This window comes from Bombina bombina, chromosome 7 (assembly GCF_027579735.1).
Source record: "Bombina bombina isolate aBomBom1 chromosome 7, aBomBom1.pri, whole genome shotgun sequence".
Lineage (NCBI taxonomy): Eukaryota > Metazoa > Chordata > Amphibia > Anura > Bombinatoridae > Bombina > Bombina bombina.
In genome coordinates this window covers 372,460,632-373,470,631 of record NC_069505.1, presented here as the reverse complement: position 1 = coordinate 373,470,631, position 1,010,000 = coordinate 372,460,632, and the positions used below count along the sequence as shown (strand labels likewise).

The 1,010,000-nt window shown below is 40.6% G+C and overlaps 1 protein-coding gene and 2 pseudogenes across 1 annotated transcript; all 3 read right to left on the bottom strand.

Annotated features, from left to right (window-relative positions):
- Positions 1-158,780: 158,780 nt before the first annotated feature.
- LOC128635913 (RING1 and YY1-binding protein-like) lies at positions 158,781-160,033 on the bottom strand (annotated as a pseudogene).
- A 113,766-nt stretch (positions 160,034-273,799) lies between these two features.
- DNAH1 (dynein axonemal heavy chain 1) lies at positions 273,800-965,777 on the bottom strand. Its single transcript, XM_053721084.1, has 79 exons — positions 965,742-965,777; positions 934,908-935,094; positions 898,289-898,493; positions 872,926-872,998; positions 871,893-872,067; positions 859,144-859,279; positions 841,936-842,056; positions 840,544-840,699; positions 819,991-820,243; positions 818,930-819,087; positions 818,620-818,831; positions 815,790-816,088; positions 777,775-777,925; positions 769,116-769,309; positions 767,941-768,166; positions 767,680-767,799; positions 740,185-740,267; positions 739,939-740,080; positions 668,301-668,456; positions 648,513-648,711; positions 641,078-641,331; positions 640,768-640,980; positions 615,376-615,540; positions 614,023-614,144; positions 613,776-613,881; positions 596,218-596,397; positions 596,010-596,150; positions 590,676-590,839; positions 582,363-582,476; positions 582,087-582,275; positions 581,010-581,115; positions 578,386-578,499; positions 550,569-550,718; positions 536,062-536,148; positions 527,893-528,079; positions 508,706-508,797; positions 506,382-506,536; positions 505,831-506,008; positions 495,295-495,489; positions 495,093-495,212; positions 494,500-494,658; positions 473,741-473,845; positions 465,194-465,334; positions 460,027-460,187; positions 459,552-459,709; positions 459,172-459,345; positions 440,346-440,524; positions 439,645-439,875; positions 438,251-438,447; positions 434,257-434,392; positions 430,721-430,929; positions 430,450-430,621; positions 430,170-430,361; positions 423,406-423,516; positions 404,231-404,416; positions 374,625-374,816; positions 374,305-374,472; positions 372,905-373,096; positions 366,999-367,130; positions 366,394-366,519; positions 366,097-366,216; positions 365,616-365,765; positions 365,322-365,482; positions 355,566-355,791; positions 354,904-355,099; positions 354,103-354,254; positions 323,328-323,524; positions 321,700-321,844; positions 308,453-308,611; positions 296,181-296,312; positions 289,433-289,603; positions 279,437-279,616; positions 279,071-279,247; positions 278,728-278,895; positions 278,493-278,623; positions 275,929-276,073; positions 275,484-275,690; positions 274,389-274,623; positions 273,800-274,294 (listed from the first exon to the last, which is right to left on the bottom strand). The coding sequence occupies exons 3-79, from the start codon at positions 898,490-898,492 to the stop codon at positions 274,173-274,175; spliced, it is 12,585 nt and encodes a 4,194-aa protein (XP_053577059.1). The 5' UTR covers position 898,493; positions 934,908-935,094; positions 965,742-965,777; the 3' UTR covers positions 273,800-274,172.
- LOC128636782 (uncharacterized) lies at positions 854,795-854,913 on the bottom strand (annotated as a pseudogene).
- Positions 965,778-1,010,000: the final 44,223 nt, after the last annotated feature.

Genomic DNA, 1,010,000 nt, shown 5'->3' with positions numbered 1-1,010,000 from the left:
TCTGAAATATGGCCAAACTGGTGGCAAGTGGCATCTTGGCAGCTGCACGCTTGACTTTTCTCAGTTCATGGGCAGTTATTTTGCGCCTTGGTTTTTCCACACGCTTCTTGCGACCCTGTTGACTATTTTGAATGAAACGCTTGATTGTTCGATGATCACGCTTCAGAAGCTTTGCAATTTTAAGAGTGCTGCATCCCTCTGCAAGATATCTCACTATTTTTGACTTTTCTGAGCCTGTCAAGTCCTTCTTTTGACCCATTTTGCCAAAGGAAAGGAAGTTGCCTAATAATTATGCACACCTGATATAGGGTGTTGATGTCATTAGACCACACCCCTTCTCATTACAGAGATGCACATCACCTAATATGCTTAATTGGTAGTAGGCTTTCGAGCCTATACAGCTTGGAGTAAGACAACATACATAAAGAGGATGATGTGGTCAAAATACTAATTTGCCTAATAATTCTGCACTCCCTGTATATATATATATATATATATATATATATATATATATATATATATATATATATATATATAACAAATAAAAGCAACCCAAGATAGACAAACAATATTGACTTAGATGATGTGATTGGTAAAAGCAAAATGAAAACATAATGCTAACAGATAAAGGTAGGATCGATCCCAGAACAAAAGAAAATAAGTAATTTTCAAACCTCAAAGAAGAAACAGAAGGGGGATTTGAAGCTTGGCTGCCTGATCGTCATTAGAAATTGATGTGCATAGAACAGAACACTATGGCTGACCGCTCCATACTCGTAAAAAAAAACCAAATAAAGCATTCACTACGCTATCTTTTAGGATCTTCGGAATGCCTGCTGAAATAAACAAACCACTGATGCCGTCACATTACATAGAGAGTGTGAGCTGCATAAGATTTGCAATAAACTCAGAAAAGGTATAGCTTGAGCGGGACTCTGGGAGCTTGGAGAGATACCAGAGGGGTAAAAGAAAACAGAGTATATTTATGAGACAGCAGCTGTCTCCCTGAGCAGTGTGTTGGGCGATCCCTCTTTCACTCGTAGTACAAGGATTATTGCAAAATAGAGTAACACAGCTGTCATTCACTGAAAACGGCTGCCTTTGACAACTAAATCTATGAAGCTTGTTCACAAAGTTAAAGGGCCATTACACACTCAAAAAAATATAGGCTATTTAAATTAAGCACCAAAAGAAGATTTACGGCTAGATTTAGAGTTCTGCGGCCAAAGGGGTGCGTTAGCTATGCGTGCTTTTTCCCCCACGCACCTTTTAAATACCGCTGGTATTTAGAGTTCACAGAAGGGCTGCGTTAGGCTCCAAAAAAGGGAGCGCATAGCATATTTACCGCCACTGCAACTCTAAATACCAGCGTTGCTTACGGACGCGGCCAGCTGAAAAAACGTGCTTGTGCACGATTCCCCCATAGAAAACAATGGGGCTGTTTGAGCTGAAAAAAAACCTAACACCTGCAAAAAAGCAGCGTTCTGCTCCTAACGCAGCCCTATTGTTTCCTATGCGGAAACACTTCCTAAGTCTGCACCTAACACCCTAACATGTACCCCGAGTCTAAACACCCCTAGCCTTACACTTATTAACCCCTAATCTGCTGCCGCCGCTATCGCTGACCCCTGCATATTATTATTAACCCGTAATCTGCCGCTCCATACACCGCCGCAACCTACGTTATCCCTATGTATTCCTAATCTGCTGCCCCTAACACCGCCGACCCCTATATTATATTTATTAACCCCTAATCTGCCGCCCCCAATGTCGCCTCCACCTACCTACAATAATTAACCCCTAATCTGCCGACCGGATCTCACCGCTACTCTAATGAATATATTAACCCCTAAAGCTAAGTCTAATCCTAACACTAACACCCCCCTAAATGAAATATAATTTAAATCTAACGAAATAAATTAACTCTTATTAAATAAATTATTCCTATTTAAAGCTAAATACTTACCTGTAAAATAAACCCTAATATAGCTACAATATAAATTATAATTATATTATAGCTATTTTAGGATTAATATTTATTTTACAGGCAACTTTGTAATTATTTTAACCAGGTACAATAGCTATTAAATAGTTAATAACTATTTAATAGTTACCTAGTTAAAATAATTACAAAATTACCTGTTAAATAAATCCTAACCTAAGTTACAATTAAACCTAACACTACACTATCAATAAATTAATTAAATAAACTACCTACAATTATCTACAATTAAACCTAACACTACACTATCAATAAATCAATTAAATACAATACCTACAAATAAATACAATGAAATAAACTAACTAAAGTACAAAAAATAAAAAAGAACTAAGTTACAAAAATAAAAAAAATATTTACAAACATTAGAAAAATATTACAACAATTTTAAGCTAATTACACCTACTTTAAGCCCCCTAATAAAATAACAAAGACCCCCAAAATAAAAAAATGCCCTACCCTATTCTAAAATTAAAATAGAAAAGCTCTTTTACCTTACCAGCCCTGAAAAGGGCCCTTTGCGGGGCATGCCCCAAAGAATTCAGCTCTTTTGCCTGTAAAAAAAAACATACAATACCCCCCCAACATTACAACCCACCACCCACATACCCCTAATCTAACCCAAACCCCCCTTAAATAAACCTAACACTAAGCCCCTGAAGATCTTCCTACCTTATCTTCACCACGCCGGGTTCACCGATTGATCCAGAAGAGCTCCTCCGATGTCTTGATCCAAGCCCAAGCGGGGGGCTGAAGATGTCCATGATCCGACTGAAGTCTTCATCCAAGCGGGAGCTGAAGAGATCCATGATCGGGCTGAAGTCTTCTATCAAGCGGCATCTTCAATCTTCTTTCTTCCTGATCCATGTTCATCCCGCCGACGCGGAACATCCATCTTCACCGACGGCATGCCCCGCAGTCGGATCATGGACATCTTCAGCCCCCCGCTTGGGCTTGGATCAAGCCATCGGAGGAGCTCTTCTGGATCGACGTGGTGAAGACAAGGTAGGGAGATCTTCAGGGGCTTAGTGTTAGGTTTATTTAAGGGGGGTTTGGGTTAGATTAGGGGTATGTGGGTGGTGGGTTGTAATGTTGGGGGGTATTGTATGGTTTTTTTTTACAGGCAAAAGAGCTGAATTCTTTGGGGCATGCCCCGCAAAGAGCCCTTTTCAGGGCTGGTAAGGTAAAAGAGCTTTTCTATTTTAATTTTAGAATAGGGTAGGGCATTTTTTTATTTTGGGGGTCTTTGTTATTTTATTAGGGGGCTTAGAGTAGGTGTAATTAGTTTAAAATTGTTGTAATGTTTTTCTAATGTTTGTAAATATTTTTTTATTTTTTGTAACTTAGTTCTTTTTTATTTTTGTACTTTAGTTAGTTTATTTAATTGTATTTATTTGTAGGTATTGTATTTAATTGATTTATTGATAGTGTAGTGTTAGGTTTAATTGTAGATAATTGTAGGTAGTTTATTTAATTAATTTATTGATAGTGTAGTGTTAGGTTTAATTGTAACTTAGGTTAGGATTTATTTTACAGGTAATTTTGTAATTATTTTAACTAGGTAGCTATTAAATAGTTATTAACTATTTAATAGCTATTGTACCTGGTTAAAATAAATACAAAGTTGCCTGTAAAATAAATATTAATCCTAAAATAGCTACAATATAATTATTATTTATATTGTAGCTATGTTAGGGTTTATTTTATAGGTAAGTATTTAGCTTTAAATAGGAATAATTTATTTAATAAGAGTTAATTTATTTCGTTAGATAAAAATTATATTTAACTTAGGGGGGTGATAGGGTTAGGGTTAGAATTAGCTTTAGGGGTTAAAAAATTTATTAGAGTAGCGGTGAGCTCTGGTCGGCAGATTAGGGGTTAATGCTTGAAGTTAAGTGGCAGCGATGTTAGGGAGGGCAGATTAGGGGTTAATACTATTTATTATAGAGTTATTGAGGCGGGAGTGAGGCGGATTAGGGGTTAATAACTTTATTATAGTAGCGGTGCGGTCTGGTCGGCAGATTAGGGGTTAATAAGTGTAGTTAGGTCGCTGCGACGTTGGGGGGGGCATATTAGGGGTTAATAAATATAATATAGGTGTCGGCGATGTTAGGGGTAGCAGATTAGGGGTACATAGGGATAATATAGGTTGCGGCGGTGTACGGAGCGGCAGATTAGGGGTTAAAAAATTTTTAATAGAGTGGCGGCGGTGTGGGGGGGCCTCGGTTTAGGAGTACATAGGTAGTTTATGGGTGTTAGTGTACTTTAGAGCACAGTAGTTAAGAGCTTTATAAACCGGCGTTAGCCCAGAAAGCTCTTAACTACTGACTTTTTTCTGCGGCTGGAGTTTTGACGTTAGATTTCTAACGCTCACTTCAGCCACGACTCTAAATACCAGCGTTAGAAAGATCCCATTGAAAAGATAGGATACGCAAATGGTGTAGGGGAATCTGCGGTATGGAAAAGTTGCGGCTGCAAAGTGAGCGTTAGACCCTTTCCTGACTGACTCCAAATACCAGAGGGCGGTAAAAACCAGCGTTAGGAGCCTCTAACGCTGGTTTTGACGGCTACCGCCAAACTCTAAATCTAGGCCAAAGTTTGTAATTGACAAGTATTAGCAATTTTGCTGCTAAACTCTCCTAAAAATGATTATAAAGTTTCTAATCCTCTCAGTGAATGAGAATACGAACGTAATCTCCACTAGCTTTAGAGCAAGGCTTTTTCTACACTCCCTATCTAGTGTCCTTTACAGCCAGCCCCCATGCTGGGGCTGTCTGTGTAATAGATAAGCCTGTCACAAATCCCCTCACCTCTTTCAGCCGTTTCTTCCTGACTATTTAGACTGGCTGGGCACAATCTCACTCCCCCCTGACTCTCTCCTCCCGGTAAGCATTCAGTAGACACAAGGGGAATATTCCACTCACAGCTCTGTGAAACATGATCCTGAGATGTTTTACAGAGCTGTGTGTGAAAATATTCAGAGTGCCGTAGTGAGGACAAAGAGGGAGTCAGATATATGCACAGTTGCACTGTTTTTTTATATGGGCAGATGTATTTTACATGTATATCAGCTGAGCATGAGAGATGTAAAGCATTTCATTGTATCTGTAACAAACTGCACATGAGCTAAATCACAGGGATTCTACCCCAGCAGTGTCTCAGTTTTATCTGCACCTCGGCCGCATCCAGAGCTCCGCCCCCAGCTACTCCCACTCTCCTGCCTCCTCATAAATATTCATATTGTAGTTGTAAAGCTGGGGGCGGAGCTCTGGATGCTGCCGAGGTGCAGATAAAACTAAGACACTGCTGGGGTAGAATCCCTGTGATTTAACTCATGTGCAGTTTGTTACAGATACAATGAAATGCTTTACATCTCTCATGCTCAGCTGATATACATGTAAAATACATCTGCCCATATAAAAAAACAGTGCAACTGTGCATATATCTGACTCCCTCTTTGTCCTCACTACGGCACTCTGAATATTTTCACACACAGCTCTGTAAAACATCTCAGGATCATGTTTCACAGAGCTGTGAGTGGAATATTCCCCTTGTGTCTACTGAATGCTTACCGGGAGGAGAGAGTCAGGGGGGAGTGAGATTGTGCCCAGCCAGTCTAAATAGTCAGGAAGAAACGGCTGAAAGAGGTGAGGGGATTTGTGACAGGCTTATCTATTACACAGACAGCCCCAGCATGGGGGCTGGCTGTAAAGGACACTAGATAGGGAGTGTAGAAAAAGCCTTGCTCTAAAGCTAGTGGAGATTACGTTCGTATTCTCATTCACTGAGAGGATTAGAAACTTTATAATCATTTTTAGGAGAGTTAGCAGCAAAATTGCTAATACTTGTCAATTACAAACGTTATCTTCTTTTGGTGCTTAATTTAAATAGCCTATATTTTTTTGAGTGTATAATGGCCCTTTAATGAGAACGAGCTTCATAGAAGCGGCTAAGACGTTGCTTTATTTGTATGCGCATGCGCTGAAGTAAAGAAGGGAGTGCACATCGAGTCTGCATACTATCCTATACAATGTGCGTTACAACATGGCGGCTACCACTGCATTCAGTAGGTGGTGGTTTAGTGGTAAAATTCAAAATAAAAGATAATTGAGCAGAAGCAAGAAACAAATATGGAGAAACAAATAATGTTTAAAACTAAAACAAAATGATTAAAAAAAATAATAATTAAATGAAAACAGAAAGTGTTTAGGGTCCCTTTAAGGCAAACATATATTCTAAATAAGATAAGTAAAAGTGACATATTAATACAGGATATTCTACACGCATGTAAAGGCTTATTAGAGGTAACATGCATCTTTGTAGTATAAACAAAGACCAAAAAAAATAAAGTATATATATTAGAGAGAAAAAGAGTATAAAGGAAAAGTAAAGTGAAGTGCCAGTGTAAAAGAGCCTAATAGAAAGAACACATTCCACAATCTAATCCTTCATTACAAATATCTATACTCTCAAAAAAGGAATCTAGGTGAAACCACAGTCCCTAGACAAATGTACCCCAAGTAATTTCCCTATTCAAGCCATAGGGGGTCATAGAATCCATTTTTTGGATCCATAATGCTTCTTTTTCAAATAGTAATTTTTGTCTGTTCCCACCTCTCCTTAAAGGGCCGACACCATTAACTACCTAAAATTTAAGTTGACTTTTATTATGACCTAAAAGTGTGAAATGATGGGCTAGAGGGGCTGAGGGATCAAGTTTACCTATAGCTGTTTTATGCTGTTTAATTCTTTCTCTAATAGGTTTAGTGGTCTCTCCAACATAGGCTAGACCACATGGACATTCAATTATGTAGACCACAAAATTAGAGTCACACATAAATTGACCTCTGATGGTCAAACGTTTACCAGATCTAGGATGTGTAATAGTATCACCTAGTTGGATTGAGTTACATTGTGCACAATTGTTGCACGGAAACTTGCCATTTACAGTGGTACTCTCAGCTCCTCTATTCTGACCAGTTCCCACATCCGCCTTAACCAAAGTATCTCTCAGGTTACGATTCCTTTTGTAGGAAAATAAAGGAAAATCCTTAAAAGTATTTGCTAGGATTTTATCCTCTGATAGCAAAAACCAGTGTTTTCTGAATATCCTTTTTAAAGGTGGAATATGATAACCATATGGTACCACAAAGGGAATTCTATAATTTAGTGTCCGCTTAGTGGATTTTTTCTGAATTAGATTGGCACGGGGAATTGCATCCACTTTTAATTTGTGGGTTTGTATTAATCAAATCCCCTGCTTTCAAAACGACCAAAAAAAATCTTTAAATTGTTCATTCAGACGTGTCTCATTATTAACAATTCGCTTAGCCCATAAGAGTTGGCTGAAAGGAAGGCTCTTTATTGTTTGCGGGGGATGAAAACTAGAAAAAACATAAAAGGTTGTTCCTATCTGTGTCTTTCCTGAACACATCTGTCAACAAGGAACCATCTCTCAATGAAACAGTGATATCTAGAAAATTTTGAGTATATGAATCAAAGTTGATGGTAAATTGGAGGTTTGAGTCAAATGAATTAAGTTCATGGAAAAAAAGCCATAAGGGAGGTATTATCTCCTGTCCAAACCATAAAGACATCATCAATATACCTTTTCCAGAATTTACAATGTGTCTTAAAGCTTACCTTAGTATAAAGATATTTATTCTCAAATTAATGTACATATAAGGATGCGTATGTGGGGGCCATATATCGTTTGTAAATAAAATGAATCTTCAAAGAGAAAATTGTTCCTTGTCAACACCGTTTCAAGTAAATCCATAATGAACATGTGTTCCCTGGGTGAATAGAGGGCCATTCTATTTAATTGCTCACCTATACATTTCAGACCCTCTTGATGTGGTATAGATGTATATAGGGATTTAATATCAAACGTTAAAAGAATAGAATCCCTATTGAACTGCAAATTTTCGATTTGTCACAAAAAGTCTGAAGAATCTTCTAAATGCGAAGGTAAATTATCCAACAATGGTCGTAATAATTTATCAAGAAATATTGAAATTGGTTGAAAAATGGAATTAGTACTGGCCACAATTGGCCTACCTGGAGGATTATTGAGGCATTTATGTATTTTGGGTAAGCAATAAATGACTGGTATGACTGGGTCTTTCTGAATTAAAAAGTCCGCTTGTTTCTTAGTAATGATGCACTGATCTAAGCCCATATCAACAATAGATTGTATATAAGACTGGGATTTTGTAGTGGGATTAAATGTCAATTTTAAATAATTCTCTGCGACATCTAGCTGATTATGAACTTCTGTCATATATTGGTGTTTATCCATAATGACCAAGGCTCCGCCTTTATCGGCCAGCTTGATAACAAGATCTTCTCTGGATTTAAAGGGACAGTAAACCTTAAAAATAATGTTATATAATTCTGCACATAGTGCAGAATTATATAACATTATTTAGGTGCTATAGCCATAAACGCCTTTTTTACCTTTTAATTTGCTAAAAATATGGCGCTTTTACAGACCCGCTCTCTGCTCTCTGCTGAGCGGGTCTGTTATTTTTAGTCAGCGCATCGGGCCAGCTGTATAGACACAGCCCGGCCCGACCGCGCCATAGCACTAAGTGCAGCTCGCTCCTGTGACAGCTGCACTAAGCTGCACTTAGTCTTATGGCGCGGTCGGGCTGGGCTGTGACTATACAGCTGGCCCGATGCGCTGACTAAAAATAACAGACCCGCTCAGCAGAGAGCAGAGAGCGGTTCTGTAAAAGCGCCATATTTTTAGCAAATTAAAAGGTAAAAAAGGCGTTTATGGCTATAGCACCTAAATAATGTTATATAATTCTGCACTATGTGCAGAATTATATAACATTATTTTTAAGGTTTACTGTCCCTTTAAGACAATCAAGAGCCTTCCATTCAGCCAAAGTCAAATTCGGGATACCCATTTTAACACCCTTGTTTCTTAATTTTTCAAAGTCTTTTTTAACTAAGGTAATGAAAGATTCCACCGTATTATTAGTTACCGGTGCGTGTGCTGTACTCTTGGGTCTAAGACTTTGAATTTGTGTGTGAAATTGATTCAGAGTATCTACAAATGCTTTGTGTCTACTTTCATGGGGATGATTGGCAAAAAAGGCTTTAAATCTAAGATTCCTAAAGAATCTTTGCAGATCTGCTTCAATTTTAAAGAAATTTGGACTTACTGTAGGAATAAAAGATAGCCCTATCTGTAAGACTGACGTTGTAAGGGGATCAAGTTCTATAGAAGAGATATTAATTACAAGATTACAAGATCCTCAACTATCTAGAGGAGCTGAGAGTACCACTGTAAATGGCATGTTTCTGTGCAACAATTGTGCACAATGTAACTCAATCCAACTAGGTGATACTATTACACATCCTAGATCTGGTAAACGTTTGACCACCAGAGGTCACTTTACGTGTGACTCTAATTTCGTGGTCTATGTAATTAAATGTCCATGTGGTCTAGCCTATGTTGCAGAGATCACTAAACCTATTAGAGAAAGAATTAAACAGCATAAAACAGCTATAGGTAAACTTGATCCCTCAGCCCCTGTAGCCCATCATTTCACACTTTTAGGTCATAATAAAAGTCAACTTAAATTTCAGGTAGTTAAAGGTGTGGGCCCTTTAAGGAGAGGTGGGAACAGACAAAAAATACTATTTGAAAAAGAAGCATTATGGATCCAAAAAATGGATTCTATGACCCCCTATGGCTTGAATAGGGAAATTACTTGGGGTACATTTGTCTAGGGACTGTGGTTTCACCTAGATTCCTTTTTTTGAGAGTATAGATATTTGTATTGAAGGATTAGATTGTGGAATGTGTTCTTTCTATTAGGCTCTTTTACACTGGCACTTCACTTTGCTTTTCCTTTATTCTCTTTTTCTCTCTAATATATATATACTTTATTGTTTTTGGTCTTTGTTTATACTACAAAGATGTATGTTACCTTTAATTAGCCTTTACATGCATGTAGAATATCCTGTATTAATAGGTCACTTTTACTTATCTCATTTAGGATATATGTTTGCCTTAAGATTAACTACTAGTCATGTAAAGTTGTCTATGTTCGTAATATCAGCCGTCTGTTTTTACGCATGTCTGTTATGTCTTTGCCATTTACTGCTGGTATCTGAAGTGGTGACTCTATGTGGGCGTTACTATTACACACAGTGATTACGCTATAAAGGGAGGAGGTTTTCCGAAGTATCTTAGGCCAAGTTGAAGGGCGGAGCCCGAAATGCGTGTTGCCTGCTGTTGTGTATGTGACGTCAGACGACAATAGAGCCCGATGCTTGCATGCTGGTTTGCATTGCTGACAGCCCGATACATGCTGTGTTCTGTTATTGCCATAATCACTTTGCTATGGTTGGATGTCTTCTCTTGACAGTGTATGCCGAGTATCCTGAGAGTATCCTGAGACCCTACACGGATTGGGTGAGATCGCTCATAGAGCATCATTGCAACACAGTCGTTATTTACCGGCGGACTTTGGTCCTGGATTGCCGGAGTACTTTACACTTCTCTCAATTACACACTGAGGAAATTGAAAATATCCATGTGACGAGACCAATCTCGCCACTGTGCTTTGGAGGAGCCTGGTTGCCCGCCTGCTGCCTTTAGACTATGGCCATATGTTGAAATGCTTACTTTTCCCCTGCCAAGACACGAAAGCCGGGTCATTCAGTACTTCCCCTATTTGAACAGTGATAAACCAGATAGCTATGCCATGTAGCCCATTTGTATAGCGAAAGACTTTGGCTCCATGGCAATTGAACTGTATTTCTCTGTCTGTGATAATTACATCAACCATTGTGTAAGGTAATTGTATCAACCATTATGTAAGGTAACTGCATCAACCATTGTGTAAGGTAATTGTATCAACCATTGTGTAAGGTAACTGCATCAACCATTGTGTAAGTTAATTGTATCAACCATTTTGTAAGGTAATTGTATCAACCATTGTGTAAGGTAACTGCATCAACCAATGTGTAAGGTAATTGTATCAATCATTGTGTAAGGTAACTGCATCAACCAGCCTGCCGCTGGGGAATGGAGTCTGGGCTCCCAATTCCCTGCAGGACCAGTGGAGAGACCTCAGTCCCATCTCTACCAGCCACCTGGGGTCCTTCCCAGTAAAACTCCACAATATCTTCCCAGCTGAATGGGTCTGGATATGGGTCTGTCACCTTGCTGTCCTGCTGAGCCTTCCCAATGGAGTGGAAGAGATCTCGGTAGTCCTGCTCCAGTTCCCACTCCAGGGTTGTGTAATGATTTAGTAGAGAGTGAGGATGGATCACAACTGCAGAGTATGCAAAATAAATGATTTGTATCACTTTTGGCAAATGGACTATTGAACAGCATAGACCAAGCTGCTTTAAGTGAAGTTGTTATTCTCAAGTAATTGAATTGCAGATCAGAAACTTGTCTGACAACGAATTATGTAAATCACATATGCTGTTGAATGTCACAGCAATAGTATAAACATAAACAAAGGCTGGATCAGAAGAAATTTAAAAAATAAAACAATTTCTTAGTAGCAAACTTTAGTGTTCAGCTAGCTCCCAGTATGATAAATCTTGATAAAGAAAAGCAGAGTTCCAGAAAGCAGGTAGTGTTGCTATTAGTGCTGGAGTAAGATATAACAGTTCAGTGTGAAGTGTAACTCTCAGTTTTAGACACAGTTAGTTTGTCACAGAATGGTATACACATGTGCTGATAGTCTTGCGGTCAGTAGAGCAGCAGGGAAAAGCAAAGTTCAAGGTTTATTTGTACAGCACAGCTTAAAGTAACTACAGTGCTTACCCCCAGTCACCAGATGGTGTGAAATAGAAGCAGAATTAATTCTGAGATGTCCTTGTACTTAGTCCGTGGGAGGTTGTTTGTAGATGAGTTGCACTGTGTTGCAGTGGAAGAGAGATTGAAGTCCGCTGTGTGAGAAACGCTTCAGTGGCTCAAATGAGATAGCAACTCAGAGGGAGAAGGCAGCAAACACACTGCAGTATGAAATAAGTCTCTGTTGTAGCGTGCACGCTTAAAAGAAAAACTCGCCTCTGTAAAAGTTTATGTAGGCAAAATGAGCATATGAACCGGCAGTAAAAATAAGTAATCCCAAGGTAGTAGCTGGTTCAGAAATTGGAAGAAAAGCAGACTGGTTTGTTTTCAGAAAAAACACACAGCAAGTGGAAAACAGACAGACTTCAGAGCTAGTCTAGAAACTTAATAATTAAGCACCTGTCTGCAGTCAGCTGATGCCTTAAGTACAGGTAAGGCTGAAGTCAGGTGAATGGGAAAGGCATAGGTAAAACATGGAGTGGAATCCATACATAAGGTGAATGGGAAAGGCATAGGTAAAACATGAAGCGGAATCCTTACATACGCCCCCCTTCAAGCAAGCCGATCCTCGGCTTGATGTTTAGGTCTAAGAGGATATCGTCTGTGGAAATGGGAGATGAGTCTAGGTGCATCTATATTGGTATAAGGCTCCCAGGTGTCATCATCAGGTGAGTAGCCTTTCCATCTGACCAGATATTGTAAGACACCTTTATGCCGTCTGGAATCCAGGAGGTCTTGAATTTCATAAGTGTCCGGATCTAGGGGTACAGGTACAGGTGGTAAAATAGTTTTCACTGAAGGATCATCTGAAGCTGGTTTAAGAAGGGACACATGAAAAGTAGGATGGATGGGTATAGAACTGGGAAGGTCCAGAGTAACTGCATTTGGGTTAACAACGTGAGTGATAGTGAACGGTCCGATATATAATCCTGCTAGTTTTTTACTGGGAACAGGGATTTTGATATTTTTTGTCGAAAGCCAAACTTTATCGCCTATGGCATAAGATGGTGATGGTCGTCTGCGTAAGTCGTAGTATTTCTTCTGTGAGGTCTGAGCCTGTTGGATATTTGTTTTTAGGAAGTGGAAGTTTTCAGCGAGCTTCTGTAGTAGATCATCTACAGAAAGAGAAATTGGGTTATCCGTTTGTTCCAGGGAAAAATGTGGATGAAAAGCATAATTTGCAAAGAAGGGTGAAACTTTGGTGGATGAATTAACCGAGTTATTGTAGGCAAATTCGGCCAGATATAGGTATTGTGACCATTCATTTTGCTGATAAGAGCAATAACAGCGTAGATACTGCTCTAGCCATTGATTTAATTTCTCTGTTTGGCCATTTGTTTGTGGATGGAAGGCAGTACTTAGGCGATGATCAATTTTCAGTTGAGCAGAAAGACTTTTCCAGAACTTCGAGGTAAACTGAGTACCCCTATCAGTTGTTATGATTGAAGGAATTCCGTGGTATCTGACAATCGAATTTAAGAAGAGTTGTGCTGTCTCACTGGAAGTGGGAAGTTTGTTAAAAGGGATAAAATGAGCCATTTTGGTCAGGATGTCTGTGACAACAAGAATGGTGTTGAAACCTGAACTCACAGGTAATTCAACTATGAAGTCCATGCCGAGATGTAACCAAGGTCTATCAGGTATTTGAATTGGAAGAAGATGTCCATATGGCTTGGCCCTTTCCTTTTTGGAAGTAATGCAGATGGAGCAGTTTGAGATATAGTTTTTTACAGATGTTTCCAAATTTGGCCACCAGTAGGATCTGCTGAGAAGTTCCTTTGTTTTCATAATACCTGGATGTCCAAGGAGAGGTGGATCATGATGTTGTTTAATTAGAGCAGGTCTAAGAATCTCGGGGACATACAAGAGAGTCCCATGATAGTAGAGGTTGTTTCTACAAGATAGTCGGAGTTGAGGTAGCTGAGGATCTGACCGTAAAGCTGTTTGAAGTTGCGTCTTGAAAGTGGACAGTAGACCCAAAAATCTATCTGGGGGAATGATAGAAGTAGATTCCTGAGTGTTTGGAGGTCTAGGGTCTTTCCTAGAAAGTGCGTCCGCCTTTCCATTTTTAGAGCCGGGCCTGTAGATGATTTGATAGTTAAACCTGCTGAAGTATAGGCTCCATCTTCCTCTGTAGGAACTCGAGATTACAGTGATCCATGTAGATGATTATTGGTAAGACGGTGCCCTCCAGGAGATGCCTCCAATGTTCAAAGGCACGTTTTATTGGCAGGAGTTCCTTTTCTCCAACAGCATAGTTCATCTCAGGTGCAGAAAGAATTTTGGAATAGAAAGCTACTGGATGTAGTGGTTGGGATATACTGCGTCTTTGCGAGAGGACAGCTCCAAGGGCATAATCGGAGGAATCCACCTCCAAAATGAATTGGAGAGAAGGGTCAGGAAATTGAAGTATTGGAGCTGAGCAGAAGGAGTTTTTTAATGAGTTGAAAGCTTCAGTTGCTTTGGAGTTCCAGGTGAAAGGTGTACTGGAACTGGTGAGTACAGTGAGAGGTTTAGCAATTTGAGAGAAATTTTTAATAAACTTTCTATAATAGTTGCTAAACCCGAGGAAACGTTGTAGTTCCTTCCTATTTTTTGGTTGTGGCCAGTTTTTTACTGAATCGACTTTGTTAGCCTGCATTTGGATACCTTTTGGGCCAATGGAGTACCCCAAAAAATCTATTTCCTTGGTGTGGAATACACACTTTTGTAGTTTTGCATATAGCCTATGAACTTGGAGCCTGGAAAGTATCCAACTAACATGTTTAACATGTTCTTCAAGCGTGTTTGAGTACACTAGAATGTCGTCCAGGTATACGACCACACAAGTATCAAGAAGATCGTGAAATATATCGTTAATAAAATACTGGAATGTGGCCGGGGCGTTAGTTAACCCGAACGGCATTACCAGGTACTCAAACAGGCCGTATCTTGTCCTAAAGGCGGTCAACCACTCATCCCCTTCTCTTATGCGGACAAGGTTATAAGCCCCTCTTAGATCTAATTTGGTGAAGATTTTGGCATGTTGGAGGCGTTCAATGAGTTTGGGGATGAGTGGTAGGGGATACCTGTTTTTTATCGTAATTTTATTGAGCTCCCTGAAGTCGATGATTGGTCGAAGGGAGTTATCTTTGTTTCTTACGAAGAAGAACCCGGCTGCTGCTGGAGAAACTGAAGGACGTATAAAACCTTTTTTTAAGTTTTCATCTAAATACGTCTTTAAATGATCAAGCTCGGGTTGGCAAAGAGGGTAGAGATGACCGTAGGGAGGAGTGGTACCAGGTTTGAGGTCGATCGGACAGTCATACGACCGATGAGGAGGTAGAGTATCAGCTTCCTTCTTACTGAATACGTCTGCAAACTTCTCATATACTTTAGGTATGTGTGGAGTTTCTGTCAGATGGAAGAGAACAGAATGATTTAGACAGGTTTGCTGGCAATATGGTGAATCAAATTTTACTTCCAAAGAACACCAATTGATCACAGGTTCGTGTAAACGGAGCCATTGTAACCCTAGTACAATGGGGAATAGAGGAGAGGTAATAACATCAAAGGTGATGTATTCCTGATGTGAACCTAGGGTGGATACCAAAATGGGAATTGTATGCTGAGTAATAGGACCAGAAGAAAGTTCAGACCCATCTACAACCCGTATAGAGACAGGAGACAATTTAGTGATGAGAGGTATTTTATATTTTTCAACAATAGCTTTATCTATGTAATTCCCTTGGGCTCCTGTGTCAATTATAGCTTCTTTCGTCATGCGATTGCTGTCCCACTGTAAAGAGAGGGTTAAAGTACAGTGAATTGGTTTATCATGTTCAATCATTGAAGTCAAATGTAAGAGAGACTTATTATTTTTATTTTTACGTAGGGAGGGGCATTCGCGGATAGGATGGTTTGGACTTCCACAATACATACACAGTCCTTTTGATTTTCTTCTAAACCTTTCTTCAGAGGTCAATGGACCCCTCCTAAAGCCTATATCCATAGGTTCAGGCACACTTGATGAAGAAGCAGTTGGAGGAGGATGGAATGATCTCTTATAAGAAGAATCCCCAATTTGACGCTCTGACTTCCTTTCGTGAAGCCTTCTATCTATTTGCATTGAGAGCTTCATGAGGCCGTCTAAGGAGTCAGGGAGATCAGTTCGGGCTAGCTCATCTTTAACTGCTTCCGAGAGTCCTAGGCGAAATTGGTTTCTTAAGGCAATCACGTTCCATTGAGAATCAATGGCATGTTGTTTAAACTCCGTTATATAAACTTCAACAGGACGGTTGCCTTGCTTTAGTTTCCGCATCTTGCTTTCTGCAGTCAATTGTAAATTTGAGTCTGAATAAAGTTCATCCATGACTGCTAGAAAAGACTGTAGGGATGATAGAATAGGATCGTTGGTTTCAAAGAGCGTGTCTGCCCAGATTCGGGGTTCACCCCGTAGATAGGTAATCATTGTGAGCACTTTAATCTTATCATTAGGATATGTGAGTGGCTTAAGGTTGAAAGTAAGGAGGCAGGCATTCCTATATTGGCGATAGAGACTCCTATCACCATTGAACAAATCAGGTGCTGCAATCTGTGGTTCCACAATAGATTCAGCAGCTTTTGCTTTGGGAGGAGTTGTCTCTCTTATAACCTTAGTTAAAGTCTCATTTTCAATCTTTAGATCTCTAAGGCCTTGACTGAGTTCATCTACTCTTTTAGACAGGTTGTAAACGAATTGGGGCAAATCTGCTGGATCCATATTTTTTGGGCTTAATTATTCTGTAATGATTTAGTAGAGAGTGAGGATGGATCACAACTGCAGAGTATGCAAAATAAATGATTTGTATCACTTTTGGCAAATGGACTATTGAACAGCATAGACCAAGCTGCTTTAAGTGAAGTTGTTATTCTCAAGTAATTGAATTGCAGATCAGAAACTTGTCTGGCAACGAATGATGTAAATCACATATGCTGTTGAATGTCACAGCAATAGTATAAACATAAACAAAGGCTGGATCAGAAGAAATGTAAAATATAAAACAATTTCTTAGTAGCAAACTTTAGTGTTCAGCTAGCTCCCAGTATGATAAATCTTGATAAAGAAAAGCAGAGTTCCAGAAAGCAGGTAGTGTTGCTATTAGTGCTGGAGTAAGATATAACAGTTCAGTGTGAAGTGTAACTCTCAGTTTTAGACACAGTTAGTTTGTCACAGAATGGTATACACATGTGCTGATAGTCTTGCGGTCAGTAGAGCAGCAGGGAAAAGCAAAGTTCAAGGTTTATTTGTACAGCACAGCTTAAAGTAACTACAGTGCTTACCCCCAGTCACCGGATGGTGTGAAATAGAAGCAGAATTAATTCTGAGATGTCCTTGTACTTAGTCCGTGGGAGGTTGTTTGTAGATGAGTTGCACTGTGTTGCAGTGGAAGAGAGATTGAAGTCCGCTGTGTGAGAAACGCTTCAGTGGCTCAAAAGAGATAGCAACTCAGAGGGAGAAGGCAGCAAACACACTGCAGTATGAAATAAGTCTCTGTTGTAGCGTGCACGCTTAAAAGAAAAACTCGCCTCTGTAAAAGTTTATGTAGGCAAAATGAGCATATGAACCGGCAGTAAAAATAAGTAATCCCAAGGTAGTAGCTGGTTCAGAAATTGGAAGAAAAGCAGACTGGTTTGTTTTCAGAAAAAACACACAGCAAGTGGAAAACAGACAGACTTCAGAGCTAGTCTAGAAACTTAATAATTAAGCACCTGTCTGCAGTCAGCTGATGCCTTAAGTACAGGTAAGGCTGAAGTCATGTGAATGGGAAAGGCATAGGTAAAACATGGAGTGGAATCCATACATAAGGTGAATGGGAAAGGCATAGGTAAAATATGAAGCGGAATCCTTACAGGTTGCTAGGTGAGCCAGGTCTTGCTCTACCTCATAGGGGTCATCCCAGTCATGCCTAGCCTCCCTCTCTTAGAAAATGTCCTCAATTCTGGTCTGCGCAGGGCTCCCGAAGTCAGGCTCTGCAAAGGACTCCAATAACAAGCCAGGACCATCAAACTCCTCTCCTTCTGGCTTTTCATGCTCGGTTGTCCAGGGTATATACTGTGCCATATACCCCCAGAGCGCCTGGTAGGCATCCTTCAGCCATAGCTCCTGCCATACCCAGTGCTCTAGTTCCTTCACCCATTCCCCCAGGGGCTGCTCTCCCAGGAAGGGCATCCACAGGGCCACTTGCTTCTGCAACCGCTGCTCTTCACTGGGAGACTCTCACCCCGCTGGTATTGTACATTATCCAGGGCCTGGTACCAGATGCCTTTCCTTAATGCATCCCAGCCATCCAGGTCCTCCTCCTCGTATAACACTGCTGGTTCCATTCTGTTGCTTTTAGGGTCGCTGTACTGGGACATGCGTTGCCCCCAACTTGTAAATCCCCGGATGTGTAGTTGCTCTTCTGGGCGATGAGGACAATCCTACCGCTGCCACTAATTGTTATGGTATAACGCGGATATCAAGGGTTAATACCAGATGAAAGATGCCCTTAATACGGGAATAGCAACACACAAACCCAGTTAATACCCCGACGGGGAAAATACACAAAATCTTTCTCTCCTAAAACAGGCAAAAGAATAATCCAAAGTAGCAATTCCCCCCCAAACATGAGACCAAGCTCCATCTTGAGGATAAAACAGGAATCAGCTAGAGCTGTGGGTTTATTGTTCTTAAATAAACATTTTTACACATTAGTACCACCCACAGGGTTTTGTAAAACAACCAATAAACACATACAATACTCTCAGACACTACCACACAAAATCCTCCCCTCTGCTTGTGATGCAATTACCTTACACAATGGTTGATGCAGTTACCTTACACAATAGTTGATACAATTACCTTACACAATGGTTGATGCAGTTACCTTACACAATGGTTGATACAATTACCTTACACAATGGTTGATGCAGTTACCTTACACAACGGTTGATACAATTACCTTACACAATGGTTGATACAATTACCTTACACAATGGTTGATGCAGTTACCTTACACAATGGTTGATACAATTACCTTACACAATGGTTGATGCAGTTACCTTACACAATGGTTGATACAATTACCTTACACAATGGTTGATGTAATTATCACAGACAGAGAAATACAGTTCAATTGCCATGGAGCCAAAGTCTTTTGTTATACAAATGGGCTACATGGCATAGCTATCTGGGGTATCACTGTTCAAATAGGGCAAGTACTGAATGACCCGGCTTTCGTGTCTTTGCAGGGGAAAAGTAAGCATTTCAACATGGGGCCATAGTCTAAAGGCAGCAGGTGGGCAACCAGGCTCCTCCAATGCACAGTGGAGAGATTGGTCTCGTCACAATCCATATGATCTAGCAATATTACATGCATGAACTTTCATCAGTCTGATACTATGGAAAACATATTGCTACGCATTCATGATTGTTTGGCATAACTTTTCATTCTCCTAACTGTCAGCTTACTAACCATATTGCCATATCTTGCATGAACTGCTACAAGTGCATGAACTGCCATATCTTGCTCTCTCATTTCATTGCTTGCATCTTACGTTACTATACCCATGGTTTACAGATATAGCCAGGGTTTTGACTTTTGGATCCTTATTAGAGTTTGACCTCCACTATTTATATTTTGTTTGCTGCTTAATAACTGGGGACGCCCAGTATACATGTGTGTTTGGTTGTTTGCATCTGTGTTTATTTATGGATTGCAATTAGGATGCTTTGTTTTACTTTTTATGTTTTCTTTAATTAAATTTACTTTTCATGCTCATTAACTCACTCTTCATGCTTATTCATTTAGAGTTGTTTTGATTCATTATTAGTGCAGAAAATTATATTTGTATTTATACTATTCATGGGTGTGTAGGTAGTAGTGCACCCTGGTCTCGAGCACTTATAACACTTAAAACATTTAGTAAATTCATCTAAGTACATTGTTTTGTATATCAGTGCTCATCCTTCTATTGTATGTTGATATATATATATCTAAATAGATATATATAGATATATGAATGTTTAGGTAGATGCCTACTCCAACCGATGGCGCTTAGAGTCTGGGAATAGCGGAATCGTCTACTAGCTAACAACTTCACTCCTACCTTCTTTTTGCTTACCCTCTTGTAGTCCTGTGAACCATCTCGGAAGGGAGCACCCATGATAGCATTGTGATTGTCAAACCGCCATGAGTCGCATTGACTTTTTGTGATTGTGGCACTTTGACGTTTGCGATCAAAGGGGGGAATGTTATAAGCAAAGAGGAAAAAGTTGTTACTGAGCAATAGTTAAAAAGATCCTTTATTCCAAAAAATTAAAATAGATACACAAAGAACACAAAGAGAGCTCCACTATCTTACGCGTTTCACGCCGCAAGAAGCTTACTCATACTCATAGAGCACAAGTAAGAAGCCCAAGCATTTGAAGGGGAAACAACCAATCAGCCCATATGTCAAAAAATTGCATCAACGCTACAAATTATGCAGCCACGCCCCCTTGTTGCTGGAGTAACACCTTCATAATGCTACGGTATTTAAAAAAATCATAATTATTACCTGTAGATGGCGTTCATTAATGAGAATGAAGTCAACCTTAAATTTACAGGAGAGTTAAGAACTAATGGTATTAATTTCTTGGACTTTTTATGGGGATCCTCTCACTAATAAAATTGTATCTAGTACATATCGTAAAGAGACAGCCTCTGTCACCCCAGACATCTTGTCAATTCCATCCCCAGAAGCCAATTTAAGAGGCTTAGGTGCAATGCTAGCACTTTACAAAATTACATAGAGGGTGGTTTAGAACTTATATGTAGATTGAGTGCTAGGGGTTATAACAAACAAACCTTGAATAAAAATTTCAATGAAATTAAATAAAAATTTGGGACCCTATTACAGAATCTAAAGATAAAATAAAAAACAAAAATAAAACCAGTAGTAAAGCTAATGAGAGGAGTTCAATAAGCTCATTAGGTGTTGTGACTAACACTGATTCTAGAAGCAACTCCAAAACAAGATTTGATAAGAATTTTCTTGATGCAGATAGCATTGTCTTTTTAACAGAGTACTCTCGAAATTATAATGACATTTGTAGGATCATTAGAAAACACTTAGATGTACTAAAGGGTGATGACATATTACAACCCTTGTCACACACTGTTGCTGGTATGTTGGCCCATTCCTGCATGCAGATCTCCTCTAGAGCAGTGATGTTTGGGGGCTGTCGCTGGGCAACACAGACTTTCAACTCCCTCCAAAGGTTTTCTATGGGGTTGAGATCTGGAGACTGGCTAGGCCATTCCAGGACCTTGAAATGCTTCTTACGAAGCCACTCCTTCATTGCCTGGGCGGTGTGTTTGGGATCATTGTCATGCTGAAAGACCCAGCCACGTTTCATCTTCAATGCCCTTGCTGATGGAAGGAGGTTTGCACTCAAAATCTCACAATACATGGCCCCATTCATTCTTTCATGTACACGGATCGTCCTGTTCCCTTTGTAGAGAAACAGCCCCATAGCATGATGTTGCCACCCCCATGCTTCACAGTACGTATGGTTTTCTTTGGTTCCAACTCAGCATTCTCTCCGCTCCAAACATGACGAGTTGTGTTTCTACCAAACAGTTCCACTTTGGTTTCATCTGACCATATGACATTCTCTAGCATACTTCAGACGGGCCCGGACATGTACTGGCTTAAGCAGGGGGACACGTCTGGCACTGCAGGATCTGAGTCCCTGGCGGCGTAGTGTGTTACTGATGGTAGCCTTTGTTACGTTGGTCCCAGCTCTCTGCAGGTCATTCACTAGGTCCCCCCCCCTGTGTGGTTCTGGGATGTTTGCTCACCGTTCTTGTGGTCATTTTGACCCCACAGGGTGAGATCTTGTGTGGAGCCCCAGATCGAGGGAGATTATCAGTGGTCTTGTATGTCTTCCATTTTCTAATTATTGCTCCCACAGTTGATTTCTTCACACCAAGCTGCTTGCCTATTGCAGATTCAGTCTTCCCAGCCTGGTGCAGGTCTACAATTTTGTTTCTGGTGTCCTTCAACAGCTCTTTGGTCTTCACCATAGTGGAGTTTGGAGTGTGACTGTTTGAGGTTGTGGACAGGTGTCTTTTATACTGATAACAAGTTCAAACAGGTGCCATTAATACAGGTAATGAGTGGAGGGCAGAGGAGCCACTTAAAGAAGAAGATACAGGTCTGTGAGAGCCAGAAATCTTGCTTGTTTGTAGGTGACCAAATACTTATTTTCCACCATAATATGCCAATAAATTCTTTCCAAATCAGAAAATGTGATTGTCTGGATTTGTTTCCACATTTTGTCTCTCATAGTTGAGGTATACCTATGATGAAAATTACAGGCCTCTCTCATCTTCTTAAGTGGGTGAACTTGCACAATTGGTGACTGATTAAATACTTTTATGCCCCACTGTATATACACACACACACACACACACACACACACACGTGATCTTTAAGCGCTCTGATGGGTGACGGTCACTGTGACTGAACAAAATAAATAAATTAATTAATATAGCTAATGATGGCAGCATTAAATACTTTTATGCCCCACTGTATATACACACACACACACACACACACACACACACACACGTGATCTTTAAGCGCTCTGATGGGTGACGGTCACTGTGACTGAACAAAATAAATAAATTAATTAATATAGCTAATGATGGCAGCACTGTGTTACTGACTGTTTCCTGGGGCTGGCATGTATGTAGGATGGTCCCTGATGGAACTGTTAACAACAACATATATATGAGGAATACAATTTTGTGTCTCTGTGTGAGTGTGACAGTCTCAGACCTAAGTAGCAGCCCTGACTGTTGCCTGGCATGTATGGAGGATGGTCCCTGACCCTGTTGGAATAACAACATATTTATGAGAAATACAGTTTTGTGTCTCTGTGTGAGTGTGTTGCAGACATAAATAGCAGCACTGACTGTTGCCTGCCATGTGGGTCCCTCATAAACAACTGTAACACCAACAACATAATTATGAGGAATACGAATAAAGTTTTGTGTCTCTGAGTGTGACAGTGTAAATATTGTAAAATGCTAAAGAAAAACTAAAACAATGTTAATTTAACATTATTTTGAGCCTCAATGACATGACTTGTTAAAAAAAAGTGTTTATTTTTAATATTTTGTTTGCTTGTTTAATTAAGCAATTTAAAGACTCCATAACTTTGCTTCTTCCTAATACCTCCACCTAAGCATGCTGCGGACCACATAGAAACAGAGTAACCAGTTAGGACGATAACCTCACCCAGATACTACATATTTAATTGTGCAACCTATAGGAGGTTACTCCTAATACAGAGAGTTAGCAGTGCTTGTATATAAATTATTTCTTTCTTTAATTTTTTCTTTAATCTTTAGTTAATTTAATTTTCGTTTTCTTTTATATGTATGTGAATGGATTTTTAACATATAGTGGCATGATCCACACTACTGTGTACAACTATATATATATTTTTTATCTAATGAATAATAAATAATAAACGTTAAGTTTTAAACTAATTTCATAGTCCCTCAACACTCAATCACCTACTCAATTTGTTATGAGATGTCAATCCCCCAAGTGTGCCATATTAATGCCTCTGTTCTCATTTCTCTCCCTTTTTAATAAAGTGTAAATATTGTAAAATGCTAAAGAAAAATTAAAACAATGTTAATTTAACATTATTTTGAGCCTCAATGTTTAATATTTTGTTTGCTTGTTTAATTAAGCAATTTAAAGACTCCATAACTTTGCTTTAATGGTATTTATTACATTTACTTTTGTGTGCTATATCATTTAAAGTTTTAAACTAAATATTTATTACTCACAGAAATTCTGTGTGAGTTGTTTTAATCCAGTTTCACAATAAATGTAGTATTGTATATATATCTATATATACACACACACATACATATTAAAACAAGTGTGTATATATATCTATATATACACACACACATATACATATTAAAACAAGTGTGTATATATATATATACACACACACATACATATTAAAACAAGTGTGTATATTTATATATATATATATATATATCTATATATACACACACACATACATATTAAAACAAGTGTGTGCATATATATATATATATATATATATATATATATACACACACACATACATATTAAAACAAGTGTGTATATATATATATATATATATATATATATATATACAAAAGAAAAAAAAGGTCCCGTAACTCTCTGTATCTAGATAAAGATGAAGGAGGGTTAAATATGCCAAACCTACTTCTATACCACCAGGCGGTGCATCTTACCCGAATAATAGCCTGGAACCACGGCTCACCATTTAAGCTGTGGGTCCAAATGGAAGCCACTCTAATTCAACAACAAACTATGAGAGACGTTTGTTGGATACCTAGGCCGCATAGAACCCCCTTAACTGCCGAAAATGAATGCATTAAAACAACATTGATGATTTGGGACAAACTTATTCAACGACCTAATAAACTCTCTACCCCAGTCTCACCCATGACTCCTTTATTAGACAACACATTGTTCTTTAAACAACACCAATTTCAATATAGTTCGGACAACATACAGCACAAAAATTTACCCATATACATGCTGACGGAATCCTTACAAATAAAAGACAGGCTAACTCTAAGGGATGCCCTAGGCCCTCCATTCCATAGCTGGTTCTCTTACCTTCAAATAAGACATGCAATAGTGGAATGCACATATAAAGATGATTGTCTGCGCATGCTTTATCCCTTTGAACAACTGTGTACAAATATAGATATTGGGAAAGCGCACCTATCCATCTCATATAGAAAACTAAAAAACTCTACCCTTCACGAGCTACCCACATTTACCCAGCTATGGGAGCGCAAACTCCAAACCCAACTCCCAAGAGAGGCTTGGAAGAGAGCCTTCCGCTTAACTCATACAGCCTCTATCTCCCTAACTATGGCAGAATCAAATTATAAAATTCTCTCACGGTGGTATTTGACCCCACATAGATTGCACGAGATATTCCCAGGGGCAAACTCCAGCTGCTGGAGACGCTGTGGCGAAGTTGGCACACTATCCCACATATGGTGGTCTTGCCCAATGCTCTTACACTTTTGGTCTGAACTCGAAAGAAGCATTAATTGCACACTAAGCACACAATTAGCCCTCTCGGCCCCTATGATTCTACTTAACCATATTCCTAATGTAGGATGTGCATTTCGTAAAAAAATATTACAAATTCAGCTTACATGTGCCAAACGTATTATCCCTAGACTATGGAAACAGCAGCAACCACCCACACTTCAACAATAGGAAGCCGAGGTGGATTATGTCTTGTCTATGGAAAAAAGATATGCATGTTTTGTAGGCAAAAAAGATTTTATACTTAATGTTCTATTTCTTTGGGAACAAAGGACAAGACAATAAATGACCACCAGGTGACGCTAAATCTAATAACAAACAATCAGACTTCACATAGAGAGGTTCCCCCCTTCCATCCCTCCTGACCCTTTCCCTAGGACTCCTCTACATTTCTGTTTCTATTTCTAATTCTACACATCTTTACTCTATACAACAAACTTATGGAAAATTGAAGGTCAGTCAATGAGTAAACAGTTGATTTTATTTCCAACCATTCTCCTTATGACAAATTCTCCCAGTGATGATAATTAAAGGGAAATTGTAACGCAAGTTGATAACAGACAGGTTATGTTTACTCCTATGTCTTTGATATATGAGAATTTGTATGTTTGCATAAGTTGTTATTGAATATGTAAAAAAATTCAATAAAAATTATTTAAAACAAAAAAAAAAAAAAGAAAAAAAAGGGGGGTTGTCTGCGCTTAGGAATATTATAGCTGAACTTTCAACAATGTGCCAGGATCTCAGGAGATATACCAAAATGTTACAAATTAGTGAAGAAATAATGTATGAGAATGATCAGATACAGTAATGACAATGTATAAATCTCTGTGTGTGCACTGAACAATACACAATAATGATTACTCAAACACAGTGATGAATTACTCACATTGGAAAATGTGTATATATATATATATATACAATAGTATCACTGAGACACATGCATAGTCCAACTAGCCTGTAAGTGAATATAAGTTGGCTGTTGATTATATAGTCAGTTGTGGACTTATATATAAAAACAGTTCCCTTGTGCCAGTAAATCTTTGCTGCTTCGCCTGGAGGTTAGGAGTATCCTCTTGAACAAGCGGATTCTCGTGGATGTCTGGAAAAGAAGATGTGAAGAAGCGCACAAGAAAGGCACCCCTAGTGAAGCCTGTAGGTACAGTTGCTCAAATAGTAAGGTGAAATAAAACCACTCACGTGATTCAACCTCAATTCGTATGAGGTATCAATAGGACCCAGGTTATAGCTGATTCCTCCCTGATTGTTCCTTTTTGCTGGTTTCCACACGATATCTCTGTGCTCTTGGGCTGTGTAGAAATAGTCTCTGAAGTTTCAGGACAGCGGTGTTAAGCTGCATCCACTGCAGCACTCAGGGGCAAGGTGAAATGTGGGAAACAGAACAAACGGGGAGTGCAAATATATGTGTGTTTAACAGTATATTTATTGGTGCAGGTATAAACATATATGGACATACCAAACATAAACAAACATAAAAAGCCACCAGCGATTACAGTGACTATAAAATGCAGCACTAACAGGTGTATCGACAATCTAACAGAGAGATATGTCCTGCAACCAGTTATTTAGCTGCTGTGTAATAGAAAATAGTAATGAACCCTCTCACAGCTCGATACCGGCTTACCCCCGGACACACAACCAGGTGTGTGATACGGAGAGCTGGGATGTATCGGCATCTATGGAGAAGCGGGTACTACGTGTGGCGGGGGGCGGAGCCTTACGCGTTTCGCAACGCTATTAGTTGCTTCGTCAGAGGTAGGGGCCGCCCCCCTCCCATTCTGTCTTTTGTAGCGTAGTGGGGCTCTATTGGTCCTTAGCAGGGAGCTGCCGTCGCCATATTTGTTAAGGGCATCTTGGTGTATGTATTTACATACATAGATGCACTTAAAGTATTACATTATTTGCAATTAGAAGATATAAAAGTATTACTTTCAAACTTAAAAAAGGGCCTTGCTCAGATTTAACAGGCAAGTTAAAAACCATAATAAATAGTTAATGGTAAAAATGTTAAAAAAGTTAAAATGGTCATCCATAAAAGTATATAAACGTAATTTAGGCAATAAATATAAAAAAGGGAACACTTAGCACAATATATAATGCACATAGCTCACTATATAATGCATCTACCAATTGTTATCATTCAATACATTCTGCGTATATTATGACTTGCTGTATTGAGCCATTATTCGCTATATATAGCGTTTTAGAATCTTAATCCAAAAAACCATTTTATATATAGCAGGTATGTCCCCAGCCATCATTTGCAGTATCTACACTCAGAACCCAAACATAAATGTATGTATATGTAATGGGGAGAGTTAAAGGTAGTAGTAGAGCCCAAATGCTTCATTTTCACAGTAAAAGGGCAACTGGCAATGTATTACTGATGATAAAATACCTAATGTGTACAAGGAATGAAAAAACTGATACATCTCTATTAACCAAACCTATTTGCGGGGGTTACCATAAAAGAAGTATAAAGAGCAGGGACTAACAGGTCTTTAGCTATGTTCTTAACTATTTTATAAGTAGATGTTAGCTGAGTATAAATTTTGTTATTTGTTATATATAGTCAGTTTATTAGTTTAAAACTTGTGGCAATATGCAATTCAGAGGAATGCTGCTAAATCTATGTCCCTATTTAGCCCATTTTGTTCAAGAGTATTTAATGAAAAGATCCAAAAAGTTTCTCTTTTTCTCAGCTCAAGTAGTCTGCTGCCACCTCTCTCTTTAGTGTTAATTTGCTCTATTGCTTTAATGTAAAAGTCATTTTTGTTTTTATTATGTTTTTGACTAAAATGTTGGATAAGGGGGGTGTTTAATATGCCTGCTTCAATATTTTTCATGTGTTCCAAACATCTGGTTTTAAGATTTCTTTTAGTGCGTCCTATGTACCTCAAAGGGTTATCACAGGTACATTCCAACATATAGACTACATAGTCAGATTTACAATTTAATCATTTCTTTATTGGGAACTTTTCTTCATTTTCTGTTTTTATGGCAAATTTGTTAAATAGTTTCGAATGATGTGTGTGTTCACAACAGACGCAATTCTTTCTAAAGCACTTGTGGAAGCCTTTTAACACAGTAGTGGTTAAATTCTTTTTTTGGTTAGTACATTTTTTGTTACTTCTGATAGCACTAGGTGCAAGCAGTGACTTTAGATTTTGTTTTTTTCTGTAGATGACATCTGGGTTATTTCCAATTACATCTTTTAACAACGGATCTTTTTGTAATATCCCCCAATGTTTGTTTAAGATGTTTTTAATTTTCCAATGACCATCATTAAACATAGTGACAAATTTCACTTTACTCTTAGCTATTGTGTTTGTAGGCATTTTTCTATTTTGAATCAGGGATTTTCTGTCCAGAATTTTTGCTCTTTCGTATGCCTTGTCGACAATTTTGTCTGGGTATTTCTTTTCCTTAAACTTTTGTTTCAAAATTTTTGCTTCCTTCTCAAAGGTCTCAGTCTCTGTACAATTTCTTTTTAGACGCTGAAATTGTCCATATGGTATGTTCTCTATCCACCTAGGATGGTGAGCGCTTCTCGCATCTAAATATCCATTTGTATCTGTTTGTTTGCGAAAAAGACTGCTCTTAACTACACCATCCAAGGTGGATAGAGTAACATCCAAAAAGTCAATTTGATGTTCATTGATGGTTTCTGTAAATTTCAGATTCATGTGATTATTATTAAGTTGTTCCACAAAGTCTTTCCAATCGCATTCATCACCATCCCATACTATCAGGATATCATCTATAAATCTCCGCCACAGTTTGATCTGGCCATATTTAAATCCTATACCTTCAGAGACCATATCATTCTCAAAAGCTCCCATATAAAGGTTGGCAAAATTTGGCGCAAATTTTGTGCCCATTTCCGTGCCAGTCTTTTGTAAATAAAAATTTTCTTCAAAGAGGAAATAATTGTTTTCTAAAACAAACTTTATGGAGTCTAGAATGAATTTCTTTTGGTCGTTAGCCATCTGATCTGCCTTTTCAAGAAAATACTTAGTGGCACGTATCCCTTGTTCATGGGGGATCGAGGTATACAGGGCTGTTACATCTAAAGTGGCCCATTTATAGGGCGATTTCCATTCGAAATCTTCAATCGTCTGTAACAGGTGTGGAGTATCTCTGAGATATGACCTTAGCTGTATTACCATGGGTTTGAGGAATATATCTACATATTCAGAGAGTCTCAAAGTAAGGGAATCAATACCCGAGATAATAGGTCTGCCTGGGGGTCTGTCTAAATTCTTATGAATCTTAGGTAAATAATAATATATAGCTATTTTGGGTTCTTGATTAGCTAGATACCTCCATTCTCTTGTGTCTAGAATTTTTTCTCTAAGACCACCATTTATATGTTCCATATAATTTGCCAATAGAAAATTTGTAGGGTCATTTTTCTCTAGGCACCTATAGGTTGCCGAATCTGAGAGCTGTCTAAAAGCTTCTTCTAGATAGTCTTTTCTGTTTAGAAGGACTATTCCACCGCCTTTGTCTGCCTCTCTTATTATAATTTCTTCATTGTCAATTAATGTTTTTAAAACTTCTTTTTCAGTTAGGCTTAGATTATGTTTTTTAACTTTGTAATCTTTGCATAAGGCAGAACATTCCTGAATTATCAAATCTTTAAATTGTGTTATATGTTTTCCTTGGGATTGGACAGTGAAAAATTTCGATTTAGGCCTTAGACCACTATTCATTACTTTTGCCTCTTCCAAATCAATGTTAATTTCATTGTCTAGGCTAATGTTAGAGGTTGTTTCCATTATGTTTGGCTGGGTATAGTTTTCATCTTTTATAATGGTCTCATTTCTCTTCTTCTTTTTAGATTGTATAATTCTTCCTGCTCTGCATCCTCTTCGTTTTCCAAATGTCTTTTTCCCTTTCTTAATTCGCTGGAGATGTCTGTTTGTCTCCACTCTAGATTTGTGTGTGAGGGACCTGCTCTTGCTATTCTTTCCCCATTTTGTATTCTGGGTTCGTCCCTGAGGTGTCTGTCGTGAAAATCCCTCTCCTGTTGTGTATTTCTATCGTATGAGTTTCCTCCTAGATCCCATGTATCGTTAGTTGTATTTCTATTATCTCTAAACTCCTTGTACACATAGCTTCTCTAGCTTGTGTTGTGTAATTACCCACAGAGCAGGAAGAATTATACAATCTAAAAAGAAGAAGAGAAATGAGACCATTATAAAAGATGATAGTAATGATACGATTAAAATATTTAATCTATCTACACATATTTTAAATCTAAAAGAAATGGAACTTTTAAAAAGAGGACTTTCTTTTGCACCTACTAAAAAACCAAATCCTTTTGAACTGTTTGTAGATGTAAATAAATTTATAAGAAAAGTAACGTTAATAAGACATTTTGAAAAAGATAAGAAAAATAGGGAAGGCAATATGCTAACGCAATCGGACAAAGAAACTCTAGAAGCTCTAATAGACCTCGAAAATGAAAACTATACCCAGCCAAACATAATGGAAACAACCTCTAACATTAGCCTAGACAATGAAATTAACATTGATTTGGAAGAGGCAAAAGTAATGAATAGTGGTCTAAGGCCTAAATCGATTTTTTTCCCTGTCCAATCCCAAGGAAAACATATAACACAATTTAAAGATTTGATAATTCAGGAATGTTCTGCCTTATGCAAAGATTACAAAGTTAAAAAACATAATCTAAGCCTAACTGAAAAAGAGGTTTTAAAAACATTAATTGACAATGAAGAAATTATAATAAGAGAGGCAGACAAAGGCGGTGGAATAGTCCTTCTAAACAGAAAAGACTATCTAGAAGAAGCTTTTAGACAGCTCTCAGATTCGGCAACCTATAGGTGCCTAGAGAAAAATGACCCTACAAATTTTCTATTGGCAAATTATATGGAACATATAAATGGTGGTCTTAGAGAAAAAATTCTAGATATAAGAGAATGGAGGTATCTAGCTAATCAAGAACCCAAAATAGCTATATATTATTATTTACCTAAGATTCATAAGAATTTAGACAGACCCCCAGGCAGACCTATTATCTCGGGTATTGATTCCCTTACTTCGAGACTCTCTGAATATGTAGATATATTCCTCAAACCCATGGTAATACAGCTAAGGTCATATCTCAGAGATACTCCACACCTGTTACAGACGATTGAAGATTTCGAATGGAAATCATCCTATAAATGGGCCACTTTAGATGTAACAGCCCTGTATACCTCGATCCCCCATGAACAAGGTATACGTGCCACTAAGTATTTTCTTGAAAAGGCAGATCAGATGGCTAACGACCAAAAGAAATTCATTCTAGACTCCATAAAGTTTGTTTTAGAAAACAATTATTTCCTCTTTGAAGAAAATTTTTATTTACAAAAGACTGGCACGGAAATGGGCACAAAATTTGCGCCAAATTTTGCCAACCTTTATATGGGAGCTTTTGAGAATGATATGGTCTATGAAGGTATAGGATTTAAATATGGCCAGATCAAACTGTGGCGGAGATTTATAGATGATATCCTGATAGTATGGGATGGTGATGAATGCGATTGGAAAGACTTTTAATTATTAAAGATTAATAATAATCACATGAATCTGAAATTTACAGAAACCATCAATGAACATCAAATTGACTTTTTGGATGTTACTCTATCCACCTTGGATGGTGTAGTTAAGAGCAGTCTTTTTCGCAAACAAACAGATACAAATGGATATTTAGATGCAAGAAGCGCTCACCATCCTAGGTGGATAGAGAACATACCATATGGACAATTTCAGCGTCTAAAAAGAAATTGTACAGAGACTGAGACCTTTGAGAAGGAAGCAAAAATTTTGAAACAAAAGTTTAACCCCTTAGTGACCGAGGACGTGCAGGGTACGTCTGAAAAAAAAAGGCAGTTAACGCCTGACGACGTACCCTGCACGTCCTCGGCTAAAGTGAGTGCTGGAAGCGATCAAGATCGCTTCCAGGCACTATTACAGTACTGCAGGGATGCCTCGATGTCTGGGCATCCCTGCAGTGCTGTTACGGAGTGCCGGGACCGGATTGATCACTCCCCCTTGAGTGATCACTTCCGGTTTTGCTCCACGTGGAGCCCGGCAGTGCAGCAGAGCATCGGAAGCGATCGGACACGCTTCCGATGCTCTGCTAGTGTGCTAAGTGCCTCGGTGGGTCGAGGCACTTAGTTAGTAAATAAATTAAATAAAATTAAAAAAAAAAAAAACGGTAATAAAATAAAAAGCCCCCACATATAGCCCCCCCCCCCCTCCCCCATGAGGCTTCCGAAATGGCGATGCCCGGTGCATCATGGGGCCTCTGGGGGTGTCCCTAGCCTGTCTCACCATAGGGGCAAGCTAGGGTCACCCAATCTGAGCCTTCTTAGAAAAAAAAAAATAATAATAATAAAATCTCCCATTTGTCTGATCAGGTCAATATTTGTAAATATTGACTCTGATCAGTGTGGATCTCCCTCCCTCTCCTCACTTGCTATTTTGTTGGAGAGAGAGAGAGAGACCTGTATTTCAGCAGAGAGAGATTTATTTCTTTTATTTGTTAAAAAATTTAAAATCCAAAGGCTCTTTTCAGAGCCATTAACCCCTAGCTTGCCAGTGATCACTATAAATCACTGGCAGTAGCACAGCTGCACTTTTTTTTGCTGTCTGTGCATTTTTTTAGGGGTTAATTTTTGTTGTTGTATTTTTTTTTAAAAACCCAAAGGCTCCTTTCAGAGCCATTTAGCTAATTTAATTTAATTTAAAGACTATTTAACCCCTAGCTTGCCAGTGATCGCTATACATCACTGGCATTAGCATAGCTGTACTTTTTTGCTGTCTGTGCATTTTTTAGGGGTTAATTTTTGTTGTTGTAATTTTTTAAAAACCTAAACGCTCCTTTCAGAGCCATTTAGCTAATTTAATTTAATTTAAATAGTATTTAACCCCTAGCTTGCCAGTGATCGCTATAAATCACTGGCATTAGCATAGCTGTACTTTTTTGCTGTCTGTGCATTTTTTTAGGGGTTAATTTTTGTTGTTGTAATTTTTTAAAAACCCAAAGGCTCCTTTCAGAGCCATTTAGCTAATTTAATTTAATTTAAAGAGTATTTAACCCCTAGCTTGCCAGTGATCGCTATAAATCACTGGCATTAGCATAGCTGTACTTTTTTGCTGTCTGTGCATTTTTTTAGGGGTTCATTTTTGTTGTTGTAATTTTTTAAAAACCCAAAGGCTCCTTTCAGAGCCATTTAGCTAATTTAATTTAATTTAAAGAGTATTTAACCCCTAGCTTGCCAGTGATCGCTATAAATCACTGGCATTAGCATAGCTGTACTTTTTTTTAAAAAAACCCAAAGGCCATTTAGTTAATTTAATTTAATTTAAAGAGTATTTAACCCCTAGCTTGCCAGTGATCGCTATAAATCACTGGCATTAGCATAGCTGTACTTTTTTGCTGTCTGTGCATTTTTTTAGGGGTTAATTTTTGTTGTTGTAATTTTTTAAAAACCCAAAGGCTCCTTTCAGAGCCATTTAGCTAATTTAATTTAATTTAAAGAGTATTTAACCCCTAGCTTGCCAGTGATCGCTATAAATCACTGGCATTAGCATAGCTGTACTTTTTTAAAAAAAAACCCAAAGGCCATTTAGTTAATTAATTAATTTTGGTTTTCTGTGACAGATACAAAAATGTCACAGAAAAGATATAGTGCTGAGGAGGCGTATGCCATCCTTGCGTCAGAGTCAGATGCCTCTATGTCTGACTCAGACCCCAATTTTGACCCTGCCATATGCTCAGATACATCATTAGATGCAGTCTCAACTGATAGTGATGTATCTGTGGCTGCTAGCCCCCCTGCCAGCCCCCCTGCTAGCCCCCCTGCCAGCCCCCCTGCTAGAAGGAGGCGTGTTGCTGCCATTGCCGATGAAGAGTGGGTAACGCCTCATCTCCAGAGGCCAGATATCCCACCCTTCACAGCAAATGCTGGCATAAATATAGATGTGGCAGGTTTTAGCCCCCAACAGTTTCTGGAGGTGTTTCTGGGTGATGATGTATTGGGGAACATTGTCGCCCAAACTAATTTATATGCCCATCAGTACCGTGCTGCAAAGCCTGAAACATATTTGGCAAAGCAGCAATGGGCCCCCATCAATGTGCCAGAATTTAAAAAATTCTGGGCATTGACTATGCTGATGGGCATCATAAAGAAACCCTCCGTTCGCTCCTACTGGAGCAGTAGCCCCATCTGCTCTACCCCCATTTTCTCCCAGAGTATGTTGAGGCAGAGATATGAAATGATTCTTCATTTCATGCACTTCAGCGACAACAGCCTGTGCCCCCCTAGGGAGCATCCCCAATTTGACAGGCTGTATAAAATCCGCCCCCTGATTACCCACTTTTCTGCCAGGTTTGCAGAGGCTTATACACCTGGAAGGAATATATGCGTTGATGAATCCCTGATGAAGTATAAGGGAAGGCTGGGATTCAAGCAGTATATTCCTTCCAAGCGCTCCAGGTATGGGGTAAAGGTGTATAAGCTCTGTGAGAGCGAGACTGGGTATACTCAGGCCTTCCGGGTGTATGAGGGAAAGGATAGCCACCTTGACCCTCCAGGTTGCCCAGAACATATGGGAACCACTGGCAAGATTGTCTGGGACCTGATATTACCCCTAATGAACAAAGGGTATCACTTGTACTTAGACAATTATTATACAAGTGTCCTTTTGTTCAAGCTACTGTATTGCTTTGATACAGTAGCTTGAGGTACTATTAAAAAGAACCGCAAAGGTTTCCCAGGACAACTTGTACGCACCCGGCTACGAAGGGGGGAGACCTCAGCTCTGCGCCAAGAGGAGCTGTTGGCACTTAAGTACAGAGACAAGAAGGATGTATACCTTCTTACCACCATCCACACAGAGAGGACGGTGGCGGTCTCTGTACGTGGCAGAGCTGAGATCATAAGGAAGCCAGTGTGCATCAAGTCTTATAACCGACATATGGGTGGGGTTGATCTGGCAGATCAGCTGCTGCAGCCCTACCTAATTATGCGGAAGACAAGGGCCTGGTACAAAAAGGTTGCAATTTACCTAATGCAGATTGCAACCCACAACGCTTTTTTGTTGTTCAAAAAAGCAAACCCCGGAATGAAACAGACTTTTTTACAATTTCAGCTCCAGATCATTTCGGGGATTTTGTACCATGATGCACCTGCTCCCCGGGCGGTGATGGGAGAGAGCAGAGTTGGGGCTACTCATTTTATTTTTAAAATCCCCCCTACTGCCGCAAAGCAGAGACCACAAAAAAAATGCAGAGTCTGTACCAAGAGGGGGCAGAGAAGGGACACTGTATATCACTGTCCTGATTGCCCTGGACAGCCTGGACTCTGCATTGGGGACTGCTTCAAGCGGTACCATACAATGGTCAATTTTTAAAAAATAAATACTGTTACGGTTACCCTTAGTCTCGCTGAGAGATGGACCGCTTAGTAGCCTGGATCCCTATTGCTAAAGAGGGGAGAAGCTGCTTTCCATAGTATTCTATATGAGTCTCGCAAATATAGAATAATCTCCCTTAGCTGCAGTACAGCTAGGATACCCTTCTGCCCACAAAAACGAGTCAACGCTGCGATTGAGGGTCAAACAAGAACTCAGGACTGGGATGCCCAGCCTGCTTTTTATTAAGGTTACATGCACACAGGGCACTCCCAGGGGGAGAGGGGGGGAAGCACAAAATCCCCCATCACACATTTAGATAGAGAGCACTGTCCTTTGACAGGCCACAATAGGATTACAGTACTTAAGATAACAAGTTTACAAGTTCATCTTATCAATTAGCAGTCTGGCTCCAGAGGTGATTAGACAATAGTTTCTAAAAGCTGAAAAAAAAGAGTTAACTCTTTATGAAATGATACTTGTTACGGTTTTCTTGGAGCCCTTCTTAGGCGCTGGCTTGCTGGTTCAGGCATTGCTGCTGGGAAATAAGCTCTTCAGAACAAAATAACTAATGCTTCTGTAACAGTGCTCCCTTTCTGTGGAACACTCTGGCAGACACGGTCTGACCCCTTTTCGGGGCAGACTAAGGCTGTCCAGACCGCTGGTTATGCGGGGCTGAGGTCGGTTTGTCTGGACAACCCGTCGGCGTTGCCATTCTGTTTCCCAGGTCTGTAAGTAATGGTGAAATTGAAGGGTTGCAACGATAAGCTCCAACGTAATAGCCTGCCGTTATCTCCAGAGACCCGGTTCAGCCACACCAACGGGTTATGGTCGGTGACCAGAGTGAACTCCTGACCATATAAATAGGGAGTCAATTTCTTTAATGCCCACACCAAAGCCAAACACTCCTTTTCGACCGCTGCATAGCTGACTTCGCGGGGCAGGAGCTTCCGGCTGATGTAGGCAACTGGATGCTCCCCTCCATCTTCGCCTACTTGGCTGAGGACGGCTCCCAGCCCGAACATGGAAGCATCTGTATGGACGATAAAACGTTTGTTAAGGGCTGGGGCCGCCAAGACAGGAGCGTTAATTAGAGCATTTTTGAGAGCCTGGAAAGCCGTTTCACAGTGGGGAGACCACAGGACCTGTCGAGGTAAGTTCTTCTTGGTCAAGTCAGTCAGGGGTTTGGCAAGTGTGCTGTAGTCTGGTACGAACCGTCTATAGTACCCTGCCGTGCCCAGGAAGGCTAGGACCTGAGTCTTAGTGATGGGGGTGGGCCAATTGGCGACAGCTTCTATTTTGGCCGGCTCTGGTCGCTGCTTTCCACACCCCACCCGGTGACCCAGGTACTGTACCTCGGCCATCCCAAAGTGGCATTTTTCTGGCTTCAGAGTCAGGCCAGCAGCCCGGATCTGATCCAGAACCATTCCCACATGAGCTAAGTGGTCCTCCCAGGACTCACTGTGGATCGCTATGTCGTCCAGGTAGGCGCAAGCAAAACTCTGGAAGCCATCCAGGAGCCTATCCACCAAGCGCTGGAATGTAGCTGGGGCATTCTTCATCCCAAACGGCATTACCCTAAACTGATATAAGCCGAATGGAGTGACGAATGCCGACTTGGGGATAGCCTCCGGGGCCAGGGGAATCTGCCAGTAACCTTTGCAGAGGTCAATAGTGGTCAGGTAATTTCCCCTGGCTATACGATCAAGTAGCTCGTCTACCCTGGGCATAGGGTAAGCGTCCGTCACGGTCTTTTCATTGAGCCTCCGATAGTCTATGCAGAACCGGGTGGTCCCATCTTTCTTGGGCACCAAGACAACTGGGGAGGCCCAGGGACTATCGGAGGGCTCAATTACCCTGAGCTGGAGCATCTCATCGATCTCCTTCTTCATTCCTGTCCTAACTGCTTCGGGGATTCGGTACGGAGCCTGGCGCAAGGAAGCTTGTCCCGGAGTATCTACCTGGTGGGTGGTTAAAGTAGTGTACCCTGGCTTCGGGGAGAAGGTGAGGTGTTTGGACTGGAGGAGTTGGTTGAGCTGCTCCCTTTCAGTGGGGCTAAGTCGGTCCCCTATCTGAACCTGCGCCACTATACCTGTGGGGAGGCTCTTTTCTAATAGGTCTGGAATGGGTAAACTGTCGGGGTCTTCCTGAGGGGAACAACATACGGCCGTCACGTTCTCTGGTCGCTCAAAATATTCCTTGAGCATGTTTACATGGAATGTCTTTCTAAGATTGTTGTCGTGGCAGCTAGCTATCACATAAGTGGTGTCTCCCCTTTTCTCTACGATCTGGTAGGGACCCTGCCAGGACGCCTGCAATTTGTCTGTCTTCACCGGCTTAAGTACTAACACCTTTTGTCCTATGGTGAAGATTCTCTTTCGGGCCCCCCGATCGTACCATACTTTCTGTCTTCTCTGGGCCAACTGGAGATTAGCCCGCACGGATTTGGCTAATTGCTCCATTCGGTCCCTGAGTTCCAGCACGTATGGCACAATTGGGACACCGTCAGCCTCCATCTCTCCCTCCCAGTGCTCCCGGATCAGGTTTAGGGGTCCCCGTACCTTTCTTCCGTAGAGCAACTCGAAGGGAGAGAACCCTGTCGTTTCCTGGGGCACCTCCCGATAAGCAAATAGGAGGTGCGGCAGGAAGCGTTCCCAGTCTCGGTATTCCTGAGTGAACGTCTTGAGCATTTGCTTGAGGGTCCCATTGAACCTCTCACACAGCCCGTTCGTCTGGGGGTGGTATGGGGAGCTCAGGAGGGACTTAATTTTGCAAACCTGCCAGAGTTGTTGGGTCAATTCAGCCGTAAATTGGGTGCCTCGGTCGGATAGGATTTCTTTTGGAAATCCTACCCGGGAGAACACCTGTACTAGTGCATTCGCTACCGTATCCGCTTGTATGTTGGATAGGGCGACAGCCTCTGGGTACCTGGTAGCGTAGTCCACTACGGTAAGAATGTATCGCTTACCGGAGGGACTAGGGGTAGCCAGTGGTCCCACTAGGTCAATAGCAACCCGGCTGAAGGGTTCCTCTACAATGGGCATATTTACTAGCTGGGCTTTAGGGTGATCGCCTCGCCTTCCTACTCGTTGACACACATCGCAGGTGTTACAGTAAGTTCTAACGTCAGCGTGCACCCCTGGCCAAAAGAACGTGTGAGTAATGCGGTGTAGGGTACGGGTAACGGCTAGGTGGCCTGCTAAGGGGATGTCGTGGCCTATTTTGAGGATTTCTTGACGGTATTTGTGGGGCACTACCAGCTGTCGCCTACGCTGTCCCCTTTTCTCTGTCCAGCGGTATAGTTTCCCTTTTTCCCATAAGAATGTTTCGTTATCTGCCCCGCCCCCTCCGGTCTCTGCTCGTTCCCGGTACTTTTGTAAGGTCGGGTCAGTCTTAGACTCTGCCTCGAAAGCATCTGGGGTGTCCCAGGGTATGGGGCCTAACCTGTCAGGCAAGGTCGGGGTAGGTCTTACCTGTGTCTCCCGCACTGGTGAGAGCTCTCGCTCCGTCCGGGCTTGGGCCCGTGTAGTCACTGGGTCCGCCTCGTTGTTGCATACTGGAGCATAGGCAGAAGTCATGGGGCCCAAATCATTGCCCAGTAGTACTTCGGCAGTTAAATTATCCATTAGGCCCACGTTCACAGCCCCCTTTCCCGCTCCACAATCAAGATGCACTTTAGCTGTTGGAATTTTGTACACATCCCCCCCCGCCACTCTAATGGCCACAGTCTGTCCGGATCGCTTGTGCTCTGGCACCAAATGACTCTGTACCAGCGTGATAGTAGCCCCTGTGTCTCGCAATCCCTCGGTAGATCGCCCCTCGAGCCATACCCTCTGCCGATGGTGCTGGCGGTTATCTGAGGCAGCATATACAGGGTCTGCCTCGTGAAGCGGCCCCACATATCCCTCCATAGGGGCCTCTTGGTTAACACAGAGGGCCCGGGCCGGACGATAGGACCCAGAGGGGTAATTGTAATTCCTGGGTGTCTGGTGCGTATTAAGGGGGCAGCTAGCCATGAAATGCCCTGGTTGCTTGCATCGGTGGCAAGTCGGTCTGGGACGCTCAGAGCTGTTATTGGGTGGTCCTGAGTGTCGGACGGGCCCTGTGGGCACCGGGGCTCGGAATTCAGCACGAGGGGGTGCACGGTAAACCTCTCTGGGTTCGACCCGTGCTGGAGCTCGGTAGTTCATGGGTTCGTGAAGACGGGAGTCATAATGTTCATCGGCCAATTTGGCTGCTTCTTCTAAGGTAGAAGGCCGCCTGTCTCGCAGCCATTCCTTCCCTTGCTGTTCCATGCCATTATAAAAATGTTCTAAGAGAAACAATTGTAAAATTTCCTCCCCAGTCACCGCTTTACTTCCGCTCAGCCAGTGATTTGCCGCTCTCCGCATTCGGTGCGCCCATTCCATATGGGTATCGTTAGGCTTCTTTTCCGTGCCCCGAAACTGTCGGCGATACGTGTCCGGAGTTACAGCGTACCGTCGCAACAGTGTCTCCTTAACTAGCTCATACTGTGTCACTTCCTCAGCACCCAGAGTACGAAAGGCTTCCAGGGCTCGCCCGGATAGTTTCCCAGACAATATCGTGGGCCACTCTCTGTTGGGAATCTGGTGCAGGGCACATTGCCTTTCGAAGTCCGCCAAATATTCATCAATCCCTGTCTCATTCTCTAGGAAGGGTCGAAATGCCGCATAGGGTATCTTGGGCCTCCCAGCATTTTCGACAGGGATGATTACCTGCGGGGCTTCAGCATTGCGGTGTGCGTTCGCTAGGTTGAGTTCGTGGGCTCGAGTCTCTCGTATATCCTCGTCCGCCTCCGCCATCAACTGCTGTACCAATTCCATGGAGGGGTTCGGCCCGTATAATGAGAGCCTTTCCCGAACAATCCTGGTTTTTTCGTCACTAATCGTGGTCGGTGTTTCCGCCATTGTGAAGCTCTGATCCAGTTCGGTCAATTCTGCGATCAGCTCTCTCCTCGGCCGGTTGCTGGCGTACCCCCCTCTGCTTTCAAGTAAATCTTTTAGGGTTGTACGCTTCAATTTTTCGTAAGCGCTCTCCATCCGTTCTGTACCTCTCCTAGGAAATCCAGGAAAATCCCGCCGCTGCCGCCAAATGTTACGGTTACCCTTAGTCTCGCTGAGAGATGGACCGCTTAGTAGCCTGGATCCCTATTGCTAAAGAGGGGAGAAGCTGCTTTCCATAGTATTCTATATGAGTCTCGCAAATATAGAATAATCTCCCTTAGCTGCAGTACAGCTAGGATACCCTTCTGCCCACAAAAACGAGTCAACGCTGCGATTGAGGGTCAAACAAGAACTCAGGACTGGGATGCCCAGCCTGCTTTTTATTAAGGTTACATGCACACAGGGCACTCCCAGGGGGAGAGGGGGGGAAGCACAAAATCCCCCATCACACATTTAGATAGAGAGCACTGTCCTTTGACAGGCCACAATAGGATTACAGTACTTAAGATAACAAGTTTACAAGTTCATCTTATCAATTAGCAGTCTGGCTCCAGAGGTGATTAGACAATAGTTTCTAAAAGCTGAAAAAAAAGAGTTAACTCTTTATGAAATGATACTTGTTACGGTTTTCTTGGAGCCCTTCTTAGGCGCTGGCTTGCTGGTTCAGGCATTGCTGCTGGGAAATAAGCTCTTCAGAACAAAATAACTAATGCTTCTGTAACAAATACATTTGCTGTTATTTTTTTTTTGTTATGTTTACTGTTAAATTTTTTGTTGTTATTTTTTTACTTTTAATGTGCCAGATTTTTACATTTCACTAATATATTTTTTTTTCTAAAATGGGGCTGTTCTTTTTTTTTTTTTTTTACAAAAACCCCTGTCAAACCTATGCATGGGGGACATAGGTGTTCTCAAGGTGCCTTGCAGAAAACAACCTGTAGTATTTTTTTTGCACTAACTTACAACAGTCTCTCCTAAATCATAGTCAAAAAGCAATGTGTGTGTAAAAATGAAAATTGAAAAAATGCCACCATACACTTTCTCCAATTTTTTTAGCTAAAACAGTTACTTCAAATGCATCAAAGCACACCATATACAATACCTTGGGGTGTCAACATTTCAAAAATATGCACATTCATGGCAATAAATAAAAGTGGGGTTTACAATAGGCCCCAAACTAAAGATAGGCCTATCAGAAGAAATACTCTCACTTAATAACTAAAATCACAAGTCATAAAATTGTAACATAACCTTCCCAAAATCCTGGCAAACCTATGCATGGGGGGCATAGGTGTACTCAGGGTGCCTAGCAGAAAACAACCTGAAGTATTTTTTTGCACTAACTTACAACAGTCTCTCCTAAATCATAGTCAAAAAGCAATGTGTGTGTAAAAATGAAAATTGAAAAAATGCCACCATACACTTTCTCCAATTTTTTTTAGCTAAAACAGTTACTTCAAATGCATCAAAGCACACCATATACAATACCTTGGGGTGTCAACATTTCAAAAATATGCACATTCATGGAAACAAATAAATTGGGGTATGTTAAAATACCCCCAAAAAGACAATAGGCAAAGAAAATATGTTAAATGTGAAAAAAAAATCACAAACGCATGTTGGACATTTGGCATTACACCCCCCGAACAAGCCAAGAAACTTATGCATAGGTGGTATCACTGTACTCAGGAGATGTTGGTGAACACATATTGGGGTCTTCTTTGGCAGTAACACATAACAGGAGCTGAGAATTCATGTCTAAAGTACAATGTGTGTGAAAAATAACACACAAAAAATGACTGCCTAATAGTTTGACAAAGAATTAGTGCATGGAAAGTGTTAAAATACCAGCATTTGAAATACCCTAGGGTGTCTACTTTTCAAAAATATATGGTTTGATGGGGGTAAATTACATTGGCCGGCTTCAGAAATGTCCTACATAGGACATGGGTGCATGGGATGTGAAAATTCCAAGTTGAAAAACTGGAATGCGCCCCCTAAAAATAAGGCCTTTTAGCCCCCAGAGAACCCAACACACCTATACATGGGTGGTATCACTGTACTCAGGAGATGTTGTTGAATACATATTGAGGTTTTTTTTGGCAGTAACACATAACAGGGACTGAGAATATATGCCTAAAGTACAACGTGTGTGAAAAATAACACAAAAAAAATGACTACCCAAAAGTTTGACAAAGACTAGTGGTTGAAATAGTGCATGGAAAGTGTTAAAATACCAGCATTTGAAATACCCTAGGGTGTCTACTTTTCAAAAATATATGGTTTGATGGGGGTAATTTACATTGGCTGGCTTCAGAAATGTCCCAAATAGGACATGGGTGCATGATGACAGATGTGAAAATTCCAAGTTGAAAAACTGGAATGCGCCCCCTAAAATTAAGGCCTTTTAGCCCCCAGAGAACCCGACACACCTATACATGGGGGGTATCACTGTACTCAGGAGATGTTGTTGAATACATATTGAGGTTTTTTTTGGCAGTAACACATAACAGGGACTGAGAATATATGCCTAAAGTACAATGTGTGTGAAAAATAATGCAAAAAAATGACTACCTAAAAGTTTGACAAAGACTAGTGGTTGAATTAGTGCATGGAAAGTGTTAAAATACCAGCATTTGAAATACCCTAGGGTGTCTACTTTTCAAAAATATATGGTTTGATGGGGGTAATTTACATTGGCCGGCTTCAGAAATGTCCCAAATAGGACATGGGTGCATGATGACAGATGTGAAAATTCCAAGTTGAAAAACTGGAATGCGCCCCCTAAAATTAAGGCCTTTTAGCCCCCAGAGAACCCGACACACCTATACATGGGGGGTATCACTGTACTCAGGAGATGTTGTTGAATACATATTGAGGGTTTTTTTGGCAGTAACACATAACAGGGACTGAAAATATATGTCTAAAGTACAATGTGTGTGAAAAATAATGCAAAAAAATGACTACCTAAAAGTTTGACAAAGACTAGTGGTTGAATTAGTGCATGGAAAGTGTTAAAATACCAGCATTTGAAATACCCTAGGGTGTCTACTTTTCAAAAATATATGGTTTGATGGGGGTAATTTACATTGGCCGGCTTCAGAAATGTCCCAAATAGGACATGGGTGCATGATGACAGATGTGAAAATTCCAAGTTGAAAAACTGGAATGCGCCCCCTAAAATTAAGGCCTTTTAGCCCCCAGAGAACCCGACACACCTATACATGGGGGGTATCACTGTACTCAGGAGATGGTGTTGAATACATATTGAGTTTTTTTTTGGCAGTAACACATAACAGGGACTGAGAATATATGCCTAAAGTACAATGTGTGTGAAAAATAATGCAAAAAAATGACTACCTAAAAGTTTGACAAAGACTAGTGGTTGAATTAGTGCACGGAAAGTGTTAAAATACCAGCATTTGAAATACCCTAGGGTGTCTACTTTTCAAAAATATATGGTTTGATGGGGGTAATTTACATTGGCCGGCTTCAGAAATGTCCCAAATAGGACATGGGTGCATGATGACAGATGTGAAAATTCCAAGTTGAAAAACTGGAATGCGCCCCCTAAAATTAAGGCCTTTTAGCCCCCAGAGAACCCGACACACCTATACATGGGGGGTATCACTGTACTCAGAAGTTGTTGTTGAACACATATTGAGGTGTTTTTGGTCAGTAACATATAACAGGAACTGAGAATCCATGCCTAAAGTACAATGCGTGTGAAAAATAACACACCAAAATGACTACCCAAAAGTTTGACAAAGACTGGTGGTTGAATTAGTGCATGCAAAGTGTTAAAATACCAGCATTTGAAATACCCTAGGGTGTCTACTTTTTAAAAATATATGGTTTGATGGGGGTAATTTGCATTGTCCGGCTTCAGAAATGTCCCAAATAGGACATGGGTGCATGACGACAGATGTGAAAATTCCAAATTAAAAAACTGGAATGCGCCCCCTAAAAATAAGGCCTTTTAGCCCCCAGAGAACCCAACAGACCTATACATGGGTGGTATCACTGTACTCAGGAGATGCTGCTGAAGACATATTGGGGTGTTATTTGGCAGTAACCCTTAACGTTCTCAGTAAATGTATTCTTGAATTGCTATTTTGTCAAAAAATCACCACTTTTTTTTTTTTTTTTCAAACTTTGGCATAGATTGGTGGTAAAATAGTTGCATGGAAAGAGTCAAAATACCCCATGTTTAATACCTTAGGTTGTGTTCTTTTAAAAAATATATATATGTGAAGGGTTAATCAGGGATTCCTGACAGATATCAGTGTTCCAATGTAACTATCGCTAATTTTTTAAAAATTTTTTTGGAAATAGCAAAGTGCTACTTGTACTTATTGCCCTATAACTTGCAAAAAAAGCAAAGAACATGTAAACATTGAGTATTTCTAAACTCAGGACAAAATTTAGAAACTATTTAGCATAGGAGTTTTTTGGTAGTTGTTGAAGTGTAGGAGATTTTGAGGGTCAAAGTTAGAAAAAGTGTGTTTTTTTCAATTTTTTCCTCATATTTTATAACATTTTTTATAGTAAATTATAAGATATGATGAAAATAATGGTATCTTTAGAAAGTCCATTTAATGGCGAGAAAAACGGTATATAATATGTGTGGGTACAGTAAATGAGTAAGAGGAAAATTACAGCTAAACACAAACACCGCAGAAATGTAAAAATAGCCTTGGTCCCAAACGGACAGAAAATGGAAAAGTGTTGCGGTCATTAAGGGGTTAAGGAAAAGAAATACCCAGACAAAATTGTCGACAAGGCATACGAAAGAGCAAAAATTCTGGACAGAAAATCCCTGATTCAAAATAGAAAAATGCCTACAAACACAATAGCTAAGAGTAAAGTGAAATTTGTCACTACGTTTAATGATGGTCATTGGAAAATTAAAAACATCTTAAACAAACATTGGGGGATATTACAAAAAGATCCGTTGTTAAAAGATGTAATTGGAAATAACCCAGATGTCATCTACAGAAAAAAACAAAATCAAAAGTCACTGCTTGAACCTAGTGCTATCAGAAGTAACAAAAAAATTACTAACCAAAAAAAGAATTTAACCACTACTGTGTTAAAAGGCTTCCACAAGTGCTTTAGAAAGAATTGCGTCTGTTGTGAACACACACATCATTCGAAACTATTTAACAAATTTGCCATAAAAACAGAAAATGAAGAAAAGTTCCCAATAAAGAAATGATTAAATTGTAAATCTGACTATGTAGTCTATATGTTGGAATGTACCTGTGATAACCCTTTGAGGTACATAGGACGCACTAAAAGAAATCTTAAAACCAGATGTTTGGAACACATGAAAAATATTGAAGCGGGCATATTAAACACCCCCCTTATCCAAAATTTTAGTCAAAAACATAATAAAAACAAAAATGACTTTTACATTAAAGCAATAGAGCAAATTAACACTAAAAAGAGAGGTGGCAGCAGACTACTTGAGCTGAGAAAAATAGAAACTTTTTGGATCTTTTCATTAAATACTCTTGAACAAAATGGGCTAAATAGGGACATAGATTTAGCAGCATTCCTCTGAATTGCATATTGCCACAAGTTTTAAACTAATAAACTGACTATATATAACAAATAACAAAATTTATACTCAGCTAACATCTACTTATAAAATAGTTAAGAACATAGCTAAAGACCTGTTAGTCCCTGCTCTTTATACTTCTTTTATGGTAACCCCCGCAAATAGGTTTGGTTAATAGAGATGTATCAGTTTTTTCATTCCTTGTACACATTAGGTATTTTATCATCAGTAATACATTGCCAGTTGCCCTTTTACTGTGAAAATGAAGCATTTGGGCTCTACTACTACCTTTAACTCTCCCCATTACATATACATACATTTATGTTTGGGTTCTGAGTGTAGATACTGCAAATGATGGCTGGGGACATACCTGCTATATATAAAAAGTTTTTTTGGATTAAGATTCTAAAACGCTATATATAGCGAGTAATGGCTCAATACAGCAAGTCATAATATACGCAGAATGTATTGAATGATAACAATTGGTAGATGCATTATATAGTGAGCTATGTGCATTATATATTGTGCTAAGTGTTCCCTTTTTTATATTTATTGCCTAAATTACGTTTATATACTTTTATGGATGACCATTTTAACTTTTTTAACATTTTTACCATTAACTATTTATTATGGTTTTTAACTTGCCTGTTAAATCTGAGCAAGGCCCTTTTTTAAGTTTGAAAGTAATACTTTTATATCTTCTAATTGCAAATAATGTAATACTTTAAGTGCATCTATGTATGTAAATACATACACCAAGATGCCCTTAACAAATATGGCGACGGCAGCTCCCTGCTAAGGACCAATAGAGCCCCACTACGCTACAAAAGACAGAATGGGAGGGGGGCGGCCCCTACCTCTGACGAAGCAACTAATAGCGTTGCGAAACGCGTAAGGCTCCGCCCCCCGCCACACGTAGTACCCGCTTCTCCATAGACGCCGATACATCCCAGCTCTCCGTATCACACACCTGGTTGTGTGTCCGGGGGTAAGCCGGTATCGAGCTGTGAGAGGGTTCATTACTATTTTCTATTACACAGCAGCTAAATAACTGGTTGCAGGACATATCTCTCTGTTAGATTGTCGATACACCTGTTAGTGCTGCATTTTATAGTCACTGTAATCGCTGGTGGCTTTTTATGTTTGTTTATGTTTGGTATGTCCATATATGTTTATACCTGCACCAATAAATATACTGTTTAACACACATATATTTGCACTCCCCGTTTGTTCTGTTTCCCACATTTCACCTTGCCCCTGAGTGCTGCAGTGGATGCAGCTTAACACCGCTGTCCTGAAACTTCAGAGACTATTTCTACACAGCCCAAGAGCACAGAGATATTGTGTGGTAACCAGCAAAAAGGAACAATCAGGGAGGAAACAGCTATAACCTGGGTCCTATTGATACCTCATACGAATTGAGGTTGAATCACATGAGTGGTTTTATTTCACCTTACTATTTGAGCAACTGTACCTACAGGCTTCACTAGGGGCGCCTTTCTTGTGCGCTTCTTCACATCTTCTTTTCCAGATATATATATATACACACACACACATACACATTAAAACAAGTGTGTATATATATCTATATATACACACACACATACATATTAAAACAAGTGTGTATATATATCTATATATACACACACACATACATATTAAAACAAGTGTGTATATATATATATATATATATATATATATATACAGGGAGTGCAGAATTATTAGGCAAGTTGTATTTTTGAGGATTAATTTTATTATTGAACAACAACCATGTTCTCAATGAACCCAAAAAACTCATTAATATCAAAGCTGAATAGTTTTGGAAGTAGTTTTTAGTTAAAGGTATATTATAGGGGGATATCTGTGTGTGCAGGTGACTATTACTGTGCATAATTATTAGGCAACTTAACAAAAAACAAATATATACCCATTTCAATTATTTATTTTTACCAGTGAAACCAATATAACATCTCAACCTTCACAAATATACATTTCTGACATTCAAAAACAAAAGAAAAACAAATCAGTGACCAATATAGCCACCTTTCTTTGCAAGGACACTCAAAAGCCTGCCATCCATGGATTCTGTCAGTGTTTTGATCTGTTCACCATCAATATTGCGTGCAGAAGCAACCACAGCCTCCCAGACACTGTTCAGAGAGGTGTACTGTTTTCCCTCCTTGTAAATCTCACATTTGATGATGGACCACAGGTTCTCAATGGGGTTCAGATCAGGTGAACAAGGAGGCCATGTCATTAGATTTTCTTCTTTTATATCCTTTCTTGCCAGCCACGCTGTGGAGTACTTGGACGCGTGTGATGGAGCATTGTCCTGCATGAAAATCATGTTTTTCTTAAAGGATGCAGACTTCTTCCTGTACCACTGCTTGAAGAAGGTGTCTTCCAGAAACTGGCAGTAGGACTGGGAGTTGAGCTTAACTCCATCCTCAACCCGAAAAGGCCCCACAAGCTCATCTTTGATGATACCAGCCCAAACCAGTACTCTACCGCCACCTTGCTGGCGTCTGAGTCGGACTGGAGCTCTCTGCCCTTTACCAATCCAGCCACGGGCCCATCCATCTGGCCCATCAAGACTCACTCTCATTTCATCAGTCCATAAAACCTTAGAAAAATCAGTCTTGAGATATTTCTTGGCCCAATCTTGACGTTTCAGCTTGTGTGTCTTGTTCAGTGGTGGTTGTCTTTCAGCCTTTCTTACCTTGGCCATGCCTCTAATTATTGCACACCTTGTGCTTTTGGGCACTCCAGTGATGTTGCAGCTCTGAAATATGGCCAAACTGGTGGCAAGTGGCATCTTGGCAGCAGCACGCTTGACTTTTCTCAGTTCATGGGCAGTTATTTTGCGCCTTGGTTTTTCCACACTCTTCTTGCGACCCTGTTGACTATTTTGAATGAAACGCTTGATTGTTCGATGATCACGCTTCAGAAGCTTTGCAATTTTAAGAGTGCTGCATCCCTCTGCAAGATATCTCACTATTTTTGACTTTTCTGAGCCTGTCAAGTCCTTCTTTTGCAACAATATTTCAAGGTGTTGTGTTCGACTAGTACAGTGCGATAATAGTGTCCATATGACTCTTGTGAACAACCCCTCATTAGAGGCCCCAACAGGTGCGGGAATCACAGAGTTTACAGGTAAAAAAGAACCGTTCCTATAATATACACTTTAGACTTATAATATGCATAAACAGCGTGCTTACCACTCCGGTGTCAATCGATAACTGTATATTTCAGACAGTTCAGCTTGGTAGCGGATACAAATGACTCAGAAGTACTTGTTAGTAAACCGTCTGCCCTCCGGCTTGAACGCTGTATATACTTCACTGTTAATTTCAACAGGTGAGTACCTGTGACATATGCTGTCCTATGTTAGAACTGTTGGAGCTCTCCTGAACTCGTATTAAATATCAACAAATATGCAACAAAGTTTCACAGTTCAATCAATAGGATTTCAGAGAGAGAGAGAGAGATGATAAGTGAAATTTAAAATGTCATTTTATTAGATTCGTTAAAACAGACCTGGCACAGCACACAGAAATCCCCACTGCTGACGCGTTTCCTGCCTCACGGGCAGTTCATCAGAGCATACAGAGATCACCTGAAGCTGCTGTTTTACACACACAGGTACACCAAAAGAGACCAATCACATAGAAGCTAGGTGAGTGCAGAAGACACCCACCCTTTAACTCCTTCCATTTCATTAACATATTGTACATTATTTAAATGTGACTGAACCAATTGGGTTCCTAAGGAATAACAGCACAAAAAATACAAAATAAAAAACAAAGTTGAAAAATAAAAAAATTGAATGTTTAGAATAAGCTCTGATTTGGGAACATTTTGAATCGTAACAATTTATCTATAGTTGTTACGCCTATAATCTGATGTTTCAAAATTGCTAAAGTTTAATAATAATAATAATGAAAATAAAAGTACAAGTGAGTTAACCCATTATTGTTAAAGTATATAAGATAAATGCAAAATGTTAACTAAGGGTAATCACCAGGACTGTGTCAGTCAAAAAATGAACAAAGAAAAAATTAAATAAATAACTTTAAGCAAATGATTAAGCCAACTATTCAGTGTTTGATTACATATTCCTGAAAAGGCACATACCAAGGTAGCATTACTTTTGAATTACAAAGACACTAAATTCTGAAATTGCATGAATTGTAAAAAGTATGTAAAAAATACATATGTAAAAGATATCTTTACAAGGGGCCAGACTGGACAAAGTAACACCTATCTTTCTACAGTCTATAATCTATAAATGTAAATCAGCTCCTATCTATGAACAGTTTGACATCGCTAATTTTATTTATTCCCAATGGATGACCTGTTTTTAAAGTGTGAATCCAAAAGATTTCTCTTTTTGATAGGGCCTGATATCTATCTCCTCCTCTAACTCCCAGTGTGACTTGCTCAATCCCCTGAAAAAGAAAGTGAGCAAGTCCATTGGTATGTGTGAAAAAATGTTTTGCAACTGGAGTCTTTGGAACCTCTGCTTCCAATGACAGCAGATGCTCTCTTATGCGATCTTTGAGATTCCTTGAAGTAAGGCCAACGTATTGAAAATTGCAAAATGAGCAAGTTATGAGATAAATTACATACACAGTATTACAATTGATCGATTCTCTTATTTTATAGGAAATCCCAGTCTGCCTAGATATGAAACTATTACCTACGAGTGCATAGTCACAGCACTTGCATGGTTTAGTACCACATTTGTGAAAGCCGATATTAGTTGGTAACCAATTATTTTTTGTATTCTCCCTGGTTTTAATTTTGGAAGAGAAATTCTTTCTTATTTTGTCACCTATAGTATCAGATCTGCTAGCAACAAAGTTACAATTACCAGATATCAACCTGAGATCAGCATCTCTCTCCAGCAATGGTAATCTTGTTTTGATTATATTGCAGATATCTCCAAACTGTCTACTATATTTGGTGACAAAATTAATACCTTTTTTTTGTTTCAATCCCTGATCAGAATTAGGAGTAATACGATCTTTTAGTAAATTATTTCTATCAAAGCTTGACACCAAATTAGACTGTTTCTTTAGGGACTCTAAGTCATAACCTCTGGCTACCAAGCGCTCTGTTAAGTCATTGGCATGTTTCCAATAATCACTTAGATTAGTACAGTTGCGTCTAAGTCTAATATATTGGCCCTTTGGTATCCCCTTTTTTAAATGTTTGGGATGGGAAGAGTCTGCCCTAAGAATAGTGTTGCCACTTATTTCTTTCCTATATGATTCTGTAAATATTGTTTGACCATCATTCCTAAGGTATATATCAAGATAAGGAATGCTACTGTGGGATGCACTGAACGTGAACCTGAGATTGCCATCATTAGAATTAAGATAGTCTATAAAATGATTTAGTTCACCCTCAGTGCCATCCCACACCAGCAAAATATCGTCTATATACCTGGTATACATCTTAATATTGTTATTAAAGATGTTACTTTCACTGAAAATTTTAAGAATTTCAAAATTTGCCAAATAGAGATTTGCATACGAGGGGGCAAATTTTGCCCCCATCGCAGTACCCCTAAGTTGAATGAAAAATTCTCCATTGAAAATGAAAAAGTTTCTGTTCAATAGAAAAGATGTAGCCATTAGAATAAATTCTATCAAATCAGCATCATACCCAGAATATCTCTCCAACATTTTTTTCATGGCATTTAGCCCCAAATTGTGCGGAATACATGAGTATAAAGAGATTACATCTATGGTGACAAAAAGAAAACTCTTTTTCCATTCAAAATTTTCAGAAAGACGCTATTACAGTCAATGACACATGCAATTTTAAATATCTTTGTGACATAGTGTCTTTGTGTGAGCTACAAGATGTTGATCTAGATACTGGCAGTTATACAAAACAATGCTTGATTAAAGAGTCGAAACCTAGTGTTTTTTTACCAGTGAATGCTAGAAATGATGTCATTGAGCTTTTCCACTCTATTTTGGAACAAGACCTCATCTCTTTATCAGAGAAAGTAATCAATAATGAAAAGACAGGCAAACACACTTATAAAAACATAAGCAATAAAGAGACACAGGCACTAATGAATTTAAAAAATAATCAAGACATAGTGATTGTTGACTCAGATAAAGGGGGATCCATTGTGGTCTTAGATAAAACTGATTATTTAAAAGAAGCCTATAGGCAATTGGATGACATCAATACTTATAAAAAAATGACATTTAATCCTACAAACAAATTCCAGAAAGAATTGAGACATCTTTTGGATTTGGGGCTGGAGAACTCCATACTCACTACCAAAACATGTGATTTTGTCTTTGTTGAGAACCCAAGAGTACTGGTTTTCAAATTTTTACCTAAGATACACAAATCTTTGGTTAATCCCCCAGGGAGACCAATCATTTCTGCGATTGGCTCCCTGGGGGAGAAATTGGGTCAATGGGTTGATGCCCAATTACAACCAATTGTGCAATCGCTACCTGGGTTTCTAAGAGATACAAAACATCTGATCAGGCTAATTCAAAATTTTGAATGGAAAAAGAGTTTTCTTTTTGTCACCATAGATGTAATCTCTTTATACTCATGTATTCCGCACAATTTGGGGCTAAATGCCATGAAAAAAATGTTGGAGAGATATTCTGGGTATGATGCTGATTTGATAGAATTTATTCTAATGGCTACATCTTTTCTATTGAACAGAAACTTTTTCATTTTCAATGGAGAATTTTTCATTCAACTTAGGGGTACTGCGATGGGGGCAAAATTTGCCCCCTCGTATGCAAATCTCTATTTGGCAAATTTTGAAATTCTTAAAATTTTCAGTGAAAGTAACATCTTTAATAACAATATTAAGATGTATACCAGGTATATAGACGATATTTTGCTGGTGTGGGATGGCACTGAGGGTGAACTAAATCATTTTATAGACTATCTTAATTCTAATGATGGCAATCTCAGGTTCACGTTCAGTGCATCCCACAGTAGCATTCCTTATCTTGATATATACCTTAGGAATGATGGTCAAACAATATTTACAGAATCATATAGGAAAGAAATAAGTGGCAACACTATTCTTAGGGCAGACTCTTCCCATCCCAAACATTTAAAAAAGGGGATACCAAAGGGCCAATATATTAGACTTAGACGCAACTGTACTAATCTAAGTGATTATTGGAAACATGCCAATGACTTAACAGAGCGCTTGGTAGCCAGAGGTTATGACTTAGAGTCCCTAAAGAAACAGTCTAATTTGGTGTCAAGCTTTGATAGAAATAATTTACTAAAAGATCGTATTACTCCTAATTCTGATCAGGGATTGAAACAAAAAAAAGGTATTAATTTTGTCACCAAATATAGTAGACAGTTTGGAGATATCTGCAATATAATCAAAACAAGATTACCATTGCTGGAGAGAGATGCTGATCTCAGGTTGATATCTGGTAATTGTAACTTTGTTGCTAGCAGATCTGATACTATAGGTGACAAAATAAGAAAGAATTTCTCTTCCAAAATTAAAACCAGGGAGAATACAAAAAATAATTGGTTACCAACTAATATCGGCTTTCACAAATGTGGTACTAAACCATGCAAGTGCTGTGACTATGCACTCGTAGGTAATAGTTTCATATCTAGGCAGACTGGGATTTCCTATAAAATAAGAGAATCGATCAATTGTAATACTGTGTATGTAATTTATCTCATAACTTGCTCATTTTGCAATTTTCAATACGTTGGCCTTACTTCAAGGAATCTCAAAGATCGCATAAGAGAGCATCTGCTGTCATTGGAAGCAGAGGTTCCAAAGACTCCAGTTGCAAAACATTTTTTCACACATACCAATGGACTTGCTCACTTTCTTTTTCAGGGGATTGAGCAAGTCACACTGGGAGTTAGAGGAGGAGATAGATATCAGGCCCTATCAAAAAGAGAAATCTTTTGGATTCACACTTTAAAAACAGGTCATCCATTGGGAATAAATAAAATTAGCGATGTCAAACTGTTCATAGATAGGAGCTGATTTACATTTATAGATTATAGACTGTAGAAAGATAGGTGTTACTTTGTCCAGTCTGGCCCCTTGTAAAGATATCTTTTAGATATGTATTTTTTACATACTTTTTACAATTCATGCAATTTCAGAATTTAGTGTCTTTGTAATTCAAAAGTAATGCTACCTTGGTATGTGCCTTTTCAGGAATATGTAATCAAACACTGAATAGTTGGCTTAATCATTTGCTTAAAGTTATTTATTTAATTTTTTCTTTGTTCATTTTTTGACTGACACAGTCCTGGTGATTACCCTTAGTTAACATTTTGCATTTATCTTATATACTTTAACAATAATGGGTTAACTCACTTGTACTTTTATTTTCATTATTATTATTATTAAACTTTAGCAATTTTGAAACATCAGATTATAGGCGTAACAACTATAGATAAATTGTTACGATTCAAAATGTTCCCAAATCAGAGCTTATTCTAAACATTCAATTTTTTTATTTTTCAACTTTGTTTTTTATTTTGTATTTTTTGTGCTGTTATTCCTTAGGAACCCAATTGGTTCAGTCACATTTAAATAATGTACAATATGTTAATGAAATGGAAGGAGTTAAAGGGTGGGTGTCTTCTGCACTCACCTAGCTTCTATGTGATTGGTCTCTTTTGGTGTACCTGTGTGTGTAAAACAGCAGCTTCAGGTGATCTCTGTATGCTCTGATGAACTGCCCGTGAGGCAGGAAACGCGTCAGCAGTGGGGATTTCTGTGTGCTGTGCCAGGTCTGTTTTAACGAATCTAATAAAATGACATTTTAAATTTCACTTATCATCTCTCTCTCTCTCTGAAATCCTATTGATTGAACTGTGAAACTTTGTTGCAAGTCCTTCTTTTGACCCATTTTGCCAAAGGAAAGGAAGTTGCCTAATTATTATGCACACCTGATATAGGGTGTTGATGTCATTAGACCACACCCCTTCTCATTACAGAGATGCACATCACCTAATATGCTTAATTGGTAGTAGGCTTTCGAGCCTATACAGCTTGGAGTAAGACAACATGCATAAAGAGGATGATGTGGTCAAAATACTCATTTGGCTAATAATTCTGCACTCCCTGTATATATTTTTTTTATTATTCATGTTTCCATATATTCATTTATCCATATACTCAATTATTCCCATCTCCTTTACTATATATTCCTTTAATACCGGCATTGGTTCATATTTATCAAGCTCCATATGGAGCTTGATGCCCCGTGTTTCTGCTCTGAGCAGGCGGACAGACATCGCCGGAAATCAACCCGATCGAGTACGATCGGGTTGATTGACACCCCCCTGCTGGCAGCCGATTGGCCACAAGTCAGCAGGGGGCGGCGTTGCACCAGCAGCTCTTGTAAGCTGCTGGTGCAATGCTGAATATGGAGAGCGTATTGCTCGCCGTATTCAGCAAGGTCTGGCGGACCTGATCCGCACTGTCGGATCAGGTCCGCCAGACTTTCATAAATAGGGGCCATTGGCTATAAATTAAATATCAAGATGGCTACACTTTCCTGCAGAATATGTAGGTCTGCTCTTATTTTGACTCTCATACATGCTTTGTAAATGTGTGCCCCCTCGTGAAAAAAAATGCCCCCCATTTAATTTGTTCTGGAACCGACCCTGTTCAGCACATTATTATTATCAGGTATTTGTAGAGTGCCAACAGGTTCCGCAGCGCATCACTAGTGATGTCCCCAACTGTTTGCCGGAGAACAGTTGCCGGCGAACATAGCTTGTTCGCGTTCACCGCGGCGGGCGAACATATGCGATGTTCGATTCGCCCCCTATTCGTCATCATTGAGTAATCTTTGACCCTGTATCTCACAGTCTGCAGACACATTACAGCCAATCAGCAGCAGACACTCCCTCCCAGCTTATGTGTAGCAGCCATTTTAGAATCATTGTGATCCTGCATTCTTAGTGAGAGCAGTGTTTTTGCTGCTGCTGCTGCTGCTGATTGTATAGGCAAATTGATAGCTAGGATAGTGTATTCAGTCTCCACTACAGTCCTGAAGGACTCATCTGATCTCTGCTGTAAGGACAGCACCCCAAAAAGCCCTTTATAGGGCTAGAATTTCAGCCCAAAAAGCCCTTTTTAGGGCTAGAACTTCAGTCTTTTTTTTTTTGCATTTGCCTGCCTGCCAGCCTGTGGCTGTGTGTGAGGCTCACAGCATATACTGTGCCTACTTGCTCACTGCCTCCACTCATATCTGGTGTAACATTATTTTAAATTACATTAGTTTGCTAATTGCTAGTGTAATCTAATTTCATTTTCCATCAGGCCTGTGTGCCAGGCCCACAGCATATACTGTGATTAATTGCTCTGTGCCACCACTCATATCTGGTGGTGTACCATTAGTGTAAATTTAAAAAAAAATAATTTAACATTAGTTTGTTAGTGTAATCTAATTTCATTTTCCATCAGGCCTGTGTCTCTCAGGCCCACAGCATATACTGTGATTAATTGCTCTGTGCCCCCACTCATATCTGGTGTAACATTATTGTAAATTTAAAAAAAAAAACTTTTACATTAGTTTGCTAATTGCTAGTGTAATCTAATTTCATTTTCCATCAGGCCTGTGTGTAAGAATAGTACTACTTAACACAACCTAGTTACCATGGGTCCCAGACCGCATGTCTTGTTGTTATATTTTGTCAGGGTAATCATGCAGGCCATATAGACCTCCCCCAATAGGGGGAGTAACAGGGATTAAAGTGCTAAGAATAGTACTACTTAACACAATCTAGTTACCATGGGTCCCAGACCGCATGTCTTGTTGTTATATTTTGTCAGGGTAATCATGCAGGCCATATAGACCTCCACCGATAGGGCGAGTAACAGGGATTAAAGTGCTAAGAATAGTACTACTTAACACAACCTAGTTACCATGGGTCCCAGACCGCATGTCTTGTTGTTATATTTTGTCAGGGTAATCATGCAGGCCATATAGACCTCCCCCGATAGGGGGAGTAACACGTATTAAAGTGCTAACAATAGTACTACTTAACACAACCTAGTTACCATAGGTCCCAGACCGCATGTCTTGTTGTTATATTTTGTCAGGGTTATCGGGCAGGCCATATAGACCTCCCCCGATAGGGGGAGTAACACGTATTAAAGTGCTAAGAATAGTACTACTTAACACAACCTAGGCCTAGATTTGGAGTTCGGCGGTAAAAGGGCTGCTAACACTCCGCTGGCTTTTTTCTGGCCGCACCATAAATTTAACTCTGGTATCGAGAGTTTAATCAAATGCTGCGTTAGGCTCCAAAAAAGGAGCGTAGAGCATTTTTACCGCAAATGCAACTCTCGATACCAGAGTTGCTTACGGACGCGGCCGGCCTCAAAAACGTGCTCGTGCACGATTCCCCCATAGGAAACAATGGGGCTGTTTGAGCTGAAAAAAAACCTAACACCTGCAAAAAAGCAGCGTTCAGCTCCTAACGCAGCCCCATTGTTTCCTATGGGGAAACACTTCCTACGTCTGCACCTAACACTCTAACATGTACCCCGAGTCTAAACACCCCTAACCTTACACTTATTAACCCCTAATCTGCCGCCCCCGCTATCGCTGACCCCTGCATATTTTTTTAAACCCCTAATCTGCCGCTCCGTAAACCGCCGCAACCTACGTTATCCCTATGTACCCCTAATCTGCTGCCCTAACATCGCCGACCCCTATATTATATTTATTAACCCCTAATCTGCCCCCCTCAACGTCGCCGACACCTGCCTACACTTATTAACCCCTAATCTGCCGAGCGGACCTGAGCGCTACTATAATAAAGTTATTAACCCCTAATCCGCCTCACTAACCCTATCATAAATAGTATTAACCCCTAATCTGCCCTCCCTAACATCGCCGACACCTAACTTCAATTATTAACCCCTAATCTTCCGATCGGAGCTCACCGCTATTCTAATAAATGGATTAACCCCTAAAGCTAAGTCTAACCCTAACACTAACACCCCCCTAACTTAAATATAATTTTTATCTAACGAAATTAATTAACTCTTATTAAATAAATTATTCCTATTTAAAGCTAAATACTTACCTGTAAAATACATCCTAATATAGCTACAATATAAATTATAATTATATTATAGCTATTTTAGGATTAATATTTATTTTACAGGTAACTTTGTAATTATTTTAACCAGGTACAATAGCTATTAAATAGTTAAGAACTATTTAATAGTTAAAATAGTTAAAATAATAACAAATTTACCTGTAAAATAAATACTAACCTAAGATATAATTAAACCTAACACTACCCTATCAATAAATTAATTAAATAAAATACCTACAATTACCTACAATTAACCTAACACTACACTATCAATAAATTAATTAAACACAATTGCTACAAATAAATACAATTAAATAAACTAGCTAAAGTACAAAAAATAAAAAAGAACTAAGTTACAGAAAATAAAAAAATATTTACAAACATAAGAAAAATATTACAACAATTTTAAACTAATTACACCTACTCTAAGCCCCCTAATAAAATAACAAAGCCCCAAAATAAAAAATTCCCTACCCTATTCTAAATTAAAAAAGTTACAAGCTCTTTTACCTTACCAGCCCTGAACAGGGCCCTTTGCGGGGCATGCCCCAAGAATTTCAGCTCTTTTGCCTGTAAAAGAATAAATACAATACCCCCCCCCCAACATTACAACCCACCACCCACATACCCCTAATCTAACCCAAACCCCCCTTAAATAAACCTAACACTAAGCCCCTGAAGATCTTCCTACCTTGTCTTCACCATACCAGGTTCACCGATCCGTCCTGAAGAGCTCCTCCGATGTCCTGATCCAAGCCCAAGCGGGGGCTGAAGAGGTCCATGATCCGGTCAAAGTCTTCATCCAAGCGGGGCAGAAGAGGATCTTCCATCCGATTGAAGTCATCATCCAGGCGGCATCTTCTATGGTCTTCCATCCGGAGCGAAGCGGCAGGATCCTGAAGACCTCCAGCGCGGAACATCCATCCGGACCGACGACTGAACGACGAATGACTGTTCCTTTAAGGGACGTCATCCAAGATGGCGTCCCTCGAATTCCGATTGGCTGATAGGATTCTATCAGCCAATCGGAATTAAGGTATGAATTTTCTGATTGGCTGATGGAATCAGCCAATCAGAATCAAGTTCAATCCGATTGGCTGATCCAATCAGCCAATCAGATTGAGCTCGCATTCTATTGGCTGATCGGAACAGCCAATAGAATGCGAGCTCAATCTGATTGGCTGATTGGATCAGCCAATCGGATTGAACTTGATTCTGATTGGCTGATTCCATCAGCCAATCAGAAAATTCATACCTTAATTCCGATTGGCTGATAGAATCCTATCAGCCAATCGGAATTCGAGGGACGCCATCTTGGATGACGTCCCTTAAAGGAACAGTCATTCGTCGTTCAGTCGTCGGTCCGGATGGATGTTCCGCGCAGGAGGTCTTCAGGATCCTGCCGCTTCGCTCCGGATGGAAGACCATAGAAGATGCCGCCTGGATGATGACTTCAATCGGATGGAAGATCCTCTTCTGCCCCGCTTGGATGAAGACTTTGACCGGATCATGGACCTCTTCAGCCCCCGCTTGGGCTTGGATCAGGACATCGGAGGAGCTCTTCAGGACGGATCGGTGAACCTGGTATGGTGAAGACAAGGTAGGAAGATCTTCAGGGGCTTAGTGTTAGGTTTATTTAAGGGGGGTTTGGGTTAGATTAGGGGTATGTGGGTGGTGGGTTGTAATGTTGGGGGGGGGGGGTATTGTATTTATTCTTTTACAGCCAAAGAGCTGAAATTCTTGGGGCATGCCCCGCAAAGGGCCCTGTTCAGGGCTGGTAAGGTAAAAGAGCTTGTAACTTTTTTAATTTAGAATAGGGTAGGGAATTTTTTATTTTGGGGGGCTTTGTTATTTTATTAGGGGGCTTAGAGTAGGTGTAATTAGTTTAACATTGTTGTAATATTTTTATTATGTTTGTAAATATTTTTTTATTTTCTGTAACTTAGATCTTTTTTATTTTTTGTACTTTATCTAGTTTATTTAATTGTATTTATTTGTAGGAATTGTGTTTAATTAATTTATTGATAGTGTAGTGTTAGGTTAATTGTAGGTAATTGTAGGTAGTTTATTTAATTATTTTATTGATAGGGTAGTGTTAGGTTTAATTATATCTTAGGTTAGGACTTATTTTACAGGTAATTTTGTTATTATTTTAACTAGGTAACTATTAAATAGTTCTTAACTATTTAATAGCTATTTTACCTGGTTAAAATAATTACAAAGTTACCTGTAAAATAAATATTAATCCTAAAATAGCTACAATATAATTATAATTTATATTGTAGCTATATTAGGATTTATTTTACAGGTAAGTATTTAGCTTTAAATAGGAATCATTTATTTAATAAGAGTTAATTTATTTCGTTAGATAAAAATTATATTTAAGTTAGGGGGGTGTTAGTGTTAGGGTTAGACTTAGCTTTAGGGGTTAATACATTTATTAGAATAGCGGTGAGCTCCGGTCGGCAGATTAGGGGTTAATAATTGAAGTTAGGTGTCGGCGATGTTAGGGAGGGCAGATTAGGGGTTAATACTATTTATGATAGGGTTAGTGAGGCGGGTTAGGGGTTCATAACTTTATTATAGTAGCGCTCAGGTCCGCTCGGCAGATTAGGGGTTAATAAGTGTAGGCAGGTGTCGGCGACGTTGAGGGGGGCAGATTAGGGGTTAATAAATATAATATAGGGGTCGGCGATGTTAGGGGTAGCAGATTAGGGGTACATAGGGATAACGTAGGTGGCGGCGATTTGTGGTCGGAAGATTAGGGGTTAATTATTTTAAGTAGCTTGCGGCGACGTTGTGGGGGGCAAGTTAGGGGTTAAGAAATATAATATAGGGGTCGGCGGGGTTAGGGGCAGCAGATTAGGGGTACATAAGTATAACGTAGGTGGCGGTCGGCAGATTAGGGGTTAAAAATTTAAATAGAGTGGCGGCGATGTGGGGGGACCTCGGTTTAGGGATACATAGGTAGTTTATGGGTGTTAGTGTACTTTAGGGTACAGTAGTTAAGAGCTTTATAAACCGGCGTTAGCCAGAAAGCTCTTAACTCCTGCTATTTTCAGGCGGCTGGAATCTTGTCATTAGAGCTCTAACGCTCACTTCAGAAACGACTCTAAATACCAGCGTTAGAAAGATCCCATTGAAAAGATAGGCTACGCAAATGGCGTAGGGGGATCTGCGGTATGGAAAAGTCGCGGCTGAAAAGTGAGCGTTAGACCCTTTAATCACTGACTCCAAATACCAGCGGGCGGCCAAAACCAGCGTTAGGAGCCTCTAACGCTGGTTTTGACGGCTACCGCCGAACTCCAAATCTAGGCCCTAGTTACCATAGGTCCCAGACCGCATGTCTTGTTGTTATATTTTGTCAGGGTTATCGGGCAGGCCATATAGACCTCCCCTGATAGGGGGAGTAACACGTATTAAAGTGCTAAGAATAGTACTACTTAACACAACCTAGTTACCATGGGTCCCAGACCGCATGTCTTGGTGTTATATTTTGTCAGGGTAATCATGCAGGCCATATAGACTTCCTCCGATAGGGGGAGTAACACGTATTAAAGTGCTAAGAATAGTACTACTTAACACAACCTAGTTACCATGGGTCCCAGACCGCATGTCTTGTTGTTATATTTTGTCAGGGTAATCATGCAGGCCATATAGACCTCCCTTGATAGGGGGAGTAACAGGGATTAAAGTGCTACGAATAGTACTACTTAACACAACCTAGTTACCATGGGTCCCAGTCCCAGACCGCAAGTTTTATTATTATACTTTGTCAGGGTAATCAGGCAGGCCATATAGACCTCCCCCGATAGGGGGAGTAACAGGGATTAAACTGCTAAGAATAGTACTACTTAACACAATCTACTAGTTACCATGGGTCCCAGTCCCAGACCGCATGTTTTATTATTATACTTTGTCAGGGTAATCAGGCAGGCCATATAGACCTCCCCCAATAGGGAGAGTAACAGGCATTAAACTGCTAAGAATAGTACTACTTAACACAACCTAGTTACCATGGGTCCCAGTCCCAGACCGCATGTTTTATTATTATACTTTGTCAGGGTAATCAGGCAGGCCATATAGACCTCCCCCGATAGGAAGAGTAACAGGGATTAAACTGCTAAGAATAGTAATACTTAACACAACCTAGTTACCATGGGTCCCAGTCCCAGACCGCATGTTTTATTATTATACTTTGTCAGGGTAATCAGGCAGGCCATATAGACCTCCTCCGATAGGGGGAGTAACAGGGATTAAAGTGCTACGAATAGTACTACTTAACACAACCTACTAGTTACCATGGGTCCCAGTCCCAGACCGCATGTTTTATTATTATACTTTGTCAGGGTAATCAGGTAGGCCATATAGACCTCCCCCGATAGGGGGAGTAACAGGGATTAAACTGCTAAGAATAGTACTACTTAACACAACCTAGTTACCATGGGTCCCAGTCCCAGACCGCATGTTTTATTATTATACTTTGTCAGGGTAATCAGGCAGGCCATATAGACCTCCTCCGATAGGGGGAGTAACAGGGATTAAACTGCTAAGAATAGTACTACTTAACACAACCTAGTTACCATGGGTCCCAGTCCCAGACCGCATGTTTTATTATTATACTTTGTCAGGGTAATCAGGCAGGCCATATAGACCTACCCCGATAGGGGGAGTAACAGGGATTAAACTGCTAAGAAAAGTACTACTTAACACAACCTACTAGTTACCATGGGTCCCAGTCCCAGACCGCATGTTTTATTATTATACTTTGTCAGGGTAATCAGGTAGGCCATATAGACCTCCCCCGATAGGGGGAGTAACAGGGATTAAACTGCTAAGAATAGTACTACTTAACACAACCTAGTTACCATGAGTCCCAGTCCCAGACCGCATGTTTTATTATTATACTTTGTCAGGGTAATCAGGCAGGCCATATAGACCTCCCCCGATAGGGAGAGTAACAGGGATTAAACTGCTAAGAATAGTACTACTTAACACAACCTAGTTACCATGGGTCCCAGCCCAGACCACATGTTTTATTATTATACTTTGTCAGGGTAATCAGGCAGGCCATATAGACCTCCCCCGATAGGGGGAGTAACAGGGATTAAACTGCTAAGAATAGTACTACTTAACACAACCTAGTTACCATGGGTCCCAGTCCCAGACCGCATGTTTTATTATTATACTTTGTCAGGGTAATCAGGCAGGCCATATAGACCTCCTCCGATAGGGGGAGTAACAGGGATTAAACTGCTAAGAATAGTACTACTTAACACAACCTAGTTACAATGGGTCCCAGTCCCAGACCGCATGTTTTATTATTATACTTTGTCAGGGTAATCAGGCAGGCCATATAGACCTCCTCCGATAGGGGGAGTAACAGGGATTAAACTGCTAAGAATAGTACTACTTAACACAACCTAGTTACCATGGGTCCCAGTCCCAGACCGCATGTTTTATTATTATACTTTGTCAGGGTAATCAGGCAGGCCATATAGACCTCCACCGATAGGGGGAGTAACAGGGATTAAACTGCTAAGAATAGTACTACTTAACACAACCTAGTTACCATGGGTCCCAGTCCCAGACCGCATGTTTTATTATTATACTTTGTCAGGGTAATCAGGCAGGCCATATAGACCTCCCCCGATAGGGGGAGTAACAGGGATTAAACTGCTAAGAATAGTACTACTTAACACAACCTAGTTACCATGGGTCCCAGTCCCAGACCGCATGTTTTATTATTATACTTTGTCAGGGTAATCAGGCAGGCCATATAGACCTCCTCCGATAGGGGGAGTAACAGGGATTAAACTGCTAAGAATAGTACTACTTAACACAACCTAGTTACAATGGGTCCCAGTCCCAGACCGCATGTTTTATTATTATACTTTGTCAGGGTAATCAGGCAGGCCATATAGACCTCCCCCGATAGGGGGAGTAACAGGGATTAAACTGCTAAGAATAGTACTACTTAACACAACCTAGTTACCATGGGTCCCAGTCCCAGACCGCATGTTTTATTATTATACTTTGTCAGGGTAATCAGGCAGGCCATATAGACCTCCTCCGATAGGGGGAGTAACAGGGATTAAACTGCTAAGAATAGTACTACTTAACACAACCTAGTTACCATGGGTCCCAGTCCCAGACCGCATGTTTTATTATTATACTTTGTCAGGGTAATCAGGCAGGCCATATAGACCTCCCCCGATAGGGAGAGTAACAGGGATTAAACTGCTAAGAATAGTACTACTTAACACAACCTAGTTACCATGGGTCCCAGTCCCAGACCGCATGTTTTATTATTATACTTTGTCAGGGTAATCAGGCAGGCCATATAGACCTCCCCCGATAGGGGGAGTAACAGGGATTAAACTGCTAAGAATAGTACTACTTAACACAACCTAGTTACCATGGGTCCCAGTCCCAGACCGCATGTTTTATTATTATACTTTGTCAGGGTAATCAGGCAGGCCATATAGACCTCCTCCGATAGGGGGAGTAACAGGGATTAAACTGCTAAGAATAGTACTACTTAACACAACCTACTAGTTACCATGGGTCCCAGTCCCAGACCGCATGTTTTATTATTATACTTTGTCAGGGTAATCAGGTAGGCCATATAGACCTCCCCCGATAGGGGGAGTAACAGGGATTAAACTGCTAAGAATAGTACTACTTAACACAACCTAGTTACCATGGGTCCCAGTCCCAGACCGCATGTTTTATTATTATACTTTGTCAGGGTAATCAGGCAGGCCATATAGACCTCCCCCGATAGGGGGAGTAACAGGGATTAAACTGCTAAGAATAGTACTACTTAACACAACCTAGTTACCATGGGTCCCAGTCCCAGACCGCATGTTTTATTATTATACTTTGTCAGGGTAATCAGGCAGGCCATATAGACCTCCTCCGATAGGGGGAGTAACAGGGATTAAACTGCTAAGAATAGTACTACTTAACACAACCTAGTTACCATGGGTCCCAGTCCCAGACCGCATGTTTTATTATTATACTTTGTCAGGGTAATCAGGCAGGCCATATAGACCTCCTCCGATAGGGGAGTAACAGGGATTAAAGTGCTACGAATAGTACTACTTAACACAACCTACTAGTTACCATGGGTCCCAGTCCCAGACCGCATGTTTTATTATTATAATTTGTCAGGGTAATCAGGCAGGCCATATAGACCTCCTCCGATAGGGGGAGTAACAGGGATTAAACTGCTAAGAATAGTACTACTTAACACAACCTAGTTACCATGGGTCCCAGTCCCAGACCGCATGTTTTATTATTATACTTTGTCAGGGTAATCAGGCAGGCCATATAGACCTCCTCCGATAGGGGGAGTAACAGGGATTAAAGTGCTACGAATAGTACTACTTAACACAACCTACTAGTTACCATGGGTCCCAGTCCCAGACCGCATGTTTTATTATTATACTTTGTCAGGGTAATCAGGTAGGCCATATAGACCTCCCCCGATAGGGGGAGTAACAGGGATTAAACTGCTAAGAATAGTACTACTTAACACAACCTAGTTACCATGGGTCCCAGTCCCAGACCGCATGTTTTATTATTATACTTTGTCAGGGTAATCAGGCAGGCCATATAGACCTCCTCCGATAGGGGGAGTAACAGGGATTAAACTGCTAAGAATAGTACTACTTAACACAACCTAGTTACCATGGGTCCCAGTCCCAGACCGCATGTTTTATTATTATACTTTGTCAGGGTAATCAGGCAGGCCATATAGACCTCCACCGATAGGGGGAGTAACAGGGATTAAACTGCTAAGAATAGTACTACTTAACACAACCTACTAGTTACCATGGGTCCCAGTCCCAGACCGCATGTTTTATTATTATACTTTGTCAGGGTAATCAGGCAGGCCATATAGACCTCCCCCGATAGGGGGAGTAACAGGGATTAAACTGCTAAGAATAGTACTACTTAACACAACCTAGTTACCATGGGTCCCAGTCCCAGACCGCATGTTTTATTATTATACTTTGTCAGGGTAATCAGGCAGGCCATATAGACCTCCTCCGATAGGGGGAGTAACAGGGATTAAACTGCTAAGAATAGTACTACTTAACACAACCTACTAGTTACCATGGGTCCCAGTCCCAGACCGCATGTTTTATTATTATACTTTGTCAGGGTAATCAGGCAGGCCATATAGACCTCCCCCGATAGGGGGAGTAACAGGGATTAAACTGCTAAGAATAGTACTACTTAACACAACCTAGTTACCATGGGTCCCAGTCCCAGACCGCATGTTTTATTATTATACTTTGTCAGGGTAATCAGGCAGGCCATATAGACCTCCCCCGATAGGGGGAGTAACAGGGATTAAACTGCTAAGAATAGTACTACTTAACACAACCTAGTTACAATGGGTCCCAGTCCCAGACCGCATGTTTTATTATTATACTTTGTCAGGGTAATCAGGCAGGCCATATAGACCTCCTCCGATAGGGGGAGTAACAGGGATTAAACTGCTAAGAATAGTACTACTTAACACAACCTAGTTACCATGGGTCCCAGTCCCAGACCGCATGTTTTATTATTATACTTTGTCAGGGTAATCAGGCAGGCCATATAGACCTCCCCGATAGGGGGAGTAACAGGGATTAAACTGCTAAGAATAGTACTACTTAACACAACCTAGTTACCATGGGTCCCAGTCCCAGACCGCATGTTTTATTATTATACTTTGTCAGGGTAATCAGGCAGGCCATATAGACCTCCTCCGATAGGGGGAGTAACAGGGATTAAACTGCTAAGAATAGTACTACTTAACACAACCTAGTTACCATGGGTCCCAGTCCCAGACCGCATGTTTTATTATTATACTTTGTCAGGGTAATCAGGCAGGCCATATAGACCTCCTCCGATAGGGGGAGTAACAGGGATTAAACTGCTAAGAATAGTACTACTTAACACAACCTACTAGTTACCATGGGTCCCAGTCCCAGACCGCATGTTTTATTATTATACTTTGTCAGGGTAATCAGGCAGGCCATATAGACCTCCCCCGATAGGGAGAGTAACAGGGATTAAACTGCTAAGAATAGTACTACTTAACACAACCTAGTTACCATGGGTCCCAGTCCCAGACCGCATGTTTTATTATTATACTTTGTCAGGGTAATCAGGCAGGCCATATAGACCTCCTCCGATAGGGGGAGTAACAGGGATTAAAGTGCTACGAATAGTACTACTTAACACAACCTACTAGTTACCATGGGTCCCAGTCCCAGACCGCATGTTTTATTATTATACTTTGTCAGGGTAATCAGGTAGGCCATATAGACCTCCCCCGATAGGGGGAGTAACAGGGATTAAACTGCTAAGAATAGTACTACTTAACACAACCTAGTTACCATGGGTCCCAGTCCCAGACCGCATGTTTTATTATTATACTTTGTCAGGGTAATCAGGCAGGCCATATAGACATCCTCCGATAGGGGGAGTAACAGGGATTAAAATGCTACGAATAGTACTACTTAACACAACCTAGTTTCCATGGGTCCCAGTCCCAGACCGCATGTTTTATTATTATACTTTGTCAGGGTAATCAGGCAGGCCATATAGACCTCCACCGATAGGGGGAGTAACAGGGATTAAACTGCTAAGAATAGTACTACTTAACACAACCTACTAGTTACCATGGGTCCCAGTCCCAGACCGCATGTTTTATTATTATACTTTGTCAGGGTAATCAGGCAGGCCATATAGACCTCCTCCGATAGGGGGAGTAACAGGGATTAAAATGCTACGAATAGTACTACTTAACACAACCTAGTTTCCATGGGTCCCAGTCCCAGACCGCATGTTTTATTATTATACTTTGTCAGGGTAATCAGGCAGGCCATATAGACCTCCTCCGATAGGGGGAGTAACAGGGATTAAAGTGCTACGAATAGTACTACTTAACACAACCTACTAGTTACCATGGGTCCCAGTCCCAGACCGCATGTTTTATTATTATACTTTGTCAGGGTAATCAGGTAGGCCATATAGACCTCCCCCGATAGGGGGAGTAACAGGGATTAAACTGCTAAGAATAGTACTACTTAACACAACCTAGTTACCATGGGTCCCAGTCCCAGACCGCATGTTTTATTATTATACTTTGTCAGGGTAATCAGGCAGGCCATATAGACCTCCCCCGATAGGGGGAGTAACAGGGATTAAACTGCTAAGAATAGTACTACTTAACACAACCTAGTTACCATGGGTCCCAGTCCCAGACCGCATGTTTTATTATTATACTTTGTCAGGGTAATCAGGCAGGCCATATAGACCTCCTCCGATAGGGGGAGTAACAGGGATTAAACTGCTAAGAATAGTACTACTTAACACAACCTAGTTACAATGGGTCCCAGTCCCAGACCGCATGTTTTATTATTATACTTTGTCAGGGTAATCAGGCAGGCCATATAGACCTCCTCCGATAGGGGGAGTAACAGGGATTAAAGTGCTACGAATAGTACTACTTAACACAACCTACTAGTTACCATGGGTCCCAGTCCCAGACCGCATGTTTTATTATTATACTTTGTCAGGGTAATCAGGCAGGCCATATAGACCTCCTCCGATAGGGGGAGTAACAGGGATTAAACTGCTAAGAATAGTACTACTTAACACAACCTAGTTACAATGGGTCCCAGTCCCAGACCGCATGTTTTATTATTATACTTTGTCAGGGTAATCAGGCAGGCCATATAGACCTCCTCCGATAGGGGGAGTAACAGGGATTAAAGTGCTACGAATAGTACTACTTAACACAACCTACTAGTTACCATGGGTCCCAGTCCCAGACCGCATGTTTTATTATTATACTTTGTCAGGGTAATCAGGCAGGCCATATAGACCTCCTCCGATAGGGAGAGTAACAGGGATTAAACTGCTAAGAATAGTACTACTTAACACAACCTAGTTACCATGGGTCCCAGTCCCAGACCGCATGTTTTATTATTATACTTTGTCAGGGTAATCAGGCAGGCCATATAGACCTCCTCCGATAGGGGGAGTAACAGGGATTAAAGTGCTACGAATAGTACTACTTAACACAACCTACTAGTTACCATGGGTCCCAGTCCTAGACCGCATGTTTTATTATTATACTTTGTCAGGGTAATCAGGTAGGCCATATAGACCTCCCCCGATAGGGGGAGTAACAGGGATTAAACTGCTAAGAATAGTACTACTTAACACAACCTAGTTACCATGGGTCCCAGTCCCAGACCGCATGTTTTATTATTATACTTTGTCAGGGTAATCAGGCAGGCCATATAGACCTCCTCCGATAGGGGGAGTAACAGGGATTAAAATGCTACGAATAGTACTACTTAACACAACCTAGTTTCCATGGGTCCCAGTCCCAGACCGCATGTTTTATTATTATACTTTGTCAGGGTAATCAGGCAGGCCATATAGACCTCCACCGATAGGGGGAGTAACAGGGATTAAACTGCTAAGAATAGTACTACTTAACACAACCTACTAGTTACCATGGGTCCCAGTCCCAGACCGCATGTTTTATTATTATACTTTGTCAGGGTAATCAGGTAGGCCATATAGACCTCCCCCGATAGGGGGAGTAACAGGGATTAAACTGCTAAGAATAGTACTACTTAACACAACCTAGTTACCATGGGTCCCAGTCCCAGACCGCATGTTTTATTATTATACTTTGTCAGGGTAATCAGGCAGGCCATATAGACCTCCTCCGATAGGGGGAGTAACAGGGATTAAAGTGCTACGAATAGTACTACTTAACACAACCTAGTTACCATGGGTCCCAGTCCCAGACCGCATGTTTTATTATTATACTTTGTCAGGGTAATCAGGCAGGCCATATAGACCTCCACCGATAGGGGGAGTAACAGGGATTAAACTGCTAAGAATAGTACTACTTAACACAACCTAGTTACCATGGGTCCCAGTCCCAGACCGCATATTTTATTATTATACTTTGTCAGGGTAATCAGGCAGGCCATATAGACCTCCCCCGATACGGGGAGTAACAGGGATTCAACTGCTAAGAATAGTACTACTTAACACAACCTAGTTACCATGGGTCCCAGTCCCAGACCGCATGTTTTATTATTATACTTTGTCAGGGTAATCAGGCAGGCCATATAGACCTCCCCCAATAGGGAGAGTAACAGGGATTAAACTGCTAAGAATAGTACTACTTAACACAACCTAGTTACCATGGGTCCCAGACCGCATGTCTTGTTGTTATATTTTGTCAGGGTAATCATGCAGGCCATATAGACCTCCCCCGATAGGGGGAGTAACACGTATTAAAGTGTTAAGAATAGTACTACTTAACACAACCTAGTTACCATAGGTCCCAGACCGCATGTCTTGTTGTTATATTTTGTCAGGGTTATCGGGCAGGCCAAATAGACCTCCCCCGATAGGGGGAGTAACACGTATTAAAGTGCTAAGAATAGTACTACTTAACACAACCTAGTTACCATGGGTCCCAGACCGCATGTCTTGTTGTTATATTTTGTCAGGGTAATCATGCAGGCCATATAGACTTCCCCCGATAGGGGGAGTAACACGTATTAAAGTGCTAAGAATAGTACTACTTAACACAACCTAGTTACCATGGGTCCCAGTCCCAGACCGCATGTTTTATTATTATACTTTGTCAGGGTAATCAGGCAGGCCATATAGACCTCCCCCGATAGGGGGAGTAACAGGGATTAAAGTGCTACGAATAGTACTACTTAACACAACCTAGTTACCATGGGTCCCAGTCCCAGACCGCATGTTTTATTATTATACTTTGTCAGGGTAATCAGGCAGGCCATATAGACCTCCACCGATAGGGGGAGTAACAGGGATTAAACTGCTAAGAATAGTACTACTTAACACAACCTACTAGTTACCATGGGTCCCAGTCCCAGACCGCATGTTTTATTATTATACTTTGTCAGGGTAATCAGGTAGGCCATATAGACCTCCCCCGATAGGAAGAGTAACAGGGATTAAACTGCTAAGAATAGTACTACTTAACACAACCTAGTTACCATGGGTCCCAGTCCCAGACCGCATGTTTTATTATTATACTTTGTCAGGGTAATCAGGCAGGCCATATAGACCTCCTCCGATAGGGGGAGTAACAGGGATTAAAATGCTACGAATAGTACTACTTAACACAACCTAGTTTCCATGGGTCCCAGTCCCAGACCGCATGTTTTATTATTATACTTTGTCAGGGTAATCAGGCAGGCCATATAGACCTCCACCGATAGGGGGAGTAACAGGGATTAAACTGCTAAGAATAGTACTACTTAACACAACCTACTAGTTACCATGGGTCCCAGTCCCAGACCGCATGTTTTATTATTATACTTTGTCAGGGTAATCAGGTAGGCCATATAGACCTCCCCCGATAGGGGGAGTAACAGGGATTAAACTGCTAAGAATAGTACTACTTAACACAACCTAGTTACCATGGGTCCCAGTCCCAGACCGCATGTTTTATTATTATACTTTGTCAGGGTAATCAGGCAGGCCATATAGACCTCCTCCGATAGGGGGAGTAACAGGGATTAAAGTGCTAAGAATAGTACTACTTAACACAACCTAGTTACCATGGGTCCCAGTCCCAGACCGCATGTTTTATTATTATACTTTGTCAGGGTAATCAGGCAGGCCATATAGACCTCCACCGATAGGGGGAGTAACAGGGATTAAACTGCTAAGAATAGTACTACTTAACACAACCTAGTTACCATGGGTCCCAGTCCCAGACCGCATGTTTTATTATTATACTTTGTCAGGGTAATCAGGCAGGCCATATAGACCTCCACCGATAGGGGGAGTAACAGGGATTAAACTGCTAAGAATAGTACTACTTAACACAACCTAGTTACCATGGGTCCCAGTCCCAGACCGCATGTTTTATTATTATACTTTGTCAGGGTAATCAGGCAGGCCATATAGACCTCCCCCGATACGGGGAGTAACAGGGATTAAACTGCTAAGAATAGTACTACTTAACACAACCTAGTTACCATGGGTCCCAGTCCCAGACCGCATGTTTTATTATTATACTTTGTCAGGGTAATCAGGCAGGCCATATAGACCTCCCCCGATAGGGAGAGTAACAGGGATTAAACTGCTAAGAATAGTACTACTTAACACAACCTAGTTACCATGGGTCCCAGTCCCAGACCGCATGTTTTATTATTATACTTTGTCAGGGTAATCAGGCAGGCCATATAGACCTCCCCCGATAGGGGGAGTAACAGGGATTAAACTGCTAAGAATAGTACTACTTAACACAACCTAGTTACCATGGGTCCCAGTCCCAGACCGCATGTTTTATTATTATACTTTGTCAGGGTAATCAGGCAGGCCATATAGACCTCCCCCGATAGGGGGAGTAACAGGGATTAAACTGCTAAGAATAGTACTACTTAACACAACCTAGTTACCATGGGTCCCAGTCCCAGACCGCATGTTTTATTATTATACTTTGTCAGGGTAATCAGGCAGGCCATATAGACCTCCCCCGATAGGGGGAGTAACAGGGATTAAACTGCTAAGAATAGTACTACTTAACACAACCTAGTTACCATGGGTCCCAGTCCCAGACCGCATGTTTTATTATTATACTTTGTCAGGGTAATCAGGCAGGCCATATAGACCTCCCCCGATAGGGGGAGTAACAGGGATTAAAGTGCTAAGAATAGTACTACTTAACACAACCTAGTTACCATGGGTCCCAGTCCCAGACCGCATGTTTTATTATTATACTTTGTCAGGGTAATCAGGCAGGCCATATAGACCTCCACCGATAGGGGGAGTAACAGGGATTAAACTGCTAAGAATAGTACTACTTAACACAACCTAGTTACCATGGGTCCCAGTCCCAGACCGCATGTTTTATTATTATACTTTGTCAGGGTAATCAGGCAGGCCATATAGACCTCCCCCGATAGGGGAGTAACAGGGATTAAACTGCTAAGAATAGTACTACTTAACACAACCTAGTTACCATGGGTCCCAGTCCCAGACCGCATGTTTTATTATTATACTTTGTCAGGGTAATCAGGCAGGCCATATAGACCTCCCCCGATAGGGAGAGTAACAGGGATTAAACTGCTAAGAATAGTACTACTTAACACAACCTAGTTACCATGGGTCCCAGTCCCAGACCGCATGTTTTATTATTATACTTTGTCAGGGTAATCAGGCAGGCCATATAGACCTCCCCCGATAGGGAGAGTAACAGGGATTAAACTGCTAAGAATAGTACTACTTAACACAACCTAGTTACCATGGGTCCCAGTCCCAGACCACATGTTTTATTATTATACTTTGTCAGGGTAATCAGGCAGGCCATATAGACCTCCCCCGATAGGGGGAGTAACAGGGATTAAACTGCTAAGAATAGTACTACTTAACACAACCTAGTTACCATGGGTCCCAGTCCCAGACCGCATGTTTTATTATTATACTTTGTCAGGGTAATCAGGCAGGCCATATAGACCTCCCCCGATAGGGGGAGTAACAGGGATTAAACTGCTAAGAATAGTACTACTTAACACAACCTAGTTACCATGGGTCCCAGTCCCAGACCGCATGTTTTATTATTATACTTTGTCAGGGTAATCAGGCAGGCCATATAGACCTCCCCCGATAGGGGGAGTAACAGGGATTAAAGTGCTACGAATAGTACTACTTAACACAACCTAGTTACCATGGGTCCCAGTCCCAGACCGCATGTTTTATTATTATACTTTGTCAGGGTAATCAGGCAGGCCATATAGACCTCCACCGATAGGGGGAGTAACAGGGATTAAACTGCTAAGAATAGTACTACTTAACACAACCTAGTTACCATGGGTCCCAGTCCCAGACCGCATGTTTTATTATTATACTTTGTCAGGGTAATCAGGCAGGCCATATAGACCTCCACCGATAGGGAGAGTAACAGGGATTAAACTGCTAAGAATAGTACTACTTAACACAACCTAGTTACCATGGGTCCCAGTCCCAGACCGCATGTTTTATTATTATACTTTGTCAGGGTAATCAGGCAGGCCATATAGACCTCCCCCGATACGGGGAGTAACAGGGATTAAACTGCTAAGAATAGTACTACTTAACACAACCTAGTTACCATGGGTCCCAGTCCCAGACCGCATGTTTTATTATTATACTTTGTCAGGGTAATCAGGCAGGCCATATAGACCTCCCCCGATAGGGAGAGTAACAGGGATTAAACTGCTAAGAATAGTACTACTTAACACAACCTAGTTACCATGGGTCCCAGTCCCAGACCGCATGTTTTATTATTATACTTTGTCAGGGTAATCAGGCAGGCCATATAGACCTCCCCCGATAGGGGGAGTAACAGGGATTAAAGTGCTACGAATAGTACTACTTAACACAACCTAGTTACCATGGGTCCCAGTCCCAGACCGCATGTTTTATTATTATACTTTGTCAGGGTAATCAGGCAGGCCATATAGACCTCCCCCGATAGGGGGAGTAACAGGGATTAAAGTGCTAAGAATAGTACTACTTAACACAACCTAGTTACCATGGGTCCCAGTCCCAGACCGCATGTTTTATTATTATACTTTGTCAGGGTAATCAGGCAGGCCATATAGACCTCCCCCGATAGGGGGAGTAACACGGATTAAAGTGCTAAGAATAGTACTACTTAACACAACCTAGTTACCATGGGTCCCAGACCGCATGTCTTGTTATTATACTTTGTCAGGGTAATCATGCAGGCCATATAGACCTCCCCCGATAGGGGGAGTAACAGGGATTAAAGTGCTACGAATAGTACTACTTAACACAACCTTGTTACCATGGGTCCCAGTCCCAGACCGCATGTTTTATTATTATACTTTGTCAGGGTAATCAGGCAGGCCATATAGACCTCCACCGATAGGGGGAGTAACAGGGAATAAACTGCTAAGAATAGTACTACTTAACACAACCTAGTTACCATGGGTACCAGTCCCAGACCGCATATTTTATTATTATACTTTGTCAGGGTAATCAGGCAGGCCATATAGACCTCCCCCGATACGGGGAGTAACAGGGATTCAACTGCTAAGAATAGTACTACTTAACACAACCTAGTTACCATGGGTCCCAGTCCCAGACCGCATGTTTTATTATTATACTTTGTCAGGGTAATCAGGCAGGCCATATAGACCTCCCCCGATAGGGAGAGTAACAGGGATTAAAGTGCTACGAATAGTACTACTTAATCTATCAAAGTCCCAAACCAAGGGTGAAGATTGAGTGCGGCCTCAAGTTTTATAGAACACATACACCAGGAATATACTGGACTGTTTATCATCTGGGTGCGACTCATCCATGGTTTGGGACTTTGATATATTTACTTTTTCAATGGTTTAATACATCAATTGCTGATTATTATAGGCAATTTTAAATATATATATATGTGTGTATATATATATATATATATATGTATATGTACCTAGCAATTGGATTGTATTTTTTATAAAAACACAGCTGTTAAGTACATATTGCATACCACAGCGCCCCCTATTGGGTTTATTACCCTAGTATTATTGTGAATAGTACTACTTAACACAACCTAGTTACCATAGGTCCCAGACCGCATGTCTTGTTGTTATATTTTGTCAGGGTTATCGGGCAGGCCAAATAGACCTCCCCCGATAGGGGGAGTAACACGTATTAAAGTGCTAAGAATAGTACTACTTAACACAACCTAGTTACCATGGGTCCCAGACCGCATGTCTTGTTGTTATATTTTGTCAGGGTAATCATGCAGGCCATATAGACTTCCCCCGATAGGGGGAGTAACACGTATTAAAGTGCTAAGAATAGTACTACTTAACACAACCTAGTTACCATGGGTCCCAGACCGCATGTGTTGTTATATTTTGTCAGGGTAATCATGCAGGCCATATAGACCTCCCCCGATAGGGGGAGTAACAGGGATTAAAGTGCTACGAATAGTACTACTTAACACAACCTTGTTACCATGGGTCCCAGTCCCAGACCGCATGTTTTATTATTATACTTTGTCAGGGTAATCAGGCAGGCCATATAGACCTCCACCGATAGGGGGAGTAACAGGGAATAAACTGCTAAGAATAGTACTACTTAACACAACCTAGTTACCATGGGTTCCAGTCCCAGACCGCATATTTTATTATTATACTTTGTCAGGGTAATCAGGCAGGCCATATAGACCTCCCCCGATACGGGGAGTAACAGGGATTCAACTGCTAAGAATAGTACTACTTAACACAACCTAGTTACCATGGGTCCCAGTCCCAGACCGCATGTTTTATTATTATACTTTGTCAGGGTAATCAGGCAGGCCATATAGACCTCCCCCGATAGGGAGAGTAACAGGGATTAAAGTGCTACGAATAGTACTACTTAATCTATCAAAGTCCCAAACCAAGGGTGAAGATTGAGTGCGGCCTCAAGTTTTATAGAACACATACACCAGGAATATACTGGACTGTTTATCATCTGGGTGCGACTCATCCATGGTTTGGGACTTTGATATATTTACTTTTTCAATGGTTTAATACATCAATTGCTGATTATTATAGGCAATTTTAAATGTATATATATGTGTGTATATATATATATATATATATGTATATGTACCTAGCAATTGGATTGTATTTTTTATAAAAACACAGCTGTTAAGTACATATTGCATACCACAGCGCCCCCTATTGGGTTTATTACCCTAGTATTATTGTGAATAGTACTACTTAACACAACCTAGTTACCATGGGTCCCAGTCCCAGACCGCATGTTTTATTATTATACTTTGTCAGGGTAATCAGGCAGGCCATATAGACCTCCCCCGATAGGGGGAGTAACAGGGATTAAACTGCTAAGAATAGTACTACTTAACACAACCTAGTTACCATGGGTCCCAGTCCCAGACCGCATGTTTTATTATTATACTTTGTCAGGGTAATCAGGCAGGCAATATAGACCTCCCCCGATAGGGGGAGTAACAGGGATTAAAGTGCTAAGAATAGAACTACTTAACACAACCTAGTTACCATGATTCCCAGACCGCATGTCTTGTTGTTATACTTTGTCAGGGTAATCATGCAGGCAATATAGACCTCCCCCGATAGGGGGAGTAACAGGGATTAAAGTTCTAAGAATAGTACTACTTAACACAACCTAGTTACCATGAGTCCCAGACCGCATGTTTTATTATTATACCTTGTCAGGGTAATTATATATCTTTCAAATCTATCTATTTATCTTCTATCGATTCTATCTAACTATCAATCTATGTATATCTATCTATCTATCAAATCTATCTATCTCGTGGCCGGACTGTTTTGAGACAGCCACTTGTGTTTAGGCCAAATTTGAAGTAGGAGGACAGACCAATCATCTTCTTCCATCTCCCTGTTCCAAACATGCAGGCCATATAGACCTCCCCCGATAGGGGGAGTAACAGGTAGTAGTAAACTGCTAAGATTAGTACTACTTAACAAACCACGGGTCCCAGATCGCATGTCTTATTGTTATACTCTGTCAGGGAAATTATATATCTATCAAATCTATCTATTTATCTATCGAATCTATCTAACTATCAATTGCATCTATCAAATATATATTGCATCTATTGATCTATGTAATTCGTATCTATCAAATGTATATTGCATCTTTTGATCTATGTAATTCGTATCTATCAAATGTATATTGCATCGATTGATCTATGTAATTCGTATCTATCAAATGTATATTGCATCTATTGATCTATGTAATTTGTATCTATCATATGTATATTGCATCTATTGATCTATTTAATCTATGTATCTATCTATCAAATCTATCTATCTCGTGGTTGTGCAAATGGACTGTTTGCGGTTGTTTACGGTGCGTTACACGGGGAGTTTGGTCTGTCACTGTGAAGCGGGCGTAACCCTTACACTACCTGATCGATACAACATCATACCTGATGTTTTAAAGCACGTTATTCCAAACAATTTAGGAATGTTAGGTGATTTAGGCCCTTTATGGGTTAAAACCAGACTCTGCATCAACTATGTAATTTTCCGTGGGAGTTTTGCCATGGATCCCCCTCCTGCATGCCACAGTCCAGGTGTTAGTCCCCTTGAAACAACTTTTCCATCACTATTGTGGCCAGAAAGAGTGGGTTTTAAAGTTCGCCTGCCTATTGAAGTCAATGGCGGTTCGCCCGGTTCGCGAACATTTGCGGAAGTTTGAGTCCGCCGTTCGCGAACCAAAATTTTTAGGTTCGCAACATCACTACGCATCACCACCAAAGCAGATCTGAAAGGCTAGCAACAATTTGGCATAGTCTGTTAGAGATAAGATATAAGTTTATGTTGAACTTCTTCAATATGGGTGAAAGTTAAAGCTCATGGAAATAATTGTTTATCAATCTTCCTTTTAAATCATAACCTTTTATTTTTTCCCATCTATTAATACTTTTGGATTTAAAATGATAGCATTATAGAAAGATTCAACAATCATTAATAAATGTAGAATATTTCTCTGAAATCAAAAAGTTCTCAAACTAAGTAGTAAACTACATGTTACTAAGAGGAAACTGAGAGGACATCAGCTCTCTGTGAAACATATACATAGAAAGAAGCTGCAGTAAGAAGGAGTATGTATTAAAGGGACAGTACACAGTAAAATTGTTTTCCATTAATGTATTTTCAATTACTTGTTATACCAGCTGCAAAGTATAAAATATTTGAGAACTTGCATTATCAGGTTTATTTTTGTATATTTAGTAGCTGGTTGTTGTGTTTTGAAACCACAGTCTATTACAATGGGTTGAGCTTCAGGTAATGTATCTAATTATATTATCACTTTGTGTACACACACTTGCTTCCTTATCTTATATATATCTGGAAACTAAAGCTCAATACATAGAGAGAACAATGGAAAATTATCATTTTATTACTTAACTATCCTGCATCCCACTGAGAGTGTAACTTCTTCTGCTGGCTGTGTTTACTTAGGCTTGTCAATAGCATATACTCCAGTATCAAAACTTTCAGTATAGGTGGCTATACCACAGGTTAAATCAGCTATTTCAAATGCTGAAATAGGAGTAAAGGAGCTACTTGTAAACAATTTAATAAACTCTAGCAGGTAAAATGGATCATTGGGAATAATTTAAAGAGGAGACAATTTTGGAGTGAACTGTCCCTTTAACTCAACATAACTGAATAGGTTGGAACTTGGAGATGTTAAAGCAGATGTGAACGAGGTGATAGACCCTCTCTGCTCTGCTAGGGAGAGATGAGAAGAGTGACTTATTTAGTCCAGTATTTGTAGCAATCGTTTATAAATAGGTATTGGGATATCAATTAGGTGTAGATCCTTTATTTTTCTATAGCACATCAGATGGAGTATGTGACGTTATAAGGAGAATTTGTTTCTTGAAATTGTAGTCCTTAAAAAAGTGCATGTTTACGTATTTTGATTGCCAAGCTTAGTTTGAGTTTGCCCCATATGAGCATACAAATGGATATATTTGACAAATTGGAGAGACATAAATGTTTAGGATTAGGAATCTCAAGTAAAAGAGAAAAATTTAACCAACGCTCTGTATGATAAAAAGTAAGTTTTATTCCAAAGGATTTAAAAACATATATTGGACAGTATGCACCATGGGAACTGCATCATAGAGAGGAGCATAGCAAAGGGCTTACGCGTTTCGGCAAGGTGCCGTAATCATAGGATTAGGAATCAACATAATTTAATCAAATTAATATGCTCTTTTTAAAAAAACTGCTATTTTATTCCTTGAACCATCTTTTTTTTTAGAAGTTGATAATAATGTTTATAAGAAATTGAAGTACAGATATAAGTTGAATACCGTGGCCGGACTTTTAGCCGACAGACATTTGGCAGACGGACATTTAGCCGACGGATATTTGGCCAACACACAATTGGCTGTCAGATAACAGTCCGGCCATGAAATAGAAAGATAGATTTGATAGAGAGATACATAGATTAGATGGATAGATAAATAGATGCAATAGATAAATTTGATAGATTCGATAGATTTGATAGATAGATTCAATAGATAGATAATTTCCCAGACAGAGAATTACAAGACGTGCAGGCTGGGACCTATGGTAAGGTTCCCAGAGGCAGTTGCGGCGCCCGAGGGTCTGATTAGAACAGAGAACTCTGGAGTATATCTGCCCTCGGACGAAATCGGAACATGCTTCAGCATCCTGTCCGTCGGCCAAATGTCCGTCTGACAGAATGCTGTCTGCCAAATGTCCTCCACTGGTGACGGGCCTTCTGAGATGCAGCGGGCCCTTGGGAAAGGGCTGAATTGCCCGACTTGTCAGTCCGCCCCTGATATAAGCTGTGTGTTTGTCTCAATAAAGCCTGTTCATGTTTCACCTTAACACTGGTCTTGTCTTCTTATTAGGGTGGGCTACTTGCTATAATAACTTTCCAGCTATACAGGCACAGGCTCCGTAAAGGAAGCAGGACCTTTTGGCGGAGATACTCAGTTGGGTATCCAGGGTCAGTCACAATGGGCGTTACCAAAAAGCTGTAATTTTTTTTTGTCTGTCCATAGTACATTCTCCTAAAATAATTTTGGCTTTCTCAGGTAAGTTCTGGCAAACTACAATCTGGCTTTTTTTATGTTTCTGGGTCAGCAGTGGGGTCCTCCTGGGTCTCCTGCCATAGCATCCCTTTTCATTCAGATGGCGACGTATAGTGCAATCTGACACATTTGTACACTGTGCCTGAAGGTCAGCTTGAATTAGTCTGGAAGTTGATCAAGGTTCTTTATCCATCATTTGAACAATACTTAGTTGCAATCTTTGATCAATTTTTCTCCTTTGTCTACATCCAGGGAGATTAGTTACAGTGCTATGGGATGTAAACTTCTTGACAATGTTGCGCACAGTGGACACAAGAACATTAAGATCTCTGGAGATGGACTTGTAACCTTGTGATTGTCCATGCTTTTCTACAATTTTTGTTCTCAAATACTTTAATTCTTTGCTGCTCGTTCTCTTCTCCATGCTCAGTGTGGCAAACAGAGACACACAAGAGAAAGGTTGTCAATGTTTCACCATTTTAACTGGTTGCCGGTGTGATTTCTATATTGTCAGCACCTGTTAATTGATACAGCTGAGTTTAGTAACAAATCATGTCATTACCTAGTTTATTGCAATCAGCTGAATGGCATGCTATGGCCTATAAATGTAACACTGCTATGGGGAAGCAATGCAGGCTTAGATAGCAGTATTGTAAGATCATCTGTTCACATCTCTTAAGTGAACATTTTTAAGTGAGGAACAAAGAATTATACAAGAATTGAACAAGGATTGGACAAGGGATAAGGCAAGTTCTGTTGTAATACTGTATTTTACCAACTATTTTATATTCTTTTTTTGCCACCCTTTGTCTATTTAACAAACTACTTTATTACTCCTTCCCCCTCACCACCTGCACTGTTCATTAGCCCATCTCTCTTAACCTCACCTTGTTTTTGTATTCATGAACTTCACACATTCCTAAAGACTCTCTCTCCCCCTTGCACCTCATCACAAAAACATTACAGCAAATCTGCATCTCATCTCATGTCACTCTCCCTCTTGCTCATACTAGCTGCTGGTGACATCTTCCCTAATCCTGGTCCCCCACAAATTCCTTGCTCTGCACACCCACGTGTGCCCTTCAATAAACTTCAAAAACAAAACTCTGGTAACCTTAATCTTATTGCTCTTGCATCTAAAGCCAACACCTCCTTCACTTGTGCACTATGGAACTCTCGCTCTGTTTGCAACAAGCTCACTTCTATCCATGACCTCTTTATCTCAAACTCTCTCAATCTTCTGGCTCTCACAGAAACCTGGCTCTCTTCTTCAGACACAGCTTCCTCTGCCACACTGTCACATGGGGGTCTCCACTTCAGCCACACTGCTAGGTCTGATAAAAGACAAGGAGCTGGTATTTTACTTTCTTCTCATTGCACCTTTCAACAAATACAGCCCTTCTCTTCCCTCACATTGTCTTATTTCGAAACACCCCCAATTCGCTTATTCTCTCCACTCTCTATACGTGTTGCAGTCATATACCGCCCCCCAACTCTATTTCTAGATCACTTTGCCGCCTGGCTACCTTATTTCCTTTCCTCAGATACCCCTGCCCTCATTCTTGGTGACTTTAACCTCCCTGTTGATAATCCCATTGCCTCCTCTGCAAAACAGCTTCTGCAACTCACTTCCACTTTCGGCCTTTCACAATGGACTGACTCTCCCACTCACAAAGATGGTAACTCCCTTGATCTAAGCTAAAACTTTACAAACTCCCCTTTTCCTCTTTCCGACCATCACCTCCTCTCTTGTAACATCACTTCCCTCCCTACAACTCTCCCTCCTTCTACCCCTCACACTAAACCACAGAAGAATCAAGTCATTCGATCAGCAACAGCTTGCTAGCTCTCTCAAACTTCTCCTCTCTTCCATCCTCTTACTTTTCCTGCCCTGATGAATCTATCTGCCACTACAACTCCACCCTTACATCGGTCCTTGACAATCTGGCCCCACCTACCATAGCTCGGAAATCATACACTCATCCTCAGCCCTGGCATACTCCTCTGACACGGTACCTACGCATATGTTTCCGTACTGCTGAATGACACTAGAGGAAATCTCGGAGTTCAGCTGACTTTCTTCACTATAAGTTCATCTTGAACTCTTACTATTCTTGCCTTAATCTATATAAACAACATTACTTCTCTACTCTTATCTCTACTCTTTCTTCAAACCCAAAACGTCTGTTCTCCACATTCAATACTCTTCTCCGCCCACCCCCACCTCCTAATACAACTTCTCTCTCAGCTCAAGATTTTGCCAGCTACTTAAACAACAAATTCGACTCCATCAGAAATTAAATTGGCTCGCAACATACTACCGGTCTCCCACCCCCCAAAAGCTCACAATCATCCAAAACCCACATAGCCAAAAATTTAGCTCTTTGCCCCTGTTACAGAGGAAGACGTTTCTGCTCTTATACTATACTTTCACCTCACTACCTGTCCCCTCGACCGCATCCCCTCACAGCTACTCCCCTCCCTCTCTTCTACCCTTACCCCTATACTCACACACATCTTCAATCTCTCCCTCGGCACTGGTATATTTTCCTCATCTCTTAAACATGCACTGGTCATACCTATCCTCAAAAAACCTTCTCTCTATCCAACCGCACCATCCAACTACTGCCCTCTTTCCCTACTACCTCTTGCCTCAAAGCTTCTTCAAAAGCTAGTATATGCACGTCTATCCAATTTCCTTACATTAAAATCCCTCCTTGACCTACTGCAATCTGGATTTTGCCCCCTACACTCCACAGATACAGCAATTGTTAAGGTTACCAATGACCTACTTACAGCAAAATCAAAATGCAACTTCTCTCTACTTATCCTCCTTGATATGTCTGCAGTCTTTAATACTGTCGACCACCCTCTTTTGCGCCAAACCCTACATTCCTTCGGCATCTGTGACAAAGCTCTCTTGTGGTTCTCTTTCTATCTGTCTAACCGTACCTTTAGTGTAGCCTTCTCTGGGGCCTCCTATGCCCTATTACCTCTTTCTGTTGGGGTACCGCAATGTTCTGTCCTCTGCCCCCTTCTCTTCTCAATCTACATGTTCTCATTAGGTTCCTTAATAAAGTACCACGGGTTTCATTATCATTTGTATACTGATGACACCCAAATCTACCTCTCTGCACCAGAACTATCTCCTTCCTTGCTAACCCGTGTCACTAACTGTCTCTCTCATATCTCATCTTGGATGTCCTCTCACCACCTCAAGCTAAATCTCTCCAAAACTGAGCTCCTTATTTTCCCCCCTTCTTCCAAAATCTCCACCCCCCATTTCTCTATAACCGTTAATAACTCCATCATTATCCCTACCCCACATGCCCGATGTCTTGGGGTCACACTTGACTCAGATCTATCTTTCACTCCTCACATTCAGTCCTTGGCTAAAGCCTGCCGCTGCCACCTTAAAAACATCTCTAAAATTAGACATTTCCTTACACAAGACACAACTAAGATTTTGATCCACTCATCCTTTTCCGCCTCAACTACTGCAACTCCATCCTCTCTGACCTCCCTAGCTGCTGCCTAGCTCCTTTATAATCCATAATGAACCCCTCTGTCAGGCTCATCTTCATTGCACATCACTCTTCATCTGCTGCACATCTCTGCCAATCCTTTCACTGGCTTCCTTTTGCCTCCAGGATTAAAGTGAAGGTCAATTTTGATGAATTAGTGCCCGGTTTTTAATAATCCTATCAGCCAATCGGAATATAAGGGACGCCATCTTGGATGACGTTTCTTAAAGGTACCGTCATTCAGTAAGAAGATTCTGGATGAAGAGGATGCTCCGCGTTGGATGTCTTGAAGATAGAAGATACCGTCTGGATGAAGACTTCTGCCTATCTGGAGGACCACTTCGTCCGGCTTGGATGAAGACTTCTCCCGGCTTCGTTGAGGACTTCGGCCCGGTTGGATGAAGACTTCTGCCGCTTCCTTGAGGATGGATGTCCGGTCTTCAGAACAGTAATTCGATCATCAGGGGGTTAGTGTTATGTTTTTTTAAGGGTGTATTGGGTGGGTTTTATTTTTAGGTTAGGGTTTAGGCCTGCAATAGAGCTAACTGCCCTTTTAAGGGCAATGCCCATCCAAATGCCCTTTTCAGGGCAATGGGGAACTTAGGTTTTTTTAGTTAGCATTTTATTTGGGGGGTTGGTTGTGTGGGTAGTGGATTTTACTGTTGGGGGGGTTGTTTGTATTTTTTTTTTACAGGTAAAAGAGCTGATTACTTTGGGGCAATGCCCCGCAAAAGGCCCTTTTAAGGGCTATTGATTAGTTTAGGCTAGGGTTTTTTTTATTTTGGGGGGCCTTTTTTATTTTGATAGGGCTATTAGATTAGGAGTAATTAGTTTAAAGATCTGTAATTTATTTTTTATTTTCTGTAATTTAGTGGCGGTTTTTTTGTACGTTAGCTAATTGTGTTTAATGTATTTAATTGTATTTAATTTAGTTAATTTATTTAATTGTAGTGTAGTGTTAGGTGTTAGTGTAACTTAGGTTAGGTTTTATTTTACAGGTACTTTTGTATTTATTTTAGCTAGGTAGTTATTAAATAGTTAATAACTATTTAATAACTATGCTACCTAGTTAAAATAAATACAAACTTGCCTATAAAATAAAAATAAACCCTAAGATAGCTACAATGTAACTATTAGTTATATTGTAGCTAGCTTAGGGTTTATTTTACAGGTAAGTATTTAGTTTAGTTTAGTTTTTTAGAGGTTTAGCCTCTAGTTATCAAGCCGTCAACCGCAAATACGCTGGAATTCCGCAGCGTATTTGTAGCAAGGCTGATTCGCCTTAGTTATCAACCCTTACTGCCCGGCAAAAGTAGAATATAGTGACGTAAGCTTCGATCCGCCGGACTCAGTCCGACAAAGATCGATGCTTACGTCACTCCAGATGTTCCGAACGCAAGTTCGGCACAATCTGACTACTTTTGCTAGTTATCAAACTACTACCAGGTACGCTCGGCACTATTCTGGGCCAGCATACCTGGATTTCAATCCGCCGCCCTGGAGGCGGCGGATACCATAGGAATCAATGGGAGTCTGACCATAGCGAAAGCTTATGTTCGCTGCCGCCCGATATCCCATTGATTCCTATGGGAGATGTCTGCACCTAACACCCTAACATGTACCCCGAGTCTAAACACCCCTAATCTGTCCCCCCTGCACCGCCGCAACTAAATAAATGTATTACCCCCTAAACCGCCGATCCCGGACCCCGCCGCAACTATAATAAATATGTTAACCCTAAACCGCCGCTCCCGGAGCCCACCGCAACTATAATAAATATGTTAACCCCTAAACCGCCGCTTCCGGACCCCGCCGCAACTATAATAAATATGTGAACCCCTAAACCGCCACTCCCGGACCCCACCGCCACCTACATAATACCTATTAACCCCTATCCTGCCCCCCCTATACCGCCGCCACCTATAATAAATTTTTTAACCCCTATCCTGCCCCCCCTATACCGCCGCCACCTATAATAAATTTATTAACCCCTATCCTGCCCCCCTACACCGCTGCCACTATAATAAAATTATTAACCCCTAAAGTCTAACACTAACCCTAACACCCCCCTAACTTAAATATTAATTAAATACATCTAAATAATATTACTCTTATTAACTAAATTAATCCTATTTAAAATTAAATACTCACCTATAAAATAAACCCTAATATAGCTACAATATAACTAATAATTACATTGTAACTATTTTAGGATTTATTTTTATTTTACAGGCAACTTTGTATATATTTTAACTAGGTACAATAGCTATTAAATAGTTAATAACTATTTAACAGCTACCTAGCTAAAAGAAATACAAAATTACCTGTAAAATAAATCCTAACCTAAGTTACAATTAAACCTAACACTACACTATCATTAAATTAATTAAATAAATTAGCTACCAATACCTACAATTAAATACAATTAAATAAACTAAATTACCAAAAAAAACAAACACTAAATTACAGAAAAGAAAAAAATATTACAAGAATTTTAAACTAATTACACCTAATCTAAGCCCCCTAATAAAATAAAAAAAAACAAAATAATAAAAGTCCCTACCCTATTCTACATTACAAAGTAATCAGCTCTTTTACCAGCCCTTAAAAAGTCTTTTTGCGGGGCATGCCCCAAAGTAATCAGCTCTTTTGCCTGTAAAAAATAATACAACCCCCCAACATTAAAACCCACCACCCACATACCCCTACTCTAACCCACCCAAACCCCCCTTAAATAAACCTAACACTAACCCCCTGAAGATCTCCCTACCTTGAGTCATCTTCACCCAGCCGGGCCGAAGTCTTCATCCGATGGGGCAGAAGAGGACATCCAGATCGGCAGAAGTCTTCATCCTATCCGGGCAGAAGAGGACATCCGGACCGGCAGACATCTTCATCCAAGCGGCATCTTCTATCTTCATCCATCCGACGAGGAGCGGCTCCATCTTCAAGACCTTTGGCGCGGAACATCCTTCTTGCACGACGACTACCCGACGAATGGCTGGTCCTTTAAATGATGTCATCCAAGATGGCATCCCTCGAATTCCGATTGGCTGATAGGATTCTATCAGCCAATCCGAAATTAAGGTAGGAAAAATCTGATTGGCTGATGCTATCAGCCAATCAGATTGAAGTTCAATCCGATTGGCTCATTGGATCAGCCAATTGGATTGATCTTCAATCTGATTGGCTGATTGCATCAGCCAATCAGATTTTCCCTACCTTAATTCCGATTGGCTGATAGGATTGGATGCAATCAGCCAATCAGATTGAAGTTCAATCCGATTGGCTGATCCAATGAGCCAATCGGATTGAACTTCAATCTGATTGGCTGATAGCATCAGCCAATCAGATTTTTCCTACCTTAATTTCCGATTGGCTGATAGAATCCTATCAGCCAATCGGAATTCGAGGGATGCCATCTTGGATGACGTCATTTAAAGGACCAGCCATTCGTTGGGTAGTCGTCATGCAACCCCTATCCTGCCCCCCCTACACCGCTGCCACTATAATAAAATTATTAACCCCTAAACCTAAGTCTAACACTAACCCTAACACCCCCCTAACTTAAATATTAATTAAATAAATCTAAATAATATTACTCTTATTAACTAAATTAATCCTATTTAAAACTAAATACTTACCTATAAAATAAACCCTAATATAGCTACAATATAACTAATAATTACATTGTAACTATTTTAGGATTTATTTTTATTTTACAGGCAACTTTGTATATATTTTAACTAGGTACATAAATTAGCTACCAATACCTACAATTAAATACAATTAAATAAACTAAACTAAATTACCAAAAAAAACAAACACTAAATTACAAAAAAGAAAAAAATATTACAAGAATTTTAAACTAATTACACCTAATCTAAGCCCCCTAATAAAATAATAAAAAAAAATAATAAAAGTCCCTACCCTATTCTACATTACAAAGTAATCAGCTCTTTTACCAGCCCTTAAAAAGTCTTTTTGCGGGGCATGCCCCAAAGTAATCAGCTCTTTTGCCTGTAAAAAATAATACAACCCCCCAACATTAAAACCCACCACCCACATACCCCTACTCTAACCCACCCAAACCCCCCTTAAATAAACCTAACACTAACCCCCTGAAGATCTCCCTACCTTGAGTCATCTTCACCCAGCCGGGCCGAAGTCTTCATCCGATGGGGCAGAAGAGGACATCCAGATAGGCAGAAGTCTTCATCCTATGCGGGCAGAAGAGGACATCCGGACCGGCAGACATCTTCATCCAAGCGGCATCTTCTATCTTCATCCATCCGACGAGGAGCGGCTCCATCTTCAAGACCTCCGGCGCGGAACATCCTTCTTGCACGACGACTACTCGACGAATGGCTGGTCCTTAAATGATGTCATCCAAGATGGCGTCCCTCGAATTCCGATTGGCTGATAGGATTCTATCAGCCAATCGGAATTAAGGTAGGGAAAATCTGATTGGCTGATGCAATCAGCCAATCAGATTGAAGTTCAATCCGATTGGCTGATCCAATGAGCCAATCGGATTGAACTTCAATCTGATTAGCTGATAGCATCAGCCAATCAGATTTTTCCTACCTTAATTTCCGATTGGCTGATAGAATCCTATCAGCCAATCGGAATTCGAGGGATGCCATCTTGGATGACGTCATTTAAAGGACCAGCCATTCGTTGGGTAGTCGTCATGCAAGAAGGATGTTCTGCGCTGGAGATCTTGAAGATGGAGCCGCTCCTCGTCGGATGGATGAAGATAGAAGATGCCGCTTGGATGAAGATGTCTGCCAGTCCATATGTCCTCTTCTGCCCCGATAGGATGAAGACTTCTGCCGGTCTGGATGTCCTCTTCTGCCCCATCGGATGAAGACTTCAGCCCGGCTGGGTGAAGACGACTCAGGGTAGGGAGATCCTCAGGGGGTTAGTGTTAGGTTTTTTAAGGGGGGTTTGGGTGGGTTAGAGTAGGGGTATGTGGGTGGTGGGTTTTAATGTTGGTAGGGGGTTGTATTTTTTTTACAGGCAAAAGAGCTGATTACTTTGGGGCATGTCCTGCAAAAAGTCCTTTTAAGGGCTGGTAAAAGAGCTGATTACCTTGTAATGTAGAATAGGGTAGGGACTTTTATTATTTAGTTTTTTTCAAATTTTATTAGGGGGCTTAGATTAGGTGAAATTAGTTTAAAATTCTTGTAATATTTTTTTATTTTCTGTAATTTAGTGTTTTGTTTTTTTTGCAATTTAGTTTAGTTTATTTAATTGTATTTAATTGTAGGTATTGGTAGCTAATTTATTTAATTAATTTACGGCTAAATTTAGAGTTTGGCGGCCAAAGGGGTGCGTTAGCTACGCATGCTTTTTTTCTCCCGCACCTTTTAAATACCGCTGGTATTTAGAGTTCACAGAATGGCTGCGTTAGGCTCCAAAAAGGGAGCATAGAGCCCACCACAACTATAATAAATATGTTAACCCCTAAACCGCCGCTCCCGGACCCCGCCGCAACTATAATAAATATGTGAACCCCTAAACCGCCACTCCCGGACCCCGCCGCCACCTACATAATACCTATTAACCCCTATCCTGCCCCCCTATACTGCCACCACCTATAATAAATTTATTAAACCCTATCCTGTCCCCCCTATACCGCCGCCACCTATAATACATTTATTAACCCCTATCCTGCCCCCCCTACACCGCTGCCACTATAATAAAATTATTAACCCCTAAACCTAAGTCTAACACTAACCCTAACACCCCCCTAACTTAAATATTAATTAAATAAATCTAAATAATATTACTCTTATTAACTAAATTAATCCTATTTAAAACTAAATACTTACCTATAAAATAAACCCTAATATAGCTACAATATAACTAATAATTACATTGTAACTATTTTAGGATTTATTTTTATTTTACAGGCAACTTTGTATATATTTTAACTAGGTACATAAATTAGCTACCAATACCTACAATTAAATACAATTAAATAAACTAAACTAAATTACCAAAAAAAACAAACACTAAATTACAAAAAAGAAAAAAATATTACAAGAATTTTAAACTAATTACACCTAATCTAAGCCCCCTAATAAAATAATAAAAAAAAATAATAAAAGTCCCTACCCTATTCTACATTACAAAGTAATCAGCTCTTTTACCAGCCCTTAAAAAGTCTTTTTGCGGGGCATGCCCCAAAGTAATCAGCTCTTTTGCCTGTAAAAAATAATACAACCCCCCAACATTAAAACCCACCACCCACATACCCCTACTCTAACCCACCCAAACCCCCCTTAAATAAACCTAACACTAACCCCCTGAAGATCTCCCTACCTTGAGTCATCTTCACCCAGCCGGGCCGAAGTCTTCATCCGATGGGGCAGAAGAGGACATCCAGATAGGCAGAAGTCTTCATCCTATGCGGGCAGAAGAGGACATCCGGACCGGCAGACATCTTCATCCAAGCGGCATCTTCTATCTTCATCCATCCGACGAGGAGCGGCTCCATCTTCAAGACCTCCGGCGCGGAACATCCTTCTTGCACGACGACTACTCGACGAATGGCTGGTCCTTTAAATGATGTCATCCAAGATGGCGTCCCTCGAATTCCGATTGGCTGATAGGATTCTATCAGCCAATCGGAATTAAGGTAGGGAAAATCTGATTGGCTGATGCAATCAGCCAATCAGATTGAAGTTCAATCCGATTGGCTGATCCAATGAGCCAATCGGATTGAACTTCAATCTGATTAGCTGATAGCATCAGCCAATCAGATTTTTCCTACCTTAATTTCCGATTGGCTGATAGAATCCTATCAGCCAATCGGAATTCGAGGGATGCCATCTTGGATGACGTCATTTAAAGGACCAGCCATTCGTTGGGTAGTCGTCATGCAAGAAGGATGTTCTGCGCTGGAGATCTTGAAGATGGAGCCTCTCCTCGTCGGATGGATGAAGATAGAAGATGCCGCTTGGATGAAGATGTCTGCCAGTTCATATGTCCTCTTCTGCCCCGATAGGATGAAGACTTCTGCCGGTCTGGATGTCCTCTTCTGCCCCATCGGATAAAGACTTCGGCCCGGCTGGGTGAAGACGACTCAGGGTAGGGAGATCCTCAGGGGGTTAGTGTTAGGTTTTTTTAAGGGGGGTTTGGGTGGGTTAGAGTAGGGGTGGTGGGTTTTAAAGTTGGGAGGGGGTTGCATTTTTTTTACAGGCAAAAGAGCTGATTACTTTGGGGCATGTCCTGCAAAAAGTCCTTTTAAGGGCTGGTAAAAGAGCTGATTACCTTGTAATGTAGAATAGGGTAGGGACTTTTATTATTTTTTTTTTTTTTATTTTATTAGGGGGCTTAGATTAGGTGAAATTAGTTTAAAATTCTTGTAATATTTTTTTTATTTTCTGTAATTTAGTGTTTTGTTTTTTTTGTAATTTAGTTTAGTTTATTTAATTGTATTTAATTGTAGGTATTGGTAGCTAATTTATTTAATTAATTTAAGGCTAGATTTAGAGTTTGTCGGCCAAAGGGGTGCGTTAGCTACGCGTGCTTTTTTTCTCCCACACCTTTTAAATACCGCTGGTATTTAGAGTTCACAGAATGGCTGCGTTAGGCTCCAAAAAGGGAGCGTACAGGCATATTTACCGCCACTGCAACTCTAAATACCAGCGTTGCTTACGGACGCGGCCAGCTTCAAAAACGTGCTCGTGCACGATTCCCCCATAGAAAACAATGGGGCCATTTGAGCTGAAAAAAAAGCGTTCAGCTCCTAACGCAGCCCCATTGTTTTCTATGGGGAAACACTTCCTATGTCTGCACCTAACACCCTAACATAAACCCTGAGTCTAAACACCCCTAACCTTACACTTATTAACCCCTAATCTGCCGCCCCCGCTATCGCTGACCCCTGCATATTATTATTAACCCCTAATCTGCCGCTCCGTACACCGCAGCAACCTACGTTATCCCTATGTACCCCTAATCTGCTGCCCCTAACACCGCCAACCCCTATATTATATTTATTAACCCCTAATCTGCCCCCCACAACGTCGCCTCCACCTACCTACAATAATTAACCCCTAATCTGCCGACCGAATCTCACCGCTACTATAATAAATGTATTAACCCTTAAAGCTAAGTCTAACTCGCTCACTTTTTGGCCTCCCAGGACAGACTAGTAATACCGGCGCTATGGAAGTCCCATAGAAAAAAGACTTTACGAAGTTTATGTAAGTGGTTTTGCGTTAAGGCCAAAGAAGTGTGCGGTGCCCCTAAACCTACAAGACTCGTAATAGCAGGGTAGTGAAAAAGCAGCGTTAAGACCTGATAACGCTGCTTTTTCAGCCTAATGCACAACTCATAATCTAGCCGTTTGTTTGTTATTTTCCGTAATTTAGTGTTTGTTATTTTTTGTAATTTAGTCTTTTTTTCTTTTTGTAATTAGATACTTTGTAATTTATCATAAAACAAGAGAAACAATAGGAGTCTCTATAGAAGTGCGCAAATGATCAGAAACAGGTGTAGGTGACGGATTCAGTGGCGGCAATTCAGGCAGCTCTCTTAGAATGTTGTGGATGAAAGTCGGGAACCTGTGGAAGACAGATAGAAGAGGCGCCTCATGGGACAAGTATCGTCTTGTACAACATAGGAGAGCAGTAACAGCAAACCCCCCACACACAGAGTGTTACTCACAAGAGCAGCGGTACACCAAGTACCCAGACAAGCAGGACGGAACCAAAAGTCGCCCGTCAGACAAGCGCAAGCTCGACACGCTACAGCAGACGTCACTCGGCAGACAGCGTCAGAGTCGACCCAGCAGGGGAGCCAATCAGGTGGATGGAAACTCGGCACAGCAAACCTCCACAGAGGAATCAGGAACAGGACCAAAGTTGCACTAACGGCAACAATATTAAAATACAAACAGGTGTGATATACTCAAAAAGACATTTATTGAGTATAAACAGATAAAAACATGCGTCCAGCAACGCGTTTCTCAACAAATAGTCGTTTCATCAGGCTGATACTAATACATGAAAATACCTGCTCTATTTATAACACACCTGTGCCAATCACAAGAGTTCCAGCTACTGACACACCTCTAAGTAAAAATAACTTAGTGATAGAGTGTTAATCACTAGGGAGGTGACTAAGGAGCCGCAACTGAGGATGGACTTAAAAAACAAATAACATACTTAAAAAATGAATATACATTTAAAACATTCAGATTCAACATTAATTGTTCAGAATTGATTAAGACATGCAAAATACAATAGCATTCATATCAAACATAAAATATAATAAAAAAATAAAATTAAAAATTCCTATAACTACCTAAAACCTAAAAGATTATAACATCGAATCGCACAAGATCGTAACTTAATATATAGATCGATGTATATATCGATGTATATATGTCAATACATGATATTATTCGAATAAGAATCAGACAAGTATTATATAACCAGAAAGGTACTAATGAAAATCCAATATTAAGTGTCAGAGAGGCTATATAGTAAATGCTATTGCTTCAGGGGGGGGGGAAGAGGGGGGAGTGGAAGGACGGGCGAGGGCGATTATAAATGGAAAGTGTACTGGGCTAGGGAATCAAGCAGGAGTCAAAGAGCATATGAGGGCAATGTGCAAGTCCATAGGATTATGTGGCTAAAATCATCAATGGTACTTGGGCGGACATAAGGTGCAGTCACTAACTAAACTCGGTAATAGGATGGAGATGGAGTGCGGTGGCTGTGGACAGCTCTATTAATAAGCCCTAGTTAATGGAAAGTTGCTAGGTCAATACACAGATTAAGCCCATCTGGATGCATACATTTCAGAACGTGAATCCAATACGTTTCTCTTTGTCTTAATCTAAAGTACCTATTGTAAATATAGGATTTAGGTATATGTTCTATGGGGGTCACAGAGAAACAATTAGTGTCACCATTATGCATGATGTTACAGTGTCTAGAGACACTATGGTGCTTGTAATTCCTCCTCATATTACGTTGATGTTCAGACCACCTAGTGCTGAAACGCCTGCAGGTGCGGCCCACATATTGAATGCCACACAAGCAGGTGAGAAGATATACAACATATGTTGATGCACAGGAAATATGTCCAATAATAGAATAAGATCTATTAGTGATAGTGGATCGAAAGGTTTTTTGTTTAGTGTCAATAGAATGACACATCTTACATCTGCTCGCTCTACATCTAAAAGCGCCAATAATTGGTACAATAGGTTTAGATGTTGTACGAGCTGGTTGTCTCTTGTGTTTCACTATCTTGCTGGGAGCTAGCAAGGTTTTTAAAGTGGGAGCTCTCTTGTAGACCACTCTTGGGCCTAGATTTAGAGTTCGGCGGTAGCCGTCAAAACCAGCGTTAGAGGCTCCTAACGCGGGTTTCTTACGCACTCCGGTATTTAGAGTTTATTTACCGCCACTCAAAATACACCTAACGCTCACCTTTCTACCGCCACCTCAGACCCAGTAGTAAACATATACCGACAAAAAAAACATCCACGAATCACAAAACAAATATTACACAAAGTACACTTACACTCATACAAACACGACACTATCTTTATTTTTCATATTTTATTTTTTTTCGTTAAAATACAAAGGATTAAAGTTGCGAGATCTCTGGTGTTTGAAAAAAATCCACACAAATCCATTTTCCCATTGACTTACATGGACATACAGGAAAAGACCCTCATATACCTACATCTAACGAATAACATTATCACAAACATACACTCATCGATGCATACAAACAATATACACCACATGACATACACAAAATATTTATTTATTACAAAAAGAACACGATTTAGCGACTTTTTCACACAAGATCATGACGTCACTCACTTTACGAGGAAAACCAGTCTTAGAAAAAAAAATTAGAAATCTTTTGAGCCTCCATTGACTTCTATTGGGAAGACGTGCTCGTGCACGCGAAACCCTCATTTCCCTAACGCACGCAAATAGCGTAGACTGAAAAACTCCAAATACCAGCGCTAGAAAAGACATGATTTCATGCGTTAGACCCAGCTATGATAAATAGATAAAGAAATGACTATTTCCCTATGGTGGACTTATGGTTTTTAATTATTAAATATTCACCACACCATAAATATTTTTCACACTTTTAGATTACATCAACTACAAATCCACATCACTAGTAACACATTATTATTTCAATAAAATTACATTTACAATTAAAATAAAATTCAATACACATTTCCGGATTCCCAAACACTACACAATGGGAAACATCTCTCATTTACCTTTATTATTGCATTTCAGTTATTCAACTCATATGCTTGCAGCAACTGCATATCTACATAGGCTTAACACATAATCACTCATGGATGCACATATATTACTTTTAACATTCACTCATACATGTGCATTCAAATGATGGGGGACAAACACATTACATTCTCTACAGGAATCACAAAACACAACATATGGATTTGACTGTACTTGTAACATCATGATTCCATCACCAGAAACCATTAGGAATTACGTACAACACGAACATCATTACACCAGATTACAGATGTCACTTTATGGGAAGGAACAACAATGCCACACCGCTATATAGAAGTCAGCATATGTGGGACACAATCACAATATATACGTACATGTACATAACACGCATCACCCATCACGCAACCACAAAGCACACATTTAGATTTTATTCAGCACACAATAACAATGTAGCACAATACAACAACACAATGAGGATTTCACAACTACATAGGCAGGTTAATAATATCATGACGTCATTAGAAGATTCAACCATACACATCACAGATTCACCACTGTACCGCCCCTTTAGGAACTTTAACACTCAATACTACAATACAACATATACGTAAACCACACTTTTGAACAACATTATTATGGAGATTTCAATGGGACAATTAAGAAATATTGTCAGATCGCAAATCAATTATATATACAATACTACAGATGACAGCCGGAAGTTATTCAGTATTCGTGCAATTTTTATGGGACGCATACAATATTGTCAGATATAAAATCACTTATATATATAATACTACAGATGACAGCCGGAAGTGCTTCAGTATTAGTGTCATTTGAAAGGGACGCATACAATATTGACAGCTCGGCAATCACTTATATATACAATACTACAGATGGCAGACGGGAAGTTCGGAATTATTATTGCGATTTTAAAGGGACACGTACAATATTGACAGCTTGGCAATCACTTATATATACAATACTACAGATGACAGACGGGAAGTTCTGAATTCTTATTGCGATTTGAAAGGGACGCATACAATATTGACATCTCGGCAATCACTTATATATACAATCCTACAGATGACAGCCGGAAGTTATTCAGTATTAGTGCCATTTGAATGGGACGCATACAATATTGACAGCTCGGCAATCACTTATATACACAATACTACAGATGGCAGACGGGAAGTTCTGAATTATTATTGCGATTTGAAAGGGACGCATACAATATTGACAGCTCGGCAATCACTTATATATACAATACTACAGATGACAGCCGGAAGTTCTTCAGTATTAGTGCGATTTGAAAGGGACGCATACAATATTGACTGCTCGGAAATCACTTATATATACAATACTACAGATGACAGCCGGAAGTTATTCAGTATTAGTGCGATTTGAAAGGGACGCATACAATATTGACAGCTCGGCAATCACTTATATATACAATACTACAGATGACAGCCGGAAGTTATTCAGTATTAGTGCGATTTGAAAGGGACGCATACAATATTGACAGCTCGGCAATCACTTATATATACAATACTACAGATGACAGACGGGAAGTTCTGAATTCTTATTGCGATTTGAAAGGGACGCATACAATATTGACATCTCGGCAATCACTTATATATACAATACTACAGATGACAGCCGGAAGTTCGGAATTATTATTGCGATTTTAAAGGGACACGTACAATATTGACAGCTCGGCAATCACTTATATACACAATACTACAGATGGCAGACGGGAAGTTCTGAATTCTTATTGCGATTTGAAAGGGACGCGTACAATATTGACATCTAGCTAATCACGTATAGATACAATACTACAGATGGCAGATGCTACTTTATCGTTTACAAACAATATTGCAGCAACATTGATCGATCACATTCGATGCACATTATACACAACTATGCACTTTCATTCATGTTAGCGTGGACGTGTGCTTGTTACTATAAGATCGCGTTTAACAAATATTGATTACGCATATGAGCAAACATTACAAACATGCACTGTATGTGTGATATTTGACACTTTCACATTGAGATTCATTGGGGGAAAACAACATTTCAGCAAACAACAAAAAAACGCCCACTGTGAAAGCATTCGCGCCGCTCACATACCAACAGGTGAATACAATCAGCAATCATTACAAACTCACTACCATTGGACTAATTGTACTATAAATCCCCCAAACAACATGGCCAATGCATCACTTGTGATCCACATCAGATCAAGTGCTTACCTTGTTACGCTGTTTTGAAAGATGGATGACGATGACATGGTAGACGCTGCTGGTGGTGCTATTGGCGAACTAGCTGTTGGTCGAATCAGGCAGCCTCGGCGGCTCAGACCGAGACGAAGGGGTCGTCTGGTTCGAGGTCCTCGTGTCTACAGGGTGAGACCCACCTTGGAAAACATGAGCGACTTTGAGGTTTTTGATAAGTATCGGCTCGATCGCGAACAGCTCATTGGCCTTTACGATCTTCTTAAACCTCATTTGGAGCCACGTATACAAATAAGGACTGCTGTTCCCCCCATGAGTAAGATGCTAAGCTGTCTATACGTCCTGGCCTCCGGGAGTTTTCAATCCGGAGAACTGTACATGCATGGCCTGGCTCAAGGTACATTCTCTGTGGTGTTTGATAACTTTCTGGACGCCATGGTACGTATCAGTAAGCAATACATAGGATTCCCACAGAATGATGGTGATTGGAGGCGCCTGAAGCGGGAATTCTTTGATATTGCTCAATTGCCCAATGTCTTGGGAGCCATTGATTGTACCCACATTGCGCTGCGTGCTCCAATTGATGACTTGCCCTTCAGAAATCGCAAACATTTTCATAGCCTCAACGTGCAGTATGTTTGTGACGCACGGATGAGGATTATGCATGTGTATGCGAATTTTGGAGGGGCTTGTCATGATGCCCGCATCCTCTCTCTGTCGTCCCTGTGGAGACAGTTTGAGGAAAGACAAATGCCCCCTGGTTATCTCGTTGGTGAGTATTTGTGCTCAACATGGTTAATTATTTTGACAATTGCCCCTGTATTTTTTAACTGTTAGCGTCATGTTCAGCTATAGGATTAAATTTAACCATTTCTTATTTACCGACGCTAATGTCTAGTTTTATTGAAAAGCAGATATGTAGCATGTCTTACCTTAAGTGTTCAGATAGAGAATGCAATGTAACCATGTAGTTAGCATTTTACACAAGGTTTGTTTTAGGAGAAATACGCATATGTAGCATGTCTTAGATGAAATGGCAAGATATTATCTCATGCAATTTAACGCTGTCATTGTCTTTTTCCGCTAATGTCTAGTTTTATTGAAAAGCAGATATGTAGCATGTCTTACCTTAAGTGTTCAGATAGAGAATGCAATGTAACCATGTAGTTAGCATTTTACACAAGGTTTGGTTTAGGAGAAATACGCATATGTAGCATGTCTTAGATGAAATGGCAAGATATTATCTCATGCAATTTAACCCTGTCATTGTCTTTTTCCGCTAATGTCTAGTTTTATTGAAAAGCAGATATGTAGCATGTCTTACCTTAAGTGTTCAGATAGAGAATGCAATGTAACCATGTAGTTAGCATTTTACACAAGGTTTGGTTTAGGAGAAATACGCATATGTAGCATGTCTTAGATGAAATGGCAAGATATTATCTCATGCAATTTAACCCTGTCATTGTCTTTTTCCGCTAATGTCTAGTTTTATTGAAAAGCAGATATGTAGCATGTCTTACCTTAAGTGTTCAGATAGAGAATGCAATGTAACCATGTAGTTAGCATTTTACACAAGGTTTGTTTTAGGAGAAATACGCATATGTAGCATGTCTTAGATGAAATGGCAAGATATTATCTCATGCAATTTAACCCTGTCATTGTCTTTTTCCGCTAATGTCTAGTTTTATTGAAATGCAGATATGTAGCATGTCTTACCTTAAGTGTTCATATAGAGAATGCAATGTAACCATGTAGTTAGCATTTTACACAAGGTTTGTTTTAGGAGAAATACGCATATGTAGCATGTCTTAGATGAAATGGCAAGATATTATCTCATGCAATTTAACCCTGTCATTGTCTTTTTCCGCTAATGTCTAGTTTTATTGAAATGCAGATATGTAGCATGTCTTACCTTAAGTGTTCAGATAGAGAATGCAATGTAACCATGTAGTTAGCATTTTACACAAGGTTTGTTTTAGGAGAAATACGCATATGTAGCATGTCTTAGATGAAATGGCAAGATACAGAATTATATATAAATTTTTTTTTTTTTTTTTATGTTTCTGACAACTTTTAATATGGATTATGTTTTTAAAAAAATATATTTCTACAACAATATACTAGTTTAAGTATTCTGTTTGAATTATGTTCTGTTCTAAATTTATAGGTGATTCTGGGTACATGAGCCGGCCTTGGCTCATTACCCCCTTGCGTAGCCCAACTGATGTGTCTGAGGAGCGCTACAATAGGGCTCATAAGAGAACCAGGGCGGTGGTTGAAAGGATGTTCGGGCTCCTGAAGATGAGATTCAGGTGCCTGGACCGTTCTGGAGGAGCACTCCAGTACAACCCAAAGAAGGTGGCTAAGATCGTTGTAGCCTGTAGCGTCCTGCATAATATTGCACAGCGGGCTGGGATGCTGCAGGCCGTCCCGGTGGACAGAGACCTCCTCAGAGATGAGGAGGATGATCCTGTTCTAGAGGGGGAATTCCAGGACGAGGGACTTGATGTCAGAGCAGACGTCATCAACCGCCACTTTAGACGGTAAAGAATAGAAGTTACACTGGAGTATTTTCAATAGATGTGAACTCTATGGAAATGACAAGTAGAGAATTGTGCAAACATGTTAGTATTGATCAAATGTTAGAATAATCTTTATTTTTCATAATATAGGTGATGCTCTGGGCATTGGGTCCTATAGCGAGTCTTTGCCACCTGGTTTTTAAAGAGGACATCAGATGGTAAGTAGAAATGTATGGACTGTTGCTGGCATGATTTGTACACAAATACATCATATGGCATACATTTTAAAAAATATAATTTTGTTTACACATTACTTAAAATGTACATAATCACAAAGGGATACTCTAGAATGACTATGGTTCAATGTCACACAGAGGTTTGTTCTGCTCAATATGACTCATCTTCACACTTGATAGAAAATAACACAGGTTCATACACAGGCTTAGTAAGCTAGTGATAGATATTTATTATGAAATGGGGGGTGGGAGAGGGGTACAGAACTGATTCACACACTTGTATGAAATCTTTATATATAATTTCTTACATTAGGGAGATGACTTAATCTAAAGACTGAAAGGGAACAATTTGAAGCCTGACAGTGAAGATTTCCAAGACTGACAGTGGGGAAAAAGCCAAGATTGAAATTGAAGTATACCAATGGGATCATGTCTGGCATTATATTTCAATTCTGCTGACCTTGAAAACCATACAAATACATGTTCACATGGTAAGTGCAAACTATTTGATAGAATAAGGCTGTGGAGACATCCTATTGGAGACACTTAGATGATTTTCTATTTTGTAGATGGTATTTCCCAGTCCTCTATTTAATGAACTGATGAATAATACACCTATTGAAGATCAACTGTTTACCCCTGAATTGACTTTCAAAGACCATGCATTGTCCAGGTTGGTGTACCAATGCATGCTAGTGAAGACTGTAGAATATTAGTAGCTTACATACATTAGTCATATTTAGTTCTTAATGAGATATTTAGGGATCACAATCAGACACTTAGATGATTGTACTTTTTTAGATGGGATTTCCCAGTCCTCTATTTAATGAACTGATGAATAAGACACCTATTGAAGATCAACTGTTTACCCCTGAATTGACTTTCAAAGACCATGCATTGTCCAGGTTGGTGTACCAATGCATGCTAGTGAAGACTGTAGAATATTAGTAGCTTACATACATTAGTCATATTTAGTTCTTAATGAGATATTTAGGGATCACAATCAGACACTTAGATGATTGTACTTTTTTAGATGGGATTTCCCAGTCCTCTATTTAATGAACTGATGAATAAGACACCTATTGAAGATCAACTGTTTACCCCTGAATTGACTTTCAAAGACCATGCATTGTCCAGGTTGGTGTACCAATGCATGCTAGTGAAGACTGTAGAATATTAGTAGCTTACATACATTAGTCATATTTAGTTCTTAATGAGATATTTAGGGATCACAATCAGAAAAAGGAATACATATTATAGTTGATATAGAGGTATTTGAATGGACATGAAATATTACATTTAGGTTCATCATACATATATTGTTTACATGTGATATACATTATTATGTATAATTTTAATTTTTGATATTTAAATATAATTTTTAATCAACAATATAATGGTGTATGTATTTAATTAATTTAAAATCAATGTAATGATTATCTTTAAAAAATGTTGATCAAAGTTAGAGCATAGACACCATATGAGTTTAAATGTATTTTATGAATATTTTACAACGTGTGTATTAACTTTGTTCCATTTTTATTATTTGTCATTTCAGATTGGCATCTGATGACTTCCTGGAATATTTAATTATTTTCTATTAAATATATGTTTATTTTTAACAGATTCTAATATATATCAATATAATCTGTAAATAAAACTTGGACTCCCTTGACTGGTAGTTGGCTATTTGACAAGCACATGCATAAGAGAAAATAATGCATTAATAGTAGAAAATAAAAATCTTACGAGAATATTAAAATATATCTTTTAACATTAATTGGGGAGTCAGATTCTTCAATGCTTTTATATAGAAAAAGTATATATTAAAAATATTTAGGATATGTAGTAATATTATGATTGTTTTAACATTTAATAAGGTGAAGTGGTTCAATTACATGAAAGTGACAGTGTTGTTGAATGTAAAAAGAATTGTATAAGATCATGTATCTTCCTTAGGTATCTCAAAACATTATTAGAAAATATTTTACAATTATTACATTTATAAATGGTAGGTCATTTAACTTGATATTTTTAACAAATTAGTTATTGGATGCCAGGTTAATCTATGTAATTTTCTAGTGGAGTCATTTAACTATACTTAGTAATATTATGTATTTATTACAATCTTACCTCTTGGGTTAGACATCAAATATCTATATAGAATGTAATTTCCCCTTTAGTTTATTTTGTCAATGTTAAATCAAAATACAATATGTTTGGGTCCTTAAAGGGGTCATTCAAAATGTATATTTTGTATAGATTGTTACAAATATCATACAAGAATTTAAACATATTTAGAATGTACTATAGAATTACATTCAGTCTTTAAATATACTTGTTAAAATAAAAATAAATGCACATATCTTAGTCAATGATATAAGGCATCTATATGCAAACAACAATCAGCATCAAAATAGCCTATGTAGAGATGTATTTAATCCACGAATATATATAATTACAATATAATGATTGAATAACAAAACATATTAAGTTGGTCAAATATAAGATTATTATACAAAATGCATACATAACATATAGCTTAATGTCCCTCTACGCTGAAGCCTAAAAAAGACCTCATTTAATAAATATATTTCAGTCAGTGTGTAAAACAATCTAGAAGTTAATCTAAATTTGCTTTACTCATATGTTAGACTCATTTAGCAAAAGGAAGGTGCCTAGGTTTATGATATATTAAGCATTATTGTGAAATGTTTATTTAAAGGGACATGAACTCAAAATATACTTAAAGGTAGACAGTTAAAAAATGAATGATTTATACATTCTGAATGAGTATTCTATTTTAATCAACTTTAAAACTTGTCTCATATTATGAATGCTCATTGTGATGTTGCTATCATTACTTTAAAAATAAGGCAGTAAATAGCTAATTTATTTGCTTCAGTACTCTGGACAGAACTTGATTGTTTGGAATAATTGATGCAACAATCGTCAAGGACAACCCAGGTTTTTATTAAACAATTGTCCGTAATATAAAATATCATTATTGATTTGCAAAGAAACATAACAAGATAACTGTTAACATTTGATAATCGGATTAAATAATAAAGTTGATTAACATTTCATGCTCAATCACCAATGGTAAATTTGTTTGGACAGTGTCCCTTTAAGAGATTTAAATAGTGTATTTACTTCTCTTCCTATCTTGACATACTTTGCTTGAAAAGCATATCGAGATAGGCTCAGTAGATGAAGATTGGTGGATGCACAGAGATGCCTTATGTGATTGTCTCAACCATGTGCATTTAAATTTCTTCTGTTGAGGATATATAAATACTAAGAGAAAATGATTTACATTTTAAAGTCTAAACAATCTTCTATCTCTACAGATCATTTGATACAATTGTTTGTAATGTCTCTTTAAAACTAAAGACGCCATTGCACAATAACATATATGAGCACTTCAGACAAATACAAGCTAGAGGTTTATTTGAGAATAACAAATCTGTAGTTTAACATTTATAAACAGATTATCCAAGTTACTGACATTCTAACCGGAATTTTAACATTAATAAATATTGCGTGGGAAACGCATCTTCAAACACCAGATTAGCATATTTAAACATTGTGTGCTATTGCGTGACATTAGACTCTAATCAATGTGCATTATAAATACATTTAATAGAGCAATGTCAATACTTCACAATAAATTTATTTAAAGAACAATAAAGACATACAATATGAAATGTGTATTTGTATTAAAGAAACAGACCGTTATTAAACCGAGAAATGTCTACAACATTAATAATGTGACAGTATTAGATTTTAAAGAGTATTTAATCATTAATATTTCACGGATCACGGATATTAAATCTGCGTCACACATATCCGCATGACAGGCCCATGAGTTACAAATAAGTCTACATGAAAAATTAAGTTACAGCACCACCAAGCGGTATGTGTAAGGATGTTACTAAGATATGAAACATTAAGGAACGGCCAATCAGAGTTCATCACACAAACACAACTTGAGTCAGGATGGTCTCACAGACATTATAACAATATTTCAAACTTTTATCCAATCAGATGTACAGATAAATTGTCCCATGGTGCATCTCATGTTTACTTCACCATATAAAAGTCCATTACACGTTGCCATCTTTGTCAGTTCTCTAATGCCTGCAGGCAGTATATATTATAATATATTTTTTGCAAAACCCAGCAGGCATGTCAGTTCCCAGGTTCACCAAGGAGGAGAGCGCTGCACTGCTCCACGCCGTCAAGGACTTTTATCCCCAGCTGTTTGGGAACAAGAGGAGCTCGACAGATGCGCCTGTTAAGAAGGCCCTCTGGGAGTCTATCACCAATGCGGTTAGATTGGTGTGTGACGTCCAGAGGACCCAGGATCAGATCATGAGGAGATTCGGAGATATGAGGTTGCGGTTATCCAAAAAAGTCAACCTCATAAGGGACTGGGTACAAGCCCGTAAGAGAGGGGGCCAAAGAAAGGCCCCGCGGAAACTGTACCTACTCCCTTATGAGGTGACTTTATGCGAGCTCCTCAATCTCCGGGTCCCCAAAAGATTTAGATCCTCGCCATCCTCGGCCTCCTCTTCTTCCCTCCCAGCTGCGGGATCTGAAAGTCCTGACGCGGGGGACAGGGCAGATGCTTCTCCGTCCGGTGGCCTGGGAGGAGCCGATAGAGAATCTGAACCAGGTAATTATCCAACTTCATATAATATTTTTTATTTTAAAAATCAAATATGTGTATTTAGTCAGATACTAAACCTATACAGATCTCACAACATACACTACATATGATGTTTAGATATCTGATTTTAGATTATTGACACATGAAATAGGAATGATGTTTCTTGCGCTCTACAGAATATGCGTCACAGAGCGGAAATGTAATTTCGCATCCACGTTAACATGGGTTTGCGGAAAGTGGCATTGCTTTATACATGTTGTTCAAATGACGGATGCGTAATTCCGCTTGGAATCATTGCGCAATGATCGCGAAAATGGCATTTCTCATCCACGTTAACATGGGTTTGCGGAAAGTGGCATTGCTTTATACATGTTGTTATAAATTAAATGGAAATTCCTAGATTAGTGAAGAATACAGTATTCTTATTTTAAATATTATAGCTAATAAAAAACGAATAATACAAATAAATTATAACATATGGCCATCAATTGATGATTATGTAATAACAAGCAGATATTCTTAAAGATACAGTAAACAACACAACTGATTGAAAATAAGAGTCCAGGATATATTTATCATTAATTTAATTGCGTAAAATATTAACTCATGGGACTACCAAAGGATTAATATCTTTGTATTGATTTGTTATTAATGTAAATATTTTAAACATGGCATGATTAGTATTAATGATATGCAATCCTCATTTAATATATTACAGATATGGATGTGGCTGCTGGATCCTCAAGCCAGGGCTTGTCACAGTATGGTATGTCTCTTTTTAATTGACATTTGTCTTCGAAACATGGACTGAACATTACATACTAAATACACATTGTTCAATATTTATATGTAATGTCTATTTAATAGATGAAAATTAAATAATTATTCGGATATCCTTAAATAACATATTATATTTTAATTGCATGCTCAATACCATTCATGACATCAACATATGGAGTAGATAATTCATTAACAAACAACAACATTGTGGAATCTATTTAATTTTAGATTAAAGGGATACTGAGCTACAATTATTAATATTGTCTTTCACATACAGTATGCAATATTAATAAACATAAAATATAATACTATCATCATATGTGACATATTCTATTGCTAAATGTATTTTAAAATAAAGAAAGTACGTTTATGTGCATCTATATTTTTGTTGACCAACCTGGGTTTTTATTGATGATTGGTGGATACCTTCAACAAACAATATTTATTGAATCCAATATTCCTTATCTGCCTTTATGATTAATATCGAGCAACATTCTAATTATAATAGGAGTCAATGTTAAATCATTTTTTACAGTTTGAACATAGAAATCAATTATTTAAATTAATCATGTCAGTGTCCCTTTAAGACAAAATAGATTCATTCATCTTTACATTCTTTTTATTAAAAACTATTGATATATAAATCTAATTATCTGTTGGAGTTACTTTATAGATATCTGCATACTCTAACAGCACCATGATTACATATTTGTAATAATCAATTTTGTTATGTATTGTGATAAATATGTGTTGTGTCCTAAACAAGATTACTGTACATTGAAAAAATGGGTCGATGTGACACATGTTTGTTTAGATTTGTCAACAGATGTTCCGCAATATGTGGTTTGTGTGTATTCTTGTAACTTCTTAAGGACATATGACGGAATTATTCCGTCATAAAACAATTGAGCTAAGTGAAAGCTGTGTCCTTAAAGGGTTAAGAACATTGATCATTGGGTATATTTAGATATGCAATAGCAGCATCTGAGATTAATTTGATGTCTAATGTAGTCTGACATTAAACATATGTTCAATACAGATATGTTTACAGAATCCCCTTGATTCAATCAAGCATTTTCTGGTGTAATGACTGCTCTATTCTTCACATTTTAAAGTTGATTAATGTTAAAATTCTAGACAGATGTGATTTAGTGATATCCAAAATGTGTTTAATAATATATATCTATATCATTCATAAAGAGAGTTGGTGTGGGGAGCCCACAGGAATCCAGCAGTGACATAGAGCCGCCTTTGCGGTCTCCTGGTAAGTCCATTGACTCATTTATATGTAATTGAAGGTGTATTGCTAATCAATATTATGATCATGATTCCGATGAAGCATAACATTATAAAAAATCAAAAAATTTATCTTCTGATTATATATTTTTTTTTTTCTATTGAGCGATTAATAATTTCAACTTTATTAGTCTACACATTTGTTATTCATAAGATGTATAACATATGTTTTTTTCAATTTGATTTTTTGACAACAGTCATCAAGTGATACACACATGATAAATCTTAAATGTTCTATGTACTATGCTTTTATGAATTTAACATTAAGACAAACAATACATTAAAATTCTGATTTATTGACAATAACAAATCTATTGTCATTTGTATGCTCCATCAAAATGATGTAAATCATAACTTTGTGTGTGTATATCTTTAATGCAACATTGATGTGCGTATTTGAGCAACAGTAACATATGTTATAATATCTGATCTTAAGGTGTACACAACATGTTATGTTTTACAGAGATTGATGTCACATGTGGGATGGAGGAGGAAGAGGCTGCCTTGGAGTCTGATGGTATGCGAAATATATCTATCATGTTTCCAACATGTTTCTTTTTTGGAAATCATTTTATTGAAGACATTCAAAGTCTACAGCTTTTTCCCTTTAAAAATGAATATTATTTGTCTGTTCAAATACACTACTGCCCCCTTTCTATATCAGGCAGCATGAAAATCTGCTTGTATATTTTTTTTTAAGAATATATAATTCATGCCATCATTATGTCACATGCATATTCCATGCCAAAACACAATAATAAGTTTCAAATAGTACAGACAGTCATTGAGATTCATCTGAGTGCCTATATAGATACCATATCCTCATTTCAGAATAGTTTACAGATTCAAACACACTTCGAAGTATATTGAAAACATAATCAATTTGAAATGCGTTGATTTGATGTCAGGATGTATGAGATGTTAATATATTTTCTTTACATTTTCAGATGGATCCACCACTTCTGGTCATCTGGATTCCGCCCCTGCCCAGTCACAGACCCCTCCCCATGCACACACCCCTGACCATGGCCACACCCCTGCACACACCCAGAGCCCTTCCCATCACCAAACTCATGACCATGCCCCGACCACTGCCAGCCCTTCCCATATTTCATATCCTGTCCCTCCCAAAAAACACCCATACACCCCCCTTCGCCGCTCTCCCCGTATTCTGGCCCGTACAGCTGCCCAGACCCAAACTCCCCACTCCCCAGCTGTACGGCCTACCCTGGAGCGGCAGCTCACCACTCCCCAAGCCATTCCCATCCCTCCCCAAGCCAGTCCCATCCCTCCCCCCTGTTTCAACCTTCATTGTCCTGGGTGTCAGATTGTCCTTCCCAGGCACAGCTGTAAGTATCATTCTAAATACACTTTATAAGATACTTAAAGGTACAGTGAAGTTAAATTGGTTAAATTGTGATTCAAATCCAGCATGCAATGTTAAGCCAATGTATAATAGAATACTCTTATGAATTATTCGTCATTCTCTTGATATCTTTTTGGAAAACAACTTATTCCTATAATTAGTTTAAACAATAAAATAAATGTGTCCATCATTTCTTTATTGTTGGATGAATGTATCCATCAACCAGCATGCACAAACAAAGTTCATCAACAAATATTGGCTTCCATAAAAAGCAACATTCTTGCATTCAAAATCTAGCTTGAGAATTAAAACATATAATGAATATGTGTAATTTCTAAAGATTTGTCATGTCATGCTCTATCTGAATCAGTCCATTAAATATTTAGGTTCAGTGTCCCTTTAATTGGATATCACTACATATACCAAACACCACTACTTGGATCCAAAATTTTATGTACAAATGTGGATACATTATCTCTTGTCTAACCCAGTGGGAATGTAATTTCTTCTGGTTGCTATGTTTACACAGCTTGTCCTCAATGCCAAAATGTTTAAGGATAGGTGTGCCTACCACAGTCTAAATTGATTTTTTAAATTGCTGATGTAAGTACAATGTAAATCCTTTAACAACATTTGATACACTCAAGCTGTATAAGTGGATCATCTAAAACCAATTAAAGGGGACAACATGTTTGAGTAACATGAGCCTTTAATGATTTCTGTCTGTCTGAATAACCTAATTCATGTGTAAAGAATATATGAAAATTAATTTTGGTAAATAATTATTTGTCTTTATGATGACAATGTATGTATAAATATTTTTTATTCTGTTGTGTAATTATCCTTAATATTTAATTTTATTTTATTTTAGGCTGTGACTCAGCATGGCTCATGCTAGAAGGGATAGCAAGAGTAGAGCAGGCCGTGTTGAGGAACGCAGCTGTCCTGAGAGGGATGAACGACACCATGCAGGCCCAGCTCCGGGTTCAGGACTTGACTCTGCGTGAAATTATGCAATTACGTTCAAGGCCTGAATCTGGAGCTGGACATGCACAGGACAATGAAGAGGATGACCAGTAAGTGGAGGATCTGGATATGCTCCATGGTGGCAGATAATAATCCTCCGTCCACATGTTGAATTTGTATTTATATTGTTGCCATTTGGCCTTTTTATCAGTTTATTGTTGTGCCTGTTGCACTCTTTTACCTTGTCATGTGTCTCCAATGGGGCTATGCTGGCCCTTGGCAACTCTCTTCATGGACTGTGATGCACTGTGTTACCTTGCCATGTGTCTCCAATGGGGCTATGCTGGCCCTTGGCAACTCTCTTCATGGACTGTGATGCACTGTGTTACCTTGTCATGTGTCTCCAATGGGGCTATGCTGGCCCTTGGCAACTCTCTTCATGGACTGTGATGCACTGTGTTACCTTGTCATGTGTCTCCAATGGGGCTATGCTGGCCCTTGGCAACTCTCTTCATGGACTGTGATGCACTGTGTTACCTTGTCATGTGTCTCCAATGGGGCTATGCTGGCCCTTGGCAACTCTCTTCATGGACTGTGATGCACTGTGTTACCTTGCCATGTGTCTCCAATGGGGCTATGCTGGCCCTTGGCAACTCTCTTCATGGACTGTGATGCACTGTGTTACCTTGCCATGTGTCTCCAATGGGGCTATGCTGGCCCTTGGCAACTCTCTTCATGGACTGTGATGCACTGTGTTACCTTGCCATGTGTCTCCAATGGGGCTATGCTGGCCCTTGGCAACTCTCTTCATGGACTGTGATGCACTGTGTTACCTTGCCATGTGTCTCCAATGGGGCTATGCTGGCCCTTGGCAACTCTCTTCATGGACTGTGATGCACTGTGTTACCTTGTCATGTGTCTCCAATGGGGCTATGCTGGCCCTTGGCAACTCTCTTCATGGACTGTGATGCACTGTGTTACCTTGTCATGTGTCTCCAATGGGGCTATGCTGGCCCTTGGCAACTCTCTTCATGGACTGTGATGCACTGTGTTACCTTGCCATGTGTCTCCAATGGGGCTATGCTGGCCCTTGGCAACTCTCTTCATGGACTGTGATGCACTGTGTTACCTTGCCATGTGTCTCCAATGGGGCTATGCTGGCCCTTGGCAACTCTCTTCATGGACTGTGATGCACTGTGTTACCTTGCCATGTGTCTCCAATGGGGCTATGCTGGCCCTTGGCAACTCTCTTCATGGACTGTGATGCACTGTGTTACCTTGTCATGTGTCTCCAATGGGGCTATGCTGGCCCTTGGCAACTCTCTTCATGGACTGTGATGCACTGTGTTACCTTGCCATGTGTCTCCAATGGGGCTATGCTGGCCCTTGGCAACTCTCTTCATGGACTGTGATGCACTGTGTTACCTTGCCATGTGTCTCCAATGGGGCTATGCTGGCCCTTGGCAACTCTCTTCATGGACTGTGATGCACTGTGTTACCTTGTCATGTGTCTCCAATGGGGCTATGCTGGCCCTTGGCAACTCTCTTCATGGACTGTGATGCACTGTGTTACCTTGTCATGTGTCTCCAATGGGGCTATGCTGGCCCTTGGCAACTCTCTTCATGGACTGTGATGCACTGTGTTACCTTGTCATGTGTCTCCAATGGGGCTATGCTGGCCCTTGGCAACTCTCTTCATGGACTGTGATGCACTGTGTTACCTTGCCATGTGTCTCCAATGGGGCTATGCTGGCCCTTGGCAACTCTCTTCATGGACTGTGATGCACTGTGTTACCTTGCCATGTGTCTCCAATGGGGCTATGCTGGCCCTTGGCAACTCTCTTCATGGACTGTGATGCACTGTGTTACCTTGCCATGTGTCTCCAATGGGGCTATGCTGGCCCTTGGCAACTCTCTTCATGGACTGTGATGCACTGTGTTACCTTGCCATGTGTCTCCAATGGGGCTATGCTGGCCCTTGGCAACTCTCTTCATGGACTGTGATGCACTGTGTTACCTTGTCATGTGTCTCCAATGGGGCTATGCTGGCCCTTGGCAACTCTCTTCATGGACTGTGATGCACTGTGTTACCTTGTCATGTGTCTCCAATGGGGCTATGCTGGCCCTTGGCAACTCTCTTCATGGACTGTGATGCACTGTGTTACCTTGCCATGTGTCTCCAATGGGGCTATGCTGGCCCTTGGCAACTCTCTTCATGGACTGTGATGCACTGTGTTACCTTGCCATGTGTCTCCAATGGGGCTATGCTGGCCCTTGGCAACTCTCTTCATGGACTGTGATGCACTGTGTTACCTTGCCATGTGTCTCCAATGGGGCTATGCTGGCCCTTGGCAACTCTCTTCATGGACTGTGATGCACTGTGTTACCTTGTCATGTGTCTCCAATGGGGCTATGCTGGCCCTTGGCAACTCTCTTCATGGACTGTGATGCACTGTGTTACCTTGCCATGTGTCTCCAATGGGGCTATGCTGGCCCTTGGCAACTCTCTTCATGGACTGTGATGCACTGTGTTACCTTGCCATGTGTCTCCAATGGGGCTATGCTGGCCCTTGGCAACTCTCTTCATGGACTGTGATGCACTGTGTTACCTTGTCATGTGTCTCTGTTACGGTACCAACAGTGTACCAAGGGTTAATACCAGATGAACAATGTCCTGCATAGGGAATCAGCAATTCACAACCCAGCCAGTTTCCCTGCAAACATGAGACCAAGCTCCACATTTCAGGTTTAAAAAAGAATAACTACTTTATTTGAAGGCAGCACACAGATTTATACACCCTGGCTTCAGGTTACAGAGGGCATTGGTTTAACAGTAAAGCAAACATATGAACAATGCATCAAACCTCTAACAATTGTCTATTCACAGGTAAAACAGATTAACATATTAAGTTAATTAACTAGGGAAGAACGTTTACTCAGACAATCTGATGTTGGGCAGTCTAGTTAACATAATCACACAAGGACACAATCAGTTTACCCAGACAGACTCCTGAGACACAATCAGATCTGAAACATACATAGAATACATCTTATTACAGAATATAGGAACAGTTCTTATTAGCTATAAAGTCTTTTATGCCCACTTGGCTTATAGAGTCACAATTGCTCCCAAAAGGTGCACTCACACCCTGTACCCATCCTGTATTTATGGATACAGGGTGACATAGACATAAGACAGAGTTATGAAAGTACATGGGGTGTCCAGCATATAAAATTCCATATTTTCATGCAGTCTCTGGGTATCCTTAAGCCCATGTACCTCCAGCCCAAAGAATGTTCCATAACAGGCCCTCCAATGTACAGTGGCGAGATTGGTTTCGTCACATCTCTCCCCTTTTCCAAACAGACTAACAGGGTATCTGACCTCCTGCCGGTCAGTGCCCTGGTTAGTCCAGCAACCCACCCATAAAACACAATTAGTAGTACAGCCCACCCACAATAAATGGTTACTACACCTGAGTACGGGGAAAACTTGTCCATGTCCAGGTGCCTCACCACAGCTGTGTGGGGGACTGGTACGCTGAATTGGTGGGTTGCGAGGTGGGCAGAGACCAGCTGTACTCTGCCCGGGTGCCAGCACTACCATGGAAGTAGCCTGGTGGGAGCCTGGTTGCTGGAGGGGGAGACCGACTGTCTCCCCTTTGGATACATAGCTGTGCTGCTGGAGGGGGAGACCAATCGTCTCCCCTTTGGCTAAACAGCCGTGTTGCTGGGGGACAGGACCATCAAACTCCTCTCCCTCTGGTTTGTCATGCTCGGCTGTCCAGGGTATGTACTGTGCCATATACCACCAGAGCGCCTGGTAGGCATGTCAGTTTGCTGGGACAATCCATCTGTATTCCCGTTATGAGAGAGAATTCCTGTCCATACAAACAAGGGTTCAAATTCCTCAGTGCCCAGACCAGGGCCAAACAGTCCTTCAAAATCACATCAGCTTCTTTACGAGTTTTCTGTACCTGCTCTTTATAGGTATCCACAATCCCTTCATACTGACATAGGGTGCCCTTGAGTTGCAGCACCTCACTATGAGCCAGCGTCAGCTTCTCCTCCAGTGTCACTAAGTTTTTCTTTAATGTTTCATGTTCCACTCTCAAGCTGGTGTTTTCTGCAGTCTGTCGGTGCAGCTTGTCTAGCAGAGATTCCTGTTCTAAACGTGCTTTTTCCTCTGCGCTCCTCTTCTCCTTCATCAGCGCATTGTAACGGGACCTCCACATATCAATAGCGGATAGAGATTTACTGAGCTCAGCGTCCTGGGGCTTAGCAGCAGGTGGGTCAGTCTCTGCTGCACGGATCTGGGCACGGGTAGTCACAGAGTTAACATCAGCGGGACCCATAGGAGCGTAGGCAGAAACAAGGGGGGCCAAGTCATTTCCAAGAAGAACATCAGCAGGTAAGTCCTTCTTGACCCCCACATTCACAGGTCTAGCGCCCACTCCCCAATCCAAATGTACCCTGGCAACAGGTAGGCTGAACACATCGCCCCCTGCTACCCTCACAGCCACAGTGTCTCCAGTGTACTGTTTCTCAGACACCAAGTTCTTTTGAAGCAAGGTCATGGTAGCACCAGTATCCCGTAGACCACTGACCTTCTTCCCATTCACTTTAACCAGTTGCCGGTTATTCCGGTGGGCAGCTTGCACAAGGTCTGCCTCATGTAGGATGCTCCAGCATTCTTGCGCCTCTACGTAGCGGGCCGCAGGCTGAGGATTACGTGGGATTCCGCCGGCGGGTCTTCTCCAGGACTGCGCTTGGTTCGCTGCGTTTAGGGGACACTCTGGTCTTTTGTGCCCTAGTTGCTTACATCTAAAGCACCGAATAGGTTGTGAGTAGCACCGCAGGGCTCTCTGAGGGTAGTTTGTGGCCGGAGGCCGTGTGGTATAGTGGTGCGCCGGGGTTTGGTAACTGGCAGCTGCTGGGGTGACTGGGGGTCTGTACTCCACTCTAGCAGGGGGCTTAGTGGTAGCAGTGTCCAGTTTGCGGGCATCCGTATACTCATCTGCCAAGCGAGCCGCTTCCTGCAGGGTGGAGGGTTTACGGTCCCGAACCCACTCTCGAACTCCTGCGGGTAATTTGTCGAAGCAATGTTCCAACAGGAATAGCTGCAGCACCTCTTCCCCAGATATGGCTTGGCACCCCGCTATCCAGTGAGCTGCTGTGCGGTGCACCTTACATGCCCACTCAAGGTAGGAATCTCCAGCTAATTTAACAGTGTCTCTGAACCGCCTCCTGTATGCCTCCGGTGTAACCGCATACCTGGAGAGCAGAGCCTCTTTTACAGTATTATAATCCCTGACTTCCTCATCTGGAATGGCCCGAAAAGCCTCTCTGGCCCGGCCGGATAATTTTCCAGATAATATCGTGACCCAGTCCTCTGCGGGTACCTTGTGTAGTGCACATTGCCTCTCAAAATCCGCAAGGTACCCATCAATCTCTCCTTCTGTTTCCAGGAAGTTTTTAAAAGCTGCAAAATGTACTTTTCTCTTTTCCATCTTAGTCAGTATTGTAATAATCCCCCTCTTCCTGAGGTTACTGGCTTGTGTAGTTGCTCTTCTGGGCGATAAGGTTCATTCCGTCGCTGCCACCAATGTTACGGTACCAACAGTGTACCAAGGGTTAATACCAGATGAACAATGTCCTGCATAGGGAATCAGCAATTCACAACCCAGCCAGTTTCCCTGCAAACATGAGACCAAGCTCCACATTTCAGGTTTAAAAAAGAATAACTACTTTATTTGAAGGCAGCACACAGATTTATACACCCTGGCTTCAGGTTACAGAGGGCATTGGTTTAACAGTAAAGCAAACATATGAACAATGCATCAAACCTCTAACAATTGTCTATTCACAGGTAAAACAGATTAACATATTAAGTTAATTAACTAGGGAAGAACGTTTACTCAGACAATCTGATGTTGGGCAGTCTAGTTAACATAATCACACAAGGACACAATCAGTTTACCCAGACAGACTCCTGAGACACAATCAGATCTGAAACATACATAGAATACATCTTATTACAGAATATAGGAACAGTTCTTATTAGCTATAAAGTCTTTTATGCCCACTTGGCTTATAGAGTCACAATTGCTCCCAAAAGGTGCACTCACACCCTGTACCCATCCTGTATTTATGGATACAGGGTGACATAGACATAAGACAGAGTTATGAAAGTACATGGGGTGTCCAGCATATAAAATTCCATATTTTCATGCAGTCTCTGGGTATCCTTAAGCCCATGTACCTCCAGCCCAAAGAATGTTCCATAACAGGCCCTCCAATGTACAGTGGCGAGATTGGTTTCGTCACAGTCTCCAATGGGGCTATGCTGGCCCTTGGCAACTCTCTTCATGGACTGTGATGCACTGTGTTACCTTGCCATGTGTCTCCAATGGGGCTATGCTGGCCCTTGGCAACTCTCTTCATGGACTGTGATGCACTGTGTTACCTTGCCATGTGTCTCCAATGGGGCTATGATGGCCCTTGGAAACTCTCTTCATGGACTGTGATGCACTGTGTTACCTTGTCATATGGCTCATATATTCCTTATTTTTACAAGATTATTTATAAACGTTTTTTATGTTTTCTTACATACTAATAAAATACATTTTATTTCACAAATCTTTGTCCTCATTCTTCCTGTTATTTTTTGAAAGCTCTAGTTTATGCTGTTGATCCTTAAAGGGACCTACCAAATATATTTGTTATAATGAAATCATATATGTAAGACAATAGTAAATGACTTTAAGATTAACATCTCCAATGTAATCTTATTATTTGTGTTTATATTATTTTCTCTTAGCTCTATCATTGCCTGATTATGATTAGCAGAGTAATTTCTTTATATATGTATATATATTTGTATTTGTGTATATATGTATATTGAAATGTTCTGATCCATGTGTGTATTTATAAACTCTGCATGAATTGATGCACCTTTACCAAATGATCTGAGTATTGATACAATGATATAATCCCTGTAAAGTGTTCATTTTATTTAAATAGTATTGACTATGTGTATGCTCTTTTTAAAAACAAAATTATGTCCCTTTAAGTGATGTTGATCACAATTGTTAATGAATGTATTTCCATTTGTAAAGCGTTTTTGTCCTTTTTACAAGAACAAGGACATATAATTTTATTAATAAACAATCTTATTGTAATGTTGACAGCACCTGTATTTCATTTTCAAATCTATATTATTGTCAAAGTGTAACCAAATAAATCTCTGTGTGTAATGCAAATAATGTGGATGATGAATATTAGTTAACTAATATGTTAACTAAATACATCTCCTCCCATTTATGGCTATAGGTAGGCTGACAATAATTAAACTTGAATAAATGACACGTTTAATCAATCCATGTATAACTATTGTTATTCAACAACAATCCAAACATATCTTAAAACATCAATGGCATATGTATTTCTCATGTGTATCTTTTAAATGTTAAAGATATACACCATAGCTATAGTTCAAGGGACAGTCAAGTCCGAAAAGATGATTCTGGATTTGTTGTCATTCCTAGATAGCAATCTACACACATACTAGTTCCTAAAATATAAATACGTTTCTTAGTGATATGCCAAGATGTCACTGAGTCCTTGTATTGTCTGCGGTTTTTCAGCGATCTCGGGTGCGCCATGTTGCTTAAGACGTCACCTGCCAGGCTGTCCAATGATTCCTTGTATTGACTGACGTTCTTACGTGATCAGGAATATGCCTTTTATTGGATTGCGTTTTGACGCGATCAAGGATGCGCCTTTTTTTTTGGGCGTTCTTACGTGATCAATAATGTGCCTTTCATTGGATGGCGTTCTTACGTGATCAATAATGTGCCTTTCATTGGATGGCGTTCTTACGTGATCAAGGAAGCGCCATGTTAAGACGGCACATGTAAAGGTAAAAAAACGTCTGATTGGATTGCGTAGTCCCGCAATATTTGTGCACGTTAAAAACGTTTGTGACTGCATGCAATTTTAAAAAGCTTGCGAATATGTATTATTTGCATCATGTTACATTGTTGACCCGTAGCTGATAAAGACCACCACATTCTCTTTTGCTGGATGTCTGGTTGAATCAACGAACGAAAGCAAAATGTTTTCATGCATAGGATATTTATAGGCAAGTGCAAATCTCTACAGTCCATGTTTAATATGTTTGTCAACAATGTTCCTTTTTCTTAAAAATTACTGTTGTGTTTAATGTTGAACATATCTAATTAATAAATATGCGCTATTGTGTTTGAATAAAGTAATCAATATGCATTTATCATATGCTAAATATATGATGCCAACTTCTTCTAAATGTAATTTCGTTGTATATTTTATTAAAGGTTCATTATACACTCACATTATAAATCAAAATCTTGGATTTTGTCTCTAGTTAGATAGTCCATTGTTTAACCAATAGGTTTATTTTGTCTTGTGTTGTAAGAAAATGTAAGTAATTTTCTTACTCCTCGCAAAGCCTCTGAGTTTCATGTGAGTACCATCTCCAGCTTTGTCCAGTTTGTGTAAAGGGTCTTTTCATATGTTAATGATGGTGTATTGTGTTGTTTTACGGTTGTAATGGTGGTTCATCTATATTTTCAATATAGCTAACCCTATTTTATTTTCAAGTGTTTGAAGCTTTTTAATATTGATATCAGTATATGTTAATCTTGTTGTTTGTAGTAGTGTCTATTACATACAGTTATGTAAAAAATATAGGATACTGTCCCTTGAATGCAAATGTTGTTTTTTGTATCATGTATGAGATCCACATAGTTTAATCTTCAAATATATTTTTGTTAGCATATTTCCCCCCCCCCACACTCCTAAAAGGACTTTAAACCATATTCATTGTTAAAATAAAAATATTTACAATAAAATATTAACACAATAATGTCTCTTAAAGAAAATAGACTTTATTTAACACGTCAATATAAATGTGATTTTAAAATTTATTTTTTGACAAAGTACATGTAGATATACCAACAAGCTTAAAATATGTGTTAGCATATGTAATGTTGTTAAAGGGACAGTTTAGAAAAATTTTATTTTTTAAGATTATTCGAAAAGTCAATTCTGTAATATCAAGGATATAAAATGTTTCTCAACAATTGAACATTTGTCTGTGTTTATTTAAATTTGCTATCTAAACCTATGAGGTTGGTGTGCTCATTTCTTCAATCTTGAAGAGTGCTTGTAATCATTATACAATTTGAGCACTAGAGGGCATTTGGATAGCATTTGTATATGTAAAACCTTGTGCTCATACAGCATATTATTGACCATGTATTGATAATTGATATCTAAAATGTTGTTATGTCAGAACAACAAATAAGTGGTCATTTTTCATAGTCATAGATACAAGGGTAAGCACATAAGTCACACATGTATTTCTCCATGTTTTGTTGTTTCCAACTTTATAATGCGTAATACAGTGTTTTCTTTGTAATCAATAATTTTCTGACTGTCCCTTTAAGCTGTGTTATTGGCATTCAAACAGTAATATGCCATCATGGATAATTGTTATGGTAATTTAGTTAGCGATTCGGGAAACAGTTTGGACATCACATCACAGAAACCAATCAATATCATGAACAAGGATAGGTATGTGATGATGTGGTTTTCACACACTTATAACCCACACTCTGCAAACAATCTTCCTCCATGGACCCGGTCCCATAGAAGTCGATTATATACAGAGTGTGGTCCACAAGTGTATGAAAACCACATCATCACATACCTATCCATTACACATTACATAAAAAAATAATTTGAAGATGGAAAAAAATACTTACTTCCTCTTCCTTCCCCTCTTCCCACGGGGCTGAGGCTCTGGGAGAGGCAACTGCCGACTCCGAAGAGTCCTCCTTGGAGCTGTTGTGGGAGGAGTGGAAGGAAGAGTACTGGGACGACCAAGGTGAGGAGTAGATGGCTGAGGAGGAGAAGATGGATGAGGAGGAGAAGATGGCTGAGGAGGAGGAGGAGTAGATGGCTGAGGAGGAGGAGGAGGAGTAGATGGCTGAGGAGGAGTATGAGATGGGCCGGCAGGAGGAGATGGCCCAGCAGCAAGAGGCCCAGCAACAAGAGGCCCAGCAACAGGAGGTAGACCAGCATGCGCCTCCCGGAAAAAAGTGAACATTTCTTGATGAAGCTGAAACATTCTTGTTTGTCCTTCTTGTATTCTATTCAGTATGCTGATTATTTCATTTTGTCCTTGAATAATTTGATTCTGGCCATCAAGTATTCTGCGTCGTCCTTCTATGTTTTCTATCCGGGAGGTACGCATCTGGTCTATGTACTCCAGTAGAACCCGCACCTCCGCTATTTCCTCTTGTTGTGCCTGTTGAACCCGTGCACGGTGGGGTGCCCGTGCACGGCGGAGTGCGGGTCTTTGAGGGACCTCGGGTTCCGCGGGTTCCGCGGGTTCAGCGGGATCCTCCTGTGCTTCCGGGGCCTCTTCATCATCTCCCGTGCGCTGTTCCTCACGGGGGGCCTCTTCCCTCCGAAGTGGGAATTCCTCACCACCACTCTCATCCCGGGGAGATGCAGGAGGCTGTGCTGCCTCGTCCCCAGACTCTGTATATAAAAAAAAAAAAAAAAAAATATATATATATATATTAGCATATTTGCAAATAAAGGTTTAAATGACTTAGCTTACGATACAATTACAAATGCAGAATCATTAATCCACTTTGAAATCTAACAAACAATCAATACGATTTCCGCTTTTTCTAAACCGTGTTTGTGATATCTGTGGTCAATGTGAATGTTTTAGCGTTTGTTTTCAGTCTGTTTAAATGCACACCTAACCTATAGCCTAGATACTGATGTAACCGCAAAGTAATAGAATGCGTGTAAACAGCGTAATAGCATTAATCTGATCCTTAACACATGAAACCCAATGTTTTATCTTTCATGATTTAGAAGCATACATTTAGTATCAACTTTCGAATGTACTTTTCTTATCTAATTAGCTTCATTCTCTGGATATTCTTTGCTGAAAAGCATATATAAATATGCTTCTAAGATGCTGATTGTTAGGTGAATATAGCTGCCTCCTGTGATTGTTTCACCGTGTGCATGGCTATTTCTTCATTAAAATATATCTCAAGAATGAATCTAATTAGGTAATTTAAGTACATTTGAATGTTTTGTCAAATTGTATTCGCTACCTCAATCATGACAGTAAATGTTTGCGTATAGTGTCCATTGAAATACATTCGTATGTGAAATTATTGTTCAATGAGCTTACCGTCAGATGAGAGTGGCAGGTTCCCGGTATCGATTCCTCCGATACCGACTACTTCCACCTCGGAGATGCTGGGCCGCAACATTTCCTCCCATCGGCAGTACTCCATTTCAAGGGCAGGGCCGCCACCGGTCCCTGCGGCATGTCGGGCCTCCAGGCTTAACTTTTTTTTAAGTTCAAGTTTACAGTCCCGGTACCGATGTTTGATAGAATCCATATCCCGGTTCCGGCCACCCACTGCATTGACTGCATTCCTAATCTCGTTCCAGAGCCTCCTCTTCTCAGTCGGGGTGGTCTTTTGGTGCTGCAGCATCCTATGCCTGGCCATATAGGCCTCTACGAGGGCCTCCTTCTCCTCCATCGTAAACCTCGCCTCCCTAGTCACCTTGGCCTTCCCCTGTGACGATGCCCTCTGTTTCCCGGACTGTGAAGCCCTACTCTGACCGCCACTGGGCCCAGCCACTTGGTCATCTTGAACCAAGTGGCTGGGTCCACCCACCGCTTCCACCCCCGCTTCCTGCCCCCCTTCCTGCCCTGTTCCTCTCCCCCTCCCTCTACTCCCCCCTCTACCTGTCCCCTGCCTGGCCTCCATCTCCTCCCTAAACTAAACCCCAAATAATCAAACAAAAAGTGAGTGTGATGAAATGAAAGGGGGTCAAAATAAAGAACTAAAAAGACAAAAAAGGTGCTTAAAGTGTGAGGGATGTAAAAAAACAAAGAGGGTAAGGAGTATTTAAATAAACGAAAAGAATAAGACTAAAAGGAGGATATGTAAACTAAATGTAACTAGGGGATGGGTATGGGATGGGTATGGGGTATGGGATAAGAGTAAATGGGATGAAAGGGAATGGGACTACAAGGAATGGGGTATGGAGTGTAGTATGAGGGGGTAGGGGGTATGGAGTGTATGTAGTGTTATTGATAAGTGTATGTATGTATTGAATGTGTTTGCGTGTAAATGTGTTAAGTGTACAGATAAATCACTCGCTCGCTAACTCACACTACTTCTAATTCTCACTAACAAACACTCCCACTAACGCTCACTAACTACCACTAACTGACGCTCCCACTAACAACTCTCACTAATAACTCCCACTAACTCACTCACGCTCCCACTAACAGACTCTCTCCCACTCCCACTAACTCCCACTAACTCACTCACTCTCTCACGCTAACACTACCAACTGACTCTCTCACGCTAACACTACCAACTGACTCTCTCACGCTAACACTAACTCACTCTCAAAAATTCGCTAACTCTCTATTCTTAAACCTCCAATCTCCAAAGACCCACCAGCAACACAGTCAAAGAAGCCATGCTTGTGTGGTGCTTATATACCCTGTGTAAATGTTTAATGATGTCCCAATTTCCATTGTAATTAGTGTTCAGGTGTGCTTTATTAGCAATTAATATTATTGCAATGTGTATTAGGTGTGTGAATTTGCGCATGCTCATTTCGAGTTGGTATTTGTGGAATGTGTAGAATGCGATGATGTCATAGTGTTCGTTTTAGCTTTCATTGTCCAAAAGTATTCTTATTAAATGTGAATTTGCGATGGTGTGTTCTTCGTGAAGTGTTGTATATGTATGTTTTTCATAATATATAATGATATTGAATGCGATTTTGATTGTAGTGTATGTATCTCTTTTTTAATCCTTGTTGTTATTGTGCGATTTTCCGCATCTTAAAGTATATGCGTATTCCCCGTATAAATAGTATTAAAACTTCCCCCGCTTGTGAATGTGTAATGCTTGTGTGCTTTGTTGATTGATTGTTGTTGTGACATTTGCGGCGTGTTATTGTTGTGCATGATGTGGTATGCGTCATATGACCGAGCTGAGCGTATTCTCGCGAGATCGAGTGTTAGATTAAAAAAGGCAATTTTTTTGCTTTCCCATTGATCTCTATGGGAGACTGTCTAACGCGGGCAGGATTACGCGTGTGACATACACGCGTTAGGAGCATCGTTAGATGGTCTTATCTTAACTCTAAATACCGGAGTCAAACATTGACGTGCGTTAGACATAAACACGCGTGGCGTTAACAGCCCATCTACCGCCGAACTCTAAATCTAGGCCTTGGTTTGGTACCTATCGACTTACCCAGAATGGGATCCTTAGTCAAAATGTCCCAATGTTTAGCCAGCACATTTCTAATCAGTTTATGATTAGAATTATATTGCGTAATAAAAAGAGGATTTTCATTGAAGTTATTAGTTCCTTGTCCCAAATGTTTATTTAAATTTGTAAAATACCCATTCCTATCATCTAATCTAGCCCTTTTGTAACCTTTATCTATAATATTAAGTGGATAGTTCTTTTCTAGAAAACGTTCCTTCAGGATCTGACTCTGAAAATCATAGTCAGATAACGTGTTGCAATTGCGGCGAATACGTTTGAACTGACCATATGGTACATTTTGTTTCCAAGCATGTAAATGGCAACTTTTAAAGTCCAAATAACTATTGCAGTCGACCGTTTTGAAATAGGTTGTACTAGTCACCTTACCTTCATTAAAACTTAAATTCAGGTCCAAATATACAATTGATTTATTATTTATTGAACTAGTGAAAGTCATGCCCCTATCATTGGAATTTAAATGTTCCACAAAAGATATGGCTTATTCCTCATTGCCCCTCCATATAAAAATTAAATCATCAATGTATCTGCCATAGAATACCAGGTTCGCCCCAAAGTGAGAGTCATAGATATAACGGTTTTCAAAATGACCCATAAACAAATTCGCGTAACTGGGGGCGAACTTGGTACCCATGGCAGTACCTTTGGTTTGAAGAAAAAATTCATCCTGGAACACAAAATAGTTGTGCTCCAGGATGAAAGAAATGAGCCGTAGTAAAAACTCTTTCTGGTTGATAGATAGATAAAAATCATGGTCCAGAAATTCAGACACTGCCTCCATACCCAAATTGTGTGCAATATTTGAGTATAGAGCCTGAACATCACAGGTGATCCACACCAAGTCAGGTGTGATATTTAGTCTCTCTAATTTCTTGAGGAGGACTGTGGAATCTTGAATATAAGATTCAAGACCTAGGACATATTTCTGCAGAAAGTGATCAACGTATGAAGATACGTTGTCAGTTAAACTGCCTATCCCCGCTATAATTGGTCGACCTGGTGGGCGTGAGGGGTTTTTGTGTATCTTTGGCAAGTGGTAATAAAATGCCAAATTGGGCTCGTCAGGTACCAAAAAATCCCTCTCTTTTTTGTGGAGTATACCTTCTTTGAAGGCAGAATCAACAATATCTCTAAGAGAGGATTTGAACCTCATAGTGGGATCAAAATTCAATTTCGTATAGTAATTAATGTCAAATAGAATTTTCCGGGCCTCTGTTAAATAATCAGCTAGATCTTGAAGCACAACCCCTCCGCCTTTATCGGCTTGTCTTATGACAATAGATTTATTGTTTTTGAGACTTGACAAAGCTTTTTTCTCATTAGGAAATAGATTGTTTTGTCCGTGGATCTTTTTAGATATTTTATCAAAATCATCACTGACAAGTTGCCTGAAAATTTCAACATGGGCATTGTTTTTCAATTGGGGCACAAAATTCGATTTATTTTTTAAGTGGGTGTGTGTATATCCCTCACACAATTGGTCAATAAAAGTGTCTGGTTCAATAACAGGAACTGTTTCTTGACTGAGTCTGGCCCCCATAGTGTCTGTCAAAATAGGCATCAGTGTACTGTTCTTCAGTGTCTTTTCTGCAAAATATTTTTGCAATGACAGTTTTTGGGTAAACCGGTTCAGATCAACAAAAAGTGAAAAAACATTATGTTTGTTGGTAGGGCTAAAAGAGAGACCTTTGCCCAATACCCGAATTTCATCATTAGATAAAGCATGTGACGATAGATTAAAGATCCCCTTACTTAGGGTCTGTAATCTTGCCTTTTTGCGGGCTGTGCTCCGTCCTCTGCACCCTCGTTTCCGTGAGATCTTTTCCCTTTCGGGGGTGCCGTGAGAGAGATCACCGGCTCTAGATAACTGGCAATCGTCTTCTGCTTCCATGACGATTGTCTGTGACCTGTCCCTAAAAAATGATTGGGAGAATCAGTGTCAGAGATAGTAGCATGACTATCATTAGGGATGAAAGGGCTCGAAATCGCACCAGGGCCAAAATCGTGGTTGGGATATGCATTTACACCAGCATTATTAGACATTCTAGATGGTGTAATCTCATGGCTACTCGTGGTAACCCTCCTGGTATGTGAGGGACCCTGGTCGCCATGAGAATTATCTCTCATATATCCATGGCCATAGTTGGATGATGTGTGCTGATAGACTGGATCACCATGGGTTTGATGGTAATTTCCTACAGCCTGACCTGATGGTATTACTATATCATTTCTAAGGTCATGGTGCCCATTATGATGCTGTACAGAATTGACATTCCTATTTTCCTTGGGGTTCCTATGATCAGATCTATATCCATAATGAGGGCTGTTATAATTGGATCGATGTCCTCTATTATATTCGCCCTGATGTCTATAGCCATTATGATCTGAACCATAAGGCGGATGATCTCTATCTCTCTGCCAGTGGGTGTTACCATTATAAGAATAATGGTTTCGTCTGTTGTCGTTTGTCCACTGTTCATTAATGTTGTTAGTGGGCTGATAATTATTCCAGGTGGTATTAATAGATTTATTTTTATTCTTATTTTTATTTTTTGAGTAATGTACCGTAGTCCACTCACTCACAGGGCCATTTCGGGGTTCTCTTGAGACCGGTTGCTGAATGACCCTATCCTGTGGGGTGGCATTCAAAACTGGATCTATATTGCTCTTTGGATAAGGACTAGATGTTTCATGAATTCTCTTGTTCTTATGATAGGTATGTATCTGACCTTTTTGATAATCCTCTTCATCCCTAATAAGTTTACGATTTTTAGCCAACATCAAATCTTTTTGATAAGCATCTGTTTTCTGTAAGACCATAGTATTTAATTCATCATAAAGATGCAATGTTTTGAATTTTTCTAGGCTCTTTTGAATAGAGTCTATTTCTTTGGAAGATTGTTCAACTAAAACTTTCCTGTGGGCAATAAGGATTTTCAAAAGTGTGATAGAACATAAAGTCAGTGCTTTCTCCCATTGAGAATTGACAGTGGGATCATCTTTGAATGAGCAACTTTTGAAAATCCTAAGTCCACGAGGTATTTGTTCTTTATCAATATATTTTTGCAACATTTCCGCATCCAACCAGTGTCTACACTCGACATTGATTGCATCTTCTAATCTAGCAAAAAGTGCATGAATAGACAAATTCTCAACAGAACTGTCAGATATAGCTGTACTAATCGTGGATTCTGTGTTTGACACAAGCAACAATCTTTTGTTGTTCCTTTCACTCACAGATAACATTATGTCAGTGATTAAAAATAAGCAAATACAAAACAATAAATACAGGTTGCAAAGCGAATATGCAGTGACCCGTGTATGGATAATGGAGATGAGTGATCTTAAACCGATATGATACAAGTGATAATGGTAAGCTTAAACAATATAATAGTATTAAAGCTAAAAATCATCTATCATAGCAATGATAAATATACACTGGGTGAGAATTGTGCTAAAATAGTGACAAATTGAGCATATATGTGAAAACAAATATAATCAGATATAATTATAAATATATTTATAAACTAAAATAAAATAAAAGTGCAGACAAAAAGACTAGACCTAAATAGCCAATAAGCTCAGCAGCCCATAATGCTAAAACAATTAACAATGTGACTGTGTAAAAACAGATTCAATGTGAATACGATAAGCGTAAATGAATGTGATTCGTGTATAATATTAATATTACGTGAAAGCTATACAACTAGAACCCAGACAATGAGCAATATATATATATATATCGATTATGCAACACCTTCGGAGTAAAAGCAAATATGGCAGTGATAAAAGAACGCAATTCCCCAGGGAGCAGCAATCACTACAGGGAACTAAATCAGATGCAGCAATAACTTCAGATGGCCTAGGCCCATAACATATCATAAAACAAGAGAAACAATAGGAGTCTCTATAGAAGTGCGCAAATGATCAGAAACAGGTGTAGGTGACGGATTCAGTGGCGGCAATTCAGGCAGCTCTCTTAGAATGTTGTGGATGAAAGTCGGGAACCTGTGGAAGACAGATAGAAGAGGCGCCTCATGGGACAAGTATCGTCTTGTACAACATAGGAGAGCAGTAACAGCAAACCCCCCAAACCCAGCAAACATTTAAATTCCAATGATAGGGGCGTGACTTTCACTAGTTCAATAAATAATAAATCAATTGTATATTTGGACCTGAATTTAAGTTTTAATGAAGGTAAGGTGACTAGTACAACCTATTTCAAAACGGTCGACTGCAATAGTTATTTGGACTTTAAAAGTTGCCATTTACATGCTTGGAAACAAAATGTACCATATGGTCAGTTCAAACGTATTCGCCGCAATTGCAGCACGTTATCTGACTATGATTTTCAGAGTCAGATCCTGAAGGAACGTTTTCTAGAAAAGAACTATCCACTTAATATTATAGATAAAGGTTACAAAAGGGCTAGATTAGATGATAGGAATGGGTATTTTACAAATTTAAATAAACATTTGGGACAAGGAACTAATAACTTCAATGAAAATCCTCTTTTTGTTACGCAATATAATTCTAATCATAAGCTGGCTAAACATTGGGACATTTTGACTAAGGATCCCATTCTGGGTAAGTCGATAGGTACCAAACCAAGAGTGGTCTACAGGAGAGCTCCCACTTTAAAAACCTTGCTAGCTCCCAGCAAGATAGTGAAACACAAGAGACAACCAGCTCGTACAACATCTAAACCTATTGTACCAATTATTGGCGCTTTTAGATGTAGAGCGAGCAGATGTAAGATGTGTCATTCGATTGACACTAAACAAAAAAACCTTTCGATCCACTATCACTAATAGATCTTATTCTATTATTGGACATATTTCCTGTGCATCAACATATGTTGTATATCTTCTCACCTGCTTGTGTGGCATTCAATATGTGGGCCGCACCTGCAGGCGTTTCAGCACTAGGTGGTCTGAACATCAACATAATATGAGGAGGAATTACAAGCACCATAGTGTCTCTAGACACTGTAACATCATGCATAATGGTGACACTAATTGTTTCTCTGTGACCCCCATAGAACATATACCTAAATCCTATATTTACAATAGGTACTTTAGATTAAGACAAAGAGAAACGTATTGGATTCACGTTCTGAAATGTATGCATCCAGATGGGCTAAATCTGTGTATTGACCTAGCAGCTTTCCTAGGGCTTATTAATAGAGCTGTCCACAGCCACCGCACTCCATCTCCATCCTATTACCGAGTTTAGTTAGTGACTGCACCTTATGTCCGCCCAAGTACCATTGATGATTTTAGCCACATTCATGGTAGATGTTTATAGGACACCATAATCCTATGGACTTGCACATTGCCCTCATATGCTCTTTGACTCCTGCTTGATTCCCTAGCCCAGTACACTTTCCATTTATGATCGCCCTCGCCCGTCCTTCCACTCCCCCCTCCCCCCTCTTCCCCCCCCCCCCTGAAGCAATAGCATTTACTATATAGCCTCTCTGGCACTTAATATTGGATTTTCATTAGTACCTTTCTGGTTATATAATACTTGTCTGATTCTTATTCGAATAATATCATGTATTGACATATATACATCGATATATATATCGATCTATATATTAAGTTACGATCTTGTGAGATTCAATGTTATAATCTTTTAGGTTTTAGGTAGTTATAGGAATTTTTAATTTTATTTTTTTATTATATATATTTTATGTTTGATATGAATGCTAATGTATTTTGCATGTCTTAATCAATTCTGAACAATTAATGTTGAATCTGAATGTTTTAAATGTATATTCATTTTTTAAGTATGTTATTTGTTTTTTAAGTCCATCCTCAGTTCCGGCTCCTTAGACACCTCCCTAGTGATTAACACTCTATCACTAAGTTATTTTTACTTAGAGGTGTGTCAGTAGCTGGAACTCTTGTGATTGGCACAGGTGTGTTATAAATAGAGCAGGTATTTTCATGTATTAGTATCAGCCTGATGAAACGACTATTTGTTGAGAAACGCGTTGCTGGACGCATGTTTTTATCTGTTTATACTCAATAAATGTCTTTTTGAGTATATCACACCTGTTTGTATTTTAATATTGTTGCCGTTAGTGCAACTTTAGTCCTGTTCCTGATTCCTCTGTGGAGGTTTGCTGTGCCGAGTTTCCATCCACTTGATTGGCTCCCCTGCTGGGTCGACTCTGACGCTGTCTGCCGAGTGACGTCTGCTGTAGCGTGTCGAGCTCGCGCTTGTCTGACGGGCGACTTTTGGTTCCGTCCTGCTTGTCTGGGTACTTGGTGTACCGCTGCTCTTGTGAGTAACACTCTGTGTGTGGGGGGTTTGCTGTTACTGCTCTCCTATGTTGTACAAGACGATACTTGTCCCATGAGGCGCCTCTTCTATCTGTCTTCCACAGGTTCCCGACTTTGTAATTTAGTAGTGTTAGGGTTTTTTTAATGTGTAGTTTAGTTTATTTATTTGGTAGTTAGTTAAATTTTAGTTTAATAATTATATTAGTTTAATTGTTAGTTTAAATTACGGCTAGATTTAGAGTTCTGCGGCCAAAGGGGTGCGTTAGCTACGCATGCTTTTTTTCTCCTGCAGCTTTTAAATACCGCTGGTATTTAGAGTTCACAGAAGGGCTGCGTTAGGCTCCAAAAAGGGAGCGTATAGCATATTTACCGCCACTGCAACTCTCAATACCAGCGGTGCTTACGGACGCGGCCAGCTTCAAAAACGTGCTTGTGCACGATTCCCCCACAGGAAACAATGGGGCTCTTTGAGCTGAAAAAAAACCTAACACCTGCAAAAAAGCAGCGTTCAGCTCCTAACGTAGCCCCATTGTTTACTATGGGGAAACACTTCCTATGTCTGCACCTAACACTCTAACCTTACACTTATTAACCCCTAATCTGCCGCCCCCGCTATCGCTGACCCCTGCATATTATTATTAACCCCTAATCTGCCGATCGGAACAGCCAATAGAATGCGAGCTCAATCTGATTGACTGATTGGATCAGCCAATCGGATTGAACTTGAATCTGATTGGCTGATTCCATCAGCCAATCAGAATTTTCCTACCTTAATTCCGATTGGCTGATAGAATCCTATCAGCCAATTGGAATTCGAGGGACACCATCTTGGATGACGTCCCTTAAAGGAGCCTTCATTCGTCGGTAGTCCGTCGGGCCAGCAGGATGTTCCGCGTCAGAGGTCTGCAAGATGGATCCTGAAGAAAGAAGATTGAAGACCCCGCTTGGAAGATGACATCACCCGGATGGAAGACTTCTTCAGCGCCGCTTGGAGGATCACTTCATCGGATGGAAGACTTCTTCAGCGCCGCTTGGAGGATCACTTCATCGGATGGAAGACTTCTTCAGCGCCGCTTGGAGGATCACTTCATCGGATGGAAGATTTCTTCAGCACCCCTTGGAGGATCACTTCTGCCGCTCCGGATCTCCTCTTCAGTTCCATCGGTGGCTCGGCTGAGTGAAGACGACTCAAGGTAGGATGATCTTCAGGGGGGTAGTGTTAGGTTTTTTAAGGGGGGTTTGGGTTAGATTAGGGGTATGTGGGTGGTGGGTTTTAATGTTGGGGGGGTTGTATTTTTCTTTTACAGGCAAAAGAGCAGTTTTCTTTGGGGCATGCCCCGCAAAAGGCCCTTTTGAGAGCTGGTAAGGTAAAAGAGCTTTGAACTTTTTTAATTTAGAATAGGGTAGGGCATTTTTTTATTTTGGGGGGCTTTGTTATTTTATTAGGGGGCTTAGAGTAGGTGTAATTAGTTTAAAATTGTTGTAATATTTTTCTAATGTTTGTAAATATTTTTTTATTTTTTGTAACTTAGTTCTTTTTTATTTTTTGTACTTTAGTTAGTTTATTTAATTGTATTTATTTGTAGGTATTGTATTTAATTAATTTATTGATAGTGTAGTATTAGGTTTAATTGTAGATAATTGTAGGTAGTTTATTTAATTAATTTATTGATAGTATAGTGTTAGGTTTAATTGTAACTTAGGTTAGGATTTATTTTACAGGTAATTTCGTAATTATTTTAACTAGGTAGCTATTAAATAGTAAATAACTATTTAATAGCTATTGTACCTGGTTAAAATAAATACAAAGTTGCCTGTAAAATAAAAATAAATCCTAAGATAGCTACAATATAATTATAATTTATATTGTAGCTATATTAGGGTTTATTTTACAGGTAAGTATTTAGCTTTAAACAGGAATAATTTATTTAATTTTAAATTTATTAGAGTAGCGGTGAGGTCCGGTCGGCAGATTAGGGGTTAATACTTGAAGTTAGCTGTCGGTGATGTTAGGGAGGGCAGATTAGGGGTTAATACTATTTATTATAGGGTTATTGAGGCGGGAGTGAGGCGGATTAGGGGTTAATAACTTTATTATAGTAGCGGTGAGGTCCGGTCGGCAGATTAGGGGTTAATAATTGTAGGTAGCTGGCGGCGACGTTGTGGGGGGCAGATTAGGGGTTAATAAATATAATATAGGGGTCGGCGGTGTTAGGGGCAGCAGATTAGGGGTACATAGGGATAACGTAGGTGGCGGCGGTGTGCGCTCGACAGATTAGGGGTTAAACATTTTTAATAGAGTGGCGGCAATGTGGGGGGGCCTTGGTTTAGGGGTACATAGGTAGTTTATGGGTGTTAGTGTACTTTAGAGCACAGTAGTTAAGAGCATTATGAACCGGCGTTAGCCCAGAAAGCTCTTAACTCCTGTTTTTTTTCTGCGGCTGCAGTTTTGTCGTTAGATTTCTAACGCTCACTTCAGCCAAGACTCTAAATACCGGCGTTAGAAAGATCCCATTGAAAAGATAGGATACGCAATTGGCGTAGGGGGATCTGCGGTATGGAAAAGTCGCGGCTGCAAAGTGAGCGTTAGACCCTTTAATGACTGACTCCAAATACCAGCGGGCGGTAAAAACCAGCGTTAGGACCCCCTAACGCTAGTTTTGACGGCTAACACAGAAGTCTAAATCTAGGCATTAGTTTTTTTAATTTGACAGGTAAATTTTAATTTAATTTAAGATAGGGAAATTGTAATTTTAATATAATGTTAGGGGGGCATTAGGTTTAGGGGTTACTAGTTTAAATTAGTTTATTGCGATGTGGGGGGCTTTTGGTTTAGGGGTTAATAGTTTAATTTATTATATTTTATTGTGGGGGGCTTTCGGTTTAGGGGTTAATAGGTTTATTATAGTGGCGGCGGTGTATGGCTTAATAACTTTAGTATAGTGGGGCGATGTGGGCGGACGGCAGATTAGGTGTTAATAATATTTAAATAGTGTTTGCGATGCGGGAGGGTGGTGGTTTAGGGATTAATAACTTTAGTATAGTGGTGACGATGTCGGGGAGCGGTGGAATAGGGGTTAATAAATTTTATTAGTGGCGATGATGTCGGGAGCGGTAGATTAGTGGTTAATAAATTTATAGTGTTTGCGATGCGGGAGGGCCTCAGTTTAGGGGTTAATAGGTAGTTTATGGGTCTTTTTAACACATTAGTAATGAGTTTTATGTTACTGCTTTGTAGCGTAAAACTCATAACTACTGACTTCAGATGGCGTTACGTATCTTGTCGTTTTAGAGTGTAATGCTCGCTTTTTAGCCTCCCAGAAAAACTCGTAATACCAGCGCTATGTGAATCCGATTAAAAAACGTAATTTTTACGAGTGCGGTACTGACGTTGCGTTACAGGCGAAAAGGCTTGTGGTACCCCTATACCGACAAGACTTGTAATGGCTGTGGTGCTGTTTTAACGCTGAATACCATATTTTCAGCATTAAAAGACGAACGCACAGACTTGTAATCTAGCTGAAAGTTAATTTTGGAATATATATCAGCATTACCACTTCCCATGCTAGACTGCAGGACTTTTCTCGTGCAGCACCAACCCTCTGGAACGCACTTCTTTGCGCTGTCTGACTTTCTCCAAGTCTGTTCTCCTTTAAAAGCTCCCTAAAGAGCTTTCTGTTTAGGGAAGCCTATCACCCAACTCAGTAACAAACAAATTCTACTTGCCTAATAGTTGCCCTCATCTAACTTTACACTAATATCACTCTAACCTTTGCCGTCTCCACCTCCTGTTTCTCACCCCCCGTACCCTTCTAGATTGTAGGTTCCCACGGGAATAGGGCCCTCATTTTCCTCTTGCATTTGATCCATTGGCATCTATTTATCAAGCCGTCAAACGCAAATACGCTGGAATTCCGCAGCGTACTTGTGGCGAGCCTGATTCGCCTTACTTATCAAACCCTACAAACCGGCAAAAGTAGAATTTAGTGACGTAACATACGATCCGCCGGACTCAGTCCGACACAGATCGATACTTACGTCACTACAGATGTTCCGAACGCAAGTTCGGCACAATCTGACTACTTTCGTAAGTTATCAAATTTCTACCAGGTACGCTTGCCACTATTCCGGCCCAGCATACCTGGTTTTCAATCCGCCGCCCTGGAGGCGGCAGATGCCATAGAAATCAATGGGAGTCGGAAAGCAGCGAAAGCATATGTTCGCTGCTGCCCGATATCCCATTGATTCCTATGGGAATGTTGACACCTAACACCCTAACATGTACCCCGAGTCTAAACATCCCTAATCTTCCCTCCCCTACACCGCCGCCACCTAAATAAAAGTTGTTAACCCCTATCCTGCCACTCCCGGACCCCGCTGCAACTAAACAAACTTATTAACCCCTAAACCGCCGCTCCCGGAGCCCACCGCCACCTACATTATATTTATTAACCCCTAATCTGCCCCCCCTACACCGCTGCCACCTACATTATATTTATTAACCCCTAATCTGCCACCCCCAACGTCGCCGCCACTATATTAAATTTATTAACCCCAAAACCTAAATCTAACCATATCACCCCCTAACTTAAATATAATTTAAATAAATCTAAATAAATATTCCTAGCATTAAATAAATTATTCCTATTTAAAACTAAATACTGTACTTAGTCTCAATGGTACATTACTGACTGTAATTAAAGAAGAAAGGGATTTGGGAATTATTATTTCAGATGATTTAAAATTTGGTACACAATGCCGCAGTGCAGCCAGCAAGGCCAGTCAAATGCTTGGTTGCATTGGAAGAGGTTTTAGTAGCAGAAATAGCAAGGTTCTTATGCCACTTTACAGATCATTAGTTAGACCAAATCTGGAATACTGTGTACAGTTCTGGAGACCATATCTTCAGAAAGATATAAATAAACTAGAAGCTGTCCAAAGGAGGGCTACTAAAATGGTACATGGTCTAAAATATAAAACGTACAAAGAAAGACTCTATGATCTAAATATGTATAGTTTAGAGGATAGAAGGGAAAGAGGTGACATGATAGAAACCTTCAAATATATGAAGGGATTTAATAAAATAGAAGCTGAAAGCATTTTTCACAAAAAAATAAATGCCAAAACAAGGGGTCACAATCTAAAGTTAGAGGGTAGCAGATTCAGGAGAAATTTAAGGAAGCATTTTTTTTACAGAAAGGGTGGTGGATTCATGGAATGAACTTCCATTTGAGGTGGTAAACACAAATGGCTAGATTTAGAGTTTTGCGGCCAAAGGGGTGCATTAGCTACGCGTGTTTTTTCCCCCCCGCACCTTTTAAATAACGCTGGTATTGAGAGTTCTCTGAAGGGCTGCGTTAGGCTCCAAAAAGGGAGCGTACAGGCATATTTACCGCCACTTCAACTGTCAATACCAGCGTTGCTTACAGTAGCGGCTAGCTGGAAAAACGTGCTTGTGCACGATTCCCCCATAGGAAACAATGGGGCAGTTTGGGCTGAAAAAAAACCTAACACCTGCAAAAAAGCAGCGTTCAGCTCCTAACGCAGCCCCATTGTTTCCTATGGGGAAACACTTTCTAAGTCTGCACCTAACACACTAACATGAACCCCGAGTCTAAACACCCCTAACCTTACACTTATTAAACCCTAATCTGCCGCCTCCGCTATCGCTGACCCCTGCATTTTATTATTAACCCCTAATCTGCCGCTCCGGACACCGCCACAACCTACATTATCCCTATGTACCCCTAATCTGCTGCCCACAACATTGCCGACCCCTATATTATATTTATTAACCCCTAATCTGCCGCCCCAACGTCGCCGCTACCTTACCTACACTTATTAACCCCTAATCTGCCGACCGGACCTCGCCGCCACTATAATAAATGTATTAACCCCTAAACCGCCGCACTCCCGCCTCGCAAACCCTATAATAAATAGTATTAACCCCTAATATGCCCCCCTAACATCTGCGACACCTAACTTCAAGTATTAACCCCTAATCTGCCGACCGGATCTCGCTGCTACTCTAATAAATGTATTAACCCCTAAAGCTAAGTCTAACCCTAACACCCCCCTAAGTTAAATATAATTTTAATCTAACAAAATAAATTAAATATTATTAACTAAAGTCTTCCTATTTAAAGCTAAATACTTACCTGTAAAATAAACCCTAATATAGCTACAATATAAATAATAATTACATTGTAGCTATTTTAGGATTTATATTTATTTTACAGGCAACTTTGTATTTATTTTAACTAGGTACAATAGCTATTAAATAGTTATTTACTATTTAATAGCTACCTAGTTAAAATAATTACAAAATTACCTGTAAAATAAATCCTAACCTAAGTTACAATTAAACCTAACACTACACTATCAAGAAATTAATTAACTAAACTACCTACAATTAAATCAACTAAACTAAATTACAAAAAAACCCTCACTAAATTACAAAAAAAAAAAGATTACAAGAATTTTAAACTAATTACACCTACTCTAAGCCCCCTAAGAAAATAACAAAGCCCCCCAAAATAAAAAATGCCCTACCCTATTCTAAAATAAAAAGTTAACAGCTCTATTACCTTACCAGCCCTTAAAAGGGCTTTTTTGCGGGGCATGCCCCAAAGAAATCAGCTCTTTTGCCTGTAAAAATAACATACAATACCCCCCCAACATTACAACCCACCACCCACATACCCCTAATCTAACCCACCCAAACCCCCCTTAAAAAACCTAACACTAAGCCCCTGAAGATCTTCCTACCTTGTCTTCATCCAGCTGGGTACCATCTGATCTGTCCAGAAGAGGGTCAGAAGTCTTCATCCTATCCGGCCAGAAGAGGTCGTCCAGAGGGTCCGAAGTTTTCATCCAGGCGGCACCTTCTATCTTCTTCCATCCGGAGCGGAGCGGGTCCATCTTGAAGCAGCCGGCGTGGATCCATCCTCTTCTTCCGCCGTCCTAACACCGAATGAAGGTTCCTTTAAATGACGTCATCCAAGATGGCGTCCCTCGAATTCCGATTGGCTGATAGGATTCTATCAGCCAATCCGAATTAAGGTAGGAAAAATCTGATTGGCTGATTGAATCAGCCAATCAGATTCAAGTTCAATCGGATTGGCTGATCCAATCAGCCAATCAGATTGATCTTGCATTCTATTGGCTGTTCCGATCAGCCAATAGAATGCGAGCTCAATCTGATTGGCTGACTGACTGACTCTAAATACCAGCAGGCGGTAAAAAGCAGCGTTAGGACCCCTTAACACTGCTTTTGACGGCTAACGCAGAACTCTAAATCTAGGCGAAAGACTGTAAAGGAATTTAAAAATGCCTGGGACATGCATAAGGCTATCCTAAGGAAACAGTAACATGTAATATGGGTAGACTTGATGGGCCTTTTTGGTTCTTATCTACCGTCAAATTCTATGTTTCTATAGAATTAAGAAAAATTATCTAAAGTACAAAAACCCCCCACTAAATTACAGAAAATAATAAAATAATTACAAGTTTTTTAAACTAATTACACCTAATCTAATCCCCCTAATAAAATAAAAAAGCCCCCCAAAATAAAAAAAGCCCTACCCTACACTAAATTACAAATAGCCCTTAAAAGGGCCTTTTGCAGGGCATTGCCCCAAAGTAATCAGCTCTTTTACCTGTAAAAAAAATACAATACCCCCCAACATTAAAACCCACCACCCACACATCCAACCCTACTCTAAAACCCACCCAATCCCCCCTTAAAAAACCCTTAAAGAACTTCAATCCTATTGGCTGATTGCATCAACCAATAGGATTTTTCCTACCTTAATTCCGATTGGCTGATATAATTCTATCAGCCAATCGGAATTGAAGGGACGCCATCTTGGATGATGCCACTTAAAGGAACCTTCATTCGTTGGGTAGTCGTCGGCCAGGAAGGATGCTCCGCGTCGGATGTCTTGAAGATGGAGCCGCTCCGCACTGGATGGATGAAGATAGAAGATGCCGTCTGGATGAAGACTTCTGCCTGTCTGGAGAACCTCTTCTGCCCAGCTTGGATGAAGACTTCTGCCCGCCAGGAGGACCACTACGCCCGGCTTCGTTGCGGACTTCGGCCCGGTTGGGTGAAGACTTCTCAAGGTAGGGTGATCTTCAAGGGGTTAGTGTTAGTTTTTTTAAGGGGGGATTGGGTGGGGTTTAGAGTAGGGTTGGGTGTGTGGGTGGAGGGTTTTAATGTGGGGGGGTACTGTATTTTTTTTTACAGGTAAAAGAGCTCAATTTTTCTCAATTGTATTAATTGTATTTAGTTTAGGGAATTCATTTAATTATAGTGTAGTGTTAGGTGTAATTGTAACTTAGGTTAGGTTTTATTTTACAGGTATATTTGTCTTTATTTTAGCTAGGTAGTTATTAAATAGTTAATAACTATTTAATAACTATTGTACCTAGTTAAAATAAATACAAAGTTGCCTGTAAAATAAAAATAAATCCTAAGCTAGCTACAATGTAACTATTAGTTATATTGTAGCTATTTTAAGGTTTATTTTATAGTTAAGTATTTAGTTTTAAATAGGAATAATTTAGTTAATTATAGTAATTTTATTTAGATTTATTTAAATTATATTTAAGTTAGGGGGTGTTAGGGTTAGACTTAGGGGTTAATAAATTTAATATAGTGGCGGCGGTGTAGGGGGGGCAGATTAGGGGGTTAATAAATTTAATATAGTGGCGGCGGTGTAGGGGGGGGCAGATAAGGGGTTAATAAATTTAATATAGTGGCGGCAGTGTAGGGTGGGCAGATTAGGGGTCAATAAGGATAATGTAGGTGGCGGTGGCCCCCGGGAGTGGTGGTTTAGGGGTTAACAACTTTATTTAGTTGTGGCGGGGTCCAGGAGCGGGGGTTTAGGGGTTAAGACATTTATTAGAGTTGAGGTGGGCTCCGGGAGCGGCGGTATAGGGGGTAAACAGTATAGTATAGTGTGGGTGCTTAGTGACAGGGTACCAAGGAAGCTGTAAAAAAGCCGAAGAGCAGAGAGATCGATGACTGTTAGTTAACAACAGTCCGCTGCTCATCGCACCGTACTTGCTGCGCGGCTTTTTGACAGCTTTTTTGATAATTTTGGAGAATGTATTCAGGTCCGCAGCAGCAATGTTAGGCGATCTTAGGCGAGCGTAATGGTGCCGGCGAATGCAGGTAAGTTGACGCTTTGATAAATAGATGCCATTGGGTCATTTGTGAGAAGCTGGGACAAAGGATACAACCTTTCTTGCTCAACTGTAGGTCAAGGGCTTTGCTATTATATACAGGAGAAGATAATAAAGAACTTTGGCATTAGAAAGCGGCAGCCCATGCAAATAATTACTCAGGTGTGTGGTGTACTGCAAACATGCACTGCTGCCATTTAAAAGACAATTCCTATTAGGTAGAGATTACTAAACCATGGATGAAAACTTTATATTTTTATATTTTATATTAGATGCCGGTTACTGACCATGTAAACATATTTCCTCAGTACGTATAAATGCAAAATTGCTAAACTACCAAGCCCACTCTGACTCCATTAGAATCACAATATACATGATGTCTAGATTCTAAATCAATCAGTTTGAATTGATATGTGTGTGTGTGGCTATCTGTGTGTGTGTGTGGGCTGTGTGTGTGTGTGGGCTATCTGTGTGTGTGGGCTGTGTGTGTGTGGGCTGTGTGTGGTGTGTGTGTGTGTGGGGGGGGGGGGCTGTGTGTGTGGGGGGGTTCTGTGTGTGTGTGTGGGGGGGGCTGTGTGTGTGTGGGGGGCTGTGTGTGTGTGTTTGGGGGCTGTGTGTGTGTGGGGGCTGTGTGTGGTGTGTGTGTGGGGGGGCTGTGTGTGTGTGTGTGTGGGGGGGGGGGGCTGTGTGTGTGTGTGTGGGGGGGTTCTGTGTCTGTGTGTGGGGGCTGTGTGTGTGTGGGGGGGCTGTGTGTGTGTGTTTGGGGGCTGTGTGTGTGTGTGGGCTGTGTGTGGTGTGTGTGTGGGGGGGCTGTGTGTGTGTGTGGGCTGTGTGGGGGGGGCTGTGTGTGTGGGGGGGTTCTGTGTGTGGGGGGGGCTTTGTGTGGGGGGGCTGTGTGTGTGTGTTTGGGGGCTGTGTGTGTGTGGGGGGGGGGGGCTGTGTGTGCGTGTTGGGGGGGCTGTGTGTGTGTGTGGGCTGTGTGTGTGTACACATGTGTATGTATATATCTGTGTACCTGTGTATGTATCTGAGTATGTGGATGTATGTGTATATAAGTATCTCTGTGTGTGTATTATATCTGTGTGTTTGTGTGGTACAGTGCATTGCCCCATTTAGGGACCTGTACTTGCTAGGGCTGGCCCTGGTGTTTCTATAATGTTCTTGTTATGATAAGAAAACACATAAAAATAAGGCCCAGTTCAACTCAACTGTTCCTAATTGGCTAGGCTAGGGCCGGCCCTGTAACAAAAAGCACTTTTCTTGAAAAATATGGGTAAGCTGAACTTCCAGCATAGAAAACTGTGCTCAGTGTGTTATTATTACTTAGTAGTAGTTTTAAGGATTTTTAGCAGCCAAGTGTTTAATGTCCCTTTAAAATACTTCTTAAAAAAATATATAATAATAATTTGTCCTATTACTAACCTTAGAAGTTTATGTTACACGTCAATTATTATTATTATTGAAAACAATTTCAGAGTAAAGGGACCTGCAATTAGTCTATAAGTGTATAATGTGACTATGGGAGGAGATAAAGGACCTCATGGCCTTGCTATGTCTGACAATTACTGCATAATATAATAGTTAACATTCACAACTATAAAAACAATTTTTTTTTAGTGTTTCATCTTCCACTAAGATGAAAAGATGCACAGGGATGATATAAAGATGATACTTTAGAGAGTAGTGTTGCTAAGCCTTTCAATTAATTTATTTCTTCATATTTCTCAAGCTTAAAATAAATAGGAACACAGCACAATGAAATGAGTACACACGGTGGAGTTGTTTATAATATTTTATTGAAATATGAAACAAAATGGATTATTGCTCTAGTTACACTATCCCCATGGACCCTTAATTAAAAAACAAAAAGTTCACAGAGTTACTGGGAAGGGAACACCTTAAGGGATGGGCTCCTGCAGCTGTAAGTATTGTGGGTGGGGGCAGCATCAGATGAGGGGGAGTGGCTACTACAGGTAGCGTTGTGAATGGTCAGGTGTGAGGTGGGGAGTGGTCTGGAAATGTATAAAAGGTGTTGTGCATAGCAAGTAGCAAAAGTAGATCCCAGGCACACTTGCATGTTTACTATGGTATCTACAAAAGAATCCCTAAACACTTCTTGGATCGAGGGGATACAAAGATGGAGAACTCTCACCATTAAGGAGCATAAAAAGTTGCAAAAATGCATGAAGGAGCTGGAGATCCAAAAAGGGGTCAGTGCCCCGAAAATAATAAATAATCAATTCCAGGTGAGGGCTGCTAAAAGGAAGGTGAATGGCAGAGAGCATAAGGGGAGGAGGTTAAGAGGTGTATAGCACCATTTGGCTGTATTCAGCTGCTGCCATACACTTACATATCACGTACAATACACATCACTGCGTTTGCCAGTAAAGGAGAAACATTATAAGAATATCTGACAAATTCAGTTGCTGAACAAGACAATGTCTGACAAGACAAAGAACCAAACCTCAGACCTTCCTGATGCACACAGAGCATAAATAGATATGCATTTGCTATAAAAAGGAGCGCTATCATATGAGTGGGCAAAGCCTATGAGTAAGCGTCAGGCCACGCCCACAATAGACGCCGATTTGTTGTGCATAGAAGCATGAGTTTCTTGCCGGCTTGAGCTGCACGCACATGACACAATCAGCTAAGGAGTGTTCAGCTGTTTTAAGGGGGAAAGAATCCTACTAAGAGGTTTGTGGTAATGAAGATAGTGAGAGCTTGGGGAATAGTGGAATCCCAGGTAAGTGATATAAGGAAGCCGATCACAATGGAAAGGCTTACAGCATTGGTTGAGGGGCTTGAGAAAGTGTGCAGTGGAGGAGGTGTTGTTGCTTAGGAAAGCATTTGAGTCTGCATTTCATGGTAAAATGAGGCCAAGGGAGCTGGTAGAAAGTTCAATAAAGGATTGTAGTCAAGGAATAAGGGATACCCAGCAGGTACCCAGTATTATGTGTTAGACAATAATTAGCAAAGGAAAGAGGTGAAAGACTCATGTTTTTTAAACACAAATTTCAATTTAGAAGTTTTGCAGCTGACAATAGAGAAGTTTAGATTGCAGAAAGGATACTGTGTGTCATATTATTTTAGGATAAGAGGCAGCAACGAGTTCAGCTGCAAAAGCTTATTCAGAGAATATAATAAAAAGATTTGGAAGGTGGAAATCAGCTGAATATATGTCATACGGCAGACTGGGGAGCAAAGGCAAAAAAAGTCTTGTCTGCTTTGTAATTGTAATCTTTGAACTGTCATTTAATTAGAAGATTAACTTATATTTATAGTTGTCTTCACAAGAAGAGTCCGACATGTTTGGATAGTAGGGCATTTTTATGTGTATTGGGCTGACGTTAGAGCAGCCCAGATCAAGCTAGGAGTTCTAGCAAAAAGCAAGCTGGTGTTAGATGGATTGAGGCATAAAATAGAAAAAGTTAGTGCCAACTATAGAGGTGGCAAAAAGGAGGTGAGGAGTGCCAGGCGTGTTAGTTATACATTGGTCATGAGATAAGTAGCAGTGGTTGAATCTGGCATGGAAATGAGTCAGTAGTACGGTCTTGCCTAATGTCTAGACAGCAATCGAGATGGAGTGATGGGTTATAGGTGTAAAAACAGAACAATCAGGCAGCAGGAAAAGCTGTTATGGCAATAAGAGGTGTGGTGCTAGAGCTATTTTTAGAACAGAATGGGAATGAAAGTGATTTATTACGTGGCAGGAAATAATAAGCGACTGTCACAACCTCTTCTGTTGTGCATATAAGTCAATGGAGGTGGATTCCTTTTGGGCCTTCAGTCAAAATACGGTCAAGGTTAAGTTATTCTGTTCTGGCATTATAGCTGGTTTAATCCAAATAATAAAAGCTTTATGTAAATTTAGGAACTAACAAAAATATTGTGGAGCCAGCCACAACATTTTGCAGAAGTCAGATAAGGAGTCTATATAGGTTTATGTTAGGTGCCGAAAATAAATTGCCAGGCTCCAGGTGTTTGTCAAGCCTTGGCATAATGAGTAAAATAAGAGCAACTCTTTAAGATGGTATAGAATGTTGACCCAATAATGCAATAATATCTTGGGTAAGGTGTAGTTGTGTTGCTCTAAGGGTGTATCAGTGAATAGTTAGTAAGATTTCCACATTTCTTGAGTATCAGATATAGCAGCAAAGATGTTTCTATGTCTCGTAGATAACAGGTCTGGTGCGTTGTTATTTACCAGCAGATGGCAGCATATAGCAGGTGATGACTATCCCGCTAATGCATGCTGGGTACCTGCAGTTGGCGCGGGAAGACTTGTAAACCAACGTGGGGTATACAATAGTGCAGGGTGTACATGCTTGCCTAGAAAACAAACACAAAACAGTTTATTGTGCCTCATTACATACAGCAGAGAACATTACTGTAGTTACATTATTATAATATAAGAAGGAAATTACTACACATTATTTATTTCAGTAATATGGGTTTAAACATAAAACTAGACAATAAAAAAAAATAAAAATAATAAAAAAACAACGTATTTTTATGCATTTAGAAGCTTGTCCCTGTCTACCAATAAAGTAGTGGGAATTGTTTTAATCAAATGTCAGTTTTGCATCACCTGATAGCTCAATATCAGTTAAAAACAGCTACCATTTCATACAAAAATATACTGAACGTGTTTATCTGCTGCTCTTTCACACAACAATTTTGTATTTAATCATTATTATTATCATCGGTTATTTGTAGAGCGCCAACAGATTCTGCAGCGCTAAGAACAGAATGGGGGTGAAATAGACTTATTACGTGGCAGGACATAATAAGCGACTGTAAACATCAACAAATTGGTAGGTGTTGTGGTTCTATTTAATTTTACATAATATGTACAGAATTGTGAGACAGGAGTTTATATAGATAGAAATCTGAGTGATTACAGATAATATTAAGGAATTGCTTTGTTACTCACCGATACCATCTTTGGGTCATCGCTGCACAGGTTTTTATGCAGGGAACCTAGACAGCACCTCAGTTGTTCCTGGAGAAACCCCTTAGGCTGCCCCTTGCTGTACCGGGCGATCTCACCTAGCAGTAATACTGCGTGCTGCTGAATACTCTTGTTGTCCTACACATGAAAACAGATTCACGTTATTAGTTTTACTCTGGAAATGTGAGAGGGCTACAAGGCTTGATAATAAAAAAGATATTCCGTTAGCACTCAAGGCTTTGGGGCCGATTTTTCAAGTGCCTGGTGGACATAATCTGGTGAACTGCTTGTGCAATGCTGCCTTCTACAGATTTGCGGCCAATCGGCTGCTAACAGGGGGTGTCAATCAACACAATCGTATGCGATCAGGCTGATTGCTGTCCTCCACCTCAGAGGAGGCGGATGAGTTAAGGAGCAATGGTCTTAAGACCGCTGCTCCTGTTTTCGACGAGCCTGAAGGCTCATGCAGAAACAGAGGTATATGGCCTTATTTGGGCGGTTATAAATCGTCCCCTTTACCTTAACATTACATTTATGTGCCGCAAACCTATAATTAATAGCCTAGAAAACATAATGTATATGTAACAGGCACATTGTGTGAGTGGGTCTCAATGCCTAGATGTAGTGGCATTTCTAGGGGTTACTATTAAGTCTCAGCTGTCCTATATTTCCAAGGTGTCAGCTGCTATAAATGTGGAAGGCAGCGTCTTTTTACTCACTGCTCTACACAGATTGAGGAGAGATGTAATAAAGGGAAAAAGGGGATTTATAAAAAATAAAGGTAGGAATAGCAAGTAAAAATAAAGGCCCCAAACCTACACTCCTGTCTCATTCACATTTAGCTTTCTGGTCAACCTTTTGTACACCCACATTCTATGGTTTAGAGCCCACTCTATCTACGGTTGCACAATCCAGTTTACTTGTCAGCAGAAGTCTGACTTAAACACAAATCCCTGGGGTACTTGTGGGGAGCAAGATATGAGGGGTTGATATTAAAAAACTCACATCGTCCAAAAATGCACGGCATTGTAGGATGATCTCAGGGATGTTCTTCAGTCTTTTCATTCTGAAGAACTTCACCAGCTTGGAAGCAGATATTAAAGCCTCAGCTACAATGTTCTCATCAGCTGGTTCATAAAGACCATCCATAATGTTTGTCATAACTAGGTCTTTGTATTTAGTCACCTGTGTAGGAAGGAATCAATATTATACGTTTATATATTTACCAATATTTAATATAATAAGTATATTTAATGACAAGTGCACAACATGAAAGAAAATGGATATAACGTGTTTGTAAATATAAAGCTGCCTCAGAATCATGCCAAGTATAAGACAGCAGAGACTGCAGCTGTGGACAGAAAGCATCTGCCTTCATATGGTAAGGGATAATTGATTGTGGGAGCGGTGGGAGGGAGGCAGGTGGATCGGCCCAGTGGAGGAGGGGGATACCCCTCAGCAAAAATGTAAAACCAGGAAAAGGGAGTAATGGGCCCTATACTATAGAACAAAAATTGGTTAGAGGGGGGCCTTTTGCTACATAAAAAAGGATCTTGGAGGGGGCCAATACACTTCAGGGGAAAAAAAAGTGTAAATTGTAGGGTGAGGAACATCCCCGACTCTACAGAAATAAAGAAATATATTTTTGGGGGGAAAACCCTAAGACCCTCTGCCAGTACATAAGATGATATTGACAATTGTGGGGGGGGGGGGGGGGAGAGAGAGATGTTTGGGAGGGATCAGGTGGGAGGGTAATCTCTATACTACTACAAAAATTAACCTTATAAACTAACTGATTAACCCCTCATAGTTGCCAAAAACGAATTGTAAAGTCATGCATGTCTATTGTTTCTGAACAAAAGGGACATTACAGAAGCTTTTAAAACCATATGTCCGATCGTATTTGGTGGCCATATAGTGACATTAAATATGACTAAATGGGCCCAGATTAATATCTTGGGTTGTCTACTTTAAAAATTATACATTGTTTTCTTAGGTAAATCAAAAAGCAAAGGCTCTATTTCTGTTTAAACAGAGTGATAGTACTATATTTATATAAATTTTCTCTGAAATTCCCAATAGCGAAGGGGTTAAAATAGAACACAGAAACTTTATATAACCCAGTTTTAGAAACTAAGACCTTAGACCACCTAAATCCACCAATAAATGGTCAATCTTGCCCCTGGACCACCCAGTCATACCCCAGAAACACCCAGACAAATACCCCAGATGGCATAGACTGTGCTTTGTTATCACTATGTTCAACATCATATTGCTACTCCAGACCAGGGGCTCCAGTACTTGGGTAGAATTGATGGGATGTAAGATCTATACATTTGAGGGGTTAATATACAAAAATATTTCATCTAAATATAGAAATAAAAGTAAAGGGTAAATGTTTATTTATATATGTTCAATACGTATTGGCAGAGTAGACTTATGCCAATGACTCTGATTTTCTCCTACTGTAAATCCTTAGGAATAAGGCCCTACACACACATGTCGTGTTGATGTGATTGATATAAAGGATGAGAACTAATCTATCTTACATATTTGGGAGCTGCTTGAGTGGCATTTCCCAGCGCTCGCACGGCCAAGCAACGCTGTATGGAGTTGCAGGTGGTATTTTTTTCTGCCATACAGCGAAGTATATGTTTCTGTGTCTTGTTGTTCATTAGGTCGGGATAACACAGCATCTAAAAGCAAAACAATATATGTAAGAAGAGATTTTCTAATTATTATTTGATGTGTAGAATCAGAAATAAAGTGTCACATTTGATGTAGATATATATGTGGCTTAACTAGACTGTATTTTATAGTACATTTGCTCTCTTGTGTTAAACAATGTTTAAGTGGTTTCTTCTGAGAATTGTTTGGAGGACATGTCAGGTTCTAAAGTTTCATCTTGTGAGGCTCTTAGTTCCAAAAAATGTGCCGCACACTAATCTGTAGTAATTGCTACCTATCTTACATAGGATAATACCCTTCTCATAGTGCAATGATAGTGATTCCCTTGTGAACGCACCTCTGTAAAAAAAGCCATGGATGAGATGTTCCTGGCTGGGTCAGCATCTTGCAGCTGCTGCAGGAGATCATTGGAGATCTTAGCAAGTTGTTGTTGATATTGATCTCCTGACATAGCAATAGATCTGGAAAACAAAATGATCTAATTAGTGAGTCCTCAAGTGATCTAAACTGTGCTGCCAGATGCCTTGCTTACGGGCATTTTATTGAAATATTTATACATTATGAGTAGCATTATTATTTTCCTGTTATTATAAAATCATCATGGCCATCTTCATTTAATGACAAACATTACAGGGATGTACATGGTTGCACAAGTTTCTGGTTCCAGCCCTCATGTGCCATTAAAAGACCAGATGGTATTATGTCCCTGCTTGCACTAACCAGTAGCTCCAATAATGACTCAGCTAAGTTAGGAGAAACCTTTAGTTCTGGTTTGTTAGGGGCAGCAGAGAACTGGAGTTGAAAGATACTTAAGTAGGTGATTAGATAGGGGTATAAAATGAAGATTTACAGAATGCTACATTGGCTAAAACAGTAAACAGTTTAATAAAAGGATATAAATAGATCAAAGGATTTCTGTATAAGGAACCAGTAGCCTCTATAGATGGTAACCTGGGAAACAGGAGTTCTGTTCATTTATACAATTTCCTGTTACAAATGAAAATATCACACACTATGTAATGATACCACCCACTCAGTTAAAATGGAAATGGCTGATTGTCATAAATTAGTCTTCTCCTTTATCTGATTGTTGAGGGGGAACTCTCATTTCTTATATTCATCAACCAAAAAGGGTTAATTACATAACCAATCAGGATATTGATAAGAAAAAAAAAGTACTGTAAGCTTAATCTATAAAAGGCTCCCAGTTAGTGATTTGTTGCTGTTTCAACAAAGGATACCAAGAGAATGAAGCACATTTAATAGACAGGGATTGGAAAGTTGTTTAGAATTGTGGGGTCAATCACAATTCTTTAGTAAAACTGATCTAATGATTTTCTACAGAAAATCTACAGAAAATAATTATTAAAAACTATGGGGATTTTTGTAGATAAATCATTCTTTAAGTTTTTCTAATGAATTGCGAGTGACCCCATATGATGTATCTGAAATACAAAAGAAATAATTTGGGGTTCAAGTCCCTTTAAATGTAATTTCTCCAAGGGCACAGGAAATTTACAACCATTTAGATATTGTTTTTATATTTTTCTGCTGTATCAGCTTTGGTATAACTTATTAGTTAAAAAAATCTTATGAGCAATTAGTATTGCGGTTTTATTTGGGTGAACTGTTTGATAATATAACAGGATTAAAAATATTCAGTATAGGCAAAGTGCTATTCCAAGAACAGGTTAAATACAGTGACAAATTACAAGTGGAGCGTTACTGATAGTGCAAGAAGTACTATCAATATCACAGGTCCACGGTAAGATTAGTGCAGCATCTGGTATTACAAGCCTCTGGTAAAACAGAATAACCAGAGAATCCCTTTAGTGCGCACAATACTTTTAATGGATTGTGCAGCCGCACTAAACTTCACTCGTATTACAAGCTGTAAGTTATGTCTTGTGCTCAAGCGCAAAACACATAAAAGCGCTAAAAAGTTGGTGTGACTTAAAACCTGAAGTAAGGTGTTAGGGCTAAAATACAAGTATAATAAAAAACACATGTAAAACATATTAAAATAAAGTATTATATATATATATATATATATATATATATATATATTTATACATACACACACAACTTTGAGAAATTTTCTTTCAAACACCTTTTCATATACTATATCCCTTTAAAATACATTAACACATTTTTTCCCCTTTAAGAATAAAAATAATAAAAATTGCATTGTTCTTCATTTAGAATTATTTTTTTTATTCAGCTGAGCATGTGAATGACAGCTAGAGAGGGTTTAGCAAGGCCCATAGAGGTCTTTTGGAGACAGCCGCACTATCTGACCACCCACTTGCAATTTGAGTGCAAGAATAGGAGCACTATTGAATTAATTTGAGAACTTTTAGACCTCAATAGCTCTAATATTTTTGAGCTCCACTTGTAATCTAGTACCAGTGTTAGCTAATTATTTCTATCTGCTCTAACTCCTGTTTTACTGTAACAACAATCTTACTTTGTGAGAAGGGTCAGTCCGGTGGAGAATGTCTGTGGGCACTGGAGAAGCTCATACCAGTTATTGTTAATTGCGCACTTCTCCTCTAGATGATCTTTGCAGCGCTCAAGGGCAAGCTTCATAGTCTCCATTGCCAAACTGGTCAGAAAGAGGAATTCAATTGGTTAACAGTCAACAAACATATAATTGTCCAAGGAAGCTTTATTATCTTTAGTAAGCAACAAGTGTGAGGTGATGTGTGACTCTAAAGTATTCCTAGAAAATAAGCAACACTGACGCTCACAAAAACTACACTTTATAAAGATTAGATAGTTACATTATCTACTGCCTATCATTCAACTTGTGGCACATGCCATTAGATCCTGGTTTCTCAATAGTCGAGCCATGGACCAGTACCACTGTACACTATGACAGGTGCGCCACTTCACACATGAGGAATACCGGGCAGGGCAGTTCAATGAGAGGACAGCGTTGGGACAAGGGGCACACAGGATCAGACCTGGACAGGTAAGTATGTGATACTTATCAACTGACACCAATGAACCCACTGACATATATATACAGTCGTATGTAAAAGTTTAGGCACCCCTGACAATTTCCATGATTTTCATTTATAAATAATCTATCAAATAACTGACGGACACAGTAATATTTTAGTAGTGAAATGAGGTTTATTGGATTAACATAAAATGTGCAATATGCATCAAAACGTAATTAGACAGGTGCATAAATTTGGGCACCCCAACAGATATATTGGCCCCAAGTTATCAAGGTCTGTCAGACCTGATCCGACAGTGCGGATCAGGTCCGACAGACCCCGCTTAATACGGCTGAATCGGGTTGATTTCCGGCGATGTCTGTCCGCCTGTTTAGAGCAGGCGGACAGGTTATGGAGCAGCAGTCTTTGTGACCGCTGCTTCATAACTGCTGTTTCTGGCGAGCCTGCAGGCTCGCCAGAAACACGGGGCATCAAGCTCCATTTGGAGCTTGATAAATATGCCCCATTGCATCAATATTTAGTAGAACATCCTTTAGCAGAAATAACAGTCTCTAGACGCTTCCTATAGCCTGTAATGAGTGTCTGGATTCTGAATGAAGGTATTTTGGACCATTTCTCCTTGCAAAACATCTCCAGTTCAGTTAGGTTTGATGGTTGCCGAGCATGGACAGCCAGCTTCAAATCACCCCACAGATTTTCAATGATATTCAGGTCTGGGGCCTGGGATGGCCATTCCAGAACATTATATTTGTTCCTCTGCATAAATGCCAGAGTAGATTTTGAGCAGTGTTCTGGGTCGTTGTCTTGTTGAAATATCCAGCCACGGCGTAACTTCAACTTTGTGACTGATTCCTCAACATGATTCTCAAGTATCTGCTGATATTGAGTGGAATCAATGCAACCCTCAACTTTAACAGGATTCCCTGTACCGGCACTGGCAACACAGCCCCACAGCATGATGGAACATCCACCAAATTTTACTATGGCTACCAAGTGTTTGTCTTGTAATGCTGTGTTCTTTTGCCGCCATGCATAACACCCCTTGTTATGACCAAATAACTAAATCTTTGTTTCATCAGTTCACAGCACCTTCTTCCAAAATGAAGCTGGCTTGTCCAAATGTGTGTTTGCATACCTCAAGCCACTCTGTTTGTGGCGTGTGTGCAGAAAAGGCTTCTTCCTCATCACTCTCCCATAAGCTGAATTGTTGAACAATGCACAGTGACACCATCTGCAGCAAGATGATGTTGTAGGCCTTTGGAGGTGGTCTGTGGGCTGTTCTTGACCGTTCTCACTATCCTTTGCCTCTCCGATATTTTACTTCTGACCTTAACAAGAACTGTTCCTGTGGTCTTCCAATTCCTCACTATGTTCCTCACAGTGGACACTGACAGCTTAAATCTCTGAGATAGCTTTTTGTAGCCTTCCCCTAAACCATAATGTTGAACAATCTTTGTTTTCAGGTCATTTGAGAGTTGTTTTGAGACCCCCATGTTGCCACTCTTCAGAGGTGAGTCAAAGAGAACACCAACTTGCAATTGGCCATCTTAAATATCTTTTCTCATGATTGGATGCACCTGTCTATGAAGTTCAAGGCTTAATGGGCTCACCAAACCAATTGTGTGTAATCAGTGCTAGGTAGTTACAGGTATTCAAATCAACAAAATGACAAGGGTGCCCAAATGTATGCACCTGTCTAATTTTGTTCTGATGCATATTGCACATTTTCTGTTAATCCAATAAACCTCATTTCACTACTGAAATATTACTGTCTCCTTCATTTATTTGATACATCAAAATGAAATTGCTGATCCAAACTAATTATTTATAAATGGAAATCATGGAAATTGTCAGGGGTGCCTAAACTTTATTATATATATATATATATATATATATATATATATATATATATATATACATATATAAATATATATATAAACAGCAGCAAACTATAACTAAACAAAAAATAATGGTTTGTAACTTGTGACAGTCATGCTAGTCTGGAACTAACAAAACTAAAATGAAACAAACAGAGTTAAAGGCAAAAGCTTTTCAAAACACTCAAATAGTGACACTGAACAGAACTATTCATGTTCCTCTCTGCACAACCTGCAGAATGTATAAGTGTCTACTGGCTCTATTTGTTAGAATTTTTCTGTCTTAAAGTGATTGTAAAGTATAACTAATTACTGGCCAGTATATAAAAGTAATCTTTTAAACAGGGGCATAATTTATTAACATTTTGAAAAGTGCTTTGTTTTTAAAGCAGAACCCTGTATGAATAAATTGAGGGAAGGGTTGTATGACCCCACTAGGAAGAGGACATGGGGTAAAGGAAAGGACAAGGGGCTGGGCTGAGAAAGAAGTTATAGTCATAACACAGGAAGTAACAGGCACACTTTTATCAGGAGCAATACGGTGGAAGCTGAATTTAAGCTTTTACTTACTAGAATGGAGGCCTTGTTGTCTGAATTAATGACAGTTGCCAAGGAGAGAGGAGCTGGGTGGATTAGAGATCGGCTGGCAGCAGCAGTAGAAGCAGGCACAGGAGGAGCAGTGGAGAGTCCTAGTCCCAGGGGAGCAGCTCCCAGGAGGTGTGTGCGGCCTGTAAGGAGGTCTAGGCCTCCAGAGCGACTGAGCCCTGAGCTGGGCACCGACAGGAGGGGGAAGGAGAGTGGCAGGCCCCTGTCGAGTGGGCAGAGTGTGGAGCAGCTGGGAGCAGGAGCTGCAGCTACGGTTTGAGGCCTAAGAAGGCGGAGATTGCTGAGGGCACGACACGGCGGTCGCAGCCGGGGCGTCAGATGCCAAGAAGGAGAGGAAGGTCTGCAGGAGGAAGTCAGGAGGCGGAGCGGCTGGACCCTGGACCCGGTGAGACGGCCAGAGAGGGCCTGCATCGCGGAGCCGGATGACGTCACGGCCCGGCGGTCGCAACCGGGCCCAAGGGCTGGAAGAGGCAAGTGGAGGAGCGGCAGGAAGGAGGCGCAGTGTGCAGGTAAGGCGAGTAGGGCTGGGGGACCAGCGGTAAGGATGGGTCATGACTGGAGGGAGCGGACGCCTACACCGGGTGCACAGGGGGCAGGACTTTGGGGGGCCGACGCCAGGAGAGGACCGGTGGCTGCAAAGGCAGCAATGTGAGTGAGGGAGGCCTGCGATGACAGGCGGGGGGTAAGGGGGGGCTGCCTGGGTGAAAAACGGCTCCTGGGGAGAGGAAGGGATGTTAAGAGGCTCAGGTGTACATAAACCTGGTAGCCTTGGGGGGGGGGTGTATTGCCATTGGGGGGACCAGTTGAAGGGGGAGCAGGTGACAGACGCCACAAGAGATGGGAGTGAGAGGGGGAGAGAAGAAAGGGGGGGGGTTGTTAGGTGACAGGCCAGTCAGGGAGGGGGGGGGAAGATGAGGGAGGGGTTGTGCTATGGCTTTTCAGCAGTTTGGGGGTTAATCACTGGTACGGGGGGGGGACCTTTTTGAGCAGCTTAAGATGTTGCTCTGTGTGTCTTTACTCTGGGGATAGCGTGGACCAGTGGGGGAGGGGGGAGTGAGGCCAGGGGGAGAAGACAGGGAGGTATGGGGGGAAGAGTGTATAGAAAAAAAAAAGAATAAATAAATAATAATGTCAGATAAGTAGCAGACAAGTGGAAGTAGGAAGGGGCTGAAGGGTTGGTAGGTAAAGAGGGGGGGTGCATGTTGGGGGGTAGGGGAGCGGGTGGAGCGGGAGTTTTTTGGAAGGGGGAGGGGTACAGGGAGTAGAGGGGAATTACTGATGGTTTATTTGTTTTTCAGAGGTCGGTGCCAGTACGGCCAGGGTAGAGGAGGTGGAGGAAGCCTGCAGGGAGGCTGAGATGTTGGAAGATCTGGAGCTGTGGACGGAGCCACCACTGGAATTGGAGGCCAGTGGTGACTTTAATGAGGAAGAGGACACGCTTGAGGGGACGTCAGCAGGAGCAGGAACAGCTGGCCAGGTAGTGGGCATGTCTGCCCTGGCGCTGCTTTTGCAATTGTTAACCCCACCATGGGGAGGTGAAAGGGGGGCAGGCAGAGAGAGGAGCGGGAGGATGGAGAAGGGGGGTGATTTGACTGGTTCCTCTTCCTCGCAGGCAGCAAGATCCGGACGTGAGACGGGGAGGGATCACACCCCCCTGAAGAGACGGGAGTCACCCAGAGGACGTAGGAGATCTAGGTCACCTCGGAGCAGGGGACCTGGAGGGAACGAGATGGGATCGCCAACTTGGGGCAGGGTGGACAGGTCCAGAGAAAGGAGCAGATATAGCAGGGGGAGGTCCCCTGCCAGGAGGGGTCCGGCAAGACGCCTTATGGAGGCGGGCAGGGAGGAGGAGATCCGGAGACCTAGGGGTTCCAGCCGGCAGGTGGACAGCAGGCCTGGTGCGGGAGTCAGGGAAGAAGGACCGACTACGGCGGCACGGGCGGCAGGTGACTGATGGAGTGGCTGGGGAGAGGTGTTACTGGCAGGTTTAAAGGGACTGCTCACAACTTTGGAGAAGACAGCAGGGGTGGGGTCACCAGCAACGGCGTGGGTGCAGCCGGGGGGAGAGGTTCAGGCAGCGGGATCACCTGCAGGGGGGAGTACAGTGTCCGCAGCAACTGCAGCAGCCAGCGGGAGAGAGACGCTGAAGGTGCCGGAGGACGCCTTGAGGAGGCCATGTCTGTGCTCGGTGGGACCGTTGGGGATACACCTTACCAGTGAGGTGAGGGAGAAGATTTGGAAGCGGGAGTTCCTGGAGATTTTGTCACTTCTGCCGTTGGATCAGGTGCTGGAAGTGAAGGAGGACGATAAGGAGAAAGGAAAGAAGGAGGAGGAGGAGAGAAAAAAGCGGTGGAGGAAGCTGCCCAAAACCTTCGGCAATTGGTCAAGGGCTTTCTGTATTCTAGCCAGTGTGATGGGGAAAAGTTCCCAGAGCAAGGGTCGTCATTGTTCTGCTATTACGATGAGATCGCGAACGTATACCGGACGTATATCGGGATGGCCTGGTGGCGGTATAACGAGCGTTTTAGGCAGCGAATGGCGGTGAGGCCCGAGATGCGGTGGGACGATAGGGACATGGGCATTTGGTTGGAGATTATGACCCCCCTGAGGGGGGGGCAGTCCTTTCGGTCCGCGGGTCAAGGAAGTGGAAGCGGGGGAGGAAGTGGTAGCACATCAACAGTTATACGGAAGGGCCTCTGCTTTCAGTTTAATGAGGGGCAATGTCGGTTCGGGGCATCGTGCAAATAGAAGCACGAATGTTCGGGGTGCGGGGGGATCCACTCTTTTGCTAAGTGCTTCAAGAAAGCGTGGCAGGGAGGAAAGCCCGGCGAGGTGGTTCCGTGGTTAAGGGAATACGCCAATAAGTGGGGGTGTTCGGCTGACGCCGAATTACTGTTGACGGGGTTCAGTTCAGGTTTTATGATCCCGTACAAAGAGCAAGAGATGGCGGGGGTTTGGGGGTAACTTAAAGTCGGCCCGGGAATTTCCGCGGGTAGTGAGGGAAAAATTGTACAAGGAGGTTGCTTTGGGCAGGGTGGCGGGGCCGTTTGATAGCCGCCATTGAAGCGCTTGCGGATTTCTCTGCTAGGGGTGGTCCCAAAAAAAGGGATCGGGCAGTTTCGGATGATCCATCACCTTTCGCACCCGAAAGGATTGTCAGTCAATGATGGGATTGATCCGGAATTGGTGTCGGTGAACTACGCATCTTTTGACAGGGCGGTTGCCCTGGTGCAGAAGGCGGGGAATAGGGCATTGCTGGCTAAGGCAGATGTGGAATCGGCCTTCCGATTGTTGCCGGTGCACCCCAGATGCCACCACCTGCTGGGGTGCTATTTAGAGAGTTCCTTTTTTGTGGATCTGTGTCTCCCCATGGGTTGTGCAATCTCCTGCGCGTACTTTGAAAAGTTCAGTTCTTTTGTAGAGTGGGTCAGGCAGAAGGCGGGAACCTCTTCAGTGGTCCACTACCTGGACGATTTTCTGTTCGTAGGGGCGGCAGGCTCAGGGGAGTGCGAGCGCTTAGTGGAAGTGTTCGGGGAGGTGTCCCAAGAGTTTGGGATCCTGGTTACGACAGATAAGTCAGAAGGTCCGGTGACATCCCTGAGTTTCCTGGGCATAGACTCGGTCCGGATGGAGTGCAGGCTCCCTGAGGACAAGCTAGCAGACCTGAGGAGCCTGCTGGGGGAGGCGTTGGCTGCCTGGAAGGTGATGTTGCGGCAGCTGCAGTCCTTGTTGGGGAAGTTGAACTTCGCCTGCCGGATCATATCGATCGGCAGGGCGTTTTGCCGGCGGCTGTCAATGGCAACGGCTGGGGTGGCAGAGCCAAGGCATCATATAAGAATGACGAGAGAGATGAAAGAGGATCTGGGGGTATGGCTCACTTTCTTGGACGAATTCAATGGAAAATTGATTATCCAGGAGGTAGGTTGGTCTGACGATGACCTGGGTTTGTTCACGGATGCGTCAGGGGCCCAGGGGTTTGGGGCTTACTTACGGGGCAAGTGGTGCGCTGACAAGTGGCCGGACAGTTGGGTGGAGATTGGGCTTACCAAGAACCTTACATTCTTGGAGTTCTTTCCGTTAGTGGTTGCGTTGCGGGTGTGGTCGCACGAGGGACAAAAGAGTTACCTTTCATTCGGACAACATGGGGGTGGTGATGGCCATTAATAGATTGACGGCGAATTCCCCCCCAGTGGTAAGGCTGTTGAGAGTGTTTGTGCTGGAATGCCTGCGAAATAACATATCTTTCAGAGCTATTCATGTTCCGGGCAAGCTGAATGTTATCGCTGACACTTTGTCCCATTTCCAGTGGGATCGGTTCCATGCAGCAGCGCCAGAGGGGGACGAGGAGGGGGTGCCCTGCCCAAGGGACCTGTGGAGTTTGGGCACGGCGTGATAGACCTGATTCGGGGATCTTTGGCGGAGGCCACATGGAGGGCATATGCCCGGGTGTGTAGGCAGTGGCGTGGGTTGAGCGAGGGACGGCATTTGCGGGAGACAGAGGGAAGCCAATTGCAGGTGCTGTTGACCTGGGTGAAGAGGTGGGGGGAGGAAAGGCTGTCGCCTTCTGAAATATGGAAAAGGTTGGCAGCTTTGGCATTTTGGTTCCAGTTGGTGGGGCAGGAGGAATTAACAAAGGTATTTGTGGTGCGCATGGCGGTGAGGGGTTTGTGCAGGGGACAGAGGAGGCAGGATGGCAGGAGACCAGTGACGTTTGCCATCTTGGAAAAGGTGGTGGGTTGTTTGAAGGGTTTGTGTTTTTCAGTAGGGGAGGAGGTTTTGTTTAGGGCAGCTTTTATTCTAGCGTTTTTTGGGGCATTCAGGGTATCAGAGTTGGTGGGTCGGAACAGGAGGGATAAAGGGGGCCTCCAAGGGGATAAGGTCATAGTGAGGGATAAGATGGTGGAGGTGTGGTTGAGAAGGTCTAAAAGGGTTGTTTGGTTAGTTTGAGGGAGATTAGGGCGCATGCTGCCCGGTGGTTGCAACCCGGGACTACCTCAGTCTCCGCCTGAGGAGGAATGGTCCGTTGTTCCTCCATGCGGATGGGTCCGCTTTGTCGAGGTACCAATTTATTGCGGTGTTCAGGAAGGCCTTGGGGAGGCTCGGGATTGGGGGTATGGAGTTTGGGTCTCATTCCTTCCGAATTGGGGAGGCGACTGAGGCTGCGGGATTAGGCTTGGATGTGGGGGTGATTAAAAGGATTGGGAGGTGGAGATCAGAGAGATTTAGGGGGTATGTGAGACCGGCGCTGAGGGTTTAAGTGGAGGGTGCGGCAGCTGATACGGCTTTGTTTGTTTTGACAGGTCCGGTGAGGTGCTGGGTGATCGGGCATTCATACATCTATTGGGCCAGCAGGGCTGCCACAGTGAAGGGCAATGGATTGCAGCTGGGACTTTCTAGGGAGAAAGTGGAGATAAAGTGGCTTGGGGTTCGGGGTATGAAATGGGGTCAGCTAGTAATGAAAGTGGTGGAGTTTGCAAGATTGTTTTCAACCCCTCAGGTCCTGGTGATCCATGCGGGGGGGGGGGAAGACTTGGGGCTCATGTTCTAGAAGGATCTGGTGGAAGACATGAAGAGGGGCATAGACCGGCTGTGCCAGCTCTTTCCGGGAGTAATAATAGTGTGGTCAGAGATTGAGAGCCGTTTGGTGTGGAGGTCAGCTTGGGATTTGGGGAGGTTGGAGGCTTCCAGATGGAAGATTAATAGAATGGTGAGCGGGTATGTGAGACGTTGTGGGGGGGTGAGTTTGAGGCATGTTGAATTTGAGGGTGAATCGGGGAGTTGCTTTTATCTGAAAGATGGGGTCCACCTTAATTAAGTGGGGTTACACCTCTTTAATTTCACTTTAAAAGAGGGGATTGAGAAGGTCTTACCTCTTGGTGGCGGTTCTCACCTCGGGGGTGAGAGGAGGCGGGGTGCTTGCCCTGGTTGGTAGAGGCTTACGCCTGTTATGAGGTGGATGGGACTTCCCACGATGTGGGGTCAAGCAGAACCCTGTATGAATAAATTGAGGGAAGGGTTGTATGACCCCACTAGGAAGAGGACATGGGGTGAAGGAAAGGACAAGGGGCTGGGCTGAGAAAGAAGTTATAGTCATAACACAGGAAGTAACTGGCACACTTTTATCAGGAGCAATACGGTGGAAGCTGAATTCCCACCATCCCTCCCTTGAAATGGTCTTAACATAATGTTGCAGCATTGGCGGGGTGCTTGCCCTGGTTGGTAGAGGCTTATGCCTGTTATGAGGTGGATGGGACTTCCTGTTTCAGTAACAGGGGGTTGGTTTAATGGTGATTGCCCCTCCCCTGGGTAGGGCATGGCTTGTGAGTTGAATAGTGGGGGCAAGCACTGTGGTTGGTTATAAGTTAATGTTATTTATGTTTATTTGCTATGTTAGGCTGCGGCCTTTCAACCCCAACAAATGAGTGGTGTGTGTTTTATGGGTATGGCGGGATGGCAACTTGACGATGTGGGGGTCAATATTACCCACTTAGTTAAGTCAAACATACCGCCGTTCCTCTGCCCCATCTCACACTGTATTTAGCAGATCGATGACAAATCTGGCTTCCTCCAATCGTTGCGTGCCCCATGAGCTGTACGCCAGATGGGGCATGCAACGATTGGAGGAAGCCGGATTCGACGTTGATCTGCTAAATACATTTTGAGATGGGGCGGAGGAATGGAGGTATGTTTGACTTAACTCAGTGGGAAATGTTTTAAAAACAAAGCGCCTTTCAAAATGTTAATGAATTAAAATGCCCCTGTTTTAAAATATTACATATATATATATATATATATATATATATATAGATGTATAAAAATTGATAGTACACTGTATTACAGGAAGAAAAGAAAAACAAATAAAAAGGGTATGCAGGAAGTTGATGAGGACTTGTGAATGCAATAAATAAGTCAAAAAAAAGAAAGAAAAAAAAAAGATACAATGTACATGAAAAAAACTGTGCACAGAATATTTGTATAAAAAAGTAGACGTAGGCGCACACACAATTATAAATGATATTTAAGAAAATCATATAAAATAATGGAATATGCAAGTGTCGAGGGTAGGGAATTCCTGGGTATCCAAATGCCCATGTGTCACGCACAAATTTTTTCTGGCAGTGTTAAGAATGAACTTGTAGTCCAAGAAAAGGGAAGTGAGTGCTTCCATCCCCCAAAAAACCTCCAGGAGAACAAACAAAACACAGGCAGATGGGTGTTTGGGAATTCCAGACCCAGATTCAGAGTTTCCACCAAATTTGTGTGAAATATTGGTTTTCTTCAGAAAGACTCATCATTGACAACAGACATGTCGCCTTTTGGGGTTGAAGATCGAGAAGATCCCTTGTCTGTGCTCTCAGAGTCTGAGCTCTGATTCTGCTGCTCTGAGCCTGCACTGGAGGTAACTGTGAATGAAGAACGAGTCTTTTCTTTAAAGTCTGTGATTATTACAGTGACATTCCCCACAGTTACAGCCAGCTGTTGGGCCGTACTCCTGTCCACATTTTTAAGTCTGGGTCTTGAAGTGTGATTAAAGTTGCCTATTTTCTTTGTTGGATTTCCCGTTTGAAAACTGGGTGGATCTCTTAGAATGTCCACCTTTGGTCTTGTCTTTTTAGTGGTAATTCTCTTTACAACAGTTGAGTTGATGTCGCGATCAATCTTTTCTCTCTCTGGCTTATCTCTGTCTGTTTTTTGTTCTTTTTCCGGCTTCTCTTTCTCTGGTTTTTCTTTTTCTAGTTTATCCCGGTCTAACTTGTCTCTAACTATTTTTTCCCGTTCTATCCTGTCTCTAACTATTTTTTCTCTGTCTTGCTTTCTCCATTTTTTCACGGTCTAACTTTTCTCTGTTCATCTTTTCCCTATCTAGCTTTTCTTTTTCCATTTTTTCCTGGTCCAGCTTCTCTCTTTCCAGCTTTTCCTGGTCCAATTGATCCTGATCCAGCTTCTCTCTGTCTATTTTTTCTCTGTCTATTTTTTCTCTAACTTTTCCCGATCAAGCTTCTCGTGGTCTATTTTTTTCCCGATCCAGCTTTTCTCTGTCTAGTTTATCTTCTTCAGGCTTTTCTTTGTCCGTTCTCTCTTTTTCAAGTTTCTCTGGCCTTTCCTTCTTTTCTTATTTTGGTGGAGGTGGGGTAGCATATTGCTGGGCAACTTGTTGAGCAACTAACTGGGAATTTATTCTGGGCTTCCTGGTAGATGTCCCTTTTCTGACATCACAGATGCTGCATTTGAAGGCTTCAGCACTATTTTTGAAGGTGCACACGCTACAATCCCAGTAACCTTCATCTGCAGAAGGTTTGGCTTGCCTTTTTGGCCTGGTAGGGCTTTTCTTGTCCCCCATGACCATGGATGTGAGTGTCGGATTTGAATGTGCCCCCCGCGAGGCTGGGTCGCTCCAGTGACGGGCTGAACTGGTATCTGGGTCCGGGTGCGCTCAGCCGCCGAGCCGCTGCCAGACTGCACACACCAGGGATGGAAGGCGGGGCAGGGCTGGCACTGTGACGTCATGTGAGCCTAAAAAGATTACTTTTATATACTGGCCAGTAATTTGTTATACTTTACAATCACTTTAAACTCTGATCTATGGGTTTATTTATGAGACCTATCTAATGAAAGAGCCAACATTATAAATAATACAATACAGTATATGATGGCGCTTTTGGGTACTTACACACATAGTTTGTCTGTTGGAGGGTCTGTGGTGGTCTGTGGTGCTTCAGAATTGTCCCCTGTGGATGTTATGATGGTTTTGAGGAGCTCACACAGAAGCCTTGGGGATATGGAGCAAAGCCATTCTGGGTTTTTAAGGGCTAAAAGGATTTCCTGCACTGCCGATATCACCTATGTAGTAAATCAAAAGCAAATAAGCCAGAGGTCAAAAAATGTCTTTGTTCATTAATGTGTGCAGGGCAGATCCTTAAAGAGACATCATTCTCATATGCTAAATCTCTTAAAAGTGATGCAGCATAACTGTAAAAATCTGGCAAGAAAATATCACCTGAACATCTCTATATAAAAAAGGAAGATATTTGACCTCAAAATTTCTTCAGCTCACCAGAGTAAGTGCTGTGTAAACAGTTATACTTCAGTTGCTGTCTAGTTACAAGTTGGATTTTTTTTAAAAAATAATAGCCAATCAGCATCAGCAGTGCTGAGGTAATGCTTTGCCTCTGCTGTGATCTCATGAGATTTCACTGAAATCTCAGGAGATTTCATAGAACTTAGTTAAACTGAATAGGAAAATAACATGACTGTGCCTGCACATATTAGATGCACACTCCCTTGGAAGTCCTGGGACTAGCATCCCGACTGGCTGCTTAAAGTCTCTCTACAGTGGGGTGTGAATATTGAGGTAAAATATCTTTCTTTATTACATAGAGATGTTCAGTTGATATTTTCTACTCCGTATTTTACAGTTATGCTGCATCACTTTCATGTGCTTCAACATTTGGGTATCATGTCCCTTTAAGGACATCAGTGCAGGAACATTGTATATATAAAGAAACAGCAACTTACAAGCACATTGTTCTCATATTATATTACAATAATGTGAGACAACTGTGAGAAACAGAACTAGGTTTCTATATAGCAGCTCTGTTCAAACATGAGAAAACTGAAAATAAAATTAGATAAAATGTCTGCTGGGCTTCTAAAATGTGTATTTCAATTTCTCATGATCACTGTGAATCAGTGTGTGTGACACAAATATATAATAACAAAATAAAAAGCTGAATTATTTTACATAAGCAGAATTAATTTTAAAGGGACATTAAACACAAGAATTTTTGTTGTTTAAAAATGTAGATAAATCCTTTATTACGCATTCCCTAGTTTTGCATAACCAACACAGTTATAATAATATACTTTTTACCACTGTGATTACTTTGTATCTAAGCCTCTGCAAACTGCCCTCTTATTTCAGTTCTTTTGACAGTTCATTTTTAGCCAATCAGTGTTGACTCCTAGGAGCTTAACGTGCCTGAGCTCAAATGTTATCTATGTGAAAAACATGAACTAATGCCCTCTAGTGGTGAAAAACGGTCAAAATGCTTTCAGATTAGAGGCGGCCTTCAAGGTCTAAGAAACTAGCATATGAACCTCCTAGGTTTAGTTTTCAACTAAGAATACCAAGAGAACAAAGCAAAATTGGTAATAAAAGTAAATTGGAAAGTTGTTTAAAATTACATTCCCTATTTAAATCATGAAAGTTTTTTTTTAACTTTACTGTCCCTTTAAGGAACTGAAACGGAAATGACGCAAGACAAGAGTCACTTCCATGTCACATTAAATTGTGTAGGGGAGAGAATCCGGTTTACTAGTAGAAGCGATATTTTAAAGGGATTGTCTAGTTAAAATTAAACTTTCGTGATTCAGACAGGGCATGCAATTTTTAGCAACTTTCCAATTTACTTTTATCATTAAATATGCTTTCTTCTCTTGGCATTCTTTGATGAAAGCTAAACCTAGGTAGGCTCATAAACTTTTTTGCCCTTGAATGTCGCCTCTTATCTCAGGGCATTTTGACAAATTTTAACAGCTAGACAGTGGTAGTTCACATGTGTCATTTAGATAACACTGCGCTCACTCCAGTGGAGTTGTTTATGAGTCAGCACTGATTGGCTAACACGCAAGTCTGTCACAAGAAATGAAATAAGGGGACAGTCTGCTGAGGCTTAGATACAAGGTAATCACAGAGGTAAAAAGTGTTGGTAATGTAAAACTGGAGACTGGACAATAAAGGGATTATCTATCTTTTTAAACAATACAAATTCAGGAATAGGCTGTCCCTTTAACTGTTTGGCTATATGCAACGGTAAATCAGTTAGCTGGATGGTGTATATAGGGAAGGGGAGGTGCCTGAGTATCTTTGACATTAGTGACTTCATAGCACTGTAAGTAATAAGGAAATATTATCCATTAATATTGGCACTCATTGCTAGATTATAAAGATCTACAAGCGTCCAGTAGGTACTATACAAGGGTCTCACCTGTTGTCTATTAGCTGTGTGCTCCATGTTATCCATGAGGGTGTTAAGTACGAGCTGAGTAGATGCAGAAGACTCAGGCACAGACCTCCATATCAGGCAGGTGTCACTGAAAGAAAAATCCTGTGTCATTTCATTGAATACTACCCATCCTTGTGCACAGTGCTGTATGAGTGTAGCGTGTTGGAAATCTGGCACCCATCTTTGTGTAAGATAATATATGTAAAGCACAAAATAGCAGCGATACCACAAGAAAAATAGATAAAAGCAATATCTAGTTGTTAAAACTCCTAATCCTCTATAAAAATAGGAAGTAATTAGCCATAATGACAATAGTCAGCGCTCAAACAATATTGTCCAATAAAAATAGAATATATATATTAAACATACAGGGCTAGATAACAGCTGCCACGCTATTGTTTGCGCAATAAGCAAAATCACGACCAGGCTAACTTGTGCATGCATTACAAAGTTGATATGCTTGTGCAATACCGCCCCCTGCACATAAGCGGCCAATCGTCACGATTGGGCGGATACGATCAAGCCGATTGCTGTCCAATGCCTCAGAAGTGGCGGACGAGTTAAGGAGCAGCGGTCTTAAGACCGCTGCTTCTTAACTCCTGTTTCCGGTGAGCCTAAAGGCTCGCACAGAAACAGCTGCATTGGGGCCGATTGACGGCTTGTTAAATCGGCCCCTATGTATGTATAAATATTTTTGTTGTGTCACATGTGTATATGTATAATATAGATACATACCTGCTGCTAAGTTCATGCCCCTGCAGTAATGTATCAGTCATTTTCACAGGGTGCTGCACTGTTAGAACATGCAGGGCACCAAGTACAGCCATATGTACATCGTCAGATCTTATATATTTTACTTCCGTAGCAATAGTATGAAATATGTCTGCGACCTGAAATAAAGATCCCATGAGCTACTTTAGAACTGAATACAACAAACTGTGTAAAATACTTTAAATATGGTCATTTTATCAGACTCATTATCATGAGCTAGAAAACAAAACTCTACAAAAACGATTCATTTTAAAATCTAAAACAAATAAATATTTATTTTTTCTTATAATATAAATGATTTACTAGATCTCCATTGTATTTAAGGCTCCCATATCAACCCTTTAGCATTTTCTGTGCAAACACTGCATTCAGATCACGTATTTTTGGCCTCCGTTTCTGTGGCGTTCCAATCCATCAGAGACACGGCCATTTGTATTAATCAATCTGCCAGATTTATAAATGCAATAAACCCAGAACATCTGATTCTCTTTAATTCAGATCCAAAAGTGAACATTCACAAGAAATTGGGGCCGAAATATCAAGCGGCTGGCGGACATGATTCGCTGTGGCAAATTATGTCCACCCCACATCACTAAATGCCGAAAGCATACGCTGTCGGCATTTAACATTGCACAACCATTTCTGGTAAAATGCTTGTGCAATGCCGCCCCCTGCACATTCAGTTTCCAGCGAACCCATGGTCTTTTCTTATATTTTCCACAGTGTTTTATCTCATGTACACAGAGGACAAAACAAAATTTATGCTTACCTGATAAATTTACTTATTTCTGGGCATGGAGAGTCCACAATTTCATTCCAATTACTAGTAGGAATTCAACTCCTGGCCAGCAGAAGGAGGCAAAGTCATTCGGCCGAAGAGGTTTGTACCAAAGAACTGCCATCTTAAATTGAAATAAGGGCGGGTCGTGGACTCTCCATGCCCGGAAATAAATAAATGTATCAGGTAAGCATACATTTTGTTTTCTTTCCTATGGCATGAAGAGTCCACAATTTCATTCCAATAACTAGTGGGAACCAATACCCAAGCTAGAGGACACAGAATGAAAGGGAGGGGGAACAAGACAGGCGGACCTAAATAGAAGGCACCACCGCTTAAAGAACTTTCCTCCCAAGGAAGCCTCAGCAGAGGCAAAAGTATCAAATTTGTATCATTTGGAAAAAGGAATGCAATGAGGACCATGTTGCCATCTTTTTAAAATTTTCCACAGAAGCTTAATTTTTAAAAACCCCTGAAGAAGAGGACAGCCCTAATGGAATGAGCGGCAATACTCTCAGGAGGCCCTGTCCAGCTGTCTCAAATGCTAACTTGATAACACTCCTCAACCAGCAAGAAAGAATATTAGAAGAGGCTTTCTGACTTACTTTTATCAGAAAAACAATGAACAGGACATTTGATTGCCTAAAATCTTTAGATGCTTGAAAGTAAAATTTTAGTAACAACACTCAGGTTATGCAACAGGCGACCCTTCTGAGAAAAAAGATTAGGACAAAAGGAAGGAACAAAATTTTCCTGATTGATATTGCTATCTGATACTACCTTGGGAAAAAATCTGCCTTATCCGCGTGAAAATTGGTCCAAAATATCAACTGAATGTGTAAGTTCAAACAAAACCAGCTGCCAAACTCTAAGGACAAGGTTAAGACTCCATGGAGGAGCAAAAGGAATAAACACAGGCCTGATCTCGACCAAGGCCTACACAAACTATTGCACATCTGGCAGATCTGGCAGACATCAGAGAAAATAATAGACAGTATAGAAATCTGACCCTTCAGAGTAAAGACTGTCAAACCTTTCTCCAGGCCATCCTGAAGAAAAGATAAAATGCAAGGGATCAGCACCCGACTCCAAGAGAAACCCTTTGATTTGCATCAATCAAGATATGTACTCCACACCTTATGTAAAATCTCACGAGAAATAGGATTACGAGCCTGAAGATCTTCTCAGAAAAAACATGCCTATCCAAAAAATAGGTGTTCAATCTCCAAACAGTCAGCTTCAGAGAGTCTAGATTTGGATGGAAGAAAGAACCCTGAAAAAAGTTTCCTCCTCAGAAGAAACCTCCAAAGGAAAAGAGATGACATCTCACCAGATCTGCAAACCTGATCATGCGAGGCCAGACAGGAGCTACTGGAATCACTGATGCCCTATCCTGATTGATACAAGATATTATTCGAGGAAGGAGAGCAAATGGAGGAAGCAGGTACACTAGATCGAAGACCCCAGGGACCTCCAGAACGCTGATCAGAACTGTTTGAGGATGACTAGATTGTTTAGACAAGACGCCATCATATCCAACTCCGGAACACCCCCCCCCCCTCCCCCCCAAGGGTTATAAAGAGAGCCACTCCCCAGGAAGAAAAGTCTGTTTGTTCAGAAATCTGCCTCCCAGTTGACCACCTCTTGGTTGTGGATAGCAGAAAAGAGAAAATCATGAGACTCCGCCCACTGAAGAATGCGAGAATCATGAGACTCCACCCACTGAAAAATGTGAGTCAATTCCTTCATGGCTAAGGAAGTCCAAGATCCTCTCTGGTGGCTGACATATGCCACAGAGGAGAATATATCCAACTGAAATCTGATGAAACAGAACAAACTTAGTTTAGGCTAAGAAGATAGTGCAGAGAAGGTTGCTCTCAAATCTAAAACGTTTATAGGGATTGAAGACTCTCTTGAGTTGAAAGACCCTGAGCCTTTAAGGAAATCCAAACTGCTCCCCAGCCCCACAGGCTGGCATTTGTGGTCACAAACTCGTGAGAAGGTCTCAGGAAGCCTGATCCCTGAAACAGATGGACCTGAGAAATCCACCAAGATAGAGAGTCTCTCTTAGGAGGTCTAGAACTATCCTCTAAGAGAGATCAGAGAGGTCTCCATTCCATTATCTGAGCATGCATAACTATAGAGGTCTCAGATGGAAACGAACAAAAGGAATAATGTCCAAGGAAGCCACCATTAGACCAATCCCTTCTATACACAGAGCCACTGATGGACGATTAGAGGACTGAAGTAAAAGACAAGATGCAGGAATGATGGATTTTCTGACATCCGTCAGGAAAATCTACATGGACAGAGAAATTCCAGGTATGGCGCCACTGCCAAAAGGGCCCTTAAAACCTTTGTAAAGATTCGAGGAACCGTAGCAAGTCCAAAGGGGAGTGCTACAAACTGGAAGAGTAGGACTAGAAAGGCAAACCATAGGATTCGGAAATGCTCCCTTTGAATAGAAACATGAAAAACAGAATTTATGCTTACCTGATAAATTACTTTCTCCAACGGTGTGTCCGGTCCACGGCGTCATCCATTACTTGTGGGAATATTCTCTTCCCCAACAGGAAATGACAAAGAGCACAGCAAAAGCTGCCCATATAGCCTCTCCTCAGGCTCCGCCCCCCCCAGTCATTCGACCGACGGTTAGGAGAAAAAAAGGAGAAACTATAGGGTACCGTGGTGACTGTAGTGTATAGAGAAATACATTTTTCAAACCTGATTAAAAATCCAGGGCGGGCCGTGGACCGGACACACCGTTGGAGAAAGTAATTTATCAGGTAAGCATAAATTCTGTTTTCTCCAACATTGGTGTGTCCGGTCCACGGCGTCATCCATTACTTGTGGGAACCAATATCAAAGCTTTAGGACACGGATGAAGGGAGGGAGCAAATCAGGTTACCTAAACCGAAGGCACCACGGCTTGCAAAACCTTTCTCCCAAAAATAGCCTCCGAAGAAGCATAAGTATCAAATTTGTAGAATTTGGCAAAAGTGTGCAGAGAAGACCAAGTCGCTGCCTTACATATCTGATCAACAGAAGCCTCGTTCTTGAAGGCCCATGTGGAAGCCACAGCCCTAGTAGAGTGAGCTGTGATTCGTTCAGGAGGCTGCTGTCCGGCAGTCTCATAAGCCAATCGGATGATGCTTTTCAGCCAAAAAGAAAGAGAGGTAGCAGTAGCTTTTTGTCCTCTCCTCTTACCAGAGTAAACGACAAACAAAGATGAAGTTTGTCTGAAATCCTTTGTTGCGTCTAAATAGAACTTTAAAGCACGGACCACATCTAAATTGTGTAACAAACGTTCCTTCTTTGAAACTGGATTCGGACACAGAGAAGGAACAACTATTTCCTGGTTAATATTCTTGTTGGAAACTACTTTTGGAAGAAAACCAGGTTTAGTACGCAAAACAACCTTATCTGAATGGAACACCAGATAGGGTGGATCACACTGCAAAGCAGATAATTCAGAAACTCTTCTAGCAGAAGAAATAGCAACCAAAAACAGAACTTTCCAAGATAGTAACTTGATATCTATGGAATGTAAAGGTTCAAACGGAACCCCTTGAAGAACTGAAAGAACTAAATTTAGACTCCAAGGAGGAGTCATGGGTCTATAAACAGGCTTGATTCTGACCAAAGCCTGTACAAAAACTTGTACATCTGGCACAGCTGCCAGTCGTTTGTGTAACAAAACAGATAAAGCAGAAATCTGTCCTTTTAGAGAACTCGCTGACAACCCTTTATCCAAACCCTCTTGGAGAAAGGAGAGAATCTTAGGAATTTTAATCTTACTCCAGGAGAATCCCTTGGATTCACACCAACAGATATATTTTTTCCATATTTTATGGTAAATCTTTCTAGTCACAGGTTTTCTGGCTTGAACCAGAGTATCTATCACTGAATTTGAAAACCCACGCTTGGATAAAATCAAGCGTTCAATTTCCAAGCAGTCAGCTGCAGAGAAACTAGATTTGGATGTTCGAATGGACCTTGTACAAGAAGATCCTGTCTCAAAGGTAGCTTCCATGGTGGAGCCGATGACATATTCACCAGGTCTGCATACCAAGTCCTGCGTGGCCACGCAGGAGCTATCAGAATCACTGAGGCCTTCTCCTGTTTGATCCTGGCTATGAGCCTGGGAAGGAGAGGAAACGGTGGAAACACATAAGCTAGGTTGAACGACCAAGGCGCCACTAATGCATCCACTAGAGTCGCCTTGGGATCCCTGGATCTGGACCCGTAGCAAGGAACCTTGAAGTTCTGACGAGATGCCATCAGATCCATGTCTGGAATGCCCCATAATTGGGTTAACTGGGCAAAGACCTCCGGGTGGAGTTCCCACTCCCCCGGATGGAAAGTCTGACGACTCAGATAATCCGCCTCCCAGTTGTCTACTCCTGGGATGTGAATTGCAGATAGATGGCAGGAGTGATCCTCCGCCCATTTGATGATCTTGGATACCTCTCTCATCACCAAGGAACTCTTTGTTCCTCCCTGATGATTGATGTAAGCTACAGTCGTCATGTTGTCTGACTGGAACCTTATGAATCCGGCCTTCGCTAGTTGAGGCCAAGCCCGGAGAGCATTGAATATCGCTCTCAGTTCCAGGATGTTTATCGGGAGAAGAGACTCTTCCCGAGACCAAAGACCCTGAGCTTTCAGGGAATCCCAGACCGCGCCCCAGCCTTATAGACTGGCGTCGGTCGTGACAATGACCCACTCTGGTCTGCGGAAACTCATTCCCTGAGACAGGTGATCCTGAGTCAACCACCAACGGAGTGAGTCTCTGGTTATCTGGTCTACTTGAATCTGAGGAGACAAGTCTGCATAGTCCCCATTCCACTGATTGAGCATGCACAGTTGTAATGGTCTTAGATGAATTCGAGCAAAAGGAACTATGTCCATTGCTGCAACCATCAATCCTACTACTTCCATGCACTGAGCTATGGAAGGCTGCAGAATAGAGTGAAGAACTTGACAAGCGTTTAGAAGCTTTGACTTTCTGACTTCTGTCAGGAAGATCTTCATTTCTAAAGAATCTATTATTGTTCCCAAAAAGGGAACTCTTGTTGACGGAGACAGGGAACTCTTTTCTACGTTCACCTTCCACCCATGAAATCTGAGAAAGGCTAGAACAATGTCTGTATGAGCCTTTGCCTTGGAAAGAGACGACGCTTGAATTAGAATGTCGTCTAGATAAGGTGCCACTGCAATGCCCCTTGGTCTTAGAACCGCCAGAAGGGACCCTAGCACCTTTGTGAAAATTCTGGGAGCAGTGGCTAAGCCGAACGGGAGAGCCACTAACTGGTAATGTTTGTCCAGAAAGGCGAACCTTAGGAACTGATGATGATCTTTGTGGATAGGAATATGTAGGTACGCATCCTTTAAATCCACGGTAGTCATATATTGACCCTCCTGGATTGTGGGTAAAATTGTTCGAATGGTTTCCATTTTGAACGATGGAACTCTGAGAAACTTGTTTAGAATTTTTAAATCCAGAATTGGTCTGAAAGTTCCCTCTTTTTTGGGAACTACAAACAGGTTTGAGTAAAACCCCTGACCTTGTTCCACTGTTGGAACTGGGTGTATCACTCCCATCTTTAACAGGTCTTCTACACAATGTAAGAATGCCTGTCTCTTTATTTGGTCTGAAGATAAGCGAGACATGTGGAGGAAGTTCCTTGAATTCTAGAAGATAACCCTGAGAGACTATTTCTAGTGCCCAGGGATCCGGAACATCTCTTACCCAAGCCTGAGCAAAGAGAGAGAGTCTGCCCCCTACTAGATCCGGTCCCGGATCGGGGGCTACCCCTTCATGCTGTCTTGGTAGCAGCAGCAGGCTTCTTGGCCTGTTTACCCTTGTTCCAGCCTTGCATTGGTTTCCAAGCTGGCTTAGCCTGGGAAGCGTTACCCTCTTGTCTAGAGGCTGCAGAGTTAGAAGCCGGTCCGTTCCTGAAATTACGAAAGGAACGAAAATTGGACTTATTCTTAGCCTTGAAAGGCCTATCCTGTGGGAGGGCATGGCCCTTCCCCCCAGTGATGTCTGAAATAATTTCTTTCAATTCAGGCCCAAAAAGGGTCTTACCTTTGAAAGGGATATTAAGCAATTTTGTCTTGGAAGATACATCCGCCGACCAAGACTTTAGCCAGAGCGCTCTGCGCGCCACAATTGCAAACCCTGAATTTTTCGCCGCTAATCTCGCTAATTGCAAAGCGGCATCTAAAATAAAGGAATTAGCTAACTTAAGCGCGTGAATTCTGTCCATGACTTCCTCATATGGAGTCTCCTTATTGAGCGACTTTTCTAGTTCATCGAACCAGAAACACGCCGCCGTAGTGACAGGAATAATGCACGAAATTGGTTGGAGGAGTTAACCTTGCTGAGCAAAAATCTTTTTAAGCAAACCCTCCAATTTTTTATCCATAGGATCTTTGAAAGCACAATTGTCCTCAATGGGAATAGTCGTGCGTTTGGCTAGCGCAGAAACTGCCCCCTCAACCTTAGGGACTGTTTGCCATGTGTCCTTCCTTGGGTCGACCATGGGGAACAATTTCTTAAATATAGGAGGTGGGACAAAAGGTATGCCTGGTTTCTCCCACTCCTTAGTCACTATGTCCGCCACCCTTTTAGGTATCAGAAAGGCATCAGGGAGCACCGGGACCTCTAGGAATTTGTCCATCTTGCACAATTTTTCTGGAATGACCAAAGAGTCACAATCATCCAGGGTAGTTAGTACCTCCTTAAGTAATGCGCGGAGATGCTCTAACTTAAATTTAAACGTCACAACATCAGGTTCTGCCTGTTGAGAAATTCTACCTGAATCAGAAAGTTCTCCCTCCGACAAACCCTCCCTCACTGCCACTTCTGACTGGTGTGAGGGTATGACAGATAAATTATCGTCAGCGCCTTCTTGCTCCACTGTATTTAAAACTGAGCAATCACGCTTTCTTTGAAATGCTGGCATTTTGGATTAAATATTAGCTATGGAATTATCCATTACTGCCGTTAATTGTTGCATAGTAACAAGCATTGGCGCGCTAGATGTACTAGGGGTCGCCTGCGCGGGCATAACTGGTATTGACACAGAAGGAGAGGATGAAGAACTATCCCCACTACCTTCATTTGAGTAATCATCTTGGGCAACCTTATTAAATGTGACAGTACTGTCCTTACTTTGTTTGGACGCCATGGCACAATTATCACATACATTTGAAGGGGGGACCACCTTGGCCTCCATACATACAGAACATGTTCTATCTGAAGGTACAGACATGTTAGACAGGCTTAAACAGGCTAATAATGCAAAAAAAAAACGTTTTTAAACAAAACCGTTACTGTCTCTTTAAATGTTAAACAGAGCACACTTTATTTCTGAATGTGTGAAAAACTATGAAGTAAATATCCAATCTTTACCAAATTTTCACCCTATTGTCTTAATGCTTTAAATGTATTGCACCCCAATTTTCAAGCTTGTAACCCCTTAAATGAGGAAACCGGAGCTGTTTATTCAATTAGCAATTTTAACCCCACTACAGTCCCAGCCACAGCGTTTGCTGCGACTTCACCTGTCCTTGGGGGTTATACGATACCAAATTAAGCCTTCCAGGAATGTTTTAAATGACCACCAGACCCTCTCACATGAAGCTGCATGCACTGTATCCCAAAGAAACTGTGCAATTATGGCGCGAAAATGAGGCTCTGCCTACTATAGTGAAAGGCCCTTCCTGACTGGGAAGGTGTCTAAACGACTGCCTGGCGCCTAAAAACGTTCCCAAACACTAAAAGTTTTGAAAATCACTTCAAACCTCATAAAAAACTTAAATAAAGCAATCGATTTAGCCCACAAGAGTGTCACCAGTATATAGCCCATAATAAGCCTTCATTCTGTTAAGAGTCTAAGAAAATGGCTTACCGATCCCAAAGAGGGAAAATGACAGTCTTCTAGCATTACACAGTCTTGTTAGAAAATGGACTAGTCATACCTTGAGCAGAAAAGTCTGCAAACTGTTCCCCCCAACTGAAGTTCTCTGGGCTCAACAGTCCTGCGTGGGAACAGCAATTGATTTTAGTTACTGCTGCTAAAATCATACTCCTCTTTTAAACAGAACTCTTCATCCCTTTCTGTTTTAGAGTAAATAGTACAAACCGGCACTATTTTAAAATAACAAACTCTTGATAGAAGAATAAAAAACTACAACTAAACACCACATACTCTTCACCATCTCCGTGGAGATGCTACTTGTTCAGAGCGGCAAAGAGGATGACTGGGGGGCGGAGCCTGAGGAGGGGTTATATGGGCAGCTTTTGCTATGCTCTTTGCCATTTCCTGTTGGGGAAGAGAATATTCCCACAAGTAATGGATGACGCCATGGACCGGACACACCAATGTTGGAGAAATACTTGTCTTTCAGGTCTATGGTAGTCATGAACTGACCCTCCTGAACCAAAGGTAGAATGGAACGAATATGGGTCGTAAAGTTCCCTCTTTCTTGGGAATCACAAAAAGGTATGAATAGAAACCTAGACCCTGTTCTGCCACAGGAACTGGAAAAATCACTCCCAGAGAGAATAGGTCCTTTACGCAGTTTAAGAAGGACTCTCTCTTCATCTGTATTGCAGATAACCTTAACAAAATAAATATGCCCCTAATGGGGCAAGATTTCAATCCTATCCTGTATCCTTGGGAAACTACTTCCACAGTCCAAGGATCTGGGACATCTGGAATCCAAGTCCATGGAAAGAAGGAAAGCTTGCCCCCTAGTTGATCTATTGGATCCTGTTATAAAAATACTTCAGAGTCGAGTCTAAGTCTATTACCTGCAATAAACATTATAAATAAAAAGGGTATTGTCTCCAGCACCACTCTCAAGCAGAGGGCATATAAAGGCTCCTATTTCACTTTCAAGCCTGCCAGTTAACGGAAGTAACTGAACTGCAGTTACATGAAATTACATATCTTTCATCCCCAAGCAGTTGCAGTGCCCCCAAGCTGACTATTAAATATATATATTTCACAGAGATAGAAAAGTCCCATTAATAAGATAATTGTTAGAAAAAATCTCCATAGTGCTATAACCTTCTAATCTAGAAGGGAAAAGCACTTACCTGTGGATCCAGCTGCCGGACAGGAACAGCTTCTTAGATGTGACAGAGCATATCACCTCTGACATTGACCTGTAGAAAAAAACAGAGTAACCAACCCTGGTTTTCTATAGAGGGGTAGCACTGATGTTAGAAGTTAAGCAAAGACTACTTTGCCGTCTTCTAACTGCTAAAAGCCACCATTACTCTTACTAAAGAGATTGACATGGAGACAGCATAGCCCCAATCCTTGCTTGCAGGGAAAAGTACCCATTAAAGGATTAAATATCTTCAGACACTATCTTCGCACATCCTCCCTTGACAGAGGCAAAGAGAATGACTGGGGATTATGGGTAAGGGAAGCGCCACTTAACAGCTTTGCTGGGGTACCATTTGCCTCCTCCTGCTGGCCAGGAGTTGAATTCCCACTAGTAATTGGAATGAAATTGTGGACTCTCCATGCCATAAGAAAGAAATATACACAAGCAATGCTAAAGGAAAACATGGCAACTAATAAATTCTTGATTAAGGGTATCTGTTGGAATTGTGCAGAGTGAAAACAATCAGAAACCATTAAACAACCAGAAGGAAACTGGAATAAAGCATTTCCCATGGTTAATTCAAAATAAAGACAAGGGGGGCAATTTATCAAAGCCCGAATGCGGTCATATACCCTGTTTCTGCATGAGCCTTCAGACTCGCCGGAAACAGGAGTTAAGAAGCAGCGGTCTTAACCCCTTAAGGACCAGCGACGTACCCTGTATGTCACTGGTCGTTTTTTGGGACTTGATTGTTTTATAGCGCGGTCTTGCCACCAGTGTTGAGACTGCTCTATTCCACAAAGCCTGCTGGAGGGAGGGCATTAATAGCGTGTTCTTTCTAGACTTGTGCTATTATGTCCTGAAAAAACCCTTAACGAACAGTGACATACAGGGTACATTGTGGTCATTAAGGGGTTAAGACCGCTGCTCCTTAACTCGTACACCAGCTCTGAGGCAGCGTACAGTAATCCGCCCGATCAAATACGATCTGGTTGATTGGCACCCCCTGCTAGCGGCCCATTGGCCACAAATCTGCAGGGGGCGGCATTGCACAAACAGTTCACCATAACTGCTTGTGCAATGATAAATGTCGACAGCTTATGCTGTCCGCATTTATTGATGTCTGCCAGACATTTGATAAATCGGCCCCAAGTAGTTCACTACTACAAATATGCTGAAGATTTTACACCAATAAGATTTTAGCAGATCACTAGTAGTAAAAGCAACATGTTCATTAAGGTTTGTTACTTTAGCTCTCGATAAATAGTAGCAAATAACGAACAAAACCGATGCACAACAGTTTTCCCTATTTTGTTTCTGTGCCTCTTTTAATCATGTTGAGGAGGGAAGAGGAAGAGCGTTCAAGTAAATTGATATATAAGCAGAAAAGGGAGATGGGTACCATAACTCTTATAGCACAGAAAGGAAACAGGAAATAGTGTCATGTTCTGGGTAGGATTTTCCCCCGGTGCCCAAAGCTGCTTAAGAATTCCAGCAATAGTGATAATAAAGGGACATTAAACACTAAATAAATGCTAGATAAACTGATGCATTCAAAGAATATATTAGTCTGAGAATAACATGTAGATGCATTTTTTAAAGTTTTATTAGCTGTTTAAACATTGACAAAATAAGTGTAAAGTTTTAGTGTCTATAAAACAATGGGAGCTGCCATTTTGTAACTTAGGTTAACTCCTCTGCTGTGGCCAATTAGGGACAGTTTTGAATAGGTTGCTTGAGTGTGCAGCCAATGGCTGTGTGGAATATAAGTGTTCTACACTTCATTTCTAACGGGAACTTAAAAGCTCACAATTTCAGAATGCAAATACAGGAAAAGGGGCCAAAATAAATAATAAAAATATATTGCAGAGGTTTTTTCTATATATGATTTATCATTTTATATTATCATCTCTAAGTGTTTAATATCCCTCTAAAGCACTGCTGAGCAGACATTACAGTGAACAAACTGTCATTATGTCATGTAGGCAGCAGGTCCCCATCATCTTGATATGTCTGATAGTATAATATCTGGCCAACTGGAGAAATCACATCTGACAAGGGTGAAACTGATCCTAAGAGCGAGTCATAATATTTACTATAGTTATAATTGTTTAGATATAGGTAGTTACTGCCATCTAGATATTAATACCTACTTGTTTATGAATACCATGTCCTATTACAGAGAGGACACTGCTTAATAGACAGGATGCCATAGATGCCTTCAGCTCATTCTGTGAACTTATGTTGGTAACGATCTTGGTGACAAAGTCAATAATTTTGTGTCCATCAACGCAGAGGCCGAATTGCTGGAGAAGAAGAAATATTGTGTAATTGTCAGGATAAAGCTGTAAATACTTATACATTTTAACTGATACATTGGGGTTGATGCAAACAGGTCTGTGGAGTCCATCAGTTTGGTATTTCAAATTATTTTTGAAGGTAGAGAAAACCAGGAATTTACTTTCAGTGATAATTTAATACGTATATTAACAAAATATTGTTGTCAATGAATTTATACACATTTGTATCCATTCCAGATACTGAAAATTGGGTAAAAATAATCCAGAGAGAAGATGACATTTTGACTGAACGTGTGATTTTTTTGTATTTGTGTGACTCTGTTGTGTGTTTATCTGTGTGCCTGTGTGTATGTTAATGTCTGTGTATGTTTTAGCTTATGTGTATTATTTGTATGTATGTATGTACGCATATATATATGTATATATGTATAGTACATGTACAGATGTGGGTATATGTATGTACGCATATATGTATAGTATATGTACAGATGTGGGTATATGTATGTATGTTTTAGCTTATGTGTATTATTTGTATGTATGTATGTATAGTATATGTACAGATGAGGGTATATGTGTGTATGTTTTAGCTTATGTGTATTATTTGTATGTATATATGTACTTATATATGTATAATATATGTACAGATGTGGGTATATGTGTGTATGTTTTAGCTTATGTGTATTATTTGTATGTATATATGTATAGTACATGTACAGATGTGGGTATATGTATGTACGCATATATGTATAGTATATGTACAGATGTGGGTATATGTATGTATGTTTTAGCTTATGTGTATTATTTGTATGTATATATGTACTTATATATGTATAATATATGTACAGATGTGGGTATATGTGTGTATGTTTTAGCTTATGTGTATTATTTGTATTTATATATGTACTTATATATGTATAGTATATGTACAGATGTGGGTATATGTGTGTATGTTTTAGCTTATGTGTATTATTTGTATGTATATATGTACTTATATATGTATAATATATGTACAGATGTGGGTATATGTGTGTATGTTTTAGCTTATGTGTATTATTTGTATTTATATATGTACTTATATATGTATAGTATATGTACAGATGTGGGTATATGTGTGTATGTTTTAGCTTATGTGTATTATTTGTATGTATATATGTACTTATATATGTATAGTATATGTACAGATGTGGGTATATGTGTGTATGTTTTAGCTTATGTGTATTATTTGTATGTATAAATGTACTTATATATGTATAGTATATGTACAGATGGGTTTATGTGTGTGTGTGTATGTAAGTGTGTGAGTGTGTGTGTCTGTATGTGTTTGTGTGAGTGTGCATGTGTGTGTATGTGAGTATGTGAGTGTATGTGAGTTTATGTGTGTGTATATGTGTGTGTGTGTGTGTGTGTGTGTGTGTATGTGAGTGTGTGTGAGTGTGCATGTGAGTTTATGTGTGTGTGTATGTAAGTGTGTGAGTGTGTATGTGTGTGTGTCTGTATGTGTTTGTGTGAGTGTGCATGTGTGTTTGTGTGTGTGTATGTGAGTGTGAGTGTGTATGTGAGTGTGTGTGTATGTGAGTGTGTGTGCGTATGTGAGTTTATGTGTGTGTGTGTCTATGTGTGGTAAATTAGGGCAAAACAATGAAGAAACTAGTTTGATAACAGAACAAAGAATGATAAATACTATAAATGGGTAAAATAGAGAAACAAAATAAAAAATAGCACAGGTAATAAAATAAGATGATGGGCTAGATAGGTGCAGAAGAACAAAAAACATGTTATTTTGGTTCCTATCTAGTTCCCTGACTTGTGTTAGACCTGCACTACAGACTATACTTATGGATGAGCAGACGTATCCTTGGGTACAAAATTAATGGGGAACCTGGGGTGGCCTAATCAGTTTACGTGAATGAATTAGGCATTTTTTGGCCTTAAGATCTCTGATTCACCATTAATCACATAAAGCTCTGACACCCTGAAGGAAATACTCACCTCTGCAGTTAAATCAGTAGCATCTGACTGATGGGAAATGTTGTCATCTGCATAAAGATAAAGAAGTTATCTGAATTGTATAATTATAATTTACTTACACGGCTACTGTGACTGAAACACACAGTACAATACACAGATTGCAACCTAAAGCTGATATAAAGTAATAGCAGTGTTTCCTAACTGGTGCTCCATGGTGTTCTAATGTGTTAGATTCAGGGCTCCACTAGATATTTACACCCAATAGTTTCATTTTATTTTAAGCAAGAAGACGACAGCGTTAGTTGCACAGCCCTGTTCATGGTTTAGGATGTTAAGAAAGAACTGTTTGTAACTACAGTGGGGGTGTGGTACACCTGAGAAGGGGACTGTTCTGGGTTCTGCTAATATATTATGGTATCACCATTGTTTTAGGGTCCTAATTGTCCTTTTAAATTATAAAACAGGAGGAATATAACGGCTATCAATGAAAAAACTACTCTAAGTAGTGAAACGTACATCGGATTGCTGTTGTCTACACCACCAGGAAGAAAGTGCTGAGTTTACTAGCACAGAGAGACTGACTTTACCAAGCATAGCTATTGATATCCCTGTTGGTTTCTGTGTTTGTGGCAAATGTTAAACCCTGATTGGCTTGTTTTTAAATGATTTTATGTGGAATCAACATTTTTTATCTACACCAAGATTCTGAAGTCCGTTGTGTGTGCAGTATACACCCTGTTTGATCACTTCACCTTAAGCCAAATAAGGCTCGTTGCTGAGTGAGTACTGTTTCTTAAGAACATAGAAGGCAAAATAAATGCATAACAATATTACAATATTTACATTTTTTATATTTTGAAGGGGACTTTTTCCTCCAGTTGGGAATGCAATACACGGTGACTGTTTAAATCTTCTTTAGGGATTGGTGCATTGTGTTACCTTTTTCACTATTTTCTTTTGTATTGTAATTTTTTATATGAAATTAAGCACCTTGGTGTTTGTCATTATTTTGCATTTCTTGGATGTATTTTTAATAAATATCCTGAGTATTTTACCACAGGCTCCCTTAGTAGTTAAGTACATAAACTGATAGCCTTATTACAAAATAACCAGTTCTTTTGCTGATGAAAATCTGTGGAGAAGTTCCTATTATTGGTATAGTTCCTTGTTTAAAACCTTTATATGATAAAGGTTTTACACTGATCTTTACAATAGGCTTAAAAGGAGATCACCTCTGAGGTTTGTGTTTTCTAAACTATGTTTATACCATGATAAAACTAAGATCTTGACTAAGAGAGCTAAAATCTAACAACTAAATTGTCCCTTTTTCAAGGTATTTCGGACATTGAATTGGCAGCTGATGCTAAACCTCAGGGTTACTTCTAGCTAAATCTTTATTTGGATTGGTCCTTAAAGGGACAGTTTACTCAAAACATGTCTCCCCTTTAATTTGTTCCCAATTATCCACTTTACCTGCTGTAGTGTATTAAATTGATTACAAGTATTTCCATTACCCATATATTGGCATTTGAAATAGTTTATTTAGCCTGTAGTATCCCCACCCATCCTCAAAATTTTTGGACTCAAGGCCAAACTGTACAAATACAGCCAGTAGAAGAAATTACACTCCTAGTGGGTTATAGAAGAGATAAGGTAATAAAATGTTAAGTTTCCATTGTTCTCTCCAAGTATTGGTGATTGATTTATGGACTGATATAAGATAAAGAAGCAGGTATATGTACATAATGTGATAAAGTAATGAGATCTGATTATACCTACAAGCTGAACCCATTTTATTAGGTTGTGGCTTCAAAACACAAAATTAGCTAATTCATATACACAAATAAGCCTTAAAAAAGCAAATCTCATACATTTTATACTCTGCAGCTGGTAAAAAAAGTAATTGGAAACACATTAAGGGAATTTTTTTTTTACAGTATACTGTCCCTTTAAGTAGCCAGAAATTAATTTAGAGACAATTGTGTATTTTGTCTGAGTTTAACTTTCCTACATTTATCTGTAAAAAAACAACATCTAACAAATAAATGCCTTAGTACAAACGTTACCAAAGTCCCCTACTCTGATTATAATAAAGGAAGATTTCCTGTCTATATTCCTTTTAATAGGATTAATAAATGCAGGGAATATCATCTTAGAACTCACCTTTACCCATCTCTATAAAGTTGCTGAAACAGATGTTTTTCTGCAGTTCAGACACACTGGGGGCAAAATGGTCAATCCACCATCTAATATTCCCCGGAGACATCACATTCGGCTGCATTAAAAAGAAAGTATTCAGATTTCTACAAGACCCAAATGATGCACGAGGTGTAGTGGCCATTTATCATCAAAATGTTGTCAAAAAGATACAAGTACATCAGCTACAGTTCTTAATAAATGTAAATATAAGTTCCCACAGGAATAGGGCCTTAGTTCCTCCTGTATTTGTCAAATTTTATCTTGTCTCTTTCACGTTTTGTATCATTGTTTTATTTAAATGAATTGTATGCATGATCAATGCTTATGTTGGCGCTTTATAGATAAAATGTAATAATAATAGGGGCCAACATGTAAATATTTTCTTGATTATTTTGTATTTTTATATAAATACACCCACAATAATGTTCAATTGAATATCTTAACCATTCCAACTTACATTTTAGAATCATATCAATTGAAATTAAAATTTTAAATGAAAACCCCCCCAAAATGTATGCTTAGCTGATAAATGTATTTCTTTCTTGACATGGTGAGTCCACAGATCATCATCAATTACTGTTGGGAATATCACTCCTGGCCAGCAGGAGGAGGCAAAGAGCACCACAGAAAAGCTGTTAAATATTACTACCCTACACACAATCCCCCAGTCATTCGACCAAAGGGAAAGGAGAGAAAGGAAGTAACACAAGGTACAGAGGTGCCTGAGGTTTATATAAAAATAAACTGAATACAGGGCGGGCCGTGGACTCACCGTGTCAAGAAAGAAATACATTTATCATGTAAGCATAAATGTTGTTTTCTTTCTAATGACACAGTAAGTCCACGGATCATCATCAATTACTGTTGGGAACCAATACCCAAGCCAGAGGACACAGATGATAAGGGAGGGACAAGACAGGAACCTAAACAGAAGGCACCACTGCTTGAAGAACCTTTCTCCCAAAAGAGGCATCAGCCGAGGCAAAAGTATTACAGTGTACAAAGATGACCAAGTTTCAGCCTTGCAAATCTGTTCCACAGAAGCTTAATTTTTGAAGGCACAGGAAGAAGAAACAGCCCTTGTGGAATGAGCTGTGATTTTCTCAGGAGGTTGCTGTCCAGCAGTCTCATATGCCAAGTGAGTAACGCTCTTCAGCCAAAGGGAAAGTAAAGTAGTCACAGTTTTCTGACCCTTGCGTTTTGGTTCCCAGTTTAATAACCTGTAAGGAAACATCTGTAATGAAGCAATTGGCTAACTTGAGAGCCTTAATCCTGTCCTGGATCTCATCAAGAGGGGTATCCGTCTGAAGAGATTCAGACAATGCATCAAACCAGTAAGCCGCAGCGCTAGTAACAGTGGCGATACACACCGCAGGTTGTCATTGTAGACCCTGGTGGACATACATAATTTTTAGTAAAGCATCCAATTTTTTATCCATTGGATCTTTAAAAGAGCAACTATCCTCTATGGGAATAGTAGTCCTCTTGGCCAAAGTGGGGATCGCTCCTTCTACCTTAGGAACCGTCTGCCACGGTTCCTTAATAGAAACCACTATAGGAAACATCTTCTTAAAAATAGGAGATGGAGAAAAGGGAATACCAGGTCTTTCCCATTCTTGAGCAATAATCTCCGCAGCACGGTCAGGAACCTTCAAGGGGGAGGGAACATCAAAGTATTTGTTCAATTTACTAGACTTTTTAGGATTGACTATGATAGTTGTGTCAGAGTCGTCCAAAGTAGCCAAAACCTCCTTAAGTAATAAGCGAAGGTGTTCTAGTTTAACTCTGAAGGATATCACTTCAGCATCAGAAGAAGGAATTACACTGTCTGAGATTTCCCCCTCAGATGCTACTGACATGTCTTCTTCCTCAGGCTTATAGGAAGGGGCACTCTAGATAGCCAGAACTTGATCAGAAACCTTACTAACTGTTTCCTTAAATTTCCTTTTACGCCTTCCCTGCAACATGGGAAAAGCTGACAAGGCCTCAGATACCGCAAGGGATACCTGGGAAGCAATGTCTTGTAGAGAAAATCCTATAGGATTGCAAGAGGAAACACAGGGCACTGTATGTGGAGACTGAAAAAGTTGGGACGCTTGAGGAGAAAGCGGCGGCATATCTGCAACAGGAGACACCTGATCAGCATTTGCCTGGGATAATGGTGGATCAGGGTCAAATATTTTATCTCTATAACTTAAAGTTCTCTCAATGCATGAGGAACAAAAAGGAACTAGGGGTTCCACCTGAGCATCAAAACATAACTGACAAACAGCAACTTCGCCTGGAATAATGGTTTCAAAAGCCTCTTGATCCATCTTATGTAATAAATAAGGATAAAGTGTAAAAATTATTTATTTGAAAATAAAAAATAAATGTGTACTGTGTCTTTAAATAGAAATGTGTGTTAGCGCAACAAACCAAATAGACCTCAGGCTACCTATACCCCTCAGTAGGTTTACTGAGATGCCTACCTGTCCTGCAGCTCATTTTCAAATACAGAGCGGTTACAGAGCCCAAACTGCCTAAAAGAAACCCCAAATATGAAGGTTTAATAAAGTCCCATATTAAATAGGACAGCTTTTAGCGGTAACAAGTGCCAGCAATCTCCTTGCAAAAGAAAATTAAAATGGCACTTACCTGAAAGTGCTGTCCGGCAGCAGGACAGCTCACCTGGTTTGAGAGGGTGCAGCACCTCACATGGACTTGTAAAGAGAGAAAAACTGAGTAAACCTACTCATATTTTCTAGTTAGGGCAGCAGATTCTTGAGAAAACGCAGTGAGGATTGTACCTCACAAGTTCTCAAGTGCTCAAAAGCCACCACTGCCCTACTGAAGAGACTGATGTGGACTAGGCTAGACTCCAGAAAAGAATAGAGTAAGCTTACTCTGCTAAAAAAATAATACAATCTTGATTGAAGAAAACTTCTCATCAGACACCTACTTCACCTCCTCCTTGCACTACAGGCAAAGAGAATGACTGGGGGATTGTGGGTAGGGAGTGATATTAAACAGCTTAGCTGTGGTGCTCTTTGCCTCCTCCTACTGGCCAGGAGTGATATTCCCAACAGTAATTGATGATGATCCGTGGACTCACCGTGTCATTAGAAATAAATAACATTTTATAGTAATGTTTTAGCAAAATCTAAAATTAATTGTTTAAGGTTTTGATTTCACATGAGATATTTAAAATGAATATTTGAATACTGTACAGTGTTGTTCAACCTTTGATGTAAAGGCAATATTTGACATTTGCATGAATGAAACATTTAAAATAGTGGATAAAACATTTGATTAAGTAAATAATATCTTATGTATTCTATAAATAAATTAGCAAGTTGTAAATAGATGTTATGGGTAAAATTCTCTAAACCATTGAGATTTGATGATGAAGACATTTGCCCTTACCTCATGATGACATCATGAAAGGTTTTTATTTTTTGTAGCAAATGTATAAATATATTTCCATCTTTTTATTTAAATATTAGTAAATGTTGTTGGTCATCATCAGTAGATGAGAATGTTTCAAGATAACCCAGGGGTCAAGTTGAGAGGGAAAGCATGGGAACGTAGTTCCTGCATTATTTTTGCAGGTGGAACTAAGTTCCCCCTGGACAGAGAACAGAAACACTTCAGTTAACACTGCTGCTGCTGGTGGGGGGAGCTGGAGCACAGTCTGATTAGAGGAATAGTGAGATTCTCTAGTAATGGGCAGTAACACTTCCCACAATACACTAAATGCAAGCCTGCCTGCGGTCCTGCTGTGTGATCACCCCGCAATGTGTGTAACACATGGTGCTTATGTTTTTATGTGACTTGCTCTGGGGTTATTTAGCTCCCCTCAGCAGAAATAGGACTATTGCACTTTAAGTGGGTGAGACTCTGTGACAGAGGAGGATTATCAGGCTCAAAGGCAACCATTGAACCCTTTATTGGATTTAATTTGCTTTCATTAACCGAAGTGTATAGATTATATACATACAAATACAGTGTGTGTGTATAAAACAATATTAATTGTGAGGGGGGGTGGAAGTCTTGGTGAGTTCCCACACTTTTTTGTTAGGACTTGACCCCTGAGATAACCCAGTAATAATTTATGTGCCTGTCTCTGTAGAGATGATTTAACATGCACTGTATATTACAGCTTTCCTGGTGTAGCCATATGCAATTGAGTCTATGGCCTCTATTTAACAAGCTCCGCAAGGAGCTTGCTGGCCCCTGTTTCTGGCGAGTCTTCAGACTCGCCAGAAGCAGCAGTCACAAAGACTGCTGCTCCATAACCTGTCCGCCTGCTCTGAGCAGGCGGACAGACATAGCCGGAAATCAACCCAATCGAGTACGATTGGGTTGATTGACAACCCCCTGCTAGCGGCCTATTGGCCTCGAGTCTGCAGGGGGCGGCGTTGCACCAGCAGCTCTTGTGAGTTGCTGGTGCAATGCTGAATACGTCGAGCGTATTGCTCGCCGTATTCAGCGAGGTCTGGCGGACCTGATCCGCACTGTTGGATCAGGTACGACAGACCTTGATAACTTGGGGCCTATAAGTGTTTCTGATGTGTAACAATGTGAGCAAATATCAGTGTCATGATCTTTGAAAACGACTCTTAGAATACCAGGATAAATTACTCACTTTTATAGTCATCGTGTAATGATTCAGGAGATTCATGGTCATCTCTACGGCTGCTTCCCAGTGAAAGGGGTTACGATCTGGGCATAACCAAGTTGTTAAATGCTACATGGAAAATATATAAATATATTAAAAAAATTATTAATGAAAAAAACATTAAAAATAAATTAAATATATACAGTGAAGATAATTCATCTAAAAGTCAAACAACATACAGTATATACATAAAACTTTATTAGGATAGGACCAGCAAGGTCTATCAACAAGAGGTGATGTTTGTTTTGTTAATAAAGCTCAGTATGGGGATTCTTACTGGTCATTTAGGCTGTAGGTCAAATTAATTTGTATTAATAGCTTATTTTCCAAAACACAAATTGTGACAACGCATTCAATTTAAAAAAGTGGCTGAACAAACAACCTGCCAGCCTAGAGGTGTCCCTGCCTCTCTTAGTCATTTGACCATCTATTTTTATGATGGAAGCCTAATGAAAGCTATGCTTTATTTATTTTTGCTAACTCTTTCTTTTTAGGATTGAACAAACAGTGCTCATGTTTTACTTAAAAGGGTTTATTAAAGGGACAGTCTAGTCAAAATTAAACTTTAATGATTCAGATAGAGCAGCAATTTTAAGCAACTTTCTAATTTACTCCTATTATCATTTTTTTCTTTGTTCTCTTGCTATCTTTATTTGAATCTAAGCATAGGGGCTGGCCCATTTTTGGTTCATCACCTGGGTAACACTTTCTGATTGGTGGCTACAGTTAGACATAAATCAGAAAGTGCTACTCAGGTGCTAAACCAAAAATGGGCCGGCTCCTAAGCTTACATTGTTGCTTTTTCAAATAAAGATAGCAAGAGAACAAAGAAAAATTGATAATAGGTATAAATTAGAAAGTTGCTTAAAATTGCTGCTCTATCTGAATCAAAAAAGTTTAATTTTGACTAGACTATTCCTTTAAGGATGTGACCATTGGTTCTGCTAAATAAAAAAATTTAATTGGACATTATAAAACTTATTCAGCTTTTCAATAAATGTCAACAATGCCTGACAATCAGAATTTTTTGTTCTGGTAAAACATTTATAACTAGTCCTAAAACCCGTTCACATGGGCCATTTTTTGCAGTACAGATGTCCCACCCCTTGCTCTCTCCCTCCCCCTCTCTTTTGCTCTCTCTCTCTCTCTCCCCCCTCTCTTTTGCTCTCTCTCTCCCCCCTCTCTTTTGAGCTCTCTCTCTCCCCCTCTCTTTTGCGCTCTCTCTCTGCCCCCTCTCTTTTGCGCTCTCTCTCCCCCTCTCTTTTGCGCTCTCTCTCTCCCCCTCTCTTTTGCGCTCTCTCCCCCCTCTCTTTTGCGCTTTCTCTCCCCCCATCTCTTTCGCTCTCTCCCCCCTCTCTTTTGCGCTCTCTCTCCCCCCTCTCCTTTGCGCTCTCTCCCCCCTCTCTTTTGCGCTCTCTCTTCCCCCCTCTCTTATGTGCTCTCTCTCTCCCCCTCTTTTGCGCCCTCTCTCCCCCCTCTCTTTTGCGCTCTCTCTCTTCCCCCTCTCTTTTGCGCTCTCTCTCCCCCTCTCTTTTGCGCTCTCTCTCTCCTCCATCTCTTTTGCGCTCTCTCTCTCTCCCATCTCTTTTGCGCTCTCTCCCCCCTCTCTTCTGCGCTCTCCCCCCCCCTCTCTTATACTCTCTCTCTCCCCCCTCTCTTTTGATCTCTCTCTCCCCCCTCTCTCTCCCACCCCTCTTTCTCCCCCCCTCTCTCTCCCCCTCTCTCTCCCCCCCCTCTCTCTCTCTCCCCTCTCTCTCTCTTCCCCCTCTCTCTCTCCCCCCTCTCTCTCTCCCCTCTCTCTCTCCCCTCTCTCTCTATCTCTCTCCCCCCTCTCTCTCTCTCCCCTCCTCTCTATCTCTCTTCCCCCTCTCACTCTCTCCCCCACTCTCTCTCTTTCCCCCCTCTCTCTCTCCCCTCCTCTCTCTCTCTCTCCCCTCTCTATCTCTCTCCCCTCTCTATCGCTCTCCCTTCTCTATCTCTCTCCCCTCTATCGCGCAACCTCACGTGGCCACGCCCCTTCATGTACGAACACGCCCCCTTCACGTCTTCACGATGGCCACGCCCACCGCTCACGACGACTTCTGCTGCAGATCAGCTAGGGACTCAAAGGCCAGGTGTGTTTATCCTTGTGCTGTCTCTACTGGGCATGACAGCTTCGGACAAACACACTTGGCCTTTTATATTATAGGATGATGAACATAATAAGTAAAATAAAATTCAGGGAGACGAAATACAGATAATACATTTTTACTCCTAATAATAATTAGTAGTATAAATGTTTGGGTTGGTTTGTGAGGAGGAGCGGTTAGGGTGGGCCCTAAACAAAAATATCTTTCCCAAAAATTTGTAGCAATGCCCCTGTGTATAGTGAGGAACCCACTGCTTGGTCTAAAAACGATGATGTATCTGCCCATGTGCAATATACTCAGGTGACCTTCCTTACCCAATATGGCTGCTGATCTTATTGCAGCAAAACATATCTAGGCCTGTTCCAGGATCATGGGATTTGGGTCCCAAGTTTCTGGGCCAGTTGGTACTGATGAACATGTGATGAGGAAAGATAAATGTGACAAAAAAAAACAAGAGATTGTTGTTATTATTACTCACGTAGAAGATGTTTATTAGCCCGTGATGTTTCTGATGAAAGAAAATGTTCTTCATTAGCTCGGTCATCTCTTTCAGCGTTTTCTTATATAAGCCCTAAAGGACAGAGTTTTAAGAATGTCTAAAACGTATATCAATAAAAGTAGCAACTAACAGAATCATATATGAACATATTAACAAAAGAGTCATAGGGGCCGATTTATCAAGCTCCGTATGGAGTCTAAAGACCACTGCTCCATAACCTGTTTGCCTGCTCTGAGGCGGCGGACAGAAATCAACCAGATCAAATACGATCGGGTTGATTGACACCCCCTGCTAGCAGCTGATTGGCCGCAAATCTGCAGGGGGCGGCATTGCACCAGCAGTTCACTAGAACTGCTTGTGCAATGCTGAATGCGGACAGCGTATGCTGTCCACATTCAGCGATGTCTGGCTACAGCGTATCATGTCTGCCAGACTTTGGTAAATCGGCCCCTATGTATGGATCACACGTCATGACCACAAGACACATTTTAAATATAAGGGATTGATCACATTTCAATGTCAAATTAACAAACATCTCCATTTTTGCTTGTTTAAATGTTGTTATTTTATGTGAATGATGGAAAAAAACATTCAGTACGGTGTCCCTTTAACTAACATCTCTTTAGGGAAGGACAATATCTTTTAAAGGGATACAAAACACAGATTTTTTCTTTCTTTATTCAGATAGAGCATGCGATTTTAAACAACTTTCTAATTTACTCCTATTACATTTAGTCACTAATCAGCAAGCGCTACCTAGGTTCTGAACCAAAAATGTGCCGGCTCCTAAGCTTACATTCAAGCTTTTTCAAGATACCACGAGAACAAAGAAAAATTGATAATAGAAGTAAATTAGAAAGTTGCGTAAGATTGCTGTTCTATCTGAATTATGAAAGTAAAAAATTGGGTTTAATATCCCTTTAAAGTACAATTTTACACAACTCTTCTACCCCAACACATATGACATCTCAGTCACCTACTCTATGCTTCTAGCTGGCATTTCCTTCTACTCACCTTGGTCATCTCTGGGTCACCTTTGGCCATTAGTTCTTCAAGAGGTGGTTGTCTGAAAAATCCCACCAGAACCATCTTTAGAAGAATGTATGTGTCCCTATTATTCAGAGGAGGCTGCAGCTTGCTGAAGACAGAGAGACAAAAACGGTCTTTATTGCTAAGAAACAAGTACCTGGGTTCCAGGTCCCCATTGTAGGGACATTACTTGATTACTTTATGTAGATATGAAGAAGAAGAATATAACAATACATTATAAAATGAAGCATCCTGCACATTATACCAGAGGAACATACCTTAGTGATGTAATTATCTGGAGAGCCCTCCAGCGTATGTCAGATTCTAAGGCATCAGCTGGCTCCTCTTCAATAAAATCCTGAACACACACATAGAGTCAGCATTAGCATCTGTTATCTGATATCGTGAAATAATGTTTAAATCCTCAACACTCAGACCAATGACATTATTATAAATTAATCTATAGGGTATAATTGTGCTAAATAATCATAATTCTAGGTAACACATGTAGCTATTGAAAACGTAATGTTATGTAAATTATTAATGTAATTTAGTTAATGTAATTATTATTACAAGTTACACCATGAACATCCCCAGTATGGGGGGAACAGGGCTGATCCTTTTTTATTTCTGTGGAATTTTTCAAAACCTGAAAATACATCTCGAGATCAAAACTGGGCACAGACAAAAAAAAAGTTCCCTTGGGGGCCTATTTATCACGGCACGAATGAGGCCGTATAACCCTGTTTCCGAGTGAGCCTTCAGGCTCGCCAGAAACAGGAGTTAAGAAGCAGCGGTCTTAAGACAGCTGCTCCTTAACTCATCCGCCACTCATCCGCCACCTCTGAGGCGGCAGACAGCAATCCGCCTTATCGAATACGATCAAATTGATTGACATCCGCTGCTTATTAAATCTACCCCCATATCTCATATTGCTATGAATATTGAGAGTGATGAGTACTTTCAACTATCTTTGATCTAGATGTATTGATTCTTTTTTCTGCAGGTATCAACAAAGTATTACAGTACTGAATGGAAAATATTTCTTGGAAAAAAATAATAATTTTCTTTACTTAGTTCTTGCAGTTATACCGGGACATCACCACTTTGGTTTGTAAGCCCAATAACACAGAAAATAAACTTGATTTAGAAATAATAAACTAGAAGTAGAAACTGAGTATCCACCATGCTTATGATAAAGAGCTGTACCCTTACACACTGATCATCCACAACATTAAAACCACTGCCTAATATAGTGTAGGTCCCCCTTGTGCTGTCAAAAAAGCTCTGATGCATTGAGGCATGGACTCCACAAGACCTATGAATGTGTCCTGTGGTATCTGGCACCAAGACATCAGCAGCAGATCCTTTAAGTCCTGCAAGTTGCGAGGTGGGGTCTCCATGGATTGGATTTGTTGTTCCAGCACATCCCACAGATGCTCAATCAGATCGAGATCTGGGGAATTTGGAGGCCAAGGCAACACTTTGAACTCTTTGTCATGTTCCTCAAACCATTCCTGAAGAATTTTTGCAGTGTGGCAGGGTGCATTATCCTTCTGAATGAGGCCACTGCCATCAGGGAACACCATTGCCATGAAGGGGAGTACGTGGTCTGCAACAATCAAGGTAGGTGGTACGTGTCAAAGTAATATCCACATGAATGCAGGACCAAAGGTTTCCTAGCAGAACATTGCCAATAGTATAACACTGCATCCGCCAGCCTGCCTTCTTTCCATAGTGCATCCTGCTGCCATCTTGTCTCCAGATAAGTGACGCACACGCACCTGACTATACACCTGATCTAAAAGCAAACATGACCAGGCATCCTTCTTTGCTCCATTGTCCAGTTATGAAGCTCCCGTCCCCATTGCAGGTGCTTTTGGCCATGGACAGGGGTCATCATTGGCACTCTGACCGGTCAGCGGCTAAGCAGTCCCATATGCAGCAAACTGGGATGTTCTGTGTGTTCTGACATCTTTCTATCATGGCCAGCATTAATTTTTTTTCCAGCAATTTCAGCTACAGTAGTTCTTTTGTGTGATCAGACCAGATGGGCTAGCCTTCATTCCCCACGTGCTTCAATGAGCCTTGGGCGCCTATGACCCTAATACTTATTCACCGGTTGTCCTTTCGTGCACCATTTTTGATAGCTACTAACCACTGCAAACCGAGAACATCCCACAAAACCTGTTGTTTTGGAGATCCTCTGACCCAGTTGTCAAGCCATCACTATGTGGCCTTTGTAAAACCACTCAGATCTTTTCGCTTGCCCATTTTTCCTGCTTCACAAAAATGAAATTCAAGAATGGAGGGTTCACTTATATCCCACCCCTTGACAGGTGCCATTATGACAATATAATTAATGTTATTCACTTAAGCTGTCAGTTGTTTTAATGATGTGGCTTATCAGTGTCGATAGCTAGTGTTCAGTGAGATTTAACAGATACAGAGCTAATATCAGTGAGATTTAACAGATACATAGCTAATATCAGTGAGATTTAACAGATACAGATCTAATATCAGTGAGATTTAACAGATACATGGCTAATATTAGTGAGATTTAACAGATACAGGGCTAATATCAGTGAGATTTAACAGATACATAGCTAATAGTGAGATTTAACAGATACAGAGCTAATATCAGTGAGATTTAACAGATACAGATCTAATATCAGTGAAATTTAACAGATACAGAGCTAATATCAGTGAGATTTAACAGATACAGAGCTAATATTAGTGAGATTTAACAGATACAGAGCTAATATCAGAGAGATTTAACAGATACATGGCTAATATTAGTGAGATTTAACAGATACAGGGCTAATATTAGTGAGATTTAACAGATACAGAGCTAATATCAGAGATATTTAACAGATACATGGCTAATATTAGTGAGATTTAACAGATACAGGGCTAATATAAGTGAGATTTAACAGATACATAGCTAATAGTGAGATTTAACAGATACAGAGTTAATATCAGTGAGATTTAACAGATACAGAGCTAATATCAGTGACATTTAGCAGATACAGAGCTAATATCAGTGAGATTTAACAGATACTGATCCTGTTGCCAGCGCTTCTGCTAGGGTGGCTCCCTTGTCCAAGTCCATAAGCTCGGGCCAGGCTGCTGATCTGTATCTAGCAGCTCCTCGTAGCTTATGCTCTGTTGCCACTCCTGGGAGGCCAACCTCCATGGTTCCCAGACTGCTGTATCATAGCTCTCTGCAGGCTCTGTGGCATGCTGTTTAACGCAATCTTCAATTCCTGGCCACATATATAATCCAACTTGGCTTGCAGCCAGGGTACTCCTGAGAGACTCAGCAGGCTCCCTTTGTACTCACAAATGTCCTTAAGTCTCCACTCCTCCTGACCCCAAAAATCTGGGTCCTCTTCCATTATTTCAAATAGTAATCCAGATGCATGATTTGTTACTGGGGACCGGAGTAATACTATGTTTACGTTTTAGGGGTAGGGGTGTCCAAAACCCCCGGTTCCCAAAGGAGCTCCCCTCCAATAATTGCCCCAGCTCTTGTCCTCCCTTGGGGCTACCAAACTCCAAAAGAGTGGAGCTCTGAGGCAAAGGGCTGCTGGAGCGACCAGGGGTAAAGTTAGAAGGTGTCCTGCTGTTCTGTGGCTGACTGGGAGTTCCAGGAGCCCGGCCAGCCTGAGAGGGGTTAGGTGGGTGTCCGTTATGAGGCGGCCGACCAGGGGTTCCAGGAGCCTGGCCAGCCTAGGAGGGGTTTTCCGGTCAGAGGCCAGCTCTTCTCTGACAAAGTACTGGTGACAAGCAACGGAAAGCTTCCAGAGACTGAAGTTGCTCTGAGGAGTCCAAAACCGCTAAGAAACAACAGGGGTGAGGTAGTAACGGGGTGGGGGTTAGCCTTGGGGGTCTGATATCTGTGACAGATAGATAGGCAGATAGACAGACAGATGATAGATAGATTAACAGAAAGAAAGATAGATTGACAAAAAGATAGACAGATAGATTGATAGATAGATGATAGATGGATTGACTGATAGATAAATAGATAGATAAACAGCAGGACAGACAGATAGATGATAGATAGATAGATTGACAAATAGATAGATAGATTGACAGAAAGATAGATTGACAGACAAACTTGTGACTTTGGGGTAATTTATGGTGATGAAAATTCTATTTGAGGCGGTTTTATTCCTACGGTTTCTAAATTATTCTTAAAGGAAATCTGTATTTACAAAATCATCTGTAATATATTTCCTTCTGATAAAGGTACAGTAGCTCTGCAGGAGGGAGCAGTTGTATCTAATAAGAGCAGGGGGCAGTGTCACACACAAGGTGAAGTGTGCAATGATAAATGTGCGCAGTGTACTGCTGCCCTCTAGCCGCGCTGCCGGGGTGGACAGATGTCCGTCAGTGTCTGGGGGTTAGTAAATCTAGCCTTTATACTATCAATGGAGGCTTTACATTTCATAGCACAATCTTAAAAGTACAACGCATGACTTCCCCTTACCATCATCATACGAATCAATGTACGCTTTCCAGCAAGATGAAATGTTGCGTTGATACCAGCGTCATGAATTGATTTGATGACGGCTTGCAAGGTGTTCATCAAGCTCAGTTTGAAGTCAATATTCTGTAAAAAATAAATTTGTCATCATATAACAATATTCTGTTTCATTAAAAAAGCTAAGATATATAATTATTAAAATATGCGAGTGCTGATCTACACCATACAACATATCTAAATTAAAATAGGTGCTCATAACCTATTAACCACATATTAAATAAGTACATTTTCAATATTTGTGTAACAAGGCTGCTAATTATGATTCAGTAAAGATTCTGTTTTTGAGGTCCACATTTAAACTGTCCAATTTGACTAGTGTTTGCTGTCATAAAAATCTTTATTCCAATCTCTATGAAGCTCTCTTATTAAAGGGACAGTATACAATTTAGTCACCTTAAATTAAGCTGCAAATAGTCCACTGCACCCCTTTCTATATTACGCAGCAGGAAAAGTAAAAAAGTTATTTTAAAATGAATATTGTATCTGGCTACTTTTAAATGGCTTTAACAAAGGTAGGAATGGAGACAGCACTTGTTATAAATGTCCAGCTCACATAGCCGTTGCAGCAAGAGAGGAGCCGGCACTGCCTAGGGAGAAGAGTTGTACTATTTTCAGCCTTCATTGTCTTTTATAGGCAAACTGTTGTAAAAGGGACATGAAATCCCAAAATTTTCGTTCATGATTCGAATAGAACATATAATTTCAAGCAACTTTCCAATTTACGTCTATTATCAAATTTGCTTCCTTCTCTTGGTATCTTTGGTTAAAGGAATGGCAATGTACTACAGAAGGTTTGCTGAACACATTGCATGAGCCAATGACAATAACAGGTGCATCCACCAATCAGAAGCTAGTTCCCTATTGTGCATTGATGCTTCTGAGCCTCCTTGGTATGTTTTTTACCAAATGATACCAAGAGAATGAAACAAATAAGATCATAGACATAAATTGGAAAGTTGTTTAAAATTGCATGCTCTGTCTGAATCACAATAGAAAAAACTTTTGTATTATGTCCCTTTAATAACTTGTGCACAACTATATACACGTGGGAGCAGAAGATTTGCCTCAGGGCCAAACGGTTTGGCAAGTTCAATTTGCTTCTCGGTGACCGAGGGATAGTTTGCCTTGATTCAGAAGAGTTATCTGCACCTTTGTTGTCGAGGGATATACAGATGGTGAGAGATAGAGACACTTTCATACTTAAAGGGACATTAAAAACTAAATAAATCATTGCTTGAGTGATGTATTCAGAGCAAAGATTAGCCTCACATGTATTTTTAAAAATTATATTAGTTGTTTAAATATTGAAAAAAATAAGGGTAAAGTTAATGTCTATAAAGCATTGGGTGCCGCCATATTGTAACTTAGGTTAAATTTTCTACTAAAGCCAGTTAGGAATGGCTTACTAGAATGTGCAACCAATGCGTGGGATATAGCTGTATCTGCACTTCCATGTTTAATATGAAATGGAAAGTCCACAATATTCAGAATTAAATTACAGGAAACGAGAACAAAATAAATAATGAAAGTGTATTGTAAAGTTTCTATACTATGTATATCTTAACATTCTATAATAACATTCTATAATAAAATCTCAAAGTGTTTAATGTCCCTTTAATGAATAATAAGCTGCACAGAGCTTTAGAAGTTGGTGGCCATCTTCTTTGTATTTTATTATTATTGTAATCAGAGGGGAGGAGTTTAGCCAATCAGAACGTGACCCTCTGGTAAAAAGATTTTACACCGCTTGCTGAAGGCCCTTTAATGATTTTATCTGAGGGCTTCCTGCAACATGCTGTGCATGTGCAGCAGCCATATGAATGCGCAGCATAACATCTGCAGAAAGTCCTCAGAGCTTATAATGTTTAAAGCAGCTTTGTAAGCAATGAATGTGCCAGTTGTGAGCATAACTTGATGTCTCAATAAAATGGAACTAATGTACAATAGTTACAAACACATAGATATAGAAGTGAGAATAGAGATTGTGTATTCTGTATTACATGCACAGAGAAAAAAACATAATTTATGCTTACCTGATAAATTCCTTTCTTCTGTTGTGTGATCAGTCCACGGGTCATCATTACTTCTGGGATATAACTCCTCCCCAACAGGAAATGCAAGAGGATTCACCCAGCAGAGCTGATATAGCTCCTCCCCTCTACGTCACTCCCAGTCATTCGACCAAGGACCAACGAGAAAGGAGAAACCAAGGGTGAAGTGGTGACTGTAGTATAATTTAGAAAATATTTGCCTGCCTTAAAAAAACAGGGCGGGCCGTGGACTGATCACACAACAGAAGAAAGGAATTTATCAGGTAAGCATAAATTATGTTTTCTTCTGTTATGTGTGATCAGTCCACGGGTCATCATTACTTCTGGGATACCAATACCAAAGCAAAAGTACACGGATGACGGGAGGGCTAGGCAGGCTCATTATACAGAAGGAACCACTGCCTGAAGAACCTTTCTCCCAAAAATAGCCTCCGAAGAAGCAAAAGTGTCAAATTTGTAAAACTTGGAAAAAGTATGGAGCGAAGACCAAGTTGCAGCCTTGCAAATCTGTTCAACAGAGGCCTCATTCTTAAAGGCCCAAGTGGAAGCCACAGCTCTAGTAGAATGAGCTGTAATTCTTTCAGGAGGCTGCTGTCCAGCAGTCTCATAGGCTAAACGAATTATGCTACGAAGCCAGAAGGAGAGAGAAGTAGCCGAAGCCTTTTGACCTCTCCTCTGACCAGAGTATACGACAAACAGGGAAGACGTTTGTCGAAATTCCTTAGTTGCCTGCAAATAGAACTTGAGGGCACGAACTACATCCAGATTGTGCAGAAGACGTTCCTTCTTTGAAGAAGGATTCGGGCACAAGGAAGGAACAACGATCTCTTGATTGATATTCCTGTTAGTGACTACCTTAGGTAAGAACCCAGGTTTTGTACGCAGAACTACCTTATCCGAATGAAAAATCAAATAAGGAGAATCACAATGTAGAGCTGATAACTCAGAGACTCTCCGAGCCGAAGAAATAGCCATTAAAAATAGAACTTTCCAAGATAACAGTTTAATGTCAATGGAATGAAGGGGTTCAAACGGAACTCCTTGTAAAACGTTAAGAACCAGGTTTAAACTCCATGGTGGAGCAACAGTTTTAAACACAGGCTTGATTCTAGCTAAAGCTTGACAAAAGGCCTGGACGTCTGGATTTTCTGACAGACGCTTGTGCAACAAAATGGACAGAGCTGAGATCTGTCCCTTTAAAGAACTAGCCGATAAACCCTTTTCTAAACCTTCTTGTAGAAAAGACAATATCCTAGGAATCCTAACCTTACTCCAAGAGTAACCTTTGGATTCGCACCAATATAGGTATTTACGCCATATTTTATGGTAAATCCTTCTAGTAACAGGCTTCCTAGCCTGTATTAAGGTATCAATAACTGACTCAGAAAAACCACGCTTTGACAAGATCAAGCGTTCAATTTCCAAGCAGTCAGCTTCAGAGAAGTTAGGTTTTGATATTTGAATGGACCCTGAATCAGAAGGTCCTGTCTTAGAGGTAGAGACCAAGGCGGACAGGATGACATGTCCACTAGATCTGCATACCAAGTCCTGCGTGGCCATGCAGGCGCTATTAGAATCACTGATGCTCTCTCCTGTTTGATTCTGGCAATCAATCGAGGAAGCATCGGGAAGGGTGGAAACACATAAGCCATCCTGAAGGTCCATGGTGCTGTCAAAGCATCTATCATAACTGCTTCCGGATCCCTGGATCTGGACCCGTAGCGAGGAAGTTTGGCGTTCTGACGAGACGCCATGAGATCTATTTGTGGTTTGCCCCAACGTCGAAGTATTTGGGCAAAGACCTCCGGATGAAGTTCCCACTCTCCCGGATGAAAAGTCTGACGACTCAAGAAATCCGCCTCCCAGTTCTCCACTCCCGGGATGTGGATTGCTGACAGGTGGCACGAGTGAGACTCTGCCCAGCGAATTATCTTTGATACTTCCATCATTGCTAGGGAGCTTCTTGTCCCTCCCTGATGGTTGATGTAAGCCACAGTCGTGATGTTGTCCGACTGAAACCTGATGAACCCCCGAGTTGATAACTGGGGCCAAGCCAGAAGGGCATTGAGAACTGCTCTCAATTCCAGAATGTTTATTGGAAGGAGGCTCTCCTCCTGATTCCATAATCCCTGAGTCTTCAGAGAATTCCAGACAGCGCCCCAACCTAGTAGGCTGGCGTCTGTTGTTACAATTGTCCAGTCTGGCCTGCTGAATGGCATCCCCCTGGACAGATGTGGCCGAGAAAGCCACCATAGAAGAGAATTTCTGGTCTCTTGATCCAGGTTCAGAGTAGGGGACAAATCTGAGTAATCCCCATTCCACTGTCTTAGCATGCACAATTGCAGAGGTCTGAGATGTAGGCGAGCAAAAGGTACTATGTCCATTGCCGCTACCATTAAGCCGATCACCTCCATGCATTGAGCTACTGACGGGTGTTGAATGGAATGAAGGACACGGCATGCATTTAGAAGCTTTGTTAACCTGTCTTCTGTCAGGTAAATCTTCATTTCTACAGAATCTATCAGAGTCCCCAAGAAGGGAACTCTTGTGAGTGGAAAGAGAGAGCTCTTCTTTTCGTTCACCTTCCATCCATGCGACCTTAGAAATGCCAGTACTAACTCTGTATGAGACTTGGCAGTTTGAAAGCTTGGAGCTTGTATCAGAATGTCGTCCAGGTATGGAGCTACCGAAATTCCTCGCGGTCTTAGAACCGCTAGAAGAGTACCCAGAACCTTTGTGAAGATTCTTGGAGCCGTAGCCAATCCGAATGGAAGAGCTACAAATTGGTAATGCCTGTCTAGAAAGGCAAACCTTAGATACCGGTAATGATCTTTGTGAATCGGTATGTGAAGGTAAGCATCCTTTAAATCCACTGTGGTCATGTACTGACCTCTTTGGATCATGGGTAAAATTGTCCGAATAGTTTCCATTTTGAACGATGGAACTCTTAGGAATTTGTTTAGGATCTTTAAATCCAAGATTGGCCTGAAAGTTCCCTCTTTTTTGGGAACTACAAACAGATTTGAGTAAAACCCTTGTCCTTGTTCCGACCGCGGAACCGGATGGATCACCCCCATTAATAAAAGATCTTGTACGCAGCGTAGAAACGCTTCTTTCTTTATTTGGTTTGTTGACAACCTTGACAGATGAAATCTCCCTCTTGGGGGAGAAGATTTGAAGTCCAGAAGGTATCCCTGAGATATGATCTCTAGCGTCCAGGGATCCTGAACATCTCTTGCCCAAGCCTGGGCGAAGAGGGAAAGTCTGCCCCCCACCAGATCCGGTCCCGGATCGGGGGCCCTCGATTCATGCTGTCTTAGGGGCAGCAGCAGGTTTCCTGGCCTGTTTGCCCTTGTTCCAGGACTGATTAGGTCTCCAGCCTTGTCTGTAGCGAGCAACAGCTCCTTCCTGTTTTGGTGCAGAGGAAGTTGATGCTGCTCCTGCTTTGAAATTACGAAAGGAACGAAAATTAGACTGTCTAGTCTTAGCTTTGGCTTTGTCCTGAGGCAGGGCATGGCCTTTACCTCCTGTAATGTCAGCGATAATCTCCTTCAACCCGGGCCCGAATAAAGTCTGGCCCTTGAAAGGTATATTAAGTAATTTAGATTTAGAAGTAACATCAGCTGACCAGGATTTTAGCCACAGTGCTCTGCGTGCCTGAATGGCGAATCCTGAATTCTTGGCCGTAAGCTTAGTTAAATGTACTACGGCTTCCGAAATGAAAGAATTAGCTAGTTTAAGGACTCTAAGCCTGTCCGTAATATCGTCCAGCGTAGCTGAACTAATGTTCTCTTCCAGAGATTCAATCCAAAATGCTGCAGCAGCCGTGACCGGCGCGATGCATGCAAGGGGTTGCAATATAAAACCTTGTTGAACAAACATCTTCTTAAGGTAACCCTCTAGTTTTTTATCCATTGGATCTGAAAAAGCACAGCTATCCTCAACCGGGATAGTGGTACGCTTAGCTAAGGTAGAAACTGCTCCCTCCACCTTAGGGACCGTTTGCCATAAGTCCCGTGTGGTGGTGTCTATTGGGAACATTTTTCTAAATATTGGAGGGGGTGAGAACGGCACACCGGGTCTATCCCACTCCTTAGTAACAATTTCAGTAAGTCTCTTAGGTATAGGAAAAACATCAGTACTCGCCGGTACCGCAAAATATTTATCCAACCTACACATTTTCTCTGGTATTGCAACTGTGTTACAATCATTCAGAGCCGCTAAAACCTCCCCTAGTAATACACGGAGGTTCTCCAGTTTAAATTTAAAATTTGAAATATCTGAATCCAATCTGTTAGGATCAGAACCGTCACCCACAGAATGAAGCTCTCCGTCCTCATGCTCTGCAAGCTGTGACACAGTATCAGACATGGCCCTAGTATTATCAGCGCACTCTGTTCTCACCCCAGAGTGATCACGCTTGCCTCTTAGTTCTGGTAATTTAGCCAAAACTTCAGTCATAACAGTAGCCATATCTTGTAATGTTATCTGTAATGGCCGCCCAGATGTACTGGGCGCCACAATATCACGCACCTCCCGGGCGGGAGATGCAGGTACTGACACGTGAGGTGAGTTAGTCGGCATAACTCTCCCCTCGCTGTTTGGTGAAATTTGTTCAATTTGTACAGATTGGCTTTTATTTAAAGTAGCATCAATACAGTTAGTACATAAATTTCTATTGGGCTCCACCTTGGCATTGGAACAAATGACACAGGTATCTTCCTCTGAATCAGACATGTTTAACACACTAGCAATTAAACTTGCAACTTGGCTACAGTCTTATTTAACAAAAAAACGATTAAATGACAGTTGAAATAACGAACTGAAAAACAGTTATAGCATCAATCCTTGTAAACAACACAACTTTAGCAAAGGTTTGTTCCCATTAGCAAAGCAAAATTAATTAAATCTGAAAGTATAAAAAATTACTGAGTAACGTTTTTTATCACAGTCAATATATAAGTCTCACAGCTCTGCTGAGAGAATCTACCTCCCTCAAAAGAAGTTTTGAAGACCCCTGAGTTCTGTAGAGATGAACCGGATCATGCAGGAAATACAATGAGTAACTGACTGGAAATTTTTGATGCGTAGCAAAGAGCGCCAAAAAACGGCCCCTCCCCCTCACACACAGCAGTGAGAGAGAAACGAAACTGTCACAATTAGAACAAACAACTGCCAAGTGGAAAAATAGTGCCCAAACATTTATTCACTCAGTACCTCAGTAAATGCAAACGATTCTACATTCCAGCAAAAACGTTTAACATAACAAATACCTATTAAAGGTTTAATGTACTTTTTACAGAGTAATTCCAGTGAAGTACCATTCCCAGAATACTGAAGAGTAAAGTATACATACATGACATATTATCGGTATGGCAGGATTTTCTCATCAATTCCATTGTCAGAAAATAAAAACTGCTACATACCTCTATGCAGATTCATCTGCCCGCTGTCCCCTGATCTGAAGCTTTACCTTCCTCAGACGGCCGAGAACAGCAATATGATCTTAACGACTCCGGCTAAAATCATAGTAAAACTCTGGTAGATTCTTCTTCAAACTCTGCCAGAGAGGCAATAACACACTCCGGTGCCATTGTAAAATAACAAACTTTTGATTGAAGTCATAAAAACTAAGAATAATCACCATAGTCCTCTTACACATCCTATCTAGTCGTTGGGTGCAAGAGAATGACTGGGAGTGACGTAGAGGGGAGGAGCTATATCAGCTCTGCTGGGTGAATCCTCTTGCATTTCCTGTTGGGGAGGAGTTATATCCCAGAAGTAATGATGACCCGTGGACTGATCACACATAACAGAAGAAAAGAGCTACTTTTTTTAGGACGGTTAATATGACATCACATGCATCTTAAAGATTTTGTAACAACTATTAGTTAGTCAAGTTTTGGTTTATTGCGTTATTACAATTAGCTACTGGATAAAATTCAATTTTCATTTAATATTATATGGTAAAAAAGCATAATGAAATACTAATTATATGCAAAATATATTTTACTTTTAGAGTTCTGATTAGCATCTACTTACCGGTCCGGTAAAGTAACTTCCGCACTCCTAAAATAAAAAAAAAAATAAAACAATGTAAAATAATAATTTTCCTGTACATCTGCTCTGTAACAGTCTATAATACGTTTAAAGGGAGAGTCTACTTGATTTTGTTTATTTTTTAAAAAGATAGACAACATATTGTACTACACATTCCCAAGCTTTGCAGGCCGCCACTTATCTCAGTGCATTTTATTAAGTTTTAACAGCCAGACAGTGCTAGTCCACGAGTGCCATATAGAAAACGTGCTCACTCCCGTGGAGAATAATAATGGTTGTGCAGGAACCAGCACTAATTGGCTAAAATTATATATATAAATATATGTGTGTGTGTGTATACATATGTATTTATGTGTTTACTAGTGCAAAAGCCTGTGTACATGGGCCAAAATGTTTAATTAAGGAAATATACCTATCCATCTATCCCTATATTCATCTATCCCTATCCCTCTGTCCCTATCCCTATATTCTGGCCTGTCCCTATCCCTCTGCCCCTATACCCTTGTCCCTCTATCCATTTGTCCCTGTCCCTCTGTCCCTATCCCTTTGTCCCTCTATCCCTCTGTCCCTATCCCTCTGCCCTATCCCTCTGTCCCTATCCCTCTGTCCCTATCCCCTTGTCCCTCTATCCATTTGTCCCTGTCCCTCTTTCCCTATCCCTCTGTCCCTATCCCTTTGCCCTTATCCCTCTGTCCCTAGCCCCCCCCCCTGTCCCTATCCCTCTGCCCCTGTTCCTCTGTCCCTGCCCCTCTATTCCTATCCCTTTGTCCCTGTCCCTATCCCTCTGTCCTTATCCCTCTGTCCCTATCCCTCTGTCCCTGTCCCTCTATCCCTTTGACCTTGTCCCTCGGGCCCTATCCCTCTGTCCCTGCCCCTCTGTACCTATCCCTCTGTCACTATCCCTATCTCTCTGTCTCTGTCTCTTTGTCCCTGTGCCTCTATCCCTATACCTTTGTCCCTATATCCCTGTCCCTCTGTCCCTATCCCTCTGTCCCTGTCCTTCTATCCCTTTGTCCCTGTCCCTCTGCCCTTATCCCTCTGCCCCTGCCCCTGTTCCTCTGTCCCTATCCCTCTGTCCCTATCCCTCTATCCCTCTGTCCCTATCCCTCTAGCCCTCTGTCCCTATCCCTCTTTCCCTCTCACTCTGTCCCTATCCCTCTGTCCCTGTCACTATCCCTCTGTCCCTATCCCTCTGTCCCCATCCCTCTCCCTATCCTTTGGTTTTTATCCCTCTATCACTCTGACCCTGCTACCCTGTAAAACAGCTCTCTAACCCAACCCCCCTCTCCTACTATTTTCACCATCTTAGGTACTGGCAGCTGTCTGCCAGTATCTATAACCCCTTTTTTTATGTAGTGTAGTGGTCCCACCAGCTCTCCCTTCCCGTGATCAATATTTAGTCCCCCCCGCACAACAAAACTAATTTTCTGTAGTGTAGCTGCCCCATCCCTCCTTGTTCCTTTGATTTCTTTTTATCGTAGGGCCCTCTCACTCCCTTACCTCCCCACTCTGCTGCTGATCCGCCGACCCGCCACCCGCCTACACCTCCAGCCGGCACCTCCCACCGGCACCAGCAGGAGATTGTTACAGATGGTGACACACACAGTGTCACCGTTCGTAACGATCAGGCATCTGATCACATATGGGGCCGGAGCACCGATTGCGCTCCAGTTCCATATGCAGCAGACGCCTGAAGTTTCAGGAGCTCCAGCTCTCGGCTGTAACATAACAGCTGAGAGTATTGAAGCTTCCTGAAGCTGTCTCGCGCTGCAGGCTGCGCATGCAACTGACGAAGGCGAGGGACGCGTAACAAATGCTATTATAGTATAGATATGTCTATATGTGTCTGTAAATATTTATACATATTTAAACATGTGTAAACTATGTATGTCAGTGTTAAAGCCCTTTGAGCCTTTGTAACTTTTTTATGCAATATTTTTAAAAATATATTTTTTAGACAGTGCTATTATGAGTGTAACTGTACAATGTATTTTTGATGTGTTTTGTCCAACTTCTTATTCGAGTGTAATAGTTAACCAGAGCTTTAAGGACACGCTAACCCAACACATCCAAATTGTTAACAATGGTATTGAGCTGGTTGTTCGTTCCTGTGAGTGCATTTCTCTCTGTGTGTATTTAGTCTCCCTATGGGAAAAAGGGGAAACCAGACGTGGACTCCTTGCTCAGTGTGCTTAGAGGAATACTGCTACACCTCACTGACGAGGCCCAATGAAGGCCGAAACGATCGTCTGGGGTTGCTTTGTTCCTTGTTCAGAGAGGAATTGCCTGGTATTTCGGTGCTGGACTGACCGTAATAGGCGGGATCAGACTGATATACTACAGGAAAGTTCTACTCTGTGAAAAGCATTGCTGGGCTAAAAGAAGTTGCACCCAGGTGGTAAATCGCCATAGAACAGGCTAACAATGGTATTGAGCTGGTTGTTCGTTCCTGTGAGTGCATTTCTCTCTGTGTGTATTTAGACATCCAAATTGTGTAGTAGGCGTTCCTTGCAGTTAGAAGAGTTTGGACACAGCGAAGGAACCGCAATTTACTGATTAATATTCTCTGAAGACACTACCTTCGGAAGAAAATCATATTTAGTCTGGAGTACTGCTTTATCCTGATGAAAAAATAAAAAAGGGGATCAAAAGACAGTGCTGATAACTCAGAAACTCGTATTGAGAACTTTGAGAACCTTCCATGACAATAACTTTAGGTCCAAAATATGTATAGGTTTAAAGGGAAGTCTTGCAAAATAGAAAGAACCAGATTCAAATTCCAAGGGGGAGAAATGGGCCCAATAACTGGAGCAAATTCTCACCAAGGCTTGCACAAAAGTTTTAACATCAGATAAATTAGCCACTTTTCTATACAACAAAACCCATAAGGCAGAAATCTAGCTGATAAACCCTTATCCAGTACATTCTGAAGGAACTGAAGAATTATGGGGATTCTAAAAGATTTCCAAGAGAAACCTCTAGAAGTACACCAAAGAAAATAGATCTTATGATAAATTATTTGACAGGCTTTCTAGCTTGTAGTAAAGTAAAGATAATTGAATCAGAGAAACCTCTCTTTTTGAGAACTAAGCATTCAACCTCCATGCCATCAAATTCTTGAGATCCAGATGATAAAAAGGTCATTGAGACAGCAGATCTTTCCTTAGGGTTAGAGCCCACAAAGGAAGAGATGACATCTGAATTAAGTCTGTCACACCAGAGATATGAGAATTACTGAAGCTGATTCCTGTTTGATTCTGGCAATGACTCTTGGAAGAAGAAAAAAATATGGGTAAAGATAGACAAGTTGAAAATTCCAAGGACAGACTAGAATATCTATCATGTGAGCTTTGGATCTCTTGACCAGGTGCACTAAACTGGACGTTTGAGGTTCAATTTGGATGCCATTACATCTATTTCCAGAAGAGCCCATCTCAGGACTAATTGATCAAAGATGTCCTGATGAAGAGACCATTCTCCTGGATGAAGGGACTAATGAATTAGGTAATCTGCCTCCCAATTGTTTACTCCGGGAATGTGAATTGCCAAAAGAGTGCAGTGGTTTTCCTCTGTCCAAGTCAGAATGTGAGATACCTCTCGCAGAGCTAAGGGACTTTGAGTTCCTCACTGAAGATTGATGTTCGCCATTGCAGTGACATTGTCTGACTAGAACCAAATTAATTTTTCCTACTTGAAAAGGGGCCAAGACTGAAGGGCCCGAAGAATCGCACAAAGTTCTTGTAAGTTGATAGATAACCTTGCCTCCTAAGGTAACCATACTCCTTGCACCCTCCACCATGAGAGAGATAGTTTGACTGAAGAACTGAGATATATCTGCTGTTCCAGTTGAAAACAATCATTTGATCACTGTTGAAGCATGGATAATTGGAGAGGACGAAGAGGAACACTAGTAAAGGGTAAAGCGTCTGACCAGGCCCAGACTAGCCATAGGGCATACAGGAAAAATGCCTGGTGGGCTGGGCTCTTATGTGGGCCTTGCTGCTATATAGAGGCCCCTCCCTCTCTAAATATGGTTAAAAAAAGGAAAGCTTGTTAAAGCAGAAAGTACATTTTCTGTCTGGCTGTTAAGCAGGGGTACTGCAGAATGAGCGCTCTGGTCTATTATGGCTACCTAGCTGACAGAAGTCTAACTTATGTGGTCTGCTCAGCATTTAAATGCCTGGGCCTATTTTTGTTTCCAGTCCGGTCCTGCGTCTGATGCTGCCACCATAAGACCCGGCAACTACTTCCATACACTGTTCTGGGAGTTTTTAGTTCTGTGAGTATCTGTGAGAAACTAATTTGAACAGAGTCTATTATCACTCTCAGAAAAAACACCCTTGTGGTTGGAGATAAGAAACTTTTGGGAACATTTACATTTCATCCATGTTCTTGAAGGAAAGAGACCATTCTGTGGGAATGAGCAGTCGCCAGAAAGTTCTAAGCTGATGAGCCGATTGGGAAAATAATTTCCTAAGCAAGGAATTTGCCATCTATTGGATCCCTAAAAGAAAAACTAACCTCTGTAGGAATAGTAGTGCATCTTGCTAAGGTGGAAATAGCTTCATGAACTACTTCCCATGATGTCAAAAAAAATTCTGAAAGTGGATACATTTTTTTTAACCTTTTAGAAGGTGCATAAGGAATTCCTGGTTTCTAACATTCTTTAGCTATATATTCTGTAACCAAGTCTGGTGCTTCAAAGTCCTTAAGCATTTTGGGTGGAGCGTTAAAGACTTTAACTTATTTACAGGCTTCGAATCCTCTGGATTCAGTTCTGATAGTTTTAAGGTATTCAAAACCTCCTTATGCAGGTAAAGTATGTGGTCCACTTTAAATCTAAACGTAAAATCAGTCTCCAGCGCAGTTGCTGGTTCAGGGTCCTCAGAGGAGATTTCACCCTTAGGGCCCTAAGAAAGAGACCCAGCCGAGTCAGAGCTTTGTAAGCTATGTGGTAACTAAGACTGGGGTGCAGGACCCTGCTTATTATAGGTGGTATAAGGTAAATCTCCTGATTTTTGTTTACGCTTACTTGGTTTGGGGATGGCCGCTAGAATCTCCGTTAGTGTTTTGAAGATTTGTTTTAAACCCTGGAGAAAAATTTGTGGGATCCCATAGAGCCACATGGGCATGGGCACTAAATGTCTGCGAGATGCCATAATGACAGGATTATGGGTTGCGAACTGGAGATGTGGGACACAATTAGCACACAACTGTGTAATTTGGTCTACTGGAACAGTTTTGCAGAGTATACAGGGATGGACTGCAGTATGTTCCCTAGTGGTCTCTTCCAATAGATCAGTCATATTAGATGGGGGTACAGACATGACTCCAAAATTATAAGCAAAACTGATGGTAGATGGAATTAAGATATATTCCAGAAAACTAGCAAGTATATTCACCTAAAACACAACAGCCTATATGTACACCTCAGAAACCAAGTGCAAGTCATAAAAACCCTCACAGCAGCTCCTATGAGGGTAATTACTCACCTTCTGAGCAAAGATAGTGAGAAAACTGTGCCTATGTAACTAGTAGTGACTGTATTATGTTCCTGTGTAAATGTCAGCCAGCCACTGATCAGGTGAGGGAAAATAGAAAAGGTTCCAAAGGCGGGGGGGGGGGAGAGCTTACCTCTGGAATGATGAAGCCAGAGGCCTGTAAGAAAAAACATACAGTAAAAGGTGTAATAAAAGTTCCCCTTTGGTACCCCTCTGCCTTGCACCACAACCACATCCATAATGAGCTGAACCGCTAACTGCACAAGACAGCAGTTTTTTTAAAGAGACAGTGTTGTATTTCTTTTTCCTAAGTAAAATAAAGTATCCCAAGATAAAAAAAGTAAAGTAAGCGGACAAGGGGTATAAGGGGAATGAAATAAGAGAAAATTTGAGTCTGAATTCCTAAAATTCTGATGTCAAACGCATAAGTAAAGCACTATGTGGAAAGTCTGTAAACCCCCGACTATGTAGTATCTATAAAAGGAGGTTCCTGGGCTGTGTAGTGTCTGAGTCACTTACCTGGACTGCAGCAAGTAAATATACAGCAGAGGATACTTGCAGATATTAAAGCAACCACACAGGTGAAGGCTAAGGGACAGGGTCCCTGCGACACATGAGGACAATTATGGCAGAGTGATTTACCTGTGAGGGTACAGACATGCCATAACTGAAGTATTCCTTTACCCCTGTTTTACCCAGAATTTTGGAGAAATTATCCTGAAGTCTTCCCTGAGCGAAGATTAAAGGGGTACTGGGTCTCAAGTCAGGTCTGAGCTCCCAATAAGTGCCTGGATAGAAAATATTAAAATCTTGATTTCAGAGCACATCTCTCAACCTCTCTTCTTGGAGTCCCTAAATAAAGATGAAAGGTGCACTGAGCTCCCAATAAGTGAATGGATAGAAAATAATAAAATCTTGCTTGCAGAGCACAGCTCTCAAATTAATGGAGTTGTGGAATTCTAAGTCCTGAAGTTTGTGCTTGTCAGGTTTCACTCGCACACAAACAAATTACTTTCAACTTGTAATACGTGCGCTATCCGGCTCACAGAAAAACTTGACTTCTAACGATGTTGATGCTAGAGCTGGAGCGCTAAATAGCGTGCCACTTGTAATCTAGCCCTTTGTATTTGCCATATAAATGTGGTATTTGAGCTTTACATTCTGCTTGCTGAACATCAATCTAACATATCATTGTCCTTAATACTGCAATTGTTTAAACTATCTTAGACCAACGTGTCAATGTTCTTTAATGTTAAAGTGCTGTTTGTAAAAATGAACTAAAAGTGAGGTCTATGAGGCCATTTTATCAAAGCTCTGTCGGACCTGATCCGACAGTGCGGATCAGGTCCGACAGACCTTGCTGAATGCGGCGAGCAATACACTTTCCATATTCAGCATTGCACCAGCAGCTCTTGTGAGCTGCTCGTGCAACGCCGCCCCCTGCAGATTTGCAGGGGGGGTGTCAATCAACCCGATCGTACTCGATCGGGTTGAATTGTCGCGATCTCTGTCCGCCTGCTCAGAGCAGACCGCTGCTTCATAATTGCTGTTTCTGGCGAGTCTGCAGGCTCGTCAGAAACACAGGCCCTCAAGCTCCATTCGGAGCTTGATAAATGGGCCTCGATGTGTGATTGTTAATATTATCACTTAGATCACGGGGACTTGATTTATAAAGTAAACACATTTTATAAAGCTTCTATTAGGTTCTGCAATATTCAAAAATTATTAAAAGCACTGAGCGCATGTTTGTATAGAAGTAATGTTATATTTGTAATTACCAGAGGCCTCTGAGAGTGCAACCATCGGATATTTGTCACAATTTTGTTTATAGAACAGGACAGCTGGGCAGGATTGCGCATATGTGTAACCAGATCACGATAGGTCTCCAAAAGGTGAAGGCTCCATGTTTTGATATCCTAAATATGGAAAAACAAACTATAAATGAGCAAGACAATAACAATATAATGTAACAGAAGACAGTATAAAGAAATAACAATGTAATGCAACAGAAGACAGTATAAAGAAATAACAATGTAATGTAACAGAAGACAGTATAAAGAAATAACAATGTAATGTAACAGAAGACAGTATAAAGACATAACAATGTAATGTAACAGAAGACAGTATAAAGAAATAACATTGTAATGTAACAGAAGACAGTAAAAAGAAATAACAATGTAATGTAACAGAAGACAGTATAAAGAAATAACAATGTAATGTAACAGAAGACAGTATAAAGAAATAACAATGTAATGTAACAGAAGACAGTATAAAGAAATAACAATGTAATGTAACAGAAGACAGTATAAAGAAATAACAATGTAATGTAACAGAAGACAGTATAAAGAAATAACAATGTAATGTAACAGAAGACAGTATAAAGAAATACCAATGTAATGTAACAGAAGACAGTATAAAGAAATAACAATGTAATGTAACACAAGACAGTATGAAGAAATAACAATGTAATGCAACAGAAGACAGTATAAAGACATAACAATGTAATGTAACAGAAGACAGTATAAAGAAATAACAATGTAATGTAACAGAAGACAGTAAAAAGAAATAACAATGTAATGTAACAGAAGACAGTATAAAGAAATAACAATGTAATGTAACAGAAGACAGTATAAAGAAATAACAATGTAATGTAACAGAAGACAGTATAAAGAAATAACAATGTAATGTAACAGAAGACAGTATAAAGAAATAACAATGTAATGTAACAGAAGACAGTATAAAGACATAACAATGTAATGTAACAGAAGACAGTATAAAGAAATAAAAATGTAATGTACCAGAAGACAGTATAAAGAAATAACAATGTAATGTAACAGAAGACAGTATAAATAAATAACAATGTAATGTAACAGAAGACAGTATAAAGAAATAACAATGTTATGTAACAGAAGACAGTATAAAGAAATAACAATGTAATGTAACACAAGACAGCATAAAGAAATAACATTGTAATATAACAGAAGACAGTATAAAGAAATAAGAATGTAATGTAACAGAAGACAGTATAAAGAAATAAGAATGTATATAACAGAAGACAGTATAAATAAATAACAATGTAATGTAACAGAAGACAGTATAAAGAAATAACAATGTAATATAACAGAAGACAGTATAAAGAAATAACAATGTAATGTAACAGAAGACAGTATAAAGAAATAACAATGTAATGTAACAGAAGACAGTATAAAGAAATAACAATGTAATGTAACAGAAGACAGTATAAAGAAATAACAATGTAATGTAACAGAAGACAGTATAAAGAAATAACAATGTAATGTAACAGAAGACAGTATAAAGAAATAACAATGTAATGTAACAGAAGACAGTATAAAGAAATAACAATGTAATGTAACAGAAGACAGTATAAAGAAATAACAATGTAGTGTAACAGAAGACAGTATAAAGAAATAACAATGTAATGTAACAGAAGACAGTATAAAGAAATAACAATGTAATGTAACAGAAGACAGTATAAAGATATAACAATGTAATGTAACAGAAGACAGTATAAAGAAATAACAATGTAATGTAACACAAGACAGTATAAAGAAATAACAATGTAATGTAACAGAAGACAGTATAAAGATATAATAATGTAATGTAACAGAAGACAGTATAAAGAAATAGCAATGTAATGTAACAGAAGACAGTATAAAGAAATAACAATGTAATGTAACACAAGACAGTATAAAGAAATACCAATGTAATGTAACAGAAGACAGTATAAAGAAATAACAATGTAATGTAACAGAAGACAGTATAAAGAAATAACAATGTAATATAACAGAAGACAGTATAAAGAAATAACAATGTAATGTAAGAGAAGACAGAATAAAGATATAACAATGTAATGTAACAGAAGACAGTATAAAGAAATAACAATGTAATGTAACAGAAGACAGTATAAAGAAATAACAATGTAATGTAACAGAAGACAGTATAAAGAAATAACAATGTAATGTAACAGAAGACAGTATAAAGAAATAACAATGTAATGTAACAGAAGACAGTATAAATAAATAACAATGTAATGTAACAGAAGACAGTATAAATAAATAACAATGTAATGTAACAGAAGACAGTATAAAGAAATAACAATGTAGTGTAACAGAAGACAGTATAAAGAAATAACAATGTAATGTAACAGAAGACAGTATAAAGAAATAACAATGTAATGTAACAGAAGACAGTATAAAGAAATAACAATGTAATGTAACAGAAGACAGTATAAAGACATAACAATGTAATGTAACAGAAGACAGTATAAAGAAATAACAATGTAGTGTAACAGAAGACAGTATAAAGACATAACAATGTAATGTAACAGAAGACAGTATAAAGAAATAACAAAATCAATAGAATTAGTGAATAAAAACTCTATGGGACATATTTATCAAGCTCTGTATGGAGCTTGAGGCCCCTTGTCTAGAGACCACTGCTCCATAACTTGTACGCCTGCGCTGAGGCAAACCCTTTTAAATTCGCTTCTATTTGCAAATGTGCTTCATGTCTTTTGTATCCCTTGTTCAAACGAATACGAACATATCATACACTATTGAGTTAGCTGTTGATTGGTGCCTGCACACATTTGTCTCTTGTGATTGGCTAACTAGATGTGTTCATCTGGCTGCCAGTAGTGCAAGACAAACAATTTTTTTAATAGAAGAAAATTGGAAAGTGGTTTAAAATTGTATGTTCTATCCAAAGCATGAAATTACATTTTGGGGTTTCCTGTCCCTTTAAAGGGACAGTTCACTGTAAAAATGTTTTTTCCCTGAATGTGTTCCACATTACTTGTTTTACCAGCTGCAGGGTATAGAATGTATGAACAATTGCTCATTTATGCTACTTTTTGCAAAATAAATAGCTGGATTTGTTCTTTGAAACCACAGCCCATCAAAATAGGCTTGGTTTGCTGACAGATCAGATTTCTTTATTTTTTCACTGATGCTTCCCATTTAGTATATCTATCTCTGTCCAAAAGTTAGAAAGAACAAATGAAAATGAACATTTTAGTGCTTTATCTCTTCCACCCTGCACTGTGAGAGTTATTTCTTCTGCTGGCAGTGTTTACATATGGCTAGATTACGAGTCTTGCGTTAGGCTTAAAAAGCAGCGTTGAGAGGTTCCAACATTGCCTTTTAATGCCCGCTGGTATTACGAGTCTGGCAGGTACAGATGTACCGCTCACTTTTCTTCCGCGACTCGAGCTTACCGCAAATCCCCTTACGTAAATTGCGTATCCTATCTTTTCAATGGGATTTACCTAACGCCGGTATTATGAGTCTTGGAAGAAGTGAGAGGTAGACCCTCTCCTGTCAAGACTCCTACCACATTTAAAAGTCAGTAGTTAAGAGTTTTATGGGCTAACGCCGTAAAATAAAACTCTTAACTAAAGTGCTAAAAAGTACACTAACACCCATAAACTACCTATTAACCCCTAAACCGAGCCCCCCCCCCCCCACATCGGAAACACTTAAATAAAGTTTTTAACCCCTAATCTGCCGACCGGACATCGCTGCACTCCCGCCTCGCAAACACTAGTTCAATTTTTATTAACCCCTAATCTGCCGTCCCTAACATCGCCGACACCTACCTACATTTATTAACCCCTAAACCGAGCCCCCCCCCCCCCCTCGGAAACACTTAAATAAACTTTTTAACCCCTAATCTGCCGACCGGATATCGCCGCCACTGTAATAAATATATTAACCCCTAAACCGCTGCACTCCCACCTCGCAAACACTAGTTAAATTTTTATTAACCCCTAATCTGCCGTCCCTAACATCGCCGACACTTACCTACATTTATTAACCCCTAATCTGCCGCCCTCAACGTCGCCGCTACTATATTAAATTTATTAACCCCTAAACCTAATTCTAAACCTAAGTCTAACACCCCCTAACTTAAATATAATTTAAATAAAATGAAATAAAATTACTACAATTAAATAAATTAATCCTATTTAAAACTAAATACTTACCTGTAAAATAAACCCTAAGCTAGCTACAATATAACTAATAGTTACATTGTATCTAGCATAGGGTTTATTTTTATTTTACAGGCAACTTTGTATTTATTTTAACTAGGTACAATAGTTATTAAATAGTTATTAACTATTTAATAACTTCCTAGTTAAAATAAGTACAAATATACCTGTAAAATAAATCCTAACTTAATTACAATTACACCTAACACTACACTATCATTAAATAAATTACCTAAACTAACTACATTTAAATACAATAAAATAAAATAAACTAAAGTACAAAAAATCAAACAATAAATTACAGAAAATAAAAAAATAATTACAATTTTTTTAAACTAATTACAACTAATCTAATCCCCCATATAAAATAAAAAAGCCTCCCGAAATAATAAAATTCCCTACCCTATACTAAATTACAAATAGCCCTTAAAAGGGCTTTTGTGGGGCATTTCCCCAGAGTAATCAGCTCTTTTACCTTTAAAAAAAAATACAATACCCCCCAACATTAAAACCCACCACCCACACACCCAACCCTACACTAAAACCCACTCAATCCCCCTTTAATGACACCTAACACTAACCCCTTGAAGATCACCCTACCTTGAGCTGTCTTCACCCAGCCGGGCACAAGTGGTCCTCTAGAGGGGCAGAAGTGGACCTCCAGACAGACAGAAGGCTTCATCCAGGTGGCATCTTCTATCTTCATCCATCCGGAGAGGAGCGGGTCCATCTTCAATCCAGCCGACGCGGAGCATCTTCTTCAAACGAAGTCCAAGCGAAGAATTAATGTTCCTTTAAATGACGTCATCCAAGATGGCGTCCCTTGAATTCCGATTGGCTGATAGGATTCTATCAGCCAATTGGAATTAAGGTAGGAAAAATCCTATTGGCTGATGCAATCAGCCAATAGGATTTAAGTTCAATCCTATTGGCTGATCCAATCAGCCAATAGGATTGAGCTTGCATTCTATTAGCTGTTCCAATCAGCCAATAGAATGCGAGCTCAATTCTATTGGCTGTTTGCATCAGCCAATAGGATTTTTCCTACCTTAATTCCGATTGGCTGAGAGAATCCTATCAGCCAATCAGAATTCAAGGGACGCCATCTTGGATGATGTCATTTAAAGGAACCTTCGTCGTCGGGAGTCGTCGGAAGAAGAGGATGCTCCGTGTCGACTGGCTTCAAGATGGACCCGCTCCGGATGGATGAAGATAGAAGATGCCGCCTGGATGAAGCCTTCTACCTGTCTGGAGGTCCTCTTATGCCCGGATCAGATGAAGACTTCTGCCCCTCTGGAGGACCACTTGTGCCCGGCTGGGTGAAGACGGCTCAAGGTAGGGTTATCTTCTAGGGGTTAGTGTTAGGTTTGATTAAGGGGGGATTGGGTGGGTTTTAGAGTAGGGTTGGGTGTGTGGGTGGTGGGTTTTAATGTTGGGGGGGTATTGTATTTTTTTTTACAGGTAAAAGAGCTGATTACTTTGGGGCAATGCCCCGTAAAAAGCCCTTTTAAGGGCTATTTGTAATTTAGTTTAGGGTAGGGAATTTTATTATTTTGGGGGGCTTTTTAATTTTATTAGGGGGATTAGATTAGGTGTAATTAGTTTTAAAAAATTTTTAATTATTTTTTTATTTTCTGTAATTTAGTGGGGGGTTTTTGTACTTTAGTTTATTTTATTTAATTGTAATTAATTGTAGTTAGTTTAGGTAATTAATTTAATGATAGTGTAGAGTTAGGTGTAATTGTAATTTAGGTTAGAATTTATTTTACAGGTAAATTTGAACTTATTTTAACTAGGTAGTTATTAAATAGTTAATAACTATTTAATAACTATTCTACCTAGTTAAAATAAATACAAGGTTGCCTGTAAAATAAAAATAAACCCTAAGATAGATACAAATGTAACTATTAGCTATATTGTAGCTATCTTATGGTTTATTTTATAGGTAAGTATTTAGTTTTAAATAGGATTAATTTATTTAATTGTAGTAATTTTATTTTGTTTTATTTAAATTATATTTAAGTTAGGGGGTGTTAGACTTAGGTTTAGACTTAGGTTTAGGGGTTAATAAATTTAATATAGTAGCGGCGACGATGGGGGCGGCAGATTAGGGGTTAATAAATGTAGGTAGGTTGCGGTGACATGGGGGGGGCAGATTAGAGGTTATTAAATAGTATGTAGGTGTCGGCGATGTTGGGGGCAGCAGATTAGGGGTTAAAAATATAATGCAGGTGTCGGCGATGTCAGGGGCGGCAGATTAGGGGTTAATAAGTGTAAGATTAGGGGTGTTTATACTCTGGGTTCATGTTAGGGTGTTAGGTGTAGACATAAATTTTCTTTCCCCATAGGAATCAATGGGGCTGCGTTAGAAGCTGAACACTGCTTTTTTTGCAGGTGTTAGGTTTTTTTTCAGCTGAATCTGCCCCATTGTTTCCTATGGGGAAATTGTGCACAAGCACGTTTTACCTGCTCACCGCTACCATAAGCAACGCTGGTATTGAGGTGACATGTGGAGCTAAATTTTGCTCTACGCTCACCTTTTTGCGGATAACGCCGGGTTTAAAAAAACCTGTAATACCAGCGTTGTCTTAAGTGAGCGGTGAAAAAAAATGCTTGCTAGCAACGCACCCCTGTTACCGCAAAGCGGCAAAACTCGGAATCTCGGTGATAGTTTCTCAATAGCCTATACCTAGGTATAGAAAATTTCAGTATAGGTAGGGATATTACAGTGGCTGGTTATTGCTACCGTGAGCTTGCAGTAGCAATTAATGCTCAGAAAAAAGTACCACAAACTGGGTGTAGACCTATAGCTATCATGAATGGAAACAGAGAAGCGCTCAACCTGGGAATGAACAACAGCAGCTTGTTCTATGGCTAGTTACCACCCAAGAAGCAGCCTCTTTTTGCTCAACAAGTGCCTTTCACAGAGAAGAACTTTCCTGTAGCACGTCAGTCTGATTCTGACTTAACAGTACAGTCTAGCCCCGAAATACCAGGCAATCCCTCTCTGAATGAGAGTGTAACGGTACCAACCGGATACCAAGGGTTAACACCAGGGAACAATGTCCTGCATAGGGAATCAGCAGTTCACAACCCAGCCAGTTTTCAGGTTTTAAACAGAATAACACTTTATTTGAAGGCAGCATACAGATTTATACAGGTTTTTGACCCCCCCCCCCCAGATGGGGGTGGAAAGAATGTTGTACATTAGATAAAAGGGAGAAGCGCCCTTGACATGATACAATAGGATTATATTACTTAAACACTTCAACCACAGGACACTCTTGACTCTCCTTATCACTTAGGCGTTTCTCTCTGGGGGTGATCAAACAATAGAATGCTAAGCATTAATTAGATTGTAGCTGGAGCCAGCCACTTGTGGTTAGAAAATAAAGTTAACACTTTCAGTCCTGACCGAAGGGTCTGTCACAGACAACCTTTCTTACGTTATAGTCCAGAAGTGGCTAGGTTTGCCACAATGCTCCCCCAGAACCAAGCCGGCATACACAGTCTGATCCCAACGGATCGGCTTGGGGATGTCCGGGGCAACAACTTTCGGCTCAAGTAAGCTACGGGGTGTTCTCCGCCATCTGCTCCAACTTGGCTCAGTACTGCCCCCACCCCAAACATGGAAGCGTCTCTTCCCGGAGGGACTGGGCTTGGGTAGTCACAGGGTTAACATTAGCGGGATCCATGGGAGCATAGGCAGAAACAAGGGGGGCCAAGTCATTTCCAAGGAGAACATCAGCAGGTAAGTCCTTCTTGACCCCCACATTCACAAGTCTAGCGCCCACTCCCCAATCCAAATGTACCCTGGCAACAGGTAGGCGGAACACAGTGCCCCCTGCTACCCTCACAGCCACAGTGTCTCCAGTGTGCTGTTTCTCAGGCACCAAGTTCTCTTGAAGCAAGGTCATGGTAGCACCAGTATCCCGTAGACAACTGACCTCCTTCCCATTCACTTTAACCCGTTGCCGGTTATTCCGGTGGGCAGCTTGCACGGGGTCTGCTTCATGTAGGCTGCCCCAGCATTCTGGCGCCTCTACGTAGCGGGCCACAGGCTGAGGATTATGTGGGATTCCGCCAGCGGGTCTTCTCCAGGACTGTGCTTGATTCGCTGCATTTAGGGGACACTCTGGTCTTTTGTGCCCTAGTTGCTTACATCCAAAGCACCGAATAGGTTGTGAGTAGCCCCGCGAATTGAACCGGGCTCTCTGAGGGTAGTTCGTGGCCGGAGGCCGTGTGGTATAGCGGTGCGCCGGGGGTTGGTAACTGGCAGCTGCTGGGGTGACTGGGGGTCTGTACTCCACTCTAGCAGTGGGCAATCGGTATACTGCTCCCCCTGCCCCTCGTACTGCCACGGATCCGCCAGTGGGTGCTGTATCCGGCACCAAATGGGGAGCTATCAGGGTTAAAGTAGCTCCCGAATCCCGAAGTCCCTGGACCGACATCACCTCATGCAGAATTCCCAGGGGTTCCTCGGCTTGGGTGCTCAACACCTCATGAGCGGCTGGCTCCGTTTGGTAATGGTGAGCAGCCGCCCTTGGGGCCAGGTTCTGTCTGACCTGGTTCCAAGCTTGTCTGCTCCGATTTTGGGTGCACTCACGTGCCATATGTCCCCACTGCTTGCAGGTGTGGCATTGTATATTAGCCCGTCCGTTGTTAGGCTGTAGTCCATGGTGCCTCCTGGCATCAAAATGCTGGTCTGCTAATCTGGCTGCTTCGGTTAAGGTGAGGGGTTTTCGATCTCTCACCCATTCTTGGGCTTCTGGGGACAAGCCGTTAAAGAATTGCTCCAACAGCATCAGTTGTCGCAATTCTTCCATGGTGGTAGCTTGGCTGGCCTGTATCCACCCCTGAGATGCTTGATCCAGCTTGTGGGCCCACTCTGCATGGGAATCTCTTTCTGGCTTGCGCAGGCCTCTAAACTTGCGCCGGTATGCCTCTGAGGTAATGGCATATCTTTCCAAGATCGCTCTCTTCACTTTAGCGTAATCCTTGCTGTCCTCCCTGGGTACAGCGCGATACGCTTCCGCTGCCCTACCGGCTAGCTTGCCTGCTAGCACCGGCACCCATACGGACTGCTCCAAATCATGTAACTCGCACAGTCTCTCAAAATCCTGTAAATACCCATCAATCTCATCCTTCTCCTCACAAAACATTTTAAATGCATGGTATGGGATTTTGGGTCTTACTGGGTTGCTGAGTGCGTCCAAAATGGATTCTGCTCGGGAGGATGCATTCCGCGGACTGTGTGCCATCACGTACTCCTGCACATCTGCCATTACCACGGATAGCATATCCCGTGGTACAGGTTGGGGTAAAAATTCCAGCCTGGTCCTCATTTCCCTCTGGTATAGGGTCTCCTCCATGGCTGCTGGAGGCGTAGCGCTGCGAGCTCTGTCTCCCTCCATCAGCTCAGCAATTAATATAGCCTTGGGTTTGCTGCTGCCTATCTTTCCCCTGGCTTCTAGCAGTTCCTTTTACGTTTGTCTCTTTAGCTTAGAATAATCCATCTCCATTCACTTCGGTCCCTGGTACTCCTTCCATCTTAGTCAGTATTGTAGTAATCCCCCTCTTCCTGAGGTTACTGGCTTGTGTAGTTGCTCTTCTGGGCGATAAGGTTCATTCCGTCGCTTGCCACCAATTGTAACGGTACCAACCGGATACCAAGGGTTAACACCAGGGAACAATGTCCTACATAGGGAATCAGCAGTTCACAACCCAGCCAGTTTTCAGGTTTTAAACAGAATAACACTTTATTTGAAGGCAGCATACAGATTTATACAGGTTTTTGACCCCCCCCCCCCCCAGATGGGGGTGGAAAGAATGTTGTACATTAGATAAAAGGGAGAAGCGCCCTTGACATGATACAATAGGATTATATTACTTAAACACTTCAACCACAGGACACTCTTGACTCTCCTTATCACTTAGGCGTTTCTCTCTGGGGGTGATCAAACAATAGAATGCTAAGCATTAATTAGATTGTAGCTGGAGCCAGCCACTTGTGGTTAGAAAATAAAGTTAACACTTTCAGTCCTGACCGAAGGGTCTGTCACAGACAACCTTTCTTACGTTATAGTCCAGAAGTGGCTAGGTTTGCCACAGAGAGAAACGGCAAAACCCCAGACATACGCCTAGTGTGGGCCTCGGCAGTGAGGTGCATCCATATGAGAAACTGTATAATACATAACTTCCATAGTGGTAACTATTGCTCCGGTTATCACTGTAGCATGACTGACATGTCTGCTTTCATTTTGTCTACTGTGTTAAAAGGACATGAAACCTAACATTTAAAAACCCTATAAAACTGTATTTCCTTTGGTTACTTACCGACACAGAGCTGGTTAACTCACGGCAATACTCAGCCAAGATGTCATTGGCTGCATTATCAACTGTGCTGATGTCCTAGAAAATGTACAAAGATTAAGTCATGTGCAGCTTACAACAGCTATTTCCTAAAGCCTGAAAGGGACCCAACTGGAGCTTGCTGAGAACATAAAGTAAAATAAACTATAACTTGATGCAAAGCAATCTTTATACATTCTTTTCTGCAGACCTTCCATCCGTTAGGTAAACTGGGGTGTATTATTGAAAACTATTTAATACATTAAATCTATAGAAAGTGTGTTTGATGCTGTATTTGTGTGTGTTACAGTGTGTGTGTGTATGTATCTATATGTGTGTATATGTGTGTATGACTGAATATGTGTGTGTATGACAGTGTGTATATGTGTGTGTGTGTATGACAGTGTGTATATGTGTGTATATGTGTGTATGACTGTATATGTGTGTGTATGACACTGTGTATATGTGTGTATGACAGTGTGTATATGTGTGTGTATGACAGTGTGTATATGTGTGTATGACACTGTGTATATGTGTGTGTGTACGACAGTGTGTATGTGTGTGTGTAAGACAGTGTGTATGTGTCTATATGTGTGTGTATGACAGTGTGTATGACAGTGCGTATATGTGCATGTATAACAGTTTGCATGTGCGTAAATATGTGTGTGTATGACAGTGTATTTTTGTTCATATGTGTGTGTGTGTGTCTATCTGTGCGTGTATGACAGTGTGTATGTGTATATATGTGTGTGTATGACAATGTGTATGTGTGTATATATATATATGACAGTGTATTTTTGTGCATATCTGTGTGTATGTGCGTGTATGACAGTGTGTATGTGTGTATGTGCGTGTATGACAGTGTGTATGTGTGTAGATGTGTATGTATGACAGTGTGTATGTGTGTATATGTGTGTGTATAACAGTGTGTATGTGTGTATATATATATATATATGACAGTGTATTTTTGTGCATATCTGTGTGTATGTGCGTGTATGACAGTGTGTATGTGTGTATGTGCGTGTATGACAGTGTGTATGTGTGTAGATGTGTATGTATGACAGTGTGTATGTGTGTATATGTGTGTGTATGACAGTGTGTATGTGTGTGTATGTGCGTGTGTGACAGTGTGTATGTGTGTAGATGTGTATATATGACAGTGTGTCTGTGTGACTATGTGTGTGTATGACAGTGTGTATGTGTGTATATGTGCGTGTATGACAGTGTGTATGTGTGAATATGTGTGTGTATAACAGTGTGTATGTGTGAATATGTGTGTGTATGACAGTGTGTATGTGTGTGTATGACAGTGTGTATGTGTGTATATGTGCGTGTATGACAGTGTGTATGTGTGTATATGTGCGTGTATGACAGTGTGTATGTGTGCATATGCGTGTGTATGACAGTGTGTATGTGTGTATATGTGTGTGTATGACAGTGTGTATGTGTGTATATGTGCGTGTATGACAGTGTGTATGTGTGCATATGCGTGTGTATGACAGTGTGTATGTGTGTATATGTGTGTGTATGACAGTGTGTATGTGTGTATATGTGTGTGTATGACAGTGTGCATGTGCGTGTATGACAGTGTGTATGTGTGTATATGTGCGTGTATGACAGTGTGTATGTGTGCATATGCGTGTGTATGACAGTGTGTTTGTGTGAATATGTGTGTGTATGATAGTGTGTATGTGTGAATATGTGTGTGTATAACAGTGTGTATGTGTGAATATGTGTGTGTATAACAGTGTGTATGTGTGAATATGTGTGTGTATGACAGTGTGTTTGTGTGAATATGTGTGTGTATGACAGTGTGTTTGTGTGAATATGTGTGTATGACAGTGTGTTTGTGTGAATATGTGTGTGTATGACAGTGTGTATGTGTGAATATGTGTGTGTATAACAGTGTGTATGTGTGAATATGTGTGTGTATGACAGTGCGTATGTGTGTATATGTGTGTGTATGACAGTGTGTATGTGTGTATATGTGTGTGTATGACAGTGTGTTTGTGTGAATATGTGTGTGTATGACAGTGTGTTTGTGTGTATATGTGTGTGTATGACAGTGTGTATGTGTGAATATGTGTGTGTATAACAGTGTGTATGTGTGTATATGTGTGTGTATAACAGTGTGCATGTGTGAATATGTGTGTGTATGACAGTGTGTATGTGTGTGTATGACAGTGTGTATGTGTGCATATGCGTGTGTATGACAGTGTGTATGTGTGTATATGTGCGTGTATGACACTGTGTATGTGTGCATATGCGTGTGTATGACAGTGTGTATGTGTGTGTATGACAGTGTGTATGTGTGCATATGCGTGTGTATGACAGTGTGTATGTGTGTATATGTGTGTGTATGACAGTGTGTATGTGTGTATATGTGTGTGTATGACAGTGTATATGTGTGTATATGTGCGTGTATGACAGTGTGTATGTGTGAATATGTGTGTGTATGACAGTGTGTATGTGTGTATATGTGTGTGTATGACAGTGTGTATGTGTGAATATGTGTGTGTATGACAGTGTTTGTGTGAATATGTGTGTGTATGACAGTGTGTTTGTGTGAATATGTGTGTGTATGACAGTGTGTATGTGTGAATATGTGTGTGTATGACAGTGTGTATGTGTGAATATGTGTGTATAACAGTGTGTATGTGTGAATATGTGTGTGTATAACAGTGTGTATGTGTGAATATGTGTGTGTATGACAGTGTGTATGTGTGTGTATGACAGTGTGTATGTGTGTATATGTGTGTGTATGACAGTGTGTATGTGTGTATATGTGTGTGTATGACAGTGTGTATGTGTGAATATGTGTGTGTATGACAATGTGTTTGTGTGAATATGTGTGTGTATGACAGTGTGTATGTGTGAATATGTGTGTGTATGACAGTGTGTATGTGTGAATATGTGTGTGTATGACAGTGTGTATGTGTGAATATGTGTGTGTATGACAGTGTGTATGTGTGTATATGTGTGTGTATGACAGTGTGTATGTGTGAATATGTGAGTGTATGATAGTGTGTATGTGTGAATATGTGTGTGTATGACAGTGTGTTTGTGTGAATATGTGTGTGTATGATAGTGTGTATGTGTGAATATGTGTGTGTATAACAGTGTGTATGTGTGAATATGTGTGTGTATAACAGTGTGTATGTGTGAATATGTGTGTGTATGACAGTGTGTTTGTGTGAATATGTGTGTGTATGACAGTGTGTATGTGTGTATATGTGTGTGTATGACAGTGTGTATGTGTGAATATGTGTGTGTATAACAGTGTGTATGTGTGTATATGTGTGTGTATAACAGTGTGTATGTGTGAATATGTGTGTGTATGACAGTGTGTATGTGTGTGTATGACAGTGTGTATGTGTGCATATGCGTGTGTATGACAGTGTGTATGTGTGTGTATGACAGTGTGTATGTGTGCATATGCGTGTGTATGACAGTGTGTATGTGTGTATATGTGCGTTTATGACACTGTGTATGTGTGCATATGCGTGTGTATGACAGTGTGTATGTGTGTGTATGACAGTGTGTATGTGTGCATATGCGTGTGTATGACAGTGTGTATGTGTGTATATGTGTGTGTATGACAGTGTGTATGTGTGTATATGTGTGTGTATGACAGTATGTATGTGTGTATATGTGCGTGTATGACAGTGTGTATGTGTGTATATGTGTGTGTATGACAGTGTGTATGTGTGTATATGTGTGTGTATGACAGTGTGTATGTGTGAATATGTGTGTGTATGACAGTGTGTATGTGTGAATATGTGTGTGTATGACAGTGTGTATGTGTGAATATGTGTGTGTATGACAGTGTGTTTGTGTGAATATGTGTGTGTATGACAGTGTGTATGTGTGAATATGTGTGTGTATGACAGTGTGTATGTGTGAATATGTGTGTGTATGACAGTGTGTATGTGTGAATATGTGTGTGTATGACAGTGTGTTTGTGTGAATATGTGTGTGTATGACAGTGTGTATGTGTGAATATGTGTGTGTATGACAGTGTGTATGTGTGAATATGTGTGTGTATGACAGTGTGTATGTGTGTATATGTGCGTGTATGACAGTGTGTATGTGTTTCTATATGAATGTATGACAGTGTGTCTATATGCATGTATGGCAGTGTGTATGTGTGTCTATATGCATGTATGACAGTGTGTATGTGTATATATGTGCGTGTATGACAGTGTGTATGTGTGTATATGTGCCAGTGTGTATGTGTGTATATGTGCATATATCACAGTGTATGTGTATGACAGTGTGTATGTGTGTATATGTGCATGTATGACAGTGCATTTTGTGCATATGTGCGTGTATGACAGTGTATGTGTATGACAGTGTGTATGTGTGAATATGTGTGTATGACAGTGTATAATTGTGCATATGTGTGTGTATGACAGTGTATTTTTGTGCAAATGTGCGTGTATGACAGTGTATTCTTGTGCTTATGTATTCTTGTGCAAATGTGTGTGTATGACAGAGTGTATGTGTATGACAGTGTGTGTAGTATGACAGTGTGTATGTCTGTGTAGTATGACAGAGTGTATTTGTATGTATATGTATGTATGTGTATGACTGTGTATGTGTGTGTGTATATGGTTGTGTATGATAGTGATTGACAGACAGTATGTATGCGTGTATGACAGTGTGTAAGTGTAATTATGTGTGTGTATGACAGTGTATTCTTGTGCATATGTGTGTGTATGACAGTGTGTATGTGTGTGAATGACAGTGTGTATGCATGTATGTGTGCATGACTGTGTATATGTGTGCATATGTGTGTATGACAGTGTATTTGTGTATATGTGTGTATGACAGTGTGTAAGTGTAATTATGTGTGTGTATGACAGTGTATTCTTGTGCATATGTGTGTGTATCACAGTGTATTATTGTGCATATGTGTGTATGACAGTGTATTTGTGTATATGTGCATGTATGACAGTGTGTAAGTGTAATTATGTGTGTATGACAGTGTATTCTTGTGCATATGTGTGTGTATGACAGTGTATATGTGGGTGTATGACAGTGTGTATGTGTGTGAATGACAGTGTATATGTGTGTGAATGACAGTGTGTATGCATGTATGTGTGTGCATGACAGTGAGTGTATATGTGTGTATATGTGTATGACAGTGTATTTGTGTATATGTGTGTGTCTATGACAGTGTGTATGACTATGTGTATGTGTATGAGAGTGTGTATCTGTGTGTATGTGTTGTATGACAGTGTGTATGGTAGTGTGTATGTGTATATGTGTGTATGATAGTGTACTTGTGTATATGTGTGTATGCCAATGTGTATATGTGTGTGTATGTGTGAATGTGTGTGTATGACAGTGTATTTTTGTGCATATGTGTGTGTATGACTGAGTACATGTGTATGCCAGTGTGTATATGTGTATATATGTGTGTATGACACTTTGTATATGTGTATATGTATGTGTATGACAGTGTGCATGACTGTGTATCTGTGTATATGTGTGTGCATGTGCATATGAAAAAGTGTATGTGTTTGTATGACAGTGTACTTTTGTGCATATGTGTGAGTATGACAGTGTGTATGTGGGTGTATATAACATTGTTTATGTGTATGTATGACTGTGTATGTGTGAATATGTGTGAGTATCACACTGTGTATGTATGTGTATATGGCAGTGTGTATGTGTGTGTATGACAGTGTGTATGTGTGAATATGTGCATGTATGACAATGTGTTTGTGTTAATATGTGTGTGTATGACAGTGTGTATGTGTGAATATGTGTTTGTATGACAATGTGTTTGTATGAATATGTGTGTGTATGACAATGTGTATGTGTGAATATGTGTGTATGGCAGTGTGTATGTGAGAATGTGTGTATAACAGCGTGTATGTGAGAATGTGTGTGTATGACAGTGCGTATGCGTAAATATGTGTGTGTGTATGACAGTGTGTTTGTGTGAATATGTGTGTGTATGACAGTGTCTTTGTGTGAATATGTGTGTGTATGACAGTGTGTTTGTGTGAATATGTGTGTGTATGACAGTGTGTTTGTGTGAATATGTGAGTGTATGACATTGTGTATGTGTGAATATGTGTGTGTATGACAGTGTGTTTGTGTGAATATGTGTGTGTATGACAGTGTGTATGTGTGAATATGTGTGTATGGCAGTGTGTATGTGAGAATGTGTGTATAACAGCGTGTATGTGAGAATGTGTGTGTATGACAGTGCGTATGCGTAAATATGTGTGTGTGTATGACAGTGTGTTTGTGTGAATATGTGTGTGTATGACAGTGTCTTTGTGTGAATATGTGTGTGTATGGCAGTGTCTTTGTGTGAATATGTGTGTGTATGACAGTGTCTTTGTGTGAATATGTGAGTGTATGACATTGTGTATGTGTGAATATGTGTGTGTATGACAGTGTGTATGTGTGAATATGTGTGTATGACAGTGTTTGTGTGAATATGTGTGTGTATGACAGTGTGTATGTGTGTATATATAGGTGTATGAAAGTGTGTTTGTGTGAATATGTGTGTGTATGACAGTGTGTTTGTGTGAATATGTGTGTGTATGACAATTTGTATGTGTGAATATGTGTGTGTATGACAGTGTGTTTGTGTGAATATGTGTGTGTATGACAGTGTGTTTGTGTGAATATGTGTGTATGACAGTGTGTTTGTGTGAATATGTGTGTGTATGAAAGTGTGTATGTGTGAATATGTGTGTGTATGACAGTGTGTTTGTGTGAATATGTGTGTGTATGACAGTGTGTATGTGTGAATATGTGTGTGTATGACAGTGTGTATGTGTGAATATGTGTGTGTATGACAGTGTGTATGTGTGTATATATAGGTGTATGGAAGTGTGTTTGTGTGAATATGTGTGTGTATGACAGTGTGTATGTGTGAATATGTGTGTGTATGACAGTGTGTTTGTGTGAATATGTGTGTGTATGACAGTGTGTATGTGTGTATATGTGTGTGTATGACAGTGTGTTTGTGTGAATATGTGTGTGTATGACAGTGTGTATGTGTGAATATGTGTGTGTATGATAGTGTGTTTGTGTGAATATGTGTGTGTATGACAGTGTGTATGTGTGAATATGTGTGTGTATGACAGTGTGTTTGTGTGAATATGTGTGTGTATGACAGTGTGTTTGTGTGAATATGTGTGTGTATGACAGTGTGTTTGTGTATATGTGTGTATGACAGTGTGTAAGTGTAATTATGTGTGTGTATGACAGTGTATTCTTGTGCATATGTGTGTGTATGACAGTGTATTATTGTGCATATGTGTGTATGACAGTGTATTTGTGTATATGTGCATGTATGACAGTGTGTAAGTGTAATTATGTGTGTGTATGACAGTGTATTCTTGTGCATATGTGTGTGTATGACAGTGTATATGTGGGTGTATGACAGTGTGTATGTGTGTGAATGACAGTGTATATGTGTGTGAATGACAGTGTGTATGCATGTATGTGTGTGCATGACAGTGAGTGTATATGTGTGTATATGTGTATGACAGTGTATTTGTGTATATGTGTGTGTCTATGACAGTGTGTATGACTATGTGTATGTGTATGAGAGTGTGTATCTGTGTGTATGTGTTGTATGACAGTGTGTATGGCAGTGTGTATGTGTATATGTGTGTATGATAGTGTACTTGTGTATGTGTGTATGCCAATGTGTATATGTGTGTATGTGTGAATGTGTGTGTATGACAGTGTATTTTTGTGCATATGTGTGTGTATGACTGAGTACATGTGTATGCCAGTGTGTATATGTGTATATATGTGTGTATGACACTTTGTATATGTGTATATGTATGTGTATGACAGTGTGCATGACTGTGTATCTGTGTATATGTGTGTGCATGTGCATATGAAAAAGTGTATGTGTTTGTATGACAGTGTACTTTTGTGCATATGTGTGAGTATGACAGTGTGTATGTGGGTGTATATAACATTGTTTATGTGTATGTATGACTGTGTATGTGTGAATATGTGTGAGTATCACACTGTGTATGTATGTGTATATGGCAGTGTGTATGTGTGTGTATGACAGTGTGTATGTGTGAATATGTGCATGTATGACAATGTGTTTGTGTTAATATGTGTGTGTATGACAGTGTGTATGACAGTGTGTATGTGTTTGTATGACAATGTGTTTGTGTGAATATGTGTGTGTATGACAGTGTGTATGTGTGAATATGTGTGTATGGCAGTGTGTATGTGAGAATGTGTGTATAACAGCGTGTATGTGAGAATGTGTGTGTATGACAGTGCGTATGCGTAAATATGTGTGTGTGTATGACAGTGTGTTTGTGTGAATATGTGTGTGTATGACAGTGTCTTTGTGTGAATATGTGTGTGTATGACAGTGTGTTTGTGTGAATATGTGTGTGTATGACAGTGTCTTTGTGTGAATATGTGAGTGTATGACATTGTGTATGTGTGAATATGTGTGTGTATGACAGTGTGTTTGTGTGAATATGTGTGTGTATGACAGTGTGTATGTGTGAATATGTGTGTATGGCAGTGTGTATGTGAGAATGTGTGTATAACAGCGTGTATGTGAGAATGTGTGTGTATGACAGTGCGTATGCGTAAATATGTGTGTGTGTATGACAGTGTGTTTGTGTGAATATGTGTGTGTATGACAGTGTCTTTGTGTGAATATGTGTGTGTATGACAGTGTGTATGTGTGAATATGTGTGTGTATGACAGTGTTTGTGTGAATATGTGTGTGTATGACAGTGTGTATGTGTGTATATATAGGTGTATGAAAGTGTGTTTGTGTGAATATGTGTGTGTATGACAGTGTGTTTGTGTGAATATGTGTGTGTATGACAATTTGTATGTGTGAATATGTGTGTGTATGACAGTGTGTTTGTGTGAATATGTGTGTGTATGACAGTGTGTTTGTGTGAATATGTGTGTATGACAGTGTGTTTGTGTGAATATGTGTGTGTATGAAAGTGTGTATGTGTGAATATGTGTGTGTATGACAGTGTGTTTGTGTGAATATGTGTGTGTATGACAGTGTGTATGTGTGAATATGTGTGTGTATGACAGTGTGTATGTGTGAATATGTGTGTGTATGACAGTGTGTATGTGTGTATATATAGGTGTATGAAAGTGTGTTTGTGTGAATATGTGTGTGTATGACAGTGTGTATGTGTGAATATGTGTGTGTATGACAGTGTGTTTGTGTGAATATGTGTGTGTATGACAGTGTGTATGTGTGTATATGTGTGTGTATGACAGTGTGTTTGTGTGAATATGTGTGTGTATGACAGTGTGTATGTGTGAATATGTGTGTGTATGATAGTGTGTTTGTGTGAATATGTGTGTGTATGACAGTGTGTATGTGTGAATATGTGTGTGTATGACAGTGTGTTTGTGTGAATATGTGTGTGTATGACAGTGCGTTTGTGTGAATATGTGTGTGTGTATGACAGTGTGTTTGTGTGAATATGTGTGTGTGTATGACAGTGTGTATGTGTGAATATGTGAGTGTATGACAGTGTGTTTGTGTGAATATGTGTGTGTGTATGACAGTGTGTTTGTGTGAATATGTGTGTGTATGACAGTGTGTATGTGTGAATAAGTGTGCTGCAATAGATAAACAGATAAAAGCGCAACCGTGACTCAAGGTTTGCATTTATTACAAAACTCCAATATTACACATGTACCCACAGTACTAAGAAAGCAGCACCGTACCGCACATAGGAGAACAATTGGAATAGAGGTTGATAATACTAAATGCAGTGGGACTTATACACAACCCATTACAGACATTAAGTACTCCACTTTGTTTCATTTTACTTTTCTTTAATTGCTACAATTGGTCTATAGTTAAATAGACAGTAAATACTTTGTATTTGTTTTTGAATATACTGTGTCATTTATATTTTAATTAATTCTAAATAACTGCACAATTTTTTATAGAAAAAACACATATACCTTGGGAGCGCTGCAGTGTGTATGGGAGAAAATGTGAATATGTGTGTGTGTATGACAGTGTATTCTTGTGCATATGTGTGAGTATGACAGTGTGTATGTGTGTGTATGACAGTGTATATGTGTGTGTATGACAGTGTATATGTGTGTATGACAGTGTGTATGTGTGTGCACGACAGTGTATATGTGTGCATATGACAGTGTATATGTGTGTATGACATTGTATATGTGTGTATGACAGTGTATATGTGTGTGTGTGACAGTGTATATGTGTGCATGACAGTGTATATGTGTGTATGACAGTGTATATGTGTGTATGACAGTGTATATGTGTTTGTGACAGTGTATATGTGTGTATGGCAGTGTATATGTGTGCATGACAGTGTATATGTGTGTATGATAGTGTATATGTGTGCGTATGGCAGTGTATATTTGTGTGTATGACAGTGTATAAGTGTGTATGACAGTGTATATTTGTGTGTGTGACAGTGTATATGTGTGTATGACAGTGCATATTTGTGTGTATGACAGTGTATATGTGTGCATGACAGTGTATATGTGTGCATAACAGTGTATATGTGTGTATGACAGTGTATGTGTATGATAGTGTATATGTGTGTATGACAGTGTATATGTGTGTGTGTGACAGTGTATATGTGTGCATATGACAGTTTATATGTATATGACTGTGTATATGTGTGTATGACAGTGTATATGTGTGTATGCCAGTGTATATTTGTGTGTGTGTGACAATCTGTGTGTATTTGTGTGAATATGTGTGTATGACATTGTGTATGACAATCTGTATGTGTAGGACAGTGTGAATCTGTGTATATGTGTGTATATATATGTGTATGACAGTGTGTATATGGTGTTTGACAGTTAGTATGTGTGTATGTGTGCATATAAGACAGTGTGTATGTGCGTATATGTGCATGTATGACAATGTATTTTTGTGTATGTGTGTGTGTGTATGACAGAGTGTTTGTGTATTACAGAGTATGTGTGTAGGACAGTGTGTATGTGTGTGTATGACAGTGTGTATATGTGTGTGTATGTCTGTGTATTTTTGTTCATATGTGTGTGTGACAGATAGTATGTGTGTGTGTATGACAGATTGTATTTATGTGTGTGTGTGTGTGTATGTATGACAGAGTGTGTGTGTGTGTATATATGACAGTGTGTATGTGTGTATATGGTTGTGTATGAGTGTGTTTAACAGTGTGTATATGTATGTGCATGACAGTGTTTATGTATGACAGAGTGTATGTGTGTCTATGTGTCTGTATGACAGTGTGTGTGTGTGTGTGTATGACAGTGTATTTTTGTGCTTATGTGTGTGTATGACAAAGTGTGTGTGTGTGTATATGACAGTGTGTATGTGTGTATATGGTTGTGTATGAGTGTGTTTAACAGTGTGTATATGTATGTGCATGACAGTGTGTATGTATGACAGAGTGTATGTGTGTCTATGTGTGTCTATGGCATCTATTTATCAACCCTTCAACTTACTTGCATTCAACGGCACCAATACGCTCGCCTAAGATCGCCTAGCATTGCTGCTGCGGACCTGAATACGTTCTCCAAAGTTACCAAAAAAGCTGTCAAAAAGCCGTGCACCAAGTACGGGGCGATGAGCAGCGGACTGTTGTTAACTAACAGTCATCGATCTCGCTGCTCTTCAGCTTTTTTACAGCTTTTTTACAGCTTTATTGGTACCTGTCACTAAACACCTACACTATACTATACTATACTGTTTAACCCATATACCGCCGCTCCCGGAGCCCACTGCAACTCTAATAAATGTATTAACCCCTAAACCACCGTTCACAGACCCCGCCACAACTAAATAAAGTGTTTAACCCCTAAACCGCCGCTCCCGGAGCCCACCGCCACCTACATTATACTTTTAAACCCCTAATCTTCCGCCCCCTACACCGCCGCCACCTGCATTATATTTATTAACCCCTAATCTGCCCCCCCTACACCGCCGTCACCTATATTATACTTATTAACCCCTAATATGCCCCCCCACACCGCTGCCACCTACATTATACTAATTAACCACTAATCTGCCCCCCTACACCGCCGCCACCTACATTATACTTATTAACCCCTAATCTACCGCCCCCTACACCGCCGCCACCTACATTATATTTAATAACCCCTAATCTGTCCTCCTACACAGCCGCCACTAAATTACATTTATTAACCCCTAAACCTAAGTCTAACCCTTACCCTAACACCCCCTAACTTAAATATAATTTAAATAAATCTAAATAAATATTCCTATCATTAACTAAATTATTCCTATTTAAAACTAAATACTTACCTATAAAATAAACCCTAAGCTAGCTACAATATAACTAATAGTTACATTGTAGCTAGCTTAGGGTTTATTTTTATTTTACAGGCAAGTTTGTATTTTTTTTAACTAGGTACAATAGTTATTAAATAGTTATTATCTATTTAATAACTTCCTAGTTAAAATAAATAACAAATATACCTGTAAAATAAAACCTAACCTAAGTTACAATTACACCTAACACTACACTATAATTAAATTAATTCCCTAAACTAAATACAATTAAATACAATTAAATAAAATTATTTAAAGTACAAAAAAAAAAAACCCCACTAAATTACAGAAAATAATAAACAAATTACAAGATTTTTAAACTAATTACACCTAATCTAACCCCCTAACAAAATAAAAAAGCCCTCCCCAAATATAAAAAAGCCCTACCCTACGCTAAATTACAAATAGCCCTTAAAAGGGCCTTTTGCGGGGCATTGCCCCAAAGTAATCAGCTCTTTTACCTGTAAAAAAAATTACAACCCCCCCAACATTAAAACCCACCACCCACACAACCAACCCTACTCTAAAACCCACCCAATCCCCCCTTAAAAACTTAACACTAACCCCTTGAAGATCACCCTACCGTGAGAATTCTTCACCCAACCGGGCCGAAGTCCTCAACGAATCCGGCAGAAGTGGTCCTCCAGACGGGCAGAAGTGGTCCTCCAGACAGGCAGAAGTCTTCATCCAGACGGCATCTTCTATCTTCTTGAACAATGGCGGTTCCTTTAAGTGACGTCATCCAAGATGGCTTCCCTTCAATTCTGATTGGCTGATAGAATGGCAATCAGCCAATAGGATTGAGCTCGCATTCTATTGGCTGTTCCAATCAGCCAATAGAATGCGAGCTCAATCCTATTGGCTGATTGGATCAGCCAATAGGATTGAACTTCAATCCTATTGGCTGATTGCATAAGCCAATAGGATTTTTCCTATCTTAATTCCGATTGGCTGATAGAATTCTATCAGCCAATCGGAATTGAAGGGACGCCATCTTGGATGACGTCACTTAAAGGAACCGTCATTGTTCAAGAAGACGTCGGATGAAGAGGATGCTCCTCGTCGGATGTCTAGAAGATGGAGCCGCTCCCCGCCAGACGGATGAAGATAGAAGATGCCATCTGGATGAAGACTTCTGCCCGTCTGGAGGACCACTTCTGCCGGATTCGTTCAGGACTTCGGCCTGGTTGGGTGAAGACTTCTCACGAGTCACGGTAGGGTGATCTTCAAGGGGATAGTGTTAGGTTTTTTTTAAGGGGGGATTGGGTGGGTTTTAGAGTAGGGTTAGTTGTGTGGGTGGTGGGTTTTAATGTTGGGGGGGTTGTAATTTTTTTTTACAGGTAAAAGAGCCGATTACTTTGGGGCAATGCCCCGCAAAAGGCCCTTTTAAGGGCTATTTGTAATTTAGTGTAGGGTTGGACTTTTTTATTTTGGGGGGGCTTTTTTATTTTGTTAAGGGGATTAGATTAGGTGTAATTAGTTTAAAAATATTTTAATTTGTTTATTATTTTCTGTAATTTAGTGGGGGAGTTTTGTACTTTAGATAATTGTATTTAATTGTATTTAGTTTAGGGAATTTATTTAATTATAGTGTAGTGTTAGGTGTAATTGTAACTTAGGTTAGGTTTTATTTTACAGGTATATTTGTATTTATTTTAACTAGGAAGTTATTAAATAGTTAATAACTATTTAATAACTATTTACCTAGTTAAAATAAATACAAACTTGCCTGTAAAATAAAAATAAACCCTAAGCTAGATACAATGCAACTATTAGTTATATTGTAGCTAGCTTAGGGTTTATTTTATAGGTAAGTATTTAGTTTTAAATAGGAATAATTTATTTAATGATAGGAATATTTATTTATATTTATTTAAATTATATTTAAGTTAGGGGTGTTAGGGTTAGACTTAGGTTTAGGGGTTAATAAATTTAATATAGTGGCGGTGGTGTAGGGGGGCAGATTAGGGGTTAATAAGTATGATGTAGGTGGCGGCGGTGTAGGGGGGGAGATTAGGGGTTAATAACTTTATGTAGGTGGTGGCGGTGTCGGGGCAGCAGATTAGGGGTTAATAAGTATAATGTAGGTGGCGGCAGTGTAGGGGGGCAGATTAGAGGATAATAAGTATAATGTACGTGGCGGCGGTGTAGGGGGGCAGATTAGGGGTGTTTAGACTTGGGGTACATGTTATGGTGTTAGGTATAAACGTTACCATAGGAATCAATGGGATATCGGGCAGTAGCGAACATGAGCTATCGCTGCTTTCAGACTCCCATTGATTCCCATGGCATGTATTTGTGTGTGTGTATGACAATGTATGACAGTGTATTTTTGTGCATATGTGTGTGTGTGTGTGTGTATGTATATTTTGTATACATGTGTGTATGACAGTGTGTATATGATTGTGTATGACAGTGTGTATGCTTGTGTATGTGTGTGTATATGACAGTGTGTATGTGTGTGTATGATAGAGTGTATGTGTGTATGTGTGCGTGTATGATAGTGTGTATGTGTGTATATGTGCATGCATGACAGGGTATTTTTGTGTATATGTGTATGTATAACAATGTGTAAGTGTATGACAGTGTGTATCTGTTTATATGTGTGTGAATGTGTGTGTATGACAGTATTGTATATGTGTGTATGAGAGTGTGTGTGCCTGTGTATGACAGAGTATATGTGGGTATATTAGTTTATGTGTGTCTATGTGTGTATGACAGTTTGTATGTGTGTGTGTGTGTATGACAGTGTATTTTTGTGCATGTGTGTGTATGACATTGTGCATGTGTGTGTGTATGACAGAGTGTATGTGTGTGTGTATGACAGTGTTAATGTATGTATTTGTGTGTGTATGACAGTGTGTATATGTGTGTGTATGACAGTGTATTTTTGTGCATATGTGTGTATGACAGAGTGTATGTTTGTGTGTGTATGACAGAGTATATATGACAGTGTTTATGTGTGTATACGGTTGTGTATGAGTACGTTAAACAGTATGTATGTGTGTATATGTGTGTGCATGACAGTATGTAGGTATGACAGAGTGTATGTGTGTATATGAGTGTATGCGTGTCTATGTGTGTATATGTGTGTGTATGGCAATGTGTATATGTGTGTGTGTGTATGACAGTGTATTTTTGTGCATGTGTGTGTGTATGACAGAGTGTATGTGTGTGTGTATGACAGTGTATGTGTGTATATGTGTGTGTGTTTTAGTATGACAGTGTGTATGTTAGTATATGTGTGTATGACAGTGTGCATATGTATGACTATGTATGTGTATATGTGTGTTTATGACAGAGTGTGTGTGTGTGTTAGTATATGACACTGAGTGTGTATTTGTGTGTATGACAGTGTGTGCATGTGTATATGTATGTGTATGACAGTGTGTATGACTGTGCAGCTGTGTATATGTGTGCGCATATGAAAACGTGTATGTGTGTGTATGTGTGTCTGTGTGTGTATGAGTGTGTGTGTATATATGACAGTGTAAATGTATGTATTTGTGTGTGTGTATGAAAGTGTATATGTATGTATTTGTGTGTGTATATGTGTGTGCATGGCAGGAAATAAACTATAACATTTAGATGCACAGCAATCTTTATACATTCTTTTTTTTTTGCAGACCATTAGATAAACTGGGGTGTAATTACTGCAAACTATTTAGTAAATGAAATCTATAGAAAGGGTGTTTGAGGTTGTACATGTGTGTATGACAGTGTGTGTGTGTGTGTGACAGTATGTGTGTATATGTGTGTATGGCAGTGTGTATGTGTGCATATGTGTGTGTGCATGTGTGTAAATATGACAGTGTCTATGTGTATGTATGACAGTATGTGTGTGTGGATGACAGTGTATGTATGTATATGTGTGTATGACAGTGTGTATGTGTGCATATGTGTGTGTGTGTATGTGTGTAAGTATGACAGTGTCTATGTGTATGTATGTGTATGTGTATGTATGACAGTGTATGTGTGTATGTGTGTGTTTTAGTATGACAGTGTGTATGTTAGTATATGTCTGTATGACAGTGTGTATATGTGTGTATGTGTATATGTGTGTTTATGACAGAGTGTGTGTGTTAGTGTATGACACTGTGTGTGTATTTGTGTGTATGACAGTGTGTGTATGTGTATATGTATGTGTATGACAGAGTGTGTGTGTGTGTTAGTGTATGACACTGTGTGTGTATTTGTGTGTATGTGTATATGTATGAAAGTATGTATAATTGTGTAGCTGTGTATATGTGTGTGAATATGAAAACATGTATGTGTGTTTATGATAGTTTGTATGTTTGTATATGACAGTGTGTCTGAGTGTGTATGTGTGTGTGTGTGTATATATGACAGTGTATATGTATGTATTTGTGTGTGTATATGTGTGTGTATGACAGGAAAACATAAATTATGCTTACCTGATAATTTTCTTTTCTTCAGATGGAAAGAGTTCACAGCTGCATTCATTACTTTTCGGAATTCAGAACCTGGCCACCAGGAGGAGGAAAAGTCACCGCAGCCAAAGGCTTAAAAAGGTTTAAATACCCCTCCCACTTCCCTCATCCCCCCGTCATTCTGCCGAGGAACAAGGAACAGTAGAAGAAATATCAGGGTGAAAAGGTGCCAGAAGAATAAAAATAACAGATACCACATAGAAAAACACGGGCGGGGAGCTGTGGATTCTTTCCATCTGAAGAAAATAAAATGATCAGGTAAGCATAATTTATGTTTTTCTTCATAAATGGAAAGAGTCCACAGCTGCATTCATTACTTTTTGGAAAACAATACCCAAGCTATAGAGGACACTGAATGCAAAAATGGGAGGGTACAAAATGCGGCTCATTCTGAGGGCACCAGGCAAACAACCCCACCCAAAAAATCCCGCTTCGAAACTTTGAGTAAAGAAAAAGCCCAAAGGACACTGACCTGCCGATAGTCTATAAGCCTTGTTAGAGACCGCAGAAATAGACTCGACTGAGCCAACACACCTCCAGGAGACACAGCCGCCAAGCAGTCGGTCCCCAACAACCGACCCTTTACAAGAGAAAGGGATCAACTACCGAAAACTCCCATAAAAAAGAAGAAGATGTGGAAGAAAAAAACAGGTTTCCCAAAAGAACCCAAAATAGGGTACACCAAGTTCCAAATAAAATAAGGAACCCCAAGACCCAAACCAAGGTCACAGAGACCCGAAGCGGTCTTGAGAAATAAGGCAGACAACGCCCAGATCTCGGAGAGTACAGAGACCAAAGGTTAGTACCGGGAATCTGAAATCGAGAAAAACTAAATTTTTCTTAAAAGCAGTGCAACCGCACCCTAAAGTACAACCGAAGACAGAGCCCTCAAGTTACCGATATCTCCAAATATAGAAATATTCAGAGATCGGACGCGTGCAACAACCCCAGATAAGTGAACACCTGAGCCAACACTACATGCCACAGTCATACCAGGATGACTCTGAAAAAAGACTACTTGCAGGCAAGTAAGAGCAGCTGAAAAGAGACATCAAACCCTAATTGTCAGTCTGCTAAACATCCCCTAAACAGTGGGCAAAACACAGGATATCCAAAAGCCGCCAGTCCTTCTCACATATTTTGAACATGGAGAAACACAGAACCTCAAAGAGGTTCACTGATCAAATAATCCAAGGATGAACAAGAGATCTCAGATCCTGCTCCACATCAGACCAACCCAAGCAACAGGCAGGTCTGAAAAACAGGGGAACAGAAAGGACCCCAATCACCTACCCTCAGGGAAGAAGGATTGGGGTGAACTCGGCCACTCCAACAAAACTTGGGTGCCAACCCAAAGAACTCCTTCAAATAGGTACTCCCAAAGAGGACCCAATAGGAGATGAACATAGCAAAATGCATAACTGACAGTCTCAACATGGAGATTCCAAAACTCCACAGATGGAACAGAACAAACCCAGAAGAGCAAACTGCTCACCCTTACAGGATAAAAAACAACTGTTCCAACCTCCTACACACAGGGCAGGACAACGACCCCCCTCCTTAAGAAGGACAAAAACCCCTAACCTTCCCCCCCAAAGGGAAGGGCACATAAAAGAACAGCGCACATGCTCACAATACATGAGCCGGAGACTGATGAAAACAAAAAGTTGAATGAAAACATCCAGATGACCTGATGAACACAGAAAAAACTCCCCCACAAGGGGAGTATACGTCATTCAAAGAAAAGGCAAACTATAGGAATGTATCTGCAATTGCACAGAAAACCTGGCCAAGCTGCTAGTAGGTTCAACTAGCCAATCCATAGGCATAGCCTATGTTCTCCGGAAAAACTGTATCGCCCCAAACCAGCCACAGTCCAGAAAGATCCCAAACAAAACTAAGGGCCCGAACCCCAGAATTGTTTGAAACAAACAAACACAAATTCCCCGTCTGAAAAATCAGACCTCACAGGGAAATAACCAGACCAACCCGGAACAGGGACAAAACTCACTCATAAAACTTGACCCAAAAGGAAGAGGAGTCCAACACTCCAAAAAAGAGCTATTGCACAACAGAGGCGCACCAAGACTCCTGAGACCAAGGGAGAATATTGAGGACAAAGTCTCCCGAAGAGCGAGTAGCACAAAGGCTAGTCTCCATATTTCCTCAGAGTACATAACCAGAGGATCACACCCAAGGACAAAGAATGCAGAGCATCCCAAAACTCCTGGTAGAGAAAACCCTTAAGCAAAGCTTGGGGAAGGAGACAACCCAGCCTAACGTCCCTGATAGGGAGACAACAAACTCCCGAAAGCAGGAAATCCACATGGCCCTCCTTAAGAGAGTATAATCATCAGATGACTCTACCTCAAACCACAAGGCTACCTTGTTTCACCCATAAGATGACCAAACCGCTAAGGGAAACAGACAAGTTCAGAAATCCTGATCCGAAGGAAGAGAACCTCAAAAAGGAACAAGTCCAGGAAAAGAAAATTCAGAGGAGCCCCTGAAGGCAAAACCGCTAAGAACAGGCGGCAAGGAGACCCTAAGTCCTCCAGACTTCCAACCCACGTGGGAAGGAAACACTCTAAGTCCCGATGAAAAAAACGAAACAACCGAGTGTGTCACAGTGGAACCTTACTGAGTCCCAGTTGACCAGCAAGAAAGGCTAATAAGGACTGAACCAATCCTCCATGCCTCCAACTGAACTTGTAAAAGAAAAACAACTAATAACACAAATAATAATGTGAAACACTCAGCGCCCCAACCGGACCAGCCAGGCAGAACAGGTGCCACGTGTCTGAAATAGGCCGCAAGACAGAAGGGTCCGAACCCAATCAGGACCAGCCTGAAACTCAGGGTCAATACTGTCAAGGCCGCAGATAGACATCCCCAGAGATGGAGAATAAACATCAGACAAACATAGGACTAACATGTCCTCACACCAAACATACTTCCGTAGAAGTAAACTGAGCAATCAAAAATCACGAGCATCGATTCCAGAAAAATTCCCGAAGGATATACATAAATATGTGCTGAAATAAAAAATCATCCTAACCGGAATAAAAGAAATATAAGACAACCCATAGGTTATCGCCCAAGAAGAACAGACACACCCGCAGGACTGGGATCCTTTTCTCCCAGCTCAGGACTGGAAAGGATACTCAATAAACAAGGCTATAGGAAGATTACTTCATCCTCATATAGCTAATGCTGCAAGCTGTTCTAAGAAGAAGATTACGAATTCCCACATCCGTTAAGGATGGGATCCTCCAACAATGCCAGAATGTGTCTCAAAAGTACACAAAGGCGCGCCAGTCTGTAACGAAAGGCACAGCATACCTTGGCCAGAGCAGAAGACGACCCCGAAGGTTGACCCCCTGAAGCCTCAGGGACAGTCATTCCCCCAGAGAGCTGAGCAGGCCATCACATGCCTGAAGAGCCCCAGCCAACAGAACACGTACAATAATGCAAGCACACTTCTGGTAGTTGCAGATGCACCAGCGCCATAACAATGGACATGCGAAAACGTGCCATGACCTCCGGGGGGAAAAAGCCACCTTCTAGAGAAGGATAAGCAAAATCTGGGTTACCTGCATGTGTAGTAAGCATTGGTGGTAGGGAACTCGCCACTCAGGAAACGGATCCCACAGAGACAGATGGCTGAGCGGCCCCTTGATTCCCCGATCCCAAGGAATTGAGCACTCTAAGACAGCATTCTGAACATAACTGAAGGCATGTATCACCCGGACCAATTCGTATTCCTCACGAGAAAAAGAGACGTTCGTCTCCACAATATCAGAATCCTCCATAACTGGGATACTGAATACAAAAAATGGACCAAATAAGAAAACTGTAATGGCACCTGACACCCACAATCCCTGGGGCACTCACCACCTCCTAGGACCCAGACACCAGCGGACCAGAAATTTTCCATTGCCACACTGTCAGGAATGCGGAAATGGAGAGCCAAACGTGACCACGCCCGGTCAACAGGTGCACTGTGTGGTCCAAAAAGCACGCTTAACTGTAAAGGCTTTGTCACTTCCAAAGGCCATTATGTTCCATAGCCAAGAGCCTAAATAACACTACACATAAGCAGGTTGAATCACATAACAAACATGATTAAAAAAAAAAAAACAACCTGTTCAATAACCCCCATCAGGAGATATTAACCCTTGATTCCAAGATACAAAAGGAGCCTCACTGAGGCCCTAAGTATAGTTAGTCCTGCAAGGTGGTAGCCCTTCGGGAAAATATTTGTAATACAAACAATCATAACAAAAGTAAAATTAAACAATCTTACCGGAATGTACGCTGTGGAACAGGAACACAGCCCTTCAAGTGTAACAGATAGTAGCATTGCTTCTGCCATGGACTTGAGAGAAGAAGCAGGCAGTGAAACTTGTCAACGCTGATCGCTTGTGGAGCTGTTAAAATGAGTCAGGATGGTTTCGCAGAAAGACTCTCCCTGCATCTCCAGACACTAACTTTCATCCATACTCTCACTGAGAGGCTGACAGAACTACTTAAAACTCCAGTCCCATGCCGAAGAGTACTACCCTCCATAAGAGACTATCGAAAATTTCTGACACTTCTCTGCCGACCTCCTGAGACGAAAGGCAAAGAATGACTGGGGGATGAGGGAAGTGGGAGGGGTATTTAGGCCTTTGGCTGGGTGTCTTTGCCCTACTCCTGGTGACCAGGTTCTGAATTCCCAAAAGTAATGAATGCAGCTGTGGACTCTTTCCATTTATGAAGAAAATAAACTATACCATTTAGATGCACAGCAATCTTTATACATTTTTTTGCAGACCATTAGATAAACTGGGGTGTAATTACTGTGTGTGTGTGACAGTGTGTGTATATGTGTGTATGACAGTGTGTATGTGTACATATGTGTGTGTATGTGTGTAAGTATGACGGTGTCTATGTGTATGTATGACAGTATGTGTGTGTGTATGAAAGTGTGCATATGTGTGTGTGTATGTGTGTATGACAGTGTGTATGTGTGCATATGTGTGTGTGTATGTGTGTAAGTATGAGTGTCTATGTGTGTGTATGACAGTGTGTATATGTGTGTATGACAGTGTGTATTTGTGCATATGTGTGTGTGTATGTGTGTAAGTATGACAGTGTCTATGTGTATGTATGACAGTATGTGTGTATGACAGTATGTGTGTATGACAGTGTGTATGTGTGCATTTTTGTGTGTATGTGTGTAAGTATGACAGTGTCTATGTGTGTGTATGACAGTGTATGTATGTGTGTAAATATGACAGTGTCTATGTGTGTATATGTGTTTGTATATGTGTGTATGACAGTGTGTATGTGTGCATATGTGTGTGTATGTGTTTAAGTATGACAGTGTCTATGTGTGTGTATGACAGTGTGTATGTATGCATATGTGTGTGTATGTGTGTGTATGACAGTGTCTATGTGTGTGTATGACAGTGTGTATGTATGTGTGTAAATATGACAGTGTCTATGTGTGTATATGTGTTTGTATATGTGTGTATGACAGTGTGTATGTGTGTAAGTATGACAGTGTCTATGTGTGTGTATGACAGTGTGTATGTATGTGTGTAAATATGACAGTGTCTATGTGTGTATATGTGTTTGTATATGTGTGTATGACAGTGTGTATGTGTGCATATGTGTGTGTATGTGTTTAAGTATGACAGTGTCTATGTGTGTGTATGACAGTGTGTATGTGTGCATATGTGTGTGTATGTGTGTGTATGACAGTGTCTATGTGTGTGTATGACAGTGTGTATGTATGTGTGTAAATATGACAGTGTCTATGTGTGTATATGTGTTTGTATATGTGTGTATGACAGTGTGTATGTGTTTAAGTATGACAGTGTCTATGTGAATGTATGACAGTATGTTTGTGTGTTTGTGACAGTGTGTATGTGTATATGTGTGTGTAAATGTGTGTATGACAGTGTGTATTTGTGTTTATTGGGTCGATTTATCAATGTGCGGACGGATATGATCCGCTTTAGCGATCATGTCCACTGCACATCGATAAATGCCGACAGCATTTGCTGTCAGCATATATCATTGCACAGGCATTTCTCACGAACTGCTTGTGCAATGCTGCCCCCTGCAGATTTGCGGCCTGTCGGCCTTTAGCAACTAGTATCAATTAACCTTATCATATGCGATCGGGCAGATTGCTGTCCGTCGCCTCAGATATGGCGGACGAGTTAAGGTGCAGTGGTCTTAAGACCGCTGCTTCCTAACTCTTGTTTACGGCGAGCCTGAAGGCTTGCATGGAAACAGTTGTATACGCCCCATTCGGGCCATGATAAATCTGCCCCTATGTGTGTGTATGACAGTGTGTATGTGTATGACAGTGTATATTTGTGTTTATGTGTGTGTATGCCAGTGTATATGTGAGTGTATGTGTGCATATGACAGTGTGTTTGTGTATGTGTGTGTATAACAGTGTGTATGTGTGCGTGACAGTATGTATGTTTGTATATGTGTGTGTGTGACAGTGTGTATATGTGTGTATGACAGTGTCTATGATAGTGTGTATTTGTATGTATGATTGTGTGTGTATGTTTGTATATGTGTGTATGACAATGTGTATGTGTGTGTATTTGTGTATATGTATGTGTATTTGTGTATATGTATGACAGTGTGTGTGTGTGTATGACAGTGTGTATGTGTTTGCAAGACAATGTATATGTGTGTGTATGACAGTGTATATGTGAGTGTATGATAGTGTGTGTGTATGTTTGTATATGACAGTGTGTATGTGTGTGTATATGTGTGTGTATGACAGGAAATAAACTATAACATTTAGATGCACAGCAATCCTTATACATTCTTTTTTTTTGCAGACCATTAGATAAACTGGGGTGTATTACTGTAAAATATATAGTATATGTGTATATGACAGTGTGTTTGTGTATGTTTGTATATGTGTGTGTGTATGACAGTGTGTATATGTGTGCATGACAGTGTGTATGTGTTTGTATGGCAGTGTGTATATGTATGTATGACAGTGTGTATGTTTTTTATATGCGTGTATGACAGTGTGTTGTGTGTGTATGGCAGTGTGTATGTGTATGTATTTGTGTGTGTATATGTGTGTATGCGAGTGTGTGTATATATGACAGTGTATATGTATGTATTTGTGTATGTGTGTATGAGAGTGTGTGTGTATATGACAGTGTATATGTATGTATTTGTGTATGTGTGAGTGTATGTATATATGAAAGTGTATATGTATGTATTTGTGTGCGTATATGTGTGTATGAGAGTGTATGTATATATGAAAGTGTGTATATGTGTATGCATATAAAAAGTGTATGCATGTGTATGACAGTGTGTATGTGAGTGTATGATAGTGTGTGTATGTTTGTATATGACTGTGTGTATGTGTGTATATGTGTGTGTATGACAGGAAATAAACTATATAATTTAGATGCACAGCAATCCTTATACATTCTTTTTTTTTGCAGACCATTAGATAAACTGGGGTGCATTACTGTAAAATATATAGTATGTGTATATGACAGTGTGTTTGTGTATGTTTGTATATGTGTGTGTGTGTGTATGTGTATGACAGTGTGTATATGTGTGCATGACAGTGTGTATGTGTTTGTATGGCAGTGTGTATATGTATGTATGACAGTGTGTATGTATGTATATGTGTGTATGACAGTGTGTATGTTTTTTTATATGCGTGTATGACAGTGTGTTGTGTGTGTATGGCAGTGTGTATGTGTATGTATTTGTGTGTGTATATGTGTGTATGAGAGTTTGTGTATATATGACAGTGTATATGTATGTATTTGTGTATGTGTGAGTGTATGTATATATGAAAGTGTATATGTATGTATTTGTGTGCATATATGTGTGTATGAGAGTGTGTGTATATATGACAGTGTAATGTATGTATTTGTGTATGTGTGAGTGTATGTATATATGAAAGTGTATATGTATGTATTTGTGTGCATATATGTGTGTATGAGAGTGTGTGTATATATGACAGTGTAATGTATGTATTTGTGTATGTGTGAGTGTATGTATATATGAAAGTGTATATGTATGTATTTGTGTGTGTATATGTGTGTGCATGACAGGAAATAAACTATACAATTTAGATGCCCAGCAATCTTTATACATTCTTTTTTTTGCAGACCATTAGATAAACTTGGGTGTATAACTGTTTGAGGTTGTATATGTGTGTATGACAGCGTGTGTGTGTGACAGTGTCTGTATATATGTGTATATGACAGAGTGTATGTGTGACAGTGTGTATGTTTTTTATATATATATATTTTTTTATATGCGTGTATGACAGTGTGTATTTGTTTGTATGACAGTGTGTATTTGGATATCTGATAATGTGTATGTTTGTATATGTGTGTATGACAGTGTGTATGTGTGTGTATGAGAGTGTGTATGTTTGTATATGTGTGTATGACAGTATGTACGTGTGTGTATAACACTGTGTATGTGTGTGTATGACAGTGTGTTTGTGTGTATGACTGTGAATGTGTGTGTATGACAGTGTGTAAGTGTGTGTATTACAGAGTGTATTTGAGTGTGTGACAGTGTATATACTGTATGTAGGTGTATGTGTGTGTATGACAATGTATATATGTGTGTGTATATGTGTGTGTGTGTATGTATGACAAGGTGTATTTGTGTATATAACAGTGACTGTATGTGTGTGTATGATAGAGTGTATTTGTGTGTGTATGACAGTATGTATATGTGTGTGTGTGTGTGTATTGCAGAGTGTATTTGTGTGTATGACAGTGTATACTGTATATGAGTGTGTATGTGTGTATGGCAGTGTATATATGAGTGTGTATTTGTGTATGACAGTGTGTATGTGTGTATATGTGTGTGTATGACAGTGTATATATATATATATATATATATATATATGTGTGTGTATGACAGGGTGTATGTATATATATATATATATATATATATGTGTATGTGTGTGTATGACAAGGTTTATTTGTGTATATGTGTGTGTATGACAGGGTGTATGTGTATATAAGTGTGTGTATATGTGTGTGTATGTCAGGGTGTTTTGAGTGTATGACAGTGTGTTTATGTGTCTGTATGCATATGTATGACAATGTATATATGTGTATGTATGACAAGGTGTATTTGTGTATACGAAAGTGTGTATGACAGTGACTGTATGTGTGTATATGACAGACTGTATTTGTGTGTATGACAGTGTGTGTGTGTGTGTGTATGACAGTATGTATATGTGTGTGTGTGTGTGTGTATTGCAGAGTGTATTTGTGTGTATGGCAGTGTATATATAAGTGTGTATGTGTGTATATGTCTGTGTATGACAGTGTATAATATATTTGTGTGTATGACAGGGTGTATGTGTATATATATATATTTGTTTGTATGTGTGTTTATGCGTGTGTATGTGTGTGACAGTGTGTATATGTGTGTGTATGACAGTGATTATGACAATGTGTGTATGTATGTGTGTATGACTGACACTATGTATCGTGCATGACACTGTCTGGACACTGTTTCTTTGATATACTACAATTTGAGGATTTTTATTTTTTTATTTTTTTAGGCAAATCTGGATTTGAACTTGACAGTATTTCGGATAAATATTTGGGATTTTCCCATTTGAATTATGAACTTTGGATAGAAGTTTGGACCATTTATTATTTGTTTGAATTAAAGCATTTTTATATTAGTGCTAATAACATTTATGTAAAAGTCTTAAAGCATACAAGTGTTTACACAGTAATTGTGATATAATGTAATACAACTAAATTTGTAAAGTGTCTAAAGACTGCACACACTTTTGCAATAATGACAATTTAATTTGGATTTCCATGTCTCTAAAAACTACATTCAGACACATTAGGCCGTCATCATCATCAATACTGGATCAGTTATCCGTCAGGTTTTACTTATGCATAGGACACATACGTTTTAGTACCATGAAGGTCAGTGAAAACCCTTCTTGAAAAGCCAGTTAAATGAAAGTCTGTTGTGTTTTTTTGTGTAATTAGATTTATAAGTTATATATTGCCAATCAGTGTGCTTGCAAGGCAAAGAAAAGGTGAATTTGGGCTACATATATCTTGAAGGGACTTTAAACTCAAAATTGAATCTACCATAAAGAGTTTATTTAAGCACAATATCAAAAACAATACACTGTACATAGTAGCTTATTTAGGTTTTGTGCTGACCTAGGCACCCAAAATTCTGATGCCCCCCCATGGCATTTCCAAAGTAAATGATCAAGTGCGCATGTGTGTATATGTGTGTGTGTGTGTATATATATACGGTGAGTGTGTGTGTGTATATATGTGTGTGCATATATATGGTGAGTGTGTATGTATTTATATATATGGTGAGAGGGTTTATAGTTTGAGTGTGTGTGTAGTGAGTGTACGGAGACCCAAAAAGTGCTGCCCCCCAAATCTGCCACCCTAGGCAAGTGCATTGTTTGCCATGGCCAAAATACGCCCTTCGTCTGTACATTATTTATTTTTTCCTATTTCCCTGAAATTTACTGTGTTTTCCCACTTCCCACAAGGAGTCTGTTGTGCTTCTTGTATACTTAAGTATGTTGCATTTTGCCTAACCCTGCTATAAGATACACAGTGATTGCTTAATGCAGGATTCTCTCTACACATTTTTACAGGATTTTACTATGATAAATAATCTACAAGTTAAGAAAACACCCTGAGGCCTAATAACTCCACTTCTAGAACATCACTTTAAATCTCTCTGATTAATGACCCAAGTAGTTTCTTCATTTTAGCCATTTTTTAACTTACTGTCAAGTCCGTAGGAAGAAGAGACCCAGAAGCAAAGGTCTGGGCATAGGATAAAGGGTGGCGTTTCCGGAGATTCTTGTCCATAACTGAAGAATCTCCCTGTTACATGCACAGAAAGAAAACAGCAAATCAGGTGTTTACCCTTAGGAAAGTACTAAACAATTACTACCAGATACCCTGAGGTTGGTCACTATATACAAAGCAGGACATCACTAGACTCGGTGATAGTGACATCTCCCCCTCACATTCCCTCCCTTACTGTAATAATCACTTATTGTCTCACTGATATTGTGCCCCACACATTACCCCATGAAATATCACCTACCCCAGATACTTCTCACTCACACCACCCAGACTAAATTCAGCATCTCTCGTCTAAACACAGATATATCATTCAGGTTCGCCTGCAGTGAGCTAGTCTAAACCTGTCCTGTTTTACCCTCTATCAGTAAACACATTGGGTTCTATTCATCATAAGGCATTACATCTGGAGTATAATATGGTGTTTAACAAATACTGCAGGATATTGCTTGATAACTATGTGACTTGGTAAGAATATCTGTAGAGCATCACCCTCAGCTTTCTTACTTACACTGATGTTGTCCAGTAGGAAAAGCCAGGAAATAGAAGTCCAAGCAGGGGACAAGGGACCAGGTTCTGCTAAGCAGAACTGTCCCTTGCCAAACGTCAAACAATCTCACTGTCACATGCAAAGAGAGACAGGAGCAAAACAAGTCTTTATCCACAGGTAAGTAGCAATCCTTTAACTGAAACTCTGAGGCTGGCCCTGACATCACTGGCTTTGGGTGATTATGACATCACTTGGTGACCAAGAAATGTAACAAACAATAACCTGATGCTCTGAGAGCTGCTCTGTAATATACCCAGCATGAAATCGCTAGACCCATGTGTGACCCAGATATACAACTTCTGCTTATGGGGTGCACCATGTATAACCAAGGGGGTCACTAAATCCCAAGGGGCGCTCATATAGATAACTGTTTAATAGACATCCTGGTGCATAGATCCCTAAAGTTATTAGCTGCAAATTATTCTGCAGAGCATCTGGTCTTTTCATCAGAATAAATTGATCATACATTTCAGAATTTTACACATTTACAGTAGTACAGTAATATAGTTACAGTCTTACCAGATAGGTTTGTAAGATTCACATTGTGGACTTCCCAAAACTGTATCCTTAATCCCTCTTTTTTCCCAAGGTACCATAACATGCTCATATTATAGGGGTGGGGGATATGCTCAGGATATCCAGCAATAGTGTCATTAATGCCTATATGAGCAGATGTTACAGCCATTGATTAGAGTAAAAGAAAAATATAATTATATGCTAAAGAAATCTGTGCGTCTCTCAACAAAATATTTGCCTTGGTGCATTTTATAACATATTTTTAATATAATAGGCTCTAGATACATTTGTAATGACTATGAAAGTATTGTTCAGTTATTTTATGATGGAATATACACATTATATGCTCAGACAATAAATTATAACTGCACATCTGTGCCCATAGGCACATTAAATGTCCTGTTTCAAAGAGATTAAATTTAACCACTAACACATTAATCTCATAATAATTAGTCTTGGCACTGACCAATAGGGGTCATCAATCAGAGGTTTTGGAAATACATTTCCCATGATGCTCAGCCAGCATTTCAGCTGGTTGAGCATCATGGGAAATGTGGTTTCAAAACTTTTGGAGGGCTACAATTGATGACCCCTGATCTATAGCATGGCTTAGGTTAATGATATGAGCAGATGATTGGTAGAAGAGGTAAAGGAGCACAATTCACATTAAACTTATATGTGCATTAGAGATAAGGCTTTGGGGCCTATTTAATATGGTGCGAGCGGACATGATCCGATATTGCGTATCATGTCCACTGCACATTAATAAATGCCGACAGCATACACTGTCAGCATTTATCATTGCACCAGCAGTTCTGGTGATATGCCAGTGCAATGCCGCCCCCTGCAGATTCGCGGCCAATCGGCTGCAAGCAGGGGGTGTCAATTAACCCGATCGTATTCGATTGGGTTGATTTCTGTCCGCCGCCTCAGAACAGGCGGACAGGTTATGGAGCAGCGGAGCTTGATAAATATGCCTCTTTGTTTTCCAAACTAGAAATAATTAGGGACAATGACAATAAAGTGAAAACACTAAAATATCTTATTGGTAAATATGTGTAAGTTCATATTGCTAAATATATCTGTATCAGTTACATCATCTAAAGAAAAGGATTATATGAAGAGCTAAATGAGCTTTCCAGTGAGGGAGTTAGAACTGACATAAATATCTGATGGACCTGCCCAACAATGTATGATCCGGTTAGAATGTTCCCAGATTTAGAGCTCTTTAATGTAGAATTAAGCGATAATTTTAAGTTCTGTAAACACTTGCTCATTCACATCTTCTCTGTAGTCAAACTTTGGGATAAACTTGTCTGAATCTCCAGTTTTAAGTCTCTGGGGTTGATTTACCAAGCGGTCAATCGGCCCCAATGCAGCTGTTTCCGCGTGAGCCTTCAGGCTCGCCGAAAACAGCAGTTAAGAAGAAGTGGTCATAAGACCGCTGCTCCTTAACTGTTCCACTGCCTCTGAGGCTGCGGACATCAATCCACCCTATCCTATAAGATTGGATTGATTGACACCCCCTGCTAGCGGCCAATTGGCCGAAAATCTGCAGGGAGCGGCATTGCACAAGCAGATCATTAAAACTGCTTGTGTAATGCTAAATGCTGACAGCGTATGCTGTCGGCATTCAGCGTTGTCTGGTGGACATTATACGCTACATTGGGGCCAATTTATCATCCAGTGTATGCTGCAGTTACCGTGCGAGCCTTCAGGCCTGCACATTCATAAATCGGCCCCAATGGCTTTTTTAACTCATACCCCTGTTTTTTCAATCTTAAATATCTCAAACTACTAAACCTAATCACACAATGATTCCCAGTCCAGATCTAACTGCCAAATTTAAGCCAGATAGGTCACTTCACTCCAAAGATATGAGCATTTGAAAAGTCACATTTATAATGCACAGCTATTCTCACCTTACCCTGCATTCAGTATTCACAAAACAAGCCACATGCACAAGCAAAAATGCTTATGGCGCCATTTTGGATTTTAGTCTAAAATATCTCTAAAAATACTAATCAGACAAATTTTCACCCAGTGTAATGGCACATCCTCACCACACAATCTATTCAAATTCCAAATTTCAGACAAATCCATGCAGCCAATTCTTAGATAATCTTTTCTTATTCTCCAATGTTAAGTCTATAGCATTTCCAACTCATACCCCGACAGTGTTCCCATTATATATATATATATATATATATATATATTTCAAAATACCGGCACCCTCCAGTTCAGTTAAAACACTTCTTTTATTTGGTCACATTAAAAGAAACAAAAGGTTACAACAGTCAGAGCACGCCTGACAAGTTTCGGCTTAGTAGCCTTAATCATAGACGTGCTTTAATGGAGTAGACATCTGCTATTTAAAAACAATACTGTGAACCAATTGGTTGATCATAATATACATGTGACTGGTGGTCATATGTTTGTGGTTAATACTCATCTGTTTAACCCTGTGTATACTTTAGAGCTACAGCGTTATCTAAAGATTTTTGACACAGGTACATACCTGTTTTACAAAATAGTGATCTAACATTATACAACATAGGTTATTAGTGACATATTTGTTATGTTTATATCTAGTTAGCAACCAAAAACTTCAGTACCTGTAAAGGATACACATTAACAATCACTAAGCATTCTATAGTACATATTTAACCGGTGAGTGCAGTATTTTTTTGAACTTTATATATAAATATCTCACAAAAGTGATTACACTCACATTTTTGTAAATATTTTATTATATCTATTTATGTGACAACACTGAATAAATGACACTTTGCTACAATGTAAAGTAGTAAGTGTACAGCCTGCATAACAGTGTAAATTTGCTGTCCCCTCAAAATAACTCAACACACAGCCATTAATGTCTAAACCGTCAGCAGCAAAAGTGAGTAAACCCCTGTGTCAATATTTTGTGTGGCCACCATTATTTTCCAGCACTGCCCTAACCCTCTTGGACATGGAGTTCACCAGAGCTTCACAGGTTGCCACTGGAGTCCTCTTCCACTCCTCCATGATGACATCACAGAGCTGGTGGATGTTAGAAACCTTGTGCTCCCCCACCTTCCGTTTCAGGATGCCCAACAGATGCTCAACAGGGTTTAGGTCTGAAAACATGCTTGGCCAGTCCATCACCTTTACCCTCAGCTTCTTTAGCAAGGCAGTGGTCATCTTGGAGGTGTGTTTGGGGTCGTTATCATGTTGGAATACTGCTCTGCGGCCCAGTCTCTGAAGGGAGGGGATCATGCTCTGCTTCAGTATGTCACAGTACATGTTGGCATTCATGGTTCCCTCAATGAACTGTAGCTCCCTAGTGCCGGCAGCACTCATGCAGGCCCAGACCATGACACTCCTACCACCATGCTTGACTGTAGGCAAGATACACTTGTCTTTGTACTCCTCACCTGGTTGCCACCACACACGCTTGACACCATCTGAACCAAATAAGTTTATCTTGGTCTCATCGGACCACAGGACATGGTTCCAGTAATCCATGGCCTTAGTCTGCTTGTCTTCAGCAAACTGTTTGCGGGCTTTCTTGTGCATCATCTTTAAATGAGGCTTCCTTCTGGGACGACAGCCATGCAGACCAATTTGATGCAGTGTGCGGCGTATGGTCTGAGCACTGACAGGCTGACCCCCCACCCCTTCAACCTCTGCAGCAATGCTGGCAGCACTCATACGTCTATTTTCCAAAGACAACCTCTGGATATGATGCTGATCATGTGCACTCAACTTCTTTGGCCGACCATGGCGAGGCCTGTTCTGTGTGGAACCTGCCCTGTGAAACCGCTGTATGGTCTTACCCGCCATGCTGCAGCTCAGTTTCAGGGTCTTGGCAATCTTCTTATAGCCTAGGCCATCATTATTTAGAGTAATAATTATTTTTTTCAGATCTTCAGAGAGTTCTTTGCCATGAAGTGCCATTTTGAACTTCCAGTGACCAGTATGAGAGAGTGTGAAAGCGATAACACCAAATTTAACACACCTTCTTCCCATTCACACTTGAGACCTTGTAACTCTAACGAGTCACATTTGTCTCTTGTGATTGGCTAGCTAGATACGTTCAGCTAGCTGTCAGTAGTGCAATGCTGCTGCTTCAGCAAAGGATAACAAGAGAATGAAGTAAATTTGATAATAGAAGTAAATTGGAAAGTAGTTTATAATTGTATGTTCTATCCAAATCATGAAATACAATTTTGGGGTTTTTCTATACCTTTAACCCCTTAAGGACCACAGCACTTTTCCGTTTTCTTTGACCGTTTATGACTGAGGCTATTTTTACATTTCTGCGGTGTTTGCGTTTAGCTGTAATTTTCCTATTACCTATTTACTGTACCCACACATATTATATAATGTTTATCTTGCCATTAAATAGACTTTTTAAAGATACCATTATTTTCGTCAAATCTTATAATTTACTATAAAAATAAATAAATAAGAGGAAAAAATGGAAAAAAAACACACTTTTTCTAACTTTGACCCCCAAAATCTGTTACACATCTACAACCACCAAGAAACACCAATGATAAATAGTTTCTAAATTTTGTCCTGAGTTTAGAAATACCCAATGTTTACATGTTCTTTGCTTTATTTTGCAAGTTATAGGGCAATAAGTACAAGTAGAACTTTGCTATTTCCAAACCACTTTTTTTTCAAAATTAGAGCTAGTTACATTGGGACACTGATATCTGTCAGGAATCCCTGAATATCCCTTGACATGTATATATATTTTTTTTAGAAGACATCCCAAAGTATTGATCTAGGCCCATTTTGGTATATTTAATGCCACCATTTCACCGCCAAATGCGATCAAATAAAAAAAATCGTTCACTTTTTCAAAACATTTTTCACAACAGCTTGTGCAATTTTGACCCAAATGGTTCCAAATGCTTCTCCTGGATCCCCTTTGTTCAGAAATAGCAGACTTATATGGCTTTGGCGTTGCTTTTTGGTAATTAGAAGGCTGCTAAAAGCCACTGCGCACCACACGTGTATTATGCCCAGCAGTGAAGGGGTTAATTAGGGAGCATGTAGGGAGCTTGTAGGGTTACTTTTAGCTTTAGTGTAATGTAGTAGACAACCCAAAGTATTGATCTAGGCCCATTTTGGTATATTTCATGCCACCATTTCACCGCTAAATGCGATCAAATAAAAAAAAAAACATAACATTTTTCACAATTTTAGGTTGCTCACTAAAATTATTTACAAACAGCTTATGCAATTATGGCACAAATGGTTGTAAAAACTTCTCTGGGATCCCCTTTGATCAGAAATAGCAGAAATATATGGCTTTGGCGTTGCTTTTTGGTAATTAAAAAGCCGCTAAATGCCGATGCACACCACACGTGTATTATGCCCAGCAATGAAGGGGTTAATTAGGGAAATTGTAGGGAGCTTGTAGGGTTAATTTTAGTTTTGGTGTAATGTAGTAGACAACCCAAAGTATTGATCTTGGCCCATTTTGGTATATTTCATGCCACCATTTCACTGCCAAATGTGATCAAATAAAAAAATTGTTCACTTTTTCACAAATTTTAGGTTTCTCACTGAAATGAATTACAAACAGCTGTGCTGGATCCCCTTTGTTCAGAAATAGCAGACATATATGGCTTTGTTTTTTGGTAATTAGAAGGCCGTTAAATGCCGCTGCGCATCACACGTATCATGTCTAGCAGTGAAGGGGTTAATTAGGTAGCTTGTAGGGAGCTTGCAGGGTTAATTTTAGCTTTAGTGTAGAGCTCAGCCTCCCACCTGACACATCACACCCCCTGATCTCTCCCAAACAGCTCTCTTCCCTCCCCCACCCCACAATTGTCCCTGCCATCTTAAGTACTGGCAGAAAGTCTGCCAGTACTAAAATAAAAGTTTTTTTTTTTTTTGCTGTGTAGGATCCACCCTTAGCCCCCAACCTCCCTGATCCCCCAAACAGCTCTCTAACCCTCCCCCTCTACCTTATTGGGTGCCATCTTGGGTACTGGCAGCTGTCTACCAGTACCCAGTTTGAAATAAAATGTGTTTTTTGTTTTGTTTTTTTATATTTTATTAACAATTTTTTCCAACCCTCTCCCAGATCCCCTAATTGAACATTTCCCCCTCCCCAGTCCTCTCTCCCACCTTGCTGTAGAACATTTTTGTGCCATAGTGTAGGGTTCGCACCGCGCCTGCTTCTGTGCATGCGTGCACCCCCGTGCATGCGCACGCTATCCCGCCCCCCTCTAGCACTTCCTCCACCGATGGCCGCCCACACACCTCTGCATCCGGCTCCCACCCACCAACTATCACGGCCATCGATGGCTGATGCAGAGAGGGCCACAGAGTGGCACTCTTTGCATCGGACTGCTAGAAAATGTTATTGCAGAATGCCTCAATATTGAGGCATCACTGCAATAACATGAAAGCGGCTGGAAGCGATCAGGATTGCTTCCACCACTTTCAAAGACCAACGACGTACGGGGTACATCCTTGGTCGTTAACTGCATTTTTTTGCAGGGCGTACCCCATATGTCGTTGGTCGTTAAGATGTTAACCCACGTACAAGGTACGTCCTACAAAAAACGGTTGTTAACGACCAAGGAAGTACCTTGTACGTCCTCAGGTAATCTGAGCGCTGGAAGCGATCAAGATCGCTTCCAGACACTCTAACAGTATTGCAGCGTCCTGCAATATTGTTCCCAACTGCTGGGCCCCGGATTGATCACTCCCCATGAGTGATCACTTCTGGTTTTGCTCCATGTGGAGCCCGACAGTCTAGCAGAGCATCAGAAGCAATTGGACAGGCTTCTGATGCTCTGCTTGTGTACTGAGTGCCTCTGTGGGTCGAGGCACTCAGTATGTAGTAATATAATAAATAAAATAAATAAAAATATTTTTTTTAATATAAAAGCCCCATATAGTCCCCCTCCCTCCCCTCTCCCATGAGACTTAAAAGATGGCGATGCCCAGTGCACCATGGGGCTTCTTGGGGTGTCCCTAGCCTGCCTCATTATAGGGGCAGGCTAGGATCATCCAATCTGAGCTTGCCCCTATAATAAGATGTTAATTAATAAAATATCCCATTTGTCTGATCATGTCAATATTTGTAAATATTGACTCTCACCAGTGTGGATCTCCCTCCCTCTCCTCACTTGGGTTTTTGTGGGAGAGAGAGAGAGATCTGTGTTTAGGAGTGAGAGATTTATCTAAAATATTTGTTAAAAAATGTGAGACCCAAAGGTTCTTTTCAGAGCCATTAACCCTTAGCTTGCCAGTGATCACTATACATCACTGGCAGTAGCACAGCTGCACTCTTTTGCTGTCTGTGAATTTTTTTTAGGGGGTTAATTTTTTTTTAGTAATTTTTTTGTGAGACCCAAAGGCTCTTTTCAGAACCATTTAGTTAAGTTAATTTAAATTTTATGTTGTTTTTTTTTTTTTTAGTCATTTTTTTTCTGTGACAGATAAAATAAATAATGTCACAGAGAATATATAGTGCTGAGGAGGCGTATGCCATCCTTGCGTCAGAGTCAGACGCCTCTATGTCTGACTCAGACCCCAATTTTGTTTTGACCCTGCCATATGTTCAGATACATCATTAGATACAGTTTCAACTGATAGTGATGTCTCTGTGGCTGCTAGCTCCCCTGCCAGAATGAGACGTGTTGCTCCAGCTGGCATTGCTGCTGAGGAGTGAGGCCATAAATCCCACCCTTCACTGCAAATCCTGGCATCAATATGGATGTTGCAGGATTTAGCCCCCAACAGTTTATGGAGGTGTTTCTGGGCGATGATGTATCGGGAAACATTGTCACCCAAACTAATTTATATGCCAAATGAAGCAAAAAATAGTCACGCTTGATAAATCCAAGCCGGATAAGGCTTTGGGTCACAATCAGTGTATGCCTGACGAGTTTTGTGCATACGTACATTCACTTCATCGGAGGCTACATAGATTCTTGAGACACTGGGTTATGTATATATGTGTGACCAATCAGCATTGATATTACTTCATCCAATAGTGTTATCCCTTACATATGGAGAACATAAGCACTGGTAAAAGGGTTGTGGTGTCACCCATGTATGATTATCCTGTGGTCTTCAGTGGTTAATGTGCTCCATATGGAATGATTCCAGCATACGTAAAATTATACATTGTATCATAATGTCAAAATAACATTGTAACATTCGTCAGATAACAAAAGCTGGATTAACATTAATTCATATTATAATAAGATGTTAGGTAATTCCATATATTAAAAGGGCGAAAAAAGGGATTATATACATAAAAGAAAAAGATCAAGAATACTTAAAGAAAAATAAAATAAAATTAAAACAGTCTAGAAATAAAAAATGCAATTAGAACATCACCTTTTACCAGTGTTTATGGATGAATGAAGTAATATCAATGCTGATTGGTCACACTTATGTACATAACCCAGTGTCTCAAGAATCTATGTAGCCTCCGATGAAGTGCATGTACACATGCGCGAAACGCGTCAGACATACACTGACTGTGACTCGTAGCCTTATCCGGCTTGGACTTATACAATAAACCCTTGTTCATAAGACTCTACTTGTTCAAGCGTGACTATTTTTTGCTTCATTTTTCTATATTATCATGGTTGGGAATACCGTTTTTTGGTCCGCTGAATGACTAACTGGTACTCTTTTTCCTCTAAGTGAGGAGCCTCCCTCCTACCAATATCCTATTACCATCGCACTTCACTGGTGACACACCAGGAAGCCTTCGACCGTCAACACGCTTACTGCAATCAGCACGCCCATCAGAGGACCTACACTGACGGAAGAGAGAGGCAAGAGGAAGGGATTGTGGTTCTTCTAACCTCCGTCAGAAAAAATGTCATTGATAAGGAATCTATTATAGTCCCTAAGAAGACAACCCTTGTAGCTGGAACAAGGGAGCTCTTTTCCAGATTCACTTTCCATCCGTGGGAACGCAGAAAAGACAGCAAGATCTCTGTGTAAGATTTTGCTTGTTGAAAAAAATGGCACCTGAATCAATATGTCATCCAGGTAGAGCACCACTGCAATTCCCCGGGACCGGATCACTGCCAACAGAGCCCCCAGAATCTTTGAGAAAATTTTGGGAGCTGTGGCAAGGTCAAACTGAAAGTGTTTGTCCAGAGAGGCAAATCTCAGAAATTTGTGATGATCCCTGTGAATGGGAACATGAAGGTATGCATCCATTAGGTCTATGGTCATCATGAACTGACCCTCTTGCATTAAAGGAAGAATGGAGCGGATAGTCTCCATCAAGAAGGATGGTACTCTGAGAAACTTGTTTAGACACTTCAGGTCTAGAATAGTATGGAATGTTCCCTCTTTTTTGGGAACCACAAACAGTTTGGAATAGAAACCTAGACCCTGTTCCTGAACTGGAACAATCATTCCCAGGGAGGAAAGATCCTGAACGCATTTCAAGAATGCCTCTCTTTTTATCTGGTCTGTAGATAATCTTGAGAGATGAAACCTGCCCCTGGGAGGAAAAATCTTGAATGCCAATTTGTAACCCTGAGAGGCTCGCCAGAAACACGGGGCATCAATCTCAATACGGAGCTTGATAAATAGGCCCCTATGTCCACAGCCCAGGGATCTTGGACATCTCGTATCCATGCTGGAGAAAACTGAGCAAGTCTGCCCCCCACTTGATCCGATCCTGGATTAGGGGCAAACCCTTCATGCTGATTTAGAGTCAGCTGCGGGTTTCTTTGTTTGCTTCTACTTGTTCCAAGACTGGCTGGGCTACCAAGAAGACTTGGACTGTTCCTGCTTGGAAGAGGAAGGGGAAGACTTTCCTCTGGAGTTATGAAAGGAACGAAAATTAGTCTGACGTCCTTCTGGTCTATTCTTCTTGTCTTGTGGGAGAAAAGACCCTTTTCCCCCCGTAATATCAGAAATAATTTCTTTAAGACCGGGTCCAAACAAGGTTTTACCCTTGTAAGGGATCATCAGAAGCGTAGATTTAGAGGAAACATAGGCTGGCCAAGATTTCAGCCACAATGCTCTGCGCGCAAGCACAGCAAAGCCAGATATTTTGGCTCCCAATTTAATGACCTGCAAGGGAGTGTCAGTAATAAAGGAATTAGCCAACTTAAGAGCCTTAATCCTATCTTGGATTTCCTCTAAAGGAGTCTCTACCTGAAGAGACTCAGACAAGGCGTCAAACCAATAGGCTGCAGCACTTGCAATACACACTGCAGGTTGCCATTGTAGACCTTGATGAACATACTTTTTTTTCAAATAAGCCTCCAGCTTTTAGTCCATTGGATCCTTAAAGGAGCAGCTATCCTTAATAGGAAGAGTAGTTCTCTTAGCCAGAGTAGAAATAACCCCTTCTACTTTAGGAACCGTTTGCCACAACAGGAAAAATCTTTATAAAGACAGGAGATGGGGAAAAAGGAATCCCAGGTCGCTCCCATTCCTGTGCTATAATCTATGTGGCACGGTCTGGCACAGGAAAGACCTCCACAGAGGATGGAACATCAAACTATTTATTAAGCTTGTCAGATTTCCAAGGGATGACAGCGGTAGGAGTATCTGAGTCATCAAGAGTAACCAAAACCTCCTTTAACAGTACACAGAGGTGTTCAAGCCTAAATCTGTAGGATACAGCTTCAGCATCAGATAAAGGAATTATACTGTCCGAATCTGAGATTTCACCCACAGAAGCTACCGACGTATCTTCCTCATCAGACTTATGAGAAAGGGCAACTTGGCTAGCAGATTTTCCTCTTGCGTTTACCCTGTAGCATGGGGATGGCAGCTAATGCTGCAGATAACGCAGAGGATACCTCTGCTTGCAAATAAACTCCTCCAGCAGATTGAGAGGAACCGGAAGGGCACTGCACGTGATACCATTAAGGCTTGGGACTTCTGAGGAGAGAATTGTAGCATTGCCTGAACAGCATCATCTTGAAAGCCTGTTTGCTCAGAAACAAAAAGTTTATCTTTATTCTTTAAAGTTATGTCTATACATGAGCAACAAAAAGGCAAGTGTGGCATAATTTGATTATTCATGCAGATTGAACATCTATCCATGGGAACAGCTATCTGTTCCATGATGTAGAAGACAAACAAACAAAAAATCTTTCAAAAATAAATCTTATTTTTGTATACTGTCCCTTTAAGAGACAAAACACGATAAGAGTAAAACTGTGTCCTGCAAGTAAGATTTATCCAGTAACAGTAAATGATGGAATCTCTGTGTGAAATATTGATATACTTTAAATATCAAATTTATCAATTTGCTGCCCCTTTACACCTCAGCCCTAAGACTGAGGTGCCTACCTGCTCTTACGCTAGAATATCGGAGCAATGGGTCGTTTCCCTGCCGGGTCCACCAAAAAGCAGCTCTGCAAATCCTTCACTGCAAGCGGAGCAAGATGCACACGTCATCGGTCTGAAGCTGCGTCTGTTAGTATTAAAAATGCACGCTTCAGACCGGAAGAGGAGCCCAGAGAAAAGAAGACACATCCTGTGGTGCTGTAACAGCGCAGTTAGAACAAAATCACAAGGTGTGATTCCGAAGTGCCCCCAATATTGTGAAAACACATCAGCCACCACAATAAAGCATAATCCTAACTCAATAAAGGAATCTGCCTGACAATGTTCCTGAAAACCGCCAACGATAAATTTATTTGAATATTGAATATTGCCCTCAATTCCAGAATATTGATTGGAAGAATTGACTCCGACTGAGTCCACACACCCTGAGCGTTCAGGGAATTCCAGACTGCACCCCAACCTAGAAGGCTGGCGTCCGTCGTCACTATCACCCATGAGGGTCTGCGGAAGCACGTCCCTTGGGACAGATGATCCTGAGACAATCACCAAAGAAGAGAATCTCTTGTCTCCTGATCCAGGAGACAAATTTGCATAATCTCCATTCCACTGTCTGAGCATGCTCAGATGTAGTGGTCTGAGATGAAAACGAGCAAACAGAATGATGTCCATTGCCGCCACCATCTATCCAATTACCTCCATGCACTGGGCCACTGATGGCCGAGGATTGGACTGAAGGGCTCGGCATGTATTCAGAATCTTTAACTTTCTGACCTCTGTCAAGAAAATCTTCATGGATATGGAATCTATTAGAGTTCCCAGGAAGGGAACCTTAGTCTGTGGAATTAATTAACTCTTTTCCAGATTCACCTTCCACCCGTGAGTCCTCAGAAAGGACAGAACCATGTCTGTATGAGACTTTGTCAGATGGTAGGACGACGCCTGGATCAGAATATCGTCCAAATAAGGCGCCACTGCAATACCCCGCGGCCTGAGAACCGCTAGAAGGGACCCTAGAACCTTTGTGAAGATCCTTGGTGCTGTGGCCAATCCGTAGGGAAGAGCCACAAACTGAAAATGTTTGCCTAGGAAGGCAAACCTTAGGAACTGGTGATGGTCCCTGTGGATAGGAATATGAAGGTATGCATCCTTCAAGTCCACGGTAGTCATATATTGACCCTCCTGGATCAATGGCAGAATTGTTCGAAGAGTCTCCATCTTAAAGGATGGGACTCTGAGAAACCTGTTTAGATGTTTTAGATCTAAAATAGGTAGAAACATGCCCTCTTTTTTGGGAACCACAAAAAGGTTTGAGTAAAACCCCTGCCCCTGTTCGAGTATTGGAACGGGACAAATTACTCCCATAGTAGAGAGGTCTTTTACACAACGTAAGAATGCCTCTCTTTTTATCTGGTCTACAGACAATCGTGAAAGAAGAAACCTCCCCCTTGGGAGATAACTTTTGAATTCCAGTTGATACCCTTGGGACACGATTTCCAGTGTCCAGGTGTCCTGAACATTTCTTACCCAAGCCTGGGCAAAGAAAGAAAGTCTACCCCCTACTAGATCTGGTCCCGGATTGGGGGCCGCCCCTTCATGCTGTCTTTGTAGCAGTAGCAGGCTTCTTGGATTGTTTACCCTTGTTCCAAGTCTGGTTGGTTCCCACACGGATTTGGCCTGAGCAAAATTCCCTTCCTGCTTGGCGGAGGAAGAGGAAGAAGAGGGGACTCCTTTAAAGTTCCGAAAGGAACAAAAATTATTTTATTTACCCCTCAGTTTAGCTGTTCTATCCTGAGGTAGGAGATTACCCTTACCTCCCGTAATGTCAGAAATGATCTCCTTCAAGTCAGACATGAATAGGGTTTTCCCCTTGAAAGGAATAGCCAAAAGCGTTGACTTAGATGACACATCAGCAGACCAAGATTTTAACCATAACGCTCTACGCGCTAAAATAGCAAATCCTGCATTCTTAGCCGCCAGCTTGGCAATCTGAAAGGCGGCGTCTGAAATAAAAGAATTAGCCAGCTTAAGAGCCTTAATTCTGTCTAAAATATCCTCTAAAGGAGTCTCCGTCTTAAAGGGACAGTCTATAGGATAGGGCATGCAATATTAAACAACTTTCCGATTTACTTCTATTATCTAATTTGCTCAATTCTTTAGATATCCTTTGTTGAAGAAATAGCAATGCACATATGTGAGCCAATCACACAAGGCCTCTATCTGCAGCAACCAATCAGCAGCTACTGAGCATATCTAGATATGCTTTTCAGCAAGTGATATGAAGAGAATGAAGCAAATTAGATAATAGAAGTAAATTAGAAAGTTGTTTAAAATGACATGCTCTTTCTAAATCACGAAAGAAAAAAATTGGGTTTCATGTCCCTTTAAGGGACTCTTCTAAGGCCTCAAACCAGAAGGCCACCGCAGTGGTAACTGGTACAATGCATGCCGTTGGTTGCAAGAGGAAACCCTGATGAATAAACAATTTCTTTAGAAGACCCTCCAATTTCTTATCCATAGGGTCTTTGAAAGCACAGCTGTCCTCAATAGGAATAGTTGTACGCTTAGCCAGGGTAGATATAGCTCCTTCCACCTTAGGGACTGATTGCCAAGAGTCCCGAACAGTGTCAGATAAAGGATACATTTTCTTGAAATTAGGAGAGGGTGAAAACGGGATACCCGGTCTGTCCCATTCCCTCTTAATAATCTCCGAAATTCTCTTAGGAACCGGAAAAACATAAGTGTACGCAGGTACCTCTAAGTATTTGTCCATCTTACACAATTTCTCTGGTGGTACCACAATAGGGTCACAGTCATCCAGAGTAGCTAAAACCTCCCTAAGTAAAAGATGGAGGTGTTCAAGCTTAAATTTAAAGGACATGACGTCCGAGTCCGTCTGAGGTAACGCACTTCCCGAATCGGAAAGTTCCCCCTCAGATAGAAGTTCCCTGACCCCCAATTCAGATCCCTATGAGGGTACATCGGAAATAGCTAACAACACATCAGAGGGTTCAGCATTCAAATTGACCTCTGTCCTACTGCGTTTACCCTGTAACACTGGCAACTTTAATGATACCTCTGTAAGGGTAGTTGACATAACTGCAGCCATATCCTGCAGAGTAAATGAATTAGACGCGGTTGAAGAACCAGGCGTCGCTTGGGTGGGCGTTAAAGGTTGTGACGCTTGGGGAGAAGTTAGCGGTATACCCTGATTCTCCTCAGACTGAGAATCATCTTTAGACACATTTTCCTTACATAAAATTTGTGCTTTACATTGTAAGGCCCTCTCAGTACACGAGGGACAAAAAGTCAGAGGGGGTTCCACAGTGGCATCTAAACACATAGAGCAAGGAGTTTCCTTCTCAGTGTCAGACATGTTAAACAGACTAGCAATACTAATAATAGTCGTACTTTGCTTAAATATTGAGCTCTTAATTAAATTAAATACGAAAAAAATTAATGCCAAAAAAACTGTACTGCGCCTTTAAATTTTAAAAGCGCAACTATTTTTATGAAAACTGCAAAAACGTTTTTTGACCAGAAAAAAACTATTTCAAAGTGCCCAAAATACTCCTTTAATATTGCATCCACTTGCTTAGATATACAAAAATACAATATATATTGTTTATAACAGGATTATATTATTTAAATATGGCCCCTGCACCATGCCACAGCTCTGCTGTGTCGCCTACCTGCCCCCGGAATGAACTTGTTGTAGCTGATATAGTGTGAAAGGACTTTTCGATAGGTTTGTAGACAACTTAGGCCTCCAGAGCCCCAATCTCTGCTGCTATGCGATCCGGAGGAAAACTGCGCGTCTGAGCGAGCAAAATTAGGCCCCGCCCACCGTGGGCGTACTCTAATCCTGACTAAAACCTGCATGGGTCGCAGTACAAACAACATTATGAAAAATAAAAAAATATATGCCATGTGCCCTCTTGTATATGCAGGCAAAATCGTAACACTGCAGTCCTGCACCAGAAATAAAGTTAACAGCCCTCAAGCAAAACCGCATCTCCCAGTGTCCAGCCCAAGATAAGCCACAAAGGTCTTTACATACTTTTGGCAAATAAAATAAAATAAAGGGATTTCAGGTACACCATTTCTTTTCATTAGTGCATACTGCTTACCCTTCCCCATATAGGGGACAATGTCAGCCTTTTCTGATGCATCAAATCTCCCCAGAAACAAAAGACTGCTGCTTGTAGCAAGACACCGTTCTCCACACTGAAGATCTTCTCACACTACCTTCAGCTGTGTTGTGGGAACCATCATGGATCTTAGATAATGTTCGCTAAGATCATCAACATCAGGGTAGAAAATAAGATATCTCCACTCCTCTTGGGAGGCAATAGACTGACAATTTCCCCCTGAGAAAAATAGTACTCTCTGGCACCATTTTAAAAATAAAAAACTTCTTGATTGAAGAATCTAAACTAACACCTCACTTTACCTCTTCCTATTACTAACACAGGCAAAGAGAATGACTGGAGGTGGAGGGAAGGGAGGAGCTATATATACAGCTCTGCTGTGGTGCTCTTTGCCACTTCCTGTTAGCAGGAGGTTAATATCCCACAAGTAAGGATGAAAACCGTGGACTTGTCATATCTTGTAGAAGAAAAGGGGTTAAGAGTTAACCCCAGTATCTGCCACAATGCATTGTGCCTGCCTCTGCCTAAAATGATCCTGAACTCAGGATACTAGTCCCCATAATGTGCAGATGTTAAAGGAATGGTTAACCCCTTCAGTGTTTTCAGTGTCGTGGGTTAACTCTTCAGTGCCAGCCTACTATCCAGGCCCAGAAGACATAGGGCACTTACCTGCATCTCTAGCTGTCAGGCAGGAAGACAACTCTCACAGTATGGAAGGATGCCATTCCTTACAGGGACCTGTGGAAAAATAAAGAACAAAGTAAACCTACTCTGGCTTTCTATACCAGGGCAGCAACATGTTAGGAAAACGCAGCAAAGCCCACTTCACAAGTTCCTAACTGCTTAAAAGCCACCACTGCCCTACTGAAGAGACTAACGTTGAGTATGGCTAGACCAAATCTTGAGATGAAAGATCAGAGTAAACCTACTCTGGCTTTCAAAATAAAAATATCTTGATTAAAGTTAAATAAATCCAATTTTCTTCAGACACCAAAACTTCACCTTCTCCATGCACCGAAGGCAAAGAGAATGACTGGGGGTTGTGGGAAGGGGAGTGATACTTAACAGCTTGGCTGTGGTGCTGTTTGCCTCCTCCTGCTGGCCAGGAGTGATATTCCCGACAGTAAATGATAACACACTGGACTCATCATATCTTAGGAAAGAAATATACATTAAACTGTCACCAGATAGCAGTAGATACATTAAAAAAACAAATAAATATTTAGAGAATACATCTAGAAAATGAAAGTGCAGAAAGGCAGGATAAATGATATAAACATAAAGGTAGACACTCTACCATTGTGCCAAACCTAAGCCTAATGTGGTCATTTATACCGGCGCTCTACTATACAAGTGCCACTACTATTACAGTGCCTATACTGAGGGCTGCGAATGCAGCCATTACCAGTGTCAAATTAACACAAGCACCACAGCCAAGGACCGCTACTGTGTGCTGCAAAAAACAACCTGCACCTTGTAGCAATCAGGCCTAGTACCGTTCCCGGCAATTTCAGGTATTGCCGTAATCCTATAACAGGCGCGAAAATACATACTGCGCCATCACCTGTCTCATCCCTCACAAAATAATCAACAAAGGGATATGCCAGAATATAAGCCCAAAAACACTCTGAGCACTATAAGGGACCGTAAAAACGGCCAGAGTAGGGTAGATAATTGAAAAATAAATTAATATCTTAATAGAAATCCTCACACACCATAAAAAGGAAATTTATGCTTACCTGATAAATTTGTTTCTTTTACGATAAGACCACGGATTTCATCCTTACTTATGGGATATCGCCTCCTGGTCAGCAGGAGGAGGCAAAGAGCACCACAGCAGAGCTGTATATATAGCTCCTCCTTCCCTCTCACTCCAGTCATTCGACCGAAGTTAGGAAGAGAAAGGAAAAGCCAAGGTGCAGAGGTGACTGAAGTTTAACAAAATAAAGACCTGTCTTAGAAAATGACAGGGTGGGCCGTGGACTCGTCATATCGTAAAAGAAACAAATTTATCAGGTAAGCATAAATTTCCTTTTCTTTTACAAGATATGACAAGTCCACAGATTTCATCCTTACTTATGGGATACAATACCAAAGCTATAGGACACGGATGAAAGGGAGGGACAAGACAGGAACCTAAACAGAAGGCACCACTGCTTGAAGAACCTTTCTCCCAAAAACAGCCTCGGATGAGGCAAAAGATGATACTCTTCAGCCAGAAAGAAAGAGAGGTAGCCGTTGCTTTCTGACCCCTAAGTTTCCCGGAAAAGACAACAAATAATGAAGATGATTGACAAAATTCTTTAGTCGCCTGCAAGTAAAACTTCAGGGCACGGACCACGTCCAAGTTATGTAACAGATGCTCCTTCTTAGAAGAAGGATTAGGACACAAAGAAGGAACAATAATTTCCTGATTAATATTTTTGTTGGAAACAACCTTAGGAAGAAAACCAGGTTTGGTACGCAACACTACCTTATCGGAATGAAAAATAAGATAAGGAGAATCACATTGCAATGCCGAAAGCTCAGAAACTCTGCGAGCAGAAGAAATAGCAACCAAAAATAAAACTTTCCACGATAATAACTTAATATCTATGGAATGCATAGGTTCAAACGGAACCCCTTGAAGAACATTAAGAACTAAATTCAAACTCCAAGGAGGAGCAATTGGTTAAACACAGGCCTGATTCTAGTCAGAGCCTGACAAAAAGATTGAACATCTGGGACATCTGCCAGACGCTAGTTTAACAATATAGATAAAGCAGAAATCTGTCCCTTTAAGGAACTTGCTGACAACCCTTTCTCCAATCCTTCTTGGAGAAAAGATAAAATCCTAGGAATCCTAACCTTACTCCATGAGTAGCCCTTGGATTCGCACCAATAAAGATATTTACGCCATATCTTATGGTAAATCTTTCTAGTAACAGGCTTGCGTGCCTGAATCAAGGTATCAATGACCGAATCAGAGAACCCTCTGTTAGATAAAATCAAGCGTTCAATCTCCAACCAGTCAGTTGCAGAGAAATTAGATTCGGATGATGGAAGGGTCCCTGAATGAGAAGATCTTGCCTCAATGGAAGCTTCCACGGTGGTAGAGATGACATGTCCACCAGATCAGCATACCAAGTCCTGCGAGGCCACACAGGAGCAATGAGAATCACCAAAGCCCTCTCCTGTTTGACTCGAGCAATCACCCGGGGAAGGAGAGCAAACGGAGGAAACACATAAGCTAGATTGAACGACCAAGGCACTGCCAAGGCATCTATCAGTTCGGCCTGAGGATCCCTGGACCTGGATCCGTACCTCGGGAGCTTGGCATTCTGACGAGACGCCATAAGATCCAGCTCCGGCCTGCCCCATCTGAGAATCAGGTTGGCAAAGACCTCCGGATGGAGTTCCCATTCCCCCGGATGCTCAAAAAATCCGCCTCCCAGTTGTCCACTCCTGGGATGTAGATTGCTGACAGATAACAAGAGTGAGCTTCCGCCCACTGAATTATCTTGGATACTTCTGTCATTGCTAAGGAACTCCTTGTTCCTCCCTGATGATTGATGTAAGCCACAGTCGTGATGTTGTCCGACTGGAATCTGATGAATTTGGCCGAAGCCAACTGAGGCCAAGCCTGAAGCGCATTGAATATTGCCCTCAGCTCCAGAATATTGATGGGAAGTAGAGACTCCGACCGAGTCCACACACCCTGAGCCTTCAGGGAGTTCCAGACTGCACCCCATCCTATCAGGCTGGCGTCCGTTGTCACTATCACCCATGAGGGCCTGCGGAAGCACGTCCATTGGGACAGATGATCCGGCGACAACCACCAAAGAAGAGAATCCCTTGTCTCCTGAGGAGACAAATTTGCATAATCTCCATTCCATTGTCTGAGCATGCTCAGTTGTAGAGGTCTGAGATGAAAACGAGCAAACGGAATGATGTCCATTGCTGCCACCATCAATCCAATTGCCTCCATGCACTGAGCCACTGACGGCCGAGGATTGGACTGAAGGGAATGGCATGTATTCAGAATCTTTAACTTTCTGACTTCCGTCAAAAAGATTCTCATGGATAGAGAGTCGATTAGCGTTCCCAGAAAAGGAACCCTTGTCTGTGGAATTAGTGAACTCTTTCCTAGATTCACCTTCCACCCGTGAGTCCTCAGAAAGGACAGGACAATGTCGGTATGAGACTTTGTTAGTTGATAAGACGACACCTGGATCAGAATGTCATCCAAATAAGGCGCCACTGCAATGCCCCGCGGCCTGAGAACCGCTAGCAGAGACCCCAGAACCTTTGTGAAAATTCTGGGTGCTGTGGCCAGACCAAAAGGAAGAGCCACAAATTGAAAATGTTTGTCCAGGAAGGAAAACCGTAGGATGTTGTGATGATCCCTGTGTATAGGGATATGCAGATATGCATCCTTCAGATCCACAGTAGTCATATATTGTCCCTCCTGGATCAACGGAAGAATGGTCCGAATAGTTTCCATCTTGAAGGATGGAACTCTGAGAAACTTGTTTAGATTTTTGAGATCTAAAATGGGTCGAAACGTTCCCTCTTTCTTGGGAAATACAAATAGATTTGAATAAAACCCCTGCCCCTGTTCCTGAATTGGAATGGGGCATATTACTCCCATGAGGGATAGATCTCCTACACAGCGTAAGAACGCCTCTCTTTTTATCTGGTCGACAGATAATCATGAATGAAGGAACCTTCCTCTGGGGAGGGAATTTTTGAACTCCAACTGATACCCCTGAGACACGATTTCTAGTATCCAGGGATCCTGAACATCTCTGATCCAAGCCTGGACAAAGAAAGAAAGTCTGCCCCCTACTAGATCCGGTCCCGGATCGGGGGCCGCCCCTTCATGCTGTCTTGGTAGCGGCAGCAGGCTTCTTGGGTTGTTTACCCTTGTTCCAAGACTGGTTGGGTCTCCAGGTGGACTTGGCTTGAGAAAAATTCCCTTCCTGTTTAGAGGAAGAGGGTATTCCCTTGACGTTTCGAAAGGAACGAAAATTAATCTGTCGTCCCCTTTGCTTAGATGTTTTATCTTGAGGGAGAAGGTGATCTTTACCTCCCATAATATCAGAAATGATCTCCTTCAAGTCCGGCCCGAACAGGGTCTTTCCCTTGAAGGGAATAGCCAATAGCTTAGATTTTGAGGATACATCCGCAGACCAAGACTTTAACCATAAGGTTCTTCATGCTAAGATGGCGAATCCTGCATTCTTAGCCGACAATTTGGCGATCTGAAAAGAAGCATCCGTAATAAAAGAATTAGCCAGCTTAAGGGCCTTAATTCTATCCTGTATTTCCTCTAAAGCGGTCTCAGTCCTAAGGGGCTCTTCTAGATTATCAAACCAAAAAGCGGCCGCAGTTGTGACTGTTACAATGCAGGCCGTCGGTTGCAAAAGAAACCCTTGATGAACATAAAGTTTTTTGAGAAGACCCTCCAACTTCTTATCCATGAGATCTTTGAAAGCACAACTGTCCTCTATAGGAATAGTTGTACGCTTAGCCAGGGTAGAGATAGCTCCCTCCACCTTAGGGATCGTCTGCCAAGAATCCTGCACGGTGTCAGCTATAGGGTACATTTTCTTAAACATAGGGGAAGGGGAGAACGGGATACCCGGTCTTTCCCATTCCCTAGCAATAATTTCCGAAATTCTCTTATGAACCAGAAAAACATCAGAATAAGAAGGGACCTCCAAGTATCTGTCCATCTTACACAATTTCTCTGGAGGGACCACAATAGAGTCACAGTCGTCCAGAGTCATCAAAACCTCCCGTAGTAACAGACGGAGGTGTTCAAGCTTAAACCTGAAAGACATCACTTCCGAATCTGTCTGGGGTAATACACTTCCTGAGTCAGACAGTTCCCCCTCAGACAGGGCCTCCCTACCCCCCAATTCAGAGCCCTGGGAGGGTACATCGGAGATAGCCATCAAAGTATCAGAAGTCGCAGGGACCACCTGGGCCTCTTTCCTACTGTGTTTGCCTTGCAAAACTGGCAATTTAGACAAAACTTCTGAAAGGGTGGATGACATAACTGCAGCCATATCCTGCAGAGTAAATGAAGCAGACGCTGTTGAAGAACATGGCGTCGCTTGAGCGGGAGTTAAAGGCTGTGAGATTGGGGAGAAAGTTGCGGCATACCCTAAATCTCATCATTCTAAGAGCAATCCTTAGACATATCTTTATTAAAGAAAATCTGCTCCTTACACTGTAAGGCCCTCTCCTCTAAAATGGAGCGCCTAAGATAGCTTGTATATGCTAGCCACAAGCGGACTTAGGAGCCGTAATGAATGCTGCCGATCCGTACACCTCAGCAAAACTAACTGCGCGGCTGAACGCGCAAAACTAGACCCCGCCCTTCGTGGGCATACACAACACACCCCGGGAAAAAACAAACTGAGTACCGTCATACACCGGAGTCCGATAGAGAGTATTTTATCTCCCTCTGACTCCGGCATTACTCCCAGTGTCAGCCCCATATTCACAAGTTCCTCCTCCATGTTAGCAAACACATAGGGCATGTAGTGAACTCCGCACTAACATAATAAGTGAATCGCCCATTGCGTCAGCAATTGAATCTAACGCAGCTCCCAGCGCTTCTAAGCCTATTTGTTCATGCCAGATGAGTTGGGAAAAGTGCAACATGTCGATATCCTATTTTCAATAAAAATGACAACCCACACCTGTTGTAAGGGGAAGCCCTTACCTGATCCTATAACCCCTCACAGAAAAAGGCAGAGTACAGTCAGTTCTGGGATATGCTGCAGAGCCCCAGAAATAAAGGACTGCACTTACCTCCATGCTGAGGAACAGCATGATAATCTCACAGTGCCAAGAGGTCCACTCTTCCTCCTGAGGTCCTGTGAAGGTAGAAGGGTCTTAGTTAATATTCTAAGACCGTACACAGAGAAGCAGCACAAGCATGGGAGGCGCAGTGAAGCTAAAAACTCCACTAGTTCCCATAACCTAAAAGGCTATTTCCAAACGCTGCTCTGTAGTAAAATAGTACACTTGGCACCATTTAAAAATAAAAAATTCTTGATTGAAGAATCCAAACTAACACCTCACTTTACCTCTTCCTATCACTAACACAGGCCAAGAGAATGACTGAAGTGTGAGGGAAGGGAGAAGCTATATATACAGCTCTGCTGTGGTGCTCTTTGCCTCCTCCTGCTGACCAGGAGGCGATATCCCATAAGTAAGGATGAAATCCGTGGACTCGTCATATCTTGTAAAAGAAAACAGGGTTAACAATAGAAATACCCTGCTATGGAAGCGTCAAAATTTCCCTTTGTAGCTGCTCAGCCGCAATATAACTGAAAAACAGTAATATAACGTAATAAATGAGAACCCCTTTCAGCAGGTAACAGGTCCCACTAGGTCCCTGATTTTCCAGTCCTGTCTATAAATCTTCCTGTAATATATATATGACTTACCCTCCAGGGTCTTCTGCTGTTGAGCAGTCACAGCAGCTTCAGGTTTGAAAGCCACCTGATCGCTGACAGGGACCTGAAGAAAAAGAAAGAGCAGAGTAACCAATCCTGGCTTTCTATGAAGGGATAGCAATAATGTAAGAAATAAAGCAAAGACAACCTCGCCGCTTTCTAACTGCTAACAGTCACCATTACTCTTACTAAAGAGATTGACATGGACACAGCATAGCCCCTAATCCTTGCTTGCAGGAAAAAGTACCCATAAAAGGATTCAATATCTTCAGACACCATCTTCACATACCCTCCATTGACAGAGAGAATGACTGGGGATTATGGGTAAGGGAAGTCACACTTAACAACACTAGTAATTGAAATGACGCTGTGGACTCTCCATGTCATAGGAAAGAAATGAAAAAAAGCCCTATTCTAAAAAAAAAAAAAAATCCTAAACTAAAAAAACCTAAGGAAAAAAAAAACACCCCCAAAAATCCTCAGTTTAAAAACCCTAAAGTTTCTTCTCCAACTTGACTCTGACTCCTACATGATTGACTTCCGGCGATGTTCCCCTTCTTTATTCATGGCTGCGGTCCTCTGGGGCGGCCTTCTTTATCTTCATGGTGGCAGTCCTCTTCTATCTTATGTCTTCCATCCAATCCTTCTTCATGCGGTCCTCACCGCAGACAAAGCTTGAATAGGAGGTTCCCCCATATATAGGGGTGCCCTTACATTTATATTGGCTACATTTTTTTAAATACATTTTTATTGAGGTGACATGTCACTTTTAGACAAATATAGGGGATTGCTTATCCATAAACATGTAGATTGATGACATTTATAGCATAATAGCGTTCATGAAAAGGAAGAAATCTGTTTCTAAGTTATGGTGTGATCTGCTAATGGAATGTGCTGTGTGAATTAGTTTCACCTGAAATAGGATAAAAGATAGTCTAAAATAGTGTTAAGCCTATGTAAATGGAACCTCATTTTCTGTAGTATAAATTGTATTATGGGAACTACAGCTCAGGTTTCTTGAGGAACAGATGAGTAAGAACACTTATTTTAATTAGTAGTTACATGGCATAGTTTAAACAATTAAAGTGAAAGTAAATCCTAGCGTTTTACAAACGCTAGGATTTACTATTGAAACAAATAAAGGGGACTTTCGTTCATGAAGTATAAGATACTTCATGTAGAAAGCTCCTTCATTTGTATCAGTCGATCGCTGTTTTTACCTTGTACAGGAGCACACGGCAAAAAAAAAAAATTAGCTAAGAGGTGACGTTTTCACCTCTTAACCAATAGCCGTGCGGTAAATCCGGCTCGGCCCCCATGGGAGCTTTCTACATGAAGTATCTTATACTTCATGAATGAAAGTCCCCTTTATTTGTTTCAATAGTAAATCCTAGCGTTTGTAAAAACGCTAGGATTTACTTTCACTACACAGCTTTAATAAGCCATAACAAAACAAGCGAATGGCACTATAATATTCAGTTAGATATGGTAGTGTTCCCAATAATTTTGATTACTTACACACCAATACTATGAAGATCAGTATAATGCTATCTCACTATATTACAGTGACATTCTAGAGAGTAAAGATAACCAGTGCAAGAAAGCTGTGTAGTGTTATAAGGGTATGAATAAAGCGTTACAGCGTTTTTCCTTATGGCTTTGGTGGTTTATGTTGAATATGAGAATCAGTCTAATGCTAGCTGGCTGTGGCATGAGTAAATTGTGTAAGGGCTTACTAATAAGGGCCATAGTGTTCCAAATGATCAGAGGCAAAAATATAGAACAGCTGTGTAAGGTGAGGGAGACGTGGGTCTTAAAAAAAGGGAATATATTGGTATATCTGGTATGTCCGATTAGAGTCATTATTCTGAAACACAAAGGGAATGGGGACAAAAGTCCATATAGAGTTAGTTAAGTCTTGTGGGTTCTTGATACTATGAGAGCACTATGGCAATTTGAGGAGAGTAGCACGACAAGTATGTTATGGTATGTTACGCCTGTATGGAATAAGAGAAGGGCCCTCACAAATGGTGTCTGCTACTATTGAAGGGTTTGGAGCCAGCAAATGATAAATCTAATATAAATGGAAGCATATTAATAAATATACTTTTAACCAAAATGGATATCTCACTTGTAATCTTCTTAACTTGTGAGAGAGAAATTAAGTATATGGCTTAGAGTCCCATAAAAACAAACAAAAAAAAGAAGAAGAAAAGCAACATGGGGAAAGTTCTAGATGCTAAACATATATTGAGGGTTTACTGAAAAGAGTCACTGAAGCTCTCTATTTCTTAGATACAGGACAGCAATAAATACAACAATGGAATCTATCAGGAAACCGTCATTGTCCACACATAACATATGGCATGACGATTCTCTGTATTCACTGTCCCTTCTATTAGATTGATAGATTAGTGGGGACCTTGCCTACCAGCTGTGGGAAGAACACTGACCCATATATCTACGGTTAGCTAATGACACCCGTGAAAAGCACTCCGGAAACGTTCATGGTTGCTACCCGACTCCCTTTTTAGTGTGAATGAGAGACAGAAGCAGCCTGGAGTCGATAATTGGGAGTATAGCTGGAAATGTGAAATGTAGGAAACAGTCCCTTGAACTTTGCCACAGTAGCGTTGTCGCCAAGAAGGGTCTGTATTCTGTGTCTCAAAACTTGGATTGGCTCCTGGGCTGTTGCTCGTTGCCTGAAATGGGAAGTTGCCTCTAGCTGTAAGATCAATAGATCTGATGTGTGATGGAGGCCAAGATCACGTTTCATTGTGCCGACTTGATCCTCTCTGAGACTGTTCCGTGAGCTAAACTGAGATCTATGGGCTGCAGATGGATCTTGAAAGTCGCTGTCCAGGTGAGGATCCGGTATCTGCCTGCTCCCAACACCTCCAATGAGATTCCCCTCAAGGGCTTGTAGATAACCTCCTTTCCCTACCCGGGGGCCAGCCGCATCCCCTGGTGCATATGTAAGCAAGAGGTTTGAGGTATTCAAGGTCTGTATAGGTGTATGGGTTGGGGCACTGCTTCAAAAAGTTGAACGGAATGGCTTATTCTCAGTGCGTGAACACCGTTTGTCCGCCTCATCCGACTCCTCCATTGTTGTTGTGAGTTTTCCCCCATGTTCTGCATCGGGCTGAATTAGCTGCGTTAGATCTTTAAATTGGTTTACCATCTTCCTTTCTAAAGCTGCAAACAGGGCTTGTATTTCTTTATGAAAGTCCTCCATTATTTGGTTATCCAAAGTATCCAGAGGTGTTGTGTTATTATCTGTATACCCGGTTGCCCGGGGATGTCATCTTCCAGCAATGCAATTGTAAGGACCAGCAGTCCGGTTAAGATCTCTTAAAAATATAATAAGGATGTCATTTGATACAGAAAAACTTTCTCTTCATGTTAATGCCAAAATCTGTGTTGGATGGTTTGAGAAAGTTTATGTTTCCTAATGGATTGAGAATCTGCAGGAGAGAGCACTGAAAAGAGCGGCAATCTTAGTTGCTGGTCCAGACACGCCCCCCATATTGGCTAAATTTTGAATTCTTAGTTAAATCAACTAATAGGATTAAAGCTTTTTCTATTGGTTGATTGGACTAAAAATTAAAAAAAAATCAGCCAATAGAAATGTAATTTAATTTAGAAATGTATTTATTTAGAGAGAGTAAATGTGTAGGCTTCATATAAAAGAAAGTGTGCACTTTCATAATTTGCATACTATTTTACACATTTGGCATAACATAAGAACACATTCTAACTGTCATAAATACTGTATTTATTTAACAAATTGAAACCATATAGAAATGTTTTAGAAATAGAAGTCAGATGACAAATGGTAGATTGTAAAGTAGAACACCATAAAGTTAATAGTCCTAATATTTGCTGGAGGCCAAAGTCTTGTTTAACATGTAAATGCAACAAACTAGGGAAAACAAAATTGTTATTGGCACATTTGTAGGTTCCTTGCTTGGGGCTTTTCTCCTCCATTTGTCTCAAGGTTGGAGCTTTAGTAATCAAGGGCACAGATGAGAGCCACTCCGCGTTTTATCCAGTGCGTCTGAGGTTTGCTGCTGGGTAGTTCCACGGCTATGACATAGTTTGTGGAATGTCCCGTGGTAGAGAGAGTTCCTGAAGTAGACAAAATATTAAAGTTAAGAAGATATTACCTTGTCAAGACCTTTGGTTGCAAATTTGTATACACTGGAAACTGTAGTGACCTCACCTGCTCTTGTCAGAGTCTTGTAAATAGGGCACATGTATATGCAAGTCGTTGAAGGCTTGCGGTCAGGCACTGGGATCAGCCAGATGACCGCCATCTCTGTATAGAGCTCTTTAGGTCGAGACTCAGCCACCTCCATTATTGACCCATCCCAACGTGCTCCTTCTAGAAACAAACCATGAATATAACAGCCCTCAGATGGGCGCTGATTTAACTGTGTGACCGACTCTCCAAGAACCTGCAACAGCGCGGAAACACAGAACATGCCATAAATGGAAGCCAATCAAACCACACCATAGAACATTGTATTTAACATCAGATAACATTCTATACAATGTACAATAATCATGATTACACTAGCTGCTATAAAGTAATATATAATATGAGAGTGAGAAAGTAAAAGGGGAGGGGTTGGTGAGAGACAGAGAAAAAAAAGATGAGCCAGAGATTAGGAAAAAAGGTTTGAGGAAGCAGAGGTAGAAGGTTAGACGGAGATGGAGGATCGGAAAAGAGATAAAACAATAGAGGGGAAGAACATAGAAAGAATATAAGATACATTTATAAGATAAATATAAAGCAAAAAGAGGAGAGAAACTGTGAAACAGGGAAAGGAGGAAAAATGTCCTAGTTAGACTCATTTTCGAGGGATATTTCTTGACTGTACTGTGCATTGTCCTCCCTCCTTTCACGTAAAAAAACTCAGGTATATCAACCAATGGGAGGAAGATGTACTGGATCAAGAGGAGCCTTAGTTATTAAGAAATTTGTGGAGTCAATGTTTATAAATTACTCTATCAAAGAAACAAAGAGACAGTTTATATAGCACCTATCCATGTACTGAATATGGGTTTGGAGGTAAATAGGCATAGTTGCCATGGTTATGGTCTCATCATTTTTTAATAGGGAGAACTTGTTAATAAACATTCTACAGCAAAGCCAAACTATTAGTAATGGGAACTCAGTAGATGTTCTGGTTTAAAGAACAGTGGTTCGTTCTGACAGCATTTAAAACTGGGCCCAAATGAGCAGCTATTTGAAACACAACAGTTAATATGGCAACCACTAATCAGTAACTGTGAGACAATCTGTCTTTCTCACCTTAAAGTCAAAAGAGATTGTGTCAATGGATATCACATATTTCCTAGCAAAGTTCTGCAAGGTGCCTGTAAGAAACGCCTGTGGAAAAAACAATCCACTGATCCAAAAGACAGCTGGTATTCCATCATCAATCCACTTCTGTAGAAACTGGATACGCTGCAGAAGATCAATTACCCAAGAGGCCAATGGCTTCAAGGATGGATATGCCTGAAAGAACACCATTATTAGGTATATTAATATACTGTATATGCTTAAATCTTAATATTATGTGACAAATTAAATAAAGGACCAATGATCAGCAAAAGCGAGTAGAGAAATAATCAGGAGAAATGAAGTAACTAGAGGCGAGAAAAGGTTTTAAGAGGGTAAGCGGAGAAAAGGTACTAAGCAACATGGTCAATAAAGAACATAACATAACAGAAGAGAGAACAATCTGCGTTCTCACCTTTGATTTCCATAATTCTGGCACTGTGTTATTAAACAAACTGTCAGCCATTAGCTCCAACTGAGAAGACATAACCACTTGACCTTTCATTGCCTTTACTAAGTCACTCAGAGACTGTGATAGGACACGGAGCAAGTTGTTATACCTGAGGGAAGAGACAGATCACCGTTTACCTGTATGTTAATAGCTAAGAAATTCCAAGAGACAGGAGCAACACATTCCATAGCAGGTTAATCATAAAATAAGATTTTTTTTAATCTGATAACAAAGATTTTCTATATTTTTAAAGTGACTGTACACGTAGAGAGATATTATTTACTAAAACTGTGTAAAATCTCTCCCAGGTCCATGGAAATACAGCAGAAACTAATGACCCGGAGCAGCCAGGTTTCCTCCTTCTATCCTATATCCTCCTTCTATCCTATACAGAGTTCTTGATGTGAAGAAGGGACATATATGTCACAATATAATGATCAATTGTGTGTGATTTCTCTCTATGACTGCAGTTTTTGATTATTGGGCCCTATGTGTCAAGCCACCAATAGGTATCAAGCATGTCTGATTGTTATAGACATGATCAAAGTTTAAATAGTATAGAAACATAGTGCCCTTTACTGGACAACCCTAATATTACATCATCCTATCAAAACCATCATAAAACATTTTAAGGACTAGATTACAAGTGGAGTGCTATTTAACTATCCCACTCATACATTAACATCACTAGACAGAGGCTTTGGGTTGTGCTCGTATTACAAGTTGAAAGAAAAAGGTCTGTGCACAATTGAAAACCCGACGTGCGCAATGAGTTGGACTTAGAATATCACGACTGTATGAATGCATTCTTCCATAGAGTTCAATGTTGCACGGAAACTGCAAAAAAAAAAAACTTACACCCATATTTGCATGCAAACCTGATCGTTTTTATTTAAGTGCGCTAGACCTGACATGAATTATTAATATTTCACATTCAGAACAATGTATTTTTTATTGTAAATACATATTTCTATATCTATCTATCTATACAGATACCTGTTTATCTATTCCTATACATATTATAGGTATAGATATCAATTTTACATGAACATTATCATATATATATATATATATATATATATATATATATATATTTATATTCTATGTGAAGAATATAGGAATGTAAAATATGCGTAACACATATCAGAGACCTACCATATGGCTGATTTGCAGTGAATGACCTTTTGTGGTTGGTTGAAAAGGGAGACTGCAGTTGATTTGTCAGACTCTCTCTAACCATGTGTGTGGTTGACAGATATTGCAAACCACTTGCAATTCCAGGTCACCTTTTTTTTTTTTTAAAAAAAGGAGTCTGGTAACAATCAAATCCTCTATATTTGGTGTTTGACCCATACTGTCTGATATTTGTATGATGACACCATAGCTGCTAAAGAATTTTGCAACTAGTAGATGTGCCTTGTAGCACCATCCAATTAAATGAGTGAAAGGTGCAAGGTGGCAGCATAATGATTGTGTTTTATACAGAAGATAGTAGTTTCAATAAGCCATAAAATATCGATTCCATAGCCTGAAATAGAAATAATTAAAAATATTTATCTTGACCAACAAAAAAACTATATGGTTGACAAGGAAGGAAAAGGTAAGGTCAGAAGACTGAACATTCTTAATAATCTAGGACAACTAGAAAAAGCAATATATATATATATATATCTGTGTGTGTGATGTTAGACCACAAAAAATCCCCCATATTATCCCTGATGGAAGCAGTTAAAGAACAGTTGGATGGTTGGCAAGCCACTTGCAGTATTTTAGAAAGCACATGATACATTTCATATAAGATAAAAAGAAAGTAGAGAGCTCTCAGACCAGTGTCATCTAGGTATGAACACTGAGATCCATCCCCACAAAAGTACTGTAATTACTTGGTGTACACCACTGGGCCAATGCCAGCCAGATAATAAGGGCAGCAATCTAAATACTGGCAAAAGTAGAGTAATCTGGGATAGAAATGTACAGGGATTTGCAGGCCAGTATCGTTGAGATCGTTGAACTTGACAGCTGTCCCACCTTGGAGAAAAGTTGCAATGGTCTGTTCTTGTGTATTTTCTACTAACAAACGTTCTATTTGTTAAGTTTAATATCCACAATGTACTTTATAGCACTGTCCTTTGTCACAGGTCAAGAATCCAAAACCAGAATATGCCCTGCCTTCAGTGACATAATAACATAACTGGTGTGGTGAGTCAACGAAAAAGGCAAATGTGGAAAAACAAGCCTGGATAACTCAGAAGTCAAAAAAGCTATAAAACAAAATATTGGGCAAATTATATATTTGCAGTAATCCAGGAGGGCTGTTCATGATGGTGAAGTACTGTGCTGAGACAGTAAATATGTATTCATTATTTGGTGTTAAAGCACACAGATGCATAGTAAGCCAACACGACTCTGCTACATATATGTAAAATTGCACACAAGCCTATGCAATGAGATAATTACAAGTATGTTGCTAATATATAATACTCCATTATACACATTTTTAATTATGGCCAGACACCTAGGGAACTTACCTTATGACTTCTTGAATTAACACAGTGTTCATTGATTCCTCATACATTACAGGATACTTTGACATCACTTCCTGTACAGAAATCAGTGAAGGAAGCTTCTTTAAGATCCCTTCAGCAATCTCTTCCACTATCTATTATAGATAAAAGCAGAGTTGCAAATAAGATTTCCACCTACAGTCCTACTAAATTCTCATTCCTTGTATGCTGTCCTTAGGACCTCATTAATGGAACTCACCTCATCACGACTCCCTCCACTGCTCTGCATTCTTGGCTGTAACTTCACAAGAGACTCAAGCAGAGCAAATGTCTCGTTCTGCGCAAATGTTATGTTTGCATTCTCATGTAGACCAAACAGCTCAGTCAGATCATTTAGAGGAAGTGAACGGATGTATTGTAGGTAACCCTGAAATATTAGAATGGTGTGTATGAAATATCAAGGAGGAGAAATAAAGGTTAGAAACATATAAAGGTGAAGAGACATCTAAAATTAGCCATCAAAGAAAAAGTTAGAAGAAATCGACAGAAAAGTTAATTGGTACGAAGAGAACAAAATAATGTATATATAGGATGCATCTCACATTTAAGTCATAGGTTGGACTGATTTGACGGTACACTCCAGACTCTGAAAACGTATGATCTTCAGCTAGAACTGAAGGTTGGTAAAAGTCTTGAAGGATACTGAGCAGGCATCTTCGGTCCCAGTCATCAGTGACACGACCACCATAATTAATCTCACCAGCTGTATAACGCAGGACCTACAGAGAAGAGACAATGATCAATGCCTTCAAAATGGACAAACAAATTCCATAGTGCTGGGTTATCTGTATGTGTAAGATAGTTCCAAATAGCTACTGTGTACATATTTTATTCTCAATTGGTTCCTTGAAATCTGAGTATCCTGCTGCTTTGGAAATCTATTTGCATCATTCGCTTAGCATACTCACTTTGAATGGGATATCCATATACTCATCCAGAAACATCCGAAGCTGAGACATACAGATCCTCAAATCCCCATCTGTAAATTCATATGGGATGTTGAATCCTAACGGCCCAAATTTCCGTCTTTCCAAAGTGCTTCCATGGAACAAGCAAAGAGACAAAAGAAGGGCTTTATATTGAGGTGCCTGTTGGTTAAAAAAAATTGAATCAAAATCAATATGGCAAAACAGTACTGTAAAAGAATAGCAAGACAGATTTATCTGCTGAAATGTAAATATATAGAAAACTAAAACATTACATCATGCTTACCGAAACTTTCATATGACCAACATATAGATGGAAAACCCTAAGCCAGAAAATACATTTCTTTCATGTAATTGGCAAGAGTCCATGAGCTAGTGACGTATGGAATATACAATCCTACCAGGAGGGGCAAAGTTTCCCAAACCTCAAAATGCCTATAAATACACCCCTCACCACACCCATAATTCAGTTTTACAAACTTTGCCTCCTATGGAGGTGGTGAAGTAAGTTTGTGCTAAGATTTCTACGTTGATATGCGCTTTTAAGCATTTTGAAGCTCAATTCCTCTCAGAGTACAGTGAATGTCAGAAGGATGTGAAGGGAGTATCACCTATTGAATGCAAGGGTTTTCCTCACGGGAGATCTATTTCATAGGTTCTCTGTTATCGGTCGTAATGATTCATCTCCTACCTCCCTTTTCAGATCGACGATATACTCTCATATTCCATTACCTCTACTGATAACCGTTTCAGTTCTGGTTTGGCTATCTGCTATATGTGGATGGGTGTCTTTTGGTAAGTATGTTTTCATTACTTAAGACACTCTCAGCTATGGTTTGGCACTTTATGTATTTATATAAAGTTCTAAATACCGGTATATGTATTGTACTTATATTTGCCATGAGTCAGGTTTCAGTATATTTCCTTTTGCAGACTGTCAGTTTCATATCTGGGAAATGCATTTTTTTAGGAATTTTTTTTTCTTACCTGGGGTATAGTCTTTTTTTAATTGACTGTTATTTTAATTTCACGGGCAAAATTAGGCCCGCGAGGGCACAAAATGCCAAAATATATTGCGTCATTTTTGGCGCAAGATTTTTTTGGTGCAAAGTTATGTTCGATGACGCAAATTCGTCATTTCCGGCGTTTTAGTCGACGCCGAGTCCTTTCACAAGTCTTCAACGACGCAAGTGTGTCATTTCCGGATGTTGTTAGCACCAAAACAAATTCTGTTTGCGTTGTGCGTCATACTTGGCGCCAAATATTTTCATTATTTAAAACCCCATTCCTATATGCTTCTTGCCTTTTTTCTCTAACAGAGGGATATTCTGTTTACATTTTTTTCCCATTCCTGAAACTGCCATATAAGGAAATTGATAATTTTGCTTTATATGTTGTTTTTTCTCTTACATTTGCAAGATGTCTCAAGATGATCCTGTCTCAGAAATCACTGTTATTTCTCCAGCTGTGGTTTGTAATAGCTGTCATGATAAACTTTTACATGCAGATAATGTGTCCATCAGTAATAGTACATTGCCTGTTGCTGTTCCTTCAACATCTAATGTACAAGATATACCTGTGAATTTAAAATATTTTATTGCTGATTCTATTCAGAAGGCTTTATCTGCCATCTCGCCTTCTAATAAACGTAAAAGGTCTTTTAAAACTTCTCATAAAGTTGATGAAATTTCAAATGACCGGCAACATACTGAATTATCCTCCTCTGATGAGGGTCTATCTGATTCAGAAGATCCTTCTTCAGATATTGACACTGACAAATCTACTTATTTATTTAAAATAGAGTATATTTGTTCTTTGTTAAAATAAGTGTTGATTACATTGGATATTGAGGAAACTAGTCCTCTTGATATTAAAACTAGTAAACATTTAAATTCTGTTTATAAACCTCCTGTGGTTACTCTAGAGGTTTTTCCAGTTCCTGATACTATTTCTGATATGATTTCTAAGGAATGGAATAGGCTTGGTACTTATTTTATTCCTTCTTCAAGGTTTAAAAAATTGTATCCTTTGCCAGCAGTTACATTGGGGTTTTGGGAAAAGACCCCCAAAGTTGATGGGGCTATCTCTACTCTTGCTAAACGTACTACTATTCCTATGGAAGATAGTACTTCCTTTAAAGATCCTTTAGATAGGAAACTTGAATCTTATCTAAGGAAAGCCTATTTATATTCTGGTCATCTTCTCAGGCCTGCAATTTCTTTGGCTGATGTTGCAGCTGCATCAACTTTTTGGTTGGAACATTTAACGCAACAAGAATTGGTTTCTGATTTGTCTAGCATTGTTCGCTTGCTTCAACATGCTAATCATTTTATTTGTGATGCCATTTTTGATATCATAAAAATTGATGTTAGATCTATGTCTTTAGCTATTTTAGCTAGAAGAGCTTTGTGGCTTAAATCTTGGAATGCTGACATGACTTCTAAGTCTAGATTGCTATCTCTTTCTTTTCAAGGTAATAAGTTATTTGGATCTCAGTTGGATTAGATTATTTCAACTGTCACTGGGGGAAGGGAGTTTTTTTGCCTCAGGATAAAAGACCTAAGGGTAAATCTAAAGCTTCTAACCGTTTTTGTTCCTTTCGACAAATTAATGAACAGAAACCTAATCCTTCCCCCAAGGAATCTGTTTCCCATTGGAAACCTTCTTCAAATTGGAATAAATACAAGCCATTTAAGAAACCAAGTCAGCCCCCAAGTCCGCATGAAGGTGCGGCCCTCATTCCAGCTCAGCTGGTAGGGGGCAGATTAAGATTTTTCAAGGATGTTTGGACAAATTCTGTTCAAAATCAATGGATTCTGAGTATTGTCTCTCAGGGGTATCGAATAGGATTCAGAGTAAGACCTCCTGTGAGAAGATATTTTCTATCACGCATCCCAGCAAATCCAGTAAAGGCTCAGGCTTTCCTGAAGTGTGTTTCAGACCTGGAGCTTTCAGGGGTAATCATGCCAGTTCCGTTTCAGGAAGAGGGTCTGGGGTTTTATTCAAATCTATTCATTGTCCCAAAGAAAGAAAATTCATTCAGACCAGTTCTGGATCTGAAAATTTTGAATCATTATGTAAGAGTACCAACTTTCAAAATGGTGACTATAAGGACTATTCTGCCTTTTGTTCAGCAAGGTCATTATATGTCCACAATAGACTTACAGGATGCATATCTTCATATTCCGATTCATCCAGATCATTATCAGTTTCTGAGATTCTCTTCTCTAGACAAGCATTACCAATTTGTTGCTCTTCCTTTTGGCCTAGCGACAGCTCCAAGAATCTTTTCAAAGGTTCTCGGTGCCCTACTCTCTGTAATCAGAGAACGTGGTATTGCGGTGTTTCCTTATTTGGACGATATCTTGGTACTAGCTTCATCTTTACATTCTAAAGAATCTCACACAAATCAACTAGTGTTGTTTCTTCAAAGACATGGTTGGAGGATCAATTTACCAAAGTTATTTGATTCCTCAGACAAGGGTCACCTTTTTAGGTTTCCAGATAGATTCAGTGTCCATGACTCTGTCTCTAACAGACAAGAGACAATTCAAATTGGTTTCAGCTTGTCGGATCATTCAGTCTCAATCATTCCCTTCAGTAGCTATGTGCATGGAGGTTTTAGGTCTCATGACTGCGGCATCGGACACAATCCCCTTTGCTCGTTTTCATATGAGACCTCTCCAGCTTTGTATGCTGAACCAATGGTGCAGGGATTATACAAGGATATCACAATTAATATCCTTAAATCCCAATGTTTGACTGTCTCTGACTTGATGGTTAGATCACCATCGTATAGTTCTAGGGGCCTCTTTTGTTCGTCCAACCTGGACTGTGATCACAACAAATGCAAGTCTTTCAGGTTGGGGAGCTGTTTGGGGATCTCTGACAGCACAAGGGGTTTGGAAATCTCAAGAGGCGAGATTACCAATCAATATTTTAGGTTTCAGGGCTCTTCAAATTTGGCCTCTGTTGAAGAGATAACCGTTCATTTGTTTTCAGACAGACAATATCACAACTGTGGCATATGTCAATCATAAGGGTGGGACTCACAGTCCCCAAGCTATGAAAGAAGTATCTCGGATACTTGCTTGGGCGGAATCCAGCTCCTGTCTAATTTTTGCGGTTCATATCCCAGGTATAGACAATTGGGAAGCGGATTATCTCAGCCGTCTTTACATCCAGGGGAGTGGTCTCTCTATCCAGATGTGTTTTCTCAGATTGTTCAGATGTGGGGGTCTTCCAGAAATATATCTGATGGCTTCTCGTCTAAACAAGAAACTTCCCAGGTACCTGTCTAGGTCCAGGGATCCTTAGGCGTAAGCAGTGGATGCGTTGTCAGTTCCTTGGCATTACCAACCTGCTTATATTTTCCCGCCTCTAGTTCGTCTTACAAGAGTGATCTCCAAAATCACCATGGAACAATTGTTTGTGTTGCTGGTAGCTCCAGCATGACCTCACAAGTTTTGGTATGCGGATCTTGTTCGGATGTCCAGTTGCCAACCTTGGCCACTTCCATTAAGGCCGGACCTTCTGTCTCAAGGTCCATTTTTTCATCAGGATCTCAAATCATTACATTTGAAGGTATGGAAATTGAACGCCTAGTGCTTAGTCATAAAGGTTTCTATGATTTAGTGATGAATACTATGTTACAGGCTCGTAAATCTGTTTCTAGAAAGATTTATTATCGAGTTTGGAAGACTTATATTTCATGGTGTTCTTATAAATTTTCTTGGTATTCTTTCAGAATTCCTAGAATTTTACTGTTTCTTCAGGATGGTTTGGATAAGGGTTTGTCTGCAAGTTCCTTGAAGGGACAAATCTCTGCTCTTTCTGTTTTATTTCACAGAAAGATTGCTAAGCTTCCTGATATTCACTGTTTTGTACAGGCATTGGTTCGTATCAAGCCTGTCATTAAATCAATCTCTCCTCCTTGGAGTCTTAAAGGGACACTCAGGTTATGTTAAATTTTCATGATTCAGATACAGCATTTATTTTAAACAATTTTCCAATTTACTTCCATTAAAAAAAATGTACACATTCTTTTATATTTACAATTTTTGAGTCTCCAGATCCTACTGAGCATGTGCAAGAATTCACAGACTATACGTATATGCATTTGTGATTGGTTGATTGCTATCACATGGTATAAGGGGAGTGGAAATATACATAACTTTGAAATTTGTTATAAAAAAAATCTACTACTCATTTGAAGTTCAGACTAAGTGCTATTGCATTGTCTTGTTATCTTGCATTTGTTGATTATGCAAATCTAATGTGTTGACTGGTCCTTTAATTTGGTTTTGAAGGCTTTACAGGCTCCTCCATTTGAGCCTATGCATTATTTGGACATTAAACTACTTTCTTGGAAAGTGTTGTTCCTTTTGGCCATCTCTTCTGCTAGAAGAGTTTCTGAATTATCTGCTCTTTCTTGTGAATCTCCTTTTCTGATTTTTCATCAGGATAAGGCGGTTTTGCGGACTTCATTTAAATTCTTACCTAAGGTTGTGAATTCTAACAACATTAATAGAGAAATTGTTGTTCCTTCCTTGTGTCCTAATCCTAAGAATTCTTTGGAGAGATCCTTACATTCTTTGGATGTGGTAAGAGCTTTGAAATATTATGTTGAAGCTACTAAAGATTTCAGGAAGACTTCTAGTCTATTTGTTATCTTTTCTGGTTCTAGGAAAGGTCAGAAGGCTTCTGCCGTTTCCTTGGCATCGTGGTTAAACCTTTTGATTCATCAAGCTTATTTGGAGTCGGGTCAAGCCCCGCCTCAGAGAATTACAGCTCATTCTACTAGATCAGTCTCCACTTCGTGGGCTTTTAAGAATGAAGCTTCAGTTGATCAGATTTGCAAAGCAGCAACTTGGTCTTCTTTGCATACATTTACTAAATGCTACCGTTTTGATGTATTCGCTTCTTCGGAAGCAGTTTTGGTAGAAAAAGTCTTTAGGCAGCTGTTTCAGTTTGATTCTTATGCTTATGTTTTAAGTTTTTTCTTTTCATTCATGAGAATAAACTTATATTTTGGGTTGTGGATTATTTTTTTTCAGCGGAAAATGGCTGTTTTTATTTTTATCCCTCTCTTTCTAGTGACTCTTGCGTGGAGTTCCACATCTTGGGTATTGCTATCCCATACGTCACTAGCTCATGGACTCTTGCCAATTACATGAAAGAAAACATAATTTATGTAAGAACTTATCGGATAAATTCATTTCTTTCATATTGGCAAGAGTCCATGAGGTCCACCCTTTTTATGGTGGTTATGATTTTTTTGTATAAAGCACAATTATTTCCAAATTCCTTTGTTGATGCTTTTTACTCCTTTCTTTTTCACCCCACTACTTGGCTATTCGTTAAACTGAATTGTGGGTGTGATGAGGGGTGTATTTATAGGCATTTTGAGGTTTGGGAAACTTTGCCCCTCCTGGTAGGCTTGTATATCCCATACTTCACTAGGTCATGGACTCTTGCCAATATGAAAGAAATTAATTTATCAGGTAAGTTCTTACATATATTATGTTTTTTAGAGTCATATAAGACTCCTGCAAAATAACTGATTTGTTAAAGGGACATGAAGCACAATAATGTTCTTACATGATTCAGATAGCAAATACAATTTTTAACAACTTCCCAATTTACTTCTATGATCTAATTTGCTTTGTTATCTTGGTACCCTTAGTTGAATAGCATACCTAGGTAGGTCCAAGAACAGGAAACTAGTTGCTAATTGGTGGCTGCACATATATGCATCTTGTCATTGGCTTACTGATGTTTTAGCTTGCTCCCAGTAATGCATTGCTGCTCCTTCAATAAGGGATACAAATAGAATGAAGCTAAATTGATAATTGATGTAAAATGGAAAGTTGTTTAAACTTTTATGCTCTATCTGAATTATGAAGGGAATATTTTGAGTTTCATGCCCCTTTAATTTGCAGGAGTGTCAGATGCATTATACATATATGGGTATATTTGGGTTTATGAGAATATTTGTTGCACTGCTAGAGTGAGCCAAGATCTGAACATTAAAGGGACAGTGACTCCTAGGTACTTCCTGCCCAAGCTCTTTAGCTGCTAGGTACTTCCGACTAATGGTAATGCTCACTGGAAAGTATAAATAGTTAATAAAGGGAAATGAAACCCAAAATCTTTTTTTGAGTCAAACAGAGCATACAATTTGTAAAAAAAATTCCAATTTACTTCTATTATAAAATTTTCTTTGTTCCCATGGTATTCTTTGTTGAAGAGATACCTAGGTAGGTTTCTGAAGCATTCCATGGCAGGAAATAGGAAATGCTCTTGCAGATGGATAACATTCTTAAAAAACTGTGTCCCAGACACACTCATGCTCCTAAACTTATGTCCATTTTTTTCAACAAAAGATACCAAGAGAAGGAAGAGAATTTGATAAAAGAAATAATTTAGAAACTGCCTGCTCTGTCTGAATCATGAAATAATTTTTACCTCTTAACAACCAAGGACATGCCAGGCACATCCTACAAAGACCGTTCGTTAACGACCAAGGACATGTCTGGCACGTCCTCTGGGGTTTCAAGCGGTGGAAGCGATTGTGATCGCTTCCAGGCGCTTTCAGGGTATTGCAGCGATGCCTCAATATTGAGGCATTGTGCAATACCCTTTTTTCATAAACTGATGCAGAGAGAGCCACTCTGTGGTGCCAATCGTTGGTGGCGTGGGAGGGATACGAGGGAGGTGGGTGGGTGGCCCATCGCTGGTGAAGTTCCGGCGAGCGTGGATCTTGTACCTGTAGTAGAATAATTTCAGGGAAGCGCCAGGGGCAGAGGGCCTCTTCTACGTCTTTGTCTATTTGGTTGAGGAGTTTGATGTGCTTGGCCTATGAGACAGCGGGACATAAGCCTCCTCAGAGGATCACGGCTCATTCAACTAGAACTGTGGCTTCGTCTTGGGCCTTCAAGAATGAGGCATCTATGGAGCAGATTTGTAAGGCGGTCTACCTGGTCCTCCTTACACACTTTTACAAAGTTTTACAAATTTGACAATTTTGCTTCTGCGGAAGCTGTCTGAGATGGAACCTAGTAAGGGGATGACATCTATGCTGGAGACCATGAGCCCGATCATCTCCATACACTGAGCCACCAAAGGGCTTGAGGAGGACTGAAGGGCAAGACAGGTGGACGCAATCTTCCTGCGTCGTTGATCTGTGAGAATTATTTTCATAGACATAGAGTCTATTATCGTGCCCAGGAACTCCACCCCATTGCTGGGAACCATAGAACTCTTTCCTGAGTTGATCTTCCAACCGTGAGATTGAAGAATGAAAATAAGAGCCCTCAAATGATCCACTGTGAGGCTGAACGACGGTGTCTGGACTAGGATGTTGTCCAAATAGGGTACCTTCATGCCGATTTTGTCTCGGCGGGCTTCTTGTTCTGCTTGGACTTGTTCCAAGACTGAGCAGGCTTTCAAGTTCCCTTGGATTGATCCACTTTTGCGGCGGGCTGGTGGCGCTGGGCCTTGTCTGCACGAAAGGGACCAAAAGTAGATCCATTATGCCTTCTTATCCTGCCGTAGGAAAGCTCCCTTGCCTCCCGTAGCCGTGGATATAATCAAATCCAATCCTGGACCGAACAGAATCTTTCCTTGAAAAGGCAGACAACAGCCTCAACTTAGAGGTCATGTCCGCAGACCAAGACTTTAGTCACAGAGCCCTGCAAGCTAAAACTGAGAATCCTGAAACCTTTGTGTTCAGGCGAATAATTTGCATATTGGCGTCACAAATAAAATAATTGGCGACCCTCAACGCCTTAATCTTATCCTGTATCTCGTCAATGGTAGTCTCCCTCTCGACCATATCACACAGAAATTCACACCAATATGCCGCTGCCGGTTGAAAAACAAACCCTTTGTGCTGAAACGTTTTCCTTAACATGTTTTCCAACTTTTTATCCATGGGCTCTTTAAACAATGAACTGGTGCACAGCTGCATTTAGCTGCCTTTTAATTACCAAAAAGCAACGCCAAAGCCATATATGTCTGCTATATCTGAACAAAGGGGATCCCAAAAAAGCATTTACAACCATTTGTGCCATAATTGCACAAGCTGTTTGTAAATAATTTCAGTAAAAAATCTAAAGTTAGTGAAAAAGTTAACAATTTTATTTATTTGATCGCATTTGGCGGTAAAATGGTGGCATGAAATATACCAAAATGGGCCTAGATCAATACTTTGGGTTGTCTACTACAAAAATACATATACATGTGAAGGGTTATTCAGGGATTCCTGACAGATATCAGTGTTAAAATGTAACTATCGCAAATTAAAAAAAAATAAAAAAAATAATGGTTTGGAAATAGCAAAGTGCTACTTGTACTTATTGCCCTATAACTTGCAAAAAAAGCAAACAACATGTAAACATTGGGTATTACTAAACTCAGAACAAAATTTAGAAACTAATTATCTTGGGTGTTTTTTGGTGGTTGTAGATGTGTAACAGATTTTGGGGGTCAAATTTAAAAAAAGTTTTTTTTTTTTCAATTTTTTCATCATATTTTATATATTTTATAGTAAATTATAAAATATGATGAAAATAATGGTATCTTTAGAAAGTCCATTTAATGGCGAGAAAAACTGTATATAATATGTGTGGGTACAGTTAATGAGAAAGAGGAATATAACAGCTAAACACAAACACTGCAGAAATGTAAAAATAGCCCTGGTCCTTAACAGTAAGAAAATTTAAAAATGGTCTGGTCACTATGGGGTTAATGCCACTAAGCATTTATAGTTAGGTCCCTAGCAGCAAATGATCATCCATGATATTGGTTTTTATGTTCTTTTAAGCAAAAAAACAGCTAATAAGAAAGAATTATAGAGACAATATAGTAATCATTTCCAGAGCAAGAAATGGAAATTCAGTTAGAAGAAGAGGAGGGGGTGCATACAAAATAATTGTACCAAGCGGTGGCTAGTTGGGAGCAAGTACAATCACGCACCTTACTGCTTTCACTCAGTTGCGCATCAGTCAGATTTGTGTAAGTGCGCAACAGGTTGGCTTTCACTCCACGAGGAGGTTCAAGGGTGAGTTTAGAGCCATTCTGCAGGATGGATACTGGGAACTGGTTACTGGGCAGACTGGTCAGCCAGAGGCGGAAATCTCGGTGCACCTACAAAGTAACAGAAAAAATAAAAAAATAAACTTTTTAAAAAATGTATAATTTTTAAAGAAATGTAAAAATATTTTTGTATTTTTATTTTTTTTATAAATTTTTAACATAGCCATTTAGGTATAACTTTATTTAAGTTATAAAGTATACTTATTCATAGGAGCATGTACGTAAACTCAAAAGTATATACAACCAACACAACTAATTGTATGCTAATGTTTTGGGATCTGTTAACTGTATGCAAATTATGCTAGTTTGAAAGAGGGACCACATATTATGTTAGGTATAAAATTTTAAACTGCAGCTCGTTTTTATGTGTACTGTGTATGTATTTTCTTGGATCAAACTTGTTTTATAGTTGTGGCCATATTCTGACAATTATTTTGTCATATACACTTCTTTAGTTTTACGCATTTCATATGAATTAAATATTCTTTTCTATACATCTGATTTTTTACTATCTGATTATTGCCAATTAACATCCTCTAGCTCCCACCAGAGCTCTCAACACAACCCCTTTTTCTTTGCTACAAAGTAACAGAATAGTTGCAATTTAGTCAAGGCAAAAAACAAAAAAATGCTTACCTGATAAATTTCTTTCTTTCTTGACACAGTGAGTCCACGGATCATCATCAATCACTGTTGGGAATATCACTCCTGGCCAGCAGGAGGAGGCAAAGACCACCACAGCAAAGCTGTTAAGTATCACTTCCCTTCCCACAACCCCCAGTCATTCGACCAAAGGAAAAGGAGAGAAAGGAAATAACACAAGGTGCAGAGGTGCCTGAGGTTTATATAAAAAACTGTCTGACAACAGGGAGGGCCGTGGACTCACCGTTTCAAGAAATAAATAAATTTATCAGGTAAGCATACATTTCCTTTTCTTTCTAATGACACGGTGAGTCCACAGATCATAATCAATTACTGTTGGGAACCAATATCCAAGCTAGAGGACACAGATGATAAGGGAGGGACAAGACAGGTAACTTAAACAGAAGGCACCACTGCTTGCAAAACCTTTCTCCCAAAAGAAGCCTCAGCCGAGGCAAAAATATCAAAATTATAGAATTTAGAAAAGTGTGCAAAGAAGACCAAGTCTCAGCCTTACAAATCTGTTCTACAGAGGCCTCATTCTTGAAGGCCCAAGAAAAAGACACCACCCTAGTGGAATGAGTTGTATTTCTCTCAGGAGGCTGCTGTCCAGCAGTCTCATAAGCCATACAAATAACACTTCTCAACCAGAGAGAAAGAGAAGAGGCAGTAGCTTTCTGGCCTTTACGTTTACCAGAAAAGCAAACAAACAATGCAGAAGACTGACAAAAGTCCTTCGTAGTCTGCAGATAGAATTTAAGAGCATGCACAACGTCTAAGTTGTGCAACAAACAATCTTTATGAGAAGAACGAATAGGACAGAGAGAAGGAACATCAATTTCCTGATTAATATTTCTATCCAAAACAACAGGAAGAAAACCAAACTTGGTACGGAGAACTGCCTTATCTGCGTGAAATACGAGATAAGGAGAATCACACTGCAATGCTGAGAGTCCAGAAACCCTTCGAGCAGAAGAAACAGCAGTAAGAAACAAAAACATTCCAAGATAATAACTTAATATCTATGGAATGCATATGCTCAAATGGAGCCTGTTGACACACTTTAAGAACAAGATTAATGCTCCAAGGAGGAGCAACTGATTAAAACACAGGCCTGATTCTGACCAGGGCCTGGCAAAGGATTGTACATCCGGCACATCCGCCAGACGTTTGTGCAGCAGAATGGATAAAGTAAAAATCTTCTCAAGGCCTTCCTGGAGAAAAGATAAGATCCTTGGGATCCTGACCTTACTTCAAGAAAATCCTTTAAACACACCAATAAGATATTTACGCCATATCTTATGGTAAATCTTTCTAGTGACAGGCTTACAATCCTGAATCATAGTCTCAATGACCGATTCGGAAAACTCACGCTTAGCTAAAATCAAGCGTTCAATCTCCAAGCAGAAAGCTTCAGATAAACGAGATTTGGATGAAGAAAAGGCCCCTAAAGCAGAAGATCCTTCCTTAGCGGAAGTCCACAGAGGTAGAGACGACATCTCTACTAGATCTGCATACCATATCCTGCAAGGCCACGCAGGAGCTATTAGAATCACAGATGCTCTCTCCTGCTTGATCCGGGTGATGACTCGGGGAAGGAGAGCAAACAGATGACAAGATATGCCAACTTTAAGTTTCAAGTAACTGCCAGAGCATCTATCAGAAAGGCTTGACGATCTCTCAACCTCGAACTGTACTTAGGGAGTTTGGTGATCTGACTAGACGCCATCAGATCCAATTCTGGTAACCCCCATTTGGTTGTTATCCTGGAGAACACTTCCGGATGGAATTCCCACTCCCCGAGATGTAAAGTCTGTCTGCTCAGAAAATCTGCTTCCCAATTGTCCACTCCTGGAATGTGGATGACAGATAGACAGCAAATGTGAGCCTCCGTCCACTGGATGATCCGTGCCACCTCCTTCATGGCTAAGGAACTCCGAGTTCCCCCTTGGCGGTTGATGTAGGCCACTGAGGTTATGTTGTCCATCTGGAACCTGATAGCCCGGGTTAGGGCCAGCTGAGGCGAAATCATCAACTCCAGAATGTTTATGGGGAGAGCAAATTCCTCCTGAGACCGAAGTCCCTGTGCCTTCAACAAGTCCCAGACTGCTCCCCAACCCAACAGGCTGGCATCCATGGTCACAATTACCCAAGAGGGTCTCTGAAAGCATGTCCCCTAGTAAAGATGTTATTGAGACAGCCACCACTGTAGGTATTCCCTACATAATATATTAATAATAATACCTTGCAGCTTGATCCAGAGCTATTCTCTGAGATAGATCTGTATAATCTCCATTCCACTGAGCGAGCATGCACAGCTGCAGAGGTCTCAAATGGAACCGAACAAACCGAACTATGTCAATGGAAGCCATCATCAACCCAATTGCTTCCATGCACTGGGCCACTGATGGCTGTGCCGCCGACTGTAGGGCCAGGCAAGTGGACAGAAACTTGGCTTTTCTGACCTCCGTCAGAAATATCTTCATAGAGAGTCTATAATGGTTCCTAAGAAAGTCACTCTTGTAGACGGAACAAGATAACTCTTTTCCAAATTGATCTTCCCACTGTGTTGGAATGAAGAAATGCCAACAATATCCTTGTTGCAAGGATGGTGCCTCAACCAGAATGTTGTCCAGATAAGGCGCCACTGCAACTCCCCGAGCCCACATTACATCTAATAGAGCTCCTAGGACCTTAAAAAAAATTCTGGGGGCAGTGGCGAGGTCAAATGGGAGCACTACAAATTGAAAATGTTTGTCTAGATACGCAAACCTCAGATATTTGTGATGATCCCTGTGAATGGGAGCTTGCAGGTACGCATCCTTCAGATCTATGGTCGTCATGAATTGACCTTCTTGAATCAGGGGAGGAATGAAGCGGATAGTCTCCATCTTGAAGGACGGTACTCTGAGGAATTTGTTTAGTAGCTTTAGATCTAGAATGGGCCTGAAAGCTCCCTCCCTTTTTTGGGAACCACAAACAGGTTTGAGTAAAATAAGAGACCCTGTTCCTGACTTGGAACTGGAACCATCACTCCCATGAGGGAAAGATCCTGTACACATTTCAAGAATGCCTCTCTTCTTATCCGGTCTACAGATAACTTTGAGAGGTGGAACCTGCCCCTGGGAGGAAAAGTCCTAACTCTAACTTGTACCCCTGGGACACTATGTCCCCTGCCCAGCCCCCCACCTGGATCAATCCTGGATTGGGGCAAAACTTCATTTTGTCTAAAACAAGAATATCAGAAACATTCCTGTCAGATTCGGACCAAACAAGGTCCTACCCTTGGAAGGAACCGTCAGAAGCTTGAATGCAGAGGAAAAAAAAAACACTGATCATGATAAAATTAACTGGCCTGCCCACAAGTCATGAGGGCTAGCACAACCAGATAGATATATTGGCTCCCTGCTTGAAGACTAGCATGGTAGCATCAGAGATAAAGGAATTGGCTAGCTTAAAAGACTTAATTCTGTACTGAATTTCCTCTCAAGGAATCCCTACCAATTAGGACAAACAAGGCATTGCACCAATAGTGGAAAACCCACATATCCGTGAAAAAAATGTAGTCCATTAATCCTGAAGAACAGCCATTCTCTCTAGAAATTGTAGTTCTCTTGGCCAGAGTAGAAATGTCCTACTACTATTGGCACTGTATGCATGATAGTCAATGGAGACAAGGACAGGAACCATCCTTTAAAATATAGGAAACAGGGAAACTCCAAAAGTAGCCCTCCCATTCCTGTCTAGCACGGATTGGTATAGGAAAAACTGAGAAATCATATTATCTATAAAGATCACTAACTTCCTTAAGGATTGACAATGTCAGACAAATCGGAGTCACTCCAATGTAGACAAACCTCCTTGAAACACACATGAAGGTGTACAGGCTGAAATCTGAAGAATACAATTTCAGCATCAGATAAAGGAATCATACTGTCCAACTCTGAGATTTTACCCTCAGAGACTACTGACGTTTCCTCCCCATCAGTCTACGAGGAAGGCAGTCAGAGTAGTATCAGGCGGAACATAAACCTTACTATCTGAAGCCATAATGTTCCTCCTGCGATCTTCCACTAAAAATAGGAAAAGCAGATAAAGCCACAGATACCCAAAGGATACCTGAGCAGCATTCTGCAGGCAAATAACTCCTCTAGGAGATTATGAGGAACCGCAGGGCACCTCCGGTGACGCCATCGAGGCTTGGGACGTGTAAGGAGAAACTGTTGTAATGCTTACACAGTATCATCCTGTAAGACATTGGGTTCAGAGGCAATATCTCTATCTTAAGAGAACCAGCGAACAAGAACATACAAAACAATATAATGTCTGACAAGTTGTTTAACGCAAGAACATTGTAGGGTCTAGAGTTAATCCAGGGACCTCTCCTGAGCCACTGGAGAACTCTTAGCAAAAATGCAATTTAATATATCAAACACAAAACTGTCACTTTAAACAGTTAATTTAAATAATGGTGTTTCAGGCACAGTATAATTAGTGATGATTGACACATACAATAAAAACTATTCAAATAAACGTTCTCCATATCATTATAAGGAACGTTTAGCATTTACAAAATAGATTGAATAGCATAACATTTTAACTTTAACAATGTGCTGTAAAAAAGCATATAAGCCGGAGACAGAGAGGCGGGGTCACGTGACTGGACCCGGCAAAAAATTCTAAATGACGCTGCAACTCCTTCTTAGTGAAGAAGTAGGCGGGAACACAGTAAAAACATGGGAATAAAGCGCGCAACTGTATTTTCTAACATTGCACTTTATTCCACCATGCAAACATGCCACTAAAAAGGTCTGCTTAATCCTGCTATAGCAAGTACGGATCGCTGAACCCTAAGGCTGCTCCTTTTCACAAGGCAGTGTGGCAGTAACTTCTTTTTCATAAAGACGCTAGGAAATCGACATCAAATTGTGCAGCCAATACATAGTGCACTACATAAAAAACACTGATACTGAGAGCTAACGCTGATATATAAAAAGCTATGTAGCTTAAAATACCAGAACTCATAATAAAAATACTTTAGAGGTGACATTATCCGTTAGGTACCTCTAAACTCACACATGAACCCAGATAATTAAAGGATCACTTATTAACCCCTAGTCTCCTGTCACTGTAAGTGCCCACATCCTGCCTTTAAAATATCCTCTAAAGGATATATCTGTCCCACATAAAATAGCAAAGAAGGTTCCTTAACCATTTTAGTGCCAGTCTCCCACCCAGAAGATGGAAAGGCACTTATCTGCAGTCTAGCCGTCCGGCAGGAGGACAGCCTACCTGATATGAGAGGATGCCACTCCTCACAGAGATCTGTAGAGAAAAGAAAGACAGAGTAAACCTACTCAGGCTTTATATACCATGGGCAACAACAATGTTCGGAAAACACAGCAAAGCACACTTTACAAATTCCTAACTGCTTTTAAGCTACCACAGCCCTACTGAAGAGACTAACGTGGAATACAGCTATACCCAGATTGTGATGGAATGTCAGAGCAATCCTGCCCTGACTTCAAAATAAAAACATAATGATTGTAGAAATTCATCAGGACACCTAATTACTTCACCTCCTCCTTGCACTAGAGGCAAAGAGAATGACTGGGGGTTGTAGGAAGGGAAGTGAAACTTAACAGTTTTGCTGTGGTGCACTTTGCCTCCTACTGCTGGCCAGGAGTGATATTTCCAACAGTAATTGATGATGATACGTGGACTCACTGTGTCATTAGAAAGAAAGAAAAATAATTTTAGGTACAAGATTGAACAATGTGGGTTTTTTTTGGGGTACAAAGCTGAATGTTTTTGGTATAGGGATTAGGAAAAAACATGGCAAGTGGTTTCTAGTGTGTTTACACAGCACATCATCAAGTCTTGAGAACTATGGAGAGTAAACTATAAATGATGTGTACCAATAAGAAATGGGAGATTATGTTGAGGGAGCAGACTGGAATCAGCCATAAAAAGTAGAAACACAAACCTTGTCTGGGTCAATAGTCTCTATCAGTCTCTCCAGAGAGGGCATCCAACTGGGTGCCAAGTGGCAGTTTTGGAAGAAAACCCACTTTCCACGTTCCATTGCACTGTGCATCATGGCCTCAGCCCTAGGGCCCTGTGGAAAAAAATTCTGATGGTAAGAGATGGCACAGGACTGTAGTGGAAATATAGAGTTTGTAGGATAGAGATCAAGTTCAAAGTTGTAAATATTTTATAGGAAGACATGGTTACAATATGGTGAAAAGTTTGGTAGGAAATACACACACATAAGAGGGCAACACACTGCAGTTGTGTATTGTAAGATTGTGGGGAAACACAATATATGTATAAAAGAGGCTAATAGATGCACATAAATATATAAACTACATGATGATCAATGAACAGAGCAAAAAATGTGAGACAGCAGAACCTACAGATTTGAAGACAAATGATTTGTTATTTAGTACAAAGATATGGGAAGCAGATGGTGATGGTTGAGTACATAAATGGTCAAAATACAATAGTTGGCTAAACTGCTATAAACATCTTTTTATAATGCTTACCTGATAAATTAATTTATTTCATGATGGTGAGAGTCTGCAAGGTCATCACATATAGTATTATACTCCAGCCCACTAAAAGGAGGTAAAAACACCACAACACCCCAAAGTTTTAATCCCTCCCATTCTTCCAAAATCCCTCAATCATACATTTGGCCAAGTAGAGAAAAAAAAAAACAAACTAAAAAAGCAAGAAAGGACAAATCAAGGCTTGTGGACTTCCATCATGAATTGTATCAGGTAAACATAACTTTTGTTTTCTTTCATAAGATGGTGATAGTTCACAAGTCAATGACATGTGGTATTTTGTGCTCAACTGTGAAGTTCACAAGACCACCACAATTATTTTTTGGGGGGCACTACATTTAAGGCAATGATCCTACTGATCAGCCACAGTGGCTTGCATTGCTTCCCTGCCAAAAGCAGCCTCTGATGAAGCATGCATGTCAAAATGGTAGAATTTTGCAAAACTATGTAAAGAAGACTAAGTAGCCACCTTACAGAATGGTCAAAAGAAGCCTCATTACAGAAGGCCCAAGATGTTGAAACTCGTGGAATGAGCAGTAATCTTAATCCATGCAGCCAAGGTAGGGGCAATAACCCTATGACCCTTGCAAGGTCCAGAGAACTGGACAAACAAGGTAGACAACAGTATGAAGGACTTTGCAGCTTTCACATAGAGACCTGACATCATCCAGGTTGTGCAGTCACTCCTTTGAATTTTTAGGAGCATAAAACAAGAAAGGGACCACAATTCCTTGATTAATAGTATATGTAGATACCACCTTAGCAAAAAAAAAAAAAAAAAACAAGTAACTGGTCCCTAACTTGATGGGAAATTAAGATAAGCTTGTTTGGCAAGACAAGCAGAAAACTCAGTTAAAGGCCCAACCCATGCATATGTTAAAATGGAAGGGCTTGAAGTATCTTTAAACCCAGATTAAGACTCAAAGGAGGAGTAACTGGATGAATAACTGGTTTAAAGGGACATTAAATCCAGCATTTACTTCTATTATCAAACTTGGTATCCTTTTGTTGAAGGAGCAGCAATGCACTACTGGAACTAAACATACTGGATGTGCTAATGTCATAGGCATTTATGTGCAGTCACCAATCAACTGTTAGTTCCCAGTAGTGCATTGCTGTTCCTGAGCCTACCTAGGTATGCTTTTTAACAAAGGATACCAAGAGAATTAATCAAATTAGATAACAGAAGTCAATTAAATGGTGTTTAAAATTGTAAATCAATCTGGATCATAAATGCTTAATTTTGACTTTATTGTCCTTTTAATTGTAATCAGAGCTTGAACAAAAGTGTGAACATAAGGAATTTTAGCTATTTCTTTGTGATAGTGAACTGTCTGACAAGCCAAAGCCTTTATCCAACCAATCCTGTAGAAACTAAAGGACTCTAGAAATTCAAAAGGAATTCCAATGATGTCCCCTCTCAGAACACCACATCAAAAAAGTTTTTCAAACCTTGTGGTGAATATGTAATTGTCTGGATATTCAAACACTAGTCTGTCAAAGCTAAAATTGGAGATTTGAGTGAAAGAGGGGACCCTGGGAGAAAAGGTCTTCTCTGACTATCTATCTTACTGGGAGCTTCCGGGTCGGCCCCTCCAGTCTCGGTGAACGCTGAGAATGACTTATCTTCATCTTGGCTTCCCACATGGAGGGACCCCAACACTCTGGCTCTCCTGCTGCCATGCCATGTACTAATTATAGGAACTCCCACCTGGAGGACTCAGGTGTGGGAGTTTCTATAAAAACTCATCCAGCCCATCACTCTGGACTGAGCTATTACCATACCTACCTTGCTCCTGTGACCAAAGCATACTTACCTTATACCTGTGTATGCTCACCTTGCTCCTGAGACCAAAGCATACTTACCTGATACCTGTGTATGCTCTCCTTTCTCCAGAGATCAATCATACTTACCTTGCATTTGCGTATGTGCACCTTGCTCCAGACATCACACATACTTGCCTGATACCTGTGTATGCTTAACTTGCTCCAGAAACCAAGAATTTGCCTCGCACCTACATATGCTCACCTGGATGCTGAAAGCCAAGCAGAAAAACCGGCGTATGCTCCCCTTGTCCTGAAGCTGTGCCTGCTGTACCTATCTGGTAATCTGTGACAGTCTCACCAACAGTACCCGCTGGGTATCCTGTGGATGCTGAGAAACCTGTGTCTACCATACCAGGGACAGCCTTCCTCAAACCAGCTGTGCCTGCTGTACCTATCTGGTATCCCGTGACAGTCTCACCAACACTACCCGCTGGGTATCCTGTGCCTGTTGAGAAATATGTATCTGCCTTACCAGTGACAGCCTTCTTCAAGCCAGCTGCACCAATCAGGTATTCTGTGTCAATCTCAAGCACCACTGTCTATTGGACTTAGTTACTGCATGCCACTTAAAGTATTCTGAACCTTGTTTTGGATTTTCAATCTGAACTACCAACTGTTCTTTTGCCTATCAATCATTAAAGCTTTCAAAAGACTTTCATTGTTCTGTGTATATCTTCCTGCATTCTGAGCTTCACACACCCTAACGCCCTCACACTTTTACTCTGGATAGTAACCCAAATGGAGTAAAGATGTACATTAGTCTAAATGACAAGTGGACCACTAGGGCATCTACCTACCAGATCTACTTAAGAGGCCTGGCACAATAATGTGGAAACTTGTGATTCAATCGAGAGACCATAAGATCAATCTCTGGAAAGCCACAAAATCACATTATCTGGTTGAACCCCTTCTGATGCAGAGACCACTCTCCCGGTTGGAGATACTGACAAACAAGGAAGTTTGCCTCCCTATTGTTTACTCCAAAAATCAGGTATTAATTGCATTCCACCCACCTAATTATATGAGATACCTCTTTCATTGCTAAGGAACTCTGAGCTCCTCCTGCTGAATGATTTAAGCTACTGCCGTGACATTTTTCTACTGAAATCAAATTAAAAATTTCTGCCTGAGACTTGGCCAACTCTGTGAAACCCTAAAGATTGCAGTATATTGAAAAATAACCTCAATACTCAAGAAGACCAAACCCCATGCACACTCAGTAGCAAAGGGAGTGTGCTTAAGTTGAGCATAAAAATGTTGCAGCTTGGTCCTACGTTGATCTGTCAGAGTCTTTTCTGGAGTCTAAGATTGACCCCAGAAAAGAGATAAGATTTACATACCTTGGGGGTTGTGATTAGGCCAAACTGTAGAGCCAAACATTCTTAATGTTTACTTTGGAAGGCAATTTTTTATGAATTTCACATGGTCCTTGTGAATCGGAATATGCAAAGTAACATCCTTCAAAGTCTATTTTAGACATAAACCGACTCACCAGCACTAAAGGAAAAATAGCGTGAATTGATTCTTTCAAGAATCTTGAGATCCAGGATAGAATGGATAGGATGTACCCACCATGTCTGGGACCATAAAGAGATTGAAGTAGAACTACTGTTTCTCTTCTTTTAGGGGAAACAGGGCAATAACTTATTTTGCCTCTAAATTCTCTATGCAAGCCAGGAAAGTCCTGGATTTCAAAGGATCTCAGGCAACACAGGATAGAAGAAAGCTTCCTCGAGGAGGTCTGGATCGAAAGCTAATTTGGTATTCCTGAGATATAATCTTAAGTACCCACCAGAAAAAGTTTAAATTACGCCACCACCAGAAATCTGTATGGAGTGGGAGCTGCACCTTCATGCAGACTTGGAGGAGGGAGAAGACTTGGACCCGGATGAGCTAGACCTTCAGGAAGTTTTGGGTTAATTCAACTGCTGTGTTGAGGAGTTATTTTGAGACTTCAGGCCTGATGATCAAAAACTCTCTGTCATGGATTTTAACACCTTATATTTTAATACAGGTACAAAGTGCCAAATCCAGAATTCCAAAATCCAAACATATTATGAAATCCAAACTTTTTAAATAGTATTTAAAAACATTTTGTTATAAAAAATGACTAGTTTCCCCACCTGTAAGTCACACTCTTATGTGCCTGGTTCTTTGGTTCAATTTTTGTGTTCTAAAATAATAGTCTTTTTTTTTATTTAAAACAACAAATATTTCCTGCTTACAGTATTGCATTATCTTTCTGATGGTACTATGTATACCAATGTAAAAACTACCTTTAAGTAGCATGTATAAGCTGTATTAGTAAATATTGTTTAAATTACATAAGACATTGTTGTTTCGACTTGGTTCTATCCCCTCTATAAACTCTCAGATTTTACAGATGCAAATATTCTAAAATCCAAACTATTCCAAAATTCAAACCTTTTCCTGTCCCAAACAGTTTGGATAAAGGGTTTGCCTGAGCAGAGAGCTTAAGATCATCAGACTGTCAAAAGGAACTAAAAACTTCCCAAAAGCGTATCCTTACCCATGTAGTTCTCGTTCTGTGCTAGAAATGCTCCCTTAACACCAGTGACTGTAGCAAGGTTACATCTAGTCTCAGGATTAACAGGATTTCACCCTGAAAGGGAAATGATAACAGTCTGCTCTTAGAAACCATATATGCAGACTTAGGCCTAGATTTGGAGTTCGGCGGTAGAAGGGCTGTTAACGCTCCGCGGGCTTTTTTCTGGCCGCACCATAAATTTAACTCTGGTATCGAGAGTTCAAACAAATGCTGCGTTAGGCTCCAAAAAAGGAGAGTAGAGCATTTTTACCGCAAATGCAACTCTCGATACCAGAGTTGCTTACGGACGCGGCCAGCCTCAAAAACGTGCTCGTGCACGATTCTCCCATAGGAAACAATGGGACTGTTTGAGCTGAAAAAAAACCTAACACCTGCAAAAAAGCAGCGTTCAGCTCCTAACGCAGCCCCATTGTTTCCTATGGGGAAACACTTCCTACGTCTGCACCTAACACTCTAACATGTACCCCGAGTCTAAACACCCCTACCCTTACACTTATTAACCCCTAATCTGCCGCTCCCGCTATCGCTGACCCCTGCATATTTTTTTTAACCCCTAATCTGCCGCTCCGTAAACCGCCGCAACCTACGTTATCCCTATGTACCCCTAATCTGCTGCCCTAACATCGCCGACCCCTATATTATATTTATTAACCCCTAATCTGCCCCCCTCAACGTCGCCGACACCTGCCTACACTTATTAACCCCTAATCTGCCGAGCGGACCTGAGCGCTACTATAAAAAAGTTATTAACCCCTAATCCGCCTCACTAACCCTATCATAAATAGTATTAACCCCTAATCTGCCCTCCCTAACATCGCCGACACCTACCTTCAATTATTAACCCCTAATCTGACGACCGGAGCTCATCGCTACTATAATAAATGGATTAACCCCTAAAGCTAAGTCTAACCCTAACACTAACACCCCCCTAACTTAAATATAATTTACATCTAACGAAATAAATTAACTCTTATTAAATAAATGATTCCTATTTAAAGCTAAATACTTACCTGTAAAATAAATCCTAATATAGCTACAATATAAATTATAATTATATTATAGCTATTTTAGGATTAATATTTATTTTACAGGCAACTTTGTAATTATTTTAACCAGGTACAATAGCTATTAAATAGTTAAGAACTATTTAATAGTTACCTAGTTAAAATAATAACAAATTTACCTGTAAAATAAATCCTAACCTAAGATATAATTAAACCTAACACTACCCTATCAATACATTAATTAAATAAACTACCTACAATTACCTACAATTAACCTAACACTACACTATCAATAAATTAATTAAACACAATTCCTACAAATAAATAAAATTAAATAAACTAGCTAAAGTACAAAAAATAAAAAAGAACTAAGTTACAAAAAATAAAAAAATATTTACAAACATAAGAAAAATATTTAAACAATTTTAAACTAATTACACCTACTCTAAGCCCCCTAATAAAATAACAAAGCCCCCCAAAATAAAAAATTCCCTACCCTATTCTAAATTAAAAAAGTTACAAGCTCTTTTACCTTACCAGCCCTGAACAGGGCCCTTTGCGGGGCATGCCCCAAGAATTTCAGCTCTTTTGCCTGTAAAAAAAACCATACCATACCCCCCCCAACATTACAACCCACCACCCACATACCCCTAATCTAACCCAAACCCCCCTTAAAGAAACCTAACACTAAGCCCCTGAAGATCTTCCTACCTTGTCTTCACCATCCAGGTATCACCGATCCGTCCTGGCTCCAACATCTTCATCCAACCCAAGCGGGGGTTGGCGATCCATCATCCGGTGGCTGAAGAGGTCCAGAAGAGGCTCCAAAGTCTTCCTCCTATCCGGCAAGAAGAGGACATCCGGACCGGCAAACATCTTCTCCAAGCGGCATCTTCGATCTTCTTCCATCCGGTGCGGAGCGGGTCCATCTTGAAGCAGGCGACGCGGATCCATCCTCTTCTTCCGTTGTCTCCCGATGAATGACGGTTCCTTTAAGGGACGTCATCCAAGATGGCGTCCCTCGAATTCCGATTGGCTGATAGGATTCTATCAGCCAATCGGAATTAAGGTAGGAATTTTCTGATTGGCTGATGGAATCAGCCAATCAGAATCAAGTTCAATCCGATTGGCTGATCCAATCAGCCAATCAGATTGAGCTCGCATTCTATTGGCTGTTCCGATCAGCCAATAGAATGCGAGCTCAATCTGATTGGCTGATTGGATCAGCCAATCGGATTGAACTTGATTCTGATTGGCTGATTCCATCAGCCAATCAGAAAATTCCTACCTTAATTCCGATTGGCTGATAGAATCCTATCAGCCAATCGGAATTCGAGGGACGCCATCTTGGATGACGTCCCTTAAAGGAACCGTCATTCGTCGGGAGACAACGGAAGAAGAGGATGGATCCGCGTCGCCTGCTTCAAGATGGACCCGCTCCGCACCGGATGAAGAAGATCGAAGATGCCGCTTGGAGAAGATGTTTGCCGGTCCGGATGTCCTCTTCTTGCCGGATAGGAGGAAGACTTTGGAGCCTCTTCTGGACCTCTTCAGCCACCGGATGATGGATCGCCAACCCCTGCTTGGGTTGGATGAAGATGTTGGAGCCAGGACGGATCGGTGATACCTGGATGGTGAAGACAAGGTAGGAAGATCTTCAGGGGCTTAGTGTTAGGTTTCTTTAAGGGGGGTTTGGGTTAGATTAGGGGTATGTGGGTGGTGGGTTGTAATGTTGGGGGGGGGGGGTATGGTATGTTTTTTTTTACAGGCCAAAGAGCTGAAATTCTTGGGGCATGCCCCGCAAAGGGCCCTGTTCAGGGCTGGTAAGGTAAAAGAGCTTGTAACTTTTTTAATTTAGAATAGGGTAGGGAATTTTTTATTTTGGGGGGCTTTGTTATTTTATTAGGGGGCTTAGAGTAGGTGTAATTAGTTTAAAATTGTTGTAATATTTTTCTTATGTTTGTAAATATTTTTTTATTTTTTGTAACTTAGTTCTTTTTTATTTTTTGTACTTTAGCTAGTTTATTTAATTGTATTTATTTGTAGGAATTGTGTTTAATTAATTTATTGATAGTGTAGTGTTAGGTTAATTGTAGGTAATTGTAGGTAGTTTATTTAATTAATGTATTGATAGGGTAGTGTTAGGTTTAATTATATCTTAGGTTAGGATTTATTTTACAGGTAAATTTGTTATTATTTTAACTAGGTAACTATTAAATAGTTCTTAACTATTTAATAGCTATTGTACCTGGTTAAAATAATTACAAAGTTGCCTGTAAAATAAATATTAATCCTAAAATAGCTATAATATAATTATAATTTATATTGTAGCTATATTAGGATTTATTTTACAGGTAAGTATTTAGCTTTAAATAGGAATCATTTATTTAATAAGAGTTAATTTATTTCGTTAGATGTAAATTATATTTAAGTTAGGGGGGTGTTAGTGTTAGGGTTAGACTTAGCTTTAGGGGTTAATCCATTTTTTATAGTAGCGATGAGCTCCGGTCGTCAGATTAGGGGTTAATAATTGAAGGTAGGTGTCGGCGATGTTAGGGAGGGCAGATTAGGGGTTAATACTATTTATGATAGGGTTAGTGAGGCGGGTTAGGGGTTAATAACTTTATTATAGTAGCGGTGCGGTCCGCTCGGCAGATTAGGGGTTAATAAGTGTAGACAGGTGTCGGCGACGTTGAGGGGGGCAGATTAGGGGTTAATAAATATAATATAGGGGTCGGCGGTGTTAGGGGCAGCAGATTAGGGGTACATAGGGATAACGTAGGTGGCGGCGCTTTGCGGTCGGAAGATTAGGGGTTAATTATTTTAAGTAGCTGGCGGCGACGTTGTGGGGGGCAGGTTAGGGGTTAATAAATGTAATACAGGGGTCGGCGGGGTTAGGGGCAGCAGATTAGGGGTACATAAGTATAACGTAGGTGGCAGTCGGCAGATTAGGGGTTAAAATATTTTAATCGAGTGGCGGCGATGTGGGGGGAGCTCGGTTTAGGGGTACATAGGTAGTTTATGGGTGTTAGTGTACTTTAGAGCACAGTAGTTAAGAGCTTTATGAACCGGCGTTCGCCCAGAAAGCTCTTAACTCCTGCTATTTTCAGGCGGCTGGAGTTTTGTCGTTAGAGCTCTAACGCTCACTTCAGAAACGACTCTAAATACCGGCGTTAGGAAGATCCCATTGAAAAGATAGGATACGCAAATGGCGTAGGGGGATCTGCGGTATGGAAAAGTCGCGGCTGAAAAGTGAGCGTTAGACCCTTTAATCACTGACTCCAAATACCAGCGGGCGGCCAAAACCAGCGTTAGGAGCCTCTAACGCTGGTTTTGACGGCTACCGCCGAACTCCAAATCTAGGCCTAAGACTTTAGCTATAAAGTGCCTCTGGCAAGTACAGCAATAGAAGCACTCTTGCCATTGTTTTGTATCTATTCCACTACTGCATCAGAAAATAATATAATATCAGTCTTAAGGAGCTTCACACAATCCTGGATCTCCTCAAAAGTTGCCTCTTCAGATACAAGCTCCAAGAAGTTGGCACACATGACCAAGTAGCTGCAGTCAAGAAAGCTACACTGACAGCAGGGTAAAAAAAAAAAAGAAATGCTGTCATCTTAAAAGGCAACCTATAAAAGCCTTCAAGCTTCTTATCTATTGGTTCTTTAAAAGATGTACTATCTTCTAATGGAACGGTTGTCTACCTGGCTGAGGTAGAAATTTCCCCATCTACTTTGGGAACTGTTACCCATACCACCAATTTGGAAGTGTTGTATATCCTTGTAATCCTGTTTGGATTAGTAATTAAAAATACCAAAAATAAATCAATAAACAAGGGGGAAATAGGACCAGGCCAAGCTATATAGTGACTAAGCGGAATGTAAGGAGACCTTGCTGATAAGGCTGAAAATAGAAAATGCTGGAACAATAATTAAAGCAGGTCAGATACTTTAGGTGGTTAATTTTGTAATATTTGGTTAGTGTATGGTTGAAGTAGATTTCCTTGGCTGTTAAGTGGTCCCATTTAGGAGAAGGGTGGGGGTTTCAGGGTTAGTTGTGCCTGTGAGATATATAAGAACGACCCTTGTGCACTATGCACCTACAGTTAATTTTTTTAATTATTAATGTTAAGGCTAGGTTTATTAGTTGTTAGGGAGGCCTGAGTGATTGGTGGTAATGTGGCTGTGTTTATTTGTGGTTAGGGAGGCTGGTTATAAAGGCAAATGTAGTTCAGGTTAATACAATGCAGTTGAGTAGTTGCAGATAATATTGTGTAAAAAAGCACAGAATATTTGCAGATAGTTTAATAAACAGAGGAGCAGCGGGAAAGTATTGTTTAGCAGAGGTTGAATGCTGCAGAAAACAAAGAGATTTCTTCCATTGAGCCGTAATTATGTTTGCGTACACTTGCAAACCGATAAATAAGCTGTCAGAAGCAATATCTTTTATCAACTGCTTCGAACGGCCCATTATAACTCAATTTTGGCAACCAGTCTAGGGCTGCCGAAAACATTATTGTATCCCATACAAAGTATCAGAAGTCCCTAATCTTTAAATAATACCCGTTTTCCAATGCCCACGCAAACCGTTACTACACTGTCGGAGGCTGCCGATACAGTAACACAAATTACACCCAGCTCAACTAGGTGTAAAACTGGAAAAAGGTGCATTATGAGACCTTTTTTTCCCATTGAAATCCAACCCAACACGTCAAAACCCCTCTATTTGCCACCCCCCCACATCACAACTTATAAAAAATCTATTAACACCTAATCCGTCATGCCCCCATATTGCAAAGTATCTGTTTAAACTAGTAACCCCTAATCCGCCATTCACCCACATCACAATTAACCTAATAAATCTATTAACCCCTAAACCGCCATTAACCCACATCACAATTAACCTAATAAATCTGCTAACCCCTAAAACGCCAAACCACACAATGCAAAAAACTAATCACTAAGCCCCCTAACCTAACACCTCCTAAATTAACCCCATTACATAAATTAAAATAATCCTAAATTACAATTAAATAAAAAACCAACATTACTTTAAAAATAAAAAAATAAGTTTAAATTAAACTAAAATTACAAAAAAATTAAAAAGTCTAACACTATATAAAATGATAAACCAAATTATCAAAAATAAAAAAATTAAACCTAATCCCTATGAAAATAAAAAGCCCCTCCTAATCTAATACTAAACTACCAATGACCCTTAAAAGGGTCTTTTGTAGGGTATTGCTCTTTTACCTTTAAAAAAAATGAAGTTCCCCCTAACAGTAAAACCCCTCACCCACCAAACCTCGCAAAATAAAAAAAAAACCTAACAGAAAAAAACCCTAAAGGGGCATTTGTATGGGCATTGCCCTTAAAGGGGCATTCAGCTCTTTTTCAATTGTCCAAAATAACTAATCTAAAAATAAAAAATAAAATAAAAAAAACAGAGCTACCGCAGCGGCCGACAGCTAAAATTAATTTACGGCTCTGTTTTAGTACCAGGTTTCCATTGAAAAGGTTTCCACTTTGTGTGCAGTCGCTCTTTTCGTGTAGGTGTAAGTTAGCGTTGTATTAACGATTCAACCCGATGCCGGATTTCTAAAACATTATTAGGTTACTGAGGTAACCTGACCTTACCCTACACTCGATCGCATATATACGACACTGCATACAAGTGCGGCACATATATTTTCCCCGTCACTCACTGTTAAAATCAAATCAAACACCTAATGCATGAGCAATATCTACCTCTAAAACGCAACCCTACACCGCAATAACTAATATAGTAACCCCTAATCCGCCAACCCCCATATCGCAAAGTATCTATCAATGGAAGCGAGCCCTAAGTATGTAGATATGTATAGACTGCAGCTTATGAGGTGATGATCACTGCACAATGGGTGTAAGCAATAAACAGGGCCAGATTGGCCTACCAGGATACCAGGAGATTTCCCGGTGGGCTGCAGCAGCTATGGCTGGACAAATAGAATTTAACGGGGTGATTAATTGATACAATTGGGTTGTAGGTTTGCTATATAACATCAATCTTTATTTAATACAAAGTAATATAATTTAATTCTGAAAAGAAATGTGGGGAGGAGTATCCCAGTAATGCCCTTTGAGAAAAATGGGGCATGTGCATTCTAACGACTCAATGGAAAATAGGGCCGGTCTTCATATGTTTCCAGGGCTGCTTTTTATTCCCAGTCCGGCCCTGGCAATAAACAAAGAGCTTCTAGTTAGCAGAGTGCTGGGAGGTGGTTCAGTGCTAGTTGTATTTAACAGACCTGTCCTTGTCCCAGTGAGATAGCACTAAGCTTCTTAGAAAACTTCATCTCTTCTGCGAATTTGTAGAGATCTGCCGCAGGATCAGTACCAGGAGAGAGGATGAAAATCAGTGAGGTAGAAGGGGCGGAATCTTTGTATACAGCACCCAGGTCTGCTGTCTATATTGAAATAAAAACAAACAAAAACAATACATAGGTTTATTCAGTTGTATACAGTTTCTAAAATATCTATCTATCTATCTATCTATCTATCTATCTATCTATCTATCATCTATCCATCCATCCATTTGACAGATTGATCTAAAGTGGTTTTATATGTATATATAAGCAAAAAATAAAGAGATTCCAAACAAAGCTTATATAAACAAAGTTTTCTTCTACTTTATTCCATTAAAAACCACACCAGATACATGTAGAGTGGATTAAAGGTAACATACTGTCTGACCGTTTTTGGTCGTGTTGACCGCAATCATAGACAAACGCCTGTTGTGAAGGGCGCCTATTTACACAGGATGCCCTACTTCCTTATTGGATAAAAACAAAGTATACCAAAAATGTAACCCTATATGTAAACGGACACATACCCATCTTAAAAAAAGCATATTTAACAGATCAATAGATGAGTAAAGGTTGGACTCGTAACAAGTTCTGAAAAAATTGTACATTTCTAATCTTATGAATAGTATTCAATTCTATTAATTCATATTAGTGTTAGTTCAATATGACTAATATACTTTAAGCTACACTATATTGTGGTTCTGGAAGGGAACAATAATAGTTGAAGGGAACATCATACAATATAACTATCATTATACAAAATACAGAACAGCACTCAAATAAATGGTTAGCTATAAAGAGCAGCTTGTGATCTATTCCTCAAATAACATGTGAAGTGTGTGCATGCATATGTGTTCTATCATGATGTAGACGTAAACATATAGTAGCATCTGCCTAAACACTTATATGCACTTGCACATGCCCACATGGAATGTAATAACAGCATTGTAGCCGTAAACCAAGTACGCATAGATGCCCTTCAGTTGTGTATATGTGATATCAAAAAGGAGGATGTAGTATACTCTTTATGTATCTATAAGTACATACATAAGGGGCAAAGGAACAACAAAATGGGTACCTAACGTAATCTCACCTTTACCCTTAACAGTAGATCAAAGAGTAGTATTGCTAACATCGGAAATATTATAATACTAAAGTATACTAGGAACATACATTAAGATAATATGCAGGAAAATATTATTCCATAATCCTCGTAGACCACTTTAAATATTTAAGGTATATAAGTCAAGTCCACCTACTCAGATCAAAGTCAAAAGTCAAACCAGTGAAGGGAACCTGGGGGTGAGGACAAGCCTCATCTCTGCCAAAAGTTGATTATATCGAACTCAGAGTTAAAGCCCTGAGGTAATAAACTCTGAGTTCTGAAGATCCAATAGGTCTCCTGTCTGCAGAGAATAGGAAGTCTGTCTCCACCCCTTGGTGGTCTTCTAACCTGTTCTTGCCATCTGAATGTGGTCACATTCTTGTGGTGGATGTCAATAAAATGTTTAGAAAGTGCAGAGCAAGCTCTTTCACTAGAGATGTATGATAAGTGTTCTCTAATGCGTTTACCTACGTCTTGCGTTGTTCTGCCTGTGTATTGTTTTTTACATTTTGTGCATTCAATTATATATATTACAAAGGTACTCTTACAGTTTATGCACCCTTTGGTTGGAAACTCTTCCCCTGTAACCAGGGACTTAAATGTGGTTAATATATTCAGGTGATGATGTACATGATTTCCTCCCACACTTGCATGACCCGTTGAATTGCCAGTGTTCTTTTCAGTTCTCAGCATGCTAGGAGCAAGAATGTTACCAAGTGTAACATTTCTTTTGGATACAAACATAGTATTTTTCTATAGTTTTTCTCAAACCCTTATCCCCCATCAATATTGGCAATTTTTTCTTAATCACTTGACAGACTTCTGTAGAGAGCAGCGATTATCTTACCTCCTTTCATATCTCCTGAAAGTGTAATGTCCAAAAAATTAATCTAGAGTTTTTGCCATTCACAAGTGAAATGTAGTCCCACAATTAAGTGTCGTAACAAAATCACTAGAAGTCTGTGAGTCAGAAGACCATATCATCAGCAAATCATCTATAAATCTTGCATAGCTTACAATGTAACCAGGATGGACAATACTACCTCCATAGACGTGGGGCCGCTCCCACCAACCCATAAACAGGTTGGCATAGGAGGGGGAAAATTTAGCCCCCATAGCGGTCCCACGCCTCTGGAGGTAGTTGCGTCCCTGGAACATAAACAAATTATGCTCCAGTAAAAACTTAACAATTCTAACAATCAGGGCTTTTGACCATGTGAAGTATATCTAATGTAGCTAGGAAGTAATTGGACTAGGGGTTGTAGGTAATTATCAACCCACTTAGATAATGGTTCCATTAGTGATCCGATACCTGCTACTATAGGCCTCCCTTTTCTATCAGATAAACTTTTGTGCACCTTTGGGAGGTGATGGAAGATGGGGGTCACCAGATCATTGACCATCAATCCACCCTCCACCACCTCATCCAATAGGTGAGACAATTCTTTGGTGAAAAGCTCTGTAGGGGTTTTAGGCAATACCAAATATGTATCAGTATCTCTGAACTGCCTCAAGACCTCATTAATATAGTTGGCCTTGTTCATCACTACTACGCTTCCATTTTAATCAGATTGTCACAATCCCCTAATTTTTCGGGAGATTTATTAAAGCTTCTCTTTCCTTTAAAGTGAGATGGGGGGGGGGGGGGGCTCTGATCTATTGACTTCAAAAGGTCTGTATTAAAAATGTTACATTTCTGCAGCTTAAGGGGACAGTCTAGTAAAAAAAAAACTTTCATGATCAAGATAGGGCCTTTACCCGCCCCAGTACTTAGATTCTTGCACCTGGGCCTTGTGGTTTCTAGTTACACCTCTGTTTCTGAATATGGTTAACAGCAACACAATAGTTTCTGCAGTGAGTGGTAGCTAAAACAGTACACCAGACACCACTGGCTGTGGTAGTACTAGCTGTGCACAGTATATTGTGTACACCAGGCACCACTGGCCATAGCAGTACTAGTTGTGCACAGTATATTGTGTACACCAGGCACCACTGGCTGTGGTAGTACTAGTTGTGCACAGTATATTGTGTACACAACAGGCACCACTTGCTGTGTCAGTACTAGCTGTGCACAGTATATTGTGTACACCAGGCACCACTGGCTGTGGCAGTACTAGCTGTGCACAGTATATTGTGTACACCAGGCACCACTGGCTGTGGCAGTACTAGCTGTGCACATTATATTGTGTACACCAGGCACCAATGGCTGTGAAAGTACTAGCTGTGTACAATATATTGTGTACACCAGGTACCACTGGCTGTGGCAGTGATAGCTGTGTACAGTATATTATGAAGACCAGGCACCACTGGCTGTGGCAGTACTAGCTGTGCACAGTATATTGTGTACACCAGGCGCCACTGGCTGTTACAGTACTAAATGTGCAGAGTACATTGTGTACACCAGGCACCACTTGCTGTGTCAGTATTAGCTGTGCACAGTATATTGTGTACACCAGGCACCACTGGCTGAGGCAGTACAAGCTGTGCACAATATATTGTGTACAACAGGCACCACTGGCTGTGTCAGTACTAGCTGTGCACAGTACATTGTGTACACCAGGCACCACTGGCTGTGGCAGTACTAGCTGTGCACAGTATATTGTGTACACCAGGCACCTCTGGCTGTGGCAGTACAAGCTGTGCATAGTATATTGTGTACACCAGATACCACTGGCTGTGGCAGTACTAGCAGTGCACAGTATATTGTGTACACCAGGCACCACTAGCTGTGTCATTACTAGCTATGCAAAGTATATTGTGTACACCAGGCACCACTGGCTGTGTCAGTACTAGATGTGCACATTATATTGTGTACACCAGGCACCACTGGCTGTGGCAGTACAAGCTGTGCATAGTATATTGTGTAAACCAGGCACCACTGGCTGTGGCAGTACTAGCTGTGCACAGTATATTGTGTACACCAGACGCCACTGGCTGTGGCAGCACTAACTGTATACAGTATATTGTGTACACCAGACATCACTGGCTGTGGCAGTACTAACTGTGCACAGTATATTGTGTACACCAGGCACCACTGGCTGTGGCAGTACTAGCTGTGCATAGTATATTGTGTACACCAGGCACCACTGGCTGTGTCATTACTAGCTGTACACAGTATATTATGCACACCAGGCACCACTAGCTGTGTCATTACAAGCTGTGCACAGTATATTATGTACACCAGGCAACACTGGCTGTGTCATTACTAGCTGTGCACTGTATATTGAGTACACCAGGCACCACTGACTGTGTCATTAATAGCTGTGACACTGGCTGTGGCAGTACTAGCTGTGCACAGTATATTATGTACACCAGGCACCACTGACTGTGGCAGTACAAGCTGTGCACAGTATATTGTGTACAACAGGCACCACTGGCTGTGTCAGTACTAGCTGTGCACAGTACATTGTGTACACCAGGCACCACTGGCTGTGGCAGTACTAGCTGTGCACAGTATATTGTGTACACCAGGCACCACTGGCTGTGGCAGTACAAGCTGTGCATAGTATATTGTGTACACCAGATACCACTGGCTGTGGCAGTACTAGCAGTGCACAGTATATTGTGCACACCAGGCACCACTGACTGTGTCATTAATAGCTGTGACACTGGCTGTGGCAGTACTAGCTGTGCACAGTATATTATGTACACCAGGCACCACTGACTGTGGCAGTACAAGCTGTGCACAGTATATTGTGTACACCAGGCACCTCTTGCTGTGTCAGTACTAGCTGTGCACAGTATATTGTGTACACCTGGCACCACTGGCTGTGTCAGTACTAGCTGTGCACATTATATTGTGTACACCAGGCACCACTGGCTGTGGCAGTACAAGCTGTGCATAGTATATTGTGTAAACCAGGCACCACTGGCTGTGGCAGTACTAGCTGTGCACAGTATATTGTGTACACCAGACGCCACTGGCTGTGGCAGCACTAACTGTATACAGTATATTGTGTACACCAGACATCACTGGCTGTGGCAGTACTAACTGTGCATAGTATATTGTGTACACCAGGCACCACTGGCTGTGGCAGTACTAGCTGTGCATAGTATATTGTGTACACCAGGCACCACTGGCTGTGTCATTACTAGCGGTACACAGTATATTATGCACACCAGGCACCACTAGCTGTGTCATTACTAGCTGTGCACAGTATATTATGTACACCAGGCAACACTGGCTGTGTCATTACTAGCTGTGCACTGTATATTGAGTACACCAGGCACCACTGACTGTGTCATTAATAGCTGTGACACTGGCTGTGGCAGTACTAGCTGTGCATAGTATATTGTGTACACCAGGCACCACTGGCTGTGTCATTACTAGCTGTACACAGTATATTATGCACACCAGGCACCACTAGCTGTGTCATTACAAGCTGTGCACAGTATATTATGTACACCAGGCAACACTGGCTGTGTCATTACTAGCTGTGCACTGTATATTGAGTACACCAGGCACCACTGACTGTGTCATTAATAGCTGTGACACTGGCTGTGGCAGTACTAGCTGTGCACAGTATATTATGTACACCAGGCACCACTGACTGTGGCAGTACAAGCTGTGCACAGTATATTGTGTACAACAGGCACCACTGGCTGTGTCAGTACTAGCTGTGCACAGTACATTGTGTACACCAGGCACCACTGGCTGTGGCAGTACTAGCTGTGCACAGTATATTGTGTACACCAGGCACCACTGGCTGTGGCAGTACAAGCTGTGCATAGTATATTGTGTACACCAGATACCACTGGCTGTGGCAGTACTAGCAGTGCACAGTATATTGTGTACACCAGGCACCACTGACTGTGTCATTAATAGCTGTGACACTGGCTGTGGCAGTACTAGCTGTGCACAGTATATTATGTACACCAGGCACCACTGACTGTGGCAGTACAAGCTGTGCACAGTATATTGTGTACACCAGGCACCTCTTGCTGTGTCAGTACTAGCTGTGCACAGTATATTGTGTACACCTGGCACCACTGGCTGTGTCAGTACTAGCTGTGCACATTATATTGTGTACACCAGGCACCACTGGCTGTGGCAGTACAAGCTGTGCATAGTATATTGTGTAAACCAGGCATCACTGGCTGTGGCAGTACTAGCTGTGCACAGTATATTGTGTACACCAGACGCCACTGGCTGTGGCAGCACTAACTGTATACAGTATATTGTGTACACCAGACATCACTGGCTGTGGCAGTACTAACTGTGCACAGTATATTGTGTACACCAGGCACCACTGGCTGTGGCAGTACTAGCTGTGCATAGTATATTGTGTACACCAGGCACCACTGGCTGTGTCATTACTAGCTGTACACAGTATATTATGCACACCAGGCACCACTAGCTGTGTCATTACTAGCTGTGCACAGTATATTGTGTACACCAGGCACCACTAGCTGTGTCATTACTAGCTATGCAAAGTATATTGTGTACACCAGGCACCACTGGCTGTGTCAGTACTAGCTGTGCACATTATATTGTGTACACCAGGCACCACTGGCTGTGGCAGTGCAAGCTGTGCATAGTATATTGTGTAAACCAGGCACCACTGGCTGTGGCAGCACTAACTGTGTACAGAATATTGTGTACACCAGACATCACTGGCTGTGGCAGTACTAACTGTGCACAGTATATTGTGTACACCAGGCACCACTGGCTGTGGCAGTACTAGCTGTGCATAGTATATTGTGTACACCAGGCACCACTGGCTGTGTCATTACTAGCTGTACACAGTATATTATGCACACCAGGCACCACTAGCTGTGTCATTACTAGCTGTGCACAGTATATTATGTACACCAGGCAACACTGGCTGTGTCATTACTAGCTGTGCACTGTATATTGTGTACACCAGGCACCACTGACTGTGGCAGTACAAGCTGTGCACAGTATATTGTGTACACCAGGCACCTCTTGCTGTGTCAGTACTAGCTGTGCACAGTATATTGTGTACACCTGGCACCACTGGCTGAGGCAGTACAAGCTGCACACAGTATATTGTGTAAAACACGCACCACTGGCTGTGGCAGTACTAGCTGTGCACAGTATATTGTGTACACCAGGCACCACTGGCTGTGGCAGTACAAGCTGTGCATAGTATATTGTGTACACCAGGTACCACTGGCTGTGGCAGTACTAGCTGTGCACAGTATATTGTATACACCAGGCACCACTATCTGTGTCATTACTAGCTGTGCACAGTATATTGTGTACACCAGGCACCACTGGCTGTGGAAGTACTAGCTGTGCACAGTATATTGTGTACACCAGGCACCACTGGCTGTGGCAGTACAAGCTGTGCATAGTATATTGTGTACACCAGGCACCACTGGCTGTGCACAGTATATTGTGTACACCAGGCACCACTGGCTGTGGCAGTACTAGTTGTGCACAGTACATTGTGTGCACCAGACACCACTAGCTGTGCACTGTATATTGTATACACCAGGCACCACTGGCTGTAGCAGTACTAGCTGTGCACAGTATATTGTATACACCAGGCACCACTAGCTGTGTCATTACTAGTTGTGCACAGTATATTGTGTACACCAGGCACCACTGGCTGTGGCAGTACTAGCTATTCACAGTATATTGTGTACACCAGACACCACTTGCTATGTCAGTACTAGCTGTGCACAATATATTGTGTACACCAGACACCACTGGCTGTGGCAGCACTAACCATGCACAATATATTGTGTACACCAGGCACCACTGGCTGTGGCAGTACTAGCTGTGCACAGTATATTGTGTACACCAGGCACCACTGGCTGTGGCAGTACTAGCTGTGCACAGTATATTGTGTACACCAGGCACCACTGGCTGTAGCAGTAGTAGTTGTGCACAGTATATTGTGTACACCAGGCACCACTGGCTGTGGCAGTGATAGCTGTGCACATTATATTATTTAGACCAGGCACCACTAGCTGTGTCATTACTAGCTGTGCACAGTATATTGTGTATACCAGGCACCACTGGCTGTGGCAGTACTAGCTGTGCACAGTATATTGTGTAAACCAGGCACCACTGGCTGTGGCAGTACTAGCTGTGCACAGTATATTGTGTACACCAGGCACCACTGGCTGTGGCAGTACAAGCTGAACATAGTATATTGTGTACACCAGGCACCACTAGCTGTGGCATTACTAGCTGTGCACAGTATATTGTGTACACAAGGCACCACTACCAGTGGCAGTACAAGCTGTGCACAGTATATTATTTAGACCAGGCACCACTAGCTGTGTCATTACTAGCTGTGCACAGTATATTGTGTATACCAGGCACCACTGGCTGTGTCAGTACTAGCTGTACACAGTATATTGTGTACACCAGGCACTACTGGCTGTAGCAGTACTAGTTGTGCACTGTATATTGTGTACACCAGGCCCCACTGGCTGTGGCAATACTAGCTGTGCACAATATATTGTGTACACCATGCACCACTGGCTGTGTCATTACTAGCTGTGCACAGTATATTATGTACACCAGGCACCACTGGCTGTGTCATTACTAGCTGTGCACAGTATATTGTGCACACCAGGCACCACTAGCTGTGTCAGTACTAGCTGTGCACAGTATATTATGTACACCAGGCACCACTTGCTATGTCAGTACTAGCTGTGCACAGTATATTGTGTACACCAGGTACCACTGGCTGTAGCAATACTAGCTGTGCACAGTATATTGTGTACACCAGGCACCACTGGCTGTGGCAGTACTAGCTTTACACAGTATATTGTGTACACCAGGCACCACTGGCTGTAGCAGTACTAGCTGTGCACAGTATTATTGTGTACACCAGGCACCACTAACTGTGTCAGTACTAGCTGTACAAAGTATATTGTATACACCAGGCACCACTGGCTGTGGCAGTACTAGTTGTGCACAGTATATTGTGTACACCAGGCACTACTGGCTGTAGCAGTACTAGTTGTGCAAAGTATATTGTGTACACCAGGCCCCACTGGCTGTGGCAGTACTAGCTGTGCACAGTATATTGTGTACACCAGGCACCACTGGCTGTGGCAGTACTAGCTGTGCACAGTATATTGTGTACACCAGGCACCACTGGCTGTCACAGTACTAGCTGTGCACAGTATATTGTGTACACCAGGCACCACTGGCTGTGGCAGTACTAGCTGTGCACAGTATATTGTGTACACCAGGCACCACTGGCTGTGGCAGTACAAGCTGTGCACAGTATATTGTGTACACCAGACATCACTGGCTGTGGCAGTACTAGCTGTGCACAGTATATTATGTACACAGTATATTGTGTACAACAGGCACCACTGGCTGTGTCATTACTAGCTGTGCACAATATATTGTATACAACAGGCACCACTGTTAGTTTAGGCAGCTAATACAAATGGTACTGGAGCAATGTAAGTAATGTAAGGTTCAGCTGCCCTCACTGTAGAGACTAGTTTGTTGCCAAGGTAACCCAGGCTGTGCAGGAATTGTAATCAACTACAGAGCACATCTATCATTCATTTTAACCACTTAAGGACATATGACGGAATTTTTCCGTCATAAAACAATTGAGCAAACTGAAAGCTGTGTCCTTAAAGGGTTAAGTGTAACCCTACACTTTATTTCTGTGAATGTAAACAGAACTGTTTCCCTCATTGCTGTGTGCTGTATATTGTTCACAACTAGTACTATTACAGCCAGTGGTGCCTGGTAGCTCTATACAAGTAAAGCTGGTTAAGGAGCATAGAAAAATAATAAACTGTGTGAGGCAGGAACAATATCATACAGCTCACGGTCACAACAGGAATGACAACACTGCAAGTTCAATCTTAATATTAACCAGTTAAGCTACAACATTTTAAAAACCTATATATTGCAACAGTGCTAATTAAGTTGTTCTTTTTTAAAATATTTGACTTTGTTTTCTAAAAGTGCCCCTTTAAAACTAGTTGTTAACAGCGACCGTGTTAACTTTTTCTCCCCATAGACTTCAATGAACCAGACAACACGTAAGAAATAGAGCTAAACCGGAAAGTAGTTATGAATATTTTACATTCCAATGTTCTCTCTTACTCTCTCCTGTATGTATTTTTTTAAAATATATATCTATACCTTTATACCTATACAAATATATACAACAATAGATATATACAGATTTATATGTCATTACTAGCTGTGCACAGTATATTGTGTACACCATTGTGTAATATAAAATGTATACATTTTCTTCTGATGAACATTGGAATTTTAAATATTTACAATAAAAACAGAGTTAAACACATTATTAAAGGGGCAGTCTAGCCAAAATTAAACTTTCATGATTCAGATAGGGTATGCAATTTTAAAAAAGTTTCCAATTTATGTTTATCATCAAATTTGCTTTGTTCTCTTGGTATTCTTTGTTGGAAGCTAAATCTAGGCAGACTCATATGCTAATTTCTAGGACCTTGAAGGCCGTCTCTTATTTCAGTGCATTAAAAAAAAAAAAAAAACACAGCTAGACAGCGCTAGTTCGTGTGTGCCATATAGATAACATTGTGCTCACTCCCGTGGAGTTATTTATGAGCCATCACTGATTGGCTAAAATGCAAGTCTGTCAAAAGAACTGAAATAAGGGGGCAGTCTGCAGAGGCTTAGATAGAAGGTAATCACTGAGCTAATTATTACATTGTGACAGTTAGCTTACATTGAACAGCTAGGTTTGTACATTATAGGGATATACCCTGTACTTTATTATACAGGGAATTTAGGTTGTAATATTCTGCTACAATATAGTCTTTATGTTTCTTTTATGTTTTTATTATGTTTAATTAGGAGATACACACAGGGCAATAACCAATCTGATTAAATCACTTATGATGTTTCACCCCGCAATATGGGGATAAGATGGAACTATGCTGTAGGCATGCTACACAAGTTTATCTTTTAATATTGTGCACTATGAATACAAAAACAACGTTGTTACTAACAAGTAATTTTTCACATTACTCGTATGGCCGGATGTGACATACTGATACTTCCGGTTTTGGTTATTCAGTGGAACGCAAGTTGTGTTCCATTTACGTAAGATTGGCGCAGTTTAGGTAAGAGGTTTGTTTGTTTGCTAACACTATAAAAGTTTTGCATTTGATCACTGTTGTATGCTGATGAAGGGGACTACATCCCCGAAAACGTTCCACATTAAAGTACTTGTACTTAAGTTGAAGAAAGACCTGTGAGTGCAATCTTTATTTTTCTATATATATATATATATATATATATATATTTGCATATATGTGTTTATATGTGTATATATGTATTTAATATATGTATTTATATACATATAAACACATAAATACACACATATATATATATATATATATATATATATATATATATAACACTCAAGTGTTAACTGCCCTAGAAGTAAGCTTTTTGCACGTGTCAGGTTGTGCTCGTATTATGAGTTTAAAGTAAAAAGCTGAACTTAGAATATTGCGTGCACGTTCATGTGGAAAAACCCAAACACCCAACTCGCGCACAAACCCGATCGCATATTCACGTGTGCTAAACTGACATGAAAATTGTAATATTTCACATTCCAAAGTTCTTCACATAGCAGAATATGTTCTATTTATTCATACATAACTATTTCTACATATTTCTGATGGTATTTTGGTACAATATATATCTATACCTATATATACAGTATACATGTTTATATATAGGTATAGATATATATAGGAATATCTATTTTTCAAGAAAAACAAGGAATTTCTTGAAAAAGGCCTTATCCAAGGCCAAAACACGTCGACCCCCTGAATTACCAGCCCGAGTTTCCATTGTATTTGGTGAGCACTTTACCTTCTTCTTCATAGAAAGATCAGCCTTATAGATTGTGTGCAGCTTGTTTGTTCTTGTTTTTTAACAGGTACCTTCCTCATCATTGGGAATCTTTTTTATTCTTTTTTGCTATGTTCTGGACTTTTCCACATTAAGTACCACTGTGGTTTATATTTTTTCTGGACTTTTATTTCCACAGGACTTTTTACTACTATTTTTCACGCTTTTCTCCTTTTTTTATCAGCTGATTTTTGGGTCTTTGAGCCCCCTTTTAGTGTACACTAATTTTTATTGTTTTTTTATGTTTTTTAACCACTTAACTGTACATTCTATATCTTTAGTGCCCCACATTGTGGTGCATCGCTGTGATTTTAAAACTGTGTTGTTTTTATATGTTATGATATATTATATCTGTTTCACTCTCTTAACCCATTTCTACATTTTCACACACAATTTAGCCCTCATTTGTGCTCTTCACTAGACTCTATTAGAACTATCGTGTTAGGTGATCATTCTCTATAGTGAGCCTGTGTGCACACTCCTCTGGCGCTGTTGCCTATATATCGTTTCACACCACTGCTTCTCATAAAGGAGCCCAGAAGCAACAATGATATTCATGTAAAGGGTGAAGAACATGAGACCCGACCCTTAGGGGCCGATTTATCAAAGACTGGTGGACATGATACTCTGTAGCGTATCGAGTCCGTCAGACATCGCTGAATGCCGACAGCATACGCTGTTGGTAATTAACATTGCACACACAGTTCTAGTGAACTGCTTGTGCAATGCCGCCCCCTGCAGATTTGCAGGCCAATCGGCCACATGCAGGGGGTGTCAATCAACCCGATCGTATAGGACCGGGTGGATTGATGTCCGCAGCCTCAGAGGCAGCGGACCAGTTAAGGAGCAGCGGTCTTAAAGACTGCTGCTTTATAACTGCTGTTTTCGGCGAGACTGAAGACTCGCATAAAAACATGGGGCATCAGGGGTCATTCAGCCCTTGATAAATCGGCCCCTATGTTTCTACGGTAAGAAGCTCACAACTTGCAGCACCAGTAAAATATATGTGGAAAAAAAATGGACACTGTTGAGGCCCATTATGAGAAGTAATATTGCGTATGGCTGATGTGCTGTAGGTCTAATCTGAAGGCTGGTATGGGCATATACTGTAACTGCCAGGAACTGTAGGCGACGGCGTCAGATCTGAGGTTTGATCATTACCCCATGTACCTCTTCCCAGATCACCCACATTTTTAGGTAGTTCCTCCCCCAATATACCTGTGGCTCTATGAATTTCTGCCCCAGGTGCTGACACACATAGTCCTGCATGGCATTTGTCACTTTGTCCCTCCGTAGACATCGCAAAACCAGCATCTTTTGGAAGGAATCCAAGGCTTGTCCCCACTGACCAGGAAGTGGCTCCCTGAGAAAGAGGACATGCAAAGGTCACATTGAACCAACAAACTCTACACATTCTCACATCACACTGTGACAGCATCACACACAGTGTTACACCTACAGTGAAAGATATAAAGGGTTTACACAGAGACAACAAACTCACTCACACGTTATGTTGATCATACAACATTTTTGTATGATAACTTAGGGTTAATTGTTTTAATTATCACAAAAAGACATTTACATACTTGCCATAAGAATTGCAAGATAAATATTAGCTTCTTATGCATTATCAAACAAGAATATGGATCTCATGAACAGTTTTAGATCAGAGTAAACATGATGATAAACTTGATAACTAGTTTGCTAAACTCTTTAAAATGAACTCATAACAGTTCAGTCATTCATTCATTCATAGATCTGTAGGCCTGATATTCAAAACGTTGCCACTCAAGTCAAATAAACTACAAAGTCTCGTCGGTACGCGAGGCCCTTAAAAAAAATATTAGAAACACAAATTTTATTTTGAGAAATGTTTATGTTGCTATGTAGAGTTTGTTATGTGAAACATAGACTTCTACATTACAATACAAGGTCTAAAGAATTATCCCAAAAGATTTTGCGTCAATTTCTCTCCATGCCTACAACGTTTTGACTATCAGGCCCTATATGAGCATAAGACTTCCATGGTGCAACACTGTTCTGAATATTAAAATAAAAGCTGTGCTGCTCAAGAGACATAACTTAGGTTACAGGAAGCAGGGCCATCTATAGCAGCTGTGCCCAAAGGGTAGATCAATGTCTAACAGAAAATCTCTAACTGCAGAAAACCAAGCACTATAAGATACTAGGGACTGCAATGCTTATATCAAAGTATAAGCATGCACACCACCGTGCACACCCTGAGACAACATTGAGGCACCATCATTAATTAAGTCCCTCTGCACTGGTACAAAGGGTCTAAAAATGAGCTTACGTATACTTGGGTATGGGTAGACTTGATGGGCCTTTTTGGTTCTTATCTACCATCCAATTCTATGTTAGGTATGGTTATGGCAGCCCCCAGTACCTAAGATCACTTGATTACTTTTAAATAAAGAGGAAAAAGTTAACCACATTGACATTAACATTAAGTATGACACTTGCCATTGTTGTTTTAATCTTCTGTTTAATGTTGCTTTAAATAAATGTGTAAACTTGTTTTGAAAAAAACGTTTGCAACCTAGAAATGGCTTCGAGTAAGTCACAATTCATTACAATATAAAGCAACATTTAGTGCAAACTTCATGGTAGCTTTAGACCTCATCTCAAAAACGTCTGTCTACCTCTGATCTATAAAAGAGGAGGCATTCCCCAAAAATACAATCCCATTTCTCTCCCAAGATTTTACTGACCACTGGCCAAAATGTTTAAGCCAATATTAAGCTAAAATGAGCTTGTATTAAATTTTGCATAAAATAGGCCGTACTATGGATCTCCACATCACACATGGTCACAGAACCACTCACCTGTGTGGATCAGGACTATCACAGATCCTTCTGTACTCTTCGCTGTTATTTTTAATTTGTTCTTTGATGTTACTAAAGTTGCTGAGTCCACTCAGGGCCTGGATATCTCTCCAAGCTCTCTCAGGCAGCCACTCAGGACAAGGATTCTCTGCCAATGTGGAAACTGTCCCCCCTGATAGCAAGAACCGCCATTCCTCCTGTTAAAGAAAAGATTGTTTTGTAAGTTCCTTGGGGAACGTTTCATCTCTGTCTAACAAAGGCAGGAAAATACTGTGACCGTCTGCTAAATTCCACTGCAGTGTTTGTTCATCACAATATGTTTTTATTTTTTTAAGAAAGAATAAGTTCTGAAACTTAAGAAATAGTGAGCCCTACACTGCCTACATAAAAATATGTGCCACAATGTCAGATGACATATGACTAGGGGCTGGAACCTCTGTCTATAGCTGATGTGAATGTTTCTCAGACATGTATTAGAATTTAGAGAAAATAAGTCAGTAAGAAAATTAAGAAATCTTGCAAATTCAGGGCAGCTGGCATCTTTGAAACCTTGAGGTACTACATTAAAGGGATGTAAAACCCAAAAATGTTCTTTTGTGATTTAGACAGAGTTTACGGTTTTTGAAAAGTTCCCAATTGACTTCTGTTATCAAATTTGCTTTGTTACCATGATATTCTTTGTTGAAGAGCTACCTAGGTAGGGATCTGTTGCATTATATGGCAGGAAATAGTGTTGCCATCTAGTGCTCTTGCAAATGGATACAATTCTTGCAAAACTGCTGCCATATTGTGCTCCAGACACATGCATGCGCCTGAGCTTACTTCCCTGTTTTTCAACAAAAGATGCCAAGAGAACTAAGAAAATGTATTATTGAAGTATATTAGAGAGTTGTTTATAATCACATGCTTTATCTGAATCATAAAATACATTTTTGGGGGGTTTCAGATACCTTTATTTAATAACTCTTTACAGGAACATTGTTGAGTCTTGTCTATCTAGCCCAAAGCTACATTCATTTGTATGTTGCCTGAAAGTCATTACAATGTATCATTCACACAAAACCATCTAGTTAGTGTAGGGTTAAAGGGACAGTCAACACCAGAATTTTTGTTGTTTTAAAACATAGATAATACCTTAATTACCAATTCCCCAGTTTTTCATAACCAACACAGTTATAATAATACACGTTTTACCTCTGTAATTACCTTATATCTAAGCCTCAGCAGACTGCCCCCTTATTTCAGTTCTTTTGACAGACTTGCATTTTAGCCAATCAGAGCTGTCTCCATGGTAAATTCACGTGCATGAGCTTAATGTTATCTATATGAAACACGTGAACTAATGCCCTCTAGTGGTGAAAAACTATCAAAATGCATTTAGATTAGAGGCGGCCTTCAAGGTCTAAGAAATTAGCATATGAACCTCCTAGGTTTAGCTTTCAACTAAGAATACCATGAGAACAAAGCAAAATTGGTGATAAAAGTAAATTGAAAAGTTGTTAAAAATTACATGCCCTATTTGAAACATGTAAAAATAGATATACAAGAAACTGCGCCTGGAATCTAATCTTAAAGGGATACTAACCCCAATTTTTTTATTTCATGATTCAGATAGAGCATACAATTTTAAGCAACTATCTAATTTACTCCTATTATCAATTTTTCTTTGTTCTCTTGCTATCTTGATTTGAAAAAGCAGTAATGAAAGGTTAGGAGCCGGCCCATTTTTAGTTCAGCACCTTGGTAGCACTTGCTGATTAGTTTGCTACATTTAGCCACAAATCAGCAAGTGCTACCCAGGTACTGAACAAAAAATGGTCCGCTCTAAAGCTTACAGTACTGCTTTTTCAAATCAAGATAGCATGAGAACAAAGAAAAGTTGATAATAGGAATAAATTAGAAAGGCGCTTAAAATCTCATGCTCTATCTGAATCATGAAAGAAAAATATTGGGTTTAGTGTCCCTTTAAAGCTCCTTCACAGGTAATCTTCCCTATGATTACCGAATAAAATTTCAAAGTGACAAAACAATATAGAGTGTAGGAGCGCTATAAGCTAAATAAGATAGTCTGGAGACCTTTTTACAATTTCACAAAAGTACATTTATTTAAAACATAAAAACATAATAAAAATATAATATTCCAGAAATATAGATATGAGACGTCTCCCTGAATTTAAAATAAGCAATATTTGATTAGATAAAATACTTCTATAATGAGCTTTTTATGATCTTTCTAAGTGATTCCACCTTTCAAAATTTCTTTTTCTTTATTCCACCTTAATAGTTTATTGTCGCAGTTTTAGTGGCTTTATTTTCTCTCGATGTTACTATTTTCGATCAAAAAGTAACAATGTCTATCTTCATAAATCAGTTGTAATAATGTAATTCACTTGTTTTTGTAATGTCTCTTGGTATTTTCTCTTATTAGTAAACTTGGCTGTAATAGGAATAGTTCAATAAATGTATAAGGACGGGCTTACCGGGTCTTCTGACACATCTGTGTCTGATGAATTCAATGTATTTCTTACCGGTATGTGTTTTCTGCCTTTCCTCCTTGAATGGAGCAAATATCGCTGCTATCGAAACCTAGACCACGCTCCTGCGTGTATGGGTCTCTTTTATTCTGCCGGCTTGAAGCAACTTTTACCCCTACAGTCTGGGTTCTGTGTTTTCCGGGCAGCCTCCTGAGACAGGTATTCGCGGTGCACGCCTCCAGCGTGTGTGTGAGAACTCGGACTTGGAATACAAACGGCCGTTTGTGTTAAACTCTCTTTCCCTCTACTTCTTTCAAAGTGGGGTAGTTTAAGTAGATGTCCAGTTCTTTCTATTGTAGAAAAAACGTCTACGCGTTTCGCCAGTAGGCTTTATCAAGACGGATGATGTTGGTTGTTACACCGGCATTTTAAAAAGCCCTCCTTACATTTTGATTGGTTGATAGGTGTTCTGTTCTGATAGGTGTCTTTTTTATTATTTTAAAGGTGGATTTCTCAGATTTCTATAAGGTGGAATCTTTTTGCTTCTTTCTTTGTTACTTTGTATAAGCTTTAGATATCCCATGTTTGCGGCTTTTTTTAAAGGCGGAATATTTTTGTTTTTGCTTCTTTCTTTGTCATGTTATAGAATCTTTCTGTATTTGATATTTTCGGCTCTTTCAACAATATCTAAATTTGGATTTCATAACATACGGTGGAATTATCATACCTTTACTTTATATCATGATTATAAATGCCTGTATTTGTTTCTATTATATTTGTTCCATGATTATAAATACCTATATTATTTTCTATTGTACTGAACTTTTTTGTATATGTCTGAAAAATCAACGATCTATATTTAAGGGATATTACACTTCTACTTTATTATTCTTAGCATGATTTTTAACATGTATGAATTTTTTTAGAAACAGAACCATTTTCTTCTTTTTGTTTTATTATTAACATGTGTTACACATTATTTCTTAAAATTGCATATTTATTTCTATAGTAGTATATTATTTTCTGTGCTTCTCCACTCTTCATAATATGTTTTTATTTTCTTGTTTATTTGTTTGTCCCTTCATAGATAACTTCTTGTTCATAGAGTATAAAATATTTCAAGATCTTGGAGGGAAATATTTAATCTATAATATACTATCTTTTCATATATTCTACTATTGAATTTTGATCTATGACAAAAGAAACGGGGACAGATCTAATTCTGAGTTTAAACCCACAGGGTAGAGGGTTTGCATGTTGTAAATTAGCTCTGCTTCTGTTCTTAGCAATTTTTCTTCAAAATTACCCCCTCTCCATTCAGGTTTGAGCTTTTTTATGCCCCAAAAAGCGAAGTTTTTCAGATTATTATTGTGGACTTCCCTAAAATGGGTGTATAGATGTGTTTCTAGGTTTCCTCTGTCTATGCATGACAAATGCTCGCGTATGCGTTCCCTTAGGGTCCTGGTGGTCTCCCCTATATATTGTAGATTACATGTGCATTGTATAATGTAAATGACACCCTTATCCTGACATCTTATGGTTTCTTTTATGTGATGAATTAAACCATTTTTATTGGATTTGATATTCTTACGCTTGCTACTGAATTTGCAAGACCTACAGCCGAAACAGGGGTAGAAACCAGCTAGTTTGTTGCCTAGTAAATCTTTTTCTAGTATGGGATTCGTTTTAGTATGTCTAAACTCACTGGGAGCTAGTATTTTTTTGAAATTTTTTGCTTTTTTAAAAATTATTTTTGGGTTATCTGTCATTTTTTCGCCTATAAGGGGATCTGTTTGGACTAAATGCCAGTGTTTTTTCAATATTTTTTGTAAAGTGTAATGATCACAATTGTAATCAGTTATTAATGCAACATTGAGTTTATTTTCCTTATCTTCTTTGTTATCCAATCTGTCAGAGTTTGTGTTTTTATATGTAAGTAGATTTTTTCTCTCTTTTTGATCTACCTGTTCTTTTGCCTTTCTTATTGTCTCTATATTGTATCCTCTGTCAGTAAATTTTTTCTCAAGTATCTCAATTTGTTCTAGATAATCTGACGTTTTTGTGCAATTACGCTTTATTCTAAGGTACTGGCCTTTAGGGATATTTTCCTTCCATTTATTTAAATGACAGCTATTGAAATGTATTAGGTTATTGGCGTCTACTTTTTTGAAATGAGTTTTAGTGATTATTTCCCTTTCTACAATCTCAATATCCAGATCTAGGAATGTTACTTTTTCTTTACTAGTGATATGTGTGAAATTAATTCCTATATCGTTATTGTTCATGTCTAAAATGAATTTGTCTAGCTCTATCGATGTCCCCTTCCATACAAAGATGATGTCATCAATGTACCTCTTATAGAGCACGAGATTTGCGCCGAGCTCATGTTGGGATATAAATTGTTCTTCCCATTTTCCCAAGAACAAATTTGCATAGCTCGGCGCAAATCTCGTGCCCATAGCGGTTCCTCTCGTTTGAAGATAGAATTTTTTATTAAAAGAAAAATAATTCTGGTTCAAAATAAAATCAACACCTTTGAGTATAAATTCTCTTTGTTCTTGATTTAGTGTTTTATCCCTAGTCATGTACATTTCTGCTGCTTTTGTACCTAGATGATGTTGAATGCTCGTGTATAAAGATGAAACATCGCATGTGCCAATCAGATAATTCTCTTTCCATTCTAGATTATTAAGGAGTTGTAATATGTCCGTGGTGTCTTTAAGGTAAGAAGGTAGAGTTTTTACATATTTTTGCAAGAAGTTGTCGATGTATTGTGATAAGTTTGCAGTTATAGACCCTATTCCGGATATTATGGGCCTACCAGGTGGATTGATGAGATCTTTGTGTAGTTTTGGCAGGTAGTAGAACACAGGTATTTTTGGGTATTTAGGACAGAGAAACTCAAATTCCTTTTTATGAATTATATTCTTACTTTGGGCTTCTTTTAGTATATTTGTTAATTTATTTTGAAATTTTTTTGTTGGATCCATTTTAATTTCTTTGTAGGTATCTGTATCTCCTAGGAGTCTATTAGCCTCATTGATATAACTTGTTGTGTTTAAAAGAACTATGCCTCCTCCCTTATCTGCCGCCTTAATTGTCAATTCCTTATCTTTTTGGAAGTTTTGTATTATTGTATTTTCTTTTCTGGACAAGTTTCTTGGTCTGTATTTATTATGTTTTAATTTTGCAATATCATTTTGTACTAATTTTTCGAAAAGCACGAGGTTTCTCCCTTTCTCATTAGTTGGGTAAAATTTTGATTTCAATTTGAAATTTGTATGTTTTATTTCTGGGGTTGTAGTTTCTGTGGTTATTGTGGTTATTTTATTTGAAGTTATTTGTCTTTCTATTGGGTTTTTTGCAAAGAACCTTTTTAAGGTTAATTTTCGAACACATTGACTAATGTGTATATGTGTGTTGAATTTATTCATTTTGGCTGTAGGGGCGAAGCTTAGACCTAGTTGTAACACTTTTTCCTCTTCTTTTGTCAATGTTTTGCTGCTTAAATTAAAAATCCATATTGAAGTATTTACTTTGTAGTATTCCTTTCTCTATCATAATTTTGTCTTTCATTATACCTTGTTTCATATCTGAAACCTTTATAATTCGTGTTTTTTCTGTCTTCATAGTTTCTTTGTGTATAGTTTGAATTTTGTTATGATAGAGAAAGGAATAACTATAACTATTGGAATTACCCTCGTAACAACTATCAATCAAGAGAATATAGAAATTATCACAATTATGATAGAAGGTTTAACACACAAAATAGAAATTATACACAGTATGAAGATTACTACAAATATAAAGAAAGAAACACATACAGAGGGGAAGATAGGGAAAAAGGTGAAAACGAGCACAACAACTATAGAAATGATTATAATTATCACTATAGAAATGACAATCACTATAGAAATGACAATCACGTAAGAGAAAATCCTCACAGAGAAAATCACAAGGGTAATTTTAAAAACCGCACATCTGAAAAAACACCAAGGGAAAACACCAATCACAATTATGAATTAGTAACACATAATAGATTTGAGAATTTAAAAGTGGATCAAAACACCCCAACAAATGAGGAACATTTTTTAGGGCTACCCCCAAAAAAACAAGAAACACCACAAAATCAATTGGCACTAAAAGCACCACCATTAAGAAAAAGAAACAGAGAGGAACAAGAGGAGGGAGATCAACAACAACAGAAAAATGTCAAGAAAACAAAGTAAATACTTCAATAGGGATTTTTAATTTAAGCAGCAAAACATTGACAAAAGAAGAGGAAAAAGTGTTACAACTAGGTCTAAGCTTCGCCCCTACAGCCAAAATGAATAAATTCAACACACATATACACATTAGTCAATTTGTTCGAAAATTAACCTTAAAAAGGTTCTTTGCAAAAAACCCAATAGAAAGACAAATAACTTCAAATAAAATAACCACAATAACCACAGAAACTACAACCCCAGAAATAAAACATACAAATTTCAAATTGAAATCAAAATTTTACCCAACTAATGAGAAAGGGAGAAACCTCGTGCTTTTCGAAAAATTAGTACAAAATGATATTGCAAAATTAAAACATAATAAATACAGACCAAGAAACTTGTCCAGAAAAGAAAATACAATAATACAAAACTTACAAAAAGATAAGGAATTGACAATTAAGGCGGCAGATAAGGGAGGAGGCATAGTTCTTTTAAACACAACAAGTTATATCAATGAGGCTAATAGACTCCTAGGAGATACAGATACCTACAAAGAAATTAAAATGGATCCAACAAAAAAATTTCAAAATAAATTAACAAATATACTAAAAGAAGCCCAAAGTAAGAATATAATTCATAAAAAGGAATTTGAGTTTCTCTGTCCTAAATACCCAAAAATACCTGTGTTCTACTACCTGCCAAAACTACACAAAGATCTCATCAATCCACCTGGTAGGCCCATAATATCCGGAATAGGGTCTATAACTGCAAACTTATCACAATACATCGACAACTTCTTGCAAAAATATGTAAAAACTCTACCTTCTTACCTTAAAGACACCACGGACATATTACAACTCCTTAATAATCTAGAATGGAAAGAGAATTATCTGATTGGCACATGCGATGTTTCATCTTTATACACGAGCATTCAACATCATCTAGGTACAAAAGCAGCAGAAATGTACATGACTAGGGATAAAACACTAAATCAAGAACAAAGAGAATTTATACTCAAAGGTGTTGATTTTATTTTGAACCAGAATTATTTTTCTTTTAATAAAAAATTCTATCTTCAAACGAGAGGAACCGCTATGGGCACGAGATTTGCGCCGAGCTATGCAAATTTGTTCTTGGGAAAATGGGAAGAACAATTTATATCCCAACATGAGCTCGGCGCAAATCTCGTGCTCTATAAGAGGTACATTGATGACATCATCTTTGTATGGAAGGGGACATCGATAGAGCTAGACAAATTCATTTTAGACATGAACAATAACGATATAGGAATTAATTTCACACATATCACTAGTAAAGAAAAAGTAACATTCCTAGATCTGGATATTGAGATTGTAGAAAGGGAAATAATCACTAAAACTCATTTCAAAAAAGTAGACGCCAATAACCTAATACATTTCAATAGCTGTCATTTAAATAAATGGAAGGAAAATATCCCTAAAGGCCAGTACCTTAGAATAAAGCGTAATTGCACAAAAACGTCAGATTATCTAGAACAAATTGAGATACTTGAGAAAAAATTTACTGACAGAGGATACAATATAGAGACAATAAGAAAGGCAAAAGAACAGGTAGATCAAAAAGAGAGAAAAAATCTACTTACATATAAAAACACAAACTCTGACAGATTGGATAACAAAGAAGATAAGGAAAATAAACTCAATGTTGCATTAATAACTGATTACAATTGTGATCATTACACTTTACAAAAAATATTGAAAAAACACTGGCATTTAGTCCAAACAGATCCCCTTATAGGCGAAAAAATGACAGATAACCCAAAAATAATTTTTAAAAAAGCAAAAAATTTCAAAAAAATACTAGCTCCCAGTGAGTTTAGACATACTAAAACGAATCCCATACTAGAAAAAGATTTACTAGGCAACAAACTAGCTGGTTTCTACCCCTGTTTCGGCTGTAGGTCTTGCAAATTCAGTAGCAAGCGTAAGAATATCAAATCCAATAAAAATGGTTTAATTCATCACATAAAAGAAACCATAAGATGTCAGGATAAGGGTGTCATTTACATTATACAATGCACATGTAATCTACAATATATAGGGGAGACCACCAGGACCCTAAGGGAACGCATACGCGAGCATTTGTCATGCATAGACAGAGGAAACCTAGAAACACATCTATACACCCATTTTAGGGAAGTCCACAATAATAATCGGAAAAACTTCGCTTTTTGGGGCATAAAAAAGCTCAAACCTGAATGGAGAGGGGGTAATTTTGAAGAAAAATTGCTAAGAACAGAAGCAGAGCTAATTTACAACATGCAAACCCTCTACCCTGCGGGTTTAAACTCAGAATTAGATCTGTCCCCGTTTCTTTTGTCATAGATCAAAATTCAATAGTAGAATATATGAAAAGATAGTATATTATAGATTAAATATTTCCCTCCAAGATCTTGAAATATTTTATACTCTATGAACAAGAAGTTATCTATGAAGGGACAAACAAGTAAACAAGAAAATAAAAACATATTATGAAGAGTGGAGAAGCACAGAAAATAATATACTACTATAGAAATAAATATGCAATATTAAGAAATAATGTGTAACACATGTTAATAATAAAACAAAAAGAAGAAAATGGTTCTGTTTCTAAAAAAATTCATACATGTTAAAAATCATGCTAAGAATAATAAAGTAGAAGTGTAATATCCCTTAAATATAGATCGTTGATTTTTCAGACATATACAAAAAAGTTCAGTACAATAGAAAATAATATAGGTATTTATAATCATGGAACAAATATAATAGAAACAAATACAGGCATTTATAATCATGATATAAAGTAAAGGTATGATAATTCCACCGTATGTTATGAAATCCAAATTCAGATATTGTTGAAAGAGCCGAATATATCAAATACAGAAAGATTCTATAACATGACAAAGAAAGAAGCAAAAACAAAAATATTCCGCCTTTAAAAAAAGCCGCAAACATGGGATATCTAAAGCTCATACAAAGTAACAAAGAAAGAAGCAAAAAGATTCCACCTTATAGAAATCTGAGAAATCCACCTTTAAAATAATAAAAAAAGACACCTATCAGAACAGAACACCTATCAACCAATCAAAATGTAAGGAGGGCTTTTTAAAATGCCGGTGTAACAACCAACATCATCCGTCTTGATAAAGACTACTGGCGAAACGCGTAGACGTTTTTTCTACAATAGAAAGAACTGGACATCTACTTAAACTACCCCACTTTGAAAGAAGTAGAGGGAAAGAGAGTTTAACACAAACGGCCGTTTGTATTCCAAGTCCGAGTTCTCACACACACGCTGGAGGCGTGCACTGCGAATACCTGTCTCAGGAGGCTGCCCGGAAAACACAGAACCCAGACTGTAGGGGTAAAAGTTGCTTCAAGCCGGCAGAATAAAAGAGACCCATACACGCAGGAGCGTGGTCTAGGTTTCGATAGCAGCGATACTTGCTCCATTCAAGGAGGAAAGGCATAAAACACATACCGGTAAGAAATACATTGAATTCATCAGACACAGATGTGTCAGAAGACCCGGTAAGCGCGTCCTTATACATTTATTGAACTATTCCTATTACAGCCAAGTTTACCAATAAGAGATAATACCAAGAGACATTACAAAAACAAGTGAATTACATTATTACAACTGATTTATGAAGATAGACATTGTTACTTTTTGATCGAAAATAGTAACATCGAGAGAAAATAAAGCCACTAAAACTGCGGCAATAAACTATTAAGGTGGAATAAAGAAAAAGAAATTTTGAAAGGTGGAATCACTTAGAAAGATCATAAAAAGCTGATTATAGAAGTATTTTATCTAACCAAATATTGCTTATTTTAAATTCAGGGAGACGTCTCATATCTATATTTCTGGAATATTATATTTTTATTATGTTTTTATGTTTTAAATAAATGTACTTTTGTGAAATTGTAAAAAGGTCTCCAGACTATCTTATTTAGCTTACAGCGCTCCTACACTCTATATTGTTTTGTCTATTTGAAACATGAACGTTTTTTTTGGACTTGACTGTCCCTTTAATAACTGTAAAGTAAATATATAGATAACAGGCTAAACTGAGAATCTACACACTAATACTGTCTTCTAAAATATTATTAGAACATGAGATGAAGATTGTTGATATCAATCAAGACTAAAAAAAACAGATCACAATAAGACTGCAATGAACATGGGTTTAGGTCAGTGACTACATTGTCATTTGGTATTTGTAGTGGGGGGCTCCTTTCAGTGGATGTCTGTTCTTGCTGAAGGTGAAGGCTTATTTGCATGGATAGTATCTTTTCTGGGAATCCCATGGTTGGGGTAGGTGTTTAGAGTAGATGTTTGTTTATATAGAGTGAGTGCTGTAGGATGAAGAAACATCTAAGTGTGCAATAACTTTAAGTTTGACGTGCTCTGGGATGTTGACAAGTTGGGCTTAAGTGGCTAATTACAGTGCTTGCAGTAGTGGTGGGGTGGCTTATTACATTATAAAAAGGATGCAGAATGTTCTCTTAAAGGGACACTGAACCCAAAACATTTTCTTTCATGATTCAGATAGAGCATGCAATTTTAAGCAACTTTCTAATTTAAAACAGGAAAGACAGAGGGCACGACACTCCAGAGGAGCTGCCTGGAAATTATTGTGTGGACACTGCTACATAGCCGTAACCTGTACTTTGATTAATTTTGGTTGCCTTTTTTGGATGAATAAGACTTTCTAATATTTTTTATTTTCTATTGTTGGACTTTCATTCATTGATATTAATTGGCAAATATTAATTTTATATCATCACATTAAGTATATTAATTTTATTTTTTATTTAATAACAACTTATATATGTAATTTTTTACATCTCACCATCTTTTGTTTTAGATATATATATATATATATATATATATATATATATATATATATATATATATATATATATATATATATTGTTTTGACTAGATATCTTTAGTTATATTAAGGTACCTCATTTGATATCTGATCACATCTATGATTGGTATTTTATTTGAACATTTTATTTGTGTTTATATAGATATCCTATCCATTATTTATTATTTTTATTATTTATTTTTATTTACTTTTTTGGCTCCTCTTATTGGATATCTGACTGCATATTTGTTGTTGGCAGTATATCTGTTCGATTATAAACTTTCTAATTTAATCCTATTATCATTTTTCTTCATTCTCTTGCTATCTTTATTTGAAAAAGAAGGCATCTAAGCAATTGTTTTGGTTCAGTCCCTGGACAGCACTTGTTTATTGGTTGTTGAATTTATCCACCAATCAGCAAGAAAAACCCAGGTTGTTCATCAAAAATGGGGCGGCATCTAAACTTACAATCTTGCTTTTCAAATAAAGATACCAAGAAAATGAAAAAAAAAATTATAATAGGAGTAAATTGGAAAGTTGCTTACAATTGCATGCTCTATCTGAATCATGAAAAAAAAAACATAATTTATGCTTACCTGATAAATTCCTTTCTCCTGTAGTGTAGTCAGTCCACGGGTCATCATTACTTCTGGGATATTAACTCCTCCCCAACAGGAAGTGCAAGAGGATCACCCAAGCAGAGCTGCTATATAGCTCCTCCCCTCTACGTCACACCCAGTCATTCGACCGAGAACCAAACGAGAAAGGAGAAACCATAGGGTGCAGTGGTGACTGGAGTATAATTTAAAAATTTAGACCTGCCATAAAAAACAGGGCGGGCCGTGGACTGTCTACACTACAGGAGAAAGGAATTTATCAGGTAAGCATAAATTATGTTTTCTCCTGTTAAGTGTAGTCAGTCCACGGGTCATCATTACTTCTGGGATACCAATACCAAAGCTAAAGTACACGGATGACGGGAGGGACAGGCAGGATCTTTATACGGAAGGGACCACTGCCTGAAGAACCTTTCTCCCAAAAACAGCCTCCGAAGAAGCAAAAGTGTCAAATTTGTAAAATTTGGAAAAAACTGAATTTATGCTTACCTGATAAATTACTTTCTCCAACGGTGTGTCCGGTCCACGGCGTCATCCTTACTTGTGGGATATTCTCTTCCCCAACAGGAAATGGCAAAGAGCCCAGCAAAGCTGGTCACATGATCCCTCCTAGGCTCCGCCTACCCCAGTCATTCGACCGACGTAAAGGAGGAATATGCATAGGAGAAATCATATGAAACCGTGGTGACTGTAGTTAGAGAAAATAATTCATCAGACCTGATTAAAAAACCAGGGCGGGCCGTGGACCGGACACACCGTTGGAGAAAGTAATTTATCAGGTAAGCATAAATTCTGTTTTCTCCAACATAGGTGTGTCCGGTCCACGGCGTCATCCTTACTTGTGGGAACCAATACCAAAGCTTTAGGACACGGATGATGGGAGGGAGCAAATCAGGTCACCTAGATGGAAGGCACCACGGCTTGCAAAACCTTTCTCCCAAAAATAGCCTCAGAAGAAGCAAAAGTATCAAATTTGTAAAATTTGGTAAAAGTGTGCAGTGAAGACCAAGTCGCTGCCTTACATATCTGATCAACAGAAGCCTCGTTCTTGAAGGCCCATGTGGAAGCCACAGCCCTAGTGGAGTGAGCTGTGATTCTTTCAGGAGGCTGCCGTCCGGCAGTCTCATAAGCCAATCGGATGATGCTTCTAAGCCAAAAAGAGAGAGAGGTAGAAGTTGCTTTTTGACCTCTCCTTTTACCAGAATAACCAACAAACAAAGAAGATGTTTGTCTGAAATCCTTTGTAGCCTCTAAATAGAATTTTAGAGCACGAACTACATCCAAATTGTGCAACAAACGTTCCTTCTTTGAAACTGGATTCGGACACAAAGAAGGCACAACTATCTCCTGGTTAATATTTTTGTTAGAAACAACTTTCGGAAGAAAACCAGGTTTAGTACGCAAAACCACCTTATCTGCATGGAACACCAGATAAGGAGGAGAACACTGCAGAGCAGATAACTCTGAAACTCTTCTAGCAGAAGAAATTGCAACCAAAAACAAAACTTTCCAAGATAATAACTTAATATCTACGGAATGTAAGGGTTCAAACGGAACCCCTTGAAGAACTGAAAGAACTAAATTGAGACTCCAAGGAGGAGTCAAAGGTTTGTAAACAGGCTTGATTCTAACCAGAGCCTGAACAAAAGCTTGAACATCTGGCACAGCCGCCAGCTTTTTGTGAAGTAAAACAGATAAAGCAGAAATCTGTCCCTTCAAAGAACTTGCAGATAATCCTTTCTCCAAACCCTCTTGTAGAAAGGATAGAATCTTAGGAATTTTTATCTTGTTCCATGGGAATCCTTTAGATTCACACCAACAGATATATTTTTTCCATATTTTATGGTAAATTTTCCTAGTTACAGGCTTTCTAGCCTGAATAAGAGTATCAATGACAGAATCTGAAAACCCACGCTTTGATAAAATCAAGCGTTCAATCTCCAAGCAGTCAGTTGGAGTGAGGCCAGATTCGGATGTTCGAATGGACCTTGAACAAGAAGGTCCTGTCTCAAAGGTAGCTTCCATGGTGGAGCCGATGACATATTCACCAGGTCTGCATACCAAGTTCTGCATGGCCACGCAGGAGCTATCAAGATCACCGAAGCCCTCTCCTGATTGATCCTGGCTACCAGCCTGGGAATGAGAGGAAACGGTGGGAATACATAAGCTAGGTTGAAGGTCCAAGGTGCTACTAGTGCATCTACTAGAGTCGCCTTGGGATCCCTGGATCTGGACCCGTAGCAAGGAACCTTGAAGTTCTGACGAGACGCCATCAGATCCATGTCTGGAATGCCCCATAATTGAGTTATTTGGGCAAAGATTTCCGGATGGAGTTACCACTCCCCCGGATGGAAAGTCTGACGACTCAGAAAATCCGCTTCCCAATTTTCCACTCCTGGGATGTGGATTGCAGACAAGTGGCAGGAGTGATTCTCCGCCCATTGAATTATTTTGGTCACTTCTTCCATCGCCAGGGAACTCCTTGTTCCCCCCTGATGGTTGATATATGCAACAGTCGTCATGTTGTCTGATTGAAACCTTATGAATTTGGCCTTTGCTAGTTGAGGCCAAGCTTTGAGAGCATTGAATATCGCTCTCAGTTCCAGAATGTTTATCGGGAGAAGAGATTCTTCCCGAGACCATAGACCCTGAGCTTTCAGGGGTTCCCAGACCGCGCCCCAGCCCACCAGACTGGCGTCGGTCGTGACAATGACCCACTCTGGTCTGCGGAAGCTCATTCCCTGTGACAGGTTGTCCAGGGTCAGCCACCAACGGAGTGAATCTCTGGTTCTCTGATCTACTTGGATCGTCGGAGACAAGTCTGTATAATCCCCATTCCACTGTCTGAGCATGCACAGTTGTAATGGTCTTAGATGAATTCGCGCAAAAGGAACTATGTCCATTGCCGCAACCATCAAACCTATTACTTCCATGCACTGCGCTATGGAAGGAAGAAGAACAGAATAAAGTACTTGACAAGAGCTTAGAAGTTTTGATTTTCTGGTCTCTGTCAGAAAAATCTTCATTTCTAAGGAATCTATTATTGTTCCCAAGAAGGGAACTCTTGTTGACGGGGATAGAGAACTTTTTTCTACGTTCACTTTCCACCCGTGAGATCTGAGAAAGGCTAGGACAATGTCCGTATGAGCCTTTGCTTTTGACAGAGACGACGCTTGAATCAGTATGTCGTCCAAGTAAGGTACTACTGCAATGCCCCTTGGTCTTAGCACCGCTAGAAGGGACCCTAGTACCTTTGTGAAAATCCTTGGAGCAGTGGCTAATCCGAATGGAAGTGCCACAAACTGGTAATGCTTGTCCAGAAAGGCGAACCTTAGGAACCGATGATGTTCCTTGTGGATAGGAATATGTAGATACGCATCCTTTAAATCCACCGTGGTCATGAATTGACCTTCCTGGATGGTAGGAAGAATTGTTCGAATGGTTTCCATTTTGAACGATGGAACCCTGAGAAATTTGTTTAGAATCTTGAGATCTAAAATTGGTCTGAATGTTCCCTCTTTTTTGGGAACTATGAACAGATTGGAGTAAAACCCCATCCCTTGTTCTCCTAATGGAACAGGATGAATCACTCCCATTCTTAACAGGTCTTCTACACAATGTAAGAATGCCTGTCTTTTTATTTGGTTTGAAGACAATTGAGACCTGTGGAACCTTCCCCTTGGGGGTAGTTCCTTGAATTCCAGGAGATAACCTTGAGAAACTATTTCTAGCGCCCAAGGATCCTGAACATCTCTTGCCCAAGCCTGAGCAAAGAGAGAGAGTCTGCCCCCCACCAGATCCGGTCCCGGATCGGGGGCCAACACTTCATGCTGTTTTAGTAGCAGTGGCAGGTTTCTTGGCCTGCTTACCCTTGTTCCAGCCTTGCATCGGTCTCCAGGCTGGTTTGGTTTGAGAACTATTACCCTCTTGCTTAGCGGGTGTAGAATTTGAGGCTGGTCCGTTTCTGCGAAAGGGACGAAAATTTGGCTTATTTTTAGCCTTAAAAGACCTATCCTGAAGAAGGGCGTGGCCCTTTCCCCCAGTGATGTCTGAAATAATCTCTTTCAAGTCAGGGCCAAACAGCGTTTTACCTTTGAAAGGGATGTTAAGCAATTTGTTCTTGGAGGACACATCCGCTGACCAAGACTTTAGCCAAAGCGCTCTGCGCGCCACAATAGCAAAACCTGAATTTTTCGCCGCTAATCTAGCTAATTGCAAAGTGGTGTCTAAGATAAAAGAGTTAGCCAATTTAAGTGCTTGAACTCTGTCCATAACCTCCTCATACGAAGATTCTTTATTGAGCGACTTTTCTAGTTCTTCGAACCAGAAACACGCTGCTGTAGTCACAGGAACAATGCATGAAATTGGTTGTAGAAGGTAACCTTGCTGAACAAACATCTTTTTAAGCAAACCCTCTAATTTTTTATCCATAGGATCTTTGAAAGCACAACTATCTTCTATAGGGATAGTAGTGCGTTTGTTTAGAGTAGAAACCGCCCCCTCGACCTTGGGGACTGTCTGCCATAAGTCCTTTCTGGGGTCGACCATAGGAAATAATTTCTTAAATATAGGGGGAGGAACAAAAGGTATGCCGGGCCTTTCCCATTCCTTATTTACAATGTCCGCCACCCGCTTGGGTATAGGAAAAGCATCGGGGGGCACCGAGACCTCTAGGAACTTGTCCATCTTACATAATTTCTCTGGAATGACCAAATTGTCACAATCATCCAGAGTAGATAACACCTCCTTAAGCAGAGCGCGGAGATGTTCTAATTTAAATTTAAATGTCACAACATCAGGTTCAGCTTGTTGAGAAATTTTTCCTGAATCTGAAATTTCTCCCTCAGACAAAACCTCCCTCCTGGCCCCTTCAGATTGGTGTGAGGGTATGTCAGAACCATTATCATCAGCGTCCTCATGCTCTTCAGTATCTAAAACAGAGCAATCGCGCTTTCTCTGATAAGTGGGCATTTTGGACAAAAACATAATTTATGTAAGAACTTACCTGATAAATTCATTTCTTTCATATTAGCAAGAGTCCATGAGCTAGTGACGTATGGGATATACATTCCTACCAGGAGGGGCAAAGTTTCCCAAACCTCAAAATGCCTATAAATACACCCCTCACCACACCCACAATTCAGTTTAACGAATAGCCAAGAAGTGGGGTGATAAAAAAGTGCGAAAGCATATAAAATAAGGAATTGGAATAATTGTGCTTTATACAAAAATCATAACCACCACAAAAAAAGGGCGGGCCTCATGGACTCTTGCTAATATGAAAGAAATGAATTTATCAGGTAAGTTCTTACATAAATTATGTTTTCTTTCATGTAATTAGCAAGAGTCCATGAGCTAGTGACGTATGGGATAATGACTACCCAAGATGTGGATCTTTCCACACAAGAGTCACTAGAGAGGGAGGGATAAAATAAAGACAGCCAATTCCTGCTGAAAATAATCCACACCCAAAAATAAAGTTTAACGAAAAACATAAGCAGAAGATTCAAACTGAAACCGCTGCCTGAAGTACTTTTCTACCAAAAACTGCTTCAGAAGAAGAAAATACATCAAAATGGTAGAATTTAGTAAAAGTATGCAAAGAGGACCAAGTTGCTGCTTTGCAAATCTGGTCAACCGAAGCTTCATTCCTAAACGCCCAGGAAGTAGAAACTGACCTAGTAGAATGAGCTGTAATTCTTTGAGGCGGAGTTTTACCCGACTCAACATAGGCAAGATGAATTAAAGATTTCAACCAAGATGCCAAAGAAATGGCAGAAGCTTTCTGGCCTTTTCTAGAACCGGAAAAGATAACAAATAAACTAGAAGTCTTACGGAAAGATTTCGTAGCTTCAACATAATATTTCAAAGCTCTAACAACATCCAAAGAATGCAACGATTTCTCCTTAGAATTCTTAGGATTAGGACATAATGAAGGAACCACAATTTCTCTACTAATGTTGTTGGAATTCACAACTTTAGGTAAAAATTCAAAAGAAGTTCGCAACACCGCCTTATCCTGATGAAAAATCAGAAAAGGAGACTCACAAGAAAGAGCAGATAATTCAGAAACTCTTCTGGCAGAAGAGATGGCCAAAAGGAACAAAACTTTCCAAGAAAGTAATTTAATGTCCAATGAATGCATAGGTTCAAACGGAGGAGCTTGAAGAGCTCTCAAAACCAAATTCAAACTCCAAGGAGGAGAAATTGACTTAATAACAGGTTTTATACGAACCAAAGCTTGTACAAAACAATGAATATCAGGAAGAATAGCAATCTTTCTGTGAAAAAGAACAGAAAGAGCAGAGATTTGTCCTTTCAAAGAACTTGCGGACAAACCCTTATCTAAACCATCCTGAAGAAACTGTAAAATTCTCGGTATTCTAAAAGAATGCCAAGAAAAATGATGAGAAAGACACCAAGAAATATAAGTCTTCCAGACTCTATAATATATCTCTCGAGATACAGATTTACGAGCCTGTAACATAGTATTAATCACAGAGTCAGAGAAACCTCTTTGACCAAGAATCAAGCGTTCAATCTCCATACCTTTAAATTTAAGGATTTCAGATCCTGATGGAAAAAAGGACCTTGTGACAGAAGGTCTGGTCTTAACGGAAGAGTCCACGGTTGGCAAGAGGCCATCCGGACAAGATCCGCATACCAAAACCTGTGAGGCCATGCCGGAGCTACCAGCAGAACAAACGAGCATTCCTTCAGAATCTTGGAGATTACTCTTGGAAGAAGAACTAGAGGCGGAAAGATATAGGCAGGATGATACTTCCAAGGAAGTGATAATGCATCCACTGCCTCCGCCTGAGGATCCCGGGATCTGGACAGATACCTGGGAAGTTTCTTGTTTAGATGGGACACCATCAGATCTATTTCTGGAAGTTCCCACATTTGAACAATCTGAAGAAATACCTCTGGGTGAAGAGACCATTCGCCCGGATGCAACGTTTGGCGACTGAGATAATCCGCTCCCCAATTGTCTATACCTGGGATATGAACCGCAGAGATTAGACAGGAGCTGGATTCCGCCCAAACCAAAATTCGAGATACTTCTTTCATAGCCAGAGGACTGTGAGTCCCTCCTTGATGATTGATGTATGCCACAGTTGTGACATTGTCTGTTTGAAAACAAATGAACGATTCTCTCTTCAGAAGAGGCCAAAACTGAAGAGCTCTGAAAATTGCACGGAGTTCCAAAATATTGATCGGTAATCTCACCTCCTGAGATTCCCAAACTCCCTGTGCCGTCAGAGATCCCCACACAGCTCCCCAACCTGTGAGACTTGCATCTGTTGAAATTACAGTCCAGGTCGGAAGCACAAAAGAAGCCCCCTGAATTAAACGATGGTGATCTGTCCACCATGTTAGAGAGTGTCGAACAATCGGTTTTAAAGATATTAATTGAGATATCTTCGTGTAATCCTTGCACCATTGCTTCAGCATACAGAGCTGAAGAGGTCGCATGTGAAAACTAGCAAAGGGGATCGCGTCCGATGCAGCAGTCATAAGACCTAGAATTTCCATGCATAAGGCTACCGAAGGGAATGATTGTGACTGAAGGTTTCGACAAGCTGCAATCAATTTTAGACGTCTCTTGTCTGTTAAAGACAGAGTCATGGACACTGAATCCATCTGGAAACCCAGAAAGGTTACCCTTGTCTGAGGAATCAAAGAACTTTTTGGTAAATTGATCCTCCAACCATGATCTTGAAGAAACAACACAAGTCGATTCGTATGAGATTCTGCTAAATGTAAAGACTGAGCAAGTACCAAGATATCGTCCAAATAAGGAAATACCACAATACCCTGTTCTCTGATTACAGACAGAAGGGCACCGAGAACCTTTGAAAAAATTCTTGGAGCTGTAGCTAGGCCAAACGGCAGAGCCACAAACTGGTAATGCTTGTCCAGAAAAGAGAATCTCAGGAACTGATAATGATCTGGATGAATCGGAATATGCAGATATGCATCCTGTAAATCTATTGTGGACATATAATTCCCTTGCTGAACAAAAGGCAAGATAGTCCTTACAGTTACCATCTTGAACGTTGGTATTCTTACATAACGATTCAATATTTTTAGATCCAGAACTGGTCTGAAGGAATTCTCCTTCTTTGGTACAATGAAGAGATTTGAATAAAACCCCATCCCCTGTTCCGGAACTGGAACCGGCATAATTACTCCAGTCAACTCTAGATCTGAAACACATTTCAGAAATGCTTGAGCTTTTACTGGATTTACTGGGACATGGGAAAGAAAAAATCTCTTTGCAGGAGGTCTTATCTTGAAACCAATTCTGTACCCTTCTGAAACAATGCTCTGAATCCAAAGATTGTGAACAGAATTGATCCAAATTTCCTTGAAAAAACGTAACCTGCCCCCTACCAGCTGAGCTGGAATGAGGGCCGCACCTTCATGTGGACTTAGAAGCAGGCTTTGCCTTTCTAGCTGGCTTGGATTTATTCCAGACTGGAGATGGTTTCCAAACTGAAACTGCTCCTGAGGATGAAGGATCAGGCTTTTGTTCTTTGTTGAAACGAAAGGAACGAAAACGATTATTAGCCCTGCTTTTACCTTTAGATTTTTTATCCTGTGGTAAAAAAGTTCCTTTCCCACCAGTAACAGTTGAAATAATGGAATCCAACTGAGAACCAAATAATTTGTTACCCTGGAAAGAAATGGAAAGTAAAGTAGATTTAGAAGCCATATCAGCATTCCAAGTTTTAAGCCATAAAGCTCTTCTAGCTAAAATAGCTAGAGACATAAACCTGACATCAACTCTGATAATATCAAAAATGGCATCACAGATAAAATTATTAGCATGCTGTAGAAGAATAATAATATCATGAGAATCATGATGTGTTACTTGTTGCGCTAAAGTTTCCAACCAGAAAGTTGAAGCTGCAGCAACATCAGCCAAAGATATAGCAGGTCTAAGAAGATTACCTGAACACAGATAAGCTTTTCTTAGAAAGGATTCAATTTTCCTATCTAAAGGATCCTTAAACGAAGTACCATCTGACGTAGGAATAGTAGTACGTTTAGCAAGGGTAGAAATAGCCCCATCAACTTTAGGGATTTTGTCCCAAAATTCTAATCTGTCAGACGGCACAGGATATAATCGCTTAAAACGTTTAGAAGGAGTAAATGAATTACCCAATTTATCCCATTCTTTGGAAATTACTGCAGAAATAGCATTAGGAACAGGAAAAACTTCTGGAATAACCACAGGAGCTTTAAATACCTTATCCAAACGTTTAGAATTAGTATCAAGAGGACCAGAATCCTCTATTTCTAAAGCAATTAGTACTTCTTTAAGTAAAGAACGAATAAATTCCATTTTAAATAAATATGAAGATTTATCAGCATCAACCTCTGAGACAGAATCCTCTGAACCAGAAGAGTCATCAGAATCAGAATGATGATGTTCATTTAAAAATTCATCTGTAGGGAGAGAAGTTTTAAAAGATTTTTTACGTTTACTAGAAGGAGAAATAACAGACATAGCCTTCTTTATGGATTCTGAAACAAAATCTCTTATATTATCAGGAACATTCTGCACCTTAGATGTTGAAGGAACTGCAACAGGCAATGGTACTTTACTAAAGGAAATATTATCTGCTTTAACAAGTTTGTCATGACAATCAATACAAACAACAGCTGGAGGAATAGCTACCAAAAGTTTACAGCAGATACACTTAGCTTTGGTAGATCCAGCACTAGACAGCGATTTTCCTGTAGTATCTTCTGGCTCAGATGCAACGTGAGACATCTTGCAATATGTAAGAGAAAAAACAACATATATATAAAGCAAAATTGATCAAATTCCTTAAATGACAGTTTCAGGAATGGGAAAAAATGCCAAAGAACAAGCTTCTAGCAACCAGAAGCAATGAAAAATGACTTAAATAATGTGGAGACAAAAGCGACGCCCATATTTTTCGCGCCAATAAGACGCCCACATTATTTGGCGCCTAAATGCTTTTTGGCGCCAAAATGACGCCACATCCGGAACGCCGACATTTTTGGCGCAAAATAACGTCAAAAAATGACACAACTTCCGGCGACACGTATGACGCCGGAAACGGAAACAATTTTTTTGCGCCAAAAAAGTCCGCGCCAAGAATGACGCAATAAAATGAAGCATTTTCAGCCCCCGCGAGCCTAACAGCCCACAGGGAAGAGTCAAATTGAAGGTAAGAAAAAATGATTAAATCAAATGCATTATCCCAAATATGAAACTGACTGTCTGAAAATAAGGAAAGTTGAACATTCTGAGTCAAGGCAAATAAATGTTTGAATACATATATTTAGAACTTTATAAATAAAGTGCCCAACCATAGCTTGGAGTGTCACAGAAAATAAGATTTACTTACCCCAGGACACTCATCTACATGTTTGTAGAAAGCCAAACCAGTACTGAAACGAGAATCAGCAGAGGTAATGGTATATATAAGAGTATATCGTCGATCTGAAAAGGGAGGTAAGAGATGAATCTCTACGACCGATAACAGAGAACCTATGAAATAGACCCCGTAGAAGGAGATCACTGCATTCAAATAGGCAATACTCTCCTCACATCCCTCTGACATTCACTGCACGCTGAGAGGAAAACCGGGCTCCAACTTGCTGCGGAGCGCATATCAACGTAGAATCTAGCACAAACTTACTTCACCACCTCCATCGGAGGCAAAGTTTGTAAAACTGAATTGTGGGTGTAATGAGGGGTGTATTTATAGGCATTTTGAGGTTTGGGAAACTTTGCCCCTCCTGGTAGGAATGTATATCCCATACGTCACTAGCTCATGGACTCTTGCTAATTACATGAAATAAATGTTTTTAATAGAATTATCCATTACAGCCGTTAATTGCTGCATAGTAAGAAGTATTGGCGCACTAGATGTACTAGGGACCTCTTGTGTGGGCAAGACTGGTGTAGACACAGAAGGGGATGATGCAGTACCATGCTTACTCCCCTCACTTGAGGAATCATCTTGGGCAACCTCATTATCAGTGGCATCATTGTCCTTACTTTGTTTGGACATGTCACATTCATCACATATATTTAAATGGGGAGGAACCTTGGCTTTCAAACATACAGAACATCGTCTATCTGATGGTTCAGACATGTTAACAGGCATAAACTTGATAACAAAGCACAAAAAACGTTTTAAAATAAAACCGTTACTGTCACTTTAAATTTTAAACTGAACACACTTTATTACTGAATATGTGAAAAAGTATGAAGGAATTGTTCAAAATTCACCAAAATTTCACCACAGTGTCTTAAAGCCTTAAAAGTATTGCACACCAAATTTGAAAGCTTTAACTCTTAAAATAACTGAACCGGGTTTGCTGAGACCCAACCAAGCCCAGAGGGGAATACGATACCAAATGACGCCTTCAATAAGCTTTTTCAGTGGTTCTTAGCTCCTCACACATGCATCTGCATGCCTTGCCTTCCAAAAACAACTGCGCATTAGTGGCGCGAAAATGAGGCTCTGCCTATGACTAGAAAAGGCCCCCAGTGAAAAAGGTGTCCAATACAGTGCCTGCCGTTTTTTTAATACCATCCCCAAGATTATAAGAACTATTTATAGCTATAATCCACTAAATATACTTATAAAGTAATCGTTTTAGCCCAGAAAAATGTCTACCAGTCTTTAAAGCCCTTGTGAAGCCCTTTATTCTTATACTAAACTAAGAAAATGGCTTACCGGTTCCCATAGGGAAAATGACAGCTTCCAGCATTACCAAGTCTTGTTAGAAATGTGTCATACCTCAAGCAGCAAAGTCTGCCCACTGTTTCCCCCAACTGAAGTTACTTCATCTCAACAGTCCTGTGTGGAAACAGCCATCGATTTTAGTAACGGTTGCTAAAATCATCTTCCTCTTACAAACAGAAATCTTCATCTCTTTTCTGTTTCAGAGTAAATAGTACATACCAGCACTATTTTAAAATAACAAACTCTTGATTGAAGAATAAAAACTACATTTAAACACCAAAAAACTCTTAACCATCTCCGTGGAGATGTTGCCTGTGCAACGGCAAAGAGAATGACTGGGGTAGGCGGAGCCTAGGAGGGATCATGTGACCAGCTTTGCTGGGCTCTTTGCCATTTCCTGTTGGGGAAGAGAATATCCCACAAGTAAGGATGACGCCGTGGACCGGACACACCTATGTTGGAGAAAGTATGAAGAGAAGACCAAGTTGCAGCCTTGCAAATCTGTTCAACAGAGGCCTCGTTCTTAAAGGCCCAAGTGGAAGCCACAGCTCTAGTGGAATGAGCTGTAATTCTTTCAGGAGGCTGCTGTCCAGCAGTCTCATAGGCTAAACGTATTATGCTACGAAGCCAAAAAGAGAGAGAGGTAGCAGAAGCTTTTTGACCTCTCCTCTGTCCAGAATAAACGACAAACAGGGAAGAAGTTTGGCGAAAATCTTTAGTTGCCTGTAAATAAAATTTCAGGGCACGGACTACATCTAGATTGTGCAGAAGTCGTTCCTTCTTTGAAAAAGGATTAGGACACAATGATGGCACAACAATCTCTTGATTGATATTCTTGTTAGTGACAACCTTAGGTAAGAACCCAGGTTTAGTACGCAGAACTACCTTATCTGAATGAAAAATCAGATACGGAGAATCACAATGTAAGGCTGATAACTCAGAAACTCTACGAGCCGAGGAAATAGCCATTAAAAACAGAACTTTCCAAGATAACAGCTTGATATCAATGGAATGAAGGGGTTCAAACGGAACACCCTGTAAAACGTTAAGAACTAAATTTAAGCTCCATGGCGGAGCAACAGTTTTAAACACAGGCTTAATCCTGGCCAAAGCCTGGCAAAAAGCCTGAACGTCTGGAACTTCTGACAGACGCTTGTGTAAAAGAATGGACAGAGCTGAGATCTGTCCCTTTAAGGAACTAGCAGATAACCCTTTTCTAAACCTTCTTGTAGAAAAGACAATATCCTAGGAATCCTAACCTTACTCCATGAGTAACTCTTGGATTCGCACCAATGTAAGTATTTACGCCATATTTTATGGTAAATCTTTCTGGTAACAGGCTTCCTAGCCTGTATTAAGGTATCAATAACTGACTCCGAAAAACCACGCTTTGATAAAATCAAGCGTTCAATTTCCAAGCAGTCAGCTTCAGAGAAATTAGATTTTGATGTTTGAAAGGACCCTGAATTAGAAGGTCCTGTCTCAGAGGCAGAGACCAAGGTGGACAGGATGACATGTCCACTAGATCTGCATACCAGGTCCTGCGTGGCCACGCAGGCGCTATCAGAATCACTGATGCTCTCTCCTGTTTGATCCTGGCAATCAATCGAGGAAGCATCGGGAAGAGTGGAAACACATAGGCCATCCCGAAGGTCCAAGGTGCTGTCAAAGCATCTACCAGGACTGCTCCCGGGTCCCTGGACCTGGACCCGTAACAAGGAAGCTTGGCGTTCTGGCGAGACGCCATGAGATCTATCTCTGGTTTGCCCCAAAGTCGAAGTATTTGGGCAAAGATCTCCGGATGAAGTTCCCACTCCCCCGGATGAAAAGTCTGACGACTTAGGAAATCCGCCTCCCAGTTTTCCACTCCAGGAATGTGGATCGCTGACAGGTGGCAAGAGTGAGACTCTGCCCAGCGAATTATCTTTGATACTTCCATCATCGCTAGGGAGCTTCTTGTCCCTCCTTGATGGTTGATGTAAGCTACAGTCGTGATGTTGTCCGACTGAAACCTGATGAACCCCCGAGTTGTTAACTGAGGCCAAGCCAGAAGGGCATTGAGAACTGCTCTCAATTCCAGAATGTTTATTGGAAGGAGACTCTCCTCCTGAGTCCATGATCCCTGAGCCTTCAGGGAATTTCAGACAGCGCCCCAACCTAGTAGGCTGGCGTCTGTTGTTACAATTGTCCAATCTGGTCTGCTGAAAGGCATCCCCCCTGGACAGATGTGGCCGAGAAAACCACCATAGAAGAGAATTTCTGGTCTCTTGATCCAGATTCAGAGTAGGGGACAAATCTGAGTAATCCCCATTCCACTGACTTAGCATGCACAATTGCAGCGGTCTGAGATGTAGGCGTGCAAAGGGTACTATGTCCATTGCCGCTACCATTAAGCCGATTACCTCCATGCATTGAGCCACTGACGGGTGTTGAATGGATTGAAGGACACGGCAAGCATTTTGAAGCTTTGTTAACCTGTCTTCTGTCAGGTAAATCTTCATTTCTACAGAATCTATAAGAGTCCCCAAGAAGGGAACCCTTGTGAGTGGTAAGAGAGAACTCTTCTCTACGTTCACCTTCCACCCATGCGACCTTAGAAATGCCAGTACTAACTCTGTATGAGACCTGGCAGTTTGAAAGCTTGACGCTTGTATCAGAATGTCGTCTAGGTACGGAGCCACCGAAATTCCTCGCGGTCTTAGCACCGCCAGAAGAGAGCCCAGAACCTTTGTGAAGATTCTTGGAGCCGTAGCCAACCCGAATGGAAGAGCTACAAACTGGTAATGCCTGTCTAGGAAGGCAAACCTTAGATACCGGTAATGATCTTTGTGAATCGGTATATGAAGGTAGGCATCCTTTAAATCCACTGTGGTCATGTACTGACCCTTTTGGATCATGGGTAAGATTGTCCGAATAGTTTCCATTTTGAACGATGGAACTCTTAGGAATTTGTTTAGGATCTTTAAATCCAAGATTGGTCTGAAGGTTCCTTCTTTCTTGGGAACCACAAACAGATTTGAGTAAAACCCTTGTCCGTGTTCCGACCGCGGAACCGGATGGATCACTCCCATTAGTAAAAGATCTTGTACACAGCGTAGAAACGCCTCTTTCTTTATCTGGTTTGTTGACAACCTTGAAAGATGAAATCTCCCTTTTGGGGGAGAGGCTTTGAAGTCCAGAAGATATCCCTGAGATATGATCTCTAACGCCCAGAGATCCTGGACATCTCTTGCCCAAGCCTGGGCGAAGAGAGAGAGTCTGCCCCCCACTAGATCCGTTCCCGGATCGGGGGCCCTCACTTCATGCTGTCTTAGGGGCAGCAGCAGGTTTTCTGGCCTGCTTGCCCTTGTTCCAGGACTGGTTAGGTTTCCAGCCTTGTCTGTATCGAGCAACAGCTCCTTCCTGTTTTGGTGCAGAGGAAGTTGATGCTGCTCCTGCCTTGAAGTTACGAAAGGCACGAAAATTAGACTGTCTAGCCCTAGGTTTGGCTCTGTCTTGAGGCAGGGCATGGCCTTTACCTCCTGTAATGTCAGCGATAATTTCCTTCAAACCGGGCCCGAATAAAGTCTGCCCTTTGAAAGGTATGTTAAGTAATTTAGATTTAGAAGTAACATCAGCTGACCAGGATTTTAGCCACAGCGCTCTGCGTGCCTGAATGGCGAATCCGGAATTCTTAGCCGTAAGTTTAGTTAAGTGTACTACGGCATCAGAAATAAATGAATTAGCTAGCTTAAGGGTTTTAAGCTTGTGTGTAATCTCATCTAATGGAGCTGATTCAAGGGTCTCTCCAGAGACTCAAACCAAAATGCTGCTGCAGCCGTGACAGGCGCAATGCATGCAAGGGGTTGCAATATAAAACCTTGTTGAACAAACATTTTCTTAAGGTAACCCATTAACTTTTTATCCATTGGATCTGAAAAGGCGCAGCTATCCTCCACCGGGATAGTGGTACGCTTAGCTAAAGTAGAAACTGCTCCCTCCACCTTAGGGACCGTTTGCCATAAGTCCCGTGTGGTGGCGTCTATTGGAAACATCTTTCTGAATATAGGAGGGGGTGAGAAAGGCACACCGGGTCTATCCCACTCCTTAGTAACAATTTCAGTAAGTCTCTTAGGTATTGGAAAAACGTCAGTACTCGACGGTACCGCAAAATATTTATCCAACCTACACATTTTCTCTGGTATTGCAACTGTGTTACAATCATTCAGAGCCGCTAAGACCTCCCCTAGTAATACACGGAGGTTTTCCAGCTTAAACTTAAAATTTGAAATGTCTGAATCCAATTTATTTGGATCAGATCAGTCACCCGCAGAATGAAGCTCTCCGTCCTCATGTTCTGCAAATTGTGACGCAGTATCTGACATGGCCCTAATATTATCAGCGCACTCTGTTCTCACCCCAGAGTGATCTCGCTTACCTCTAAGTTCTGGTAATTTAGACAAAACTTCAGTCATAACATTAGCCATGTCCTGTAGTGTGATTTGTAATGGCCGCCCTGAAGTACTCAGCGTTACAATATCACGCACCTCCCGAGCGGGAGATGCAGGTACTGACACGTGAGGCAAGTTAGTCGGCATAACTTCCCCCTCGTTGTTTGGTGAATGATGTTCAATTTGTACAGAATGACTCTTATTCAAAGTAGCATCAATGCAATTAGTACATAAATTTCTATTGGGCTCCACCTTGGCTTTTGCACATATAGCACAGAGATATTTCTCTGAGTCAGACATGTTTAACAAACTAGCAATTAAACTAGCAAGCTTGGAAATACTTTTCACTCAAATTACAAGTAATATGGAAAACGCACTGTGCCTTTAAGAAGCACAGAAAAAAATTATGACAGTTTAATAATAAGGAACCGGAAAAATTATAACAATCAGATTTTTTCCCGGTAAAGGCATAAATTTAGCAAAGGATTGCCCCCATTAGCAATGGATAACTAACCCTTAATAGCAGAAAAAATGTACAAAATATAAACGTTTTTTATCACAGTCAAAGCACAATCTCACAGGTCTGCTGTGAGTGATTACCTCCCTCAAAATAATTTTTGAAGACCCTTGAGCTCTGTAGAGACGATCCGGATCATGCAGGAAGAGAAAAAGACTTTTGACTGAATTTTTGATGCATAGCAAAAGCGCCAAAATAGGCCCCTCCCCCCTCACCCGCAGCAGTGAGGGGAGTTCAGTAAACTGTCTTAAATTAAAATAAACGACAGCCAAGTGGAAAAAACAGGTGCCCAAAAACAATTTTTCACCCAGTACCTCAGATAATTAAACAATTTAGCATGCCAGCAAAAACGTTTAAAATCAAATAACATGAAATGTCATTAAACAGCCTGTTGCTAGACGTTCCCACTGCAAGTTAGGCTAAAAATTATATGCATATAGTATTACCCAGAGAAGTGCCATTCCCCAGAATACTGAAGTGTACACATATATACATAAACAGCCTGATACCAGTTGCTACTACTGCATTTAAGGCTGAACTTACATTATATCGGTATTGGCAGTATTTTCTCAGTCAATTCCATTCCTCAGAAAATAATATACTGCAACATACCTCTTTGCAGGTGAACCTGCCCGCTGTCCCCTGATCTGAAGTTTACCTCACTCCTCAGAATGGCCGAGAACAGCAAAATGAATTTTAGCTACGCCGGCTAAAATCATCCAAAAACTCAGGTAGATTCTTCTTCAAATTCTACCTGAGAAGGAACAACACACTCCGGTGCTGTTTTAAAATAACAAACTTTTGATTGAAGATATAAAAACTAAGTATAATCACCACAGTCCTCTCACACATCCTATCTATTAGTTGGGTGCAAGAGAATGACTGGGTGTGACGTAGAGGGGAGGAGCTATATAGCAGCTCTGCTTGGGTGATCCTCTTGCACTTCCTGTTGGGGAGGAGTTAATATCCCAGAAGTAATGATGACCCGTGGACTGACTACACTTAACAGGAGAAATGTGTTCAGTGTCCCTTTAAGCCCCACTGTGATTTATACTAGTTGAGAAAATTAAATTAGAGATTACATTTCAAGTGGAGGGGCTACAAAATGTGAGCATTTTGGACCAAGGCTTTGTGGTTCTTAAAAGATACATGAACATTTCTAAAGATAGATTTGAAAGCTAGCTAGCTAGATACATAGATAAAAAGATAAATAGATTGAGTGGAGTAGCTGTGATAGTCTGGTAACTCAGATGCCATATAACAAAATACTGCAGTAACTAGTGATCATTTTTCTAATGGACTAACTACTCATAATAGGTCTCAAAAATCCCTCAACATTTACTGAGTGGAATAAAATATGCTCTACTAACGGGTTTATCATTAAGCACTAGAAAATTAAATATAGCCTGACAATAGTCGACAAGTATATCATTTTTTATATAATTTCAACAATTCATCGTAAATTGTTTTATTCATATATTTTTCAAGATTATTTAATGCAAAATGAGTTGGAATTGTTCTACAAATATTTGATTAAAGTTACAGAAAAACATAATTTATATCTAACTGGAAAAGAGGTAGCTTTACAGGAAAAAATAACATATATTACACATATCAAGTTGTAACAGTATATTGATGACATTTTCATTAGTTGGTCTGGCCCAATGTACAAACAATTCACTAACAAATGAAGATATGCCTATAGGTGAATAGCTAATATTTATAACAGACTTGTGTAAAAAGTTTAGTATATTAACAAAAATTAAGTACAAATCAGATTATTAACATTTGAACACAATATTATCCATAGGGGGGGGGGGGGGAATACAGATTAAAATCAAATGGTTGGTAAACCAAGGATGAAATAATAGTATACTTAAAAGCCTTATCCACTTACTATTCGGATGAGTCCCTGGTGCATGAGGATCCGCACACATAACAGTAAGGAGAACATAAGCTTGTGCTTTTCAAAGAGGCTGCGGCACACATTACAGTAAAGACTGAAGGTAAAATATGTGTTTATATTCACAATTCGTTTATCCACGGAATCTGAAACAGTGAAATATCAGAATGTTAACAAGGTTCACTCATGACAATACTTCAGTTACTTAGAGATAAAGCCACCAAGAGAGTGTTTTGAAGTATTATTAAAATCTTTAACCATAGTTAAGCTTCCCTATCATCAGTACTAATTACATGACATGGAAGTGCAAAAGAAGAACAGCGTTGGATTATGTGATACAATAAACTATTATGAGACTATGTAGCTTGGATCACTACAATAAGTAATGCATTACAGTGAAAGATTTGAAAAAAAAAAAGAGGTGGCTGTGTGACACTGGGTGATAAAGGGGAAGCACAATACAGTAGGATACAGGAAGTAGGGCGCCACTATACAGAAGGCAAGATGGATGATACAGGAAATAGCATGAAACATGAAGTAACAGGAGGAAATTAAGAGTAAAAGAAGACAGTGTGATACAGTTACACATCAAGTAGAGTAAAAACTGTGGATCAAGGTGACGCATGTTGCAATATGTCACACACTGACATAGAACTTTACACAACCTTATTGTAGATAAAATGACCTGACATAGCTACTGGGTGATAAACACCTAGCATTACATCAGTCATGGCGCATTTGATAAAGATTACTATTGCAACAGCTAACACACGTCTCATCATTGATTTTAATTACCTGCTCTCTCCGAATTGGCAATTGCTGCAGTGAAGATACCCAGAAACCATTCCAAAGAGTACTGGTACATGGGGTCTACGTTAGACAAATCAGAGACACAGAAGAATAGAATTTGTGTCCTGACAGCTACAGGGACATACTGTTGTCTGGTTATGTCTATATCTCGTTCAGTCTGCTCTGCCACATGCATCTTCACCTGTGAAAGCAACAGAAACATGTAATCATCTTCATCTAGCATCTAAGTGTGTCATACAAATACCTAATTTATTTAGCCTTATTAGAAAAGAAGCTGCAGTGCAAACGTCTCATCTCTGGTTACTATAGGAGAACAAATGTAAATTCAGGATGGCACAAAGGGCTAAATTTAGAATCCAAGATGCAATCACAATAGCTCATTCATAGGGATGATAATGATGGGCTGATTTCCATAGGGTGAGAAAGATAAACATTGTACAAAAAACTAAAATAAAATAAAACCAGAGCATTATGGCATGTACTAGAAACTCAAGAATGTTTAAAAACGTGTCATCCAACAAAAATGAGACATAATCAGCCAATAGCACGTCAGATAAACTCATAATCCTTGTACACATATGCAGGATTTTGCCTGGAGATCTTGACACACATCTCATTGCTTGTATTTACATAGGTATATAACATACCTTGATCTCTCCAGCTTTCACTTTGGAGGCTTCCAGTACTTTGATGAGGTCCACATCATCCACAGGATTACCCTCAGAGGAACTGAGACGAAGCAGTATCTGATCCTCAATTTCTTTCAGCTCTTGACGCATCTTAGCACTTGATAAAATCAACTGGTTCTTGGCTTCTTCTAAATCTGGTCGCTCCTCAGCTACCACTTGCCCAAGGAGCTGATCCTCTAGACCACTAATGGACAATAAGAGAACGCAGAAAGAAAATTTATGCTTACCTGATAAATTTGTTTCTTTTTAGAAACGATGAGTCCACGGATCATCATCATTACTTATGGGCTAGTTACCTCCTGGTCAGCAGGAGGAGGCAAAGAGCACCACAACAGAGCTGTTAAATAGTTCCTCCTTTCCCTCCCACTTCAGTCATTCGACCAAAGTTAGGAAGAGAAAGGAAAAGCCAAGGTGTAGAGGTGTCTGAAGTTTACAAAAAATAACAACCTGTCTTAAAAGAACAGGGCAGGCCGTGGACTCATCGTGTCTAAAAAGAAACAAATATATCAGGTAAGCATAAATTTTCTTTTCTTTTTAAAGACACGATGAGTTCACAGATCATCATCGTTACTTATGGGATATAATACCCAAGCTAGAGGACACCGATGATACGGGAGGGACAAGACAGGGAACCTAAACGGAAGGCACCAATGATTGGAGAACCTTTCTCCCAAAAGCTGCCTCAGCCGAGGCAAAAGTATCAAAAGTATACCTTTATAAGGAATCTGCAAATCATTTAGAACCATCTTGATAAAGCCATTGTTAATAGCGAAACGCGTTGATGGTAGCAAGACAATCAGTAAATATTAAAAGTGAAAAGCCCACTTGGAGGATTGAAACAGATTCTAAAAAGGGATTACTTTTCACCGACAGACCCAAAAATACTCTGCACAGAGTAAGGATATTCAAGACACCATGGAACTACATCTCCCAGTACTGACGCAACGAGTGACATCACCAACTACACTGAGCTGCACAGACACCTGTGCCTTGCCACAAACGGATCGGCTTAAAGTGAAGGTAAAGTTACCTTGACGCTGATCCACAATCAAATTCTATGTTACAAATAAATAGGAGTTTCATTCATGATTTTTTAAAATATTTATTATAAATACAGTTATCTTGGTTTTAGTTCCCCTTTTTCAGCTCCGCAAAATCAACCCGTTTTTTTTTTTTTTTTTTTTTTTTTAATATCCTGGTCACGTTTTTCGATCAGCCAGTTGAAAATCTGGCCGATAGGCGGCCGTGACCACACGTCATCCGCCTACTTGATGCTATGCTCATGCGCTACAGTCTTCATTTCTGAGTAGAAGCGCGTTCCCCTTTTTTTTAATCTGTTTCGCCGACTATCGCATGCGCATTAGTGATTGATAGTCAATTTGCGCATGCGCATTTTGAATGTAACACGCTTCTGATCTTACGTATAGAGCGGGTGGGACCGCTCTATACGTCACAGCACCTAGTATCTGGAAATAGAGGTTGGGAGGAGATATCTTAGACGCGGTAGGGAAATATATAGATATAAATACATTAAAAATATAAAAATATATATTAAATAAAGTTAGCGATTAGCTTATTATATGGTCAAATAAATCATTCATATACTCAAATTTAATAAACTTTACCTTCACTTTAACCTTTCATGGAATCAGGTAGGCACACAGAGGTGTAACAGCCTGTGAGTGTGGTTCTTTAATGGGACTTTCCTTCAAGTGACTTTTTAAACTTGTGCATTTTTATGCTGAAACATTATCTATTACTCGCAAATCCATAGTCTGCTTATATCCTGGTGGGTCAACAAGGGACACCTCCAGCAAACACTTTTTTGCTATTAACACTTCCTTAAGGGTTGGATCCTAAGTAAAGTTATAAGTGGAAATATTTTTTAATATCAAAAAGGGAAACCGATGTGTACCCCAATTAAGGACTTTTAGAATGCTTGTAATACAATATATATCTTAATAGTTTGGTTACATAGTTAACTTTTAAGGTGAACATTATTCGCAATCATTTACAATTGTTTTATGTTTTTATTTTATCTACACTACATTTAGATGACCAGTCATATAGTGAGGATTTATTTTAATACCGTTATTAATTTGGTGTACTATACATTTATATAACTGATTAAATACTGTTTTTTGAGACATTGTTTGTCTTTGGATTAACACTCAGAAATGTATCCCTTAGTAGTTAGCACACATATACACATTTCTCTTTAACTACAAAAGTATCAAATATGTAAAATTTAGAAAAAAGTGTGAAGAGAGGACCAAGTTGCAGCCTTGCAAATCTGTTCTACAGAAGCTTAATTTTTGAATGCCCATGAAGAAGCAACAGCCCTAGTGGAATGAGCCGTACCCTCTCAGGAGGCTGCTGTCCAGCAGTCTCATATGCAAAACGGATGATACTCTTCAGCCAAAAAGAAAGAGAGGTAGCCATAGCTTTCTGACCCTTACATTTCCAGAGAAAATTACAAACAAAGAAGAGGACTGACAAAAGTCCTTAGTCGCTTGTAAATAAAATTTTAAAGCACGGACCACATCCAAATTGTGCAGAAGACATTCTTTTTGAGAAGAAGGATTAGGACACAAGGAAGGAACAAGAATCTCCTGATTAATGTTCCTGTTTGAAACAACCTTAGGAAGAAAACCTAGTTTGGTCCGCAAAACTACCTTATCTGAATGGAAAATAAGGTAAGGCAAAGAGTATTGCAATGCCGAGAGCTCAGACACTCTACGAGCTGAAGAAATAGCAACAAGAAATAAAACTTTCCAAGATAACAACTTAATATCTAAGGAATGCATAGGCTCAAACGGAGCCCCTTGAAGAACTTTAAGAACTAAATTCAAACTCCATGGAGGAGTAACTGGTTTGAACACAGGCCTGATCGTAACCAAGGCCTGACAAAATGATTGTACATCTGGGACATCAGCCAGACGTTTGTGTAACAAAATAGATAAGGCAGAGATTTGACCCTTTAGGGAACTTGTCGACAAATCCTTCTCCAAACCTTCTTGGAGAAAAGACAAAATTCTGGGAATCCTAACTCTAATCCATGAGTAGCCCTTGGATTCACACCTATAAAGATATTTACGCCATATCTTCTGGTAAATCTTTCTAGTTACAGGCTTGCGAGCCTGAATCATGGACCGAACCAGAAAAACCCCGCTTGGATATGATTTACCGTTCAATCTCCAAGCAGTCAGCTTCAGAGAAACTAGATTTGGGTGAAGGAAGGGCCCTTGAATGAGAAGGTCCTTCTTCAACGGAAGTCTCCAAGGTGGCAGGTATGACATGTCCACCAGATCTGCATACCAAATCCTGCGAGGCCAAGCAGGAGCAATGAGGATCACCGGTGCCCTCTCCTGCTTGATTTGAGCAATGACCTGAGGAAGAAGCACAAACAGAGGGAATAGGTATGCAAGATTGAAGGACCAAAAAACCTCTAGAGCATCTATCAGTTCTGCCTGGGGATCTCTGGACCTCGACCCGTATCTCGGGAGCTTGGCATTCTGACGAGATACCATAAGATCCAACTCCGGCCGACCCCATTTGAGAATCAGGTTGGAGAACACCTACGGATGGAGTTCCCACTCTCCCGGATGAAAAGTCTGCCTGCTCAGAATGTCCACCCCTGGGATGTGGATCGCTGAAAGATAGCAAGAGTGGGCCTCCGCCCATCAAGAGAGTCCCTCGTCTCCTGTTCCAGGGTTATTCGAGGAGACAAGTCTGCATAATCTCCATTCCACTGCCTGAGCATGTCTAACTATAGAGGCCTGAGGTGAAACCGAGCAAACGGGATGATACCCATTGCCGCCACCAGCAGTCCGATTACTTCCATGCACTGAGCCACTGACAGCCGAGGATTGGACTGAAGGGCTCAACAGGTATCTAGAATCTTTGATTTCCTGACCTCTGTCAGAAAAATCCTCATAGATATAGAATCTATTAGAGTTCCCAAGAAAGTTACCCTTGTTTTCGGGATTAAGGAACTCTTTTCCAGATTTACCTTCCACCCATGAGATCTCAGGAAGGATAGCACAACATTGGTATGAGATATTGTTTGTTGACAAAATGGCCCCTGGATTAGAATATCGTCCAGATAGGGCACCACCACAATGCCCCACAGTTTTAGAACCGCCAGTTGAGAACCCTGAACTTTTGTGAAAATTCTGGGTCTCGTTGGCCAGAACGAAAGGAAGAGCCATGAACTGAAAGTGTTTGTCCAGAAGGGCAAACCTCAGGATAGGAACATGTAGATATGCATCTGTGGATAGGAACATGTAGATATGCATCCTTTAAATTCACAGTCGTCATAAATTGACCGTCCTGGATCAATGGAAGAATGGTACTAATAGTTTCCATCTTGAATGACGGAACTTGTTTAGACTATTGAGGTCTAATATAGGTCTGAAGGTTCCCTCTTTTTTGGGAAACACAAACAGATTTGGATAAAAACCCTGCCCCTGTCCCTCAACTGGAACGGGAACAATTACTACCAGGGAGGAGAGGTCTCTTACACAATGTAAAAATGCCTCTTTTTTATCTGGTTTGCAGATAATCTTGAAAGAAGAAATCTTCCTCTGGGAGGAAAATTCTTGAATTTCAGTTTGTATCCCTGAGACACTATTTCTACCGCCCAGGGATCCTGAACGTCCCAAACCCAAGCATGAACGAAGAATGAGAGCCTGCCCCTTACCAGATCCGGTACCGGATCGGGGGCATGCTCTACATGCTGTTTTGGATTCAACAGCAGGCTTCGTGGATTGTTTACCCTTGTTCCAAGACTGGTTGGGTCTCCAAGTAGGCTTAGATTGCAAATAGTTCCCTTCCTGTTTAGAGGAGGAAGAGAAAGAATTTCCCTTAAAATTTCGAAAGTAACAAAAATGTCGTCCTTTTTGTTTACTTCTCTTATCCTGAAGAAGGAGATGACCCTTACCTCCCGTGATATCAGAGAAAATTTCCTTCAGGCCCGGTCCAAACAAGGTCTTCCCCTTGTAAGGAATTGCTAGAAGCTTAGACTTAGATGATACGTCCACAGACCATGGTTTTAACCAAAAGGCTCTGCGGGCTAGGATAGAAAACCCCAAACTCTTAGCTGCCAATTTAGTAATTTGCAGAGCAGCGTCTGTAATAAAGGCATTAGCTAACTTTAGAGCTTTAATCCTATCTTGGATCGCCTCTAAAGTGGTCTCAGTTCTGAGAGACTCAGACAGAGCATCAAACCAATAAGCTGCTGCACTAGTGACCGTAGCAATGCACGCAGCCGGCTGCAATAGCAGACCCTGGTGAACATAAATCTTTTTAAGTAGACCCTTCAACTTCTTGTCTATGGGATCTTTAAAAGCACAACTATCCTCAATGGGAATAGTAGTTCGCTTGGCTAGGGTGGAAATAGCTCCTTCCACCTTAGGAACTGTCTGCCAAGTTTCCCTGATAGCGTCCGCTATAGGAAACATCTTCTTGAAAATAGGAGATGGGGAGAAGGGAATACCTGGTCTCTCCCATTCCTTGGAAACAATCTCCGAAGTTCGCTTTGGCACTGGGAAAACGTCTGAGTAAGAGGGAACTTCAAAATTTATGTCCAATTTACTCGACTTCGCAGGAGCGACCACTACTGTAGAATCACAGTCGTCTAAGGTAACCAAAACCTCCCTGAGTAACAGGCGGAGGTGTTCTAGTTTAAACCTGAAAGATACAACCTCTGAATCAGTCAAAGGCGATGAACCTTCTGAGTCTGAAATTTCGCCTTCAGAACCTCCATACCCTCCATCTCAGTTCCCTGGGAGGGTACATCCGAGATTGCCACCATTGCATTAGAAACCTCACTGACAACATGGTTGTCCTTCCTCTTACGTTTACCTTGGAGCATAGGAAAGGCCGACAACGCATCAGAAATTGTGGAAGACATAAGCGCAGCTATGTCTTTTAAGGTAACTCCAGCAGGCGCTAGAGCAGAAGTACATGGCACTGCTTGTGCGGGCGTTAAATTGTGGGACGCTTGGGGAGAAAGCTGCGGCATACTCTGAATCTCATCATTAGACTCCTGAGAAGCATCCGCCTTTGAAAAATTTTGCTCATGAAAAATATTTTCTCTATAACTTAAAGCCCTCTCAATACATGAGGGACAGAAAGGGATTGGTGGTTCCACATTGGCATCCAAACACATGGAACAAGTAACATTTTGTACGGCTCCTATGTCCATACTAAAAACACAATAAGAGGGGGGCGGAGCTAACCGCCAAAGCTACAGGACGCATTGACCGAGAGCTCCCGACTTCAACCTTAAAATAACATGGTTCACCCCTGACAAAAATCGATTTACACAGCTTATGCCTAAGGTTCAATAACACTGAAAGAAGCCTGGGATATTGAAATGGTGATTTGGTCGATACGAGAGCAGTGCTGAGCAGGAGAACTGTTGTGGAGCTCACTATCCCATATTGACGCGCCATCTTGGAAACAGATACACGATTGCCCGCCATGAAGTCCCAGATGCTATACTCTGGCATCAGGGACCTAATTGAGGAATACGGGAGAAAGATATGTGAGAGACTTGACACCTTTAACGCCACAATACAAGCGGCACAAACTCACAGTGATGCCGCTGCTGTACAGCAGGGAACAGCGCTGGAGTTACGGGACGCCGCAGAGTCAACAGATCCTCTGTCACTGATGCCGGTGAGTGCGGCCCCCAAGCCGGAGTCCCGCTCTCCCTCTACCCCCAAAGGCGGTCCGCAAACATGGGCGGTATTACCATACAGACGCTCATACAAAGAAGATGGCTCTGTGGAGTATGGTGACTGTCGCGCACCGCTGCGCTCATTTCTCCTGGACATGAGCTGTGCGGGAATATCACATGGATCGATCGGCTGTGGGGATCCTGCAGAAACATCTGTGCAATGGCCTGGTCAGGTAGAGCTCTCCGCCACTCAGCACGCCACACTACTAAGCCGCTTGTACAGAACTGGCATAGGGTAAACTGGCTTTTACTTAGGTGGCTTGTCTTTTAATACCGTGGCCTTATGACTCTTAAATGGCGGCTCTTTAGCCTGATGATTTGACCCATGAGACCCAACCTGCGAGGACAAGCTGTGGGTTAGCGACGTAGACAGCTCCATAAGCCAGCTCCTTTATGGGACATTTCCTACGTGACAATATTTTTAGCTGGAAGCAGCTGTTTTAAAAGCACAAATGTCCACAGTTTAACATGACCACATGAGAGGGAAGCATTTATATTTGAACATAATTGTTGGGGTCTAATTCTTTTTAGATGTCATTGCCATTACTCGTTTGTATGTTCCCGCTGACTAGATGAGGGGTGAGCACCATGAGGTGGGGTACTATTCTGTTCAGATCTTAGCAGAGTCCCTACTGATTAAAGGTTACCCGCTGTAGTTACAATATGCAGATTTATGCTACCCCTTATCATATATACTTTATAACTAGATTACTCTCTATAATTCATTATAGCTTTCTTTAGTCATTTTATTATGTTTAGTTGAAGAGATTATTTATTACGTATTGCTTAGGCTGCCTAGTATGCTTGATAAGAGAGAATCCAAAACCAGAGATTTAAATATTGTTAACCTGACTCAGGCCACATTGCACGGATCTGTGAGATTCACTTAATCAGTACTCTCAGGTTGAGTCTAAAAAGCTGTTAAATTGTTTTACCTATATTGTGTGCTTTATAACTGGTGGAAATCTGGGATATTGAGGGCTGCACTAATTATCAGAGCCTGGAAATGCATATAGCTCTACCATGTACTGGAAATCTTCTAGTCCCATGCCCCTGGGAGCATGCTTTGAAGACACTACCTACAGTTTAGTACCTTGACCCAGGGGAACCTGGGACTGCTTAAATTGGTAGATATGTAAAGTAGGGCACACTGTTTTGACCTACCCTCCGCCCCCCCTTCCACTTTTGTGCGGTTAGGGAGGATTTTTTTTTTCTTTTCTCCTCCGCATATCCTTATGACAGAGTTTAGAAGTCTCTGTCCAACCCGAAGAGCCATGACTTAATCTTTTCCTGCATTGTGTAGAATGGCTCTCGGGGTTCCAATACAGGAAATTTAACCTTGTTTGTGATTTCCTGCTTTTCCGTAGTTTATACAAGATAATAGTCCCAATATCGTCTATGTTTTAATAATTGCTCAGTGTTGTTAGATAACTTTTATATTTAGATATTGTATATCCTTATTAGAACTGGCATTTACCCTATGTATACTGTAACTGCAACTCTATCTTACTACTATCTTCATTAACATGCCCTCAATTATTGTGATTGAGTACTGGTCCCTTGCTTGGACCTGTTGTTTGAGGGCCTTGCAAACTTATAAGATTCAAAAAATGAGGTGCCCAGAGTAATAGGTCATGCCAGTATAAGTATGTTATGTAATGTAACCTGTTGCTGAGACCGCTGTATATATGCTGTTGTAACCTCAATAAAAAATATTTAAAAAAAAAAAAACAAAAAAAAAAACACAATAAGAAATAGACAATGTAATAAATTTTCTTTTTTTTTTTTTTTTAAAACAAAATGTTACTGTCTCTTTAAGAATTTACAAAGGTAACCCTTATTACCATATAAGAAATATATGCTCAAAGAAAAAGATAATCAAATAAATCTCAAAGAATTTGATGACAGAAAAAATAAAAACAAAACGATACTGTGCCTTTAAATTTTAAACACCAACTTTTTTACTGCATCAGCGAAAAAACGTATCCCAGCAGTTACACAAAATTACATTCAGACACCTTTACACCTCAGCAACTCTGCTGAGGTGCCTACCTGCCAAACGGACCCACTTCCTGATCTCAATACTTCTATATCTGCAACGATCTGGAAGCTCAGGGGCACAATAGCACTACAACCACATGCCTAAATAGTCAGAAAAAAACATGCGGTTGTAGAGCCACAGTGTGCAGACGTCAACTTCTGTCGGCTGAGTACTGCGCAGTGAACTAAAGGCAGCATGCAAAACTGTAGCCCCGCCCATCATGGGCGTACTCAAAAAACACATTACCCGACCGGAGTAAAAGTAAGAACCGCAACCACCATAACCAATAAAATGAGCGATCTCCCAGCCCCAGTGCCTGTACTCATGGCTGTCCTCCAAAAACCCTCCAAGATAAGAGATATTGATGTCCCAACATAAGAAGTTGTGTATAAGTCTTATGTAAAATCCAAATAAAGATAAAGTGGCCACTTTCCTCTGAGTCTATTCCCCAGAATAAACAAAGTTAGCACTTACCTTAAATGCTGTCCGACAGCAGGACAGTCCAAAAGGTTTAAGAGGTCTTCTCCCTCCCATAGCCCTGTGGAATAAGATAAGCCTGAGTTAAATGTGCTTAGGCTATCTGGATTAGGGCAGCATAAATGTATAGGAGGCGTAGTGAGAATTATGTCCCACCAGTTCCTATTGCTCTAAAGCCACCAAAAGCTCTAGTGCACAGACTGATATGGTCTACGGCTACACCCTAGAACAAAGCAGCACAATCTTGCACTACTTTAAAAATAATAAACTCTTGCTTGAAGAATCTATACTAACACCTCACTTTACCTCTTCCTATCACTAACGTAGGCAAAGAGAATGACTGGAGTGGGAGGGAAGGGAGGAGCTATTTAACAGCTCTGCTGTGGACATGACTATTATCACTACACCAATGAATCATGTGAAATGAAGTAGTTGTCTAGTAAGGTAATACCTGGGAGAAAGAGTGAAGTTGATGAGTGTGACCTTGGCACAAATTTCTGGTGGATAATGTGGGTTGGGAAACTTTGTTGTAATGTACATCCTAAAGTCATCATGATAGGGAATTACTGTATCCCCCAGACGCAGCACTGTGCTTCCTTGCTGCTTGTAAGTCTAGAAAAGGAAAAAGGTACCAATAAAAAAATACATGGTCACAACATATGGCAAAGAATAATCACTGTTACAGCATGCAGTGGAGGCTTATTGTATGGCATGTTTGTGATAAAGATAAATAAATGTAGATTACTTGTTTGAGTAAAACTGGTTCCAGTGCAGGATCCAACTCCTCTCCAACATTTTCTAGCAAAAATGGTTTACCGAATCGGATTGCATTTTCCAAACTGCGCAAAAAGTCCCTGTCACTGAGCTTTGCCACTTCCAGTCCATTGTCCTTCTCCTGGGAGGAATCAGTGAGAAAATTAGCGCCCAACACTTGTTTCATTTTTATCTATTTATGGTTCTTTCCTCATTTGTCTGCAATGTACATCACCTAGCTTATAATAATGTTTCCTTAATGCTCTTTATATTATCTTTGTGAACAAATGACTACTTAAATTTCCCTCTAACCTGCAAAATCTGATCTCTTCATATTTCTAAAAAGGACTTCAAGACAATCTCATGTTCTCACTCTGTGACCTCAAAATAAAAACTTTATAAACCCCTTCATATGTTCAACATCTGTACACAGATCCCACAAAACTCAATGATGACGCCCCCTGTGATGCTACCATGTTTTTTATCCATTTGTTGGCTTGTCCCTGTGGATCAATGTAGTGAGACCATCGCTGGGAATATTGTGTTATCACTCCATTCTCTACAGACAGGGTGTCATTTGGGAGACCTGCAATCTGAATAGACACATTAATAGACACATTACTTAGGCTGTATCATTAATGAGTACTTCTCACAAAGCATTATTTGTTGGTGTCTTAATCTGGCATCCAAACCATGACATATTATGAGACACACAGACTTTATTAAACTATGAGCCATTGATTTGCTTCAATCAATGCACCTCGTCTCACCTGCCAGGAGCGGATCTTAACAGGTTCTCCCAAGGTACCTATAAGAGACGGGTCCTGTGAGCAGGGGACACCCAGGTTCTTTAGCTTGACAGTCCACTGATCAAACAGAGCTGTCCGATATGGGCCCTGCAATAGAAAGATAAATATAACCCGTCCCATCATGACTTCTAAAGACTTATGGAATTTGTGTAATACACAAATACAAGAACAAATGAAGTACATCATTAAGTATGCTCGGTAAAAAACAGACAACAAAACATTATCTATAAACATACACAAGAGAAATGTAATACTCATGGGCGCACCTAGAGGGACCTAATGTACACATACACTAAGGTTATGTTTGTTATAAACACATAAATAGTATTTAGTAGACAAAGAAGACAAGCATCTTAAATAAACAAACTAAAAATAAGATCTAATTCACACATGTATAATTAGCATAAAAAATACACAACTACAAACAAAATGTAATACAGACAGAATTTATAAAGTGCACAATTAGGTTTATAAACTGTAAACAGAAAATAAGCAATAAGAAACACAGAAGAGTTGTACAAAGAAAGATCATTCAAGCTGTACTGAGATAGGATTTGCTCACTCACCGTAAAGGGTCCTAGATACGCCAAGAACCCCGCACAGAGGAGCAGGTCTCCAGACACATTTACTAAGAGGTTCTCCAGATTTAGCACTGTATCCTGCCAACGCTGCCGCTCATCAGACAATCCTGTGATGAGCTACCAGAATAGAAAATATGGATATTCTGGGGATTACTGATGTGAGTCATAAGAAAGGGAATCAGAATAGTATTGTATGATGAGAGAGAATAATCAGGTGAAAGGGAATAAGGGAATGCAACTAGGGCATGAAAGACAAGAGGAAAAGACAGGTGACTTTTGAGGCAAAGAAGAAACAAACTCAAAGAAAGTGATTAGAAAGAATAGAAGTTAGTGCAGGTAACAAGGGAGAGATTAAAATGAATAAGAAAGGAAACAATTGGGTAAAAGATAAAAAAGAACTGTATAGATTAATGGAAGAGAAAACAAGGAGAGAAAAGAAGGAAAGGAACAAAAAGCAAAGGATGAAAAGAATGGAATGGGAAGATAGCGCACCCAGACCAGTGCAAAACTTCTTTAGGCTATGTGTTTTTTTATTAATTTTAGGGCTGCAACAACTAATCGGTAAGATTGATCATAAAAATTGTTGTCAAACAATCTCATCATCAATTAGGTGGTCAGCAATTAGTTGGTTAATTGCACAGCACCAGCTGCTTCAATCCGATGAACTCCTGCACATGATATTGTGCAAACATTTTTATTTATTTATTTATTTTCTATCCGATTAATCGGATGATTAATGTCCGATTAATCGGATAGAAAAAAGATTAAAAAAATAAATAAAACAGAATTTATGTTTACCTGATAAATTTCTTTCTCCAACGGTGTGTCCGGTCCACGGCGTCATCCTTACTTGTGGGGATATTCTCTTCCCCAACAGGAAATGGCAAAGAGCCCAGCAAAGCTGGTCACATGATCCCTCCTAGGCTCCGCCTACCCCAGTCATTCGACCGACGTTAAGGAGGAATATTTGCATAGGAGAAACCATATGGTACCGTGGTGACTGTAGTTAAAGAAAATAAAATATCAGACCTGATTAAAAAAACCAGGGCGGGCCGTGGACCGGACACACCGTTGGAGAAAGAAATTTATCAGGTAAACATAAATTCTGTTTTCTCCAACATAGGTGTGTCCGGTCCACGGCGTCATCCTTACTTGTGGGAACCAATACCAAAGCTTTAGGACACGGATGAAGGGAGGGAGCAAATCAGGTCACCTAAATGGAAGGCACCACGGCTTGCAAAACCTTTCTCCCAAAAATAGCCTCAGAAGAAGCAAAAGTATCAAACTTGTAAAATTTGGTAAAAGTGTGCAGTGAAGACCAAGTCGCTGCCCTACATATCTGATCAACAGAAGCCTCGTTCTTGAAGGCCCATGTGGAAGCCACAGCCCTAGTGGAATGAGCTGTGATTCTTTCGGGAGGCTGCCGTCCGGCAGTCTCGTAAGCCAATCTGATGATGCTTTTAATCCAAAAAGAGAGAGAGGTAGAAGTTGCCTTTTGACCTCTCCTTTTACCTGAATAAACAACAAACAAGGAAGATGTTTGTCTAAAATCCTTTGTAGCATCTAAATAGAATTTTAGAGCGCGAACAACATCCAAATTGTGCAACAAACGTTCCTTCTTTGAAACTGGTTTTGGACACAGAGAAGGTACGATAATCTCCTGGTTAATGTTTTTGTTAGAAACAACTTTTGGAAGAAAACCAGGTTTAGTACGTAAAACCACCTTATCTGCATGGAACACCAGATAAGGAGGAGAACACTGCAGAGCAGATAATTCTGAGACTCTTCTAGCAGAAGAAATCGCAACTAAAAACAAAACTTTCCAAGATAATAACTTAATATCAACGGAATGTAAGGGTTCAAACGGAACCCCCTGAAGAACTGAAAGAACTAAATTGAGACTCCAATTGCAAAGAGGCGTCTAGAGTGAAAGAATTAGCCAATTTGAGAGCATTGATTCTGTCCATAATCTCCTCATAAGGAGGAGAGTCACTATCGAGCACCTTAAGCAGTTCATCAAACCAGAAATATGCGGCAGTAGTGACAGGGACAATGCATGAAATGGGTTGTAGAAGGTAACCCTGCTGAACAAACATCTTTTTAAGCAAACCTTCTAATTTTTTATCCATAGGATCTTTGAAAGCACAACTATCCTCTATGGGAATAGTGGTGCGTTTGTTTAAAGTAGAAACCGCTCCCTCGACCTTGGGGACTGACTGCCATAAGTCCTTTCTGGGGTCGACCATAGGAAACAATTTTTTAAATATGGGGGGAGGGACGAAAGGAATACCGGGCCTTTCCCATTCTTTATTAACAATGTCCGCCACCCGCTTGGGTATAGGAAAAGCTTCTGGGAGCCCCGGCACCTCTAGGAACTTGTCCATTTTACATAGTTTCTCTGGGATGACTAAATTTTCACAATCATCCAGAGTGGATAATACCTCCTTAAGCAAAATGCGGAGATGTTCCAATTTAAATTTAAATGTAATCACATCAGATTCAGCCTGCTGAGAAATGTTCCCTAAATCAGTAATTTCTCCCTCAGACAAAACCTCCCTGGCCCCCTCAGATTGGGTTAGGGGCCCTTCAGAGATATTAATATCAGCGTCGTCATGCTCTTCAGTAACTAAAACAGAGCAGCCACGCTTACGCTGACAAGGGTTCATTTTGGCTAAAATGTTTTTGACAGAATTATCCATTACAGCCGTTAATTGTTGCATAGTAAGGAGTATTGGCGCGCTAGATGTACTAGGGGCCTCCTGAGTGGGCAAGACTCGTGTAGACGAAGGAGGGAATGATGCAGTACCATGCTTACTCCCCTCACTTGAGGAATCATCTTGGGCATCATTGTCATTATCACATAAATCACATTTATTTAAATGAATAGGAATTCTGGCTTCCCCACATTCAGAACACAGTCTATCTGGTAGTTCAGACATGTTAAACAGGCATAAACTTGATCAGAAAGTACAAAAAACGTTTTAAAATAAAACCGTTACTGTCACTTTAAATTTTAAACTGAACACACTTTATTACTGCATTTGCGAAAAAACATGAAGGAATTGTTCAAAATTCACCAAATTTTCACCACAGCGTCTTAAAGCCTTGAAAATATTGCACACCAATTTTGGAAGCTTTAACCCTTAAAATAACGGAACCGGAGCCGTTTTAAGCTTTAAACCCCTTTACAGTCCCTGGTATCTGCTTTGCTGAGACCCAACCAAACCCAAAGGGGAATACGATACCAAATGACGCCTTCAGAAGTCTTTTATAAGTATCAGAGCTCCTCTCACATGCGACTGCATGCCATGCCTCTCAAAAACAAGTGCGCAACACCGGCGCGAAAATGAGACTCTGCCTATGCTTTGGGAAAGCCCCTAAAGAATAAGGTGTCTAAAACAGTGCCTGCCGATATTATTATATCAAAATACCCAGACAAAATGATTCCTCAAGGCTAAATATGTGTTAATAATCAATCGATTTAGCCCAGAAAAAGTCTACAGTTTAAATAAGCCCTTGTGAAGCCCTTATTTACAATCGTAATAAACATGGCTTACCGGATCCCATAGGGAAAATGACAGCTTCCAGCATTACATCGTCTTGTTAGAATGTGTCATACCTCAAGCAGCAAGGGACTGCAAACTGTTCCCCCAACTGAAGTTAATTGCTCTCAACAGTCCTGTGTGGAACAGCCATGGATTTTAGTTACGGTTGCTAAAATCATTTTCCTCATACAAACAGAATTCTTCATCTCTTTTCTGTTTCTGAGTAAATAGTACGTACCAGCACTATTTGAAAATAACAAACTCTTGATTGAATAATGAAAAACTACAGTTAAACACTAAAAAACTCTAAGCCATCTCCGTGGAGATGTTGCCTGTACAACGGCAAAGAGAATGACTGGGGTAGGCGGAGCCTAGGAGGGATCATGTGACCAGCTTTGCTGGGCTCTTTGCCATTTCCTGTTGGGGAAGAGAATATCCCCACAAGTAAGGATGACGCCGTGGACCGGACACACCTATGTTGGAGAAATTCTATTTTTTTGCACAATCTTAGTTGCAGTAGAGCATCAGATTAAAGCAGCTGGTGCTGTGCAACTGACCAACTAATCACTGACCACCTAATTGATAATGAGATTTGTTGACAACTATTTTTATGATCAAACTTACCGATTAGTTGTTGCAGCCCTAATTAATTTAAACCACGCTCATTTTGCAAGTGTATTTTTAGGAAATGTAATATTAAAGCTCCTGTTTATTAACTCTCAGGTTGATTACGAGTTATGTGCACTAAAGGGTTTTTACCGAACGCAACAAAAGTTGCGTTATTTCACCCTCTGTAGAGAGAGGTGCAGCAGATACAGAGCGACAGGAAAGGTGGATCAGCCTGGCAGAGGCATTTAGGATGGATTGAAGGGGGGAGAGGCGGGAAAGAGAAAAGGCCAGCAAGTAGGTTATTGCAGTAGTCAAGTCTGGAAATAACAAGGGAGTAGATTATTTGCTTTGTGGTGTTAGAGTTCAGAAAAGGCCTAATCTTGGAAATACTGCATAGATAGTTGCGGCAGGATGTAGAAAGCGATTGGATATGGGGGACGAAGGATAGATTTGAGTCAAGTGTAACTCTGAGGCAGCGGACTTGGGGGATGGGGGAATGGTGATGCCGTCAACAGGGATAGAGAAGTCAGAAGTCGGCGTAGAGCTTGAGAGGAGGATAAGAAGGAGCTCAGTCTTGGACATGTTAATCTTTAGGTGGTGAGAGGCCATCCAGGAAGAAATACCAGATAAGCAGTCGCTGACATGAGAAAGGACAGAGAGAGAGAGAGAGCAGGGGTGGAGAGGTAGATCAGGGTGTCAACAGCATAGAGGTGATATTTAAAGCCATAACTGTTGATAAGTTTACCCAGCGAAGAAGTATAAATGGAGAAGAGCAGAGGACCCAGAACAGATCCTTGAGGTACTCCAACAGACAGAGGCATTGGAGAGGAGGAATCGCCGGGGAAATGACACAGAAAAAGACCTGTGAGAAAGATAGGAGTGAATCCAGGAAAGAGCAGTGTCACAGAGGCCAAAAGAGCTAAGGGTCTGTAGGAGGAGGGGGTGGTCAACTGTGTCGAAGGCAGCTGAGAGGTCAAGTAAGATGAGTATAGAGTAGTGGCCAATATTTTTAGCAGAGAGAAGATCGTTAGTAACCTTGGTAAGGGCAGTCTCAGTTGAGTGTTTGGGGCGCAATCCAGATTGCAGGGGGTCAAGCAAAGAGTTGGTGGACAGGAAGTGGGTTAGGCAATTGTAAACTAGTTTTTCAAGGAGTTTTGATGTCAGTGGAAGCAGTGATATGGGGCGGTTGAGGGAAGGTTTTTTGAGTATGAGAGTGACTTTTGCGTGTTTGAAAGAAGATGGAAATGAGGTAGAGAGAGATAGGTTGAAGATGTGAGTAGGAGCAGGAGTGAGAGTGGAAGACAGGGAGGGTATTAGATGGGAAGGGATAGGGTCGAGCGGGCAGGTAGTGAGGCATTAGGAAAATAGTAAGGACGGAACTTAATTCTCAGTGGCTGAATGGAAGATGCAGAGGTTGGCAGAGGGAGTAACTGGGCCTTTTGATGGAATATTGCAGGTTGGTGTTGACATGTTGCTTCGGATAGTACATGTTTTATTTAAAAAGTAGTCTGCCAGGTCTTGAGCACTAAAGACAAACGGAGGGGGGTGAAGCAGGTGGGTAGAGGAGAAAGTTAAAGTTTCCGAGACTAAGTGCAGTTAAGACTGTTACAACAATTAAGCTCCTGAACAGCCAAAGAAAGGACATAATTACATCACTTGGGGTTCCCTGAGGACTGGAGTCAAGAAAAACCCTGAGGTAGATCATGGCTGTGTGAGATATTCTGGGCCATTACACACCTTATCAGCACGACCCAGTCTCTGCTCACACTGTTCACACTTTTGTTTCAGATCCTCCTTCTTTGACACACAGTCCCTGTACTTTGCCTGCAAGGTGGCTATTCCCTCTTCCTCCTTGATCAGTCGAGCTTTAGCCTCATCTAAGATTTTCTGAGTAGCTGCCAGGTCTTCTTGAGCTTCTCTCAATGCTTGCTGCAAGAATAAAACACAGGAATGTGACTGTGCACGTGGGTCAGTGTGCAGATCAGTGCTGTGCATGTAAAGATGTGTAGGGGTGATCACAAATGCACCTAAGTCTATCCATTTGTAATCAAGTTAAGACTTTTTTGTGGGATAACAAGCTTATGTTGGATTGTAATGTTGGAAAATCTTACTTGTCCTTTCTCCTAAGTGTAGAGTCTTAGTTATCAGTAGAACTGGTTGTTATTTATACAAACTGAAAGGTCTATCTGTGCAAGATATTTGCTTTGCTCTCTTTTTTTAAAAGCATAGTAGGGTCAATGCACTACTCGGAGCTACTTGCTGATAGGTGGTTGCACATATAAGCCTCTTGTGATTGGCTCACTCAGTGTGTGTTCGGCTAACTGCCAGTAGTGGTAGTGCATTGCTGCTCTTTTAACAAGATAATGAAGCAAATTTGATAAGATTGTAATTTATCTAATTGGTGTAATAAATCTATGTCCCTTTAAGTGTCCATGTTAATTACTGTAATTAATCTATGTCCATTTAAGAATCCCTGTTAAAGTGTTAAAGGGACACTCAAGTCAAAATTAAACTTTCATTATCTAGATTGTAAGTCCCCACGGGAATAGGGCCCTCAATTCCCCTTGTATTTGTCTGTAAAATTTTGTCTTTTATCACATGGGCAGCACTGCAAAATCTGTTGGCACTTTATAAATAAAGAATATTAATAATAATAATAATAATAAATCATTATTCAGATAGAGCAGCAATTTTAAACAACTTTCCAATTTACTTCCATTAAAAAGTGCACAGTCTTTTTACATTTAAACATTTTGAGTCACCAGCTCCTACTGAGCATGTGCAAGAATTCAAAGAATAAGTGTATATGCATTTGTGACTGGCTGATGGCTGTCACATGGTCTGTGTATGCATTTGTGATTGGCTGATGGCTGTCACATGGTACAGGGTGAGTGGAAATAGACATAACTTAAAATTGTCATAAAAAATCTACTATTCATTTGAAGTTCAGACTAAGTGCTATTGCATTGTCTTGTTATCATGCATTTGTTGATTATGCAAATCTACTGTGTTGACTGGTCCTGTTGTCAGATAATAGAAAACAGGAGCAGGACTGCGTTAGATATTGAATGTATCTCCTAGGCATATTAGATTAGTGGAGATGAAGGTGTATATAGGTGCAGTTTCTGAGTTCTTACCCTCTTAGGTTCCACACCACGTGCCACAAAGTGGTACTTGTGCATTGCTCGCACCCACTCACATATAGATGTACAAGCCTTGGAAACTCGTGAAATGGCTGCCGGCTGGAACTCCTCATTATCAATGTATGGCTGGATGGACTTAATAGCTGCCTCAGGAATATTATCCTTAGGGAATAAAGCAACAGATTTTCTATTGATTTGTCTCTTCTACTTAGTTTTTTGCTCTTTTCTCACTTTGCCAATCCCCTTTTATTATTGTTTGTTCTAATGAAACTCTAATAACATTAATATTACATTAGTATTCTGAGATTTCTCACCCTGTCAAATTTAAAGAGTCCGTCTAGGAATTTGCCAGGATCCTGCAGAAGCCCCTTTCCGGGTTCCCAGTAATCATCAATTTTACTTCCTGGTTTGTCTCCAGCCACTTTCTTTGGTTTGACTCCTTTAATGATGCAGACAGCTTCAATGACAAGTTTGACTCCCTCTGGTGGGCGCTGCATGGCTCTTACCTTAACAGAAAATAATGTTATTTTATTATTGCATTACAAAATAATGAATATGTCAGACTGTCATTTCATTAGCACAGTTTGCATTGTTTTGCAGTTGGGCGACAACCCCCCCCCCCCCCGAAAAAAAAAAAAAAAAAAAAAAAGCTTATCAGGCTTATCCTATGTCCTTTTCTGTAGCCAATTAGAGGCTGGTATAAATGAGCTCCTGCACTGATCAAGCAACCACAGAAGTAGGTGGTATACTCTCCTGCTCTCTGGGGTGTGGAAAAAACACACTATTTTCTGAAGTAAACTTCAGGTATAGCCGACAAAATATATCATGGAAGCACAAATTTTACTATGCATAATACATTTTTTTATGGATAATTAAATTGTAATTTTATTAAAAAATATCTTATTAACCACATATAAGGGAATAGTATATGATTATTTATTGGATGCAGGGAGGTTGATATTTAAATTTACATTGTTCTCTAAGTATCCTTTGCTGAAGATCAGAAAGGCCGATGCACGCATGTGCCTTCTAGTGCTGAAAAGTGTGTAACATTGTTAAAAGCATTGTTGCAATACTGCTGTCATATAAGGCCCAATCTAAACTTCGCCAGATCAGACATGTTTTTTCTTGCCGACCCTCGCAGGGGATTCCCTGGTGGAGTTATGGTAAAATAATAAACATCTTGATAGTAGAGCACCTCTGAAATTTATACACCTCTCTCCTCAGAGGAAAAGAACAGACTGGAGAGTGAGAGGAGGTGGTAGGGGCTAAAGCTCTGTGAGGGTTCTTGAGCAGAACATGCACTTTAAAAATTAAATCCTGCAGCCAATATAAATCACATTACACTGCTTTCTGCGTATAGCATCTTAGAATCGCCTATATTTTCATATGCATGCAATTTTTTATTAGGGTTATAAGTATTTAGAGTATATCGAGAAAATCTCTGCACCTTTTAGTTTGGGAGAAAAAAAACCGTTGAGATCTGTAGTGCGAAAATCTTTACAGAATTACACAGGGATTAGAGAGAGAATTTCATGGAACACCCATGTTCTGCCCATTTTACATAAAAACAACAATTATGCTTTGTATTTTTGTACTTAAGTATGAATTTCTGTGTGTTTTGCACATGTGCATATTTAAAGGGACACTGAACCCAATTTTTTTTCTTTTGTGATTTAGATAGAGCATGCAGTTTTAAGCAACTTTCTAATTTACTCCTATTATCATTTTTTTGTTCTCTTGCTATCTTTATTTGAAAAATAATGCATCTAAGCTTTTTTTTTTTTTTTTTTTTTTTTGGTTCAGACCTCTGGACAGCACTTTTTTATTGGTGGGTGAATTTATCCACCAATCAGCAAGAAAAACCCAGGTTGTTCGCCAAAAATGGGCCGGCATCTAAACTTACATTCTTGCATTTCAAATAAAGATAGCAAGAGAATGAATACAATTTGATAATAGGAGTAAATTAGAAAGTTGCTTAAAATTTCATGCTCTATCTGAATCCCAAAAGAAAAAAAATGGGTTCAGTGTCCCTTTAATAAGATTTATTCCTGTGTAAATTACATACACATTTTTACATTTTTTATAAAATACAATATTTGGTGAACAATTTTATTATGATTTTTGATGCATCTTAACAATACAATTATTTCCTGTGTATTTTTGTGTGAATGGTTCAATAATTCATTTTGTAATTTTTTTTAAATATGATTTTTATTGTGCACTTTTGCAATATCCGCATCTCCTCCCCATAAGGAAATGCAGTATACGCCCTTAGCAAGACACACTGTTTTCAGGGTAAAAAGTGGCTCATTCCAGCAGGGAAATAGAAGGACTAGCGAGCATTCTTATAGAATCTCACCAGCCCAGAGACGTTTAGATCATTGGGCCTGTAGTATGATCACTTGACATCAAAAGTAAATTGTAACATTTTTTTTTATTATCCTTGGCACCCCAGATGCTTGGGAAACATTTCCCATGATGCTTAGGAAACTATCTAGTTGAGCATCATGGGAAATGTAGTTCCTAAACATCAGGGGTGGCAAGCTTAGCCATCACTACTCTAAGGGAATCATGAAAGAAATATTTTGGGTGTCATGTCCCTTTAATATCTGACATTTCACATCTAAAAAATGTGTTCAAGCAAGAAAAATTTATCATTTGTTCAACCCAATTTACACATCTGACAAAAATTAAAAACCAGAAACTGTAACCTGTAATTCAGACAAGATACTGTTGCGACAAATATCTAACAAGGAAACCAACAATAAAAATAGTTATTCAACTTGACTAACCTATAAAACGTTCTTTCTTATCTAATTTTAAAGAAATTGTAGTAAAACTATCTACATTTAAAGAACCGCATTTTAGGGAAGCACAAAACTCAATTTAGTCTTAGGGCTCAATTTATTAAGCTGCAGATGCCGCCTGAAACAGAAGTTACGAAGCATCGGTCCTTAACTTCTCCACCACCTTTTACAATACGATCGGAATGATTGATGGCTCCTGCTAGCGGCCAATTGGGCACCAGTGAGCAGGGGGCGGCATTGCACAAGGATTTTACCAGAAATGCTTGTGCAATTTTAAATGCCGACAGCATATGCTCCTTAGCTTAGATGCCTTCTTTTTCAAATAACGATAGCAAGAGAAAGAAGAAAAAAATGATAATAGGAGTAAATTAGAAAATTGCTTAAAATTGCATGCTCTATCTGAATCAAGAAACAAAAGATTTGGGTTCAGTGTCCCTTTAAGCAAGGTCGAGCGGACATTATTGGCTACAGCAAATCTTGTCCGCTGGACTTTTGCTAAATCTACCCCTTAGAAACCCCATTTACTGTTTTTTTTATTATTGGGTACCATGATAGTCAAAGGGAAGACATTTTAGTGAAACTCTTTTTCAGCTGTGGGCAGTGGTGGTTCTAGACCAGTAATGGCCAACTTTCTAACACATAGGGGCTACAGATCAAGCATCAAGGGCCATATATACATTTATGGCTATGAACAACACAACAAATAATATATTTCTTAACCAAGTTCACATTTTTAGGTCCTTTTTTTTTCCTGCTGCCATAAAGACTAGTGCAGTGGGGCATCAGTCTTGATCATACACATTTCAGATACATAAAGTTAAAGTGACAGTCTTGTAAAAAAATATTCAGATAGGGCATGTTATTTTAAACAACTTTACAATGTACTTTAATCATCAACTTTGCTTTGTTCATTTGGTATTCTTTGTTGAAAGATAAACCTAGGTAGGCTCATATGCTAATTTCTAAGACCTTAAAGACTGCCTCTTATCTCAGTGCATTTTGACAGTTTTTCACAGCTAGACATAACTAGTTTGTGTGTTCCATATAGATATCATTGTGCTCACTCCTGTTAAGTTATTAATGAATCAGCACTTAATGGCTAAACTGCAAGTCTGTCAAAAGCACTGAGATAAGGGGGCAGTCTGCAGAGGCTTAGATTCAAGGTAAGCAGAAAGTAAAAAAACATAAATTATGCTTACCAGATAATTCCCTTTTCTTCTGTACAGGGAGAGTCCACAGCTGCATTCATTATTTGTTGGAAATACAGAACCTGGCCAGCAGGAGGAGGCAAAGACACCCCGGCCAAAGGCTTAAATCCCTCCCCCACTTCCCTCATCCCCCAGTCATTCTGCCGAGGGAACAAGGAACAGTAGAAGAAATATAAGGGTGAAAAGGTGCCAGAAGAAAACAAGATACAATTTAGGGCCGCCCATCTGAGGAAACGGACGGGAGCTGTGGACTCTCCCTGTACAGAAGGAAATTAAATTATCTGGTAAGCATAATTTATGTATTCTTTCTTAATACAGGGAGAGGCCACAGCTGCATTCATTACTTGTGGGAAATTTTACCCAAGCTACAGAGGACACTGAATGCTAACGGGAGGGCAAAAAATAGAGGCGGCCCCCATTTGAGGGCACCACAGCCTGCAAAAATCCATACTCCCGAAGGCTGCTTCAACAGAAGCAAGGAAAAACATTTTGGGAAAAGAATGCAAGGAGCACCAAGCAGCCGCCCAACAATCAGATCAATACAGATCTCATGCCAGAGACCCAAGATAATGTCACTGCTCTCAAACTGAGCAGTAAACCTCTGAGGAGGCTAGTGTCCCGCTGATTCCTATGTCAAATGGAAGACACTCCTAAAAAAAAAATAAGGAAGTCAACATGTCTACAGATCCTCACACTTCCCATTTACAAATATTCAACAGAGACACTGTCTAATCTTATGTAGCCTGAAAGACATTAAGGCATGTTTACCTAAAAGGGAAAACCCTTTCCTCCTAGAGAAGGAATAGGACATATAAAAAATAAACAACCACAATCTCTCGATTGTGGTCACAAAAAAAATCACAGCCTTAGGAAGAAAACCTAACTAGGCTTGTAGAACAGCCTTATTATAGAGGAAACCCCATAAGGAATATGTATTGTAATTTTGCAACACGGAGACTATGGCACATAGAAGCCATCTACAGACGTAGTAGATCATTGAAGATAAAATTCAAAGACCACCTTTTGCACAGGTACAAAAGTAGCCCAATGCAACCCCTTAAAAATAATATCTAAGCTCCAAAAGGAGCATCAGATTGACTCACTGGCCTGAACGCAGTCAGAGCTCTAGCAAAAAAAAAATGAACACCCAAAAACCCAATGAGCCTCCAGAGCAGAGGAAACAAACAGGGCCCAGAAACTGTCCCAACAAGAACCAGCTAGGAAGACCCTTCTCCAGATTATCCTGGAGGAGAAAAAGTGAACTCTGGCAGGACAGATAGATTGCCAGGACAAATCTTGCTCTTCCCGACAAAAAAGGGGTCCTCCACACCTAAGATAGATGACTACGTGTTGAAGGAGAGTACCGTAACCTCTCAGTAAAGAACCCACTCTCAGGCTAAGGCCAAGCAATCTCTTGCAGACCGCCTCAGAAGAATACGATTTGATGATGCAAAAGGGGCCTTGACCCAGCAGATCCCTGCGACAAGGTAACCCCCATGGAGGCGTAGCCCCTAAACCGCAATCTATGATCTCGCAGACCCAAACGGAGCAATCAGTCTCACTGATGCCTGCTCCTATAGGATCGAGCCATCACTCGAGGTAAGAGTGATAGGGCAGAAGAAGAAAAAAAGGTTGAATTGGACATCCAAAGCATTGCTAAGGATCCATTACATCTGCCTGAGGATCCCTGAACCACAACCCATTAATGGGTAACCTGGGATAGGTACGGACGTCCTGAAATTCACAAACGGCGTGCCCATTCAAATACAAACATCTGAAAACCTTCGGATAGAGACCTTATCCCCAGATCCAGGGAATGATTGGAGGAAACAAAATAATAATATGGAAGGATTCTAAATCCACGGTACCCTACAGGATATGCTCTCCCCAGTCTGAAGAATCACCAGAAACACGGGCCATCAAGCTCCATTCGGAGTTTGATAAATGGGCCTCGAAGTCTCCAGAAAACGCGACAACCAAAGTCGTCAGTATGTAGTATCCCATATGCCAAAACGTCTTTCAAAAAAGCGTTTCTACAACAACCAAGAGCTCTAAACAAAAAACTACCCTGAAACGGAAAAGAAAATAAATTAGGCAAGCGCACAAAAGTGATAGTCAAGAAGGAACGACACAAACCCCTTTATAGAGCTCGGAACAGGAATCCTGAAATAATAATAATAATCATAATAATTATATATATATATATATATATATATATATATATATATATATATATATATATCTCCATTTGTCTTCCCTCGTCTAATCAAGATCGCTATCTGATTTAGAGGACTGAGATCCGACTGACGGATCAGAACTCGGGATCTCTGACATCGCCAAAACTTCCTCTTTTGCCTCTCTCCTTGCTCTGTATAGAACACTGTACATGTAAAAATGGCAATAACTGGTAAATTCAGGATATCTGGCAGCTGTGCAGGACTCATAATTGTCCCTTATAATGTGAGATTTTCATGGTTTAGGACCTCTTGGCCACTGTCTCTCCTGCAGTTTCCCTTTCAAGGCAAATGTTCAGTTTTCCACAGCAAAAACAGGGACTGCCCCGGCTCCGCCCATGACCCACTCAACTCAGGCGACAGCCCACCCAACCCCATCTACTGTAGTACAACTCTGCACACTGCCCACCAGAGGCTAAACCCACACATCTTACCTCTCAGACCCAGAAAGCCACAAGGAAAACTAAATTTATGCTTACCTGATAAATTGATTTCTTCTATGGTAAGACGAGTCCACAGATTCATCCTTTACTTCTGGGATATTATCCTTCCCTACAGGAAGTGGCAAAGAGCACCACATCAGAGCTGTCTATATAGCTCCTCCCTTAGCTCCACCCCCCAGTCATTCGACCGAAGGTACAGGAAGAAAAAGGAGAAACTACAAGGTGCAGAGGTGACTGAGTTTAAATAAAAAAATACAATCTGTCTTAAAATGACAGGGCGGGCCGTGGACTCGTCTTACCATAGAAGAAATCAATTTATCAGGTAAGCATAAATTTAGTTTTCTTCTATAAAGGTAAGACGAGTCCACGGATTCATCCTTTACTTGTGGGATACAATACCAAAACTACAGGACACGGATGAACGGGAGGGACAAGACAGATGGTTAAACAGAAGGCACCGCTGCTTGAAGAACTTTTCTCCCAAAAATAGCCTCCGAAGAAGCAAAGGTATCAAATTTGTAAAATTTGGAAAAGGTATGAAGCAAAGACCAAGTCGCAGCCTTACAAATCTGTTCAACAGAAGCATCATTTTTAAAAGCCCATGTGGAAGCCACCGCTCTAGTAGAGTGAGCTGTAATTCTTATAGGAGGCTGCTGTCCAGCAGTCTCGTATGCCAAACGGATGATGCTTTTCAGCCAAAAGGCAAGAGAGGTAGCCGTAGCTTTTTGACCTCTACGTTTTCCAGAATAGACAACAAACAAAGAAGATGTTTGACGGAAATCTTTGGTCGCTTGCAAGTAAAACTTCAAAGCACAAACCACGTCCAAGTTGTGCAATAGACGCTCCTTTTTAGAGGAAGGATTAGGACACAGAGAAGGAACAACAATTTCCTGATTAATATTCTTATTATTAACAACCTTAGGAAGAAATCCAGGTTTGGTACGCAAAACCACCTTATCAGCATGGAAAACAAGATAAGGCGAGTCGCATTGCAATGCAGATAGTTCAGAAACTCTTCGAGCCGAAGAGATAGCAACTAAAAACAGAACTTTCCAAGATAGAAGCTTAATATCTATGGAATGCATAGGTTCAAACTGAACCCCTTGAAGAATCTTAAGAACTAAATTCAAACTCCATGGCGGAGCAACAGGTTTAAACACAGGCGTCCATGGTGGAAGAGATGACATGTCCACCAGGTCTGCATACCAAGTCCTGCATGGCCACGCAGGTGCTATCAAAATCACTGAAGCTCTCTCCTGTTTGATTCTGGCAAACAAACGAGGAAGGAGAGGAAATGGTGGAAACACATAAGCCAGGTTGAACAACCAGGGTACTGCTAGAGCATCTATCAGTACTGCCTGAGGATCCCTTGACCTGGACCCGTAACAAGGAAGTTTGGCGTTCTGACAAGATGCCATCAGATCCAATTCTGGTGTGCCCCATTGCTGAATCAATTGTGAAAAAACCTCCGGATGGAGTTCCCACTCCCCCGGATAAAAAGTCTGACGACTTAGAAAATCCGCTTCCCAGTTCTCCACTCCTGGGATATAGATTGCTGATAGATGGCAAGAGTGAGTCTCTGCCCATTGAATTATTTTGGTAACCTCTATCATCGCTAGAGAACTCTTTGTTCCCCCTTGATGATTGATGTATGCTACAGTTGTGATATTGTCCGACTGGAATCTTATGAATCTGGCCGACGCCAGCTGAGGCCAGGCCTGCAGCACATTGAATATCGCTCTAAGTTGTAGAATATTTATCGGGAGGAGAGCCTCCTCCTGAGTCCACAATCCCTGTGCTTTCAGGGAATTCCAGACTGTACCCCAGCCCAATAGGTTGGCGTCCGTCGTCACTATGACCCACGCTGGCCTGCGGAAACACATTCCCTTGGACAGATGATCCTGTGACAACCACCAAAGAAGAGAGTCTCTGGTCTCTTGGTCCAGATTTATCCGAGGAGATAAATCTGCATAATCCACTAATAATTCCACTGTTTGAGCATGCAAAGTTGCAGTGGTCTGAGATGCAAGCGAGCAAACGGAACTATGCCCATTGCCGCTACCATTAAACCGATTACCTCCATACACTGAGCCACTGACGGCCGAGGAATGGAATGAAGAACTCGGCAGATGGATAAAATCTTTGATTTCCTGATCTCCATCAGAAAATTTTTCAAGTCCACCAAATCTATCAGAGTTCCCAGAAATGGAACTCTTGTGAGAGGGATAAGTGAACTCTTTTGCACGTTCACCTTCCACCCGTAAGATCTTAGAAAAGCCGCGTGAGTCCGTGTGAGACTTGGCTAATTGGTAAGTTGACGCCTGGATTAAGATATCGCCCAGATAAGGCTCCACAGCTATGCCCCGCGACCTTAGAACCGCCAGAAGGGACCCTAGCACTTTTGTGAAAATTCTGGGAGCCGTGGCCAACCCGAAGGGAAGAGCCACAAACTGGTAATGCTGGAATGTGTAGATACGCATCCTTTAAGTCCACAGTAGTCATATATTGACCCTCCTGGATCATTGGCAAAATAGTCCGAATGGTCTCCATCTTGAAGGATGGGACTCTGAGGAATTTGTTTAGGATCTTGAGATCCAAAATTGGTCTGAAAGTTCCCTCTTTTTTGGGAACCACAAACAGATTGGAGTAGAACCCTTGCCCCTGTTCTGTATTCGGAACTGGGCAGATCACTCCCATGGAATATAGGTCTAATACGCAGCGTAAGAACGCCTCTCTTTTTGTCTGGTTTACAGACAATTGAGAAAGATGGAATCTCCCCCTTGGGGGAGAATCTTTGAAATCTAGAAGATACCCCTGGGTTACTATTTCTAAAGCCCAGGAGTCCTGAACGTCTCTTGCCCAAGCCTGAGCGAAGAGAGAAAGTCTGCCCCCTACTAGATCCGGTCCCGGATCAGGGGCTACCCCTTCATGCTGTCTTGGTAGCAGCAGCGGGCCTCTTGGCCTGTTTACCCTTGTTCCAAGTCTGGTTAGGTCTCCAGACTGACTTGGATTGAGCAAGATTCCGCTCTTGCTTCGCGGCAGAGGAAGAGGAAGAGGGACCAACTTTGAAGTTTCAAAAGGAACAAAAATTATTTTGTTTGGTCCTCATCTTATTCATCTTATCCTGAGGAAGGGCATGGCCTTTCCCTCCAGTGATGTCTGAAATGATCTCTTTCAGTTCAGGCCCGAATAGGGTCTTAACCTAGAAAGGGATGGCTAAAAGCTTAGCTTTTGATCACACATCAGCAGACCAGGACTTAAGCCATAACGCTCTGCGCGCTAAAATGGCAAAACCTGAATTCTTTGCCGCTAATTTAGCCAATTGAAAAGCGGCATCTGTAATGAAAGAATTAGCTAGCTTGAGAGCCCTAATTCTATCTAGAATATCCTCTAATGGAGTCTCAACCTGAAGAGCCTCTTCCAGAGCCTCAAACCAAATGGACGCTGCAGTAGTTACAGGAACAATGCACGCTATAGGTTGGAGAAGAAAACCTTGATGAACAAATATTTTCTTCAGGAGACTCTCTAAATTTTTATCCATAGGATCTTTGAAAGCACAACTGTCCTCAATAGGTATAGTTGTACGCTTAGCCAGGGTAGAAATAGCTCCCTCCACCTTAGGGACCGTCTGCCACGAGTCCCGCATGGAGTCTGATATGGGAAACATTTTCTTAAAAGTAGGAAGGGGAGCGAACGGAATACCTGGTCTATCTCACTCCTTAGAAACAATTTCCAAAAACCTCTTAGGGACTGGAAAAACATCAGTGTAGGCAGGAACCTCTAGGAATTTGTCCATTTTACTCAATTTCTCTGGAACTACAATAGGGTCACAATCATGCAGAGTCGCTAAAACCTCCCAGAGCAATAAGCGGAGATGTTCTAGTTTACATTTAAAAGCCATCATATCTGAATCTGTCTGAGGGAACATATTTCCTAAGTCAGAAATCTCTCCCTCAGCCAGTAAATCTCTCACTTCAGAACATTGTGAGGGTACATCAGATATAGCTAATAAAGCGTCAGAGGGCTCAGTGCTTGCTCTCACACCAGACCTACTGCGCTTCCCCTGCAACCCAGGCAGCTTAGATAAAACCTCTGCGAGGGTAGTATTCATAACTGCGGCCATATCCTGCAGGGTGAAAGAATTAGACGCACTAGAAGTACTTGGCGTCGCTTGTGCGGGCGTTAACGGTTGTGACACTTAGGGAGAATTAGATGGTATAACCAGATTCTCTTCTGACTGAGAATCATCTTGTGACATACTTTTAGTAGCTAAAATATGTTCTTTACAATTTATTGACCTTTCAGTGCATGAGGGACACATTCTAAGTGGAGGTTCCACAATGGCTTTTAAACATATTAAACATTCACTTTCCTCAATGTCAGACATGTTGAACAGGCTAGTTATGACTACAAACAAGCATGAAAACACTTTATTTAGTGAAAAAAATAACAATCTTAAAAAACGGTACTGTGCCTTTAAGAGAAAAAAAGCATACACATTCTGCAAAACAGCCTAAACATGCACCAAATTTTTCAAAATTTTGTATGTAGACACACAATAGTTAGTTAAGATTGCACCACAATTTTTTTTAACAATTAACCCCTTAATTTCCAAACCGGATCAAAAATAGGCCCAAATCCGGAAAAAAAACCCTGAGCACCTTGCCACAGCCCTGCAGGGATCGAAAGTGTGGGGTAAAAACTTCGATTTGGCCCAAAACATACACCAGGGCCCTCAGGAGTTAGAGCTTGCTGCTTGTTGTACAAAACTAACTGCGCAACTGAGGCGCATAAATAGGCCCCGCCCATCTCACTCGATGTTCCCTGAGCCTTAAAGAACCGTACCAGAGCGGTTATAACTATCCATGTGGGTTCCAAGACCCTAAACATAAGCCATGAGTGTCCTAATAAAGTTGCCTAAAAAGTTTATTGCCCACAAAAAACGTTAAAGCACTCTCATCCAAAAAACGTTTGCTCACAAACATTTTACATTCAGTGTCAACCATATATGTAATTGGCCCCATAAGCAAGCTAAGTAATGCCCTTCTTTTTAGCTCTAGGATTACTGCTTACCCTTACCCTCCTGGGTATAATGTCAGCCTTTCTGAAATACACAGTCTCTCCAGAAAAAATATGACTGAACATACCTCATTGCTGCATAGCATGAAACCGTTCCTCACACTGAAGTTTACTGTACTCCTCAGCCTCTGTGGGAACAGCAATGGACCTTAGTTACAAATGCTAAGATCATCATCCTCCAGGCAGCAGTCTTCATCCATCTGCTGCCTGAGAGTAAATAGTACAAACCGGTACCATTTAAAAATAACAAACTATTGATTGAAGAATTAAAAAATAACTTTACCCTTCCTAGTACTTAGAGTAGGCAAAGAGAATGACTGGGGGGTGGAGCTAAGGGAGGAGCTATATAGACAGCTCTGTTGTGGTGCTCTTTGCCACTTCCTGTAGGGAAGGATAATATCCCACAAAAAAAGGATGAATCCGTGGACTCGTCTTACCTTTATAGAAGAAATGTTGGGATGCTTGCTACAGTAGTGGATGGGGGTTACTCCCAAAAACCACAACTGGCTAAGGGCCTGATCAGAGGCATAACTAAAAGCCTCAGGGCCCGGTGCAAGAATCCATTAAGGGTCCCCCAACAACAACAAAAATAAAAAAATGATTTTGATACATTTACTTTTTTGTGCAACATATAACCCAGTAACAGATATAGTATACCATTTTTAAAGTTAAAGATATTGTAAATAAGTGCAGCTTATTTATATTAGGAAAGAAATAAGGGAGAAAAAGAGAGGGGGGGGGGACAGAAGGAGCCAAAGAGAGGGGAGGGAGAGATGGGAGAGAGACACAAAACAGAGGGAGAGAAAGGGGGAGAGGCAGTACAGAAAGAGAGAGAGAGAAAGAGAGAGAGAGAGAGAGAGAGAGAGACGAGAAAGAGAGAGAACGCAAGAGCAAAGGGAGAGAGAGGTGGAGCAGAGAGAGAAAGAGGGCGGGAACAGAGAGAGAGAGGGGGAGAACAGAGAGAGAGAGGGGGAGAGAACAGAGAGAGAGAGGGGGAGAACACAGAGAGAGAGAGGGGGAGAACACAGAGAGAGAGGGGGGAGAGCAAAGGGAGAGGGGGTAGCAGAGGGAGAGTAAGAGGGGGAGAAACAGGCAGTACAGAGAGAGAGAGAAAGAAAGAGAGGAGGGAGACAACAGAGGGGGAGAGAAAGAGAGGAGGGAGACAACAGAGGGGGGGAGAGGGGGAGAGAGAGAGAGAGAGAGAGAGAGAGAAAAAAAAAAAGAGAGAGAGGCGGAGAACAGAGTGAGAGAAAGAACAGGGACGGTGTGAGGGGTTGAAACAAAGGGAGGGAGAGGGGGTAGGAGAAAGTGAGGGAGAGGGGGGTTGAACAAAGAGAGAGAACCAAGGGATCAAGAGAGAGGGAGAACAAAGGGAGAGAGAAGGGAAAAATTAAGTGGAAGAGAGGGGGAACAAATGGAGTTAAAAGGTAGCTTTGTACACAGTCAAACATGTAAAGTTTTTAGGTCCTCTGTGGTGGTATGCGGTGGTATGAAGAATACACTTTCTATAAAGTTGATTTATTGGTGAAGTAGTACAAATATGCTCCAAGCAAAGAAATCAACTTCAGGGATTGGGAAACTAGTATCACTTCATTAAGCTGATGCAATTACTTAATTACTAAATGCAGTTTATAAGACTCTTGCACAACGACTATTGACTTTAAAAAGCTGGTATCAGAAGATAAAGATAATACAGTTTTAATCATTTTTTTATTTTTATTTTAAATATCAACCTGTTAAATCCTTTATATAGTATTGTGTCATTATATTTATAAGGGGTTGTGCACTGCTGGTCTGAATATTATTTTTATGGGTTAAGTTAGGGGGCGCCAATAGTGAGTTTATAGAACCAGGGGTGCAGTGACCTGAAAAAAAAGTTTGGGAACCACTGCTTTAATGTGTTACTGCACAAATTCATTGCTGCTACTGAGCTGAACACAGCCAATAACTGTCAAGTACGTGCATATGCTGTTCCTCCTGACAGGCTCACTGGCTGTCATCTGCTTAGAATAGAAAATGCATTGTGGCTTCTGAATAGTAACTATCACCTAGATTACGAGTCTTGTGTTAGCCTTAAGAAGCAGCGTTGAGGGGTCCCAACGCTGCTTTTTAATGCCCTCTGGTATTACGAGTCAGGCAGGAAAGGGTCTACCGCTCACTTTTTTTCCGCAATTTTAGCTTACTGCAAATCCCCTTACGTCAATTGCGTAGCCTATCTTTTTAATGGGATTTGCCTAACGCCGGTATTACGATCGCCTGAAAAAGTTAGCGGTAGACCCTCTCCTGTCAAGACTCCTACCGCATATAAAAGTCAGTAGTTAAGAGTTTTATGGGTTAACGCCGTAACATAAAGCTCTTAACTAAAGTGCTACAAAGTAAACTACCTATTAACCCCTAAACTGAGCCCTCCCCCCCCCCACATCACAAACACTATAATAAAATTATTTAACCACTAATCTGCTGACCGGACATCCCCGCCACTTTAATAAATGTATTAACCTCTAAACCGCCGCACTCCCGCCTCGCAAACACTAGTTAAATTGTATTAACCCCTAATCTGCCGTCCCTAAAATCGCCGACACCTACCTACATTTATTAACCCCTAATCTGCCGCCCCCAATGTTGCCGCTACTATATTAAATTTATTAACCCCTAAATCTAAATCTAACCCTAACCCCCGCCTAACTTAAATATAATTTAATTAAAACAAAATTCAATTACTACTATTAAATAAATTAATCCTATTTAAAACTAAATACTTACCTATAAAATAAACCCTAAAATAGCTACAATATAACTAATAGTTACATTTGTATATATCTTAGGGTTTATATTTATTTTACAGGTAAGTTTGTATTTATTTTAACTAGGTACAATAGTTATTTAATAGTTATTAACTTTTTAATAACTACCTAGCTAAAATAAGTACAAAAGTACCTGTAAAATAAACCCTAACCTAAGTTACAATTACAACTCACACTACACTATAATTCAACTAATTACCTAAACTACCTACAATTAATTACAATTAAATAAAATAAACTAAATTACGAAAAAACCCCACTAAATTACAGAAAATAAAAAAATAATTACATTTTTTTCAAACTAATTACACCTAATCTAATCCCCCTCATAAAATAAAAAAGCCCCCCAAAATAATAAAATTCCCTACCCTATACTAAATTACAAATAGCCCTTAAAAGAGCCTTTTGCGGGGCATTGCCCCAAAGTAATCAGCTCTTTCACCTGTAAAAAAAAAAAAATGCAATACCCCCCCAACATTAAAACCCACCACCCACACACCCAACCCTACTCTAAAACCCACCCAATCCCCCCTTAAAAAAAACTAACACTACCCCCTTGAAGATCACCCTATCTTGAGCCGTCTTCACCCAGCCGGGCACAAGTGGTCCTCCAGAGGGTCCGAAGTCTTCATCCTATCCGGCCAGAAGAGGTCATCCGGACCGGCAAAAGGATTAATCCAGACGGCATCTTCTATCTTCATCCTTCCGGAGCGGGTCCATCTTCAAGATATCCGACTCGGGGCATCCTCTTCATCCGACGGCCGACGACTGAATGACTGGTCCTTTAAGTGAAGTCATCCAAGATGGCATCCCTTGAATTCCGATTGGCTGATAGAATCCTATCAGCCAATCGGAATTAAGGTAGGAAAAATCTTATTTGCAATTTGCAAATCTTAGATGCAATCAGCCAATAGGATTGAAATTCAATCCGATTGGCTGATCCAATCAGCCAATAGGATTGAGCTCGCATTCTATTGGCTGTTCCAATAGATAGTGTAGTGTTAGGTGTAATTGTAACTTAGGTTAGGGTTTATTTTACAGGTATATTTGTCTTTATTTTAACTAGGTAGTTATTAAATAGTTAATAACTATTGTACCTAGTTAAAATAAATACAAAGTTGCCTGTAAAATAAAAATAAAACATAAGCTAGATACAATGTAACTATTAGTTATATTGTAGCTATTTTAGGGTTTATTTTATAGGTAAATATTTAGTTTTAAATAGGAATAATTTATTTAATTGTAGTAAATTTATTTAGATGTATTTAAATTATATTTAAGTTAGGGGGTGTTAGGGTTAGACTTAGGTTTAGGGGTTAATGGATTTATTACAGGGAGTGCAGAATTATTAGGCAAATGAGTATTTTGACCACATCATCCTCTTTATGCATGTTGTCTTACTCCAAGCTGTATAGGCTCGAAAGCCTACTACCAATTAAGCATATTAGGTGATGTGCATCTCTGTAATGAGAAGGGGTGTGGTCTAATGACATCAACACCCTATATCAGGTGTGCATAATTATTAGGCAACTTCCTTTCCTTTGGCAAAATGGGTCAAAAGAAGGACTTGACAGGCTCAGAAAAGTAAAAAATAGTGAGATATCTTGCAGAGGGATGCAGCACTCTTAAAATTGCAAAGCTTCTGAAGCGTGATCATCGAACAATCAAGCGTTTCATTCAAAATAGTCAACAGGGTCGCAAGAAGCGTGTGGAAAAACCAAGGCGCAAAATAACTGCCCATGAACTGAGAAAAGTCAAGCGTGCAGCTACCAAGATGCCACTTGCCACCAGTTTGGCCATATTTCAGAGCTGCAACATCACTGGAGTGCCCAAAAGCACAAGGTGTGCAATACTCAGAGACATGGCCAAGGTAAGAAAGGCTGAAAGACGACCACCACTGAACAAGACACACAAGCTGAAACGTCAAGACTGGGCCAAGAAATATCTCAAGACTGATTTTTCTAAGGTTTTATGGACTGATGAAATGAGAGTGAGTCTTGATGGGCCAGATGGATGGGCCCGTGGCTGGATTGGTAAAGGGCTGAGAGCTCCAGTCTGACTCAGACGCCAGCAAGGTGGAGGTGGAGTACTGGTTTGGGCTGGTATCATCAAAGATGAGCTTGTGGGGCCTTTTCGGGTTGAGGATGGAGTCAAGCTCAACTCCCAGTCCTACTGCCAGTTTCTGGAAGACACCTTCTTCAAGCAGTGGTACAGGAAGAAGTCTGCATCCTTCAAGAAAAACATGATTTTCATGCAGGACAATGCTCCATCATACGTGTCCAAGTACTCCACAGCGTGGCTGGCAAGAAAGGGTATAAAAGAAGAAAATCTAATGACATGGCCTCCTTGTTCACCTGATCTGAACCCCATTGAGAACCTGTGGTCCATCATCAAATGTGAGATTTACAAGGAGGGAAAACAGTACACCTCTCTGAACAGTGTCTGGGAGGCTGTGGTTGCTGCTGCACGCAATGTTGATGGTGAACAGATCAAAACACTGACAGAATCCATGGATGGCAGGCTTTTGAGTGTCCTTGCAAAGAAAGGTGGCTATATTGGTCACTGATTTGTTTTTGTTTTGTTTTTGAATGTCAGAAATGTATATTTGTGAATGTTGAGATGTTATATTGGTTTCACTGGTAAAAATAAATAATTGAAATGGGTATATATTTGTTTTTTGTTAAGTTGCCTAATAATTATGCACATTAATAGTCACCTGCACACACAGATATCCCCCTAAAATAGCTAAAACTAAAAACAAACTAAAAACTACTTCCAAAACTATTCAGCTTTGATATTAATGAGTTTTTTGGGTTCATTGACAACATGGTTGTTGTTCAATAATAAAATTAATCCTCAAAAATACAACTTGCCTAATAATTCTGCACTTCCTGTATAGTGGCGACAACGTTGGTTAATACATTTAATATAGTTGTGGCGACATTGGGGGGGGGCAGATTAGTGGTTAATAACTATAATGTAGGTGTCGGCGATGTTGGGGGCAGTAGATTAGGGGTTCATAAGTATAATGTAGGTGGCGGCGGTGTCCGGAGCGGCAGATTAGGGGTTACTAATTATAATGTAGGTGTCAGCGATAGCGTTGGTGGCAGATTAGGGGTTAATAAGTGTAAGATTAGGGGTGTTTAGACTCTGGGTTCATGTTAGGGTGTTAGGTGCAGACATAAATTTCATTTTCCCAAAGGAAACAATGGGGCTGCGTTAGGAGCTGAACGCTGCTTTTTTGCAGGTGTTAGTTTTTTTTTCAGCCAACTCAGCCCCATTGTTTCCTATGGGGAAATCGTGCACGATCACGTTTTGCCAACTTACCGCTAACGTAAGCAGCGCTGGCATTACAGTGAGATGTGGAACAAAATTTTGCTCAACGCTCACTTTTCTGAGGCTAACGCCGGCTTGAAGAAAACTTGTAATACCAGCGTTGGCTTAAGTGAGCGGTAAGAAAAAAAGGCAAAAAACTCATAATCTAGGAGTATATTTTTCGGCAAAGTTTAAATACGTAATAAAAGGCACATATTTGTGCAATAATATGTTCTCTAATTCAGTGCTCGACAAATTTGTTTAAAAATTAGGTGTCAGTAAGGATATTTAGGAGCCAAACATAAGTTTACTAGCCAGACAGTGCTATATGTATATAGATATATGGAGAACAACCCAAACGTTAGGAGCCAAAGGTAGCATTCTATAAGCTACCTGGCTCCTGGGTATGTCGAGCGCTGCTCTAATCACATCTTCTCCTAACATACTGAAACCGTTGCCTTTCCTATCAAACCCTTGTTAATTCCTACTGATTAACGGAATACTAAACCCAATTTTATTTTTTTCATGATTCGGATAGAACAGGCAATTTTAAGCAACTTTCTAATTTACTCCTATTATCAGATTTCATTTGTCCTCTTGGTATCTTTATTTGAAAAGCAGGAAATGAACGTTTAGGAGACGGCCCATTTTAAGTTCAGCACCTGGGTACTGCTTGCTGATTGGTAGGTAAATCAGCAAGCGTTATCCAGGGTGCTGAAACAAAAATGGGCGGGCTCCTAAGCTTTCATTCCTGCTTTTACAAATAAAGATACAAAGAGAATGAAGAAAAATGATAATGGGAATAAATTAGAAAGTTGCTTAAAACTGCATGCTCCATCTGAATCAAAAAAGAAAAAAAAAAGATTTAACTTACCCCGTTTCAGTACTCTGTAGTGGTGAAATAGTAATATACCGGGGGTTGGTTATCTGGTATACTAGTCGACTTCCTCTCCTTTTCATTTTATTAATAATATAATTCCCTCCTGGAAAATGACATTAAATGCCCACTGTCCACCTCTTATTATAACTGGAATAGTACAAACAAGACAGCTAGTAAGGCTGTATTCCCCCCCCCCCCCCCTAGTAAGGTGTATTGCAGAATGTCTCGTACACTTCTTACAAATGTTTTGGTTAACACATTTTATTGTTTGCTTAAGTTTATCTATTTTCCAATGTCATGTAATGTTTTAAGTTTTACTCAATATTCTGGTACAATCTCAGATGTTTCTCTATATGAAAAAAGGAATGGTATAATAATTGTAATTAGACCTCAAATACTCTTATATACAGTTAAATGACTAATACATTGTTGAAAATTAAGTTTATTTCCCACAATACAAAAGGTCTTAAGAGCCCTCAAAAAAGATCAAGGGCCTTAAGGGATTACAAAAAATAAAGGCAACATCCTCTTTCTGCAGGAAATCCACTTTAAAAGGGGACATGAGCCCATAGCTAGCTTCAAAAAATTTGGCAAGGTATATCTCTCTTCCCATACTACGAAACATAACGGGGTGGGGATTCTGGTGAATAAAAGAATGCCCTTTCGTATGTCTTCTACCCATAAAGATAAAGAGGAAAGATTTATAATTGTAGTAGGATTTCTATATCATAAATTCATAACACTTGTAAATATATATGCCCCCAATGTTGACCCTGCCCCCTTTTTCCTCCATTTTAGCAAGAAAATACTTGAAGTCACTAGAGGCAGTTTAATCCTGGGAGGCGATTTTAACCTTGCTTTTGATCCGGCGATAGACTGCTCCACAGGCACATCTTCACTACCCAATAAGACGCTGAAACAAATTAAACTATCTCTTGCACAACTGGCAATACATGATACTTGGCAGCTCCAACACCCAGACAAAAAAGATTAAACATTCTATTCCAACCCCCATCACCTATACACAAGAATTGATTACTTCTTCACAGATGTCACCAGTTTATCTTATGTCACTTCCGCTGACATTTACCCTATAACATTTACCCTATAACTTCAGACCACGTCAAAATCAGTTGTCAGTTCCAGTGGCCCTCCTTGTTCCCGTCTACCGCTAATTGGAGGTTTGATGATTCCCTCCTCAGAGACCCCCTGACTTTCGTACAGGTACAAAAATCACTAATTGAATACTTCCAAAGAAATTATACTCTAGACACAGGCATACATAATATTTGGAACGCACACAAATGCATTATCAAAGGGGAGCTAATAGCTCTTAAAGCTGCCAAGCTCAAACAACAGAATATATATCTGAATTCTCTTTTAGAGGATTTAGCTAAGCTGCAAGATATACATAAAATACACCCTACAAATACCTCACTACTAGATAGTATTACACATAAGTGAAATCAGCTTCGCCTCATCCTAGGTACTGAAGCTAAACATAGAGCCCTGTTTCTCAGAAAGGTCTATTATGAAGGGGCTAACAAACAAGGGAGGATGTTGGCACGACAACTGAAAAGAAGAACAAATAAACAATACATAATGAGAATAAGGGGAACTTCTGGTGATGTGAAAGCAACTACTACTGACATTACATTAGCTTTTAAGGACTACTATGCAAAACTATACAATATAAGACATGACACAGGTGAACCCAACCCTGATGAAATAGCAGACTATCTCTCTGACTTAAAACTTCCTAAACTCTAAAGAACAAAGAGATGAATTAGATGCCCCATATTCAGAGGAAGAACTTCTAGAAGCTATCTCCTCTCTCCCCACAAGTAAGGCCCCAGGCCCGACGGGTTCGGAAATTCATACTATTTGCAATTTAAAGAAATATTATCCCCATATCTTCTACGCTATTATAAGAGCATAGACAACAACGAGGGATTCTCCTCATCCTCACTTCAATATTCCAATACTTAAACCCAGTAAATCACCAGACCAAATAACTATCGCCCGATTTCGCTCATCAACACTGATATAAAGATTTTTGCAAAAATAATAGCGAATCACCTAAACCGGTTCCTCCCCAACCTCATACACAATGACCAGGTGGGCTTTGTCCCGGGTCGTGAAGGAAGGGCTAACAAAGTTCGTAATACACACCTAATTTGGCATATCACAAATACAAATATCCCATCAGTATTAATATCAACAGACGCCGAAAAGGCCTTCAATCGCGTCAACTGGTCATTTTTGAGAGCATCCCTGAAGGCCTTTGGCTTTGGCTCTACTACCTTAAAATGCATATTTGCTTTATATACATCCCCCAGTGCTCGGATATTAGTTAATGGTTCCCTTTCACCCCCATTAGAAATAAAGAATGGTACACGTCAGGGTTGTCCTCTTTCACCCTTGCTCTTTGCGCTACTTATTGAAACATTAACTACCAAGATTAGAAACTCAGAGACAGAACTTTTTTTCACTTTCTGCGATGAGATTTTTTTAGTAAAAATTTTTCTGCAGGTCATTTTTAAATAAAATAAAAACAGAATTTATGCTTACCTGATAAATTACTTTCTCCAACGGTGTGTCCGGTCCACGGCATCATCCTTACTTGTGGGAATATCTCTTCCCCAACAGGAAATGGCAAAGAGTCCCAGCAAAGCTGGCCATATAGTCCCTCCTAGGCTCCGCCCACCCCAGTCATTCGACCGACGGACAGGAGGAAAAAATAGGAGAAACCATAGGGTGCCGTGGTGACTGTAGTTAGAGAAAATAATTCATCAAACCTGATTAAAAAACCAGGGCGGGCCGTGGACCGGACACACCGTTGGAGAAAGTAATTTATCAGGTAAGCATAAATTCTGTTTTCTCCAACATTGGTGTGTCCGGTCCACGGCGTCATCCTTACTTGTGGGAACCAATACCAAAGCTTTAGGACACGGATGAAGGGAGGGAGCAAATCAGGTTACCTAAACGGAAGGCACCACGGCTTGCAAAACCTTTCTCCCAAAAATAGCCTCCGAAGAAGCAAAAGTATCAAATTTGTAAAATTTGGCAAAAGTGTGCAGTGAAGACCAAGTCGCTGCCTTACATATCTGATCAACAGAAGCCTCGTTCTTGAAGGCCCATGTGGAAGCCACAGCCCTAGTGGAGTGAGCTGTGATTCTTTCAGGAGGCTGCCGTCCGGCAGTCTCATAAGCCAATCGGATGATGCTTTTAAGCCAAAAGGAAAGAGAGGTAGAAGTTGCTTATTGACCTCTCCTTTTACCAGAATAGACGACAAACAGAGAAGATGTTTGTCTGAACTCTTTTGTAGCTTCTAAGTAGAATTTTAGAGCACGGACTACATCTAAATTGTGTAGCAAACGTTCCTTCTTTGAAACTGGATTCGGACACAAAGAAGGTACAACTATCTCCTGGTTAATATTTTTGTTGGAAACAACCTTTGGAAGAAAACCAGGCTTAGTACGCAAAACAACCTTATCTGAATGGAACACCAGATAGGGCGGAGTACACTGCAGAGCAGATAACTCAGAAACTCTTCTAGCAGAAGAAATAGCAACCAAAAACAAAACTTTCCAAGATAACAACTTAATATCTATGGAATGTAAGGGTTCAAACGGAACCCCTTGAAGAACTGAAAGAACTAGATTTAAACTCCAGGGAGGAGTCAAAGGTCTGGAAACAGGCTTGATCCTAACCAGAGCCTGAACAAATGCTTGAACATCTGGCACAGCTGCCAGTCGTTTGTGTAGTAAGACAGATAAAGCAGAAATCTGTCCTTTTAGAGAACTCGCAGATAATCCTTTATCCAAACCTTGTAGAAAGGAAAGGATCTTAGGAATTTTTATCTAATTCCATGGGAATCCTTTGGATTCACACCAGCAGATATATCTTTTCCATATTTTATGGTAAATGTTTCTAGTTACCGGTTTTCTGGCTTGAACCAGAGTATCTATCACAGAATCTGAAAACCCACGCTTTGATAGAATCAAGCGTTCAATCTCCAAGCCGTCAGCTGGAGGGAGACCAGATTTGGATGTTCGAATGGACCCTGCACAAGAAGGTCCTGTCTCAAAGGTAGCTCCCATGGTGGAGCCGATGACATATTCACCAGGTCTGCATATCAAGTCCTGCGTGGCCATGCAGGAGCTAACAAGATCACCAAGACCCTCTCCTGCTTGATCCTGGCTACCAGCCTGGGAATGAGAGGAAACGGTGGAAACACATAAGCTAGGTTGAAGGTCCAAGGCGCTACTAGTGCATCCACTAGAGTCGCCTTGGGATCCCTGGATCTGGACCCGTAGCAAGGAACCTTGAAGTTCTGACGAGACGCCATCAGATCCATATCTGGAATGCCCCATAATTGCGTCAACTGGGCAAAGATCTCCGGGTGGAGTTCCCACTCCCCCGGATGGAATGTCTGACGACTCAAGTAATCCGCTTCCCAGTTTTCCACACCTGGGATGTGGATCGCAGATAGGTGGCAGGAGTGATCCTCCGCCCATTGTATTATTTTGGTCACTTCTTTCATCGCCAGGGAACTCCTTGTTCCCCCCTGATGATTGATATAAGCAACAGTCGTCATGTTGTCTGATTGGAATCTTATGAATCTGGCCTTTGCTAGCTGAGGCCAAGCCCTGAGAGCATTGAATATCGCTCTTAGTTCCAGAATGTTTATCGGGAGGAGACTCTTCCCGAGACCATAGTCCCTGAGCTTTCAGGGATTCCCAGACCGCGCCCCAGCCCACTAGACTGGCGTCGGTCGTGACGATGACCCACTCTGGTCTGCGGAAGCTCATTCCCTGGGATAGGTGGTCCAGGGTTAGCCACCAACGGAGTGAATCTCTGGTCTTCTGATCTACTTGAATCACTGGAGACAAGTCTGTATAGTCCCCATTTCACTGTTTCAGCATGCACAGTTGTAATGGTCTTAGTTGAATTTGCGCAAAAGGAACTATGTCCATTGCTGCAACCATCACCCCTACTACTTCCATGCACTGAGCTATGGAAGGACGTGGAACAGAATGAAGAACTTGACAAGCGCTTAGAAGTTTTGACTTTCTGACATCTGTCAGAAAAATCCTCATTTCTAAAGAATCTATTATTGTTCCCAAGAAGGGAACTCTTGTCGACGGAGACAGAGAACTTTTTTCTATGTTCACCTTCCATCCGTGAGATCTGAGAAAGGCCAGAACAATGTCTGTATGAGCCTTTGCCTTTGAAAGGGACGACGCTTGTATTAGAATGTCGTCCAAGTATGGTACTGCTGCAATGCCCCTCGGTCTTAGAACCGCTAGAAGGGACCCGAGTACCTATGTGAAAATCCTTGGAGCAGTGGCTAACCTGAATGGGAGGGCCACAAACTGGTAATGTTTGTCCAGAAAGGCGAACCTTAGGAACTGATGATGTTCTTTGTGGATAGGAATATGTAGGTACGCATCCTTTAGATCCACGGTAGTCATAAATTGACCTTCCTGGATTGTAGGTAGAATCGTTCGAATGGTTTCCATTTTGAACGATGGTACTCTGAGAAATTTGTTTAGGATTTTTAAATCCAGAATTGGTCTGAAGGTTCCCTCTTTTTTGGGAACTACGAACAGATTTGAGTAAAATCCCATTCCTTGTTCCGCCATTGGAACTGGGTGTATCACTCCCATCTTTAACAGGTCTTCTACACAATGTAAGAATGTCTGTCTCTTTATTTGGTTTGAGGATAAGTGAGACATGTGAAACCTTCCCCTTTGGGGTAGTTCCTTGAATTCCAGAAGATAACCCTGAGAAACTATTTCTAGCGTCCAGGGATCCTGAATATCTCTTGCCCAAGCCTGAGCAAAGAGAGAGAGTCTGCCCCCCACTAGATCCGGTCCCGGATCGGGGGCTACTCCTTCATGCTGTTTTGTTAGCAGCAGCAGGCTTCTTGGCCTGCTTACCCTTGTTCCAGCCTTGCATCGGTTTCCAGGCTGGTTTGGTCTGTGAAGCATTACCCTCTTGCTTAGAGGATGCAGAATTAGAGGCCGGTCCGTTCCTGAAATTACGAAAGGAACGAAAATTAGACTTATTCTTGGCTTTGAAAGGCCTATCTTGTGGGAGGGCGTGGCCCTTTCCCCCAGTGATGTCTGAGATAATCTCTTTCAATTCTGGCCCAAAGAGAGTTTTACCCTTGAAGGGGATTTTAAGCAATTTTGTCTTGGATGATACATCCGCTGACCAAGACATTAGCCAAAGCGCTCTGCGTGCCACAATTGCAAACCCTGAATTTTTTGCCGCTAATCTAGCTAATTGCAAAGCGGCATCTAAAATAAAAGAATTAGCCAACTTAAGTGCGTGAACTCTGTCCATAACCTCCTCATATGGAGTTTCTCTACTGAGCGACTTTTCTAGTTCCTCGAACCAGAACCACGCTGCTGTAGTGACAGGAACAATGCACAAAATGGGTTGCAGAAGGTAACCTTGCTGTACAAAAATCTTTTTAAGCAAACCCTCCAATTTTTTATCCATAGGATCTTTGAAAGCACAATTATCCTCGATAGGAATAGTAGTGCGCTTGTTTAGAGTAGAAACTGCCCCCTCGACCTTAGGGACTGTCTGCCATAAGTCCTTTCTGGGGTCGACCATAGGAAATAATTTCTTAAATATAGGAGGGGGAACAAAAGGTATGCCGGACTTCTCTCACTCCTTATTCACTATGTCCGCCACCTGCTTGGGTATAGGAAAAGCGTCGGGGTGCACCGGAACCTCTAGGAACTTGTCCATCTTGCATAATTTTTCTGGAATGACCAGGTTGTCATAATCATCCAGAGTAGATAACACCTCCTTAAGCAGTGCGCGGAGATGCTCTAATTTAAATTTAAATGTCACAACATCAGGTTCAGCCTGTTGAGAAATTTTTCCTGAATCTGAAATTTCCCCATCTGACAAAACCTCCCTCATGGCCCCTTCAGATTGGTGTGAGGGTATGACAGAGCAATTATCATCAGCGCCCTCCTGCTCTTCAGTGTTTAAAACAGAGTAATCGCGCTTTCTCTGATATGAAGGCATTTTGGATAAAATATTTGCTATGGAGTTATCCATTACTGCCGTCAATTGTTGCATAGTAATAAGCATTGGCGCGCTAGAAGTACTAGGGGCCTCCTGCGTGGGCAAAACTGGTATAGACACAGAAGGAGATGATGTAGAACCATGTCTACTCCCTTCATCTGATTAATCATCTTGGGCAACTTCATTATCTGTGGCAGTACTGTCCTTACTTTGTTTGGACGCTATGGCACAATTATCACACAATTTTGAAGGGGGAGACACATTGACTTTCATACATATAGAACATAGCTTATCTGAAGGTACAGACATGTTAAACAGGCTTAAACTTGTCAATAAAGCACAAAAACCGTTTTAAAACAAAACCGTTACTGTCTCTTTAAATTTTAAACAGAGCACACTTCATTACTGAATATGTGAAAAAGTATGAAGGAATTGTTCAAAATTTACCAAAATTTCACCACAGTGTCTTAAAGCATTCAAAGTATTGCACACCAATTTTCAGAGCTTTAACCCTTAAAATAACGAAACCGGTTACAGTTTTAACCCCTCTACAGTCCCAGCTACAGCCTTTGCTGCGACTTTACCAAACTCAGGGGGGAATACGATACCAAATGAAGCCTTCTAGGAACTTTTCCAACTACTTTCAGATCCTCACACATGCATCTGCATGTCTTGCTCTCAAAAGTAACTGCGCAGTAATGGCGCGAAAATGAGGCTCAGCCTCTAACTGGGAAGGCCCTTCCTGACTGGAAAAGGTGTCTAACACAGTGCCTGACGTTAAAAAACGTTCCCCAAGTTTATAAGTGTGAATTACCAGCATAAACATGTATAAAATGCCCAAATAAAGTAATCAATTTTGCCCATAAAAGTGTCTACCAGTTTTATAGCCCATATTAAGCCCTTTATTCTGTTTGAGACTAAGAAAATGGCTTACCGGTCCCCATGAGGGGAAATGACAGCCTTCCAGCATTACACAGTCTTGTTAGAAATATGGCTAGTCATACCTTAAGCAGAAAAGTCTGCTAACTGTTTCCCCCAACTGAAGTTACTTCATCTCAACAGTCCTATGTGGAAACATCAAACGATTTTAGTTACTGTCTGCTAAAATCATCTTCCTCTCACAAACAGAATTCTTCATCTTTTTCTGTTTCAGAGTAAATAGTACATACCAGCACTTTTTTAAAATAACAAACTCTTGATAGTAGAATAAAAAACTACAACTAAACACCACATACTCTTAACCATCTCCGTGGAGATGTTGCCTGTGCAACGGCAAAGAGAATGACTGGGGTGTGCGGAGCCTAGGAGGGACTATATGGCCAGCTTTGCTGGGACTCTTTGCCATTTCCTGTTGGGGAAGAGATATTCCCACAAGTAAGGATGACGCCGTGGACCGGACACACCAATGTTGGAGAAATTGTAAATTTGTCAGTTACACTAAAGCACCAGATCAATTACAATGTGTTGGTTAACTGGAGAATAAAGCAATATTTAAAGTTGTATAATCTAGTGCAGTAGTTGAAAATTGAATTACAAATTAGCTGCAGACAAAAAAGTAATTGTAAAATGTCTCTTGAATTAATTTGTTTCCTTTTTCTCTTAGTCTAACATAGAAATGTAGTAATAAAAAAGGTGCATTGCTCATACGAACATCTTACATTCAGAGGAAAACAGCTTTGCAGACTGTGAAAAGCTAGGGAACGAGCTTGCAAAAATCTCAGAGCCAGACAACAATCAATGCACTGCTCCTTTGCAGCACTACTGCATATTTGACTGTTGTCTTCAAACAGCACTTTGCTCTGGATGCATTGTGTTAAAGAAAACTTATACAATGCAGCCAGAGAACAGCTCTGTTTAAGAAGAACAGCCTAATGTGGAGCAGCACTGAAAAGTTAAAGTGCTAACAGTTCCTGTTCTTTCTGCAGACATGCCGCATTTTCTGTGATTACATCTCAGATCACTCTATGTTCTGCCTTGGGGATTAGAAACAATACAGAAATAACAGGCATTGCACTAGGACAGGATGTCTACAAGATATCCTTGTTCGCTGATGATATCCTCTTTACCCTGACTAACCCTGAAAAATCAATTCCACCGCTTTTAGCGGAGTTCTACACCTTTCATAACCTAACAAACTTTTTGATAAATCAGAGCAAATCTGAAATTCTGGGCTTTTGTCTCTCGGAGGGCTCTGTGGAATCAATCAGAAAAAGTTGTCCTTATAGGTGGTGCTGGGGGAAAATGAAATATTTGGGTATATATCTACCCGACTCTTTTGACAAGATATTCCAGGTAAATTATCTCCCAATTAAAACAGTAATTATGAGTGACCTATCATCCTGGAGCTCAAAGAAACTATCCTGGTGGGGTCGTATTAATACTTTAAAAAATTAATATTTTCCCGAGACTCCTTTACATCATGGAAGCGCTGCCAATCCCTCTGCCTTCTAAATACCTTTTCCAGATACAAAATTTATTCAGCTCATATATGTGGCAAAAGAAGCCACCAAGAATTAATAAAAGCACCATGTCCCTTCCTAAGTTGCAGGGTGGACTGGTATTACCCAATTTGGAAGAGTATAGAACATCCATATTCCTGCAGAGGATACTAGACTGGAGGGTGGGTGCAACACAGAGGAGGTGGGTTCGATTGGAGGAATATTTGACTCCTGACCTTCCATTAGCTAGCTTATGTTGGAGACCTGACTTCCACGAGAAAACTAAATTGCTCGCTAATTCAATTACTAGAGAAACTGCCTCACAATGGGACTCGGCCTCTACGCACTTTCCATATCTTTCTTCTAATCCGGGCCATCTGACATCCCTACTCTACAACACTGACTTTTCTATATCTCCCCTAGTTAATTCAAACTTACTAGATCCGAAGGACGATGACATAACCGTATATCATGTAACTGCCAACAAAACTATATGCACACAAGACCAACTACTGGAGAGGGGATATGATTGGGCGAGAAACTGGTACTCATACAGTAGACTACATAATTACATCTGTACCCATAAACATAGAAACAACATGATCCGCACACCTACTAACATGGAGAAATTATATTTATCTAGATCCCCAGTGAAACACTCCCTTTCTATCATCTATAAAAATATCATCCAACCTCCACCAGGTAACTAACCATATTCCATTGAAATGTGGGAAAGAGAGCTGGGAATAATTATTCTTCCACAAACAGCAGCAAATATATTTATAAATACTAAAAAATCCTCTACCTCAGCCTCTATCCTGGAAACCAATTACAAAATGTTGCACTGTTGGTATTTAATCCCCCAAAAGCTACATTGGTTATATCCTAAAGTTAGTAACAAATGCTGGAGGTGTGGCCACGTTGGGAGTGGAATGGGAAATATGTGGTGGTGGTGGTGTTCTCATATAAACCACTACTGGTATGAAGTAATGCACAAAGTAGAACACATTTTACAAATCACCATACCACATGATCCCCAGATCTGGTTATTAAATAAATCTACCCAACTACCCTCCAAACACCTTATTCCACTATTTCAAATATTTACTAATAGTGTTAAAATGCTAATAGCTAAAGTATGGAAATCGAAGGACGTCCCCTCTCTAGCAATGTGGAGGGATAAGGTCACTGAGCTGTTAGAACTTGAGGAATATTCTGTCTTCAAGAAAGGTAATACAGAATGCTTTATTATGTTACAAGCAATTTGGGACAAATATATTAGAAACAACACATAATTAACAAATGTATAGGGAAATTTACTGTGAATAAATGTATGGAGTATTGTGAGTGGATGCAAAGACTTTAATGTAACTTACCATATACCATTATAATTTATACTATGAGATTGGACAGATGTTTTAATTACTGTTTTTTTCTGTAACACTGCATAAGAAAGGTAATTTTTAATGTATCAAAACTATTGCTTGATGTATGGTTGTTGTAAATTAAACACAAATTCTCTTTCAATAAAAATAATTTAAAGAAAAAAGAAAAAAAAATGGGTTTAGTATTCCTTTAACTGAACCTTCTCTTCAAAGCAAAAATCTTTTCTTCACAATCATTGTGTCATGTTCCTTCCCTCACAAACTAACTCACCTCAATGACATCATTCCTATTGAGAGACTTCAGACTGGCCAGGGCTGCGTCTAGTGCAGGAAGTGCTTCATCCAGGTCTTTCTGTGCATCATCTGCTATCTCCTGAGCTCTAAGAGCTTTCTCTGTGGCCTTTGCTTCCTCCGCTTGCACTGCAGTTCGTGTTTCCTCAGCCACTACTGTATCCTTCTGCAGGGGACAAAGACAATGTACAATAAATCTACAAATAAATCACAGAATAACAAAAAGTGAAATAAATGTGAAAAACAGAAATGTGAACTGAAAGTTCATTAAATGATTAGAAGGATATGTTCCCTCCTGAGGAGTTGTTCAGCAATCAATGTCTTCAAATTCATCCTCAAATAGAATCATAGAAGAAAAAAAACACCATAGTGTAACTCTGTAACCCACTTGGAATGTATGGTAGAAAACGGACAAATGGGTACTCACATTTGGTGGAGCCGCTCCAGGCTCAGGATAATGCGCACACCTACTTTATACTGGTAGGCAAACAGTATCTCACACGCAAGTAGTAAAAGATAGAATTTATTAAAATTAATAAAAACGTCACAAATGCAGTATTGACACCATATAATGAGGGTAGCTGAATGATAATACAGTGGTTATCACTCAAATGAGAAAACCTAAACGCTGGATGGATGTGGATAGAGAGCAGAAGCTTAACCGCTGACCAAACACAAGCTAATACAGCACGGAATTGCTCCACCTCTGGCGACACAAGCAGATGATAGACGTAGTGGTGAGATAAAAAAGGCTATTAGTTCCGACGTACGTTTCACTTTGCAGCTTTTTCATTTACTTTTATTATCAATATTGCTACATTCTATCTTTTGTAGAAAAGCAGGGATCTAAACTCAGGAGCGCAAACGTGTATATGGCAGCAGTTTTGCAGGAATGTTATCCATTTGCAAGAGCATGCGGTGGCATACATTTTCCCTGCCATATAGTGCTCCAGAAACCTACCTAGGTACCTCTTCAACAAAGAATGCCTTGGGAACGAGACAAGAACGATAAGAAGTAGATTGGAAACATATTATTAACATTCAGATAGATTATGAGTTTTTAGCGCTATAGGGATTTCAACAACCGCCACAAAAGCGGCATTATTTCATCTCCCTATACCGCTAGTATTACAAATTTTTAAAAAGCAGGCTTGTGCCGTCGATATGGTTGCATTGAGCTCCATACTGCACCAAAATCAAGTGCTGCTTTGACGGGCTTGTGCACGATTTCCCCATAGACATCAATGGGGAGAGTATAAAAAAAAAAAGCGGAATGAAAAGCTCCGTAACACAGCCTTATTGATGTCTAAGGGGAAATAAAAAGTTATGTTTAAACCTAACACTCTAACATAAACCCCGAGTCTAAACACCCCTAATCTGCTGCCCCCAAAATCGCTGACACCTAAATACAGTTATTAACACCTAATCTCCCGCCCTCAATATTGCTGCCACCTACATAAAACTATTAACACCCTAATCTGCCGCTCCTAATGTCGCCGCCACTCTACTAAAGTTATTAACCCCTAAACCTCTGGCCTCCCACATCACTACCACTAAATAAATCAATTAACCCCTAAACCTAACCCTAACATAACCCTAAGCCTAAAACCCCCTAACTTTAACATAATTAAAATACAGCTAAACTAAAGTTACAATTATTAATTAAATAATAACAAATTAAAACTAATTACTTACCTGTAAAATAAAACCTAAGCTAGCTACAATATAACTAATAGTTAAAAGGTTTTATTTTTATTTCACAGGTAAGTTTGTATTTATTTTAACTAGGTAGACTAGTTAGTAAATAGTTATTAACTATTTACTAACTACCTAGTTAAAATAAATACAAACTTACCTGTGAAATAGAACCTAACCTGCCTTACACTAAAACCTAACATTATAAAAAAATAATCACTAAAATTACAAAAAAATTAAATTACTAAATTATAAAAAATAAGAAACACATTATCAAAAATAAATAAGAATTACACCTAATCTAATAGCCCTATCAAAATACCCCCCCCCAAAAAAAAAAAAAAAAAATAGCCTACAATAAACTACCAATGGCCCTTAAAAGGGCCTTTTGTGGGGCATTGCCCCAACGATATCAGCTCTTTTACCTGTAAAAAAAATAAAACCACTCCCCCAACAGTAAAACCCACCACCCCCACACCCCCCCAAATAAAATAACTATCTAAAAAAAACTAAGCTCCCCATTACCCTGAAAATGGCATTTGTATGGGCATTTAGCTCTTTTACATGCCCAGACCCTATACTAAACATAAAACCCACCCAAAAACCCTTGAAAAAACCTAACACTAACCCCCAATGATCCACTTACAGTTCTTGAAGTCCCGCTTGAAGGATCCATCCAGCCGGCGAAGTCCTCATCCATGCAGCAAGAAGTCTTCATCCAGACGGCATCCTCTATCTTCATCAATCTGGCACGGAGCAGGTCTATCCGCGGAGCATCCTCTTCATACGGTTGCCGCCGTAAAATGAAATTTCAATGCAAGTGACTTCATTCAAGATGGCGTCCCTTGCATTCCTATTGGCTGAAATATACAGCCAAAAGGATTAGAGCTGCTAAAATTCTATTAGCTGTTCCAATTAGCCAAAAGGATTTGAGCTGCTAAAATCTTATTGGCTGTTCCAATCAGCCAATAGGATGAGAGCTCAATCCTATTGGCTGATTGGAACAGTCAATAGGATTTTAGCAGCTCTAATCCTATTGGCTGATTGAAATCTTGAAATCAGCCAATAGGAATGCAAGGGACGCCATCTTAGATGACGTCACTTGCATTGAAGTTCCAGTGTACGGTGGAGACCGTATGAAGAGGATGCTCCGTGCCGGATGTCTTCAGGATGGACCCGTTCTGTGCCGGATGGATGAAGATGCTGTCTGGATGAAGACTTCTTGCCGCCTGGATGAAGACTTCGCCGGCTGGATGAAGATGGAAGAGGCCGCCTGGATGAAGACTTCTTGCCGCATGGATGATGACTTCGCCGGCTGGATGGATCCTTCAAGTGGGACTTCAAGAACTGTGGATCGATGGGGTTAGTGTTAGGTTTTTTTTAAGGTTTCTTTGGGTGGGTTTTATTTTTAGTTTAGGGTCTGGGCATGTAAAAGAGCTAAATGCAGGTAAAATAGCTCAAATCTTTGGGGCAATGCCCAACAAAAGGCCCTTTTAAGGACCATTTGTAGTTTATTGTAGGCTAGGTTTTTTTTATTTTATTTCGTGGGGGCTTTTTTATTTGGATAAGGCTATTAGATTAGGTGTAATTCTTTTTTATTTTTGATAATTTGTTTCTTATTTTTTGTAATTTAGTGTTTGTTTTTGTAATTTAGTTATTTTAGAGTAGTGTTAGTGTTAGGTCTCCCTAAGAGTAAAAGGGGGAAACCAGACGTTGGACTCCTTGCACACATGCCCTAGAGATATGCAACTGCACCTCACTGACGTGGCCCAAGAGAGGCCGAAACATACGTCTGGGGTTTGTTGTTGGTCTTGTTCAGAGAAGAATTGCCTGGTATTTCGGTGCTGGACTGTCATTGGGCAGGATCAGACTGATATGCTACAGGATATTTTTTTCTCTGTGAAAAGGCATAGTGTGCAAAAAGAGACTGCACCCTGAGTGGCACTGGCCTTGTGGACAAGCACAGAAGTTTTTCTAGCTATTGTTCTGTCTCAGTGAGTGCGTCTCTCTATTTTCTTGATTCTATTCATATTTTTATCATTAGATCTGGAACTAAAATTCGTGCTTATCTTATCTCCAATGGTATCAGATCTAGAGGAAATGAACTTACAGTTTTTAGAAATTAATTTGAGATCTTCATCTCTCTCTAGAAGTGGCAGTCTTTTTCTGATGATATTACAAATATCATTAAATTGTCTGCTATATTTGGTGATTAAATTTATACCTCCCTGTTCGGATCCCCTTTTTGTAGGATCATATACCTTGTCTCTTAGCAATGATTCTCTATCAAAACCCGATACCAAAGAGGATAGATGATTCAATTCCCTCTGATCATAACCTCTATCTATGAGACGTGCAGTTAGATCATTAGCATGTTTCCAATAATCATTAAAACTGGTACAATTACGCCTTAACCTGATGTACTGGCCCTTAGGTATACCTTTCTTAAGGTGATTAGGAGAAAGGAAGTAACAAGGTGCAGAGGTGCCTGAGGTTTATAACACGAAAAAAAAAATGTCTAAATAAAAGAGGGCGGGCCATGGACTCACTGTGTCAAGAAATAAATAAATTTATCAGGTAAGCATAAATTTTGTTTTCTTTCTAATGACACGATGAGTCCATGGATCATCTAATTACTATTAGGAATTGTCACGCTCGGCTGCTGGGAAGCTCTGCAGTCCTCTCTGTGTGCTTGATTGACAGGTGTCTGAGCAACCCCTTCCTGATGATGTCACAACCAGGCTTTTTATTCTGGGCTTCCTGTTTCTCCAGTGCCTGTTTGTTTGTTTAACCCTTTAAGGACACAGCTTTCAGTTTGCTCAATTGTTTTATGACGGAAAAATTCCGTCATATGTCCTTAAGAGGTTAACTTTGTGGCTTCTGTTAGGAATTCGCTGAGGAATCTCTCTAACTGCTGCTTTTCTGTTGCCAATCTCTTCAAGGATTTACTATGCTGGATTAACCTTCAACCTCCTGATTACCTGTCTCCAAACAATGCAAGTACTGTTTGTTTTGTGAAACTTTCAAACTTCCTGTTTACCTGCTGCAAACCCTGCAAATTCTGACTACTCTGTGTACTGCCAAACTATTCGAATACTGTTATTTCTGTGAAAACTTCAATCTGCATGTTTACCTGTTTCCAAACTCTGCAAATACAATTATTCAGTGTAAACCTTCAAACTGCTTGATATCCTGTTGCCAATCTCAACAAGTACTGATTAATCTGTGTTAACCTTCAAACTACCAGATTACCTGTTGCTATCTCTGCAAGTTCTGACAACACAGTGTTAACCTTCAAACTACCTGATTACATGTTGTTAATTCTGCAAGTTCTGACTACACAGTGTTAACCCTCAAACTGCCTGATTACCTGTTGCATACTCTGCAAAGACTGTCTACACAGTGTTAACTCTCAAACTGCCTGATTACCTGTTGCATACTCTGCAAACACTGTCTACTCAGTGTTAACCCTCAAACTGCCTGATTACCTGTTGCATACTCTGCAAAGACTGTCTACACAGTGTTAACCCTCAGACTGCCTGATAACAAATTACCTACTCCTGCATTATTAACTGTTTCCTGTTTTACCCTTCTTCTGTCTGAGTATAAGTGGACTATCCCTGCTCTCCTGATTCTGTGGAAGACATTTCCTGAAACCAGTTCCTTATTCAGAAGTCTATCTGGCTGATATCTTGAATTACTTTGGCACAGGCTAACCCTGCTCCATATCGTGAGTACTTAGTTTTTTGGAGGTTGTCGTGGGGTCACGTCCTGGATTAAACTCAGAGTGCAAGGGTGTTGTTTAAGTTCGCCCTAGCATTTGGGTCTTCTTCTGGACATTTCCTAACCTGACAGGAATCAATACCCAAGCTAGAGGACACAGATGATAAGGGAGGGACAACACAGGGAATCTAAACAGAAGGCACCACTGCTTGAAGAACCTTTCTCCCAAAAGAAGCCTCAGCCGCGGCAAAAATATCAAACTTATAGAATTTGGAAAAAGTATGTCGAGAGGACCAAGTTGCAGCCTTGCAAATGTGTTCCACAGAAGCTTCAATTTTGAATGCCCAGGAAGAGGAAACAGCCCTCGTAGAATGAGCTGTGACTCTCTCAGGAGGCTGCTGTCCAGCAGTTTCATAGGCCAAACAGATTATACTCTTCAGCCACAAAGAAAGAGAAGTAGCCGTAGCTTTCTGACCCTTACTTTCCCAGAGAAAACAGCAAACAGAGCCGAAGACTGGCAAAATTCCTTAGTTGCCTGTAAGTAGTATTTCAACGCTCGCACCACATCTAGGCTGTGCAGCAGACACTCCTTATGAGAAGAAGGGTTAGGGCACAAAGAAGGAACCACAATCTCTTGATTAATGTTCCTATACGAAACCACCTTAGGAAGGAACCCCAACTTAGTACGCAGAACTACCTTATCAGAATGAAAAATAAGATAAGGGAAATCACACTGCAACATCGAAAGTTCTGAGACTCTGCGGGCAGAGAAAATTGCAACCAGAAACAAAACTTTCCAAGATAATAACTTAATATCTAAGGAATGCATAGGCTCAAACGGAGCCTGTTGAAGAACCTTAAGAACAAGGTTAAGACTCCAGGGAGGAGAAACAGGTTTGAACACAGGCCTGATTCTGATCAAGGCCTGGCAAAAAGATTGCACGTCTGGTACATCCGTCAGACGTTTATGCAACAAAATAGACAAGGCATATATTTGACCCTTCAAAGAACTCACAGATAAACCCTTCTCCAGACCCTCCTGGAGAAAGGACAAAACTCTAGGGATCCTTACTCTACTCCAAGAGTAGCCTCTGGATTCACACCAATGCAGATATTTACACCATATCTTATGGTAAATCTTTCTAGTCACAGGCTTATGAGCCTGAATCATGGTCTCAATGACCGACTCAGAAAAAACATGCTTAGATAAAATTAAGCGTTCAATCCCCAAGCAGTCAGCTTCAGAGAAACTAGATTTGGATGAAGGAAGGGCCCTTGAAGTAGAAGGTCCTTCCTCAATGGAAGTCTCCAAGGTGGAAGAGATGACATCGCCACTAGGTCTGCATACCAGATCCTGTGAGGTCACGCCACTGCGATGAGGATCACCGACGCCCTCTCCTGTTTGATTCGAGCAATGACCCGAGGAAGGAGAGCGAACAGAAGAAATAGGTATGCTAGACTGAAATTCCAAGGAACCGCCAGGGCATCTATCAGTACCGCCTGAGGATCCCTCAACCCATACCTCGGGAGCTTGGCATTCTGACGAGATGCCATGAGATCCAGGTCCGGCTGTCCCCATTTGAGAACTAATTTGGCAAACACCTCCGGATGAAGTTCCCACTCTCCCGGGTGAAAGGTCTGTCTGCTCAGAAAATCTGCTTCCCAATTGTCCACTCCTGAAATGTGGATCGCAGATAGACAGTAGTTGTGGGTCTCCGCCCACTGCATAATCTTGGCTATGTCTGTCATGGCCAAGGAACTCTGAGTTCCTCCCTGATGGTTGATGTAAGCCACTGACGTTATGTTGTCCGATTGAAACATGATAAACTGGGCTGAAGCTAACTGAGGCCAGGCCAGAAGAGCATTGAAGATTGCCCTTAGCTCTAGAATGTTTATGGGGAGAACAGACTCCTCCCGAGTCCATGTCCCTTGAGCCTTTAGTGAACCCCAGACTGCTCCTCATCCCAGCAGGCTGACATCCGTTGTCACAATTACCCAGGTGGGTCTGTGGAGGCAGGTTCCCTGGGAGAGATGCTCCTGAGACAACCACCAAAGAAAAGAATCTCTTGTCTCCTGATCAAGATGTAATCTCTGAGACAGATCCGCATAATCCCCATTCAATTGTCTGAGCATGCATAACTGCAGAGGTCTGAAGTGGAAACGGGCAAACAGAATGATGTCCTTGGCAGCTACCATCAGACCGATTACCTCCAAACATTGAGCCACTAATGGCCGAGGAGAGGACTGAAGCGCCAGACAAGAATTGAAGATCTTTCATTTTCTGACCTCTGTCAGAAATATTTTCATCGATAGGGAATCTATTATGGTTCCCAAGAAAACTACCCTTGTAGCTGGAATTAAAGGGACACTGAACCCAGATTTTTTCTTTCGTGATTCAGATAGAGCATGCAATTTTAGGCAACTCCTTTACTCCTATTATCAAATTTTATTCATTATCTTGGTATCTTTATTTGAAAAGCAAGAATGCAAGTTTAGATGCTGGCCCATTTTTGGTGAACAAACTGAGTTGTCCTTGCTGATAGTGCTGTTCATGGTTCTGAACCAAAAATTTGCTGGCTCCTTAGCTTAGATTCCTTCTTTTTTAAATAAAGATAGCAAGAGAACTTAGAAAAAATAAAAATAGAAGTAAATTAGAAAGTTGTTTAAAATTGCAGGCTCTATCTAAATCATTAAATAAAAAAATTGGGTTCAGTGCCCCTTCAAGGAACTCTTTCCCAGATTCACCTTCCATCCGTAAGAGCGAAGGAAGGATAACAACATCTCTGTGTGGGAGTTCGCTTGTTGAAAGGATGGCGCCTGAATCAGAATGTCGTCCAGATAAGGCGCCACTGCAATGCCTCGCAACCAGAGCACCGCCAACAGGGATCCCAGGACTTTTAAAACAAATTCTGGGAGCTGTGGCAAGGCCCGAATGGAAGAGCCACAAACTGGAAGAGTTTGTCTAGAAAAGCGAACCTCAGAAACTTGTGATGATCCCTGTGGATGGGAACATGCAGGTATGCAACATTTAAGTCTACTGTTGTCATGAATTGACCCTCTTGAACCAAGGGAAGAATGGAACAAACAGTTTCCATCTTGAAGGATGGTACTCTAAGGAAATTGTTTAGACTTTTGAGATCTAGAATTGGTTTGAAAGTTCCCTCTTTTTTGGGAACTACAAACAAATTGGAGTAAAATTCCAGACCCTCTTCCTGCCTTGGAACAGGAGCTATCACTCCCAGGTCGGAAAGGTCCCGAACACAGTGTAAGAACGCCTTTCTTTTTATCTGGTCTGCAGATAATCTTGAGAGCAGAAACTTGCCCCTGGGAGGAAAGGTCTTGAACTCTAGTTTGTAACCTTGGGACACAATGTTTATCGCCCAGGGATCCTGAACATCTCAAACCCAAGCCTGAGCGAAGAAGGAAAGTCTGCCCCCCACCAGATCCGGTCCTAGATCAGGGGCAGACCCTTCATGCTGACTTTGAGTCAGCAGTGGACTTTTTAGATTGCTTTCCCTTGTTTCATGGCTGGTTGGACCTCCAGAAAGGCTTGAACTGTTACTGCATTGTAGAGGGAGAGGAAGGTTTACCCTTGAAATTTCGAAAGGGACAAAAATTACTCTGATGTCCCTTCTGCTTATTCCTCTTATCCTGAGGGAGGGAATGACCCTTTCCTCCCGTAATGTCGGAAATAATTTCAACCAACCCCGGCCCAAACAAGGTCTTACCCTTGTAGGGAATCGCCAAAAGCTTAGACTTAGACAAAACATCCGCAGACCAGGATTTCAACCATAAGGCTCTGCGGGCCAGTACAGCAAACCCAGAAATCTTTGCTCCCAGCTTAATAACCTGTAGAGAAGCATCCGTAATAAAGGAACTAGCCAACTTAAGAGCCTTGATCCTATCCTGTATCTCGTCAAGGGGAGTGTTTGTCTGAATAGAATCAGACAACGCATCAAACCAGTATGCTGCCGAACTAGTGACGGTAGCGATGCACACTGCAGGTTGCCATTGTAAGCCCTGGTGAACATACATCTTTTTGAGTAATCCCTCCAACTTCTTATCCATAGGATCCTTAAAGGAACAACTATCATCTATGGGAATAGTGGTTCTCTTAGCTAGGGTGGAAATTGCCCCTTCCACCTTGGGGACCGTCTGCCAAGACTCCTTGATAGAGTCAGCAATAGGAAACATCTTTTTAAAGATATGGGATGGAGAAAAAGGAATACCCAGTCTCCCCCATTCCTTAGCAATAATCTCTGTAGCCCGATCTGGTACAGGGAAAACTTCTACCATGGAAGGTACATCAAAATACTTGTTTAACTTGCTGAACTTCTTAGGATTGACAACGCCCGTGGTGTCGGAGTTGTCCAAGGTAACCAAAACCTCCTTAAGCAACAAACAGAGGTGTTCTAGGTTAAACCTGAAAGATACAACTTCAACATCAGAAGAAGGAATTACACTGTCTGAATCTGAGATTTCACCCTCAGATGCTACCAAAGTATCCTCTTCCTCCGACTTCTGGGAGGAAATATTCGGAATAGCCACTACTGCATCAGACACCTTATTCACTGACTCTTTACATTTCCTCTTGCACTTTCCTTGCAGCATGGGAAAAGCAGACAGCACATCAGATACTGCAGACGACATGAGGGTAGCAATGTCTTGCAACACAACTCCAGGTGGAGCTAGAGAGGAAACGCAGGGCACTACATGTGTGGACGATAAATTTTGGGACACTTGAGGAGAAAGCTGCAGCATATCTTGAACATTGTCAGTAGACTCCAGAACAGGATCCATCCTAGACAATGTTGGCTCAGAATTAAAAAGTCTATCCCTGTAATTTAATGTTCTCTCAATATACATGAGGAGCAGAAATGGATTGGTGGTTCAACATTAGCATCAAATCATAAAGCACAAGCAACATTTTGCAAAGCCTCCTGGTCCATCTTTACCCAGAATTAAAAATAAAAGTACTTAATTTTTAATCAAAAGTTCAAACACAAAAAAGGTTACTGTCCCTTTGAATATAAAAAGGAAAACTGCTTTATTTTCAGCAAAATTATTTAAGTCTACTGTTGTGAGAAAAAGTTTATCAATCACACCGGACAGCCTCTACACCTCAGCTTAGCTCTGGCTGAGGTGCCTACCTGCCATGCAGGAAAACCGGAGCCAATAGCTATCAGATGGATTCCGGACTCAAACCGGAGCGTTGCACCCAAGGTCTGTCGAGCGTGCACACAAGACTGGAACCGCAGTAAAATCTCTCCCCTCAGGAACACAGTAAGTGAAGAGAAGAGCGCACAATAGAGAATTTTAGCGTGTCAGCTAGCCCTGCCCATTATGGGCGTAACAGAACTAACCTCCGGCATGATTACACTGAGGTAAAAAAAAACACTGAAAGCAAGTAAAAACACACCACCTTTAAACTCAGCCTATCTCCTCGTTCACAGTGCCTGCACCACTGCCTTAGATAACTCATTAATGTGAGGCCATATATTAGTGCCCCATTGAAATAAACAGTAAAGTGTCATCTTTTTCCTGTATGCAGCCCAGAAAAATAAAAATAACACTTACCTCAATGAATTCTGCCAGGCAGCAAGGCAGTTCACTAGGTTTGAGAGGCATGCTCCCTCACATGGACCTGTGGAAAAAGAAAATGTATGCTTACCTAATAAATGTATTTCTTTTTTGACACGATGAGTCCACAAATCATCTTAATTACTAATGGGATATTCACCTCCTGGTCAGCAGGAGGCGGCAAAGAGCACCAAAGCCAAGCTGTTAAATATCACCTCCCTTCACTCCCAACCCAGTCATTCGACTGAAGTCAAGGTGCAGAGTTGTCTGAAGTTTATAAACCAAACAATCTGTCTCGTACAAAAAAAAAACAGGGCGGGCCGTGGACTCATTGTGTCAAAAAATAAATAAATTTATCAGGTAAGCATACATTTTCTTTTCTTTTTAATGAAACGATGAGTACACGGATCATCTTAATTACGAATGAGAATCAATACCCAAGCTAGAGTACACAGATGATACGGGAGGGACAAGACAGGGAACCTAAAAGGAAGGCACCACTGCTTGAAGAACCTAACTCCCAAAAGCGGCCTCAGCCGAGGTAAAAGTATCAAATTTGTAGAATTTTGAAAAAGTGTTGAGAGGACCAAGTTGCAGCCTTGCAAATCTGTTCCACAGAAGCTTCATTTTTGAATGCCCATGAGGAAGAAACAGCCCTCGTGGAATGAGCCGTAACTCTCTCTGGAGGCTGCTGTCCAGCAGTCTCATATGCAAAACGTATGATACTCTTTAGCCAAAAAGAAAGATAAGTAGCCATAGCTTTCTGTCCCTTACGTTTCCCTGAGAAAACTACAACCAATGCAGAAGACTGACGAAAATCCTTAGTCGCCTGCAGGTAAAACTTAAAAGCACGAACCACGTCCAAATTGTGCAGAAGTTGTTCTTTCTGAGAAGTAGGATTAGGACACAAAGAAGGAACAACAATCAGGAGATTAATGTTCCGATCAGAAACTACTTTAGGAAGAAATCCTAATTTAGTATGTAGAACTACCTTGTCAGAATGAAAAATAAGGTAAGGGGACTCGTACTGCAATGCCGAGAGCTCTGACACTCTCCGAGCAGAAGAAATAGCAACAAGAAATAAAACTTTCTAAGATAACATCTTAATATCTAAGGAATGCATAGGCTCAAACAGAACCACTTGAAGAACCTTAAGAACTAAATTCAGACTCCATGGAGGAGTAACTGGTTTGAACACAGGTCTGATCCTGACCAAGGCCTGACAAAAAGATTGTACATTTGGAACCTCTGTCAGACGTTTGTGTAACAAAATAGATAAGGCAGAGATTTGACCCTTTAGGGAACTTGTCGATAATCCTTTCTCCAAACCCTCTTGGAGAAAGGACATAAATCTTGGAATCCTAACTCTACTCTATAAGAAACCCTTGAATTCACACCAGTAGAGATATTTATGCCATATCTTATGGTAAATCTTTCTAGTGACAGGCTTACAAGCCTGAATCATGATCTCTATGACCGAGTCAGAAACACCCAGCTTGGATAAAATTAAGCGTTCAATCTCCAAGCAGTCAGCTTCAGAGAAACTAGATTTGGGTGAAGGAAGGGTCCCTGTATTAGAAGGTCCTTCCTCAACGGAAGTCTCCAAGGTGGCAGAGATGCCATGTCCACCAGATCTGCATACTAAATCCTGCGAGGCCATGCCGGTGCTATGATGATCACCGATGCCCTCTCCTGCTTGATTCGAGCAATGACCCGAGAAAGAAGAGCAAACAGAGGAAATAGGTATGCTAGACTGAAGGTCCAAGGGACCGCCAGAGCATCTATCAGCTCCGCCTGGGGGTCCCTGGACCTCGACCCGTATCTCAGGAGCTTGGCATTCTGTCGGGATTCCATGAGATCCAATTCTGGCTGATCCCAGTTGAGAATCAGGTTGGAGAACACTTCCGGATGGAGTTCCAACTCCCCTGGATGAAAGGTCTGCCTGCTCAGGAAATCCGCCTCCCAGTTGTCCACCCCTGGGATGTGGATTGCCGACAGACAGCAAGAGTGGGCTTCTGCGCACTGGATTATTTTGGCTACCTCGGTAATCGCTAAGGAACTCCTCGTTCCTCCCTGATGATTGATGTAAGCCACTGAAGTTATGTTGTCCGACTGGAACCTGATAAACCGGACCGAGGCAAAGTGGGGCAAGGCCAGAAGAGCATTGAAGATTGCTCTCAGTTCCAGAATGTTTATAGGAAGAACAGACTCTGACTAAGTTAAAACTCCCTGAGCCTTTAGGGAGCCCCAGACTGCTCCCCACCCTAGAAGGCTGGCGTCTGTTGTCACAATCACCCAAGAAGGTCTGTGAAAGCAGGTTCCCTGGGAGAGATTATCCAGAGACAACCACCATTGAAGAGAATCCCTTGTCTCCTGCTCCAGTAGTATTTGAGGAGACAAATGCACATAATCTCTGTTCCATTGCCTGAGCATGCTTAACTGCAGAGGTCTGAGGTGGAACCGAGCAAACGGGATGATGTTCATTGCCGCCACCATCAGCCCGATTACCTCCATGCACTGAGCCAGTGATGGCTGAGGAGTGGACTGAAGGACTAAACAAGTATTGATAATCTTTGATTTCCTGACTTCTGTCAGAAAAATCTTCATAGACAGGGAATCTATTATGGTTCCCAAGAAAGTTACCCTTGTATTTGGGACTAAGGAACTCTTTTCCAAATTTACCTTCCACCCGTGAGATTGTCGTAGGAAGGATAACACCATGTCCGTGTGGGATCCTGTTTGTTGAAAGGATGGCGCCTGGACTAGAATGTCGTCCAGATAGGGCGCCACTGCAGTGCCCCGTGACAGAAGCACCGCCAACAGCGATCCCAGAACCTTTGCGAAAATTCTGGAAGCTGTGGCAAGACCGAAAGGAAGAGCCACAAACTGGAAGTGTTTGTCCAGAAAGGCAAACCTTAGGAACTTGTGATTATCCCTGTGAATAGGAACATGTAGGTACTCGTCCTTTAAATCCACTGTTGTCATAAATTGACCCTCTTGGATCAAGGGAAGAATGGAACAAGTAGTTTCCATCTTGAAGGACGGTACCCTGAGAAATTTGTTTAGATCCTTGAGATCTAAAATTGGTCCGAAGGTTGCCTCTTTTTTGGGAAACACAAACAGATTGGAATAAAAACCCCGACCCTGTTCCTGTACTGGAACGGGAACAATCACTACCATGGCGGAGAGGTCTCCTATGCAGTGTAAGAACGCCTCTCTCTTCGTCTGGTCTGCCGATAATCTTGAAAGTAGAAACCTGCCTCTGGGAGGAAAACTTTTGAACTCTAGTTTGTATCCCTGGGACACTATTTATATTGCCCAGAGATCCTGAACATCTCAAACCCAAGCCTGAGCGAAGAAAGAAAGTCTGCCCCCTACCAGATCCGGTCCCGGATTGGGGGCATGCCTTTCATGCTGTCTTGGATTCAATAGCAGGCTTCTTAGATTGTTTTCCCATATTCCAAGACTGATTGGGTCTCCATGCAGGTTTAGATTGTTCCTGCTTGGAAGCGGAAGAGGAATAATTTCCCTTGACATTTCGAAATGAACAAAAATTACTCTGTTGACCTTTTTGTTTGTTTCTCTTATCTTGAGGGAGAAGATGACCCTTAAACTCCCGTGATATCAGAGATAATTTCCGTCAGACCAGGTCCAAATAAGGTCTTCCCCTTGTAAGAAATAGCCAGAAGCTTAGACTTAGAGGAATCATCCGCAGACCACGGTTTTAACCATAAGGCTCTGCGAGCTAGAATTGAGAAACCCAAAATCTTTGCTCCCAGTTTGATAACTTGAAGGGAAGCATCCATTATAAAGGAATTAGCTAGTTTAAGAGCTTTTATCCTATCTTGGATTTCATCCAAAGAAGTTTCTGTCCTGATAGCATCGGACAATCCAATAATTTTTTTTAAATTTATCTAAAAAAAAATAAAATGAAAAACTGTTACTGTCTATTTAAATTTAAAACAATAAGTTTTTTTACTGCAGACTGTTCAATTTAGCAATCTACAATTGAGTAAAGTAATACACCTTTGCACCTCAGCTACCCTGCTGAAGTGCTCCTACCTGACTGGTAACCAGTTAATCCTCCCCTGCATTCAGCTTTAGACGATCCGTTTAGCGCTGCTGAAGAGGAATTTAAACTCCGGTCCTAGAAACACATGCTCTGCACGGACCATACACTAGACCTGACAAACTTTCTTCCTAATGTCTCCCAGACTGAGGTGCAACTAAAGTGGCGCACAACTCAGTAAGATCCGCCCATCATGGGCGTTACCATTAGCAAAAAAATTACCCGTTAATCATTTTGCAAATATAATGTGTACAACCACCATAGCTATGATATTAGCCTTTCTCCAGCCCCAATGCCTGCAATGTAACACTGTCATAAGTCCTCTCCAGCCCAGGAGAGTTTACTGTGTCCCTAACATAAAGTGCCACCTCCTTTCCTGTGCTCTTTATGTTGAGTAAAAGTGTGCTCACTTCTTTATGAGTCCTTCTTTCTTAATGTACCTCAGGAAAATTAAAGTAGCACTTACCTCTACTTCTGCCTGACAGCAAGGCAGCTCACAGGCTTGAGAGGTCCTCTCCCTCACATCGATCTGTGGAGAATAACATGCTGAGTAATTAATTACCTCAGACTAAAGGATTTAGGGCAGCAAGAATACATGAGAGGTGCAGTGGGAATTATGTCCCACAAGTTCCCATTGCTCTAAAGCCACCACTGCTCTACTGAAGAGACTGATATGGACTATGGCTACACCCTAGGACAAAGCAGCACAATCCTGTACCACTTTAAAAACAATAAACTCTTGATTGAAGAATCATAACTAACACCTCACTTTACCACATCCTATCACTAATGTAGGCAAAGAGAATGACTGGGTTGGGAGTGAAGGGAGGTGATATTTAACAGCTTGGCTGTGGTGCTCTTTGCCGCCTCCTGCTGACCAGGAGGTGAATATCCCATTAGTAATTTAGATGATCTGTGGACTCATCGTGTCATTAAAAAGAAAAGAGATAAAGACTGAGTAATCTTACTCAGGCTTTCCATATTAGGGCAGCATTAACTACATGGGAGGCGCAGTGAGAATTGTACCCCACAAGTTCCCATTGCTTAAAAGTCACCACTGCTCTACTGAAGAAACTGACATGGACTGACATGGCTCTTAACGTAGGCAAAGAGAATGACTGGGGTTGGAGGGAAGGGAGGTGATATTTAACAGCTTTGCTGTGGTGCTCTTTGCCGCTTCCTGCTGGGCAGGAGTGATATTCCCAATAGCAATTAGATGATCTGTGGACTCACCGCATCATTAGAAAGAAAAAAATAGTCTCCAAGGTGGTACACTTACTTTATACAAATATATACAGGACCCATATACGCAATTATCCGTTGACCTGTTAATCAATAGGACAAAGGACAGGAGGTATCCATTGAGACATGAGGAACAGGGATTTCACCTACATCAGCGTAAGGGGTTCTTTACAGTAAGAGTAATAAGAATATAAGATTATCTGCATAATGAGGTTATTTTAGCAGATTCACTATATGATAGTTTGGCAAAGCTACAGTAGGTAGTTAGGAATATAACAGTAAAGTATATTAGTTTGTTTATATAATAAGGATTCTGATTACTATTCCTTTTGAGGAACAATTGGAAATCACTTCAGTTTAGTTTTTTTTTTGGACGTTGTTTAGATCATTAGTAGAGAGTGTGTGAAAAGCTGAACTTGATGGACTTGAGAGTCTTTTTTTTTTTTTTTTTTTACTTCTATGTAATTACCTCTGGCTTTTTGCAGGATTTTCTCATTCATTTTCTCAAACTTATGTGAATTTCATAAAAGGTTAATTAAGAAACTAAAAAGGATCATTTAAAGGAACATGATACCTAAATGTTAAAGCACTTGAAAGTGATGCAGCATAGCTGTAAAAAGCTGACTGGAAAAAGTCAACTGAACATCTCTATGTAAAAAAAGAAAGACATTTTATCTCAAATTTCCTAAGTATTCACACTCCACTGTAAAGAGACATTAAGCAGCCAGTCAGGATGCTTGTCCCAGGACTTGCAAAGGAGTGTGTATCTGACATGTGCAGGCACAGTCATGTTATTTCCCTATTCAGTTTAAGTAAGTTATATGAAATTTCGCTTTGCCTTTGCTGTGATCTCATGAGATTTCAGTGGAAATCTCATGAGATCACAGCAAAGGCAAAGCATTACCTCAGCACTGCTGATGCTGATTGGCTATTGTGTTTTGTTTTTTTAAACTTGCAGCTTGACATCAGCTGAAGTATAACTGTTCACAAAACACTTACTCTGGTGAGCTGAAGAAATTGTGAGGTAAAATATCTTCCATTGTTTACAAAGAGATGTTCAGGTGATATTTTCATGTCAGCTTTTTGCAGTTATGCTGCATCAATAGATTTAGCATATAAGTATTATATTTAAATGTTGAAATAATATAATACCCATAACTTACAGGGTTTTGCTTGTTTTCATATGTTTACATATTCATTAGATTTTCCAAATTGATTTTTCACTGATTAGAATTTCCTTGAAATAGATAAATAAAACACCAACATTGCTTTATGATTTTTACTGAGCACTTGTAAAAAGAGGAATGCAATTCAGACAAAGTATCTGACAAAATAATTTGTACTGAAACCACTAGGAATCATTCAAGAGCCAAGTTTCCTGATGGATTGGAACATTCATGACTTAAAGGGACAGTCTTCTTAAAATTACACTTGAATGATTCAGATAGTGCATGCAATTGTAATCCACTTTCTATTTTACTTTTATCATCAAATTTGCTTTGTTCTCTCGATATTCTTTTTTTAAAGCTTAACCTAGGTAGGCTCAAACTGATTTCTAAACCTTTGAAAGCCGCCTCTTATCTCAGTGCAGTTTGACTTTTTTTTCACAATTAGACAGTACTTGTTCATGTGTGTTATATAGATAACATTGTGCTCATTGGAGTTATTTGGAGTCAGCACTGATTGGCTAAAATCTAAGTCTGTCAAAATAACTGAGATAAGGGGCAGTCTGCCGAAGCTTAGATACAAGGTAATCACAGAGGTAAAAAGTATATTAATATAACCGTGTTGGTTATGCAAAACTAGGGAATGCATAATAAAGAGATTATATTATTTTTTTAAACAATACCATTTTTCAAGTAGACTGTTCCTTTAACAACCATTAGAAATCTATGAAGAGGTCTTTTTAACAAACTGGAAATAATTTTACTGACTGGAAAACACTTACAGAATAAGAGAGCACCAACAGAGCAAGACATGAAACCCACAGTTTTTTCTTTCATTATTCAGACAGAGAATACAATTTTAAACAACCTTTCAAATTATTTTTATTATTTAATTTGCTTTGTTCTTTTGGTATTCTTTGTTGAAAACTAATCGACTGAGCGCTAGCTGCTGATTGGTGTCTGAACATATATGCCTTCTGTCATTGGTTCACCCAATGTGTTCAGCTAGCTCCAAGTAGTGCATTGCTGATTCTTCAACAAAGGATGACAAGAAAATTAATCATATGTGACAATAGAAATTCAATGGAAAGTTGTTTCAAATTATATGCTCTGTCTGAATCATGAAAGAAAAATTTGGAATTTCATGTCCATTTTAAATGGAGAAATTGTGAAATCTCATGGAAAAGAGCACAATGTCACAGTTTAACTTTACTTGTACAAGGACAAACTGCACCGCCATCGGAATTCATCAGGATTTCTGAGCCTTGTACAGCTATTAGCCTTTTCAAATATTAAGCAATGTACAATTGATTAGAATAGCCAGTGATAACGTGCTAATCACAAAATGTTGCAAAGCATTTCTGGCATAAATCACAATAGTAATGGAGTTATCATGGTTCAGGACGTCTGCCAACCACCTCCCTTGGCCAGTCAGGTCAAATATCACGGCAATCCAGCCACCGTCCAACCACACCAATGGCACATGGTGGCTCTGCCACACTAGTGAGCCACTGCCCACATCTCCCCAGGAAACCTCTGGGAAATGTTGGGTAGTATGTTGCCATATGATGGGTATCGGAGTACCAGAGACAGGGCCGGGACATCTTAGTTACAGTCAACAGAGACACAAATGAAAGGCAGAATGTGTGTACAGACTTTATTGCAGGAGTGAAAGTATACCTCTATCTTTTGCATGGTGAACACAGTGTCCCTTACTGCTTCCTCCAATAGGGGGCGCATCGTCTCTAATTCCTCCTGCATCTTCACAACATCTTCAGCTGTATGAAGGAGCTAAAGAGGAATAGAGACACATTTGTATATATATATATATATATATATATATATATATATATATATATATGTAAATGTGAGAAAGTGAAGGGTTAGAAAAATAGATAAATTACAAATGATAAAAGTAATAATAAAATATAATTAAATTAGTAATTTTTTTTAAAAAAAAGATGAAAGTTGGAGAAGAAATGGAAGAATGTTTACAAGAACTAAAAGAAAACGGCATAAAAGATGAGATGGTAAAAATTATAGTAAATATAATAATAATAACAACAGAAAAAGAAACTTCAGGAAAAAATATGTAGACTAGGGAATACGACTCCCCAAGCCTTGTATTAAAGGGATACTAAACCCAAATTTTTATTTTATGATTTGGATAGATCAGCAATGTTAAGTAACTTTCTAATTTACTCATATTATCAATTTTCTTCATTCTCTTGGTATCTTTTTTTGAAAAAGCAGGAATGAAAGCTTAGAAGCTGGCCCATTTTTGGTTCAGATTCCTGGATAGCGTTTGCTGATTGGTGGCAACATTTAGCTACCAATCAACAAACAGTACCCAGGTGCTGAACCTAAAATGGGCTGGTTTCTAAGCTTTAGTTCTTGCTTTTCAAATAAAGGTACTAAGAGAACAAATAAAAAAATGATAATACAAGTAAATTAGAAAGTTGCTTAAGACTGCATGCTCTATCCAAATCATGAAAAAAAAAAACATAATTTATGCTTACCTGATAAATTCCTTTCTTCTGTAGTGTGATCAGTCCACGGGTCATCATTACTTCTGGGATATTACTCCTCCCCAACAGGAAGTGCAAGAGGATTCACCCAGCAGAGCTGCATATAGCTCCTCCCCTCTACGTCACTCCCAGTCATTCGACCAAGGACCAACGAGAAAGGAAAAGCCAAGGGTGAAGTGGTGACTGGAGTATAAATTAAAAAATATTTACCTGCCTTAAAAACAGGGCGGGCCGTGGACTGATCACACTACAGAAGAAAGGAATTTATCAGGTAAGCATAAATTATGTTTTCTTCTGTTAAGTGTGATCAGTCCACGGGTCATCATTACTTCTGGGATACCAATACCAAAGCAAAAGTACACGGATGACGGGAGGGATAGGCAGGCTCTTTATACAGAAGGAACCACTGCCTGAAGAACCTTTCTCCCAAAAATAGCCTCCGATGAAGCAAAAGTGTCAAATTTGTAAAATTTGGAAAAAGTATGAAGCGAAGACCAAGTTGCAGCCTTGCAAATCTGTTCAACAGAGGCCTCATTCTTGAAGGCCCAAGTGGAAGCCACAGCTCTAGTAGAATGAGCTGTAATTCTTTCAGGAGGCTGCTGTCCAGCAGTCTCATAAGCTAAACGAATTATGCTACGAAGCCAAAAAGAAAGAGAGGTAGCGGAAGCTTTTTGACCTCTCCTCTGCCCAGAGTAAATGACAAACAGAGAAGACGTTTGTCGAAATTCCTTAGTTGCCTGTAAGTAAAATTTTAGAGCACGGACTACATCCAGGTTGTGCAGTAGACGTTCCTTCTTTGAAGAAGGATTTGGGCATAAAGAAGGAACAACAATCTCTTGATTGATATTCCTGTTAGTAACTACCTTAGGTAAGAACCCAGGTTTAGTACGCAGGACTACCTTATCCGAATGAAAAATCAAATAAGGAGAATCACAATGTAAGGCTGATAATTCAGAGACTCTTCGAGCCGAGGAAATAGCCATTAAAAATAGAACTTTCCAAGATAACAACTTTATATCAATGGAATGAAGGGGTTCAAACGGAACGCCCTGTAAAACATTAAGAACAAGGTTTAAACTCCATGGTGGAGCAACAGTTTTAAACACAGGCTTAATCCTGGTCAAAGCCTGACAAAAAGCCTGGACGTCAGGAACTTCTGACAGACGTTTGTGTAACAGAATGGACAGAGCTGAGATCTGTCCCTTTAATGAACTAGCAGATAAACCCTTTTCTAAACCTTCTTGTAGAAAAGACAATATCCTAGGAATCCTAACCTTACTCCAAGAGTAACCTTTGGATTCACACCAATATAGGTATTTACGCCATATCTTATGGTAAATCTTTCTGGTAACAGGTTTCCTAGCCTGTATTAAGGTATCAATAACTGACTCAGAAAACCCACGTCTTGATAAAATCAAGCGTTCAATTTCCAAGCAGTCAGCTTCAGAGAAGTTAGATTTTGATGTTTGAAGGGACCCTGTATCAGAAGGTCCTGTTTCAGAGGTAGAGACCAAGGTGGACAGGATGACATGTCCACCAGGTCTGCATACCAAGTCCTGCGTGGCCACGCAGGTGCTATTAGAATCACTGATGCTCTCTCTTGTTTGATTCTGGCAATCAATCGCGGAAGCAACGGGAAGGGTGGAAACACGTAAGCCATCCTGAAGTCCCAAGGTGCTGTCAGAGCATCTATCAGGACTGCTCCTGGATCCCTGGATCTGGACCCGTAACGAGGAAGCTTGGCGTTCTGTCGAGACGCCATGAGATCTATCTCTGGTTTGCCCCAACGTCGAAGTATTTGGGCAAAGACCTCCGGATGAAGTTCCCACTCCCCCGGATGAAAAGTCTGACGACTTAAGAAATCCGCCTCCCAGTTCTCCACTCCCGGGATGTGGATTGCTGACAGGTGGCAAGAGTGAGACTCTGCCCAGAGAATTATCTTTGATACTTCCATCATAGCTAGGGAGCTTCTTGTCCCTCCCTGATGGTTGATGTAAGCTACAGTCGTGATGTTGTCCGACTGAAACCTGATGAACCCCCGAGTTGTCAACTGGGGTCAAGCCAGGAGGGCATTGAGAACTGCTCTCAATTCCAGAATGTTTATTGGCAGGAGACTCTCCTCCTGACTCCATTGTCCCTGAGCCTTCAGAGAATTCCAGACGGCACCCCAACCTAGAAGGCTGGCGTCTGTTGTTACAAGTGTCCAGTCTGGTCTGCTGAATGGCATCCCCCTGGACAGATGTGGCCGAGAAAGCCACCATAGAAGAGAATTTCTGGTCTCTTGATCCAGATTCAGAGAAGGGGATAAGTCTGAGTAATCCCCATTCCACTGACTTAGCATGCACAGTTGCAGTGGTCTGAGGTGTAAGCGTGCAAAGGGTACTATGTCCATTGCCGCTACCATTAAGCCGATTACCTCCATGCATTGAGCCACTGACGGGTGTTGAATGGAATGAAGGGTGCGGCAAGAACTTTGAAGTCTTGTTAGCCTGTCCTCTGTCAGGTAAATCTTCATTTCTACAGAATCTATAAGAGTCCCCAGGAAGGGAACTCTTGTGAGTGGAACGAGTGAACTTTTCTTTTCGTTCACCTTCCATCCATGTGACCTTAGAAATGCCAGCACTAACTCTGTATGAGACTTGGCAGTTTGAAAGCTTGAAGCTTGTATCAGAATGTCGTCTAGGTATGGAGCTACCGAGATTCCCCGCGGTCTTAGTACCGCCAGAAGAGCACCCAGAACCTTTGTGAAGATTCTTGGAGCTGTAGCCAATCCGAATGGAAGAGCCACAAACTGGTAATGCCTGTCTAGGAAGGCAAACCTTAGGTACCGATAATGCTCTTTGTGAATCGGTATGTGAAGGTAAGCATCTTTTAAATCTACAGTGGTCATGTACTGACCCTCTTGGATCATAGGTAAAATTGTCCGAATAGTCTCCATCTTGAACGATGGAACTCTTAGGAATTTGTTTAGGATCTTTAAGTCCAGGATTGGTCTGAAAGTTCCCTCTTTTTTGGGAACCACAAACAGATTTGAGTAAAACCCCTGTCCCTGTTCCGATCGTGGAACTGGATGGATTACTCCCATTAACAAGAGCTCTTGTACGCAGCGTAGAAACGCCTCTTTCTTTGTCTGGATTGTTGACAATCTTGACAGATGAAATCTCTCTCTTGGAGGAGAGTATTTGAAGTCCAGAAGGTATCCCTGAGATATTATCTCTAGCGCCCAGGGATCCTGAACATCTCTTGCCCAAGCCTGGGCGAAGAGAGAAAGTCTGCCCCCCACTAGATCCGATCTCGGATCGGGGGCCCTCAATTCATGCTGTTTTAGGGGCAGCAGCAGGTTTCCTAGTCTGCTTGCCCTTGTTCCAGGACTGGTTAGGTTTCCAGCCTTGTCTGTAGCGAGCAACAGCTCCTTCCTGTTTTGGTGCAGAGGGAGTTGATGCTGCTCCAGCTTTGAAATTACGAAAGGAACGAAAACTAGACTGTCTAGTCTTGGCTTTGGCTTTGTCCTGAGGCAGGGCATGGCCTTTACCTCCTGTAATGTCAGCGATAATCTCTTTCAACCCGGGCCCGAATAAGGTCTGCCCTTTGAAAGGTATATTAAGCAATTTAGACTTAGAAGTAACATCAGCTGACCAGGATTTTAGCCACAGCGCCCTGCGTGCCTGAATGGCGAATCCTGAATTCTTCGCCGTAAGTTTAGTAAGATGTACTACGGCCTCCGAAATGAATGAATTAGCTAGTTTAAGGACTCTAAGCCTGTCCGTAATGTCGTCCAGAGTAGCTGAACCAATGTTCTCTTCCAGAGACTCAATCCAGAATGCCGCTGCAGCCGTGATCGGCGCAATGCATGCAAGGGGTTGCAATATAAAACCTTGTTGAACAAACATTTTCTTAAGGTAACCCTCTAACTTTTTATCCATTGGATCTGAAAAAGCACAGCTATCCTCCACCGGGATAGTGGTACGCTTAGCTAAGGTAGAAACTGCTCCCTCCACCTTAGGGACCTTTTGCCATAAGTCCCTTGTGGTGGCGTCTATTGGAAACATTTTTCTAAATATCGGAGGGGGTGAGAACGGCACACCGGGTCTATCCCACTCCTTAGTAACAATTTCAGTAAGTCTCTTAGGTATAGGAAAAACCTCAGTACTCGTCGGTACCGCAAAATATTTATCCAACCTACACATTTTCTCTGGTATTGCAACTGTGTTACAATCATTCAGAGCCGCTAACACCTCCCCTAGTAATACACGGAGGTTTTCCAGTTTAAATTTAAAATTTGAAATATCTGAATCCAGTCTGTTTGGATCAGAACCGTCACCCACAGAATGAAGTTCTCTGTCCTCATGTTCTGCCACCTGTGACGCAGTGTCTGACATGGCCCTAATATTATCAGCACACTCTGTTCTCACCCCAGAGTGATCACGCTTACCTCTTAGTTCTGGTAATTTAGCCAAAACCTCAGTCATAACAGTAGCCATATCCTGTAATGTGATTTGTAATGGCCGCCCAGATGTACTCGGCGCTACAATATCACGCACCTCCCTCTGAGCGGGAGATGTAGGTACTGACACGTGAGGCCAGTTAGTCGGCATAACTCTCCCCTCGTTGTTTGGTGAAATTTGTTCAATTTGTACAGATTGACTTTTATTTAAAGTAGCATCAATACAGTTAGTACATAAATTTCTATTGGGCTCCACTTTGGCATTGCAACAAATGACACAGGTATCATCCTCTGAATCAGACATGTCTAACACACTAGCAAATAAACTTGCAACTTGGAAATACAATTCAATTAGAATAATATTAAAACGTACTGTGCCTTTAAGAAGCACAGAAGATCTATGACAGTTGAAAATTAATAAATTGAAACAGTTATAGCCTCAATCCTTGTAAACAACACAACTTTAGCAAAGGTTTAATCCCATTAGCAAAGATAACAAATTCTGAAAGCAGGAAACAAATTACAGAATAAACGTTTTTTATCTCAGTCAAACTATAATTCTCACAGCTCTGCTGAGAGAAATTACCTCCCTCAAAATAAGTTTTGAAGACCCCTGAGCTCTGTAGAGATGAACCGGATCATGCAGGGAATACAATGAGTTGCTGACTGAAATATTTGATGCGTAGTAAAAGCGCCAAAAAAACGGCCCCTCCCCCTCACACACAGCAGTGAGGGAGAACAGAAACTGTCAGAAAAACAGATTAAGCAACTGCCAAGTGGAAAAATAGTGCCCAAACATTTATTCACTCAGTACCTCAGTAAATGAAAACGATTTTACATTCCAGCAAAAACGTTAAACATAATCTCTAGTTATTAAACAGCTTTATGTATTTCTTACAGTGTAATTCTAGTGAAGTACCATTCCCCAGAATACTGAAGTGTAAAGTATACATACATGACATTATATCGGTATGGCAGGATTTTCTCATCAATTCCATTGTCAGAAAATAAAAACTGCTACATACCTCTATGCAGATTCATCTGCCCGCTGTCCCCTGATCTGAAGTTTACCTCTCCTCAGATGGCCGAGAAACAGCAATATGATCTTAACTACTCCGGCTAAAATCATAACAAAAACTCTGGTAGATTCTTCTTCAAACTCTGCCAGAGAGATAATAACACACTCCGGTGCTATTTTAAAATAACAAACTTTTGATTGAAGATATAAAACTAAGTATAATCACCATAGTCCTCTCACACATCCTATCTAGTCGTTGGGTGCAAGAGAATGACTGGGAGTGACGTAGAGGGGAGGAGCTATATGCAGCTCTGCTGGGTGAATCCTCTTGCACTTCCTGTTGGGGAGGAGTAATATCCCAGAAGTAATGATGACCCGTGGACTGATCACACTTAACAGAAGAAACTGGGTTTAGTATCCCTTTAAGGAAGGGCTGATTGTCCCCTTTACTAACCTTGTCCAGACCAGTTTTCATTCTGTCCTTGGCTGTTTTTATCTCAAGCAGCTTCTTTGCAATAAGTTTAGAGTAGACACCGAGCAGCTCCAAGTAACTCTTGGGTGTGATGTAATTGTGCCGGGAGAGCTCTGCTAGATATTGCTTGGACTTGACAGCTACTGACTGGTGGATCTCCACACACATTTGAATCTGCAGGTTTAAAAAAAGACAACAAGAAAATCAAAGCTTGTAAATGTAATACTCTTGGAAATATTTTCATATGGATTCCCAAACTCACCATGCCTGAGATAATGGCCTCCTTAGATTCAAGCTCAGGAATATCTTGCAGAAAGGAGGAAGCAACAGATTCTAAAGCTTCTGAAGGCCACTCATTAAACCAGTCAATGGTGCAACAAGTAACCAAAGCAGGGAATTGTCTTAGACGAGATCGGAACACCTCCCCTATTGGGCTGGGGAAAAAAAGGCAGAAACCAGGGAGACATGTGAGAATCTAATACTCCTCTCATTTGAAGATGTTGGACAAGCCTGGTATAACATAAGCATTGTACCTCATGCAAAGCACAGTATGGATGTTTGTCATCACTCGTCGAGTATATGCAGCCATTAGGTTGGCTTTGGTTGGCTGTTGTCCCATGTCCAACACCACAGGCTTCATGACATTCACAATCTCATCCTGTTCATCTGGCCCATACAGGTTGGGAACATCTCCTGAATTAAGAATATTGTTTATGTCTTCTAGAAATGCCTCGTTCTTTATCTAAAGAGATAAACAAAAGAGTGGCCATTATGTATTTCTATGTATTAATCAGTGGGTAAGAGAGTGAGTTACGTGAAGTCCCTCAAAGAGTGAGAGGAACTTGTCATTGTTTAGGGAGAAGCAAGTCTGAGAGTGACATTTGTCAGTGGAATAAATGTGTCAGTGATTAGGGAGAAGCAAGCCTGTGAGTGACATTTGCCAGTGGAATACATGTATCATTGATTAGGGAGAAGCAAGTCTGAGAGTGACATTTGCCAGTGGAATAAATGTGTCAGTGATCAGGGAGAAGCAAGCCTGTGAGTGACATTTGTCAGTGGAATAAACGTGTCAGTGATCAGAAACATATGTATGTGAGCAGTGTAAGTGAAATTCCCTGATGCCTTAGGGCAGGACTGGTCAACTCCACTGTTACTGGGGCCAGGTCTCGAGTGCTGGCCTCTACTCCTCTGCAGATGCAACAGACCATTTTTCTTTAATGGAACTACCAGGCTACTGTATAACAAAGCAGCTAGACCTAGTTCTCCTTGTTTTATTGATGTCCAACTCTTTGTTCCCTCTTAGGTATGAAACAAAACAGCATAAGCAAAAAAAAAAAAAAAATAAAAAAAAAAATATATATACTATATATATATATATATATATATATATATATATATATATATATATATATATATATATATATCAGGCAATTTTCTTCCTAACGAGGAAAAGCAACCAACCCCAGGCATATGTTTCGGCCATGTCAGTGAGGTGCAATTGAATACCTCTAGGGCAGGGATGGGAAACCTTGGCTCTCCAGATGTTTCAGAACTACATTTCCCATGATGCTCAACTGGATTTCAGTTTCAGCGTGCCTAAGCATCATGGATAATGCAGTTCTGAAACATCAGGAGTGCCAAGGTTCCCCTTCCCAACTCTAAGGCATATGAGCAACGAGTCCACCTCTATATTTTCTTACTGTTAGGCAGACCCCAGAGTAATCTGTATACATAGAAACGAATGCTGATGACTACTTAGAAACATCCAAAGGAGGGGGTGTGACAGGTAGTCACTGAAGATTTTAGTATACTCAAGCCCCAGATAGGCAATGTTGTAAGCACTGGGTGTGAGTAGTATAAATGATGCTAGAGTACATCTAAGTATAATTGGAGTATTGCTATGCCTGTAATGTGTGTGTCCTTTGGCAAAAAAGTACAGGTAGTAGATAAAAAGTTAGTGTCAACATAGTTGTACCATGAGAATTGATTGGATGTATGCAGTGTGGATGTAGTGTGGATGAGGTTTGTTATGCTTTAAGCATTATTGATCATTATGATAGCATAGAGAGTAATAGAGAGTATGAGCATATTAATGAATTGAAATAGTACATCATTCAATTGTATGCGGTATCTCAGGTTGGCATTACTATTATCATACACTAATATACATATGTAGCATATAGGCGCAAATACAGACATGTGCTAACAAAACATTTTTGTGGCATAGATTCATTGATTAGTGAATTTCTCAGAAACCAGTTGCAATTATTATTATTATTATTACTATAAAGTTTATAATCAATTTGTTCATAAAGATCTATTTCCAACATTTGCCAGTATCAGAAATAAAAGCCAATTATAGAGATTACTAACATTTTCTAATTTTTAAAAAAATCACGTTTTAAGGGAATTAATCAACTGAGTAATTAAATAAGATGAAAACAATTTATATGTATCTATGATATGTGAATGGTAATCTGAATTGCAATTGTACATATATTCATTTCTGTGGCCACTATAGAGTTAGATCAGTTGTAGCAGACAGTCAATTGTTTAATTTAAGTGTTAATTGTTGGCCATTAGTATAATGACCCTTTGCCTTTAAATTGCATTACTAGGCACAGCACAACAGGCTATGATTACGGCTCACTAAGCCGAAACGCGTAAGTCAAGTGCTTTGCCTGCTACAACTCGCAATTTGCTAAGGTGCTTCCCCTTCGTTTTTAACATTTGTTTTCAATAAAGTTGGATTTTTTATAATACCTGGAATCGGATCTACTCTTTTTCCCTGTATCTACTTAGAAACATCCACACACCTACTAAACTTTTTCCATTACATTACATGACTCTTATCCCACATTTGCTACAATTCTGCCCCATCTCTGAGGGCCCGATGATCTACAGCTATCTGCTCTGGAGAGAATATCTATGAAGTCTTGTCAATAATACAAGGTCTCTCAAAGAATTGTAGTAAGGCACATTTTAGCTGAGAGCTGTTTATCTCGTTATACAGGGCTCTGGATGTGAAGGAGACACACATACATTAGAATATGTTAAAACATATTCCTGAAGATGTTGTGTGATTTATCTTCATGCTGGCAAGTTTCTGATGACCAGGTCCTATGTTGCCGGCCCTTCTATCCCAGATATTCTCTGGCAATGCTTGGCGGGTATGCTTCATGCAGGGTCACATGAAGAAACAATTTTACAAAATTCTAATTTCCTTTTATGTTCATTATACACAGCACATAAAGGAGGATATGATTATAGACAACTAACTAAGGGCCGGATGATCTAAAGTTCTCTGCTCTAGTAAGAAGCTGTTCTGCTCTAAAAACTCTTGTTAGTATGACATGGTCACTCAAAAAAAAAGAGTAACATATATCAATTCTCTTAGTTTGCTTATATTTATCAATCTACCAGTTGATTGTAATAACAATGACAAATAAGTAATACCCCTGCCCTTATTGTGAGGGTTCAAACAATTTAAAGAGGCAATTTTCACTCTCCTCACCAAAAATCAAATAATAGGCTTCATGTTCATTGTCAGGTTATAGTCAATTATAACGATCACTTAGAAGCAACTTAGAAGTAAACACATTTTAATATTGATGTCAGGGCTCACAGATCTTTGCAAGCTAGTGAAATGTAGTAGTGTTTTAATACACCTGATGTTCTGCACCAAAAGGTAACACTGCTTATGGTGTAATTTTTTTTTTTTTTTTTAACATTTCTGTCTGGCAGTCATGTAGTGTGGCAGCCAGGTTCACCACACACACAGGAAAACAAAGCAGCAGGATGGTCCAGGGGAAATTAAAATAAGGGGCTGACAGAGAGACTTCAGGGCAAGGGGTTGGGATCTGATTTGAGCACAGGCTTGAAAAAAAAAAGACCTATGGAGCTGCATAATCTGAGATCTGATGTGGGTATGGGGCTGGAGGGTTTGCAGGGCCTGGGATCTGATTGGATATCAGATGTGGGTATGTGGTTGATAGAGGAACTGCCTAATGTGTAGTACCAATTTTCACAATGAGTAGCAGCAAACTTTATCACACCTTATTTGTATTACCTGAATGTCTGTAAAGAGGAAGGTAATCTGTGTATTCTGTAATCCAGCTTTCAGCAAGATCCCTTTTATGTCTTCTCTCCACTCTGACATCCCATAATTCTTAGATAATTCAATCTGGAAACATTCATACTCTGCCCTGCAATAGGAACAACTGATATCTGTACACTGGCAAAGAAATATTAAATGTACAATAAAGTCAAAGCTAAACTTTCATGATTCAGATAAATAACTTTCCAATTTACTTCTATTGTTATTATTATTACTCAATTTTCCTTGAGCTCTTGATATCCTTTGGTGAAAACCATAGGTATGCTCAAGGGGAACAACATACTAGTGGTTGCTAGCTGCTGATTGGTGGCTGAACATATATACCTCTTGTCATTGGCTCACCTGATTTGTTCAGCTGGCTCCTAGTAGTGTATTCAACAAAGGACACCAAGAGAATAAAGCAAATTTGATAAAATAAGTAAATTTGACAGTTTTCTAAAATTGTATGATTTATCTGAATCATGAGAAAAAAAAATTGGCGTTTCATGCTGCTTTAAGCAAATTATCAGCTTAACATGATCCTGTCCATTAGAGATTGCTGTGTGGACAATTAAAGGGACACTGTACCCAAACATTTTCTTTTGTGATTCAGATTGAGCATGCAATTTTAGGCAACTTTCTAATTTACTCATATTATAAATTTTTCTTTGTTTTCTTGCTATCATTATTTGAAAAAGAAGGCATCTAAGCTTTTTTTGGTTTCAGGTCTTTGGACAGCACTTTTTTATTGGTGGATGAATTTATCCACCAATCAGCAAGGACAACCCAGGTTGTTCACTGAAAATGGGCCGGCATCTAAACTTACATTCTTGCATTTCAAATAAAGATACCAAGAGAATGAAGAAAATTTGATAATAGGAGTAAATTAGAAAGTTGCTTAAAATTTCAGGCTCAATCTGAATCACAGTGAATCACAGTGTCCCTTTAATACTCAAATTTACTAGTTTATGACTTCCTTTTTTATTGCCTTCCAGTTTAGTATAAGTTCTGATAGTTGAATTAAGTAAATTGGTCAAATTATGTTATGTAGTATAACTGTGACAGACAGACTTTTCTCAAGCATTTTGTGACAATTTTCACTGATTTCCATGGAATCAAAATATAAAAATCGACCGCTAAATGATTCTATTTTGATGATAACTGTGTAATGTAATTTGAATGCAGATTTTTATTTAACTAATAATAAAACAAAAGCACTATATACAAGGGACACTGCACTGTACTGTTATGTTACAATATTTCCGTGGTTTCTACTACTATTATTATTATTATCATTTTTTTTTTATCACAAACAGGAGTAAACTATTGTATGATTTTCAAGTAGGTCCTTGTAAGAATTTTCATTAAAGGGACATAATACTCATATGCTAAATCACTTGAAACGGAAGCAGTATAACTGTAAAAAGCTGGCATGAAAATATCAACTGAGCATCTCTATGTAAAAAAGGAAGATATTTTACCTCACAATCTCCTCAGCTCAGCAGAGTAAGTTCTGTGTAAAAAGTTATACTCACCTGCTCCCAGCTGCAGGTAAAAAAAAAATGAAGAAATGAACAGCAGCCAATCAGCATTAGCAGTGCTGAGGTCATGAACTATTTTACTGTGATCTCATGAGATTTCACTTAACTCTCATGAGATTTCATTGTAAACTTCCCTAATCTGAATAGGGAAATAATATGAGAGTGCACAAGGCTCATCCTTTCAGCTGTCCCAGGACAGACATACTAATATGCTGCTTAGAAATCCTTTACAATGGGATGTGGCTACTGAGGAACTTTTGAGGTAAAATATCTTTCTTTTTTACATAGTGATGTTCAGGTGATATTTTCTAGTCAGCTTTTTACAGCTATGCTGCATCACTTTCAACTGTTTAAACATTTGGGTATTATGGCCCTTTAAGTGACACTGCTAATTATTTCAATATTGATGATCAATGCAGTGATTTTTTTCATTTAAAGGGACAGTCTACTCCAGAATTTTTATACTTTTTACCTCTGTGATTACCTTGTATCTAAGCTTCTGCAGACTGCGCCTTATTTCAGCTCTTTTGACAGACTTGCATTTAGCCAGTCAGTGCTGACTCCTAGGTAACTCTACGGTCATGAGCACACTGTTATCTATATGGCGCACATGAACTCATGCCCTTTAGCTGTAAAAAAACTGTCAAAATCCCCTAAAATAACAGGTGGCCTTCAAGGGCTTAGAAATTAGCATATAAGCCTACCTAGGTTTAGCTTTCAACAAAAAATATCAAAAGAACAAAGCAAATTTGATGATAAAAGCAAACACTCAACAAAAAGATTGTCTATAAGATATACTTTACTCTTGTTGTCAGGCTGTTTTGGGACTTTCTATATTGTTTACAGTGGTACAGTGGTTTTCTCTGAATTTAAAGTAATTATTCAGTTTATCTGTTCATACACTAAGATGGCATATATGTTTTAATAAATCAGTGTGCAGCATTACCATTCATTAAGGCGGTATGAATTAAGCCCCCCTCTTTCTTTTTGATCAGTATTTGATTTATTTTTTTATTTTTTTGGTTATTGGCACAGATTCCCTCTGTTTAATTAATTATTAATTCATGGCACATGCATTATGTATAATTTCATTTAAATTTGATTACTTTTAGAATTTAAATTTTTAAACCTACAAACACTTTATTGCCATCTCAAATGAACATTTAAATTATCATAGTTCAATAGTTTAAAACTGTGATTTAAACTATATGTGCTCCATTTAGCAAAGCCAAGCATTGCAGGCTTGCTCAAGCAAGTAGCTGTGTCCTTAAGTCATCTGCTACCTAACCTCTCCACCACCTCGAGGGTGGCAGAGGTAAAGGTCTGGATCGAAAAGGATGATTGACAAGCCCTGCTCTCCTCTATGTCTTTGTGCAAGAGCTTTAAGGTTACAAGTTAAAAAAAAAATGGTTTTCAGGTGGTTTTAAGAGTGAAAAAAATAATTTTAAACATGTCCAAGTTGTTGAAATTCAAAAAATTAAAGACTGGAATACTATTGTTAAAATTGTTCCCAGGCGTGGTATAGGGGACATTTATAAGGGCTGGATACATTTGAAAACCATTAGATAAGTGTTTTATAAAATGGGTTGATGATTGGATTGGAATCTGCTTGAATTAGAGAAAGCTACAATAACCAACTTGATAAGTAGCCATTTGTGTGGATAAGACTCTAGGCCACATTTGTCACACAACTCTACTAATAAATTGGAATAGGGGCCAAAGGTAGCATAATGTATACGTGTGATACAAATGTGATATGGCAGGCCATATAGAGTGTGTTGAATGTGAACCATTCTTCTTGGCCTATATAAATCTATATAGAATAAAGATATCCTGAGTTGCTGACATGGCATAGACTCGAAGTTTATATATAACTTGTTTTGATTGAATAAATGCTGAACAAAACAATATGTATTCTAAAAGAACAAATGACTCATCCGTGGTTGAAACATTTGTTGGACCGGATACATCTGGAGAAGTTGTTAAGAGACACATAGGCAGTTTCATAAACTTTTTTTTTGCAAAAAACTAATGTAAGAACTATAATTAACAGTATATATAGAGGAGCTGGGACTTTCTTTTATTTAGACTTCTCATTCCAAGGACAGAGACATGCCGCTTGGAAATAATATTGAAACTCCCAGATCCTCTCCTCTATATCGTTTGGGCTGAAGTTGACGGGAATCCCCAGCCAAAGTGGAACATATATGATGCATTATCTGGTGATATAGTGATTTATTTTATTTTTATATAAGCAAATTGTTATTATGCATTATTGTTTAAGATTGTTCTTTTCTTTTGTGAATAAACTATTATACCTATTAAATATAGCAAGGAGTTCAATTATTGCTTTCAGCATATGTATTAGGATTATGCATTTAATTAGGCAATACAATATGATAAAGCTATGTTAAGGATGCACTTACATGTGACTCGCCAGTTTAGTAAGAGACTGTCGCCCGCTGCCACCCACACCAAGCAGGAGAGCGTTGCCCAAAGGTTGTCGAAGGACACGGCTGATTCGACAAATGTGTTGAACTGCATCCAGAAAGAGAACAAGCTTCATCTTATTTGTGTTAACCTGATTGTAATCTTCCATGTATTCCTCAATCACTCGGAGAAGCTGTGGAAGAAAGACAGGGCTTAATAAGGAGCTTTAAATGCTGAATGTTTGGCCTAAAAAAATAAGAGACATATAAATAGGTGCACAAAGGAATCACAAATCTTTATAAAAGGTTAACCAAACAGAAGATAGGTGACTTCTTAAAGGAATACTTATTCCAAGGATCTAAAAATTTAACACTGTGGCTTTTAACACCACAAAGTTCCATTCCAAAAGCTTGTTCACATAGAAATGAGGCACCTTATAATATGACAATGGGGTGAGCATGTAAGGCCACAAGTACATATAAGTCACACAGTGCATCTGACAACCATAAGCAAATTAATAGATCATATGGTTCTCTCATACACATGATACTATGTACATAGGAGCACAATCATATACAGGAACAAATGAAAAAGTGATGAAGCAACTTTTACAAACAATTGTACACATACAAAGGAGTTGGAATACTTAACAGATAAATACATACACACAGCAGCTAATCCAACCACATACAGGAGCACGTGCACAATGAAAAGGGGCTTTGCAGATACAAAAGTGCATAGGTGCTGGACCTGCTGTGAACACAGGAACTGGGAATTTCATATAAAGGAGCACAGACACACAGCTATATCTCTAAAATAAAGAAGCATTTTCACAAAGGAACTATATCTCTCAAATAAAAGGAGCATACTCACACAGGATCTCACACAAACATGCACATGCACACAGGAGCTAGATCTTAGATATAAAGGAGCATTAGCACAGAGGAGCTAGATCTTATACATAAAGGACCGTTCGCACACAGCATATGCATAATGATGCTGAGCAGCTATGGAGATCCTGTATAAGAAATGCTTTGACATCCACATGCTTGCTGTCTCATCCACCAATAGCTGCCATGTATAATTTTCCAAAGCCACTTGCCTACTTACTGTAGTTGCAACAATTAACCATAAGTATGTATAGCCCACAATTAAATCCCTGGCTACTTATACTGTTATATTTTTCACTCCCCTTTGCCCATGCTTAGGGTTATTCTTGCTTTGCTCAGTGTATGCTAATTAATTACTTTAAGAGCCTTTAATAATCTACTTTCTATTCATGATGCATATTTGACTTCCTGTGTTTTCCCCTCTGTTCTGTGACTGTGAGCATGGTATATTGCTCAAGAATATCATGGATTAAAAGGTTGTTGCAGTGTTGTTCCACTACCTTCCCACGATCTTGAATAAGTTGGTAAGATCTGGTCTCAGATCCAGGATTCATGAAGTCCCCAAATAGCACTGGTTGCTGAGGAACAACCTCCTCAAAGCTGGCACCAAACTCTTGCATCCTGTCCTTCATCAGCTTGTCAAACCAGCCTCGGTCCTCCTCATTCACTAACCGATCTTGAAATATGCGGCAGGATTCATGGTACCAAAGCTTCAGGAGCTGGTATTTATCCTACAAGAAAAACAAAAGCTATGCACTTATAACATTCATGGCTTTGAAGGAATACATTTTTGAGTGTAAATTCACAAGCTTGCCGGGGTGATTTTAAGCAGCTTATAACTACATTCATATGATCTTTTAATTCTGCTTGGACCATCACCTCATTCTATTGAGAGAACCATTTAATTTTACCAAGACACTAGGCTACCTCTCTTAAACACAGGGCTTTCTCCATTATATACTCATTATTTCTCATCTATGCCCCCCGCTACCTTTTGTGATGTCCACAAAACCCAAATAGTCATTGTTCCTTCTCCCTTTCAGCTACTTCAGTCTTGGATACTCTTACCATTGCCATCATGCTGCCTCTTTCAATAGGGCACTATTATGTAATTAACACTCATCTACAACTCACAGGAACATACATAGTTTCACACCCTTGGTATCTATCATTATCATCAATGTCTGTATATTACACTTACCTCCATTTTGGCTGGTTCTGCCATGAGCATTCCCTGGAAGACTTTAGACAGGTCTCGGAGATTGAATGTGTAGTGAGATTTAGCGGGTGTAGGCAGCAGCTGAGAAGTTATTGTGTTATACACTTTAATGGTGGAATCAACTAACTGCTCCGTCAGACGTTGCACTGCTGGGGCCCCAGCTAAAAGATATGAGATTATTCAGTCTAAGCATTGCCCACCACAAAACAAGTCTCAGGAGAGGCAGAATGTCATTACCTGGGAAAATAATAAGCTTGTTTGACAGTTTAATACACAGACAGTCTAGATTATTGGGGGTAGTAATGTAGTGGCAAATAGCAGCATGTGAGGGTTATGAATATTGATATAGGGTGACACAGTGTATTGTCCGAGGCTTAAAAGGTTATGGAAGTAATTTATTCCATCTATAAGAAGATATTTTAAAATGAGTTAATTTTGTACTTTGTAAAATGTGTACTTAAAGGGATAGTAAAGTCAAAATTAAACTTTCATGGTTCAGCCATAGCATGCAATTTTGAAGAACTTTCTAATTGACTTGCATTATCAGATTTGCTTCATTCCCTTTGTATCATTTGTTGAAGAGTAGGTGAAGGAGCAGCAATGCACTACTGGGAGCTAGATAAATTACATTGTATGAACTAATGACAAGAAGCATATATGTGCAAACCCCAATCATCAGCTAGCTCCCAGTAGTGTGTTGTTGCTTCAAAGCCTAACTAGGTATGCTTTTCAACAAAGGATACCAAGAAAGCAAAACAAATTTGATTATCATAGGGCACCATATTGCGTATGCTGTGTGCCGTCTCCGGAGAGCAGCAGCTTATTTATAAAGTTGAAGTATAATCAAAAGCAATTTATTGTTAGAATACAGCTTAAAACTTCAAATAAAACATATCTGAATCCATCTTTTAGGTTATCAGAATTGGCAGACTGTGCACCAATTTACTATTGCACTTTGACAAGTTCCTCCCCCCCCCGCCCCCAATATTTCAATCTATTGTTTGTTAAAGCACTGTTTCCATTTTAGAGTAAACTGAAAACAAAATAGTAACTATGGGTTTCTATGCAAAGAACTTCTAATATCTTCTTTTACTGGATTTAAACATTCTTTAAATTGTAAATTGTGATCCCACTGCATTGCTACAGTATATCTGTCTAGGAGACCCTTAAATGAGATTGAGTCTTTGTGACTGGGTTTTTATCGGGGACTTGCCTCCATCCACGCTAAGTCCATGCTCATTATGAAACTCACAGTCACAAATGTTTTTTCTAGCTTATAAATTCCATAATGTAGGTGAAATCACTTTAAAACACACTCTTGTAAATGAGTTTGGACATGGACACATGCCCCCTATAAAAACACAGTCACAAAGGCACAATCTCATGTAAGGATTTCCAAAATAGATACAAAGCAGGGGGATCATGATTTACAGTTTAAAAAATGTTAAAATCCAGTGAAACTAAATTGATGTTTACCTGGTACATTTATTTATTTCTGGACATGAAGAGTTCACAACGTCATTCCAATTACTAGTGGGACATTCAACTCCTGGCCAGCAGGAGAAGGCAAATAGCACTCCAGCAAAGCTGTTAAGTGTAACTGCCTTACCCATAACCCCCATTCAGCCGAAGGAAATGGAAAAGGAAGAAACACAAGGGTGAAAGGTGCCTGAGGTTTACAGAAAAAAAACTGCCAAATTATAATGAGAAAAGAGGGTGGGGTCGTGGACTCTCCATGTCTGGAAATAAATACATTTATCAGGTAAGCATGAATTTTGTTTTCTTTCCTATTACATGGAGAGTCCACAACCTCATTCCAATTACTAGTGAGAACCAATACCTAAGCAAGAGGACACAGAATGAACAGGGAGGGAGAAAAAAGGCAGGATGACCTAAACAGAAGGCACCACCGCTTGAAGAACCTCTCTCCCAAAAGAAGCCTCGGCCGAGGCAAAAGTATAAAATTTGTAGAATTTTGAAAAAGTATGCAAAGAGGACCATGTTGCCGCCTTGCAAATCTGTTCCACAGAAATTTCATTTTTGAAAGCCCAAGAAGAGGACACAGTCCTAGTGGAATGAGCCGTAATTCTCTCAGCAGGCTGCTGTCCAGCAGTCTCATAAGCCAAATGAATCAAACTTCTCAACCAGAGGGACAGAGAAGTAGAAGTGGCTTCTGACCCTTACACTTTCCAGAGAAAACAACAAACAGGGCAGAAGATTGCTGAAAATCTTTAGTAGCTTGTAAGTAAAATTTTAGAGGCCGCATAACATCCAAGTTATGCAAAAAAAGTTCCTTTTGAGAAGGATTAGGACAAAAGAAAGGAACAACCATTTCCTAATTAATATTTCAATCTGATACTACCTTTGGGAGAAAACCCAATTTAGTACGAAGGACCGCCCTATCAGGGGAAATCACACTGGAGAGCTGAGTGCTCAGATACTCTGCGAGCGGAAGAAATGGCAACAAGAAAAAAAAAAAACTTTCCATGATAACAGTTTAAAATCAACAACATGCATTGGCTCAAACGAAGCCTGCTGCAAAACTTTAAGAACTATATTAAGGCTCCACGGGGGAGCAACAGGTTTAAACACAGGCCTGATTCTAACTAGGGCCTTTACAAAGACTTGAACATCTGGTAGGTCTGCCAGATGTTTGTGCAAAAGGATAGATAACGCAGAAATCTGACCCTTTAAAGTATTAACAGATAAACCCTTATCCAGGCCTTCCTGAAGAAAAGACAAAATCCAGGGAATCCTCACCCGGCTCCAGAAGAACTCCTTAGATTCACACCAAAAAATATATTTACGCCATATCTTATGGTAAATCTTGTGAGTAACCGGTTTTCAAGCCTGAATTATAATTTCAATGACCGCTTCAGAAAAACCAAGTTTAGATAGAACTAGGCGTTCAATCTCCAAGCAGTTAGCTTCAGAGAATCTAGGTTTGGATGGCGGAAAGGACCCTGAAGTAGAAGGTCTTTCCTCTGAGGTGACCTCCAAGGAGGTAGAGATGACATCCTCACTAAATCCGTGAACCAGATCCTGCGAGGCCATGCAGGAGCTATTAGGATCACTGATGCTCTCTCCTATTTGCTCTCCTTCCACAAGTCATTCCTCATATCAAACGGAGGAAACAGATAAGCCAGAGAAAACCTGAAAGGAACCGCTAGAGCATCTATCACAACACTCTCTTGACCTTGAACCATACTTTCGAACCTTGGCGTTGTGGTGGGACACCATCAGATCCAACTCTGTAACCCTCCACTTGCAGGATATCTGAGAGAATACTTCCGGATGGAGAGCCCACTCCCCGGGATGAAAGGTCTGTCTGCTCAGAAAATCTGCTTCACAGTTGTCCACTCCTAGAATGTGGATGTCACCTCCTTCATGGCTAAGGAACTCTGAGTCCCTCGCTGGTGGTTGATGTAAGCCACTGAGGTGATGTTGTCCAATTGGAATCTGATAAACAAGACCAAAGACAGTTGAGGCCATGCTGATAGGGCATTGAAGATAGCTCTCAACTCCAAGATGTTTATGGGAAGAGAGGACTCTTCCTGAGACCACATGCCCTGAGCCTTTAGAGGGCCTCAAACAGCTCCCCAGCCTGACAGGCTGGCGTCCGTAGTCACAATTTCCCAGGAAGGTCTCAGAAAGCAAGTGCCCAGAGACAGATGTTCCTGTGACACCCACCACGAGAGAGAGTCTCTTGTTAAAGGGTCCAGTTTTATCCTCTGAGATAAACCTGAATGATCTCCTTTTAATTGATGGAGCATACAAATCTGCAGCGTTCGTAAAAACAGAATTTATGTTTACCTGATAAATTACTTTCTCCAACGGTGTGTCCGGTCCACGGCGTCATCCTTACTTGTGGGATATTCTCTTCCCCAACAGGAAATGGCAAAGAGCCCAGCAAAGCTGGTCACATGATCCCTCCTAGGCTCCGCCTACCCCAGTCATTCGACCGACGTTAAGGAGGAATATTTGCATAGGAGAAACCATATGGTACCGTGGTGACTGTAGTTAAAGAAAATAAATTATCAGACCTGATTAAAAAAAAACCAGGGCGGGCCGTGGACCGGACACACCGTTGGAGAAAGTAATTTATCAGGTAAACATAAATTCTGTTTTCTCCAACATAGGTGTGTCCGGTCCACGGCGTCATCCTTACTTGTGGGAACCAATACCAAAGCTTTAGGACACGGATGAAGGGAGGGAGCAAATCAGGTCACCTAAATGGAAGGCACCACGGCTTGCAAAACCTTTCTCCCAAAAATAGCCTCAGAAGAAGCAAAAGTATCAAACTTGTAAAATTTGGTAAAAGTGTGCAGTGAAGACCAAGTCGCTGCCCTACATATCTGATCAACAGAAGCCTCGTTCTTGAAGGCCCATGTGGAAGCCACAGCCCTAGTGGAATGAGCTGTGATTCTTTCGGGAGGCTGCCGTCCGGCAGTCTCGTAAGCCAATCTGATGATGCTTTTAATCCAAAAAGAGAGAGAGGTAGAAGTTGCTTTTTGACCTCTCCCTTTACCGGAATAAACAACAAACAAGGAAGATGTTTGTCTAAAATCCTTTGTAGCATCTAAATAGAATTTTAGAGCGCGAACAACATCCAAATTGTGCAACAGACGTTCCTTCTTTGAAACTGGTTTCGGACCCAGAGAAGGTACGATAATCTCCTGGTTAATGTTTTTGTTAGAAACAACTTTTGGAAGAAAACCAGGTTTAGTACGTAAAACCACCTTATCTGCATGAAACACCAGATAAGGAGGAGAACACTGCAGAGCAGATAATTCTGAAACTCTTCTGGCAGAAGAAATTGCAACTAAAAACAAAACTTTCCAAGATAATAACTTAATATCAACGGAATGCAAGGGTTCAAACGGAACCCCCTGAAGAACTGAAAGAACTAAATTGAGACTCCAAGGAGGAGTCAAAGGTTTGTAAACAGGCTTAATTCTAACCAGAGCCTGAACAAAGGCTTGAACATCTGGCACAGCAGCCAGTTTTTTGTGAAGTAACACCGACAGGGCAGAAATCTGTCCCTTCAGGGAACTTGCAGATAAACCCTTTTCCAATCCTTCTTGAAGGAAGGATAGAATCCTAGGAATCTTAACCTTGTCCCAAGGGAATCCTTTAGATTCACACCAACAGATATATTTTTTCCAAATTTTGTGGTAAATCTTTCTAGTTACAGGCTTTCTGGCCTGAACAAGAGTATCGATAACAGAATCTGAGAACCCTCGCTTCGATAAAATCAAGCGTTCAATCTCCAAGCAGTCAGCTGGAGTGAAACCAGATTCGGATGTTCGAACGGACCCTGAACAAGAAGGTCTCGTCTCAAAGGTAGCTTCCAAGGTGGAGCCGATGACATATTCACCAGATCTGCATACCAAGTCCTGCGTGGCCACGCAGGAGCTATCAAGATCACCGACGCCCTCTCCTGATTGATCCTGGCTACCAGCCTGGGGATGAGAGGAAACGGCGGGAACACATAAGCTAGTTTGAAGGTCCAAGGTGCTACTAGTGCATCCACTAGAGCCGCCTTGGGATCCCTGGATCTGGACCCGTAGCAAGGAACCTTGAAGTTCTGACGAGAGGCCATCAGATCCATGTCTGGAATGCCCCACAGCTGAGTGACTTGGGCAAAGATTTCCGGATGGAGTTCCCACTCCCCCGGATGCAATGTCTGACGACTCAGAAAGTCCGCTTCCCAATTTTCCACTCCTGGGATGTGGATAGCAGACAGGTGGCAGGAGTGAGACTCCGCCCATAGAATGATTTTGGTCACTTCTTCCATCGCTAGGGAACTCCTTGTTCCCCCCTGATGGTTGATGTACGCAACAGTTGTCATGTTGTCTGATTGAAACCGTATGAACTTGGCCCTCGCTAGCTGAGGCCAAGCCTTGAGAGCATTGAATATCGCTCTCAGTTCCAGAATGTTTATCGGTAGAAGAGATTCTTCCCGAGACCAAAGACCCTGAGCTTTCAGGGATCCCCAGACCGCGCCCCAGCCCATCAGACTGGCGTCGGTCGTGACAATGACCCACTCTGGTCTGCGGAATGTCATCCCTTGTGACAGGTTGTCCAGGGACAGCCACCAACGGAGTGAATCTCTGGTCCTCTGATTTACTTGTATCTTCGGAGACAAGTCTGTATAGTCCCCATTCCACTGACTGAGCATGCACAGTTGTAATGGTCTTAGATGAATGCGCGCAAAAGGAACTATGTCCATTGCCGCTACCATCAACCCGATCACTTCCATGCACTGAGCTATGGAAGGAAGAGGAACGGAATGAAGTATCCGACAAGAGTCTAGAAGTTTTGTTTTTCTGGCCTCTGTCAGAAAAATCCTCATTTCTAAGGAGTCTATTATTGTTCCCAAGAAGGGAACCCTTGTTGACGGGGATAGAGAACTCTTTTCCACGTTCATTTTCCATCCGTGAGATCTGAGAAAGGCCAGGACAATGTCCGTGTGAGCCTTTGCTTGAAGAAGGGACGACGCTTGAATCAGAATGTCGTCCAAGTAAGGTACTACAGCAATGCCCCTTGGTCTTAGCACAGCTAGAAGGGACCCTAGTACCTTTGTGAAAATCCTTGGAGCAGTGGCCAATCCGAAAGGAAGCGCCACGAACTGGTAATGTTTGTCCAGGAATGCGAACCTCAGGAACCGATGATGTTCCTTGTGGATAGGAATATGTAGATACGCATCCTTTAAATCCACCGTGGTCATGAATTGACCTTCCTGGATGGAAGGAAGAATAGTTCGAATGGTTTCCATCTTGAACGATGGAACCTTGAGAAACTTGTTTAAGATCTTGAGATCTAAGATTGGTCTGAACGTTCCCTCTTTTTTGGGAACTATGAACAGATTGTAGTAGAACCCCATCCCTTGTTCTCTTAATGGAACAGGATGAATCACTCCCATTTTTAACAGGTCTTCTACACAATGTAAGAATGCCTGTCTTTTTTCTGAAGACAACTGAGACCTGTGGAACCTCCCCCTTGGGGGAAGTCCCTTGAATTCCAGAAGATAACCTTGGGAGACTATTTCTAGCGCCCAAGGATCCAGAACATCTCTTGCCCAAGCCTGAGCGAAGAGAGAGAGTCTGCCCCCCACCAGATCCGGTCCCGGATCGGGGGCCAACATTTCATGCTGTCTTGGTAGCAGTGGCAGGTTTCTTGGCCTGCTTTCCCTTGTTCCAGCCTTGCATTGGTCTCCAAGCTGGCTTGGCTTGAGAAGTATTACCCTCTTGCTTAGAGGACGTAGCACCTTGGGCTGGTCCGTTTCTACGAAAGGGACGAAAATTAGGTTTATTTTTGGCCTTGAAAGGCCGATCCTGAGGAAGGGCGTGGCCCTTACCCCCAGTGATATCAGAGATAATCTCTTTCAAGTCAGGGCCAAACAGCGTTTTCCCCTTGAAAGGAATGTTAAGTAGCTTGTTCTTGGAAGACGCATCAGCCGACCAAGATTTCAACCAAAGCGCTCTGCGCGCCACAATAGCAAACCCAGAATTCTTAGCCGCTAACCTAGCCAATTGCAAAGTGGCGTCTAGGGTGAAAGAATTAGCCAATTTGAGAGCATTGATTCTGTCCATAATCTCCTCCAAAGGAGGAGAATCACTATCGACCGCCTTTATCAGATCATCAAACCAGAAACATGCGGCTGTAGCGACAGGGACAATGCATGAAATAGGTTGTAGAAGGTAACCTTGCTGAACAAACATCTTTTTAAGCAAACCTTCTAATTTTTTATCCATAGGATCTTTGAAAGCACAACTATCCTCTATGGGCATAGTGGTGCGTTTGTTTAAAGTGGAAACCGCTCCCTCGACCTTGGGGACTGTCTGCCATAAGTCCTTTCTGGGGTCGACCATAGGAAACAATTTTTTAAATATGGGGGGAGGGACGAAAGGAATACCGGGCCTTTCCCATTCTTTATTAACAATGTCCGCCACCCGCTTGGGTATAGGAAAAGCTTCTGGGAGCCCCGGCACCTCTAGGAACTTGTCCATTTTACATAGTTTCTCTGGGATGACCAACTTGTCACAATCATCCAGAGTGGATAATACCTCCTTAAGCAGAATGCGGAGATGTTCCAACTTAAATTTAAATGCAATCACATCAGGTTCAGCCTGTTGAGAAATGTTCCCTGAATCAGTAATTTCTCCCTCAGACAAAACCTCCCTGGCCCCATCAGACTGGGTTAGGGGCCCTTCAGAAATATTATTATCAGCGTCGTCATGCTCTTCAGTATCTAAAACAGAGCAGCCGCGCTTACGCTGATAAGTGTTCATTTTGGCTAAAATGTTTTTGACAGAATTATCCATTACAGCCGTTAATTGTTGCATAGTAAGGAGTATTGGCGCGCTAGATGTACTAGGGGCCTCCTGAGTGGGCAAGACTCGTGTAGACGAAGGAGGGAATGATGCAGTACCATGCTTACTCCCCTCACTTGAGGAATCATCTTGGGCATCATTGTCATTTTCACATAAATCACATTTATTTAAATGAATAGGAATTCTGGCTTCCCCACATTCAGAACACAGTCTATCTGGTAGTTCAGACATGTTAAACAGGCATAAACTTGATAACAAAGTACAAAAAACGTTTTAAAATAAAACCGTTACTGTCACTTTAAATTTTAAACTGAACACACATTATTACTGCAATTGCGAAAAAACATGAAGGAATTGTTCAAAATTCACCAAATTTTCACCACAGTGTCTTAAAGCCTTAAAAGTATTGCACACCAAATTTGGAAGCTTTAACCCATAAAATAACGGAACCGGAGCCGTTTTGAACTTTAACCCCTTTACAGTCCCTGGTATCTGCTTTGCTGAGACCCAACCAAGCCCAAAGGGGAATACGATACCAAATGACGCCTTCAGAAAGTCCTTTCTAAGTACCAGAGCTCCTCTCACATGCGACTGCATGCCATGCCTCTCAAAAACAAGTGCGCAACACCGGCGCGAAAATGAGGCTCTGCTTATGCTTTGGGAAAGCCCCTAAAGAATAAGGTGTCTAATACAGTGCCTGCCGATATCAATATATCAAAATACCCAGATAAAATGATTCCTCAAGGCTAAATATATGTTAATAATGAATCGATTTAGCCCAAATAAAGTCTACAGTCTTAATAAGCCCTTGTGAAGCCCTTATTTACGATCGTAATAAACATGGCTTACCGGATCCCATAGGGAAAATGACAGCTTCCAGCATTACATCGTCTTGTTAGAATGTGTCATACCTCAAGCAGCAAGAGACTGCACACTGTTCCCCCAACTGAAGTTAATTGCTCTCAACAGTCCTGTGTGGAACAGCCATGGATTTTAGTGACGGTTGCTAAAATCATTTTCCTCATACAAACAGAAATCTTCATCTCTTTTCTGTTTCTGAGTAAATAGTACATACCAGCACTATTTCAAAATAACAAACTCTTGATTGAATAATAAAAACTACAGTTAAACACTAAAAAACTCTAAGCCATCTCCGTGGAGATGTTGCCTGTACAACGGCAAAGAGAATGACTGGGGTAGGCGGAGCCTAGGAGGGATCATGTGACCAGCTTTGCTGGGCTCTTTGCCATTTCCTGTTGGGGAAGAGAATATCCCACAAGTAAGGATGACGCCGTGGACCGGACACACCTATGTTGGAGAAAGGAACCGAGCAAACGGAATGACATCCATGGATGCCACCATCAGACCAATAACCTCCATGTATTGGGCCACAGATGGACAAAAAGCAGACTGGAGAGAAAGACAAGACAATAATCTTGTCTTTTCTGACCTCTGTCAGAAAAATCATCATGGACAGGGAATCTATTATAGTCCCTAGGAAACACACTTTGGTAGATGGAACAGGATAACTTTTCTCAAAATGTACCTTCCACCCATGGGGACGTAGAAAAGACAACAGCATCTCTGTATGAGACTGGGCTAGTTGAAAAGATGACGCATGAACTAGGATGTTGTCTAGAAAAGGCGCTACAGCAATTCCCTGGGATCTGATCACAGCCAAAAGTGCCCCCAGATCCTTTGTGAATATTCTGGGAGTCATGGCCAGACCCAATGGAAGTGCTTGTCCAGAAATGTAAACTTCAGATACTGATGGTGTTCCCTGAGAATGGGAACATGAATGTATGTGTCCTTCAGGTCTATGGTCGTCATAAACTGACCTTCCTGTACAAAAGGAAGAATAGAACAAATTGTTTCCATCTTGAAGGACGGAACCCCGAGGAATTTGTTGAGACACTTGAGGTCTAGAATGGACCGAAAAGTTCCCTCCTTTTTGGGAACCACAAATAGATTTGAATACAATCCTAGACCCTGTTCTGCTAGAGCGACAGGGACAATAACTCCCAGAGAGTATAGGTCTTTTACACAGTTTAAAAAGGCCTCCTTCTTTATTTGGTTTGAGGACAGTCTTGACAAGAGAAATCTGCCCTTTGGAGGGAAAGACTTGAATCCCATTCTGTAACCCTGGGATACTATGTCCACCGCCCAAGGGTCTGGGACATTGTGTATCCAGGCTTGACCAAAAAGAGAAAGCCTGCCCCTCACCAGATCCACACTGGAATCGGGGACGGAACCTTCATGCTGATTTTGAGTCAGCAGAAGGCTTCTTGTTTTGTTTTCCCTTGTTCCAGGGCTGGTTTGATTTTCAAGGAGGTCTGGGTTGATCTGTTTTAGAAGAGGAAGAGGAGGACTTTTGTCCCTTAAAGTTACAAAAGGAACACAAATTAGAGTTCTGACGACCTGTAGGTCTATTTTTCTTGTCCTGAGGTAGGAAAGATCCCTTTCCACCTGTGATTTCTGAAATGATCTCTGTAAGATCAGGTCCAAACAAAGTTGTTCACTTGTAAGGTAAAGGCAAATGCTTGGCCTTAGAAGAAACATTGGCCGACCAAGATGTTAACCACAGAGCCCTGCGGGCTAGAACAGTGAAGCTAGACATATTAGCTCCCAGACAAATTATCTGCATATTGGCATCACAGATAAAGGTATTGGCCAATTTGAGAGGTTTGATCCTATCTTGGATCTTTTCTACTGTAGTTTCCTGTGTAATAAGATCAGACAATGCATCGCACCAATGAGATGCAGCTCCCGCAACTGTAGCAAAACTTGCTGCTGGTTGCCACTGTAACCCCTTTATGGATATACATCTTTTTTAAGTAAGCCTCTAGCTTCTTGTTCATTGGGTCCTTAAAAGAACACCTATCCTCTATAGGAATAGTAGTTCTCTTGGCAAGAGTAGAAATAGCCCCTTCTACTTTAGGAACAGTGTGCCATGAGTCCCGAATAGAGTCAGCAACAGGAAACATCCTCTTAAAAACAGGGGAAGGGGAAAAAGGAACCCCTGGCTTATCCCATTCCTGAGCAATAATTTCAGACATCTTCCTTGAGACAGGAAAAACCTCCTCAGAAGATGGGGAATCATAGACTCTATAAAATTTAGAAGACTTTGTGGGGTTGACAGCAACCGAAGGTTCAGAGTCGTCTAAAGTAGCTAGAACCTCCTTCAATAGTAACCAGAGGTGTTCAAGCTTAAATCTAAAATTAACCTCTTCAGATTCTGAAGATTTGTCTGCTAAAGTGTCAGAGTCTGAGATCTCACCTTCAGAAGCTACTGATGTATTCTCCTCATCAGACATTTGAGCAAGAGTGGCTAATGCAGTCCTAGAGTCAGAAACCTTAGTATCAGGCAAATGTTTACATTTTCTCTTACACTTACCCATTGCAGGGAAAGCTGACAAAGCCGCAGTTACTGCAGAAGAAACCTTAGCAGCAAAATCCTGAGGTAAATAATCACCCCCAGGTGGATGAGAGGACACAGAAGGCACAGTATGAGAAACAACTAAGGCTTGGGACATCTGAGGAGAAAGCTGGGGCATGTCACACACAGCAGAATCCTGAAAGACACTTGGCTCAGAAGGGAGAATTTTTTCTTTGCATTTAAAGTTTTTGCTAAACAGGATGAATAAAACTGCATAGGTATGGCAATCTGGTTGTCTAAACAAAGCAAACATCTATCCATGGAGATAGATTGATCCTGATCTGTATCCATAGTCTAGAATAATGGTCCCACAAGCAATGTGCAAATATAGAATTTTAATGCAAAAATAAAAACTTTAATCCTTCAGAAAAGTATTACATTTTAATTAGTAAATATCGATTTTAAGTTTAACTTTTTTTTTAAAAAAACTGCCTCAGATGCTTGAGGTTCCTACTGGCCAGAAAAAAAATGTCCCACTAGTAAGAGAAAACTCTCTAGAAGTGATTTCCTCCGCTGGGGATCCGGTGAGCTGATTAACAGAAGCTGATTCAGAAAATATCCAAGCAGAGTAAAAAATGGCTGCACTAACTCTATAACCGCTCTGCTCCGTAAAAGTGTAAGTGTGGTCTCCGAAAATAAACTGCAACACATAAATTTACACCGCTCTAAAAAGAGCGCAAAAAACTGCAGTTTAAAAAACGGCTAAGGTATTAAGACCGTTAAACTGAATATATGTTAATCCGGTAGCCCAATAATGTCAAATAAAAATGTAAGCCTCTAACCTAGAAGCGTAATTAAATGGGAGGTAACCAATAAAGAAATCACCCCTAAACTCCCCTGGCCAAGTGAAACTCCTAATATGAACTGACCTTACTCTTACTAATAAAAATACCCAAGTGCCATGTCCTTAATATGACTCCTTAACTAATAAGGAGTATTACGTCCTAAATGAAGGCTCTGAAAAGAGGATTAACCTCCTAAGTGTTATCCTTCTGTACCTGGAAGGCAAAAGCACTTACCTTAGATCAAATTGCATGATAGATGCTAATCCTTAGGTGTGGCAGGCACTTCACTCCATGTCATAGACCTGTAGGAAAAGAAAGAGCAGAGTAACCAACTCTGGCTTTCTGCAAAGGGGTACCAAAGTGTTAAAAGTAAAGCAAAGACTTCTTCGCCGTCTTTTAACTGCTAAAAGCCACCACTACTCTTACTCAAGAGATTGACATAGACACAGCTAGACCCCAATCCTTGCTTGCAGGGAAAATAATCCATAAAAGGATTAAAATCTTCAGACATCAACTTTGTATAACCTCCATTGACAGAGGCAAAGAGAATGACTGGGGGTTATGGGTAAGGCAGTTACACTTAACAGCTTTGCTGGGGTGCTCTGTGCCTCCTTCTGCTGGCCAGGAGTTAAATATCGCACTAGTAATTGGAATGACGTTGTGGACTCTCCATGTCATAGGAAAGAAAGGGAGATATTATGAGTCATTGGCATAGAAACTTGCAGTCACCATTTTGTGTTCAGTTGAACCCGACATAGAAACAGTGCTTTAACAATCAATAGATTTAAATATTGGGAAAGAAAGTATTTGCCAAAGTTTAAAAGAGTCCATGTAGCAATAGACAATAGGTGCACAGTCTGCCCATACTGACAACCTAATGCATTTAGATGGTGTAGCAGTGGTGCAGATGGAAGCGGATTACAATAGGTTCCTATGAAACTCCTGATTAGCCTATCTACTTTAAAAACACAATTTTAATAACGCCAGTGTTAGTGACAATCATGACAGTGCACATGAAACCTTTAATCAGATAGTAAAAATGTAATATAAAAACATGCCATTTGTAGACTTTGGTGTCCTGAAGTGACTATAGAAGTATGACCATCATGCCAAGATACCTATGGCATTCATATGGTTAATGAGTGTTGAGGATGCATTCTGATGACAATGGGTTAATTTCACACATGCAAGTAAGTATTGTCCTTGCAGAGTTACATGAATATAGCTTTACTGTAACCTTAAGAGGTGTGAATGGGCTTTCATATGTGTCTGTTTCAGACCTCCTAGTTTCTATTTCAAAAAGATAACTTTTTTTTTGCTGTGGTGGGGTTTTAACAAATGAAACAATATACTGTAGAATTGTGATCACTCAAGAAACTCGGTGACCGATTTTGTCAGAAAACAAAAGAGCCTTTTTTTTTCGGGAGCAAATTGCAGATATATTATAATCAAGGCCATAGTTATATGCAAAAAATAGTGCAAAAATAACATGTTCTAAAAGATGAGAACATTTTGACCAACATGAAATAAATTAATTTATTAAGTAAGCATACATTTTTATTTATTTCATATGATGGTGTCAGTCCACAAGATATAATCCAATACACAAGCAGTGAAGACCACAACACCAAAATAAGGGGTATAATAGATGTAAAGCCGGGAAGTTACAGATCAGGCACAACAGCCGGCAATATTTCTACCAACAGTCACCTCAAAGGAGGCCTAGACCTCACAATTAGACATTTTAGCAAAGGTATGTAAAAGAGACAAAGTAGATGCTTTACTAATCTGATCAACAGAGGCCTCATTATGAAAGGCTAAGCAAGTTGACATTGCTCTAGTGGAATGAGCAGTAATACAACCAATGCTTCTGATTAAGGTCTTAAGCAAAGCAGCCAAAGTAACTGCAGTAGTTTTGTAACCCTTGTGAGGTCCAGAGAATTGGACAAACAAGGCAAAACCGTCTTAAAAACTTAGTAGTTTCTACATTTAAGAACTCTAACAACATCAAGGTTGTGAAGAAGTCACTCAGAGTTCTTATAAGTTGGAAACAGAGAATTGACCACAATTTCCTGGTTCATAGTATCTGAGGACACTACTTTATGAAAAAAATAATAACTGGTCTAGCAGCCTTATCTATTGCAGTACACTCTCAAAAGTGTATTTGTGACGGATACCCCGGCTACCCCGACTGGGTAGCTCCACCAAACGGGTCCTGCTTCTTCCCTGCCGACTGCAGCCATGTAGCTGGCAAGTGACCACAGCCTGTAGCCACCTCTGATGCCCGCCAGCACCAGTACTCAGGGTCCCACCCTGTGGCGGACTCCAGCTACCCAGACTAGGTAGCTCTGCCAGAGTGTCCTTCCTCTGCCTGGACCAGGCTGCTATGTAGCCCAGGAAAGTGATTCTAGCAGGAGCCCACCCAAATAACTAGACAGACTAGCATTCAGGTGAAACAAGAACTGATTTTATTGAAAACACACACTCCTTTTATACAGACAGCTCATCTTGATAAGACAGGGAGACAATGCCATAGTTTTCCCGCCATTCCTGCCCCTCCAGACTGTCCGGTGCCTCCATAGCAACCATAGTCCCACAGAATACCAGGACACAGTGGTAACGGTTTTGGAGTGATCCCGGGGGAGCGGCAGCACTTTTAGGGTGTCATTTGAAAGCTCTCTGTCCCCAGATGCCGCAGTCCAAAAAGCGACGTGATTCGTTATTGGGGACCGGAGATACAGCCCGTTGAAATTATGGGGGTAGGGGTGTCCAAAATCCCCAGTTCCCAAAGCAGCTCCCCTCCGGTAATTTCCCCACCTGTTGTCCTCCCTAGGGGCTACTAATCCCCAAAAGAGCGGAGCTCTGCGGCACATGGTTGCTGGAACGACCAGGGGTAAAGTTAGCGAGTGTCCTGCGGCCGACTGGGAGTTCCAGGAGCCCGGACAGCCTGAGAAGGGATAGGCGGGTGTCCGTGGAGAGGCGGCCGACCGGGAGTTCTAGGGGCCCAGCCAGCCTAGGAGGGTTTTCCTGGTCATACACCAGCTTTTCACAAGACAAGCAAACCAAAGCTTCCAGGGATTGTGGTTGCTCTGAGGAGCCCAAAACCACTGAGAAACAACAGGGGTGAGGTTGTAGGGGGGTGGGGCTAGCCTTAGCTGTCTGGTATCCGTGACAGTATTATGTCTCCAAAAAGGAGCAACTAGATAAATGACAGGCTTAATAATAATAAAAGCCTTAACAAAAGCCTGGATTTTCAGGAATCTAAGCAATCTTCCTGTGATACAGAGACCCTTGAGAGAACTGGCTAACAAGCCTTTTTCCAAACTCTCCTGAAGAAATGTAAGGACCTTGGAAACTTTTAAGGAATTCTAACAGTATCTTCTCTAAAAAGGTTTTCCATTTCTTGTAGCAGTGTCTTGTAACAGGCTTTCTGACTTGGATCAAGGTTTCAATCACCTTGCCAGATAAACCTGTGTTAGATAAGATCAGGGATTTAATCGCCAGGCCATCAAGAGTCTTGAGGTCTTGATGAAAGAAGGGATCCTGAGAGAGAAGATCGTCTCTGAGAGGAAACTGCCATGGCAGGAAAAAGAACATCTGAATGGTCAACCTACGAAGTTCTGCGAGGCCAAGATGGCGCAATCAGAATTACTGAAAACTATTCTTGCTTGATTTTGGCTATCGCTCACAATAACACAAAGAAGAAAAGATGTACATTAGAATCCAACAGAACTGCTTGATGATTTTTGATGATTTTAAGAGCTGTCAGAAAATATCTCTGGCAAGCCCCAACATCTAACACCTCATGATGCAGAGGCCACTCCCTCAGGTGGAGGTGCTGGCAACTGAGAAAGTTATCCTCCCATTTGTTGTTTCCTCGGATGTGGAAGGCTGAAATTCAGTACTGATAGCAGCCTTTCACATCCAGGGAACTCTGATTTCCTTCTGATAACTGATGTATGCCACAGCAGTGACATTACCTGATTGAAAGGGTATGGTGTTTGCACAGAGCTGCACTTTTTGCGACCCCCAGAAAACCCTCCAACCCATAAGCTGGTGTCTGTTGTGATCTCATTCTAGATTGGCTGAAGAAAGGAAGCCCCTTAAACTGACTCCCACAATGACAGTGACTGTCTTGTCTCCTCATCCAGAAGGATCTGAGACAGGTTTCCACATTCCACTGCCACAGAAGGGATACTAAGAAAGAGGTCTCCGATGAAATCAGGCAAAGGGAACTGTGTCTGAGGTAGCCACCATCAAACCCACAACTTCTATGCCTTGAGCAACAGTAGGGAGATGAGTCTGCTAAGGATGAGCACACATTTTGCAGTTTGATCCTGCATTCTTCTGTTAGATACAGTCTCATGGAAACTAAGCTTATGACTGACCCTAGAAATGAGCCTCAAGCTTGAGGAACTCTTTGGTAAATTTTTCCACCAACCGTAATTGAGGATAATCTTAAGCAAGGCATCTGTCTGATTCCCAACTTGCTTAATGGAGGGTGTTTATACAAGAACATTGGCCAAATAAGGCACTACTGAATTGCCCTAAGCGTGAACTACCATCAGCACTGTACATTAAATTATTTCAGACTAACTAGTGTTTTGAGCTTGCCACCTTTTAACTGGCAAGAAAAAAAAACACATTATTTAAAAATGTTGTCTGGTCATAGACCTTTAGATCACCAGGCCCTTAGAGTGTTGAAAGAAATAAAAATATCCATAAAGCATATTTTTACACTTGGACTCAGTAAACCCATGACTGTTTCTATGAATATGAATCACAAAACTATTAAATCTCCTAAAATATAATGTTAATTTTTACATACCTACCAACCATCCCAGATCTTTATGAATTGTTACGGGCTGGGAGTTCTCTCCTACAGCTTTCCCTGGCAGTTTGATGGGACAGACCAGGCCCCAACCAAGACACACCCAACCTATTTGTGATACACCCCTTGCTCTGCAACATCTGCCATGGCTCCACCCAACAAACACCAGTGAACCACTGTACATAAGTCCCCCCCATGTCAAATATTGGGAGATATAATTATATATAATTCTTCTAAACCAACATAAAATATTTGACATCACTTATTTAGTATAATAACCTCCAATTTTATGGATCATATCACCCCCACTCCCCACACAAAATTTGCCTTGTATCAAGGGACACTAACAGATGTAATAGAATACAAAAAGGCAATTGTGTGATTTTTCTTCACTTAAAATAATACATTTTAAGGTAGATACATGTTATTACAATTTACTGACAGTTTGCATCTAACATTGGTCTAGATCAGCGGTTCCCAACCTTTTTTCTCTCCTGTACCCCTTGATTAGGCTTTTCATTAATAAGTACCCCCTCTCTTCATTACCCCCAAGCATCCCTCAAAATAAAGGAAGCACTTTTTTATAGGGGAGGTAAGCTATACCTAAATTGCATACGACTGTGCGTGTATCAACAGGATTAAAGCTCAGATCTTATTCTCAGGAGTCCTGCTGTGTGGCTGGTGCCCCTGGCAGCTGCCTGGTTACTCCTAAACAAGGCCCTGGGGGGAGTCAAAGTGTAATGATATTAACCACCCAGCCACTATGAACGTTTTTAGTTGGAAGTGAAGCAATCTAGAAGCAGTACTTTACTTACCGGCACTGACTTAGACCTGCCTCGCCTGTGTGACTCGCAATCTCAACGGCTCTATCACACGTGTCCACGTAGCTATGCTGCTGCAGTGCCACTTCTATTTGAGCACTTGCAGTCAAAATTGTGTGCATGGGACAGAGGTGGGTGGAGCAGGAGGCTAAGCTGTCTGGTGACACAGGGTGATCATTAATATGTGGACTGGAGTCATCCACACCCGGTCCACATATTTCAGGTGCAGGGGCTCCCATCTGCCTATATGCCAGGCCAGGACTTAATTTGTCACTTTCCGGCTAAATGCGCCTTCCTTCCACAGTTCCACAATGCTTATTAGTTGATGACCCATTGAGAGTGCCCCCCCGACCCTCCCTCCGCATCTTCTGCCATTACCAACAATATTTTTGCGTACCCCCAACCGGCCTGCCACGTACCCCCAGGGGTACACGTACCCCAGGTTGGGAACCGCTGGTCTAGATTCCAATCAGTTTGAATTTACAAACAAAATCATTGTATAGGAGTTCTGGAGTCAAATGCTTATATTCAAAATGTGTGACATGGGATGAGAAAAATAACAACTAGCTATTGTATATGTATTAGGCATAGACACTCACCCATCCAGCTTCCCAAAATGCAGGAGAATATTCTGCTCTTGCTGCTGTCATCCATCTCAGTGAAGGACAAGTAGTTAAAGTGACGTGTGAGTCTTGGAGATACTGGATTTCTTCCACCTCCTGGGGGTCCCATGGCACACAAGAAATTGATATCTACCAACTGCTTGAAGACTCCTAAAAAAGGATAAAATATTTAATAACTGCATAAGAAGATGGCTCCTGAATATAATTATGTATCTCACATTTTTCCTGTTTGTGGGTGCACAATAAATCAGCACTCCACTTGTAATCTAGCCCAATGGTTTTTACACCTATATGTATTATTGTATTTACTACACATCTATCTAAATAGTAATTATGAGTCCTGCATATGATCATACCTATTTGCTTGCGATCGTACCAGCCCTTGTGATCCATCCACTGCCGCAGGAGCTCTATAGGAGGCTGCGCTCCGTAGGTTTCCAGAGCCGGCATGTTAAGGTCATCAATAAAGAATATAAAGTACCGTCCAAGAGGAGGTCCAAACACTCCCTTTCTCCTGCAGATACAAAGCAAGATCTGAGCATTCATTGCACACTAGTCTGTAAGTTACTGAGCTCTCTGTGGATACAGTGCTCTGGTGATTTTGTACTATAAGATGTGTTGTTATGGATTTTGTAAATAATGCAATAAGTTCTATACTTTTGGCACACTGTATTCTGGGGTATGGGTTCTCTATGTAAACTTTACTATCTGTGCGCCTGTCTTTTCACTCATCATGGTGTATGGACTGTCTTTATAATGCAATATGGGGATATAAATAATATAAATATAGATCACTATGAGGTCATGATTCTTGTACACAATAAATCTCACCTTTTGTCTAGTTTGCTGTCAATAAGATCTTGTGTCTGATTGGCTGAAGTTCGAGCTGAGAACATGAGGAAGTGGCTGATATAATCCAGGGGCAGATTTTTTAGCAGTTTGTCAGACACAGTGAGCGTCTTCCCTGTACCAGTTGGGCCGACACAGAGAACCTGCAAGTACAGAACAAAGCTCATAAGGTGATCTCATAACTATTGGACTAATGATAAAAGAGGTTACCATATTTTGGGTACAGTGCAAAGTTTCAAATTTCCATTAAAGGAATAGTCAAGTCAAAAATAAACTTTCATGATTCGGATAGAGAATGCAATTTTAAGCAACTTTCTAATTTACTCCTATTATCAATGTTTCTTTGTCCTCTTTGTATCTTTATTTGAAAAGGCAATATTGTAAGCATAGGAAGCCGGCCCGTTTTTGGTTCATCACCTAGGTAGCGCTTTCCGATTGGTGTCTAAATGTAGCCACCAATCAGCAAGCGCTACCCAGGTGCTGAACCAAAAATGGGCCGGCTCCCAAGGTTACATTCAAATAAAGATACCAAGAGAACGAAGATAAAATGATAATAGGAGTAAATTAGAAAGTTGGTTAAAATTGCATGCCCTATCTGAACCATGAAAGTTTAATTTTGACTTGACTATTACCTTTAACCCCTTAACGACCAAGGACGTACGCCACACGTCCTCAAAAAAAATACAGTTAATGACCGAGGACGTGTGGCGTACGTCCTTGGTCTGGAAAGCAGCTGGAAGCGATCCTGCTCGCTTCCAGCTGCTTTCCGGTTATTGCAGTGATGCCTCGATATGGAGGCATCCTGCAATAACCCCACTTGGCCATCCGATGTAGAGAGAGCCACTCTGTGGCCCTCTCTGCACCGGACATCGGTGGCCGGTATCGTTGGCGGGTGGGAGCTTACGTGGGAGGCGGGTGGGCGGCCATCGATGCTGTGTGTGGAGTGGAGGGGGGCGGGACCTACGGGGGCGCGCACGGGAGCGCGCGTGCATGGGGGGTGTTGGGCGGGCGCGTGCACGGGCGGGAGCGGGTGGGAACCGCTACACTACAGAAAAAAAAAGTTCAAAGTAAAAATAAATAAATAAATTTTCAGTATTATAAATCTAATCTAAGGGATCTGGAAGGGGATGGGGGTTGGTCTTGGTGGGGGGGGAAGCTACACTACAGAAAAGGGATTTTTTTTAAAAAAAAGCCACATTTTTTACAAAACTGGGTACTGGCAGACAGCTGCCAGTACCCAAGATGGCGCCCATTAAGGCAGAGGGGAAGGGTTAGAGAGCTGTTTGGTGGGGGATCAGTGAGGTTGGGGTCTAAGGGGGGATCCTACACATCAGCATATGTAAATATGCTTCTTCTTTTTTTTTTTTTTTAAAAAGGTCCAAATACCTTTTATTTTAGTACTGGCAGAGTTTCTGCCAGTACTTAAGATGGCGGGGACAATTGTGGGGTGGGGGAGGGAAGAGAGCTGTTTGGGAGGGATCAGGGGGTCTGATGTTTCAGGTGGGAGGCTGAGCTCTACACTAAAGATAAAATTAACCCTGCAAGCTCCCTACAAGCTACATAATTAACCCCTTCACTGCTAGCCATAATACACGTGTGATGCGCAGCAGCATTTAGAGGCCTTCTAATTACCAAAAAGCAATGCCAAAGCCATATATGTCTGCTATTTTTGAACAAAGGGGATCCCAGAGAAGCATTTACAACCATTTGTGCCATAATTGCACAAGCTGTTTGTAAATAATTTCAGTGAGAAACCTAAAATTGAGAAAAATTTAATGTTTTTTTTAATTTGATCGCATTTGGCGGTGAAATGGTGGCATGAAATATACCAAAATTGGCCTAGATCAATACTTGGGGTTGTCTACTACACTACACTAAAGCTAAAACTACCCCAAAAAGCTACCTACATGCTCCCTAATTAACCCCTTCACTGCTGGGCATAATACACGTGTGGTGCGCAGTGGCATTTAGCTGCCTTCTAATTACCAAAAAGCAACGCCAAAGTCATATATGTCTGCTATTTCTGAACAAAGAGGATCCCAGAGAAGAATTTACAACCATTTATGCCATAATTGCACAAGCTGTTTGTAAATAATTTCAGTGAGAAACCAAAAGTTTGTGAAAAAATTTGTGAAAAGTCAACGATTTTTTGTATTTGATTGCATTTGGCGGTGAAATGGTGGCATGAAATGTACCAAAATGGGCCTAGATCAATACGTTGGGTTGTCTACTAAAAAAAAATATATACATGTCAATGGGTATTCAGAGATTCCTGAAAGATATCAGTGTTCTAATGTAACTAGCGCTAATTTTGAAAAGAAATGGTTTGGAAATAGCAAAGTGCTACTTGTATTTATTGCCCTATAACTTGCAAAAAAAGCGAAGAAGATGTAAACATTGGGTATTTCTAAAATCAGGGCAAAATTTAGAAACTATTTAGCATGGGTGTTTTTTGGTGGTTGTAGATGTGTAACAGATTTTGGGGGTCAAAGTTAGAAAAAGTGTGTTTTTTTCCATTTTTTCCTCATATTTTATAATTTTTTTTATAGTAAATTATAAGATATGATGAAAATAATGGTATCTTTAGAAAGTCCATTTAATGGCGAGAAAAACGGTATATAATATGTGTGGGTACAGTAAATGAGTAAGAGGAAAATTACAGCTAAACACAAACATCTCAAAAATGTAAAAATAGCCTTGGTCTCAAACGGACAGAAAATGGAAAAGTGATGTGGTCATTAAGGGGTTAAGTAACACTTAAAATACAAAAAAATATTTATTGCAGGGATTTTACCATTACAAATACAGCAAGGTTCTAACAATATTGTCTTTAGTCAGGTTGATATACAGAACACAACTGTCTGCGTAAAAGGAAAGTCAAGTCCAAAAAAAAAAATATATTTTATGATTCAAATAGGGCATGCCATTTTAAACAACTTTCAAATTTACTTTTATCACCAATTTTACTTTGTTCTATTGGTATTCTTAGTTGAAAGCTAAACCTAGGAGCTTCATATGCTAATTTCTTAGACATTGGAGTCCGCCTCTTATCTGAATGCATTTTGACAGTTTTTCAACACTAGAGGGTGTTAGTTCATGTGTGTCATAGATAACATTGAGCTCACACATGTGAAGTTACCTAGGAGTCAGCACTGATTGGCTAAAATGCAAGTCTGTCAAAAGAACTGAACTAAGGGGACAGTTTGCAGAGGCATAGATACAAGGTAATCACAGAGGTAAAACAAACTTATTTTAAACTCTCTCTCTCCTCTCTCAGTGACAGGTAAAGACATTATATTATACTTATTCTAATTGAAAATTCATATTGTGCTAGTCATCCCTCTACATTTCCTTGTGGTTTCTCCTATATAACAAGTCCACACAGTAATTTTAACATATAAATTGCATAACTAGTTTGAGGTGTGAAATAATCATTCATTTTAACCTGTTCCCTTTCACATGATTGTGCCAGGTGTTTACCTTCAATCTTAGAATTGCATTAAGCACAACTCAAATATGGAAATTATCCCTTGTTAGGGGTATAAGATATAATTAACCTCTGATGCTTTTCTACTCCCAACATCTGCATGTACTAATAAATCACATACTTTTCTCTCTCTCTTAAACAGCAAAGGGCCAAATTACAAGTGGAGCGCAAATTAACGCTTCTGCTTGAGTGTTAATTGCACTAGAATTAAGATTTTTGCGCTAGTTGGGTTGCGTTTGTATTGCGAGTCGAAAGTAAACCATTCTCACTCTCCCGCTAACCCGACAAGTGCAAAAATATGAAGTTAGAATATCGCATGCACGTTCACGTATTCCCTCATAGCAGTTAATAGAGAAAAAAAAAGTGGGAAAAAAAGCCCACCCCACTCACGAGCAAACCCGATCCCATATTCTCATGTGCGCTAACCTGACATGAATATATGAATATTTTACATTGCAGTGTTCTGTACATAGCAGAATATGTTCTATTTATTCATAAATACATAATTCTACATATATATCTGATGGTATGTTGATATAATATATCTATACCTATATATAATGCAAACAGTAGTTACAGCACTGTTCAAGATTTCTTGAGGATACCTGTATTTAATAGTATGATTAAGGGCGATGTAGGCCAGAAATGTAGCTGTTTATCTTTATTTTCACTTCAATAAAAAGATTATTTTCATGAAGAAATACGGTGCTGGGACTACTCACAGACTATATTCTGCTATGTACAGAATATTGGAATGTTAAATATCTACAGAAAATACATGGTTAAAACCTTTATCAAATATGAATATTGCATAAACATGCTTTTACATGTTTTCATCTACTTAATGGCAAAGGGCTCCAATACATATGTCTATATATGTATACATATGTATTCATGTGTATATTTATAGTGTATATATGTTTGTAAATACATATATACACATATAAATGCATATGAAAACACACACACACATTTTTTAATACAAGCGGTAAGCCCTACAAGCGCAGACCCTCACAATAAACCCCTTACCACTCAAGTGCAAACGTTTGCGCTCTACTCGTAATCTAGCCCAAAATTGGTAATTTTTTAAATGCCTTTATTTCAGGGTTTAAGTTACTTAAAAGTTGCCAATGTTTTTTTTTTTTTTTTTTTTTTTTAAAATCCCCAAATATTTATCCCTATGCTCATTAAATTTTGTTGAAAAGAGCAACCTCCCATCCATATTCTTCTTTTGATGACCAGCAGATTTGTTGTGGAGAGCATTATGATATTCAGTTTCAAACAAATCCTTAGGATAACTTTAATAATAAACTGACTTTTAGGTACTGAATGGAAAACTCTTTTATGATGGAAATTTTCAAATCTAAGCAGAGTATTCCTGTTTATATTTTTAACAAATAAGTCTGTCTTTATATACTCTTGTACCAAACAAATTAACATCAGACAATGAATAAATCAATATAAAGTTAAATCTTTCATTATCATATTCATCATCTTGGCAAAGGCTAATAGGATTGTCCATACAACAAACATATCATCTATATAGCATAGCCAAACAGCAGAATATGTTTTTATTTGCTAAGGTACATGACAAACTTTGTGTTGTGTTCTGAAATTTTGTCACTTTGTGTCATGAAGGAGCAGGGTATGTTGGTTACTTACCGGCTTTTTGTTGGTCAGCAGCATCCCCAGGAGGTGAGACATTCGTACTGTGTCCATAGTGGGAACAATGATATCGGAGTAGCTGGTGTCAGGGGCTATGGAAAATGGGGCTGTGATGTCCATCCAGGTCACCCAGCAAACCTGAGCACAAAAACAAGTCATGTTCTTAGTTACAGTTGTGAAAACAATATAATTCTCAGTGAGTAGATGTGCTGTGCTCTGACACACTGTAGATACATTAAGGCTTGAAAAATGATTGTGACCTTTTTACTGTAATTAGCTATAAATCTAAATTAAACAGGACATTTGAGAGACTGGGGATTCAAAGGGTTCAAACCACTGTGTCATGGAGCATGGCAAGTATATATTCCCTAAACGTAAAAATAAATAAATCTGCAGTTATCCAGCAACACACGTTATCTAAAATATGTAGAACTGCTTTATAGTTCAGAAAATCTCCTAATCAGGCTTTCAGGATAGGGCAGCAACAGCTATTTGGGAGGAGCAGTGAGGATTATACCCCAAAAGTTCCCAACTGCTTAAAAGCCACCACTGCTCTACTGAAGAGACTGGCATGGGCTACGGCTAAACCCCAGGAGGAAGCAGGACAATCTTGCTCTGCTTCAAAAACAGAATTTATTCTTACCTGATAAATTACTTTCTCCAATGGTGTGTCCGGTCCACGGCGTCATCCTTACTTGTGGGAATATCTCTTCCCCAACAGGAAATGGCAAAGAGTCCCAGCAAAAGCTGGCCATATAGTCCCTCCTAGGCTCCGCCCACCCCAGTCATTCGACCGACGGACAAGAGGAAAAAACAGGAGAAACTATAGGGTGCCGTGGTGACTGTAGTTAGAGAAAATAATTAATCAAACCTGATTAAAAAACCAGGGCGGGCCGTGGACCGGACACACCGTTGGAGAAAGTAATTTATCAGGTAAGCAAAAATTCTGTTTTCTCCAACATTGGTGTGTCCGGTCCACGGCGTCATCCTTACTTGTGGGAACCAATACCAAAGCTTTAGGACACGGATGAAGGAAGGGAGCAAATCAGGTTACCTAAACGGAAGGCACCACGGCTTGCAAAACCTTTCTCCCAAAAATAGCCTCCGAAGAAGCAAAAGTATCAAATTTGTAAAATTTGGCAAAAGTGTGCAGTGAAGACCAAGTCGCTGCCTTACATATCTGATCAACAGAAGCCTCGTTCTTGAAGGCCCATGTGGAAGCCACAGCCCTAGTAGAGTGAGCTGTGATTCTTTCAGGGGGCTGCCGTCCGGCAGTCTCGTAAGCCAATCGGATGATGCTTTTAAGCCAAAAGGAAAGAGAGGTAGAAGTCGCTTTTTGACCTCTCCTCTTACCAGAATAGACGACAAACAGAGAAGATGTTTGTCTGAAATCCTTTGTAGCTTCTAAATAGAATTTTAGAGCACGGACTACGTCCAAATTTTGCAACAAACGTTCCTTCTTTGAAACTGGATTCGGACACAAAGAAGGTACAACTATCTCCTGGTTAATATTTTTGTTAGAAACAACCTTTGGAAGAAAACCAGGCTTAGTACGCAAAACCACCTTATCTGCATGGAACACCAGATAGGGTGGAGAACACTGCAAAGCAGATAACTCAGAAACTCTTCTAGCAGAAGAAATAGCAACCAAAAACAAAACTTTCCAAGATAACAACTTAATATCTATGGAATGTAGAGGTTCAAACGGAACCCCTTGAGGAACTGAAAGAACTAGATTTAAACTCCAGGGAGGAGTCAAAGGTCTGTAAACAGGCTTGATCCTAACCAGAGCCTGAACAAATGCTTGAACATCTGGCACAGCTGCCAGTCGTTTGTGTAATAAGACAGATAAAGCAGAAATCTGTCCCTTTAGAGAACTCGCTGATAATCCTTTATCCAAACCTTCTTGTAGAAAGGAAAGAATCTTAGGAATTTTGACCTTATTCCATAAGAATCCCTTGGATTCACACCAGCAGATATATCTTTTCCATATTTTATGGTAAAGTTTTCTAGTTACCGGTTTTCTGGCTTGAACTAGAGTATCTATCACAGAATCTGAAAACCCACGCTTTGATAGAATCAAGCGTTCAATTTCCAAGCCGTCAGCTGGAGGGAGACCAGATTTGGATGTTCAAATGGACCCTGTACAAGAAGATCCTGTCTCAGAGGTAGCTTCCATGGTGGAACCGATGACATATTCACCAGGTCTGCATACCAAGTCCTGCGTGGCCACGCAGGGGCTATCAAAATCACTGGAGCCCTCTCCTGCTTGATCCTGGCTACCAGCCTGGGAATGAGAGGAAACGGTGGAAACACATAGGCTAGGTTGAAGGTCCAAGGCGCTACTAATGCATCCACTAGAGTCGCCTTGGGATCCCTGGATCTGGATCCGTAGCAAGGAACCTTGAAGTTCTGACGAGACGCCATCAAAACCAATGTCTGGAATGCCCCATAATTGAGTCAACTGGGCAAAGATCTCCGGGTGGAGTTCCCACTCCCCCGGATGGAAAGTCTGACGACTCAGGTAATCCGCTTCCCAGTTTTCCACACCTGGGATGTGGATCACAGATAGGTGGCAGGAGTGATCCTCCGCCCATTGTATTATTTTGGTCACTTCTTTCATCGCCAGGGAACTCCTTGTTCCCCCCTGATGATTGATATAAGCAACAGTCGTCATGTTGTCTGATTGAAATCTTATGAATCTGGCCTTTGCTAGCTGAGGCCAAGCCCTGAGAGCATTGAATATCGCTCTCAGTTCCAGAATGTTTATCGGGAGAAGAGACTCTTCCCGAGACCATAGTGCCTGAGCTTTCAGGGATTCCCAGACCGCGCCCCAGCCCACTAGACTGGCGTCGGTCGTGACGATGACCCACTCTGGTCTGCGGAAGCTCATTCCCTGGGATAGGTGGTCCAGGGTTAGCCACCAACGGAGTGAATCTCTGGTCTTCTGATCTACTTGAATCACTGGAGACAAGTCTGTATAGTCCCCATTCCACTGTTTCAGCATGCACAGTTGTAATGGTCTTAGATGAATTCGCGCAAAAGGAACTATGTCCATTGCTGCAACCATCAACCCTACTACTTCCATGCACTGAGCTACGGAAGGACGAGGAATAGAATGAAGAACTTGACAAGTGTTTAGAAGTTTTGACTTTCTGACTTCTGTCAGGAAAATCCTAATTTCTAAAGAATCTATTATTGTTCCCAAGAAAGGAACTCTTGTCGACGGAGACAGGGAACTTTTTTCTATGTTCACCTTCCATCCGTGAGATCTGAGAAAGGCCAGAACGATGTCTGTATGAGCCTTTGCCTTTGAAAGAGACGACGCTTGTATTAGAATGTCGTCCAAGTATGGTACTACTGCAATGCCCCTCGGTCTTAGAACCGCTAGAAGGGACCCGAGTACCTTTGTGAAAATCCTTGGAGCAGTGGCTAACCCGAATGGGAGGGCCACAAACTGGTAATGTTTGTCCAGAAAGGCGAACCTTAGGAACTGATGATGTTCTTTGTGGATAGGGATATGTAGATACGCATCCTTTAGATCCACGGTAGTCATACATTGACCTTCCTGGATTGTAGGTAGAATCGTTCGAATGGTTTCCATTTTGAACGATGGTACTCTGAGAAATTTGTTTAGGATTTTTAAATCCAGAATTGGTCTGAAGGTTCCCTCTTTTTTGGGAACTATGAACAGATTTGAGTAAAATCCCATTCCTTGTTCCGCCATTGGAACTGGGTGTATCACTCCCATTTTTAACAGGTCTTCTACACAATGTAAGAATGCCTGTCTCTTTATTTGGTTTGAGGATAAGTGAGATATGTGGAACCTTCCCCTTGGGGGTAGTTCCTTGAATTCCAGGAGATAACCCTGAGAAACTATTTCTAGCGTGCAGGGATCCTGAACATCTCTTGCCCAAGCCTGAGCAAAGAGAGAGAGTCTGCCCCCTACTCGATCCGGTCCTGGATCGGGGGCTACTCCTTCATGCTGTTTTGTTAGCAGCAGCAGGCTTCTTGGCCTGCTTACCCTTGTTCCAGCCTTGCATCGGTTTCCAGGCTGGTTTGGTTTGTGAAGCGTTACTCTCTTGTTTAGAGGATGCAGAGTTAGAGGTTGGTCCGTTCCTGAAATTGCGAAAGGAACGAAAATTAGACTTATTCTTGGCTTTGAAAGGTCTATCTTGTGGAAGGGCATGGCCCTTTCCCCCAGTGATGTCAGAAATAATTTCTTTCAATTCTGGCCCAAAGAGAGTTTTACCCTTGAAGGGGATATTAAGTAATGTTGTCTTGGAAGATACATCCGCTGACCAAGACTTTAGCCAAAGCGCTCTGCGCGCCACAATTGCAAACCCTGAATTTTTCGCCGCTAATCTAGCTAATTGCAAAGCAGCATCTAAAATAAAAGAATTAGCCAACTTGAGTGCGTGAACTCTGTCCATAACCTCCTCATACGGAGTCTCTCTACTGAGCGACTTTTCCAGTTCCTCGAACCAGAACCACGCTGCTGTAGTGATAGGAACAATGCACGAAATGGGTTGCAGGAGGTAACCTTGCTGTACAAAAATCTTTTTAAGCAAACCCTCCAATTTTTTATCCATAGGATCTTTGAAAGCACAATTATCCTTGATAGGGATAGTAGTGCGTTTGTTTAGAGTAGAAACTGCCCCCTCAACCTTAGGGACTGTCTGCCATAAGTCTTTTCTGGGGTCGACCATAGGAAATAGTTTTTTAAATATAGGAGGGGGGACAAAAGGTATGCCGGGCCTCTCCCACTCCTTATTCACTATGTCCGCCACCCGCTTGTGTATAGGAAAAGCGTCGGGTGCACCGGAACCTCTAGGAACTTGTCCATCTTGCATAATTTTTCTGGAATGACCAAGTTGTCACAATCATCCAGAGTAGATAACACCTCCTTAAGCAGTGCGTGGAGATGCTCTAATTTAAATTTAAATGTCACAACATCAGGTTCAGCCTGTTGAGAAATTCTACCTGAATCTGAAATTTCCCCATCTGACAAAACCTCCCTCATGTCCCCTTCAGATTGGTGTGAGGGTATGACAGAGCAATTATCATCAGCGCCCTCCTGCTCTTCAGTGTTTAAAACAGAGCAATTGCGCTTTCTCTGATATGCAGGCATTTTGGATAAAATATTTGCTATGGAGTTATCCATTACAGCCGTCAATTGTTGCATGGTAATAAGCATTGGCGAGCTAGAAGTACTAGGGGCCTCCTGTGTGGGCAAAACTGGTGTAGACACAGAAGGAGATGATGTAGAACCATGTCTACTCCCTTCATCTGAGGAATCATCTTGGGCAATTTCATTATCTGTGGCAGCACTGTCCTTACTTTGTTTGGATGCTATGGCACAATTATCACACAATTTTGAAGGGGGAGGCACATTGGCTTTCATACATATAGAACATAGCTTATCTGAAGGTGCAGACATGTTAAACAGGCTTAAACTTGTCAATAAAGTACAAAAAAACCGTTTTAAACAAAACGTTACTATCACTTTAAATTTTAAACAGTGCACACTTTATTACTGAATATGTGAAAAAGTATGAAGGAATTGTTAAAAAATTACCAAATTTTCACCACAGTGTCTTAAAGCATTCAAGGTATTGCACACCAATTTTCAAAGCTTTAACCCTTAAATTAAAGAAACCGGAGCCGGTTACAATTTTAACCCCTCTACAGTCCCAGCTACAGCCTTTGCTGCAACTTTACCAAACCCAGAGGGGAATACGATACCAAATGAAGCCTTTTAGGAAGTTTTCCAACTACTTTGGGATCCTCACACATGCATCTGCATGTCTGCTCTCAAAAAGTAACTGCGCAGTAATGGCGCGAAAATGAGGCTCAGCCTACAACTGGGAAGGCCCTTCCTGACTGGAAAGGTGTCTAACACAGTGCCTGACGTTAAAAAAACGTTCCCCAAGCTTATAAGTGTGAATTACAAGCATAAACATGTATAAAATGCCCAAATAAAGCAATCGATTTTTCTCATAAAAGTGTCTACCAGTTTTATAGCCCATATTAAGCCTTTTATTCTGTTTGAGACTAAGAAAATGGTTTACCGGTCCCCATGAGGGGAAATGACAGCCTTCCAGCATTACACAGTCTTGTTAGAAATATGGCTAGTCATACCTTAAGCAGAAAAAGTCTGCTAACTGTTTCCCCCAACTGAAGTTACTTCATCTCAACAGTCCTATGTGGAAACAGCACCCGATTTTAGTTACTATCTGCTAAAATCATCTTCCTCTCATGAACAGATTCTTCATCTTTTTCTGTTTCAGAGTAAATAGTACATACCAGCACTATTTTAAAATAACAAACTCTTGATAGTAGAATAAAAAACTACAACTAAAACACCACATACTCTTAACCATCTCCGTGGAGATGTTGCCTGTGCAACGGCAAAGAGAATGACTGGGGTGGGCGGAGCCTAGGAGGGACTATATGGCCAGCTTTTGCTGGGACTCTTTGCCATTTCCTGTTGGGGAAGAGATATTCCCACAAGTAAGGATGACGCCGTGGACCGGACACACCAATGTTGGAGAAATAATAAAATCTTGATTGAAGAATCTTCTTTCAGACACCTAAACTTTACCACCTTATTGCTTTTAAGGTAGGCAAAGAGAATGACCTGGGTTGGAGGGAAGGCAGGTGATACTTAACATCTTTGCTGTGGTGCTCTTTGCCTCCTCCTGCTGGCCAGAAATGATATTCCCAATAGTAATTAGAGATGATCCGTCGACTCACCGTGTCATTAGAAAGAAAGCTGTTTATTATACTATAGTATTTAGAGAGATTTTTCTCACTAGATTTTTTTTTTTTTTAATATTAGCTAATCAAAGTTACTGTTTAGTCAAGTCCTGCTCTCTGTCAGAGTGGTGCCGGTTTATTAACAGTTTCTCTTGTCTTACCAATTCTTTTGTTACTCTTTAGAGACCATTAACTAAAATCTCACATACTTCTAAGAAAAGGTCTTAAGACTGCTGTTTTCTAACTTCTCCCCCACCTCAAATTTGGCAGAGTTAAGTAATCTCAGACTGAAGTAACCACAAATTCCAACCAGACATGAGAGGTTGGCTAAAACTTCAGAATTAATATCACTAAAGGTATATACTTAAAAAACACTATAGACATAACCCACAAGACACTTTCCCCCATCTCTTCCACCCCCTTGGAATCCTTCAAGTTTTCCTTCTTTTCTTTCTCTTGAAATTGCACACGATAGACCTCTCAAATACACATTCTAGGTTCCAGATTACAAGATGAGTGCAAAATATTGTTTCCATGAAAGTGATATTTGCGCTCAACTTAGAAATACCAGCACACAAAAATGTGCCCTGGTATTAAGAGTTAGGTGCAATGCGAACGCAACCTCCTGTTTGCATTGTACGGAAGCATTGCGCTCACGAGAGTGCGCTTCCACAGGCTCTAATTGAAGCCTCGTTTTAATGCCGTCAGACACGGCATGAGAACTTGCGCAGTGAAGGGAGTAAGTCGAGCAGCGATAATCAGCAAATGTAAATATATATATGTATATGCTTATTTACATATATATTTATGTGTTAATATGTGTAAATACACATATTAACAATTAAATATATATGTATATGAGCATATACCCATATATTTAAAGGGAAAACACAGTTCCCATAGACCACAATGTAAATGCACTTTTCAGTGTTGTTTTCTTTCAAACACCTCACAACCATCAACTTTTAACACCTAAAAACTGCCTAATCCAGCAGTTTTTTTTATGGGAAATATAAGATCCTTTATTTTGGGGGCATTTGGGGCACTTTTAGAAAATTAACCAGAGATCGGATTTCTGGTTCATTTTCTGAGCACTAATTGCTACTGCAAGCTTACGGTAGCAATAACCAGCCACTTGTAATGGCTGGTTATTTTTTGCGCACCCTCAAACGGGGAAATTTGCAATAAATTAGCGCTTCACTTGTAATCTAGCCCTTAATGTGAAACACTTTGATTTTCGTTGTTTATACTAAAAATTCTAGTTTAAAAGATATTATATGCTGTTAAAGTGATCACAGAAGATGAATCAACTCAACAAAGATACAAAAGAATATGACCGGCAACTATGCCAAGTGGAAATTGCACATTTGAGACAATGATCAGCTACTATAGAAAGGAATCACTTTAGGAAGTGTAAATAATAAGCTTACAATGTAATAGTTACAATGTCATGGACAAGAAAACGTACAATTTGAACATATAACAGTTTGTTGACATTTGTTTATTTGTTATAAAGACGAATAAAGGAAACAAAAAATGGCTGGATCAGAACTTACTTGTGTAATGCTAGCGAAAGGAAGATGTTCCCTGGCTGGTAACCTTGCTGGCATGCATATTGTTGAATGAGGTCCTATGACTTTATTTAAAGGTATACTTTTTATACAATTAGTATACTGCAAATATGTACTGTCATTTCAAATACAGTAAGAGTAAACATGTTAAATGAACAAGATCAAAAGTAAGGGATCCCATGACACAACCAGTTTACTCTTTTTTATATTTTACCTTCTTCTTTGTATCCTCATCATCCTCTTCAGCTGCGCTGCTTATTCCAGCATCATCCAGTCTGTAGTCATACACCAGACCTGGCTCTGGGAACAGCATCCCTGCCTAGATAGGGAAAGCAATCATACACAGCTAGAAATAAATACAAGGAAAACCACAATGTAGAGGCTGAAAGAAGTAGAAATTCATAAATAAAGAGCATGCACAAATCCCTAAAACAAGATGTCCAAAAGAACCAAGAAACAGACGGCTAGATTACGAGTTGTGCGTTAGGCTTAAAAAGCAGCGTTGGCCGGTTCCAACGCTGCTTTTTAACGCCCACTGGTATTACGAGTCTTGCAGTGTACCGCTCACTTTTTTGGCCAGACTCGGAAATACCGCGAAACCACTTACGTCAATTGTGTATCGTCTTTTTTCAATGGGACTTGCATAGCGCCGGTATTATGATTCTTCCAAAATGTGAGCGGTAGACCCTCTCCTGTCAACACTGGTACCGCATTTTAAAGTCAGTAGTTAAGAGTTTTACACTACAACACCGTAGCATAAAACTCTTAACTAAAGTGCTAAAAAAGTACACTAACACCCAAAAACTAACTATTAACCCCTAAACCGAGGCCCTCCCACATCACAAACACTAAAATTAAAATTATAACCCCTAATCTGCCGAACCGGACATCACCACCACTATAATACATATATTAACCCCTAAACCGCCACACTCCCGCCTCACAAACATTAGTTAAATATTATTAACCCCTAATCTGACGTCCCTAACATCGCCAACACTTACCTACATTTATTAACCCCTAATCTGCCTCCCCAACGTCGCCACCACTATATAAAAGTTATTAACTCCTAAATCTAAGTCTAACCCTAACCCCCCCTAACTTAAATATAATTTAAATAAATCTAAATAAAATAACTATCATTAACTAAATTATTCCTATTTAAAACTAAATACTTACCTATAAAATAAACCCTAAGATAGCTACAATATAACTAATAGTTACATTGTATCAAGCTTAGGGTTTATTTTTTTTATTTTACAGGCAAGCTTGTATTTATTTTAACTAGGTAGAATAGTTATTAAATAGTAATTAACTATTTAATAACTACCTAGCTAAAATAAAGACAAAAGTACCTGTAAAATAAAACCTAACCTAAGTTACAATTACACCTAACACTACACTATAATTAAATTAAACTAATTACACATAATTTAAAGCGCCCCCCCCCAAAATAAAAAAGCCCTACCCTACACTAAATTACAAATAGCCCTTAAAAGGGCCTTTTGTGGGGCATTGCCCCAAAGTAATCAGCTCTTTTACCTGTAAAAAAAATTACAAATCCCCCCCAACATTAAAACCCACCACCCACACAACCAACCCTACTCTAAAACCCACCTAATACCCCCTTAAAAAAACCTAACACTAACCCCTTGAAGATAACCTTATGCCAACTCAATGCCAATGCCAACTCAATCCTATCGGCTGATTGCAACAGCCAATAGGATTTTTTTTACCTTAATTCCGATTGGCTGATAGAATTCTATCAGCCAATCGGAATTGAAGGGACGCCATATTGGATGATGTCACTTAAAGGAACCGTCATTTAGTAAGAAGACTTTGATGGAAGAGGATGCTCCGCGTCAGATGTCTTGAAGATGGACCATCTCCGCGCCGGATGGATGAAGATAGAAGATGCCGTCTGGATGAAGACTTCTGCCCGTCTGGAGGACCACTTCGCCCAGCTTGGATGAAGGCTTCTCCCGGCTTTGATGAGGACTTCGGCCCATTTGGGTGAAGACTTCTACCGGGAAGGTGATCTTCAAGGGGTTAGTGTTGGTTTTTTTAAGGGGGTATTGGGTGGGTTTTAGAGTAGGGTTGGTTGTGTGGGTGGTAGGTTTTAATGTGTGGGGGGGGGAATTTGTAATTTTATTTACAGGTAAAATAGCTGATTACTTTGGGGTAATGCCCCCAAAAGGCCCTTTTTTATGTTGGGGGGGCTTTTTATTTTGCTAGGGGGATTAGATTAGGTGTAATTAGTTTAAAAATCTTGTAATTATTTTATTATTTTCTGTAATTTTGTGTGTGTGGGGGGTTGTACTTTAGATAATTTTATTTATTTGTATTTAATTGTATTTAATTTAATTATAGTGTAGTGTTAGGTGTAATTGTAACTTAGGTTAGGTTTTATTTTACAGGTAAATTTGTCTTTATTTTAGCTAGGTAGTTAGTAAATAGTTAATAACTATTTAATAACTATTCTACCTAGTTAAAAACATAATTTATGCTTACCTGATAAATTTATTTCTCTTGTAGTGTATCCAGTCCACGGATCATCCATTACTTGTGGGATATTCTCCTTCCCAACAGGAAGTTGCAAGAGGATCACCCACAGCAGAGCTGCTATATAGCTCCTCCCCTCACTGCCATATCCAGTCATTCGACCGAAATAAGCCGAGAAAGGAGAAACCATAGGGTGCAGTGGTGAATGTAGTTTAATTAAAATTTAGACCTGCCTGAAAAGGACAGGGCGGGCCGTGGACTGGATACACTACAAGAGAAATAAATTTATCAGGTAAGCATAAATTATGTTTTCTCTTGTTAAGTGTATCCAGTCCACGGATCATCCATTACTTGTGGGATACCAATACCAAAGCTAAAGTACACAGATGATGGGAGGGACAAGGCAGGAACTTAAACGGAAGGAACCGCTGCCTGTAGAACCTTTCTCCCAAAAACAGCCTCCGAAGAAGCAAAAGTATCAAATTTGGAAAATTTGGAAAAAGTAAGAAGGGAAGACCAAGTTGCAGCCTTGCAAATCTGTTCAACAGAGGCCTCATTTTTAAAGGCCCAGGTGGAAGCCACAGCTCTAGTAGAATGAGCTGTAATCCTTTCAGGAGGCTGCTCTCCAGCAGTCTCATAGGCTAAACGGATTATACTCCGAAGCCAAAAAGAAAGAGAGGTTGCCGAGGCCTTCTGACCTCTCCTCTGTCCAGAGTAAATAACAAACAGGTTAGATGTTTGGCGAAAATATTTAGTAGCCTGTAAGTAAAACTTCAAGGCACGGACTACGTCTAGATTATGCAAAAGACGTTCCTTCTTTGAAGAAGGATTAGGACATAATGATGGAACAACAATCTCTTGATTGATATTCTTGTTCGAAACCACCTTAGGTAAAAACCCAGGTTTTGTACGCAGAACAACTTTATCTGAATGAAAGATCAGATAAGGAGAATCACAATGTAAGGCAGATAACTCCGAGACTCTTCGAGCCGAGGAAATAGCCATCAGAAAAAGAACTTCCCATGAAAGAAGTTTGATATCAATAGAATGAAGGGGTTCAAACGGAACCCCTTAAAGAACTTTAAGAACCAAGTTTAAGCTCCATGGAGGAGCAACAGGTTTAAACACAGGCTTAATTCTAACTAAAGCCTGACAAAATGCCTGAACGTCTGGAACTTCTGCCAGACGCTTGTGTAAAAGAATAGACAGAGCAGAAATCTGTCCCTTTAAAGTACTAGCTGATAATCCTTTGTCCAAACCCTCTTGGAGGAAGGACAATATCCTAGGAATCCTAACCCTACTCCACGAGTAATTCTTGGATTCACACCAATGGAGATATTTACGCCATATCTTGTGGTAAATTTTCCTGGTGACAGGCTTTCGTGCCTGTATTAAGGTATCAATTACTGACTCGGAGAAGCCACGCTTTGATAGGATCAAGCGTTCAATCTCCATGCAGTCAGTCTCAGAGAAAGTAGATTCGGATGATTGAAAGGACCTTGTATTAGAAGGTCTTGTCTCAGAGGCAGAGTCCATGGTGGAAAGGATGACATGTCCACTAGGTCTGCATACCAGGTCCTGCGTGGCCACGCAGGCGCTATCAATATCACCGATGCTCTTTCCTGTTTGATTTTGGCAATCAGACGAGGGAGCAGAGGAAACGGTGGAAACACATAAGCCAGGTTGAAGAACCAAGGCGCTGCTAGAGCATCTATCAGTGCCGCTTCTGAGTCCCTGGACCTGGATCCGTAACAAGGAAGCTTGGCGTTCTGGCGAGACGCCATGAGATCCAATTCTGGTTTGCCCCAACGGAGAACCAATTGAGCAAACACCTCCGGATGGAGTTCCCATTCCCCCAGATGAAAAGTCTGACGACTTAGAAAATCCGCCTCCCAGTTCTCTACACCTGGGATATGGATCACTGACAGGTGGCAAGAGTGAGTCTCTGCCCAGCGAATTATCTTGGAGACTTCTGACATCGCTAGGGAACTCCTGGTTCCCCCTTGATGGTTGATGTAAGCCACAGTCGTGATGTTGTCCGACTGAAATCTGATGAACCTCAGTGTTGCTAGCTGAGGCCAAGCCAGAAGAGTATTGAATATTGCTCTTAACTCCAGAATATTTATTGGGAGGAGTTTCTCCTCCTGAGTCCATGAACCCTGAGCCTTTAGGGAGTTCCAGACTGCACCCCAACCTAGAAGGCTGGCATCTGTTGTTACAATTGTCCAATCTGGTCTGCGAAAGGTCATACCCTTGGACAGATGGGCCCGAGATAACCACCAGAGAAGAGAATCTCTGGTTTCCTGATCCAGATTTAGTAGAGGGGACAAATCTGTGTAATCCCCATTCCACTAACTGAGCATGCATAATTGCAGCGGTCTGAGATGCAGGCGCGCGAATGGCACTATGTCCATCGCCGCTACCGTTAAGTCGATTACTTCCATGCACTGAGCCACCGTGGGGCGCGGAATGGAGTGAAGAACACGGCAAGCATTTAGAAGTTTTGATAACCTGGACTCCGTCTGTATGAGATTTGGCAATTTGAATGCTTGACGCCTGTATCAGGATATTGTCCAGGTAAGGAGCCACCGCTATGCCTCGCGGTCTTAGGACCGCCAGAAGTGAGCCCAGAACCTTTGTAAAAATTCTTGGGGCTGTAGCCAACCCGAATGGAAGAGCTACAAATTGGTAATGCCTGTCTAGGAAGGCAAACCTCAGGAACTGATGATAATTCTTGTGAATCGGAATGTGAAGGTAGGCATCCTTTAACTCCACTGTGGTCATGTACTAACGCTCTTGGATCATGGGTAAAATGGTTCAAATAGTTTCCATCTTGAACTCTAAGGAATTTGTTTAGGATCTTTAAATCCAAAATTGGTCTGAAGGTTCCCTCATTTTTGGGAACCACAAACAGATTTGAATGAAACCCCGCGGAACTGGATGGATCACTCCCATTACAAGGAGATCTTGTACGCAGCTTAGGAATGCCTCTTTCTTTATCTGGTTTGCAGATAATCTTGAAAGGTGAAATCTCCCTTGTGGAGGAGAAGCTTTGAAGTCCAGAAGATATCCCTGAGATATGATCTCCAACGCCCAGGGATCCTGAACATCTCTTGCCCACGCCTGGGCGAAGAGAGAGAGTCTGCCCCCTACTAGATCCGTTGTCCGATAGAGGGCCGCTCCTTCATGCTGTCTTAGAGGCAGCAGCAGGCTTTCTGGCCTGCTTGCCCTTGTACCAGGACTGGTTAGGTTTCCAGGCCTGCTTGGATTGAGCAAAAGTTCCCTCTTGTTTTGAAGCAGAGGAAGTTGATGCTGCACCTGCCTTGAAATTTCGAAAGGCACGAAAATTAGACTGTTTGGCCTTTGATTTGGCCCTGTCCTGAGGAAGGGTATGACCCTTACCTCCAGTAATGTCAGCAATAATTTCTTTCAAACCAGGCCCGAATAAGGTCTGCCCCTTGAAAGGAATGTTGAGTAATTTAGATTTTGAAGTCACATCAGCTGACCAGGATTTGAGCCATAGCGCCCTACGCGCCTGGATGGCGAATCCGGAATTCTTAGCCGTTAGTTTAGTCAAATGAACAATGGCATCAGAAACAAATGAGTTAGCTAGCTTAAGAGTTCTAAGCTTGTCAACAATTTCAGTCAATGGAGCTGTATGGATGGCCTCTTCCAGGGCCTCAAACCAGAATGCCGCCGCAGCAGTGACAGGCGCAATGCATGCAAGGGGCTGTAAAATAAAACCTTGTTGAATAAACATTTTCTTAAGGTAACCCTCTAATTTTTTTATCCACTGGATCTGAAATAGTGATGTGCAGTTCATGAACGAATCGTTCATTTGAACTGGTTCTTTTTACTGAACTGTATGAATCAGTTCACCAGACTGAACTGATTCGTTTGTAACAGTTCAGTTCCACAGGCAGCATGTAATATGATCCTAGAGTGAGGTCTCTGTTATAACTCTGGTTCTGCTATGAGACCTCACTCTAGGATCATATTACATGCTGTTGAATCAGTGTACTGCATCAGTGTACTGTGTACTGTTAACTCAGTGATTCATTAGCAACTGAGTGATTCATAGCAGAACCAGAGTTATAACACAGTTGCTAATGAATCACTGAGTTAACAGTACACAGTACACTGATTCAACAGCATTATATCATCCTAGGCTAGAGTGAGCATTGCAAATTAACCCTAAGGACCCCCTGTTAAATAAATAGGTATAGGAAAAACGTCAGTACTCGCGGTACCGCAAAGTATTTATCCAACCTACACAGTTTCTCTGGTATTGCAACGGTGTTACAATCGTTGAGAGCTGCTAAGACCTCCCCTAGTAATACGCGGAGGTTCTCCAATTTAAATTTAAAATTTGAAATATCTGAGTCCAATCTGTTTGGATCAGAACGTCACCCACAGAATGAAGCTCTCCGTCCTCATGCTCTGCGAGCTGTGACGCAGTATCAGACATGGCCCTAGCATTGTCAGCGCACTCTGTTCTCACCCCAGAGTGATCACGCTTGCCTCTTAGTTCAGGTAATTTAGACAAAACTTCAGTCATAACAGTAGCCATATCTTGTAATGTTATCTGTAATGGCCGCCCAGATGTACTAGGCGCCAAAATATCACGCACCTCCCGGGCGGGAGATGCAGGTACTGTCGCGTGAGGCGAGTTAGTCGGCATAAACTCTCCCCTCGCTGTTTGGTGAAATTTGTTCACATTGTACAGATTGACTTTTATTTAAAGTAGCATCAATACAGTTAGTACATAAATTTCTATTGGGCTCCACCTTGGCATTGGAACAAATGACACAGTATCTTCCTCTGAGTCAGACATGTTTAACACACTAGCAAAAAAACTTACAACTTGGTTATAATCTTTTTTAGCAAAAAAACGCACTGTGCCTCAAAGAGGTACTAACGATTAAATGACAGTTGAAATAATGAACTGAAAAACAGTTATTGCATCAAACTTTAAAACAACACAACTTTTAGCAAAGGTTTGTTCCCATTAGTAAAAAACAACACTAATTAAATTTGTACATAAGAAAACAAAACAACGTTTTTTATACACAGTCACTATAAGAATTCTCACAGCTCTGCTGAGAGAATTTACCTCCCTTCAAAGAAGTTTGAAGACCCCTGAGATCTGTCAGAGATGAACCGGATCATGCAGGAAATATAAAAGTAGCTGACTGGAATTTTTTGATGCGTAGCAAAGAGCGCCAAAACGGCCCCTCCTCTCCCACACAGCAGTGAAGAGAAACGAAACTGTCACAATTAAAGCAAAAAACTGCCAAGTGGAAAATAATGCCCAAATATTTATTCACACAGTACCTCTCAGCAATGTAAACGATTCTACATTCCAGCAAAAACGTTTAACATGAGAATAGTTATTAAAAGGATTAGTGACCTTTAACACAGTAGTTCCGGTGAAATACCATCCCCAGAATACTGAAGTGTATACATACATGTCATTTTAACGGTATGGCAGGCTTTTCTCATCAATTCCATTCAGAAAATAAAAACTGCCACATACCTCAATGCAGATTCATCTGCCCGCTGTCCCCTGATCTGAAGCCTTTACCTCCCTCAGATGGTCGAGAACAGCAATATGATCTTAACGACTCCGGTTAAAATCATAGTAAAAAATCTCTGTCAGATTCTTCCTCAAACTCTGCCAGAGAAGTAATAACACGCTCCGGTGCTATTTTAAAATAACAAACTTTTGATTGAAGTCATAAAAACTAAGTATAATCACCATAGTCCTCTCACACATCCTATCTAGTCGTTGGGTGCAAGAGAATGACTGGGACTGACGTAGAGGGGAGGAGCTATATGCAGCTCTGCTGGGTGAATCCTCTTGCATTTCCTGTTGGGGAGGAGTTATATCCCAGAAGTAATGATGACCCGTGGACTGATCACACATAACAGAAGAAAATGCACTTACATATTTACTTAACTTAAACAATACTTTATTCTATCTTGATACACCAATGCAATTTTAAACATTTTACTTCTAATATATATATATATATATATATATATATATATATATATATATATATATATATATATATATATATATATTTTAGAAGTAAATTGTTTAAAATTGCATTGGTGTATCAGGATAGAATAAAGTATTGTTTAAGTTAAGTAAATATGTAAGTGTATATGTAAGTAAATATGTAAGTGTATATGTAAGGATACTTTGAGAACAAAACAATATATATATATATATATATATATATATATATATATATATATATATTGTTTTGTTCTCTAAGTATCCTTAAGAGTGTCAAGCTGAACTGAAGCAACTAGCAGCAGAGAGCAGCAGCAGAGAGCAGTACAGACACAGTGACTCAGGACTCATTCTAAATGATTCAGAATCGCTGGGTCTGTACTGAATCTGCGATTCTTCTGCTCTGCCCCTCAAGCGCATCATGTGATCAGTAGGTGAACTGATGAATCGGTTCATGAACCGGTTCAGTTAATCGAACTGTCCGAAATGAACCGATTCATCAGGATGAACCGAACTTCACATCACTAATCTGAAAAAGCACAACTGTCCTCAACCGGGATAGTGGTACGCTTTGCTAAAGTAGAAACTGCTCCCTCCACCTTAGGGACAGCCTGCCATAAGTCCCGTGTAGTGGCATCTATTGGAAACATTTTTCTAAATATAGGCGGTGGAGAAAAGGGCACACCGGGCCTATCCCACTCCTTACTAATAATTTCTGTAAGCCTTTTAGGTATTGGAAAAACATCAGTACTCACCGGCACTGCATAGTATTTATCCAGCCTACACAATTTCTCTGGCACTGCAATTGTGTCACAGTCATTCAGAGCAGCTAATACCTCCCCAAGCAATACACGGAGGTTCTCAAGCTTAAATTTAAAATTAGAAATCTCTGAATCAGGTCTCCCCGATTCAGAGACGTCACCCACAGACTGAAGCTCTCCGTCCTCAGGTTCTGCATATTGTGACGCAGTATCAGACATGGCTCTTACAGCATCCACGCGCTCTGTATCTCGTCTAACCCCAGAGCTATCGCGCTTGCCTCTCAATTCAGGCAATCTGGATAATACCTCTGACAGGGTATTATTCATGATTGCAGCCATGTCCTGCAAAGTAATTGCTATGGGCGTCCCTGATGTACTTGGCGCCATATTAGCGTGCGTCCCTTGAGCGGGAGGCAAAGGGTCCGACACGTGGGGAGAGTTAGTCGGCATAACTTCCCCCTCGACAGACCCCTCTGGTGACAATTCTTTTATAGATAATGACTGATCTTTACTGTTTAAGGTGAAATCAATACATTTAGTACACATTCTCCTATGGGGCTCCACCATGGCTTTTTAACATAAGTATCCTCTGTTTCAGACATGTTTGTACAGACTAGCAATGAGACTAGCACGCTTGGAAAACACTTTAAAGCAAGTTAACAAGCAATATAAAAAACGTTACTGTGCCTTTAAGAGAAACAAATTTTGACAAAATTTGAAATAACAGTGAAAAAAGGCAGTTACACTAACAAAATTTTTACAGTGTATGTAACAAGTCAGCAGAGCATTGCACCCACTTGCAAAAGGATGATTAACCCCTTAATAACAAAAACAGAATAATAAATGACAAAAACGTTTTTTAAACACAGTCACAACAACTGCCACAGTCTACTATGATTGTTACCCTCCTCAAACACGACTTTGAAGCCTTTTGAGCCCTTCAGAGATGTCCTGTATCATGCAGAGGGAAGCTGAATGTCTCTGTTAGTATTTTTAGCTGCACAGAAAAGCACTAAAATAGGCCCTTCCCACTCATATTGCAACAGTGGAAAGCCTCAGGAACTGTTTCTAGGCAAAAATCAAACCAGCCATGTGGAAAAAAACTAGGCCCCAATAAGTTTTGTCTCCAAACATATATAAAAACAATTAAACATGCCAGCAAACGTTTTATATTACACTTTTATAAGAGTATGTATCTCTATTAATAAGCCTGATACCAGTCGCTATGACTGCATTTAAGGCTTTACTTACATTAATCCGGTATCAGCAGCATTTTCTAGCAAATTCCATCCCTAGAAAAATATTAACTGCACATACCTTATTGCAGGAAAACCTGCACGCCATTCCCTCTCTGAAGTTACCTCACTCCTCAGAATATGTGAGAACAGCAATGGATCTTAGTTACTTCTGCTAAGATCATGTAAGTCACAGGCAGATTCTTCTTCTAATGCTGCCTGAGATGAAACAGTACACTCCGGTACCATTTAAAAATAACAAACTTTTGATTGAAGTTAAAAAACTAACTATAATACACCACTCTCCTCTTACTACGTCCATCTTTGTTGAGAGTTGCAAGAGAATGACTGGATATGGCAGTGAGGGGAGGAGCTATATAGCAGCTCTGCTGTGGGTGATCCTCTTGCAACTTCCTGTTGGGAAGGAGAATATCCCACAAGTAATGGATGATCCGTGGACTGGATACACTTAACAAGATAAATAAATACAAACTTGCTTGTAAAATAAAAATAAACCCTAAGCTAGATACAATGTAACTATTAGTTATATTGTAGCTAGCTTAGGGTTTATTTTATAGGTAAGTATTTAGTTTCAAATAGGAAATATTTAGGTCAGGGGTGTCCAAACTTTGCTCTCCAGAGGTTTTGGAACTACATTTCCGATGATGCTCAGCCAGCATTTTATCTAGCTGAGCATCATGGGAAAAGTAGTTCCAAAACCTCTGGAGAGCAAAGTTTGGACACCCCTGATTTAGGTAATAATAGTAATGTTATTTAGATTTATTTAAATTATATTTAAGTTAGGGGGTGTTTGGGTTGGACTTAGATTTAGGGGTTAATAACTTTAATATAGTGGCAGCGACGTTGGGGACGGCAGATTAGGGGTTAAGAAGTGTAGGTAGGTTGCTGCGACATTGGGGGCGGCAGATTAGGGGTTAATAAATATAATGTAAATGTTGGCGATGTTGGGGGCAGCAGATTAGGGGTTCATAAGTATAATGTAGGTGGCGGCGGTGTCCGTAGCGGCAGATTAGGGGTTAATAGTATAATGTAGGTGGCGGCGATGTCAGGTGCGGCAGATTAGGGGTTAATAAGTGTAATATTAGGGGTGTTTAGACTTGGGGTTCATGTTAAGGTGTTAGGTGTAGACATAACTTTTATTTCCCCATAGGAATCAATGGGGCTGCGTGTTAGGTTTTTTTTCAGACGGCTCTGCCCCATTAATTCCTATGGGGAAATTGCACGAGCACGTTCAGCCAGCTCACCGCTAACGTAAGCAGCGCTGGTATTGAGGTGAGATGTAGAGCAAAATTTTGCGGTTAATGCCGGGTTTGTAAAAACCTGTAATACCAGCGCTATCTGTAAGTGAGCAGTGAGCATAAACTGCTCGTTAGCACCGCACAGCCTCTAACACAAAACTCCTAATCTAGGCGAGAGTGAGAGCATTCAAATAGGGGCAAGAAGAATGCTGAGATCACTATGAGAAAGAACCTTGAAAACATTCCTATTCAGAGAGGCTTATCATGTCTCCATCTCTCATCCTAACCAAAATAATTTTTGTGAACTGCCTGACTCACTGCTGCAACATACATATTTGTTTTGGTTTTAATATAGACCATAGTAGATTTCTTTATTTACTTCCTCAATATAAATATTGATGTTGATGTACAATTGTTTTTTGATGATGGCAATGTTTCGTATTACATACTCTGTATTATTTCTCTTCTTGCTTTGTTATGTTATCTATAACTAATTAAATATATATATATATATATATATATATATATATATATAAAATAAACAATAATCCTTTATGACAAGAAAATGAACACTTAAAGGGACAGTCTAGTCCAGAACAAACTTGCATAATTCGGATAGGGCATATAATTTTAAACAATTTATCAATTTACTTCTATCGCCAATTTTGCTTTGTTCTATTGGTATTCTTAGTTAAAAGCTAAATCTAGGAGGTTCATATGCTAATTTCTAACCTCTTGAAGGCCACCTCTTAGCTCAGGGCATTTTGACAGTTTTTCACCACTAGAGGGTGTTAGTTCATGTGTTTCATATAGTTAACACTGTGCTCACGCATGTGGAGTTACCTAGGAGCACACACTGATTGGCTAAAATGCAAGTCTGTCAAAAGAACTGAAATATAAGGGGCAGTTTGCAGAGGCTTAGATAAAAGATAATTACAGAGGTAAAAAACATAATTTATGCTTACCTGATAAATTTATTTCTCTTGTAGTGTATCCAGTCCGCGGATCATCCATTACTTGTGGGATATTCTCCTTCCCAACAGGAAGTTGCAAGAGGATCACCCACAGCAGAGCTGCTATATAGCTCCTCCCCTCACTGCCATATCCAGTCATTCGACCGAAACAAGACGAGAAAGGAGAAACCATAGGGTGCAGTGGTGACTGTAGTTTAATTAAAATTTAGACCTGCCTTAAAAGGACAGGGCGAGCCGTGGACTGGATACACTACAAGAGAAATAAATTTATCAGGTAAGCATAAATTATGTTTTCTCTTGTTAAGTGTATCCAGTCCACGGATCATCCATTACTTGTGGGATACCAATACCAAAGCTAAAGTACACGGATAATGGGAGGGACAAGGCAGGAACTTAAACGGAAGGAACCACTGCCTGTAGAACCTTTCTCCCAAAAACAGCCTCCGAAGAAGCAAAAGTGTCAAATTTGTAAAGTTTTGAAAAGGTGTGAAGCGAAGACCAAGTCGCAGCCTTGCAAATCTGTTCAACAGAGGCCTCATTTTTAAAGGCCCAGGTGGAAGCCACAGCTCTAGTAGAATGAACTGTAATCCTTTCAGGGGGCTGCTGTCCAGCAGTCTCATAGCCTAAGCGTATTATGCTCCGAAGCCAAAAGGAGAGAGAGGTTGCCGAAGCTTTTTGACCTCTCCTCTGTCCAGAGTAAACGACAAACAAGGCAGATGTTTGACGAAAATCTTTAGTAGCCTGTAAGTAAAACTTCAAGGCACGGACTACGTCCAGACTATGCAAAAGACGTTCCTTCTTTGAAGAAGGATTAGGACACAATGATGGAACAACAATCTCTTGATTGATATTCCTGTTAGAAACCACCTTAGGTAAAAACCCAGGTTTGGTACGCAGAACTATCTTGTCTGAATGAAAAATCAGATAAGGAGAATCACAATGTAAGGCAGATAACTCAGAGACTCTTCGAGCCGAGGAAATAGCCATCAAAAACAGAACTTTCCAAGATAAAAGTTTAATATCAATGGAATGAAGGGGTTCAAACGGAACTCCCTGAAGAACTTTAAGAACCAAGTTTAAGCTCCACGGGGGAGCAACACTTTTAAACACAGGCTTAATCCTAACCAAAGCCTGACAAAATGCCTGGATGTCTGGAACTTCTGCCAGACGCTTGTGCAAAAGAATAGACAGAGCAGAGATCTGTCCTTTTAAAGAACTAGCTGATAAGCCTTTGTCCAAACCCTCTTGGAGAAAGGACAATATCCTAGGAATCCTAACCTTACTCCATGAGTAACTCTTGGATTCACACCAATAAAGATATTTACGCCATATCTTATGGTAGCTTTTCCTGGTGACAGGCTTCCGAGCCTGTATTAAGGTATCAATGACTGACTCGGAGAAGCCACGCCTTGATAGAATCAAGCGTTCAATCTCCATGCAGTCAGTCTCAGAGAAATTAGATTTGGATGATTGAAAGGACCGGGTTACTTCTGCTAAGATCATAGAAAACACAGGCAGATTCTTCTTCTAAATACTGCCTGAGATAAACAGTACACTCCAGTACCATTTAAAAATAACAAACTTTTGATTAAACTAAGTATAAAACACCACAGTCCTCTTACGACCTCCATCTTAGTTGAGAGTTGCAAGAGAATGACTGGATATGGCAGTGAGGGGAGGAGCTATATAGCAGCTCTGCTGTGGGTGATCCTCTTACAACTTCCTGTTGGGAAGGAGAATATCCCACAAGTAATGGATGATCCGTGGACTGGATACACTTAACAAGAGGAAACATAATTTATGCTTACCTGATAAATTCCTTTCTCCTGTAGTGTAGTCAGTCCACGGGTCATCCATTACTTATGGGATTATATCTCCTCCCTAACAGGAAGTGCAAGAGGATCACCCAAGCAGAGCTGCTATATAGCTCCTCCCCTCTACGTCATACCCAGTCATTCGACCGAAACCAAACGAGAAAGGAGAAACTATAGGGTGCAGTGGTGACTGGAGTTTAAGTTAAAATTTTTTAGACCTGCCGTAAACAACAGGGCGGGCCGTGGACTGACTACACTACAGGAGAAAGGAATTTATCAGGTAAGCATAAATTATGTTTTCTCCTGTTAAGTGTAGTCAGTCCACGGGTCATCCATTACTTATGGGATACCAATACCAAAGCTAAAAGTACACGGATGACGGGAGGGAAAGGCAGGATCTTTACACGGAAGGAACCACTGCCTGTAGAACCTTTCTCCCAAAAACAGCCTCCGAAGAAGCAAAAGTGTCAAATTTGTAAAATTTTGAAAAAGTATGAAGTGAAGACCAAGTTGCAGCCTTGCAAATCTGTTCAACAGAGGCCTCATTCTTAAAAGCCCAAGTGGAAGCCACAGCTCTAGTAGAATGAGCTGTAATCCTTTCAGGAGGCTGCTGTCCCGCAGTCTCATATGCTAAACGTATTATGCTACGAAGCCAAAAAGAGAGAGAGGTAGCCGAAGCTTTTTGACCTCTCCTCTGTCCAGAATAAACGACAAACAGGGAAAAAGTTTGACGAAAATCCTTAGTTGCCTGCAAATAAAATTTCAGGGCACGGACGACGTCCAGATTGTGCAGAAGTCGTTCCTTCTTTGAAGAAGGGTTAGGGCACAATGATGGAATATTGATTGATATTCCTGTTAGTGACTACCTTAGGTAAGAACCCAGGTTTAGTACGCAGAACTACCTTGTCTGAATGAAAAATCAGATAAGGAAAATCACAATGTAAGGCCGATAACTCAGAGACTCTTCGAGCCGAGGAAATAGCCATTAAAAACAGAACTTTCCAAGATAACAGCTTGATATCAATGGAATGAAGGGGTTCAAACGGAACACCTTGCAGAACGTTAAGAACTAAGTTTAAGCTCCACGGCGGAGCAACAGTCTTAAACACAGGCTTAATCCTAGCCAAAGCCTGACAAAAAGCCTGAACGTCTGGAACTTCTGACAGACGTTTGTGTAAAAGGATAGACAGAGCTGAGATCTGTCCCTTTAACGAACTAGCAGATAAACCCTTTCTAAACCTTCTTGTAGAAAAGACAATATCCTAGGAATCCTAACCTTACTCCATGAGTAACTCTTGGATTCGCACCAATATAAGTATTTACGCCATATTTTATGGTAAATTTTCCTGGTAACAGGTTTCCTAGCCTGTATTAAGGTATCAATCACTGACTCCGAGAATCCCCGCTTTGATAGAATCAAGCGTTCAATCTCCATGCAGTCAGCCTCAGAGAAATTAGATTTGGATGTTTGAAAGGACCCTGAATCAGAAGGTCCTGTCTCAGAGGCAGAGACCATGGTGGACAGGACGACATGTCCACTAGATCTGCATACCAGGTCCTGCGTGGCCACGCAGGCGCTATTAGAATCATCGATGCTCTCTCCTGTTTGATCCTGGCAATCAATCGAGGAAGCATCGGGAAGGGTGGAAACACATAAGCCATGTTGAAAACCCAAGGTGCTGTCAGAGCATCTATCAGTACCGCTCCCGGGTCCCTGGACCTGGATCCGTAACAAGGAAGCTTGGCGTTCTGGCGAGACACCATAAGATCCAGATCTGGTTTGCCCCAATGCTGAAGCAGTTGGGCAAACACCTCCGGATGAAGTTCCCACTCCCCCGGATGAAAAGTCTGGCGACTTAGGAAATCCGCCTCCCAGTTCTCCACGCCTGGGATGTGGATCGCTGACAGGTGGCAAGAGTGAGACTCTGCCCAGCGAATTATCTTTGAGACTTCCATCATCGCTAGGGAACTCCTTGTCCCTCCCTGATGGTTGATGTAAGCCACAGTCGTGATGTTGTCCGACTGAAACCTGATGAACCTCAGAGTTGCTAACTGAGGCCAAGCCAGAAGGGCATTGAAAACTGCTCTTAATTCCAGAATGTTTATTGGAAGGAGTCTCTCCTCCTGAGTCCATGATCCCTGAGCCTTCAGGGAATTCCAGACAGCGCCCCAACCTAGCAGGCTGGCGTCTGTTGTTACAATCGTCCAATCTGGCCTGCTGAAGGGCATCCCCCTGGACAGATGTGGCCGAGAAAGCCACCATAGAAGAGAATCTCTGGTCTCTTGATCCAGATTTAGCATAGGGGACAAATCTGAGTAATCCCCATTCCACTGACATAGCATGCACAATTGCAGCGGTCTAAGATGCAGGCGTGCAAAAGGTACTATGTCCATTGCCGCTACCATTAAGCCGATTACCTCCATGCATTGAGCCACTGACGGGTGTTGAATGGAATGAAGGACACGGCAAGCATTTAGAAGTTTTGATAACCTGTCCTCTGTCAGGTAAATTTTCATTTCTACAGAATCTATAAGAGTCCCCAAGAAGGGAACTCTTGTGAGTGGCAATAGAGAACTCTTTTCTACGTTCACCTTCCACCCATGCGACCTTAGAAATGCCAGAACTAACTCTGTATGAGACTTGGCAGTTTGGAAACTTGACGCTTGTATCAGAATGTCGTCTAGGTACGGAGCTACCGCTATTCTTTGCGGTCTTAGTACCGCCAGAAGAGAGCCCAGAACCTTTGTAAAGATTCTTGGAGCTGTAGCTAACCCGAAGGGAAGAGCTACAAACTGGTAATGCCTGTTTAGGAAGGCAAACCTTAGATACCGGTAATGATCCTTGTGAATCGGTATGTGAAGGTAGGCATCCTTTAAATCCACTGTGGTCATGTACTGACCCTTTTGGATCATAGGTAAGATGGTCCGAATAGTTTCCATTTTGAACGATGGAACTCTTAGGAATTTGTTTAGGATCTTTAAGTCCAAGATTGGTCTGAAGGTTCCCTCTTTTTTGGGAACCACAAACAGATTTGAGTAAAACCCTTGTCCGTGTTCCGACCGCGGAACTGGGTGGATCACTCCCATTAGTAAAAGGTCTTGTACACAGCGTAGAAACGCCTCTTTCTTTATCTGGTTTGCTGACAACCTTGAAAGATGAAATCTCCCTTTTGGAGGAGAAGCTTTGAAGTCCAGAAGATATCCCTGAGATATTATCTCTAACGCCCAGGGATCCTGGACATCTCTTGCCCAAGCCTGGGCGAAGAGAGAAAGTCTGCCCCCCACTAGATCCGTTTCCGGATCGGGGGCCCTCACTTCATGCTGTCTTAGGGGCAGCAGCAGGTTTTCTGGCCTGCTTGCCCTTGTTCCAGGACTGGTTAGGTTTCCAGCCCTGTCTGTAGCGAGCAACAGTTCCTTCCTGTCTTGGAGCGGAGGAAGTTGATGCTGCTCCTGCCTTGAAGTTACGAAAGGCACGAAAATTAGACTGTTTAGCCCTTGGTTTGGCCCTGTCTTGAGGCAGGGCATGGCCCTTACCTCCAGTAATGTCAGCGATAATTTCTTTCAAACCGGGCCCGAATAATGTCTGCCCTTTGAAAGGGATGTTAAGCAATTTAGATTTAGAAGTCACATCGGCTGACCAGGATTTAAGCCACAGCGCTCTATGCGCTTGAATGGCGAATCCGGAGTTCTTAGCCGTAAGTTTAGTTAAGTGTACTACGGCATCAGAAATAAATGAATTAGCTAGCTTAAGGACTTTAAGCTTGTCTATAATCTCATCCAATGGAGCTGTGCTAAGGGTCTCTTCCAGAGACTCAAACCAGAATGCCGCCGCAGCCGTGACAGGCGCAATGCATGCAAGGGGTTGTAATATAAAACCTTGCTGAACAAACATTTTCTTAAGGTAACCCTCTAACTTTTTATCCATTGGATCTGAAAAAGCACAGCTATACTCCACCGGGATAGTGGTGCGCTTAGCCAGAGTAGAAACTGCTCCCTCCACCTTAGGGACCGTCTGCCATAAGTCCCGTGTGGTGGCGTCTATTGGAAACATTTTTCTAAATATAGGAGGGGGTGAAAAAGGCACACCGGGTCTATCCCACTCCTTGTTAACAATTTCTGTAAGCCTTTTAGGTATAGGAAAAACGTCAGTACACGCCGGTACCGCAAAATATTTATCCAGCCTACATATTTTCTCTGGAATTGCAACCGTGTTACAATCATTCAGAGCCGCTAATACCTCCCCTAGTAATACACGGAGGTTCTCAAGCTTAAATTTAAAATTTGAAATGTCTGAGTCCAGTTTACTTGGATCAGATCCGTCACCCACAGAATGAAGCTCTCCGTCCTCATGTTCTGCAAATTGTGACGCAGTATCAGACATGGCTCTATTATTATCAGCACACTCTGTTCTTACCCCAGAGTGATCGCGTTTACCCCTAAATTATGGCAATTTAGATAGTACTTCAGTCATAACATTAGCCATGTCTTGCAAAGTGATTTGTATGGGCCGCCCTGATGTACTTGGCGCCACAATATCACGCACCTCCTGAGCGGGAGGCGAAGGTACTGACACGTGAGGAGAGTTAGTCGGCATAACTTCCCCCTCGTTGTCTGGTGAAATTTTCTTTACATGTACAGATTGGCTTTTATTTAAAGTAGCATCAATGCAATTAGTACACAAATTTCTATTGGGCTCCACATTGGCCTTTAAACATATTGAACAAAGAGATTCATCTGTGTCAGACATGTTTAAACAGACTAGCAATGAGACTAGCAAGCTTGGAAAATACTTTTCAAATAAATTTACAAGCAATATAAAAAACGTTACTGTGCCTTTAAGAAGCACAAAAAACTGTCACAGTTGAAATAACAATGAACCAAATTAGTTATAGCAACCACATTTTCACAGTAAATGCATTAAGTTAGCAAAGGATTGCACCCACCAGCAAATGGATGATTAACCCCTTAGTACCCAAAAACGGATAACAATTTAATATTAACGTTTTTATCACAGTCAAAACACACTCTCACAGGTCTGCTGTGAGTGATTACCTCCCTCAAAACTAGTTTTGGAGACCCCTGGGCTCTGTAGAGACGTCCTGGATCATGGAGGAAGAAATAGGAAGACTGTGACTGAATTTTTACTGCGCAATAAAGCGCTAAAATAGGCCCCTCCCACTCATATTACAACAGTGGGGAAGCTCAGTAAACTGATTTTATTCAGAAACAAACGACAGCCATGTGGTAAAAATCATGCCCATAAAGTTTTATCACCAAGTACCTCAGAAAAAAACGATTAACATGCCAGTAAACGTTTTAAAAATAAAATTATGAAATGTTATTAATAAGCCTGCTGCTAGTCGCTTTCACTGCAGTGGAGGCTCAAATATTACTTAAATATATACAGTATTTTCTTAGTGAAGTTCCATTCCCCAGAAATACCTCAGTGTAAACATACATACATATCAGCCTGATACCAGTCGCTACTACTGCATTTAAGGCTGCACTTACATTACATCGGTATTAGCAGTATTTTCTCAGTCAATTCCATTCCTTAGAAAATAATATACTGCAACATACCTCCTTGCAGGTGAACCCTGCCTGCTATCCCCTGTTCTGAAGTTACCTCACTCCTCAGAATGGCCGAGAACAGCAAGTGGATCTTAGTTACGACCGCTAAGATCATACACAAACTCAGGTAGATTCTTCTTCTAATGCTGCCTGAGAAGAAACAACACACTCCGGTGCTGTTTAAAATAACAAACTTTTGATTGAAGAAATAAAAACTAAGTTTAACAACCACAGTCCTCTCACACGTCCTATCTATTAGTTAGGTGCAAGAGAATGACTGGGTATGACGTAGAGGGGAGGAGCTATATAGAAGCTCTGCTTGGGTGATCCTCTTGCACTTCCTGTTAGGGAGGAGATATAATCCCATAAGTAATGGATGACCCGTGGACTGACTACACTTAACAGGAGAAAGTATATTAATATAACTGTGTTGGTTATGCAAACCTTGGGAAGGGGTGATAAAGAATTATCTATCTTTTTAAACAATACAAATTCTGGTGTAGAATGTCCCTTTAAGAGTTGTTTATCAATATGGAGGTCTATACCCCATGGCATATTGAAGCTGGAACAGTTAGCATATAACATATTTAACCTTGATGTAGACTAAATATTTTAGATTAGATGTAGATTATTATTTTACTTTGATGTAGACTAAAGATGAGTACAAAAAATGTGTAATATATATTTTTACATTTGTATAAGACCTTTCTGTACTTTAAGATTGTATATTAAACAGTACACAATAGATATAAATGTCACATAGCAATAGATAACAAATATTTCACAACTGGAGGTATAAGAAATATCTAAACATAGCAACAGATGTAGCTGATACCTGCTCAGATCTCATTTTGTCCCTCAGCCATGAACTGAACAGAACCCGACTATCTGAATCGCCAGTGATCCCAACACTCCAGATCAGTGAGAAGAAGAACCAAGGTTCAATTAATTCCCCAATACGATTTATCTTTTCCTGCGGGAAATTTTTCTGTCCCTGAAAATACAGTGATAAAAAACTCAAAACACTATCTGCAAACCCAATGAAGAAAATATAATATTTACATCAATAAAGAAAACATTATACCCGTGAACCCTTTTTCATGTCCCAAGTCAAAGAAAATGTATAAAAATACAGCAATAAATTCTGGGTATGGAACCAATAATCAAATATTTTTTACATTTACTTTAAGGAGATAGTTTCACAGAGCAGTGTGTGTGAGGTTCAGCTTAAGGGCCCGAAGATCTAAACCTCACAATTTCAGGTGTGGTTTTCTTCGCTAACCCTGGTGGAATTATCTTAAAATAGGGGAAGCCCCAGCAAGTGGTGAGATGTCTCCTATTGAAAGTAATGGCGCTTGTTGTAAAGGGACACTTTTCATATTTACTATCTATTAACATAACCAGCCTTATCACGGTATTTTACTTTACCTCTTGAGGAACAAAAGGTTGAAAGAGACAATCCAACAGCTTAAGAAGACTCATGACCAGGTTGCTTTCTGTAGAAACAATGACCTCCCTTACCGAGCGGCGCACAAACATGATGGAATCCTGCATGCAATAAGAGAACTGGTTCATTGATCTGTGGTATATGAAACTGTTGCACGTATGGTTGTTATGTATTATCTCTCACCTGCAGGTAGTGAGCAAATAGTGACTCTAGTTGCTCCCTGAATGGCATCATAACATCTGGTATACGTCGAAGCCAACACTCAGTGAAAGGCAACAATCCGAGAATACTGGGCTCTAGGTAAACCATCCCACAGCGGGACACAGTCGCTGGGGACGCCACAGCCAGATCCTGCACCTCAAACATCATTGTCATCGCCTAAAGAGGACAGTAAATAACATAACAGTTTACAAAACACAATAAAGTTTTGGCTGCAGCTTATTGAATGCAAAAAGGAGAGTTGCCTAAATAGATTGCAGCCTTTGTCTGGTAGATATATGTCTTTGTCTTCAGATGAATGCTAAAATGATAGGGACAGTCAAGTCAAAATTAAACTTTCATGATTCAGATAGCACATTTAATTTTAAACAACTTTACAATGTACTTTTATAATCAAATTTGCTTTGTTCTCTTGGTATTCTTTGTTGAAAGCTAAACCTAGGTAGGCTCATATGCTAATTTCTAAGCCCTTGAAGGCCGCCTCTAAACTCAGTACATTTTGACAGTTATTCACAGTTAGACACTGCTAGTTCATGTGTGTCATATAGATAACATTGTGCTCACTCTCGTGGAGTTATTTATAAGTCAGCACTGATTGGCTAAAATGCAAGTCTGTCAAAGAACTGAAATAAGTGGGCAGTCTGAAGAGGCTTAGATACAAGGTAATCACAGAGGTAAAAAAGTATATCAATATAACAGTGTTGGTTCAGCAAAACTTGGGAAGGGGTGATAAAGGATTATCTATCTTTTTAAACTAAAAAAAACACTCTTCCTGCTTTCTCAGCCGGTTTTCAGTGGGTGTCTCAGCCTAACCTCAGTGGGTGCTTCTAATTGTTTTTTTTTGTTTTTTTTCTTCAAAACTTTTATTAGGTTTCAAGATCATTACAATATGTATTGAAATCAATTGATAATGATTAGAGACAATCATAAGTTAACTTCAAAGGGAAGGACCAATTATATAGAGTCATAATGCAATTTTATACGGTTTATGATGAGTTTTATATTTTCTTTTGACAGTGGAGATTTCTCAGGAATCACAGTCAGGGACAATTGAATGATTTTATAGTTATGATTATTGTGGAATTAGTCAAATGTTTGAGGGCGTTGGAGGAGTTTGTGTCTCATATCATTTGTTAGTATATTCTTTCCATAGAAAACATATGGAACCAGTCCTCAATGTGCTTGTGGTGTGTGAAAACAGAATTTATGTTTACCTGATAAATTACTTTCTCCAACGGTGTGTCCGGTCCACGGCGTCATCCTTACTTGTGGGATATTCTCTTCCCCAACAGGAAATGGCAAAGAGCCCAGCAAAGCTGGTCACATGATCCCTCCTAGGCTCCGCCTACCCCAGTCATTTCGACCGACGTACAGGAGGAAATATGCATAGGAGAAACCATATGATACCGTGGTGACTGTAGTTAGAAAAAATAATTCAACAGACCTGATTAAAAAAAACAGGGCGGGCCGTGGACCGGACACACCGTTGGAGAAAGTAATTTATCAGGTAAACATAAATTCTGTTTTCTCCAACATAGGTGTGTCCGGTCCACGGCGTCATCCTTACTTGTGGGAACCAATACCAAAGCTTTAGGACACGGATGAAGAGAGGGAGCAAATCAGGTCACCTAAATGGAAGGCACCACGGCTTGCAAAACCTTTCTCCCAAAAATAGCCTCCGAAGAAGCAAAAGTATCAAATTTGTAAAATTTGGCAAAAGTGTGCAGTGAAGACCAAGTCGCTGCCTTACATATCTGATCAACAGAAGCCTCGTTCTTGAAGGCCCATGTGGAAGCCACAGCCCTAGTGGAATGAGCTGTGATTCTTTCAGGAGGCTGCTGTCCGGCAGTCTCATAAGCCAATCGGATAATGCTTTTAAGCCAAAAAGAAAGAGAGGTAGAAGTTGCTTTTTGACCTCTCCTTTTACCAGAATAAACAACAAACAAAGAAGATGTTTGTCTGAAATCTTTAGTGGCCTCTAAATAGAATTTTAGAGCACGGACTACGTCCAAATTGTGTAACAAATGTTCCTTCTTTGAAACTGGATTCGGACATAAAGAAGGTACAACTATCTCCTGGTTAATATTTTTGTTGGAAACAACTTTCGGAAGAAAACCAGGCTTAGTACGCAAAACCACCTTATCTGCATGGAACACCAGATAGGGCGGAGAACACTGCAGAGCAGATAACTCAGAAACTCTTCTAGCAGAAGAAATTGCAACCAAAAACAAAACTTTCCAAGATAATAACTTAATATCTACGGAATGTAAGGGTTCAAACGGAACCCCTTGAAGAACTGAAAGAACTAGATTAAGACTCCAGGGAGGAGTCAAAGGTCTGTAAACAGGCTTGATTCTAACCAGAGCCTGAACAAACGCTTGAACGTCTGGCACAGCTGCCAGCCTTTTGTGAAATAAAACAGATAACGCAGAGATCTGTCCCTTCAGAGAACTTGCAGATAATCCTTTCTCCAAACCTTCTTGTAGAAAGGATAGAATCTTAGGAATTTTTATCTTGTTCCATGGGAATCCTTTAGATTCACACCAACAGATATATTTTTTCCATATCTTATGGAAAATTTTTCTAGTTACAGGCTTTCTAGCCTGAATCAGAGTATCTATTACAGAATCTGAAAACCCACGCTTTGATAAAATCAAGCGTTCAATCTCCAAGCAGTCAGTTGGAGGGAAACCAGATTCGGATGTTCGAATGGACCTTGAACAAGAAGGTCCTGTCTCAAAGGTAGCTTCCATGGTGGAGCCGATGACATATTCACCAGGTCTGCATACCAAGTCCTGCGTGGCCACGCAGGAGCTATCAAGATCACCAAAGCCCTCTCCTGATTGATCCTGGCTACCAGCCTGGGAATGAGAGGAAACGGTGGGAATACATAAGCTAGGTTGAAGGTCCAAGGTGCTACTAGTGCATCTACTAGAGTCGCCTTGGGATCCCTGGATCTGGACCCGTAACAAGGAACCTTGAAGTTCTGACGAGAGGCCATCAGATCCATGTCTGGAATGCCCCATAATCGAGTTATTTGGGCAAAGATTTCCGGATGGAGTTCCCACTCCCCCGGATGGAATGTCTGACGACTCAGAAAATCCGCTTCCCAATTTTCCACTCCTGGGATGTGGATTGCAGACAAGTGGCAGGAGTGATCCTCCGCCCATTGAATTATCTTGGTCACTTCCTCCATCGCCAGGGAACTCCTTGTTCCCCCCTGATGGTTGATATATGCAACTGTCGTCATGTTGTCTGATTGAAACCTTATGAATTTGGCCTTTGCTAGATGAGGCCAAGCTTTGAGAGCATTGAATATCGCTCTCAGTTCCAGAATGTTTATCGGGAGAAGAGATTCTTCCCGAGACCATAGACCCTGAGCTTTCAGGGGTTCCCAGACCGCGCCCCAGCCCACCAGACTGGCGTCGGTCGTGACAATGACCCACTCTGGTCTGCGGAAGCTCATTCCCTGTGACAGGTTGTCCAGGATCAGCCACCAACGGAGTGAATCTCTGGTCCTTTGATCTACTTGAATCGTCGGAGACAAGTCTGTATAATCCCCATTCCACTGTCTGAGCATGCACAGTTGTAATGGTCTTAGATGAATTCGTGCAAAAGGAACTATGTCCATTGCTGCAACCATCAATCCTATTACTTCCATGCACTGCGCTATGGAAGGACGAAGAACAGAATGAAGTACTTGACAAGAGCTTAGAAGTTTTGATTTTCTGACCTCTGTCAGAAAAATCCTCATTTCTAAGGAGTCTATTATTGTTCCCAAGAAGGGAACTCTTGTTGACGGGGAAAGAGAACTTTTTTCTATGTTCACTTTCCATCCGTGAGATCTGAGAAAGGCTAGGACGATGTCCGTATGAGCCTTTGCTTTTGACAGAGACGACGCTTGAATCAGGATGTCGTCCAAGTACGGTACTACTGCAATGCCCCTTGGTCTTAGAACCGCTAGAAGGGACCCTAGTACCTTTGTGAAAATTCTCGGAGCAGTGGCTAATCCGAATGGAAGTGCCACAAACTGGTAATGCTTGTCCAGAAAAGCGAACCTTAGGAACTGATGATGTTCCTTGTGGATAGGAATATGTAGGTACGCATCCTTTAAATCCACCGTGGTCATAAATTGACCTTCCTGGATGGTAGGAAGGATCGTTCGAATGGTTTCCATTTTGAACGATGGGACCCTGAGAAATTTGTTTAGGATCTTGAGATCTAAAATTGGTCTGAATGTTCCCTCTTTTTTGGGAACTATGAACAGGTTGGAGTAAAACCCCATCCCTTGTTCTCCTATTGGAACTGGATGAATTACTCCCATCTTTAACAGGTCTTCTACACAATGTAAGAATGCCTGTCTTTTTATTTGGTTTGAAGATAATTGAGACCTGTGGAACCTTCCCCTTGGGGGTAGTTCCTTGAATTCCAGGAGATAACCTTGAGAAACTATTTCTAGTGCCCAAGGATCCTGAACATCTCTTGCCCAGGCCTGAGCAAAGAGAGAAAGTCTGCCCCCCACCAGATCCGGTCCCGGATCGGGGGCCATCCCTTCATGCTGTTTTGGTAGCAGTGGCAGGCTTCTTGGCCTGCTTACCCTTGTTCCAGCCTTGCATCGGTCTCCAGGCTGGTTTGGGTTGAGAAGAATTACCCTCTTGCTTAGAGGATGTAGAAGTAGAGGCTGGTCCGTTTCTGCGAAAGGGACGAAAATTAGGCTTATTTTTAGCCTTAAAAGACCTATCCTGAGGAAGGGCGTGGCCCTTTCCCCCGGTGATGTCTGAAATAATCTCTTTCAAATCAGGACCAAACAGTGTTTTACCCTTGAAAGGGATGTTAAGCAATTTTGTCTTGGAAGACACATCCGCTGACCAAGACTTTAGCCAAAGCGCTCTGCGCGCCACGATAGCAAACCCTGAATTTTTTGCCGCTAATCTAGCTAGTTGCAAAGCGGCATCTAGAATAAAAGAGTTAGCCAATTTAAGTGCTTGAACTCTGTCCATAACCTCCTCATACGAAGATTCTTTATTGAGCGACTTTTCTAGTTCTTCGAACCAGAAACACGCTGCCGTAGTGACAGGAACAATGCATGAAATTGGTTGTAGAAGGTAACCTTGCTGAACAAACATCTTTTTAAGCAAACCCTCTAATTTTTTATCCATAGGATCTTTGAAAGCACAACTATCTTCTATGGGAATAGTAGTGCGTTTGTTTAGAGTAGAGACCGCCCCCTCGACCTTAGGGACTGTCTGCCATAAGTCCTTTCTGGGGTCGACTATAGGAAATAATTTCTTAAATATAGGGGGAGGAACAAAAGGTATGCCGGGCCTTTCCCACTCCTTATTTACTATGTCCGCCACCCGCTTGGGTATAGGAAAAGCATCGGGGGGCACCGGAACCTCTAGGAACTTGTCCATCTTACATAATTTCTCTGGAATGACCAAATTGTCACAATCATCCAGAGTAGATAATACCTCCTTAAGCAGTGCGCGGAGATGTTCTAATTTAAATTTAAATGTTACAACATCAGGTTCAGCTTGTTGAGAAATTTTTCCTGAATCTGAAATTTCTCCCTCAGACAAAACCTCCCTCCTGGCCCCTTCAGATTGGTGTGAGGGTATGTCAGAAACGTTATCATCAGCGTCCTCTTGCTTTCCAGTGTTTAAAACAGAGCAATCGCGCTTTCTCTGATAAGTAGGCATTTTAGATAAAATATTTGCAATATAATTATCCATAACAGCCGTTAATTGTTGCATGGTAATAATTATTGGCGCACTAGATGTACTAGGGGCCTCTTGTGTGGGCAAAACTGGTGTAGACACAGAAGGGGATGATGCAGTACCATGCTTACTCCCCTCATTTGAAGAATCATCTTGGGCAATATTATTATCTGTGGCATCATTGTCCCTACTTTGTTTGGACACTATGTCACAATTATCACATATATTTAAATGGGGAGACACATTGGCTTTCATACATATAGAACATCGCTTATCTGCTGGTTCAGACATGTTAAACAGGCTTAAACTTGTCAACAAAGCACAAAAAACGTTTTAAAATAAAACCGTTACTGTCACTTTAAATTTTAAACAGAACACGCTTTATTACTGAATATGCGAAAAAGCATGAAGGAATTGTTCAAAATTCACCAAAATTTCACCACAGTGTCTTAAAGCCTTAAAAGTATTGCACACTAAATTTGAAAGCTTTAACCCTTAAAATAACGGAACCGGAGCCGTTTTTACATTTAACCCCTATACAGTCCCAGGAATCTGCTTTGCTGAGACCCAACCAAGCCCAGAGGGGAATACGATACCAAATGACGCCTTCTATAAGCTTTTTCAGTGGTTCTTAGCTCCTCACACATGCATCTGCATGCCTTGCTTTCCAAAAACAACTGCGCATTAGTGGCGCGAAAATGAGGCTCTGCCTATGACTAGAGAAGGCCCCCATCTGAAAAAGGTGTCCATACAGTGCCTGCCGTTTTTTAACAACAATCCCCAAGATTATAATAACTATAAAGAGTTATAATCTGCCAAATATGCTTAGCAAAGTAATCGTTTTAGCCCAGAAAAATGTCTACCAGTTTTTTAAGCCCTTATAAAGCCCTTTATTCTTTTACTTAATCTAAGAAAATGGCTTACCGGTCCCCATAGGGAAAATGACAGCCTTCCAGCATTACAAAGTCTTGTTAGAAATGTGGCCAGTCATACCTCAGGCAGAAAAGTCTGCCAACTGCTTCCCCCAACTGAAGTTACTTCATCTCAACAGTCCTGTGTGGAAACAGCAATCGATTTTAGTAACGTTTGCTAAAATCATCTTCCTCTTACAAACAGAAATCTTCATCTCTTTTCTGTTTCAGAGTAAATAGTACATACCAGCACTATTTTAAAATAACAAACACTTGATTGAAGAATAAAAACTACATTTAAACACCAAAAAAACTCTTAACCATCTCCGTGGAGATGTTGCCGGTGCAACGGCAAAGAGAATGACTAGGGTAGGCGGAGCCTAGGAGGGATCATGTGACCAGCTTTGCTGGGCTCTTTGCCATTTCCTGTTGGGGAAGAGAATATCCCACAAGTAAGGATGACGCCGTGGACCGGACACACCTATGTTGGAGAAATTATATTTTACCATTTGGACTGCGTACGTTACAGTATCTCTCCAGAGTGCGACAGATGGTAGATTGGGCTTCTTCCATTTTTGGAGTATTAACTTTTTTTGCAGAGTTAGTCATTATAGTTAATAGAGTGTATCTCAGTTTACATTTAATGTTGGGGAATTTGTTGAATAGTAGTGTCCAAATGTCAAATGGGAGGGGCAGGGATAATACCTTTTCAATATTAGTTTTGATAGATAGCCAAAAAGCTTGAGCAACTGGACATGACCACCAGATATGTGTTGGCGTGCCGTCTGTAGTGCATCCTCTCCAACATTTGCAAGAGTAGTTAGGGAATAGATTGTGTAAGCTGACTGGCATGTAGTACCATCTGCATAGAAATTTGGTGTTCATTCTAAGGTGTGTACCGAGGACAATGCTTTACTCATGGATAAAAATATTTTCATTCAGTCGGCTTGGGTTATGTGTTGATCAATATCTTTCTCCTATTTGTTTACGCAAGAGGGTAGGGAAGTAGCATAGGTTAATAAAATGTGTTTATGTGTTAGGGATAGGAGTCCTTTTTGTGGGTTAGGTTGGTAACAGAGGGTTTCAAAACTAGTTAGTGTGATTTTCGAAGGTAGGTCGAGAGAAAATGGGATAATTGAAGATATATGTACCAGTTATAAGAAGTGAGCCCTAGTATTTCTATCATTTCGGTATATGGTTTAAGTTTCCCTTTGTGTAAGAGTTTAGAAAATGGTATTGAGACGTGTATAGTAAACTTAGAGACAGTGTGTATCTGTGATCATAGGGGGAACGTTATTGATTAGAGGGGTTAGTGGGGAGGGTATGATGGGGATGTGATGGAATTTTCTGATATTTGTGTCCCATATTTGTACTGCATTAATCCTGCCTAGCCATGGAGTACCAAACCTCTTACATGGCTAGGCAGGATTAATGCAGTACAAATATGGGACACAAATATCAGAAAATTCCATCACATCCCCATGTTTTGAATATTGTTCCTTATGGCTGTGTGATTTAGATCAATCAATGTTGCCTGATGAGGCGAGACATAGACGCCTAGTTATTTGATTGTGTTTGGTTTGGTGATGAAATTAAATTGGTTCTGTATTACGTTTAGGTCTGTACTATTTAGGGCTATACTGTGTAATTCAGACTTAGAAATATTGATTTTAAAATCAGAGTAGGTGCCATAGGTATGCAATATTTGCATCAGGGAGGGGATTGATGTTGTAGGATTAGTTGAAAAAAATATTGTCTACGGACAATGTAATTTTATATTCTTGCTCATTGATTGGGATACCTGTAATATATGTTGTGTTCCTAATGATAGAATCAAGGGTTTCTATGGCGAGGACAAAAATGGGTGAGAGGGGACAACCTTGTCTCGCATCATTTGAAATGTGAAAGGGGTGGGATAATGATCCATTTAATTTAATAGATGCCTGCGGGTTATTGTATAAGGTGAATATTTTCCCTACAAAATTTACAAAGTGTGGTTTTAAGGAATAACCAATTTAGCCCATCAAAAGCTTTTTTCTGCATCCATTGAAATTAATACAGAGGGAAGTTGGTGAGAAGCGGCAAATTTCATAAGGTGAATTATTTTAGTGGTGTTGTCTCTTGCTTCTCTTTGGGTCATGCAACCAGCCTGGTTGATATTAGGTAACACTGTGTTAATGCGGGTTGCTAGTATTCTTGCAAACAATTTGACATCTACGTTTAGTAGGGATATAGGGTGGAAGTTTGCTGGTATTGTGGGCGGTTTGCCAGGCTTACAGATTAATACTACCTGAGCTTCAAGCATGGAGGGTGGGGAAGGGTTGTATGGAGATAATATTGAGGAGAATGTTTGGTAGTATTTTGGAGAAAATCCATCTGGGACTGGACTTTTCTCATTCTTTAATGTTTTGACTGCAGACAAAGTTTCTTGATTGGAAATTGGGTTGTTTAGGGTTTGTATTTGTTCTTATGTCAGACTTGGCAAATGGCATTTATTGATATATGATAGCATTTTGGCGTGAAGATCATGTGTGGGAGTCTCGTTATGAAGGTTATATAAAGTGGTATAATATTCATGAAATTAATTTAGAATATCATTTGTAGTCTTGAGGGTGGTTTTGTTTGGTTGATGGATTTCGCAGATGTATGATTTCAGGCTTTTTTTTTTTTTTTTTTTTAAAGCTCTGGCTAATAGTTTACCGGTTATATTACTTTCAAAATAGAACATGCTATTGGTTTTGCATTGCAGAGTTTGATGTTCTATGTGTAGGGAATGGTCTAATTCTTCTCTTGCCTTTTACAGGTTAGTAGCAGTGATAAGGTCTGTGGGGGCTTGTTTGTGTGCGTAATCTAAGCGGGTACATTTTTTCAGTAAGTTCTTTGTAAGTTTTGCAGTGTGCTTCTTGGTATTGGGCTTTGAGCTTCATGAGCTGTCCTCTCAATACGCATTTGTGTGCTTCCCAAACTGTCTGTGTGCTATCAACTGAGCCAGAATTGTGTTGGAAGTATTCTGTGATAATGTTAGTGAGATTGGTTAGTGCTGTTGCGTTATCTAGGAGGGTGTCATCTTATGTCCAGAGATACAGTGTTGTGGGGGTGTTATGCCATGTAAATTTGTTTTACTGTGGCATGATCCGACCAAGCTGTAGGGGAGATATCACATCTGTTTACAAAGGATAAACCTTATTAGTTAGTGAAGACCAAATTGATTCTACTGTGTATTTAATTAGGGTGTGAGGAAAAGGTAAAGTCTCCTTTGTCTGGGTGTATGAAGCGCCAGGTGTCATAAAGGTTCAGATCTTTCAGTCCTCTCCATAGTGTGGGTGTAACTTTTTTATGATTTGAATCTTAGGGTTCAAACTATCTTTAGATGGCTGTTGTGGTGTGTTAAAGTCCACTGCAATGAAGACAGGGCCTTTGGCGATATCTAGTACTTTGTTAAACATATTTTTAAAAAAAGGGGATTTGGTCTGTGTTTGGAGCATACACATTGATTAGGGTGATCGGTCTCCCATAGAGAAGACTAACTAGGCCTAGGAACCTGCCTTCTGTGTCTTTAGTGATTTGTGTTAAGGTAAAGGGAAGAGATGTATTAAGTAGAATGCTAACTCCTCTCTTTTTGGTGAGTCCAGAACTGTGATAGTGTGTAGTAAACATTTTCCGAAAATATTTTGGTTCCTTATTGTGTTTAAAGTGAGTTTGTTGAATAAAAATAATTTATATTTGTCTTTTATTGAAATCAATAAAAAGCTTTTGACCGTTTGTGAGGTGAATTGAAACCTTTTACATTGTGGGTTTCTAAGTAAGTTTTTATATATATATATATATATGCCAGGAATGTTGCATGTTTTAGAAAAGTTGGCGAGAAGTACCTCTGTAAGTTTTATTATTTCCCCTGAGCTCAGACATAATTTCTTGTTGTCATCCAGGACAGTATTCATATTTTCAATCCAAACAGCATCTACTGGTCCATCAAACATGTACCACTTCTTGTCTGGATCCGTGGAGGAGGCGCCACTTCTGATTAGTGAAGAGAGGATCCCATCCGTCCTATACATTCAAACAAATCACATGACTCTTGTAGGAAGATAGATTTTGATATTTAAAGAACCAGAATACCATTTGTGTGCCTATATTTCCTTCTGAAGTGTAAGCTAAATGTATTCTTAGGATTTCCTTGTGCATATACCAGCATATCTCAGACACTCTTGGATTCCCTTACAGTCTTTGTCCTTATCCCCTCTATTGGAAGTATGTTCTATGAACCAACCACCTGTTTTGTAAAGAAGGGATTATGAAAATTACTCAAGACCCTACTAATGAGAACGCAACCCCTTAATGTTTTGATATAACCTGTCATAGTGTGTGTTGTGTGCTCTATAAGGACCAGGATACAAAACATGCAATAGTCTGATACATTTACCATTCGTGGGTCAACAGGTCAAATTCTCCATATAGCTGACCCATAGTAATGGATTTGGGATTTAGGACATAGTAGTGGACAGTCTCATATGTTCCACCACTGACTGAGGGGAGCCCTTTGAGAGATGTCATAGCTGAAGCCAAAACCTTGTAGCACTGAAAAAATAAAAACAGTGTGTTGGAAATTAGCACATAATACCTAAAACAATTCAAATCTAAAATATGAATCCAATATTATTCACATTTTTATAGTAATATGTACACAACCTCACCCAGACCAGACCCCTTTATTGGTTTGCCATTTAAGAATATAGCCTAGCCTTAAAGGGACATGATGCCAACATGCTGAAGCAATTGAAAGTGCTGCAGCATAGCTGTAAAAAGCTGACTAGAAATGATCACCTGAACATCTCTATGTAAAAAAGGAAGATATTTTACCTCAACATTTCCCCAGTAGCCACATCTCATTGTAAAGTTATCTTAAGCAGCCAATCAGGATGCTAGTCCCAGGACTTGCTAGGGAGCATGCATCTGGCATGTGCAGCACAGTCATGTTATTTAGTGAAATCTTATGAGATCACATTAATATGACATCAGCACTGATGAAGCTGTTTGTTTGTTTTTCAACATGCTGATAATAGCTAAAGGACAGTTATTCACAGGGCACTTACTATTGGGAGCTGAAGAGATTTTGAGGTAAAATATCTTTCTTTTTACATAAATATTTTTAAGTGATATTTTCATGGCAGCTTTTTTTTCAGTTTAGCTGCATATGGGTATCATGTCCTTTTAAAGTTGTTACTAATAACACAACTCATCGTGATGCTTTTGTTTTTGTTTTTTAAATACTTTATTTATTCATTCCAGTGCAACTTTCAGTGACAAATCAACCATAAACATTGATCACAAGAAAACAATAGTTACACAAACTTTCAGCATAACAGTATATCCATAATTTTCATCACTTCGGTCACACTGGGTTTTTTTCCTTTTATTCTCTCCTTTCTCCCTCACCTCCTGCCTCTCCCTCACTACCAACCAGACCCTAAATTGTGGGGTAAACTGTGTGGCTCACTAAGCTCCTTCCTCTCCAATCCTCTCTCTCTGCTGCGGAGATATTTGTACTGGAAGTTCCATAATGTTAAAACTTTCTTCATTTTACCTTCCCCTCTCTCCTGTCCCTTAGTCTGTGTTCTTTCATTGTTCTCTCAGAATATTGCAAGCCGTCTCTCCTCCAGGCACCGCCCCCAGAGCTCTCCCATCTCCCTCCTCTAAGGGCTATCCTTAGCCTCTCTTAGCTGATTTGATACTATGTGAAAATGTTCCATTGTCCTCTCAATTGTGCATTTAATATGTATTCCGTATCCTTAAAAGGATAAATGACCTGTTTCTGATGGTGGATACCTAGTGTGTTAATGAGTGGTTCCCATTTGGTCATGAACTTCTTTGTTCTCCTTGTGATGTCTCCCTGAGTGTCTATTTGTTCACATATCATCTGTTTTCTCAATCCTTCCTTGAGTTGGGTTATGTGAGGTGGTGTCTGTGCCAGCCATTGTTGGAGAATCAGTTTCCTGGCGTGTAAGATTACATTGTGTATGCAGTTGCTGTGCTTTTGGATCTTGTCTTGTGTATGTAGGAGTATCACCATTTCAGGTGTCAAGCTAACCTTTTCCCCGGTACTCCTCTCCAGCCATCTCCGTGTCATCCCCCAAAATTTTGCCAATCTTGGGCATTGACACATCATGTGTAAAATGTTTGGGTTGGCATTCCAGCACTTTGGGCATAGGCCTGATGTGTCATGCTTCCATTTATGGAATAGTTTAGGTGTGATGTATGCGTTGTGGAGCACTTTAATAGATGCTTTTGTTAAGTGTCTAAATACTTAACTGACTTTTATTCTCATTCACAAAATGTTTTCAAAACCTTACAGAACAAGCAAATTGAAAAAACAAAATTGCACCGTAAAACAGTCCACTCTAACATATGGACAAAAGAAAACTTGAAAACAGTTAAAGACAAATAAAACAAAAATAAAAAATGAGACAATCTTGTTAGCTTTGACATAACGAGACATGATGATTAGACAATATAATAATATTAATAATAATAATAATAATAATAATAAATAATAACAAAGGGCTAGTAAAGCTGGACAAATTGATGCAGAAGGATGCAAATTTGGTTTGCAGTCTCTTTTAGATCACTGTGACTTTCAAAGAGGAAACAAAAATATTAGTGTAACTGCACAAATATCCAATAAGGAATCTCAGCCCTTTATACAGAGACACAAAACAAATTTAATAAATATACAAACAAAAATCTCACCTGTGATTTTCCAGAGCCAGTGGGCCCAACAAGCATCAGTCCGTGTCGAACTACTGTGGTCTCATACAGCTGAATGCATTTAGTCACAAAGCCTAGCAGGAGAAGAGAAAATCTATCTGCATTTATCTTTTATTTCTTTATTTGTTATTAGTCAATAAGTATACCATTAAAGGGACACAGAAGTATACAACATATACATTTATGGCCAGATTACAAGTGGAGCGCTAAAAAAAAAGCGATATTAGTGCTTCAATGTAAAATACAAGCGCACGCTAATGTACGCTGGTATTACAAGTTAACACAAGAGCTTCCATAGGCTCCGATGGGAGCCTCGTTCAGAGATGCATCAGAATCTTGTGCATCAAAGGGGGTAAATTGTGATGGCAGCACTTGTAAATATAATGTATATGATTATATACATATATATTTATGTGTTAATATGTGTATATACACATACTAACATACAAATATATGTTTATAATCATATACATATATAATTACTGGGGAAACACCGTTTCCATAGACCGCAATGTAAATAGACCCCCGACAATTTTACACATACAAAAACTACAATGCACTCTATTTTGAGGGAATTTGGGGCACTTTTAGAAAATTAACCAGAGATTGGATTTGTGGGTAATTTTCTGAGCGCTTATTGCTACCGTGAGCTAGCGGTAGCAATAACCAGCCACTTGCTTTTGCGGGTGTGCCATTATTCAGTGCTCCACTTGTAATCTAGCAAATTATTTTGTATTCTAAAACAAACATTTTTTTCACACCCCATTTCCAGGTAATACAAGGCATTCAGGGAGCATGCAGCAATAAGATATGAATACACTTTTGTCCATGAGTGTCTGTTATGTCACAGGTAGAGCTCACTGAGCATGAGCTGTAGATAGTGCTTGCTGCTATGTAGTAGAGCCGATGGTATAGAAAGAATGTAAAAATGGCAAAGTAAAGGGAAATTAAAATAAATATATTTTAAGAACATTTGAAGCAAAATGTGTGTGTGTGTTGTTTTGCACTCCAGGGACACAGTTGTCTCTAGTTATCTCTTGTCATTGGCTGACTAGGTCCAGTAGTGAATTGCTGCTTCATGTTTGAGAATGAAAGAGAGAGAATGAAAGAAGTTTGATAACAGAAGTAAATTGGAACGTTTAAATTTGTATGCTCTTCCTGTAACGCTTGTATATGTATAAAAAGAACATGCATACTATCTTGAATATGCATGTGTGTAAAAAATAATAATAATAATTATATATATATATATATATATATATATATATATACACACTGACCGGTCATATTATTAGGTACACTTGTTTAATTGCTTGGTAACACAAGTTGCTAATAAGCCAATCACATGGCACCAACTCAATGCATTTAGGCATCTAGACGTGGTGAAGACGACTTGCTGAAGTTCAAACCGAGCATCAGAATGGGGAAGAAAGGGAATTTAAGTGACTTTGAATGTGGCATGATTGTTGGTGCCAGATGGGCTGGTCTGAATATTTAAAAAACTGCTGATCTACTGGGATTTTCACCCACAACCATCTCTAGGGTTTACAGAGAATGGTCCAAAAAAGAGAAAATATCCAGTGAGCGGCAGTTGTGTGGATGAAAATGCCTTGTTGAGGTCAGAGGTCAGAAGAGAATAGGGAGACTGGTTTGAGATGCTAGAAAGGCAACAGTAACTCAAATAACCACTTGTTACAACCAAGGTATGCAGAATACCATCTCTGAATGCACAACACATTGAACCTTGAAGCAGATGGGCTACAGCAGCAGAAGACCATAAAAGACCGGGTGCCACTCCTGTCAACTAAGAACAGGAAACTGAGGCTACAATTTACACAGGCTCACCAAAATTGGGCAATAGAAGATTGGAAAAATGTTGCCTGGTCTGATGAGTCTCGATTTTAGCTGCAACATTCAGATAGTTGGGTCAGAATTTGGCATAAACAACATAAACGCATGGATCTATTCTGCCTTGTATCAACGTTTTGGGCTGGTGGTGTAATGGTGTGGTGGATATTTTCTTGGCACACTTTGGGCCCCTTAGTACCAATTTAGCATTATTTAAACACCACAGCCTACATGAGTATTGTTGCTGACCATGTTCATCCCTTTATGACTACAAAGTACCCATCTTCTGATGGCTACTTCCAGCAAAATAATGCACCATGTCACAAAGCTCAAATCATCTCAAACTGATTTCTTGAACATGATAATGAGTTCACTGTACTCCAATGGCCTCCACAGTCACCCCTGATCTCAATCAAATAGAGCACCTTTGGGATGTGGTGGAATGGGAGATTTACATCATGGATGTGCAGCCGACAAATCTGCAGCAACTGCGTGATGCTATCATGTCAATATGGATCAAAATCTCTAAAGAATGTTTCCTTGTTGAATCTATGAAACAAACAATTAAGGAAGTTCTGAAAGCAAAAAGGGGTTCCAACCCGGTAGCAAGGTGTACCTAATAAAGTGGCCAGTGAGTGTGTATATATATGGACTTTATATACTATTTTCTCACCAGAGACTCACGTTTGTTCATATATTTAGGAAGATTTGTAAGCGCTGTTAACCCTCTGTACCATATTTTCTTATAGTTAACTTAGATTTTGTCTATAGTTAAGTATTTTGTCCCTAATAGCTGCCTTACATTATCTTTAAATATTCGACTAGCACATTCTTGGGAGTAACGCTCGTTTCCACTGAGACATACTGAGTGGGTACATTCTACTCATACATATATATATATATATATATATTCTCTTAGGATGGCACTCACAGGATTTTTACATCAATAAGTTTTAATTTCCAATTCATAGAGATAAAAGTTTGATTATCAACGTTTCGGCCCCTATTTGGGCCTTTCTCAAGACAAATATGTTCTAAAATACAAAATTGAAACAATACAAGCAAACAAATTCATATAAAGAAAAACAAAGGTGACACCCCTCACCCCACAAAAATTAAACTAGAAACTTAAAACTAGGTAAACATAATATTGCAGCTTCTGAGAATTAGCATAACATTTCATAGATATTTGATCATGGCCACCATTACAGGCACATCAGGATTAAAGCAGCAAGCATCAAAAGTGTAATTCAGATTCCAGCTGATGGAAACCGATAATGGAGGAGATCTACCCATATAGTCATATACAAACCAACAAAAGAGTATCCAATTTAAAAATCAGAACATATTAATCATGGTGTGACAGCTGAGATCACATTAAAGGGACATTATATTCTAGATTTTTCTTTGCATAAATGTTTTGTAGATGATCCATTTATTTAGCCCATACAGGTTTTTTTTTTTTTTTAAAAAATAAACATAATATTTTGCTTATTTTTAAATAACATTGCCCTGATTTTCAGACTCCTAACCAAGCCCCAAAGTTTTAGGAGAATACTGATGTATACCTACTCCAGCTTGCTCCGGTTTGTGTAAAGCGTCTTTTCATATGCAGAGGAAGGGGGGGGGGAGGGTGGAGTGTCTGTTTTATTTGCTATACACCCACTTTTAGTAGGTATTGCAGCTAACCTTTTGAACAGAGCTAAACTTGGAGCTTCTAAGTAAGTTGTTAAACAGTTTTATACAGGATTTTTAGATCAGTATCTGTGCATATTATTCTTTATAGTAGTGTCTATTACATGCAGTTATATGAAAATTGTTGTATACTTTCCCTTTAATTTAAGGCTCGCTAACAAAAACATAATTTATGCTTACCTGATAAATTCCTTTCTTCTGTAGTGTGATCAGTCCACGGGTCATCATTACTTCTGGGATATTAACTGCTCCCCTACAGGAAGTGCAAGAGGATTCACCCAGCAGAGCTGCATATAGCTCCTCCCCCCTACCTCACTCCCAGTCATTCGACCAAGGACCAACGAGAAAGGAAAAGCCAAGGGTGAAGTGGTGACTGGAGTATAAATTAAAAAATATTTACCTGCCTTAAAAACAGGGCGGGCCGTGGACTGATCACACTACAGAAGAAAGGAATTTATCAGGTAAGCATAAATTATGTTTTCTTCTGTTAAGTGTGATCAGTCCACGGGTCATCATTACTTCTGGGATACCAATACCAAAGCAAAAGTACACGGATGACGGGAGGGATAGGCAGACTCTTTATACAGAAGGAACCACTGCCTGAAGAACCTTTCTCCCAAAAATAGCCTCCGATGAAGCAAAGGTGTCAAATTTGTAAAATTTGGAAAAAGTATGAAGCGAAGACCAAGTTGCAGCCTTGCAAATCTGTTCAACAGAGGCCTCATTCTTGAAGGCCCAAGTGGAAGCCACAGCTCTAGTAGAATGAGCTGTAATTCTTTCAGGGGGCTGCTGTCCAGCAGTCTCATAAGCTAAACGAATTATGCTACGAAGCCAAAAAGAAAGAGAGGTAGCGGAAGCTTTTTGACCTCTCCTCTGCCCAGAGTAAATGACAAACAGAGAAGACGTTTGTCGGAATTCCTTAGTTGCCTGCAAGTAAAATTTTAGAGCCCGGACTACATCCAGGTTGTGCAGTAGACGTTCCTTCTTTGAAGAAGGATTTGGGCATAAAGAAGGAACAACAATCTCTTGATTGATATTCCTGTTAGTAACTACCTTAGGTAAGAACCCAGGTTTAGTACGCAGGACTACCTTATCCGAATGAAAAATCAAATAAGGAGAATCACATTGTAAGGCTGATAATTCAGAGACTCTTCGAGCCGAGGAAATAGCCATTAAAAATAGAACTTTCCAAGATAACAACTTTATATCAATGGAATGAAGGGGTTCAAACGGAACGCCCTGTAAAACATTAAGAACAAGGTTTAAACTCCATGGTGGAGCAACAGTTTTAAACACAGGCTTAATCCTGGCCAAAGCCTGACAAAAAGCCTGGACGTCAGGAACTTCTGACAGACGTTTGTGTAACAGAATGGACAGAGCTGAGATCTGTCCCTTTAATGAACTAGCAGATAAACCCTTTTCTAAACCTTCTTGTAGAAAAGACAATATCCTAGGAATCCTAACCTTACTCCAAGAGTAACCTTTGGATTCACACCAATGTAGGTATTTACGCCATATCTTATGGTAAATCTTTCTGGTAACAGGTTTCCTAGTCTGTATTAAGGTACTAATAACTGACTCAGAAAACCCACGTCTTGATAAAATTAAGCGTTCAATTTCCAAGCAGTCAGCTTCAGAGAAGTTAGATTTTGATGTTTGAAGGGACCCTGTATCAGAAGGTCCTGTTTCAGAGGTAGAGACCAAGGCGGACAGGATGACATGTCCACCAGGTCTGCATACCAAGTCCTGCGTGGCCACGCAGGTGCTATTAGAATCACTGATGCTCTCTCTTGTTTGATTCTGGCTATCAATCGAGGAAGCAACGGGAAGGGTGGAAACACGTAAGCCATCCTGAAGTCCCAAGGTGCTGTCAGAGCATCTATCAGGACTGCTCCTGGATCCCTGGATCTGGACCCGTAACGAGGAAGCTTGGCGTTCTGTCGAGACGCCATGAGATCTATCTCTGGTTTGCCCCAACGTCGAAGTATTTGGGCAAAGACCTCCGGATGAAGTTCCCACTCCCCCGGATGAAAAGTCTGACGACTTAAGAAATCCGCCTCCCAGTTCTCCACTCCCGGGATGTGGATTGCTGACAGGTGGCAAGAGTGAGACTCTGCCCAGCGAATTATCTTTGATACTTCCATCATAGCTAGGGAGCTTCTTGTCCCTCCCTGATGGTTGATGTAAGCTACAGTCGTGATGTTGTCCGACTGAAACCTGATGAACCCCCGAGTTGTCAACTGGGGCCAAGCCAGGAGGGCATTGAGAACTGCTCTCAATTCCAGAATGTTTATTGGCAGGAGACTCTCCTCCTGACTCCATAGTCCCTGAGCCTTCAGGGAATTCCAGACGGCACCCCAACCTAGAAGGCTGGCGTCTGTTGTTACAATTGTCCAGTCTGGTCTGCTGAATGGCATCCCCCTGGACAGGTGTGGCCGAGAAAGCCACCATAGAAGAGAATTTCTGGTCTCTTGATCCAGATTCAGAGAAGGGGATAAGTCTGAGTAATCCCCATTCCACTGACCTAGCATGCACAGTTGCAGTGGTCTGAGGTGTAAGCGTGCAAAGGGTACTATGTCCATTGCCGCTACCATTAAGCCGATTACCTCCATACATTGAGCCACTGACGGGTGTTGAATGGAATGAAGAGTGCGGCAAGCACTTTGAAGTCTTGATAGCCTGTCCTCTGTCAGGTAAATCTTCATTTCTACAGAATCTATAAGAGTCCCCAGGAAGGGAACTCTTGTGAGTGGAACGAGTGAACTTTTCTTTTCGTTCACCTTCCATCCATGTGACCTTAGAAATGCCAGCACTAACTCTGTATGAGATTTGGCAGTTTGAAAGCTTGAAGCTTGTATCAGAATGTCGTCTAGGTATGGAGCTACCGAGATTCCCCGCGGTCTTAGTACCGCCAGAAGAGCACCCAGAACCTTTGTGAAGATTCTTGGCGCTGTAGCCAATCCGAATGGAAGAGCCACAAACTGGTAATGCCTGTCTAGGAAGGCAAACCTTAGGTACCGGTAATGATCTTTGTGAATCGGTATGTGCAGGTAAACATCTTTTAAATCTACAGTGGTCATGTACTGACCCTCTTGGATCATAGGTAAAATTGTCCGAATAGTCTCCATCTTGAACGATGGAACTCTTAGGAATTTGTTTAGGATCTTTAAGTCCAGGATTGGTCTGAAAGTTCCCTCTTTTTTGGGAACCACAAACAGATTTGAGTAAAACCCCTGTCCCTGTTCCGATCGTGGAACTGGATGGATTACTCCCATTAACAAGAGCTCTTGTACGCAGCGTAGAAAAGCCTCTTTGTTTGTCTGGATTGTTGACAATCTTGACAGATGAAATCTCTCTCTTGGAGGAGAGTATTTGAAGTCCAGAAGGTATCCCTGAGATATTATCTCTAGCGCCCAGGGATCCTGAACATCTCTTGCCCAAGCCTGGGCGAAGAGAGAAAGTCTGCCCCCCACTAGATCCGATCCCGGATCGGGGGCCCTCAATTCATGCTGTTTTGGGGGCAGCAGCAGGTTTCCTAGTCTGCTTGCCCTTGTTCCAGGACTGGTTAGGTTTCCAGCCTTGTCTGTAGCGAGCAACAGCTCCTTCCTGTTTTGGTGCAGAGGAAGTTGATGCTGCTCCTGCTTTGAAATTACGAAAGGAACGAAAACTAGACTGTCTAGTCTTGGCTTTGTCCTGAGGCAGGGCATGGCCTTTACCTCCTGTAATGTCAGCGATAATCTCTTTCAACCCGGGCCCGAATAAGGTCTGCCCTTTGAAAGGTATATTAAGCAATTTAGACTTAGAAGTAACATCAGCTGACCAGGATTTTAGCCACAGCGCCCTGCGTGCCTGAATGGCGAATCCTGAATTCTTCGCCGTAAGTTTAGTAAGATGTACTACGGCCTCCGAAATGAATGAATTAGCTAGTTTAAGGACTCTAAGCCTGTCCGTAATGTCGTCCAGAGTAGCTGAACCAATGTTCTCTTCCAGAGACTCAATCCAGAATGCCGCTGCAGCCGTGATCGGCGCAATGCATGCAAGGGGTTGCAATATAAAACCTTGTTGAACAAACATTTTCTTAAGGTAACCCTCTAACTTTTTATCCATTGGATCTGAAAAAGCACAGCTATCCTCCACCGGGATAGTGGTACGCTTAGCTAAAGTAGAAACTGCTCCCTCCACCTTAGGGACCGTTTGCCATAAGTCCCTTGTGGTGGCGTCTATTGGAAACATTTTTCTAAATATCGGAGGGGGTGAGAACGGCACACCGGGTCTATCCCACTCCTTAGTAACAATTTCAGTAAGTCTCTTAGGTATAGGAAAAACCTCAGTACTCGTCGGTACCGCAAAATATGTATCCAACCTACACATTTTCTCTGGTATTGCAACTGTGTTACAATCATTCAGAGCCGCTAACACCTCCCCTAGTAATACACGGAGGTTTTCCAGTTTAAATTTAAAATTTGAAATATCTGAATCCAGTCTGTTTGGATCAGAACCGTCACCCACAGAATGAAGTTCTCCGTCCTCATGTTCTGCCACCTGTGACGCAGTGTCTGATATGGCCCTAATATTATCAGCGCACTCTGTTCTCACCCCAGAGTGATCACGCTTACCTTTTAGTTCTGGTAATTTAGCCAAAACTTCAGTCATAACAGTAGCCATATCCTGTAATGTGATTTGTAATGGCCGCCCAGCTGTACTCGGCGCTACAATATCACGCACCTCCCTCTGAGCGGGAGATGTAGGTACTGACACGTGAGGCGAGTTAGTCGGCATAACTCTCCCCTCGTTGTTTGGTGAAATTTGTTCAATTTGTACAGATTGATTTTTATTTAAAGTAGCATCAATACAGTTAGTACATAAATTTCTATTGGGCTCCACTTTGGCATTGCAACAAATGACACAGGTATCATCTTCTGAATCAGACATGTTTAACACACTAGCAAATAAACTTGCAACTTGGAAATACAATTCAAATAGAATAATATTAAAACGTACTGTGCCTTTAAGAAGCACAGAAGATCTATGACAGTTAAAAATTAATAAATTGAAACAGTTATAGCCTCAATCCTTGTAAACAACACAACTTTAGCAAAGGTTTAATCCCATTAGCAAAGATAACAATTTCTGAAAGCAGGAAACAAATTACAGAATAAAAGTTTTTATTTCAGTCAAACTATAATTCTCACAGCTCTGCTGAGAGAAATTACCTCCCTCAAAATAAGTTTTGAAGACCCCTGAGCTCTGTAGAGATGAACCAGATCATGCAGGGAATACAATGAGTTGCTGACTGAAATATTTGATGCATAGTAAAAGCGCCCCTCCCCCACACACACAGCAGTGAGGGAGAACAGAAACTGACAGAAAAAACAGATTTAAGCAACTGCCAAGTGGAAAAATGGTGCCCAAACATTTATTCACTCAGTACCTCAGCAAATGAAAACGATTTTACATTCCAGCAAAAACGTTAAACATAATCTCTAGTTATTAAACAGCTTTATGTCTTTCTTACAGTGTAATTCTAGTGAAGTACCATTCTCCCAGAATACTGAAGTGTAAAGTATACATACATGACATTATATCGGTATGGCAGGATTTTCTCATCAATTCCATTGTCAGAAAATAAAAACTGCTACATACCTCTATGCAGATTCATCTGCCCGCTGTCCCCTGATCTGAAGTTTACCTCACTCCTCAGATGGCCGAGAACAGCAATATGATCTTAACTACTCCGGCTAAAATCATAGCAAAACTCTGGTAGATTCTTCCTCAAACTCTGCCAGAGAGGTAATAACACACTCCGGTGCTATTTTAAAATAACAAACTTTTGATTGAAGATATAAAACTAAGTATAATCACCATAGTCCTCTCACACGACCTATCTAGTTGCTGGGTGCAAGAGAATGACTGGGAGTGACATAGGGGGGAGGAGCTATATGCAGCTCTGCTGGGTGAATCCTCTTGCACTTCCTGTAGGGGAGCAGTTAATATCCCAGAAGTAATGATGACCCGTGGACTGATCACACTTAACAGAAGAAATATCTTAAACAGGGCATGTAAAATAGCTAGGTAACCAATCAAGAGTGTAGATAAAATAAGACAGCTCTTGTTCCTAAAAAGGAACCTGAACCATCAGGTTTCTGTGGCGCTAAAAAGAGCTTACAACCCACTAGTTATATGGCCCTTGTGATTATAATCAACCAACTATGTGATACTTGCAGAACCAATCAAGAGTGTCAAAAGTATGCAGCTGGCAAATAGCATGTTAACACTAATACACTCCGATCTCAAGATTATAACTCAAACAGTTGCATACAAAAAAGGAAATTAATGCTTACCTGATAAATTTATTTCTTTTACAATATGACGAGTCCACAGATTTCATTTCATCCATACTTATGGGATATCGCCACCTGGTCAGCAGGAGGAGGCAAAGAGCACCACAGCAGAGCTGTATATATAGCTCCTCCCTTCCCTTCCACTCCAGTCATTCGACCGTAGTTAGGAAGAGAAAGGAAAAGCCAAGGTGCAGAGGTGACTGAAGTTTAACAAAAATAAAGACCTGTCTTAGAAAATGACAGGGTGGGCCGTGAACTCGTCATATCGTAAAAGAAATAAATTTATCAGGTAAGCATAAATTTCCTTTTCTTTTACAAGATATGACAAGTCCACGGATTTCATCCTTACTTATGGGATACAATACCAAAGCTATAGAACACGGATGAAAGGGAGGGACAAGACAGGAACCTGAACGGAAGGCACCACTGCTTGAAGAACCTTTCTCCCAAAAACAGCCTAGGACGAGGCAAAAGTATAAAATTTGGAAAAAGTATGAAGAGAAGACCAAGTTGCAGCCTTGCAAATCTGTTTAACAGAAGCATAATTTTTAAATGCCCATGAGGAAGCCACAGCCCTAGTAGAATGAGCCGTAATTCATTCAGGAGGCTGCTGTCCAGCAGTCTCATATGCAAAACGGATGATACTCTTCAGCCAAAAAGTAAGAGAGGTAGCCGTAGCTTTCTGACCCCTGTTTTCCAGAAAAAAAACAACAAATAATGCAGATGATTTACAAAATTCTTTAGTCCCCTGCAAGTAAAACTTCAAGGCACGGACCACGTCCAAGTTATGTAACAGACATTCCTTCTTAGAAGAAGGATTAGGACACAAGGAAGGAACAATAATTTCCTGATTAATATTTTTGTTGGAAACAACCTTTGGTACGTAACACTACCTTATCGGAATGAAAAATAAGGTAAGGGGAATCACATTGTAATGCTGAAAGCTCAGAAACTCTGCGAGCAGAAGAAATAGCAACCAAAAATAAAACTTTCCAAGAAAACAATTTAATATCTATAGAATGCATAGGTTCAAACGGAACCCCTTGAAGAACCTTAAGAACTAAATTCAAACTCCAAGGAGGAGCAATAGGTCTAAACACAGGCCTGATTCTAGTCAGAGCCTGACAAAAGGATTGAACATCCGGAATATCTGCCAGACGTTTGTGTAGCAAAATAGATAAAGCCGAAATCTGTCCCTTTAAGGAACTTGCTGATAACCCTTTCTCCAATACTTCTTGGAGAAAAGATAAAATCCTAGGAATCCTAATCTTACTCCATGAGTATCCCTTGGATTCGCACCAATAAAGATATTTACGCCATATCTTATGGCAAAATCTTTCTAGTAACAGGCTTACGTGCCTTGATCAAGGTATCAATGACCGAATCAGAAAACCCTCGCTTTGATAAAATCAAGCGTTCAATATCCAAGCAGTCAGCTGCAGAGAAATTAGATTCGGATGATAGAAGGGTCCCTGAATGAGAAGGTCCTGCCTCAATGGAAGCTTCCACGGTGGCAGAGAGGACATGTCCACCAGATCGGCATACCAAGCGATGAGAATCACCGAAGCCCTCTCCTGTTTGACTCGAGCAATCACCCGAGGAAGGAGAGCAAATGGTGGAAAAACATAAGGCACTGTCAAGGCATCTATTAGTTCAGCCTGAGGATCCCTGGACCTGGATCCGTATCTCAGGAGCTTGGCATTCTGAAGAGATGCCATAAGATCCAGCTCCGTTCTGCCCCATCGGAGAATCAGGGTGGCAAAGACCTCCGGATAGAGTTCCCATTCCCCCGGATGAAACGTCTGTCTGCTCAAAAAATCCCCTTCCCAGTTGTCCACTCCTGGGATGCAGATTGCTGACAGATAACAAGAGTGAGCCTCCGCCCACCGAATTATCTTGGATACTTCTGTCATCGCTAAGGAACTCCTTGTTCCTCCCTGATGATTGATGTAAGCCACAGTTGTGATGTTGTCCGACTGAAATTGGATGAATTTGGCCGAAGCCAACTGAGGCCAAGCCTGAAGTGCATTGAATATTGCTCTCAACTCCCGAATATTGATTGGAAGTAGCGACTCCGACCGAGTCCACACACCCTGAGCCTTCAGGGAATTCCAGACTGCACCCCATCATAGTAGACTGGCGTCCGTTGTCACTATCACCCATGAGGGTCTGCGGAAGCACGTCCCTTGGGACAGATGATCCTGCGACAACCACCAAAGAAGAGAGTCTCTTGTTTCCTGATCCAGATCTATCTGAGGAGACAAATTTGCATAATCTCCATTCCACTGTCTGAGCATGCTCAGTTGTAGAGGTCTGAGATGAAAATGAGCAAACGGAATGATGTCCATTGCCGCCACCATCAATCCAATTACCTCCATGCACTGAGCCACTGATGGCCGAGGATTGGACTGAAGGGATCGGCATGTATTTAAAATCTGACTTCCGACAAGAAGATTTTCATGGATATAGAGTCTATTAGAGTTCCCAGGAAAGGAACCCTTGTCTGTGGAATTAGTGAACTCTTTTCTAGATTCACCTTCCACCTGTGAGTCTTTAGAAAGGATAGAACAATGTCGGTATGAGACTTTGTCAACTGATAAGACGACGCCTGGATCAGAATATCATCAAGATAAGGCGCCACTGCAATGCCCCGCGGCCTGAGAACCGCCAGAAGAGACCCTAGAACCTTCGTGAAGATCCTGAATGCCGTGGCCAGCCCGAAAAGGAAGGGCCACAAACTGAAAATGTTTGTCCAGAAAAGCAAATATGAAGATATGCATCCTTTAAGTCCACGGTAGTCATATATTGACCCTCCTGGATCAATGGAAGAATTGTCCGAATAGTCTCCATCTTGAAGGATGGAACTCTGAGAAACTTGTTTAGACTCTTTAAATCTACAGGGAGTGCAGAATTATTAGGCAAGTTGTATTTTTGAGGATTAAATTTATTATTGAACAACAACCATGTTCTCAATGAACCCAAAAAACTCATTAATATCAAAGCTGAATAGTTTTGGAAGTAGTTTTTAGTTTGTTTTTAGTTATAGCTATTTTAGGGGGATATCTGTGTGTGCAGGTGACTATTACAGTGCATAATTATTAGGCAACTTAACAAAAAACAAATATATACCCATTTCAATTATTTATTTTTACCAGTGAAACCAATATAACATCTCAACATTCACAAATATACATTTCTGACATTCAAAAACAAAACAAAAACAAATCAGTGACCAATATAGCCACCTTTCTTTGCAAGGACACTCAAAAGCCTGCCATCCATGGATTCTGTCAGTGTTTTGATCTGTTCACCATCCACATTGCGTGCAGCAGCAACCACAGCCTCCCAGACACTGTTCAGAGAGGTGTACTGTTTTCCCTCCTTGTAAATCTCACATTTGATGATGGACCACAGGTTCTCAATGGGGTTCAGATCAGGTGAACAAGGAGGCCATGTCATTAGATTTTCTTCTTTTATACCCTTTATTTCCAGCCACGCTGTGGAGTACTTGGACGTGTGTGATGGAGCATTGTCCTGCATGAAAATCATGTTTTTCTTGAAGGATGCAGACTTCTTCCTGTACCACTTCTTGAAGAAGGTGTCTTCCAGAAACTGGCAGTAGGACTGGGAGTTGAGCTTGACTCCATCCTCAACCCGAAAAGGCCCCACAAGCTCATCTTTGATGATACCAGCCCAAATCAGTACTCTACCTCCACCTTGCTGGCGTCTGAGTCGGACTGGAGCTCTCTGCCCTTTACCAATCCAGCCACGGGCCCATCCATCTGGCCCATCAAGACTCACTCTCATTTCATCAGTCCATAAAACCTTAGAAAAACCAGTCTTGAGATATTTCTTGGCCCAGTCTTGATGTTTCAGCTTGTGTGTCTTGTTCAGTGGTGGTCGTCTTTCAGCCTTTCTTACCTTGGCCATGTCTCTGAGTATTGCACACCTTGTGCTTTTGGGTACTCCAGTGATGTTGCAGCTCTGAAATATGGCCAAACTGGTGGCAAGTGGCATCTTGGCAGCTGCACGCTTGACTTTTCTCAGTTCATGGGCAGTTATTTTGCGCCTTGGTTTTTCCACACGCTTCTTGCGACCCTGTTGACTATTTTGAATGAAACACTTGATTGTTCGATGATCACGCTTCAGAAGCTTTGCAATTTTAAGAGTGCTGCATCCCTCTTCAAGATATCTCACTATTTTTTACTTTTCTGAGCCTGTCAAGTCCTTCTTTTGACCCATTTTGCCAAAGGAAAGGAAGTTGCCTAATAATTATGCACACCTGATATAGGGTGTTGATGTCATTAGACCACACCAATTCTCATTACAGAGATGCACATCACCTAATATGCTTAATTGGTTGTAGGCTTTCGAGCCTATACAGCTTGGATTAAGACAACATGCATAAAGAGGATGATGTGGTCAAAATACTCATTTGCCTAATAATTCTGCACTCCCTGTAAAATGGGTCGGAATGTGCCCTCTTTTTTGGGAACCACAAAAATATTTGAGTAAAACCCCTGCCCCTGTTCCTGTATTGGAACGGGACAAATTACTCCCATAGTGGAGAGGTCTTTTACACAACATAAGAATGCCTCTCTTTTTATCTGGTCTACAGACAACCGTGAAAGGAGAAACCTTCCCCTTGGGAATTAATTTTTGAACTCCAACTGATACCCTTGAGACACGATTTCTAGTGTCCAGGGATCCTGAACGTCTCTTATCCAAGCCTGGACAAAGAGAGAAAGTCTGCCCCCTACTAGATCCGGTCCCGGATTGGGGGCCGCCCCTTCATGCTGTTTTGGGAGCAGCAGCGGGCTTCTTGGGTTGCTTACCCTTGTTCCAAGCCTGGTTGGGTCTCCAGGTGAGCTTGGCTTGAGGATAATTCCCTTCCTGTTTAGCGGAAAAGGAAGGGGGGACGCCTTTGAAATTACGAAAGGAACAAAAATTACTCTGTCGTCCCCTTTGCTTAGATGTCTTGTCTTAAGGGAGGAGATGACCCTTGCCTCCCGTAATATCAGAAATGATCTCCTTCAAATCAGGCCCAAATAGGGTCTTTCCCTTGAAAGGAATAGCCAAAAACTTGGATTTAGGGGACACATCCGCAGACCAAGATTTTAACCATAAAGCTCTTCTTGCTAAGATGGAGAATCCCGACCTCTTAGCCGCTAATTTGGTGATTTGAAAGGAAGCATCCGTAATAAAATAATTAGCCAGCTTAAGGGCCTTAATTCTGTCCAGTATTTCCTCTAAAGAGGTCTCAGTTTTAAGAGACTCTTCTATAGCGTCAAACCAAAAAGCAGCCGCAGTTGTGACTGTTACAATGCAGGCTGCCAGTTGCAATAAAAACCCTTGATGAATATAGAGTTTTTTGAGAAGACCCTCCAACTTCTTATCCATGGGGTCTTTGAAAGCACAACTGTCCTCGATAGGAATAGTTGTACGCTTCGCCAGGGTAGAAATAGCTCCCTCCATCTTAGGGACCATCTGCCAAGAGTCCCGAACAGTGTCAGCTATCGGGTACATTTTCTTAAAAATAGGGGAAGGGGAGAACGGGATACCCAGTCTTTCCCATTCCCTTGCAATCATTTCCGAAATTCTCTAAGGAACCGGAAAAACATCGGAATAAGAAGGGACCTCTAAGTATTTTTCCATCTTACCCAATTTCTCTGGTGGGACCACTATAGAGTCACAGTCGTCCAGAGTCACCAAAACCTCTCGCAGCAAAAGACAGAGGTGTTCAAGTTTAAATCTGAAGGACATGACGTCCGAGTCAGTCGGGTGCAATGCACTTCCTGAGTCAGACAGTTCCCCCTCAGACAGGGCCTCCCTACCCCCCAAATCAGAGCCCTGGGAAGGTATATCGGAGATAGCCATTAAAGCATCAGAAGTTGCAGGGACCACATGGGCCTCTGTCCTGCTGTGTTTGCCTTGTAACACTGGCAACTTATATAAAACTTCTGTAAGAGTGGATGACATAACTGCAGCCATATCCTGCAGAGTAATAGAAGTGGACGCAGTTGAAGAACACTGTGTCGCTTGGGCGGGCGTTAAAGGTTGTGACGCTTGGGGAGAAAGATGTGGCATACCCTGAGTCTCATCAGGCTGAGAAACATCCTTAGATATACTTGCATTAAAGAAAATTTGTTCTTTAAACTGTAAAGCCCTCTCAGTACATGAGGGACAAAAAGGGATAGGGGGTTCCACATTGGCATCTAAACACATAGAACATGTACTTTCCTGAAGGTCAGCCATGATAAACAAACCAGCAATAGGAATATTGGTCGTTTTAATGTGATTAAAAACAAACACTTTTAAGAATTTTGTTGAAAAATGATGTACTGTGCTTTTAAAAAAATAAAACCGTTTACTTTTTTACTGCATCACAATAATATGTAACAACAAGGAGCACCACAAAACTCTTTTTAAAATTCTCCGGTATGCTGTACAGACAAATTATTAGTTATGCTGTGGCGCCTACCTGCCCCCACGAGTCCTGATAGACCTCCGAGAGCGGCGCTCCCAAGACCGCTTGAGCAATTACTAACACAAGCTGTCTTAGGCCACATCGGAGCTCTGAGAACCTCTCTCTCAATAGTCAAGGTCCGGATAGCAAGTGTGCGTCTCAGCGCGCGAAACACTAAGCCCCGCCCATCGTGGGCGGAATTAATTCCCCAGCCTTGAATAATGTTCTTGATTAGAACCGCATGGGAAAAAAATGTTGGAATCACCGATCTGGCCGAAGCCATGCAAATATACGTTTAAAAGTTGCCAAATGTGCCCCCACAAAAACACACTCTCTTGTTCTCATTAAATTACAAAAGTTAATGCAGAACACTTAGCTGCCACACTCTCCCTGCGTCATAGCCCCTGAACACATCCAACTGAATAAACATTTATTAGGGTCCTGATAGCACCTGCTAAACTTTACCTAATAAATAGGGGATACCCATGCACACACTCTTACCCTGTGCAAATTGATCACCCCTTCCCGGTATAGGGAATCAGTACCAGTCCTTTCTGAGATACTACAGTCTCCCCAGAAGTAAATGACTGTACATACCTTAATACTGAATGCAGTGTGAGGCTGTCCCACACAATGAAGATGTTCTTTTCCTCACCTCCAGCAGCTCTGTGTGGACAAAACAGGGTCTTAGATAATATCTGCTAAGACCATCAGCAGGGCAGCAAACAATATGGGAGCTTGAATTAGAATGACAGTTTCCCCAGCCCATTGCTTAAAGCCTGTAGCTCCAGCCCTGAGAAAAATAGTACACCTCACTTTACCTCTTCCTATCACTAACACAGGCAAAGAGAATGACTGGGATGGGAGGGAAGGGAGGAGCTATATATACAGCTCTGCTGTGGTGCTCTTTGCCTCCTCCTTCTGACCAGGATGCGATATCCCATAAGTAAGGATGAAATCCGTGGACTCGTCATATCTTGTAAAATAAATACAAACATGCTACAGCCCAACTATACTGTGGATCTTAAGGACTCAATTGAACTATAGTGTATAGTACCGAACACAAGTCTAAAACTAGTCCAGATGACATAGAGATACACTCCATCTATCCGACAGAACCCTGCATAAGCCTTATTCACTATCAGCTAACGCAGCCGGTTCTAAATACTTTGTAAGACCTACAACAGCCTACCACTTAGGAGCTACTTGTATTTAAACAGGGATCAATAAAAATAAAACACCACTGTACTTACAAAGGATCATTATGATTAGACGCTTCATAACGGCATTACAGCCATTCTCCTATGAAACAGGCCTTGTTAACCTGAGGCTGAACGCTCGTCTCACTCAACCCAGGTGCCTAGATTGAACCCAGGTCAGCTGTCCACTGAGAACCAATAGAACACCAATGCTATAGCTTGGTAATTGAAACGCTAGCTATATAAAATATATACGTGTATATATGTGTACATATGTATGTATATGCATCTGTATGTATGTATGTGCACTTTGTTTAAAATGTATATCTCAATAGAAAATCATAGTTTCAAAGTTAGTGAAGAACTCCACTAATTGACCTTCAGCTTAGCGCACCTTCGGTTTCTGTGCACCTTCAGCTTAGCACACTTTCACTTAGCACTGGCGCAGTAGCTGACATGACTTTCAGTGCGCCACCATGGAAGTCTGTTATGCACACAATAGCACTAATATTTTTGAGCTCTACTTGTACCTTTACAGTGAATTCAGTTTTGAGTTATATGTGATTTAAATGTAAAACAGCTTTTTTTTAATACAAGATATAACACATTGTTTGAGTAAAAAAGAAAAGACCATTTATAACTTCAACTACATATACTTTTACTCCCTTATAAAAGGATTGCTAGAGGACATTATGGGGTAGATTACAAGTGGAGTGGTAAAAATCGCTAGTTTGAAATCAATATTAGCACACCACTTTGTAATACCAGTGCACGATATGTGCGCTGGTATTACAAGAAAAATCGCAAAGTGAACGCAAGCTCGAGTTTGCATTGCTAGAAAGCATTGGGCTGTGAAGGGGGTAAGTAGCGTAGCAATGGGCAGCATTTTTAAATATATATGTATATGAATATATACATATATATTTATGTGTTAATATGTGTATATACACATAATAACACATAAATATGTGTATATAAGCATATACATATGCATTTACATTGCGGTCTATAAAAACACACAGATCTCATATACCACGTTGTAAAGGCACTTTTCAGTGCCGTTTTTTTTTTTTTTAAACTCCCCACTCCCACCAACTTTAAAGCCCCAAAACTGCCTAGTGCAGGTATTTTTTATGTAGCTTTTTTTAATAAAAAACTATAATGCCCTCTATTTTGAGGGCATTTGGGGCACTTTTAGAAAATTAACCAGAGATCTAATATCTGGTTAATTATCTGAGCTCGAATTGCTGCTGCGAGATCGCAGAAGGAATAACCAGCCACTTGTAATGGATGATCAATTATCGCGCCCGCAAACGGGCAAATTTGCCTGTTTGCGGGCGCACAATAATTTAGCGATCCACTTGTAATCTAGCCCTATGTCATTAATTCTGCGAGAACCCATCACCCAGGTCATGGCTCTCTTCCAGCCAATCTCAAGCATACCTTCCAACTTGTGAAAGCAATAAGAAAAAAGTGGGGTTTAAAAAGTGGAGTTAATTTAAAGAGAAATGTTCTCTTTGGAGCATAAAAAAGCATCAGCAACTAGTGATGTCGATTTTAATAGGCCCAAACATCTAAGCAACCTGTAGATTTTTTACGTTATCCTATATGTGTTCTCACCATCTACATCTTTTAGATTTTTCTTGACACAGGTCTTGCGGATTGCCTCCTCCAGGCTGCCATAGTCAATGTGTTCTTCTCCGATGCGTGGGAAGAGATCAGACACTATGCCACTGAAGAGCTTCAGGTCATCTTGAAGGAACTTGGGCACATTGACATCACGGATAGCCCTAAGACAAATCAGTTCCTGCATACAAAATATGTATCAAAAATCACTATCGGTGCATAAGGTTCCTTGTCAATTTAACCTCATTCTACCTGCCAACTCCAATTCCATCTAAAATCCATAGGCGATCCTGAATGGTTTAATGGACACCATAAGCAACCAAAAAACAGGTTTTACACAAACTCAGTTGACATCTGAACAAAATATACTTTTTGGTTTATTTTAATCACTACAAATGATCCACAGTAAATCCAAAGTGTATGTATCGTATGATTTTTTGTTATTATTGCCTAATATTTTCATTTTATCATTTTATAAATGTGTTGCCAAAGGACCAGTAACTGTAGATTTGCATATTCAACAAATGCATTATAAAAAGACAATGCAATATCACTTAGGGGCCGATTTATCACGGCCCAAATTGGGCCATATACCCCTGTTTCCGCACAAGCCTTAAGGCTCGCCGGAAGACCGCTGCTCCTTAACTTGTCCACTGCCTCTGAAGCTGCGGACATCAATCCGCCCGATCTCATACGATCGGGTTGATTGACACCCCCTGCTGGGAATGTCCAGGGGGCGGCATTGCACAAGCAGTTCACCAGTACTGCTCGTGCAATGATACGCTGTCGGCATTTATCAATGTCTGGCGGATATGATCGCTACAGAGGATCATGTCCGCCAGACACTTGATAAATCTGCCCCTTAGTCTGAAAAATGAGTAGTAGATTTTTTTTCTGCCAAATTTCAGTTATGTCTATTTCTACTCCCCTAGCATCATGTGACAGCCATCAGCCAATCACAAATGCATATACAGTAAGTATAGTCTATAAAACTCTTGCACATGTTCAGTAAGAGCTGGGGACTCAAAAAGTATAATTATAAAAAAGACTGTGCACATTTTGTTAATGGAAGTACATTGGAAAGTTGTTTAAAATTACTGCTCTATCTGAATCATGAAAGTTTCATTTTGACTTGAGTGTCCATTGAATGTATTTAGTGGCAACTTTGATATATGGGTTAAATATCACAGGTTGCTTTGCATGTGTACTAGGATATATCAGTCCACTAGCAAATTTGAAAAATTGACAGTGGATTTAGTTTCGTATAGGGTTAAATAATAACATACTTCATAGTCAGGGAGACTCGCGCGTCTAGTCAGGGTGGGCAGAGTTGGGACATTCCATAGATGGAACTAGGTGTGAGATGGGAGGGGCTGGGTGTGGGGACGTGAAACTGCTCAATTGCATTATTGCAACTGTAAAAAAACAGAATTTATGCTTACCTGATAAATTACTTTCTCCAACGGTGTGTCCGGTCCACGGCGTCATCCATAACTTGTGGGAATATTCTCTTCCCCAACAGGAAATGGCAAAGAGCACAGCAAAAGCTGTCCATATAGTCCCTCCTAGGCTCCGCCCACCCCAGTCATTCGACCAACGGACAGGAGAAAAAAACAGGAGAAACTATAGGGTGCCGTGGTGACTGTAGTTAGAGAAAGAAATTCATCAAACCTGATTAAAAAACCAGGGCGGGCCGTGGACCGGACACACCGTTGGAGAAAGTAATTTATCAGGTAAGCATAAATTCTGTTTTCTCCAACATTGGTGTGTCCGGTCCACGGCGTCATCCATAACTTGTGGGAACCAATACCAAAGCTTTAGGACACGGATGAAGGGAGGGAGCCAATCAGGTTGCCTAAACGGAAGGCACCATGGCTTGTAAAACCTTTCTCCCAAAAATAGCCTCCGAAGAAGCAAAAGTATCAAATTTGTAGAATTTGGCAAAAGTGTGCAGGGAAGACCAAGTCGCTGCCTTACATATCTGATCAACAGAAGCCTCGTTCTTGAAGGCCCATGTGGAAGCCACAGCCCTAGTAGAGTGAACTGTGATGCGTTCAGGAGGCTGCCGTCCGGCAGTCTCATAAGCCAATCGGATGATGCTTTTCAGCCAAAAGGAAAGAGAGGTAGCAGTAGCTTTTTGACCTCTCCTCTTGCCAGAATAAACGACAAACAGAGAAGACGTTTGTCTGAAATCCTTTGTTGCTTCTAAATAGAACTTTAAAGCACAAACTACATCTAGATTGTGTAACAAACGTTCCTTCTTTGAAACTGGATTCGGACACAAAGAAGGCACAACTATTTCCTGGTTAATATTCTTGTTGGAAACAACCTTTGGAAGGAAACCAGGTTTAGTACGCAAAACAACCTTATCTGAATGGAACACCAGATAGGGCGGATTACACTGCAAAGCCGATAACTCAGAAACTCTTCTAGCGGAAGAAATAGCAACCAAAAACAGAACTTTCCAAGATAACATCTTGATATCTATGGAATGTAGAGGTTCAAACGGAACCGCTTGAAGAACTGAAAAAACTAAATTCAGACTCCAGGGAGGAGTCAAAGGTCTGTAAACAGGCTTGATCCTGACCAAAGCCTGAACAAAAGCTTGAACATCAGGCACAGCTGCCAGTCGTTTGTGTAATAAGACAGATAAAGCAGAAATCTGTCCTTTTAGAGAACTCGCTGATAATTCCTTATCCAAACCTTCTTGGAGAAAGGAAAGGATCCTAGGAATTTTGATCTTACTCCATGAGAATCCCTTGGATTCACACCAACAGATATATCTTTTCCATATTTTATGGTAAATCTTCCTAGTTACAGGTTTTCTGGCTTGTATCATAGTATCTATTACAGAATCCGAATACCCACGCTTAGATAAAATCAAGCGTTCAATTTCCAAGCCGTTAGCTGAAGGGAAACTAGATTTGGATGTTCGAATGGACCTTGTACTAGAAGATCCTGTCTCAAAGGTAGCTTCCATGGTGGAGCCGATGACATATTCACCAGGTCTGCATACCAAGTCCTGCGTGGCCACGCAGAAGCTATCAAGATCACCGAGGCCCTCTCCTGCTTGATCCTGGCTACCAGCCTGGGAATGAGAGGAAACGGTGGAAACACATAAGCTAGGTTGAAGGTCCAAGGCGCTACTAATGCATCCACTAGAGTCGCCTTGGGATCCCTGGATCTGGACCCGTAGCAAGGAACCTTGAAGTTCTGACGAGACGCCATCAGATCCATGTCTGGAATGCCCCATAATTGAGTCAACTAGGCAAAGATCTCCGGGTGGAGTTCCCACTCCCCCGGATGGAATGTATGGCGACTCAGATAATCCGCTTCCCAGTTTTCCACTCCTGGGATGTGGATCGCAGATAGGTGGCAGGAGTGATCCTCCGCCCATTTTATGATTTTGGTCACTTCTCTCATCGCCAGGGAACTCCTTGTTCCCCCCTGATGATTGATGTAAGCAACAGTCGTCATGTTGTCTGATTGGAATCGTATGAATCTGGCCTTTGCTAGTTGAGGCCAAGCCCTGAGAGCATTGAATATCGCTCTCAGTTCCAGAATGTTTATCGGGAGAAGAGACTCTTCCCGAGACCATAGCCCCTGAGCTTTCAGGGAGTTCCAGACCGCGCCCCAGCCCACTAGACTGGCGTCGGTCGTGACGATGACCCACTCTGGTCTGCGGAAACTCATTCCCTGGGACAGGTGGTCCTGGGTTAGCCACCAACGGAGTGAGTCTCTGGTCTTCTGATCTACTTGAATCACTGGAGACAAGTCTGTATAGTCCCCATTCCACTGTTTCAGCATGCACAGTTGTAATGGTCTTAGATGAATTCGCGCAAAAGGAACTATGTCCATTGCTGCAACCATCAACCCTACTACTTCCATGCACTGAGCTATGGAAGGACGTGGAACAGAATGAAGAACTTGACAAGCGCTTAGAAGTTTTAGCTTTCTGACATCTGTCAGGAAAATCTTCATTTCTAAAGAATCTATTATTGTCCCCAAGAAAGGAACTCTTGTCGATGGAGACAGGGAACTTTTTTCTATGTTCACTTTCCATCCGTGAGATCTGAAAAAGGCTAGAACGATGTCTGTGTGAGCCTTTGCCTTTGAAAGAGACGACGCTTGTATCAGAATGTCGTCCAAGTAAGGTGCCACTGCAATGCACCTTGGTCTTAGAACCGCTAGAAGGGACCCGAGTACCTTTGTGAAAATCCTTGGAGCAGAGGCTAGCCCGAATGGGAGAGCCACAAACTGGTAATGTTTGTCCAGAAAGGCGAACCTTAGGAACTGATGATGATCTTTGTGGATAGGAATATGTAGATACGCATCCTTTAGATCCACGGTAGTCATAAATTGACCCTCCTGGATTGTAGGTAAAATCGTTCGAATGGTTTCCATTTTGAACGATGGCACTCTGAGAAATTTGTTTAGGATCTTTAAATCCAGAATTGGTCTGAAAGTTCCCTCTTTTTTGGGAACTACAAACAGATTTGAGTAAAACCCCATTCCTTGGCCTGCTTACCCTTGTTCCAGCAGTGCATTGGTTTCCAAGCTGGTTTGGTTTGCGAAGCATTACCCTCTTGTCTAGAGGCTGCAGAGTTGGAGGCCGGTCCGTTCCTGAAATTGCGAAAGGAACGAAAATTAGACTTATTCTTGGCTTTGAAAGGCCTATCTTGTGGGAGGGCGTGGCCGTGACCCCCAGTGATGTCTGAGATAATCTCTTTCAATTCTGGCCCAAAAAGAGTTTTACCCTTTAAGGGGATATTAAGCAATTTTGTCTTGGAAGATACATCCGCTGACCAAGACTTTAGCCAGAGCGCTCTGCGCGCCACAATTGCAAACCCAGAATTTTTCGCCGCTAATCTAGCTAACTGCAAAGCGGCATCTAAAATAAAGGAATTAGCTAACTTAAGTGCGTGAACTCTGTCCATAACCTCCTCATACGGAGTCTCTCTACTGAGCGACTTTTCTAGTTCCTCGAACCAGAACCACGCTGCTGTAGTGACAGGAATAATGCACGAAATAGGTTGCAGGAGGTAACCTTGCTGTACAAAAATCTTTTTAAGCAAACCCTCCAATTTTGTCTTGGAAGATACATCCGCTGACCAAGACTTTAGCCAGAGCGCTCTGCGCGCCACAATTGCAAACCCAGAATTTTTCGCCACTAATCTAGCTAACTGCAAAGCGGCATCTAAAATAAAGGAATTAGCTAACTTAAGTGCGTGAACTCTGTCCATAACCTCCTCATACGGAGTCTCTCTACTGAGCGACTTTTCTAGTTCCTCGAACCAGAACCACGCTGCTGTAGTGACAGGAATAATGCACGAAATAGGTTGCAGGAGGTAACCTTGCTGTACAAAAATCTTTTTAAGCAAACCCTCCAATTTTTTATCCATAGGATCTTTGAAAGCACAATTATCCTCGATAGGAATAGTAGTGCGCTTGGCTAGTGTAGAAACTGCCCCCTCGACCTTAGGGACTGTCTGCCATAAGTCCTTTCTGGGGTCGACCATAGGAAATAATTTCTTAAATATAGGAGGGGGAACAAAAGGTATGCCGGACTTCTCTCACTCCTTATTCACTATGTCCGCCACCCGCTTGGGTATAGGAAAGGCGTCGGGGTGCACCGGAACCTCTAGGAACTTGTCCATCTTGCACAATTTTTCTGGAATGACCAGGTTGTCACAATCATCCAGAGTAGATAACACCTCCTTAAGCAGTGCGCGGAGATGCTCTAATTTAAATTTAAATGTCACAACATCAGGTTCTGCCTGTTGAGAAATTCTACCTGAATCTGAAATTTCCCCATCTGACAAAACCTCCCTCATGGCCCCTTCAGATTGGTGTGAGGGTATGACAGAGCAATTATCATCAGAGCCCTCCTGCTCTACAGTGTTTAAAACAGAGCAATTGCGCTTTCTCTGAAATGCAGGCATTTTGGATAAAATATTTGCTATGGAGTTATCCATTACTGCCGTCAATTGTTGCATAGTAACAAGCATTGGCGCGCTAGAAGTACTAGGGGTCTCCTGCGTGGGCAAAACTGGTGTAGACACAGAAGGAGATGATGTAGAACTATGTCTACTCCCTTCATCTGATGAATCATCTTGGGCAACTTTACTATCTGTGGCAGTACTGTCCTTACTTTGTTTGGACGCTATGGCACAATTATCACACAATTTTGAAGGGGGAGACACATTGGCTTCCATACATACAGAACATAGCTTATCTGAAGGTACAGACATGTTAAACAGGCTTAAACTTGTCAATAAAGTACAAAAACCATTTTTAAACAAAACCGTTACTGTCTCTTTAAATTTTATACAGGGCACACTTTATTACTGAATATGTGAAAAACTATGAAGGAATTGTTCAAATTTAACCAAATTTTCACCACAGTGTCTTAAAGCATTGCACCCCAAATTTGAGACCTTTAACCCTTAAAATGAAGAAACCGGAGCCGGTTACAGTTTTAACCCCTCTACAGTCCCAGCTACAGCCTTTGCTGCGACTTTACCAAACCCAGGGGGTATACGATACCAAATGAAGCCTTCTAGGAACCTTTTCAACTACTTTCAGACCCACATACATGCAGCTGCATGTCCTGCTCTCAAAAGTAACTGCGCAGTAATGGCGCGAAAATGAGGCTCAGCCTACTACAGGGAAGGCCCTTCCTGACTGGAAAGGTGTCTAAACCAGTGCCTGACGTTAAAAAATGTTCCCCAAAGTTTATAAGTGTGAATATCAACATCAAGCTGTATAAAATGCCCAAATAAAGCAATCAATCTTGCCCATAAAAGTGTCTACCAGTTTTATAGCCCACATTAAGCCCTTTATTCTGTTTGAGACTAAGAAAATGGCTTACCGGTCCCCATAAGGGGAAATGACAGCCTTCCAGCATTACACAGTCTTGTTAGAAAAATGGCTAGTCATACCTTAAGCAGAAAAGTCTGCTAACTGTTTCCCCCAACTGAAGTTATTTCATCTCAACAGTCCTATGTGGAAACAGCAAATGATTTTAGTTACTGCTGCTAAAATCATATTCCTCTCACAAACAGAACTCTTCATCTTTTTCTGTTTCAGAGTAAATAGTACATACCAGCACTATTTTAAAATAACAAACTCTTGATAGTAGAATAAAAAACTACAACTAAACACCACATACTCTTCACCATCTCCGTGGAGATGTTGCCTGTGCAACGGCAAAGAGAATGACTGGGGTGGGCGGAGCCTAGGAGGGACTATATGGACAGCTTTTGCTGTGTTCTTTGCCATTTCCTGATGGGGAAGAGAATATTCCCACAAGTAATGGATGACGCCGTGGACCGGACACACCAATGTTGGAGAAAAGATGTTCAAACAAGATTTCACCTTTGTGGATGTGTTTTTAAAAGCAAACACGTCTTGGTGAAAGGCTTTCAAAAGAAAAAGAACATTTTCTTCCATGTGAAGAACATTAGAATGTAAAATATTGATAGCTACCTTCGGGTTTAGCGATGTAGGTCTTACGCAGTGTCGGGTTAGAGCGTGAGTGTTAAGCCTTAAATTCTATTTTTAAAGCATACTCCATTGAAGTCTATAGGGCCAATTTATCAAGGGCCAAATGGCCCCTGATGCCCCTGTTTCCGTCGAGAGCCTTCAGGCTCGCCGGAAACAGCAGTTAAGAAGCAGCAGTCTTAAGACTGCTGCTCCTTAACTGGTCTGCCACCTCTGAGGCTGCAGGCAACAATCCGCCCGATCCTATACGATCGGGCTGATTGACACACTCTGCTAGCGGCCGCAAACCTGCAGGGGGTGGCATTGCACAAGCAGTTCACTAGAACTGCTTGTGCAATGCTAAATGCCGACAGCGTATGCTGTCGGCATTCAGCGATGGCTGGCAGACATGATACGATACAGCGTATCATGTCCGCCAGACATTGATAATCCGGCCCCTGTGTGGCTATCTGAAGTCTGGAAGTTAGCGTGCATTGGGTTTTGCTTGTGCACTACCTTTTTACTTTCAACTTGTAATGCACGTGCTAGCCCACCTGTGTTAAGTTTACTTTAAGTGAAGTTGGCTCGATCGGAAAAAAAAAAGATAGTCACTTGTAATCTGGCCCTATATGTTTAAAATATTTCAAGTCAGTGTGTAAACAAACAAAAAAATATTTTTACCTCATTCATTGTGGGATGTTCTCTCTTCAAATTCCCAGCAGCAGAAATCACAGTTTTTACAGCTCTCATCCCAAAGTCATAATGGTCCTGAGAAAGGAAAACATGGGATAAAATAGATAAATTAGGCCTTTGGAGAGGAGTCAAAAAGAATCAATAGGGCTCAAATGACAGAGATTATAAAGGTGCTACAGAAAGGAGTATTGAAATTAGTAATAATAATAAACAAAAATAAATAAGGGTTTGTGAAAGAAAAATATAAACATATAGTAAAGGTAGAAAGAGCGCAAACAGGGGAATGTGGAACCAAATCGGGATGTTCTTCTGCAAATCCTGAAAATAAACCAGGGAGTATAGTTAACAAGCTGCCGATGCAGCTGTTTCCGCGAGATCCTTCAGGCTCGCCAGAAACAAAAGTTAAGAAGCTGCTGCTTAACTCATCTGCCACCTCTGAGGTGGCGGACAGCAATCATTGATTGACACCCCCATGTGCAGGGGCGGCATTAGACAAGCATTTCACTAGCCTATGCTGTCGGCATTTATCGATGTCGGGAGGACATGATCCGCTACAGCAGATCATGTCCGCCCGACAGTTGATAAACCTACTCCCAGGAGTCTAGACAACTGTCATTAATACAAACCTTTTTTATTATTATCAGGTATTTGTAGAGCGCCAACAGATTCCGCAGTGCTATAAGCATAGGCGGTAAACAAGACAACATTTATAGGGATCAAATGAGTTGAGGGCCCTGCCGAGAGTTGCACTGTTGTAGTTGGCTCTTATGAAGGTGATCTACAAACAGCTGGGCTCATAGGCTTACATTCTAAGGGATTCAAGGGGAAAGCAATGGAGTTAGGAAATGTTAGTGTAGGTTGTATGCATCCCTGAATAGTAGAGTCTTTAGGGATCACTTGAAGCTGTTAAAACTAGGGTAGAGTCTTGTGGAGCGAGGCAGGGAGTTCCACAAGATGGGAGCCAGTCTGGAGAAGTCCTGTAAACGGGAATGTGAGGAAGTAACAAGAAAGGAGGAGAATAGGAGATCGTGAGCAGAGCGAAGGGGTTGGAAGGGAGAGTATCTGGAGACAAGGTCTGAAATGTAGAGGGAGCAGCGCTGTTGAGGGCTTGGTATGTCAGAGTGAGGATTTTGTGTTTAATCCTGGAGGCAAGAGGAAGCCTGTGAAGGGATTGGCAGAGAGGTGCAGCAGATGAAGAGCGACATGTTAGGAAGATGAGCCTGGCAGAGGCATTCATTATGGATTGTAAAGGAGCTAGGCAGCAGCTAGGGAGACCAGAGAGGACAGAGTTGCAATAGTCGAGGCGGGAAAGGACGAGAGAGTGGATTAAAATCTTAGTTGTGTCTTGTGTAAGGAAATGTCTAATTTTAGAGATGTTTTTTAGGTGGAAACGGCAGGCTTTAGACAAGGACTGAATGTGAGGAGTGAAAGAAAGGTCTGAGTCAAGTGTGACCCCAAGATATCGGGCATGCGGGGTAGGGGTAATGATGGAATTAGCAACAGTTATAGAAAATTGGGGGGTGGAGATTTTGGAGGAAGGAGTCCAGTTTTGGAGAGATTTAGCTCAAGGTAGTGAGAGGACATCCAAGGTGAGATATGAGAAAGACAGTTAGTGAAACGGGTTAGTAAGGATGGAGGTAGGTCTGATGCAGAGAGATAGATTTGGGTGTCATCGGCATACAAATGGTATTGAAACCCGTGGGACTTTATTAAGGAACCTAATAATGACATGTAGATTGAAAAGAGAAGGGGACCGAGGACAGAGCCTTGAGGTACCCCAACAGAAAGTGGTAATGGGGCAGAGGATGCTACAGAGAATGCTAAACTAAAGGTACGATTAGATAGGAAAAGAACCACGAGAGAGCTGTGTCGCAGATACCGAAGGATTGGAAGGTTTGAAGCAAAAGAGGGTGGTCAACAGTATCAAAGGCTGCAGACAGATCAAGGAGGATAAGCAAAGAGAAGTGGCCTTTGGACTATGCTGTAAGTAGGTTGTTGGTAACCTTGACAATTGCTGTCTCTGTGGAGTTATGGGGACAGAATCCAGATTGCAGTGGGTCAAGGAGAGAGTTTAGTGTAAGGAAATGGGATAGACATGCATATACTAGCTTTTCAAGGACCTTTGAGGCAAGAGGGAGTAGGGAAAAGGATGGTAGTTGGATGGGGAGGTTGGATCAAGAGAAGGTTTTTTGAGGATAGGTGTGACCAGTGCATGTTTTAGAGATGAGGGAAATATACCAGTGCTGAGGGAAAGGTTGAAGATGAGTGTGAGTATAGGGGTAAAGGTAGAAGATAGGGAGGGGAGTAGCTGTGAGGGGATGGGGTCGAGAGGACAGGTAGTGAGGTGGGAGGATAGTATAAGTGTAGAAACGTATTCCTCTGTAACAGGGGCAAAAGAGCTAAATTCTATGGCTATTTGGGTTTTGGATGATTTTGAATTTCTATCTTGGAATTGGTTCAGCCATTAGGGTTACTTGATGTGGGAATTGAACGAGGGGGGTTACTTGTAGATGGGGGAGGTCAACGTTAAAGTTAAAGGGACATGAAATCCAAAAAAAAAAATATTTCATGATTCAGACAGAACATACCATTTTAAACAACTCTCCAATTTCCTTCTATTATCAAATTTCCTTCATTCTCTTGGTATCTGTTGTTAAAGGAGCAGCAATGCACTACTGGGAGCTAAATTAACACATCAGGTGAGCCAATGATAACAGTCAGCAGCTAACTCCCAGTAGTGCATTGAAGTTCCTGAGCCTACCCAGATATGATGTTCAACAACATATTCAAATAGAAGAAAGCAAATTAGATAATAGAAGTCTAAATCATGAAAGAAAAATTGTGGGTTTCATGTCCCTTTAATTGTGCTTAAGTGAATAGTGACAGCCCAGATCGATTAATTTGCAATAGGGGGTGCAGCAGTGAGGGAACTGGTTAAGAAGTGGTTAGGGTTAAATTGCAGGGGGGGGGTATCAGAACAGTGGAAGTAAGGTTTAGACTGTGGATAAGCCATGGAACACACTTTGCACAACATTTCTGATGGACTGGATACCTCTATGTTTGTATTTTGTTTTGTTTGCCAAGCAAATGAGTCCGGTGGTGTTACTGAGTGGACTGGACCAGGCATTTACAGAGTATGTTTTAACAACTCTCTGATTATTCAGTAAGCTCTTTATCAATGAAGGACTTGGTTATGGATCTCACAAATACTAACTTGTCAGATGGCCTCAAAATATCCTACAAACTGTCAAATATATTACAAAACAACAATGCATGGAAACCAAACGTGGTAATAATTATATTTAAACTATGAAATTTTAGCTGAATTAGATGTTGTAAACTTAAAAAAACATTAAACACTTTCGGCTAGATTGTGCGTTAGTGTAAAAAAGCAGCGTTAAGAGGTCCTAACGCTGCTTTTTTACGCCCGCTGGTATTACGAGTCTTGAAGGTTTAGGGTCACCGCACACTTCTTTGGCCTTACCGCAAAACGACTTAAGTAAACTTTGTAAAGTCTTTTTTCTATGGGACTTCCATAGCGCTGATATTATGAGTCTGTCCTGGGAGGTCAAAAAGTGAGCGGTACACACTACCCTGTCAAGAGTCCTAACATATTTAAAAGTCAGTAGTTATGAGTTTTATGGTACAACGCCGTAACATAAAACTCATAACTAAAGTGCTAAAAAACATAATTTATGCTTACCTGATAAATTTATTTCTCTTGTAGTGTATCCAGTCCACGGATCATCCATTACTTATGGGATATTCTCCTTCCCAACAGGAAGTTGCAAGAGGATCACCCACAGCAGAGCTGCTATATAGCTCCTCCCCTCACTGCCATATCCAGTCATTTGACCGAAACAAGACGAGAAAGGAGAAACCATAGGGTGCAGTGGTGACTGTAGTTTAATTAAAATTTAGACCTGCCTTAAAAGGACAGGGCGGGCCGTGGACTGGATACACTACAAGAGAAATAAATTTATCAGGTAAGCATAAATTATGTTTTCTCTTGTTAAGTGTATCCAGTCCACGGATCATTCATTACTTATGGGATACCAATACCAAAGCTAAAGTACACGGATGATGGGAGGGACAAGGCAGGATTAAACGGAAGGAACCACTGCCTGAAGAACCTTTCTCCCAAAAACAGCCTCCGAAGAAGCAAAAGTATCAAATTTGTAAAATTTTGAAAAGGTGTGAAGCGAAGACCAAGTCGCAGCCTTGCAAATCTGTTCAATAGAGGCCTCATTTTTAAAGGCCCAGGTGGAAGCCACAGCTCTAGTAGAATGAGCTGTAATCCTTTCAGGGGGCTGCTGTCCAGCAGTCTCATAGGCTAAGCGAATTATGCTCCGAAGCCAAAAGGAAAGAGAGGTTGCCAAAGCTTTTTGACCTCTCCTCTGTCCAGAGTAAACGACAAACAGGGAAGATGTTTGGCGAAAATCTTTAGTAGCTTGTAAGTAAAACTTCAAGGCACGGACTACGTCCAGATTATGTAAGAGACGTTCCTTCTTCGAAGAAGGATTAGGACACAATGATGGAACAACAATCTCTTGATTGATATTCTTGTTAGAAACCACCTTAGGTAAAAACCCAGGTTTGCAGAACTACCTTATCTGCATGAAAAATCAGATAAGGAGAATCACATTGTAAGGCAGATAGCTCAGAGACTCTTTGAGCCGAGGAAATAGCCATCAAAAACAGAACTTTCCAAGATAAAAGTTTAATATCAATGGAATGAAGGGGTTCAAACGGAACTCCTTGAAGAACTTTAAGAACGAAGTTTAAGCTCCACGGGGGAGCAACAGTTTTAAACACAGGCTTAATTCTAACCAAAGCCTGACAAAAAGCCTGGACGTCTGGAACCTCTGCCAGACGCTTGTGCAAAAGAATAGACAGAGCAGAAATCTGTCCTTTTAAAGAACTAGCTGATAATCCTTTGTCCAAACCCTCTTGGAGAAAGGACAATATCCTAGGAATCCTAACCTTACTCCATGAGTAATTCTTAGATTCACACCAATAAAGATATTTACGCCATATCTTATGGTAGATTTTCCTGGTGACAGGCTTTCGTGCCTGTATTAAGGTATCAATGACTGACTCGGAGAAGCCACGCCTTGATAGGATCAAGCGTTCAATCTCCTTGCAGTCAGTCTCAGAGAAATTAGATTTGGATGATTGAAAGGACCTTGTATTAGAAGGTCCTGCCTCAGAGGCAGAGTCCATGGTGGAAAGGATGACATGTCCACTAGGTCTGCATACCAGGTCCTGCGTGGCCACGCAGGCGCTATCAGAATCACTGATGCTCTCTCCTGCTTGATTTTGGCAATCAGTCGAGGGAGCAGAGGAAACGGTGGAAACACATAAGCCAGGTTGAAGAACCAAGGAGCTGCTAGAGCATCTATCAGCGTCGCTCCCGGGTCCCTGGACCTGGATCCGTAACAAGGAAGCTTGGCGTTCTGGCGAGACGCCATGAGATCCAGTTCTGGTTTGCCCCAACGATGGATCAGTTGAGCAAACACCTCCGGATGGAGTTCCCACTCCCCCGGATGAAAAGTCTGACGACTTAGAAAATCCGCCTCCAAGTTCTGTACGCCTGGGATGTGGATCGCTGACAGATGGCAAGAGTGAGACTCTGCCCAGCGAATTATCTTTGAGACTTCTAACATCGCTAGGGAACTCCTGGTTCCCCCTTGATGGTTGATGTAAGCCACAGTCGTGATGTTGTCCGACTGAAATCTGATGAACCTCAGGGTTGCTAACTGAGGCCAAGCTAGAAGAGCATTGAATATTGCTCTTAACTCCAGAATATTTATTGGGAGGAGTTTCTCCTCCTGAGTCAACGATCCCTGAGCCTTCAGGGAGTTCCAGACTGCGCCCCAACCTAGAAGGCTGGCATCTGTTGTTACAATCGTCCAATCTGGTCTGCGAAAGGTCATACCCATGGACAGATGGACCCGAGATAGCCACCAGAGAAGAGAATCTCTGGTCTCTTGATCCAGATTTAGTAGAAGGGACAAATCTGAGTAATCCCCATTCCACTGACTTAGCATGCATAATTGCAGCGGTCTGAGATGCAGGCACGCAAATGGCACTATGTCCATTGCCGCTACCATTAAGCCGATAACTTCCATGCACTGAGCCACTGAAGGACGTGGAATGGAATGAAGGACACGGCAAGCATTTAGAAGTTTTGATAACCTGGACTCCGTCAAGTAAATTTTCATCTCTACAGAATCTATAAGAGTCCCTAGGAAGGTGACTCTTGTGAGTGGGGATAGAGAACTCTTTTCCACGTTAACTTTCCACCCATGCGACCTCAGAAATGCCAGAACTATCTCTGTATGAGACTTGGCAATTTGAAAGCTTGACGCCTGTATCAGGATGTCGTCTAGATACGGAGCCACCGCTATGCCTCACGGTCTTAGAACCGCCAGAAGTGAGCCCAGAACCTTTGTAAAGATTCTCGGGGCAGTGGCCAACCCGAAGGGAAGAGCTACAAATTGGTAATGCCTGTCTAGAAAGGCAAACCTTAGGAACCAATGATGATCTTTGTGAATCGGTATGTGAAGGTAGGCATCCTTTAAGTCCACTGTGGTCATGTACTGACCCTCTTGGATCATGGGTAGGATGGTCCGAATAGTTTCCATTTTGAATGATGGAACTCTGAGGAATTTGTTTAAAATCTTTAGATCCAAGATTGGTCTGAAGGTTCCCTCTTTCTTGGGAACCACAAACAGATTTGAATAAAACCCCTGTCCCTGTTCCGTCCGCGGAACTTGATGGATCACTCCCATTACTAGGAGGTCTTGCACACAGCTTAGGAATGCCTCTTTCTTTATCTGGTTTGCTGATAACCTTGAAAGATGAAATCTCCCTTGTGGAGGAGAAGCTTTGAAGTCCAGAAGATATCCCTGAGATATGGTCTCCAACGCCCAGGGATCCTGAACATCTCTTGCCCACGCCTGGGCGAAGAGAGAAAGTCTGCCCCCCACTAGATCCGTTTCCGGATAGGGGGCCGTTCCTTCATGCTGTCTTGGGGTCAGCAGCAGGTTTTCTGGCCTGCTTGCCCTTGTCCCAGGACTGGTTAGATTTCCAGGCCTGTCTGGAATGAGCAACAGTTCCCTCTTGTTTTAAAGCGGAGGAAGTTGATGCTGCTCCTGCCTTGAAATTTCGAAAGACACGAAAATTAGACTGTTTGGCCTTTGATTTGGCCCTGTCCTGAGGAAGGGTATGACCCTTGCCTCCAGTAATGTCAGCAATAATTTCCTTCAAGCCAGGCCCAAATAAGGTCTGCCCCTTGAAAGGAATGTTGAGTAACTTAGACTTTGAAGTCACGTCAACTGACCAGGATTTAAGCCATAGCGCCCTACGCGCCTGGATGGCGAATCCGGAATTCTTAGCCGTTAGTTTAGTCAAATGAACAATGGCATCAGAAACAAATGAGTTAGCTAGCTTAAGCGTTCTAAGCTTGTCAATAATTTCCTCCAATGGAGCTGTATGGATGGCCTCTTCCAGGGCCTCAAACCAGAATGCCGCCACAGCAGTGACAGGCACAATGCATGCAAGGGGCTGCAAAATAAAACCTTGTTGAATAAACATTTTCTTAAGGTAACCCTCTAATTTTTTATCCATTGGATCTGAAAAAGCACAACTGTCCTCAACCGGGATAGTGGTACGCTTTGCTAAAGTAGAAACTGCTCCCTCCACCTTAGGGACCGTCCGCCACAAATCCAGTGTAGTGGCGTCTATTGGAAACATTTTTCTAAATATAGGAGGTGGGGAAAAGGGCACACCGGGTCTATCCCACTCCTTGCTAATAATTTCTGTAAGCCTTTTAGGTATAGGAAAAACGTCAGTACACACCGGCACCGCATAGTATCTATCCAGCCTACACAATTTCTCTGGAATTGCAACTGTGTTACAGTCATTCAGAGCAGCTAATACCTCCCCAAGCAATACACAGAGGTTCTCAAGCTTAAATTTAAAATTAGAAATCTCTGAATCAGGTTTCCCTGAGTCAGAGATGTCACCCACAGAATGAAGCTCTCCGTCCTCATGTTCTGCATACTGTGACGCAGTATCAGACATGGCTCTTACAGCATTTGCGCGCTCTGTATCTCTCCTAACCCCAGAGCTATCGCGCTTGCCTCTTAATTCAGGCAATCTAGATAATACCTCTGACAGGGTATTATTCATGATTGCAGCCATGTCCTGCAAGGTAATCGCTATGGGCGTCCCTGATGTAATTGGCGCCATATTAGCGTGCGTCCCCTGAGCGGGAGGCAAAGGATCTGACACGTGGGGAGAGTTAGTCGGCATAACTTCCCCCTTGACAGAACCCTCTGGTGATAATTCTTTTATAGATAAAGACTGATCTTTACTGTTTAAGGTGAAATCAATACATTTAGTACACATTCTCCTATGGGGCTCCACCATGGCTTTCAAACATAATGAACAAGTAGGTTCCTCTGTATCAGACATGTTTAAACAGACTAGCAATGAGACTAGCAAGCTTGGAAAACACTTAAAACAAGTTTACAAGCAATATAAAAAATGTTACTGCGCCTTTAAGAAACACAAATTTTGTCCAAATTTGAAATAACAGTGAAAAAAGGCAGTTACACTAACAACATTTTTACAGTGTATGTAACAAGTCAGCAGAGCATTGCACCCACTTGCAAATGGATGATTAACCCCTTAATAAAAAAAAAACAGAATAATAAATGTCAAAAACTTTTTTTTTTTTTTTTTTTTAACACAGTCACAACTGCCACAGTCTACTGTGATTGTTACCCTCCTCAAACACGACTTTGAAGCCTTTTGAGCCCTTCAGAGATGTCCTGTATCATGCAGAGGGAAGCTGAATGTCTCTGTCAGTATTTTTATCTGCACAGAAAAGCACTAAAATAGGCCCTTCCCACTCATATTGCAACAGTGGAAATCTTCAGGAAACTGTTTCTAGGCAAAAATCAAGCCAGCCATGTGGAAAAAACTAGGCCCCAATAAGTTTTATCACCAAACATATATAAAAAACGATTAAACATGCCAGCAAACGTTTTAAAATACACTTTTATAAGAGTATGTATCTCTATTAATAAGCCTGATACCAGTCGCTATCACTGCATTTAAGGCTTTACTTACATTACTTCGGTATCAGCAGCATTTTCTAGCAAATTCCATCCCTAGAAAAATATTTTAACTGCACATACCTTATTGCAGGAAAACCTGCACGCTATTCCCCCTCTGAAGTTACCTCACTCCTCAGAATATGTGAGAACAGCAAAGGATCTTAGTTACTTCTGCTAAGATCATAGAAAACGCAGGCAGATTCTTCTTCCAAATACTGCCTGAGATAAACAGTACACTCCGGTACCATTTAAACTTTTGATTGAAGAAATAAACTAAGTCTAAAACACCACAGTCCTCTTACGACCTCCATCTTAGTTGAGAGTTGCAAGAGAATGACTGGATATGGCAGTGAGGGGAGGAGCTATATAGCAGCTCTGCTGTGGGTGATCCTCTTGCAACTACCTGTTGGGAAGGAGAATATCCCATAAGTAATGGATGATCCGTGGACTGGATACACTTAACAAGAGAAAGTACACTAACACCCATAAAATACCTATTAACCCCTAAACCGAGGCCCTCCCGCATCGCAAATACTAAAATAAAAATTTTAACCCCTAATCTGCCGCTCTGGACACTGCCGCCACCTACATTATATGTATGAACCCCTAATCTGCTGCCCCCAAAATTGCCGACACCTACATTATATTTATTAACCCCTAATCTGCCGCCCCCAATTTTGCCTCCACCTACCTACACTTATTAACCCCTAATCTGCCGCCCCCAATGTCGCTGCCACTATATTAAAGTTATTAACCCCTAAACCTAGGGGTAAAGTCTAACCCTAAACCTAACACCCCCTAACTTAAATATAATTTAAATAAATCTAAATAAATATTACTATCATTAACTAAATTATTCCTATTTAAAACTAAATACTTACCTGTAAAATAAACCCTAAGATAGCTACAATATAACTAATAGTTACATTGTAGCTATTTTAGGATTTATTTTTATTTTACAGGCAAGTTTGTATTTATTTTAACTAGGTAGAATAGTTATTAAATAGTTATTAACTATTTAATAACTACCTAGTTAAAATAAAGACAAATTTACCTGTAAAGTAAAACTTAACCTAAGTTACACTAACACCTAACACTACAATATAATGAAATAAACTAAATTAAATACAATTACCTACATTAAATTAGCTAAAGTACAAAAACAAAACAAAACACTAAATTACAGAAAATAATAAACAAATTACAGAAATTTAAACTAATTAAACCTAATCTAACAACCCTATTAAAATAAAAAGCCCCCCCCCCCAAAAAAAAAAAAAAAAAATCCTAGCCTAAACAAAACTACCAATAGCCCTTAAAAAGGCCTTTAGCGGGGCATTGCCCCAAACTAATCAGCTCTTTTACCTGTAAAAAAAATAATACAAACAACCCCCCCAACAGTAAAACCCACCACCCACACAACCAACCCCCCAAATAAAATACTAGCTAAAGAAACCTAAGCTCACCATAGCCCTGAAAAGGGCATTTGGATGGGCATTGCCCATAAAAGGGCAGTTAGCTCTTTTGCCGCTCAAACCCTAATCTAAAAAATAAAACCCACCCAATACACCCTTAAAAACACCTAACACTAACCGCCTGACTTACCGGGATACATCTTCATCCAAGCCGGGCGGAAGTGGTCCTCCAGACGGGCAGAAGTTTTCATCCAAGCTGGGCAGAAGTGGTCCTCCAGACGGACAGATCTTCATCCAGACGACATCTTCTATCTTCATCCATCCGGCGCTGAGCGGGTACATCTTCAAGACATCAGACGTGGAGAATCCTCTTCACCCGACGACTAAAACAGAATGAAGGTACCTTTAAGTGATGTCATCCAAGATGGCGTCCCTTAGATTCCGATTGGCTGATTTAATTCTATCAGACAATCGGAATTAAGGTAGAAAAAATCCTATTGGCTGATGCAATCAGCCAATAGGATTGAAGTTCAATCCTATTGGCTGATCCAATCAGCCAATAGGATTGAGCTCACATTCTATTGGCTGATTGGAACAGCCAATAGAATGCCAACTCAATCCTATTGGCTGATTGGATCAGCCAATAGGATTGAACTTCAATCCTATTGGCTGATTGCATCAGCCAATATGATTTTTTTCTACCTTAATTACAATTGGCTGATAGAATTTTATCACTTAAAGGTACCTTCATTCTGTTTTAGTCGTCGGATGAAAAGGATGCTCCGTGTTGGATGTCTTGAAGATGGACCCGCTTCGCGCCGGATGGATGAAGATAGAAGATGCCGTCTGTATGAAGACTTCTGCCCATCTGGAGGACCACATCTGCCCGGCTTGGATGAAGACTTCTGCCCGTCTGGAGGACCACTTTGCCCGGCTTGGATGAAGACGTCTCCCGGTAAGTCGATCTTCAGGGGGTTAGTGTTAAGTGTTTTTAAGGGTGTATTGGGTGGGTTTTATTTTTTAGATTAGGGTTTGGGCGGCAGAAGAGCTAACTGCCCTTTTAAGGGCAATGCCCATCCAAATGCCCTTTTCAGGGCAACGGGGAGCTTAGGTTTTTTTAGCTAGTATTTTATTTGGGGGGTTGGTTGTGTGAGTGGTGGGTTTTACTGTTGGGGGGGTTGTTTGTATTTTTTTTTTTTTACAGGTAAAAGAGCTGATTACTTTGGGGCAATGCCCCGCAAAAGGCCCTTTTAAGGGCTATTGATAGTTTAGTTTAGGCTTGGGGTTTTTTTTTTTTTTTTTTTTTTTTTTTGGGGGGGGGGGTTTATTTTAATAGGGCTATTAGATTAGGTTAATTAGTTTAAATTTCTGTAATTTGTTTATTATTTTCTGTAATTTAGTGTTTGCTTTTTTTGTACTTTAGCTAATTTAATTTAATGTGGGTAATTGCATTTAATTTAGTTAATTTATTTAATTATATTGTAGTGTTAGGTGTTAGTGTAACTTAGGTTAGGTTTTATTTTACAGGTAAATTTGTCTTTATTTTAACTAGGTAGTTATTAAATAGTTAATAACTATTCTACCTAGTTAAAATAAATACAAACTTGCCTGTAAAATAAACATAAATCCTAAGCTAGCTACAATGTAACCATTAGTTATATTGTAGCTATCTTAGGGTTTATTTTACAGGTAAGTATTTAGTTTTACATAGGAATAATTTAGTTAATGATAGAAATATTTGTTTAGATTTATTTAAATTATATTTAAGTTAGGGGGTGTTAGGTTTAGGGTTAGACTTAGGTTTAGGGGTTAATAACTTTAATATAGTGGCGGCGACGTTGGGGGCGGCAGATTAGGGGTTAATAAATGTAGGTAGGTGGTGGCGATGTTAGGGCCGGCATATTAGGGGTTAATAATATTTAACTGGTGTTTGTGAGGCGGGAGTGTGGCAGTTTAGGCGTTAATATGTTTATTATATTGGCACAATGTTGGGACGGCATTTAAAGGGTTAATAAGTGTAGGTAGGTGGCAGCGACATTGGGGACAGCAGATTAGGGGTTAATAAATATAATGCAGGTGTCGGCGATGTTGGGGGCAGCAGATTAGGGGGTTCATAAGTATAATGTAGGTGGCGGCGGTGTCCGGAGCGGCAAATTAGGGGTTAATTATATAATGCAGGTGTCGGTGATGTCAGGGCAGCAGATTAGGGGTTAATAAGTGTAAAATTAGGGGTGTTTAGACTCGGGGTTCATGTTAGGGTGTTGGGTGTAAACATAAATTTTATTTCCCCATAGGAATCAATGGGGCTGTGTTATTGAGTTTTACGCTGCTTTTTTGCAGGTGTTAGACTTTTTTCAGCCGGCTCTCCCCGTTGATTCCTATGGGGAAATCGTGCACAAGCATGTTACACCAGCTCACCACTGACTTAAGTGGCGCTGGTATTAGAGAGCGGTAATGAGCAAAATTTTGCTCAACGCTCACTTCTTGTCTTTTAACGACGAGTTTCTGAAAACTCGTAATACCAGCGCTGTAGGTGAGCGGTGAGAGAAAACTGCTCGTTAGCACTGCATAGCCTCTGACGCAAAACTAACGTTATCTAGGTGTTTGAGATTGTAATATAAAATGATAAACTGTATATATATTAAGGCTTCAGGTTCGCCGGAAACAGCAGTTATGAAGCAGCGGTCTTAAGACTGCGGTCTGCAACCTGCCCGATCCTATACAATCGGTCTGATTGACACCCCCTGCTAGCGCCCGATTGGCCGCAAATCTGCAGGGGGCGAACTGCTTGTACAATGTTAAATGCCGACAGCGTATGCTGTTGGCATTCAGCGATGTCTGTCGGACATGATACGCTACAGCGTATCATATTGGATAGACATTGATAAATTGGCCCCTATGTGTTTAAAGTGATGGTAAATTTTTACTTTATAAATATTGAAATATTAATCTTTGAGTACTTTTAACTTAATTTGCCTATATATTTATTTATAATCGTTATTCATAAATGTAATAAATTATTATTTTGCTTTCAGAGCGTTACCGCTCCTTGCTCCTCCCCTGCCATTACTTCCGTTTAGAATCTTCAGAATTGGCATGTCAATCTTCTTGACTTGTTCTGCGCATGCGTTACATTTATGTATGCAATACATTGTATTTGTATCCAATGTATCGTTTACTTTGTATTCAGTCTAAGCGCAGCTATCAATAGAGAGAGAATAACAACTGAGAATCCCATTTATTTTATCCTCAGTACAATGTTTCCAATCTCCGCAAATAAATGTTGTGCATGCGCACAATTAAAAGCTAGAGCACTCTCAGCCAGCGATACAAGAGTTAGGGCATGCGCATATGTATTGAAGGACGTGTTAGCTAAGAGGAGTGTCGCCGACTGGCCTGAGCTGTCAGTGGTTGTAAAAAAAACGTGAACGGAGTAAATCAATGGCGGCCGTGTTACGGGAGGAGGATAGAAATAATAAAATACTAGTTTCAAAAATAAATAAGTTGATTAATAGAGCGAATTTAATAAAGTCATGAATTACAGTCACATTATTTTTGGAGTTCATAAAAGAACGATCTTTCAAGGTAGGCATAGTTTACCATCACTTTAATGTCCCTTTAACCCTCGCAGCCACATCTGAAATGTTGCTTCTTGAGAGCCCCGTTACATTTTATGAAAAGCAGTCTCTGTTCTTACTACATTCAATGAGGAGAGACTTTGTTAGCTCACAGACTCAGCAACGTTTATTTAATCTACGCAAGAGAGCAAGAGGATAGCGACCGATTGAAAGATGAACAGCAGAGGGCAGTGTAGCAAGTATGAACCAGCAAGTGGAAGAAGAGAACTGACCTGGATGTGTGGCAATGAGAAATAGTTGGCAAATTAATAGGTGATGCATCACTTAGCAGTAAATAGACTCAGGTAAAGAGATTGTTAGAACTTGACAGTCACCTGTGAGCTTAGCTGTTCAGATGATAGCTTGAAAGTTGTGGTGATTTTTTTAGCTAAGATTTTAGCATTATTAAAGCCAAAGGAATAGAGGGAAATTTCGGCAATCATAGCGTAATCAGGAACCATCATGGCAACTGGACGGAAAAGAGCCTGTAAAGAAATAAAATAGACATCTAATTAAATTTAAAAAAACTGCACATAATGGTACAAGTTAAAGGGACATGAAACCCAAATCATTTATTTTATGATTTAGATAGAGAATACAAACTTATTCAAAAGTGATGGTAAATCCTAGTGTCTGTGAAACGCTAGGATTTACCATTCAAACAAATAAAGGGGACTTTCAGTCATGAAGTATAAAATACTTCATGCTGAAAGTCCCTATATTTGTCTGAACCGTTTGCCACACTGAGCACCTCAGGCAGCCCACAGCAAAACACTATTTTGCTGTGAGGTGACATTTCCACCTCTTAGCCAATAGCCATGAAAGTCAGCTGGTGACAAGCAAGATAGCTAGCACAATATTGGCTAAGAGGTGGAAATGTCACCTCACAGCAAAATAACGTTGTGCTGTGTGCTGCCTGAGGTGCTCAGTGCGGCAAACAGTTTAAACAAATAAAGGAACTTTCAGCATGAAGTATTTTATACCTCATGACTGAAAGTCCCCTTTATTTGTTTCACTGGTAAACTGGTTTACTATCACTTTAAACAACTTTCAATTTACTTCTATTATCAAATTTGCTTAATTTTCTTGTTAAAGAAACAGGAATGGACAGGGGAGAGCCAATAACATGAGGCATATATGTACAGCCACCAATCAGCAGCAGTTTTGCCTACCTAGGTATGCTTTTTAATAAAGGATAACAGGAAAACAAAGTAAATTAGATAATAGAAGTTAATTGGAAAGCATTTTCTCTTTGAATCATGAAAGAATACATTTTGGTTTCTGTGTCCCTTTAGGGCTTATAATTTGAAATATTTCTACTGAATTACATAAACTAGGGATTAACAAATCCTAAGAACCGTGTCTATAAAATTCTAGTTTTGTCTCTAGTTTTTTAGTTGTTTAACATATGTCCCTATATAAAATAATCCCCTGGCTCCTAAAAAAACCCCAAAATGTATGCTTACCTGATACATTTCTTTCTTTATGGATATGGATAGTCCATGACGTCATCAATTACTAGTGGGAATATTACCCCTGGCCAGCAGGAGGGGGCAAAGAGCACCACAGCAAAGCTGTTAAGTGTCACTCGCCTACCCATAATCCCCAGTCATTCGACTGAAGGGAAATGGAATAAAAATAACACAAAGGTGTAGAGGTGCCTGAGGTTTAGTAAAAAATAACAGTCTTAATAAAGGGTGGGGTCGTGGACTCTCCATATCCGGAAAGAAATTTATCAGGTAACCATATATTTTGTTTTATTTCCTAAGATATGGAGAGTCCACAATGCCATTCAATTACTAGTGGGAACCAATAACCAAGCTAGAGGACACAGAATGAACACGGAGGGAGAACAAGACAGGCAGACCTAAACTGAAGGCACCACCACTTGAAGAACCTTTCTCCCAAAAGAGGCCTCAGCAGTAGCAGTAGCCTTGTGACCCTTATGCTTTCCTGAGAAACAAACAAACAGGGCAGAAGACTGGCGAAAATCCTTAGTCGCCTGTAGGTAGAATTTTAGAGCACGCACAACATCAAGTTGTGCAACAGACGTTCTTTATGAGAAGAAGGATTGAGACAGAGAGAAGCAACAACAATTTCCTGATTAATATTGCTATCCGAAACCACTTTAGGAAGAAAACCCAATTTAGTACGAAGAACCGCCTTATTTGCATGAAAGATAAGGTAAGGCGAATCACACTGCAAAGCCGAGATTTCAGAAACTCTCAGAGCAGAAGAGATAGCAATAAGAAACAAAACCTTCCAAGATAGCAACTTAAAGTGAAGGTCAATTTGCGGCTAATGGAATACTGAAATGTATTCAATCACTTATCACCATTCTAGTCGCTAACTTTGCTTTTCACTTTACATATTAGGTTTTATATAAAATGATATATTTGAAAACTTGCCTTTTGCATTCCGACTCCTCCCCTCCACCACTTCCTTATTCAGTAGTAGTGACATAGTGAGCGGTCCCACACACTCTCTACGTCTGTTCTTAAGCTCGTGCACAAGATTAACATTGAAAATGTGCATGTATATGTCCATCCGAATTACGCATGCATAAAATTTTGTATGCATTTTGAGCGTCTCATGAACTAGCAGCACGACGACATATGACGCTGTTGAGGAAGTTGTGCATGCGCATCACTTAGAAGTGACGTGGCGAGAAAGGGGCTGAACGCCCCGGGGGGAGGGGGGGGGGACATTGGAGAATTAGATCTTCAATTGCTGTCAATCAAGGTAACTTAGATGGCGGGCAGACACAAATAGTGTAACAGAGGGTAAATAAATGGTAAAAAAAGACAGTATGAGTGAAATGTATGCAAAATGATGAATGGACGTCAACATGATTTCTTATAAACAGCTTCACAGTGTGAGCGAGTCACCCGGACTTGACCTTCGCTTTAATATCTATAGAATGCATTGGCTCAAACGGAGCCTGCTGCAAAACTTTAAGAACAAGATTAAGGCTCTTAGGAGGAGCAACATGTTTAAAGGGACATAATACTCATATGCTAAATCACTTGAAACTGATGCAGTATAACTGTAAAAAACTGATAGGAAAATATCACCTGCGCATCTCTATGTAAAAAACATAATTTATGCTTACCTGATAAATTCCTTTCTTCTGTTGTGTGATCAGTCCACGGGTCATCATTACTTCTGGGATATAACTCCTCCCCAACAGGAAATGCAAGAGGATTCACCCAGCAGAGCTGCACATAGCTCCTCCCCTCTACGTCAGTCCCAGTCATTCGACCAAGAATCAACGAGAAAGGAGTAACCAAGGGTGAAGTGGTGACTGGAGTATAATTTAAAAGATATTTACCTGCCTTAAAACAGGGCGGGCCGTGGACTGATCACACAACAGAAGAAAGGAATTTATCAGGTAAGCATAAATTATGTTTTCTTCTGTTATGTGTGATCAGTCCACGGGTCATCATTACTTCTGGGATACCAATACCAAAGCAAAAGTACACGGATGACGGGAGGGATAGGCAGGCTCATTATATAGAAGGAACCACTGCCTGAAGAACCTTTCTCCCAAAAATAGCCTCCGAAGAAGCAAAAGTGTCAAATTTGTAAAATTTGGAAAAAGTATGAAGCGAAGACCAAGTTGCAGCCTTGCAAATCTGTTCAACAGAGGCCTCATTCTTAAAGGCCCAAGTGGAAGCCACAGCTCTAGTGGAGTGAGCTGTAATTCTTTCAGGAGGCTGCTGTCCAGCAGTCTCATAGGCTAAACGTATTATGCTACGAAGCCAAAAAGAGAGAGAGGTAGCAGAAGCTTTTTGACCTCTCCTCTGTCCAGAGTAAACGACAAACAAGGAAGAAGTTTGGCGAAAATCTTTAGTTGCCTGCAAGTAGAACTTGAGGGCACGAACTACATCCAGATTGTGTAGAAGACGTTCCTTCTTTGAAGAAGGATTTGGACACAAGGATGGTACAACAATCTCTTGATTGATGTTCCTGTTAGTGACTACCTTAGGTAAGAACCCAGGTTTAGTACGCAGAACTACCTTGTCTGAGTGAAAAATCAGATAAGGGGAATCACAATGTAAGGCTGATAACTCAGAGACTCTTCGAGCCGAGGAAATAGCCATTAAAAACAGAACTTTCCAAGATAACATTTTTATATCAATGGAATGAAGGGGTTCAAACGGAACACCCTGTAAAACGTTAAGAACTAAGTTTAAACTCCATGGTGGAGCAACAGCTTTAAATACAGGCTTGATCCTAGCTAAAGCCTGACAAAAGGACTGGACGTCTGGATTTTCTGACAGACGTCTGTGTAACAAGATGGACAGAGCTGAAATCTGTCCCTTTAATGAACTAGCTGATAAACCCTTTTCTAAACCTTCTTGTAGAAAAGACAATATCCTAGCGATCATAACCTTACTCCAGGAGTAACCTTTGGATTCGCACCAGTATAGGTATTTCTGCCATATTTTATGGTAAATCCTTCTGGTAACAGGCTTCCTAGCCTGAATCAGGGTATCAATAACCGACTCAGAAAAACCACGTTTTGATAAAATCAAGCGTTCAATTTCCAAGCAGTCAGCTTCAGAGAAGTTAGATTTTGATGTTTGAATGGACCCTGTATCAGAAGGTCCTGTCTTAGAGGTAGAGACCAAGGCGGACAGGATGACATGTCCACCAGATCTGCATACCAAGTCCTGCGTGGCCATGCAGGTGCTATTAGAATTACTGATGCTCTCTCCTGTTTGATTTTGGCAATCAATCGAGGAAGCAGCGGGAAGGGTGGAAACACATAAGCCATCCTGAAGTTCCAAGGTGCTGTCAAAGCATCTATCAGAACTGCTCCCGGATCCCTGGATCTGGACCCGTAGCGAGGAAGTCTGGCGTTCAGGCGAGACGCCATGAGATCTATCTCTGGTTTGCCCCAACGTCGAAGTATTTGGGCAAAGACCTCCGGATGAAGTTCCCACTCCCCCGGATGAAAAGTCTGGCGACTCAAGAAATCCGCCTCCCAGTTCTCCACTCCCGGGATGTGGATTGCTGACAGGTGGCAAGAGTGAGACTCTGCCCAGCGAATTATCTTTGATACTTCCATCATTGCTAGGGAGCTTCTTGTCCCTCCCTGATGGTTGATGTAAGCTACAGTCGTGATGTTGTCCGACTGAAACCTGATGAACCCCCGAGTTGTTAACTGGGGCCAAGCCAGAAGGGCATTGAGAACTGCTCTCAATTCCAGAATGTTTATTGGAAGGAGACTCTCCTCCTGATTCCATAGTCCCTGAGCCTTCAGAGAATTCCAGACAGCGCCCCAACCTAGTAGGCTGGCGTCTGTTGTTACAATTGTCCAGTCTGGCCTGCTGAATGGCATCCCCCTGGACAGGTGTGGCCGATGAAGCCACCATAGAAGAGAATTTCTGGTCTCTTGATTCAGATTCAGAGTAGGGGACAAATCTGAGTAATCCCCATTCCACTGACTTAGCATGCATAATTGCAGCGGTCTGAGGTGTAGGCGTGTAAAGGGTACTATGTCCATTGCCGCTACCATTAAGCCGATCACCTCCATGCATTGAGCTACTGACGGGTGTTGAATGGAATGAAGGACGCGGCATGCATTTTGAAGCTTTGTTAACCTGTCTTCTGTCAGGTAAATCTTCATTTCTACAGAATCTATAAGAGTCCCCAAGAATGGAACTCTTGTGAGAGGAAAAAGAGAACTCTTCTTTTCGTTCACCTTCCATCCATGCGACCTTAGAAATGCCAGAACTAACTCTGTATGAGACTTGGCAGTTTGAAAGCTTGAAGCTTGTATTAGAATGTCGTCTAGGTACGGAGCTACCGAAATCCCTCGCGGTCTTAGTACCGCTAGAAGGGCACCCAGAACCTTTGTGAAGATTCTTGGAGCCATAGCCAGTCCGAATGGAAGAGCTACAAACTGGTAGTGCCTGTCTAAGAAGGCAAACCTTAGGTACCGGTGATGATCTTTGTGGATCGGTATGTGAAGGTAAGCATCCTTTAAATCCACTGTGGTCATGTACTGACCCTCTTGGATCATGGGTAAGATTGTCCGAATAGTTTCCATTTTGAACGATGGAACTCTTAGGAATTTGTTTAGAATCTTTAAATCTAAAATTGGCCTGAAAGTTCCCTCTTTTTTGGGAACCACAAACAGGTTTGAGTAGAACCCTTGTCCTTGTTCCGACCGTGGAACCGGATGGATCACTCCCATTAATAACAGATCTTGTACGCAGCGTAGAAACGCTTCTTTCTTTATCTGGTTTGTTGACAACCTTGACAGATGAAATCTCCCTCTTGGGGGAGATAATTTGAAGTCTAGAAGGTATCCCTGAGATATGATCTCTAGAGCCCAGGGATCCTGAACATCTCTTGCCCAGGCCTGGGCAAAGAGAGAGAGTCTGCCCCCCACTAGATCCGGTCCCGGATCGGGGGCTCTCGGTTCATGCTGTCTTTGGGGCAGCAGCAGGTTTCCTGGCCTGCTTGCTCTTGTTCCAGGACTGGTTAGGCTTCCAGCCTTGCCTGTAACGAGCAACAGCTCCTTCCTGTTTTGGTGCAGTGGAGGTTGATGCTGCTCCTGTTTTGAAATTCCGAAAGGGACGAAAATTAGACTGTCTAGCCTTAGCTTTGGCTTTGTCTTGAGGTAGGGCGTGGCCCTTACCACCTGTAATGTCAGCGATAATTTCTTTCAAACCGGGCCCAAATAAAGACTGCCCCTTGAAAGGTATATTAAGTAATTTGGACTTAGAAGTCACATCAGCTGACCAGGATTTTAGCCACAGCGCCCTACGTGCCTGTATGGCGAATCCTGAGTTCTTAGCCGTGAGTTTAGTTAAATGTACTACGGCCTCCGAAATGAAAGAATTAGCTAGTTTAAGGACTCTAAGCCTGTCCGTAATGTCGTCTAGCGTAGATGAACTAAGGTTCTCTTCCAGCGACTCAATCCAAAATGCTGCCGCAGCCGTAATCGGCGCGATACATGCAAGGGGTTGTAATATAAAACCTTGTTGAACAAACATTTTCTTAAGGTAACCCTCTAACTTTTTATCCATTGGATCTGAAAAAGCACAGCTATCCTCCACCGGGATAGTGGTACGCTTAGCTAAAGTAGAAACTGCTCCCTCCACCTTGGGGACCGTCTGCCATAAGTCCCTAGTGGTGGCGTCTATTGGGAACATCTTTCTAAATATTGGAGGGGGTGAGAACGGCACACCGGGTCTATCCCACTCCTTAGTAACAATTTCAGTTAGTCTCTTAGGTATAGGAAAAACGTCAGTACTCGCCGGTACCGCAAAGTATTTATCCAACCTACACAGTTTCTCTGGTATTGCAACGGTGTTACAATCGTTAAGAGCTGCTAAGACCTCCCCTAGTAATACACGGAGGTTCTCCAATTTAAATTTAAAATTTGAAATATCTGAGTCCAATTTGTTTGGATCAGAACCGTCACCCACAGAATGAAGCTCTCCGTCCTCATGCTCTGCGAGCTGTGACGCAGTATCAGACATGGCCCTAGCATTGTCAGCGCACTCTGTTCTCACCCCAGAGTGATCACGCTTGCCTCTTAGTTCTGGTAATTTAGACAAAACTTCAGTCATAACAGTAGCCATATCTTGTAATGTTATCTGTAATGGCCGCCCAGATGTACTAGGCGCCATAATATCACGCACCTCCCGGGCGGGAGATGCAGGTACTGCCGCGTGAGGCGAGTTAGTCGGCATAACTCTCCCCTCGCTGTTAGGTGAAATTTGTGCACATTGTACAGATTGACTTTTATTTAAAGTAGCATCAATACAGTTAGTACATAAATTTCTATTGGGCTCCACCTTGGCATTGGAACAAATGACGCAGATATCTTCCTCTGAGTCAGACATGTTTAACACACTAGCAAAAAACTTACAACTTGGTTATAATCTTTTTTAGCAAAAAAAATACTGTGCCTCAAAGAGGTACTAAACGATTAAATAACAGTTGAAATAATGAAAAACAGTTATAACATCAAACTTTAAAACAACACAACTCTTAGCAAAGGATTGTTCCCATTAGTAAAATAACAATAATTAAATTTGACATAAAAAGTACAAAGCAACGTTTTTATGCACAGTCACTATAAGAATTCTCACAGCTCTGCTGAGAGAAGCTACCTCCCTTCAAAGAAGTTTGAAGACCCCTGAGATCTGTCAGAGATGAACCGGATCATGCAGGAAAAATAAAAGTGACTGACTGGAATTTTTTGATGCGTAGTAAAGAGCGCCAAAAACGGCCCCTCCCTCTCCCACACAGCAGTGAAGAGAAACGAAACTGTCACAATTACAAGCAAAAAACTGCCAAGTGGAAAATAATGCCCAAATATCTATTCACACAGTACCTCAGCAATGTAAACGATTCTACATTCCAGCAAAAACGTTTAACATGATAAATAGTTATTAAAAGTATTAGTGACCTTTAGCAGAGTAGTTCCGGTGAAATACCATCCCCAGAATACTGAAGTGTATACATACATGTCATTTTAACGGTATGGCAGGATTTTCTCATCAATTCCATTCAGAAAATAAAAACTGCTACATACCTCAATGCAGATACATCTGCCCGCTGTCCCCTGATCTGAAGCCTTTACCTCCCTCAGATGGCCGAGAACAGCAATATGATCTTAACTACTCCGGTTAAAATCATAGTAAAAAACTCTGGCAGATTCTTCCTCAAACTCTGCCAGAGAAGTAATAACACGCTCCGGTGCTATTGTAAAATAACAAACTTTTGATTGAAGTCATAAAAACTAAGTATAATCACCATAGTCCTCTCACACATCCTATCTAGTCGTTGGGTGCAAGAGAATGACTGGGACTGACATAGAGGGGAGGAGCTATGTGCAGCTCTGCTGGGTGAATCCTCTTGCATTTCCTGTTGGGGAGGAGTTATATCCCAGAAGTAATGATGACCCGTGGACTGATCACACATAACAGAAGAAAAGGAAGATATTTTACCTTACAATTTCCTCAGCTCAGTAGAGTTAGTTCTGTGTAAAAAGTTATACTCAGTTACTGCCCAGCTGCAGGTAAAAAAATAAAAATAAATGAACTGCAGCCAATCAGCATCAACAGTGCTGAGGTCATGAACTCTTTTACTGTGATCTCATGAGATTTCACTTAACTCTCATGAGATTTCATTGTAAACTTCCTTACACTGAATAGGGAAATGACATGTGTGCACGAAAGCTCGCTCATTCCGCTGCCCCGGGACAGACATACTGATTTGTTGCTTAGAAGTCCTTTACAATGGGATGTGGCTACTGAGAAACTTTTGAGGTATAAACAGAATTTAGTCGAGTCCACGGATTCATCCATACTTGTGGGATATTCTCCTTCCTAACAGGAAGTGGCAAAGAGAGCACCCACAGCAGAGCTGTCTATATAGCTCCTCCCATAGCTCCACCCCCCCAGTCATTCGACCGAAGGCTAGGAAGAAAAAAGAAAAACTATAGGGTGCAGAGGTGACTGAAGTTTTTTTTTTTTTAAAATTTGTCTTTATTAGCAGGGAAAGAAAAACAATCACATAATAATGCAGTAGAGCAAACAAGAGCGGTACGCAGACCGCAGTTTTTTAACCATTCAACACGTGTTTGACAAACTGTACGAGGAATTGCATATAAGAGTAAGTTCACCACATCACAAAAGAAATATCAATTGCAGCGTAGCCAATCGGGCCTGTACATTTGTTACTCATTCTCTCCCTTTTTTCTTGTTTAAAATATCTTAACAATTACTATATTATATTAACTAATTAAACACTGACTACATTAACCATAGTCGTACAAACAACAAAAAAAAAAAAAAAAAAAAAAAAAAAAAGGGGAGAGGGGAGGGGGAACGAAGGGAGGGAAATAGAAAGGGAGGGGGGAGGGGAAGCGAGCCTCTCCCACCCAGGCACCAAGCGATCGGGATATTGCAGATTGAGAGGTTTCATGACCCGTCAGGGTGAACTAAGGCAGGTTAAAATAACATCTCCTCCTGGAAAACTGCATCAGGTTGGCCTATAGGAGATTCCATGAGCCCCCGCCATTCACCTCTCAGATTCGCCAGCAGCATTAATTCCAGCTGAGCAAAAGGCTTGAGGACCTGGTGTTGCAGGGCTGGCTGTAGGGTCATAATAAAGGGCTTCCATTTTTTAAGGAAGGGTTGTAATCTAAGCTTAGTATTGAGTTTAGCGTCGTGTTGTTCAACGAAAAGTTGTTTCATCAAGCGAAGTTTCAATTGAGCTATTGTGGGTGGTTTTCTAGAAAACCATCTATCCAGAATACAACTTCGGGCCAGAAGCGTACATAGGGTGAGTAGTTTATGGAGCTGTTTATGCTCAGCTTCCCAGCCAAAAACAAACACATTACTCAACACTATCTCAATCTCTATTTTGAATGTGACCCTTAACCAGTACTGCAATTGTCCCCAAAACCGTCTAATCTGCGGACAGAGGAAAAAATAATGCTGTAGTGAGGGGGACACCCCACTACATTTAACACATATATCAGGATGCTCAGGCTTCCACTTCGACAGCCTATGAGGGGTGATGTAGTCTCTGTGTAACATCCTGAGCTGGGCCTCCCTAAGTGGCATTGCTAATGTGGCTGATCTAGTGGCCTCTATACTATCTGTCATATTCTGTATCGTCAATGTCGGGGCAACGTCTATGCGTAGGTTAGCTAGGGTCCGCGTCTGTATGACGGGCTCTTTTCACTTTATTAGTTGTTTATAAAAGTCTGACATTGAGAAGCAGCCCAGCTGAAAAATCGTCTGAGAGACAGCAAAGGGAGACCTATTCCAGAACCCAGGGTTGGCGAGTATAAGGCTCGAGGCATAATGTCGCACCTGCAAGTATGCATAAAAATGCCTGTTAGGAATAGAAAATTTGGCTTTGAGCTCCTGGAAAGATCTAACAGTGTGCAGCAATGGGCCCACCACATCACCCACCGTGCCAAGGCCCAGAGATTTCCAAATACGGAAAGGTTTGTGCTCGCTCCCTGCCGGGAATTCCGGATTGCCCACAAGCGGCAGAAACTTTAAAAGGGGGTTGGTGAGTCCCATATACCTATGAATTAGTTGCCACGCTCTCAGGGGGTCTTTATATAGAACACTGGAAGCTATTGAGTGTGGAATATCTTTCAGCGGGGCATAAGGGAGGTATGCTAGAGCGATAGGAGTTAGGTTCGCCTCCTCCAATGGGGTCACACAAAAGTGGGAGGTGCCCAGTTGCCAATCAGTTACCAGTCTGGCCAGGGTCGCCCAGTTATAGAGCTTCAAATTGGGAAAGCCCAGACCCCCGCTAAGGAAGGGGAGTTGAAGCTTCTCCAAGACTATGCAGGGTTTCCTACCTCTCCAGACAAAGGTGGACAAAGCTCTATTCCATATGGCTAGGTCGTTTTTGGTCATGAGGAAGGGCAGCATCAACAGAGGATACAGTATTTTCGGTAGTAAGGTCATCTTGACCAGACTGACCCGGCCCGATAAACCCAGCGGGAGAGTGTTCCAACTATGAAGTTGTGTGGCTATATTACTACATCTATCAGAGATATTGAGCGTGTACATCTTGTGGGGGTCTCTATGTACCTTGATACCAAGGTATGTTAATGCCCCCGGTACCTCCACAAACGGGAAGGTATGTCTGGAGTTGGGATGTTTGTTAAGCCACAAGATCTCCGACTTGGATGTGTTAATTTTATATCCCGAGAAGTCTCCGAACTCGGAGATAGTATTCATTATGCACAGTATGTGTCTTGAGGGTGAGTCCACGAAAAGCAACATGTCATCCGCATACAAGGCCATTTGTACCGGGTGGTTTCCCAGCACAATGCCCGGAAAAGAATCCCTCAGTTTAATTGCCAGGGGTTCCAAAGCCAAGTTGAACAGAAGGGGCGACAAGGGACACCCCTGTCTGGTGCCCCGTTGCAACCGAAAGTCTGGGGAGAAGAGACCATTAACCAGAATGCGCGCCACTGGAGAGTGGTACATTTTCCGAATCACATCTAGAAAGGGGCCCCCAAAGTTGAACCGTTGCATCGTATCTATCAGGTGGGGCCATCCCACACGGTCGAAGGCCTTCTCTGCGTCCAGCGACAGCAGGAAGGCCTCCGCAACACTGGTCCCTTCGCCCTTCTTGTCCAGGGACCAGTAGTGATCAATTACATGAAGCACCTTATGAAGGTTAGTTACCGAGGAGCGTTGAAACACGAAACCCATCTGATCTGGATGTATTAGCTGGGGAAGAACAGATTTTAATCTGTTGGCCATTATTTTCATAAAGAGTTTGTAATCCGTGTTAAGCAAGGAAATGGGTCTATAGGCTTCAGGAAGGGAATGATCCTTACCCGGCTTAGGAATTAGAGTAATGTGTGCAGAGGTGAAATCCTGTGAGGGCAATGCCTCCTCTTGAAAGTAAGTGTTAAAGAGTTTGGTCAATGAGGTGCCAATTTGTGGTAGAAGGATTCTATAGAAATCGGCAGGAAGACCGTCCGGGCCCGGAGCCTTCCCAATTGGGATAGACTTCAAGGTAAACGCGACCTCCTCTATCGTGATGGGTGCATTCAAGGCATCCACCTGATCTTGAGTCAGTTGGGGTAGATTAAGAGATTGCCAGAAGTGTTCCTGGGAGACCGGGTCGGAGGAATCCTGACACGCGTAGAGCTGCGTGAAATACTGAGCGAAACATTTTGCAATCTCCTCAGGGGAGGTGTATGTGCGCCCATTATATTTGAGTGCCGCAATGTTAGACCCTGAAGACTTTGATTTGGTTAGTGCTGCAAGCATTTTGCCTGGTCTATTACCAAATCTGTAGTATTTACCAGCCATCTTTAACAAACCCGAAGCAGCCTGGTGTCTCATAAATGCCTCCAGTTCAGCCTTGATTGCCACGTAACTCTCATACGTGTCAGATGTTCGAAGAGAACAATGGGTTTGATAGGCCTGGGACAACGTTTTCTTAAGCTCCAGGTATCTGAGTTGCGTTTTATATTTAATCTTTGAGACGTATAATATTATGGAGCCGGATAAGACTGATTTTGCTGTCTCCCAGAAAAGCTGGGCATTATCTACATGTGCCAGATTGTCTGTGTAGTAGTCAGTCCAGCTCTGATGTAGGAATTTGACAAAGGTCTCTGAGGAGGCTAGGTATGTTGGGAATCTGAGAGTGTTCCTATTTGCTCTTGGACCATGTGCACCCAGAATCAGTGCCGCGGGCGCATGATCGGACAGAATAATGTCATGTATATCACAGGTCTGAACCTGAGTGATCAGGGATTTAGAGACCATAAACAAGTCAATCCTCGATAAAGTGTGCTTGGCCTTAGCTAGGCATGTGTAGTTCTTACCCTCTGGGTGACATAGTCTCCAGATATCACACATATCAAGGTGCGCCTCAAACATGTCAAAGACCCTGGACTCATATCTCGCTTTGTAATTTTTCTTAGGTACCCCTACTAGATGGGTGCCTAACCATGCTCTGTCCAGTGTGTGTGAGGGGGAAATATTAAAGTCTCCGCCTATAATCAGTCTCGAACCCATATATGGGGATAATTTTTGTGTTAAGTGCCTCCAAAAATGTGTTGATCTGTGGTTAGGTGCGTAAATATTGCAGAACACATAGCTAGCATTGTTGATGTCTACCTGCAGAATCATAAATCTACCATCGCTATCTAAATATGTATGATTAACAGTCACCGTAAGTGGTTTGCCAAATAGGACAGCCAAACCTCTACTGGCACTAGTGTGTGAGTTATAGATTACATGACCCACCCAATCCCTCTGCAGTTTAGAATGCTCCTCATCTGTCAGATGTGTTTCTTGCAATAGGGCCATATCCGCACCCAATCTCCTGAGATGCGTAAGAATTGCCCGCCTTTTAATGGGGGAGTTAATTCCCCCTACGTTCCAAGTTAGTATTTTAAGGGGCATGTGAGACTAAATTAGGAGAGCATGGGAGACTGGCAAACCGGGACGGAGCCCGTATGGGGAGGGAGGTGGATAGGGAAGGAGGGGAGGGATGGAGGGAGGGAAGAGGGGAAGGAAGAGAAAAAAAAAAAAAATACACAACACAAACACCCGTGTAAACCCTCCAAGCAGAGTACCCAAATCAAATGGCAGTGCAGCTAACAGTGTCAAAGTCTTGTAGCATAAGTTTAGAGGCGACAACCAAACAAGCATTGAAAGGGTGAAAAATATATTGCTTTTAGACAACCCCTTTCCATTACGCCTGAAAACAAGAAGGGTTAATAACAACAGTGCAACCAACAGGATTGTTGTCTTATGGCGCAAGGTTAGAGGAGATAACCAAGCAAGCATCAAAAGGGTGAAAAATACAATGCTTTTAGATAAACCCTTTCCAATACACCTGAAAACAAGAAAGGTTAATTCACCCTGACCCCACCCACCCCCTCCCCAACAATATGATCAAACATATCTTTTAAGAGCTGTTTCAAAAAACATGGCACTAGGGTAAAACAAATTAAATATACTTGCTAATCCTCTTCGTGAGACAGCATGTGAATCCGTGCCAGAGACATAATGCCACACAAACCTGTCAAAAGAGACATAAACATATCCCCCCCCTCCCATTCCCCCACAGTGCAAAAGAACCCATTGGCAAAATTATAGGTGGTTAAATTGTCATACAGAATAGTTGTTATAGTGATATCTTTCACTAGCTGGGGAGAAAAAAGAAAAGTCAGAACAACACATAAGCAAATCAGGGCCCAAAGGCCAGTGGACATTACCAATTTTTTAAACTTAACGTTCCTATCCAAACAGGTATGCTCCTTTAGGAGCCAGTCCTCAGCCACTACAATGGCTAAGATAGAAGAAAGTAAGTAGGTAAGTAACCTCTCCATTTATTTAGCACAGTCCAAAGAAATAATCCAGGATCCTCCAGAACTCATTATGCTGTTAATCAAGCAGGAGGCTGCTGGTTTTCAGTTGCCAAATAGCAGCGCAAGGCTGGTGGAGAGTGGAAGTACTTTATGCCATGGGGTGTTTGAAGGGCAGGATAGAGTAAAGCCACCTGGCGCCCCTGTTCATGTAATTGCGAGCACAAGGGGGCAAACTCCTTTCTTTGTTTTGTAACCTCAACAGAGAAGTCTTGGAATAACAACAGCTTGGAGCGCTCAAAAACAACTTCTTTGTGAGATCTGTAAGCTCTTAGGATTCTCAGTTTTTCCTGGAAGTTTAAGCATTTAAAAATAACCTGTCTGGGTTTCTGATTTGCATGCTCAAGAGTCCTTTCAGGCCCTATTCTGTGGGCTCTCTCCACGTCGATTGGTAGGATGTCTGGGGGTAATCCCAATAACTTGGGGAATGTGAGGGCAGTAAACTCCAAGAGGTCTTTCCCTTTCACCGACTCAGGGACCCCTACAATGCGCAGATTGATGCGCCGACTTCTGTTCTCTAAATCGTCAACCCTCTCACAGAGAATTTGATTTTGCTTCAGTAACTGCTTAAGTGTTGTTTCAGAGGTGAACTGCCTGTCCTCGACATCTGAAATGCGGGATTCAGCTGCACTTATGCGGGAGGAGAATTGGCGGACCTCGCTTGTAAGCGTGTCTACCCCAGACTGTAGGGAGTCCATTTTTGGGAGAAAGAAAGATTTAAGTTCTTGCAACAGAGACTTGTGGTCCTGTGAGGGCGATGCTAAACCCATTATGGGTGTATGAATTTCACTATGCACTTCCACACTGTGCTTTTGTTGTTTCTTGTCTGCCCTTGCCCTTTGACTCATAGCTTCGTTAGTGGAGGGGGGGAGTCTCTGGAAATATTTATCTACTTTCATGTACCCTGATAAAGCGCCATGTGTTAGGGGTTACTGCAGGTGTGTGACAAAAGTTCTCCAGATATGCAGTATGCCACAGATTCCGAGTGTGCGTGGCCGACCAGATTAATATTGTTATGTTGTGGGCCCCAGCCGCATAGCGGTGTACAATGAGATGAGATAAGGCCCTGTTTGCGATGTGAGAACCACCAGCACCGCACTCAGAAGCTGCACAGTCCTCCGTTTGCGGCTGCGAGGCCCCCAATCAGTGAATGTGTTGATGCGTCTGAGAGGTTATGTGGTTAGTGGTCAAATAAAGTGTGGCCCCCAGACAGTTTGGGCAGTTCAAGCAGGCGGCGCGCACAGCCACGTGGCAGTCCGTGACCTCCACCGGCCCCAAGCTTTTGGTATGGCCTCCCCAATTTATGCAGCGATGCACAAAGTACGGTGTTAAAGGAAGGATCAGTGTCTCGTTACCCCTCTCACTAACCGTTACATAGCAGGATTGGTGCGGCTTTGCAGGGTGTAGTTAAGGCCTCTGATCGCGTGTCCCTTTCTCTGCTTCCAGCGATTCTGCTGTCCAAAGTCTCTCTCCGCAACAGCCCAGGGCCGAGGTACCCAGTTGAAAGACTTATCAGGAAAGCCAAGTCCTTTGGTAAACACAATGTAGAGGATTGTGGCACCCTGCCACTCCGCTTAACGGCTCCGCCGTTTGTTGCGTCCGGTGGAAAGGGCGGATGGAAAAGCCCTTCACAAAATACCTTTTACTGGCGATAGCTAATATTAGCCCTCCCAGAGTGAGGAAAAGTCGTGGGGTGTCAGAACGGTCCGTTACTTGAGAGAAAAAACAGAGTTTTTACTGATGTTGGAGCGGAGCTCCTTCTTCATGCGACCGCTCTACAGACCCGCCCACCGGAAACATCGTGACTGAAGTTTTTTTAAATAAAAATATACTACCTGTCTTAAACAGACAGGGCGGCCCGTGGACTCGATACATCGCAAGAGAAAGAAATTTATCAGGTAAGCATAAATTCTGTTTTCTCTTGCAAGATGTATTGAGTCCACGGATTCATCCATACTTGTGGGATACCAATACCAAAGCTTTAGGACACGGATGAAGGGAGGGACAAGACAGGTACCTTAAACGGAAAGCACCACTGCTTGTAGAACCTTTCTCCCAAAAATAGCCTCCGAAGAAGCAAAAGTATCGAATTTGTAAAATTTGTAAAAAGTATGAAGCGAAGACCAAGTCGCCGCCTTACAAATCTGTTCAACAGAAGCCTCTTTTTTAAAAGCCCATGTGGAAGCCACTGCTCTAGTAGAATGAGCAGTAATCCTTTCAGGAGGCTGCTGGCCAGCAGTCTCATAAGCCAAACGGATGATGCTTTTCAGCCAAAAAGAAAGAGAGGTAGCCGTAGCCTTTTGACCTCTCTGCTTACCAGAATAACAACAAACAATGAAGATGTTTGACGGAAATCTTTAGTTGCTTGTAAGTAGAACTTTAAAGCACGAACCACATCAAGATTGTGCAACAGACGTTCCTTCTTTGAAGAAGGATTAGGACACAGCGAAGGAACAACAATTTCCTGATTGATATTCCTATTAGAAACAACCTTGGGAAGGAATCCAGGTTTGGTACGCAAAACCACCTTATCTGCATGGAAAACCAGATAAGGTGAGTCACACTGTAAAGCAATTAACTCAGAAACTCTTCAAGCCGAAGAGATAGCTACTAAAAACAGAACTTTCCAAGATAGAAGCTTAATATCTATGGAATGCATAGGTTCAAACTGAACCCCTTGAAGAACTTTAAGAACTAAGTTTAGGCTCCATGGCGGAGCAAAGGGTTTAAATACAGGCTTGATTCTGACTAAAGCCTGACTAAACGCTTGAACATCTGGGACATCTGCCAGATGTTTGTGTAAAAGAATAGACAAAGCAGATATCTGTCCTTTTAAGGAACTAGCTGAAAATCCCTTCTCCAATCCTTCTTGGAGAAAAGACAATATTCTAGGAATCCTAATCTTACTCCATCAGTAGCCCTTGGATTCACACCAATAAAGATATTTGCGCCATATCTTATGATAGATTTTCCTGGTGACAGGCTTTCTAGCTTGAATCAGGGTATCAATAACCAACTCAGAGAAACCACGCTTTGATAAAATCAGGCATTCAATCTCCAAGCAGTCGGACGCAGATTTGGATGCTTGAATGGACCTTGGATTATAAGGTCCTGCCTCATCGGCAGAGTCCACAGTGAAAACAATGACATGCGTGGCTACGCAGGTGCTATCAAAATCACCAAAGCTCTCTCCTGCTTGATTCTGGCAACCAGACGAGAGAGGAGAGGAAACGGTGGAAATACATAGGCCAGATTGAAGGACCAAGGCACTGCTAGAGCATCTATCAGTACCGCCTGGGGATCCCGGGACCTGGACCCGTAACAAGGAAGCTTGGCGTTCTGACGGGACGCCATCAGATCCAATTCTGGTGTGTCCCATAGCAGAGTCAGCTGGGCAAATACTTCCGGATGGAGTTCCCACTCCCCCGGATGAAAAGTCTGATGACTTAGGAAATCCGCCTCCCAGTTCTCTACCCCTGGGATATGGATTGCTGAAAGATGGCAAGAGTGAGTCTCCGCCCATTGGATTATTTTGGTCACTTCCATCATCGCTAGAGGACTTCGTGTTCCTCCTTGGTGATTGATGTAAGCTACAGTTGTAAAGTTGTCAGACTGAAATCTGATGAATTTGTCCGCAGCTAGCTGAGGCCACGCCTGAAGCGCATTGAATATCACTCTCAGTTCTAGAATGTTTATCGGGAGGAGAGTTTCCTCCCGAGACCATAAGCCCTGTGCTTTCAGGGAGTTCCAGACTGCACCCCAGTCTAGCAGGCTGGCATCTGTCGTTACAATGATCCACTCTGGCCTGCGGAAACACATTCTCTGAGCCAGGTGGTCCTGAGAAAACCACCAGAGAAGAGAATCTCTGGTCTCCTGATCCAGATGTATTTGCGGAGATAAATCTGCATAATCCCCATTCCACTGTTTGAGCATGCACAGTTGCAGTGGTCTGAGGTGTAGGCCGGCAAAAGGAACTATGTCCATTTCCGCTACCATGAGAATGATTACGTCCATACACTGAGCCACTGATGGCCGAGGAATGGCATGGTTAAGAGTTTTGATTTTCTGACCTCCGTGAGAAATATTTTCATTTCTACCGAGTCTATCAGAGTCTCTAGGAAGGAAACTCTTGTGAGAGGGAAGAGAGAACTCTTTTTTATGTTCACCTTCCACCCGTGAGATCTCAGAAAAGCCAACACGATGTCCGTGTGAGACTTGGTTAACTGGAAAGTTGACGCCTGAATTAAGATGTCGTCTAGATAAGGCGCCACTGCTATGCCCCGCAGTCTTAAAAACCGCCAAAAGGGACCCTAGCACCTTTGTGAAAATCCTGGGAGCTGTGGCCAACCCGAAGGGACGGGCCACAAATTGGTAATGCCTGTCCAGAAAGGCAAATCTAAGGAATTGATGATGATCTCTGTGAATAGGGATGTGTAAATACGCATCCTTTAAGTCCACGGTAGTCATATATTGACCCTCCTGGATCAGAGGTAGAATAGTCCGAATAGTCTCCATCTTGAATGATGGTACTCTGAGGAATTTGTTTAGAATTTTGAGATCCAAGATTGGTCTGAAAGTTCCCTCTTTTTTGGGAACCACAAACAGGTTTGAGTAAAAACCTAGCCCTTGTTCCGCTTTTGGAACTGGGCGGATCACTCCCATAGTATGTAGGTCTTCTACACAGCGTAAGAACGCCTCTCTCTTTGTCTGGTTTGCAGACAATTGAGAAACGTGAAATCTCCTCCTTGGGGGGGAGTCTTTGAAGTCCTGAAGATATCCCTGGGACACAATTTCTAACGCCCAAGAATCGTGAAGATCTCTTGCCCAAGCCTGAGCAAAGAGAGAGAGTCTTCCCCCTACTAGATCTGGTCCCGGATCGGGGGCTACCCCTTCATGCTGTCTTGGAGGCAGCAGCAGGCTTCTTGGCCTGTTTACCTTTGTTCCAAGCCTGGTTAGGTCTCCAGACTGACTAGGATTGGGCAAAATTCCCCTCTTGCTTTGCAGCAGGGGAAGCTGAAGCGGGACCACCCTTGAAGTTCCGAAAGGAACGAAAATTATTTTGTTTGGTCCTCATTTTATTTGTTTTATCCTGATGGAGGGCGTGGCCTTTCCCTCCAGTGATGTCTGAAATAATATCTTTCAGTTCAGGCCCGAATAGGGTCTTTCCTTTGAAAGGGATGTTCAAAAGTTTAGATTTTGATGACACATCAGCAGACCAAGACTTAAGCCATAACGCCCTGCGTGCTAAAATGGCAAAACCTGAATTCTTTGCCGCTAATTTAGCCAGTTGGAAAGCGCCATCTGTAATGAAAGAATTAGCCAACTTAAGGGCCTTAATTCTATCCATGATATCCTCTAATGGAGTCTCCATCTGAAGAGCCTCTTCTAGAGCCTCAAACCAGAAAGCAGATGCAGTAGTTACAGGAACAATGCACGCAATAGGTTGGAGAAGAAAACCTTGATGAACAAAATATTTCTTCAGGAGACCCTCTAATTTTTTGACCATAGGATCTATGAAAGCACAACTGTCTTCGACAGGTATATTTGTACGCTTAGCGAGAGTAGAAACAGCTCCCTCCACCTTAGGAACCATCTGCCACGAGTCCCGCATGGTGTCAGACATGGGAAACATTTTATTAAAAACAGGAGGGGGAGCGAACGGTATACCTGGTTTATCCCACTCCTTAGTAACAATATTCACAATCCTCTTAGGGACTGGAAAAACATCAGTATAAACAGGAACCTTTCAGTATTTGTCCATTTTACACAATTTCTCTGGGACCACTATAGGGTCACAATCATCCAGAGTCGCTTATACCTCCCTGAGCAAGAAGCGGAGGTGTTCAAGCTTAAATTTAAAGGCCGTCATATCAGAATCTGTCTGAGGGAGCGTCTTTCCTGAATCAGAAATCTCTCCCTCAGATAGCAAATCCCTTACCCCTACTTCAGAACATTGTGAGGGTATATCGGATACGGCTACTAAAGCGTCAGAAGGCTCAGCAGTTGTTCTTAACCCAGAGCTGTCACGCTTTCCTTGTAAACCAGGCAGTTTAGATAAAACCACTGTGAGGGTTGTATTCATAACTGTGGCCATGTCTTGTAAAGTAAATGAAGTCGATGCACTAGAGGTACTTGGCGTCACTTGTGCAGGCGTTACTGGTTGTGACACTTGGGGAGAGCTAGATGGCAAACCCTCAATTCCTTCTGTCTGAGAATCATCTATTGCTATATTTTTAAGTGCTATAATATGCTCTTTATAATTTATAGACATATCAGTGCAAGTGGGACACATTCTAAGAGGGGGTTCCAAAATGGCTTCTAAACACATTGAACAAGGATTTTCCTTGGTGTCATACATGTTAAACAGGCTAGTAATGAAACAAGCAAGCTTGGAAAACAATTTATTCAAAGTAAATAATACTTAGAAAAAAAACGGTACTGTGCCTTTAAGAGAAAAAAAGATGCACAAACTCTGCAAAACAGTGTAAAAAAGCAGTAAACTTTACGAAATGTTTACAGTAGAATCATAAAGCCTTAGTAAGTTTGCACAGCCAGCTAAATAAACGATTAACCCCTTAATGTAAAAACCGGATTGACAAAACGTCAAAAACCGGTAAAAAAACGTTCAGCACCATGCCACAGCTCTGCTGTGGCGCCTACCTGCCCATTAGGATAGATTTGTGGGGGAAAAAAAACTTCTTTTAGGCCCTCAAACACAGCAGAACCCTCTGGAGAAGCAGCAGGATGTCTTCAGAGTTAAAGAAACTGCGCAACTGAGGCGTGGAAATAGGCCCCTCCCGCTTCTCTCGATGTTAGTGGGGCCTAAAAGAAACACACCCAAGTGTTTCTAAACTAGCCATGTGGGTTAATAACCCTTAAATAAGCCACAATGACCCCTTAAAGTCCCTCAAAAAACGTTAAGTTTTCAATAAAAAAATGTTTTTCCCATAAGTGCCACCAGTAACAAATGAGCCCTTTATGCAAGCTGGGATTCTCTATTAAGTGTCTGAATACAGCTTACCCTTCCCTCATGGGGATAGATTTATCACAGTCTGTCTAGAAAAAAATAGACTGAACATACCTCATTGTAGCTTAGCATGCAAACCGATCCCCCAACTGAAGTTTTCCTGTACTCCTCAGCCTCTGTGGGAACATCGGTGGATCTTAGTTACAAAGTGCTAAGATCATCATCCTCCTTGCAGAAATCTTCATCTCTTTTCTGCCAGAGAGTGAATAGTACACACCGGTAGCATTTAAAATAACAAACTTTTGCTTGAGAAAATAAAAACTAACATTGTTGTCACCACACTCACTTTACCCTTCCTAGCAGTTAGCAGGCAAAGAGAATGACTGGAGGGGTGGAGCTAAGGGAGGAGCTATATAGACAGCTCTGTTGTGGGTGCTCTCTTTGCCACTTCCTGTTAGGAAAGGGAATATCCCACAAGTATGGATGAATCTGTGGACTCAATACATATTGCAAGAAAAATATCTTTCTTTTTTACATAGAGATGTTCAGGTGATATTTTCTAGTCAGCTTTTTACAGCTATACTGCATCACTTTCAAGTGTTTAGACATTTGGGTATTATGGCCCTTTAAACACAGGCCTGATTCTGACCAGGGCCTGACAAAAAGATTGAACATCTGGCACATCTGCCAGACGCTTGTGTAACAAAATAGATAATGCAGAAATCTGACCTTTCAGAGAACTGACTGACAACCCTTTATCCAAACCTTCCTGTAGAAAAGACAAAATTCTAGGAACCCTGACCCTACTCTAAGAGTAGCCCTTAGATTCACATCAATAAAGGTATTTACATCATACCTTATGGTAAACTTTCCGAGTAACAGGCTTGCGAGCCTGGATCATGGTCTCAAAGCAGTCAGCTTCAGAGAAATGTGATTTGTATGGAGGAATGGACCCTGAGTTAGAAGATCCTTCCTCAGAGGCAACCTCCAAGGCAGTCAAGAAGACATATTCACTAGGTCTGCATACCAGATCCTGCCAAACCATGCAGGAGCTATTAGAATTAATGATGCTCTCTCTTGTTTGATACGAGTAATAACTCATGGAAGGAGCGCAAATGGAAGAAACAGGTATGCTAGATTGAAATCCCAAGGAACCACCAGAGCATCTATCAGAGTGGCCTGAGGATCTCTTGACCTTGAACTGTATCTTGAAAGCTTGGCATTCTGCCGAGATGGCATCAGATCCAACTCTGGCACCCCCCATTTAAAGGTTAACCTGGAGAACACCTCTGGATGGAGAGCCCACTCCCTGGGATGAAATGTCTGTTTGCTCAGGAAATCTGCTTCCCAGTTGTCCACTCCAGGAATGTGGATGGCAGACAGACAATTGTGAGCTTCCGCCCACTGAATAATCTGTGCCACCTCCTTCATGGCTAAGTAACTCCGAGTTCCTCCCTGGTGGTTGATGTAAGCCACTGAGGTGATGTTGTCTGACTGAAATTTGATAAAACTGGCTAAGGACAATTGAAGCCAAGCCATCAAAGCATGTGCCCTGAGACAGATGGTCCTGAGAAAGCCACCATGGGAGAGAGTCTCTTGTCGACTGGTCTAGATCTATCCTCTGAGACAGATCTGAATGGTCTCTGTTCCATTGTCTGAGCATGCATAATTGCAGAGCTCTTAAATGGAATCGAGCAAAGGGAATGATGTCCATGGAAGCAATCATCAGACCAATTCCCTCCTTACATTGAGCCACTGATGGCCGAACAGTAGACTGGAGAGAGAGGCAAGAGGAGAAAATTTTGGATTTTCTGACCTCTGTCAGAAATTTTTTCATAGATAGGGAATATATTATGGTCCCTAAGAAAACCACCCTTGTAGCTGGAACAAGGGAAGTCTTTTCCAGATTCAATTTCCAACTGTGGGGACGTAGAAAAGACAACAAGATCTCTGTATGAGAGTTTGCTTGTTGAAAAGATGGCGACTGAACCAATATGCTGTCAAGGTATGGCGCCACTGCAATTCCCCAAGACCTGGTCACTGCCAAGAGAATCCCCAGAACCTTTGAGAAAATTCTGGGAGCTGTGGCAAGGCCAAACGGAAGAGCCACAAACTGAAAGTGTTTGTCTAGAAAAGTGAATTTATGATGATCCCTGTGGATGGGAACATTAAGATATGTGTCCTTCAGGTTTATAGTTGTCATGAACTGACCCTCTTGGACCAAAGGAAGAATGGGACGAATGGTTTCAATTTTGAAGGACGTACCCTGAAAAACTTGTAGAGGCACTTTAGGTCTAAAATGGGTCGAAAAGGCCCCTCTTTTTTGGGTACCAAAAACAGATTTGAATAGAATCCTAGACCCTGTTCCCTTACTGGAACTGGAACAATCACTCCCAGGGAGGAAAGGTCCTATACACAGTTCAAGAATGCCTCTCTTTGTACCTGGTCTGCAGATAATCTTGAGAGGTGGAATCTGCCCCTGGGAGGGAAAGTTTGGAATTCTATTTTGTAACCCTGAGATACTATGTCCACAGCCCAAGGATCTGAGACATCTTGTCTCCACGCTTGACAAAACAGGGACATTCTGCCCCCCACTTGATCCGAACCCGGACTGGAGGCCGACCCTTCATGCTGACTTAGACTCAGCTGAGGGTTTCTTTGATTGCTTATTCCAAGACTGACTGGGCTTCCAAGAAGTCATGGGGCCTATTTACTATGGTGCGTGCGGACATGATCCAATATAGCAGATCATGTCTGCTGCACATCAATAAATGCCAACAGCATACGCTGTCAGCATGTATGATTGCACCAGCAGTTCTTGTAAACTGCTGGTGCAATGCCGCCCCCTGCAGATTCGCCTGCAGGGGGTGTCAATCAACCCGATCGTATTTGATCGGGTTGATTTCTGTCTGCCGCCTAGGAGCAGGTGGACAAGTTATGGAGCAGCGCTTTTTAGAGCGCTGCTTTATAACTTCTGTTTCTGGCAAGCCTTCAAGGGGTCTCAGGCTCCATATGGAGCTTGATAAATATGCCCCGTGGGCTGCTCCTGCTTGGAAGAGGGAGAGGAAGAATTTTGACCTTTGAAGTTATGAAAGGAACAAAAATTACTTTGACGTCCTTTGAGTCTGTTCTTCTTGTTTTGTTGTAGAAAAGACCCTATTTCACCTGTAATATCAGAAATTATATCTGCCAGACCAGGTCCAAACAAGGTCTTCCCCTTGTAAGGAAGCGCCAGAAGCTTGGACTTAGAGGTAACATCAGCTGACCAAGATTTTAGCCACAATGCCCTGCGGGCTAGGAGAGTGAAGCCAGACATCTTGGCTCCCAGTCTAATAACTTGCATGTTGCATGTTAAAATCAGAAATAAAGGAATTGGCTAGTTTAAGAGCGTTAATCCTATCTTGTATCTCCTCCAATGGAGTCTACTAAAATTGATTCAGACAAGGTGTCACACCAATAAGATGCCACACTTGCTATTGTGGCAATACAAACTGCAGGTTGCTATTGAAGACCTTGATGAACATGCATCTTCTTCAAATATGCTTACAGCTTTTTGTCCAAGGGATCCTTAAAGGAGCAGCTATCCTCTATAGGGATCATAGTTCTCTTAGCCAGAGTAGAAATAGCCCCTTCTACTTTAGGCACCGTGGGCAAATAATCTTTAATGGAGTCAGCAACAGGAAACATATTTTTAAATATGGGAGACAGGAAGAAATGAATCACTGGCTTCTCTCATTCCTGTGAAATAATCTCTGTCACGCGGTCTGGGACAGGAAAAACTTCCACAGAGGAAGGAACATCATAGTATTTATTAAGTTTACTAGATTTCTTAGGGTTGACAACGACAGAAGAATCAGAGTCGTCCAAAGTAACCTCCATTAACAGTACACAAAGGTGGTCAAGCTTAAATCTGAAGTTTACTTCTTCAGTATCAGATGAAGGAATAATACTGCCCAAATCTGAAATTTCACCCTCAGAGGCTACCGGCGTATCCTCCTCATCAGACTTATGAGGGAGGGCAACCTGTGTAGCAGTAGGTGGAGCAGAAACCTTACTATCTAAATGTCTAATTTTCCTCTTGTGTTTTCCCAGCATAGGAAAAGCAGATAATGCAGCAGATACAGCAGAAGATACATGTGCAGCAAAATCTGTAGGCAAATAAACTCCTCCAGGATGCTGAGAGGAACTGCAGGGCACTGTATGTGGCACCATAGAGGCTTGGGAGGTTTGAGGAGAAAGCTGTGGTATTGCCTGAACAGCATCATCCTGAGAGACATTGGGCTCAGAGGGCAACAATTTATCTTTAAATTGAAGTGTTCTAGCTAGGCATGCAGCACAGAATTGTATAGGCAAAACAATGTGTGCCTCTAGGCATAACAAGCATTTGTCAAAAAACAAAGTCTTGGTCCATGTCCATAATATTAAATACAAAATCCCCCAAATTGTAAAATCTTTTTAAATACACTGTCACTTTAAAAAAATGTAATACCACAATTTGGCTTCCAGAAATCTATAAAACGATCGTATAGTAGATCGACACTGAAGAGACTGAAATTCAAAGACGCCGCACCACTCTGTGAATATCCAACAGCAGAGAGAAGTCACATGACCGGCAGAGACAGGAAACTATGAATCAAGTAAAAGGTGCGCATTTCCCTCTGCCTAAAACATAAGATGCAAGTAGCTGCAGCTGGTTTCCTCAAGCAGTTTGTCAGTTGGCCTGTTCTAGCTAAGCAAGCAAAGAAAACTAACTGCCAAATTTTAAGTTTATACACAATTCCCTGTATAAAACACAAGCCACACACATACTAATAAACTATTTCAACAAAATTAGCCCAAAGAGGAAAAAACGTCCCAATAAAGGGAAGATTAACCCCCTAGTCTCAACATACATAATGTGCCTGCCCACTGCCAAAGAAAATCCTGTATAAAGGATTTTAAAAATGTCCCCATCTACTGCATATGACATATTCTTCTGAAGTGCAAGTCTCTAAGAGCTAGAAGACAAAAGAACTTACCTGCAGTCTAGCTGTCCGGCAGGAAGACAGCTCACAAGGCGTGAAAGGACACATACTCATTACAGAGACCTGTAGAAAAGAAAGAACAGAGTAACCAACTCTGGCTTTCTGTACCATGGGCAGCAATGTGTTAGGAAACAAAGCACGGACTACCTCACAACTTCCTAACTGCTTAAAAGCCACCACTACTCTACTGAAGAGATTGACGTGGACTCATCTAAACCCAAATCCTTGCTTGAAGGGAAAAATACCTGAACAAGGAATTAATTTCTTCAAACAACAAACTTCACCTCCTCCATTGACAGAGGTAAAAAGAATAACTGGGGATTATGGGTAGGGGAGTGACACTTAACAGCTTTGCTGTGGTGCTCTTTGCCTCCTCCTGCTGACCAGGAGTGATATCCCCACTAGTAATTGAATGATGTTGTGGACTTTCCATATCTTAGGAAAGAAAAATGAATGCCTGCCTCATAAATTTCAAATAAATCTATCAACCTCTGACATGTGGTTCCTTCTCTCATATTTAACTCAAAATGTTGTGTGCTACAATAGACCAGTTTTAAAATGCCCCCACATACCCACTGTTTTGTTTTTATCTGTTTTAAAATGAAACAATGACTTTTAAACTAGCAGTGTGGTAGAGTATGATATATACAGCATGATATCCTTTGGAAATCTGGGAGACTTTTAGACTGTTCCTGCTGTCGGGAGTGGGAGAGCTGATACACCAAGAATTATCAACGTGCGTCTACCAGCACACTAGGGTGCTTTTACCAAATGTGAGTACCCCCTTGCATGTGAAGCTTACTTTGCTGGATTAACTGACTGATATGAGCATGAGGCACCCCTCTATCTGTCAGCATTTATCATTGCACAAGCAGTTCTGGTGAACTGCTTGTGCAATGCTGCCCTCTGCAGAGTGGCGGCCAATCGGGTGTCAATCAACCCGATCGTATTCAATCAGGTGGAATGATGTCCCCCGCCTCAGAGGAAGCGGACAAGTAAAGGAGCAGCGGTCATAAGATCGCTGCTTCTTAACTACTGTTTCCAGCGAGCCTGAAGGCTCGCGAGGAAACAGGGGTAATCGGCCCCCATGTACTGAAATGGCAGATGACTACTAGCAACATTTAAAGCAATGTTTTGTGGTTGATGTTTTCGTATTACAACATATTAACTCAAAAAATGTAATAAAATAAAAAAATATTATTGCTACATACAACATATTAAACCTTAATGCTGACAGACTCATTCTTTGAGGACTTTATACTAACCTTCAGATTATCAGGTAATTCTGTACGACCCGCATAGCCAGGGTTCATTGTAATAAATACAGCACACGTGGCCACTAGAGGAATTTCTATTCCTTCAAACATGAAGCGATCCACCTAGTTAAAAAGTAAAAAAAAAATGAGAAAATATTAAATAAATAAAAAAACATAAAATATAGAAATATAAAGCAATGCTTGTGAAGAAGAGTTTCTTCTATCAACTATGAATGCAAGTAAATATATTGGTAGCCACCATTCCCTCTAAGTTGTGCCCGTGTGCGCGCACACCTGTTTTGGAAATAGCACATATGTGTTTTCATTATGCACTCATCTATTTTAACGATATACATATTTTTATTTATTTTGAAATTAGGTTTGTCTGGCTGTCTGCCGAGTAGCAGTTAATTAGAATAAAATGACAAAACCCCCTACACGTTAGTTTAAGCTCTCAATCAAACACAAGAAAGCAAGAACATTCCTGGTTTCAATTCTCCTTTAAAAGAAAATGAAGCCCAGTTTGTTTTTTTTCTTTCATGATTTAGAGAAAGCATATAATTTAAAACAACTTTCCAAGTTTCCTATTTAGGGCCGACTCAACCATGGGACCAAGTGGGTCCAACGGACCCCGGCGGCACTTGACAAGGGCTAGCAGTTCAGTGACTGAGTCTGTCACTGTCAGAACCAAACCACTCCTGTTTTCTTGGGGGAGTTACAGGCTTCCAGCAGGATAACCTCATCATGCACAAAGACACAGCACCAGTCAGGTGAGATATTCAAGGTGGGAAAAGGGCATCTCTTAACTAACTTTCTTCCCACTTATTGCATCATTTTGCATTAGCATTGGTTACATGCAAGTAGGCAGGCTTAGTAAGGTCAGCGACCAGGCTAGTAAATTGTTATGCTAATTAGTAATGTTACTACGGTTTGGGGCACCTTCGCATTCTTAGACCCAGGCAGCACGATATCTTGAGCTGGCCCTGCTTCAATTATCTCATTTAATTTGTTTTCTTGGTATCCTGTATTGATAAATATGTCTATTTAGGCTCAGGAGCAGCAATGCACTGCTGGGATACTGCTACTCATTGGTGGCTGCACACATATGCCTTTTTCATTGGCTCACCAGATGTGTTCAGCTACCAGTAGTACACTGCTGCTCTTTTAACAAAGGATAACAAAAGAATAATACAAAGTTGCATGACAACAGAGCAAATAAAAGAGGACCATACCTTCCTATCAAAGAGCAGGTTATTTTACAATTATAACTTCTAGATTTTTGGTACAAGTTTCAAAATGTTTTATAAAAGGATACTGGAACTAGAAATGTCACTGCTTTTTTTTTTACATCTCAGTGAGAACTTACACGTTGGCATTGATATTATTTTTTTAATTTAACTTTCCTATCTTTTAAAACTATATATGATAAACTCAAATGTCCTTAACCTCTTAGCTGCAACAAAATGGCCAAAAGGCTAAGGACATTGCGAACAATTTTTCCTATATAAATCCTGTGCACAAACTTTTAAAGGGACAATCCGGTCAAAATTTAAATGCACATAGAAAAATTACATTTTTTGAATAGAAACATATTTGCAGTATCTGTGTATTAGCAAAAATGCTTCTAATAAAAGTTATCACTGTTTTAGTATTAGCATTTTTCTCTGCATGTGCATGTGATGCATAGCTAGATATTCTCAGTGCACCAGCATTTTAAATACTGCAGCTGCTCAGAGAGCCAGTGGGGTTTGTATCACGTCAGCAATTAACAAATTGAGTCATTACCAGATGGTACAAGCACCTTAGCCTCTCTTAGCAAGCGCTGTGTTTAGAATTCTGGTGCACAGTGCATACTTAAATATACTTCTGAAACAGCTATAGCTTTTATTAGAAGCTTATTGCTAATACACATCTATTGTAAAAATGCTTCTATTCAAAAGTGAAATGTACGTTTGTGCATTCAAATTTTGCCTAGAATGCCCCTTTAAGCAACTTAAACACTCCTACTGTCATAAGGAAAATGTCTAAATTTTTATATCTTAATTCAAAAACTACTGATGGAATTTAAGGAAGATAGTTAAGCTTTTCAAGAGTTAAAAACTGATAATAATAATCAATCATGAAATGCTCAAATTATCACAATAAGCAGCGCATCAGCTATTTAATTAGAATGACTATTTAGATTCATAGGGCTCTATTTATGAATCACCGGATGCTGCTTCCGACCCTCTCTGCTTCAGTTTCGACTGAAGCGGAAGTTAAGAAGCAGTGGTCCTAAGAACGTGCTCCTTAACTCGTCCGCCACCTCTGAGGTGGCAAACAGCAATCAGCCCGATCGAATACGATCAGGTTGATTGACAGCTCCTGCTAGTGGCTGATTGGCTGCAAATCTGCAGGGGGCGGTATTGCACCAGCAGTTCCCCAGAACTGCTGGTGCAATGATAAATGCAGACAGCGTATGCTGTCGGCATTTATCGATGTGCGGCGGACATGATTCGCTATAGTGGATCATGTCTGTCCGCACCTACATAAATAGATCACATAGTAAGATTATACAAAAAAAAAAAATATATATATATATATATATATATATATATTAATAAAACAAGTACATTTCAGTATAAAATACTCACCCTCTGCTGCTGTGCTTTCTGAATAGTAGTGATCTGTTGTGCTACTACAGAGAGCACCTCAATGTCAATACGATTAAATTCATCAAAGCATGCCCATGCTCCAGAACTGTGGAAAATGAGAGATAAAATGATGTGTCAATGAATTGAAGTGTGTCCCTCCCATGGGCAATAACTTGCTTACTTAAAGGGACACTGAACCCCCCCCCCAAAAAAAAAAGGTCTTTCTTGATTCAGATAGAGCACGCAATTTTAAGCAACTTTCTAATTTACTCAGATTATCATTTTTTTCATTCTCTTGATATCTTTATTTGAAAAGCAAGAATGTAAGATTAGAAGCTGGACCATTTTTGGTTCACAACCTGGGTTGTCCTTGCTGATTGGACAGCACTAATACACAAGTGCTGTCCAGGTACTGAACCACAAATTGTCTGGCTCCTTATTGTAGATGCCTTCTTTTTCAAATAAAGATAGCAAGAGAACAAATACAAATTGATAATAGGAGTAAAATAGAAAGTTGCTTAAAATTGCATGCTCTATCTGAATCATGAAAGAAAAATGTTGGGTTTAGTGTCCCTTTAAAGATTAAGTAAAATATTATGTAAATCTAAAAATTAAACTTTCATGATTAAGATAGGGCATGCAATTTTAATTAACTTTCCAATTTACTTTCATCATCAAATTTGATGTGTTCTTTTGATATTCTTTGTTGAAGGATAAACCTATGTAGGCTGACATGCTAATGTCTAAGCCCTTGAAGGCCGCCTCTTATCTCAGTGCATTTTATTAGCTTTCCACAGTTGGGCAGTGCTAGTTTATGTGTGTCATATAGATAACACTGTGCTCACTCCTGTAGAGTCCTGTAGAGTCAGCACTGATTGGTTAAAATACAAGTCTGACAAAAGATCTGAGATAAGGAGCAGTCTGCAGAGGCTTAGATACAAGGTAATCACAGAGGTAAAAAGTGTATAATTATAACCGTGTTGATTATGAAAAACTGGGGAATGGGTAATAAAGGGATTATCTATCTTTTTAAACAATAACATTTCTCAAGTAGACTGTCTGACTTTCATTACCCACCTGGCTAGACCTTTGAAGAACTTGCCCATTGCCATAAAATCCAGCTGGTCTGAGCAGTTAAATACCACTGTTTGAATTGCCAAAGCTTTTCCTAGATCCTTGGTGGTCTCTGTTTTTCCTGTGCCAGCTGGTCCTGCAGGTGCCCCCCCAAATTTCAGATGTAGCGCCCCTGTCAGTGTTAAGTAGCACCTAAACAACAATGAAGGTATGAAAGTTATGCTTGTATATAAAGACACAAGTTGGCCGCTTTACAAAGTACATATACATAACTACTACCTGTCTGTTAGAGGTGTTATCACCAAGCGTCCTGTGTTTCCAAGGTACTCATAGCCATATAGAAATTCAGCATTTACAGCTCTTACATACAAATCATCTTGTGTCCAATAATACCTAAAAAAGTAGGTTAAAAGGAAAGTCTAGTCAAAAATAAACTTCCATGATTCAGATAGGGCATGCCATTTTAAACAACTTTCCAGTTTACTTTTATCATCGATTTTGCTTTGTTCTCTTGGTATTCTTAGTTGAAAGGTAGGTTCATGTGCAAATGTTTAAGCCCTTGAATGCCACCTCTTATCTGAATGCATTTGAACGTTTTTTTTACAACTAGAGGGTGTTAGTTTGTGTGCCATATAGATAGTATTGTGCTCACGCACATAGAATTTCTAGGAGTCAGCACTGATTGGCTAAAATGCAAGTCTGTAAAAAAAAATGAAATAAGGAGGCAGTCTGCAGAGGCTAAGATACAAGGTAATCACAGAGGTAAAAAGTGCATTAATATAATAGTGTTGGTTATGCAAAACTAGGGAATGGGTAATAAAGGGATTTGTCTATCTTTTTAAACAATAACAATTCTGGTGTAGACTGCCCCTTTAAGTTGTATATCAACTTGCTTTAAATACTAAAAAGGGTCATTAAAATATCACGTCTTATATTCCAAAAGAATTATGGTTAGTGGTACTCAGGGTGAATTCTATAAAACATAAAGTGCCATATTCTGGTAAGTTTTAAATGCTGCAAAATACAATAATAAGATGTGCTTAGATAAAATAGATGACTTTAGGAAGCAAACACAATGGGCTAGATTATGAGAGGGGCACAATATCTCAGTAATACCAATGCACATAAATGTGCGCTGGTATTACAGGTGCAACGCAATGTGAATGCGATCTTGCGTTCACATTGCTGAAAGCCAAGCGCTCATGAGAGTACGCTTCCATAGGCTCCGATTGGAGCCTCGTTTTCTGTGCTATCTAGCCATTTTGGGCTAGATTACAAGTGAGGCGCAACCTTCTGTGCTCTCACATTGGGGCAAAGCTGCAAATTTCCGCACATACGTTAAATACCCAGGATATTACAAGTTGAAAGTAAATGTGAACGCGCAAGTGATTTGCAATTTAGGAAAAGCTGGTGTTAAAATATGAGCAAACCTCAAAAGTGGAACAAAATAAATAGAAAAAAACATGCCACAGTACAGTAACGTATGAGGAATTTCTGATTAAAATGCATTGAAAAGTTATAAGGGTGAAAAGATATGAGAAATATACGTTTGAATTAATGTATTTATATGTGCATATATATATTTACATACATATAAACACATATAAATACAGATGTACAGATGTATAGAAATAAAACAAAATGTATGCTTACCTGATAAATTTATTTATTTCTGGAGACGGTGAGTCCACAGAATCATCAATTACTGTTGGTAATATCACTCCTGGCCAGCAGAAAGAGGCAAAGAGCACCACAGCTAAACTGTTAAGTATCACTCCCTTACCCACAACCCCCAGTCATTCGACCGAAGGGAAATGGAGAAAAAGGGAGCAACACAAGTTGCAGAGGTGCCTGAGGTTCAAGTAAAAAATATAACTGTCTATAAAAAGGGTGGGGCCGTGGACTCACTGTAACCAGAAAGAAATACATTTATCAGGTAAGTATGAATTTTGTTTTCTTTCTTAAGACACGGTGAGTCCACGGAATAATCAATTACTGTTGGGAAACAATACCCAAGCTAGAGGACACAGATGATTAGGAAGGGACAATGAAAAACAGAGAGTTGCACTCAACTAGGCTTAGAACTGAAGCTGGAAATACTTCCTTGCTTAGTCCTTCCTTACTCCCAGGGTACAAACTCTTTCTGCACACTATGCCTTTTACAAAGGTAAAATCTCTTGTAGCATATCAGTCTGACCCTGCTAAATGACAGTCCAGCGCCAAAATACCAGGCAAATCTCCTTTGAACAAGGGAAAGCAAACAACCCCCAAACTAACGTTTTGGGCTCTATGGGCCTCGTCAGTGAGGTGCAGTTGCATCCCTCTAAGGCATGTGTGCAAGGAGGCCATGTCTGGTTACCCCTTTTTCTCTTAGGGTGAAGGGACAAGACAAATAACCTGAACAGAAGGCACCCCTGCTTGCAAAACCTTTCTCCCATAGGAAGCCTCAGCTGAGGCAAAAGTATCAAATTTGGAAAATTTGGAAAAAGTATGCAGAGGAGACCAAGTTGCCGCCTTGCAAATCTGTTCCACAGAAGCCTCATTCTTGAACGCCCAAGAAGAAGAAACAGCCCTAGTGAAATGAGCTGTAATTCTCTCAGGAGGCTGCTGTCCAGCAGTCTCATAGGTCAAACAAATTATATTTCTCAACCAGAGAGAAAGAGAAGTAGCTGTAGCTTTCTGACCTTTATGTTTCCCAGATAAACAAACAAACAAGGCAGAAGACTGGCGGAAATCCTTAGTTGCCTGTAGGTAGAATTTCAGGGCACGCACAACATCTAAGTTGTGCAACAAACATTCGTTATGGGAAGAGGGATTAGGACATAGAGAAGGAACAACAATTTCCTGATTAATATTCCTATCTGAAACAACTTTAGGAAGGAACCCCAATTTAGTACGAAGGACCACCTTATCACCATAAAAAATAAGATATGGAGATTCATATTCCAAAGCTGAGAGGTCCGAGACTCGCCGAGCCGAAGAAATAGCAACAAGAAATAAAACCTTCAAAGATAACAATTTAATATCTATAGAATGCATAGGCTCAAACGGAGTCTGCTGCAAAAGTTTAAGAATAAGGTTAAGGCTCCAAGGTGGAGAAACTGACTTAAACACAGGCTTGAATCTAATCAGGGCCTGACAAAAAGATTGCACATCTGGCACATCCGCCAGACGCTTATGTAGCAAAATGGACAGAGCAGAAATCTGACCCTTCAGAGTACTTGCTGACAAACCCTTCTCCAGACCCTCCTGGAGAAAAGACAATATCTTAGGAATCCTGACCTTAATCCAAGAGTAGTCCTTGTATTCACACCAAAAAAGGTATTTACGCCATATTTTATGGTAAATCTTCCTAGTAACAGGCTTGCAAGCCTGAATCATGGTCTCAATGACCAACTCAGAAAACTTACGCTTAGACAGAATTAAGCATTCAATCTCCAAGAAGTCAGCTTCAGAGAAACCAGATTTGGATGAAGGAAGGGACCCTGAAGTAGAAGGTCCTTTCTCAGAGGCAGTCTCCAAGGTGGAAGAGATGGCATTTCTACTAGATCTGCATACCAAATCCTGCGTGGCTACGCAGGAGCTACGAGCATCACTGATGCTCTCTCCTGCTTGATACGAGCAATGACTCGTGGTAGGAGAGCAAACAGAGGAAACAGGTATGCCAATCTGAAATTCCAAGGGACCGCCAGAGCATCTATCAGAGCTGCCTGTGGATACCTTGACCTCGAACCATACCTCAGGAGTTTGGCATTCTGCCGAGACACCATCAGGTCCAGCTCCGGTAATCCCCATTTTAAGATCAGGCTGGAGAAAATCTCTGGATGGAGTTCCCACTCCCCAGGATGAAAAGTCTGTCTGCTCAGAAAATCTGTTTCCCAGTTTTCCACTCCTGGAATGTGAATGGCAGATAGAAAGCAGTTGTGAGCTTCCGCCCACAAGATAATTCGGGACACTTCCTTCATGGCTAAGGAACTCTGAGTTACTCCCTAATGGTTAATGTAAGCCACTGAAGTTATGTTGTCTGACTGGAACCTTATAAACTGGACTGAAGACAATTGAGGCCAGGCCATCAGAGTATTGAAAATTGCTCTCAACTCCAAGATGTTTATGGGGAGAGCAGATTCCTCCCGAGTCCACAGTCCCTGAGCTTTTAAAGAGGCCCAAACTGCTCTCCAGCCAAGCAGACTATCGTCCGTGGTGACAATCACCCAGGAAGGTCTTCGAAAACATGTACGCTGAGACAGATTTTCCTGAGAAAGCTACCAAGGGAGAGAATCTCTTGTGAACTGATCCAGATCTATCCTCTGATATAGATCTTTATGATCCTCGTTCCATTGCCTGAGCATGCAAATTTGTAGAGCTCTCAAATCAAACCGAGCAAAGGGAACAATATCCATGCAAGCAACCACTAGTCCAATTACCTCCATACATTGAGCCACTGATGGTCGAACAGAAGATTGCAGGGAGAGCCAAGAGGAGAGGATCTTAAATTTTCTGACCTCCGTCAGAAATATTTTCATTAATAGGGAGTCTTTTATAGTCCCTAAAAACACTACCCTTGTGGCTGGAACAAGGGAAGTCTTTTCCAGATTTACTATCCAACCATGGGAGCAAAGAAAGGACAACCAGACCTCCGTGTGGGATTTTGCTTGATGAAAATATGGCACCTGGATCAGTATGTCGTCTAGATAGGGAGCAACTGCAATACCTTGAGACCTGACCACTGCCAAGAGAGATCCCAGAACCTTTGAAAAAATAGCTTTTGTTTGCTTGTTTTGTGTTCTAAACGTGTTAAGAGAAGAGCTGATGTATGACAGGTAAAACCCTCCTAGGCTGGCCGGGCTCCTGGAACTCCCGGTTGGCCGCCTCACAACGCACACCCGCCTAACCCATCTCAGGCTGGCTGGACTCCTGGAACTCCCAGTCGGCCACAGAACAGCAGGACACCCACTAAATTTACCTGTGGTCGCTCCAGCAACCATGTGCCCCAGAGCTCAGCTCTTTTGGGGATTAGTAGCCCCTAGGGAGGACAAGAGGTGAGGTTGGGAACTGGGTTTTTTGACACCCCTACCTCCATAACTTCAACGGGCTGTATTTCCACTCACCAGTGACAAATCATTTTTAGACTGTGGTATCTGGGGACAGAGAGCTTTAAAATGACACCCTGGAAGTGCTGCTGCTCCCCGGGATCACCCTAAAACCGCCACCACTGTGTCCTGGGATTATGTGGGATCGTGGCTGCTATGGAGGTGCTGGTCTGTCTGGAGGGGCGGGAATGGCGGGAAAATTGTGGGATTGTCCATTTTCTTATAATGATGAGCTTTGTGTATAAAAGGATTGTGTGTTTTCAATAAAATCAGTTCCTGTTTTCACCTGAATGCTAGTATGTCTAATAATTTGGGTGGGCTCCTGCTAAAATCACTTTCCTGGGCTACATAGCAGCCTGTTCCAGGCAGAGGAAGGACCCTCTGACAGAGCTACCTAGTCTGGGTAGCCGGAGTCTGCCACAGGGTGGGACCCTGAGTACTGGTGCTGTCAGGCATCAGGGGTGGCTACAGGCTGTGGTCACTTTCCAGCTACATAGCTGCAGTTGGCAGGGAGGAAGCAGGATCCACTTGGCGGAGGTACCCAGTCCGGGTAGCCGAGGTATCCGTCACACATCCTATAGATCTATGGTCATCATGAACTGACCCTCTTGCACTAGGAAGATTGTAATGAATTGTCTTAATTTTGAAAGACGGTACTCTGAAAATTTTGTTTAAACACATTAGCCCTAGAATAGGTCTGAAAGTTCCCGTTTTTTTGGGAACAACAAACAGATTGGAATAACACCCTAGACCTTGTTCCTGAACTGGAACAGGTACAATTACTCCCAGGGAGGATAGATCTTGAACACATTTCAAGAACGCCCCTCTCTTTGTCTGGTCTGTAGATAATCTTGAGAGGTGAAACCTGCCCCTGGGAGGAAACATCTTGAATTCCAATTTATAACCCTGTGATACTATGTCCACAGTCCAAGGATCTGGGACATCTCGTTTTCAAGCTTGAGAGAACTGAGAAAGTCTGCCCCCCACTAGATCTGATCCCGGATCTGGGAGCAAACCCTTCATGCAGATTTAGAGTCAGCTGTGGGCTTCTTGGATTGCTTCCCCTTTGTGCCAAGACTGATTGGGTTTCCAAGAGGGTTTGGATCGATCCTGTTTGGTAGACGTAGGGGAAGACTTACCTCTGAAGTTACGAAAGGAACGAAAATTACTCTGATGACCTTTTGTTCTATTCTTCTTATCTTGAGGTAGAAAAGACCCTTTTTCACCCGTAATATCTGAAATAATTTTTGCTAGATCTGGACCAAACAATACCTTTCCCTTATAAGGAAGAGCCAAAAGTTCGACCTTTGAGGAGACATCTGCTGACCAAGATTTCAGCCACAAGGCTCTACGGCCTAATACGGCAAAACTAGATGACATAGCACTAAATATAATCACCTGTAAAAAAGCATCCAAACTAAAAGAATTAGCTAGCTTAAGAGCTTTAATTCTGTCTTGAATCTCATCTAAAGAGAGTCAAATAATGCATCAAACCAGTAAGATGCAGCACTAGTCACTGTGGCAATACATACTGCAGGTTGCCATAAAAGACCTAGATGAATGTAAATTCTCTTTAAATAAACCTCCATCTTCTTGTCCATGGGGTCCTTAAAAGAGCAGCTATCCTCAATGGGAATAGTCATCCCTTTGACCAGAGTCAACATACCTTTCTTAGATGAAAGGGTTAAATAGTCTCTTACTTCTCATTAAAAAGGAAAAATTGTGTGTATTTTAATTTAATTTTTAAGGGATTTACAGTCCTGTTGGCAGAGAAAGGGTTCTCTGATATTTATTCTTTTCCTACTATGAGTTACTTTAAGCCTCTAGCAGGGTTTAGTTTTAGTAGCAACTAGGAAGCAGTTGTCTGTGACATTTTTTTGCACCTCTCTGTGGCGCAGTTTAGTTTGTAGCGATCACATGACCCTTGTCTGCGTATTGCATCAGTCTGGTGCCGACAACGATAAGAGACTTCTGAGGAAGACAGATTGTTTTATATGGTCTCCGGAGTTGGTGCAAGGTAGGCACCTCAGCTAATACTGAGGTGTGGGGATTCCTGAAGAAATAATTGGTTTGTTATGATCGTTTTGTGAACGGTTATTGTATTCTGTGGGAATAAACACAATACCCTAGCTGCAGAGGAATTTATATATGGATATAAATAAATCCTTTTTACTTTTTCCGAATTTTATAGTATTGTTGTCTTAAGAAAGAAATACATATATCTCAATGTGATCCTGCGCTTAGGCTAGCAGGAACTGGCAGCAGTTCAAAATGAGGCTCCATTAAAGGGACATTAAACACTAAGGGCTAGATTACAAGTTCAGTGCTAATTTATTGCACGTCCGCAAATGGGCAAATTTACAAGTGGCTGGTATTGCTACTTCCAGCTTGCAGTAGCAATTAGCGCTCAGAAAATTAACCAGAGATCAGATCTCTGGTTAATTTTCTAAAACTGTCCCAAATGCCCCCAAAAAATGGTACTGAAAAGTGCCTTTACATTTTGCTCTATGGGAACTGTGTGTTCCCTGTAAATATATATATGTATATGCTTATGCTGGTATTACACAGTTGAGCGCAAATATTGCTTTAGCGTAAGCAATATTTTGCGCTCAACTCATAATCTGGCCCTAAATAAATCATTGCTTGAATAATGTATTTATTGCAAAGTTTAGCCTGAGAATAATTTGTACATGTATTTTTAAAAATTATATTAGTTGTTCAAATATTGAAAAAAAATAAGGGTAAAGATAAAGTCCATAAAGAAGCGGGAGCCGCCATATTGCAACTTAGGTTACCTTCTCTGCTGAGGCCAATTAGGAATGTTTAGAAATGGCTTACAGCTGTGTCTGCACTTCCATGTTTAACATTGATTGAAAAGACCACAATATTTCAAATTAAATTACAGGAAAGGAGGACAAAATAAATAATAAAAATATATTGCAAAATTATTATACTACATGTAATAAAACCATTTATAATAATATCTTGAGGTGTTTAATGTCCCTTTAAAGTCTATGGGGATTGAGGAAATGTGATTGCAAATTCACAGATTTTTTTTGTTTGTTTGCTTTTAACCGCAAAGCTGTGACTGTTAAAGGGACATTAAACACTTAATAAATGCTAGATAGAATGATGCATTCATAGAAAAGATTAGCCTGAGAATAACATAGCTATTTAAATATTGACAAAATAATTGTAAAGTTTTAGTGTCTATAAAACAATGGGAGCTGCCATGTTGTAACTTAGGTTACCTTCTGTGCTGTGGCTAATAAGGGACAGTTATAAATAGGTCACTAGAGTGTGCAGCAAATGGCTGTGTGGAATATAACGGTGTCCTGCACTTCCATTTCTAACAGGAACTGAAAAGCTCACAATTTCAGAATGGAATTACAGGAAAAGGGAACAAAATAAATAATGAAAACTGAGGACATTTCTTGGACATTCTATCAATCCAAAAATCATTTATTTAAATAGTATCAATAAGACACAGTTGATATCACACCTGAGCTGAGAGATCCACTCAAAGTCATTAACGCTGTTGACATTTTCTTCTATGAGTCGAGCAGCAACATCTTTTGCATGGACCTCGATCACGATCAAGGCAGACAGCACAGAACGCTGCATGCGTGACAGCTTTCCCCGCACCAAGGCAACAAGGTCACTTAGCTACAGAGATAACAACGTTATAAAGTAGGAAATAATGCAGGAATGAAAAGCCAAAATTCACAATATGTGAGAAATCTTATCATATAATGCCAGTTTATTTAATTAAAGGGATAGTCTAATCAAAATTACACTTTCATGATTCAGATAGAGCTGCAATTTTAAGTGACTTTCTAATTTACTCCTATTATCAATTTTTTTTTTTTCTCTTGGAATCTTTATTTGAATGTAAGCTTATGAGCCAGCTTATTTTTGGTTCAGCACCGGGGTAGCGCTTGATGATTGGTGGCTACATTTAGACACCAATCAGAAAGTGCTACCCAGGTGCAGAACCAAAAATACCCCAGCTCCTATGCTTACATTCTTGCTTTTTCGAATAAAGATACCAAGAGAATGAAGAAAAATTGATCATAGGAGTAAATTAGAAAGTTGCTTTAAATTGCATTCTCTATCATGAAAGTTTAATTCTGACTAGACTATTCCTTTAAAATGAAAATGTCTTCCTCTTTTTTCAGAAGTTCCAAAACCCCCAAATTTGCTCAATTTTCAAACTACTGATACAACAGGGCTGCAACCCTTTGCCTTTCTTATGGGTAACTAGGGTTGCCATCTAGCTGGTGTTATACCAAATACATGGTCTTTTTAAAAGTCCATGGGTTAGACAAAGCATGCCATTTTATAAGGCTTTTCAATCTGCTTCTATTATGAAATTTACTTTGTACTTTTGGCATCCATTGTTGAAAAAGCATAACTAGACAGGCTCAGGAGCAGCAATGTACTAACTGATGAAGGTGGCTACACACATATGCATTTTTTGATTGTCTCACCAGATGTGCTCAGCTAAGTCCCAGCAGTTATGGCACTGTTATTATCAACACTATTGTGAGTGTGTTGGTATCTCATTTTAACGATTATTTAAATTCAAATCAGTCCTAGATTTAGTTTCTTTAATTGTGCTGCATTATTATGTATGCAAATGTTTGTTAATTAGCACGGCCACCATTTTTATCTAAGAAAGGTGTCAACACTATGAGTAACATTTATGTGCCTAGTGTGGAATGTCTTATAGAATTAAACTCTGATATTCCCATTTGATAATTTACTTATGTAGTATTGCTTGGAAGAAAATATCCCACTGATCTGAAATGAGAATATGTAAGTGCATTACCGCACCAATTTCATAATGTTATTTAAAAAACAAATATATATATATATATATATATATATATATAATTTCACTATTATTTTCTGCTCTCCACTCTTTGCCTTTTTATTACTTGTTATTGTCATATTTTTTTCTGTACTTTAAAATTGAATCCTAACAAACACCCAAACACTAAAGGTAAAAACTAAGAAAACATTTTTTTACATTTTGTCCTGAACTGGAAAGCCAATTTAGTATTAAAGTATTAAAGGGGCAGGAAACCCCAATAATTTAATTGATTATTCGGATAGAACATATAATTTTAATGGGATATAAAACACAATTTTTTTCTGTCATGATTCAGATAGACACATGAGATTGTAAACAACTTTCTAATTTGTTTTCTATTTTTCTTCATTCTCTTTGTATCTTTTGTTGAAAAGCAGGATGTTTGATTAGGAGCCGGCCCATTTCTGGAGCACTATATGGCAGCACTATTGCAAGAATGTTATTTATTTGCAAGAACACTAGATGGCAGCACTATTGCACAAATGTTATTTATTTGCAAGAACACTAGATGGCAGCAGTATTGCACAAATGTTATTTATTTGCAAGAACACTAGATGGCAGCAGTATTGCACAAATGTTATTTATTTGCAAGAACACTAGATGGCAGCAGTATTGCAAGAATGTTATTTATTTGCAAGAACACTAGATGGCAGCAGTATTGCACAAATGTTATTTATTTGCAAGAACACTAGATGGCAGCAGTATTGCACAAATGTTATTTATTTGCAAGAACACTAGATGGCAGCAGTATTGCACAAATGTTATTTATTTGCAAGAACACTAGATGGCAGCAGTATTGCACAAATGTTATTTATTTGCAAGAACACTAGATGGCAGCAGTATTGCAAGAATGTTATTTATTTGCAAGAACACTAGATGGCAGCAGTATTGCACAAATGTTATTTATTTGCAAGAACACTAGATGGCAGCAGTATTGCAAGAATGTTATTTATTTGCAAGAGCACTAGATGGCAGCAGTATTGCACAAATGTTATTTATTTGCAAGAACACTAGATGACAGCAGTATTGCAAGAATGTTATTTATGTGCAAGAGCACTAGATGGCAGCAGTATTGCAATAATGCTATTTATTTGCAAGAGCACTAGATGGCAGCAGTATTGCAAGAATGTTATGTATTTGCAAGAGCACTAGATGGCAGCAGTATTACAAGAATGTTATTTATTTGCAAGAGCACTAGATGGCAGCAGTATTGCAAGAATGTTATTTATTTGCAAGAGCACTAGATGGCAGCAGTATTGCAAGAATGTTATTTATTTGCAAGAGCACTAGATGGCAGCAGTATTACAAGAATGTTATTTATTTGCAAGAGCACTAGATGGCAGCAGTATTGCAAGAATGTTATTTATTTGCAAGAGCACTAGATGGCAGCACTATTGCAAGAATGTTATTTATTTGCAAGAGCACTAGATGGCAGCACTATTGCAATAATGGTATTTATTTGCAAGAGCACTAGTTGGCAGCACTATTTCCTGCCATGTAGTGCTGCAGATGCCTTCCTAGGGAATTTGATAATAGAAGTAAATAGGAACCTTTTTTTTTTTTTTAAACTGCATGCTCTGTCTGAATCACAAAAGAACATTTTTGGGTTTCATATCCCTTTAAACAAATTTCAAATGTACTTTTATTATCAAATGTGTTTCATTTTCTTGTTATTTTTTTGCTGAAGGAACAGCATTGCACTTCTGGCAGCTAGTTAAACACATCTAGTTAGCCAATCACAAGAGACAAATGTGTGCAGGCACCAATAAGCAGGCAGCTCCCACTAGTGTAGTATATGTGCATATTCTTTTTCAATAAGGGATACCAAGAGAACGAAGCACATTTGAAAATAGAAGTGGATTTAAAAGTGTCTTAAAATTGCATGTTCTAGCTGAATCATTCTAGTTTAATTTTGACTTTCCTATCCATTTAAGTTTGAAAAAAATAAATATATATAATATATTTTGAAATACTGAAACAAAGACTTAACAAACTTGTCAAGAAAGGGTTGTGCAGTGTTAATGAAACCACATACAAGCATACAATGCAACAAATAGTTTGTGGGAGAAATGTTACAATACGACATTGTCTTGTATGCCAAAAATATGGTATTTTAATTTCAGGGAGAAAATGTCAGATGGTTAGTAAGAGGTTCCTCTTTGCTAGCTCTCCAATCTACAAGTTCTTCCACCACCCCCTGCGTTCTTGCACAATATTACCACAACCCTTCTTTCACTCCATCTAGTCGGACTACACCATGTATTTGGCATATAAGAAGCACACAATGAGAAAATTTATAAAATAAAGTAATGAAAACATTACAGGGAGTGCAGAATTATTAGGCAAGTTGTATTTTTGAGGATTAATTTTATTATTGAACAACAACCATGTTCTCAATGAACCCAAAAAACTCATTAATATCAAAGCTGAATAGTTTTGGAAGTAGTTTTTAGTTTGTTTTTAGTTATAGCTATTTTAGGGGGATATCTGTGTGTGCAGGTGACTATTACTGTGCATAATTATTAGGCAACTTAACAAAAAACACATATATACCCATTTCAATTATTTATTTTTACCAGTGAAACCAATATAACATCTCAACATTCACAAATATACATTTCTGACATTCAAAAACAAAACAAAAACAAATCAGTGACCAATATAGCCACCTTTCTTTGCAAGGACACTCAAAAGCCTGCCATCCATGGATTCTGTCAGTGTTTTGATCTGTTCACCATCAACATTGCATGCAGCAGCAACCACAGCCTCCCAGACACTGTTCAGAGAGGTGTACTGTTTTCCCTCCTTGTAAATCTCTCATTTGATGATGGACCACAGGTTCTCAATGGGGTTCAGATCAGGTGAACAAGGAGGCCATGTCATTAGATTTTCTTCTTTTATACCCTTTCTTGACAGCCACGCTGTGTAGTACTTGGACGCGTGTGATGGAGCATTGTCCTGCATGAAAATCATGTTTTTCTTGAAGGATGCAGACTTCTTCCTGTACCACTGCTTGAAGAAGGTGTCTTCCAGAAACTGGCAGTAGGACTGGGAGTTGAGCTTGACTCCATCCTCAACCCGAAAAGGCCCCACAAGCTCATCTTTGATGATACCAGCCCAAACCAGTACTCCACCTCCACCTTGCTGGCGTCTGAGTCGGACTGGAGCTCTCTGCCCTTTACCAATCCAGCCACGGGCCCATCCATCTGGCCCATCAAGACTCACTCTCATTTCATCAGTCCATAAAACCTTAGAAAAATCAGTCTTGAGATATTTCTTGGCCCAGTCTTGACGTTTCAGCTTGTGTGTCTTGTTCAGTGGTGGTCGTCTTTCAGCCTTTCTTACCTTGGCCATGTCTCTGAGTATTGCACACCTTGTGCTTTTGGGCACTCCAGTGATGTTGCAGCTCTGAAATATGGCCAAACTGGTGGCAAGTGGCATCTTGGCAGCTGCACGCTTGACTTTTCTCAGTTCATGGGCAGTTATTTTGCGCCTTGGTTTTTCCACACGCTTCTTGCGACCCTGTTGACTATTTTGAATGAAACGCTTGATTGTTCGATGATCACGCTTCAGAAGCTTTGCAATTTTAAGAGTGCTGCATCCCTCTGCAAGATATCTCACTATTTTTGACTTTTCTGAGCCTGTCAAGTCCTTCTTTTGACCCATTTTGCCAAAGGAAAGGAAGTTGCCTAATAATTATGCACACCTGATATAGGGTGTTGATGTCATTAGACCACACCCCTTCTCATTACAGAGATGCACATCACCTAATATGCTTAATTGGTAGTAGGCTTTCGAGCCTATACAGCTTGGAGTAAGACAACATGCATAAAGAGGATGATGTGGTCAAAATACTCATTTGCCTAATAATTCTGCACTCCCTGTATAGTGCTAGATGTGCCCTGAATACTTATTTGTATACGTAAAAGTAAATGAGCGCTGTCATAAACAAACACTGACCTGAGTTTCAAGCTGTGGATAGAGCTTTGTGGACAAATTCCCCGCTTCCAAAGCCTCAGAAACATCTTTAGTCCAGAATGCTTGACACCCAGCTATAACCACTTGGCCAGGCCAGTTCATCACCCAATCTGTTCGCAGTGTCTGGAAGAAAAAGCTTTCTTAGCTAAGGCTATACAAGACAAATCATACAGAGGACTGCAGACCTTACCTCAGGGTACATCATGATAGACCTCTCTATGTGATCGCGCACACTGGCCTTCATAACCTGCTCTACCTTCCGCAACCAGTCTTCCACATTGCCGGTAGGATAAATGGGGGAACATAGTTTGACTTCCTCCCCCTCTCCTGAGTACATGTGTGTAATCTGTAGATCTGGCTGGAATAGCAGCTGCGGATAGATCAGTAAAGATACTCAGAAGGGCAGTCAATTTGATCACTAACAAGTTGTAAAGACAAATGAAAAGTAATTCATATGTCAATGTAATGTGAAGTAACAAATGTGAAGAACAAACACAAAAAAAATATGTAAAGCTCAACCCTAATAATGACTAAAACAATTTAACTATAGTGCAACCTAGAGAACTGTTCAGTAATAAATGCAAAAAGAAAGAAGATTGCACCGACACGTGCAATCTCAAAGTCTAGGATAATTAGCACATATAGAAACAAAGACCAATATTTCAATGCAAAAAATATCTTTTATGTAGTATCAAAATGTCATATACATAAAAAGTGCACACGATAAATAAAAAACATCCATACACACTTCCATACATACTAATGGGGTTCCCCAAAATGTAGCAAGAGCTAGCATATAAATGTGGTGCACCAAATACTAACACTGGAGGCTGTAGATCACAAAAAACACAACAGAGGCTGATATCATGCAGTTAGTCAATGCAAATTTTTGCATAAGCAAGATGAAGAAAGAGTTAAGCTTCAGCGTGTTATTCAAAGGATTGCAAGCAAGATGTAATGATGCAATGAAAAGGTGAGCAACAGACCCAGCCAAACATAGTTATTCTGTAGAAATAATGTTTCAAAGTGGTGCATGTAGTCGTCAGTATAGACTTAATCCACAATAAGAATAAACCATGGCCATAGCAAAGTCACTTGTAAATCCCAAACAGATGATAAATATGTGGGAGTACACAGACAGGTAATCACATACCAGCCGCACCGAGCGGCAAACTTTGTTTCCAAAGTCGGGTAATCCTCATCCGTCCGTGTAGTAGATTGACAGAATGGCAAGTGTTATTTCCAAATACCACCATGGAGCTCTGCATACATCAGGGGACCTTCCCAACGGGGAACAGCGGTATGAAGTATCGACCTCACCAACGCATCCCTGTGCGCATTTCGCTCCACTCTCGTGGTCGCTCTGAGCTTCTTCCGGGTCTGACGTAACTGCAGCAGACACGTTCATTTATTGGTTGTTCTAACCACATGGTTTAGAGGCTTGTTTCATTGACATTGTGAAAACGATTCTTATTGGTTAAGAGTAACAAACTGCAAAGTCCAGCTGATAATGTATTATACAAATTTAGTTATTTGAGCCGCTATTTGCTAGGTTATTATAAGCGAATACAGCCTCTAAAATAAACAATTGTACAGCTGCAGAACATACTATTCATTCAAACTCACATTCATACATTTACCCTGCTAACAAATTGCAGGATATACAAATTTTATTCACAGGAACTGATTAGTTACATAATAAAGTTAATCAAAGTTATATTTAACCTTTAAGAATTAGCTGGTTAATTTTTGTCCGCAGATCACGGGTGATCAATACCCTAAAACGTCATGATTATGAGCATAGATATAAAAAAGAGGAAGAGAGTGTTAGTTCAAAAAGGAAGTAAACTCTATTTTCTCATTTAATCCATTGTGGGATAGTGTATTAAGATAATATATCCAATGGGTTTCTTTTTGTAGTAGAATCGTATCTATGTCTCCTCCCCTCTTACTGGATTTTACTGTCTCAATCCCAATACATTTTAAGCAGTCTGTCCTAGACTGGTGGTACTGGGCAAAATGCCTGGCTATAGGACTATCAATATTGAAATCTTTAACATCATCACAATGTTCGGTTATTCGATAGCGGAATTCTCTATAGGTCTTGCCTACATAGAAAAGGGGGCAGGAGCATGACAACAGATATATTACACCTGTTGTTGAACAGTTTACAAAGGATTTAATTTGGTAGGTTAAATTTGTATTACTTGCAAAGGTTTTAGTTCTTTTTACAAATTGGCAACTAACACAGTGGTTGCATGGGGGACATCCCACAATCTTCTGTGAGTGTACCTCTAGCCAATTGGTATTTCTAACTTGGTTGAATTTCACTCCTAACCAAAAAATCTTTCAAATTTCAAGCCCTACGTGCTGTCATGAGGGGATATTCTCCAACATGTTCTTTTAGCACAGGGTTTAAGGACAGTAAATGCCAATTTTTCTGTAATATATTTCTAATCTTCCCCCAATGGGAGTTGTATCTCGTAATATATCTTATTTTTGCTCCTGTAGTATCATTTTCACTCACTTTATTTTGAAATAGAAGATCCCTTCTATTAGTATTTCTTGCTCTAAAGAGGACTCTTTACACATCTTCGGGAGTATCCTCTAGCATAAAATCTCTCAGCCATCTCAAAAGCCTGCCTGTTGAAGATCCCTTCATCAGTACAGATACAATGTAATCTTAAAAACTGCCCATAAGGGATGCTTTTTTTCAGATTTTCCGGATGATGGCTGGAACACAACAGGAGACTATTGGATGCAGTGGGTTTCCTATAAACTTGAGTTACAATCAGATTCTCCTTTCTGCCAACCAGGAGATCCAGAAAACTGATTTCATTGACATCATAACTGCAAGTTAGAAAGATATTGAGATCATTTTGATTAAGGACAGAAACAAAGTTCAAGAGTTCTTGTTCAGTGCCATCCCATAAAATGAGAATATCGTCGGCATAGCGGATCCAGAGGGCCACATGTGCATCAACCCACCCTGAGTGTTCGCCAAACACAATGTTATCTTCCCACCACCCAAGGTGAAGGCAGGCATAGGTTGGTGCACATGTGGCCCCCATGGCTGTACCGTGTTTTTGTTTGTAATATATCCCATTAAAAAGGAAAATATTATTAGACAGGACGAAATCCAGGAGATCAACAACAAATTGTATGTGTTTCACATATCCTGGTCCTCTAGTTGTTAGGTATGACTTACAGGCTTTAATTCCAACTGAATGCGGAATAGAGGAGTACAAAGACTTGACATCCAGAGAAACAAGCAACATGTTATCTGATATTGTTATGCCATCCAGTTTCTTAATCACATCAGTGGAATCCTGTACAAAACTATGAAGTTCGAGGACAAATGGTTTTAAGAAAAAATCAATATATCTACTGATACCCTCAGTTGGACCGCCAATCCCAGAAATAATGGGACGGCCTGGTGGTTTAACCATGGACTTAAAGGTGAGCGGAAAGCTTTAGAAGACTTGCTATGCCATAAAGAGCTGGTGATAAAACCAGCCGACAAGGGTGGAAACGTGGTCATTCTTCATCAGGGTTATTATGTTAGTGAGGCAATGCGCCAACTCCAGGATCAGGAACAATATACATCAGTAACTTTTGATGACTTCCAGAGATCTCACAATGAATTGCTATTCATGCTTAATGACGCGAGAAGGTACAACTTAATCACTAGCCAAGAGCAAGGATATATGTATAATGCCAAACCAGTAACTCCAGTCTTCTATTGGATACCGAAACTACATAAGTCCATGGTTAAACCACCAGGCCGTCCCATTATTTCTGGGTTTTGTACAGGATTCCACTGATGTGATTAAGAAACTGGATGGCATAACAATATCAGATAACATGTTGTTTGTTTCTCTGGATGTCGAGTCTTTGTACTCCTCTACTCCGCATTCAGTTGGAATTAAAGCCTGTAAGTCATACCTAACAACTAGAGGACCAGGATATGTGAAACACACACAATTTGTTGTTGATCTCCTGGATTTCGTCCTGTCGAATAATATTTTCCTTTTTAATGGAAGATATTACAAACAAAAACGCGGTACGGCCATGGGGGCCACATGTGCACCAACATATGCCTGCCTTCACCTTGGGTGGTGGGAAGATAACATTGTGTTTGGCAAACACTTAGGGTGGGTTGATGCACATGTGGAATCAACCGGAAAATCTGAAAAAAAGCATCCCTTTTGGGCAGTTTTTAAGATTATGTCGTATCTGTACTGATGAAGGGATCTTCAACAGGCAGGCTTTTGAGATGGCTGAGAGATTTTATGCTAGAGGATACTCCCGAAGATGTGTAAAAAGAGCCCTCTTTAGGGCAAGAAATACTAATAGAAGGGATCTTCTATTTCAAAATAAAGTGAGTGAAAATGATACTACAGGAGCAAAAATAAGACATATCACAAGATAAAACTCCCATTGGGGGAAGATTAGAAATATATTACAGAAAAATTGGCATTTACTGTCCTTAGACCCTGTGCTAAAAGAACATGTTGGAGAATACCCCCTCATGACAGCACGTAGGGCTAGAAATTTGAAAGATTTTTTGGTTAGGAGTGAGTTCAACCAAGTTAGAAATACCAATTGGCTAGAGGTACACTCACAGAAGATTGTGGGATGTTCCCCATGCAACCACTGTGTTTGTTGCCAATTTGTAAAAAGAACTAAAACCTTTGCAAGTAATACAAATAAAACCTACCAAATTAAATCCTTTGTAAACTGTTCAACAACAGGTGTAATATATCTGTTGTCATGCTCCTGCCCCCTTTTCTATGTAGGCAAGACCTATAGAGAATTCTGCTCTCGAATAACCGAACATTGTGATGATGTTAAACATTTCAATATTGATAGTCCTATAGCCAGACATTTTGCACAGTACCACCAGTCTAGGACAGACTGCTTAAAATTTATTGGGATTGAGACAGTAAAATCCAGTAAGAGGGGAGGAGACATAGATATGAGTCTACTACAAAAAGAAACCTGTTGGATATATTATCTTAATACACAATCCCACAATGGATTAAATGAGAAAATAGAGATTGCTTCCTTTTTGAACTAACACTCTCTTCCTCTTTTTTATATCTATGCTCATAGTCATGACATTTTAGGGTATTGATCACCCGTGATCTGAGGACAAACATTAACCAGCTAATTCTTAAAGGTTAAATATAACATCGATTAACTTTATTATGTAACTAATCAGTTCCTGTTAATAAAATTTGTATATTCTGCAATTTGTTAGCAGGGTAAATGTATGAATGTGAGTTTGAATGAATAGTATGTTCTGCAGCTGTACAATTGTTTATTTTAGAGGCTGTATATAATAACCTAGCAAATAGCGGCTCAAATAACTAAATTTGTATAATACATTATCAGCTGGACTTTGCAATTTGTTACTCTTAACCAATAAGAAACATTTTCGCAATGTCAATGAAACAAGCCTCTAAACCATGTGGTTTGAACAACCAATAAATGAACTTGTCTGCTGCAGTTACGTCAGACCCGGAAGAAGCTCCGAGCGACCACGAGAGTGGAGCGAAACACGCACAGGGACGCGTTGGTAAGGTCGATACTTCATACCGCTTTTCCCCATTGGGAAGGTCCCCTGATGTATGCAGAGCTCCATGGTGGTATTTGGAAATAACACTTGCCATTCTGTCAATCTACTACACGGACGGATGAGGATTACCTGACTTTGGAAACAAAGTTTGCCGCTCGGTGCGGCTGGTATGTGATTACCTGTCTGTGTACTCCCACATATTTATCATCTGTTTGGGATTTACAAGTGACTTTGCTATGGCCATGGTTTATTCTTATTGTGGATTAAGTCTATACTGACGACTACATGCACCACTTTGAAACATTATTTCTACAGAATAACTATGTTTGGCTGGGTCTGTTGCTCACCTTTTCATTGCATCATTACATCTTGCTTGCAATCCTTTGAATAACACGCTGAAGCTTAACTCTTTCTTCATCTTGCTTATGCAAAAACAGAATTTATGTTTACCTGATAAATTTCTTTCTCCTATGGTGTATTCGGTCCACGGCTTCATCCTTACTTGTGGGATATTCTCAATCCCTACAGGAAGTGGCAAAGAGAGCACACAGCAGAGCTGTCCATATAGCTCCCCTCAGGCTCCGCCCCCCCAGTCATTCGACCGACGGTTAGGAGAAAAAGGAGAACCATAGGGTGCAGTGGTGACTGTAGTTTTAGAAAAATAAATTTTAGCCTGACTAAAATGCCAGGGTGGGCTGTGGACCGGATACACCGTAGGAGAAAGAAATTTATCAGGTAAACATAAATTCTGTTTTCTCCTACATTGGTGTATCCGGTCCACAGCTTCATCCTTACTTGTGGGAACCAATACCAAAGCTTTAGGACACGGATGAAGGGAGGGAACAAGTCAGGTAACCTAAACGGAAGGCACCACTGCTTGTAAAACCTTTCTCCCAAAAGTATCGAATTTGTAAAATTTGGCAAATGTATGCAGAGAAGACCGAGTCGCTGCCTTACAGATCTGTTCAACAGAAGCCTCATTCTTGAAAGCCCATGTGGAAGCCACAGCTCTAGTAGAGTGAGCTGTAATTCGTTCAGGGGGCTGCCTTCCAGCAGTCTCATAAGCCAACCGGATGATGCTTTTCAGCCAGAAAGACAGAGAGGTCGCAGTCGCCTTTTGACCTCTCCTCTTGCCAGAATAGACGACAAACAAGGACGATGTTTGTCTGAAGTCTTTAGTTGCTTTTAGATAGAACTTTAAAGCACGAACCACATCAAGATTGTGCAACAGAGGTTCCTTGTTAGAAACTGGGTTAGGACACAGAGAAGGAACAACTATCTCCTGGTTAATATTCTTATTGGAAACCACTTTTGGAAGAAAACCAGGTTTGGTACGTAAAACAACCTTATCTGCATGGAACACCAGGTAAGGTGAATTACACTGCAAAGCAGACAATTCAGAAACTCTTCAAGCAGAAGAAATAGCTACCAAAAACAAAACTTTCAAAGATAATAACTTGATATCTATGGAATGTAGAGGTTTAAACGGAACCCCTTGAAGAACTGAAAGAACTAAATTTAGACTCCATGGAGGAGCCACAGGTCTATAGACAGGCTTGATTCTGACTAAAGCCTGTACAAACGCCTGAACATCTGGCATCGCTGCCAGACGCTTGTGTAACAAAACCGACAGAGCGGAAATCTGTCCTTTTAAGGAACTAGCTGACAAACCTTTCTCCAATCCTTCTTGGAGAAAGGCTAGAATCCTTGGAATCCTAATCTTACCCCATGAGTAACCTCTGGATTCACACCAACAAAGATATTTCCTCCATATCTTATGGTAAATTTTCCTGGTGACAGGCTTTCTAGCCTGGGTCAGGGTATCTATAACTGATTCCGAAAACCCACGCTTAGCTAGAATCAAGCGTTCAATCTCCAAGCAGTCAGTTGCAGAGAAACTAGGTTTGGATGTTCGAATGGGCCTTGAATTAGAAGGTCCTGCCTCAAAGGTAGCTTCCATGGTGGAACCGATGACATATTCACCAGGTCTGCATACCAAGTCCTGCGTGGCCACGCAGGAGCTATCAGAATTACCGAAGCCTTCTCCTGTTTGATCCTGGCTACAAGCCGGGGGAGAAGGGGAAACGGTGGAAAGACATAAGCTAGATTGAACAGCCAAGGCGCTACTAAGGCATCTACCAACGTCGCCTTGGGATCCCTGGACCTGGACCCGTAACGTGGAACTTTGGAGTTCTGACGTGACGCCATCAGATCCAGATCTGGAATGCCCCATAGCTGGGTTAACTGGGCAAAAACCTCCGGGTGAAGTTCCCACTCCCCTGGATGGAAAGTCTGACGACTCAGGGAATCCGCTTCTCAGTTGTCCACTCTTGGGATGTGAATTGCTGATAGATGGCAAGAGTGATCCTCTGCCCATTTGATGATCTTGGATACCTCTCTCATCGCCAGGGAACTCTTTGTTCCCCCCTGATGATTGATGTACGCCACAGTTGTCATGTTGTCCGACTGAAATCTGATGAATTTGGCCTCCGCTAGTTGAGGCCATGCCTGGAGCGCATTGAATATTGCTCTCAATTCCAAAATGTTTATCGGGAGAAGAGATTCTTCCCGAGACCATAGACCCTGAGCCTTCAGGGACTCCCAGACCGCGCCCCAGCCTAGGAGGCTGGCGTCGGTCGTGACAATGATCCACTCCAGAGACAACCACCAGAGGATTGAGTCTCTGGTTTTCTGGTCCATTTGAATCTGGGGAGACAAATCTGCATAATCCCCATTCCACTGTTTGAGCATGCACAGTTGCAATGGTCTTAAATGAATTTGAGCAAATGGCACCACGTCCATTGCTGCAACCATGAGTCCTATTACCTCCATGCACTGAGCTATGGAGGGTTGAGGAATGGATTGAAGAACTCGACAAGTGTTCAGAAGTTTTAACTTCCTGGCCTCTGTCAGAAAGATCTTCATTTCTACTGAGTCTATAATTGTTCCCAGGAAGGGAACCCTTGTGAACGGGGACAGAGAACTTTTTTCTATGTTCACCTTCCACCCGTGGGACCTTAAAAAGGCTAGAACAATGTCTGTATGAGCCTTTGCCTTGTGAAAGGACGACGCTTGTATTAGAATGTCGTCTAGGTAAGGTGCTACTGCAATGCCCCTTGGCCTTAGCACCGCTAGAAGAGACCCTAGCACCTTTGTGAAAATTCTGGGAGCAGTGGCCAATCCGAAGGGAAGAGCCACGAACTGGTAATGCTTGTCCAGAAAGGCAAACCTCAGGAATTGATGGTGATCTTTGTGGATAGGAATATGCAGGTACGCATCCTTTAAGTCCACGGTAGTCATATATTGACCCTCCTGGATCATTGGTAAAATTGTCCGAATGGTTTCCATTTTAAATGATGGAACTCTGAGGAATTTGTTTAGGATCTTTAAATCCAGAATTGGCCTGAAAGTTCCTTCCTTTTTGGGAACTACAAACAGGTTTGAGTAAAATCCCAGTCCTTGTTCTGCTGTTGGAACTGGGTGTATCACTCCCATTTTTAAAAGGTCTTCTACGCAATGTCAGAATGCCTGTCTCTTTATCTGGTCTAAAGATAAGCGAGACATGTGGAACCTTCCCCTTGGAGGAAGGTCCTTGAATTCTAGAAGATACCCCTGAGAGACAATTTCTAGTGCCCAGGGGTCCGGAACATCTCTCGCCCAGGCCTGAGCAAAGAGAGAAAGTCTGCCCCCTACTAGATCCGGTCCCGGATCGGGGGCTACCCCTTCATGCTGTCTTGGTAGCAGGAGCAGGCTTCTTGGCCTGTTTACCCTTATTCCAGCCTTGCAATGGTTTCCATGCTGGTTTGGGCTGGGATGCGTTACCCTCTTGCCTAGTGGCTGTAGAGGTAGAAGCCGGTCCGTTCCTGAAATTGCGAAAGGAACGAAAATTAGACTTGTTTTTAGCTTTGAAAGGTCTATCCTGTGGGAGAGCATGGCCCTTTCCCCCAGTGATATCTGAAATAATTTCTTTCAACTCTGTCCCAAATAGGGTCTTACCCTTGAAAGGAATATTAAGCAATTTTGTTTTGGACGACACATCCGCCGACCACGATTTTAGCCAAAGCGCTCTACGTGCTACTATTGCGAAGCCGGAATTTTTCGCCGCTAATTTAGCTAACTGCATAGCGGCATCTGTAATGAAAGAATTAGCCAACTTGAGGGCGTGAATTCTATCCATGACTTCATCATAAGAAGTTTCCTTCTGGAGAGAGTTTTCTAATTCCTCAAACCAAAAAGCAGCTGCAGTGGTTACAGGAATAATGCAAGAAATTGGTTGTAGAAGAAAACCTTGTTGAACAAAAATTTTTCTTAAGTAAACCTTTTAATTTTTTATCCATCAGATCTTTGAAAGCGCAACTGTCTTCTATTGGTACAGTCGTGCGCTTAGCTAGCGTTGAAACTGCCCCCTCTACCTTAGGGACCGTCTGCCATGCGTCCCTTCTAGGGTCAACAATTGGGAACATTTTCTTAAATATAGGAGGGGGAACAAAGGGTACACCTGGCTTCTCCCACTCTTTAGTCACGATATCCGCCACCCTCTTAGGTATCGGAAATGCATCAGTGTGTACTGGGACCTCTAAGAATTTGTCAATTTTACACAATTTTTCAGGGATCACCAAAGGATCACAATCATCAAGTGTAGCTAAGACCTTCTTAAGTAGGGCGCGGAGGTGTTCTAGCTTAAATTTAAATGCTATGGCATCAGGCTCTGCCTGCTGAGAAACTTTCCCTGTGTCAGAAATTTCTCCCTCAGACAGGCCCTCCCTCACCGCCAAGTCAGATTGATGTGAGGGCACTACAGAAAATTATCCTCTGCGTCAGCTTGCTCATTTTCTGTGTTTAAAACTGAGCAATCACGCTTCCTAAGAAAAGCTGGCAGTTTAGATAAAAATGCTGAAAGAGAATTATCCATTACTGTCGCTAACTGTTGCATAGTAATCACAATTGGTGCGCTAGATGTACTGGGCAACGCTTGCGCGGGCATAGCTGGTATTGACACAGAAGGAGAGGATAGCGAGCTATCTTCACTACCTTCAGCTAAAGAATCATCTTGGGCTATATTTTTAAGTGTGATTGTATGGTCCTTAAGCTGCTTGGACGCTATGGCACCCTTCACACATAAATTTAATGGGGGAACCACCTTGGACTTTGAGCATACAGAACATAGGCTATCTGAAGGTTCAGACATGTTTGACAGACATAAACAGAACTTCAATGCAATAAAAATTATTTTTGACAAAAACTTTACTGTCTCTTTAAATAATAAAAGTGCACACTTTATTACTGAAACATCAAAAAACCATCAAATAAACGTCCGATTTTAATGAAATTTTCACCACAGTGTCTTAATGCTTTGAAAAGATTGCACACAAGTTTTCAGACCAATTAACCCCTTAATGCCCAAACCGGAGCTAATAACAGTTATTAACCGGTTAACACAGTACAGTCCCCTGCCACAGCTTCCACTGTGGCCTTTAACTTCCTTAGGGATTATTTTGGTAGCAAATAAGCCTTTCTGGAGTCCTTTTCTGAGCCTCTGGACTCCCCACGTGAAGCTGCATGAACTGCCTAGTCAAAAAATACTGCGCAATTGAGGCGCGAAAATGAGGCCTCCTCCCTCTTCATTCCAGAGTGGAGGGGCCTTTCTGACTAGATTAGGTGTCTAACTAAGTGCCAGGCGCAAATTAAACCCCAAAAGTGTTTTAAAGTTTGAAAAAACACCATATTTATAGCCAAAAACATGCTAAAAAGCAATCGATTAAGCCCACAATTAGTGTCAACCAGCATAGAGCCCTAAATATAAGCCATCATTTCATACTGAGTCTAAGAAAAATGGCTTACCTATCCCAGAGGGAATTTCTGACAGTCTTCTAGCATTACATGGTCTTGTTAGAAAAATGACTGATCATACCTGAAGCAGTTAAGCCTGCAAACTGTTCCCCCCAACTGATGTTCTCTGGTTTCAACAGTCCTGCGTGGGAACAGCAATGGATTTTAGTTACTGGTGCTAAAATCATATTCCTCTCGGCAGAAATCTTCATCACTTTCTGCTGCAGAGTAAATAGTACAAGCCGGCACTATTTTAAAATAATAAACTCTTGATAGAAGAATAAAAAACTACAACTAAACACCACATACTCTTTACCACCCCCGTGGAGATGCTACTAGTTAGAGCGGCAAAGAGAGTGACTGGGGGGGCGGAGCCTGAGGGGAGCTATATGGACAGCTCTGCTGTGTGCTCTCTTTGCCACTTCCTGTAGGGATTGAGAATATCCCACAAGTAAGGATGAAGCCGTGGACCGGATACACCAATGTAGGAGAAAAAGGAAAGTTATGCTTACCTGATAAATTGATTTCTTCTACAATACGACATGTTCACAGATTCATCCTTACTTGTGGGATATTATCCTCCTGCTAACAGGAAGTGGCAAAGAGCACCACAGCAGAGCTGTATATATAGCTCCTCCCTTCTCTCTACCCCCAGTCATTCGACCGAAGGTATAGGAAGAGAAAAGAAAAGCTAAAAGGTGCAGAGGTGACTGAAGTTTTGAACAAAAAATATAATCTGTCTTAAATTGACAGGGAGGGCCGTGGACTCATCGTATCGTAGAAGAAATCAATTTATCAGGTAAGCATAAATTTCCTTTTCTTCTACTAGATACGACGAGTCTACGGATTAATCCTTACTTGTGGGATACAATACCAAAGCTACAGGACACGGATGAACGGGAGGGACAAGACAGATACCTAAACAGAAGGCACCACTGCTTGAAGAACTTTTCTCCCAAAAACAGCCTCAGAAGAAGCAAAAGTATCAAATTTGGAAAATTTGGAAAAAGGTATGAAGGGAGGACCAAGTTGCAGCCTTACAAATCTGTTCAACAGAAGCATCGTTTTTAAAAGCCCATGTGGAAGAACCGCCCTAGTAGAATGAGCTGTAATCTTTTCAGGAGGCTGCTGTCCAGCAGTCTCGTATGCCAAACGGATGATGCTTTTCAGCTAAAAAGAAAGAGAGGTAGCCGTAGCTTTTTGACCCCTACGCTTTCCAGAATAAACAACAAATAGAGAAGATGTTTGATGTAAGTAAAACTTCAAGGCACGAACCACGTCCAGATTATGTAACAGACGCTCCTTCTAAGACGTAGGATTGGGACATAGAGAAGGAACAAAGATTTCCTGATTAATATTCTTATTTGAAACAACCTTAGGAAGGAATCCAGGTTTAGTACGCAAAACCACCTTATTAGAATGGAATATAAGATAAGGCGAGTCGCATTGTAATGCAGAAAGCTCAGAAACTCTTTGAGTAGAAGAGATAGCAACTAAAACCAAAACTTTCCAAGATAAAAGCTTAATATCTATGGAATGCATAGGTTCAAACGGAACGCCTTGAAGAACATTTATAACTAAATTCAAACTCCAAGGCGGAGCAACAGGTTTAAACACAGGCTTGATTCTGACTAAAGCCTGACAAAAAGACTGAAAGTCTGGGACATCCGCCAGACGCTTGTGAAGTAAAATTGACAAAGCAGAAATTTGTCCCTTTAAGGAACTAGCCGATAATCCCTTCTCCAATCCTTCTTGGAGAAAGGACAAAATCCTAGGAATCCTAACCCTACTCCATGAGTAGCCCTTGGATTCGCACCAATAAAGATATTTACGCCATATCTTATGGCAAATTTTCCTAGTGACAGGTTTCCGAGCCTGAATCAAGGTATCAATAACCAACTCAGAGAATCCCCGCTTAGATAAAATCAAGCGTTCAATCTCCAGGCAGTCAGCTGCAGAGAATTTAGATTTGGATGTTGGAACGGACCTTGAATGAGAAGGTCCCATCTCAGTGGCAGTTTCCATGGTGGCAGAGATGACATTTCCACTAGATTTGCATACCAGGTCCTGCGTGGCCACGCTGGCGCTATCAAGATTACCGAAGCCCTCTCCTGTTTGATTCTGGCAATCAGACGAGGCAGGAGAGGAAAAGGAGGAAACACAAAAGCCAGGTTGAATGACCAAGGTACTGCTAGAGCATCTATCAGTACTGCTTGGGGATCCCTTGATCTGGATCTGTAACAAGGGAGTTTGGCATTCTGACAAGATGCCATCAGATCCAATTCCGGTGTGCCCCATTGATGAATCAATGTCGCAAACACCTCCGGATGGAGTTCCCACTCCCCCGGATGAAAAGTCTGATGACTTAGAAAATCTGCTTCCCAGTTTTCCACTCCTGGGATGTAGATTGCTGATAGATGGCAAGAGTGCGTCTCTGCCCATTGAATTATCTTGGAAACCTCTATCGTCGCTAGAGAACTCTTTGTTCCCCCTTGATGATTGATATATGCTACAGCCGTGATATTGTCCGACTGGAATCTTATGAATTTGGCCAACTGAGGCCACGCTTGAAGCGCGTTGAATATTGCTCTCAGTTCCAGAATATTTATTGGTAGTAGGGACTCCTCCTGAGTCCAAACACCCTGAGCCTTCAGGGAATTCCAGACTGTACACCAGTCCAAGAGGCTGGCGTCCGTCGTCACTATGACCCATGCTGGCCTGTGGAAGCACATTCCCTGGGACAGATGATCCTGTGACAACCACCAAAGAAGAGAGTCTCTGGTATCTAGATCCAGATTTATCCGAGGAGATAAATCTGCATAATCCCCATTCCACTGTCTGAGCATGCACAGCTGCAGTGGTCTGAGATGTAAGCTAGCAAACGGAACTATGTCCATTGCCGCTACCATTAACCCAATGACCTCCATACACTGCGCCACTGATGGCCGAGGAATGGAATGAAGTGCTCGGCAAGTAGTTAGAATCTTTGACTTTCTGACCTCCATCAGAAAAATTTTCAGAAAAATTTTAATGTCTACAGAGTCTATCAGAGTTCCTAGGAATGGAACTCTTGTCAGTGGAACTAGTGAACTCTTTTGTATGTTTACCTTCCACCCGTGAGTTCTTAGAAAAGCCAACACGATGTCCGTGTGAGATTTGGCTAGATGTTAAGTTGACGCCTGAATCAAAATATCGTCCAGATAGGGCGCCACTGCTATGCCCCGCGGCCTTAGAACCGCCAGAAGGGACCCTAGCACTTTTGTGAAGATTCTGGGAGCTGTGGCCAACCCGAAAGGGAGGGCCACAAACTGGTAATGTTTGTCCAGGAAGGCGAACCTGTGAAACTGGTGATGATCTTTGTGGATAGGAATGTGAAGATATGCATCCTTCAAATCCACGGTGGTCATATATTGACCCTCCTGGATCATTGGTAAAATTGTTCGTATGGTCTCCATCTAATTTGTTTAGGCATTTGAGATCTAAAATAGGTCTGAAGGTTCCCTCTTTTTTGGGAACCACAAACAGATTTGAGTAAAACCCCTGCCCCTGTTCTAGTTTTGGAACTGGACAGATTACACCCATGGTATATAGGTCTTTTACACAGCGTAAGAATGCCTCTCTTTTTGTCTGGTCTACACACAAACGTGAAAGATGAAATCTCCCTCTTGGGAGAGAATCCTTGAATTCTAGGCGATACCCCTGGGTCACAATTTCTAATGCCCACGGATCCTGAACGTCTCTTGCCCAAGCCTGAGCAAAGAGAGAAAGTCTGCCCCCTACTAGATCTGGTCCCGGATCGGGGGCTGCCCCTTCATGCTGTCTTGGTAGCAGCAGCAGGCTTCTTGGCCTGTTTACCTTTATTCCAGGTCTGGTTAGGTCTCCAGACTGACTTGGATTGTGCAAAATTCCCCTCCTTCTTTGTGGCGGAGGAGGAAGTTGAGGGTCCACCTTTAAAGTTTCGAAAGGAATGAAAATTATTCTGTTTGGCCCTCATTTTAACCGTCTTGTCCTGAGGAAGGGCATGACCTTTACCTGCAGTAATGTTGGAAATGATCACCTTTAGTTCAGGCCCGAATAGGGTCTTACCCTTAAAAGGAATAGCTAAAAGCTTGGATTTTGAGGACACATCAGCAGACTAAGACTTAAGCCATAACGCTCTATGCGCTAAAATGGCAAAGCCTGCATTCTTTGCCGCTAATTTAGCCATTTGAAAAGTGGCATCTGTAATAAAAGACTTAGCTAGCTTGAGAGCTTTAATTCTATCCAAAATATCATCTAATGGGGTCTCACCCTTAAGAGACTCCTCTAGAGCCTCAAACCAAAAAGCTGCTGCAGTAGTTACTGGAACAATGCACGCTATAGGTTGTAGAAGAAAACCCTGATGAATAAACAATTTCTTTAGAAGACCCTCTAAACTTTTATCCATAGGATCTTTGAAAGCACAACTGTCCTCAATAGGTATAGTTGTACGCTTAGCCAGGGTAGAAATAGCTCCCTCCACCTTAGGGACCATCTGCCACGAATCCCGATTGGCGTCAGATATGGAAAACATTTTCTTAAAAGTAGGAGGGGGAGAGAACGGAATGCCTGGTCTATCCCATTCCTTAGTAACAATGTCCAAAATTCTTCTAGGGACTGGAGAAACATTAGTGTAAGTAGGGACCTCTAGATATTTATCCATTTTACACAATTTCTCTGGTGGGATGACAATAGGGTCACAATCATCCAGAGTCGCTAAAACCTCCCGGAGTAACAAGCGGAGGTGTTCAAGCTTAAACTTAAAGGCCGTCACATGTGAGTCTGTTTGAGGGAACATCTTTCCTGAATCTGAAAGCTCTCCCTCAGACAGCAATTCCCCCACCCCCAAATCAGAACACTGTGAGGGTACATCGGAGATGGCCAATAAAGCATCAGAGGGCTCAGCATTTACTCTAATACCTGACCTGCTGCGCTTACCCTGTAAACCTGGCAGTTTAGATAATACCTCTGTAAGGGTAGTAGACATAACTGCAGCCATATCTTGCAGAGTGAAAGAATTAGACGCGCTAGAAGTACTAGGCGTCGCTTGAGCGGGCGTTAAAGGTTGTGACACTTGGGGAGAATTAGTTGGCATAACCTGATTCTCTTCTGACTGAGAATCATCCTGAGACATACTTTTATCACCTAAAATATGTTCTTTGCAATGTAAGGCCCTTTCAGTACATGAGGGACACATTTTAAGTGGGGGTTCCACAATGGCTTCTAAACACATAGAGCATTGACTTTCCTCAATATCAGACATGTTGAAACAGGCTAGTAATGACCACAAACAGGCTTGAAAACACTTTATTTAGTGAAAAAAATAACAATTTGAAAAACGGTACTGCGCCTTTAAGAGAAAAAAAGCGTACAATTTTCCAAAACTGCTCTAAAATGTTATAATGATCCCAATTTTAGTATATATGTGTCTTATCTTGCCAGCTAAGATTGCACCACAAGTAAGGTATGCTTAACCCTTAATGGAAAAAATGTTACTCAAAAAAACGTTATGAAATTAAACAATCAAACCCCATGCACCTCGCCACAGATCTGCTGTGGTGCCTACCTGCCCTCAGGGGTCTGTAAAAACACTCTAACACTTTGTTTAGGCCAAATCTTCCAGTTTAGGCCCACCAGAGCTGGAGCTTGCTGCTTGCATGGGGAATTCAACTGCGCATCTGAGGCGCAAAATTAGGCCCCACCCATCTACATCGGTGTCTCACTGCCTAGTAAAAACCGCTGTAAAGCGGTCTAGGATTACTGCTTACCCCTTCCCTTATGGGAATACTGTCAGTCAGTTCTGAAATAACACAGTCTCTCCAGAAAAAAATGACTGAACATACCTCAATGCTTGTACCATGAAAAACGTTCCTCACACTGAAGTTTCTCAAGTACTCCTCAGCCATTCTGTGGGAACTACTCTGGATCTTAGTGACAACTGCTAAGATCATCAGTCTCCAGGCAGAAATCTTCATCCATCTGCTGCCTGGGAAAAAATAGCACCCACCGGTACCATTTAAAATAAAAAAGTCTTGCTTGAAGAAAATAAAAACTATCATTTTATCACCTCTTTCACTTTACCTCTTCCTATTACTTAGTATAGGCAAAGAGAATGACTGGGGGTGGAGAGAAGGGAGGATCTTATATATACAAGCTCTGCTGTGGTGCTCTTTGCCACTTCCTGTTAGCAGGAGGATAATTTCCCACAAGTAAGGATGAATCTGTGGGACTCGTCGTATCTAGTAGAAGAAAATACTTTTGAGTATGAACAAATTAGGAAAAATGGTGATCAGTTTGAAAAGCTGCAGAAGACTTCTTACCCGAGCAACGTTCTCAAAACATTTACGTAGATGGGGCTGCACTGCTGTGGGATCCTTAGTCTGGGACAAGATCTCCAATAGTTCATCATCAGAAAGAAAGTAAAACCTAAAAGACATTTAGAAACAGTTTGTTAGACATTTGTGCTGTATTATTGGCTATATACATAAAGAACGGAACTTATGTACATAAAGAAGGGACCATAGAAATGTAGTGATTTACACATTTTGGTAACAGCTAAAATATTACCTGGGAAAAGCTGCTCTCTTAGTCTCTAAATATTCACTAAGTCCTTTCTGTACCAACTCCAGAAGCTTGTTGCATTCCCGCAGACTCTCCAGGAGACGAGGATCAGGACACAGAGAAATAACCTGTATGCAAAGACCCCATTATTCAAGAATGCCTTTAAAGGACCACTAAATACAGTACAATTGCATAACAATTGCATAATTGTTTAACAAGTGCATAATAAAAAGACTATGCAATAACACTTAATCTGAATTTCAAATAAGCAGTAGATGTTTTCATTTATTTTTTCTTCCATTTGCTGGCCCCCTACATCATGTGACAGACATCAGCCAATCAAAGACTAGTATACATATTTACTGTGAATTGGCCGCTAGCAGGGGGTGTCAATCAACCTGATCGTATTTGATCGGGTAAATGATGTCCGCAGCCTCAGAAGCAGCAGACGAGTTAAAGAGCAGCGTTCTTAAGACCGCTGCTTTTTAACTGCTGTTTTCGGCGAGCCTGAAGGCTTGTGCGGAAAAAGGGGGATCAGGGGCCATTCAGAGCTTGCTTCAACTATGCACTTAACCCCTTTGTATAAGCAATAGTAGAATAATACAATTATCTAATGCATTAGAAAATGTCATTATTGTTCTTTCGGGTCCCTTTTTATCAGTATTTGGGGATGCATCAATGCCTGAAGGTTCCATTCCAACAATGAATATGAGACTATGCTGGTTATATCTGGGGCAGACACTGAGTTTGTTTTAGAGTTCTTTGTTTAGAAAATAAGGGAAACAGAATTCATTCATTTGATTATGATAAAAAAAGATGTTTTAGAGATTGCTTAGGCGTCATATATGACAATTACTAAAGGGATATAAAAATATTTTGTGATTCAAAGCATACAATTTAATAAAGTTTCCAATTTACTTTTATTATCACATTAGCTTTGTTCCCATGATATTCTGTGTTGAAGAGATACCTAGGTAGTCATCTGGAGCACTAAATGGCAGGGAATAGTGCTGCCACCTAGTGCTCTTGCAAATGGATAACATTCTTGCTAAACTGCTGCCATATAGTGCTCAGAAAATAGGTCGGCCCCCAAGCATTATGTCCCTGCTTTTTAACAAAAGATATCAAGAGAATGAAAAATTGATAATAAGAGTAAATTAGAAAGTTGTTTAAAATAACATGCTCTATCTGAATCATGAAAGAAAAAAAATAGGGTTTCATATCCCTTTAAGGAAATGGATGATCTTAGCACTTTAATACTGATACTTTCAGGTGTTTCACACTATTGAATGCACAATCCAGCATTTATCTACATGCAGAAGCACCGCAAAAAAACATTCACATTTATATCTATCCCACCTGCTTATTTTCATGTGCATTCTTCATAATCTTCCTCCAGGTCCTTTCCATAGTCTGGTAACGTTTGCTCTCCGTGGGTAGCTGTCTGGTAATATCATCAGAACTAAAGATTGGTTCCAGATACAACCAGGAGCGCTGACAGGTCAACCACTCATCCAGCACATCCTAGAGACAACATTTTAGAATTAAAACCGGTAATGTTGTCATTCATCTCTAATACTATTTACTGCTGTTCTATAATCTCCAAACCTGCATTATCAATATCTGAGAACATGTGATGTGCAATATTTGTCCATGTGGAAATCCAGCGATGGTTCCTACTCCAAGCATAGACTAACACTCACATCCCACTCAAGGGGCCACCCTAGACTTACCCTAACCCTGGGAGATACACCTGCTGTGGGGCATAGATACTGATATGGGCAATAATATGCCAAGTAAAGTGTACCATATGGAATGTGCTAAGTAATTATTACTGTGCAAACATGTCACTGTGTAATGTCACACAAGGTATAATACACTGAGGGCTAGATTATAAGTGGAGAGCTAAATTATTGCAATAACCAGCCATTTGTAATGGCAGTTTAAATATTTTGCGGTCCTGCAAACGGGCAAATTTGCCCGTTTGCGGGAGCGCAATATTTAAATTGCCATTACAAGTGGCTTGTTATTGCTACCGCAATTAGCACTCCGAAAATTAACCATAGATCTCTGGTTAATTTTCTAAAAGTGTCCCAAATGCCCTCAAAATAGAAGGCATTGTAGTTTTTTATTTTTTAAAAAAAAAGGCTACTTTTTTTTTTTTTAAATTAAAAAACTAAATTTATGCTTACCTGATAAATTTCTTTCTTTCCGGACATGGAGAGTCCACAACGTCATTACAATTACTAGTTGGATATTTAAATCCTGGCCAGCAGGAGGAGGCAAAGAGCACCCCAGCAAAGCTGTTAAGTGTAACTTCCCTTACCTATCCCCAGTCATTCAGCCGAAGGAAAATGGAAAAAGAAGAAACACAAGGGTGAAAAGGTGCCTGAAGTTTACTAAAAAAAAACTGTTGAATTATAATCAAAAAGAGGGCGGGGTTGTGGACTCTCCATGTCCGGAAAGAAAGAAATTTATCAGGTAAGCATACATTTTGTTTTCTTTCCTATGACATGGAGAGTCCACAATGTCATTCCAATTACTAGTGGGAACCAATACCCAAGCTAGAGGACACAGAATGAACAAGGAGGGAGAACAAAGGCAGAAGGACCTAAACAGAAGGCACCACCGCTTGAAGAACATTTCTCCCAAAAACAGAATTTATGCTTACCTGATAAATTACTTTCTCCAACGGTGTGTCCGGTCCACGGCGTCATCCTTACTTGTGGGAATATCTCTTCCCCAACAGGAAATGGCAAAGAGTCCCAGCAAAGCTGGCCATATAGTCCCTCCTAGGCTCCGCCCACCCCAGTCATTCGACCGACGGACAGGAGGAAAAAATAGGAGAAACCATAGGGTGTCGTGGTGACTGTAGTTAGAGAAAATAATTCATCGGACCTGATTAGAAAACCAGGGCGGGCCGTGGACCGGACACACCGTTGGAGAAAGTAATTTATCAGGTAAGCATAAATTCTGTTTTCCTCCAACATTGGTGTGTCCGGTCCACGGCGTCATCCTTACTTGTGGGAACCAATACCAAAGCTTTAGGACACGGATGAAGGGAGGGAGCAAATCAGGTCACCTAAACGGAAGGCACCACGGCTTGCAAAACCTTTCTCCCAAAAATAGCCTCCGAAGAAGCAAAAGTATCAAATTTGTAAAATTTGGCAAAAGTGTGCAGTGAAGACCAAGTCGCTGCCTTACATATCTGATCAACAGAAGCCTCATTCTTGAAGGCCCATGTGGAAGCTACAGCCCTAGTGGAGTGAGCAGTGATTCTTTCAGGAGGCTGCCGTCCGGCAGTCTCATAAGCCAATCGGATGATGCTTTTAAGCCAAAAGGAAAGAGAGGTAGAAGTTGCTTTTTGACCTCTCCTTTTTACCAGAATAGACGACAAACAGAGAAGAAGTTTGTCTGAACTCTTTTGTAGCTTCTAAGTAGAATTTTAGAGCACGGACTACATCTAAATTGTGTAGCAAACGTTCCTTCTTTGAAACTGGATTCGGACACAAAGAAGGTACAACTATCTCCTGATTAATATTTTTGTTGGAAACAACCTTTGGTAGAAAACCAGGCTTAGTACGCAGAACAACCTTATCTGAATGGAACACCAGATAGGGTGGAGTACATTGTAGAGCAGATAACTCAGAAACTCTTCTAGCAGAAGAAATAGCAACCAAAAACAAAACTTTCCAAGATAACAACTTAATATCTATGGAATGTAAAGGTTCAAACGGAACCCCTTGAAGAACTGAAAGAACTAGATTTAACCTCCAGGGAGGAGTCAAAGGTCTGTAAACAGGCTTGATCCTAACCAAAGCCTGAACAAATGCTTGAACATCTGGCACAACTGCCAGTCGTTTGTGTAGTAGGACAGATAAAGCAGAAATCTGTCCCTTTAGAGAACTCGCAGATAATCCTTTATCCAAACCTTCTTGTAGAAAGGCAAGAATCCTAGGAATCTTTATCTTATTCCATGGGAATCCCTTGGATTCACACCAGCAGATATATCTTTTCCATATTTTATGGTAAATCTTTCTAGTTACCGGTTTTATGGCTTGAACCAGAGTATCTATCACGGAATCTGAAAACCCACGCTTTGATAGAATCAAGCGTTCAATCTCCAAGCCGTCAGCTGGAGGGAGACCAGATTTGGATGTTCGAATGGACCCTGAACAAGAAGGTCCTGTCTCAAAGGTAGCTTCAATGGTGGAACCGATGACATATTCACCAGGTCTGAATACCAAGTCCTGCGTGGCCACGCAGGAGCAATCAAGATCACAGAGGCCCTCTCCTGTTTGATCCTGGCTACCAGCCTGGGAATGAGAGGAAACGGTGGAAACACATAAGCTAGGTTGAAGGTCCAAGGCGCTACTAGTGCATCCACTAGAGTCGCCTTGGGATCCCTGGATCTGGACCCGTAGCAAGGAACCTTGAAGTTCTGACGAGACGCCCATCAGATTCCATATCTGGAATGCCCCATAGTTGCGTCAACTGGGCAAAGATCTCCGGGTGGAGTTCCCACTCCCCCGGATGGAATGTCTGACGACTCAAATAATCCGCTTCCCAGTTTTCCACACCTGGAATGTGGATCGCAGATAGGTGGCAGGAGTGATTCTCCGCCCATTGTATTATTTTGGTCACTTCTTTCATCGCCAGGGAACTCCTTGTTCCCTCCTGATGATTGAGATACGCAACAGTCGTCATGTTGTCTGATTGGAATCTTATGAATCTGGCCTTTGCTAGTTGAGGCCAAGCCCTGAGAGCATTGAATATCGCTCTTAGTTCCAGAATGTTTATCGGGAGAAGAGACTCTTCCCGAGACCACAGTCCCTGAGCTTTCAGGGATTCCCAGACCGCGCCCCAGCCCACTAGGCTGGCGTCGGTCGTGACGATGACCCACTTTGGACTGCGGAAGCTCATTCCCTGGGATAGGTGATCCTGGGTTAGCCACCAACGGAGTGAGTCTCTGGTCTTCTGATCTACTTGAATCACTGGAGACAAGTCTGTATAGTCCCCATTCCACTGTTTCAGCATGCACAGTTGTAATGGTCTTAGATGAATTCGCGCAAAAGGAACTATGTCCATTGCTGCAACCATCAATCCTACTACTTCCATGCACTGAGCTACGGAAGGACGAGGAATAGAATGAAGAACTTGACAAGCGTTTAGAAGTTTTGACTTTCTGAAGAAAATCCTCATTTCTAAGGAATCTATTATTGTTCCCAAGAAGGGAACTCTTGTCGACGGAGACAGGGAACTTTTTTTCTATGTTCACCTTCCATCCGTGAGATCTGAGAAAGGCCAGAACGATGTCTGAGTGAGCCTTTGCCTTTGAAAGAGACGACGCTTGTACGAGAATGTCGTCCAAGTACGGTACTACTGCAATGCCCCTTGGTCTTAGCACCGCTAGAAGGGATCCGAGTACCTTTGTGAAAATCCTTGGAGCAGTGGCTAACCCGAATGGGAGGGCCACAAACTGGTAATGTTTGTCCAGAAAGGCGAACCTAGGAACTGATGATGTTCTTTGTGGATGGGGATATGTAGAGTACGCATCTTTAGATCCACGATAGTCATAAATTGAACCTTCCTGAATTGTGGGTAGAATCGTTCGAATGGTTCCATCTTGAACGATGGTACCCTGAGAAATTTGGTTTAGGGATCTTTAAATCCAGGATTGGTCTGAAAGTTCCCTCTTTTTTGGGAACTACAAACAGATTTGAGTAAAATCCCATTCCTTGTTCCGCAGTTGGAACTGGGTGTATCACTCCCATCTTTAACAGGTCTTCTACACAATGTAAGAATGCATGTCTCTTTATTTGGTTTGAGGATAAGTGAGACATGTGGAACCTTCCCCTTGGGGGTAGTTCCTTGAATTCCAGAAGATAACCCTGAGAAACTATTTCTAGCGTGCAGGGATGCTGAACATCTCTTGCACCAAGCCTGAGCAAAGAGAGAGAGTCTGCCCCCCACTAGATCCGGTTCCGGATCGGGGGCTACTCCTTCATGCTGTTTTGTTAGCAGCGGCAGGCCTCTTGGTCTGCTTACCCTTGTTCCAGTCTTGCATCGGTTTCCAGGCTGGTTTGGTCTGTGAGGTATTACCCTCTTGCTTAGAGGATGCAGAATTAGAGCCTGGTCCGTTCCTGAAATTACGAAAGGAACGAAAATTAGACTTATTCTTGGCTTTGAAAGGCATATCTTGTGGGAGGGCGTGGCCCTTTCCCCCAGTGATGTCTGAGATAATCTCTTTCAATTCTGTCCCAAAAGAGAGTTTTACCTTGAAGGGGATATTAAGCAATTTTGTCTTGGATGATACATCCGCTGACCAAACTTTAGCCAAATCGCTCTGCGCGCCACAATTGCAAACCCTGAATTTTCGCCGCTAATCTAGCTATTTGCAAAGCGGCATCTAAAATAAAAGAGTTAGCCAACTTAAGTGCGGTGAACTCTGTCCATAACCTCCTCATATGGAGTCTCTCTACTGAGCGACTTTCTAGTTCCTCGAACCAGAACCCACGCTGCTGTAGTGACAGGAACAATGCACGAAATGGGGTTGAAGAGGTAACCTTGCTGGTATAAAAAATCTTTTTAAGCAAAACCCTCCTATTTTTTATCCATAGAATCTTTGAAAGCACAATTATCCTCGATAGAATAGTAGTGCGCTTGTTTAGAGTAGAAAACTGCCCCCCCTCGACCTTAGGGACTGTCTGCCATAAGGTCCTTTCTGGGGTCGACCATCAGGAAAATAATTTCTTAAATATAGGAGGGGGAACACAAAAGGTATGCCGGGCTTCTCCCATTCCTTATTCACTATGTCCGCCACCCCGCTTGGGTATAGGAAAAGCGTCGGAGGTGCACCAGAACTCTAGGAACTTGTCCATCTTGCATAATTTTTCTGGATGACCAGGTTGTCACAATCATCCAGAGTAGATAACACCTCCTTAAAGCAGTGCGCGGAAGATGTTCTAATTTAAAATTAAATGTCACAACATCAGGTTCAGCCTGTTTGGAAATTTTTCCTGAATCTGAAATTTCCCCATCTGACAAAACCTCCCTCATGGCCCCTTCAGATTGGTGTGAGGGTATGACAGAACAATTATCATCAGCGCCCTCCTGCTCTACAGTGTTTAAAACAGAGCAATCGCGCGTTCTCTGATATGCAGGCATTTTGGATAAAATTTTGCTATGGAGTTATCCATTAGAGCCGGCCAATTGTTGCATGGTAATAAGCATTGGCGCGCTAGAAGTACTAGGGGCCTCCTGCGTGGGCAAAACTGGTGTAGACACAGAAGGAGATAATGTAGAACCATGTCTACTCCCTTCATCTGATGAATCATCTTGGCAACTTCATTATCTGTGGACAGTACTGTCCTTACTTTGTTTGTGGACGCTTTGGCACAATTATCACATAATTTAGAAGGGGGAGACACATTGACTTTCATACATATAGAACATAGCTTATCTGAAGGCACAGTCATGTTAAACAGGATCTTAAACTGTCAGGTAAAACACAAAAACTGTTTTAAAACAAAACCGTTACTGTCTCTTTAAATTTTAAACAGAGCACACTTTATTACTGAATATGTGAAATAATATGAAGGAATTGTTCAAAATTTACCAAAATTTCACCACAGTGTCTTAAAGCATTAAAAGTATTGCACACCAATTTTCAGAGCTTTAACCCTTAAAACAGTTTTAACCCCTCTACAGTCCCAGCTACAGCCTCTGCTGCGACTCTACCAAGCCCAGAGGGGAATACGATACCAAATGACGCCTTCTAGGAACTTTTCCAACTATTTTCAGGTCCTCACACATGCATCTGCATGTCTTGCCTCTCAAAAACAACTGCGCAGTAATGGGCGCGAAAATGAGGCTCCGCCTACAACTGGGAAGGCCCTTCTGACTGGAAAAAGGTGTCTAACATAGTGCCTGACGTTAAAAAACGTTCCCCAAGTTTATAAATGTGAAATACCAGCATAAACATGTATAAAATGCCCAAATAAAGCAATCGATTTTGCCCATAAAAGTGTCTACCAGTTTTATAGCCCATATTAAGCCCTTTATTCTGCTTGAGACTAAGAAAATGGCTTACCGGTCCCCATGAGGGGAAATGACAGCCTTCCGGCATTACACAGTCTTGTTAGAAATATGGCTAGTCATACCTTAAGCAGAAAAGTCTGCTAACTGTTTCCCCCAACTGAAGTTACTTCATCTCAACAGTCCTATGTGGAAACAGCAAAGGATTTAGTTACTGTCTGCTAAAATCATCTTCCTCTCACAAACAGAATTCTTCATCTCTTTCTGTTTCAGAGTAAATAGTACATACCAGCACTATTTTAAAATAAACAAACTCTTGATAGTAGAATAAAAAACTACAACTAAACACCACATACTCTTAACCATCTCCGTGAGATGTTGCCTGTGCAATGGCAAAGAGAATGACTGGGGTGGGCGGAGCCTAGGAGGGACTATATGGCCAGCTTTGCTGGGACACTTTGCCATTTCCTGTTGGGGAAGAGATATTCCCACAAGTAAGGATGATGCCGTGGACCGGACACACCAATGTTGGAGAAATAGGCCTTAGCCGAGGCAAAAGTATCAAATTTGTAGAATTTGGAAAAAATATGTAAAGAGGACCATGTTGCCGTCTTACAAATCTATTCCACAGAAGCATCATTTTTAAAGGTTCAAGAAGAGGAGACAGCCCTAGTGGAATGAGACGTAATTCTCTCAGGAGGCTGCTGTCCAGCAGTCTCCTAAACAAAACAAATCAAACTTCTCAACCAGAGAGAAAGAGTAGTTAAAGTGGCCTTCTAACCCTTATGTTTTCCAGAGAAAACAAGGAACAGGGCAGAAGACTGCCAAAAATCTTTAGTGGCTAGTAAGTAAAATTTTAGAGTGCGCACAACATCCAAGTTATGCAAAAGACGTTCCTTATGAGAAGAAGGATTAGGAGAAAAAAAAAGGAACACAAATTTCCTGATTAATGTTTCGATTTGACACCACCTTAAGGAGAAAACCTAATTTAGTATGAAGGACCGCCATATCTGCATGAAGATAAGGTACAGGGAATCACACTGCAGAACTGAAAGCTCAGAAACTCTACGAGTGGAAGAAATAGCAAGGAGAAACAAAACCTTTCAAGATAACAATTTTATATCAACAACATGTAGGAGGAGCAACAGGTTTAAACACAGGCCTGATTCTGACCAGGGCCTGTACAAAAGCTTGAACAGCTGGTAAGTCTGCCAGATGTTTGTACAAAAGGATAGATAATACGGAAATCTGACCCTTCAGAGTACTGACTGACAAACCTTTCTCCAGGCCATCCTGAAGAAAAGATAAAATATGGAGAATCCTCACCCGGCTCCAGGAGAAACTCCTAGATTTGCACCAATAAAGATATTTACGCCATACCTTATGGTAAATCTTGCGAGTAACAGGTTTGCAAGCCTGAAGCATAGTAACAATGACCACTTCAGAAAAACCACGTCTAGACAGAACTAGGCATTCAATCTCCAAGCAGTTAGCTTCAGAGAATCCAGATTTGGATGGAGAAAAGGACCCTGAATTAGTCCTTCCTAAGAGGTAACCTCCAAGGAGGGAGAGATGACATCCTTACTAGATCCGCAAACCAGATCCTGCAAGGCCAAGCAGGAGCTATTAGAATTACTGATGTGCTCTCCTGTTTGATATGATCCTGTTTGATATGAAGGAGAGCAAACGGAGGAAACAGGAATGCTAGAGAGAAAACCCAAGGAACCGATAGAGCAAAGTAAAACCAAGGAAGTTCCATAAGATAGAGTAAAGGCTCTAAGAAGGGCTAGACACTACAATAGGTTGAAGTATTGTTGCATATCATAGAACATATGAAGTGTATCGTATGTAACAGAGCCGTATGAATAAGTTAAAACACTAAGCCCAAAGGTAGAGCAGCTCTAGCCAATACTCATATCACAAGCAATGACAGCGACAACCAATTGATACCTCACCTTAGTGTATGTTGCATAAAGTTAAATGCTTTTAGTGAATGGTGGTGATGAGAGTCCCTATACTATCACAATGAGCCTCAAACTTTTCTTATGTAAGTGGGTTAAAATAGAAGGAGCTAGGGGGGGCGGAGCGAGCAGCTGACCATGATGGCCGCACTTCAGTGAAGCTCTGTGCACGGGCCGGGTGTTTTCACTAAAAAAGCGATCATATCCGCACTTATGGTGATCCTTTAATGATATACAGATGTGATAAGTAACCAGAAGCCATCCTTGAAAAATCAGCTCTAATCTAGCACGAGGCCGGAGAATCTCGACTGGCCTACGGCCATCACTGCAGCAAACACCAGGCGGCACTACTACTCATAAGGGTTTTAATGCGGAACTCTGCAAGTGCCGGAGCCTACACGCAGCTGATAAAGAAGGCGCTTAAGGACCAGGATGCCTAAAGACACCGGCTGTATCAACATCACTGACTACGCAATCTGTCAAGACCGATCCAGCTTAACATTAGCCGTAAGGCGTTTCGCTATACACACTGACCCGGGCCTATTACCGCCCCAGACGGGCACTCATTATTACAAATGTATGCACAGACGACTCAGCGGTTTATTCCACCACCAGACCCACACCACTGCTGAATAGGGCCTAATCCATCTGCTCACATGCCACCGCAGATAAACTAGGAACCGCTCATACAACGCACTTCTATATCAAGCACTCATTACCTCTGTACTTTGGGATATTACTAATTTTATTAAGTTGAAAAGACACTTGAAAGCTGTGGTTACCCTTTATTAATGGCCTCCCTATATATATATATAGGACCAAAAAGAGTTAGATCTGTATCTGGATTACAAGACAAAATTCAATGACGCACTTTTAATATATATGTAAATTTCTTTTCTGCGTGGCTCAAGCTACAGAGAGCAATATTGTACCAACTGTTGAAGTACAGACCCACTACCAAACCCTGTCCGGTCATCAGCTCAACTTAATCCATGCTACTATTATCCCTGAAACAGGCACATCCAAGCAAGGGAATCCTTTAATTTGTGAAACCGCTTGCATGATTTTGCAATTTACTTGCAATTTACTAGCTGCTTTACCCCGGCCTACACGGACTCTCTACCCAGATCATAGAAAATAAAAAGGATTACGCAGAGCGCTTTAAAAGCTGAGTATACACATCCTCTCACAGGGGCTACATAAAAAATCACTGCTGTCACCAAATACCAGGATTATTACATCTCTTACAGCAAGTTGCAGCACATACCCCTGCTCCGTTTCCCACCAAGCGCAATTGTGACAGGTCATAACCAGCTCCCTTTTTACCGCTAACACCCTGTGTGGGTACATTCCCTGGGAGATACTGTGCATTGGGATTTTTTTTAAGGAAGATTGTAAAAACCTACCACCAACCTCCAATACCATGTCACAAAGAAAGAACACCCGCCAAGATAAACCACAAAAATCATCACAAACTAATCAGGGCGCAGTACACGCTTTTTTTAAACAAACAGACCAAGTACCCACAGCCAAATCATTGGAACCCCAGATGGCTCCCATTGAAGAAGATCAAGATAATGGATCATCTATAACTAATGACACTACAACCACAAATCTGACTCAAGATGACGACACACCAATAACCTACAAAGCCATAGCAGCCCTAATCGAACAGGTCAAAACATGTATCAAAAACGAATGTGCTGACTTGAAAAAAGAAATTAATGATCTTAACCACAGGGTCGACACCCTAGAAGAGCATGAGTATGTGGTAGCACAAAAACTGGCAAATCTCTCAACTAACCAGATACGGCAAATCCAACACATCACAGAATTAGAAGACAAAATTGACGATTTGGAAAATCGTACCAGGAGAGGGAATCTCCGTTTTAGGGGGATACCAGAATCAGTCTCAACCAATGATATCCGAGAATACCTTCAGGCTCTATTTACTGTCATATTAGGAGATAACCTTTTGGAGCATTCAGAAATCCCTCTGGATAGAGCTCACAGGGCACTCCGACCAAAACCCCCTGAAGACTCTCCTCCAAGAGACATTATAGTACATTTTCAGAACTATAGACAAAAAGAGGAGATATATAATGCTGCCAGGAAAAGACAAGTTATTCACTTTCAGGACCATAAAGTACAAATTTACCAAGATTTATCCCTCAGGACACTACAAAAGAGACGAGATTTCCAGCCCTTGACATCACATCTTCGTACACTTCACATCCCTTATGGGGGGCTTTCCTACATCTGTTATCGTCATGAAAAATGGAAAAAAAACAGAGTGCTCTTCGCCTTCTGACATCGGTAGATTCTGCAACATCCTGAATATCTCCACACCGGATGAGAACATTCCTCACTCCCCTCACAAGATACAGAACAGACTTCCCAATTCTTTGCCTCAAAGAAGGCCAGGTCCAGATTCCATCCCCAGTCAGAATAAAAGAAGGCAAATCTCCTCCACTAACATGGACATTACTGATACCATGGACACGGACTCTGTCAGATGAGTAACCTTATCATGTTGTTCTACACTACTTGCTTATTTCCCTTGCTTGTCCTTTATAGCTGATCCTGAATGTTGAAGATGAACCTCTCAATATCCTTTTTGTAATGATCTTCAGTTATAGATCTGTAGATAACCATATGTTCTTTTCACAGGTTTTATGTATATGTTATTTTCTCACTGTTGAAATGTTCCCCACATTCTCCCAAGTATACAAGAAATATCTGTGCCTGAACCCAGGACATTTATCCACCTTTTATATATGCTCAAGGGGGATGGAAAAAGACACTGGGGCTATATATGATGGAGTCTATATCCCAGACATGTTATGAGGACATTATATTCCTTTTATTTAATGTTTTGTTAGATTCTATATTGAGTTTAACTCATCGCTGTTGTTTACAGTTGATTTTGCTTTGACAATATTGCACAACATACAGATTGCACATTCCATATACAAATTCTCTATAGCTATAAATACAGACCTATAGACAAAAGAGGCGGCACAACCTGATGTAGTTAAGATCTTTATCACACTATCCACTTTGTAGTTATGGTCTTTAATGATTGCCCAATAAGACCCGAATCTCCAAACTATATTACAAAACATAATCACATATTATACAGCCGCTCAGTCGTTATCATACGACACTCTTAGTGCCATCTTATCATCATTAGGTATAACACCCTAAAAACTAATAGCAGATCTCGAATCAGACAATCTCCACAACCCAGATATTCCTCATAGCTGAAGAAGTACTACATCTCGCTAAATAATAATTATGTTACCTTTGATTGCACTGACACCCGGCCTGTAACAATAGCTCCCAAAACGAAATTTTAAATCACAACTCCACTTTACATTCATATCTACGATCTCTCAGGAATAATATTCTATTTTATTGCTAACAGAATTATTGTTATTCTGATCACTGTTATTTGCTTTCATATTGTTTTTATTACCATTACCCCCTTTTCATCCCTTCCTGCTATATTTGTTCCCTCCTGGTTACTCACTCCACCAATACCAACCCTCTCGTCCCACCTCAACAGGTTCCCTCAACTAACCCCTTCCCCCAACATCCCATCTGGTTTCTCTTTTTAGATTTGTTCCAAAACCACATACACACCAGTTACTATGACAACTCTTCGTCCAAGCCATAGAGCAGAGTCTCTACGCATAGCCACACAAAATGTTAAAGGTTCTTATCAGCAGAAAAGACGCTCTATTGCGTTCCCACGATTTTCATAAACGTAAAATTGACATCATAATGACCCAAGAGACACATTTAAGAAAAATCACGAGCCGCCAATCCTATCCAAGAGTTATTTCGACCAACATTTCTGTAGCTCGGGTACACATAGAAAAAATGGAGTATAGTATTTCATTTAGAACGCAACCTCCCCTTCGAGTTAATACAAAAACATTCAGACAATGAGGTAGAATCTTAATTTTGATTGGATGTTGTTATGGCGCTCCTATTACCCTGGTAAATATTTATGCCCCAAACAGACCCACCCCCCCCCACTTCTTTAAACATCTAACCAACTTAATACTAGATACAGCCAAAGGCGCCGATTATAGTTGGTGGAGATTTAATTTCCCTATGAATCCAGTTCTAGACACATCAAGTGGGAAATCATACTTGCGCAATAATACCCTCAAATCCAACTGTATGGCCCTACGAGCTATTAATTTGTTTGATACTTGGAGAATAGTACACACTGATATGCAGGATTACACTTTCTTTTCACACCCACAGCACACATACTCCAGGCTTGATTACATTTTATGTGATCAAACTCTCCTCTCAGGCCTAGTTAGCTCAAAAATAACCCATACTTCTTGGTCCGACCACAGTATGGTTTCTACTTGCTTTAAGTGGGCTAGTAAACCTAACACTACATACAACTGGAAACTCAATGACCAACTACTAACTGACCAAGCTATAGTTGACGACCTTAAAAAATTCTCAGATGAATTCTTTGCCCTTAATAGACCAGAAGACACGTCATCCGCAAATAATTGGGAAGCCTACAAATGTTACATAAGGGGGGTCATAATAAAACATAACGCAACTCAGCGCAAATTACATACTGCTCAATTCACCTCCTTAAACTAATGATCTGACGACCTGTGAAGCCGCACTTAAGCTAGACCCTCTTCTTCTTCTAAACTCGATAATATGACTGCAGCAAGAGAGGCCCTTAATAGATTTCTAGTTCAAAAAGCCCATATGAGAGCACTGACCACAAAATCAAATTTTTTGTAGAAAGCAACAAGGCTGGACGTCTACTTGCTAGATCTCTTAAAAAACAGAGACTCTCCAATTTCATTAGAACGAAATTCGACGACCTACCGGTGAAACCATTCATGCTAATGAAGGCATTGTTAACTCATTTGTTTCTTATTTAGGAAGCTATACAATATTGCAGATAACCCATCCCAAAATAAGAAAGAACTTTTAAATTCGTACCTAGCTACTATCGACACACCTACTATCACAGAAGAAAACAGGCAATTTCTAGATTCCCCCATCACCCTTCAGGGACATTAGCACGGTCATAAAAATCATTACCGAGCGGAAAAGCCCCAGGCCCTGACGGTTTCATGACGAAATTTTACCAACTTTTACAACAACAGCTTAACCCACATCTATTATCGCTCTATTAACTGATATTGATCAGGTGTCATTTTCCCTGGCTCCCTTCTAGAAGCTATGATCACAGTTATTCCTAAGCCAGCAAACCGACAGATTCGTTAGCAATTATAGACCTATCTCACTTATAAATATAGACATGAAAATATACGCTAAAATTTTAGCCAATCGCTTGAATCTGATATTACCTGATATTATCCACCCTGACCAGGTGGGGCTTCATTAAAGGAAGGGAAGCCAGGACAATACAACCAGACTGCTCCACTCACTGCAATGCGCACGATAATGACCGTTCACCACTTACCCTACTATCCACAGATGCTGAGAAAGCATTTGACAGGGTGGACTGGGCAATTTATGTGGTCCACACTGTCAAAATTCGCTTCTCCGAGTTGTTCGTCAATAGAATACAGGCACTCTAACCGCAATCCTAGTGCAAAAGTTAAAGTAAATAGCACTATCTCTCTATCTTTCCCCATTTCCAACGGAACCCGTCAGGGCTGCCCACTTTCACCCCTATTATTTGCCCTCACAGTCGAAGTATTAGCACTACAAATCAGAAATTGCCATCAAATTCAGGGCCTCAAGTTCGGAGACATAACCCAAAAAATGCCTCTTGTTTGCGGATGACGTGATCTTTACATTGACGTCCCCAACTACTTCCCTACCGGCCCTCATACGAATACTAGACGACTACAAACAAATTTCCAACTTCACCATTAACATGGAGAAGTCGGGCATAATGCTACTTAATCTGACGCCTCAAGATATCCTCAGTATAACACACACACAAAATTTCTATTAGTCGACAAACTCAAATACCTAGGCTTTAACGATTCCCAAAGATTACATAAACTATTTCCTGACAATTTTCATAAACCTTCAGAATAACATTAAAACCTTACTAGAAAACTTGGCATAGACAAGGACATCTATCTTGGCTTGGACGGATAAACACAGTGAAAAATGATGATACTACCTAAATATTTGTATCTTTTTCAAACCCTGCCCATGGCCATACCGAAACCCTTTCTCCGTAAACAGCAAAAAATTGTTTAATCCTCCTTTATTTGGTCATACAAGCGACCTAGAAGTAGCCCAACACACTATGTATTTGAGCAAGGAAGATGGAGGGGTTGGGTGTACCTAATTTACTTAACTACTACAAAGCTGCACATCTGGCAGAGTTGTGGCATGGAATCATGCAGCAACCCCTCAAAGATCTGGGATACAAATAGAAAGCTATTTATCACGAGTTGACCATATGAGAGACTTGCCTTGGATACCCAAAGACTCCAGACCGCATATCATACAACTCAATGATTTACACTAAAACCACTTTGGCTATATGGGACGATATACTCACACATACAAAAGGTGTATCCACAATTATATCCCCCTTAACCCCTCTACTTCAATACCACTTATTTCTCAAACATAGCCGCTTTACACATACCCCTGCCAACAAAATCCTTACGGCTTTACCTATCTACTTAATAACCACCCCTTTCAGATGTGAAAGACAGAATCCCACTTAATGAGAGCTAGGATCACCCTTTCATTGTTGGTACTCTGTACTTACAGATTAGACACGCCATCACACATAGGTCCACATAAAGATATGATTCTGAGACCCTTAACTGCTTTCGAACAGCTATGTGTCAACCCAAAAATAAGTAAGGCGCATCTATCCTTGATGTACAAAATCCTCAGAGGCTCATTCCCTGAGAAAAAACCAACATACTTAAAGAGATGGACAGACGAGCTCCTCATTGACCTAGACGCTGAAACTTGGAGGCGATGCTACCGCTATACACATTCCTCTTCCATGTCCTTGACCATTTCTAAACTCATTACAAATTTTAGCTCGTTGGTATTTAACCCCACAACGCTTGAAAGTTATATATCCTACCCCGCCTCCTCCAGTTGCTGGAGGAGATGTGGAGAAGAGGGGTAACATCATCCATATTGGTGGTCCTGCCCCCTCCTAAATAACTTCTGGAATCAAATAGAGAGACACATATCTAATATCTTGGGCACTAACATTACGCTATCTCCACAAATCATTCTCCTCAGCCACATCCCTAAACTCACATGTATTTATCGCAGAAAACTACTTTTATTAATGCTATCGTGTGCTAAAAGATTAATTCCTCGATTGTGGAAAACACAAGAGATACCTACGGTTGCTCAATGGCAATGTGAAGTCAGCCATATTCTCACATTAGAAAAGATGCATCATTGTTATCTAGGTAAGCAAGACATGATAACTAACATTCAGTTTATATGGGAGCAGGGCCCCCAAGATCATAATTATTAGGCTTATTCCACAACTTTTCCCTAGCGGTAACAATCATATATCACCCCGTATTTGAAACCTTCATGACATAATTATAATCTTCCAACTCAAATTTTGCATTAAACCAGATGGGATAAAATTCTGTACCCTTCTCTTTTAAACCTTTCTCCCTAAACCCTACCCCACTCCCCGTCCCCCACCTCATCATACTCCTCTTCATGAATACCTTCACCCAGGTCTTCCCTGGTGTGATTCACCTCTTCCCTTATCTAATCCTCAAAACTTTTTCTTAAAAAAAAAATTGGTCATTGATTATTGAAAGTTGCTGTTCTAACGAATTGTCACTTTAATGTTGATGTAAGAAATGTGCCTTTACCGTGTATATTTCAATGCACCTTTTGTTAATAAAAATCATTTAAACAAAAATAGAAGGAGCTAGAACAGGAGCTATCCCAAAATCCCCCTGAGACTTATAGGCGGCATTTTCCCTATCTTCACCAAGTGTATAGATGAGTGAACTAATATTTAAATGTCTGCAATCAGAGTCCTGTTAGATCGTTAAGTGTCTCAAAAATATCAAAGAAACAACTTTATGTGTTGTGACACTTCCGAGAACAATTAACTACCTACTGTGGTGGCAGTAATGGTATGAGGGTGGTATGGGAATGGCATATTTGTACTGGAGGGGTCATTTAAACACAGAGAATATGTCTCATTTCTCTAGTGTTAGAGTCTACTTGTACATGGCTAAGAGAAGCCTACTCTGAGCGCGGTACTGCACTGACCTCATGAGGTATGTGGAGAAGGGAGTGGTAAGGTTTATGACCTGTGATTTACTAACATAAAGTTGTGAAATGAGTTATTTACCGGAAAATGTGGGGAGATAGTATAGCTTACCTTAGGTCTAAACATAGTAAGAGACAACAAATTAACAATTATCTGAGTAACTACAGAACATATATATCTGCATGCAATCAGCCCCCTTATTAGCAATGTATGACAAAGGAGTGCACTAGTAATTAGCAGTTCAGGGTCCTCCAGACATCAGGCTTGTTGCCATCATTAGTGGGATTCAAAACATATATTGCAAAAAGTTACTAATGTTTGTGTGCTATGTCTATGAGCTGTATCTGACTTTTGCGGCAACGTAAGCACATTCCCTATATACTATATCATCCATCCTGAATAATATGAGTTAGAAACCTCCTAGCCGATTCCAGTCTGTATAAGACCCATTGCAACATGTCTCCAGTCCAGGAAGTGCTGCAGTTCACAAGTCAGGGAGATGTCCAGACACATGATTGCCCGATTGTTGCCTCTGTCATCCGCTCTGGGTAATGGCAATGCTGGGTGTGCTTGATGAAGAGAATATGACACATCCACTACCCAGTCTGACGGAACATAAATATGGCAGGGTTTACTCTCAGTGAGATCCGTGATGTAAACTGGCGGGGAGAGCGAGCAGGTGTCACTGCTCGTATGTAATGGGATCAGCTGAGCGGGTCCGGAAGGGCTGCAAGGTCTGACATCTAAATGCTTAGATCTGTCCATCTGGGAGAGTGGGTCCCCGTCACACAGTTTCTGGGTTAATGGTAAGTAGTTAGCCGCATCAGGTGGGACACAGCTAGATGCAAATAGAGTTTCCGCTTCCTCAATTAAGATCTTGAGAAGCTTCTTAATGTCCAGGTAAGTAGCGGTAGTTACATGTTCATTGCAGGTCCCCATGCTGACATCGTGAGTGATGTCGCCCCACTGAGATCCAGTTACTGCCATGGCTATAAGAGGCTGCCGCACTAGTATTGCTTCGTGTATCTAGCTCAAAAACTCACTGCTTCAACATAGTCAGCGGGTCTTAGTGATCAGTGAGTGCTGCTAACGACAAGTCCCTCCTGCGTGAGTCCTCTCGTGAGGCTGAAAGATGGCTGCCATCATGGGACCCGCTAAACAGCACAACACAATCCGGTCGAGTAGCTTTGTCCCAATATGCTCTACAATCCTCAAACTGCTCCAGCATGAGCCATGGGTTGTCAGATAGTTAGCAACGATCGCTTCTACTGAGCTGAACGGTCAAATATATACATTTTAGCAATAGATAGCCGGAGCTATGGTTCCATGCGACCGCTCAGGCTCAGAGCTGGCTCCGCCCCCCGACAACGTCTTTTTGATTTGGCGTGGGACCCCAGACACACTTGTGTCTTGGGTACATGACCTAAATAAGTTGACAGTCCCAATCAGATTCAAAATTGAATATGATGTTGATATGGTCCATTTTTTGGATCTGAACATCTTTAAGGTGATTGAGGGGGAGACATGTAGGTTTGGCACGTCTCTCTATACCAAACCCACAGATCGCAATTCCCTGTTAGATGCATGTAGTTATCACCCTGTACATCAAAAGAAAGGGATAGTAGCCTCTCAACTCACTCGGGTTCTGCGCAACAATACCGAGGCACTGAATAGAGAGACACAATTGAATGAGATGTCGGAGAAACTGATCACATGTGGCTATGACAGAGGGATGGTTATGGATATTAAGGATGGAGCTATGAAACGTTTTGAAGACACCTTGACTAGAGTAAGAGACACTACTAAGTCTGAGGAGAAACTCAACTTTATTACCACATTTGATCCTATGCATCAAAAAGTTGCAAAAGCAGTCTCTAAACATTGGGACTTAGTCAGTTCAGATAAGTCTCTACCATTCATAGATGACTTGCATTCTATAAAGAAACAAAAAAAGAAGAGGCGCTCTGGTGCAGATGATCCTTGGCTACAAATGAATCTATACTAACAGTTCAGAGTAATACTCACAAAGATGTTTGCACATGCAGTGCAATAACAGGTGAGCCGAAGCTTCAGAGCCGCTCGGCTGACTCGCTAAGGGTGAAATCAGCTGTTCACTGGGTAATCACTTTACCAACGATTTAGGGAAAGAGATACCTATAACAAAAAATATAAATACCGCCCTTGGTGCAGATTATCCCAGACACAGAATACACATACAGCAAGTGTCGAGAAGTTATACTCACAAGCGGAGTTGCACAAGCAGTGCAATATCAGGCGTGCCGAATCTTAAAGAGCCGTTCGGCTGACTCCCTTATTGGATTCACAAATTAAAAACTTTACATCCATCAGGACTCAACCTTAATGTAGATCTGGCAGCCTTTTAGATTATATTTACTAAATAGAAGCATAAAGCTGTTGTATATAATCTCTCTCTGCCTACCAAAATTACTCATACCTGTATGTATTAGTATAGTATCGAATTAGCATTTGAATGATCTTAGCAGATCTTATACAACTGTTAATATCTATCTACATTTATTGACAAAACTTATACCAGTGACAGGTACATATGAACCCAGCCTAAATACTGGAAATTAGTAACGGCAATAGTATTCTTAAGACCATTTGACCACTTTTTGCATACATGCAGTTGTGGCCTAGTGGTTAGATTGATAGTTTTATATCATTAGGTCAGGAGTTCAAATCCGGCCACCATTGTTTATTAGTATTAATATACATTAAATTTTATTTTTAGACTCATGATATAGATGCATAATAATGCTACATCAAGAACACATTAGCATATCAAATATGTCACACGAATAAACGGAGCATTCTTAATATTTACTCACAATTTCCTTTGAGTAAAATTTTTTTTTAATATATTAGCACTCTAATAATCAATAGTATTCTTTATGATATTGGCTCTTAGTCAATCTTTATATCCAGCCGCCACATCAGTATGTTAACTATTTGACCACTCTTTGCATACATGCAGTTGTGGCCTAGTGGTTAGGTTGATAGATTTTTATATCACGAGGTCGGGAGATCAAATCTGGCCACCATTGTTTATTAATATTAATATACATCACATTTTATTTTTAAATTTATGATATAGTTGCACACCGCCACATTAAGAATACATTAGCACATCAAACATGTCACACGAATACACTGAGTATTTTTAATATCCACTCACAATTTCCTTCTAGTAAATTATTAATATATTAGCACTATAATAATCACTAGCATTCCTTATAATATTGGCTTTCAGTCAATCTTTATTTATTTATAGCTATCACATCAGTATGTTAACTAACACGATACACATTTCTGCTATGGCTATACATAGCAATCCATCACATAATGGTATATTATCGATTCCCCCTATATATATATCACCATAAAGGTAAATACACCTATTTATCATGCACTAGCCGTTAGGTAAATATATTTTATTTACACATCCTTTCACACACACGCTTATTTCGCACAATGCATCACTTGCACTAGTCACAGCATTGTCAAGATTCATTTAGTACACTTTGAACACTCGCATTAGAGGCCCGTTTGTAGCCTAGTGGCTGGGCTGATGGTTTCCTAGCCACTAGGTCGTGAGTTCAAATCCGGCCACTACATTTAGTAATATGATCAATTTTATGGTTTTAATTTTATATTTATATATAATTTGTCATTATATCATTTATACATTTATTATAAACTTATCACTGTGTATCCATCAATTGCATTTATAAATATTCGATTATTATATCATATTCTTTTATATTGTCATATTGTTTGTATGACCGGAATATCAAAACATTATTGTTCCAATCATTGAGATCATAACTTGTTATCGATTTGTGCTAATTTGTCCTTTGTATATATAGAAAGATTTTTTGAAGTTTGTATAAATTGTATTTATTGTATTTATTTTATAAAAAGTGCTATGTATCTCAGGGCAACACCCTACAATCTGATAGTACACCTGAGTAAGGGAGGTGTGTGAATTTCCAGGGTTTTGATTGGTCCTGTCAGTCCTTTTAAGTCAGCAAGGTAGCTTTTAGAATTATGTAGCCTGATGAAACGGCATGTTAGCCGAGAAACGCGTTGCTAAGTAATTTTTATATTTTTAATAAACACTTTTATTTCTTCTACCTTGCTGTGGAATATTTTGCCCTATTGATCCCTTGCTTGGATTAACCTCTATCGGCATAGCCACTTCTATTCTCCACCACTCTTTCAGCGATCCTGGTTCATTAAGGAGCAGCTGTACAGGTCTCAGGGAGTCAGCCGAACGGCTCTTTAAGATTCGGCATGCCTGATATTGCACTGCTTGTGCAACTCCGCTTGTGAGTATAACTTCTCGACACTTGCTGTATGTGTATTCTGTGTCTGGGATAATCTGCACCAAGGGCGGTATCTATATTTTTTGTTATAGGTATCTCTTTCCCTAAATCGTTGGTAAAGTGATTACCCAGTGAACAGCTGATTTCACCTTTAGCGAGTCAGCCGAGCGGCTCTGAAGCTTCGGCTCACCTGTTATTGCACTGCATGTGCAAACATCTTTGTGAGTATTACTCTGAACTGTTAGTATAGATTCATTTGTAGCCAAGGATCATCTGCACCAGAGCACCTCTTCTTTTTTTGTTTCTTTATAGAACGCAAGTCATCTCTTTTTCAACATCTCTGGAGAGAGCAGCTATCGTTTGGGACATCATTTCCAGATTGGACACCACTCTATATTGGGACATTCACTTGCATTAACGGATGTTTATTTCCTTACCATATGATTGTGGTGACTATTTTTAATGTTATGTATTCGTATTTATAATTATACAGTTCACATTTGTTGTTTATTGCCAGACATACAACTTAGGATCTATCCATACTTTTACTTTTGAAATAGCATAAATTAGGCGCACCTTATTTCTGGACATACTACTTAGATTTAGTAGAGTCCCATTTGTTTTTCTCTACCATTCATGAAGCAACAGCATCTTAGAATGGTATATCGTCGAGCAAGGAACTTGCAAGACTTGTTGGTGAAAACAGACCTGGTTAGGTGTTATGAGACGAGTAATTGGTTGAAATCAAACAAAAAAGGCTGCTTTAAATGTGGTGACTGTGTCACATGTGATAGCATGCTGAAAGGAGACACATTCCAACATCCACACACTAATAAGCGCTATAAAATCAACTACAGACTCTCATGCAGGAGTACCCATGTGATTTATATGTTGATTTGCCCTTGCTCCCTTGTATACATAGGGAAAACGGTCACTACGTTCCGAGAGCGCATGGCTAATCATCGCTGTGCGATCAGGGAAGCCATCAAAAATGGCGACTCTGATCAACCAGTAGCACACCATTTCGCCCGACACAAACATGGTGTTTCAAGTCTTAAGACCATGCTAATTGACCAAGTACCACCGCTGACAAGGGGGGGTGATAGGGGCAATCGGCTTCTGAGATTGGAGACAAGATGGATTTACACCTTGGATACCATAACACCTAGAGGGTTAAACACTATGCTGGACTTCTCACCATTTTATACTGGGAACTGAGCCTTTTTTCTTCCACTTGTTTCTATTGTCATATCCATCCATTCAATAACTTTTTTGACTCCTATGCACGATTATAACAACCTCAAGTCCTCAAGTCCTCTGGTATCTTTTTACCATGCTCCAGGAAACATGAATAACGTATAGATATATTGGGTGTATATATATTTTTCAGGGTTTGGGTTATTTATATGTGATGTTTTAAAGCATTTCCCAATATCCACTTAATGAGTAGGTTATATATATAAATATATACACACCAATATATATGAGGTTTTTCTAGATATTGGTAGACTCATATATCCTTCATATACATGTTTTTTTAACTGTTATTGATCACTTATGATTGATAGCTTTCATTGTTTTTATTTTCACACAGTGCTCTTATATACGTCTGCTTGCATAGGTATGTGACATAGGCGGAGTGGATTTAAATGATGGCTGATGAGGATTTTGGCCTTTTGTGTTTTTGGCGTTCAGATGGGCCACTCCGCTCTGTCTAAGACATCGCTAGACAACAAACAATGCCACTATGGTAACATACGTCATCACGTGATTCACGTGGATGATGCAACTTCCGGTCACATGATTTCCGGATATGGAGCATGTGGGCCGCGGACGCGGCTTGGCGTTGTCAGAAGCCAATTGGGTATTTAAGGTGAAGGGGTAATGTATTCTGTATACTGCTTTTTGTATTCTTCAAAATGTCTGTATCATGCATTTGAAAAAGGAGGTGGAATGCCTCCGAAACGTTATGCGCTTTTAACCTAATTATTTATTAAAAGCTAAGTCTTAATTTTTCCAGTGAGTGCCTTTTTTTCTACGTACGTGTATATATATATATATATATATATATATATATATATATATATATATATATATATATACAGGTGGCCCTCGGTTTACGACGGTTCAATTTGCGCCGTTTCAGAATAACGCCCTTTTTTTTGCTATTGAAAAGCATTGACTGCTATTAAAAGCATTAGCACATGCATACATTAAAATAGCCAGTAGGTTTAGCTGTCCGCTTGTGTTGCAGCAAACACATGCAAAGAAAAGCAAGCCAGACATGATCAATGGATCAGCTTTCAAAGGAACAAGATCTAGCAGACACTTCCCTTAGCTGCAGACTCAATGCAGAGAACTGTTTGCAGAAAAAGGCAAGTAAAAAAACGTTTATGTTCATTAAACTTAGTTTGATGATGATACAGTCTGTTGTGTGATTAAACACAGGCAGGCTGAAATTAATCAGTGTATAACCAGACCTGAGCAATGGAGCCGTTTTTAAAGGAACAAGATCTAGCAGCCACTTCCCTTAGCTGCAGAAAAATGCAAGTAAAAAAAAGTTTTTCTTTATTAAACTTAGTTTGACGATGATGCAGTCTGTTGTGTGATTAAACACAGGCAGGCTAATCAGTGTATAACCAGACCTGAGCAATGGATCCGTTTTTAAAGGAACAAGATCTAGCAGCCACTTCCCTTAGCTGCAGAAAAATGCAAGTAAAAAAAAAGTTTTTCTTTATTAAACTTAGTTTGACGATGATGCAGTCTGTTGTGTGATTAAACACAGGCAGGCTAATCAGTGTATAACCAGACCTGAGCAATGGATCCGTTTTTAAAGGAACAAGATCTAGCAGCCACTTCCCTTAGCTGCAGAAAAATGCAAGTAAAAAAAAAAGTTTTTCTTTATTAAACTTAGTTTGACGATGATGCAGTCTGTTGTGTGATTAAACACAGGCAGGCTAATCAGTGTATAACCAGACCTGAGCAATGGATCCGTTTTTAAAGGAACAAGATCTAGCAGCCACTTCCCTTAGCTGCAGAAAAATGCAAGTAAAAAAATGTTTTTCTACATTAAACTTAGTTTGATAATGATAAAGTCAGTTGTGTGATTTTGTTTTTGTTCATTAAACTTAGATTGATGATGATACAGTCTGTGTTTGTGTGATAATTTCATTAGGTGCGGTTTAGCAAATGTTTTTGTTTATTAAACTTAGTTTGATGATGATACAATCTACAGTATATTTTTAGGTTTATAATGCTGTTTACCATTTGAAGTCTTCATTTCAAAGCTTTAAAAATAATGTATTAGGTGTTACTTATGACAATTTTGAGAGGGGCCTGGAACCTAACTCCCTCACTTCCCATTGACTTACATTATAAACTGGGTTTCAATTTACAACGGTTTCAATTTACAACCATTCCTTCTGGAACCTAACCCCGGCGTAAACTGAGGGCTACCTATATATATATATATATATATATATATATATATATATATATATATATATATATATATATATGTTCTTTATTTTAAACAATAATTCCTGTTTCCATAGGAGCATGATTAGCATATAGCTGCCATCCGATGGCGGCAAATACAATAAAAACATACGGCTAGATTACGAGTTTTGCGTTAAGATGAAAAAGCAGCGTTAACAGCTCCTAATGCTGCTATTACAAGTCTTGCAGGTTTAGGGGCACCACACACTTCTTTGGCCTTACCGCAAACCGACTTACGTAAACTTTGTAAACCCTTTTTTCTATGGGACTTCCATAGCGCTAGTATTACGAGTCTGTCCTGGGAGGCCAAAAAGTGAGCTAGACACCCTCTACCTCCGAGATTCGTAACACATTCTAAAGTCAGTAGTTAAGAGTTTTACACTATAACGCTGTAGCATAAAACTCATAACTAAAGTGCTAAAAAGAACACTAACACCCATAAACTAACTATTAACCCCTAAACTGAGGCCCTCCCTTGATTTTCCTATCAATTGATTTTCCTATCAATAGTGCTGAGAGCCACACAAAAACCCCAGGATGTGACCCATAGTTTGGGCAGCCCCAGTGTACAATACAGATTTACACACTCAGAGTAGCGAGCAGTTCACAAAACTGAGTAGAGAAAGTTATTACAATAGATACATGCCTGTGTCATTCTGAGCTTGCTCTCCCATGTGCTTATACGTTCCTCAAAAGGCTTTTTGAAGGGTGAGAAGGACATACTCTGGGTCATGACTATATGGTCATCCAGCAACTGGGAAGCCTCTTCTGGGCTTTTCAGTATAAAGGTCCCCGTCTCTTTATAAGGAAGCACATTAAATAACACTGTAGTCCACTCGTTCTCCATTTTGTCCAGAGCCTGAAAATGAAGAACATACAATAGTTACTTATGATGACCGTGTCCTTATCTTAATTAGATCTATCTCATCCCATCAGCTTACAAACAACCCCTGTACCTGCTCAATAGAAAATTCCTTGCCCGCAATCTCAGCCACTTTAGCAATGCTCTCTATGTGATCCTGAAGATTCATCTCCAGACAACGGGAGAAGGTCAAGTTGGCTTTTGGTTTAATATTAATTTGTATTTGTTCAGACAGGGTTTCCCAGTGCCGGTTCCTCATACCAGGATTGCGTAGGCCATGTATTAATGGAACATAAGGCTTGAATTCTTCAATACGACCTTTAGTGTCCTGAGCAACATCTTGGCAGCCTGAGTGGAAATTAAATGGACATTAAAATCAATATGTAATTCCAGTTCTCCATCAAATGTTTAAAGTTATGGTAAATCCTAGTATTTGTGAAACGCTAGGATTTACAGGGAGTGCAGAATTATTAGGCAAGTTGTATTTTTGAGGATTAATTTTATTATTGAACAACAACCATGTTCTCAATGAACCTAAAAAAACTCATTAATATCAAAGCTGAATAGTTTTGGAAGTAGTTTTTAGTTTGTTTTTAGTTATAGCTATTTTAGGGGGATATCTGTGTGTGCAGGTGACTATTACTGTGCATAATTATTAGGCAACTTAACAAAAAACAAATATATACCCATTTCAATTATTTATTTTTACCGGTGAAACCAATATAACATCTCAACATTCACAAATATACATTTCTGACATTCAAAAACAAAATAAAAACAAATCAGTGACTAATATAGCCACCTTTCTTTGCAAGGACACTCAAAAGCCTGCCATCCATGGATTCTGTCAGTGTTTTGATCTGTTCACCATCAACATTGCATGCAGCAGCAACCACAGCCTCCCAGACACTGTTCAGAGAGGTGTACTGTTTTCCCTCCTTGTAAATCTCACATTTGATGATGGACCACAGGTTCTCAATGGGGTTCAGATCAGGTGAACAAGGAGGCCATGTCATTAGATTTTCTTCTTTTATACCCTTTCTTGCCAGCCACGCTGTGGAGTACTTGGACGCGTGTGATGGAGCATTGTCCTGCATGAAAATCATGTTTTTCTTGAAGGATGCAGACTTTTTCCTGTACCACTGCTTGAAGAAGGTGTCTTCCAGAAACTGGCAGTAGGACTGGGAGTTGAGCTTGACTCCATCCTCAACCCGAAAACAGAATTTATGCTTACCTGATAAATTACTTTCTCCAACGGTGTGTCCGGTCCACGGCGTCATCCTTACTTGTGGGATATTCTCTTCCCCAACAGGAAATGGCAAAGAGTCCCAGCAAAGCTGGTCACATGATCCCTCCTAGGCTCCGCCTACCCCAGTCATTCGACCGACGGACAGGAGGAAATATGCATAGGAGAAACCATATGATACCGTGGTGACTGTAGTTAGAGAAAATAATTCATCAGACCTGATTAAAAAAACCAGGGCGGGCCGTGGACTGGAAACACCGTTGGAGAAAGTAATTTATCAGGTAAGCATAAATTCTGTTTTCTCCAACATAGGTGTGTCCGGTCCACGGCGTCATCCTTACTTGTGGGAACCAATACCAGAGCTTTAGGACACGGATGAAGGGAGGGAGCAAATCAGGTCACCTAAACGGAAGGCACCACAGCTTGCAAAACCTTTCTCCCAAAAATAGCCTCCGAAGAAGCAAAAGTATCAAATTTGTAAAATTTGGCAAAAGTGTGCAGAGAAGACCAAGTCGCTGCCTTACATATCTGGTCAACAGAAGCCTCGTTCTTGAAGGCCCATGTGGAAGCCACAGCCCTAGTGGAGTGAGCTGTGATTCTTTCAGGAGGCTGCCGTCCGGCAGTCTCATAAGCCAATCGGATAATGCTTTTAAGCCAAAAGGAAAGAGAGGTAGAAGTCGCTTTTTGACCTCTCCTTTTACCAGAATAAACAACAAACAAGGAAGATGTTTGTCTGAAATCTTTAGTAGCCTCTAAATAGAATTTTAGAGCACGGACTACGTCCAAATTGTGTAACAAACGTTCCTTCTTTGAAACTGGATTCGGACACAAAGAAGGTACAACTATCTCCTGGTTAATATTTTTGTTGGAAACAACTTTCGGAAGAAAACCAGGCTTAGTACGCAAAACCACCTTATCTGCATGGAACACCAGATAGGGCGGAGAACACTGCAGAGCAGATAACTCTGAAACTCTTCTAGCAGAAGAAATTGCAACCAAAAACAAAACTTTCCAAGATAATAACTTAATATCTACGGAATGTAAGGGTTCAAACGGAACCCCTTGAAGAACTGAAAGAACTAGATTTAGACTCCAGGGAGGAGTCAGAGGTCTGTAAACAGGCTTGATCCTAACCAGAGCCTGCACAAATGCTTGAACATCTGGCACAGCTGCCAGTCTTTTGTGAAGTAAAACAGATAAAGCAGAGATCTGTCCCTTCAGAGAACTAGCAGATAATCCTTTCTCCAAACCTTCTTGTAGAAAGGAAAGAATCTTAGGAATTTTTATCTTGTTCCAAGGGAATCCTTTAGATTCACACCAATAGATATATTTTTTCCATATTTTATGGTAAATTTTTCTAGTTACAGGCTTTCTAGCCTGAATCAGAGTATTTATTACAGAATCTGAAAACCCACGCTTTGATAAAATTAAGCGTTCAATCTCCAAGCCGTCAGTTGGAGGGAAGCCAGATTCGGATGTTCGAATGGACCTTGAACAAGAAGGTCCTGTCTCAAAGGTAGCTTCCATGGTGGAGCCGATGACATATTCACCAGGTCTGCATACCAAGTCCTGCGTGGCCACGCAGGAGCTATCAAGATTACCGAAGCCCTCTCCTGATTGATCCTGGCTACCAACCTGGGAATGAGAGGAAATGGTGGGAACACATAAGCTAGGTTGAAGGTCCAAGGCGCTACTAGTGCATCCACTAGAGTCGCCTTGGGATCCCTGGATCTGGACCCGTAGCAAGGAACCTTGAAGTTCTGACGAGACGCCATCAGATCCATGTCTGGAATGCCCCATAATTGAGTTATTTGGGCAAAGATTTCCGGATGGAGTTCCCACTCCCCCGGATGGAAAGTCTGACGACTCAGAAAATCCGCTTCCCAATTTTCCACTCCTGGGATGTGGATTGCAGACAAGTGGCAGGAGTGATCCTCCGCCCATTGAATTATTTTGGTCACTTCTTCCATCGCCAGGGAACTCCGTGTTCCGCCCTGATGATTGATATATGCAACAGTCGTCATGTTGTCTGATTGAAATCGTATGAATTTGGCCTTTGCTAGTTGAGGCCAAGCTTTGAGAGCATTGAATATCGCTCTCAGTTCCAGAATGTTTATCGGGAGAAGAGATTCTTCCCGAGACCATAGGCCCTGAGCTTTCAGGGGTTCCCAGACCGCGCCCCAGCCCACCAGACTGGCGTCGGTCGTGACAATGACCCACTCTGGTCTGCGGAAGCTCATTCCCTGTGACAGATTGTCCAGGGTCAGCCCCCAACAGAGTGAATCTCTGGTCTTTTGATCTACTTGAATCGTCGGAGACAAGTCTGTATAATCCCCATTCCACTGTCTGAGCATGCACAGTTGTAATGGTCTTAGATGAATTTGTGCAAAAGGAACTATGTCCATTGCTGCAACCATCAATCCTATTACTTCCATGCACTGCGCTATGGAAGGACGAAGAACGGAATGAAGTACTTGACAAGAGCTTAGAATTTTTTATTTTCTGACCTCTGTCAGAAAAATCCTCATTTCTAAGGAATCTATTATTGTTCCCAAGAAGGGAACTCTTGTTGACGGGGACAGAGAACTTTTTTCTTTGTTCACCTTCCATCCGTGAGATCTGAGAAAGGCTAGGACGATGTCCGTATGAGCCTTTGCTTTTGACAGAGACGACGCTTGAATCAGGATGTCGTCCAAGTAAGGTACTACTGCAATGCCCCTTGGTCTTAGAACCGCTAGAAGGGACCCTAGTACCTTTGTGAAAATTCTCGGAGCAGTGGCTAATCCGATTGGAAGTGCCACAAACTGGTAATGCTTGTCCAGAAAAGCGAACCTTAGGAAATGATGATGTTCCTTGTGGATAGGAATATGTAGGTACGCATCCTTTAAATCCACGGTGGTCATAAATTGACCTTCCTGGATGGTGGGAAGGATCGTTCGAATGGTTTCCATTTTGAACGATGGAACCCTGAGAAATTTGTTTAGGATCTTGAGATCTAAAATTGGTCTGAATGTTCCCTCTTTTTTGGGAACTATGAACAGGTTGGAATAAAAACCCATCCCTTGTTCTCTTATTGGAACTGGATGAATTACTCCCATCTTTAACAGGTCTTCTACACAATGTAAGAATGCCTGTCTTTTTATTTGGTTTGAAGATAATTGAGACCTGTGGAACCTTCCCCTTGGGGGTAGTTCCTTGAATTCCAGGAGATAACCTTGAGAAACTATTTCTAGTGCCCAAGGATCCCGAACATCTCTTGCCCAAGCCTGAGCAAAGAGAGAAAGTCTGCCCCCCACCAGATCCGGTCCCGGATCGGGGGCCATCCCTTCATGCTGTTTTGGTAGCAGTGGCAGGCTTCTTGGCCTGCTTACCCTTGTTCCAGCCTTGCATCGGTCTCCAGGCTGGTTTGGGTTGTGAAGTATTACCCTCTTGCTTAGAGGATGTAGAGTTAGAGGCTGGTCCGTTTCTGCGAAAGGGACGAAAATTAGGCTTATTTTTAGCCTTAAAAGACCTATCCTGAGGAAGGGCGTGGCCCTTTCCCCCGGTGATGTCTGAAATAATCTCTTTCAAATCAGGCCCAAACAGTGTTTTACCCTTGAAAGGGATGTTAAGCAATTTTGTCTTGGAAGACACATCCAAAAAACTCTTAACCATCTCCGTGGAGATGTTGCCTGTGCAACGGCAAAGAGAATGACTGGGGTAGGCGGAGCCTAGGAGGGATCATGTGACCAGCTTTGCTGGGACTCTTTGCCATTTCCTGTTGGGGGAAGAGAATATCCCACAAGTAAGGATGACGCCGTGGACCGGACACACCTATGTTGGAGAAAAGGCCCCAACAGCTCATCTTTGATGATACCAGCCCAAACCAGTACTCCACCTCCACCTTGCTGGCGTCTGAGTCGGACTGGAGCTCTCTGCCCTTTACCAATCCAGCCACGGCCCATCCATCTGGCCCATCAAGACTCACTCTCATTTCATCAGTCCATAAAACCTTAGAAAAATCAGTCTTGAGATATTTCTTGGCCCAGTCTTGACGTTTCAGCTTGTGTGTCTTGTTCAGTGGTGGTCGTCTTTCAGCCTTTCTTACCTTGGCCATGTCTCTGAGTATTGCACACCTTGTGCTTTTGGGCACTCCAGTGATGTTGCAGCTCTGAAATATGGCCAAACTGGTGGCAAGTGGCATCTTGGCAGCTGCACGCTTGACTTTTCTCAGTTCATGGGCAGTTATTTTGCGCCTTGGTTTTTCCACACGCTTCTTGCGACCCTGTTGACTATTTCGAATGAAACGCTTGATTGTTCGATGATCACGCTTCAGAAGCTTTGCAATTTTAAGAGTGCTGCATCCCTCTGTAAGATATCTCACTATTTTTGACTTTTCTGAGCCTGTCAAGTCCTTCTTTTGACCCATTTTGCCAAAGGAAAGGAAGTTGCCTAATAATTATGCACACCTGATATAGGGTGTTGATGTCATTAGACCACACCCCTTCTCATTACAGAGATGCACATCACCTAATATGCTTAATTGGTAGTAGGCTTTCAAGCCTATACAGCTTGGAGTAAGACAACATGCATAAAGAGGATGATGTGGTCAAAATACTCATTTGCCTAATAATTCTGCACTCCCTGTACTATTGGGACAAATAAAGGGGACTTTCCGCCATGGAGTATAAAATACTTCATGCTGAATGTCCCTTTATTTGTTGGAAGCGTTCGCCGCACTGAGCTGCTCAGGCAGCCCCTGACAGAACGCTATTTTGCTGAGAGGTGACATTTCCACCTCTTACCCAATAGCCATGGCTGCTATCCGGCACGGTGCTACCTGGAGCACATGGCTATTTGCTAAGAGGCGGAGATTTTTCAGTTAACCATGAAACCTTGAATATATTATATGCAGCTCCCACTGTAAGCATTAGGATTTGCAAAGTCAAATTTGTTATTGTTTTTGTAGATCAAATTGATTTGAATTTTAGATGACACGATTATAAAAGTGTAAATAGTTTTCTGAGCAATGTCAGAGAGGAGGGGTAGGGTAAACACTCACTATTCCTTCTGCAGTGAACCTGTGTAACATGATAAGAATAGAAAAGAGGACAGAAGCACTATATGGCACACTTGTTACATATAGAAAGGAGTGTTTACCAAACTATAGGAAGGAGGGAGGGAAAGGGGGATCATTAAGATAAAATTTTACTTTTAATTAAAGTGATTAAAAGCAAATTAAGGACACATTAAAATTATTAAAAAACAAACAAATACACATGTCTGCCACCTGTTTGTGAATAACAAGTATCAGCACAATTAAATTAGTATCAAACTTACTATTAAATATCACAGATTAGCACAATATGGGTGATTATCCCCATTGCACAGTGTACTGCGAGTAAAAAAGATCCCTATCTCACTGAAAGTCACACAGGCTCTGTCTATCTCTCGCAGTACCCCTTTGCAATTATTTAAAAAGGCTGGTTATCCCAGTGCTATATCTGCTGATATTGGAAACTATAAAGTTATAGTCGATACATAATAACCTCAGTTATCAAATAGTGCATACACACAGACATATAAAGTGAAGAACAAAACAGAGGGTAGTGTGAACGCCTGACGCGCGTTTTGCCAATAATTTTAATGTGTCCTCAATTTACTTGTAATAACTTTAATTTAAAGTTTAATTTTATCTTAACAGTCTCCTTTTCCCTACCTCCTTCCTATAGCTTAGTAAACACTCCTTTCTATATGTAACAAGTGTGCCATATAGTGTTTCTGTCCTCTTTTCTATTCTTATGATTATAAAAGTTAAAAAAAAAACACATTTCCATATATGTTATGTTAAAGTAAGCAAACAAAAATACTAAAGGAAGACAAATAAATTGTGCCATATATACCTGCTTCTGATTACAAAATATATTATTAAAGTCTATGTGGATTTTGGCAGATAAATCAGTTGATACATTTTTTTTAAAGTATTGTGATCACCCCCAGAGTTTGTAATGGCAAAGATGATAAGGGAATTCAAGAATGCCTGAAATATCCTAAGAATTAATTAAGCCTATGTTTTACAAATCAATATTGGCAGACTCTATGGGCTTATTGGAGTTAAAATCTATGTTTATGTGTTTCTATATGTTGATGATATAGTTATATGTTTGTACAGAATATAATTTTTTTCAGAGTTATCCATACATAGTGCTTTTTATAGTGTTTGCAAAAAAGGAGATTTCTAACAAATTAGAATAAAAAAGATCATATGAAATCCCTGCAATAAATGAACTACAACTGAACTTACCTGGTATGTCCCGAAAAAGTTTCACACACTTGTGCATTGTCTTATATGATTCTACCACATTCTTCTCTAGCTGCTCTGCATCAATAGAAGTAAGAGGATCATTCATCCAGCTATCGAACCAGCGCATCCAATCAGATGCTGTGGTCCACAGGTCACGATAGGGCTGAAAATCCTTTACCATCTTCAGCAGCTTGTCATACTGTGGGAGGGAAAAAAACATGTCTGTATCAGGTCAGGAGAGGTAAAACACAGTACTTGGGCTTTGATCACAATCTATCATCAGCAACTTGTTCTTCGCTTTTTTCAGATCCTGGATAAATGCCATATTTTCTCTATGGGGCCAAAAAGTTTTTAGGCGATCACCTTACAATTTAAACTCACTTTTTAACAGCTTGAAAAGCTGTTTGTGACATTCACAACAGTGCATGTGAGACTTACAATCAAATATCAATAATATAATATAAAAACACGCCATTTGTAGATGTTGTGTTGGAGTGACTAGAAAAGTAGAGTAGGACTATAATGCCAAGATATGTATGGGATTCATATAGTTACTGAGTGTTGAAATTGTATTTTGATAAACAATAGGTTATGTCACACATGCAAATGAATATTTACTTTTCAGGGTGAATAAAGAATTACATGAATAGAGCTTTCCTGTAACCTTAAAGTGAAAGTAAAGTCAAACAGACAGTTCGCTACCACTTAAAAGTATATTAAAAATAAAGTATAGTTTCATTCATCATTTTTTTAGAAACATTTTTCACATTTGTAATATACTTATTTATTGTGCCGTCGTCTACCCTCGCTCCTCCACCCGCATAAAAAAATTTTTTCGTTCAATCGTGACGTTATCATCCGTATCTAACGGATTGGGTCCCCCACTGGCGTCTCTTTCGGAATTGAAGACACCCACTTCCTCTATTGCGCATGCGTTAGAGATAAACCTCTATGCCACAAGATTTGCGCGTTCACATCTACCGCATGCGCACTGTGAGCCATAGTTCAATATTGATCGTCAACTGAATCAAAGCTTCTATTTCTGACATTCCGTAATTCTATATTCATAATAATTTATGTATATATACTAACGAGCACAAAATAAGTATTATCATACTTTAATAAGCAACAATAATGTTTATAAAAGAATTTGATATTAATCGCAATTAATTTAATAGAATACTAACTTTTAAATAAGATGTATTATTTCAAATACATGATAGATTAGCGCAAGTGTCATTTATGAGTTCATTCTTTGTAAATATAATTCATTTAATATCTTCATTTATATCAATCTCTATATATATACACGTTTAAATTACTTATATCATTTTTTTTTCTTCCTATAATATATAATCCTAAAGATATGAAAATAAATTTGATAAAAATTTTAAAATTTCATTCAGAACTGTTCATAATCTCTAAAGGAAATAAAAATCAATTGATTTATCTCTTAAAACTAAGAATTGCATACGCAAAGTTTCCTTTTTTTATTGTAACATAATTTAGTCTTTTTATATTAGCAATTAATTGATATTTTCTGAAAAGAAAGGTATGTAGAACATAACATAGATTTAAATAAATAATAAATATGTTACCGAAATGAAATGCTGAAAATAAAAGTATTTCTATATTATATTCAACTCATCCTAAAAAGCAATAAAGATTTTGGAATTTTTCTTTTGTTCATATCTTTATATAACTTATCTCTTGTTAAAACTATAAAAAGAAAATCATGAATACAAATTACATTATTTTACATCCATACTAACGAAGTTTTCAACATTGAATGCTGCTAATAACAGTTATTCTATATTATAGTCTAGTCACTCAAAAAATAACTATTTCTACAATCTTTTCTGTCTGAGCGAGAGATTCTTTATTACTTGCTCTGAACAATGAATTAAATGTTTCTCATAACAAGGAACAAATAATCTCTTGCTAAGAATGAAACGATTTTACAAATATTAATTTATTTTTTACTTGACTATAATGTCTTTTAGTAACAGCATTTCATTTTGCAAACATTGTTAGTATCGATGCAAAACAATATAATTTATCTGCATCCTGATTTGTTAAAGAAACTTTTAATCATTTGCTGATTATAATGAAATAAAATTGCAAGCTTAGAAATAAAAGTTCTCAAAATATATAGTTCATTTTTGGTTGACTTGACTATAATATATAATTCCATTTCTTTTCTGATTTCGATTTTTAAAACTGTTATTACTAATGCAAAGCAATGTTTTTTTCTCTGCATCCTTTTAATGAATACAGATTGCTTTGCTAAGAAAGAAAAGCATTTAAAACAATTTTTTCGTTTGAGATTGACCTGAATAATGTAGATTTACTTTTATTATGCACATTATTATTTATGCTAAGCAATCTGCTTTATCAGCATCCTTTGCTTCTAAGAAATTTTAATTTCATTCATGAAAAACAAAGGATGCAGATAAATCACATTACTTTCTATCAATACTAACGAACATTTCAAAATGAAAAGCTCATAAGAACAGCATATTAGTCTACTCCAGAAAAAAACAATAAATCTTTTTTAAATTCTTTTCTTAGCTAAAAAAAATCTTTATTACTTGCTCTAAGCAATGAATTACCAGTTTCTGATAACAAGGAACAAACTCAAACTCTTGAGAAGAAAGAAATGAGTTTACAAAGATTTATAGTATTTTTCTTGAGTAGACTAATATAGAATGGCTTTTATTAGCGTTAGATTTTGCAAACATTGTTATTGATGCAAAGCAATTTGCTCTATCGGCATTCTTGGCTTGTAATACATTTTAAATTCATGGCTGAATAACAAAGGATGCAGATAAATCACATTCCTTTTTCTCAATCCTAACGAAGTGTTCAAAATGAAATGCTGATAAGAACAGCACTTCCATAGTATTCTACTCAAGCAAAAATCAATAAATCTTTTTTATAATCTTATCTTTATTAGCAAGACTTTCTTTATTAGTTGCTCTAAGCAATAATTACCAGTTTCTGATAACAAGGAACAAACAATTGCTGTGTAAGAAAGAAATGAGTTTACAAATATATATTTTGTTTTTTCTTGAGTAGACTAATATAGAATGCCTTTTCTTATCAGAGTTACATTTTGCAAACATTGTTAGTATTGATGCAAAGCATTTTGTTTTATATGCATCCTTTGCTTGTAAGAAAATTTTAACTTCATTGCTAAAAATCAAAGGGTGCAGATAAATCACTTTCCTTTTTATCAATACTAACGAATATTTCAAAATGAAATGCTGATAAGAACAGCTATTTGTTATTATTCTACTCAAGAAAAAAGCAATAACTCTTTTTAAAAAGTTTTAATTCTTAGCAAAACATTGTTTATTACTTGCTCTAAGCAATGAATTTACTTTTTATGATAACAATGAACAATCTCTTTCTAAGAAATAAACGATTTCACAAAGATTTATATTTTTTTGCCTTGACTATAGACTATAATATAGAATGCCTTTGATTATCAGCTTTTTATTTTGCAAACATCATTAGTCTTGAAGCAAAGCAATGTTATTAATCTGCATCCTGTTTTTTTCTATAAAATATTAATTATTGCTGATATCAAGTAAACCAAATTGCAAGCTAATAAAACAAAGTTTAGATTTATTTTATCCATTGTAAAGAAATAGCCTTTTTCTTGCGCTCCCCTCTTCTTCTTATATATTATTAATATAATTGATATAATGGTTTTCATTTATTACTTTTACCAAATCTAATTTATTCATAGTTTGATCATATATACAGTGTGTTATAATAGCTACATGGATCCGCTATAGAATGTTCATTATTTCACAATTGCATTGCCACCATCAGTGATATTGTTCTGTTTCTCTGTGTCTATAAATGTATCAGTGTTTTTATTATTCATATATTCTCAGTTTAGCTACACACATGTATCCATGCTTTAAAATGTAATCGATATTAATTGTATATAATAAAGTTTATATTTATTTTATACATTTTAAAGAAATAGCCTTTTTCTTGCGCTCCCCTCTTCTTCTTATATATTAGTCTTGTAATTTATAATAAAATGAAAATAAATAACAAATAGTTTTAAAATACATGTACAGCCTTGTGCAAACACCAAGATAAAAATATATACAATGCCAATAGATTTATTAATAGATTTCAATCTTTAAAAAATAATAATAAAAAAGGCAAATAAAGAGATTGTTATCAAATTCCTTATTGATATCAAATTATAATGAATAATATTGGATATATATATTACATATTATTTATACTTAATCAGTTTCTAGTATATTGCTTAACAATAATAATCAAATTTGCTCGTTGTGGTCTATAGGGGATTCTATGAAAGACGCTATGCTTCTCAGTCCGATATTACAGAACAGAGTGCACTGCTGAATGGCTAAAGTGATTCATTGATATAATGCATCGGAGTGTAGATGGTAGAATTGCGCATGCGCATAGTTCTACAGATCGAGAACGTGCACGCTTAGTTACGCTAACAGCGGTTAGGAGCGCATAACTCATTTACAGAGACAAAGCCGGAAGAATGCGAGGGGGAGGAGGAAGCTGCGAAAAAAGGGTCTGAATAAAGATAAGATTTATTTGAAAGCAATGGTATTATGAAAAAACAAAGTTAGCGACTAGGATGTTGGTCACATTATATGTTAAAAAATGCATTGAACTAAGAAAAACTTTACTTTCACTTTAAGATGTGTGAATGAGCTATTGTATAAGTCAGTTTCAGGAGACTGCCCAGTTTCTGTTTTGAAAAGAAGTACTTTCAGTTTAAAACTCATTTGCGGCGGCGACAGGGTTTTTTATAAAACAATATAGCATTGTGATCACTTGAGAAACTCTGCTATTAATTTGGTCTGAAAGCAAAACATAATCAAGGCCATGGTCTCACAATGTCTGTTCATTGTTCATCCCTTTTGTAACAAAGGATAGCAAGAGAACACAAAAAAAGTAGATAATAGAAGTAAAATGGAAAGTTGTTTAAAATTATATGCTCTATCTGTAACATGAAAGAAAAAAAAACAAAATGTATGCTTACCTGATAAATGTATTTATTTCCGGACATGGTGAGTCCACAACGTCCTCAATTACTAGTGGGGATATCACTCCTGGCCAGCAGGAGGAGGCAAAGAGCACCACAGCAAAGCTGTTAAGTATCACTCCCCTTCCCACAAACCCCAGTCATTTGACCGAAGGGAAATGGAAAAAGGAATAACGTAAAGGTGTAGAGGTGCCTGAGGTTTAGTAAAAAATAACTGTCTTAAATAAAGGGTGGGGTCGTGAACTCACCATATCCGGAAATAAATACATTTATCAGGTAAGCATACATTTTGTAGATATAAGTTTTAAAGAAGATATACAAAGAATCATCAATGTTAAATTAAAAAAAGAAGAAGAGAGAGATTGAGACAAAAAAGAAGAAGAGAAGAAGAGTAATAAAGAAGAGAAAAAAGAAGAAACAAGATAGCTTAGAATTCCTCCTGTTAGTTAGTTCACGCTATTTTTGCAGTGTTTTTGTCTATACACTATTGTTGTATTATTATTTTTTTCAATAAACAATAAAAAAATAAAAAAAACATGCATTTTGTTTTCTTAGCCTGAGGAAACAGCCTGTGGTGGCTGAGAAACATGTTGCTGTTTTTAAAATAAAAGTTTTTAAATATACACTTGCTTTATCACAATTATTCTGCTCCTGTTTGGGGGCAGAGTGTGTGTGCTAGTTCTATCTTCCAAAGTGGTGATTTTCTGCATCCTGCAAATTGGATTCCACAGTCCACTGGGAGGCTGAGAGGTCCCAGTACTGCTGATATTGCACCTGGTGGTGCTTTGTTTCCTGTAAGTACAACCTTGAATCCTTTTATATCTGGTGTAAAAACGTTACTGGGCTATGTGTGTGCCTTTTTTGCCCTTATAGGCATCATAGGATAGGCCCTCGCCAAGGATCATCTCTATCTGGCTGGAGACACCAGTGAGCTGGACCACTGTTTGATGTTCCAGGCTGCCACAATAGCACCATTTGGGTGCGCTACGCTTGTGAGTATATTTCCTATCCTGCTGATGTTTTGTATCTGACTGCCGTGACGTTACTAGGCCATGTTGGCGCCTCTGTGCTTCTTTCTCTTATACATTTTGTTTTCTTTCCTAAGATATGGTGAGTCCAAAACGTCCTCAATTACTAGTGAGAACCAATACCCAAGCTAGAGGACACAGATGACTAGGGAGGGAAAACAAGACAGGCAGACCTAAACAGAAGGCATCACCGCTTGAAGAACTTCTTTCCCAAAGGAAGCCTCAGCCGAGGCAAAAGTATCAAATTTGTAAAATCTTGAAAAAGTATGCAAAGAGGACCAAGTTGCAGCCTTTCAAATCTGTTCCACAGAAGCTTTTTTTTTTTTTTTTTTTTTTTATGAAAGCCTAAGAAGAAGAAACAGCCCTCGTGGAATGAGCTGCAATTCTCTCATGAGGCTGCTGACCAGCAGTCTCATAAGCAAAAAAATTATACTTCTCAACCAGAGGGAAAGAGAAGTAGCAGTAGCTTTCTGACCCTTACGCTTTCCTGAGAAGCAAACAAACAGGGCCGAAGACTGGCGAAAATCCTTAGTCACCTGTAGGTAAAATTTAAGAGCATGCACAACATTCAGGTTGTGCAACAAACATTCCTTATGAGAAGAAGGATTAGGACATAACGAAGGAACAACAATTAACTGATTAATATTTCTATCAGAAACCACTTTAAAAAGAAAACCCAACTTAGTACGAAGAACCGCCTTATGAGCATGAAAGATAAGATGAATCACACAGCAAAGCCGAGAGTTCCGAAACTCTCCGAGCAGAAGAGATAGCAAAAAAACAAAAAAAAAAAAAAAACCTTCCATGGTAATAACTTAAAGGGACACTGTACTCAAATTTTTTCTTTCATGATTCAGATAGAGCATGCAATTTTAAGCATCTTTCTAATTTACTCCTATTGTCAAATTTTCTTTATTCTCTTGGTATCTATATTTGAAAAGCAAGAATTTAAGTTTAGATGCCGGCCCATTTTTGGTGAACAACCTGGGTTGTCCTTGCTGATTGGACAGTACCAATAAACAAGTGCTGTCCATGGTTCTGAACCTCAAATTGGCTGGCTCCTTAGCTTAGATGTCTTCTTTTTCAAATAAAGAAAGCAAGAGAACGAATAAAAATTGATAATAGGAGTAAATTAGAAAGTTGCTTAAAATTGCTTGCTCTATATGAATCACAAAAGAAAAATTTTGGGTTCAGTGTCCCTTTAATATCTATGGAATGCAAAGGCTCATAAGGAGCCTGCTGCAACACTTTACAAACAAGGTTAAGGCTCCAAGGAGGAGCAACAGACTTAAACACAGGCCTGATTCTGACCAGAGCCTGACAAAAATATTGAACACTTATGTAACAAAATAGATAATGCAGAAATCTGACCTTTTCGGTGTACTGACTGACAATCCCTTCTCCAGCCCTTCCTGGAGAAAGGACAACATCCTAGGAATCCTGACCTTACTCCAAAAAAAGCCCTTGAATTCACACCAATAAAGGTATTCAAACAATACCTTATGGTAAATCTTTTTAGTAACAGGTTTACGAGCCTGAATCAAGGTCTCAATGACCGACTCAGAAAAACCACGCGTAGATAGAAGTAAACGTTCAATCTCCAAGCAGTCAACTTCAGAGAAACGAGGTTTGGATGAAGGAATGGATGATGTGTTAGAAGGTCCTTCCTCAGATGCAACCTCCTAGGTGGAAGAGATGACATCTTCATTAGGTCTGCATACCAGGTCCTGCGAGGCCACACAGAAGCAATTAGAATTACTGATGCTCTCTCCTGTTTGATACGAGCAATGACTTGTGGACGGAGAGCAAACGGAGGAAACAGGTATGCTAGACTGAAATCCCAAAGTACCACCTATCAGGGCGGCTTGCAGATCTCTTGACCTTGAACCGTACCTTGGAAGCTTGGGGTTCTGCAGAGACGCCATCAGATCTATCTCCGGCACCCCCCATTTAAGAGTTAACCTCCGGATGGAGAGCCCCCTCCCCGGGATTAAATGTCTGTCTGCTCAGGAAGTCCGCTTCCTAGTTGTCCACTCCTGGAATGTGGATGGCAGATAGACAGCAATTGTGTGCTTCCGCCCACTGAACAATCTGAGCCCCCTCCTTCATTGCTAAGGAACTCCAAAGTCCTCCCTGGTGGTTGATGTAAGCCACTGAGGTGATATTGTACAACTGGAACCTGATAAACCAGGCTAAGGACAACTGAGGCCAAGCCATCAGAGAATTGTAAATCGCCCTCAACTCCAAGATGTTTATGGGAAGAGCAGACTCCTCCCGAGTCCAAAGTCCTTGCACCTTTAACAAGTCCCAGACTGCTCCCCAGCCCAGCAGGCTGGCGTCCGTGGTCACAATCACCCAGGAAGGTCTGTGGAAGCACGTGCCCTGAGACAGATGCTCCTGAGAAAGCCACCACGGAAGAGAGTCTCTTGTAGACTGATCTAGATCTATCCTCTGAGACAGATCTGAATGGTCCCTGTTCAACTGTCTGAGCATCCATAACTGCAGAGCTCTCAAATGGAATCGAGCAAAGGGAATGATGTCCATGGAAGCGACCATCAGACCAATTACCTCCATACATTGAGCAACTGGTGGTCAAACAGTAGACTGAAGGGAGAAGCAAGAATAAAAGATCTTGGATTTTCTGACGTCTGTCAGAAATATTTTCATAGATAGGGAATCTATGATGGTCCCTAAGAAAACCACCCTTGTAGATGGAACAAGGGAACTCTTTCCCAGATTCACTTTCCATCCATGGGAACATAGAAAAGACAACAAGATCAATGTATGAGAGTTTGCTTGTTGAAAAGATGGCGCCTGAACAAATATATTGTCCAAGTAAGGCGCTACAGCAATTCCCAGAGACCTGATCACTGCCAAGAGAGCCCCCAGAACCTTTGAGAAAATTATGTCTGTCGACTGAGGTGCCTACCTGCCCCTATAAAAGCAAACAAGTGCTGAGGAAAACTGACTACACCTAAGGCAGCCACAGGCAACCGCTCCGATCAGATCCATCTCTCTCTATGAGCGGAGTTAGAGACACATGACTGGCAATTGAAGCAGCGCTAGAAATGAAAGTGCGCACTTCAAGCCGGATGAGCCACAACGGAAAAGCCGCTGCCTGACAGAGAAATACGTCAGAGCCGGCAAGAGACCGCAGACATTTTGAGCAATAGCATAGGCAAAAATCTAAATTGCTCACCACTCCTGGTCTCCGTTCCATTTACTGCAGTAAATTACGTGAACACAGGAAAAGGAAACAACAGCCACCTGTCAATTTAATAAACAATAAACTCATGAGCCAAATTAGTGTTAACTCCTTATTGCCCATAAAGGAGATTAACCCCAGTCTCCATTGTCGCATAACAATTGTGCCTGCCCACTGCCAGAAATGAATCCTGTACCCAGGATTCTAGTCCCATATTAATGCAAAGAGATTGGGCAGCAATCTCAGCTTAACCCTTCAGTGCCAGCCTCCTAGCCCCAAAAGACAAAAGGCACTTAACTGCACATCCAGCTGTCCGGCAGTTGGACAGCACACACAGTGTGAAAGGATGCCACTCCTTACAGAGACCTGTGTAACAAGAGAAAGAACAGAGTAACCATACTCTGGCTTTCTAAACTAGGGCAGCAACCTGTTAGGAAAACGCAGTGAGGTCCACCTCACAAGTTCCTAACTGCTTTAAATCCACCACTACCCTACTGAAGAGATTGACGTGGACTACGGCTAGACCCAAAAATCTTGCTTGTAGCAAAATAATTCCAATTTTCTTCAGACACCAAAACGTTAACTCCTCCATTGACAAGGCAAAGAGAATGACTGGGGTTTATGGGAAGGGGAGTGATACTTAACAGCTTTGCTGTGGTGCTCTTTGCCTCTTCCTGCTGGCCAGGAGTGATATTCCCACTAGTAATTGAGGACGTTGTGGATTCACCATATTTTAGGAAAGAAAATTTGAGTTCCATGGCCCCTTAAAATCAGAAAATTTTGAGTTTTCGCACACTACCAAGACTGAGCCTGCAATATGGTACACAGTGATTATCTGAACAGTGCAGAATTTAATTTATATCTGTAACCTAATTTTCCACATGAAAAATGTTTCCACATGAAAAAATGACAGTTGTAAATGTTTGTTCAATGTGGTTTGTAAGCAGACCTTTTACATTGCAATGTTAATTACATATACATTATATATAAAGTATATGTTAAAAAACATAAATTATGCTTACCTGATAATTTAATTTCCTTCTGTATAAGGAGAGTCCATGGTATCATTCCTGGTATCATTCCTTACTGTTGAGAAATACTGAACCTGGCCACCAGGAGGAGGCAAATAAACCCCAGCCAAAGGCTTAAATATTCCCCCTACTTCCCTCACATCCCCGTAATTCTGCCAAGGGAACAAGGAACAGTAGGGGAAATATCAGGGTATAAATGGTGCCGGAAGAGAAAAACAAATTATGGTCCACTCATCTGAGTATACAGGTGGGGGACGTGGACTCTCATACAGAAGGAAATTAAATTATCAGGTAAGCATAATTTATGTTTATGTAATATGAGGAGAGTCCACAGCATTATTACTTACTGTTGGGAAAACTATACCCAAGACCTAGAGGACACTGAATGATAATGGGAGGGGTAAAAAAAAGGCATACCCTAATCTGAGGGCACCACAGCCTGTAAAACCTTTCTCCCAAAAGCTGCTTTGACCGAAGCAAAAACGTCAAACTTGTAGAAGTTTGAAAAAGTATGTAAGGAGGAGCAGGTAGCCTAGAGGCCTTATAAATCTGATCCATAGAGGCCTCGTTTTTAAAGGCCCAAGAGGAAGACACTGCTCTAGTGAAATGTGCCATAATCCTCTGAGGAGGTCTAAGTCCCGCTGACTCGTAAGCTAAGCGCATAACACTCTGCAACCAAAAAGATAAGGAAGTCGAAGAAGCCTTCAGACCCTTACGCTTCCCAGAGTAGATAACAAACAAGGAAGAAGTTTACCTAAAATCCTTAGTAGCTTGAAGATAAAACTTCAAAGTTCTGTCAGGGTTTTTTCCCTGCTTTGTTTGCCATGTGTCATTTTACTTACCTCTTACTGAATCTGGTGCAGAGTGTCTGATGCTGCTCATTTCCTGAATGCCCTCTTATGGCCGGACTGGTGTACACCATCTGTGTGAGACAGGTTGCAGTCTCAGTATTGTGATGTCATCACTTATTATTTAAAGGGTCTCTGTTCAGTATGCTTTGCCCTTGCGTTGTCTCAGACCTGTTTGTGAGTTGCTGTGTATTACCTGGCTGTCTGACGTCCCTCCTGCTTCCTGACTTGGCTTGTCTGACTACTCGCTTTGGCTCCTGACTCGGCTTGTCTGACTACCAGCTCTGGCTTTGACTCCTGGCTTGTTATTTGACTTGTGGACTTTTTATTATTTTTTTTGTTATTAATAAAGGTGTGCTTATTTTTGCACTTCTCGTCTCAGTCTGATTCCTGGCATCCTGACAAGCTCGAACCACATCCAGATTATGAAGTAAACATTCCTTCGAAGAAGAAGGATTAGGACATAAGGAAGGAATCACAATCTCCTGATTGATGTTGCGATCAGACATAATCTTAGGCAGAAAACCCAAGCGGGTATGTAGGACAGCCATATCAGTGTTGAACACCAGATAAGGAGGCTCACATTGCAAATCAGCTATTTCAGAAAGTATGTGTGCCGACGCAATAGCCAATAGAAAAAGAACCTTCCAGGACAACAATTTAATGTCAATTGAATGCATAGGCTCACACGGAGCCCGTTGCAAAAAATTTAAGAACAAGATTCAAACTCCAAGGTGGCGCATTAGATTTAAACACAGGTCTGATCCTAATCAGAGCCTTAACAAAAGATTACACGTCAGGAAGCTCTGCTAGCCTCCTGTGCAGTAAAACAGAAAGGGCCAAAATCTGTCCCCTCAGGGAACTGGCAGAAAGGCCCTTCTCCAGCTCCTCCTGGAGAAAGGAAAATATCCTGGCAGCTTTAACCTTATGCCAGGCTAAACCACACTCTTCACACCAGAATAAGTAAGTGTTCCATAACTTATGATAGATGCAACGAGTAACAGGCTTACGAGCCTGAATGAGAGTGTCAATAACCCTCTCAGAGAAACCTCTCTTGGCTAGGACTAAGCCTCAGAGAATCTAGATTTTGACGAGCAAAAGGACCCTGTTCCAGCAGATCCCTGTGACAAGGTAACCTCCTCGGAGGAGATGAGAACACCCCCACAAGGTCCGCGAACCATATCCTTCACGGCCACGATGGAGCAATCAGTATAATTGATGCCTGCTCCTGCTTGATGCGGGCCACTACACGAGGAAGAAGTGGTAAAGGCTGGAAAATGTAAATTAGATTGAACCTCCAAGGAACTGCAAATGCATATATTAGCTCCGCTTGAGGATCCCTGGACCGCGACCCTTATCTGGGTAGCTTGGAATTGAGACGGGATGCCATGAGATCCATCTCCAGTGCCAGCCATTTGTTGCAAATCTCTGCAAACACCTCAGGATGGAGAGACCATTCCTCCGGATGAAAGGGTTGTCTGCTGAGGAAATTTGCTTCCCAGTTGTCAACACCCGGAATGTGGATAGCTGACAGCGAGCAGTTGTGGGCCTCTTCCCACTCCAGAATCTGAGATACTTCGTAGGGAGTTTAATGTTCGCCCCTGAGGGTTGATGTAAGCCACCAAGGTTATGTTGTCTGATTGGAATCTGATAAACTGGGACGAACCCAGAAGAGGCCAAGACTTCAGAGCATTAAAGATTGCTCAAAGTTTCAGAATGTTGATTGGGAGGAGGGATTCCTCTCGAGTACACAGGCCCTGTGTCTTCCTGGCACCCCAAACAGCTCCCTATCCTGATAGACTTGCGTCTGTAGTCACAATCTCCCAGGATGGTCTCAAGAAAGATGTCCCTTGGGACAGGTGATCTGGACAGAGCCACAAGGAGAGCACTTCTCTCGACTGATTGTCCAGAGAAATCTATTGAGACAGATTTGAATGATCGCCATTCCACGGTTTAAGCATGCACAGCTGAAGTGGTCTGAGATGGAATCTGGCAAAAGGAATGATGTCCATGCTGGACACCATGAGACCAATCACCTCCATACACTGAGCCACATAGGGCCTTAAGGAGGTCTGGAGGGCAAGACAAGCAGAAGTTAGCTTGTAACGTCTCTGGTCTGTATGGAATATCCTCATGTATATGGAGTCTATTATAGTGCACAGGAATTCCACCCTGGTACTGGGAATAAGATAACTATTTTCTAAGCTTATCTTCCAACCATGAGATCGAAGAAGAAACAGAAGAGATTGTGAATGGTCTTCTGCCAGACGACAGGATGGTGCTTGAACCAGAAAATTGTCCAAGTATGGACTACTGCTATACCTCTGGTTCTGGCCACTGCAAGCAGAGCCCCTAGAACCTTTGTAAAAACTCTTAGAGCAGTAGCTAGACCAAATGAAAGTGCAATAAACTAGAAGTGCTGGTCCAGGAACACAAACCTTAAGAACTTTAAGTGTTCCTTGTGGATTGGAACGTGAAGGTAAGCATCCTTCAGATCTATAGTGGTCAGGAACTGTTCTTCCTGAACTAAGGGAAGAATAGACTTTATTGTCTCCATCTTGAACGAGGGGACAGATAGGAATTTGTTTAAGCACTTAAGGTCCAGAATTGGGCGGAAAGTTCCCTTCTTCTTTGGGACCACAAAAAGGTTTGAATAGTATCCCAAACCTCTTTCTGCAAGAGGTACCGTGACAATGACTCCTAGGGAGGAAAGATCCCTCATGCACCCCAGAAAGGCTTCTCTCTTTTCTGGCCTGGCAGACAGGTTTGATAGGAGGAATCTGCTCCTGGGTGATGAGACTTGAAACCTATCTTGTATCCCTGAGTGATGACTTCCAGGACCCATGGGTCTTGCACGTCCCCAAACCAAGTGTCCAAAAAAGAGTGACAGTCTGCCACCTACGTGATCCAGAACCGGATCGGGGGCTGCCCCTTCATGCCGACTTTGTCTCGGTGGGCTTCTTGCTCTGCTTGGATTTATTCCAGGACTGAGCCAGTTTCCAAGTACCCTTGGATTGCTCAGGCTTTGCAGAGGGCAGCTGATTTGGGGATTTATCAGAACGAAAGGAACGGAATTAGGACCTTGTCCCTTAGGCTTGTTCTTCTTATCCTGCGGTAAAAAGGCACCCTTGCCTCCAGTAAACATGGAGATAATTGAGTCCAGGCCTGGGCAAAATAAAATATTTTCCCTAAAGGGAAGGGGAAGAAGTCTGGACTTAGAAGTCATGTCTGCAAACCAGGACTTCATCGAGAGTGCCCTACGGACTTGAACAGAAAAACCTGAAGCCTTAGCGTTCAGACAAATAATTTGCATATTAGAATCACAAATAAAAGAATTAGCCACCCTTAAGGCCTTAATTCTTTCCTGGATCACGTCGAGGGGACCCTCCACATCGATCAACTCAGATAAGGCATTGAATCAATAGGTAGCCGCTCCAGCAACCGCAGCAACAGCCACTCGCAGTTGAAACAAATATCCTGTATGTTGAAACATCTTTCTTAACAGAGTTTCTAACTTATCATCCAAGGGCTCTTTAAATGATGAACTATCCTCAAGCGGGATAGTAGTGCGTATAGCAAGCATGGAGATAGTGCCATCCACCTTGGGGATGGAACCCCACAACTCCAATTGAGAGTTCGGGACCGGGAACAATTTATTAAAGGAAGAAGAAGGGGAAAATGAAGAACCAATCCTTTCCCATTTATTCTTAATAACGTTCCTCATCTTTACGGGAACCGGGAAAGTCTGTGGTACAACCCTGTCCTTGTAGACCTTATCTAATTTAGGAATCAAGTTTCCTCAGGCAATTTGGGCTCAAGAACCTCTAACGTAGCTAAAACTTCCTTCAACAGAAAGCGTAAATGCTCAAATCCTAAAGTCTGGTTTCTCCGCAGCTGGAGGTTTAGAGGCACCATATTCTGACCCAGAAAGAGCGCCCTCTGAAGAATCAGAGGCACCTTCATCATCAGATAATCTTGTATCAGATAAATCCAGCAAACTAGTTGATGACCCCTGGTTGATGACCCCTGGGAAGGATAGCAATATTTGACCTTCTGCTTTTGCTTAGCAGGGTGAGGTAAAGTACTAAAGGCTGCAGACACTGCCATTTGTAACTGCTCAGTAAAGTCTGGCGGTAAAAGGCCCCCTCCAGATGGAGGATTAGGAGTGCTACTGGAAGCTGCATGTGTATTAGGAGATGACTGTAGGGTGCACACCTCACGGGACGGAGACTCCTCAGAGGTAGGCGGCTCAGTGGTATCAAACATATTAACCTTATTTGACATGATTACTTTATCAAGGCATGGGTGGGTATACTGCGGCCTCCTCACAATATAGACAGCTATTAGACTTAGATAAAGAGTACCCTCTAAGGCATCAGAATCCTCCATAGCTTGTGCTTACAAAGCAGACTATTGATTAATAAGAAAAAAAAACTGCACCTTTATACCCCCAATGGCTGGGGCACTCAATACCGCCTATGACCCAGGCCAAAACAGAGAAACAGTTTCTTCTCCGGTAAACCACACGGTCAGGAAAGAGGAAATAAGTGCGACCACACCTGGTCACTTGGTGCGCAATGCAGGACCTACCTTGCTATAATAGCAAAAAAGTGTGCCAAGCCATACAGGCTGCTCAGCTCCCAAAACAAAAGTAAAAAACCCTGTATGCTCCAACATCTGCCTGAGCCTCATCTCACACATGTTGCAGCATAATGAAATAAACTTATGTGATTAATCCCCACCATTCTTACAGAGATATTAACCCTTGATTCCATACAGATAAAAGGAGCCACACTGTGACCCTGTCTTCTTGCGTTATCATATGTGTAAAAAATGAAACAATCTTACCGGAATCTATGCCGTTGAACAGAAACACAGCCTCTCAAGTTTGACAGTCTTGTAGCATCGCTCCTGACATGGACTTGAGTGATGGAAGCAGGCAGTGAAACTCGTCAACACTGATTGCTTAGGAGCTGTTAATACGAGTCTGGATGCGTTCGCAGAAAGACTCTCCCTGCATCACCAGACTCTAACGTTTGTCAATGCTCCCACTTAGAGGTTGACAAGACTACTTAAAACTACAGTCCCATTTCGAAGGGTAGATACCCTTCATAAGGAACTACTCCAAATCGTCTGACACTTGCCAAGCTCCTGTGACGAAAGGCAAAAAATGACTGGGATGTGAGGGAAGTAGGACATTCAGTGTCCTCTATAGCTTGGGCATAGTTTTCCCAACCGTAAGGAATGATGCAGTGGACTCTCCTCATATTAAGAAGGAAAACATAAATTATGCTTACCTGATAATTTAATTTCCTTCTGTATGAGGAGAGTCCACGGCCCCCGCCCGTATACTCTGATGGGCGGACCAAACTTTGTTTTTCTCTTCCGGCACCATTTATACCCTGATATTTCTCCTACTGTTCTTTGTTCCCTTGGCAGAATGACTGGGATGTGAGGGAAGTAGGGGGAGTATTTAAGCCTTTGGCTGGGGTGTCTTTGCCTGGTGGTCAGGTTCAGTATTTCCCAACAGTAAGGAATGATGCCGTAGACTCTCCTCATATTAAGAAGGAAAAAAATCTATAAAACATAAACCATAACATAATGTTAGTTAATGGACTCCTCTCAGTAATAGAGGGGCAGAAACTTACCAGAAAAGACATTTGTAGATAGCCTTTCCTTCCAGCGACAACAGTACTGTGCGGTTAGTAAGAGAAGCAGTGAGGGAGAACAACCTTTGGAATGTACCCCTACAGCCGGTATTGTACATGAGACTGCACTAAACATGTATGCTGTACTGCAATAGTAAACTTTGGGTTAGGTCCTCATTGTGAGTGTGTATATGGCTGATTAAAATGTTTGCCGTTTTAATAATAGCATACTATACTTATTTTTGTGGTGCATTTTTAGTATTAGTTTTATAGCTCCGTAAAAAGAGTCTATTCCAGTGGGAAGATATGCAGAAGCAGAAGGAAAGTGGAGTTTTGATCTGTCTTTAAAGAAACATGAAAATTGTTTTTGTTTTTTTTACATATGGGTTACAATCTATTTTATTAAAATGTTTAAAGTCCCATAATAAACAATTATATTTTACATATAGTTAAATCCTTGTTGTTGTTTTAATTACATTCATGTGATTTTTGTTTTTGTTTTTTTAAACTAGTATTTTTTATATTAAAAAACATACTCTAAAGTAGGAAAAATAGTCCCTCAGTGAGCTGTTCCAAAACGCCCCAGAAATGGGTGTTTTTTCTTCTTCTCCTTTCCCCATGTCCAATCAGCATTGGCGTGCTGATCAGACATGGGAGCGTGCACGGGAGCAGGCTGAAAGTGGAACGCTAGCAGATTAAATGGTTGCCCTTTGCAGCGTTTACACAATCTCTGCTAGCGTGTTAGGATGCTTCAAAGGTTGCCACCAATCATTGCCGATCGGTTCCCTCGTGAACCTGTGCAGAGTGGTCGAATTGTTTTTTGATTGGCATTTGGCAGCCCACTCTTCTTTGCATAAGCTGTGAAGAGCTAAAGAAATGCTGGATTGTGCATGCTCCGACTTACATGTCGGTCAAACGACTCACAGACAAATTGGAAGCTAAATCTGCACTTTTCATGGGCAGAGGAAGCAAAATAAATTTGTTAGAAAAATATCTCTAAAACAATAAATTACATTTAATAGATGTATATTGGTAAAATGTTATTATTGTCATCAACTGTTTGTTAAGCCTTTAACCCCTTAATGACCGGACCATTTTTCAATTTTCTTACCCTTAATGACAATGGCTATTTTTACATTTCTGCAGTGTTTGTGTTTAGCTGTAATTTTCATCTTACTCATTTACTGTACCCATACATATTATATACCGTTTTTCTCGCCATTAAATGGACTTTCTAAGGATACCATTATTTTCATCATATCTTATAATTTCCTATAAAAAAAAATATAAAATATGAGGAAAAAATTGAAAAAAACACACTTTTTCTAACTTTGACCCCCAAAATCTGTTACACATCTACAATCACCAAAAAACACCTATGCTAAATAGTTTCTAAATTTTGTCCTGAGTTTAGAAATACCCAATGTTCACATGTTCTTTACTTTTTTTGCAAGTTATAGGGCCATAAATACAAGTAGCACTTTGCTATTTCCAAACAACTTTTTTTCAAAATTAGCGCTAGTTACATTGGAACCCTGATATCTGTCAGGAATACCTGAATATCCCTTGACATGTATATATTTTTTTTTAGAAGACAACCCAAAGTATTGATCTAGGCCCATTTTGGTATATTTCATGCCACCATTTCACCGCCAAATGTCATCAAATAAAAAAAAAGTTCACTTTTTCACAAATTTTGTCACAAACTTTAGGTTTCCCACTGAAATTATTTACAAACAGCTTCTGCAATTAAGGCACAAATGGTTGTAAATGCTTCTTTGGGATCCCCTTTGTTCAGAAATAGCAGACTTATATGGCTTTGTGGTTGCTTTTTGGTAAGTAGAAGGCCGCTAAATGCTGCTGCGCACCACACGTAAATTATGCCCAGCAGTTAAGGGGTTAAATTAGGTAGCTTGTAGGGAGCTTGCAGGGTTAATTTTAGCTTTAGGGTAGAGATCAGCCTCCCACCTGACACATCCCACCCCCTGATCCCTCCCAAACAGTTCTCTTCCCTCCCCCACCCCACAATTGTCCCCGCCATCTTAAGTACTGGCAGAAAGTCTGCCAGTACTAAATAAAAGGAGTTTTTATTTTTTTTAATAAAAAAAAATAAAATGTTTTAGCTGTGATGGACTCCTGCCTTAGCCCCAACCTCCATGATCCCCCCCCCCAGCAATCTAACCCTCTCCCCTACCTAATTGCCGCCATCTTGGGTACTGGCAGTTGTCTGCCAGTACCCAATTTGCCCCCCAAAAAAGTGTTTTTAATTATTTTTTATTACTAATTTATTTTTTTCTGTAGTGTAGCAGCCCCCCACAATACCCCAACCCCCTCCCAGATCCTCATATATATATATTTCCCCCCCTCTTCCCACTCATTGGTGTCAGTGTGGGTAGGTGATCGCGGGCGTGCGCGCGCACCCGCGCACGCGCACGCGCGCCCCCGCACGCTCCCGGCACCCGGCGTGCACATTGCACTAACAGGAGCCGGATGCCGGGTAGCGATGGGCCGCCCACCCGCCTCCCAGTTGCGCTCCCACCCACCAACGAACCGGCCGCATCGCTACCGGTGCAGAGAGGGCCACAGAGTGGCTCTCTCTGCATCGGATGCTTTCTAAGGGTATTGCAGGATGCCTCAATATCGAGGCATCACTGCAATACCCTGAGAGCTGCTGGAAGCGATTGCGATCGCTTCCAGCACTCTCTTAGACAAGTGACGTACCAGGTACGTCCATTGTCACTAACTGCAAGTTTTTGCAGGACGTACCTGGTACGTCACTTGTCATTAAGGGGTTAATAAAAAAATACTATAATGACCCTTTAACTATATTTAGTGACTATACTACATTGTATAAATTTACTGAAGGTTAGCAGGTATAGCGCTCATTTACTGAACTATAGTTCAAATTTCTGAGATAGGAAAGAAAAAAAAAAAACAATATCCCTTTAAATGAAACTTACTACAAAACTTACATTAGTAACTGGCAACCCAAACAGCCTCTCTCTATTGTTATAGAGCTGAGACAATTGCTGTGATTCCTTGAGTTGTTTGTGCACTCTCCTCACTTCATTAGCGGTCTCATGTGCTCGGTTAATATCCGTATAAGAGGAAAAACCAGCAACAGCAATCTAAGAGCAGAAAAAAAAAAAAAAAAAAAAAAAAACATTAGTTGATTGTCCCATTCTTAGTAAATTATTTTCAATTTAAAGAGATAATAAACCCAGTTTTTTTATTTAATGATTCAGATAGAGCATGCGATTTTAGCAAGTTTCTATTGTATTCATATTATTAATTTTTCTTATCTTGTATTTCAAAAGCAGGAATGTAAAGCTTAGGAGCCGGACCATTTTAGGTTTAGCACCCTGGATAGTGCTTGCTGATTGGTGGCTACATTTTGTAAATTAGAAACTTGCTTAAAATTCCATGCTCTATCTGAATCATGAAAGAAAAGATCTGGGTTTAGTATCCCTTTAGAAAATAATCAAGAAAATAGTCCATGTAGACACACAAAGTAACTGCCCATGTGAATTTACCTGGGTATTTATAAAAAATAAGTATAAGTATTCGGATATTCAGATATCCCTGTAAAAGTCCTTATTTGCTTCAATTATTTTAAAGGGACATAATACTCATATGCTAAATCACTTGAAACTGATGCAGTATAACTGTAAAAAGCTGACAGGAAAATATCACCTGAGCATCTCTATGTAAAAAACAGAATTTATGCTTACCTGATAAATTTCTTTCTCTTACGGTGTATTCAGTCCACGGATTCATCCTTACTTGTGGGATATTCTCAATCCCTACAGGAAGTGGCAAAGAGAGCACACAGCAAAGCTGTCCATATAGCTCCCCTCAGGCTCCGCCCCCCCAGTCATTCGACCGACGGTTAGGAGAAAAAGGAGAACCATAGGGTGCAGTGGTGACTGTAGTTATTAAATTTGAACCTGACTTAAATGTCAGGGCGGGCCATGGACTGAATACACCGTAAGAGAAAGAAATTTATCAGGTAAACATAAATTCTGTTTTCTCTTACTTGGTGTATTCAGTCCACGGATTCATCCTTACTTGTGGGATACCAATACCAAAGCAATAGGACACGGATGAAGGGAGGGAACAAGTCAGGTTACCTAAACGGAAGGCACCACTGCTTGCAAAACCTTTCTCCCAAAAATAGTCTCCGAAGAAGCAAAAGTATCGAATTTGTAAAATTTGGCAAATGTATGCAGTGAAGACCAAGTCGCTGCCTTACAAATCTGTTCAACAGAAGCCTCATTCTTGAAAGCCCATGTGGAAGCCACAGCTCTGGTAGAATGAGCTGTGATTCGTTCAGGAGGCTGCTGTCCAGCAGTCTCATAAGCCAATCGGATGATGCTTTTCAGCCAAAAGGAAAGAGAGGTAGCTGTTGCTTTCTGACCTCTCCTCTTACCAGAATAGACAACAAACAAGGATGATGTTTGTCTGAAATCTTTAGTTGCTTTTAAATAGAATTTTAAAGCACGAACCACGTCAAGATTGTTTAAAAGTCGTTCCTTCCTAGAAACTGGATTAGGACACAGAGAAGGAACAAAAATTTCCTGGTTAATATTCTTATTAGAAACCACTTTCGGAAGAAAACCAGGTTTGTTAAGCAAAACAACCTTATCTGCATGGAACACCAGATAGGGTGAATCACACTGCAAGGCAGACAATTCAGAGACTCTTCGAGCCGAAGAAATGGCTACTAAAAACAAAACTTTCCAAGATAATAACTTAATATCTATGGAATGTAAAGGTTCAAACGGAACCCCTTGAAGAACTGAAAGAACCAAATTTAGACTCCAAGGAGGAGCCAAAGGCTTGTAAACAGGCTTGATTCTAACAAGGGCCTGTGCAAACACCTGAACGTCTGGTACAGCTGCCAGGCGCTTATGTAACAGAATAGACAGAGCAGATATCTGTCCCTTTAAGGAACTGGCTGACAGACCTTTCTCCAATCCTTCTTGGAGAAAAGCCAGTATCCTTGGAATCCTAACCTTACTCCACGAGTAACCCTTGGATTCACACCAACTAAAATATTTCCGCCATATCTTATGGTAAATTTTCCTTGTGACAGGCTTTCTGGCCTGTATCAAAGTGTCTATAACTGATTCAGAGAAACCACGCTTAGCTAGGATTAAGCGTTCAATCTCCAAGCAGTCAGTTGCAGAGAAACTAGATTCGGATGCTTGAAAGGACCTTGAATTAGAAGATCCTGCCTCGATGGCAGTTTCCATGGTGGGACCGATGACATGTCAACTAGGTCTGCATACCAAGTCCTGCGTGGCCATGCAGGCGCTATCAGGATTACCGAAGCCTTCTCCTGTTTGATTCTGGCTATTAGCCGAGGGAGAAGAGGAAACAGTGGAAAGACATAAGCTAGACTGAATGACCAAGGCGCTATTAAAGCATCTATCAATGCCGCCTTGGGATCCTTGGATATGGATCCATAAAGGGGAAGTTTGGTGTTCTGACGGGACGCCATCAGATCCAATTCTGGAATACCCCATAGCTGGGTCAGCTGAACAAAAACCTCCGGGTGGAGTTCCCACTCCCCCGGATGAAAAGTCTGACGACTTAGAAAATCCGCTTCCCAGTTGTCTACCCCTGGGATGTGAATTGCAGATAGATGGCAGGAGTGATCCTCCGCCCATTTGATGATCCTGGATACTTCCTTCATCGCTAGGGAACTCTTTGTTCCTCCCTGATGATTGATGTACGCTATAGTCGTGATGTTGTCCGACTGAAATCTGATGAATTTGGCCTCCGCTAGTTGAGGCCATGCTTGGAGCGTGTTGAATATCGCTCTCAGCTCCAAAATGTTTATTGGGAGAAGAGATTCTTCCCGAGACCATGTACCCTGAGCCTTCAGGGAGTTCCAGACCGCACCCCAGCCTAACAGACTGGCGTCGGTCGTGACAATGATCCACTCCGGTCTGCGGAAACTCATTCCCTGAGACAGGTGAACTTGAGACAACCACCAGAGAAGAGAGTCTCTGGTTTTCTGGTCCATTTGTATTTGAGGAGATAAATCTGCATAATCCCCATTCCACTGCTTGAGCATGCACAGTTGCAGTGGTCTGAGATGAATTCGGGCAAAAGGGACTACGTCCATTGCCGCCACCATTAAACCAATTACCTCCATGCACTGAGCCACAGAAGGCTGAGGAATGGAATGAAGAGCTCGGCAGGTGTTCAACAGTTTGGACTTCCTGACCTCTGTCAGAAAAATTTTCATTTCTACCGAGTCTATTAGTGTTCCCAGGAAGGGAACCCTTGTAAGCGGGGACAGAGAACTTTTTTCTACGTTCACCTTCCACCCGTGAGACCTTAGAAAGGCCAGAACAATGTCCGTATGAGCCTTGGCTCTGTGGAAAGACGACACCTGTATTAATATGTTGTCTAGGTAAGGTGCTACTGCAATGCCCCGCGGTCTTAACACCGCCAGAAGGGACCCTAGCACCTTTGTGAAAATTCTGGGAGCGGTGGCCAACCCGAAAGGAAGGGCCACAAACTGGTAATGTTTGTCCAGAAAGGCGAACCTTAGGAACTGATGGTGATCTTTGTGGATAGGAATATGTAGGTACGCATCCTTTAGATCCACGGTAGTCATATATTGACCTTCCTGGATCATCGGCAAGATTGTCCGAATGGTTTCCATCTTGAAAGACGGAACTCTGAGGAATTTGTTTAGAATCTTTAGATCCAGGATTGGCCTGAAAGTTCCCTCCTTTTTGGGAACTACGAACAGGTTTGAGTAAAAGCCCAGTCCTTGCTCTGCAATTGGAACTGGGTGTATTACTCCCATTCTTAGGAGATATTCTACACAGCGTAAGAACGCCTGTTTCTTTGTTTGGTCTGAAGACAAACGAGAACTGTGGAACCTTCCCCTTGGGGGAGAATCCTTGAATTCTAGAAGGTACCCCTGAGCAACTATTTCTAATGCCCAGGGATCCGGAACGTCTCTTGCCCAAGCCTGAGCAAAGAGAGAAAGTCTGCCCCCTACTAGATCCGGTCCCGGATCGGGGGCTACCCCTTCATGCTGTCTTGGTAGCAGGAGCAGGCTTCTTGGCCTGTTTACCCTTATTCCAGCCCTGCAGGGGTTTCCAGGTTGCTTTGGGCTGGGAAGTGTTATCTTGCTTTGCGACAGCAGAGGTTGCAGCTGGTCCGCTCTTGAAGTTGCGAAAGGAGCGAAAATTAGCCTTGTTTTTGGCCTTAAACGGCCTATCTTGTGGAAGGGCATGGCCCTTGCCCCCAGTGATATCTGAAATAATTTCTTTCAGCTCTGGGCCGAAAAGAGTCTTCCCCTTGAAGGGGATATTTAACAGTTTTGTTTTGGACGACACATCCGCCGACCATGATTTCAGCCAAAGCGCTCTTTGCGCCATGATGGCAAAACCTGAGTTTTTTGCCGCTAATTTAGCTAACTGGAAAGCGGCATCAGTGATACAAGAATTAGCCAGCTTTAGAGCATGAATTCTATCCATGACCTCATCGTATGAAGTCTCCCTATGGAGCGACTCCTCCAGGGCCTCGAACCAAAAAGCCGCTGCAGTAGTTACAGGAATTATGCAGGCAATTGGTTGAAGTAGAAAACCTTGCTGAACAAAAATTTTCTTCAGCAATCCTTCCAATTTTTTATCCATAGGATCTTTGAAAGCACAACTGTCCTCTATTGGTATAGTTGTACGCTTAGCAAGTGTTGAAACTGCCCCCCTCCACCTTAGGGACCGTCTGCCACTCGTCCCGTCTGGGGTCATTTATGGGGAACATTTTCTTAAAGATAGGGGGGGGGGAACAAAGGGTACACCTGGTCTCTCCCACTCCCTAGTCACAATATCCGCCACCCTCTTTGGGATCGGAAAAGCCTCAGTGTATATGGGGACCTCTAAAAACCTGTCCATCTTACACAATTTTTCTGGGACCACCATGGGGTCACAATCATCCAGCGTAGCTAAAACCTCCTTAAGCAGTACGCGGAGGTGTTCCAGCTTAAATTTAAACGCTAAGGAATCTGAATCTGCCCGCTGAGAAACTTTTCCTGTATCAGAAATTTCTCCCTCAGACAGACCTTCCCTCACGGCTACTTCTGAGTTTTGTGAGGGTACTACAGATAAATTGTCCACAGCGTCTGATTGCTCATCCTCTGTATTTAAAACTGAGCTATCGCGCTTTCTTGGAAAAACTGGCAGTTTGGATAAAAATGCTGCAAGGGAATTATCCATCACTGCTGCTAATTGTTGTAAAGTAATAGGGGCCAATGCGCTAGAGGTACTAGGCATCGCTTGCGCGGGCGTAACTGGTGTTGACACATGGGGAGAGGAAGAAGGACTATCCTCATTACCCTCTGTTAAAGAATCATCTTGGGCTACATTTTTAAGTGTCACTGGATGGTCTTTAAAATGCTTAGATGTTTTAGCACACTTTACACATAAATGCAATGGGGGTACCGCCATGGCTTTCAAACATAAAGAACAAGGTCTATCTGAAGTCTCAGACATGTTTGACAGACTTATACAGCACTACAATACAGAAAAAATCACTTTTTGAAAAAACGTTACTGTGTCTTTAAATAATAAAAAGCACACACTTTTTTTCCAAATCACCAAAAAACATCCGATCTTTATGAAAATTTAAACACATGATCCCAATGCTTTGAAATGATTGCACACAAATTTTTAAATCAATTAACCCCTTATTGACCAAACCGGAGCAAATTGCAGTAAACAACCGGTTTAACACACTACAGCACGGTGCCACAGTCTTTGCTGCGGCCCTACCTTCCCTTAGGGTTATTTGTAGCAGAAATATAAGCCTCCTTGATGTCCTCCTGCACTCTCAGGACTCTACACATGAAGCTGCATGAGCTATCTTGAAAATCAACTGCGCAACTGAGGCGCAAAAATGAGGCCCCCTCCCCCTTCAGTCCAGAGTTATGGGGCCTTCCTAAGTCAGACTAGGCGTCTGATAATATGCCAGGCGAAATAAAAACCCCAAAAAGTGCTTACAACGTTTCAAACACTTAAATAAATGTAATATTCCATCAATAAAATAATCGATTTAGCCCATCACAGTGTCTACCAGTATTTAAGCCCTTAACTGAAACCATCCTTCTATACTGTGTTTCAGAAAATGGCTTACCTTCCCTCATGGGGATCTCTGTCAGTCTTCTAGCATTACCAGGTCTTGTTAGAAATAAATGACTGAGCATACCTTAAGCAGTTAAGCCTGCAAACTGTTCCCCCCGACTGAAGTTCTCCGGTACTCAACAGTCCTGTGTGGGAACAGCAATGGATTTTAGTTACAACATGCTAAAATCATTTTCCTCTCAGCAGAAATCTTCCTCACTTTCTGCCTCAGAGTAAGTAGTACAAACCGGCACTATTTTAAAATAACAAACTCTTGATTGAAGAAATAAAAACTACAAATCTAACACCACAAACTCTTTACCCTACCGTGGAGATGTTACTTGTTAGAGCGGCAAAGAGAATGACTAGGGGGCGGAGCCTGAGGGGAGCTATATGGACAGCTTTGCTGTGTGCTCTCTTTGCCACTTCCTGTAGGGATTGAGAATATCCCACAAGTAAGGATGAATCTGTGGACTGAATACACCAAGTAAGAGAAAAGGAAGATGTTTTACCTCACAATCACCTCATCTCAGCAGAGTAAGTTCTGTGTAAAAAGATATACTCAGTTACTGCCCAGCTGCAGGTAAAAAAAAAATAAAAAAAAAAAAATGAAGAAATGAACAGCAGCCAATCAGCAGTGCTGAGGTCATGAACTCTTTTACTGTGATCTCATGAGATTTCACTTAACTCTCATGAGATTTCATAGTAAACTTCCTTTAACCCCTTAATGACCACAATGTACCCTGTATGTCACTGGTCGTTAAGGGTTTTTTCAGGACATAATAGCACAAGTCTAGCAAGAACACGCTATTAATGCCCTCCCTCCAGCAGGCTTTGTGGAACAGAGCAGTCTCAACGCTGGTGGCAAGACTGCGCTATAAAACAATTAAGTCCCAAAAAAAGGCCAATGACATACAGGGTACGTCGCTGGTCCTTAAGGGGTTAAACTGAATAGGGAAATAACATGAGAGTGCACAAGGCTCAACCCCTTAGCTGTCCCGGGACAGGCATACTGATATGCTGCTTAGAAGTCCTTTACAATGGGATGTGGCTACTGAGGAACTTTTAAGGTAAATTATCTTTCTTTTTTACATAGGGATGTTCAGGTGATATTTTCTAGTCAGCTTTTTACAGCTATACTGCATCACTTTCAAGTGTTTCAACATTTGGGTATTATGGCCCTTTAAAACGTTTTGTATAAATGGATGTTTAGTGTTTACATAAACATACCAAAAAAACAAGTATACACATCCCATGCAGAGGTATTCATAATATATTTCAGAAGTTCTCCCAATAGCCAGTCAGCCCAACAAATTAGCCCAAGCTCTTTCTCGTAGCTTTAAGGTATGCAAGATACATACACTGGAGACATGCGTTTCCCAATAGGAGGGGGAGAATGGTGCCCCTGTTTCTTTACATTTTCAAATAATTGTTTTACCAATCAGGACCCAGTGAGGAATTCTTAAGTTGGAGTGTGTATTAGTGTTTTTATGGACTATGAGTACGGCTCCCAGCCTAAACGCGTTAGGTTAGTCTATTAGTTGTGTTCAAGGTGTATTGTTCCTCCATGTTTTAAATTGTCTAACTTAAATAAAAGTTAAGCTTTATTTTATCTATTACTGCGCTTTCTCTCTTTTTCGCTTAGTATACCTTTAACCATATACAACCCAAGAGAGCGTGTTTGCACTAAGGAGGCACTCGCTTTGTTTGTATTATTATTGATTTTGCTTCTATTCACAGAGCTAGGGATTTTGCTAGCACTTTACTAATAATTGCCTAGATTACAAGTTGTGCGCTATAGAGCGTGCCAAACAAGCGCATTTTGTTATTTCACCCTCCATAGCACTGCCATTATAAGTTTCTAAAAAGCCGCCTTGTGTGTGCTATATGGTGGCGATAAGCTCCATACCGCACAAAATCCAAGGGCTGAGAATATGTGCTTGTGCATGCTTTCCCCATAGACATCAATGGGGAGAGCATTTTAGAAAATACCTGAAGCGCAGAATGGCGATTTCCGTAACGCAACCCCATTGATGTCTATGAGGAAAAACAAGTTATGTTTAAACCTACCACCCTGACATAAGCCCCACTTCTAAACACCCCTAATCTGCCACCCCAACATTGCCAACACCAAAATAAAGTTATTAACCCCTAATATGCTTCTCCTGACATTGCCACCACTAATAAAAGTTATTAACCCTTATTCTGCCGCTCCCCGACATTGCCACCACTATAGTAAAGTTATTAACCCCTATTCCCCCGCACCCTAACATCGCCGCCACTATAATAAAGCTATTAACCCCTATTCCGCCGCTCCCCGACATTGCCGCCACTAAATAAAGTTATTAACCCGTAAACCTCTGGCCTCCCACATCACCACCACTAAATAAAGCTGTTAACCCCTAAACCGCCAGCCCCCGCATCGCAAAAAACTAAATTAAACTATTAACCCCTAAACCTAATAATCCCCTAACTTTAAATTAAAATTACAATATCTTAAAATAAATAAAAACTCACCTGTAAAATTAAAAAACTAAGTTTAAACTATAAATTAACATATCTATTATACTAAAATTAAAATAACTACCAATTAAATAAACTAAATTAAACATTTAAAAAACCTAACACTACTAAAAAAAAAATAAGTCTAAAATTACAAAAAATAAAAAATAATACTAAATTACAAAAAATAACGAACACTAAATTATGAAAAATAACAAACAAAATTATCCAAAATAAAAACAATTACACCTAATCTAATTGCCCTATAAAAAAAAAAAACCCATCAAAATAAAAACACCCTAGCCTACAATAAACTGCCAATAGCCCTTTCAAGGGCCTTTTGTAGGGCATTGCCCTAAAGAAATCAGCTTTTTACAAAGACCCCCCAACAGTAAAAACCACCACCCAACCCCCCGAAATAAAAAAAACTAACTCTAACAAAAACCTAAGCTGAAAAGGGCATTTGTTTGGGCATTGCCCTTCAAAGGGCATTTAGCTATTTTGCTTTGCCCTTAAAAGGGCATTTAGCTTTTATAAAAAAGCACAAACCCTTGCCGATATCCCCGATATGCCACTGCGCACCGCCGCACCACGTCATGACATCAACCCTGCGAACCCCACAGGCGGAGCTCACAGCGGTTGAGGTAAGACATGTAGTAACCTCTGCTGCACGCCCGGCCACTGCTAAATGCATTGCAATTGCATACACAATTACACACATTAATTATTTATTCAATATCGAAGTATATAATTATATATATATATATATATATATATATATATATATATATATATATATATATATATATATATATATAATCTGAACAAGGAATAAGCACTCACTGGATTTAAGTACTGCCGAATAAATAGTTTGTTGTGCTTAAATCCAGTGAGTGCTTATTCCTTGTTCAGATTGAATATTTTGTTAAGCGCCCTGGTCGGTGTTTGGGTTGGCAAGTGAGAGTGCACTAATTTGGAGTCTATATATATATATATATATATATATATATATATATATATATATATATATATATATATATATATATATATATATATATATATATATAATATTTTGGTGTTTATGTTAACTTAGTATATATTAAGTTAACTGACCACTTCACTTAGTCTCCATGTATTGTATATGACGATGGCTGACACAAAGTGTGGCACAGAAATAGAACACATACATAATTATACCTGGGTCTGCAACTCATAAAACCAATCTTGACATATACATAGATCTGAGGTAATTAAACCACAAATGGATTCAAGCAAAGTTCCGAACTGATACTTGATAATATCTGGACACAGCCACAGTTCAATCCATGTGATATAAGAATTGACTCAATCCTTCAGTGTCTGCTTAGTGTTTAGTTGAGTTCAACACTGTTTGCAGCTGCTTCAAAGAGGTCTCTTTTTCAGTGCAGTGCATTTGGTAAAAGACCTCACTGCATAGTTTCAGGCTCTCATACTCACTCCCTGTAGACTGAAGTATAAGGCTGTGATAGAGGCTTAAATACTTAGGTTTTTTGAGGGGCATGGCAAGCTGAAGAATTGATCAATATATATTATATATATATGTATATATATATATATATATATATATATATATATATATATATATATATATATATATATATATATATATATATAATATAATATAATAATGATCAATTATCCCTCAGCTTGCCATGCCCCTCAAAACCTAAGTATTTACAGAAATATTTTAATAAGTCCACAGAAAGTTTAGGCTAGTTTATAAAACAATATTACTATACTTTGTGTTTCAAGTGGAAAGAAGTTGAGTAGTGTACTGTTTGGGGTTAGATTCAGAATAGTGTTGCCCAATTTGTAATTTTCATGTTCTTTTCTGTCCATGAATGGGTTAAATTACTGTTACTGGTGTAAAATGCCACAGATGGTTATCCCTATGAGTGCCCATGTATGTGTGGGTGTTAGGGATTCAATCCACTAAAATGTATGCTCAATTTTGAAAATCATGGAGTAAAACTACCAGTTTGTCAATCAGCAGTGGTAGCTAGCTGCACCACTGGGTCACACGGCTTCTGCTGTAGATTGGCTCACAGATAGTTTCCAACTTTCCACTCAAGAGGACCAGCAGTTCTCTACGGCTCTTGAACAGCACTTTAACTATGTGTTTCACCCCATTGCAGGGGTAAACAAAAGACACAACGTTGGGGCATAGAGAGGCTGTAGAAAATTCAGTGAGTGCAGTGCAGAACCCGTCCCTGACAGTCCTACATGTTGCACAGTGATTGGCTGATATATGACTATATATATATATATATATATATATATATATATATTATATTATATGTCCCAGTTTTAGATGCCTTCAAAGCATTTATTTTGCATTTGCAAATATTTTACAATGCAGTGATTTCTTTCTGATATGTTGTTAACAATAAACAACTTTAACAGGATATTAAACTTAAAATTTCAATTAACAATATATATTGCAGCTCTGACAATAAGGCCTTGATTCATCAAAATCTGGCAGACCTGATCCGCCAGTGCGGATCAGGTCCACCAGATCTCGCTGAATACGGAGAGCAATACGCTCTCCGTATTCAGCATTGCACCAGCAGCTCACAAGAGCTGCTGGTGCAACGTCACCCCCTGCAGACTCGAGGCCAATTGGTCGCCAACAGGGGGTGTCAATCAACCCGATAGTACTTGATCGGGTTGATTTCCGGCGATCTTTGTGACCGCTGCTTCATAACTGCTGTTTCTGGCGAGTCTGAAGACTCGCCAGAAACACGGCCCTTCAAGCTTCGTATGGAGCTTGATAAATATGGGCCTATGGCTTTATTCGTGGAAGGCACAGACTAAAACGCGCAATAAAAAGTTAAATAAATTTTTTTTTAAACCACGGTCCAGCGGGGGTGTAAAATGCCAGTGGTAGGGAGTGGGACACTCCACAATTATCTCAATAAATCCAGAATAATGCACTCCTTAACCTTAAAGGGACACAAAACCCAATTTTTTTTATTTCATTATTCAGATAGAGCATGCAATTTTAAGCAACTTTCTAATTTACTTCTATTATACATTTTTCTTTGTTCTCCTCATCTCCTGATATATTTATTTGAAAAAAAAAGTGTAAAGCTTAGGAGCCAGTCCATTTTTGGTTCAGCATCTGGGTAGCAACTAGTGGTTGCTGATTGGTCGCTAATTCATGTGTGCCGTAGAGCTGCGCATCTTCACTTGTCTCACGATTCGATTCGATTACGATTATCATCGTAACGATTCGATACGATTCGATTCTACGATGCATCGCGATGCATCACGATTACTGCCTATGATTTTCATGATCTTGTTCTATTCCATATTTTATATATATATATATATATATATATATATATATATATATATATATATATATATATATATACACACACACTTATATATATATATATATATATATATATATATATATATATATAGTGTGTGTGTGTGTATATATAATAATCTTTTAAACAACTGTGTAAGATGGAAGAGCACTTATAAACATAATGCTACAATATGCACAGATATGTATGTGTAGATTTATTTTACAAAGGAAAACCAGCAGCAGTGTACTCACTCAAACATTCTCACAGAGTACATGCAGACATCTGAAACCTGACCCAGAGAGCATTACCAATAGACCTCCTCTCACATGTTCCGGTCAGGAATTTTTATGACACCTATCCTAAAGAGCCGACAGCAGCCTCATGTAAACAGTGAATCTTTTCTTGTATTATAGATTCACTGTTTACTGTTGCGGTCTCTGCTGCATGTTTCCTCTGTCAGATCCCTAGCCCAAACGAGCATTTGAGGGTTGCTGTAAAACTTTTGACTTGCTGTATCTAATAGCAACCCTCAAATGCTCCTTTGGGCTAGGGGTCTGACAGAGAGGAAACATGCAGCAGAGACCGCAACAGTAAACAGTGAATCTATAATACAAGAAAAGATTCACTGTTTACATGAGGCTGCTGTCGGCTCTTTAGGATAGGTGTCATAAAAATTCCTGACCGGAACATGTGAGAGGAGGTCTATTGGTAATGCTCTCTGGGTCAGATATCTGCGCAGAGTGCACAGCAAGTCCTGATGTGGTGTAGCTGGGGGCTGTAACCAGATTAATCCTGACACAAATGCTGTCGGCTCGTCTGCTATGTGAGAGAGGCGGGGTCACGTGACGTTGCGCGATGATGTCACCCCTGAATCGATTCTGATCTGCACTGCATCGATGCAGCATCGTTAACAGGCTGCATCGCGATGCATCGCAGAATCGATTATTTTAGGCACCCCTAGTGTGCCGTATACATAACATTCTGCTCACTCCTGTGAAGTTGTGCAGGCCACAGCACTATTTGGCTAAAATGCAGGTCAACAGAAAATAAGTAAATAGCCATGTGTTCAGGGGGCCATCAGAAGAGGCTTAGAAACAAGGTAATCACAGAGGTAAAAAGTGTATTAATATAACCATGTTGGCTCGGCTGTACAAAACTGGGGAATTGGTAATAAAGGGATTGTATATCTTTTTAAACAATAAAAAGAAAAAAAAAAAGAAAATGTATGCTTACCTGATAAATGTATTTCTTTTGCAATGTACCGAGTCCACGGATTCATCCTAACTTGTGGGATATTGTCCTTCCTGACAGGAAGTAGCAAAGAGAGCACCACAGCAGAGCTGTCTATATAGCTCCCCTTTAACTCCACCCCCCAGTCATTCGACCGAAGGCCAAGGAAGAAAAGGAGAAACTATAAGGTGCAGAGGTGACTGAAGTTTACATTAAAAAAATACTATCTGTCTTGAATAGACAGGGCTGGCCGTGGACTCGATACATCACAAGAGAAATACATTTACCAGGTAAGCATAAATTATGTTTTCTCTTGTAAGATGTATCGAGTCCACGGATTCATCCATACTTGTGGGATACCAATACCAAAGCTTTAGGACACGGATGAAGGGAGGGACAAGACAGGTACCTTAAACGGAAGGCACCACTGCTTGTAGAACCTTTCTCCCAAAAATAGCCTCCGAAGAAGCAAAAGTATTGAATTTGTAAAATTTGGAAAAAGTATGAAGCGAAGAACAAGTCGCCGCCTTACAAATCTGTTCAACAGAAGCCTCAATTTTAAAAGCCCATGCGGAAGCCACTGCTCTAGTAGAATGAGCAGTAATTCTTTCAGGAGGCTGCTGGCCAGAAGTCTCATAAGCCAAACGGATGATGCTTTTCAGCCAAAAGGAAAGAGAGGTAGCCGTAGACTTTTGACCTCTCCGCTTACCAGAATAAACAACAAACAATGAAGATGTTTGACGGAAATCTTTAGTTGCTTGTAAGTAGAACTTTAAAGCACGATCCACATCAAGATTGTGCAACAGACGCTCCTTCTTTGATGAAGGATTAGGACACAGTGAAGGAACAACAATCTCCTGATTGATATTCCTATTAGAAACAACCTTAGGAAGAAACCCAGGTTTGATGCGCAAAACCACCTTATCTGCATGGAAAACAAGGTAAGGTGAGTCACACTGTAAAGCAGATAACTCAGAAATTCTTCGAGCCGAAGAGATAGCTACTAAAAACAAAACTTTCCAAGATAGAAGCTTAATATCTATGGAAAGCATAGGTTCAAACGGAACCCCTTGAAGAACTTTAAGAACTAAATTTAGACGCCATGGCGGAGCAATAGGTTTAAACACAGGCTAAATTCTAACTAAAGCCTGACAAAAAGCCTGAACGTCTGGAACATCTGCCAGACGCTTGTGCAAAAAAATAGACAGAGCAGATATCTGTCTCTTTAGGGAACTAGCTGATAATCCTTTCTCCAATCCATCTTGGAGAAAAGACAAAATCCTAGGAATCCTGATTTTACTCCAGGAGAAGCCTTTGGATTCGCACCAAAAATATATATTTACGCCATATCTTATGATAAATTTTCCTGGTAACAGGCTTTCGAGCTTAAATCAAGGTATTTATGACTGACTCAGAGAAACCCCGCTTTGATAGAATCAATCGTTCAATCTTCAAGCAGTCAGTTGCAGAGAAATTAGATTTGGATGCTTGAATGGACCTTGAATCAGAAGGTCCTGTCTCAATGGCAGAGACCATGGTGGAAGGGATGACATGTCCACCTGGTCTGCATACCAAGTCCTGCGTGGCCACGCAGGCGCTATCAAAATCACTGATGCTCTCTCCTGTTTGATTCTGGCAATCAGAGAGAGAAAGGTGGAAACACATAAGCCAGGTTGAACGACCAGGGTACTGCTAGAGCATCTATCAGTACAGCCTGAGGATCCCTTGACCTGGAGCCGTAACAAGGAAGTTTGGCATTCTGACGAGACGCCATCAGATCCAACTCTGGTGTGCCCCATAGCCAAACCAGCTGAGCAAACACCTCCGGATGGAGTTCCCACTTCCCCGGATGAAAAGTCTGACGACTTAGAAAATCTGCCTCCCAGTTCTCTACACCTGGGATATAGATCGCTGACAGATGGCAAAAGTGAGCCTCTGCCCATTGGATTATCCTTGAGATCACTATCATCGCTAAGGAACTCTTTGTTCCACCCTGATGATTGATATAAGCCACAGTCATGATGTCGTGATGTTGTCCGACTGAAACCTGATGAATCTGGCCGAAGTCAGCTGAGGCCATGCCTGGAGAGCATCAAATATCGCTCTTAATTCCAGAATATTTATCGGTAGGAGATCCTCCTCCCGAGTCCACAAACCCTGAGCTTTCAGGGAATTCCAGACTGCACCCCAGCCCAGAAGACTGACGTCTGTTGTCACTATAACCCATTCTGGCCTGCGAAAACACATTCCCTGGGACAGATGATCCTGTGACAACCACCAAAGAAGAGAGTCTCTGGTCTCTTGATCCAGATTTATCTGAGGAGATAAATTTACATAATCCCCATTCCACTGATTGAGCATGCATAGTTGCAGTGGTCTGAGATGCAAGCGAGCAAACGGAACTAGGTCCATTGCCGCTACCCTTAGTCCGATTACCTCCATACATTGAGCAACTGACGGCCGAGGAATGGAATGAAGAGCTCGGCAGGTGGACAAAATTTTTGATTTGCTGACCTCCGTCAGAAATATTTTCATGTCCACGAGTCTATCAGAGTCCCTAGAAATGAAACTCTTGTGAGGGGGGAAAGAGAACTCTTTTTTACGTTCACTTTCCACCCGTGAGACCTTAGAAAGGCCAACACTAAGTCTGTGTGAGACTTGGCTAATTGGAAGGATGACGCTTGAATTAGATTGTCATATAGTTAAGGCTCCACTGCTATGCCCCGTGGCCTTAGAACCGCCAGAAGGGACCCTAGCACCTTCTTGAAGATTTGCGGCGCCGTGGCCAACCCGAAAGGAAGAGCCACAAACTGATAATGCTTGTCCAGAAAGGCGAACCTGAGGAACTGGTGATGATTTTGTGGATAGGAATGTGCAGATATGCATCCTTTAAGTCCACGGTGGTCATATATTGACAATCCTGGATCAATGGTAAGATAGCCCGAATGGTCTCCATCTTGAAAGATGGAACTCTTAGGAATTGGTTTAGGATCTTAAGATCCAGAATTGGTCTGAAGGTTCCCTCCTTTTTGGGAACAATAAACAGATTGGAGTAGAACCCCTGCCCCTGTTCTGCTTTTGGAACTGGGCAGATCACTCCCATGGTAAAAAGGTCTTCTACACAGCGTAAGAACGCCTCTCTTTTTGTCGGGCCTACAGACAATTGAGAAAGATGGAACCTCCCCCTTGGAGGGGAATCCTTGAAATCTAGAAGGTATCCCTGGGTTACAATTTCTACTGCCCAGTAATCCTGAGCGTCTCTTGCCCAGACCTGAGCAAAGAGAGAGAGTCTGCCCCCTACTAGATTCGGTCCCGGATCGTGGGCTACCCCTTCATACTGACTAAGTGGCAGCAGCAGGCTTTTTGGCCTGTTTACCCTTGTTCCAAGCCTGATTAGGTCTCCAGGTTGGCTTGGATTGAGCAAAGTTCCCCTCTTGCTTTGCAGCAGGGGAAGTGGTAGACGGACCACTCTTGAAGTTTCTAAAGAAACAAAAATTATTTTGTTTAGTCCTTGTCTTATTTTACTTATCCTGAGGGAGGGTATGACCCTTCACTCTAGTAATGTCTGAAATGATCTCTTTCAATGCAGGCCCGAATAGGGTCTTACCTTTGAAAGGGATGGACAAAAGCTTAGATTTAGATGACACATCAGCTGACCAGGACTTAAGCCATAACGCTCTACATGCTAAAATGGCAAAACCTGAATTCTTAGCCGCTAATTTAGCAAGATGAAAAGCGGCATCTGTAATAAAAGAATTAGCCAACTTAAGAGCCGTAATTTTGTCCAAAATATCATCTAGTGGGTCTCCATCTGAAGAGCCTCTTCTAGAGCCTCAAACCAAAAGGCAGCTGCAGTGGTTACAGGAACAATGCATGCTATAGGTTGAAGAAGAAAACCTGGATGAACAAAATTTTTCTTTAGGAGACCCTCTAATTTTTTATCCATAGGATCAATGAAAGCACAACTGTCTTCAATAGGTATAGTTGTACGCTTAGCCAGGGTAGAAATAGCTCCCTCCACCTTAGGGACCGTCTGCCATGAGTCCTTTATGGTGTCAGAAATGGGAAACATTTTCTTAAAAAGAGGAGGGGGAGAAAACGGAATACCTGGTCTATCCCACTCCTTAGTAACAATGTCCGAAATCCTCTTAGGGACCGAAAAACATAACTGTGTAAACAGGAACCTCTAAATATGTGTCCATTTTACACAATTTCTCTGGAACTACAAATTGTCACAATCATCCAGAGTAGCTAAAACCTCCCTGGGCAATAAGCGGAGGTGCTCTAGCTTAAATTTAAATGCCGTCATATCTGAATCTGTCTGAGAGAACATCTTTCCTGAATCAGAAATCTCTCCCTCAGACAGCAAATCCCTCATCCCTACTTCAGAACATTGTGAAGGAATATCGGATACGGCTACGAAAGCGTCAGAAGGCTCAGCATTTGTTCTTAACCCAGAGCTATTGCGCTTCCCTTGCAACCCAGGCAGTTTAGATAAAAAACTGAGCTAGATAGCTGTGGGGCGCTTACGTTCCTGGAGACTGTCCAATGTGTGGGGAAGCCAGTTGCTCTCTTGAGCCGGAAATGAAACCACCGAAGTAGCGTATTACAGTTGAAGTGAAAAACTCCTTCCTGTGTCGCTGTGATGGTGGACACTGCCTGCAGTAGAGGGATGTGTATTCGCCAAACACATCCAGGAAGGGACAAGCTGAAAGTAGAAAGCAAAAACAGACGCAGCCCGATTCAAGTGTAGTAGATTTTATTAAAAGTAAGTGCACACATACAAATGGCTACTTACAAGATAAAAGTAGTAAAACAGCATATAAAGAGGTCTTTACATGAGACTTTCATTTTTTCTCTTGAAAAAGTCTGAGCGTCCTCAGACGAAACGCGTAGAGACTCTAACACTGCTGGTTTACAACTCCAGCCACATCACTAGTGTCTATCCTGTTAAATGGGTGGCCACTTTCCAGCCTATTGCCACAATTGGTTCCTCCTAACAGTTGGGCCGTCAGTTTGTACAGAGGACATCTTCTACCACACCAGTGAAGCACAGTCTGGATGTAAAGACCTCTTTATATGCTGTTTTACTACTTTTATCTTGTAAGTAGCCATTTGTATGTGTGCACTTACGTTTAATAAAATCTACTACACTTGAATCGGGCTGCGCCTGTTTTTGCTTTCTACTTTCAGTTTAGATAAAACCTCTGTGAGGGTAGTATTCATAACTGAAGCCATATCTTGCAAGGTGAAAGAATTAGACGCACTAGAAGTACTTGGCGTCGCTTGTGCGGGCGTTACTGGTTGTGACACTTGGGGAGAACTAGATGGCAAAACCTGATTTCCTTCTGTCTGAGAATCATCTAATGCCAAACTTTTATAAGTCAAAATATGCTGTTTGCAATTTATAGACATATCAGTACAAGTGGGACACATTCTAAGAGGGGGTTCCACAATGGCTTCTAAACGAATTGAGCAATGAGTTTCCACATGTTTAACAGACTAGTAATAAAGCAAGCAAGCTTGGAAAACACTTTATTTAATGAAAAAAACACAATTTGCAAAAATGGTACTGTGCCTTTAATAGAAAAAAAGGCATACACAAACTGCAAAACAGGTTAAAATTGCTTCAATTCTTCTGAAATTTTAACAGTGTACCCACTAAGCTTTAGAAGGATTGCACCACAAGTTAATAAGCAATAAACCCCCAAATGAAAAAAACGGATTGAAATATGTCTAAAACCGGTTAAAACCCCTATTAGTACCTTGCCACAGCTCTGCTGTGGCCCTACCTGCCCTTGGGAAGCGATAATATAATGGGGTTTAAAGCTTCAATTAGTCCCTCAGAAAACTCTCAGGACCTCAGGAGAAGTTGCTTGCTGCTTGTAAATGTAGGCCCCGCCCACCTCACTTGATGTTGCTGGGGCCTACACAAAACTAACAAAGCCTGCCTGAAAACCATGTGGGTTATAAACAACCCCAGAGAACCCTCAAGCAAATGTCCCATAAAACAGAAAACGTTACTCCCAGACATAAAAACGTTTGTCCCAAATTCACATAACAAACTGAGTGCCCCCAAAAAAATAACCCTTTATGCAAGCTAGCAAAAACCTCTGATAACACTAGGATTAATGCTTACCCTTCCCCTAATGGGGACACTGTCAGTCTTTCTGAGTTAACACAGTCTCTGCAGAAAATATGACTGAACATACCTCATTGCTGTATAGCAAGAAACAGTTCCTCACACTGAACACTGTCAGTCTTTCTGAGTTAACACAGTCTCTGCAGAAAATATGACTGAACATACCTCATTGCTGTATAGCAAGAAACAGTTCCTCACACTGAAGTTTTCCTGTACTCCTCAGCTTCTGTGGGAACAGCAGTGGACCTTAGTTACAAATGCTAAGATCATCATCCTCCAGGCAGAAATCTTCATCTATGTCCTGCCTGAGAGTAAATAGTACACACCGGTACCATTTAAAAATAACAAACACTTGATTGAAGATAAAATAAAACTAACAGTTTAACACCTCTTCTCTTTACTCTTTCCTGCGTAGAGCCAGCAAAGAGAATGACTGAGGGGTGGAGTTAAGGGGGGAGCTATATAGACAGCTCTGCTGTGGTGCTCTCTTTGCTACTTCCTGTCAGGAAGGACAATATCCCACAAGTTAGGATGAATCTGTGGACTCGGTACATCATGCAAAAGAAATGGAAGTAGACTGTACCTTTAAGCTTCAAAATCCAAAGTAAATCTTCCTTTTTAGTTAGTTTCTGTCTACCCCCCCTGGTATTAACAATTTCAATAAACCATGATGCGGACATTCAAATCAGGACACATTAGTGCAATGCTCCTGATGTCCTCCACTGCTCCTCACTCAGTCAGTAGTACTGTACTACTAATAGGGATGATAGGTACTATTTGCAAACCAGTAAATATATGAGGCTCGAGCGCCATTGAGAATATTAAAAATTACAGGAAATAAATCTAGCACTGATATTCCAGAGTCTTGCCCTTTCTTTCCCTGTCAAGTGGCAGTATATAATTATATTAATATTTTTACTTTACGTTTAAGTTAACCCTTATCTGTACCCTCTTTTCCAATGTTGTAAATGGCTGCAGAAAGAAAAAGTAAAAGTGTGATCTGGGACTTTTTCACTCAACCTTCCCCAGGAAAAGCAGTGTGCAAAAGATGCATAAACAATGTGAGCATGGGATCAGCGACTGCAAAAAACAAAAATATGTGAAATCTTTGGGCCTATCTAAGAGTTCATCATGTTGAATTATATAATGCAGGACGGAGAAAACAAAGTGAATCACAAAGTGAAACACCATCGCTATCCCAGACAACAATAAAAGATATGTTTCAGAAAAAAACTAAGTGGCAAAATTCGGATGAAAGATCTCAACTGCTGGACAAAGCAATCACAGTGATGATGGTTACAGATAACCAGCCATTTACAATGGCTTCTGACTCTGGATTTAAGCGGTTGATGTCCATAGCTGAGCCAAGGTACACAGTGAAGAGTGAAAAGTATTACCAAACTAAAATGCTGGTAAAGATTCACGAAAAGGTAGTTGAGAAAGTAAAGACTATAACTGTCCTCAGCCTTTGACACTGTTGACCACCCTCTTTTGCTCCAAACCCCCCAATCCTTCGGCATCTGTGACACAGCACTCTCGTGGCTCTCTTCCTACCTGTCAAACCGTACCTTTAGTGTAGCCTTCTCTGGGGCCTCCTCTGCCCCGTCACCACTTTCTGTCGAAGTACTGCAAGGCTCTGTCCTCGGTCCCCTTCTCTTCTCAATATACACGTCATCACTAGGTTCCCTAATAAAGTCCCACGGTTTACAATATCATTTGTATGCCGACGAAACCCAAATCTACTTCTCTGCACAAGACCTATCTCCTTCCTTGCTAACCCGTGTCACTAACTGTCTTTCTCACATCTCTAACTGGATGTCCTCTCACTACCTCAAGCCAAATCTCTAAAATTAGACACTTCCTTACACAAGACACAACTAAGATTTTAATCCACTCTCTCATTCTTTCCCGCCTTGATTACTGCAACTCTGTCCTCTCTGGTCTCCCCACCTGCCGCCTAGCTCCTTTACCATCCATAATGAATGCCTCTGCCAGACTCATCTTCCTTACATGTCGCTCTTCATCTGCTGCACCTATCTGCCAATCCCTTCACTGGCTTCCTCTTGCCTATAGGATCAAACACAAAATTCTCATTCTGACATACAAAGCCCTCAACTGCACTGCTCCCCCCTATATCTCAGATCTTGTCTCCAGATACTCTCCCTCCCGTCCCCTTCGCTCTGCTCATGACCTCCTACTCTCCTCCTCTCTTGTTACCTCATCACACTTCCGTTTACAGGACTTCTCCAGACTGGCTCCCATCTTGTGGAACTCTCTGCCTCGCTCCACAAGACTCTCTTCTAGTTTTAAAAGCTTCAAGTGCTCCCTAAAGACTCTACTGTTCAGGGATGCATACAACCTACACTAACCTTTCCTAACACTAGTTCCTCTCCTCCATTGCTATCCCCTGAACCCCCTTAGCATGTAAGCCAAAGAGTCCAGCTGTTTGTAGATCACCTTCTTAAGAGCTGACTGCAACAGTGCAACTCTTGGAAGGGCCCTCTACCCTTTTGATCCCTATAATTGTTTTGTTGTACTCCCTCTTTGTTTATAGTGATGCAGAATCTGTTGGCGCTCTACAAATAACCGATAATAATAATAATAATAATAATAATACTGCAACCAAAGAATGCTGGCAACTCACTCTCATTCACGACTGACTGCTGATCAGGATCAACAGAGTCACTAATGAGTCTTACAGTATATGACATTTCATTGACAGTGGATGGAAAATAAGGCATTTGGTGTTGAATACAAAAGCTATGCAAGGATCCCACACTGGGGAGTACATTAAAGAAATGTTTCTGACTTCCGGTGGGCGGAGCTAACGGCTGGCAGCAGGGAAGAAGAGCTCCGCATCTTGCTTGTTGAAAACTTTATATTTTGCTGCCAGCCGTTCCTCCCACGATCCGGTCTTGATGGGTTATAAGCCCTATGACCTCCCCAGCTGACCAGTCACTGTGAAGGGCCGGTGATCGCCTTTGTCCCGGGAAGGAACCTGAAACTGGGCACCATCTTGGACGAGCCCTCCCTGCCCTGCCTTCAACACTCGGCTCTGAAGGAGCCCAAACAATTACACATACCCGCTGAGGACATCTGCAGGGGGATCGTCTGCACCCCCGGGGCTTATAGCGCTCCACTGGATCCGCCACAATTGGGGCCGGTAAGGCTACAGTGTGAAAACGCACCTCAGATAGGCACGCCTCTTAGTCAGGCCCCACACAACACAACTCTGCAGTTTGGCGGATGAAGCAGGGTGGGCCTGCGCTGCCCCACGACACCTAGGGCACATTTATTTCTGGGGGAGATACACCTTGAGGGAGGAAGAGGAAGGAAAGTGTCTGAAGGCAAGGGAAAATGCTGGGGCTCCCCTTGGGTCATTTCACAATTTGCATCTTAGACCCTTGCTGCAATACACTCGGCTCTGTGGGCAGGGGAAGTAAAGGAAAAAGTTAAGAGAAAGGGAGAGAGAAATCACTTTAATCCCGCTGTACCCCTCAACATACTGGGCCTTAAAGGGGACTCTGGGACTTCACCTGGGACATTTGCTCATCAACTTAGGCCCCTGATCTGCACAGAATTAAGAATTTATAAAGTGATCCCCCATTGAACACCCTCCACCAAGCTGTGCTATATTTGTGTCCTTGGGATTTGACATACTGGGAGCTTTATTTTTGCTGACAGTGTGTGTTACAGAGGAGTCAAAGCTGAGGAATAACTATTGTGACCTTTCCCTTTGCAATAAAATAGCCTGCAATTGTGATAACACAGACTTACAGCACCACCTTGTGGTCTCTTAGAAGCATTGCATTTGGCAATTTTCTTTTTACCTTCTTTTGTTGTTGAAAAATCATTTAGCAAAAGCTCTTGCATGAGGTTAGATCAGTATTTTCCATCTGCTCCCAATTCTCTGGCGGGAAAGATGACCTCTAGAAATAAACAACTGGATAAATGAAAGGCCACAGTTGAAATACATGCCGAATCCCCGTCCTCACCCAAGGCCCCAGATGCCATCAGTATAGATTCATCCACCCTATTGCAGGAACTCAAATCCTTTTTCCTGCCAAAAATTGAGTCTCTCCAAGCGGGTGTAGATACCCTTACCAGCGAGGTTCGCCAGTTCTCCACGAGAATCACACAGGCAGAACAACGTATATCTGACGTGGAAGACAGGCAGGAATATACCACTGCATCTGTGAGACAACTTCTACGCCAGAACCAGGCATTGCAAGAAAAAGTGGAGGACCTGGAAAACCGCAGCCTTAGAAATAACCTTAGAGTGGTGGGTGTCCCTGAGTCGGTTAAAGGCAAGGATATATTGGAATTCACGGCAATGACACTTCCTAAAATGCTGATTATAAACAGTGGGCTGTCTACACCTTTTCATCTACAGAGGGGGACACGACAGGGGTGCCCTTTGTCCCCCCTCCTCTTCGACCTGGCTATAGAGCCTCTGGCCTGTTACATTCGACAACATAATGAGGGACTTAACATTAACGGACTTAAGCAACACTTGTCATTATATGCGGATGAACTTCTGTTATTCATAGGCAACCCCCACGTAGGTGTGCCCAAACTCCTTGACATTATCAATACATTCGGAACATTCTCCGGCTATAAAATCAACAAAGATAAATTGGAGGTCACTTGGCTGAAAAACACTAAACATAACACACTACAAAACTGCGGCCTGCAAGTAACGGGAGGCACCTTTAAATACCTAGGCATACAGATACATGTTGATCCCTCTAAGTTATACTCCCTAAATATAGGCAAGATGATTCCACACATAAGAGACATGTTACAGGGATGGAGCGGACTTCCCCTGTCGCTAACTGGCAGAATACACCTTTTCAAAATGATAGCTCTGCCCAAGATACTAAATGCTCCCATTGTTGTTGACAAACAAGGACACAAAGACCCTACAGTCCGCTATAGGTCATTTTGTTTGGCAGGGGAAGAAACAGAGAATAAGTAGATCCATTTTGGCCATGCCATTTGAGAGGGGAGGGTTACACCTCCTGAATATTACTTGGTATAACTGGGCGACAATGACAAAGATAGTGCTAGACTGGCTGGTTGGAAATGAACAGTTCACAATCCCTAGTTTAGAGACAAGCATTACATGCCCAATGCACCTAGCCTTTCTACCGCATGCCAAACTAAACTCTTTACCCCTAAAAATACAACACCATATCTTATTTAGAGACCCGCTGAGGGCATGGGCCGGACTAGGCAAACTGTGGGATATACAATTCACTACTAGCAAATACCTCCCAATTCAGGGTAACCTTTCTTTCTTGCCGGGGTATACCACTGAGGTGTTTAGGACATGGCAAGATAGGGGCCTTACCAAATTAGGACAGTTATTCAATCCCTTGACCCTTGAGATCCACCCTTTTCAAGACTTACAAAATGCATATTGACTCCCACACACGCATAGATTTGCATATCTGCAGTGTAGGCACTATATCACAAAATTAAAAACCGATGGCCTTCTGCACATAGAAAACAATAATTTCACTACATTATGCTCAATGGCTAAACAAGGGTCATACAAACTAGCAAATACATATAATCTGGTGCTCAAACACTTGACAACACTATCGCTCAAAAACTTCTTTCGAAATGGTCCGGATGTAGATCTATAGAGATAAACAGTGATAGGCTCATAGATAGTTTCACAGAAGTCAGAAATATTACGTTATCAGCTGATTTGAGGGAAACTCACACCAAAATCCTCCAACAAGCATACATTACTCCAGCCCTTAGAGCCAAATGGGTACCTGGAGCAACAGACACATGTGTTAAATGTAACTATGCGAAACCGGACTGGATTCACTTGTTCTGGGATTGCCCTAAACTGAAGTGGTTTTGGGGTAAATTAACCTACTGGTTGACTAAAGTAACCAAATTTCAGATATCCCTCTCGGCACAACGAGTTTTGTTTATACTCCCAGAACGTGATACTTGCCCCCATGATGCTTTCATCTCTGTATCTGTTTTGCTTGCAAGACAACTGATACTACAATATTGAGCAGAAAATTCACCTCCACCCTTTCATAAACTACTCTTCAAGCTACACACCCAGATGCTCATAGAACAAGCAGATGTAAGGGGGAATATTGAACAGAGGATACCTAGATTCATAAAGAAATGGGCACCTTACCTGTTACACTTACCAGATGTTGTTAGGGAGCGTGTCCTATACCCATTTAAAAATAGCGAATTTATCTTGAAAGAAAACCTCAGGGGAAACTGGTGCTTTTCTAGCACATCCATACGATAAATAGGTACACCTCATTGTTATTCACATTTATTCAGGAACCACTTTGCGGCCGGTGGAGTGGGGAGTCTCCGGGTAAGTATGGGACGTAGTTGTTTTTGTTGATGTTTTTCTTTATTTTTTTCTTGTTGTTTTTTATTATTTTTTGTTCTACTTTTTCATTTATTGTAAATATTTATAGAAAAAGGAAAAAGGTGAAGAGAGGTGGCATGACCCTTGACTTCTCAGATAAGTCAATGTAGGACTACTAAAAAAATTTTACTGGATTATTTGTGACTGACCCTTGTCTATGTCCTATATTTGACAAAATGTAATAATTTCCTTTATGTGTATTTAAATTTAACGCTGTCATCGGCTTTAATGCCTATCTTTCTTGTGATATAAATAAAGGTTGAAAAAAAAAATGTTTCTAGGCATGCTTGAAGACTGGGAAATAAACAAAGACTGAGTGATGCTTGTGCTTTGAAATAGCGGAGCAAACATGGTGAAAGGAATGAGGCTTGCTGAAGTGTCAGACCTCAGCTGCATGGCACACACCCTGCAACTTGTGGTAAATGATGGCCTGTCAAGCCAGAGAGCTTTGATTGATATAATTGCCATGCTGAAGAGGTGTGCAGGCCATTTCCACCATTCAATATTTGCCAAGCAGCGACTTAGGTGCATTCAGGAAGACCTTGGCCTACCCAAAAACAACTTGATTCAGGCTGTTCCAACACGATGGAACTCAACACTTCACATGCTGCAAAGAATGCTAGAACAGAAGCAAGCTCTTAGCATCTATTCAGGTGAACATGGAGGATATTCTTGTCCTACTGCTGACCAGTGGAACATTGTATCCAATGTCATTGAGAGCCTCATCCCCATAGAGGAAGTGACACTAGAGGTGAGTCTAAGACTCATCTGTGTCATCTGTCATTCCTTGTGTGAGAGTACTAAAGATGCTTCTTCAAGATGAAGGACCCAACACACGTGGCATTAAAACATTCAGGCAGGTCATGAGGGAGAGCCTCACCAAACGCTTTGAGAAGCATGAAGATAATAAAAATGTTATGCTGCCATGTCTTTTGGATCCTCGATACAAGAATCATGCTTTCTCTTCTGATGCCGTATTGGCCAAGGCAAAACAATAGCAGACAGAAGATAGTTAACAGGAGGTGCAAGAGGTTCCTGCAGAAAGGTCATGTCAGGAAGAGCAAGATGTTCCTAATGTGGAAGTGCAGGATACTGCAAAAATAGACGAACGTCCAAAAAGACCACAGGCAGAAAATCTTCATAGTGGTCAAATTGATGCCATGTTCAGGGTTTTATTGGGGCCTCATGCGGAGGATTCTGAATCTGTAGCAATCAGCCTGGATGATGAACTTCATCTCTATTTGAAGGAACAAGTAATCGACAAAAAACGTAATCCTATACAGCGGTGGAAAGAAAATGAGGCACGCTACAAAAAACTTGCCTCTCATGCTAGAAGATACATCTGTTCTGCTCTTTTCTCTGTACCAAGTGAACATATTTTTAGTGAAGTGTCAGCAATATATGAAAAAAACTAAATTTATGCTTACCTGTTAAATTTCTTTCTTTCCGGGCATGGAGAGTCCACAACGTCATTCCAATTACTAGTGGGATATTCAACTCCTGGCCAGCAGGAGGAGGCAAAGAGCACCCCAGCAAAGCTGTTAAGTGTAACTTCCCTTACCCATAATCCCCAGTGATTCAGCCGAAGGAAAATGGAAATAGAGGTGCCTGAGGTTTACTCAAAAAAACTGTCAAATTATAAATATAAACGAGGGCGGGGTCGTTGACTCGCCATGCCCGGAAAGAAAGAAATGTATCAGGTAAGTATACATTTTGTTTTCTTTCCTATGACATGGAGAATCCACAACGTCATTCCAATCACTAGTGGGAACCAATACCCAAGCTAGAGGACACAGAGTGAACAGTGAGGTAGAACAAGGCTTCCGCTTTCAAGAGAAAAGAACAAATAGGGCGGAAGATTGCTGAAAATCTTTAGTAGCTTGCAGGTAAAATATTTTCAGCACGCACAACATCCAAGTTATGCAAAAAACGTTCCTTATGAGAAGAAAGATTAGAACAAAAAGAAGGAACAACAATTTTCTGATTAATGTTTCCATCCGACACCACCTTAGGGAGAAACTCCAATTTAGTACAGAGGACTGCCTTATCTTCCAGAAAAATAAGATACAGGGAATCACACTGCAGAGCTGAAAGCTCAGAAACTCTGTGAGCGGAAGACATAGCAAGGAGAACCAAAACCTTCCAAGATAAAAACTATATATTAACAACATGCATCGGCTCAAACGGAGCCTGATGCAAAACTTTAAGAACTAGGTTAAGGCTCCAAGGAGGAGCAATAGGTTTAAACACATGCCTGATTCTGACCAGGGCCTGAACAAAAGCTTGAACATCTGGTAAATCTGCTAGGCGTTTGTGCAAACAAATATATAGTGCAGAAATCTGACCCTTCAGAGTACTGACTGACAAATCTTTCTCAAGGCCATCCTGAAGAAAAAATACAATTTGGGAATCCTCACCCGGCTCCAGGAGAAACCCTTAGATTCACATCACAAAAGGTATTTACGCCATACCTTATGGTAAATCTTGCGAGTAACAGGTTTACGAGCCTGAAGCATAGTATCAAAGACAGCCTCAGAAAACCCACATCTAGACAGGACTAGGCTTTCAATCTCCAAGCAGTCAGATTCAGAGAATCTAGATTTGGAAGGAGGAATGGACCCTGAAATAGAAGGTCCTTCCTGTGAGGAAACCTCCAAGGCAGAAGATATGACATCTTAACCAGATTCGCTAACCAGATCCTGTGAGACCAGGAAGGAGTTAATAGAATCACAGATGCTCTCTCCTGTTTGATAAGATCAATTACTTGTGTAAGTAGAGCAAACGGAGGAAACAGGAATGCTAGACCAAAAATCCAAGGAACCGCCTGAGCATCTATCAGAGTGGTCTGAGGATCTCTTGATCCATACTTTGGAAACTTGGTGTTTTGACGAGACGCAATTAGATCCAACTTCAAAACCCCCCATCTGAGGGTTATCCTTGAGAACACTTCCAGATGGAGATCCCACTCCCCGGGATGAAAAGTCCATCTGCTCAGAAAATCCACCTCCCAGAAGTCCACTCCTGGAAAGTGGATGGGAGACAAGAGACAACCGTGAGCCACCGCAGAATGTGAGGCACCTCCTGCATAGCCAAGGAACTCAGAGTTCCTCCTTGGTGGTTGAAGAAAGTCACTGAGGTAATTCTGTCCGACTGGAACTTACTGACTAAAAATAATTGAGGCCAAGCTGCCAAGGCATTGAAGATTGTTCTCAACTCCAAGATGATAATGGGAAGAGAAGACCCCCCCCCGATTCCACAGGCCCTAAGCCTTTAGAGAGGTAAAGCAACACTCCAAGTCCCTGAGTTCTGACCACCGCCAAAAGGGCTCCCAGAACCTTTCTGAATATTCTGGGAGCCGAGCAAGACCAAAACGGAAGAGCAATAAACCAGAAATGTTTGTCCAAAAGGCAAAACCTCAGATACTGGTCGATGATCCCTTTGAATTTGAACAAGAGGATACGCATCCTTTAGGTCAATGGTCATCATGAACTGACTTTCCTGAACCAATTGAAGAATGGAGTAAAAAGTTTCCACTTTGAAGGACGGGACCCAGAGGAATTAGATGAGACAGAAATTTCCCCCACAAAAAGATTTTAATAAATCCTTAAGCCTGTTCCTCTACGGGAACTGGGAAATCACTCCCAGAAAAGATAGGTCCTTTACGCAGTTTACAAAGGCTTCTCTCTTCACCAGATTCTCAGATAACCTAACAGGATAAATCTGTCCCAAGAAGAACAAAACTAGAATCCTATCCTGTATCCCACGGATACAAATTCCACAGCCCCAGGGTCTGGGACATTGTTGATCCAAGCCTATTGACATAGCAAAGACGCCCCATTAAGCTGACTAGACTCAGAGGAAGGATTCTTGTATTGAAACCTTTTAATCCAAGGTAGACAGAATTTTCAACAAATCCTGGATTGCTCTGGTTTAAAGAGAAAGACTTTTGTCTCTACTAAAAGACAAAAATAAAAATTATGTTGACCCCTTAGGGGTACCTATCTCGTATAGAGGACTGAAAGAGTCCTTTCCCTTGAAAAAAAATGGCCAGACCAGGTCCAACTAAAGTCCTGCCCAAAAAGGACAAAGACAGAAGATTGGATTTGGATGTAACATCTGCCAACCAAGATTTTAGAGACAGAGTTTTGCAAGCTGAAATTGCAAGGCTAGCAATCTGGCTAAAAATTCTATATTATAGAGAGGGAACTCAAAATCATACATTTCACAGGTATAATCTTATAACACAGGAAATGATAATGATAGCTAAAAACATACATAATAATCAAGTCCCTGAATATAAAAAATATAAAAAATTAATATATGACATATGAATATGACAATTAAAATTTCTTCATTTTTAAGGAAAATAAAAATATGTAACCTCTGAATCTATAATGTAGTCAAACGACTTGCTGGCACTTAGATCGCTAAGTACTCTACCTGCCGTCCTCAAGAAATCCTGGATTGCTCTGCACCCAGAGATTTGAACTCACAACCTTGTGCTTCCAAGTCAGACATGCTAACTGCTGGCTACATCAGAAGGAGTTCCACAGTGCAAAAATATCCTAAAATGAAGGAAAATACATAGGAAGAAATGAAAATGTAATTGACTAGCCACCAGATGGTGGAAAATATCATTAAGGTACAGTATCTTTCCTCATACCCAGTGTAAATTTGTATTACACAATCCCTTCCTGAGGTAGAAAGGCTCCCTTTCCACCTGATACGTCAGTTTCAGCCATATCGGGACCAAATAACATTTTGCCCTTATAAGGCAAAAAACAGAAAAACTTAAATTATGCTTACCCGATAATTTTATTTTCTTCTGACGGGAAGAGTCCACAGCTGTATTCATTACTTTTGGGAATTCAGAACCTTGCCAGCAGTAGGAGGCAAAGACACCCCAGCCAAAGGCTTAAATACCTCCCCCACTTCCCTCATCCCCCAGTCATTCTGCCGAGGGAACAAGGAACAGTAGGAGAAATATAAGGGTGAAAAAGGTGCCAGAAGAAACAAAAAATACGTCCGCCCCTTATGATAAAACACGGGCGGGGAGCTCTGGACTCTTCCGTCAGAAGAAAAGAAAATTATCAGGTAAGCATAATTTAAGTTTTTTCTTCTTAAACGGGAAGAGTCCACAGCTGCATTCATTACTTTTGGGAAAACAATACCCAAGCTATAGAGGACACTGAATGCAAAACGGGCGGGTACGAAAGGCTGCCCCTCTGAGGGAACCACAGCCTACAACACCCAAAACTCCAGACAGGTAAAAACTGCTCCACTAGAACCAAATGACAAAAAGAAAAAGGCAGAGATAACTGTCCAACAGTTAAAACCAGCAAGGCCCTTGCTAGAGACCACTCAGGTTATTAGACTCAACTGAGTCAAAAGCCTCTGAGGAGACAAAGTCCCGCAGGCACGCAGCCCGCAAAATTAAACTCCCCCCGATCAGAAGAAAGGGGAAATATCCACATTCCCCCCGTGGGGAAGAAAGAGACTTTGATAAATAAGTCTGAAAGGACCCTCAAAACCCAAAAGGACTAGGACCAAGAACGGCAACTCCAAGAGTGTGAACCAGGACCAACAGGGCACCTATGAAAAGACCCTGCCAACCCAGCAGCAAGAGAGGACTTGAAATTCCCCATCTACATAAAACAAAGGACCAAGTAGTGTCCTGAGAACTCAAAAGGGGGAGGAAGAATCCCTTCCCTACGCAGAGCGCTCACTCGCACACAGAATAGAGCAACCAAAGACAAACCGTCCCTGGGAGCCGCTGAAAAACCAGCATCAGATATCTGAATATGCTCCTCCAAGCCATAGCTGTCCTGCTACAAAGAAGGACTTAGCGACCACAGGTTGCCACCCTACCACACAGGACCTTCTTCAGAAGAACTCTGAAAGTGCAGAACAGAACCTACCCAAAAAGGGGTAGCAAAGGAAAGAACAGAACCCAGACACCGGTAGAGAAAACTACCTGCCAAGGAGGGATCCCCTGCGAAGCCTCTCACTTAAGGAAGGCTCACCATAACTATGATACACGGTTAAGATCACTCAATTCGGCAATGGACCCAGCACCAAAGTGACTGATAATGGCCAAAAGACATAGGGAGATAAAATTACCCCAATCAGCACGACATGCAGGGAGCAAAAGGGAGGGAACCCCCCCCAAAGAGCTTGGGTTCCATAACCCAGGCACAGCTCCCTTCCTGAAGACAAAAGGTATTCCCAAAAAGAGACCCTCACAGGGACAACAGTAAAGGTATGGCACATAAATCCATATCGTCACACTGACATCCCGCACACAAAGCAGGGGGACCAACCCCACTAAACAGAGTAATAAAAAATACCTCCTAGCCCAGGCGGATACTATGGAATGTCAAATTCACCCCCAAAGGGAGGGAAAGCAAAGCTAGAATTAAAAAGCTTGCTAGCACACAATAAAGGTGCAATTAGCTGCAGTTGGCTTCAAACTGCAAACCTTACGCTCTCTAAACAGCTAGGCTAATGATCATTCTACTACAGCAGGGCTAGAGCAAGCTGTAGACAAGCTCAAAAAGTCAATACACCGAAGGCAAATATCCGTCCCCTAAGACCGGCACAGTAAGATGTCTAAATCTCTCTGCAAGAGAGAAAAAATACGCCCGTAGGAACAGAAGATGTCCCTGAACCGGTAGACTAGGCCGTCCCGAACCAGTCCTAAGGGATCTTGATACATACTCCCAAAATTCCAGTCAAAAACAGGACAAACAAACCCGGCACCTGAAAACTCAGGGCCGGCTGAAAAATTTAGTAACCCCTGAGGAACCACTAGGTTACCCCATCCGGAGTAGACTTTGCACCATAGGCGATGCAACCACAGTCATAGCCAAGACACCTTGGACACTGATATCTCACAAAATGTCCCATACACAGAGAGCGTAGGACACCCACAGTGGGATACAACTACCACCAAAAGGGTGATAGGCAATGGGGGAGCCTCACAGTCACTCTGAAAGGCCCTAAGGCTCTAGGGACAACCTTCACTAAGTCCAAAGACTAAGTAACATACAATAAAACAGAAAACTCTGCTTAGGAATGCTAACTGTCACCAGAATCACAAGAGAGATGAGAGAACATGAGCTCTACCTGGGTTCAAACTCACAACCTCCTGCTTCAGGTGCGGTGGAACTAACCACTACGCCACCTCTCCCTTCAAACTGGCTAGAGAAGCTAACAAAAGACTCCAAGATACACAGGATCCACTTCTCTGACACCCATACAGCTCGAGGATTGAGAAGGAACATGTATCCTAACCCCTGGCGGGAAAAAAACCCAAAACGCCTAGGCAGGGGCGACACAGGAAAAAGGGGAGACAATCTATTTTGTAAAGCTCCCGAAATATGGGAGCAGACTAGATAACGGAAGTAGAATAACCAAAAGGCTTCAACTTCCAAAAACAGATGACCCAAAGCCAACCCCAAAAAAAGGGACAAAAGGACCCTCAGCCTCATTCTGAAGGAAGAGATACCGTCATCAAGGACAACCGATTCCAAGAGGAGAACCTCCAAAAGAAGAAGAGGAAAATTGTCCAGGTCGATCCTTAGTAGGATCCGCTCCGGATCCCTGCCCACAAGGAACAGGACAGTGAGGACTGAGTACAATCTCCTGATGCCCCACCCAAAGGCAGAACGAGAACCAGCCTGACGTTTGGGAACAAAGGCTTCCTCTACCATGTTTTAGCCCTGCGTGTGCAGAGCCTCAAAAAATTAATGGAGATTCATGGAGGGTCACTTCATGAAAACTCCAAACAAAAGCAAGGCATTGTTCGATCTGAAGAGACACCAAGAGTAATAAACTCCTCAACCGAGTGAGCAACTCACCACCCAGCCAGGTCAGCCAGTTACACCGGCACCACATGGATGATATAGACCGCAAGGAACAAAAATATCGCCCCAGACTGCTACATAGGGCATTCCAAACTGAACCAGGCCACAGAAAATTTGAGACCTCACAAGGACTCGATAAAGGATCTAAACAATGTACTAACAACTTAACATATGCCATCCGCGGAAGTGCTCAAGCGACCACAACATCGCTAGTATCAAATTCCAGAGAAGAATATTTCCCAACGGAGAAATCATAACAGATATGAGCTTCTAAAAAAATAAATAAAATACATCCAAACTGGATCAAATAAAAGAAGAGCAGCACCCGCAGGTGAACCCCCAAGAAGAATGGGTACACCAACAGGACCAGCCAATAAGAGACCCCATTCTTCTAAAGTTCAGAACTGGAATAAGATACCCCAAAAAGAAAGGAAATTTGAAGACGAATAGGAGATAAACTTCATCCCCACACGTCTAACCCAGCTTGCCGTCTGGAACAGAAGACCGAGGATCCCTTAACCTGTTAGTACTGGGATCTTCCAGCACCGCCAAAACATGCTGTAGCAGGACACAAAGGCACGCCAGTCTATAACCAAAAGCAAGACGTACCTCCGCCGGGGCAACTGACTACCCCGACCCGAGGGTTGGGCCCCTGAAGCTTCAGAGGAAACTGCTTCCCCAGATGGCTGATCTGACCCAGGAGATCCCACACCTGACGAGCCCCGGTTAGCATAACACGGGCAGTATCTTAGCAACACCTCCTCTGGAAGATGTAACTCTGCCAGGGCCATAGATATGGCCATGTGGAACAGTGCTGTAACCTCTGGAAGAAACAAGTTGTCTTCCAGAGAAGGGGTAACAGCATTAGGGACACCTGCTTGCATAGTCAAATAAGGTTCTAGGGGACAATCCATACGGCATATGGGATCCCTAGGGGCGGATGGCTCGGCGGACTCTAAGTTCCCTGTATTCGGAGAAGAGAGCACTCTAGAGCGGCATTCGGAACATAACTGATGAGCATGGATTACCTGGGCCATTCCATACTCTTCACAAGAAGTAGAATCTGAATCAGAGACATCTGTCTCCAAAAAGTTAGAATTCTCCATAACTTGGTATATAAACATTATGGACAGAAAAATAAAAAATGGCACCTTACACCTCCAATGGCTGGGACACTCACCACCTCCCAAGACCCAGACAGCTAGCGAAACAGATGCTTTCATTTGCCACACGGTCAGGAATACGGAAATGGAGCACAGAAGCGCGACCATGCCTCGTCACAAGGTGCACCGTGCAGGCCATAGAAAAGTGTGACAAGTCCTACAAGGGTTGCACAGCCTGACAAGAAAAGGCCGTTATGTTCTGATCTAGCCACAAGCCCAAGTAACACTACACATTAGCAGACAGAATCACATAACAAAAATTATTAAAGTCCCCCCTGTTCAAAAACCGCCCTCAGGAGATATTAACCATTGATTCCTTATAAAGATAAAGGAGTCCCACTGAGACCCTGACTTCTTTGTTTACATTACTTTATTCACATCATCAAAGTAAAATGAAACAATCTTACCGGAATCAACGCTGTGGAACAGGAACAACGGCCCTTCAAGTGTGACAGATAGTAGCCTCGCTTCTAACATGGACTTGAGAGAAGAAAGCAGGCAGTGAAATTCGTGAACGCTGACTGCTAAGGAGCTGTTAACATGAGTTGGGATGGTTTTGCAGAAAGACTCTCCCTGCATCTCCGGACTCAACATTCATCCATGCTCTCACTAAGAGACTGACAGGATTGCTTAAAACTCCAGTCCCATTTCGAAGAGTACTACCCTCCATATGATACTATATAAAAATCTTCTGACACTTCTTTGCCAACCTCTTGTGACGAAAGGCATGAGGTAAGTGGGGGAGGTATGTAAGCCTTTGGCTGGGGTGTCTTTGCCTCCCCCTGGTGGCCAGGTTCTGAATTCTCAAAAGTAATGAATGCAGCTGTGGACTCTTTCCGTTTAAGAAGAAAATAGGATTTGGATGTAACGTCCGCAGACACATTAGCCACAGAGTTCTGCGAGCTAGAACTGCAAGGCTAGAATCTTTTGCATGTTGATCACAGAAAAAAGATTAGTCAGCTTTAGAGCATTGCTCCTATCCTGGATCTTCTTTATAGTATACTCCTCCAAACTCAGAGCAGACAAGGAGACACTCTATTCCCATCAAAATGATTCCTGCAGGGGAATATTGATTCCTGACTAAGGTGGACATAGTGCCAAATCATCAGAGACTGACGCATAAGGAAATGAAAGAATTGCCTTATATTATAAAAGTAATTCAACAGCGCATCAATCACACTATAAAAAAGGAAATTTATGCTTACCTGATAAATGTATTTATTTTACGATATGACGAGTCCACGGATTTCATCCTTACTTATGGGATTATGCCTCCTGTTTAGCAGGAAGTGGCAAAGAGCACCACAGCAGAGCTGTATATATAGCTCCTCCCTTCCCTCCCACTCCAGTCATTCGACCGAAGTTAGGAAGAGAAAGGAAAAGCCAAAGGTGCAGAGGTGACTGAAGTTTAACAAAAATAAATACCTGTCTTAGAAATGACAGGGTGGGCCGTGGACTCGTCATATCGTAAAAGAAAAAAAATTATCAGGTAAGCATAAATTTCCTTTTCTTTTACAAGATATGACGAGTCCACGGATTCAATCCTTACTTATGGGATACAATACCAAAGCTATAGGACACGGATGAAAGGGAGGGAGAAGACAGGAACCTTTCTCCCAAAACCAGCCTCAGAAGAAGCAAAAGTATCAAATTTGTAAAATTTGGAAAAAGTGTGAAGAGACGACCAAGTTGCAGCCTTGCAAATCTGTTCAACAGAAGCATGGGCATTTTAAATGCCCATGAGGAAGCCACAGCCCTAGTAGAATGAGCCGTAATTCTATCAGGAGGCTGCTGTCCAGCAGTCTCATATGCCAGACGGATGATACTCTTCAGCCAAAAAGAAAGAGAGGTAGCCGTAGCTTTCTGGCCCCTACGCTTTCCAGAAAAAACAACAAATAATGATTGAAGATGATTGACAAAATTCCTTAGTCGCCTGCAAGTTATACAACAGACGCTCCTTCTTAGAAGAAGGATTAGGACATAATGAAGGAACAACAATTTCCTGATTAATATTCTTATTAGAAACAACCTTAGGAAGGAAACCAGGTTTGGTACGTAAAACCACCTTATCAGAATGGAAGATAAGATATGGTGAGTCACATTGTAGCGCTGAAAGCTCAGAAACTCTACGAGCAAAAGAAATAGCAACCAAAAATAAAACCTTCCAAGATAACAACTTAATATTTATGGAATGCATGGGTTCAAACGGAACCCCTTGAAGAACATTAAGAACTAAATTCAAACTCCAGGGTGGAGCAATTGGTCTAAACACAGGCTTAATTCTGGTTAGAGCCTGACAAAAAGAACATCTGGAACATCTGCCAAACGTTTGTGTAGTAAAATTGACAAAGCAGAGATTTGTCCTTTAACGAACTTGCTGATAACCCTTTCTCCAATCCTTCTTGGAGAAAAGACAGAATCCTGGGAATCCTAACTCTACTCCATGAGTAGCCCTTGGATTCGCACCAATAAAGATATTTACGCCATATCTTATGGTAGATCTTTCTAGTAACAGGCTTACGTGCCTGAATCAAAGTATCAATGACCGAATCAGAGAACCCCCGCTTAGATAAAATCAAGCGTTCAATCTCCAAGCAGTCAGTTGCAGAGAATCTAGATTTGGGTGTTGGAAGGGTCCCTGAATGAGAAGGTCCTGCCTCAATTGAAGTGTCCACGGCGGCAGAGAGGACATGTCCACTAGATCGGCATACCAAGTCCTGCGAGGCCACGTAGGCGTGATTAGAATTACTGAAGCCCTCTCCTGTTTGAACCGAGCAATCACCCGGGGAAGGAGAGCAAACAGGAAACACATAAGCTAGGTTGAACGACCAAGGCTCTGCCAAGGCATCTATCAGTTCAGTCTGAGGATCCCTTGACCTGGATCCGTATCTTGGAAGCTTGGCATTCTGACGAGACGCCATCAGATCCAATTCTGATCTGCCCCATCTGAGAATCAGGGTGGCAAAGACCTCCGGTTGGAGTTCCCACTCCCTCGGATGAAACGTCTGTCTGCTTAAAAAAATCTGCTTCCCAGTTGTCCACTATTGCTGACAGATAACAAGAGTGAGCCTCCGCCCACCGAATTATCTTGGATACTTCTGTCATCGCTAAGGAACTTCTTGTTCCTCCCTGATGATTGATGTAAGCCACAGTTGTGATGTTGTCCGACTGAAAACGGATGAATTTGGCCGAAACCAACTGAGGCCAAGCCTGAAGCGCATTGAATATTATTGCTCTCAATTCCAGAATATTGATTGGAAGAAGAGACTCTGACCGAGTCCACACACCCTGAGCCTTCAGGGAATTCCAGACTGCACCCCAACCTAGTAGGCTGGCGTCCGTTGTCACTATCACCCATGAGGGTCTGCAGAAGCACGTCTTGGAACAGATAATCCGACGACAACCACCAAAGAAGAGAGTCTCTTATCTCCTGATCCAGATCTATCTCAGGAGACAAATTTGCATAATCTCCATTCCACTGCCTGTGCATGTTCAGTTGTAGCAGTCTGAGATGAAAACGAGCAAACGGAATGATGTCAATTGCCGCCACCATCAATCCAATTACCTCCATGCACTGAACTACTAATAGCCGAGGATTGGACTGAAGGGCTCGGGATGTATTCAGAATCTTTAACTTTCTGACCTCTGTCAAGAAAATGTTCATGGATATGGAATCTATTAGAGTTCCCAGGAAGGGAACCCTAGTCTGTGGAATTAATGAACTCTTCTCTAGATTTACCTTCCACCCATGAGTCCTCAGAAAGGACAAAACCATGTCTGTATGAGACTTTGTCAGATGGTAAGACGACGCCTGGATCAGAATATCATCTAGATAAGGCGCCACTGCAATACCCCGCAGCCTGAGAACTGCCAGAAGGGACCCTAGAACCTTTGTGAAGATCCTTGGTGCTGTAGCCAACCCGAAGGGAAGAGCCACAAACTGAAAATGTTTGTCCAGGAAGGCAAACCTTAGGAACTGATGATGATCCTTGTGGATAGGAATACGAAGGTATGCATCCTTCAAGTCCACGGTAGTCATATATTGACCCTCCTGGATCAATAGTAGAATTGTTCGAATAGTCTCCATCTTGAAGGATGGGACTCTTGAGATCTAAAATGGGTCTGAATGTTCCTTCTTTTTTGGGAACCACGAAAAAATTTGAGTAAAACCCCTGCCCCTGTTCCAGTATTGGAGCGGGACAAATTACTCCCATAGTAGAGAGGTCTTTTACACAACATAAGAATGCCTCTCTTTTTATCTGGTCTACAGACAATCGTGAAATAAGAAACCTCCCCCTTGGGAGAGAATTTTTGAATTCCAGTTGATACCATTGGGACACGATTTCCAGTGTCCAGGGGTCCTGAACATCTCTTACCCAAGCCTGGGCAAAGAGAGAAAGTCTGCCCCCTACTAGATCCAGTCTCGGATCGGGGGCCGTCCCTTCATGCTGTCTTGGGAGCAGCAGTGGGCTTCTTGGGTTATTTACCTTTGTTCAAAGCCTGGTTGGGTCTCCATACGGTCTTGGCTTGCGCAAAATTCCCTTCCTGTTTAGCGGAAGAAGAAGCGAGGACTCCTTTGAAGTTCCGAAAGGAACAAAAATTATTTTGTTTACCCCTCAGTTTAGCTGCTTTATCCTGAGGTAGGAGATGACCCTTACCTCCCGTAATGTCAGAAATGATTTATTTCAAGTCAGGCCCGAATAGGGTTTTCCCTTTGAAAGGAATAGCGAAAAGCTTTGACTTAGATGACACATCAGCAGATCAAGACTTTAACCATAACGCTCTACGCGCTAAAATGGCAAATCCGGAATTCTTAGCCGCCAACTTGGTAATTTTAAAGGCGGCGTCCGTAATAAAATAATTAGCCAGTTTAAGAGCCTTCATTCTATCAAGAATTTCCTCTAAAGGAGTCTAAGTCTTAAGAGACTCTTCTAAGGCATCAAACCAGAAAGCCGCCGCAGTGGTAACTCGTACAATGCAGGCTGTCGGTTGTAAAAGGAAACCCTGATGAATAAATAACTTTTTTAGAAGAACCTCCAATTTCTTATCCGTAGGGTCTTTGAAAGCACAACTGTCCTCAATAGGAATAGTTGTATGCTTAGCCAGGGTAGATATAGGTCCCTCCACCTTAGGGACTGTTTGCAAAGAGTCCCGAACAGTGTCAGATATGGAATACATTTTCTTAAAATTAGGAGAAGGTGAGAACGGGATACCCGGTCTTTTCCATTCCCATGTAATAATTTTCGAGATTTTCTTAGGAACTGGAAAAACATCAGAGTAAGCAGGCACCTCTAAGTATTTGTCCATCTTACACAATTTCTCTGGTGGTACCACAATAGAGTCACAATCATCCAGAGACGCTAAAACCTCCCGAAGCAACAGGCGGAGGTGTTCAACTTAAATCTAAAGGACATGACGTCCGAGTCCGCCTGAGGTAACACACTTCCCGAATCAGAAAGTTCCCCCTCAGACAGAAGTTCCCTGACCCCCAAATCAGATCCCTGTGAGGGTACATCGGAAATAGCCAACAAAGCATCAGAGGTTGCAGTATTCAAATTGACTTCTGTCCTGCTGTGTTTGCCCTGTAACACTGGCAACGGAGATAAAACCTCTGTAAGGGTAGATGGCATAACTGCAGCTATATCCTGCAGAATAAATTAAGTAGACGCGGTTGAAGAACCCGGCGTTGCTTGGGTGGGCGTTAAAGGTTGTGACGCTTGGGGAGAAAGTAGCGGCATACCTTGATTCTCATCAGACTGAGAAGCATCCTTAGACACACTTTCCTTAAAGAAAATCTGCTCTTTACATTGTAAGGCCCTTTCAGTACATGAGGGACAAAAAGTAAGAGGGGGTTCCACAATGGCATCTAAACACATAGAACAAGTAGTTTCCTCAAGTTCAGACATGTTAAACAGACTAGCAATAGCATTAATAGTTGTTCTTTACTTGAAATATTGAGCTCTGAAGTCAAATTACATAGACAAAATTTTTTACTTGAAAAGTGTACTGCGCCTTTAAATAATAAAAGCGCAACAATTTTTCTGTTATCTCAAAAATAACGTTTGCAGCAATAAAAACTGTCCTTATGTGCCCAATAATAATTAATTAATAATATTGCACCACTTTGCTTAGATATGTTAGATATCAAATTATATCGAATTTATCAGATAAAATAACTTTTTAGCAATTCAGGCCCCTGCACCTCGCCACAGCTCTGCTGCGGCGCCTACCTGCCCCAGAACACACTAAGCTCCTAAGCCTCTTCGTTTGTTAAAAACAACTTAGGACCCACCGGAGCCCAGGACCTTGCTGTTTATCCAGATGATACTGCGCGGCTGAGCGTGCAAAATTAGGCCCTGTCTAACGTAGGCGTAACTCTAGCCAGACTGAGACCCGCATGGGTAGCAAAAGGAAACAAACATGTTGTTTTAAATAAAGTATTAAGCCATATGCCCCTCTTACATACACAGCAATTACCAAGTGTAACTTCATTAAAAAACACTGCACTCCCTCAGGCCAGTGATAATGAAATGATAATGACAGCCCTTAAGCAAACCGCATCTCACAGCGTCTAGCCCACACTGAATATACCTTAAAGATATTTTTAGACATATTTAGCAATCAATATAAACGGAATTCCAGGTACACCATTTCCATACATATAGTGCATACTGATATAGTGCATACTGATTACCCCTTCCCAGATAGGGAATAATGTCAGCCTGTTCTGATGCATCAAGTCTCCCCAGAAACAAATGACTGAACATACCTCAATGCTGCTTGTAGCAAGACACCATTCTCCACACTGAAGATTTTTCTTACACTACCTTCAGCTGTGCTGTGGGAACCATCATGGATCTTAGATAACGTTTGCTAAGATCATCAGCATCAGGGCAGAAAATAAGATGTCTCCACTCCTCTTGGGATGTAATAGACTGACAATTTCTCCCTGAGAAAAATAGTACTCACTGGCACCATTTTAAAATAAAAAACTTCTTGATTGAAGAATCTAAACTAACACCTCACTTTACCTCTTCCTATCACTAAAACAGGCAAAGAGAATGACTGGAGGGGGAGGGAAGGGAGGAGCTATATATACAGTTCTGCTGTGGTGCTCTTTGCCACTTCCTGCTAAACAGGAGGCGTAATCCCATAAGTAAGGATGAAATCTGTGGACTCGTCATATCTTGTAAAAGAAAAGGATTGAAGAAGGGCTGAAATACAAAAAGTATAAAAAGATTGCACCTTAAAATATAAAAGGAGCTAAAATAGAAATGAATCAGGAGATATACATCCTGAAAATATACTGCATGGACATACTTGATTATGACACAAATAAGCAGTTCAGCCCTTATTTCTGTATATCCTTTAGCTGCCATCAAATAAAAAACCCAGACATTATCAGGACAATAAATCCTGAAAAGTAAACTGCAGGGACATAAGTATATTACGAGCAACTCAGCGCTAAATATCCTTAGGAACATGGATTAGCAGCTAACTGCCACCAGGATTACCAGGGCGGAAGTTATCTGGATGACTTTTAAGGGTCCAGGAGGCTGTTGTAGAACTTCTCAAGTGCCTGACATCTTGTGAGTATAATGGTATTTGTGTGGCAGCGTGTTCTACCACATTGATTGTGCACTACTGTGGCGCCTTCTTCTCTTTAACAAAATACAAGAAACCCTGTATGTATTAGAAAATATGTTCAGAAGTGTTCTGAAGAAAAAACGTTTAATAAAACATTTGATTGAGATAATAAGAGTCTCTTCTTATAAAATATACATGCATCCTTAGGAGGCTAAGCTTTGTTATAAGAGACTCAGCTAAACATGCGCTCAGATCGCACTACTCGTTGCGATAAGATCCAAAATGGCGCCAATATCTATATGCCGAATATAGAGGAGCAGAAAAATAAAGCTCAACCCAAATGGCATAAATCTACTGAACATCCTGCAGCACAAATTGTCTGAGTATTATTTAGCTGACAATCTGAGGGAAAACATCCGCCAACAATGGCGGTCACCTCCTGAGCCAGAAGCTAATACCCGATAACAAGAAGGAGAAGTCAGACAGGCATAATAGCCTGGGTTCATGTAATAGGCACCAACTGCCGAAGTCTATGCGGGCAATAACAGCGCTTACTTTCTGTATAAGCTGAGTGTGCCATAAACTAACTGAACCCTCTACAAGAGGGAATTAGCAAGTACATACTGTGCCCCTTAGACACATTAAACCTCCGTTTAAACAGGCCGTGTAGGGAAAAGAATAGGAATTATAGCTGACCTCCAAAGCCGTATCCCACACCTTAAAGCCTGGGCTTAGCTAAAAAATTTCCCGGCAATGGAAGCGGCAAAATCCCTTCACAGGCATAAAGCTAGATAGCTGCTAAGCCGCAAAAATTGCACAGTGGATTTATAAAATTAGAATAAATAAATACCTTCTGAGGGTAGTAGGCAACAGGTCCCACTGTGTCCCTGATTGTCCCAGTCCTTCTTTGAAAATATCTATGTCCTAAGAAATATAAATAAAAGTACTTTCCCTCAGGGAACTTCTGCTGTGGAGCAGGCACAGCAGCTACCAGTCTGAAAGCCTCACTTGATGGCTAACAGGGACTTGTAGAAAAAGAAAGAACAGAGTAACCAACCCTACCACTACTCTTACTAAAGAGATTGGCATGGACACAGCATAACCCCAATCCTTGCTTGCAGGGAAAAGTACCCATAAAAGGATTAACTATCTTCAGACACCAACTTCACACATCCTCCATTGAGGCAAAGAGAATGACTGGGAATTATGGGTAAGGGAAGTTACACTTAACAGCTTTGCTGGGATGCTCTTTGCCTCCTCCTGCTGGCCAGGAGTTGAATATTCCACTAGTAATTGGAATAACGTCGTGGACTCTCCATGCCATAGGAAAGAAAACATCAGTCGTTTAACAGGAGAACATGCTGAAATGTTATGCTTTTTGCACTATAATGTTGTTCTACTTAACTGGGAGTATTGAAGAAATTGTGCACTAGTTACTGTCTAGCTTTGTTGCAGTAGTGACTTAAATTTATGTATCAGACTGTGCACTTTAAAAGGTTATTTATGCCAATTTTCTATGTTTTGGGAAGCCATTTAATAATTTATTTTTCAAGCACTTTACTTTTCACAGTTGTTTGCTTTTAAAGTTTTAGGCCTAGATTTAGAGTTCGGCGTTATCCGTAAAAACCAGCGTTAGAGGCTCCTAACGCGGGTTTCTTACGCACTCCGGTATTTAGAGTTTATTTACCGCCACTCAAAATACACCTAACGCTCACCTTTCTACCGCCACCTCAGACCCAGTAGTAAACATATACCGCAAAAAAAAACATCCACGAATCACAAAACAAATATTACACAAAGTACACTTACACTCATACAAACACAACACTATCTTTATTTTTCTTATTTTTTTTTTTTTTCCTTAAAATACAAAGGATTAAAGTTGCGAGATCTCGGGTGTTTGAAAAAAATCCACACAAATCCATTTTCCCATTGACTTACATAGACACACGGGAAAAGACCCTCATATACCTACATCTAACTAATAACATTATCACAAACATACACTCATCGATGCATACAAACAATATACACCACATGACATACACAAAATATTTATTTATTACAAAAAGAACACGATTTAGCGACTTTTTCACACAAGATCATGACGTCACTCACTTTACGAGGAAAACCAGTCTTAGAAAAAAAAATTAGAAATCTTTGGAGCCTCCATTGACTTCTATTGGGAAGACGTGCTCGTGCACGCGAAACCCTCATTTCCCTAACGCACGCAAATAGCGTAGACTGAAAAACTCCAAATACCAGCTCTAGAAAATACATGATTTCATGCGTTAGACCTAGCGATGATAAATAGATCAAGAAATGACTATTTCCCTATGGTGGACTTATGGTTTTTAATATTAAATATTCACCACACCATAAATATTTTTAACACTTTTAGATTACATCAACTACAAATCCCCATCACTAGTAACACATTATTATTTCAATAAAATTACATTTACAATTAAAATAAAATTCAATACACATTTCTGGATTCACAAACACTACACAATGGGAAACATCTCTCATTTACCTTTATTATTGCATTTCAGTTATTCAACTCATATGCTTGCAGCAACTGCATATCTACATAGGCTTAACACATAATCACTCATGGATGCACATACATTACGTTTAACATTCACTCATACATGTGCATTCAAATGATGGGGGACAAACACATTACATTCTCTACAGGAATCACAAAACACAACATATGGATTTGACTGTACTTGTAACATCATGATTCCATCACCAGAAACCATTAGGAATTACGTACAAGAAGAACATCATTACACCAGATTACAGATGTCACTTTATGGGAAGGAACAACAATGCCAGACCGCTATATACAAGTCAGCATATGTGGGACACAATCACAATATATACGTACTACATGTACATAACACGTATCCCCCATCACGCAACCACAAAGCACACATTTATATTTTATTCAGCACACAATAACAATGTAGCACAATACAACAACACAATGAGGATTTCACAACTACATAGGCAGGTTAATAATATCATGACGTCATTACAAGATTCAACCATACACATCACAGATTCACCACTGTACCGCCCCTTTAGGAACTTTAACACTCAATACTACAATACAACATATACGTAAACCACACTTTTGAACAGCATTATTATGGAGATTTCAATGGGACAATTAAGAAATATTGTCAGATCGCAAATCAATTATATATACAATACTACAGATGGCAGCCGGAAGTTATTCAGTATTCGTGCAATTTTTATGGGACGCATACAATATTGTCAGATATAAAATCACTTATATATATAATACTACAGATGACATCCGGAAGTTATTCAGTATTAGTGCCATTTGAAAGGGACGCATACAATATTGACAGCTCAGCAATCACTTATATATACAATACTACAGATGACAGCCGGAAGTTATTCAGTATTAGTGCGATTTGAATGGGACGCATACAATATTGACATCTCGGCAATCACTTATATACACAATACTACAGATGACAGCCGGAAGTTATTCAGTATTAGTGCCATTTGAAAGGGACGCATACAATATTGACAGCTCGGCAATCACTTATATATTCAATACTACAGATGGCAGACGGGAAGTTCGGAATTATTATTGCGATTTAAAAGGGACGCATACAATATTGACAGCTCGGAAATCACTTATATATACAATACTACAGATGGCAGCCGGAAGTTATTCAGTATTAGTGCCATTTTAATGGGACGCATACAATATTGACAGCTCGGCAATCACTTATATATACAATACTACAGATGGCAGCCGGAAGTTATTCAGCATTAGTGCAATTTTAAAGGGACGCATACAATATTGACAGATCGACAATCACTTATATACAATACTACAGATGGCAGATGTTACTTTATCGTTTACAAACAATATTGCATCAACATTGATCGATCACATTCGATGCACATTATACACAACTATGCACTTTCATTCATGTTAGCCTGGACGTGTGCTTGTTACTATAAGATCGCGTTTAAGAAATATTGATTACGCATATGATCAAACATTACAAACATGCACTGTATGTGTGATATTGGACACTTTCACATTGAGAATCATTGTTTGAAACTAACATTTCAGCAAACAACAAATAAACGCCCACTGTGAAAGCATTCGCGCCGCTCACATACAAACAAGTGAATACAATTAGCAATCATTACAAACTCACTACCATTGGACTAATTGTACTATAAATCCCCCAAACAACATGGCCAATGCATCACTTGTGATCCACATCAGATCAAGTGCATACCTTGTTACGCTGTTTTGAAAGATGGATGACGATGACATGGTAGACGCTGCTGGTGGTGCTATTGGCGAACTAGCTGCTGGTCGAATCAGGCAGCCTCGGCGGCTCAGACTGAGACGAAGGGGTCGTCTGGTTCGAGGTCCTCGTGTCTACAGGGTGAGACCCACCTTGGAAAACATGAGTGACTTTGAGGTTTTTGATAAGTATCGGCTCGATCGCGAACAGCTCATTGGCCTTTACGAGCTTCTTAAACCTCATTTGGAGCCACGTATACAAATAAGGACTGCTGTTCCCCCCATGAGTAAGATGCTAAGCTGTCTATACGTCCTGGCCTCAGGGAGTTTTCAATCCGGAGAACTGTACATGCATGGCCTGGCTCAAGGTACATTCTCTGGGGTGTTTGATAACTTTCTGAACGCCATGGTACGTATCAGTAAGCAATACATAGGATTCCCACAGAATGATGGTGATTGGAGGCGCCTGAAGCGGGAATTCTTTGATATTGCTCAATTGCCCAATGTCTTGGGAGCCATTGATTGTACCCACATTGCGCTGCGTGCTCCAATTGATGACTTGCCCTTCAGAAATCGCAAACATTTTCATAGCCTCAACGTGCAGTATGTTTGTGACGCACGGATGAGGATTATGCATGTGTATGCGAATTTTGGAGGGGCTTGTCATGATGCCCGCATCCTCTCTCTGTCGTCCCTGTGGAGACAGTTTGAGGAAAGACAAATGCCCCCTGGTTATCTCGTTGGTGAGTATTTGTGCTCAACATGGTTAATTATTTTGACAATTGCCCCTGTATTTTTTAACTGTTAGCGTCATGTTCAGCTATAGGATTAAATTTAACCATTTGTTATTTACCGACGCTAATGTCTAGTTTTATTGAAAAGCAGATATGTAGCATGTCTTACCTTAAGTGTTCAGATAGAGAATGCAATGTAACCATGTAGTTAGCATTTTACACAAGGTTTGGTTTAGTCAAAATACGCATATGTAGCATGTCTTAGATGAAATGGCAAGATATTATCTCATGCAATTTAACCCTGTCATTGTCTTTTTCCGCTAATGTCTAGTTTTATTGAAATGCAGATATGTAGCATGTCTTACCTTAAGTGTTCAGATAGAGAATGCAATGTAACCATGTAGTTAGCATTTTACACAAGGTTTGGTTTAGGAGAAATACGCATATGTAGCATGTCTTAGATGAAATGGCAAGATATTATCTCATGCAATTTAACCCTGTCATTGTCTTTTTCCGCTAATGTCTAGTTTTATTGAAATGCAGATATGTAGCATGTCTTACCTTAAGTGTTCAGATAGAGAATGCAATGTAACCATGTAGTTAGCATTTTACACAAGGTTTGGTTTAGGAGAAATACGCATATGTAGCATGTCTTAGATGAAAAGGCAAGATATTATCTCATGCAATTTAACCCTGTCATTGTCTATTTCTGCTAATGTCTATTTTTATTGAAATGCAGATATGTAGCATGTCTTACCTTAAGTGTTCAGATAGAGAATGCAATGTAACCATGTAGTTAGCATTTTACACAAGGTTTGGTTTAGGAGAAATACGCATATGTAGCATGTCTTAGATGAAAAGGCAAGATATTATCTCATGCAATTTAACCCTGTCATTGTCTTTTTCTGCTAATGTCTATTTTTATTGAAATGCAGATATGTAGCATGTCTTACCTTAAGTGTTCAGATAGAGAATGCAATGTAACCATGTAGTTAGCATTTTACACAAGGTTTGGTTTAGGAGAAATACGCATATGTAGCATGTCTTAGATGAAATGGCAAGATACAGATTTATATATAAATTTATTTTTTTTATTTTATCTTTCTGACAACTTTTAATATGGATTATGGTTTTTAAAAAATATATTTATACAACAATATACTAGTTTAAGTATTCTGTTTGAATTATGTTCTGTTCTAAATTTATAGGTGATTCTGGGTACATGAGCCGGCCTTGGCTCATTACCCCCTTGCGTAGCCCAACTGATGTGTCTGAGGAGCGCTACAATAGGGCTCATAAGAGAACCAGGGCGGTGGTTGAAAGGATGTTCGGGCTCCTGAAGATGAGATTCAGGTGCCTGGACCGTTCTGGAGGAGCACTCCAGTACAACCCAAAGAAGGTGGCTAAGATCGTTGTAGCCTGTAGCGTCCTGCATAATATTGCACAGCGGGCTGGGATGCTGCAGGCCGTCCCGGTGGACAGAGACCTCCTCAGAGATGAGGAGGATGATCCTGTTCTAGAGGGGGAATTCCAGGACGAGGGACTTGATGTCAGAGCAGACGTCATCAACCGCCACTTTAGACGGTAAATAATAGAAGTTACACTGGAGTATTTTCAATAGATGTGAACTCTAGGGAAATGACAAGTAGAGAATTGTGCAAACATGTTAGTATTGATCAAATGTTAGAATAATCTTTATTTCTCATAATATAGGTGATGCTCTGGGCATTGGGTCCTATAGCGAGTCTTTGCCACCTGGTTTTTAAAGAGGACATCAGATGGTAAGTAGAAATGTATGGACTGTTGCTGGCATGATTTGTACACAAATACATCATATGGCATACATTTTAAAAAATATAACTTTGTTTACACATTACTTAAAATGTACATAATCAGAAAGGGATACTCTAGAATGACTATGGTTCAATGTCACACAGAGGTTTGTTCTGCTCAATATGACTCATCTTCACACTTGATAGAAAATAACACAGGTTCATACACAGGCTTAGTAAGCTAGTGATAGATATTTATTATGAAATGGGGGGTGGGAGAGGGGTACAGAACTGATTCACACACTTGTATGAAATCTTTATATATAATTTCTTACATTAGGGAGATGACTTAATCTAAAGACTGAAAGGGAACAATTTGAAGCCTGACAGTGAAGATTTCCAAGACTGACAGTGGGGAAAAAGCCAAGATTGAAATTGAAGTATACCAATGGGATCATGTCTGGCATTATATTTCAATTCTGCTGACCTTGAAAACCATACAAATACATGTTCACATGGTAAGTGCAAACTATTTGATAGAATAAGGCTGTGGAGACATCCTATTGGAGACACTTAGATGATTTTCTATTTTGTAGATGGTATTTCCCAGTCCTCTATTTAATGAACTGATGAATAATACACCTATTGAAGATCAACTGTTTACCCCTGAATTGACTTTCAAAGACCATGCATTGTCCAGGTTGGTGTACCAATGCATGCTAGTGAAGACTGTAGAATATTAGTAGCTTACATACATTAGTCATATTTAGTTCTTAATTAGATATTTAGGGATCACAATCAGACACTTAGATGATTGTACTTTTTTAGATGGTATTTCCCAGTCCTCTATTTAATGAACTGATGAATAAGACACCTATTGAAGATCAACTGTTTACCCCTGAATTGACTTTCAAAGACCATGCATTGTCCAGGTTGGTGTACCAATGCATGCTAGTGAAGACTGTAGAATATTAGTAGCTTACATACATTAGTCATATTTAGTTCTTAATTAGATATTTAGGGATCACAATCAGACACTTAGATGATTGTACTTTTTTAGATGGTATTTCCCAGTCCTCTATTTAATGAACTGATGAATAAGACACCTATTGAAGATCAACTGTTTACCCCTGAATTGACTTTCAAAGACCATGCATTGTCCAGGTTGGTGTACCAATGCATGCTAGTGAAGACTGTAGAATATTAGTAGCTTACATACATTAGTCATATTTAGTTCTTAATTAGATATTTAGGGATCACAATCAGACACTTAGATGATTGTACTTTTTTAGATGGTATTTCCCAGTCCTCTATTTAATGAACTGATGAATAAGACACCTATTGAAGATCAACTGTTTACCCCTGAATTGACTTTCAAAGACCATGCATTGTCCAGGTTGGTGTACCAATGCATGCTAGTGAAGACTGTAGAATATTAGTAGCTTACATACATTAGTCATATTTAGTTCTTAATGAGATATTTAGGGATCACAATCAGAAAAAGGAATACATATTATAGTTGATATAGAGGTATTTGAATGGACATGAAATATTACATTTATGTTCAGCATACATATATTGTTTACATGTGATATACATTATTATGTATAATTTTAATTTTTGATATTTAAATATAATTTTTAATCAACAATATAATGGTGTATGTATTTCATTAATTTAAAATCAATGTAATGATTATCTTTAAAAAATGTTGATCAAAGTTAGAGCATAGACACCATATGATTTTAAATGTATTTTATGAATATTTTACAACGTGTGTATTAACTTTGTTCAATTTTTATTATTTGTCATTTCAGATTGGCATCTGATGACTTCCTGGAATATTTAATTATTTTCAATTAAATATATGTTTATTTTTAACAGATTCTAATATATATCAATATAATCTGTAAATAAATAAAACTTGGACTCCCATGACTGGTAGTTGGCTATTTGACAAGCACATGCATAAGAGAAAATAATGCATTAATAGTAGAAAATAAAAATCTTCAGAGAATATTAAAATATATCTTTTAACATTAATTGGGGAGTCAGATTCTTCAATGCTTTTATATTTAAAAAGTATATATTAAAAATATTTAGGATATGTATTAATATTATGATTGTTTTAACATTTAATAAGGTGAAGTGGTTCAATTACATGAAAGTGACAGTGTTGTTGAATGTAAAAAGAATTGTATAAGATCATGTATCTTCCTTAGGTATCTCAAAACATTATTAGAAAATATTTTACAATTATTACATTTATAAATGGTAGGTCATTTAACTTGATATTTTTAAAAAATTAGTTATTGGATGCCAGGTTAATCTATGTAATTTTCTAGTGGAGTCATTTAACTATACTTAGTAATATTATGTATTTATTACAATCTTACCTCTTGGGTTAGACATCAAATATCTATATAGAATGTAATTTCCCCTTTAGTTTATTTTGTCAATGTTAAATCAAAATACAATATGTTTGGGTCCTTAAAGGGGTCATTCAAAATGTATATTTTGTATACATTGTAACAAATATCATACAAGAATTTAAACATATTTAGAATGTACTATAGAATTACATTCAGTCTTTAAATATACTTGTTAAAATACAAATAAATGCACATATCTTAGTCAATGATATAAGGCATCTATATGCAAACAACAATCAGCATCAAAATAGCCTATGTAGAGATGTATTTAATCCACGAATATATATATAATTACAATATAATGATTGAATAACAAAACATATTAAGTTGGTCAAATATAAGATTATTATACAAAATGCATACATAACATATAGCTTAATGTCCCTCTACGCTGAAGGCTAAAAAAGACCTCATTTAATAAATATATTTCAGTCAGTGTGTAAAACAATCTAGAAGTTAATCTAAATTTGCTTTACTCATATGTTAGACTCATTTAGCAAAAGGAAGGTGCCTAGGTTTATGATATATTAAGCATTATTGTGAAATGTTTATTTAAAGGGACATGAACTCAAAATATACTTAAAGGTAGCCATTTAAAAAAACAATGATTTATACATTCTGAATGAGTATTCTATTTTAATCAACTTTAAAACTTGTCTCATATTATGAATGCTCATTGTGATGTTGCTATCATTACTTTAGAAATAAGGCAGTAAATAGCTAATTTATTTGCTTCAGTACTCTGGACAGAACTTGATTGTTTGGAATAATTGATGCAACAATCGTCAAGGACAACCCAGGTTTTTATTAAACAATTGTCCGTAATATAAAATATCATTATTGATTTGCAAAGAAACATAACAAGATAACTTAACATTTGATAATCGTATTAAATAATAAAGTTGATTAACATTTCATGCTCAATCACCAATGGTAAATTTGTTTGGACAGTGTCCCTTTAAGAGATTTAAAGAGTGTATTTACTTCTCTTCCTATCTTGACATACTTTGCTTGAAAAGCATATTGAGATAGGCTCAGTAGATGAAGATTGGTGGATGCACAGAGATGCCTTATGTGATTGTCTCAACCATGTGCATTTAAATTTCTTCTGTTGAGGATATATAAATACTAAGAGAAAATGATTTACAGTTTAAAGTCTAAACAATCTTCTATCTCTACAGATCATTTGATACAATTGTTTGTTTGTAATGTCTCTTTAAAACTAAATACGCCATTGCACAATAACATATATGAGCACTTCAGAGAAATACAAGCTCGAGGTTTATTTGCGAATAACAAAGCTGTAGTTTAACATTTATAAACAGATTATCCAAGTTACTGACATTCTAACCGGAATTTTAACATTAATAAATATTGCGTGGGAAACGCATCTTCAAACACCAGATTAGCATATTTAAACATTAGTGTAATGTCACGCAATAGCACACAATCAATGTGCATTATAAATACATTTAATAGAGCAATGTCAATACTTCACAATCAATTTATTTAAAGAACAATAAAGACATACAATATTAAATGTGTATTTGTATTAAAGAAACAGACCGTTATTAAACCGAGAAATGTCTACAACATTAATAATGTGACAGGATTAGATTTTAAAGAGTATTTAATCATTAATATTTCACGGATCCCGGATATTAAATCTGCGTCACACATATCCGCATGACAGGCCCATGAGTTACAAATAAGTCTACATGAAAAATGAATTTACAGCACCACCAAGCGGTATGTGTAAGGAAGTTACTAAGATATGAAACATTAAGGAACGGCCAATCAGAGTTCATCACACAAACACAACTTGAGTCAGGATGGTCTCACAGACATTATAACAATATTTCAAACTTTTATCCAATCAGATGTACAGATAAATTGTCCCATGGTGCATCTCATGTTTACTTCACCATATAAAAGTCCATTACACGTTGCCATCTTTGTCAGTTCTCTAATGCCTGCAGGCAGTTTATATTATTATAATATATTTATTGGACAACCCAGCAGGCATGTCAGTTCCCAGGTTCACCAAGGAGGAGAGCGCTGCACTGGTCCACGCCGTCAAGGACTTTTATCCCCAGCTGTTTGGGAACAAGAGGAGCTCGACAGATGCGCCTGTTAAGAAGGCCCTCTGGGAGTCTATCACCAATGCGGTTAGATTGGTGTGTGACGTCCAGAGGACCCAGGATCAGATCATGAGGAGATTCGGAGATATGAGGTTGCGTTTATCGAAAAAAGTCAACCTCATAAGGGACTGGGTACAAGCCCGTAAAAGAGGGGGCCAAAGAAAGGCCCCGCGGAAACTGTACCTACTCCCTTATGAGGTGACTTTATGCGAGCTCCTCAATCTCCGGGTCCCCAAAAGATTTAGATCCTCGCCATCCTCGGCCTCTTCTTCTTCCCTCCCAGCTGCGGGATCTGAAAGTCCTGACGCGGGGGACAGGGCAGATGCTTCTCCGTCCGGTGGCCTGGGAGGAGCCGATAGAGAATCTGAACCAGGTAATTATCCAACTTCATATAATATTTATAATTTTAAAAATCAAAAATGTGTATTTAGTCAGATACTAAACCTATACAGATCTCACAACATACACTACATATGATGTTTAGATATCTGATTTTAGATTATTGACACATGAAATAGGAATGATGTTTCTTGCGCTCTACAGAATATGCGTCACAGAGCGGAAATGTAATTTCGCATCCACGTTAACATGGGTTTGCGGAAAGTGGCATTGCTTTATACATGTTGTTCAAATGACGGATGCGTAATTCCGCTTGGAATCATTGCGCAATGATCGCGAAAATGGCATTTCTCATCCACGTTAACATGGGTTTGCGGAAAGTGGCATTGCTTTATACATGTTGTTCAAATGACGGATGCGTAATTCCGCTTGGAATCATTGCGCAATGATCGCGAAAATGGCATTTCTCATCCACGTTAACATGGGTTTGCGGAAAGTGGCATTGCTTTATACATGTTGTTCAAATGATGGATGCGTAATTCCGCTTGGAATCATTGCGCAATGATCGCGAAAATGGCATTTCTCATCCACGTTAACATGGGTTTGCGGAAAGTGGCATTGCTTTATACATGTTGTTAAAAATTAAATGGAAATTCTTAGATTAGTGAAGAATACAGTATTCTTATTTTAAATATTATATCTAATAAAAAACGAATAATACTAATAAATTATAACATATGGCCATCAATTGATGATTATGTAATAACAAGCAGATATTCTTAAAGATACAGTAAACAACACAACTGATTGAAAATAAGAGTCCAGGATATATTTATCATTAATTTAATTGCGGAAACTATTAACTCATGGGACTACCAAAGGATTAATATTTTTCTATTGATTTGATATTAATGTAAATATTTTAAACATGGCATGATTAGTATTAATGATATGCAATCCTCATTTAATATATTACAGATATGGATGTGGCTGCTGGATCCTCAAGCCAGGGCTTGTCACAGTATGGTATGTCTCATTTTAATTGACATTTGTCTTAGAAACATGGAATGAACATTACATACTAAATACACATTGTTCAATATTTATATGTAATGTCTATTTAATAGATGAAAATTATATAATTATTCGGATATCCTTAAATAACATATTTGATTTTAATTGCATGCTCAATACCATTCATTACATCAACATATGGAGTAGATAATTCATTAACAAACAACAACATTGTGGAATCTATTTAATTTTAGATTAAAGGGATACTGAGCTACAATTATTAATATTGTCTTTCACATACAGTATGCAATATTAATAAACATAAAATATAATACTATCATCATATGTGACATATTCTATTGCTAAATGTAGTTTAAAATAAAGAAAGTACGTTTATGTGCATCTAAATATTTGTTGACCAACCTGGGTTTATATTGATGATTGGTGGATACCTTCAACAAACAATATTTATTGAATCCAATATTCCTTATCTGCCTTTAAGATTAATATCGAACAACATTCTAATTATAATAGGAGTCAATGTTAAATCATTTTTTACATTTTGAACATAGAAATCAATTATTTAAATTAATCATGTCAGTGTCCCTTTAAGACAAAATAGATTCATTCATCTTTACATTATTTTTATTAAAAACTATTGATATATAAATCTAATTATCTGTTGGAGTTACTTTATAGATATCTGCATACTCTAACAGCACCATGATTACATATTTGTAATAATCAAGTTTGTTATGTATTGTGATAAATATGTGTTGTGTCCTAAACAAGATTACTGTACATTGAAAAAATGGGTCGATGTGACACATGTTTGTTTAGATTTGTCAACAGATGCTCCTCAATATGTGGTTTGTGTGTATTCTTGTAACTTCTTAAGGACATATGACGGAATTATTCCGTCATAAAACAATTGAGCTAAGTGAAAGCTGTGTCCTTAAAGGGTTAAGAACATTGATCATTGGGTATATTTAGATATGCAATAGCAGCATCTGAGATGAATTTGATGTCTAATGTAGTCTGACATTAAACATATGTTCAATACAGATATGTTTACAGAATCCCCTTGATTCAATCAAGCATTTTCTGGTGTAATGACTGCTCTATTCTTCACATTTTAAAGTTGATTAATGTTAAAATTCTAGACAGATGTGATTTAGTGATATCCAAAATGTGTTTAATAATATATATCTATATCATTCATAGAGAGAGTTGGTGTGGGAAGCCCACAGGAATCCAGCAGTGACATAGAGCCGCCTTTGCGGTCTCCTGGTAAGTCCATTGACTCATTTATATGTAATTGAAGGTGTATTGCTAATCAATATTATGATCATGATTCCGATGAAGCATAACATTATAAAAAAAACATAGAATTTATCTTCTGTTTATATATTTATTTTTTATATTGAGCGATTAATAATTTCTACTTTATTAGTCTACACATTTGTTATTCATAAGATGTCTAACATATGTTTTTTTCAATTTGTTTTTTTGACAACAGTCATCAAGTGATACACACATGAGAAATCTTAAATGTTCTATGTACTATGCTTTTATGAATTTAACATTAAGACAAACAATACATTAATATTCTGATTTATTGACAATAACAAATCTATTGTCATTTGTATGCTCCATCAAAATGATGTAAATCATAACTTTGTGTGTGTATATCTTTAATGCAACATTGATGTGCGTATTTGAGCAACAGTAACATATGTTATAATATCTGATCTTAAGGTGTACACAACATGTTATGTTTTACAGAGATTGATGTCACATGTGGGATGGAGGAGGAAGAGGCTGCCTTGGAGTCTGATGGTATGTGAAATATATCTATCATGTTTCCAACATGTTTCTTAGTTTGAAATCATTTTATTGAAGACATTCAAAGTCTACAGCTTTTTCCCTTTAAAAAGGAATATTATTTGTCTGTTCAAATACACTACTGGCCCCTTTCTATATCAGGCAGCATGAAAATCTGCTTGTATATATTTTTTTAAGAATATATAATTCATGCCATCATTATGTCACATGCATATTCCATGCCAAAACACAATAATAAGTTTCACATTGTACAGACAGTCATTGAGATTCATCTGAGTGCCTATATAGATACCATATCCTCATTTCAGAATAGTTTACAGATTCAAACACACTTCGAAGTATATTGAAAACATAATCAATTTGAAATGCGTTGATTTGATGTCAGGATGTATGAGATGTTAATATATTTCTTTTACATTTTCAGATGGATCCACCACTTCTGGTCATCTGGATTCCGCCCCTGCCCAGTCACAGACCCCTCCCCGTGCACACACCCCTGACCATGGCCACACCTCTGCACACACCCAGAGCCCTTCCCATCACCAAACTCATGACCATGCCCCGACCACTGCCAGCCCTTCCCATATTTCATATCCTGTCCCTCCCAAAAAACGCCCATACACCCCCCTTCGCCGCTCTCCCCGTATTCTGGCCCGTACAGCTGTCCAGACCCAAACTCCCCACTCCCCAGCTGTACGGCCTACCCTGGAGCAGCAGCTCACCACTCCCCAAGCCATTCCCATCCCTCCCCAAGCCAATCCCATCCCTCCCCCCTGTTTAAACCTTCATTGTCCTGGGTGTCAGATTGTCCTTCCCAGGCACAGCTGTAAGTATCATTCTAAATACACTTTATAAGATACTTAAAGGTACAGTGAAGTTAAATTGGTTAAATTGTGATTCAAATCCAGCATGCAATGTTAAGCCAATGTATAATAGAATACTCTTATGAATTATTCGTCATTCTCTTGATATATTTATGGAAAACAACTTATTCCTATAATTAGTTTAAACAATAAAATAAATGTGGCCATCATTTCTTTATTGTTGGATGAATGTATCCATCAACCAGCATGCACAAACAAAGTTCATCAACAAATATTGGCTTCCATAAAAACCAACATTCTTGCATTCAAAATATAGCTTGACAATTAAAACATATAATGAATATGTGTAATTTCTAAAGATTTGTCATGTCATGCTCTATCTGAATCAGTCCATTAAATATTTAGGTTCAGTGTCCCTTTAATTGGATATCACTACATATACCAAACACCACTACTTGGATCCAAAATTTTATGTCCAAATGTGGATACATTATCTCTTGTCTAACCCAGTGGGAATTTAATTTCTTCTGGTTGCTATGTTTACACAGCTTGTCCTCAATGCCAAAATGTTTAAGGATAGGTGTGCCTACCACAGTCTAAATTGAATTTTTAAATTGCTGATGTAAGTACAATGTAAATCCTTTAACAAGATTTGATACACTCAAGCTGTATAAGTGGATCATCTAAAACCAATTAAAGGGGACAACATGTTTGAGTAACATGAGCCTTTAATGATTTCTGTCTGTCTGAATAACCTAATTCATGTGTAAAGAATATATGAAAAATAATTTATGTAAATAATTATTTGTCTTTATGATGACAATGTATGTATTAAAATCTTTTATTCTGTTGTGTAATTATCCTTAATATTTAATTTTATTTTATTTTAGGCTGTGACTCAGCATGGCTCATGCTAGAAGGGATAGCAAGAGTAGAGCAGGCCGTGTTGAGGAACGCAGATGTCCTGAGAGGGATGAACAACACCATGCAGGCCCAGCTCCGGGTTCAGGACTTGACTCTGCGTGAAATTATGCAATTACGTTCAAGGCCTGAATCTGGAGCTGGACATGTACAGGACAATGAAGATGATGACCAGTAAGTGGAGGATCTGGATATGCTCCATGGTGGCAGATAATAATCCTCCGTCCACATGTTGAATTAGTATTTATATTGTTGCCATTTGGCCTTTTTATCAGTTTATTGTTGTGCCTGTTGCACTCTTTTACCTTGTCATGTGTCTCCAATGAGGCTATGCTGGCCCTTGGCAACTCTCTTCATGGACTGTGATGCACTGTGTTACCTTGCCATGTGTCTCCAATGGGGCTATGCTGGCCCTTGGCAACTCTCTTCATGGACTGTGATGCACTGTGTTACCTTGCCATGTGTCTCCAATGGGGCTATGCTGGCCCTTGGCAACTCTCTTCATGGACTGTGATGCACTGTGTTACCTTGCCATGTGTCTCCAATGGGGCTATGCTGGCCCTTGGCAACTCTCTTCATGGACTGTGATGCACTGTGTTACCTTGTCATGTGTCTCCAATGGGGCTATGCTGGCCCTTGGCAACTCTCTTCATGGACTGTGATGCACTGTGTTACCTTGTCATGTGTCTCCAATGGGGCTATGCTGGCCCTTGGCAACTCTCTTCATGGACTGTGATGCACTGTGTTACCTTGCCATGTGTCTCCAATGGGGCTATGCTGGCCCTTGGCAACTCTCTTCATGGACTGTGATGCACTGTGTTACCTTGCCATGTGTCTCCAATGGGGCTATGCTGGCCCTTGGCAACTCTCTTCATGGACTGTGATGCACTGTGTTACCTTGCCATGTGTCTCCAATGGGGCTATGCTGGCCCTTGGCAACTCTCTTCATGGACTGTGATGCACTGTGTTACCTTGCCATGTGTCTCCAATGGGGATGTTGATCACTATTGTAAATGAATGTATTTCCATTTGTAAAGCGTTTTTGTCCTTTTTACAAGAACAAGGACAACAGAATTTATGTTTACCTGATAAATTACTTTCTCCAACGGTGTGTCCGGTCCACGGCGTCATCCTTACTTGTGGGATATTCTCTTCCCCAACAGGAAATGGCAAAGAGCCCAGCAAAGCTGGTCACATGATCCCTCCTAGGCTCCGCCTACCCCAGTCATTCGACCGACGTTAAGGAGGAATATTTGCATAGGAGAAACCATATGGTACCGTGGTGACTGTAGTTAAAGAAAATAAATTATCAGACCTGATTAAAAAAACCAGGGCGGGCCGTGGACCGGACACACCGTTGGAGAAAGTAATTTATCAGGTAAACATAAATTCTGTTTTCTCCAACATAGGTGTGTCCGGTCCACGGCGTCATCCTTACTTGTGGGAACCAATACCAAAGCTTTAGGACACGGATGAAGGGAGGGAGCAAATCAGGTCACCTAAATGGAAGGCACCACGGCTTGCAAAACCTTTCTCCCAAAAATAGCCTCAGAAGAAGCAAAAGTATCAAACTTGTAAAATTTGGTAAAAGTGTGCAGTGAAGACCAAGTCGCTGCCCTACATATCTGATCAACAGAAGCCTCGTTCTTGAAGGCCCATGTGGAAGCCACAGCCCTAGTGGAATGAGCTGTGATTCTTTCGGGAGGCTGCCGTCCGGCAGTCTCGTAAGCCAATCTGATGATGCTTTTAATCCAAAAAGAGAGAGAGGTAGAAGTTGCTTTTTGACCTCTCCTTTTACCGGAATAAACAACAAACAAGGAAGATGTTTGTCTAAAATCCTTTGTAGCATCTAAATAGAATTTTAGAGCGCGAACAACATCCAAATTGTGCAACAAACGTTCCTTCTTTGAAACTGGTTTCGGACACAGAGAAGGTACGATAATCTCCTGGTTAATGTTTTTGTTAGAAACAACTTTTGGAAGAAAACCAGGTTTAGTACGTAAAACCACCTTATCTGCATGGAACACCAGATAAGGAGGAGAACACTGCAGAGCAGATAATTCTGAAACTCTTCTAGCAGAAGAAATTGCAACTAAAAACAAAACTTTCCAAGATAATAACTTAATATCAACGGAATGCAAGGGTTCAAACGGAACCCCCTGAAGAACTGAAAGAACTAAATTGAGACTCCAAGGAGGAGTCAAAGGTTTGTAAACAGGCTTAATTCTAACCAGAGCCTGAACAAAGGCTTGAACATCTGGCACAGCGGCCAGCTTTTTGTGAAGTAACACAGACAAGGCAGAAATCTGTCCCTTCAGGGAACTTGCAGATAATCCTTTTTCCAATCCTTCTTGAAGGAAGGATAGAATCCTAGGAATCTTAACCTTGTCCCAAGGGAATCCTTTAGATTCACACCAACAGATATATTTTTTCCAAATTTTGTGGTAAATCTTTCTAGTTACAGGCTTTCTGGCCTGAACAAGAGTATCGATAACAGAATCTGAGAATCCTCGCTTCGATAAGATCAAGCGTTCAATCTCCAAGCAGTCAGCTGGAGTGAAACCAGATTCGGATGTTCGAACGGACCCTGAACAAGAAGGTCTCGTCTCAAAGGTAGCTTCCAAGGAGGAGCCGATGACATATTCACCAGATCTGCGTACCAAGTCCTGCGTGGCCACGCAGGAGCTATCAAGATCACCGACGCCCTCTCCTGATTGATCCTGGCTACCAGCCTGGGGATGAGAGGAAACGGCGGGAACACATAAGCTAGTTTGAAGGTCCAAGGTGCTACTAGTGCATCCACTAGAGCCGCCTTGGGATCCCTGGATCTGGACCCGTAGCAAGGAACTTTGAAGTTCTGACGAGAGGCCATCAGATCCATGTCTGGAATGCCCCACAGCTGAGTGACTTGGGCAAAGATTTCCGGATGGAGTTCCCACTCCCCCGGATGCAATGTCTGACGACTCAGAAAATCCGCTTCCCAATTTTCCACTCCTGGGATGTTTCTAGCGCCCAAGGATCCAGAACATCTCTTGCCCAAGCCTGAGCGAAGAGAGAGAGTCTGCCCCCCACCAGATCCGGTCCCGGATCGGGGGCCAACATTTCATGCTGTCTTGGTAGCAGTGGCAGGTTTCTTGGCCTGCTTTCCCTTGTTCCAGCCTTGCATTGGTCTCCAAGCTGGCTTGGCTTGAGAAGTATTACCCTCTTGCTTAGAGGACGTAGCCCTTTGGGCTGGTCCATTTCTACGAAAGGGACGAAAATTAGGTTTATTTTTTGCCTTGAAAGGCCGATCCTGAGGAAGGGCGTGGCCCTTACCCCCAGTGATATCCGAGATAATCTCTTTCAAGTTAGGGCCAAACAGCGTTTTCCCCTTGAAAGGAATGTTAAGTAGCTTGTTCTTGGAAGACGCATCAGCCGACCAAGATTTCAACCAAAGCGCTCTGCGCGCCACAATAGCAAACCCAGAATTCTTAGCCGCTAACCTAGCCAATTGCAAAGTGGCGTCTAGGGTGAAAGAATTAGCCAATTTGAGAGCATTGATTCTGTCCATAATCTCTTCATAAGGAGGAGAATCACTGTCGACCGCCTTTATCAGCTCATCGAACCAGAAACATGCGGCTGTAGCGACAGGGACAATGCATGAAATTGGTTGTAGAAGGTAACCCTGCTGAACAAACATCTTTTTAAGCAAACCTTCTAATTTTTTATCCATAGGATCTTTGAAAGCACAACTATCCTCTATGGGTATAGTGGTGCGTTTGTTTAAAGTGGAAACCGCTCCCTCGACCTTGGGGACTGTCTGCCATAAGTCCTTTCTGGGGTCGACCATAGGAAACAATTTTTTAAATATGGGGGAAGGGACGAAAGGAATACCGGGCCTTTCCCATTCTTTATTAACAATGTCCGCCACCCGCTTGGGTATAGGAAAAGCTTCTGGGAGCCCCGGCACCTCTAGGAACTTGTCCATTTTACATAGTTTCTCTGGGATGACCAACTTGTCACAATCATCCAGAGTGGATAATACCTCCTTAAGCAGAATGCGGAGATGTTCCAACTTAAATTTAAATGCAATCACATCAGGTTCAGCTTGTTGAGAAATGTTCCCTGAATCAGTAATTTCTCCCTCAGACAAAACCTCCCTGGCCCCATCAGACTGAGTTAGGGGCCCTTCAGAAATATTAATATCAGCGTCGTCATGCTCTTCAGTATCTAAAACAGAGCAGTCGCGCTTACGCTGATAAGTGTTCATTTTGGCTAAAATGTTTTTGACAGAATTATCCATTACAGCCGTTAATTGTTGCATAGTAAGGAGTATTGGCGCGCTAGATGTACTAGGGGCCTCCTGAGTGGGCAAGACTTGTGTAGACGAAGGAGGGAATGATGCAGTACCATGCTTACTCCCCTCACTTGAGGAATCATCTTGGGCATCATTGTCATTGTCACATAAATCACATTTATTTAAATGAATAGGAATTCTGGCTTCCCCACATTCAGAACACAGTCTATCTGGTAGTTCAGACATGTTAAACAGGCATAAACTTGATAACAAGTACAAAAAACGTTTTAAAATAAAACCGTTACTGTCACTTTAAATTTTAAACTGAACACACTTTATTACTGCAAATGCGAAAAAACATGAAGGAATTGTTCAAAATTTACCAAATTTTCACCACAGTGTCTTAAAGCCTTAAAAGTATTGCACACCAAATTTGGAAGCTTTAACCCTTAAAATAACGGAACCGGAGCCGTTTTGAACTTTAACCCCTTTACAGTCCCTGGTATCTGCTTTGCTGAGACCCAACCAAGCCCCAAGGGGAATACGATACCAAATGACGCCTTCAGAAAGTCTTTTCTAAGTATCAGAGCTCCTCTCACATGCGACTGCATGCCATGCCTCTCAAAAACAAGTGCGCAACACCGGCGCGAAAATGAGGCTCTGCCTATGCTTTGGGAAAGCCCCTAAAGAATAAGGTGTCTAAAACAGTGCCTGCCGATATTATTATATCAAAATACCCAGATAAAATGATTCCTCAAGGCTAAATATGTGTTAATAATCAATCGATTTAGCCCAAAAAAAGTCTACAGTCTTAATAAGCCCTTTTTGAAGCCCTTATTTACAATCGTAATAAACATGGCTTACCGGATCCCAGAGGGAAAATGACAGCTTCCAGCATTACATCGTCTTGTTAGAATGTGTCATACCTCAAGCAGCAAGAGACTGCTCACTGTTCCCCCAACTGAAGTTAATTGCTCTCAACAGTCCTGTGTGGAACAGCCATGGATTTTAGTGACGGTTGCTAAAATCATTTTCCTCATACAAACAGAAATCTTCATCTCTTTTCTGTTTCTGAGTAAATAGTACATACCAGCACTATTTCAAAATAACAAACTCTTGATTGAATAATAAAAACTACAGTTAAACACTAAAAAACTCTAAGCCATCTCCGTGGAGATGTTGCCTGTACAACGGCAAAGAGAATGACTGGGGTAGGCGGAGCCTAGGAGGGATCATGTGACCAGCTTTGCTGGGCTCTTTGCCATTTCCTGTTGGGGAAGAGAATATCCCACAAGTAAGGATGACGCCGTGGACCGGACACACCTATGTTGGAGAAATATAGTTTTATTAATAAACAATCTTATTGTAATGTTGACAGCACCTGTATTTCATTTTCAAATCTATATTATTGTCAAAGTGTAACCAAATCAATCTCTGTGTGTAATGCAAATAATGTAGATAATGAATATTAGTTAACTAATATGTTAACAAAATACATCTCCTCCCATATATGGCTATAGGTAGGCTGACAATAATTAAACTTGAATAAATGACACGTTTAATCAATACATGTATAACTATTGTTATTCAACAACAATCCAAACATATCTTAAAACATCAATGGCATATGTATTTCTCATGTGTATCTTTTAAATGTTAAAGATATACACCATAGCTATAGTTCAAGGGACAGTCAAGTCCGAAAAGATGATTCATGATTTGGTGACATTCCTAGATAGCAATCTACACACATACTAGTTCCTAAAATATAAATACGTTTCTTAGTGATATGCCAAGATGTCACTGAGTCCTTGTATTGTCTGCGTTTTTTCAGCGATCTCGGATGCGCCATGTTGCTTAAGACGTCACCTGCCAGGCTGTCCAATGATTCCTTGTATTGACTGACGTTCTTACGTGATCAGGAATATGCCTTTTATTGTATTGCGTTTTGACGCGATCAAGGATGCGCCTTTTTTTTGTGTGCGTTCTTACGTGATCAATAATGTGCCTTTCATTGGATGGCGTTCTTACGTGATCAAGGAAGCGCCATGTTAAGACGGAACATGTAAAGGTAAAAAAACGTGTGATTGGATTGCGTAGTCCCGCAATATTTGTGCACGTTAAAAACGTTTGTGACTGCATGCAATTTTACAAAGCTTGCGAATATGTATTATTTGCATCATGTTACATTGTTGACCCGTAGCTGATAAAGACCAACACATTCTCTTTTGCTGGATGTCTGGTTGAATCAACGAACGAAAGCAAAATGTTTTCATGCATAGGATATTTATAGGCAAGTGCAAATCTCTCCAGTCCATGTTTAATATGTTTGTCAACAATGTTCCTTTTTCTGAAAAATTACTGTTGTGTTTAATGTTGAACATATCTAATTAATAAATATGCGCTATTGTGTTTGAATAAAGTAATCAATATGCATTTATCATATGCTAAATATATGATGCCGACTTCTTCTAAATGTAATTTCGTTGTATATTTTATGAAAGGTTCATTAGACACTCACATTATAAATAAAAATATTTGATTTTGTCTCTAGTTAGATAGTCCATTGTTTAACCAATCGGTTTATTTTGTCTTGTGTTGTAAGAAAATGTAAGTAATTTTCTTACTCCTCGCAAAGCCAATGAGTTTCATGTGAGTACCATCTCCAGCTTTGTCCAGTTTGTGTAAAGGGTCTTTTCATATGTTAATGATGGGGTATTGTGTTGTTTTACGGTTGTAATGGTGGTTCATCTATATTTTCAATATAGCTAACCCTATTTTATTTGCAAGTGTTTGAAGCTTTTTAATATTGATATCAGTATATGTTAATCTTGTTGTTTGTAGTAGTGTCTATTACATACAGTTATGTAAAAAATATAGGATACTGTCCCTTGAATGCAAATGTTGTTTTTTGTATCATGTATGAGATCCACATAGTTTAATCTTCAAATATATTTTTGTTAGCATATTTCCCCCCCCCACTCCTAAAAGGACTTTAAACCATATTCATTGTTAAAATAAAAATATTTACAATAAAATATTAACACAATAATGTCTCTTAAAGAAAATAGACTTTATTTAACACGTCAATATAAATGTTATTTAATTTTTTTTTTTTTGACAAAGTACATGTAGATATACCAACAAGCTTAAAATATGTGTTAGCATATGTAATGTTGTTAAAGGGACAGTTTAGAAAAAAAAATTTTTTTAAATTATTCGAAAAGTCAATTCTGTAATATCAAGGATATCAAATGTTTCTCAACAATTGAACATTTGTCTGGGTTTATTTAAATTTGCTCTCTAAACCTATGAGGTTGGTGTGCTCATTTCTTAAATCTTGAAGAGTGCTTGTAATCATTATACAATTTGAGCACTAGAGGGCATTTGGATAGCATTTGTATATGTAAAACCTTGTGCTCATACAGCATATTATTGACCATGTATTGATCATTGATATCTAAAATGTTGTTATGTCAGAACAACAAATAAGTGGTCATTTTTCATAGTCATAGATACAAGGGTAAGCACATAAGTCACACATGTATTTCTCCATGTTTTGTTGTTTCAAACTTTATAATGCGTAATACAGTGTTTTCTTTGTAATCAATAATTTTCTGACTGTCCCTTTAAGCTGTGTTATTGGCATTCAAACAGTAATATGCCATCATGGATAATTGTTATGGTAATTTAGTTAGCGATTCGGGAAACAGTTTGGACATCACATCACAGAAACCAATCAATATCATGAACAAGGATAGGTATGTGATGATGTGGTTTTCACACACTTATAACCCACACTCTGCAAAGAATCTTCCTCCATGGACCCGGTCCCATAGAAGTCGATTATATACAGAGTGTGGTCCACAAGTGTATGAAAACCACATCATCACATACCTATCCATTACACAAAAAAAATATTTGAAGATGGAAAAAAATACTTACTTCCTCTTCCTTCCCCTCTTCCCACGGGGCTGAGGCTCTGGGAGAGGCAACTGCCGACTCCGAAGAGTCCTCCTTGGAGCTGTTGTGGGAGGAGTGGAAGGAAGAGTACTGGGACGACCAAGGTGAGGAGTAGATGGCTGAGGAGGAGGAGAAGATGGATGAGGAGGAGAAGATGGCTGAGGAGGAGGAGGAGTAGATGGCTGAGGAGGAGGAGGAGTAGATGGCTGAGGAGGAGGATGAGATGGGCCGGCAGGAGGAGATGGCCCAGCAGCAAGAGGCCCAGCAACAAGAGGCCCAGCAACAGGAGGTAGACCAGCATGCGCCTCCCGGAAAAATGTGAACATTTCCTGATGAAGATTAAACATTCTTGTTTGTCCTTCTTGTATTCTATTCAGTATATTGATTATTTCATTTTGGCCTTGAATTATTTGATTCTGCCCATCAAGTATTCTGCGTCGTCCTTCTATGTTTTCTATCCGGGAGGTACGCATCTGGTCTATGTACTCCAGTAGAACCCGCACCTCCGCTATTTCTTCTTGTTGTGCCTGTTGAACCCGTGCACGGCGGGGTGCCCGTGCACGGCGGAGTGCGGGTCTTTGAGGGACCTCTGGTTCCGCGGGTTCCGCGGGTTCAGCGGGATCCTCCTGTGCTTCCGGGGCCTCTTCATCATCTCCCGTGCGCTGTTCGTCACGGGGGGCCTCTTCCCTCCGAAGTGGGAATTCCTCACCACCACTCTCATCCCGGGGAGATGCAGGAGGCTGTGCTGCCTCGTCCCCAGACTCTGTATATAAATAAAAAAATAAAAAAAAAATATATATATATTAGCATATTTGCAAATCAAGGTTTAAATGACTTAGCTTACGATACAATTACAAATGCAGAATCATTAATCCACTTTGAAATCTAACAAACAATCAATACGATTTCCGCTTTTTCTAAACCGTGTTTGTGATATCTGGTCAATGTGAATGTTTTTGCGTTTGTTTTCAGTCTGTTTAAATGCACACCTAACCTATAGCCTAGATACTGATGTAACCGCAAAGTAATAGAATGCGTGTAAACAGCGTAATAGCATTAATCTGATCCTTAACACATGAAACCCAATGTTTTATCTTTCATGATTTAGAAGCATACATTTAGTATCAACTTTCGAATGTACTTTTCTTATCTAATTAGCTTCATTCTCTGGATATTCTTTGCTGAAAAGCATATCTAAATATGCTTATAAGATGCTGATTGTTAGCTGAATATAGCTGCCTCCTGTGATTGTTTCACCGTGTGCATGGCTATTTCTTCATTAAAATATATCTCAAGAATGAATCAAATTAGGTAATATAAGTACATTTGAATGTTTTGTCAAATTGTATTCGCTACCTCAATCATGAAAGTAAATGTTTGCGTATAGTGTCCATTGAAATACATTCGTATGTGAAATTATTGTTCAATGAGCTTACCGTCAGATGAGAGTGGCAGGTTCCCGGTATCGATTCCTCCGATACCGACTACTTCCACCTCGGAGATGCTGGGCCGCAACATTTCCTCCCATCTGCAGTACTCCATTTCAAGGGCAGGGCCGCCACCGGTCCCTGCGGCATGTCGGGCCTCCAGGCTTAACTTTTTTTTAAGTTCAAGTTTACAGTCCCGGTACCGATGTTTGATAGAATCCATATCCCGGTTCCGGCCACCCACTGCATTGACTGCATTCCTAATCTCGTTCCAGAGCCTCCTCCTGTCAGTCGGGGTAGTCTTCTGGTGCTGCAGCATCCTATGCCTGGCCATATAGGCCTCTACGAGGGCCTCCTTCTCCTCCATCGTAAACCTCGCCTCCCTAGTCGCCTTGGCCTTCCCCTGTGACGATGCCCTCTGTTTCCCGGACTGTGAAGCCCTACTCTGACCGCCACTGGGCCCAGCCACTTGGTCATCTTGAACCAAGTGGCTGGGTCCACCCACCGCTTCCACCCCCGCTTCCTGCCCCCCTTCCTGCCCTGTTCCTCTCCCCCTCCCTCTACTCCCCCCTCTACCTGTCCCCTGCCTGGCCTCCATCTCCTCCCTAAACTAAACCCCAAATAATCAAACAAAAAGTGAGTGTGATGAAATGAAAGGGGGTCAAAATAAAGAACTAAAAAGACAAAAAAGGTGCTTAAAGTGTGAGGGATGTAAACAAAACAAAGAGGGTAAGGAGTATTTAAATAAACGAAAAGAATAAGACTAAAAGGAGGATATGTAAACTAAATGTAACTAGGGGATGGGTATGGGATGGGTATGGGGTATGGGATAAGAGTAAATGGGATGAAAGGGAATGGGACTACAAGGAATGGGGTATGGAGTGTAGTATGAGGGGGTAGGGGGTATGGAGTGTATGTAGTGTTATTGATAAGTGTATGTATGTATTGAATGTGTTTGCGTGTAAATGTGTTAAGTGTACAGATAAATCACTCGCTCGCTAACTCACACTACTTCTAATTCTCAATAACAAACACTCCCACTAACGCTCACTAACTACCACTAACTGACGCTCACACTAACAACTATCACTAATAACTCCCACTAACTCACTCACGCTCCCACTAACAGACTCTCTCCCACTCCCACTAACTCCCACTAACTCACTCACTCTCTCACGCTAACACTACCAACTGACTCTCTCACGCTAACACTACCAACTGACTCTCTCACGCTAACACTACCAACTGACTCTCTCACGCTAACACTAACTCACTCTCAAAAATTCTCAAACTCTCTATTCTTAAATCTCCAAAGACCCACCAGCAACACAGTCAAAGAAGCCATGCTTGTGTGGTGCTTATATACCCTGTGTAAATGTTTAATGATGTCCCAATTTCCATTGTAATTAGTGTTCAGGTGTGCTTTATTAGCAATTAATATTATTGCAATGTGTATTAGGTGTGTGAATTTGCGCATGCTCATTTAGAGTTGGTATTTGTGGAATGTGTAGAATGCGATGATGTCATAGTGTTCGTTTTCGCTTTCATTGTCCAAAAGTATTCTTTTTAAATGTGAATTTGCGATGGTGTGTTCTTCGTGAAGTGTTGTATATGTATGTTTTTCATAATATATAATGATATTGAATGCGATTTTGTTTCTAGTGTATGTATATATTTTTTAATCCTTGTTGTTATTGTGCGATTTTCCGCATCTTAAAGTATATGCGTATTCCCCGTATAAATAGTATTAAAACTTCCCCCGCTTGTGAATGTGTAATGCTTGTGTGCTTTGTTGATTGATTGTTGTTGTGACATTTGCGGCGTGTTATTGTTGTGCATGATGTGGTATGCGTCATATGACCGAGCTGTGCGTATTCTCGCGAGATCGAGTGTTAGGTGAAAAAAGGCAATTTATTTGATTTCCCATTGATCTCTATGGGAGACTGTCTAACGCGGGCAGGATTACGCGTGTGACATACACGCGTTAGGAGCATCGTAAGATGGTCTTATATTAACTCTAAATACCGGAGTCAAACAATGACGTGCGTTAGACATAAACACGCGTGGCGTTAACAGCCCATCTACCGCCGAACTCTAAATCTAGCCGTTAATGTTTAAAATTTTAATAAACATGTTCAGTTTATACCATATTTGTGTAGAAAGTGTGTTGATTTTTCAATATTTTAAATGTACAGAATATCGGCTCTTGATATCGGTTATCGGCCTGAAAGGCGGCCAATAATCAGTATCGGCCCTGAAAAAATGATATTGGTCTATCCCTAATACGTATACACTGTGAACACATGCTCAGTAGGCGCCGGTGCCTCCGAAAGTGTACATAGAAAAATACTGTAGATATTATGATAATGTAAAGTTGCATGCTCTATCTGCACATTAAAAGTTTAGAATAGGTGTAGAGAAGTGGATGTTTAGGAGTGATTATGGTAAAGTACAGGTCATATGCTGGGGTTTGGAAGAGTAGTGGGGTGAATTATTGAACTGCAGTTGACGTCCAGGCTGGATTTGGTTAAGGGGTTCTCATAGGTGGGAGCTGAGATTGTGAGTGGGAATAGTGAGGGTAGTTAAAGGGCCATTATAGTGAAAAAAATTACTGCTCAGGAGCTGCAGAGCACTGTTGGTCCGAATAGACACAGCCACTTACCCAATCATCGGTGGTAGTCGTACAACCCAACTGTGTGACTTCCACTGATAATTGGGTGACTAGCAGTTTCCACAAGGCACTAGCAGTGCTTGGGTGCTCACAAGTGCCCCTGTAACTATGTGTTTCACCCCATTGTGAGGGTTAAACACATACCACTGTAGGGTTGCTAGCATTAATATAACATGCTCTAACAAATTAGAATTTAATTGTGGGGGAAGGTTTACTTATATGGTAAAAGGGACAATCAAATACATAAATTTCATGCTCTAATTCATTAGAGCATATCATTTTTGTTGTATTGACCCTACAATCCTATTCGTTTATGCAACGCAAAAGTGTTAAACAAACAGATAAGGTTAGCACTAACAACATCATATTTTGTTTGTATTGACTTCAAACAGATTAGTCCCAGCAGTATCAGGTACCCTCACAATCCAACTTCTCATCTGGATAGATATAAATATTGAAAATACAAGAATATATTAGACTTAAACCTTTTTTCAATCTCACCAACAAAGCAGCTATACTGCGTCACTAACCTGCAAACCATCAAGACGCTCCAGGAAATTGTTTTGATCCATAACTTGGATTTTGCGAAACTTCTCCTCATCATCCAAGTGCTGTTCTCTAATGGTTTCCATGAGGGTTGTGATTTTATTTGGCCAGGAAATGACAACCCATCTGTTATATGGGGGGGGGGGGGAGACACAGGAGGTAAGTGGCTGTATTGTTATTTGGGGGAGATCTAAAGTTCTTGATGAAAGGTTAAGTAAAGATACACTTACTTGGCATTAAAGTCATCCTGTGACAGACTGTAGAGTAAGCCGTCCATTACTTCATAATCAGCAAGAATTTTAGCTATTTGCTCCTACAAAGAGATAAAACACAGTATCCACTTTATTTAACATAATTTAGTACACTAAAAATTAGCAGTCAGTTTTGTGTCAAACACATTAACCAGTTGTGGTAATTGCAGTTGGTTACTTTAGTTGCCAGTGGAGATCAAGAGGTTGCAAGACAAACTGAGGAGCAAGAAAGAAGAGGAGACAGAGAAAAAGGGGCTGAGGATCAAAACCTCTCCACTATGTCGAGATGATCAAATATGTCTCGTCAGTACCATGAGGTCCCTCAAAGAAGTTTAAAAAGGCAATTTTTTTCTTGAGACCTGTTTTTCTCTTTATGCAGAGTTCTAAATGTGAAGGCGAGGCACCTACATTGCAAAATAATGCTCAAAAAAACCTTTAAAAAATCTGGCGAGATTTCTCTCCATGCCGGCAAATTTTTTAATCATCGGGCCCATAGAGAGAAGGGCATATAAAAAAAGGGAGCGGAAAGAGAAATAAGGAGATAAAGAGCCTGATATTCAAAACCTTGCTGCTCAGGTGAGATATTCTAAGAAGTCTTGTCAGTACGGCAAGGCCCTTAAAATTTTTTAGAAACACAAATATTATCTTGAGAAATGTTTATGTTGTTATGTAGTGTTCTTTATGTGAAACAGACAATACAAGATCTAAAACAAATCCCAAAGAGTTTGTGTGATTTCTCTCCATGCCCGCAAGATTTTGAATATCAGTCCCATAGAGGGACAGGGAGAGAGAGAGAGAGAGAGAGAGAGAGAGAGAATGGGGAGAGGGGGATAGAGAAAAAAAAGAGAAAGAGATAGATGAAGCAAGAGAGGTAGCAACACAAATAATGATATATTAAAGACTGAGATGTGAAGACACATGACAGCTTGATGTCAGAGGAGTATAGGAGAGGCCAATGCAGTATATAACATAAATTATGCTTACCTGATAATTTCCTTTTCTTCTGATGGAAAGAGTCCACAGCTGCATTTATTACTTTTGGGAAATAAGAACCTGGCCACCAGGAGGAGGCAAAGACACCCCAGCCAAAGGCTTAAATACTCCTCCCACTCACCTCATCCCCCAGTCATTCTGCCGAGGAACAAGGAACAGTAGAAGAAATATCAGGGTGAAAAGATGCCAGAAGAATATAAGGACGCCCCACAGAAAATGACGGGTGGGGAGCTGTGGATTCTTTCTATCAGAAGAAAAGGAAATTATCAGGTAAGCATAATTTATGTTTTTCTTCTTAAATAGAAAGAGTTCACAGCTGCATTCATTACTTTTGGGAAACCAATACCCAAGCTATAGTGGACACTGAATGCCAAGATGGGAGGGTACAAAAGGCGGCCCCTATTGAGGGCACTAGACCTGAACCTCAATCCCACAAAAAATCCCTCTTCCGAGAAAAAAGGTTTTAAAGGAAAAGCCCCAATGACACTGACTTGCAGCTTGTCCAGAGTCAAACAAGAGACCGCAAAACGGACTCAACTGAACCAACAGGCCACCAAGAGACACCGTCCCCCACCAATTACCCCCCACAAATGAGGGGGAAACCAGCCGAAATCCTCAAAGAGACGAGGCAAAGGAGGACCGAGGAAACCAAAAAGTCCCTTAATACAAAAAAGGACACCTCTAAGAGTGGGCCCAGTTCACAGAGACCCAAACGGACCTAAACAGGGAAGGAGGCCACACCGATACCAAGCAAACCCGGGATACCACCGGGCACGGAGACAGAAAAGCCGTCTCTCCATCATCCTGCAAGCATGGACGCAGCTAAAAGAGACAAAGTTCTCCCCGCGCGAGTCCCTAGAATACCAAAGTATTCGACCTCGAAAAGCGTGTAATAGACCCAGGCGAAAACATAGAGTCCACAACAGGACGACACAAAGGGAGCTTGCAAGGAAAGGAAGCGGTCCTCAAGAAAACAGACCGCACAAAACAGCCCTTTGACAGAGGGCCCACTGCAGGCAATCTAAGCCGCCGGACCTACTCACAGGTCCCTAAAGAGGGGAGCAAGAAGCCTCCACTGAGGCCCCCGAGAGGAAAGTATCCCTTCAAAACCCGAAGGAAGAGTAAACCCGCTCCTGTCAAAGGAACAAGGAGAAAGGAAACACCATCTAGGAGACTGAGCTATCAAGATAGACACAGTGCAGCCTCCAGAGGAGACTGCGACCCTTAGACCGCTCTGGCGTCCTGTCCTGCAGATCCACCCTCAGCTGGATGAACCCAGCCACAGGAATCCAAAATAGGGAAACAAAAGAATCTCGAAACTGGTACAGGGACGAGCGCAAGATGGTACAGCCATACCCCCAGAGTGCAAGTACAACCTGACTCTGAAAAACAGACAAGGCCATAGACCCAAGGATCTATCAAAACAAGGCCCCTCAGTCTGACATGGAACTAGCAAGATCCAAGTCCACCATCCACTTCCCGACCAGGAGAAGCCCCTAGTAAGAACTCTGCCTCCTGAAGAAGCAAATATTCCCTAAAGGGATAAAAAGGGGCAGAAGCCAGAAGGGCATAAACCGCCCTAAAGGCCCGAAGCAGGCTAAACGGGAGAAAAGATCCCCCACAAATGTCCTAGAAGGATCACAATTAGTTTGCCTAACAGAGGCACAGTCAACCCATTCGCCTGCAGAGCAGACAATCCACGGGTATCCTGGCAAACCAAAAGGGGAATGCGACCCTAAGGCGCACAAGAAGACTGTAATCCAGCACCAGCAGCTGGGTAGAAACCCACCAGTCTAGAGGTGCAAGTCACCAAGCTAACACCAGATGACATGGGTTACTCTGTGGCAAGGAGTATACTCCAATAGACCGAGCCAACCCTGATCCGGTCAGGTAGAGGGAACAAGGACATAGCCCCATTTTCCAACACCGTGGAACATCACGACCAGCCCTGAGATCCAAAAAAAACAAAACTGGGACAGGAGCGAAGCCCCAAAAAGAGAAAGACTCAGGAAGAAAAAACAGGTCCTGGTACCTAACAGTTCAGACAACTATACCCTGGAACTAAACACCCCGACTGGCCAAAAGGCCAGACAAGAGGAATGGAGCTTATACAGAAAAAATGGACAGCACAGAGAACATGAATATCCTATCAAATGAAGGAACCACCCCTAGATAAGTCCAACTCTCCAAGGAGCAAGGCCAGAAATCAAACGAAGAGACGGCACCAGGCCACAGGACAACCGAAGGGATATCTCAAGTTCCCAAAACTCTACTAGCTGGGCTAGTCTCCCTGTCTCCTCCACCTAGGCAGAGGACACAGGGGAGAGAAAAGGTGCTACACCTTCCCGGCTCCGGAAAAACCCGAGGTGAACAAGTCCCCACAAAAACCAACCAACGTCCAGAACACAGATCCCCAAAAGGAAATCTAACCCACCAGGATATAATGGAAGAAGACCCAAGGTCTCATAACTCAAACAGACCTTACACTGCCTAGAGTGAGAGACATATCTAGATACACTAGAAACAGCTGACATGCACCCCCTTAAAGGTGCCAAAACAGCAATAGGTTTCAAAATACAAAACCTTCCACATGCTGGACAAACCATACAAGCTGTTGGCTCAAGTCCCATAGGACCATCCCGGGGCCTAAAAATTAAAGGCCAAACCACTCAACCTGTGGCAACGGGGCACTACACCCGCCAGCCCCCTCCCACAAGGAGGAGGAACTATAGGTTCTGATGAAATAAGATGTCAAGTGGAGGGACGCAGCCGGAACCCTCCCCTGCCCAGAAATCCATGACTGAAGGCTATAAGAGGACTGACACAATCCTTTCCTGCCTCGTGAACCCACAGGTCCTCTCGAATGCTTATTGGAATATAAAAAACAGTGATAACTTGAGCACCACTCAGTGCTACTACCGATCCAGCAGAAGCAGTGCCACGTGTCTGAACAGCCACAAAACCTAACAAACCCGACAGGACCAGATTGTACCCCTGGTCCTAACCGGCAAGCTGCATAAATTCTCCCACATATGGGAAAAAAGGAAAACAGACATTATTAAACATAGGACTAACATATGCAAACAACCTCTAAAGAAGTAACAAAGAGTATCGATCCCAGAAGGTTACCGAAGGAAAACAGAATCAAAATAAAAGGCATCCCATCGGATACAAAATAAAATATAAGGCAACCTGAAGGTTAACACCCAAAAAAGACACAGCCTACCCGTAGGACCATTCAAACAGAGCCCTACTTGTCACAACTGGGAAGGAACTCCAAAACAAAGACAATAGGAGATTACCTCATCCTCACATGTCTAATGAGTTGTACCATTCGGACTATCAGAGTGAAAATTCCCATATCTGAGAACTACAGGATCACTCAATAAGTCAAACAGATGTCTGAGCAAAATGCGAAGGCCTGCAATCCGGTACCGAAAGGCAGAACACTCCGAAACAGCACCCTCAGGCTGCGGAGGCCCCCTCCAAGGTGGAACACCTGGGACAATAGGGCATGAGCACATTTTCAAAGAAACGTCTGGACTCTATAGACGAGCAAGCGCCAACAAGATCTGCAAGCGAAAACGTGCGGCAAGCTCCGGGGGAACACGCCACCCCGCGTGGAGAAACCATAAAATGGGTTACCCGCATGTGTAGGAGGAATAATTGGTAAGGAACTCGCCCCTTGGAAGACAGGACCCCCAGAGGTGGAACCGGGTGCTCTCATATGGTATATGGAACAACACTGGTTGACAGGAGTCAACAAGGCCAAACCGGATTCGTTACCGGACACAGAATCTGAATCTGATATCATACTCGTCTCGGTATCAGAACCCTCCGAAACTGAATCTGAAATGATCACAGGCTCAGCATCAGCATCCCCCATAACTGTAAAGAGGATATAGGAATATGGACTATAAACAATAAAAAACAAAAACGGCACCTGACACCACCAATGGCTGGGGCACTCACCACCTCCTAAGACCAGACCCCAGTGGACTAAAATATCCCAGTCGCCAGACGTACAAAAATGTGGGAATGAAAACAGAGTGTAACCACGCCCAGACACAGGGTGAATTGTACAGTCCAAAAAGCGCTCCAAAAGGCCGCATCACTACCAAAAGGCATCACAATTCCAAACCACGAGCCCATAAATATTACACATAAGCAGGTTGAATCACATAACAAACGTATTATAAACCCCCCTGTCCAACAACCCCCCTGAGGAAATGTTAACCCTCGATTCCAAGATACTAACAGAGACTCACTGAGACCCTTATGTTATAAGATAAACCCGTGAGGTGATAGCCACACGGAAAACATTCATAATACAGTACATTGAATAAAGTAAAATTAAACAATCTTACCGGAATCAACGCCGCGGAACAGGAACACGGTCTTTCAAGTGTGACGAATAGTGGCATCGCCTCCGCCATGGACTTGAGAGAAGCAGGCAGCGGAGCGAAGTTCGACAATTCCAATTGCTTGAGGAGCTGTTAACATGAGTTGGGATGGTTTTGCAAAAAGAGACTTCCTGCATTTCCGGACTCTAACTTTCATCCAAGCCCTCACTGAGAGACTGACAGGACTACTTAAAACTCCTGTCCCATGTCGAAGAGTACTACCCTCCATAAGAGACAAAAACTAAAAAGTTAAAAATGCTGACACGCCTCTGCCAACCTCCTGGGACGAAAGGCAAAGAATGACTGGGGGATGATGGGAGTGGGAGGAGTATTTAAGCCTTTGGCTGAGGTGTCTTTGCCTCCTCCTGGTGGCCAGGTTCTTATTTCCCAAAAGTAATGAATGCAGCTGTGGACTCTTTCCATTTAAGAAAAAAACAATAATATATATATATATATATACATTCTCTGCTTTTATGACCCCCCCTCTCACCCCCCTTCCTCCCTTCCATTTGTTGTATGTGATGTGTATCTATATCAGAATGATCAGTATTGCTTCAGACCTGAGGAAGAGAGGAAAACTCTCGAAAGCTTGTCTTTTAAATATCATGTTAGTCCAATAAAAAAGGTATCACTGCATACTGCAATACTTTGTTTTTTGAGCATCTATCTACTGGACTAACACGGCTACTCCAATCTTCACTACTATAACTGATACCGTATTCAGCCGCATAAAGAAGCAAATGATCAAACTGATTAGAAGAGAAACACAAATTAACAGTGACATATATTTTCTTACACGTTGTAAGAAAATGTATCTAATCCCTAATGGACTTCGAATTAAGAACCCACTTTCTACTACCCACAACTCACCATATGCTGAGAATCTCTGCAGACAGACTAGTGAGAAACTACGCAACAACCTAATTCACCAACTATATGACAGAAAACAGAAAATACTCTGTCATAAGCAGTCCTTATTTCAAGATCTTAAACAGGTTACACCTGAAACCAAAGCAATGGAATTAGAAATGGATTACTTCTACAGGAAACAACAACATAATCTCATCAGGAAAAAGAATAAGAAACTGGCTGAGCTCAAACAGCACAAAGAAAGCCCTAATAAAAGATCAACTGATTGCTCCATTAAAAAACAGCTTACTCCAACCAGAACTACCAATGACCAAAACCAAACTGAGCCTGCTAACTACCAAAAACAATTCACGGACAATACTGGGATTGTAAACCTCTCTAATCATCACCTTTCAATACCTGAAAAATCAGTCTTATCCAAGGGGCTAACATTCTGTCCTAACACAAATCTTGATCACATCCAGTTATATTCAGACTTGGAAGACTTTTTTAGAAGATTGAGACTTAAGGAATTCTTTTATGCCAAAAAAACCACGACTCTCAAACAGGATAATAATGGTAGGAAAAAGAACAAAGATTTTACACAGACAGCAGGACGTAACATCAAATTGGACAGTTACATTGAAAGTTTTCGCCTGACAGTGGCATCCCTAGTCACCACACAAGAGAAAAAAATCGCTTACAACCTCTCACATATGGAAAGAAATGCCTTGAAAAACTTGATGAATAATAATAACATCATCATCAAGCCGGCGGACAAGGGTGGATCAGTAGTTATCATGAATACCCAGGACTACACTACAGAAGGTTACAGACAGTTGTCTGATGTAAACTACTACAAAAAACTGGACACGGACCCCACCAAGGAATATTCAGCTAAACTCACAAAACTTATCAAAACATTTCCTAAACACCTACAGCAAGAATTAGAAAATTTGGTACCTTCCAATCCTCAGATGGGTACCTTCTACATGCTACCCAAAATCCACAAGCCAGGAAACCCAGGACGCCCCATTATAACAGGTATGGGAACACTTACTGAACAAATATCTGGCCTAATAGAAAACATTCTTAAGCCTCTTGTTATTAAGACTGATAGCTTTATACAGGACATTACAGACTTCCTTAATAAACTTAACCAGATAAATGAACTACCTAGAAACACTATACTAGTTACTATGGATGTGGAATCCTTATACAGCAACATCCCGCATAAGGATGGTATTGAGGCCTGCAGTAAATTTCTCTCATCCCACCAAACAACACACAAATATGATAGTGCAACTATTGCCCAGCTTATAGAATTCATACTCACACACAACTATTTCAGTTTTAACAACAATTACTACCTACAAATGACAGGGACAGCGATGGGCACAAAAATGTCACCACAATACGCCAATCTTTTCATGGCGTACCTAGAATACAGATTCTTATGTACTCAGCCCCACAAACCGTATACATATTATTGTTACATCGATGATATTTTCATAATATGGACAGAAGGAGAAGAAAGCCTCTTAGATTTCCACAAATCATTTAATTCATTTCACCCGTCAATAAACCTTAAAAACATAATTTATGCTTACCTGATAAATTCCTTTCTCCTGTAGTGTAGTCAGTCCACGGGTCATCCATTACTTATGGGATTATATCTCCTCCCTAACAGGAAGTGCAAGAGGATCACCCAAGCAGAGCTGCTATATAGCTCCTCCCCTCTACGTCATACCCAGTCATTCGACCAAAACCGAACGAGAAAGGAGAAACTATAGGGTGCAGTGGTGACTGGAGTTTAATATCAAATTTAGACCTGCCGTAAAAACAGGGCGGGCCGTGGACTGACTACACTACAGGAGAAAGGAATTTATCAGGTAAGCATAAATTATGTTTTCTCCTGTTAAGTGTAGTCAGTCCACGGGTCCTCCATTACTTATGGGATACCAATACCAAAGCTAAAAGTACACGGATGACGGGAGGGACAGGCAGGACCTTTACACGGAAGGAACCACTGCCTGAAGAACCTTTCTCCCAAAAACAGCCTCCGAAGAAGCAAAAGTGTCAAATTTGTAAAATTTTGAAAAGGTGTGAAGTGAAGACCAAGTCGCAGCCTTGCAAATCTGTTCAACAGAGGCCTCATTCTTAAAGGCCCAGGTGGAAGCCACAGCTCTAGTGGAATGAGCTGTAATTCTTTCAGGAGGCTGCTGTCCAGCAGTCTCATAGGCTAAACGTATTATGCTACGAAGCCAGAAAGAGAGAGAGGTAGCCGAAGCCTTTTGACCTCTCCTTTGTCCAGAATAAACGACAAACAGGGAAGAAGTTTGTCGAAAATCTTTAGTTGCCTGCAAATAAAATTTCAGGGCACGGACGACGTCCAGATTGTGCAGAAGTCGTTCCTTCTTCGAGGAAGGGTTAGGACACAATGAAGGAACAACAATCTCTTGATTGATATTCCTGTTGGTGACTACCTTAGGTAAGAACCCAGGTTTAGTACGCAGAACTACCTTGTCTGAATGAAAAATCAGATAAGGGGAATCACAATGTAAGGCTGATAACTCAGAGACTCTTCGAGCCGAGGAAATAGCCATTAGGAATAGAACTTTCCAAGATAACAGCTTGATATCAATGGAATGAAGGGGTTCAAACGGAACACCCTGTAAAACATTAAGAACTAAGTTTAAGCTCCATGGCGGAGCAACAGTTTTAAACACAGGCTTAATCCTGGCCAAAGCCTGACAAAAAGCCTGAACGTCTGGAACTTCAGACAGACGCTTGTGCAAAAGAATGGACAGAGCTGAGATCTGTCCCTTTAACGAACTAGCAGATAAACCCTTTTCTAAGTTAAATAACCACAGTCCTCTCACACGTCCTATCTATTAGTTAGGTGCAAGAGAATGACTGGGTATGACGTAGAGGGGAGGAGCTATATAGCAGCTCTGCTTGGGTGATCCTCTTGCACTTCCTGTTAGGGAGGAGATATAATCCCATAAGTAATGGATGACCCGTGGACTGACTACACTTAACAGGAGAAATGGACTTTTCAAATCATAGTGTGAACTTCTTGGACTGCACAATAACTGTCACCATCCTTCATTCATCTATATACAGAAAACCCACAGACAGGTACAGCTACCTCCACAATTCCAGCTTCCATCCCAATCACACCAAACAAGGTATCATCTACAGCCAAGCTATCAGATATCACCGCATTTGCTCTGACACAAAAGACAGAGATCACCACCTGAGTACACTGTCAGAGTCATTTAGGCAAAAGGGCTACAAGGAAAGGACAATATCTAAAAAAATCAAATCTGCCCTAAAAACACCACGGGAAAGACTCCTACAATACAAAGAAAAGGAAAACAACACAAGAACCCCTCTAGTAGTCACTTAAACCCTACTCTGGAAGTAGTGCGCAAAAATATTAAAGAGCTACAACCACTAATTTCAGAGGACCCCACACTCAAAAAAATATTTCCTGAACCCCCCATACTAGCATTCAAACAACCGCCTAACCTGAGACAGAGATTGGTCCGCAGCAAATTAACCACAGAACAGAAGCGCACACAGAATGGCACTGCACGATGCAACAAATCACTCTGCAAACTGTGTCAACATATATGTGACAACAACACAGCCAGACACAACAATGCATCATACAATATTAAGGGATCCTATTCGTGCTCATCTGCTAATGTGGTGTACATGATACAGTGTACAGCGTGTGACAGAGGTTGCTACATTGGAGAAACTGGCCTAAAGCTGCATCTCAGAATGAATCTACACAGACACTCGATCAAAAACCACAAGGAAAATGAATAGTGTACCCCTGTTGGTCATCACTTCACCCAGATTGGTCACTCCATCCTTAACCTCAGGATTAAAATTCTTAAAGGGAATTTCAAAGACTCTCATGAACGAAAGACGTTTGAGATGAAAATGATCACACATTTCAATACCAGAAATGAAGGACTTAATGTAGACTCTGGCTTTCTCACACACTACCATAACTTTCTATAATCTCTCATCTTATTGTCCTATATTGGTTTCTTTTTCCTTTTTGTTTTTCCTCTCATCTGACCTATTTACTCTCCTCTGTTTATTTATTCTTTCTGGCTATTCTCAGCTATTTTCTCCTTCAGACACATTCTCTGCTTTTATGACCCCCCCCCCCCCTCACCCCCCTCCCTTCCTTCCATTTGTTGTATGTGATGTGTATCTATATCAGAATGATCAGTATTGCTTCAGACCTGAGGAAGAGAGGAAAACTCTCGAAAGCTTGTCTTTTAAATATCATGTTAGTCCAATAAAAAAGGTATCGCTGCATACTGCAATACTTTGTTTTTTGAGCATATATATATATATATATATATATATATATATATATATATATGCATTAAAACTAGCAGAATATATCTTCATACATAATAACAGAAAAGTGATCAGACCAGGGAATGAACAATAGCGTAATAGGTTATTCTATGGCTATTTGCCATCCCAGGAGCAGCCTCTTTATACCAAGCATGTTCCTTTCACAGGGAATAATTTTCATGCTGTATATCAGTCTGGTCCTGACTAAAAAGTACAATACAGTCCTGAAATACCAGTCAATCCCTCTCTGATGGCAGGAAACCAGATCTAGAGGGATATGGCTGCACCTCACTCACCCTAGACCAAAACATAGGTCTGGGGTACCAAAATGTCCCTATTCTTAAAATGCATTTAGAAAGCTTGTGATAACATAATTTATGCTTACCTGATAAATTTATTTCTCTTGTGATGTATCGAGTCCACGGATTCATCCATACTTTTGGGATATTCTCCTTCCCTACAGGAAGTGGCAAAGAAAGCACCCACAGCAGAGCTGTCTATATAGCTCCTCCCTTAGCTCCACCCCCCAGTCATTCGACCAAAGGCCAGGAAGAAAAAGGAGAAACTATAGGGTGCAGTGGTGACTGAAAGCTTTAAAATAAAAATATACTGCCTGTCTTAAATAAACAGGGCGGGCCGTGGACTCGATACATCACAAGAGAAATAAATTTACCAGGTAAGCATAAATTATGTTTTCTCTTGTAAGATGTATCGAGTCCACGGATTCATCCATACTTGTGGGATACCAATACCAAAGCTTTAGGACACGGATGAAGGGAGGGACAAGACAGGTACCTTAAACGGAAGGCACCACTGCTTGTACAACCTTTCTCCCAAAAATAGCCTCCGAAGAAGCAAAAGTATCGAATTTGGAAAATTTGGAAAAAGTATGCAGCGAAGACCAAGTTGCCGCCTTACAAATCTGTTCAACAGAAGCCTCAATTTTAAAAGCCCATGTAGAAGCCACTGCTCTAGTAGAATGAGCAGTAATTCTTTCAGGAGGCTGTTGGCCAGCAGTCTCATGAGCCAAACGGATGATGCTTTTCAGCCAAAAGGAAAGAGAGGTAGCTGTAGCCTTTTGACCTCTCCGCTTACCAGAATAAACAACAAACAATGAAGATGTTTGACGGAAATCTTTAGTTGATTGTAAGTAGAACTTTAAAGCACGAACCACATCAAGATTGTGCGACAGACGCTCCTTCTTTGATGAAGGATTAGGACACAGTGAAGGAACAACAATCTCCTGATTGATATTCCTATTAGAAACAACCTTAGGAAGAAACCCAGGTTTGGTACGCAAAACCACCTTATCTGCATGGAAAACAAGGTAAGGTGAGTCACACTGTAAAGCAGATAACTCAGAAACTCTTCGAGCCGAAGAGATAGCAAGTAAAAACAAAATTTCCAAGATAGAGGCTTAATATCTATGGAAAGCATAGGTTCAAACGGAACCCCTTGAAGAAATTTAAGAACTAAGTTTAGGCTCCATGGCGGAGCAACAGGTTTAAATACAGGCTTGATCCTGACTAAACGCTTGAACGTCTGGGACATCTGCCAGACGTTTGTGTAAAAGAATAGACAAAGCAGATATTTGTCCTTTTAAGGAACTAGCTGATAATCCTTTCTCCAATCCTTCTTGGAGAAAAGACAATATTCTAGGAATCCTAATCTTACTCCATGAGTAACCATTGGATTCACACCAATAAAGATATTTGCGCCAAATCTTATGATAGATTTTCCTGGTGACAGGCTTTCTAGCCTGAAACAGGGTATCAATGACCGACTCAGAGAAACCACGCTTTTATAGAATCAGGCGTTCAATCTCCAAGCAGTCAGACGCAGAGAAATTATATTTGGATGTGTGAATGGACCTTGGATTAGACGGTGGAACAGATGACATGTCCATTAGGACTGCATACCAAGTCCTGCGTGGCCATGCAGGAGCTATCAGAATCACCAAAAGCTCTCTCCTGCTTGATTCTGGCAACCAGACGTGGGAGGAGAGGAAACGGTGGAAATACATAGGCCAGATTGAAGGACCAGGGCACTGCTAGAGCATCTATCAGTACCGCCTGGGGATCCCGGGACCTGGACCCGTAACGAGGAAGTTTGGCATTCTGACGGGACGCCATCAGATCCAATTCTGGTGTGCCCCATAGCTGAGTCAGCTGGGCAAATACCTCCGGATGGAGCTCCCACTCCCCCGTATGAAAAGTCTGACGACTTAGGAGATCCGCCTCCCAGTTCTCTACTCCTGGGATATGGATTGCTGAGAGATGGCAAGAGCGATCCTCCGCCCAGTTTCCTCCCAAGAACATAAGCCCTGTGCTTTCAGGGAGTTACAGACTGCACCCCAGCCTAGCAGGCTGGCATCTGTCGTTACAATGAGCCACTCTGGCCTGCGGAAACACATTCCCTGAGACAGGTGGTCCTGAGACAACCACCAGAGAAGAGAATCTCTGGTCTCCTGGTCCAGATGCAGTTGAGATAAGTCAAGATAAATCTGCATAATCCCCATTGAACTGTTTGAGCATGCTTAGTTGCAGTGGTCTGAGGTGTAGGCGGGCAAAAGGAACTATGTCCATTGCCGCTACCATGAGTCCGATTACCTCCATACACTGAGCCACTGAAGGCAGAGGAATGGAATGAAGAGCTCGGCAAGTGGTTAAGAGTTTTGATTTTCTGACCTCTGTCAGAAATATTTTAATTTCTTCCGAGTCTATCAGAGTCCCTAGGAAGGAAACTCTTGTGAGAGGGAAGAGAGAACTCTTTTTTATGTTCACCTTCCACCCGTGAGATCTCAGAAAAGCCAACGCGATGTCCGTGTGAGACTTGTCTAGTTGGAAAGTCGACCCCTGAATTAAGATGTCGTCTAGATAAGGCACCACTGCTATGCCCCGCGGCCTTAGCACCGCCAAAAGGGACCCTAGGACCTTTGTGAAAATACTGGGAGCCGTGGCCAACCCGAAGGGAAGGGCCACAAACTGGTAATGCCTGTCCAGAAAGGCGAATCTGAGGAATTGATGATGATCTCTGTGAATAGGGATGTGTAGATATGCATCCTTTAAGTCCACGGTAGTCATATATTGACCCTCCTGGATCAACGGTAGAATAGTCCAAATAGTCTCCATCTTGAATGATGGTACTCTGAGGAATTTGTTTAGAATTTTGAGATCCAAGATTGGTCTGAAAGTTCCCTCATTTTTCGGAACCACAAACAGGTTTGAGTAAAACCCTAGCCCTTGTTCCTCTTTTGGAACTGGGTGGATCACTCCCATGGTATGTAGGTCTTCTACACAGCGTAAGAACGCCTCTCTCTTTGTCTGGTTTGCAGACAATTGAGAAATGTGAAATCTCCCCCTTGGGGGGAGTCTTTGAAGTTCAGAAGATATCCCTGGGAAACAATTTCTAAAGCCCAGGAATCGTGAACATCTCTTGCCCAAGCCTGAGCAAAGAGAGAGAGTCTGCCCCCTACTAGATCCGGTCCCGGATCGGGGGCTACCCCTTCATGCTGTCTTAGAGGCAGCTGCAGGCTTCTTGGCCTATTTACCCTTGTTCCAAGCCTGGTTAGGTTTCCAGACTGACTTGGATTGTGCAAAATTCCCCTCTTGCTTTGCAGCAGGGGAAGCTGAAGCAGGACCACCCTTGAAGTTCCGAAAGGAACGAAAATTATTTTGTTTGGTCCTTATTTTATTTGTTTTATCCTGAGGGAGGACATGGCCTTTCCCTCCTGTAATGCCTGAAATAATCTCTTTCAGTTCAGGCCCGAATAGGGTCTTTCCTTTGAAAGGGATGTTCAAAAGTTTAGATTTTGATGACACATCAGCAGACCAGGACTTAAGCCATAACGCCCTGCGTGCTAAAATGGCAAAACCTGAATTCTTTGTCGCTAATTTAGCCAGTTGGAAAGCGGCATCTGTAATGAAAGAATTAGCAAACTTAAGGGCCTTAATTCTATCCATAATATCCTCTAATGGAGTCTCCATCTGAAGAGCCTCTTCTAGAGCCTCGAACCAGAAAGCAGCTGCAGTAGTTACAGGAACAATGCACGCATTAGGTTGGAGAAGAAAACCTTGATGAACAAAAATTTTCTTCAGGAGACCCTCTAATTTTTTATCCATAGGATCTTTGAAAGCACAACTGTCTTCGATAGGTATAGTTGTACACTTAGCAAGAGTAGAAATAGCTCCCTCCACCTTAGGGACCGTCTGCCACGAGTCCCGCATGGTGTCAGATATGGGAAACATTTTCTTAAAAACAGGAGGGGGAGCAAACGGAATACCTGGTTTATCCCACTCCTTAGTAACAATATTCACAATCCTCTTAGGGACTGGAAAAACATCAGTGTAAACAGGAACCTCTAAGTATTTGTCCATTTTACACAATTTCTCTGGGATCACTATGGGGTCACAATCATCTAGAGACGCTAAAACCTCCCTGAGCAATAAGCGGAGGTGTTTAAGCTTAAATTTAAAGGCCATCATATCAGAATCTGTCTGAGGGAGTGTCTTTCCTGAATCAGAAATTTCTCCCTCAGATAACAAATAAGCGTCAGACAGCTCAGCATTTGTTCTTAACCCAGAGCTGTCACACTTTCCTTGTAAACCAGGCAGTTTAGATAAAACCTCTGTGAGGGTTGTATTCATAACTGTGGCCATGTCTTGTAAAGTAAATGAATTTGACGCACTAGAGGTACTTGGCGTCACTTGTGCGGGCGTTACTGGTTGTGACACTTGGGGAGAGCTAGATGTTAAACCAGATAGCTAAAAAGGGGGGAGTGAATCAGGAGCGCTACAGCTAAAGGTGCTAAGAAATAAGACTATAAATACTATACTTAAAAGTATGACAAGGACAATATTGTATCTAAAATATGACACAATTTAATTGCACAAACGATAATAACAGATAAAAACGGACGTCTCCGTAAGTGAAACTTCTTAAGTTGCCGCCATATAAATGTTGCAATGGCAAAAAGAGTTTGTGGTGTAAGTATAAACAGTCCAGTGTACACTTTCAGTATTTATATTACGTGTTGGTTTGCTAGCAAACAAGGGCTTACCCCAGACTTTCTACTCGATGTTCTCTGTGGGTTAGTTACAGCCGTATGTGTGATGACGTCACTTATGTGGGCGCTGTCCCAAACGAGCTCTCTGATTGGTCCAAATTCGGAACCAGCCAACAGCGGTAGTGGTGACTCTTTTATCTAGAGTATAGCGATCATCCGATGACAGGTACCTGCTCTTAGTGCTAGGTAGCACGCAAGGTACAAAAATAAATGGTGTAAGTAAACTTGATTATCCGATAAGGAGTTCAGAGAGTTAGTTGCACAGTCTTTCCAATAGCTAATTATATTAGCGTAATTGCACAATCCTCATGAACTCTGTGGTAGCTCCAGCTACATATAGTGAATCTCAGTAGTTGTTGCAGCACATCAACGCGTTTCTCCCTCTACAGGGCTTTCTCAAGATGAATGATCTGCAACAGGTGTATCTTCATTTAAAGGTGTAGCTTGCTTCTCATTGGTTATAAAACACCTGGGAGTGTTACCTAAGGTGGTCTTGATATTTTAAGATGGTATTGACAAGCAACCAGATAGCTACTTCACATTAATATAACAGAGGTGATCCCTATCAGTAAATTTCACAGAGTTCCCTTAAAAGTGATCGTTATAGTAAATATTGTGTCTTTTAGACAATATCTCAATCATTTCTGTTAAAATATATATTAAAAACATTTCTTAAAAACATTTATTAAAAACATTTATTAAAAACAATGAGTACTTAGAATATAGTTAGAAGATAGTTACATTGTGGGTCTACATCGGTACTATCTGTATCAAATAATAAAGTGCAAAAACGTGCATTACATATCTATTATTAATCCAATAGAAATGGGGAAATGTCTAGTTCAGAATTTAGACCAGCCGGGAACAGAGTATTATGTCTATAAATCAATTCTGCCTCTTTTATTTTCAGAAATTTTTCTAAATGTCCCCCCCCTCCAATTCTGCTTAACTTGTAGTATGCCCCAATACTTTAAATCTTTAGTATTGCCCTTGTGTACAGATTTAAAGTGCCTATACAGATTAGTGTCTATCACTCCCTTCTCAATACATAATAGATGTTCTCTTATCCTATCTTTGATCATACACTTAGTCTCTCCAAAATAAAACAAGTTGCATGTGCATTTAAGAATATAGATTACCCCCTTCGTGGTGCATCTAATGCATTCTTTAATAGAGATATCTTCTCCTGAATTTGGAATAGTGATAGCTTTCCTTTTGCCACTATGTGTGCAGGCCTTGCATGAATAGCAAGGGAAGAAACCTGATATTTTTCCCCCTTGTAAATCTTTTTGTATAAAATTTGTTTTCTGATTTATCTTACGTGAACTAGGCGCAAGTATTGTTTTAAAGTTTTTTGTCTTTTTAAAAATTAGTCTGGGTTTATGAGGGAGTGCATCTCCTAATACTGGGTCAGCTTTTAGGATGGCCCAGTGTTTATTTAGAATTCTTCTCATGATGCCATGATCTACATTGTATTCTGTTATAAATGGGATGTCAATTAAATCTGAATTCTCTTTGGTTGTCTTTTGTTTATATGTGAGGAGGCTCTTTCTGTCAGTATTCCTTGCTCTTGTTACAGCCCTGTTGACAACTTCCTCATCATATCCCTTATCTCTGAATTTTTCAATTAAGGACTCTATTTGGTATTCAAAGTCTGAGATTCTGGAGCAATTTTTTCTCACTCTCAGACTTTGGCCCACAGGGATGTTGTCCTTCCATTGCTGGAGATGACAACTTTTAGAATGAATAAAGCTGTTAGAGTTGACCTCTTTAAAATGTGTTCTTGTTTCTATATTTTGGTTAATGGCCATAATTTCTAAATCTAGAAAGACAGCCTTATCTTTACTATGATTAAAGGTGAATATGAGACCTTTATCATTAGAGTTCATATCAGAAAACAATTTTAGTAGATTTGATTCAGACCCTCTCCATATCAACAAGACGTCATCTATGTACCGTCTATAGAGCATGAGGTCTATCAGGTTTCTTCCCTTGCTATTCATGCAAGGCCTGCACACATAGTGACAAAAGGAAAGCTATCACTATTCCAAATTCAGGAGAAGAAATCTCTATTAAAGAATGCATTAGATGCACCACGAAGGGGGTAATCTATATTCTTAAATGCACATGCAACTTGTTTTATTTTGGAGAGACTAAGCGTATGATCAAAGATAGGATAAGAGAACATCTATTATGTATTGAGAAGGGAGTGATAGACACTAATCTATATAGGCACTTTAAATTTGTACACAAGGGCAATACTAAAGATTTAAAGTATTGGGGCATACTACAAGTTAAGCAGAATTGGAGGGGGGGAAATTTAGAAAAATTTCTGAAAATAAAAGAGGCAGAATTGATTTATAGACATAATACTCTGTTCCCGGCTGGTCTAAATTCTGAACTAGACATTTCCCCATTTCTATTGGATTAATAATAAATATGTAATGCACGTTTTTGCACTTTATTATTTGATACAGATAGTACCGATGTAGACCCACAATGTAACTATCTTCTAACTATATTCTAAGTACTCATTGTTTTTAATAAATGTTTTTAAGAAATGTTTTTAAGAAATGTTTTTAATATATATTTTAACAGAAATGATTGAGATATTGTCTAAAAGACACAATATTTACTATAACGATCACTTTTAAGGGAACTCTGTGAAATTTACTGATAAGGATCACCTCTGTTATATTAATGTGAAGTAGCTATCTGGTTGCTTGTCAATACCATCTTAAAATATCAAGACCGCCTTAGGTAACACTCCCAGGTGTTTTATAACCAATGAGAAGCAAGCTACACCTTTAAATGAAGATACACCTGTTGCAGATCATTCATCTTGAGAAAGCCCTGTAGAGGGAGAAACGCGTTGATGTGCTGCAACAACTACTGAGATTCACTATATGTAGCTGGAGCTACCACAGAGTTCATGAGGATTGTGCAATTACGCTAATATAATTAGCTATTGGAAAGACTGTGCAACTAACTCTCTGAACTCCTTATCGGATAATCAAGTTTACTTACACCATTTATTTTTGTACCTTGCGTGCTACCTAGCACTAAGAGCAGGTACCTGTCATCGGATGATCGCTATACTCTAGATAAAAGAGTCACCACTACCGCTGTTGGCTGGTTCCGAATTTGGACCAATCAGAGAGCTCGTTTGGGACAGCGCCCACATAAGTGACGTCATCACGCATACAGCTGTAACTAACCCACAGAGAACATCGAGTAGAAAGTCTGGGGTAAGCCCTTGTTTGCTAGCAAACCAACAAGTAATATAAATACTGAAAGTGTACACTGGACTGTTTATACTTACACCACAAACTCTTTTTGCCATTGCAACATTTATATGGCGGCAACTTAAGAAGTTTCACTTACAGAGACGTCCGTTTTTATCTGTTATTATCGTTTGTGCAATTAAATTGTGTCATATTTTAGATACGATATTGTCCTTGTCATACTTTTAAGTATAGTATTTACAGTCTTATTTCTTAGCACCTTTAGCTGTAGCGCTCCTGATTCACTCCCCCCTTTTTAGCTATCTTATTTACCTATTTTGGGAACACATAGGTATTCTCAGGAGTTTGGTGTTGTTCACCCTGCGCTCACTGGTCTAATATCCTCTAGATGTTAAACCCTCATTTCCTTCTGTCTGAGAATCATCTAGTGCAATATGTTTAAGTGCTAAAATATGCTTTTTATAATTTATAGACATATCAGTGCAAGTGGGACACATTCTAAGAGGGGATTCCACAATGGCTTCTAAACACATTGAACAAGGATTTTCCTTGGTGTCAGACATGTTAAACAGGCTAGTAATGTAACAAGCAAGCTTGGAAAACACTTTAATCAAAGCAAATAACAATTAGAAAAAAAACGGTACTGTGCCTTTAAGAGAAAAAAAGCTGCACAAACTCTGTAAAAAAGCAGTAAACTCGGGGGGCGGAGCCAGCGCTCAACTGAGATGGCTGCACTTTTGTGAGCTCTGAGCTTCCTTGGGGGCAAAACGGATCTAAAATACCTAAGTGACAGCATGGATTGACTTTTTACACCCTTAAATGTGGGTCGATAAGGCAGAAGTGACTTTTATGGGCTGTGTCTGAACGGCTAATACCGGGGTTCTGTGAGTGGGGGCCGAAGCTGCAACGGCATAAGCCACGTGGACGTCCGCAACTCTGCAGACTACAGGGAACTACTCAAGAGGCCTGTTCAGATCGACGGAATCGGAGTTCACTTGCAAGATTCACCTGAATCAGAGGGATCTCCTGGCGCAGTGCGGGTAAGCTCTTATGTGGTGTGGAAGCCGGATAAACTCACCGATCATGCACTCGCACTGACCAGATACCGCTAGGAAAATCTGCGTTCAGAAGGCCGCAGTTTATGTGTGAAGCGAAGCTGTGAGGTCGGGAGATCCCCGTGGCAGTCTATTTCATTATAAAACAGAGAGCTGTAGTGCTGCTGGAACTTGCAGGGCGAGCACAGTTATGGAAGGGGTTAAACCTTTATTATCTAAGCATTTATCTGGAGGATTTAAAGTGACATTTGTCTGCAATTAAAGCGCAAGCTCTGCAATCCAGATTACTTATAATCCCCAAGCTACTCACTAGACTGTGACACTCAAGGTGTGCTCTTTCTGTGACTTTCAATATTTTGCAAAGCTACCATGTCGCCTAAAAAAGGGAATAAGCCTGAAAAGCTAGCCAAGAAGCAAGGTCCCACTCCTTCAGTAAATAATTTTTTTAAAGCTCTGGATTCCCAAACCCCGGTACAATCTAAAACTACAGAAAAACGCCCTAGTTCCCCATCATCATCTTCAGAATCAGATCCTGAAACCCACTATCCCTAAAGCTCTTTTGGACTCTCTACCATCTAAAAAAGACTTTACTGCATTAGTCAGCCAAGTTAAGCAGTGCATTTGGGAAGAAATAGCAGAGATAAAAAAAGATATCGTAGACATAGGACTTAGGGTGGAGAAACTAGAGGGTCAATCAGACCTTTCCTGCTCTAATCTCACTTTTCTGAGGGCTAAAGCTACGCAACAAGATGTCGCTATGGCTCAAATGGAGAATAAAATTGATGATTTAGAGAACAGGAGCCGGCGTAGCAATATTAGGATAAGGGGAATCCCTGAAACCATATCCCCAGCAGACCTAGAGTCATACATTCAAGGCCTTTTCACATACTTATTAGACACTGGTGATGACGCCACTGTGGCCCTGGACCATTTCCACAGGGCCCTGAGAGCCAAACCCTTGGGGGACCAACCGCCAAGAGATGTAATCATCAAAGTTACCAGTTTTCCCATGAAGGAGGAAATAATGAAGAAGGCGAGGCAGAAACATCCAATTAAATTTAGATCAGAGCCATTGCAACTATTTGAGGATTTGACACCCAGGACCCTGCTGAAAAGAAGGGAGCTTAGACCCTTAACGATCAAACTCAGACAGCTGAATATCCCCTATAGATGGGGGCACCCTTTTCACCTTCAAGTAAACTGGAAAGGCAGAAAGTTAACGTGCCAATCTTCGGCTGACATGGATCAGATCTGCAAAGAGCTGAACATTCCTTTACCTGTGCCTCAGGAAAACCTGGACCAAGCACCCACTACAGGATCTCTACTGCCTCCACCTCTCCCTCAGAGAGCTGAATGGCAAGAGGTTTCTTCCAAGAAGCCCCGCAAACCCAAATCTGGACCCTCGATCTCTGAAATGCCGGGGTGACTAACCTGAGAAGCCCTCTGATTTGTGTTACAAATTTCTCTTTTTTTTTCTCCCTCCCCATGCACGATTTTAACCCTGTGCAAAGGTGGTTGCATCCCCGGTAACTTTATGAAGAACAGCTAAGTATATAATAAGCAGGGATCATACAGTAAGATTGAAACTGAAATTGGTGACTGTATTATTTGTATTCTATGTTGCTTTTGATTCATATGCTGCGATCCCTGACATTTAGGTGTCGCGGCTTCTACTAAGAGTATTGGATTGATTTTGATGTTAGACCCTCGCTCTTTTTTTCTTTTCTTTCCTTTTCTCTTCTTCCTTCTCTTTTTCTGATTCACAATGTCAAACCCATATCAGGTCAATCAATGTTGTGTGTTGTCGACTCTGGGTCATGTGTGAATGCACCGCGTGGCCCGATGGAGGCGACAATTCACTTTGTTTAATTTAAACTAGATGGTATTTCATGCTTCTAAAATTGATATTCATGCCCATTAGGAGATTAGCTCTCCTACTTGAGAAGATGGTATTCTTCTACTACACTGTTTACACCTGTTGTGTATATTTAAACTCAGATAATGTTCTAGTTTTATTGTTAATTTTAAAGTTGATTATGTTACGTTCAGGGACTACATGCGAATGTGAAATTGCACCCAGAGTAGAGTTTGGTTTATTAAGCATAAGTAATCATGGTTAAGACACAGCTGTCAGAACAAAAAATTCAAATAATCACGCAGAATGTCAAAGGGTTTAACTGCCCTAATAAAAGGAGTATGGCTTTACTAGATTTACGCAAGAGAGGGGGACATATATTATTGCTCCAGGAAACCCACTTTAAAGGTCACTCTATTCCTAAATATTTTTCCTCACATTACCCCCAGCACTACCACTGTACCAATGTCACTAAAAAAACAAATGGAGTTAGTCTCCTTATCCATAAATCTATCTCGTTTAAACTTTTACAAATCGAAAAAGATAAAGAAGGCAGGTTTCTTATTGTGGTGGGTTTGCTGTTTGGCAAACCAGTTACTATAGTTAACCTCTATGCCCCCAATGTTAATCAAGAGAAGTTTGTCTCCCACGTCACTGCTAAGGTCTTGGATATTTATAAAGGCCCTCTCATAGTTGCGGGAGACCTAAACATTGCCTTAGACCCAAGCTTGGATAGTTCAAACCCTAATATCAAGGCTAGCCATAAAATGCTCTCCTCTGTGTGGAGAGATCTAAAATCCATGACACTCCATGATGCGTGGAGATACCTCCATCCTCACATTAAAGACTATACTTTTTTCTCCAACCCGCAAAGAAGTCACTCTATGATTGACTATGTATTTGTAGACCATCTGGCGCTATCCCTAGTTAAAAACATTTATATAAAACACACGCCATGGTCGGATCACTCTGCAGTGGAGTGTTCCGTGATATGGCCCTCAATCCCAATTAAACCCTTCACTTGGAGACTAGAAGACTCACTGTTATCAGATCCCCAGACTTTAGACAAACTAAGCAAACAACTAGATATGTATTTTTCCCTTAATAGCCCTTCAGGACCTAGTCCTGCCACTATTTGGGAGGCGCATAAGGCTTTTATTAGAGGTGAATTTATTAAGATTAAGGCATTCAAGACTAGACAATCTTTAATAGCTTACACTAAATTGGCACAAGAAGTCTCTGAGGCTGATTATCTCTTAAAATTAAACCCCAAAGACCAATCACTACTTGAAGCCCTGGAAGCAAAACGTAAGAGTTTATCCCAGCATTTACAAATAGAATCTCAACGCCAGCAACTGTATATAAAGCAGAAGTATTATGGAGAGGGTAATAAATCCGGAAAACTATTAGCCAGGGCGTTAAAAAAACAAAGACTACAATCCTACATTCATTCTCTGGTCTCGCCACAAGGTATAGCAATAGAAGACACAAAAGCTATAGGCAGATCTTTTCAAACATTTTATCATAAGCTATATAACCTATTCCCTAACAGACAGACTGAAGCACATAGGTCTTTATGTGACAAATATCTCCGTAATGTAAGGCTCCCTAGGCTGTCATCTAGAGAGAGAGACTTTTTGAATTCCCCTATTAGCAAGGAAGAAATCTTAGAAGCTATAAAGAATATGAAGCCAGACAAAGCCCCTGGCCCAGATGGCTTCTCAAATAAATATTTTAAAATCTTTAAGTCGCAGCTTGTCCCACACCTCCATAGTCTTTTTAATAGCATTTCAGACTTAAACTGTTTCCCGGACACAATGATGCAAGCCCACATCTCGGTTATTCCTAAACCTGGTAAACCTCCAACCTCCCCGGCAAATTTCAGGCCTATATCCTTGCTAAATGTTGACCTGAAAATATATGCCAAGATAATGGCCTCTAGAATTAACAGATTCCTCCCAAATTTGATTCACCATGATCAAGTCGGTTTTGTCCCCCAGCGTGAGGCTAGAGATAATATATGTAAAGTCCTTCACCTAATAGATTATGTGAAAAACTCAAATACCCCATCAGTGTTTTTATCCACGGACGCTGAAAAAGCTTTCGATAGGCTGGATTGGACCTATCTACAGGCAACCCTTTTAAAATTCGGATTCCCTAATAAATTTATTAATAAAATTTTAGCTCTATATTCTAACCCCACCGCTCAAGTCAGAGTAAATGGAACACTTTCAGACCATTTTGAAATTTGAAATGGTTCCCGTCAGGGTTGCCCTCTGTCCCCGCTACTATTTGTTTTGTCCCTAGAACCCCTAGCAGAAAAAATTCGTGCAAATCCCGAAATTCAAGGTATCACAATTAAAGAGGAGTCTTATAAATTAGCAATGTTTGCTGATGATGTCTTGATGACATTGACAGCACCAGAACTATCTTTACCTGTAGTGCAACGAGAATTAAAAACCTTTGGTGAAGTCTCCAATTTCTTAATTAATAATAATAAGTCTGAACTACTCCCAATAAACTTATCTGCTAATGACACTATTAGTCTGTCCCAAAAACACCCGTATAAAATCCAAACCCGTGCATTGAAATACTTAGGAATATTCCTATCATTAAATTTGGAAGACCTCCGTAAGCTGAACTATGGAAAACTAATTGAGGAGTTTACTAGCTTGACTTCATCCTGGCTCCCAAAACACATCTCTTGGTTGGGCAGAATAGCTGCGGCCAAAATGACCCTTTTACCAAAGGCTCTATACATTATGCAAGCCCTCCCAATACCTGGTACTAGAGGCCTTATAGGTAAATTGCAGTCTATCATGGATGAATACATATGGTATCGTAGGCCACCCAGGATAGCTAAAAGTACTATGTTTACACACAAAGAAGATGGTGGGCTAGGAGTTCCCAATCTCCTTTTATACAAACAAGCTTCCTCTCTAAACCGGGTGATGGACTGGTGTAGACAGGGGAGAAATTCTTATAAGAGGTGTGTTCAGTTAGAAGCGCAACTGGCTGACACTCCCCATATGGGCAGCCTTTGTTGGGCCCCACAAAAACCACCTTGGGAATCAATAGATAATTACCCAATTTTAAAAGAAACATGGTCTGACTGGCTTTTATTAAGAAACAAATTCCGCTTAATCACTACAGCTTACTCGCCACTGACAATTTTACATCCCAATAAAGAGTTTCCTGTTAATTTGAAAAAAGCATCAATTAATGACGCTTCAGACCAGTCATTATCAGAATTCTTACCCATACACCTATTACTGTCGCAGGGACAAATGGCCTCGAGAGACACATTATTAGAAAGAGACCTGTATCCATTTGATTCTTGGTTATATTACCACCAAGTAAGACATTTCTTAGCCACGCACAAGTTAAATAAGGATATGCTGAGACAATTAACAATATTTGAGTCCCTTTGCACCTCAGCACATCATCCACAAAAAGTCATCTCCTTAATGTACCGATGCCTGCTTAAATCCTACTACACAGGGCTACCAAATTACATTCTTAAATGGGAGAGGGAAATGCATTCAAAGTTCTCTACCAAGCAGTGGTCCTCATGGCTTAAGGCCACAGCTCAATCAGCACACTCTGCAGCAGGTTTGGAGACTAATTTAAAAATCACTACTAGATGGTATCTGACCCCTAGCAGGTTAAAATATATGTTTATTAACGCTAATGACAAATGCTGGAGAGGTTGTGGCCAGGTGGGCACCATGTACCACATCTGGTGGGAATGTGAGGGGATGAGGGCCTTTTGGGCCCAAATCCACACACAAGCCTGCAATATAATAGGAGTTCATTTTGAACTCTCTCCGGAAACGATTCTATTTAATGAACTCTCTAACATCCCATGTAAAATTAGAAGGCAACTTTACCAGATTTTGATAAATGCGGCAAAATGACTTATACCTAAATTCTGGAAAGGCCCTTTGCTACCCACTGTTGCCCAATGGATTGAGATAGTAAAAAACACTCTGACCCTAGAGAGATATTATTACTTCAGAACAGGCCGTATGAATTTCTTCCAAGACATGATGTTCCTTTGGGAACAATATCTATATAAACAAAGAAGCTCATAGCTATTCCATCTAATAAATGTGAACATGATCTCCTGACCTGTCCTTAACCAGTCCTTTTTCAGCTCTAAATTTCTTATCTGACTAAGCCCGGATAAAAATGTCATAACTGGATGTATCATGTGTTGTTCGTATTGTAGTTCCCTGAAAGTATGTTATGTTTTGTAAACTTGTAAACATTGTTCTCTGTTGCACTATGTTTAATTGCTCATGCAGTCTGGGAATAGACCACAAAGAGACTAACTTCCCACCCGATTCAGAGACTTTTAGGTCCAACATAAATGGTCCATAACTTTACAGATGCGGACTGGAGCTATTTGTTCAATGAGCGTATCAGTTGTAACTTTAATCACTTATGTTGTTGCAATATATGTGTTGTTATGTTGTTGTTGGAAAAATAAAGAAACAAGAAATTAAAAAAAAAAAAAAGCAGTAAACTCAACAAAATTTTTACAGTAGCATCATAAAGCCTTAGTAACTTTGCACAGCTATGCAAATAAACAATTAATCCCTTTAATGTAAAAACTGGATTGACAAAACGTCAAAAAACGGTAAAAAAATGTTCAGCACCTTGCCACAGCTCTGCTGTGGCGCCTACCTGCCCTTTAGGAACGATTTGTGGAGGAAAAAACTTATTTACAGCCCTCAAACACAGTAGGAACCTCTGGAGAAGTAGCTGGATGTCTCTGAGGAAAAGAAACTGAGCAACTGAGGCCGGAAAATAGACCCCTCCCACCTCACTCGATGTTATGGGGCCTAAAAGAAACACCACAGAGTGTTTCTTAAACTAGCCATGTGGGTTAATAACCCTTAAACAAGCCACAATGACCCCTTAAAGTCCCTCAAAAAACGTTATGTTTGCATTTTTTTATAAAAAAAAAAAACGTTTTTTCCTATCAGTGTCACCAGTAACTAATGAGCCCTTTATGCAAGCTGGGATTCCTACTAAGTGTCTGAATACAGCTTGCCCTTCCCTCATGGGGATATTGCCAGCCTTTTCTAGAATTAACACAGTCTAAATGCAGTTTAGCCTGCAAACCGTTCCCCCAACTGAAGTTTTCCTGTACTCTTCAGCCCTTGTGAGAACAGCAGTGGATCTTAGTTACAAAATATTAAGATCATCATCCTCCTTGCAGAAATCTTCATTTTTTTTCTGCCAGAGAGTAAATAGTACACCGGTACCATTTAAAATAACAAACTTTTGCTTGAGAAAATAAAAACTAACATTTTTGTTACCACGCTCACTTTACCCTTCCTAGTACTTAGAGTAGGCAAAGAGAATGACTGGGGGGTGGAGCTAAGGGAGGAGCTATATAGACAGCTCTGCTGTGGGTGCTCTCTTTGCCACTTCCTGTAGGGAAGGAGAATATCCCACAAGTATGGATGAATCCGTGGACTTGATACATCTTACAAGAGAAAAGTGGGTTATCTCATGATTATAAATGGATTTACATTTCTTGGAACATGACAAGAAATCTAATGGATTAATTTGAGAGTTGAGAGTGTTCTTATTCACCATCCTGTCTTACCTCAAGCATTTTGACCTGTTCAGGAACTCCCTTAATCCACTCACGCAGATCTGTAAGCTCCTCCACGCTATTTGGCTTCTCATAAAGTTTACGGCTGATGAATCGGAACTGCTCTGATGTCTGTTGAATTAAGCAAAGGGAAAAATAAAATAGACAATAAAGACGTAATCATATACCTACCCAGTCACATCATAAGCTCATCCAGAGAAAGGGTTATAAACAATGGATATTAATCATGCACTCTTGTAGTTTTCCTATTACCTCCTCCACTTGACTGTGTGTAGTCTTAGCTAGGACATCCAGTACTGCGTTTGAGAGTGTCTTGCGCTTTCGTGATAAGTTCTGCTTTACACCTTCAATATTGATCTGGAAAGGACCAATAATTATAGAGGAAGGGAGAGCGTTATCCAGGCGCTCTTTTTCCAGAAGATGAAGTTCTACCTCAGACTTAACCTCTGCAGCTGAAGGATTCTTGTCTTTGAACGTTCTGTAACAAGCCACATAAGGAGAATTGATATAGAGAAGCACAACCATAAGACCTGTCACAAATGTCTCTCTCTTTATTTCACTGGACTTGTCTCACCTTCACGTCAAAAAAAAGCAGGGAACACCCCTTAGAGCAGTATAACAAAATTTGCTTTCTATAATCTTCTGAGGAGTCTCGCAGTGCTGGAGGATCATTTTAGATCATCTCATCTGAGAGCTATTTTCAACAACTTTCCAATGTATTTCTATTACCAGATTTGCTTTATTCTAATGGTATTCTTTCTTGAAGGAACAGCAATGCACTACTGAGTGCCAGCTGAACACATCAGGTGAGCCAATGAAAGAGGCATATAAGTGCAACCACCAATCAGCAGCTAAACCCCAATAGTACACTGCTACTCACAAACCTACTTAGGTATGCTTTTCAACAATGTAATCCAAGAGAATGAAGCAAATAATATAAATAAATTGGAAAGTTGATAAAATGGTATGCTCTGTCTTAAAGGGACACTGAACCCATTTTTTTTTCTCTTTTGTGATTCAGATAGAGCATGAAACTTTAAGCAACTTTCTAATTTACTCCTATTATCAAAGTTTCTTCATTCTCTTGGTATCTTTATTTGAAATGCAATAATGTATGTTAGATGCTGGCCCATTTTTGGTGAACAACCTGGGTTGTCCTTGCTGATTGGTGAATACATTCATCCACCAATAAAATAGTGCTGTTCAGAGTTCTGAACCTAAAAAAAAAAGCTTAGATGCCTTATTTTTCAGATAAAGATACCAAGAGAACGAAGAAAATTTGATAATAGGAGTAAATTAGAAAGTGTCTTAAAATTGTATGCTCTATCTGAATCATGAAAGAAAGAAAAAATGGGTTCAGTACCCCTTTAATCATAAAAAATTAATTTTGACTTTAATCTCCCTTTAAAAATCCATTGCAGACTTACTTTAAAAAGGTCTCCACATCTGTGTTATTCAGTTCCAGGAACTTCTCATAGCACTTTGCGTAAGCTTGCAGCGGGATCAGGGCTTTGCTGATGTTTAAGCTGACAGTATTCCGTAGATTTTCCACAAATGGCTCTCGTAGACCCACAGACTCAAGCAAGGGTGTCCCACTGATAAACAGATCTTCCAATACAAACTGAAAAACAAAGAACACCCTAATAATTACAGGAAACACAGAGGCAAAATCAGAATTTGTGAATCATGTTTTAAGGCAAGGGTGAAAACTAGAGGTCAGATCCTACATTATGTATCACTTGTGTAAAAAGGACATTGAAGGGACAGTCTACACCTTAGACATCTTAAAGTCTTACCTTAGATTAAGCTGCAAATAGCCTCCTGCACCTTTCTATATAATGCAGCAGGAACGGTAAAACAGTTATTTTAAATTGAATATTGTTTCTAGTCAGAAATGGCTGCCAAGCTCTGCCCACTGATGACATCTGGGCTACATCCAATCACAAAAGGCTCACTAGTTTAATTCAACAGACTGTTAATGCTATTCAGCAGAGTGCCTAGATGCAGCCCAGATTGTGATGTCATCAGTGGGTGGAGCTTGGCAGCCATTTCAAAATGGCCAGAAACAATATTAATTTTAAAATAACTTTTTTACCGATACTGCTGCATGATATATAAAAGGTGCAGGGTGCGGCGGAGCCGACCAGCAGCCAAGATGGTCGTGTGAGGCTTAAGCTCCGTGAGACCAGCAATCAAATAGAGCTAACCTAGGAGTGAAAATCGACTAAAAGCAGACCTAAACCCAAAATATCGGGTACAGAAACTCCGGAGACACTGGGTAATATACCGTACCGCTGATTAAGTAGGCTTACAACACACATCTTGGAACATGCCGACGACGGAGGCCTAGCTGCATGGCGTTTGCCACCCATCGCAGTAGCAGAGAATAACAACAGCAGCATGTCAGTGCAGCGATTTCACTAACTACCACTCAGACCGCAATGATCACTGCTCAGCTTACCACACGACTGGGTTAAACAGGTACCAATGGGCTCATAACTTTTTATATGAACTTTATTACTTGCAAGGATAAGCCAGACTCCTTAATACACGCATCGGCCTGATTTATATATTACGTGGTGCTCACAGTGTTAGCGACAGATCAACAAGCACTCACATGCTGTCTTAACCTGATATAACAGCAAATAACTGCATATTACTCATTTGAGATCATTTGAGAGGGGGGTCAATGCCATCATATAATACGCAGTACATGTATTCACAAAATTGAAAAGCCACACGCTATATCACAATTTACTGCGTATACAGCCACAAGTACGCCCATATTGCATCTCAATAAAATATCGGACTCTACATAAGCATAAAACCCCATCATTACATGAATATGACATCAAAACGCACCAAATCGGATAAGCCACCCAGAGGCTCAAATACCCCAACGCACAAATTGCATAATTTTTTTAAAACTGCTGAGATTGCGACTGAGGGGGCAACTGAGGTGGAAGATATCATAAGTGACACTACTGATACTACATCTGATTCTGATAAACAGGCTCCATTAACAAGAGCTGACTTACAAGCATTACCCTCCAAGGAGGATTTCACATCCCTAATCACACATGTAAGCAAGATCATTAAATCCAGCCTCGCGGAGGTGAAAAAGGACATTAATGAAATTGGTAACAGGATAGAACTCCTGGAAGAAGATGCAGAACAAACCAATAGATTTCTAGACACCCAAGCCAGACAATCAACCCTGCATCAAAATTTAATAGAACAACTGCAAGATCAAGTGGAAGACCTTGATAACAGAGGCCGTCGCCAGAATCTTAGGATAAGAGGCATCCCTGAGACGGTACAGACAGGACACCTTCTCTCATACTTAAATAGACTGTTTAACACTATCTTGGACACAGAAGAAGATATAGAATTTCCCATGGATAGATATCACAGGGCGCTGAGACCTACCCCTAAAGATAAAGCACCACCTCGAGATGTCATTATTAAATTTTCCAGCTTCAGGGATAAAGAAAACATTCTAACAGCGGCCAGGAAAAAACATCCAATCTCATTTGAGGACAATTCCCTCTCAGTCTTTGCTGATCTTAGCCCCATGACCCTGAACAAAAGGAAGGAGGCCAGACATCTAACCTTACATTTGAGAGATTTGGGGATCCCATACAGATGGGGCTTCCCATTTTGTTTGAGAGTGATCAAAGGAAGTGTCACAGCTATCTATAAATCACCTGATGACATGGACTTTTTCTGCTCACAACTGGGCATTTCAAAGCCAAAAATGCCTAGCATATCGAATAAAGGAGAAGAGCATGCTGATAACGAAGATGGCCCATCAAAATCACGAGAGTCCGGCTGGAATAAAATAACCAAGAAAAGGAAATCTAAAAATCAGACTTCAGACCTTTTGCAACTCCCAGAATGAACAGTTCATACTTGAGACTTAGCTGCTCAGTTCAAGGTTAAAGTATTACCGAATAAATGTCAAAGATGGACATGAATATAAGAATTGCTTAGTTATGACTGATAGACCCATCTTTTAATTTGTCCTTAGACTAAACATAGATAGATGCAATGTCAAAGCTACAATTAGAATTGTACCCCCTACTCGAACAACATGATATATTGAATTCTTTGTTAGGGTTAATTTTTAACTTTAAACCCATTTAGGATATTTCAATCCTACAGGTTGCTGAGTCACACTACTGTGTGACGAGAACCCCCCCCCAATGTTATTTTACAGGGACCCCCCTACTACAGGGGGCTCCATGTTTTATCCTTACTGTTCTTTAATTTTAATATTAATCTCAATGTTTTTGACTGTTAACGAACATGTTATCGTTGAATCTAATACTGTCTTTTTATTATTTCAGAGATCCTGTGAGTTGTGTATTGCCGTATCCTTATCTCTCTCCCTAGTCTCATCTTCACTTCTCTCTCCTTATCCAAGGGTGAACAGAACCAAGGTAAACCCTCAGACTGACAATCACAGAAAGAATACTAATCAACACAATAGGTCTAGAATAGAGAATGATAGTTTGCTCCTTCAACACTAACTATGGCTGACAACCGAATCAAATTAGTTTCTCAAAATGCCAAGGGACTAAACTCCCCTACAAAAAGGTCAGTCGCCCTATCTAGTTTCAAAAAGATGTTAGGGAGTATTATTTTCATACAAGAGACACATTTTCCTAGGGATAGGATGCCCAAATTCCACAATAGAGAGTTTCCTGTAGGCTATTTTGCATCTCACACGCAGAAAAAAAATGGAGTGGGAATATTGTTTAGTAGATCAACCCCATTTCAGTTGCAGCATAGAATAGAAGATAACGAGGGTAGATGGATCATACTGGTAGGTCACCTGCATCACCAACTTATCACGCTAGTTAATGTCTACGCGCCGAATAACAATCAACACAAATTCTTCCAGAAACTAACAAACAAAATATTGTCCATACAAAAAGGCGCACTAATAGTGTCTGGCAACTTTAATGTGGCGCTGGAACCAGAATTAGACTGCTCTTCAGGGCAGAGCTCAGTTACCTCATCTTCAATACGTAAAATCAGTGTCAACCTTAGAAAGCTCTCCTTAATTGACGCATGGAGAACAAAACACCCCAGTCAGAAAAATTTTACCTTTTACTCTTACCCACATAAGTCATACTCCCGCATTGACTACATATTCATTGACCAACTTTCCTACAGTTTAGTAACTGATTCAGACATCCAACACATTAGCTGGTCTGACCATGCAGCCATAAGCGTAGATCTAAAAGGGTTGGGTAAACCGCTCTCCCCATATGTGTGGAGGTTAGACGAAACACTTCTTAAAAAACCTTTGATTCTGAACAAAACCACACTAGCTTTACAAGAATTCTTTAGCCTTAACCCTCCACACCTAACCTCCCCCTCTACCAACTGGGAAGCACACAAGGCTGTGATGAGGGGAGAACTTATCAAACATAAATCTATCTTGCGTAAACAATATTTGACGGCATATAATGCCGCAGTAAATACCCTACATAAGATTGAATCTATACATAAAGCAAATCCTCGGGATCACAACATTAGTAAACAATTGCAAACAGCCAGAAATGACTTGAATCACATATTATATAAAGAAGCACAAGATAAAGCATTTTATCTTAAAAAACTGTATTATGCAGAATCAAATAGAACAGGTACCCTCCTGGCGAGATTGCTGCGAACAAAACGAACCAACTCCTATATACATAAGATACAAAATAATGACGGAAACTACTCTCAAGAATCTGTTAAGATAGCTGACACTTTTAAAATGTATTACCAAAACTTATATAACCTTCCTCCCCCGACTTCGATGGACACACCTAATGCAATTACTACATATCTAAACGAAATAGATCTTCCCACAATCCCAACAGAATTATCAAAACAATTGGAAGACCCCATCACTCAGCAAGAAGTGCTGGCGGTGATTAAAAATCTGCCATCTCACAAAAGTCCTGGGCCAGATGGATTTTCCAACGCCTATTATAAACAGTTTAAACATATCCTTGCACCACACCTTACTACCATGTTCCAAGCAATAGATGACGACACAAAGTGGCCTACACACGTCTTGGAGGCACATATATCTGTTCTTCCAAAGCCAGGGAAGGACAACACGAGGGTGGAGAACTATAGACCCATCTCCCTACTTAACACTGACCTTAAAATATACACGAAGGTGTTAGCCAACAGACTGAATTCAGCACTCCCCAAGTTAATACACGTAGACCAATCAGGGTTTGTCCCGGGTCGCGAGGCACGGGATAATACCATCAGAACCCTACACCTCATTGAACATGTGAATAGGACGGGGGAGCCCACAGTTCTTATTTCAACAGATGCTGAAAAAGCGTTTGATCGCTTAGACTGGGGGTTCCTTAAAGCCTGTCTGTTCAGATTTGGTTTTGGCCACAAAATGGTTGAGAGAATTATTAGTGTCTACAACAGCCCTTCAGCAAGGGTTAGGGTTAACGGTATTCTTTCTAATACTTTCCAAATCCATAACGGTACGAGACAGGGGTGTCCCTTGTCTCCACTCCTGTTCACACTGTCTATAGAGACTCTAGCAGCACACATCAGAAAAAATGACAACATCCAAGGACTCAAAATCGGACCAAACGAATATAAGCTTACACTATATGCTGACGATGTCCTTATATCCATGACTTCACCGGACAAATCCCTACCACACCTACTAGCTGAATTTGTCACATTCGGTAAACTGTCTAATTTTCTAATAAACCCTCAGAAGTCCGAAATCCTCAATATTAATATGGCCAGTGATCTATTTAAGAAGTTGAAAGACTTATGCCCGTATAAACTTCAACATTGTAAGATTAAATATTTGGGTATTGACCTAACACCAAAGTCCAACATGCTCTTTCAACATAACTACATCCCTCTGCTAAATAGGTTAAAAAATGATTTTCGGCTCTGGCAAGACAAACCTTTGTCCTGGTGGGGTAGAATTCAGGCCGTCAAAATGACCACGCTCCCACAGATTTTATACATACTCCAAACAGTTCCTATACACCTTAATAAATCATTCTTATCGCAACTACAGTCAGAAATAAATGCATTTATTTGGGGAAAGGTTAGACCACGGATAAACAAAGCTACCATGCACAGACCTCTAGGTAAAGGGGGTATAGGGGTGCCGAACATAGAAAGATAGTACAACGCTGTGACACTCCAACGTGTTTTAAATTGGCACGGTAAAATCGAAAACAAAGCATGGCCCACAATTGATTCCCATCTGTTACAAGCAACATCGTTAGGGGCTCTATGCTGGGTTTCACATCACATAAGACCACAGTTAGCTAGAACCTCCTTACTATATATACATATTTTCGACAGCTGGGATACTTTAAGAGATTCTAAAATAGGCATTTCATCTGGGGTATCGCCTCTTTCACCTATATCATATAACGCAGAATTTCTAGGTGGAATAGAACCTAAAACAAATACCCAAGGCGATCTGGGATATACGATCCCGTTCGTTAAATTGACCATTAACGGTAGATTGAGACATAGACATGAAATGGGGGAGATAGCGGGTGGAAACTACTCTTCATGGCTAAAACATGAGCAATTGCGCCATTTAGTTCACAATTCTAAACACAAGTCAGAATTACTTAGACCCCCTACAAGATTTGAAAAATTATGCTTATTGGAGGTACCTATGTCAGGAACTTTATCTTTAACCAAGCAGCTACTAGAGGACACCATAACTAAGGCACTTCCACCTTACACTTTAAGTTGGCAGAGAGAACTGGAGATTTCCATTTCAGAGGAAGATTGGGAGAACATATTCCATAATACACATAAGTCATCAGCTTCACCAAAGACACTAGAATTGAACCACAAAATACTGTCTAGATGGTACATGACCCCTAATCGTTTAAAACATATTTACCCTAGCGCAGACGACAGATGTTGGAGGGGATGTGGCATGAAAGGCAACATGTCTCACATATGGTGGCAATGTGACAGGCTTAGACCACTTTGGACACAGATTGAGAAGGACTTTCAAACAATATTAGGAGACGCTTTTGTACTGTCCCCTTTGACTGCAATTCTAAATTATAAACCAAAAAACATTTGCAAAATTCGATGGAACCTATTGTTGATAGGACTTAATAGCGCCAGGAATTTGATAGCTAGAAATTGGAAGTCTTCTCGGATCCCCTCTAGGAATGACTGGATACAAAACACAACTACCTTGCTGTCCCACGAGGAATATGTCTATTATAGACGGGGAACTCTGACTAGATTTTATGAAATCAAATTTTATTGGGACTCTTTCTTAGGTACTACAGATAAATGACTCACACACAATAGATGGTTCCAGTAAGGAGTCCTTTTCTTCCTATCACCCTTGGTTCTCACCCTCTCCCAATATATATCATCCTCCTCTATCCCCTTCTATCGCATTTTCCCCTTCTATTTCTTCTTACTCTGCTTTATATAAATTTCATAACTTTGGTTTACTCTACGGCAAATACTTGAGACAATTGTATGATTATATATATCAAGACAGTGATGTTAATGAATGCCTTTTTCTTTTTGCTCTTTGTTTTTGTTTTTCTTTTTTGTTTTTGTTTTTGTTTAGGGTTTTTTCTTTTCCTCCTGTTACGATGTGTTTCGACGGTATGACTTGTAATACCGATGTGTTGGTTTGGACACTGAAAAATGGCTATACCCTTGTTTGTGTAATAGGGCCATGATTGTTTTCAGTTCAAACTAAGATGGACATGTAGCCCTACATATTGTTCTAAAGTAACATGTCGTATATATATTTATGTTTCCAAAATTTTACCTACCGTTGTATGTTTTGAAAACCTCAATAAAAATTATTATTAAAAAAAAAAAAAAAAAAGGTGCAGGGTGCTATTTGAAGCTTAATCTAAGGTAAGACTTTAAGATAACAAAGGTGTAGACTGTCCCATTAAAGGCAAAATGTATATAGCAAATATATGAAATAACGGTCATTATACATGCTACATATGTTATTACATTAACGCAGGATGAGTAAAAGATGTTTTAATTTATAATGAAGCTAGGAGGAAATGCATGCTTGTGTACAACTGATACTGTAATATGCATGCTCATAGGATGTTTAGGGCAACTCCCACATTTACAATGAAGAACAGGGATATGACTGCAAGAATACAAAACAGTCTTTATTTAGCACTGGGGTATTTATGTTTAAATAGATAAACAGGAATTATTTTTTTATATAAATACTTTTTGAAACACAAATCAAATTGTTGGCTGTTGTGTTAATTAAAAGCTAGATACTTCCCAAATGGTTTGCAAGACTTAGATCTTTTAATTTCTTTACAGAAGCAAAATTCCCTTGCAATATATTACACACCAGTGATGGCAATCTATGACCATCCAGATGCTTCAGAACTACATTTCCCATGATGCTCGACTGGACTTCAGAGTATCTAAGCATCATGGGAAATGTAGTTCTGAAACAATTGAATTGCCAGGGTTTGCCATCACTGCTCTAGACTCTGCCAGGGTTAATACAACAAGATAAAAACAAACAATTATACTGCAAAATTAAAAAAACAATAAAATAGAGGCACAGAGGGAAAATGCATAGAAAACCTATCCCCTACAGAAAGGAGAATACTTTCAATGTTGTGCCAGGGGTCGGCAATTTTATTTTTATTTAGGAGCCAAAAAGAATATTTCGGAGTTAGTAATACTTAATACTTAGTAATAAAAATATAGAGACTAACCCTTAAAGTTAGGAGACAGTTAGCCACTGGTTCCTAGATTTTTGGGTTATGCTCCATATTTCTATATACAAATACCACTGTCTGTCTCCTAAAAGTATGACTGACTCCTTAATATTCTTTCTGGCTCTTAAATTTTAAACAAAGTTGTCAACAGAGTTAGGAGCCAGGGGTAAAATTCTAGAAGTCAGTGGCTTCCTGGTTCCTGGGTTTGTCGAGCCCTGCCACACACTACAGAAGATATAAATAAAAATATAAAATCATTCTTAACTTTCATCAAGCTGCTTTGAATGACAAATATTGAAGTAAAATCCCTCTGTGCAGTACTCACTTTCTCCAGCTGGGGCACACTGTGCGTTGCTAGGATCCCTTTGTCAAACAGAGTTATAACGGATGTTTTGAAGTTCTCAGGAGGGGTGCTGAAATGAGCACCTGACGTATCGAGCACCAAATCCAACATAAAAATAGGATTTTTGCGAGGTCTATAATGTTGAGAAATAAGGTTTGAGTCAGTATGTTTTTCTATATAGGTTTTTCTAAAGGGTGTTGATATAGAGAAAGTGAAATGGTTTGAAAAGTCTTTTTTTGATGTATTTAGTATGGGGAAGACTCAAGTCTGTGAAGGGTTTTAACAGCACAAAATATTACAAAAACAACATTATCTGATTATTTTAATGGCCATGAAAAAAATAATAATAAATTCCTGGGAAAACCTGGACAAACCACTTTGCACAGTTCTTCTAACAGCCTGGCAACGTAATATGTTATTGTGACTGTAGTTGAAACAATGAAAACATACCGAATGGCAATATAGATTTTTGCAGACATTTATTAAAGGGACATGAAACCCCAAAAAATTAATTCATGATTCACATAGAGGGGCCAATTTATCAATGTCTGGCGGACATGATCCGTTGTAGCTTATCATGTCCGCCGCACATCGATAAATGTCGACAGCATGCGCTGTTGGCATTTAACATTGCACAAGCAGTTCTGGTGAACTGCTTGTGCAATGCAGCCCCCTGCATATTTGCGGCCAATCGGCAGCTAGCAGGGGGTGTCAATCAACTCAATCATATACGATCGGGCGGATTGCAAACCGCAGCCTCAGAGGAGGAGTATGAGTTAAGGAGCAGCGGTCTTAAGATCGCTGCTTCTTAATTCCTGTTTCCGGCAAGCCTGAAGGCCCGTGCAGAAACAGTTGCATTGGTGCCGATTCTGGCTATGATAAATCGGCCCCAGAGAATACAATTTTAAAAATGTTTTCAGTTTACATCTATTATCAAATTAGCTTTGTTCTTATGTTATTCTTTGTTGAAGAGAAATCTAGATAGGTAGTGTGCACTGTCCGGAGTACTACATAACAGGAAATAGTGCTGCCATCTAGTGCTCTTGCTAGTGTATAACATTTTTGAAAAACTGCTAAACTTACTGACCTGCTTTTCAACAAAGCATTACAAGAAAATGAAGAAAATGTGATAATATAAATAAATTAGAAAGTTGTTTAAAATTGTATGTTCGATCTGAATCATGAAAAGAATAATGTTGGGTTTATGTCCCCTTAAGATGGACGCAGCTCCTAGCTAGGTAACCTGTCCACCCAAGTTTAGAGTGAGTGAGCATCATACACTGCCCTCATTAAATACGGCACAAGCAAATGCTTGCCCAACCCCACCTCCTGCTACTGTGCAACCAATTGTGTGTGAGCAGGACTTGTCAATCATGGGGGGATCAGCCCAGGTGGGTTTAAGTCATATTGGCGGTAGCGGAGAGTTTAGGAAGCTATTTTCTTACAACCATACGGCCAGTTTACGAGTTTTGCGTTAGATGCTATGTGGTGCTAACGAGCAGTTTTCTCTCACCACTCACTTACATGCAGCGCTGGTATTACAGGTTTTTACAAACCCAGCGTTAAAAGGCAAGAAGTGAGTGTTGAGCAAAATTTTGCTCCTTAACGCACTCCAATACCAGCGCTGCTTAAGTCAGCGGTGAGCTGGTCGTACATGCTCGTGCACGATTTCCCCATAGGAATCAACGGGGAGTGCCGGCTGAGAAAAAGTCTAACACTTGCAAAAAAACAGCGTAAAACTCAGAAATGCAGCCCCTTTGATTCCTATGGGGAAATAAAATTTATGTCTACACCTAACACCCTAACATGAACCCAGAGTCTAAACACCCGTAATCTTACACTTATTAACCCCTAATCTGCCGCCCCCGACATCGCCGCCACCTACATTATTCTTAGTAACCCCTAATCTGCCGCTCCGGACACCGCCCCCACCTACATAATACTTATGAATACTTATAATACTTATGAACCCCTAATCTACTGCCCCCAACATTGCCGACACCTACATTATATTTATTAACCCCTAATCTGCCGCTCCAATGTTGCTGCAACCTACCTACACTTATTAACCCCTAATCTGCTGCCCACACTCCCGCCTCACAAGCATTGGTTAAATATTATTAACCCCTAATCAGCCGTCCCTAACATCGCCGCCACCTACCTACATTTATTAACCCCTAATCTGCCGCCCCCAACGTCGCCGCCACTATACTAAATGTATTAACCCCTAAACCTAAGTCTAAGCCTAACCCTAACAACCCCTAACTTAAATATAATTAAAATAAATCTAACTAAAAATTACTATCATTAACTAAATTATTCCTATTTAAAACTAAATACTTACCTATAAAATAAACCCTAAGCTAGCTACAATATAACTAATAGTTACATTGTAGCTAGCTTAGGGTTTATTTTTATTTTACAGGCAAGTTTGTATTTATTTTAACTAGGAAGAATAGTTATTAAATAGTTATTAACTATTTATTAACTACCTAGCTAAAATAAACACAAAAGTACCTGTAAAATAAAACCTAACCTAAGTTACAATAACAAATTAAAAGAGAAATGAGAGAGCGCTAAAATCAGAGGGGGAAATCCCAGACCCACAGAAAACAGGACGATGACAATATTCCCCAGAAGAATATTGAGAAAATAGTATATAAATAGTTAATAGGTCTTCCTGCGCTAAGACCAGAGAACTAGCTGTGACTCTAGCTAAATCTGTAAGGGTGGTCAGAAAAAAATATATTGATAGCTAAGATTAAACAATCAGTTTATTACTAGTACAATTGTGTTTGGGCAGATAAATAAAAATAATTATAATTGAAAATGCATATAAACACTGTACACAAATAGTTCACATGTAAAGACAGGGGTAATATATGAAGATGTTAGTATATAGAGTGAGTTAAAATTGGAATAACAGAAAGATAAAAAAAAGTTTAAAACAGAATTAATAAAGAATTAATAAAAGCACATATTAATTGAAACAGACTCAAAATAATTAAAACAGATAATTGAAGGAAGCAGTTGCAGCTGCACAGAAAGCACACTAAGCTGATAAAATATAAGCAAACAATGAAGTTAAAAAACTTATGCCCTAAAAGCTGTTATTTAAAACAACCTTATTTCAAACAGATGTAGCTACGGTAAAAAGCAGGCACAATATGATAAAAAGCAGGCACAATATTTTGCACAAGTAGCAGTTTTGTATATTTGCAAAAGCAGTAGCAGGCAAAAGCGTTATAGAGCTAGTAGAAATGATTTATATCCACTTTGTATATCCTTTTTTGCAAGTGCAATCACTGTTAGTCTTAAAAATGCTCTTACAGAGAGAACTTATTGCGGTTGCTCAAAGATATGTGAGAGGCACTCTGTCCCAGTATACTGATATTGAAAAGTACAAAAAAATTTGATATTTATGATAAGCAAAGTACTGATCCGGACTTACAGTTTCCAAACAACTTGGGTTATGCGATATAGCTGGACGCCTAACCTGGCAAACACTGTAAGCTTTTCCGGCTGTGTTTTCTTTTAAAATAAATGCAGGTAGGTTATCTGAATCGTATCAGATTGTAGTTGGTAATTCCAGGTTACCTTAAGTCTCCACAATATAGCTTAGACGCCTTGCCTGGCGTGCGTTGAGATCGTTTCCGTCCTATTCCTTCTCATAGGGAAACACAGCTGATGGTCTGACGTCACAGACTACGGTGGCCTAGATGGGCCAAAAAGAAGCAACGCGTTTCGGTTATCACCTTTCTCAAGCTTCTAATTTGGCACTTGGCTGCAGGGCTCCTTAAATAGCGGAGAGAAGAGTCTAATTGAAAGATAGACACTTTCATGTCTCATACACTTAAGATCATTAGATCCTGCTTTATACATTTGCAAATTATCCTAAGTAGTGCATTGGTGGTAGTATGTAAAAGAAAAATATAAATGTTCAATTTCAAATACAAAAAAATTATTAGTTTCATGTTTCAAAAGAGGTTACCCTTTTCATATTCTATTCCGTAGCAATTTGGTGCAAAAATGAAAAGAGTAAAAAAGTAGAAAAGAAAGAAAGACATTAGAGGGGATTATATTAAATATGTGATTAGTTTGTCAATACATACAGGTCAAGAAACTAGACATCCAATAGGTTCTTAAATACATATATAACTAAAGAAAATATGTTCTGAGTGTAAAACGTTTTCTTAACACATTCACTGTAGAATCACTAAAAGTCACTAAAAACACTAGAAACCAATTCAGACACAATATGTGGCTGAATATCCAAAGTATGTGTATTATAGAATTAGTGTTATAAATATTTTTTTCTCTTATGTATTTGATAATGCATATATAAAAAAATTATAAAAAAATGTATATAAAAAATGCATATAAAAAAGTTTTTTACAGAAGTTTTCACATATAAAATAGTATATAAAAAATTGTATGCAAAAAGTCTTTTTATATATAAAAAATTCTTTATAAAAAATTGATCATGTGGAAGTTTATTTTAAATATTTTGTTGATGTAACATTAACCTAGAATCCTATATAGAACCCTTTATGGAACCCTAGACGTCCATCAGAGGACCCAAAAAAACTTCCCATATGGCTTCTTGTATATGTTACAAAATTATTCATGTAAGAAACTACCTAGATCAAATTCTAAATTCATACCTTTAGGGGTTAAGGTGTCTAGATTAAAGATCCATTTCACCTCAGTTCTTAAGAGAGCATTTGTAGGATTACCCCCTCTCCAGTTTTTTTGCAATTTATCAATAATAGTGTAGATGAATTTTTTTAGATTGCCATTATTGCATTTTTTGAAATGTCTGGGTACTGGGAGCTCTCTATTTCTCTCTTTGTTCATGTGCTCGATTGATGAGATATGTTCCCTAATACGGTCACAGGCTGATCTCTCTGACTCTCCCACGTACTGTGCCCCACAGCTACATTCTAAAAGATATATTATGTGTTTATCAGTACATCTATAGGTTCCCTTTATGTGATATTCCTTCCCTGTTGTTGATGATCTAAAAGATTTCTTCTTGGTGGCATACTTACAGGCTTTGCACGTAAGGCAGGGAAAGAAGCCTTGCACATGACTACCCCATAGGTTTTTTTTTTTTTTCTTTATATTATGTTTCTTTTTTTTAGGTCTGTGGGTACTAATATATTTTTTTAGATTTCTTGATTTTTTGTATACTATTCTTGTATGTTCAGGTAGAATAGGACCCAAAATCACATATTTTTATATAATTAATCAGTATTTTCTCAAATCAAATAAGAATACTAAATAAAGGACTGTCATTTGCCCCTACACAAAGGTTAAATAAATTCAATACTTTTATAGATATACACAAGTATATAAAAAATCTAACAGTTAAAAAATGGTTCCTGAAGACATCTCTAGAGACATCACAAAGAGACCTATCTATAAACCACAACTCGGAAGATGACAAATTCAAACACACTGATTTAAGGCAGAAATCTACTTTCTACCGGAAATTTATTAAAGGAGGAGCTATAGAGACCTTTGAAAAAATGGTTCTAGATGATATTAGAAATCTAGATGAAAAGAAATTAAATAACATTTGCCCAAATATAAACAGGAAACAATTTGAAGCAATAAAGGAACTAGAAAGAAGTAAAGACATCATTGTAAAACCCGCAGATAAGGGCGGGGGAATTGTTATATTAGAGAGAGAAAAATATTTAGATATGGCATATCTTTTATTGAAAGACACTAACACATATAAACTACTTAAAAAAGATCCCACTGTGATTTATAAAAAGGAATTAGATGATCATCTCTCTAGAGCATATGATCTAGGTATACTAAATGATAAAGAATTTCAATTTTTATCTATTAAATTCCCTAAGATTCCATTGTTTTACTGCCTACCCAAAATTCATAAATGTCTTTCCTCCCCTCCAGGCCGCCCAATAATATCAGGTATTGGCTCAATATCAGCCAACCTATCGAAATACATAGATCAATAATTTCAGAAGTATGTAGTCACCCTCCCCTCTTATTTAAAAGACTCTACGGAAGTCCTCAATATTTTAAACAATTTAGAATGGGAAAGTGAGTATATCTTGGCTACATCTGATGTATCAGCCTTGTACACCTGTATAGAACACCAAAAAGGTTTGGAAGCGGTTAGTTTTTATTTAAAAGAATTTATCATAGATAGTATTAAATGTATTCTTAACCATAATTTTTTTTGTTTTTAACGATAGCTTTTACGTTCAGCTATGTGGTACGGAAATGGGAACCAGGTTTGCTCCCAGTTATGCAGATTTATTTATGGGTCTCTGGGAACACATTTTCCTGGACTCTGTAGATCTGGGAGCAAACCTGGTTCTCTACAAAAGGTATATTGATGATATCCTGATAGTGTGGAAAGGCAGTAAAGAAGATTTAGATTGGTTTATATCCCGTATGAACAACAACGAGAATAACCTAACTTTCACCTATACTAGCAGCACTTCAAATATACAATTCTTAGACTTAGATATTAGAATAGAAAATAATAATAAGATCTTGACCAAAACATACTTCAAACCAGTGGATGCAAACAATTATATACACGCATCCAGCTGCCATCTGGAAAGATGGAAAACTAATATCCCAAAAAGTCAATTTACCAGAATTAGAAAGAACTGCAACAATGATGAGGATTATTTTATACAGTCAAGAATTTTAACAAAAGAATTTGAAGAAAGGGGATACAAAAAAGAAAGAATTGAAGCTGATAGAATGATTTGTCAGAATAAGTCAAGAGAACTTTTGTTAAGTAAACAAAAAAAGCCGCAAGATAAGAGCATATGCGGCGAAATGTTTCTTCCATTTGTAACACAATATAACTGCAACAAAGGAATTATAGAAAAAATTATGAGAAAATACTGGCCAATTATATAAAAAAAGATGTGATTTTGGGTCCTATTCTACCTGAACATCCAAGAATAGTATACAAAAAATCAAGAAATCTAAAAAATATATTAGTACCCACAGACCTAAAAAAGAAACATAATATAAAGAAACAAAAAAACCTATGGGGTAGTCATGTGCAAGGCTTCTTTCCCTGCCTTACGTGCAAAGCCTGTAAGTATGCCACCAAGAAGAAATCTTTTAGATCATCAACAACAGGGAAGGAATATCACATAAAGGGAACCTATAGATGTACTGATAAACACATAATATATATTTTAGAATGTAGCTGTGGGGCACAGTACCTGGGAGAGTCAGAGAGATCAGCCTGTGACCGTATTAGGGAACATATCTCATCAATCGAGCACATGGACGAAGAAAGAAATAGAGAGCTCCCAGTACCCAGACATTTAAAAAAATGCAATAATGGCAATCTAAAAAAATTCAGCTACACTATTATTGATAAATTACAAAAAAACTGGAGAGGGGGTAATCCTGCAAATGCTCTCTTAAGAACTGAGGCGAAATGGATCTTTAATCTAGACACCTTAACCCCTAAAGGTATGAATTTAGAATTTGATCTAGGTAGTTTCTTACATGAATAATTTTGTAACACATACAAGAAGCCGTATGGGAAGTTTTTTGGGTCTTCTAATGGACGTCTAGGGTTCCATAAAGGGTTCTATATAGGATTCTAGGTTAAAGTTACATTCCACATGATCAATTTTTTATAAAGAATTTTTTTATATATAAAAAGATTTTTTGCATACAATTTTTATATACCATTTTATATGTGAAAACTTCTGTAAAAACCTTTATTATATGCATTTTTTATATACATTTTTTTATAAACATTTTTTTATATATGCATTATCAAATACATAAGAGAAAAAAAAATATTTATAACACTAATTCTGTAATACACATACTTTGGATATTCAGCCACATATTGTGTCTGAATTGGTTTCTAGTGTTTTTAGTGACTTTAAGTGATTCTACAGTGAATGTGTTAAGAAAACGTTTTACACTCAGAACAGATTTTCTTTAGTTATATATGTATTTAAGAACCTATTGGATGTCTAGTTTGCAAAGAAATGTAGCAGTCTGCTACACAAGGAGCAATATCTTTTGTCTTATCTTTCGTCTTACCTGTTGTCTTGTTTCTTGACCTGTATGTATTGACAAACAAATCACATATTTAAAGTGATGGTAAACTCTCCCCTTTTTAAAATCAGATCTGGAATGTAAGCGCTATTTTAGATGGAGTTTAATTCATTAGCTGTAAAGAAGATGCAGTATAACATGCTTTTTAATATAGATATGAAATTCAAATACTGCATGCTCCTCCGCCCACTTCAAAAGTAAAATTTTCTGTGAGCAAACAGATTGAATTGTTGTCCAATCAGCGCTCTCCCCATATGGCACTTTTGTTGTAGCTAGAGCATTGATTGGAGAGTAATTCAATCATTTAGCTGACAGGAAAATTGACTTTTGAAGTGGGTGGTGTAACGTGGGGTATTTGAATTTCATATCTATATTAATAACTAAGTTATAGCGCATCTTCATTGCAGATGATGAATAAAACTCCATCTAAAATAGTGCTTACATTCCAGATCTGATTTTAAAAAGGGGAGAGTTTACCATCACTTTAATATAATCCTCTCTAATGTCTTTCTTTCTTTTCTACTTTTTTACTCTTTTCATTTTTGCACCAAATTGCTACGGAATAGAATATGAAAAGGGTAACCTTTTTTGAAACATGAAACTAATATTTGTTTTGTATTTGAAATTGAACATTTACATTTTTCTTTTACATACTACCATCAATGCACTACTTAGGATAATTTGCAAATTTATAAAGCAGGATCTAATGATCTTAAGTGTATGAGACATGAAAGTGTCTATCTTTCAATTAGACTCTTCTCTCCGCTATTTAAGGAGCCCTGCAGCCAAGTGCCGAATTAGAAGCTTGAGAAAGGTGATAACCGAAACGCATTGCTTCTTTTTGGCCCATCTAAGCTACCGTAGTCTGTGACGTCAGACCATCAGCTGTGTTTCCCTATGAGAAGGAATAGGACGGAAACTATCTCAATGCACGCCAGGCAAGGCGTCTAAGCTATATCGTGGAGTCTTAAGGTAACCTGGAATTACCAACTACAATCTGATACGATTCAGATAACCTACCTGCATTTATTTTAAAAGAAAACACAGCCGGAAAAGCTTACAGTGTTTGCCAGGTTAGGCGTCCAGCTATATCGAATAGCCCAAGTCGTTTGGAAACTGTAAGTCCGGATCAGTACTTTGCTTATCATAAATATCAATTTTTTTGTACTTTTCAATATCAGTATACTGGGACAGAGTGCCTCTCACATATCTTTGAGCAACCGCAATAAGTTCTCTCTGTAAGAGCATTTTTAAGACTAACAGTGATTGCACTTGCAAAAAAGGATATACAAAGTGGACATAAATAATTTCTACTAGCTCTATAAGCTTTTGCCTGCTACTGCTTTTGCAAATATACAAAACTGCTTGTGCAAAAATATTGTGCCTGGTTTTTATCATATTGTGCCTGCTTTTTACCGTAGCTACATCTGTTTGAAATAAGGTTGTTTTAAATAACAGCTTTTAGGGCATAAGTTTTTTAACTTCATTGTTTGCTTATATTTTATCAGCTTAGTGTGCTTTCTGTGCAGCTGCAACTACTTGCTTCAATTATCTGTTTTAATTCTTTTGAGTCTGTTTCAATTAATATGTGCTTTTATTAATTCTTTATTAATTCTGTTTTAAACTTTTTTTTTTTTTATCTTTCTGTTATTCCAATATTAACTCACTCTATATACTAACATCTTCATATATTACCCCTGTCTTTACATGTGAAATATTTGTGTACAGTGTTTATATGCATTTTCAATTATAATTATTTTTATTTATCTGCCCAAACACAATTGTACTAGTAATAAACTGATTTTTTAAACTTAGCTATCAATATATTTTTTTCTGACCACCCTTACAGGTTTAGCTAGAGTCACAGCTAGTTCTCTGGCCTTAGCGCAGGAAGACCTATTAACTATTTATATACTAAGTTACAATAACACCTAACACTACACTATAATTAAATAAATTAACTAAATTAACAACAATAAAATAAATTAAATTAAATTAGCTAAAGTAAAAAACAAACAAACACTAAATTACAGAAAATAATAAACAAATTACAAGATATTTAAACTTATTACACCTAATCTAAGAGCCCTATCAAAATAACCCCCCCCCCAAAAAAAAAAAAAAAAACCTAGCATAAACTAAACTACCAATAGCCCTTAAAAGGGCCTTTTGCGGGGCATTGCCCCAAAGTAATCAGCTCTTTTACCTGTAAAAAAAATACAAACAACCCCCCCAACAGTAAAACTCACCACCCACACAACCAACCCCCCAAATAAAATACTATCTAAAAAAACCTAAGCTAACCATTGCCCTGAAAAGGGCATTTGGATGGGCATTGCCCTTAAAACGGCAGTTAGCGCTTTTGCGGCCCAAACCCTAACCTAAAAATAAAACCCACCCAATACACCCTTAAAAAAAATAACACTAACCCCCTAAAGATTAACAGTGCTGAAGACTGGACATCCATCCTCAAGGAAACGGCAGAAGTCTTCATCCAACCAGGCCGAAGTCCTCAACAAAGCCAGGAGAAGTCTTCATCCAAGCCGGGCGAAGTGGTCCTCCAGACGGGCAGAAGTCTTCATCCAGACGGCATCTTCTATCTTCACTTCAATCCTATTGGCTGATTGCATCAGCCAATAGGATTTTTTTCTGCCTTAATTCTGATTGGCTGATAGAATTCTATCAGCCAATCGGAATTTAAGGAACGCCATCTTGGATGATGTCACTTAAAGGAACCTTCATTTGTTAGGTAGTCGTCGGAGGAAGAGGATGCTCTGCGTCGGATGTCTTGAACATGGAGCCGCTCCGTGCCGGATGGATGAAGATAGAAGATGCCGTCTGGATGAAGACTTCTGCCCGTCTGGAGGACCACTTCGCCCGGCTTGGATGAAGACTTATCCCGGCTTCGTTGAGGACTTCGGCCCGGTTAGATGAAGACTTCTGCCGCTTCCTTGAGGATGGATTTCCGGTCTTGAGAACTGTAAGTCGATCTTCAGGGGCTTAGTGTTAGGTTTTTTTAAGGGTGTATTGGGTGGGTTTTATTTTTTAGATTAGGGTTTGGGCCGCAAAAGAGCTAACTGCCCTTTTAAGGGCAATGCCCATCCAAAAGCCCTTTTCAGGGCAATGGGAAGCTTAGGTTTTTAAGATAGTATTTTATTTGGGGAGTTGTTTGTGTTTGTGTGGGTGGTGGGTTTTACTGTTGGGGGGTTGTTTGTATTTTTATTTTTTTTACAGGTAAAAGAGCTGATTACTGTGGGGAAATGCCCCGCAAAAGGCCCTTTTAAGGGCTATTGATAGTTTAGTTTAGGCTAGGGGTTTTTTTTTTTATTTTGGGGGGGCTTTTTTTTTTGATAGGGCTATTAGATTAGGTGTAATTAGCTATATATCTTGTAATTTGTTTATAATTTTCTGTAATTTAGTGGGGGGGTGGTTGTACTTTAGCTAATTTAATTTATTTAATTGTTGTTAATTTAGTTAATTTATTTAATTATAGTGTAGTGTTAGGTGTTATTGTAACTTAGGTTAGGTTTTATTTTACAGGGACTTTTGTATTTATTTTAGCTAGGTAGTTATTAAATAGTTAATAACTATTTAATAACTATTCTACCTAGTTAAAATAAATACAAACTTGCCTGTAAAATAAAAATAAACCCTAAGATAGCTACAATGTAACTATTAGTTATATTGTAGCTAGCTTAGGGTTTATTTTACAGGTAATTATTTAGTTTTAAATAGGAATTATTTAGGTAATGATAATAATTTTTAGTTAGATTTATTTTAATTATATTTAAGTTAGGGGGTGTTAGGGTTAGGGTTAGACTTAGGTTTAGGGGTTAATACATTTAGTATAGTGGCGGCGACGTTGGGGCGGCAGATTAGGGGTTAATAAATATAGGTAGGTGGCGGCGATGTTAGGGACGGCAGATTAGGGGTTAATAATATTTAACTAATGTTTGCAAGGCAGGAGTGTGGCAGTTTAGGGGTTAATATGTTTATTATAGTGGCAGCGTCGTTGGGGCAGCAGATTAGGGGTTAATAAGTGTAGGTAGGTTGCAGCAACATTGGGGGCGACAGATTAGGGGTTAATAAATATAATGTAGGTGTCGGTAATGTTGGGGGCAGCAGATTAGGGGTTTATAAATATAATGTAGGTGGCGGCAGTGTCTGGAGCGGCAAATTAGGGGTTATTTTTATTTTATTTTAGTTTTTGCGATGCGGGAGGGCCTTGGTTTAGGGGTTAATAGGTAGTTTATGGGTGTTAGTGTACTTTCTAGCACTTTAGCTATGAGTTTTATGTTACGGCGTTGTACCATAAAACTCTTAACTACTGACTTTTAAATGTTTAAATGTTAGGAATCTCGACGGGGTAGGGTGTACCGCTCACTTTTTGGCCTCCCAGGACAGACTCGTAATACCGGCGCTATGGAAGTCCCATAGAAAAAATAGTTTACAAAGTTTACGTAAGTCGTTTTGCGGTAAGGCCAAAGAAGTGTGCAGTACACCTATACCTGCAAGACTCGTAATAGCAGCGGGCATAAAAAAAGCAGCATTAGGACCTCTTAACGCTGCTTTTTTACCTTAACGCACAACTCATAATCTAGCCGATAGCTTCTTAATCTATAATTTGCAGGCTTGTATGAGCAGCTAAGGACTTCAAGCTGCGTCCACAGATTGATAAATATCGCCCTTTGTTTGCAACATGTTTCTGCTATTCCAGTAAGATACTATTTTCATCCAGACTAAACAACTGTAGTTTAACATAAATTTGTCTAGTGACGTATACACATCAACCTGAGCTACTCCCAAATATGAGTGAAAAATACAAAAAATAATCTAAGCTTGTGAATTTGACCCTTCATTTAAAGGGACAGTCAACACCAGCATTTTTGCTGTTAAAAATAAAAATAATCCCTTTATTACCCATTCCCCAGTTTTGCATAACCAACCCTGTTATAGAAATACACTTTTTACCTCTGTGATTACCTTGTATCTAAGCTTCTGCAAACTGCCCCCTTATTTCAGTTCTTTTAACAGACTTGCATTTTAGCCAATCAGTGCTCACTCCAGGGTAACTTCATGTGCATGAGCTCAATGTTATCTATATGAAACAAATGAACTAATGCCCTCTAGTGGTCAAAATGCATTCAGATTAGAGGCAGTCTTCAAGGTCTAAGAAATTAGCATATGAACCTTCTAGGTTTAACTTTCAACTAAGATTACCAAGAGAACAAAGCAAAATTGGTGATAAAAGTAAATTAGAAAGCTGTTTAAAATTGCATTCCCTATTTAAATCATGAAAGTTTTTTTGGACTTGACTGTCCCTTTAAATTAAATTGACATAAACCAAAAATTCAAACATCCATGCAAAAGAGCAGCAAATAAACATATTTGTATTTAGCATCAAAAGGGTTAAAACGATACAGCTGTTTCTTTTGTGTTAAGACTGTGCTTGTCCCACATTCCCAAAAAAGGCCAAACAAATTATGTAACCTTTAAATGCTGCACATCAATAGCTGGTGTAGGAAGTTTGCAGCATTTTGGTTATAAAGTTTGTTTTTTGGCCTTTTCGTGGGACAAAACCGAATTGTTACCCAAAAGCAGGAATTGTTTAACGTCCCTTTAAGTTACGGTCACTTAAAGGGACAGTAAACCTTAAAAATAATGTTATATAATTCTGCACATAGTGCATAATTATATAACATTATATTAGCCAAATATTATTTAAACGTAATTTCCCCTATTCATTTTTAAAAGAAAGCGCTGTTTCACAGACCCGCTCTCTGCTCTCTGCTGAGCGGGTCTGTTATATTTCCTCAGCGCATCGGGCCAGCTGTATAGTCACAGCCTGGCCCGACCGCGCCATAAGACTAAGTGCAGCTCGCTCCTGAGGAAATATAACAGACCCGCTCAGCAGAGAGCAGGTCTGTGAAACAGTGCTTTCTTTTAAAAATGAATAGGGGAAATTATGTTTAAATAATATTTGGCTAATATAATGTTATATAATTATGCACTATGTGCAGAATTATATAACATTATTTTTAAGGTTTACTGTCCCTTTAAATAGATAATGAAACTACTAAGAAACCAAAAAATCACTAGGGACATATTGCTTGTTAGCTGATAAAGATGAGCCCACAATACTTTTAGTGAAGATGGGCAAGCCTCAACCAGTATGAAAGTAGCCAAACAAAAAAAACAAAAAACTATAAAACAAACATTATACATTTTTTTAACTATTTTAAAGGGATATGAAACCCAAGAATTTTATTTTGTGATTCAGACAGAGCATACAATTTTAAAAAAACTACTTTACTTATATTGTCAAATTTGCTTGGTGAAGAGATATCTAGGTAGGCACCTAGAGCACTACATGGTAGGAAATAGAGCAGCCATCTAGTGCTCTTGCAAATGGATAACTGTTGCATATAGTGCTCCAGAAATGGTCCGGCTCCTAAGCTTACATCCCTGCTTTTCCAACAAAAGATGCCAAGAGAACGAAGACAAATTGATAATAAAAGTACATTAGAAAGTCATTTAAAATGGCATGCTGTATCTGAATCCTGAAAGAAAAAGTGTCAGTGCCATATCCCATTAAAAAAAAAATAGTATAATAGCAATGAGTTAAGCCACTGAAAAGTCACACTAAAAGATGATTTTTCACAAAAAAAACAAAAAGAGCAAAAATAAAAAAATCTGTAAACGCAAAAGAAAAATGAAAAACATAGCCTCTATTAGCATAATAACAATTTCCAGCATATTAAAGGGACATATTAAAGGGTCAAAATTAATCTTTCATCATTCAGATAGAGAATGCAGTTTTATATGACTTTCCAACTTACTTTATTATCAAAACCGGCACAGTATTTTTAATATGCCAGCTTTCTGAGGGACCAGCTACTACTGAAAATGTCCAAGAGTTGACATTGTATATGTATTTGAGTCTATGATTGGCTGATGGCTGACACATGATACAGGGGCAAGACAATTTGAATACATTTTAAAATGTATCCAAAAAAAAAAAAAAAAAACTAATTATTTAAAATTCAGAGCAAGGGATAATGATCCACTACCTACAAATGCTTAAACTCTAACTTCAATACTTAGACAGCGATTTTTGTTCATACTTTGGAGATATGCATATTACAATGGAGTTATCCTCATCAACTTTAGAGGCAGCGCTACCTAAGCTTTTTGATGAACACTTTAAGAGCCTTGATAAGTGAGTCACAAATTGTTTTGGACCTACCACAGCCTCTACAGTTATCAATACAGATCTGACAACTCTTTTACCACCACAAAAGCCTGACTTAACTGACCAAAGAGAGAATCTGGATCACACACTAGTTGAGAGTGATTTGTGCGATTATCAAAAGGAGTCAGTTATTCTTCCACTCCCAGCAGATATATTGTTACTGATATGCAGCCCGACACACTCTGAACTGCCTAATTCATCCTCTAGTACTACTGCGGGACATTTCTCTACAGACCAACCTCTAAGGTGGATAATAACCGCTCTCTCTCCACTTCCAGCCATGGGGAATTTTGTGAGCCGCTACGGATCTCATGCTAGAGCCGGTATAGGTTAGAGGCTCAGAACAATAGTCAGACTCTTAGCATTAAATGTCTAGACATGCTAGATGAGTTGTACAGTGCAAATAACTACTGTTCCTGGAAATAATTTACTAAATTTTAGTGAGATCATTATTATTTTAACCCATTTGGCTGTTTGTATATGAGGATCTATGGATCTGAATCTTCCTTGAACAGCTTTGTAGTGGTACTTTATGGATGCCAAATAGTCATTATACCTCTTTAGCTCAAATATAATTTCAAAGTTTTACCTTATATGTAGAGCAAATGTGTATCTCTATTGATGATTAATATACTTTGCGAAATCTGGTCTCCAGTATATGAGTTTACTACATAGGGTATTAAAGGGACAGTAAAGTAAAAAACATTTTTTTCATGATTTAAACAGGGCGTTTAATTTTAAACAACTTTCCAATTTACTTTTATTACCAATTTTGTTTTGTTCTCTTGGTATTCTTAATTGAATGTGCTAATTTCTTAGACCTTGAAGAATGCCTCTAATCTGAAAGCATTTTGACAGTTTTTTCACCACTAGAGGGCGTTAGTTCATGTGTTTCATATAGATAACTGAGCTCAGGCACTTGAAGCTCCTAGGAGTCAGCACTGATTGGCTAAAAATGCAAGTCTGTCAAAAGAACTGAAATAGGGGGGCAGTCTGCAGAGGCTTAGATACAAAGTAATCACAGAGGTAAAAGTATATTATTATAACTGTGTTGGTTATGCAAAATTGGGGAATGGGTAATAAAGGGATTATCTACCTTTTTAAACAACAAAAATTCTGGTGTTTACTGTCCCTTTAACTAGTAAGTATATCCTCTAGAGGCAACTTTTACAGCTAAAGCTCTGCAGCCTAACACAATATATTTTTGTAGCAACTCCTTTGACTCAGCTAAATCTTCCTTGAACAGTTATTTAAATGTGCTTTATAACCCACCTTCTGACATCAAGCGGCTCTTGTCCGCTGTACTCTTTTATCCCTTTACCTACCCCAAATATATACAGCTTCACCAATAACACAGGTTACTAAACTATACAGAAGTAAACATTCAGTTCCCACATCTACCTAACCCCAAAGGCGAGAACTCCTCGAATCCCCCCCCCCACTCACCCAGCATCACACAGCTCATAGTTAGACACAACAAAACATGGAACATCTCCATTTCCTATCCCTTAATACACAAGGTCTGAACTCCCCAACGAAGCGCAGCTTACTTTTTAACTATCTTCAAAAACATAAAATAAGCATAGCCCTGCTCCAAGAAACTCATTGGACAACCACACCTCACACTCTCCGCACAACCAAGAAGTTCCCTGTAGTATTAGAAGCGTCATTCACCTCAAAATCTAGAGGAGTAGCCATTCTTATCAATAAAGATATAAAAGTAGAGCACTTACACACCGAAATCGATCCCCATGCCAGGTATATCATAGCTGTCTGCAGATTAAACGACCAATTAGTCACTATCGGAAACATATACGCCCCAAATGTTCGGCAAATACGCTTCCTCAATAAGGTATTACACACATTAACAGAGATGAAACAGGGAGCTCTAATTTTAGGGGGTGACTTTAACCTTATGTGGGACCATAACACAGATAGAATGGGCCCCAAGATTTCTGCAGTAGACAGGTCTATACATCCTTTATCTGGAGCATTCAGATCACTAATTTGCCAATATGACATTTATGATGTGTGGAGATCTCTCAATCCTCAAGGTAGAGATTTCACCTTTTTCTCTCCCCCACACAGATCTCACTCCAGAATAGACTACTTCTTCGTCCCTGCTAAGTTATTGGATAAAATATCGCATTTTAAGATTGTACAAATCTCTTGGTCAGATCATGATGCCTTACACATGTCTTTTAGAGGCCACTTAACATATAGGCCTAGTCCCCAGTGGCGACTTGGAGACTACATACTGACAGACCCGCCCACCAAGATAATCATACAAGAGAAAATCACTAGTTTTCTAGAGATAAATGATAATCAACAGATCACTAACGAGATTTTGTGGGCTACTCTCAAAGCGGTACTTAGAGGGCACCTAATAGACATAGAGACTGATTCCCGTAAAAAGAGAGGCAAAGCCCTTTCTTCACTAGTTGCCCAAGCCAGACTATTGAGACAACAACTCACTGAGACGTACTCCATTACGGTGAATGACCAACTCCGCGAGATAAATAAACAAATCCAAGAAGTAGAACTACGGAAGACACACGATACATTGGAGAATTTTAAAAAAATTGTATTATCACTTTAGTAATAAGGCCTCATCCCTGTTAGCTAAAAAATTACGACACCACACAGCACAGTCGAGGGTACTGACTATCAGAAACAAAGACGGACAACCAATCTGCGCCCCAAGAGATATAGGTCAAGTTTTTAAGGACCAAGCACTATATAATATAGAATCAGAACTTGACTCCCCACCTCCCTCTTTGTCAGAAATTTCTGATTATCTTACAAGCCTTCATCTACCTGTGCTCGACACAGCACTTATCTTAACAGCCCAAATAACAAACAAAGAAGTAATCAACATAATCAGTTCACTCAAATTAGGGAAATCCCCCGGCCCAGACGGATACACGGCATGGTTTTACAAAATATACCAGGTCATCTTAGCCCCTATACTATGTAGAGTATTCCAGGAGATTATGGAAAAGGGCGCTTTTAGTACAGAATTCCTTGAGGCAACAGTAGTTACCATCCCCAAACCGGGAAAAGACCCAGAATTATGCAGCAGTTACAGACCCATCTCTCTCCTTAACATTGATATAAAATTGTATGCCAAATTATTAGCTAATAGAATGTCAAAAGTAATTAACTCACTCATACACTCCGATGAAGTGGGATTCATTCCAAATAGGGAAGGCCCAGATGCCACTAGGCGCATATTAGATCTCCTTAGTATAGCATCCAGGGGCAGGGACCAATTCTTGGCCTTGTCTCTGGATGCAGAGAAAGCCTTTGATAGGGTGAGATGGGTTTATTTATGGGAGGCCATGATGATTTTTAACTTCCCTGCACCTTTTATTAAAGCTGTGCAAGCATTATACTCCCACCCCACAGCACAAATCAAAGGTACGGGCTTCCAATCAGATACTTTTTCCATTTCTAACGGAACGAGACAGGGCTGTCCCCTTTCACCCCTTCTCTTCGCGATAGCTATAGAACCCTTAGCGCAGGCAATTTGCACAGACCCTAAGGTTGAGGGGTTGACATATGGAAACCACACGCATAAGATTTCGCTTTACGCGGATGATATAACTCTATTTCTAACCTCCCCAGCGAACTCCCTAGAAAAGATATTCAGTATCATTGATACATTCAGCTCTATCAGTTACTACAAACTAAACATAGACAAAACGGAGGACCTATACATAAATATACCTACCCAGACGCTCAAAAGCTTACAAACGTCATACAGATTCCAGTGGAAATCTGATTTCATCAAAGTTCTAGGTGTGTGCGTAGCCCCAGACCCCGCAACCACCATATCAAAAAACTTCACTGACAGGCTTGCAGAATTCCATAAACTCCTGAATACGTGGGAATTTAGAGAAATATCCTGGACCGGAAGGATGACAGCTATTAAAATGTCCTTTCTCCCAAAGATAACCTATTTATATAGATGCATCCCATACAACATCCCGAGACCCACTTTGAATAAACTACAAGGTATGATCACTACCTACATATGGAGAGATAAACGCCCCAGGACAGCAAGACACACTCTAGAAAGGCCTCACACACAAGGAGGATTAGCTCTTCCAAACCTACTAACATACTTTAATGCCGCCAGACTCTCTCACTTACTTGACTGGAACAATGACAAGTCTTACTCGTTAGGCTGGTATTCAGCTGAATCCTCGATGCTCCCCCCCCAACCTAATGCTATCTGATCTTTTATGGATACCCATACACCATAGACACAAATTGGGCCAACTGAATCCCATAATACATGATGCACTGAAGTTCTGGGATTCTATCCGGCATGAGCCAAACATTTCCCCACACCCTTCCCCCGCCCTAACCATAAAGGCAGTTCTGTTTTCACTACTGGAAGCACACATAGATCTATGGCAGGACTTACGCATCCAGACCATCACTGATTTCTATGAGACAGAGGTTTGGATCCCTCACTCTCAACTATGTATCAAATTTAATATGCCCCTGAAACTCCAGTTTCAGACCTTCCGTATGAGCTCTTGGCTACGCTCATGGGGATACCCGAGGAAAGCCCTCAGAACTCCCTCGCCATGGGAATTAATATGGAATAAAGCACACTCTATTAAACACTCTCTGTCCCTACACTACAACCTCCTGTCTACTTCTAAACCATTCCACAAAATTTCTCAACACAGTGCTTGGGAGAAAGAGATTGGATTCATAGTTGATCTGAGTGTATGGAACAGCAGGATCCAGCTAACTAGAAAACTTATCCACTGTGCTACTCTTTGGGAGCTCTATTATAAACTCACTGTCAGGTGGCACCTTGTCCCTGTTTCTCTGCATACAGCCTATACTTCCCAAACCCCTCTCTGCTGGAGGCAATGTGGACAAACAGGCACACACATTCACATTTGGTGGTCTTGCCCAAAAATTCAACCTCTCTGGAGGAAAATATATAACACTCTAGGTGACCTCCACATCATTTCCCCCTACTTGCCGGAGATTGCCCTCCTACACATGCCAATACCTACTTTAAATAGCCACAATGACGCACTTGCGATCTATCTTTTTATGGCTACTAAGTTGGCCATAGCCAGAGCATGGAGAAATAAAACCTCACCAACGTTCGCACAAGTATTATCCATAATTAAACATATCAGACTAATGGAACAATACTCCTTCAGGGTACTTGATAAGGTTGATCAATACCTCCAGATCTGGCATCCATGGCTCAGTCTTTTTCCAGACTAAACTACACCGAACTAAAACACTAACGTAACCCAATTACCTGGGAACCCCACTGCCTCTCCCCTCCCTCTTCTTTCTTCCTCTCTTTACCTCTGGACAAATTCAAACATACAAACCCATATATAGTTATGATTATCCAACTGTGTATTGATATCCAGGCCTAGACCAACGTTACTGTTTATATCTCTGAATATTTGTTCATCTCTGCATAAACCTGTTGATGCTAAACCACTTGAGAGCTGTATATCATATTGTATGCATTCCTTTTAGTTATCACTTCCTCTAAATTTGTAAAATAGAGACATAGTACTTATAAGCAAGTAACATTACTTTATTGTAGCCAATGAACACTTAAGTCCACTCGAGCACATACCTACTACTAACATTCTTATGTGTTCGCAATGATATGAAAGTATACAATTGTAATGACTTGCACTTGTTTATCTGTTGTTTATTTCTTATTTTGTTTGTCTCAATAAAAACTTATATGTAAAAAAAAAAAAATGTGCTTTATAGATGTCAAGTAGTCACCATCCTAGTTTTACCTTTACAAAATGTAGTACATTTGCTTTTTTCTGCAAAGTAGTATGGACCCTGTGATATATTTGGCTTAGTCTAAAAAAATTTTAGTGAGAGACATGTTATCTAACAAAATCTGTCTACCAATATATAAGCTTACTATGAAGGGGATTGGTTAAATAAGTGTTTCCTTTAAAAGAAATCTCTACAGCTAAAACGCTATAGTCCCGCATAAAATATGTTTTGTAGTATTCTAGTTTATTTTGTGGGCTATCAGACCAATAATTGTTATTTTCACTATCAGGCACTTGATATTGACTAGTTACCAAACGTGTAAGCCACAGGTTTTTCTTTTACAAGCCCTATAATTTAGTTTATTAATATATTATTTAAGATCCTTATTCTCTCAACAGAATGTCATCAAGCTTAATTCCTATTCCAGTTGTGATAGTCAGGGAAAAAAATGTTTGTTTAATTGTGTATTGGCTTTACTTTAGAGGTTAAATCTGGGATGAGTGTGTATTGTATGTAATGCTATAAACCCTATCGGCTAGATTTAGAGTTTTGTCGGTAACGACCCGCGTAGCTAACGCAGGCTTTTTTCTGGCCGCACCTTTAAAAAAAACTCTGGTATTGAGAGTCCACAGAATGGCTGCGTTAGGCTCCAAAAAAGGAGCGTAGAGCATATTTAACGCCACTGTAACTCTCGATACCAGAGTTGCTTACAGAAGCGGCCAGCTTCAAAAACGTGCTCGTGCACGATTCCCCCATAGAAAACAATGGGCCTGTTTGAGCTGAAAAAAAACCTAACACCTGCAAAAAAGCCGCGTTCAGCTCCTAACGCAGCCCCATTGTTTGCTATGGGGAAACACTTCCTACGTCTGCACCTAACACTCTAACATGTACCCCAAGTCTAAACACCCCTAACCTTACACTAATTAACCCCTAATCTGCCGCCCCCGCTATCGCTGACCCCTGCATATTATTATTAACCCCTAATCTGCCGCTCCGTAAACCGCCGCTACTTACATTATCCCTATGTACCCCTAATCTGCTGCCCTAACATCGCCGACCCCTATATTATATTTATTAACCCCTAATCTGCCCCCCACAACATCGCCTCCACCTGCCTACACTTATTAACCCCTAATCTGCCGAGCGGACCGCACCGCTATTATAATAAAGTTATTAACCCCTAATCCGCCTCACTAACCCTATAATAAATAGTATTAACCCATAATCTGCCCTCCCTAACATCGCCGACACCTAACTTCAAACATTAACCCCTAATCTGCCGACTGGAGCTCACCGCTATTCTAATAAATGTATTAACCCCTAAAGCTAAGTCTAACCCTAACACTAACACCCCCCTAAGTTAAATATAATTTAAATCTAACGAAATTAATTAACTCTTATTAAATAAATTATTCCTATTTAAAGCTAAATACTTACCTGTAAAATAAATCCTAATATAGCTACAATATAAATTATAATTATAGCTATTTTAGGATTTATATTTATTTTACAGGTAACTTTGTATTTATTTTAACCAGGTACACTAGCTATTAAATAGTTAAGAACTATTTAATAGCTAAAATAGTTAAAATAATTACAAAATTACCTGTAAAATAAATCCTAACCTAAGTTACAATTAAACCTAACACTACACTATCAATAAATTAATTAAATAAAAACAGAATTTATGTTTACCTGATAAATTACTTTCTCCAACGGTGTGTCCGGTCCACGGCGTCATCCTTACTTGTGGGATATTCTCTTCCCCAACAGGAAATGGCAAAGAGCCCAGCAAAGCTGGTCACATGATCCCTCCTAGGCTCCGCCTACCCCAGTCATTCGACCGACGTAAAGGAGGAATATTTGCATAGGAGAAACCATATGATACCGTGGTGACTGTAGTTAAAGAAAATAAATTATCAGACCTGATTAAAAAACCAGGGCGGGCCGTGGACCGGACACACCGTTGGAGAAAGTAATTTATCAGGTAAACATAAATTCTGTTTTCTCCAACATAGGTGTGTCCGGTCCACGGCGTCATCCTTACTTGTGGGAACCAATACCAAAGCTTTAGGACACGGATGAAGGGAGGGAGCAAATCAGGTCACCTAAATGGAAGGCACCACGGCTTGCAAAACCTTTCTCCCAAAAATAGCCTCAGAAGAAGCAAAAGTATCAAACTTGTAAAATTTGGTAAAAGTGTGCAGTGAAGACCAAGTCGCTGCCCGACATATCTGATCAACAGAAGCCTCGTTCTTGAAGGCCCATGTGGAAGCCACAGCCCTAGTGGAATGAGCTGTGATTCTTTCAGGAGGCTGCCGTCCGGCAGTCTCATAAGCCAATCTGATGATGCTTTTAATCCAAAAAGAGAGAGAGGTAGAAGTTGCTTTTTGACCTCTCCTTTTACCAGAATAAACAACAAACAAGGAAGATGTTTGTCTAAAATCCTTTGTAGCATCTAAATAGAATTTTAGAGCGTGAACAACATCCAAATTGTGCAACAAACGTTCCTTCTTTGAAACTGGATTCGGACACAAAGAAGGCACGACTATCTCCTGGTTAATGTTTTTGTTAGAAACAACTTTCGGAAGAAAACCAGGTTTAGTACGTAAAACCACCTTATCTGCATGGAACACCAGATAAGGAGGAGAACACTGCAGAGCAGATAATTCTGAAACTCTTCTAGCAGAAGAAATTGCAACCAAAAACAAAACTTTCCAAGATAATAACTTAATATCAACGGAATGTAAGGGTTCAAACGGAACCCCCTGAAGAACTGAAAGAACTAAGTTGAGACTCCAAGGAGGAGTCAAAGGTTTGTAAACAGGCTTGATTCTAACCAGAGCCTGAACAAAGGCTTGAACATCTGGCACAGCTGCCAGCTTTTTGTGAAGTAACACAGACAAGGCAGAAATCTGTCCCTTCAAGGAACTTGCAGATAATCCTTTCTCCGATCCTTCTTGAAGAAAGGATAGAATCTTAGGAATTTTTACCTTGTCCCAAGGGAATCCTTTAGATTCACACCAACAGATATATTTTTTCCATATTTTGTGGTAAATTTTTCTAGTTACAGGCTTTCTGGCCTGAACAAGAGTATCAATAACAGAATCTGAGAACCCTCGCTTTGATAAGATCAAGCGTTCAATCTCCAAGCAGTCAGTTGGAGTGAGACCAGATTCGGATGTTCGAACGGACCTTGAACAAGAAGGTCTCGTCTCAAAGGTAGCTTCCATGGTGGAGCCGATGACATATTCACCAGATCTGCATACCAAGTCCTGCGTGGCCACGCAGGAGCTATCAAGATCACCGATGCCCTCTCCTGATTGATCCTGGCTACCAGCCTGGGGATGAGAGGAAACGGCGGGAATACATAAGCTAGTTTGAAGGTCCAAGGTGCTACTAGTGCATCTACTAGAGTCGCCTTGGGATCCCTGGATCTGGACCCGTAGCAAGGAACCTTGAAGTTCTGACGAGAGGCCATCAGATCCATGTCTGGAATGCCCCACAGTTGAGTAATTTGGGCAAAGATTTCCGGATGGAGTTCCCACTCCCCCGGATGTAATGTCTGACGACTCAGAAAATCCGCTTCCCAATTTTCCACTCCTGGGATGTGGATTGCAGACAGGTAGCAGGAGTGAGTCTCCGCCCATTGAATGATTTTGGTCACTTCTTCCATCGCCAGGGAACTCCTTGTTCCCCCCTGATGGTTGATGTACGCAACAGTCGTCATGTTGTCTGATTGAAACCGTATGAACTTGGCCTTTGCTAGCTGAGGCCAAGCCTTGAGAGCATTGAGTATCGCTCTCAGTTCCAGAATATTTATCGGTAGAAGAGATTCTTCCCGAGACCAAAGACCCTGAGCTTTCAGGGGTCCCCAGACCGCGCCCCAGCCCATCAGACTGGCGTCGGTCGTGACAATGACCCACTCTGGCCTGCGGAAGTTCATCCCTTGTGACAGGTTGTCCAGGGACAGCCACCAACGGAGTGAATCTCTGGTCCTCTGATTTACTTGTATCGTCGGAGACAAGTCTGTATAGTCCCCATTCCACTGACTGAGCATGCACAGTTGTAATGGTCTTAGATGAATGCGCGCAAAAGGAACTATGTCCATTGCCGCTACCATCAAACCTATTACTTCCATGCACTGCGCTATGGAAGGAAGAGGAACGGAATGAAGTATTTGACAAGAGTTTAGAAGTTTTGTTTTTCTGGCCTCTGTCAGAAAAATCCTCATTTCTAAGGAGTCTATTATTGTTCCCAAGAAGGGAACCCTTGTTGACGGAGATAGAGAACTCTTTTTCTACGTTCACTTTCCATCCGTGAGATCTGAGAAAGGCCAGGACTATGTCCGTGTGAGCCTTTGCTTGAGGAAGGGACGACGCTTGAATCAGAATGTCGTCCAAGTAAGGTACTACTGCAATGCCCCTTGGTCTTAGCACCGCTAGAAGGGACCCTAGTACCTTTGTGAAAATCCTTGGAGCAGTGGCTAATCCGAAAGGAAGTGCCACGAACTGGTAATGCTTGTCCAGGAATGCGAACCTTAGGAACCGATGATGTTCCTTGTGAATAGGAATATGTAGATACGCATCCTTTAAATCCACCGTGGTCATGAATTGACCTTCCTGGATGGAAGGAAGAATTGTTCGAATGGTTTCCATTTTGAACGATGGAACCTTGAGAAACTTGTTTAGGATCTTGAGATCTAAGATTGGTCTGAACGTTCCCTCTTTTTTGGGAACTACGAACAGATTGGAGTAGAACCCCATCCCTTGTTCCCCTAATGGAACAGGATGAATCACTCCCATTTTTAACAGGTCTTCTACACAATGTAAGAATGCCTGTTTTTTTATGTGGTCTGAAGACAATTGAGACCTGTGGAACCTCCCCCTTGGGGGAAGCCCCTTGAATTCCAGAAGATAACCTTGGGAGACTATTTCTAGTGCCCAAGGATCCAGAACATCTCTTGCCCAAGCCTGAGCGAAGAGAGAGAGTCTGCCCCCCACCAGATCCGGTCCCGGATCGGGGGCCAACATTTCATGCTGTCTTGGTAGCAGTGGCAGGTTTCTTGGCCTGCTTTCCCTTGTTCCAGCCTTGCATTGGTCTCCAGGCTGGCTTGGCTTGAGAAGTATTACCCTCTTGCTTAGAGGACGTAGCACTTGGGGCTGGTCCGTTTCTACGAAAGGGACGAAAATTAGGTTTATTTTTGGCCTTGAAAGACCTATCCTGAGGAAGGGCGTGGCCCTTACCCCCAGTGATATCAGAGATAATCTCTTTCAAGTCAGGGCCAAACAGCGTTTTCCCCTTGAAAGGAATGTTAAGCAATTTGTTCTTGGAAGACGCATCCGCTGACCAAGATTTCAACCAAAGCGCTCTGCGCGCCACAATAGCAAACCCAGAATTTTTCGCCGCTAACCTAGTCAATTGCAAAGTGGCGTCTAGGGTGAAAGAATTAGCCAATTTGAGAGCACGGATTCTGTCCATAATCTCCTCATAAGGAGGAGAATCACTAGTGATCGCCTTTTCTAGCTCATCGAACCAGAAACACGCGGCTGTAGTGACAGGGACAATGCATGAAATTGGTTGTAGAAGGTAACCTTGCTGAACAAACATCTTTTTAAGCAAACCTTCTAATTTTTTATCCATAGGATCTTTGAAAGCACAACTATCTTCTATGGGTATAGTGGTGCGTTTGTTTAAAGTAGAAACCGCCCCCTCGACCTTGGGGACTGTCTGCCATAAGTCCTTTCTGGGGTCGACCATAGGAAACAATTTTTTAAATATGGGGGGAGGGACGAAAGGTATACCGGGCCTTTCCCATTCTTTATTTACAATGTCCGCCACCCGCTTGGGTATAGGAAAAGCTTCTGGGGGCCCCGGGATCTCTAGGAACTTGTCCATTTTACATAGTTTCTCTGGGATGATCAAATTCTCACAATCATCCAGAGTGGATAACACCTCCTTAAGCAGAGCGCGGAGATGTTCCAACTTAAATTTAAATGTAATCACATCAGGTTCAGCTTGTTGAGAAATTTTCCCTGAATCTGAAATTTCTCCCTCAGACAAAACCTCCCTGGCCCCCTCAGACTGGTGTAGGGGCCCTTCAGAAACAATATCATCAGCGTCCTCATGCTCTTCACTATTATCTAAAACAGAGCAGTCGCGCTTACGCTGATAAGTGGGCATTTTGGCTAAAATGTTTTTGATAGAATTATCCATTACAGCCGTTAATTGTTGCATAGTAAGGAGTATTGGCGCGCTAGATGTACTAGGGGCCTCCTGAGTGGGCAAGACTGGTGTAGACGAAGGAGGGGATGATGCAGTACCATGCTTACTCCCCTCACTTGAGGAATCATCTTGGGCATCATTTTCTCTAAATTTTGTGTCACATAAATCACATCTATTTAAATGAGAAGGAACCTTGGCTTCCCCACATTCAGAACACAGTCTATCTGGTAGTTCAGACATGTTAAACAGGCATAAACTTGATAACAAAGTACAAAAAACGTTTTAAAATAAAACCGTTACTGTCACTTTAAATTTTAAACTGAACACACTTTATTACTGCAATTGCGAAAAAGTATGAAGGAATTGTTCAAAATTCACCAAAATTTCACCACAGTGTCTTAAAGCCTTAAAAGTATTGCACACCAAATTTGGAAGCTTTAACCCTTAAAATAACGGAACCGGAGCCGTTTTTATCTTTAACCCCTTTACAGTCCCTGGTATCTGCTTTGCTGAGACCCAACCAAGCCCAAAGGGGAATACGATACCAAATGACGCCTTCAGAAAGTCTTTTCTATGTATCAGAGCTCCTCACACATGCGACTGCATGTCATGCTTCTCAAAAACAAGTGCGCAATACCGGCGCGAAAATGAGACTCTGCCTATGATTAGGGAAAGCCCCTAGAGAATAAGGTGTCCAAAACAGTGCCTGCCGATATTATTTTACAAAATACCCAGATTAAAATGATTCCTCAAGGCTAAATATGTTTATATATGAATCGATTTAGCCCAGAAAATGTCTACAGTCTTAAAAAGCCCTTGTGAAGCCCTTATTTATTGTCTGTAATAAAAATGGCTTACCGGATCCCATAGGGAAAATGACAGCTTCCAGCATTACATCGTCTTGTTAGAATGTGTCATACCTCAAGCAGTAAAATTCTGCTCACTGTTCCCTCAACTGAAGTTAATTCCTCTCAACAGTCCTGTGTGGAACAGCCATCGATTTTAGTAACGGTTGCTAAAATCATTTTCCTCTTACAAACAGAAATCTTCATCTCTTTTCTGTTTCAGAGTAAATAGTACATACCAGCACTATTTTAAAATAACAAACTCTTGATTGAATAATAAAAACTACAGTTAAACACTAAAAAACTCTAAGCCATCTCCGTGGAGATGTTGCCTGTACAACGGCAAAGAGAATGACTGGGGTAGGCGGAGCCTAGGAGGGATCATGTGACCAGCTTTGCTGGGCTCTTTGCCATTTCCTGTTGGGGAAGAGAATATCCCACAAGTAAGGATGACGCCGTGGACCGGACACACCTATGTTGGAGAAATACCTACAATTATCTACAATTAAACCTAACACTACACTATCAATAAATTAATTAAATACAATATCTACAAATAAATACAATGAAATAAACTAACTAAAGTACAAAAAATAAAAAAGAACTAAGTTACAAAAAATAAAATTTATATTACAAACATCAGAAAAACAAAATTTATGCTTACCTGATAAATTCCTTTCTCCTGTAGTGTGGTCAGTCCACGGGTCATCATTACTTCTGGGATATTAACTCCTCCCCAACAGGAAGTGCAAGAGGATTCACCCAGCAGAGCTGCTATATAGCTCCTCCCCTCTACGTCACACCCAGTCATTCGACCAAGAACCAACGAGAAAGGAGAAGCCAAAGGGTGCAGTGGTGACTGGAGTATAATTTAAAAATTTTTATAGACCTGCCATAAAAAACAGGGCGGGCCGTGGACTGACTACACTACAGGAGAAAGGAATTTATCAGGTAAGCATAAATTTTGTTTTCTCCTGTTAAGTGTGGTCAGTCCACGGGTCATCATTACTTCTGGGATACCAATACCAAAGCTAAAGTACACGGATAACGGGAGGGACAGGCAGGCTCTTTATACGGAAGGAACCACTGCCTGAAGAACCTTTCTCCCAAAAACAGCCTCCGAAGAAGCAAAAGTGTCAAATTTGTAAAATTTGGAAAAAGTATGAAGAGAAGACCAAGTTGCAGCCTTGCAAATCTGTTCAACAGAAGCCTCATTCTTAAAGGCCCAAGTGGAAGCCACAGCTCTAGTAGAATGAGCTGTAATTCTTTCAGGAGGCTGCTGTCCAGCAGTCTCATAGGCTAAACGTATTATGCTACGAAGCCAAAAAGAGAGAGAGGTAGCCGAAGCTTTTTGACCTCTCCTCTGACCAGAATAAACGACAAACAGGGAAGACGTTTGTCGAAAATCCTTAGTTGCCTGTAGATAAAATTTCAGGGCACGGACTACATCTAGATTGTGTAGCAGACGTTCCTTCTTCGAAGAAGGATTAGGACACAAAGATGGAACCACAATCTCTTGATTGATATTCCTGTTAGTGACCACCTTAGGTAGGAACCCAGGTTTAGTACGCAGAACTACCTTGTCTGAATGAAAAATCAGATAAGGAGAATCACAATGTAAGGCAGATAACTCAGAGACTCTTCGAGCCGAGGAAATTGCCATTAAAAACAGAACTTTCCAAGATAACAGCTTGATATCAATGGAATGAAGGGGTTCAAACGGAACACCCTGTAAAACATTAAGAACTAAGTTCAAACTCCATGGTGGAGCAACAGTTTTAAACACAGGCTTGATCCTAGCTAAAGCCTGACAAAAAGCTTGAACGTCCGGAACTTCTGACAGACGTTTGTGTAAAAGAATGGACAGAGCTGAAATCTGTCCCTTTAAGGAACTAGCGGATAAACCCTTTTCTAAACCTTCTTGTAGAAAAGACAATATCCTCGGAATCCTAACCTTACTCCATGAGTAACTCTTGGATTCGCACCAATATAAGTATTTGCGCCATATCTTATGGTAAATCTTTCTGGTAACAGGTTTCCTAGCCTGTATTAAGGTATCAATAACTGACTCAGAAAAACCACGTTTTGATAAAATCAAGCGTTCAATTTCCAAACAGTCAGCTTCAGAGAAATTAGATTTTGATGTTTGAAGGGACCCTGGATCAGAAGGTCCTGTTTCAGAGGTAGAGACCAAGGTGGACAGGATGACATGTCCACTAGATCTGCATACCAAGTCCTGCGTGGCCATGCAGGCGCTATTAGAATCACTGATGCTCTCTCCTGTTTGATTCTGGCAATCAATCGAGGAAGCATCGGGAAGGGTGGAAACACATAAGCCATCCCGAAGGTCCAAGGTGCTGTCAAAGCATCTATCAGAACCGCTCCCGGATCCCTGGATCTGGACCCGTAACGAGGAAGCTTGGCGTTCTGTCGAGACGCCATGAGATCTATCTCTGGTTTGCCCCAACGTCGAAGTATTTGGGCAAAGACCTCCGGATGAAGTTCCCACTCCCCCGGATGAAAAGTCTGACGACTTAGGAAATCCGCCTCCCAGTTCTCCACTCCCGGGATGTGGATTGCTGACAGGTGGCAAGAGTGAGACTCTGCCCAGCGAATTATCTTTGATACTTCCATCATTGCTAGGGAGCTTCTTGTCCCTCCCTGATGGTTGATGTAAGCTACAGTCGTGATGTTGTCCGACTGAAACCTGATGAACCCCCGAGTTGTTAACTGGGGCCAAGCCAGAAGGGCATTGAGAACTGCTCTCAATTCCAGAATGTTTATTGGTAGGAGACTTCCCTCCTGATTCCATTGTCCCTGAGCCTTCAGAGAATTCCAGACAGCGCCCCAACCTAGTAGGCTGACGTCTGTTGTTACAATTGTCCAGTCCGGCCTGCTGAATGGCATCCCCCTGGACAGATGTGGCCGAGAAAGCCACCATAGAAGAGAATTTCTGGTCTCTTGATCCAGATTCAGAGTAGGGGACAAGTCTGAGTAATCCCCATTCCACTGACTTAGCATGCACAATTGCAGCGGTCTGAGATGTAGGCGTGCAAAGGGTACTATGTCCATTGCCGCTACCATTAAGCCGATCACCTCCATGCATTGAGCTACTGACGGGAGTTGAATGGAATGAAGGACACAGCATGCATTTTGAAGCTTTGTTAACCTGTCTTCTGTCAGGTAAATCTTCATTTCTACAGAATCTATAAGAGTCCCCAAGAAGGGAACTCTTGTGAGTGGAAAGAGAGAACTCTTCTTTTCGTTCACCTTCCATCCATGCGACCTTAGAAATGCCAGTACTAACTCTGTATGAGACTTGGCAGTTTGAAAGCTTGAAGCTTGTATCAGAATGTCGTCTAGGTACGGAGCTACCAAAATTCCTCGCGGTCTTAGTACCGCCAGAAGAGCACCCAGAACCTTCGTGAAGATTCTTGGAGCCGTAGCCAATCCGAATGGAAGAGCTACAAACTAGTAATGCCTGTCTAGGAAGGCAAACCTTAGATACCGGTAATGATCTTTGTGAATCGGTATGTGAAGGTAAGCATCCTTTAAATCCACTGTGGTCATGTACTGACCCTTTTGGATCATGGGTAAGATTGTCCGAATAGTTTCCATTTTGAACGATGGAACTCTTAGGAATTTGTTTAGGATTTTTAAATCCAGGATTGGCCTGAAAGTTCCCTCTTTTTTGGGAACCTCAAACAGATTTGAGTAAAACCCTTGTCCTTGTTCCGACCGCGGAACCGGATGGATCACTCCCATTAGTAAAAGATCTTGTACACAGCGTAGAAACGCCTCTTTCTTTATTTGGTTTGTTGACAACCTTGACAGATGAAATCTCCCTTTTGGGGGAGAGTATTTGAAGTCCAGAAGGTATCCCTGAGATATGATCTCTAACGCCCAGGGATCCTGGACATCTCTTGCCCAAGCCTGGGCGAAGAGAGAAAGTCTGCCCCCCACTAGATCCGTTCCCGGATCGGGGGCCCTCAATTCATGCTGTCTTGGGGGCAGCAGCAGGTTTCCTGGCCTGCTTGCCCTTGTTCCAGGACTGGTTAGGTCTCCAGCCTTGTCTGTAGCGAGCAACAGCTCCTTCCTGTTTTGGTGCAGAGGAAGTTGATGCTGCTCCTGCTTTGAAATTCCGAAAGGAACAAAAATTAGACTGTCTAGCCTTAGGTTTGGCTTTGTCTTGAGGCAGGGCATGGCCCTTACCTACAGGTAATGTCAGCGATAATTTCTTTCAACCCGGGCCCGAATAAGGTCTGCCCTTTGAAAGGTATGTTAAGTAATTTAGATTTAGAAGTAACGTCAGCTGACCAGGATTTTAGCCACAGTGCTCTGCGTGCCTGAATGGCGAATCCGGAATTCTTGGCCGTAAGTTTAGTTAAATGTACTACGGCATCCGAAATAAATGAATTAGCTAGCTTAAGTGTCTTAAGCTTGTTTGAAATTTCATCTATAGTTATTGAGTCAAGAGTCTCTTCCAGGGACTCGGACCAAAAAGCGGCCGCGGCCGTGACAGATGCAATACATGCAAGGGGTTGCAATATAAAACCTTGTTGAACAAACATTTTCTTAAGGTAACCCTCTAATTTTTTATCCATTGGATCTGAAAAGGCACAGCTATCCTCCACCGGGATAGTGGTACGCTTAGCCAGAGTAGAAACCGCTCCCTCCACCTTAGGGACCGTCTGCCATAAGTCCCGTGTGGTGGCGTCTATTGGAAACATTTTTCTAAACACAGGAGGGGGGGGAAAGGGTACACCGGGCCTATCCCACTCCTTAGCAATTATCTCTGTAAGCCTCTTAGGTATAGGAAATACGTCAGTACTCGCCGGTACCGCATAGTATCTATCCAGCCTACATAATTTCTCTGGGATTGCAACGGTGTTACAATCATTTAGAGCTGCTAAAACCTCCCCTAACAGTACACGGAGGTTTTCGAGTTTAAACTTAAAATTAGAAATGTCTGAATCCATTCTATTGGGATCAGAACCGTCACCTGCTGATTGAAGCTCTCCGTCCTCATGTTCAGCATACTGTGATGCAGTAACAGACATGGCCCTATTATCAACAGCGCACTCTGTTCTCACCCCAGAGTGATCACGCTTACCTCTTAGTTCTGGTAATTTAGCCAAAACTTCAGTCATAACATTAGCCATATCCTGTAATGTGATTTGTAATGGCCGCCATGATGTACTCGGCGCTACAATATCACGCACCTCCCGAGCGGGAGATGCAGGTACTGACACGTGAGGCGAGTTAGTCGGCATAACTCTCCCCTCGTTGTTTGGTGAAATATGTTCAATTTGTACAGATTGACTTTTATTTAAAGTAGCATCAATGCAATTAGTACATAAATTTCTATTGGGCTCCACTTTGGCTTTAGCACATATAGCACAGAGATATTCCTCTGAGTCAGACATGTTTAACACACTAGCAATTAAACTAGCAACTTGGAAATACTTTTCAAAGTAATTTACAATAATATGAAAACGTACTGTGCCTTTAAGAAGCACAGAAAAGGTTATGACAGTTGAGAACAAACTATAACATCAATCTTTTACGGTAAATACACAATTTTAGCAAAGGATTGCCCCCATTAGCAATGGATAACTAACCCTGATAGCAGAAAAAAAGTACAGAAATAAACATTTTTTATCACAGTCAGCTACAACCTCACAGCTCTGCTGTGAGTGATTACCTCCCTCAAAATAAGTTTTGAAGACCCCTGAGCTCTGTAGAGACGAACCGGATCATGCAGGGAAGACAAGAGACTTCTGACTGAATTTTTTGATGCGTAGCAAAAGCGCCAAAATAAGCCCCTCCCCCTCACACACAACAGTGAGGGAGATCAGTAAACTGTCTTAAATTAAATAAAACGACTGCCAAGTGGAAAAAAACAGTGCCCAAAACATTTTTTCACCCAGTACCTCAGAAAATTAAACGATTTAACATGCCAGCAAAAACGTTTAACATCAAATAAATGAAATGACATTAGAAAGCCTGTTGCTAGTCACTGCAAATTAGGCTAAAGTCTTATGCATACAGTATTATCCCAGTGAAGTGCCATTCCCCAGAATACTGAAGTGTAAAATATACATACATGACAGCCTGATACCAGATGCTACTACTGCATTTAAGGCTGTTAGATTACATTAAATCGGTATGGCAGAATTTTCTCAGTCAAATTCCATTGTCAGAAAATAATATGCTGCTACATACCTCTTTGCAGATTAACCTGCCCGCTGTCCCCTGATCTGAAGTTTACCTCTCCTCAGATGGCCGAGAACAGCAATATGATCTTAACTACGCTGGCTAAAATCATACAAAAAACTCAGGTAGATTCTTCTTCAAACTCTACCAGAGAAGGAACAACACACTCCGGTGCTGTTATAAAATAACAAACTTTTGATTGAAGGTATAAAACTAAGTATAATCACCACAGTCCTCTCACACATCCTATCTATTAGTTGGGTGCAAGAGAATGACTGGGTGTGACGTAGAGGGGAGGAGCTATATAGCAGCTCTGCTGGGTGAATCCTCTTGCACTTCCTGTTGGGGAGGAGTTAATATCCCAGAAGTAATGATGACCCGTGGACTGACCACACTTAACAGGAGAAAATATTACAACAATTTTAAACTAATTACACCTACTCTAAGCCCCCTAATAAAAGACCCCCCCCCAAAAAAAATGCCCTACCCTATTCTAAATTACTAAAGTTCAAAGCTCTTTTACCTTACCAGCCCTAAACAGGGCCCTTTGCGGGGCATGCCCCAAAGAATTCAGCTCTTTTGCCTGTAAAAAAAACATACAATACCCCCCCAACATTACAACCCACCACCCACATACCCCTAATCTAACCCAAACCCCCCTTAAATAAACCTAACACTAAGCCCCTGAAGATCTTCCTACCTTATCTTCACCATACCAGGTTCACCGATAGATCCAGAAGAGCTCCTCCGATGTCCTGATCCAAGCCCAAGCAGGGGGCTGAGATGTCCATGATCCGGCTGAAGTCATCATCCAAGCGGGAGCTGAAGAGGTCCATGATCCGGCTGAAGTCATCATCCAAGCGGGAGCTGAAGAGGTCCATGATTCGGCTGAAGTCTTCTATCAACGGCATCTTCAATCTTCTTTCTTCCGGATCCATCTTGCAGACCTCCGACGCGGAACATCCTGCTGGCCCGACGGACTACCGACGAATGAAGGCTCCTTTAAGGGACGTCATCCAAGATGGCGTCCCTCGAATTCCGATTGGCTGATAGGATTCTATCAGCCAATCGGAATTAAGGTAGGAAAATTCTGATTGGCTGATGGAATCAGCCAATCAGAATCAAGTTCAATCCGATTGGCTGATCCGATCAGCCAATCAGATTGAGCTCGCATTCTATTGGCTAAGTTTAGATGCCGGCCCATTTTCGGTGAACAACTTGGGTTGTCCTTGCTGATTGGTGGAAAAAATGAATCCACCAATCAAAAATTGCTTAGATGGCTTTTATTTCAAATAAAGATAGCAAGAGAATGAATTGATATTAGGAGTAAATTAGAAAGATGCTTAAAATTGCATGCTCTATCTGAATCACAAAAGAAAAAAAATGGGTTCAGTGTCCCTTTAATGTTTTGCTAGAACAGCATATTTAATATTCACTATAAAGTCTCCCCTTAGAGGCAAAAAAATAAAAATAATAAAAAAAATGTATATGTATGTGAGTTAATTTTGCCCATATAGAGCTTGTACTAAGTCCACACTTTTATTAGTACTGGATTTGATAATGGATCTACTCCCAAACCCAACTCTAACACAGAACTTTACTTCCAAAAGATAATTTATTCAATGCCTCAGAGGATCCTGCTTTGCATAGCTTAACACTAGGATCTACCTAATTCCTGATGTGGTTGATTCACCTGTCGCTGGGTAAAGGGCCCATGCCCGAGTGACAGAGTCCAGTTATATAAGATGGTAGAATACAAATCCTCATCTAGTATGGTTTTGGTACACCTACATTTCAGTTCTTAACCATTGCAGACCCTTAGTTTAGTATTCACAGTTCTATTATATGAGAACTAATTGTATAATCATCATTATTAAAGGGACACTGAAACCAATTTTTTTCTTTCATGATTCAGATAGAGCATGCAATTTTAACCAACTTTCTAATTTACTCCTATTATCATTTTTTTGTTCTCTTGCTATCTTTATATGAAAAAGAAGGCATCTATGCTTTTTTTTTTGGTTCAGGACTCTGGACAGCAATTTTTTTTATTGGTGGATGAATTTATCCTCCAATCAGAAAGTTCAACCCAGGTTGTTCACCAAAAATGGGCCGGCATCTAAACTTACATTTTTGCAATTCAAATATAGATACCAAGAGAATGAAGAAAATTTGATAATAGGAGTAAACTAGAAAGTTGCCGAAAATGTCATGCTCTATCTGAATCACAAAAGAAAAATTATGGGTTCAGTGTCCCTTTAAGTTAATTGAGATGACTTTAATTATAGGGTGCAGCCAACATATCACAATCACTGTGCAAGATATAAGATATTTCTCTTTTTTATAGTTATGTGCTTATAAACTTTTACTAATACTACAATTTGCTTAAGTGCTTACAGAAAGAAGAGCTCCTGTTAAGTCCATGTTATGACCCCACCCCCCATATTATAGTACTTTGGGTTCATGTGATTAACCCAGAGACTTTCAACGTGGTATCCCTTGAAATTACCATAACAATAATAATTACTATCAATATATTAAACTTGAACCCAAAGAGATGATTAACGGAAAATGAATGGAAACACACTTTAAATGTCGTTACATTGATTACACATTGATTGGCATATATATTACTCAGGCTAAAGCTCATTAGTATTCTCATGCGATGTCTATGATTCTGTGTATGCCCATATGCCTTGATATACTATAGCGTTTACTTATATTCTCATGCAAGGTGTACGTCTTTGTGTATTCTCCTATACCTTGATATGATATAATCGCTTACCCAGTAATCTCATTTGTTGAACTACTTGAAAAACTTGTAATCTTTAAATCACATATATCCTGTATAACAATTCCATTTGTTAACTATTTCTTATGTCGTATTATTTGAAAAATTTAATAAAAAAAAAAAAAATTCAGAGCAAGTGCTATTGTATTGTCTTTGTATAATGCACTTATGCTATTGGACTGTATTTAAATGGACATAATACTCATATGCTAAATCACTTGAAACTAATGCAGTATAACTGTAAAAAGCTGACAGGAAAATATCTCTAGGAGCATCTCTATGTAAAAAAGAAAGATATTTTACCTCACAATTTCCTCAGCTCAGCAGAGTAAGTTCTGTGTAAAAAGTTATACTCAGCTGCAGCCCAGCTGCAGGTAAAAATAAATTTAAAAAAATGAAGAAATGAACAGCAGCCAATCAGCATCAGCAGTGCTGAGGTCATGAACTCTTTTACTGTGATCTCTGCTGAGCTGAGGAAGTTGTGAGGTAAAATATCTTCCTTTTTTACATAAAGATGCTCAGGTGATATTTTCCTGTCAGCTTTTTACAGTTATACTGCATCAGTTTCAAATGATTTAGCATAAGAGTATTATGTCCCTTTAATATGACATGCTCTATCTGAATCATGAAAGAAACAATTTGGGTTTAGTATCCCTTTAAATAATGGCAGTTAGCCTCCTGCCCATTGTATTACAATGTATTTTTGTCAATATTCACTAAAACAGTATGTCCATTTACATTTGCAAAAACAGAGCTAACCCACAACATATTGCCAGTTTAGGTGTCTTACTTGTATGGGCTGTTGATGAGGTCTCCTCCCCACTCCATGTCTTCTTCACATTCCAAAACACTGTAGCAGGAATCAATGATAAACTGAGTGAAGTTAACAAGAGAGTCCTGCACTAGGAACCTTAGACTGTCTTGGAGATTAAATTTGATGAGCTCCATGAGTTGGCGCAATTTGGACATATTATACACCTCCCAGTTACATTCACTTAGGTCATACCAGCCTTTCCCAACTTCTCTCAGACTGTTCCGAACAACATTCTTCAAAGTACTGATCCAGCTGTCCTTGAGGAACAACTGGACCTGCAACAGATAAATACAAGGTTTTAACATTTTAACTTATCAATAAAATGTATAGGATTACACTACGTATAGAGAGACAACTTCAGGAATGACTAAGGGTAGGGTAATGGATGCCCTGATTTGTGAATGAATAACATGGACATTTTAAATGATAACATTATGTGAAAGGGGAGTGTGAAATTGTTACTGTATTTTGTTACCAGGGAAGGTGAATGCTGAAAATCTATTAAAACAACATCCTACCACCCATGTCTGCTTATGTATTGATAACGTATGGAGTTGGCTAAAATCTGAAGCCGAGCAAACTTAATTTTAAATTCAATAGACAGTAGGCAATCAACTGATTGATAGGAAACATTTTAAAAAAGGGACAGTAAAGTCACAATAAAAATGTAATGATTCAGATACAGACAACTTTCCAATTTACTTCTATAATCTAATTTGCTTTATTCTCTTGCTATTCTTTGATGAATAGCATACCTAAAGTAGATAAGCGCTGAAACAGCAATAACTTATTGGGAGCTGGCTGCACATATATGCCTCCTGTAATTGGCTCCCAGTAGTGCATTACTGCTCCTTCAACAAAGGATACCAAGAGAATTATACAAATTTGATAAGAGAAGTACGTTGTAAAGTTGTTTAAAATTCTATGCTTTATCTGAATTATGGAAAAAAATGATGAGCTTCATGTCCCTTTAATCAGGTGTTGGGTTGCTAACCAATCAGGCTTGATGACTGTCTCATTACTCTTGGTTGGCTTACCATTAGGCTGATAATTGATCCACAAATGTAATATGAAGTGCTATTTATATCTCTGTTTCATTAATTATAGACTTCTCAGAATAAACATTTTAAATATCTCACTGGTAGGAATGAGCTATATTAAGGGTTTGTGCCGAGCTAAGTTTTTCTGTTACACTGCACATCTATCATTAGTACCACTCCATAAGCTATAAACTCTGGCAATCATTAGTACCACTCCAGTGTGCTATAAACGCCTGCAATCTTTAGTATCATTTCAGTGCGCTATAAACTCCAGCAATCTTTAGTACATCTTCAGTGCGCTATAAACTGCAGCAATCTTTAGTACCACTTTAGTGTGCTATAAACTGCAGCAATCTTTAGTACCACTCCAGTACGCTATAAACTCCAGCATTTTTTAGTGCCACTTCAGTGCGCTACAGACTCCAGAAATCTATGGTACCACTCCAGCATGTTAGACACTCCAGCAATCTTCAGTACCACTCCAGTGCACTATAAGCTCCAGCAATCTTCAGAACCACTCCAGTGCGCTATAAACTCCAGCAATCTTTAGTGCCACTTCAGTGCGCTACAGACTCCAGAAATCTCTGGTACCACTCTAGCATGCTAGACACTCCAGCAATCTTCAGTACCACTCCAGTGCACTATAAACTCCAGCAATCTTCAGTACCACTCCAGTGCACTATAAACTCCAGCAATCATCAGTACCACTCCAGTGCACTATAAACTCCAGCAATCTTCAGTACCACTCCAGTGCACTATAAACTCCAGCAATCATCAGTACCACTCCAGTGCGCTATAAACTCCTGCAATCTTCAGTACCACTCCAGTACATTATAAACTCCAGCAATCTTCAGTATCACTCCAGTGCACTATAAACTCCAGCAATCTTCAGTACCACTTCAGTGCACTATAAACTCCAGCAATCTTCAGTACCACTCCAGTGCACTATAAACTCCAGCAATCTTCAGTACCACTTCAGTGCACTATAAACTCCAGCAATCTTCAGTACCACTTCAGTGCACTATAAACTCCAGCAATCTTCAGTACCACTCCAGTGCACTATAAACTCCAGCAATCTTCAGTACCACTCCAGTGCGCGATAAACTCTAGCAATCTTCAGTAACACTTCAGTGCACTATAAACTCCAGCAATCTTCAGTACCACTCCAGTGCGCTATAAACTCTAGCAATCTTCAGTACCACTTCAGTGCACTATAAACTCCAGCAATCTTCAGTACCACTCCAGTGCGCTATAAACTCCAGCAATCTTCAGTACCACTTCAGTGCGCTGTAAACTCCAACAATCTTTAGTACCACTCCAGTGCGCTATAAACTACAATTTCAATCACAATAGAGTAGTACTAAAGATAACTGGAGTTTATTCTGCACTGGAGAGGTACTGAAGATTATTGGAGTTTATTGTGCACTGGAGTGGTACTGAAGATTAATGTGCCTGGTCAGTTTTAGGACCCGAGAAATCACCCAGAATACTTTATCCCTTTAGCAGCCCCTATCACCAAGCTCCCTGCTAAATCCTTGCTACTACATAAGACCAAACCATGGCGACTCCCTATTCCCTCCGGCTAACTTTCAGGGTTCCTGTTTGTCCTACCACCTAAATGAAAACAAATGTCTTCATCCTTCAGCTACCTTGGTATCAGACTTAGATCTTGATCCTCTTACCTACCCAAGACCTTGGCTCCTCCCTCCTACCATTAACATCTCCCGCCCCCTAATAATAGGTAGTAAAAATGAAACAGTGGTTACCTGAGAGAAGGCCTGTGACTGAGTTTGCTCAAACTCTTCCAGCCTGACGCATTTGGTTATGGTTGAGTGAAACAAAGACATACTACAAACTTTGTTGCACTCAGTGCGCACTTTGCAGAGAGATGTGATGACCTCCGACCTTGTCAGAAGGGTAACAAATGTAAAGGCAGCCCGACTCTTGGCAAAATTATATTTTGGAATATCAATTTGTCCTGTGTGTAACATAAAAAATGTTTAATAATGGAAGCAGAAGAAAAAGAAAAAAAAACATTCATCAAAAGTGATTAGGAGATCAAATTAATAAATATACCTTTAACAGAAGAAAACTCTTCTGCTTTATCTGGGAGCGTAATATAAGGAAACGTCTGAGGCTTTGTAGACACCAGTTTGTCAAATATCATCTTGTTAAAGGTCCGCTCATACTCTAGATTGATTTCATTCTCTAAACGGTTTAGGTAATGCTCCATACTGACAAACAGAGGGACAAAGGTTTCTGTATTAACAAAACATGAATAAAACACATAGAAACATCTACAGGTTGGGTCTATATGCTATTGCATATGTCAACTTTAGCATCAAGCAGTTACTCACTAATCTTCATTAAGCCCTATGCAATACATTTTCATTAACACTGTGAGTAATTAAGCTTTTGACTGGCAGTATCTCCTAATGACTAAAATAAAAAATAAATTGTAGCTTTGGTAGGGGGACTGTGGTGAACGGTACGTAGGATAAAACATTTTCATGTAAAATAAACTCATTTTGCTCTAGGGTATCCCTAAAACTGATGCATGAACCTGAAACGTTGCTATTTTTAAGCTGGACACAGACGGATAAATAAAGTTCCATTTTATGGATTTTTTTTAGGCTGGACTTATTTTATTGAGGTGTGCAGATAATTAACTAGAATGCAGGACATTTTCTGGTTACTGTTTCTCATCTTACCTACCTTGCATATAATTTATTGTTGCATAAGGCTATATATTAGTATATAGACAAATATTTGTTCTAATATATTTAAAGGGTCAGTAAACCTTAAAATGAATGTTATATAATTCTGCACATAGTGCAGAATTATATAACATTATATTAGCCAACCATTATTTAACATAATATTGCCTTTTTATTTTTAGCAAAAAACGCTGTTTTACAGATCCGCTCTCTGGGCTCTGCTGAGCGGGTTTGTTTTTTTTCCTCAGCGCATCGGGCCAACTGTATAGTCACAGCCCGGCCCGACCGCGCCATAAGACTAAGTGCAGCTCGCTCACGCTCTGTCTGACACTATGTGCAGAATTATATAACATTAATTTTAAGGTTTACTGTCCCTTTAAGTATTATAGAATACCAAAAAGCATGACACTTGGAACTTACTGATCACTGTGCTTCAGATGTGGTGTACTCAGCAGACAGTTCTTCACCCTGTTCAGACTGTGTGATGGGAGCACACACTTTCCATTTGTGGGCATGCAGTCTATGTACAAGTTATACATCAGTAAGGCTTCAGTCTTTTTACGTAATTGGTTAGCAGCTACAATTCTTTGAGTAAAAACACGTGGGTCCTCAGCGCAAAACATCAGCCTAATACGTGGTACCCAGTAATGGTACTGCGTGAGCTTAGCTGCATCTAAAGGAGAGTACAAGGAAATGTCAAAGTGCACATATTTTACATTGAGAATAGTAATGTAGTAATAATTCAGCTGTCAGAAAAGAGCAAAAAATAATTTAAAAACAGAAAATGTGTACATTTGCATAGGGGTCAATTTATCAAGCTCCGTTTGGAGCTTGATGCCATAACTTGTCCGCCTGCTTTGAGGCAGCGGACAGCAATCAACCTTATTTAATACAATCGGGTTGATTGACACCCCCTGCTAGCGGCCGCGAATCTGCAGGGGGCGGAATTGCACCAGCAGTTCACAAGAACTGCTGGGGCAATGATAAATGCCGGCAGTGTATGCTGTCTGCATTTATAGATGTGCAGTAAACATGACACACTACATTGTGTCCGCTAGCACATTAATACATTTACCCCTAAGTCTTCTGAGCGAGGAGAGATACAAAATTAGATGAAAACACATTTTGCCTGCATCTCCAAATTACTAATATATTGTATTTTTAAACATGTACTTTATTCCATTGTATTAAACAGAACTTCTCTCAGAATTCAAAATTTGCTTAAAGGGACAGTCTAGACCCAATACATAATTTTAAAAATTATTGTTACATACCAGAGAAGCATCTTGGAACTGGTCCCACATCTATAATCTTGTAAGAAGTACATGACACATTTAAATATTTATTGTTTGTTAGGAGCTGAAAATGACAGCCAAGCTCCGCCCACCTATTGCAAGTATATTTTGGCATTTTAAGTGCCTCCAATCATGAATGATTCTTAATGACCCTTAAATAAGTTTTCCTACTCTTACATGCTGATTTGTGCATGTGCAATTTGAAATAGCTAACGGAAAAATATTAATTGTGTACTGCTAAACTGCCATACAAGAAAACAGCTTATTGGACATGAAGAGAGCAGTGGCTGCCATTTCCTGCTGCTAACAAACAATGATTTTTTTTAGTGTCATGTATTTCTTACAAGCTTATAGGTGTGGAACCTGTTGCCAGGTGCTTGTCTGGTATGCAACAAGTCCAGACTGTCCCTTTAAAGTAAACTACAGCAAAAGTGAATTTTAATGGAAAATATTTGTATTTATTACTATTGTTGAATGGTAGAATTCCATGGTAAATGGTTATATTCAACAGCTTATACATTTGAAACAGATGAACAAATGTGCCTGAAATTTGGTGAAATTACCACAATGCCTGAAATTTTGAAGTAAATCAGTTAAGTATTTTTTGAGTTAATAAACTGTAGAAAAACAAAATGTATTCTTACCTGACAAATTTATTTATTTCTTGACAAGGATCATCATCAATTACTGTTGGGAATACCACTCCTGGCCAGCAGGAGGAGGCAAAGAGCACCACAGCAGAGGGACATTAAACACTAAATACATGCTAGATAGAATGATGCATTCAAAGAAAAGATTAGTCCATGAGTAACATGTAGATGCATTTTTAAAGTTTCATTAGATGTATAAAAAGTGACAAAATAAGTGTAAAGTTTTAGTGTCTATAAAACACTGGGAGCTGCCATGTTGTAACTTGTGTTACCTTCTCTGCTGTGGCCAATTAGGGGCAGTTATAAATAGGTCACTAGAGTGTGCAGCCAATGGTTGTGCTGGATTTAACAGTGTTCTGCACTTCCATTTCTAACAGGAACTGAAAAGCTCACAATTTCAGAATGGAATTACAGGCAAAGAGGACAAAGTAAATAATGAAAGTATATTGAAGAGTTGTTTTATATATACAATTTATCATTTTATATTACCATCTCAAAGTGTTTAATGTCCCTTTAAAGGGACCCTAAACACCTGCTGGAAATGCTCTAAACTAACTTTTACTGATTATCCTAAATAAACTGATTGTAATGATGTATGCAGTTTTTATCTTACTGCATTCTATTATAGATAAAAGCTTTACAATGTAAACGTTGATCTGCAGCATTATATAAGCTATGCAAGCTGCCATCTTGTAACGTGCGTTCCTCAACACTATGTCACGTGATGCACACAGCACCAGCTATTACTAAATCATAGTGAGCCCTGCAGTGTCTGACAAGAACGGCTTCAGGCACTGTTATGTTTATAAATAGCACGAGGAGGGAAGGAAGTGTGAGGGGGGAGGAGAGGTGGAGAGAGCAGTCACAGGGGGAAGAAAGAAAGCAAACTCACGCTGCATAAAAATTGTAACAAGAGACATTCATCTACCTTACATATGATCTCCGGAGCCTTTCTTCCTCCTGTGCCTCCCTCTGTCTTAACCTCTCCTCCCCCTTACACTTCCTTTCCCTGCTCGTTCTATTTATAAACATAACAGTGCCTGAAGCCGTTCTTGTCAGACACTGACTGCAGGGCTCACTGTGATTTACTAATAGCTAGTGCCGTGTGCATCACGTGACACACTGTTGTGAAAAATACTTTAACAAATGGCAGCTTGCATCACATCCAATGCTGCAAATCAATGTTTACATTATAAATCTTTTATCAAAAATAAAATGCAGTAAGATGAAAAGACTGCATACAGCATTGCTAGTTAGTTTATTTTGCACAGTTAGAAAAAGTTAGTTTAGAATATGTTAATTAGGTGTTGAGGTTCCCTTTAAGTATAACTTCCCTTCCCACAACCCCCAGTCATTTGACCGAAGGAAAAGGAGAGAAAGGTAAACAGCACAAGGTGCAGAAGTGTCTGAGGTTTATATAAAAAACTGTCTGAAAAACAGGGAGGGCTGTGGACTCACTGTGTCAAGAAATAAATAAATGTATCAGGTAAGCATACATTTTGTTTTCTTTCTAATGACACAGTGAATCCACGGATTATTATCAATTACTGTTGGGAATCAATACCCAAGCTAGAGCACACAGATGATAAGGGAAGGTACCACTGCTTGAAGAACCTTTCTCCCAAAGTACGCCTCGGCCAAGGCAAGAATGTCAAAATTATACAATTTAGAAAAAGTGAGCAAAGAAGATCAAGTCGCAGCTTTACAGATCTGATCAACAGTCGCTCATTTTGAAGGCCCACGAGAAAGACATCACCCTGGTGGAATAAGCTGTAATTCTCTCAGGAGGCTGCTGTTCAGCCGTCTCATATGCCAAATGAATAATACTTCTCAACCAAAGAGAAAGAGAAGTGGCATTAGCTTTCTGACCTTTACGAGTCCCAGAAAAGCAAACAAACAAAGCAGAAGACTGACAAAGTCCTTTGTAGCTAGCAAGTAGATTTTAAGAGCACACACACAACGTCTAAGTTGTGTAATAGACAATCTTCATGAGAAGAAGGATTAGGACAGAGAAAAGGAACAACAATTTCCTGATACATATTCCTGTCCAAAAACACCCTAGGAAGAAAAAACAAACTTGGTACGAAGAACTGCCTTATCCGAATGAAATGAGATAAGGAGAATCACACTGCAAGCCGAGAGTTCGAAACTCTCCGAGCAGAATAGAACATGGAAATAAAGAAAACCTTTCAAGGTAAAAATTAAATATCTGCGGAACCTGAGCCTGTTGCAAAAACTAAAAAACAAGGAAAGGCTCCAATGGGAACAACTAACTAAAATACAGGCCTGAAGTAACCCATGGTCTGATAAGAAAACACATCTGGAACATCCGCCAGACACGTGTAACGAGAGAAATGCAGAAATTTTACTCCGCCAGGCCCTGACAACCCTTCTCCAGACCTTCCTGGAGAAAAGAGAACATCCTAGGATCCTGACTCTACTTTTGAGAGTAACCCTTGGAATCTCCCCCCTAAGGTACTCACGTCATACCCTATGGAAAAATACCAGTAACAGGATTGTGATCCTGAATCAAGGTCACAATAACCACTGCAGAAAAACCATGCATAGACAAAACTAAGTGTTCAAAACACCAAACAGAAAGTCTTACGGCTAGATTTAGAGTTCTGCGGCCAAAGGGGTGCGTTAGCTACGCATGCTTTTTTCTGGCTGCACCTTTTAAATACCTCTGGTATTGAGAGTTCACAGAATCGCTGCATTAGGCTCCAAAAAAGAAGTGTAGAGCATATTTACCGCAACTTCAACTCTCGATACCAGCGGTGCTTACGGACGCGGCCAGCTTCAAAAACATGCTCGTGCACGATTCCCTCATAGAAAACAATGGGGCTGTTTGAGCTGAAAAAAAACCTAACACCTGCAAAAAAGCCGCGTTCAGCTCCTAACGCAGCCCCATTGTTTGCTATGGGGAAACACTTCCTACGTCTGCACCTAACACTCTAACATGTACCCCGAGTCTAAACACCCCTAACCTTACACTTATTAACCCCTAATCTGCCGCCCCCGCTATCGCTGACCCCTGCATATTATTTTTAACCCCTAATCTGCCGCTCCGTACACCCCCGCCACCTACATTATCCCTATGTACCCCTAATCTGCTGCCCTAACATCGCCGACCCCTATATTATATTTATTAACCCCTAATCTGCCGCCCCCAACGTCGCCTCCACCTACCTACACTTATTAACCCCTAATCTACCGACCGGACCTGAGCGCTACTATAATAAATGTATTAACCCCTAATCCGCCTCACTCCCGCCTCAATAACCCTATAATAAATAGTATTAACCCCTAATCTGCCCTCCCTAACATTGCCGACACCTAACTTCAAGTATTAACCCCTAATCTGCCGACAGAAGCTCACCGCTACTCTAATAAATTTATTAACCCCTAAAGCTAAGTCTAACTTTAACCCTAACACCCCCCTAAATTAAATATAATTTAAATCTAACGAAATAAATTAACTCTTATTAAATAAATTATTCCTATTTAAAGCTAAATACTTACCTGTAAAATAAACCCTAATATAGCTACAATATAAATTATAATTATATTATAGCTATTTTAGGATTTATATTTATTTTACAGGTAACTTTGTATTTATTTTAACCAGGTACAATAGCTATTAAATATAATTAAGAACTATTTAATAGCTAAAATAGTTAAAATAATTACAAAATTACCTGTAAAATAAATCCTAACCTAAGTTACAATTAAACCTAACACTACACTATCAATAAATTAATTAAATAAAATACCTACAATTATCTACAATTAAACCTAACACTACACTATCAATAAATAAATTAAATACAATTCCTACAAATAAATACAATTAAATAAACTAACTAAAGTACAAAAAATAAAAAAGAACTAAGTTACAAAAAATAAAAAAATATTTACAAACATTAGAAAAAAATTACAACAATTTTAAACTAATTACACCTACTCTAAGCCCCCTAATAAAATAACAAAGCCCCCCAAAATAAAAAAAATGCCCTACCCTATTCTAAATTAAAAAAGTTCAAAGCTCTTTTACCTTACCAGCCCTGAACAGGGCCCTTTGCGGGGCATGCCCCAAAGAATTCAGCTCTTTTGCCTGTAAAAAAACACATACAATACCCCCCCCAACATTACAACCCACCACCCACATACCCCTAATCTAACCCAAACCCCCCTTAAATAAACCTAACACTAAGCCCCTGAAGATCTTCCTACCTTGTCTTCACCATGCCAGGTTCACCGATCGATCCAGAAGAGCCTCCGATGTCTTGATCCAAGCCCAAGCGGGGGGCTAAAGAGTGACGTCCATCCTCCGGCTGAAGTCTGGATCCAAGCGGCGGCTGAAGAAATCCATCATCGGCCTGAAGTCGGAAGTCCATCATCGGGATGAAGTCTTCTATCAAGCCGCATCTTCAATCTTCTTTCTTCTGGAGCAGAGCAGAGCCATCTTCTTCCAAGCCGACGCGGAACATCCTCTTCAACCGACGCCTACTAGCCGAATGACGGTTCCTTTAAATGACGTCATCCAAGATGGCGTCCCTCGAATTCCGATTGGCTGATAGGATTCTATCAGCCAATCGGAATTAAGGTAGGAATCAGCCAATCAGAATCAAGTTCAATCCGATTGGCTGATCCAATCAGCCAATCAGATTGAGCTCGCATTCTATTGGCTGATCAGAACATTGGCGATGTGGGGGGACCTCGGTTTAGGGGTACATAGGTAGTTTTATGAAAAAAAAGTTTTTATTGATTTTTCAACAGTTTACAAATTACAAGTAGCAAATCAGACCAACCGCATTACATTCTCAAACATTTTACAATTCTTCTTACCACCATCTGAGATGACCAAAGGTACTTAGCCCATTTGGAGGAGGACCCGGCCAGTGAAGATACTAGTGTATTCCCTGAGCAATTTATCTGAAATTCTGGCCCCTGCCCAAGGGAAGATTGGATTCGACTTTATGAACACAAAAAAAAAAAAAATGTGGAAATGTGCTGTGACCCACCCAAACTAACTGAGCAGGAGAGGAGATGGCAGGGACCGTGTCTGATGCCCCCATCCCATCCACCCCCATCCCTTTGTACATAGGTAGTTTATGGGTGTTAGTGTACAGTAGTTAAGAGCTTTATAAACTGGCGTTAGCCCAGAAAGCTCTTAACTACTGACTTTTTTCTGCGGCTGGAGTTTTGTCGTTAGATTTCTAACGCTCACTTCAGACACGACTCTAAATACCGGAGTTAGAAAGATCCCATTGAAAAGATAGGATACGCAATTGACGTAAGGGGATCTGCGGTATGGAAAAGTCGCGGCTGGAAAGTGAGCGTTAGACCCTTTCCTGACTGACTCCAAATACCGGCGGTAGCCCAAAACCAGCGTTAGGAGCCTCTAACGCTGGTTTTGACGGCTACCGACAAACTCTAAATCTAGGCCTTAGCGAATACAAGTTTGAATGAAGGAAGGACCAAAATCAGAATTTCCTTCCTCAGGAACAACCTTCAGGGAGGAAGAGATTACATCCCAAAGGCTGCATATTAGGACAGCTTGCTGACCTCCAGACCTCTAAACGTACCTAGGGAGCTAGTCATACTTAGACAAGGGTTAATCTGGAGAGATCAGAAAGAGCGCACGGATAAAAGGTCTGCCTTCTCAAGAAGTCCGCTCCCAGTATTCCCTACAGGAATAAAAAGAAGGAAAACAGCAATAGTGAGCGTCCGCCCACTCTAGGTTTCTCCCAGGTGGTTTATGCAAACCACTGAGGAAAAATTGCCCAACTAGAACCTGATAAACCGGGTTAAGGACAACTGATCAACAGCACATTGCATATCGATCTAAGCTCCAAGACGAATGGAAAAACAGACTCCTCCCAAATCCATAGTCCCTAGCCCAAACGGCTGGTGATCGTGGCACTATCATCCAGGCATGTCTCCAGAGTAAGAACCCTGACTCTCCTGAGAAAGCCTGTCTTCAAAGACAGATTCACCTGAACCCCGTATAACTATCCGAGCATGCGTAACAGTAGAACTCTCGGATGGAACGAGCTAAAGGACAATGTCCAACAAAAAGACCATCAGATCCTACCTTAAACCACTGAAGGCCTAATAGAAATGTATAACAAGGGCAGATAGAAAATCCTTAATTTTCTGACCTCCTGTCAGAAAAAGGTTCAGGGATAGGGAAATTATTATGGTCCCTAAGAAAAACTACTTCTGTAGTTGGAACAAGGAAACTCTTTTCATATTCACGTCCCAACCATGAGAACGAAGAAAAGACCCCTGAAGGAGATTCTGCTTATTGGAAGGACTGCGCCTGAATCAATATGTTGTCCAGGAAAGGCGCCAAACTGAAAGTGTTTGACAGAATGACAAAACTCAGGAGCTTGAAGATACGCGTCCTCCAGGTCTATGATCATCATGAACTGACCCTCTTACACCAAAGCAATAATCAAACCAAAGGATTCCATTTTGAAGGATGGAACACTGAGAAAAACTAATTGAGACACTTAAGGTTTAAGCTAGGACGAAAAGTTCCCACTTTTCCGGGAAACAGGAACAGGATGAGCAAAAACCTAAACCCTGTTGCTATACACGAAACTGGGCTATCCCTCTCAGGAAAAAAGATCCCAAAAACAATGAAAACGCCTCTCTGCTATCTGGTCTGCAGATAAAAACTGAGAGATGGAATCTGCGCCTGGGAGTAAGGGTTTGATTCTATTTAGTAACCCTGAGGCACTAAGTCCGCCATCTATCTGGGACATGTCATACCCATGTTTGAAGAAAACCAGAGAGCATCAGCCTTCCAATAGTTCTGTATTGGAGGCAAACCTTTCATCTCTTAGATCAGGATCAAACAAGGTCTTACTCTTGTAAGGAAACACCAGAAATCTGGGTTCAGAAGAAAAATCTAAAAGGAGTTTAAATGTGTGAGGCCTAACTCACGGCCTTCAGATTATGAAACTGACCTGCTACACAACGCTCCGCAGGCTAGCACAGTGAAGCCAGATAACTTAGCCCCTGGCTTAATGATTAGCCTGGAAACATCAGACATAAAGGAATTGGCTTAGGAGCCTTAATTTTGTTCTGGTTCTCTTCAAAGGGAACTCCACTCAAATGAAATCAGGCAAAGTGACGCATCAATAAGATGCTGCACTTTACACAGAGGCAATACAAATCTCCATAAAAGTCTTTAGCTAAGTCCATTGATCCTAAAAAGAGCAGCTATCCTCTATAGGGATCGGAATTCTCTAGCCAGAGTAGAAAAGGCCTCTTTCACTTAAGGCACCGTGCCCTGGTTAAATCTTCTTTAAGGAGACAGGGAAAAAGAAAAATCTGACTTCTCCCATTCCTGGATAAAAACTCCAAGCACGGACTGGAACAGGAAACATATCCACAGAGAAGTAACATCAAGCAACTATGAAGTTGGCGAAATTCTGTGGGGTTGCCAATGATAGGCGTAGTCGCCCATAGAAGCCAAACCCTCCTTTAACCATACACAAAGGTGATCAAGCTTAAATCTGAAGAATACAACTTCAGCATCAGATAAAGGAATTGTACTGTCCGAATCTGAGATTTCAGTCTCAGAGGCTGCCGAAGTATCCTCATCATACCTATGAGGAAAGACAACCTGTATAGCAGCAAGCAAACAGAAACCCTACTATCTGAAATTCTAATTTCCTCTTGCGATATCCCTTATGATAGGAAAAACAGATAATGCCACAGGAACCTCAGAAGATACCTGGGAAGAAATTTGTGTAGGCAAATAACTCCTCTAGGAGATTGAGAGAAACCGCAGGCACTTCATGTGACGCCATAGGGGCTAGGGACGTTACAGGAGAAAGCTGGTGCACTGCCTAAACAGCATCATCCTGGGAGACAATGGGCTCAGAGGCAATGCTCTATCTCTCTATCAAGAGATAAGCAAAAACATAGCAGAAAAAAAATGATTGTATATTGTTTGCCCCAAATAAAGAGAACAAACCAACAATTCACATACACTTGCGCCTTCTGAAGTAAGCCAGCGTGTAATAACCAACAGAGCTCTTTTCCACAAGAGCACAAGGCAAGGACAGATATATTTATAAATAGAAAAGTTAAATATTGTCACTTAGGTAGTTAGCTGACACTTTAATAAAAACTGTCATAAAACAAACCGCACAGATTGCATAGCGAAAACAATTTGTGCCTAAAATACCAACATGAATGTCAGAGTATGTCATGATAGAAATGTGGCATTAATATAGATCTTATAGGTTAATGTTTTCCTAGCTTTGTTTAGGAAAGCACAAGCAGTAGATCTGCCAAATCACACAGCAGAATCATTATTCTAGATTTATATAGCATATTACTTGTGTCCTCTGTCTATCATGGAACAAGGGTCTATTTCTATATACAATGTTATTATTATCAGTGTACTTTAACTTGTTTTTTACTCTAGTTTTGTATACAAGTCTTTTATATCGGTGTAATAAGTGCATTGCATATTTTAGTATACATTTGGCAAAATAAACCAGCAAGATCTGGAGGGGTAAAACGTTAAGAGACGACCCCTATGACCTCCAACAAAACGCCACTGTTCAGCCCTTTTGCCATGCCTGTGGGGCTCATTTTAAATTAGTAACATAATGTACAGTTTAGATTTTGTACATTTTAGAATAATTTTTACTTTAAAATAAAATGAACATAAAATATGAGTTTCATTATGCAAATTAAGTATAATATTTTCTGTAAAATTTAAGAATTTGACTGCATAATTAAAATTCTAATTTTGCTGGTGTACATTTAATATGACTTTTAATGCATTTTATCAATGCAATTTTTAATGTATACTTGATTTTTACTTTAAATATAATTATTTAACTGTTGTTTTATTTTATTGAGCACTATAACGCACATGTATGTGTCTCTCCTTCAGGTAAAGAAATTTAGGGAATGTCCCTGAAAGGGTTATGAAACACAGTTTTTTTTTTCTTTTATGATTCAGACAGAGCACACAATTCTAAACAACTTTCCAATTTACTTCTATTATTTAATTTGCTTCCTTCTCTTGTTATCCTTTGCTAAAAGGTTTATCTAGGTAAGCTCAGGAGCAGCAAATAACTTAGGTTCTAGCTGCTGATTTGTGCCTGCATTTGTATACCGAATGTCATTGGCTCACTCGTGTTCAGTTAGAAACTAGTAGTGCATTGCTGTTCTTTCAAAAAATTATACCAACAAATGATAAACTCTACCTAAATCATGAAAGAAAAATGTTGGGTTTCATATATATACATTAAGGGACAATGTAGTGGAAAAATTGATATGCTTTAATTGTCAGTGGCATTTGCAATCCCCCGCTGAGTTCGGGAACTGTAGTGCTTGTGTCTTTCAAGCAGGACTTTACCTATGTATTTAATCCCTTACTGGAGTTAAACACACAGAGATCCTTTGCAACTAATGCAAAAATGACATAATGTAATAAAAACAATATTTATGCTTACCTGATAAATTTATTCCTCTCCGGGCATGGAGAGTCCACGACGTCATTCCAATTACTAGTGGGATATTCAACTCCTGGCGGCAGGAGGAGGCAAAGAGCACCCCAGCAAAGCTGTTAAGTGTAACTTCCCTTACCCATAATCCCCAGTCATTCAGCTGAAGGAAAATGGAAAAAGAAGAAACACAAGGATATAGAGGTGCCTGAGGTTTACCAAAAAAACTGCCAAATTATATTTTAAAAAGAGGGCGGGGTCGTGGACTCTCCATGCCCGGAAAGAAAGAAATGAATCATGTAATCATAAATTTTGTTTTCTTTCCTATGGCATGGAGAGTCCACGACGTCATTCCAATTACTAGTGGGAACAATACTCAAGCTAGAGGACACTGAATGAAAAGGGAAGGAGAACAAGGCAGGAGGATCTAAACAGAAGGCACCACCGCTTGAAAAACCTTTCTCCCAAAAGGGGCCTCAGTCGAGGCAAAAGTATCAAATTTGTAGAATTTGGAAAAAGTATGCAAAGAGTACCATGTTGCCGCCTTGCAAATCTGTTTAACAGAAGCTTCATTTTTGAAAGCCCAAGATGAGGAAACAGCCCTAGTAAAATGAGCCGTAATTCTCTCAGGAGGCTGCTGTTCAGCTATCTCATAAGCAAAATGAATCAAACTTCTCAACCAGAGGGAAAAGGAAGTAGAAGTGGCCTTCTGACCCCTACGCTTTCCAGAGAAAACAATAAACATGACAGAAGATTGCTGAAAATCTTTAGTAGCTTGTAGGTAAAATTTTAGAGCACGCACAACATCCAAGTTTTGTAAAAGACGTTCCTTATCAGAAGGAATAAGACAAAAAGAAGGAACAACAATTTGCTGATTAATGTTTCGATCCGACACCACCTTAGGAAGAAACCCCAATTGAGTACAAAGTACCAGCTTATCTGCATGAAAAATAAGGTACGGGGAATCACACTGCAGAGCTGAAAGCTCAGAAACCCTGCGAGCGGAAGAAATAGCAAAACCTTCCAAGATAACAATTTTATATCAACAACATGTATAGGCTCAAACAGAGCCTGCTGCAAAACTCTAAGAAATAGGTTAAGGCTCCAAGGAGGAGCAACAGGTTAAAACACAGGCCTGATTCTGACTAGGACCTGAACAAAAGCTTGAACGTCCGGTAAATCTGCCAGACGCTTGTGCAAAAGAATAGACAGTACAGAAGTCTGACCCTTCAGAGTACTGACTGACAAACTTTCTCCAGGCCATCCTAAAGAAGAAATAACATTTGGGGAATCCTCACCTGGCTCCAGGAGAAACCCTTAGATTTGCACCAAAAAAACAGAATTTATGCTTACCTGATAAATTACTTTCTCTTGTGGTGTATCCAGTCCACGGGTTCATCCTTTACTTGTGGGATATTCTCCTTCCCAACAGGAAGTGGCAAAGAGAGCACACAGCAGAGCTGTCCATATAGCTCCCCCTCTAGCTCCACCCCCCAGTCATTCGACCGAAGGTTAGGAAGAAAAAGGAGAAACCATAGGGTGCCGTGGTGACTGTAGTTTAAAAATAAAAACCACCTGTCTTAAAATGACAGGGCGGGCCGTGGACTGGATACACCACAAGAGAAAGTAATTTATCAGGTAAGCATAAATTCTGTTTTCTCTTGTAAGGTGTATCCAGTCCACGGGTTCATCCTTTACTTGTGGGATACCAATACCAAAGCTTTAGGACACGGATGAAGGGAGGGAACAAGACAGGTACCTTAAACGGAAGGCACCACTGCTTGTAAAACCTTTCTCCCAAAAATAGCCTCCGAAGAAGAAAAAGTATTGAATTTGGAAAATTTGGAAAAAGCAGGCAGCGAAGACCAAGTTGCTGCCTTACAAATCTGTTCAACAGAAGCCTCATTTTTAAAAGCCCATGTGGAAGCCACTGCTCTGGTAGAATGAGCAGTAATTGTTTCAGGAGGCTGCTGGCCAGCAGTCTCATAGGCCACACGGATGATGCTTTTCAGCCAAAAGGAAAGAGAGGTAGCGGTCGCCTTCTGACCTCTCCTCTTACCAGAATAGATAACAAACAAAGAAGATGTTTGTCTGAAATCCTTAGTTGCTTGTAAATAGAACTTTAAAGCACAAACCACATCAAGATTGTGTAACAGACGTTCCTTCTTCGACGAAGGATTAGGACACAGAGAAGGAACAACAATTTCCTGATTAATATTCTTATTAGACACAACCTTAGGAAGAAAACCGGGTTTGGTACGCAAAACTACCTTATCTGCATGGAACACCAGGTAAGGTGAATCACACTGTAAAGCAGATAACTCTGAAACTCTTCGAGCAGAAGAGATAGCTACCAAAAACAAAACTTTCCAAGATAAAAGCTTAATATCTATGGAATGTAAAGGTTCAAACGGAACCCCTTGCAGAACTGAAAGAACTAAATTCAGACTCCATGGCGGAGCCACAGGTCTATAAACAGGCTTGATTCTGACTAAAGCCTGACTAAACGTTTGAACGTCTGGTACCTCTGCCAGATGTTTGTGAAAAAGAATAGACAAAGCAGATATCTGTCCCTTTAAGGAACTAGCTGATAATCCTTTCTCCAATCCGTCTTGGAGAAAGGACAAAATTTCGGGAAATCCTAACCTTACTCCATGAATAACCCTTAAATTCGCACCAAAACAGATATTTTCGCCAAATCTTATGGTAGATTTTCCTGGTGACAGGCTTTCTAGCCTGAATCAGGGTATCAATAACCGACTCAGAGAAACCACGCTTTGATAGAATTAGGCGTTCAATCTCCAAGCAGTCAGACGCAGAGAAATTAGATTTGGATGTTTGAAAGGACCTTGTATTAGAAGGTCCTGCCTCATTGGTAGCGTCCATGGTGGCACAGATGACATGTCCACTAGGTTTGCATACCAGGTCCTGCGTGGCCACGCAGGCGCTAATAGAATCACTGAAGCCCTCTCCTGCTTGATTCTGGCAACCAGACGAGGGAGGAGAGGAAACGGAGGAAAAACATAGGCCAGATTGAAGGACCAAGGCGCTGCTAGAGCATCTATCAGCACCGCCTGGGGATCCCGGAACCTGGACCCGTAAAGAGGAAGTTTGGTGTTCTGACGGGACGCCATCAGATCAAATTCTGGAGTGCCCCATAGCTGAGTCAGCTGGGCAAATACCTCTGGATGGAGTTCCCACTCCCCCGGGTGAAAAGTCTGACGACTTAGAAAATCCGCCTCCCAGTCGTCTACTCCTGGGATGTGAATTGCTGAGAGATGGCAAGAGTGATCCTCCGCCCATCTGATTATTTTGGCTACTTCCATCATTGCTAGGGAACTCCTTGTTCCGCCTTGATGATTGACGTAAGCTACAATCGTGATGTTGTCCAACTGAAATCTGATGAATTTGGCCGCAGCTAGCTGAGGCCATGCCTGAAGCGCATTGAATATCGCACTCAGTTTCAGAATGTTTATCGGGAGAAGAGCTTCTTCCCGAGACCATAAGCCCTGAGCTTTCAGGGAGTCCCAGACTGCACCCCAGCCCAACAGACTGGTGTCGGTCGTTACGATGATCCATTCTGGTCTGCGGAAACACATTCCCTGAGACAGGTGATCCTGAGACAACCACCAGAGAAGAGAATCTCTGGTCCCCTGGTCCAACTGTATTTGAGGAGACAAATCTGCATAATCCCCATTCCACTGTTTGAGCATGCACAGTTGCAGTGGTCTGAGGTGTATCCGTGCAAAAGGGACTAGTCCGATTGTCTCCATGCACTGAGCTACAGATGGCCGAGGAATGGAATGAAGAGCTTGGCAAGTAGTTAAGAGTTTTATCTTTCTGACCTCCGTCAGAAATATTTTCATTTCTACCGAGTCTATTAGGGTTCCTAGGAAGGGAACTCTTGTGAGGGGGGAGAGAGAACTCTTTTTGATGTTCACCTTCCACCCGTGAGACCTTAGAAAGGCCACTACAATTTCCGTGTGAGACTTGGCTCTTTGGAAAGTCAACGCCTGAATTAAGATATTGTCTAGATAAGGCGCCACTGCTATGCCCCGCGGTCGTAGCACCGCCAGGAGGGACCCTAGCACCTTTGTGAAAATTCTGGGAGCAGTGGCCAACCCGAAAGGGAGAGCCACAAACTGATAATGCTTGTCCACAAAGGCGAACCTGAGAAACTGGTGATGATCTTTGTGGATAGGAATGTGAAGATACGCATCCTTTAGATCCACGGTAGTCATATATTGACCCTCCTGGATCATTGGTAAGATTGTACGAATGGTCTCCATCTTGAATGATGGGACTCTGAGGAACTTGTTTAGAATTTTGAGATCCAGGATTGGTCTGAAAGTTCCTTCTTTTCTGGGAACCACAAACAGGTTTGAGTAAAACCGCAGCCCTTGTTCCGCAAATGGAAATGGGTGGATCACTCCCATTGTATGTAGGTCTTCTACACAGCGTAAGAACGCCTCTTTCTTTGTCATGTCTGTAGACAGACGAGAAATATGGAACCTTCCCCTTGGAGGGGAGTCCTTGAATTCTAAAAGATATCCCTGGGATACAATCTCTAAGGCCCAGGGATCGTGTACATCTCTTGCCCAGGCCTGAGCGAAGAGAGAGAGTCTGCCCCCTACTAGATCCGGTCCCGGATCTGGGGCTACCCCATCATGCTGTCTTGGAGGCAGCTGCAGGCTTCTTGGCCTGTTTACCCTTGTTCCAGCCCTGGTAAGGTTTCCAGGCTGCCCTGGGTTGTGAAGTATTACCCTCTTGCTTTGCAGCAGGGGAGGATGAAGCGAGACCGCTCCTGAAATCCGAAAGGAACGAAAATTATTTTGTTTGTTCTTCGCCTTGAAGGACTTGTCCTGGGGGAGAGCATGGCCTTTTCCCCCCGTGATTTCTGAAATAATCTCTTTCAATTCAGGCCCAAAGAGGGTCTTTCCTTTGAAAGGGATGTTCAATAGTTTGGATTTTGACGACACATCAGCCGACCAGGAGTTTAGCCATAACGCCCTGCGTGCTAAAATGGCGAAACCTGAATTTTTTGCCGCTAACTTAGCTAGTTGGAAAGCGGCATCTGTGATAAAAGAATTAGCCAGCTTAAGAACCTTAATTCTGTCCATAATGTCCTCATATGAGGTCTCCGTCTGGAGCGCATCTTCCAGCGCCTCGAACCAGAAAGCCGCTGCAGTAGTTACAGGAACAATGCACGCAATAGGTTGGAGAAGAAAACCTTGTTGAACAAAAATTTTCTTAAGTAAACCCTCTAGTTTTTTATCCATAGGGTCTTTAAAAGCACAACTGTCTTCGATTGGTATAGTTGTGCGTTTAGCAAGTGAAGAAACAGCCCCCTCCACCTTAGGGACCGTCTGCCACGAGTCCCGTATGGGGTTAGATATGGGGAACATTTTCTTAAAAACAGGAGGGGGAACGAAGGGAATACCTGGTTTATCCCACTCCCTAGTAACGATATCCGCAATCCTCTTAGGGACCGGGAACACATCAGTGTAAACAGGAACTTCTAGGTACTTGTCCATTTTACACAATTTCTCTGGAACCACCATAGGGTCGCAGTCGTCCAGAGTAACTAATACCTCCCTGAGCAATAAGCGGAGGTGTTCTAGTTTAAATTTAAAAGCCAACGTAACTGAGTCTGTCTGAGGAGCAACCTTTCCCGAATCGGAAATTTCTCCCTCGGACAGCACATCCCTCGCCCCCATTTCAGAGCGTTGTGAGTGTATATCGGATACGGCTACTAAAGCGTCAGAATGCTCATAATCTGTTCTTAAAACAGAGCTATCACGCTTTGCAGGTAACACAGGCAGTTTAGATAAAAACACTGAGAGGGTATTATCCATAACTGCCGCCAAGTCTTGTAAGGTAAAAGAGTTAGACGCGCTAGAGGTGCTAGGCGTCGCTTGAGCGGGCGTAACTGGTTGTGACACTTGGGGAGAGGTTAACGGCTAACCTCATTACCTTCTGTTTGAGAATCATCTTGGGCCACATTTTTAAGTGCAACAATATGTTCTTTAAAATGTATAGACATATCAGTACAAGTGGGACACATTCTGAGAGGGGGTTCCACCATGGCTTCTAAACACATTGAACAAGGATTTTCCTTGGTGTCAGACAGGTTTAACAGACTAGTAGTAAGACAAACAGGCTTAGAAATCACTTTAATCAAGTAAAAACACGCTTTGCAAAAAAACGTTACTGTGCCTTTAAGAGATAAAAAAGGCACACAATTTTCCAAAACAGTGAAAAATGCAGCAAACTTTTCGAAATTTTTACAGTATGTGCCTAAAGCATTAGTAAGATTGCACCACTAGCAATAAAAATGATTAACCCCTTAATGCCCAAACCGGATCAATAGTAAACAAAAGACCGGTTAAAATAACTTCAGCACCTTGCCACAGCTCTGCTGTGGCCCTACCTTCCCTTAGGAGTCAGATTTGTGGGGAAAAAGCTTCTTATGGGCCCTCAAACTGTAGCAGGACCCTCCATGTGAAGACAGCCTGAAGTTCTAGTCAATATAACTGCGCATCTGAGGCGCAAAATTAGGCCCCTCCCACCTTACTCCAGTGTTGTGAGGCCTAAAGAAACACTCCTAAGTATTTTAATAATAGCCATGTGGGTAACAACCCCTGAAAGAAACCCAAAGGAACCTTCAAAGTGTCTCAAAAACAATATTTTTCTAATAAAAAATGTTTGTCATTAAGTAGTGTCAACCAGCATAAATTAGCCCTGTAATGTAAGCTAGCAATTCCATACATAGTCTCTGAATACAGCTTACCTTTCCCTCATGGGGATCTTATCAGTCTTTTCCAGCATTATCACAGTCTTGTCTAGAAATAAATGACTAAACATACCTTATTGCAGCCTAACCTGCAAACCGTTCCCCCCAACTGAAGTTTTCTTGTACTCCTCAGTCCTTTGTGGGAACAGCAGTGGATTTTAGTTACAACATGCTAAAATCATCTTCCTCCCTGCAGAAATCTTCATCTACTTTCTGCTAGAGAGTAAATAGTACACACCGGTACCATTTAAAATAACAAACTTTTGCTTGTAGAAAATAAAAACTACAATTCTAACACCACATTCACTTTACCCTTCCGACTGCTTAGAGCCGGCAAAGAGAATGACTGGGGGGTGGAGCTAGAGGGGGAGCTATATGGACAGCTCTGCTGTGTGCTCTCTTTGCCACTTCCTGTTGGGAAGGAGAATATCCCACAAGTAAAGGATGAACCCGTGGACTGGATACACCTTACAAGAGAAAAAAGAATTTACACCATACCTTATGGTAATCTTGCGAGTAACAGGTTTACAAGCCTGAAGCATAGTATCAAAGACCGCCTCGGAAAAACCATGTCTAGACAGGACTCGCCAGAAATAGCAGTTATGAAGCAGCGGTCAGAAAGACGCTGCTCCATAACCTGTCCACCTGCTCTGAGCAGGCGAACAGACATTGCCGGAAATCAACCCGATCGGGTTGATTGACACCCCTCATTGGCCGCGAGTCTGCTGGGGGCGGCGTTGCACCAGCAGCTCTTGTGAGCTGCTGGTGCAATGCTGAATACGGCGAGCGTATTGCTCGCCGTATTCAGCGAGGTCTGGCGGACCTGATCCGCACTGTTGGATTAAGTCCGCCAGACTTTCTTAAATAGGGGCCTAGGTGTTCAATCTTCAAGTAGTCAGCTTCAGAGAATCTAGATTTGGCTGGAAGAATGGACCCTGAATTAGAAGGTCCTTCCTCAGAGGTAACCTCCAAGGTGGAAGAGATGACATCTTCCCCAGATCTGCAAACCAGATCCTGCAATGTCAGGTAGGAGCTATTAGAATCACAGACGCTCTCTCCTGGTTGATATGAGCAATGACTCGTGGAAGGAGAGCAAACCGAGGAAACAGGTATGCTAGACCGAAAATCCAAGTGACCACCAGAGCATCTATCAGGGACAAAAGTTTATTACTAGCAACTCAGCCCTTCAATTCCTTAGGAAGATTAAATATCAGTTAACTGCCACCAGATGGCAGGTAAATACCAGAAAAAAAGAATGGATTAAAAAATATGTCCAGAAGTGTTCTGATGAAGAAACGTCCCAAATAAATATTTGCTAGTATTAATAAGAGTCTCCTTTTAAAAAAAAAAAAAGACTTGCACCTGAACTTTAGGTGGTTAAGCTGAAGTGAGAGAAAATAAACTCAGTTAAAACATGCGCTCAGATCGCACTACTCAATGTGATCAGATCCAAGATGGCGTCACACCAATAAGTTGTCACCGGATCCTGAGGGGAGCAGAAAAAAATTATAATAAATAAAAGCTCAACCCAAAATGGCTCAAAAGCTACTGGGCGCCCCACAGCACAATGACAAGCTGCGGGAAAATATCTGCCAACAAAGGCGGTCACCTCCGGAGCGGGATGAGAATCAAATACCAGTCACAAGGAGGAGAAAGTCTGACAGGCAAAACAGCCTGAGGACATGCAACAGGCACCAACAGCCATAGCCTATACGGCAAACATCAGGCGCTACTTACTGTGCCATAAAACTAACCGAACCCTCTAAGCAAAGGAGGGAATTAGGAAGTACATACTGTGCCCCTTAGACACATTAAACATCTGTTAAAACGGACCATGTAGGGAAAAAAATGGGAATAATAGCTGACCACAAAAGCCATATCCCACACCCATAAAGCCTGGGCTTAGCTAGAATTTGCCTGGCAATGGAAGCAGCAAAATCCATTCACAGGCATAAAGCCAAATAGCTGCACAACCGCAAATATCCCACAGTGGATATATAACATAAGAATAATTACCTTCTGAGGGCAGTAGGTATCAGGTCCAACTATGTCCCTGATTTCCTAATCCTTCTGATATCTAAGAAATATAAATTAAAGGACTTACCCTCAGGAAACTTGTGGAGCAGGCACAGCAGCTGCAGGTCTGATAGCCTCACTTGACCGCCAACAGGGACCTGTAGACAGAGAAAGAGTAACCTACCCTGGCTTTCTATCAAAGGGTAGCAATAATGTTAGAAATAAAGCAAAGACCACCTCTCCGCTTTCTAACTGCTAATAGCCACCGTTACTCTTACTAAAGAGATTGACATGGACACAGCATAGCCCCAATCCTTGCTTGCAGGGAAAAGTACCCATTAAAGTATTAAATATCTTCAGACACCATCTTCGCACATCCTCCCTTGACAAAGGCAAAGAGAATGACTGGGGATTATGGGTAGGGGAAGTTACACTTAACAGCTTTGCTGGGGTGCTCTTTGCCTCCTCCTGCTGGCCAGGAGTTGAATATCTCACTAGTAATTGGAATGACGTCATGGACTCTCCATGCCATGGGAAAGAAATAGAACACATATTTTTGCTTTTAAAGTACAATTGACTTTTCCTGCAAAGGACCATATAGTTACTGATGGATAATCTCCCTGAAAGAAGAGCTTTAGAGGATTGGGCGCCATAGTCTGTTTTGCAGATAGTCGTGCAATTAACTAATGTGAAATCAGCATTTGCACATTTATATATTTCAGCAAATAGGAACTTACCTGAAGTTTCATTGCTCATGAGGACCGTGGTCTTTGCGGTTTCCTTAAGGCCACTGTTATTTGCTTTATATACCAGGTACAGCTTTTTATCCTCCTCATATTTCAGAACACCAACACCGCACCATTCATACACCAGTTCAGGGTTCTTAGGATCTTCTAAAATACAAACAGGTCAGACACTAATCACATTATTTATATATCTAAACAAATATGGCAGTTTGCCTGGTATATTAAAGGGACACTGAACCCAAAATTTTTCTTTTGTGATTCAGATAGAGCATGCAATTTTAAGCAACTTTCTAATTTACTCCTATTATCAATGTTTCTTTGTTCTCTTGCTATCTTTATATAAAAAATAAGGCATCTAAGCTTTTTTTCTTGGTTCAGTACTCTGGACAGCAGTTTTTGATTGGTGGATGAATTTATCCACCAATCAGCAAGGACAACCTAGGTTGTTCACCAAAAATGGGCCGACATCTAAACTTACATTCTTGCATTTCAAATAAAGATACCAAGAGAATAAGGAACATTTGATAATAGGAGTAAATTACAAAGTTGCTTAAAATTTCATGCTCTATCTGAATCACAAAAGAAAAAATTTGGGTTCAGTGTCCCTTTAACTCACATATAACAAAACTTCCTAAATCCAAAATAGTAAAGTCTAAACAGGTGGAATCTACATTAATGTGTTAAGAGGATTAAAAGGACAGTGCTCTGTAACATTCTTTTTCAATTAATGTGTTTCCAATGACTGGTTACACCAGTTGCAGAGTATAAAATAAAATAGATCACTTTGGTTTGTTTATATATATGAAATAGCTGTTTAAAATGGGCTAAGCTTGCAGGGAGAGCAGACTTCCTTATCTTATCACTCTACATAAACACAATGGGGTAGATTTACCAAGCAGCGGATGCTGCTATCTACCCCTGTACTTTACATCTTGACGGAAATGTAAGTTAAGAAGAAGCAGTCATAAGACCGCTGCTCCTTAACTCATCCGCCACCTCTGAGGACAGCAATCAGCCCAATCGGATACGATCAGGATGATTGACACCACCCTGCTAGCGGCCGATTGGCCACGAACGTGCAGGGGGCGGCATTGCACAAGCATTTCATTAGAAATGATTGTGCAATAATAAATGCCGACAGCGTATGCTGTCGGCATTTATCAATGTGCGGCGATTATGATGTCTACTTCTAGCGGAAATGTTAATTAGCACTTCACTTGTAATCTGGCCCTAAATTGTTATCAAGGTATCCAAATTTAAAAGAGGAGCACATACAAGCATTTGAGGTTTCTAACAAAAACTAGAAGGGCCCCTCTGAAAACTGAGCATTATAAACCAGAACAGAAGCTATTGCAGGTGCAGCTTATGGTGTTAGGAGCTCACCGTGTCCCAGGACATCATCTACAGGAAGCAAAGCTTGGCCTGGAACAGGCTTCTGTTCTTCAGTTCCCAGACTCATCCACTCCTCCCATGTGCGGGTATCAAAGTCTTCATTGTCAAACACCTATTGGAATAAAGAGAGCACTAAGGAGACAGGAGACTTCCATGCCTGAGGCCCATAGGAAACATTACAGTGGCAATAAACCCTCCCAGATTATTACTTTTCAGCTCATGTATAACTGTCCTAATCAGCCGGGAGGATAAGAACAGAATTTTTAACCTAAGTTACAACATGGTGGCACCCATTGCTATAGAGAAACAAAAACATTACACTAATTTCTTCACTAATATAACAACTGATATGTTTAAAAAACGGAATATTTCTTTCAAAGCTGGTCTTTGCTTTAAATACAATATTATATATAGCCCTTTATTTAGTGATTAGTGTCCCTTTAAAGGGACAATAAACTAAAATCCCCATAAAATGTTTAACGGGACAGATAACTCGAAAATTGTTGTTGTTTAAAAAGATAGATAATCCCTTCATTACCCATTCCCAAGTTTTGCATGACCAACATGGTTATATTAATATACTTTTTACCTCTGTGATTACCTTGTAGCAAGCTAAGCCTCTCCTGACAGCCCCGATCACATGGCTATTTATTTATTATCTATTGACTTGCATTTTAGCCAATTAGTGCTGTGTTATGCACAACCCATGGGCGTAAGCACAATGTTATCTATAAGGCTCACATGAACTAGCAGTCTCCTGTTCTGAAAGCAAATAAAAAAGCTTGTGATAAGAGGCTGTCTTAAGTGGCTTAGAAATAGGCAGAAATTTAGAGTCTTAAAGGTTATAAAAGTATATTAATATAACAATGTTGGTTGTGCAAAACTGGGGAATGGGTTGAAAAGGCATTATCTATCTTTTTAAACAATCGCCAATTTGGAGCTGACTGTCCCTTTAAGTTTAGTTAAAAAAAAGTTGCAATATATATTTTTTTTCCCTGCTCTAACTTAACTTGTCAATTGTAATTTTTACACGGCTCCCAAAGAGAGGCTAGATTACATTGAGCAGTATTTAGAACTCTAAACCTGCAACTACCCAGTGATTGTTTGATCAGGGTAGGTGCTCATTTATATTTCTCCCTATGGAGTCTCCTAAATGAGATCAGATAAATGTACTTAAGAATTTTCAAGACCTGGGCTCGAAAAAAAAAAAAAAATTATGCTTACCTGATAAATGTATTTCTTTCTTGACACGGTAAGTCCACGGAATCGTCAATTACTGTTGGGAATATCACTCCTGGCCAGCAGGAGGAGGCAAAGAGCGCCACAGCAAAGCTGTTAAGTAGCACTTCCCTTCCCACAACCCCCAGTCATTCGACCGAAGGAAAGGAAATTAAATAACACAAAGTGTAGAGGTGACTGAGGCTTATATAAAAAAAAACAGAATTTATGTTTACCTGATAAATTACTTTCTCCAACGGTGTGTCCGGTCCACGGCGTCATCCTTACTTGTGGGATATTCTCTTCCCCAACAGGAAATGGCAAAGAGCCCAGCAAAGCTGGTCACATGATCCCTCCTAGGCTCCGCCTACCCCAGTCATTCGACCGACGTAAAGGAGGAATATTTGCATAGGAGAAACCATATGATACCGTGGTGACTGTAGTTAAAGAAAATAAATTATCAGACCTGATTAAAAAACCAGGGCGGGCCGTGGACCGGACACACCGTTGGAGAAAGTAATTTATCAGGTAAACATAAATTCTGTTTTCTCCAACATAGGTGTGTCCGGTCCACGGCGTCATCCTTACTTGTGGGAACCAATACCAAAGCTTTAGGACACGGATGAAGGGAGGGAGCAAATCAGGTCACCTAAATGGAAGGCACCACGGCTTGCAAAACCTTTCTCCCAAAAATAGCCTCAGAAGAAGCAAAAGTATCAAACTTGTAAAATTTGGTAAAAGTGTGCAGTGAAGACCAAGTCGCTGCCCGACATATCTGATCAACAGAAGCCTCGTTCTTGAAGGCCCATGTGGAAGCCACAGCCCTAGTGGAATGAGCTGTGATTCTTTCAGGAGGCTGCCGTCCGGCAGTCTCATAAGCCAATCTGATGATGCTTTTAATCCAAAAAGAGAGAGAGGTAGAAGTTGCTTTTTGACCTCTCCTTTTACCAGAGTAAACAACAAACAAGGAAGATGTTTGTCTAAAATCCTTTGTAGCATCTAAATAGAATTTTAGAGCGCGAACAACATCCAAATTGTGCAACAAACGTTCCTTCTTTGAAACTGGATTCGGACACAAAGAAGGCACGACTATCTCCTGGTTAATGTTTTTGTTAGAAACAACTTTCGGAAGAAAACCAGGTTTAGTACGTAAAACCACCTTATCTGCATGGAACACCAGATAAGGAGGAGAACACTGCAGAGCAGATAATTCTGAAACTCTTCTAGCAGAAGAAATTGCAACCAAAAACAAAACTTTCCAAGATAATAACTTAATATCAACAGAATGTAAGGGTTCAAACGGAACCCCATGAAGAACTGAAAGAACTAAGTTGAGACTCCAGGGAGGAGTCAAAGGTTTGTAAACAGGCTTGATTCTAACCAGAGCCTGAACAAAGGCTTGAACATCTGGCACAGCTGCCAACTTTTTGTGAAGTAACACAGACAAGGCAGAAATCTGTCCCTTCAAGGAACTTGCAGATAATCCTTTCTCCAATCCTTCTTGAAGAAAGGATAGAATCTTAGGAATTTTTACCTTGTCCCAAGGGAATCCTTTAGATTCACACCAACAGATATATTTTTTCCATATTTTGTGGTAAATTTTTCTAGTTACAGGCTTTCTGGCCTGAACAAGAGTATCAATAACAGAATCTGAGAACCCTCGCTTTGATAAGATCAAGCGTTCAATCTCCAAGCAGTCAGTTGGAGTGAGACCAGATTCGGATGTTCGAACGGACCTTGAACAAGAAGGTCTCGTCTCAAAGGTAGCTTCCATGGTGGAGCCGATGACATATTCACCAGATCTGCATACCAAGTCCTGCGTGGCCACGCAGGAGCTATCAAGATCACCGATGCCCTCTCCTGATTGATCCTGGCTACCAGCCTGGGGATGAGAGGAAACGGCGGGAATACCTAAGCTAGTTTGAAGGTCCAAGGTGCTACTAGTGCATCTACTAGAGTCGCCTTGGGATCCCTGGATCTGGACCCGTAGCAAGGAACCTTGAAGTTCTGACGAGAGGCCATCAGATCCATGTCTGGAATGCCCCACAGTTGAGTAATTTGGGCAAAGATTTCCGGATGGAGTTCCCACTCCCCCGGATGTAATGTCTGACGACTCAGAAAATCCGCTTCCCAATTTTCCACTCCTGGGATGTGGATTGCAGACAGGTGGCAGGAGTGAGTCTCCGCCCATTGAATGATTTTGGTCACTTCTTCCATCGCCAGGGAACTCCTTGTTCCCCCCTGATGGTTGATGTACGCAACAGTTGTCATGTTGTCTGATTGAAACCGTATGAACTTGGCCTTTGCTAGCTGAGGCCAAGCCTTGAGAGCATTGAGTATCGCTCTCAGTTCCAGAATATTTATCGGTAGAAGAGATTCTTCCCGAGACCAAAGACCCTGAGCTTTCAGGGGTCCCCAGACCGCGCCCCAGCCCATCAGACTGGCGTCGGTCGTGACAATGACCCACTCTGGCCTGCGGAAGTTCATCCCTTGTGACAGGTTGTCCAGGGACAGCCACCAACGGAGTGAATCTCTGGTCCTCTGATTTACTTGTATCGTCGGAGACAAGTCTGTATAGTCCCCATTCCACTGACTGAGCATGCACAGTTGTAATGGTCTTAGATGAATGCGCGCAAAAGGAACTATGTCCATTGCCGCTACCATCAAACCTATTACTTCCATGCACTGCGCTATGGAAGGAAGAGGAACGGAATGAAGTATTTGACAAGAGTTTAGAAGTTTTGTTTTTCTGGCCTCTGTCAGAAAAATCCTCATTTCTAAGGAGTCTATTATTGTTCCCAAGAAGGGAACCCTTGTTGACGGAGATAGAGAACTCTTTTTCTACGTTCACTTTCCATCCGTGAGATCTGAGAAAGGCCAGGACTATGTCCGTGTGAGCCTTTGCTTGAGGAAGGGACGACGCTTGAATCAGAATGTCGTCCAAGTAAGGTACTACTGCAATGCCCCTTGGTCTTAGCACCGCTAGAAGGGACCCTAGTACCTTTGTGAAAATCCTTGGAGCAGTGGCTAATCCGAAAGGAAGTGCCACGAACTGGTAATGCTTGTCCAGGAATGCGAACCTTAGGAACCGATGATGTTCCTTGTGGATAGGAATATGTAGATACGCATCCTTTAAATCCACCGTGGTCATGAATTGACCTTCCTGGATGGAAGGAAGAATTGTTCGAATGGTTTCCATTTTGAATGATGGAACCTTGAGAAACTTGTTTAGGATCTTGAGATCTAAGATTGGTCTGAACGTTCCCTCTTTTTTGGGAACTACGAACAGATTGGAGTAGAACCCCATCCCTTGTTCCCCTAATGGAACAGGATGAATCACTCCCATTTTTAACAGGTCTTCTACACAATGTAAGAATGCCTGTTTTTTTATGTGGTCTGAAGACAATTGAGACCTGTGGAACCTCCCCCTTGGGGGAAGCCCCTTGAATTCCAGAAGATAACCTTGGGAGACTATTTCTAGTGCCCAAGGATCCAGAACATCTCTTGCCCAAGCCTGAGCGAAGAGAGAGAGTCTGCCCCCCACCAGATCCGGTCCCGGATCGGGGGCCAACATTTCATGCTGTCTTGGTAGCAGTGGCAGGTTTCTTGGCCTGCTTTCCCTTGTTCCAGCCTTGCATTGGTCTCCAGGCTGGCTTGGCTTGAGAAGTATTACCCTCTTGCTTAGAGGACGTAGCACTTGGGGCTGGTCCGTTTCTACGAAAGGGACGAAAATTAGGTTTATTTTTGGCCTTGAAAGACCTATCCTGAGGAAGGGCGTGGCCCTTACCCCCAGTGATATCAGAGATAATCTCTTTCAAGTCAGGGCCAAACAGCGTTTTCCCCTTGAAAGGAATGTTAAGCAATTTTCTTGATTGAATAATAAAAAACTACAGTTAAACACTAAAAAACTCTAAGCCATCTCCGTGGAGATGTTGCCTGTACAACGGCAAAGAGAATGACTGGGGTAGGCGGAGCCTAGGAGGGATCATGTGACCAGCTTTGCTGGGCTCTTTGCCATTTCCTGTTGGGGAAGAGAATATCCCACAAGTAAGGATGACGCCGTGGACCGGACACACCTATGTTGGAGAAAACCTGTCTGAAAAACAGGGAGGGCCGTGGACTCACCGTGTCAAGAAATAAAACAAAATTTATGCTTACCTCTTGTGGTGTATCCAGTGCACGGGTTCATCCATTACTTGTGGGATATTCTCCTTCCCAACAGGAAGTTGCAAGAGGACACCCACAGCAGAGCTGTCTATATAGCTCCTCCCCTAACCCCCACCTCCAGTCATTCGACCGAAGACAAGTAAGAAAAAAGATAAACTATAGGGTGCAGTGGTGACTGTACTTTAAAAAATAAAAACACCTGCCTTAAAGTGACAGGGCGGGCCGTGAACAGGATACACCACAAGAGAAAGAAATTTATCAGGTAAGCATACATTTTGTAAGCATAAATTTTGTTTTCTCTTGTAAGGTGTATCCAGTCCACGGGTCCATCCATTACTTGTGGGATACCAATACCAAAGCTTTAGGACACAAATGAAGGGAGGGACAAGGCAGGCACCTAAACGGAAGGCACCACTGCCTGTAAGACCTTTCTCCCAAAAATAGCCTCTGAGGAAGCCAAAGTATCAAATTTGTAGAATTTAGAGGTATGAAGCGATGACCAAGTCGCCGCTTTACAAATCTGTTCAACAGAGGCCTCATGTTTAAAAGCCCATGTGGAAGCTACCGCTCTAGTAGAATGAGCTGTAATTCTTTCAGGAGGCTGCTGGCCAGCAGTCTCATAAGCAAAACGGATTATGCTTCTCAGCCAAAAAGAAAGAGAAGTTGCTGAAGCCTTTTGGCCTCTCCTCTTTCCAGAGTAGACAACAAACAATGCAGATGTTTGACGAAAATCCTTAGTAGCTTGCAGATAAAACTTTAAAGCACGAACCACGTCAAGATTGTGTAACAGACGTTCCTTCTTTGAAGAAAGATTAGGACACAGTGACGGAACAACAATTTCCTGATTGATATTCCTATTAGATACTACCTTAGGAAGAAACCCAGGTTTGGTACGCAAAACTACCTTATCTGCATGGAAGATCAGATAAGGGGAATCACACTGTAAGGCAGATAACTCTGAAACTCTTCGAGCCGAAGAGATAGCTACTAAAAACAGAACTTTCCAAGATAAAAGCTTGATATCTATGGAATGCAAGGGTTCAAATGGAACCCCTTGAAGAACTTTAAGAACTAAATTTAAACTCCATGGTGGAGCAACAGGTTTAAACACAGGCCTGATTCTAACCAAAGCCTGACAAAACGCCAGAACGTCTGGAACATCAGCCAGACGCTTGTGCAAAAGAATAGACAGAGCAGAAATCTGTCCCTTTAAGGAACTAGCCGATAATCCCTTTTCCAATCCTTCTTGGAGAAAAGACAGTATCCTAGGAATCCTGACCTTACTCCACGAGTAACCCTTGGATTCACACCAATGAAGATATTTACACCATATCTTATGATAGATTTTCCTGGTGACAGGCTTTCGAGCCTGAATCAAGGTATCAATGACCGACTCGGAGAAACCACGTTTTGATAAAATCAAGCGTTCAATCTCCAAGCAGTCAGACGCAGAGAAACTAGATTTGGATGTTTGAATGGACCTTGAAGTAGAAGGTCCTGCCTCAGCGGCAGAGTCCATGGTGGAAAGGATGACGTGTCCACCAGATCTGCATACCAAGTCCTGCGTGGCCACGCAGGTGCTATCAAAATCACCAAAGCTCTCTCCTGCTTGATCTTGGCAATCAGACGAGGGAGGAGAGGAAATGGTGGGAACACATAAGCCAGGCTGAAGGACCAGGGCACTGCTAGAGCATCTATCAGCGTTGCCTGGGGATCCCTTGACCTGGACCCGTAACGAGGAAGCTTGGCGTTCTGACGAGACGCCATCAGATCCAGTTCTGGTTTGCCCCATAGTTGAATCAGCTGGGCAAATACCTCCGGATGGAGCTTCCACTCCCCCGGATGAAAAGTCTGCCGACTTAGAAAGTCCGCCTCCCAGTTCTCTACTCCTGGGATATGGATAGCTGAGAGATGGCAAGAGTGAACCTCTGCCCATAGAATTATCTTGGAAACCTCCATCATGGCCAGGGGACTCCTTGTTCCCCCCTGATGGTTGATATAGGCTACAGTCGTGATATTGTCCGACTGAAATCTGATGAATCTGACCGCAGCTAGTTGAGGCCAAGCCTGAAGAGCATTGAATATCGCTCTTAGCTCCAGAATGTTTATCGGAAGGAGGGCCTCCTCCTGAGTCCACGAACCCTGAGCCTTCAGGGAACTCCAGACTGCACCCCAGCCCAGAAGGCTGGCATCTGTCGTCACTATAGTCCACTCTGGCCTGCGGAAACTCATTCCACTGGACAGATGGACCCGAGATAACCACCAGAGAAGAGAATCCCTGGTCTCTTGATCCAGATTTAACAGAGGAGACAAATCTGTGTAGTCCCCATCCCACTGATTGAGCATTCAAAGTTGCAGTGGTCTGAGATGTAGGCGGGCAAACTGAACTATGTCCATTGCCGCTACCATTACGCCGATCATTTCCATACACTGAGCCACTGATGGCCGAGAAGTGGAATGAAGAGCACGGCAAGAAGTTTGAAGCTTTGATATCCTGACCTCTGTCAGAAAAATTTTCATTTCTACCGAATCTATCAGAGTTCCTAGGAAGGAAACTCTTGTGAGAGGAGAGAGTGAACTCTTTTCTCTGTTCACCTTTCACCCGTGAGACCTCAGAAAGGCCAGAACAATGTCCGTATGGGACTTGGCGATTTGAAAAGTCGATGACTGGATCAGGATGTCGTCTAGGTAAGGAGCCACCGAAATGCCCCGTGGTCTTAGAACCGCCAGTAGAGACCCTAGAACCTTCATAAAGATTCTGGGCGCCGTGGCTAATCCAAAGGGAAGAACCACAAACTGGTAATGCCTGTCTAGGAAGGCGAACCTGAGGAACTGATGATGATCTCTGTGAATCGGAATGTGGAGATAAGCATCCTTGAAGTCCATGGTAGTCATATATTGACCCTCCTGGATCATAGGGAGGATGGTTCGGATTGTCTCCATCTTGAAAGATGGGACCCTGAGAAATTTGTTTAGGATCTTGAGATCCAAGATTGGTCTGAACGTTCCCTCTTTTTTGGGAACTATAAACAGGTTTGAATAGAAACCCTGCCCCTGTTCCTCCCTTGGAACTGGGTGGATCACTCCCATAACCAGTAGGTCTTGAACGCAACGTAAGAATGCCTCTCTCTTTATCTGGTTTGCAGATAATTGTGAGAGGTGAAATCTCCCCTTTGGAGATGAACCTTTGAATTCCAGAAGATATCCCTGGGAAACAATCTCTAGTGCCCAGGGATCCTGGACGTCTCTTGCCCAAGCCTGAGCGAAGAGAGAAAGTCTGCCCCCTACTAGATCCGGTCCCGGATCGGGGGCTACTCCTTCATGCTGTCTTAGAGGCAGCAGCAGGTTTTTTGGCCTGCTTCCCCTTGTTCCAAACCTAGTTAGGTCTCCAGACTGGTTTGGACTGGGCGAAATTTCCCTCTTGTTTTGTATTAGAGGAAGCTGAAGCTGCGCCACTCTTGAAGTTTCGAAAGGAAAGAAAATTATTCTGTTTGGTCCTTAACTTATTTGATCTATCCTGAGGAAGGGCGTGACCTTTTCCTCCAGTAATATCAGAAATTATCTCCTTCAGACCAGGCCCGAATAGGGTCTGTCCCTTGAAGGGGATGTTAAGAAGCTTAGACTTTGAAGTAGCGTCTGCTAACCAGGACTTAAGCCATAGCGCCCTACGCGCCAGAATGGCAAAACCTGAATTCTTAGCCGTTAGTTTGGTTAAATGAAAAACGGCGTCAGAAATAAAGGAATTAGCTAACTTAAGAGCTTTAATCCTGTCTAAAATATCATCTAACGGGGTCTCCACCTGTAGAGCCTCCTCAAGAGACTTGAACCAAAAAGCCGCTGCAGCAGTAACCGGGGATATGCATGCAAGAGGCTGGAGGATAAAACCTTGATGTATAAAAATTTTCTTAAGGAGACCCTCCAATTTTTTATCCATAGAATCTAGGAAAGCACAACTGTCCTCGACGGGGATAGTTGTACGCTTAGCTAAGGTAGAGACAGCTCCCTCCACCTTAGGGACCGTCTGCCACGAGTCCCGTATGGCGGCATCTATGGGAAACATCTTTTTAAAAGCAGGAGGGGGAGAGAACGGCACACCTGGTCTATCCCATTCCTTAGTAATAATTTCCGAAAACCTCTTAGGGACTGGAAAAACATCAGTGTAAACAGGCACAGCAAAGTATTTGTCCATCTTACACAATTTCTCTGGAACTGCAATGGGTTCACAATCGTCCAGAGTCGCTAAAACCTCTCTAAGCAATAAGCGGAGGTGTTCGAGCTTAAATTTAAACGCTGTCATTTCAGAATCAGACTGAAGCAACACCTTCCCTGAATCTGAAATGTCACCCACAGATAGAAGCTCTCCTGCCTCGGCTTCTGAGTATTGTGAGGGTATATCGGACACAGGTATTAAAGCGTCAGAAAGCTCTGTATTAGTTCTAGCACCAGAGCTGTCTCGCTTTCCTTGTAACCCTGGCAGTTTGGACAATACCTCTGAGAGGGTAGCATTCATAACTGCCGCCATGTCCTGTAAGGTAAAAGAATTAGACACGCTAGATGTACTTGGCGTCACTTGAGCGGGAGTTATAGGTTCTGACACATGGGGAGAGCTAGATGGCATAATCTCCCTTTTTTCAGTCAGAGAATCCTCTGGAGATAAATCTTTAAATGCCATAATATGGTCTTTATAGTTTATAGAAATTCCAGTACATTTGGTACACATTCTAAGAGGGGGTTCCACAATGGCTTCCAAACATATTGAACAAGGAGTTTCCTCTATGTCAGACATGTTTCACAGACTAGTAATAAGACAAGCAAGCTTGGAAAACACAGCAATTAAACAAAAACGTTACTGTGCCTTTAAGAGAAAAAAACTAGCACTTAAACTGCAAAACAGTGTGAAAATATAGTAAAGTCTTCGAAATTTTTACAGTGTGTGTAAGGGACTAAAGCAACATTGCACCCACTTGCAAATGGATGATTAACCCCTTAGCCCCCAAACCGGATTTAAAAAACGTCAACCACCAGTAAAATACAGTTGAGCACCTTGCCACAGCTCTGCTGAGGCTCCTACCTGCCCTCAAATACGATTTAAGGAAGAAATAAACCCTTTATAATGGTCCTCAGATGCCAGAGGACTCCTCTAGGGAAGCTGGATGTCTCAGTCTGAAGGAAACTGCGCATCTAGAGCGCGAAAATAGGCCCCTCCCACCATGTACTGGATGTCAGAGGGGCCTTAAGAAAATACTCCTAGGAGTATCTGACTAGCCATGTGGAAACTAGGCACCAAATAAAGACTTATCTCCCTCAGAGAAAAAAACATTCTATTTATGAAACATGCCAACGTTTTGTCACTAAGTAATATGAGTATTAACATGAGCATTACCCTGTTTTGTAAGCATGATCCCAGTCGTTGTTAAATCACTGCATCTAGCTTACCTCAAATACACAAGGCTCTGTCAGCATTTTCTAGAACTTATTCATCTCTCTAGAAATAAAAATACTCAACATACCTCAAAGCAGGTAATCTGCAGACCGTTCCCCCAACTGAAGTTTTCCCATACTCTTCAGTTATGTGTGAGAACAGCAATGGACCTGAATTACAAACCGCTAAGATCATCAACCTCCAGGCAGAATTCTTCTTCTAATTTCTGCCTGAGAGTAAAACAGTACAACGCCGGTACCGTTTAAAAATAACAAACTCTTGATTGAAGGTAACACTACACTAAGTCACCACATATATCTTGATACTTCCTATCTTGTCGAGAGTTGCAAGAGAATGACTGGAGGTGGGGGTTAGGGGAGGAGCTATATAGACAACTCTGCTGTGGGTGTCCTCTTGCAACTTCCTGTTGGGAAGGAGAATATCCCACAAGTAATGGATGAACCCGTGGACTGTATACACCTTACAAGAGAAATACATTTATCAGGTAAGCATAAATTTTGTTTTCCTTCTTAAGACACGGTGAGTCCACGGAATCATCAATTACTGTTGGGAATCAATACCCAAGCTAGAGGACACAGATGATAAGGGAGGGACAAGACAGGTAACCTAAACAGAAGGCACTACTGATTGAAGAACCCTTCTCCTGCAAGAACCTCAGTCGAAGCAAAAGGAATCTAATTTGTAAAAATTTTATAGGAAATGCAGAGAAGACCAAGTTGCAGCCTTGCAAAACTATTCCACAGAAGCTTCATTTTTTGAAAATCCAAGAGAGACAGCCCTAGTGGAATAAGCTGTAATCCTCTCTGGAGACTGCTGCCCAGCAGTCTCATAAGCAAAACCAATTATACTTCTCCACCAGAGGGAAAGAGAAGTAACAGAAGCCCTCACGCTTCCCAGAGAAACAAACAAACAGGACAGAAGACTGGAGAAATCTTCAGTCGTCTGTAAATAAAATTGTAAAGCACGCACAACCACCAAGTTGTGCAACAAACGCTCTTCAGAAAAGAAGAACTACGACAAAGAGAAGGAACAACAAGTTCCTGATTTAAACCTACGTTAGAAAGGAATCTAACTTGGCACAAAAGACCGCCTCGTCAGCATGAAAGATAAGGCGAATCACACTGTAAAGCTGAGAGTTCCCACACTCTCCAAGCCGAAGCGAAAGCAAAAATTAACAAAACCTTCCAAGATAACTATTAATATCTATGGAATGCAAAGGCTAAAACATAGCTTGGTGCAAAACTTTAAGAACAAAAGTTAAGGCTCCTAGCAGAAGCAACAGACTTAAACACAGGCCTGATTCTGACCAAGGCCTGATAAAAAAATGTGCATATCTGGCCAGCCCCTTAAGCAGCCAGAAAGATAATGCAGAAATCTGACCCTTCAGAGAACTGACTGACAAAAACTCCAGACCTTCCCGCAGAAAGGACAAAATACTAAGAATCCTGACCCTAATCCTAGCAGTCAGCTTCTGATAAGAGATTTGGGAGAAGGAAAAGACCCAGAATTACTGATGCTCTCTCCTGTTTGACACGAACAATAACTCGTGAAAGGAAGCAAATGGAGGAAACAGGGATGCTAGACTGAAATCCTAGAAAACACCAACAGAGCATCTATCAGAACGGTCTGCAGATCCTGAATGGTATCTTCGAAGCTTGGCCTTCAGTCGAAACGCCCTCAAAAGCCCATTCCGGGAACCCCCCACGTAAGGCTTTACCTGGAGAGCACCTCCGGAAGGAGAGTTAAGAAATTTGCATGTCCTGGAAAATAGCAAAAGGAATGATGGAATACCATCAGACCAATTCCCCCCATAAACAGAGTCACTGAAAAGTGAAGAAAAATCAACTGCAGCTAATTCCAAACTCCCAACCTCCTGGTTGCAAGATAGCTAGGCTATCCACTGGCCACTAGAGCTTGCTGTTGGCTGGACAGTAGACTGCATAGAGGGGAAAAGGAATAAATCCTTGATTGTTTGACCTCTGTTAAACATCTTTTCCTAGATAGAGAATCTAATCAGGTCCAAGCATACTGCACCTGGTGTTCCCAGGCAGACACCCATCCAGGTACTAACCAGGCCTGACCCTGCATAACTTCCGAGATCAGACGGAATCTGGCGCATTCAGGGTATTGTGGCGGTAGACCCAAAAAACTCACCCTTGTGAATGGAACAAGGGAACTCTTCTCCAAACTTATCTTCCATCCCTGGAAAAGAAGATTGGACAAGATCCTTTAAAAGAGAGTTTGCTGGAAGGATGATACCTGAACCACATATTGTCCAGAAAAAAGCCCTTGCAATATCCCAAGACCTAGAGGTCTGTCTAGGATGACGACAACTCAGAAAACTTGAGAAGATCTTGATCAAGGGAACAATAAATCTCTCAGGTCTATGTTCGTTATGAACAGGCCCTCTTGAATCAAAGGAGAAAGGATACTACTTTGAAGGTCAGATCTGAGATACTTGAGGTAAATACCTAGATCCCGTTCCCAAACTGGGACTGGAACTATCACTCCCAGAGACGAAGACCCTGAACCCAGTTCAAGGAAGCCTCTCATCCTACTTGGATTGCAGATACTCTAGGCGAAAAAAACTGCCCCTGTGAGGAAATCTTAGATTCCATTTGAAAAGGCATGACTGACCCTGCAGAAAGCAGAAAAATAAACTTTCCCTCACTCTCTTGACGAGTGGTAGAAAAACTTTTTCACCCTTAAAGTGAGAGGATACTTCTGCTAGACCAAGCTCTAACAAGGTCTCATCCTTAAAAGGAGACGCCAGAAGCGTGGATTTGGAGGAAATGAATCTGCAACTGCAGAACTATAAAGCCTAGGCTGTACCACTAAACCACAGGTAGGCTTCTCAGCTGACCTTAGATATCAGCTTCAATGCCCGGCGGCTAGTACAGCAAGTCTAATGAGACAAGCCATTGCTCTAAATGCGCAAATAAACCTCCAGCTTCTTATCCATAGATCCATAAAGGAGCAGCTACCCTCCATAGGGATCAAAGTTCTCTGAACCATAGTAGAAAAGCTCCCTTCTACCTAGGGCACGAGCATCTTAAATGGAGTCAGAAACAGGAAAATCCTTTAAAGGACGGGAGACAGGGAGAAAGGTATCCCTAGCTTCTCCTACACCTGAGAACATTTCAATAGCACTTCTGTAAACATTTCCTCAAAGGGATGAACATCTAAGAAATGATCAAGTTTACAAAACCTCCAGGGGTTGACAACGACAGGGATATCGATGTCATCCAAGTAGCTAAAACTTCCTATAACAGTACATGAGGTGTGCAAGCATACATCTGAAGTATATGACTTCAGCATAAAATGAAGGAATTATACTATCCAAATCTGATATTTCACTCTCAGAAATTACCGGCGAATCTTCCTCACCAGACTTAGGATAGAGGATGACCTGCGTAACAGAAAATGGATCAGAAACCTCACATCTGAACTTTAAACGTCCTCTTGCATTTTCCCTGAAGGTAAGGGAAAAACCAGATAAAGTCGAAGACACCGCAGAGGATACCTGAACTGCAAAATCTGAAGGCAAATACACTCCTTCAGGAGATAGAGAGGAACCACAGGGCACTGTATGTGATGCCATTGAGGCTTGGGACATATAAGGAGAAAGCTGTGGCATTGCCTGAACAGCATCATCCTGGAAGACATAAGGCTCAGATTTATCTCCTCTTGCGTTTGTAGCATTATTAGCTTTTGCTAAGCAACTGCACGGAAAAAAACAAAGACTTCTTAATCTGTCTAAAGATATCTTAAGAGGCAAAAAGCTTCAAAGAATATTGGAATTTAAAATAATATATTCTGAATATGAGGGACAGAGATTTATAAAAAAAATATATAATCCTCAAATCAATAACATATGTTCCTAGGCTGCTCCAACTAGAACATAAGCCCCACATCTAAAAAGTTATGAGATGTCTCCAGATTAATCTATTTAAGGAACATAAATATTAAAAGTAAAATTAACCATTTATTTCTCCATCATAAAACCATAATTGAGGATTTATGAAAAAATGTTATGATGTCATGAAAACACGTTAGGTTATATCCCTATTAGCACCTTGGATAAGAGAAATATACAACTTTAAAAGTACTTCCGCTTCATCCTGCCTCAATACATGTTCATATATAGTAATATACTCCAAGTTAAGCAGAAAAAAAACTGCGCTCCATATCTAAAATGGTGCCGCTCTACTAAGAGAAGAAAGGAGGCGGGGCCACCAATCAGCAGCGAAATGAAGCGCGCGATCGTACTTCATCCTGCCGATAAAACCACTGACAGTCACAATACTAAGCATACATAGAAATAATGACAAGAGGCATTAACCACAGTACTGCCGCTTACTTCATCCTGCTGCTTCTTAAGAGCAGAGAAATATCAGGCAGCGATATCTAGTACCACTCCGTTATAGGAGCCCCATATGAAGACGCTGACAGAAAATGCGCAATCTCTAGGCACTGATAGCGATGCACGATAGATTGGGGTAGCATAAGACATATTAAGGCATTTCTAACCGTCATAAAACATCAACTTTTAGTAAGTCAGTAAAGCTAAAAACACCTCTGAGCCCCCAGTAGAGGTTAACTCTTCTGAAAGCGATTAACCCCTAAGTCTACTAGCCACTTGCATTAGCGCCTGCTCCCTGCCAGAAAATAACTTCTAATGAAGGAATCTGAGTCCTGTATAAGTTGCAGGAATTTCTTAACTTAGCATAGAAATGGTGCACCTAAAAGGCTGCATACAGTAGACAATTTTATGTGGATTCTATAGTCACTGAAAACACAGGGCAAGCCCAACAGAATTGCGCAGCAATATCTCTAATTTCCTCTGAGAAAAGCGTGCTCAGTAACACAAGTTCCAAACATCATTTTAAAAGTATCAGGGATATTATTAACCCCTAAAGTGCCTCTAACACATGGGCCTAATCTTTCAAGGTATAATAACATACAGTATTAACCCCTAGTCTCCTGTCACCAAAGTGCCTGCATCCTGCCTACAATATCCTTCTAAAGGATAAATATATGTCCCAAATAATATGCAGTGAAGACTCATAAGTGCAAGTCCCCAATCTTAGAAGACAAAAGCACTTACCTGCATCTGGCCGTCCGGCTGGAGGGAAGCTTACTAGGTATGAGAGGATGCCGCTCCTCACAGTGGCCTGTAAAAAAAGAAAGACAGAGTAAACCTACTCAGGCTTTCTATACCAGGGCAGCAACATGTTAGCAAAAACGCAGCAAGGCCCACCTTACAAGTTCCTAACTGCTTTAAAGCCACCACTGCCCTACTGAAGAGACGAACGTGGAGTACGGCTAGACCCAATCTTGAGAGGAAAGATCAGAGCAAACCTACTCTGCTTTCAAAATAATAAAATCTTGATTGAAGTGAAATAAATCCAATCTTCTTCAGACACCAAAAACTTCACCTATTCCTTCACGAAGGCAAAGAGAATGACTGGGGGTTGTGGGAAGGGAAGAGATACTTAAAGGACCAGTCAACACAGTAGATTTGCATAATCAACAAATGCAAGATAACAAGACAATGCAATAGCACTTAGTCTGAACTTCAAATGAGTAGTAGATTTGTTTTCTGTCAATTTTAAAAGTTATGTCTTTTTCCACTCCCCCTGTACCATGTGACAGCCATCAGCCATTCACAAATGCATACATGTACCATGTGACAGCCATCAGCCATTCACAAATGCATACACACTTATTCTTGCACATGCTCAGTAGAAGCTGGTGACTCAAAAAGTTTAAATATAAAAAGACTGTGCACATTTAGATAATGGAAGTAAATTGAAAAGTTGTTTAAAATGGCATGCTCTATCTGAATCATGAAAGTTTAATTTTGATTGAGTGTCCCTTTAACAGCTTTGCTGTGGTGCTCTTTGCCTCCTCCTGCTGGCCAGGAGTGATATTCCCAACAGTAATGGATGATTCTGTGGACTCACCGTGTCTTAAGAAATAAATACACATTTTGCTAACAATATGGCATCTTTCAGTTTTTTAAACTATGATTTTTTCTGTTGATCTTTTACAATACAGTGCTTAGTTCCTGTAATATATTATGTGTACAAAATAAATACTTTACTGTTTAAGAACATTTATCTCACTTTAGCTCAGTGGAAAATTGTTTACCTTAGACACAGTGTAACATTTTCAATAGGCAGCTGCCTACTTTGCCTAATCACAAAAGTAGTCCTATCTCCAACATTAGTGGGTGAGCGCTGCTGATAGAGAAACAGGTTTATGATAATGGTTTTGTGGCCCTTTATATAAAGATTACTAGAGCTTCTTGTATAAATAATACCTGATATAACTCTACAAGTTACTCTAGTCACATATGTCTGTATTACCTCCAATGGTAGATATGTGGGCGCAGTGCCAGGAAGATTGTTGGTGTGTGTACGGCGCGGCATTAGTAGGTTTAAATCTATCCCTTCATTTATCAGCAGCTGAGCTATATTCAATTTGAGATATTCACGTCTTCTCCTATAAATAAAAAAATACAATAAACACTATCAATAAGCAAAAAAGGAACAGTAAACACCTTGAGATTGTAATATAAAGAGCTAAATTATAAGTGGAACACTAATTTATCACACGCCCGTAAACGGGCAAATTTGCACGTTTATGGGCATGCAATAAATAACCAGCCATTACAAGTGGCTGGTTATTGCTACCACGAGCTTGCGGTAGCAATAAGCGCTCAAAAAATTAACCAAAGTTCAGACCTCTGGTTAATTTTTCAAATGCCCCCAAATTTAAGTTTGTAGTGTCTTCAAAAAATAATCCTTTTTAAAAAACAACAACAAAAAACTAAATTTATGCTTACCTGATAAATTGATTTCTTCTATGGTAAGACAAGTCCACGGATTCATCCTTTACTTGTGGGATATTATCCTTCCCTAAGGTACAGGAAGAAAAAGGAGAAACTACAAGGTGCAGAGGTGACTGAGTTGAAATAAAAAAATACAATCTGTCTTAAAATGACAGGGCGGGCCGTGGACTCGTCTTACCATAGAAGAAATCAATTTATCAGGTAAGCAAAAATTTAGTTTTCTTCTTTAAAGGTAAGACGAGTCCACAGATTCATCCTTTACTTGTGGGATACAATACCAAAGCTACAGGACACGGATGAACGGGAGGGACAAGACAGATGGTTAAACAGAAGGCACCACTGCTTGAAGAACTTTTCTCCCAAATATAGCCTCCGAAGAAGCAAAGGTATCAAATTTGTAAAATTTGGAAAAGGTATGAAGCGAAGACCAAGTCGCAGCCTTAAAAATCTGTTCAACAGAAGCATCATTTTTAAAAGCCCATGTGGAAGCCACCGCTCTAGTAGAGTGAGCTGTAATTCTTTCAGGAGGCTGCTGACCAGCAGTCTCGTATGCCAAACGGATGATGCTTTTGAGCCAAAAGGCAAGAGAGGTAGCCGTAGCTTTTTGACCTCTACGTTTTCCAGAATAGACAACAAACAAAGAAGATGTTTGACGGAAATCTTTGGTCGCTTGCAAGTAAAACTTCAAAGTATGAACCACGTCCAAGTTGTGCAACAGACGCTCCTTCTTAGAGGAAAGATTAGGACACAGAGAAGGAACAACAATTTCCTGATTGATATTCCTATTAGTAACAACCTTAGGAAGGAATCCAGGTTTGGTACGCAAAACCACCTTATCAGCATGGAAAACAAAATAAGGCGAGTCGCATTGCAATGCAGATAGTTCAGAAACTCTTCGAGCCGAAGAGATAGCAACTAAAAACAGAACTTTCCAAGATAGAAGCTTAATATCTATGGAATGCATAGGTTCAAACGGAACCCCTTGAAGAACTTTAAGAACTAAATTCAAACTCCATGGCGGAGCAACAGGTTTAAACACAGGCTTGATTCTAACTAAAGCCTGACAGAACGACTGAACGTCTGGAACATCTGCCAGACGCTTGTGCTGTAGAATTGATAAAGCAGATATCTGTCCCTTTAATGAACCAGCTGATAGCCCCTTCTCTAATCCTTCTTGGAGAAAAGACAAAATCCTAGGAATCCTGATCTTACTCCATGAGTAGCCTTTGGATTCGCACCAATAAAGATATTTACGCCATATCTTATGATAAATTTTCCTGGTGACAGGCTTTCGAGCCTGAATCAAGGTATCTATGACCGACTCAGAGAACCCCCGCTTGGATAAAGTCAAGCGTTCAATCTCCAAGCAGTCAGTCGCAGAGAAACTAGATTTGGATGCTGGAACGGACCTTGAATCAGAAGGTCCTGTCTCAGTGGCAGAGTCCATGATGGAAGAGATGACATGTCCACCAGGTCTGCATACCAAGTCCTGCGTGGCCACCCAGGTGCTATAAAAATAGAGCATCTATCAGTACTGCCTGAGGATCCCTTGACCTGGACCCGTAACAAGGAAGTTTGGCGTTCTGACGAGACGCCATCAGACGCCTGAATTAAGATATTGTCCAGATAAGGCGCCACTGCTATGCCTCATGGCCTTAGAACCGCCAGAAGGGACCCTAGCACCTTTGTGAAAATTCTGGGAGCTGTGGCCAACCCGAAGGGAAGAGCCACAAACTGGTAATGCTTGTCCAGAAAGGCGAACCTGAGGAACTGGTGATGATCTTTGTGGATAGGAATGTGTAGATACGCATCCTTTAAGTCCACGGTGATCATATATTGACCCTCCTGGATCATTGGCAAAATAGTCTGAATGGTTTCCATCTTGAAGGATGGGACTCTGAGGAATTTGTTTAGGATCTTGAGATCCAAAATTGGTCTGAAAGTTCCCTCTTTTTTGGGAACCACAAACAGATTGGAGTAGAACCCTTGCCCCTGTTCTGTTTCCGGAACTGGGCAGCTCACTCCCATGGAAAATAGGTCTTCTACACAACGTAAGAACGCCTCTCTTTTTGTCTGGTTTACAGACAATTGAGAAAGATGGAATCTCCCCCTTGGGGGAGAATCTTTGAACTCTAGAAGTTACCCCTGGGTTACTATTTCTAAAGCCCAGGAGTCCTGAACATCTCTTGCCCAAGCCTGAGCGAAGAGAGAAAGTCTGACCCCTACTAGATCTGGTCCCGGATCGGGGGCTACCCCTTCATGCTGTCTTGGTGGCAGCAGCGGGCTTCTTGGCCTGTTTACCCTTGTTCCAAGTCTGGTTAGGTCTCCAGACTAACTTGGATTGAGCAAAATTCCCCTCTTGCTTTGCGGCAGGGGAAGAGGTAGAGGGACCACCTTTGAAGTTCCGAAAGGAACGAAAATTATTTTGTTTGGTCCTCATCTTATTCGTCTTATCCTGAGGAAGAGCATGGCCTTTCCCTCCTGTGATGTCTGAAATGATCTCTTTCAGTTCAGGCCGAATAGGGTCTTACCCTTGAAAGGGATGGCTAAAAGCTTAGCCTTTGATGACACATCAGCAGACCAGGACTTAAGCCATAACGCTCTACGCGCTAAAATGGCAAAACCTGAATTCTTCGCCGCTAATTTAGCCAATTGAAAAGCGGCATCGGTAATGAAAGAATTAGCTAGCTTGAGAGCCCTAATTCTATCCAGAATATCATCTAATGGGGTCTCAACCTGAAGAGCCTCTTCCAGGGCCTCGAACCAAAAGGACGCTGCAGTAGTTACAGGAACAATGCACGCTATAGGTTGGAGAAGAAAACCTTGGTGAACAAATATTTTCTTCAGAAGACCCTCTAATTTTTTATCCATAGGATCTTTGAAAGCACAACTGTCCTCGATAGGTACAGTTGTACGCTTAGCCAGGGTAGAAATAGCTCCCTCCACCTTAGGGACCGTCTGCCACGAGTCCTGCATGGCGTCAGATATGGGAAACATTTTCTTAAAAGTAGGAGGGGGAGCGAACGGAATACCTAGTCTATCCCACTCCTTAGTAACAATTTCCGAACTCCTCTTAGGGACCGGAAAAACATCAGTGTAGGCAGGAACCTCTAGGAATCTGTCCATTTTACACAATTTCTCTGGAACTACAATAGGGTCACAATCATCCAGAGTCGCTAAAACCTCCCTGAGCAATAAGCGGAGGTGTTCTAGTTTAAATTTAAAAGCCATCATATCTGACTCTGTCTGAGGGAACATATTTCCTGAATCAGAAATCTCTCCCTCAGCCAGCAAATCCCTCACTTCAGAACATTATGAGGGTACATCGGATATGGCTAATAAAGCGTCAGAGGTCTCAGCGTTTGTTCTCACACCAGACCTTCTGCGCTCCCCCTCCATCCCAGGCAGCTTAGATAAAACCTCTGTGAGGGTAGTATTCATAACTGCAGCCATATCTTGCAGGGTGAAAGAATTAGACGCACTAGAAGTACTTGGCGTCGCTTGTGCGGGCGTTAACGGTTGTGACACTTGGGGAGAATTAGATGGTAAAACCTGATTCTCTTCTGACTGAGAATCATCCTGTGACATACTTTTAGTAGCTAAAATATGTTCTTTACAATTTATTGACCTTTCAGTGCATGAGGGACACATTCTAAGTGGAGATTCCACAATGGCTTCTAAACATATTAAACATTGACTTTCCTCAATGTCAGACATGTTGAACAGGCTAGTAATGACTACAAACAAGCAAGAAAACACTTTATTTAGTGAAAAAAATAACAATCTTAAAAAACGGTACTGCGCCTTTAAGAGAAAAAAAGCATACATGTTCTGCAAAACAGTCTAAACATGCACCAATTTTTTCAAAATGTTTTATGTAGACCCACTATAGGTAGTTAAGATTGCACCACAAAATTTTTTAACAATTAACCCCTTAATGTCCAAACAGGATCGAAAATAGGCCCAGATCCGGAAAAAGACCCCTCAGCACCTTGCCACAGCCCTGCTGTGGCCCTTCCTGCCCTCAGGGATCGAAAGTGTGGGGTAAAAGCTTTGATTTGGCCCAAAACATACACCAGGGCCCTCAGGAGTTAGAGCTTGCTGACAAACTAACTGCGCATCTGAGGCGCAAAAATAGGCCCCTCCCATCTCACTTGATGTTTCCTGAGCCTTAAAGAACCGCACCAGAGCGGTTATAACTAGCCATGTGGGTTCCAAGACCCTAAAGATAAGCCATGTGTGCCCTAATAAAGTTGCCCAAAACGTTTATTGCCCACAAAAACGTTGAAGCACTCCCATCCAAAAAACGTTTGCTCACAAACATTTTACATTCAGTGTCAACCATATATGTAATTGGCCCCATAAGCAAGCTAAGTAATGCCCTTCTTTTAGCTCTAGGATTACTGCTTACCCTTACCCTCCTGGGTATAATGTCATCCTTTCTGAAATACACAGTCTCTCCATAAAAAATATGACTGAACATACCTCATGGCTGCATAGCATGAAACTGTTCCTCACACTGAAGTTTCCTGTACTCCTCAGCCTCTGTGGGAACAGCAATGGACCTTAGTTACAAATGCTAAGATCATCATCCTCCAGGCAGCAGTCTTCATCCATCTGCTGCCTGAGAGTAAATAGTACAAACCGGTACCATTTAAAAATAACAAACTCTTGATTGAAGAATTAAAAACTAATATTTTATCACCTCTTTCACTTTACCCTTCCTAGTACTTAGAGTAGGCAAAGAGAATGACTGGGGGTGGAGCTAAGGGAGGAGCTATATAGACAGCTCTGCTGTGGTGCTCTTTGCCACTTCCTGTAGGGAAGGATAATATCCCACAAGTAAAGGATGAATCCGTGGACTCATTTTACCTTTATAGAAGAAAAAACAACTGCACTTAACAGTTTTTATGGGTTAAAGTTGGCCGTTGTGGGGTGTAAGAAAAAAAAATGCACTAAAAAGTGCCTTTACATTGCTGTTTATGGGAACTATCGGCCAGATTACGAGTTGTGCGTTAAGGTAAAAAAGCAGCGTTAAGAGGTCCTAACACTGCTTTTTTACACCCGCTGGTATTACGAGTCTTGAAGGTTTAGGGTCACCGCACACTTCTTTGGCCTTAGCGCAAAACGACTTACATAGCGCCGGTATTACAAGTCTGTCCTGGGAGGCCAAAAAGTGAGCGGTACACCCTATCCCGTCAAGAGTCCTAACGCATTTAAAAGTCAGTAGTTAAGAGTTTTATGGTACAACGCCGTAACATAAAACTCATAACAAAAGTGCTAAAAAGTACACTAACACCCATAAACTACCTATTTACCCCTAAACCGAGGCCCTCCCGCATCGCAAACACTATAATAAAATTTCTAACCCCTAATCTGCCGCTACAGACACCGCCGCCACCGGCATTATATTTATGATATGAACCCCTAATCTGCTGCCCCAACATCGCCGCCACCTACATTATATTTATTAACCCCTAATCTGTCGCCCCCAATGTCGCCACCACCTACCTACACTTATTAACCCCTAATGTGCCACCCCCAACGTCGCTGCCACTATAATAAACATATTAACCCCCAAACCGCCGCACTCCCGCCTTGCAAACATTAGTTAAATATTATTAACCCCTAATCTGCCGTCCCTAACATCGCCGACACCTACCTACATTTATTAACCCCAAATCTGCCGCCCCCAACGTCGCTTCCACTATACTAATTGTATTAACCCCTAAACCTAAGTCTAACCCTAACCCTAACACCCCCTAACTTAAATATAATCAAAATAAATCTAAATAAAATTACTATAATTAACTACATTATTCCTATTTAAAACTAAATACTTACCTATAAAATAAACCCTAAGCTAGCTACAATATAACTAATAGTTACATTGTAGCTAGCTTGGGGTTTATTTTTATTTTACAAGCAAGTTTGTATTTATTTTAACTAGGTAGAATAGTTATTAAATAGTTATTAACCTAACCTAAGTTACAATAACACCTAACACTACACTATAATTAAATAAACTAACTAAATTAAATACAATGACCTAAATTAAATTAAATTCGCTAAAGCACAAAAACAAACAAACACTAAATTACAGAAAATAATAAACAAATTACAGATATTTAAACTAATTACACCTAATCTAATAGCCCTATAAAAAAAGCCCCCCCCCCAAAATAAAAAAAAATCCTTGCCTAAACTAAACTACCAATAGCCCTTAAAAGGGCCTTTTGCTGGGCATTGCCCCAAAGTAATCAGCTCTTTTACCTGTAAAAAAAATACAAACAACCCCCCAACAGTAAAACCCACCATTCACACAAACAACCCCCCAAATAAAATACTATCTAAAAAAACTAAGCTCCCCATTGCCCTGAAAAGGGCATTTGGAAGGGCATTGCCCTTAAAAGGGCAGTTAGCTCTTTTGCAGGCCCAACGTCCCTAACCTAAAAATTAAACCCACCCAATACACCCTTAAAAAAAACCTAACACTAACCCCCTGAAGATCGACTTACTGTTCTGAAGATCCGACATCCATCCTCAAGGAAGCGGCAGAAGTCTTCATCCAACCAGGTCGAAATCCTCAACGAAGCCGGGAGAAGTCTTCATCCAAGCCGGGCGAAGTGGTCCTCCAGACGGGCAGAAGTCTTCATCCAGACGGCATCTTCTATCTTCATCCATCCGACGCGGAGCGGGTCCATATTTAAGACATCCGACGCCGAGCATCCTCTTCATCCGACGACTAAAGACGAATGAAGGTACCTTTAAGTGACGTCATCCAAGATGGCGTCCCTTAGATTCCAATCCTATTGGAACAGCCTAGAGAATGCGAACTCAATCCTTTTGGCTGATTGGATCAGCCAATAGGATTGAACTTCAATCCTATTGGCTGACTGCATCAGACAATAGGATTTTTTCTACCTTAATTCCGATTGGCTGATAGAATTCTATCAATCGGATTCTAAGGGACGCCATCTTGGATGACATCACTTAAAGGTACCTTCATTCGTCTTTAGTCGTCGGATGAAGAGGATGCTCCGCGTCAGATGGCTGAAGATAGAAGATGCCGTCTGGATGAAGACTTCTGCCCGTCTGGAGGACCATTTCGCCTGGCTTGGAGGAAGACTTCTCCCGGCTTCGTTGAGGACTTCGACCCGGTTGGATGAAGACTTCTGCCGCTTCCTTGAGGATGGATGTCGGATCTTCAGAACAGTAAGTCGATCTTCAGGGGGTTAGTGTTAGGTTTTTTTAAGGGTGTATTGGGTGGGTTTTATTTTTAGGTTAGGGACTTTGGGCCTGCAAAAAACCTAACTGCCCTTTTAAGGGCAATGCCAATCCAAATGCCCTTTTCAGGGCAATGGGGAGCTTAGGTTTTTTAAATAGTATTTTATTTGGGGGGTTGTTTGTGTGAATGGTGGGTTTTACTGTTGGGGGGTTGTTTGTATTTTTTTTACAGGTAAAAGAGCTGATTACTTTGGGGCAATGCCCAGCAAAAGGCCCTTTTAAGGGCTATTGGTAGTTTAGTTTAGGCTAGGGTTTTTTTTATTTTGGTGGGGCTTTTTTTTATTTTGATAGGGCTATTAGATTAGGTGTAATTAGTTTAAATATCTGTAATTTGTTTATTATTTTCTGTAATTTAGTGTTTGTTTTTTTTGTACTTTAGCTAATTTAATTTAATTTATTTATTTGTATTTAATTTAGTAAATGTATTTAATTATAGTGTAGTGTTAGGTGTTATTGTAACTTAGGTTAGGTTTTATTTTACAGGTACTTTTGTACAGGTGTCCCTCGTTTTACAACGGTTCAATTTACACCGTTTCAGATTAACAACCTTTTTTCCAGTCATGTGACTGCTATTGAAAAGCATTGAGAAGCAGTGCATTTATTAAAATAGCCAGTAGGTGGAGCTGTCCGCTTGTGTTGCAGCAAAGCCAAGACAGCTGAAATTAATCAGTTTAACCAGACCTGAACTATCGAGCAGATTTCAAAGGAACAAGATCTTCCGGTCTATAAATCAGTCCAGATTGGAATGCATAGAAAGAACTGTTTGCAGAAAAATGCAAGTGAAGTCTGTGTTGTGTGATTGTTTTATTAGGTTTATAATGCTGTTTAGCAAAAGTTTTTGTTAATTTAACTTAGTTTAATTATATATTCTGTGTTGTGTGATTATTTTATTAGGTTTATAATGCTGTTTAGCATTTAAAGTCTTTATTTCAAAGCTTTAAAAATAATGTATTAAGTGTTACTTATGACAATTTTGAGAGGGGCCTGGAACCTAACTCCCTCACTTCCCATTGGCTTACATTATAAACTGGGTTTCAATTTACAACGGTTTGGATTTACAACCATTCCTTCTGGAACCTAACCCCGGCGTAAACTGAGGGCTACCTGTATTTATTTTAGCTAGGTAGTTATTAAATAGTTAATAATGATTTAATAAATATTCTACCTAGTTAAAATAAATACAAACTTGCCTGTAAAATAAAAATAAACCCTAAGCTAGTTACAATGTAACTATTAGTTATATTGTAGCTAGCTTAGGGTTTATTTTATAGGTAAGTATTTAGTTTTAAATAGGAATAATGTAGTTAATGATAGTAATTTTATTTAGATTTTTTAAAATTCTATTTAAGTTAGGGGGTGTTAGGATTAGGGTTAGACTTAGGTTTAGGGGTTAATAAATTTAGTATAGTGGCGGCGACGTTGGAGGCGGCAGATTAGGGGTTAATAAATGTAGGTAAGTGGCGGCGATGTTAGGGACGGCAGATTAGGGGTTAATAATATTTAACTAATGTTTGTGAGGCGGGAGTGCGGCGGTTTAGGGGTTATTATGTTTATTATAGTGGTGGCGACGTTGGGGGCGGCAGATTAGGGGTTAATAAATATAATGCAGGTGTCGGCGATGTCAATGGGGCTGTGTTACTGAGTTTTACGCTGCTTTTTTGAAGGTGTTAGACTTTTTCTCATCCGGCTCTCCCCGTTGATTCCTATGGGGAAATCGTGCATGAGCACGTACGACCAGCTCACCGCTGACTTAAGCAGCGCTGGTATTGGAGTGCGGTAATGAGCAAATTTTTGCTCAACGCTCACTTCTTGCCTTTTAACAACGGGTTTAAAACCTGTAGTACCACCGCTGCAGGTAAGTGAGCGTTGAGTGAAAACTGCTCGTTAGCACCGCACAGCCTCTAACGCAAAACTCGTAATCTAGCCGTATGTGTTTCCTGTAAATATATATGTATATGCTTATATACATATATATGTATGTGTTAATATGCTTATATACATATATATTTATGTGTTATTATGCTTATATACATATATATCAATGTAGAGAAGAGAGAGGGGGCGCTTCTTAGTGTGTTGCGTGAAATTCTGCACGATGTGGAAAGAACAAAGTTACACTCCCCCATTCCGTATCGGAACAGGGTGCAAATGGGCTGGCTAACACTCTCAGCAGTTAGCACACTGATCACAGATGTTCCATCGGCTTCACGTGAACACAATTTATCTAACACTCACAAACCTCACCATCCTCATTCACTTAATCATATACAAACACTACATAACAGTCACACTACACATGAACACCCATCACACATAGATCCCAACCGATTTTCTCCTTTGAACCAATCTATACCGACTGATGAGGTTTTTGATTCCCACCAAGCCAGCACATCCCATTTTTCTTTTTTAAGGATGAGACCAGACCTGGGGGTGGAAGGGCCCAATCCAAGGCCGGGAAAAAGACCTTACCAAACAGAAAACGAGGCTCCAGAGGTAGAGCCCTTGTCGCCAAGAAAGAGAAACTTAGATAGAGGGATATTCAATTTATCCTCTCATTCTCTCCCTCTAGATGAAAAAAAGAGTCCTGAAAAGGGGTCTATCTTTTTGTCCACCCAGTCCTCACAAAATTTTTAATATTTTTTGTAGATGTAAACAGCTTCACTTGCAAACTAACACTTCAAAAATATTTTGCAACCAAAAAAACTTAAACAGAACAAAGTAGATTCTGATGATTGTCAGTTAATCTCTACAAATTCCATGCCATCAGATAAAACAATTGATTGCATTTTTTCAGATGTAAATTTGCTAACATCACACATTTTTGATAACTATATAAATACTTCTGTAAAGAAAAAAATCAAATTTTAACCCCAGCATATCATCTAACCATTTTATTGAATTAAATCAAAATCTAGTAATGGAGGATCTAGAAAATATAGAAAAGATCCAAAATAAAAAGAATTATTACATGAGCCTTGGAGAAAAAAAGAGTTCTTCTAAACTTACAGAGAAATTCTAACATTATCATCCGTGATGCAGACAAGGGAGGCGGAATTATTATTCAGAACATTGAAGACTACTTACAGGAAGCAGAAAGAATTTTAGGGGACAGAGAATACTACAGAATTTTAGACAAGGACCCTAAAGATAGTTTCTTAATAACACATCAGATCCTCATTGATAAGGGCGCCAATTTGGGCATTCTCAACAAGAATGAGAGAGACTTTTTGAGAATATCCAATCCCAGTGTTGCACACTATTATCACCTACCTAAGGTGCATAAAAATACTCAAAATCCTCCCGGCCGTCCCATAATTGTGGGCATTGAGAATCTCACATACAATCTATCATATTACATTGATCAATTTTTGCAACAATTCGTAATTACTTTGCCATCTTACATCAAGGATAGCACACATCTCCTACAACAAATAGGGAACATCAAAAATCCAGATAAAAAATTATTGTGGATTACGTGTGACGTAAATTCATTATATTCCAATATCACACACAGTTTAGGTATATTAGCCACTTCACACTTTTTAGAGCAGGATCCATTCACGCCCAATCTACAAAAAGCGTTCCTTCTTGAAAGTATTGAATATATTCTGACACACAATTATTTTATTTTCTAATATCATTTTTATTTAAAGACAAAGGGTACGGCCATGGGAACCAGGTTTGCCCCTATCTATGCTAAGCTTTTCATAGGCTTTTTTGAAGAAAAGTATATATACAATCACCAGCTGGGGGCAAGCCTGGTTTACTATAGCCATTATATTGACAATTTGATTTTCATTTGGGACGGAGACTTAACAACAGTCAACTCCTTTATAGAACATATAAATTGTAATGACTTAGGGATCTCTTTTACGGCTAATATACAGACTATTACCATTGAATTTTTAGATCTTGTTTTAAGTTGGGACTCTTCCTACAATCTGGAATCTAAAACCTACTTCAAAGAAGTGGATAGTAACAGTTATCTGGTATTCTCCAGTGATCACCACAAAAGTTGGATTAAAAACATTCCATACAGTCAATTCAGACGAATTAGAAAAAATTGCACCAATACAGACATGTTTCTAGAACAAAGTATGGTCTTATATGATAGATTTTCAGAAAAAAGGCTACCCCACTCTTTTATTAGACCAAGCTCTAGACAAAGTCAAGGCTCTAGATATAGCATCCCTCTTGAATAAAGAAAACAATTCCAAAAGGAACTCAGAAAGTGAATCAGCCCCTTTGTTCATAACACAATACAATAGTAATTACCACAAATTTAGAAACACACTGTATAAACATTGGCATATTATAAAGAGAGATACCATTTTGAGAAATTTTGTAAATTAAAAACCCTACATAGTTTATAGAAGAGCTCCCACACTTAGAAACAGTTTAGCACCCAGGAAGAGAGTCAAGCATGTCAATTTTTAATTGAAGAACAACAAATCATCAACAAAAAATGGACTATTCGGATTAAGAGGGGTGTATAAATGTGGGAAAAGAGGTTATAACTCCTGTAAATATATACGCTCCAAGAAGAAATCATTTACATCTACAGTAACTGGGGAAAATAGTGACATCAAATATAACAACATTGGCCTAGATCAATACCTTGGATTGTCTATTTTAATAATAATGTATATAGTTTTCATAAGTAAATTAAACATCAAAAGCTCTGTTTCTGTTAAAAAGGAGTGATAGCAAACATGCTAAACATTCTCTGGTACTTAGGGCAGGTTTTTCTCTGAAATTCCCAGTAGCAAAGGGGTTAATGATACCATCTGCTATACTGTGTCAGGCTTTGTGTAAAAATAAATAAAGATAAAACTTGTAGCCTTTACATCTTTGTAATTTACTTCTTTTTGGATTAAATGGTCAGTGCAGTAACGTTATAGAACAGAACTATCTACAAGTCTACTGCCAGGCAGCTTATATGCCACCGTCACTGGCATTTCTTCTTATGCACTTTACCTTTCTAGCTCGATCTTTCGTGGGCATTTGCCTGGTTCCGCTGTAAATGGAAGCTGCACCTTTGGCTCATATCCTCTTTTTGAAAAATCGGATTTTACCAGCAGCTCAGTGGTTGGACCAATGACTTGGTTGTCCAAGTAAGATTGGAGACATTGAGGAGCCTGAAAACTGGTCACTGTGAGAGATTTAAAAAAACATAATAAATCATTAGTAAAAAGTATTATTCTCATTACAAATTACACTTTTCCAACCGGCACAGTCTGACCTGTACACTGGTTTGTCTGAATTTGTTAAAGTGCATTGAGAATCAGTGCTGCAATCAAAAGATTCATAAGGTCTGGTAGGCTCCTCATCAGGGCCTACCAAGATACCAGGAGATTTCCCAGTGGGCTGGGGCTGGAAAGCTACAATTTAAAGGGGTGATTAATGGATGCAATTGGGTTGTAGGGTGCCTATATAACATCAAAGAATAAATTTTGGTGAGAGAAAGGGACAGAGCTCACAATAAGGAACCATCTCACGAAACGTAGTTAGGAATAGATTTGCCAGCTGTTCTCCTCAAAAATACTAGACAATCTGCAGGTGACTTGGCACAATGATCGGTGGGGGTTACACAATGCTTCACACCAAAGCTTTACCTTAGACCCCACTATTGATGCTATCATGTATATTATTTACAACTAAACAGTCATTTTACCTCTTAGCTGCCAGTCGCAAAGAAATCAATAATTGTACCTCTTTGGTTACTAGTAAAACATGTAAACAATAGGGATTTGAGCCCCTTGACTGACCCTTACGTCATTCTGCTTCATATTTGCAATGCATTGAGGCACAGGAGGCTATTTATATTTAGCTAACACTCATAGACTCATACTAGACACCAGGCAACCCTAGTTGGGAGCTCTGGAATAGGTGAGACTGGAGGGGCTGTAAGTGAAACTAGACCAAAGCCCACAACAAAGCACAAACACTTCCAATGTCTTTATACAAATCCATATACAACTGTTTTGTATTTCACCAAAACCAAATTTACCTTTTGGGGTGTGGAGGGCTTGACCAGCCTGCACAAGTAAGTCTGGTTGTATGTCAGGGCCTGAGCTCACATCCTGAAAACCCAATTGAGATACAGTATTAATTATATGAGAGAGGGTCAATATGAGTAATGAATAGAGCTGTATGTAATTCTCAAATGAAAGTATAGCAGATAGACATGTTAAAATGATGATTTGGCATAAAAAACAGAATGTATGTTTACCTGATAAATTTCTTTCTCCTACGGTGTGTCCGGTCCACGGCTTCATCCTTACTTGTGGGATATTCTCATTCCCTACAGGAAGTGGCAAAGAGAGCACAACAGCAGAGCTGTCCATATAGCTCCCCCTCTAGCTCCGCCCCCCAGTCATTCGACCGACGGTCAGGAGAAAAAGGAGAACCATAGGGTGCAGTGGTGACTGTAGTGTACAAAAACAAAAATTTTAAACCTGACTAAAAGCCAGGGCGGGCCGTGGACCGGACACACCGTAGGAGAAAGAAATTTATCAGGTAAACATAAATTCTGTTTTCTCCTACATTGGTGTGTCCGGTCCACGGCTTCATCCTTACTTGTGGGAACCAATACCAAAGCTTTAGGACACGGATGAAGGGAGGGAGCAAGTCAGGTAACCTAAACGGAAGGCACCACTGCTTGTAAAACCTTTCTCCCAAAAATAGCCTCCGAAGAAGCATAAGTATCGAATTTGTAAAATTTGGCAAAAGTATGCAGAGAAGACCACGTCGCTGCCTTACAGATCTGTTCAACAGAAGCCTCATTCTTGAAGGCCCATGTGGAAGCCACAGCTCTAGTAGAATGAGCAGTAATTCGTTCAGGAGGCTGCCGTCCGGCAGTCTCATAAGCCAATCGGATGATGCTTTTTAACCAGAAGGAAAGAGAGGTAGCAGTAGCTTTCTGACCTCTCCTCTTACCAGAATAGACGACAAACAATGAAGATGTCTCTCTGAAATCCTTTGTTGCTTCTAGATAGAATTTTAAAGCACAAACCACATCTAGATTGTGTAACAAACGTTACTTCTTAGAAACTGGATTAGGACACAGAGAAGGAACAACTATTTCCTGGTTAATATTCCTATTGGAAACCACCTTTGGAAGAAAACCAGGCTTGGTACGTAAAACTACCTTATCTGTATGAAAAACCAGATAGGGTGAATTACACTGTAAAGCAGACAATTCAGAAACTCTTCTAGCAGAAGAAATAGCAACCAAAAACAAAACTTTCCAAGATAGTAACTTAATATCTATGGAATGTAAAGGTTCAAACGGAACCCCTTGAAGAACTGAAAGAACTAAATTTAGACTCCATGGAGGAGTCACAGGTCTGTAGACAGGCTTGATTCTGACCAACGCCTGTACGAACGCCTGAACATCTGGCACGGCTGCCAGACGTTTGTGTAACAAGACAGACAGAGCAGATATCTGTCCTTTTAAAGAACTAGCTGACAGACCTTTCTCCAAACCTTCTTGGAGAAAGGAAAGAATCCTTGGAATCCTAATTTTACTCCATGAGTAACCCTTGGATTCGCACCAATAGAGATATTTCTGCCATATCTTATGGTAAATTCTCCTGGCTACAGGCTTTCTAGCCTGAACCAGAGTATCTATAACTGATTCCGAAAACCCACGCTTAGATAGAATCAAGCGTTCAATCTCCAAGCAGTCAGTTGCAGAGAAACTAGGTTTGGATGTTCATATGGACCTTGCACTAGAAGGTCCTGTCTCAATGGTAGCTTCCATGGTGGAGCCGATGACATATTCACCAGGTCTGCATACCAAGTCCTGCGTGGCCACGCAGGAGCTATTAGAATCACCGAAGCCTTCTCCTGTTTGATCCTGGCTACTAGCCTGGGGAGTAGAGGAAACGGTGGAAAGACATACGCTAGATTGAATGACCAAGGCGCCACTAATGCATCTACCAATGTCGCCTTGGGATCCCTGGACCTGGACCCGTAGCGTGGAACCTTGGAGTTCTGACGAGACGCCATCAGATCCAGATCTGGAATGCCCCATAGTTGAGTTAACTGGGTAAAAACCTCCGGGTGAAGTTCCCACTCCCCCGGATGGAAAGTCTGACGACTCAAATAATCCGCCTCCCAGTTGTCTACTCCTGGGATGTGAATTGCAGATAGAGGGCAGGAGTGATCCTCCGCCCATTTGATGATCTTGGATACTTCTCTCATCGCCAGGGAACTCTTCGTTCCTCCCTGATGATTGATGTACGCTACAGTCGTCATGTTGTCCAACTGAAATCTTATGAATTTGGCCTTTGCTAGTTGAGGCCAAGCCAGGAGCGTATTGAATATCGCTCTTAGTTCCAAAATGTTTATCGGTAGAAGAGATTCTTCCCGAGACCATAGACCCTGAGCTTTCAGGGAGTCCCACACCGCGCCCCAGCCTAGGAGACTGGCGTCGGTCGTGACAATGATCCACTCTGGTCTGCGGAAACTCATTCCCTGCGACAGGTGATCCTGAGCCAACCACCAGAGAAGCGAGTCTCTGGTTTCCTGGTCCATCTGTATCTGGGGAGACAAGTCTGCATAATCCCCATTCCATTGCTTGAGCATGCACAATTGCAGTGGTCTTAGATGAATTCTGGCAAATGGGACAATGTCCATTGCCGCCACCATTAGACCGATTACCTCCATGCACTGAGCCACAGACGGCTGAGCAATGGCATGAAGGACTCGACAAGCTTTTGAGAGTTTTGACTTCCTGACCTCCGTCAGAAAGATTTTCATTTCTACCGAATCTATTATTGTTCCCAGGAAGGGAACCCTTGTGACCGGGGCCAGAGAACTCTTTTCTACGTTCACCTTCCACCCGTGAGACCTTAAAAAGGCTAGAACAATATCCGTATGAGCCTTGGCTCTGGGAAGAGACGACGCCTGTATTAAGATGTCGTCTAGGTAAGGTGCTACTGAAATGCCCCGCGGTCTTAGTACCGCTAGAAGGGACCCTAGCACCTTTGTGAAAATTCTTGGAGCGGTGGCCAATCCGAAAGGAAGGGCCACAAACTGGTAATGCTTGTCCAGAAAGGCGAATCTTAGGAACTGATGGTGATTTTTGTGGATTGGAATATGCAGGTATGCATCCTTTAGGTCCACAGTAGTCATGTATTGACCCTCCTGGATCATAGGCAGAATTGTTCGAATTGTTTACATCTTGAATGATGGAACTCTGAGAAATTTGTTTAGGATTTTTAAGTCCAGAATTGGCCTGAACGTTCCCTCCTTTTTGGGAACTACAAACAGGTTTGAGTAAAAACCCAGTCCTTGTTCTGCTTTTGGAACTGGGTGAATCACTCCCATTTTGAAAAGGTCTTCTACGCAATGTAAGATTGCCTGTCTCTTTATCTGGTCTGAAGACAAGCGACAAATGTGAAACCTTCCCTTTGGGGGAAGGTCCTTGAATTCTAGGAAATACCCCTGAGAGACAATCTCTAAAGCCCAGGGGTCTGGGACATCTCTTGCCCAAGCCTGAGCAAAGAGAGAGAGTCTGCCCCCCACCAGATCCGGTCCCGGATCGGGGGCTATCCTTTCATGCTGATTTGGTTGGAGCAGCAGGCTTCTTGGCCTGTTTCCCCTTGTTCCAGCCTTGCAATGGTTTCCATGCTGGCTTGGGCTGGGAAGTGTTACCCTCTTGTCTAGAGGCTTGAGAGTTAGAAGTTGGTCCGTTCCTGACGTTGCGAAAGGAACGAAAATTAGACTTATTCTTCGCTTTGAAAGGCCTATCCTGTGGAAGGGCATGGCCCTTTCCCCCAGTGATGTCTGAAATAATCTCTTTCAACTCTGGCCCGAATAGGGTCTTACCCTTGAAAGGAATATTAAGCAATTTTGTTTTTGACGACACATCCGCCGACCAAGATTTTAGCCAAAGCGCTCTGCGCGCCACTATTGCAAAACCTGAATTTTTCGCCGCTAATTTAGCTAATTGAAAAGCGGCATCTAAAATAAAAGAATTAGCCAATTTCAGTGCGTGAATTCTGTCCATGACTTCATCATATGGAGTCTCCTTCTGTAGCGAATTTTCTAGTTCATCGAACCAAAAAGACGCCGCTGTGGTGACAGGAATAATGCACGAAATTGGTTGAAGAAGAAAACCTTGCTGAACAAAAATTTTCTTAAGCAATCCTTCTAATTTTTTATCCATCGGATCTTTAAAAGCGCAACTGTCCTCTATTGGAATAGTTGTGCGCTTAGCTAATGTTGAAACTGCCCCCTCTACCTTAGGAACCGTCTGCAATGCGTCCCTTCTGGGGTCAACTATGGGGAACATTTTCTTAAATATAGGAGGGGGAACAAAAGGAACACCTGGCTTCTCCCACTCCTTAGTCACTATATCCGCCACCCTCTTGGGTATCGGAAAAGCATCAGCGTGCACTGGGACCTCTAAGAATTTGTCCATTTTGCACAATTTCTCTGGAATCACCAAAGGATCACAATCATCAAGAGTAGCTAGCACCTCCTTAAGCAGAGCGCGGAGGTGTTCTAGCTTAAATTTGAATGCAACTATATCAGGCTCTGCCTGCTGAGAAATCTTTCCTGTGTCAGAAATTTCTCCTTCAGACAGGCCCTCCCTCACCGCCAAATCAGATTGATGTGAGGGCATAATAGATAAATTATCCTCAGCGTCTGCTTGCTCATCCTCTGTATTTAAAACTGAGCAATCGCGCTTTCTAGGAAAAGCTGGCAGTTTGGATAAAAAAGCTGCTAGTGAATTATCCATTACTGCTGCTAATTGCTGCATAGTAACCGCCATTTGCGCGCTAGATGTACTAGGTATCGCTTGCGTGGGCAATGCTGGAGTTGACACAGAAGGAGAGGATGATGAACTGTCCCCACTACCTTCATTTAAAGAATCATCTTGGGCAACATTTTTAAATGTGACAGTACTGTCCTTAATTTGTTTGGACCCTATGGCACAAACATTTAATGGTGGAACCACCTTGGCCTCCATACACACAGAACATAGGCTATCTGAAGGCACAGACATGTTAGACAAACCTAGGCAGCTTTTTAATTCAAGAAAAGTAATTTTATACAAAACCGTTACTGTCTCTTTAAATAATAAAGGAGCACACTTTATTACTGAAACGTCAGAAAAACATCAAAGAAATATCCGATCTTTCTGAAATTTTCACCGTAGTGTCTTAAAGCTTTGAAAGTATTGCACAACAATTTCCAGACCAATTGACCCTTAAATGCCCAAACCGGAGCTAATAACAGCAATTAACCGGTTAATACACTACAGTCCCCTGCCACAGTCTCCACCGCAGCTTTTACCTTCCTTATGGGTTAACCAAAAACGAAATAAACCTCTTATAAGTCCTTTTCTAAGCCTCTTGACATTCCACGTGAAGCTGCATGAACCTCCTGATGAAAAGCAATTGCGCAACTGAGGCGCGAAAATGAGGCCTCCTCCCTCTGCATTCCAGAGTGAAGGGGCCTTTCTGACAAAATTAGGTGTCTAAACGGCTACCAGGCGCAAATAACATACCCAAAAGTGTTTTAAAGTTTGAAAAAACACTTCAAAGTCACATAAACATGATAAAAAATAAACGACTTAGCCCACAATAGTGTCAACCAGCATAGAGCCCAAATTATAAGCCTTAATTCTGTTACTGAGTCTAAGAAAATGGCTTACCTATCCCAGAAGGGATAACTGACAGTCTTCTAGCATTACTTGGTCTTGTTAGAAAAGTGACTGATCATACCTGAAGCAGATAAGCCTGCAAACTGTTCCCCTTTGAAAGTTCTCTGGTTTAACAGTCCTGCGTGGGAACAGCAATCGATTTTAGTTACTGGTGCTAAAATCATACTCCTCTTTAACAGAAATCTTCTTCATTTTCTGTTGCAGAGTAAATAGTACAAACCGGCACTATTTTAAAATAACAAACTCTTGATAGAAGAAATAAAAAACTACAACTAACACCACATACTCTTTACCACCCCCGTGGAGATGCTACTTGTACAGAGCGAAAAAGAGAATGACTGGGGGGCGGAGCTAGAAGGGGAGCTATATGGACAGCTCTGCTGTTGTGCTCTCTTTGCCACTTCCTGTAGGGAATGAGAATATCCCACAAGTAAGGATGAAGCCGTGGACTGGACACACCAATGTAGGAGAAAAGGGTTAAGTAAAAGCTGTTAAAGTAAAAATTAAACATTTAAAATTAAAGGGACAGTCAAGTAAAAAAAACAAAAACTTTCATGATTCAAATAGGGCATGCAATTATAAAACAACTTTCAAATTTACTTTTATCACCAATGTTGCTTGGTAAGGGACAGTCAACACCAGAATTGTTGTTGTTTTAAAAGATAGATAATGGCTTAATTACCCATTCCCCAGTTTTGCATAACAAACACAGTTATAATAATACACTTTTTACCTCTGTAATTACCTTTTATCTAAGCTTCAGCAGACTGCCCCCTAATTTCAGTTCTTTTGACAGACTTGCATTTTACAACAACAATGTAGCGTGAAGCACCGCACTCACTGCACAGCCAGGAACAGGTTCACCAAACCCAGCATCGATACAAAGAAATCAAATTGTTCCAGCTGGTGCAAAAATTACTTTTATTTGTGCAAAACAGGGATCGATAAGCAACGTTTCAGGCCCAAACTTGGCCCTTTCTCAAGCTTGACAATAGATTAGTGAACAAACATTTAAATAGCCATACTGGCGCCAAATATTGTGATTAAAAGTGATACAATGTTGCCCTCTAATGGCGAGCAAAAATATAACATATAAAAAGATGTGTTTTAAAGTGCATTTTGATGGCCTGTGATACTGCCACCTAGTGAATCATCATATTATCTAGAAAACATATAGATTTCATATAATATGTGAAAATTCATATATCTAAGAATAATAAATGTTTTAAACATTTCATCAATGTACAAATGACATAAATTTCTACATTAATACAAGTTTAAAAATGCATCATAAATTTATCATAATTAAATTAATCATTGTTTCCAATAATCAAAATATTTCAAATTTAAAAACATATATATGTGTCTGGTGTGTCTAGCTCTAGATGGATAAATTATTTTTATCAGTTAACTCAATTTTGTAATATTTTAACTCACAATCCCTCAAGAGACAGACACACCAACATATCTAGTCAATATTAGATATTCAACTGGGGCATTCATTTGCAGATTTCCAGAGACATCAAATCTCATATTAATATCTACATTTATTTGCACATTTATCAATACATGATTTTAACAGTACAACATTATAAAAAGATTTTCCATTCTATTTCATTAAGTTACCAAAAGGCAGTCCAATTGCATTCCCTATTTAAGCCTTTCGGCCACAGGGTACATAATTCATTAATCCAGTATGTTTCCCTCCTGGTTAGAATATGTTCTTTATCACCCCCTCTCCTAGGTGTATGGACCCTTTCAATGATTTGAAAGCGTAATTGACTTATTCTGTGGCCTGCCTCTAAAAAGTGTCCAGCCACTGGAGCATCCTTTTTTCCACAACGAATGTTCGACTTGTGCTCAGAGATTCTCTCTCGTGCCTCCCTGGTCGATTGACCAATATACATCATGGAGCACGGACATTTAATTGCATAAATAATATACTCTGACCTACAAGTCAAATATTCATTTATGGAATATTTCTTACCCGTATAGGGGTGACAAAAAGTCTCCCCTTTAATCATGGAATTGCAATTGATGCAAGATAGACATGGGTAACATCCCTTTCGTTTTTGGCCAGTTATTGTACTCTGTATTTGTTTCTTCTCAGCCCCCATATCGGCTCTCACCAATTTATCTTTAATGTTAGGGCCACGTTTATAGGCTAACATAGGTGGTCTTGAGAATGCCCCTATATCTGGGTGGCACTTGGACAAAATATGCCAATATTTTCAAATGATTTTGTTAATTTGATTGCTTCTTGTATTGTACTGTGATATAAACTTAATCCTTTCTGAATTTTTAGAATTTTTAGAATTATTTCTATTCTCATCTCTCCTTACTATTTCGGATCTACTCTCATTTTTACTCACATCTTGTTTTATATCTTCAATTAATGATTCGGGGTAACCCCTTGAGACAAATTTCTCTGACATTTCCTCTAGGCGAGACTTCTTGATAACAGGATCTGACACGATCCTATTAACCCTAAGAAGTTGGCTCTTTGGAACAGCCTTAAAGGTGGTGGGTGGATAGAAACTCTCAAACCACAGAGTGTTATTTTTATCTGTAGGCTTGGAATAAATGAGGAGTTAAAAAAGGAGTTACATAGATTTTTTAGATCTATTAAACTAAAAGTTTTCTTTGATAAAAATGCTGATATTGGTGACACTGCTGTTTATACTGAAGATAAAGGTATATTAACCTGTAAGTCGGTTGGATTGAAAAAGACCAGCAGTTTTAACCCCAGTGTTACAGACAACAGTGCCAATACCTTTTTTGAGTTGGTTCTTGGTGAAGTGGAAAAATTTTTTAAACCAGATTACATCTTTAATAAAAATAAAGCAAAATTTGATGCTGATTCCGCTTCACTTAAAACAATTCATGAAAGGAAAGGTTTAACAATCAAGGGTGCAGATAAGGGCGGTGCCCTAGTCTTGATGAAACAGGAGAATTATGTAGATGAGATTATGCAACAGTTAAATGATGGTTCAGTATATGTTGAAGTTGGTTTTGATTCGACATATAAGATACAAGGTGAAATTCTTAATATTCTATCTAAAGCGGTAAGAAGTGGTTTAATTTCTAAGGATTTGAGTGAATATCTAAAAATTAAACATCCAATAAGACCTGTAATATATTGCTTACCTAAGATCCATAAAGATAAAAACCTACCACCAGGCAGACCCATTGTGGCTGGTACAGGATCCATATTTTCTAATATTGCTATCTTTTTAGATAAGATCCTTCAGTCTTATGTTGTTAAGTCATCTTCATATATCAAGGAAACTTATGATTTTATGAGGAAATTAGAAAATCTTGATTTATTACATCAAAAAGTGATTTTATTTACCCTAGATGTATCCAGCTTGTACACATCAATTAAACATACAAGTGGAATAGCTGCTGTAATGAAAATGTTATCTAATGATAAGAAGTACAGTTTGGCTCAGATACATTTTTTTGTTGATTTATTGGAGGTTATCTTGTATGATAATTACTTTCTATTTAAGGACACTTTTTATTTTCAAAGAAAGGGAACAGCCATGGGATCCAATGTCGCCCCTACATATGCCAACATATTTATGATTAATTTTGAAGAGTTATTTGTTTATGAAAATCATTTATTTAAACAATATGGAGCCACTTGGTGGCGTTTCATCAATGATGTGTTTGGCATCTGGTATGGCGACATTGGATCCCTAATGGCATTTGTGGGTGACCTTAACTGTTCAGTTAATGACATTAAATTCACTTTAACACATGATGAATGCTCAATCCAGTTTTTGGATACTAGAGTCTATAAGGAGGTGGATGGATTGAAAATTGACATTTATTCCAAGCCTACAGATAAAAATAACACTCTGTGGTTTGAGAGTTTCCATCCACCCACCACCTTTAAGGCTGTTCCAAAGAGCCAACTTCTTAGGGTTAATAGGATCGTGTCAGATCCTGTTATCAAGAAGTCTCGCCTAGAGGAAATGTCAGAGAAATTTGTCTCAAGGGGTTACCCCGAATCATTAATTGAAGATATAAAACAAGATGTGAGTAAAAATGAGAGTAGATCCGAAATAGTAAGGAGAGATGAGAATAGAAATAATTCTAAAAATTCTAAAAATTCAGAAAGGATTAAGTTTATATCACAGTACAATACAAGAAGCAATCAAATTAACAAAATCATTCGAAAATATTGGCATATTTTGTCCAAGTGCCACCCAGATATAGGGGCATTCTCAAGACCACCTATGTTAGCCTATAAACGTGGCCCTAACATTAAAGATAAATTGGTGAGAGCCGATATGGGGGCTGAGAAGAAACAAATACAGAGTACAATAACTGGCCAAAAACGAAAGGGATGTTACCCATGTCTATCTTGCATCAATTGCAATTCCATTATTAAAGGGGAGACTTTTTGTCACCCCTATACGGGTAAGAAATTTTCCATAAATGAATATTTGACTTGTAGGTCAGAGTATATTATTTATGCAATTAAATGTCCGTGCTCCATGATGTATATTGGTCAATCGACCAGGGAGGCACGAGAGAGAATCTCTGAGCACAAGTCGAACATTCGTTGTGGAAAAAAGGATGCTCCAGTGGCTGGACACTTTTTAGAGGCAGGCCACAGAATAAGTCAATTACGCTTTCAAATCATTGAAAGGGTCCATACACCTAGGAGAGGGGGTGATAAAGAAAATATTCTAACCAGGAGGGAAACATACTGGATTAATGAATTATGTACCCTGTGGCCGAAAGGGAATGCAATTGGACTGCCTTTTGGTAACTTAATGAAATAAAATGGAAAATCTTTTTATAATGTTGTACTGTTAAAATCATGTATTGATAAATGTGCAAATAAATGTAGATATTAATATGAGATTTGATGTCTCTGGAAATCTGCAAATGAATGCCCCAGTTGAATATCTAACATTGACTAGATATGTTGGTGTGTCTGTCTCTTGAGGGATTGTGAGTTAAAATATTACAAAATTGAGTTAACTGACAAAAATAATTTATCCATCTAGAGCTAGACACACCAGACACATATATATGTTTTTAAATTTTAAATATTTTGATTATTGGAAACAATGATTAATTTAATTATGATAAATTTATGATGCATTTTTAAACTTGTATTAATGTAGAAATTTATGTCATTTGTACATTGATGAAATGTTTAAAACATTTATTATTCTTAGATATATGAATTTTCACATATGATATGTAATCTATATGTTTTCTAGATAATATGATGATTCACTAGGTGGCAGTATCACAGGCCATCAAAATGCACTTTAAAACACATCTTTTTATATGTTATATTTTTGCTCGCCACTAGAGGGCAACATTGTATCACTTTTAATCACAATATTTGGCGCCAGTACGGCTATTTAAATGTTTCTTCACTAATCTATTGTCAAGCTTGAGAAAGGGCCAAGTTTGGGCCTGAAACGTTGCTTATCGATCCCTGTTTTGCACAAATAAAAGTCATTTTTGCACCAGCTGGAACAATTTGATTTCTTAGACTTGCATTTTAGCCAATCAGAGCTGTCTACATAGTAAATTCACATGCATGAGCTCAATGTTATCTATATGAAACACGTGAACTAACGCCATCTAGTGGTGCAAAACTATCAAAATGCATTTAGATTAGAGGCGGCCTTCAAGGTCTAAGAAATTAGCATATGAACCTCCTAGGTTTAGCTTTCAACTAAGAATACCAAGAGAACAAAGCAAAATTGGTAATAAATGTAAATTGGAAAGTTGTTTAAAATTACATGCCCTATTTGAAACATGAAAGTTTTTTATACTTGACTGTCCCTTTAAAGGGATATAAAACCCATATTTTTTATTTCTTAAATTTTAAGCAACTTTCTAATTTACTCCTATTATCAATTGCTCTTTGTTCTCTTGCTATCTTTATTTAAAAAGCAGGAATGTAAAGCATAGGACACCGCCCATTTTAGGTTCAGCAGCCTGGATAGCATTGCTTATTGGTGGCTACATTTAGCAAACCAATAAGCAAGCATAACCCAGGTTCAGAACCAAAAATGTCCTGGCTCCTAAGCTTTATATTCCTGATTTTAAAATAAAGATAGAAAGAGAACAAAAGTTGCTTAAAATGGCATGCATGAATAATGAAAGAAAAAATGTGGGTTTAGTATCCCATTAACAAGCAAATGTACTGCACAATCTTTTGCTTGATTTTCACTTTACACAAACATCAAGCAATATTAATTATTTTCTATTAAAAGGAGGCATTTTTTTTTAAACAATGAATAAATGCAGAACTGCATTATCAATAAATGCATATTAAAAATACAGTACAAAAGAACTTAGTTTGAATTTCAAATGAGTAGTATATTTTTTTCTGATAAATGTCTGTTAGATTTTTTAAATGCATCATGTGACAGCCATCAGCCTATCACAAAATGCATATACCAGTATATTCTGTGAATCTTGCACATTCTTAGTAGGAACTGTGCATATAAAAAGATTGAGTGCATTTAGATCAGGGGTGTCCAAACTTTGCTCTCCAGAAGTTTTGGAACTACATTTCCCATGATGCTCAGCTAGATAAAATGCTGGCTGAGAATCATCGGAAATGTAGTTCCAAAACCTCTGGAGAGCAAAGTTTGGACACCCCTGATTTAGATAATGGAAGTGAATTGGAAAGTTATTACGTTTTTTTAAAATTGTGCGCTCTATCTGAATCTGGAAAGTTTAAATTTGACTTGACTTTCCCTTTAAAGACGAGGACCCTGTACAGCAGTTGCGTCCTGCGCTCTGCACAGGTCTTGCCGACAGTAGTGAGGCTGCGCTATTTCTGCATAGCACTAAGGAGGCCACCCCAGGCAAAAGATCGTAGGGACCAGGAGTCAAGTCTTACAAAAAAAAAGTGTGGGAACTCACCAAGACTTCCACCCCCTCACAATTAATATTGTTTTTTTACACACACACACACACACACATATATATACACACACACACACACTTACACACACATACACACACGCACACTTACACACACACACATATACACACACACTTACACAAACATACACATACACACACATATACACACACACACACTTACACACACACACACGCATGTACATTTATACACACACACAGACATACACACACACACAGACATACACACACATGCACACTTACACACACACACACACATACACACACACACACGCATGCACATTTATACACACACACAGACATACACACACACACAGACATACACACACATGCACACTTACACACACACACAGACATATACACACACACATACTGTATTTATATGCATATAATCTATACACTTTGGTTAATGAAAGCAAATAAAAACCAATTAAGAGTTGAATGGTTGCCTTTGGGCCTGAGACGCCTCCTCTGTCACAGAGTCTCACCCACTTAAGGTGCAATAGTCCTATGTCTGCTGAGCAAGCCACACTGAAATGTAAGCACCATGTGTTCCACACAGTGTGGGGTGATCACACAGTAGGACCGCTGACAGGCTTGTATTTAGTGTATTGTAGGAAATGTTACTGACCATTACTAGAGGATCTCACTATCCCCCTAACCAGACTGTGTTCCAGCAACTCCCACCAACAGCAGCAGTGTTTACTGAAGTGTTTCGGTTCTCTGTCCAGGGGGAACTTAGTTCCACCTGCAAAAATAATGCATGTATGTGTTCCCGCTGGACTTGACCCCTGGTAGGGACAGGGGTGCACCAGTGATCACATGCCTGTCAGCGAGATGCTTCCATTACATGAGATACACACTCAGATCAGCATGCATCTCACGCTGTTCCTGGGTTCCTGCATGTGAGGATATCCAGCAACGGTAACGTATGAATGTTGCTGTGTATACAATCACTGTGAAAGCCAGTGTACCAAAATTGCCATTGTCATTTAAGCACAGAAACTGGGAAAACCTTTGTCCTTAAGAGGTTAAAATACGCAGCAGCCTCCTTTAAGGGACAGTTCAGTCAAAATGAAACTTTCTTGATTCAGATAGGACATGCAATTTTAAACAACTTTCTAATTTACTTGTATCATCAAATTTATTTGTTGTATTCTTTGTTAAAAGCTAAACGTAGGTAGGCTCATATGCTAATTTCTAAGCCCTTGATTGCTGCCTTTTATCTCAGTGCACTTTGATAAGTTTTTTACAGTTAAACACTGATAGTTCATATGTGCCATATAGATAACATTGTGCTCACTCCTGTGCAGTTACTTATGAGTCAATGATTTTACTAAAATTTAAGTCTGGCAAAAGAACTGACATAAGGGGGGCAGTCTGCAGAGGCTTAGATACAAGGTAATCAAAAAAAGGTAAAAACATAATTTATGCTTACCTGATAAATTTATTTCTCTTGTAGTGTATCCAGTCCACGGATCATCCATTACTTATGGGATATTCTCCTTCCCAACAGGAAGTTGCAAGAGGATCACCCACAGCAGAGCTGCTATATAGCTCCTCCCCTAACTGCCATATCCAGTCATTCGACCGAAACAAACAGAGAAAGGAGAAACCATAGGGTGCAGTGGTGACTGTAGTTTAATTAAATTTTAGACCTGCCTTAAAATGACAGGGCGGGCCGTGGACTGGATACACTAAAATTATGTTTTCTCTTGTTAAGTGAAACCACCTTAGGTAAAAACCCAGGTTTGGTACGCAGAACTACCTTATCTGCATGAAAAATCAGATAAGGAGAATCACATTGTAAGGCAGATAGCTCAGAGACTCTCCGAGCCGAGGAAATAGCCATCAAAAACAGAACTTTCCAAGATAAAAGCTTAATATCAATGGAATGAATGGGTTCAAACGGAACTCCTTGAAGAACTTTAAGAACCAAGTTTAAGCTCCATGGGGGAGCAACAGGTTTAAACACAGGCTTAATTCTAACCAAAGCCTGACAAAATGCCTGGACGTCTGAAACTTCTGCCAGACGCTTGTGCAAAAGAATAGACAGAGCAGAAATCTGTCCCTTTAAGGAACTAGCTGATAATCCTTTGTCCAAACCCTCTTGGAGAAAGGACAATATCCTAGGAATCCTAACCTTACTCCATGAGTAATTCTTGGATTCACACCAGTAAAGATATGTACGCCATATCTTGTGATAGATTTTCCTGGTAACAGGCTTTCGTGCCTGTATTAAGGTATCAATGACTGACTCGGAGAAGCCACGCTTTGATAGAATCAAGCGTTCAATCTCCATGCAGTCAGTCTCAGAGAAATTAGATTTGGATGATTGAAAGGACCTTGTATTAGAAGGTCCTGTCTTAGAGGCAGAGTCCATGGTGGAAAGGATGACATGTCCACTAGGTCTGCATACCAGGTCCTGCGTGGCCACGCAGGCGCTATTAGAATCACAGATGCTCTCTCCTGTTTGATTTTGGCAATCAGTCGAGGGAGCAGAGGAAACGGTGGAAACACATAAGCCAGGTTGAAGAACCAAGGTGCTGCTAGAGCATCTATCAGCGTCGCTTCTGGGTCCCTGGACCTGGATCCGTAACAAGGAAGCTTGGCGTTCTGGCGAGACGCCATGAGATCCAACTCTGGTTTGCTCCAACGATGAATCAACTGAGCAAACACCTCCGGATGGAGTTCCCACTCCCCCGGGTGAAAAGTCTGACGACTTAGAAAATCCACCTCCCAGTTCTCCATGCCTGGGATATGGATTGCTGACAGGTGGCAAGAGTGAGTCTCTGCCCAGCGAATGATTTTTGAGACTTCTAACATCGCTAGGGAACTCCTGGTTCCCCCTTGATGGTTGATGTAAGCCACAGTCGTGATATTGTCCGACTGAAATCTGATGAACCTCAGTGTTGCTAACTGAGGCCAAGCCAGAAGAGCATTGAATATTGCTCTTAACTCCAGAATATCTATCAGGAGTTTCTCCTCCTGAGTCCACGATCCAATCTGGCCTGTCCAATCTGGCCTGCGAAAGGTCATACCCTCGGACAGGTGGACCCGAGACAACCACCAGAGAAGAGAATCTCTGGTCTCTTGATCCAAATTTAGCAGAGGGGACAAATCTGTGTAATCCCCATTCCACTGACTTAGCATGCATAATTGAAGCGGTCTGAGATGTAGGCGCGCAAATGGCACTATGTCCATTGCCGCTACCATTAAGCCGATCACCTCCATACACTGAGCCACCGAAGGGCGCGGAATGGAATGAAGAATACGGCAAGCATTTAGAAGCTTTGATAACCTGGACTCCGTCAGCTAAATTTTCATCTCTACAGAATCTATAAGAGTCCCTAAGAAGGAGACTCTTGTGAGTGGGGATAGAGAACTCTTTTCCTCGTTCACTTTCCACCCGTGCGATCTCAGAAATGCCAGAACTATCTCTGTATGAGACTTGGCAATTTGAAAGCTTGACGCCTGTATCAGGATGTCGTCTAGATACGGAGCCACCGCTATGCCTCGCGGTCTTAGAACCGCCAGAAGTGAGCCCAGAACCTTTGTAAAGATTCTCGGGGCTGTAGCCAACCCGAAGGGAAGAGCTACAAATTGGTAATGCCTGTCTAGAAAGGCAAACCTTAGGAACCGATGATGATCTTTGTGAATCGGTATGTGAAGGTAGGCATCCTTTAAGTCCACTGTGGTCATGTACTGACCCTCTTGGATCATGGGTAGGATGGTCCGAATAGTTTCCATTTTGAAAGATGGAACTCTGAGGAATTTGTTTAAGATCTTTAGATCCAAAATTGGTCTGAAGGTTCCCTCTTTTTTGGGAACCACAAACAGATTTGAATAAAAACCCTGTCCTTGTTCCGTCCGCGGAACTGGATGGATCACTCCCATTACTAGGAGGTCTTGCACACAGCGTAGGAATGCCTCTTTCTTTATCTGATTTGCAGATAACCTTGAAAGATTAAATCTCCCTTGTGGAGGGGAAGCTTTGAAGTCCAGAAGATATCCCTGAGATATGATCTCCAACGCCCAGGGATCCTGAACATCTCTTGCCCACGCCTGGGCGAAGAGAAAAAGTCTGCCCCCTACTAGATCCGTCGCCGGATAGGGGGCCGTTCCTTCATGCTGTCTTAGAGGCAGCAGCAGGCTTTCTGGCCTGCTTGCCTTTGTTCCAGGACTGGTTAGGTTTCCAGGCCTGCTTAGATTGAGCAAAAGTTCCCTCTTGTCTTGAAGCGGAGGAAGTTGATGCTGCACCTGCCTTGGAATTTCGAAAGGCACGAAAATTAGACTGTTTGGCCTTTGATTTGGCCCTGTCCTGAGGAAGGGTATGACCCTTACCTCCAGTAATGTCAGCAATAATTTCTTTCAAACCAGGCCCGAATAAGGTCTGCCCCTTGAAAGGAATGTTGAGTAATTTAGACTTTGAAGTCACATCAGCTGACCAGGATTTGAGCCATAGCGCCCGTAGCGCCTGGATGGCGAATCCGGAATTCTTAGCCGTTAGTTTAGTCAAATGAACAATGGCATCAGAAACAAATGAGTTAGCTAGCTTAAGAGTTCTAAGCTTGTCAACAATTTCAGTCAATGGAGCTGTATGGATGGCCTCTTCCAGGGCCTCAAACCAGAATGCCGTGACAGGCGCAATGCATGCAAGGGGCTGTAAAATAAAACCTTGTTGAATAAACATTTTCTTAAGGTAACCCTCTAATTTTTTATCCATTGGATCTGAAAAAGCACAACTGTCCTCAACCGGGATAGTGGTACGCTTTGCTAAAGTAGAAACTGCTCCCTCCACCTTAGGGACAGTCTGCCATAAGTCCCGTGTAGTGGCATCTATTGGAAACATGTTTCTAAATATAGGAGGTGGGGAAAAGGGCACACCGGGCCTATCCCACTCCTTACTAATAATTTCTGTAAGCCTTTTAGGTATTGGAAAAACATCAGTACTCACCGGCACTGCATAGTATTTATCCAGCCTACACAATTTCTCTGGCACTGCAATTGTGTCACAGTCATTCAGAGCAGCTATTACCTCCCCAAGCAATACACGGAGGTTCTCAAGCTTAAATTTAAAATTAGAAATCTCTGAATCAGGTCTCCCCGAATCAGAGACGTCACCCACAGACTGAAGCTCTCCGTCCTCAGGTTCTGCATATTGTGACGCAGTATCAGACATGGCTCTTACAGCATCTACGCGCTCTGTATCTCGTCTAACCCCAGAGCTTTTCTTTTATAGACAAAGACTGATCTTTACTGTTTAAGGTGAAATCAATACATTTAGTACACATTCTCCTATGGGGCTCCACCATGGCTTTTAAACATAATGAACAAGTATCCTCTGTTTCAGACATGTTTGTACGGACTAGCAATGAGACTAGCAAGCTTGGAAAACACTTTAAAGCAAGTTAACAAGCAATATAAAAAACGTTACTGTGCCTTTAAGAGAAACAAATTTTGACAAAATTTGAAATAACAGTGAAAAAAGGCAGTTACACTAACAAAATTTTTACAGTGTATGTAACAAGTCAGCAGAGCATTGCACCCACTTGCAAATGGATGATTAACCCCCTAATAACAAAAACAGAATAATAAATGACAAAAACGTTTTTTAAACACAGTCACAACAACTGCCACAGTCTACTGTGATTGTTACCCTCCTCAAACACGACTTTGAAGCCTTTTGAGCCCTTCAGAGATGTCCTGTATCATGCAGAGGGAAGCTGAATGTCTCTGTCAGTATTTTTAGCTGCACAGAAAAGCACTAAAATAGGCCCTTCCCACTCATATTGCAACAGTGGAAAGCTTCAGGAAACTGTCTCTAGGCAGAAATCAAACCAGCCATGTGGAAAAAAACTAGGCCCCAATAAGTTTTGTCACCAAACATATATAAAAACGATTAACATGCCAGCAAACGTTTTATATTACATTTTTATAAGAGTATGCATCTCTATTAATAAGCCTGATACCAGTAGCTATCACTGCATTTAAGGCTTTACTTACATTAATCCGGTATAAGCAGCATTTTCTAGCAAATTCCATCCCTAGAAAAATATTAACTGCACATACCTTATTGCAGGAAAACCTGCACGCCATTCCCTCTCTGAAGTTACCTCACACCTCAGAATATGTGAGAACAGCCATGGATCTTAGTTACTTCTGCTAAGATCATAGAAAATGCAGGCAGATTCTTCTTCTAAATACTGCCTGAGATAAACAGCACACTCCCGTAGCATTAAAAAATAACAAACTTTTGATTGAAGAAATAAACTAAGTATAAAACACCACTCTCCTCTTACGACCTCCATCTTTGTTGAGGGTTGCAAGAGAATGACTGGATATGGCAGTTAGGGGAGGAGCTATATAGCAGCTCTGCTGTGGGTGATCCTCTTGCAACTTCCTGTTGGGAAGGAGAATATCCCATAAGTAATGGATGATCCGTGGACTGGATACACTTAACAAGAGAAAAGTGTATTAATATAACAGTGTTGGTTACGCAAAACTGGGGAAAGGGTAATAAAGGGATTATCTGTCTTTTTAAACAATAAAGATTCTGAAGTAGACTGTCCCTCTAACTCATGTTATTAAAACAAGATGCACTTACTGAACAATGATTAATGACTGTTACTTACATAGGACATTGGTGCTTGTCAAACAGGGAAAATACTTGGATGTATTCTGATACAGTGTTTGCCTGTCTTGAAATTGTTAATGGGTGTTTGTTTACAAATGACACCTTTATCTTTATTTTGACATTTTAAATGGCTCATTTTGCCTGTGGAAACCACCACCTATACTGAAAACTGGACTGTAGAAAATCTATGTTATTAAGAGACAGAAGGAGAAATCAACCTCTCAGTGGGAGGTGGGAGAGAGAGTGAGCCCAGTATATTTGATTAGGTGTTCCAGTAGGTGTCTTGAATACAATGACATCTTATCAACTGCCTGTCTGAGTACATATTTTTATTCATTGTTACATATTAAAGAGGGCATTTGAAAATACATAACAATAATAAAAAAAATGGATTGTCACATATACCAGACTGCCAGGGCCACCCCCCCCGCCCTACTGCCTGGCTCTCCACTTAACACACCAGTTTTGGCCTTTTCGTGGCTTACAGGATCGCCCAGACTCTTCATATTGTTTGTTTTGTGGTTTGAACATCCTCATGGGAATGCTGATCTCTGACCACCTAACCCCTCTCCGGCTGGCCAAGCTCCTGGAACTGCCGGCTGTGAGCTGATCCCTGACCGCATAAACCCTTCACATCTGACCGGGCTCCTGGGACTCCCGGCCGGCTGCCCCGCATCGGATACCCGCTAACCTTTACTCCAGGTCGCTCCAGCTGCCCCTTGCCCCAGAGCTCCGCTCTTTTGGGGATTGCTATCCCCTAGGGAGGACCAGAGGTGGGGTGATTGCCGGAAGGGAGCTCCCTTGGAAACCAGGAGTTTTGGAAACCCCCACCTCCATATCTTTCCCAGACTGTAACTCGAATCCCCAGTAACGGATCGTGTCGCTTTTTGGACTGTGGCATCTAGGCACCAAGAACTTTCCAATGACACACTGGAAGTGCCGCCACTCCCCCAGGATCACCCAGAAACCGCAACCTAGGTATTGTGGGGGATTTATGGCACTGTGGCTCCTATAGAGGTGCCAGTCTGTCTGGAGGGGCAAGAATGGTGCGAGATCTAGGAGTCAGATAAGACCCTTTTGTGTGTATATAAGCACAATGTGTTTCACAATAAAGCAGTTCTTGTTTCACCTGAATACTGGTCTTGTCTGGTTATTTGGGTGGGCTCTGGCTATAATCACTTTCCAGCTATACGGCTGCAGGCTCCAGGGAGGAAGCAGGACCCTTTGGCAGATCTACCTAGTCGTGGTAGCCAGTATGCGCGACAGTGCTCTCTCCTTCTAAACCGGCAGACCCGGCTAGACCCCATTGGGTCGGCTTGGGGCTGTCCGGGGGTGGCCCTCCAATTGTAGGTTGCCGGGAGAGGTCATCCCACCACGTACAACATCTCCCACCAGAAAACACCAAAACACATAAACCATAAACTACTTTACCCCCTCCATGGGTTTGTGGCATCACTGTCGCTCCCTGCTGATATCCATCCCCTGCACCCTGGGGCGCAGGGATATCCACATAAGGCCAATTCTCGTCACTCAGTTCCCCAAAACAAGGTTCCAGCTTGTGCCCCAGAACAGGTGTCCACCCACAAGCAACACTAACAGAGTGGACTCCTGACTTTCCAATGAAAAGGCCAAAACTGGTGTGATAAGTGGAGAGCCAGGCAGTAGGAGGATGGGGGTGACCCTGGCAGTCTGGTAACCGTGACATGGATATTCCTGTGCTAAAAAAACAGAATTTATGCTTACCTGATAAATTACTTTCTCTTACGGTGTATCCAGTCCACGGATTCATCCTTACTTGTGGGATATTCTCATTCCCTACAGGAAGTGGCAAAGAGAGCACACAGCAGAGCTGTCCATATAGCTCCCCCTCAGGCTCCGCCCCCCAGTCATTCGACCGACAGTTAGGAGAAAAAGGAGAAACCATAGGGTGCAGTGGTGACTGTAGTTTTACAAAGATAAAATTGAACCTGACTTAATTGCCAGGGCGGGCCGTGGACTTGATACACCGTAAGAGAAAGTAATTTATCAGGTAAGCATAAATTCTGTTTTCTCTTACTTGGTGTATCCAGTCCACGGATTCATCCTTACTTGTGGGATACCAATACCAAAGCTTTAGGACAAGGATGAAGGGAGGGAAAAGAGTCAGGTAACCTAAACGGAAGGCACCACTGCTTGCAAAACCTTTCTCCCAAAAATAGCCTCCGAAGAAGCAAAAGTATCGAATTTGTAAAATTTGGCAAAAGTATGCAGTGAAGACCAAGTCGCTGCCTTACAAATCTGTTCAACAGAAGCCTCATTCTTGAAGGCCCATGTGGAAGCCACTGATCTGGTGGAATGAGCTGTAATTCGTTCAGGAGGCTGCTGTCCAGCAGTCTCATAAGCCAATCGTATGATGATGTTTTTCAGCCAAAAGGAAAGAGAGGTAGCAGTCGCTTTCTGACCTCTCCTCTTACCAGAATAGACAACAAACAAGGATGATGTTTGTCTGAAATCTTTAGTTGCTTGTAAATAGAATTTCAAAGCACGAACTACATCAAGATTGTGCAAAAGTCGTTCCTTCTTAGAAACTGGATTAGGACACAGAGAAGGAACAATGATTTCCTGGTTAATATTCTTATTAGAAACAACTTTCGGAAGAAAACCAGGCTTAGTACGCAAAACAACCTTATCTGCATGAAACACCAGATAAGGTGAATCACACTGCAAAGCAGACAATTCTGAAACTCTCCGAGCAGAAGAGATAGCTACCAAAAACAAAACCTTCCAAGATAATAACTTAATATCTATGGAATGTAAAGGTTCAAACTGAACCCCTTGAAGAACTGAAAGAACTAAATTAAGACTCCATGGAGGAGCCACAGGTTTATAGACAGGCTTGATTCTAACTAAAGCCTGTGCAAACTCCTGAACATCTGGTAATGCTGCCAACCACTTGTGTAACAGGATAGACAGAGCAGATATCTGTCCCTTTAAGGAACTAGCTGACAATCCTTTCTCCAATCCTTCTTGGAGAAAAGACAAAATCCTGGGAATCCTAACTTTACTCCACGAGTAACCCTTGGATTCGCACCAACAAAGATATTTCCGCCATATCTTATGGTAAATTTTCCTGGTGAAAGGCTTTCTGGCCTGGATCAGAGTATCAATAACTGATTCAGAGAACCCACGCTTAGCTAGAATTAAGCGTTCAATCTCCAAGCAGTCAGTTGCAGAGAAACTAGATTTGGATGCTTGAAAGGACTCTGAATTAGAAGATCCTGCCTCAATGGCAGCTTCCATGGTGGAACAGATGACATGTCCACTAGGTCTGCATACCAAGTCCTGCGTGGCCACGCAGGCGCTATCAAAATTACCGAAGCCTTCTCCTGTTTGATTCTGGTTACCAGCCGAGGGAGAAGGGGAAACGGTGGAAAGACATAAGCTAGACTGAAGGACCAAGGCGCTACCAGAGCATCTTTCAATGCCGCCTTGGGGTCCCTGGACCTGGATCCGTAAAGAGGAAGTTTGGTGTTCTGACGGGACGCCATCAGATCCAATTCCGGAATGCCCCATAGCTGGGTCAGCTGAGCAAAAACCTCCGGGTGGAGTTCCCACTCCCCCGGGTGAAAAGTCTAACGACTCAGAAAATCCGCCTCCCAGTTGTCTACTCCTGGGATGTGAATTGCTGAAAGATAGCAGGAGGGATCCTCCGCCCATTTGATGATCTTGGTTACTTCCTTCATCTCTAGGGAACTCTTTGTTCCTCCCTGATGATTGATGTACGCTACAGTCGTGATGTTGTCCGACTGAAATCTGATGAATTTGGCCGCCGCTAGTTGAGGCCATGCCTGGAGCGTGTTGAATATCGCTCTCAGTTCTAAAATGTTTATCGGGAGAAGAGATTCTTCCCGAGACCATAGGCCCTGAGCTTTCAGGAAGTCCCAGACCGCACCCCAGCCTAACAGACTGGCATCGGTCATGACAATGATCCACTCCGGTCTGCGGAAGCACATTCCCTGAGACAGGTGATCCTGAGACAACCACCAGAGAAGAGAATCCCTGGTTTTCTGGTCCAGTTGTATTTGAGGAGACAAATCTGCATTATCCCCATTCCACTGTTTGAGCATGCACAGTTGCAGTGGTATGAGATGAATTCGGGCAAAAGGGACCACGTACAAATCTAACACCACATTCACTTTACCCTCCCGCGGAGATGCTACTTGTTAGAGCGGCAAAGAGAATGACTGGGGGGGCGGAGCCTGAGGAGGAGCTATATGGACAGCTCTGCTGTGTGCTCTCTTTGCCACTTCCTGTAGGGAATGAGAATATCCCACAAGTAAGGATGAATCCGTGGACTGGATACACCAAGTAAGAGAAAGAAACATTTTATTGGTTCTTATGCTTGTGGGGCCTGCCTCTGTCTGCCAATGCAGACACATTTGTAGAATAAAATAAGATTAAAATAATTCAATCTCTTGAGATCAAGTAGAAATATTCCAGTCATTTCATAATAATAAAAAAAATACATTAAGTCTAAGAGATAACATGGTACATAAAAGTGGAAAGTGTTTTAAAAATGCATGCTCTATCTAAATCATAAAAGGTTATTTTGACTTGAGTGTCCCTTTAATACTCAGCAGTACATATAACAAATCATTTCGAACACATTAAAGGGATACTAAACCCACATTTTTCTTTCATGATTCAGATAGAGCAGGCAATTTTAAGCGGCTTTCTAGTTTACTCCTATAATCATTTTTTCTTTGTTCTGTTGCTATCTTTATTTAAAAAGCAGAAATGTAAATCTTAGGAGCCAGATCATTTTTGGTTCAGAACCTGGGTTACGCTTGTAGTCGTTTAAAATTGCATGCTCTATCTGAATCATGAAAGAAAAAAAATGGGTCTAGTATCCCTTTAAGGTGGAACAAATATTATAGTACAGTGTCCCTTTAATTTAACCTCTTTTTTTTTCTTGCAGCAAAATAGTTTAACATGTATTAATAACTCTTTTAAAACAGAATTTTTTTTCTTCATTTAAAGGAACATTAAACTAAAATTTCCATTACCCATAATAAGTTTATTTAGGCATTCTTAAAAATATTTTTCATATACGGACATTATGTAATTTGCATGCTTTTCCTGTAATATATCTCTGGCAAATTGAGGTATTTTCACTTCCTCTCAGAGAGGCTAGACTGTATTCCATAGAATGAAGACCTCTGACACTCCTACATATTGCACAGTGATTGACTGAAAAGTGCAGGACCATGTCTATATCTATCCCTAATTGGCCACATCAAAGGAAGTAAGGTAAACAACTTTTTCCAGAGACTTTTTCGAGGGGGTGTGTCAAGGGGACTACAAAATAACATGTTTTTCTAGCAAAATTACTGTTTTAAATGTTTTTTTAAACATGTATTTTTTATGCAGATCTTTTGCAATGCACTGGATAATTTATTAAGCATAAATTTAAAAATGCCTTTAAAGGGACAGTCTAGTCAAAAAAAACTTTCATGTTTCAGATAGGGCATGCAATTTTAAACAATTTTCCAATTTACTTTTATCATCAAATGTGCTTTGTTCTCTTGGTATTCTTAGTTAAAAGCTAAACCTAGGTAGGCTCATATGGTAATTTCGAAGCCCTTGAAGGTCGCCTCTTATCACAAGCTTTTTCATTTGCTTTTCATAACAGGGAAGTGCTAGTTCATGTGAGCCATATAGATAACATTGCGATCACGCCTGTGGCTTGGGGCAGACACTGCACTAATTGGCTAAAATGCAAGTCAATAGATAATAAATAAAATGTCATGTGATCAGGGGTCTGTCAGAAGATGCTTAGATACAAGGTAATCACAGAGGTTAAAAGTATATTAATATAACCATGTTGGTTATGCAAAATTGGGGAATGGGCAATAAAGGGATTATCTTTCTTATAAAACAATAAAAATTCTGATGCAGAATGTCCCTTTAATGACAGTATAAGTTTTGTCCATAACCTATATAATAAACAGAATTAAGTAAACTTTTTTTTTACTAAATATTTGTTTTATCCATGTGCTAATTATTTGCCGATATTATAGTGTATTTTGCTGAACCTGGTTCTCGAGGCTCAGTGAGTGCCGGTCAGTAAGGAGTCAGACTCACTGTTAGCTGTGCGCTTGCCCTGTGCGTCAAAATATCCGAATAGAATCCTCTCTGTCTGAATACTGAGTATCTTCTACTAGGACTCAGGCTGTGGCTGGAGGAGCAGTCTGATGTAGAAAATGGCGGACGAGAGGAACCATCTAGGTATATGTGATCGGAATTTCTCTTCAGAGGCAAAGACTGTTTTCTTTCGTTCAGATTCATCCTTTGGAAAAAGCATGAAACAAAGATAGTAAGGGAGAGATACACATCTAGAATTATAAAAAAAACATAGATGCTGACAACTGATAAAAACAAAAAGGTCTTTTTAGGCTGATCATGTTTCTTTATGAAGTTTAATCTGAAATGGACATTTTATTCTATGATGATTTTATTTAAAATTGAAATGCACATCTGCACATGTTGACCATGCTATCCTTTAAACAGAAAGAGTCACAGGGTCGCTAGTAAAAAACTTACATGCTCTAACAAATAATGCAATAGCCCTTTAAACAAATCCCATTCTTGCGATATGATTCACTCCTTCTAAATGATTAAACACAGTTCCTTAATGCCTCAGATAAAAATATGGCTGATTTTTTGGTAAAACTTTTAAACTATAAATAAGCCATATTTCTAAAATACTGTATATAACCTAAATAAATGAAGCAGAATCAAATAGATTATCTCAGTTCATTCTATCTTTAAAAATCATCATAAAACTGCAACAAAATTTGCTGTCATAACCGGTAAAATCAGCTGCACATAATTAAATTTACTATTTTCACTACACAGTAATCTAAAACTCATCTAACACTGGGCTCGCCAAACTCAGAAGCCCAGAGATATTGGCTCCTAGAATTTTACACCTGGCTCCTACTTTTTTTGGAGTATTTTCTATATATACTGTAAATATACAAATACCCCTGCCTGGCTCCTTATTGACTCCTAAATATTCTTACTGGCTCCTAAATTTTAAACAGATTTGTCGACTCCCGATCTAACATCAATTCTGTTTCCTTACTACATTTTCTTATTACCCAAGAATGCAGAAGCAAAGACCAGGGGATCAATTTACTAATGTGCGAGCGGACATGATACAATGTAGCGTATCATGTCCGCTGCACATCGATATATGCCATGCCATTTATCATTGCACCAGCAGTTCTTGTGAACTGCTGGTGCAATACCGCTCCCTGCAGATGGCCGGTAGCAGGGGGACAGGTTACGGAGCTTGATAAGTTGACTCCCTGATGTTTTTATTATGTTGGAGACATAAAGTGTATTGTTAAGTTTGTTTTCCAAATATTTTTTGCTAATATTGTTTTATTATTGCTGGCTGCATGGTTCAGTACTGTTTAAAGGGTTACTGTACCCAATTTTTTTTCTTTCGGGATTCAGATAGAGCATGCAATTTTAGGCATCTTTCTGATGTACTCCTATGATCATTTTTTCTTCCCTCTCTTGGTATCTTTATTTGCAAAAGCAGGAATGTATGCTTACGAGACGGACAGCTTTTGGTTCAGCACCTTGGATAGAGCTTGCTGATTGCTGGCTATTAGAAAGTTGCCTAAAATTGTGTGCTCTATTTGAATCAAGAAAGAAAAAAAATGGGTTCAGAATCCCTTTAATATATTGTACTTTTACCTGTAACTAACTACCAACTACCAGTAGCAATCTAAGTGCACCAGAGATTAAACTTGCAGTAAAAGAAGAAAAACATTGAGTAGGGCACTTTATATTTAAATAAGAATGTTGCTTTAATGCAGCATTTTAAATTGAGGCTTTAAAAATAACTTGTTTAAAGGTAATTACACGTCTTGATGAAATAATTTTAGTCTTTTGCACTCATTCGGCTAGATTACGAGTTGTGCGTTAGGGTTAAAAAGCAGCGTTGAGAGGTCCCAACGCTGCTTTTTAACGCCCGCTGGTATTACGAGTCTTGCAGGTACAGGTGTACCGCTCACTTTTTTTGGCTAGACTCGGAAATACCGCAAATCAATTGCATATCCTATATTTTCAATGGGACTTGCATAGCGCCGGTATTACGAGTCTGACCAAATGTGAGCGGTAGACCCTCTCCTGTCAAGCCTGGTACCGCATTTAAAAGTCAGTAGTTAAGAGTTTTACACTACAACGCCGTAGCATAAAACTCTTAACTAAAGTGCTAAAAAGTACACTAACACCCATAAACTACATATTAACCCCTAAACCAAGGCCCCCCCACATGGCAAACACTAAAATAAAAATTTTAACCCCTAATCTGCAGAACCGGACATCGCCGCCACTATAATAAACATATTAACCCCTAAACCTCTGCACTCCCGCCTCACAAACACTATTTAAATATTATTAACCCCTAATCTGCCTGCCCTAACATCGCCGACACCTACCTACATTTATTAACCCCTAATCTGCCGCCCCCAACGTCGCCGCCACTATATTAAATATATTAACCCCTAAACCTAAGTCTAACCCTAAACCTAACACCCACTAACTTAAATATAATTTAAATAAATCTAAATAAAATTAATACAATTCACTAAATTATTCCTATTTAAAACTAAATACTTACCTATAAAATAAACCCTAAGATAGCTACAATATAACTAATAGTTACATTGTATCTATCTTAGGGTTTATTTTTATTTTACAGGCAACTTTGTATTTATTTTAACTAGGTAGAATAGTTATTAAAAAGTTATTAACTATTTAATAACTACCTAGGTAAAATAAAGACAAATTTACCTGTAAAATAAAACCTAACCTATGTTACAGTTACACCTAACACTACACTATAATTAAATAAATTCCCTAAACTAAATACAATTAATTACAATTTTAAAAAATTATCTAAAGTACGGAAAAAAAAACCCACTTAATTACAGAAAATAATAAAATAATTACAAGATTTTTAAACTAATTACACCTACTCTAATCCCCCTAACAAAATAAAAAAGCCCCCAAAATAAAAAAAGCCCTACCCTACACTAAATTACAAATAGCCCTTAAAAGGGCCTTTTGCGGGGCATTGCCCCAAAGTAATCAGCTCTTTTACCTGTAAAAAAAAAAGTACAAATACCCCCCCCCAACATTAAAACCTACCACCCACACAACCAAACCTACTCTAAAACCCACCCAATCCCCCCTTAAAAAAACCTAACACTAACGCCTTGAAGATCACCCTACCGTGAGACGTCTTCACCCAACCGGGCAGAAGTGGTCCTCCAGACGGGCAGAAGTCTTCATCCAAGCCGGGCAGAAGAGGTCCTCCAGACGGGCAGAAGTCTTCCTCCAGACGGCATCTTCTATCTTCATCCATCCGGGACGGAGCGGGTCCATCTTCAAGACATCCGACGCGGAGCATCCTCTTCAAACGACGGCCGACTGAAGAATGAAGGTTCCTTTAAATGACGTCATCCAAGATAGTGTCCATTCAATTCCGATTGGCTGATAGGAATTAAGGTAGAAGTTCAATCCAATTGGCTGATTGCATCAGCCAATAGGATTTTTTCTACCTTAATTCCGATTGGCTGATAGAATTCTATCAGCCAATCGGAATTGAAGGGACGCCATCTTGGATGACGTCATTTAAAGGAACCTTCATTCTTCAGTCGGCCGTCGATTGAAGAGGATGCTCCGCATCGGATGTCTTTAAGATGGACCCGCTCCGCGCCAGATGGATGAAGATAGAAGATGCCGTCTGGATGAAGACTTCTGCCCGTCTGGAGGACCACTTCTGCCCGGCTGGGTGAAGACGTCTCACGGTAGGGTGATCTTCAAGGGGTTAGTGTTAGGTTTTTTTAAGGGGGGATTAGGTGGGTTTTAGAGTAGGGTTGGTTGTGTGGGTGGTGGGTTTTAATGTTGGGGGGGTATTTGTACATTTTTTTTACAGGTAAAAGAGCTGATTACTTTGGGGCAATGCCCCGCAAAAGGCCCTTTAAAGGGCTATTTGTAATTTAGTGTAGGGTAGGGCTTTTTTTTATTTTGGGGGGGCTTTTTTATTTTGTTAGGGGGATTAGATTACGTGTAATTAGTTTAAAAATCTTGTAATTATTATTTTCTGTAATTTAGTGGGGGGGGTTTCGTACTTTAGATAAATTTTTTTAAATTGTAATTAATTTTATTTAGTTTAAGGAATTTATTTAATTATAGTGTAGTGTTAGGTGTAATTGTAACATAGGTTAGGTTTTATTTTACAGGTAAATTTGTCTTTATTTTAACTAGGTAGTTATTAAATAGTTATTAACTATTTAATAACTATTGTACCTAGTTAAAATAAATACAAAGTTGCCTGTAAAATAAAAATAAACCCTAAGCTAGCTACAATGTAACTATTAGTTATATTGTAGCTAGCTTAGGGTTTATTTTACAGGTAAGTATTTAGTTTTAAATAGGAATAATTTAGTTAATGATAGTAATTTTTATTTAGATTTATTAAAATTATTAACTTATATTTAAGTTGGGGGGGTTAGGGTTAGACTTAGGGGTTAATAACTTTAATATAATGCTGGCGATGTTGTGGGCAGCAGATTAGGGGTTAATAAATTTAGTTAGGTTGCGGCGACATTGGGGGCGGCAGATAAGGGGTTAATAAATTTAGTAAGGTTGCGGCGACATTGGCGGCGGCAGATTAGGGGTTAATAAATATAATGTAGGGTTCGGCGATGTTGGGGGCAGCAGATTAGGGGTTCATAAGTATAATGCAGGTGGTGGCAGTGTCCGTAGCGGCAGATTAGGGGTTAATAATATAATGCGGGTGTCGCCGATGTCGGGGGCGGCAGATTAGGGGTTAATAAGCGTAAGATTAGGGGTGTTTAGACTCTGGGTTCATGTTAGGGTGTTAGGTGTAGACATTAAAAGTATTTCCCCATAGGAATCAATGGGGCACATCGTACACACACACTATGGAAACATACACAAACACATATGTACAAACACACACTACAGAAACACAAACACATATGTAAAAACACACACTACAGAAACACAACCACATATGTAAAAACACACTACAGAAACACATACACAAACACATATGTAAAAACACACACTACAGAAACACATACACAAACACATATGTAAAAACACACACTACAGAAACACATACACAAACACATATGTAAAAACACACACTACAGAAACACATACACAAACACACACTACAGAAACACATACACAAACACATATGTACAAACACACACTACAGAAACACATAGACAAACACATATGTACAAACACACACTACAGAAACACATACACATATGTAAAAACACACACTACAGAAACACATACACAAACACACACTACAGAAACACCTACACAAACAAATATGTACAAACACACATTACAAAAACACATACACAAACACACACTACAGACACATATACACAAACACATATGTACAAACACACACTACAGAAACACATACACAAACACACACTACAGACACACATACGCAAACACAAATGTACAAACACATGCACACACACACACACAAACACAAATGTGCACAAGTACACAAATACACACACTACAGATGCACACATCATCAGATGCACACATTACATACACAAACACTACACACATACTACAGATGCACACTACACACATGTACACACTCACTACACACTACAGATGCACACATGTACACACACACTACAGATGCACACTACACACACACAACAGATGCACACAACACACACACTACAGATGCACACTACCCACATGGACACACTCGCTACACACTACACACAAACAATATAGATGCACACTACACACATGTACACACACAGTACAGATGCACACTACACACTCACACACAAAGCAGATGCACACTACACATATGTACACGCTCACTTCACACACACTACAGATGCACACTACACACAATCATACACACACACTACAGACACACACTACATACATGTACACACTCACTACACACTACACATACACAATATACACATACAAGCACACTATAGACGCACACTACACACACACACATTACATTCATGTACACACACACACTATAGACACACACTACATACATGTACACACACACACACACATGTATGCACACACTACAAACACACACACTACACACGTACAAGCCCACTATAGATGTACACTACACATACACACCCAGTACACACACATGTACATACACACACTACACACATGTACACATACACACTACACACATTTACAAACACACTTGTACCCACACTACACACATGTATACACACCTGTACATACACGTATACACACACACACACACATGTACACATACACTACAGATGCACACTATACACACGCAGACAAACTACACCACATACATACTCACTACAGATGCAAACTACACACACACAATGCACACACTACATACACAAAGACTACACCCATGTACACACACACTACAGAAACATATACACAAACACATATGTACAAACACACACTACAGAAACACATACACAAACACATATATACAAACATACACTACATAAACACATACACAAACATATATGTACAAACTCAAATGCACACACACGTACACAAACACAAATGTGCACAAGTACACAAATGCACACACATGTACACAGACACACACTACAGATGCACATGTCATACACATAAGACGCGCACTGCACATGAACACACACACTACAGACATGTACACATACACTACAGATGCACACTACACACATGCACACAAACTACACCACATACATACTCCCTACAGACGCAAACTACACACACACAATGCACACATTACATACACAAACACTGCACACATGTACACACACACTATAGATGCACACTACACACACACACTACAGATGCACACTACACACATGTACACACTCACTACACACTACAGATGCACACTACACACACACACTACAGATGCACACAACACACACTACAACACTACAGATGCACATTACACACATGTACACACTCGCTACACACTACACACAAACAATACACAAACATACACACACTACACACATGTACACATACATACTACACATGTGTACACACACACTACACACTTGTACACACACTAAACACATATGTACAAACACACACTACAGAAACACAAACACATATGTAAAAACACACACTACAGAAACACAAACACATATGTAAAAACACACACTACAGAAACACATACACAAACACATATGTACAAACACACACTACAGAAACACATACACAAACACATATGTATAAACGCACACTACAGAAACACATACACAAACACATATGTAAAAACACACTACAGAAACTCATACACAAACACATATGTAAAAACACACACTACAGAAACACATACACAAACACATATGTACAAACACACACTACAGAAACACATACACAAACACACACTACAGACACACATACACAAACACAAATGTACAAACACATGCACACACAAACACAAATGTGCACAAGTACACACACATGTACGTACACAGACACACACTACAGATGCACACATCATCAGATGCACACATTACACACACAAACACTACACACATGTACACACACACACACACTACAGATGCACACTACACACATGTACACACTGACTACACACTACAGATGCACACATGTACACACACACTACAGATGCACACTAAGCACACACTACAGATGCACACAACACACACACTACAGATGCACACTACCCACATGGACACACTCGCTACACACTACACACAAACAATATAGATGCACGCTACACACATGTACACACACAGTACAGATGCACACAACACACTCACACACAAAGCAGATGCACACTACACATATGTACACGCTCACTTCACACACACTACAGATGCACACTACACACAATCATACACACACTACAGACACACACTACATACATGTACACACTCACTACACACTACACATACACAATATACACATACAAGCACACTATAGACGCACACTACACACACACATACATTACATTCATGTACACACACACACACACTATAGACACACACTACATACATGTACACACACTATAGGCGCACACTACGCACACACACACACACATGTATGCACACACTACAAACACACACACTACACACGTACAAGCCCACTATAGATGTACATTACACACACACTACACACATGTACACACACACTACACACCCAATACACACATACACACACATGTACATACACACACTACACACATGTACACATACACACCACACACACACACTTGAACCCACACTACACACATGTATATACACACTACACACATGTATACACACCTGTACATACACGTATATACACACACACATACACTACAGATGCACACTATACACGCGCAGACAAACTACACCACATACATACTCACTACAGATGCAAACTACACACACACAATGCACACACTACATACACAAACACTACACCCATGTACAAACACACACACTACAGAAACATATACACAAACACATATGTACCAACACACACTACAGAAACACATACACAAACACATATATACAAACATACACTACATAAACACATACACAAACATATATGTACAAACACATACACAAATGTACAAACACACGTACACAAACACAAATGTGCACAAGTACACACATGTACACAGACACACACTACAGATGCACATGTCATACACATCAGACGCGCACTGCACATGAACACACAATCTACAGACATGTACACATACACTACAGATGCACACTACACACGTGCACACAAACTACACCACATACATACTCCCTACAGACGCAAACTACACACACACAATGCACACATTACATACACAAACACTACACACATGTACACACACACTACAGATGCACACTACACACACACACTACAGATGCACACTACACACACACTACAGATGCACACTACACACATGTACACACTCACTACACACTACAGATGCACACTACACACACACACTACAGATGCACACTACACGCGCACACACACACACACACTACAGATGCATACTACACACACACTACAGATGCACACAACACACACACTAAAAACACTACAGATGCACACTACACACATGTACACACTCGCTACACTCACACTACACACAAACAATACAGATGCACACTACACACACAGTACAGATGCACACTACATACTCACACACAAAGCAGATGCACACTACACACATGTGCATGCTCACTTCACACACACTACAGATGCACACTACACACAAACATATACACACTACAGACACACACTACATACATGTACACACTCACTACACACTACACATACACAATACACACATACAAGCACACTATAGATGCACACTACACACACACATTACATTCATGTACACACACACTATAGACACACACTACATTCATGTACACACAGTATAGGCGTACACTACACACACACATTTACACACACTACAGATGCACATACTACAAACGCACACACTACACACGTACAATCTCACGATAGATGTACACTACACACACACATGCACACACACTATAGACAAACACTACACACCCAATACACACATATAGACACACATGTACATACACACACTACACACATGTACACATACATACTACACACGTGTACATACACACTACACACACTACACACATACACATGTACAAACACTACACACATTTAAACACACACACTTGTACCCACACTACACGTGTTTATACACACTGCACACATGTACACACACAATACACACCTGTACACACACGTATATACACACTACACACATGTACACACAAACATAGAATACACACATGTATACACACATGTATATACACACGTACAATACACACCTGTACACACACACACACATGTATATACGCACACATAAACAAACAATACACACATGTATATATACACACACAATACACACATGTATATACACAATACACATGCATGTATATACACACACAATACACACATGTATATACACAATACATGCACACATTCATATACACACATGCATACACACACACAATACACAGATGCATATACACAATACACACACATGTATATACACACATAATACACACATGTATATACACAATGAACACACACATGTATATACACACACATGTACACATACACACTACACATTTGTACACACACACTACACACTACACACATACACATGTACACAAACACTACACACATTTACACACACACATTTGTACCCACACTACACACATGTATACATTACACACCTGTACACACACAATAAACACCTGTACACACATGTATATACACACATACAATACACACATGTATATACACACGCACAATACACACAATACACACATGTATATCAGTGATGTGCAGTCACTAGAGGCAGGTGAGGCAGTGCTTCACCTCTCATATGGGCAAAAATATATTTTTTTTATTGGCTTTAAAAAAAAAATTGTAAATTTTTTCCCCCAGCATTTTTTTTTCTCACAGCTATATGTTGTGCAATGAAGAGGCACAATCAGGTCTGCCCACCATTACACAACATGCTGCGCCATCTACTGGATGCAAGTGGTTAAGATCATTGCATGGCTCATTAACTGCTTATTTGAGGCAGTCCTATTTGGGCTGAACCAATCCAGTGAGAGGCATTAGTAAGTGGAACATAGGGTTGGGGCTGGATGTTAAATCATATAAAACAAAACAAAAACGCAAAAAAACAACTTTCATATATTTTGTTGCTGTCCTGTGAACCTGCTAGCTTTGCTAAAGTGAAAAAGAGAGTTCTGTTCTTCCCCTCTAAGTGCAGTGGAATGTGCCACTGTCACTTCCTGAATCCTTACAGAGCAGGAGAGAGGCACAGAGAGCAGTGTTTCACCCACATCTTATTAAAGTAAGATTTTACTGAAAGATTCTGTTAGTTAAAATGATAATTTAATGAATGTGGTTTAGTGTTTGTTTACTCTTTTTTATAGCAGGGTCGTTTTTTTTTTTTGTTTACTCAAACTTTACACCCACTAACTTAGCAGCTTGCCTCTGTACTTCACACTAAATTATAGACTAATTTTCTGAACTCTCTGTAGCTCTGCTGTTTTATTACTTTAAAATGCAGTGGTCCCCCCCCTTGTGTGTGTGTGTGTGTCTCTCTATCTATCCATCTCTCTCCTTATGTGTTGTTCTCCCCCATGGTCTCTTTCTCTCTCTGTCTCTCTTCCTCCCCCTCTGACTCTCATCCCTTATGTAATGAAATAATCTATAAGCATAATTTGCAGCATTAAAGTAAAAAGTATGTTTTAAACATATTTTAATGGGCATGGATTTCTAGATCTCATAATCAGAGCAAGCATTGTGTTATCTGGCAAGAGTTTCTGTTACAATCCTTTTAGACTTAAATCAGATGTTTACTAAGTTGACCAGTTTTCCAAGACACCATTTAAAGGGACATGAAACCCATATGCAAATTTAAATAACTTTCCAATTTACATCTAATATCTAATTTTCTTTATTCTTTTGATGTCCTTTGTTGAAAATCATATCTAAATATGCTCAGTAGCTGCTGATTGGTGGCTGCACATAGATACCTCGTGATTGGCTCACCCATGTGCATTGCTATTTCTTCAACAAAGGATATCTAAAGAATGAAGGCGTATCCTAGCCACTGCCTCACCATCCTCTGACGTCACTGCACGTCACTGATGTATATACACACACATAAACAAACAATACACACATGTGTGTATGTGTATATATATATATATATATATATATATATATATATACACAAACACACACAATACACACATGTATATACACAATACACACACGCATATGTATATACACACACAATACACACATGTATATACAGACACAATACTATTACAAGTATATACACACACAATACACTTATGTATATACACACACAATACACACATTTATATACACAATACACACACACATGCATATACACACACAATACACACATGTATATACATACAAAATACACACACACACATGCATATACACACACAATACACACATGTATATACACAATATACATGCATGTATATACACACAATACACACATGTATATACACAATACACACACATTCATATACAGACATGTATATACACACACAATACACACATGCATATACACAATCCACACACATGTATATACACACACACAATAAATAAAAAGAAAGTAGGATGGCGCTAAAAAGCAGACTATATCACAGTGTTTAGCATAAATTGATTATAAGTGTATACATGTGTTGAAAAATTTGTATTTACAGAAATGTGTATAAAAGTGTTTAAAACACAAACGCCTAGATTACGAGTTTTGTCGGTGCTAACGAGGCTTTTATTTTCCAGTGCACCCTTAAGCCAACGCTGGTATTACGAGTTGTCTGAATGGCTGCGTTAGCCTCAGAAAAGGGAGCGTTGAGCATAATTTAGCTTCCCTTCAACTCTCAATACCAGCGTTGCCTACGGTAGCGGTAAGCTGGAAAAACGTGCTTGTGCACGATATCCCCATAGGAAACAATGGGGCTGAGCTGGCTGTAAAAAAAACTAACACCTGCAAAAAAGCAGCGTTCAGCTCCTAACGCAGCCCCATTGTTTCCTATGGGGAAACACTTTCTAAGTCTACACCTAACACCCTAACATGAACCCCGAATCTAAACACCCCTAACCTTACACTTATTAATCCCTAATCTGCCGCCCCGCTATCGCTGACACCTGCATTTTATTATTAACCCCTAATCTGCCGCTCCGGACACCGCCGCAACCTACATTATCCCTATGAACCCCTAATCTGCTGCCCCTAACATCGCCGACACCTATATTATATGTATTACCCCCTAATCTGCCCCCCCCAACGTTGCCGCCCCCTACCTACACTTATTAACCCATAATATGCCGACCGGACCTCGCCACCACTATAATAAATGTATTAAACCTTAAACCGCCGCACTCCCGCCTCGCAAACACTATAATAAATTTTATTAACCCCTAATCTGCCCTCCCTAACATCGCCGCCACCTACATACAATTATTAACCCCTAATCTCCCGCCCCAAACGTCGCTGCTACTTTAATAAAGTTATTAACCCCTAAACCTAAGTCTAACCCTAACACCCCCCTAACTTAAATATTATTTAAATTAAATGAAATACATTTACTATCATTAAATAAATTAATTCTATTTAAAACTAAATACTTACCTATAAAATAAACCCTAAGCTAGCTACAATATAACTAATAGTTACATTGTAGCTATTTTAGGATTTATATTTATTTTACGGGCAACTTTGTATTTATTTTAACTAGGTAGAATAGCTATTAAATAGTTAATAACTATTTAATAGCTACCTAGTTAAAATAATTACAAAATTACCTGTAAAATAAATCCTAACCTAAGTTACAAATACACCTAACACTACACTATCAATAAATTAATTAAACTACCTACAATTATCTAAACTAAAATACAATTAAAGAAACTAAACTACAGTACAAAAAAACCCCCACTAAATTACAACAACAAAAAAAAAATTACAAGAAGTTTAAACTAATTACACCTAATCCAAGCCCCCTAATAAAATAAAAAAGCCCCCCAAAATAATAAAATGCCCTACCCTATCCTAAATTAAAAAGTAATCAGCTCTTTTACCAGCCCTTAAAAGGGCTTTTTGAAGGGCATTGCCCCAAAGTAATCAGCTCTTTTACCTGTAAATAAAAATACAATCCCCCCCCCAACATTTACAACCCACCACCCACATACCCCTACTCTAAAACCCACCCGATCCTCCCTTAAAAAAACCTAACACTACCCCCCCAAAGATCACCGTACCTGGAGCCGTGTTCACCCAGCCGGGCACCGATGGGCCAGAAATGGACATCCGGAGCGGCAGAAGTCTTCATCCGATCGGGGCAGAAGAGGTCCTCCAAGCGGCAGATGTCTTCATCCAAGTGGTATCTTCAATCAACCGGAGCGGAGCAGAGCCATCTTGAATCCATCCGACGCGGAGCCATCCTCTTCGTACGATGTCCTAAGTCCGAATGAAGGTTCCTTTAAATGACGTCATCCAAGATGGCGTCCCTCGAATTCCGATTGGCTGATAGGATTCTATCAGCCAATCGGAATTAAGGTAGGAAAAATCCGATTGGTTGATTTAATCAGCCAATCGGATTGAACTTCAATCCGATTGGCTGATTGGATGAGCCAATAGGGCAGATTAGGGGTTAATAAAATGTATTATAGTGTTTGCGAGGCGGGAGTGCTTCGGTTTAGGGGTTAATACATTTATTATAGTTGCGGCGAAGTCCGGTCGGCAGATTAGGAGTTAATAAGTGTAGGTAGGTGGCGGCGACGTTGGGGGGGACAGATTGGGGGTAATAAATATAATATAGGTGTCGGCGATGTTAGGGGCAGCAGCTGCGGCGGTGTCCGGAGCGGGAGATTATGGGTTAAAAAAATGTATTATAGTGTTTGCGATGTGGGGAGGGGCTCAGTTTAGGGGTTCATAGGTAGTTTATGGGTGTTATTGTACTTTATAGCACAGTAGTTAAGAGCTTTATGTTCCAGCGTTAGCCCATAAAACTCTTAACTACTGACTTTTTTTTGCGGTTGAAGTCTTGGAGGTAGAGGCTCTACCGCTCACTTCTTCCAAGACTCGTAATACCAGCGTTAGGCAAATCCCATTGAAAACATAGGATACGCAATTGACGTAAGGGGATCTGCGCTAGCCTCGAGTCGCGGAAAGAAAGAAAGTGAGCGGTAGACCCTTTCCTGCCTGACTCGTAATACCAGCGTTAGATAAAAAGCAGCGTTAGGACCCCTTAATGTGGTTAGCAGTGGATATTATATTTAACATAGGGGTGAAGAACCGTATCGTTTTCAGGACTCAGGTAAACTAGCTGTATTTTGTGGCATAGTACTATGTGAGACAGCGCATTCCTGTGAGGAGTATACGACTAGTTATCCCTGCTGAGTGATTCTCTCGGCCCCTCTGGCAACTGTTCAGCTCGCTCCAACTTAGAGTGAGTGGTGGGGACTTATTATCAGGGACTCTGTATATTATATTAGCCCCGGGAATGTTATTTAACACCACCTGAAAAGCTCTATACCACTTGAACTGCATTTCATATCCGTGTCAATCACACAGCACAAGAGGATATTTGCTTTCACTGCAGTGCATTGCATAGTAATACAGCTTAAGCACAACTAACTTTACAGCTTGTCATATAGCTTCAGTGGAATCATTTATTACTAACTGGTAACCGTGCTTTTTTCTCAATGGACGCACTGCAACTAGCTCTATGGAAAAAGAGCCTTTGTTTGTGTGAGGGGTAATGAATGCACTAGCAGGCTTATTATTCAGTTGATGAATTGCATCAAATTTATTGTAACATTTGCACATATACTTTCTTTATGATTTTTTTTTCCTTTAATAAATTTAATTGTTGCATCCTCCATAGAAAAAATGGTAGGGACCAAACCCAGTATGACAGCAAAACGAGCACCTAATTTGAGCGATAACTTAGTAAGCAGTCTATTTAAAGATCCAGAGAAACATAATTGGTTAAACAAACATAAAAATAAAGATGGTAACTTTAGATGTACAAAATGTTCTGTTTGTGACAATCTACTAAGAGGTGATCTATTCTGTGATATTCATGGCAATACACATAAAATTAGAGGCCATATAACCTGTAAAACAGAAGGAGTGATATATATGGTCCAGTGTAATTGCCCAATTTATTACATTGGAAAAACATATCGTGAGCTTAGGGAAAGGATAAAAGAACACAAGAGAGATATTAAAAACAAACATCACAACTAGCAGTGTAGCTAGGCACTTTTACTTCAATCACAATAGTGATGAATCAACCCTAAAGTTTAGGGGTTTGGAAAGAGTACAATTGAATGTAAGAGGTGGCAACTGGGACAAATTATTGTTACAAAAGGAGTGTAAATGGATATATAATCTGAACTCCTTAAAGCCCATAGGAATGAATGAAGAAATTAATGTTGCCCCCTTTTTAGGTGACTAAATTATCATAAATGCTAACTCTGCAGAATTTATTTTATTTATGTACAGGAGTTCACTTTAGATTGTGTAAAATAAAACATAAGTCCTCTTTATGCCTCATTTGGAGATCCCTTTATTGAAGGATGTTTTAAGAACATCAAAAAAAAATTGTTCTTGATGGATCGTTTATAGAAAGACAAAAATGTTTTTTCATAAACCAATCCTGGGACTCTTAAGTAAAAATATTTCAAGATAATTTGGATGTAAAATATTGTAAAATAACTTGTTCTTTAAAGGTCATTTATTGAAAATCATAAGGTTTCATTCATATTTCATTTAGGGATTTCCATATTCACAATGTTAATAAAGTTATAAAATGTTTCATAAAAGCGGTGCCAATTTAAGTTTATATTAAATAAGCGTTTGGTTAGATTTTTTGAATTGTTTGTATACTTAACATTTAATTCAGAGCCACTATTTGCCACTTTAGCGGTGTAGTTTGCCTTTAAATTGAAACAAAATGTTTCTTGTATTTGATTGGTAACAATTCACTCGGTTGTTGGAGGCGGAGTTATTTGGTCTTAAAAAGCGTCACCTAATTGTGACGTAATCAGACACGGCCGGAAGAAGCCCCATGCCGTGAGGGGTGAAACGTACGTAGCAACAGTTGGCAGCTACATGTGTTCCATAGCATAACCTGGGAACTTTTGATGAGAATCTTCAAGGATCCACTAACACAGCAAAGTATCACTCTGCAGTCATAATATCACTAACCTGGAAAAAACGGTAAGCGCAAAAGCGACAAGCAACCGGCCTCCCAGCAATAGTGCTTGGTTGTGATATCGTCAGGAGGGTTAGGTAAGTACTCCTGTTTACACGCACACTAAAGTAACATCAAGAGGGATATTGGATCCTGGATATTAAAGGGTGAGACATCTTAAGCTGACTTACTAACCCTGCCTATACTAGCACTTGCTTTACTGGACTGTAATATTAATCTGGGGGAGACTGCTTTGGGCGCTTCTTACCTACCGCTACTGTTTTTTGCATATTGGAAATCGCTGTTTATTTCTGTGACTGCTCAGCAATCATTGTTTGGGAAATATACAATAACTATCACAAGTAGACTCTCTTATTGTTACAGATTTCATTTAACTGTATCTGGAATCAAGGAATTTTTGTTGATTTTTGAGAGTTCTGAAATCATCACATATATTTTCCAAAGGGTACCCTTGGAGATCATTGGATCCTCATACACGGTTTTTTATGGACACTCATGTATCACACCGCTATAGTGGCTTTAATTGTATTTGTTATTTTTGTTGGTATATTTTTTTTGTATTAAAATGACATATTTTTCTGCAATTAAGGTGGTTTTATACAGATTTTTATATTCTGTATCTTATGGTTTGTGCTAGATTAAGGTAGCCTTGAGGAGCATTGGTGGGAGGGAACATTGAGCGCCCTGCACCTCTGCCCCTATTCTTTTTGCTCAATAATAAAATAGTTTGACTACCTCTGAGCACTGCACACTTGCAATTATTTTTATTTAAGCAAGTGTGCATTAACCAGATACTAAATTATTTGTTCTGGTGCCAATCATCCTTGTTAAATATATATATATATATATACACACACACACACACACAATACACATATGTATATACACACACACACACACATGAATATACACACATGTATATACACACACACACACATGCATATACACACACACACACACAATACACACATGTATATAAACACAAAATACACACATGTATATACACACATGTATATACACACACAATACACACATGTATATAAGATCCATGATTGCTAGGGGGGAATTACCAGGGGCTTGGAGTACACTGTTATAAGAGGTGACACTCAACCTTAGTGGGGGCGCTCGCTATCTACCCCCCTCCCCCCGCACACCAGAAAATAAATTAATTAATTAATTGACCAGAAATTGATTGAATTGTTGTACGCAGATCGGAATCCACAATTATGTTCAGCTGGGTTTTTGTTATGCTTCTGATATGATGATTTATTTCTTTCTTTTTTTCTTTTTTTTTCTTTCCTCTCTCTTTTTTCTTGTTTAATTGTTTGTACCCTCTGAGGTTATATATGTAACAAAGGGGGATGCTAGAAAATTGTGTAAAACGTTGGTTTGATGTGGGGGGCCAGAAAAAGATTATGTTAATATAAGATGTACTATATTTATGTTGATGAATGTGATTGGCCCTGCATATATAAAGCCATATGTATGTGTACAATAACCCATAAAACAATAAAAAAAAAAATTTAAAAAAAAAAAAAAAGGTAGCCTTGAGGAGCATTGGTGGGAGGGAACATTGAGCGCCCTGCACCTCTGCCCCTATTCTTTTTGCTCAATAATATAATAGTTTGACTACCTCTGAGCACTGCACACTTGCAATTATTTTTATTTAAGCAAGTGTGCATTAACCAGATACTAAATTATTTGTTCTGGTGCCAATCATCCTTGTTAAATATATATATATATATATATATATATATATATATATATATACACACACACACACACACACAATACACATATGTATACACACACACACACACATGAATATACACACATGTATATACACAATACACACACACATGCATATACACACACACACAATACACACATGTATATACACACATGTATATACACACACAATACACACATGTATATACACACACAATACACACATGTATATACACAATACACACACACATGCATATACACACACACAATACACACATGTATATACATACACAATACACACACACATGCATATACACACACAATACAGACATGTATATACACACAATACACACATGCATATACACAATACACACACATGTATATACACACACAATAAATAAAAAGAAAGTAGGATGGCGCTAAAAAGCAGAGTATATCACAGTGTTTAACATAAATTGATTATAAGTGTATACATGTGTTGAAAAGTGTGTATTTACAGAAATGTGTATAAAAGTGTTTAAAACACTAACGGCTAGATTTAGAGTTTTGTCGGTAACGACCCGCGTAGCTAACGCTGGCTTTTTTCTGGCCGCACCTTTTAAATAACTGTGGTATTGAGAGTTCACAGAATGGCTGCGTTAGGCTCCAAAAAAGGAGCGTAGAGCATATTTAACGCAACTTCAACTCTCGATACCAGAGTTGCTTACGGACGCGGCCAGCTTCAAAAACGTGCTCGTGCACGATTCCCCCATAGAAAACAATGGGGCTGTTTGAGCTGAAAAAAAACCTAACACCTGCAAAAAAGCCGCGTTCAGCTCCTAACGCAGCCCCATTGTTTGCTATGGGGAAACACTTCCTACGTCTGCACCTAACACTCTAACATGTACCCCGAGTCTAAACACCCCTAACCTTACACTTATTAACCCCTAATCTGCCGCCCCCGCTATCGCTGACCCCTGCATATTATTATTAACCCCTAATCTGCCGCTCCGTAAACCGCCGCTACTTACATTATCACTATGTACCCCTAATCTGCTGCCCCTAACACCGCCGACCCCTATATTATATTTATTAACCCATAATCTGCCCCCCACAACGTCGCCTCCACCTGCCTACACTTATTAACCCCTAATCTGCCGAGCGGACCGCACCGCTATTATAATAAAGTTATTAACCCCTAATCCGCCTCACTAACCCTATAATAAATAGTATTAACCCCTAATCTGCCCTCCCTAACATCGCCGACACCTAACTTCAAACATTAACCCCTAATCTGCCGACTGGAGCTCACCGCTATTCTAATAAATGTATTAACCCCTAAAGCTAAGTCTAACCCTAACACTAACAACCCCCTATGGCTGTTCCGATCAGCCAATAGAATGCAAGCTCAATCTGATTGGCTGATCGGATCAGCCAATCGGATTGAACTTGATTCTGATTGGCTGATTCCATCAGCCAATCAGAATTTTCCTACCTTAATTCCGATTGGCTGATAGAATCCTATCAGCCAATCAGAATTCGAGGGACGCCATCTTGGATGACGTCCCTTAAAGGAACCGTCATTCTTCAGTTGGACGTCGTCGGAAGAAGATGGGTCCGCGCTGGAGGTCTTCACGATGGAGCCGGTCCTCATCGGATGAAGATAGAAGATGCCGCTTGGAAGAAGATGGTTGCCGGTCCGGATCTACTCTTCTTCCCGGATAGGATGAAGACTTTGGACCCTCTTCTGGACTTCTTCAGCCGTCGGATGATGGATGTCTAGCCCCCGCTTGGGTTGGATGAAGATATCGGAGCCAGGACGGATCGGTGTGAGACCCGGTGAGGTGAAGACAAGGTAGGAAGATCTTCAGCGGCTTAGTGTTAGGTTTATTTAAGGGGGGTTTGGGTTAGATTAGGGGTATGTGGGTGGTGGGTTGTAATGTTGGGGGGGGTATTGTATGTGTTTTTTTACAGGCAAAAGAGCTGAATTTCTTGGGGCATGCCCCGCAAAGGGCCCTGTTCAGGGCTGGTAAGGTAAAAGAGTTTTGAACTTTTGTAATTTAGAATAGGGTAGGGCATTTTTTTATTTTGGGGGGCTTTGTTATTTTATTAGGGGGCTTAGAGTAGGTGTAATTAGTTTAAAATTGTTGTAATATTTTTCTAATGTTTGTAAATATTTTTTTATTTTTTGTAACTTAGTTCTTTTTTTTTTTTGTACTTTAGTTAGTTTATTTAATTGTATTTATTTGTAGATATTGTATTTAATTAATTTATTGATAGTGTAGTGTTAGGTTTAATTGTAGGTAATTGTAGGTATTTTATTTAATTTATTTATTGATAGTGTAGTGTTAGGTTTAATTGTAACTTATGTTAGGATTTATTTTACAGATAAATTTGTAATTATTTTAACTATTTTAGCTATTAAATAGTTCTTAACTATTTAATAGCTATTGTACCTGGTTAAAATAAATACAAAGTTACCTGTAAAATAAATATAAATCCTAAAATAGCTATAATATAATTATAATTTATATTGTAGCTATATTAGGGTTTATTTTACAGGTAAGTATTTAGATTTAAATAGGAATAATTTATTTAATAAGAGTTAATTTATTTCGTTAGATTTAAATTATATTTAACTTAGGGGGGTGTTAGGGTTAGGGTTAGACTTAGCTTTAGGGGTTAATCCATTTATTACAGTAGCGGCGAGATTCGGTCGGCAGATTAGGGGTTAATAATTGAAGTTAGGTGTCGGCGATGTTAGGGAGGGCAGATTAGGGGTTAATACTATTTATTATAGGGTTATTGAGTCGGGAGTGAGGCGGATTAGGGGTTAATAACTTTATTATAGTAGCGGTGCGGTCCGCTCGGCAGATTAGGGGTTACTAAGTGTAGGCAGGTGGAGGCGACGTTGAGGGGGGCAGATTAGGGGTTAATAAATATAATATAGGGGTCGGCGGTGTTAGGGGCAGCAGATTAGGGGTACATAAGTATAACGTAGGTGGCGGTCGGCAGATTAGAGGTTAAAAAAATGTAATCGAGTGGCGGCGATGTGGGGGGACCTTGGTTTAGGGGTACATAGGTAGTTTATGGGTGTTAGTGCACTTTAGAGCACAGTAGTTAAGAGCTTTATAAACCGGCGTTAGCCCAGAAAGCTCTTAACTACTGACTTTTTTCTGCGGCTGGAGTTTTGTCGTTAGATTTCTAACGCTCACTTCAGACACGACTCTAAATACTGGAGTTAGAAAGATCCCATTGAAAAGATAGGATACGCAATTGACGTAAGGGGATCTGCGGTATGGAAAAGTCGCGGCTGAAAAGTGAGCGTTAGACCCTTTCCTGACTGACTCCAAATACCGGCGGTAGCCTAAAACCAGCGTTAGGAGCCTCTAACGCTGGTTTTCACGGCTACCGCCAAACTCTAAATCTAGGCCTAACAAACTTAAAAGTGGCAAAAAACAAATATAAGTTGCAAATAAACTGCTGTCTAGATAAACTATCTAGATCCGCACAATGTAGTGTTCAGATTAATTATAATAAAAAGGCCAGTGAGTGATTTAAAACATAAAGCACAATATTTATTGTGAACATACAGAGAAATCCTAAATGGATTACAATCTAAAAAATCTCTTAATAGAAGTATATCTTATATCACAAAGTAATATGTTCAAATAAATCCGTATGGATTCTTATAATAACCTCACACAAAATTGTGTACTTATATTCTAAAGATTTTTGACACAGACCATCATCATTTAAAATAGAATGGATACAAATGGAATCTAGTTAAAAACAAAAAATAAAACTTAGAACTACAAAGTAAAACTATTTAAAATGTCTCCCAATGCAAAATCAAAAAGAAAAGAGTGCCAACTTAAAATATGGAGTATGCTGTTTTACAAAGTTAAAATAGCTTATATGATCTTCAAGCACAGGTATATAATTCTCAAAATTCCTCCGGATGCAGATTTTACGTCTCAACAGGTAGGCTTATAATAAACAATGCCTTTACCATATATTATTGTACAGTAGCTTTCAGCAGTGCAGAGATTTCAATCAGAAAAGTAGTGATCCAAGCAATAATGTGAAGTCTATATACAGCGTGAAAAATCTCAGCATACTGTATACCTACTTACCGATGAGTGCAAGATAAGGATTAGTATGACAGGGATACTGTTGGGTTATGGGTCACGGTTTATTTGTAAAGTCACAGGTAACTGTATTCAGTCTAGCGCAAACACTTTATTTCTATCATTTATACACACACACACAATACACACATGTATATACACACACAATACACACATGTATATACACAATGCACACACACAATAAACACATGTGTATATACACACACAATGCACACATGTATATACACACACAATGCACATATGTATATACACACACACAATACACACACATGTATATACACAGATGTATATATACACAATAGACACATGTATATACACAAACAATACACACACACGTATATCCACACAATACACACATGTATATACACACATGTATATACACAATACACACACATGTGTATACACACAATACACACACATGTATATGCACACACAATACATGCATGTATATACACACAAGTATATACACACACATGTATATACACAATACACACACACACACATGCATAAACACACATATATATATACACACACACAATACACAATACACACACATGTACATACATACACAATACACACATGCATATACACAATACACACATGTATATATACACAAATAATAAACACATGTATATACACACACAATACACACATGTATATACACAATACACACACATGTATATACACACACAATACACACACATGTATATACACACACAATACACTCATGTATATACACAATACACACATGTATATACACACAATACACACATGTATATACACATGCATATACACAATACACACACACACATGCATAAACACACATATATATACACACACACATGTACATACACACACAATACACACATGCATATACACAATACACACATGTATATACACACACAATACACAATACACACACAATACACACACATGTATATACACACACAATACACTCATGTATATACACAATACACACACACATGTATATACACATGCATATACACAATACACACATGTATATACACAATACACACACACACATGTATATACACATAATACACACATGTATATACACAATACACACATGTATATACACAATACACACACATGTATATACACACACACAATACACACATGTATATACACAATACACACACATGTATATACACACACAATACACTCATGTATATACACAATACGCACACACACATGTATATACACACAATACACACATGCATATACACATGCATATACACAATACACACACATGTATATACACACAATACACACACATGTATATACACACAATACACACACATGTATATACATAATACACACACAATGCACACATGTATATACACACACAATACACAGATGTATATACACAATACACACACACACATATATATATATATACACACAATGCACACATGTATATACACATGCATATACACAACACACACACATGTATATACAAACACATGTATATACACAACACACACACATGTATATACACAATACACACATGCATACACACAATACACACATGTATATACACAATACACACACATGTATATACACACACACACACACACACACAAAATACACACATGTATATACACAATACACACACATGTATATACACACACAATACACTCATGTATATACACAATACGCACACACACATGTATATACACACACAATACACACATGCATATACACAATACACACACATGTATATACACACAATACACACACACACACATGTATATACATAATACACACACACAATACACACATGTATATACACACACAATACACAAATGTATATACACAATACACACACACACACACATATATATATATATATACACACAATGCACACATGTATATACACATGCATATACACAATACACACATGTATATACAAACACATGTATATACACAACACACACATGTATATACACAATACACACATGTGTATATACACACACATGTATATACACACATGCATATACACAATACACACACACACACACACACACATGTATATACACAATACACACACACACACATGTATATAGCACGCAGTGACGTCACTTCCGCTTCTTGCCACGGATCCACTTCCGGTTTCTCCGAAACCAGCAACGCCAGTGAAACTGTTTGGCTCTTTCCACTATACACCAATGAACATTTCAACTTATTGAGATAAGTCTTTCATCTTTAAGCTATCAATTGACCGTATTTATTTTTTAATATTAGCACCAAAAAGAACATTTTTTTACGATCGTTTTAATAATTTTGTAGTGCGCACTACTGTTAGGTTAGTTCTTTCAGATCGCAGCAAATTAGGTTTAAAATAATCCCCTGAATGCATTAAATGACCCTAGGCTCTCAATTAAATTCTTTTTACACACTAGCATATGTACGTTTGATCCACCTCATCAATTCAGTACCTGATCCATTTTTTTACCATATGAATTTTTATCAGATGTTTTTTTTTTTAAATTTATCTTTATTGACCAATTCGGTATGTACTTCATATAACAGGGCAAACACAGAGAATCAGATTACAAGAAAAACACAAAAAAAAAACAATCCAGCGGATGTGACATTCTTATATAAACAATACTATGTAACAGATAGAGACAATTTCACCACATCCCTATACAGTCAGCGCTTTATACATATCTTATTGCCATTTGAGATCCGTACAAGGTCTCTGTAGGTGCAGACTTTTAAAGTATCTCTGTGAAATTCCAATAGCTATATTTCATACCAAATTAGGGGTTTTATGATAGATATAATGAGCAGAAAAAAAGAAAAAAGGGAAAAAAGAGAGAAAAAAAAAAAAAAAAAAAAAAGTAAGAATAGGTTTCCCCTCTCACCCCTCCCTCACCTCCCTTTAGGTTCTTAACTCGACCTCCACTCACTGTAGATCTGGGCCAGGCTATTCATTTCCGCTTCCTTCCCTTTTATAGACTAGGTATATATCAATACCATTCATTTGGGAAAACATTTGAAAGAATTAGCGTCTCAAAAAATTCCGATCTGCGCAAATTACGCACAAGTAAAAACTGACTAGCAAGTGGATAGGACAATATAACTCTTAACCATTTCATAAAAAAAGTTTTGACCCTTTTCTCTTCGGAGGGAGCTATATTCAGCTGTTCAAAAATTATCTGGGCGTGTATCGTATTTATAAAACAGCCCATTGTAGGAGCTTTTCTATTCTTCCAACCTTTTAATATGAGGTTACGACCAAGCATAATTGCCGTGTTAAAAAGGTTAGTGTTAACTCTGTTATGGTCCATGTTGTAGAGAAAAAGGATATGGTTAGCTTGGAATTTTAACCTAACATCTAAAGCTTTATTAAGCCAAAATTCTACTTTTCTCCAGAACTGGAGTATTTTGGGACAGTTCCAGAAACAATGAATAATATCTGCACAAGAATTATTACATTTTGGGCATTTTTCTGCAGAATTCGCGTACCACTTAGATAGTTTCCCTGGTGTCAGGTAAGAATTGTTGAGTAATTTTATATGTGATTCTTTCCAAGTTAACGGGATATTCGCGCCTTGCACCCATTTATAACTTGCGCTTAATGATTCTGCTGAAAGATCCGTAAAGAAAACATTCCACTTCTGGACTAGATTATCCCTAAACAATTGGGCTTGTTTATCCAGCATAATTTTATATAAAAGAGCTATGCTATGTTTGCCTGACTTATAGCTTGCTATATATTTTTCAACTTCCCCCCACCCATTCGCATCTGTATTTAATCTATTAATTCCTGCTATATAATGTCTGATCTGAAGATAAGCAAAGAAATTCTTATTAGATAGAGAGAATTCTATAGCAATATCCTCAAACGTTCTTATCTGAGACATATTATTTAAACATTGGTTTACATAAAGCAGACCTTTGTGCTTCCAAGTCTTATAGACTTCATGGGATAGTCCAGGCATAAATTGTGGGTTACCTTGTATCGGGAGAAATGGGGAAATCTCAAAATTAACTTTGATCGTTATATTTAGCTTTTGCCATGCTTCAATAATATTAGATAGTGTCTTTATGTGTTTGATATGGTCTGGTAATTGTTTCGTCGGGCAATGCAATAAGGCTTTAAGAGAGAAAGGTGCGCACAGATTTTCCTCTATAGATAACAGTGAGAAATAGCTAGTCTCTGATAGCCAATCAATTGCAACACGGGCTAATATAGCCAAGTTATACTTTTTGATATCAGGGAAAGATAAGCCTCCTCCTTCCAATCTTGGTGTGAGTTTGGCTATGGATAACATATGTCTTTTATTGTTCCAAATAAATTTAGCACATTCTGAGTTAAACCTTTTAATGTCGTGAGACAAAATAAAGAGCGGCATGTTTTGCATAATATACATCAATTTGGGAACTAGAATAGACTTAATAATCATTATTTTGGCAGATAGAGAGATAGGGAAGGCGCTCCATTGTACAAGTTTCTCAGAGGTTTTTTTAAAAAAAGGAGCATAGTTAAGTCTGTACCATTGTTTGGGGTCAGCATGGAAATATATTCCTAAATATTTAATACTAAGGGATTCTTGAAAGGGATGTTCTTGGAAACTGTTTTTATTTTTATTAACCCATAGAATTTCAGACTTGTTAGCGTTTATTTTATAGCCCGAGATAGAGCCAAACAAGTCAATAATTTTTAAAACATGTGATATACTTTTCTTTGTGTTTTTAACGTATAGGAGCAGATCATCCGCATATAAAGATAGAACAGATTTTTGTTCCCCGAGCCTAATTCCTTGAAGCTCTTGACGTAGCATTATAGCCAGTGGTTCTATAGCCATGTTAAATAATAACGGAGAGAGTGGGCAGCCTTGCCTCGTCCCCCTACATAGTGTAAGATATGCAGTATAGCTACCATTGATTAATATATTCGACCTCGGGTGATCATATATAGTCTTAACAAATTTGGGGAATTGACCTGTAAAACCAAATTGCGCTAACGTGGTGAACAGATGGTCCCATATTATAGCATCAAATGCCTTTTCGGCGTCTATTGTTATTATCGCGATATCTTGATTAATTATTCTTTTTTCCGCTAGTTTATTCCAAAAATATTCTAGTATTAATGCTACTTTCCGTGTGTTTTTAGTTGGGGATCTTTGATGCATAAAACCCACCTGATCCGGATGTATAATAGGATCAAGGCATTTTTTCAGTCTATTAGCCATGATGTGAGTTAATAGCTTATAGTCTAGATTGAGCAGTGAGATAGGTCTATATGACTTAGGGTCTAGTGGCGATTTGCCCTTTTTCAGTATCAGTGAGATTATAGACTCAGAGAAATATTTTGACATGTTTTGCCCCTCAATAAAATAACCATTGAATAGTTGTACCAAGACATCTATTATCTCCATTTTAAGAACTTTGTACATCTCTGCCGGAATTTGGTCTGGGCCCGGGGCTTTATTAAATTTAGCTTTTTTAATTGCTTCCGCTACTTCTTCTTGGGTTATTGGGCTATTTAAATCTGTGTCCATTTCTTGTGCTAATTTTGGAAGGCAGATTTTATGCCAAAAGTTGACTTTATTATTAGCATTTATTTCTTTCGCAGCATATAGATTTTGATAGAATTGAAAGAATACATTTTGAATCTTAGATTGATCTGTTACTCTTTCTGTCCCATCATAGATAGCCTCTATTACGTTAGAATTTTTTCTTTGCTTTATCTAATCTAGCTAGAAACTTAGCAGACTTCCCATATTGGCCTTTATATTTAGCAGTTAACTTTAGTTCTTCCCAAGCGACTTTCTGTTTAATAAAGATATCCCTTTCTGTTCTGGCCCCATTGTATTTATCTCTTAATCTCCTAGAAGGATTATTTATAAATTTACGATATGCGTTTTGGACCTGGTTAGAAAGCTGACTTTCCCTCCGCTGCAACTTTTTTTTTTTCAAAATCATAAGCGCTTTAATCTCACCTCGCAGATAGGCCTTTGCAGTTTCCCAGAATATTTCAGTTTTTTCTCTGTATGATCTATTTAAAGAAACAAATTCTTTCCATTTGTGTATTAACCAATTATTGAATTCAAGATTGTTCACTAAGTAATTTGGGAAGAAAAAATTATTTCTGTTGTTTCTCTGTGGCGGGTGTAAATGTATGTCTAGGAAAATAATTGCGTGATCAGATATCAGAATATCAAATATCTTAGTTTGAGTCTCTAGTTTAATCATGGAGCTGGAAATCAGAAAAAAGTCTATACGTGATAAGGAGCCGTAGGTCCTCGAGTTGCAGGTAAAGGACCTCGTATCAGGAAATTGTAGGCGCCAGATATCATGTAATTTCAAATTTTTACATATGTGTTTAAATATTTTGGCCTTCTGACCCGAGAAAGTGGAGTTCCTAGAACTAAGTCTGTCTAGGGCTTCTGATGGTATTAGGTTAAAGTCACCCGCTAGAACAATATTCTGATCCATAAAACTAGTTAGCATAAAGACTAAACTATTCCAGAAGGTGGGGTCTGCTCTATTAGGTCCGTAAACATTACAGATCACCATTTTGAAATCCTCGACCTGCAGCTCAAGGAGGGCCCATCTCTCCTCAGGGTCTAATGATACTCTTATAATATTATACGTAAGTTTTTTATTTAACAAAATAGCTACTCCCTTTTTCCTTCTAGAACAAGGGGTGGCAATCACCTCTCCCACCCATTTACATTTGAGTTTGGTTACTTCCTCTTGCTTTAAGTGTGTTTCTTGTATTAAGGCTATATCAGGGTTATGCTTACCCAATTGTCTGACTATAGTTTTCCTCTTGATTGGGGAGGTAATGCCACCCACGTTCCAAGATAACAATCTAATATTGCCCTTCATCTAATCAATATATTGTAGCATGATTAAAATAAGTTTAAGGGGCGAGCTAAAGCAGACGGGTAGGGGGGAGAGGGGAGACGGAAAGAGGGAGAGAAGGGAAAGAGAAAAAAAAAAAAAAAAAAGAGGATACAGAAAAAAAATTGCAAACAGAGATTATTTGCAGAAAAAACCTTATCAGGCGAGGCGAAGCCTGGTACACTTTAGGCCGCAGGGGCAGCCTATAAATTGATTTAGGGAAAAACATTCTTAGCTCTAAATCTTTATACAGCATTTCCATTATCAGCAAGAACAGTAGTGCCCTAACTAGAAAAAAACACAGATACTCTCTATTTTATAGTTATCCCAGTCCTCATGTAAGTGTTAGCTTGTGATCTTTAAAGTAGCCTTTAGCTTCTTCTATATTGTCTAGTCTAACTATGCCCTCCTTTTCTTCTATGATAATTCTTGCAGGGTACACTAATTTGGCTAAAAAACCCTCTTTGATTAACTTGGTACAGAAAGGGGCCATTTCTTTCCTCCTGAAAGCAGTATCAACAGAGTAATCTTGGAATATTAAAATTCTGTTATTTTCAATGTGAAAGTTATCTGTTTTCCTATATAAACGCAGCATATTTATTTTATCTTGGAAATTTAAGAACTTTATCAGGATTGGTCTATGTATGTTTTTACCATTTGCTCTGCTTCTAGGAGGACCCAATCTGTGAGCCCGTTCTATCGGTATTGGTAATTGGGAATATTCTACCCCTAAGGCTTGGGGCAGTGTTGTCGCGGCAAAATGTAATAGGTCTTTAGGGTGTTCTGACTCAGAAACGCCTATGATTTTTAAATTATTCCGCCTTGAGCGGTCCTCAAGGTCATCTAGCCTGGCAGTCAGGCTTATATTTTTCTTTTCTAATTCTGAAATTTTTAGGGACTGATTATTAGTTATATCTTCCACTTCTGAGATTCTGTCTTCTGCTTCTGAAAGTCTGTTAGCAAATACTTTTAATTCTGACGACAAGCTAGAGATTTGACATTTGATATGTTCAAATTGTGGAAGGAGAATATCACTAAGTTGGGTGATCAAGGGCTGTAAGTCTGTCTTTGGGCTTAAGCCTTCACTACTATTTTCAGTCATAATATCAGATATACGTGGTCTTCTGTCCTTACTTTTTGGGGGCATGGTCTGAGGTGGTGTGCTGTGCGGGAGGAGAAATCTTTCCATAGATTTCTCGTGTTAGTGAGGGCAAGGCAGGAGTAGGTCATACAAAAAATAGATAAAGAAAAAAAGTGATAGAGGGCAGTGAGTGTTTGTGACGTATGTCCCCAGGTGGGGAAGTATCTAGAACATATTTTAGTGTATATTAAAAGTAAAAAAAAAAGTGAACAATAATCTATGTGAATTAGGTGACCAGGCCCTGAAATGAGTGTGTTGTAAAAGTAGTCACACGCACAGAAGATCTGGGCTTCTCTTATTTAAGAAATGCCTTCAAGTTCACACTTAGATAGAATTATGGTTAGATTTTTGCAAAAAAATAGAGACAGCTCTTTTACCACCTTGTTACATATCCTTGTTGTCTAATCTAATCAGACCCTATGGCACAAAATTACATTGAATCAACATACATTCCCCTTCTTAGCTGGCAATATTCTGCAACAAATATAACAATGGCATTACAATATTCTTAACCTTATATATTCATATCGCAGACTGTTGCAAATTTCAAAAAGGAACACTAATGACAGGAAAATTTGAGACCTGAGTTGCCACACTAAGTAGCGGCTACTAATATTCCTAGCCAGCAATATAAGTTTCGTTTGCTTGCTTATGAACTCTAGGGAATAGCAGGATATAGATTGAAACACTGTATTTCTGTTTTATATTCTTTGTTCCTAGCGAGAAAGAAAAACACTTATAAGCCTTTTGACATCATTGCTTAACACTAATAAAGTGCCTAACAGTATAAACCTGCAATGTTGATGTAGATCTAAACATACATCTGTATAGGTTTCAGATGTAGATAACCCAGATGGAAAGGCGAAAATACAAGTAATAATATAAGATGGTTGTGGGCTTTGCAAGTTCTAGTCGTGCAGACTGCAACTTTTGGTAGGCTAGTGTTATCTGCTTAAATATTGCAGACCTTAGTGCCAGGATGTATTTCACAGATACCTCTTTAAAGGTTATCAGCAGCAGACTGGTTGTATATATCACAGTTATCCTTGAGAGTCCCTGCTTGGTAGTGGACTAATACCAATAAAACGTAAAACGGACCAAAAATTTATATTGCAACTGTAACTCTGGTTGCAAATATGGAGTGCCCGATGCTTTTACAGTGATACCAACTTTGCAGCTGATAGGCAGATGTACTGTCTGTGGTATATTGAGTATCCTTCAGAGAACTGAAAACTGATGTGTCTTATTAGACGTAGGCAGGTATCAAGCAGAGTGTTCATATGCAAAGCCAACACAGAGCATAGCTTTCCTTACACAGGCTAAGTGGTATAGTATGGAGAATACGGCAATGTCAATATGGGCAGACAATGTCACTCTTGAAAGAAATATGCAGCCAGAGTCACTTTTAGGGCAACAAATACTGTTATAACGACTTTGGAGATCTTACCCTGAGGCCACGCAGTTGTATTGCAGCAGGCGGCATATCTACTCAGCGTCCATAGATATCTCTCCCGGTTATTCCATGATGTATTACCCAGACCTGGGAGATGGTGATAGAAAAGCTGCAGTGCTTCTTTGATGCAGCTCGGTCGAGCTCCGGTGAATAGAAGAGCTGAGATGTCAGGTAGGAAAGCCCACAGCGTGCGCCTGAGCTGTTGTGAGACCGCGGCGTGCTTACACTCACTGTGGGTTTGCCCCTCGCTGCAAACCGCCCACTTGTTCTGTCCGCCCGCCGGCGGGAGCAAGAGCCGGTAAATCTTGACCTTTAGGGCGTCCTCAGGGTATGCCTTGTCTCCAGCGCCTGGACCGCTTTATGGGCTACTGGGCCTTGACCCTTGGTCGGCAGTTGTGAACCGTTCTCATCTGAGTATGATGAGCGTGTATCCAGTACCTCGTCTGTGGCTCTAGCGAATGAGCCTGTGGACGGCTATTATGGTGCTTCCAAGCCAAACCCTGGTAGAGGTAGGGTCGTGTCCTAGGGAGCAAACGAAAGCGCTCCAACAACGGACCTTGGCTGGGGTTAGTTCTTCGATGAGCTCCGACAGGTAGCACGCCACTTTCTCGTGCACCTGTTAGCTCCTCCTCCTACCGGAAGCACCGAATTTTTATCAGATGTAATTACACCTCATGAATTTTTACCCATGAACTTTTTCCCTCATTTTTAACCTCATTAATGTGTTCTTTTATTATATTTATTACATGTTTTTTAAATGTGTTACTCTGTCATTACTTAGATCTAGCATCTGACTGTCACATACTTTCTACGAGTTAGTTTCAGTCAGATAGCTAGACCCAGAGAAAAATTTGCATAAACATTGTTTTGTGTATGTTTATTTTTGTGCGGTTTTATTTTTGTACGGTTTTTATTTATTTTTTTTTGCTGTGGTTTTATTATACATACCAAATAAACATTGTTTTTAGCAATAGGACTCAGCACATCAGTACTGCAATCAGAAAAAAGTGACTGCAGTCAGTGTTAACTGAGCCCACACTCCATAATAAGGATAAGACCTTATTCACCTTAATATATAAATAATATTTTTTATATATACTTTTTATATTAAATAAATGTTGTGGTATTATAATAGGTACCACATATATATATATATATATATACAAATTTTTCGATTTCCTTTAGAGCTTATTCTATCAACCTCTCTTTTTTTCATACCTTAATCTCACTTGTTAGTGGTTACAAGTACACCCCTATAGAAAACAGCAGCTCCTAGGAACTTCACTGACTCTAAGACAGTGCTCATTACCTAACCCTCATCTTTACACATGTATATACACACACACAATACACACACGCATATACACAATACACACACATGTGTATACACACACACACACATGTATATACACACACACAATACACACATGCATATACACACACACAATACACACATGCATATACACAATACACACACATGTGTATACACACACACACACATGTATATACACACACAATACACACATGCATATACACACACACAATACACACATGCATATACACAATACACACACATGTGTATACACACACACACACATGTATATACACACACACAATACACACATGCATATACACAATACACACACATGTGTATACACACACACACACATGTATATACACACACAATACACACATGCATATACACACACACAATACACACATGCATATACACAATACACACACATGTGTATACACACACACACACATGTATATACACACACAATACACACATGCATATACACAATACACACATGTATATACACACACACAATACACACATGCATATACACAATACACACACATGTGTATACACACACACACACATGTATATACACACACAATACACACATGCATATACACACACACAATACACACATGCATATACACAATACACACACATGTGTATACACACACACACACATGTATATACACACACAATACACACATGCATATACACACACACAATACACACATGCATATACACAATACACACACATGTATATATACACACACACAATACACACATGCATATACACAATACATACACACACATGTATATACACACACACACAATACACACATGCATATACACAATACATACACACACATGTATATATACACACACACAATACACACATGCATATACACAATACATACACACACATGTATATACACAATACACACACATGTGTATACACACACACACACATGTATATACACACACAATACACACATGCATATACACAATACACACACATATATACACAATACACACACACATGTATATACACAATACACACATGTATATACACACATGCATATACGCAATACACACACACATGTATATACACACACAATACACACAATACACACACACACATGTATATACACAATACACACATGTGTATACACACAATACACACATGTATATACACACACAATACACACATGTATATACACACACAATACACACATGCATATACACAATACACACAATACACATGCATGTATATACACACACATGCATATACACAATACACATACACATGTATATACACAAAACACACACGTGTATACACACACACACACAATACACACATGTATATACACACACAATACACACATGCATATACACAATACACACACATGAATATACACAATACACACATGTATATACACACACAATACACACATGCATATACACAATACACACACGCATATACACAATACACACACATGTATATATACACACACACATACATATACACAATACACACACCTGTATATACACAATACACACACATGTGTATACACACACAAACACAATACACACATGTATATACACACATGCATATACACAATACACACATGTATATACACACACAATACACACATGTATATACACACAATACACACATGTATATACACACACAATACACACATGTATATACACACACAATACACACATGTATATACACACACAATACATACATGCATATACACAATACACACATGTATATACACACACAATACACATGCATGTATATACACACACATGCATATACACAATACACACACACACATGTATATACACAAAACACACACGTGTATACACACACACACAATACACACATGTATATACACACACAATACACACACACACACATGAATATACACAATACACACACACATGTATATACACAATACACACATGTATATACACACACAATACACACATGCATATACACAATACACACACGCATATACACAATACACACACATGTATATATACACACACAATACACACACATGTATATACACAATACACACACATGTGTATACACACACAAACACAATACACACATGTGTATACACACACAAACACAATACACACATGTATATACACACATGCATATACACAATACACACATGTATATACACACACAATACACACATGTATATACACACAATACACACATGTATATACACACACACACAATACATACATGCATATACACAATACACACATGTATATACACACACAATACAAACATGCATATACACAATACACACACACATGTGTATACACACAATACACATGCATGTATATACACACACATGCATATACACAATACACACACACATGAATATACACAATACACACACACACATGTATATACACAATACACACATGTATATACACACACAATACACACATGCATATACACAATACACACACGCATATACACAATACACACAAATGTATATATACACACACAATACACACAATACACACACATGTATATACACAATACACACACATGTGTATACACACACAAACACAATACACACATGTATATACACACATGTATATACACACACAATACACACATGTATATACACACAATACACACATGTATATATACACACACACAATACATACATGCATATACACAATACACACATGTATATACACACACAATACAAACATGCATATACACAATACACACACACATGTGTATACACACAATTCACATGCATGTATATACACACACAATACACACACACATGTATATACACAATACACACACAATACACACACACTCTATTTCACAACTCATACAGAGTACAATGAACAGCATAAAATTACTCCGTTTCTCATTACAATATGATAAAGTGCACTAAACTCACAACTTCTCAGAGAGTGAAACAAATCCCCTGTGGTGCTTCCTCACTGAGCTCCTCACACTTTAATGACGAAAACTCTTTAGAAAGTTCACTCACATGTTACTAAATAGTATGTGACAACATACACAATAAATGGCAGAGACAGTAGAACGCGACAGTCAGTATACTGTGTATTACGGTATATACCACACATATACACTTATATACACTATACACTTATAGCAAAACTAAAGATAATATACAGGCAATGCTGCCTTACCTGCTCTAGCGACCGCTGTTACTGTTTCTAGGCAACCACATGATATATGTTGCTAGGGAAATAGCTCGAGTGTGAAGTTGCTGAGGGATCCGCCCGCTTTCTCAGCAGTTAGGATGGGCTGAGGAAGTTCGTCTCCTCCCACAACATTGTTGGTTGATTTTTCACAACTGTGTTGTGTTGCTGACATCTAGTGGCAAAAGTAAGGTAGCTCAATTAATATGTACCCCTAAAGATGATATCCTTTTAAAGGGACAGTAAAGTCAAAATCATTTTCTTAGATATCTCATAAACACTATTGTCTTTTTAAATGAATTGTCTAATTCTCTGTGTTATGTCATATCATTGAATGAAATACTGCTAAACTATGTTCAAGAACTAGGATAACTGAGTCTGTCTATATCTTTTAATAGTAATTTATCAAAGCTCGTACTAAAATGTTTAAAGGGACAGGAAACCCCAACATTTTATTTCATGATTCAGACAGAGCATGCAATTTTAAACAACTTTCCAAATAACTTCTGTTATCAAATGTGCTTTGTTCTCTTGGTATCTTTTATAGAATAGTAAAACTAGGTAGGCTAAAGAGAGCTCAGGAGTGTGCACGTGTCTTCGGTACTCTATGCAGGAGTGTGCACGTGTCTTCAGTATTCTATGGCAGCAGTGTTTTGCAACATTGTATAACAAAGCTACAAATAATGTTGCAAAACTCTGCTTCCATAGGGTACTAAAGACACGTGCACACTCCTGAGCTCTTATGAGCCTACCTAGTTTTACTCTTCAATAAAGGATATCAAGAGAACAAATCAAATTTGATTATTTTTTTTGGCAGGATGTGAGTATGAGCTCTGCTTAAACTAAAAGATTAGATTAACTGCATTTTGGGTATTGATTATATAGTAAAACAAAAATGTGTGTTTTATTTAAATGGACACTGAACCCAAAATTTTTCTTTCGTGATTCAGATAGAGCATGCAATTTTAAGCAACTTTCTAATTTACTCCTATTATCAATTTTTTTTCATTCTCTTTCTATCTTTATTTGAAAAAGAAGACATCTAAGCTTTTTTTTTTTGGTTCAGAACTGTGGACAGCACTTTTTTTTATTGGTGGATGAATTTATCCACCAATCAGCAAGAACAACCCACGTTGTTTACCAAAAATGGGCCGGCATCTAAACTTACATTCTTGCATTTCAAAAAAAGATACCAAGAGAATGAAGAAAATTTGATAATAGGAGTAAATTAGAAAGTTGCTTAAAATTGTATGCTCTATCTGAATCACTAATGAAAAAATTTGGGTTCAGTGTCCCTTTAATATATATAATTTTTATATATATATATATATATATATATATATATATATACAGTATATACAAATATTATTTATTTGTAAATACATATATAAATACAATGTGCTTATCATTGTGTATCATTGTAAAACAGTGTGACATGCTATTTGAAGTCTGTTCTCCACATCACAATGTGGATCTGTAAAATCACAATATCAAATGAAAAATGATATTGTGTAAATATCTTGTGTGGATATAAACAAAAAGTCCTGCACTGAGATTTATTCCCCCTATAGCCAATCCAAATTTGCCATCTCCCCCAAGATAGTCAGAGATTACTTGAAATATTAAAACCAATAGGATGGCGCTATTGAGCTAGAAAAATACCCCCAGTAAGAGAATGAAATGATCTACAACATTCAATTGATTGAATATATTTAATAACGCATAAATGAAACAGACAGCATTATACTGAATAAAAATGGGACGTCTCCCTATATTTTTGCTGCAGCTTGTAATCCCAAAAATGTCCAAAATGTTTAAAATACTTTTTCTTTTCAATCCACTGTAATATGGAACCATTTTTTAGATTCACATAAATGTGTGAAAGATCTAATGGACCACGTTATTGACGTTTCCTCTCAAGTGTGTCCCTTGTTGTATACACAAGACTATATATCCCACTGTTAAATCCTTATGCAATAAAGCCTGAGCATGCATTAAGCAATCCCACACTGGATTTAGCTTAAAGGGAGATTAAACATCAAAAATGTTATAACCAACTCTGTTATATTAATACACTTTTTTACCGCTGTGATTGCCTTGTATATAAGCCTCTTCAGACTGCCCCCTTACCTCAGTTCTTTTAACAGACTTGCATTTTAGCCAATCAGTGTTCTCTTAAATAACTTCATGGGCATGAGCACAATGTTATCTTTATGGCACACATGAACTAATGCCCTCTATCTGTGAAAAACAGTAAAATGCATTCAGATAAAAGGCGGCCATCAAGGGCTTAGAAATTAGCATATGAGCTTATCTAGGTTTAGCTTTCAACTAAGAATACCAAGAGGACAAAGCAAATTTGATGATAAAAGTAAATTGGAAAGTTGTTTAAAATGACATGCCCTATCTGAATCATCATAGTTTAATTTAGACTTCACTGTCCCTTTGAACTTCTCGGTCCTCTTGCAGCTCTGCTGCCAGTTTGCTGTCCCTCTGTTCGGTGGCTCTGGCCGATCTCATATTGTTATGTGGAGAACATACTTCAAATAATGTGTCACAACCACTGACGGTAGCGTCTTAATCTTGCAAATATCCGAAAATCAAAAGTCACTTAGCCTATTGTTATAATACAGCTTAAATGGTCTCTAATCCTCTTAAAGTTCTAGATATTTCTCCCAAGTATTGTTTCTTGCATGAACACTTCAATGTTCTTCACATAGAAGAATATGTTCTATTTATTCATAAATATATATTTCTACATATATCTGATATACGTATATATAGATGATTACATATACAGGGAGTGCAGAATTATTAGGCAAATGAGTATTTTGACCACATCATCCTCTTTATGCATGTTGTCTTACTCCAAGCTGTATAGGCTCGAAAGCCTACTACCAATTAAGCATATTAGGTGATGTGCATCTCTGTAATGAGAAGGGGTGTGGTCTAATGACATCAACACCCTATATCAGGTGTGCATAATTATTAGGCAACTTCCTTTCCTTTGGCAAAATGGGTCAAAAGAAGGACTTGACAGACTCAGAAAAGTCAAAAATAGTGAGATATCTTGCAGAGGGATGCAGCACTCTTAAAATTGCAAAGCTTCTGAAGCGTGATCATCGAACAATCAAGCGTTTCATTCAAAATAGTCAACAGAGTCGCAAGAAGCGTGTGGAAAAACCAAGGCGCAAAATAACTGCCCATGAACTGAGAAAAGTCAAGCGTGCAGCTGCCAAGATGCCACTTGCCACCAGTTCGGCCATATTTCAGAGCTGCAACATCACTGGAGTGCCCAAAAGCACAAGGTGTGCAATACTCAGAGACATGGCCAAGGTAAGAAAGGCTGAAAGACGACCACCACTGAACAAGACACACAAGCTGAAACGTCAAGACTGGGCCAAGAAATATCTCAAGACTGATTTTTCTAAGGTTTTATGGACTGATGAAATGAGAGTGAGTCTTGATGGGCCAGATGGATGGGCCCGTGGCTGGATTGGTAAAGGGCAGAGAGCTCCAGTCCAACTCAGACGCCAGCAAGGTGGAGGTGGAGTACTGGTTTGGGCTGGTATCATCAAAGATGAGCTTGTGGGGCCTTTTCGGGTTGAGGATGGAGTCAAGCTCAACTCCCAGTCCTACTGCCAGTTTCTGGAAGACACCTTCTTCAAGCAGTGGTACAGGAAGAAGTCTGCATCCTTCAAGAAAAACATGATTTTCATGCAGGACAATGCTCCATCACATGCGTCCAAGTACTCCACAGCGTGGCTGGCAAGAAAGGGTATAAAAGAAGAAAATCTAATGACATGGCCTCCTTGTTCACCTGATCTGAACCCCATTGAGAACCTGTGGTCCATCATCAAATGTGAGATTTACAAGGAGGGAAAACAGTACACCTCTTTGAACAGTGTCTATGAGGCTGTGGTTGCTGCTGCACGCAATGTTGATGGTGAACAGATCAAAACACTGACAGAATCCATGGATGGCAGGCTTTTGAGTGTCCTTGCAAAGAAAGGTGGCTATATTGGTCACTGATTTGTTTTTGTTTTGTTTTTGAATGTCAGAAATGTATATTTGTGAATGTTGAGATGTTATATTGGTTTCACTGGTAAAAATAAATAATTGAAATGGGTATATATTTGTTTTTTGTTAAGTTGCCTAATAATTATGCACAGTAATATTCACCTGCACACACAGATATCCCCCTAAAATAGCTATAACTAAAAACAAACTAAAAACTACTTCCAAAACTATTCAGCTTTGATATTAATGAGTTTTTTGGGTTCATTGAGAACATGATTGTTGTTCAATAATAAAATGAATCCTCAAAAATACAACTTGCCTAATAATTCTGCACTCCCTGTAGGTATAGATAAATATAGATATATATATAGGAACTAGTGATGTCACGAACATAAAATTTTGCGTTCGCGAATCGCAAACACGAACTTCCACAACTGTTCGCGAACGGGCGAACGGGCGAACCGGGCGAACCGCCATTGACTTCAATAGGCAGGTGAATTTTAAAACCCACAGGGACTCTTTCTGGCCACAATAGTGATGGAAAGGTTGTTTCAAGGGTACTAACACCTGGACTGTGGCATGCCGGAGGGGGATCCATGGCAAAACTCCCATGGAAAATTACATAGTTGATGCAGAGTCTGGTTTTAATCCATAAAGGGCATAAATCACCTAACGTTCCTAAATTGTTTGGAATAACGTGCTTTAAAACATCAGGTATGATGTTGTATCGATCAGGTAGTGTAAGGGTTACGCCCGCTTCACAGTGACAGACCAAACTCCCCGTTTAACGCACCGCAAACAACGGCAAACAGTCCATTTGCACAACCGCAAACTCCCCATTTGCACAAGGTTGGATACCAAGCTAGCCATGTCCCGTTCCTTGTCCTCACTGATGTCATTGAAGGTCTCTTCCTCCACCCAGCCACGTACAACACCAAGGGTCCCCGAAAGGTGACAACAAGCCCCCTGGGACGCCTGCTGTGTTTGGTCTTCCACCTCCTCAAAGCCACCTTCCTCCTCTGATTCCTCATCTTCAGACTCCTCTCTCTGCGTTGCCTCTCTCTGCGTTATTATAAGGTGTGTTAAGTAGTACTATTCCTATCAATTTAATCCCTGTTACGTCCCCTATCAGGGGAAGTGTATATGGCATTAGTGATGTCGCGAACCTAAAATTTTCGGTTCGCGAACGGCGGACTCGAAATTCCGGTATTGTTCGCGAACCCGCGAACCGCGCGAACCGCCATTGAATTCAATAGGCAGGTGAGCTTTAAAACCTACAAGGACTCTTTCTGGCCACAATAGTGATGGAAAAGTTGTTTCAAGGGTACTAACACCTGGACTGTCGCATGCTGGAGGGGGATCCCTGGCAAAACTCCCATGGAAAATTACATAGTTTATGCAGAGTCTGATTTTAAGCCATAATGGGCCTAAATCAACTAACATTCCCAAAGTGGCTGTCTCAAAACATCCCGGACAGAAGATAGGTTGATAGATAGGATAGATAGATATACATAGATTGATAGTTAGATAGAATCGATAGAAGAGAAATAGATAGATTTGTTAGATATATAATTACCCTGATAAAGTCGAATAATTAAACATGCGTTCTTGGACCCAACTAGGTTGTGTTAAGTAGTACTGTTCTTCGCACTTTCAGCCCTGTAACTCCCCCTATTGGTGGAGGTCTATATGGCGGTTATGATTACCCTGACAAAGTATAACAACAAGACACGCGGTCTGGGACCAGTGGTAATTTTGTTGTGTTAAGTAAAACTTTTCTTATCACTTGAATCCCTCTTACCCCCCCCTTTTGTTGGAGCTCTATATGGCCTGCATGATTAGCCTGACAAAGTATAATAATAAAACATCTGGTCTTGGACCCATGGTAATTAAGTTGTGTTTAAGTAGTACTATTCTTATAACTGTAATCCCTGTTACTCCCCCTATCAAAGGAGGTCTATATGGCCTGCATGATTACCCTGACAAAGTATAACATCAAGACACACGGTGTTGGACCCATGATAACTAGCTTGTGTTAATTAGTACTTTTCTTAGCACTTTAATCCCTGTTCCCCCCCCCCTATCGGGGGTGTTCTATATGGCCTGCCTGATTACACTGAAAAAATATAATAATAAGACATGCGGTCTGGTACCCATTTTAACTTGGTTTTGTTTTAAGTACTACCATTCTTAGCACTTTAATCTATGTAACTCCCCCTATTTGGTGAGGTCTATACGGCCTGGATGATTACCCATACAAAATATAATAATAAGACATCTGCTCTTGGTCTGCGACCCATGGTAACTATGTTGTGTTAATTAGTAATGTCCTTCGCATTTTAATAGCTGTTACTCATACTCACCCTATCGGTGGAGGTCTATATGGCCTGCATGATTACCCTTACAAAATATAATAACCAAACATATGCTCTGGGACCCATGGTAATTAGGTTGTGTTAAGTAGTACTGTTCTTTGCAGTTTAATACCTGTTACAACACCAAATGGTGGCAGGTCTATCTGGCCTTCATGATTAGCTGCACCCAAACCCAAAAAAAAGCCGAGTGGTCTTAGACTAACACCCATGGCTAACTCGGTTGTTTCAATTAGTACTATTCTTAGCACTTTCATCCCTGTTACGGGTGGTCTACATGGCCATCATGATTAGCCGAACAAAATACTACAATCCAACCTTTGCTCAGTCTTCATAGGCCCTTCATTGGCTGTATTTTGATAGTACAGTTCTTATTATTTTTATAGCTGATACAACACCGAATGGTGGCAGCTCTATATGGCCTGCATGATTAGCCGCACCCAATACAAAAATAAATCCAAGCGGTCTTGGATTAACACCCATGGCTAACTCTGTTGTTTCAAGTAGTACTATTCTTAGCACTTTCATCTCATCATCCCTGTTACTTCCAGGACTCTCGGTGGTGGTCTACATGGCCATCATGATTAGCCTAACCAAATACTACAATCCAACCTTGGCTCAGTCTTCATAAGGCCCTTCATTGGCTGTATTTTGGTAGTACTGTTCTTATTAGTTTAATACCTGATACAACACCGAATGGTGGCAGCTCTATATGGCCTGCATGAATAGCCGCACCCAAAGGCAAAAAAAAGCCAAGCGGTCTTGCACTAACACCCATGGCTAACTCTGTTGTTTCAAGTTCTACAATTCTTAGCTCTTTCATCTCATCCCTGTTACTTCCAGGACTCTCAGTGGTGGTGGTCTACATGGCCATCATGATTACCCTCACCAAAATATAACAACAATACGTGCGTGCAGGGAACCATGGTAAGGTTACTTCCTTTCGCAAAATCGAGTATAACAGTTGCAGGCAGAGGTTCTGACCCTGCATTATGGTTGCATTATGGTTGCACCTCTCCCTAAAAGAGGCATGCGTTACAGAGTCTGTGGGCATGTATGCAAAGAGCTGGCCTGCCTAAAAAGAGGAGCAAGGTTGTTCTCCTTCAGCCATTTTATACGCTGTCCCACGGCCATGACCCTCAACAACCACAACAGAATGAAACACCACATATGCCATCCTTTTGAACAACAGAGTACAGGTATGGCATTGATTTTAGTTACACGGCAATATTTATTATGAACCGTGAAATTGAAAACAAAAACATGATTGGACATCCAGTACAGTACAGGTCGTTCTCCTTCGGCCTTTTTAGAATAGTATTCCGGACCCCCAACAAAAACAACAGCAGGAAAGAGGACATATGGCATCCTTTTGAACAATAGATGACAGGTAAGGCATAGATTTTACAAAGCCATAGATAATTTTTTTGCAACTGTGAAATAAAAAAAAACATTGATTGGACACCCAGCACACTTCTTTATCCTTAGGCCTTTTTATAAGAGGCTCCCGGAGCCTCAACAGAAACAACAGCATGAAAGAGGACATATGGCATCCTTGTGAACAATTGATTACAGTTAAGGCATTGATTTTAGAATCCCAGAGATCATTTATATGACCCGGGAAATAGAAAAAAACATTGATTGGACACCCAATACACTTCTTTATCCTTAGGCCTTTTTAATAAGTGGGTCCCGGAGCCTCAACCGAAACAACAGCATGAAAGAGGACATATGTCATCCTTTTGAATAATAGATTACAGGAAAGGCATTGATTTTAGAAACCCAGAGATCATTAGTTGCAACCGAGAAATAGAAAAAAACATTGATTAGACACCCAGTACACTTATTTATCCTTAGGCCTTTATAATAAGAGGGTCCCGGAGCCTCAACCGAAACAACAGCATGAAAGAGGACATATGTCATCTTTTTGAATAATAGATTACAGGAAAGGCATTGATTTTAGAAACCCACAGATCATTATTTGCAACCGGGAAATAGAAAAAAACATTGATTAGACACCCAGTACACTTATTTATCCTTAGGCCTTTATAACAAGAGGGTCCCGGAGCCTCAACCGAAACAACAGCATGAAAGAGGACATATGTCATCCTTTTGAATAATAGATTACAGGAAAGGCATTGATTTTAGAAACCCAGAGATCATTAGTTGCAACCAGGAAATAGAAAAAAACATTGATTAGACACCCAGTACACTTATTTATCCTTAGGCCTTTTTAATAAGAGGGTCCCGGGGCCTCAACCGAAACAACAGCATGAAAGAGGACATATGTCATCCTTTTGAATAATAGATTACAGGAAAGGCATTGGTTTTAGAAACCCAGAGATCATTAGTTGCAACCGGGAAATAGAAAAAAACATTGATTAGACACCCAGTACACTTATTTATCCTCAGGCCTTTTTAATAAGAGGGTCCCGGAGCCTCAACCGAAACAACAGCATGAAAGAGGACATATGTCATCCTTTTGAATAATAGATTACAGGAAAGGCATTGATTTTAGAAACCCACAGATCATTATTTGCAACCGGGAAATAGAAAAAAACATTGATTAGACACCCAGTACACTTATTTATCCTCAGGCCTTTTTAATAAGAGGGTCCCGGAGCCTCAACCGAAACAACAGCATGAAAGAGGACATATGTCATCCTTTTGAATAATAGATTACAGGAAAGGCATTGATTTTAGAAACCCACAGATCATTAGTTGCAACCAGGAAATAGAAAAAAACATTGATTAGACACCCAGTACACTTATTTATCCTTAGGCCTTTTTAATAAGAGGGTCCCGGAGCCTCAACCGAAACAACAGCATGAAAGAGGACATATGTCATCCTTTTGAATAATAGATTACAGGAAAGGCATTGATTTTAGAAACCCACAGATCATTAGTTGCAACCGGGAAATAGAAAAAAAACATTGATTAGACACCCAGTACACTTATTTATCCTTAGGCCTTTTTAATAAGAGGGTCCCGGAGCCTCAACCGAAACAACAGCATGAAAGAGGACATATGTCATCCTTTTGAATAATAGATTAGAGGAAAGGCATTGATTTTAGAAACCCACAGTTCATTTTTGCAACCGGGAAATAGAAAAAAAACATTGATTAGTCACCCAGTACACTTATTTATCCTTAGGCCTTTTTAATAAGAGGGTCCCAGAGCCTCAACCGAAACAACAGCATGAAAGAGGACATATGTCATCCTTTTGAATAATAGATTACAGGAAAGGCATTGATTTTAGAAACCCACAGATCATTAGTTGCAACCGGGAAATAGAAAAAAACATTGATTAGACACCCAGTACACTTATTTATCCTCAGGCCTTTTTAATAAGAGGGTCCAGGAGCCTCAACCGAAACAACAGCATGAAAGAGGACATATGTCATCTTTTTGAATAATAGATTACAGGAAAGGCATTGATTTTAGAAACCCACAGATCATTAGTTGCAACCGGGAAATAGAAAAAAACATTGATTAGACACCCAGCACACTTATTTATCCTTAGGCCTTTTTAATAAGAGGGTCCCGGAGCCTCAACCGAAACAACAGCATGAAAGAGAACATATGTCATCCTTTTTTAATAATAGATTACAGGAAAGGCATTGATTTTAGAAACCCACAGATCATTAGTTGCAACCGGGAAATAGAAAAAAACTTTGATTAGACACCCAGTACACTTGTTTATCCTTAGGCCTTTTTAATAAGAGGGTCCCGGAGCCTCAACCGAAACAACAGCATGAAAGAGGACATATGTCATCCTTTTGAATAATAGATTACAGGAAAGGCATTGATTTTAGAAACCCACAGATCATTAGTTGCAACCGGGAAATAGAAAAAAACATTGATTAGACACTCAGTACACTTATTTATCCTTAGGCCTTTTTAATAAGAGGGTCCCGGAGCCTCAACCGAAACAACAGCATGAAAGAGGACATATGTCATCCTTTTGAATAATAGATTACAGGAAAGGCATTGATTTTAGAAAACCAGAGATCATTAGTTGCAACCTGGAAATAGAAAAAAACATTGATTAGACACCCAATACACTTATTTATCCTTAGGCCTTTTTAATAAGAGAGTCCCGGAGCCTCAACCGAAACAACAGCATGAAAGAGGACATATGTCATCCTTTTGAATAATAGATTACAGGAAAGGCATTGATTTTAGAAACACAGAGATAATTAGTTGCAACCGGGAAATCTAAAAAAACATTGAATATACACCCAGTACACTTCTTTATCCAGAGGCCTTTTTAGCAGAGGCTCCAGGACCCTCAACAAAAACAAGAGCAGGGAGCTGGGCATAGGAGTACAATGGAGTGTGACAATAATAATGTGAAGGGGAAGATTAGCGTAGTTGTGGCATTTTAATTTTGTTATCGTGGGAAGTACTTGCAATGACCTTGCTCTGGTGAATTCATATCGCAAATGTGTTTTTTAAGGCACTGTTTGTCTATTTTTTGAATTTCAGCATTTTGTAAATGAAGCTCAACTTAAGGCTGGTGAGAACCGACCTTTCTTCTGGCTGTTTGCAAATGTTGTGGCTCTGGACAAACATGTGAATAAGGGGCCATCAGCCATATTCTGCACGCAACCCCTTTGATGTTTGACGATAAACATGTGTCACCTACAATCAGAGCTCGTTACGTATGGACAGGCCACTGTTTCCCACAGCAAGTCCGAAGCTTGAACTACAAGATTGTCTTGAGTATGGTAGGAAACCAAAGTTTATTTAATTCTGTACTATCACCACAAAAGCTGAACTTCTTGAAGCAAGGAAAATGCAAGCAATTTCATGTGCTTATGGATGACAAGGACGTCCTGTCCCGTGGTGCACAGAGATGGAGAGGATTTTGGGCCTCCCTGTACACTACCCAGATGTCTCCAACATCACCAGAAACACAAGACAGCGACTCTTGGGAAGTTCCTGGAGTGTTCCGGTAGCCATCTCTTTGCGCCCCGAAAGGAATACTTTATCAGTGTTTTTGTATACATCCGACAACAGCTTCGGAGACTGTAGTGATGCACATGTTATTTACTGTTGTTCCAGCTGTGGCAATATCAATTGGCATTAAAAAGGTAAGATCTGGGGGGGGGTGCAGCCTATAGCTGTTGCGGTAGGACGTGTGTTTGAGGAGCTCCAGGTCTTACAAGTTACTTTGGAATTAGTTTTCAACCTTAATTTAATTTTCTTTTTGGGATTCATAGTCACACTTTCTGGGGCTATCCAAGAGGAGCCTGGAGATACCTTACTCATATCGGCTTACCTATGTTCCTCAGCTGACTGCGTTACAGCTAGCCGCGAGACTGAGAGGCCTCTCTAGCCTGATAGTGCTGTCAAAGCTGCCGCCAATTTACCCCCCAGGACCCTGGGTTATCAAACCAGTTCTATAGTAACTGGACAACTCGTTAATCACAACTATTGACAAAGAGAAGGAAAAGCACTAGTCAGTGGTCACCCCTTATATAAACGGGTACGGAGACCTGTATTTTGTCTTTCCAATATGGCGCTGGACACCAAACTAATCCTGAATGAAGTGAAAGCCATGCTAGATGCGCACTTCCTCAGCCTGAATGAAGCACTACAGGAGGAATTCACATCTCTAAAGGGGGCTTGCGCTAAAGCAGTAAGAGGAGCACAACCTTTGCCTGAACCACACAAGCACTCGACCCAGGCACCTGAAATCTACAAAGTTGACACAATCCATCTGACCCTGTCAGAAGATGGTACCAGCCCACATACAGAAGAGGCGATGGAGCAAGCAGCTCACTGGGAGCAGGGAGCTGCGGTGCATATAGGCGCTGAGTGTGCGGGGGTGAGCCCTTCAAGAGGAGTGGAACACCAGATACTTTGGCAGCAAGTCACAGCTTACCCTGACAGACAGAGGGCCAGAGGGCCGTACGCCACTGGAGCACCCCACAGTGTTTGGGAGCCGCAGCCCTTGTTTACACATCTCCCGACCATCTTTTCTCTTACCGGGGATGCATCTGGGGCTTCTCTACCTAAACTAAGCTGTGAAACCTTTCACACATGTTACGGTGAACCAAAGAAGGAGAACACTGTCAAGGACATTGCGCTACAGGCATTGCAGCTCAACATGAATAACAGCCTGGACCCATGGGCCAATTGGTCGACCGAGATCATTAAGGTGCCTGCTCTCGATACATGTGGCCCAAAACCATCATTCCTTCAGTACGGCTTTACCCCTCCATTGGAACCTGAACAGTTAGAGGCTTGCAGCCCCCTCAGAAAGCAGCTTCCTTACCTTGTGCTTATGGCTCGGGCTAGCGCGAGACTACTTGACAGACACGGAGTGGGCTGGAGCTTCAGTCATAGCTGCCGACTAGATGAGGTACAGTACAGCCGTGGGGGAGTGTTTGACCCTGGGGGCTTATTTTGTCCATCTGAACCGAGGGTTGTGGACGCTACCTAAGCGAACTTTATTTGGAGACTAGTGACGCAAATTTTATGCACGCTGTGGCAATTGCAATTTGCATTAAAAAGAATCTGCTAACAACCACTACCTAGGACCACACCTGACTCCTGAAGTCATGCTTCAGTTAGTAACTCAAGTTAAATTTTTTTTTTTTTTTTTTATTTTGCTCAGCAGATTCAAAACATACCATTCTTCTAGTCATATCACACGACATGTCAAAATGATGCATGGAAAATGGCAGTGTGCAAAGTCATAATCTTAGTGAACCTATAAGTGCATTAAATTTTCTAAAATAAACAAAAATACAGAGAAAAAAAAAAAAAGGAAAGAGGACATACCTGTATGGCATCCTTTTGAACAATAGATTACATTTAAGGCATTGATTTGAGAAACCCAGAGATAATTTGTTGCAACCGGGAAATCTAAAAAAAAACTTGATTAGACACCCAGTACACTTATTTATCCTTAGGCCTTATTAGCAGAGGCTCCAGGACCCTCAACAAAACCAGCAGCAGGAAAGAGGACATATGGCATCCTTTTGAAAAATAGATTTCTGGAAAGGCATTGATTTTAGAAAACCGGGGATAATTTGTTTCAACCGGGAAATCGAAAAAAAACATTGATTAGACACCCAGTACACATATTTATCCTTAGGCCTTTTTAGCAGAGGCTCCAGGACCCTCAACACAAACAACAGCATGAAAGAGGACATATGGCATCCTTGTGAACAATTGATTACAGTTAAGGCATTGATTTTAGAATCCCAGAGATCATTTATATGAACCGGGAAATAGAAAAAAACATTGATTGGACACCCAGTACACTTCTTTATCCTTAGGCCTTTTTATAAGAGGCTCCCGGAGCCTCAACAGAAACAACAGCATGAAAGAGGACATATGGCATCCTTGTGAATAATAGATTACAGGAAAGGCATTGATTTTAGAAACCCGGGGATAATTTGTTGCAACCGTGAAATCTAAAAAAACATTGATTAGACACCCAGTACACTTATTTATCCTTAGGCCTTTTTAGCAGAGGCTCCAGGACCCTCAACAAAACCAGCAGCAGGAAAGAGGACATATGGCATCCTTTTGAAAATTAGATTACAGGAAAGGCATTGATTTTAGAAACCCGGAGATAATTTGTTGCAACCGGGAATTTGAATCAAACAAATGATTCGATGGACACCCAGTACACTTCTTTCTCCTTCGGCCTTTTTATAAGAGGGTCCAGGACCCTCAAAAAAAACACCAGCAGGAAAGAGGACGTATGGCATCCTTTTGAACAATAGAGTACAGGTACAGCATTGATTTTACAAACCCAGAGATAATTTTGGTCAAATGTGAAATAGAAAAAAAAATTGAGTGGACACCCAGTACATCTCTTTCTCCTTAGGCCTTTTTATAAGAGGGTCCAGGACCCTCAAACAAAATACCAGCAGGAAAGAGAACATATGGCATCCTTTTGAACAATAGAGTACTGGTACGGCATTGATTTTAGAAACCCACAGATAATTGTTTGGAAAAGTGAAATAGCCCCAAAAACCATGCTTGGACTCCCACTCCAGGTCGTTCTCCTTCAGCCTTTTTATAAGAGGGTCCAGCACCCTCAACAGAAACAACTGCAGGAAACACCACCACATATGCCATCCTTTTGCACAAGCGAGTACAGGTATGGCATCCATTTTAGAAACCCAGAGATAATTGAGAGGAACCAGGAACATTTTTCTAAAAATTTGATGGGACACCCATTACAGGTCGTTCTCCTTCAGCCTTTTTATACCATGGGCCACGACCCGCAACAGGCACAACAGCATGAAACACCCCATATGCCACCCTTTTGCACAATAGAGTACAGGTATGGCATAGATGGAACACGGAGATAATTTAGAGCAACCAAGAGACGGATAAAGATGCTTGGTCGGTCCTCCTCCTTCAAATTTGTGGCATTTTGCGTTCAATTTAATGGTCCACCAGATATGAGTGGTGTGCTAAGTTGTACAATTCGTAACAGTTTAATCACTAGTGTTATGTGCCTTATTTTTCTTATTTGAGTTTTGTACCCACAGAGCTGCAGCAGAGGCCAGAAAAATTTGGAATGTACAAATGACTGAAAAATTTGGGTATTGTTGTTGTATTGTTGTAGCTTGTAAAACATTTATAAAGTGCCCTAAAAGCTTGTGGCTTGAACACTAGTTGTTGGCGGATAAGTCAAGCAAGTCCTCCGGCTTTATAAAAAAAAAAAAGGCCAGCCTGTGTACCAGTTGTAGCCCAAGCCAGCTCATCTCATCATCAGGCCTTTTTTATTCAAATGTATCGCCCAATGTCAGTCCCTTCGGGATCCAGCCCTCATTCATTTTTATAAAAGTGAGATAGTCAAGGCTTTTTTGACCTAGGCGACTTCTCTTCTCAGTGACAAAACCTCCTGCTGCACTGAAAGTCCTTTCGGACAGGACACTTGAAGCGGGGCAGGCCAGAAGTTCCATTGCAAATTGGGATAGCTCAGGCCACAAGTCCAGCCTGCACACCCAGTAGTCAAGGGGTCCATCCCGCCTGAGAGTGTCGAGATCCGCAGTTAAAGCTAGGTAGTCTGCTACCTGTCGGTTGAGTCTTTCTCTAAGGCTGGATCCCGAAAGGCTCTGATGGTGCATGGGAGTTAAAAAGGTACGCATGTCCTCCATCAACAAGACATCAGGAAAGCGTCCTGTCCTTGCCGCCGTGGTCGTGGGAGGAGGAGGATTAATTTCATCTCTTCCCCTGTGACATTCCCGTGGTGCTGTGACATCACCCTTATACGCTGTGTAAAGCATAGTTTTTAATTTATTCTTAAAATGCTCCATCCTTTCCGACTTGCGGGAATATGGTAACATTTCAGGCACTTTATGCTTATACCGGGGGTCGAGGAGCGTGGACACCCAGTACAGGTCGTTCTCCTTCAGCTTTTTTATACGAGGGTCCCTCAACAGGCACGACAGCATGAAAGAACCCATTTGAACAAGGTTGGATGCCGAGCTAATCATGTCCCGTTCCTCCTCCTCACTGATCTCACTGATGGTATCTTCTTCCCCCCAGCCACGTAAAACACCACGGGTACCAGAGAGGTGACAACAACGAGCACCCTGGGATGCCTGTTGTGCTCTGTCTTCCTCCTCCTCCTCAAAGCCACATTCCTCCTCTGACTCCTCTTCCTCACAATCCTCTTCCTGCGTTGCCGCAGGTCCAGCAAGCGATGCTGATTCGGCTGTTTGTGGGGGTGATGGACACCCCAACTCTTCCTCTTCCTCTTCACGCTCATCTACTGCCTGATCCAGCAATCTTTGCAGGGCATGCTCCAGGAAGAAAACAAATAGTATGATGTCGCTGATGGTGCCTTCGGTGTGACTGACAAGGTTTGTCACCTCCTCAAAAGGACGCATGAGCCTACAGGCATTGCGCATGAGCGTCCAGTAATTTGGAAAAAATATCCCCAGCTCCCCAGAGGCTGGCCTAGCACCCCGGTCATACAAATACTCATTAACAGCTTTTTCTTGTTGGAGCAGGCGGTCAAACATTAGGAGTGTTGAATTCCACCGTGTCGGGCTGTCGCAAATCAAGCGCCTCACTGGCAGGTTGTTTCGACGCTGGATATCGGACAAGTGCGCCATGGCCGTGTAGGAACGCCTGAAATGGCCACACACCTTCCTGGCCTGCTTCAGGACGTCCTGTAAGCCTGGGTACTTATGGACAAATCGTTGTACAATTAGATTACACACATGTGCCATGCACGGCACATGTGTCAACTTGCCCAATTTCAATGCCGCCACCAAATTACTTCCATTGTCAGAAACAACCTTGCCAATCTCCAGTTGGTGCGGAGTCAGCCACTGACCACCTGTGCGTTCAGGGTGGTCAGGAGTGCTGGTGCGGTGTGACTCTCCGCTTTCAGGCAAGTCAACCCCAAGACGGCGTGACACTGCCGTACCCGGGATGTAGCATAGTACCTGGGGAGCTGGGGGGGTGCCATTAGGGTGACCACATATCCAAACTGCCATTCAGGGATGCCCCCCCCCCCTGGAAAGCCCCCCCCCCGGGCCGCCATTCCCCCCCCCCCTCTGGACCGCACCCCCCCCCCCCCCCCCAAAAAAAGGTGATTTTGATACCTTTTTATTTTTGAGCCAAATTTTGAAAGGGGAAAAAAATGGTCACCACTTTAGACAGGTTTACACAATGTGTACCTGCTTTAACTAAGTCAGCTGTGGCATACTTTGTACATTACCCATCCATCCCATCAGGGATACTTATTTTCATGAGCGCACTGTATCGAATTTATGCTCTAGTGCTATAAACATATTTCTGCATGTGCAGTTTTTATTATTTGTGATTGCCGCCGCTAAGATTCTAGGTAGTGTCTACCTAAACATATTATACTTAATGTGTTAGACATCTCTTAAGAAATAGAAAAAGACGACAAAACAAGTTGCAATAAAGTAACAGAATTTTTTATGGTTTTCTCACTGTACTCAAATCCTTACATATTAGACCACATGGTACGAGCTTAGTACCTTGTTTTCAACAATGATGTCTAAATGTGTATTTCTTGTCACTTTTTGCACATTGAAGGAGTTTTTTATTTTGTTTTACGAAGCTGTAAAAAGAATTACAACCCATGTCAAAATTTATTTTCACCTGAAGTTCCGATTTTATTAGCTCAATTCTACATCTATTTCTTGTGTCAGACCAGCACAATCCCATCATGCTGAAGACTCTTTCAACTGCTGCATTTGAGCATGGAATGCTGATGACAAATGCAACCACTTTCAAGAGGTTTGGAAGTTTCTCAGGTCCAGCTTTCATGAATATTGTTGACCATTTAACATCCATGTTGAGATCATCATCCTCTTCAGTACTGTTAAAAATCGTTGCAAAGTGTTGACAAACACAAGCATATTCCTCATAAAGGTCATCTATTGAAAGAGAGTCTAAATTTAGAGCTTCAACTGCTGCCACCAGGTTATTAAATGTAAGGTTCTCCTTCAAGTTTAAGCACTGGATTTTAGATAAATAGTTGTTTTCTGAAAAATCAAACCACTGTTCTAAATATTGAACAGCTTTTTCATAAAAGTTTAGGAATTCTAATTCTATTTTTCTTGCTTGCAGATTAGGTAGTTTTTTTAAAGATTTCCCAACAAGGTATCCAAAAAAATGGTCTGTCTGTCTTTGGATTAGTTTGCCTTTCACTGTTGTCATGATCTCATAAACCTCAACTGCAATCAAGTCATTACGCTCCAGTTTTAATATGGCCGTCTGAAAAATAGGCAAGCAGTTGTGTAAAAACTGGAGATATAACTCAGGAACTGATGGCGGGTCCTGTTCTATTGTCTCACTGTCTTCATCCACAATAAATTGCCATATAACTTTAGGCGTTTCATCCTCACCAATGCTTTGGAAGTAAGCTTTTACAGCTGGCCAATTTTTTAAAACTCTGTCAATTGCTGGATAAAGTGACAGCCATCTTGTTGGTACATGGCAAAGAAGTTCTGACCACTCAAGGTCAACAAAGTCAAACATTTCTTTCAGTGTGGCAACTCTCTTGGCTGATATTGAAAAATAATTATATAATTTTAAAATTAGACTTTCCACGTCAAAATTTAAAACATCTGAAGCCTTTTTAGCTGTATTATGGAGTATGTGAGCTGGGCAGCCAGCTGGCAATATCCGATCATTTACAGCATGAAGCTTCTGGTACACACCGTTATGCTTACCAAAGTTCACACTTGCATTGTCAGCAGAATATGCAGACATCATATCCACAGATAGGCCATTTGTTTTAAGCACATTTAAAATTTGCTCTGTAATTGAAGCAGCACTTTCATCACCTTCATAAAAATCCAACAAACTTGTTACCACTCCTTTGGAAGGTTTAAAGTAACGCAGAACTAAGGGGAAAAGTTTAGTGTGTCCATGGTTAGATGCATCTGATGCAACACTGAAATAAGCATAACTGTTTTTCAAATCGTTAACTACCGCTTCCACACTGTAAGGAGCCAGCACGTTTGTCACAATGGCTTCAGCTTTGGTTCGACCACATGACATCTTAGCGGCTTTAGCAGAATCCTGAAATATAACAGGAAGAAGTTTCATGGTGCAGTCCAAAGATCTATATGAATGACTGTGGCACACGGAATGGTAAACCATTGAGATTTCAGCTGCTATTATTTCTTCTTGCATTGCCATATCCTTAGAGGGAATCATGAATTTGGAAAGCATTCCACTTTGTTTTGCAGCCCGATCAGCATTTTTGTGACCTTCACTAGATATGTGAATTTTGATGTCACCTTCACCACCATGACCAATTCCAAACTCCCGCCTACACAGAGTATAATATGCTCTATGATAGTTACCAGTCACTGTGGTAATGCATGTGTAAGTTGTTTTCCATGAGTCTCGGAAACGGCACATTCGCTTTATCTTCTTTGATTTTGCTGCTCCAGAAGTCGAAGGCCCTTGTTCATCCCCGCTGCTATCCATATTAGCACCAATCGCACGATTCCGATCGCAGATGTTATATATATATATATATAAATGAACAGCTAAAATTCTTTAAAAAAGGGATAGTAATGTCAAAATTAATCTTCCGTGAGTAACAGAGTATGTCATTTCAAATAACTTTACAACCTACTTCTATTATCAAATTTGCTTTGTTTTCTTTGTATCCATTGTTAAAGACTAAACTGAGATAGGATTATAGGGGTTTAGGAGCGTTCACATGTATATTACATTGGTACTCAGACAGACTGACAGGATGGTGCACGGTCAACATTCTTGATAATCTTTTACTGTCCCATAGTAGCTAGAAAAGCAAATGCTATCTATACTTTTTTTGAAAAGCAACACTTCCCACAGAAAAAAGGTAGGTATGGAGTTGACTAGCTTAAACGTTCTAAAAACGTTTATTTAAAAAAGAATACATTAAATGCCTATTCATCCCATTGTAGCTAAGTTAGTATAGACTAATAATATATGGAGAAAAAAAAAACTTAGTAGGAGAATAAAACTTGAATGTGACCGCAGAGTTTTATTCTCCTACTAAGTTTTTTTCTCTCCATATATTATTAGTCTATACTAACTTAGCTACATGGATTTGTTAAAATCTGCTGTACCAATTTTAGTAAAACCTATAAAAATAGATTCAGAACATAATACTTTCTTACCACTGTATCACATAAACTCTGCAAACATCTACGCAGGTGTTTCAGTGGTTTCTGGAAATAATGACTTCATTGTGGTCTGTTTTGATTGCATTAATCACTGTCACATACTGGGAGTTAACTTCTTTGATGTAAGGTGATGTAAGGTGTTGCAAGCAGTCAGGACATTTTGGGAATCAGGCATGCTGAGAATTTATACAGGTAAATAGTACATACAGTATGTGTGAGTGTCTGTACTCATAGAGAGATAGGTGACTATCAGTGAGTGTGCATATTTATACAGGTAAATACTAAATATACACACTCACAGATAGTCACCTATCTCTCTATGAGTACAGACACTCACACATACTGTATGTACTATTTACCTGTATAAATATGCACACTCACTGATAGTCACTTACTAGTAAGTGACTATCAGTGAGTGTGCATATTTATACAGGTAAATAGTACATATGTGTGAGTGTCTGTACTCAGAGAGCTAGGTAAGTGACTATCAGTGTAAAATGAATTGTAAGCAAGTCTTGTCCAAATTAAAGGGATATGTATAAGGCAATTAGAGTTTAATACAGTTATGAACTGATACAAAAATAAATAAATAAAAAATTAAGTCACAAACAGTAAGTCGGTCTATTATCTTGATTTCAGCACAATTAAATTACATGCTGATATGTTGCTGTTGCACCTAATTAAAATTATGTTTAAACTGAACCAATCAGCCTAATAATTATCTTAGAGGCGCATGAAACCCAAAAATGTTCTTTCATGATTTAGGTAGAACATACAATTGTAAGCAACTTTCAAATTTACTTCTATTATGTAATTTGTTTAATTCTCTTGGTATCATTTGTTGAAGGAGCAGCAATGCACTACTGGTTTCTAAATGAACACATGGGTGAGCCAATGACAATCAGTTTATATATGCAGCCACCAATCAGCAGCTAGAACCTAGGGGCGCGATCCGATATCGATCGCAGTTTGCGGCGCAAGCGAGGGAACCGGCGTCGCCCGCAGTTTCAGCTCGCAACTCGAGCCATCCCATATAGGTCGCCGTCAGATGCTAACGTGCCGTAAGTCTGACAAACCAGCGATGTCCAGAAATCTGCGTAAGTACAAATTTCTGGCGTCGCCAGTGACTTGCGGCACGTTAGAATCTGCCGGCGCCTATAAAACCTGACTAAAGTCTAAAACACCCGCACTGTCTAACACGCCTCCCTAACATAGCCCGCACTGTCTAACACGCCTCCCTAACATAGCCCGCACTGTCTAACCCTCTATCCGCTATCCCCCCTCACTAGCCTAACAATAAAAATGCTATTAACCCCTAAACCGCCGCTCCTTTACCCCGCCGCAACCTAATAAAATTATTAACCCCTAAACCGCCGCTCCCGTACCCCGCCGCCAGCTATATTATATCTATAACCCCCTAAAGTGAGCCCCTAACACCGCCGCCATCTATATTAAAATTATTAACCCCTAATGTAAGCCCCTTACACCGCCGCCATCTCTATTAAAATGATTAACCCCTAATTTAATCTACCTACCCCGCCGCCAGCTATATTATCTATATTAACCCTAAGTATATTATAGTTAATATAGGTATTACATTATATATATTAACTATATTAACCCTAATTATATTAGGGTTAATATAGTTAATATAGTTACTATAGTATTTATATTAACTATATTAACTCTATCTAACCCTAACTAAATTTATATTAAATTAATCTAATTCATTTATAAACTAAAATGTTCCTATTTAAATCTAAATACTTACCTATAAAATAAACCCTAAGATAGCTACAATATAATTAATAATTACATTGTAGCTATGTTAGGGTTAATATTTATTTTACAGGTAAATTGTTAATTATTTTAACTAGGTATAATAGATATTAAATAGTTATTAACTATTTAATATCTACCTAGTTAAAATAATTACCCAATTACCTGTAAAATAAATCCTAACCTAAGTTACAAATACACCTACACTATCAATAAATTTAATAAACTACTAACATCTATCTAAAAATACAATTAAATTAACTAAACTAAATTACAAAAAAAAAAAAAACACTAAATTACAAAAAATAAAAAAAAGATTACAAGATATTTAAGCTAATTACACCTATTCTAAGCCCCCTAATAAAATAATAAACCCCCAAAATAAAAAAAATTCCCTGCCCTATTCTAAATTCAACAAATTTCAAAGCTCTTTACCTTACCAGCCCTTAAAAGGGCCTTTTGTGGGGCATGCCCCAAAGAATTCAGCTCTTTTGCATACAAGAAATACAATACCCCCCCCCCATTACAACCCACCACCCACATACCCCTATTCTAAACCCACCCAAACCCCCCTTAAAAAAGCCTAACACTACCCCCCTGAAGATCTCCCTACCTTGTCTTCACCACACCGGGCCGAACTCCTGATCCGATCCGGGCGATGTCTTCCTCCAAGCGGCAAAGAAGAATTCTTCCTCCGGCGACGTCTTCCTCCAAGCGGCAGCAAAGTCTTCATTCTTCCTGCAGCATCTTCAATCTTCTTTCTTCGCTCCGCCGCCGCGGAGCATCCATCCCGGCCAACTGCTGAACTTGGAATGATGTACCTTTAAATGACGTCATCCAAGATGGCGTCCGCCGAATTCCGATTGGCTGATAGGATTCTATCAGCCAATCGGAATTAAGTTAAAAAAATCTGATTGGCTGATTGAATCAGCCAATCAGATTCAAGTTCAATCCGATTGGCTGATCCAATCAGCCAATCAGATTGAGCTCGCATTCTATTGGCTGATCGGAACAGCCAATAGAATGCGAGCTCAATCTGATTGGCTGATTGGATCAGCCAATCGGATTGAACTTGAATCTGATTGGCTGATTCAATCAGCCAATCAGATTTTTTTAACTTAATTCCGATTGGCTGATAGAATCCTATCAGCCAATCGGAATTCGGCGGACGCCATCTTGGATGACGTCATTTAAAGGTACATCATTCCAAGTTCAGCAGTCGGCCGGGATGGATGCTCCGCGGCGGCGGAGCGAAGAAAGAAGATTGAAGATGCCGCCGGAAGAATGAAGACTTTGCTGCCGCTTGGAGGAAGACGTCGCCGGAGGAAGAATTCTTCTTTGCCGCTTGGAGGAAGACATCGCCGGAGGAAGAATTCTTCTTTGCCGCTTGGAGGAAGACATCGCCCGTATCGGATCAGGAGTTCGGCCCGGTGTGGTGAAGACAAGGTAGGGAGATCTTCAGGGGGGTAGTGTTAGGCTTTTTTAAGGGGGGTTTGGGTGGGTTTAGAATAGGGGTATGTGGGTGGTGGGTTGTAATGGGGGGGGGTATTGTATTTCTTGTATGCAAAAGAGCTGAATTCTTTGGGGTATGCCCCACAAAAGACCCTTTTAAGGGCTGGTAAGGTAAAGAGCTTTGAAATTTGTTGAATTTAGAATAGGGCAGGGAATTTTTTTTATTTTGGGGGTTTATTATTTTATTAGGGGGCTTAGAATAGGTGTAATTAGCTTAAATATCTTGTAATCTTTTTTTTTATTTTTTGTAATTTAGTGTTTTTTTTTTTTTGTAATTTAGTTTAGTTAATTTAATTGTATTTTTAGATAGATGTTAGTAGTTTATTAAATTTATTGATAGTGTAGGTGTATTTGTAACTTAGGTTAGCATTTATTTTACAGGTAATTGGGTAATTATTTTAACTAGGTAGATATTAAATAGTTAATAACTATTTAATATCTATTATACCTAGTTAAAATAATTAACAATTTACCTGTAAAATAAATATTAACCCTAACATAGCTACAATGTAATTATTAATTATATTGTAGCTATCTTAGGGTTTATTTTATAGGTAAGTATTTAGATTTAAATAGGAACATTTTAGTTTATAAATGAATTAGATTAATTTAATATAAATTTAGTTAGGGTTAGATAGAGTTAATATAGTTAATATAAATACTATAGTAACTATATTAACTATATTAACCCTAATATAATTAGGGTTAATATAGTTAATATATATAATGCAATACCTATATTAACTATAATATACTTAGGGTTAATATAGATAATATAGCTGGCGGCGGGGGTAGGTAGATTAAATTAGGGGTTAATCATTTTAATAGAGATGGCGGCGGTGTAAGGGGCTTACATTAGGGGTTAATCATTTTTATATAGGTGGCGGCGGTGTAAGGGGTCAGATTAGGGGATAGATAAGGTAGATGGCGGCGGTTTTAGAGGCTCACAGTAGGGGGTTAGTTTATGTAGATGGCGGCGGGGTCCGGGAGCGGCGGTTTAGGGGGTAATAACTTTATTAGGGATTTCGGGGGGGGGGGGGGGGGATCGCGGTTGACAGGTAGATAGACATTGCGCATGCGTTAGGTGTTAGGTTTATTTTAGCAGATCGCGGTTGACAGGGAGATAGACATTGCGCATGCGTTAGGTGTTAGGTTTATTTTCTAGTTAGTTTAGGGAGTTACGGGGCTCCAATAGTCAGCGTAAGGCTTCTTACGGCTGCTTTTTTGTGGCGAGGTGAAAATGGAGTAAGTTTTCTCCATTTTCGCCACGTAAGTCCTTACGCTGCATATTGGATACCAAACTGCGCGGGTTTGGTATACCTGCCTATGGCCCAAAAAACTGCGGGCGACGGCAGAAATATACGCGCGTAAATTCTAGGTTACGCCGTATATGTGATACCAAATCCGCGCAAATATTGGCGTCGCCGGCTTTTGCGGGCGACGCTTTATATCGGATCGACCCCTAGGTGCTTTGCTGCTCCTGAGCTTGCCTAGATAAACCTTTCAGCAAAGAATAACAATAGAAGGAAGCAAATTAAATAATAGAAGTAAATTGGAAAGTTATTTAAAATTGTATTCTCTATCTGAATCATGAAAGAAATTTGTTGGGTTTCATGTCCCTTTAAATGACATACTTGTTTATCTTCATTTGCTATTGATGATATATACAAATATAAATATATATATATATATATATATCTCCATACACATATTTAGAAAATATAGCCCTTTCCATTCAAATAGCTTGTCATAAACCATATACTGTACCTTTAAACCTTTATAAAAAAATATTTATATTAATAATTTTTATCAGATGGTGTATATATGAGTGTACCAGATTTTTTTGTGTTTTTTTAAAGTCTTCAGTCACGCTATCCTGGCAAGCGCAAATTTAGTTTGTGCTTGAATGAACGCATTTATTACAATTTGTAATACGCGTGCAAGCTAGTGCAGTCACCACTAGTAATCTAGCCCTCAGTCAGCTAAACTGGATCATTGGACATAAATTAAGGGGGAGAAAAAAAATAGGATAAACTGTCCCTTTAATTTCTGAAAAAAAGCAGGAAGTGCTGGCTGCCGCTGCATATGTGTTCACTCAGTTGCTACCTGACTAGTAAGGACACCTCCTGCAACTCTATTGGGTGGACAGGGCAAGCATTTACAAAAATAAACACATACAAATATTTACATATGTACAAAAACAACTGCTCTTGAAAAAATATATGTTTTTTTTTTAAATACGACTAACCCTTTAACATGGCACAAATAAAAAATACATAGGTTTATTTTAGTATGCAGTTCCATAACGGTGCAGATACATTATTTAATTTTACCTCAATAAGTTATCTGGAACTGTTCCAAATAACTGACAAAAAATGACTGATCTATTGAGGTAAAATTAAATAATGTATCTGCACTGTTAGCAACACTGACATCAAAAATAGGTATCAACTCAAATGATTATAGTGATAACACTCCCTACATGAGGCTATGTAGATGGATCGTATCTGCTATATGCAATATACATTAGACTAAAAAAGAATAGTATTTTAAAATAATAAAATATATTCCTTTATTCCTGGTTTATAACTGAATAAAGGAATATACAATATAGAAACCAGGAATAAAGGAATATATTTTATTATTTTAAAATACTATTCTTTCACCTGCATGGCATAATTTTTAGTCTAATGCATATTGCATATAGAAAGTTTCATAAACTAATTATCAAAGTTGTTCATCTATGGTTTATTGAGGTTTTTATATGAATAACACACATGATTAAACTAAAGCTATACTAAAAATTACTAACAGACAGACATACACAGAAAACCATAATCAAATGCCCTTGTTATTGACCGGTGGTAACAATAAACCAAACTATTTCCCTAAATGGAGTGAGTATGTAGTGAATTATGAGGGGCAATGAAGGGGAAGGGTACCAAGGGGAATAATAGGCAACTAAATAAATATGTGCGTCAGTCTTAGCTACTCTCTAAAGAGGCAGAATAGGAGCTAGTGGTCCAGACTCAGGACCTATGAGAGAAGGAAGAATAAGGGAGAGAGGAGGAGAAAAAAACGGCATATTGTTTTTACCAATTGTACAATATTTATATATTTTCTGATATTTAAGTTTATACTAAAATATCATCATTTACTATTATGATAAATAAGAATGTGAATACTCTTGGTTCCATTGTCTGCTAAAAGAAAAAAAAACACCTTTGTTTTGTAGGGTTAACGCACAGCAAAGTCCCTGAACTATTGTGCATTTGTTTGTTTTCTAAAAACAGCCTCATTAAGGGGTGAAATACAAAATCATATTATTATTGTATTTAACACACTCACAATACCTTAAAGGGGCAGTAAAGACCTTTAAAAACACCTTTCCACTGTCCTGCATTAAATTGTAATATTAGGTGATTGTGATTACTTTAATACATTTACACTTTATTTGCTGCAATTTTTTCTTCATTAGCCAAACTACCTTCACCACTTGCCTTTTCAGAGGGGCCAATCCAGACTTGTTTCAAACAGACAGAGCCAAGGGCTATAGATAGATTAGTAAACCAGGACCGCAGTGATCTCCGTAGCAACTTCTTAGTACCCAGCAGTCCCTTCAGCACTTTCCCTTTTACAAACAATGACAACATTTCCTCCTAAGGTAAATCAAACGGTTCTCGGTTGGAGAGAACCGTTTGATTTACCTTACCTTAGGAGGAAATGTTGTCATTGGAGCGAGTGCAAAGATGAAAATTTTGCCTGCATGCATGACCGCTGAATTTAACTTACCTAATGTTTGGCTGCAGTCCAACGGAGTTCTGACAACGGCTGCGGCACAGTCACTCAGCAACAGCAGTCACTCTCTCCTCCACCGGTCTCGACTCGAGTCACTCCACTAGTAACGTCCTCCACGGGCCCCAGGCAGGTCATCAGTAGTAGCCCACGCCACTGGATGGCTCACATTATATAGAGCTAGAGAAGACTAGACTAGACAGCAACCCAGAGGGGTGTGGGTGGGCCGGCCGGGGAAATCTTGCTTGCATATAATATACTGTATTAAATAAATTAATATCCGGCGCCTCTGGTCTGCAGTAAAGTCTGGCCCCCTGGGATGATGTTGTCTGGAGTCTCAACACACTCTCACCTCACTATCTATCTGCGCTGCGGGAAGCTGGCAACAAGCTGAGACTAACTAACTAAGAAAGACCAGTGAGAGTCATTTGCCTGGGACAGACCTTTAAAATGCGGGACTGTCCCGGGCAATACGGGACACGTGGTCACCATAGGTGCCATAGATGTGGAGCAAGACGCAGAAGTTGAAGAGGACTCAGCCGAGGAAGAGGTTATGGAAGAGGGTGGAGTAGGAGGAGTAGAGGAGGTAGCAGCAGGCCTGCCTGCAAGTCGTGGCGGTGTCACCAACTCTTCTGCAGAGCCACGCATTCCATGCTTGTCAGAAGTCAGCAGGTTTACCCAATGCGCAGTGTAGGTGATATACCTGCCCTGACCATGCTTTGCAGACCAGCTATCCGTGGTCATATGGACCCTTGCCCCAACGCTGTGTGCCAGACATGCCATAACTTCCTTTCTCACAACAGAGTACAGGTTTGGGATTGCCTTTTGTGAAAAGAAATTTCTGCCAGGTACCTTCCACTGCGGTGTCCCAATAGATACAAATTTTTTGAAAGCATCAGACTCCACCAGCTTGTATGGTAAAAGCTGGCGGGCTAAGAGTTCAGACAAGCCAGCTGTCAGACGCCGGGCAAGGGGGTGACTTTGAGAAATTGGCTTCTAACGCTCAAACATGTCCTTGACAGACACCTGACTGTGGGCAGATGACCAGGAACTGCTACGTAAGAGAGACTGAGTGGAGGATGGTTGAGAGGGGGCAAGGAGGACAGCACTGGTTGACGTGGCTGAAGATGCTGGAGCAGGAGGAGGAGGGTGGCTTTCACTTTGTGTGCTGCTTCTACTCATGTGTTCTTCCCATCGGCGTTTGTGATGGGAGACCATGTGCCTTCGCAAAGCAGTTGTACCTAGGTGGGTGTTGGACTTCCCACGACTCAGTTTCTTTTGGCACAGGTTGCAAATGGCATCGCTGTTGTCAGAGGCAGACACACAAAAAAATGCCACACTGCTGAGCTCTGCGATGACGGCATTTTGGTGGTGGCAACAGCATGCGTTGATGGGCATCGGCGTGCTGTCTGGCTGACCCCTGGTGACGATGCATGCTGTCTGACTGTGCCACTAGCTCCTTGAGACGACCTCCCCATGCTTCCAAATCGTCTCCTCCTCCTCCTCCTCTCTGTCTCCCCATCTGAACTTTCCCCCTCTTCTTCTTCTCTTCTAGCAGGCACCCACATGACATCCACCGACACATCATCATCAACCGCTTCACTTGTATCTGAAACATCAAGAAAGGAAGCAGCAGCGGGTACAACATCATCATCATCACACCGTACCTCCATGTTGGTAATGCTGCCTGACTGAGACTGATCACTATTATCTACATCCTCTGTCAATGATGGTTGCGCATCACTCATTTCTTCCAAATGATGTGTCAATAACTCCTGTGACAGATCAAGTGAAGTGGCTGCGGTGCTAGTGTTGGTGGTGGCGACAGGCGGGGGAGTGGCACTGGTCACTTGAGACCTGCCCAAAGCACAGCTGGACGTAGATGTTGCGTCAAGGTTAGGAGGACTAGCAGCGGAAGCTGAAGAAGATTGGGTGTCCTGTGTTAGCCATTCAACTAGGTCCTCCTCAGAAGTTTTTGCGTCCCCCCTGGCACCCGGCGTCTGAACAATGTGCATATTTGTAGGGTCTAAAGGAATCACAGCACCACGACCACGGAACCTGCGGGGTGGCCTGCCTCTGCCTGTCATTTTTTTTAAAAATGGACACTAACAATACTATTACACCAATTGAGTGGTGGCACTGTGAAAGTGGGCACAGTATACGCTGTGAGACTGACAACAACAAAAAAGACAGATGTTTTAAAAATCACAAATTGTTAATTTTTTTAAATATTACAAGTACTGTGACAACAAATATGATTGTTTGGCACTAATTGGCAAATGGGCCTGTCTGGCACACACGCTGGGAGAAAGGAAACTGCAATTCAATGGCACTAGGAGACTGAAGAATCACAGTCAAAACAGTTATGATTAACAAAAATTCCAATCCTGTTACAATAAATATGATTGGTGGCACTAATTGGCTAGTTGGGACTGGCACACAGGCAGGCAGGCAGGAGGAAAATGCAATTCAAGGGCACTAGTAGACTGCAGATTGACAGTCAAAACAGTGATGATTGACAAATTTTGCAATACTGTTAAAAGAAATATGATTGCTGGCACTAATTGGATAGTTGGGCCTGGCACACAGGCTGGCAGGCAGTAGAAAAGTGCAATTCAATGGCACAAGCAAACTGAGAATTAAGATCAACAATCAATTTTTTTTTAATTTTAATTAGTAACTATACTGTGACAACAATTATGATTGGTGTAAATAGTTGGCAAGACGGCCTGGCACAAAAGGCTGGCAGGCAGGAGGTAAATGCAATTCAAGGACACTAGGAGACTGATTACTGACAGTCAAAACAGTGATGATTGACAATTTTTGCAATACTGTTAAAAGAAATACGATTGCTGGCAATAATTGGCTAGGTGGGCCTGGCACACAGCAGGCTGCAAGGCAGGAGGAAAGTGAAATTCAATGGCACCAGCAAACTGAGGATTCACAACAACTATTACCAAAAATTAACATTTTTAATTATTAAGAATACTGTGACAACAAATATGATTGGTGTAAATATTTTTCAAGTAGGCCTGGCACACAGGCTTGGAAGGCAGTAGAAAAGTGCAATTCTAGGGCACGAGCAAACTGAGGATTAAGATCATCAACAATCAAGAATTTTGTAATTTTAATTAGTAACTATACTGTGACAACAATTATGATTGGTGTAAATAGTTGGCAAGACAGCCTGGCACAAAAGGCTGGCAGGCAGGAGGTAAATGCAATTCAAGGACACTAGGAGACTGAATACTGACAGTCAAAACAGTGATGATTGACAATTTTTGCAATACTGTTGAAAGAAATATGATTGCTGGCAATAATTGGCTAGGTGGGCCTGGCACACAGCAGGCTGCAAGGCAGGAGGAAAGTGCAATTCAATGGCACCAGCAAACTGAGGATTCACAACAACTATTAACAAAAATTTTAATTTTTAATTATTAAGAATACTGTGACAACAAATATGATTGGTGTAAATATTTTTCAAGTAGGCCTGTGTAATGTTCCTTTAACTGGAGCTCCACCCCTATAGCCTTTATAACCTCATTTTCACATCAACACTTTGCTTGATTATTTTGTTGAATTGAGTAGCACTAATTCTACTCTCTTATTTGACTATTCAAGTCCTTAAATGCTGTAAGCTGCAACTTTGCTCTAAGTTACTTTAAACCTTACTACGTTATCTATTTGTCACTTACCTGTTTGCTGATTCCTGGATTTCTTCTGAGTCTCTGTGTCTGCCCTGCACTACCTGTTTTGGATCTACATTCCTGGCGTATTGATCCGCCTGCTTCCTTCCACACTGAGGATTTCACTCTGCTACTTGTTCCACGCTGCAGCAGCACGCTGAAGATCTTACCTGCAGTTCCTGGATTTCTACTGGAAGTCTGTCTCTCTTAGTGTCTACACCGGAACATTCTCCTTTCTAACAACTAGTTCCTCTCTAGATCTACGGGTCACGCAAGTACTTTTGTTTTGTTTACAATATATACTGCCTACTGCTCTCTCCAAATTACGCTTGCTAAATGTGCATTGTCTACACTATCTGCAGTATATAATTGACTAAGCAACTTAAACTACAGCCTGCATTCCTGTTTGCTCTCTGGGTCAATTGCCTGTTAGTGTGTGTTATCGTTACTACCTGCTTCTCAAAACCTGCCTAAGCATACTAATCTGCTTGCTCATTTTACTAAGTGCTACATATACCTCTCTTAGGCCTAGATTTGGAGTTCGGCGGTAGCCGTCAAAACCAGCGTTAGAGGCTCCTAACGCTGGTTTTGGCCGCCCGCTGGTATTTGGAGTCAGTGATTAAAGGGTCTAACGCTCACTTTTCAGCCGCGACTTTTCCATACCGCAGATCCCCCTACGCCATTTGCGTATCCTATCTTTTCAATGGGATCTTTCTAACGCTGGTATTTAGAGTCGTTTCTGAAGTGAGCGTTAGAGCTCTAACGACAAAATTCCAGCCGCCTGAAAATAGCAGGAGTTAAGAGCTTTCTGGCTAACGCCGGTTCATAAAGCTCTTAACTACTGTACCCTAAAGTACACTAACACCCATAAACTACCTATGTACCCCTAAACCGAGCTCCCCCCACATCGCCGCCACTCGATTACAATTTTTAACCCCTAATCTGCCAACCGCCACCTACGTTATACTTATGTACCCCTAATCTGCTACCCCTAACACCGCCGACCCCTATATTATATTTATTAACCCCTAATCTGCCCCCCTCAACGTCGCCGACACCTGCCTACACTTATTAACCCCTAATCTGCCGAGCGGACCTGAGCGCTACTATAATAAAGTTATTAACCCCTAACCCGCCTCACTAACCCTATCATAAATAGTATTAACCCCTAATCTGCCCTCCCTAACATCGCCGACACCTACCTTCAATTATTAACCCCTAATCTGCCGAGCGGACCTCACCGCTACTGTAATAAATGTATTAACCCCTAAAGCTAAGTCTAACCCTAATACTAACACCCCCCCTAAGTTAAATATAATTTTTATCTAACGAAATAAATTAACTCTTATTAAATAAATTATTCCTATTTAAAGCTAAATACTTACCTGTAAATAAACCCTAATATAGCTACAATATAAATTATAATTATATTATAGCTATTTTAGGATTAATATTTATTTTACAGGCAACTTTGTAATTATTTTAACCAGGTACAATAGCTATTAAATAGTTAAGAACTATTTAATAGTTACCTAGTTAAAATAATAACAAATTTACCTGTAAAATAAATCCTAACCTAAGATATAATTAAACCTAACACTACCCTATCAATAAATTAATTAAATAAACTACCTACAATTACCTACAATTAACCTAACACTACACTATCAATAAATTAATTAAACACAATTGCTACAAATAAATACAATTAAATAAACTAGCTAAAGTACAAAAAATAAAAAAGAACTAAGTTACAAAAAATAATAAAATATTTACAAACATAAGAAAAATATTACAACAATTTTAAACTAATTACACCTACTCTAAGCCCCCTAATAAAATAACAAAGCCCCCCAAAATAAAAAATTCCCTACCCTATTCTAAATTAAAAAAGTTACAAGCTCTTTTACCTTACCAGCCCTGAACAGGGACCTTTGCGGGGCATGCCCCAAGGATTTCAGCTCTTTTGCCTGTAAAAAAAAACATACAATACCCCCCCAACATTACAACCCACCACCCACATACCCCTAATCTAACCCAAACCCCCCCTTAAATAAACCTAACACTAAGCCCCTGAAGATCTTCCTACCTTGTCTTCACCATACCAGGTTCACCGATCCGTCCTGGCTCCAACATCTTCATCCAACCCAAGCGGGGGTTGGCGATCCATCATCCGGTGCTGAAGAGGTCCAGAAGAGGCTCCAAAGTCTTCCTCCTATCCGGCAAGAAGAGGACATCCGGACCGGCAAACATCTTCTCCAAGCGGCATCTTCAATCTTCTTCCATCCGGTGCGGAGCGGGTCCATCTTGAAGCAGGCGACGCGGATCCATCCTCTTCTTCCGTTGTCTCCCGACGAATGACGGTTCCTTTAAGGGACGTCATCCAAGATGGCGTCCCTCGAATTCCGATTGGCTGATAGGATTCTATCAGCCAATCGGAATTAAGGTAGGAATTTTCTGATTGGCTGATGGAATCAGCCAATCAGAATCAAGTTCAATCCGATTGGCTGATCCAATCAGCCAATCAGATTGAGCTCGCATTCTATTGGCTGATCGGAAAAGCCAATAGAATGCGAGCTCAATCTGATTGGCTGATTGGATCAGCCAATCGGATTGAACTTGATTCTGATTGGCTGATTCCATCAGCCAATCAGAAAATTCCTACCTTAATTCCGATTGGCTGATAGAATCCTATCAGCCAATCGGAATTCGAGGGACGCCATCTTGGATGACGTCCCTTAAAGGAACCGTCATTCGTCGGGAGACAACGGAAGAAGAGGATGGATCCGCGTCGCCTGCTTCAAGATGGACCCGCTCCGCACCGGATGGAAGAAGATTGAAGATGCCGCTTGGAGAAGATGTTTGCCGGTCCGGATGTCCTCTTCTTGCCGGATAGGAGGAAGACTTTGGAGCCTCTTCTGGACCTCTTCAGCACCGGATGATGGATCGCCAACCCCTGCTTGGGTTGGATGAAGATGTTGGAGCCAGGACGGATCGGTGAACCTGGTATGGTGAAGACAAGGTAGGAAGATCTTCAGGGGCTTAGTGTTAGGTTTATTTAAGTGGGGTTTGGGTTAGATTAGGGGTATGTGGGTGGTGGGTTGTAATGTTGGGGGGGTATTGTATGTTTTTTTTTACAGGCAAAAGAGCTGAAATCCTTGGGGCATGCCCCGCAAAGGGCCCTGTTCAGGGCTGGTAAGGTAAAAGAGCTTGTAACTTTTTTAATTTAGAATAGGGTAGGGAATTTTTTATTTTGGGGGGCTTTGTTATTTTATTAGGGGGCTTAGAGTAGGTGTAATTAGTTTAAAATTGTTGTAATATTTTTCTTATGTTTGTAAATATTTTATTATTTTTTGTAACTTAGTTCTTTTTTATTTTTTGTACTTTAGCTAGTTTATTTAATTGTATTTATTTGTAGCAATTGTGTTTAATTAATTTATTGATAGTGTAGTGTTAGGTTAATTGTAGGTAATTGTAGGTAGTTTATTTAATTAATTTATTGATAGGGTAGTGTTAGGTTTAATTATATCTTAGGTTAGGATTTATTTTACAGGTAAATTTGTAATTATTTTAACTAGGTAACTATTAAATAGTTCTTAACTATTTAATAGCTATTGTACCTGGTTAAAATAATTACAAAGTTGCCTGTAAAATAAATATTAATCCTAAAATAGCTATAATATAATTATAATTTATATTGTAGCTATATTAGGGTTTATTTTACAGGTAAGTATTTAGCTTTAAATAGGAATAATTTATTTAATAAGAGTTAATTTATTTCGTTAGATAAAAATTATATTTAACTTAGGGGGGTGTTAGTATTAGGGTTAGACTTAGCTTTAGGGGTTAATACATTTATTACAGTAGCGGTGAGGTCCGCTCGGCAGATTAGGGGTTAATAATTGAAGGTAGGTGTCGGCGATGTTAGGGAGGGCAGATTAGGGGTTAATACTATTTATGATAGGGTTAGTGAGGCGGATTAGGGGTTAATAACTTTATTATAGTAGCGCTCAGGTCCGCTCGGCAGATTAGGGGTTAATAAGTGTAGGCAGGTGTCGGGGACGTTGAGGGGGGCAGATTAGGGGTTAATAAATATAATATAGGGGTCGGCGATGTTAGGGCAGCAGATTAGGGGTACATAGGGATAACGTAGGTTGCGGCGGTTTACGGAGCGGCAGATTAGGGGTTAAAAAAAATATGCAGGTGTCAGCGATAGCGGGGGCGGCAGATTAGGGGTTAATAAGTGTAAGGTTAGGGGTGTTTAGACTCGGGGTACATGTTAGGGTGTTAGGTGCAGACGTAGGAAGTGTTTCCCCATAGGAAACAATGGGGCTGCGTTAGGAGCTGAACGCTGCTTTTTTGCAGGTGTTAGGTTTTTTTTCAGCTCAAACAGCCCCATTGTTTCCTATGGGAGAATCGTGCACGAGCACGTTTTTGAGGCCGGCCGCGTCCGTAAGCAACTCTGGTATCGAGAGTTGCATTTGCGGTAAAAATGCTCTACGCTCCTTTTTTGGAGCCTAACGCAGCATTTGTTTAAACTCTCCATACCAGAGTTAAATTTATGGTGCGGCCAGAAAAAAGCCCGCGGAGCGTTAACAGCCCTTCTACCGCCAAACTCCAAATCTAGGCCTTAGTTATTATTACTGAAGTACTTGTGCTTCCTGCTTACCAACTACAGCCTAAACAAATATTCCTAAACTTCTAAGGAATCTTCTTATTTTAACTCATTCCACTTATACTTACATATATATATATATTCATCTATTTATATATATATATTTATTCCTACTGCTGGGACTCAATTACTGAAGTAACTGCTGTATTTATTTAACCCTTTTGTTTCAGACTTATAACATAAGGTGTTCCACTTTACAGCTACATATAATCTGTTTTCCAGTATAGGATATTTTCAAAAACAGATTATTACATAATAATCAAGCCCTTTAAAAAAAAAAAAAAAAACAAAAAAAAAAAAAAACAGCAGTATGGAACCTCAATCTGTACAAAAAGAGTTAGACACACTAAACCATAAGGTGGATTATCTTGCTAGAGCACTCACTGACCTACAAACTGAAAACACAACTCTAAGAAATGTTGTTAAAGAATTGACTGTAACTAGATCTCCTGAACCTCCAGAACCTCAGATCAACCCTCCAGCTTTATTTTCTGGGAAAAGGAGTGATTTCAGGGATTTTAAAAATGTTTGTTTGTTGTTATATGCAAGGAAACCTAAGACCTACTGTACTGAAAAAATAAAAGTTTGCACTACTATCTCATATCTCATAGGTGAGCCAAGGTCATGGGCAAATCGATTTTTTTAGTCCAATTACCCTATTTTGGATTCCTTAGACCTGTTTTTCACAGCTATGAGTGTACTTTATGAAGATTGCAACACTCAAATTCAGGCAGAAACTAAATTAAGAGCCCTCAGACAAGGAAAGAGGCCTGTGGAGGACTTCATAACAGAATTCCAGATGTGGGCTACCGACTCACTTTGGAATGATATTACATTAAAAAAACAATTCAGATTAGGCCTGAATGAGGCATTAAAAGATGAGATCTCTAGATTGGAGATGCCTGACAACTTACACGGCCTAATAAAACTAGCAACTACACTAGACCGCAGAATAAGAGAAAGAAGGTTAGAAAGGTACACCTCTGACACACCACTCAAAAGAATGCCAGTAAGCCCTACAGAAAAGATACATAACCCCCATACACCTATGGAAATAGGAGTAATTAAAGGTCCTCTGACTCCTGAGGAAAAAACCAGACGACGCCTAGCAAACCTCTGTCTTTACTGCGCTAGTAAAGAACATACTGTAGTATCCTGTCCCATTTTACATTGACAGAAAAAGGGTAAGCTATTAACTCTTAGTTGTACTACTTCACACATAAGACAAAAGTCATTGACACTCTCTCTCTCCTTACAGTGGGACCGACAACAACTCAAGACTGAGGCGATATTAGACTCTGGGGCTTCTGACTGCTTTATTGATGCTACATTTGTTGAGCTTAATAAAATACCTTGTGTGACCAAACAAAATCCTGTGTTCATAATAGTAATTGATGGTTCTCTAATACATAAAGGTCCCATAACAAAACACACTGTACCACTATTAATCTCTACTTCTGAAGGTCACACTGAATATATCAGTTTTGATGTAATTCTATCTGCACTTCATGCTATTATATTGGGTTACACTTGGTTAACAAAACATAACCCTAGCATAGATTGGGTTACACCCACTGTCACATTTAATTATTCCTATTGTTCTTCTACTTGTTTCCCTCATCAGATTTTGGGCATTGTAGACCCAGTGGTTCCTATTAACTATCATGATTTATTAGATGTGTTTAATTTAAAGGAAGCTGAGGTTCTTCCTCCCCATATAACCTTCGATTGCCCCATAGATTTAATCCCAGGGGCTAAGGTTCCTTTTGGGAAAGTCTATCCTCTCTCGCAGAAAGAGCTACAGTATCTGCGAGATTATTTAGACGATAACATTCAGAAAGGATTTATAGTCCCATCTACATCTCCCGCTGCAGCAGGGTTATTCTTTGTGACTAACAAAGATAAGACCTTAAGACCCATCATCGATTACAGAGTCCTCAATGCAGTTACTGTAAAGAATCGATATCCATTGCCACTCATCCCCGAACTCCTTGAACGCCTAAACGGTGCTACCATCTTCACTAAACTTGACTTAAAGGGCGCGTATAATTTGATACGTATCAAGGATGGGGATGAGTGGAAAACTACATTTCGAACCAGATACGGTCTTTTTGAGTACCGAGTGATGCCTTTTGGGCTCTGTAATGCCCCTGTTACCTTCCAGCATTTTATTAATGAGATTTTTAAAGATTTAACAGACGTATGTGTCATAATTTATTTGGACGACATACTAATTTACTCTAAAACAACAGAGGAACATATAAAACATGTGAGATGGGTTCTTACACGATTACGTGACCACAGACTCTTTGCAAAGGCTGAAAAATGTCAATTTCATGTACAAAGGATAACATTTTTAGGGTATATCTTAACACCCGATATGGTACAGATGGACCCAGAAAAATTACTAACTATTAAGAATTGGCCAGTACCCACTACCCTAAGATCTCTTCAGCGATTCTTGGGTTTCGCCAATATTTATCGTAGATTTATTCACAATTTTTCTATGAAAGTAAAACCCCTTACATCGTTAACTAAGAAAAATGTCAAATTTCATTGGACCCCTGAAGCAGATCAAACCTTTAATTATTTGAAGACCTGTTTCACTACAGCACCTATTTTAAGTTTGCCTGACCATTCGTGTCAGTTCCTTGTGGAGGTTGATGCCTCTGACACTGGTATAGGAGCGGTTCTTTCTCAAAGAATTAATGACCAACATAACACTCACCCTATAGCCTATTTTTCAAGAACCCTTTTACCAGCTGAGGTACATTACTCTGTGGGTGACAAAGAACTTCTAGCCATAAAATGTGCTTTAGAGGTATGGAGACATATATTTGAGGGAGTTGACAAACCTTTCTTAATATTCACAGACCACAAAAACCTTCAATACTTGAAACAGAACAAAACTTTATCCTCTCGTCAAGTGAGATGGTCCTTGTTCCTTGACAGATTTAATTTCCATATAACGTATAGACCAGGAAAGCTCAATGGTAAGGCAGATGCCCTATCCTGACAAAATGATGACAAACCTATAAGTGACTGTTTCACACAAATTATACCTAATCACAAGATTATAGCAGCTCTAAGTACTTTGGAGCTCGACATTCTAACAGCCTTAGCAACTGATAACATACCTACTCATACACAGTTAACAAAGGAATCAACTGGCCTGTATACCTTTCATAACAAGCTATACATCCCACAGACACTTAGACAGAGACTCCTCACTCATTACCATGATAACCCTTTATCTGGGCATCAAGGAATCTTCAAAACTAAAGAACTCTTACAAAGAGACTTTTAGTGGCCACACATGGCCGAGACCATTCAGAATTACGTATCCTCTTGTGATGTCTGTGCAAGATACAAAACAGAGAAAAAGAAACCAATTGGTTATCTTACACCTTTGTCAATCCCTGATAAACCATGGAGTGTTATCTCTATGGATTTCATTGCCGAGCTTCCCACTTCACAGCCAGGATCACAATACCATCATGGTTGTTGTTGATCACCTGACTAAATTAGTTCATTTCATAGCTATGAAATCACTACCTACTGCCAGTGACACGGCTAAAGCTTTCCTTAAACATGTTGTACGATTACATGGGATACCACACTCTATCATAACGGATCGTGGATCTCAGTTCACTTCCCATTTTTGGAAAGACCTCTGTAAGTCACTCTCCATCCATCCTAGATTATCTACATCTTATCATCCCCAAACAAATGGACTCACTGAGAGAGTAAATGGTATACTTGAACAGTATCTTAGATGCTATGTTTCTCATCTCCAGGATGACTGGTTGGAACATCTTCCGTTAGCCGAATTTTCTTATAACAATTCGGTTTCTAGCTCTACCAAGAGGACTCCGTTTTATGCCACCTACGGATACCATCCACAATCTATTCGACTTACACAAACCAACACTAACACTCCTTCCGCTAATTCCTATCTCACCAATTTACAGGATATTTTAAATCTTCTAAAAGAACATCTACAGAAAGCTAAAGCCGATCAGCAATATTTTTTATAATGCCAGACATAGACCTAGTCCTGATTATAAATTGGATGACCTGGTATGGCTTTCTACCAAGAATTTGAAACTCGCTATACCATCCAGAAAGTTGGGTAGTCAGTTTGTTGGACCTTTTAAAATTAAACGTATTCTCAACCCTTCAGCTGTTGTTCTGGATCTACCATCTAAATATGGCTTACACCCATCATTCCATGTTTCTCTTTTAAAGCCTTATCGGACTAGCAGTGAATTCACTCGTATGAAGGTTCCTCCCCCTCCAATAATTTTGGATGATCATGAAGAATACGAAGTTGAATGTGTTCTCGACTCCCGGATGCTACGTGGAAGATTGCAGTATCTGATCCGCTGGAAGGGTTACGGTCAGGAGGAGGATTCCTGGGTTCCTTATTCCCTTGTACATGCCCCTATGCGGGTAGCTGCATTCCACAGGCGCTATCCTCACAAACCTTCCTTGGCATCTTCGGAGCTGATGCCTTGAAGGGGGGGATCTGTAATGTTCCTTTAACTGGAGCTCCACCCCTATAGCCTTTATAACCTCATTTTCACATCAACACTTTGCTTGATTATTTTGTTGAATTGAGTAGCGCTAATTCTACTCTCTTATTTGACTATTCAAGTCCCTAAATCCTGTAAGCTGCAACTTTGCTCTAAGTTACTTTAAACCTTACTACGTTATCTATTTGTCACTTACCTGTTTGCTGATTCCTGGATTTCTTCTGAGTCTCTGTGTCTGCCCTGCACTACCTGTTTTGGATCTACATTCCTGGCGTATTGATCCGCCTGCTTCCTTCCACACTGAGGATTTCACTCTGCTACTTGTTCCACGCTGCAGCAGCACACTGAAGATCTTACCTGCAGTTCCTGGATTTCTACTGGAAGTCTGTCTCTCTTAGTGTCTACACCGGAACATTCTCCTTTCTAACAACTAGTTCCTCTCTAGATCTACGGGTCACGCAAGTACTTTTGTTTTGTTTACAATATATACTGCCTACTGCTCTCTCCAAATTACGCTTGCTAAATGTGCATTGTCTACACTATCTGCAGTATATAATTGACTAAGCAACTTAAACTACAGCCTGCATTCCTGTTTGCTCTCTGGGTCAATTGCCTGTTAGTGTGTGTTATCGTTACTACCTGCTTCTCAAAACCTGCCTAAGCATACTAATCTGCTTGCTCATTTTACTAAGTGCTACATATACCTCTCTTAGTTATTATTACTGAAGTACTTGTGCTTCCTGCTTACCAACTACAGCCTAAACAAATATTCCTAAACTTCTAAGGAATTGTCATGAGATGCAGGACATATGCAGGACACAGCAATGATGGTACAACTCTATTTTATTGCAGAGCATAGCAATACACATCTAGTCAGGTTGATTGTACTAAACTAACTGCGACACAGACACCTGACCTAAGCCCCGCCCCCAAACTAGTGACATCACATCCTGCTCTCATCACATCTTTCCCTTTTTCAAAGGCGAAGCATACATTTGCATATAACAGATAACAAGGTACACCAACAGAGTATACAACAACATTTTTGTTTTTGAACATTATAAAAACAAATAGGTTAGAAAACATGAACAAATAAATTACATCCTGACTTGGACATCGGGGTAGACTACCCTAGTCCACAGTGACCATGGGATTATTCTGCCCATACTTCCAGTCACTGTTCTAGCTAAAGTCAGTCCCTATATCGGGCCGGAAGTTTCACCACTCTTCCGCTTGATGTAACTTTGCAAGAACTGTCCTCTGATACAGAAGATGGTGAATTAGAGTCTGCTGGAGGCAAAGATATATCCCCGCTGTGATCTTGCTGAGGGGAAGGCACCTCTCTTAGAACAGGGGATCCCACCGGCGGTGGTACAGAGGTATCCGGTTCCAGACTCTCAGGTACAGGCTGAAGATGTCTTCGGTTACGGCGTGTAACCGTCCCTCCCTCCGTAAGGACTGTATAAGACCTTGGTTCTGGAGAGCGGCCAACTACCGTAGCAGGCGTCTTCCATTTCTTCTCATCGTCCAGTTTAATTCTGACACTTTGGCCCGCTTTCAATTCCTGTAAAGGCCTGACAGAATGTCTCCTGTCGTAGAAGAAACGATAACCCTTTTTGGCCTCTTCATCCCTCCTAAGGACTTCGTCCCGAGGAACAGGGCCAGGCGGCCTGAAGACACCCACTGAGGGTAAAGTGGTGCGAATCTGGCGTCCTAGCATCAGCTGTGCCGGGCTAAACCCGGTAGCTTGAATGGGCGTCGCCCTGTATGACAAGAGGGCCAGGTACGGCTCAGATTGCTTTAGAATGAATTTTGTTGTTTGAACTGCCCTTTCCGCCATTCCGTTGGCCTGCGGATAATGTGGACTTGACGTGGAATGTACAAAATCATATTCCCTGCTGAAAGCACTGAACTCTGTAGAAGCGAACTGCATACCATTATCACTCACCAGCTCCATTGGAATGCCCCAGCGGGCGAACAAGCTCTTCAGGCGAATGATAACGGCCTGACTTGTGATATCATTCAGGGGTGCAATTTCCAAATACCTGGAATAGTAGTCGATCACAACAAGGAACTTTTTCCCGTGCAGTTCACACAAATCAGCAGCTATTAGACAGTAGACATCAAGGGCTCCCTTCTCTGAGTAGGCCGGCGTTCCCGGCAAAAGGCACATTTAGACACGTGATTTGCAATGTCGGAGCTGATCCCAGGCCACCACACAGCTGTAGCTGCCCTTTCGCTGCACTTTGTAATGCCTAAGTGGCCATCGTGAATCCTGTTTAACATCTCCTTCCTCATGCTGACAGGAATTACGATGCGGTCTTGGAACAGCACCAACCCCTCCAGCTCCGTGAGCTGCGACCTCTCTGGCTGGTAAGCATTTAAAGACATCCAGGTTGCCCGGCTCTCGGGCCAGCCTTCTTTTATGTACCTTATAACTTATTGCAGATCTGTGTCCAAATATGTCTCTTTCTTTATCTCTTCCAGTTTCCTTGAAGAAATGGACTTAGAGGCCAGAACTGAATCAACATACACTTTCACATCCGATTCTGTGGAGGATTCTTCAGCAGCAGCCAGCAGGAGCCTGGATAGTGTATCTGCCACAACCAGTTGTTTCCCCGGCACATGCACTGCCTGAACATTGAACCTGAGCAGTCTCATTAAAAGTCTCTGGCATCTCAAGGGTGTTTTGTCAATGTCATAGGAGTTAATTAGAGGGACTAGCGGTTTGTGGTCAGTTTCCAGACTAAATTTCTCCAAACCCACTAGATAACGCTGAAAGCGCTCACAGGCCCAAACTGCAGCCAGGCACTCTTTCTCTATTTGAGCGTATTTTGACTCTGCAGCCGTCAGTGTGTGGGAACAGTAGGCGATGGGCTGTAGTTTATTCTCATTTAACTGCAGAAGTGCAGCCCCCAACCCATAACTGCTTGCATCGGCACTAACCACAGTCTTTTTTGAAGGGTCGTAGAACCCCAGCACTGGGGCAGACCCCAGCAAGGACTTGGCATGCAGAAAAGCCTTTTCTTGTGAAGGTCCCCAGACCCAGGCAACGTCTTTCTTAAGCAACTCTGTGATAGGGTTTAAAACTGTTGATAAATCTGGAAGAAACTTGCCCACGTAATTTACAAGGCCCAATATCTGTCTCAGCTCATGTACATCAGAAGGGCTTTTCATCTGTTCAATAGCACGAATTTTGGCTTGATGCCATCCCCGTTGATGATATGCCCAAAGTAGCATAATTCAGTTTTCATAAAATGACATTTTTCTTTATTCAGCTTCAGCCCAGACTCTTTGATAGCCTGAAGCACACAACTCAAGCGCTGATCATGCTCCTCCACTGTAGACCCATACACTAGAATGTCGTCCATGACGACCGCTGTGCCCACGTGGTCACTCAGGAGAGAACTCATTTCCCTTTGGAAGATTTCAGGAGCGGAGGATATCCCAAAGGGGAGTCTGCAGAAGCAGAACCGACCTACCGGTGTGATAAAGGTAGTCAGTTTGCGGCACTTTGGATCCAGGGGGATCTGCCAAAAGCCGCTAGAAGCGTCTAATGTGGAAAAGAACTTCGCCCCAGCCAACTTTGGAGCTATATCTTCTAATGTCGGCAGCACAAATCTCTCTCTCTTCACTGCCTCATTCAACCTTTTCAGGTCCACACAGATGCGCACCTTTCCATTTTTCTTTGCAACTGGAACAATGGGGGCACACCAATCAGTCGCTTCAACAACCTCTTCAATAACCCCCATAGACTTCATACGCATAAGCTCCTTCTCCACTTGAGGCATGAGCGGGAACGGAATTCTACGAGGAGTAGAAATACTGTATGGGACTGCGTCACTTTTAAGTGCTATACGAACTGGTTTGCAATTCAGTAGGCCCAACTCGCCAAACATATCTTCGGAAATCTCATTCACTCTGGCCACGAGGCCCAAGTCACAGGCTGCTTTTCTGCTCAATAAATTGTTAACACACTGACCTCGAATCACATGCACCCACATGGTGAACTTTCTTTGCTTGTACTCACAGCTGGCAAGAAATTTCCCTGCACAATCAATGCGGCCACCAGGACTATGGACATTTGTAGTAACCTTCGCCAGCTGGGGCTGTCGAGGCAGTTTCATAAATTCAGCAAAAGACATTACAGTGATATCTGCTCCTGTGTCAATCTTAAAATCAACTTTGTCTCCCATTACAGTAAAAGTGACTTTCCAATCTTCCTCTGAGCTTGGCCGTTCCACAACGGACCCCACAAAAGACACTTCCTGACCCTCCTGGTCACCGTCCACCTGCATCTCCTTAATGTATTCAGTTCTACACACCACTTCAAAATGGCCCATTCTGTTACATTTTCTGCATCTTTTATCCCTGGCCGGGCATATAACACTCTGATCATGAGCGCGGTAGCACCGCGTGCATCGGGCATGTTGCGCCCATCCACTTCTAGGCCTTTCCAGTACTTTAGATCTACCGCTCACACTGTGCCTTTCACTAGCATTTTTCCAAGACTGTTGCACTTCATCCACAATACTCTCAGACCTCAGATCAGCACTTTGCTTTTTCACCAGTTCACTCTGGCGGGCCATCCTAACAGCCCCATCTAATATTAAATCAGGCTCTAACTGCAGCTTCAGTGAGACTTCAGCATCTGCAATCCCAATAACTATTCTGTCTCTGATTTGCTCTTCTTTAGCAACACCAAACTCACAGAATTCAGCTAGTTCATACAGGCTGCGCACAAATGACTCCACAGATTCTCCCACACGCTGATTACATTTGTGAAAACAAGCTCTCTCATGAATCACATTTCTTTTGGGCACAAAGTGGGCACTGAGTTTATCCATAACTATATCAAAGTCAAATTCTTCCCCCTCTTGGAAAGTAAAAGCATTGAACACTGGCTCCACATCTTTCTCTATAGAGTATAAAAGAGAATTAACTTGTACTTCACCACTCTCCTTGTTCAGTTTGGAAGCAATCCTGAAGTGCTGAAACCGCTGACGCCATGTGGGCCAAGCTGCAGGCTGAGAGAAGTCAAAAGGCTCAGGTGGGGTAAACTTTGACATTGCAATCGATCAGGAACAGAAGCGCAGTCCAGAACTTCTGACACCATGTCATGAGATGCAGGACATATGCAGGACACAGCAATGATGGTACAACTCTATTTTATTGCAGAGCATAGCAATACACATCTAGTCAGGTTGATTGTACTAAACTAACTGCGAAACAGACACCGGACCTAAGCCCCGCCCCCAAACTAGTGACATCACATCCTGCTCTCATCACAGGAATCTTCTTATTTTAACTCATTCCACTTATACTTACTTATATATATATTCATCTATTTATATATATATTTATTCCTACTGCTGGGACTCAATTACTGAAGTAACTGCTGTATTTATTTAACCCTTTTGTTTCAGACTTATAACATAAGGTGTTCCACTTTACAGCTACATATAATCTGTTTTCCAGTATAGGATATTTTCAAAAACAGATTATTACAGCCTGGCACACAGGCTTGGAAGGCAGTAGAAAAGTGCAATTCTAGGGCACGAGCAAACTGAGGATTAAGATCATCAACAATCAAGAATTTTTTAATTTTAATTAGTAACTATACTGTGACAAAAAATTATGATTGGTGTAAATAGTTGGCAAGACGGCCTGGCACAAAAGGCTGGCAGGCAGGAGGTAGATGCAATTCAAGGACACTAGGAGACTGATTACTGACAGTCAAAACAGTGATGATTGACCAAAGCATACCTTTCCGCTGCTTTGGTTTGTAAAGCACTTTTATTGCTCTTGAGAAAGACGGCTGGGACCGTTGAAACGCTTTTGCGTTGAGCCAAATAAAGACAAACTTTTTTACTGAATCTGTGATATTGTCTTTTCATATTGGGAAGGAGCCGGTAACCTGCAATATACACTGTGAGTAGATATTCACCTTTGTATGGTGTATTGTCTGATATTTCAGCACCACTATTTTGCACCTAGAGTTATACAACCGTGAAAGGAAAGGAAGATACCAACGACTGATACAAGCTGAACCAGCGCCTCCAGCTAGCACACCTGATCTATTCACACAGACCTTGGGAGAGACTGTGGGACGGCTGCGGTTCACCAGAAGGGGAAAGTATTAATACATATTATACACCTGTTTGCATGTAATATTAAAATTATGTTAAGAAGTGCAATGCACATATGACTCTATGAGTGGTCGCACTGGCTGGCTGCTACGTAGGGCAGCAATTAACAACAGTATGCTGTGTAAGTCAGACAGTTAGACACAGGCCTGATAGAAAATAAAATTAGATTACACTAGCATAATGATTTAAAGACTTTTTTTGGGGAATTTAAAGAAAAAGGTTAAGCACATACATATGAGTCGTGGCTGATAGCCTTGGAAGGGCAGCTATTAAAAACAGTAGGCTCTGTAAGTCAGATACACACACGCCTGATAGAAAATACTATTAGATTACACTAGAAAAATGATTTAAATTATTTTTTTGGGGGGGGAAATTAAAAAAAGGTTAAACACATATGAGTCGTGGCTCATAGACTAGGGAGGGCAGCAAGTAAACACAATAGGCTCTGTATGTCAGCAAAACACACAGGCCGGATAGAAAATTATATTAGATTACACTATCAAAAAAATTTAAACTTTTTTTTTTTTTATATTTAAATTAAGGTGAAGAAGATATGAGTGCTGGGTGGCTGCCTGGAACAGACCAATTAACCAAAAGACTGAAAAAAAAATGAGGTATATTAATGCTGAGTGAGCCTGACAGACACAGGCCTGATAGTAAATGTAATTAGATTACACTAGCAAAATATATATATATTTTTTTTAAATTTAAAATAATGTTATAAACGGATATTAACACTGGTGGCTGGCACAGAGCAATGAACCAGAGTATATACTGTGTGACACAGGCCTGATAGAAAATGAAAAAAAATTACACTAGCAAAATAATTAAATTTTTTGGTTAGTTAAATTTAAACTAATGTTGTTAGGGAGATATCAGTGGTGGCAGTAATCACAGCATATGCTGTGAGCCTTAAACACACAGCCTGAAAGCCAGGCAAATGCTAATAAAAAAAAAAACGAAAAAAAAAAAACGGCACGAAATATAGCCCTAAAAAGGGCTTTTTGGGGTGCTGTGCTTGCAGCAGAGATGAGTGGAGTCCTTCTGGACTGTAAATACACTAGCCTAGCTATGTTTTTCCTATTAATGTCAGGAGCAAAAACACAACACGTCCTCTCATTAAGAAAGCAAGGTCGTTATGAGTCTAAAATGGCGGATTCCGAGTAGCTGGGAGGGTCTGTGAGGGAGTGTCTGATGTTGATTGGCTCTAATGTGTCAGACGGCTGTGACATAAAGGGTCAAAGTTTCCTCAATGATGTCACATAGGGGCGGATCGAACATCGCCATGTGTTCGCCCACAAACGCGAACAAGCTATGTTCGCTGTGAACCGTTCGCGGGCGAACAGTTCGGGACATCACTATATGGCATCGATTTTAGGAACCGAGAGATGGAAAAAGATGCTTGGTCGGTCCTCCTACTTCAAATTTGGGGCACTGCGCGTGCAATCTAATGTGCCACCAGATAGGAGTGGTGTGTTAAGTAGTTCTATTCTTATCAGTTTAATCCCTGTTACGTCCCCTATCAGGGGACGTGTATATGGCATCGATTTTAGGAACCGGGAGATGGAAAAAGATGCTTGGTCGGTCCTCCTACTTCAAATTTGGGGCACTGCGCGGCCAATCTAATGTGCCACCAGATAGGAGTGGTGTGTTAAGTAGTACTATTCTTATCAGTTTAATCCCTGTTACGTCCCCTATCAGGGGACGTGTATATGGCATCGATTTTAGGAACCGGGAGATGGAAAAAGATGCTTGGTCGGACCTCATACTTCAAATTTGGGGCACTGCGCGTGCAATCTAATGTGCCACCAGATAGGAGTGGTGTGTTAAGTAATACTATTCCTATCAGTTTAATCCCTCTTATGTGCCTTTTTTTTTGGTTTGGTTTTTGAAGCCACAGTGCAGCACCAGAGGCCAGAAAAATTAGGCATGTACACATGCCTGAAAAATTAGGTATTGTTGCAACTGCTGCTGTAGCAGCGGCCAGAAAAATTTATGTTTTTTTCCCAGGCAGAAAGTGCCCTAAAACATTGCGGCTTGAACCCTAGTTGGTGGCGGATAAGTCACGCAAGTCACCCGGCATTCAGAGATAAAATACAGCAGCGTGTGGACCATTTGTAGCCCAAGGCAGCTCATCTCATCAGGCCTTTTTTATTCAAATGTATCGCCCACTGTCAGTCCCTTCGGGATCCATCCCTCATTCATCTTAATAAAGGTGAGGTAATCTAGACTTTTTTGACCTAGGCAACTTCTCTACTCGGTGACAATACCTCCTGCTGCACTGAAGGTCCTTTCTGACAGGACACTTGAAGCGGGGCAGGCCAGAAGTTCTATCGCGAATTGGGATAGCTCAGGCCACAGGTCAAGCCTGCACACCCAGTAGTCAAGGGGTTCATCGCTCCTCAGAGTGTCGATATCTGCAGTTAAGGTGAGGTAGTCTGCTACCTGTCGGTCGAGTCGTTCTCTGAAGGTGGACCCCGAAGGGCTGTGGTGATGCGTAGGACTTAAAAAGCTCCGCATGTCCTCCATCAACAACATGTCTGTAAAGCGTCCTGTCCTTGCCGGCGTGGTCGTGGGAGGAGGAGGATTACTTTCACCTCTTCCCCTGTTAGATTCCCGTTGTGCTGTGACATCACCCTTATACGCTGTGTAAAGCATACTTTTTATTTATTTTTTGGAACTGCTGCATCCTTTCCGACTTGCGGTAATTCGGTAACATTTCAGGCACTTTCTGCTTATACCGGGGGTGTAGTAGCGTGGACACCCAGTACAGGTTGTTCTCCTTCAGCCTTTTTATACGAGGGTCCCTCAACAGGCACGACAGCATGAAAGACCCCATTTGCACAATGTTGGATGCCGAGCTACTTATGTCCCGTTCCTCGTCCTCAGTGATCTCACTGAAGGTATCTTCTTCCCCCCAGCCACGTACAACACCACGGGTACCAGATAGGTGACAACGAGCACCCTGGGATGCCTGTTGTGGTTGGTCTTCCTCTTCCTCCTCAAAGCCACATTCCTCCTCTGACTCCTCTTCCTCACAATCCTCTTCCAGCGTTGCCGCAGGTCCAGCAAGTGATGCTGATAAGGCTGTTTCTGGTGGTGATGGTGACCACAACTCTTCCTCTTCCTCTTCACGCTCATCTACGGCCTGATCCAGTACTCTTCGCAGGGCACGCTCCAGGAAGAAAACAAATGGTATGATGTCGCTGATGGTGCCTTTGGTGCGACTGACAAGGTTTGTCACCTCCTCAAAAGGACGCATGAGCCTACAGGCATTGCACATGAGCGTCCAGTAACGTGGCAAAAAAATTCCCAGCTCCACAGAGGCTGTCCTAGCACCCGGTCATACAAATTTTCGTTAACGGCTTTTTCTTGTTGGAGCAGGTGGTCGAACATTAGGAGTGTTGAATTCCAACGTGTCGGGCTGTCGCAAATCAAGCGCCTCACTGGCATGTTGTTTCACCGCTGGATATCTGAAAAGTGCGCCATGGCCATGTAGGAACGCCTGAAATGGCCACACACCTTCCTGGCCTGCTTCAGGATGTCCTGTAAGCCTGGGTACTTATGCACAAAGCGTTGTACGATCAGATTACACACATGTGCCATGCACGGCACATGTGTCAACTTGCCCAAATTCAATGCCGCCAACAAATTTCTTCCATTGTCACAAACCACTTTGCCGATCCCCAGTTGGTGCGGAGTCAGCCACTGATCCACCTGTGCGTTCAGGGCGGACAGGAGTGCTGGTCCGGTGTGACTCTCTGCTTTCAGGCAAGTCAACCCCAAGACGGCTTGACACTGCTGTATCCGGGATGTGGAATAGTACCTGGGGAGCTGGGGGGGTGCCGTTGATGTGGAGCAAGATGCAGCAGAGGACTCAGCCGAGGAGGTTATGGAGGAGGATGGAGTAGGAGGAGTAGAGGAGGTGGCAGCAGGCCTGCCTGCAAGTTGTGGCGGTGTCACCAACTCCTCTTCAGAGCCACACATTCCATGCTTGGCAGCCGTCAGCAGGTTTACCCAATGCGCAGTGTAGGTGATATACCTGCCCTGACCATGCTTTGCAGACCAGCTATCAGTGGTCAGATGGACCCTTGCCCCAACACTGTGTGCCAGACATGCCATTACTTCCTTTTGCACAATCAAGTACAGGTTGGGGATTGCCTTTTGTGCAAAGAAATTTCATCCGGGTACCTTCCACTGTGGTGTCCCAATAGCTACAAATTTTAGGAATGCCTCAGACTCCACCAGCTTGTATGGTAAAAGATGGCGGGCTAAGAGTTCAGACAAGCCAGCTGTCAGACGCCGGGCAAGGGGGTGACTTTGTGACATTGGCTTCTTACGCTCAAACATGTCCTTGACAGACACCTGACTGTGGGCAGATGAGCAGGAACTGCTCAAGGCGAGAGACGGAGTGGCGGAGGGTTGAGAGGGGGCAAGGAGGACAGCAGTGGTTGACGTGGCTGAAGATACTGGACCAGGAGGAGGATGGCGGCTTTGAGTTTGTGTGCTGCTTGTACTCATGTGTTGATCCCATAGGCGTTTGTGATGTGAGATCATGTGCCTTCGCAAAGCAGTTGTACCTAGGTGGGTGTTGGACTTCCCACGACTCAGTTTCTTTTGGCACAGGTTGCAAATGGCATCGCTGTTGTCAGATGCAGACACAGAAAAAAAATGCCACACTGCTGAGCTCTGCAATGACAGCATTCTGGTGGCGACAACAGCATGCGTTGATTGGTGTGCTGTGTGGCTGACCCCGGGTGCCGATGCATGCTGTCTGACTGTGCCACTAGCTCCTTGCGATGACCTCCCCCTGCTTCCAACTCGTCTCCTCCTCCTCTCTGTCTCCCCATCTGAACTTTCCCCCTCTTCTTCTTCTCTTCTAGCGGGCACCCACGTGAGATCCACGGACGCATCGTCATCATCAACCGCTTCACTTGTATCTGACAACTCAGCAAAGGAAGCAGCAGCGGGTACAACATCATCATCATCACACCGTACGTCCATGTATGTAATGCTGCCTGACTGAGACATATCCCTGTTATCTACATCCTCTGGCAATAATGGTTGCGCATCACTATCACTCATTTCTTCCAACTGATGTGTAAATAACTCCTCTGACAGATCAAGTGAAGCTGCTGTGGTGCTAGTGTTGGTGGTGGCGGCAGACGGGCGAGTGGTAACTTGAGAGGTGCCCGAAGCTAAGCTGGAGGAGGATGGTGCGTCAAGGTTCCGAGCGGAAGCTGTAGAAGATTGGGTGTCCTCACTGTCCTGTGTTAGCCAGTCAACTATGTCCTCAGAGTCAGAACTTTTCGAGTTCAGGGTACGTGGCCTCTGAACACTGGGCATTATTCTAGGGCCAAAGGGAATCACAGCACCACGACCACGACGACTCCTGCGGGGTGGCCTGCCTCTGCCTGTCATTTTTTTTCCCCGATTAGTGGTACTATACGTGCAAGCTACTGTGACAACAGTTTGCCTCTGCCTGTCATTTTTTTTTCGATTAGTGGTACTTTGCGTGCAAGCTACTGTGACAACAGATATGAGTGGCACTGTGCACTGGCAGAAGTTGGCAGAGTAGATGCTGTAGGCCTGACACACACACTTGCAGACAACTAACTGCTATTCAATCTATTACAGTCCAAATTGTATTTTTTTTTTTTTAAATGTACACTACTGTTACACCAGATATGAGTTGCACTGGTGTGACACTGTGCCCTGGCAGGCACTGAAACGCACACGTGTGAAGGAAACTGACTGTTATTATTTCACAGTCAAAAAAGTGTTGTTTTTTTAAATGTACACTACTGTTACAACAGATATGAGTGGTGGCACTGGGGTGACACTGTGCCCTGGCAGGCACTGAAACGCACACGTGTGAAGGAAACTGACTGTTATTATTTCACAGTCAAAAAAGTGTTGTTTTTTTTTAAATGTACACTACTGTTACACTAGATATGAGTTGCACTGGTGTGACACTGTGCCCTGTCAGGCACTGAAACGCACACGTGTGAAGGAAACTGACTGTTATTATTTCACAGTCAAAAAAGTTTTTGTTTTTTTTAAATGTACACTACTGTTACACTAGATATGAGCTGCACTGGTGTGACACTGTACCCTTGCAGGCACTGAAACGCACACGTGTGAAGGAAACTAACTGTTATTATTTCACAGTCAAAAAAGTATTTTTTTTTTTTAAATGAACACTACTGTTACACTAGATATGAGTTGCACTGGTGTGACACTGTACCCTGGCAGGCACTGAAACGCACACGTGTGAAGGAAACTGACTGTTATTATTTCACAGTCAAAAAAGTGTTAGTTTTTTTTAAATGTACACTACTGTTACACTAGATATGAGTTGCACTGGTGTGACACTGTGTCCTGTCAGGCACTGAAACGCACACGTGTGAAGGAAACTGACTGCTATTATTTCACAGTCAAAAAAGTATTGCTTTTTTTAAATGTACACTACTGTTACACTAGATATGAGTTGCACTGGTGTGACACTGTGCCCTGTCAGGCACTGAAATGCACACGTGTGAAGGAAACTGACTGTTATTATTTCACAGTCAAAAAAGTTTTTTTTTTTTTTTTTAAAATGTACACTGTTGTTACACTACATATGAGTTGCACTGGTGTGACACTGTGCCCTGGCAGGCACTGAAACGCACACGTGTGAAGTAAACTAACTGTTATTATTTCACAGTCTAAAAAGTGTTTTTTTTTTAAATGTACACTACTGTTACACTAGATATGAGTTGTACTGGTGTGACACTGTGCCCTGTCAGGCACTGAAACACACGTGTGAAGGAAACTGACTGCTATTATTTCACAGTCAAAAAAGTTTTTTTTTTAAATGTACAGTACTGTTACACCAGATATGAGTTGCACTGGTGTGACACTGTGCCCTGTCAGGCACTGAAACGCACACGTGTGAAGGAAACTGATTGCTATTATTTCACAGTCAAAAAAGTGTTTTTTTTTTTTAAATGTACACTACTGTTACACTAGAGATGAGTTGCACTGGTGTGACACTGTACCCTGGCAGGCACTGAAACGCACACGTGTGAAGGAAACTGACTGCTATTATTTCACAGTCAAAAAAGTGTTTGTTTTTTTTAAATGTACACTACTGTTACACTAGATATGAGTTGCACTGGTGTGACACTGTACCCTGTCAGGCCCTGAAATGCACACGTGTGAAGGATACTGACTGCTATTATTTCACAGTCAAAAAAGTTTTTTTTTTTTTTTTTTTTTTAAATGTACACTACTGTTACACTAGATATGAGTTGCACTGGTGTGACACTGTGCCCTGTCAGGCACTGAAACGCAGACGTGTGAAGGAAACTGATTGCTATTATTTCACAGTCAAAAAAGTTTTGTTTTTTTTAAATGTACACTACTGTTACACTAGATATGAGTTGCACTGGTGTGACACTGTACCCTGGCAGGCACTGAAACGCACACGTTTGAAGGAAACTGACTGTTATTATTTCACAGTCAAAAAAGTGTTTTTTTTTTTTTTTTAAATGTACACTACTGTTACACTAGATATGAGTTGTACTGGTGTGACACTGTGCCCTGGCAGGCACTGAAACACACACGTGTGAAGGAAACTGACTGCTATTATTTCACAGTCAAAGTTTTTTTTTGTTTTTTTTTAAATGTACACTACTGTTACACTAGATATGAGTTGCACTGGTGTGACACTGTACCCTGGCAGGCACTGAAACGCACACGTGTGAAGGAAACTGACTGCTATTATTTCACAGTCAAAAAAGTGTTTTTTTTTTTAAATGTACACTACTGTTACACTAGATATGAGTTGCACTGGTGTGACACTGTGCCCTGTCAGGCACTGAAACGCACACGTGTGAAGGAAACTGACTGTTATTATTTCACAGTCAAAAAAGTGTTTTTTTTTTTAAAATGTACACTATTGTTACACTAGATATGAGTTGCACTGGTGTGACACTGTGCCCTGGCAGGCACTGAAACGCACACGTGTGAAGTAAACTAACTGTTATTATTTCACAGTCAAAAAAGTTTTTTTTTTTTAAATGTACATTACTGTTACACTAGATATGAGTTGTACTGGTGTGACACTGTGCCCTGTCAGGCACTGAAACACACACGTGTGAAGGATACTGACTGCTATTATTTCACAGTCAAAAAAGTTTTTTTATTTTTTTTTATTTTTTTAAATGTACACTACTATTACACTAGATATGAGTTGCACTGGTGTGACACAGTACCCTGTCAGGCACTGAAATGCACACGTGTGAAGGAAACTGACTGCTATGATTTCACAGTCAAAAAAGTGTTTTTTTTTTTTAAATGTACACTACTGTTACAACAGATATGAGTGGTGGCACTGGGCAAGTGGGCACAGTATACGCTGTGAGCCTGACACACACGCTGGCAGGCAGGCAACTGAAATTAGATTACACAGGGAAAAAAAAAAAGACTGATGTTCTAGCCCTAAAAAGGGCTTTTTGGGGTGCTGTCCTTACAGCAGAGATCAGATGAGTCCTTCAGGACTGTAGTGGACACTGAATACACTAGCCTAGCTATCGATATCCCTATTAAATCAGCAGCAGCTACACTGTCCCTCCTCTCACTAAGAATGCAGCTTCCGAATGAATCTAAAATGGATGCTGTCCAGGAGGTGGGAGGGTCTGGGAGGGAGGGTCTGCTGCTGATTGGCTGTAATGTGTCTTCTGACTGTGAGGTAGAGGGTCAAAGTTTACTCAATGATGACGAATGGGGGGTGGATCGAACATCGCACATGTTCGCCCGCCGCGGCGAACGTGAACAAGCTATGTTCGCCTGGAACTATTCGCCGGCGAACTATTCGTGACATCACTAATAGGAACATCTATTTAAACCTATTCTGCTTCGTACAGAACATAGAAATGTGAAATATTTACAGTAAATACATAGTTAAAACCTTTATTAAATATGAATATTGCATAACTGTTTTAAATATATATGTCTATATATGTGTACATATGTATTTATGTGTATATATGTCTGTAAATACATTAAAGGGATAGTAAGCCCCAAAATGTTCTTTTATGATTCAGATAGAACATAACATTTTAAACAACTTTTCAATTTACTTCTAAGATCAAATTTGCTTCATTCTCTTGTTATTCATTGCTGAAGGGAAAGCATTGCACTATTGGCAGATAGCTGAACACATATAGTGGGCCAATCACAAGAGACAAATGTGTGCAGGCACCAATTAGCAGCAGCTCCCACTAGTGAATGATATGTGCATATTCATTTTTAACAAGGGATACTAACGCCTAGATTTAGAGTTTTGCGGCCAAAGGGGTGCGTTAGCTACGCGTGCTTTTTTCTGGCCGCACCTTTTAAATACCGCTGGTATTTAGAGTTCACAGAATGGCTGGGTTTTCAGTGCGTTAGGCTCCAAAAAGGGAGCGTAGAGCATAATTTAACGCCACTGCAACTCTCGATACCAGCGGTGCTTACGGACGCGGCCAGCTTCAAAAACGTGCTCGTGCACGATTCCCCCATAGAAAACAATGGGGCTGTTTGAGCTGAAAAAAAACCTAACACCTGCAAAAAAGCCGCGTTCAGCTCCTAACGCAGCCCCATTGTTTTCTATGGGGAAACACTTCCTAAGTCTGCACCTAACACCCTAACATGTACCCCGAGTCTACACACCCCTAACCTTACACTTATTAACCTCTAATCTGCCGCCCCCGCTATCGCTGACACCTGCATATTTTTTTTAACCCCTAATCTGCCGCTCCGTAAACCGCCGCTACTTACATTATCCCTATGTACCCCTAATCTGCTGCCCCTAACACCGCCGACCCCTATATTATATTAATTAACCCCTAATCTGCCCCCCACAACGTCGCCTCCACCTGCCTACACTTATTAACCCCTAATCTGCCGACCGGACCGCACCGCTATTATAATAAAGTTATTAACCCCTAATCCGCCTCACTCCCGCCTCAATAACCCTATAATAAATAGTATTAACCCCTAATCTGCCCTCCCTAACATCGCCCGACACCTAACTTCAAACATTAACCCCTAATCTGCCGACTGGAGCTCACAGCTATTCTAATAAATGTATTAACCCCTAAAGCTAATTCTAACCCTAACCCTAACACCCCCCTAAGTTAAATATAATTTTTATCTAACGAAATAAATTAACTATTATTAAATAACTTATTCCTATTTAAAGCTAAATACTTACCTGTAAAATAAACCCTAATATAGCTACAATATAAATTATAATTATATTGTAGCTATTTTAGGATTAATATTTATTTTACAGGCAACTTTGTAATTATATTAACCAGGTACAATAGCTATTAAATAGTTAATAACTATTTAATAGTTACCTAGTTAAAATAATTACAAAATTACCTGTAAAATAAATCCTAACCTAAGTTACAATTAAACCTAACACTACACTATCAATAAATTATTTAAATACAATACCTACAAATAACTACAATTAAATAAACTAACTAAAGTACAAAAATAAAAAAGAACTAAGTTTTTACAAACATTAGAAAAATATTACAACAATTTTAAACTAATTACACCTACTCTAAGCCCCCTAATAAAATAACAAAGCCCCCCAAAATAAAAAAAATGCCCTACCCTATTCTAAATTAAAAAAGTTCAAAGCTCTTTTACCTCACCAGCCCTGAACAGGGCCCTTTGCGGGGCATGCCCCAAAGAATTCAGCTCTTTTGCCTGTAAAAAAAACACATACAATACCCCCCCCCAACATTACAACCCACCACCCACATACCCCTAATCTAACCCAAACCCCCCTTAAATAAACCTAACACTAAGCCCCTGAAGATCTTCCTACCTTATCTTCACCATACCAGGTTCACCGATCCATCCTCGGAAGTCTTGATCCAAGCCTCGGAAGTGTTGATCCAAGCCCAAGCGGGGGGCTGAAGAGTGACGTCCATCCTCGGGCTGAAGTCTGGATCCAAGCGGCGGCTGAAGAACTCCATCATCGGGCTGAAGTCGGAAGTCCATCATCGGGATGAAGTCTTCTATCAAGCCGCATCTTCAATCTTCTTTCTTCTGGAGCGGAGCCATCTTCTTTCCAACTGACACGGATCCAACCTCTTCAACCGACGCCTACTCGCCGAATGACGGTTCCTTTAAATGACGTCATCCAAGATGGCGTCCCTCGAATTCCGATTGGCTGATAGGATTCTATCAGCCAATCGGAATTAAGGTAGGAAAATTCTGATTGGCTGATGGAATCAGCCAATCAGAATCAAGTTCAATCCGATTGGCTGATCCAATCAGCCAATCAGATTGAGCTTGCATTCTATTGGCTGATCGGAACAGCCAATAGAATGCGAGCTCAATCTGATTGGATCAGCCAATTGGATTGAACTTGACTCTGATTGGCTGATTCCATCAGCCAATCAGAATATTCCTACCTTAATTCCGATTGGCTGATAGAATCCTATCAGCCAATCGGAATTCGAGGGACGCCATCTTGGATGACGTCATTTAAAGGAACCGTCATTCGGCGAGTAGGCGTCGGTTGAAGAGGTTGGATCCGCGTCGGTTCGAAAGAAGATGGCTCTGCTCCGCTCCAGAAGAAAGAAGATTGAAGATGCGGCTTGATAGAAGACTTCATCCCGATGATGGACTTCCGACTTCAGCCCGATGATGGAGTTCTTCAGCCGCCGCTTGGATCCAGACTTCAGCCCGAGGATGGACGTCACTCTTCAGCCCCCCGCTTGGGCTTGGATCAACACTTCCGAGGCTTGGATCAAGACTTCCGAGGACGGATCGGTGAACCTGGTATGGTGAAGATAAGGTAGGAAGATCTTCAGGGGCTTAGTGTTAGGTTTATTTAAGGGGGGTTTGGGTTAGATTAGGGGTATGTGGGTGGTGGGTTGTAATGTTGGGGGGGGGGATTGTATGTGTTTTTTTTACAGGCAAAAGAGCTGAATTCTTTGGGGCATGCCCCGCAAAGGGCCCTGTTCAGGGCTGGTAAGGTAAAAGAGCTTTGAACTTTTTTAATTTAGAATAGGGTAGGGCATTTTTTTATTTTGGGGGGCTTTGTTATTTTATTAGGGGGCTTAGAGTAGGTGTAATTAGTTTAAAATTGTTGTAATATTTTTCTAATGTTTGTAAATATTTTTTTATTTTTTGTAACTTATTTCTTTTTTATTTTTTGTACTTTAGTTAGTTTATTTCATTGTATTTATTTGTAGATATTTTATTTAATTAATTTATTGATAGTGTAGTGTTAGGTTTAATTGTAGATAATTGTAGGTATTTTATTTAATTAATTTATTGATCGTGTAGTGTTAGGTTTAATTGTAACTTAGGTTAGGATTTATTTTACAGGTAATTTTGTAATTATTTTAACTATTTTAGCTATTAAATAGTTCTTAACTATTTAATAGCTATTGTACCTGGTTAAAATAAATACAAAGTTACCTGTAAAATAAATATAAATCCTAAAATAGCTATAATATAATTATAATTTATATTGTAGCTATATTAGGGTTTATTTTACAGGTAAGTATTTAGCTTTAAATAGGAATAATTTATTTAATAAGAGTTCATTTATTTCGTTAGATTTAAATTATATTTAACTTAGTGTTAGGGTTAGACTTAGCTTTAGGGGTTAATCCATTTATTACAGTAGCGGCGAGATTCGGTCAGCAGATTAGGGGTTAATAATTGAAGTTAGGTGTCGGCGATGTTAGGGAGGGCAGATTAGGGGTTAATACTATTTATTATAGGGTTATTGAGGCGGGAGTGAGGCGGATTAGGGGTTAATAACTTTATTATAGTAGCGGTGCGGTCCGCTCGGCAGATTAGGGGTTAATAAGTGTAGGCAGGTGGAGGCGACGTTGAGGGGGGCAGATTAGGGGTTAATAAATATAATATAGGGGTCGGCGGTGTTAGGGACAGCAGATTAGGGGTACATAAGGATAACATAGGTTGCGGCGCTTTGCGGTCGGCAGATTAGGGGTTAATTATTGTTGGTAGCTGGCGGCGACGTTGTGGGGGGGCAGGTTAGGGGTTAATAAATATAATATAGGGGTCGGCGGTGTTAGGGGCAGCAGATTAGGGGTACATAAGTATAACGTAGGTGGCAGTCAGCAGATTAGGGGTTAATAATTGAAGTTAGGTGTCGGCGATGTTAGGGAGGGCAGATTAGGGGTTAATACTATTTATTATAGGGTTATTGAGGCGGGAGTGAGGCGGATTAGGGGTTAATAACTTTATTATAGTAGCGGTGCGGTCCGCTCGGCAGATTAGGGGTTAATAAGTGTAGGCAGGTGGAGGCGACGTTGAGGGGGGCAGATTAGGGGTTAATAAATATAATATAGGGGTCGGCGGTGTTAGGGACAGCAGATTAGGGGTACATAAGGATAACATAGGTTGCGGCGCTTTGCGGTCGGCAGATTAGGGGTTAATTATTGTTGGTAGCTGGCGGCGACGTTGTGGGGGGCAGGTTAGGGGTTAATAAATATAATATAGGGGTCGGCGGTGTTAGGGGCAGCAGATTAGGGGTACATAAGTATAACGTAGGTGGCAGTCGGCAGATTAGGGGTTAAAAAAATTTAATCGAGTGGCGGCGATGTGGGGGGACCTCGGTTTAGGGGTACATAGGTAGTTTATGGGTGTTAGTGTACTTTAGAGCACAGTAGTTAAGAGCTTTATAAACCGGCGTTAGCCCAGAAAGCTCTTAACTACTGACTTTTTTCTGCGGCTGGAGTTTTGTCGTCAGATTTCTAACGCTCACTTCAGCCACGACTCTAAATACCGGCGTTAGAAAGATCCCATTGAAAAGATAGGATACGCAAATGACGTAAGGGGATCTGTGGTATGGAAAAGTCGCGGCTGGAAAGTGAGCGTTAGACCCTTTAATGACTGACTCTAAATACCGGCGGTAGCCCAAAACCAGCGTTAGGAGCCTCTAACGCTGGTTTTGACGGCTACCGCCCAACTCTAAATCTAGGCCTAAGAGAACAAAGCACGTTTGAAAATAGAAGGGAATTTAAAAGTGTCTTAAAATCACATGTTCTATCTGAATCATGCATGTTTAATTTTTACTATCCCTTTAACTTCAATTGGTCTCAGGTAATTGCGTTTACTTTCAACTTGTAATACGAGCGAAAAACACCTGCGATATACCCCTTATCATTTGTAATCTAGCCCTACATTTTAATTTAAAATCTTTCTTCTGTGTGTTGAGAGGTATATTCCTTTATTTTAGAACTATGTTGATAAGCCTTGCATGTGACACATGGGAAGAAATCTTGTAAAGTTGTCTTGTTCATTTAAAGTTTTATTTTGAAGTTTAAACTCACTTGGGGTTAATATTGGTTTTGGATTTCTATCCTTCTTGTATACTATTCTAAGGTAGGGATTAACCTTATCCCCTCTAGCAGGATCTCCTTGTACTATATGCCAACATAGACATGCGCAGCATACTGCATTAGGGTGTGCACCCACTGGGGGCGAGATTACATATACGTCGTAGGTTTCAGCACAACTGCTGAAACCCACGCTGCCCGTAAGTTCACCTCGCACATCTGGTAAATCACATATACGGTGCCATCAGATGCTCAACTGCCGTAAGTCGGATAAACTGGTGATGTTCAGAAATGTGCGGAAATACACATTTCTGGAGTTGCCAGTGACTGACGGCAGTTTATGATCTGCCGATGTGTAAGAAAAAAACATAGAAATGTTGTATCACACGTAACAGTCTAACCCGCCTCCCAAAAATAAACCTGACACGTCAAAAACCCTATATCCGCCATCCCCCCACATCACAACTAATAATAAAGTGTATTAACATCTAAACCGCCATCCCCCCCACATCACAACTACTAACAAAAGTATTAACCCCTAATCTGCCAACCCCCTCATTGCAATCTACCTAATACAGTTATTAACCACTAAACCGCCAACCCCCTACATCGCAATCTACCTAATAAAGTGATTAACCCTTAATCCGCCATTCACCCACAATGCAAATAACCTAATTAAAGTATTAACCCCTAAACCGCCAACCTCCCACAACACAATCTATGTGTCTCCGCAGGTTTATTTTGGTGGGTGGGGGGTTTTACTTTTAGGGGGTAATTTGTAATTTATTTAGGTAAAAGAGCTGATCGCTTTAGGGCAATGCCCCACAAAAGGCCATTTTAGGTGCTATTGGTAGTTTAGTGTTAGATTAGGGGCAGGGCCGGCCTTTGGGCAAGGCCAGCAAGCCTGAACTCTGGTCCTAAATATAGAGGGGACATAACATTCTCACTGATTTCCAGTCCAGATGTGAATGTTTATGATAACTTCTATACCATTAAAGAAAACCGTTATCATTTTTAGAAAATCCAATTGGTCATCACAAATGTTGATCAATGCTCTTTAGGGTTATTTTGCTGTAAATTGATAAAATATCAGTAACTTGCTTTTGTACAGACAACCAATAGAGGAAAAAGCAATTATCCCTGTAAGTTCTAACCACCATTGATCAGCATAGATCAGCATATATCTACTTTAGAAACACACATTTGGGTTGGAATCTCTCTGCTGGAGACGGGGAGCAGAGTTGATATGGATCAGATGCAAAGGCAGGGTTAAGGAATGATGCTATTGATCTGGGCTCTCAGCAGAAGTTTTTGATGCTTAAAATATATTTTCCCCATCTTAGATTAGGATTATTAAACATTAGCACATTGTAAATTTGCATTTTAAACATTGCTCTGATTTGCAGTATATATTTTTTAATGCTTAGTATTGTATATAGGGGATAGCTACTATATATATATATATATATATATATATATATATTACCTTTGCATTTATACAACTATTTGAATTGACTCCTTTGCTAATATTTAATATCTAGGTCACTGTGCATTGTGCAGTTAAATTTGCAAACCCAAGAAATGTTGAATTTCGCGCAGGGTTTGGTATCCTATATACGGCGTAACCTAGAAGTTATGCTCGTATATTTCTGCCTTCGCCCGTAGTTTTTTGGGCCATAGACAGGTATACCAAACCCGCGCAGTTTGGTATCCAATATACAGCGAAAGGACTTACGTGGCGAAAATGGAGAAATCTTACTCCATTTTCACCTCGCCACAAAATGCAGCCGTAGTAAGCCTTACGCTGTGTATTGGAGCCCCGTAACTCCCTAAACTACCTGCCAAATAAAACCTAACACCCAACGCATGCGCAATGTCTATCTACCTGTCAACCGCGAACTGCTAAATAAAACCTAACACCTAATGCATGCGCAATGTCTATCTACCTGTCAACCGAGATCCCCCGCCACAATCCCTAATAAATTATTTAACCCCTAAACCGCCGCTCCCGGACCCCGCCGCCACCTACATTAAATGTATAACCCCCTAATGTGATCCCCCTACACTGTCGCCACCTACATTACATACCCCCTAATGTGAGCCCCTTACACCGCCGCCATCTACATTACATACCCTCTAATGTGAGCTCCTACCCCGCCGCCAGCTATATTAAAATGATTAACCTCTAATCTAATCCCCCTACCCCGCCGCCAGCTATATTAAATAACCCCTAATCTAATCCCCCTACCCCGCCGCAAACTATATTAAATACATTAACCCCTAATCTAATCCCCCTAAAGTAATCACCTCTATTACCAGCCCTTAAAAGGGCCTTTTGCGTGACATTGCCCCAAAGTAACAGCTCTATTGCCAGCCCTTAAAAGGGCTTTTTGCGGGGCATTTCCCCAAAGTAATCAGCTCTTTTACCAGCTCTTAAAAGGGCTTTTTGTGGGGCATTGTCACAAAGAAATCAGCTCTTTTGCATCTAATCTAAATCCCCCTACACCGCCGCCACCTATAATAAATGTATTATCCCCTAATCTAATCCCCCTACACCGCCGCCACCTATATTAAATAGATTAACCTCTAATCTAATCCCCCTAAACCGCCGCCACCTATATTAAATAGATTAACCCCTAATCTAATCCCCCTACACCGCAGCCAATCAGATTGAGCTCGCATTCTATTGGCTGTTCCGATCAGCCAATAGAATGCAAGCTCAATCTGATTGGCTGATTGGATCAGCCAATTGGATTGAACTTGAATCTGATTGGCTGATTGAATCAGCCAATCAGATTTTCTTACCTTAATTCCGATTGGCTGATAGAATCCTATCAGCCAATTGGAATTCTAGGGACGCCATCTTGGATGACGTCATTTAAAGGAAACTTCATTTGTCGTTCAGTCATCGGGCCAGATGGATGTTCCGCGTCGGAGGGCTGAAGATGGAAGATTGTAGATGCCGCTTGGAAGAAAACTTTGCCCCGATGGAGGACCTCTTCTTTGCCGCTTGGATGAAGACATCGCCGGATGGAAGACTTCTTCTTTGCCGCTTGGATGAAGACATCGCCGGATGGAAGACTTCTTCTTTGCCGCTTGGATGAAGACATCGCCCGGATTGGATGAAGAGTTCGGCCCGGCTGGGTGAAGACGACTCAAGGTAGGGAGATCTTCTGGGGCTTAGTGTTAGGTTTTTTTAAGGGGGGTTTGGGTGGGTTTAGAGTAGGGGTATGTGGGTGGTGGGTTGTAATGTTGGGGGGTGGTATTGTGGGTTTTTTTTACAGGCAAAAGAGCTGATTTCTTTGGGGCATGCCCCGCAAAAAGCCCTTTTAAAGGCTGGTAATAGAGCTGTTAACTTTTGTAATTTAGTTTAGGGTAGGGAATTTTTTTTATTTTGGGGGGCTTTGTTATTTTAATAGGGGGCTTAGAATAGGTGTAATTAGCTTAACATTCTTGTAATCTTTTTTTATTTTTTGTAATTTAGTGTTTGTTTTTTTTTGTAATTTAGTTTAGTGTATTTAATTGTATTTTAGTTTTGATATTTGTAGTTTATTTAATTTATTGATAGTGTAGGTGTATTTGTAACTTAGGTTAGGATTTATTTTACAGGTAAATTTGTAATTATTTTAACTAGGTAGCTATTAAATAGTTATTAATTATTTAATAGCTATTGTACCTAGTTAAAATAAATACCAAGTTACCTGTAAAATAAATATAAACCCGAAAATAGCTACAATGTAATTATTAATTACATTGTAGCTATCTTAGGGTTTATTTTATAGATAAGTATTTAGATTTAAATAGGAATATTTTAATTAATAATATTAATATTAATTAGATTTTTTTTTTTTATTCTTTTTATTAGCAAAAAACAGATACAGCAAAGAAGTAGATACAAAAACACATTCTGCGATGCGAACTTGACATATGATAACATATTCTTTGTCTTGATCCTAGCTTCCGTGAGTATGACATGAAGGAGCGATCCGTCTATTTTAATCCCGATGAAAAGTGAGAAGCAGTGTTCTTGTGAGAGTCTCTGTCATTATTGATACATCTCAATAAAGTCTTTTTTTTCAATAATCAAAACTTGCCATATCTGTTTCAATTTTAAACTTTTAACTAAACAACAATAACACTGTAATTAACCAAACATCAATGAAACCTTTCAACAGCGAAACCCGTTGGGGAGGGGGGACGCGGGAAGAGAGGCAGGGGGGAGGAAGAGAAAAAAAAAAAGTATACCGACCTAGATTGATTAAAAAAGCATAACCTCTGTGGGGAGTTGAGCATTAATATTATTATTACAAGTTTCTGCCCGTTCTAGTAGGGAGTGTCCGCCCTCACCCATGTGGAGCAAAGGTAATATTTCAGAGTGTAAGAATGGTTTTATGATTTGGTCCTTTAAGTCCGTGTTGAATGTATTTATAAGAGGGCACCATTTTTTCCAAAAAGGCCTTAGTCTCCGTAGTGTATCTAGCCGCACATCATATTGCTCTATGTACAGCTGTCTTATCAGAAGGTGTTTGAACTGAGCTATTGTTGGAGGTTGTTTGGAAATCCATCTAGTTAGTAAACACTTTCTTGCTAGCAACATGCACAGTGTTAGTATCTGATGGTGTCGCTTATGGGTGTCACTCCACTTAAAAAGGTAAATCTCTGCTGTGGTGAACTCTATCTCTACATCAAACGTGATTTTGACCCAGTATTGCAAGTGGCCCCAGAAGCGTCTGATAATCGGGCATGCATACATGTAATGTAGAAAAGATGGGGCTACACTGCTACATTTAATACATTGATTGGGACACAGGGTATTCCATTTTGATAATCTATTGGGCGTGATATAATCTTTGTGTAATAGTCTAACCTGTGCCTCCCTGTAAGTGATCGCGAGTGTAGCACGTCTCGTGAGGTCAAGGCTGTCTTTTAGGTCTTGTACTGTCACCGCTGTGGGGATGTCTGTGACTAACCTCGTCAGCATATTGGTGTGGATTAGAATCTCAGTTTGTTGTATTAGTTGAGTGTAAAATTGCGAGAGGGAGAATCTTCCCACATGAAACAGTGTCTGAGCTATGGCAAAGGACGATTTGTCCCAGAAACCGGCATTAGACGCCTGTAGGGACGTCACATAGTGTCGCAACTGGAGATATGCATAGAAATGCCGACTTAAGATCTGATACTTAGTCTTTAACTCCTGAAAAGAACGCATAGTATGAAGCAGGGGGTCCAGTACATCCCCTAACACTCTGATACAGAGGGTTCCCCATATAAGAAATGGTTCATGTTCGTTTCCCGCTGGAAAGTCTGTGTTTCCAACAATGGGTATATATTTTGGGGGAGGACTAGCCACCCCCAAGAATTTGTGAATCAAGTGCCATGCTCTCAGTGGGTCACGGTATAATACACTATTAGTAACCGCGGGTGGCAGGGATGATAGTTTTGCGTATGGAAGGTAGGCTGGCGCCAAAGGCGCAAGAACCGCTTCCTCCAAAACCGTTTCACAAAAGTGTCTAGTGTTTAGTTGCCAATCGGTAACCAGTCTGGCCAGTGCTGCCCAGTTGTAGAGCTTGAGGTTTGGCAGTCCCAAACCTCCCCCCTGAAATGGGAGGTGTAGTTTGTCTGCTGCTATACGAGGTCTGCCACCCCTCCATATGAATCGCGATACTGCGCGAGAGAGCGTTTTTAGATCCTTTTTTGTCATTAGAAATGGCAACATAAGTAAAGGATAAAGGATCTTGGGTAAAATCGTCATTTTAATCAAGCTGATACGGCCCGATAAACCCAGAGGGAGGTTAGCTAAATTTGTCAGCTGGGAAACCAACTCCGAACTTTTGGTAGATATGTTTAGGTCATACATTTTAGACGGGTCTCAATGTAGTTTAATACCCAAATAGGTGAGTCCTCCCGACATGTCCACAAACGGGTAGGTGTGTTTCGCGTTCTGGTGTCTATGTAGCCATAGCACCTCCGATTTGGAGGTGTTTATCCTGTATCCCGAGAAGGTGCCGAAGTCCGTAATAGCGCGTAATATATGCAGTATTTGCGTAGATGGTGTGTCCACAAAGAGCAACATATCATCAGCGTATAACGCCAGATGTAGGGGGATCCCCCTTATCGTTATTCTCGGGAAAATTTGTCGTAATTTCAGTGCTAGAGGCTCCAATGCCAGGTTAAAAAGCAGTGGTGACAAAGGACATCCTTGTCTGGTGCCTCTCTGCAACTGAAAGTCCGGTGAAAAAAGCCCATTAGAAATAACCCGAGCTGCTGGGCATTGATACATTTTGCCTATGATCTCTAGAAACGGGCCCTTGAAGCCGAATCTATGCATGGTATCTAGTAGGTGAGGCCACTCCACCCGGTCAAAGGCCTTCTCTGCATCCAAGGATAGCAGGAAGGCCTCCGATATGTCTCTCCCAGCCTTCTCCTGTCCTCTCGCCCAATAGTGCTCTATTACCTGCAGTACTCTGCAGAGGTTCACAACCGACGAGCGCTTGAAAACAAAGCCCGTTTGATCCGGGTGTACTAAGTCTGGTAGGATTACTTTTAGTCTGTTCGCCAGAATTTTCATGAATAGCTTGTAATCCGTATTCAGCAGCGATATTCGTCTGTAGGACTCTGGCATGGAACGGTCTTTCCCTGGCTTGGGAATGAGAGTAATGTGTGCCGACGTGAAATTTTTGGAGGGGGATGCTTCCGTATGTAGGAATGCATTGTACAGTCTGGTCAGTGTGGATGCGATCTGGGGCTGAAGAGACTTATAAAATTCAGCCGGTAGGCTGTCTGGGCCTGACGCCTTGCCAGTCGGCAGGGATCTCAGAGTAAATGTCAATTCCTCAATGGTTACAGGGGCGTTTAGAGTATCAATCTGCTCCTGTGTTACTTGAGGAAGTTGTAGCGATTGCCAGAACTGGGCCTGGACACCCTCCGGGGCCTTGTCTTGCTGAGTGTATAATTTTGCATAATATTGTGCAAAGCACTGCGCTATGTCGACTGGTTTAGTATATGTTACGCCTTGTGACCTTATTGCTGCTATGTTGGTCCTAGATGTCTGTGGTCTTGTCAAAGATGCTAGCATTTTACCTGCTTTACCCCCAAACCTGTAGAATTTACCTGCTGTTTTCAGCAACCCAACTGCTGTTTGTTGTTTCATGAAAGCTTCCAGCTCTGCTTTGATCGCAATATAGGTCTCATAATTTGCTTTTGTCTTATTTTGTAAGTAAGATTGATAAGTCAGCCCCAGCTGTTTTTGCAAGGTTCTGTATCTGTATTGTGTTTTATATCGAAATTTCAAGACATAAGACATTATAGCCCCTACAGACACCGCTTTCGCTGTTTCCCAAAAAAGTTGGGTGTCATCTATATGGGCAGCATTATCAGTGGTAAAATCTGTCCAAGTGTGCTGTAGGAATTTAGTGAATGCCTCTGAAGTGGATAAATATGTGGGGAATCTGAGTATGTTCCTATTGGATTGTGGTTTCAGAGCTCCGAGTGTTAGTTCCACAGGTGCGTGGTCTGATAGTAGGATGTCATGTATCTTGCACAGATGAATGTGAGTGGTTAATTTACTGGCAGTCATAAAAAGGTCAATTCTGGACAAGGTATGTTTAGCTTTAGATAAGCACGTATAATCTTTCCCTTCTGGGTTCTGCAATCTCCAGATATCACATACCCCTAGGTCTGCTTCTAACATACTGAAGATTTTCGTTTCATACCTAGCTTTGTAGTTTGTTTTTTGGGTCCCTTATGGAGTTTGGTTCCAACCAGAGTCTGTCTAAAGTGTGTGTGGGCGAAATATTAAAATCCCCGCCAATTATTAGGTTTGAGCCTATATGTGGAGCTAATTGTCGTGTCAAATCTGTCCAGAAACCTACTGCTCTATGATTAGGGGTATAGAGATTGCAAAACACGTATTTCTCTGAGTTTACCAATGCTTGTTCTATCATGTATCTACCGTCCCTATCGAAATAGGAGCTGTCTACACTAACTGAAACTTTCTTCCCAAATGCAATGGCCAAGCCGCGACTGGCGCTAGTATGAGATAGGAATACTACTTGCCCCACCCAATCTCTCTGTAGTTTCTGATGCTCTGAATCAGACAAATGGGTCTCCTGTAACAGGGCAATGTCAGTTCCCAATTTCCTAAGGTACGTGAGAATTGACTTACATTTTATAGGGGAATGTAGACCTCCCACATTCCAGGTCACTATCTTGAGAGACATATCAAGCTACAGAAGGTATACCAACAACTGTGACAAAAAAAAAAAGTAAAAAAGTGAGAGGAAGGGGGACGGGGCTGGGGGCAGGGTACAGAGACATACTGATATAACAAAGCTGCACCTGGCATAAAAAAGGACATAGATCTGTTACAACATGTATAAAGTGATGTAGTGTGTTCGCTGTGCTACAATCTTGTTCCGATACAGCTATGATCAATGGGACATGATTCCTTACCCTACTGACACATAATCGTTCTATACCAAAACCTGTTGGCGAAATGAGTAACTGCGCCAAGGGCGTTGGGGGTACCTGACCATGTATCATATTTGTTTGGTGTGTGTATAACTTGATGGTATTTGTGGTGCCATCCACTACATGGGGGCAGGTAATATTGTTACTCATTCCAAAAAAGATCAAGGTTATTACCAAGCAAAGTATTGTAAGGCAGCACCAGTCTATGCTTGCATTCTGATCCATGAACCATCTATGTGTAACCCTACCATATGTCTTGTTACTACAACTAATATCTAGCCTTGCATGTTGAGGTGCTGCGTGCTTAACCTTAAGTGCTTGAAGTGTTAACCTAACAGTACAACACAATAACAATATTGAGTACATTGTACATATGAAAAACATCATCACTAACAAATAAAACAAGTAGAACATATCATTATTCAACATTACCCAAGAGGCATTGTCCAGCCTCTTACCGGAGTCCAGAAACCCCTCAGGGCAAGAGTCCCCTCCTATCCCGGAGGTAGTGAAGCAAAAAAGAGACTCAGCCATCTCTCAGCTTTGAAGGCCTATAGTGAAGAAATAAAAGAGAGAAAACAGCCATCCAGCCTCTCAGCCTGAATTCTTCAGGTTGGTGGGCGCTGATTTTCAGTCGCCAAATAGCTTCTCACGGCTTGTGGTGAGTGGAAGATCTTGACACCATATGGGGTTTGAAGGCGCAATTTTGCAGGGAACAGAAGTGCCACCTGCCTTCCCTGCTCGTGTAGCTGGGTGCAGAGCGGGGCAAATTCCTTCCTTTGCCTGGAATAGGAGCAGTTTCGAACCTTCATATAGTAGTTCTTTGTGAGAGCGGTAGGCCCTCAGGATCTTCAATTTTTCTTGGAAATTTAGACACTTGAATATAACCTGTCTAGGTCTTGCTCCTGCCTGGTCTAAGGCCCTCTCCGGACCCACACGATGGGCCCGCTCCACATCAATGGGTAAGATATCAGCATGTAAGCCCAGCATCTTTGGAAATTTGAGTGTCGTGAATTCAAGCAGGTCTTTGCCTTTGATGGACTCCGGGACTCCTACGATACGTAGGTTGTTGCGGCGGCTTCTGTTCTCCAAGTCGTCTATGCGATCTTGGAGTGTTTGGGTTTTCTTTACCAATTGCTTGATTGTAGTGGCTGAGGCGAATTGCCTGTCCTCTTCTTCAGAAATGCGGGTTTCAGCTAGGGTGAGACGTGAGGAAAATTGCCGGACTTCGCTTGTTAGCGTGTCTACCCCTGTTTGCAAGGAGTCCATCTTGGGAAGGAAAAAGATTTCAATTCTTGTAAGAGAGAAGATTGTGAGTCTGGGTCTGAGACCCCTGCAGGATCGGACAGGGTTGAGTTCTCTGGATGCAAATCTGCAGAGTGTTTCAGCCTCTTCTCACTGGCTTTTGATCTGTGTGTCATATCCGATTTGGTAGCGGGGGACAGCTTGTGGAAATATTTGTCTACTTTCATTAGAGTGGGGTATAAGGACTTTGTAACTGCCAATAAATCCAGTGTAAAGCCTGCACATTCAAACAAATGCAAACTACAAATAGAATTTTACAATGGCGATGTCCTGCCCCTACAGTAATGGACAGGTATGTTCAATCAAGCCTCCCTTTGTTATTATGCAATTTACTAGCAGCCGGTTAACATGCTGTTCAAACTTTAACGCAATATGGTGCAGAAATAAAGCACCCACACAAGTCTCTTGCAGGGGAGCAAAAAAATGTTAACGTGCCAGACAAGTACTTGCAGAGATTTCTAGATGCTTGATACAGTGAGCTGTGCTTATAACTCTTGCAGTGTGTGAGCGGGGCGAGGTTATGTAGGCTCCGATAAACTTGTTGCTATTGCCCACGTGCGCTATTATGGAAATAACACAACTCTGGAATGTTACTGCGTGTGCCAATCTATCTGCTGCAGGCTGAAAAATTACATCTGTTATCTCCTTACAATGTCCGTAAAATCACAATCCATGTACTTTTACCAGCAGAGTTAGCTGTTCATTCACACAAAACCCCCTTGTTATTAAAGTGTAGGGGATATTAAGTGCAGCGTGGTTCCCTTTTCGGTTTTTCACCTTATCTCCCTTTCCCTTCCCGCCAGGTTTCAATTGCGGCTTTTTTTCTAATTATTTCCCCACCTCTTCCAGAGCGGTACTTACTGCAGTCTGGGTAGCTGTTTGTTCTGTTTGCTGATCAATTATATGCAGCCTTTGTCTCTCCTCTCTCTCTCTCCAACCCCTGCTGCTGCTATTTGCGCCCGAGTAAAATCCAAGATGGCGCTGGTAGGTAGCTGTGTATGACGGTCTGTGACCTCCGGTTGCCGGAGCGGATGAAATTTGCTCCGCGCACTATAGAAGACAGCCGGCACTCTGCTCCACTAACAAGCCCAGCAAGTCTGTCGTGCGGGACCCGGCAGCAAAATGCCGAATTTTGGGTCTGATATGGTCCGTCCAGCGGAGCTCTGCTTGAGAGCGTCTGCTCGCTTGGCCCGCCCACCGGAAGTAATTAGATTTATTTTAATAAGAATTTAGTTAGGGGTGTTAGAGTTAGATAAGGTTATTATACTTAAAATATATATATATATATATATATATAATATTATAACTATATTAACTATATTAACCCTAATATAATTAGGATTAATATAGTTAATATATATAATATAATAACTATGTTAACTATATTAACCCTAATATAATTAGGGTTAATATAGTTAATATAGGTGGTGGCGGTGTAGGGGGGTCAAATTTGGGGTTAATCTATTTAATATAGGTGGCGGCGGTGTAGGGGGATTAGATTAGGGGGTAATACATTTATTATAGGTGGCGGCGGTATAGGGGGATTTAGATTATAGGCAAAAGAGCTGATTTCTTTGTGACAATGCCTCGCCAAAAGCCCTTTTAAGAGCTGGTTACTTTGGGGCAAAGCCCCGCAAAAAGCCCTTTTAAGGGCTGGCAATAGAGCTGTTTACTTTGGGGTAATGCCACGCAAAAAGCCCTTTTCAGGGCTATTTGTAGGGTTAGACTTAGGTTTAGTGGTAGGGATAGTTTAGTATTTTAGGGGTTAATTAATTTAATATAGGTGGCGGCGGTGTAGAGGGATTAAATTAGGAGTTAATTAATTTAATATAGGTGGCGGCGGTATAGGGGGATTAGATTAGGGGTTAATTAATTTAATATAGGTGGCGGCGGTATAGGGGGATTAGATTAGGGGTTAATTAATTTAATATAGCTGGCGGGGTCCGGGAGCGGCAGTATAGGAGTTAATACATTTTGTATTATTAGGAGAGTGAGGGGGGATAGCGGATAGAGGGTTAGACGTGTCGGGCTATGTTTGGGAGGTGTGTTAGACAGTACGGGTGATTTTATATCTTAGTCAGGTTTTGTAGGCGCCGGCAGTTTCTAAAGTGCTGTAAGTCACTGGCGACTCCAGAAATTTGTACTTACGCCGATTTCTGGACATCGCTGGTTTATCCGACTTACGGCACTTTAGCATCTGACGGCACCGTATACTGGATAGCTCGAGTTGCAAGCTGAAACTACGGGCGGCAGGGGTTCCCTCGCTTGCGCCGCAAACTACGATCTATATTGGATCGCGCCCCTAGACGGCAGACTCATTTGAAAGTTTTGTTCAGTTTTATGCTCTGTGATATTGACTTGTGTAGAGGGGCTCTCCTGAAGCTTATAATGTAGTAAATATTAGATTGCAAGCATGTATGGTCTGTGTACTGTGGCCTTGACAGGTCTGATTCTGATTCATCATAGTAGGATACTATATTGTAGTGGTATATATATATATATATATATATATATTTTTTTTTTATATATATATTTATACATACTGTATATGTGTGTGTGTGTGTGTTGTTTTAGCAAAAAAGGAGTAGTACTGGATGCTCCGATAAAATTAACAAAATTTATTATTCATCATTAAAAACGATACATGGAGAGACATGAAGACACAAGAGCAGGCGCAGCTATGACTAAGGCAGCTATGACTAAGGCTCTATAGCCGAAACGCGTAAGCCCAGTGCTGCGCCTGCTCTTGTGTCTTCATGTCTCTCCATGTATCGTTTTTAATGATGAATAATAAATTTTGTTAATTTTATCGGAGCATCCAGTACTACTCCTTTTTTGCCGTACTTACTTCCAGACTTCTGGTTTGCTGCCGACTAGACCACCACTCGTCCCACTTCGCGACTGCCCTATTCCCTACGCTACCGCTGCTGCACTTTGGATCACCTGGATTTCCTGGATCCCTCTGACGTAACATACCTAAGGCGTTACAGAGGTGGATGCCGACCGAGACGCTGCTCTCGCCTACACGCACAGATTTGGAACCAGCAACACGCTGTACAGCGGCTGTGTCACTAACCGTCCAGCACCAAACCTGCCGACAGATGATCGTTTACAGTGAGCTGTGGAACCACCGGATTTAGGTGAGTCTGGCGTCTATCTACTGACGGCCAGTGTTCCCATTGCCTCCTACGACTTGTACATTTGTGTTTGTGCTGAACCTCACCCGTATTCACAGGGGTGTACGCCAAGTGACTTTGTCTATTTGAACTGTGGGGAATTAGGGTTCAGTCGCCTAGTGCAATATCTTTGCTCATAGTGTGATTTACTCAGTGTGGACCACCTGACTGTTTCCTTCCTACTGTTTATATTGTGTTGTTTTAGTCCATAGAACTGACACACCTCAACTTCCAATCTACTGGAACAGAAGCTGAGACCACACAGCACCTGTGCATATTCCAGCTGCATATAACTGTGGGTCAGATCTGCAGTATTATGACCATTTTGCAGTGAATTATGTATAAAAAATATTATTTTTAACATTTTATGGTTCTGGCCAAAGTAGATAAAGAGAAAATAAAGCAATAAAGGCCCAGATATTAAAAGAATGAAAATATACAGTGCCAAAGTAAAAGTAAAAGAGGACATAAACATGAGATTATTATTATTGATAATGTGCTCAATGTGTGTGGGACTGGGACGGGGGGGGGGGATGCAGAGCAGCAGAGGAAAAGACGAGTAGAGTAGTCAGGGGCTGGCCAGGAGGTCAGATGTAGCATTTAGCTAGCCTCACCACGTGAATTTAGCACTGTTATATCACTATCTGCTGCACAAGGTACACTACTCTCTCCAGTGTGATGCTCACCACATGTATTTAGCACTGCTATGTCACTATCTGCTGTACAAGGTACAATACTCTCTCCAGTGTGATGCTCACCACTTGTATTTAGCACTGTTATATCACTATCTGCTGCACAAGGTACAATATTCTCTCCAGTGTGATGCTCACCACTTGTATTTAGCACTGTTATATCACTATCTGCTGCACAAGGTACAATATTCTCTCCAGTGTGATGCTCACCACTTGTATTTAGCACTGCAATGTCACTTTCTGCTGCACAAGGTACACTACTCTCTCCAGTGTGATGCTCACCACATGTATTTAGCACTGCTATGACACTATCTGCTGCACAAGGTACACTACTCTCTCCAATGTGATGCTCACCACATGTATTTAGCACTGCTATGACACTATCTGCTGCACAAGGTACACTACTCTCTCCAGTGTGATGCTCACCACTTGTATTTAGCACTGCTATGTCACTATCTGCTCAGAAGGTACACTACTCTCTCCAGTGTGATGCTCACCACTTGTATTTAGCACTGCTATGACACTATCTGCTGCACAAGGTACACTACTCTCTCCAGTGTGATGCTCACCACTTGTATTTAGCACTGCTATGTCACTATCTGCTGCACAAGGTACACTACTCTCTCCAATGTGATGCTCACCACATGTATTTAGCACTGCTATGACACTATCTGCTGCACAAGGTACACTACTCTCTCCAGTGTGATGCTCACCACTTGTATTTAGCACTGCTATGTCACTATCTGCTCAGAAGGTACACTACTCTCTCCAGTGTGATGCTCACCACTTGTATTTAGCACTGCTATGACACTATCTGCTGCACAAGGTACACTACTCTCTCCAGTGTGATGCTCACCATATGTATTTAGCACTGCTATGTCACTATCTGCTGCACAAG

Coding starts and splice junctions, on each gene's coding strand:
- DNAH1 (XM_053721084.1), bottom strand. CDS start 898,492: ATGAATCTGAACGAAAGAAAACAGTCTTTGCCTCTGAAGAGAAATTCC. Junction 615,541..640,767: donor GCAAGCTCAGAATGACACAG/GCATGTATCTAT, acceptor TGTTGTCTCTAG/GATGTGCTGGATGAGTGGTT. Junction 321,845..323,327: donor GATAGTCCTGATCCACACAG/GTGAGTGGTTCT, acceptor CCTCTTTCTCAG/GGAGCCACTTCCTGGTCAGT.